The sequence below is a fragment of the Schistocerca cancellata genome, chromosome 5 (assembly GCF_023864275.1).
Source record: "Schistocerca cancellata isolate TAMUIC-IGC-003103 chromosome 5, iqSchCanc2.1, whole genome shotgun sequence".
In the NCBI taxonomy this organism is placed as follows: Eukaryota; Metazoa; Arthropoda; class Insecta; order Orthoptera; family Acrididae; genus Schistocerca; species Schistocerca cancellata.
In genome coordinates, this window is record NC_064630.1 from 233090727 (window position 1) to 234244159 (window position 1153433).

The window sequence follows — 1153433 nt, forward strand, 5'->3', positions numbered from 1 at the left end:
ATTTCCTTGGAGAAATTATGACTCATGCTATGTGTTATGTATACTATGAATTTTGTTTATTCAATTTAGCTTCATGGAACGGTTTCGTCTGTTTTAATTCGTGCCTCATTTAGGTCAAGTCACAGTATTTATGTTTCCATTCTATTTGCAAACTCGCTGAAGCAATAATGATTCCTGATCTCCCTTATAATGGATATATATATATATATATATATATATATATATATATATATATATATATATTACTAACTCAGTCCACTTTCTTTATAGATCAGCAGCACGATATACTTAATTTCGCTTTGAATCTTCACTTATTCCCAGAAGTATCTTCATATTCATGTGTATTTATATTGAGTAACGTTGTATCACTGTGATTACGGCAATATGAATTTATCAGTTTTCTGAAAGAATTTGTTAATTCGCACTTACTACTTGTAATTATTAGAAAACTTATCTTCTGCTCTTCAGAGACCTGTGTTAAAACTCTTAGCATTTACTGGCATCAGTTACTTATATTCCGTAATTTAATTTCAATTCACTTAACAAAGGATTTAAATAGTGCTTAATGAAATTGTCGGTCACATTAGGTTTCTGCCTGTGGTGAAACTTATTTGCTTAGTTGTTATTTACTGTTCCAAATCGAACTGCTACGTAATAATCATCATTGAAATGGAATTGTTTCGTGATAATTGTGCTGTCTTGTGAACTCTCATTTTGAGTATTGGGCTCTACTGTAATGGGTTCCAGAAATTTATCACAACTGATCACAGATTTCCGTTTTTTGTTAATGCTTAGAGGATACAGCTTAAGTCAAATATTTTCATAGATTTTGTTGCTGTAATGTTTATGTTATGGAAACTACAATACTCAACAGAGATATGTGTTGCACTGTTAGTGTTTTTTACTGTGAATTCCTGTTTTTATGCAAAAGTGTTTTTGATTTAATATTGGGCAGGTAATATTTAAAATTCATCCATTTTTTACAAGTCAAAGATGCGACTTTCACTCCTATTACAAAACAAGAAGTGAAAACTTATTTGGAACTTCTTACATAAGCTGCTATGTATAGATCTGATGGCTAATCTGTTGAAGAGCTATGGGATAAAATGAATGGTCATCCAGTTTTTCGTGCAACGATGTAACGATGTCACTTTTGTACAGTCAGTAGAGTTCTCAGATTTGACAACAAATAAGATCGACCATCTAGATGAGATCAAGTAATGTTGTTTTTAGGCATACTGGAAGTATTGAGAAAACTGGAAAAATATTACCAACGATAATTTCTTTACGTACTATACCTGGCCAAAGAGCTTTTCAAGAAAAATGTAGCGTTAGTAGGAACTCTCAGAAAGAACAAAGCTAAGATTCCGAAGTAACTGCTGCAGCCAAAGGATAGCAAACCAGTACTTTCAACCATCTGTGGGTTCTTGTACTGCACGTACACATCAATCCTAAATACAGTCAAAATAAATTGTACAGAAGACCGTCATTTCTAAGAAAAATTGAATATGAGCTTATAAAACCAGCGTGAGAGGAAAAAATGACAAAAGCATTTCTAACAAGATCAAAGTTAGCTTGTAGATTATTACAGGAACGAGCTCAGGAGCAAAAGAACAGAAGATGGGCCGGTACGAAACCCGCGAACAGAAGAAAGACCGAAAGACAAACAAAAGCGTAATAGATGTCAGCCATTCCTCCGCCAAGAGCATGCAAACTTCTACGGCAAGAATTGCGTATGTTAATGCGATAAGCGTAGTTATTGCGTTAAATATAGTTCTTCGTCAATTTTTGTAATACAGTTTAAATTTTGTAGTAATCATTGCCTGTAAAAAATGTTGAAATTAAAGCTGTAATGTGTGGTTTTCTGAAGAACATATTTTGAAATACCATGAAAGAATAATTAATTTTTCAACTAAAATTTAGTAATAAATTTTTTATTTTGTAATAATAATGTTCAGTAAATGTCGATAAGTTCCAATGTCTGTTTTTGTACGTAAAAAAGGCGTCTACAAAACATAATTTGAAGTGTCATCTAAGAATAAAACATTTATTTTAGTGGTGGGTCTAACTGACCCATTCTCAATATGTGTGTTTCTGCTTGAAACACAATAGGAAGGTTAAGACCTTCTATTCCTCATTGAAGTTTATCTGTACTAGAGCAAAATAGTAGAACACCACAGCAAACGACCGGATTTAAGATATATTATATTACCCTTCTTATTTCCTCTAGTTAGTTATTTATAAATGGATTCTAGGTCCACTGAGAATAAATTTGATCGTACGATAGTTCTTTTGTTTTAGTTCCCTATCTGTTCTCAATGCCTTACTGTCCTCATGAAGAACTGGACTAACATAGGTTGTTGTTAGGTGACCTTTTACAAAATCTGAGTCGAAAGCTTTCTGAAAATATTTGAATACCAGATGAAGGGAAATTTAAACTCATTGCTCGTTTATAAAGTTTCTTTCACGACTTGCAGATGTTTTGCCTCGGCTACTGGTGTTCTATTTCACGCCATTAAAATGAAGTATATGTACTGAGTTGCTGATAATTTAGAGAATATTGTAGGTAGATAAGAGGCTGATACACATTTTTTTGTCGGGTCTACTCAGTTGTTGTGGAGGAAAATAAATACAGCGTCTGTCTCCTGTTGTGGGAGACTCTAGGGATATTTCGTAAACTATCTTGTAAGTTACTTTCGTACAGATCTTCATTCAGTTATAAGTAGTTTTCTTCGAACACCATCGTGTCTAGACGATCCATATTTTACCAGATCTCTAAGGGATTTATACAAGGTGACACACCTTTAGGACTCTTATTATTTCAATAGACGTATATGAGTTAATTCGTGCGGCCGGCTAACAGGTTTCTATATGCTTGGCATCACTCAAGGATGGGGTCGATCTAGAGTAAAATGAAATACGTTAGTAAGAACTTCAACAACCAAGATCGCTTACATTCACAATTTTATTTATGTTGATCGGTTTAGGCAAATTTAAGTTTGCCATTATCGGATGTTATGCAAACACACCTCACTAAACCTGCAGCGATTGTACTATATATCGCGTCAAACAGAACACCGTCATTTCAAGAACACGAAAGAAATGATGAGTCGGCATGTCAGTAATAAAGCAAGATTTGCATAAAGTATCATCTATGTTGCACCCACTCCAGCTCATATTCGCACAACAGATGAAATAAGACATCCTACTTACAGTGGAGAATTATCGAGGCATATTTGCATCACATCCGATGTAGCAGTTTAGATTTGCCGAAACAGTTCGTTGTAAATAAAATTGTAAATTAGCGATCTTGGCTGTTGAAGCTTTTGCTTCTTTATTTAATATGTTTCCACAGAGAGCAAGTGTTTCGTCTAAATTCTACTTACTGTTATTAAATTATTCTGTTGTTTGATGCACATATAAAATCTTAATGTGTGAGGAAGACCATATATCCTCCTGCAGAAAGTATCAGAGCAGCCTTATGCTTCATCTGGTTGTACAAAGACTTCTGGGAGGCATTGTGGCAGTGTACGACTTACAGTTTTTGCCTGATGCAGTCTGTGAATGATGGCGAGACTGATCAATTAATTCCCACACAAGACATATCTTCCATTCGATCGGTGTATTTTAGGTTTCAAGCATATCTGCTGAAAATATAGCACGTCGCGAAATAAAAAACGTGAAAGAAAGCAATAAAAGCATCGCATTGCAGTGTGAGGAGCGAATATGTCACAAAAATTAAAGAAGAGAAAGAAATTTTTGACAAATGAAACTTCAATGAGCTTTTAGTTTTCACTATAATAATAGGGTTAAATCGCTTTTCATCGAAGAATTAATGGTTTCAAAATGTTTAATCTCACTCGCCAATATAATAAATGTCTCAACAACACTTCACCTAGGTAGACATGTAGCTGCTGAAGTACCGTACTCATTCTCGGTCATCATTATTCCTTTGACTGTAGCGTTCGTGTCGTACACTATCTACGATGGCTAGCCGTAAATGAACGGTTATAGCTTTGAAAAAATGAAGCTGTGATCGTGAAATTTGGTGACGATGTTAGTCCGCAGTGCGCTTCCTTCACATATGCAACCACTGTCATACGTTTTCCCCTAAAAATGGGAATTGGTGAACCGTTTAGTAAGCTGAGTGTGGATATATAAAAATCCTGGACAACCCAGGGAACGTTTTTGACCTACATAGTTATCCTCTTGTCCGTTACTTAAAAGTAAACACTACTTACAACGAAACTGAAACTGTAAATGCTTAATGCAGTCTTTATTCGAAAATTTTTGATTTGTATGCGAAACAGAGGGTTGATATACTAAGATACATAAGACATTTTTCTGTTATTCATAAACAACTTACCAGTTTAACAACGATAGGAGGAAAAATTTTCTTTTGATGATGATGAATTTTCTGTTGAGTGCAACGGAGGTCCAAAACGGAACGAACTTCGATTTCAGTGTGGAGTCTGGTGAAATATCAATAAATTGCTCTTGCTCTTGAGTAGTACGTCTTTATGACACCGGCGTCTCCAGCACTAAATTATTGGAAGGTGTTTGTGTGTGTGTGTGTGTGTGTGTGTGTGTGTGTGTGAGGCGGGGGAGGGGATGATGGGGGGCAACTCAGCAGATAGGATAGAGATCACGATGTGGTCTGAATGGGAGACGCCCTCGAAAAAATTTGAAAAATATTTGCACCTAAAACCCTTTTTTTGGGCATTCTCGATGCCCTGGACCATGCGTTTCTGCGACACTTAAATCTCCTACAGCGTGCAAATTAAAGTGTGGATTAAAACGATTTATGATCAGAGAGAATTAAAGATACACAGAAGGACTTCTACATATTTAAATATTGTATTTGTCTCATTATTAAAACATTTTGAAGAAAATGAAATTAATCCTCCAGAAGAATATAACGTATTTGTTAGTTTAAAGTAGAGACCTATGTTTTTGAAACATGGAGAACGCTAGAATTCTATTACCTTACAAGAATACCCTCAAAAAATTCATATTGCATTTTTTTCGTTTGCAGAATGACGCAAGCGAAGCCGTGTAGGGTAAATTGCTAGTTTACTATTGATGCAAACCTCTTTGTGCGGAAGAATTGGGGAAAAATATTATGTACACATCACAAGATGCTATATGCTGTAGTTGTATCAGTTTCAAAACAGTTGATAAATTCCTATGGACTTGTTGTTCTACTATATTATAGTGGTGAATTGAGTAAACTGGAATATATTTTGTAATAAATATTTACTTAACATCATTCCTTTGCTTTCAATAAAGACAATATTGATAAATTGCTTGGAATACCCTTCTCAGCAGTTCCTCTTGCCATGCGATAACTATAACTTTATTACTATATCAACACAGGGCTCTAAGTGACTGACTTTTGGCGTTCGATTTTTATCCGTGTGCCTCTTAGTCACCCATCCTTTAAATTTACAGCAAAACCAAGTAGATCCAAATTTATCAACCTGGTACTTACTCACTAGAAGTCGTACCAACACTGTTCATTAAAACTACGATTATAGTGAATAATATACGTGGGTATGGTTAACTGGCATTCTAGTAAATCCTGGAGATCACTAATTCTTACTGGACAAGAGCTTTTAGTACGTGTAACTGGTTAATCTTTGATATATTCGTCCCCTCACCCCCCCCCCCCCCCCGTCCTGGTGGTGACGTCCACAAGTTCTGAATTGAATGGATCTATGATTCTTGTGAATTGATCAAATGCTTCCAAAAGAACTTCAGAAATTAATTGCTGAATTTAGTTAAGCTATCCACAAAAACAAAGTTCAATTTTTCAATGGTCTGCAAGTCATAATCTCCAAAACCGTTGTGAAGAGCTGGGAGAATTGATTATATCCAACTTTTTCTTCCAAAATGAAATACCTCCACTACCAAGCTTTCATAATAACAACACTTACTTACAAGCTAGCTAGAGATAACTTTTAGCGCACACGTTGTTTCTTTAATCAGAAAGCAAATAAACAAAAAATCATTTTTATGAAACCATCATGACGTCCCAACTGTAAGGCCACGATATCTTTGAGAGCTATGATGCGCAGTTAGAAAACCCCTGGCTTATGTCACTGAGTTTCGGTCACTCTAGTGGCCTGCTACATTGACTGGGAATTTCAGTGTGCACAAGAACTACAGGTATGTTCTGAAAAATATTCCAAGTTTATATCTAAATCTAGGGCACAACTTGTGTGAGAGAAGAGGTCAAATTCATTTTAATCGAATATCACTGAATTACCACGCAGTAAATAGCAACATATGTTTCCTGGCAGAATTTTGTCCCATTCAGCCAGTTTGTCGAATATTTGGTTCGTGTTTCCTTACCCAATGCTTAGGATGTAAGGAAGAAAATCGAGACAGGCTTCGGCCAAATATTCCCAAGATCTGTACCATAATTCACAGCCTCTCTTTCTTATTCTACCCACTGACTGCGTCCCAAATGAAAAATCAACTTCAGTTCTAAAAGTGGATGTATTACAAGCAATTAAGGATTAGTGTACAAAATTTGATGCTTCAGTATAGGCAAGCCCTTTGTAAGAGCAACTGACGCACAGTTCACTTATGGTTTTTGCTATCGACATACAAAGGCAGCACAAAAACAGAAATAATACTAAATGAAAAAGAAGTATTATACTCTCAAATACTTAGTGTTAGGGCAGCACAGAAATAAGATGAGGTATTAAACCATAAAAGCGATGAACTAGTTACCAACTGATGTTAAGTACCTTTTACTCACAAAAGTAATTTCAAAGAGAATCAGCTTGACATCTCGTTACCTGCAGAGTAATACATGAATATAAATATGTACAGGGAGTTATGGGTATAAGTGCAGGTATTGTAATCATTGGTACCTTAATATGCTTGTATTTACTTCAGTGTGTTACTAGTTTTTTCTCTGTGTCTAATAACCTTCCCACAAACATGTCACACAATTTACTACTTGATGTTTTCTGCACAGTCATAATGCGTCACTAAGTGGACTACATCCATCTGTATAGGCTGTTCATTTTGCATCCATGTACCCACATTTCAACATCTGATCTGCTGCCCAGGGGAAATAAACATTAACAGCTTTATCTTGACACACATACTTGGAAGTACTAAGCAACCTAAAAATATAGTACTCCTAACAGCTATAATTATTAGTCCGCATATAACGTAAATACCAGTGTAATTGCAGTACACTGTCCTTAGTCACCAGTTAAAAATATCAGTACTTATACCACAACAGAATATATATACAGGGTGAAAAGTATTTAAACCGACAAACTCTGGGAGGTTGTAGGGGACATCAAAACAAATATTTTTCCCTAATGTAATTTTTCCTATGAGGATTATTTAAACCGATGGAGGCCTATTACTCTCTTCAGTTGTTGGAGGCCATATTACGATCTTCAGTTGTTAGAGGGCGTATTACGCTCTTCAGTTGTAGGCAACTGGTGTCCACCAGTGTAGTAATGCATTGTCTCTGTTTACTAATGGAGCGATACACCTGGAGTGACTACACTGATATGGTTGGTGCGTACTACGTCGCGCACCACAACGGAAGAGCTGTTTTACCAACAACAATATCCTAATGGCCGTATCCCGCATCATACGACATTTGCTGCTGTGTACCAACGTCTGCGTGAGACCGGGTCATTGAGCAGATCACTCGGCAAGAGCGCTGCAATTTGAGGAAGCTGTCTTCAGCATGTGGAGCGGGATCCTTCAATCAGCACTCGTGCAATTGCACCTAACATGGGGACGAATCAGATGAACGTAAGAACAGTCCTTCGAGAGCAGTTGTTACGTCCATTTCACTTACAGCGTGTTCACAACCTGGAACCAGAGCACAGTTTTCGCAGTGGTACCTGGAACAGAGTGAAGTGTATCCTATATTTCCATCCTCTGTGTTCTTTACCGATGAAGCAACGTTCAGGCTTCATGGAGTCTTCAACATGCACAATTCACATGTTTGGAGTGTGGATAACCCACATGCCACAGTTGCTAGCGCTCATGAAGTGCGATTCTTCGCTAATGTCTGGGTCGATATTGTTGGGGACTGTTTCATTGGGCCGTATCTGCTACCTAGGCCATTATATGGCAGGCACTATTACAATTTTCTCGCCAGAGCATTGACAGAATTGCTGTAAGACGTACCGCTCCCTACAAGACAACGCATGTGGTTCCAACATGACGGGGCGCCGGCACATTTCAGTCGTTGACTGCGTCGATTCGTGGACCGACGGTTCCCAGAAACGTGTATTGTCAGACGTGGTACTGTACCATGGCCTGCTCGATCCCCAGATATGTCCCCTCCGGACTTTTTTGTGTGGGGAGAGATGCGCAACCTTGCTTACGCAACTCCTGTTGCATCAGAAAAGGATCTGGTTGCCCGTATAGTAGCACCAGCAGGAACAATTCAGGATACTCTTGAGGTTTCTGCCCGTTTATGAGCCGGCCGGGGTGGTTGAGCGGTTCTAGGCGCTACAGTCTGGAACCGCGCGACCGCTACGGTCTGTTGAAACATGTCGCTTGGTAGGTTGAATCACGTTTCTTGTAACACCTTCTCGATGGCTGAATCGTATACGCACTCATCCAGCCGTACTCGGAATTTACGGAAATTAGGTGACCTATATGTAGACGTCAGGTTAATTATACCTCGAAAACCTACAAAGGACTTATCTAATCCATTCCATGCAGAATCGCTGCTATATCGGTTAACCACGTGCACGTAACGATTGGTCTCAACAGCGTAAGACGTCTTCGAGAGCTTCTGCACCAAAAATTGCGCTTTGTACCACACGTTGACGAAGAAAACCAGAGAGGTGTATCGATGTTCAATACACTTATTATCATCCAACGAAAACGTTTTCAGCTGCCACCTACTGTTTCAGAACTTCATTATAACGCTGTGCTTACTTCATTTGTGGGTTATGGTTCAAGCTCATGGGCCCCTATGAAACCTGTCATGGTCAAATGAAGTGACCAAAGAAATACTACTCTTTGTTGTGTTGGAGCACTTAATATCGTTACAACAAACGTAGTACTAGTTATACTAGAGTTATGCACATTATATTTGGTAATTCGCCAACTACCTGCAAACTGTTGCTTCAAATAAGAGGGAACTTGATGCAGTTAGATACAGACAGGCAGTTAGTCAATCAAAGTTCATTAAGTAGGATGTCAAAAATATAGTATCACATAAATAGCAGAAACGATTGTAAACCTCTTAAACAGGTTGCAGGACGTACATGCTTCTTCCTAGAGTCTGAAAGAAATTTAAACTACAATAACTTGGACCTTACCCATCAAATTTACGTCGTTAATGTATGGGTAAATCGCTATGGGTCCCGTGTTATTTAATTAATGGTACTGATGTCGCTCATCTACTGCGAGCAACCTCTAATATTCACTAATATTGTAAAAACAAGTTACAGGTTTGAAGCAACGTTCAACACCATCCTCAGCACAAATACTTTGCGTGTAATAAAGTGAGATCTCGCCTGCGATGGATTATCTTTACACTATCTACAGCGGTTATTGAGCCTCATTTCTGAACCACGTTTCTGTATGATGGAGAAAAGACCTGGAAGATGTTGTCACTTTAGTGCTGGTGAAGAACGTCAGGCCACATAATACTTGAGTCCCCTATATGCGATGGCAGTTCAATTTAAGAAGAATGGCAAACTTTGAAAAGGGTAGTGACAGAAGTCAGACAGAGAAGTATGGGCACTGCGAAGAAACCTAGATAACAGAAGGAATACTGCAATTGATCGACGAAAGAAGCAAGTAAAACCTTTTAATGAATAAAGCAATCTAAGTCACTTAGGAATGAAATACACAGGACGTGCAATAGAAATGATTTAGAATATAGATCAGTGAAAAGAACCTATGTCAATAGAAATGATTTAGCATATAGATCAGTGAAAAGAACCTTCTGTGAAATTAAAATTAAAGGCGTCAACGTTAAAAGCGCAAGAGTATTTCCCGTCTTAAGTGCAGAAGACATCAGATAGGTTGAAAGCGTTCAGAAAAAGGCTCTACGATGGAGAGAGACTGTCGAATGAGGCAAAATAAGAAGAAATGAGATTCGATTATGTAACTAGCAGGAGATTCAGCAACAGAGTCAGAATTTAAGAATTTTGAAGTTTTTTATCAAATAAGGCAGAAAGCATATCCAGGGTGGTAAGAAACAGTCTGAAAAGTTCTTAAGGAAACTGATGGTTAAATTGTGCTGAGAAATAATTGTTAAAAAAATCGATACGTTGCGTCGTTCCCGAGTTGGTTAACTTTGAAGTTAGCCAATGAAATCATTGTGATCTCAGATTCAAGCGGCCCACCGGATGTAATAAGTGTCAGCTGTTCTCATGCCTTAGGTGATAGCGCACAAAACTGCTCAGCTTTTGTCTAGGGCTCGAGCCCTATTGTCGCCCTTGTTCAACTTAAGTATTGCCCTCTTGTTCGGTTTTAGAAGATCAAATGATGTACACATTTGGCGACACCGTCTCTGGAGGGTCACTTGAATTTGTGCGCGCAATGGCGTGATTGGCTAACTTCAATAATAATTAATGCAGGAACGGCCTAATATATTAAATTCTTTGCTTAATAGTATTTCTCAGCACATCGTTTCCTACACCATGGATACACCCAGTACAACATTCCTTGGGAATCTGTATAATCATATGGTGATGTAGCCCTAGACGACTATTCAAGTTGGACTGCAGAATTTATTAATCAGGAGATATGCCATCAGACATTCAGAAAATTATCGTCCACCGAATTTCGAAGATATTAAAGGCAGATACGTACGTGAGATTTCGCAAAATCGGTTTAACAGGACATGCATCCAAGTTGCTGAATAGAGAAACTTTTTTAATAAAATTAATTATTTACTATAATGTATGTTTAAATCAGGCTATTAGATAATAAAATTATTTCTCATTACCCTATACAGGTATGTAACTACATGTAGACCGTTCTCCAAATTTATAATTGAGATATTTTAATGGCGAGGAAAATACTTGTAAGATTTATATCGAATAACGCGGGGGCATGTAGTAGATAACAGTTAGGAGGTGAATTATTAATGCATGAGCTACGTATTTTATGTGCCATCGTTGTTCATTATAAATCGCTATTCAGTTCCTCCTCCCCCTCTTTATGTCCCTCTCCTCCACCCTCTTTTTCTGCCCATCTCCTCTTCGCTCCTCTGTCCATCCATCTCCTCCTCCTCCCCTCTCTGTGGCTGTCAACTCCTTCCCTTCTCTCTCCTCACCTCATTCTACCACTTCTGTTTGTCCTTCCCGCCTCTCCCCTCTGTCTGTCCACCTTGTCCTCCCTCGGTCTCTATCCATTCCCTCCTCTCCCTTTTCTGTCTGTCCATTTCCTCCTTTCTACATCTCATTGTTCATCTCCTACTCCCACATCTACCTGTCCATCTTATACTCCCACTTGTCTCTGTTCATCTCATTCTCTCCCTTCTCACTACACTTTTCTTTCTCTGCTCTCTGCCTTCACATCTGCGCCAGTACACGTATGTACCCCTAAAACTAACGCCAGTGTTACCTGTACAAAACACCAGTCATGCAGGGCAACCTGGATATCAGACCTTACCAAACTTTCTCATCCCCACCACCACCAGTTCTGAGCAGACCGACAAGAAAGCGAGTTAATGTTGCCTTGTGATCCATTTGTGTGAGCCATGTTTAAGATTTCAAATCTCTAAGTCATCTGCAGGTTACTTTAAAATCAATTTCAAATTGGTACTGATCAGACATGCAGACAAGGGAGTGAGTTAATAAAAACATGTTAAAAATGTAAAAAAGTATCTCGTTGGCGACCATCACTTTGGCGCTAAGAAAGGTACATGCACTGGCAGTTCTCATGGTGCATTTGATAATAGAAGCAAGGCAAGAAAAATGAAGATATTTTCATAGGATTCTTGCTTTGCACTTTCTATAATTGTACAAGGTGTTCAAGATTCTTAGGAAAATATGTATATGTTACAGGAAAAAACGAATCACATACAACATGTGCTGGAACCATGAGACGAAAATAAGACTGGAATGTGAAGAACGAAGTCTAAGGATTAGGAATGGAATATGAGTGCGACGTAAGCTTTCGTCCTAATGTTCGAAGAAACGATAACAGAAATAAAAGAGTTCAGGAGTGGAGTTACCACTCGGAATGAAAGGATATTAATGATAAGATTCCCTGAAGGCATTGTTATGCTCATTGAAAGCGAGGAAGGACTGCTATATCTGCTGAATGGTGACATTCTTAAGAACATGCTGTTGACTGAGACTAAACAGAAGAAAGAAATGCGATTTGCTATGACCTTAATGTAAAAAGGGGGGGGGGGCAACGAAGTACACAAAGTAGAGGAATTTTGTTATCTTGGATACACGAATCCAAGAGGGCATAAAAAATTAACCAACACCAGCAAAATGATCTTTCCTGGCTAAAATATCTCTGCTAGTATCAAACATTGGCTTTCATCTGATGGCAAAATTTTAGAGAATGTGTGTTCGGAGCACAGCATTGTATGAAAGTGAAAGATGGACTATGGAAAAGTCGGAAAACAGGAGGGATGCAGCGTTTGACATGTGGTGCTAGAGAAGTATCTGTATACTATCAGAACTGATCAAATAAAAAATAAGGAGATTCTTGACAGAATGATCAAGTAGAAGAATGTGTGAAAAAGGATTCTAACGAAAAGGAGACAGAATCATAACACGTGTGCGATGGCAGCAAGTAATAACTTCCACTGTACTCTTGTGATCTGTAGAGGATAAAACAATGTTGGAAGAAAGAGATGGAATATTTTCAAGAAGTCATTTGGCAAAGGAGAGAAATTCATGATTGACCGCAACCAATCACTCTGAAAAATGTGACCTAAATAAAAATGTACGTAGATCAAGTAACCTCTTTGCGAGGACGTGTACTGATAAGCAGAAATGTAAGTGCAACAGCCAGATGCAAAGGTAAATTTACTATACATCAAAACGTAGCAGAAACTGTAACTATCAAAAGTCAGGTGGCTGATTTTGTAAAGCAAAGAAATTAACTGTTAGGCAACAGTAGAAAAGTATGATGTTATCCAACGACATCCAACGACGGTACGACATAAACCATTGAAGAGCGATTCAATTTCAGAAACTTTGACCAGCAGCCTGGTCGACAACGATCTGTAGAAAGAACACTGACAAAATCGCTAAAGAGACGGTTTACATCACGCTTGTCGATTTTTTTCCTAGATAAATGCGTAGCAAAAAATTGTTTACCAGATAGAACGGGCACTAGACACTGCAAAAGTACAAAAATAGGAGGCTGGTTTTATCAAGAAATGAGAGAGACAGTGTTATGTATATACGAAGATAAACGAAACAGCACCCATTAAAACAAAGCCTCCTGGCCTGGGAACATTTTTGTATGTCTTTCACATTAGATTTAGTAGTAGTCTGCTGATAAAATCTTTTCACAATTCTGACTAGCTGCACAAAAATTATTTACGCTAGTCTTGTTTTCATTACTATTTCAAAAAGCATCTTCAAGGACCTGACGTCGTACTTATTAACTTATCTCTTAGTCATGATTTCACGTTGTTTTTTGCATATATTACTTAGTAATTTGAAGTATGAACACTTCACACTGCTTCAGTAACTTAATCCGTTTGTCTTTCAGGTACGAATGTGCTCGCCTGGCCGGGATATAAGTAGTTTCAGGCCTAAAACGCTAACTGAAAAGTGTTGTATATTACTTAATCAGAGATAAATGTTGTACGATAACAGAAGTAATGAGGCTTTTGGGGATGAAAAGTGTAATGCATCAAGCATGAATATACATAAAGTTTTCCTAGGGTAAGTAACACTAAAAACTGTACAACTAATTAGAATGTTGACTAACTACTTGCTATTTTATTCTGATAGGATTTATCCAACAATAGGCATCTCAGTACAATTTCCATTGCCTAAAAAAATATATGTATGTGTAATGAAATTAAGAATCATTGTGGTTGAGCGGCTGTTTAATTCACTCATCAGACAAAGGTTGTTATTTGTGTCCCTGTGAATGAGTATCAGTTTTATCTAATAATGAACCATATGTCTGACAAATGGGCACGAAAACGGAATTAATTATCGTAATCTTGTAGGATATGTGGAGCAGTGTGTTTGTCATCTATTAAAAGTCTTAAAATTGGGGGCAGAAAACAATTGTTCATGCTGTATGAGGTTAAAAGTTAATAAAAAGTAAATCATATATTTTTGTTGTTTCTCTGTTGAGGACTTGTGGATGTCAACTTATCTGACAACTTCTGCAATCAGTTTTAGTGAAGTATAGGCATATAAATAGGATGTTTACCTTAACTTCGTTATAACTTGTCTATCACATAATTCTTTCTGTAATTTAAGAATATCTCGTTCATTACTCATTTATATATGTGACAGTGTTTTACGTGAAGTGGTTTTTGTAATTGTGAGAAACTTGTAACGTAATCATATTGTTTATGTGAGAACATTTAGAAATACGAGGAATATATATGTTGCCATCCATCCTATATATATAGGTTGTTCTCTATGTTTAGTGTAAGAAGTACTCATATATTTCGAAACATGGAAAGTATTATGGTGAGGAAATTCGGTCCTTGCTGGATGTTGAATGCAAAACTGATTGTTATTTTAGTTTTCTGCATAATATGAAACTTAAGTCAACATTGTGCATAACAGATTTATAGCAACCAATTGTACAGAACAGAAGTTGATATTGGTACTTCCTTACGTTTTGTAGTTGTAAGCTGTGAATCAGTTACACTTGCTTACATTTAAAAGTGTCAGTAAAACAAAAAGATGAAGTGAAAAAGAAACTTTATAAAAATCTCTTGTATTTGTGAAACAGAGTGATTCGGCAAATGAAATAACAATGTTGAGTGCATTAATTTACAAAATATATAATGTTACAATACGAATATATAAATCAACATTTCTAGATAATAAATACTCTGTTACTCTTACCTACATCTCAGATATACAAATAGGTACATAGTTATTCCTAGGACTTCAAAGTATCCTTTTCACCTATGCAATTCCTCTTCGAGAAGACTTATTAAAATTTGTGAAAAATGTTTATAATTGTTATTAAAATTGGTCTGCGAAACATTCTGTACAACCAAACATTTCCACAAGTCTTATTCCTTTAACAACATCCTTTATTATGACTCTCCCATCCTTAAGTATTTGAACCCTGCATCACTGCCATCTGCACTACTTTCATTCATAGTGAGTGACATGTAAGCGCTAGGCACAGAAAGAGAAATTATTATAAATTAAAACTCTTACACACTCTAAGTGTAACTCAAATATTTGCCTTGCTTGTCGTTTCCAACACTGAACAAGTATTTTTGAAATTGATACGACACAGATAAAGAGCAGTTGTTGTTAGTTTCTTTGTTATTATTATTATTATTGCTTTAATCCTGCACTGCATGTAACTCCCACCTTAGAATTTCATATCTTTAACAGTCTTCCATCTTCCAGGTGAATCTCTCACTCCGTAATAGAAAGGTTTGCAATAGTAGAACGCAACAGATGTGCAAATCAACTGGACAACAATTCTACAACTAGTGAAACAAAATTTGCTGAAAATATGTACATTGTATATTTATTCATTTAGACAGTACAGTTATTGTATCCTCTCTCGCGGAGACTTTGGCTTTTTTCCGTTTCGGTGAGCTTGCACCTCCTCGGGGTCCGGCAGCCCAGCGATGCTCTCGCGTATGCGCGGCACGCTCTGGGTCTCGCGCATGCGCAGTCAACTCGCGCTCTCGTCGCGCACGCGCAGGAAGGCCGCCGTTCAGCTGAGCCGGCGCGCCAGCAGCGCTGTCGCCGTGTACAGCGCCAACGGCAGAGACAGCGACAGCGGGAGCTGCAGCGACGTCACCGCACTGCTCTTGTTGCCGTGCTGCATCGCCGCTGGGTGTTCCCCTACAAGCAGAGCCAAGAGACATCCATAAAACGCAGACTAAAATGAAAAGCAAAAATAAAAAATAAATATGTACTGTTCCAATTTCTACTAGTGCAAACTATATTTGATGAGACGTCAAAAACTATATAGACAATGAAACGAATTATTAACGCTGAAACTTCAGCACATGATACACAGGATGTTCAAAAAATGATGCCACTTCAAGTAGGAAAACGTCCTTCTAATTGGATTTATTATTTCTGATTAATTGAACAAAAAATAGGTAACACCTTGATGCAGAGACTGTTTACTGTCACTCACATCACGTCAATTAAGCTGAGACCCTAAACACTCTCAAAGAAAAGCACGGTAGGAATACGTATACAAGTTCACTATCAAGCGGCTGTTCAAGGAGGCACAGACAGAAAATATGACATATACAGCGAACTGTGGTCCACCAAACGTGATAACACGAGAAGTCTACATGCAAGCTGGGTATTCCTTCAGTTCTACGGATTTGTGCGATGCCATCTAATAACTTCCGTCTATCCACCTGTGGTGCCCATTTGCCATGTTGCAAGTGCCTGAGTAACATCCTTACAGATGGTGTAACGATCGAGACAGGGCCTTTACGAGAGCATAAGGTCGTAGCGGTGAGTGACACATTTATGATTCAAGTGGACATAGTAAGCAAAGATAGGTTAACGTAAGGACATGACACAAGGCGAGGAGGGGCAATCGTCTTTTGAAGTGTCCATGGCCATACGATATTTCAAGTTGCTAGATTTGTTGTTGTTGAAGGGCGGGATGTACAAGGTGTCTACAAGCAGTGGTGTAACATACGTGACCACGAAACACGATGTTAGAACTATGGTTGGAAAAATATGCTGACAGAGTGACATAATGGAGGCCCGTTTCACGGTTTGGGTATCAAAATCGCTTCCAAACTCGACAAGAATTGCTGTAGGCATTAGATGAATGTCCATTCCCGCCTTTTAGCGAGAGAACATTGCGAAGGGAACTGCATTTGGAGTTGGTCACCTAGCAGGAGGCCATTGCTGACACGGGCATATAAAGTTACACGTCTTCAATGGGCTAGAAATCATCGAACATGGTCAGTAGCTGACTGGCGCAACGTAGTGGGGTCTGACTACTTGCATTTTTGCCAGCCTTCAAATTACACACGACGTCGAATGCACTGAACGCAAAACGAAGCATTTCATCCTGTGTGCAAGGTCAGGCTCAAGCCGCACATGGATCTGTGATGATTTGGGGGTGTTTTTCTTACCATGAAACCGAGCGAGGTGGCGCAGTGGTAAGCACACTGCACTCACCTTCGGGAAGACGACGGCTCAAACTAGAGTCCAGCCATCATGATTTTGGTTTTCCCTGATTGCCCTGAATGGCTTCAGGCAAATGCCGCGATGGTACCTTTGAAAGGTCACGGCCGATTTCGTTGCCTATCCAGTGACTTTGTTGTCGACGGGACGTTAAATACTAATTTCCTATTTACCTTGAATTGGACCCTCTACTAAGGTGACCACTAACATGAACCAGCAAGTTTACGTCATAATTCTGAATTATCAAGTGTTGCCTCTCAGTCAAAATTTGCATGATTAATAAGCAATGGATGGCCCTATTTTTCAATAAGATGTCCACAACTTCATCGGGCTGGACGAATACGAGACTGGTTTTCTGAACGCTCCCCATTCCTATTCCATCTCGATTGGCCAGCTAAAAACGTGAGCTGAACGCTATCAAAAATCTGTGGGTGATGTTGTAACAGGAGGGTAAAACATCGACCTCAACTTTCCCACAATATGGTGGAATTGCGCTGTCAAATCCTCGGGGAGTGCCTTAACCTCGAAGCGACGTAACTATATAACCTTGGGTACTCGGTTTATAACCAAATCTGGGCGATTATCAAGTCCACGGGCGCAATTATGCGATATTAGAAGATGCTTGTAGCGCTTTCGCTAGGGGTGAAGAATTTTTTGTCCGATGATCTTACGCATCTGTACAGGATTCGCGCTATTCGTAGATTGTCATCTCAAGACACTGGAGATGTATACTCTCATTTTAGTAATTCGTGTCATTCGTATCGCCTGTCAGAGACCAGCTCGAAGATCAGTCTCGGTCTAACGAGAGACAGTTCCACCTTCACAGACATGCGCGTGCACAGAAGTTATAAATTTTGGATGCAGAAAATCTGCATCAGCTTTACGAACACCCTCTGAACGTAGGCCAAATGGGAGTTAAGAGTATAAATTCTCTTAGTCGAAATATAATTACATGTTTTCATGGCACGGTGAAATGTGAACGCTGCATACGTATAGCGCAACGATTTGTTAACACTTTACCTGAGCCGGCTTTGTGGCTGAGCGGTTCTAGGCACTTCAGTCCGGAACTGCGCTGCTGTTACGGTCGCAGGTTCCAACCTTGCCTCGGGCATGGATGTGTGTGATGTCCTTAGGTTAGCTAGGTTTAAGTAGTTCTAAGTCTAGGGGACTGATGACCTCAGATGTTAAGTCCCATAGTGCTCAGAGCCATTTGAACCATTTTTTTAACTTTACCTGAAGACGAGCTACACTACACGTGACTTTTGCAAGACCAAGCTACGTTCATGCTCCGAACGACACCATATCTTTCTGGGATTAGTGTTTTCTTCGTCAAGTGATTTCGATGGGATAGTCTTTGTTGCTCTCCCTATTCCCGATTTATCCCTATTCTACTTTTTCTTGTGTTGTTATCTTAAAAGATGATGCTTCGTCATTTATTCGCGAATTACAAAATGAAATTGATTGATGCGTTACGATAACTGCTCAACAAGTATGCAAGATATGTTTAAGAACATGCAAAAATGTGTTGAACTACATGAACTGCGTAATGGAAGTTACTTTCAACAACATTGACAGCTAAGTCTTTCTGCATTACATGGGGTACTTTTCGAACACAATGTACTGTAAGCTATATCTGATAAGACATCGCAGTAATAGATCCAATTACTGAAGGAAGATATCTTCGTCAATACGCAATACACAGAAGCATTATGAAATATAGGTACGAGAGTGTTCTAATGCAGTTCGTTGATAATTATATGGTAATGGTACTGGGTTGGCACTATGTTTTAAGGCAAACAGTCTAAGACAGTGGCTTTGTATTTCAAGGATTAGCTAGCTAGAGCCGCTGCTATGCTCGTGACAAGAACGTGGCCACTAGCTCGCCACACCAAATAATGCCGACAGTGTTCTAGCCACGTTTCCCAATAAAACCCACAATACAGTAAATCTACCATAAGATCATACATGGGGTGCTGCTCTTCTCGGATCTGCACACAGATCATCAAGTTCACACGATAGTTCGACAGTACAACTTGCCGCTATCTTCAGGTGAGTCCATTGAACTAGGCCGGCGACGTTGTATAGCCCAGGTCATAGCACTCGGCGACTATGAAGCTCGGTGTCATATATGGCGATTATATCTCTCAACCATGCTCTACGCCTACAAAGGTTTTAGCCAAAATAGCTTAGATCTCCGCAACCCCGAAGTTTTAGTACGGTACCCTTAAAATTCATACGTGTTCACCTCACCTGCCAAACCCATATTCACTTTCCCACATGCGTCCTATACCCACACCATTTCTCAAAGTCCTTGAACGTACAAAAGCTACACGTGTCATAAACCTGAGGACCAAACCCCATTGTCTCTACATATCTCTCCAATTTCTTCTTCTTTGATCGAGGTTCCAATATCCTTCCCACACCATTGACCACCATAAATCGTCACTAGTCTGCTCCACATTCCATTTATCCCTCAAGCAACGATCCATCCATCAACAATGCCCTCATCCCCTGCTCTCCTTTGCTAAACTTGTGACGTTCACTGGGATCTAAAGAAGCACCGTCTTCATCTAAACCATAACGGCAGCCACACCGTCGCCAATTCATTATTATAACAATACAAAATAAAACAGTCTTTTTTTTTATTTCAGTACCATTTTATCTGTATTGACCCTATGTCGAGCGCGGATTCCTCCGCTAGAGGAACTGGCGCGATGTTTCGAAATGATCACACTGCTTATTCACTTCCTTTGGTACAAAATTTATCTGCGTAAGAATATTAACAAGGCATATATCTTTACAGAAAGACAACGATGTCATACGAGCATAATAACAATAGTAATATTAATCAATCCATTGTCTGATCATCACTGTTGGTGTGAAATACTAAACGAGAAATCTCGCCGCAGTTAAAGGAAACTGTTTCATTACACATGAAACAGATGGGTTTTTGACACACTTAGTAAGAATATTTTATTTGCTGTGTTGGTGTTACACCTTTCCCTCTTAATGCCATTTCCATCTTCTATATTTCTCCTTTCTTCTGCTTCTTCTTCACGCTGTGGCCTATAACGTTTGAAACCCTGCCGAAGTTCCATATGAACTCCTGCGACGTGCAAAATACTTCAGATGCAACGAAGCAAAACTAACACATGGAATACTTCTTTCAGGATTGTTTTACTCCGAAAATAATTTTAATTGTTGCCAAAATGAAATACTTGTGGACTGATTCCACTCACACTGTTTATTGCGCAAAATATAATCATGGCCAAAGGCCTACATTTCTTGAACACTATAATGGAATAATTTTCGACATTTATTAGTATGTCCAGAACCCAAAATGCATAATCGTTCCTTTCGCTGTATCTTTAGCTACAGGTCCATCCAACTTCTTCTTCTTCGGTATTTCAAGCATTAGGCATTTGCCTGTTACGATGCCCGTCTCTTCCTTGGCCTTACCGAATTTCTTTGGCCCACCAAATTGTAATTCCGGACTTGATAAGATAGTCTGCCACAATTCATTCTGTCGAGATGTTCACTACATTTACTGCCGTTGTCTTCTGTTTTGTTTGTTAAGTTAAATATGTTTACTCTTTCTTAAGTAGCTATTTCTTAACTGTCTAATCTGGTAGCGCCTTTCACAGTCGCAAGAAATATCATTTCAGTTGACTGAACCTTACTTTCTTGTCGTTTCTTAATTACCCTCGACTCACTTCCATTGAGCAATGTGACGCAAAACTTCTTTCATGCCTTTTTTGTTTTGTTTCTAAAGTACCTGTTTACTGTTATATATATATATATATATATATATATATATATATATATATATATATATATATATATATATATATCCAAATTTTGCTGCTTCTTGGTCTATGTCAATATCATACTAATATGTCACATCACATCCTAGAGACACTTAGAATCACTGACCTGTCCTCCTGCTGTGTAGGTCACCATTATTTCTCTTCTTGTGGATTTCGACCTATGAATGTCATTGTTTTACTTCTGTTTGTGGATGCGGGTATACTGTAATATTCTGCTTTGTAACTCAAAAAACAAATTCATCTTTGCTCGTCATTTTATTTCATCTACATATAAAAGACACCTCAGGGTATTCCCTGTACCAACACATGCACGAAACAGATTCCCATTCATGCCATAAACTGTCTGTATACGTCTCAAAGAGCTTGGGAAAAATATTACAACTTCGTCTGAATACCCTGTTAGTGTCGACAGGATCACTCCAGCTCTCAGTTCACATCTAACATGATTGTTGTACTTTCTTGTAGGCTTCCTAAGGTGTCTATCAAATGTAATGCGTATCCACTTTTCTTCATTACGCTTCACAATATTTCTCAGATAACCTTATAAAAGACCTTTTCTATATCAACAGATGCTAAGTGGGTCTCTCGATTAAATTTCGCATGTATTTCAATAATCTGTTTCATTACAAACACTGCCTGTGCTGGTAGTCTTCTTCTATGGAAACCCATTTGTTCTTCACCTAAGGAACACTCTGACATTATTTTTAATCTACTGCGCAGGACCAGAGCGTGAACCATATAAGATGCGTCCAGTAAGCTAATTACTCCATAATTCTGTCAGTTACCTTTCGGTATTTTTTTTTAAATTTCAGACATAGATTTTCTTTAATTAACGGTATATTATAAAATGTGGCAAACTACATTTTCGGTAATATAAACACACAAAAGTATTCAAATACCTCAAGAATACTTCCTGCAAAAATTTTAATGGAGTTGGTTAATATTTAGGATAAGAAAGTTGGCACTGAACTTAAAAAAAGTTATGGAAAAATTGATTTTTAAATTTTATTCGAAAGTGAATGCTAAGACACATACCCCGTAAAACTCACCAGCACCCTACTTTTTCGTTTACTGATAATGTAAAGCTTTTTGTTGTTGATATTTCAAGACCAGGCTAGCCTTTTTCTTGAACTTTTCCATCCTCAAGCAGCATCTTGTCAATTGCTTGATCACCCGTTGATAGATAGCTAAGCAGACCTTCTTCTGGGCGGTTCATAAAAGACAGCTACTTTCTTCTGTCTTCAAACATTTCATATTGAACAGAGAAACGGTTTCTGCTTGACCGTAAAGTATGTATTTTTCTTTTCGTTTTTTCTCTGGGACAGTTGGACCAAGTATACCGTGCAAACTTTTGTCTTGCCAGCAGTGCATCAGACGCTAGTCTGTGATAGACAGCTACTGTTTTGATCACACTGGCAGGCGTCAGTGTGCCATGGTAACACGAGCAATCCATATTTCAAGTATTTCTTAGACATACTTGTAATTCGAACACAGTCATATAATTTTGGAATCTAAAAGTAAACTCTCCAAGATATGAAACAGCCATTAAAATTTTTTTGAAGGGTGGAGTGTTCCCTTACACTTTGTCGCCGCAACTAACTACTGAACTTTAAACTGTAAATCGCGGAGATTCTGATGATCCTCTAGTGAAACTGAAGAACGAAACCCGTCAAATTTTCACGAAAAAATTGTAACAGTCGCTGTCTCCGCTGCAGGCAATACCAGCCAGCTCTAGCCAAAGTGATCGTCATCTAATATATCCTAAATTGTGATTCTTCAGTTTCTCCCGGCGTATTTGTTGCTCGAACAGTCCACGGGTATACTGCCCGTTCATAGTGTCCAATAGGCACAATATTTCGGCAATCAGGCATGTCACCATCGTCAGGTGCGCTGACGAACATCATGTGTATCGTCAACGCCGCTACCGCATACCTGTCTACAAACATATTATTAGCCTCGAAAATAAACTTGGAGGCAATGGTACAGCACAAACAGTTATATTAAATGGACTAATTTTCTTCCGTGGCTGCAGGGTTAACTTTACTCTCGACGTCGCTACTGGTAATTCTGATAGTGGTTGGTTTACCCTAGCCATCGTTCGATGTGAAAACGCCTCCCTACCTGGATTGGAATCCTTCGCCGATCGAGATGTACTCGCCTACAAGACCTGGCATTGTGGTATCGCCCCGAAGACGCAAAGTAGACCTAGTTCTGTATACAGTAATATGCCATTTGCATTGTATACACGCTCTTGTAGAAAAGTTAGTTATGATGAAAAAATTCATGTATGGATGAAAGGACTTGGTGTACTTGCCGGAAATGTAACTGTAACTGGAGACATTACATTGTACTATAATTATTAATAAAGATTGATCCTTGACCTCTGTAACCGCTAGTCGTACATCTAGAACCGGGGGCTCAAGGATGCAACAACTTGTCAGCACACCTGACGATGGCGACGTGTCTGATAGCCGAAATACTGTGCCCATTGGACTCCATGAACTGGCAGTATACCCGTGGACTGTTCGAGCATGTCCTAAATTTTCTTTCCCATTCTCCTGTGCGTTATTCCTGTCAGCAACTTGGATGTATGTGATAGTATGTTTACAGTCGGATAGTTTCCACAACTATCTGCCTTTGATATTATATTTCATCCACAAATCTCAAATCTCGTAATAAGACGGTGCACTCTGCGCGTTTTTAATCTGCTGTGAAGCCAAATCTTTAATGAGCTGTGCAGCAGGAAGGTGCCGCGTTTCAGGCCCTCAGCTGAGATGTGGCGACCCTCCAGGAGAGTCTAGGCAGCTGCCGGCGGACAGGTGGAGGCGACGCGCCCGCAGCGCCCGTCGATCGGCGACTTTTGCTCGCAGGCTGCACTGTGGCTATGTCCTGTCCTCCCCCTGCTCCTTCCCACCACTCCACCACCGCCGCATCGCTCCGTGCGGCGCTTTTACAGCGCGCGCCCACCTTTCCTCTTTTACTCCCTCCGTTATCCGTCGGACATTGTGAAAGAGGTTTCGGTGATTTCGCGGGCCATTGAACGCGCCTCGCTTCGTGACAGGGAAGAGCGGTGCGGTCGCGACCGTCTGGAAGCCGGCTCCGGGCGCGGGCCTTCTGGAAACCGCGCATCACGTAAAATGAAAATCATTTCCCTCGGAATTTGCCGAAGCTGTGTGCAGCAGTCTGAGGAGAAACCACCACCCCGCAGACCGTCTTTTGAAGCCTCCAACCGCTGTGACAACACAGCCGCCCTCATTTCCTCGCTTCCATATTTCAGTGCACTTGTCGAGCTCTTTATTCCTCGACACATATCGGAATACATTTCGGTATGAAACGAAAAGCGCTGTAGACGGGGACACATCAGGAGGTGTAGCGATACCATAGGGTTTGCACAAAGTAGCGCCTGAAACCATTTTGTATGCTGTAGGTCACACAATATATTCACACACCATATGTTGCAGGCAGTGGGTGCAGACGGATAGCTAGAATCAATCTTTCCGGCTGAAGCGGTAGATTCCGTCTTCCTTGATTTCCGGAAGAATTCCGATAGTGTACCATCCCGAAAAGGAAAGGATAGTATTTTGATCTTCAACCCTGTGACATGTTTAGTGCTTCTAAATATGTTTACCGAACTTGAAGTTAGGGGAGACTTTAATCTACTGATAGAGGATGGGTTCTACTGGGCTTTGCCGTGCGGGATTAGCCGAGCGGTCTATGGCGCTACAGTCATGGACTATGCGGCTCATCTCGGCGGAGGTTCGAGTCCTCCCACGGGCATGGATGTGTGTGTTTGCCCTTAGGATAATTTTGGTTAAGGAGTGTGTAAGCTTAGGGACTGATAACTTTAGCAGTTCAGTCCCATAATATTTCACACACATTTGAAAATTTTTCTACTGGCTTTGAAATAACTTCCGGGAATTCAGCCAGGTAACACTTTCAGCGACTGCCGACATTTCGGCGGGAGAACATCCCGCCATTTCAAGACAAACTGCATTGAAAATGGCGGGGTGTTCTCCCGCCGAAATATCGGCAGTCACTGAAATTGTTACCTGGGTGAAATCCCGGAAGTTATCTGAAAGTTGTATACGCCAGGAGAAACTCAGATTCTACTGGGGTTTAGCACTTGTAAGGGAAGGCAGATTTTTGGGGTCTGGCGATTTCAGATCCTTTTCTGACACGAGGAGCAACTGGACAAGGCTTTTATAAGAGTAGAGAACTGTGTAACAATTTAACCTCAATGACGCTATAGTAATTTCAACTTCTTATGGACTAGTTTTTAAGTGGGTAGTATTTTGGGGTGTCAGTTTGCATTTTTGGATTCGTACAGAATATTTTAGTGTGTCAGTAAGATGGACGGGATGGTTGCACATAACGAAATGGGGCGTTGCGAGTAGAGCAGGACAAGAAGTTTCATCAGTTAACAGAAGTATATGGATGGAGACAGGTGGATTGGGAGATCAGCTGCTTATAGCATGTAAAGGAGAGGGGAAAGCATCGATCCTCTGGGCACTCTTACTGACACAAGATACTGGTTAACGACGGCAAAAGAGGTACTGTGTCCCATTAAGAGTACTATGAAGTGGATATCAGTGACTGCAAGTCTGCGTGCTTATAGCTGTACTTGATTAAAAGCGTTTTCGTAGAGGAACATTGTTCATTCGTTTGGAAAAAAGGAGGTTATGAAGTCGAGAAACTTACTGTTTTGGATATACTTTTGACGGAAAGCACTCAGGGTGTAAGGAAGAGGTAGGTACTGTACATGGTAATTATAGAAGTACTGAGCTGCAGTGAATTCAAATACCTTGCAGATGACGGAAATAGGGTATGTTGAGTTTAAGGAATAGTAGCTTTCTGAAGATATTCCACGGCTCGGGATAAAAGCACGCCAGTAGAAAAATAATGAAAAGCCTGGTTAGAGCTTTCCGAAAGAACAAAGGATTTCATTAAGGTGGTGATAGGTAATGCCCTGACAACCAGGTTCTCTGTGGTACTGTTGCTTGAAAGTTTCGTAAATGAAACAAAAATTAATGTCGCATTTATTTTTTTTTATTGATATGTTACCAGCTGTGAGGCAAAAGATAATGAGTGGAAGTTACGCAGGAGAGGAAAATGGGGACACTCATTTGCACTGTTGATGCCGTAGATAGCTCTGCAGTATTTTGTTAAGGTCATGTGGTCTGGTGTTGAGTTCTGAACGTGCCTATTCCTCAATACTACTGTTTCTGTGCCTGGGAAGTTTTGGATGGGTTGTTGTAAATGACGGTTGCGTCCTTGTTATTGCTATGTAGGAAGGATTGGTTCAGTTGAAGGAATTCTCTTAGGAAAAGAGGAGCATGTGGGGGCGAGTGAGGTGTTAGAGATAAATGTGGTAAATATATTTATTAGTGTATATGGCTTGAGATAAGATATATTGATGAAAGGATGTGATGATGCCTTTGCGATTAGAGATTTGAAGAGTAATTGGAATATTGGAAGACACTGTAAAGGGTGTGAGAATGATAGTTTATGAATTTTGTAGTGGGAAGAGGCTGGGTGCTAAAGAGCAGGTTATGTCTGCTACATGGGGTTGGGTTGTTTGGGGAAGGAGACCAGACAGCGAGGTTATCGGTCTCATCGGATTAAGTAAGGGTGGGGAAGGAAGTCGACCGTGCCCTTTCAGAGGAACCATCCCGGCATTTGCCTGGAGCGATTTAGTGAATTCACGGAAAACCTAAATCAGGATGGCCAGACGCGGGATAGAACCGTCTGCTGCATGGGCCATGGTGTATTGTGTTGACGACAGAGAGATTATCAGTTGCAGACACGTGCAGTGATGCACACATATGCGATAGGTGGGGAAAATATCGTGTGCAGTCGTTATGTGTTTTTGGGATGGGAATACGGTCACACTGTAGCGTGATGGTATATAAAGAAACGTAGAAACACACTGACACACGCCTAGGTAGAGTTCTAGCAGCATACTCTTTCTTCCACCTCTGAACCCCTACAGTTATCAAGTCAACCAGGTAGTAAGTGAGCAAGGTCATGTGCAGTGTTCAAGACGAAACGTTATATGTAGTGAAAAGCTAAATTATGACGTACTGTCTTTGAAAACATTTACTGTTTGCATCTAATACAAACAGAAAGGTCAATGAATGCATGAAGCGAACAGAAAAGGAAAGGAAGTGATAAATTAAAACCCTGTTACTGTTGTTGTTGTTGTCTTCAGTCCTAAGACTGGTTTGATTCAGCTCTCCATATTACTCTATCTTCATCTCCTAATAACAACTGTAATCTACTTTCTTCTGAGTCTACTTACTGTACTCATCTCCTGGTGTCCATGTCTCTACGATTTTTACCTCCCTCGCTAACCCTCCTCCCTCCCCTTGATGTGTCAGAATCCTTTCTATTTACCGTTTACGTTCTTTTAGTCAAGCTGAGCTACACATTTATTGTCTTCCCATTTCTATTCAGAACCTCCTCATTAGTTACGTGATCTACCCACCTAACCCTCATTAATGTTCTGTAGTAAATTTTGAAAACATTTCTCGTGGAGAATAGGTGATTTTTTACTACTTTAAAATCTGCATAAACAGTTTCGACTACAATACAACAATAAAGGTTCCTTGCGGTCGGGACTGTTTATGCTCATTTTAAAATTCTCTGTAGCACCACATTTCAAAGGCTTCTATTCTCTTCTTGTCTGAACTGTATATGTTCCTTTTTTCACTTCAATTCATGGCTACACTCCAGAAAAATGCTTTCAGAAAATACTTCACTACACTTAAACCTATATTTAATATTAACAAATTTCTCTTCTTGGCCGGCCGTGGTGGCCGAGCGGTTCTAAGTGCTACAGTCTGGAACCGCGCGACCGCTCCGGTTGCAGGTTCGAATCCTGCCTCGGGCATGGATGTGTGTGTTGTCCTTAGGTTAGTTAGGTTTAAGTAGTTCTAAGTCCTAGGGGACTGATAACCTCAGAAGTTAAGTCCCATAGTGCTCAGAGCCATTTTTTCCTCTTCTTGAGAAACGCTTTTCTTGTCATTGCCAGCCTACATTTAATGTCCTCTCTACCTCGATCATGGCAACGGCCTTGCCGTAGTGGATACACCGGTTCCCGTCAGATCACCGAAGATAATCGCTGTCGGGCGTGGCCGGCACTTGGATGGCTAACCATCAGGGCCACCGTGCGCTGTTGCCATTTTTCGGGGTGCACTCTGCCTCGTGGTGCCACTTGAGGAGCTGATCGACTGAATAGTAGCGGCTTCGGTCAAAGGAAACAATCATAAAGACCGGGAGAGCGGTGTGCTGACCACATGCTCCTCCTATCCACATCCTCACCTCAAGATGACACGGCGATCGGATGATCACGATAGGCCACTTGTGGCCTGAAGACGGAGTGCCACTTCGATCATCATCTGTTATTTCACTGCCCAAACAGCACGACTCACCTACTACCTTTAGTGCCTCATTTCCTAATCTAATTGCGTCAGCATTAATTGATTTAATTCGACTACTTTCTGTAACCCATGCTTCTTTTTTGTTGTTCTTCCTTTTATAATCTCCATTCGAGACATCGTCCATTCCTTTAAACTGCTCTCCGAAGTCCTTTTCCGTCGGTGACTGGAACACAATGCCATCGGCAAATGTTGAGAGTTTTTGTTTCTTGCCCTTGAACCTTAATGCCTACTCTATATTTTTTTATTTTTTTTCGTTTACTGCTTATCCAATGTAGAGACTGAATAACATCGGGGATAATCTACAGCCCCACGTCACGCCCTTCTCAACCACTGCTTCTCTTTCAAGCCCCTCGACTCTTATAACTAACGTCTGGTCTCTATACAAGTTGCAAATAGCGTTTCACTCCCTGTATTTTACGCCTACTAAATCCTGTAGATGTATACATTCGTAGTTTGATAATTTGAATGTGCGGCAAGGAAATAACAGAATGTGTATAATTTAATAATTAACTTTAGTACAGGCCGCTGATTATGATGTATGAAGACCTAATAGATATTTGTTTCAATAGATAATGAGTACCCAGCAGCAAAAGATTAATTTTTTCATATCTCTGTGACACAGGTCTTTTTGCAATTTCGGCAGGGATGCGGCTATGGATTTTAATAGCTGCAGTAAAAATCTTGTTTGGTCAACGCCGGTGGAGAAATCATAAGGTGCAGGGCGATTGGGGTGGATATAGGTAACTAAACTGGTTATTGTTCGATTTTCGAAGTTTTGCCAACCTTGTGCCAGTATTTATTTGGCAAGGTGAGCCTGTTCCATTCGCTTAGTGCACTCGAAGAGAGCTACTCTGGTGTAAAACATAGCCGATGTTCTGTCTGAGCCAGTACGCACCTCAGTAAGAGATACTGCCGACAGCGGATGGAGAATACCGAGAGGCATTTTAGTGATCATTCACTGTGCAACGCTTCTACACATCTACATCTGCATATCTACATTTATATTCCGCAAGTCACGCAACTGCCTGTGGCGGAGGGCACTTTACGTGCCACTGTCATTACCTCCATTTCCTGTTCCAGTCGCGTATGGTTCGCGGGGAAGGACGACTGCCGGAAAGCCCCCTCTAATTTAACATTCGTGATCTCCTCGGGAGTTATTAGGAGGGGAATGCAATATATTCGATACCTCATCCAGAAACGCACCTTCTCGAAACCAGGACAGCATGCTACACCGCGATGCAGAGCGCCTCTCTTGCAGAGTCTGCCACCTGAGTTTGCTAAACATCTCCGTAATGCTATCGCGCTTACCAAATAACTCTGTGACGAAACGCGCCGCTCCCCTTTGGATCTTCTCTACATCTAAATCTACATGATTACTCTGCAATTCACATTTAAGTGCTTGGCAGAAGGTTAATCGAACCACAATCATACTATCTCTCTACCATTCCACTCCCGAACAACGCGCGGGAAAAACGAACACCTAAACCTTTATGTTCGAGCTCTGATTTCTATTATTTTATTGTGATGATCATTCCTACCTATGTAGGTTGGGCTCAACAAAATATTTTCGCATTTGGAAGAATAAGTTGGTGACTGAAATTTCGTAAATAGACCTCGGCGCGACGAAAAACGTCTTTGCTTTAATGACTTCCATCCCAACTCGCGTATCATATCTGTCACACTCTCTCCCCTATTACGTGATAATACAAAACGAGCAGCCCTTTTTTGCACCCTTTCGATGTCCTACGTCAATCCCACCTGGTAAGGATCCCACACCGCGCAGCAATATGCTAACAGGATGAACGAGTGTAGCGTAAGTTGTCTCTTTAGTGGACTTGTTGCATCTTCTAAGTGTCCTGTCAATGAAACGCAACCTTTGGCTCGCCTTCCCCACAATATTAACTACGTGGTCTTTCCAACTGAAGTTGTTCGTAATTTTAACACCCGGGTACTTAGTTGAACTGACAGCCTTGAGAATTGTACTATTTATCGAGTAATCGAATTACAACGGATTTCTTTAGGAACTCATGTGGATCACCTCACACTTCTCGTTATTTAGCGTCAACTGCCCCCTGCCACACCATACAGCAATCTTTTCTAAATCGCTTTGCAGCTGATACTGGTCTTCGGATGACCTTACTAGACGGTAAATTACAGCATCATCTGCGAACAACCTAAGAGAACTGCTGAGATTGTCACCCAGGTCATTTATAAAGATCAGGAACAGCAGAGGTCCCAGGACGCTTCCCTGGGGAACACCTGATATCACTTCAGTTTTACTCGATGATTTGCCGTCTATTACTACGAACTGCGACCTTCCTGACAGGAACTCACGAATCCAGTCGCACAACTGAGACGATACCCCATAGGCCCGCAGTTTGATTAGAAGTCGCTTGTGAGGGACGGTGTCAAAAGCTAGAAATACGGAATCAACTTGAGATCCCCTGTCGATAGCGGCCATTACTTCGTGCGAATAAAGAGCTAGCTGCGTTGCACAAGAACGATGTTTTCTGAAACCATGCTGATTACGTATCAATAGATCGTTCCCTTCGAGGTGATTCATAATGTTTGAATACAGTATATGCTCCAAAACCCTACTGCAAACCGACTTCAATGATATGGGTCTTTAGTTCGATGGATTACTCCTACTACCCTTCTTAAACACTGGTGCGACCTGTGCAATTTTCCAATCTGTAGGTACAGATCTATCGGTGAGCGAGCGGTTGTATATGATTGCTAAGTAGGGAGCTATTGCATCAGCGTAATCTGAAAGGAACCTAATCGGTATACAATCTGGACCTGAAGACATGCCCGTATCAAGCGATTTGAGTTGTTTCGCAACCCTTAAGCTATCTACTACTAAGAAACTCATGCTAGCTGCTGTTCGTGTTTCAAATTCTGGAATATTCCATTCGTCTTCCCTGGTGAAGGAATTTCGGAAAACTGCGTTCAATAACTCCGCTTTAGCGGCACAGTCGTCGGTAACAGTACCATCGGCACTGAGCAGCGAAGGTATTGACTGCGTCTTGCCGCTTGTGTACTTTACATACGACCAAAATTTCTTCGGATTTTCTACCAAATTTCGAGACAATGTTTCGTTGTGGAACCTATTAAAGGCATCTCGCATTGAAGTCCGTGCCAAATTTCGCGCGTCTGTAAATTTTAGCCAATCTTCGGCATTTCGCATTCTTCTGAACTTCGCATGCTTTTTCCGTTGCCGCTGCAACAGCGTTCGGACCTGTTTTGTGTACTATGGTTGATCAGTTCCATCTCTTACCAATTTATGAGGTATGAATCTCTCAATTGCTGTTGCTACTATATCTTTGAATTTGAGACACATCTCGTCTACATTTGCATAGTCAGTTCGGAAGGAATGGAGACTGCCTCTTAGGAAGGCTTCTAGTGACACTTGATCCGGTTTTTTAAATAAAATTACTTTGCGTTTGTTTCTGGTGGATTTGGAAGAAACGATATTGAGCCTAGCTACAACGACCTGGTGATCACTAATCCCTGTATCAGTCATGATGCTTTCTATTAGCTCTGGATTGTTTGTGGCTAAGAGGTCAAGTGTGTTTTCGCAACCATTTACAATTCTCTATCTCCTCTGTCAACCCAACCTGGTACGGATCCCACACTGATGGGCAATACTCAAGTATAGGTCGAACGAGTGTTTTGTAAGCCACCTCCTTTGTTGATGGACTACATTTTCTAAGGACTCTGCCAATGAATCTCAACCTGGCAACCGCCTTACCAACAATTAATTTTATATGGTCATTCCACTTAAAATCGTTCTGTACGCATATTCGCAGATATACAGGGTGATTCAAAAAGAATACCACAACTTTAAAATGTGTATTTAATGAAAGAAACATAATATAACCTTCTGTTATACATCATTACAAAGATTATTTAAAAAGGTTTTTTTCACTCAAAAGCAAGTTCAGAGATGTTCAATATGGCCCCCTCCAGACACTCGAGCAATATCAACCCGATACTCCAACTCGTTCCACACTCTCTGTAGCATATCAGGCGTAACAGTTTGGATAGCTGCTGTTATTTCTCGTTTCAAATCATCAATGGTGGCTGGGAGAGGTGGCCGAAACACCATATCCTTAACATACCCCCATAAGAAAAAATCGCAGGGGGTAAGATCATCACTCGTTCTCGGCCGTCCAGGACTTTTCCCTTTGCACAAACACCCATTCTCTGTAAACTGTTTATACCAACGTTTAATACACCACCTATCAGGAGATTTAACAACATACTTCGTTCGAAATGCACGCTGAACAACTGTGTCGATTCACTTCTGCCGTACTCAATAACACAAAAAGCTTTCTGTTGAGCGGTCGCCATCTTAGCATCAACTGACGCTGACGCCTAGTCAACAGCGCCTCAAGCGAACAAATGTACAACTAAATGAAACTTTATAGCTCCCTTAATTCGCCGACAGATAGTGCTTAGCTCTGCCTTTTGTCGTTGCAGAGTTTTAAATTCCTAAAGTTGTGGTATTCTTTTTGAATCACCCTGTATTACAGAAGTAACTGCTACTAGTGTTCGTCCGCTACCTTCGGTCTCATAACATTCGGCTCCGTAACCCTAGTGGTCTCAGAGGCGGCCAGAGGATGGAAATAAAGCGCGTTGCCGCTCCCACTCACCGTTGATGACGTGCACGTTGACGCTGGCTGCGCTGGCCAGCGTGGGCACGCACGTGTAGTTGCCCGAGTCTGAGGGCCTGGCGTCGGCGATGTAGAGGCGCGACGTGAGAGCGTCCGTCCAGTCGGTGTCGATGCGCAGGCGCGCGCCGGGCGCGGGCGCCGGCGCCGGCTGCAGGATGGCGGCGCCGCGGTACCAGAACACGGTGCCGAGGTCGTGCGGGCCCTGGCTGATGGAGCACACCACGCTCAGCGCGCTGCCCTTCTTCACGTACAGGTCGCTCGGGCCCGCGATGCGCGCCTTCGCCTCTGCAACAGGTGGCCGGCAGGTGTGCGCGTCAGGGATGATGACAGTCAATTAGGCATGCAAATGAAAAACATAACATTATGTAGTAACACTAACTTCTTACAGGAAATGTTCATAAAGCAATGCAATTTGTAACGGTTCTTTATTTGAGAAACCATTACCACACGCCAACCCTATTTTTCAATACCGTAGCTTAATGAATATTTATCTACGTTGTGGTGTCACCGCCATACTAGAGATGGGGGATCCGCTCTTGAACTAATTCATAGAGTTGAATCTTTCAAAGGTGTGAACAATCAGTGATTCAGAAAAAAAGAACGGTAGCTCCAAACGTTTCCCACGGCAGAGAGAGAGAGAGAGAGAGAGAGAGAGAGAGAGACGGAGCATATCAGCAGCGGCTCTGCTGGTCAGAGCACAGTGCACGCCACACAACACAGCCAGCGCCGGCCTCTGCCCTGCTTCTACCTTGGCTGCCTGCATTGTGCAGTGGCCCATTGGATTTTGTGTTTCACATATGCCGTGCCATCTCTGTGTGTCGTCTGCCGCTTGCAGTGTCTGGCGCAGCTTAACTTCGCATCGCACTCTGTCGGCGATCGTTTCAGTCGCACGTCCTGCCCTCTGGGCAGTTGATGCGAGCAACAGGACAGAGAGCCACCTAGCGGATAACATAGGAACTACTTGCAACAACCTGCTTGCAAGGGAACGGACGATTCGTCTCGGAGCGGGTGAGTTCACCGCTCCCCCCACCCTCGGAACTCGCCCGCTCAACGCTCATCCCACCGTCCCGACTCTAGCCAGAGCGTTGAGCAAAACGACTCAGGTGTCACTCTGGTCTCTGTGGTCTCAGCTCACGCAGTAATACAGCTCGCGGCTCGACCTGCTCGACTCAGCGCCTCTGCATCGGAGTTCGTCCCTACTGGATATTGTTCTTCGTAGTAATACCGCTATGTATATTACATTATTATGTTATGTATACATCAATTGTTTTTATTTTATTTTTATTTGTTTAAACTGATTAGATTAGGTTCCTGATGACTCCTCTTACTATAGGATTTTTATTATGGACACTCGAATTTACGCTTTAATTACGAGCGAACTGATAAATGTATCGCAAAATGTGATACACCAATATTTTCCTTGTTTTATTCTGTGTAAGTCTATATGCAGCACTTTCGTTTTACAGTCAAATTTATATATTTTTCTTATTCTGGTACGGATTTTGCTATTTTAGGCGTCTTCGGATGGAAACGTTCATTTTAAAAATATATGGCTTGCGATGTATTTGTATGAGGTTAATGAAATTTTGATACATTATAGCCAAATATATTGTTAATGTAAATCTCAAGTTACAACATTTTCCGATCACCTAGAAAACCACGATAGTGCAAAATAAATCAGTAATCAAAAACTTTGTCATATCGTGGAAATTTCAATAAAGAATACAAAATTCTTACTCATTATCTGTGTTACTTCAAAATAGGATAAAATAAGATCAAAATACAGGTATAGTACTGGAATAAACCAAGTTTAAAGGGCAATGTGCCTTCCATTTATTTTCTATTGTAAATGAGTGGTGAGTCATGAAAAAGAGCTAATTCATTTCAGGGAGTGAACAGTTCTGATCCAATCTCTGAAAAGAACAGTTTTGCTCATCTCTACGCCATACACCACACTTGCTAGGTGGTAGCCTTTAAATCGGCCGCGGTCCGTTAGTATACGTCGGACCAGCGTGTCGCCACTATCAGTGATTGCAGACCGAGCGCCGCCACACGGCAGGACTAGAGAGACTTCCTAGCACTCGCCCCAGTTGTACAACGGACTTTGCTAGCGATGGTTCACTGACAAAATACGCTTTCATTTGCCGAGACGATAGTTAGCATAGCCTTCAGCTACGAACTAGCAAGGCGCCATTACGTTACTATTGATACTGTAAAACATGTACCGTCAAGAGCGACGCTCACCATTTATGGATTAAAGTTAAATATTCCACCAGCTACGTCCGTTTTTATAAAGTCTAAATTCCTTGTCCTGTTCCAGACCTCACGCCTGCCTGTGTGAGCTAAAACGCGTGCCTTTCGGCTTCCTCTAGTACCCGGTGTTGGCTCTCCTGCCAACCCACAACATACGTAATGTCTCATATTTTTCACTCTATTCAAAATTGGTTTCATTTTTATATGTATGTGTTGTCTTTATTTTGAGATGTTGAAATCGATATAATATCTAGTGTGAATGTCTTTGTACTTATTGTTATCTTTGATACTGACTTGTGTCTTTCGGCGCGGAAGCGTACAGAGTAGTCAAGTTTTTATGTTTGTAAGTAGGCTGTTTAGGTATTTATATTAGTAATGCCACGTAGCGCTCTGTATGAAAATCACTGGCTGTGCTGTGTGCAGTCTGTGGCTGGTTTGCATTGCTGTTGGCTATTGTAGTGTTGGGCAGTTGGCTGTTAACAGCGGGTAGCGTTGCGCAGTTGGAGGTGAGCCGCCAGCGGTGGTGGATGTGGGGAAGTGAGATGGCCGATTTTTGAGAGCGGATGATCTGGACGTGTGTCCATCAGAAACAGTACATTTGTAAGAACGGATGTCATGAGCTGCTATATATATTATGACTTTTGAACACTATTAAGGTAAATACATTGTTTGTTCTCTATCAAAACCTTTCATTTGCTAACTATGCCTATCAGTAGTTAGTGCCTTCAGTAGTTTGAATATTTTATTTAGTTGGCAGTAGTGGCGCTCGCTGGATTGCAGTAGTTCGAGTAACGAAAATTTTTGTGAGGTAAGTGATTTGTGAAAGGTATAGGTTATTGTTAGTCAGGGCCATTCTTTTGTACGGATTATTAAAAGTCAGACTGCGTTGCGCTAAAAATATTGTGTGTCAGTTTAGTGTTGATCAGAATAGGGAAAGTGCGAAATGTCTGAGTACGTTCAGTTCTGCTCAGCTGTTTGAAAATCAAATAATGTAAGAGGTTTATCAGCACAGTAATTCATTAATTTTTCTAAGGGGACGTTTTATATGTTGAATATGAACAGTGTTGTGTTGGAAATCAAAAAATTTGTCTGAGCTGTGGACAATGAAAAATGTTGTGTGTTTTATTAAGGATAGTAACGGCTGCAAAATTGTATGATGAAGTAATATTTTGAACATGCGATGGTATAAAAAGTTTAATAAATGTGAATTTCTGTCAAAAGTGAGTGTCAAGAATTATTTTGAAGTGACCATTGTTTAAAAAAGTATGAAGCACATTGCGATGAAAAACATAAATCAACAAATTAATCCTGAAAGATTGTCTTCGTAAGTTCTTCAAGTCGGCGTAATTAACATCCGTGTGTCTTTCACACCAACAGTGATAGTGATGCTACCTAGACAACATTTTTAATTACGAGCGAAAGCCAGAGCGAGATCGTCGTTTGATTGCAAATACAAGGTAAGTGAAATTATTGTTAACTTTCTTCAGCGACTGTAATCAATTGATGTAGCAATATCTACCACATTAAAGACCTTTTAGAATGCGCATTAAACAGATCATACTTTGAGTGCGCGACGTGAAAATTTTTGAACTACTTATGAACTAATTAACTGATAGTGGGGGTATTTTTATAAAGTGAAGCGATTTTACTTCACACCGCGTCCTGGCTGCATAGGCTCAATTTTTGGTGGGTTGAGCGGGAACGGGGGGGGGGGGGGGGGGGTAAGTTCACAACTGCGGCCGAGGCGTTGTTGTTGTGAGCAGCGGTTGCGTCAATATCGTTTTGTGAAAATTGTCTCAAAGACCGTGACACAACACTCCATTGTATAAACGATCCAACAGCGCTACGTGATGACGATCTGCGACAAATTAGAGAAATTTGTAGCAAAACCAATCAGTTACTCCAGAAAGTCTGTGGAGATACGACTTTATCGTCTTTGCAAGTATCAAGTTGTTTGAAGACGTTGGAGTAGGACTGGGAAGAGGGGACCGTTAATTCGCACTGTGGACGGGCGTCAGTCAGCCACATCCACGAAGACGTGACTCGTGTGCATTACTTCTGAAACGCGTCGAAAAAATGGCTCTCAGCACTATGGGACTTAACTGATGAGGTCATCAGTCCCTTTGAACTTAGAACTACTTAAACCTAACTAACCTAAGGACAACACACACATCCATGCCCGAGGCAGGATTCGAACCTGCGACCGTAGCAGCAGCGCGGTCCCAGACTGAAGTATCTAGAACCGCTCGGCCACAACGGCCGGCAAATGCGTCGAGGTGGCTTGAGTGTTTGTCATCTTGACATACGAACTCATCATGCTCATCAAGGTGGTATCCAAAGCGTTGATGGTAGAACAAAAGGCCAATCAAGTGGCCATCGCAAATTAACTTGTGGAACGTGTTCAGATTGAGAACGATAGTTTAGACAGTTTTATTACGGGGGAAAAATCATGGGTATTTGACTACAACTGGGAGCAAAACCACCAGAGTACTGAATGGCATACTTCCGGTTCTCCCCCTAATCAAAAAAAAAAAAAATCTAGAATAAGCAAGTCAAATGTGAAAACAATGCTGGTTGCCTTCTTCGATACTAAGGGCATGGACCACAAGGAGTTTGTCGCCTCAGAACAAACAGTCAGTACGGCCCATTACATGGAAATTATCGAAATATTGAAGAAAAAATTTCCTTCGGTTGCGAAAGGAGATGATAAGAGCCAGTATGTGTCCAAATAGCTAGAAACAATAATGGCAACGTAAAATTTAAGCATAATAAGTGTTTTGCTGGCACAGTAGTTATGTTACATGCAGGTATGTGCTAGGAACCTGTGGTAATGTCTAATTTACTTCAAAAAGTGATGCTTACATGGGACAGCGTATGGTAAGCTAGAATAAACGTAGCCTGAAAAGTTTTGACATATCAAACTGTAATGTTACGGTTTATGTTCGCTGTATCGATCAACTGAATGACGCAACTAACAAAAAAGTTTACTTATAAAACTCAGCATTGAAAAGCATATTATTTTCAGATTATATTTCGATTTCAACTTGGAGAAAAAAGATTTTAACGCACCATCTATGAAGAAATGATATTCTATTTCATTTTAAAATGAATTTGTACTGTAACAAAGGAGAAGTAATAGGAGAATGTGGACTACAGGAGTACTGCTCGAGCGTTTGGGATCCCTATCAGGTCGTATTGAGGGAGGACATAGAAGCAATTCAGAGGCGGGCTGCTAGATTTGTTACTGGTAGGTTTGATCATCACGCGGGTGTTACGGAAATGCTTCAGGAACTCGGGTGGAAAGGAGGATTTCTTTTCGTGAATCGCTACTGAGGAAATCTAGAGAACCAGCATTTGAGGCTGACTGCAGTACAGTTTTACTGCTGCCAACTTATATTTCGCAGAAAGACCACAAATATAAGATCAGAGAGATTAGGGCTCGTACAGAAGCGTATAGGCATTCATATTTTCCTCGTTCTGTTTGGGAGTGGAACAGGGAGTGAAGATGCTAGTTGTGGTACGTGGTAACCTCCGCCACGCACCGTATGGTGGATTGCGGAACACATTTGCAAGGAAAGTGGCAGCTTGTCAAGACAAATATTATGCTGCCTGGGAGATGTTTGCAGAGATCTTAGTTTAATCATCTCTAACGGTTGGGTTAAGAATCAAAAAAATAAAACTGCGTACGTGGAAGGGACCTAGAGACACGGAAACGATTCATATTGATTATTTAATGGTAGGACACAGATTTCGGAGCCATATTTTAAACTGTGAAACATTTCCAGGAACAGAAGTGGTCTCTAACCACAATTTATTGGTTGTGAACTGCATGCTGAAACAGAAGAAAATTCAAAAACATAATTCATTAGGATGGTGCCTCAATAAATCGGAAGGTGCAGGGGGTGTTGAGAGATTCAGAGGGAGCATTAGACAACAACCGATTGAAACAGGGAAACGAATGCTGTGCAGTAGAAGCCCGAAGGGTTGAAATAATGAAGGCAGGAAAGGATTAAATAGGTAGAAAGACAAGGACTAATATAAATGCTTGGATGTCACAACAGATGTTGAATTTAACTGGTGAAAAGAGATAATATAAGAATAGAGCAAATGAAGGAGGCAAAAGGAAATACAGACGTCTAAAAATGAAATTAAGGAAAAGTGCAGAATGGGTAAGTAGGAATAGCTAGAGAACAAATGCAAGGCTAAGGACGCATATATAATTAGGGGACAGATAGATACCGCCTATAACAGAATTAAAGCTGTATAAACATCAAGCCTTCAGATAGAAAACCGGGACTAAGTAAAATACGCGAAAGTTCACGGGTAGAAGGACTGTACACGGGGTGAGTCACTATTGCCACCATGAACTCCAAAAATATGACAGGAGCTGAAAATTTTGTGGCACAAAAGTTGCATGGTACAACGGGGGCCATACTGTGACGTTGGTTTTTTGTTGCTAGGTGGGATCGCTTCAGAGATATGAAGGTAAACTTTGTTTTTTTTCTTAATGGGACGCTATAGTTTGATACTTATTTTCTCATAGCAGCCATCGAGACGAATCCAATTATGTCTAACAGTAGGGTCTCCGAAGGTAAACGAAGGGCACAAAGGTGGCATGAACGTCCATTTACAGAAGGTGTTCGAAGTGACGACCATTGGTATCAACGCAGTGCTGCAATCTTCTTATCATGGACCGAAGCCGATCCGTCTTCGTACTTGAAGAAGAATGTAATAATTCCAGTTCCGAAGAAATGTGGTGAAAGGTGTAAATGTTACCAGACTATCAGTTTAATAAGTAAAGGTTGCAAAATACTGATACGATTTACTTACAGAAGAAGAAGAAACTGGCAGATGCCTACCTTGGAGAAGATCAGTTTGAGTTCCGGGGAAATGTAGGTAAACTCGAGGCAATATTGACCTCACGACTTCTCTTAGAAGATAGGTTAGGTGCAGACTAACCTTTGTTTACAGTAGTTGTAGACTTAATGAAATCTTTTGACGTTAACGACTCGAATACGTCCTTTGAAATTCTGAAAGTAGTAGACGAGAACGCCGGAAGCGAGTGGTTATTTACACTGTTTACAAAAAGCAGACGGCAGTTATAAGAGTCGAGGGGTATGAAGGTGAACCATTGGTTTAGAAGGGAGTGAGACAGCGTTGTTACCTACCGTCAACGTTATTCAATCTGCACGTTGAGCAAGCAGTAAAGGAAACCAAAGCAAAATCTGGAGAAAGAATTGAAATTCAAGGGGAAGAAATAAGAAACTTGAGGTTTGCCGATGACAGCTAAAGACAGGGTTGAACAGTTGAATGGAATGGACGGTGTCTTGAAAGGATAATATAAGGTGAACATCAACAAAAGAGAAACAGGAGTGATGGAATGTAGTCGAATCAAATCGGGCGATGCTGACGGAATTATATTACGAAATGAGACAATGAAGATAGTACGTAAGTTCTGCTATTTGGGCAGTGAAATAACACATGACGGCTAAAGTACATAGGGGTTTAAATACAGAGTGGCAATGCCAGGGAACGCGTTTCTGAAGAAGAGAAATTTATTAATATCAGATAGAGGGTTAAATACTATGAGGTATTTTCTGAAATTATTTGACTGGAATTCTGCCTTGTATGGAAGTGAAACGTGTGTGATCAACTGTACGGACCAGAAGAAAATAGATGCCTTTGAAATGTGGTGCTGCAGAAGAATTCTGAAGTTTAGATGTGTAATTCATATAAGTAATAAGGATATGATGAATGGAATTGGGGAGAAAAGAAATCTGTGGCACAGCGTGACTAAACATGGGATTGGTTGATGGCTCTACATTCTGAGACGCTAGGGGTATATTAATTTAGTGCTGGAGGCAGGTTTGCGGGGTGAAAACAATAGAGGGAGACGAATAGGTGGAAACAATAAGCACCTTCAAATGGACGTAATTTGCATTAGCTATTCGGAGGTGAAAAGTCTTCGGACTGAAGACCACGACAACCACAATCAAAATAAGGATTTTAATTTTCATCTGACGATGTAACATAAAATTAACCTCACGAAGAAATAGTCATTTTCTTTTGTGATTTTTTTAAACAACACGGATAATCGAATTAAGAGTTCCAAAAGGGAAGGTACGAAGAGTACTTACCGGAAAAACATTCGTAGGCACATGAAACAGAGCAAAGAGCCTAGTCAAGTGTAACGATAGGATCCCCTCATGTAGATATTAAGGTACATAAAAGAAGGTAGGCACTTCGTCTCTGTGTGTTAGTTTTTGTATACTGGGCAGGACAAGGGCTGCAACGGCGCCCTGTGGAGGCAGTTGCATATCAAAGGCGCCGCAGATTCACTGAAATTATCTCACAGAAATTGCTGAGAAATCACAAATGACGCCATACGCATAGTGTCGTGTGTGTCTGCATAGAATACTTGAGGTAGGGCGGAACCTACGAATAATCTCTAGGTCCCTATGTATCTTTATTATTTGAAACGTCCTATGTATCTATCAGGAAGAGATCACGCAGATAAAATGAAGGATACAACAGCACACAGAATGCGTACAGGCTACCATCCTCCTCGTGCTCAACCTGTCAATGGCACTGGAAGAAATCTCAATATACAATTTAAAATAAAAAGTACACACTACGAAATACTTTGCCTTGACACTCTGAGATCTTCCGTAAGTATATATAAACAGATACTTCACAATTGGTAGATGTTATCAGCGAACGACGTTAATTTGCTTTACGTAGTAATGTTGTAAACAGGAATCGCCTCACTGTGCTACAAGTCGTTGAGTATTGGTAATATGATCCACATTTACCTGTTCTTCTGAATATTTACATCCCACAGAAGAGTTTTAATGTCGAAACCTGACTACTCAATTAGCTGAAGGCTACCATGACGTTAAATCTCAACACGTTGTTGCCCCCCCCCCCCCCCCCCAAAGTGGAACAAATGTGGACAGTAACGGGAAATAGTGCCGTATTAGATAGACAGTTTCAGCGTAATACGGAGCAGGACTAATGGAACTTTATGGAAAAGAAATTGCATGCCAAAATATGCCACATATAATCGAAAGCATCACATACACCTTTCAGTCCCGAAATTACCGAAAACTGTGAGAAGTACGGGAACTAATATCTTGGAAAAACAGAGAGAGAACAAATTACTACGGATACTCGTCGCAAAATAGAAACAAACTCCGTAGTGAAATGTATCGCCCGCCGGTGCCACATGTAATTCAATGAAAACAATTACTCTCTACGTTTCGCAGTTCTGAGAAGTGAATTTCCTTTGAAATTAACAAAGTGTAATTTACTCTGCTGTCGAAAACCTCGTTACGACGTACGTGCCTGTAAGCGAAATATGTTTTTTGATATCGCTGCTGGTTATTACGTAGTTTTTGAGGGTTTCAAAAATTACTGCAGTTTTTACAGTTCATAGAGGGATGGTATACACTGCGTCGTTAGTTTTTGCCCTTAAATCTTAGTGTAACATAGATGCGAGAAGCCTACTGGACAAATTGTCTGTACAAATTGCTTACCTGAATAATATGTAGGTTACTCACGAGGATGTTGAGGAACTAATAGGTAACGTTCAGTTAGGCTTTGCAAGAGATGGAGTTGTTACGCTGCGCTTGGTAATGGGAGAATGACTTAAAAAATTCAAGACTTTTCATAGAATCTGTTGACGTGCAAATATTTTTCTCAATATAAAATTTCAGAATATTTTGGAAGTATTCATAAACACAGGTATATTGGATGGAGAAGATGGGTAACACGCAATTTGTGAATGAACCAAACGGGAACACCACGACTGGAAGAAAAAGTTACATTTGCTTGGTGTAAAAGGGCACTCATGCTATTTTTCTCACTTTTGAAAATTTGTATCTAAGAGGCAATGAAGTAAATGAAAATAGTTCAGATATATGATGAAATTTCAGCGTGATAGGATATCAATGATACGATACAGTGATCAAACCGCATTTTGATAATGGGATTATAACGTGAAAATCCATGAGAATAAAGCAAATGGTAATAAATCGCACTACAATTAAATCGGTTGATTATGAGAGAATTTGATTAGAAAATCACTAAATTCTTTTAATTTGGGCTGTAAAATAATTGCCAATGACCCAAGTAGATGCGCTATAAAATGCGGCCTGGCAACAGCAACAAAAAGCATTTCCATTTTATAATGTGAGAATTTGTTATCATCTAAGATAAATTTAAGAATCAGAGTGTAACCACTGAGTAAAGTGAAACGTTTGCGGTACGTAGTCCAGACAAGACGGGTTATTAGCATTGTGAGTGCGGTGCTCCAGATGAATACTCAAGAAAGTTTGGGTACATCGAGTAACTAACGAAGACGAACTGAATCTAATTAGAGTGTGTTATGGAGTAACATGAACAAAATATGGGATTTATTCATGTGACACGGCATGAGACATGAAGGAGTATCAATTCGATTATGTAGGGAAAGAAGACTATATCAATAAAACAAAATGTGTTTCAAAGTACACTGACTTACACTATTTCGCTCATGCAGACTGTATGGTCTGCACAGATTTTTTTTCTCCTTAAATCGAATTTGTATGTTGTTATGCCCACTGCTTATGTGTAAATCTACGCACTGTAAAGAAGTTAGTGATCCTCTGCAAGACGGCCAGTCTTTGCATAATTAAAGTGTCCTAAAGGGTTTAGTTTAACTTCATACGGCGAGTCAAAAAAGAAAGATACAGATGGGATAAGTGATTTTGTAGTCGTTACCGCCAGTCATACACGTACTACTTAATTATTTCATATCAAACAGGCATCAAGGAATCACCAATTTAGTATTGGAGGGCAGCGTGGAGGGTGAAAATCGTAGAGGGAGGCCAAGAGATGAATACACTAAACAGATTCAGAAGGATGTAGGCTGCAGTAGGTACTGGGAGATAAAGAAGCTTGCACAGGATAGAGTAGCATGGAGAGCTGCATCAAACGAGTCTTGGACTGAAGACCACAACAACAACAACCTACTTTGTCATCAACAATGATTAATTTGCGTAGTGACTACAACAAAAATAATTTTATAACTATATGTTTGGCCTAATTTAAAATTAATGTATTAAATATCCGTTTCTTTTTCTATGCATTTCTGACAATGACGGTATGTAGTAGTGACTGTTAAATGGCTTTCTTAGTTCGCAAACTGCAACATCCTCTAAGGTTTCAAGACGATAAAAGCAATACAAGAATGTTCTTTTCCGGGTCTGTGGTGCGGACTGGAAAGCAATTCTGCTTACATAATGAAATACTTTCATAAACTTTTTTGTCCTCTACTTCACCCCCACAGGGGTTGAAGTCTCAAAAGCACTGAAACAAGTACTTAGTGTTTATTTCCAACCGAGAAGTCAAATGTCAATTCTTGCAGATGTAGCTTTAAAAATACTTTAGTAGTTCCTTAATAATGACTAATTTTAAATAAAGGTTTCACCTACTATTTCATTCCCTTAGGATGTTTCCGTAAAATGAAATAGTAGTTCTTTAATAATGATAAATTTTAAATCAAGCTTTCTCACCTAATATTTCACCCTATAGGATGTGGCTTTAAATGCCTTAGTAGTTCCTTAACAGTTATTTACTTTTATAAAAGACTCTGCCCATTACTACACTCCTCCCCCTGAGGGGCTGAGTTTCCAAAGATACTGGAGCACCAACTGTTTTCTTTCCGACCGGAAAACCAAATACCAATTTTCCTAGTTCTAGCTTCAAAATTGCCTTTGTAGTAGATTATTTCCAAAAAAATATTTTTTCCCTTATCTAGCTCCATTAGTATGTAATTTCGAAAAGTCTCTTCTGAAACGATGTACGCGGTATAAGATCAACACTCTCTCCTAATTTCAGGTTTCTGTCGTTAGCGGTTTGCGCTGGGCAATGATGTGTCAATCAGTCAGTCAGCCAGGCCATTTCAATCTATATAAAGAGTTCTCTTGAAAGTAAGGGCCAAGCGGTGCGAAAAAAAAATAAGTTGAGATATTAACGCTGGAATATATGTACTGTCGATGAGAAAATACCATGCAAACGACAGATAAACATACTGAGAGTTAGCAGGACGTGTATAAAAAGTGGAAGAATTAAGAGACTGTGATGAAAAAATTAATTATGGCCGTAATGGGGTCAAAGGAACATACAGTCAGTTGCCTGGATTGTTAGATGGAGCAAGAAAGTTGTTTGCTAGATTCAAGCAATAAGAAAAGATCAAGAGAATGACAATTCAAGGTGGGTACTTGGCATCACAAAACAGGTATAACTAATTTATATTTTTGGGTATGAAAATCGTACTCCCCATGAACCGTGGATCTTGCCGTTGTTGGGGAGGTTTGCGTGTCTCAGCGATACAGATAGCCGTAACGTAGGTGCAACCACAACGGAGGGGTATCTGTTGAGAGGCCAGACAAACGTGTGGTTCCTGAAGATGGGCAGCTGCATTTTTAGTAGTTGCAGGGGCAACAATCTGGATGATAGACTGATTTGGCCTTGTAACACTAACCAAAACGGCCTTGCTGTGCTGGTACCGCGAACGGCTGAAAGCAAGGGGAAACTACAACCGTGATTTTTCCCGAGGGCATGCAGCTTTACTGTATGGTTAAATGATGATGGCGTCCTATTGGGTTCTCCGTGCGAGAACTACTCAAGAGGATGTCATTATCAAGAGAAAGAAAACTGGCATTCTACGGATCGGACCGTGGAATGTCAGATCCCTTAATCGGGCAGATGGGTAAGAAAATTTAAAAAGAGAAATTAATAGGTTAAAGATATAGTAGGAAAATGGAAATGGCTCTGAGCACTATGGGACTTAACTTCTGAGGTCATCAGTCCCCTATAACTTAGAACTACTTAAACCTAACAAACCTAAGGACATCACACACATCCATGCCCGAGGCAGGATTCGAACCTGCGACCGTAGCGGTCGCGCGGTTCCAGACTGAAGCGCCTAGAACCGCTCGGCCACTCCGGCCGGCAGATATAGTAGGAATCAGTGAAGTTCGGTGGCAGGAGGAACAAGACTTCTGGTCAGGTGACTACAGGGTTATAAACACAAAATCAAATAGGGGTAATGCAGGAGTAGGTTTTATTAATGTATAAAAAAAATAGGAGTGCGGGTAAGCTACTACAAACAGCATAGTAAACGCATTATTGTGGCCAAGATAGAAACGAAGCTCACGCCTACTACAGTAGTACAAGTTTATATGCCAACTAGCTCTGCAGATGGCGAAGAAATTGAAGAAATGTATGATGAGATAAAGGAAATTATTCAGATAGTGAAGGGAGATGAATATTTAATAGTCATTGGTGACTGGAATTTTATAGTAGGAAAAGGGAGAGAAGGAAACGTAGTAGGTGAATATGGATTGGAGGTAAGAAATGAAAGACGAAGCCGCCTGGTAGAATTTTGCACAGAGCATCACTTAATCATATCTAACTCTTGGTTCGCGAATCATGAAAGAAGGTTGTATATATGGAACAAGCCTGGAGATACTAGAAGGTATCAGAGAATTATATAATGGTAAGACAGAGATTTAGGAACCAGGTTTTAAATTGTAAGACATTTCTAGTGGCAGATGTGGACTCTGACCACAATCTATTGGTTATGAACTGTAGACTAAAACTGAAGAAACTGCAAAAAATTTAAGGAGATGGGACCTGGATAATCTGACTAAACCAGAGGTTGTACAGAGTTTCAGGGAGAGAATAATGGGAACAATTGACAGGAATAGGGGAAAGACAGTAGAAGAAGAATGGGTAGCTTTGAGGGATGAAGTAGTGAAGGCAGCAGAGGATCAAGTAGGCAAACAGACGAGGGCTAGTAGAAATGTTTGAGTAACAGAAGAAATATTGAATTTAATTGAAGAAAGGAGAAAATATAAAAATGCAGTAAATGAAGCGGAATACAAACGTCTCAAAAATGAGATCGACATGAAGTGCAAAATTGCTAAGCAGGGATAGCTAGAGGATAAATGTAAGGATATAGAGGCTTATCTCACTAGGGGTAAGATAGATACTGCCTACAGGAAAATTAGAGAGACCTTTGGAGAAAAGAGAACCACTTGTAAGAATATCAAGAGCTAAGTTGGAAACCCAGTACTAAGCAAAGAAGCGAAAGTAGAAAAGTGGATGGAATATATAGAGGCTCTATACAAGAGCGATATACTTGAAGACAATATTATGGAAATGGAAAAGGATGTAGATGAAGATGAAATGGGAGATATGATACTGCGTGAAGAGTTTGACAGGGTACTGAAAGACCTAAGTCGTAACAAGGCACTGCGCGTAGACAACATTCAATCATAACTACTGACAGCGTTGGGAGAGCCAGTCCTGACAAAACTCTACCATCAGGTGAGCAAGATGTATGAGACAGGCCAAATACCGTCAGACTTCAAGAAGAATATAATAAATCCAATCCCAAAGAAAGCAAGTGTTGACAGATGTGAAAATTATCCAACTATCAGTTTAATGAGCCACGGCTGTGAAATACTAACACGAATTCTTTACAGACGAATGGAAAAACTGGTAGAAGCCGACCTAGGGGGAGATCAGTTTCGATTCCGTAGAAATATTGGAACACGTGAGGCAATACTGACCCTACGACTTATCTTAGAAAATAGATTAAGGAAAGGCAAACCTACGTTTCTAGCATTTGTATACTTAGAGAAATCTTTTGACAATGTTGACTGGAACACTCTCTTTCAAATTCTAAAGTTGGCAGGGATAAAATACAGGGAGCTAAAGGCTATTTACAATTTGTACAGAAACCAGATGGCAGTTATAAGAGTCGAGGGGCACGAAAGGGAAGCAGTGGTTGGGAAAGGAGTCAGACAGGGTTGTAGCCTCTCTCCGATGTTATTCAATCTGTATATTGAGCAAGCAGTGAAGGAAACAAAAGAAAAATTCGGAGTAGGTATTAAAATACATGGAGAAGAAATAAAAGCTTGGAGGTTCGCCGATGACATTGTAATTCTGTCAGAGACAGCAAAGGACTTGGAAGAGCAGTTGAATGGAAAGGAAAGTGTCTTGAAAGGAGGATATAAGATGAACATCAACAAAAGCAAAACGAGGATAATGGAATGTAGTCGAATTAAGTCTGGTGATGCCGAGAGAATTAGATTAGGAAATGAGACACTTAAAGTAGTAAAGGAGCTTTGCTATTTGGGGAGCAAACTAACTGATGATGGTCGAAGTAGAGAGGATATAAAATGCAGACTGGCGATGGCAAGGAAAGCGTTTCTGAAGAAGAGAAATTTGTTAACATTGAGTATAGATTTAAGTGTCAGGAAGTCATTTCTGAAAGTATTTGTATGGAGTGTAGCCACGTATGGAAGTGAAACATGGACGATACATAGTTTGGACAAGAAGAGAATAGAAGCTTTCGAAATGTGGTGCTACAGAAGAATGCTGAAGATTAGATGGGTAGATGACATAACTAATGAGGAAGTATTGAATAGGATTGGGGAAAAGAGAAGTTTGTGGCACAACTTGACCAGAAGAAGGGATCGGTGGGTAGGACATGTTCTGAGGCATCAAGGGATCACCAGTTTTGTATTGGAGGGCAGCGTGGAGCGTAAAAATCGTAGAGGGAGACCAAGAGATGAATACACTAAGGAGATTCAGAAGGATGTCGGTTGCAGTAGGTACTGGGAGATGAAGAAGCTTGCACAGGATTGATTACCATGGAGAGCTGCATCAAACCAGTCTCAGGACTGAAGACCACACAACAACAGTGCAAGAGTAAAGGAAGAATTATTCGACGCTAAATGTCAGATGCTATGTGCTACCACTGATTATGTTCGTCATCGTAGATGTTTGAACCATTGTTTCTTTACACTATAAGACCGTTTAGTCGCGTTTTACAGCGTAGTGACTGTTTGAGAGTTATTGATGTTCCACTCTCCCCTTGTCATATCTCTATTTTCACACTGACAGTTATGAATCTGTCATGTGCACTTTGGTTCACTGTAAGAATTCCTGAGACCTGTGATAAACACTGCAGTTCTTTATGGTAATGAATAGTGAAAAGATGTGAAATTACAAAAAGTTATAAAAGTACCAGTAAACGTCGTATTCCATAATAATTACTAAGGACCAATAAAACACAATAACAGTCGGCAGTCGCGCTTGTGAAAATAGGGCCCGGAGGGTGAATATAATAGGACCGCCGATAGAATAACAGCATCGACGGTGCTTTGTCACAAACAAACAGAAAAATAAGTCAGAAAGAGAACAGTATGCTGTAGCCAATACGAAAAATTCATCCAGAACGGAATAAAATCATACACTGACAGAGAGATCAAGAAACGAGACGGGTTCTGGAAGGGCAGGTACCAGAGATCAAACTCGAACGTAATATGGATCATGAAAAAATCTACAGAATATCAACAAGACTTATTTATGGTTAAGTCATTCAAAAATGTGCGGATTACTAGGTTTTATGGGAACACCAGAGCACATTATACAGCAAATCAGATACCCATACAAAAACGAAGAAGCAACAGTAAAAATTCTGCTTAAGTATACAGTAACTTTCGGGACAGGAAGACAGTCAGACAGGGATGTCTATTGCTGCCATTTCTTTCGTATTTGTGTGGTGTATATCTAATGAGAACTGAAGGACCAACGGTTACAGAAATTGGAATTAAAACTATGGGAGAACTTCGTATGACCAGCAACTTAGGAAATGCAGACTACACTAGTTTTATAGCAGGTAGAGACCAACCCATTCGACGTATGCTTAAAAAATATGTAAACAATGAAAAAGTTGAGCTACTGTTAAATTTCAAGGTAAAAACGAAAAGAAATGACTGATAACAGAAGCTGAGACCTATGTGAAGACAGACGGAAAAATCTTTGAGGAACTCGATAAATATATTTTTTTTAATCAGACTGTGCGGTGAGAAAATGAGAACAAAAGTAAAACTTGGAAAAAATCTCGGCAATTAAATTAAGGAATTTGGTGAATGGCGGAAACTGCCACAACAGACAAAAAATGGCTGATAATTTTTCCTACAGTTTTTTACAAGATATGAGGCATAGCCAAGGAAAAAACAGATGCGAAGAAAATCGACTCTTTTTAAATGCATATTTGATGGAAGAACGTGACAATCTCGTGGATTAAAAAGTAAAAAAAGAAAAGAGATTCCTGGAAAATGTGACACCAAAAGTGTCTTTGAAGGACCAATCCTCTACATCAAATTAAGATATTTTTAGCATAACCTCATAAACGAAGGTCCTCAGACGAACAGATCAATGTCGTACAGGGAAACCATCGAGAACGTGGATATAGGATATCCAAGAATAACCCGAAACGCACCACAAGAACTGAAGACCAAAACAACGACCAGGTGTGCATGGAGGGACAACATTGATCTTGTCACCATGAATCATGCAACTTGATAGATCATAAGAGCAAAACAGCAAAACAGTTACGCTTTACAGTGGGGATTCGAACAGACGAACTCGTGACAGGAAAGAGGTAACACCAGTCCACAGGATCTCGCATATGCTGCTCATTTTGTGAGTCGAAGAAGCAATAAAGTCAGTGAAAGAAATTTTCAGAAAGGCAGTACAAGTGTAGATGATACACACAGCCAGTGCCATATTCCGCTTACTATATAGCTAGACGTAAACAAGACTCAGAAAGCCGTTGACGCAAGTGGAAAGCATACATTGACAGAACATTAGGAGAAACAAGGCGAATGTGTAGGTGATTGAAAGTGATAAAAAACAATAATGTGTCATTTGACAGCAGATGTGGGAATGAAACACTAGTAGAAGACGTTACACAATTATTCTACAAAAAGATAAATATAAATGGCTGGAATAAACAAGATGAACACTGCCAGAGGAAGATATCTTTCACATAAGAGCTCTACTCGAATCAAATCTTGATATGGAAATGTAAAAGAAGTTTCTAGAAATGTACGTTTTGCGGAAAGCATTGTAGTGAAGTAAAAGGTATGCCGTGGGAAATATGGAGGATGTTGGGTATAGTAGTTACGTAGAGATAGAAAGAAAAGAAGAAAAGAAACCAAAGCGTCAGACATCTGACAATATAAATCTAGCCACGCCCAACGACGGAGGTGTACATGAGATCTCACGTGCCGGCCGCGGTGGCCTCGCGGTTCTAGGCGCGCAGTCCGGAACCGCGAGACTGCTACTGTCGCTGGTTCGAATCCTGCCTCGGGCATGGGTGTGTGTGATGTCCTTAGGATAGTTAGGTTTAAGTAGTTCTAAGTTCTAGGGGACTAGGGACCACAGCTGTTAAGTCCCATAGTGCTCAGAGCCATTTAAACCATTTGAGAACTCACGCCACATCAGGATACAAAGAAGGACGCCCCAATTTATCGAAATTTGTTTTATATTTCTAGGCAATACCGATACTCTTGTGAACACTTGCTCTCTGGCTTCCTTCGTTTTGTTAATAATAACTATAATGTATGGACTGTATAAACTTACTTTCGAATTTCCTTTTCAAGGGAAATTTCTGGAGAATAGGGACAACCGTAACTAAATTCCTTAGATACCGAAGAATGCTATCTCGGTATCTGATCACTGATACGATCACCACGAGAGAACCTTACAGTCTGTCCGAAATCAATCAAAAATGCAAATGGCTCCTTCTTCTTCAAAGATGCGCCCTGACACACAAATCGACCTCCCTTGCGTCGATCGTCACCAAGGCAGAAAGATAAATCTTCGCGGAAAGAAAAAAAAAACGGTATTCTGTGTCCCACTAGGTACAACGTGGTCACTATCCTTCTCAGCAGTTCGCTGGAGATCTACATTTTGACGTCGGAAGCTTACTTAACAGCGGTGACGCCGGGGGCATAAAATCCTGGCATTTTCACCACTCATTATCCTTGTTAGGACATAAGCGGTTGCCGCTAGATGGTTCACACGGAAGACGTGAACGGCTATGAAATTCGTCTCCAGGCACTTGGGCACTAGAGCCTTGTTACAGTTTTAGTGTTAATTACTATGGGCAGAGACGAGTAATGACACCCACTATAAAGTGCTGCTCTTCTAAGGGAAAGTGAGCATCTGTTTCAGGAGAAAGCGTTGTGATAACTTGATGAATGCTGTAAGCCGCCTTCGGCATCACTGTGTGTCTCCAGAGGACATCACGATCACCGCACTCTCAATACTCTTATCGCATCGAATGAACTCTCATTAGCGCACTAATCCCTCAGACTTATATCGAAGGATTTCCCCAAAAGAATCTGCAGTGCAGAGGTTGAATTAGCTTCCAGAGAAAGGGTAGTCAACCTTTTCTATCTATTGCCGTCTTTTGTATCTTAGCTGGTAGTAAAATTTTGTAACCGGTCACCGGTTCCACAGCAATGGCGACTGATAAATTATGGAGGTAACTTTACAATATTTATAAAGCAAACCCACAACAAATTAAGGCATTTAATGCCAGAATGAGACCTGTTCCTATCACAGCACAAAAAAGGCAAATGTGTCTTGGACAGAGATAAGCATGCAGAAGAAGGGAAATAGCATTTGGACTTACATAGTAGCTTGAAAAAATTTATGTAATTCGACATAATCGTCAATTTTTACTTGATAATACTAGTACCAATGTCATGTAATATAATTAGTATCAATATTGTATAAGTGTATCAACCAAAATAACATGATACACGATACCATGTAATTAAACATGGCACATGCCATCATGTCACCATAAAGGTCATTTGGAATATCATGAAATATTACAGAACGTATGATAAAAGTTAGTGATCCATGCATCTCCACTCTGGGATAACTCCTATTATAGTTGCACCCCCACCATCGAATAATTCCTATAGCAGATGCATCCATTTCTCTACAAGCACAAAAATTTGTGTCCATTTGTTTTTACACCCATCAGCACGAATATAAGACAGGGTTGATTTTGGGAAGAAATGGTCCAACCGGAGAAAAGTCAACACCCCCTCACCATCCATCTAGGAATCAAAAAATTGTTTTAGAGTCCCCCCAATATCACATTCGCCCACTGAAATACCCCCCCCCCCCCCACAGAAAAAAGAAATAGCCACTAAGTGTATGCTCCTCAGCCGTATGATATTATACACTGAAGAGCCAAAGACAATGGTACACCTGCGTAATGTCATGTAGGGTCCCGGCGACCACGCAGAACTGCCGCAACACGACATGGCATAGACTGGACTAATGTCTGAAGTAGTTCTGGAAGAACTGACACCATGAATCCTGCAGGGCTCTCTATATATCGATAGGATTACGAGGGGATCGAGGCCTCTTCTGAGCAGCACGTTGCATGGCATTCCAGATAAGCTCAATAGTGTTCATATCTGGGGAGTCTGGTAGCTATAGTAAGTGTTTATGCTTAGAAGAGTGTTCCTGGAGCCAATCTGTAGCAAATCTGGACGTGTCCTGCTGGAATTGCTCAAGTTCAACCGTTGGAATGCACAATGGACATGAATGAATGCAGGTGATCAGACAAAATGCTTACGCACGTGTCACCTGTCTGGGGTCCCGCATCATTCCAACTGCACACGCCCTACACCATAACAAAGCCTCCACCAGCTTGAATATTCCCCTACTGATATGCAGCGTCCGTGGATTCATGAGGCTGTCTCCATACCCGTGCACGTCCATCCGCTCGATACAATTTGAAACGAGATTCGTCCAACCAAGCAACATGTTTCCAGCCATGTAGGTGTTGACGCGTCCTGGCGAGGCGTAAAGATTTGTGTCCAGCAGTCATCAAGGGTACACGGGTGGGCCTCCGGCTCCGAATTGCCACATCGAAGATGTTTCGTAGAATGGTTTGCACGCTGACGCTTGTTGATGGACCAGTATTGAAATTTTGCAGCAGTTTGCGGAAGAATTGCGCTTCTGTCTCGTTGAAAGATTCTCCCCAGTCGTAGGTGGTCCCGTTCTTAAAGGATCTTTTTCCGGTTACAGCGATGTCGGAGATTTCATGTGTTACCGGATTGCTGATATTCACAGTACACTCGTGAAATGGTCGTACGGGAAAATCCCCACTTGATCGCTACCTCGGCGATGCTGTGCCCCATCACTCGTGCGTCTACTATAGCACCACGTTCAAACCCACTTAAATCTTGATAACGTGCCATTGTAGCAGCAGTGACTGATCTGACAACTGCGCCATACACTTGATGTCTTATATAGGCGTTGCCGACCGCAGTTTATTTGGAGCTTCAGTGTATATTGTTTAATATGGCTGGCGAATCTTCTGGATTTTGGGCTCAGAATCAGGGAATTAAGGGTATAAATTGCACGATGCAAGCGTGCCATCACATTTTATCTAAGAGAGCTCACTGCGCTGGGGAAGTAGTCTTAACTCGTAAAAGATGAGAATAAGTCAAGATGTTTTTCCTTAATCTTCTTTGAAGCTGTCAGACAAGTCGGAAAGGCACTTCCCTTCTTTTACATCCCTGACTCTACCGAGGAAATATTCGACTTTTTTGGTGCTATGACAGGAGCATTTTTCATTCCGGTTCCAAACTTTTAGGCTACTATAATTTTTACATTAGACCACCATATCTTGGCACAAGATATTTGCTGACTCGGGCGATATAGGTTTTTTTCATTGTCTTTCGAACCACGTTGCTTATATCGTGGCAAAGGATAAAGCTATCACGAACTAACAAGACTACCATTAATTACTGTTACATTTGTCTACCTTCTTACGAAATTTGAGCCAATTCACAAAAGTTTGAAATATAGAAGCAGTGTGCGTAAAAAGCTAACAAAGAAACGCTTTTCTCGCACCAAAAATCCGAGTGAAGCTACATCTTTGACTGTGAGTTTTCAAATTTATCATACAAATGCCTTTTTTATTGATTTGATTTAATGTAAATAATTTCCGTGCATTAAATTCAGGTGAGAGCGAATTTTACATGCTACATTTAGCTCGAATTTAAAACATCACTCACGACAAGATATACAGATTATTGAAACAAAAAATTCAGTTTTTACGTTATCCATTTGTCTATATTCGTGCAAAGTTTGAACCGGTTCGTACAAGTGAAAAGTATATAAGAGGTGCCTTTCATAAACCTCTCAGGAAAAGGCGTTTGCTGAACGTTTTTTGCACGAAAAATGTGAGTTGTGCACATACAAATGGTGGCATTAGCTGAGCTTTGATTTTAGCGCAATTAAAATCTTTTGCAAAAGAAATTAATCGATTTTCGCAATTTTCTTGGACGCCAGCTCCGGTTTTTCGTCCAAATCTTGCTTAATAATCTGTAATATAGCCAATCGTACACTTAGATAGATGATCGAATCGCTTTGCTAATGGCCTCTAGTCAGAGCTAAACCGTGCTGTATACTTACCAAATATTGTACGTCAAAATTTTGACGTATTGCCATTACATGTGTAGTAATTGGTTAATAACGTTCATTTCCCTTTAAGTAACCAGCGTTTTCCCTATAGTTGTCTGCACTGAATTCTTGGTTGCAACTGTACTTTTGTAAAGCTGTTCCCCTGAGGCTGTGATAAATCCTGGATGTCATACATGAATATTTTATTCGTAACGTTTTTCTTTTTGTGTCGCAACACCCCGCTTACATTCTCACTGGCTTAATTAATCAGTTTGCAACCGCTGCAAATAGGGTCGGATTCGATTGCCTTCTCAATACTGAGACCGAAAATCAAAATTAATTTCCCCAGGAAAATGGCACAAAGTGGAGATACTCCCCTCCTCTTATTTCAACAGAGTGACTCCCTACCAAAGAAGAAGCAAAAAGTGGTTACAGAGGGCATCAAAGCAATTGAATGACTGAGTACATAAAGAAGAAAGACTTTTTTAAATTTAAAATTGGTAATGTTGCAATCAATCTACTCATAACTATATGCTTTTCAAGTTTCCCGTCCCTTACTCGAAGGATAATTTCATTAGCGTGCTATTCGGAAGTCCCTGAGATTCTCCTAAATGGCAGCGCTGTGGCCGGTACGGCACGGGATATCGCCTTTAGCCCGTGTGCTTAATTCCCCGGGAGGTAGTTTCTCTGAGTTTAATTGCCCCATTAATGGGAGAGCCAGCTGGCCGTTCCGTTTCTCACACAGTTCCAAGTTTCGGGAGGTGTCTCGAAGATATCCAGACACTTTCCAGAGGTTTCTCGGAAACTAGCTCTTCGTACCGCCGTTAATGTTGGTACAGTTTGAGCAGCTTAGATAAGACATTTTGCTATTCCGGAACCGTTCTCTGAATAATCCCAACCGTACCCCGAAAAGTACAAAGTCCTTGACGTTGCTTACACTTCAGTTATTCATGTCACAGTATATTCGATGAAATAATAGAATAATGACTATTTTTGCTACGGATGTCTGTGCATTTAGCCCGAGTTTGCGTGCGTCTTGCATAACGATAATAAGATACATTAAGAAGTCAGATATTACGAAAGCGATGATTTGTTGCGATATTAACCTTTAACAACAGTGTGAAGCTTTACCATTTGTCAATAATTCCGCAACAACGGTTGTACTCTTATAAAGACATGCCTCATCGTCATCAACAGCAGTAACTAGAATCATACAACATTCACTGCTGGATAAAGGCCCCATATAGGTATCTCCTCTCATTTCCTTCATCAACACGCATTCAAACAGTTTCTACATGTTTGTTAATGCTGTCTACACAGTTCCTGTACGAAGGTCGTTTCGATATTTCGTTTTACATCACGTTAGTCATATTACGTTGACCTCATGAAGAGGGTTTTCTGATATTCTGAAAAAGTCCATGATGTATACTTCATTTGACTGGAATAAAAAAAAAATTCCTGGACATTACGAAATTTTAATGTAGTACTATAAAAGAAAATAAAAATTTAATTTAGTAATTTCTCTGAATGTGCCCCCAATGGAGTCGAAGAATTTTCCCAGCAGAATATTCTTTATCATATTTCAAATTCCCCAATTTTGGAACAAAATATTTAATATACTGTGAAAAATCTTTCAGTGTTTGGCCCATTTATGTAGTAATGATGTCGCCTTGAAGTCACTGTAGAAGTATTTCACGGAAAAGCGTTATAATTGTTTTCACTGTTCATGGATAAACAGAAAAATATTGGTAACGGCAAAGGTGATTATACAGTGAGGTGACAAAACTCATGGGACAACCAGTACCGTGTTGGATGTCCTTTTGCCGGTGTAGCGCTGCTGTTCGACTTGGCTTGGACTCAACAAGCCTTTAGAAATCCCCTGCCGAAATATTGAGCTACGCTGACCCTATAGCCATCTATAATTACGAAGTGTTGCCGGCGTACGATTTTGTGCAAGAACTGATTCCTAGATTATGTTCCATGTATGTTCGATGCGTGGCAAATCATCCGCGGAAAATGTCCAGAATGTTCTTCAAACGAAATGCAAAAAATTGTAGCCTGGTGACATGGAGCATTGTCATCCATAAAAATTACATCGTTATTTGGGAATCATGAGGTTCCTGAATGGCTGAAAATGGTCTCCAAGTTCAACTGGGCCCGTGGACCCAACTCATTCCATGTAACACACAGCCACCACCAGCTGGCGCAATGCTTTGTTAACAACTTGGGTCCATGCTTCGTGGGGTCTATGCCACACAAGAACACTACTACTGAAATCGGGTAGGGGGGGGGGGGGAGGGACTCATCTGACATCGGGACTCATCCGACCACGGCGTACGTTCCACATTAATTTCTGTGGTTGGTTAGTAAAGTGTTGCCTGTCTGTTAGCACTAACAATTCTATATAAGCGCAGCTGCTCTCTGTCGTTAAGTGAATGCATTTTTCGTGGTAAGAGGTAATCCTGAAATTTAGTGGTCCGGCTCACTCTTGACACTGTAGATCTCGGAATATTGAGTTCCCTAGCGATTTCCGAAAAGAAATTTCCGATGCGTCTACTCCCATCTAATATTCTTCGTTCAAAGTCTGTTAATTCACGTCGTGCGGCGATAATGATGTCGGAAAGTTCTTCATATGAATCACATGAATACACGTGAGAGCTCCACCACTCTCCTGGCCTTTCATACTACGCGATACTACTGCCATCTGAATACGTATACATCGCTGTCCCATGACTTTTGTCACCTCAGTTTATAATACATACATTGTGAAGCAGTTTGGGAAACATAAAGCTTTTTGGAAGAGATCTCGTCACTGTGGTCTAGTGTAAACACCAGATGGGTAATTACATCACTCTTCTGTACTCTATAAATACTATCCCACTAATAGTTTCCCCAACAAAATTATCCCCTAACGCTTTAGAGAATGAAAATTTATCCAACAAACTACTTTCTTCCTTTTTAAGTCAAATGTAATCCAATCGTACATACTGTAAACATTGGCGGTTCATTAATTACAGGTAGAATGTTTTCCAACTAAGGTTTTAGTGCTTGTGCAGTCTCGTTGACTGGAATCAAAACTTACTGTGAAGGAATCCACAATACGATCGACCTGTATTTATGAAGAGAAAAACGAACGACTGTTTCCTTGCATGCAGCGTAGTACGATCTGCTGCAAAAAGAAACAGCACCACCGTCGAGGAGAGTCTTTATTACCTTCATCGTAACTTTTTGCAGCTTTTAATGTCCTTACGAAATGGAAACTTTCCTATCCTATTCGGCTTAGGTAGGGCACAGTTTATGGTCACTACGACTGGCGGCAATAAAGAGAACGGTGGAAGAAACGGGTCGAAGACGGTGGTGATCACATAATGAACGTCTATCCAATCACGACGTCCAGAGCGCAGCGTGCAAAAACAGTCCAGGGAGCAATTCCAGTCGCAGACATCAAACAGGCAGGTCAATTACTTGGCAGTTATTGAAGGCTTCGTAGAATAACGAGAACCACCTTAGAATCGAAGGGCCACGGTATTTAAAGCAAGGCCTACGAAAAAGACAGGCCTCGGCGCTTACGTCACAGCACGTAACACTTCAAGTCTTACGAATGTCAGCATGCGTCTCCGGTGGGGAGCGAGTAACTATTTTTGACGAGTTAAATAATTCTTAACTGCGCTTGTAATTGCAGGCGAGCTCTCGATAGCACCTCAACATTAACTTACTGAGCTTCCGTGGACCCTGCACGGAGCCGAGGTTCGCGAATTATGCCTTCCAAGAGATTAGTGTGACGTCACAAATTAGTTGTGGGGTCTGTATTTTTCGTGAGTCTTGATTTACAGGCGCTCTTGCAAATGTGGACGGCCCCACGTGAGATGCCTGTGGCTGCGCTCCCTAGTTGGAGCAATCTGTAGCTGGTGTATGAAACCTGAGTAACTTTAACCTGTCCTCCAACTTGATATTTGTACTGGGTGGGGAATCAGAATCACTGTCGGGTGCAAAAGAAACCTAAGGCGTTGCAGTAACTGAGGTGAGCATGAGGAACTTTATCTCCTTACAGTAAAGAATCGTCCCCCCTGCAATAGCGAAAATGACTGAAAATCTTAATTAGAATGAGAAATGCAGTTTTTTAAGATATTTTTGAAACAAAAGAATCGAAATAAATAATAAGACACGAAAACATTTGGGACACAGTATATGAATAAATAAGCACTCCGTCTTCAGGCCACAAGTGGCCCATCGGGACCATCCGACAGCCGTGTTATCCTCAGATGAGGATGCGGATAGGAGGGGCGTGTGGTCAGCACACCGCTCTCCCGGTCGTTATGATGGTTTTCTTTGACCGGAGCCGCTACTATTCGGTCGAGTAGCTCCTCAATTGGCATCACACGGCTGAGTGCACCCCGAAAAATGGCAACAGCGCATGGCGGTAGGATGGTCACCCATCCAAGCGCCGACCACGCCCGACAGTAAGTAACTTTGGTGATCTCACGGGAACCGGTGTATCCACTGCGGCAAGGTCGTTGCCATATGAATAAATAACACATAGAAAATTTATCAACACTTGCGAGGATTCAAGTAGAGAACAGGTCTGTGCCACAAGCAAACATTTCAACTTGAATTCAAATACGTGGCGTTTGTCACGCACTTTCTTTTATTTTTGATGTGCTGGAAGGCTACTGAACACGGAACCTTTAGAGTTAGACATACCTTCTTGTGCACATTTTTAGAAAGAGTTATGCAAGTGCATTCAATAAATAGATGTTGCAGCTGTTTTTAGAATCAGTCAGTACTGTCAACAAGAAATACCAAGATGAATTATATGTGAAGGGGAGACAGAGCTAGAACTGCGAGATACCTGAACAACGGTATACAGGAAGTTTCACGAAATGACACCGCAGGTCCATCTGACCGCCCTTTTCTGAGCTAACAGTTCTCTTATTGAATGCACAGACTTGACCCAAAACAAAATACTGGACGATATAATAGGGTATCTAGGAGAGCACCTGAATGGTTCACTTATCATTAATTCGCCTGTGTGTCTATCCCGTTCAAATGGTTCAAATGACTCTGAGAACTATGGGACTCAACTTCTGAGGTCATCAATCCCCTAGAACTTAGAACTACTTAAACCTAACTAACCTAAGTACATCACACACATCCATGCCCGAGGCATGATTCGTACCTGCGGCCGTAGTGCCTGGAGCCGCTCGGCCATTCCGGCCGGCGTCTATCCCGTCAGTCTCCATTTTCATTTAATTTCGGTCATAATTACGAATTTCTCTTCATGTTATTCCTAATCCGTTTTGTATTTAACTGCCTCTTCTAGTAACTTATAACGTGCATCTCTTAACTGGTCGTTCGGAAATCCTGTTTTCATTAGTATTCTCTTTGGAGAGGAATTCTGCCTTATGCAAAACATCATTTTTGTAGCTTCGTTTTCACCTAGTCATGTTTATTCATTTCCTCTCTCATATGAAGCTACTGGCTGTTTATGCTCTTAGCTTTAGGTATGCTACACATTCTACATCTTGTAATTTTTTATGTTGTGGCGTTTTTTTTTCCTTTGTTTGTATCGAAGTATCACGGTTATTATTGCGCTGTTGTTGTTACAGTTGCCTTTTCTAAGATCCTAGAAAAAGCAGTTGTAACAACAACAGCGAAAGAAATCAGCGTGTTACCTCGACATAAACAAAGGGAAAAAACTACAACATAAAAAAATTTGGCAAGTTTAAATTGTGTAGTTGATCTAAAGGTACCAGTATAAACAATCAATAGCTTCACGTGAGGCAGAAAATAAATCAATAAATCCACTGAAGATAGTGGAAAAAGTGCTGAAACATGTCTGGTTGAAAAACAAAACTACAAAATGTTACCTTACGCAAGCTAGAATTCCCCTCCAATTTTTACTAGCAAGCGCGGAAGTAAGAAGAACTGCAACATTCACAAGGTGAGAATTCTCAAGAAAGAAAACCTTGTTCAACTGACATAAGCCGTAACTGGCAATTCGCATTGGCATTAAATATTCCTTTTAGACCCTTCAGAAGCTCTGTTATGCTAAAACACAACTTAGTTCATCAAAAGTACTGCATGTAATTTTAATTCTTATGGTGATTTATTACACTGTCCCACATTTTATTATGTTTATCTTCCATTCATACGATACATACATTTGTTCTAGTACTTCATTGTTATTTGAACTACTTTTCTTTTGGATATTTGTGAGTAAAAGACTAACCTTCGTGCGAACAGGCCTCGCAATGCCTAACGGTTCCGTCCGCCCACCTTGTCACTTTGAGCCCAAAGGTATCTTTCGAGCGATATGGAAGGGCGTGGTATCAGCGCGCCGCACTCTCAGAATTCGCTATTTTATTCTTATTTTTCATTATTTTCTGGTATACATATAAATTTATTCTATTAGATTCATCCACTCTTCGTACTACATCAGCACTAGAAGCAAACAATACAATGTGATCAGCAAAAAAAGTTGGCCAATAATAAAAATGTCTGTAACTTGATAATGGTGAATTATTTTTTACAAGTACTATACTTAGCTCTAAAAGACGCATCATTTCAACAGGCCAAGTTTATATTTTCATATGTTTCAGCGTGTATCCTTTATGACTTTTGTGGTGTGAATCCGCTTGATACATGTTGAATTTTTTATTGTTTGCATTACGAATATTGCGTTTGGTTTCTACAGGATGGTCAGAAACAGTCTGCACTTGCACGCGCTAAAATGCGGTAATGCACACTAATCTGCATGTCCGTGAGTTACCACTTGTTGAAAAGGTCATTCCCAGTTAAAATGTGAAGTGATAAATTTTTCCTAGTTGAGCAAAAGCTACGATATTTCGCTTCGAGGAAACCGCAAGAAGAACACTTTTGCGCACACCGTCCTGAATTTGCGCGCACGACGACTTAATTGGTTAATTTCGACGCTAAATACCTCGGAAACGGCACAAGGTATCAAATTTTTCGCTCAACAATTACTTCTCAGTGCAATCGTCCCTGAAAAATACTTACAAGCTTTTCAGGCTTTTTCTGAACACCTTCTATAGAACCAGGAGGAAACGATCTTTCATTTATGCCATATGTCTAATTTGAGGTGGTGGCGGTAACTTTCTATGGAACCAAACATCTAATTAGTGACACTACTGTTAAGCAACTGATGGTTCATTTTCTATATGTAGAAATGTTGTGGATGTTATCCGTGAGGGAAGGCTACTTCCTTACTGGTGCAAGTGGTGATGCGTTCGGTAATTCTGATTCGTGGACTGGCTCTCGGTAGCAAGGAAGGATTCACGGGGAAGCTGAGTTGGGGACAATTTTTTGCAGCCGGCAGAAGATTCGGAAGTCATGGTTGGTTCTGGGAGTCTTGAGATAATACATCTTGAACTTGACAGTGTGGTAAAAGTGTTGGTTACAGAGTCGCAAGTGACAGCGCGAATACTTTAATGATCGGTTGTACTTATAAAATTTGCGAGTCAAGTGGGACTTAGCCTACGAGAGCTGACTCTAACTCTAACATTTTGTGAGCATTAGCTGACATACAGGATTGAACTGCAACCTATTTAGGTTGCTCCTTTGGACTTCAAACAGGACGAGTAAGAGAATCCTGTCGCGAATTCACATGTGTTAATATGTTGATGGCCATCAGTGACCTTTTAGTATTTATGAGTTGGCGCAAAAGTTTTATTTGTTTTGCCGAGTGGAACTCTGTTTTCCACGTATCACTAATGTTTAAACTGCAGTTATGGCTCTGCTACCACCCTAATTACGCAAAGACGCAAGCTTAACTGCCTTTGAAGATTGTTATTATTTTAATTGATTTTCAGTTTATATTGTAGGCGCCACAGGACCTGTCATTTTCTAAGTTCTGACTGGCTGAATAAATCTATTCATTCAGTCAATCCTTTTGGTGTCATTTACATCAATTATCTATTAGTATAACAGCAGATTTTTCATTTAATATTATTATAATTACTATTATTACTATTCTTACTATTCAATTTTCTGTTCTTGGAACTTGTTTGACTTAGTATTTCAGGTTACAAGCCGATACTTCGATAATAACATTGCAGGAACGCGCTTACAACTAATTTTGCAGTGACTTTAGCGCTGCGTATGAAAGCAGATCTGTACGGCTCCCCTATGACTATACCGTGCATTTCCCAGGTACCATACATAAAGGATTATCGTATACAGTTTTCTCGTCAAGGATTTGAATTAGAATTCAATTTTTTAATATGAATGAAGCCTAATATGTCTCATTCTCTCGTGGTGATCACTACACAGTAAGTATGTGACAGGAAGTACGATGTGCGCCTAGGCTTCATGTGACGCACGCCCGCTGAATTTCATCGATACGCATCTCTGTGATGCCCAACGTCTCTATTGTAACACCTACGACTTGTGATTGGTGAGCATATCCGTAACGTTCTTACGGGGTATAAACGATCCCGTGACGAAACGAGCGGCTGTCCATTGGATCTTCTCTATCGCTTCTGTTGACCCAACCAGGAAGTGTCGCGGAATGATGAGGGATACCGAAGTCGGAAAAAAGTATTTAGTGAGGTAGTTCTTTCGTAGGTGACTTTCGTTTTCTTAGGATTTCTATAATAAATTTTTGCATGGCATCCGCTTTTCATACAATTTGTTTTGTATGGTCACTTGAGACGGTTACTACCAGGCACTTTAAGGTAGTGTGCAGCAAATTCTCGTCGTCCATTCAGAATAATATACTGACTGCTGTGAGGATAGAGAGACTTGCAGTGGCAACACCGAAACAGTGCACAATGTTAAATAACGCATGGAGGAATATGACGTAGTTGCGGAAAGTGACATCCATTACTAAGAATTAAATTATTGGATTAAGTTCTACTGAATAATTTATAACAACTGCGGAACGTGATAGCAGAGATAATTAAAAATAATAACCATTTTTTGCAAATTTTGAAGTGGAAGGTACATGACCAGATAACAATAGTTTCAAAAGAATGGCATAAAGTAACCCCTCCCCTCCTTATTACTGTGAGGGTTAATATAGGCGGCCGCCTACGGCTCAGCACGGCGTGCGATTCAGCGGTCTAGATGTTGAAGTGGACCCGCTGAATGGGGAGTCTCGATAGGCTCCTTGGGCAGGAGTGACTGGACAGGTGGCTGCTGGAGCTATAGGGGCGTACTAGCTGCCCATCAGCAATCATTTCAGTTGACAATGGCGAAGAGGTACCTAGTCGATATCTCGGGACATTTCGAGATATTTTAACAACTTCACGCGACTGGAAGCCCGAGAACATTTTATTCGGCACTACGTGATATCAATGGGTTTGACGAGTTCAGGAAACTTGATATGATGCTTGTGTATGAAATGAGGAGAAATTGAGAGAGAGGTCAGAATTGTTTTCACTCACGGAGCAGCCGCCTCGTCACGAACTGCGCGGTGCGGCCCAGTAGCTACGAATTACCTGTGTGGACAGCGGCTCTGTGTGTGGGGTTGTCGGCCGACCCTGTGCCTGTGTGTTTGTGCGGATGCGGCGCGCTTTGTGTGCCTGCGGTGGCGGCGGTAGCGGGGGCGGCGATTGGAGGCGGCTGGGCGCGGGGGGCGGGATCGATCTGTTTGCGGTCGGCGGGCGCTCGCGGAAAGCGCGCCCCACCGTGGCGCCCCGCCAGGAACTACTACCTGCCACCTGCCCGCCAGAGCAAACGAGTGGATGACCGAGTCCCTGCGCCCTGTCCGTCACGTGCTGTCCACAGGGGGTGGTGTTTTCCAGACAAATAGACCTCTGGTAAAAAGTACAATTACAGTAAGATGATTCAGGAACAGTACTGTGTTAAACAGTTTATTCTGATGGGTCCATAAAAATATTTCCCAGGTCACATCTACATCTACATATCTATCTTGAAAGCCGACGAGTAATATGAAAGGGGAAGGGAGGGTGTCATCTTCCATACCCATTTGACCCTCTGTTTCTACCTGTATATCTAAAGTATTACTCTGCAGTTCACGACTGAATCACCTGCGGATCGAGGGTTCGACTCTGATGGATCACAGTTTGTCTCTATCTCTGTCTCCTCCTCCCCCTCCGAAATATGGGTTCCCGCCATTCTTACTTTTGACCTGCAACACATGTTCATGATTGTAATAATACTAACAATAAAATATTAAAATGTTTTAATTTAATAAATGTAAATTATTTAATTACCATAAAACAGGTAAAATATTTCAATGTAATTATTAATACGAATATTGTCCATAAAATGAGTTCCGGTTGGTCACGAATTGGACACCACAGTAAAAACCCGATGACGCTTTGCACAGATGTGTTGGGTAGTGTCTCTGGTATGACTGTCGATCGCATCAAGATTCTCTTTTCAGTTGTGAGAGCACTGTGAGCGATTAAAGGTGCCCAAAACAACCATGTCTCCCGCCAAGTAGGAGGGCCCGCTGAGAGGTTTCGCCTTAATGAATGCAGCCCACCTAACACAACTGCCACGTACTTCCTTCTTCATGGCAATTCTCAGGTTCACTCTGCAGGGGCAGTGAAGACGCTCTTGCAGCCTTTTCGTTGGGAAATGTTCGATCACTCACAACAAAGTCCTAATGAAAATGAAGAAAACTCTACATTGATAGGTGCTCTGTGCCAATATGAACACCATGCAACCAGAGTGATGGAGAAGCTAAATATCAGGAAATTTCGATTAGCATCATTTTTGTGTGGAGTTAACGTGTAAAAAGGAGAAGTTGCAACATACTCGTACACAAAAGTTGGACGGAAAGTAAAAAATTCCGAAAGATTTAGTCTTTATGTTGATCATAACGCAGAAACATATGCTTTTGGGTTGTAGCAACTACAAAAACAATAATATCAGAATAATATGTATGTTTTTGGATAGGGTCCACATTTAACAAAACACTTTTTTTTTAGCCCAAACGTGTTTCACTGCAGTTGCAGCATCTTCAGTGGGCTTTTATTTTCCATCTGTTAAAGATAAAGAGTGTTCTTTGCTGTTTGTATACATGTAGCTATTGGTTTTTAATCGTAATTACAGATATTTTTGCTAAAGGTGGACCCTATCCAAAAACATACATATTGTTAAAGCAAACATGGAAGAAAAGAGCTTCAACCCCAAGATGATTAATATCAAGATACCTTTTTGCGTAAAAATGCTGATAAGTCTTGAGAAGAATTTGGAGCTGAAAGAGTGTCGATGTATCTTGTGCTTGTGATAAGTAAAATGAATAAGGTTGTTACTGTAACCAAATCATTAGTTCTGATCCCTTAGCACCAGATAACGGTAATTATTTAATGCATAATGCTTCTCTGTAATTTTAACAGTCGCAGGTTCACTCTAGGAAACTTTCATCTATTTATAAGAAATCGAAATGTCTTATCGAGCCACCCGTAAGACAAAAAGAAACAGCTAGCAGTTTCTGGAGATCAAATTTTGATTTCTTAAGATTTACAGACAGCAAAAATAAACCTGAATCATTATTTGGGTGTTTTAATCAAATTTCAATCATCAGGTTTTCAAAAAAAAAATGGCTCTGAGCACTATGGGACTTAACTTCTAAGGTCATCAGTCCCCTAGAACTTAAAACTACTTAAACCTAACTAACCTAAGGACATCACACACATCCATGCCCGAGGCAGGATTCGAACCTGCGACCGTAGCGGTCGCGCGGTTCCAGACTCAGGTTTTCAATTTGTGGGCAGCACGAGAGTATGAGACTGACTGATGTTTTTATAGACATAGCTAAATGTGAAACAATTGTTAATGGATGACTGATTATGATGTACAATCAATGGAATTAAACAACGTAGCCCTGAGACAGGATTCAAGCAAATGCTCTGAGGCTTATTAATGCGAACAGGTTTTAAGAGTAAAATAAAAGAGGTAGTGTGGTATGACGTATATTTAGAAAGAGATTCTAACATTAAATTAAATTTATTCAATACTAAATTTATTTCAGTATTTCAGATATGCTTTCATATAAAATTATCCAAAAAATCAATTAAAAAACTAAGTAAGCCATTCTTAACTCATAGTAATAAATACTAACGTAAGGGGAAGAGGGAGGTTTCTGTAGAGCCCAGAATAAGTCATGATCTGGCATTTCTTGCGTTTTACAAAATTTATCTAATATTTTGAGGAAACTTACAGTATTATAATATCAAGCAGTATGTATGTCCTGACAGAAATTAATAATGCAGATAATAAGATTAGAAATACGAATACATAGGATACTTTAGAACGACGGACAGAACTGCTAGGCAATGTACAAGGTACCATTACCCAACACACTAAATGACAATGTTTTGACTGATACTTAACGAGTTTGAAGTACATGTAACTATCCCTATCTAAGTGTTGTAGCAAAAATCGGGTTAAATGGTACAGTTGAAGAAGTAAAAGAATGTGTTAAAATGTCACTTCCCAAAACTTTAAGGACGCAGAAGTTGCACTAATGTTCTTCTCTGGAATTAATAGAATATATTACAAAAAGCTAAAATATTGAAACCTCATATGATGTTAATGGAATTTCAAACACAATTCCGAAAAGTTATTCTAACATACAGAGTAATGCCATTAGTGATATCTGTAAGGCAGTGACAGAACACAGAATTTTTCCAGACAGATTAGAATATTCAATTGTTAAACCTCTGCATAGAAGGGTGACAAGGAGGACGCAAATAATTACCATCCAGTTTTCTTACTTATTGCCTTCTCCAAAATGTTTGAAAAACTAACGAACTCAAGAGCAGTCTCACATTTAAGTAGAAACAAGTTAATCCACATGTCACAATCCGATTCCAGAAAGGTTGCGCAACTGAAATGCAGTTTTTGCATTCACTCGTAAAATATTGCAAGCCTGGCTGTGTAGATCAAGTTCCACTCTCAGAAACAACTCAGCTTTATGGAACTGTTGGCTTTGCACACAAATGTTTTGCAACATATGTAACGCACAGATAACAAAAGGTTGTGCTGAATAATGCAAACTACGTTTGATGGGTAGAAAATTTTAGTGACTAGGGACAGATAAAAACAAAGCGCATTACACATGGTTCAGTTTTGAGCCTACTCCTATTCCTTACATATGTGAATCATTGTACGCTACCGAGCGAGGTGGTGCAGTGTTTAGCATACTGGACTCGCATTCGGGAGGACGACGGTTTTCCACGACTTCCCTAAATTGCTTCAGGCGAATGCTGGAATAGTTCTTTGATGGGGCACGGCCAACTTCGTTCCCCAACCTTCCATAACACGATGGGACCGATGACGTCGCTGTTCGGTCCTATCCACCATATCAACCAATCATTTTACACTTAACATTCAACATGCATAATTCGTATTTTTTCTTTTTGCAGACGACGCTAGTGTTACAGTAAATACCATGAGATAAAAAGCTACAGAAGTGGCTGTTGATGATTTTTTCAAAGAATTATAAAGTAGTTCTCTGAGAATTGACTGTCCCCAAATTTGAGAGAACACACTGTATACAATTTTGTACAACGAACAGTGATATCGACAACTGATGTAGCACATGAATAGGTGTCGGTAATTATGATGGAATGTCCCAAATTTTTGGGTGTGCTTATTGATGAAAACATGAAATAGAAGAAGCTTATTACTGAGCTTCTGAAACATCGAAGTTCAGCTACTTCTACTCTTCACCGAAAGAGATGGCACAGTTATTAGCACACTGCACTCTTATTCGGAATGACGACGGTTCAAACCTGCGTCCAGCCATCCAGGTTTAGGTTTTCCGTGATTTCCCTAAATCGTTCCCTTGAAAGGGCATGACCAATTCTCTTCCCCATCCTCGACAGCATCCGAGCGTGTGCTCCGCCCCTAATGATCCCGATGTCGACAGGTCGTTAAGCCTAATATTCCTTCCTCCTTTTCTACTTTTCGTGTAATGGCTAGTCTCGGGAACAAAGGACTCAACCTCTGACATGTTTTGCATTTGTTTACTCAGTTATGTCTTATGGAATAGTATTCTGGTGTAACTCACTATTTAGAAAGTAGTTAATGCTCTAAAGCGGGCACTAAAAATTATGTGTGACGTTCGCCTGCAGTCATCTCGTAGGTGGTGGCTGTTCAAGAAGTTACGCATTTTAACTCCACCATCGCAATACATACACACTACAGAAAACAAAGCATACCTGGAAAGACGACATCGATTTTGGTCCGACGACAGCATATGCCATCTGGGGGATAAGAGATACATTGATAATGGTTTCACCGTCATCCGCTGACAGATAGTATAGTGGCATAGCTACCAAAGCTCCATCTTTATGCACCCCTTAATAGGGCATGCTCGCAGCCAGAAGGCACAGTGTAGTAAAAATGTATGAGGTAAGCAGACAAGCATGCCACAGAGACGCACTCGTGCTTCCTAGAGCCAGCTACTGGTGTCAGTTGTCACGTGAACATTATCACACCCATTGACTAGATTCTGGACATCCACGCAGCACGGACGCCTGCTTGGATCGTCGTTTTGTAAGATCAGTCGTAACGGATCGTACAACTACCGCAGCAGAGATAAATGGGCTTTTGGTCCCAGACCTGTCAACAGGAACTGCTGCGAACCTGTTATTAGCAGTGCGACTAGCAGCACACTCACCAACGGCTAGTGTTCCACTGAAGTTACAGCAGTCACATGCACAGCTCGACTGGTGCAGTCAGAGGATCACTAGGAAGGTGGAATAGCGTGCCGTGGTCTCCAGCCAGGAAAGCAGATTCTGCCTGCATGCAAGTGATGGTCGTTTGAGCGTACGACGTAGACCTTGTGAGTGCTGCCCCGCAGAGTGCATTCGTCCAAGGCACGATGGCCCCATCCAGGGCTTTATAGTCTGGGTTCTGATAAGGCACAACTCTCGTTTACCTTTGCTGTTTGCGGAAGTGACACTAAGCAGCGCTAGGTACGTGCAGATTGCTTTTAGACCTGTTCCTTTGTCATTCTTGGTTCTAATGGCTCTGAGCACTTTGGGACTTAACTTCTGAGGTCATCAGTCCCCTAGAACTTAGAACTGCTTAAACCTAACTAACCTAAGTACATCACACACATCTTTGCCCGAGGCAAGATTCGAACCTGCGACCGTAGCGGTCGCGCGGTTCCAGACTTTAGCGCCTAGAACAGCTCGGCCACCCCGGCCGCCTGTCATTCTTGCAAGAGGAAGGAGATGCATTATTCCTTTAGGATAATGCTCGTCCACACACTGCCCGTGAAACTCCGTGTTCTCTGTAAGACTTGCAGCAACTTCCCTGGACCGTACCATCCACGGACTGGTCTCCAATGGAGCAAATATGGGATATCATGGAACGAGAAGTAACTCGAGAGACACGCCAACCAAGACCCCTTACAGAACTACGTGAACAGGTGTAGCTGGTGTGTCATTCGCAGGGGAATAGACAAATCTGTCTAAGGTAACAGAAAATAAGACAATGGTAATAAACGTTAAGTCAACTGATTATGATTGTCTTACATGCTCAGTTGTTGCAGAACTAATCATGTACCCAAGCATGCACAACATGAGTCTAAATATTCGTCACATGAAAACAAATTCCATGCAGCGCTCTAACATGTTCACATTTTCCAAAAGCAGAATGAAGACCACTCCGTAAATGTCTGTGGCATCCAATGTGCAACTTATGAACGGATAGTTAGTTAACTAGTTCGTTACATGTTCCATTGATCAGTCTCACGGTAACCTTTATGATATGGAACCAGTCAAGTGTATAAGAAATACAGAAACGGAAGAAGGTTTTTTTTTTAAAGCTTGAAATTTTTGTTATCTACCCCATGCCCTTAAATCGCACAAAATACATATATTATACCTAAAGGTTTATTTATTCCTATTCAACAATTCGTCTATGGTATAGAGGGAGTTGTCAAGGAGATATGATTTTAGTTTATTTTTTAAACTGTTAGTGCTGTCTTTCAGACATTTTATTTCATCTGGTAATATATCGAAAAGTTTTACAGCAGCTTATTTTACCCCTTCCTGTGGTATAGATAGGTTAAGTAGAGGATTTTGTAAGTCTTTCTTGTTGTATTATAATCATGAATGTCACTGTTGTTTTTAAACTGGTGCATGTTGTTGAGAATAAATTTGATTACTGAGTAAATGTACGGTGAGGCTGTTGTAAGAGTTCGTAACCTTTTAAAGAGATGCCTACAAGTTGTGCGACTATGAACCCCACAAATTGTTCAAACCACTTTCTTTAGAGCAGTGAGTACTTTTTGCCTAAGTGTTGAGTTACCCCAAAATATTACTCCGTATGACATCAGAGAGTGAAAGCATGCAAAGTATGTTAGCTTGCTAATTTCTGTATCCTCAAAATTAGCAACTATTCTGAGTGCAAAAGTTGCTGAACCTAGTCGCTTTAGGAGATCCAAAATATGAGTTTTCCGAATAAGATTCTCATGTGTATACACACCCAAAAATTTAGCATGCTCTACCCTGGCTGCTGACTTCTACTGATGTGTTACATTTATTGAAGGATCTGTACTCCTTTCAGTAGAAAATTGGATGCACTGTGTTTTTTCGAAGTTCAGAGCAAGCCCATCTGCAGAAAATCAATCTATAACTATTCCAAAGACATTATTTGTATCATTTCTGTTGAAGTTTCCTCTACTGGATTAATAATGATCCTTGTATCTTCAGCAAACAGTGTCAGTTTAGCTTCTTGTTTCAGATAAGAAGGAAGGTCAATCACATATATAAAGAACAGATGAGGACTCATGATCGAACACTGTGAAACAGCAAATGTAATTTCCTCTCAGTTAGATGAAGTGGACAACTTCCCTAAATGATTTAATCCATATAAGGAAACTTTTTGCTTCCTCTTCTATAGACATAACTTTAATCACTACTCATAGAAGAACGGAGAAATGACAAAAAATTCCGAGTTGTACCACTGCATATCACTAAACACCATCAGGAAACAGATAAATCTATCGGTATTGTAGACGTATTTCGTTTCTAGTACATAAAAACTTCTCGAGCGTAGCTCATTTGTCGAGATTAACTCATTATATCATTACTGTCCATCATAAGTCCATCTTGATATGTGAACGCAGCTTGTCCTGTTTTCATTACCATTAACAATAGATTCACATTTAGTTGACTGTGAACAGCTTAAACCATTCAACATTACACTTTCCAGCGGCAAGAATGTGTTTCTAAAATTTAGAAAGTCCAGCAACGGACTAAAACCGACTTTTGTGTTTCGTACTGTTATAGAAAGGGTGTTGAATTCAATTTCTCAATGTAGTCGTAGCAGTGAATTTGGTTCATACCCCAATCAAGTACACTTGCATAGACAGTCTACATACACCGCAGCTATGACGACGAATATTCCGAGTATAAATTGTGTAGCGTCAGTGTTCACATGGAATGTTTCACTGTAGATAGCTCCATGTATTTACTGACACTGTGAATACATTTTTGTTGCAAAATAAGAAGGTCGTAATATACCCTGAGGAATCACTGGAGAGATTTGCCGTATTTGTCGGAATGTGCTTGACGAAGGCGATGTAAAACACAGGAACCACTGATGCTTCAGCTGCAATGTGATCTACCGATTTCACTACATTGTGCCCGGGATATTCCACAATCTGAACATTTATGATGGACTTTTCTTGATAACGAACTTTTGTCAATAAAACACAAAGGACTGAAACGAAGGAATTAAATTAAGTCCAAGTTGTGTTTCTCTTCGACTGTCAAATATGGGAAATCATTTATGAAGAGTATATCAGTAGTGCACCAAGAGAAGAGTTGCTAGATTTTTTTCCGGTCTGTCCATTCACTATACTTTTTGATGTGCTGTCTTGAAAAGTGTGCATCGTGCTTGAAATACGCTGTACTCAAGATACTGAACACATAGTTTACCAACCATTGAGAGTTTAATCTAGTTAATCAGAAGAGCATTTTTCCTTGTGAATATGTAAGGAATGACTGGTTCTATTGGGCGATCGCCTATCCTAAATGAAAATAGTTTGAAAGCTCATTAAGAGATGTAATGATAACGGACGCCGACTACCAAACAGTTTGTAATGTGTGACACGAATTCAAGTGTAAAATGCTTGGAGAACATGATTTATATTTCAAAATTTACATGCTACTACTTGAAAACATTGGGTGTCGTTATAGTATTACAAGACTTGGATCCAGTACATGCCGTTAACTCACCTCGCTTCACACCGGACGCTCCATGTAGACGTAGAATTGTAGCTTATTACTGACATCGAAGGATCTGTTGCGAACAACAGATTCACAGCCAATTATGATGAAATATCTCGATGTGAATTCTTTATAAAGGTGTGCAGTGTTTTAATGTGTCCTACTGTCCAATTTTGAATAGGTTCTTCTAAAAAGCGTCGAGATTTTTAATGGTGGAAAACATACCAACTATTCAAACATGTACTACATGTTGGAAGAGAATGTTGAATAGTCCGATAGTATTCACTATTTACATTTGAATTTGAGCTTGATACCACTGTCTCATAGCAAGAAATCGAAGAAATTAATTCCGACCTAATATGTTGTTCACTACAGAAATCTGAAACGATGTTTAGAACATAAACTGATTTTAAAAATGTTTCATCAGGTTTAGTTCTTAGGCCTGCTCTCCATATGAAGCCCTATATTGAGACTGATACATTAAAAGATTTGAGTGAAACAAAGAGTTCCAGAAGAACTTTTTCATAATGATGCGTTAATATGTGTTTAGAAAAACAATGAAGATGTGAGAGTTATGCAGGACCAGCGATATCCTGGAAATGCCGATTTGGAGGAGGTGCATTAATTGTCAAACCAAATTATTAAAGGACCGTTATTTTTATCAAAAATTTTGTCATCATTGAACCCAGTAGGCTTAATGTAGTCTTTGATAAACCCATTGCAGCAGGAATGGCCGTACTGAATATTTAGAAAATGCTTCTTATTGTATTTTCTTAAGGGCACCTGTTACCTAAGTTTCAGGCAAATCATGCAAAACTGCGCTACACTGACACTAATAGTTTAATTTGTCTCATTAAAACTCCAAATATCATGAAGTGATATCAGAAGTAATGTTCACACACGGTTCCTTACTTTGGGATTCCCAGCAAATGACAGATACAGTCTTCTGCTGGAAGAAAGAAATAAAGGTGGAAAATCTGGAAATTTGTGGTAAGTTCTATGGGACCAAACTGCTGAGATCATCAGTCCCTAGGCTTACACACTACTTATTCTAACTTAAACTAACTTAACGCTAAGGACAACACACACACCCATACCCAAGAGAGGACTCGTGCCTCCAATGGGGGCAGCAGAAATAGGTGGAGTTAATGAAAGTTGAACTTAATGGTAAACTTGTTACAGAGCTTGTTGGCACATGACGGAAAATCTATACTCTTGAGATGTAGTCAGTGCGCATAATGTGCAGAGCAGCAGTTACAGGATTGTCTTTTGTTAATAGGTCAACCATAGACGAATATGGGCAATGTTTATAGGATTTGGAAGTAGAAACCACTATGTTGTCATTCACAGAAGGCAACAAGCTATTTCAAGAACTTGCTTTAAAGCGTAAGTAGTGTAAATATCTAAAATGTAAAAATTGCAACTAATGTAAATTGTTATACTCAGGTTTTCATAATCTTGATGGGAATTTAGTGAACCATTGTAATATCTCAGATAATGAGAAACACCAGCTGAGGTGTGCAGAGATAACAACCTGTCTCCCTCTCTTGTAGCTGGTAGGTCTGCTGTGATGCTTCTAACATATGCACACATGTCTTTGTATATGTATGTGTGTGTTTGTGGGTGCGGGTGTGTTTGTGTGTAGTTCGAGTGTTTATACATCTTACGAAAATTATACAAAAACTTGAGTCCACAGGTCAAACGGTGTCAGCTACTTTCGTTAATGTTGTATGGCCACACCCAAATGATGAGGCAAAGTTAGAAAGATACGAAATAAGTGTGGTGTATAAATCGCAGGAACAATTTACGCACTCACAGGTATTTGAGATGAAATTTAAGGATGAAGTAAAGACGGAAATGGAGGTAGGACAATGGAAATTTCAATGAGTACAGAGTATAGAGTGTAATTTGTTACAGTATCTCTGTGCAGTTTGTTACAATTTTTTGGCAATTTGTAACAATTTTTGGGGAATATATTACAGCAGCGGTAAAAGTTGTTAAAGTTTGGAGGTAATTTGTTACAGTTGAGGGGCCGTTTATTGCAATTTTTGGCCAAATTGTTATATTTTTGGTTGACTTTGTTACAGTTTTAGGGGCAAATTTTTCATTCCTAGGAACTTCCTTACACTTTTGGGGAGACCTGTTATATGTTAATGGCAATTTGTTACAGCCTTGAGGTATTTCTTACTTACGCTATTTGGGGAAATTTATTACTTGTTTGGGGCATTGCGTCACAGGTGTACTTCTACAAACAGGGTAACTCACTCCATGTGGAGCCATTTGTTGAAGTATCATTGTAACAAAGGTAAAGTCGTTACAGTTTTGTGGCAAGTACTTATAGATTTTGAGAGCAGTTGAGTTCAGTTTTTCTGTAACATTAATTGCAATTTTGGTGACCTGTTGATGTTTCTTAAATGGTGACCTGTTCCATTTTCTTCAAACCTAACCAGTTACTTTTTGTAAATGGTTACCCATTCTTTGTTTAGTCAACGATTATTTCGATTTTCTTAAACACTGATCCATTCCGTTTTTGTATCTGTTGACCCATTGTGTTTCTTTAAATGATGACCCGTTTCTTTTTCTTGAATAATGGTCCATTTTCTTTTTTAAAACCGTGATCTGGGCCTTACCGTTTCTACAGTGCCGTTTTGCAATTCTTAAGCAGTGAACCATTTCTTTTTTTAAGGGTGACACTTTTTCTTTAAACATTAACCTGTGCCACTTTCTTAAACAGGGGCCCATTACATTTCCTTAAATGGTGGTCTCTTGTATCTCTTTACATCGTAGGCAATGCGTTTTTTGTAAATGATGGGCCATTCCATTTTCTAGCCACCCAGGAGAATGGTGATCACCCTCTAAAAGACCGTCACTGACCAGACATGATTAACCACTCACCATCATTTGTCACTGTCCATCAGTGATGACTGACTGTTATAGTTCACTGACCATTATAGCTCATCGTTGACCCCTCAATAGTATCCATTCAATTCTTCACAATTGTCTTCATTCAATAACGCGCACGCGCGTGTGTGTGTGTATGTACGCCATTTTACGTAACTTTCATGTAAATAAAAAATCTTTGACACCATTTCTATGCAGCTTTTTAAGACTGCACTGATTGAAAACTGAGATATATCTTTGGGCATAAATATCTTTGATTTACAGGGTGTTTCAAAAATGACCGGTATATTTGAAACGGCAATAAAAACTAAACGAGCAGCGATAGAAATACACCGTTTGTTGCAATATGCTTGGGACAACAGTACATTTTCAGGCAGACAAACTTTCGAAATTACAGTAGTTACAATTTTCAAAAACAGATGGCGCTGCGGTCTGGGAAACTCTATAGTACGATATTTTCCACATATCCACCATGCGTAGCAATAATATGGCGTAGTCTCTGAATGAATTACCCGAAACCTTTGACAACGTGTCTGGCTGAATGGCTTCACATGCAGATGAGATGTACTGCTTCAGCTGTTCAATTGTTTCTGGATTCTGGCGGTACACCTGGTCTTTCAAGTGTCCCCACAGAAAGAAGTCACAGGGGTTCATGTCTGGCGAATAGGGAGGCCAATCCACGCCGCCTCCTGTATGTTTCGGATAGCCCAAAGCAATCACACTATCATCGAAATATTCATTCAGGAAATTAAAGACGTCGGCCGTGCGATGTGGCCGGGCACCATCTTGCATAAACCACGAGGTGTTCGCAGTGTCGTCTAAGGCAGTTTGTACCGCCACAAATTCACGAAGAATGTCCAGATAGCGTGATGCAGTAATCGTTTCGGATCTGAAAAATGGGCCAATGATTCCTTTGTAAGAAATGGCGGCCGAGACCAGTACTTTTTGAGGATGCAGGGACGATGGGACTGCAACATGGGGCTTTTCGGTTCCCCATATGCGCCAGTTCTGTTGATTGACGAAGCCGTCCAGGTAAAAATAAGCTTCATCAGTAAACCAAATGCTGCCCACATGCATATCGCCGTCATCAATCCTGTGCACTATATCGTTAGCGAATGTCTCTCGTGCAGCAATGGTAGCGGCGCTGAGGGGTTGCCATGTTTGAATTTTGTATGGATAGAGGTGTAAACTCTGGCGCATGAGACGATACGTGGACGTTGGCGTCATTTGGGCCGCAGCTGCAACACAGTGAACGGAAACCCGAGGCCGCTGTTGGATCACCTGCTGCAGTAGCTGCGCGTTGCCGTCTGTGGTTGCCGTATGCGGTCGCCCTACCTTTCCAGCACGTTCATCCGTCACGTTCCCAGTCCGTTGAAATTTTTCAAACAGATCCTTTATTGTATCGCTTTTCGGTCCTTTGGTTACATTAAACCTCCGTTGAAAACTTCGTCTTGTTGCAACAACACTGTGTTCTAGGCGGTGGAATTCCAACACCAGAAAAATCCTCTGTTCTAAGTATTAAACCATGTTGTCTACAGCACACTTGCACGTTGTGAACAGCACACGCTTACAGCAGAAAGACGACGTACAGAATGGCGCACCCACAGACTGCGTTGTCTTCTATATCTTTCACATCACTTGCAGCGCCATCTGTTGTTGAAAATTGTAACTACTGTAATTTCGAAAGTTTGTCCGCCTGAAAATGTACTGTTGTCCCAAGCATATTGCAACAAACGGTGTATTTCTATCGCTGCTCGTTTAGTTATTATTGCCGTTTCAAATATACCGGTCATTTTTGAAACACCCTGTACAAGTCAAGTAGTATTAAAGTAGTATTACTCGACGTCATTTTTATGCACCATTTGAATATTATGCCGATTAAATACAGAGGTACATACGTCTACACAATTATTTTCGACTTTCATGGAAATAACAGAACTTGACACACTTTTCGGGTATCAATTTATGACCACGCCGAGATATGTATGTGTATATAATTTCCTTCACTTTCACAGAAATACTGCATATCCTTGACCTAGGTACCATCTTTGGGCCTCATTCTAATACTTCGATCTTACTGGCTGGAAACAGAAGGGGGCTGTAAATTTCCCACCGGCAAAGTTAGGCCATTTGGCCTGTCATGGGTCTGGATTTCTTGTTTCATATTAATAGTAGGCTATGATTTCCTCGATAGTGAAAGGAGAGAGGAAAAGGGGGTAAGGGAGCGGAGGGGGTTCTAACTGCAACTAGCGTACTTTCACAGTCTTGAGTTTCCTGAGTGCTAATGGGCTAATTATTCCAATCTGAATTTTGCTGGATTTTGATTGGCAGTTTTATTTTAATAATAGGCCTCGACTCGAGGGAGATTGGAGGGGCAGAAGGAAGATGTGTGGCTTGATGACATTAATTATAAGGGTAATGGTGTCACCAACAAAGGTGATGATATCACTGATATGGAACGTGGGGCTTATGACATAATCATTCCTTGCATTCCAAAGTGATCGCATGTTTGCGTTTCATACAATTCTTGTATTCCATAGTGGATCAGAGCCGCTACAGTCATATTATGGTTACGGTTGCAAAATATCAATGCAAATTGTTTATGGAAGAATGGAAAAACCTGCAGAAGCTGACCTCGGGAAAGATCAGTTTGGAGCTCTAAGAATAGTAGTGACATGAATAAATACTGACCTTTCGTCTTATCTTAGAAGGTAGATCAAAGAAAGGCAAACCTACATTAATAGAATATGTAGATTGAGGGATAGCTGGTGACAATCTTAACTGAAATACACTCGTTGAAAGTCCGAAGGTAGGTGGGGCAAAATACAATGAAGGGAAGGTCATTTATAACTTGTGCAGAGAGCAGACTGCAGTTACAAGCGTCGAAGAACATGAAAGGAAAACAGTAATTATGAAGAGTGTGAGAGAAGATTCTAACCTGTGGTTGATATTATGACTCTGTGTATTGGACAAACAGTGAAGGAAACCAAGGACAAATTTGGAAGAGAAGATAAAGGTCAGGTACTACAAATAAAAACTTGGGGGTTTGCAACAGTATTTGTAATTCTGTCTGGCATGGCCAAAGACTTGAAAGTGTGGTTTAACTGAATACATAGTGTTTTTAAGTGAGACTATAAGGTGAAAGTCAACAGAAGTAAAACGAGGATCATGGAATATAGTCGAATTAAATCAGGCAAAACTGAAGGGGTTACATTAGGAAATGAGACACTAAAAGTAGTAGATGAGTGTTGTTATTTGGGAATCAAAATAATTGACAATGCCTGAAGTAAGGAGCATGTAAAATGCCAGGCGACTACACAGCAAGAAATGCGTTTCTTAAAACGAGAAATATGTTTGCATCTAGGAAGTCTCTTCTGAAGATATGGAGTTTATCATAAAATGGAATTGAAACGTGGAGGATAAGCAGTTCCAACAAAACATAGTTAAAGTATTTTAACTGTAGTGCTACAGAGGAGTGCTGAAAATTATGTGAGTAGTCCGAAAAACTGTTGAGAAGTTACTAAATAGAATTGGGGGGGGGGGGGGGGAATTTGGAGAGCTCGATTGATAGGAATCATCCTGGCGCTTCAAGAAATAATTACCCTGGGGCTTCAAGAAATAATTAAATTTTTAATGGTGCGAAATGCGGATGGAGGGGCTAAAATGTGTAGAGAGAGACATTGGCATGAATACAGTTAGCAAGTTCAAACAGTTACAGTAGAATTTAGAGATGAAGAGGCTCAGGAAAAACTAGCGGGGAGAAAAATTACATTCCTACTCTACAATGACCAGACGGCCCTGCTTAAGCCGCGAAGAAGAACGCACAGCTTACGTCCACAAGACTCGCAGCGTCCTTCATGCCGAAGCTGGCTCCTTCAGATACAGTATTCACATTTTAAACAGACCAGGAGGCTACGCCCAGCCGAAGCGAGACGAAATCAGTCGTTCTAGTACAAACGAAATTAGTGGGCTATCAAGCACAGTAATGCTAGGAAAGCCCCTAGCTGCGATGGCATTCAAAACCGTGTCCTCCAGGAGTTCAAGGATATAGCCGTAGAATACCTTTCACTCATGACGAAAGCCTTTTTGAAACACCAACACTTGCCTGGATTTTGGAAGGCAGCCAAGGTCCTGATGTTTAGGAAGCCAGGGAAAAACCACTCCCTTCCACAAAACTACCGAACCATCACTCAGCTGTGCTCGCTCAGCGAGGTTGTTGAGAAGGTAATATCAAAACGCATGACTAGTCACTGTGTCGTCAATGAAACCCTAATATCGGAGGTTTTAGGCTTTAGGAATCACCAATCCTCTGCGTAGTCGAATATATAACACACGGCTACAACGCGAACAGAGCTACAGGGGCCGTGTTCCTGGACATCGAAACAGTTTTCGACCGTCTCTGGCACAACGGCCTTATACGCAAACTAAGCGATGCTGGTTTCCCCAATGGACTTGCACGTCTCATAAACTTGTATCTCCCGAATAGATGTTTCAACAATGACGTACAGAGCAAAATATCGACACAACACGGTATCCAAGCTGGAGAACCCCAGGGAAGCACGCTGGGGCACAACTTGTTTAGCGTCTACATTAATGACTTTCCAGCAACACAAAGCACGTTGTTAGCCATCTATGCGGATGACACAGCCTCCTTGCTCAAGACTGGAAACCGTCGAACAAATATTCACGAACACAGACAACACTCAGAACTGCCGAGCTTGGTTGGAACGACAAAGTAAACGTCAACAAGTGTGAGGCAGCTCTGTTCACTAGCAGACCGAAGCTACTGCGCAAACATCAATACTGTAGATGGGTAACACTACATGCACGCCCAATACGTTTCCGAGAGAAAGTAAGATACCTCGGTGTCTGGCTGGACTGTAAGCTTACATGGGGGAACCACATAGAATACGTTGCAAATAGAGAGTACGTGAGGCTCGAACAACTCTACCTAGTGCTCAACAGGGAAAGCACACTGAATAGGAGGGTGTCGAGGTCCATCCATATACATAACACTAATTAGACGTCTAATGACGTACGCAGCTCCCATCTGGGGATATGCAGCTCCCACACGACTGCGCGGCCTGCAGATCATGCAGAACAAAGTCCTACGAATCATTAGCAACGCTCCATACTACACTCACACGGTGGATCTTCGCAATGAATACCGCCTTTAAACCCACAAGGAAGTATTCAAAAGACTCGCCCCATCACTATACAGGAACTCGAGGCACTCGAACAGTCCTTCCATCCTTACTCTGGAAAGCTATGACCACAACCACAGTTGGAAGCATAAGCGGCCAAAGACACTACTAGCTAGGGCATAAGCACTTTTGCCCAATTAACATACATACACAAGCGACAATATCGGCAAGCCCCTGCAAATCAGCAACATTGATTGGAAATGCCAGCAGCTATTGAAGCCAACAGGCTACAGCAGGCAAGCCGATAATCTCGCACACTGAGGCATAAACAAACCGCCAACACTACCCTAAACTGCGAATCCGATATTAGACCAACGGACACTAACCGATGATGAACCGAACTGTTACAGCATGCTGATACTCACCGTGAAGCCAACACCGGTATCCAGCTGCAACCGCCGAGTAACACAGCTCCACAATGTCAAAGGTATCAGGCTGCATGATATTCACTACTAATAAAACCTACTTGCATGACCTGTCACAGGGAGCTATAAAATCGCTACTGCCGTTACAACCCGACCCAATTGTCGCAGACGTATTTTATTTGCATTTACCCTTCCCATGGTACTTTTTTACCTCTGCTCTTCAAACAGCCCCCTTCGTAACTATCCGGCGAATTATCGGGACACTTGGATGATGTCGTCCAGGATACCGAGCAGCATACATAGCACACGCCCGTTGGGCATTTTGATCAAAATAACCATACCTCAACACGATAACGACCTTTTCCGCAATTGGTAAACGGTCCATTTTTACACGAGTAATGCATCACGAAGCAAATACTGTCCGCACTGGCGGAATGTTACGTGAAACCACGTACATATACGTTTGTGACTATTACAGCGCCATCTATCACAAAGCGAAAAAAGTGATCGAACTAAAACATTCATGTTTTTTTACGTACTACACGAATACGTAATAAAAAATGGGGGTTCCTATTTTAAAAAAACACAGTTGATATCCGTTTAACCTATGTTTGGGCTTCAATACGCGCAGGATATGCATCTGTAAGAAAATTCTCCGTCGCTTTCAAATTCAGAGGCACAGAACAACCTTTTTTTTTTTAATTAGTATCCTGACGATCTAGTACACTGTCGTCACACAAGTTGATCAATACACATCTGATGACGGAAATTCAAGTTTTGTCACATAACTCGTACGTCTAGACTTAACAGGACCTGATTTCTTCTTCGAAATACTTTTATTTCACCTTACATTGTTTCGCCCATCGTTTTCAGGACTTCCTTGTGCAGCAAAGCCACAACTTGTGGAGTGTTTACTGTTCTATTTCCAAATATGTTATGACATCAAAAACCCAAAAATTATAATAGAACCTTATATATAATACTTTGGACTGCATGTGCACCCAGCCATTTCCCGCCATATTACACAAAGACCACAAGATTAACTAAACGCGTTACAAAGGTACACATCAAATTCAGTCTGTTAAATATTTGACTTCCGCATAAAGAGATATGCAAAAATTACTTACTTTATACATGCATTTAATAATAAATTATACAGGGTGAGTCACCTAACATTACCGCTGGATATATTTCGTAAACCACATCAAATACTGACGAATCGATTCCACAGACCGAACGTGAGGAGAGGGGCTAGTGTAATTGGTTAATACAAACCATAAAAAAATGCACGGAAGTATGTTTTTTAACACAAACCTACGTTTTTTTTAAATGGAACCCCGTCTGTTTTGTTAGCACATCTGAACACATAAACAAATACGTAATCAGTGCCGTTTGTTGCATTGTGAAATGTTAATTACATCCGGAGATATTGTAACCTAAAGTTGACGCTTGCGTCCCACTCCTCCGCTGTTCGATCGTGTGTATCGGAGAGCACCGAATTACGTAGGGATCCAAAGGGAACGGTGATGGACCTTAGGTACAGAAGAGACTGGAACAGCACATTACGTCCACATGCTAACAGCTTTTTATTGGTCTTTTTCACTGACGCACATGTACATTACCATGAGGGGTGAGGTACACGTACACACGTGGTTTCCGTTTGCAATTACGGAGTGGAATAGAGTGTGTCCCGACATGTCATGCCAATAGATGTTAAATGTGGTGGCCATCATTTGCTGCACACAATTGCAATCTCTGGCGTAATGAATGTCGTACACGCCGCAGTACATCTGGTGTAATGTCGCCGCAGGCTGCCACAATACGTTGTTTCATATCCTCTGGGGTTGTAGGCACATCACGGTACACATTCTCCTTTAACGTACTCCACAGAAAGAAGTCCAGAGGTGTAAGATCAGGAGGGCTCGCCGACCGTGGCCCGTGTTTGTTACAACACGCAACTGAACGTCGGAGGTTTCAAGCGTCAACTTTAGGTTACAATATCTCCGGATGTAATTAACATTTTGCAATGCAACAAACGGTACTGTTTACGTATTTGTTTATATGTTCAGATGTGCTAACAAAACTAACGTGGTTCTATTTAAAAAAAACGTTGGTTTGTGTTAAAAAACATACTTCCGTGCATTTTTGTATGGATTGTATTAAAGAATTACACGTTCGGTCTGTGGAATCGGTTCGTCAGTATTTGATGTTGTTTACGAAATTTATCCAGCGGTAACGTTAGGTGACTCACCATGTATAGTTAAATCAACATTTGAAGTTGAAAAATTTTAACCTATCTTGATAACCATGTGTTATTTCGCTGCACTAACACTGCAGCAACTGATGTCTCATTTATCCTACCATTTTACCAACTATCACGAGAGTGCAGCACCCTGCAGGGACTTACTGTGTTGCAAATCAACAACATACATTGTCTTGCTCATAGTATAAACTTCCTCTACCTCTCGCATCACAAATGCTGGATTTGAAATCTACAAGAATGTATCTCCTCTTCTGTGTCTATAGTACGATTATTTTTAAGTTTACCAACTTGGCTGGCGACTGTATTTGTGGTCCGCTATTATCTTTGATATCCTCAGTTGTCACGTAGTTGATCTGCTTATGTGACATGATTGGCGAGAGAAGGGCCTCGGTACAGATATTCCATTGAAGCAGGAAAAAATTTTTCGCTTAAATCGGGAAAAGCCGATAGTTTTTATGTAAAGTGACATTCATTTTGAGGGTGGAATGTAAATTTTCATACGGCAACGATAGATGATTTTTGAGCAACCTCTGTGTAGGGTTTTTTCATGTCCATCCTATATAAAATCCCTGTTAAGGTAGTTCTTTGTTTCTTTATGTTGAATTGGTTTCTGAACATTACGAGGTGGTTTGCATAATCTGTGAAAATGTGAAATTCAATTGTAGTCTTTCTACTCTTGTTACTGATGGCCAAGTAGAAGTTACATTGTTTATTAATACAGCTAACCCATTATATTGAAGCTTCCACCGTTCACATCTCCTCGACACTGAGGAACGCGTTGTATGCTTCACTTGGTCGCTCCATGTCGGTATATGTACACAAGTGAGTGAAATTAGTTTCAACATGACCTGTTACTACACAACACTGTTTTGAAAGACTACACCTATTTACGTACATAGGAGACCTTCACACTATGATTCTTCTTGCTATTATATAACTGCTAGAAGCAGATTTATATTGCGTAGTAAGTCCCGGTCCCCGAAACACCATAAGAGAGATGATTATCGTGGTGATTGACCATCTTCCACATTAATTGTAAGAACTGAAAGGTCATGTGAAAACAGATCGGTGGTTGCCAGGGAGACAGGCAATCTAAAACGCTGCCCTGTCTCTGTTTCTCTGTTTATGAATAATATCTCTGTTTCACGGTACCTATATCAGCGGAAAAATCTAGGCTGTTACAGGTGACATTTCATTTTTCATCAATGAAAGTGAGTAGCCTTCTTAGCGGTGCATTGTGAATTAATGCCGTTTTCAATTGTCATTGAACATGTTTCATGAAAAATGGTCCCAATGGCTCTAAGCACTATGGGACTTAACTTCTGAAGTCATCAGTCCCCTAGACTTAGAACTACTTAAGCCTAACTAACCTAAGGACATCACACACATCCATGCCCGAGGCAGGATTCGAACCTGCAACGGTAGCTACAGCGTGGTTCCGGACTGAAGCGCCTACAGCCAGACGGTCACTGCGGCCTGCAAACATGTTTCATTACATCTTTCAGGCGTCCGATTCCATGCTAATCAAATCAGGCACTGTATTACAGACACGTTTAGTTACTCAATTGTCTCCAGAAAACTACACACATGGCTTCGTCTTATAATAATGAAACACAGTGTGCTTATCCGGCCCATTCCTGACATATGAACCACTGGCGAGATTCTGGTGCCAGAGAATGGTGAACGGTGGAGGTTGGCTGTCGCATCGATCTGCACAGCGCGGTGCGATCAGTGTGGGGGCAGCAGTGGAAGCGGCACATAAAATACAGGTGGGCCGGCCCCTGCCGGTAGGCAGCCTGCAATGTACGGCCCCTGCCAGGAGGGGAAGTAGACCCGCAATGCAGAGACCGTCGTGTGGTGACCGAACGACTAAAACTTGCCTTGCTGAGTTGTCTTCCTAGTACGTTCTGTCATAAAGCAATTATCAATTCACAAAGGTTAATCATCTACGTTTATTTAGAGATAAATGCCTCTACTCCTGTTACACATAATATTTCCCTCGCAACAGTTTCTTTGCATCCCACTGAAGGAGCAAAAAGAAAAGTTGTAGCACACCTCTACTTCGTCAGTGTGCTGCGCCTTTTTTTCTTTTAATTTCGCTAATGGCATGCTACGATAATGTAGCGTGGGACTTCCAGCGACAGCAATAATCTATACATCTACTTATAAACAAATAAAAAATTAACTATGCAACTTTATATTTTTCGAAATGAAATTGGTGATACCCCCTCGTACATCACATTGTGTCCAAGTCAGCAGCCTAGGTTCATCAAAAGGGGTAGCTTCATAAATCTGCTGGGATCATACGACAACCTTGAAGTTAGGTATAACAAATTCGTATACTGGTTTTACATTTATACAGAGACTGCATATACAGTAACCATTTAACCTGCATATAAAGATGTCTTGGATCTCTACCTAATTTTAAATTGTTGCGTTGTTGTAGTCTTGTGTTCTCAAACTGGTCTGAGATTGTTTGACACACTGATCTTTACCGTGTTAGTATTTTCGTATTTACATAATCATTGCACTGTGTATCCACTTAAGCAGCGTTTTGTAGTCAAGCAATGTTATATTTCTATGTTTTGCCCCTCCACATCTCCTCCATTACCGAAATAACTGCTTATGATCTCAGGATGCAACGTGCCAACGTACCCCTTCCTTCACTCAATTTTAACAAAAACTTCTTTTGTCTCAAGTTCGATTCAGTACTTCTTTACTAGTAACTCTATTTACCCTTCTAATCATTAGCTTTCATCTGTAGCATCACATTTATCTTCTTTCCCGTACAGTTTATCGTTAATTTTCTTTTCCATGCTTGGACTTCACATCGACAAATTCGTTACGGAAATACTTCCTGAATGTGACGTTTATAGTCAGCGATGTCATACATATTTACCTTCAAAAAAGATATTCTTGTTATAGCCGGTGTAAATCATGTCTCTTCTTCACGTCTGCTGTTATCTGTTGTTTTGTTTCTCAAACAGCAAAAGTCGTATGTCATCTCATCTCATTTCCTTTTCATCTTCTGATGTAATTTAGCCACAATCTTAAACATACGTTGTACACTTATTGATGTTCCATATAACGGTTTTCAAGACAGTACATAAAACTGATGTTCAAAGTCCTTTGCCATCTGAGACGAATTTACAATTTTAATGACCATAAAGTTTTTCTTCTTCATTTCTCAACTACTGTTCCTTTTCACAATTATTCCTAATTTTTCCTTTTCGCTCTTTGCATGTGCAGATAGGATAACATGTGGAATGGATTTGAAATCTATCATAGTCCCCTTCTTAATTAATGCCTCACTTCCATGTCCTTGGGCTCTCAAATAGATAGTGTGGTTCCAGTACAACTTGTTAATAACTTTTCTCTTGCTATGAATAACACCTGCCTTTTTAATTTCGCTTAATAATATGGCTATTTTTAAAGCACTTTGAATTTTATCCACACTCTTCCAGTACAAATGCACTGCGCAACATAAATAAAGGGTCACTTTTTCGAAACCCCTGTAATCTTTGCTCATTGCGATGGTAAAGCTTGAAATCTGGCTCAGACGTGTGTACATTCTTCCTCTGTAATGGTGCGCACTGCGACGTGGACTCGCCTACGCATCAGACAGCAAGCTGTTGACACTTGCGAGAAAAAAAGCCTCAGCTCAGAAGCTCATGTGACGTGTTAGGCGGGTTAATTATGTCACATTACACCAGATTTCACCACAATTCTGTCCAACGCCATCAGGGACATGCCAAACGACCGGAAGGTTGGCACACCCCCTCATACCAACATTCCGCCTTTCTTGTAACGCCTTGGTCAGAACCGCGACAACTAGCGTTCAAATCACACGGCTATCTTATCACTAGCCGACGAAAACATTCCAGACATACCACCACTCACAAAGGAAACCCCCTTCGCAACCCTCAGAGGTAGCAGTAAGATGGGCCATTAGATAGCCCGTTAAAAAATAAACACCGATCACGCATGAAAACAGGAACAAGGGGTATTTGACTGTAAAAAAAGAAGAACAATAGAATCAGTGACTTAACCAAGATGACGATGGGGAATATCGAGCCAACTGGAACTGCAACGGCGCCGTGGTTATGTAGTCACGGTACTGGACGACGAAGGGCGGGATCCGTCTTAAAATCTCCCTAGTGTGGCAATTTTTTTCACAAAATTATAAACTGTCTGTCCGCTGATTGAGCTTTCCGTTCGCTGTATTAATTATGTGTCTGCATCGTGATGAAACGTCCGTTAGCAACAACGAAGTGTAAGGAAGAAACCTCCAGACGTACGTACCATCTATTTGTTCTCCACAACTACCTCTTGTTCCGACTCTTACATTTCGTTTGGGAAATGTTGACTCTTGAATTTCTTTATTGTAACATATTTTATCACCAATTTGTTACTTTCATTTCTGTGAGTGATCTATGCGGTAGCTCGCCTGCTCTCACGGTAATATATTCAAACCACATGTCTCATATTCGGTAACCAACGTGTAGTATGACAGTTTTAGAAACTGCAGAAGGAGAACAGAGACATCAATGACCGGATGCAAGGTCCATAATTTTGTGAAAAAAATGGTGCGCGAGACATATTTGAACATAGGTCCCCCACTTTACAGTCCAACACCGTGATCACTCAATTACGACGCGGTGGCTATTCCACTTCGCTCGATGTTGCACATCTTTAGCATAAACCACCCACTGTTTCTATTTTGCTTCTTTTTTCGCAGTTCACTACAAGTTCTACCTGTTTTCATAATTGATCAGTGTTCACCTTTTTGCGGGCTAGCCACAGCAGCATTTTATCAAAAAATGGTTCCAAGCACTATGGGACTTAACATCTGAGGTCGTCAGTCCCGGCCGGCCGCGGTAGCCGTGCGGTTCTAGGCCCTTCAGTCCGGAACCGCATGACTGCTACTGTCGCAGGTTCGAATCCTGTCTCGGGCATGGATGTGTGTGATGTGCTTAGGTTAGTTAGGTTTAAGTAGTTCTAAGTTCTAGGGGACTGATGACCTCAGTTGTTAAGTCCCATAGTGCTCAGAGCCATCTGAACATTTTTTTTCATCAGTCCCCTAGGCTTACAACTACTTAAACCTAACCAACCTAAGGACCTGTTCGCCCCTGGTAGCTGAGTGGTCAGCGCGACAGACTGTCAATCCTAAAGGCCCGGGTTCGATTCCCGGCTGGGTCGGAGATTTTCTCCGCTCAGGGTCAGGGTGTTGTGTTGTCCTAATGACAATCATTTCATGCCCCTCGACGGCAAGTCGCCGGAGTGGCGTCAAATCGAAAGACTTGCACCAGGCGAGCGGTATACCCGACGGGAGGCCCTCGTCACACGACATTATTATTATTATTATTACCTAAAGACATCACACACATCCATGCCCGAGGAAGGATTCGAACCTGCGACCGTAGCAGCAGCGCGGTTCCGGACTGAAGCGCCTAGAACCGCTCTGCCACAGCAGCCGGCGACCATTTTATCATTAAATTTGATAGTGTGGAGTGGAGGAGTGAGGGGGGGGGGGGGAGGGTGCGACGTCGAGTTTCCCTCGTAAGAATCGACATTAAAAGTCTGCAGTGATGACATAAATTCGTGGTCGGAATTGACAGTTCACAGAAATGCGAAGGATGTACGAGTGCCTATGCTTTCTCCGCGCTTCTAATTTGTGTCGTCCTGTCGCGTGATCACAAGGGGCCGCGACATTTAAATATGCTTTAATAAAACGGCAAGTGGTTGCTCTAAGATTCCCAGATTCGGCAAAACTCTCGATGGCCCCTATCCAACTTTATCGAGAATTTTAAAAAATAAACCTGTGCAAGCAGAACTCGCGAAGACTTCCCAAGAGCTTGCTGACTGGCAACAACCTTCACATCCTGATATTCGGGATGGCCTGCTGTCAGTAGAAAGAGCAGCACTGCAGCCGCGAAAAAGGAGCAGTGTAGCCTGCCTGTGGGTGCCTTGTACTTCCGTCTTGGGATCTGCTTATATATGTGCATTTTCATAATTACCATACAGGTGGGCGGATACCATTGAGAGTTTAGACGATCTGTGCGGTCTTAGAGGAACTATTTGCCAGTTTATTCATGCTTGTTTCAGTGTTGCATCCCCACATGATTACATCACAGGAGGTCACAAGGAAGGACCACTGAAACAGCGTAAACACCCTTTGATGATTCGGATCACGTACAAATTTGGTCACGTAGTTTTGAACAGTCTCTAGTTGTTCCAATCTGTACGCAAGGGCAAGAACTGCGTTTCCGCTGTGTCCCGAACAGGTGCGATCACGTCGGAAGGGGATACAGGCCCACAGTGTTCTTAAAGAATGTTTGAAATGCCGGAGGGTGTCGACAGAGTCAAATTTAATATATTCACATACACCTTTCCCTTTGATCCAAATAAATACAGACTCATTTACAGAAATTTTTCTTTTGTTACGTGTATACAAGTATAAGGACGATGTAGACATGTATGCGCATTTTCCAAAATCTTTATTGGCTAATTCTGCAATGTGATAGGTGCGGTAAGCGATGATGTCTCTGTCGACGAAACTTTCCAGGCCAGGAACATTGGGAACTCCAGTGCCACCACGTACAATTGCCACTGTAAGCCATCCGTTACCATGTGAAAACGAATCATTCAAATCAATGCTGAAGTTAAGTCTACAGCCACAAAAAACAGCAGGTCGGTCGAGCAGTACGGTAGAGGCTGTGTTCTTCAGGGTGTTCTTCTTCTTGTCTGCAGCAGACGTTGACAATTCTATGTTCTCGATGGTTTTATAGACTGTTTGTTTGGAGCGACGGCGATATCTTCTGTAATAAGGCATCTTGGCAGCGTTCAATGCAGTTGCCTTTGCAGCAGCAGCAGCGCGAGTGAGCCGCTGCGCGACGCTCGCTCGCTTATATAGAAGCGCGATAGCGCGTGACCTTGATTGGGACTTAGCGTATTTCACAGTGCCAGCGGCGCGTTATCCCGGACGGGCGCACTAGACTCACTAGGTGCGCCCGTCCGCCTACATGTTGCTCTTTCCACTGCGAATTATCGTTTTCGACCAAGAAAAGTGTAGAAATCAACGCCCCGGAGAAAGGGGTTCTTTCATTGAGGCACTTTATGCCACCCATCGTAGCCTTTTGTGCCGATGCTGAGCGACGGGGTGTCTGAAATATTTTCCTCGGCTACTCATACGACAAACGCTTGATTTCAACCCTGGGGGTTACGGTTCTGACCTCTATCACTGAGGTTTCAAAAAGATAGGTGAAGTGTTGGTAAGAGTTGGTGTGACTACCTTCTGATCGTGTGACACGTCTACGGTGGCACTGGGCAGAATTTCGGTGATATTTGGTGCAAATGTGACATCATTAAGTAATTCCAAAAGCTTTGCTTCTCTTAGACTAGCTCATACTGTATATGATCATTGGCCCGACAGAAATTAATTTACTGGTTTTTTCAGTGGAAGGTAATTTATTCTCCTTTCCTTCATGATATGAATCACTAGCGAAATGGATTATGATTCTATTGGGTAATCTGGAAATAAGCTGGTTCTCTTCCTAAATTTTATTTTCTGATAGTTATATGATAATAAGACTCTTTGTTTTTGTGTAGTATATGAGAAGTGCATCGTTTACCATTTGTACAATTTTGGCATTAAGTATTGTGCAACACGCTCTATAGCTTTAACTGTCTTCCTTTTAAAAAGACCTTGATCAAGCTGATAATGGCTAACCTTTCTTGCAACTATGACACATGACTGGAGAATTTTATTTTCTGCGGCGCAGGATCGTGAAGTACGGAGGGTTTCCCTTTGCATCCTCAGAAACGGCAAGTCTTAGATACTTGCTGTTGTTACTGTTTCACGAGACTGAGTAATTAATTTTTCCTCATTTATGGAGCTAAAATATTTCAGTTCGGCGTTTTGAGGGTCAACTATCACTAAGACTTTCCTGTGTATGGGACTACCATCTGTTAACAGTCCTACATAGGTTCCGACGCTACGCATCAGATCATCCGTCTACGAATTTCTATATATAAAGGAGAGCATTCGTTCGTTTGTTTATTTGTAACTCATACAAATCTACAGTTTTGTCCCACTCTTAATGAAATTTGGCACTTTTTAGCTTCAAGACAAGAGGAACATCACTGTTTGCATAAGATTTCGTAATCCAACTTTCAACGAAATGTTGTTACCAAAAACCTCTACAACTTCTTGGCCGACTCACTTCAAATTTCTATGCGATTTCCTAATGAACTTTGCGCTGACATAGGCTATACATTCCTTAAAATGCACAATATGTATAAACATATGTATAACATATATAAAGGAGAAATGTTGTCACATCGCGAAAGGTACTTGACTATCTTCCAATATGCTCTTCGATTTAAAGTGATTGTAGTTTCCCACGCAGTTTGCATTTTCTATGAGTATCAACAAAGCACAGGGCCATTCACTTTGACATTAAACATCCCGGGTAATGTCACGCAATGCACCTAGTTTACATACGTAAACAGTGATATGCACTGGGAAATTTGTGAAGTTATTTCTATAGCGTACGATTTCGCCCCGTCAAGAAGGGTTAGTCCTAGCTTCTAGAAAATAATGAATCTAATCACATAGATGGTCTGGTATTTATCCATTTTGCAAAACATTTGTATTTGTGGTATGACCAGAAGCGTCGTAACTGCTCATGATGCAACACTGTCTTGCAGATACGGCACTCTACCAATAAGCATGAACGAAATGAAGTTTCGCTGTCATGCTGCAGGAGAACATTTTGTGGACACCCATACAACACTCACTTATCATAATCACTCCTTAAACATGTCAGCCCGTCAGTGGTTCTGTAGTATGAGTATCGCTGTGGAAATACTGTGATTTACAGATTTCCAAATTATACTTAGCATCATCAGACATGTTTCGGCTAAAGTAGTCTCGTTCTATGCGGGATGTCGTCATGCGTCCTGAGATCAACATCAGGCAATGCACACCTGGAAGTACATAAAAGCATCCAGTAAGCGGTGTGGCCACGTAAGATGATAATTGCAGTTGGGGCTATCTGATGATGATCACTTAAAGTTGAAACAATATGCAACCATGTTTTTGTCGCGAGTGAGTTCTACTGCTGTATATCTGTGATGGACTGAGTCTGGTATATGGTTTTTGCCCACCTGAAGCGAATATGAGGGTCATACAAAATCGATTTTACACACCATGCGAGATTCTACGCAAAATACGAGTACATCTACGTCTGTATTCCACAATCCACGCTACGTTCTATGTCAGAAAGAACTGCTGGTATCTTCGTTATTTCCCATCCCTGCACAGTAGAAGAAAGAGCGACTGTCGGTAGGCTTGCCAATCAACTCTATTTATTTTACTTCTTCTGTTGCAGTCCTTACGCGAAACATACAGTTATGAGCTGAGATCTTATGACTACCTACTTAGTAGGAAGTTCATCCTACTTAGAAACGCAGTACGGCAGTTGTTTTGCGTGGCACTGGCTCGATAAGTTTTTGGTTGGTTTTTGCAGTTCCGTAGCTCCAGATATATGCTCACAGGTCATGCAATTCTCGTAATTTACGAGACGGTTGTTTGCGGGAGCGGAACTGATACCCAGTAGCGTCCCATATTTGATCCTCTAGGTTCAGATCAGACCAATTTGGTGGCCAAGATGTCTACATCAGTTCACTATCATGCTCTTCAAACCGCTATACCACGAATCTGGTCATGTGGCAAAGATATACACCCAACTGCTATATAACGTGGCCGTAGGGGACGACATCATGCGTGAACGAGTGCAGGTAAACATGGTCCATAGCTGTCATGGTGTCTTCGATTATTATCAGACTCTCATGGGTGTCCAGGTGAATGGTACAAATATCATAATACTGCCCCCAGTGCCTTGCATTCTTGGCAGGGAGCATATTTCTAGCAGCTGTTTACCTAGATGACGGCGTATCAAGAAACGAAAATCGATCTGGTGTAACAATAGACGTGATATATATAGGACCAGACGACAAGTTCCCGTTGACCGACGGTCCAGTCTCCATGAATACGTCCCCACCGCAGTTGTAAATGACGATGCCGTTCGGTCACTAGGGGAAGATGTGTGGGTCATCTGCTGCATAGCCCAACGTTCTACGAAGGGCGCAGAACTGTGTGCTCCGAAACACTTGTTCTGTCACGTAGACTTACACCACTTTGTCATACACAAGTGATTTCACCGTTCCTCAGTCACTTTTTTCAGATATTCGTGACAATAGCACCTAAACAGACGACCAGTTTCATGTGACGGACCTGTCGTCATACTATTTACTAAATAATATATTCGAGACGAAATCAAGACCTAGAGAAAGTGGGCGATGCATGATTCTAATTACAACTGTAGCTCCTAAAGTCACGGGGTCATGCCGTACATGTCTTCTTGCATTCCCAGGTGTTAAAATCGCTACATAAAATTGTTATATATTGTGACCCTTCGGTCTAATTATACAGTCACTGGCATGTAATACGAATTTTCAAATAAAACGCAAATTGTACTAAAATAGAATAATAATAAAAGTATTATATTCTACTTAATAACTGATGTAGACAGCACCAAAGGGTTTAAGGTGAATGCACTAATATTTTATTCAGTCCATAAAAATAATGAAGTCGTTAATTCGTTGTGTCTATAACAATTCACCTTACTTAACATGAAAACAAAATAATATTCCAAAAACTACGCATCGGGTTAGAAAAACGAAGAAAGAGGTGCACAACATTTTGAAATGTGCCATCCGTCGATACCAGTTCTCACCCCGCTACCCTATCTCCTCAGGCAAGCGCAACTTCAATATTTTAAATAGAATCATTCCACTTTTATCGTATATTCAATTTCTACGGAGAAAAATACTTAACCTCTGTATGTAACACATCGTCGTTGCGTGACAGATGGCGCTGTAATCGACAAATAACGCAACTGAGTTTCAAAACAGCTTTATCTCCAGAAAAGTGAACTGGAGCAGAAAAATAAAACCAGACCTTTTCAGTAACTATGAATATAGCTTGTCTGAGATGTTTCGTTTCACTTCTCACCAAAGGCTGCTTGTTTGTTAGAATTATTTCACAATAAGTGCTGAAAAATGTGGCCGCCCGCTTCGATACCTTGTTTATCCGCACATAGAACGGTTCTACAAAACTGATAAATGCTTTAGAAGTACTCTGCTGATACGCGTTGGTGATACGCTGAGACATTTTATCGCGCGTTTTCGTGCAATATTGACCTCGCTCCTCATGTAAACCAACAAATAAAAGTCAGGCAAGTAGGATCTAAAGCTTCTCGTGCTGCTACAGAATAACTGCAGGATAACCACTGTGCTGAAACCACAATGCTTGTCCAAATAAAGCTCTGCAAACAATATTGAAAGATCGTCCTACAAGAATACTCGATGTTTATCATCATTTAAGGTGCCAGCGATAAGGAATGACACAATGAGTTTGTCACCAGTCAGTCCTCATTAAAGATTCGCGCCGGCCGGTGTGGCCGAACGGTTCAAGGCGCTTCAGTCCGGAACCGCGCTGCTGCTATGGTCGCAGGCTCGAATCCTACCTCCGGCATGCATGTGTGTGCTGTCCTTAGGTTAGTTACGTTTAAGCAGTTCTAAGTCTATGGGACTGATGACCTCAGATGTTAAGTCTCCTAGTGCATAGAGCCATTTGAACCGTCTTAAAGATTCGCAATCCACGGACGCTGTTGTTAAGCTTGGTGTAAGAAATGTGGTTTTTTAATTTTCCAATAAATCGTGTTGTGTCGATGAATCGTACTGTGGTTCGTTAAGGTCGACTCATGAGGTAGCAATACTAGAGAAAAGGTAGTGTGGTCTCTCTGCATTGCTGAAGAAACTGCTGGATAAATGTTATTCGGTTCTGGAAATCATTGCAATAAAGTTCCTGATGGGGTGAAATATGAAACGAATGAAATGATGCACGTTTCACGACTTAGCTACGTGGGAGCGATCATACACTGCAGCTAACGTCACGCATCTGTGGTACAGAGACGCCGGGACGGTAGCTCAGCGTGTTCGGTCAGAGGGTTAGCTGCCCTCTGTCATAAATAACTGAGTTAATGGTTCTACGATGAATTTGAACAAGCGTCATGGGACGTCCACTCCGATTGAATACAAGTAACAATAACGAACAAAATGAGATAAAAATGAAAACGGGGGTAGCGTGTTTGATCACTAATCTAAACGACATCGGTCCCGGTTTCGACACCCCCAGTGCTTAAATTCTGATTAATAATCAGTATTGGCCGCCGAAGACTTCCGGCATAGGAAGTCTCCCTCATTTTGCCAATGGCCTTGTCAAAGGGGGTGGACGAGTGGACTGAGGTTCAGGGTACTCTCTTGTCCTTGGGTTTGGAAACTGCCCCTAAGGGCGGGTGAATCGGCAGAGATTAACGGTGTGAGGATGCAGAATGCAATGGAAACAACTGCATTAAAGACACGTAACGTGTATCCACAGGGCACGTGTCCTGTAACTGGAAAGTGTCATGATGATCTCTCTAGTGACAAAAGATTCCGGTGACTGTGAGAAAAAGACTGAATAATCAACGGTAGGATAACGTTGTACTAGTCGCGGCGTGGACAGTCAGAAACTTGAACGTGGTAGTGGAGCTAGAAAATCTGAAAGCGAAATGCAAAGGCAAAAATCTAGATATAGAAGGGTTCAGTATGTTGAAATGGAAAAAAAGACAAGGGTTTTGGTCGGCTAAGTAGAGGATAATATCAACAACACAAAATGGTACAGCGGGAGTATGGTTCGTTGTAACTAGGGACGTAGGGCAGAGAGTGAATTACTGTGAACAATTCAACGGTGGAGTTCTTCTGATCAGAATCGACAGCATACCAACACCGACAACAACAGTACGGATATACATGCCGACGTCGCAGGCAGAAGACGAAGAGATAGAGAAAGTATATGTGGATACTGAAAAGGTAATATAGCACGTAAATGGAGATTAAAATTTAATAGCAATGGGGGACTGGAATGCAGTTCTAGGGGAAGGAGTAAAAGAAAACATTACAGGCTAACACTAGCTTGGAACAAGGAATGAAAGAGCAGAAAGATTAACTCAGTTCTGTAACAAATTTCAGCTAGTAATGTCGAATACTCTGTTCGAAAATTACAAGAGGAGGCGATATACTTGGAAAAGACCGGGTGATAAGGGAAGATTTGAGTCAGATTACATCATGGTCCTGCAGAGATTTCGAACTCGGATACTGGATTGTAAGGCTTATCTGGGAGCGGATGTAGCCCCAAATCAAAATTTGGTAGTGATGAAGACTAGATTGAAGTTTAAGAGACTAGTAAGGAACACGTGGGATACAGAAGTACTAAGGAATGATGAGACACACTTGAAGTTCTCTAGGGCTGTAGATACATAAATGAGGAATAGCTCAGTAGGCAGCACAGTTGAAGAGGCATGGACATCTCTAAAAAGGGTATCAGAGATGTTGGAAGGAAAAACAGGTATAAAGAAGGTAACTGCGAAGAAACCATAAGTAACAAAGGAAATACTTTAGCTGATCGATGAAAGAAGGAAGTACAAAAATGTTCAAGGAAATTCAGAAATGCAAGTCACTGAGGGATGAAATAAATAGGAAGCGCAGGGAAGCTAAGATGTAATGGCTGCGTGAAGAATTTGAGGGAAACGAAAAGAAATGATTGTCGGAAGCACTTTCTCAGCATACAGGAAAGTCAAAATAACCTTCGGCGGAATACAAAGCTAGAATGATAACAGTAAGAAAGCAAACGAAAAGCAACTATTAAATGCAGAGGAGAGAGCGGATAGGTGGTCAGAATACATTGAAGGGTTCTATGAGGGGAAAGATTTGTCTGATGTGACAGAAGAAGAAACAGGAGTGGATTTCAAAGAAACAGGTGATCCAGTATTAGAATCAGAATTTATGAGAGCTTTGGAGGACTTAAGATCAAATAAAGCAGGAGAGACAGAGAACATTCCATCAGTGGCAACAAAACAACTATTCACGTTGGTCGGTAGAATGTTTCAGTCTGGCGACGTGCCATCTGACTTTCGGAAGTTTAACGTATACACAATTCCGAAGACTGCAAAAGCTGACAAGTGCGATAATTATCGCACAATCAGTTTAAAAGCTCATGTATCCGAGTTGCTGTCAACAATAATACACAGAAGAATGAACAAGAAAATTAAGAATGTGTTAGATGACTATTAATTTGGCTTCGGGAAAGGTAAAGCCACCAGAGAGGCTATCCTGACGTTTCGGTTGATAATGGAAGCAAGACTAAAGGAAAATCAAGACACGTTCGTAGGCTTTGGCGACCTGTAAAAACCGTTCGACAATGTAAAATGATGCATGATGTTCGAAATCCTGAGCAAAATAAGGATAAGCTAGACGCAGAGACGGGTAACAAATAATAGGTACAAGAGCCAAGACGGAATAATAAAGCTGAACGACCAAGATCGAAGGACTCGGATTAAAAAGGATGTTAGACAGGGATGCAGTCTTTCGCCCCTGCTGTTCAATCTGTACATCGAATAAGCAGTGACGGAAATGAAAGAAAGGTTCAGGAGTGGAAGTAAAATTCAAGGTGAAAGGAAATCAATGCTACGATTCGCTGATGACATTGCTATCCTGAGCGAAAGTGAAGAAGAATTACGTGATCAACTGAATGGAATGAACAGTCTAATGAGTACAGTATATGAACTGAGACTAAATCGAAGAAAGACGAAAGCAATGAAAAGTAGCAGAAATGAGAACAGTGAGAAACTTAGCAGAAGTATTGATGGTCACAAAGTACATGAAGTTAAGGAATTCTACTACTTAGGCAGCAACGATGCAGGAAGGAGCATATCAAAAGCTGACTAGCAATCCCAAAAAAGGCCAAGAGAAGTCTACAAGTATCTAATACAGGACTCAATTTGAGGAAGAAATTCCTGAGAATGAACGTTTGGAGCACAGTATTGTATTGCAGTGAATCATAGACTGTGGAAAAACCTGAAAGGAAGAGAATAAAAGCATCTGCGATGTGATGCTACAGACGAATGTTGAAAATCAGGTGGATTGATAAGGTAAGAAACCAGGAGACTCTGCCCAGAATTGCAGAAGAAAAAAATACGTGGAAAACACTGGCAAGGAGAAGGTACAGGATAATAGGACATACGTTAAGACATCAGTGAACGGCTTCCATGGTACTAGAGGGTAAAAACTGTGGAGGGGGACCGAGATTGGAATATATACAGCAAATAATTGAAGACGTTGGTTGCCAATGCTACTCTGAAATGAAGAGGTTGGCCCTGGAGAGGTGGGTGGCATACGATTATAAGAGTCAAGTTTTGCGAATGGTGTAGGTTGTTTGCAGGGATTTAGTGTGAGTGAGGAGAGGACGGAAGGTTATTAGTTCGTAAAGGATTCTTGTGGGGGAAAGTAAACGAATACAGAAAGCAATGCGGAGTGCATGGCATCCCATGATCTGATCTGAAGGGCCGGCCGCGGTGGCCGAGCGGTTCTAGGCGCTTCAGTCCGGAACCACGCTGCTGCTACGGTCGCAGGTTCGAATCCTGCCTCGGGCATGGATGTGTGTGATGTCCTTAGGTTAGTTAGGTTTAAGTAGTTTTAAGTTGTAGGGGACTGATGACCTGAGATGTTAAGTCCCATAGTGCTCAGAGCCATTTGAACCGTTTGATCTGAAGGGAGCTAGAGAATTTAGATGGGGAGGCGGTCCATACAACATTCGCAAAACAAAGGACCTGTCAAATCAAGGTTTTGTAGGTACTGAGGACAGTAGAAGGGTGTAATCTCCAATTTCGACCAATTAGTAGTTTTAGACCTTTTAGTCAATTATGGGATTTCTTTTGGATGGCTAGTAGGTGAGTTTTCCGTGTTATTACCAAATAGGCAGCAACCAGTCGCAAAATCATGTTTTATTTATTCACTCTTGAAAGTCGATTTCAACTGATTAACAGCCATCATCGGTGCTTTCAACCAATATGTACCCTTGGTAGTAATACTGTCTTAAGCAGAGATCAAACATTATGTTGCACGACTTGGGAACCACATGGAGCCCGCCATTCATGTTTTCCGAGTTAGTTGTGAATCGATGTTAGTCCAAGATATTTTAGTGTATTAGTTAGCCGGATAGAGCGGTTATAAATGGTAAGATAGAAGTCTTGGAATGTATGGGTAGTGCGTCCTAAAATGATTGCCTGGGTTTTCGATAGGTTGATCTTGAGAAGCCATTGGTTACGCCATGAGGTAAATTAATTGAGGCGAGTTTGGAGGGATCGTACGGATTTCTGGAAGGTAGGATAAAGAGAGAGAAAATGTCATCATGAGCATACAGAAGAAGGTTAAGTGATGGTGGTTGTTTAGGCATATTGGTAATGTAAATGAGTAAAGAAGAGGGGAGAGGACGGAGTCTTGGTGTACACCTGCAGTCGGATGGAATGCGCCGGAATTGGTTTCGCTAATGGTGAGAAATGTTGGGCAAATAGAGTGAAGGACGCAATAAGAAAATGGTTCAAATGGCTCGGAGCACTATGGGACTTAACTGCTGTGGTCATCAGTCCCCTAGAACTTAGAACTACTTAAACCTAACTAACCTAAGGACATCACAAACATCCATGCCCGAGGCAGGATTCGAACCTGCGACCATAGCGGTCGTGCGGTTCCCGACTGTAGCGCCTAGAACCGCTCGGACACCCCGGCCGGCACGCAATAAGACGGGAATAATTAATAGGAAGTGCATATGTCTGGAGTTTGAAAGGGAGAGAGGAATGCCATATACGGTTGTATGCTTTATACAGCTCGAAGATGGCCGAGATAGCGAATGTACGGACGTTGAGATGATGGGAAAGGAGATGAGTATGGTGGAGGACTTTGTCATCAGAAAAATGGGGTGGAAGCCATACTGGTTAAAGTCGAAGTAGGTACTGTTTCGTCAGGTGTGCAGTGACAGAGGGTAGATTCCAAGTCCTTGCTGAAGACTCGGGTAAGACATAGATGGCGGTAGGAGAAGGTAGTAGTAGGGGTTCTGAGCAGTTTGAGGAAGAGTAGGATTTTAAAGCCTTTCCGCATTTAATGACACTAAACTTTAGAGAGATAGTGGTATAAAGAGATACAAGGCTAACTAAGAAGGAGGCAGGGCATTCTCTAAGGTGTCGACAGGTAACATTGTCGTGATCAGGACATACTTTGGGTTTACTTTAAGTACTTGTCTTACGTCATGTGATCATCAAAATGAGGATCATCATCGATGGAGAATATGTTGCTGAGATAGCATGCAAAGCGTGCAGCTTTGTTTAGATAGTCAGGTAAGTGATGGTTGTTGTGGACGAGAGGGTAATGGGGGATGGGTCTATTGCCAGTGAATAGAAGGAAAACTTTCCAATACTTGGAAGAGGTAACAGGGAGTGTCGCGTTGAGTATGGTGCCAGTCGTAGCGTCCTTTGGCATTCCGTATATTCCTGACGTGTCTCTGTATTTGCGATGGCGTGTGACAGTATGCCAGTCACCATTCCACAAGAAGGAGCGGTACAAGTGACGCGATTCTCAGAGAAGGAGGAAGAGGAGGATGAGACTGGCATGTTGCAGGGAGGGGGGAGGGGGTGAAACGTGGAGGAGGAGTAGGACGATGAGGATACAGCGCAGTCACGTTACGAAGTAAAGTACTTAGAAATGTAGATGACGTGCACGCAAAGAGATCAAATCAAATAATAAATTAATGAGTTTTTCAAAACAGCTACTCGGAGAAAATTGCAAATACAGAGTCATTTGGACAGACGTCTGTTTTTATGTTTTTTATCCAGTACATTTTACTCGAGATATTACTGTTTTGGGAGTCAACAGTGTTATTTGCGGGTTACAGAGCCATCTGTCTCACAACTATGGAAGTGCAACATAAAAAATTTCCTATTTTTCCGCAGAATCCGAATGTACAATAAAACAATAGGATTCTCCTATTTAATATTTCGTAGTCCCCCCCCCCCCCCCCCCGTGCCCAGCCCGCCACATGGGATGTCGGGCAGACGGAGGGTGGTTAATATTCGTATCGCAGAACAGTACTTTTAAAATACTGAATACGAATTTTTCCGTTTTTTAATCCGATGCTTAGCTTCTGAGATATTTAGCTGTGTCAAGATGAAAAAAAATGGCTTGTATATACTGAAAAATATCGGTGGTATAACACTCTCCTGGGTAGCGGCGAATTTACGTGATGTCATCTACTCGCTAGGAAATTATGAGTACAGTTACTAACCCGGGCCAATTTATCGTATTCTCCTAAAATGTTCTGTAAATGACTGTGTACGGAAGGACTTCCGGGTGTAAAGGAATACCGCTATATACGTGGACTGCGGTCTGGCTTGCACTGCAGTCTGACTCTCAGGGAGGAACACATCAAAATACGGTTTCTATTAGCAGAGCCAATGTTGATGCGTGTAGGGAAAGACGCGTTACTTTTGTTATGCACGTAAAAGCTGACTAGTAGGTTAAAGGATCACTAATTATCTACCTACAATGTGTTGCAACCGTTAGTTCGTGGGTGCCAATTTAGCGAATTCGGAAACTTCCACGCACAGTAGACAGAGCAGCTGCGATTTCATTGGTGCATCCTTTTAATTGGCAAGAAGGGTTTTTATTTATTGTTTTGTGAACAACAAACGACTGTGCATTTTGCAAGAGAAGAGCTACGTTTCAGTAGAGCAGAGTACAAAAGGGGCAGCGTGAGTATGATGAGAAACTAAGTGGCAAAGCTGAGATAATGACTAACATTCAGCACTACTCTTCCACTGTTGGTGTGTTACAAGTCGCTCTCAACGTTCTGCTTTTGTTCATCACGTTTTCCTTTGATCCTGTTCCCGTCATCCGAATCTCTTAGTTGTGTTTACTGTTCCTTTATTGTACATTTCTTCCAAATCATCGTTACTTTCAGACAGAAAAGCGCTTTCGTTTGGGAATCTTCGTGCTTCTATCGGTTCCTCTAAACCTTTTATTAGTAGTAACGTATGCTCTGTTACGTCTCTTGTATCTGCAATAAAAGTTTAATTTACACCATACGCTTTTCGCTTCATATAAAAGCCTCTTCAGTGGTTACTATAACAATTTGGTTTTACTTAAAAATCTCTTTTTCCAGATCGTATACAGTACTCACGCTTTTCTTTATTACTATTAAACAGTTTTGAATTACAATGAGTACTCACGAACAGTTTGCTTCCTGTTTCATTCCAAGCGTTCATTCACACATAGTTGACCGAGTTTTAAACAGCTGCACTTCAGTAAGACTGGACATAAATAAGGTTTGATACTGTATGGTGGTACACACACTTCACGTAGCATGTTTTGAAGTTGCGAGATGTGACCGTAATTTGTTCTGTTCTTCATGGCTTTGTGAAAGCGTCTGCTCTTTCTCTCTGTCTCTCTCTCCCTCTCTCTCTCTCTCTCTCTCTCTCTCTCTCTGTGTGTGTGTGTGTGTGTGTGTGAGTGTCTGTGTGTGGGTGTGTGTGTGTATTATTACTTTACTATAACTACTTTACTGTAGTACTATGGTGAGTGATCCAGAGAGAGTATGTTAGCTGTTTTGTATGATACTGTTTCTGTGGTGTATAGAGGGAGTGTTATTTATCTGCTATACATTTTATTTCTTTATATAACGTTTGGATGCTGATGTCTGTCTTGTCGTTTGTTAGGTGTTTCCAATCTGTTCTTACGTTAAAAATTGGATTTCTTCCAGTGTTACAAGATGCCTTTTGTTGCTCAGACTGATTAGTTTCATAAACACTCCTTTCTCGGTTGGGAGGGGGGGGGGATGGTTTTCTTGTCGAAGGTGTTTTGCGAATGTTAAATTGCTGGTGCCATATTTCCAGGCTACTTTACGTTCATTGTATCACACACACACACACACACACACACACACACACACACACACATACGTGTGTGTGTGTGTGTGTGTGGTTGTGTGTGTGTGTGTGTGTGTGTGTGTGTGTGCGCGCGCGCGTCAACTTCCTTCTTCAAATCTTTCTGAACTGAAATATTACTTTACTTTGCTTCAGTGTATTTATTCTATGGTCCTTATTACTGTTTCAAAACGGTATCTGAATTTTTTCTAATTTTGTCAACATAATCATTGTAACTATTATTATTAGCATCGTTCTATGCTAATTATTAATCTGAGTCCCTGATAGATGCTGCAGCGTTTATTTGCTTTATCCTGGAAAGTTCGTGCAAGTGAAACATTTATGCTCTTATTTGCAACAAAGTGAGTAAGTGGATATATTGATAATACAGTGTAATAGAGGTGTTACAGAAATAAGTTGTGAAACGCCCATGCTTGTACCCCCTGTCTGAATCTGTTTATATTTCAGTAAACAAGTAATTACAACGTGTGTGAAAAGTAATGAAACTGACGACACTCTGAGTGATCTGGGAACGTTGTGCTGTCCTACTTGTGTAGACCGGTGTGCTCATCGCTTCCAGATGTTCAGTCCGAGTTCCAGCTCCGTGATATCTGAGAGCGCCAGCGTGAAGTTGTGTTCTGTTTGTGTATTACGAAATTAAAATAGCTCGATTTAGAGCAACATTACGCCATCCCGTTTTTTGTTAAGCTTGGGGAATCCGCGAGTGTGACCTTTCAGAAATTGAAACAGGCCTATGGGGATCATTCCTAAACAATAGCACAAAGTTTCCACTGGCGCAGATCAGTTTAGGACGGTCGAAAACACATTCAAGATTAACCTTGCTCAGGGAGACCTTCAAATTAAAAAACAGCGAAAATGTCGATCGTTTCCGTACTCTTGCGGGAGTATTCCACCAGACAAACAGTCAGTCAAGTTTTTTGCAAAGATTTCCTTGAAAGGCTCAGGAAAAGAGCGAATCGAATGAGACTAGACGTTGCAGATACGTGGATGCTCCATCATGACAACGTTCCGTGTCACATGGCCACATCTCTCACGGAATTTTGACCTCAAAAGGCATTACGGTTCAGATGTGAAATATGTTGAAGGGCACAATACTGTTGTTTGAAAAAAAAAATTGGTAGATAAAAAGTCTGTCTCATTATTTTCCTCATAAACCTCGCATTATGCTATTAGACCACGCAAGTGCAATTTCACTACACAACTTATATATCTAAGAACACTAAATAATTAGTGACCGAAGTTCACCGCACACTCATCTGAGTGGATCGCAACTACCCAAAAAGTCTAGCACAGTCCTGTAAGATAACACGCTTTATGATACCGTATTACCGTATACAGTGACACTATGTGTTGGTCAATATGATAGACGTACATTAAGACTCTGACGACTGAATTAGGTTTACAGAAGCTTCAAGTGGCTGTAGATTGGTTAATCTTCACGAACACAGACATTTTCGGCAGTTGATATATTACACAAGAATATACGTTATGTTCTCCTGCTGCATGCTGCCATTCATGGGAGGGATGGACATAAATCAAAGCGAATTCGACGGCTCGATCAGTAGCTAGTTTGACCTCTACTAAGTGGTAGATAACATTTAACAAGTTTATTCTGTGTATTTTATACAAAACTGACACTGGTGGTGCACACGACTCCGAACTGAACCACTGTAACACCTCAAACGCGGTTGTACATTCTCGGAAGACAACATTAAAATTGGACACTTTGTTGGCTCACACAAATGCAGCTTGTATCTTTCGGAAACCAAATCAACAAAGAGAAGAGGAAAATATTTATATGAAGGAATTATTCAATGGGATTTTAAAGTAAAATCCATGTGGCCAAAGCCTAGAAAGGGACTATCAAAAATCTGGTCGAACTTCACCATCTCAGAACTTTGATTGTGTCCTGAAAAATATGGCTTGCAAAGGTTGCAGTTGTCTCATAGTTACTAGAAAAGGATTTTTAACGAAAGCTATCACCGTAATCCAGGACGGATGCGATACGCATGTGCAGAAAATGCTCAAGTCAGACTATGAAACTGGGATCCCATTACCATACACACTATCTCAATAAATATGAGGCACAGACCTGTGTAATTACATCCATAAAAATTATCAGCCTCCTTTACCAACGTCAACAAGTATCAATCTCAGCAATATGATACTACCCTATGCTCAGAGCCAAAAAGGCATTTCATAAAAAAAACTGCAACCTTCGCAGCCGGAATATTCGTACCGAGGCCGTTTTCACCAAGCCGCACGACCATACGACTTTCAGGATTTCATCTCGAAGATAAAACTGTCGATCACTTCCTTGGTGGCTCATACAAGACCGCATCCTAAGAGCCGAGTCAATAACTCGAATTACTCGTTTTCACCAGCCGACCTTCGTGTGTGACTAACGTTCGCGGACTTGTGAAATAAGGCATTTAAAACAGCTAGATGTCTTCAGCTTTGTGGCGCAGTTACATTTTTTGTAGACAAAGTAGTAACAGTCGGCGCAAGACACTGTTACTCTTTCACTTATTACTGTGATATCAAATAACAGTGAGTACACAAATTGGGAATAACTTCTACATAATTTAACTACTATAATTGTGACTGTTACTGTGTAAGTAATAGAGTTTAGGGTCCACCACAATATCTAGACTGCGAGCCATGATGAACGTGCCACAAATAAATAGATATATAAATAATCACAGTTGAATGCGGTATTCATGATCAGTTCTGGAAAGTTTCTAGACGCGTATTGGAGGAATGGTTGTGTGTACTCTGGTTGGCAATACATACTCTTATGCTCGATTGCACTGTCCTGGGCTATAACTCAGCAAGTCTCCTATTTCAAAATAATTGGTTTGTTGTAGGTCACCTCAGTAATGAAGAAAAAATCGTCTCATTACGAGCTTACTTTGTAAATCATACTTGTTAAAAACTCCACATAGGTAACAACTTTACAACCAAAAATTCGCAAGAAAATTGCATCACGTATGTCTGCTTTGTAAGGGAACTCTTCACCGATCGCCACTTCCGTCTGAAAGGATTCTACTTTAAAATACCACCATATATGTCATCAGGGAAGAGTCTATAGGTGTTTTAAATAACACTATCGCTGGCTGAAGACCAAATTCAAACATTAACAAAATACAATTTTTAATAGCTTACCTCGCAGAGCGGCAGAACCTTTAATGTATGATGAATGATTGTAATTATTTGTCATCTTGAAGAAGAAGACATTGGCGACATTTCAAAAAAATGAGTATAATTACTTTTACCCTAACACTTACTATAGCAGAATAGTTAGTTGATGTAGGTTGTTCAGTCACATTTTCTGTGTAATGATTTATTGCAGCAGTAAACTCTACGGTTATTGTTAGTGAAGTAATTAACGGTTCAATATTGCTTTATTATTTAATTCATTCTGTTTTAAAATAGTCTACTAATTACATTCAATTACCTATATCGAAGTAAACATCCTCTGTACTACGAAACCACTATGATAGCATGTGATGCAATCAAAACAACAGAATACAACGTATTAATATCAGCACATATCATATGATATGGATTAACGGAACTAAGTAGTTCCCTGAGACTGCAGATATGTCCACCGGTCTATGACAGTACTAGCTGAGCGGGTATTCAATTCGCCAGTTTTCTTCTAGAAAATTGTAAAATAAAATGTTACCTACACACACACACACACACACAGACACACACACACAGAGAGAGAGAGAGAGAGAGAGAGAGAGAGAGAGAGAGAGAGGGAGAGAGAGACAGAGAGAAAGAGCAGACGCTTTCACAAAGCCGTGAAGAACAGAACAAATTACGGTCACATCTCGCAACGTCAAAACATGCTACGTGAAGTGTGTGTACCACCATACAGTATCAAACCTTATTTATGTCCAGTCTTACTGAAGTGCAGCTGTTTAAAAATCGGTCAACTATGTTCTGTGCAGCTTTCCAGTTATTAGTTAAAGATATAACATCGACCGAGTGGTTGTGACTGCTAAAAATGGAGTTATTTCAACAGCATTCTCCCAAAGGAACCACGTAGGTATGGAGTTAAGTTACTTCGCTACACCTCTACATCTCGACCGGAGTATCTACTTCTGAAGTACTCATATTAGCGGCTTTTCGCGATTACGAATGAGGAATATTTACTACATCTTCCTTGGTGCAGTAATTTCGGAACACCGTATTTAGTAATTTTCATAAATATCTAAATGAGTAAACGCTTTAAGTGGGTCTGGTATCAAATGAACTGCAAAATCAAAAGAAATATTAAGGCAACTGAATCTTATGAAGATTGCAAAAGAACTCGGAACGAGACAAAATCACTAGTGAATTGTTTTAAACAGGAACACTGGGAAATCTTCTCTAGAAATTTAGAACATGACTTCTATGGGTTACAGAAATAAGTTTGGGGAATAGTAAAAAGCAGAGGAAAGATTGAAACGAAATTTTGAAACTGAACGACGTAAGTGAGGAATCGTAGGTTAAATATTTAACGGAGTTGTATAAAAATAAAAAGTCACCAGAAAATGGAAAGCGATCAGAGAACAGCATACAAGTATGTATCTGTTTCACATGTAGAGGTAAAAGAAGCTGTGAGTCTGTTAATAATAGGAAGTCTCCAGGGAAAGAAAGGATCCCCAAACAATTACTTAATTATGGAGGATATCCAATAAATGAACGATTGGCCAAGTTCGTTTACAATGTTACAACTGGTAATAAAATTCCAAACGAATGGAGAACTAGCATTACAATCCTTATGTACAAGAAAGGGGATATGAGAGGCCCTATCAACTACAGAGGGATAAAGCTAGTGCGTTCTATTTTTAAATTCATAACAAAAATAACAGGAAATAAAATAAAAAACAATTCAACCCTTGCCGAGGAACAGCATGGTTTTAGATCCGGTAGGATATGCACAGGCGTAGTGTTAACTCTTATACAGGTTGCAGTGGAGTCCATTGAACAGAATAGACCAATTTATTTTTGTTTCACTGATTTACAGAAGGCTTTCGATAAGATTCAGTGAACAGATGCGATAAACATGCTCTGCGATCTGGGAATGAATTATAACTTAATAAAAACAGCTGAAAACATTGATTCCAACAGCTAAGGCAGGCGAAAATTGGTTCGCAGTTAACAGTGGTATTGGAAAAAGTGACTATTTGAGCCCCCTACTAATTAACATGCTCTTACACGAGGTGGGAAAGAGAGTAGTGATTATATAATGTGGGACGAAAATGTAAGAACTATTTATAGCGCTGGCGATGCAGTTCTGCTGGCAAACAGTGGAGATAACATGCAAAATCCTTTACATATATTTATCGTAGCAGCAAAAATCCTAAGTGTTATCATACTCATACAAAAACACCAAATGTATGACCACATAAGTGGAATCCATTATATGCAAACTGGAAGTTGGTGGAAAAATTATTCAACAGGTAATGACACTTAAATATCTTGCTAGTGAACGGTCCAGTAGTGGAAAGGAAGTTAGAGAACGAGTAACAAAAGCCAGTGAAGTGACAGAGTGTTTAAACAATACTATTTGGTAAAACAAGAATAGAGGGAAACAAGCAAAAGCAAGAATATAAACGACAATTTTGAAATCAATTATGACATACACAGCTGAGACAAGACCGGAAACATCAAAAAGGATAAGGATTTGAAAATCCTGTAAAGACTTACAGGGAAAACAATTCGAGATAGAGAGAGAAGAGAAATCATTAGAAAAGGATGTAAAGTGGACTCCATTAATCAGAGGTACATAAAAGAAAGCATGAGTGGAACGGTCACTTAGACAGAATGGATGAAATGAAGATCGTGAAAATCGTACGAAATAAATTTACGTCTGGTAAAAGAAATATTGATCATCCAAGTAAAAGATGAGGTGGCAACTTCAGAATGGACTAACGGGTACTGAAAGAGACAGTCTTTAGCCTAGAAAGAAAGGAAAAAGAATAAGAGTATGAAGGAAACAGTTGAATTATTTGGTACGCAACAGAAACCTGAGATATTACGTAGATTCAGATTATGTGCAAATGTCTACATAGATCAGGACGTTACTGATCTTGAACTTGCACTCTACCTTCTAAGCATGAAAATTAGCGGATAACCGGAATTACGTGACGGCTTGTAACATTTGTTCTTCCACTTAATTTGTCGATACTTTGTAACGAAGTTAACCAGTGCTCTCTACAGGTCGTTGAGGGATTTTCCTGTCTCCACAACTTCGCATTTTTACCGAACGATTTACTGTCTAGAGCATTTATAATCCATTATGTTTTAGTAATGTGAGTGAATAAAGCTAAAACGTTTTTGAGGAATTAAAGCCCCACCTAAGTTATATAAAGTAATTGGTCTCTTGAACTTCAGTGCACCACCAGTTTGGAAGTATCGAAAAGGTGTCGTCGAATTGTAAAAGATTTATAATTTATCAATTGCTATATATTATTTAAAACAGAAGGAACGATAGGCAGTTGCAAAATTAAGATTAGAAGCGGCAGAACGCAGTATATTGACCATCGAGGGAGCAACGGAAACAGAGGTGGTAATTGCTGGTAAAACGGGAAGCGCAAAGTGGGCGTATCTGCTCGCAGATAATGAGCTCATAAATGACGGAATCACTGAGTTCTGCAGTGCGGCTGTTTGCGTGAGCAACACGTGGATCAGCAGTTAAACATGAAGTCGAAGCTACGACTTCGGCGTTTTCATGCACCACAAAGTGCCCAGTGTCTATAAAGCACTCCACCACAGCCGATTTATTAGGTTGTAAGTGCCGATTGTTCCTCCAATACTCTGTGCATTTTTCACGGACTGTACGAAATGGTTCAAATGGCTCTGAGCACTATGGGACTCAACTGCTGAGGTCATTAGTCCCCTAGAACTTAGAACTAGTTAAACCTAACTAACCTAAGGACATCACAAACATCCATGCCCGAGGCAGGATTCGAACCTGCGACCGTAGCGGTCTAGCGTTTCCAGACTGCAGCGCCTTTAACCGCACGGCCACTTCGGCCGGCACGGACTGTACGAGTCGTCAGTCACTCACAGGGCAAATTGTAAACTCCAGGCTATCGAAGCATTAGATCATGTTTAATGGAACCCAGAAGTGCTGCTGCCTGTGGTGAGGGGCGAAAAATTACTTTTACTTTGTGTTTGTTGAGAATTCGCCCTGCTTTTGACAACAGAAGTTCCACATATCCAGGTAAAGCCATGGATTTCGAACTTCCCAAGTTTACTTCTGCATTCCTTACGCCCACTGCTGCTTTCATTCGTAGAACTCCAGGCTGCACTCGTCAGCAACGACGCCTACTCGATGTACCATAGTCCTGAGAACACTCATCTTCAAGGATTTTTCCGTTGCAAACTGGATTTGACTATGGACGGAATTCAAGTGGTTTAAAAAGTCTTGTTATTTATCTTCAGAATGGGCCTCACTGCAAAGGTGTCAGCAGCGCACCTCCAAAATACTGTGAGATAGCATATCCCCTGTGAGTGTGGCTTTTCATACATCGGACAGATGGCACATGCGCAGCAGGAAAGATGCATAGGATATCACAGGTCCACTCGGCTTTTACGACCTAATAAATCGGCGGTATCCGAGCAATGCATTAGCACTGAGCGTCTGTGGTGCACGGAAAAATCGAAATTTTAGTTTTGACTTCACCTTTCTGGGACTCAGTAGTGAAAGAGGCAACCGAAATTCGGTTAGCGACGAATTTAGTTAATAGACACAGGGGCTTCAGCTTGGGTAAATCATGGAATCCAGCACATAATAAATTTACGAAGATGGCGCCACAGTAGAGGTCGCAGTGACACATGGACACGCCAGCGTGGTTCGACCTCGTAGCCAGAGATCTAATTCATGAATATGTTGTACCTCTTTGCCGTCGATCAATGTCATTGGCACCTGTGTATCTGTGACCGTAAGCACAGTGGTGCGATCCGCGAATTTAAAAAGGTGGGACGAGTTTTGGAGCGTTATCATTCGTCTCACTCTCAATATGGCTGAACGATATACAACATAAATATCACAAGCAGAAATGGAATGTATGGGGTTGCACCCCCGAAATTTAACGGAGCGGAAGCACTGTTGTCCGAAGCGGTCATGTGCTGCAGTGTGCAACAGACAAGAAAGGACCCCCGTCAAACAGCAGGTGAAGTTGCTTTCACGTTTAACAGGACTGCAAGGCACGCATCTCACGTTCCAGTGTAGCACACCGATTACATGGTAGTGGACTCGTCCCACGACCGTTACACTGTGTTCCCTTGACACCTGCAAATTGGCGGCACCGTTAGCGATGGTGCCAACAGGATGCGGCTAGGACCGACGAGGATTGGAGACGTGTACTCTTTTCGGATGAGAGCAGATTCACTCTCAGTAGTGATTCTGGACTTATGCTCATATGGAAAGAGGTGGCAACACGTAGTGCACCAAGGAGCAATGTTGAACATGATCGTTTTGGTGGTCCAGGTCTTATGATGTGGTGAGGTACAGTTCTGACCTCCAAATACTTTTTACTTCGATACACTCAGCGATCAACGTTACGGTGACACTGTATGCCTACCCTACGTGCGTCTTTTCTGAGGATCATTCAGCCCTGACTTCAGTTTTACTGATGATGTCGCATGACCAATTCTTTGTAAAAGATTTTAATCAGGCTGACATTAATTCTTAGTTAATTTGTACGTCACCGTTCGTATTTTACGTACAAAAACAGTTACTCTTAAATAACTCCGGACTAGAGCGAGCCTGATGTTTGAAATTTGGTCCACCGGTCTATCGGCTTGGATTTAATATATGTTTTAACCCTTTGAAAAAAATCTTCCTTCGGTTGGATTTGACTTGCAAAACACGTCGTTCTGTGTGGCTTTGGAAGCCCCTCTTCAATACTTTAAACCTTTACTAATCGGTTCCAACTGAACGAAAGTAGATAAAAGCATAAATTCAAAGTGAAATGAAATTTTTTATCCAATAATCTTCATACGTTTTTGAAGTGCGCCACTTGTATACTTAAAACTTCTACCAATCGATTCAATCCTTGCAGTAATGTATATAAAAAGATAAAACCAAACCAAGACTTTTTTATCCAATGATCTTTATCCCCTGTCGAAATACGATTGTTGAAATCCGAGCTAAACGTAGCACGTAAAATTCATTCTTACCCGAATTTATGCATGGAAACTGTTTAATGCGAATATAATCAATAAAAAAATTTCACTCTTCTGATAAAACTGCAAGCTGGCTTTCAAAAAATCTAACTTAATTCGGATTTTACGTAGAAAAACATGTTTTTTGTTAGTTTTCTTTCGCGCGCCACTTCTATATCTCAGACTTGTGCGAATCGGTGCACATTTTGTAAAAGTGTAAACAAATACATTTAATTAATGGTCGTCCTATTATTTCGTGAAAGAAAGAGAGTTCAGGCGACTGAAGTGGCCTGCTGAATGTTGTGCCTCTGTTGATTGTCCTCTCTTCACCGAAACTGCACGCACTAGTAACCAGGTTGTCAAGACGGTGTACGCAGTTGTTTCGATGAAAATATTCATACGATTGTTCATTTTCTATGAGTTAATCCACGTACGCATTACACAGTTTCTGGACACACCAGTTAGCGTTAACAGTTTAACGAAATACTTGTGTTAAGATGCGGACACCCGACGTTGCAGACCGAACATAGATCTTGAGAATATGCCACTGCTCTTCAGAGTACTGCTGACGATTTTATGATGGATAATGGCATATGGTCTGTGAGCTCACATACCCTGATAGGCTGTGCCTGGTCTCATTTGAAGAAATGAAAACCTGAGGGCCCAAAATTTGTTCCATTTCTTTCAGAAACCACCGACAGATGTCAACACGCTTTAACTCCTAAACATCAGAAAATTTTTAAGGACAGAGAAGCAGGCCCTTATCGATAATATTTCCGCATGAAACTTACTGTTTTAAGGTGGCAATTGTTTTGCGTTGCGTTCGTCTGGTGACTAAACATGTTTGCTTCTGCCACTCATTCGAACGTACAGACACAGCGAAGTACTCAGGACAGAAAATGTGCTAGATGCGCATGTGACAACAATAGACTTTCAAGCATTTCTTGGCAGTTGTTTAGTTCATTAAAGAGGGTCAGATCTGTACCAATCTTGTAAATATTTTCTGCAACAATTTTATTTTGCTCACTCTATAAATGTTCGCTATGTACAAACTACGAGCATAAGCTCCACAGGAAAAATAAAGAGAATCATTTTGCAGCAAATGTAATGTAGTTAAATTTTTACTCGGATATGTTTTCGCTAGATGCCGTGTTTTTCGAGTTATTCAGGAGAAACACAAAACTGACTTTAAAACTCGATTTTCTTCAATAACTTGACTCCCGTGTCCTCCAGAGAAGACGTACATTACATTTCCTGCAAAAAGCTTCCGTTCATTTTTCTGTAGGACTAATAGTTTATGCGCAGTGAGTGAGAGAATATTAAGATGTTAAGCGTGACTTTTAAGGTATTGAAGGTTCCATAAATCCTTAAAGCCCTTAGATATGGACAGCTGAATCATATATATAGTATCAACTTGACCCATTTTATACGATTTAGTCGGAGAATTGTGTGGAATATTCGCAGCTTTGCGCAGGGCCTGTGGAAAAACGGCGCTCCAAGCGAGACGGGATCGAGCAGAGAAGCTGCGAGGTGGAACTTTTAAGCCCCCTAATTTCAGGGCTGCCTGATACAGAAATTCATAGCCAGAGAGTAATTGGAATAACTCATTTCCAAGTTTGCCACTTCCTCCTCGGGTTTTTTATTCAATTACAGTCCTCGCCAAAGTAACAGCAATCTACACAGTGGCCTGCTGCTGGTTCTCACAGCCAAACTCTCTACTTTCTCTCTCCGTGGATGTGTATATACGGTGTCAGCATAGTGTCAGATCAAGGCACTTCAGATGAAGCATACACAACGTATAAAATATCTAGAACTTTGTGACAGGGTGTTAAATATAATTTTAGTTTAATACATTTCCTGGAAAATGCATGGTATACCTAAGTATTTTATAATATTCGAAATGGGCACAGGCAAAGTATAAAATTACAATCAAATTACACCTTCAGATCAGAAACTTATATGTTTAATGAAAGTTAAACTTAAACATGTAAATTATGAGAATTGTGATTGGCTTATACTGAAGCAGACGTGTCTTGCTAGTTTTTAACAGTTACTAATATGTAATAAACACCCGAAAAAGCAATTTTCAACAATTGTTACAAATTTATAACAGAGAATAACTGATCTAAACTTTCATTTTTTGTATACCTCGAAACCGTTATACTTTATTTATTGCAGCAAGCATAACTGAAAGAACATACCTAAATATAAATAACTTTTGAGTTTATAAGCAAGTGACACCCCAACACAACTGAAATCCAGCCGATATGAACCAAAATTGTTGCAATAATGACGTCTGTGGAACTTGTAACTGTCAAAGTATTCAAATTACCTTTCTTTCATACGTTGCCTTAAACGTAACTGGAATTCTATTAAGTGGCTAGTCAAAGTATTAAATAAGATGAATTTCATACGCTGCCTAATGATTTTTGTGATTCTCTATACTACCTAGGCATCCCATTAAATCCCAGACTTCGCAGTTTGCTGGCAACATCTACAAGGGCTACTTTTTAACTACAAGGCTACTTTTTAACGTACATCTGAGCCTTTACACAAACCCCCTATAATTAGTAATATTTATTATTCTATTTTCCTTTCAATTTTAGTTGAAATCAGCGGAGTAATGAACAACTGTATTTTTGTGCACATTTTTAGTTATGAAAAGTTTGTTTTCGACTGAAAAACCTTATTACTAAACTTTCTCTGACAATGGAAATCAGAAATAAGTGATCTGTAAAGATGTGATTACTACAAGATAGACTGGAATTCATATGTTGAAAGTACACTACTCGTGAGCTGAAACTCTGCAAACATTTCTAACTTCGGTCAGTTTGTACTCCATGAGTTCTCGTCAGATTGCAATAGAGCTATATCACTGATATTGTCTCATCGAGATCTGCTATTCTGATCGCAAGAAACGCCTATTTCCATTTCAAAAACTAAGCTGATGCTAGTGTCTTGGTTATTAATGAACTTACCAGAAAGCTCTGCTGTCAGTTTAATAAACTCTTGGTCACTGTTCGTTTGAAGAAAGAGAGTCGCGCGGGGAATCCGAGCGGTCTTAGACGTCTTGTCACGGTCCGCGCAGCTTTCCCCGACGAGGTTCGAGGCCCCCCTTTAGGATGGGCGTGTGTGTCCTTAGCTTAAGTTAGTTCAAGTTAGATTAAATAGTGTGTAAGCTTAGGGGCCGATGACCTCAGCAGTTTGGTCTCATAAGACCTTACCATAAAAAGAAGAAGAGGAAGAAGAATAAGAAGAACAAGAAGAACAACAAGAGAAAGCGAGAGAGAGAGGCAGAGAGAGATGATTCACGGAAGACCGAGGGAAACTTTAGACCCTAGCCTCTGATTCTTGAAGTATGGAAGATAAAGAACAAGACGATACAGAGATAAAGGGACACCAATATACTGCCTTCACTCTTCGTTCTTTTATCATTTTCGCCTTTTCAGACATAATTATACAATTAATTTATCGTTTGTAGTCGTTATATGTACCTACGATGAAAACGTAATTTCAATTTAACCACATGTAATTCACACATTTTCTTCTGTCTCGTATGTCGTTCGCTCAATTGCACCCCAGATCCTTTTACGTGTACATCCGTACTTCGAGTGACTCCCTACATAGTATGTGATACGGAGATCTCTGGTACCACTACCCCGCTTCCAACCTTTTCCATCGCCCTTGTCCATTCTGTAACGGTGCGTGGGCAGAGCGACAGTTGGTCAGCCTTCGACTGACGTGGGAAAATCTCTGAATTGTCCTTTCTTACCGTTTCGCGAGATTTTTGTGGGAAGAAATAGCATACGCCCTTTCCGTGATGTGGAACACATCTCTTGAATCGCATACCAGCGTAGCCTCTTGAGCATTTCCGTAACGATCACGCGCTTGCTAAGCCACCCCGTGACGAAAAACGCCGTTTTCCGTTGGATATTCTTCATCTTCTCTGTCCATGGTTGTACGTAAAGGTCCCTGACAGACGAACAACACACAGTAATTGGTCGAGCGAGAGTTTGGCGAGCCACTTCCTTCTCAGATAAACTGGTGTTCACTATGATGTGTCCGAGTACGGTAGCTGTTACTTTGATTCTGCGTATTTTCTACAAGAAATCAAGGGCTGACACTTTGCGAAGCAGTGGTGACTATGCAAGACTATTTACAACTTACTTCTGTTTTACTGCACTGTTGTTGTTAAAAAATTTCTGTTCCAAAGTGAACGAGCAATAAATTTCGTTCAGATATACCTCCGAGGTAGATCGTTATATGCTCTGTTCACCTTTCACAATGACGTTACGGTTGTATGACAACGTTTTGCATTGTGCTCTCTTTACACTGACTATTGCTTTCACAATAATAGGCAGTTTATTAATATCGAGCCGGATCGTTATTGGTTTCATATAAAAGCTGTATCCTAATTTAACGCCCTGGTAATAAACAATTTAACCCATTAAGTTTAATACCATATGTTGTTCAACGGCGCACAGTAATTTGTATCCACGATGCGAACATTGTTACAGAGCTTGACAGCAGAGGATGCCTGTTCGCGCAGTGGATGATGTCTAGTCATCTCCAAACGCACTGATTGCTTTCTGTTTTTGTGCAAGTTTTAAGAGAAATAAGCAGCACTGAGACTTCCCTAGATTTCATTTCAGACAGCTTTTCTCTATTCTGCAGTAATTCTGCGAACAGCTACTCCATAAGTTGTCTACATTAATAGAATTGATAATTCATAAAATTTTTTACCTCTCCCCTGATAGCCATCGTAGCATACATAATTCTGTGCCATGACAAATTTTCCCACACGATGTCCTGTTCCTTGATGTTTCCTTCAGTTCTGGGCAGAATATTCCTCCTGTCAAACCTCTCACCGTGCCATATTTTCTTCGAGCTGAGTAACTTTTCCCTCGTTTTGTTCGATCAACAGTAATCATCTGCAACCATTTTTCTTGTCTACAACCTATACGTACAGTAGTAGGTTCACTTTCTTCTTTCTAGTATACTTCAGAAAATTTGTTTCTTCTTATTTATAGCTAAAAATCACAAAATTGTGCATGTTTTGAAAATTTGTTTCTTCTTATTTATAGCTAAAAATCACAAAATTGTGCATGTTTTGAAGTACTGATTTATTTAGTTTGCCGGTGTTCGACTTAGAAAGTAATCTTCAGACTATATCCAACAGTCGTCAGCGAAGAGTGCTGGTGAACAATATTCGAAAGATATGAATCATAGATGGTGAGGTACAAAATAAAATTAAATCTAATATTTCAAAGTGTAGTAGCAATATAACTGAAGACATTGAAGTTGCACGTTACGTAAATGACAAAAAATATATCAGTTAACATTATAAATAAGCACTGGAACAACCAATGTGTGTGTGTGTGTGTGTGTGTGTGTGTGTGTGTGTGTGTGTGTATGTTGTGTGAGGGTGAGTCGAAAGAGGAGGAGGGAAGCATTACCAAAGAATTACACTCAGGAGAGAAGAAGACGTACAACTTATAGTGTATAAACAATTTAATTAGATTAAGAAACTCAGTCTAATAAAATATGTAAGGTAATAGTATCAGAGAATAGCTTGAAACCCGATTCAATATAGATGGTGAAGAAACAGACTAAAATGGAATGCTGCATCTGAGCCAGGATGGAAAACTTTACACAGTGCACCTATTACAGGTAAATAATCAGACTGTGGATGACAAGCACTCAGTCTGTTGTGTTCTCAGAAAAAAAGAGTGCGAAATGAAATATGATCTGTTGCGGCGCGGCACGTTACTTTTTACCGCCCTGCCTGTGTCCAGCAATGTTCATTTGTCTAGCTAAAAGCTGTAGTAGAAAATACTAGACCACAACTGTCTATTGCAGGTCGCAACATACATAGAATTGTCCGGTAAACGGGATTTGGCTAGCTACTGAAATAAAAGTTTTAACTTGGCAATGTAAATTTTCTGGTGTGTTTTTACGATAGAGATCACAGTTAATATTGCCAAGTCCGTACTAAGTGGCGACACAATGTAAAGTTCACACGCACACCACAATCACACACGTAGCCAGTTTGTGGTATTTACACCCATTACCGAGGATAATAGAGTTCACCGGATCGTTTAGTTATGAAAATGCTCGCTCAAATGTGCACTCTGCTGTAAACTTAATACCTGTTCCAGTCTTAGATCGTGCAACACGCCACGCGGTTTTAACTAACAGTCAAAAGAAATAATTTTGATATTCCGTCCGAAATTCCACACGACTTCCACTATACCGTTCACTTAAATACACTTTGTACTAATTCGCGAACTCGTAATTAGCATTCCTCCGCGATTTTACAGTACTTTCGTCGGAGCTGCTTTCAATGAGATGTTGCTAGTTCGAACCCTCAGCCCCGACCCCCCTAGATCACACCAAAGGCTTTGTTCCCAGCATAGCTTGGCGCGAGCCTGCATTTTTCTGATTGGCTGATACCACAAACAGCAAATCAGGTTGCAGTATTATACCGCGCGAACCCGTGCTTTACTTCAATGACCAATCATAGTAAAACATTTCTTTCTATGGCAATTGCTAAATAAATAAATATAGAAAAGTATCAAATATAAAATTACTCCTTCTGCAATTACCGATTAATTTGTGTTCTACTCACGATTTATTATTACCATAAACTGACTGCACATTTAATTATAGTAAATCCCCTGCATAGTTTAACTGGTACTTCGTGAAAAAACAATTTTCATTTACTTCTGTTCTTCTTCACTCATACAACACTCACACTGCTAATTACTACACATATAAAACAATTATAATAATGTAAATACATTAAATATTAGTCAAACTAACTTAACAACATTCTTTTGACTACGACTGCTAGCACTGTCCGTCAACTGCTGACCTCTGCCGCCTACTAGTGCAACTACGTGCAGACCTGTAACTCAGGTCCATGTCAGCTGGTGACATCTGTCGATGACTCATGCCTGTAACGATATCGTCCTATCAAGTGACGGGAGCGATGCGAAGGCGCTACACCTCCTTTCTCCCGTAAACGACCTAATACGACGTTCTGAACAACAAAAATAATGTACAGTAATTTGTAATCTATAGCTTATTTTATTCGTTCTTGTGTTACTACAGTGAGGAACCAATACAGGGAATGCAGATGTTATAAACGGGTATACTACTGAGTATACTGTTGAGGTAAACAGTATACTATTGAGGTAAATCTAACGTATCACGTCGCTTTCGGCATAAGCTACAAATTCCGTTTTAACGAATTACAAGCAAGATATAATTCTTGGTGACGGAAAAGAGTTTTGATTCAGTTTGATTCTACAGCAATTCATCTGAAGATTGTTAGAGCATTTATTCTGTATCAGCCGTGAGAGGGCACAGTGCTTCGCCTAGGGCCGCACTCACTCCACAAATACCCAGCACTGAGCGGGTGGGGCAGCGTGGGCTGCTCGGCCCGGCGGCGGCTGCAGGAACAGCCACTTAGAGAAGGTAGCCGGATTAAGACGCGGGCCGCAGCGCCTAAGCGCACCGAGCAGATGGTTCGCCTCCACCAAACAAAGGGTTAACACAAACCCAATGCTTCCTAGACTGTATGGGCTTTCAAAGCTGTATAAGCAAGAAGCACCAATACATGTAAGTAAAACTCTGAAGTAAATTCAACCAAACTCAGTACCACCTATTAAAAGTACTATTGAGACCTCTACCGCTGCCATTAGTCAGCTACATAGTTGTGGAACATGTTCTATACTCACATACTACGACGATCGAGGAGAACGAAACTTTCCTCCATAATAATCAACATTATTTCCCCAAACAGAAATCGTCCGAAACTTAGCTGCTCTGTTCGTCAATGACACACAGGACACTGCACACATCGGCGCTAAGTTGAACGCGGATTTCCACGAGATCGAGGAGGTATTTGATACAGTTCAGCACTGTCGTTAGTACAAAAAATAAGTTTTTCCAATACTGGATCAGATTTATGACAGGATTCAGCATTGAAACTTCCTGGCAGATTAAAACTGTGTGCCGGAGCGATACTCGAACTCGGGACCTTTGCCTTTCGCGGGCAAGTGCTCAACCAACTGAGGTACCCAAGCACGACTCACGCCCCGCCCTCACAGCTTTACTTCTGCCAGTACCTCGTCTCCTACCTTCCAAACTTTACAGGAGCTCTCCTGCGAGCCTTGCAGAACTGGCATAAGTAAAGCTGTGAGAACGGAGCGTGAGTCGTGCTTGGGTAGCTCAGTTGGTAGAGCACTTGCCCGCGAAAGGCGAAGGTCCCGGGCTCGAGTCTCTGTCCGGCACACAGTTTTAATCTGCCAGGAAGTTTGATACCAGCGCACACTCCGCTGCAGAGTGAAAATCTCATTCTGGAAACATCCCCTATGGTGTGGCTAAGCCATGTCTCCGCAATATCCTTTCTTTCAGGAGTGCTAGTTCTGCAAGGCTCCCAGGAGAGCTTCTGTAAAGTTTGGAAGGTAGGAAACAAGGTACTGGCAGAAGTAAAGCTGTGAGGACGGGGCGTGAGTCGTGCTTAGGTAGCTCAGTTGGTAGAGCACTTGCCCGCGAAAGGCGAAGGTCACGGGTTCGAGTATCGGTCCGGCACACAGTTTTAATTTGCCAGGAAGTTTCATATCAGCGCACGCTCCGCTGCAGAGTGAAAATCTCATTCAGCATTCCATAGTAGACAGAGATCAACTCGTCCATCTTGACCGAACAAAATCCACAGATTTAGGACCATTACTGTTTACAATACCTATATACAGGTTGTAGTATGTATAAATGCAGGTTCTTTTATATGTTTTTATTTGTTATAACTAAAATGTACACACATCACTGTGTTCGTTGTCTTTTCACTGCGCTGAACAGTCTTACCACAAACATGTAACGTAATTTACATGCTGAAATTTTTTGCATGGTTGTTACAGCACCCTCTGTGGACTACGCCTGTCAGTCTAGGCTAACCGTTTTGCAGTGACACATCCACACTTCAACACCTCATCTAGTGCCTAGGGGAAAATAAGCGTTAATGGCTTCCTCTTGCCACATATACTTGGATGTACTAACCAACCTAAAAAAATACTGTATTAGTCCGCAAATGAACTAATACTGATTTAGTACCGTGCACTGTTCTCGGCCATCACATTATTGCAGGGGACTATTGACTGACATAATGTTCCGAAATACGGGAACAGATCCTCTACTTTACAACTACACTACCGGTAACATATCTCCGGAAACACTAAATAATGTAAAATAAATAGAAATAACCATGTGGAATGGCCTACAATAAACAAAGACAAATTGTAGGAAACTTGCACGTCAGGCTGAGATTCATAGGAAGAATTTTAAGGCTTCATGCACGAAAGGTACCACTAACAAAACACTTGTTGAACTGATTCTTGAGTACTCTTCGTCAACCTCGGGCCTTACAAATAGGATTAATACAACAAATACAAGAGATCCAACGAAGAGCAGTGCGTATCGTCACGGAATAGCTTAGTCGGCGAGAAAGCAGTGCGAAAATGCTCAATGAACTCAATTTTCAAACTCTACAAGAAACCGTTGTCCATAACAGAGCAATTTACTGTTACAATTTCCAGGTGTTACGATCAGTGAAGAATCGAGGGTTACATCACTGCTTCGCACACAATTTAGCGAAACCAACACAACGAGAGAATCCGAGAAGTTAGAGTTAGAACGGAGGTTTAACGGCTGTCATTCTTTCCATGCGCCACTCGCGAAGGAAAAAGGGAAGAGGGAACAGGTGTACCACAAGTACCTACGTAACTCATTATAAAGTGGAATGCGGAGTGCAGTGTAGATGTGGATGACGACATCCCCAACATCACGAAGAGTGAGGTAGGTGGTGGTTGTATTGAGGTAAAAAGCGTAAGTGAACAACCAACGATAGTATACCGTATTGTACTTTTAAAGAGACGCAGCTGAACTAAGTTAGCTTTATAGTTTATTTACCTGGTAACAGATAATCAGATGAAGTGATATTACTTCTAGTACGAAAATAAGCAATATTTTATTCTCGTTAATCTATACTACCGCGTCCTAAAATACTACTACCGCTCTCAAACAGGGACAGATCAGGACAGCATACATGACGTTGAGCTTAATTTGCCAGAATAGCAGAGTTCGGAAATATACCGTTGGAGGTGCGGCAACAGAAGACCAGCCTAAAATCGATTATTGGAAGATAGTTGATACCCATGAAGAGCTAGTGGTAGCAATATTTGACTTCGTCACGAACATTCGCAGTACATAGTGAATTTAGGAGGGGCAGTGCTAATCATTTCTTCAAGGATAATAATTATTTAGCAATATTACAATCAGAAATACCGAGATTTTACTTTTGAAATTATACAGTTATTGAAGACTGTTCAAAGTTTAAATAAGTATTAGTCTCGTCAATGTTTTAGTTCTAATTGGTCATTAATTTGTTGGAGTAACGTTTCATTAATGCTCTTTGTACACAATCCAAATACAAAAGCAGCTGTCCTTAGCTTCCATTATGAAAAACATTGTAGCTTCCAATAACCCTTGAGCGCAACCATACTGCAGTGTGGTTTTCACAGAGCATCGGATTGTTTTTAAAAATTAATAGACTGATGAGAGCATCTAGCATAGGTAATTTTAGAGTAACAAAAAAATGGTTCAAATGGCTCTGAGCACTATGGGACTCAACATCTTAGGTCATAAGTCCCCTAGAACTTAGAACTACTTAAACCTAACTAACCTAAGGACATCACACACACCCATGCCCGAGGCAGGATTTGAACCTGCGACCTTAGCAGTGCCGCTGTTCTGGACTGCAGCGCCAGAACCGCTTGACCACCGCGGCCGGCTTTAGAGTAACATTTTTATCCAATAAACATCACAGAAAAATCACTTCTACCGAAATTATCAGTGGTCAGGATTTTAATATTTGTACATCTTTCACTTAGTGCTACGTCTCGGAATATTAAAGCTCTTTGCTGCATTGGGACTCTAACTACACGGGTAAATGCTCTATTTACTTATCTATCCATGTACGAAATACAACCCGTCGTCGCAGCTTGCTTCTGCCAGTACCTCTCTCCAAATATACATACTTCAGTGAAGTGCTCCTGCACTTTAGAATAACGGGTTCTGTCGGGGACAAATTACATCTGAAGCACACTCCTCCTCGAATTCGTAGTTGATTGAATGCCGTTTCATCGCCTTAACTCCACGAAGTTGCATAATTTTACAAATTATGCAATAGTCGACATAACCTGACTGAATATCAGCGATTTATTTTTTCTGTGCACAGTATGTAACTGTACGGAGATCTGGGAACACTTACGTTTTCTGGGGTGATTACTTTAGACTAAATTTGGTTGTGAACGCTGAAGACATTCATACACTGTTCCCAGCACAGACTACTGTTTGCACTCTTCACACACACAGACACACGCACACGCACACACACACACACACACACACACACACACAGAGAGAGAGAGAGAGAGAGAGAGAGAGAGAGAGAGAGAGAGAGAGAGGTGGGAGAGGTTTATTCTGCCACATTAACTGCGGACGCAAACAACACGTGTCGGATAGAACCACGCGACACGTGACTTGTAGCTGTCGATCCAATTTTCCGCCATTTCCGATCTCCGGCTGCCCACTCCGTACTATCGTTGACACCATACGTCTCCCCTAACAGCAGCACCCGCACCCACTTGTGGATTCCCTCCCACAGTTCCAATTTCCGGCCAACTGAAAGAAATACGACTGGACTATCGCCTGTCAACAGTCAACAAGTGGTGCCGTCAAATCAGTGACACTGTCCGGAGAACAATGATCGGCATTTTAAACATTCACAGAAATTCGATTTCGAGGTACATATACATCGCAAGCAACCTAAGATACTAGGAAAAGTTGTCATTAGCTCAGATCAATCATCTCTCACTTCAAAATATGCGAAAGCAACAAAAAACCTCATGCATCTCCAAGTTACGATAATGAACGTTGGATCCACATGAATGCCCTTGTTTAGTTATTTTAGTAATTTTTTATGAACGCGTACAATATAACTGTAATCGAATTTTCTAAACGCCAGTTGTACGCCCTGTGTAGAATAACGCCCCTATCCCCAAACTTCTGGTGGCCTGCAATAGTGTCTGCCTCCTATAACTAGGGAGCCTCCGTCATTAAGTGGAATCTAAAGTTATTTCTAATCGGAACACTTAAGTACTAGGTGTGTTATAAACAACATATGTAATTAAATCAATGATAATCTCTTGTGTCTAACGATACTGCTGCAAAAGTGCTTGCCTTAAGACACAAACCTACAGCAGGCCTTATGGGTATGCATGCGACAACGTGCGCTAGCAATATGGTCCAAAACTACACTCATAAAAACAGTATTCTTCAGGGGGCTCATACCTAGGATTCCATTGGTGATAGGATGGCAGTGTTAAGTGTATTGGGTGGCCCTTGGGCTAGGGACCATTTTTATATCCAACAGAAGGATAGTCTTTCTGTAACTGTCCTACTTTACAGTGTAAATTTTTTAATATTACGCATCTCCTACAGCTTGGGGAAATGGAGCGAATCGGCTGGTTCTTATTGCATTAGATGCAGTCCACGGTGCGCCTCAGCGGGCTTATTGAGACATCATTTGGTTCATGGGCGTTTCCTGAGGAAACATGAAAAAGTGTTTTCACCAACTTTTCGCCGTTTGCTACGGATACCGAAATAACTAACTACACAAAGTTGCTCAAATTTTAACGGTAGATTCTGTAGACGTTTATCTAGAAGCAGCATCTTCCCGTTTTCAAAAATCTTTATCCGTTATTGAGGAACAGACCACATACCTGGTTTTGGGGTACCAAACCCGAGAAGCTTAAAGTACGGACGTAAAATTTGGTGTGAGGTGTAAACGTAGTTTTTAAAGTGACATAGCACGGAGAAATATATCATGTCCCCTTTATCTTGAGAAGGGGTCTGGGAACCACATTCTGTAGTAGTGAAGCACCTGCAAAATTTTTCTATACATAAAATCCAGTCTGAGATTTAAAACTAGTTTTGCTTTGTTTCAGTTTCTCATAAGTAAACTATTAAAATTATTCTAATCCATAATGTTCTTTCCATATGAGTGACATGTCGTACTGTAGCAGGTAAGAAAAAGGAAACACTGGCAAAATTCTCCTGTTGGAGCACCAAATTGGCGAATACACTTCTGTTTAAAAAGAACTGTCTTGGGTATCAGCAGCGTCATTTTACTCGTACCTCCCTGAGCAACTTTAGAAAATTTTGGCATGCCAGCATTTTCCTGAACTTTTATCCTGAACGTCAAATAGACAATGGCAGTGCGAAAGGGACGGAAAAGTAATAAATACTGGAAGATCGTATACAGTGATTGTGGCATAAAAAGAGTGAAGCAACAATGCAGTATGAGAAAAACGGAGGGACACTGTGGCACTGGAATATAGTTGAGAGTGATAGAACTGTGCTAGACAAAGAGTGACGGAGACAGTGGCACTGGGCGAACATAAAGAGAAGGAAAAATTGGAAGTGGATGTGAGTCAGTCATCATGAGAGACAGAGTCTGTGACAAAGACAACGGGAAAGAGAGAGACAATGACAGCGAGAAGAGACAGCAGCGGTGGGAAGAAATGGATGAGATAGTAGCAGTAAGAGGGAGCAAGAGGGAGTCAATGACAAAGAGAGGAGACAGTAGTAGCAAGACAGAACAAAGGAGACTATGCCTGTGAGGCAAGAGACATTCACCATTAAGGGATAAAGACAATTATTTGGGCTGAATGAGTGAGTAAGATTGGAGATGTGGGAGTGGGTGGGTATGAGCGACTTAAAGCGATGGACTACTGCGTGTGGGCGAGCTACGGTTAAGGGAGCTTATTGCAGTGAGAGGTGAGATGCGTGTTATAAAGAACACGAATGTATTCGCATACCAAAATTTTGACAAAAATTTTAAATGTGCTGAGGAAGGTAAAATGAGGTAGCTGATACCTACGTTTCAGTGAGAGTCTTTTAAACAGGAGCATATTGGCCTCTTCCGACAAGAGCATTTTACGAAATTACCTTTGGATGCTGACGGGCATTGATATATATGAACGGGACAGGTGAAAATGTGGGCCCCGACCGGCACTCGAACCCAGGATCTCCCGCTTACATGGCAGACGCTCTTACCATCTGAGCCACCGAGGGCGCAGACGATAGTGCGACTGCATGTATTATCTCACGCACGCCTCCCGCGAGACCTACAGTCTCACCTTATATGTCCACAAACTACATTCGTAGTGTCCCTAACCAACACACTCATTACTCGTGGAACACATTCTTACCAAGTCCCGTAAGAGTTCGGGTAATGTGTGTGTGCATACGCACAGAATAAGAAGGTCATGGCCGGTATTGCCAGAACATATCCATATAAGTATAGAGCTTTTTACCGTTTGTATTCATATACACTCTCCAGTCACATTAATATGACCTCCTGAAAAACCAACTTTTGCAGAGCGGACTGCTGCGACAAGTGCAGGATTAGCCTCAATGCAGTTCTGGAAGGTAGCGATAGAGGTGTGGAGCCATGCCAATTCCGGTGTCGTGGCCAGCTGCCCTAGATTTCCCGATTGAGGATCCATGGCACGAGCAGTCCGATTGAGGTTGTCCTACTGATTCTCGATTGTGTTTGAATCTGGGGTGTTTGATGGACCGGGGAGAACGGTCAATTCTTCCTGATGCTTTTCAAGCCACCCACGTACCCTTCGAGTTGCATGAAACGTGTAATTGTCCTGATGACTGATGACATCGTGTCGACGAAAAACAAACTGCGCGGTGGACATGGGCCACATTTATAGACTCATACTTGTGCCTTACCGAATGAAGAAGTCATCGAGGGAATGCCAGAGAAACATTCCCTAGACCATAACGCTCGCTCGCCATCTGGATCCTTGCGACGATTGTTGCGAGGTGTTTGCTTTCAAGCGTATCATTCCATACGCGAAAACTGACGTCTGAAAAGGTCACCTATCACCACCCAGTGGACATCCAGATGCGGTACTGGCGTGCCAACTCCCGCCTTCGTCGACGATGAAGAGCTGCGTGAACCAGGCGGCTACCGCGGAGGCTCATCCGCAGCAATGTTTGCTGAATGGTCTTTGAGAACTGACTGTTAGTAGCACTTTGGTTCATCTGGTAGGTTAGTTGCTCGTTAGTTGTACGTGTGTACATATGGTGTGCGTACTGTAAGACCTTCGGTACACACACCATCAGATTATTTGACTTGTCGCTCTAACGAAGTAGGCGAGTGTCAGCAATATGTCTCGTGTTCTTATCGTGGCGTGTTTATCTTCTGCCGTTAGGTCAGACGATAGAAATGCCACTTGCACGCTTAGAGTAGCAGATTAACGGTGACCAACTTTAAGCAGTACTTGATTAATTTTCACACACATTTATTAAAATAATAAAAAGCATAGACATTACTTAACTTGACTCTGGATGCTGTTTACAATTGACAATCTGAAGTTCCTTTGGTCTTGGTTCGTTAATCTTATTCTCACATATCTCTGATATCTTCAAGGCTATGTACAGGAATATGATAATCTTATTAGGCGCAGACTGAAACTTGACTACAGACAAATGCAGACTAATGCAGACTGACTAATCGGAGGTCTGTACACTCGTTATAATACCTCGAGCGTTCAGGTGTCACTGCGCGAGTGTGATCCGTGAGGAGAAAAGGTTCTACATTAGCAGCAATCTCATTGGCTGCGTTACATATTAATCCATCTCGTAGTGCGGGGATGGACGAGCGCTGCGCCTGCGCTGTTGTGCTTAGCGGGGCGCGCTCTAGTGGGAAAATTGTGTACGCGCTGACTACGCGGAACTATGTACACAACAGTACACATCTCCGCAGCCATCGTTCACCCCTGTCTTCTATGGGCCATGGTGCACCACAATTGCCTCGGCGCCTGTTTAGGATAACGCCACTTTACCATGCCCGGTATACTTTAAACACGGCGTCACGAGAACTGGTTTGATGTTAGCAGTTTCGGAACTGCTTCCATTCTTTCCCCGGAAGCTAATAATTATTCCCTTTTGGATGTCAGATAAATCACACGTTTTCTCGTTACAACAAGCACTGCTCTGTTTTTGTGTCTCTTCCCCTCCAGCCTCCCCTCCCCCTTTGTTTCGTATACCCTCCATTGCTAGTGCTCCCATCTGTGAGTGTTTATTCAAATGATTCAAATGGCTCTGAGCACTATGGGACTCAAGATCTGAGGTCATCAGTCCCCTAGAACTTAGAACAACTTAAACCTAACTAACCTAAGGACACCGCACACATCCATGCCCGAGACACGATTCGAACCTGCGACCGTAGCGGTCACGCGGTTCCAGACTGAAGCGCCTAGAACCGCTCGGCGACACATGCAGGCGAGTGTTTACGGAGCACTGACGTCGAACATTGACGGTGGTCACATTAATACCACTGCGTCTTATGCATGTCAGATAACTGCTAGAAGTTTTATGGTAAAATTTTCGTTCACGAACTCTCATATCTCGTTTACTTCTGTGTAATGTTGATATTATACAGCGCTCTTAAGTTGATTTAGTGCCATCCTACTCTTTAATGTTCCTGTGTTCCTGGAATTCTTTAACATTCTTTTTCTCATAACAACAGCGCATTTTTATCGTATAACTCTTTGTAGTCCAGTCAAATAACAGATACACCTTGCAAAAGGTGGGGTAGATGAGTTTATTTTTTCAACTCGTTCATATGGTTGGAAAGACCAGAAAACCGAGTTTTGCTAACAAAATTTCGCTTGGGAAAACTTTCTGCAGTCAAAAAACTTGGAAAATTTCGGCATTTTTTTCAGATTTTTCAAAATATCTCAGTTTTTTGGCTCCTATCGCTTTAACATATATTTTCTTTTTTAAAGAACACAGAATTCTCTACAAATTTGATTCGTGCCATTTTTTTCTACTCCCAATATCTAAGACGCTACAGCGCCTGAAAAAATACCAATTTTTCAAATTTTGAGCATAGTGGCAAGATACTTTACTTTTGAACACTATTTTTTCAGTTTCTGTTTGTGTAGTATAAATACATTATACATCATATTATATGTTGGAATTTACCACCTCACTTTTAGGTATTCAATTTCTCTGTATGCAACATGAGGATTGCTAGGCACCCAACTATTGTGATTATTACATCACTACCTCAAGTTCACTATGGGCCACCTCAGCCCTGGTATTTGTAAAACTATGTTACTAAAAAATGTTGACAGGTCTGGGTGTGTAATACTTGTAATATCGCACTTTAGCGCACTTGAAAAAGATATGAGCATCACTTCCAACGTTTTGATGGGCCAGGTTCCTCAGTTTCACCAGAAATACCTTGAGTTACGGATTCAGGGTCTGTACATAGAGTTGATCCAAGATTGATCTCTTCTTTAAACAGCGAGTCAGCCTCAGCAAGTTCGTTGATTTAGTCAGCTGTTTCCTCAACTTCCTCCATAACGTCTTCTTCACTGTCTTCATATAAAAATTTTGGCACGTTTTCACAGTTGACCCCAATACATTTCTTGCAAATTGTAGAACATTTCAAACCCGCTTTACTGCAGGAGCACGCTCCGCTACAGTTCAGCTTGCATGAGCATGAAAAAATGTGAAGAAGTGCTTCAGGTACTGGATCTTGGCTCATTATAACGGGTATTGGACCGTGGTCACTGTGACTCCAGCCCCATTTATCAGGAGGTTTCCAGTTTCCCATCCAACTTTGGACTTGTTGGTAAGTCCGCAACGAATGATCTTGGGCAGCATCTTGTGTAGGTGGCAACCGTGGAAGATTCAGTTTGCTTTTTGTGGCAGACTTGGTGAATAGCTGGTACCGCAAATGGTCTAGTGTGTGGGAACTGCTGACTCCTCCACTATACAATGGGATAGTAACCTGTTCTCCTGCTGTTATTATTTCTTCACGGGTAGCATGTGGTTTATTGAACGTGCAAAGCGCTGAGGTTAGGTGTTCATTTTTCGCAACAATATTGCAGCACTTAATTTTTCCTTGACCAAAAAAAGCGGATGTTGTATCACATCCGCTAAAGGCGTGGGTGAACAGAATATATTCACTGTCAAACTCGTAGGATGCAGTGGAAAACCACTTGTCTTTAGCATTTTCTCTTCCTGGCTTTAAGAAATGTAAGTTTTCAATGCCTTGCCACAAACCGGTCATGAGCACAAGCAGGTCAACATATTCTCCTACAATGACAACACTTCCAAAATCTTAGGTTCTGGAAATGGTAGATGTTACAATCATAAGGTCAGCATCTTCTTGTGCCTGGTGCACTTCAATGCTACACTATAGAAATTTCTTTTTAAGAAGTGTGATCAAACTCATCTTGTTTCGTTCATTGTACAAGAACTTGTCCTGAGGGACTTGGTTCACTATCTCTGATTCAACCTACGAATCCTCTCAGCACTCTTTGTGCTACATTTGTCTCCCTCACATGGATACCCATCAAATACAATAGCAAATTGAGATCCAAAATGACGTTGCAGGTAAGAAACATAGCTATTGACTTGAAGCAAACATTTCGAGTCCAAGTCAGTTTGTGGATAAGGTACCCTCCATCAATGACAAAAAATTTACTCGGTTCACCTGACTTCACATCTTCCACTGGAACGAAGGCATTGTAGAATGAAGATTTTGTTTCTTTTCGCATGCCTTTTTCTGAGAATAGGGACATTGGGTAAGGAGCAAGTTCATATTTCAGAAAGGCTTTTAACTCTTCTTCACTTTGCTTCATTAAACAAATTCTTTGGAAAAGAGTTAAAGGATCAACAGGAGTAATTTTAGTGCTCCCAGCTTTTACAGAATTGAACGCAGAAAGGAGAGTCATAACTTTATCTTTTATACGGAACTTTACACCTTGGAAATTGTCGCCAACTATTCTTTTCACGCCTTCCCCCCCCCCCCCCTTCGTGAGACATATGACAATTAACATCCTCCGTTCCGACAACACCACTACTGATAGACATTATAAAATCACTTTTAGGGAAGGGAGGGTGCACTGAAAACCAATCACCCAGCTTACCCAAGTCCGTGCCATCTCGTTTGATGCGACAACTTCTTGCATCTACATGCTGTTCTGATGTTACTGCGCTCAATTCGCAATACGACTCAATTTCTTCACAAATGTTCTGCATGTGAATCATACCCAATGTCCATCTGGTTAATACACTATCCGTAATTCCTCGGCCAGAAGTAAGTCCTCCAGAACTCTTCATGGTTTTCATCAATGTTTTTTCTATAGTCCTGTCAGAAGGAACCCCTGACCAAAACTTTTCTGATCGCCGGATTGTAAAATGTCCTTTCGTTGTGAACTTCTCATATTCTGATAAATCCATTATTTCCTCGAGACTCAACATATCCTCTAAGTAGAGGTGGCCACTTTTAGCGTACATAAAATGTCCAGCTGAATGGAAGTAGGGAAGCATTTTTCACACGCTTTCAAGATGAAGTTCCTAATTCCATGATCGATCCGCTTCAATAAATTGTTTCATGAGAGTTGCCATCTTGTAGTATTGAACCCATAATTTTCCTGTGGGTCCCTTACTTTCAATCGTTTTCACGGCTGTTACAAATATTTTTATGACTTTTTCCCTCAGAACACTGGTATCCTGGCCAACTGACAGTTGTGACTCATCACAAGGAGAAGACAAGTCATTCAATGTCTCACGTTCATCTTCTGTTAGCTCAATGTGATCCCACACTCGACCGGCCAAAGCAAGGGGACACAATAAATGCGCTCGCACAGCCCTGGAATATGCATGTCTGACAAAATCTTTTCAACGCTGTTTTCAGCGAATATTACACCAAATAAGTCCTTTAATCCACTTCCACCCATGATCATACCGATACATCCCATGAACGACATAAGGAAATGGAAACACATTATGAAGTTCAGGAAGGTCAATCTCCACAATATCCCTTGCCTTCCAATACAGAGGCTGATGAGATTTGACAAAGCATATAGTCTGTTTATGTCTTTCACATGCATCTCTAGCTATCATCAGAGCAGTATATATGGTGTCATAATGGGTTGGTGATGAATTAAGAAATGGAAGACTATATTAGAACGTTCATATTCTTTGCCTTTCGTCAAGCGTTCCATGTAACCATTCCATCCTGAAACAACTGCATTCTGAGACCATTTACAATATAACCACGTAATTTCAGCTGTTGAGATGACGATCTCACCTTTTGCAGGAGCAATTACGTTCAATTCTTAAATTTTTATAGCCTTCAGCCCTCCAACTTGTGTTCTGTGGAATGTCTGTATGTCATTTTTTCCGGCTTCACTAACAAGTTGAGCTGAGGTACGATGATTCAACTTTTTAATATTTTTCTGAGGAAGCAATGCATCATGAGGAGTAACACACATTATACTTCCCATTGCATGAAAAGTACCAGTTCCACCTAGAGTGTTTACATTGAAATTATACTTCCATTGCATGAAAAGTACCAGTTCCACCTAGAGTGTTTACATTGAAATCTGCATTATCAAACACAAATTGGCAAAATGCGACACTTCGTTGTCTTTCGTTGTCAAACTGAAGGATTGAAGACACTTCCAATAAGGCAGCTTCCGTATAAGATGCTGCAAAGCCAAGGAAAGACAAAACCAGGATGCTTTGAGCCAAACTTCCGGTACAAGTGTGCACTAATAGCAGTCAAATGTGATGAAATAAATGAACGTGGCCTCGCAGCATTTATGAGTGCATGAGCAAGAGAAACACATATTTTCCCCCATTTTCTGGGAGACCGCTTGTGTTTCAAAATTATAGTTGCAAAGAGCAATCTTACAGTTTCTGGTATGACAGACTCTACATCACATAAAAAATTATCAGAGGGAGGGTACTGTTTTACATCGTACAGTACTGATCTTATATCGTCTAATATGATATTTGCAGCTGCTTTGACGATTCGTAGTCTTTCTTGCTGAGGATCTGAATTTCTTTTGGTGTATCAATTTTCTCTGAGAGTAGTTGGTGCCCAACATTCTTGAAACATACGACTGCTGGCTTTGAAGCTGTTTCAGCTATCACCACATCGTCACCATATTTCTGGAAAAGGCGAGTCTTGACGGTTCGAATATCAGGAGGAGGTGATGTGGGTATTTGCTCTAACAGATCGTCCACAGGAAACTGACATTCTTCCGTATTGGTTTCTAGGTAGGCAAATATAGCCTCCATTCCTTCATCCACTTGTGTTGCAGGTCGGTAACCTCGTTTCTGTCCAGTAGCTTAAACACGGTGAAAGAACATTCTGTAGCAAAATCTGTGGAATCACCCATCTGCAGCAACCAAATCATTTACATTTTAATCCGCTCTATCACTTGTTGACCAAATTCATCACCACGTCGTTTAGCCTTTTCTAATACTGTCGACTGCACTTCCAATTTCATTACTTTGTAAACAAAATTTCGTTTGGCATATGGCAGTCTTAACCGCTTGGTTAAAAAGCCATCAGAATTCCATTTTGCGCATAAGAAGCTTTTCTCTTTAAAACTGAACTGACCTTTTCCCTGCGACTGACATAGCACGCCTGTTGGTTCCTGAGGATGTCGAAGACTAGCTGCTATGATTCTCTCATTAATGTACTTCTTGTAGCCTGCTTCATGCACCATCACTTCACTGAGCGTTTTCAAAAAACGGGTGTGAGCAGACTCCCTGCGTTTAGCACTACAATCGATAAGTGTGCTCAGTCCTTTCTTTTTCACACTGCGTCCACCACTCACCACAGTTTTTTCGCAAATGAAACACAAATTCATGTCAGATATATTCATTTTCAACACCACAATATATACTGAATGAAAGAGACTCCAAACTGTAGGACCCTTATTGTTGTGTGCTAATAGCTGTCAGCGCACTGTGAACAATCACCAGAGATAATCGTCTTCCGCCGGCCAAAGAATAAATACGCTTTTGTCCGCTTAAGAACAATTTCTACATACTTTTTCTTATAACTGATCATTAACGTCAATCAACTGTAGAAAATGTAACGGCACCTGCATGCAATCGTATTACATATTGTAACACAAATAAACTTCACGCAATCCGACGTGAATGTGTTCGTAGTTACTGAATATGATGCTGTTTGTCCTGGCCGTGCAGCAGAGTGAGATGGTAAATTCCAGTGAATAACATGATGAGTAATATGTTTATAGTACACAAATACAAAACTGAAATAACAGTGTTCAAATATTAGGTAATTTGCCACTTTGCTCGAAATTTAAAGAATTGGTATTTTTTGACGCACTGCAGCGCCTTAGATACTGGGAGAAGGAAAAAATGGTAAGAATCAAGTTTGTGGAGAATTTTGTTCTCTTTCAAAAAGAAACTACATGTCAAAGTGATAGGAGCAAATGAAACTGAAATATTTTGAAAAAACTGAAAAAGTCCGAAATTTTCGAAGCTTTTTGACTGCAGAAAGTTTTCCCAAGAGAAATTTTGTTGGCAAAACTTGGTTTTCTACCTTTTCCAACAATATAAACGAGTTAAAAAAATAAAGCCTTCTACCCCACCTTTTGCAAGGTACAGGCTTTTTTTGGATGTTTCACTGACTATTGTGTGTTGCTTTCAGCTAGAACATTTGAGGATGCGTTCACAGTGTCAGAAATGTCATAGCCGATAATTTCAATAGTTACCTTGTATAAATTGTGATGTCAGCACGCCTCTGATGGGGTGGCGTCAGGCGTTTAGGAAAGTTTAAAGTCACCAAAGTCTCTGTACTTCCTTTTTGCTATTTCAATCGACTAGGTATTTTACAAAGATTTTTATCAGTGCAGCCGACATACATCAGCTATCTTAACGTATTTACAAATTTAAAAAATCAAAGAAATAAGAAATGACTCACTTTTGCTTTTACTCTGCTGCTGTGTGGACGCAAGAAGTATGGGCAACACCCCAATTCCGTACTTGGAACAATTTTCAGTAGTAGCAGGATTCTTGTGAACTTATTTTGTTGCTATTAAGGAGCGGTAAATCATTTTTATATTGGCTTTGAGTGGCTGGTATATATGTTAAAACTCATATTCCATTTACTGTAGTGTTTCGTATTACCAGCAAGTAAAGCGTATGTGCAAATGACTTGTATTTACCCAATATAAAGGATGACATTTCAGCTGTAAACATTTTGAACTGAGTGTACGTATTCAGTTAGTTTGTAACTGCAGGTGAAATCTATGCAGCTGCTAATTACTACTTACAGTGGAGCCAGTCGCTGTGGTCGAGCGGTTCTAGGCGCTTCAATCCGGAATCACGCGGCTGCTACGGCGTAGGTTCGAATCCTGCTTCGGGCATGGATGTGTGTGATGTCCTTAGTTAGTTAGGGTTAAGCAGTTCTAAGTATAGGGGGCTGATGACCTCGAACGTTAAGTCCCATAGTGCTTAGAGCCATTTTAACCATTTGAACTTACAGTGTAATTTTAGACTGCACACAGTGTACTCAATTTTAAGGCTCACTTGTAAGTTCATAAGCATACCGTATGAAAGAGGAGAATTGTGATTATTACATGATCATTTTGAAATGCAGTGTACATGGCCAACAACGCAGGGAAAGAGATATTACATAATCCTGCGAAGAGCAGACACGTTCAAAGCTTACCATTGTCTGTCTTTCATAGAATTTTTCACTGTAGTTGTTGACATAAAATTCGAATAAGGAATGCAGTTTGCAGTGCAGTTATCTCATCTGTCCATTATACCTATAGTACTACGTTACAGTTTAATACAATAATAACTACGACGTTTTGCTAATGGTGACTTTGGAATACAAACGTAAATTATTAATAAATCCCCACACTTAGCCGTGTCCTTATTAAAGAACGATAGCACTCTTATAGCGAAGTACTAAATGTACACACTGAACGATGTACTGTATTGACTCTTTCAGCAGGTATTACGGGGGCGCGGCAATACATTTGAGAGCCCGAGCCAGTAACGCAGTGTATGTCAATAACGCAGGGAAACAAGCAACGAGTCAGCACGTTTGACCACAATTAGCAGAGTAGAACTGCGACCAGTTCCACATCGGCTCCGCATCCACAATCAGGAAATCTTGGAATTGCATTTAACTGCGATACGCGCTTCGCACCCTAGTGCAAACACATGCCACAAAATGTGGCGCAGAGATCAAACATTGCTGGGCATCCCGCTCTCATTAGCAAATGGTGAGGCCACGCGGCGGGCGGTATCGAGTGACCGGTTGTTTACAGAAACTCTAGTGATGCAGAGGCCCTGCGTAGCAACCCATCTCCCGGGAAGCGAGCAAGCCACGTCCGCTGCCAGAGAGCAGCAATAGAAGGGCAACGTGGGCGCCAGGCTATTGACTATATTATCCCAAAGTTCTCACCCGGATGCAGCAGCTCGCAAGTACGCAAGCTAGTATGTGGGGTTACAGTAAGTAACGCAACACATTCTTTTTCTCAGCCAGTTTCTGAGATATCGGGAAATATTCCCGCTTCCGGCTCCTATAGTTTCATGAAGTCCCGATATGTGGCAGAGCTGTACGTAGCCTTGATAATGGCATTTTTGGCGGAGGTGCAGTCCAAGCAGAGAACTGACGCTGAGTTTATTTTGGAGGAAAACCAGAGCATGGCAGATATTCATAGGCGCTTGTAACATGGCTATTGAGAACTGGCAGTGAACAAACGAGGCCTCTATCCTTATCACAACAAGATCACGCACACCTGTCCTACCCCCCGCTTTCCGGCGGGCGGTGCTGGAAAATGGTAACACTCTCATTCGAGGTGATCGATGGATCACTGTCAAACACGACGGGGGTCAAATGGACATCCCTCTTGGTAACGTTGACGCACTTGCCCACTAGTTGGGATACTCAAAGGTGTCTGCCACCTGGATTCCTCGCCATTTAGCAGAAGACCATAAAGAGCAACGGAGGACAATCTCTGCGGATTTGCTTACGCATTGCGATGCTGGTCGTCGTATCGAGCTTCGTCACAGGTGATGAAACACGACTTCATCACTTCGGAACGGAAGTGAGTGGCGCCACAGCACCTCTCATCCAAAGCAGAACTTGAAAGCCACAACCATTGCCGGTAAAGTCATGGCGATGCTCTCCTGGGACTCTGAAATGGTTACTCTATTTTATGTCCTCCCTCACGACGTAACGATCAAAGAGCGTACTGTGCTACCCTCAAAAAGTTGAAGAGACGCCTAAATTGTGTTCACGAACTTCTCCTACTCTACGACAACTCAGGAACTTCATTAGACTGTTCTTCCGCATCCAACCTACGCTCTGTATCTCACCCATCCAGATTCCATCTATTTGACTCAAGGAAGGATACCCTCTACAGGAAGACGTACATGGATTGATGCAGTAAGACATTGGCCCCACGTCAACCAATATAACAGTTCCATGTGGGTATTCAGACCATTCCAGCAAAGTGGCGTAAGGCCGTTGCTTTGAACATATATTAACAGAATGAGATTTTCACTCTGCAGCGGAGTGTGCGCTGATATGAAACTTCGTGGCAGATTAAAACTGTGTCCCCGACCGAGACTCGAACTCGGGACCTTTGCCTTTCGCGGGCAAGTGCTCTACCATCTGAGCTACCGAAGCACGACTCACGCCCGGTACTCACAGCTTTACTTCTGCCAGTATCTCGTCTCCTACCTTCCAAACTTTACAGGAGCTCTCCTGCGAAACTTGCAGAACTAGCACTCCTGAATGAAAGGATATAGCGCTCTATTTTCTAGCATCCATGACTCCAATCACTGTCTACAAATGACAAAATGACAATAGGTAAATTCAGATAGCAACAGTGAACTACAAATAAGGAATGAAAATCGGTAAATATACCCATAGAACGGGATTACCAAAATGCAAAACAAAAATGCTACGAAATAATACACCAACCCAACATTTACGTTCATGGTCAATTGCCACTCCAGCACCAATTGTCTTTGTAAATTTTGCTAGTCTTTTGACATTGCTACGTACCCATAACAACAGCATCATCTGAAACCACCTCTTGGATCCTCGATCATCGTCCACCGGATCATTGATATATACTGTAAACAGTAGCGGTCCTATAACAATCATCTGGAGTAGTAACGAAATTACATTACATCTGTCGATGCTGTAGCGTTAAAACGACGCACTGATTTCCATCTGCACGAAACTCCAATATCCATTCACAAACCCGGTCGTATGCACGGAAGACTCGTATTTTATTCGATAAATGACAGTGCGAAACCGTATCGAATGCTTTCCGTAACTTGAGGAACACAGCATCAACCAAGGAACAAGCATCAACTTGAGCGGCTTTGTTTACGGCGCTATGGATCTCATGGACGAACAGAGCGTGCTGAGGTTTGTAAGTACTCTGTTCGCAAATTCTATTTCGTTTTCTGTACAAAATATTATATTTCTCCATACGCCCCACAATATTTAAGCATAAATCATGTTCCGTAATTCTAAGAGTGTGACATATTGACGGAAGCGATATAGCAATATGATCTTCAGGTGTGTCCAACGACCCTTCCAGAATACGGGAATGACTTGCGCTTCTTTCCAATGGCTAGATACCCTTCGTTGCACCATTGACCTATTGATAAATTACTACTGGAAGGATATCGAGTTCTTCCGCATAATCTCTATAAGACTACACAGGTATCTAATCTGGTACAATTACCTTTCTCACTTTTCTAGGTGATTCTATATCCCATGAGAACTTGTGTCAATATCTGCTATTTCGAAATTAGTGCGACTTCTGAAAGGAGGAACCGTACAACGAACTACCTCGGTGAGACACTTTCAGAATACTGAATTCAGTATTCCAGCCTGCTCTCTATCATCCTTTGTTTTAGTGTCAGTGTGGTCAGTGTCCGACTGAATAGATGATTTCCATCTGTTTACGGTCGTTAGATAAGACCAAACGTTCTTCTAATTTTTAGTCAGATTATTTGACATGCTTTTACTTCGCAATTAACTGACTACTACTCGCTCTGCTCTCGTTGCGCTCATCCTCGCTTAATTCAGCTTAGTTTATCTACCAGGATTTGACTTCGCTTAAGGCGGAGAAATTTGTTACATATACTGATAGAGTTCTCTTCTCCCAAGAAAACTTTTCTTTGGAGCTTCTCGATCTCTCCTATTATTTCTACACGATAAGGATCCCATACTGATTAGCAATACTAAAAGGCATATTCCGTTTTATCTATGGACTGTACCATGTTGTTTTTCCTCTCGTAGTGGCAAGGTTTGGTTGTGGGGCGCGGGGATTTTAGTTTGTACTAGGAGCGCAGCAATAAACCGGAAAAATATATTACCTAATTTTAGTTTTTCGAGGTGATACTATGTTCCGATTACCCTCTTACTCTTCGAATAAGCGTTTCTGTGAGGCTCTCCCATTATTGATTTCTCCAGACATCACAAGTAAATTGTTGCTACAGTTTTGCAGTGATTGATTACCAGCAGTGTATTCACAAGTAGTGTGCCTTTACCCCAGATTTAAACACGTCATATTTATTTACGTCAGCTTACAGTCCTTGCACCATGCGATAAACCTCTACAGGTCACCCTGGATTTTGCTACAGTTTTCTCGTGTTGGGTTTCTGCTCTACCATCATGGGCCACAAACAGCACCGTAAGTTATCAAACAAATTATTTAAACGTAGCGTGAACTATAATCGTCATATGGCACTTCTACTACTTCTACTACTACTACTTCTACTACTATTACTACTACATGGCATACATCTGAAGCCACTTTTACACAAAGTAATTTTGCCACATTGTGAATGGTCGATTGCTCAACTGTTTAAGCGTGTTTTCGTCCCCTTTTCCTTTTAAATATCCCCATAGATAAATATCACGAACAGGCAAGTGCAGCGAACGAGGAGGCCACGAGCCTTAACTTACTGTGCATTCTTCTGCGAAGGCCTCATGAACACCAGACACCGGTTGACGAGACGTCTCATGCTGAGCACCAACTCGCAGCAAAAACCAGCACTGCCCTTCATGTTCCTTTAACTGGAGGTGGAAATCGTCGAAAATTTTCAGATCAAGGTCTGCGGTGACAGTGGTTTCAGAGAAATGAGATACGTGTGAAATTCTCCAGAGGTTACGCGAAAGAACTTACACCTCTTCTAGCCATAGTTTATTACTATCGCTGGAGCAACAAAACGAACGCAGCAAAAAAGGTTTTCCGGATTACAAGAAGGGTCCTAGGAAAGATGCACAAAATTGTAGGCCTGCATCACTGACGTAAATCTGTTGCAGAATTATGGAAAACGTCATGTTCATATATGATGTTTTTGGAGAGCAAAAATCACCGCTGTAAAAATCAGCATTGACCCCGAAAATGGAGAGCTTGTGAAACTCACTTTGTTCTCTTTACGATCTAATCATCAGGAAGTAGATGGGTGCCGTATTCCTTGACCTAGGGAATGCATCTGACTCAATTCCTCGCTGTCGCTTAATGAAAAAAAAAATACAATCACAACGAGTGTCGCACCACAATTGTCACCGAATTCAAAACTTCTTTGTAGACGCGACTCGGTATGTCGTCTTAAAGAAGAAAACTCGACGGATGTAACAGTGATTTCAGGAGTAATTCTACGAAGTTAACACCACCGTTACAGGATACGGTAAATGATTTAGTGGAGTAAGTCGGAAGCTCCATTAGACTGTTTCCAGGTGACACTGTTGCCTATAAGAAAGTACCGACGCCAGAAAACGGTAGCGGCTCCAGGAAATTCGGCAAAGAATTCATAATTGATCCTGGCAGCTGAGCTTAAAACGCAAATAAATGTAACGCGCCGACCGCTGTGGCCGATCGGTTCTAGGCGCTTCAGTCCGGAACCGCACTGCTGCTACGATCACAGGTTCGAATCCTGCCTCGAGCATGGATGTGTGTGATGTCCTTTGGTTAGTGAGGTTTAAGTAGTTCTAGGTCTAGTGGACTTATGACCTCAGATGTTAAGTCACGTAGTGCTTAGAGCCATTTGAACCATTTGAAATGTAACGCATTAGACGTAAATAGGCGACGAAATCCACTACCGTACGTTAACAATATTGACGACTAATCACTGGAAATAGAAATCCTAGAAGGAACCATCCGGAGAGCCCTAAAGCGAAATGACCACACAAAACAAACAGCAGAAAAAGCAGATGCCAGAATTAACGTTTATTAGAAGAATGTTAAGGAAATGTGGCTCAGCAATGGAGGGAGCGGCTTAGAAAACACATCTACGGCCGATACCTGAGTATATGCCATCAGTCCAGGACCTTATAAGATTGGATTATTGTAAGACATAGAGAAGATCCAGTGACGACGGGATCACTTAGTGAAAGGATTGTTTTGTCGACGTGGTAGTGGTGTGGAGATGTGCAACGAGCTCTAGTGGCAGACACTAGAAGAGAGGCGTCGTGCATCACAGATAAATTTCGATAAAGTACGTTCCGCGAAGAGTGGAGTTACATTGCACCCAGAAACTACTCGCGAAACGATGACAACGAGAAAATCTGCGAATTTGTTGTTAATACGGTCGTTTACATGCCGTCATTCTTCCCATGCCCCTTTAGCGAATGGAAAAGGAAATGGAATGTTCGAATGTGTGTGAAATCTTATGGGACTTAACTGCTAAGGTCATCAGTCCCTATGCTTACACACTACTTAATCTAAATTATCCTAAGGACAAACACACGCATCCATGCCCGAGGGAGGACTCGAACCTCCGCCGGGATCAGCAGCACAGTCCATGACTGCAGCGCCTTAGACGAAAAGTAAATGGAAGGATAAGTAAGGTGACCTGGGGAGTTTAGATATAGTTGTAGATGTAGCACAACCGGCAAAATCTGTGCATCAAACTCCTATTCTTGCTATCGGCAAAGGGATTCGATGTAATATCTGAGGGTTTCTGGTGCAGTATTGTATCAAATTCGTTATCCAAAATTTTTTACAGGACCACTTCCTACACGTAATGCTGTTTTTCTTGCTACTCAGGTACGAACCGTTAGTTTAATTTATTAATTTCCAGATGAGCCACGTATTGAAGCTACAATGAGACGCACTCCATATCAGATAAATGCTTTCACGGGACTTTCTATTTCTTCGACACTAGAATATATTTTTCTTCCTATTTTTTTGTAAGTTGCGGTGTTAATTGCTCAATTTTCAGGTTATTGTTATTTTTTGTCCAGAAAACGATGTAGTCTGTATCATAGAAGAGTCGTAACCTATGGTAATAAATATTCGAACTGACCAATCGGCTACATCTTGTAATGTTGAACCAGTGAATCTATTGTGTGTAGCAGACCTTCATTTTTCTTGTCCGTGTACTACTGTAATAAGTCACTTCCCGACTGAAGCAGTAAAATTCAGAGCCTCCTCAGAGAATTCTGCCTCAAATTTTCCGTATATGCATGTAGTTCATACCTACTTGTACAGTGCGACGCCTGTTGCTTAATAATTGCAACGAAAAGCTCTTGAGATGAGTGTGTTTATTGATTGAACCTATGTTCTTGGTTCAAATGGCTCTGAGCACTAGGGACTTAACATCTGAGGCCATCAGTCCCCTATAACTTAGAACTACTTAAACCTAACTAACCTAAGGACATCACACACATCCATGCCCGAGGCAGGATTCGAACCTGCGACCGTAACGGTCGCGCGGTTCCAGACTGAAGCGCGTAGAACCGCCCGGCCACTCCGGCCGGCGAACCTATGTTCTTGTTAGGTACATTTCCAGAAGAGTGTGGAAAACTATATCGTGGCGCAATAAATTTAACTACCAGTGTTAGTGTTTCACTTTTTATCCAAATCTTATGATACAATTTTGGAAACAAATGCTCAGCACTATTTCTGTTGCGCCTAAGATCGAAATCATTATATTAGACATTCTATCTGACCGCTTTACCTATGTCTTTAGCAGCATGTCCGTACAGGGTGTCCTATAAACTTAAGTACAATACGTTATTGAAGCAGTACCACTTAAAATACAAGAGATACTCTAAAACGATAATATACATGAGAGGTTCATCTCACCCACGGGTCTATGGGTGAGATGGAACAGCGTAGTGGGATAGATGCATTACATAAAAGTGGCTATACATGTAGAAAAAGAGTCAATTAAATTTTCCTATTTTGTTTTTGAATATGTTGTTGTATTAAATATTTTAGTTCAAAACGATTTCATCAGTTTACTATAAATATTGTATAAACAGTGGCTTTTCTAATAAATTGTTGGTTCTGTCGAAGCATTAACCTATATTTCTCTCACCATAGCAATTACACCTACTTCCAAATGTTAACCATCGTGAACAGGCGATACACTGAATCTAATCTTCATTTTATTACTTTCCTAATAGATTTCGCCACAGCTAGCAGATTACTGCTCACCTCATTCACCAAAGTTTTTTTCGTAATCTTCCACAATGTCTGCATCTGGTGAATTTTTTCCACGAGTTTCTGCAGTCTGTTTATATTCTGACTTATATTTCCCTTCGATAATCTTTTTGTGCCGTTTTCCTGTTTCCGTTCTTTCCCAATGCCTCTCTTTCCTTACAGATTCCATACTTTCAACAGCCTTTAGGTCTTTGGATATAGTATCTGTCTTCCACTTGAAATTCATATTTCTATCAATAGAAGTAACAGGTGATAATCTTTTAAAAAAATTGTCTGTGTTGGCTTAGGAGTAGTCAGTTTTGAGGTGGTAATCCTCAAAGTACTACATTTGGTAGGTGTGGACTCTGAAGTTGCGTCAGTGAAGTAATTTGTCTTGTGCAAATAACTCTGCTCTTTTGATGTGCTTGGGGTTAATAAGCCTTTTGGTGAGCTTTGAAGTGGTTCGTTGACCTGTGTATGATATTCTGTCTGCTCTTCCATTTGTTTGCACAAACATACTTTCCGAGAAATAATTGTAGTCTGAGACTGCGGCCGTCTCCAGTGGAATCATGGCATCAGCCGTGTAGCTAAATTTAATTGTGCTCCACCTCTCTCAGATTAAAATAAGCGGACCATCTCTTCCCAATGACACTAGTACATCTCTCCCGACTGTCTGGGAGAGATGGACCACTCCAAATTCTATGTCTAGGCAGCGAAATAGGTGTCATTTTAGGTTAGTTTTATGCCTACACAATTTTCAAGCTTGCAGTAAGAAACTGAATCAGTATTGTACAAACTGACCGTTCATACGAAAATTATGGAACTGCACTATAGAACGTTTCGGCGTACCAGAAAAGAGAATGTGACTTTCTCCAGAAATAACATAAAAATAACAGCAACACTTCTGCACCATGTTTGTACACGAAAGAGCTTCCCTGCAAGTAGCGTGAGCTGCTCACCCAGTTCGTCCGACTCTCCGAGACTTAACGTATGTTAGCTGCTGGCATTAAGACATATCTGAATGAAGTTAGTTCCAAATTTATGACGACGTACCAGAGTTGTGCTGTAGGATACATACATATGGACCACTGCCTACTGAGAGACTGAGAGCCTCCTGGTGGCGTTGCCGTCACGTGACTCTGTAGGGAGAATGTAATTATTTGAGTTTAAGTGTCCAAGAGACTCTAGTCGCCGCTTAGGGCGCCTAGGTGGGAAAATTGCCAGGAGCTGCAATCGTGAGATATCTACACAATTGGTGGGGGCCACTTGGGGCGTCAAGCTGAAAGAGATGCCAAGTGCTGCAAAGAATAAGATTTCTACACAGTGCGTATCACAATTAGTAACGAAATCTGACACGGTTGGAAGTGTCTGAGTCAAGAGGAAAGTGGAGGGGGTTCTCGAATCGGCCGTGTAGTAAAGTAGAATGGGGGATTATTCCAGCGACGATACATCCCGTAAATGGGGAAATTCACCGAGGTGAGCGACTACGAGAAAGGGCAGGTTGTTACACAGTGTGCCCGGAACTTAAGACTTCAATATCTTTAAATTTGTACTAGATGTTGAAAAATTTTTTTCAACATGGGATAAGATAAATCACAAGGATTTTATACCTTCCAGGTGGCACAATTTTGAAATAAAATTGAACTTGAAAACCTGATAAAACGTGAATGCCACAGGAGAATGCTCAGTGTGTGGCCTGGTTCATACGGACAACGTCTGATAGCCAAGTTCGACGAAACGTTTGAAAACGGTATGGAAGGCACCCACCGTCCCGACCAAATATTCGAGCCTGGCACACTTTATCAATGGAAGCAGGTAGTGTTCCACATAAAAAGGGGGCGGGTCGTTCATCTGTTTCAGACACCAACGTGGACAAGGTGCGGCAATCGTTTGCAATGAGTCCGACAAAATCGGTGTGTGCGGTGGCCAGAGAGTTGGAAATAAGTGCAGTGTCTTGCATGAGAGATCACCGCTCTGTCTCTACTGGGTGCATCTGCTACAAGCATTAGAGCCTACGGCCAAACTTCAGCGTGAACAGTTTGCAGCGGATATGCTAGGTAGTCCTGACCCAGAGAATGACTTTTTAGAAAAGATTTATTTCTGCAGTCAGGCAACATTTCATGTATTTGCAAAACGAAATGATCACAACGTTCGTATATGGATTTACAGCATTCTCCTGTTGCACGCTAAATGGAAAAAGACAGTCCCAAGGTCACTGTTTGGTTCGGACTGACGCACAAATGCATCATTGGTCTATTCTTTTTTATCTAGTCTGCTGTCAAAGGTGATGTCTACCTGGAAATATTACAAGAGTGTGCTACGTCACAACTGTAATAACTGCAACCAGATGGCATATTCCAGCAGGATATAGCACTTACCAGCAGACCCTAAATGTTAGTCAGTTTCTAGATGAGAAGTTTCCGGGTAGGTGGATCTGAGGAGATCGTCTGTTTCGTTGGCCGCCATGATCCCTTAGACTCACACCACTAAGACTTCATTCTGTGAGGTCTTTTTAAAGTATCTGGTACCTGATGTACAAAAGAAAAGATTGCGCTTTGTAACTTAACATGTCACCATGGAGCCGGCCGGTGTGGCCGTGCGGTTAAAGGCGCTTCAGTCTGGAACGACGTGACCGCTACGGTCGCAGGTTCGAATCCTGCCTCGGGCATGATGTGTGTGATGTCCTTAGGTTAGTTAGGTTTAATTAGTTCTAAGTTCTAGGCGACTGATGACCTCGGAATTTAAGTCGCATAGTGCTCGGAGCCATTTGAACCATTTTGTCACCATGGAAGTCTTGAATCGTACGTGGAGAGAAAGACTTCTTCCGTGAGGTTTTTTTAAAGTATCTTATATGTGGAGTGTAGAAGACAGGATTGCGCAGAATATTTGAACATGTCACCGTGGAGGTCTTGAATCGTACTTGGAGAGAAATGGAAATCAGACTAGACATTACATGTCACACCAAGGGTGCACGCATTGATGTGTATGAATGAGGAAACATTGATGTGTATGAATGAGGAAACAAAAATTTCATGAGTTATATTATTATTATTATTCTATCGCTTCGTGGAAACCATTTGTGAATATATACTACAGTTATAAAGTTGTTTTAAAGCCTCAAGGTTTAAAGACAATTTATGGACACCGAGTGATACTGGGAAGGTGATCATAATGTTTATGCCAATGACTATCATAATTAAAAATAAAACTGGACACGGCTGAAAGTATACGTAAACGAAAAGTTCCAATAGATGTGGGAATGCAAGTGAGCTGTTTTTCATGTAACTACATATTCGTACGTGTGGTTTTAGATTTGTCATCGAATTCAGTATACTTTCGTATTTAATGCAAATGTAGTTGAAAAGTATAATTTCTATGAAGTTCCCGTCTGATTGGATTCTAATTTCACCCATATAATTCCTTAACAATTGACAGAACACTGCTTCAGCACGTTATGCATTACAGTTTACTGCACATTCGCACTTGTTAAATTAGGTGATCAACTTATCACCTACGCCTTTCGATGGAGTATCACACTTGGCTCTACAGTGAGTTTTAAATTATTTCTAACTGTCCCCGGATCCCCACGTAAAACTTGACAAGACTGTAATATTCGCTGCTTGAGTTCTTAGAGCATCGTAGAAGTACTATACACTTTACCTTTGAGAAGACCCCGGATGTAAATTTTCAAAGGAATGCAGCCAGGTGATTATGGGGACTACGGTAAAGGCTCTGGGTGCCCTGTACATCGTGAGCCACCCTAGCACGTTAAATGTCATCTTACACTTCCAGATCCTCCATTATGGATGTACCACAATCAAATGGTTCAAATGCTCTAAGCACTATGGGGCTTAACATCTTAGGTCATTAGTCCCCTAATCTTAGAACTACTTAAACCTAACTAACCTAAGGACATCACACACATCCATGCCCGAGGCAGGATTCGCACCGGCGACCGTAGCAGGCGAGCGGTTCCTGACTGAAGTACCTAGAACCGCTCTGCCACAGCGACCGGCGTACCACAATCCCCACGCTTAATTGAGAAGTTAGTATGCTGATTACATTCGTACTAACAAGGACAATACTTCATGCCGAAGTCCGTGGTGGCTCGTAACCACACATTTACCATTTTCGGACTATGTTCAGGGAAAAATATTTGCTTCTATTGTATATCAACGTTAAAAACAGCAGCCATTGGTCAGAGATGTCAGAAACATTCATGAAAGGAATCGAAAGTAAATTGCAGCTATAAGACAAAAGTAACTAAAAAATTGATAACCGTGGTGATATTAAAAATACGTATGACATTGAAGAAGAGCGATCAGCTGTCAGCCGGCCGGTGTGGCCGTGCGGTTCTAGGCGCTTCAGTCTGGAACCGCGTGACCGCTACGGTCGCAGGTTAGAATCCTGCCTCGGGCATGGATGTGTGTGATGTCCTTAGGTTACTTAGGTTTAAGTAGTTCTAAGTTCTAGGGGACTGATGACCACAGATGTTAAGTCCCATAGCGCTCAGAGCCATTTTTGATCAGCTGTCATATTTTAAATTCAGCGACAGCATAACCTCAATAAACTCTCATATCTGTCTTAACATTAAGTAACTGCATTTTTTATGCACTAAGACCCGCAGTAACTGCTGTAAAACGAATAAGAAGCCATATCACGCTGTTTAAAAATTATAAAATAAAAATAGTTCCAATGAGACCTGGAATCTGCTAGTGCACTAAGTGTGCAGAACGACTACAAAGCATTGAACGAAGTTACTTGATACATGTGTGTAGAGTTTCTAGACTGCCTTTCCTTGGCGTCCATTTCCTACCCAAAAGTATACAATGGACGAAGTTTTGGTCGGTACTGACTTATTTGTATTGTCAGTATGCAATGAATGGCACTGTGGCGTAAGACTGAGTAAACGTTGTTTCACACACACACACACACACACACAGAGAGAGAGAGGCAGATAGACAATAGACAGACAGATAGACAGAGCGAGAATCCAGAGCTGTGGGCTGTTAAGCAGCGGTGCGCACCGGCTACTGTTGCACACAGGGGGCGCGCGGCAGGGCAGGTGGTCCTGGACTGGGGGTTGGTGTGGCGAGGGCGTGTGCGGTGCCTGAGCAGCGTGTCGCCGCTGGCGATCACAGCGAAGGCGGGCCGCCCTTAACAATGGCCGAGTTAAGCATTTAATCCCGAGGGACGGCGAAAAAAGTCGTCCGCGACGAGCGAGAGACAAAAGGGCCGGAACAATGAGGCGAGAATAATAGATGAGGCTGCCGGGCGGTAATTGTGCGTGGGAGGTGCCAGCGAGTCGATACTGGTCCGGCGAGATTGCCTATCAGGCCGCGATTGTCCGCGTCTCAGCTAGGCCCGTCTCAGCGTCTCTGGCGGCGAGAGCGTCCCGCAGGGCGCAGTGCTAAGTCCGTTCCTATTAGCAAATTATTCTCAGCACTTTAATCCAATGTCGTTTTTGAATCTACAGGTTAGGCTTTGTTTTAATTCAGATGCTCTCTACATAAAACTTACATAATTATTCATACAGGAAGTAAATTAATGCTTTTCTTTTTTCCTTTTTCTTTATCCAATGAAGTGTATTTATTGCTTTCACTTTTAGATGATTTCGATGTCAAAGCTAACTGTACCCATGTTAATGCACCATACAGAGGTCCAAAGAGGATTGTGTTTGTGAAAATCTAGGCTTTAGTGAAGGTATCGACAGCATTCAGAGTAAACTACGACTGAGAGTGTAAAGAAGTAGCCTAAAAAGAACGAACAAATATATATACTTTCCTCTGTCAAGCTCATAGGAGCTACACAGCGTCTTCTGTCATTATGGAATATAACAAATTATTTTATTCTAAGCAATGGAAATGTTGCGGACGTGTGTGTTTAAGTTCATCTATATAAGAATACGTTCTCCATTATCTGCAGCCCATAACGTCCGGAAATGTAAGCTTTGGACGTATCGATAGCGAACCGATTAATCTGTAAACTGACAACGTGCCAAGTCGGGAAAAAGAAGGAGGCAGTTCTGACTATGAGCTTGACAACAGAAACCAGAAAAATTAACACTTCCAGTCTAAACTGCTACAAAAGAAGTGATATCCTTTAAAAACTAGTTACACGATACGCGTAGAGGTGGGTATTATACTCTATCTACATCAGCCACGAGGGAACAATAAAAATGGAAGCACAAAAGAGAACTGAACGCATTACCGAAGCCGTAAGGCAGAAGTGCAGTCTCGCTCACCTGTAGTTCTGCTTCTAGATAGGAGAATGTATGAAGGAAATACAGAAAAGTCTCAGAAGTGGGAATAACTTTCAGGTTGAAATAATAACATATACTGATGACAATTCTATCTGCAGTGAATTGTAGAAGAATTTCACGATCTACGCAGTGGATTGGGTGGTCTAATGAGCGCACTATGTCGACCAAGTTTAAACTAGAGCAAGGCGGAGGTAATGAGGAGTTTCGCAGTTACGAATGTCGACGTAGTTAATACCAAAACTGAGTGGCAGATGGTAACTGAAATAAAGGAATTATTTCATTTTGGAAACCAAATAAAGCATGAGGGACCAAGCAACGAGGTTATCAAAAGCAGACTTGCAGAAGTAAATTGGACTTTCTTAGCAGCAAAAGGTGTACTGGTATCAACCATAGACCTTAATTTGAGGAAAAAATTTCTGAGAGTGTACGGTCTTTGACAAACGACCAGGACACCAGTTGGCAGCCACAATGCGAGACATTCACTTATGGTGCCATTAAAACTGATAGCCCCTCATCTGGTAACACTGCAGGGAAAGGAAGATCTGGAGAAAGTGTTGTTCACTGCTCGAGCCATTATCGAAATAGATATGCTCCTGATGCAATGGCAAATATCACACGGTGTAGATGTTGGACTTTCTTAACAGCGAAAGGTGTACTGGTATGAACCATAGATCTTAATTTGAGGAAAAAATTTCTGAGAGTGTACGGTCTTTGACAAACGACCAGGACACCAGTTGGCAGCCACAATGCGAGACATTCACTTATGGCGCCATTAAAACTGACAGCCCCTCATCTGGTAACACTGCAGGGAAAGGAAGATCTGGAGAAAGTGTTGTTCACTGCTCGAGCCATTATCGAAATAGATATGCTCCTGATGCAGTGGCAAATATCACACGGTGTAGATGTAATGTTTCATGGTTGAGTCCACATCTTTCTAAATTTTTTAAATCACATGTCTCCTTAGTGCATAAGTCTCATGGAACCACAAAGACAATTTGCTTCATTTTCTAACCCACCAGAAAAAGCAGGAACTTCTAGAAATATTTCCGGGAAAGAATTAAAGGTTGCGTTGAGGTAAAAACAGTTTATTGTCGAGATCGAGAATAAATCGTCGGATGCTCTTTAAGGCTATTCGCAGGTGGTGCGTTTGTCTATAACAAAGTAGCGATGCCATAAGATAGTAACTATTTGCAGAATGATCTCCAGAGAATTGATAAATGGTGCAGGCTATGGCAATTTACCCTAAATATAAATAAATGTAACATATTGCGCATACACCGGAAAAGATATCCACTACGGTACAGCTACTCTATTGATGGCAAACAGCTGGAACACCATTAACGTAAGATATCTAAAAGTAAGAATCCAGGGTGACCTTAAGTGGAATTACCACATGAAAAAAATAGTGGGAAAAGCACGTGCCAGCATCAGATGGTAAGGATCTCAAGGAAGTGGTTTATAAGGCGCTTAGTCGACCAACTCTTGAATATTATTCGTCTATCTGGGATCCCTACCAGGTAGGACTGAAAGAAGAGGCAGACAAGGTTCAACAAAGAGCGGCGCGTTTCATCACGGGATCGTTCAGCCGGCGCCAAAGAGTTACGGAGATGCCCTGCAAACTGCATTGGCAGGCGTTACAAGAGAGGCGTTGTGCACCACTGAGAGATTTACCACTAAATTTTGAGAGGGCACTTTCCAGAAAGAGTCGAACAACGTATTATTTCTCCCCATATACATGTCGCCTAGTGACCACGAGTAGAAAATTTGACAAATTAGAGTCAAAACGAAGTTTTACCGATAATCGTTCTTCCCAGGCGCTTCCCGCGTATGGATCAGGGTTTGAGGGCTCAGTTAGTGGTCCAAACGTACCCTCTGCCACACACCATTAGGTGGCTTGCGGACTATGTTGTAGGAATTTCTCGCCATAAAACGGCCACCGAACACTGGCCACCCGCCATCAGTCATCGACCGCCTAACACCACCCGGCGTCCTCTCTAGTGACGGTGACACACACATCGTGAGTACGTTTCTACTCTACCATTGGCAAACATTAAATTTTCTGAGCTAGATAACTTCGATACACTGAGTGGTTACCATACAGTAGCACAACGAATGTATCATTGTATTTATCAATTGATATTTTTTTAGTTTGAATTTCTAGTATTTTCCTTGCTGTTACGTATTGGATTTTGTATACTGGAATTTTTGCCAATGTCGTTTAAGCGTTGCAAAATAGAGCCCCAAGTGGAAGAAGATCTACCATTTTCTTTGGGTTTAATAAAGAGGTGAATGCAGCAGAGGAATCTGAGAACATTTGTGCCATGTGGGAGCGAGAGCACCGGCCGCGGTGGTCTAGCGGTTCTAGGCGCGCAGTCCGGAACCGCGCGACTGCTACGGTCGCAGGTTCGAATCCTGCCTCTGGCATGGACGTGTGTGATGTCTTTAGGTTAGTTAGGTTTAAGTAGTTCTAAGTTTTAGGGGACTGATGACCACAGACGATAGGTCCCATAGTGCTCAGAGCCATTTGAACCATTTTTTTGGAGCGAAAGCTACCGGACAAAACACGTCAGAAAAGGACTTTCTTGTATTGAGATAGATCAGTCTGTGACTAATGCCTTTCCACATCCAAATCCTCATAACTGACATATGTGATAAAATGCAACCATTTAATCTTCATCTGACATCTGGATTGAACTGGGTATGTTTAGAAGTCGGGTATGGGAGTGCTACTTGATCTAATTCAAAGAAAGAAAAATTAAAAGCCTATTTTTATTGAACGTTATCAGTTCAGTCATAGAGTAATCATATGCAACTTTGTTAGTGTGATCTGCCTCTATATATAACGGGTACCCGAATTCAATATTCAGCAGGGTCATATATTTTCTTCGCTCAGGGAATGGTTTTTTATGTCTTGTCCTAACGTGTTTATCTCACTTTCATCATTCATCATTCATAAGGAAGTCGTCAAAGAGGTACCAAAATGAAAGACTTGTACCATCAACAAGACGGGGACTCTCAGCCAATAACGCCATAAGATCAGTTCATCTCACAATGCTTTTACATTAACGGCGTAAGAAGAAGTTAATCGCTCAGCCCTAACAAAAGGCATCTTTTCGAGCAGAGATAGTGTGAACAATACTACTTTGCATCTGTTGGCACAAAAATGCTGTGCACTAAGAACGGCTCCCCTGGATTCTGTCCAAGAGTGTCTCCGAAAGAGACATTTGTTGCCTACAACTGAGACCCTTATGGTCACAGAGTAAGGAACACGATCAACAAAACGAGCTTTGCTACCACACTACCTCACTCACAATGACCTTGCTGATTTCACATAATGCCATCCCCCACACACATTTTCTGCTGATCTTGCAATCTCTAAAGTTTACCCTTCCCACTATATCTCGAACAACAGTACAGAATCCTGGATTCACGACATCTTCAACCCTGAACCATTAGGTTTCTAGAGCGTGGGGTCAACAAACTACCTGAGCGTTGGAAGACTGTTTCAGATAACGTGAGAGAAAATATTGTCGACGTTTATCTTTTCTCTTATGTTTACTGTTGTGATGAATGAACAACGTAAAAACGATTTTAAAGTATAGACCACACTAATACGCCATACTGATACTAATGAATTGCATCTTATTACCAAAACCTTACGATTAAAAGCTCTTTTAAGGGACTCTGGAACGCCCTATACTTGCAATGTTAAAATAACACTTATAAATTACATCTTTCCTCACAAAGTATTTGAGGTAGGAAGTTGAACTTTTTATAAATTATTTATTGGAATATGGGCTACAACTTAACACAGGGATTTTACAAAATTTTAGTTCAGTTATTAAAGATGATTTTTTTTTCAATTGTAATGAAAATTCACAACATTTTTTTGCAATTTTTTATTTATATATTCAAAAATATACAGTTTTTTTGGAAAAAGGCTGTGTTAAATTATGCAGAAGGTTCTGTGTAACATTTACTGAAAGTTTGAAACAAATATGTTTGGAAGATCCTTAGAAAACATGTAATTAGTATGAGAAAATAAAAGTTTTGGGAATCGAGCGACAAAGATTGGATTAACTTTTTAGTGCATTCCAGGTCCATGGGATGGATTATCTTCATTCTCTGCAAACTCCTCCTTCAGCTTCCTCTCGTTCCTCCTCCTGTTTACTCTTGCTTGTATTTCTAGACTCTTTACAGCCCTCTCTGCAGCCCGAAGGCGTTCCTTGTCTAAAGCAAGCATCGCACGTACCATGTTAGAACCTATCTTCATTCCCATATTTCTAAATACCTTGCACCTTACAATGTTGCCATCATTGAAAGTCGCAACAGCATCATACACACCAAAGTGAAGTGTTTCTATTCCAACAAATACAGTCTTGGGGATTCTCGACCATATAACACTATTTACACTTTCATTGGGGTTTTGAGTTTTTCCGTGAATACACTTTTTCAACAGCGATATATATTGAACCATCACAGGTTAGCCACAACACATACTTTATCTCACATCACTAAAATGTACCTGATGAACACGAACGTTAATAATAACACCATTTGACAGCAGTTTAACAGCGCCACAGTGGGTCACGCCTATGTAGAACACATTTCAAAAAAATATTTAAAAATAGTTGTAGTCTTCGGAATTGAATAAATTATATATCTATTAAAAGGTAACAGTCTGTAGATTCAGAAAACGCAAAAAAGTAAAAATTGAACTTTTCATGATTTTGAGCCTTTCCGGAGCCCCTTAATTATAAAAAAAGGATCTGTAACTTGAACGCGTCTTAATCTACATGAAATAGTAAGACATTACACACTTTGATCTTTAAGTGGTTTGTGTTTACATACTGTCGGTGTCTCACACTCAAATAGTACGGAAACGTGGCTTTCCGAGTAGATGTATAAAGAAACCAAGTTAATTAATTACCCAGTGACACAATTTCGTAAATAAAGTTGTTTATTCAGAAAAACCAATACTGATGACAGAAGTAGTAAAAGACAGGGAGAAGACTTGCGATGGAAAAGTTTCCTTGGGATTCCTTTATTGAATTTCGACCTAGATTAGGGCCGGCCACGGCATGCCAAACTTCACGCGTGCAGCATGTGTAGACCACACATGGGCCAAGCCCCAGCCTGCCACTTGCCTTTGCTCGGTGATTCTCCGGAACACTCTCCGACTTCACGAGAATCGTGGTGTCAGTGCTGTTTACCTTTCCTCTATTTGTTCGTGGAACGAAGAAATTCCAGGTCCAGTGGCTGTTTGCAGAAACAGAGGCAGTCTATCGATTTATCTTCACAATCCTTTAAAAGGAATGAGTATGACAGAAGAGAGGAATAAGAATTCTCATTTCGCATAATCAAGGGGTACTGCATATTTGCTACGAAATGCCATTGCATATAGAAAGAATTTAAATATTTAGCTGACAATGAACGAGCAAAACATTACATCGATCGACAGAAGGGATTCCTTTTTCTGTGCATTAAGCAGCACTTTGAACTAAATTTACAAGCCTGGAGCAGGAGAAGGAATTGGTGGTACGAATGCTTAAATTTCTGAAGCTACATGTATTATTATATTGTCAGTTGCAACAATTGTCATTGGAATTCAACGAAGTTTATGGAAACTTCAAATATTACCGCAATGTACTTTGGCCAAGTCGAGAGGCATGCCTGGAACGACTTTCCGGTTCAAAACTCACTGTTGTAGAATTTATGAAGGTATAAGAAGTTCATGAACAAAAATGAGAATATCCGGAATGGATTATTTTTGTCTTTCTTTTTTACGTGCACTGAAAACTGAAAAGTTGTTATACTGCAAACATTATGAGTAACCAATGCATATTTCGACCATTACTGACTCAGGGAGGGTTTTCTTAACAACACTGTCATTGGCACTCTCCTCCAAACAGAGGTACAAAATAGAAAATACAGAAACGTTGTACTGACTGCCGAACGTAGACATCCAAAGAGAAATTATGTAAGCTACGAATAACAAAGTTCAAAATCAATAACGTTTACATGCAATGAAATCATGCGCAATAAGTGAAAAAGTGGACTCAAAACGCAATGAAGAAAATTCAACAGCTAATGTGTGCAATGAAAGAATGATTCCAGCTTCTGCAGTTGTCATCAGACCATGGAACAAGGAATACAGAACGCTGATGGAATGTTTAGAGTAAGTCAACGTTACGCAAAACTCATTAAGTCTATAAATATAGAGAGAATGATAAATATCATATACACATATTAATTTCACAACCAGTGCTGATGCTTTATCAATAAAAGTGAAAAGGGCATATGTTGAGGAGCTTTTCAACTTGCAGTATGTTTAAGACAGAGCACACCAAAAGTAATAATAGATGGTGGCGCTTTCTTACGCAGTGCCTCACAGTAGCTGCAGTGTTATATTTTATTTTATCCTTGATAGTTTCATATGAAAATACCTCTAGGCAACTATAATACCATGGGAATTATCGAGGTGCAATGACACAGCTTGTCAGACGGTTTCGGAATTTGCAGAGATTATCCTTACAGTCGTGATTGAGGATGCTGAACTATAAGTAAGTTTTTTTAACAGTCGTTACTGTTACCTGCATTACAAACCAGACGTGATTCCCGGCTGTGAAAGAATTGCTTAACCGTGTGTGAATAGAATCAACACCCTTGCACCCTAGACGCAATACAGATACATTACACGTACGTTAATCTAGCAAAATGGTCTACGTTTGCATGTTGCTGCCAACGACTTAATTTCCTTCGCAACAGATTGTTGCTTCGTCTCGGAGACAACAAACAAGAGTTACAGTCTGTCACATCATCATCCATGCCCCCTCGCGTGGTTCCCCCACCCCCTTTCCCCCCGCAGACCCAGTGGCGGAATCTCATATGCTAAGACACTTGACGCAGATTTACACTTACATTTCCAGCTTCTTTTTGTCAGAAATTTTGGTTTGATATTCTGCTGATGGTCCGATGATGAATACAATGTTGCATGTGGTGAACGTCTGATAGCTTTTGTTGCAGTTTTCATTCTTTGTAGCTCGTACTACCGTGGTGGTTTGTGGCTGCTCATAATTAACAGTGTGGCAGTTTATAGAGCCATCGTTTTCTGTTACTGTAGTGGTACTTCTGTTACCCATCTTATTATTACTCCAAAAAATTAAGAACTTTCAAGCACTTAGAGCGTAGCTGGTTTAGCAGTAGAACTTTAGGTGTACACGTATCAAGGAAAAACTTAACCAGATATAATAGAGATTAGAGAGTTCCCTATGTTTGACTACACAATTACTTTGTACAAGTTTAAGCGGTAGCTGAGCTGCTGGGCATAACAATATTAGCTAGGACAAACTGTATTAAGTGCAAATATTTTAGCCATAGATTATGTGCCGTTTGAGAGCTGTAGCTCCACACCGGTACATAAATAATCTACGAATATGGGGCAAATATCGTTCGACTGAATGTACACCACATTGTTCTGACGTAGCTATCAGGGTTTTCGATCTCTGTGTTGTGCGTATTTGTTTCGAAGGGCTGATTACGCGTTAACACATTCGAAATTAATTGAGAAAGGTGACGTATCGCTGAGTGATACTTATTTCTGTTAATACCTTGAATTACTGTATTCAACCGGGGGGTGTAATTATTCTCGTTGAGCTACGCATTTCGAGGGAACAGTTCTCATATATACGTTCAGTGGAACGGAACTGCAATATCAGTAGTTCGCATACTAAATCTATCCTACATCATGTCCTTTTCAACATCTATGAAACATTGAGGTTCCCTTGTCAACACATTAGAGTATAGCACACCACAATGAAACTAAATTAATAGTCTTCCCCCACCAAAACATATTCAGAGCCATTTCTTTGTCAACTGTATCACAAATATTAGAATTTCTCCTGTCAACATGTTAAAATATACTCACACGGTGTTGTTTGCTTACTTTAATGTAGAAAATATATTAACACGGTGTTGTTTCCTTACTTTAATGTAGAACATGGTTCAGCAATGAGCACCGGTTGATAACATACAGGTCGCGCGGGTGTTTTCCCGATTGCCACTCACGGTGGCTTCAAATGGCTCTGAGCACTATGGGACTCAACATCTTAGGTCATAAGTCCCCTAGAACTTAGAACTACTTAAACCTAACTAACCTAAGGACATCACACACACCCATGCCCGAGGCAGGATTCGAACCTGCGACCGTAGCAGTCCCGCGGTTCCGGACTGCAGCGCCAGAAACTCACGGTGGCCGCGCAACATGTCTCAAGTGTCCGATACCTTGTTTTTCCGCCGACCGAAACAACATTCGGGACCCCACACACAATATTTACTACCTCACCTAAGACGTAATGTTACACATACTTCACAGAGGCAAGACTGTTAACTGAGTTCCCTTGCACTGTGTTATTCTTAATGTGTTGGCGGAACAACTATTAATACTTCGTAGATAGGCACATAAGCATGATGTACTACATATTTTAGTGGCGACTGTGAGGTAACAGGCGAGTTGCGGCGCCATGGAAATAGTCTAAGTTCAGAGTTGGCGGCCACCGCAACGCCGCGCGGCGGGACCGAGATCGTTAAGATCCACGTGGTGCCTCACAATGGCCGGAGCACGTCGTCCCTCGAGCACGTGGTTGGGAATTCCTTGGTGACACTGTGCGCCGGGACGGTCAAACACGGTGGAATTAGTGAAACCTTAATGGCAGACATTTCACAGTTTGTATAGAAATTAATAGTTGCCAGATGAATCATGATACCTCAAAAACAAACATGTACATTACCATTGTTTTCCTGACGATTCTGATGGTGTAATCAGATTTTCAGTATCTTTATCAGTTTAAAGTTTAGTATCTGACGTTAAATTATACAAGTAACACTCAGTAACGAATTTTCAAAATATAAACGCTTCATTCGATTTCGTCGATAGACGTGTCTTTAGAAAGCTGTTAGTGTAAACCTAAATTGGTATAAATTACAGGCATGTAACTTGAATGGTACATGAGTTATTGGAAGTCAAAGTGGCCGATTACTATCGATCGCGTCAGGCCATAAGCACTCCACAGTTAAACGGAAAAACAGTAGCAGCATGCTTATAAACATATTTATTCATCTATGTCTTTGTTTATATCCGATATACACTATTCATGAAGAAATTGGTTAAATATTTACTGTGTTTTAGAAAGCACAGCGACATCAGGCTACTGGCCTACCTTTTGTCGCCATCCCTTTGATATACGTTTATTTAATTTTTTTATGAATTCAATAATGTGTGTTAGAGCGTGTTTATGGACCAGCCGTAGGAATATTCATTTAATTTCAAGTTATTTAAATGTAAACCAGTATTTTGAATGTGTTTCATTATGTTTGTTTGGTTCAAATGGCTCTAAGCACTATGGGACTTAACATATGTGGTCATCAGTCCCCTAGAACTTAGAACTACTTAAACCTAACTAACCTAATGACATCACACACATCCATGCCCGAGGCAGGATTCGAACCTGCGGCCGTAGCAGTCGCGCGGTTCCGGACTGCGCGCCTAGAAACGCTAGACCACCACGGCCGGCTATGTTTGTGTGGATACGTTGGCTTCGAGACATGGAGGGAGAGCTCTAGCCCATCACAGTGGTCGTTACTAAGAGAGACGTATGGAGTTGCGGAGGAGCATGGTTTCCAGAGAGGACACAAGGTAGTTTGGGAGAGTGCGGTGCGAGGGACAGTCGCAGAGGACACGGAAAGTTCTGAACGCGACGGACGCGGAGTCGCGCGAAGGACTTGGAGAGTGCAGCAGTTTGCACGTGGTCGTGGAGGATAGAAATATTGCGGAGTGCCGACCTGTGCTCTTGTATGATTTCCGTGGCATCTGCAGTGAAGTTGTAGTATGCGTTCAGAAGTGAATATCTCGCGAGCTATGTTGTTGTTCATAACTAATTACGCGAAGTAGGAATCTGTTGTTTCCCTGTTATTCAATTTATATTTTATTTAATTGCTGGACCATCGACGCTAATAAGTGTTTTGCAGAAATATACCGCATTCTCAAAAGTACTTCTACTACCGTACTCATCATTTAAAGACGTTAAGGTAGTACCTGCAGATTTTACTTGATTGAAATCTTTCATTTATATGGGTCAAATGGCTCTGAGCACTATGGGACTTAACATCTGAGGTCATCAGTCCCCTAGAACTTAGAACTACTTAAACCTAACTAACCTAAGAACATCACACACATCCATGCCCGAGGCAAGATTCGAACCTGCGACCGTAGCTGTCACGCGGTTCCGGACTTCGCGCCTAGAACCACTCGGCCACCGCTGCCGTCTTTCATTGATAAATTCATATGTTACTTTCATAATTCGCAATTGCTAAGTGACAGAAACATTCGACCATTTGATTCGTGTGTGTATTCTTATCTTATACTGTAGACTCAGCAGTATTTAGCCTGTAACGCGGCAACTACGTATCGCAGCTCCTTGACAATGAAACCAGCCAAAACTTTTAATATTTCAACTCTGAGTCAGAGGGTGCATAGTTGAGGGCCACCACCTTACATTATTTATTTTTTGAAAGCCCGCAAGACATTACTATTAACGTACTTCCGTTGCAATAAACATGAATATTATTGGTTGTTCTATCGAAACGCACAGTTCAAAATAACTACAGGAGCACGTCGTTGAATGCAATAGTTTAAGTGTAAGCTATGTGTAAGAAACTCCACCTCACAGCTGTTAAAATAGATAATTAGACAAAGTATTTCAGAGTTCCTGCATCAAACGTCTACGGGTGATGGACCATATAATAAGGGACAAGTTTTGTTAGATACAAATTGTTGGCCCATACTTTGTGACACTAGGCGTCTTTTTCCGGTTGTGCCCCTGAGAGGCAGCAGGGTACAAGGATTTTACGGCATGCGTGTGCCTGGTACGTTGCCTGTAATCCAGTCATTTGCTCCATGTGAAAGTTGAGACACCCAGAAAAATTCGATGATCCCCGCATGATTCTAAGACATTTTTCTCTGCTTAGACGTCCTCGTTCATTCGGTTTTTGTTATTGACAGTTGATCTGTGAATTTCCTGGAGTAATATTTACTGGGGTAGTATGCGTAACACCCGATTAGTAGACACTACTAGTCAGTTCAAACCTCTTTTGATGAGGCAAATAATGACTGCTTTTTCTGTTAGCTTGTTGATTCATATTTGGGGAATAACACAGCAGCATATCATGAAATGTAGATGTTCTCGGTAGATTTCGGGAAGTATGTGGCACGACATGACTACTCAGTTCCCATAAACTACGGGCCAGTGGTTCGAGAGTGTTATACATCTGTTCCTTCAGGTTCAGATCAAGCTAACTTGGTGGCTCGGCGGTAATAGGTATAAATTGACTGAATATACACCGAAATGCTGGAAATTGAGCAAGTACTTGCGTATCTTCTGGTTCGCGCCGAACAGTTTGTACATGGGAACAAGTCTGCGGCAGCAAGAGGAATCCGAGAAAACGTTGAGATCGAAACGAAGGGAATCAGGGAGGCGATCAATTTGTTTCCGTCGAGGCAGCATTATACTGTATGCCCGTTGAGGTACCAGTGATACACGCGAGTTGGCTGCTGTATTTGAAGCTTTTGAGGAGGACCTCTAAACTTACTTGCATCTAAATTAAAGGATAATCGAAAATGGACAGGGTGATCGATTGATATGGATCTGAAATGAGGTACGATTTAATGGTTGTCTGATGCATTCTAGAGAAGGAGAAGTTGTGGTCCATTTTTCCAGTGTTCTGTCCAGATGCATCAATCGCGTAACATAGCCTATGTTCTACTTGTGTACAGCCACGTGTTCTGTATGTGGTTTAAAGCACTGTCTACTTGTGACCGTTAACGGTAAACCTGTCGGTCATCAGAGGACTTCCCTCTCACGTGTGGAGAAACTTGACACAATTCCTCTAAACGAACTTTGATTTATGCGACCTCCCCCCCCCCCCCACTATCGCATCTTGGGCGTAAAATCTAGAATTCAGCGTCGTAACTAAGTTAGCGATAGGTGCTTGTGAGGTGCTGCAATCCTTGTGAACACATTTTCCCGACATAAGTTCTGTTTACTGAGTTAGTGACGGACTGACTCTTCATTTCCGCATGTCGGACGCTGCTGCTATGCATTTATCTGTCTCTTTGTAAGAGGTATTCGCCGTTACTAACGATCATTTTATATAGGGCTGATGCATGTATAGTATAATTTGCGAACCGTGATCGCATGTGAACAGGGCATGTTATACATCTCCGGAAAGCTGTATTGTACTCGTATCACACAGAGTCATTGTTTTAAGGAAGTAGTTTTTTTTCGTTTTACAGTTCGATAAGATATTTTATCGTAGAGAAATCGGGAAGAAGGATGTATGTCCTGCGCTTGAAATATATTTCTTACATTGAAATATAAACAGCGCTATATTCCATACAGCTGATAGGTTGGAAACGCATGCGATATAACATTATAGCGTGTTTTAAGTGCAGAACGTTGTAGCCTTAGGAGTGTGTGTGTTTATGTTCTCTCTTACCAGTGCCTTCCAGGTACGGATCCTAGACTATAGGACTATATTTTAGAATTGATAGCTTGGTTGATTTAGATAAAAATGCGTCGAGCTCCATCCATCTGGAGATCCATCACGTATAAAAATGATTCGTTTCTTGTTCTTCTTAACCATATGCTATTACATTACCACACTTTGAAATCTGTTACTATACACCGATAAGGAGTGCTAAGCTTCACGATATGGGCGCATATCGAGAAATCTCATACACTTGGATGGGTGAGGGATCGGAAAGCTCTATTCATTCACGAGACGTGGAGTGTAGCGGTATACTTCTGACCGATTGCAGATTAATTCATAACGGTGCTGCACGGCGTGTTGGTCAGTGACAGTGTGAGGAGGGTCTTTCACTCTCTAATTTTACCCTAAGACAGCGACAGTGCTCTGTGACTCCCACATATAGAGAGATAGATCGTAAATTAAAAACTATGCTCGATGTGAAAGAAATATTTCGAGCACTGTGTGTTATACTTTGATGATTTATGTGTTCGAGAATTAACACTGAATGGATGTACTGCACAGTCATCTATTCATGTTCGCATTGATACTCGCTAAGTGGAGAGGGGGTGGTTCAGCTATGATACTGAAATTGGGGGAAACATGCTGTCACATAATTGGCAGGTGTTGAAGTTACTGTAAAATTGCTAAAATTGTTCATGTTATCAACTGTGGAGCTTATTATTGGAGTACTTTGGTGCTGTCTTTTCTATCCCATCCATGCACTGCCACGCTATTGGTCACCACATAATGATTGACTGACATCGCTTGTTTGAGTTGGAGAGAGAGTTTTCGCGGCTGGGCTATACCTTCTGGCGTGAACTGCACCGAAACAGTGATCGCGTACATGGCTGAAATATGAGGAATCAGTCGAAACGGAACGTAGAGTTATCAGCTATTCTGTCAATGTGGGAGACGAGACTAAATTTAGAGCTCGTGATCACGTTAGGACTGTAGTTTAGAGACTCTACACAACGCGAGCATACTCTTCCGGTTTCCTTAGGTTGTAAGTGTCTTTTATTTAAAATTAGACGATGCGTTGCATGTTATGGTATCCACAGTAAGAACATGATTTACACCGTGCAACATCTAGTTTCCTGTGAAAGGCTGTGAATCAGAGCCTCTTAATGTCAGTTTAGAAGCTGGCACAGGCCCTGAAGTCGCGGCAGAAAAACTAAGTTTTGGGCGTGTTCAAAAGCATGTTAGAAAACAGTGTTTCAAACAACTAACCAGGACCAGAGGCAGCGTCTTTCTGCGACATAGTATAGTCTGTGGGATATGATCATTTGCCCAGAGTATAGGTGATTAATCTTTAAAGTGGCCTCTGCAGTGCCTATATAATTAATAGGATCGTGCCAAACAGAAGGCAGTAGCAGCAGCAGCAGCTTGAGGTATAAATTCGGTGAGGGACTGTGTATACCGTTAGGATGCTTGGATGGATGAACGCTGCGCTATTCTGGGGAGCATTGCGATATTTCTTTCTCTTCACTGGAGTCCCACAACAGTTTTGCATCATCGCGCCATCGTCGGTGCCTGGGTGACTTCTATATTGGATGAAGTTTGTTGAGCTTTTATAGTTCATAACTTATCTCTGTTGGAGGTAGAGAATAAGGATGATAGAACGTTTGGCTGACTCATTTGAATGGACACGAATCTGCTTCTGGTTGTAATATCTGTATCTAGTTTGGAGACATACCACAAAGCGCGCATTTCCACCGAATGGTCAAAACACGGTACTGTTGCAGTAACTCATGTCGTTCTGTTTCTATATGGACTGTAGAAGATGGTGGATATGTCTTCCTCCGACTTATGCAGAGTTCCGACTTAAAGTGAAACGATCACATGCGAAAATGTGTAGAAATGGGAGCAGTTGCAAGAAGTGGAGTGGGTGACTAAAATCACGTTGGAATTTTACTGTAGCAGCTAGGTTCAGGAAAGGTGACTTGTTTCGAGATATGACAGTGCCAGAAATATGAATGAGTTGTGGTTGTAATCATTAAAGGAATTGTCAATAGGATCCAATGGTGGTATGTGCTTGAATGTAATGACCCTATTCCAAATCATGGAAACCATTTCTTTTCGATAGCATAACACTAGAGATCTGGGAAACTAGAGTACTATTTCTTATGACCTCAATCGGCACATCATCTACTACTACTGTTCGTGTTCCTTCTCAATAAGTCATCGCCTATAACTCAGTGGATGTATCGCGGAACCTCTTATATGGTTTCGAGACAGAATGTGCTACAAAGACTATAGAATTACCTATTTGGGGTGGTGTGAGGGAGTCGCAAATACCGTTTAAATACCACATTCCTTAGCCAATGCTAATTCAAAATGCGGTAATTTTATCATGAGGTTGCATCGTGGGCTGATAATACACATTCCTACAATCACTGTCACAGTATTTGTCTGGATGAAAACCACCTCATTCAGAGGTAATGTTCTACCTCGATTCTCAAAGTGGGTATAGCTTTTAACATGGATACTTGTGTGTACTTGTAGAACCAAGACCGCTTGTGACAGTAATATGCAGTAGTTGTTGGGATCAGGTTATTTTTAACATCTGGTCGATTACGTCTCTCTAAGGCACAGTGGTAGCACTCACAGGAAGAAATCTAAGGGACATGCATGCGCGTCATGATTTTTGTTCAGTAGTACTTTGTACCTTGGCAATCAACTATAGACGAAGTATTATACTTAGTAGTAGGAGATGCGTGATAAGTTCGCATTTGAGCATCAGGTTTATAAAGTATGTGTTTGTGTTAAGGAAATAACTATGTCCAGTCGTAAGGAAGGTACATATAGGGTTATTACAAATGATTGAAGCGATTTCACAGCTCTACAATAACTTTATTATTTGAGATATTTTCACAATGCTTTGCACACACATACAAAAACTCAAAAAGTTTTTTTAGGCATTCACAAGTTCTGCAGTTCTGGCACGTTTCTTGGTAGAGGAGGTTTAAACATTGTATCTTTCACATAATCCCACAGAAAGAAATCGCATGGGGTTAAGTCGGGAGAGCGTGGAGGCCATGACATGAATTGCTGATCATGATCTCCACCACGACCGATCCATCGGTTTTCCAATCTCCTGTTTAAGAAATGCCGAACATCATGATGGAAGTGCGGTGGAGCACCATCCTGTTCAAAGATGAAGTCGGCGCTGTCGGTCTCCAGTTGTGGCATGAGCCAATTTTCCAGCATGTCCAGATACACGTGTCCGGTAACGTTTTTTTCGCAGAAGAAAAATGGGCCGTAAACTTTAAAATGTAAGATTGCACAAAACACGTTAACTTTTGGTGAATTGCGAATTTACTGCACGAATGCGTGAGGATTCTCTACCGCCCAGATTCGCACACTGTGTCTGTTCACTTCACCATTAAGAAAAAATGTTGCTTCATCACTGAAAACAAGTTTCGCACTGAACGCATCCTCTTCCATGAGCTGTTGCAACCGCGCCGAAAATTCAAAGCGTTTGACTTTGTCATCGGGTGTCAGGGCTTGTAGAAATTGTAAACGGTAAGGCTTCTGCTTTAGCCTTTTCCGTAAGATTTTCCAAGCTGTCGGCTGTGGTACGTTTAGCTCCCTGCTTGCTTTATTCGTCGACTTCCGCGGGCTATGCGTGAAACTTGCCCGCACGCGTTCAACCGTTTCTTCACTCACTGCAGGCCGACCCGTTGATTTCCCCTTACAGAGGCATCCAGAAGCTTTAAACTGCGCATACCATCGCCGAATGGAGTTAGCAGTTGGTGGATCTTTGTTGAACTTCGTCCTGAAGTGTTGTTGCACTGTTATGACTGACTGATGTGAGTGCATTTCATGCACGACATACGCTTTCTCGGCTCCTGTCGCCATTTTGTCTCACTGCGCTCTCGAGCGCTGTGGCCGCAGAAACCTGAAATGCGGCTTCAGCCGAACAAAACTTTATGAGTTTTTCTACGTATCTGTAGTGTGTCGTGACCATATGTCAATGAATGGAGCTACAGTGAATTTATGAAATCGCTTCAATCATTTGTAATAGCCCTGTAGATTTCCACTTGCAGAGCCACGTGCTTCAGCATGGTGTGATACTGATACTTCACTCATTGTCGAATGCCGTTCAGTTGGGATCACAATCATAACATTTAATTGTAAGTATAATGATAAAACATGTATGAAACCGGTTTTCTTGAATGATTCCGTTTATGCATGGCCTGTGGCGGGAATGATTCACGTTTCCTGTTGACAGCAGCATCTGTCCAAATGCCTGTTGGAGTGTAGGAACGTACCTGAGTTAACTTTGCCATCTTCTAGATGACCGAATAGCGAACCAATACTTAATATTTGTTGGATAGCTTTCGTGATCAAGTGGAAATTTGAGAATGAATATGGAGGTGCATTTGCGTTGGACTGTTATTACCTCCCATGTAAATTGCTCTGTTGACTGCTTCTGCACATTCCTCGCCTTTTTTTAGTTGAGAGAAGATTGACTGTGGGGTGTGCATCTAGCAGGTGAAACAGACATTTCCTTGTTCTCTAGACATGAGAAACACGTTAGTTGGCTTGTAAATTATAGGGATTATTTTGAATCTGTTACATGAGCGAGATCGATATTGGCGGGTGGAAATATTATTTTTCATCTGTTTGTTTCTAGTTACTCAGTGGTCTAGAGCATTCTCCACCTAGCTAAATTTTCGGGTTTGTAGAGAAATAATTTCCAGTGTATATCTTCGGAATTATGTTGTGTGAGCGATCGGGAGGTTACTGCTGTGTGCTGGATATCGAAAAGTACGGCGAAAATGATATAATATTATGGTACACCAAGCAAAAATACTTGTGTTCTTGTATTCAAGCTCTTGTCATCAATGGGAGAGCAGTGTAATTGGGTTAGAGTCTTCAGGTATTTGACGACATGTATTGCAAGGTTTAGTTGTAGCTGCAATATGGCTATCAGTGTAAAATAGTTTATTGCCACTGAAAGTCTTGTCTGTAGAAAGAAAGAAAAGGACGACGGTGCTTCCCTAGGACTGAGTAGCATCGTGGCATATAGCTGGTGTGAGTGCAGGTATACAATAATTTTTTTGTTTGCTGTACATATATAAAAGATAAGTGCACTATTTGTGTAATATGTGTATATATTGCATTGTACAGTTAATGTGGTTTATGTTGTGTAAAACGTGTATATATTGCATTGCAAAGTTACTGTGGTTTATGTTGCGGCATGACTAAAGTGGATGACCGTGTGTCCTATCGTGAGGTACTTATAGATTCAGCACATCGATAACAGCGAGAGATTTTTTATGTGGAAAATTGCGTGTGCTACAGATACTGAGAATCGTTCCAGAACAACAGCTGTCAATAGGAGACATTACCTGTACATCGATCGGTGTCAGACTGTAGCGTAATATTTTTTCCTGGGATATATGAGCGTCTACATCATGGTGAGAACATTTGGGTATGTTGAGAGCAGGAAGGTTATTGCTTTAGGAGCGCTGGGAAGACGACATTCGACGTTATTCTGCGTTATTTTCGTGAACAGGTTCTGTTAGGGTTAGAATTTTTGTGCATACAAGCTGACACATCAAGAAAGCAAGCGGTAAGTACTTCAGGGACAGTATAGAATTTCTGCGAGGTCGACTCAGTTCTTGTTTTTTACATAGCCACGAGACACGAGTATAAGATTGAGAACAATGTTAGATGCGTTTGCAGACATCTGTAGCTACTCTGTCACTAATGGTAAAGACAAGTGCTGTCCGGAGGTGTCTCGCATATGGTGGCTGTGGCTTGGAGTTCTGTGACGTCAGTATAACAGTGGCTGTATACTTGAAAATAGATGCAACTTTCACCTGCATCCGGCTGCGGCTCATGACTGTGACTGCACGCATGCCCCTGGCGGTCGTACCAGCCCTGGTGCCTACGTGAACACATATCTGGATAGGAATTTCTCTGGTATCAAGTATGAATGGGATGTCACCGCCTCATACCTGAGGGTAACTGTGTGTAATTTGACAGCTGATGGCTGCATCACTTCGTGGGGGTTGCTGCTAACCTCGTGTGTGCTGTACTGGACAGTGGGTGGCGAACGGTGTCTGGGAGCGTTGATTGCGTGTCTGTTGCTTTATTTTGTGAGCAGGTCTGTAAGCTGCGCTGTATGTTTTTTGGACAGTTTACGAGTACTGAGAGTGACTACAGATCACTGAGCTGTGTTATTTCGGAGGAGTCTGCATGTCTGTACTGAAATTATTTGGGTAAATTAGGGGCTGTTTACGTATTTGGAGAGCATTATTTAGGAGTAGTTTGCAGATCTGTGGGCTGTGTGGCATGACCCCAAGCATGTCAGACCGTGTGTTTTGTATCAGTGTGATAAATATACTCCACCAATAAATTAAATGTTCGAAAATAGAGTATACTCCATCATTCCTACCCCCAGCAGTCCTGTGCAGGCTGTGTCATTTTTGCACCATTTTCCCCCTTCAGACCATCATCTAGGATTAGGTCACAGGAGGGATGACAGCATCCTCTGGTGGCAGTAATGGCAGTAATGTGTACTAGGTCAGTTGGACTCTAGATCTCGTGGTGCACAGACTGCCTACAAAATAAAGACTCATGTTCAGAGTCGTTTTCCCTCCATTTCCCGCCACCATCTAGGATGACATCATGCACTTTGTATGTTAGCACACGTTAGTGTACGTTAGTGCACGTTAGTACTCGTTAGTGCATGTTAGTACACTTTAGCAGACGTTAGTGCACGTTAGCCCGACAACATGGGTTTGTAAGGGGATGTGGCAGTCAGCTGAGAATCGTGGTGGAGACTTCAACTGTTTCAAAAAAAAATGTTTCAAATGGCTCTGAGCACTATGGGACTTAACTTCTAAGGTCATCAGTCCCCTAGAACTTAGTACTACTTAAACCTAACTAACCTAAGGACATCACACACATCCATGCCCGAGGCAGGATTCGAACCTGCGACCGTAACGGTCGCGCGGTTCCAGACTGTAGCGCCTTTAACCGATTGGCCACCACGGCCGGCTTTAACTGTTTCCTTCCAAGTCCACGTGGGTATGGCATTCACGAATATTCATTCCAAGTCCATGGTAGCGCTCTCTGGTGATGTCAATATGTACTAACTCTCATGGTGAACACTATGGAACCTGCCATCGCATGATCAGATGACGTCACAGATGAAAACACCCTCTGCTGGTGGTAGTGTGTACGAAGTCCGTTGGAATCCAGACCTCCTGGCGAACACATTGGATGGTGATGCTGTCTCTAATTGTTTAAATAAACACTGGAGCATGATTTCAATAGTTGACCATTAGCAAGCATGTTTGCAATGTCTATTACATGGATTATTATTTTGACAGTTTAGGAGTTGTTTGCCTCTCTGGATGTAAATGTATTGCATTATTTACGTGTTGTTTGCATGTCTATCGTATGTGCAATGCGTTATTTTGAGAGTTTAAAATTATCAGGTGCTTGTGTATAGCATTATACATGAGTTATTTAGGAGAAGTTTGCAGGTCTGTATGCTTTGAGGCATGTCAGAGCGTGTGTTCTGCATCCCTGTGATAAATATACTCCATCCCTAAATGAATTGTTCCAAAATAAATAAAATACACTCCTTCCTCTCTCCAGCAGCCTAGTGCAGGTTGATTCCATTTTCCACAAATACCTAGGAAGAGGTGGCGGTCAGGTGACTTAAGTTAGTCCAAGTGTCCTTTCTTTCCAGCAATTTTATTAGGTTGATAGCGAAACCTCAAGTGACCTTTACTGCCAAAATTCGAACTTGGTGCCAGTTCCTAGGAAGAGGTGGCAGTTGCGTGACTTAGATTAGTGGAGGTAGGCCAGGTAACCTATCTTCACGTGATTTTCTTAGGTTGGTAGCGAAACCCCAAGTGACCTTTCTTTACTGCAAAAAGTTCCTAGGAAGAGGTAGCCATTGGGTGACTTAGGCTAGTGGAGGTAGCCCAACTGTCCTATCTTCCCGCGATTTTCTTAGGTTAGTATAGCTAACTGTGGTGTGATGCATTATCCTGTTGGAATTTGAACTTCCTGCCATGTTTTGTTGGAGAGAGGCATTGCACATTCCCAACAAAAGTCGCCATCTTGGATAACGGTACTTGCGTCATCAACTGACGTCATGGCTGCCATATTGGGTGATGACATGCGCTGTTGCCATGTCTACACACCGCCATCTATTATGACGTCATCGCCACCATCTTGTATACATCTGGCAACAATGTAGAGTGTGCCAAATTATATTTTGTCCCAATACTGTCGTTGACTCGCTGCAGACAAGTTATTTTAGTCCTGACGTAGACAGTAAAAGAATTGGGAGATGATGTGATGATCGTGAAATCAGTAAATGTAATTAATAAAGAGTTGGAAAGATGCTATTAACTGAATATAAAAGAATAGAACATTGTTAATGGAGATTTGCTTCATGCAATAGTGGACAGTTTATGTTTGGGAATGAGGTCCTGATAGTAGTACACAAATTTTCCTAATTGGGCAGAAAATAAGTGATGTAAAGAGATTACAAAGTTCCTTCTGGCAATAGCAAGAAAAATTTCTTATGAAAATAAGAAATGTGTTAACATCTAATGCCAATATCTTTATCATCCGTTTTACAACAGTGATTGAAACTAACAATGAAAGTCTTACAAGGAGAAGCCACAGCTTGCGATACATAGTTTCTGTCACTATGTTTCCGTGAAGGCATAGGTCAGGAGTCATGTCACAGAGTCACGGCGGACCAGGTCGTTTCATTAGAACATCCGAAAATATATAAATGTTATTTGTAGAATCAGGCATGCAAAATATTAGTTCCCGAGAAATCGAATAATATTATTTTGAACTGCTGTGTAAATCTGTAAAAATGTTGTGTACAACAAATACAGTTGGTGTACATGCGAAAAAGATCTAAATGACATTTTGGCTGATCCACAGGCTTTGAAGCCCTAATCCAGTATTCAATCTGTTTATTACTGAGATTATTCTGCAATTTACTGACAGTTTGTAAACTTCGAAAGGTCATGCAGTAGGGCATGCCTTGGTACAAACCAGGAACTGTGATCTACATGTCTCTCTCTTTGAGCAGTCGCGTGTTAACATTGTGATTCTGTAGCAAATTGCCTCATAAAATACAGTTTCGTCGTATAATATCAACTGCCGTTTTCCAGAGTGTATAATATGTCTCAAGTAGATTGTTCACCCAACGAAGACCACAGCGTATCGTTATCACTATGTTACTTGCGTTACGCGTTCTATATGCTTAATATTACAAAAATAATAAAAACTGAAGATAAATAGATCTCACTCATGTTACTAAAAATTTAGAGGCACAGAATGGGCAGTGAAAGTGACAATGCCGATACGCGCAACGTAGTAGGGAAGACAAGTAATGTTCAAAACTTCCTCTACGTACCCAATAATAACACTGTAGATATATACTGTAACCATTCCTCACTCGCAATTATTATTTCCATTTCGTGTTGCTGATTCAGATTTCTGTATAACTTGTAGATAAACTGTCGCCCATTAATTTCAGTGTTTCAAACTGTGTATTACAGTAATAACTATGAAACGGTTTTTTAGTCTATGCTTGAAAATGCTATAAATATGTGTTTGTCTTTCTTCTATACAGCATGAGCTACCTATAGCTGTATATCTGTCACTTCGTGATTTATTTAAGACATCAAAACGAGGTAGCCGAAACGACATATCCTTATTGTGTCAGTATCACAACTCTTCTATGAATCTAGATATTGAACAAGTATGTTACTTTAAGTATAAAGATACACCCTTTAAATAGGCATTCAAATCTCGTGAAATCAGTACAATGATATACAACATTCGTTAATGGTGGCGTTGAAATTTTTCGCAAAAGGATCCGAGAAATGTGGCGAATATGACTAGTGCATTGTAAGCCCCACTAAAAGGACATTCTACCAGATTAAAACACTATTATGTAGGCCTTACTTTACATCACACTGATAATATGTCAGCTACGTCCAAATGGAACTACAGTATGTCATAATTTCTTGGGTATCCGAATGGGCTTACGAACGCTATTTAAAATGTGTGTACATACTCATATTTGAATAAACATCTTTTGTGGACACGGGTGAACAGTGGAAAGGCTGGATACAACATAAATGTTTTTTTCGAAAAGATTGAAATCCAATAGTAACAAATAATGTGTCAATTTTCTTGCGTTTTCAGGAGCTTTCGAACACTGTTAACAAAAGGACTTCGTTCCACTTAGAAAGGAAAAAATATCCTTACAGTTAAAGAACATGATTCACATAACAGAATTTTGTCCGCTTCCAAATAATACAATTTCCCGAATATCCCTTTTTCATGTCTTGATGAAGTAACGTCATTCCTAAAAATCCCGTTTCGACGACTGGAATTATTGACGAAATAAAAGGGGTTCAATATCTAGGTCATTCGCTTTCTACATCCTATGATGTTCTATTCTATTCTATTCTATTGAGATCCAGATCAGTTTGGCTTATGGCAATGCAGCAGAACCTGCAGGCAACCTTATCAGAGATAAAGGGGTAGTGCAGACGGAACAGAGTAACAAACAGCGATACTAGTGACGCCCGACGCAGCCTGTCGCTTGAAACAAAAAGGAAAAAAAGGAAACAGATACACATCCTGACTGACGCAAACAAAGTAGTAGAAAAAAGCAGCTCGTGTCCGATGAAAAATGTTGACTCGCTGCCAGCATCGAAATGAGCGCTTAATTTCGGTCGCGGCGTCCTCACAGCCCAGGCAAAGCATCCTCGCCCACTCACTCATCCCTCCCCCCCTCCTCCCCCGCCTCCCAATCTGCTGCGGTGATAAATGGCGTCACCAGGGGGATGTTTATCTGGTCTGGAAACTGCATTCCTTAATTTCTATTTTTCGCCTGCCTCGCGCCGCAGGTGCGGCGATGGCGCGGCAAGATAAATAAAGGCCGAAATCCGCGGGGAAAATTGATGGAGGCCGCTGTTTATTAGGAATGACAGACACGGAGTGGTCGCTTGCTCGGCGACTGTCGCCGTTGCGGCCGCGAAATTATTTTCCCCTGAGGAATGGCGTGGATTTGCCGCAGAAGCGTCTCCTAGCTCACCGCTCTCAGGGCTAAGACCCACTCAAAGTAAATGGCGCTGGCGTAACCACGTAGCAGCGGCCCGCCGCCTCCACACAATACATGTTTATCACCTGTTATGCGAGCTAGGCATTCTCAAGCGATAGCTCCGTGGTTGCCATGACATAAGCCGTGTGCGATAAAAGGTTTAAAATGCTGTATCTCTATTGCACTTGCATGTGCTTATTCCATAACTTGAGGAAACTAGCGAATCGAGAACCGATTTGTACTACTCAGACACATTTGACCACCATCTAAACCTTTAACTCTTGTGCCCTGCAGGCAGCACGAGGGATGCACTCCATGCTCAGCATACATGTGCAACATCAGCAGCAGGAAGTAACTTGAACGATAAGAACGCTGCTGGCACAGAGCACATAAATATCAGGATTACAAGGCCCATGTTAGGGCACGGAAAGAGAGCCCAACAGCAGCGCTATACGTGGCGTTTCAGCGAACTCTGAATACCATATATATGGGTGCGGAAATCCGTGTTATTACTTTTCGAAATACTGGTACTAGATGATCATATTTATCATTTATATCCTATGAGTAGACTGTCACTAAAGTGCATTTATTTGTAAAACTCAATATTGCAGTTTCGATTGTGAACTATTGTCAAGTAGAAGTTATGTTCCAGATCACGACAATCTTGTGCGTATTGCACTCTTCGAATTGCAACGTAGGTACGTTGCTCGTAGCCTGCTTGATTTGCTATGATCCGTAATATTGGGTAGGGTAAATAATTCCGTATTTGTTTTTGTTTCATATGGAATGGAATCTGGTTTATGTCACATGCATTTTGTGGACTCACGTTTCTTTATTACTGCTTGTGAATCCAGCTGTGAAACACTTGACTTAATTAGACTTTAAGTATATTGCTCGTATTCTACATCATTTTTGTTAACATTCACTTTTTGTAATCTCTCGTTTACTGTAGGACACCGAAATTTTCTTTGACTTCGGCTAAGGATGTACTGTTTGTAGATTAGGTATTATGTACAGCACCCAGTGTTAAGAATGCGAGAAGAACGTAATCTGAATATGATTAATGTATTTACAACGGAATTCAAAGAGTGCAATACACACGAGAAATTGTAATCAAAACCACAATGTGATGAAACCAACTTCTGTTTACTATGAAATGAAAGCAGACATGGAAGACTAAAAGACAGCCAGCAAAAGAGCACGACGATGCACTCATATACTTATAGCACTCCAATTGACGTAGCGGCGAGTTAAAAGTTTGTAATGTAGCTACAATTACACTGTATAAAGTTTTTTTTCTTTTTTTTTAAGTGCCTATGACGCCTTAGCTGCGTGAGCGTAGCTGAATATCTATGACTCTCTTGCATCTCTGTCATCAGCAAAGAATCGACTAAAGGAATTCATGGAGGTATGGAATTTTATCGTGTGCACTGTTATATTAATATCTTTCTGTACCTATTGAAGGAGAACGGATGTACGTTTTCGGAGGATCTTGCCTATTGTTAATTTACAGGTGTATATGTAAAACACGGTAGTTATTCCCACTTTAAGCGTACGAATACAGCAAATACAATTGACGAAGTGAAAAAAATAATGAACTTCTCATTGACGACAAACTGACGTTAATTAGGCTGTAGATTACGAACGCTGACTTAGGACCTCGGAAAATGAATATTGGATGTTTCCTTGCGGTCCAGCTAACACGGTCACTTTTCAAGAAGAATACTATCCGACGATTCTGTCAGTAATTCCTTCATACTATTTGGACATCCACGCTCAAAATCCACTCAAACAGTCCCCGAGAGATCTAACAGTGAAATTACACTACATTTTTAAGATTTCAGGTAGCCGTATGATCTTTCTACGTGCTATGCAGCTGAACGACGAGATCGCCCAGACCATTGCTGCAGCCTTTATTCATTTTCAGAATATATCTCACGTTACCAGGCAAATTATTGCTAGTTAACATCGTCATAGACAGTTATTAAATTTGTAATAATTAAACGCAAACTTAAAAACAAGAAGTAAAATTCCGACATTAAATGAGATATAGTTCCTGTCACTAATAACTGCCATTTGTGTCGCCTGGCTTTCCAATGTTTCCAAAGAATTGCTCATTTCCAACACACAATACATAAGTGTAAGTAGGGTATGACTGTTAAATGTCGCATCACAACGACAATACATTCTAACTTTTCAGAAGCACTGTTTCTACCTCACACCGTTTACTTGCACTGAAATGGATAGGCCACCATCTGTTTCGGGACAACAGTGCCAACGGAGCAAGGTAATGCTACAAAACATCTCATCTTTGTTCTTTAATCCTACAGTGAAATGTATCTGATAGCTCGTGAGTGTTGAGGAACAAACCTTGCATAGCTCTTCAATGTACAGGGCAAAGTACAGGGAGTCCATAAGTTATCTTTACAAATTAAGAGTTTGATAACTAATTTAATAACTTCAAAGCTGTACTGAATTACCTTCTAGCTGACGCAGTTTTGACGTAAAATTGAGACTGAAAACCTGATTAATTGTGGAGGCGACAGGAGAATGCTCAGTGTGTGGCCCGCTTCATACAGACGCCGTCTGATACCCGGGTGCATCACTAGACTTTCCCCTGTGGGGTTCCTAAGATATGTGGTGAAATGAAACAAGATTATAAACATACAGAACTTGAAGGCACTCATTCAAAATGCATTTGAACATGTCACCGTAGGGGTATTGAATCGTACGTTCCAGTTAGACATTTTCCGTGACACAAAGGCTGCACACTTTGATGTGTGTGAATGAGGAAACAAAACTTTATAGTTATTACCTGTTGAAAACCATTTGTTAATATCTAGTGTAGCTTTACAGGTATTAAAGTTTGAAGATAATTTATGGAAACCTTATACTTTTGCGAGTGGTATCGTCTTGTGATCAGCTCACCACAAGACATGTTTGTGCCAGATAATCAGGGGCCGGCACTTCCTTTCATACTAGTTTTTTAATGTAGTTTTGTTTTGATTCTGGCTCTGGAACAGCAAATAATCTTTCCAGAAAATATGATGGCAACTCTCTTTCTCATACGTCTCGAATTAGGAGGCAGTTTTTGTATTAAATAGGATGTACATAATTTAAATGGCAACGGCCTTGTCGCAGTGGATAGGCCGGTTCCCGTGGGATCACAGAAGTCAACGCTGTCGGGCGTGGTGGTCACTTGGATGTGTGCCCATCCAGGCCGCCATGCTCTGTTGCCATTTTTCAGGGTGCACTCAGCCTCGTGATGCCAATTGAGGAGTTATTCTGCTGGCTAGTAGCGGCTTCGGTCAAGAATACCATCACAACGGCCGGGAGAGCAGTGTGTTGTACCCACGCCCCTCCTATCCGCATCCTCCTCTGGGGATGACACGGCGGTCGGACGGTCTCGATGTGCCACTTGTGGCCTGTAGACGGAGTGGTGGTACATAATTTAAATGCAGACCTGTGATGTGTTGGCTCACAACCCAGGCCAGTCGCCGTTATCCCTCTGGGAACGTACAAAGAGCTGCTCTGGCTTTTCAAATCTTTTGTTAGTGTTTCCGTACCTCCTCGCATCTTTCCACTTCTGCACCAACGCTCACACCATTTTTCAATATAACCACAGTACCCAATAGTAAACTTGTTGAATCCTTAGATGTGTGTTCCACTCCATTCCATATTTTTAACTGACATTTCACTTGTTGGGAATTGACTGAGAAGAGAAAGGTTACCAGTATCTAGCACTTGCTAGGAAATAATTAAAAGAATACAAACACCTTTCGATGAAGATAAAGACTGATGATTATTTGCCTATTTTGTATTGTTTGGTTTTGTAGTTTTCAGTCCAAACGGACGTTTGACGCTGACGGCAACGCTAGACTGCATCCTACAATTTTCTTCGTTTGTCCATAATTGCTGCAACGCACGTCTATTTTAGCAGGCATATTACTTTCTACAACTTTTAACCTCACTCCCCTACCCCATTCCACTTCCCTCCATCACCAGAAGGAAAAGTTTAGGTTGGTTCATGATGATAAGGTGTAATTCTTTAAGAGACGGCAATGGACTAGAGCGAGCAGTTCAAAGGAATGTATAGTTTCCTTAAAAGGATTTCCTAAGACGGACTTTAACAAAAGTGAAACAAGGTTGCTAAGGAAGTTTGGATTGGAAATGAAACAGTAAAAATCGAAGATTGGTTTTACGATTTGGGAAGCAAAGTAACGAATAATGGCGTAAGTAGAGAGCATATGAAATGCATACTGACAACAACAAGTAAAAGAATTCCTGGAGAAAATGAATTTGTTAACCTCTGATATGAGCTAGGAATTCTTTTCCCGGGTTCGATTCCCGGCAGCATCAGGGATTTTCTCTGCCTCGTGATGACTGGGTGTTGTGTGATGTCCTTAGGTTAGTTAGGTTTAAGTAGTTCTAAGTTCTAGGGGACTGATGACCACAGATGTTAAGTCCCATAGTGCTCAGAGCCATTTGAACCATTTTCTTTAACTCTTTGGAGTGCAGCCTTGTACAGAAATGAAACGTGAACAATAAGCAATTCGGAGAAGAAGTGAACAGAAGCGCTTGAAACGTAGTGTTACACAAAACTGCTGAGCATTAGAGTGGTAGATCAAATAACTAATGAGGAGGACATGAACTTAATTGCGGAAAAATAAATTTCGTCAATTATTAGTCAATTTGGTAAAAGATGGAGGTATGGGGGATGAGGGGAGGGTAAAATTGTATAGGGAAACTAGTTATGAATACTGTAAATACGTTCAAATGGATGTAGGTTTCAGTAATTATTCACAGATGAAAGTGCTTGCACAGGATAGCTACATCAAACCAGAGGTTAAAAGGTAGATCACAATAGCTATTGGTTGAGTACCGCTTCGTTCATTATGAGTCTGTCCATTAAATCGTCGTGGCCGAACGGTCCTAGGCGCTTCAGTCTGGAACCGCGCGACCGCTACGTTCGCAGGTTGGAATCCTGACTCAGGCATGGATATATGAGATGTCTTTAGTTTTAAGTAATTCTAAGTTCTAGGGGACTGATGACCTCAGACGTTAAGTTCGATAGTGCTCAGAGCCATTTGAACCATTATATCATCAACATAAACCCAATAGACATGTAAGCACACTTTTCTGTCTACAGTGTAGCGCCGCGGGTAAAAGCCATTGCCCGATTCCGGAGGCCGAACGCCTGCCAGCATCCGACAGATCAGCACTTGGACGATGCCGGCAGCTTGGATTGCGGTAGACGGTCCGCGCATTCCACCTCAAGCGGAACAAGACTTGCCTGAGCGTCCACCCTCCGCAGCTGTAAGGCCGCCTACGTTCTTCCTGCTGCAAACTGCTACTGCTGAGGGTCCAACCGATGCCCTCGTAATCGGCGAACCAAGGTGCCTGCCGACGGCCAACATTCACCTCAGCTCAGAAGGACACAGGCGCCCCACCAGAGGCCTAAAAATAACGTACAACTTCCGCATCTGACACAGCACTTTTGAGGTATGCCCACCATACCGCCACTGTGGCCCCGCGATGGACGATTGAGCACGCACATGGAATATGGATGGCTTAAGTCGACGCTGGGCCGTGACATTCGACGGGAGCACGAACCTGTAAGAATCTGTAACTGCTGTAGCTTGCTGGAATAATAAAGATATTTACTATCAAAAACAGTCTTGATCACAATTTATTTATTACAGTGACCGGTTTCCAACATTACTGTGATCATCTTCAGACCAATGAGTAAGAACCTCCTTCTGCGGGATGTGATTGTCCAGCAGAAGGAGGTTCTTACTCATTGGTCTGATGATGATCACAGTAGTGTTGGAAACCGGTAACTGTAATAAATAAATTGTGATCAAGACTGTTTTTGAAAGTAAATATTTGTAACTTATTGATCACTGTTCACTCCCATAATGTATTCCAAAGGAATAATAAAGAGTTCATTTGCACACCATCTGTCTTGCTACAGCTACCTTCAACTAGGACATCTGTTGTGGAATTGGCCCTTAGTGATCAAGTTTATTACAAGACACCCTTTGGTAAACAAGACGTTCGGATCATACAACACAAGAAAAAATAATGCCGTACTAAAATTCAATTCAGCATAATCGGAACATTGTGCAGTGAATCAACGTAACTTAGTACAATATATAGGACGGTGGATCTTCAACAGAAATGAATACAACACCAGACGTACCACGAATGAGCATTGTCGTATGTCCGGTGCTCGCAATATCCACAAATACGTATCAGGTACGGGTTTCAGGCCTGTGAGGTTATTTGCTAACAATGCTGCTGTCTCCAAAGAAGTATCGTTGGACGATGCATGGAAATACAGTAGAGTGTGAATACCAATTGTAGCTTGATTTAATGAAGAGAAGCTCTATTTAAAGGCGAATAAATCCAGTAATTTGTCTACAATAAGGAAAAATAATCAAATTGTAACCTATTAAAAGATAACCCACTTAGATGTCGCTTGTGTAAAATTATTAAAATATTTAGTTTCAGCACATACACTGTAGTGTGAGCAATCTTATCAGATCATTCGTTAACGATGTTCTTTGTAGGAAATTGAAATATCTGGAAGACCACGAAGAAAATCTGGAATTCCTATACGAAGTTTTCATTTGGTGGAATGTGGGTAACTGTAATATTATGCTTGTAAGCTTATAAGGAAGAGAAAGAGCAAGTACATCACATAAATCATTTGTGGTAACATTAACAATGAATATGAAATGGGAACATCATGTAAATTATGAAGGCAGATGGAAGACCTAAATTTGTTGGAACACAATATAATATTCTCAAAGAACCTAAAAGTAACTTTGATTACACCCCAAGGGGGTGTTCTAGGACCGTTTTCAACAAAACATACATACACTCAAACGCACAGGGCTAGGGGATATTGGGTCTTTCTGTCTACTTCTCCGCAGTACGTTACGTTTTGCTTATGATACAGTATGTGTCAGTTGCCGACCCGTAGAACAAGCGTCGATACCCTGCAAGTCTTCGTCCAATTCTTTACTATCTTCTGAAGTTGCGACTTCTCTATGTACAACAATATCTTTCGCGAAAGGTCTCTGGGAAATTCTGGCGTTATCCATAACTGTAAGTCGTACAGTTGCTAAACAATCATTGGAAATAGTTAGTTTCATTAAATATGTGGAAGCGTGCGTAAGGCTAAAGTGCAACGACCAGATGAACCTAACTGGAGGTAAGATACATTGAAAGAATCCCTAGACGGTGTAGTCCATCCACGAAGAAGCTAGTTCATAAAATCTTCGCTTCGTCAGTTTTTAAGTAATATTTGTCAGTCTTGGATCTGCACCAAACATGATTGTTGTAGGAAATAGAAGTGGCCATGAGAGCAGCTCGTTTCGTCACAAGTTCATTTAGTAAGCGCGAATGTGTCACAGATATGTTTATCGATTTCCAGTGGCAGGTGTTACAAAAGGCGTGTCAAGCATCACATTTTAGAGTACTATTCAAATTATGAGACCGTACGTTCCTAGAAGAGTCAACTGTATCAACTCACGAAAAGACCACAAAGGTAAAAATTTGAGAGATTAGAGCTCACACGGAAGTTTACCAACAATCATTGTCCCCGCAGACCATTCGTGACTGGAAAAAGGAACGGGCGAAGTGACGGTAATAAACGAAATTATCTCTGCCACACACTGTAAGGTGGTTTGCGAAGTATAGATGTAAATGTTGGATGGACTCTGAGAGGGTCCGATTCACTTGTAAAAGAAATCGCATAAGAGACGCTATTGCGATCAGTTCTAAACTGTCCGCCGCTCGTGGTCTCGCGGTAGCGTTCTCGCTTCCCGAGCACGGGGTCCCGGGTTCGATTCCCGGCGGGGTCAGGGATTTTCACCTGCCTCGGGATGACTGGGTGTTTGTGTTGTCCTCATCATTTCATCATCATCCAGGAAAGTGGCGAAATTGGACTGAGCAAAGATTGGGTGATTGTACGGGCGCTGATAACACACCGTTGAGCGCCCCACAAACCAAACAACATCATCATCATCACAGTTCTAAACTACTGTTTCACTGTTCGGTACTCTTGTTAAATAGGTAAAGGCACCTGACGTCGAATGATTAAAGAAACAACCTGCTAGGGTGGTAACAGGACCGTAAAGCCAATAAGAAAGTGCGACAGAGTTGCTCCGGGAGTTAAAATGGTGAGCCTGGCAGAAGGAAGACGCACCGAGTGGTTATAATTAAAGTGCTACTACTAACGGAGGTCAAGTGTGCGCTGTAATTATCGTATGCCAGCGAAACGTGATAGATATATTCCAATACATTAAAACGGCATCGATTTAAGCTGCAAAAAAAATAGTTACAATTATGACCACCAGGTGCAAGTCTGGCGCTGTGCACTGATTGTGTATGTACGTCACCACGCTATCATTTGACAAGTCTTAGCGTGAGTGAAGAGTGTAGTTGTCGAGAAGGCAGACTCTGCTCTGTTAGTGACACTGTCTTACGTCAACGGCAGCAATCACAGTGCTGCATTGAGAGAGTATCGCCGACTGAAAGGTCTGAAGAGAGGTACGACGTCATTAAATAAGATGATAGTAAAATTCGGATACGCGGATGAGCTTAGTGTGGTACTTGGAGAAGGGAGGCGTCCTGTCCCGTTGGAGGTTGTTGAAGATGTTGCTGTTGCTGTAACTGACCATGCAGCACGTTCCACGGGTAGTGTTTGTGCTTGTGTAGTGTCATGAGAATTTTCCACCTCATGGTCAATAGTACGGAAAATTATGCTGTCTGTTTCACATCGGTACCCGTGCAATATCCAGACGGTGCTGCAACTGAAACATCGTGATCCGCAGCGACTTTGTGAATCTGCTCTTTGGTTTCTGGTACAGAAACATGTGCCCGGACCAAATTCTGTGGAGTGACGAGGCACATTAGACACTACAGGGTGCTGTTAATGAAAAGTTAATGAAAAGAACTGCTGAATTTGGAGTACTGTTAATTCACGTGTTGTGCGAGAAGAGCCACTGAAATCGCCATTTGTAACTGTGTGGTGTGAAGCTACGAACACCTTTATTCTCCGTCCGTTATTCTTTGAAGAGAACACATCCAAATTGTCCGTCAGGAGCAGCGTGATATCTGCACCATTTAGAGTTCTCGTACGGCATGTGACCTCTGCTTTGCAAGAGCGCAGTTATGTGGTAACCTTTCAGCCAAGATGCGACTCATGGCGCCTCCCCCCCCCCCCCCCCCTCCCAAGTGAAAGTCATGCTTAATGCATGTTCCAGGACAGTGTTACCTCGAGAAGTTTTCCAGATGCATAGCCTGCAAATCACGCGATCTGAATCAGTGAGACTTATGGCTTGGATAAATCTAAAAGACCGCGTCTTCCAGGGACATGACGGACGTGTAGCATCTCGTCTACATCTCCGGTGTTCATACTGAACAAATTGTGTAAGCGGGGAGTTTTAATAAAATCTACACTTTGCCTTGCTCACTTGTCTGACCTTTTTCGCCTACATCCCGTTCCTAATCCAATACATATGGAAACATAAGTCTTTCATGAATTCACAGCACTAATCACGCACCTACGGGCCACAAATAATCACAGACCACACTTGACGTCCACGAGTAGATGCACTTTAATTACAGATACCCATTAGATCTCGTGAAGCCATGTTGGATACATTTAGAGAATCGGTAATCGAGGAGGTGCTGGCGACAGCTCTACTAGCACCATCGTATATGTCACGTGGGAATTATGAGAATGAGAACTAGTTAAAGTGAGTTTAGAGTACAGTCCGAGGCACGTCGACAGTCATTTTCGTCTGTTCTAATACGGAAACGAACCAGGCCGAAAAATCGACAATATTGCTGCGAAGTATCCTCCCACTACGCACTATAGCGTGGTTTGTACAGTGTGTGTATTCTGTAGATACTGCTCGATCCGTGTCGAGAACTAAGCTCAGAGCAGCGGTTACTGAAATAAGTGCTGGCTGTTGTTCTAAAGCAAACACTGGCAAGCGAGACCACACATAATTGAACCAACAATTAATTAACAAGAAAAATCTTAATTGCTGTTGCCGGCGTTTTATTCGGAGGCCTTTGCAGTTGCTGTCGGGAAAGCCGCATGTTACTCCAGTGTTTGCTTACTCAGTGATGAATCATTGGAATTGTCTGCTCTTTGAAATAACCAGCCAGGTACCTAGGCTTCAAACAAGCACTATCTGATTTTTATTTCCTTTCAACACACTAATACTGCAACATTTAAAAATTTATGTTAGTATCCCACTCTTCACAATCTGAAAACCACATGTTACCTTAGAAACAGGTGGTAATATAGACTTCATTCGGCATTCAAAGTTTTTCAGTTTGGTGTTAAGAGCAACGATACCGCACACTGGAAGGCGAAATGTCACGTGTTATTTACCGTTCTTTGTTTCATAGCCAACACTAATTACCGACTGACTCGTTAATTTAACCACATGTTTACCATCAAGGAGAGACTTCAGGGATATGAAGCGATTACAAAGAAAGTTCAAATGGCTCTGAGCCCTATGGGACTTAATATCTGAGGTCATCACACACCTAAGGACATCACACACATCCATGCCCGAGGCAGGATTCGAACCTGCGACCGTAGCAGTAGCGCGGTTCCGGACTGAAGCACCTAGAACCGCTCGGCCACCGCGGCCGGCGAGCGATTACAGCTATACACTAAACGGCAGTAGCAGTCAAAGAATAGCAAGAACACAGAGTAGAGATTACGTATAATAAGATAGCAGTTATGCAAAAATAATCTATTTACCTACATTTAGTTGCTGTTTTCGGTTACTGATTCAAAGCAACCATTTATGTAATTTTATATTTCATACAACTACATAGTTTTCTCCGAAACTGGTAAACACGGACGGATATGACCAATAAGCAATATTTCTTCATTGGCCAGAACCAGTTTTCGTGTTCTTTCAGACTCACCTCCAGATAAGGCATTCTAAAGTTTGAATTTTCGAGTTGTAGTGTAATTCTGGATACTGGAAGTATCTTTACCGTGATAAGAATGCCTTAGCTATATGGCAAGATGCGTAAAAACTAATTTCTTTACTCACCACTGTAGCAGTTTGGGCTCGTTTAGTGTTGACACACAACTGGCAGCTTTCACTGTCACACAGTGAGCGTCATAAGAAAGTAACCAGCATATAGCATGTGCTGTACAACTGATCACATCACATAATCTTCGCTTAAAGATACAAAAATTCTCTGTTGTAAGCAGATGTTTGGTTCTTGTGTACGTTACACAATCAATGTATCGGAAAATATAGCATGGTTATAATTAAACTGAATGCTTCAGTGCGGGCTCTATGCATCGCCGACAGCTGAAACGTCGTACGTATGTTCATTAATGACTGTGCTCGCGGAGTGTTATTAAAAAAGTAATAGTTCCACTTTGAGACACCAGATGCCAATATAGCGATGTAGGCAGTTAGAAAGTGGCGTCAGTGACGGAAATCCATCATATGGCTTGGTCGATGGTAGCTCGCAGCATTTCTGGTGTAATAAGAGCGATGTTTCACCCAATGGTATCCTTCGTAGCAGGAATAGATACGATCTTTCAGATATCCACAAAACAATATATAACGTGGATTTAGTTCGAGTGTTCTGGAAGGCCACACATCTTGAAACTGCGTAGATATGATCTGAATAAACAAGACCGCTGCGACTGTTGCAGGAATAGGCTAAGGCCATCCCCAAATTCCACAGAAAACACATGGCTGTCTACAATGGATGTTTGGGAATGGCCTTAGCCCCCAATATATTCTATAGTAGACGCTCGCACATTCGCGAGTCAAAAGTTTTAAATACCTGGATATAAATGTTGTGAATGTCTTTATCGCATCCAAATACAACTTTCAATCTTCTGACTTGAAGCACCTGAAGACGCAAAATTAATTTGGGAAATCTGTCGTGTTTTCCAATAAAGAATTCTAACAGTCGCAGTGGTCTTGTCTATTCAAATCATGGAAGATTTCGGCTGTGGCTGCCCTTCATATAAAGTAGCGTTTGCATAGATATGATGCAGTCGTCACTGAAGGTTTCTCGAAGCAAATCTTTCACCAAGCAAGCGACATGTGATGCCGCGCTACCTTGCAAGAAAATAGTGATGCGGCCACAGTTGTTTTCTTACAGAGCGGTTCAAATGTTTCAAATGGCTCTGAGCACTATGGGACTTAACTTCTGAGGTCATCAGTCCCCTAGAACTTAGAACTACTTAAACCAAACTAACCTAAGGACATCACACACATCCATGCCTGAAGCAGGATTCGAACCTGCGACCGTAGCGGTCGCTCGGCTCCAGACCGTAGCGCCTAGAACCACACGGCCACTCCGGCCGGCCTTACAGAGCGGGAATCTCCTATTGCACTAAGGGGTCCTTCTCACGTGTGTATATAAAACAGAACGAGAATAAAGGAGCTTGTGCAACCACACCACGCATTCACGTAAGATGAGTGCAGTAGATATTCCTGCACCACTTGTAGTGGTGTAGAGCCCCATATGCGACAGTGCCTCGCCCGTCCAAAATATATTCTCTGGCCACGTCATCCATGTCCATGCTTCCCAAAAACAAAATAAATAAATAAATAAATAAATAAGCAAATATAAAACCTAAGAGCGAAATCCAGTTTTGTAGCTTATTTTGGGGCTTCATTTGGTGCACATCCAAAATCTTGAAGGGATACCAGTATAAAATGCACCGCAAAATCTTCTTTAACTGTTGACGAGAATTGGATGCAAGTGCTGCGCGGTCGGCTATAGCTATAGCAACGTTCTCAGCAACTGCCGTGGGAAAAGGTCGCCTTCCTGTTGCATCGCCTAATTCACCCTTTTTTTCAGATTTCTTGATCATATTCTGTAGCTCATTTGTTGACATGGGCCCTTCGCAGCTGCTTCTGACTGAGATATTTACGCAATGCAGCGCTACTATTGCTACCATTCTATAAAGCAACTTCACCAACAGAGCACAGTCTCTCTTCTCAGTCGTCACTTCTAAACGAAATCAACACGCGTTCCCAAGCGAGAAACAGCGTACTGTTGTGATAAACAGGAAAATTTCAGATTCTGACTGTTTACAGCGCCCTATTTCCACCTGGTAGCAGAAAGTGGAAACATTATTTTTTCAGCACATTCAGTGAGCGCACCAACTAATGAACACAGCTACGATGTCTAAGCATCCTGCGATGTATACACACCATGCTCCAGAACTCGGAACACTGTCAGTTTAATATAATCACCTGGTACATTGAACTAGACTGGTGGTAACATAAATGTTGAAATGTAGCCTTACAGTCCACAGAGTAGGGATATTGTATTTTATGTGAACTTCTGGTTTGAGTCTAGTGTTATTTTAACGTGACAGTGAATTACTTGAGATATTGTCTTATGGTAAACACAGATTCAGCTCGTACACTGGACAAATGTTTATGTAATCAATGAAAATAAAGCAATATTTAGTAAGTGGCTGGTCTAAATGATCTATAGTATCTACACCGTCCATAATGGGTAAGCTCAACACTATTAGCTACCTACAGCCAAGGAAAGTATTAAGGTATTTCATGGTTAAGTTTCCTATAATATACTGACGTTTTGTTGAAGGAATGACGAGAAAAGTACTGTTAAACTATTTTAATATCGTGTAAAATGTATCTCCTGTCACTTTTTGGTAGAACGCCTTCATAATTATAAATGAAATTCACTGCATTCTGTCTGTTCCACGCCGGCCGCGGTGGCTGTGCGGTTCTAGGCGCTCCAGTCCGGAGCCGCGCTGCTGCTACGGTCGCAGGTTCGAATCCTGCCTGGGGCATGGATGTGTGTGATGTCCTTAGGTTAGTTAGGTTTAAGTAGTTCTAAGTTCTAGGGGACTGATGACCACAGCAGTTGAGTCCCATAGTGCTCAGAGCCATTTGAACCATTTTTGTCTGTTCCACAGTATTATTTTCTTAATGAGTATTCCGATTTCCAAACCATCATCAGACCATAGTTATTCTCGTCAAACAGGGTACAATTATCACGAAGAATACTGAAAAAGATGTTAAATTTCGAGAGTGAGGTACGAATACGGTGTAAATTTCACGTATGACAGTGCAATGGTGATGCAATTAAAAGGATAAAGTAATTCGTACACTTAAATTCCACGCAAGGTTTCGGCCTTAAGCTTGTTCTGGCTGCTTGACTGCTGTCCTACAAAGTAGTACGAGAAGCGATCTGTGATCTTTAGACATGCGATCAGCTTGTCGCCAGTTCCTCCAGCAGCAAATGAATCCTGATGATGCCGCCTTTTCTTTATTCAAGTAGCTCCTCATTTAGCGTCACGTGGCTGAGTGGATGCGTTCCGAATGCCTGACCTCAGAAACAATCCGAAGTAGTACTGAGAATCTAACACGGGTCCTCTGCGTCGAAGGCAGCGACGCAAATCAGTCGGTTAAGGAGGCGATCACGTGCAGTAAATAAATACAAAGGGATTTTAATTTTAATAACCAACAGCCTCAGTTGCACCGTTTACCTAGAATTTACCTAGGTTTCAGTCGGGATAACCCAACCTTCTTCAGAATAACAGTAATTACCGTTTGTCCATAATGGACATCGTCAAGCTCAAACTACAAATCCATGAATTATCGTCAGACTGTAAATACTTATCTGAAACTGCCTCTCCCAACTTCGCCACCGTGATGCGGCAGCCACTAGTGCAGTACTTGGAACTCAGTGGAGTGTAGCCAACCGTCACGCAAGGCCTCTACGTCTAAATGCGCTAGCAGGTAGTAAATCTCGTTGTTAGTAGTGCCCATGTGATGGCCCCTGATCTCTGTCGTCTTGGCCGCTAGCCGAATGGGGCGACTGAGAACTTGAGAGGAGCTGAGAATAGCCTGCCTGTACCCATCGATTCCATGTTACTCTGAAAGTCGTGAGATTCCGAAAAACGTAAACACTAGCATCGAAAATGTTTAACCGTGGTGTGGGCGCGTGGGGAACACCTGTCAACAGCGGCTTTACATTGTGATTATTTCCGTTACGTTTAAAGTCGCAGTGTTCCCACGCTCGGTACCTTTCAAATGGGTGCATTGTTGAAGTTCCGTTTACAGCAAATATCAGTTGGACAGCTAAACAGAGAGCAGCAGGACGTTGAATTGAGTTGGGGTTCAACTGTCCATCATGTACGTACGTAACAAGGTGTTTTCTTTTTTTAACATTTCTCGTACTAAATTGGTTGTAAGTACACTATTTCAAATTTTTATTAATCTAAATAAAATAACTATGTTAACTAAAGTCATTACTTTTACAGTCTTCAACATGTGCTATAATTTACAGAAACTGATACTCATACACATGTTTTTATCTTAGTGATGTCAGATCCAAAGAAAAGAAGGGGGGATGTGTCTTCCGACCATGAAGTGTAGATGAGGTGGCTCGAAGAAGATGCAGAGAATAATGGAAATGATGTATTTGATTCTGAAGAATCTGATTCAAATGAAAATGGTCAACTAAAGGAAAGTGATCATGATATTGAAACTGAAAAATCTGCAGATGAATACGATAATGACAACTATGAGTCTAGTATTTCCTATTTTCTTGGAACGGACAGTAAAAAAATTGGTCAAAGTATTGTCCTAAAGGGAACGTGAGAACATGGTCAGAGAACATAATAACTCATCTACCAGGCTCCAAGATGCAAGCATCAGCAATAGTTCCTGAAGGTGAAGTATTAGGTCTTTTCTTAGACAGTAGTGTTTACAAAATTATAGTTAACTGCACAAATATTTATGTAAGAAACATGGAAATTAAATTTCAGAGACATGGAGATGCTAGACTCACTGATGAGACTGAAATAAGAGCACTTTTCGGCATACTCTATCTAATAGGAACCCTAAGAAGTTGTAGAAAAAACACTAGCATGCTCTGCGGTAACTCTAGAGGAAACGGCTTAGAATCCTGTTACCTAACAACGAGTGAAAAAAAGATTTAAATTTCTTCTAAGATGTTTACGTTTTGATGAGGTAAGGGCCAGAAGCTTTAGAAAATAAATTGATAAATTAGACCTAATTAGAGATATTTATGAGACTGTGTTTCATAATTTTTCAAAACACATTGTTCCAAGTGAATATTTTACTGTCGACGAACAGTTACTTTCTTGTCGAGAGAAATGTCAATTCATACATTATCTTCCTGAAAAGCCCCCCAAATACAACAATAAGACATTAGCTTTGGTAGATGCAAAAACTGCCTATACGTTCAACTGAGGAACTTATGCTGTCACTCGGCCAGAGGGTTTTTACAAGCACAGTAATTCTCCTACAGATGTACTAATGAGATTAATGGAACCTGTCAGCGTGACTCACCGTAACGTTACTGGTGACAACTGGCTCAGTAGCATACCACTGGCTGAGAAGCTACTAGAAGACAAGGGACTGACATACGTTGGGATGCTCCAGAAAAACAAGAAGGAAATCCCCAAGGAGCTTTTACCTAATATGCAAAGACCTCAATATTCTTCTGTGTTTGGATTCCAAGAGAATTGTACGCTAGTTTCATACTGCCCTAAAGTTAATCAAGCTGTCATCTTGATATCTACATGACATCATGATACCACAAGAGATTCACTGAAACCAGACATTGTATCTTTTTACGATATGGCAAAGAGGAGTCGATTCACCAAGTAATTCAAAAAAATGATGTCGCGAAAGACTCGTAGGTGGCCTATGGTTTTTTTCTATAATGTACTTAATGTTTCTGCCATGAACGCAATGTGTATATATCGAGAAAATTGTAGAACACCTAAATCATTGGAAAAAAAACGGAGTTTCAGCAGAGGTTGGCCTGGGAAATGATGAAACCTCAAATTGAGTACAGATCTTCTGTCCACCAAATTCCCATTTAATTACGGTGGCATGCACGTTCTCTGCTGGACATAAATTCAACAGTTACACCACAAGACAATCCTAGAGAAGGTTCCAAAGGACATCGCTACGAGTGTGGACGGCAAAGACAAGTCAACTAGAAAATGGTGCCATAAATATAAAAGATGGATCTGTCTGGCTCATTTGCATGCCGTATGTGTTAACTGTTTCTGAAATAAATTACTGAAATATTGTTTTCGAAATTAGTGTTTTATTTCCATCACTATACATATACAAACATAGAAAAAGCAACTAAAGAACATTTGCTAATCATTTCAATGAGTAATTAAGAAACACAAATGGCGGACAGGAATCCCATACGCACCTAGCCCCGTAACGATACAGCACACCCCTACTGCAGGGATAAGTCTCAACTGGCCACGACCATGTTGATAGACGTTTCATACTCTTAAAGTAGCCGTAAAATGATCTTCTCGGGAACAGCCATTAATCAAACGCGATTTCTTAAACAGTAACCTGTTGCATGTTCTATCCTTATTCACCAGAAACTAGATGGCGTTACTTCTCATTTTTTCGATTGCTCTGAAATGTTAATCATTTGTATATTCTAGCGTATAATTTTTATCTATGACACCAGTATTTTTACAAACAGCCACACTCGAGTTTTCTACCCAAAATCAGCTTACTGAGGCACCTTTATAAAGATAGGCATTACAATCTCAACTTCACGATATGTATATTCACCTATGTCATTCATCGTACAATTGCCTCACAATTTCAGGGGCATACTAACTTCCACATACGACCTCTATTACTCCTTACTACAGCCGTCATCGTTGGAGAATGCAGTTAAACGCAGCCACAATGTGCAGCGCAAGAACTTAAAATGTTTTACACCCACCTTCGCAGATTTTAAAATTAGCCAAAAATCATTGCACCAGGACATCATCTTCTATTAGACATAGAAACTTTTAGTTAATAATTGGTAGCATGTGTGGCTAAAAAACAGTATTCCCATTTAAGAAACAAAATGTTCATTATTACTGAACTTAAGTGGGTTTCGCATATAGTACCCAGTAAACGCCCAGAATGCAGCCCTAAGAATGAACGAACCGTATATATGTTTCCAGTAAACGGAATTGCTCCACTTGGTGTTGACAAAAATCTGCAACGGAACATGTAAATAAGTAACTAAGTCGACCAACTACAGCCAGCTGCCTTGTTCTGATTTCCCGTTTATTGACGTAGTCAGAGTTCTCCTTTTGCATTTCGACGTTGAACGCTTCGCAGCTGAGTTTTCTAGATACCCGTTTTGTTTATCTGCAATAGTTGACATACGTTGAAAACAAAATATGTATATACAGAACTATTTTCACACAGACAAGTTGGAATGTCCCTTCCCTGCCTTTTACGAGAACTTCATGAACTTCAGTTTTAAGTTGTGTTTCAGGAAATGTGGAAGTGCACATAATGCTTTGTTATGTGTATTTCAGTTTACCTATGGAAAGCAATTCGTGCAAACCTTAAGGCAGTCGAAGATATGCGGGGTTGGGAAAGCCACTGCAGTACCACACACTACAATTATAACACAATGATAAACGGTCGCCAGCAGTGGGTAGCCATAACTGAGTCCAAGAAGATTCAAGTAACTCATCAGTAACGTGCATTTACCCGTGATTAAACACGGACTTATAAACCACAGAAACACTAACTAAATGAGTTGGCACAGTAAACGACTATCAGTTCTCCCACAACAGAGGATGCAAATTACATATTGTAATTAGTGCAACCAAACCACTGGTGCAATTGATAATCAACACTAACAGATGCTACTGCTTGAACCATATTAATAGTTTAATAAATTTCGATCTCTTACTGACATTCACAACAACAATAAATCTACACACAGCAGAAATAGTAACATCTACAAATAGCCGAAAGTGTAACGTTCAGAAAAATTAGTGCCAATTGTACTACTGAGTCAGACAAAACTAACTCTTGCAACTTGAACCAGTAGCAACATGTCCTTGAAATATCACGTAGGTAACAACTTGGAAAGAGAGAGTGAACGGTGTCTTCAGGTTTAATCACACTAAGTTCAGCCACTGCATCAAGTTTGATTCCATTTGAAGTTGAGTTACTTGCAGGCCAGACTTAACTGTATTGCAGTGTAGCAATGATTTGTGTACGTGCCTAGAATTCTTAGAGCTTTCTGTAGCCATTTCTTCTCAACACTCAATTAGTTTAGCTCTTTTAAATGCACAGATAAAGAGGAAATAAGTCTGCATTAGTGCAAGGTCAGTACGGTAACTAAACATTTGCATAACAAATTCTATCACGCGGTTCTTGTCCTTTATTCCGAGAGAGAAGAGTTAATTGAATTAACCACTCTGAACAGTTTTATCACCATCCGAGAAAGTCCTACAGTAGTACAATCGGATAATAGTGCAGTTACGTCGGAGAAGCTGCATACCAGAACCTCATCTTCTTTTTATGTGAATCCTTACGTAATATGAATGACGTTTTAGGTCTACTAACTTGAAGTGTGGTGGATCTAGCAGTGTACACAAGGAGAAGCCACACTTTCAGTAACATTCCGTTTTTTAAATGAACAATACACTCTTTTTCACTCCAGACATCGTTTAAATACTCACAATAGTTTTTAAGTAGGAACATCTCGACAAGTATTCACACCCAAGTTGGCCGCTGCAGTCTTCCATTACTCCGCATTGTCTCATGATATGCCGCACGCACATTGTCTCGTAAGCTGTAGCCGCTTTCTGCGTGCTAAAATCGTTTCAAACACGTTTTATGCTAATTATTCTCGGCTGTCTTGTGAACTGTATATGAAAAAACTACCGATACATTTGTTTAAATAGGGTCCAGCATTAAACACTCTCTCTCGTATTAAATATGGGTTGTAGACATTTTACACAATTAATATTGTTTTTGCAAACAGATTACATTTCAACATCAAAACAACGCACTAAATACAATTAACACAAAATAGTACATACTATTTAAACACTACTGAATTGAATATCAGTTCCTTGTTGTTGTTGTTCATAATGCGTATAGCTGCCCAGTATTCTTTAGGGGAAAACAAATTCGTAGTTGTTTTGGCTAAAACCAATCTTGGTTGCAATTTTTTTTTATTTTTTTTTTTCAAATACGCGTTTCGCCTTATTTAGAGATCTTCAGGTTATTTACATAGAAAATAGAAAAACAAATACATCTATTTAAGAATCGCGATCGCGTTGTGCAGACTTGGATAACCTAAAAGCTTGTATAAACAGTTCAAATACTGAAAGACCAAATACCTTAATTTGGTATTTCTTAGAAGGATCCTTTAGTAAGTGTAGCCAATGGATATCGTCGAATATATCAGGCCAAAATCGCCTTCGCTAAACTCAGTAAAGACTAAAAATATAAAATAGTAAAATCAGATAAAAATTCACCAGTGAACGGACACTCAGAAACGCAATCATACTGCCGAAGCCTTATGATAAGGCCTTACCTTTTCTAGATGGACGCGAGTGACACCAAGATCTGCATAACGCGTTCCCGTTCACAGGTGCGAGTAACAGAACTCTTATTTTTACTGATTCACTAACAAGTGATCTGAACTTGGGCATCCTGCAATTACCGCAGCAGCTGCTGCAGTAGTTCTTGCGCAGTATCGGGCACAGATTGCGTGGATGTTCATTAGTACTACTTAACGTGAAAAAGCTCACTGAGAAATTTCCATGAGTACAAACAGTAAACTGTAGCGTTTCACTGTGAATTCTCCTCCTATAGTTATACGCAGGTCATCTCACAGTATGTGGCGAAGGGTCCTTCCCAGTTGCCTTCGTCATCGGTGCATGACGAGAGCGGCTATCAGTAATCCACCGTACAAGCTCCACTTCCTCTGGCTTTCCCCTCATGTTGTTTCCCGGAATGTATGTGGCGGAAATTAATACGCTGCTCGACCGGTCTCGGAATGCCTGCTTTCGGAATTTCAGCAATAAATCTCTCTGGTACGCACTTCGCCCCTATCCTGTCACTGGAGGATGGTGATCGTATTTGTAAGGTTTTCGCGCTTAATAAACGATCCCGCTACCAAACATGCCATTCTTCGTTTGACGTTCTCTATCTCTTTTGTTGATAGCACGTGGTAAGAATACCATAATGGTGAGCCACACTCAAGAACGAGGGTTTTTTGAGTCTGTGCATTGTTAAATGAATCACATTTCTTTAGGTTTCTTCCAAAGAATCTCATCCTGGAATCTAATGTTCCTACTACGAGAATGAGAGTTTCTCGTTGCAGCGGAGTGTACGCTGATATGAAAGTTCCTGGCAGATTAAAACTGTGTGCCGGACCGAGACTCGAACTCAGGACATTTGCCTTTCGAGAGCAAACCCAAGCTTGGGTAGCTCAGATGGTAGAGCACTTGCCCGCGAAAAGCAAAGGTCCGGAATTAGAATCTCCACCTTATAAAAGGAAACAAATTTCGTTTTCAAGTTGTATTAAAAACAAGGAAAACACCTTTTACAGTAAAACAATGTGGCTTATAACTCATCGTAGATCAGGACATAAGGTGGAAACTTCATATAAAACTAGTTGTAGGAAACTTTCTGGAAAATTAAAAATGTGTGCTGGACCGACACACGAACTCGGGACAGCCTTTCGTGGGCAAGTATTCTACCATCTGAGCTACCCAGGCTTGGGTTTTATGTGACGTTTCCACCTTATGTTTTGATCTACGATGAGTTACGAAATTTATTTCCTTTAGTAAGGTGGTATTCCGTCTCGTTATGCAAAATACTAAATCAGGTTATGCCAATGTTCTCACCAAATTTAAGATTACAGTAAGAGGTCGCATCCAATCCGACAATTTGTTTTACAAATCTGGAAACTATTAGAGCAATCGAAAACCGCAGGACGATAATTTGCTAGTTCTTACTCAGATAACTAAATCCACCTTATCATCTCATAAGTAAATGCTGCGTATTTCTTCATCTTTCAGATAGTTTTTCCTGCAAGAATTTTGTTAGATTTGATACATGTTTGTTCTAGAAACTTATAATGAGTATATAATAAAGGTTATTCTTCAATTTCGGCACACGTTAATTTGAAAGTTTGCGACTAAACTTTAAATTTGTTCATAACATAATTTCAAGGCTATTGTAGCCAAGGGTTGTTGAAGTTCAAATACTGCACGAGGCTTATTCCATTAATGCATTAATGCTTACTTCTATTGCGTGCATTAATACGTTAATGTGCGTAAGATGGGCCAAACCCAGGTTTTAGGTACCACTGATGCAATATGACATAGTTAACAATGCATACATCCGTTGGTTCTGATAAGAAATTATCCAAACAGAGTAGAAGGCGTTGGTTACCAATAAATTCAGAGCTTCTTCGTAAACTGTTCCTTATTGGTAGTTCAACTTTTTGTCGTATTTAGTGAGATATTTAAATTGTGTGCTCTCTTAATAAGAGATACGTTTCTGACCAAGTCAAATCACTAAGTCTTTATAAATATTAATCTTATTCCATATGTTGATTCCGTAATCTGACATGCCAGTATTAAAGAAGAATGCGTTAGTTATGGCTGAAAATGGCTCTGAGCACTATGAGACTCAACATCTTAGGTCATAAGTCCCCTAGAACGTACAACTACTTAAACCTAACTAACCTAAGGACATCACACACACCCATGCCCGAGGCAGGATTCGAACCTGCGACCGTAGCAGTCCCGCGGTTCCGGACTGCAGCGTCAGAACCGCTAGACCACCGCGGCCGGCGCATTAGTTATGTTTACGTAGATATTTCCTTGCACAGGATTCTGCAAGATCTCCTCACCATTAATCCATCTGATATCGTTTTGAACCCAGAAACCTTACCCTGCTTTGATGAACTATCCCAAAATAAAATATGTATGTCTCTATCGAAAAACAGCAATCAAAATAGGATAATATTCTTCATTTTTGCACCATTCATGACCGGGAAAACACGAACTGCAAACAAAGATTGGTTTAGCAGATCTGTTGTGTGCTGTTCCAGCTGAACATATTAAGTTTTAATCAGGAACTGCAGCGAATAATTTGAGTGTAGTTAAGCAATTCCGTGTTATCTGCGTTAATTTGTCAACGCCAATTGGAGCATGAATGTGTAATTAGTTTGCATTGTCAGTTAAAGTAATATTGATTGTGGTGACCTTTATTGTCAATCTACCCCGTAAATAAGTAGATTATAGCTTGTGTTCATTAGTAAATTTACTGTCAAAAGTAAATGAAACGTCTTTATTCATTTTATAAATTGAAATACGTTTTTCTTGTTGCAGTCTATATTTACTTATGTTCTAGATGCCTTTCATCATTCATCTTAAGGTAGGTTAGGCAGTTTAATTCGGAATAACACAGTTTCATATTTATAAGCGATACTTACAGATTAAAATCTATTCACATCATAAATTTTACATTAATAAACTTTAAGTTATATTAATAACCTTAAAGTTATTCTGTTTTTCCCTAAATCAGCTTGTCCTCTCGTCTGGACATAGGTCAGAGATCACGCTGTCACTTCATTAATCGAAGTTCAACATATTTTCACATGACGATCACATTTTAATCGAGTAAATAAAGAAGAATGCACATGATGGCACACAATACATACAGACCCAAACTCACACACAAAGTAAATAATATTCTCAAAAGGTAAGATTTACAGAAGAGATAATTCCACCCAAAAATACATTCCAAAACTGACAAGAGACAGATGTATACCAGATTACAATGTAACACATGAGGTGAGAGGTATGTAGGACAACGTATGAGAGCCCCAACGTACGGTAGAAATAATTTCACATTTTACAGCGCATGATAACATGATAATCTTTCGAGAAAAAGACTAGAATAAACAGAACAAACAATAAAAGACGTCCTCGAAGTGCCTAAGAAACCAAAGTACCTAAAAAACCAAAATCGACACAAAAACCCTTTTTAATGACCAAATGTACATCTCAAATAACTTATTATTCACATTAATAAATTACATAGTGTGACACCCCAATAAATGATGAGTAGAATAAGACCATTCAATCCCTTTCCCCTCACTCTATCGTGATGTTCTACTATCCTATCAGGTAAACACCTAGAACTCTTTACCCACTACCTGACAGTTATTAAATACAAATTCGAAGTTTTGCATTCCCCTCCCCGACTAGCCTCACAACCTCTGCCCCAGATACCCAAAAGAACAGTCTTAACATAATGTTACAACTCTGAAATAGAAAGAAACTGCATACACACACACACACACACACAGAGAGAGAGAAAGAGAGAGAGAGAGAGAGAGAGAGAGAGAGAGAGAGAGAGAGAAGAGAGATGAGATATTAACAGTTGCTAGGATTAGAGCATTTACGTCTATAGGTGGCAACACTCACATAAACAAATAAGAAAAGAGAAACCAAATGAACACAATTACGACAGCACTTCCTTGCAAGAAAATACTGAAGCTGGTGGCGCACCAGTACTGGCGTTCCACGGCAGATATCTTATGAAATACGAAAACTAGACAACCAAAAGATCGTGACGTGAAAATGTGTTAATGTATTGCGAGTGAAGTGACAGTGCGACCTATAATCTACGTCCCGATGAGTGAAAACCCAAATTTTGGCCAAAGAAACGAATCACTTAGAGTAATTATTTGTTAATATAAAAATTATGACACAAACTGTTTTCTAATCTATGTGTATGCCATATAAAAGCAGCACTATATTATTCCAGATTGAATCCATTGTAGAGGCCTTAACACGAAAGATGAAAAGCACTTATAACATAAATAAATAAAGTTTGCAGTAAGAGAAAAATGTTTAACTTTATAAAACGAAGAGTTATATCCAAGCTGACAATAATGATCACTCCAAAAAGCCTGAAAAACCTTTAGTTAAATATATTTAGGAGTATTGGTCTTGTCTTAATTGTACAGGTATCTCCAAATTAATATGTCAAGGTATGAAACAGGTTGAAAAGTATTTATCCTGCACTTTAACTCATTCGCATCCAGTTTTAGTATTTTACAAGATATAGGTCTATATTCAACTGAGTTACATTAAATTTGCTGTTACATTTCGAATTTTGGTACGGTAACGCTAAACATTGTGTAACTTTAAAATATCTGGGAATGGAGTGCAACAAGGTCGTAGCTTATGCCAAATGTTATTCAATGCGGATACTGAGCAATTAGTAACGAGTACCCAGAAAATTTTGGAAAGGGAATTAAAGTTCGGGAAGAACAAATTCCTTCGGATTTCCCGCTGGAGTGCAATTATATCAGAGATGTTCAAGCATTTGGACAATCCGCTGAATGGATTGGATAGTGTCTTAATAGCAGGTTACATTATGTAAATCAAGAAAAGTATATCAAGGGCAATGGAATAAAGTCAAATTAATAAGATGGTGTTGAGGCTATTATAATAAGAAACTAGACACTATGAGCAGCAGATAAGATTTCCTATTTCGGTAGAAAAATAACGGATAATGGCCTAAGTAGAGAGAATACAATATGCAGACTGGTAAAAGCAAGAAACATGTTTCTAAAAAAGAAAAATGTACTAACATATAACATAAACGCATAAGTTGAGAATTGGGCCGGACAGGAGGCGTTTCGGGACTGCTACGGTCGCAGGTTCGAATCCTGCCTCGGGCATGGGTGTGTGTGATGTCAATAGGTTAGTTAGGTTTAAGTAGTTCTAAGTTCTAGGGGACTAATGACCTAAGATGTTGAGTCCCATAGTGCTCAGAGCCAGGAGGCGTTCTGTGTTCGGTTGGCGTTGTAGTCAGCACTTCTGCGTGTACACCTGAATATCTTTGCCCCAATACCTCATTTACGTACTAACACAGTTACATTCCACTCGCAAACTACATTGTTTTGACACACTATTTAGCTGGAAATGTCTGCCCGCTGGCAGCTCTTGTCTCTAATTCCTCTTTATCTTCGTAAATTTAAGTGTTATAAATAATCTGTAGATATCTGTCTGTAGTGTAACCTCTTACAGAAGAGAAACGTGAATAGTAAATCCTTCAGACAAGAAGAGAACAGAAGCTTTGCAGAAGTAATGCTGCTGAGTAATGTTTGAGATTAGATTGGTACATTGGATAACCACTGAAGAGATACAAAATCGATTTCATAAAAATTCGATAAATGAATGGATGGGTTGTTGGGAAACGTCCCGAGACATCAGAGAACAGTCTGCTCCTCGAAACAAGTCTAGGGCGAGTTGCATCAACGAGTCTTAGGACTGATGGCTGGAACAGCAACAACAACGGTGAAGATACTATGTTTGGTTTAGCAAATACATCACCCAACGATATGGAAGAGCGTCTAAAGATGGCAAAAACATTAACAGCGTGCCAAGCAATTCTGATATACACTACAGGCCATTAAAATTGCTACACCACGAAGATGACGTGCTACAGACGCGAAATTTAACCGACAGGAAGAAGATGCTGTGATATGCAAATGATTAGCTTTTCAGAGCATTCACACAAGGTTGGCGCCGGTGGCGACACCTACAACGTGCTGACAAGAGGAAAGTTTCCATTCGATTTCTCATACACAAACAGCTGTTGACCGGCGTTGCCTGGTGAAACGTTGCTGTGATGCCTCGTGTAAGGAGGAGGAATGCGTACCATCACGTTTCCGACTTTGATAAAGGTCGGATTTTAACCTATCGCGATTGCGGTTTATCGTATAGCTACATTGCTGCTCGCGTTGTTCGAGAGCCAATGACTGTTAGCAGGATATGGAATTGTTGTCTTCATGGGGGTAATACGGAACGCCGTGCTGGATCCCAACGGCCTCGTATCACTAGCAGTCGAGATGACAGGCATCTTAACCGCATGGATGTAACGGATCGTGCTACCACGTCTCGACCCTTGAGTCAACAGATGGGGACGTTTGCAAGACAACAACCATCTGCACGAACAGTTCGACGACGTTTGCAGCACCATGGACTATCAGCTCGGAGACCGTGGCTGTGGTTACCCTTGACGCTACATCACAGACAGGAGCGCCGGCGATGGTGTACTCAACGACGAACCTGGCTGCACGAATGGTAAAACGTCATTTTTTCCGATGAATCCAGATTCTGTTTACAGCATCATGATGGTCACATCCGTGTTTGGCGTCATCGCGGTAAACGCACAAACGTGTATTCGTCATCGCCATACTGGCGTATCACCCGTCGTGATGGTATGGGGTGCCACTGGTTACACGTCTCGGTCACGTCTTGTTCGTATTGACGGCACTTTGAACAGTGGACGTTACATTTCAGATGTGTTATGACCCGTGGCTCTACCCTTCATGCGATCCCTGCGAAACCCTACATTCCAACGCGATAATGCACGACCGCATGTTGCAGGTCCTGTACGGGCCTTTCAGGATACAGAATATGTTCGACTGCTGCCCTGGCCAGCACATTCTCCATATTTTACACCAATTGAAAACGTCTGGTCAATGGTGGCCGAGCAACTGGCTCGTCACAATACACCAGTCACTAGTCTTGATGAACTGTGGTATTGTGTTGAAGCTGCATGGGCAGCTGTACGTGTGCACGCCATCCAAGCTCTGCTTGACTCAATTCCCAGTTGTATCAGGACCGTTATTATGGCCAGAGTTGGTTGTTATGGGTACAGTTTTCTGAGGATCTATGCACCCAAATTGCGTGAAAATGTAATCACATGTCAGTTCCAGTGTAATATATGTGTCCAATGAATACACGTTTATCTTCTGCATTTCTTCTTGGTGTAGTAATTTTAATGGCCAGTAGTGTACTTCCACAAAAGTATTTCATTTTTTGCTGTCTTTAACCTTAGACAACTAAAGGGGGGGGGGGGGGGAAGTTACTGTAAATTTTACTACTACGTATTTTTTTTCGAATGAAGGCATGATGTATAGTTTATACACTATTTAATTACAATTATAAGGTCTCCGGTGGTACACCTCACACAAAGTAAATGCAAAACGTCCCGTTGTATACATTGTGCTGACAATATCAGATTGATAGAAACCGCTAATTGGTAAATACTAAAATCGTAAATTTTATGAGTGTTTAGTTACCTAAGGTTAAAGCTTCATGTGAAGACTGCATGGACAAGACCGGTAGTGAACTGACTCGTGTATACCTGAATATCTTTGCCCCAAAACAACATAGTTTTGACAGACTAATTTTTCTGGCAATGTTCTGATTCATTTGCTAAGACAAACAGAAGACATTTGCTAGTGTGCATATGTCTGAGTGGATCCCACACACAAGTTCTGCTCTGAGTTTTGTGTGATCACCAGCGAACACTAACATGTATCGGAAAAAATAAGTAAGCGCACTTCATGGTTTATTAACTCTCCTACTATCAGGATTGCTTTTGTTTCGCTGAGTACTACTTGGGCACTGTAAAAAAGACCCCTAAGAAAAACTGGCTGTCTTTTAAGGAACTAACTTCAAAATATACATCACAGTAATTCAGTTGAACAGTCATCACTCCATTTTCATAAATGTTACATTCAAGAAACAACAAGTAATTTAGATTGTTGTCATACAGACTCCAGTGGTACTCAGTGCTAGTTCTTAGTGCTATAATCAAGAATCAATTTTAATGTATTGTAAATATAAAAGTAATCAAAACATCATTTGAATATTTGACTCACAAGGGGAAATTCATGTTTTGAAAACAAGGGAAATATATATTTCCAGTGTTCTTATGGGGTCATATTTCCCCTTGTGATGTTAGGATTAAACTGATCGGAAACATCTTCGTAGGCTGTCCTGCTTTTGTCAGATTACATCACATATGCAGGTGTTTATGCTATTCCAGACAAGATGATGTTTCAAACTTTCTTGATACAGGCAATCAAAGCTACTAAAAGGCTATATCTGATTCTTAATTAATTAATTAAACTAATCGTTATAAGGTCTCAAACAAATAACACACCTTACATTGAATACCTGAAATAATTCTGGTTAAATTGAAATGTCACATGACATAATTACCTGAAAATGTACGAATTTTATTGATAGGCAAATCGAATAAGCAAGCCATAATTTCATGAGTATAAGCCACTAACACTCACACTAGTAATTGCACTCAATTGCAAAACCAAGCCACGAGACGCAGTTCTGAGGAGAGGAGAACCTTACGATAGCAATACCCGTTCCGCGTTTGGATGAAACCTCCAAAGTGGGACATCCAGCAGGCTAGTGGCCAAACCCGCCCTTGTCCCTGCCTTTAATGACGACCCTTCGGAAAGCCTTTTTATAGGAACACGGCTGGAGATAGCAGATAAATGTCCAGAGAAGTCCAACTCAAAACACTGCTGACTCACTGTACCCACCTGTGTTAAAATCCACTTGGACAAATGCTTTTTATCTCAGTATTACGTGGCCAAAGCTAAACTCTGCCCTGCGAAATAAATGGCACCTGTGATAGGCCACAGAAACTCTAGTTGGTGGAGTTATAACAAGTACAAACGCTGTGATTGGCCAGAAAGAAAAAGCGTGACCACCAACTTTGATATAGGTAAATGGCAGCAGACAAATTCGCTCCTCTCTTGCAGCAAATCACCGAGAGCTTAAGCAAGGCGACTCGCGCCACGCTGAGATGATTGCGAGAGTAATTATGTGAACACTTGTTCACAGGTTCGTCTTAACTCCTAAGGAGTTAAACTGCAAAGTCTCTTAGTACAAACAGTTGCATTGAGCACTGACAGTTAACGCTTGCGAGCGATTTGACGTCAACGATATACGAGCTATTCCAGCCAAATAGCGGGTAGCATGCCAATTACCAAGGAACACCTAGGCGTCTCGTCTTCACCAAAGACTTTGTAAATGTATCAGACTTGCGTTTAACAGCCGAGAGAGATTTAGAATAGATTCTGAGGTTCACAGCTTCTGCTGACAGCAGCTACTGCCACCGCCGGCGAAAGGTAAACAGCCCGCCGTAGTGGCCGAGCGGTTCTAAGCGCTTCCGTCTGGAACCGTACGACCGCTACGCACGCAGGTTCGAATCCTGCCTCGGGCATGGATGTGTGTGATGTCCTTAGGTTAGTTAAGTTCAAGTCGTTATAAGTTCTAGGGGACTGATGACCTCCGCTGTTAACTCCCATAGTGGTCAGGGCCATTTGAACCATTTTTGAAAGGTAAACATGTGCGCACGCGCTACACCAGCTGAGAACTGCGGCGCTACGGTCGCAGGTTCGAATCCTGCCTCGGGCATGGATGTGTGTGATGTCCTTAGGTTAGTTAGGTTTAAGTAGTTCTAAGTTCTAGGGGACGTATGACCACAGCAGTTGAGTCCCATAGTGCTCAGAGCCATTTGTGCCACCGCCGGCGAAAGGTAAACAGCCCGCCGTAGTGGCCGAGCGGTTCTAAGCGCTTCCGTCTGGAACCGTACGACCGCTACGCACGCAGGTTCGAATCCTGCCTCGGGCATGGATGTGTGTGATGTCCTTAGGTTAGTTAAGTTCAAGTCGTTATAAGTTCTAGGGGACTGATGACCTCCGCTGTTAACTCCCATAGTGGTCAGGGCCATTTTTGAAAGGTAAACATGCGCGCACGCGCTACACCAGCTGAGAACTGCGGCGCTACGGTCGCAGGTTCGAATCCTGCCTCGGGCATGGATGTGTGTGATGTCCTTAGGTTAGTTAGGTTTAAGTAGTTCTAAGTTCTAGGGGACGTATGACCACAGCAGTTGAGTCCCATAGTGCTCAGAGCCATTTGAGAACTGCGGTAGTCTCCGTCTCTCTTATTTCTTTTGTACGCTCAATCATGACATGCAGTTAAACGTATTTACAGCTGTCGAGCTTAATTGAAAGGAAAATATGCGATGTATCCGATCTAACAAAACGGATTGATTAACCAATGCAAAGTGCTTTATACTCAGAAGTTATTGAATTCTTTTAATTGAGTGCTTCTTTTTGATTGCTCTTTACTGATCCCATTCATTTTGGGTATTTTCTTTGTGCATTTTTAGCTTAATTGATATTTCTGGCCTCAATTTTATTATGTTTGTTTGCATTTTATCGACCCCCCAGACATGGTCATCAAACATTTTACTATTAAAGAACCTTAAAATAGTTAGTAATTTCGCTTCACAGTTGTGAACATCGAATATCAATATTTTACCATCCTGTACGTATTACAATTATGACTGATACGTCATAAAGTAGAGAAAAAAACAAACCTTAATAACGAAAATGTAAGATTTTCATATTTTGCTAGCGTATAGTTCGGCCTGATGCAATACACTAATTTCTGTTAGCGATAACGTTTCCTTTACAGGGAGTGTTGTGGAACCGGCATTGATACATTGCCTGATTGCATCACTGTCCATATTGCTGCAGTCTTCTGAACTCTGCATGGTGAGCTGGTGCTTTCGTACCTCGCAGGCCGTAGATTCAACACAAATTCCTAAACCACTCCCAGAGCGTCCTTGCACAACTGTGGTAGGAATGTAGATCATAACCAGTTTCACAAATGTTAGATCGTGAGTTGCCTGAAGACAGTCAATGAAAAGAAAGGTTTTCATCCAGAAATCAAAATGCCTCTTGGCTAAAGACTGATAGTGCAGACAGTGTTATCTCTACAGAGAGCTATTTGTGATTCTTGTTGAGCTCTCATAAGAACCAGGTATGTGTCTGGTATCGCCATCTGTAAACTTTTCTGGGTAATTTTTGACTGGCAACATCATAGCCATGTTGGGTTGTAGTGCAGACCTTACAAAACAGAACTTGTATGAAACTAAAAACAGCTTCTTTTCATTATTGATAGAACATCCAGTAACATCAATTCTGGTATGTCACACAATAGTAAGAAATTGAAAATTAATAAAAAAATTCATTAAAACTCATTCACCTTGCAACAAGCGGACCGTGGTCATGCCAGAGGCTGAGACAGAAATAAGCAGTATGACGCAAGTGGGTCACGCCTCAGCATGTTACAACACCGTGCCAAGAGAGAGAGGACGATCTCAGCAAAAAACAGCATGGGACAGAAAACCAACGGCTATGTGACACACACATTCGTCAACTCGTATGTCAAAAGAAACTTAACCTACTTCATAAGACTCAGTATCAGAGAACCTACACAGCAGTTAAGAGCGTGTTAAGCGAATATAGCAAAGTAAGGACACTTGCAGTCATCGCATCGTAGCCTCACGTTCGTGCCCTTTAAATATTTTAGCTCTCCAGCTCTGAAATGTTAATCATTGGGATCTATGGCGTTCACAGTAATAACACTCGATTACATGATTAAAATAGATACTCCAGTCTACGAACCAGTTGAAGATGTACCTGAGATGATGGTCTTCGCCTCATGAACTTCATACCATTCGCCGCCTACCATTACTGATGAATTAACTGACTGACTTCCGACAGTACCATACCGCAGAGTGCTGACAGCATCTAACTTCAGCGCGGAAATGGACAGCAGGGGACTCATTGGGTCTACGTTCCTGTTCAACACTTAGGCGCCTGCTGGTGCTGAAACCTACCTGGTCAGTAGGAAGGAGATCTACCGATCACACGACTTCCGACAGCACCACATCGCAGATGGGCCATCAAAAAGCCAATATGGAATATGGAGGGGGACCAAACATACTCTTGCAGCTAGTAATAGTTCATTCGTGGTGGACCATAGTCAATCGGGCAGCGCGCCGCTGCGCGAGGTCACCAATTCCTCGCCTGGGCATGCAGACGAGGAGCTTACTCGGCAGCCATCAGCGGGGATCCAAGACGCAGCTGAATGAGGCATCGGCTACAAGGTCGGCGTGGAACAAGACGACTGTAAACATGGGTTATTAACTAAACTTTGGGAATATTTTACTAGCGTCAGAGACGTTTCACAGGTTCGCAACTGCTATCTTGACTTCATACAGGGATGTCTCCGCTCGGCCCTTCTGTAATTCTACAGACAGCGAACCTGAACACGTTCAACCCTGTTTAATACTACTAAACAGATGATAAGTATTCTCATTACTGTGCAATTTGATAGTATGCAGTTCTATTAGCCACGTGTATTTCGACATACAAACGTGTCTCAAATGCCCAAGAACACCGCGGATGGCAGTTTTTCAACCGAAAATTGCCTTTCTTTTCAACATTTACGAATATTTTGTATGCGAGCGGAGGTTAAAAATGGTTCAAATGGCTCTGAACACTATGGGACTTAACATGTATGGTCATCAGTCCCCTAGAACTTAGAACTACTTAAACCTAACTAACCTAAGGACGGCACACAACACCCAGTCATCACGAGGCAGAGAAAATCCCTGACCCCGCCGGGAATCGAACCCGGGAACCCGGGCGCGGCAAGCAAGAACGCTACCGCACGACCACGAGCTGCGGACCTGCGAGCTGAGGCTCTAGAGACAAAATGATGGCTTTACCAAATTTATGTAGTGTGAGTGGTACACCAACGTAACCCTCTCGTTGTGCATTGCGGGTATAGATTACGACGATTCATTGCACTTCAAAATATTTCATTTCTATAAAAGTCTGTTTTGTGTATTCATTTATTATGCGGATTAACAGGAAGCAATTATAGAATACTTACTAATATAATGAAGTATACCATATATTCACTTACAGAACCTGAGACGTAATTCATGTGATTATATTGTGACCTGCAATACTTTCGCAATGGATCTGTATTTATAGAAATATTTTGCTACGAACGTTTAGTGGGACCCCACATATTGCTTAAAGAAAGAATGGAATACTCGGAACTCACGTCGTAGTATCTTGCTTACTGATAGTAACCCGCCTAGAAAACCATACCGTGCCGACTGGCCGTTATGTCATCCTCTGCCAAACGGATTTTATATGGGTGGACATGGGTTCAGAACACCGCCTTCCCCGTCGTTTTCGGAGTTAAAGATCATTCAGCAACTGTTTTTCATTACAATAGTATTCCTGCTGGCCTCCGGTGGCCAAGTGTACTTCGGTCCTGTCCTCCAACGAAGGAAAACGTACCGAATCATGGTCCTCCGCTTAGCAGTAAGACACGCTGATCGTCTACCTATGAGGACTCCAATCACACCAACAAAATAAAATGTCAGCTACTCAGTTTTTGCCGGCCGGTTTGGCTGAGTGGTTGTAGGCGCTACAGTCTAGAACCGCGCGACCGCTACGGTCGCAGGTTCGAATTCTGCCTCGGGCATGGATGTGTGTGATGTCCTTAGGTTAGGTAGGTTTCAGTAGTTCTAAGTTCTAGGGGACTGATGACCTCAGAAGTTAAGTCCCAAAGTGCTCAGAGCCATATGAGCCAACTCAGTTTTTTCTTGTGCTCTTTTCCCTAGAGAACAGACTTCGACATCTGTCAATCTGAAAACACTGTGATCTATTATCACAAAACGAGTAGTATCAACGTTCTGTTTAGTATAAAATCAGTGCCCAGTGTAATGGGTCGTATGTCCAATTCAGAGTGTAGAGGTGTTAGTTTCTATTTTCGTAGGTGGTATCTGACTCCTTCATTATTATAAAATAAATACAGCATGTCTTGCAAAAATCCTCCACAATTATTCAGTCCTAATACATAAATAAGAGAATAACGCTGTTCATTATTTTACTTTTAAATTTTTTTTACCTGAAGCTTTCAATTCATGCCCTCTCCATGCAATACATTTCTCCATGGTTTCGAGTCAATGTCAGCAGGATTTTCTCGTTCTTCAGTTACAGCAATCTCCTCAAAGTAAGTAATAATAATTAGTAAATGAACTTGCGAAATCTAATTTTAGTTCTACTGGTAACATTAACCCGTAACTAAAGGTAATAAGCAGGAAGTTGTAAGAAATGATGTGAGACTTTAGTTACTACCGCCATACAGAATGTTCATCTAACTTACGGGAATGCAGCCGGATGAGGCTTTCGTCAACCGCCGATATTGGAACAGGAGAACACCCTGCCATTCTCAAGGCAAAACTGCAGCAGGTAAGCCCTGAGGTAGCGAATTTAAGACCTCGAAGTCTCTGCATAAATTCCGTAAGAGTACAGAGTGACACACACACACACACACACACACACACACACACACACACACTGTAAACATTAGCGCCATCGCAAACCAAAGATGAGCGACGTCAGAAATCGTCGATGGTGAAATCAACAAGTGAGGTAACAAAAACACTATTCCTCTGGTTTTTTAAGAGTGAGAGAGCAGGTTCCCATGCAGAGTTCCTACAAATACCACAGTGTTTTGGAAATGGCAGGGTACGCTCCTGTCTAAATATTGGGGGTTGTTGACGTCACCCGGCTGCTTTCGGGTACGTTATCTGTCAAAAATAATATTTGGTGCAAATCGATGGAATCAGTTACTAAGTATAAAGGATGTTAGGATATTCCCGTTCAGATTTCTTGTAGTTGGAGAGGGGAGTAGTAGAAAATATTTTGATTTGGAACCCATGTTCGGAAAAGTACCCTTTCCGTGCTACAGCCGTTTGGAAACATGTTTGATAGGCAGGTATACAACAGGGTAGTCATAGTGGGGGACTGTTTACATCGGATCGACTGATGACGTTTGCGTCTCTCCTACCTCTCTGACCTGATTCGAACCTCATTCACATCTCTGTAAATGTTAGAGCAACATGGTTGAGTACACGTTTGCAGAGTACACCGACATGATCGTTCTGTATGGCGAAGCTCATTGTAATGGAAGACTGCGCCACGATTACGCAACGTGAAAGTGGCACCTTCACCGACACTGGGGGTGGAAAAGATGCTCCAGGGAGACGCCGAACGCATAGAATGGATAAGTGTTTGTGATGTTTGTGAAAAACGATTAAGTTTCCTTGATTATTAATGAGTGGAACTGTAAAACAAGTGATGTACGGAAGCAAGCTTTGTAAATTACCTGTAAAAGTGGTCGCAATACAAACGTGTTTTCAGACGGTTGTAGCGCGGTAACGGGACGTTTCCGGACTTGGGTTCCTACACAAAATATTATGTACTCAGTGCTGTACAAGTCCTAGGAGTTTGTAACGGGGATTTACAAACACCCTGAATATTAAGTATACGGTTACATTAAACAAATTTTCTTGTAGATAAAGATTAAAAATTACTTTATCTCGTGTGTTAGTCTTCCAAGATCGAAGATATTCACGCAAACATAGGGATACAACTAGTGCTTCCCTCATTACCACTACAGTTCATGGAGGGGGCGTTTACTGGGACAGTTAGGGTGTGTTCGTAAATGTGATCACGACCATCACATCTGTCGTCAAATTCATCTTCAACACCCCACGTTATCAGATTTGCCTTTGTGGCGTTACACCTGTTACGATGTGGTGAAGGCTCCTCTAAAACTTACATTTGAAATTCTTGTCGCTGAGCATTTCCTGTGGTCGAGGTTGTCATCTGGAGTCTCGGCAAATGTTTGGCTCAAGAATATCTTGTTGGATTTAGGTCCTTCCATGTCCAGAGGAAGCGACAAATCATGTCTTGCATTCATCGACGATATGCCTAAGGTTCCCATTGTGATGGTGACCTGCTTATCGGGATTTGAGGTTCCAAACTTCAGACACTTTGTGCTGTTTCTTGAGTGGCGAGAGCTTCAGGAGATCGGTTACAACTTGGCTTGTTCCGTTTAGGCTTAAGTCGGCCTTTTTGGCGTGTTCAGATATGGACTACCCGTTGCAAGTACACTACTGGCCATTAAAATTTCTACACCAAAATAAATGCAGATGATAAACGGGTATTCATTGGACAAATATATTATACTAGCAACGACATGTGATTACATTTTCACGCAAGGTTCATCGATCCTGAGAAATCAGTACCCAGAACAACCACCTCTGGCCGTAATAAGGATCTTTATGCGCCTGGGCATTGAGTCATACAGAGCTTGGATGGCGTGTACAGGTACAGCTGCCCATGCAGCTTCAACACGATACCACAGTTCATCAAGAGTAGTGACTGGCGTATTGTGACGAGCCAGTTGTTGGGCCACCATTGACGAGACGTTTTCAATTGGTGAGAGATGTGGAGAATGTGCTGGCCAGGGCAGCAGTGGAACATTTTCTGTATCCAGAAAGGCCCGAACAGGACCTGCAACATACGGTCGTGCATTATCCTGCTGAAAAGTAGGGTTTCGCAGGGATCGAATGAAGGGTAGAGCCACGGGTCGTAATACATCTGAAATGTAACGTCCACTGTTCAAAATGCCGCCAATGCGAACAAGAGGTCGCCGAGACGTGTAACCAGTGGCACCCCATACCATCACGCCGGGTGATACGCCAGTATGGCGATGACGAATACACGCTTCCAATGTGCGTTCACCGCGATGTCGCCAAACACGGATGCGACCACCATGATGCTGTAAACAGAACCTGGATTCATCCGAAAAAAATGACGTTTTGCCACTTGTGCACCCAGGTTCGTCGATGAGTATATCATCGCAGGCGCTCCTGTCTGTGATGCAGCGTCAAGGGTAACCGTTGCCATGCTCTCCGAGCTGATAGTCCATGCCGCTGCAAACATCGTCGAACTGTTCGCGCAGATGGGTGTTGTCTTGAAAACGTCCCCATTTGCTGACTGAGGGATCGAGACGTGGCTGCACGATCCGTTACGCCATGCGGTTAAGATGCCTGTCATCTCGACTGCTAGTGATACGAGGCCGTTGGGATCCAGCACGAAGTTCCGTATTACCCCCATGAAAACAAAAATTCCATATTCTGCTAACAGTCATTGGATCTCGACCAGTGCAAGCAGCAATGTCACGATACGATAAACCGCAATTGCGATAGGCTACAATCCGACCTGTATCAAAGTCGGAAACGTGATGGTAAGCATTTCTCCCCCTTACACGAGGCATCACGACAACGTTTCACCAGGCAACGCCTGTCAACAGTCGTTTGTGTATGAGAAATCAATTGGAAACTTTCCTCATGTCAGCACGTTGTAGGTGACGCCTCCGGCGCCAACCTTGTGAGAATGCTCTGAAAAGCTAATCATTTGCAAATCACAGCATCTTCTTCTTGTCGGTTAACTTTCGCGTCTGTAGCAGGTCATCTTCGCGGTGTAGCAATTTTAATGGGCAGTAGTGTATACTCTCCCGCGTGGAAACACAGTACTTACGGTTCTCTGCACCTTCTCTATAGTTTCTCATTCGCCGTTAACTAATTTCCTCATTATGTTTTTTTCTAAGTGCCACAAAATCTGTCTTATTTGTAAACCAACCAACATCTTCTACGTCATGTCGAGTTGTTGTGAACACGTTCCACTGAACATTCATAAAACTTATCTAAATCAAACAGAAGAAAAAGAAACCAAAATCTGCGTTCGAAATCAGCAGAATAAATGCTGTGATAGACGTCACGTAAAAACTGTTTGTTTTTGTTGCTTGTGGTTTGGGGAAACCTGCCTATGAGAAGTCTGAACTCAGTATATTAGGACAAGAGGAACAGTTGCAGAGGAGACAGAACATGGGTTGATTTGCTGTTTAATGCAGTTTAACTGTATTTTCTAATGTTGTGAAATCTGGAAGAATGATCTGTTTTACATGGTAAAAACTGAAGACGGCCGTGGTCGCATTGATATTTCTCAATTTACAAAAAGCGTTTTGGAGAGACTACACTGTTATGTTCAGGACTTCAAAAAATTTTGTTATCAAACGCGTTCGTTTTCAGTTCGAACCTCACACCAAATTGCTATGTTAGTGGATAAAATGAAGCAAATTATACAAATGTTTGTCAAAAATAAAACATTTAAAATGTAGAAGCACCTAGTGCATATGGCCGTGTCTTTGTATGTAACGCTCACAGATGATTGTTACCTCATAAAAGTCACAATAAACAGTAAAATGCACAGCCACACATCTGTTTACGTGAAGTAAAACATGTCTAGCTTACGTAAACAGATGTGCCACTGTGCATTTTACTGTGTACTGTGATTTTTAGAACGTAACTATCACATGTGAGCGATACATAAACAAGCATAGCCATATGCACAATTACTTTTTTACGTCAACTGTCTTATTTATGACAAACCTTTATAAAATGTACTAATTTTTATCCGCTAATATGACAACTTGGTGTGAGGTTCCAACTGAAAATGAAAACGGCTTTAAAAAAATTTTCTAAGACCTGAAAACGACAACAAAGTCTTTCAAAATGGTTCAAATGGCTCTGAGCATTATGCGACTTAACTTCTGAGGTCATCAGTCGCCTAGAACGTAGAACTAATTAAACCTAACTAACCTAAGGACATCACACACATCCATTCCCGAGTCAGGATTCGAACCTGCGACCGTAGCGGTCGCTCATTTCCAGACTGTAGCGCCTAGAACCGCACGGCCACTCCGGCCGGCTCTACAAAGTCTGTCGAAACCAGTTGTTGTAATTAAAGAAAAACTGATACAGTTTTGATTTTAGAAAGTTTTTGTGCTGTTTACTAGAAACAAAGAGCCGTAGAGTCCATGGTAAAAGAACAGAGTGAATGCTTAAATGTAAAGTACGTCTTTAAAAGGAGAGTAATAAAAATGGTCATACTCTCTTTCCTAGATTAGCGCTAAACAATTACACCTATTTTGCGTAAAATCTGCACGAATTACTGTTTAACTGTCAGTACATACCACACAGACCGAAATTATAATAATAAATATATAATTATCAATGAAAGGATTGGTTGGGTTGTTTGGGGGAAGAGACCAATCAGCGAGGTCATCGGTCTCATCGGATTAGGGAATGGAGTCGGCCGTGCCCTTTCCAAGGAAACATCCCGGTATTTGCCTGGAGCGATTTAGGGAAATCACGGAAACCCTAAATCAGGATGGCCGGACGCGGGATTAAACAGTAGTCCCCCGAATGCAAATCCAATATGCTAACCACTGCGCCATCTCGCTCGGTATCAAATAAAGGAAATACTTCTAAATGCAGAATCAACTCAAACTTTCAACCAATTCATTTTCTTTTTTTATATCCTCATTTTGTTTTTAGAGAGTCTCCCACTTAACATTGCCACCACATATATTTCTGAAATGAAACGAAACGTGGCGAGTGCAATTGACGACGGATGTACCTATGTCAGGACTCAACCAACTGGAGGGAATGCATAATAGCTACAAGTACAGAAGTTAGTTTTTTAAAAAAATTGCACATATAAGTATTTTCTACCGAAATGAAAACTACAGTTAGTATTAGTGATGACGGTCTTGGTCACTGCTGTAAATATTGTACCTTCTGGAATCGTTAGACTGTGAATGATGGAAACGGTGCTTCGGGTTCTGCCGTAATGCGAGGTGCCTGCACTATCTTGAAGCCTGCTGAAAACAACCCTTGCTCTGCACATTACGGCAGAAATTTTGGCGCCGTTGCTGTCCTTTAAAGTGTACGTATTTCAGAAGATATAAGTTTTAGAAGAGTGATTAACTGTATCTATAGCTTTTATTTCCGTAGAAAAATCACACATGTTGCCAGTCATGAAACGGAACTTTTTGTTGAAATTATATTTGTATACATTTATGGACTGGATATTGCAAACAATTGTGTGAGCCCCTGACACAGGTGCATCTCTAGCCACCTTTAGTTTTCACATTTTATTTCGTTTCGGAAACACATGAGGTGGCAGAGGTAGGCGGGACACCATGGATATACAGTTTAATCCGTTCGTAGATCCGAGGGTTTCATGGTATCTGCCAGTAACGTATGTTTCATCGGGCTGCTTTATGAGAGCCGTATAGCGCAGTTCAGTCGACTGCTCGCCACCCTGGTGCATATGAACTTGCTCGATTTTTAATCAGGGTTTCTTCCCCTAGGCTTCACAGCTCTTGGTACACTCTTCTTCCGCCTTCGAGGCGGATGAACAGTTTTCAACTGTAACCATAGGCATGGGTCCTTAGTAGGTACTATCATCTAGAGCCAGATCGAGCTATGTTTTTCAATGAGTTTGTTACTCCTCCGACTCCAAATAAATGAGATAGACGAGGTTACTGGCTCTTCCTAATACTTTCTATTTCCTATGTGGACGAGGCTATAGTAAAGTGGAAACAAGTTTAAGTGTGGTACAATGCTCCCATTACAGCATAGGTTAAGTAGTATTTTATATCCAGACGATGGTGTTATTGCTCAACAGAAATAATTTTCAATGGGGGCCGTACATAGCAAGAAACATAGAAGGAGAATATGGACTGATAATATCTTCTCATAAATGAAAACTAATGACATTCCCGGAGAAAAGCACGATGAAACTCATTACTGACGTGAATGGCATATTACTGGGGCAGGTATCCACCTGTGTTTTGGATGAAAAACACTAACAACAACATATAGTGACATGGAAATAAAAGTTTGAAAATTAAAGCATATACATAAAAATTAAAAGAATTCTGAAATGTAAAACCATAAATGAAACTAAACTGACTTTTTATAGAATAATGGCGGTAGTATTCTATGGAAGCGGGACGTGGGTGACTTTGGAGAAAGACAGAAGGAACATTACGTCAGCTGAGATGAAAGTTTTCAGGGATGACAAAAGGCTGCACACTGATGGACAAAATACAAAACATAGAAATAAGACAAGAGCCACAGTTTTTCCATTTGGAAAAAGAAATTGAGAAATGTAACGTCAACTGATGTAAATGTATAGAAAGAATGCAGCGGGGTTGCCTACCTAGAATCGCCATAAATTACAAATCCAATGGACAGTGAAGAGGCAGACGTCCGGTGAGAAGATGGGAATATGGTTTCCGGAAAAAGCTGTGCAGCCTGTCCTTAGGACGATGACGACGATGATGGTGTTTATGGTGGTTGTGGGAAGTTCCTATGTGACTAAACTGCTGAGGTCATAGGCCCCTAGGCTTCCACCCTACTTAATCTAACTTAAACTAACTTATGCTAAAGACAACACACACACCCGTGCCCGAGGGACGACTCGAACCTCCGGCGGGGAAACAGCGCAAACCGTGGCAAGACGCACCAGTCAGCGCGGCTACACCGCGCAGCCATGATATTTATGTATAAGTACTCAATACACTCCTTCAGCCCAGCCTTCCACTCGTTTGTTTCACCATTTCTTCGTGCTATTAGCAACCATAGAAATTTTCCTCATGAAACATATTTTGCTCTTGAAACATAATTTTTTCTTTCGTGGTAATAGAACCGAATAAACTGAAAACAATATATCTTTTACGAACTCGAATCATTAAAAAAAATTACATGATGATCTCTTGAAGGAGGGTTGAATACAGTGTCACCAGGACGGTGTTGTTTGACACGTTACTGAACGTTACCACAGGATATTATTTTCTTACGGACATTTATATTTGCTATTTTTCTTCACAATGTATTTACCGAGCATGCTGAGCTTCAGTTAAGGACAGACTGCACAATATGTGAAACATAATGTCAGGAATACTTTAGTGTAACTTTTCACTGGAATAGTTCCGGCAGTAACTCAGGATCCGCCCAGAACTTGCAAAGCAGTAAAATAGAGGACACTGGACGCATCCCAGAGGCCGCTAGTAGACGAGTTCGACTAACCGAGAGTTTTAATTAGAAACTAAACGTGCAGCGTCAGAAATTTTCCAGCTACAACATTATTAATTACCTATGCCGGAACAAGAGCATTTAATAATTCTTCATTAGTATTTCGGAGTCAGGGAAAGTTTTAATTAGACCAAAGGCTAATCTAAATGGAAGCTGAATTATTTACGACACACTGAAAAGTGACTAAATTCAACCTGTTCTTCATTTTCCTCTCCTAAATTTTTCCGGGTCTGGCATCACAAATAAGTCCCATACATAATGCACAGACGTAAATGAAATAAAAAATTCCGAAAATATTGACATGCTGTTACGAGTGTACAGACATCCATTTGACGATCTTATCACCATCGTAATTATCTTAATCACCTGCTGGGCTTATGCGTTTGCGCCTGCTTCTTCGTACACCTGCACACACATGTTTCCTAATGTTTTCCACCCACTTTACCCTATGCTGTCATATCGGTCTTCTACGATTTCTTGTGACAACTCGGCCCATTTACCGTCTGCTCGCCCGGCTACATGTTCCGTCTACTTCTATTTCATCTTCATTACTGTCGTAATCATGTGTTCCACTCAAGCTGTTCCCTTACCGTTATATGCCGGCCGAAGAGGCCGTGCGGTTAAAGGCGCTGCAGTCTGGAACCGCGAGACCTCTACGGTCCCAGGTTCGAATCCTGCCTCGGGCATGGATGTTTGTGATGTCCTTAGGTTAGTTAGGTTTAACTAGTTCTAAGTTCTAGGGGACTAATGACCTCAGAAGTTGAGTCCCATAGTGCTCAGAGCCATTTGAACCATTTGAACCTTACCGTTATGTTTGTTTCTTCGTTGATGATAGCAACTTTCATCATTCCACTCGGCTGGGAAACTTTCAGTTATTGAATGTTTTCACCCTATAACTCCACGTATTACTCTGTGAAACTAATAAAGCAAAAACTAATAAAAACACACTTTCATTATCAACTTTGTCTTACTAACACAATGGGATATTCGTCTTCAGACCACGATTCTGTTTACCAAAAAATCCACTCCATTTCTACTTTTCTGTTTGTTTATATTGCTTCCTATCCATTCTCCGTTGTCAGCTACACTGAATACAAAAGCTCATCAATTGTTTCGACGACTTATCTGTTAATTTTTACGACTTTGTTTTAGTGCAATTGATTACACATTACTTTAGATACATTGAAATCTAATTTTCAGACTTCCTTTCAGCGTTGCTCAGCACATTATTGCAATTGTTGTTTGAACCAATAGACATTCACTTTTAGCTTTTCGACCCATTAAGACTCTGTTTACAAACAATTCTCTGTCAATCTCAGTTGGGCTCACTTACTGTTAGTTGTGTCATATTTGCCGGCGAAGCCGCTAGTTTTATTCCGACCCGTCTTTGGTTTTATTGTAGCTATGTAGAGTGTTTTGTTCGAATTTAGAATATATTTAGTTCGAAAGTGTAGTGAGAACATGAACAGACGGATGTGGTAGGTGAGCAAAGCAATTCTCCTAATGCAGAGTTTATATTGGGATTTGGCATCATGCAGGTCCTGTTCACGTTTTTAGAGTGTACATGCTAACGACCTAGGTTAACTGACACGACAAAATGAAGGACATTATTTCGTTTCCCAGTTACAGGAGTTTCAAAGAATAATTAGATTTTTTCGTCACAGATAATATCACAGCCCATTATACGGTTTTCTGTTTGCCCCTTGGAGAATGCTGAAGAGTTAAGAGGTGATGACGAAGCTGTACGTACTCGAGTAAGATCTCATAACGAATGTCTGAAAACAATGCATTCAAGCTGAAAATTATCCCACTCATTAACTCAAGGCTCAGCGTCTAACATTATCAAAATGCCGGAAAAAAAAATAGAAAACCGTGAAAGATGATAATGTTTTTGATTTCTCCTGTCACCGAACTTCCCCAATCCCCACTATAAATAACTTTAACCTATTAATTTTCCCGTTTGAAGTTCCTAGCCTACCTGCCCGATTAAGGGATTTAACATTTCAGGCTATTATCCGTAGAACGCCAATTTTGTTTCTGCTGATAACGACGTCGTCCTGGTTAGTGTATTTCCAGGAGAATAGGTTGGGTGACTATTTTATACCCGGGATATTTTACCGACTTGGATGCCTTCATCATTTAACCATACAGTACAGCTACAAGCAGTCGGTAAAAATTACCGCTGTATTTTCCGCTTGTGTTTAGCCGTTCGCAGAACCAGAACAGCAAGGCTGCTTAACGCAGCGTCGTGCGCCCCTTGACAAGCGTGCCTAAATGTTGTTTGTGTCTTCGTGTGTGTAACATCGTGGTTTTGGTGCGTGGCGTCTGTGTGCATCTGCTGCTAGCAGCTATGTCCGCTCCATCATTTCGACCATGATTCCCGAGTGTGTTCCGTGGTATCAACGTTCATTACCACTCTTGTTAGGGGTTGCAGTTATCGACCGCGGTCCGTATTAGTATCGTTGGACCCGCGAGTCGCGAACAGCGCCGCTAGCGCCGCTCCGCGGCGTTTATCAAGCTTCTGGCGAGCGCTCGTCTACTCTTGTTCGGGACGTCAAGTAGTAAGGTAGCAACCTCTAACAAGGTGCTTAGCAACGTATGGCCTAATTGAGGCCTCAAGAGTTATCTGTTTATAACTATATATATGTAGCCAAGAAGAATCCTGTACAACCACCTAAGTACAATATATATATTATGTTTTACCAACGACTTCTAATTATTTTAGTCGTTGCAGATCCAGACTATGCAGCCAGCACCTTATCGATGTTACTGACAAACCTGCTGTGATTTATATGTTTCTATTCAGCATCGGCCACCAGTCAACATTGGTGATGACTCGTTCGTCATCATCACATGTTCGAGTAAAAGTACAATAAGCTTCAGTTTTGTCAAATCATCTCCTTCCGAGTTACCCGGATGTATGGAGATTCGTGACTCGCTCATCGACACCATTCAAGTGATATCCGATCTGTTCCATACTGCCTATTTTGACTATGATAACTGAAAGTAGATCTATAATTATTTTTTTCTATTATACACTGACCTACAGAATTTTCCCTGACAAAGACAACTCAGACTTAACCTATTCATTTATTACCCACAATATAAAAGCCCAGCGCGATCTGACTGCTACACATTGACAACATGACTTCCAATAATCAACATAAAAGAATGCCCCTGAATTGCAAGAAATCCTAACAACAATACAAATCCAAAAAATATGAAATTAAAGAAATATGAAACTACCTCCAACTCTGTTAATTGTATGAACTCATTTCAACCACGAATCCCGATAATGGAAAGCCCGTTCGTTTTCATAAGTCACTTACAGAAAATCTTCATAACACGAACTATAGCAATTACATCAAGTAGCAGCAACAGCCAGCTAAATAAAAAGATTCTTATTATTATATGTTCTGACTACTAGGAGGCATATGGTTAGCAAAAAGAAAGATTTTGTTGAAGAGAAAACAATGTATTTAGAAAATTATATACTTGTCAATAATTCCACTGCCCAAAAATTATCAACCATGCATCCATCCTGATGCGTTTCCTTGCGTATTTTCTTATAAACACATCATTTCATCTCACTTTATAATGCTTGTCCTACCAACACAGAGCCTCCACTAAGAAAATCATGTCCATACACTTGTCTATTCACTCGCTAACTGCTAGTCCGTCCAACCATGGAATCTCTTGCCGAGGGCGCAGAGCGCTATCAGCGATATTAAAACAGTCTACAGCGCTGCCAACATACAAACAGGCTAGTTACATTTCTGCATATTCTACAAATAGATAGGTGGCCTTCCCGTCATGATTCGCAAGTTCCCTTTAAGCATCGTCATACTTCCATAATTATGGTACCTCTCGCTAACGCGAACCGGATTACACGAATGTCCGTGTGTTCAGCCTGACGCAGGAGGTTGAGGGCAATTTACGTAAGGATGTTCAGCTCCCTTGTTGTGATATGAGGAGTGTAAGATGCGAACGCTGGTCCACTCAACACCGATGGCATTTTTTTAGTGATATCTGTACAATGGAGGTGGTTCTCAAAACGTAATGATCCTTCCAGTATGCAAATCTGTGGCTACAGCATCCACATAACTTACAGACGACAAGTAGGGACGTGCTTTCTCTGCTATGAAAGGGACTGTCTTAGCTTTAATTGCCCGCGACAGGTTTTTGTATCGAAGTACTTACTAGAACAGCGTCGAAAATTTACGTTAGCTGATCTCGTTTCTCCAGCTCACGAGATTCGTGCCACTTCTTCCCCGGGTGAAATGGGAAAACAGGTGGATGCGCAACTTACTGTTCCTGGATATCCGGCTTTACTCTCGCAACACGGTCCTCAATTTGTTGCTGCCAAGCCGGCAGTGTCCGCGGTACAAGATAAGAGACGTCACATGCCGAATGCTGAAGAGTCAGATGCATCTTCTTCCCAACCACTCCAACCTGAAAAAAAATTGATGCAATTTGTACTGATGAGTCCTGCATTCCTGCTGGGATCGGTGGTGCGGGAACCGCTACTAATGTACCTTAAGTTTTCTTATTTTTCCTTGGTTCCCCCTGCGGTTGAGGTAATTTCCTTAACTCACTCAGGGGTGGGGAAGTCGATGGGCCTCATTGTGTGTCAGTGATTCAACAATAGCAATCTGAGGGCCCGTAAACCCACCTGGTTCCTTGCGTCACCCATTCAGTTGAGATCGGAACGCTCCAGTGTTGTTACTCCTGTGGAGGCGATTGGTAGCCTGTCGACACAGATGTTGTGTTTCCTGTCCCTTCTCTTATGTATCGATGTGAATTACAAGAATCCCACCTTACCAAGTGGGGCTCTGAGGCTGCTTGTTTGTCACTTACGTCCCCGACTACAGATGGTGTATTGCCCCGTAGTCACTGTAAACAACGCGCCTAACCTGAGTGCACAGTAGCTTGTAAAAAGAAGAAACGAAGATTCCAGAGGCAGGTGTGCAGGCGCCTCGCACTCATGCTCTTTAATGGACTCGGCAGTGGACCTTGGCGCACGTTGGTGAAGTAATTAAGTAGATCAGCGGCTCGAATTTGGTTTCTCATTGTTAAAGTAAACTGGCCTACAAACTTTTTTCTTTGAATGTAAATCATGTAAAATCGGAACTGCGGATCGCTTCGTTGCGTCACTTTACCTATAATTCCTGTGACATTATCTATGATTCTTTGTGCGGATGTTGTATTCTTTCCAGAAGATCAAATCACTCGTAATTAACTCCCTAGATTTTGCATTGTGTTCAATATGCCCCTGACTGTTTCACGAGACTGTCTTGTTTTCTAGGCAGGACATTCTCACTGAATTGGTTGAAGTTCTTTATAATGGTAAAAGAAAATTATTTACTTTTCTTCAACTGACATCGATTCTCTTTTATGCAACGTCCGTTTCTGGGAGCATTTAGGACCGTTCCCGGTTCTATAAAAATTCATTCTTTGAAAGGGAAAGACCTTATGATCTGTAAATATCCGACACTTGTCAAGTTGGGGTTGCATGGCCCACATAAGGAGCTATATGAGTTTTTTTACCTTTCTTGGGTACTACTTTTACGTTTCTTTAGAAAAGGAGTGTTAAAATGTGGGTTGGTAACCGACTGTTGTAAGATTCGCAAAATCATGTAAATTCCTAAAAGTTCGTATAGGACAATTACTGGCAAATTTATCAACATTTCCTTTTTAAATTTTGTTTATAAGACTGTGGAGATGGCGATTCCAGCCGGCTGTCTGCTTTGCTAGAGAAAGATGATCGTCAAAGTTGTATTTATGGTCGTACTATTATGACACCATTAGTGGTTTCGGAACCGCGTCTAGAACCGCTCGACCACAGAAGCCGGCCTATTAACGTCCGTAGGGGCTTTCAGGGAAGGCCGCTTCCAGTGTCGTTCTTTGTTCTACTACTTGAGCCCATTCTTCGACGGATCGTTGCTCATTTACTCTGGGCGAGACGATCTCGGTTCGTGCATTCGCGGACGAAGTGTTGGTATTACTCTGTTCCCCATCTGAGATTCCGTTGCTCAAGGCTACAGTGGATTCCTTTTGCCTCGTATCTGATGCCTGCATCAACGAAGGCCAATGTGGGTCGATGGATTTACGAGGTTTTGATGATGCTCTCATTTCATGGGCAACGGTGGTCGACCGGCGTGTCTTTGAGAGGGGTCATAATTGATCGTTCTCCAACTAAAACATCTACACTTAATTGCAAGTCGGTTACGGGGAAGATAGATGTTGCAGTCCTCGAACATGAACGGCGTTTCCTTAACCTACTTGTGCAAAGCATACTACATCGCTCAGGTCCCCTCCCTTCCAGTGATGATGGCTAGGAAACTGAAAGATCTTAGTCGTTTTCTTTCGAAGCATAACATTTATCGATTACGATACAAGGTGACTGTGCTTGCGTGTCCTCTCAGGGTTTGGGACTTACCGATATTCAGTGAAAGCCTCTCCATTAGTTGTTCGGCGCTTCGTGTTGACTATGATTCACGCAATCCACACATTCACGTCTCGGTTGTTTTACTGCCTGAAGCGGGCAGTCTTCATCCTCATGTAGATGTCGGTCGACTGAGTGTTCAGTTAAAACATATCTGTGAATTTTATATTGCTGTAAGTTACTTGGTGGCTGATATTCTACAGAATATATTCCGCCTCTTCCTATCATACTTTTGTTAATACGAAGAAGAGAAATTTACTATATGCTGCATCGTCGCAAACTTCTTACAAGACGATGTGGTTTCATCTTAGGCTTCTCGTTCTGCCGATGGTGGTGGCGTCCTAGTGGCAGCAAATGGTCACAATTGTTTATCCAACAATGAGCGTCTATTTCGTGTCGGACTTAGTATCACGGATCAGTGGAGTCGCTGTCCCGCAATAGACACGCTACAATGTAGATTAGCCTGTCAGGCCGCGAGGCGTACTATCCTGGTTTCGGAGACGACTAGCGTTTCTGGCTCAGTTAGCTGAGACTGCCTTTTAATCTGGTGTCCTGTTTCACCCAGACTGTTCCTACTTTCCGACGACAAAGTCAGATACAGTTCCACGGCTGTTCATCTACCATGTTCACACTATTAGAAATGTAGGGGGCTGATATGGACCCACTCACCTTCCACCAATATATGGCGTTTGCATATTGGAAGTGTTTACGCCTGCCATGCTACCGTGACCTATTCGCCAGTATTTTCAAACTTGTATTTCGTATTCAATGTATCTGTTGAGGTAGCCAATTCTTGGGGCTTTCTAGTCCTTGTACCTTTTTCAGATTTATTTTTACCTATTTCGTTCCCTTGCCCCGATGGTAATGTAAAAAGAAAGAGCGGTCAAGGCGTTAGACTACCAAACCACTGGTCCACATTCCATTGTGTTTTTTTTTTCCTTTTTTTACCATTCGCTATTTAGGAATAAGAAAAGAGTTCTTTCCGTGTGTGCCAGATGGGTGGTCAAGGTTTGATTCCATGCTGTAGCAAATTTTGAAACAAACCTGCATATTCAACGTGCGTTTGGATGAAAAGTAAAATACATAAAGATGAAAATAATGAAATTTTTACTGTCTTTTTCAAATTTTAACAGTTATATTTGCAATGAAAACTGTATTTTCCTGTAGGAGATAAAGTGAATAATTAAACTGTGCGTGTCACCCAATCAAGAGAATGGGAAAAAAACAGTAAAGCGCGTCCTTCCAAATAGAGAGATTGCGGGATGAAATCTTTGTAAAACGAGGTATTTTTCAGTAAAGAACAGGTTGAAACGAACGCTTGTGATAAGTCAGAAATCCGGGATCGGGTGCTGGTCCACCACAAATTTTGATATGCTTGCAGTGAATTTTTTAGCTATTGTGGTACTGTATTCGTAATTTGCGAATACATCATGATTTAATACGGCTATCGATCATCAGTAGTGTCTGCTCCTTTCGACATGCATGTGAGTTAGACTGCATTCAGAAAAAAAGACACTTCGATTATTAAAACTGCATTAGTAAACTGTCGAAGTATTCGTAAGAAGGCTGCCGAATTTACTGCCGTTCAGGAAATTTGTCACACTGAAATTATTCTCGGTATCAAGAGCTCGCTGAAACCCGATAGAGGGAGCTCTGTATATCAGAAAGACAGATGACACACCATAGGAGGAGGGCTGTTCATTACAACTGACAAAAATATTTAACGTCGAATCTGAGTATGTCAGTGAAGTTATTTGGCCGCGTGTATCAGATCTAGGTTAATTGTTATACTTTTTACCGGCCACTCGATTCCGCCATGATAGTTTTAAACATGACTCTGAGCACTATGGGACTTAACTTCTGAGGTTATCAGTCCTCTAGAACTTACAATTACTTAAACCTAACTAACCTAAGGACATCACACACATCCATGTCCGAGGCAGGATTCGATCCTGCGACCGTAGCGGTCACGCGGTTCCAGTCTGTAGCGCCTAGAACCGCTCGGCCACTCCGGCCGGCCATGATAGTTTTGGATTCATTCACAGGTTTTCTACGGTCAGTAGCGCGGTCACACCCAGATCATGAAATACTTGTTGTAGGTGACTTTAAACTGCCGGGTATAGAATGTGACGTCTATAGATTCATTGCAGCGAGTGCAGACAGACAACTTTGCAAAGTACTTTCGAAAAAGTTTCCCGAAAATTGTCTTGAACAGCTAGTTTGTCATCCCACACACATTGGAAATGTATCAGATCTTGTAGCAGCAAACAGGCCTGACCTTACCAACGACGTCAGCTTAGACTGAGTGATAGGTGATAATGATGTCATAATAGCTACTATAGTTAGTAAAATTAATAAATCAATCAAGAAGGCTAGGAGAGTTTTTCTCTAGAAAACTGCTAGTAAAAACTGGTTAGTTGCTAGCATTCTAATTGCACAGTAAATTTACTTCTTTCAGTCCCAGGACGATGGACGTTGAGCATTTATGGGTAAAATTTAAATGGATTATAAATCGCGAACTCAACAGGTATATGCTGAGTAAGTGATTTAAGGACGGAAAAGCCCGCATCTCGTGGTCGTGCGGTAGCGTTCTCGCTTCCCACGCCCGGGTTCCCGGGTTCGATTCCCGGCGGGGTCAGGGATTTTCTCTGCCTCGTGATGGCTGGGTGTTGTGTGCTGTCCTTAGGTTAGTTAGGTTTAAGTAGTTCTATGTTCTAGGGGACTGATGACCATAGATGTTAAGTCCCATAGTGCTCAGAGCCATTTAAGGACGGAAAAGACTCATTATTGCCATTTAACGACAGAATTTGGAAAATGCTGAGGAAGCAAAGGTAGATGCACTCTCAGCTCCAAAGAGAATGCGCAAATGACGACAGGAAAAAGTTTGCAGAGATTCTTGCGTTTGAAACAGATCGATGCGCGAAGCAAACTGCAACAACCAGCGTCATTTCTTGTCAAAAGATTTGGCCGAGAGCGCGAGAGATTGCTGGTCCTATATAAAATCGCTAAACTGGTTCAATGATTGTAATTAGTCACTCGTTGACAAGTGTGATGTGGCAGCAGAAGATAAAAGACCGAAAGCTAAAGTTTTAAATATCGCGTTAAGAAATCACTGACATAGGAGGACTGTACAAACATACGCCCGCATGGAGTACATAGTAATAGGTATCCCTGACGTAGAGAAGGAACTGACATAATTGAAAACAAGTCGCCAGGTCAGGATGGAATTGCAGTAAGTTTTACGAAGGACACAGTACGACACTGGCCCTCTACCTAGCTTGAGTTTACGGCGAATCTCGAGCACAGTGCAAAGTCCCGAGTGGCTAAAAAAAAGCGCAGTGACTCCTGTATAATACAAGGGCAAAAGAACTGACCCGTAAAATTGTTGACCTATATCTTTAATATCGGTTTACTGCAGAGTTCTTGAATATGTTCTCAGTTCGAATATAATAAATTTACTTGACTTGGAAAAGCTCCTATACACGAATGAGCACGGTTTTAGAAAGTATCGCCCATGCGAAATTCAGGTTGCACTGCTCTCACGTTGCCGGCCTGAGTGGCCGAGTAGTTCTAGGCGCTACAGTTTGGAACCGCGCGACCGCTACGGACGCAGGTTCGAATCCTGCCTCGGGCATGGATGTGCGTGGTGTCCTTAGGTTATTTAGGTTTAAGTAGCTCTAAGTTCTAGGGGTCTGATGACCACAGCAGTTAAGTCACATAGTGCTCAGAGCCATTTGAACCATTTTTTTCTCTCAAGTTATTTCTTGCTAACTATGGATCAAGGGCAACTGGTAGATTCCACATTTCTAGATTTCCGAAACGGATTTGACACCGTGCTGCACTGCAGACTATTGACGAATGTACAAGCATACGGAATAGGTTCCGAAATAAGTATGTGATTCGCAGTTTTTTTTTTAAGTAACAGAACCATACGTTGTCATCAACGGCGAGTGTTCATCAGAAACAAGGCTAGCGTCAGGTGTGACCCAGGGAGTTGTGGTAGGACCGCTATTGTTTTCTATACACATAAAGGAACTGGCAGACAGGGTGACAGCAGTAAGCGGCTATTTACTGATAATATTGTAGTGTACAGTAAGGTGACGTCGTTGAGTGACTGTAGGTGGATACAAGACGACTTAGACAAAATAATTTCTAGTTGGTGCGATAAATGGCAGCTAACACTAGATGTAGGAAAAAGTAAGTTAAAGCAGACGAGTAGAAAGAACAAACACGTGATGTTCGAATACAGTATTAGTGGTGTGCTGCTGACATAGTGACATCGATTAAATATCTGGGCGTAGCGTTGCATAGCAGTGTTAAATGGAATGAGTATGCAAGGACGGTTGTAGGAAAGGTGAATGGTCGTCTTCGGTGTACTGGGGAATTTTAGGGTGCACGAAACCATCCGCCACACACCGTAGGAGTAAGTGTGTAGGAGTAAATATTGATGTCGAAAGAAACGTTGCATCGAACTATACGGTCACTGTCGAATACAGACACTGCACTAATGTATTCACTCTTTCGACTGTCATGTGAACAGGAGAGTGACCAGAGAGGCTCGGTAAGTAAAGTGAAGGAGTTTTGAAGAAATTGAAGATGTGACAAAGAGTGTTGTGGGGGACCGAGTGATGGTGTCACGCTGGAACGTGCTGGCGGGTTGCACTAAAAGTATATGACAATTTCTGGGACTGGAGGCGGAATAAAAGAAGAAGAAGGTGGACCAAGGGATGTTTAGGAGTGTGGAAATCTCGCGTACAGACGTATGACACAATTGACACCCAATCATCTGACCACGTTCGAAGTTCATGAGTGCCGAGGAGCGCTCCAATATGCTTTCTCATGATGTCTAATGACTACTGAGGTCGCTGATGTGGAGTAGCTGGCAGTAGGTGACAGCACAATGCACCTAATATGAAAAACGTCTGTTTTTGTGGGTGTCCGGATACTTTTGATAACATAGTGGGCTTCATTGTAATTTGATGTAATTGATGTAACAAAAAGTTAATTTTTTTAGATTGCTAATTAAGTGGTGATTATTGACAAGTAATTTGGAAAAGCAGTATATTTAACAATTCTTCATTTTTAGACAATTTTCCGTGAGTTGTAATTTACACAACAATAAGTCAAAGTAGCGAACTCCGTAATCATTTTAAAAACCAGTTATTATGAGAACAGTCGACTTCAGTACTAAAATTATTCTTTTCGAAAAGTTTACTTTTTGCAAAAAAGTTTAACAGCATGCAAAAATACAATGAGAACCGCAGTTCAGTTGTTACGTAACTGGTAGTGTAAAGAACTGGTAATTAATTTCATGAAGTAGTTGCAAGTTTGCTTTTGTCCATCACTCAGATGCTTCTGCTGATCATTGTGTTTTGATAACGAGTACGAGTCAGTGCCTTTGCGACTGTCCACACCTGCCAACATGCTACTATTGTAACGTGATCTGATTTCAAAGTCAAGAGTTGTAATTTATTTCGCTTGCACTAAGTAAGCTGGCGTCCGTTCATCTACAGTAATTTCCAAACAGAGTCAAAATTAATTTATCATTTCGGACAAAAATTTCATTAGCTAATTTCCGCATTATTTGGTACGTATTTTATTTCTGCCGATAATAGTTGCGAATAATATAGTAATCAAGTTATGACAGCACTTGACTTCTTCCGGGTAATACTTTCACTTGGGTTTCGATGCCTTATTCCGAATTAATATCAAACCATTAGCAACACTGTAATTCTTTAATTAGTCTATCACTCGGAGAGGAAAAATGGTTCAAATGGCTCTGAGCACTATGGGACTTAACATCTGTGGTCATCAGTCCCGTAGAGCTTAGAACTACTTAAACCTAACTAAGCTAAGGACATCACACACATCCATGCCCGTGGCAGGATTCGAACCTGCGACCGTAGCGGTCGCGCGGTTCCAGACTGAAGTACCTAGAACCGCACGGCCACAACGGCCGGCACTCGGAGAGGAAGTGGGGTGTTAGATGGCAGCATTCGTATGTGGATAGTAAATATAACCATTTTATAGTAACTGCTAAACCTTACAGCAGGTGACAGAACTGTTAACATCATTAATTACTGAAATAAGCTGATTATTCAAGCGCATTTGGAGGCACATTAAGATATCGGCTCTAAGCTTCGCATAGCACGGATAGTGAGAAGACGAAGCGTCTTGTACGTCCCACGTGCTACGAGTCGCCAGCAACAAGCCCGCTAGCGCCTAGCTACCAGCTGAGGTGGCCGCGAGAGGCTCTCAATTATTCAGCCGTTATTAGCGAACCCGTAATCCGGGGCCACTTCTTGTGCCGCCGTAATGAAGGGGCGGACACCCCCTCAATACCCTCCTCACTCCCCCATCATACTTCCCACCGCCACCCCTTACTCTTCCCTCTTCTCAGCTCGATCCCTTTCTTTCTCGGTTTATAATTAATCCTCGACCGCCGCTGCAGACGTTACTCGTCTCCATTCCAGAGGCAAGCCTTCCGCGTTCGCTCGTTAACGTTTTTAATGCGCTTCTATGACGTCATTAACGGAGCTCAAACACGTGGCGAGAGGGGGAGGAGGTGTCGGTGAGAGGGTGCTCGCCTGTAAACAGAGATCCCGTTACGGGAACGCACGAAAGGGCAGTGTTCCGGGCAGAATGGGTCTTGTCAATGCTATCCTCATCGTGACGGTGTCCAACGTGTGTTACCGATAGAACGGAGAACCATAAATTCCCAAAATCGAGCTTCCGGCTCGTTACGTCTCTTCTTGTGCACAAAGAGTGGGTTACGGTTGTGGGTGGCGCTGCGGCTCTAACCAAGAAGAGCAATAAGAACATTTTCACGCCAATGCGTCTTGAGGACTTCATTCTATATTTATTTTTATTAAAAATGATACTCCTCCAGCTGTACTTAAGATTTCATATTTATTTGGCTACTAGTTTCAACGTTGCGTCAACGACAGCTTCAGGCCCGTACACTTTGATGATATCAGTTGTGTGTGGCTGAGTACTAGAAGTCCGTGGTGAGACGAATACGTGCGCGTGGAGCACGTATGAAAGAAAGTAAATGACGTCATCAGCAAACAATCTAAGAGGGTTACTTAGATTGTCTCCTACCGTTTATGTAGATCAGGGATAGCACAGGGTCTGTAACACAGAATGGACTATCAGCTCGGAGACTATGGCTGCGGTTACCTTTGACGTTGCATCACACACAGGAGCGCCTGCGATGGTGTACTCAACGACGAACCTGGGTGCACGAATGGCAAAACGTCATTGTTTCGGATGAATCCAGGTTCTGTTTACAGCATCATGATGGTCGCATCCGTATTTGGCGACATCGCGGTCAACACACATTGGAACCTAGTATTAGTCATCGCCATACCGGCGTATCATCCGGCGTGATGGTATGGGGTGTCATTGGTTACACGTCTCGGCCACCTCTTGTTCGCATTGACGGCATTTTGAACAGTGGACGTTGCATTCCAGATATGTTACGACCCGTGGCTGTACCCTTCATTCGATCCCTGCGAAACCCTACACTTCAGAAGGATAATGCACGACCGCATGTTGCAGGTCGTTTACGGGCCTTTCTTGATACAGAAAATGTTCGACTGCTGCCCTGGCCAGCACATTCTCCAGATGTCTCACCAATTGAAAACGCCTGGTCAATGGTGGCCGAATAACTGGCCCGTCACAATACGCCAGTCACTACTCTTGATGAACTGTGGTATCGTGTTGAAGCTGCATGGGCAGCTGTACCTGTACACTCCAACCAAGCTCTGATTGACTCAATGCCCAGGCGTATCAAGGCTGTTATTACGGCCAGAGGTGATTGTTCTGGGTACTGATTTCTCAGGATCGATGCACCAAAATTGCGTGAAAATGTAATCACATGTCAGTTCTAGTATAATATATATGTCCAATGAATACCAGTTTATCACCTGCATTTCTTCTTGGTGGCAATTTTAATGGCTAGTAGTGTTTCTCAAACTAGTAATCCAGTATAATTGTGGTTACATAGAGATCTTGGCAAGTAAATTGATTTTCAAAGTAAGACTTGAATACGTAAATTTATATCACTTCCTGTACTGACTGATAATTTCAGGTAACGGTAATTCATAATGTTTGAATACAAGACATGTTCCAAAATCCTACTGCAAATCGATATTGGTGCTATGTGTCTGCAATCGAGAGGATTACTCCTATGTACTTTTTTGCGTACTGGTGTGACCTGTACACCTTTCCGGTTTACGCGTGGGCCTTTCGACAAGTCAGGGGTTGCGCACCCAGGTGACAAAAGTCACTGGGTACTTCCTAATACTATGTCCGACCGCCTTTAACCCGGAGTAGTACAGCAACTCAACGTCGCTGGAAGTCCCCTGCAGAAATACTGAACTATGCTGCCTCTAAAGCCGTCCGTAACTGCGAAAATGTTGCCCGTGCAGGAGCTTGTGCACCCTCTGATATCTCGATTATGTCCCATAAATGTTCGGTAGTATTCATGTCGGGAAATCTGAGTGGCCAAATCATTAGCTTAAATTGTACAGACTGTTCTTCAGATCAATCTCGAACAATTGTTTCCAGTCAACGATCGGTTCACTCTTACCAGAGGACCCATTTGATTCCATGTAAACACAGTCCACACCCTTATGAAGCCACAGTGCACAGTGTCTCGTTAACAACTTGAGTCCATGCTTAATCTCAAAATTGTATGCTAAAATGACAACTTTCCGATCTGATTTTATTCGTGTATGTAAAACTGCAGATATTGTGTTAAGATATATTCTGTATCGAGCAATCGATCTATAAAAATAAAGCTGTCTATGACTAATCTCCGTAGGACACTAGTAGGAAGTTGTTTCAGGTACCTTTTGCGAAAGAGCAATGAGAGATAAGCAGACCGGGTGGTTAGCAGGAGAACGTTCGCTTAGAATAGTCGCAAAGGGTCGAGTTTTTCACGCGGATCAAGAGATGTGCTGGTATGGTGAGACACTGGTTAGCTGAGTATAAATAGAGGAGAACTGCAATCAGAATTTGTAGTAAAGTCGTAGATCTCGTGTTACAGACGTCTCTTATTCCTTGGTGTGCACTGTACAGCTTGGCGGAGTTGGAAGTTACAGTAATTTCAGGATTTTAGCGCGTTCGTATCCACTTAAAGTTGTATCGAACTATGTTAGATGAGATTGTTAACAATCGAAGTACGGTGCAGTATCAAGTCAACATTAACCCTTTCAGACCCTCTGGCTACAATTGTGTACATTAACTTTTACAGCCGGCCGCGGTGGTCTAGCAGTTCTGGCGCTGCAGTCCGGAACCGCGGGACTGCTACGGTCGCAGGTTCGAATCCTGCCTCGGGCATGGGTGTGTCTGATGTCCTTAGGTTAGTTAGGTTTAAGTAGTTCTAAGTTCTAGGGGACTTATGACCTAAGATGTTGAGTCCCATAGTGCTCAGAGCCATTTGAACCATTTTTTAACTTTTACAGTCTGTTAGCTGCAGCAAAAGTATTTCTTCCCTAAGCGAACCTGAGCTACACACTTGTAATGTTCAACCTTTTCATCACGCGCAAATGCTGCCAACCGTTGGGCATCACTATAAAAATATCAGCTAGTCAATGTACCAGTGTGCAGCAACTCGTGACCACCGGAATACATGGTTCGCTATATTCCAGTGTATAATTGAATATTGTTGTTGTTATTTTACATGGAAATTATTGCATGATCATTTTGCTATATATTACAATAGAGAATGTTTCATAATTAGTTGTTTTAGTCCTTAAAGTGAAGCAAAGTGAACAAAGTACGTTTTGGAAACGGGTACATATTTTTGTATAAATCTTGCTCCTGAAATCATTAAAAAAATCACCTAAGACCACTACCACATAAAAATGTTTCTTCCTCCAGAAAAATTTCGGGTCTGAAAGGGTTAATCCATTCGAACAATAGGGCATTTGAATTCATCTTATTCCTACTCAGTGAGCTTCTTCTGTATTTTCTGGTGCATAGAAAGTTCCTTTCATTGAAATGTTTCACATGCAGTTAAGCATTGCACCACGTGTCTTAAACACAGTTGATGTATGGGTCATGGTAATCTTCATTATGCTTCAAATGTAATTAATGTATTCGTGTTCACAAAACCTACAGGATATTCCTGAACGCTTACCATCTATCTAAAATCATGATCTATTTTAGAATGAGCTGCATTTTGCAACTGGCGTTCAAGTAACAAGCTTAATAATTCCGACTACCATCTGCATAAACACAACCTCTTCTGTATTGCTATTACAGATAACGCCTGTATCTAAAATCCGTTGTCAGTGGCAAATTTAGTACATTTCTCCATGCATGCTCTTACAAAAATCAAGGTAACTTAGCCGCGGCAGATGCGTAGAGAAGTGGCAGTTCATCACGTTATATAAAATGTGAGTGATAAACCAATTTGCATTCTCGGATTTCTATATAGAAAGGCCATGTTAACGTATTGGGCTAAAGCGTGCTCAGTGCGCGTAACTGGCGTACAAGCTTGTTAGCACACATGTTAATCACGTGAATTCCTATGCTCTTCCCAACTTAGTATGTTCAAGTAATACAGACAGTTACACACATCAAAAAAAGGTTTTGCATCACCTCGTTTCCGGGGGTTCCGAAACCTGTACAGAAAATAGGAATAGAGATCAACACAAACATCATTTCCGCCCTTTTTATTGCTCATGAAAACCACACATGACATGTTGTACCACCATACAGCGAGACCTTTAGAGCGGATGGTCCAGACTGCTGTACGCACCGGTACCTCCAATACCCAGTCGCACGTCCTCTTACATTGATGCATGCCTGTAATCGACGTTGTATACTATCCACATGTTCATCAAGGCACTGTTGGTCGGGATTCTCCCACCCCTCAACTGCGATTCGGCGTAGATCCCTCAGAGTGGTTGGTGGGTCACCTCGTCTATAAACAGCCCTTTTCAATCTATCCCATGTATGTTAGATAGGGTTCATGTCTGGAGAGCACGCTGGCCACTCTAGTGGAGCGATGTCGTTATCGTGAAGGAAGTGATTCAAAGGTGTGTACGATGGGGGCGCGAATTGTTGTCCATGAAGACGAATGCCTCGCCAATATGCTGCCGATATGGTTGCACTATCGGTCGGAGGATGGTATTCACGTATCGTACAGCCGCTACAGCGCATTCCATGACCACCAGCGGCGTACGTCGTCCCCACATAATGCCATTCCAAAATATCAGGGTACCTCCACCGTGCTAGACTCGCTAGACAGTGTGTCTTGGGCGTTCAGCCGGCCGGGGTGGCCGAGCGGTTCTAGGCGCTACAGTCTGGAACCGCGCGATCACCACAGTCGCAGGTTAGAATCCTGCCTCGGGCATGGATGTTTGTGATGTCCTTAGGTTAGTTAGGTTTAAGTAGTTCTAAGTTCTAGGGGACTGATGACCTCAGAAGTTAAGTCCCACAGTGCTGAGAGCCACTTGAACCATTAAGGCGTTCGGCCTCCAAACATTGCTCCGACGATTGTCTGGTTGAAGGCATATGCGACACTCATAGGTGAAGAGAACGTGATCCCTATCCTGAGCGGTCCATTCGGCATGTTGTTGGGCCCATCTGTACCTCACTGCATGGTGTCGTGGTTGCAAATATGGACCTCGCCATGGACGTCAGGAGTGGAGTTTCACATCATGCAGCCTATTGCGCACAATTTGAGGCGTAACGCGACGTCCTGGGCTGCACGAAAAGCATTGTTCAATATGGTGGTTTTGCTGTCAGGGTTCCTTCGAACCATATCCGTCGGAAGCGTTCATACACTGCAGTAGTAGCCCGTGGGCGGCCTGAGCGAGGCATGTCGATGGTTCCTGTCTCTCTGTATGTCCTCCATGTCCGAACAACATCGCTTTGGTTCACTCCGAGACGCCTGGACACTTCACATTTTGAAAGCCATTCCACGCACAAAGTTACAATGCAGACGCAATCGAACAGCTGTATTGACCGTCTAGGAATGGTTGAATTATAGACTGAATGAGCCGTGTGCCTCGTTCCTGGTGGAATGACTGGAACTGATCGGCAGTCGGACCCCCTCCGTCCAAGAGGCGCTACTCATGCATTGTTGTTTACATCTTTGGGCGGGTTTGGTGATATCTCTGAACAGTCAAACGGACTCTTTCTGTGATACAGTACCCACGGTCAACGTTTATCTTCAGGAGTTCTGGGAACCGGGATGATGCAAAACTTTTTTTGATGTGTGTATTTGCTTATGCCCATTACTGGTACGCTCGGCAAGGTAAGTGCTGCTCTTGTCCTTCTTTTGTTATATTTCTTTAAGAGTACAGCCGGACAGAATTATCATATGATATTATGGGTTTAAATTTCGTATGTAAGAGGGCTTTTTATTGAGGGCACATTTCAGAATACTCATCTACATGTAATCTGAATTAGAAGAAAGAGCCGGCAGCCTACACCGTAACAAAAACAAAAATTATTTCTGGCCCTAGTAAAAAGTATGTATGGAAAGAAATGTAAACACTTTGTTTCAAACTTTGTCTATTATACTTTTATTTAGGCAGAGGTTGACACTAAATACGGGACTTTGATACTGGGAATATCGCAGGAGTTACGTCAATCGTAGTGGTACAAACGTAATTCTAACATAGTACGTTGCTAAGTTCTAGAAATCCGGAATGAAGCGCTAAGTGAGAAAATGTCAGCTCAAGCTGGCACGGAGTGATATGGGCACCGCATTACTGCATTCAGCATTCGACTTTTGTTGCAAAGCTTTGCACTGCAGAGACAGGGATATGTACTGTCTATCTGTATGTGTGGTCTGACGACAACTGAAGTCAAAGTAGACGCATTGACAGTGAGCAGTTGCCTTCTGGGCGGTCGTATTAAGCTTTGCAGCGATTAACAGACCTCTGCTCTTCACCGGGTGAGGGACTTTCTCTAGACGTCAGAGGGTCGCCGTCCTTGTGTCTAGACGCCCCGACTCTGGTAGCGGCGTTTACTGCCGCGCTGTTGGCGTGGAGAGCTACGGGGAACGCGCAAAGTCTCAAAGGGACGCCGCGCTACTTGTTCTGAGTACGGAATGGGAACTGACAGTCATTGATGAAGGCGCACACCGGCATGGCGGCTTTCATCTGCAACGGCCGCCATTGTCTGCTGACGTCCGCAGACGATCCGCTCTTTGTGGGACCGCCGTATCCAAGCCAGCCCACATAAGAGCCGGGAGCAGAATTCTCTGCACCACACAACATTTCAGAGAGGTTGTAGTTGGGTTTTCGCAAACTGGATCCGTTTGTGAAAACGTTCTAAATTTCAGTGAGCTTTTTAACAGTTGCAATTCAAAGTCTTCGACTAGCAGGACCGATCCCTTGACTATTTGTTTGTTTTTCCATATGGTTTCTGTTACCACGTGAGTCGAAGCTATTTGGCCGTGGTTCGAGACAGTACATAATTCACAGAAAGGTGACAAGAAATTGTCTTAACTAATTCAGAGAGAGGTACTCTCAATGCACCGGAAAATCTGTTCTGTCGAACTGGAGAACGCACTGGAAGGAATACACAGAGGAAGCGAGATGTGCTGGTCATCTGGAGTCTGAAGTCAGCACTATCTTTCGTAATCGTAATCGTGCAATTAGTGAGAGCAATACTTGCTGATAGAGAGCGAGGGGATGTGCGAAACGGCAGGTTACATGCCAACAGCCTGAGAGATATGTCTCTGAGGACGAGACTGCTAGAGAAAGTAAAGTTGTGAATAATTAAATGAGTGAAAGTAATCGGGCGTAAGACGCTGAACAGTTTCCACGCATTGGACTGGGAAGTTATTCGAAATTACTTCGATTAATGACAGAAATCTTAAGCTCTACGAAGTAGTAACAGGATTTTGGTTGAAACAATGGAAACTTCTGATTGGCCTCTTTATACAGCCTTGCTTCGGAGGCAGAGAAGGACAGTTTCGAGCAGCAGGGAAGTTCACTTGGCTGTCTCATCTGGAAGGACAGGGACGTGCTCCAGACTGAGTACGCAAATCTAAGCACAGATTCGACTTAGTTACTTTGGCATACAGAGATACTGGGTTTGCACATCTGATTCGAGGTTTCATTGAGATACATATTGTAGTAATAGATTTAGTGCAGTATTATCCATAAAAGTCGAAACTACTTTAATTAGTCATAGATTATAACCAATAATGGGACACATTTGCAATTTTTGTAGATGACATAACACAGCAATTAGATTACGTAAATAGATACAAGGTCTTCATGACAAATTTCGGAAGTATCCTCTATCAGCATCTATTTACAACTGTACTCGTTTCACCATATTCCACGACTTCCTGAAGTGTATTAATTATTTCGCGTGTGAAGGCCTAACGGAGCTATGCAACAGTCCATGGGTAATCTTGCACACAGAGTTTTAAGCTAGTCCCACAAGAAGAAAACCGTGTGGATATTTGGTCAGGCAATCGGTGGAGCCACACGTCTTTTTGGATTATGCGGTTACCAAAGAAATTGGGTACACGCTCCATGGATGCGTCAGATGTGTGACGCATTGCTCCATCTTATTGGTATGTAAATATATGCCCATTTAAATTGCGATGTCTATGATCGTATAAAAGAAAATGGGACCAATAAGATGATATCGCCCAGCCTTTTCATCATGCAGTGGTGTTTCGTGGATAACATGGGGGTTTACACCAGTCCAGTATCTACTCATTTGTATGTTGATATAACCTAACAGATGGAACCTTGCCCCATCGGTAATCCAAGTTATGGATAGAATGTCTGGACGTCGAATAAGAAACTCCTGAAACGATCGACAATAAAACATTTTTTTCTAATTACCTGTTTCTTTGCAGTGCTTCAGCCATGTGCACACTATTTCCTCGCAACTCTCTGTAATGTGTTTTAAGAAATGTCTGACTCCTGGCTCAGTCAAGGCAGTGATTTCCCTGGAAAGTTCTCCAAGCACCTTCGAATATTATCTGTAACATCTGCACTCAGTGATGTTCTATGTTTACCACTGTCACTATTTAGTATACCATCTGTCTTCACGTTCCTTACAATATGAGGTGCATTCAAGTTCTAAGGCCTCCGATTTTTTTTGTAATTAACTACTCACCCGAAATCGATGAAACTGGCGTTACTTCTCGACGTAATCGCCCTGCAGACGTACACATTTTTCACAACGCTGACGCCATGATTCCATGGCAGCGGCGAAGGCTTCTTTAGGAGTCTGTTTTGACCACTGGAAAATCGCTGAGGCAATAGCAGCACGGCTGGTGAATGTGCGGCCACGGAGAGTGTCTTTCATTGTTGGAAAAAGCCAAAAGTCACTAGGAGCCAGGTCAGGTGAGTTGGGAGCATGAGGAATCACTTCAAAGTTGTTATCACGAAGAAACTGTTGCGTAACGTTAGCTCGATGTGCGGGTGCGTTGTCTTGCTGAAACAGCACACGCGCAGCCTTTCCCGGACGATTTTGTTGCAGTGCAGGAAGGAATTTGTTCTTCAAAACATTTTCGTGGGATGCACCTGTTACCGTAGTGCCCTTTGGAACGCAATCGGTAAGGTTTACGCCCTCGCTGTCCCAGAACATGGACACCATCATTTTTTCAGCACTGGCGGTTACCCGAAATTTTTTTGGTGGTGGTGAATCTGTGTGCTTCCATTGAGCTGAGTGGCGCTTTGTTTCTGGATTGAAAAATGGCATCCACGTCTCATCCATTGTCACAACCGACGAAAGGAAAGTCCCATTCATGCTGTCGTTGCGCGTCAACATTGGTTGGCAACATGCCACACAGGCAGCCGTGTGATCGTCTGTCAGCATTCGTGGCACCCACCTGGATGACACTTTTCGCATTTTCAGGTCGTCATGCAAGATTGTATGCACAGAACCCACAGAAATGCTAACTCAGGAGGTGATCTGTTCAACAGTCATTCGGCGATCCCCCAAAACAATTCTCTCCACTTTCTCGATCATGTCGTCAGACCGGCTTGTGCGAGCCCGATGTTGTTTCGGTTTGTTGTCACACGATGTTCTGCCTTCATCAAACTGTCGCACCCACGAACGCACTTTCGACACATCCGTAACTCCATCACCACATGTCTCCTTCAACTGTCGATGAATTTCAATTGGTTTCACACCACGCAAATTCAGAAAACGAATGATTGCATGCTGTTCAAGTAATGAAAACGTCGCCATTTTAAGTATTTAAAACAGTTCTCATTCTCGCCGCTGGCGGTAAAATTCCATCTGCCGTACGCTGCTGCCATCTCTGGGACATATTGACAATGAACGCGGCCTCATTTTAAAACAATGCGCATGTTTCTATGTCTTTCCAGTCTGGAGAAAAAAAATCGGAGGCCTTTGAACTTGAATGCACCTCGTAGATAAATTGTTGCCTTTGTTGGAACATAGGGCACACTGAATTCTCTCCGGAATGCCTGGTGTGTTGCAACCAAAGGGTTTGTCTTAAAATATGTTTTCACTATAAAAGCCAGCTGTCGAAGTGTGTACTGCACCTTTCTGCCAACTAAAGACTGCGAACGGATCACTAAATTGCTCGTTATTGTCACGCATTCCGAACAACACACGCACAGTTTAAAAAATTGCGACCGTAGAGGCTACGAACGTTCATACGAGCAGAGAAAACGTGGCATTATACCGCGCAAAGGACCTCACGCCCAGAAACAATAATCAACTTTCCAACAACGAGCAGTACTTGTGTTTCTCGCAGAGCTACTGAGACCATTAAAACAACTTTCCAGTTTCTTCGAGCTTTCGGAGGGAAATTATCATCCGTTGAAGTAATTCAAGTTTATTTGGATCGACCTGTCGTTAAGGTAACTCTATATGAACCATTATGTTTATGAGCTTGTTTTGCACCTCGCATTATTATTTACACTGGTGTCCAAAATTAAAACAACAAACCTGTTCTGTGTCCAAGTCACGATATAATCATACCAATCATCAACAGATGTCCGTACGATCGTGTTCTGTCAGGAAGATGGTCTTCCGGTCAACGGACAACCATGCCATCGATGCCATCAGGGAACCCATCAAACGGGGTAGTATTTGTCGGGTAGTCCCACATCCACAATCGCTATCTGAGTTCACAGTCACAGGCGGTGCAGTATGGCACAGGAAGATCCTGCTCTGCAGTGGAGAGGCAGAGGAAGAACGGAAGCAGGACAGTTGTAAACTGATGTCGCCCGGTGGCTTAATGTAACTCGTTCCATTGTTTATCGGATGTGGCGACAGTTTAAGGGAGCGAAACTGCTTCCCAAAGACCGGGGCTCGACCGACTATGAGTGACATCAGAAAGCGAGGACCGATATTTGGTTGTAAGGGTACTACGGTACCAGCTTGGTACTGATCAACAAGTGGCATCTGACCTCGCAGCATCCACTGGATGTTTTATATAGAGATAAGCGGTGTACAGACGACTTCGTCAGAGTGGCCTTTATTGTTGGTGACCTGCGGTCTGTTTACCTCTGACGTGTCTTCAAAGAAGGGAACGTCTAGATTTGACTGGTCAACATGCCACTTGGACGATTGAGCAATGGGTCAACGTTCTTTTCACAGGTGTGTCACCAATTGGTCTGGAGAGTGATTCTCTACGGATTCGCATTCGAAGGGAACTTGGTACACAATTTCGGGACCAACACTTTGTGGAAACAGACCTATATCGAGAAGCATCCCTAATGGTGTGGACAGGGATTATGTTGACCACTCGAACAGCTCTTCATGAAATTGTACGGGTGAATCGGCAAGGTTTAACTGCTGTCAGGTGACGAGATCTTGAGACTTCATATGCGGTATTGCGAGGTGCTGTGGGCCCAGACTTCGTACTGATAAACAATAATGCTCGACCTCATAGAGCACAGATGGTTGACGTTATCTTTGAAACGAAAGATATTGCACGTATGGCATGGTCTAGCTCATCCGATCTGAATCCCATAGAGCATGCCTGGGATGCACTGCGGAGACGAGTAAGCATCATGTTAGCAACCACTTACCACTCCCCAAGACTTGACAGCAACTCTGCAGGAAGGACGGGCGTTATTGCCTCAGCATGAGATTGATTACATCATTTACTGCATGTCCCGTCGTTGTCACTCTGTGTTGCTGCTAGAGGTGGTCACACCCCATACTAATCACATTAACCAGTAGTCGGATTGTCTGTGCAAATCCGTTAACTTGGAAAAAAAGCTAGAACATTTTTGTCTACCTTTATGCATGTTGCCGCTGAGTACATACTTTATTCTTTATATTGGTTCCACTTTACTATCACCTGTTTATACTGGTTTGTGGTAAAATAAACGCAACCTTGCAAAATTTCCGTTTGTTGCTTTAATTTTGGACACCAGCGTATTACATAGCGGATTATTATACACAACAATTATGTAGTCAGAATGAAGGTAACGTACATCGAACATTAATCTGCAGTTCATTCTCAGATGTTTCACGGAGGGTTCATCGGACCACTTTCTGCCGTTCCTTGCCCTCTCTCTCTTGGAAAACACGTGCGAAAAGTATTTTCGTGCGAGCTCTGATTTTTATTAGCTTATTACCATAGCCATTTCTCTCTGATGCAGTGAGAGTCGCCTATTTTGGCATTCGGAGGAAGACGTTGGTGATTGAAACTTCGTGAAAAGAACTCGCTGCAAAGAAAATCTTTTTTTTTTTAATGATTGCCATCTTAATTCGCTAGTTACATCCGTTACGCTTTCCGCTGTTTCGCGATAATGCTAATTGCGCTACCCTGCTTTGAAAATTTTCTAGGCCATCCGTGAATCCTACTTCTCAGAGAGCAGTACTGCAGAAGAGGATAGACAAGCGTTTGTGTATGTTGTCTGCTTAGTAGATTTCTTACATCTTCAAAGTCTTCTACCAATATAATGCAGTCTTTAGTTGATATTTGCCATAATATTTTCTGTGGTTGTTTCAAATTTAAGTTGTTGGTAACTGCAGTTATCTACTTAGTTGAAACAATTGCAGTTATCTACTTAGTTGAATCAACAACATGATTTTATGTGATTTATCGTCTAACCGAAATTTTACAGTATGCGTTCAGTACTTATGTCGACGTACTCACACTTTTTATTGTTTAGGGTCATTAACACTTGTAGCAAAATGCAGGTATGATGTATTAGTCATTTTGCGATTCTTTTTTCTTTTCTAATGACTTTAGAAGGCGCTAAAATTATTAGCTAACCATTTCAGAGGACTGTTCAGATTGTACATTATATTGTGTATACAGATCAAGAAAAGCAGCGGGCCTGTGGTAATTCCGTACGGAACCGCAGATAATTAGTTTCACTGGGTTACATTCCGTCACTTACTATGCATTGTGACATTAATGGCAGGAAGTAATGAATCTAGTCGCACAGCTGAGGCATAATTCGTGGGCACGCTATTTGCTTAGAAGCCTCTTGTTAGGAACGGTGTCAAAGAAATTTTATACCTCTGGAAACATGGAATCAACTTGAGATCCCCTGTTCATGGCACTCATTACTTCGAATGAATAAAGAACGAAATTCTCTGTATCCCTTCTGGTTATATGTCAATATATCATTTTTTTGAGGTATTTATGGGACTCAATGGCGAGGTAGCAAAAAAAAAAAAGTGTCGGAATTGCTCCAACAGTTCTTCGCCCAATGGCACCACAAACCGGATTTCGTTGTAGCATAAACAACCAGCAGTACACTGAACTATGGCGATGAACTCATGCAGAGAATAAAAGACAAGCCTTACAAATTAGATTAAAACCTAAATATAAGGAGATACATTTATCAGTTCGGAAGCGAAAGATACGGAAAACGAAACCTGCACCACAGTGTATTGCTTTATTGACAGTGAGGGAAACAGTGCGAAACTCCACATCGCTAGACCGTTCTAGTGCGTCCTATGATTAGTAGCCGCTGTCATGGTTCAGGTTGTTACTACAGATTCGGACGTGCATGGTTTCTTAAGAAAGAGTCCCTGCAGTCAGGTTACGTGAATAAGACTCTCTGCACTGAGAGACAGGAAAAAGAACAAAAAGAGCTCGCACAATTGCTGACATTCCAGCGGGCTCAGCATCGCAGTCATCGACGCGATATGCAGTATTTTAACGACAGTCGCTTGTTCTTAATTAAAGTGATGGAGTGTATGGTCGGAAAGTGGAATTTTTATTATAATTAAAAACTGAAGGTGTCAAATTAAAAAGGTAAGCGTTGGCCGTAATATTGATGGTTTTGTTACGGTGCTCGCATATTTCCAAGTCCGTATCGATCTTAGTGCTGAGTTTTCACTCAGACGGCACTTTTGCTTTAGGCGGTTGTTTCCGTGTGTGATCACTGGCCGGAGCTTAGCTGGAGGCGTGGGAGGAGGAAAGAGGTGGCTGCCTTGGCGTGGAGACAGTTCGGCTCGGCTGGCGTTGTTTGCATCTGGACGCCGAGTGGGGCCGATGGGAAGACCGGATCGTGATTTTACGGTTAATAGTGTGGACAGCGGCGTGGTGTGCCGTTTAACTTGATTCGCAAGAGGAGCAAAATCTCGCCTGTTGTAGTTTGTCGAGCCTGGGTTTGAAATACCTTCTATGTGCAGCGGGATGTCATCTCGTCCTCCTGTGTCTCCGTCGCTGCCCCACCCGTCCCGTGGATGTATATCGATGGGGTACGCTGTTCTCCGTACTCTACTAGACACTGGTGATGGAAGTGCATCGTTCAGCGGCACGTTACTCTGGGTGCCTTATGTTTGATCTTCAAGTGGCACTCCTTAGAGCTTGCCTTGTGCAGTTGGATTGGAGTTTATTTTGTCTTGTGGTGCTTCCGCTTTCCGTTAACGAAGGTTAAGCTTGATTCGGAATTCCGTACGACGCTTGGCACCTCAGCAGGCGGGTCGGAGCCACCTTCACGACTAAACGGAAGCCTTTGGGCTGAGAGGTCTTGCATTTTGCATATTGTTCATAAATTGTTGTTTCGGTATTAAGTTGGCTGAGGTTTCTTATGGATTTCCCGGCATTTGGTCTGTTGTCCGGCCCGGGCTACGTCTCGTCATTTTAAAAGTCGGTCCTTGTTTTGGCTTAGTACGATTTTGGTTTACTGCCTGGTGGTTCTGGTAGCACGCCGGGTAGCTGTGGTTGTGTTGCATTTTGTATGGGGCTGTGTACTCGGAGCCGTGGAGTACTACTTGTGTGAACCGTTTCTTGGGGAGTACTGATCGGGTCATTCTTGGTCCTCTGGTGTATAAAATGACTTTGTTATTAAAGTAACATTATCACTTAAATGATTTAATTCTTGTTGCGTTAGTTGCAACTTGGGTACTGAGAAATTTAGGGGTGTAATTACGGAAGATTTAATAGTCGCACATGCCCCTTTATCTGTTTCGTCATGTGTTAATTATCTAAAGACCTTAAGCTCGTAGTCATAAGATGTTATTTTCTTAAATTACTGCATTTTTATGTCATGTTATTGTTTTTTTAATCACTGGTGTACTGTTCCAAGTATTAAAATGTTTCAGGTAGCTATTACTTGCGTGGAACGCGCGGAACCTCAACGGAGAGAGTAGTTGCGTGCCTTACGTGTCCGTTGTTGGCGCGGCCTGGTGCCCGTTGTTTGTTTTGGTGCACCTGAGTTAAGTATTGTGTTGCCTCCTCCCTTGCGGCCCCGTCGTGTTCTTCTCATAAACATTTCCTTCAACGCATTTTAGTTAATTTTATGCTAGTATTATTTTAATTTCTTACGTTGGTAAAATTGTGCGGCCTTCATTATGCACACTGTTTGTCATAGCGGAGTTGATGTACCATTGTAATTTCTTAAACTCCATTGTGTGTGCCCTTCGTGATACATATTGTTTGGCTGGCTCTGAGAACTATGGGACTCAACTGCTGTGGTCATTAGTCCCCTAGAACTTAGAACTACTTAAACCTAACTAACCTAAGGACATCACACACATCCATGCCCGAGGCAGGATTCGAACCTGCGACCGTAGCAGTCGCACGGTTCCGGACTGCGCGCCTAGAACCGCGAGACCACCGCGGCCGGCTACATATTGTTTGTCATAATAGATTTGAGTATGGGAACTATAATGTCTCATATATCATGACGTGCGTGTGTAATGGTGCAATTAATGGATGATTGTTGTTTCTGATTTTGGCGCCCTTCATGCCCCTTTCTTGTCCCTATTGGTACGCTATTCTTGTACTTGTATTGGTAAGCCACAACAGGTTTATTGAGAGCAAGAACCTTCCTTTTAAGTTAACATATATGGTAATTGTGCACACAGCACTCCATGGAGAGGCCAATCAACTGAAAGTGTATCGAGAACATTTTATAGTAACAGACTGCGTTTTCATGTAATAACGATTTTTGTCTGTTCACGACCGAACTGTGGTTTTACCGTCTAGTGTAGGGATAATATTTTACAGTTACTGACTGTGTTTTCTTCTAATATATATTTTGCTGCGTTCTCGACAAAACTGTAGTCTCACAGTCAATACAGAGAGCGGTTTATGAAGTAACTTCGCCCGACTGATTCAGGTTTTTTCGTTTCACAGTCGTATAAAACGGAACCTGGGGCATACAAGATAAACTACGGGATCGGACGCTGTTTGTTTTAGAGATGTAATTCGGGCGGCTGGCTGACAGATTGGAAACTGCGCTTTGTGTATTATCCGGCGCTATTTACCCAGCCGGGTACGCCTGTTCTGTTCAGTGGACGGGCTGCAGAGAGTCAAGTTCCGAAAGCGGTGCCACGTCGGCCAACTTGCCAGCAAGTCTCCGTCCGGGGTCGATATGCTAGAGAAGAATGGCCCGAGAACCGCCAGCCGCTTACAGAAGTTTGAGCGGCTCGCTGGCCACTGCGGCGGTGAGAAAAACGATCTCCGTCACCATCAGTTCCGAGGCACTGTACAGCGCTAGTGACTCCTTCAGAAGTTATCAACATCAGCAGCTCCGAACACCAAACAGCGCTCGCCTTGTTTATTCACAACAGAACGAAACAGTAACTCGGCAGACTCAGTAATCAGCTTGTTTAGTGTGTCATTAGCGTTACGCAATTTTATTCTTCTGTTTTACGTGTTATGTACACTACTGGCTATTAAAATTGCTACACCAAGAAGAAATACAGATGATAAACGGGTATTCATTGGACAAATATATTATACTAGAACTGACATGTGATTTCATTTTCACGCAATTTGGGTGCACAGATCCTGAGAAATCAGTACCCATACAACCACCTCTGGCCATTATAACGGCCTTGATACGCCTGGGCATTGAGTCAAACACAGCTTGGTTGGCGTGTAGAGGTACAGCTGCCCCTGCAGCTTCAACACGATACCATAGTTCATCAAGAGTAGTGACTGGCGTATTGCGAGGAGCCAGTTGCTCAGCCACCATTGACCAGACGTTTTCAATTGGTGAGAGTTCTGGGGAATTTTCTGTATCAAGAAATCTCTGTACAGGACCTGCATTATCCTGCAGAAATGTAGGGTTTCGCAGGGATCGAATGGAGGGTAGAGCCACGGGTCGTAATACATCTGAAATGTAACGTCACTGTTCAAAGTGCCGTCAATAGGAACAAGAGGTGACCAAGACGTGTAATCAGTGGTACCCCATACCATCGCTCCATGTGATATGACAATATGGCGATGACGAATACACCTTCCAATGTGCATTCACCACTATGTAGCCAAACACGGATGCGACCATCATAAAGCTGTAAACAGAACCTGGATTCATCCGAAAAAATGACTTTTGCCATTCGTGCACCCAGGTTCGTCGTTGAGTACAACATCGCAGGCGCTCCTGTCTGTGATGCAGCGTCAAGTGTAACCGTAGCCATGGTCTCCGAGCTGATAGTCCATGCTGCTGCAAACGTCGTCGAATTGTTGGTGCAGATGGTTGTTGTCTTGCAAACGTGCCCATCTGTTGACTCAGGGATCGAAACGTGGCTGGACGATCCGTTACAGCCATGCAGATAAGATGCCTGTCATCTCGACTCTTAGTGTACGAGGCCGTTGGAATCCAGCACGGCGTTCCGTATTACCCTCCTGAACCCACCGATTCCGTATTCTGATAACAGTCATTGGATATCGACCAACGCGAACAGCAATGCTGCGATACGATAACCCGCAATCGCGATAGGCTACAATCCGACCTTTGTCAGAGTCGGAAACGTGATGGTGCGCACTTCTCCTCCTCACACGAGGCATCACAACAACGTTTCACCAGGCAACGCCTGTCAACTGCTGTGTGAGTGTGAGAAATCGGTTGGAAACTTTCCTCATGTCAACATGTTGTATGTGTCGCCACTGGCGCCAACCTTGTGTGAATGCTCTGAAAAACTAATTATTTGCATATCATAGTCGGTTAAATTTCGCGTCTGCATCACGTCATCTTTGTGGTGTAGCAATTTTAATGACCAGTAGTGTATATATTAAGGTTTATACTTCGGCTAAGAACTGAATATAAAGATATAGTGTATTTTGGAAATTCTGAACCAAACATAAATTGCTGAAAAATGTCTTAACCCACTATAATTACGTTCACATTTCCTTTTTTCCCAGGAACCTCATCCCCGAAACTGCCTTGTTTTTTCATTGCTTTTTGTTCGTTTTTTTTTTTTTAATTATTGGTAAGATCTTATGGGACCACACTGCTTAGAGCATCGGTCGCTAAGCTCACACACAACTTAATCTAACTTAATGTAACTTACGCTAAGGACAACACACACACCCATGCCCGAGGGAGGACTCGAACCCCCGACGGTGGGAGCCGCGCAGACGGTGACAAGACGCCTGAGGCCGTGAGGCTACTCCGCGGGGCGAAACTGTCTTGCCAGAGGAAATCGCCACATCTTTAATGGAGGTGAAACGAAACTTAAGTTCTCTGTGTTGTTCAGCAGGTACGCCAAGTTTTCAATCATGAGACGGAAAAGTAGGCTGTGGTCACTCTTCTGTGTTCATACCGTTAACGGTCATTTCTGAGTCATACCAGACTATTGGTACTGTAAGTTGCACGACGAAATGGCTTACACCACAGCCATCAAGTTCTAATATTCAACCACGAACCTAAGTCAGAAACATTTAAGGAATATCTCGTAGTAATTTCCTTAATGAACAAGGCCACTTCACTATTTACTAATTATAGCCCACAGCTAAAGAGTAAAAAAAACTGGTACATTTATGTGTATTCAAAAACAGAGACATATAAACAGGCAGAATACGGCGCTGCCGTCGTCAATACCTATATAAGACAACGAGTGCCCGGCGCAATTGTTAGATCGGTTACTGCTGCTACAATGGGAGGCTATCAAGATTTAAGTGAGTTTGGAGTAGTGTTACAGTCGGCGCACGAGCGAAGGGACTCACCACTTCCGAGGTAGCGATAAAGCTGCCATTTCCCCGTACGACCATTTCACGAGTGTACCGTGAACATCAGGAATCCGGTAAAACATTAAAATCTCCGATCTCGCTGCGGCCGGTACAAGATCCTGCAAGAACGGGACCAATGGCCAATGAAGAGAATCGTTCAACGTGACAGAAGTGCAACCCTTCCGCAAATTTCTGCAGCTTTCAATGCTGGGCAATCAACAAGAGTCTACGTGCGAACAATTCAACGGAACATCATAGATATGGGCTTTCGGAGATGAAGACCCACTTGTGTACCCTTGATGGCTGCACTACACAAAGATTTTCTTACGGCTCTCCTGTGCCCGCAACTCCGACATTGGACTGTTGATGACTGGAAACGTGCTTTGTGGCCGGACGAGTCTCGTTTCAAACTGTATGGACCGGATGGAGGTGTTCGGGTAGGGAGGCAACCTCACGAATGCATAGAGCCTGCATGTCAGCAGGGGACTTTTCAAGCTGATGGAGGCTCTGCAATGGCGTATGCAGTTGAAGTGATATGGAAGCCCTAATATGTCTATACAGGTGACACGTACGTAAGCATCCTGTCTGATCACCTGCAACCGTTCATGTCCATTCTGCATTCCGACGTACTTGGGAAATTCCAGAAGTACAATGCTACACCCCACACGTCCAGACATGCTACAGAGTGGCCCTAGCAACAGCACTCTCCTAAGTTTAAACACTTCCGCTTGCCACTAAACTCCGCAGATATGAACATTATTGAGAATATTCGGGATGCTTTGCAACGTACTGTTCAGAAGAGGTCTCCTCCCCCTCGTACTCCTACGGATTTATAGACATCCCTGTAGGATCCATGGTGTTAATTCCCTCCTGCTCTACTTCAAACATTAGTCGAATCCATGCCACGTCGTATTGCGGCGCTTCTGTGCGGTCGAGTGGGCCCTACAACATATTAGGCACGTACCAATTTCTTTCGCTTTTCAATGTACATCGAGGAAAATGCTAGAAAACTACGCACTGCCTATCCGAAAACAACTGCGACGGCTGCGTGGACACAAAGAATATAAAGCTGTCACCACAAAATCAATTTTATTTTTAGGCACTCTTTACGAATAACGGCTGTGATGTATTCCAATGAGTTGATTATCAGTAACTCTTCGATCAAGGTGGGTCTCCATCGCTTCATAAATTGTAACTTTGTGTCAATAGATTTTATAAAGCTTTTTACAGATATATTTTTCAATTAATTTTGTAATATTGAACTAAAATCTTGCATGAAGTAGATTTCAATACTTTCATCACCACATACTAGACTCTTTGCTTACAATGGCACTACCTCTGTTCTTTTCACTCGCGCATGTCGGGGAGGTATAAGTGGAGTCGGTTTATTAGAATGGTTCAAATGGGTCTAAGCACTATGGGACTTAACATCTGAGGTCATCAGTCCCCTAGGCGTAGAACTACTTAAGCGTAACTAACCTAATGACATCACAGACATCCATGCCCGAGGCAGGATTCGATCCTGCGACCGTAGCCGCAGCTCGGTTTCGGGCTGAAGCGCCAAAACCGCTCGGACACAGAGACGTGTCTGTGCAGTTGCACGGAGTTACATTTGTGTCAAAGTCGGTTTATCATTGCGAATCAGTTTGCTTGTTTACTATGAAAAATAAAGAAGGTAACAGTTTGTTATATCTCACTACAATGAGGCGACAAAAGCCATGGGATACCTCCTAATATCGTGTAAGACCTCCTTTTGGCCGACAGAGTGCAGCAGCTCGACGTAGCATGGACTCAACAAGTCGTTATAAGTCCCCTGCGGAATTACTGAGCTGTGGGGCCGCCGTAGCAGTCCGTAATTGCGAAACTGTTGCCGCTGGAAGGTTATGTGCACAAAATGACCTCTCGAGTAGGTCCCATGTAGATAGGATTCTGTTGGGTTGTCTGGACGGCAATCATCCGCTCAAATTGCCAAGAACGTTCTTGAAACCAGTCTAAGGCAATTCTGACCTGGCGATACGGTGCGTTGTTGTCCCCCGATGCAGCTGACATCAAAAATCCCTTACCTCTCCTTTCCTTTCTCCACCCATGAACCTTCAGTATAAATATAATCTATCACAGCAGCGGATCTGAAAGAGTACAGACCATGCATTCATACAATCATATAACCCGACCAGGACACCGTTATCCTGTCGTCTTGGGTCCTACGGATGTGGTCACAAGCCCAGGAGAGGCGCCGTGGGCGATGTCGTAGTGTTGTAAGTAGGCTGTTTATCTTTTCTTATTGGCAACGAAACGTAGAGCTCTGTATGAAAATCACTGGCTGTGATGTGTGCAGTCTGTGGCTGGTTTGCATTGTTGTTGGCTATTGTAGTGTTGGGCACCTGGATGTTAACAGCGCGTAGTGTTGTGCAGTTGGAGGTGAGCCGCCAGCAGTGGTGGATGTGGGGAGAGAAATGGCTGAGTTTTGAAATTTGTAAGACTGGATGTCATGAACTGCTATGTATATATTCGACACTGTTAAGGAAAATACATTGTTTGTTCTCTATCAAAATCTTTCATTCGCTAACTATGCCTGTCAGTAGTTAGTGCCTTCCATAGTTTGAATCTTTTATTTAGCTGGCAGTAGTGGCGCTAGCTGTATTGCAGTAGTTCGAGTAACCAAGATTTTTGTGAGGTAAGTAATTTGTGAAACGTATAGGTTAATGTTAGTCAGGGCCATTCTTCTGTAGGGGTTTTTGAAAGTCAGATTGCGTTGCGCTTAAAAATATAGTGTGTCAGTTTAGTGTTGATCAGAATAGGTAATGAGCGAAATGTCTGAGTACGTCCAGTTTTGGTCAGCTGTTTGAAAGTCAGATAATGTAAGAGATTTGTCAGCACAGTAATTCATTAATTTTTCTAAGGGGACGTTACATATGGCGACCCTGCCAGGATTCGAACCTGGAATCTTCTGATTTTTTCTTGTAGTTTGTGTAATTAGAGTAGATTTTGTTTATAGCTAGTGCGTAATTATAGGGAGAATTTCCTTTGTAGTTGTAGTTTTTCATTGTTGTACAGTAAAACAGTTGTGGCATGCATGTAGATTTGCAGCAAGTATTTCGCAGCTGCACTTGCAATTAACGAGATATTATTTTCAGTGCTACGTTAATGTGTTCACTTATTTATGCTCTTCAAATTGTGCTTTTCTGTGTTATCGTGTGAAATATTGTGACAATTATGGCGTGTGAAAAACGTAATGCTAGGCTCCAAAGTAAACTGAGAAATGACAGTGAAGATGGAAGCAGTGCAGTTCACCACCCTCACACAGGTAGGGAAAAATGTACATGTTCAGTATACACACAGCAGAACACAAACAACATTTGCTGCGTGTGCAATTATTGGCAACGTTACGTAGCGCTCTGTATGAAAATCACTGGCTGTGCTGTGTGCAGTCTGTGGCTGGTTTGCATTGTTGTTGGCTATTGTAGTGTTGGGCACCTGGATGTTAACAGCGCGTAGTGTTGTGCAGTTGGAGGTGAGCCACCAGCAGTGGTGGATGTGGGGAGAGAAATGGCTGAGTTTTGAAATTTGTAAGACTGGATGTCATGAACTGCTATGTATATGTTCAAAACTGTTAAGGTAAATACATTGTTTGTTCTCTATCAAAATCTTTCATTCGCTAACTATGCCTATCAGTAGTTAGTGCCTTCCATAGTTTGAATCTTTTATTTAGCTGGCAGTAGTGGCGCTAGCTGTATTGCAGTAGTTTGAGTAACCAAGATTTTTGTGAGGTAAGTGATTTGTGAAACGTATAGGTTAATGTTAGTCAGGGCCATTCTTTTATAGGGATTTTTGAAAGTCAGATTGCGTTGCGCTTAAAAATATACTGTGTCAGTTTAGTGTTGATCAGAATAGGTAATGAGCGAAATGTCTGAGTATGTCCAGTTTTGGTCAGCTGTTTGAAAGTCAGATAATGTAAGAGATTTGTCAGCACAGTAATTCATTAATTTTTCTAAGGGGACATTACACTGTTAACAAAGGCACTCGTGTCGGTCATGTGTTGCCATAGCTCATTAACGATATATTTCGCCGCACTCTCCTAACGGATACTTTCGTCTTACATCCCATGGTTATTTCACGTAGTATTGCTTGTCTGTTAGCACTGACAAATTTATGCAAACGCCGCTCTCATTGGTCGTTAAGTTAAGGCCGCCACCCACTGCATTATTCATGGTGAGAGGTAATGCCTGAAATTTGATATTCTCTACACATTCTTGACACTGTGGATCTAGGAATACTGTATTACCTAACGATTTCCGAAATGGAATGTCGCATACGTCTAGCTCCAACTACCGTTCCACGTTCAAAGTCTGTTACTTCCATAATCACGTCGGAAATATTTTCACATGAATCACCTGAGTAAAAATGACAGTTCCGCCAATGCACTGCCCTTTTATAACTTGTGTACGAGATACCACCGCCATTTGTGTATGAACATCTCGCTTTCACATGACTTTGTTACCTCTGATCAGGAGCCACCTTCAAAATCGAAATCGAATTTTGTTGGTAATTTCCTCGAATTGACAAAACATGTGCCTTTCTGCTGCACAGTCAACTGCGTTGAACGCCGCCGACATGCTTTACAGGAGATATCGACGACGCTCAACAGTTTATGAAGATATAGAAAACATTGAACTTACTACAACATCAGGACACAAGAAAAACCGTATTCCAGTGAAGAGTGTTGCAGCCCACGCCCTCATCAATGGACCTTCTGTATTTCTTGGATGTTCTCTTAATTTTAGCTTATATATTAACGACACATTCTCACATGGAAATGGATGGTTTACTGTTGCCAGAGTGAGAGGAGGTAGCGGAGTGTCTAGTGTACCTGGACTTGAAAGTTTTAATGATACAGATGTAATTGCCTATCGTACCTACCATATGATTGAACTTGCTAATAAAGACTTTGGTAAATCAGCTCATGATTCAACCTCTCCACTTGTATTGTATACACGAAGTAGAAAACGAAGCCAACATAAAGCCAACTAAGTATCAGGTTTAAGAATTTGGCATTGTGCTCATGACTAATTTCAATTTTACGCAGAATGACTGATATTCTAAAGGAGAAAGGAATGTGAAAAGTGTGTGTCACTCAGTATAACTCCCAAAGATCATGTGGTGCTAAGATGGCGAGTAAGTGAAACAAAATGACATTTGGTAGATAGGAGACTTGTCCTGTTCACCTTCAAATTCAAGATCTCTTTTACGCCTGATGAATGATGTAAAGGCTGTAAATTTTAAGTTGACAAACCATAATAACTACGTATAAGAGCAAGCAGAAACCCTCAACAGAATGGTACTCGTCTGTAGTAACATTCCAGACAGCTTCAGGAGTGCAGGAGTCATCACAGACGATAGGGAATACGCCCCGTGAACAGGAATTACGTGCCAGGAGACCTGTAAAGGCACCTTCTTTCAGTCGGGTTCGGTGTCGCAAGGTCACCAAACCACTCTTTATGGACTAGGCAGCAGTGGAACACAACGCTCTTTTGTGTTAAAACCAGTACAAGTTCCACACTCACGACGCTGGTATTTTTGTACAGAGTCAACGAGGCCAACATTCACACCCTGACTGTATCATACACTGGAACCCTTATCAAGACATTTCAGTCATGTTTAGGGGTGGAGCCCTCTTGTGCCAATACACTGGAGAATAACTGGTGGCCGGCCGGTGTGGCCGTGCGGATCTAGGCGCTGCAGTTTGGAACAGCGTGACCGCTACGGTCGCAGGTTCGAATCCTGCCTCGGGCATGGATGTGTGTGATTACGTTAGTTAGGTTTAAGTAGTTCTAAGTTCTAGAGGACTGATGACCTCAGAAGTTAAGTCCCATAGTGCTCAGAGCCATGTTTAAAACTATCATGGCGGAATCGAGTGGCCGGTAAAAAATCTAACAATTAACCTAGATCTGATACACGCGGCCAAATAACTTCACTGACATACTCAGATTCGACGTTAAATATTTTTGTCAGCTGTAATGTTCTAAGTTCTAAGTAGTTCTAAGTTCTAGGGGACTGATGACCACAGATGTTAAGTCCCATAGTGCTCAGAGCCATTTGAACCATTTGAATAACTGGTATGAAGTATCGTGGCGACATCGATGCACGCATTATGGCTCCAATTGGTGAACTTAAATGAGCGCGATTCACGCTGATGGACGACAATCTTGTTAACGACTTCCTAGCAGAGCACAGAATCAGTCGGATGTAATTGCCTCCATATTCTGCAGATCTCAGCTGAATTGAGGATGCATGTGCCACGCTAAAACGAGCGGAATACAATCTTCCTATCCCACCAGAGATCGTAGAGTTCATCACAGAGGTCGTGTTGGAGGAATGGGACAGTATCCCACAGGTTTATCTGTACAGTTGGGTAAGGAGTACGCGTAACAACATGGAGAAGTGTCTCCAATTTCGAGGAGGGACAAGTAGTTCAGAAACAACGTGTTGTGTAAGATGACAATTGAGAGAAACTTTAATGTTTGGAGTGGAATATTTTGTAAGGTTTTGTTTCGCCTTTATTGTTGGTGTTTATTAAGTATAAACTAGTTTATCTTCTTTGTTTTTGTTTTCTCATCGGCGTACCTGAGGGAAAAAAAATCACATTAGTTTCGTATTATGTCCAGTACAGACATAGACATAAAGGAACATGCAGCATGTATTTCGACCACTGTAATTGTTTATTAATGTTCAGTACTTCAGGGACGCTGTTTACGGGCCAAGGCACTAAACTCATATCAAAACTGATGAAACAACTACGCCGTTCGTTACGGATTCGTAAATGAAGAACAAGAACCTTGCACACATAAGCAAATGAAAGAACGGAATGGGTACACCGGACCATAGGGAAGCTTTTGAGTCACTATACGAAAAGTCATAATAATATTGCCTGGGATGTGCTTCTACCTAATACTGATGCAGTTTCCAATTCGGAGATTCACGAGAGTACTGGGCTATAACACTATGGGGTAAGCGTTATCAGAAGATACTATCACCTTTAGCAGTAACAGAACTCAGAGTGAGGGCACAGAGAATCAGTGCAGAACCAAGCGAAGACTTTAAGCATGGTATGGCACGAAGTTCAAAAAGGGAAAACTATGTCTTTGGAACCACAGGATTCATTGAGACAAATTTTCAGTTTACATAAATACCATGTAGGGCAGTGGGTAATGCTGATGCTCTCTCACACCCCAAACGGATGGATTCAAAAGTTTTACGCTCGTTATTGCGATCTGTACTGAAAGGTTGCTATGAACTCCCCTGTTAATATGAAACCACAGCTTTCTGCTGTAGCGACACTAGTCGACATTTGGCGTATTCGACGTATCCAGAGCGCTCAAACTCTTTACCATCATTACCATCATCGGTCCTTACAAGGAGGGGGTGGAGAGGGAGGGGGTAAGAAACGAAAAGTGGCCCAAAACTGTGAGCACGCCGTTCCTGCACAGATTACATGTACTTTGCAATAGGCGTCCACATTGAGAGTTAAGAGAACATAAAAGAAAGAGAAGAGATATAATTTAAAAGTGTGAAAGAAGACTGAATGGACATAAGTAGGATAAGCATTCTGGCAGCACAATCCGTGGAAGACATATCAGTTACTGAGTTCGTAAGAGTAAGCTGACAGATTGTTCCATAGTGTTATAGCTGTTCCATACTGCCATTGTAGCTAACTCTTGGAGAATTGCAGCACTGGTTTTTGCGTGTACGGTGACACAAATGTACTTAGTGAAGACGTGGTCAATACGAGGAATCTATTGTGGATGAAAAGTGTTGTGTATGTGTTATTCCATGAAGTTCAAGGTAATTATGCATATGATGGATTTAAATAAAGCACAAAATAACTCACAATCTGCATGAATGGTAGCATTAGGGCGATTGTGATAGCTGATTGGTTTTGGAGTGCAGCAATTTCCGCAATATTCTATTCACAACGGGGTAGAAGAAAATCAGCGCTTTGTAACGAAGTTATGGTACGCTACTCCATGGTAGTTGAAACTGTCATGGGGGCATGTGAGATAGCACGATTCCTCAGGGATGAAGTGAAACAAATGAGAGAGGAACCCACAGGACATCCCTACAGCCCATCCATATTTTTCGAAAGTACGACTTCACTGGGTGGCTCAGTCTTTGAGCCAGTCACAGATACTACCATAAGCAACGACGTTTAAGAGGAGAACAGCATTTGGAATCTTGGAACAGTGGGGTACTTGCAAACGGAACTCAACGTGACATTTCGGAACCGACTTCTCGGCTCCCATCAATAATAATGGAATTACTGCTCTGAAAGTAATGTATCCAGTACCTTATCTAACTGATCATCCTTCCGAAATAATGCCAGCAAAAATTCCAACCTATCTGAATAACACCCTCGACACCACAACGGTTACTTCTGTTGACAAGTTGTAGCTGCAGAGAACAGATATTCAGCACCGAACAGATATTCCACCGTATACAACAATAACGAAGCAGATACGTGTGGAATTCTCAGTCCATTACTTGCCAACCCAATGGGTCGAAACAAGGTTGGAACAGAGGAATGGAACATTGTGGATATACCAGTCACTGTACACCATGTAATGAGGTGTGCAGGGAGGAAGAATAGATAACGTAAAAATGTAAATAGGACAAGAGGGGGAAAGCACTGTGGGTGCATAGCAGAATGTAGACGAAGAAGTGCCTTTAGGTTTAGTAATTCAAAGATTAAGCAGCAGCCTGAAATTTATGGGGACAAATTTTGCGAAGAGGAGAGGGAGTGTTGCGTTGTCAGCCTCAGGCAAGACTCTGAAACCAGCTGAGGTACATGCAGGCCCACCAGGTACGAATTCCTGCAGCTGAGTGCCCAAATTATGCTAGTGTTCCATTCTGCTATGCAGTGGGCTATAGCATTGGTGGGTTGGGTTATCACATGCCATGGCGCCACGCCGCACTGCTGAAGCTACCTACGAAAAGAGAAGCAGGTGCCTGTCATAAAACACACTGGAAGCGAGTATAACCTTCCTGCTCAGCCATTAACAGCGGTTCTACTGTTACTCCCGATCTCCGCCAAAACTATGACAGTCATCAGCTGAATATGTGCCCAAGCAGTTGAGATCGTACCAAACATCGTCATCAGCTAGTGGGAGCTGCTAGTCTACCATCAGTCGGACAACCCTGATCCTTCCGGATGGCGAAATGGTACAGCTGAAGGGGAGCCACACCCTGGGTGTCATCACTTCGCACTGCAGGAGTTCTACATTCAACGCAGGGTTTCTGTACGCCCTTGCCGGCCACATGGTGCTGCTTGCACTGTAGGCAGGTCCATCCACAAGTCATAGGCTCCCAGGTTGACCCAAATCTTTCATCGGCAAGGTCTCACATGCTGCCTGTCGTTTTTATGTTCAGGCGGCACACTGCTGCCTCAGTGTCCCCATCTGCCACCCTACTCATGGACGCAGTCATTGACATCTTGTATGAAAGTAGCAGTTAATAAGGAATGGCACTGTTGTGTAAGCGTTTTTGACCCTGCGCTCACTGTAGTACTAGAAGACACCACCCCACAGATTTTTCCATACTGGACAGAAGTGGCCATCCTTAAAACAGCTGGTGTGGGGTCAGAAGTCACAATACCATTACAACAAATACCGAAACAGAACAATAGCCCTGAATCTAAGCTAATACTAAAGTAAACATTTCGTGTGAGGCCCTGAATACAGTTCTCTTAAAATATTAGAGAAACTGTTCCGCTGCTCTGAGTTCGGTCAACTCGACTTAGGGCACAGAAAGGCTAGCATGGTGTGGTGTCATTAATAGTTATGTTGCAAGAAACTGGGTATCCACTCTTCTTCATCGACTGGAACATCAAATTTCCTTTATTTATGATATTGTTCAAAAGCAATATAATATAACACCAATGATAGAAGCAATTGCTGCTCAATAAAACTCCTATCTTTTCCATTTATAAGCGACTCTCGTCCACCCATAGAGTTCCCAGAATTCCAGTCGGATGTCTACAGAACTAATATCCTTGACGGCTTGTATTGTTTACCAAGTGTCATATATCTTACTGCGCAGATAATACTGCTGTATTCAATTCTCAGAACCCCATAACACCTGGTGTTGTTATATACAATAATTTAAAGTGGTAGTATAAAGATATTAGTAGCCGTTTGTAGCTATCCTCATATCCAGTAATCTACGATTTGTCAAAAGCCATGGAAGCAATGTTGTCAGAAAATATCTTTAAGGCTAAGTAGCTGAAAATGACAGTCGCATATCAAGGAAAGTATCACTAAGCACCAAATGCGATAGCTGGATAAACGTGAGATGTAATGATACGCTTTAGGATTAGACCCTGTGACGTGAGAGGCGGTCGGCAGTTCGACAGTTCCCGACGCGGTCGCCAGTTTTTGCGGCGGCGGCCGCCAGATAATCTGCCGAGCCGCTGGGGCGGGCGCCGATTGATTGGCTGTCGCGCCGCGGCCAAGGTAAACACCGGCGGCCGCCCCAGGGGCAAAGCTAGAGCCAGGCCGGGGATCAGCGGCCAATGGATGGCGCCCCCGGACTCATCTGTCCGTTCCTAAGCCAGAAATATTGTGCGCGGGACAGGCTGCGTCATCCGTCTCTCGCCCCTTAGTCAGTATCAGAGACAAAAACTGCACGACTGACCCACGGTAAAATGAAGGGATTGATTAAGCCGGCAGTACTGCTGGATAAACAGCAAACACTGGAAAATACGAAAATTGCGCAAGAAAATTTTATAATTTTTGAAAACCTCTCAGTGATTAAACAAGTGGCATGAAGATTCCAGGGACAGCTGCGGACTACAGCGGCGAACCGTGGCAGTTCTCGCACCACTTTTGCTTCTCTTGCGGAGTAGTAAGTATTTAAAGGAGTAAAAGAAGACCCTGGAACGAGTGTACGGTGAACTTCAGAATTTTTCCCGTTTAGTCATCCTCTTGTTTGGGTGATGTTAAATGAATAGTTGTGTTACCCATATGTACACCGTGACCAAGCACTTTGACCAAGATCAGTCTGTCAAAATGAAGTTCTGCCAACGTATGTTGCAGAGATGCGGTAAAGATCCACTTGTCACAAAAGAGATCGTATTCCCAGTTGAGGCTGGTTTTTACGCGAAATAGGACTGTCAATTTTCGTAATCTACGTATGTGGTATGATGCAAATTCACAGGCAGTTGAAGATGCAAGACATCGGCGCCGATCTTCAGTTAACGCACGGGCAGGCATTACTGACAATAGACCAATAAGGCCTTACACACTACCAGACGCTTTGAGTAGTGTATGATGTCGTCATCTAACGACTTGCCTGTTCAGCTACAGAGAGTACCTCAAACAACGGCTCGAGATGTGCTTCATGCGTTTTCGAGCACAAGCCTATTTAGTCCTAAATTTAATATGTATGGGTTAGTTGGGAAGATAGAGCTTGATAAACATTACGGTGACTTTTCACCTTCGATTTGAACAGTTTATAAGTGGTTTCAAAATTTTCGGAGTGGCCATATGGCACAAGTCATGCTGACGTTCTGGACGCTCTGTGGCGTTTACGACTCCAGAAATCATTGATAAAATCCATGATATGGTGACGGATGACAGAAGAGTTAAGGTGCGTGAGATTGATAGTGCTGTGGGCATCTCGAATGAAAGGGTAAATAATATTTTGCATAAACATTTGGACTTGAGAAAGATATCCGCAACATGGGTTCCGTGATCGCTCACGCTTGACCAAAAACGAAATCGTATGAAGTGTTGCAAGGATGGTTTTCAGCTGTTCAGGAAGAATCCGCAGGAGTTTAAGCATCGTTTCGCTACTGTGTATGAAACATGGATACATTATTATACCCCTGAGACCAAACAACAATCTGAACAATGGGTTGCCAAGGGAGAATCTGCACCAAAAATGACGAAGATCATTCCTTCGGCCCGAAAGGTTATGGCGACTGTCTTTGGGATTCGCAAGGGATAATCCTCATTGACTATCTGGAAAAGGGTAAAACTATTACAGGTGCATATTATTCATCGTGATTGGACTGTTTGAAAACCGAGCTGCAAGAGAAACGCCGGCGAATGGACCGCAAAAATCCTTTTCCATCAAGACAATGCACCAGTACACACCTCAGCAGTTGTGGTCGCAAAATGATTGGAAATAATATTCGTTTCACATCCCGCTATTCTCCAGACTTGGCTAACTCCGACTACTATATGTTCCCAAATTTGAATAAATGACTGGCGAGACAAAGATTTTATTCAAACGAAGAGGTGATTGCAGTAACTAATAGCTGTTTTGTCGACTTGGACAATTCCTACTAAACGGAGGGGATCAACAAATTAGAACAGCATTGGACGAAGTGTGTAAGTCTAAAAGGAGACTATGTCGAAAAATAAAAACCTTTACCCCAAACGCGTAAGTAGTTTTTATTTTTGCACGAACTTTTCAAACGTCACTCGTTCTTAATGATCCGTAGTGATGTGGCTAGGCCGACGCTGCACCCTTTTCATTTCCCATACTCCGTAGTTATACGACCACTCGAAGTGTTGCGAGCGCCTCACAGCGCGCCTCTTAACGATGCCAGCAATGCATGTCAGCGAGTGGCTACGAGCAGCATCGTAATGTATCCAATTCTGCATCTCCTTCAAACCATGCGGAGCCCAATGTGCTGTAATTTTTCTCTTGCCCGTACGTTCCTTCGTTCGAGTACAGGAAGCACACTCGTATGCAACAGATATGTCTCTTGGGCCACGGTATGAATCGTTTGCCGTCGATCACTACCCTATAAAACAGTAGTAAGAGACATTTCTTTTTCTTTGGCACTTGCACGACCTGGAGCTTTACTGTTTGTCGTATTCTTCAGTCGTTCATTGAAAGGCACTCGCCACCGTTCTGTAAGGAATTTGAATTTTCCCGCTTGTCTGTTGAAGGTTTTGATGATACTGCCTTCCTTTGTAACTGTTTTATAATTCTTTTAGCGTTCCAGAATAACGAAGCCAAACGCCCATAAAGATTTTACATTATTAGATACTTTATGCTGAAGAGCTCTAAGCAAAACCGATAGATGTGATTCAGGTCTATCTTCATTTCATCTGGCTTCTGACTGTTTTCAGACTAAACGCAACGATTCCCTCTCATGTGTCAGTCTCTTCACTTCACCGCAGCTCGTACACACTACTTCGTCAAGTAGGCCTACTCATGTTGTTTGGAACCTCTGATCTATGGCTTCATCAATAATTTTCATTCTGTTATGACTCTGGTACCAAGGAATTTGTTATAGGGTGTCCAAGCACATGTCCTGACATTAAGTCCCACATATTTATACCCTAACCGCTCAACCGAGCGAGGTGGCGCAGTGGTTAGCACACTGGACTCGCATTCGGGAGGACGACGGTTCAATCCCGTCTCCGGCCATCCTGATTTAGGTTTTCCGTGATTTCCCTAAATCGCTTCAGGCAAATGCCAGGATGGTTCCTTTGAAAGGGCACGGCCAATTTCTTTCCCCATCCTTCCCTCCCCTCGTTGTCGACGGGACGTTAAACACTAATATCCTCCTCCTCCTCCTCCTCCTAACCGCTCACGCAGAAATCCTCCTCGTTTCTCGTGTTATTAATGGACATAACTGCCAGATTCTATCTATAATAGCACTTTTCTAGCTCTTTAATTTTAATCCTTACAGTTCTGTGTTCCGAAGGAAGAGTCTCATAAATTTCTTTATAAAAATTGTTGTCTATATTTCCCAAAGGTAGATTTCTTGTAGTTATAAATACTCTTTTTGTCTGCACTAGTTTATGTCATCATTGATTTGCCCAGCATGCGTTAGTTTTCTCGAAGGTAGCACAATTCTTTCACTTCGTCTACCATGTAGTCACCAAATTTGTTGTCAGTTTTGACGATAGTCTTATTTACACCGCTGTTCACTACTTTCACGTTCCTCTAGTTTGCTCCTAGTCCATACACTGGGACGTAAAAACGCAATGGGCTGAGGCAGCGGAAAGAGGTGGGTGTGAAATGGTGGCCGGGTGCAGATGCGCCCCGCCTCAGGAAACCGAGCACGTTCAGGGCGGGCGACCCCGCGGGAGAAGCAGAGGAGCCGCTCTTGTAATTACAGTTCCCTCCGTGGTCACCGACGAACGTGAACGCGAACGTGGCGAACGTGCCGTGCTGGTGAGAGAGCTCCAGGCATCTTCGCAAGAAGTTGCGGACTCGCAGCGTCGCGTCCACGCTGCCTGTTGCCGGCCCAGCTAAAATTTTAAAATTACGTAAAAGAAAATTTAATATTCGTCGGGGAGGGGTTTTACTGCCTCCGAGGAATAAATTGGCTAACGAAGTTGGGGTGCTACGAGGCAGCGCATCCCATACCCCACACCCCATACCCTGGCTGCCGATCCTCGACGGATAATTCTTAAAGGTGGCGCGTCACACGGTATGCGAAATAACACTGACGAAAACTGCTTCCACCAGTGCGGAATCAATGTGTTACACACATCTAACGAAGCTCGTAAAAACACTTCCCCTTCTCCATATTGAACTTCTCTTTAATCTTCTCTGACTTTTGCCTCCTTACGCAATGCTGGCGACATCCTTGGTGATTTTTGTTATATGTGCTTTCAACCGTGGTCTAACATAAGTTTCAGTGTCCAATATCTCGCCGGCCGCGGTGGTCTAGCGGTTCTGGCGCTGCAGTCCGGAACCGCGGGACTGCTACGGTCGCAGGTTCGAATCCTGCCTCGGGCATGGGTGTGTGTGATGTCCTTAGGTTAGTTAGGTTTAAGTAGTTCTAAGTTCTAGGGGACTTATGACCTAAGATGTTGAGTCCCATAGTGCTCAGAGCCATTTGAACCATTTTTTGTCCAATATTTCGCCTCGTAATACTGTAAACATAATCAAAAACCCACTCTTGAGCATGCCATCATGAACATTCTTCTCCATTCTAAGGACGTATCTCGGACGTCCTGCCACAGTAAGAGATTCTGCGAACACGAAACATGGTGTATTCACCGAACAGATAAGTGTTTTCCTTCTATCTTTCTCGTACATGCGTCTACATTAATACTCCACAAGTCACTGTAGAGAGCACTGAGGAGGTACTTCATATCATTGCGAGGCATTCCCTCACATGTTTTAATCTCAAATGTAAAGAGGGATAAATGACAACGTTGTATACCTCTACACAATCCCTGTTCTCCATTATGAAGAAACTATCGTAGGGTATTATTCAGTGGCAGCCCTGGATGAATAAATTTAGCTGCCTAATAGATGACATAAAATAATAAAGGATTTCTTCCTCCTCGCAGAGTAGCCTGTTTCGTGGAAATTGTGGTGTCACCGCCAGACACCACACTTGCTAGGTGGTAGCTTTTAATTCGGCCGCGGTCCGCTAGTATACGACGGACCCGCGTGTCGCCACTGTCAGTAATTGCAGACCGAGCGCCACCACACGGCAGGTCTGGTGAGACGTACTAGCACTCGCCCCAGTTGTACAGCCGACGTTGCTAGCCATGGTTCACTGCGAATTACGCTCTCATTTGCCGAGACGATAGTTAACATAGCCTTCAGCTACAGTTGCTGCGACCTAGCAAGGCGCCGTATTCAATTGCTATAATACTTCTGTATCATCACGAGCAATGTTCTACAAATGTGGATTAAAGTTAAGTATTCCAGAAGCTACGTACTTTTCTTTATAGCATTCATTACGTATCCTGTTTCAGACCTCACGCCCGCCTGCTTGAGTATAACGCGTACATTTCGGCCTTCTCTAGCTATACAACAGAAATACTACGCTTGCGTTAATGACGAGAAAAGGGAGAGGGGTGAAACCTGGAGCTAGTACCCTGCCTACTCCTGCCGAATGCTACCACGAAGACCTCCTGTTTGAATGTCCCCATCGACGGTCTGATCGTCACCGTCAACAGTGTCTCGCGTCTCACTGTATGAGAGAAGTCTGAAGAGTAATGAAGTACACTGACGTATGTTTGCTGAGCAGGAGCTTTACGTCGGCACCTCTTTCTCAGCTTCGTGCCAGATACTGGAAGTGAAGAGTCCTTGTGACATACATTCTTTGTAGCAGCGATGGAGATGCTGATGTCGCTGCCTAGTGGACAACAAGTAAACTTAGATTTATGTCGCTTCAGTTAGCAGAAATAATGAAACTATTCCTGATGTGTTAGATTTAAATGATGCTAGGTTGAATGGAGGTGCTGCGATCCAAATAAAGTTCTCCTGCAACAGGCTGAATGAAAATTAGTGATTAACGTGCACTGCATAGTTAAGCGAACTGAAGTTATCTCGAGTCCTCAATATCGTGGTTGGGAAACACATATAATTAACATAACAAATAAAAAACAGCAAATGTTTACTGCTTAAACTGTACAAAGTCTAATCAGTGCTAACAAAATGAGATCCGCGACTGGAAAACCGAGACGAACGGTTGAGCAGCGTTGAACCGAACAGAGTCCCACTAGCTAACGGAGATATACTCACTGCAAATAATTCCAAGTCCGATCCGGCTTAACTTTCGATAAATACGAGTTTCACTGAAGTACTCGCGTAATAGAATTAGAGTTCTGACCACTACGGATTTTTCTAAGTCACACTGAACTATTGCTATATGTCTCTAAGTACTGAGACCGTCGTCTTGAAATATCTTAGTACCAAAAGTTGACGCAAATCTTCTGCCCGCTGTCAGGATGGCAGCTCATCTGTGGTCTGAGAAATAGTTTCCCCTTCTTACGAAAGAAAGTATTTACGATATTTCTTGTCTGGGCCGTAGAAGTTACACAGAACAAACAATACGCACTGTGTAGGAACAGTGCATCGAACACCAGAAACATATCTGTCTTCTACAGGCCAACAAATCTGCAGTGGCTGATTGCTTTTATCCTCGTGTGACTGAGATTATGGTCAAGAAAGCTTTGGAAGTGCTATTAGGAGAGAATATGCTCAGCCGCGTCTCGGCTTTCCAGCTAGACAAATAATGGAAAGCACTAATTGCGCGTCTGCGCTCGCGGAGGAATGTTTTTATGAGTCTGTACTACCTGTCATTCCAACACATGACTTTCACTTAAATAGCTGATGACATAGATCGTACGGATTTGAGGACACGACGCTTGCTATTTTTCATTCTGTTAGACGCTTAAGGGCTTATCCATGCCTTACGCTCTTGTGCCGACTGTTCTCTCTCTCTCTCTCTCTCTCTCTCTCTATCTCTCTCTCTCTCTCTCTTTCTGTCTCTCTCTCGCTCTAGTGCACGCACAATTACTGTTCAGTATATCACTGCGCTAAGTGGTTTTAATTCAGTCGGCGATTCACCTTGAAGGTGGCTGTAAGGTTACCAGCATAAGTATCGGAGGAAGTAATATTGTTGTTCCAGATGTACGCCATAAAGGTGATGGAATGTGAGAAAACTACTTGAAAAATCACATCTAATACGTTATTAAGTCATTAGTCTTTTGACTGCTCTCATACTTTCTCCATCGTATCTTAGAGTATGTTAATCTTTCCCTTTTTACGTAACCACTAAACCCAACATCACCTCTATAGCGTACACTAGACTTTACGTTCCGTATCTATTTCTTCCATGTGTTGCACCTTCCAGCACCTAATTAACTTTTATGGATGCAGCAGCATATGTTCCACTAAAATCCCATTTCTTGTAGTCAGAATTTTCTTTGCCTGTGTCAGTCTACTATTGATATGTTCTTTTGTTTCTACCATCCCACATAACCTTCCTTCCTAGGAAGCAGAATTCTTCTACTTCTCCTAGGACTGTGTCGTTACCTATTTCCATATTAAGCAAGTAATTCTTCTTTGCACTACTATTCATGTTGCTACTGACTTTTTTTTTAAATTTTGCACTTTATGCTGAGCTGTCTACGCTGTCTAACATTTTGTCAGCTTTTCTAACTCTTCTTTACGCCCGATCTGAATGGCCTACGAATCTTAACATGAGTATACAATAGGTGGTCAAAAACATGGAACCACAGAAACAACAGCACATTACCATACATAGTACTGTGTTGAAAACCCGTTGGTATTCGAAACAACTTCCAATCTTCTAGAAATAGAGAAATGAAGGTCCTGTATGGTTTCTAAGGGAATCTTACGTCATTTTTTCTGCAAAGTAGTGGCAAGTTCAGGTAACGCTGAGGAATTTGGGTAGTATCATGCACCCTTTTCCCCAAAACAAAACTGAAAGGAGATAATATTGAAGTCTGGTGACCACTGTGGCCAGGGGATATAGGGGAAGTTCATTCTAGTGCTCACAAAGCCATTCCAGGACTGCGTGAGCTGGTGCCCAGTCCTCTTGGAACACAACATCACCATTGACAAACAAAAACTGCACACATGGGATGGCCCTGATCAGTTAAAATGGTCACATAATCGTCGGCAGTAACGTGAACTTCTAAAGTAGCCATGGGCCTCTCCTCTAGAATACTACGTTATGGCTGCCCAGATCATCACTGAAGATCCGCCATGTGCCACTGTTCGGAAGCAAACTCGCCCAGAGCTAGGAGACAGTGTGCAACGAGAGTCATCCGACCAAATTAAATTCCTCATTGCCCCATGCCCCGGATTTTATGGCCTCAGCATTGCGTTTTCCTATTACTAGTATTTGCATCCCTGATGAACGGTTTTCCAATTTCCGCTCGCCCTGCAATTCCTTAAATATGGAGCAACATTAGTGTTCTTTTGGTGCTGACGGCTTTCGCGAGTGTGACATTCATCTCTGCCGTAACTGTTGCAGCTGTTGTCCTCATATTTTGCGTCACAGATCTCTTCAACGAACGTCTGTCAAAATCACTCAACAGGCAATTTCACATGCGTTGGGTCTTAGTGGATGATGTTCTTTCCTTGCGTGCCGTGTATATCCAGGATATGGTGCCTTTTGGAACACCAAACACTTCGGCTTCCTTGGTAACTGAAGCACACAATATATGAGCACCACCAATTTTCCTACGTTCATATTCACTCAGCTGCCACATATCACACAACTACACAGGACATTTGTCTCGTTATGGTCAGACGAAACTAAAATCGTCTGGCCGTAACTTTGGTTTCTTTGAGTGGTCGGGGAGATGGCTCATTAGAACGACACCTAAAACATTAGTCTGTTTTACTACATTAATGAATAAAAAGATTTACTTGACACAATCCTTTGCCAAAAGAGTACTTGATAGTACACACTTGTCATTCACTGTTACAGTAATACTTGATGCACTAATTAGCACACTGTTTCCTTGAAGTCCGATGTTCAGCATTTAGAACTTTGAATAACACTTGCCCTACTCGATGACGTTGACTGGTTCGAACGAGGTCACGAACTGAGATGGAGCTCTTCCGTGCTGGCTCTATAGTGACTTCCGTGCGAGGGCGCTTCTGTGCTGAGAGAAAGGGCATGTCTTCTTCAACCTCTCCCATTTGTCGTTTCTATCTGTATCGAGGCCTAAATAACATCTGTGGCTTCGATTTGCGTTACCGACTTCGATGTGGCACCGTCATCTCTAGAATTTACTATACTTCTGACCACGAGTGACAATTAAAACATATTGAGGACATTGCGCAGATACCGTTCGTAGTCAAATACAACAGTGGAAACTAAAAGCTTTGCTGGCATCTGCATTTATGTTGAAGCATGCATTTCTCGTGATGTTTATATATGTTTGTCCAACCCCTGTGTGTTCCCCTTGCACTTCTGTTCGTTTCCTTATTCTTTTTTCGTTGCTTCTTTGATGTACAAGCGGAATAGAACAGCTGATAAGCAGAATTCCTGTCTTACACCATCTTGAACAGTATCTTTTCTTCTTAACAGTGCGCTTTCAATATTTTCATTGACATGTCTATGTATTTCAGAGCCTTCTTATAAGGACTAGCAACTCGTTATTCTAGTTTACATTATCTATGAATTTCTCTAGGTGCCAGGAAGGTGACCTGCCCCCCCCCCCACCATTTTTTTTCGTTTCTTCTAAATACGCTTTCTATTCTGAACCAGAATGAAGGAATGCTTTTCCGGTACTTTCTTCTCTTTCTAAAACCACAATGTTCGTTGGTCAATACTTCCTCAACTTTCCTTCATTTCTACCGTACAGTATTCTGCTCAGTAGTTGATAAGCATCAAGCGACTAAGTAATACATCATATGTAGTTCTATTCAGTACTGGTAATGAAAAATTCTGTTTGTAGAGAGGATCCCTTTCATAATGCGACATCTGCCGGATGGAAATAGGCAGATGTTCATTTATGGCCGTAACAGCGTCCCTTACCCGAGATATATACATAATGTGCATATATTAAGTGCATTAAACGTCACTAGTCTCTATCGCTCGCTTTCCGATCAAGCCAGATATTTGATGTTCATGTATTTTTGCTGATAATGTAAATTTTTAAATATTGCACCAAACTAGCGCTATAATGGTCGCTTTCGGTAAACGTTAATAACGCCGATTTTTCACAATTTTGCGGTATCCATCCCACGTTAACTCACAGGCAGAAAAGTAGGTAAAATTAAATTGTGTGCGCGAACAATCTACCTCATTTCCTCCAACACGTAAAAATGTATTCAGAGAGTAAATTAACGAAATGAAGTAAATTATTTTCCACGAGTATGGTATTATTATGTCATAAATATGTTTTAATCATTTGAACAAAAGCTGTCATCTTTTTGCCTTATTTGATCGTGGCGATGCACGCACTGCTTGAAGATGAGCTCCCAGCACTTTCAAACGTGTGTTGACTAAATAATTGGACAAAATTGTGTAATTGTCTGTTAAGTCACCTACAACAGAAACGCAACCACTGCCAGAGTAGACAAAAAAGCGTTATTGTAATTGCTAACTGGGACATAAAAACGAGTATGTCTAACATAAACGAGACACAGTTGGGAGTAATAAAAAATGGCCTTTAGAAAAGACTAGTTGGCATTATGAAGAGTGTGGGTCAGACCTGCTACTAATCACTATTGTTATTCAACATACACAACAAAGAAGTGATGGGGAAAGTGAAAGAAAGTTTAGGAAGAGGAATAAAACTGCTAGAGTAACATGTAGCAGTGTTTGGATTGGCAGCTGACATTTTACTTTTGGGTGGATGGAACAAAGTTTTAGTAAGGGAAGAACTTAGCGCAGAATGTAGTTTAAGGATTAACAAATTAGAAGCGAATAGGATGAGTCCTAGTGAGGAACTGTAAATACTGAGAATGTACATACGCAATTGTGAACCAGAAGATGTTTTTTGTTATAAACCAATATGCATACTGGAGCAATAAACAAGCGACTTACACAGAAAACTCTTATTTACCTCTAATTAGCAGTCGCAGACCTCATGATGCCAACCCTTATGAACGAAATAACTACATAATACGAAATGACACTGGAGCTGTATAAGTAAAGACGCCAGCTCCGAATCCCAGTTCGGTTTTACAGAGAGTACTCATTACTTGAGAGTGGGCACACCACTCTCTCACTTTAACAACATTGTCAGTCCGATTAACTTTCATATTTTAGGTCATGATTTCGGTGTTCCCCAGTACCACATTTGGTACCTCTGGTTTATGACTTTTTACATGAAAACCTGTGGGCAGAATATTCTTATAGCTGCATACGTAACCTAGGAGAACTTATAGCTGCCGCCCGTGTGGCCGAGCGGTTCTAGGCGCTACAGTCTGGAACCGCGCGACCGCTACGCTCGCAGGTTCGAATCCTGCCTCGGGCTTGGATGTGTTTGATGTCCTTAGGTTAGTTAGGTTTAAGTAGTTCTAAGTTCTAGGGGACTGATGACCTCAGATATTAAGTCCCATAGTGCTCAGAGCCATTTGAACCAGAACTTGTAGCTGAGGGGCTGTAGTGGAGGCAATGGAGGACAGGGAGGTAGATGAATTGGGGGCCATAAATGCTCAGTGGAGCGATTTGACTGTGTGAGTGATTCTGGTAGCAGTACTCAGTGGATTGTACCCGAAGAGGGCCTTCGGGCCGAAGCAGTTTCCTTCTGCCACTTAAGGTCGGATAGGAGGGCGCCAGTTCACACAATATTTTACACGGTCCCGGCGTCAGTCCATAGTGAAGACGGCCAGTTGGCGGAAAGGGTGTGGACAGAGCCATTTTTAGAGAGCCTGCTGTAGACTGAGCCTATGTGCAAACAGTGGGACAGTCTCATGTTAGAAGCTGGGGCGATGCGGACATTGTGGCTGTAGAACGTGGAGGCTAGACGGTAATCTCCCTGGCGTCAGGAAGTCGCCAGGTTCTTCTAGCGAGCGGCAAAGATATATATTTCAAAGCCACGACGATCTGGGAAGCTTCTTTCAGAAACTGGATATGGTCAGTCCGGATAGATTGTATCTCTCTGTAAATGAGGGATTGTGGTCCCATCGCGGTAGATATTTTTTCTCAAAGCATTATTATGCTTACCGTGAGGATGACGTATCCCTAGTTAAAATTCTTCTTTTTCCAGACAAGAGAGATTTGGAGCCGTGATTGACTCCTTTCAGGATACGCAAAGTGGAGGCTTGTTCCCCCTGAGTGGGAACCACAGTGCTGTATCTGCATTGGCTACCATGTCAACAGAACAGTCAGTAGGCGAGATTCAATACGTAGAAGATAGTTCTATTGGTCTGTGCAGTGAAGGGGCAGTTTCATTTTTGCTATTTCGAGCTCGGTGGAAAGTGGTGGTTATTTTTTTCCTCTTCGTCTTTTAATTCCTCCCTGGCGGAGAACTACACGTCTTTCCATTGTGGGTGAGACTTGTGGTCTTTATCTTGTGGCAGACTAAAAGCCAGTGGCAGTTTCGAACTGTACCAACAGTGGCATTGCGTATCACCTCAGACACATCGTGTGTCACGATGGTGAACTTATTCGTCCTGAGTCGGCCGACTGACGTTTGACAATTCCTGCACACAACGTCGTGCCTCTGAGTGAAACTGGTTTGGCCAGACCAGCGAACGGATGCACCTCACACTGAAATCAGCTGGGATTGTTGGTCGCTGATAGAGAAGTTTCCCACGTTCTTATAATCAAAACGCCACACCGTGTAGTCTGCAAATTTTCGTGGACACGTCAGAACGTCACAGCTGCTGCAGCACACCGCTCCTCGTCCACAGTGCGCCCGTTTTCTGCTGCCGCCCGAATCAAGCTTAAGTGGTAACATACTGCGGCACTGGCGTAGGTTTGTTAACTGATATTCACAGCTCTCTGTACTCAGGTGAACAATAGTTCGTGGTGTATTTGATCGTAGTTGATTGTATTTGAAGAGAGTTGGGCCTCACAGTGGATTCATGTAAACCAAGTCCGATTACGTTGTAAAGGGGATTAATTCGGAGGAGAATTCGTGTAGCTTCCACCCCAGTGCATGCTTGACCAATCAAACACCATTGTTTTTCTGATTTGTGTTTGTCATTTTTGTGTAAGATTGATCAGCTAGTTGTAGTCACAAAAGGATTAATAAAACTTGTCATAATTTTGTAAACTTAAATATCCCCATGTTCTCATCCATACTCCCTAAGGTATTTACTGTTTTATTTATTTGTGGTTGTTCATGGGTATACCAGTAATTTAAGGTCCAGTCTTATTAAATTACTTAATCTGAGTTCTGAATTTGACCACAGGCATAGGCAACAAAAGTGTCATGAGTAAATTCACTAATCCTTGTACAAAAATTGAGGACGTAGCTACCGATTTGAAGGTTGTTGAGAAAATAATACTTTTCTTTGTGTAAAAATAATAACATTTGCATCACTCACGCATATCTTTGATTACAGAAAGCGACGGCTTGCATACTTAGCTTGCATTTGTGGTGAATCTCTCGCCCACCGCAAAATCCAAGCGGCAGCAAAAACCACAGGTTCAAATTGCTGTCAGCACTACGGGACTTAACATCTGAGGTCATCAGTCCCCTAGAACGTAGAACTACTTAAACCTAACTAACATAAGGACGTCACACACATCCATGCCCGAGGCAGAATTCGAACCTGCGACCGTAGTGGTCGCGAGGTTCCAGACTGAATGGCCTAGAACCCCTCGGCCACACCGGTCGGCATTAAACACAGGTGACTTTTGCTTATAAGAAGGAAAAAGAATGAACCACATAAATTACGAGCAATACACTTAAGATCGGTGCGCTACAGAATTCGTGAGCATGTTCTGCTTTCGCATACAATGAACTTCTTTGAGATAGAAAAACTGTTCACAAATCAGCACGGGTTTAGAAGGCGTCAGTCGTGTGAAACTCAGCTCGCCCATTTATTCCATCATGTGCTGCAAACCATAGATGAAGAGCAACAGACACAAGGCTTTTGACACGGTGCCCCACTGTAGATTGTTAAGAAGGTATGGGAATACGAAGCGAGTTTTTAGATATGTGAGAGTCTCGTAGACATCTTAAATATTGGATGACTAAAAAGAACGAAAAATTAGGAATGGAGGTAAATCAATGTACATTTACTTTACATACCTAAATTTATGTCACTGTATAGTACAGAGTATGTCATTATCGAATGTCATAAGCATTTTTATTTCCTGAATATCACATCCGACGGATGAGTTCCATCTCGGCGCACATATTCCTGCAGCCGGATAGGAACGTTATGCATGGCTCGAACAAAAATTTCTATAGGAATCCTGCAGATTTCCTGTGATACTCTTGCTTTAAATTCTCCGGTCTTAGCAGTTAGATACGGTAAACCGCGCTCTTAAGGTGACCCCACAAGAAAAAATATCAGACGGTGTCAGGTCAGGCGATTTTGGGGCCCATGAAATGTCACCGTGCATTGTAATGATGCGGTTAAGAAACAATCTTCACACAGCTCCCATCGGTATTCGTGCATTATGTGCCGCTGCTCCCTCTTCTTAAAACCAACTGCTGGCTGTAAAATGGAACAGTTCGTGCGCAACAAAAATTTCCATCATGGCAACATACCGAACAGACGTTACAGTGGTTGCACGTTCGTAATATTAAAAGAAGTAGCCGTCAGTAACGTCCCTCGACGATCAGGCGAAAGATGCAACAGCATTACAGCTGTACATTGGACGCTCGGCGTAGCTGACATGGATTTTGCCTAGGCCAGTGGCGAAAATTCTGTCCTTTGAGAAAGCCACTAACGTACAAATAAGTTTTATTCGACATCCATTGGTTGTCAATGAAATTGTTGTCGTCGCTCCTTTCTGCCAACAAGCGATCAGCAAATTGTCTACGCATTGGCAGATCGCTAAGCCGAAGTTTCTAAACGATCTGTAGCTTGTATGGATAGACATTTAATTCCACTTTCAGTATTTGTTGAACACTCGAATAATACAACTGTAGAGATCCAGAGTGACATCGAACAGAACGGCTGTGGGCTTCTTACGAAAGCAGTTCGCACAGCCTCGATAGTGCCTCCCATAAGAGCGGTTCGGTGACTCCCTGCACACTGCTTCTTCAAACCAGAAGCCGCTGTTTCAGAACTGCGTGCACGGGCGGTGACTGCATACGCTGAGGGAACACGACCGTGGCGTCCGATGTCGCCATAATTCAGGGTCCACATTTCCATCCTTGTAACAGGCTTTTACAGCAAAGACAAACCGCACACCGTTCCATTGCTCCACGTTTAGTGTTCACTAAATGGCAAAACAGTGCATGTAGCATTCTGAATGTCATTCGGTGCCACTTACCTCGCAGCGTTGCCACAACACTTTCAAAAATTTCACATTCTTTTCAGTCACCCTATGATAGAACCCAGTACGTTTTCCTCGGCGGCGAGTGTTTTCCAGATGCAAGGGTATCGTCAGGAGCACCCCAAGAAAGTGTGATAGTACCGCTCTTATTTTCTACATTCTCGTACATTTCGGTACATGTGAAGTTACTATTTCATCATGATTTTCATCGATCTGACAGTGCCACTTACGGCTACTAATTTTAATTACTTTCTCTGTAAACTTCATGCAGACAGGTACGTTCTGATCACTTTCCAGACTACATACACACACATCAAAAAAGTTTTGGATTACCTCGTTTCAGAGAGTTCCAGAACCTGTGCAGAAAATTGGAATAGAGATCAACATAAACATCAAATGGATCAAATAGTTCTGAGCACTATGGGACTTAACATCTGAGGTCATCAGTCCCCTAGAACTTAGAACTACTTAACCTACGGACACCACACACACCCATGCCCGACGCCGGATTCGAACCTGCGACCGTTCGAATCCTGCCTCGGGCATGGATGTGTGTGATGTCCTTAGGTTAGTTAGGTTTAAGTAGTTCTAAGTTCTAGGGGACTGATGACCTAAGATGTTAAGTCCCATAGTGCTCAGAGCCATTTGAACCCATCTTTCGGACAAGCAACAGGAGTTACAATGTTGTATTTATTTGCCGACACCGAGCGAGCGATTTTTGATTAAATTTTTTCCCTTTTACGGGGATATAAATAATGAATGTACGAGTGCTGATTGTAGACGCATGGTTGCCGCCATATGGAAGTTTGGGTCTGCCCGTGGAGCATACGCGGACAGTCGAATAGTAAAGCGACCGGTCGCAATAACCAGGAAATCCGCGTTCGTGTACCGGTCCGGCACAAATTTTCACTGTCATCATTATGTTATACAGCTGATGTTCACGCTCCCAAATGCGAATGCTTTACATTCAGACGGTAGTTCAACTCGTGTGGTCCATGTAAGAATGATAATAGCAAGGTGCCGTACTGGCGACGAGCCGATTGTTCAGTCAACCCTCTACACCCAGCTTGTAAGATTTCAGACTCAATTTGTGCTCAGCTGTCTATGCACATTTTATTTACACACCAGGTTAAAGTGCAACGGGTTTCTCAAATCTACTTTACGACCGCTCACAATTCGCCAAGTTTCAGATAAAAATGATGGGCTACTTGTTACAGTCCGAGAAATAAGTCGGAGCGCTTGCAGCGATCGAAACTTGCCTCGTGTGTGAAACGTACTGGATAAAATACCGCGGCTTTCGCCGAATCATGACGTGGGCTACGTGTGTTCGTAATTTCTAGCATTTGTCGGTATTTATTTGCTATGCACTCACAAATGTGCCAGAAGAGGGCATAAACGATGGTGGTAGCAGAAACATTCTCAGCACGGAAATCAAGATGGCATTCGCAGGATGCGAGGTACATTCATGTTCTAAGGCCTCCGATTTTTTTTCTCCGTACTGGAAAAAGATAGAAACATGCGCATTGTTTTAAAATGAGGCTGTGTTCATTGTCAATACGTCCCAGAGATGGCAGCACCGTACGGCAGATGGAATTTTACCGCGAGTGGCGAGAATGAGAACTGTTTTAAATAAAATGGCGACGTTTTCCTTACTTGAACAGCGTGCAATCATTCGTTTTCTGAATTTGCGTGGTGTGAAACCAATTGAAATTCATCGACAGTTGAAGGAGACATGTGGTGATGGAGTTATGGATGTGTCGAAAGTGCGTTCGTGGGTGCGACAGTTTAATGAAGGCAGAACCTCGGGCTCGCACAAGCCGGTCTGACGACATGATCGAGAAAGTGGAGAGAATTGTTTTGGAGGATCGCCGAATGACTGTTGAACAGATCGCCTCCAGAGTTGGCATTTCTGTGCACACAATCCTGCATGACGACATGAAAATGCGAAAAGTGTCATCCAGGTGGGTGCCACGAATGCTGACGGACGACGACATCGCTGCCTGTGTGGCATGTTGCCAAGCAATGTTGACGCGCAACGACAGCATGAATGGGACTTTCTTTTCGTCGGCTGTGACAATGGATGAGACATGGATGCCATTTTTCAATCCAGAAACAAAGCGCCAGTCAGCTCAATGGAAGCACACAGATTCTCCGCCACCAAAATAATTTCGGGTTACCGCCAGTGCTGAAAAAATGATGGTGCCCATCTTCCGGACAGCGAGGGCGTAATCCTTACTCATTGCGTTCCAAAGGGCACTACGGTAACAGGTGCATCCTACGAAAATGTTTTGAAGAACTAATTCCTTCCTGCACTGCAACAAAAACGACCGGGAAGGGCTGCGCGTGTGCTGTTTCAAGACAACGCACCCGCACATCGAGCTAACGTTACGCAACAGTTTCTTCGTGATAATAACTTTGAAGTGATTCCTCATGCTCCCTACTCACCTGACCTGGCTCCTAGTGACTTTTGGCTTTTTCCAACAATGAAAGACACTCTCCGTGACAGCACATTCACCAGCCGTGCTGCTATTGCCTCAGCGATTTTCCAGTGGTCAAAACAGACACCTAAAGAAGCCTTCGCCGCTGCCATGGAATCATGGCGTCAGCGTTGTTAAAAATGTGTACGTCTGCAGGGCGATTACGTCGAGAAGTAACGCCAGTTTCATCGATTTCGGGTGAGTAGTTAATTAGAAAAAAAATCGGAGGCCTTAGAACTTGAATGCACCTCGTAAATGTAGATGAGGCAATTCCGAGAGCCACAGTTTCAGACAAACGTTTGTTGTAATGAGACATATGTGGTAACAATCTGTCCGGTGATTCCCACCTTCAAACCGCTCCAACGACGACAAGTTGGCCACTGCTTCTTAAGGAGAGCAGAGTGCTGAAGAACGCGATTTGATCATTACGGCGGGCGGCAGGGTGAAACTGCCGACTGCTCCGAAGCGGCTGCGGAACTTGGTTCTGTGCATTATTAAGGCCCGGTGACCGTAACTCCTCCCGTGAGCGTCGTTAATTAGTGCTAAACGCGCTGTCTTCAGCCATAAGACCTTTCAGCTGAACAACTGCGGCTTGTTACTGTTGGTACCGTACACTAGCGCTTATGTGAATGCGCTATTTTACCTACTCGAGCTTTCTCCTACATTTGATTAAATTATTTGCAACAATGTCCGCTCACGAATGGAGTACCGTATGTTTTAGAATAAAGTTAGTCATGAAACATGAAGAAAACCTCTCCTGAAGAATTGTTCGTGCAACGTTTGTGAAGTTGTTTCCGATATCTCTCGTGGCCTTTCCACGCCCATCTTTGCATTTAACGTTTTGTATATGGCATGTGCAAATACATTAGATCGCTTAGTTCGGATTTTGGTAGAATGTTAGGAAAGAGAGTCATCTGTAAGGAGACCGCATATAAGACGTTGGTGCGAACTATTCTTGAGTACTGCCCTGGTGTTTAAGATCCGTACCTGGTCGAATTAGAGGAAGGCATCAAAGCAGTTCAGTGGAGGGCTGCTAGATATGTTACCGGTAGGTTCGAACTAAGGGTAAGTGTTACGGGAACTCAAACGGGAATCCGTGGAGGGAAGGTGGCGTTCTTTTTGGGAAACACTATTGAGAAAATTTAGAGAACCGTCATTTGAAGCTGACTTCTGAACGATTCTACTGTCACCACCATACACTGCTCTTAAGGACCACGAAGACACGAGAAATTAGGGCTCATACGGAGGCATACAGACAGTTGTTTTCCCCACCCTCTATTTGCGAGTGGAACAGGAAAGGAAATGAGTAGTGCTACAGAGTACCCTCCGCCACGCTTACGGACTATTTATGTAGATGCAGAGGTAGATGTAGAGGAAACACTCTTACTTGTACTTTCGTTTTTATTCTGCTTCTTCACAGTTGCTGATGTGCGTCTGGGGAAATTTATTAATAGCACTCTTCGCACTCTTCTTCATGGTATAGACTAATGACTTAGTGAATAACATTAAATGCATTATCACACTTTTCACAGAATATCCTGTAATATATAGGAAGTCTGCCGGACAAATGTTCCGGTAGTATTCAGCTATATCTCTTCAAAATATAAGGTCTTTACATCGTGGTCTAGTGGCTAGCGTTGCTGCTTCTGTACCACGGGGTCCCGATTTCGATTCCCGGCCGTGTTGGGGATTTACTCTGCTCGGCGACTTGGTGTCTGTGTTGTCCTCATCATTTCATTATCTTTCCTAAACGTGGCGATATTGGACTGTGTAAAGATTGGGACTTTGTACTGGCGCTGATAACAGTGCAGTAGAGCGCCCCAAAAACCAAACGTCATCAAAAATATAAGCCAGATGCAAATTCTCCACGATATAAGTACACTATGTGATCAAAAGTATCCTGACAGATCCAAAAACATACTTTTTTAATATTAGGTTCATTGTGCCACCACCTACTGTCAGGTACTCCATATCAGCGACCTCAGTAGTCATTAGACATCGTGAGAGAGCAGAATGAAGCGCTCCGCGGAACTCACGGACATCGAGCGTGGCCAGGTGATTGGGTGTCACTTGTGTCATACGTCTCTACGCGAGATTTCCACACTCCTAGACATCCCTAGGTCCACTGTTTCCGATGTGATGGTGAAGTGCAAACGTGAAGGGACACGTACAGCACAAAAGCGTACAGGTCGACCTCGTCTGTTAACCGACAGAGACCGCCGACAATTGAAGAGGGTCATAATGTGTAATAGGCAGACAACTGTCCAGAGAATCACACAGGAATTACAAACTGCATCAGAAACCACTGGAAGTACTATGACAGTTAGGTGGGAGGTGAGAAAACTTTGATTTCATGGTCGAGCTGCTGCTCATAAGCAACGCGTCACGCCGGTAAATGCCAAACGGCGCTTCGCTTGGTGTAAGGGGAGTAAACATTGACGAATGAACAGTTATGTGGAGTGACGAATAACGGTACACAATGTCGCTATCCTATGGCAAGTTGTGGGTATGATGAATGTCCGGTGTGCGTCATCTGTTGGCGTATGGAGTCCAACAGTAAAATTCGGAGGCGGTGGTGTTATTGTGTGGTCGTGTTTTTCATGGAAGGGGCTTGCAAGGGTGTTGCACCCCTTGTTGTTTTGCGTGGCACTAGCACAGCACAGGCCTACATTGATGTATTAAGAACCTTCTCGCTTTCCACTGTTGAAGAGCAATTCGGGGATGGCGATTGTTTCTTTCAACACGATCGAGCAACTGTTCCTAATGAACGGCCTGTGGAGGAGTGGTTACACGATAATAAAATCCCTTTCATGGACTGTCCTGCACAGAGTCCTGACCCGAATCCTAATGAACACCTTTGGTATGTTTTGGAACGCCGACTTCCTGCCAGGCCTCACCGACCAACATCGATACCTCTTCTCAGTGCAGCACTCCGTGAAGAATGGGCTGCCATTCCCCAAGAAACCATCCAGCACCTCATTGAACGTGTGCCTGCGAGAGTGAAAGCTGTTACCAGGCCTAAGGATGAGTCAACGCCATATGGAATTTAAGCATTACCAATGGCGGGCGCCACGAACTTGTAAGTCATTTACAGCCGGGTGTCTGGACAATTTTGATCATATAGTGGGATAAATGGGGATAAATGCAGAACTGTGTACTCAATTAGGAAGTCGCCGTCAGAATCCGTCAAGTTTTACCAATATTTGGAGGAATAATGAGCTGAAATACAGAGTGGAATGAAGACATTGGTTTCTGACGTACTTATTTCGGGCTGTTTGATTTTTAATAGTAGGTGTGACTCGCATGACAGTTATGGAATTATTACCAAAGTGAGCTTTGCTTATCATCGTGTCGAACGGGTGTTATCTCGCTTAACACCTTCCATAATTTGGACCAGTCTTTCGGCGTCGCTGCCGTTGTGTTTACTCTAATAGTGCACTCCACAACGTCGTGAGCGCATCTTTCGTCTCCTCCACGACTGTCTGGCTTGCTTGCTTGCTAAGGGCAAACAGTCACAATGGCTGACTGAAGTGACCTTGTCTCTTTGAATACTTTAAAATTATATTTCAAGTATCTGTCGAGATAGAGCGGGGGAGGACTGTCCTGTGATACGTTGACATTAGGAATAAATTTGTCTTGGACTGAGAAAATATTATGTTTCATTTTATTGTCTCATGACGCTCCGGTGCACCTTGTATGTATGTATCTATCACGACACAGTGAAAAGAATCTGAAGATCATTTCTACGGTCAGAGACAAATCTATTCCTAACCTCAACTTTAAAATCAATTTGCAATCCCTGTATTGGTCAAGACATTTAATACATACATAGAGTTTTTGGCGAGTCATTACGATCCATTTTACACAATGTTTCATTTTCGTGTCCTTTTCTTCGTTCCTTGCAATTGATGAATCGCCATTTTGCTTTTTAAATTATGTTATTTTCTCACCATTCAGTCGCCGCTTCATATTGTATGCACTAACGTCACCTCATTCTCATGTTGCATGTTCCTCAGCATATAAGACAAATTTGTGACTAAGCGAAATTTTCCAATCCGCGACTGAGCGAGACCGAGATTTAGCTACTTCATCGTCTCGAACTTCCTGACGCTCTGCTCGCAGCATCTTAAGAAACAGTACATACACTCCTGGAAATTGAAATAAGAACACCGTGAATTCATTGTCCCAGGAAGGGGAAACTTTATTGACACATTCCTGGGGTCAGATACATCACATGATCACACTGACAGAACCACAGGCACATAGACACAGGCAACAGAGCATGCACAATGTCGGCACTAGTACAGTGTATATCCACCTTCCGCAGCAATGCAGGCTGCTATTCTCCCATGGAGACAATCGTAGAGATGCTGGATGTAGTCCTGTGGAACGGCTTGCCATGCCATTTCCACCTGGCGCCTCAGTTGGACCAGCGTTCGTGCTGGACGTGCAGACCGCGTGAGACGACGCTTCATCCAGTCCCAAACATGCTCAATGGGGGACAGATCCGGAGATCTTGCTGGCCAGGGTAGTTGACTTACACCTTCTAGAGCACGTTGGGTAGCACGAGATACATGCGGACGTGCATTGTCCTGTTGGAACAGCAAGTTCCCTTGCCGGTCTAGGAATGGTAGAACGATGGGTTCGATGACGGTTTGAATGTACCGTGCACTATTCAGTGTCCCCTCGACGATCACCAGTGGTGTACGGCCAGTGTAGGAGATCGCTCCCCACACCATGATGCCGGGTGTTGGCCCTGTGTGCCTCGGTCGTATGCAGTCCTGATTGTGGCGCTCACCTGCACGGCGCCAAACACGCATACGACCATCATTGGCACCAAGGCAGAAGCGACTCTCATCGCTGAAGACGACACGTCTCCATTCGTCCCTCCATTCACGCCTGTCGCGACACCACTGGAGGCGGGCTGCACGATGTTGGGGCGTGAGTGGAAGACGGCCTAACGGTGTGCGGGACCGTAGCCCAGCTTCATGGAGACGGTTGCGAATGGTCCTCGCCGATACCCCAGGAGCAACAGTGTCCCTAATTTGCTGGGAAGTGGCGGTGCGGTCCCCTACGGCACTGCGTAGGATCCTACGGTCTTGGCGTGCATCCGTGCGTCGCTGCGGTCCGGTCCCAGGTCGACGGGCACGTGCACCTTCCGCCGACCACTGGCGACAACATCGATGTACTGTGGAGACCTCACGCCCCACGTGTTGAGCAATTCGGCGGTACGTCCACCCGGCCTCCCGCATGCCCACTATACGCCCTCGCTCAAAGTCCGTCAACTGCACATACGGTTCACGTCCACGCTGTCGCGGCATGCTACCAGTGTTAAAGACTGCGATGGAGCTCCGTATGCCACGGCAAACAGGCTGACACTGACGGCGGCGGTGCACAAATGCTGCGCAGCTAGCGCCATTCGACGGCCAACACCACGGTTCCTGATGTGTCCGCTGTGCCGTACGTGTGATCATTGCTTGTACAGCCCTCTCGCAGTGTCCGGAGCAAGTATGGTGGGTCTGACACACCGGTGTCAATGTGTTCTTTTTTCCATTTCCAGGAGTGTATTTAGTTAAATCAAATGACAGGTTATAATTCATTGGTAATGTGAGGATCCTATATCCTCTGACTGGTGTACATTCAGCCAAACTTGGCACACCTGTACCTTACTGTCAGGCAACAATCGCTTTGGGGTTAACAACCACCTGCTTAGCAAAGCGGTCGGTGTGAAAAAGAAGCCTAGCTCGTGTTGCATAGATTCACAAACGTTATTCTCCCAGTATTTGAAAATTAGTGCATTATCTACTTGCAAGTAACTTTATACACAGTTCCAAACTTTTAGGAAATATTTCACTGTGACAACCCCTACAGAACGATAAAAGGATATAAGTTTATCGCTTACTATTTTTCCGCTGTTCGTGCAGTAAAAACACCGCATGAAGTGTTACTTTATAATGTATTATTACTTTACTACTAACGGTATTCGTGACAGATTTTGCAGACAGTAAGCACAAATAGCACCGACATGGCATTACGTGGACATTACCTGCATTTGTTGCTGAATGTACCTACAGTGTTTTGCCGTTTACGACAATTTAGGAAATACGATGTCATAAATATTAAGCACAAGGCCAAACGCTGCCTAAAATTGGTGTGGACACACAGCTGTAAATAAATACCTAGACAACTCATAGTTTCTGCGGTACTTTCAGCTATAGATCGTAGAGTCTATGATCCGCCGTTGAACCCACCATCGTCTGTTTCCTAAATTAGCGACAACAGAAATAACACCTATTACATATTTTGAGATGATGGGAAGAAGATTACAGCAACATCCATGAATATGACACAGCGATCGTGTTACACATGGAGACCGGTGCCGAGAGCGTAGAATGCTCAAACGATCTCGCATTGACAGCCCTAGCACTATTTTCTGTGGCCCCTCGACATCTGAGATAATGCTGCGCACGGAAGAAGATGGAGAAAGTGAACTATCATCTCGACTGTAAACTGCATATACAGCGTACATATTTGAATAACAATGTGAGACTAGAGACGTAACTAACGCGAAGGACAGTGTCGATCACGTCAGTTTTAATATGAATGTTCTTAATGAATTGGTATTAAATATCAAAAATCATGTTGTAGAGGCAATTGAAAATGAAAGTTAATCTTTGAACACAGGCACTGATTCGCGACGGGCAGGAACGGACAATAACTGTGTTGATAACGTCGGCAGGAAACATACATACATAGTATATACGTACAATGGATTCCAACTGCAGCTTAAAGAGCACATACTGAAAGCAGCATAGGTAGCTAAGCATGCGATCCTGAGCAAATCTCTCTAAACAGTAGCAGGGCAACACGTAATTGCATTACGTCCGTCCGCAGTTCGCGATAGAAACAATAAAACTCCCGTAGCGTAATTTGGCGGAGCACGGAATAGTAAGAACCGAAGTGGAATTACGTGGGGTAAAACGTACAACATAAGATAACGTGTAATCTAGGTGTATTAGAGATTTATGGTGGAAGCTTATTCATACAGGAAATTTATAATGCCGTAGCTTCCTCCCCAACCACCTCCCACCTCCCTTAGTGAGCAATAAACCCACTGTCTTAGCCGTTTGGTTCTCAACAGTGAATATGAATATTACAATGGAACAGTATTTGTAATTATGCTTATTTTATGGTTTTAATATTTTCCTGCAACGTAGACGGATGTAATTTCATTTGGTTCACTGCCGTGTTAGCTAACACAAGTCTGTTTCATAAAATTACTGTTGACATTATGATGCATTTTTAGGTGGTTGATGCTAATTTTATATTTTGTGGATCTGGTTGCTTGATGACTGTGGAGCACCGACACACGGCTGATGGTCTCATTCACTGAATCACATATAGTTACCAGCTGCCGTCCAATTATTCGTTCGAAGATGGATGTCCGATAACAATGAAAGATACCGTACCGCAGCGTGAACTCACGTACAACGGAAATATAGTTGAACCAAGGCTCTGAATTAAGTGTAGGGTCTCTTTGTTGAGGATGGCGTCCATTTGCAGTGCCAAAAAGTAAACGGCAGTCATTTACATACATAGAAGCCCTGAGAAATGGAAGTGGACTAACGGAACGACATTCACGTGCAGCAAGAGTGGTAAAAGTCCAGAGAGGGAGACAGGACCTGGGACCCGCCTAAGCCGACAGCTGGGGGCGTGTTTGCGCTGGCGTCTTGCACTCACAGACTCTGTTTAAGCCAGGGCCTTAGAGGAATGGTGGGGTGGAGAGTGTAGGGTGTTAGGCAGGGGAACACGGGGTGAGGGCCAGTGACGGACCTTGCGGGCATTCAGTGCAGCGGCGGCGCCGGGAACTACTTTTCGGCTAATTCCGGCGAGCTAATCCCGCCTCTCTGTAAACTTGCACAGCCGGTGATAAGCTCGCGATGGCCAGGGAAGAGAAAGAAGGGGAGCCCGTAAAACAAGTGTTGCGTTTACGACTCTCGTTCCTCGCTCAGCCCGACCAAAGACTCCCATTGTTCTCGCCTCCCTGAGGCAAGACGACGCCTGTGCAGTTCTTCTCTCAGCCAAAGCCGAAGTGAAATGCCAGCTAACGCTTGTGTCTTCCCGCCTCTACAGTTCTTCCATTACTAGACAACTACGTTTCATTTCCTACTTGATAGACAGCTGTAGGAGGCAAAATGTGAGGCGCGGATGTTGTGAACTCCCTGCTCGCTCATGGGCAGCTATTCAGAGCTGTAACGTGGTGATTCTGAGCCCATGGCAGATCTTCCACAGCTACTCCCCACACTTTGCCACGTCTAAAAGTATCTTCCTACAAATTTTACGTCTACGTAGATTTTCCAACGTTTATAGTTTTGGAAGTAAAAATAAAGCACAGTGAGCCGCGCGGGATTAGCCGAGCCGTCTAGGGCGCTGCAGTCATGGACTGTGCGGCTGGTCCCGGCGGAGGTTCGAGTCCTCCCTCGGGCATGGGTGTGTGTGTTTGTCCTTAGGATAATGTAGGTTAAGTAGTGTGTAACTTTAGGGACTGATGACCTTAGCAGTTAAGTCCCATAAGATTAAAAAAAAAAAAACTAAAAATAAAGCACAGTGAAATAGATGGCCCCGTGATATTGGACATTACACGGGTTAAATAAAAGCACGTGACTAGGAAAGAAACTTAAGACTTCAGCAAGTATCAGATTTCCCTACGTGCTAGATTAAGAGCAAAATAACTAACATACAGACTGAAGCATTAGTCTGACTATGTACGTCTACAGGTGGCAGTGTAGAACAAACAGGTAAAAAAGTTTAGTAAACATGGGCTCTGAAATGCGAAACTTAAGACCTATGAGCACTTTTTCAGCGGAAAACTTGTGTTTCACCGCAGCGGAGAGGAACAAGTGCTCTTATCTCTTAAGGTACGCACTTCAGAGACGATGTGTATTATACACTTTTATATTGATTTTGTACATACTACTACGTGTCAAAAATGAAAATCGAGGTCTTTATATAGAAATTGTGTGTTTCAAAGCAGTGAAGGTGAAGAAATGCTGATAGCTTTAAGGTATGTAGACTCTAAGGAAACGAAAGCAATCGCACCACAGAAGAATTACCCGAACGGGACGGAAATCGGTAGATCTTGCGTACATGTACAGACAAACAAATGAACACGATTTCAGAGAAGTTAGATGATTTATTAGAGAGAAACTGCTTCACAATTTGAGCAAGACAATAATTCATTGGTACACTCATAGCACCTGTGAAACCTTTACTCAGGCTTGGTATTGATTGATAGATTTGTCTGATATCGTCCTGAGAAATTTCGTGACAAATTATGGCCAGTGGGTGCGTTATGTCGTCAAAATCCTGAGATACGAGAAGCACTCTGCCCATAATGCTCCAATCGTTCTCGTCTGGGGAGCCAGCCGGTGACATTGCTGGCCAACGTAGGGTTTGATGAGCACGAAGACAAGCAGTAGAAACCCTCGCCGTGTGTGGTGGGCATTATCTTGCTGAAAGGTAAGCCCAGGATGGCTTCCTACGATGGGGAACAAAAAGGGGCATAGAATATCGAGCGACTTATCTCTGTGCTACAAGGATGCCGTCGATGATAACGAAAGTGGTCCTTCTATGAAAAGAAATGGCGCCCCAGATCATCACTCCTGATTATCGGAACATTTGTGGTATCTCACCGCTGTCTGGACTGTCTCAAGAGACGTCTTCGGACTGGGATCTCATTGACTGGGCTAGAACTGTCTTCACTGAGGAGTCCAGGTCCAAGTGTGCCGCAATGACCAGCGAAGACGTGTCTGGAGACGCATTGGACGCCGATGGGATACAGGCCAGACTGCCGCCAACCATATGGCCATACAAACAGGAGCGTTGTTCTAGACTCCATTTCTTATCGTAGCAGAGCCCCTTTGGCTCTCAGCCGCGGCATCCTTACAGCACAGCGGTAACTCGACGATATTCTACGCCCACTTTTGTTGCTCATCATGGAAAGCCATCCTGGGCTTATGTTTCTCCACGATAATAGTGTCCCAAATAAGAAGACAGCTTCTACAGCTTGTCTGAAAGGTTGACAAACTCTACTTTGGCGATCAAGATTGCCAGATCTCTCCCCAGTTGAGAACGTTAGGAGAATTATGGGCAGGGCCATCCAACCAGCTCGGGATTTTGATAATTAACGCTTCAGTTCGACAGAATTTGCCACGATATACCTCAGGAGGACATCCAACAACTCTATCAAGCATTGCCAAGCCGATGAACTCCTCGCGTAAGGGCGAGAGATGGACCAACGCTATACTGACTTGCTCAGTTCGTGAAGCTCTTTCTTTTAAATAAATCATCTATTTTTTCTGAAATGGTCAACATTTGTTTATCTGTACATGTACATGTCGGAACGGTTCGTGTTCAACTTGTATATGTGAAGCCTGCATCTAGTGGTCTTACGAAACTAGATGCTTATGCTATGCAGGCTGATGACCATAGGCAGAGCTTATGTTTACACGAAGTTTCAGCTTAGACGAGAAAAATATAGCTGACAATACGCGCAACGACTAACATCTGCAGTTTCATTATTTAACAAACACATTAGCTTACTCTAGAACTAGCAGATCGTTACAACTGATCCTAGTGAGCAGCAGAAATGGTAGCTGGAGGGACAAGTAAACTACGAGGGTAATCCCAAAACTAAGGTCTCCTATTTTTTTTATAAGCACATAGACCTGTTTATTTCTAGAATGGTTGGCATCAGTTTACAGCTTGAACATTTAGCTATTTTTCGACATAATCACCATTTCTGTCGATGCATTTTTGTAGACGCTGTGGCAGTTTTTGTATGCCAATGCCATACCAGCTCGCCGCCATGCTGTTCAGAAGGTTATGAACCTCTTGTTTCACCTCGTCGTCGGAGCTGGATCGCTGGGACCACAATTAATGCTGACAGGTACTGTGAGACTCTGAAAAAACTCAAACGGGCAATTCAGAACCGGAGAAGAGGAATGTTGAGCAAGGGCGTACACATTCTCCATGACAACGCTCGCCCACACATCGCTCGGCAAACCGTTTCTCTCCTGCAACAGTTTCAGTGGAACACCCTATAGTCCCTTATTTGGCGCCCAGTGGCTATCACCTGTTCCCTAGGTTAAAAGAACATTTGGCAGGAAAGCGATTCAGCTCCGACGACGAGGTGAAAGAAGGGGTTCATAGCTTTCTGAACAGCATGGTGGCGAGCTGGTATGACACGAGCACTCAAAAACTGCCACAGCGTCTACAAAAATGCATCGACAGACATGGTGATTATGTTGAGAAATAGCTAAATGTTCATGCTGCAAACTTATGTAAACCACTGTAGGAATACACAGGTCTATGTACTTATAAAAAAATAGGAGATCTTACTTTTGGGATTACCCTCGTACATATACTCATCACGTTTTTTGCTTGTTTTCTCCACCGTCGTGTCTCGTTACAGCCGTCAGTCGGCAAAAACCCGCAAAAATCGGAAGCCTTCGGCCTAATTACGTAGTTTCTTCTGCGTTCGTTCGGCGACCTGAGAGATTCTACTACACTCTAACGAATTAGTAGCAAGACCTACAGGGTTTAGTATCAGAGAACTGTGTATCCGGCAGCTTTGTGAAGCGAATGCACTGTTTCCACATAAACCCTGTTAGCGATAGACATCTTTCGATAGTAGTCGTTTATATTGTCTGCTACTTGGACTAAACGATAGCGTGACAACAGCATACCGGCACTTTCACAATTGCGGGCTCTTCCTCCTAGGCAGAGCATAGCAAAACCATTGATAGGAGAACCCTTCTACTGAAATCGTAAACAGTCTTTCATTGTTCTTTTCTTTTGGTGACTTTTCGTTCCATCTATGTGCATGAGCAGGGGACCGGGATTTATTGAGCCCCACCGTTGGTATGGACCTGTAACTAATTTCAAGGAATTATTTTCTATTTTTTAAATGTTTTATTTAACAGGATTTAAATTTGCTCATTCTGTATTGTTAACAGTTCACTACTGAACAACAGGGAACATGCTATCATATTCTCCTGCACTTTATGCAACTGTAATAATGTAAGCGCAGGCACAATTACTTAGTTACAAATCCGGAGATGATATTCATGTGGATCGCTTGCCAAGTGTCAGACTATGGATCCACAGGTCTCGATCCGCAGAGAGTACATAACATGGTTTTTATCTCCCACTTTTCACTACTTTGCCTTCTGGAGCGTTTGTGGAAAATGCGAAGTTGCACTTTGGTATGTGAACATGTAACACATCAACCTCATTTGCAAATTGAAACCAAGCTTTACGCAGGTTTCAGCAAAAATAATTTGGCCTTCTTCAGAAGCGAGCGACACTAAACCACTGCATGCCAAAGTTTGGCCATGCCAAGTATAAAACTGTAGCACCGTAGTAACTAGTCATAATCTACATTAGATTATGACTAGTTAATATTAGATTATGACTAGTTACTACGGTGCTACAGTTTTATCCTTTACATGGGCAAACTTTGGCATGCAGTAATTTAGTGTCACTCGCTTCGAAAGAAGGCCAAATTATTTTGGCTGAAACCTGGGTAAAGCTTGGTTTTCTATTTTCAACTGAGGCTGACGTGTTTCATGTTCAATTTCACAGTTGCTGACAGGGCTGCACAATGTTAAAATACTTACCGTGGTATGTCTCTCTATAAGTGACCGGGTTTGTCAGTTCGGAGGTTGGAGGAATGCAACAGCATACCACTTCAAATAGCCATGCCTGACGAGGCTACGTTTCGTTCAAAGGAACCTTGGTTCTGATGACAGCTTTTATAGATGATATTCACATTATGATGCTGAACATATCATATGAACGTAACATTCGGCATATAAATGATCTACATTTCCGCTACGTGCTTACCATTTATATGTTTTCGATTGATTACTTATTTTGTTATTGCTGCCGTTGCTGTGTTCTGAAGTTTAATGAGTGGTTCGGTGCTGCTTTCACGCTAGTCTGTACTGTGATTAAAGCCTCTTCATCGTCACTTAACTGCTGTAAGCGACATAAGTTAGAACTTCTTTAGTGTAGTAAACCAAGCCTTGGCCTAGTTGAATAATTTAACCCTCCTCCCCCGCCACATCTCTTCATTAACCGAAGTTATTATTCCTTGGTGCTTCTGAATATGTCGTATTAACCGACCCGTTCATTTTGTCATCTTGTACCATAACTCGCTTCTCTCCCCAACTGGAATCTGTACCTTTTCATTAAGCCTGTAAACCTCAGAACCCAGTTGGCAGCTAACATCCTCTTCGGCATTACTCTTATTACAACTCACACTGAGCTTGTCACGTAATCTCTAAATTTGTTGACTGCGCTTTCCTTTTTTTTCTTTTTTTCTGTACAATCGTTGACTGGTAATGAACCTATCTTATGCTACTTTCGATCTCAATTACAGCACATAATCTGTACTTTCAGGAATCATACTGATTGCTACACAATGGTTTCTTGCTCTCCAGAAGAATAATCATGCGCGAGCACAATATATCTTCCATAACACCGACACGAAGAAGATTAGCTGTGATACAGTAGCTTGATGTGCTGTATCGAACCTGCCTTCGGAGTGGAGACCAATTTCGGATCTACAATATTTCCGAACCGGAGCAAAAACTTGATAGTGGCGTCCCCCCCCCCCCCCCCCCCCATTTCCTCCCGCTCGAGCGTTTGAGATAGGACGCCAAAAATTAAAAAAAAAAAGCTTTTTCAAAATTATGTTCATTTTGTAGCGCATTTCTTTTTGAAGAGTTTAATATTCAACACACATATGTTCGAGGAAAAGTAAGACGTGTTATTTGGTCTTAAGTCAGCCAAAGTGCTGTGCCACATCTCTTTAAAATATCCTGTGGTGCCTCTCCTACTCCCAGTCGGCCGGTTTGACATCCTACCTCCCTTAAGAGAAACTCACAATAAATCCCGGGTTGGATTATTTGTGACCGGGAGAACAAGAATTCTTCAGAAATTTGGGCTTCTTGATGCCCATTAGCTAATATTTTTTTTTCTTTTGTGTGACATAAAATTAAATATAGGAAACATCAAAACTAGTAAAGACAAGAGACAAGCAAGACACTATTCATTTCTTCAATCCTTACCTCCCAGCATTTCTTTTTTCTCTCAGATCTTGCTACACCTTTACACGGCGTACTTTCCTTTCAGCGAAAGAGTCTAATACCTCATCAAAGTTCGTCAAACGTTTTGATACATGAAAAATGAAAATATTGCTGTCTGATACTGAAACAGCTGTTAATGCGAATAGTGTCCAAGACTGGTGTGGTTTCTCGATTTGATTAAGTCTATTTTGTCACCGTCCACTAGATAAAACGAAATAGGCCTTTCTAAGCAATTGTAACACACGCCAAATTAGCGGGACTGTTTTGTCACAAGTGGTCATTTTTATCTATCTCATCTACATAAATAACATGACAGAATATAAATCACGGTAGCGTTCTCGCTTCCCGAGCACGGGGTCCCGGGTTCGATTCCCGGCGGGGTCAGAGATTTTTCCTGCCTCGAGATGACTGGGATGTTGTTGTGTCGTTTTCATCATCATCATTCATCCCCATTACGGTCGGAGGAAGACAACGGCAAACCACCTCCATTAGGACCTTGCCTAGTAAGGCGGTGCTGGTCTCCCGCATCGTTCCCCTACGCTCTGTAAAGAAGCATGGGACTTCATTTCCATTTCCATTTTTTGTCACAAGTGGTCATTTTTATCTATCTCATCTACACAAATAACATGACAGACTATAAATCACAAGGTACCAATGTCAAATACCAATTAGGCCTATTACAAGCAAATTATTTATGTCAGGAAATAGTTTCACATTGCATTCATCCCCATTACGGTCGGAGGAAGACAACGGCAAACCACCTCCATTAGGACCTTGCCTAGTTTCTCAAGCATGAGATCGAAAAGTGGTAGAAGTAAGAAGTTTGTATAATTTGGAATCGTCATATTCTTCCCTATAATTTCTGTGATGTTCCTATCTCTTCTCCTTCCTCGCTTTAACAAACCATCTTGTCATCACTAATTCTGTAACTATTCTTAACACTGTCAAAGCTTATTCTCCGGTTAACTTCGCGAACCCTGACAGATTCACCGGTTTAGTTATCCCGCGTTTATTCTCCGGTTAGGCGTTATTACGTGTTCATACAATACGTTTTCCGCCCCACTGCGAGAATAGATCTTAAGCGGCTGGTAACCGGGGACTATACAACTGGTCCTTAGTAGTGTAGCGATCTGGCCAAAATTCTCTATCAAAATTTCATTGAGAAGATAACATGTAATCTTTCTTGCCTGTTATTACTGTTAGTAGTTTATTTCCACACTGGTAATCTGAATCTACGTTTTCCTCTAATAATTATAAGAACACTTGCCATTCGCACACCCAATCAACCACATGAAAAAACAGATATTGTTATTCAAGCAATCGTTTTTATTCAGCTGAAATTTTACAGCCCCGTCCCCTTTTGTCTGCAGGAAATTTCGTTATTTCTTGATGCGACGGGGATCTCCTGGCAAACACATCACGTACACTATGCACGCATTCTAAAATCCTTATGATTCGTTCAGAAATCAATTCAGAATCAACCAGCTATTACGCGTTTCAAAATCATGAATAATCTATAGACCGACGTGCGCTGGATGCTAGCCGCTTTGTGAAACAAGTTTTTTTCTTCAAGAATATGTATTTGACGCCCCAGAAATTGCCGCCCGGAACAGATACCCCTTTTAGTCTCCCCCGCCCTACTGTAACCGAGGCTGTTGAAGACCACAATATCACCAACGGTACCGAATAAGTATCCAAGCGAATAGAACGAAATAAAAATAAATACAGCGCAACTAACTTTATTAGACCTGATGGGAAGTAAGTGTTAAGTTCTGAGACGTATGAGCCTAGGAAATGTGCATCTGCTTCACCTTTTACAGTTTACGAACTATGTACTCTGCTTGGTAGAGGATACCTCGACCTAATATTAGCTATTGTCTGTGCGGCTCAGGAAGTAAACTTGATCTGCACGTTGGATGAACGATTCTGGCAGAAAGTTTCTAGTACAATCCTTTTCAAATGATGGTCTCCTGAGAAGAATGTGGTCGGCCGAAGTGGCCGTGTGGTTCTAGACGCAGCAGTCTGGAACCGCGAGACCGCTACGGTCCCAGGTTCGAATCCTGCCTCGGGCTGGATGTGTGTGATGTCCTTAGGTTAGTTAGGTTTAACTAGTTCTAAGTTCTAGTGGACTAATGACCTCAGAAATTGAGTCCCATAGTGCTCAGAGCCATTTGAACCATTTTTGAGAAGAATGTACCCCAGGCTTGTCACTTACTTGTGTGTGTATGATAGTGGAACAAACACTGGTAGCAGTTACTTCTGTAAAATATCTGGGAGTATGCGTACGGAACGATTTGAAGTGGGATGATCATATAAAATTAATTGTTGGTAAGGCGGGTACCAGGTTGAGATTCATTGGGAGAGTCCTTAGGAAATGTAGTCCGTCAACAAAGGAGGTGGCTTACAAAACACTCGTTCGACCTATAATTGAGTATTGCTCATCAGTGTGGGATCCGTACCAGGTCGGGTTGACGGAGGAGATAGAGAAGATCCAAAGAAGAGCGGCGCGTTTCGTCACAGGGTTATTTGGTAAGCGTCATAGCGTTACGGAGATGTTGAGCAAACTAAAGTGGCAGACTCTGCAAGAGAGGCGCTCTGCATCGCGGTGTAGCTTTCTGTCCAGGTTTCGAGAGGGTGCGTTTCTGGATGAGGTATCGAATATATTGCTTCCCGCTACCTATACCTCCCGAGGCGATGACGAATGTAAAATTAGAGAGATTCGAGCGCGCACGGAGGCTTTCCGGCAGTCGTTCTTCCCGCGAACCATGGGCGACTGGAACCGGAAAGGGAGGTAATGACAGTAGCACGTAAAGTGCCCTCCACCACAGACCGTTGGGTGGCTTGCGGAGTATAAATGTAGATGTAACAGTGAGATACTTAGAAAGGCACAATTTGCATTTCAAAATGGCCATTCTCCTGAGACAGTTTCCATCCATTTACTGAGTACATGAAGAAAATCTTTAAACGGTGAGATATAACCAGTAGGAATCTTGAGTGCCTTAGGAAAGACATTAGATTATGTCGGTTGCATCAACGTTAGGCATTTATGGAATGTGTCGTTCAGCACATATGTAGTTTAGTCATTATTTAAGAAACATAACACAAAGTTACCTTAGGCTGCACGGGTAACACAAAGGAGGACATCACATAATTTGGATATGAGAAAGGTGAGGCAGGTAAGTTTCGATCAATGGTCAACTTTATGTTGCTGAATTACCAATTCTTTTTAAATCAGGAAGCAGAATTAGTGTTATTTGAAGATGAAACCAGCATTGTTTGAAGCCGAAACAAGAAACATTACAAAACAAAGTAGTAAACGAAGTTCTTCCTGTCGTTATTAAATGATTTTGCACAAATGAGCAACTCATAAACTTTTGAATGTGAAAGCTATCCCAATTCCTATTAATCTGGTATACGAACAAGAATTCTTAGGTGTGGAAATTGATATAAATTGAAACTGAAAAACTTCATAGTTAATCAGCTAAAAGTGTAAGTTCGGCAAATTTTGCCATAAGAAAAATTAGCAATTTTAGGGATACTGAACACAGTTACGTTAACACGTTTTGCAAATTTCCATTCACTGATATCTTACGAGATAATATTCAGATGTAGCTTCTCAAATGGTTCAAATGGCTCTGAGCACTATGGGACTTAACATCTGTGGTCATCAGTCCCCTAGAACTTAGAACTACTTAAACCTAAATAACCTAAGGACATCACACACATCCATGCCCAAGGCAGGATTCGAACCTGCGACCGTAGCAGTCGCGCAGTTCCGGACTGAGCGCCTAGAACCGCTAGACCACCGCGGCCGGCGTAGCTTCTCATTTAGAAGACTTACAAAACAAATTATTCATTGGCCCAAAGAAAGTAACTAGATTGGTGTGTCGGGTTCACACACTTGTATTTTCATTATCAAATTTGTCATGAACAATGCATCAGAGGCTGAGAACAACAGAGAATTTCACAGGTACGGCACTGAAAGGAAAGAAATATGTGCATTGGCCTCAAAGGAATCTAACTTTGGCTTAGACAGTGGTGAATTACGCAGCTATAAAACTCATTGACACTCTGCCCATGAAACTGAAATGTCTGACACATGACATTTGTTTTTCCCATATACAGATTCAAAATGTTTCTCCTAATCAGCTCCTTCTCGACAACAGAAAAATTCTTGAATAGAAATAATCAACCATCTGCATAGAAAAAAAATCTGTAAATTACCTGCATGTAACGATGTGAAAATAGTTCACCATAAACATTTTTGTTATATTTTCATATGACCTGTAATGACCTTTTGCGAGCCTAGAAGCATGTCTCTCAATTTGTTTCATGTCTGCAGCCATGCCTGCTTAACAGTCCTCAGAAGCTGCAACAGTAATCTAGAACTGACTGTTTTATTATGGTGTATGTAATTTTCCTTGCAAACGTAACATACTTCCCTCAAAAGCCTTCCAACAAGGCAAAGATACATTTTCTTTTCGTCTTATTTGATATCTCTTTTTAATGTAACCTCTGTGAGGATAAGATATTCTCGGTTTTCAAGCCGCTTGAACTCCAATCAACAGCCATCTAAAGCTCGAGAATTTAATTGCAATTGATGCAGCTTGAAAACCGAGAGCATTTTATCCGGTCTTGCCGCCGCGAAAGGCTCCAACGACACGTAACCTCTACATCATTAAACAATGTGATGTGCTCTACATATTAACGAGGAGTTTCGCTCATTGCTGTAGGCACTATATGGTAGTCATCCGCAATGAAAGATAATTGCCTTTTATTACACCAAGCCAAATTTTTACTCAAGCCTTTTTTTTAATTTTCTTACGATCGTCTAATGACGATACTCATGTGTGGGCAACAACGTCGTAAGTCAACAAGAAGTAGTCTATCCAAATCAGAATAATCGAAGCCTCAGCGTACACTGGGAGCGCGAAACATAGAATTTACTCGTCGTTGCTCCAGACCTCATGTCCTAGCTCGTATAATGGGACGTCATATATAGTGTACGCCGCGGGTGATGGATTGGAGCGGCATTGTCTGTGACAGGACGTCCGAGGCGATTTGCAGGACCCCTTGCGGCAATCCAAAGGGATATCGAATGGAAAGGTTAGAGCCTTAGAGCAACGAATGTAAAAGACAGTGATGTAAGACGGCTTTTGTAGAACTGTGATGTTCTCTGATAGTGAGAAATGGCTCAAACGTATCCATACCAGACACAGCCAGACGAACGGTGGAATAGTTTTACAGCTATATAACAGCAAACGTCTTTGCCCTCAGCCTCACAAAAATTAATATCATGCTATTTTTGGCTAATGCAAATGTGAAGATGCAATGTAAACTTAGGTGGCACGAGCATTTGTGTACGTTAAGCAAAAAGCTCTTTTCTGTCTGCTTACTGCTGTAAATCTCTCTCTTTACAGTGAATGTAAATGCTATTCCCAGATTATTACACATAACTTTCTATCTGCGATGTTACACCGTACTGTTCTAGGGAAATGTAGCTGATGTCGGAAAAGTATTTACTCTGTAGAAGCGTGTAGTAAAAACTTAGTCGAAACTAGATATTCCATCATTTGTAACCGACTTGAGATTCTTGTAAATATGTGAATATACGGTGATTGCGCGATGATGACACAAACGATGGAGAAGGGTAAACGTATCGATTTGAGTTAAGGGACAATGGTCCGGAAACAACCGTGCCGAAAGTTATAATTTTGATGCTTCCGACAGTTGACTATATTTACCGCTACTGTTGTTGGTGGGATTGTTCGTTAGGCAACCCTCAGAGTTGGTAGTATGGAACAAAACAATAAGAAATTGTGTAGTTATCATCGGCTCAAAAATTCATACTTCGAAACCTATGAGCACTTGTTGAGCAAAATGTCTCACATTGGCGAAGATAAGTGTTCACAGCTCTGCATTTTAGAACCCACGTATACAAGATTTGTTTTCTTCGTTTGGTCTGTACTGTCATCTTTGGAAGATGGGGATATGTACTTCACTTTCAGAGGTATCAGAATGAGTGTCACCTGCAAGTTTCGACTCGGTCGTTTCCATACCAGGGTCTCTTGCCTCAAATTGATGCAGTAACCCTTCGTCATCATTCCTGAAAGCTTGTAACATTATGAAAATATAGATATGAGTATATTGTTTCTCATTTATTTTTACAATCCCAAACAAAAGTTTGCTCATAAACGACACAAAAATCGTATGAAACACGTGTAAACAACAACCCGCGTGATTATCTCTCTTGTAACTTTGTTTGTTACAAATACACGAACCGCTGTAAATTTCACCCTAAATTTTATATTTGTTAATCCACTTCTCCTCCTTAAGACCAGTTCAAAAACGAATGACAGCATACCCTTCATGTAAATAGACATTATTAAAAACAACGCAAAAGTGACTGTCCCGTACAAGTACACAATGCAAGAATGTTGGGTAACATAAATCTTCCAGTTGCTGGAGCTGATAGTAAACAAATGGAAAGAAAAGAAAAATACACAACAATGGCCAGTTGTTGGTTTGACTGAGTATAACATATGCCAACGAAGAGAAGGTAGAAAAGTTACTCATATATGGAGAACTTAAGTTCTCTTTGTTTCCATTTGTGTTTCCTTGTGTTTTCATTTGATTACTAGCTAAACAAAATTTCCTAAATACGGTTTTTTACCTTACTTTTATACGAAAAGTTATTTGGAGTAGTTAAGATGAATGGGACAGCTACTGTACACTTAGTTCATAATTACATTACTATAGCTAAAAATAATTTCCACATAGACTGTGCATCCCTCTTTAGGGTTCAGAATGTGGTTTTAGTTTCGTATTCCGATATCCAGCTTCCTGCAGAAAATAAAAAAACCACTGAATTCAGAAGAAAATACTTCACTAGCTATTCCTGTAATTTAACGGAATACTAGGACTCGAGGGGATAGATGCCGTTAAACACTAATGTTCACTTGCAACAGATTTTTACCTTTCCCATTACATAGACAACCATAGTTCCACGTGAGATACGTAAATGTTTTCTATGAATTACTCGATAAAAACAGCAGCTGAAAACACAATAGAAGGTGCAGTGGCTTTCTTCAATGTTCCTGATGTTTCTCCCATTACAACATAATTCTGACATTATTAAAACAATGTTTGTCAATCTGAGTAGAACAGCACTGGCCGTAGATTGGTTTTAGCATCTTTACGAAAGTCGCCTGTAGTGGCTGAAATGAACTAAGAAATTTATGAAGCATAGTATGTGAGTGAACGATTTGTTTTCTGGAATATCGTGATAGTCTTCACAACATTGAAGCTACCACCCGCTTAGGCTCAGTCCGAAGTGTAAAAGCGTTTTAGTGCGAAGACGACCTGGCTTCACTTATCCTCGGGCTGTTAGAGAACGTAACACTCTCAGTTCGCGGAAACGAACATCTGGTGACCTCTTTAATTTTGAATGCCAGAAGCCTACGAACGTAAAAGATCCGCTACTTCAAGTACGTAAATGAATAACATTAAAAATCTGAGATTGTTTAACATTTTCGTGTTCTCTTTTCTGGGAGCACGCTATCTCTGTATCACGAATCCCTTGGCCTTTCTTTCGAAACACATACTCCAGATGATTAACCTTAGAATGCAGGCGCTTCTTGTCACCAACAGTAATCGATACACAGGTTAATGTACTTAAAACAACTCCCTCTGTTCAAAACCGTTATCGCGAGAAACTCCCGTTTCTTAGTTTTATATCAGACGGTGATCTGTGTACCAGGTGGATCCCGACAACTGACCTAAGAAATCTAGTGAGTTACTCCGATATTCAGTTATTTCATTATAGAAATTCAAAGAGTTAACATCAACATTTATTTCACTATAGGAATTTATCGAGTTAATATCAATTCCTTCCAGTGTTTTGAGTACAAAATCAAACAAATATGCAATTTCATTTCACTTTGCTGTCAGACTATCACCAGAACCTTTTCCCTCGCTGTGTTGTCACCTGAGACTTGCTCAGTGGTTCCATAACCCATGTTCTAGATTATTCGTAGAAGCGAAACAGTAGTCTATTTGCGGTCGTGAATCAGCTAGCTAGCTGGCTTGAAGTTTGCCACGATAAATCACACAAGATAAATATTTTGTGGGTAAGGTAAATTACTCATATGCAACATTTCATGATAAACGGAATTTCCATAATGAAACCATTAGGTCCCCACCGGACACTAACTATTTTATATTCCGGGCAACAGCAGTTGTCGAAAGGTATTACGTCACGAGGAACTTCGCTTACAGCTGGTAAAGTTGTTTTTTATTAAAAAATGACTGGTTTCGCATCTTTAAACAGCATCATCAGGAGAAAAACGTCGAAGGATCATAGGCATACCCATCGCCCTTAGTCAAAATTTACTATTTACAGAATATCGCCATAGTACTGACATATTCTCTGAATAGTAAATTAAGACCAGGAGTGATGAAAAGGCCTATGGTCTTTTAAAGTTGTTCACCTCATGATCCAGCTTAAAACCACGAAACCGGTCGTGTTTTAAAAAACAACAGTCTTACCAGCTGCAAGTGGAGTTCTTCCTAACATCATGCCCAACTGAACACTTTCCATTCTTCAAGGAAAAGTTAATTTATTTCGTTGCGCAAGAAGGACTGATGCGAGAGGCAGGTAAAGACAAATTTGCGACCAACATGGGAAACGAGCTCAATTGGAGCTTGTCTAACTGGATGACAAAGGATCAGACGACCATCTCCAACTAGGTGAATCGACAATCACACTCGAGCCAACACAAAAGTAAGGCAACAGAGGATAACTGTGCTGAGGGACTAGATGCCTTGCTGTTTTCATTCTGAAGTTTCTTGTTTCGTTTTCCTAACCTTTCCTTCCTAAACAGTAATAAAAGTTTTTCAATAACGACAGAAAATAAGCAGCAACTACATTACTCGCCACGGTCATAGCCTTACTCTATGATGCTGAAAGATGTGAAATGTGAAACACCGCCGGTCGAACAGAGTGTTCCATTAAATTTAGAGCATTCTCCTGGATGTCAGTAACTTGTTGCCGCGATATTTCGGCGCAGAATTTTCTGGTTATCTTCAGGAATATACTGGCGAAAATACGCAGAGCTCTTCAGTTTAACGGCTTACCGGTGATTGCATGTAATACCCATAAGATAAACAGCTGTAGATATTATTAATTTACGTGGGAATGAATACAGCCTGAGATTAAATTACAGATATGAAGCTATAATAAATAAATAAATAAATGTAGAAGTTGTCGCTGCGCATGTGTTGCTTGTGCGCATGCACTTCTGCTGTACTGTCAGTGAATCAGTGAAAATATGACCTTCTGACGCCCTTATCAACCGAGACAGCCGCGTCCAGTTCTGTGTGGAATCCTGCTCTGTGCAACCAGCGCCTTTCTATGGTTTTACCATGTGAAGACGATGAGACGAGTTCGCGCCACGGAAAGAGATTTCAGCAGCGTGCAGACTATGAAGCGGAAATGCATGGGCCCAAGCAACAAATGTGCTGTGACAACTGAGTATACCACACATGCCTTGATTGGGCTCAGTATACTGTCCGAGAATACAACTAAAAGACTGAGTGCTGAAATGTCGTGGAAGGAAGTTATTGACATCCGACAGTACCTCCGAAATTTCATGGATCTTGCTGATAGACGCTGTACTCATTTCGAATGCAAAGCACTTAAAATTAAAAGAACGATATCCGGTACTATAGAGTTATGTCGCAGACTGTTTCCGACTGAATATTTTCTGCTTATTAAACCAACAGATCGACCTACTCTTCTCGATCTGATGCACCAATACGTAAACTATGAAATAAAAAATTAATTTAATTTTCTGACTCTTTTCATAGGAAGCACCGAACATCTGTGAAAATGCTGCAGAATAAACCAGCTTAAACCAAACCCATCAAAGAGAAAATGTGTGCTTTACATCTGAGAAATCGGGAAACCACGCACACATTAAAGATAGAATGGTCAGGGGTTAAAAAGGAACACTGTGACAGTCGAAAATACCTACGAATTATACTTCGCAATTCTCTGAAGTTCAAAAACGCTGCACGAATTTCAAATCAAAAGTCTCCACCAGGAACAAAATACCTAGAAAACTGGTCGGATCACAGTGGGACAGTCCAGCTGAAACCATCCGAACTTCTGCAATGGCATTATGCTACTCCGCTGCTGAGAATGCCTGTCCTGTTTGGTGAAAGTCAGTACATGTCAAACAGGTGGATATTGTCCTAAACGACACAGGCAGAATTGTAACAGGCTGCTTGACATCCATTCCAATAGAATGCCTCTACCACTTTGCAGGAATTTCACCACCTCCTGCTCGAAGAGGAGTAATAGCAAATAGGCAAAGAACAAAACTGGAGCAGGAAAACACGCATCCCATGCATGGGCAAAAATCCTAACCACAATGACTAAGGCCAAGGAAAACTTTCCTCAGAACATCAGAGAAACTAACAACCACTGATAAAGAAGCCAGGCTGCAACTATGGTTGGCTGAGACGTCCCACGTTCCTGGTTGGAAAAGAGTTTCAGAATTTTTACCCATGTTCATGATGACAATTGGCCAATCTGGAAGTTCTTGAATAGGCTGACAGCAGGAATGGGCAGATCACGGTTAAACCTGTTAAAATGGGGATACATTGAAGAAAACAAAATCCAGTGCGACTGCGCCAAAGAACAGACTATTGAACACATGCTTCAGTGTCGACCGTGTCCAGCCACCTGAACAGAAAATTACCTTCACCAGGCGACGGTAAATGCACTGTACGTGGTCAAAATTTGGTCAAAGATTTTATAAACTGTGCTGAACTGTCAACAATTGCATAAACTTTGTTTTATGTATCTTTCTGACAAGGGAATAAAATAAAGTAGGCATTTTTCATATATTTTCTGTAGAAGAGTCTTCAAGTGATGCAGTAGCACGTTTTTGTTTTTATTTTTTCAATTATACTTTATGTTTCTAAAATTTATAGAAAGTCAGCTCACAGACAGAATTAAACCGCCACCCCGCAGCAAGAGATACATGACAGGAACTGCTTAATGCGTTAAAATACGCCAAAGTCGATGTAATTTCCAAGTCGAGCAAGTCGCAGTCTCGAAGTGAATTGACGCGAGATCTCCGGCTCCAGTAAATCCACTCTTACAGCAGCACTGGATCGGACAGAGCTTGGGGTATTGTCGGAGCACCGCCAAGTTCTGCAGAGAGCAGCCTGCGTACTCACCTACGACGTTGAGACGGAAGGCGAGGCTCATCTTGGGCTCGGTGTTGACCTGGCACTCGTAGATGCCCGAGTCGCGCTCCTGCGGGAACTTGATCTGCAGCGTCCAGTTGTCGGAGCGGTCGGGCCGGATGACGGTGAAGCGCTGGTCGCTCGTGTACGTCAGGATGCCCGCCGTCAGGATGTGCAGGTCCCGCTTCCTGATCCACGACACCTGCACAGCGGAAAGAAGGGACATATGGTTAGACCGATCCCCTGTAACACGCTCTACCAGTCAGTGTTCGCGTACGTGAAGATGTCTGCCGCGAGGATGTGCACGTCGTCCTCTCTCATCCGCGATACCTCCACAGCAACAACAATTGGTATACAGGATGGTCCACTGATCGTGACCGGGTCAAATGTCTCACGAAATGAGCGTCAAACAAAAAAATTACAAAGAACGAAAGTTGTCTAGCTTGAAGGGGGGAATCGAGATGGCGCTACGGTTGGCCCGTTAGATGGCGCTGCCTTCGGTCAAAAGGATATATACTGCGTTTTTTAAAATAGGAACCCCCATTTTTCATTACGTATTCGTGTAGTACGTAAAGAAATATTAATGTTTCAATTGGACCACTTTTATCGCTTTGTGAAAGATGGCGCTGTAATAGTGCATGGGGGCTTAATTAAATTTTTATGATTATGCAAATAATTTTACTGTCTGTCGGGTTACGCAGTCTCGTAAACGGTTGGCCCTGACTGGTTTTAGTACGCAATCTGACTGCTTAGAATAACAACAAAGAATGAAAGAAAATTTCCGTTAACACATTAATTAATTAAGTCCCCAGCAACTATAAAACGTACGAAACCAAAGCACAAGTGTAACTGTTCTGTGTGTGTAAGTGTGATTCAACGTACACATCTGGCACGGTTCTTCTTCAATAAGACAAGAAATTTTAAGTACCATTTATATTGAAGTAATTAAAAGAATAGAAATACTATAATTGCTCAAGAAAACCAGAATTACACTCTAATACAAGAACACAAGCCAGATGCTTTGTTGACTGAACCTGTAATGACGCATTATTTAAGACATTAAAATAATAAAAGGAAAAGGGAATTTTTTACCTCATATATATTGACGAAAAGCACTCTGATCGTTACAATACCTCCATTTCGAACAACATCTGCTGTCTAGCCCATCAAAACTGCATAAAACATGGAACAAGCACTCTCCACCACGACTTCACAACAACTCTCCACTACCACCTCTCGACAAGCACTGTCCACCACCGCATCTGAACAACTACTGCCTGTGGAGGCGGCTAAATAATACTCTCTGGCGCTGTGGCTCAGTGTAGCCACCTTTCATATGCCCTTCCTCCACGGGCCAGAATTTGATGGTATTTTTGCCAGCATTGTGGTGAAAATACCACCAAATTCGTTCACAAAAATACAGACAAAAATAAAAGATAATATTAACACGTAAATATCACATAATTAGATAAAATTTTGGCTTTGCACTGACCTTTCAATAACCTAATATATAAAATACAGTAAGCAATACAAATTCTTTCATACATGTGACTTTACATAATAGTTTACACAATACACAGAAAACTCAGTTTACGCAAATGTTCACATAAAATGCTTTTAATTATTAAAAAAAAAAAGCAAGTAGTTGATAGTTCCAGCAGTAGCACCCAGCAATGATCAACAGGTGCAAACAGCAAGAAGTAACATCATTTCAGTAGAAACAGTTCCAACAGTGGCACCCAGCAATGTTGAACTGGTGCAGACACCAACAAGTGACATTATGTCAGTAGATGCAGTCCATTAGTTGCACCCAGCAATGTTGAGCAGGTGCAGACACCAACAAGTGACATCTTTTCAATAGAAGCAGTTCCATCAATGGCACCCAGCAATGTTGAGCAAGTGCAGACATCAGTCCATAATATTCACTATCACTAATCAGACAGTTCATCAGCAGAAATTAAACATTTCCAAGTGGTACCCATTATGTTGAACAAGTGCAGGTAACAGTCCATAATATTCACTATCACTAATCAGACAGTTCATCAGCAGTAATTAAACATTTCTAGGTGGCATCCACCATGTTGAATAAGTGCAGGTAACAGTCCATAATATTCACCATCACTAATCAGATAGTTCATGCATGAACAACAGTTTGAATGCACACACAATTGCTTTTACAAAATTATTATCAATGCTCTTACACTAAACATACAAATCATAATAAACACACAAATGATATCAGATAATTGTCCTATTAACTATTACAATTACACAAGTATCAGTAAACCTATAATGTTTATGGGTGTCAGTGCAAGCCACAACAAACAAGTAAAATAATATTTAAGAGATAGGTTGGGACCAATTTGGGATTGGGAAAGGAAAACACACAAAACACACTCACTCATCTTTCATCCACATTAAGTGCTACTGTGTAGGTGAATAGTGTGTAATTTTTGTATAGTGACGAGTTTTGTATATTTTGTAAATGATTACGCGATCAATGAAAAAGGCAAAAATGATGAATAGTGAGAATGACGAAATTGTTAACATGGCGAACTCGCCAACACAGGAGAACAGGATGATGAATAATGGAGTTGAAAACAATTTAATAAGCAGGGAAAATAGTCCAGAACCAGTTCAAAATTTTTCACAATCAAAAAATTTTCAGAATACGAGATTAACGACAGAAGATTCTGTAATAGTATCGAACACAGATAGCCTTACAGCTATGACGAAGGAAGCTGGTTTTGTGGGAAATGTTAGGGGCGAAAGGAATTTTGAACTAGTTCATACGGAGCAGTTGATGGGTGCAACATTAAATTTGGGATCACGGTTAGACTCACTGGGGTCACAGTTACGATCTGAATTAAAAACTGATATGGGAACAATGGAAACACGGTTTAGATCTGAATTAAAAACACAGATGGGGACAATGGAAATACGGTTAGACTCATTGGGATCACAGTTAGGATCTGAATTGAAAACAGTGGCAACACGGCTAGAAACAGAAATAGAAACAATGGAAACACGGTTAAACTCACGGATAGGGACATGTTTCAAAAATATGAAAGATGAATTAAAGAAAGAAATTAGAGAAGAAGTACAACCGATTTTGAATGCCCACAATAATAGATTAATTGCAGTAGAGATTAGACAAAAGGAACAGGATAGAGAACAGGAAGAAAGAGATAGCGCGATAGTACAAAAATTTTCAGAATTAAATTTACAACGTGCACACGATAAGGAAGTAATACTTGAAAGAATAGAGGAATCTGTACCAAATGACAGAATAAATAACCTAACACAACAGTATGAACAATTAACTACTAAATGTGTTAATACTGAAACCCGAGTCGCGACACTTACGGAAGACGTAAATAAACAGAAAGAACAAATAGGTGAGTTATCGGAAAGAGTGGAGGAGATTTCAGATAAATTGACAAATCTTAGTTTAAATGGGGACAGAGATTCAGATGACACAGCTCCACTGCCATTTTCAGAAACCGAAGAGTACCAGAGCATAAATAAACATGTTGAAAATCAGGGAAAATTTAATGAAAGCGTTAAAAGGGAATTTTTTACCTCATATATATTGACGAAAAGCACTCTGATCGTTACAATACCTCCATTTCGAACCACATCTACTGTCTAGCCCATCAAAACTGCATAAAACATGGAACACGCACCCTCCACCACGACTTCACAACAACTCTCCACTACCACCTCTCGACAAGCACTGTCCACCACCGCATCTGAACAACTACTGCCTGTGGAGGCGGCTAAATAATACTCTCTGGCGCTGTGGCTCAGTGTAGCCACCTTTCAATAGTCACAAACATATGGCTCACAATTTTACACGAACACTTGGTAACAGGTAGGTTTTTTAAATTAAATTACAGAACGTAGGTATGTTTGAACATTTTCTTTCGGTTGTTCCAATGTGATACATGTACCTTTGTGAACTTATCATTTCTGAGAACGCATGCTGTTAGAGCGTGATTACCTGTAAATACCACATTAATGCAATAAATGCCGAAAATGAAGTCCGTCAACGTCCATGCAATTGCCAATATGTGTAACGACATTTCTCTCAACAGGGAGTAGTTCGCCTTCCGTAATGTTCGCAAATGCATTGACAATGCGCTGACGCATGTTGTCAGGCGTTGTCGGAGGATCACGATAGCAACTATCCTTCAACTTTCCCCACAGAAAGAAATCCGGGGGCGTCAGATCCGGTGAACTTACGGGCCACCTGTCATGAAATATGCCGTTTAATACCGTTTCAACCACACGCGAGCTATGTGCCGGATATTCATCATGTTGCAAGTACATTGCCATTCTGTCATGCAGTGAAACATTTCGTAGTAACTTCGGTAGAACATTACGCAGGAAATCAGCATACACTGCACCATTTAGATTGCCATCGGTAAAATGGGGGCCAATTATCCTTTCTCCCACAATGTCGCACTATACATTAATCCGCCAAGGTCGCTGATTTTCCGTTGCCCAATAGTGCATATTATGCCGGTTTACGTTACTGCTATTGGTGAATGACGCTTCGACGTTAAATAGACCGCGTGCAAAAAATCTGCCATCGTCCCTTATTTTCTCTTGTGTCCAGAGGCAGAACGGTACACGACGTTCAAAGTCGTCGCCATGCAATTCCTGGTGCATAGAAATATGGTACTGGTGCAATCGATGTTGATGTAGCATTTTCAACACCGACGTTTTTGAGATTCCCGATTCTCGCGCAATTTGCTACTGATATGCGGATTAGCCGCCACAGCAGCTAAAACACCTATTTGGGCATCATCATCTTTTGCAGGTCGTGGTTGACGTTTCACATGTTTCTGAACACTTCCTATTTCCTTAAATAACGTAACTATCCGGCGAACGGTCCGGACACTTGGATGATGTCGTCCAGGATACCGAGCAGCATACATAGCACACGCCCGTCGGGCATTTTGATGAAAATAGCCATACATCAACACAATATCGACATTTTCCGCAGTTGGTAAACAGTCCATTTTAACACGGGTTATGTATCACGTAGCAAATACCGTCCGCAGTGGCGGAATGTTACGTGATACCACGTACTTATACGTTTGTGACTATTACAGCGTCCTCTATCACAAAACGAAATAAGTGGTCCAACTAAAACATTCATATTTCTTTACCTACTACAGGAACATGTTTTAAAAATGGGGGTTCCTATATAAAAAAACGCAGTTGATATCCGTTTGACCTATTGCAGCGCCATCCAGCGGGCCAACCATAGCGCCATCTGGTTTCCCCCTTGAAGATAGACTAGTTTCGTTCTTTGTAGTTTCTTAGTTTGATGCTTATTTCGTGAGATATTTGGCCCGGTCACTATCAATGGACCACCCTGTATAGTCATATCTGTTCATTGTATCATGGCTGGACAGTCAGTGGTCGTGTATGTCAGGATGCCTAACAAGTGAATGTGCATGTCGCGCTTCTTGATCTAAGACAAATGAACAGCGCAAACAATGGTCTTAATCAGAGCGATCCCTTGTATCATGGCTGGTCAGTCGGCACATGAGTGTATGAGAATGTCAGATGGTATGACGTCAGCATGTGCATGTCGCAGATCCTCGTCACGACACGTGTACAACAGAACAAAATGAACTGCACTCAAACAAATACCTTGCATCATCCCAAGCTAGTCAGTGCTTGTGAACGTCATTATCAGTTCAGACGCTAAGGCAAGCGGGGTAGCTATCGTAAAGAAATATTCTGTAAAGAGCCATTTGGAGCCGAGATTTCGGGCATCAAAACAGCAAATAACTTTGTTTAACTTATGAAATGTTTGTGTTATGCAGATATCATTGATCATAAGCGCCATCTCTATGTCCTGATGGCAGAGATTATGACGTTCACAAGCAATGCACCATGTGTGTGGAATAGGCTTCTTAAAAACACCTACCTACACCTTTTTCCCACACATTTCATGAGTCATAAATTTATTGCGCTGGTTTGCTCACGAGACCTATTCAGAAAGAGATTTCTTTAATCTTTTTGACACACTGGGATGCAGCATATCCCATGTCCACTTATCGTCAATTTTAAGTATGTACTCGAGTCTACGGCATCATCTGTTGTGAGTTCGATAGTACCACTAACCCTGTAAACCCAGTGGCATTACACTGCAAGCGTCAGTCTGTCTACGGCAACCGACCACATCCGGCTGGGGTTGCCTACAACGCTGTGTGTCAAATAAGGTGGAGAGTGTGAAAGTAAATGCATTCTGTTCCAAGCATATTTTGGCATCAAAAAGAAAGATAAAGTATTTTACAATGTCTAATTGTTCTATACGATAGCTAACATATAGTCAAATAATTAGACAGGGAATAATATGCAAACTCCAAGAATGTGTGGGCAATTGCTCGAAGTGGACGATAATCGTTATCCGCGACGAATGTGCCTTTTAAAGATACATAAATTTGATTGAAATTCCTTAATTTTGTTATTATGAACATTTTTCTTACATTTTATTATAAAAATTGTATGAACATTGTGTTTAAGCAGTAAAAACATTGCTTATTCTGATAACAACAGGGTTCTCACTTTTTCACGATATTCCTTCATTTTATTTTCCAGAACAAATATCTTTTTCGGATAGTTATGTAATACACTACTTTTATCTTGTGGCACTATATTTTGATAAACTGAATTAAATTGTTAGCCATTTACATGATAAAATAAAAAGTTACCATTTTTACAAACGAACAATAACGTTTTTAAATTTCTTCGATATTTGAATTTTTATTCTTACTTTTTGGTTGTATGACCCATATAACATTAAAACGTAAACTTTTGAAAAGACATAAAAATTTTTCAAGCAAAAATCTTCATCAGATTATTGTTATAACAACTCTTGACGCTGGAATGCGATCCAGCCCAGTGTGTCAAGTATGTCACTCAACAGAACTCTGTCAAGTAAGAGCTCAAAATTAAAAAAAAGGAATAAAAGTAGTAATATGCAGCGTAGTTTTCTCTCCAATATCAAAATCTTTAATATCTACATTATGATGTTTCAAACACATCACTGTCGATACTAAAACAACCGATCATCAAGTCCCAACGTCGAGATTTTCTGAATATTGATGATAATCGAATATCCCGCGTCAGACCGACCCATTGTCTCAAGCCTCGCAGATCAGCACACATAGCACCCTGCCCATTTGGGACTTAATGGCAGGAACGAAAAAGGATGATGTACCTGGACGCCGCTACTTCAAGACAATCGCCATCTAAGGATCCAAGAGTCCTTTAAGATCAACAGAACAACCCCATCACCCACCCCAACACCATGGTGAACAAAGGCAAATCGTGATGGAACCTGCATCTATGGTGTTGGGTTATCTTTACCGATGAGTTCAGGATTTGTCTAACGCCAGGCGATCGTCGAAATGGGGTGTTGAGGCGGCCAGGTAACAATCCATGTCTCTGGCACGCAGTCCCAAAGGATAATACAGGGAGCAGGGCAATCACGCTTTGTGCCATTATCATGTAGAGATGTTAGACGCCTTTCGTCGCTATAGAACGTAATTTTAAGTCTTTACGGTTTCTAGACATACTCTCCAACCTTCTGTCTAGCCCTGCAATCAACGTTTCCGCAATGTGTTCGTGTCCTGAGACAATAATTGACTAAAACAGCCCTCCCAACTAGAGCACATTTTGTTTAAGAAGGCACGAATGAACCAAACGGAACAGCGCGCGTTGTCTGCTGATATATAACAGTACCGACCACGTTTGAGAGCTGTTGAAACTTGTTGCTGGAAGCCCCCTAGCCCACTAAATGAAGTCCGGTGCGCCGCAGTCAGAGAGTACAACAGCCTCGAGCATCAACATTATCAGCTTGTGGACGGCATGCTAAGTAATATCCAAGGATATTACGATACATGGTGTGGTGCTACGCAGTATTACATGTTACATAGCTGCATATTCCTATTTTCAATACGTGAAATTATATGCACTTGCCATCTGATTTGTTCTTATTTCACAGGAAAATTATTCTTTACTTCAATAAGAATGAATCTTTTATTTCCTCGTCCCCGTTGAATCAAAGGCAAACAACCATTCGCAAGTATTCAGGTGAGGCAAAATATTTTAGAATACACCATACCTCGAGATCCTTTGTAACTTGTCAGGTCAATTCTCTGTTACTTAATTAACCTACATACGTCATAATATGGCGTGTAAGCCTCATTGTTGGAAGCCCTTGAACATCTCTAACGTCTGTCGTCAGTTCTGACAGTTTCCCATTTGCTTTACCATTACTCTGTTTCTTTTGAGTTTCAGTGATGACAGTCAAGTGCTTACTTTCCAACACTCTTCATTCTATGATCTCACTCACACATCCGAAGTGTCAAACACTGTTTATATGTTCGTATTCCGTAGTGTTTCATTTACAAGTGATAAATTTAGAGTAGATGAATGAAGTTTCTTCAAAAGAGATTTCTGGGTCAGATTTTCACTGCGTTCGATGAGAATTTGTATGCGTTTGACTGTTGCGATTTCACTGTCGGCTACCGTCCTAAACCATCAGTGAAAGTTGAGCCAAAGATCTTAATGTCACTTTTTCTTCCTCCACATTGGGTAATCTTCCAGTGATTTTGGTTTTCTAGTTATTTTTCCCGTTTCCTAACGAAAATACCTATGATGAGATTGAAGAAGAATTGCAACATTATGTCTCCTTGGCGAACAGCGGTTTTAATTTGAAAAGGCTCCCCTACTTCCATCATTAACTTTCCTGTGGACTTGATGCCAATGTTCCCTTGATGAAGTTTACTGTCTCTTGGGCTGGTCCCTGCCCTGGGATTTCCAAAAGAGAATTTCGGTGAATCTTGTCTTATGCCTCCTTGCTGTTCTGTTGCGAGTTGCCTTATATTTCAATATTCATTAAATGCTCTGGTTGAAAGCCCGCCTGATATTCGCTGGTATTATGTTCAATCTGTACTGGTGTTCTTTGAAGTTACCTTGCTAGGGATACACCTGAAGGCCGGAGATACCTCTGTAGATACGTCAGTCCGGTCACCCATCTTTCGGTGTGGGTGGATGAGTGCGCCCTTCCAGTCTTCTGGAGATTTCTTGCGTACCAATTATCAGTACTGATTTGCTTAAGATCCTTCAGTGGGTTTTTCCATAGGTGATTCAATGACGCCGCAATACTGCCGTCTTCGCTAGGCGTCGTTTTGTTTGTTGGCCAAAGGATGTGCGTGTAGAAGCTATTATTGGTGGGTGATTGAGATTATGGGTGTGTATGTCTCTCTGGGAAATCTAAAATTGATTCTGGACAACTGAGTAGCTCAAAGAAACATCGGAACTATTTGCTTAAAATTGTCGTGATATGTCAAAATGTGTTTACAAAATGGTTCAAATGGCTCTGAGCACTGTGGGACTTAACATCTGAGGTCATCAGTCCCAAAGAACTTAGAACTACTTGAACCTAACTAACCTACGGACACCACACACATCCATTCCCGAGACAGGACTCGAACCTGCGACCGTAGCGGTCGCGCGGTCCCAGACCGAAGCGCCTAGAACCGCTCGGCCACACCGGCCGGCATAAAATGATTCAAATGGCTGTAAGAACTATGGGACTTAACATCTGAGGTCATCAGTCCCCTTGACTTAGAACTACTTAATCCTAACGACATCACACATCCATGCCCGATGAAGGATTCGAACCTGCGACCGGAGCAGAAGCGCGGTTCCGGACTGAAGTGCCTAGAACCGCTCGGCCACAGCGGCCGGCAAAATGTATTTACAGTTCAACTTTCTAGTGCACAGATTCTTCTGTGTGTATCAGTTGATCTTTACTCTGAACTTACTACAAAAGCCACGTGCATTGTGTTCATTAAAGCTATTTCCAATAGAGTCCAATTCGTATTTCATGTGTTTCCTCTTCGTATGTTTACTTAATGTTGCCCTACTAAACCATATGATGAACAATGAGGAGTTAGAAAGGTTTTATATCCTTTATTCGTGCCTATAGACTCATTATGTGCCCTGTGCTTATCCTCAATAGAAATGGTTTGCGTCTTTTTTACGTTTTGTGCGTGGGAAACAGCCCAGTGGTAAATTTCTGAAAAACAGCTTTCTACCTTGTATTTTCAGTTCCTGCTTCTATAGCGATCCATTTTACTGTCTCAGTTTTGGCTCAATTTCAAATTTCATAGAACTCAGCTTCTTGTCAATTTAATATGGTTGGTCCATTCTTTATATATGCTCATATTATTGTAGTGGGCAACTTTTATATTCAAATAATACTGATTATGGCAGAACCGCTACGTTTTCCATAAAAAACTACACACTTTTGATCATTTGTCTCATAAAAATATCACCAGTTTCATTCTGTACTAGTTTTTTTCTCTTATGTAATTGTTTCTACTTTGTAATGTAACTACTGTATTCTTCTTAAAAGATTCCTTACTCTAACCGGTGTATTACACATGAGTGAAGTGTAACTTTCAACGAAGTGGCTAGTAGTAACAAATGACTCTACGTCAGACGTGCGTACGAACTCTCGTTACACTCTTTGAATGTAATGATGTTAATGTTCGCGTTTCGAATATCGTTATGTTAACTATACGGGTATTATGACTTTGTTACTAGAGCAGAAGGGAAATAATGTTGATTACTACTGCTGGTCTTTTTTTTTAATTTTTATATTTTTTAATTGTTTGCATCGTGACCGGATGAAACATTTTGCTCCAAATGAGTTCTGCGTGAATAAACGTAATGAACTCGCTCGTACGATTTATACGGCTGTGGACATCGTTATTTGCCTGTTTACCGCTTCGCTGCATCAAGTGCATTAATTTTTACTTGAATAATTTACGACTCGGACGCGTATCTGGGAAACGGCCTTCCTCCCTTTTACAGCACCTACCTTTGCTTTCGTGGTTGGCATGTTGCAGCAGGAAGGAAAGAAGCAGACTGCAGAATAACGTCCACTCGACGACCGTGCGGTATTTGGCTGAGCGTATTTAAGCACCTGTATTAATTCTCCCAAGCCCCCTTCCCTCTACCGTTCATGGAAAGGTATAGCTTACGCAAATACGTCTGCTTACGAGTCTAAGTTTCTTTAAATTTAGGGCAGTGCTCATCATGCGATACGTGTGTGAGAGGTAGCAATGTTTCTAGGCTCCCAGGTATGCGATATTTACGTTGTAATGGATATCAAGCAAGGAATTTGAAGCGAATTGTCTGCTGATGGTTGGGAACTCGCACATAAATTGGATACACGTGGGTTGTACAAGAACAGTACTCGTAGTATCTACGTTTTTGTTAGAGACCGCACCATGATGGCCTTCATACCTTATTAAATTCTCAAAACTATAGGTAGTATAAAATTTTCCTATTCCCTTTTACTTATGCTGTGGCAAAAAATTAATTTCAGTCAATCGTACCCTCCCCGTAGCAATTTCACAAAGAGAAATACGTTAGAAAGGAAGATATCTCGTTATTCAATCTTGTATAGCACATCTTGCTGTCTATGACGTTCCCTTGTTCCGGTTATTGAAAGAGTGAATCCAGTTCTTCTTTTTTCCGAACTTCTCTCTTGCAGGAAGCTAATTTCATTAATAACGTAAACACTTTGGACTAGTTGCTCTCTTTCATTTAAAAAAATGTTATTTTGTGTTATAAACTGGTACACTCTTTATCGTAGATAAAGTAGAATTTATCTACCGTCTCGCAAAGATAAAAATTTAACTTCGAATCTGTATACCTTCTTCTTCTTCTTCATCTTTTTCTTGTATCTATGTCCCCCATTGGCGAAGGTTTGGCGTGGTTACTACCTTTTACACCGTTCCTCACAAACTACTTTTAAATAAATTTCGTGCCTATGGAGTATCGTCTGAGTTGTGTGACAGTATTCATAGTTTCCTGTCATAAAGGTCAGAAAGTCATTGAGCAAAACAGAAGTATTACATAGCATCCCCGAAGGAAGTGTTGTAGGTCCTCTGTTGTTCCGAATCTAAATAAAGGATTCAGCAGCCAGTTTGAGCAGCCCTCTTAGATTGTTTGCAGATGATGCTGTCATTTACAGTCATCCAAAGTCATCGAATGATCAGCATGAATTACAAAATGATTTAGACAAGATATTTGTGTAGTGCAAGAAGTGGCAATTGACTCTAAATAATGAAGAGTGTGAAGTCATCTACACGATAACTTAAAAATGGTTCAAATGGCTCTGAGTACTATGGGACTTAACATCTGAGGTCATCAGTCCCCTAGTACTTAGAACTACTTAAGCCTAACTGACCTAAGGACATCACACACATCTATGCCCGAGGCAGGATTCGAACCAGTGACCGTAGCAGGCGCGCGGTTCCGGACTGAAGCGCCTAGAACCGCTCGGCCACCACGGCCGGCACACGATAACTAAAAGGAATTAAATGTCAGTTACACGACAAATGACACAAATCTAAAGGCTGTGAACTCAACAAAATACCATGGGATTACAATTACGAATAACTCAAATTGAAACGACCGTATGGATACTGTTGTGGGGAAAGCAAACCAAAGACTGCGATTCACTGGCAGAACACTTAGAAAATGCATCATGCCTATTAAAGAGGCTGCTTATACCGCACCTGTCCGGCCTCTTCTGGAGTACTGCTATGCGACGTGGTATCCTCAGATAGGATTAACGGAAGACATCGAAAAACTTCAAAGAAGGACGTCTCATTTTGTATTATCGCGAAATAGGGGAGAGAGTTTCACGTATACGACACACGAACTGGGGTGGCAGTCATTAAAACAAAGGCGTTCTTCGCTGCGGCAGGACCTTCTCATGACATCTCAATCACCAAATTTCCCATTAGACTGTGAAAGTATTCTGTTGGCGCCCATCTACATAGGGAGAAATGATCATCATAATAAAATGAGAGAAGTCAAAGATCTCATGGGAAGACTTAAGTGTTCGTTTTTCCTACGCTGCTCGAAAGTGGAACGGTAGAGGAGCTTCAAAGTTGTTCGATGAACCCTCTACCAGGCACTTAACTCTGAACTGCAGAGTAATCATGTATTTTTTGCTTTACTATTATCTTCATATCAGAGCAGCACCTGCAGTCAACGTCTTCAGTAAATTGTTTTATATATTCCTATCTTTACCTACCCCTACAAGTCTTAGCCCTCTGTTTCACATTAATTTTTAATATTCTCCCGTAACACCACAACTCAAACGCAACGATTTTCTTCATTTCCTGTTTCACTACAGTCTATGATACACTTTCATACAATGCTGTGCTGGCTACACGCTCTCAGAAATTTCATCCTCAAATTAAAATACCGTATCATATACCAGCAGACTTCTTTTAGCAACCAGTGCCCTATCTGCTTGTGCATATATACTTCCTTTGTCATTCACACATTATTTTGGTTCCAAGGCAGCAGAATTTCTTCATATCACATACTATTTCATCCCCAGTTCTCATGTTATAATTGTCATTTTATGTCTGCGTCGTCTCGTTACTTCTATCTTACTTTGGTTTAGTCTCATTCAGTGTAATTCTATGTTCAGTAGGATGTTCGCTTCGTATACAATGTTCTCAAATTATTCCTCACATTCACAGTGAATAGCAATGTCATAAGCGAATACTGCCATTGAGAGTCCTTCATCCTGAATTTTATCAGAATTATGAACTTTTCTTTGAGTTCCTCCACTGCTCCTTCGATATTCCGGTTGAATAATAGCTAGCAAAGCCTGCATCACTGCCCTTCTGGTCTTCCTTCCGTATACCTCCGTCTTGCTTATTTTACACATCGTTAAGTACCCGCCTTTCTCTCTTACGGACATCTGTTTTTGTGTTTATCTGAAAAATTTCACACCACTGAACACCACTGCACAACTTTTCTAGGATTCTATAAAAGCATCTTTATTAATTCTTGTTTTCAAACGAAATCGTTAAGAGTGAACTGCCTCTCTGGTGCCTTTGCATTTCTTAAAGCGAAACTGACCGTCGTCTGCTAGATCTTATCTTCCCGTTTCCCTATTTTTTCTTTCATTTTTTTTTTTTTTTTTTTTTTTTGCCTACTATTCTGGTCAGCAATTTGGATGCTTGAATTGCCATCCTCACAGTATCGCAGGTCTCAAGTTTAATTGCCCTTCCTATCTTCGTGATTGTGTTCTTGATATCCTTCCGAATGTCCGATGTCCCAGCCAAGTGGATTCTAGAATCAAGCACAGCTCCAAACGTGAGTAATTTGAAGGCAGATAGAGAAGCAAATCATGTACCAAAGGAAAGCTTTCCGGTAGAGACTGTATAGCTATTAGGTTCATTTTGCAGTAGGCTGATGAAATAATTTTACTTTAGCAATCATGAATAACCGTAGGCTACTAGAGAGATCGTTACCTAAGGAATGGAAACTTGCAAGATCCCACCAGCACACAAGAAACGAATCAGAAGTAATTTGCTGTACTATAGAAGAGAAACTTCGACATAGATTTTTAGGAGGATTTCCGAACGAATACTGTGATCCAAAGGTCAGAAATACCAGGAAGAATACGATCTGCTGACACATAACCAGCAAGGATTCAGGAAACATCGTCCTTGTTAAACACAACTGGTTCTTCATTCCCACAAAGTAATAAGCGCTGTCGACGGAGGATATCAAGTTGATTCCGTGCTTCCTGATTTCCAGATGGCTTCTAACACCATTCGTGAAAAGTACTTTCCACTCAAATGGAGTACCTAAAGAGTACCGTCTCAGTTGTGCAACTGGGTTCATGATTTACAGTCAGAAAAATCATAGTTCGTTGTAACTGACAGGAAACTGTTACAGAAACCGGAAAGGAATCTGTGGTTTCAGAAGAAAGTGTTACAACTCCTCTATTCTTCGTAGGAGACAGTCTGAACCGCCCTGTTATATTGCAAATGATGCTGTCATTTACTGTCTAGTAAAGTTGTCGAAAGTTTAAAAAGAATTGTAATACGATATAGGCACGTCAAGTGCGAAAAGTGGTAAGTGACCTTTAAATTCTGGCATCCTTCACACGAGTACTAAAAGAAATTTCGATATACGATGTATAACACCAATTTAAAGGTTGTACACTCAATTAAGTAGCTAGGATCTACAATTAGAAACTACTTACATTGCAGTTACAGCATAGAAAATGTTGTGGAGAAGACGAACCAAAATCTGCATTTCATTGGCAGGACGCTTTGAAGATGGAACATATCTACTAAAGAGACTTCCTACAATACGCTTGTCTGTCCTCTTCTGGAGTATTGCTGCGTGGTACTTTCCGGAGAGGACTGGTGGATGACATCGAAAAAAACGTTCAAAGATGAACAGCTCGCTTTATCTCATCGCGAAATGAGGGAGAGAATGTCACGGTCATGATACGAGGTGGGATTTCAGTCGCCGTTTTTTGTCGTGGCGAGGTCTTTCTACGAAATTTCAATCACTTTCATTCTGCTCCGAGTTCCGAATATATATTACTTGCACATACATAGGAAGGAATGATCATTGGAACAAAATTGGGGAATTATAATTTCAAGCCGAGATTTAGATGTTAATTCTACTCACGTATCATTCGAGAGTGGAATTTCGAGAAATAATTCGATAGGGGTCCTGTGAACCCTTTGCTAAGCACATCAGAGTGAACTGAGTGCTAATCACGTTGATTTAGATACAGACAGTTGAGAGTTCCTTTGCCTAGTAGAGGTCCACAGAGCAGCCTTATAACCTACCCATTCTTTTCTCTATGTTCGACCACTCAATTCGTTTATTGTCTCAATTTAGATGCTTTTAATTCTAACTCTTATTTTATCTTGTCTGTTGAATTTGTTCCGCTGACAACCATTTTCTTTTCACTTTCTTCGCAGTTTTGCTGCTGCTCTTTCAATTTATGAACCCCGCCCTTCCTTTTATGTCTTTCCTATGTACCTCCTACCATTGTATTGCATGACATTTCTGTATCTCCTTCATTCATCAATCAACTGATGTATATCTTATGTTGTGAACAGTGTTTTTCCGCTTACACTTCTAATACCTACAGTCTGTTAAGGGACACCGTGCTCTGGTTGACCAGTAAAAAAATTTATTTAACAACATTCTAAGAAATTGACAGACCTCATACATGAACAAAAGAAAAGTGCAATTCAGCGTCGATAATTCTTGACATCACCGAGGCATGCTTGAAACCAAGTATTCCGCGTATCCAAGTGGAAGAGGCAACCGAACTTTTCAAATTTGCGTTGACAGCTGTTTCAAAGTGGAGATATTGTGTTCCTCGTACCTTATTTTCTATGTACCATCATACAGTTTCAATGGGAGGCGCGTCAGTTGACTGTAAGGGCATCTTACACTAAGTTCACACCTTTCTCATTTTTCCAGTCGCTACACATACTGCTGCGGTGCCTCTGTCACTGTGTTCTTGCAGTGTAGGCTCATAATTCTACATCTACATCTACATCTACATCCATACTCCGCAAGCCACCGACGGTGTGTGGCGGAGGGTACCTTCAGTACCTCTATCGGTTCTCCCTTCTATTCCAGTCTCGTATTGTTCGTGGAAAGAAGGATTGTCGGTATGCCTCTATGTGGGCTCTAATCTCTCTGATTTTATCATGGTCTCTTCGCGAGATATACGTAGGAGGGAGCAATATACTGCTTGACTCTTCGGTGAAGGTATGTTCTCGAAACTTTGACAAAAGCCCGTACCGAGCTACTGAGCGTCTCTCCTGCAGAGTCTTCCACTGGAGTTTATCTATCATTTCCGTAACGCTTTCGCGATTACTAAATGATCCTGTAACGAAGCGCGCTGCTCTCCGTTGGATCTTCTCTATGTCTTGTATCAACCCTATCTGGTACGGATCCCACACTGCTGAGCAGTATTCAAGCAGTGGGCGAACAAGCGTACTGTAACCTACTTCCTTTGTTTTCGGATTGCATTTCCTTAGGATTCTTCCAATGAATCTCAGTCTGGCATCTGCTTTACCGACGATCAACATTATATCATCATTCCATTTTAAATCACTCCTAATGCGTACTCCCAGATAATTTATGGTATTAACTGCTTCCAGTTGCTGACCTGCTATTTTGTAGCTAAATGATAAAGGATCTATCTTTCTGTGTATTCGCAGCACATTACACTTGTCTACATTGAGATTGAGTTGCCATTCCCTGCACCATGCGTCAATTCGCTGCAGATCCTCCTGCATTTCAGTACAATTTTCCATTGTTACAACCTCTCGATACACCACAGCATCATCTGCAAAAAGCCTCAGTGAACTTCCGATGTCATCCACATGGTCATTTATGTATATTGTGAATAGCAACGGTCCTATGACACTCCCCTGCGGCACACCTGAAATTACTCTTACTTCGGAAGACTTCTCTCCATTGAGAATAACATGCTGCGTCCTGTTATCTAGGAACTCCTCAATCCAATCACACAATTGGTCTGATAGTCCATATGCTCTTACTTTGTTCATTAAACGACTGTGGGGAACTGTATCGAACGCCTTGCGGAAGTCAAGAAACACGGCATCTACCTGTGAACCCGTGTCTATGGCCCTCTGAGTCTCGTGGACGAATAGCGCGAGCTGGGTTTCACATGACCGTCTTTTTCGAAACCCATGCTGATTCCTACAGAGTAGATTTCTAGTCTCCAGAAAAGTCATTATACTCGAACACAATACGTGTTCCAAAATTCTACAACTGATCGACGTTAGAGATATAGGTCTATAGTTCTGCATATCTGTTCGACGTCCCTTCTTGAAAACGGGGATGACCTGTGCCCTTTTCCAATCCTTTGGAACGCTACGCTCTTCTAGAGACCTACGGTACACCGCTGCAAGAAGGTGGGCAAGTTCCTTCGCGTACTCTGTGTAAAATTGAACTGGTATCCCATCAGGTCCAGAGGCCTTTCCTCTTTTGAGCGATTTTAATTGTTTCTCTATCCCTCTGTCGTCTATTTCGATATCTACCATTTTGTCATCTGTGCGACAATCTAGAGAAGGAACTACAGTGCAATCTTCCTCTGTGAAACAACTTTGGAAAAAGACATTTAGTATTTCGGCCTTTAGTCTGTCATCCTCTGTTTCAGTACCATTTTGGTCACAGAGTGTCTGGACATTTTGTTTTGATCCACCTACCGCTTTGACATAAGACGAAAATTTCTTAGGATTTTCTGCCAAGTCAGTACATAGAACTTTACTTTCGAATTCATTGAACGCCTCTCGCATAGCTCTCTTCACACTACATTTCGCTTCGCGTAATTTTTGTTTGTCTGCAAGGCTTTGGCTATGTTTATGTTTGCTGTGAAGTTCCCTTTGCTTCCGCAGCAGTTTTCTAACTCGGTTGTTGTACCACGGTGGCTCTTTTCCATCTCTTACGATCTTGCTTGGCACATACTCATCTAACGCATATTGTACGATGGTTTTTAACTTTGTCCACTGATCCTCAACTCTATCAGTACTTGAGACAAAACTTTTGTGTTGAGCCAACAGGTACTCTGAAATCAGCTTTTTGTCACTTTTTCTGAACAGAAAAATCTTCCTACCCTTTTTAATATTCCTATTTACGGCTGAAATCATCGATGCCGTAACCGCTTTATGATCGCTGATTCCCTGTTCTGCGTTAACTTTTTCAAATAGTTCGGGTCTGTTTGTCACCAGAAGGTCTGATATGTTATCGCCACGAGTCGGTTCTCTGTTTAACTGCTCAAGGTAGTTTTCAGATAAAGCACTTAAAAAAATTTCACTGGATTCTTTGTCCCTGCCACCCGTTATGAACGTCTGAGTCTCCCAGTCTATATCCGGCAAATTAAATTCTCCACCCAGAACTATGACATGGTGGGGAAATCTACTCGAAATATTTTCCAAATTATCCTTCAGGTGCTCAGCCACAACAGCTGCTGAGCCAGGGGGCCTATAGAGACATCCAATTACCATGTCTGAGCCTGCTTTAACCGCGACCTTCACCCAAATCATTTCACATTTCGGATCTCCGTCAATTTCCTTCGATACTATTGCACTTCTTATCGCTATAAACACGCCTCCCCCTTCACTGTTCAGCCTGTCTCTGCGGTATACATTCCAATCTGAGTTTAGGATTTCGTTACTGTTTACGTCTGGTTTCAGCCAACTTTCTGTCCCAAGTACTACATGGGCGTTGTGATCGTTTATTAATGAGAGCAGTTCTGGGACCTTTCTATAGACGCTCCTGCAGTTTACTATTAGCACATTAATATTGTTATTCCCTGTTGCATTTTGCCTACTCCTATCTTGCCGCGTCTCAGGAGGCGTCTTGTCGGGCCTAGGGAGGGGATTCTCTAACCTAAAAAACCCCCATGTGCACTCCACACGTACTCCGCTACCCTTGTAGCCGCTTCCGGCGTGTAGTGCACGCCTGACCTATTCAGGGGGACCCTACATTTCTCCACCCGATAGCGGAGGTCGAGAAATTTGCACCCCAGATCTCCGCAGAATCGTCTGAGCCTCTGGTTTAAGCCTTCCACTCGGCTCCAAACCAGAGGACCGCGATCGGTTCTGGGAACGATACTACAAATAGTTAGCTCTGATTCCACCCCGCGTGCGAGGCTTTCCGCCTTCACCAATTCCGCCAAACGCCTGTACGAACTGAGGATGACCTCTGAACCCAGACGGCAGGAGTCATTGGTGCCGACATGAGCAACAATTTGCAGTCGGGTGCACCCAGTGCTCTCTATCGCCGCCGGTAGGGCCTCCTCCACATCTCGGATGAGACCCCCCGGCAAGCAGACAGAGTGAACACTGGCCTTCTTCCCCGACCTTCTCGCTATTTCCCTAAGGGGCTCCATCACCCGCCTAACGTTGGAGCTCCCAATAACTAGTAAACCCCTCCCCCCGTGTGCCTGCTCGGACCTTGCTGAAGGAGCAGTCACATGTCCCCTCACAGGCAGAGCGGGCGATGCCACACGGCCAGCCTCCACATTGACCTTCCGCCTCGTGCGCCGCGAACGCCGCTGAACCCGCCACTCCCCTTGGGGAGAGGGTGGCCCAACCGCGCCCGGTACCCGCGAAGATGTCTCGACAGCAGGGACAGTGGGTGAAGCATGTAACACCTGGGGTGTACCTTGCGACGCATCAGACTCCCCACTGCCGCTACACTCCGAGGCAGCAGCCTGAAGACGGCTGACCGCGGCCATCAACACGCTCAGCTGTTCGCGAACAGTGGCCAGCTCCTCCTGCGTCCGTACACAGCAGTCACACATCCTATCCTGTCGATTGACCAACGGTTGGTAATCGGTATCTAGCATCTTTGATGCAAGCAGCACTCGTGTGTCTCCTTGTGTATTTCAGTCAAGCATTCAAAGTAAAATAATGCATAATGGACAAAGATACCCTGTGTTGGATGGTGAAAGAACTAAGAAAATGTCTTTTACCGTCTATGTGTAATGTCGACCGTGCTCTTATTTAACAAAAAAATGGTTCTGAGCACAATGGGACTTAACTTCTGAGGTCATCAGTCACCTAAAACTTAGAGCTACTTAAACCTAACTAACCTAAGGATATCACACAACCCTATGCCCGAGGCAGGATTCGAACCTGCGACCGTAGCGGTCTCGCGGTTCCAGACTATAGCGCCTAGAACCGCTCGGACACTCCGGCCGGCTCTTATTTAACAGACTGTATATTTGGCTGTCCCTCTACTAGTAGATGTCTCCACAGTTGAAACACCCATCGTTGTTTCAGTGTTGTAGACATCTGTGATCTCTCTAATTTTATACCCAAGGAAACTGGACGCTATTCGCACACGCCGTGTGCAGTTGTCTGCGCAGCAGTTAGCAGGGGAGCTCTTTGTTTGTGTCGCGGTAAATGGCGAGGAAAGGCAACGCGTTCCACGTATGGGGGACTACGGCCAGTGCGGCAGTTGCTAACGCGCTAAGGCAATTAATGCGGCCGCATCGGCCGGCAGCTGGAGCTGGCCTCCTGCAGCTTCCAGTTCCAGCCGTGTGACCCCGGCTTCCTGGCGGCCCGTGGCGCGATAATTAGCGATGCGCCACGCACCACACGAACTGGCCGGCGCCGGCGCCGCTGCGGCTTAATTGCTCTCACAATTAGCGAGACGCGCGTGGGGGCGGTGGCGGCGGCGGCTGCTGTGTGCTCGCCCTCTGCTGCCCCCGCCGCCTCCACAGCCGCCACCGCCGCGGCCAGATTCCGGCTCCTAATCCGTGCCGTGTAATTGGCCGATCGCGTCGCATCTGCGTCTCGCCCGACGTAATCCAACTACAAAGTCCCCACTCGGCGCCGGCGCCGCGTCCACTCGCCACTGTGCGACAGAGGCCGCAGCAGATTGGCTGGGTCGCCTCAGCGGTTGACCAATCGGCCGCCGCGGCTTTAGCACAGCTCGCGGAATCAGCATCGGTTCTCGCTAGCTGAGGGAAGCCTACACCGATGGAGTACCACCGAATCCGGGTTACTTTCAGTAGCGTGACAAGCAGCTCCTACGCACAGTGCTTGGAAGGGATATTCAGACAAATTTAGTTATCATTAAATTAATGAAACTGCGATTTATTAATTATTTAAGTCCTCCTCTGATATCGCTGTGGCTGACATCTATGACAAAACTATACCACCTTGTGTGCAAGATATATAACACAGACAAAATCTAATCAGACTTCAATAGGAATATTGTACGAAGGTGTGCGGCAAAGTAATGCCTTCGATTTTTCTGTCCGAAAACACTTTATTTGTTTTGTAAACGAAACAAACTTTATTAACTTTCTACATCTTTCTTTATCATATTTACATATTTATTTCTCATCATAGTGACCCTGGCAACAAAGACATTACTTCCAAGAAGACACAAGTTTCCAGAATGAGATTTTCACTCTGCAGCGGAGTATGCGCTGATATGAAACTTCCCGGCTGATTAAAACTGTATGCCGGACCGAGACTCGAACTCGGGACCTTTGCCTTTCGCGGGCAAGTGCTCTACCAACTGAGGAAGTTTCAGACACAAGTTTGTTGATACATGTACTGTAGAAGAAATGGCTTTGAGCACTATGGGACTTAACTGCTGTGGTGATCAGTCCCCTAGATCTTAGAACTACTTAAACCTAACTAACCTAAGGACTCACACACGACTATGCCCGAGGCAGGATTCGAACCTGCGACCGTAGCGGTCGTGCGGTTCCAGATTGTAGCGCCTAGAACCGCTCGGCCACTCTGGCCGGCTTACTGTAGAAGGTTTGACACTTTCGACAAAGCCATAACCTCACCTCTGCTTGCACCAATTCAGCACTGTCAAAGTGAAGTTCTGCTGAAGACCTCGAAGGAAGTTTTGAAAACAAATGGAAATCGGATGGGGCCAAGACGGGAATGCATGGAAGATGATCGATGACAGTAAACCCAAGGCGTTGGATTGCTGCGAAAGCTGCAGCAATCGTGTATTGTCTGACATAGTTATGCTGAAGGAAAGAGGGCTCCATGTGTAGATGCACTCTTCGAATTCGAAGCTTAATTACAGCGAACTGTTTTTCATGCTCCGCAATGTTACACACTATAATTCAGAGCCATCTTGCTGCAAACGGCTGCGAGTATGTAAACGTCAGAAATAGGGATGTAGGATGTTAATAATATTTGTTTCTTTTAAAAAGATTCAAGACTTTTCATATAAGAAATTCGTAATTAAAATTCCAAAGAAGGAATGTGCTGACTACCAAATCAGGTTAGTTAGTCATGGCTGCACAATAATGAAATGAATTATTTATGGCAGACTGGGAAAGAAAAAGTGCAAGCCATCCTCGGGGAAGATCATTTTGTAACATAAGGAATATTCCAGGCAATACTGACCCTATGGATTCTTCTAAAGGCAGTTAAAAAAAATAGTAAACCTACATTCATAGCACCAGTTAAGTTACAGGAAGGTTTTGACAATGGAAACTGCAATGTTTTCCATGAAATTCCCAATGGACCGGAAAAAAAGTACAAGCAACGAAAGTTATTCAAAAACTTGTAAAGGAGCCAGATTGAAGTTAAAAGAGTCGAAGCATATGAAAGAGAAGCCATAGTTGAGAAAGGGATGAGGCAGGCTGACGCCTATTCTGGATGATATTCTGTGCACTGAGCAAGAACTGAAGGAAACCAAGGGGATATTTTGAAATGGGGTTAAAGTTCAGGGAGAAGAAGTTCTGTTACAGACATCAGAGAACTTGTAAGTGCACTGAACGGAGTGGTTAGTGTCTTGAAATGAACTTACAGCATGAGCAACATAAAAAGTGAAACAACGCTAATGAAATTTTGGCCAACTAAATCGGGGGCTGCTGAGGGAATTAGAGGAGAAAATAAGGCACTGGAAGTAGTACATCCCATTCGTTATTTGTACAGTTAAACAACTGACCCTCACCGTACTAGAGAAGATATAAAATGCAGACTTGTCGTAGCAAGGAAGTCATTTCTGAAAAAGAGGAATTTCTTAATATCTAACGTAAATACATCAAAGTATTTGTCTAGAGCAGGGGTCAACAAGTAATCTTATATGGGGTCCTGACACTTTCCAAAAATTTTATCTAGGCCCAGAAGAAAAACCTCGTATTCTTTACTAACCTAATATTTTAATTTTCACTCACAAAATAATAAGAAATACAATAGATAGGCGTATTCGTATTCAGAAAACCAGAAATAAGCCCGTTATCGTTACAAGTTTTTACTTTAATTTTCTCTCTCAAGCTAATATAAAGTATAGTATATAGGCATATTTGTATCCAGATATCCTAAAGAGAACTTATATTCTTCACTTCTTTTTATTTTTAATTTCGCTCTCAGAAACTATGAAATACAATAGATAGGTACATTTGTAATGAGAAATACAGAAAACGAACGTATATTCAGAACTATTCTTTATTTTAATTTCATCATCATCATCATCATTTAAGACTGATTATGCCTTTCAGCGTTCAGTCTGGAGCATAGCCCCCCTTATACAGTTCCTTCATGATCCCCTATTCAGTGCTAACATTGGTGCCTCTTCTGATGTTAAACCTATTACTTCAAAATCATTCTTAACCGAATCCAGGCACCTTCTCCTCGGTCTGCCCCGACTCCTCCTACCCTCTACTGCTGAATCCATGAGTCTCTTGGGTAACCTTGCTTCTCCCATGCGTGTAACATGACCCCACCATCTAAGCCTGTTCGCCCTGACTGCTACATCTATAGAGTTCATTACCAGTTTTTCTTTGATTTCCTCATTGTGGACACCCTCCTGCCATTGTTCCCATCTACTAGTACCTGCAATCATCCTAGCTACTTTCATATCCGTAACCTCAACCTTGTTGATAACGTAACCTGAATCCACCCAGCCTTCGCTCCCATACAACAAAGTTGGTCGAAAGATTGAACGGTGCACAGATAACTTAGTCTTGGTACTGACTTCCTTCTTGCAGCAGAGAGTAGATCGTAGCTGAGCGCTCACTGCATTAGCTTTGCTACACCTGGCTTCCCGTTCTTTATTTTCACTAACAAAATATGAAATACAGTAGACAGGCACCTTTGTGTTAAAAATCAATGGGAAAAATTACATTTGCGTTCCTGAGCTAGTTTCTTAAAGTTAGGAACACGTGGGGGGCAGCTTATGCAAAAAGTGTCTTCAGGCTGGGCAGCAGTTAAATTTCAGCACTATTTGTTCTTCAAAAAATTAATTTTGGAAATTAAATTTCACAAGTGTAAGTGGTGCCAAACATCGTAGCAGATATATAGCTAATTTTTTGATATTTTCATATTTTTCTGGGGCATGTTTCTTCTAAAATTCTTCAGCAGATACAGTTTTATACGATTGCAAGGAATTGTCTTCCTGCACGTCTGTTATCTCCGTTTGGAGCGAAGACTTCGAAAGGCAGAACAACTTCGCAGCCACATCCGTCCATTCTGCTGCTGTAGAAATTTGGAAGGTGATTTTTAAGACTCACGACAGCGTCTCTATCTCTGAAAAGTCTTGGAATCTTGTTACAAATTCCTTCTAGAGATCTGACATATAATTTGAGATAACTGGAATGTCTACTTCAGAATCATTTTTATATCTTAAAATTGTCGGAAAGTGAAAAAAATCTTGATTTGCAATGTCTTTTCCGCCTTGTGACGGAAAGAAGACACATTTTGTATCAGATCATATATTAAATCCCCATTTTCTTGTAGCTCGGTATTGAGCGCATTTAAATGTTTCGAAATGTCTTTCAAGAAAGCTACAGTTAGCTTACTGCTTTAGTTTGCTAGGATATACTAATGGTTTCTTGCTTCTTATGAATCCAGATTTTCTAAGATTTTTGTTACCTCTTTTTTTATCAGTCAAAAACGTTCAGTCACCTGACCTTTATTTAGCCAACGAACATTGTCGTACTGCAATAAGGTAGAATGCGGCGAATCACACTCAGAAAGAAACTATTAACTTTCTGAACTAAAGAGCAGAACGAGACGTCACAAAATTAATCAACTTGACCAACCTGTCCATTACTTCTTTCAGATCACGTTAAACTTTCCACAAAAGGCTGCCTGGTGAATTATGTACAGATAAATAGTAGCCCAGTATCCTTACCTTTGATTCTCTTTACTAGTGCTTTTTGTCTGCCGGTCATTGTTGGGTCCCCGTCAGTTGAACGAGACACCATTCTGTAATAACTAATGTAGGATATTGACATGAAGACATCAAAAGTCTTGAATAAATCTTCTCCGTCAGTCTTTCGTTTCATCGACAAAAAAATGGTTCAAATGGCTCTGAGCACTATGGGACTTAACATCTGAGGTCATCAGTCCCCTAGAACTTAGAACTACATAAACCTAGCTAAGCTAAGGGCATCACACACATCCATGCCCGAGGCAGGATTCGAACCTGCTACCGTAGCGGTCGCGCGGTTCCAGACTGACGCGCCTAGAACCGCTCGGCCACACCGTCCGGCTTTCATCGACAATATTGTTAGCAATTTCTTCCTTTATTCTTTACTTTCAATACAAAATGTCCCACGGTAATCGACAATTCTCCTTCATCAACACCTAGCGCCTTGGCGTAGCAAGCCACCTTCACATAGCTTCGAACAAACTGCTTTCATTGTCAACAGAAAAAAATTTCGTTTCTGCTTGTCTTACGTCTTGGCGACAATGGAATACCTTGAACTGCGGCCCCATCATTCACTTCCTCTTCAAAAAGTGGCACGACCAGTTCCAATAGACATTATTTTTACTATTTCAGAGTCTGAAAATGGCTTCTGGTGCTTACTAAGCTCATAGAGTGATTTAGGAAGAAAGTGCATGTTTTGTAAGAAGCTAAACATGCCTGAAGTTTTTCTTGATGAGCATCAGTACCTAAGAAAAATTTTCAAGGAGCTGGTAGTGAGTTGTTTCGTAATGTCGCCTTTAATTAACCCTTTTAACAAGAGCGACAGATATACACTCCTGGAAATTGAAATAAGAACACCGTGAATTCATTGTCCCAGGAAGGGGAAACTTTATTGACACATTCCTGGGGTCAGATACATCACATGATCACACTGACAGAACCACAGGCACATAGATACAGGCAACAGAGCATGCACAATGTCGGCACTAGTACAGTGTATATCCACCTTTCGCAGCAATGCAGGCTGCTATTCTCCCATGGAGACGATCGTAGAGATGCTGGATGTAGTCCTGTGGAACGGCTTGCCATGCCATTTCCACCTGGCGCCTCAGTTGGACCAGCGTTCGTTCTGGACGTGCAGACCGCGTGAGACGACGCTTCATCCAGTCCCAAACATGCTCAATGGGGGATAGATCCGGAGATCTTGCTGGCCAGGGTAGTTGACTTACACTTTCTAGAGCACGTTGGGTGGCACAGGATACATGCGGACGTGCATTGTCCTGTTGGAACAGCAAGTTCCCTTGCCGGTCTAGGAATGGTAGAACGATGGGTTCGATGACGGTTTGGATGTACCGTGCACTATTCAGTGTCCCCTCGACGATCACCAGTGGTGTACGGCCAGTGTAGGAGATCGCTCCCCACACCATGATGCCGGGTGTTGGCCCTGTGTGCCTCGGTCGTATGCAGTCCTGATTGTGGCGCTCACCTGCACGGCGCCAAACACGCATACGACCATCATTGGCACCAAGGCAGAAGCGACTCTCATCGCTGAAGACGACACGTCTCCATTCGTCCCTCCATTCACGCCTGTCGCGACACCACTGGAGGCGGGCTGCACGATGTTGAGGCGTGAGCGGAAGACGGCCTAACGGTGTGCGGGACCGTAGCCCAGCTTCATGGAGACGGTTGCGAATGGTCCTCGCCGATACCCCAGGAGCAACAGTGTCCCTAATATGCTGGGAAGTGGCGGTGCGGTCCCCTATGGCACTGCGTAGGATCCTACGGTCTTGGCGTGCATCCGTGCGTCGCTGCGGTCCGGTCCCAGGTCGACGGGCACGTGCACCTTCCGCCGACCACTGGCGACAACATCGATGTACTGTGGAGACCTCACGCCTCACGTGTTGAGCAATTCGGCGGTACGTCCACCCGGCCTCCCGCATGCCCACTATACGCCCTCGCTCAAAGTCCGTCAACTGCACATACGGTTCACGTCCACACTGTCGCGGCATGCTACCAGTGTTAAAGACTGCGAAGGAGCTCCGTATGCCACGGCAAACTGGCTGACACTGACGGCGGCGGTGCACAAATGCTGCGCAGCTAGCGCCATTCGACGGCCAACACTGCGGTTCCTGGTGTGTCCGCTGTGCCGTGCGTGTGATCATTGCTTGTACAGCCCTCTCGCAGTGTCCGGAGCAAGTATGGTGGGTCTGACACACCGGTGTCAATGTGTTCTTTTTTCCATTTCCAGGAGTGTATTTCATATGAGGTAGAGTGAAACAGCTCCAGGCCTATCAAGCAGCGTAAAACAATATTGGGTAGTCCACTCAATCAAAAACTTCCTATTTTCTCTATGAACATCTAGCATTTTAGGATCGTTATCGATGCAAAAGAAACAGTATAAGCGACGACAATAACGAAACACTCCGTAAGAGAATGTACCAACTGCTGACGGAGTGGCGATAAAATTTGTATACTTTGTATAGATTCTTTCCTTATAAAAATACCGGCACCCGCACACAGCATCTGCTGACGGACAGCACAGGAGCTACTTCCGTGTGAAAGTGTATGCTGCCACACACCAAAGGATCCTTACTGCAAAGGACGGGCTCCGTTGTCGAAGATCGCCGCCACCGAATAAACTCTCCCTAAGTTTCATATCTTTCGATTTAAGAGCACAAAAAATGATGTTTTAGTGTATGTCTTCTTTGATTTTACAGACGTTTCAGAGGCTGCTAGACACTAAACTCGATATGTGAAGTTTCCTTTTCATTAAAGAAAATTCTTGTGTTGCATTCGTGTGCGCATCAAAATAACATGCTCCGCCGGCCGGCCAGCTCCCTCCTTCCCGCTCCCCGCCCTTCAGCGCCCTCTCCTGCGCTCCACAGCGTAGCGACTATATATTTAATGTTACTATGCCAACGGCTGTGCCACAGTGGTAACACCGGTTCCTGTCAGATCACCGAAGTTAAGCGCTGTCTGGTTGGGCTAGCGCTTCGATGGGTGATCATCCGTCAGTCGAGCGCTATTGGCACGGAGGTTGCACTCAGCCCTTGTGAGGCAAATTGAGGAGTTCCTTGATTGAGAAGTAGCGGCTCCGGTCTCGTAAACTGACAGACGACAGGGAGATCGATGTGCTCACCACACGCCTCTACACGTCCGCATCTTGTGACGCGTGTGAGCTGATGATGACATGGCGACCGGTAGGTACCGTTGGACCTTTATGGCCTGTTTTGGGCGGCGTATACAGGGTGGTCCATTGATCGTGACCAGGCCAAATATCTCACGAAATAAGCGTCAAACGAAAAAACTACAATGAACGTCTAGCTTGAAGGGGGAAACCAGATGACGCTATGGTTGGCCCGCTGGATGGCGCTGCTATAGGCCAAACGGATATCAACTGCGTCTTTTTAAATAGGAACCGCCATTTTTATTACATATTCGTGTAGTACGTGAAATATGAATGTTTTAATTCGATCACTTTTTTCGCTTTGTGATAGATGGCGCTGTAATAGTCACAAACATATGCCTCACAATTTTAGACGAACAGTTGGTAGCAGGTAGGTTTTTTAAATTAAAATACAGAACGTAGGTACGTTTGAACATTTTATTTCGGTTGTTCCAATGTGATACATGTACCTTTGTGAACTTATCATTTCTGAGAACTCAAGCTGTTACAGCGTGATTACCTGTAAATACCACATTAATGCAATAAATACTCAAAATGATGTCCGTCAACCTCAATGCATGTGGCAATACGTATATCGACTCTCCTCTCAACAGCGAGTAGTCCACCTTCCCTAGTGTTTGCACATGCATTGACAATGCGCTGACGCATGTTGTCAGGCGTTGTCGGTGGATCACGATGGCAAATATCCTTCAACTTTCCCCACAGAAGAAATCCGCGGACGTCAGATCCGGTGAACGTGCGGGCCATGGTATGGTGCTTCGACGACCAATCCACCTGTCATGAAATACGCTATTCAATACCGCTTCAACCGCACGCGAGCTATGTGCCGGACATTCATCATGTTGGAAGTACATCGCCATTCTGTCATGTAGTGAAACATCTTGTAGTAACATCGGTAGAACATTACGTAAGAAATCAGCATACATTGCACCATTTAGATTGCCATCGATAAAATGGGGGCCATTATCCTTCCTCCCATAATGCCGCACCATACATTAACCCGCCAAGGTGGCTGATGTTCCACTTGTCGCAGCCATCGTGGATTTTCCGTTGCCCAATAGTGCATATTATGCCGGTTTGCGTTACCGTTGTTGGTGAACGACGCTTCGTCGCTAAATAGAACGCGTGCAAAATATCTGTCATCGTCCCGTAATTTATCATGTGCCCAGTGGCAGCACTGTACACGACGTTCAGAGTCGTCGCCATACAATTCCTGGTGCATAGAAATATGGTACGGGTGCAATCGATGTTGACGTAACATTCTCAACAAACACGTTTTTGGGTCTTCTCGATTCTCGCGCAATTTGTCTGCTACTGATGTGCGGATTAGCCGCGACAGCAGCTAAAACACCTACTTGGGCATCATAATTTGTTGCAGGTCGTGCTTGACGTTTCACATGTGGCTCATCGCTTCCTGTTTCCTTAATTAACGTAACTATCCGGCGAACGGTCCGGATACTTGGATGATGTCGTCCAGGATACCGAGCAGCATACATAGCACACGCCCGTTGGGCATTTTGATCACAACAGCCATACATCAACACGATATCGACCTTTTCCGCAGTTGGTAAACGGTCCATTTTAACATGGTTAATGTATCACGAAGCAAATACCGTCCGCACTGGTGGAATATTACGTGACACGACGTACTTATACGTTTGTGACTATTACAGCGCCATCTATCACAAAGCTAAAAAAGTGGTCCAACTAAAACATTCACTTTTCCTTAGGTACTACACGAATATGTAATAAAACAAGGGGGTTCCTATTTAAAAAGACGCAGTTGATATCCGTGTGACCTATGGCAGCGGCATCTAGCGGGCCAACTATAGCGCCATCTGGTTTCCCCCTTCAAGCTAAACGAGATTCGTTCTTTGTAGTTTTTTCCTTTGATGCTTATTTCGTGAGATACTAGGCCCCGTCACTATCAATGGACCACACTGTAGTTTAGATTTTAGTGTACCTGTAACCATTAAGAATTCTAATTATCCAGAAGTTAGTTGTACACTACTAGAAAGAAAATTCAGGGTGGCGCTCAGGCGAACTATTATTTACAGAAAAATATTTTTAAAACAATTTGAGACAGTGATTTTGACTCCCCATTATTTTTAGCGTGCAAATGTTTGACCTTCTTGGTTAGAACCTGGACCGCCAATTGCCTACCGCTGGTCTAGAGAGTGAGCGTCGTGTGAAAGTAAAACTTGGGCGACAAGCAGTTCAGACAAGAAAAGAGTAGAAGGTTTTGAAATGTGGTGCTGTAGAAGAATGCTAAACCTTAGATGGGTAGTTGGAAGGGCTAATGAAGAGGAGGAAAAGTAAATCTGAGCAGTGCACGGCTCGTGTTTATTCTGTCTATTGTTTGTCATCTCTTACCGTACTGCCGCCCCTTTTTCTTATTACATTTACTGGCGTCATTAACTTTCTGCGTTATCTGCACGTGACTGGCAGCAGCAACGCTTATCGATAAGTGCTCTGTCGTACTATCTCTGGAGCGACCAATAGTATTTCCGGGTCGTCCTCTGTCGGGGAGAGTCAGTTAGTTGGGGGATCAGTCGGGACGCAGCAGCAGTGAGTCGGCGACGGTGCGGACAGCCAGTGCTCGCCGACCGCTGGCGACAGACTTGAACTGTCCGACGGAGGGAGATTGGAGAAGGACGACCGTCGGTTACTCGTCTCATCGGGCGACGTGTATTTGGTCTTTTGACCTTTTCTGGGCCTCGTCAGTTGGTCATCTTGCCAGACGTGAGTCGGTTCCTTCCTTGTGCAAAGATATCTTGGTCAATGGGCAAGAGTTACTTCTGCATGGGTGGGTCCGAGCCAGTGTGCCCGGGTCGCCGTGTCTCCGAGTTCCAAACGGACATAGAGGGTGGGTCGGGTTGGAGCTGCAGTTAGCTTTGGAAGGCCAAGACTCGCCCGACCGTTGCCGACACGCATAACTTGGGTGGGAACGACCTGTGTTGGTCGTTCGGTCGGTCGTCTCATCAGACGACGTGTATTTGGTTGTCGGCCGCTTGTGGAAACGCTCTGTGTGTCGAACTGATTCGTCGATGTTGGTCCACAGTGATTGCTTTTACGATTATTCGAGTTCTTGTGCGAGTTTGTTTACGAGGAACTGTGTGTAGCTTCTGTGATTTCCACTGAGCAGATGAATGCTGTCTGCGTACTGGAGTAGGCAGTTGGTTGGTTGCGACAAAAGGAATTGGTTAGGTTGTTGGTTGGTTCTTCAGTCGTCCCTAGGTCGTGCTGCCACCCGATTATTTAGTGTTAAGCTTGGTTGCCTGTCTCACCTAAGCACAGCTTAGAGTTTCCTCCCCAGGTTGACCCTTGAAACACTTCTGAGCACCACTGTTTGTTGTTTGTGATTGTCTTTTTATTTGGTCGCATGTACTGTGCCAGGCCTTCAGCCGAGTATTGGCTCTGAGCACTATGCGACTTAACGTCTGAGGTCATCAGTCGCCTAGAACTTAGAACTAATTAAACCTAACTAACCTATGGACATTACACACATCCATGTCCGAGGCAGGATTCGAACCTGCGACCGTAGCGGACGCTCGGTTCCAGACAGCCGTGTATTAATATTGTCTGTCTTATGTCTAGTATATGGCGTTCAGCCGAACTTCATAACAACTTTAACATTAGGCCTTCAGCCGTGTTTCATTTAAATTTCTCTAAATTATCTTGAATTCTTGGAACGGCCTTCAGCTGTGTTCTGTAAATGATTATCTTAATATCGTCTTTAAATATTCTTGAGTAATTGCTTGGGTCTTCAGCCGACAAGTTTTCTTAAGATGTTTTTCTGTTGTACTGTGTAAATGATTATCTTTAAAGTCTTTCAATTTTTTTTAATTGGGCTTTCAGCGGAAAAATTAACTTGTATTTTCCTTAATATGGCTTTTAGGCGGAATTTGTAAATGGTCTTCTTTTAAAGAATTTCCTTAGCGGATCTGAAATATTATTTCGGCCTTTAGCCGAGAAGATATTGTAATTTTACTTAAGTAATGCTTTCAGCCGTTACGCTAAATCCTGGTGTTTCGAAAGCAATCATTTAAACGTATTCTGGAGAGGTTACTTGGGCCCTCAGCCGTGAATTGATCTTTGTTGCTTGAAAAGAGGAAACTGTGCGTTCGTTTGAGGAATAAAGTTGTGTGTGTTCTTGTGTAACTAACAGTAATTGACCTTCGCCCCTTTCCACAACCTGATTCGCTCTGTCCTGCGAAGCCAGATTTGAAATTTTGTCACACAACTTGACTGTAAGAAGGGACTAACTGTATAAGGAATACTGATATCCATAGCAGTATTATATATACAAAGCTGCTTCTTACAGCCTGGACAGTGTTGCCTTCCTGAACTTATTAAACTGCCTCATGCCACAGTTTTTAAATAAAAGTTACTACTATAGGCCCTGTGCAGAAATGTTTTTTTTTTCGTACTTGTCTAAGTTTATGGAAGATTCAGAGAGATCTTATTCCTGTTTCTACAACAATGGGTATGTGAGTTTCTGTCATGTTCATACCGCTTGAACTTGATTTGGATAAGGGTGTGTCAAATGTATAGACCCTGGACGAATGACATAAGCATTAGATGGCGTTTTTCTGCAAAAGAAGAATTCTTCTGGCGCCAGCAGAGATATCGCAAGTCATTATATAATTGTTTACGTGAGTGTGGGAATAGGCACGCTACGTAAGGAGTTGCTGTTTCACACTAGAATTTTTTATTTTCGGATAAAATAAAATACAATGGAGAGTTCGTTGCGTAAGTTGTCCAAGTGAGTATGCCAGTGCAGTTTCATGTCAAAGTGTGAGCACAGCAATGCGTCAAAACCTTTGCTACGACAGTAACTAAATGCATGTTATAGGGAGAACACCATACTATGTTTTACTATTATTTAATGTTAGCTTTTTTCTCAAACGAACAAAGTTTTATTGAACTGCTTAAGGCTTTTTTTTTTTAATTTTATGACGCACTATTCACATTTAGCAGTAGCAGAATAATCTTGAGGTTTCACTTTATATATGTTCATTTTTCGTCGCCTATTTTAAGAGATACTAGACATTTTGTCTTTCTGATGGACAATACGCAGGAATATTAAATTACTTTGTTGACATTTTGTTAAAGTTAAGTACGTACCTTTCTCTGTGTTTGCTACTCGTTTTTTTTCTGTAAGATGAATCGAGATGTACCTTAAGATTTAGCGTGAGTTTATGTAAGGGTTTTGTGTAAATATTCTGCAAACATTTTTAAATTTTAATGGTTCTACACTGGCGGAAAAGAAACATAACCACAGGAGGATGTGCGACATAAAGGGAAGTTGGTAAGCATCTTTCTACATCTGAAAGAAGATGTCTTTTCAGATTTCACGCATATAGCAAAAGTGGCGCTGGTGACGCCAAAATGAATACGCAAATCAGGTTTGCTTTAAATACACGCTGGGACGGTCGTGAGCGTTATATACCTTTGATACTGGATGTGGTGAATCGATGTTGGTCAAAAATGCCTTGAAGATGACAAAGACGCCATTATTAGTAACTTACCAGTTTTGAACAAGGTCGTGTAATGGGGCTACGGGAAGCTGGATGTTCCTTCTGTGGAAAGTATCCGCTATCCATGATTGCCGGCAGCAGTGGTGACGACAATTTACGTTCGCAAGAAGACGGGGCTCCGGCCGGACACGTGGCACTATCGACACTGCAGACCAAAGTGTTCGACGTGTGCCTCTGGCGCTGGCTCCAAACCATCGTCATTAGCGACATCACTGGTGTCAAGCGGGAGCTCAGACGAGGACAGGGTGGAAGTCTGTTGTGTTTCCTGATGAAAGATGTTTCTGCGTCGATGGCAGTGATGGCCGTGTGTTGGTTAGGAGGAGGGGAACGAAGGTCTGCAATCATCCTGCAATACCTTGAGTTATCGTCTGGAGTACAATTTAGTATGACAGCGGGAGCACTCACACACACTGACAGCAATCTGTAAGTCAGTCTGGTAATTCGAACTGTTATTCTGGCATTCATGAACAGCAATCCATGGGATTTTTCCAACTGGATAACGCTCGCCCATATACGCAAATTGTAAGCAAACATGTTCTACAGATCGTCGACACGTTGCCTTGGTCTGTTCGATCAACAGAACCGAGGACATATAGGATATCATCGGACTGAAACTCCAACGTCATCCTCAAGGAGCATAATCCGTCCCTGTATTAACCTACTGAGTGCAACAAGGATGAAACTCCATCCCACAACTGCCATACGGCACATGTACAATACAACGCATGCCCGTCTGCATGCTTGCATTCAACATCCTGACTGTTTCATAGCGTATTAATGTACCAGCGTATCAAATTTGCAATGGCTTATGAAGTGCTTACATTAACCTTTGACTTGGCAATGCTGACTACTTACATTCGTTAGCTAGAGAACTACATTCCCGAAATTTTGTTACTCTAGATTAATTATGTTTTGGAGTTGCGACTTTTTTCTGTCAGTGTATATTTACTACGATGCGTTATGGCCAGATAAAATGTTGCTGTTATTGCTACAATGAACATGGTTTCCTGTCTTTAATTTCATGCCTTGAATGATTTTTCACTTAAGCAATTGTGTATTATTTTGCTTCAAAAGATTTTTGGCAATCAAGGTTGAGGTTACACCTATTAAATTACTTTAGTTCATTACAGCAATGAAGTGCTAGATACAGACATACGTTGAGGATGATGATGAATCCCATACTCCTTCACAGAGCGTAGGGGAGCCACGCGGCAGACCCGCGACGCCATACTAGGCAAGGTCCTAGCGGAGGTGGTTTGCCATTGCCTTCCTCCGACCGTAATGGGGATGAATGATGATGATGATGATGAAGACGACACAACAACACCCAGTCATCTCGAGGCAGAAAAATCCCTGACCCCGCCGGGAATCGAAGCCAGGACCCCGGGCTCGGGAAGCGAGAACGCTACCGCGAGACCACGAGCTGCGGACAGACATGCGTTAAATGCAACAAAAGTTTGCTCACTTTTCATTTACTATGGTGATGTAAGATATATATGCTTCCCACAAGGCCCAATACTAAATTTATTACATTGTGTAGCTATAAATGTGGAATCTGATCACTTTTTGTAAGTTAGATAATGCTGTGTTATTTGCTTAAGCACACCCCTGTTTGCTGCGACCTCAACAGTCAGCCTTAGTGAGGTGCGTAAATTGTCTAGAATGACTTGTAAGGATATCAGTGTGTTAGTGGCGTACAGCCTTCAAGGATATTGATAACTGTCACGAAGGATATTTAGTAGGAATGAAAAAAACGATCGTTGTTGGCAGCATACAGTTCACTGTTAACAACCCTGATCCCAAACTCTGGTCCTATTGCCCTTTGGGCTGAGCACTGTCACGGTCACCAGTCTGTTAGCTCCTCGTCTGTTATGCACTTGCTGGATGAAATTCTGATATTCCTCCCATCACAGTAGCAGTATATGGAGCGAACTTATAAACCTTAATAGACGATCGCATGAAATCAGGACGAAGTCTTCTCCATGCAATGTAATATGTGCACAGTACTTCACAACAAGCCCTGTAAATGACGTTGCACCTCTCCCTGAAAAAAATGGTTCAAATGGCTCACTATGGGACTTAACTACTGAGGTCATCAGTCCCATAGAGCTTAGAACTGCTTAAACCTAACTATTCTAAGGACATCACACACATCCATACTCGAGGCAGGATTCGAACCTGCAACCGTAGCGGTCACGCGGTTCCAGACTGTAGCGCCTAGAACCGCTCGGATACTCCGGCCGGCCCTCTCCCTGAGATACGGAGTCCATCCCAGTGTTCAACGATTTCAGGTTAATGGTAAGGAATTCTCCATCCTCCCGCCACGATCCGATGTAGCCCTGGTGTGCATTAGAGAGCATCCCAGTTTCGGCTAGTTGGTAGTACTGTATACTTACACGGCTCTCTTAATGGCGCTAGACTAGTCGCGAAACTCTCGTCCCTATCTGCGCTGCAGACCATTGTCTTCGTCTGCAATTACGGAGCAGGAAGTCGGTGAAGGGCCAGCTCTTCTAGAGGCGCAGCGCACTCCGTGTATCTAGACGAACCAAGTTACATCATTTTCCAGTGACGCTACATTGTTCATTGTTCGAGGTATTTTCTGTCGTTAACACTGTACAAGTCCAAAATTACGATATATTGCAAGACTACAAAGACGTACAATTAACTGACGAATAACTCTACCGTAAGTTCAATGATGGATCCATGAATTGTACTAAACCATTACAGATTAAGGCAAGATACACTGATTGATAAATGAGCCACAACTTTAGCAGTTATTCCACGGCAGAGTAACTCAGGCTCTTTTAGGGGAAGTTAATTAAGACGAACGTCCGTATACGTCCACAGGTTGTCTCTTTCTTCTAAGGCGTCAGCTTATAACCTTATTTTAACCCTTGCTGTAACCTGTTCATTGCTGTACACAGCGTATCCAACATTCAAGATACATTCTTCACTCATCGAAGACGACAATATGTAATGTGGACATCTACATACACAACTACGTCAAAACTATGCAAGGAAAGAACAGTTGTTGTTAAGCCTTTCTGTCAGCTGGAATCTTACGAACACCTTCACAGGCTTTACGTGAGATATACGCAGGAGGATGCAATTGACTCTTCTAGAAACGTAAGCCCTCGGAATTTTAACAGTATTTTACGCTGTGAATTTGTGAATTTCAATTTGTGACCCGACGCGCTGCTCCTTTTTTTCGTGGACTACACTTCCTAAGAATTCTTCCAGTGAATCTGGTCAGTGAATTACATGCGAGTAATTTTACAAGGCCGCTACACTTTTAGATCACACCGTACGCGTACTACAAGATGTTTTCTGGATTTGTCTGCTATCAATTATATTTCTGCAATCGTGTGCCAATACAATAACGGCGCTTTCTATTTACGCACAGTAGGTTACATTTGTGCACTCGACGCTCAACTACCAGTCCCTACACTAAGTGCCGATTGTCTGTAGGTCGTCATGTACGCATATCAAAAAAAGTTTTGCATCACCCCAGTTCCCACTGTGGTTATTGTATCATAGACACAGTTCCTTTGACTGTTCAGAGATGTCACTAAACCCACCCTAAGATGTAAACAACCGTCCATAAGCAGCGCCTATTAGACGGACGGGGTCCGACAGCCTATCGGTTCCAGTCATTCCACCAGGAACAAGGTACACGGGTCGTGTTGTCTGTAGTTCAAACCATGCCTAGACTGTCAATACAACGGTTCGATCGCGTCAGCATTGTCACTTTATGCCAGGATGGGCTCTGAACAAGGAAAGTGTCCAGGCGTCTCGGAGTAAAGATAAGCGATGTTGTTCGGAAATGGAGGAGATAAAGAGAGACAGGAACTGTCAATGACATGTCCCGCTCAGGCTGCCCAAGGGCTACTACTGCAGTGGATGACCGCAACCTACGGATTACGGCTTGGAGGAACCATGACGGCAACGCCACCATGTTGAATAATGCTTTTCGTGCAGCCACAGGACGTCGTGTTACGACTCAAACTGTGGGCAATAGGCTGCATGACGCGCAACCTCACTCTCCACTTCCATGGTGAGGTCCATCTTTGCAATCACGACAACATGTAATGCGTTACAGACAGGCCCAACAAGATGCCAAATGCACCGCTCAGGATTGGCATCACGTTCTTTTCACCGATGAGTATCGCATATCCCATAAACCAGACAATCGTCAGAGACGTGTTGGGAGGCAACCCAGTCACGCTGAACGTCTTAGAAAACTCTCCAGCGAGTGCAGCAAGGTCGAGGTTCCCTGATGTTTTGAGGTGGCATTATGTGGGACCGACGTACTCCGCTGGTGATCATGGAAGGCGCCGTAACAGCTGTACGATACGTGAATGCTACCCTCCGACCGATAGTGCAACCATATCGACAGCATATTGGCGAGACGTTCGTCTTCACTGACGTCAATTCAAGCCCGCATTGTGTACATCGTGTCAATGACTTCCTTCAGGATAACGACATCGCTCGACTAGTGTGGCCAGCATGTTCTCCAAAAAGGGACCCTATCGAACATGCCTGGGATATATTGAAAAGAGCTGTTTATGGACGGTGTGACCGACCAACCACTCTGATGGATCTACGGCGAATCGCCGTTGAGGAGTGGGACAATCTGGAACAACAGTACTTTGATGAACTTGTGGATAGTATGCCATGACGAATACAGGCATGCATAAATGCAAGAGGACGTGCTACTTTGTATAAGAGGTTCCAGTGTGTACAGAAATCTGGACCACCACCTCAGAAGGTCTCGCTGTATGGTGGTACAACATGTAATTTGTGGTTTTGATGAGCAATATAAATGGCGGAAATGATGTTTATGTTGATCACTATTCCAATTTTCTGTTCAGGTTACGGAACTCTTGGAACCAAGGTGATGCAAAACTTATTTGATGTGTGTATTTCGCTACAATTTTCTAGCAGTGCGAAATTCCTGAGTATGACAACGTCGGCTGCGAAAATTCTCTTAAACCTTACGACTTTATCCACGAGGACACGTATATTGAAAAGAAACTGACCTGTGGAATGCGTTCAAATATATATTTACGTCTTTTCTCTCCTTTAAGAATGACATCTTGTCCTCTGTTTGCTAGGAACTCCTGGATTCCGTCCGGAAACAATTTCTTTTCATGTTTGAGCTCACTGTACGTAACTCACTTTACGTAACTCTTAATACAATAATATTCATGAGAAACAGACTGGTACGCCCAGCATGCAACTCGAAACTCTCATACCCAAAATGTTCGAAATGAGGAACAGGCAGGCTGCTTCGTTGAGTGTAACAATACCTTCGTTCTCACTGATCGTACAACGCAATTCAAAATTCCGCAAAAGAAACTTGAGCACGTCCCCAACCGAGCTTCACTGACGCTATTTTTCGAAATGTAATTGAGGAACGCCAAGGGGAAATTTCATCAAGGTGTGAGCTAGACAGCGAGACAATTATTCACGCTTAACATTCCGTGGAGTGGTGGTGAAAGTCATCCGAGAGTTGTACAAACAACCACAAAATGAAAGAGGCAAAACGGCGGTCAGAATGGGCTGCAGGAACGTTGGCCAGATCATCGATTGCCCAGCTTTTGCAGATCACCTTACCGGATCCACTGACTTAGCCACGAAACAAACGAGTAAACTCAAAACGCAAGCGGTCAAGACAGACTTTCCAAACTACTTTGGAGGGAATGGTGTTGGTGACTTGCACCTAGACAGCACACAGAGACCTAGACGTAAATCAGGGAAAAATAAGTCTGGCAGACAATATAAAGTGCTTAGTAAAGAGGACGACATCAACCATGGCTCAGAAAGAATAACTTCTACAATCACCAAGATTGCCGTAGTACATGTTTTGGAGAATGGACTACAACGAACGGTCCGTCTCGTTTAATGCCAAGATCAGACACAACCATATAATCGTTCAGCCTTTAGCTCCGCACACAGCAGAATACCTTTCGATCAATACGAAGGTCTAAAGTAGGTGTTATAAGGCAGAAGATATTAGGCCCGATAAAAGCGACTGATGTGTAAGGGAGAAGAAATAGCACGGAACTGAACTTCCATGTCGAAAGCGTGTCAAACACCATGCGAAGGAGGACGATTTCTATGGCCACACACCGCTCGAAATAAAGGCATGGAGTAGGTTTTTATATATTTTCTGTAGCAAGTAAAGTAATGATTCTGTTTCAGCGAGGTTGAAAGAGCTCTTAAGGGCTCGATCTTTTCAACGGAAACTTGCAACCTAACGGACTTTCCGAGAAAAGTGAAGGTTGGCAACTGACAAGGCACAGACTAGAGAAAGAAAAAGTAGACGTTCAGAAAATAATTTCAGAAATAGTGGGTTTAGGTTGAACCGCTATGAAATAAACGGCAAAAACAAAGCTGTAAGAATCGAAAGAGGAACTGACAATCACTATCTAATATCGACAAAGAAAAACCTACGTGATGTTCTGCAACCGATTCGTGATTAAATTAATAAGAATTGTAGTGAATGTTTCCTTTTTTACATTATTGTTATTTTCTGTAATTCACCGACAGAGAATTCAGTTAATAGGCGCAACTGGTTTACACTGCGTTAATATTTGCATTACTAAATTCATATTCTGGTTTTAATTTTTAAATTCTACCCTTTTAGTGTCTGCTATGGTCCAGAACACATTTCAACAGACAAGTGAAGAATTATTTTAATTGTATTATAACTGCGTACATTTAATGTGAAGATCAGCTCCTTATGAAGTTTGTAACACTGCTTCGCTAGTAAGGCAGCTTAATTTCTAACACGGTCACATACAGTTTTTTTTATGTTGAACTTCCTTGTAATGTGGTGCATTCGAGTAACACTTGATTCTTCAGGTCACTTCGAAACAGACCACCGGCTATTTAAAATTGGGTTCCTAAATCGGCCGAGTCGAGGCGTTACATCATTACAAGTTGAGATGTACACCTTATTTTTAGTCTGATATCTGATGCATGATGTAACTGTACGAACTTTCTTTGACGCAGTAATTATGTGGGAAGAGAAATACGTATATCACGGCTATTAATTTATTGTTGTTATCATAATTAATTTCCTCTCTGTAGTAAAATTATTTGGATGCAATTTATGTAAATTGGTCAGAAGAACACCAACATGAATATCACACAAATTATTGGATATTACTAGCAATAATTGCGAAAATAAAGTTTCTATACTACCAATTTTTTTAACCATTTGTACAAGCAGAGCAATATTTGTGATTTGTCTCTTTTTAATTATTTATCAATTCGTTCGACTGTTATCGTTTAAAATTTAACGAGAAACCACAGAGATGGTGAAAAAATTCCGTCCCGTAAAAATATACGTCGTCAGAGTGTGAAATACTAAATTTGAATCTTGCTTCTAGACTAGTTACTGCAATTTTCGAAGGAAGGAAAATGAAGCACATTCAATCTGTCAACGAAACGAAAGATGGTTTTAATTCCTTCCACAATTATTTCTTAGATTTCTCATATTTTATACGTTAGATTATAAAGATTATACTAAATTTCAATCGGCCGGGATGCCCGAGCGGTTCTAGGCGCTTCCGTCTGGAACCGCGATACCGCTACAGTCGCATGTTCGAATCCTGCCTCGCCCATGGATGTGTGTGATGTTCTTAGGTTAGTTAGGTTTAAGTAGTTCTAAGTTCTGTGGGGCTGATGATCTCTGATGTTAAGTCCCATAGTGCTCAGAGTCATTTGAACTTAATTTCACAGGCATTACTTTCACTATCATCACCTGCTGGTCAAATGGTTTTCCTCGCACAATGGTAAATTGCCTTATTCAGGTGGGTGCTGTGAGGCAATGGTGAAGTTAGTGAGTAAAAACTCTATATTTATTTCACTAGGTATATTTTCCGCTGTTACAACGCTGTTACTTCCAGTTTTTTAAAAAATATTATCTTATGCTCTATATTTTATGCCTCAGATTTAGTTATGGTGTTTTCCCTAAACCCGTCATGGAATGACATATCAGATTATTGACGATCAAGTCAAGTATTTAACTATTTGAAGTTAATATGATCGCAAAACTCCTAACAGGTTCTTTGTGTAAAGTTGTAAGTAGGCTGTTTAGGTTTTTATATTGGTAACGCCACGTAGCTTTCTGTATGAAAGTCACTGGCTGTGCTGTGTGCAGTCTGTGGCTGGTTTGCATTGTTGTTGGCTATTGTAGTGTTGGGCTGTTGGCTGTTAACAGCGCGTAGCGTTGCGCAGTTGGAGGTGAGCCGCCAGCAGTGGTGGATGTCGGGAGAGAAACGGCGGAATTATGAGAGCGGATGATCTGGACGTGTGTCTATCAGAAACAGTATATTTGTAAGAATGGATGTCATGAACTGCTATATATATTATGACTTTTGAACACTTTTAAGGAAAATACATTGTTTGTTCTCTATCAAAATCTTTCATTTGCTAACTAAGCCTATCATTAGTTAGTGCCTTCAGTAGTTTGAATCTTTTATTTAGCTAGCAGTATTGGCGCTCGCTGTATTGCAGTAGTTTGAGTAACGAAGATTTTTGTGAGGTAAGTGATTTGTGAAACGTATTGGTTAATTTAGTCAGAGCCATTCTCTTGTAGGGATTATTGAAAGTCAGATTGCGTTGCGCTAAAAAATATTGTGTGTCAGTTTAGTGTTGATCAGAACAGGTAAAGAGCGAAATGTCTGAGTACGTTCAGTTCTGCTCAGCTGTTCCAAAAATCAAATAATGTAAGAGGTTTATCAGCACAGTAATTCATTAAGTTTTCTAAGGGGACGTTTCATAAAGTGACAAGCCTACGAGACAAAGGTCTTATACACATAAGCAGAAAATGGTGTTGGAAGTCGCCTTCTGCTATCTGTTCACTTGAAACATTGAATGTTATTGACAGAAAATCCCACTTGAACTCCATATTTCAAGTTTTCCAGAAGTTTTTTTGTCTTTGTTGCTCACAAGTGTCATCTAACCAAAGGATATCGCTTCAGCTACGAGACTCGCTTCGCGGTTTCCTGTCAGAAAATTCACATTACATAGTAGCTGACAACATTTCGTGTAGCGAATATGAAGTAATATCTGATGTTCTGTAAGGAAGCGTGTAGATCCTTTGCTGTTCGCGGTCTACATCAACAGTCTGTAACACACTCTCACCTACCATCTTCAATAGTTTGCGATGATGTCATTCTCTATGGTCTAGTGGGTTCAACAGGCGAAAATGAACGCGAAAATTATTAAAGTGCTTGAATGGTTCAAAAAGTGACAACTGACGCTGAACAATAAAAATTAGGAAATCCACATGAACACTAAGGTAATTTATTGGAGTTTCTGTTTAATGATGAACGACACAAATTTAAAGGTTGTCGATTTATTGAATTATAGAGGCGTTAGTGTTGAGTAAGTTTTATTTGGAACCATAGCGTAAATTCTTTGTAGAGGAACCAAATAAAACACTGCACTTTGTTAGTGATAGACTTAATGGTGCAACAAATTCACTAAGAAACCAGATTACACTAAGCTTGTCCCAACTGTTCTGCCCTATTACTGCGCAGTATGGGACTCTTACTACAGAGTATCGGCAAAAAGTATTTAAAAGATGGGTGTCCTGTTTCATGTTATAACGAAGATAAAAAAATGGTTCAAATGGCTCTGAGCACTATGTGACTTAACTTCTAAGGTCATCAGTCCCCTAGAACGTAGACCTAGTTAAATCTAACTAACCTAAGGACACGACACACATCCATGCCCGAGGCAGGATTCGAACCTGCGGCCGTAGCGGTCGCGCGGTTCCAGACTGTAGCGCCTAGAACCGCTCGGCCACACCGGCCGGCTATCACGAAATTAAAGCGAGTGTGTAACGAATATTGGTGAGGTGTTGTGGCTACAAATAAATGTAGAATATTTTTCATTGTGGCGAAATGTTCCCACGCAATTCCAACCGATACCTCTCCACTCTGAATATCAATATATGTACCGTGCCCCATACACCTAAAGTTGAACGAACATCACGATCAAGTACGAAAAATTATAGCTCGCATCGAATGTTTTCAACACGCTGTTCGAGTGATGTAATTTGGAAATGGTACCTCCAACACTGTGCCTGCAATTATGTGCAGTCGACGTGTAATCTCGTAAATGTAGATGTAGAAGTAGATAAGGAAGCGGATTAGGAACTACTGAGCTCGGTGTATGGTGGAGTTTTCAGATATCATATACAAATGCGTGGCGTCTATTCTTTTGGAGATGTCCGAAACAACAGACTCCACGCATTCATGTAATTGTTTCGCACTGATTCGATAGGCGTTGATTCCTCGACCTTCATAGCGGATGCAAATTTCGTTCGGTCTCCAGCGTGAATCTAAAAACTATGGAGCATTGAGGCCCCAAGATTCCACGCGAAGTCCGGATGCCCCCTCCCCCCCCCCCCCCTCAACTTCAACTACATAATATGTAACACATCAGTTTGCTAAATCGCTTGCAGGTTATAGATTAATGTTTGTTCTTGAATATTGGCGTCTATAGTTTTCTGTAATATTGGTCTGGCATCGAACTCTCGACCTTGAGAGCACTGACGGGTAGCCTGCATTGCTCCCCAGTACACCTATGATGCTAATGAAGTTCCTAACTGTGTGTCTGACTGACACGACTCCTATCAAACTTCTGCTCTCACTGCTCCTCATAACTAACTCAGCAACACATAAAAACTGATGCGACCTCTTGATATCAGAACAATTCCTACTAGAAACTGTATTTATCATATTTAAAGTGCATAGAAAACATGCGTACGACGTGTGAGGTTGATTGACAGGGCATTAGCATTCACACGATTCCACAACTTCGCACGATTTGGTAACTGTTTTTCTCATTCAGACCTGTCGCCATAAACTATTAAGTTGTTTTATAACGTGAATCAACGAAGAGTAATGTTCGCGCCTACATTCTGCCCTCCACTGCTCCACTGTACTCTGCATCGGATGACGTCAAATCGCTTCTGTACTAGGATGGTGGGATATTCGAACACCACGTGTGGGGTCATGTCTGGCAGAGATCATTAGTGGCAAGATTAAATATTTAGGAATGAAAGTAAATCTGTATTCTTACAACTATTAGAAAAAAAATTGACACAAGGAGTTCCAGATTGTGCGCTAGTGCCTACTACACTGTCGTCATCTGCAGTTACTTTTCTGTTTCAGTGAGCTTTCCGTAGGGCCGTCGCTCACTTGCACTGGAGGACTCCTCTCAAATCAAACTCCGCGCTCCATCTGAGGTACTATGGATCTTCACGAGTAAACTTAATTAATTTGAAATTTAAGACAACGGGAAATGCGAAGGTCCGATTCAGGTTTACTGCTGGTAGTTTTTCTCCTTTGAGATGTCGTAGTCAACTTCACAGGCTATGACGGGACGCTCATATAGTACAGTTCCAAACAAATACAATAGTTTCAAACTATTCACTCTAAGGATTTGTATTTAACTATTTGTTTCCGTAACTTCCACATTCAACAAGGCTACGGCTTCCGATATTACTGTCCTACTGCGATCAGTTAGTAAAACAAAATATAATACTCAGACTGCACACAGTTATCATTAGACTAACAAAGCCGTAGTGTACACCACCTATAAAATTATTCTGTCGTTAGAAAATTCCTCTAATATTCATACTGAAACACTGCTGTAATTTTTCTTTCGACTAGTATTACATAGGCAATACGTTCTGCTGGAAGTATTTAATAGAAAACAGTTAACTGTGTAGATACTGGCAGCTTTCTCTAAAAGTGAAAAAAGTAAATTAATAAAGATGAATAGGATGAAAAAACCTGTAATCTTGGAATACGCTATTAGTGTTGTGCTTCTTGACACACTCAGAGCGTGTAGAGCTGTAGGAGTAACGGTGAAAAGCAACGAGCACGTAATGTCTGTTGCAGGGATGGCGAATGTTAGTCTTCGGTTTCTTGGGAGAATTACAGGGAAGCGTAGCTTATCTATGTAGAGGACCGTGTAGAGAACACTTGTGCGACATATTCATAAGTATTGCGCCAATTTTTGGAAATCTCACCCAGCAACATTAAAGGAACATACCAAAGCAGCAACATAGACATGTGTTGCTATGTTCGTTAGCCGTAGATTAGACCGACATGCGAGTATACCGGAAGTGATCCGTCAATTCAAATGGCAATCCCATTAGGGAATAAGACGTTGTTTCCGCGAATCACTGCTGATAAAGGTGACAAAACCGGCATTTTCGACGGGCCGCAGGTCGATCCTACTGCCATCAGTGTAAAGTGCCCATAAGGACTGTGAAGACAAGGAAAGAGAGATCAGCGGTAGCAGGAAGCATTTGGACAGCCTTTTCTCGCTCGCTACGTGAAACAGGAAAGGGAATGAGTAACATTGATACAAAATACCCTCCGCCATACGCCGAATGGCGGCTTGCGGAATGTGTATGTAGATGCAGATGCGAAATTTGCTACACCTCCAAAATATTCTTTGGTCAGTCACATTTTACTGGTGGTGTACTGTGACTAGATTTTTAATAGCCCATTTGATCCGATGCAGGGCGGGCTTCGATGAACAGTGGAAAGGAATGGACAGCACTTAGCACAGAATATGGGCTAAGGATATCCAAAGAAAAGATTACGGGGAGGAAGAGTAATACGAAGCAGAATAATGACTTGCTTAACAGATAACTTAGGAACGACGCTGTAGCCTGAGAAGTGCAGGTAGGAATACCCAGAATGGTGAAACTAAGGAGGTTCTCTGCTGCGGACTGGCATAGACGAAATCTGCTACGGAATCCAACAAGAAGATAATTTGGTGCTGGATGGAAAAATTAAAGGGAATAAATAGTAGGTACAAACAAATATTGGAACATGCTACACATATTATAGAGGTTATTGGGCGTAGGGGTAGGGTGTGTGGAACGACGAATTTTAGGTGGTGAAAAACGCTAGAGTTAAAAGGAGAATGGCTCTGGTACGCAAATTCGAAATAGAGCAAGAAATACTAGATTACTGATGTAATTTGCTTTTCACTAGAATACGAAAATAATAAGACAATTTTTTTTTATCTTCGTGTAAGGAAAATTGAGAACGGAAGTAATGTACTTAGCTACACTATGTGATCAAAAGTATCCGGGCACCCCGAAAAACATAAGCTTTTCATATTAGGTGCATTGTGGTGCCACCTACTGCCAGGTACTCAATATCAGAGACCTCAGTAGTCATTAGACATCGTGAGAGAGCAGAATGGGGCGCTCCGCAGAACTCACGGACATCGAACGTGGTTAGGTGATCGGGTGTCACTTGTGTCATACGTCTCTACGCGAGATTTCCACACTCCTAAACATCCCTAGGTCCACTGTTTCCGATGTGATAGTGAAGTGGAAACGTGAAGGGACACGTACAGCACAAAAGCGTACAGGTCGACCTCGACTGTTGCCTGACAGTGACCGCCGACAGTTGAAGAGGGTCGTAGTGTGTAATAGGCAGACATCTAACCAGACCATCACACAGGAATTCCAAACTGCATCAGGATCCACTGCAAGTACTATGACAGTTAGGCGGCAGGTGAGAAAACTTCGTTCGAGCAGCTGATTATGAGCCACACATCACGCCGGTAAATGCCAAACGACGCCTCACTTGGTGTAAGGAGCGTAAACATTCGACGATAGAACAGTGGAAAAATGTTGTACGGCGTGACGAATCACGGTACACAATGTGGCGATCTGATGGCAGGAAGTGGGTATGACGAATGCCCGGTGAACGTCAGCTGTCAGTGTGCGTAGTGCCAACAGTAAAATTCGGAGGCGGTGGTGTCACGGTATGGTCGTGTTTTTCATGGCGGGGCTTGCAACTCTTGTTGTGCGTGGCATATCACAGCACAAGCTTAAATTGATGTTTTAAACACCTTCTTGCTTTCCATTGTTGAAGTGCGATTCGGAGATTGCATCTTTCAACTCGATGGAGCACCTATCCGTAATGCACCACCTGTGGTGGCGTGGGTACGCGACAACAACGTACCTGTACTGGACTGGCCTGCACAAAGTACTGACCTGAATGCTGATTGAACGTATGCCAGCGAGAGTGGAAGCCGTCATCAAGGCTAAGGGTGGGCCAACACCATATTAAAACCAGCATTGCCGATGGAGGGCGCCAAGAACTTATAAGCCCTTCTCAGCCAGGTGTCCGGATACTTTTGATTATATGGTGTATCATGACGTAGACTACAAATACCACTACTACATCAGTAGAGAAGGTATTTCTGACTGCAAATAATCAATCGTAGTCACTACTGACGAAGTTAAGTGCAAAGAAGAAAATGCTATCAGGAATCTATGACAAACTCCCTAATCTCCTAGAAAATTTTTCGTAAGTAATGACCAATAAGCGGCGACATTTGCGGTACTTTGGAACGTTTACGAGTAAAGTTAACTGACTTCCAACTGCATTCGTAGGTCAGATGAAATCTAGATTTACTGATAATCTTAGATGCGCTGTGGTCGACAGTATTGACTGTGGCCGGATACCAATATAAGGCTTTAGCTTCATGTAATTTATCGTAGTTTGAACTAGTGTAAAATTTCTCACAAAAAGACCGTGAAGATCAAATAAGAGAAATACAAGTTCGCGGGAAGGATTCCTGCGCATCATCCGAGAATGGGAAAAGTAAAGGAACAGGAGGCAGTGGGACACGAAGCACCCGCCACTACTCATCTAGTGTTGACCTTCGGAATTTACGTGCAAATATAGGTCTATCTTAATGCTAAAAGGAATTGAACTATCACCTTCAAATTAACATAAAACTTCCGACGTAATATTCATTTCTTAATAGCTTTTGTGCAGTCGATGCTCCAATTACACCACAGATTGTCGAAATCTGCGAAGGAGTACATTTACTTTTAAAATTGTAGTTTTTTTGGACTGAATCTTTACAGTCGCCAAAGAAAAGAAAACCTCTAATGTTAATGAAAATTATCTGTGGAGAACTAATATGGAGGTAAGCGGAAGGCATCTTTGGAGGGCATACAACCTAAATTATCTTCGTTGCTGGGACCTCGAAAAGAGTTTTAACGTGAGTGTTGAATAATTAAAAATACACGGAAGAATGAAAGTACAATATTAGATAGCCTAATATTAACAAATTGTTGTTATTAGTGTTCTTGTAATGATATAAAATCTAATTATTACATTTCTATGGAACGCCAACAGATCTTTTCAGAGATCGGGTTCTACAAGTTTTTCCATTATTCTGTAGGTAATTCGAGTCAGTTTTTTGCACTTATTTCTTCTATATCTTATTACTCGAATGGTTTGATAAGATTCACACCAGTCACGATTGTATTCTTTGAACTAGTATTATTACAACATTTTTGTAGCCTGAGGGTTATGTGGGATCGTTTGTCGTGGTTGGCTCTTCCAAGGATCTCAGTAATTCTGAGGGAACGTTGTTCTCTCCAGGAGCCTTATTTCGATTAATGTCTTTCAGTGGTTTGTCAAATTCTTGTCCCAGTTTCGCATCCTCTGTTTTATTTCAATCCATTTCTTGTTTTCTCTTTTAGAGCCCTTCTATATATTTCTTCCACTTTACGGCCTTTTCTTGTTTACTTAGCACGGCTTGACATCTGAGCTCTTGTTCGTCATACAGATGCTTCTTTTTCCCCAAAGGACCTCCGAGTCATTAATACTTCTACAGCCTTATACTTCGCCTCCTGTCATTCGTGCTTTTCATTTTGCACTTCCTGTCAACTTCCTTTTATGATGTCTGTATTACCTTTTGCCTCTTTCATTTGCTGCATTTTTATATTTTCTCTTTTCTTCAATTCAGTTCGACATCTGGTGTGTTATACAAGGATTTTTTACTAGGGGTCATCTCTTTGCCCCTCTGAATTTCTGCTTAAACCTCTATTTCAACTCTCAAAGCCATCCATTCGTCTTCTGTTGTATTGCTGTCGAATAACATATGGTTCCTTCAGTTCATCCGCGCCTCATCTCTTCAGTATCTTATCGTTCTGCATTTTATTAAGATATTAGTCTACAGTTCAAAATCGATAAATTATAGTCATTGTAATGTAGAAACCATGTATCAGTCCGCTCATAAGGAATCCCAATCTGAGGCCCCGAGCTGAGGTGGCCTATTTTTGTGACCGACAGGATCAGCACAGCACTGAGGATATCTTAGCCCCAGCTTGGTCCTCGCCTCTTTCCAGAGAGCAGACGTGCTGCTCCGACGCGAGACCGGATTATACCGCCGTGGCCTGCACCGGAAATTTAAGCCACAGCTGTGCGATGTTGGCCCTCAATCCGATAGCGTGCTTTTCAAGCCTCTCGTGTTCTGCTGCCCGATTAGCCGGAAGAATTTTTTCTTTGAATGGGTCTGCCAAAAGTCCTGCCCGATTTACTCTGGCGAGGGGATTGGTTTCCCAGAGTGATATATTCTTATATGAAATAGATACAATAAAACAGCTTACTCCTACGTGGAACTGAATGAACTCTATGAAACACAGAAGCCGACATAGTGCCTTGAAATTCACCAGCAAGTAGTCAGCATTTCGCTAACATACACACGAACAAGAGGTCGCAATACCCTTATTCTCACTGCAATTAAAAACGTAAGTAAGCCTTGCCCAAGAGTATTATATCAAAGTGGAAACAAAGTTGCCAATATATCTGTAATGTTTTCTTAAGTACATAAGACCCCATATAAATTTCACAATCTGCTTGGTAACGAAAGGCAGATTGAAAGAAATTGTGAGGGTACTTTCGTAACGTATTCAAAAATGCTTCAAATGGTTCTGAGCACTATGGGACCTAACTTCTGAGGTCATCAGTCCCCTAGAACGTAGAACTACTTAAACTTAGCTAACCTAAGGACATCACAAACATCCGTGCCCGAGGCAGGACTCGAACCTGCGACCGTAGCGTTCGCACGGTTCCAGACTGTAGCGCCTAGAACCGCTCAGCCACCCCGGCTGGCGAAGCATGTTCGCACCCATAGAAAACAATACAGTGAGTAAGATGAAGTCAGATGTTCACAACATTTAGAAGATTTTTTGTAAAGTTTAGATACAAACTAATATCAGCAACACCTGAAAAAACCGAGTGGAAGTAACCAAAGGAGGATACAAAGGTAAAAAGAACTTTGATGCTTACTACCATCTTCATCTACACCCGCCTGGGGAGGGAGATTCTCTCCCCTCAGGCTCCGGGTGTTGTGCTGTCCTCATCATCATTTTATCCCCATCGTCGACGCGCAGGTCGCCCAATGTGGCGTCGCACTTAATAAGACCTGCACTTGGCGGCCGATCTTCCCGACTGGCGCCATACGCTCATTTCCATTTCCATCTTCATCTACAACTATGTCTCGTAGGCTGCCTAACGATATGTGGCGGAAGTTACTTTTTATTGCAAAATCTGTTCACCCCTTCCCTGATCCATTCACGGATGGCACGTGGGAAAAATGATTGTAGGTAAAACTCAGTGTTAGCTGAAAAGTTCTCACATTTTCTATTTGTAGTCATTTTGCGTGATGTACGTGGACGGATATAAAATATTTCCCCACTCTTCCTAAAACGTAATGTCTTTCAGCTTCACTTTTCAAACATTTCGTGATGCACAAAGCCTCTCTTACAGCGTCTGCCAATTTCTTGTTAATGGTATCAGCATCCTGAACAGTAGTCAAGAATCGGTCGATCAAGTATTGTATAAGCTACTTATGTCGTTGTATGAATTATTGCCATAAGATTCTCTTAATGAACCTCAGTATGGAATCTGCTTATCCGAAAGTTGTTTTATATTATCATTTCACTTTAGGTCGCTCCAGATGAGATGGTTACTCTTACGCACTTTACTATAATTACTGTTTACAGTGATATATTGCTCCAGTGTAATCGAATAGTAGTGGATCTCTTCGCCTGTTTATGAGCGATGCAGAACATTCACTTACGTTCAGGTTCAATTGCTAGTACCTGCGCCAGTTGTAGATCGTCTGCAGAGATTCCTGTATTTCGCAACAGTTTTCTGTCGTTGCAACTTTATTTTTACTCGAGACAACAGCATGAATTGACAGTAGCCTCACGCAGCTTGCAAAGGCATTCACTAGATAATTAATATTAATTTTCAATAGACGCGGTTTCATAACACTTTCTTGGGGTACTTCCAAATTAACATTCACATTTTTCCACTCTGTTCCGTTAAGAGCGGCGTATTGAGTTTCATCTGCAAGGAAGTCCGGTACCCAGTCACAAAACAGCTCCGACATTCGATAAGCTCGTCTGTCCAACTTCAGAGCCGAAGAAGTAATAAAGAAATCCAGCAGAAAAATGCTCCTATGGAAGCACAAAATAATGCGAATATCTTCCGTTTATTTAAAAGACTAAATATGTTGTGGGGTATCACAACTTTATTCAACCTTCAACGGCACATTTAAAAACTTTCCCAAAATATTTTGTCATGCGAACATATTCGCGATATTTTTAACATGCATCTCACCTCAATCTCCCACAGTTCTCCTAACTATAACTCACTCACACCCACTAGTCCATCGCTATAAGTCGCTCATATACATCCACTCCTCGTGGCCCTTTCTCACTCACTCATTCAGCCCACCTGATGGTCATTATCTTTTTGTTTCTCTCTGTAACTATCTCCTGTGTCACAAATAAAATCCCAGTATTCTGTCGTTCTACTGCTTCTCCTCTTGGGGCGAAACAAGCGCTGTATCATTTGAAAGATATGGAGGCGAGCGAGTGTGCCGGGATTTACCCCAGTTCACTACTACTAGAGCCACATCATAACAACGCGCCTGGGCATAGCATGCAAATATTGCTCCATAATTTAAGAATGAAATTAAAAATTAAAGAAGCCTTGTGTGTATGTGTGCGCATGGGCGTGCGCCAGCTGTATGCTTCTCTTAATAAAACACTGGAACGCCTGTAACGGTGTCTACCAGAAATGGTACATACTCGACTTACTGTCGAGAAAAGGTAATTTTGAGAAATACAGCCGCACGGCCGTGTGTTTATAGTATTTGTAGATCTAGAAAAAAAAAGAAAGAAAGACAGTGATGTTTGGAGTACACACTTGTAAATATCAATGCAGTGTTGGTTAAATGAAGGGGAAGGAATGGTTTATTGTAGCTCGTCCAGAAACCTAACTCCATTTGTAAAAGTAGAAAGACATGAAATGGAAGCAGTAACTGATAAGGGAGTGACATACAGTTGTAGAGTATCCTCGATTTGATACGAGTACAATATGTGCAGTGAGCAAGCAGAAAAAGAAACCAACTAGAAATTTAGAACGCCAATTAAAGTTCAGGGAGAATAAAGTAAAAAGCTTTTTGTTTTACCGATTACATAGTCATTCTTCCAGAGAAAGCAAGAAACACAAAGATCTTCAAAACAACAAATAAGATTAAGACCAACAAAAGTAAAACAAGAATAATGGAATGCAGCCGTATCAAATTAGGAGAGGTTGACAGAATTAGATAAGGAAATGATGCACTAAGATCAGTAGATGAACTCTGATATGTGGGCCGTAAAATAACCTACTGCATCCATAGTAGGGGGATATAAAAGACCCTCTGGCAACAGTAAGAAAATAGGTTCAGAAAAGGGGACATTTGTCAATGAAACGGTAGGGCGCTATCTCGGTTAGTGGTAAGCAGCTCTATCAAATAAATCTGGACAATTTCAATTAGTTTATTTAACAACAAGAAGATCAAATATCAGAAACAAGAAGAAGTTTAAGTTCCCTTAGAAGCGGCCACTTTATAAAGCCAATTTAATCCAGTTACTATTCCGTCCTAATGAACACTCAGAACAATAAGGGCACAAGCAATAAAAAATAAGAAACCATTGCAACAGTTAGCCGCCTTAGAAGGCAATAGAATAAAGAACCACAGTCCTTAATAAAGCACCTTTACGGAGACCGATGCGTTCACATACAATTTCAAAAGTTATTATTAGTAGCTCGTCTTAGTCGGAAAAGCAAATAAAATAAAAAAATAAAGTTTCATTTGGGAACTAGTAGTGACAGTAGGAAAATTAATGTACCGAACCAATGAATATGAGAATTCAACTATCCGCCTCAGATCCCCAACTACGTATGAAATGAAGTACCAAAACGTAGCCAGCCGCTGTGGCCGAGCGGTTCTAGGCGCTTCAGTCTGGAACCGCGTGACCGCTACGGCCGCCGATTCGAATCCTGCCTCGGGCATGAATGTGTGTGAGGTCCTTAGGTTACTTAGGTTTAAGTAGTTCTAAGTTCTAGGGGACTTAATGACCTCAGATGTTAAGTCGAATAGTGCTCTCTAGGGGACTTATAACCTCAGATGTTAAGTCCGATAGTTCTCAGAGCCATTTGAACCTTCTGAACCGAAACTTAGAAAGCAGCTCTTGCACAGAAACCGCATGGGAAACAACGCTCTCTACTGGGTTGTCTTTTAAGATTTTAAATTCCTTACAGTGTGGATGCCTATAAATAGGTACAGACTGCCTCAAACAAACCAGACATATTTAACCTTTTTAATACTACTACGGCAAGCTCACAGAATTAAAACTGAATTTAAAATACACGATATTGAAGCCTTCAGACACTAAAACAAAAAAAAAAAAAAAAAACAAATGAAAAAGGAAGCAATCGTCAAAAGCGATCACCGAGAGATGACACAAGCATCAAAATATAAATACCAGTAAAAGAAACCAGACATATTTAACCTTTTTAATACTACTACGGCAAGCTCACAGAATTAAAACCGAATTTAAAATACACGATATTGAAGCCTTCAGACACTAAAACAAGAAAAAACAAATAAAGAAGGAAGCAATCGTCAAAAGCGATCACCGAGAGATGACACAAGCATCAAAATATAAATACCAGTAAAAGAAATGGTTCAAATGGCTTTGAGCACTATGGGACTTAACATCTGAAGTCATCAGTCCCCTAGAACTTAGAACTACTTAAACCTAACTAACCTAAGGACATCACACACACCCATGCCCGAGGCAGGATTCGAACCTGCGACCGTAGCAGTCGCGCGGTTGTTGACTGAAGCGCCTAGAACCGCTCGGCCACTGCTGCTGGCTACCAGTAAACGTCGAAGTGGCACAGAATAAGTCGAAAGCCAAGCAAAGAGAACCATGAGCAGTTCGTCTGTCAGTGCGGTGATGCAGCTTTGTATGTCACGCAAACAGAAACAAATTTGATTACATACGGGCAATGTCCGTTCGTCAATCTGCTTCATGTACCCTCTGCCAAATGTGAGGCAAAAGCTTATAAAAATTTAACAAGAAGCAACTCATCTGTTTATTACAAGAAAACAGCATAATCAATGCGCCCATACAGGCCGGCACCGTAGAATATTACAGCACAGTGTGTGTCTATTGGCATGATGGCAGGAACTTAAGGTACAACGCAAGTATATCCCCAAATTCCTCTGCCTGGCGGCCAACGGCAGTAAAGTAGATGTTCACCGCTGTTTCCACGTTGGTCCTGAAATAGATTACAACTTCCACAGGCCCCCTGACCACCAGGCAAGGCGTCGTGTGTTCTGCGACTCTCGTTCCAACCTGCGACTCGCCACTGCCAAAGCAGGAAACAATCAGCCACTTCCAACAGCGTGGTCGCCTCATTAACGGTCAAAATATCCGCCTCAAAACACCAGACCAATCACTCAGCTGGTACACGAGCTGTCAACAAAACGGCGCCAGCAGGTCGTAGTACTGCAACGCACGCTCAACAAAAGCTCATGCGCGTGCTTCTGTCCTTGCAGAGCATTACATCGTTGCGTCCTTCGATGGCGCCGAGCCGCAGTTACCTGACATATGGCCAAAGACGTTACTTAGTTGTGCTTTCATTACAGGAATAAACCCGATGTAAACGTTACTCTGTCTATTCTTCCGCGTCCACACGAACGAAATTGGATTTTGTTCCACGAGGAGTGGAAGTCAATCTGTCCCGAGTACAGTCAAGTACGATAATAAGGATGCGATTTATGCTGTGCGTTACGCGCACATCGACTCAGCGAAAATAGGGGACAACAGCTTTAACGGCGCATATAACTTGGACAGCACTGGTCAGTCAGCTAGTACTACTAACCTGCAGTGACCTGAACAGCTTCAATTAAGACGTAAAAATACAGCACCACAAAAACAATACAGCTTTGAATGCCATTTTGCTTTTAAACAGAATAAAATTATATACTGTAAAATTTGGGCAATCTGATTATTAGAGGACGAGACGGAAAACATAACATGCTCTTGTTCTCGGCTAACCTACTATTGTAATTAAAAACAAGAATTCTGGAAATTCCTAATTGAAACACATGGTAATTTTTCTGCGTAAGCTATGTGTAACGTAAGAGGGTACTTTGGGGATTTCACAGTGAAGTTAAATACTTAACTGACTGAATATACTACTTACAGACCGTCGTCCGATAATCTCTGAACTTCTTCCTAGCAATATACAAGGTGATTTTTTCCATCGTGTACAAGCTCTAGGGATTGATCGATCAGAGGATACTGAACAAAAAAGGTCTAATGAAAATACATCCGAAAATGCATGGTTACTATGCTAGAGACTATTTATTCAGTCATACTTTTTCACAGAAATTGTGGTCAAATATGAGCTGTACCATGCGTCCACAGTTACAGTATGCATGGTTTCCTCGTAGATGGTGGTATGTTCCTCATACGTCATGCCCTAACGCTCTCTCCTGCCATAGTAATTTGTAAAGTTGTGTCCGATTCACTTCTCCTTCTCACTCGCCTTATAGTGGATGTAACACACAACGGTTTCGTATTCGAATCGAGAGCTTGCTGGCAGCAAGGTTCTATCAAGACTCCTACCCCGCCGACAACAATCACAGCATTCAATGTAGCAATGTGTTTTTTCGTTTGTCTTTGACAGAGTCGTTTCTGGAAGCGCGAAATCATGAACAACGTACTAGAAATATTCGGGCACCAGACTTGGCGGAAAATGTGATTAGCACTGTGGAAGGCGACGCCGTCTTAGTACTAGGCAGTTGGCCCGCCAGTACAGGGTAAACAGACGACCGTGTGGAACATTCTCTATGAGAACTATAACTACCCTCATCACTTACAGTATGTGCAAGGCATACTAGCGACAGAATTTCCACTTCTGGAGCAGTTTTGTCACTGGATTATTCACCAGGCAACCACGATTCCGGAATTTGTGTCATCCATTGTAGTCACAGATGAGGCCACTTTCATCGGGGAGTGGTATCTTCCACTTTCATAACAGTCATCTGTGGGATACTAGGCAGGACTCCCAAGGCTTGGTGCCAGCGAATCCTAAGCATCGGTGCAGCCTGAATGAGTGGGCCGGAATAATTGGCTACCTTGTTTTGGGACCAGTCTTCCTTCCACGTCGCCTAACAGGCCGGAACCATCGGCGTTTCTTGCGAGAGACTTTACCTCCGGTGCTGGAAGAAGTGCCATTGATGATTCGAAGGCTGGTGGGGCTGCTACGTGATGGTGCTCCAGCCCACTTTGCCGTTAAAGTCCGGACACATCTCAATCGTGTCTTCCCTGGTCGATGGATCGGACAACGGGGTCCAGTTGCATGACCTGCTCGTTAGCCGGATCTCAACCTGTGTGATTTCTGGTTATGGAGACATCTCAAAAGCATCGTATACGCAGAGCCCATTGCAGATGTGGAGACACTAGAGCAGCGTATTCACGCTGCCTTTGACCCTGTTCGGAGGCATCCTGGCCGATGTGAACGTGTGAGACAGAACATGCTACGGTGCGGTGCATTCACGCAAGCGTTGAGGCACACGGAAACCATTTCAAACACATACTTTAACTGTGGCTGCGTGGTACAGCGTGTATTAGATCGCAGTCTCTCTACAGTGTATGATTAAATAAATGGTCTCTAGCATGGGAATCATGCATTGGTGGACGTAAGTTCATTAGCCACTTTTTTTTTCGTATCCTCCCTGTTCTGGCGTAACCAAAAGAGCCGGAACGAAGATGAAGAACGCAAGAGAAGATAAGGCGGAGAGACAACGTCGGCCAATAGCGCGCTGACCAGGTCGTCACCACGATATAAGCGCCGCTTCTGCCAACCTCGGCCGAACGTTAGTCGACAGTATTCACGTAATTGTCGACCGGCTCTCGCAGTTATTAGTTACCTATATCCATTGCTTGTTTGGACATTGTCTATAACGAACCTTCTGCTAATCTCCGCCGGACATTACTGGACAGTATTCACGCAATTGTCGACCGGCTCTCGCAGAACAGTTATTAGTGATCTATATCCATTGCTTGTTTGGACATTGTCTATAAAGAACCTTCTGCCAATCTCGGCCGGACATTAGTGGACTGTATTCACGCAATTGTCGACCGGCTCTCACAGAACACTTCTTTGTGATCTATATCCATTGCTTGTTTGGACATTGTCTATAAAGAAGAACACTTATGTTGCATGTCACCCCTCGCTTGCGACACCGTTATATATTCCAAGTTAAGTACTAGCAATCTTCTTATATGAAATAAAAATACTAATGTTATTTGCTTGAACTGTAGTACAGCATTCCGAGAACGTAGCATTCATTAGGCACCCATTACGTGACGAGTGGGCAGGTCACCACACTCTCATCTCTCAATCCTTAGAGTTTGTACGCTGTATTTCAATGTTGAAACTATCATCTGCTTGTTGATAAGGAGGCGATCAACAACAGAACGCACTAAACTATATAAGGTTAACATTGTCTCCCCTTCTTCCACGACGTCTTCTTCATCCCGCCAGCTTTCGGCAGTGATGTGTGACAAAGCTTCGTGCATTAGTTCCAGTACGTCTGCAGTTTAAATGTATTATTATTTTTCGCAACAAATTCGTTAACCTGGCTCCATACAAGTTCTGTTGGGTCGATATTGCAGTGGTACGGTGGTGACAATGTGACCTTAGCAGCTTCATCCCTAGTCTACAGTATAACATTAAACCCATTGCAGCAATTCAACCTTAACTGCAATAGGATCGACATTGGCTCCCTTTTCTTCCAGACAGTTTATGATGTCTTGCTTTTTACAACAATTTTGCCTACTACGCTCAACTTTCACGCTGTGATACGATGCATTACAATAATGCGGGTGAGCTCCAACTTGGGTAAAACATCTCTAAACCGCTTAAGAAACACTTCGCCATTCATTTCTTCACGACAATCTGTTTTCTTAGATTCAAAAATCAAATCACCACCTACCACAAAACCACAGTTACTACCTGTATGCATCATAAGTAACTTCTTTCCTTTTCCCGTCTCGTTTTTATCCGCTGTGATAGACGTGCAACGAAAGCTTACCTCTCATCACTAATTGTTGCCTCACTCCATACGTTTGTGTACATGACCTGCATTACCGCAAGTTTTATCAACGTAGTAAATATTACGTTTCTGATTTGTAAATTTGCGCTGTGTATTACTAGATTATTTTGTTTCCTATTTTGAAACTGGACATCAGTGTTTCTCATTCGTTTGTAAAATGATACCCTTTTAAAAATGGACAAGTTTTCATCTTCATTTACTACTCCACATACCTTATTTATTGCGGGTGCCTCGTTTCTGAAGAAAGACAGTGCGTCTTTGGACGCACAGCATTTCTCACAAAATCATCACACTTTCGTAAGGCACGCGAATGACATTCGAGCGACTTCCGTGGAGAGGAAAGTTCGCCGGTATTCTGTTTTCCTTTCCGCGTACTCAGTGTATCCCACACAGAAATACTAGTAAATTCTGATATCTTTTATGCAATTTGCCGTATCGCTAGTGATGGATATTTTTATGTAAACTTACTGAAAACATTAAGAACATCCTGTTTCTCGCTATTTTTAACGGTATTTCACTCGCGTGTTTCACAACGGAGCAAGAAATAGCGTCAGCCATTTTCGCAGTACATATTACAAGCGCGAAAGTAAGGACAAATGTAGCGTTTATATTGACTGCAATTGTACACAATTTGTAAAATAAAAGCTGTTTAGCTAATGCATGACTAAGAAACATGTCGATGGCTATTACTATCTTAAAATACCTTGTATCATCTTTTACAGTAATATGGAAACAACGTATCTGACATATAATTAGGCTTCTAGGAGCATAAAAGCTTCAATGCGCGTGCGCTACGGCTGTTGGCCAATTATCACTTTTGTATCAGGTATATCTTATAATGAACGAAGTGTAGGGTGGCAGATATCGATAAAGGCTCTCGGATGGCTTAACATCGAATACAAATTTAATTATTAGGAAGCCTTTTATGAAAATATTTGTTTGGAGAGTAGCATTCCATAGAAGAAATAAACATACTATTAACATTTAGAATAAAAAGAGACAGAATCTTTTGAAATGTGGTGCCAAAAGTGAACGCTGAAGATACATGAGTATATCGGATAACTGATTAGTAGGTATTCTAGCGAATTTGGGGAAAAGGATATTTACAACACACCTTGACCAAAAGAAAGAACCGATTAACAGAATAAATCCTTAGATGTAACGGTTCAAAAATGGCTCTGAGCACTATGGGACTTAACTTCTGAGGTCATCAGTCCCCTAGAACTTAGAACTACTTAAACCTAACTAACCTAAGGACATCACACACATCGATGCCCGAGGCAGGATTCGAACCTGCGACCGTAGCGGTCGCGCGGTTCCAGACTGTAGCGCCTAGAACCGCTGGGCCACTCCGGCTGGCAGATGTAACGGAATCGCCCCTTTTGTAATGGATGGAGGTCTTGAGGGGATAAAAACTGTAGAGGGATGCCAAGATGAACTAAAGTAATCAGGTTAAAATTGAGGCATATTGCAGTAATTCTGCAGTTATGAGGGATGTAGAGAGCAGAGCAGCATCGAACCCGTCTTCAAACTGAAGATCAGGACGACGACAAGGCCTTAACGGTTTTTGTGCTTTACGAAGAGATTGTGTAAAACGATCGAAAAGGGATGAAATTCGAGTCCAAACCATAGTATTAGGAATCCAAATGCTGACTGGTGACTACACTCGTGTGGCCTGTGTAGTGTGTGACTGTTTTGATTAGCTTTGCTTAATAACAGGGGAGAAGCAGTATTTACAAAATATTAAACACAGCATGACCTCATCCGGTTCTGTACGAGTGAAACAAGGATAAATTTCAGTTACGAACTATCCGCCTAAAGTGGAAGAATTTGGTTTCCTGCCAATCTTCCTCTGCGTCTTGTTTCTTTCTTTACCACTGATTTTACTCAGTAGCTTATGAAATAGAGAATTTTGATGAAAATGTACACCTGTGTACCTGTAACTTCCTGTGTGCCTTAGTATGCATACATGCGTGTTGTTGTAGGGGAGCGCGTGGACCGGGCCAAAGTCAAACACGAATCTAATTTTTCATAGGCATCAGAGTCTGCCAATTCACCTGACACCAACTTCTAAATGAAAAACCATTCCTGGCTCTTCGTGCTCGGTACTGCCGGTGTTGTCGGAGCAACATGACAGTGTTTCAGCAGTCACAAAAGACACGTGACAACAGAAAATCCTGAAAGGTTAAAAGCTCCCCGGATAGCGCATATTAAGGCAAAGCTCACTAATGTTAGAGACATTCTTGTCTTACTCCTTTAGTTCACCTTCCCTGCCACCGACGTTGAGAGATCGTCCTGTTTGATACTAATTCTTAGCATTAGATCTAAATACTCATTTGAATATCGACGTAGTTACGATATTCACCGCTAATCTTCAAATCGCATACTTTTAGTTTCTCTTAGTTACAGGCTTTACTTCACCTTTATCCAAATTTAAAGAGATCTGCCGTTGGTTACACCGGGTGGAAACTTCATTCAAACATTTCTTAAATTCCTTACGATTGCCCAACGGTGATACTTTGCTGCGCACAGCAGTATCTGAAGCGTACGAGTTTATAGTGCTGCTGATTCTATCTCATAAACCGTTTATGTGTCATGAGAACATTATGCACCCTATAACACTTTCTTGGTGCACAATTGATGTTCATTTCGTTTCCTGTGGTGAGATTGTTGTCTAGAGCACCGTACTGAGTTCTTTTTGTCAAGTGTTTCTCTAACGAGTCACCCTTTTTCACATTCACCCGTATGATTGTGTCTTGGTTAGTAGTCGGCAATGTGTATAGTGCTAAACGACTCACGCAAATGTAGGAAAACGGAATGTAACAGCTGTAGGAGTATCTATGGTTTGCAATACATCGCATGTGAATAAATTAAGCTGTGTGTCACATGAGGGGTTTTCGTTTATCAGTATAGCCAGAGGGAGGTTTGAACAAAGGTCCTCCAAATTCACGACTCTAATTTTCTAACCGCCTTGACTTTATTGGTAAAGCTGAGAACGAGAACTTACTCAGGCGGGATGTGGGTGACCACAACTACAAGTAGTCTCTCTCATGAGGAACTTCCTACAGCGATTCAGCAGACAGACCGAAAGACCCGCAGTACACTCGTAATATGCCTGTTGCGCTGCAGCTGATGAACCAGTTTCCCTCATACGCGCAGGATCCCAACGGACTTCCAAGTCTGTCCCTAGACGGCGAACTTGGTAGCGCGCTTGCTTGTGGAAGTTTCGCCATTAATATGCAAACGCAATAAATGCCGTAGTTCTCCCGGCAGCCAGGCCTGGCGATATTGTTTCCCACTTCACAAATTGTCGGCGTAATATTCAGCCAAGAACACGACTGCAGCATACACCGAATCCATACCGACATCTATCCTCCCCAGGTGGCCGTACGGAAGACGTTCCACTGCATTCCTGTTAACTGTTTCCTTCCTGTGCGATCCACTAACACTTCAAAGACATAAAGCACAAGGTAGATAGGGCCAAAACCACTGTGGGACTAAGGGAATGTACGTTGGCGATATTGTAGTCTGCAGGAGGGTATGGACAAAGTATCCACTTGGTGCAGTCGTCTTCAGAATGACACGATACAAGGTAATTCTTACGGCAAAGGACAATGCCCAGCACAGCCAATTATACGACTAGCGGTGAACATTTCAGGAACGTCATAGTGCTGACATGAGTCAAGTTTTTAAAAAAAGAATCGTTTTAAAATAAAGTAAAAAATTGGAACAACGTTCCAACAGCTTTAATTGTACATGAAAGCCTGGACCTTAATTTCCTTTTCAAGATAATTTCTACCTGTATTAAGGGAGTTTTCGTATTGTATGAGCGGCTTCTAAAATCCGCCTTTGTCTTTTAAACAGTCCCGTCCTGACGCCTGCACATCGTCGTTTTTCTCGTAGGAATGGCTTCTTTAAATAGAAGAACACATGATAGTCACTTGGTCGTAGGTCAAGTCCAGTCATGAAACTGTTCTCAGACATGCGACGCGATGAGATCTCGAATGTTGATCAGCCACACGATCACTGTACCGAGCATAACACGTCTTTCATTTCGGATTTCAAGACGCAGTTTGCTTTAAAATTTGGCAATAACTGTGTGTTTTGGCTATGCTTGCCCGAGGCAAAAAATCGACAAGCAAAATATCCTGAATAACTCAAAACACTGTGTTCGTGATTTTTCGGGCTGCACTTGTTTGCCGTAAGTTCATATTCTTGGTAGATGTTGAAAGCTAGCATTTCAAGATCCTTTGTTCCTTTCGGTGTAATCTGAGACCTGCTTGCTTCATCACGGGTGACAGTTTGGCTTAAAACTCATTTCCTTGGTCTCACTAACACCAGAGGAAAGTGTTAGCACTGGCTAAAGGATTGTTTTTTAAGAACTCAGCATCTTTGAAACTCAGCGTGTGACAACTTCCGATACGGTAAGGCTTGTGTCCAAATTTAAACGTGAAGAATGCGTAACATGGAAATGAAATCGTCTAACGTCTCTCTATAGGAATTATAATACCGACTTACTGCTCCTGGTAATCAGTAATGAGGCACAGCTGCCCACTTCGTTTTTAATTGTGTACATTTGCGTGTCAATCTTCAAATACGCTATCCCATTTTCTAATCATTTCAGCGATTGTAGCATTTTATCCATGGAGTTCAGTGGATTTCAGCACTATACGAATAACAGGGCGTATTTCAGAATCGGCCCATGATCAGTGAGGAAACAAAGAGCTTCGATCTCACACGCACTGAGGTGACAGAAGTCGGGGGTAGCGATTTCCAGACATACAGAAATCGGTAGTATCGCGTACTCAAGGTATAATAAAACGGCAGTGCCTTGGCGGAACTGTCATTTGTATTTAGACGATTGATGTGAAAAGGTTTTCGGCGTCATTATGGCTGCACCACGGGAATTAACAGATCTTTAACGTGGAATAGTAGTTGCCGCTATACCCGTGGGACATTCCATTTCGGAAATCGTTAGGAAATTCAATATTCCGAGAGCTAAAATGTAAAGAGCTAGCCGAGAATACCATATTTCAGACATTGTCTCTCACCATGGACAAAGCTATGGCCGACAGCCTTCATTTAACGACCGGGAGCAGCGGCGTTTTTGCAGAGTTGTCAGTGCTAAAACACAAACAACATCATTGAAATAACGGCAGAAATCAAGATGAACGTATACGTTACGACAGTGCAGCGGCATTAGGCGTTAATGGGCTGCGAGTTTAAACGGTTTAAATGGCTCTGAGCACTATGGGACTTAACTTCTGAGGTCATCAGTCCCCTTGAATTTTAAACTACTTAAACCTTACTAACCTAAGGATATCACACACATCCATATCCGAGGCAGGATTCGAACCTGCTACCGTAGCGGTCGCGTAGCTCCAGATTGTAGCGCTTAGAACCGCTGGGCCACTCCATCCGCCTAACGAAGCGATTGCCTTTGCTAACAGCAAGCTATGGCATGCGGCTCTCTTTCTGGTTTCGTAACAGCATCAATTGGGCCTGGACAGGAAAAATAGTCGCCTTGTCAGATGAGTCCCGATTTTAGTTGCTAAGACTTGATGGTAGTAGGGTTCGGCGGTGGCGCATCCCCCGCGAAAACGCGGAACGAAGTTGGCAACAAGGCACTGCGCATGCTGGTGGTGGCTTTATGATAGTCTGGACTGTGCTTACGTGGAATAGACGAGATCCACTGGTCCCATTGAATCTAGAATGAACTGTAAATGTTTATGTTCGGCTGCTTGAAAACCATTTGTAGCTATTCATGGACTTCATGTTCTAAAGCAACAAAGGAATTTTTATGGATAACAATGCGCCATGTATCTCGGACACATTGTTCGCGATTGGTCTGAAGAACATTCTGGACAGTTCTGGCGAATCATCTGCCCACCCACATTGCCAGACATGAATTCCATCGAAGATTTATGGCGGTTCTAGGCGCTACAGTCTGGAACCGCGCGACCGCTACGGTCGCGGGTTCGAATCCTTCCTCCGCAATGGATGTGGGTGATGTCCTTAGGTTAGTTAGGTTTAAGTAGTTCTAAGTTGTAGGGGACTGTTACCTCATAAGTTAAGTCCCATACTGCTCAGAGCCATTTGAACCATTTTTGAAGATTTATGGGTCGTAATCGAGAAGTCTGTTCATGCACAAAATCTTGCACCGGCAACACTTTCGCAGTCAAGGACGTCAATAGCGGCAGGAAGGCTCAATATTTCTGTAGGGGTCTTCCAACGACTTGTCGAGTCCCTGCCACGTCGATACGCTGCACGATGACGGACAAAAGGAGGTCCGACACCATATTAGGAGTTATCCGACGAGTTTCTATCTCAGTATAAGCGTCTTCCAGTCTGCGGTGTCAAGAAAACTGAGAAACATTTAACAAAATACAGGAAGAATTATACACTTTATGTCGGATCATGGAGCATCTTGGACGTTCTACTAGGCAAGAGCATCAATCGCGGAAGGCATATCGCCAGTTTCAGATCCTGTAGAGTGCAGTGTACACTTAGATTTTTGTGCGAAAGTACGAAATCACTTTACTGCAAATTGCTGGTACAATTACACTACTTGCCATTAAAATTACTACACCAAGAAGAAATGCAGATGATAAAAGGGTATTCATTGGACAAATATATTATACTAGAACAGACATGTGATTATATTTTCATGCAATTTGGGTGCATAGATCCTGAGAAAACAGTACCCAGAACAACCACTTCTGGCCATAATAACGGCCTTGAAACGCCTGGGAATTGAGTCAAACAGAGCTTGGATGGCGTGTACAGGTACAGCTGCCCATGCAGCTTCAACACGATATCACAGTTCATCGACAGTAGTGACTGGCGTATTGTGACGAGCCAGTTGCTCGGCCAGACGTTTTCAATTGGAGAGAGATCAGGAGAATGTACTGGCCAGGGCAGCAGTCGAACATTTTCTGTCCCAGGCAGTGCCGTATAGGACCTGCAACATGCGGTCGTGCATTATCCTGCTGAAATGTAGGGTTTCGCACGGATCGAATGAAGGGTAGAGCCACGGGTCGTAACACATCTGAAATGTAACGTCCACTGTTCAAAGTGCCGTCAATGCGAACAAGAGGTGACCGAGACGTGTCTCCAATGGCACCCCATACCATCACGCCGGGTGATACGCCAGTATGGCGATGACGAATACACGCTTCCAATAAGCGTTCACCGCGATGTCGCCAATCACGGATGCGACCGACATGATGCTGTAAACAGAACCCGAATCCATTCGAAAAACTGACGTTTTGCCATTCGTGCACCCAGGTTCGTCGTTGAGTACACCATCGGAGGCGCTCCTGTCTGTGATGCAGCGTCAAGGGAAACCGCAGCCATGGTCTCCGACCTGACAGTCCATGGTGCTGCAAACGTCGTCGAACTGTTCATGCAGATGGTTGTTGTCTTGCAAACGTCCCCATTTGTTGACTCAGAGATCGAGACGTGGCTGCACGATCCGTTACAGCCATGCCTATAATATACCTGTCATCTCGACTGCTAGTGATACGAGGCCGTTGGGACCAGCACGGAGTTCCGTGTTGCCCTCCTGAAACCACCGATTCCATATTCTGCTAACAGTCATTGGATCTCGACCAACGCGAGCAGCAATGTCGCTATACGATAAACCGCAATCGCGATAAGCTACAATACGACCTTTATCAAAGTCGGAAACGTGATGGTACGCGTTTCTCCTCCTTACACGAGACATAACAACAGCGTTTAACCAGGCAACGGCGGTCAACTGCTGTTTGTGTATGAGAAATCGGTTGGAAACTTTCCTCATGTCAGCACGTTGTAGGCGTCGTCCCCGGCGCCAACCTTGTGTGAATGCTCTGAAAAGCTAATCATTTGCATATCATAGCATCTTCTCCCTGTCGGTGAAATTTCGCATCTGTAAGACGTCATCATGGTGGTGTAGCAACTTTAATGGCCATTAGTGTAGTTTTTTCGATGCTGGTGCTAGAGCGCCTCGAGCCGCTGCGTTCATTGTCGATGTCCAGCGTAATGCAGAGAGCGCGGGTGGCAGCCAGGTGGAACGGCGACGCTGAAGCAATTACTGCGGAGGCGTCATGGCCGGCGGCCGGCTCGTGGTGTGGCCGCGTAATTGACGCTGATGGCCGCCCAGGGCAATGACGGGGGGCCAGCGATGCGTGGCATGGCGGCTCATCCCAGCAGCAGAGCTCACTGCGCGCTAGAATGCGTACGTAGGCCAGCCCTGGAGAGAAATGACAACTGTTTGTTGTTACGTATCTCGTTGTGTTTCATCTGGACGCATTCACAGGACACGTTTCCTCTCGCGACCAGTTACGGACATACACTGGCCTCTGTAACCAGAAGTCTCAGATAACATTAATGAACTTGTGCCGTCACACAGAAGTACAATTCTGGACATTACAATTGCAACACCTTGAAGGTAGCGTGCTACATTCGTCCAATTGACGTACGGTGTGCAGCATGCTTGGGTATGATTATGACCAGCGGGTAAAGGCTCCTATCGGAGCACAAAAATGCAAATATGTTCCTGCTGATTTAAAAAGACTCCGACTGAAAAGTGGCGTACCTGATGCCTCATTCTGCCCTCCTCAGTACCTTTAAAAACGTTTCATAGAATTTTGACATGCGAATGTTTTGGCGCTTATTGAACATGTAAGATAGCTCGGACTCCAATTGCAGCCCTGACTGTAACTCACTCACACCCAATAGTTCATTTGTCTAAGTCCCTCATACCCATCCACTCCCAGTTGCCCTTTGTCACTCACTCATTCAACCCATCTCATTGTCGTTATCTCATTGTGTCCCTCTGTCCTGTCTCCTGTGTCACAGCCATAGTTCCTTTCTTCCTGTCCTACTACTACACTCTCCTCCCATTATCACTTCTCCTTCATGCTCTCTCTTACTGCTAATACTCATTCCTCCCTTCCCATTGATGCTGCCTCTTCTCAATTCCACTATCTCACTGTTCCTCGTCATCATTGTCATATACTCTGTCTCTCATTAACACTGGCTGTCGCCTACGTCCACTTTCTCCTCCTTTTTATTCCTCCTCTCCCCCTGGCACATCTCCTTCAGTATTTTTCTGGTATTTTTCTGCCACTGTAAAGTACGTACCACTGCCACTGCAGCCCTCTCTCTCTCTCACTCCGCCGTGGACTCTTTCGCTACTTCTACAACACAACAACTATGTTCTGTTTCCGGTATTTATTACTTTTTCCATCTCTGTGCCACTGCCACTGTCTTCTTATATCTCAGCATCAAAAAGCGCGAATATGACCGCATGCCAAAATTTTTAGGATAATTTTTAAAGGTGCTGATGAAGACAGAATGAGGCAGCCGGTTCAACACTTTTCAGTGATTGACTTTTAAATCAACAAGAACACATTCGTGTATTTTGTTCTCCCATAAGATCATTTTCACCCAGGTTCCCTTCTATTCCAACCTGCTGGAGGACATATAACTCATATAAAGGGAAATGTATTGCTCAGTAAAAGTTAGATAGTTCACGCAGGTGAAATTAAAATAACGCAAAGTTAATTTTACATTGCAGACCGGATTTTACATGGAAAAAATTTTTGCAGGTGCTTCAGTGCAAGAACATGAAGTTTCCATATCATAAGGGAAACACTTTACAGCATATTTCTCTGTGAGTCTTCACTTTACAAACTGGGTTTTGCCTCACACCGAATTTTACGTGCATATTTTGCCTGAACGATTAATATAACTTTCAACCTCTGTATCTCAGAAAGGGATAAGGATATGCAGAAAACTTTCATCGTTTTTTGAGATCATAATCTTATAAATACATCTTAACAATGTCAGCCATTTGCTGTGAAAAGCCGTTTTGAAATCCTCAGAGGGGTTTTGGTTGACTGGTGACGGCGAAAATATAGTTCTAAGAAACCATTTTGAGGGTTTTACGAGGGACCGCCAATGAACTAATGGCTCTTTCGTAAGTTCCACCAAGCCCACGGCAGATCACATCAAATACAAAAAAAAAAAAAAAAAAGGAAACGAACCGATTTGATCAACTTGCCGAACCAGAACGAAGTGTGTAATATTCATACTTTGAGCCTGTACTGTACGATAGTGACTCTAAGACGACTCCTCTGTTGGGTAAACAAATAAGAGCTCTTAGCTGCGAACTACTTGTAGGCATATAAAAGCTGTTATCATCTGCAGACACTGTGTACTATATGTAGGCATATAAGAGATCTAAATGTATTGCTCGATTCAGTGTTGTATTCCTTATTACTCCTGCATATTTTTTAGGACAATCGAATTTTGCTGTATTGACACTCGCAAATAATACGATAGACATATCTTTCGGAAGAAGGGCACGAGTGCCAGAAACGGGTAAAGAAATTAAATTTCTTTTATGGAACTGGCTGTTTATTATTTCATTACATACGACTGCCGTTGCTGAAGATGGTTAATATACTAGCATTCTTGAAATTACAGATATGTGAGAAAGCTGGAACTTAACAGCCAATGACGTAAAATTAAACACTTCATGCCGCGGGTGGAAACATGAACAAAATCTGACATTGCTGCTGTAGGAAAATAAAAAATTTATCGGAAATCTATAGTTCACAATGATAATGTGGCAATTGACTATTAACCAAAATCTGAGCTTCCAACATTAGACTTAAATTTCGACATTAATTTAGTGTCAGCCATTGCCACTATATAGGTCCAAATAAGTAATGTACAGGGTGGTATGAAGCGAGATGGCGCATAGGTTAACACACTGGACTCGAATTCAGGAGAACGTCCAGCCATCCAGATTTAGATTTTCCGTGAGTTCGCTAACGCCGGGATGCTTCCTTTGAAAGGGCATGGCTGATTTCCTTCCCCATCCTTGACACAATACCAGCAAGTGCTCCGTCTCTAATGACCTCGATGTCGATTGGACGTTAAAACCCAATCTTCCTTCCTTCATTTTTACAGGGTGAATATAATTCAACTTACGCTGCTTGAGAAGGCCCCCACGCAAAAGCGAGTGATTGTAGGGCAATGAAACATTATGTAAACATTCGTGGGAACTTGCTGAAGAGAAATAACGAATGTGTTGTGGTCTTCAGCCCAGAGACTGGTTTGATGCAGCCCTCCACGCAACTCCATCCTGTGCAAGCTTCTTCATCTCCCAGTATCTACTGCAACATACATCCTTCTGAATCTGTTTAGTGTATTCATCTCTTGGCCTCCCTCTACGATTTTTACGCTCTACGCTGCCCTCCGGTACTTAATTGGTGATCCCTTGATGTCTCAGAATATGTCCTACCAACCGTTCCCTTCTTCTAGTCAAATTGAACCACAAACTTCTCTTCTCCCCAATTCAGTTCAATACCTCCTCAATAGTTATGTGATCTACCCATCTAATCTTTAGCATTGTTCTGTAGCACCACATTTCGAATGCTTCTATTCTCTTCTTGTCTAAACTATTTATCGTCCACGTTTCACTTCCATACATAGCTACACTCCATAAATATACTTTCAGAAACGACTTCCTGACACTTAAAACTATACTAGATGTTAACAAATCTCCCTTCTTCAGAAGCAATTTCCTTGTCCTTGCCAGTCTACAATTTATATCCTCTTTATTTCGACCATCATCCGTTATTTTGCTCCCCAAATAGCAAAACTCATTTACTACTTTAAGTGTCTCATTTCCTAATCTAATTCCCTAAGCATCACGCGATTTAATTCGACTACATTCCATTATCATCGTTTTGTTTTTGTTGATGTTTATCTTACATCCTCCTTTCAAGACACTGTCCATTCCGTTCAGCTGCTCTTCCAGGTCTTTACTGTCTCTGACAGAATTACAATGTCATCGGCGAACCTCAGCGTATTTATTTATTCTCCGTGGATTTTAAATCCCACTCCGAAGTTTTCTTTTGTTTCCTTCACTGCTTGCTCAATATACAGACTGAATAACATCGGGGAGAGGCTAAAACCCTGTCTCACGCCCTTCCCATCCACCGCTTCGTTTCGTGCCCCTCAACTCCTGTCACTGCCATCTGGTTTCTATACAAATTGTAAATAGCCTTTAGCTCCCAGTATTTTACACCTGCCACCTTCAGAATTTGAAAGAAAGTATTCCAGTCAACATTGTCAAAAAATTTCTCTAAGTCTACAAATGCTAGAAACGTAAGTTTGGCTTTCCTTAATTTATTTTCTAAGGTAAGTTGTGGTTTCAGTATTGCCTCACGTGTTCCAACATTTCTACGGAATCCAAACTGATGTTCCCCGACTTCGGCTTCTACCAGTTTTTCCATTCATCTGTAAAGATTCCTGTTAGTATTTTGCAGCTGTAGCTTTTTAAAGTAATAGCTTGGTAATTTTCGCATATGTCAACACCTGATTTCTTTGGGACTGGAATAATTATATTCTAATTGAAGTCTGAGGGTGTTTCGTTTGTCTCATACATCTTGCGCACCAGACGGTAGAGTTTTGTCAGGGTTGCCTCTCCCATGGCTATCAGTAGTTCTAATTGAATGTTGTCTACTTCCGGGGCGTTTTTTCGACTTAGGTCTTTCAGTGCTCTGTTAAACTCTTCACGCAGTATCATATCTCCCATTTTATCTTCATCTACATCCTCTTCCATTTCCATAATATTGTCCTGAAGAACATCGCCCTTGTATAGACCCTCTATATACTCCTTCCACCTTTCTGCTTTCCTTCTTTGCTTAGAACTGGGTTTCCATCTGAGCTCTTGATATTCCCTTTTCTTCAAAGGTTTCTTTAATTTTCCTGTAGGCAGTATCTTACCCCTAATGATATACGCCTCTACATCATTACATTTGCCCTCTAGCCATGCCTGCTTAGACATTTTGCACTTCCTGTCGATCTCATTTTGAGACATTTGTATTCCCTTTTGCCTGCTTCATTTACTGCATTTTTGTATTTTCTCCTTTCATCAATTAAATTCAATATCTCTTCTGTTACACAAGGATTTCTATTAGCCCTCGTCTTTTTACCTGATTGATCCTCTGCTGCCTCCACTGTTTCATCTCTCAAAGCTAACCATTCTTCTTCTACTGTACTTCTTTCCCCCATTCTTGTCAATCGTTCCCTGAAACTCTCTACAACCTCTGGTTCTGTCAGTTTATCCAGGTCCCATCTAATTAAATTCCCACAGTTCATAACCAATAGATTGTGGTTTGTCCCTGGAAATGTCTTACAATTTAAAACTTGGTTTCTAAATCTCTGTCTTACTATTATATAATCTATCTGGAAACTGCCAGTATCTCCAGGCTTCTTCCATGTAATAACGGATAAACCATTGAAAGAATCACACTTTCATTTCCACATGACAAGTAACATTTTTAACTGCATACCATATTTACATTGTTCAATGTGACGACCATCTGCATCCCAGACAACCTGGGAGTACTAGAGGTTCCATTTCATAATTGATCACAGCACTTTTAGAACGGTGGACCAAGGAATGTTCAGCTATCGTGACACAGCAAGTGCATTGCTTGACGATCGAATATTGCGTCTAGCATTGTCAACCATAGCAACAATTTCTCGCGCAATTGACCTTCGGCCTCTCCCATAAGCAAATTCTAAATCGCTACTTAGATCAAACTTTGGAATTATGTTCTTCAACCCAGGTGCGGAAAGAGAACCTCTTTGTGTTTCTTCAATGTGTCGCTACTTGCGAAGAGCAACACCGCTACTGCTATTGTTTTGACAGTAAACTAAACAGATCAGAAACTGAAACCGACGAGCAACTGCCAGATGTTGATATCAAATAACAGAAAGTACAGGAAGTTGGTTTTTCGATCTATTTTCACAGTAATGTAACTTGGGTCAGTGTACCCGTCATACCTTTTTCGAGGGAATGAAAATACCTCCCAGTGGAAGAAAAAAGAATTCTGTCAACAGTCTACTGTTTATGCTCATATATTAATTAATGTTGATGGTAACTCACGAGAAACATCCGTTTTCGCGTAATTCGCTGTTCGTTATTGGTCAAAACGTTTTCACCGTATTCTCATCAACTTCGCAGGTCGTCTTTTGTAATTACACCGTAGCTTAGGACAACGTGTTTAGTCAACGTGCTTTAATTAACATTTTATGTTTCATACAGCAAACTCTTTCCGCTCGGCCTTCCTAATTGCACTTCCATAATCCATTTTTGCAATTAGTGTTATGTTGTGTACGCATTTACGTAGGATGTTCATTTGATTTTTACTCTGCACTAAATCGACAATTTTCAAAAAATAAATCTCCTTCATTACTTTAATACTGTTGTTCACGTTTCGTGCGTAATGATACACTTCATAGCATCCATTTTGCTGTGTTATTTTTAAAAGCAAAAATTACATATTCATTTCGCCGTATCATCACCGTTCGCAAACCATCCACGGCTAATTAAATGAACACGTCATTAGATTTTCATCTCATCAAAATCGACTCACTAATTGTGACTATCATAACTATCTTCCTTCTTTTTTAATTTTTAAATTAATTCACTTCCTGAACTAATTAGTTTTTCTCTGCCAAAAGGCAATTGACTTACATCGCTTTCTGGAAGCTAGACTCAAGGCGTCTTCAGAAATGCATTTTCTGCGAGATTCTACATCTACATCTACATCCATACTCCGCAAGCCACCGACGGTGTGTGGCGGAGGGTACCTTCAGTACCTCTATCGGTTCTCCCTTCTATTCCAGTCTCGTATTGTTCGTGAAAAGAAGGATTGTCGGTATGCCTCTGTGTGGGCTCTAATCTCTCCGGTTTTATCCTCATGGTCTCTTCGCGAGATATACGTAGAAGGGAGCAATATACTGCTTCACTCTTCAGTGAAGGTATGTTCTCGAAACTTTGACAAAAGCCCGTACCGAGCTACTGAGCGTCTCTCCTGCAGAGTCTTCCACTGGAGTTTATCTATCATCTCCGTAACGCTTTCGCGATTACTAAATGATCCTGTAACGAAGCGCGCTGCTCTCCGTTGGATCTTCTCTATGTCTTGTATCAACCCTATCTGGTACGGATCCCACACTGCTGAGCAGCATTCAAGCAGTGGGCGAACAAGCGTACTGTACCCTACTTCCTTTGTTTTCGGATTGCATTTCCTTAGGATTCTTCCAATGAATCTCAGTCTGGCATCTGCTTTACCGACGATCAACATTATATGATCATTCCATTTTAAATCACTCCTAATGCGTACTCCCAGATAATTTATAGTATTAACTGCTTCCAGCTGCTGACCTGCTATTTTGTAGCTAAATGATAAAGGATCTATCTTTCTGTGTATTCGCAGCACATTACACTTGTCTACATTGAGATTCAATTGCCATTCCCTGCACCATGCGTCAATTCGCTGCAGTCCCTCCTGCATTTCAGTACAATTTTCCATTGTTACAACCTCTCGATACACCACAGCTTCATCTGCAAAAAGCCTCAGTGAACTTCCGATGTCGTCCACCAGGTCATTTATGTATACTGTGAATAGCAACGGTCCTATGACACTCCCCTGCGGCACACCTGAAATCACTCTTACTTCGGAAGACTTCTATCCATTGAGAATAACATGCTGCGTCCTGTTATCTAGGAACTCCTCAATCCAATCACACAATTGGTCTGATAGTCCATATGCTCTTACTTTGTTCATTAAACGACTGTGGGGAACTGTATCGAACGCCTTGCGGAAGTCAAGAAACACGGCATCTACCTGTGAACCCGTGTCTATGGCCCTCTGAGTCTCGTGGACGAATAGCGCGAGCTGGGTTTCACATGACCGTCTTTTTCGAAACCCATGCTGATTCCTACAGAGTAGATTTCTAGTCTCCAGAAAAGTCGTTATACTTGAACATAATACGTGTTCCAAAATTCTACAACTGGTCGACGTTAGAGATATAGGTCTATAGTTCTGCACATCTGTTCGACGTCCCATCTTGAAAACGGGGATGACCTGTGCCCTTTTCCAATCCTTTGGAACGCTACGCTCTTCTAGAGACCTACGGTACACCGCTGCAAGAAGGGGGGCAAGTTCCTTCGCGTACTCTGTGTAAAATTGAACTGGTATCCCATCAGGTCCAGAGGCCTTTCCTCTTTTGAGCGATTTTAATTGTTTCTCTATACCTCTGTCGTCTATTTCGATATCTACCATTTTGTCAACTGTGCGACAATCTAGAGAAGGAACTACAGTGCAATCTTCCTCTGTGAAACAACTTTGGAAAAAGACATTTAGTATTTCGGCCTTTAGTCTGTCATCCTCTGTTTCAGTACCATTTTGGTCACAGAGTGTCTGGACATTTTGTTTTGATCCACCTACCGCTTTGACATAAGACCAAAATTTCTTAAGATTTTCTGCCACGTCAGTACATAGAACTTTACTTTCGAATTCATTGAACGCCTCTCGCATAGACCTCCTCACGCTACATTTCGCTTCGCGTAATTTTTGTTTGTCTGCAAGGCTTTGGCTATGTTTATGTTTGCTGTGAAGTTCCCTTTGCTTCCGCAGCAGTTTTCTAACTCGGTTGTTGTACCACGGTGGCTCTTTTCCATCTCTTACGATCTTGCTTGGCACATATCTAAAGCATAATGTACGACGGTTTCGAACTTTGTCCACTGATCCTCAACACTATCTGTACTGGAGACAAAACTTTTGTGTTGAGCCAACAGGTACTCTGAAATCTGCTTTTTATCACTTTTTCTAAACAGAAAAATCTTCCTACCCTTTTTAATATTCCTATTTACGGCTGAAATCACCGATGCCGTAACCGCTTTATGATCGCTGATTCCCTGTTCTGCGTTAACTTTTTCAAATAGTTCGGGTCTTTTTGTCACCAAGGAAGTTTTCAGATAAAGCACTTACAAAAATTTCACTGGATACTTTGTCCCTGCCACCCGTTATGAACGTTTGAGTCTCCCAGTCTATATCCGGCAAATTAAAATCTCCACCCAGAACTATAACATGGTGGGGAAATCTACTCGAAATATTTTCCAAATTATCCTTCAGGTGCTCAGCCACAACAGCTGCTTAGCCAGGGGGCCTATAGAGACATTCAATTACCATGTCTGAGCCTGCTTTAACCGTGACCTTCACCCAAATCATTTCACATTTCGGATCTCAGATTACGACTACCCTGGTGATAAAGTCTTACTCCATGACATGTACATCACATCTCTCATACGTTATATCATTCGGATAAGTTTAACCAAAATCCTGCCTTCTTTGGGGACAATTGTCAGTTATTTTCACACAAAATGGGAACTTCATCCCTTTAAGACAGTTAATTTTTCAATTCAAAATAGTAGTCTATAAATCCGCCAACTAAATGGGAAGTGATATGTAGGGAAAAGCATTTATATTGTTAACTCCGACAGTAATCTCGATTACATTAGCTTAGGTAAACAACAATGCGTATTCATTACCATCCGAATGTTGAAAATATTGTTCTGTTAATAAAAGTTTACACGACAGCCCTTCACAAGTCTGTATAGCAACAGAAATATCTACATCTGTACTCCGCAATACGCCAGTTTGGTGGAGGGTACATAGTGCCTCAGTATCATCTTCCACCATTCCTATTTCTTTCGCAGATAGCATGCTGTCTCTACCCATATGTATCGGTCCTAAGGTCTAATATCTCTCTTGTCAGCGTCATATACTTCCACACGACTAGTACACTAGAGGGAGTAATGTGCTTCGTGACTCGTTTTGAGATTTGTGCCCTTGGAATTTTGAGCACCGTGTTTTTCGTCTCCCAGTACAGACTGTTGATCATCGTATCTGTGACATTGGAAACGTGGCTGTATATGAGGGAATAAACATTTACTACTATCCTTCTATTCCTTCAGCAGACGATACGTCTTTTTAAACAAGGATATCCTAACACTATCGATACACAAGAAGTAAGAAAGTATTTTGGCCCGCGCAATGTACACTCCTGGAAATGGAAAAAAGAACACATTGACACCGGTGTGTCAGACCCACCATACTTGCTCCGGACACTGCGAGAGGGCTGTACAAGCAATGATCACACGCACGGCACAGCGGACACACCAGGAACCGCGGTGTTGGCCGTCGAATGGCGCTAGCTGTGCAGCATTTGTGCACCGCCGCCTTCAGTGTCAGCCAGTTTGCCGTGGCATACGGAGCTTCATCGCAGTCTTTAACACTGGTAGAATGCCGCGACAGCGTGGACGTGAACCGTATGTGCAGTTGACGGACTTTGAGCGAGGGCGTATAGTGGGCATGCGGGAGGCCGGGTGGACGTACCGCCGAATTGCTCAACACGTGGGGCGTGAGGTCTCCACAGTACATCGATGTTGTCGCCAGTGGTCGGCGGAAGGTGCACCTGCCCGTCGACCTGGGACCGGACCGCAGCGACGCACGGATGCACGCCAAGACCGTAGGATCCTACGCAGTGCCGTAGGGGACCGCACCGCCACTTCCCAGCAAATTAGGGACACTGTTGCTCCTGGGGTATCGGCGAGGACCATTCGCAACCGTCTCCATGAAGCTGGGCTACGGTCCCGCACACCGTTAGGCCGTCTTCCGCTCACGCCCCAACATCGTGCAGCCCGCCTCCAGTGGTGTCGCGACAGGCGTGAATGGAGGGACGAATGGAGACGTGTCGTCTTCAGCGATGAGAGTCGCTTCTGCCTTGGTGCCAATGATGGTCGTATGCGTGTTTGGCGCCGTGCAGGTGAGCGCCACAATCAGGACTGCATACGACCGAGGCACACAGGGCCAACACCCGGCATCATGGTGTGGGCAGCGATCTCCTACACTGGCCGTACACCACTGGTGATCGTCGAGGGGACACTAAAAGTGCACGGTACATCCAAACCGTCATCGAACCCATCGTTCTACCATTCCTAGACCGGCAAGGGAACTTGCTGTTCCAACAGGACAATGCACGTCCGCATGTATCCCGTGCCACCCAACGTGCTCTAGAAGGTGTAAGTCAACTACCCTGGCCAGCAAGATCTCCGGATCTGTCCCCCATTGAGCATGTTTGGGACTGGATGAAGCGTCGTCTCACGCGGTCTGCACGTCCAGCACGAACGCTGGTCCAACTGAGGCGCCAGGTGGAAATGGCATGGCAAGCCGTTCCACAGGACTACATGCAGCATCTCTACGATCGTCTCCATGGGAGAATAGCAGCCTGCATTGCTGCGAAAGGTGGATATACACTGTACTAGTGCCGACATTGTGCATGCTCTGTTGCCTGTGTCTATGTGCCTGTGGTTCTGTCAGTGTGATCATGTGATGTATCTGACCCCAGGAATGTGTCAATAAAGTTTCCCCTACGTGGGACAATGAATTCACGGTGTTCTTATTTCAATTTCCAGGAGTGTATGAGTCGCCTTCGTTTTCTCTGGTGAGGTTGGTCAGAGTGTGCGGCGTGAACTTTCGTAGCCCTAACGGCAGGTAAACGCCTTGTGTGAGCAATAGGATGCTTGAACTCAGTGAAGAAAACTACCTCCCAGAGAGCGTAAAATGGGCAGCGCAATAAACTGTGGAGTTGGAAACGAGAAACATCATCATTACTGCACGTACGTCGATAGGCCTTCCGCCTACCTCTCATCAGGAGGAGAGAGCATACATTGAGATTTCTAACGATAAACACATGCTATCGCTATTAACTAGTAAAGGCTCTATGGAAAGTTTCGGAACTGGTGTATATTTTTGGGGCCCAGTATCTTCTGTAATCATCCCTAAGATTTGCATTAGTCATCAGACAAGTTTAAAGCCTCATATAGGCCGTATTGTGAGGGCGTACGATGGCATGCAACAGAAATCGAAACAATCTGTCGTGGAGCTTATCGTAAAATTGGCAACCGTTTAAGGCGTAGCTGCAGAAAGAGTGATAATATGTTTTATAGACATGTAAAAAAAAGAAAAATCTAGAGGCTGAATTTGTCCAGTGGTTCCAGATGGTACGAACTACTATGTCATACACTCTTCAGGAGGGATAGTTTGCCCTAAGGGACTGTGAGTTTTATACGCACACCAGGAATTAAGAAAAGGCAAGTACTTTAACGAGCTAGTGGCCAAAAGCAATGGTGACACGGAAGTTGTAGTTGTCTTACGCCCATTTTACCACTTTTGCTTGCTAAGACGTAAATATTTCCTGCTGCGTCTGCAAGATAACGCACATGAGAAAGGGGCATAGCTACTCCAACTTCTCGCAGCACATTAAATAACTTTCCAGCTAACTTACCACCTAGATTTACAATAGGCATAATTGTATACTAATGCGCTAAGACACTGGTGTTAGTTAATCTTCATACAACTGTCTTTGCGGCTTTAGTTTCGAAGGTTTCATTCATATGCATTTCCTCTTCTTGTCGGAGTTGAAAACAAATTTATTTCTTAACGACGGAATAAGTTTTTTTATCTCGTATACAAATTTTTTGGCCGATTCCGCAGTTTACTGCAGATAGCCAAGCAGCCGTTTATTTTGAAACTTCGTTATATTACGTCTTCCAAAAAAATGGTTCAAATGGCTCTGAGCACTATGGGACTTAACTTCTGAGGTCATCAGTCCCCTAGGACTGAAATCTACTTAAACCTAACTAACCTAGGGACATCACACACATCCATGCCCGAGGCAGGATTCGAGCCTGGGACCGCAGTGGTCGCGCGGTTCCAGATTGTAGCGCCTACAACCGCTCGGCCACTCCGGCCGGCATTATGTCTTCCAATTGTGTGGCACTGTTTGAGGTTATGCTCCCCCTGAAACCACGACGATCTATGTGGCGCGCAATTTGATGTGCAGAACGTAGTAGGTCACTATCAACCATATCCTGTAAATTGTGTCGAGCTTCTTGAAAGACGAAAACACCAGATTTTGTAACAAGTGTACCGTGTCCTCCTTCAAATATCCGTAGATTTTCTTAATCATTACACGGCCACAGTGCTGCGGACTTATTCGAAATCTGTTCATAATTGTGTTTTTACTATGCTGCGAATGATGTTCCATATACGTAGTAATTACATTTAGTACTCGCTCTTTGGACAACAATTGTCTTTTACTGCGTTTCACTGGAGCTGAGATTTGTGGATCCCTATCCGACAAACATGGTGAACTACATGGCCCGACTTATGTTTCAATATCACTTTCACTTGTTAAGTACACATCTCATCATTATATTCCTCATAGTTTAGCGTGTATAACACCAGATACTGACTCATCTTGCAGAAAAGCTAATATTATATCTGTCACTTCTTTCTCACTCTGCGAAATTCCTTGTGTGCCTTCCTGACGAAATGTCAGCTTATACAACTGTTTTTATAGATATAATGCAATGTTTGCTTTGTTTATCGTTTCCCTTACTCTGGTTTGTGTCAACACCAGTAGCACTGTAGCACTGCAGCGCTGTACCTGCTACTAGGTAACGGAGTACTTGATATCCAACAAGAAGTTTCACCACACATCGTCAAGATTCCAAAGAATTTTTACTGTGAAAAAGACAAAATAGTAGAGAAAGTATTTCCAGCCAATGCTATTAATGCCGAAAATGTGCAGGAACTGATCAACACGTCAGTATTTTTCCAAAAAATGAAAAATTCACAAAAATGAATGAAGAAATTGTGAAGAACATTGGAGATGGTAATGTAAAGCTTTACTACAGTTGTGGCTTCGTACAGTCCGACGAGAATAATTACAACCAGTTGTATTGTGTAGAAGTCTTATAGTCATTACGTCCGTCAGGATTACCGCTACATAAACTGATACTAAATGAAAACACTATTGTATTGTTGATAAGAAACCTGAAGGCTTAGTAGGGCTTAGTCAACGGAATACACGTGGTTGTGACAAAACTCAATGAATTTACAATTAATTCTCAGACGATTGTCACCGGTAAAACCTACGGATAAACTTAACACCATCTTATAAAAGCATGCCTTTCAATAGACCAGAAGATAGTTGCTTATTAAAATTGCATTTGCTGTCACAATAAACAAGTAGTAGGAACAAAGGAGCAGAGTTGTTTTTACCAAATCCCGTATTTACTCATGGACAATTGTATGTAACCTTCTCAACCGTAACTAAATCAACTAAAATTTTTGTATACCTTAACGAAAAGGAGAAACAAAGAGTACACGAATATTACCTTCTTACACCAAATATCGTTAACACCGAGCTACTGTAATGATCTGTGAAGAATTTCGTCCAAGATTATGTGCATGGGTACGCATATACAACAATATATCATACACTGAGTTGACGGAAGTCATGGGCTAGCGATATACATATATACAGGTGGTAGTAGGGTCCTGTACACAAGGTATAAAGGAGCAGTGCATTGTTGGAGCTGTCATTGCCTTTCAGGTGATTAATGTGAAGATTATGGCCGCATGACGGGAATTGATAGACATCTAACGCGGAATGGTAGTTGGAGCTAGATTCATGTAATGTTCCATTTGGGAAATCGTCAGGGTATTAAATATTACAATATCCACAGTGTCAAGAATGTGCCGAGAATACCAAATTTCAGGCATCACCTCATACCGCGGACAGGGTGGTGGCCGCCGGCCGTCACTTAACGACCGAGAGCAGCGGCGTCTGCGTAGAGCTGTCAGTGCTAAGAGACAAGCAGCACTGGGTGAAATAATCGCAGAAACGAACGTATCTGTCAGGACAGTGCGGCGAAATTTGGCGTTAACAGGCTCTGGCAGCAGACACCCAACACGAGTATGTCCGCCGCTCGTGGTCTCGCGGTAGCGTTCTCGCTTCCCGAGCGCGGGGTCCCGGGTTCGATTCCCGGCGGGGTCAGGGATTTTCACCTGCCTCGAGATGACTGGGTGTTTGTGTTGTCCTCATCATTTCATCATCATCCAGGAAAGTGGCGAAATTGGACTGTGCAAAAGATTGGGTAATTGTACGGGCGCTGATAACCACGCAGTTGAGCGCCCCAAAAACCAAACATCATCATCATCAACACGAGTACCCTTACTAACAGCACGACGTCGCCTGAAACGCCTCTCCTGGGCTCGTGATCGAATCGGTTGGACCCTAGACGACTGGAAAACCGTGACCTAGTCAGATGAGTCCTGATTTCAGTTGGTAAGAAGTGTTGGCAGGGTTCAGCTGTGGCGCATAATCCACGAAGTCATAGACCAAAGTTAGCAACAAGGCACTGTGAAAGCTGGTGGTTACTCCATAATAGTGTGGCTTGTGGTTATATAGAATGAACTGGCTCCTCTGGTCCAATGAACCGAACAGTGAATGGTAATGTTTATTTTCGGCTACTTGTGGACTATCTGCAGCCATTCATAATCCTCAAGCTCTCAAACAACGATTGAAATTTTAAGGATGGAAATGCTCTGTGACACCCGGCCACAATTATTCGTGACTGCTTTGAAGAACACTGTGTACAATTCAAACGACTGATTTGTCAACCTAGATCGCCCGTCATGAATCACATTGGACATCTATGAGATACAATCGAGATGTCAGCTCGTGCACAAAATCTTTCATGGGAAATAGTTTCGCAGTTATGGACGGCGTTAGAGGCAACATGGTTCAGTATTTCTGCGGGGGACTTCCAACGACTTGTTAAGTCGATGTCACGTCCACCTGCTGCAATACACCGGGCGAATGGAGATTCGACACGATTTCGGGAGGTATCCCATAACTTTTGTTACCTCAGTGTAAATGCATGATTATTATTTCATGTTGTTCGATTCATTTTTAAAGCTGTTGTCTCTCCATTTACACGGCTACCCTTATCTCAGCGACTACACTTCTTCGAAATTTTCTCATATTAAACTAGAAGAGTGCGGAAGCTTAGCCCAGGTCTCCTGGTATAGATTTATTCGCAATTGTATATGCTGATTTCAAACGTCCTCTGCACGTCCTCCCGTAGTATTCCGTCTGTCTCTCCAATGTACAAAAACTCGTCTTTCTGAAACATCCTGAGCTGCTTACATTGCACACACAGGTCTATGAAAGTATTTTCTTGTGGCGAATTAGTTGAGTTTGTTACCCTAGTAGCTGCAGGACTGGAAATGTCTTTCACTTATGATTACAAGTCTTACAAAAACGTTTTCAGTTTCAGCGTCTCCATCTGTCAATATATTTACATTAAGTCGCGTCTGCACTGGGCGCGCCCAGGGTGCAAAATGGCGCAGACTGGAGTTGTGTGTTCCTATGTGCGGAGCATGATTTCAGTGACAAAGCAAAGAGCGCTTCAGAGTCGAAAGCTATGTGGCGAAAATAATCGTATGTGATATACGTAATAGTAGTGATCAGTAGGAAATCAGCAATAAGACTATCTGCTGGTACTGCTATCCTCATTGAAAGTGAGGAAGACTTCCGGTGCATAAATAATGAAATGAACAGTTACAGGGCACAAACTATGCATTGGAGGCAAAGAGAAGAAAGACGAAAGTAATGCAGAATAGAAATGAGGTTAGTGAGGAACTTAGCATCACATTTGGGTAATGACTACATTAAAATATTACGTACAAAGCTATGACAATAATTTCTGCGTACTCCTCGTGGTTGATGTCGCAGCATAATTCTTTCTCTAGGAATCAGAGCTTAATGACGTGCTACATGCTGTTATCCGGAACCCAGAACCCGTTATATGTTCCAGGTTGCCTATTTAACGGTTTTGACGGGCAAAAAAACCTTAGTTTGCACTGTTACGTGTAATTATTGATAGAACATAAAAATTTTAAATGCTGTCATAATCTACTTGTTACGAGGTGTAATCTCATGTTAAAAATTTCACACATTAAGAGAAGTCTGTTTGTCCTGAGGCAATGTTAGGTGACGGCGGGCAAAGCGCGGAATTCTTTCATCAAGTATTTGAGAACGACGGCACTTAGCCATTTCCAATTAACTTCACACACAATTTCTAATCTTTAGAAAATTTCTTCTCGCTGACAGTGACACAAAATGATGAAATAAGAAAAGTGTATCGTTTACAACATTTTCGCTGTTCACGCAGTAAATTTTCAGCCTCTGGCACCAATTTTAAATTTAATTTTTTTTAACTGCTTACTCTATTCGCAACACAGTTTTCAGACAATATGTCATTATTACTATAAGACAAGCAGTTTAGGAGATACGACGTCATAAACATCGAGACGGGTGGAAAACAAGCTTTTGCTTAAAATAGAGCGAAAATATTCCTCCAGTGTTTCATAATTAGGGCACTTAACTACTTCCAACAAACTTTAAGCATACTCTCTAACTTTTTGTTCTGTACCTGTTCTTGTTTGCACCCGCATCGATGATGAAGATGTCCGCATACCTCTTAACGTATGTACGTTAGAGGCCACCTTTATTAGAATTATTTTTGCTTCGTATGACCTTTCCTGTAATGTCCCTGCATAACGAACATTCCTCCTGGGACACCGTGTATACCGGCATTAGCAAATCGTGTGGGACCATCATAAGGAACAACGTCCAATACGAGTAGGAGACAGGCGTTTTATTTGTGCACCAGCCAAACCTGAAGTTAGTTTTTAATAAACACCGTAGATACTTGCCGACATTTAAGTTATAATTTACGTCAAGGGAACGTACAGTAAGTGAAATTTGGAAAAAAAAGTTTGGAGAATTAAATAATAACGCTGACGTCAACTGTTGGCTAAGTTTTTTTAGAGACGGAAAGAGCGTTGGAAGTGAAGTTTAACAGAATAGATTCGATCTAGAAAATTGATACTGACCCTGCTTTCCCAGAAGGGCCAACGGAAACAGCTCTAAGATTTTGTTAGTGAAATGTCAGACCTACTGTCTCGCGCACGCAGTGCAGTGTGTATTTGTGTCTCGTACAGGCAGTGACCATTGATGTGACACAAACGAATGAAGTGAAATTCTGAGTTATTTGCAAACTAGCCAGTAACTGTGTACAGAAACACAGCACACAACATATACAAATTTGTAATACAACACGTTAATGTATACATACATGGCATAATATTACAGCATACTTAATTAGCTGGTTTTTAAAAATGTTGAAATGTGTGTGTGAAATCTTATGGGACTTAGCTGCTAAGGTCATCAGTCCCTAAGCTTACACACTACTTAACCTGAATTATCCTAAGGACAAACACACAGACCCTTGCCCGATGGAGGACTCGAACCTCCGCCAGGACCAGCCGCACAGTCCATGACTTCAGCGCCTGGCCTGCACGGTGTTTTTTAAAAAATTGTTTCAATTTTAGTTAAGTAAAAAAAACCTCTTTAACGAGCTGAGATAAAACGTTTATAGTCGCAATATATGGCTCTGGCTCTGAGCACTATGGGACTCAACTTCTCAGGTCATCAGTCCTCTAGAACTTAGAACTACTTAAACCTAACTAGTCTAAGGACATCACACACTTCCATGCCCGAGGCAGGATTCGAACCTGCGACCGCAGCGGTCGCGAGGTTCCAGACTGTTGCTCCTAGAACCGCTCGGCCACTCCGGCCGGCCACAATATATGTTCAGTGGTGTATTCGGCAGAAACGAATAGCATTTGAAGCATGTGGGCCTGCGGGTTCAAGTCAACATCGATACCCGGCATAGCACCACCTCCCTTTAAAATGTGCCTGATGCTCTCGTTGTCACTCTAAGCCGAAGGTAATAGTTTAGTGTGACTTGAACAGATGTGCAGTACGTCTCGCAGGCGCATACGTGAACCGTACCGTCAAATGATTCAGTTTGAAAGAGGGCGCTTAATTGGCATTAGATGTGTCCCCTCAGGAAACTGCTGCTCATTTGGACGAAGTTTTTTGGCTGTGTAATAGGTTTGTGCAGAGTGGTGCATGGAAGGCCACAGAACACGCACCACCCAGATCACCTCCCTAGAAGATCGGCACCCCGTCAAAATGGCACTTAAATAGGACAGCTCTGCGTCCTCCTTAGCTATGGCGCAATAGTGCAAGAATGTAACACATCATACACTATAGGGGTGACAATCGATCGACGTTTATTATGGCGATGGTTACGTGCACGTTGTTCACTTCTCTGCCTACCTTTGATGAGTCTGCAGAAACATGCTAGTCGACAATGGTGGATGGAATGACGTCACTGGGAGTAGTGGGGTCAGGCCACACCCGATGTAGGCAATCCGCACTAACACAATGCACCAGCTCTCTCCTAGCCCCACTACTACTGGGGACAAGAATGGCATCAGATAATGTTTTCGGACGGATCCAGGTTCTGTTTATCGGAAAATGATGGTAGCATTTTCTTTCACCGCAGACAGGGGAAGCGACATCACAGTGACTGTATTCACACAAGACATACAACGCTGACTCAAGACCTTATGGTGTGTGGGTCTGTTGCGTACAATCACAAATCACATTTGGTGCGTGTCAGGATACTGTGATCAGTGTGACTCACGTGAATGACATCCTGCTGCCCGTTGCCATACCCTTTCTGCTCAACAGTCCAGACGCCGGTTTTCAGCAAGACAATGCACGACCACATGTTGCTGCACGAACTTGTCCCTTCTTGATGTCACAGCATGTCAGCCTTTGCCTTGGCCCGCCAGATCACCAGATTTGTTGCCAATCGAAAGTGTGTGAGGCATGGTGAAACGACAGGTGCAGCACTGCGACCCAATGGCAACGACCACAAATGAACTTCAGAACTAGATGGGTGGCTATACCACAGGAAGTCATTCGCGCCTTATATGCGTCGATGCCATCACGCACGTAACAAGTTAACAATGCCCATGGCAGACCCTGTGCCTACTAGTCAACAGGACTCATGCTGAACCGAGGCGACTGAAATGCTAATTACTTCTGCAGAGCATACTAATGTAAATGTCCTGTGGATAAGAGCGTTCCATCTCTACTTATTGAAGGTGTTCCTATTTTTTCTGAACATGACTGTATATGATATGTTTATTTAAGTGACATACAGATAACTAATCAACTAACTTACTAGCCAAGTTATAAGATAAACGTCAACAGGTGCAAAACAAGAGTAAGGCACGCGATCTCCACACGATGTGCTTACTTCATCGATTTCTTAGCCACTGGTGCTCCCAATACTTATCTTCTCACATTAAACACCTATCATCATTCCACAACCGCAATACCAGATCGGATACGTCTAGCATCTTGGCTGTACCTTTACATAACACAAAATCTTTCTCCGTGTCATTCTCCATCTCAGCCATACGACTATGGAACGCGCTCCCCTGCGATCTGCGTCTTATCCAGAACCACTCAACATTCAAGAGGGAACTCAAGACTTAATATCAGGGACGGTATAGCCACCATTGTTGTGCCCCTCTTATCTTTTTCTTTCTCCTCTCCATCATAGCTTAGCATTTTACCATTCTATTTCTCTTCCTCTAACCTATCTACCTCTTCTATATCTCTTTCACCCCATTCTATCGTCTTATGTCTCTGCTTGATGAGAATAACTCACAAGCTGCAAGAATATAACGAGAAAATTCCCAACTAGCAATAGGACTGACATTCATAAAAGAAAAATATGTTTACTTTCATATACATAGTCATTATTATTCTTGATTGTTATAATTATTTTTTGATTGTTATAATTATTTTTTGATTGTTATAATTATCATTGTACTACTTTTATAATCTCTATTTTTTTTCTTTAACATTAATACTGTATAACATGTTATATGTCCTTAATGTTCTGTAGAAACTGAAATTTGTTGAATCTGATTATGCCTGGTTAGGTGCAAGAGAGGGCCTGAAGGCCCTAATCTTGCCAGGTAAAATAAATGCATAAATAAAAATAAATAAATAAATAAATAAAGGATATTAAATCATGCGATTCACAGGGAATTAGATTAGGAAATGAGACCCCAAAGGCAATAGATGAATTCAGATATTTACGCAACAAAATAATTGACGTTGGCCAAAGTAGAAGGACATAAAATGCAGACCGGCACCAGCAAGAAAAACTTTCCTCAAAAATATAATTTTGGAAGCACTCAATGCAAATTTTAATGTTATGAAGTTCTTTTCAAAAGGAATATTTTTGGAGTCTTGCCTTATAAGGATGTTAAATTCAAGCAAAAACACTACAAATTTATTTAAATGCAGTGCTATAGAAGAATGTTGAATATTAGATGCATACATTGAATAGATAATCAAGATGTACTGAAGCTAACTGCAGAAAAAGAAAATTATTGGCACAATTTGATTACAAGAAAGGATCGAATGATAGGATATATCCGAAGGCATGACGCTAATGTCATATTGGTAGGGGAGACAAGGGTAGGATACAAAAAATGTGGAGGGAAGGCAATGCTTGTGTAAAGTAAGCAGGTAAAAATATATGAAACAAAAAATAAAACATTGTTGCTCTAGAGTTACCCACGCTTTAGAAAAATGTTGAAGATTAGGTAGGTACAGTGAATAGGTAATGGAGATGTACTGAATCTAACTGCAGCAAAAGAAAATTTTTGGCACAATTTGCCTACAAGAAAGGATCAAACGACAGGATGTATTCCAAGGCATGAGGCCATTGTCATACTGGTAATGGAGACCAGGGCAGGATATAAAAAACGTCGAGGGAAGCCAACACCTGTATGAAGTAAGCAGGTACAAGTATATGAAACAAAAAATAAAACATTATGTCGCTGTCGAATTACTCGAAAACTAAGGTGATAACAAGACATCAGCGCATGTCAGAAACTTTGGTAGCTGCGTGTAGATTCAGCACCACTGGCATTTGCGCTGAAACACCTTTAACCTTCCATTTATTAGAGTCGCTTGGTTATTATATGAATTCGCGATACTCGGCACAAAGTGGTTAATGTAAGGCACACGCGTGCAGCGACTGACCAACTCTAGTCTGCGCTCTGACCATTAGGACGCATTATTACAGCCGTTCTATGCGCTATTTCCAGATTCTGTAGTACCGGTTTTTTGCATCTGAGAAGCACTTTCCTGTCACAACTCTCCGGCAGATGTCATACAAGAACCTCTGATCGGTTTCGTTTTTTTAAAAACATTCCTGTTTTGCACGGGGTTCATAAATACAGACATGCTTGTTAACATCGACAGTAAAAGCAGACATGCAAATGTCGGACGTGCCCGCTCAGTGACAAGAAAAAAGGCGCTGGTGTCCCTCGTTCATATTGTCACAGCAGACGTGAGGCCTGTCGATAATAATACAGGGAAGCGATGACTACATTTCCCGGGCGGCATTCCATCGAAACATTGGTCGTTCGTTCGCTCATTTTTAATACAGAATCACACAGTTCACTGCTTACTGCTCTCATTGACAGTTTCAAATGAAAAGGAATATATAAAATACTCCATTTCTCTGACGAGATTTAAATTTAGTTTTTGTATATTACTGCAAAAAGCGGTTTTAAATGACCTAGTAAACCCTTGATTCTGTAAATAATTGATTTTCTGTGTATGAAATAGTTTCAAACATATGATTGCTTTAAAAATTATTTAATGAGTTATATATTTTACTTTAGGTATGTAAGCGTAATGAACTTTGGAAAATATTGAAACTATGTTTACAGTTTGTTGGAACTCGCTAAATTTTATTATCTAACAGTGGACGAGTGTTGTCTGATAACCTGAGCTCAATTTTAAGCAAAAACTAGTTCATCAAGCATTGTTTACGATGCCGTATCTCCTGTACTATGCGTCCAACAATGATATACATTTGCAGGTACATTCCGTTTAAATGAAACAACAAGTTTACTGTTACCAGTGACCGTTTTATTTATTTCCACGACGCGTTTCAAAGGTTTAAACCTCCATCATCGGGTGATTTACATTAGTTTGTGTGACATTTGTGTGTGTGTTGTGTTACGATTTTTTGGAGGAACTTGTGGCACTGCCTAGTGGAGAAACAAGACACTGTTTCAGAACATGGTTTTGGATTTATTCTAACAAAAAATGAAACTGATATATAATGGTAAACATAAAATAAGTAAACTAGAGTACCTCCAGTGGTCACAGGTTCCTTTCGCTGTCGTAACACATCACATGTATACTTTCACATTTGTAAACAAATATGGCGTCTGGGCACTGTCAGCAAAATGTGATGCGAACGGAGTTAGTAGTAAAGAATTAATAAATTAGAACGTCATGCGTGATGCGGCAGTTTTACAGAGTGAACCGCGAAAACACAGTAGACGACAAAAATATTTTTCTTTCATTATCTTCTGCTACGTATCGGCGAGAAAAGTCTTAGTAAAGGTCTTATATTATGTTAAAAGTTTGTTGTAAGTCACTAAGTGCTCCGATTCATAAATACGGGATGAATATAATCTAGTGATCTGAGTGCCACGACTCGCACTGTCTCAAAACACATACATGTTGTCTAACTGTAATATTTGCCTTACTGTTACAAACCTTATCTTACATGTTACTGTTGTTGGCCTGCAGCGGCTACAGGAGCGAGAAACAGATGCCGTTGGTGGAGAAGGAATGCCCATATTAACTTATCCCATATCTAATCCCTAACAGTAGAGGTAACATACAATTTTGTTTACTGCGGTTGCAGCGTTAGTTACTATCAGTAGATATGAACTGAGAAATATACAGGGTGTTACAAAAAGGTACGGCCAAACTTTCAGGAAACATTCCTCATACACAAAGAAAGAAAATATGTTATGTGGACATGTGTCCGGAAACGCTTACTTTCCATGTTACAGCTCATTTTATTACTTCTATTCAAATCACATTAATCATGGAATGAAAACACACACCAACAGAAAGTACCAGCGTGACTTCACTTTGTTACAGGAAATGTTCAAAATGTCGTCCGTTAGCGCGGATACATGCATCCACCCTCCGTCGCATGGAATACCCGGTGCGCTGATGCAGCCCTGGAGAATGGCGTATTGTATCACAGCCGTCCACAATACTAGCACGAAGAGTCTCTACATTCGGTACCGGGGTTGCGTAGACAAGAGCTTTAAATCCCCCATAAATGAAATTCAAGAGGGTTGAGGTCAGGAGAGCGTGGAGGCCATGGAATTGGTCCGCCTCTACCAATCCATCGGTCACCGAATCTGTTGTTGAGAAGCGTACGAACACTTCGACTGAAATGTGCAGGAGCTCCATCGTGCATGAACCACATGTTGTGTTGTACTTGTAAAGGCACATGTTCTAGTAACACAGGTAGAGTATCCCGTATGAAATCATGATAAAGTGCTCCATTGAGCGTAGGTGGAAGAACTAAAATGAGCTCTAACATGGAAATTAAGCGTTTCCGGACACACGTCCACATAACATTTTTTTCTTTATTTGTGTGTGAGGAATGTTTCCTGAGTGTTTGGCCGTACCTTTTTGTAACACCCTGTATACATGTTTACAATTCAGTCAACGTTTAGTACAACGACTATTCCGTAGATGACGAGCCCTGACCGCTACGAAAGTCTGTAAATGTTATGAAATAGCAAACATACAAGTCGGATCTATGTGTCGGTGTTTGAACTTAATTAGACTTGCCGCTGGAGTTCCGGAGATGGAATGCTTGCATATCATTGGCACCGGCGTAAAGTTCATGGCAGCGCCCTCGTATTCCGGTGGCAGTTTCAGGAAATGCGACGGCGTGACTGGAGGTGCGCGTATTTGAAAGTGCAGCAGACCCTACGGCGCCTACTGCAGTTACCGAAACCATTTCACCAGTACTTTAGTAAACCAATGGTACGATACTGGACGAAGCACTAGTGGGATTTTAAGAGTGGAAAGTCAATAAGGAACAGTCGTGTTAAGGAGAATGGAAACGTATTACAACTGTTGTTCAACTTGAATACAGGAAAGAAATGACGTGAAGAAAATTTCGAAAGAGGTATAAAAGTGCTGGAGGAACAGATTGGGAAGTGTTAGACATCTCGGAAGGAATGGACAACACACTGAGTGCCTTAAGGATAAACCAAACATAGAAAAGATGATGAAGAGTAGTGGATAGGAAATTAATAATTTACTTAACGTCAACCTTGACGACAACGTAGAAGTGAAGACATGAAATAATTTATAGAAAGCCAGATTGCACTGGACAACCGAAACAAAAAAGATATCTGCATCAGACTACATCAGATAGGCCGAGGAAACATTCTTAACTGACAGAGTCACGCCGTGTATGGAAGCAAGTGCTCTGTTTGTATGATGGTTCACATTACGCCATGAGAGATCCGGGATGTGTACCCTACCGCTTGTTGGAGCCAGCGTGTGAATATGACGGAAGCTTGGCTATTAACTAACTACTACGCCGTATCACGTCCTTAAAATGATTATTGGTTACACTATAAAAAAAACGTTGTGTACTCTGTTCAGGTGTACACCAAATTACAGCGACTATTTCGAGGTTGAATACAGTAAATTTTAATTACAATTAAATGCAGACCTTAAGCTGTCGACAGGCGTTAATATACATCAACTGGGACGGTTGAAAATGTGTGCCCCGACCGGGACTCGAACCCAGGATCTCCTGCTTACATGGCAGACGCCCAGCCACCGAGGGCACAAAGAATAGAGCGACTGATGGGACTTATCCCTTGCACGCTCCCCGTGAGATGCACATTCCCACCTTAATGTCCACACTTTACATTCGTAGTGCCCCTGCCCATTACTCTCATTACTCGCGGCAGCCAATCTTACCCAGTCCCGTAAGAGTTCGGGCGATGCGTGTGCATCCGCACAGAAGAAGAAGGTCAGTGGCTCGTTAGCTTTAACTATATGAAGATGGTATCTGTTCTTTCGGACATGTCCGAAAGAACAGATACCTTCTTCATATAGTAGATTTTAAAGTTCACTGCCTCGTAGATTTCAGCACAGACCAACATCATTCTGGGAACCTTGATTCATCACTTTCAGTCATTAAGTGAAGTGCGGATTTCTAATAAATGAGCCATAAAACGCTATATAGTTTATCAAAACTTTTGGCTTTCTTGATAGATTAGATATTTCAGTTAAATTTTTATTACATAATACAAAAAGTATCTTATCAGTTTTAATGTTTGCATTTACAATAATTAATGGTACGTAGCGATTTAAATCGGTACTTTGGAAACTTGTAAGGAGTGTGTCAGAACTCTACTTTAAAATTGGTTCAAATGGCTCTGAGCACTATGGGACTTAACATCTGAGCTCATCAGTCCCCTAGAACTTAGAACTACTTAAACCTAACTAACCTAAGGACATCACACACATCCATGTCCGAGGCGGGATTCAAAACTGCGAGCGTAGCGGTCGCGCGGTTCCAGACTGAAGCGCCTAGAACCGCACTCTTCAATACATTGAAAACAATATATCCAACTTAACGGTATTCTTTGCGGTGTGTAAGCACTCAGATATCGATAGTAACAGCCTCTGGGCGAATCATGGGAGATAAATTCTAAGCATTTTTGTGTGACGAGCTCTATCTTCGAGACTGGAAGTAGTAGTGGAGAGCTCGGAGACAGAAGACGTGTCACGCTGCCATCACGTCGGTGGTGGAAGATCTTACCAAACTCCTTGTCTGATATCAGGAGAGATTTAGATGGCTTAACTATGATTGCAGATGGAATTCAAGGTAAGCTTCACAAGCATAGCCCAAAAGCAGTTGCAGGGTTAGGCACGTGATTTTTAGTCCGAGTTTGCAATAATCCCATATTTTGTTTGCCAGTTAAAGAAGCCTTCTTACCCTCCAAACAATAATAATTATGCTCCACATCTAATTAATAAATATGCTGTGGTTATTAAATGTCAATGTAACTTTAAAATAGAAATAATTCGTTAATCTGGTATTCAGCCATTACTGATAATTACGTCATTGTAATTGGCATTGTCTATTATTGGTTATGGGTTATGATGATTCTGAGGTTTTTCAATAGACTGAAGCTATTAAATCCCTTCTCACAAGCTATTTAGTTTGTAACAGGACCCAAGGGAACACCATTTTATTAAATTCATTCTTAGTAACAATAAACGTTAGCTGCATGGTGCTGCGTATTGCTGTAAAACACATGGAAAGGGCAATCATCTAAAGAGGTGAGTGCAAAACTTAGGACCTAAACAGAGAGACTTACACACCAGTCCAGTAAATTCCGGACACAAGCCAGATTCTGCATCACTTGTAAATTCTTGTTCGAAAACGCAGTCGGATAGCTTAGGTATTCATTGTTACAGGTTCATTTGTTACTGTAGCTTTTCATATTCAAAAACGCAGTCAGATAGCTTATCAAATGTCAGTTTTAAGTTTTTCATGCAACGATCTGTTGATGGTTTATATGACAATGAAACTGACACTCATATAACACGCGCACAGTCCTATGCAGCTTAGATTCCGTTTACTGATCGCTCAGGTTGCTTATCGAGCCCATTTTCACAGACGAACGTAGGCAATACTTGTTGTAGCTACATTACAAAGTCGATGTCCTTAACAGTTCCATTTGAAGGAGAAAATACAGCTTTCGTGATTACGAACGACTGTGAGAAAATTTAGAGTTAACTAATTGAGAAAGATATTTAGAGTTTCGTTTGATGTGAAGGGCATTTCTTTCTGTAGTAGAGGGCTCGCGGCAAGGAACTTAAGCGACCCCTACGACATCTGCACCAACGAACGATATTCAAATTTTTCTAGAGGAATTTTATACATCGGCGCAGCAGTCTGAGAAAATATTAATAGCCAATCTGGGCAACTGGACTCATTGGCGACCGACCACGCGGTGGTAGGACCTAATGCGCGTTTAAGTACACGCAATAAGAAAAACTGTGTAAGTTTGCTTGACACTATACATGACAAACCTATCCGAGAGGAACTAATAACCACAAATCAGAGTATTAAGTAGGCTTGGAGTGACTATACTACGAACAAATTGGACTAAAATAGTCTTGAGATGTCAAGTGAGTGAGCAGTCGCCCAACCAACACCAATCCGTCTGTTCGACCGGTTCATCCCGAGCAGCCTTTGTTGTCAGTCCGTACTAATTAGTGCTAATTTGTCCAGTCAATACTAATTAGTACCAAGTTGTCGGTGTAGAAGTTCCAACCGCATGTCTTGGATGACTGAATTAGGTCAATGACGTACTGTGGTAAGGGCAATGCTAATATTTTGTAAGAGTTTACGAAATTGACTGTTTGAAATGATAATTTTGTAACTATGCTGACAGTGAACTGCAGATTAAAGTGTCTCAGATTTGGCGGTAAGCTTTTGGACACCACCTGCATGAGATAAAGCGCAGTAAGTGAGATATTAAGTCTTTCCACTCTTAGGGCGAGCAAATTTACTGCTGACTTAAACCGTCAATAATTAATTCCGTTAGTGGATTTGAACATTGAAACATTACTAGACTTTCAACTCGTGCGTCTGCCAGGTGCTGCCTCTTTATGTGTTGTAGAAGGGGTCGTTTCGTGAAGTGAACTTTCAAGATCTAAGGTACAACAGTTTCTATCAGATTCAGTTTTACGTTATTTCTCGAAACGCATACCTTACTACATATTGCCACATATAAGGCAGTGGTTTTCAGGGAACAGAACTGAAACGTCAAGTTCACTGACCTTTGCAGGTAATGCTGCTAGACAGTTTTCAGGTAACCTTTTCGAGTGATATGGAGACAGTTTGTGTGTGGCAAGCAAATAAAAAATGAAGTTAGTGGATAATTACCATAAAGCAAAATTACGTATTTTACAGGAAATTTGTTATGGTTAGGTGGTGCAACTACTGAAATGCATTTGACTTTCCAGCTCCCATAACAAATAGTCAAATACAAACGGAGATCTCCACCCCATATATTGTAGGCTACGTCTGGAGAAAGAAATGGAAACATTTAATGTCTGCTGCTAACGACTAATGTTACAGATTAAGTGGAGAGAGAATATATTAAAAGGAGTACTGAAGACAACTGTGATAAAAGAAGAAGGGGCTGGTTAGTGGGGCACCCACTACGGCTTGGCACAGGAAGGAGCAGTAGAAGGGAGAACTGTTAACGGAGACTAAGACTAGAATACGCCAAAAATTCCATAAAGAATGGTGGATGCAGCCATTACGTAGAGATAAAAATATTAGCGCAAGATAGCCGGTCCAAAGACGTCTAAAAAAAAAGTAAAAGGTAAACAGAATTTACGCGGATTGTACTTTCATTTTCAACAAAAAATGTCTAGCGCCGAGCTGTTTCCGTTTCTTCCGACATGGTAGCGCTGTCGCGTTTTCTGACGTCTAACGAAAAAAGTGAACAGAAAATCAAAAATAACTTGACGGCGTGCAGTAATTCTCATGAATTTACCACTTACAATAATTAGTTATCGACAGTAATCATTTGACGAATGTAAATCCAGTTATTCTGCTTTCGTTGAATACAAATATTCACATATTAAATGTTGTATCTGATGCAACATAATATACATATTCGTCTGCACTATAAAATTTCTTGAAACTGATTATCTTTTTATAGTTTTACTTTACATACATTAACGCAATAGACTGTCAACATATGGTTAATGCTTTGAAATTTGGTTGCGGACATTTATTGACAGTGAGAGCTGTCTTGTATTTGCAGTAAGATAATGTTTTGTGGGAGCTAATTCCACAAAATCGAAAGCCCTGCAGTGCAAAGATTTACATTAACTTCAGATAAGGTCTCACAAAATAATTGGGCTACCTTAGTCGATGCCATCATCTAGAGAGAGAGAGAGAGAGAGAGAGAGAGAGAGAGATTTTATTTAGTGTGAATGAGTAGAAACGTAGACACAAAACATAGATTTGTTTGTAGATAGTGTGTCCAAATGAAATATCTTTGTTTAGCTCCAGCCAATCATTACAAACAAATTGGCGACTGACTACAGGTATCGGTTCCCAGTGAACATTTTCAACATTGAATAAAACGGAAGGAGCCTTATATTATGCTAATATGACGAAGCCAAAGTGGCATCGTCATTAGAGATAAACACATTTGGCTTTCGGCTGTTCATTTCACAATAATATAAAGCTTTTTATCTTTTATTCAGATCCGAAGATGGTCTCTGTAGGGTGAAACCCATAACCTTCGAAAATCTGTTTGTGATCACTGCTTTCAACTAAAGAAATTATGTAGCTCCTGCTTCACTGTCGTTATACGCGACTACATCGTATCATATAAAACAAGATAAATTTATTTGCAGAACTATAATCCCTAAGTCAAGTTTTATCGTTTACCACACGCGAAACAGACTTTTTACTCCATTTTCACTTTGTCATTAATACTGTTTTCTATGGTTCAAATGGCTCTAAGCACTATGGGACATAACATCTGCGGTCATCAGTCCCCTAGTCTTAGAACTAATGAAACCTAACTAACCTAAGGACATCACACACATCCATGCCCGGGGCAGGATTCGAGCCTGCGACTGTGGCAGCAGCGGGGTTCCTGACTGAAGTGCCTAGAACCGCTCGGCCACAACGGCCGGCACAGTTTTTTTATGTTTGTAGCATTACATCCCTCTAGTCAACTCAGTTCAATGAGTGTCACGTAAACATTACTTGCGCGTACATAGAGGAGACAGTCTGTGAGAGCGCTTGAGATGACCGAGGCCGTGTCAAGACACTGAACCCGCAACCCTGAGGGCAGCAAATCAGATCCGCATCCAGGAGTTCAGATTTACATTTCCCGTGGTTTCTCTAAATCGTTCAAAACAAACGCTGAGTTGGCTCCTTTGAAGAGTAGACGGCTGAGTTTACTTACCGCCCTTCGGCGATACTAGTTCGTACCCTTTGACGTTACATCAATGTGCAGCAGATGGACTCAGACGCTAAGTTTAGTTGTCAGAGGAGATATGGCTGACATAATAAAACGTAATCCCCTACCAGCTGCAGTGGTACTACGATTACAAGTGGAATGTCTCTGGGACGCTACCTTGAAAGATGCCGTCCGTTAACTTCTGCGATAGTTTGAGTCAACTGTATACGGATTTCATTGTTTCTGGATGAGGCTGCAAAAGATGCTGAAATTATAGCTCTGCCTCTCCATAGACTTATGGTCTTTCGTGGTCCCGCAATTACAATTAACCATAAATGGTTCGGAGTATTCACATTTCATTTTCCTGTACTAGGATAACGACAGCTACAGTGGCCAGGGAGGGTAAAGTGACCCCTTTGTTTTATTCTTCCGAAGATTGCTACAGTCTAGTGGCGATCTCTTAAAATTGTGGAAATGGACTTCTTAGGTTGTGTCATCGAGTTTTGTGACGATGATTGCGCGTTCCTCTGCAGTGAAGTATTAGACCTTTGCCTACGTCTGGCGAAATGCTTGTTACAGATTATTTCCATGTACTAAAAAATACATATATTGTGACATTTAACTGATACAGTGCTAATAAAGCATTTAACTTTCAGTGTTTGAACCCACGTATTTGTGTGTCGCCCGGTTATGTAATCTCGTATTCAGACAACATTCAAAGTAATGGCGTCCAGTCGGTCATAGTGGAAAGTCGCCTGTGGGCCGAAGTGTCCAATTGGCCATATGCTTTGTAATGTATTTACTTTGTATCAAGACAAAGGCATTGATAATATGAAAGTTGTATTCCATAAAATAAGTCTTAATAAGCCGCTATTGTATTAACAACTTCGTGAAAAAATATGTTGTCTTATTACAGGCGTATATTAAGCTGCCATCAAATAATTTACGAAAGTCACTACAACAATCACGAGATTTCCAAGCAATGTAAGAAACATTGGATGCTGTACGAACAAGAAATATCATTTTCCCTAAAGCATCTTAACTATTCATTGTTTCAAGAAACAACCTCAGAATAAGAGTTCTTAGAGAAGTCGGGATGCTACTGAAGTTAAGAAGAATCTTTTCAGTTTCAGATGTGTACTCGGCCAAGAGTAAGAGAAAGATTTCCTTAACCCTAATTTTGAGGTGGAATTAATATTTTACAGCATATCAGTAACTGATTTACGCTACTTGTCATTTAAGCTTGGAGAGTGGAATGATCTACCACGTCCATTCAAGAAAGAGAAAAAGAGAGCAGACAAGGATTGCGTGACAGCGTTTAGGAAAACGCATCCAAATATAAGGCTTGGAAAACCAGACTTCATCTGAATTTTTCCAGTTCTCTGTCTCTGACCACTTAGTCCAAATTACCGGGCAAAGTGCCCGATTTGCGGACTTCGACTTAAGATCATTTTCTTTTCTTTTTTAAAAAAGAAAATTGTTACATATATGTTTCTTATGCTTATATATGATATAGTGTCAGATAAAATCGCCATTTTCTGTAGGGTGGTCACTTTACCCATTCTTCCTGTAGAAGCACTGTGGGAAAACCACAAAAGAAAATCGAGGCATTTGAATTGTGTTATACAAGAGTGCCAAAAATACTGTTGCCCGGTAAGAAAATAAATGAGAAATTCTCCATCGAATAGTAGGAATCACCAAATTAGTAGCCGGCCGAGGTGGCCGAGCGGTTGTAGGCACTACAGTCTGGAACCGCGCGACCGCTACGGTCGCAGTTTCGAATCCTGCCTCGGGCAAGGATGTGTGTGATGTCCTTAGGTTAGTTAGGTTTAAGTAGTTCTAAGTTCTAGGGGACTGATGACCACAGCAGTTAAGTCCCATAGTGCTCAGAGCCATTTCAACCATTTTGAACCAAAATAGTAGCACGACAGAAGCCATGATAAGAACGGAGAGAATAGCTTCGTAATACTGGAGGGGAAACGATTTAGAGAAAGACAGATTGCAATACATCAATCAGATAATTTGTTATTGCTATGTAGCCGCAGACGCGCGGGGTTCTGATGCAAGGCTCAGTCCATATATTCAGCACAAAGATAGGCTTAGGCTAGTACAGGGCCCATCCACTTTCACGTGACCACCGCTTATGTTCGACGTCAACGTAAGATAACCACTCAAAGGCGGCATTGCAAGCATTAACAGTAGAGGATATATAAAGCTTGTTGGCGTGGTAGGGCGAGGGGGAGGGAGGAGTGGAAGGACGTGCAGTCGTTGTTGTAATGTGGAAACGGAGCGATTTACCTGACGTCCGAATGGAGAATCATCATTGGCTTTCGGGATAAAGGTGGAATCATTTCTCAAACTGCTTAGTAAACTGTTCGCGTGCCGTCGTGATTAAAGTACACCGTGCATGACAAAATGGCCCTATCCAAGACCAGAGCCAAGGCAACTGTGCTCTACGACGGGCCGTAGGTGACAGGGGTGAACAACAGCTGCAGAGGTGTCTACGGGCGAACAGATGTGCGACTGTTGAGCAACTGAGTGCCCGTATCAACTCAGGAGCTCCCAAGTGTGCCTCGTCAACGACCGTAGACCACATGTTGCTGCGTTTCGCCCTCCACAGTAGGCGCCGGGTTCAAGCATCTCCGCTGACTCCTGTTCATCGACGACGAAGGATGGAAATGGCAAGCCAGTACCACAACTTGATGTCCACTGTGATATGTCTGCGTAAGCAGAAGAGACTAATGATCAAAGTCCGAAAACAATTTCTTGGACTGTTCAATTAACCAAAACAAATTCGCCAAGTATAACTCTAACACAAAACAGTGATCGGTCTTCGAATCAAATGGTTCAAATGGCTCTGAGCACTATGGGACTTAACAGCTATGGTCATCAGTCCCCTAGAACTTAGAACTACTTAAACCTAACTAACCTAAGGACGTCACACAACACCCAGTCACCACGAGGCAGAGAAACGTCTTCGAATCACAACTCCTTACAAGAATAAGGTAGAAAACAACTGAAATAATTTCCTCCTAGTCTCCGCCAGAGACTTCTCCGATATAGGAAGCCTAATTCAGACATCAGCGAGAAAATCCAAGCCGGGATGCCTGGGCGGCAGCTATTGAAGTCTGCTGTGGTCAATGAACTGACGATGTGCCGCCGGGCGCCGGCCTTTATAAGCGCTTCGGCGGATGAGTACCTCGGAACTATTTTCCATCACTTGGTTTGACGTGTGAAAATAGTTCCGGGATCTGCAGCGACCTCTTCCTTATGTTTAGGTGGGTGTCTTTGCTGTGGTGATGTTGTTGTGGTTGTTGCTGTGGCCGTTCATCAATATTGCCTGCGGTTGTGTAGTGCTTCGGTGTGCCTGCGAGGCGTGCAACCCGTGGCTGCAGGCTGTCAGTTTAGTTGCCGACACTCAAGGCGCTGTGATGGCTGGTGGATAAGGCCACAGCACACTGAATGGCGATAAGCAAACGTTTCAGATAAATTATGTTTAATGCTGCATCGGAGATGTGGCCGTTGGCGTGTACTGCGTGGAACATCTCACAGTAAAGGTTCTACGCCCGAGGACGTAGCGTAATTGTCTGGGAACTGTTTCCGTGGCATTTCGTGTGTCAACTCGTCATTCTGGAGGGCACAGTGAATCAACAAAGGTACACATCTATCTTTGACGACAATATCCACCCCACGTGCAATGGGTTATTCCTCGGCAGGATGGCATCTACCAACAGGACACGGCAACGTGTCACACAGCCGCAGAGTACATGCGCGTTTCGAACAGCTCCAGCACGAGATTACCGTACTCGACTGGCTACCAAACTCCCCGGATTCAACCCCAATAGAGAATATGTGAGACTATTCCGATCGGGCTGTTCACGCCATGAATCCTCAACCGAGAAAACTGGCGCAGCTGGCCGCTGCATTGGTACCTGCATAATTCATATCCATGTCGGTACCTTCCAGCACTCCGTCTTCAGGCCACGAGTGGCCTACCGGGACCATCCGACCGCCGTGTCATCCTCAGAGGAGGATGCGGATAGGAGGGGCGTGAGGTCAGCACACCGCTCTCCCGTTCATGATGGTATTCTTGTCCGAAGCCGCTACTATTCGGTCGAGTAGCTCCTCAATTGGCATCACGAGTCTGAGTGCACCCCGAAAAATTGCAACAGCGCATGGCGGCCGGATGGTCACCCATCCAAGTGCCGGCCACGCCCAACAGTGCTTAACTTCGGTGATCTCATGGGAACCAGTGTATCCACTGCGGCAAGGCCGTTGGCCCGGTACCTTCCACAACCTCACTGAATCTCTCCCTGTAAGTCTGTTAGCGGTTTGCGCAGCAATATGTTGTTATTCAGGCTTTTGACAGGTTAATGTGGCGTGGACAGTGTAATTGCATGGTGTTTCCTCTTGCGCGCACTTTATCGCACATAGTCACGCGGTCAGCTACGATTGTTGTAAATGAAATTATGTGCAAACTTCTAGCGTACGCGAAGGGGCCTACAAAATCAATTTCAAATATGCGTACATACTCTTGTTTAAGTGAACAACTCTTGAGGAGACAAGTAAACGGTGGACGGGCTAGCTACAACAGTGTAGCCGTCATGAGAACCCCACTTGATGGTATTTAAACACGAGTAACGAATCGTGGTGTTTGAGTTTTAGCACAATTCTCGGATATTTTCGCGAAAATATCAACGCCAAAATTAACTGGTGTCATTAGACTGAACTCGTCTCTTCAAGAGTTTTAGATTCCCACTGAAAAAAAAGTTTTAATATGTCGATTGATACAAGAGCTGACGGTATTAATTTTCAACGTAATTATGTATTATAGTATCATTCATCGTAATCTTCGTTTTTGTGCACTCATGTGCATTTGTATATTCTCACCTTCTATTAGAATTATGTTTTTCTTTCTCCTTAGCCTAGGAGTACATGAAGTGTCCCCGAATTTTTTTGTTGTTGTTATTTTCCGTTTTTTATATAAATGGCTGATTGCAAGAGCGTTGTATCTTTTGGAACACATAAAATGCGCTTGTTTAAATTTTAGTTCTTCCTTTCTTTTTTAGTTGTATTACGGACGCCACGTTGTTAAGAGTAATCATTACAAAGAAAATTTAGCGAATAAGGGCAATAATCACAATTAAGCCAGTAATCGATTCCCTCCAGTTCATTATTTGCCTATGATTCAGTGCCCGACTTGACTCTGCAACACTTTCACTTTGGGAGAAGGGGATTTTGGGGGAAGAGGACCAAACAGTGAGGTCATCGGTCCCATGACATTAGGAAAGGATGGGGAAAGAAGTCGGCGGAGTCCTTTCAAAGGAACCATCAGGGCATTTGCCTGTTGTAGTTTAGGGAAATCACGAAAAACCTAATTCGGGATGGCCGAACGCGGGTTTGAGCCATCGTCCTCCCGTCCAGTGTGCTAGCCACTCCGCCATCTCGTTCAGTCGTTTCATTATGGAAAAGCGGTATAGGTAAATTTACTACAAATGACAATGGTGTATATTGGGAAAAGGTGTGTTACTGAAATTGAAGACAATAGGCAGGAAGAGGAATTTTAAAATTTTTCACAGGTATTCGATTGGTTCTATCTATTTTTGATTAATAGAACCTATGTTATACCGGAAGACAGATGTTCAACATCAACGAGAAACACATCAGATGTGCCTCAAGGAACCATACTGCCACCTCTAACTTTCTCAAAATACTTAAATAATTTATCAGGAAAAATCATATATTCCTAAACTATTTTTACAGCGTACACGACTGGATGCTGAACAATGCGGAATGCCTCTCTTGTAAAGTCTGTCAATTTGTTGAGGCGAATTTACTGACCATCTCTGTACTGCTCACGTGCCGACTAAACGATCACGTGACGAAAAGTGCCGATCTCCGTTAGATCTTCACTATGGCTCCTACGAGGATTAATCGGACCTGGTACGCGTCCCACGCTGGATTAACAGTATTCCGTAATGGAAGAATCTTTGGAGGAACTTCTTTCGAACCCATTTCTTTCGTGGACGAATTACAGTTCTTGTACTCTCACAAGAAATTTCAGTCAACCATTCGCTTTTCCTATGACTTGTTTTATGCGATCTTTCCACTTTAGATAGTTCCAGGTGGTTACTCTTCGGTGTTTTACGGTAGCTAATGTTTCCAGTGACTTGTTGTCAGTAGTGTAACCGAACAGTATACGACCTCTTCATCTTTTATGCGCCTTACTTTATATTTACTTACTTTCAGGCACATCCGTCAGTCCTTTCATTCTTAAATGAATGCATAGAGCTTCATTCTATTCCCACCATAAAAATTTGACACAAACAGAATACAAATGAAGGTGCTAGCTATGCTATGATAGAATATATAGTGAAGTTATATTACAAAGTGAACACTATACAACGCAAACGCCTCTACTAAGGTACCCTTTCAAATATTCTATTCGTCCATTAGCGTTTTTCTCGCTCGCTGTGGTCACGTGACGTTTTGGGAGAGGCATCGATCAGTGTCAGACGAGACACGTCGACATGGCGAATAATTTATCACTCGTTGTCGCAGCGAGAACTTGAAGTACATTTCGCCGTCATGTAAATGGACTCCGCTGTCTCGCAGACATCCCCAGTTCCAGCTTTATCGTTTGCCGATCACTGATTACACAGAGGCATATCGAGGTCTGTAGACTGCGAGATCGTGCGGAAGAGGGTTAAAATTAATGTCATCAGTAAATCACGTATCTATGTTGTCATAATGAAACTGTGCCATGTGATCAGCAAGTTAACGCTGAAAGGCTGATTCATCAATCATCTTCTGATGGCAAGAAATTACAAAAACTACAAGGGGATCGTAACATGTTACCTCGCCTCGTCTCCTCACATAACAACACTATGACACGCACACAGATACCACATGAATATATATTTCCTTACAAGAGACATTTACGTAAATGAAGGTGTAATAGAATTTCTTTGAAAACAACTGAAATGTTTCCATTCTTACTGTGTAACTTAGTCACTTTCGAAAGTATAAATACAAAAACATCTAAAATGTATTTCACAAATCACTGTAAACTTTCTGATCACAGCCTGGATAGGTAACTGTTGTGGAAATGTTGAACATTGTCCCTGGTGGATCTCCATGTTATTACGATGGACTATCAACAGGTATCAGTTGTCGACTGGCAATGCCAGTGTGCGCACACATCGGAACAGCAGTTGCAATGTGTGTGAGCAATTCAGTGAACTGTCAGCCTTGCTCAATTTAAGTAACTGTGAATTTGAGTGAACGTAAAATTAGATTTACAGGTTTCGAATAAGCTCATTTCAAGTATAGTCAGCCAGAGCCAAGAAGAATGTGAGAGAGAGACCTTTGTAAACGAAGTTCGCTCCATTGGGCATTAAATAATAACTTGCGTTGTTCCTCCACATAGTAACAATAAATCTGTTCTTTGGTCTATCTGAAATTGTAACAGTGTGCTGAGAAACTTAATTTGCGAAAGGGTTAGTTCACATATAATGTCGTATTAACTTATCCTGTCTTTCAATAATTTATTGGTTCCGTTCCGTTCCAGTTAAATTAACTTGTGAGGAGTGGAATATTAATGCCGTATTATTGCCGAAAATGCTGTATAAACAGAAAAGTAAAGTAACATTTATTTGATGTTACGTCGTAACTTCCACAAAATCTTCTTCATAAAGTAAATGTTTTTGATAAATTTCTCGTAACTTCAAACAGCTTAAGACATTCTCCCATCTACACAAATTGGAAATGCTTAAAGCTGATTTTAAAGTATAGGTTTATATCAGTGAACTTATTAAACGCTTCAAAAGTAATATATGTGCATTTGCTGAGCTGCTTCTTCAAAATCATAAAATTATGCCACTCTCAGTAAAGTCAGATACAAATTTCTTTCTTTCGCTTGCGCCTTTTCCCGCAGGTTTCGTCGGGTCAGCATGGTTATAACGGATTTGGCATGGTTAATGGAAAGGGTGGGCCGGATGCCCTTCCTGCCGCCACCCCATACCCCCCCCCCCCCCCCCCGGACGGAATCAGTGTATCCAAGCCGTCTGCGTCTAGTGTAAGTCAGGAAAGAGTGCGAACGTTTTGAAATGTCTGTGAGTCGTGTACCTGAGGCGGAACTTGGGGACCAGCCCGCTATTTACCTAGCGGGATGTGGAAAACTGCCTAAAAACCAGATCCAGGCTGGCCGGCGTACCGGCCCACGTCGTTAATCCGCCGGGCGGATTCGATCCGGGGCCGGCGCGCCTACCCGAGTGCAGGGAGCAGCGACTTAGCGCTCTCGGCTACCCTGGCGGGTTAAAGTCAGATACAGTTCTTATCCAAAATAACAGAATGCATTACAATTAGATTTTTGCAAAAAGAATAGCCGAAAACCATCAATGCAAATGGAAATTCGAAAGTCAGATCCTAACTCTGGTCTTACAGCAAGGATTCTGCACAACAGTGATTCTACATTATGTGACAAGCAGCTAGCAGGCAGATAAAAAGAGAAACATAGTGAAGTGCTCCGACTGAACGACTACAAAGTCAATGTGCAGAAAAACTTCGGATGATGGTAAACTTTTCATGAATGTTTGTTGGTTTGGATTAGGCCATGGTTTAAAAAATCATTGACGTCTCTTAAGAGGCAGCACGAAATTGTTTTCTTAATGTAGATGTGTCAGATAACACCAAATATAACAAACCTAGATGGCGTGTCTTGCCACATCAGACAACATACCATGTAGTATCCTCAAGACAGTTGATGGAAATAGACTTCTGCCGTTGTTCTACAGCTACTGAGGCCACAAATAATTTCTTAAATGAACGTAGTAAAAACGAATTATGTTCAGTCATTATCAGGGTCATGTACGTATGTCCTCTTCATATTTTAGCGCCCAAAATTTAAAAAAAAAATGGTTCAAATGGCTCTGAGCACTATGGGACTTAACATCTATGGTCATCAGTCCCCTAGAACTTAGAACTACTTAAACCTAACTAACCTAAGGTCATCACACAACACCCAGTCATCACGAGGTAGAGAAAATCCCTGACCCCGCCGGGAATCGAACCCGGGAACCCGGGCGTGGGAAGCGAGAACGCTACCGCACAACCACGAGCTGCGGACACACACAAACACAAAAAAAGGCACTTTAGTGTTGCTTAATATTGAGAGAGTGAATGAAGCTTAATACCTCACTTCAGATATATGTGACGTTAACATTGCAGAAAAGGCAAATAAAATAATACGTCTACATCTACGTGATTATTCTGATATACACAATAAAGTGCCTGGCAGAGGGTTCAATGAACCACCTTCATGCTGTCTCTCTACCGTTCCACTCTCTAACGGCACGCGGGAAAAATGAGCACTTAAATTTTTCCTTGCGAGGCCTGATTTCTCTTATTTTATCGTGATGATCATTTCTCCCTATTTAGGTGAGTGCCAACGGAATGTTTTCGCAATCGGAGGAGAAAACTGGTGATGGAAATTTCATGAGAAGATCCTGTCGCAACGAAAAACGCCTTCGTTTTAATGATTGCCACTCCAATCCACGTATCATGTCTGTGACACTAGTTCTCCTATTTCGCGATAATACAAAACGAGCTGCCCTTCTTTGTACTTTTTCGACGTCATCCGTCCGTCCCATCGGATGCGGATCCCACACCGCACAGCAGTATTCAAGAATAGGGCGGACAAGCGTAGTGTAAGCAGTCTCTATGATAGACCTGTTGCACCTTCTAAGTGTTCTGCCAATGAATCGCAGTCTTTAGTTTGCTCCACCCACAATATTACCTATGTGATCGTTCCAATTTAGGTTATTTGTAATTGTAATCCCTAAGTATTTATTTGGATTTAGAGCTCTCAGATTTGTGTGACTTATCGCGTAATCGAAATTTAGCTGATTTCTTTTAGTACTCATGTGAATAACTTCGCACTTTTCTTTATTCAGGGTCAACTGCAACTTTTCGCACCATACAGATATCTTATCTAAATCATTTTGCAAGTCGTTTTGATCATCTGATGGGTTTAGAAGACAGTAAATGACAGCGTCATCGGCAAACAATCTAAGACGGCTACTCAGATTGTATCCTATGTCGTTAATATAGATCAGGAACAATAGAGGCCTATAACACTTCCTTGGGGAACGCCGGATATTACTTCTGTTTTATTGGATGACTTTCCGTCTATTAGTACGAAATGTGACCTTTCTGACAGGAAATCACGAATCCAGTCGCACTGCTGACGCGATACTCTGTAGGCACGCAGTATGATTAGAAGATGCTTGTGAGGAACCGTGTCGAAAGCCTTCTGGAAATCTAAAAATATGGCGTCAATTTAACATCCCCTGTCGATGGCACTTATTACTTCATGAGTATAAAGAGCTAGCTGTGTTTCACAAGAACGATATTTTCTGAATCCGTTCTGATTATATGTCAATAAATCATTTTCTTCGAGGTACTTCATAATGTTCGAATACAGTATATGTTCTAAAGCCCTACTGCAAATAGACGTTAGTGATATAGGCCTGTAATTCAGCGGATTACTCCTACTTCCCTTTTTGGGTATTGGTGTGAATTGAGCAATTTTGCAGTCTTTGGGTACGTATCTTTCTGTGAGCGAGTGGTTGTATATAATTGCTAAATATGTAGCTATTTTATCAGTATACTCTGAGAGGAGCCTGACTGGTACACAATCTGGACCGGAGGCCTTGTTTTTATTAAGCTGCTTTGTTACACCGCGGATATCTACTTCTATGTTTCTCATCTTGGCAGTTGTTCTTGATTGGAATTCAGGAATATTTACTTCATCTTCTTTGGTGAAGGAGTTTCGGAAAACCGTGTTTAATAACTCTGCTTTAGTGGCACTGTCATCAGTGACTTCACCGTTGTTATCGCGCAGTGGTGGTATTGATTGTGTCTTGCCACTGGCGTGGTTTATGTGTGACCAGAATCTCTTTGGGTTTTCTGCCAGATTTCGAGACAGAATTTCGTTGTGGAAATTATTAAAAGCATCTCGCATTGAAGTACTTCTGTAATAAAGAGTGTTTTTAAAGTCTGTCAAAGTAAAATGTAAAAGTAAAATAAATGTAAGACAACGGTACTAGAACTGGCACTGGGTTACGACTGTATTATTCTACGAGTATTTTGGAAGTTTAAACCTTACTTCGTGCTTCACAATTCACTCCACTTGTTCACAGAAAAACATAATTTCTATGTTTCAATTAGTGACTGCGTGAACGAAGAGTTTACTTTATAACGAGACAAATAAGGGGAAAAACAATAAGGAGAAGTACATGTGGCGGCCCACCTGCAGAAGGTGAGCGTCATTTGGTCCTCAGTGCCCCAGTCTCAAACGTGCCTCATCTTCAGATGAGGCGACATTTAACTCGATACCAGTTAGGTCACCGACCGCAGAGAGACACCGTCTGAAGGCAGCCAGAGGCGTTTGTGAACAACATGCTGCGGCCAAGAAATCAGGTAACCACTTAGAGGTTCCGAATTTCCCAACCCTTCATTAAGACGTCGCCGCTTGCACTCTCATGATATCTAAGGGTTATTAAAATAATGCTTTCTACTTCGAATTCATGTGTCTCCCTTTTCGTAATCTGACCACCACATTCTCGTGTGTGTCTTAAAAAACCCTTTTTTTAACGCTGGAAGGTCTTAGACGTTTCAATGTACTGTATTATATAATGTAGCGCTATAGGCACGACCTTAACATATTTGTAGCGCTTCCAAACTGTTTTATCTGTATAGCAAGGCGCACTCCCCTCCCTCCCCTACCCAGTTGAAACATGTGGATTTTCTACGCTTCATATTAAATGAGCCGTAACAGACGCCGCTTTGTGACAGTTTCTTGAACCATTTAAGAAGTTGTGTCTTTGGAGTTCTGTATACCGTTGGACGCGTTTATTTCAGCAGTAGATATTCGTTAATACCGATCTTAAAAATTATGAACTGTTAAAAGAGTATTATATGATATAGGCGATGGGCGTTCAATAAATAATTTCTCTCTGCAAATTTGAGTTCAAGAAAATGCGGAACATGTTGTTGGAAATTGTGGAATATTCGCGCTTCAGCTCCTATAGTTTCATAAAATTTTGTTTGGTGGCGGCGCCATATGTAGTTTTCAGAACGTCGTCTGCAACGACCTGCGTTTCAAGAAGATAGCTGTTATGGAGTCTGTTTTGACGCAAAGACAGAGCATTGCAGATATTAATATGTGCTTTCAGAATGTCTGCGGGGAACTGGCAGTGAACAAAACCACGATGAATCGTTGGACGAAGCGTCTGTCATCATCGCAACAAGGTCACGCTAAACTGTCCGGTTTCCCACGTGACTACCGACCACACGCGATGTGTGAATGTTTGTGTGAATGAGTGGGTTTGGCGCAATGAAGGATGCCCTCCGCATGAAGTAGTACATGGATGATGGGGACATTACTGATGCAGCAAGAAGCAGGCTCCGATGTCGACCAGTAGAGTGGTATCATGCTGGCATACAGGGCCTTTCAGTAAGATGGCGCTAGGCCGTTGCATTGGACGGAGATTATATTGTAAAATAGGATTCTGCAGCAAAAAGTGTGGGAAATAATGTGGTATATTGGAATCCTGAATAAAAGCCATCTGCTTTCACAAAAAAAAATTGCGTTATTTATCGTACACACTCGTAAGTTTGAGGTACATTCGCGTGAAACATTACCATGGCAGAAATCGTTCCAAAAGTTTGTGAACGTGTTTTTTTTAAGGCTACATTTTAATCAGTCCAGGCATTCTGAATAAAACTGTTCTTTGATAGGAAATGAATCCTGCGGCATTGTATTTAATGTAGAAGAATGTAGTCACTTTTGAAGACGTATGAGGACATGGAGACAGTAGCGTTAGTTATTAGATACGTCCTCCAGTCATACTGATGATGACGGTTATGTGCCAATAAATAAAGATGCTATATCGGATAGTGCTGACAATGGAAGGTTTTAGTTTTCATCTCTGGTTTGTACTGCAGTGTTATATAGAGCTGGTGCCACATTATTAGTTTTAAAAGACACCCGTATTTCGGCTTTGACCGTAACGTTTTTCCAGCTTGCATGATTTAAGTTTCACGCATCTGTTCCTGGCGAGTAGTCATGAGCTTTAATATCTGCAACAACTAACCGATTAACTGTTTAGTCACTACTGTTCAGCTACACTCGATTGTAGTAACTAAGGCGCTGAGGCAAGCCGTGCTCAGCCAACGCAATTTCAAGACTGCTGTCGACATAGCGCGGCTTCCAAGTTTGAAGAACACAATTCTGCCTTTACTTTTTCGTTATTCGTTCTTGTTCTGTGGCGTGATAAGAAACGAGGCTACCATGAAACGTACTGAGAAGGAAACACAGTGCTGTATAAGTGCAGCCAGGGTTTGTTTCAGTGATACTAATAAGAGAATGGCGAGCCATGTTCTGTCTACAGACGAGTGACTTGAACCAGGTAATACTTCAGACATCTGCGAACTTGGTGAGCCACGTTTCAAAACTATTGTTCTTGTTCGAATCGAGCCATGAAGACGAATACTGTGTGACTTACGTTTTTAGATTCACGTGGGCCAGTCTCGTGTTTCCCTGAGTGTATACTGATTCTTAACCGAGATGAGCAGAGAAGTTCTCGTTCGTCAAGCATTTTCCTGTTTTTCGTGTCCGACAGAACAGATACCACTGGTGGCACTGCGTCTGTAAAGAAATTATATTACGAGAAGTCAGGGCTTCAGCCGCGTACAGGCATTAAAACAAATCATTGGTCGCGTCGTGGCATGGCAGCAGTGAGGCCTTGGCAGGTCAGCGGACGGAGATCACACCACATCTGCACTCACAAGTTACCTAATTCCCGTAAATTCCGCGGAGGGTTCGATGAGCTAAGACGCCACGTTCAATCACATCTCAAATGTGTGAGATCGGGCTCAGATCTGGCGAGTTGGGGGTCAGTTCATCAATTGAAAAATGTTACTGTGTTCTTCGAACCACTCCATCAATCTCCTGACCTTGCGACATGGTGCATCATCTTGTTGAGAAATGCCACTGCCGGCACGAAACATGATCGTCGTAAAGGGTTGTACGTGGGCTGCAAAGCAGTGTACGATACTCCTTGGTCATCATGGTGCCTCGCAAGAGCTCCACTGGACCCATGGACACACACGTGAATGTTCCCCAGAGCATAATGGAGCCGCGCCAACCTGTCTCCGTCGCGCAATATACAAGGAGCTGTTCCCCTCGAAGGCGACGGATCCGCGCCCTCCCACCGCCATGATGGATTAAGTATCGGGGTTCATCACACACTGCAACTCTCTGCCACTTGACCAACGCCCAGTGCCGATATACACCTGCCCATTTCAGTCGTAGTTGAGATGTTGTGATGTTAACATTGGCACATGTACGAGTCGTCGGCTGCGGAAGTCCATTCATGGGAGTGTCCGGTGCACTGTGTGTTCACACATACTTGTACAGCATTAAAGTCTGATATTACTTCTGCCACATTTCTCTCCTGTGATGTTTTCCCAGTATGCTAGGGTCTACAACGTCCGGCATCTGTAATGAAGTGTGGCCGCCCAACTCCACGACGTCTGGACGTGGTTTCAGCTTGGTTTCGCAACGTGCTGAAGACATTTGCCGCAGCACTCCTCCAACACCAGACAAGTCGTGCAGTTTCCGGAACGGTCGTCCCGAACCTCTGAACCATCACAATCTGCCCTCAGTCGAACTGAGATAGATCGTGCGCCTTCCCCATTCTACACAGAGACTGCACGCTCAATGATATGCATGCATCAAACGCTTACCTGACTAGCAGTCAGTACTAGCCAGGTGACAATGTTATCGCATGGACGGTTTTATATCGATAGTAGGTGTGTGGGCCATAGTATTCTGACTGATCGGTGTAACTGCGTAAGTTTTTGAGACCGCGAAGTGTTTCCGATTGCTGAACAGTTTTTCCCCAAATGGCAAATGTTGCATGTGATGATGATGTTTGGTTTGTGGGGCGCTCAACTGCGTGGTTATCAGCGCCCGTACAATTGTCCAATCTTTGCTCAGTCCGCAAATGTTGCATACGTATTTGTCGGGTCAATATGGCCTAAAAATATTTTCTTTTTACTTTACCATCTGAAATGGTTCAAATGGCTCTGAGCACTATGGGACTTAACATCTATGGTCATCAGTCCCCTAGAACTTAGAACTACTTAAACCTAACTAACCTAAGGACAGCACACAACACCCAGCCATCACGAGGCAGAGAAAATCCCTGACCCCGCCGGGAATCGAACCCGGGAACCCGGGCGTGGGAAGTGAGAACGCTACCGCACGACCACGAGATGCGGGCTTACCATCTGAAGTTAGTATCTTTTGCAGGATCCACTGCCATATGATAGTGTTATTAAGCATTTCATTCTGATTTGTTTTGCATTATCCCACATGAAATTCCACTGGTAGAGAGCTCTGTAGATTGAACGACTGCTCTAGGTCGTAATTAAGTTCGTGAATATTCAACACAGCGAACAAATGGTAAGATACGAAGAAATAAATGAATATAAACATTTCTAATACTAAAGCCTCAGTTTCTGAATTTGATAGTCGATTGATTAACGGTTATGGCTCCTAATGCCAAAGTTTTGTCAGCGATGTGCGAACTATTTCCTCAAGAAATGATGCAACAGAATAGCAGCCGCGTCAGCCACCCAATCACAGCCATCTTCCTACAGACATCATCACATAATACACACCTGGCATGTCAAGGTACGCAGATGCCGGACATAAAAATTTGGTTTGAGGAAATATTTGATATAAAACAAAATTAATATATTGAAGTGCCAAATACTGAAGGTTAATAACGATTTTGCTTGAGCCGCCCCCTTCCCATTTTGTAAGACAAGGGGTCGAAATGTCAACGATTTTTACATATCTAGTGGTTTGGTGCAGCAGATTCTAATAAATGATGTATCAACCATATGAATTCCAGTGTAAAACAAGTCATAAATTCCGCACCAAATAACGAATAAGACAGTTCATAGTCCCTCATTTTACTTCACGAATGGCACCACGATGATAAGTTACACCAAAGGCGAAACCAGACACGTCATACTTATTAGTACCATGCTTCACAATGGTCAGAACGAGCACAAAGATGACGAAAACTATGAAAGATCTTTAGTAAAAGATAACTAAAGAGTTTATTGACATACTCGATTAACCAACACATACTTACACGTGTACATGTTAGACCAATTGCAAGGTAATTGTAGTATTGTACAACGTTCTACACTTTTCTCCGTACAACCCTTTGGTTGTGCAGACTTCAGTTGATTCCTCGCCAATAAAGTAGTACATTGCATCAATACACACCACAGAACAGTGCAGGACTGGTAGCGCCGGTGTCACTGTTTCAATTACATAATAGTTACAGATTATATACAACTGCATTTCCACCCTATGGTCTGAGAAAACTGTTAAACATTCTAGCTTAATGTTGAGGACAATCATGTTATAACCTACATATGACAGAAAAAAATACGATTTTTGCTAAAATTTAGAAGAGAGCCCTGCTGAACAATATTGTGGTCATTTTCCAACATTTTCTATTTTGTTTTTCTTTACTGTTTTAAGAATGCAAGGACACAATTTTTGGGATATTTATAATCGAATACTGCAGGATAGGTCGAGATCTGACGGTGCGCTTCGGGATTTGGACGTTGCTAATTTCATAACAAAAAAATTGCTCTAAGCACTATGGGATTTAACATCTGAGGTCATCAGTCCCCTATATTTAGAACTAATTAAACCTAGCTAACCTAAGGACATCACACACATCCATGCCCGAGGCAGGATTCGAACCCGTGACCATACCAGCGCCGCGGTTCCGGAGTGAAGCGTCTAGAACCGCTCGGTCACAGCGGCCGGCTTAATTTCATAATAGAAGAGAAAACTTCGCACATATATGTCGAACAGAACACACATAATATCAATGCAGCAGATGCATACAACTTCGTAAATTTGGTTTGGGGAACACTCTTGTTGAAATCAGCTACATTTTTTGGTTAAATTTGTCCTTCACCAAATCTTCACATTGTAAATTTAGCGTTTGCATTTCATACCTGGTAGAAACAAAGGTCACAGTCACTGAATACGGGATTACAAGGAGATGAACGGTAATAGACAAAGTTTCCACGTATTAAACTGGACCAAAACTGATTACGAAGATTTTGTAGTATGTACACATATTCTTCAGAGAGACTAGTATCTGGTGTATATACTTGCGATAAGTTTGCAAATTGTATAGGGTTTACAGCCAGCAGTTGATTCGTCCACAGATACAATGTCATTTTGCAGACTTTTATTCTGTAATATATGTCTAGTATGTTGAGTACCTTGCCTTGGACTGACTTATTTAAATAGTTCAAATGACCTGTTAAATCAGGAAGGAAAGTTAAGTCAGAAATCCAGGTTTTTTTTTTTCTCGCAGCGGAGGGACAGGCTGATTTTCATTAGTCATGAATAATGCTATTTCGCTTGTTAACTCAAAGAATCGATTCAATGCCTTTCCACTGCTCAGTCAGCGCACAATACGGTGATAAGAGGGATTATAATACTTATAGCAACGTTTTTCAAAGGTTGAAACTCTCTATGTGTGATTGGACAGAATTTATAACTTGTACCACGGTATCCGTAACAGCTTGAACTTTAATGTACTTGGCGCAAAGATTCTCTTGATGAAGAATCCATAGGACTGCAGTGACATGATGTGTTGCACCAGGAACATGTTCCAGATTTTCTTTTATCCGTGTTATTAATCCAACATTGGCTACTATGATAGACAGGGTCCTGTCTGTTGCGACATTGCGATAAACGAGCTTATTTCAACTCAGGTCAGAGTTTTCAGCAGTTCTTACAACCTTGTGGTTGTAGCCTTAAGGGGAACTGCGTTGATACAACAATTCCTCTTTGATATTCAACTTCTCATCGATACCCCCAAATGAAAACAGCTGATTGCATGCTATATGATATCTCACCACTCTCATCAACAGCTAAGGAATAATGTACAAACTTACGTGCCATAACATCTAGTTCCTCTTGGGTATCTACACCGTTTCCTGAATACACCACGTAATAGTCTTCGGAGACAAACTTACTCTTTCAAAGTCTTCTACCAAATGTTGACACATTTATTCGGCGGCGATCGCAAAGTCGCCTTCAGTGAAAGGACTTACTTTTTGGCTGTATGAAACGCTTCCCTATTTTGTAGCCTTCCACATCAGCATGCTCCTGTAATTCTGATATTAATGCGGCACGTTCTCCTCCTTAGAATTTCTCATAGTCATTTAAGTGGCAGTCAGAGTAATGACGTCGTAAACTACACTTCTTTATACTCCATACTTCTTTGTTACATACTAAACACATTGCAGTTTCCATGCATCGACAAACCGATAAATATTTTCGGATACAGAGAGAAAAACTTGCTGCTCCGTTTTACTTGTGCTCACCATGTTATTGACATCGACAGCGCTGCAGCTTCATGAAACCTCCAGTTCCGTGCCGACACTGTGCCGTTTCTCTAGACAACACTGCATTACACGGTTCTCACCTGACGTCACTCGATCTGAGAGGCGTCTCTTCGTTCCGACACTCACATCGCCTCAAGCTACGTCGCCTCAAGCTATCGTCCTGTGGCACAGGACAAGGGAACGCATCACTAATGATTTACCAGAAAATCTAGAAACCGGAAAACACTGTTCAAGTCAAGGAGTGTCTTTAAAAGATGCACACAGCAAATTCTGGAAACTGTGACAGAGATATTCGTGTAGTATAGTCCCCTTCTAGTGTCCTAACTGCAAGAAAATACTAGCGATAGTATGTTCGAACTGTATGCACAAATATATCTTTGTAGTGGTCCTGTGATAGGTGTGCAATATATAAAAAAACACTGTAATGACATTAGTACTAAGTGCATTATTTGCAGTTCCGTACAGGGATTACTAACAATTTTTTCTATAATTTTATTTTTAGCAATTTATTTCTTAGTTTATGTATAATTTTAACAGATTGGGTGATAGTTGCTCGAACAGTACAGTTGGAAAATAAATTAGAAGAGAGCAGGAGGGCTAACTCTGGTGAAATCTCTTCACAAAAAATCGTAGATTAATAAATGCATTTCTGTGTGACTTCTACGTGTACTGTACATTCCAAATGGCAGAGCAGAGTAGCCAACATGTACCAGCCAGAGAACTGTAAGGTAGAGAATAAAAAGGGCAAAATTCGCAGAAGAAGAATTTTGCCTGAGAGCTGGAAGAATGCGCGGCGAACTGGAACCGGTATGCCTGTTTGTCGACGTCTGCCCGGGCGACGTTTGCACGCGGTCCTGACTTTTGCGCCTGAAAAAAACTCGCTGCTCCAGACTACAAAGGCACGGCAACGAGCTGTAGTCACCCGCGTGCCTACGGCAGTCCTCGTGTCTCGTGTGTAACACTGCCTTTCATACCGCCGAGCTACGCTGCTCCAGCCGTGAAACGGTCTAAACGCACACACTTTGCTAGTGCTGAGTTTTTTGCGGGTTCAGGGACGAGTGTTTGTGTGTTTCTAGCATTTATAAGCTCTTTCGACGGTTATTTAGAAACTCGCTACTGTAGCGGTTCAGAGCGAATTATATACTACTGGCCATTAAAACTGATACACCAAGAAGAAACGCAGATGATAAACGGGTATTCACTGGAGAAATATAATATACTATAACTGACATGTGATTACATTTTCACGTAATTTGGGTGCATAGATCCTGAGAAATCAGTAACCAGAACAACCATCTCTGGCTATAATAACGGCCTTGATAAGCCTGGGTATTGAGTCAAACAGAGCTTGGATGGCGTGTACAGCTACAGCTGCCCATGCAGCTTCAAGACGATAGCATAGTTGTTCGGTCACCATTGACTAGACATTTTCAGTTGGTGAGAGATCTGGAGAATGTGCTGGCCAGGGCAGCAGTCGAACATTTTCTTTATCTAGAAAGGCCCGTACAGGACCTGCAACATGCGGTCGTGCATTATCCTGCTGAAATGTAGGGTTTCGCAGGGATCGAATGAAGGGTAGAGGCACGGGTCGTAACACATCTGAAATGTAACGTCCACTGTTCAAAGTGCCGTCAGTGCGTACAAGAGGTGACCGACCGAGGCACGTAACCAATGGCACCCCATACCATCACGCTGGGTAATGCGCTAGTATGGCGATGACGAATACACGCTTCCAATGTGCGTTCACCGCGATGTCGCCAAACACGGATCCGACCGTAATGATGCTGTAAGCAGAACGTGGACTCATCCGAAAAAATGACGTATTGCCATTCGTGCACCCAGGTTCGTCGTTGAGTACACCATCGCAGGCGCTCGTGTCTGTGATGCAGCGTCAAGGGTAACCGCAGCCATGGTCTCCGAGCTGACAGTCCATGCTGCTGCAAACGTCGTCGAACTGTTCGTGCAGATGGTTGTTGTCTTGCAAACGTCCCCATCTGTTGACTCAGGGATCGAGACGTGGCTGCACGATCCGTTACAGCCATGCTGATAAGGTGCCTGTCATCCCGACTGCTAGTGACACGAGGCCGTTGGGATCCAGCACGGAGTTCCGTATTACCCTCCTGAACCCACCGATTCCATATTCTGCTAACAGTCATTGGATCTCGACCAACGCGAGCAGCAATGTCGCGATACGATAAACCGCAATCGCGATAGGCTACAATCCGACCTTTATCAAAGTCGGAAACGTGATGGTACCCATTTCTCCTCCTTACACGAGGCATCACAACAACGTTTCACCAGGAAACACCAGTCAACTGCTGTTTATGTATGAGAAATCGGTTAGAAACTTTCCTCATGTCAGCAGGTTGTAGGTGTCGCCACCGGCACCAACCGTGTGTGAATGCTCTGAAAAGCTAATCATTTTTATATCATAGCATCTTCTTCCTGTCGGATAAATTTCGCGTTCGTAGCACGTCACCTTCGTGGTGTAGCAATTTTAATGGCCAGTAGTGTAGTTGCCTGCTTGAGGGGGGGGGTTAAATTATTTTCAGTACTTTTCGTTGGCCTGCGTTCTACACGGATGCTGATATGTTGATGTACGTCTATTTTGTTTGCAGTCTAGAAGGAATCATCGAATTCAGTTATTACCATATCTTAGTATCATACGAAACAGTGTGAAAGTCGTACACCTGCAGGATAAGCATTAAAGTGCTGGTTTAGCACTGATAGCGGAAATACAAAAAAGTTCATTGCATATCGGAGCTTATTACGTCACTCGTTTGGCTGATATTTAAGTGTCCCGTGCTTGTTGTCGTTCAGACGAAATTAGAGCTCCCTGATTTACGCAAATTATTTTCAACATGTCTCTCTATCTTTCAGTTGTACGGTTACATCTACAACTATGATCCGCAACGTATCATACGGTGTTGCGGAGGATCTATTACGCCCGTCCCTCATCCATTAGTGAATGGCGCATGGGACGAATGTGTGACTGTGAACTTTCTTTTTTACTCTAAACTCTCGTATTTTCTAGCGCGGTCATTTGACGTGAAGTATGTGGAAAAGTAACACGTTGTCCGACTCTTACCAGAGCGTTCTCGCTCGGAATTTCAGTACTCAACTCCTCTGTGATGCACGAAGTCTCTCTTTCAGCGACTTCCTCTATAGTTTGTTGAGCAACCCGCTAACGTTTACGTGTTTACTAAACGATACGGTGATGATAGTTGCTGCACATTCTTGGATCTTATCGATCTCTTGTATTAATCCATCCAAGAATGAGTCCAAGAAATCGGTCTTACAATTGTTTTGTAAGCCACTTCTTAGACTCTAAACGGCAGTTCATTACATTTCTGCCAACTAGTCTCAGCCCGACGTCTGCTTTTTACAGTAAGTTTTATGTGGGATTTCCCCTTTAAGTCGCCCAGGGAGGTAACCCCAAGGTGTTTTACGCTTATTACTATTTCCAATGAATTATTACCATTAAATCAATAGAACGGTAAAGGTTCTCACCGCTCATTTATACGCGTAATGATAGATTTATTTATGTTCAGCGTGAACTGCCAGGCACTGTAGTAATCATCGACGCTCTGCAGAACTTCCTGCAGTTCGCTACTGTTTCCTAGCTTCTATACCTTTTTGTGGACAACCACATTGTCTGCAGACAGGCTCATGGATGAACATTCCAGAGATATTCACTTTCACTGGTGCCATGTCCCGCGCTGACGCAGAGTCGGCATTGTTAGGAACGGATTTGGCAAGGTTAGTGGAAAGGGGTGGCCGGATGCCCTCCCCGGGACGGAATTAGTGTACCCCGGCTGTCTCCGTCGAGTGTAACTAATGGAATAGTGCGAGCTTGCTCAGATGTCTGCGAGTCGTGTAACTGAGGCGGAACGTGGGGATCAGCCCGGTATTCACCTAGCGGGATGTGGCAAACCGCCTGAAAATCACATCCAGGGCCGGCGCGCCTATCCCGAGTCCAGGAAGCACCGCGTCAGCGCTCTCGGCTACCCTGGCGGGTGATTCAGAACACACATACCTGGGGTATTGATGAAAGTACGTTTTCAACAGCCGATTTTGTTACTTTATATGCGATGTGTTAAGTTTTACCCGCTAGGCAAGTGTTTAATCTGTACCATTATTCGATAAGCTCGCATTTTTTTTTCAGGATACTACAGTTACATAACTGCACTGAATGCGTTCATGAAGTTTAGGAACACCTCGTTAATCGCCCTGCTGATGTCAATGGTCTCTGAATCATACAGAGAAACAGATCGAGCAGAATTTCGCAAGACGTCTGTTCTAAAAATCGATGTTGATTGCTATAGAGGGGATCTTCATTCTTCAAAAGCACTATAACGCATGAGAAATTTCCTACGTGGCTGTTGGTGCGTTCGCCGGCCGCGGTGGTCTAGCAGGTCTAGGCGCTAAGTCCAGAACCGCGCGACTGCTACGGTCGCAGGTTCGAATCCTGCCTCGGGCATGGATGTGTGTGATGTCCTTAGGTTAGTTAGGTTTAAGTAGTTCTAGGTTCTAGGGGACTAATGACCACAGATGTTAAGTCGCATAGTGCTCAGAGCCATTTGAACCATTTGTTGGTGCGTTCGTGTTCATCTACACGGTTTGTAACCGCGTCGTACGCTCTAAGTAGTTGTATCATACGCTTGTCTCCAAATCTTAAAGGAATACGAAACAGTTTGACGATTACATAAATGGAGAATATGCATTAACTTGTAATGGAAAGCCGGCCGGAGTGGCCGTGCGGTTAAAGGCGCTACAGTCTTTAGCCGCGCGACCGCTACGGTCGCAGGTTTGAATCCTGCCTCGGGCATGGATGTGTGTGATGTCCTTAGGTTAGTTAGGTTTAAGTAGTTCTAAGTTCTAGGGGACTTATGACCACAGCAGTTGAGTCCCATAGTGCTCAGAGCCATTTGAACTATTTTTTTTTGTAATGGAAAGAGCATTGATTACATTGCATAAATATTAAAAGTTACTAGTAAACATGTTAGCTGCATAGAAGTTTACATCTTATGTACTCATCCAATAGTTGTCAAAGCTTGTGGACTTTTTCTGTAGTTTCATGTTGAAAATTTTTTCTTTTCAAGATTGAGTTTACTTTAAATCGTTTTTATATAATTTAGTGAAAATAGAAAACCATAATACGCCTTTCTTTTCACTGGTGGCATACTCTTGCCTCTAGTGCAGAATAAATTAATTCTGCGAATTTATTCCTACAAGTCCATAATAATTTATAGCAAAGTCGTCATAAAAATTTAACATCGGAGTCATAGAACTAAGGAATAAGTTTTTACTTTTAATGTAGCTGAAGAGTTTGACTGATGGACAGCAAGAAAAACAAGCAAGAGTGTCAATATTGCAGGGAGCGCCACTGGAAAACTAACTTGCGCTTTGAAAAAAAAATGGTTCAAATGGCTCTGAGCACTATGGGACTCCACATCTGAGCTTATCAGTCCCCTAGAACATACAACTACTTAAACCTAACTAACCTAAGGACATCACACACATCCATGCCTGAGGCAGGATTCGAACCTGCGACCGTAGCGGTAGAGCGGTTCCAGACTAAAGCGCATAGAACCGCTCGGCCACCACGACCGGCTGGCGCCTTGAAAACGAAGTTCATTATTTGTCTAAACAAATCATGTAGCGTATTACAATAACCCACAAATTCTCCAGTTATAAGCCTGAGGGTCGCTTTACGGGCTCTTGAGAGACGCACGTTGAAAATCAGTTAGGGAGACTGTAAAGCAAATTAATCTATCAAGGAACACGCTGGAATGGCAAGCACAATAGCAATTGTTATTAAAATCGAATTAGATGGGGGGGTAACGTAATCAGGAAAGAATGTCGACGAATTTTCTCTTCTGGTTCAGAATGGTTCAAATTGCTCTGAGCACTATGGGATTTAACTTCTGACATCATCAGTCCCCTAGAACATAGAACTACTTAAACCTAACTAACCTAAGGACATCACACACATCCATGTCCGAGGCAGGATTCGAACCTGCGACGCGCTCGGCCACCCCTGCCGGCCCTTTCTCTTCTGGGTTTGAAGAGATAAGGAAAGATTTATTCGAAAAAATGGGAAATGGGTCGATGATTTTATAAAACTTTCACCAGCGCCGTGAATGTTTGTGGTTGAAGACGGTAATGCAAGTAAACGTCTGGAGGGTTTTAGAAAACGGTACGGCCAAACTTTCAGGAAATATTCCTCACACACAAATATAGAAAAGATGTTATGTGGATATGTGTCCGGAAACACTTAATTTCCATGTTAAAGCTCATTTTAGTTTCGTCAGTATGTATACTGTACTTCCTCGATTCACCGCCAGTTGGCCCAATTGACGGAAGGTAATGTTGACTTCGGTGCTCGTGTTGGCATGCGACTCATTGCTCTACAGTACTAGCATCAAGCACATCAGTACGTAGCATCAACAGGTTAGTGTTCATCACGAACGTGGTTTTGCAGTCAGTGCAATGTTTACAATTGCGGAGTTGGCAGATGCCCATTTGATGTATGGATTAGCACGGGGCAATAGCCGTGGCGCGGTACGTTTGTATCGAGACAGATTTCCAGAACGAAGGTGTCCCGGCAGGAAGACGTTCGAAGCAATTGATCGGCGTCTTAGGGAGCACGGAACATTCCAGTCTATGGCTCGCGACTGGGGAAGACCTAGAACGACGAGGACACCTGCAATGGAGGAGGCAATTCTTCGTGCAGTTAACGATAACCCTAACGTCAGCGTCAGAGAAGTTGCTGCTGTACTAGGTAACGTTGACCACGTCACTGTATGGAGAGTGCTACGGGAGAACCAGTTGTTTCCGTACCATGTACAGCGTGTGCAGGCACTATCAGCAGCTGATTGGCCTCCACGGGTACACTTCTGCGAATGGTTCATCCAACAATGTGTCAATCCTCGTTTCATTGCAAATGTTCTCTTTACGGATGAGGCTTCATTCCAACGTGATCAAATTGTAAATTTTCACAATTAACATGTGTGGGCTGACGAGAATCCGCACGTAATTGTGCAATCACGTCATCAACACAGATATTCTGTGAACGTTTGGGCAGGTTATTGTTGGTGATGTCTTGATTGGGCCACATGTTCTTCCACCTACGTTCAATGGAGCATGTTATCATGATTTCATACGAGATACTCTACCTGTGCTGCCAGAAAATGTGCCTTTACAAGTACGACACAACGTTTGGTTCATGCACGATGGAGCTCCTGCACATTTCCGTCGAAGTGTTCGTACGCTTCTCAGCAACAGATTCGGTGACCGATGGATTGGTAGAGGCGGACCAATTCCATGGCCTCCATGCTCTTCTGACCTCAGCCCTCTTGACTTTCATTTATGAGGGATTTAAAGCTCTTGTCTACGCAACCCCGGTACCGAATGTAGAGACTCTTCGTGCTAGTATTGTGGACGGCTGTGATACAATACGCCATTCTCCAGGGCTGCATCAGCGCACCGGGTATTCCATGCGACGGAGGGCGGATGCATGTATCCTCGGTAACAGAGGACATTTTGAACATTTCCTGTAACACAGTGAAGTCACGCTGGTACTTTCTGTTGCTGTGTGTTTCCATTCCATGATTAATGTGATTTGAAGAGAAGTAATAAAATGACCATTCCATGATTAATGTGATTTGAAGAGAAGTAATAAAATGAGCTCTAACATGGAAAGTAAGCGTTTCCGGACACATGTCAACATAACATATTTTCTTTCTTTGTGTGTGAGGAATGTTTCCTGAAAGTTTGGCCGTACCTTTTTGTAACACCCTATATATATATATATATATATATATATATATATATATATATATATGAATGAACCAAAAGCTTCTTACCTACAGCAGGCTAGCATTTTGGTTCACCTTTCTAACACGTTAGAGATGCACAGGTCACGCAATGTCCGTAAATGATGAATCAGTGGATTGTGGGCGTGGAGCAGGCGCCGATAGTGCCCCAGATGTGTTGATCGTCAAACCACTAAAGCACCATTCCACCTATGTGACTTGGACAGTCATCCTGCTTCCGGATGTCAAAAAAGGAGACAGGAAGGTTAAAGTCTAACGTCCCATTGAGAGCGCTGTCATTAGAGATGGAATACAAACTCGAATTAGCACAACATAGTGAAGTAAACCGGTCGTGCCCCTTTCAAAGGAAACGTCTCGGCATTTGCTTGGAGCGATTTGTTGAAATCGCAGCAAAACCAAATCTGGAAGCCCAAACGGGAATTCGAACCGTCGTTTTCCTGAATGCGAGTCCAATGCTAACCACTGCACCCTCGCTCAGGGTAAGATGCCATCGCCGTCGGGGCAGGCATCAAGCTTGAAGGGATACACAGGTAGAACGCAGTACTGTTCAAGTAGCGTCATGTGTGCCCTCGATTACTATCAGAGTGCGCATGGAAACACAGGTGAATGTCTCACCTAGCATAATACTGTCACCACCGGCTTGTGTCTGTGGCTCTGTGAATGCTTCGGCAACCGCTCGCCTGGATGATGGCGTATAGGGACACGATATTCGAACAAGTGTATAAACGAACACGACTCTTACGACGAGGACGCATGTATCTATTGATATGTGATGCAGTCTCGATGACCTCTTCTCCACTGGTATGGTAATTAACGATGTCACCGGGTCAACATGGCATCACAAATGGGCCGTCTCCTGTATCGCCTCATGTTCAACAGTTTCCTCTGAACAGTGTGCTGAGAGATGGACGTACGATACCTAATCGCCTACAAGTGGGTATACCGTCCTTAGACAAATTTCCATTTACGCTGAAGACAGCTGAACACCAACAGCCGAACAACTTCGCCGTTTGTTGCCAGGCGCCGAGCCATGACAATCATTCCTTCGTCAAAAGCTCTTATGTAAATGGTTTTTCCGATCTGCGGCGATTATCGTCGTTATAGTGATCTCCAGTTGTCTCTGCTCCCCTTATATATTTACCTTACCACGCAACGCGACTGCTGTGTTGGGAGGCAATATTCAATTTCGTGGTGGACAGTAGTAATAATTTCACGTGACATCAATATAGTCATTCTACGCCAAATTTATGATTATGTCTTCGATGATGATGAAAACAGTTGTTTATGAATGTCTTGTCTAATTTGTGCAGGAAAAAAAATGGAAATGAGTGTTTGGCGTCATTGGCCGGGAGGCCCCTTCGGGGAAGGCCCGGCCGCCTTGGTGCAGGTCTTATCACATCCTGCGTGCCGGATGGGGATGAAATGATGATAAAGACAGCACAACACCCAGTCCCTGAGCGGAGAAAATCCCCGACCCAACCACGAATCGAACCCGGGCCCGTAGGACGGCTATCCATCACGCTGACCACTCAGCTATCGCGGTGGACATTTATATAGGAATAATTTGTTCTCTATGAAGTCCAAGATGCTTACAATTATTCTGTTGCAACAATTACATTAGGTTATTTGAATATGGAGTAAGCAGTAGCAGTAATTGGATACTTAACTGTAGAAAGGTGCTAAGTGCCAAATTCATGAAAAATGTGATAGGTAGTTTGAAAGATGCAGGATACCGAGGAGGATTACATATAAAAATGAAATATTATATATCTACATGTTATCTTTAAATGATTTTGTGCATATGTGAAGTCCATATGTTAGGTTATGGCTGATGAAAGCCACATGGGTAGGAGACGGAGGAAGAATGGTAATGGATCATTCAGAGATGAACAGAAGAAATTAAAGACGAAAGGTTTAGCTTCTGAAAAACACAAAAGAAACAGTTATACGCACTAAGAACCGTCCCTCACCGCCTTTCGATTGTAAGCCCTTTACTGGCTGTGAAATCTACGTAAGAAACGATAGCTGTTGAATGTGTACATATTTCCAGTGTCCTCTGTACACAACATAATGTCTTGTTGTTCTTTCCTTTGGGTATTACGCAAATGTAGATTAAGTTGCAGTGAGCTGACGGCTGCATTGAAAATTGATTTCTTTTCTAAGTTCAATAAGAAAGATTATTCAACACAAGCAGCCTATGATAATCCCGCTGAAAGTCGCCGGCAGTTTAGTAATCTATTCCAAATAGTACAGGGGATCTTCTTGCAGTTTGCAAAACCACTTTTATGAATATTTTTGCTGTTGGACAGAAAAGGCTGGAAATACTTATCACGAAGAAAAATCTTGGAGGGACAACATCCACCGGCCGCCGAACAAGACACGCTCAATCACAATACAACGACGAAGGAAAAATGTGTATAAAACACCACATAAATGACTTTCCCCGGGAAGTTAGCCATTACAGCTGAGCAATATCAAGCAAGGAATACCTCAGTCCTGATCTGAATATTTCAAGAATATACTCCCACTTTAATAAGGTGTTTCCTGAAAGCACCATAAAGTCCAGTTTATACCGTAGAGTCTTTCTGAAAGAATTTCTCAATCTTTGCTTCCAAAGAGAAAGATACCTGAAATACATGTGACGTACTGAAATTTGAAGCAAAAGCATGTTCAACGCAGTCACAGGCGCGTTTAGAGATTCACCATGCGCGGGCAGAGATGGCATGGAGCCTTGTGAAGAGTGACATCAGTTCTTCTCAGTTCCTTGACACTGACATTTGCTGCCCATCGATTGATGTGTAGCAGGTTATGTTTGCGCCCACACTAGTGCACTCTGAGATGTTTTATCGCCGCCACTTATCTTTTTACAACTTTGCAGTATCAGTGGGTGACACCCTTCAGTCTCACATCTGCATGTGGGTTGAAAGTATCGCTGCTACGGGTGGAAATGAAATCCCGTCATGCATTCTGGAAGCGTTAAGCATCGGAATAACAACGAAGAAAAACCTCATTGTTTGGAGTGTCAATCGTGCAGCACAAAACAAGAATCGAATAATGGTACTTCTTTTTCTTTTTCTCGTGGAAAATGGGTTTTTCACACAAACAGAAGAACGGTTTCTTGTTAGTGGGTACAGCTTTCTACCCTGTGACTCTGAGTTTGCCTTCATAGAGAGAAGGAAATTGGTGACTGGTATTTGTACCCAGCGACTTATGCAAAACGGTCGGTTGTTAGAACTTTCAAAGTAATGTTTACCAATACTTCCGATATTGTTTATATTCAAGCTGTGGCAGACGAGATACTCTCTACAAGCAAGCTGAAAATTTCAAAAGCTGTCAGCATCACATATGCTTCAACAGATGTAGCACATGTAGCAATAAAAGAACGTTACACCGACATGGAAAGGATCCGGAAGGTGAATGTACTCAGAAAAGGGAAACGTGCAAGACACATTCATTCTGAAACCTTGAATCTATTTCCTGAATCCATTCAGTTACAGATGAAAAGAAGAAAGATTTAAAGGCCACGATACGTTATCTGTAAAAGAATGAGATAAAGACCATTAAACGCAGATCTGTCGAGAGTGACTAAGAACAAAGTATCTAGAATAATTTGTTGGAACTTAGTACCTTTCATAAATGTTTCTCTTTGAATTGCCTTCAGCACCAAAGAATTCCAACTGTGTCATGAAAAAACCACTAATATATGATAAGTCTGTAACATGGAAAAGTTTGAGGAATAAATAATCAAAACACTGCACTAGAGACAGTTTGTTTGTAATAACTTCATTTCCTAGATTTGGCACTTTGCACCTTTCTACAGTTAAGTATCCAATTTTAAGATAAGCCACCTGTAAATCATAAGAAAAGTAGAAAGGTTTATTGTTTACCTCTATATCAATCAACTTCTACATGGGTACATTTTCTTTTAGGCCTACTAAATGATGATTTCACAGCTCAATAGAATTTAGTACAAGCATTGTGTCGTAGGAATATGTGACCTCTAAGCAGATGCAGCGGAATTAATTGCAAATACATTTTTACTTACTATTTTATGAAACACAGTCGATATAGAAATGTAATTTTTTCAATACCATATTTATTTCATAATAACGATTTTTAATAAACCGATTATAAATTTATAATCAAATATTTATTATTATTTTAATCAAACTTTTAATATGTTTAATTCAGAAGTAGTTTTGACTCAAACTCGAGGTCTACGGTAAATTTAAATTGGTATCATTGAAGAGAAAACCACTTAGTGGGGGAAGTTGATAATTTCAAGCTTTTATTTACTGACTAGTTTTCATTGTCCAGTATGGCCAAATAAGCTGAGGAAGCATAGGGCCAAAAGTGGTGACTTTAACGTCGTGGCGTCTTTTTCTGAAGGTCCCAGGGGGAGGCATACTATTAGAATGATCCAGATGTGACAGGTTATCTGCCTGGACACCCTCTACGAAGGTCGAGGCCGTCTTATGTCTTGAAATTCTGCCATCTGTTTATTGCTATCACCGTATGTGCTGTAGCCAGCGCCTCAAGAGGAAGCGAGACTGTATACGCGCCCCCAAAACCGGCGAATTCAGTCTGCATGTTCTGGCTACTCTCTTATTGATGCCTTCTCCTGCAGGCTTGGAATATATTTGGTGACTGGAATGCTCATATCAGTACGACGGCTAGTTTCACAAGTATTTCACGGTGTTCATTTGTTGAGTAATCGCAACCAGCATGAAGTTCGTGTTGCATGCAGAAAGAACCAACTGTACTGAATCTGCAGCTATTGTTTTCGTTCTAGTAATGGGAATGGGAGCACTGTTCCAGCAGTATAACAGTCATGCACATTAAAATATTGCTTGGACTGCAAAAGAACTTTTCCGTTCTCAAAACCCTTTCATCGTAGTAATGAGCGTTCAAGGACACAACGTCAAGTTTACAAAGAAAAGGGATGTTGTAATAGCCTCATCTTGGGCAACAGAAGGTAGGAAGAATCAGAAGAAAGGGGAAAGAGGTTCCCCGTATCATATCTCTTCTAAGCGCCGTTCCCGCCTTCCACCTTTAGATGTGACGAGCACAGCAAACAGCTAGAGATCTGTCGCAGTTATGGATTTCAATACTAGAGGATGAGTAACAGCTTTTTCTCTCATTTTCCGTACAGATCAAGTTTTGTGCGACGTCTTGATGGCCGAGTGGCTTAGGCCGAGGGCCAAAAAAATGCGTCCGTAACTGTGTGGAACCCCGGAAAAGGTTTTTCTGTTAAAATAAGGTAAATACGCTTGGCAGGAAGTAAATAAGAGGAATACCCTCTTTATTCTGCTCACGGTGGAGGCAGTTCTCATTTCGGTAGCTGTTATACTAATACCCGACAGCCCACAACTCTCTGTGACGGTCCTCACCGCAGTGACATATTTGAAAACCCAAAGTTCGTCGTAGTAACGTGTATTTATTGGGGATTTTTGAAATTGTATTAAATTAATCCGACATATTAAATGAACTCTTACAACATTTTTCCCCTACTTTGAAATGCACTGTCTGACAACAAAGGTGAAGCAGCCAGCAGAGGAGGACAAAAGAAAGTGGAACTCGACGGGTTGAGAATATTATTTCAGTTATTACTAACTCGATCACACTTACAATGGACTTGGCTGTATAAGCCCGCCTTTCAGTATCACACTGCACCACCTCTGACCTTGACGCGTGCACTGATTCGGCAGGGGAGGATGTCATAGAGCAGTGTATCTCCTGAGGCTAGCTGGCCAATACCTGTTGTAACTGGTTCTTCACATCCTGAACATTGACATTCAGCTGGAGATGACAACCGAGCTGGTTCCACCCACGTGCAGTACAGGAGATCGCCACGGGATTACCTCACCATCACGCAGACAGGTCATAGAAACACGTGCCAGGTACATCTACATCTACGTGATTACTTTTGTATTCGCAATAAAGTGCCTGGAAGAGGGTTCAGAGTGTTCAACGTATCACCTTCAAACTGTCTCTCTACCGTTCCACTCTCGAACGGGGCGCGGGAAAAATGAACACTTAATTTTTTCTGTACGGGCCCTGATTTCTCTTATCTTATCGTCATAATCATTTCTCCCTATGTAGGTGGGTGCCAACAGACAGTTTTCGCAATCGGAGGAGAAAACTGGTGAGTGAAATGTCATGAGAAGATCCCGTCGCAACGAACAACACCTTTGTTTTAATGATTGGCACTCCCATTCACGTATCATGTCTGTGACACTATCTCCCCTATTTCGCGATAGTAAAGTGTAGTAGACAGTAGTAGGCGGGAGATACGGGAAGATTTCAATTAGATTACATCATGGTCAGACAGAGATTCCGAAATCAGGTACTGGACTGTAAGGCGTACCCAGGAGCAGATATAGACTCAGATCACAATATAGTAGTGATGAAGAGTAGGCGGAAGTTCAAGACATTAGTCAGGAAGAATCAATGCGCAAAGAAGTGGGATACGGAAGTACTAAGGAATGACGAGATACGTTTGAAGTTCTCTAACGCTATAGATACAGCAATAAGGAATAGCGCAGTAGGCAGTACAGTTGAAGAGGAATGGACATCTCTAAACAGGGCCATCACAGAAGTTGGGAAGGAAAACGTAGGTACAGAGAAGGTAGCTGCGAAGAAACCATGGGTAACAGAAGAAATACTTCAGTTGATTGATGAAAGGAGGAAGCACAAACATTTTCCGGGAAAATCAGGAATACAGAAATACAAGTCGCTGAGGAATGAAATAAATAGGAAGTGCAGCGAAGCTAAGACGAAACGGCTGCAGGAAAAATGTGAAGATATCGAAAACGATATGATTGTCGGAAGGACAGACTCAGCATACAGGAAAGTCAAAACAACCTTTGGTGACATTAAAAGCAACGGTGGTAACATTAAGAGTGCAACGGGAATTCCACTGATAAATGCCGAGGAGAGAGCAGATAGGTGGAAAGAATGCATTGAAAGCCTCTATGAGGGTGAAGATTTGTCTGATGTGATAGAAGAAGAAACAGGAGTCGATTTAGAAGAGATAGGGGATCCAGTATTAGAATCGGAATTTAAAAGAGCTTTGAAGGACTTACGGTCAAATAAGGCTGAATGGATAGATAACATTCCATCAGAATTTCTAAAATCATTGGGGGAAGTGGCAACAAAACGACTATTCATGTTGGTGTGTAGAATATATGAGTGTGGCGATATACCATCTGACTTTCGGAAAAGCATCATCCACACAATTCCGAAGACGGCAAGAGCTGACAAGTGCGAGAATTATCGCACAATCAGCTTAACAGCTCATGCGTCGAAGCTGCTTACAAGAATAATATACAGAAGAATGGAAAAGAAAATTGAGAATGCGCTAGGTGACGATCAGTTTGGCTTTAGGAAAAGTAAAGGGACGAGAGAGGCAATTCTGACGTTAGGCTAATAATGGAAGCAAGGCTAAAGAAAAATCAAGACACTTTCATAGGATTTGTCGACCTGGAAAAAGCGTTCGACAATATAAAATGGTGCAAGCTGTTCGAGATTCTGAAAAAAGTAGGGGTAAGCTATAGGGAGAGACGGGTCATATACAATATGTACAACAACCGAGATGGAATAATAAGAGTGGACGATCAAGAACGAAGTGCTCGTATTAAGAAGGGTGCAAGACAAGGCTGTAGCCTTTCGCCCCTACTCTTCAATCTGTACATCGAGGAAGCAATGATAGAAATAAAAGAAAGGTTCAGGAGTGGAATTAAAATACAAGGTGAAAGGATATCAATGATACGATTCGCTGATGACATTGCTATCCTGAGTGAAAGTGAAGAAGAATTAAATGATATGCTGAACGGAATGAACAGTCTAATGAGTACACAGTATGGTTTGAGAGTAAATCGGAGAAAGACGAAGGTAATGAGAAGTAGTAGAAATGAGAACAGCGAGAAACTTAACATCAGGATTGATCGTCACGAAGTCAATGAAGTTAAGGAATTCTGCCACCTAGGCAGTAAAATAACCAAAGATGGACGGAGCAAGGAGGACATCAAAAGCAGACTCTCTATGGCAAAAAAGGCATTTCTGGCCAAGAGAAGTCTACTAATATCAAATACCGGCCCTAATTTGAGGAAGAAATTTCTGAGGATGTACGTCTGGAGTACAGCATTGTATGGTAGTGAAACATGGACTGTGGAAAAACCGGAACAGAAGAGAATTGAAGCATTTGAGATGTGGTGCTATAGACGAATGTTGAAAATTAGGTGGACTGATAAGGTAAGGAATGAGGAGGTTCTACGCAGAATCGGAGAGGAAAGGAACATGTGGAAAACACTGATAAGGAGAAGGGACAGGATGATAGGACATCTGCTAAGACATGAGGGAATGACTTCCATGGTACTAGATGGAGCTGTAGAGGGCAAAAACTGTAGAGGAAGACAGAGATTAGAATACGTCAAACAAATAATTGAGGACGTAGTTTGCAAGTGCTACTCTGAGATGAAGAGGTTAGCACAGGGAAGGAATTCGTGGCGGGCCGCATCAAACCAGTCAGTAGACTGACGACGAAAAAAAAAAAAAAAAGTAGACAGTGTCAAGTATGTCCGGGCTCTACTGTTGAAAAATGGCACCAAAATACTGTCGCTTGAGAGGCAACACATGATGACTCAGGATGTCCGTGACGTGCCGTCGCGTCTTCAGAACTCTCTCAATCTTTACTGGATGTCACCTGTACTCGCTGGTCTCCAGATTATTACGACAGGAGTAGGCCTACTAACGCCGTGCTTCTTTAAAACATTGGCAGAATGCAACGCCTCCCCCATGTCGCCGCCATGACGGTTCTCCTGTGTAGTACGGAATCGCGATTCATCTCCGATGATAATGGGACGCCACTCACCTGCGGTCCAAACTTCCCAATCGTGGCAGAACTCCCAACGCAGCCGTGTGTGATGTGGCGTTAACGGTGACTCTGACCAATTTTGTGGGATTACACAAAATAATGCAGGCAGTCCATTATATGATCTAGGATGGCAAGCGCAGGTGTGAAGTGGTTACGATTTTCTTCGTGCGTAATTCGGCGATCATCCCCTCTAGTGATCAGACATGGTCAACCGGTAACTTGCTAACGAGTACGCCTCACTCAAGTTTCCGTGCTCGCCGTCACAACATAATGCCCATAAATCTGGATACTGCATGATCTGACAGCCGACAAAATGGAGATCAACAATGAGGTCCTTTTCAAACCGTGCCACGTAGTGAGAACGCTGTCTCACAAAAGAACGCCGCAACTCGCCGTCTTTCTCAGAGATCACGTCTGACATACCCCACCAGGCCTGACAACAACACTAAACACAAACAACACTAACGAACTCCCGTAAACATTATATTTGTCACAGAGAATAGCAACTGCAATCATTAACATACCCTGCGGACGGTGTGTAAGTATCAAAAGTTACAGTGGCATCCGACCCAGTATTCGGGGTGTTAAATTTTTTTTTTTCTCAGTGCATATAGATCTCTACTGGCCAGTTTTAAGTGTCAGTAGAAGCGACCGCCATTATTATCTTCCGCTGTCACCTGGTTACCCAGAGCCATAAGCTGAGAGTAACGTCTATTTGCAGCGTAGTCAATAGTACATTTCTTCCAGCAACTGACGAATGCAACACTAGTTTCATGGATAACCTACGCTGACGTCGGTTAGTGGACGAATAAGTCGTAGATTGACGGAGCGGGTGATGCACATTAGCCTCATCAAATTACTTTGCTATGTATATGAAGGCAGAATGAAATTCGAATCTATTGCTCAATTTGTTATCAAATGCTTCACACTGATGCAAGTGAAATCTGCTGACGAAACGGTATCCAGTTAGTACCGACATGACATATTTTGACATTCCATAATAAAGCTATATTATTATTATAATACACGGTGTATCAAAACGAATCATCCTATTTGGCACGTCTACATGTTTGAAATTAGTAAACACAAACAAGGAATTTTTTTAATGAACGGGAAACACAGAAAATCTTTTTTTCTTCATACCTTTCGATAGGTGTTCAATATGCCCCTCTTGAGATCCACGGCATATGTCAATGCAGTACTCACATTGTTCTTATGCAGCAGCGAGCATGTCTTGAGTTACAGCTACCACAGCTGCTGCTTTGCGATGTCTCAGTTCATTCATTGTCGTTGGTAACGGAGGCACATAAACAGAGTGTTCTATAAACCAGCACAAGAAAGCATCACATAAAGTCAGGTCCAGTGACCATGGTGGCCAGTACTGTAAGGATGAATCATTTGGTCCAGTTCGACCGATCCATCGTTCAGTAACCCTTTGATTGAAAAATTCACGTACTTCTAGATGCCAGTGGTGGTGAATGAAGTTGTTCGAATCATCTTGAGCTGTCGAGCTGCACGGCGAACGGATTTCTGGAAACTCCTTGTGAAACCATGGCGGATTCGTTCAACGTCTGTGTCAGACATTCGGGGACGGACCGGCAATTTGCCTTTATACATCCTGTTTCTCAGAATTGTTCATGCCATTCTCTGTGCTATAGGAGGATCCACACCAGATCTAATGTGAAAGTCACGCTGAACAGTTATTACTAACCCGCACTGCGCAAAGCGTAGAGCACAGAACGCTCTCTGTTTCGGGACACCATTTTTGCTAGAACTAAAGTGGGCGCACACTGCTGCTACCTAGCGGGAACCACGTAAAACTCGAGAGTTTGCTTTTTCCAACAGTGCGTTTATCACGCACTTATCTCAAATAACATAATAGTTATGCTTTTTTTTAAATTGGATGATTCATTTTTATATAAAATGTATATTATTTTAAAGTGAAAAGAACAGTTGCACTCTGAGTTAAAAGAGCACACACGCACATACTTACTCAAAGTAATAATCAAGTGCCGGAGGAAAAATTCTCCTCCTGGCGGAACATTGATGACGCTGTTCGAGTTTAGAGGGAATGCAAAGTGGTCTGAGGAATGAATGGGAATTGAGACTGAAGAGGGAGACGTACTAAAATAGTCCGAGTAGTTGTGTAAAGTCACTGTGCCAGTGTGGGGTGTAGTGGTTAGTGCATCTGCCTAGAGTGGAGACCCAGGTTCGAATCCCAGCGTTGGTACAAACTTTCATTCGCTGCTTCATTCTGCATATACAGCGTGAAAATTATTCGGACCGACAAACTCTGAGACTTTGCACAGGACAATGAAACAAATACTTTTCTATAATGGCATAATTGCTCGTGAGTTTTTTTTTCAACTGGTAGAGGTGGTCTTTGGATGAAAATTAAAGTAAGAGACTGTGGGTGGTAGTGGGGGCAATGAAAACAATTTAATTCCGTATTACTAAGAGATAACAACATTAACAGAGCAAAATTACTTCAGTTACAGTAGAGGTTCACAAATGCTTCCATTGACTTGCAACCAGAGAATACACCGATAGGTCATATTCTGTCTAATGCTGTTCAAGACTGCACGAGTGTCCCCAATTCTTACTGCTGCTGCTACTATCCGTGCAACCAAATCCTCAAATGATTTAGTAATGGTTTTGCAAACAAGGTTGCATATCCTGCCTCACACGAAGTGAAGAGGGGTCAAATAAGGGGATCGAGTACGCCAAGGTACAAGACCAGCACTGCCAAATCACTTTCTGCGAACTGTCCGTTCAAGAATCGACGCACATAGTGACTGAAGTGTGCTAGCGGCACGTCATGCGGGAGCCTCATGCGATGTCTTGTAGCGAAGGGCACGTCACACAACAAATTTGGCAATGCTCTGGCGAAGGAATTGCAATAATATCTGTCCTTTAACGACACAGGTAGGAGATATTGCCCAGTTAAACGTTCCCCAACAACATCTGCTCTTACATTCACGTCGAACCGCAATTGATGAGTGCGAGTAAACGTGGCATGTGGAATTAACGTCATTCAGACATGCGAACTGGGGATGCTGAAGACCCCATTTCGCCCGAGTGTTTCTTTATCTGTAATCATCACAGAGGACGGAAGTGTCGAATGCATTTTACACTGTTCAGAGTACCACTGCGAAAACTGTGCCCTGAGTGGTTAATCATCTGATTCCAGGTTGTGCACACGCTGTAAGTTAAATGGATTAGAAATTGCTCATGAAGGATTACGCCCACTAATGGATTAAAAAACATTCACAAGTAATTACGAATTTAGAGAAAAATATTTATTTCGTGTCCCGAGCAACATCTCACAGATTGTCGGCGTAAATAATTTTCACGCTGTATACACTATAACACTGGGTTATTGTATGTTGGTACACGTAAGTTATATCGAAATGATGTGATGAATAGATCTGTTTACTAGAGCATTTAAACAGTCCTGTTGCCGGTGTTTGGTGTTGACATTCCGAGATTCTGTGTTCCAAGAACAATTCGGTTGCATACTGCAATACTGCGTCTCCCCCCCCCCCCCACTCTTCATATACGTAGCGAAATGACCGCGAAACGAAGATCAGAGAAGTTTGAGGTCATACGTATGTCTACCGACAGTCGCTCTTCCCACACACAGTTTATAAATAGATCAAAACAGGTCGGAAGTCTAGTGCTTCCCGAAGTACCCCCCTTCACATGCTACAAATTGGCTTCTAGGACAAGGGAAGGAGATGCAGATATAACGTCTTATCCTAAAAGTACCTAGAGTGGACGCACTGGCGGAAAACGAAATTGTTACACTATGAACACGTTAAACGAACGCTGCCAACAAATACTCCTGTATCTCCATGCCTGTGGGATCTGTTTATCGAAATTTCTCCCCTACGAGAGCTTACTTCCAGCATTTTAACTGTAGAAAAAATCCTTTGCTGCAGATCACAAATGCTATGAGCGCTTGGAGTTACTGGGTGTCTATAGCATTATCGGGGCCTTCTGAGATGGAGTCTGCCACACAGTATGATCAGAGGAAGTGGATGTAAAACTGATCGCCCTCTTTCGGACTTTTACAAAGAACGCATCCTTAGCTGGAGAGTATGGAAGCGTCGTAGTGACGGGTTACACATACTTTTGGCTGTAGTGGAATAAATGCAGAGCGAGTGGCGACGAGAAGGTGGACGGTGTGGTAAGGAGAGATATCTTGGGTTATTCCAGAAGAACACTTGACTTTGACTAGCTCTGTCGGTTGATAGCATCTAAAATGCAGTTTGAGATTATAAGCCGAATGTCACCACGAACTGCTGATAGCGAATTACTGGAAGTTGATTTGGAATGTCGAGTTGCTGCGAGTCGATTACCGCTGACGCAAAACTGCAGACAACAGTGACTTACACCGACATGTTTATAACGGGATTCATCTGGGTCATTGAGTGGCATTCTGTGGTGTTCAACAATGTGTCTCACTTCTGTTCGTGGTGGTCAGATCGACGTCAACATGTCCGCAGACGATCTGCTGGAAGATCATACGAAACAACGATTTTCCAGGCGCATACCTCTGCAAATGCTACAGTGAATAGGCGTTGGACCGCATATTTGTTGCATGTATTCTATTTCCGTCTTCCCCAACAATTCGTGCCCTGTAAAACTCACTCTAGAACCATGTAACTTATTCATTCTTTTTTTAACATGTATTACCTTGTATCCTCTAGTTAGCATTTTACTCGTATTCTTTCCTCGTCGATTCTGCTGTGAAACTCAAATTTATTACCTTACGATTCAATACTGTTTTCAGCCTTCTTTTGGAGCAAGACACCCAAAACGCTCCGACCTTCTTCTTTATCAGTTTTCAGACAGTCAATAACTGACTTCTATACGTTGCTATAATGCAAACTTATACTCTCAGAAATTTCTTCCCGAAATTAAGGTCGACGTTAGGCACTAGTAGACTTCAAAGTAGCAACCAAAATCTACATTAAACTTACCCCTGAACAAGCCGGATTCAGACCAGGGGAAGGATGTAGTGAAATATTAAATATGACTAAACACAGTGATGATTTTAAATGGAAATTTATAAATGCTGCGCATGATACGGTAAAACACCAACGATTTCTCACGAAAGTCTACGAAATAACAAAGAATATGCGGTTGACTTGCATTATAAGAGGCATGTTGCAGTATTAAGGATTCTACGTAACCTTCCAAGGGAAGAAAAGCAGGGGTAGAAACCAAAAGAATCGATTACCAAAGGAAGTGTCCTTTCCCCTATTTTGTACAATATGTACATGAATGACAAGCCACAACAGTCAGAAAAAAGAGAGGTATATATAGAGGCATATATACAGAAGACATTGCCATTACTTCTCAAGGAAGAACAATAGATGGGGTGGGTAGAAAATTGGCAGAGGCTTTTCATACCTCGGAAAACTACTCTGAAGAAAATCACCTATGACCTAATCCAGGAAAAGCAAATATGTGCACTTCACCTGCGTAATATAGAACCTCAAGGCATTTGGGAATAGAATAGGAAGCTATTAGACTACAACAGTGCACCCAACCAAGTAGTTGGAGTCACCTAGAACGTTCAGTGTCATTCGAAACACACTGCACTCGTCTAAGAGGAAAACTATGTGCTAGAAATAATATTATATGTAACCTGAATGGTTCAACATCTGGAGAACAACTTTAAGTTCTTAAAACATCAGCAGTGGGAGACTATTTTGCAGCTGGGGAATATGCGGCAGCAATACGGGAAGTGTCTAGTCACTCCAAACAAGCAGAGGTCACTTTAAATAAGACTGTCAAGATTGTCACCGTGTACTGAGGCCTTACGCGTCCACAAAATTTACCCACTATCGACCATAGTACCGCAAAACATCAGACAAAAAGCAGCCAGGGAAATAGAGAGAAAAAAGCGGGAAACCGACCCACGGCACTTAATATATAACCACCGAACAGTTCCAACTCGTCTTAAGTGAACTTTATCCAACTGACACTACCGCTAGAAGGCCGACCTGAGACTCGCCTCTTATCTTCATCGTTGGACTCTCTACAAAGTACATCCTGCATCCCAAAGAGGAAATCACACAAGGGCAGCAACTACAGTATAGTACATGGATAGCACTGAATAGATAAAGAACAAGAGTAGCAAAATACAAAGGAAACATGGTTCAGTGGGCCTACTGTGAAGATGCCCAGTGGACAAGTGGAGAAACACAGACGATTGAACATTTGCCCACAGATGGAGTTTGTTTCCACAAAGGAAGATCTAATTTTGTGCAATGACAAGGTCATGAAAGCTGCAGAGTCTTGATGAAAGAGAGTTTAGGTGTCCTTTCCCGGACACAGAAAGTAAGAAAAGGATAGTAAAGTAAGTAATAGACTTGGTCAGCCGTGTCTTCACTGCCTGTACTGGGTTGCCCTTTATGTTCTCATTCCTGCGTCCGTCATGTGTTATTTTGCTTCGAAGGTAGCGGAATTCCATCCTTTCTCAATTTCGTCATCCCCAGTTTTTATGTTGAGTTTATCGCTAATCTCTATTCTGCTGCCCCTCATTACTTTCACCTTTCTTTGCTTTACCCTTACGTCAAAACGTGTGCTCGCTAGGCTGTTCGTTCCATTCGACAGGTCTTGCCAAACTTCTTTGTTTTCGGTGAGAATAGCAATGTCATCACAGAATCTCGTCATTGATATCCATTCGCCCTCAATTTGTGCAACCCTCTTGAAGCTTTCTTTTCCGTCGTTGATCCTTTGACGTACAGAATGAAGAGTAGGGACCAAAAGACTACATCCATGTTGTTGTTGTTGTGGTCTTCAGTCCTGAGACAGGTTTGATGCAGCTCCTCACGCTACTCTATCCTGTGCATGCTTCTTCGTTTCCCAGTACCTACTGCAACCTACATCCTTCTGAATATGCTTAGTTTGTTCAAATACTAAACTGGTGATCCCTTGATGCCTCAGATCATGTCCTACCAACCGATCCCTTCTTCTAGTCTATTTGTGCCACAAACTTCTCTTCTCCCCAATAATAATTCAATACCTCCTCATTAGTTATATGATCTACCCATCTAATCTTCAGCATTCTTCTGTAGCACCACATTTCGAAAGCTTCTATTCTCTTCTTGTCCAAACTATTTATAGTCCATGTTTCACTTTCATACATGGCTACCCTCCATACAAATATTTTCAGAAACGACTTCCTGACACTTAAACTTATACTCGATGTTAACAAATATCTCTTCTTCTGAAATGCTTTCCTTGCCATTGCCAGTCTACATTTTATCTCCTCTCTGCTTCGACCATCATCAGTTATTTTGCTCCCCAGATAGCAAAATTCCTTTACTACTTCAAGTGTCTCATTTTCTAATCTAATTCCCTCAGCATCACCCGACTTAATTCGACTACATTCCAATATCCTTGTTCTGCTTTTGTTGATGTTCATCTTGTATCCTCCTTTCAAGACACTATCCATTCCGTTCAACTGCTCTTCCAAGTCTTTTGCTGTCTCTGGCAGAATTACAATGTCATCGGCGAACCTCAAAGTTTTTATTTCTTCTCCATGGATTTTAATACCTAGTCCGAATTTTCTTTTGTTTCCTTCACTGGTTGCTCAATATAGAGATTGAATAACATCGGGGAGAGGCTACAACCCTGTCTCGCTCCCTTCCCAACCTCTGCTTCCCTTTCATGTCCCTCGACTCTTATAACTGCCATCTGCTTTCTGTACAAATTGTAAATAGCCTTTCGCTCCCTGTATTTTACCCCTGCCAGCTTCAGAATTTGAAAGAGAGTATTCCAGTCAACATTGTCAAAAGCTTTCTCTATGTCTACAAATGCTAGAAATGAAGGTTTGCCTTTCCTTAATCTTTCTTCTAAGATAAGTCGTAGGGTCAGTATTGCCTCATGTGTTCCAACATTTCTACGGAATCCAGACTGATCTTCCCCTAGATCGGCTTCAAGCAATTTTTCCATTCGTCTGTAAAGAATTTTGAGTATGTTGCATATAAATTCCACTTTGAAATGAAGAGGTTGACACAGATGAGGAATCAATGGCGTGGCGTGAGAAACCAGTCATAAGAATGATTAACAAAGAATGTTTTTCAGACGACAATATTTTCCGATCCAAGCTAAGGAAGACTTACAGTACGGTATAAACAAAGTAAAGATGAAAATATTGATGGGTAGGAGAACGGATGCTAACAATTTGCTTAACATTAAACAGGAATCGACACAACAGGAAAGAAATCACCTATCTTGGAAGAAAGATTACACTGGAGGACCAAAGCAAGAAAAATATCATTACAGCACTGCACGGGGGGAGAAAAGTACCTTCAGTAGAAGAGCTATACTAGTATGAGATTATGAGACAGGAAATACGGAAGAAGATGTTGTGTATCAGACGTGGACAGTCGGAAATCCTGAGAAGAAGAAGCTACCAGCATTTGAAACGCAATGACATCGAAAACAGTTAAGAATTAAACGAGGAGGCAGTGTACTATAATTTGCCGTCCGGTTTGGCGTCCAGGAGTGCTTACCTTGGTGCTGGAAGGAGGGGCAAAGAAGATATACTCAAAACGGATTAAACCGGATGTTCGGTGTAGCTGCTATGCGGAGATGATAAAAAGTAGCACAATATAGGGAGAGATAAATGACAGCATGGTGCCAGTCGGAAGAATGGTAACTTAATTACACTGAAGAACCCTAGAAACTGGTACACCTTGAGAGGCACCCACATGCCTTGCTCATACTGTGGCATCAAGCAGTCAGGCCTGCAAGATGAGTGGTCTGCCAAGCGAGTGGATTCATTCCTATTTATCGAGTAACATGAACTCTCGTACTCACAATTAAGTTACAAATTATCCTCCTGTATGAATAATACGCAACGGAAACGCACATCTGACTATCAGTGATTTACAGAACTCAGACTGTTCATTACACACTGGCAATACCACATTTTCTTTATGTATTTTATTTAACGGCTTTTATCAACACGTGGCCACCGCACTGAATATGAATGGCGCACACATTATAAATTCGGGACATCATGACAACATACAATTCGAAGGAAAAATCCACCAATCTTTTTTTCTTTTCACTATCTTATTTATTCCGATAAATTCTATAACCTAAACACACATATTCTATAACCTACAACAATAACACACGAGAAATTCCGCCCAGTGGGCATGGCTTTACATTGGTGAATCTCTATATTATGGTCTCGTAATTATTTAACGCTACAGTGCACTTTCTGGATAGGATGGTGGATCTTTTATTATTTCTCACACTTCGACTCTCACAATCATCATCACGAAACTTTCCTCCAGACCGAGCGGTACAGAAGGAACAAGCATAACCCACTAATCTTTTGAAACTACCTCGCTACTCTCCCATGCAAACCACACATACCCAAATTACATGACATACACCACACTACAATATGAAATACTACACAGGTAATAGTCACAACATTATCACTTTCAGCTTTCCCACTTCAATTAATATTTATCCCAGTTTCACAAGACACTGCCCCACTTCGTAATTGTACTTTCCTACAATGAACTCTGGAGATATATGCACGTCTTCCTGTGCAATGCAAGCCAAGTGGTGTTGCTGGATAGACGGCCGACTCACCTTGCTTCTCTCTCAGAGTTTGAATCTAGCGTCTCACGGAATCATATCACGCAAAGTAATATTAAGAACATATTCATCACACACGCGAGTCCTCAACTGATACCATGGACGAGTACTTCTCTTTATCTTTTGTCTCATACACAGTTTGAGACTCACACAGTACTCACCACGTGGAAGTACTCGTCTCTAATTTCAAGTCCTGCACACGCCATTTCTTAAATATTTCAACTTATGGTACACACGCAATTTTTTAAATATTTCAACTTATTGTACACATGCTAGTAATTCAGCTTAACTTAAGCACACGGAAGTATTTCAACTTATTGCTACACGTGGTTCCATTGTGACCGTTGGTCACTTCCGAAGATTACTACAATCCCATTAATATTACCTGCCTGACATTTAATTCTCCCCACAAAAGCTCCTGAAATAGAGAAATTATTATTTCGAACTACTCTTAAATATTCCACATGCATACCATGTCTCCACTCTTTCGTCATTACAGAGCACAACTAAAACAGGTCATAACAGCACAAGATCCAGCGGCAGAGTGCTGAAATATGGCCGTTCTCGAGGTCCTCTCGCACCTCTGCTGAAGTAGGGAGCACCTTGCTACCGTATTGGTCAGCCACATTTCAGGCGCTCAAAGCTCAGGTAAATTTCATCTCTTTGGTCCCACCAAAGGTGGCCAAAGGATCGACTCAAAGATGATCATATATTCACATTCACTATCTGCGGTTAGCAGACGACCATACATTCATTCATTTCAAAAGATCTCACCAAACTGGACGTAGGGATTTATTTTGTGGCAGTGCACATGTGATCAATTAAATAAATAAATTATCATTCTTTCCAACACTGGTATCCGGCTTCACTGTATTAATTGAAATTGAGTTATTTTACAAAAAAAAATGTGTTGTTCTGACAAAAATAATGAAGTATGTTGTACCTATCTTCAATGTCGGGCGGTACTGTACCCTTTCAACCTGCCTATTATCGTATTCGGTCACGCGAGCACTCAGAAGTGCCGCAACACGGCGTGGCATGGTCTCGACTAATGTCTGACGTAGCACCGGCGGGAACTGACACCATAAATCCTTGAGGGCTGTCCATAAATACGGAAGAGTACGAGGGGATGGAGGTCTCTTGTGAACAGCACATTGCAAGGCATCCCACATATGCTCAATAATGTTCGTTTCTGGGGAGTCTGGTGGCCAGCGGAAGTGTTTAAACTCAGAAGAGTGTTCCTGGAGCCATTCTGTATCAATTCTGGACGTTCGGGCGTTGCATTGGCGTGCCAGAATTGCCCAAGTCCATCGGAGTGCACAATGAACATGAATGGATGTAGGTGATCAGACAGGATGCAGAGTCGTATCTAGACGTAACAGGGGTCCGATATCACTCCAACTGCACATGCCCCACAACATCTTCCACCAACCTGAACAGTCCTCTGCCGACTTGCAGGGTCCATGGATTAATGAGGTTGTCTCCATACCCGTACACGTCCATCCTCTCGATGTAACATGAATCGTGACTCGTCAGACCAGGCAAGATATTTCCAGTTATCAGCAGTACGGTGTCACTGTTGACGGGCCCAAGCGAGGTGTAAAGCTCTGTGCCGCGCAGTCATCAAGGGTACACGAGACACCTTCGGTCCCGAAAGCCCATATCGATGATGTTTTGTTGAATTGTTTGCAAGATGCCACTTGTTGATGGCCCAGTACCGAAATCTTCAGCAATTTTCGGAAGAGTTGCGCTTCTGTCATGTTGAACCATTCTCTTCAGTCATCGTTTATCATGTCGTTGCAGGATCTTAGCCGGCCGCAGCGATGTCGGAGATTTTATGTTTTATAACTGCCATCTGCTTTCTGTACAAACTGTAAATAGACTTTCGCTCCCTGTATTTTACCTCTGCCATCTTCAGAATTTCAAAGAGTGTATTCCAGTCAACATTGTCAAAAGCTTTCCCTAAGTCTACAAATGCTAGAAAAGTAGGTTTGCCTCTCCTTAATCTAGCTTCTAAGATAAGTCGTAGGGTCAGTATTGCCTCACGTGTTCCGATATTTCTACGGAATCCAAATTGATCTTCCCCGAGGTCGGCTTCTACTAGTTTTTCCATTCGTCTGTAAAGAACTCGCGTTAGTATTTTGCAGCCGTTACTTATTAACCTGATAGTTCGGTAATTTTCACATCTGTCAACCCCTGCTTTCTTTGGGATTAGAATTATTATATTATTCTTGAAGTCTGAGGGTATTTCCCCTGTCTCATACATCTTGCTCACAATATGGTAGAGTTTTGTCAGGACTGGCTCTCCCAAGGCTGTCAGTAGTTCTAATGGAATGTTGTCCACTCCCGGAGCTTTATTTCGACTCAGATCTTTCAGTGCTCTGTCACACTCTACACGCAGTATCATATCTCCCATTTCATCTTCATCTACATCCTCATCCATTTCCATAATATTGTCCTCTAGTATATCGCCCTTGTATAGGCCCTCTATATACTCCTTCCACCTTTCTGCTTTCCCTTCTTTGCTTAGCACTGGGTTTCTATCTGAGCTCTTGATGTTCATACAAGTGTTTCTCTTATCTCCAAAGGTCTCTTTAATTTTCCTGTAGGCAGTATCTATCTTACCCCTAGTGAGATAAGCCTCTACATCCTTACATTGTCCTCTAGCCATCCCTGCTTAGCCATTTTGCACTTCCTGTCAATCTCATTATTGAGACGTTTGTATTCCTTTTTCCCTGCTTCATTTACTGCATTTTTATATTTCCTCCTTTCATCTATTAAATCCAATAACTCTTCTGTTACCCAAGGATTTCTACTAGCCCTCTTCCTTTTACCTACTTGATCCTCTGCTGCCTTTACTATTTCATCCCTCAAAGCTACCCATTCTTCTTCTACAGTATTTCTTTCCCCCAATTCTTGTCAATTGTTCCCTTATTCTCTCCCTGAATTTCTGTACAACCTCTGGTTTAGTCAGTGTATCCAGGTCCCATCTCCTTAAATTCCCACCTTTTTTGCAGTTTCTTCAGTTTTAATCTACAGTTCGTAATCAATAGATTGTGGTCAGAGTCCACATCTGCCCCTGGAAATGTCTTACAATTTAAAACCTGGTTCCTAAATCTCTGTCTTACCATTATATAATCTATCTGAAACCTGTCAGTATCTCCAGGCTTCTTCCATGTATACAATCTTTTTTATGATTCTTGAACTAAGTGTTAGCTATAATTAAATTGTGCTTTGTGCAAAATTCTACCAGGTGGCTTCCTCTTTCGTTTCTTAGCCCCAATCCATATTCACCTACTACGTTTCCTTCTCTCCCTTTTCCTACTGACGAATTCCAGTCACCCATGACTATTAAATTTTCGTCTCCCTTCACTATCTGAATAATTTCCTTTATTTCATTATACATTTCTTCAATTTAATCCTCATCTGCAGAGCTAGTAGGCATATAAACTTGTACTACTGTGGTAGGCGTGGGCTTCGTATCTATCTTGGCCACAATAATGCGTTCACTATGCTGTTTGTAGTAGCTTACCCGCATTACTATTTTCCTATTCATTATTAAACCTACTCCTGCATTACCCCTATTTGATTTTGTGTTTATAACCCTGTATTCACCTGACCAGAAGCCACCAAACTTCACTAATTCCTACTATATCTAACTTTAACATATCCAATTCCCTTTTTACATTTTCTAACCTACCTGCCCGATTAAGGGATCTGACATCCCACGCTCCGATCCGTAGAACGCCAGTTTTCTTTCTCCTGATAACGACATCCTCTTAAGGAGTCCCCGCCCGGAGATCCGAATGGGGGACTATTTTACCTCCGGAATGTTTTACCCAAGAGGACGCGATCATCATTTAACCATACAGTAAAGCTGCATGCCCTCGGGAAAAATTACGGCCGTAGTTTCCCCTTGCTTTCAGCCTTTCGCAGTACCAGCACAGCAAGGCCGTTTTGGTTAGTGTTACAAAGCCAGATCAGTCAATCATCCAGACTGTTGCCCCTGCAACTACTGAAAAGGCTTCTGGCCCTCTTCAGGAACCACATGTTTGTCTGGCCTCTCAACAGATACCCCTCCGTTGTGGTTGCACCTACGGTACGGCTATCTGTATCGCTGAGGCACGAAAGCCTCTCCAACAACGGCAAGGTCCATGGTTCATGGGGATCCATATCCTACACTTATTCTGATCCAAGCACTTTATTCTCCAATTCCATTTTTATTTTTCCCTCTTGATTCTTGCACGTATTATGTATTTACGGGAAAATTAATGTAACTTGTGAGTCTATGACATTTAACGAATTTCACCAATTTTCTCCTGAATATCCGGGATATCCAGAGTTCCTGTAATCCTGATGAGGTACGGTCTCACGTAGTCCTCCTATCACAACGTAAATATGTTTATGTCGTCAGCACCTTTACGGGCCATTCTGTTGACGACTTACTATGAATCGTATTCAAGTATGAACATACGTTTGATTGTTTAAACACGTTATTCTGATTTGGTATTCAGTTTTCTAGCATTTCCCTTTCACCATTTCCTTTTTTTCTAAACATATAATCTGATGACGATTTGGCTATGAGCTGAAATCATTTGTGTGGCCTGAGGCTGAAACACAAATTAATGAAAATTTTCTGACATTTTGTAAAATGATTTGTTTACAAGTAAGAAATGAAACAGATTAAAGAAACATCTGACGCATCTTTCATCATACTCGATATCATGTCCTGAAAATAAGACCGCACGGTCTATGTAATCCACCAGACAAATGTCATCTAGCACCCTTTAAAAATTTAAGATTCTCAGTTAAACACCGAGCTTTAAGTTTACAAAAGGCGCCATATTTGCAGTACGTGATTTCCAAGAGCATTCAAAGGTGTGTCAAATGTTTTTCTAATCTATTCCTTACTTCCAGACAAATCGTAATGCAAAAATGTCACCATTTTCCCATTTTTTATTTAGAAGTTTTTCGCTGGCAGTTAAACATCGTGTTAATGTGACTTTTTATGTGTAACGTAGCTACGCTTTGAGGAGATGAAGTTCTTGACTTCATTTACATAGCTAGCAGTAGCTAGCTGTTCGTGAAATATTTCGAATCATGTATAAATTTTTCTTAAATGCACTGATTACTTTGAAGCAATTACTTCAATTTTTGGTGAAATCAGACATCATGCTGGTCAATTTGGTACCAATTTATCCATTTCACACTCTTCGTTTGTTTATGAAAATGAGGACACAAGTCCACTGCGTAATTTCTACGAAATCTTCATTCGCGCCGCACAAACAGTGGGCCAAGAAATTTCTAGATAGCAAGTGTATTCCCTTAAGGCTGCATGTCTTGTGTGCATGTGATATCATATCCGTTTGCCAACTCTTTCTAGCCCATAAAAGGCACTGTGAATGTGTAACGTTGTGGTATGAATGTGTGAGCGGCGTGGGCGTAAGAAATATTTCACATAGCATATATCAGTAAAAAAATTAATAAAAATAAGGATGTAGGTCAACATTAACATAAAATGTAGTCATTTAAATCGTCTCCAAGCTACCTCGTATTTCAGTAAGAACATCTATTACAATTATTGTAAACTAAATGGCTTGTTCCACAGCATAGTGGGAAATTGCAATATTGAGCTGCAAAACAGCAAATAAGTAAGTAAATAAGAACACTTGATCTACACATATTTTTCATGACGCTGTAATTTTTTACAGGAGTTAGGCAATGTGTTTCTACGCGATTAAAGGAAAAATATGCACTGATCGTGCGTGGAAGTGTAGCCACGGGGGGCAGCCGCAATCTGGCGTTGTTTTAAAGTGTCCCAGTAGTGATGTCGGGGAATTCGGTATTTTACGCGCACCGCCATTTTACGTGTTAACTGACAATTCCGTCTGAGCGCGCTGTACGTGACAACAAGGCCAAAAGAACGAATTTAGCAGGAAAACCAGCGTTTGCAGGCCCTGGTATGCACTATATTTTATTTATAATCGGTGGCCAACTATAGGAGACGCTCAATAAATAGGAGAGATAAAAATAAAAGCTCCCGGGTAATATATTTTGTGGCCAGCTATCGTTTTGAACAACTAATGGACCGCAAGCAATTCGCAGTAAAACTGAGCGCTTGTGTTTCACTGTAATGGCCGGCACTGTCAACGTAGTGCGCGCCCTTCATTAACACGTGCGTTGCTGACGCAGCCCAGCGTTTATGACACGGTCGACGCGTGCGAATGCGAACGGGGACACAGTGCGCAAAGATACTCGCGTTCTGTCGTCATGGCACGGAAAACGCTTACAGTAGTGGAATAAGGAATTGCATCGATAGAGAGTGCCAGGATATGTGGGACAGAACAGAAAAGGGAGGAGTTCATATACGTTTCTCCCCAGTCTGCTGGGAAAGCTCCAAAATGTCGCACTTCCCGCCAACCAAGTGAGAAGTAGACAAGCTTGCGCAGTGTGGGTCATATCCCGAATATTTACTGTAAAACCCGACAACCTTTGAAGCTTCTCTACGTGATTTAATTGTGACCCAGAAGAAACCAGAAGTTATGATGCGAGCCCTCGGTAACTACAGGGTGGCGCACGAAATGTGTTTCCAGTTGTTTCTTTCACAATTTACGACGCACATTAGATATCCCGCTGGGATCTCTACAGCAGTACCAGCAGAGCTTGGAAAAACAAATGAATTACGAAATAACGTGTAATTCACGATACTGCCGCTAGGAGACTAGTAAGCAGCAATGGCTGACAATGGAAGACTGACGACACATCAACGATCGGCAGTTGTGTTACTTTTTCATAAAACGAAAAGCCTTGTTGTGACTCAGAGGCGTTTTCGACAACAGTTTAACACACGATGGGTCCCTTGCAAGAAGACCATCTACAGGTTGTTCGATAAATTTGTACAGGAAGGAACAGTATTGGAAGCGAAGCGACTTCGGCCTAAGCCTATTTGTTCACCGGAGAATATTGAATCGGTACGAGTTGCTGTACAGAGAAGTCCCGGGAAATGTTGTAGAAAGGCAGCAGTGCAACTGGGAATATCCAGACGCTCCGTTCAACGCATTTTTAAAAGTGACCTGTGCACAGAAGCTCACTGAAAAGAACACAAGCAGCAGAGACCACTGTTTGCACAGTGGGCGGAGGATAGGGAAGAGACTCTCAACAACGTTTGGTTTTCAGACGAGGCTTATTTTCATTTAAACGGTGTGGTTAATAAACAAAATTTACGCTTTTGGGCCACTAAAAGCCCACAAATGCTTCATGAATGACAATATTATGTTCCGAGGATTACAGCATGGGCAGCAATTCCAGTCACGGACTTATTGGACCCTTTTTCTTTGAAGAAACTGTGAACAGCATGCTTCGCAATAGCTTCATTCTACAGCTTCTTGCTACTGCCTTGCCCTTCAACACGCAGTCGCTTCAATAACGGACAAAATAGGTCCCCCAATAGTCCAGACCTCAATCCATGTGACTTTTTTCTTTGGGAGTGCCTAAAGGAAAAATTTTTCCCGAAACGTCCACGGGATTTAATGGAGCTCAGAAGACTTATTCTTCAAGATTGCAGTGAAATTACGGAAGACATGTGCGGTAGGGTAATCACTTACTTCAGTGTTCGTTTGAAGGAAATTAGGAAACTAAATTGTGGACATATTGAGCGTATGCTGAGTTAGAACAAACCTCCATGGACGGCTCTTGATTGTAGTATATGTTCCTTTCAGATTGTATTGACAATAAAGTTTATATTCAAAACAAAATGGTAACACATTTCGTTTGCCATCTTGTATAATCTTCTGGGAAGCCAAATGTTGTGTCCTTGTTGCTAATGACAAATGGGTCGAAGTGGCGGAAGGATCAGTCGTCGTAGCAATCTGGACAGGCAAGGGTAATATTAGTGGTCACAAGTCCACGTTAAACAAATATATTTTACTCAGTTTGTTGCTGAAGTGCTGCTACACTGTTGATAACTTGTTGCTGTCGTGGCTAGCTACGAGCAGAGAACTGACACAGGAGTGCGTCTATGTACACTGAATGTTTGATGGTTGAGTTATCAACAGCTGAGTGTAATGGCCGGCACCAACTAGCAACACAGAACTAATCACGAATTATAGGACTGGTGCACAGGTGCCCGCCACTTATAATACCGTCCTTGCGGTCTTCATCGCCCATTGGACTCGCGGTTCTTCACAGCCATGTCATACTATTAGTAGCGATGTTGAAAGCCCCGTTCGTGGCGCCGGTAGGAATCTTCATCGATGCGCCAGCTCCGGTAGTATCGAAAAGCTATGATTAGATTAGATTAGATTAGATTTACTTTCATTCCAATTGATCCGTAGTGAGGAGGTCCTCCTGGATGTGGAACATGTCAGAAAAACAACAATACATGACAAATATTTACAACTAAAACAAATAAGCTAATGTACCATTCCACAGGTCCCAAGTGGAATGATCGTCATTTTTTAATGAACACTAAGAGTCATTTTACAAATACTAATGCACTGAATTTAAAATAAAAAAGGTTTTTATTTATTTATAAGGTAATAAACATGTAATACAACTACTGTAATACTTATTTACAATGAACACATTACTGCACTGAAATGGTGCAGAAGTTAGATTATACTCACACACACACACACACACACACACACACACACACACACACACAAATTTTCAGTGAACACATTACTGCACTGAAATTGTGCAGAAGTTATGTTGTACTTATATACAAATCAGTTGGTTTTACTAAGAAATTCATCAATGGAGTAGAAGGAGTTGGCCACCAATAAATCCTTTAGGCTTCTCTTAAACTGAATTTCATTGGTTGTTAAGCTTTTTATGGCTGCTGGCAAGTTATTGAAAATGTGTGTTCCTGAATAGTGCACACCTTTTTGTACAAGACTAAGTGACTTTAAATCCTTGTGAAGATTATTCTTATTTCTAGTATTGATTCCATGAATTGAGCTGTTGGTTTGAAAAAATGATATATTTTTAATGACAAATTTCATTAAAGAATAAATATATTGGGAAGCTATAGTTAGTATCCCTAGTTCCCTAAACAGGCTTCTGCAGGATGTTCTTGAGTTCACACCACATATAATTCTTACTGCACGTTTTTGTGCCCGGAAAACTTTAGCTTGGCTTGATGAATTACCCCAAAAAATAATCCCATATGACATTATGGAATGAAAGTAAGCATAGTATGCCAGCTTTTTCATTTTTATATCCCCTACGTCTGACAAAATTCGCATTGCAAACAGAGATTTGTTAAGACGCTTCAGCAATTCTGTGGTGTGCTCCTCCCAATTGAATTTATTATCAAGCTGTAATCCCAAGAATTTAACACTGTCCACTTCTTCTATCTTCTTGTCATCGTATGTTAGACATATATTCTTGGGACACCCCTTACAAGTTCTGAACTGCATGTAGTGTGTTTTTTCAAAGTTTAGTGACAAAGAATTGGCTAGGAACCAGTGATTAATGTCCACAAATATTTTATTGGCTGATCTTTCTAAGACTACACTTGATTTCCTATTTATTGCAATGTTTGTATCATCGGCAAACAAAACAAACTTGGCATCTGGTAATGTTACTGATGAAAGGTCATTGATATACACAAGAAAAAGTAAGGGCCCCAAAATGGAACCTTGTGGGACCCCACATGTAGTTAGTTCCCAGTTGGATGATGCCTGATAGCTTGATACATGTCTCTTTCCTAATAACACCCTTTGTTTCCTGCCAGAGATATAAGATTTGAACCATTTTGCAGCATTTCCTGTTACACTATAATATTCTAGTTTACTTAAAAGGATATTGTGATTTCCACAGTCAAATGCCTTTGACAGATCACAAAATATACCAGTTGCCTGCAATTTTTTGTCTAATGAATTAAGCACATTTTCACTGTAAGTGAAGATAGCCTTCTCAATATCAGAACCTTTTAGAAATCCAAACTGTGACTTTGACAGTATGTTATTTGAGATAAGATGGTTATAAAGACGACTGTACATTACTTTTTCGAAAATTTTTGAGAATGCTGGTAACAGTGAAATTGGACGGAAATTTGATGCTATTTCTTTATCTCCCTTCTTAAACAGTGGCTTAACTTCAGCATATTTTAGCCATTCAGGAAATATTCCACTGATAAACGACTGGTTACACAGATAGCTTAATATGTTACTTAGCTCAGAATCACATTCTTTAATTAACTTTGTTGATATTTCATCATACCCACTAGATGTTTTTGATTTTAAAGATTTTATGATGGACATTATTTCTGTTGGGGTAGTGAGGGTCAAATTCATATTATGGAAGTTACTTGAAATGTGTGGTCTAAGGTAATCCATAGCAGCATCTACCGAACCTGACAACCCCATCTTTTCAGTAACAGTTATAAAATGTTTGTTAAAAAGTTCTGCAACACTATACACATCTGTCACCAATGTATCATTTACTCTTAATGCTATTTGTTCCTCTTCATATCTGGTTCTACCAGTCTCCTCCTTCACTATATCCCGTATTGTCTTTATTTTGTTATCTGATATGACTATCTTTTCCTTGTAATATATTTGCTTTGACATCCGTATTACAGTCTTTAATATTTTGCAGTATTTCTTATAATGTGCTATAGCATCAACATTGGAAATGTTTCGGATTGACAGATACAGTTTTCTTTTTGTTTTACAAGATACCCCTATTCCTCGAGTAATCCATGGTTTCTTTGTAGATTTTCCTCTAACCTTGGTAAGTTTTGGGGAAAGCAGTGTTCAAATAAGGTAAGCACTTTATTAGCAAAAATGTTATATTTTTCATTCATGCCATGAGCACTGTAAACATCAGTCCAGTGAATGTCTCTGAGGAGTGTCCTAAAATAATCAATTTTTGGCTTACTGATTACCCTCTTGAGCTCAGATTTAACAGATTTTATATCCTGTGCAGTATTAACATTTAACAGAAGGAACTGCATGTCATGGTCTGAGAGGCCATTGACTATTGGTTTTGTAATATAATTTTGTTCATTGGACTTTTCTATAAAGATATTATCAATGGCTGTTTGTGAGCAAGTGGCTATCCTAGTGGGGAACTTTACTGTGGGAATTAAGTTGAATGATAGTGTTACTAACTCAAATAAGTTCTTATTCGGAGAGTGTTTAAGGAAATCTACATTGAAATCACCGGCAACCACTATTTCTTTGTTTTTGGTTGTTAAATGGGCCAGTACAGCTTCAAGGTGGTTTACAAACAGATTAAAGTTACCTGCAGGTGCTCGATATACACTTAATATTATGAAAGATTTTTTGTGAAAATCTAATTCTGTTGCACATGCTTCCACCTGCTGTTCTAGGCAAAATTTATGAATGTCTATGTTCTTAAATTTATGACAGTTCCTGATGAATGTGGCAACTCCTCCTTTCTCCATTTCTGATCTACAAAAGTGAGATGCTAACCTAAACCCTGTACTACACCACACGTGCTTTATTCTTACAACACATGCAGCAGACAGCAGACGCACGTAAACCAGTAGATTTCGGTTTGTTAGATTCCTGTAGGGCATCCAAGATTGTAACAGTAGACTAAAACCAAAGACAGGGTCGTACGAAAGTATCTACGCACATAGTTACTGATAAAACGCAGTAGGAGGTGTAGTCATGAAGTTCGGACAGTTAATAGCAAAAAAGCAAATAGTAGCCCTAAGTTTTAGCGATGGTGTTTGTTCTCGCATATATTTTCACAATTCAGTGCTACAAATTTTTGCTAAATATGAATGAATTGGAGAAAGACATTAGAGAAGTCTGCATTTCGGCTGTTCAGGATGCTGTACACGCCTAAAACCACGTCATCGTCAATCTGGAATCACCTTCCACCCAATGATAGGACAGAGGAAGTTGTCACCGGCGCTCATGTAGCCAGAATATATGGGCGAGGTAAAATTTGATACCTCAAAGCAGCAGCAGTGCCATTGTGTTCCTCGCAGAATGACCTGTGGCGGTATCATGGAGGAGAAACACCCTCTTGGACAGCTTCATGCGACTCTACATCTGGGAAGCCTCCCTTACGTCGCCAGGATATTCCTGTAGCACACTTCTGTAAGACTTTGCCCGCTATGAGCGCAATCTGTTGGCATAACGCTATGCTAGTGACATAAACACTTAGCGCGACTCTACACCCTATTTATTAAATGACTAAGGACGTTACCTAGAATGAGCGTACACAGCTGCTACAATTCCATTGCTGCCGCAGTTTGGCGTGCTTTTTGAATGGATGTTAGCAGTCGTGGAATCCAGCGGGCGTCGACTTCTGACCTTTCAGAAGGTGTCGCGTGTTCTGTTGGATAGCAGTGTAGTCCATGCACAAGATTCCGGTAGCGTGATTCGTCGTCTTCACTAGGTGCTTAACGAAGGTACGAATCATATTCCCAGATATGTAAGTGTCTCGAAGACTTCTTAAGTATCAGAACCCACTACGTTATCTTCGATTGCAAGTGTTCATCAGAGACAGGGATATCGTCAGGAGTGCCCCAGGGAAGTGTGATAGAGCCGATAATATTTTCTATATACGACAACGATCAAGCGGACTGGGTGGGTAGCAATCTGCGGTTGTTTGGTTTTTGGAAGATGTCGACTTAGGTGACTTCAGGAGTACACAACATAACATAGTTACTTTGATGAATGACAGCGAGCTTTAAATTTAGAAGAATGTAAGCTATCGTTGATGAGTAGGAAAAACAAACCCATAATGTTCGAATACAGCATTAGTTGTATTCTGCTTGACAGTGTCACGTCGATTGAATATCTGAGCGTAACGTTGTAAAGCGATATCAGATGGAATGAGCATGTGAGGATTGTGGTAGGGAAGGCAATGGTCGACATTGGATTATCGGGAGAATTTTAGGAAAGTGTGATTCACTTGTAAAGGAGACCGCATACAGACGCTAGTGCTACCCATTATTGAATACTGGGAGCGTCCGCCCCTGTCCGGATTAAGGGAAGACACCGAAGCAGTTCACACAAGGGCTGCTAGATGTGTTACCGCTAGTTTCTAACAACAGACAAGTACTATACAGATGCTTCGGGAATTCAAATAGGAATCTCTGGAGGGAAGTCGACGTTCTTTTCGACGATCACTACTGAGAAAATTTAGAGAACCGGCACTGAAGGTGACTGCTGAACGATTTTACTGTCGCCAATATACATTCCGTGTCAGGACCATGAAAACAAAGAAATCAGGGCCCGTAGGAGACATGCGGACAGTCGTTTTTTCCTCGATTTACTTGGCAATGGAACACGAAACCGAGTGTCTACGCACCGTACAATGGCTTGCGGAGTATATATGAAGGGCTTATTTCAATAGTGGTACAAGTCCATTACCTCCACTTTTTTGCCTATAATGCTTCTGAAATTAATGATCCAAACAAACAGAAAGAGAGGTTCATCTGTAGCAAGAAGCCATATGCTTGAAAATTTTTGGTATCTCAACTGCAGATTTTCCAGCGGTCATTTAACTTTACGACTCTGTATCTCATAACGAACAAAGATGGACTTGTACCACTATTGAAATAAGTCCTTCATTTGTAGATGTACTGCCTTCTCACTCGGTTTTAGGCGTTCCGTCCACGATTCATTCCCACTAGAACTGTCCTGAGACGTTCCGTCTTAGGTCCCGTGCACCCTGGCCTCCGTTTTAGGTCCGGTGTGCCACAGCGATATGACGACCCGTGATTGATTTCCACGTTTTACATGTTTTCCTTTAATTATATAAGCCAGTCTTCGGGCATCAGGCCCTCTCCTTGTGTTTAGATTCCCGGGTCTTCACAGAGACCTGGTCTCCCACACCTTTCTTACTCATTCAGACTTGTTCGACCACAGTAAAAGCGTGTGCCCCAACTGACTGCTGTGTCATATGATAGTGCGTTGTTGCCGTACAATTCCATCTACTCAACACAGCTTCTGTTGTTCTGCTTTAAGCAAAGAAAATTAATGATATCTTGACACTTAACTCTATCAAAGGGTTGCTTCATTTTATTTTGGTATGCTTCAGTACAGTGGCTACGTAGATTACAGACATGTGAACAAAACATTACATAGGTACATTTATTTGTTTAAGTTGACAGTGTTTCTTAACAATCACATAGTTGTATACTGTGCTGCAGTGCTGTGTAGTGTAGTGTGATAGAGTGTAGAATAGTAAAATTACTGTCGAATCCATGGAGGATTGTACTGATGCACGGTAGCATGTAGAGTGATTTCTGATTTGGGATAAGCACACGTCTGTATGCCAAAGAGTCAAGCAGAGTCACAGTCTGTTTCCTCCCCCAACTTGTACACTTTCCTTTCTAAAACAGCAAATGGTAAAAGACACTAATAAATGATAAATTGTATAGAATTATACTGGATGTGCACAAAATGACCTGAGACTTTTAAAAACTGAGAAACTTATATGCTTCAAACCTTAACCTGTTAATAGAGTACCTCTAGAATTTTATTTTACATATTGGCGCAATTCTTTAGTCGCACGCTGCTGCCGGTAGATAGCGCTAATGTAAAAAAAAAGGGGCAACTACACCACAATAGAAGAGATCGTGTGTCCCTTAGTTAACAAAAAAGGTAAGTACTGCTCCGCGACTATTTTGCACACACTTTCACCAGGAGCCATCCTGCAAAGTATTCACTTAATATTTTTGAAATTTTGGGCAGTTACACCAGCATCGAGGGTCGACAGAACTCATCTAGCAGTGTCCATCCACCGCTCCGGAGTCTGAAGATGACTCTTTCATAGAGTCGAAACTAGTCACTCATTTCAATAAAAAAAATAATTTTAACAAGATTGAGATCAACAGTCTTTTAAATTTTAATGTATATCCACTTACCTTCGGTAGGAACAAATTGAAGAAAAGGGCTGGATGTGCAGAGTCAAAACTGCTGGTCGTCCCACAGGTGTTGAAGCAAAATGGTAGCGTTCTAGCAGAATTCCAGTGAAGCTCACAGACTTCTGGATAACATGTTCGCAGGAATGGACAATGACAACGACATGTCAGAGACGTTGATTTTAAGTGACGAAGCAATATTGCACACTAATCGACACAATATTCGTTTGTGGCGTAGTTGATTAACGATATGTTGCTAAGCAACGATAAATAAATTTGTTGCCGTTGTATTATCCTACATTTTCTGGAAGGAGGTACAGGGCTTGGAAAGTCTGCTGTATGAGCTTGCTAAATGTCCTGACATTGGAACGCGGTGAGAATTCCATCTTCAAGCTTTAGGCGTTGGGTGCTCGAGGACCGGATTTTTGAAAGGTTGTCCCGAATTCCGCCAAGGGCGGTAGAGACGTGTGAGAAGGCCGCCGCAGGTAACGGTGCTCCAAGGCCCGCATACTGCTAAGTACCTATTGAGAGCTGGACCAACTACGTGCAGCCCTTAAGGGCAGCCAGAAATGACCACGAACTTTCCCAGAATCAAATGCAGATAATGAGCCGACGCCATTTAGCTACACATTGCGTGGAAAACGAGCTGCATGATTGGCCGTCCAGAGCCAACTTTTAGTCTGTTTATGCAAATACAATAACCGCTTGTGGAGAAAATTCTGTGGGCTTCCCCTGCATTTTAGAAGATATGGTGTAATAATTATTTGTTGTCATGTTCGCAAAACTCGCAAATTGTCCCACACAACCGGTGGTGTTTAGAAGCGGGGTGGAATGTGGACAGGAGACACACTGGATATTCACTGTTTTGCACTGCAGGGGCGACGTTTAGTCGCGAAGATATCGAGAGGTGTCCGGCCAAGTATGGCGCTTCTTTCGCTGCTTTTTTGAGTAAGTGCCGCGTTTAGTATTTGCGCTGCTTTTCTTCTGGACAGCAACAGTCTGAGAGTTTATTCCGTAACTTTAAGTTTGCTTTCTGTAGTCAGTTATTGTACAGGGATTGTGAGTCGATCGTCTTCAGTATTACTGCATTTTCCAGTTGCTCAGACTTTCAAAAGTCATTGACTTGTTGAGTCTTTCACATAGTTAAAAGGTGCCTTCAGCAATTATACTGTGCTTTCAAAGTAGCCATGAGTTTCGAAACTTCCTGCCAGATTAAAACTGTGTACCGGACCGAGACTCCAACTCGGGACGGGGCGTGAGTCGTGCTTGGATAGCTCAGATGGTAGAGCACTTGCCCGCAAAAGGGAACTGGTCCCGAGTTCGACTCTCGGTCCGGCACACAGTTTTAATCCGCCAGGAAGTTTCATATCAGTGCACACTCCGCAGCAGAGTGAAAATCTCATTCTAGATATGAGTTTTGTTTCTCTACTGAACAATGTTCAGTAATTTTTACCCTTAACTCAGTGAACTGTCACTGTTGTTTATTATGATCTGCGAATCAGTTTCTAGGGGTCAATAAGCTAATGGTTAATTTTAATGAATATTATTATTGTTTTATGCTAAAGCTATCTGATGAGGCGACCCTTTTTTCTCTTTAGAAATATCATCACTCGGCTCTACATGACTGAACTGTGCACTCGGTGTGTCTGCGTTCTGGTATAAAATAGATGCCATTACTAGGAACATGTTTGATTAATCAGGAAATTAATTTTTTTAATTTCTTTCTTAAGAATGTTTTTGAGGTTATTTTATGGTAATTTAACTTCATCTGTATCTGCAGCGAACAGCGTGGATGATTATCAGTGGCAATGTCATTCTAGAACAGCTTGTACAGTTAGTCGTGTTTTGAGTTCACAGATGTGGCAGGCAACATGCATTCACTACTGCCTAAACACAGTCTGTGAACTGTACCCCTATGTGACACAGTACACGTTTTGGGAACAGAAAACACCTTTTTTTCATGGAACGTAAACGAGAATTGCCAATGTTACTATGTGGAGGGAGAAATTTACGCCTCCACCTTTTTCTCGGAGAAAACCTTCACAGGCATTTCTATCTCGACATGCTTTGTTTATGCCTTCTGCCTCAAGTGCAAGAAGATTTCAACAATTTCATCTTGCAAGTAGATGGTGAACCTACTCATATGTACATGGCTGTACGGGACCACCTGAACACACGTCTGCTCGGACAATGGCTCAGTCTTGCAGACGCAGTGATGAGGTACGTAGCTGACAGCCAGCATGATCACTAGACTTATCCCCTTGAGGTATTTTTATGGCGTTATGTGAAAGATAAAGGGTTTGTCTCACCCGTACTATTGTCCTCGCCACAGCTATGGCAAAGATGTTTGGTAAAAGTATGAATGTTGTTTGATGTTTCTGTGTGCCTAAAGGAGCGCATGTCAATCTCCTCGAACTTGTAAAGGAAACTTGTAGAGATACTCTATTAACATGATAAGGTTTGAAACGCACCGTTTCGTTTGTGTGAATTTTTGAAAACTGTAAAGTTCTTTCGTGCTCATCCCATCTTATATATGTTACGTATACTATTATGTGCAGCATGGTCTGTTTGAGAATCTCGACAACAGAATGAGCGTAAACAAAAAATAATTGAATGAGTAAACTTGTAAAACAATGTAGCCTCTTCATTCTTCACACGGAAGTGTCATCCTAGAGAAAAAATTCAAGGATTTCCGAGGTCAAGCATTCGTCCGCCTCCTGCAGTTGTTCGTGTGGCTGAAAGAGACATTTTCTCGAAATCGCGGCCGAAACGCTTTGTGGAAACATCGAAGCCCGTGGTTACGGACCGGAAGATCGATGTAACAGCCGCGGGAGCAAGCGCTGTAAAAGCGTCCATCGCCGGCGAGATGAGGTCGTTCTCTTTTTGATGTGCTTGTTCCAGCTTGAGGCAAAGGCTTCCGCCATTCTACTGGAGTGTCAACAACAAACGTGTGTGAAACTGTATCCCAAATACAGGCAATAGGGTATAAATGGCTTAAACAACAAAATGTCTTCGTTTGGTATTTCCTTGTTTTTTTCTGGCATTTGTTTAGAACGCGACATTCTTTTACAAAAGTTTGAGTTCTATGGGGCTAATGGAGTTATTAACAACTGCTTTCTATCGCGTTTAAGAAAAAGAAGGGAAAATAAGCGCCGTATAGTTTTTGTAAGGGACAAAATTTTTGCGAAAAGAATCTCAAATGAACTAGCACTAGTCGCTTATATTCATCATAAATAATGAATCAAAAACTCTGTGGTCCTGAATCATTTACAAAATCGTTTAATATGTCCTAATTTATTTTTCATTCAGATTAATTGCGAGAAAGACGGTTTTCCTATTTAAAATGACTACCACTAGATAAATGTTAACTAATTAGACTGAACGAAAAGAAACACTTACCTCATGCCTCCTTCATACTGTTAAAGCGGCATGACGTGTTTCCTTATTTGCGTATGAAATTACGAACGTAAGGTACCTGACAGTTTCATGTTCAGAGCTACTTGATGGACGTCGGAGGGCGAAACGACGTTGAATTTATCTCTGTTACAGAGACGATACCATCGGCAGAAATATCTATAGTTCCATTTAAAGAGCGAAGGTTATATCTATGTCTCTGTAACTTACATAGTTACAAGAGATCATTCCTCATTAAGTGATTACATCATTACTTTATTGCAACTAGTATTCCCTACAGGTGACAAATGTCGTGTAATTAATCTTCATAGGAAGAACTAAAAGATAAGGTTAATAATATTTTTAACTTAATGGACTGTCTGCAAACAAACACCTTTAAAGAAAGATATACATTCAGTTCTCTAGAAGCAATAGAGAAACACGAACTATCTCCATTGACTCGCCGCAGGCAGAGAAAGACCACAAGATATATTAAAACTGGTGACTTTTGATAGGTTGGCGCCCACAGTCGTAACACACATCTTGAATGAGATAATTGTCACTATTTGACAGTAAGCTTTTATTATTTATTGATTTAACTATCGGGATTTCGGCTTCGGAGCCATTCCTAAGTGCAATGGCGAGAAAAAGTCAGTTAGTACCAGGCATGCCTATTATGTCATTCATACATATCTGATACTTACTGGTCTTTTTTAACCATTGCATTTGAAAATGGCTTTCAAATGGAGGCAATGATTTCGTTACAATTGTATGTATCAAAGTACGTTCTTCAGTTCTGTATAACATAATTAAAATTATGTCAGTACTTTGCGTACTGAACTAAATAATAGTAGTCATAATTTTTAGAATTGTTGACATCGAACGATGTTCTGAATCGCGTAATGGCGGCTCTTTGAAATGCCTCTTAAGTCCTAGTAGCAGAGGATTGTGGCGGCTCGTCTATCCAGTACAGCTCTTAGGGATTCCTAGGAGCGTCAGCTATCTCAGAATGAGGGAGTCGTACCATCTTCCACACGACTTTCCATTCCGTTGCATACAACGGAGAGGAATCAACGTAATGGCTAAATCTTCAGTCTCGCAACTTCTCTATGACGCTTTGTCTCGTTATTAATTGACGCCTAATGTTACTGTTTTGATATTGTTAAAGATACTTTTCTTTCTTGAATTGTCAATTCTGTACACTGTAGTGAAGGCAAATTAGGTTTGTAAATGCCTCGCTAGAGTGCAGTACAGTTCCGTAACTTAAGTTTCACCACGTGACGATAGTTGAACGAACGTTCTGCAGAAATGAGGGCGCGAAAAACGTGTCCTAACTTTCAGCTGCTAACAATGTCCTTGCTTGCAAACGGCGTTATCCTTATGAAGTGGGCAGTTAAGGACAATTCTACTGTGGTTACTCGTTTTTTTTTACAGTTTTCGCAACGTGTGCGTTACGTAAAACTGTCAAAAATACTGAGTTAAGTATACACATTTGGAGAGGATGAAAATACCATTAAGCCTTTCGGATATTTGAGAACTTCATCACAGTGATTAGAAACTGAGAGCCGGCCCACCTACAGTACCACTAGCTGCGTCTGCCAACAATTTGAGTAGCACATAAACAAGCGATAGACAACAGCAGAATAGGCTCCTCATTTATGTATGAAAATGAGAGGCATACAAAACAGTCGCGCTTCCCACACAACGTAGATGACGAACGTTTGCTCTTCGCATAATTTCTAGTTTCAGGAACAAAGTAACATATGAACATATTGCGCTCAGTTACACTCATTACTGGCCTATGCAACAGCCAGCCAGTGTGCAGTTGTCCTTGCCGTATAGTTAAAGCGTAAAATGTTTGCACGGACCTCAGAAAATGACACAGCTTCAGCCAGATTTCAGTGTCGCCCACTGCACATCAGTCACCCAGGCACCTGTGCACGCTAAAAGAGATGGTGACGCAATGAACTCTTAATATATAGAAAAGAGTAGGCTCCACAAGTCAGTATCAGTGTCGAGTCCCTTGGTCAGCTGAAGTGAAAGATACATATAGAGATGTCGCACTATATATCCCATGTCCCTGTGGCACGTTAAATGAGTGGTTGACGCTAGTTACATACTGTAACTAGCGTCAACCACTCATTTAACGTGCCACAGGTGTGTGTGTGTGTGTGTGTGTGTGTGTGTGTGTGTGTGTGTGTGTGTGTGTGTGTGTGTAGGGAGGGGAGGTGGGAGGGGGGGGAGGAAGGAGGGAGAGAGGGATAATGAACCATTGACACCCTGCTCCTCTAGAATCGAATACTGGGTCCGAGTCTGCATTTCGGTCCCCGTATTTTACCGCTCTAACGATCACAGCTTCAACGAATGTATTCCAATCAACACTGTAAGAAATTCCTCAGTCTTACGTACATAACAATGTTCAATGACAACTAATTTATCAACTAACTATCCGCGTGTATTAATCAAATACTTCGTATTTTGTAGAGTCTTCCTCTTTCTTTACATTACATCTTTACCTTCTTACTAAAGTGTATGTTTAGTTTTGATTTAATATTTGTCGCTCAGTTTGGAACTACTCTTAAGCAGTGTAATTCTTCAAGAGAGAGAATAGACACTTGTAGTCGTCATCTTCAGCATCTGCCATGGTATTAAAATGACTCGGTGTGGCATAAACTCCTTACATCAATTTCAAACCGAATATTGACTCGGACTATTAGTTCCTTATCCGTATGCGCTGTGTTTGGGTCCTATACTGAGCTAGAACTTATGGTCAGCGACTAAGTGTAAGGTCAATGAGTCGGATACGAGTTTTGCAACTGTGACATACTTTCCTCCACTATAGAAGCGAATATTAGATTTGAAATAATACTGCCAAAAATTTGTACTTGGATAGCTTAGAATGAAAATCTTTCTGTTTATTTCAAAGTAAAACATTGATTTTCTGAAACATTGTCTGTCATACACAACTTGAAACAGGTCATGTCGACCAAATCATATGGAAGAACTGACCGCAACGTGTATCGGAAGGCAGTAAGATCTCTTGCCTTTTGGTTTGGCAGTACTCGATAGCCATTTCTAGGTGCAAGTAAATGAAGAAAGGCAGCGCGTTTTTGTTATCAAGTAACGTCTTCATCAATTACTTTAGTTTTAATGTAATCTACGAGTAACTGCTGATGTTTGATATTAACATGAAAAGGATTCCATAGACAGGAAAAGAACCTGTTCTTGGGAAACTACTTCTATGTTGACCAAAAAGCATTAAATGATCTTGAAGCACGTCTGTTCCAGCACCGGTATGAATAAAATGATAGTAATAAGGACCGTAATAATCGAATTATCCGGTAACTTCACACTTCACAGTGGATTTTCTCGAACTAAGAAATTTGCTCAATTTGTAAAAATTCAAAATGGCTTTACTTCGAGCCTATGATGCCTAGAAGAGTCTTTACATCCTGCTGAAATGAGAATAGCATAATCTCCGCGTCAGAAGCTTGCTTCTACTTCACCATTTAATAGACTCGCATTTTTTCCACCGTGACTAATTTTGTAAGCTAAGCACACTCTTGGCCACAATGGTCTGGTGGAACGATTTATCACAGGTGCACTGCGTGGGTTCCGGAATTTACTTTTAAGAGGCAGAAACAGATTTATTTTACCTCTGGTAACTGCAAGAGAAAGACGTTATAATCTATAATCCGCATTAAACATCACGTTCCTTCATTACCGACTGGGCAGAGCTGGTTTACGTTGGGAAATGACATAGCGGAAGTCATGGCAAACAGAAAAACAGTCGCCAGTAAACTTACTTACGTTAGAAAATTTTATTTTATTTGATGAACTTATAGCCATTTAAAGGAACAGGTCTCTTATTTTACTTGTACTTGATTGAACAAGATTTAATATTTTTGTGGGATCTAAAATTTAGAAATCTCTCTCACACCGGCCTGATTTAGCTTAACTGATCAGGATAGTAAAAAAACATGCGTATATTAAGGGAATTTTCATTCACAAAGCAGGCTTATCACATTCACACAGTTCAATACTGTTCTATCCTGATTAAATTGAGCGTAACTTAAATTTCATAAGGCAGTGACGCAATTTCGAAGTCTCGATGAGACGAAAATTGTCCGTCGCTCTCCTGAAAACATTTGTAATAATTTTTAACTTTCGGTGATCACATGGGGAAGACCGGAGATCTTCTGGTAAGACCGTGTTAGCCTATTTATTGAAAGTAATAAGCTGGATATCTTGAGCATACAAAACGGCAGGTTCGTCCAGCGTAAATCAGACGTTCCCCACCGATCACGTGCAACACTGCGTAGTAAGCAGACAGTGTCAATAATAATCAGTTAAATAATACGCGAACACACTTACTTTAGTTTAGTTCATATATTAAATTCCTTCTCATACAGAATCTCATCAAGATGGCGACTAGCTCAACAATACATACATATACATCTTCGTTCTTTCACGGCTAATCGGCAAGATCTCCTTCATTCTTTTCATAAGAGAAAACATAGATAGCAGATAAGCTATTCCATGGAGTACATGGACGCTCCAAGGAATAATAGGGCTTGAAACTACTTTGTATTGATAATCATCATATATTAAAGTTTAGGAATCGGTAAGATAAGAAGAGATATTTCGAGATATGTACTGAGTTATATAGATTATAAAATTTCTGAAAATATCGCGGAGAGACCGCTGCAAAAGACATTACAAAGAGACGTTGAAAAATTTGGTGCTGGACTGTGATTCGAATTCGTATCTCCTCTTTCGAGGATCTGAATCTCTCAGAACAGTATACTTCAATCATTTCGTTCCTTTTCCCAAGACTGCGATCTTCTCTAAGTCTCCTCCAAAGGATCCAGTACAAAAATTTTCTTAATCTCATTTCAAGCCCTATCAAGTGCACACCCACCTGCTAGTGAAAATTAACGTGCATTTTTAATGTCTGTTGATGTGTTGCAAACAATCGCAATAGCTGTCGTTATTTCTGGTCAACCACGCACACACCCTACTGTTGGTGACTAAGCAACTAATACTTAAGCTATATTCGTGGATGCACGGTAGGTGTGCAGTTCGATTGTCGCTTAGGCACAAAAGTTTGTATCCTTATTCTGGATTCAAACAGCTAGCAGCTAGTAAGAAGAACCGATACGTAACATTTGATTTTTCTTAGTTAACAATCCGATTACGTGTTGGGTTCGTGTCTCTGTCACAGAACTTTACATCATGCACTTCATCTTTAATTGCAAGCACAATTTGTTACTTTAGAATGGAGGTATATCAGACATCTTTCGTGGTTAGTTAACAGGGACGAAAGTTTCTTGACAGAAGCCCCGATTTATTACATAAATTGTTGTCTTTTATTTTCAAGTTTAGATTTGGTTACCGGTATTGGCAAAAAATTTCGGTAATTCATGACTCTTCATGGCTAGACATCAATATGATGTAATTAGATTAGATTAGATTAGATTAGATTAGATTAGATTAATTCTTGTTCCATAGATCATCAATACGACACTTCGTAATGATGTGGAACGTGTCATTTTAAATTAAAGATTTCTTTACATACCATGAGTCAATTTCTTTACAACAATTTTTTACACACACACTCTCTCTCATTCATTTTTATTTCTCTCTCTCTCACTCTCTCTCTCTCTCTCTCTGGCTCTCAGACACACACACACACACACACACACACACACACACACACACACACACACATATTCTTTTTTTATTTTTATTTGTTTGTTGTGCTCGACTATCGGTGAGGCACGAAAACGCCTGTGAATGAGTTTCTTAGTTTTGAGTACACTTACGAAAGAAATATAAAAACAACTATGAGAGTTAGTGAGTTATGATGCTTAGTTTGCAGTCAATTCTGAGTATTTTTAGTAACTACGCTCCAGTCCATAAACCTAGTTACAGAAATGCGAATCAGACGCATTACGTATTCCAGGCCGTAGAAGCTGCGACTTGGAGACACCAGCTACGGTCACTTCCCAGCCCGCCGTAGGATCACATCGGATCGTCTTCTTCCTGCTGGTACTGAAACTGAGATTTGGCAACAAGGCAACGTATGTTTGGCAACTCTGTGATCGACGAGTTACTTCCTTGTGTGCACGGAATTAAGCCTCAAAGTTCACTTGATTTTACCTGTGATTTCCATTGAATAATCTCAGTTATTATGCTTGAGGTGTAACAAAAGATAGTAAACTTACGGTTTTCAGCCCAGGAAAGTCGTTGCAGGTGGTATCTTAACTAATCTCGTCCTTTAAATAGCGGTTTATGAGTTATAGCCACTGTTGGCCTCGTAAGAGGAAGCTAAGACACATACCTCTTCGCCAGCTCTGTGGTAACGTGCTGACCTATGAAAAACCGTCTGTTGTGGTTCTCAGTTCCAGTCTCACTGACTTTAACGTTTTTTAACCCTTCTGTGAAAGAGCTACAAGCAGTCAGGTCAAACATCAATAAGGAAATTGAAGGGAAATACTTTCGGCTCACAGTGCAATGGTGAAAAACTTACAATGCTGCACAACAAGTAACGCCTCTTTCCGCTACTGACAAGCAAATTTTGGGTTTCTAGAAATACATAACTATATTTATGAAATGCCACATTTGCATACCTCATGAGTATGACACAGCATACCAATTAAACACAGACCCAATCAAAATGTAAGTGAGTAGTATTTTACTAATTCGTGTCGATAGACGCATGCTTGTGTACAGATACTCAGTTTTATTAAAACAGACTTTCGTCGTAAGGTTATAGTGGGTAGTTTTATTTTATTTCTTATAATACAGTGCACAATTTTCGTAAGGTTTCCTTTAGTGTTGTTGAAACAATAGTAAACATGAGAGCGAAATTAATCATCAACGATATATGCGAATTCTCTGATGTTATCTATAACAGTTTGACGATGCACATGCAGTTTATCGATTACATGCATGTAGAAAACTTGTTCTGAGTTAAAGCTGTCAAACAATGTTTGAAGAAGAACAAAATGCCTCTACCACACGACAGCTAATGTAGAAAATACTTTTCTGACGTATTTGGGCACGATGCGCTCTCCCCATACATAATACAAAAGCTTCGAGATGCATCTGCTGCCTAGCTGTCTATTAAACCTGAAAAGATCAAAATGTCACAGAAGTTAACCCTTTTTCCACATGCGACTACTTTGTGTAAAGATGTGGAGGGAATTATGTTCAAAGTTCCATTAGATTGGTAACTTAAGCAGACAGCAGAATCGCGTTTTAAAAAAATTTAGCAGTAAGTGTATTCGAACTCGCGACGTCTTATGTATGGTGCACGACACTTACCATTACGCTCCTAGTTAACACAGAGCTGCAACAGCTCCAGAGCTGAACAACAATTCCTCCAGAACTTCTGCATACCACAGCGCTGCGAGATAATGCAAATGGCCGGGTCTTGACTTCTGAGAGAAACAGTTAGAGCTTTTCTGTTGTGCTGCATGACCTTTTTTTACAAACAGATAGCGCAATAGAATAGCTCAAGTGGAAAGGAACACTTCCTATTTAAATTTCTGCATCCTACACTGTTGGCCAGTTCTGTGTAGGTGGCAGTTACGTGATTTTATTTCGGTGATTACATAATAAGAGTCGAATGTATGCACTGGGTAGCCGAGGCAGTTAGTTCATGGTGATTCGGTCAACCAAGTAAATGAATTTACTGAACATGTTGCAATTTACTACAGGGAGCCTGTGTCAGAATTCTCATCCAGTGTGGCGCAACGGTGTTACGATAGAAAAATGAGTCACAGAAAAGAGGGTTTGGTGGTCTGTTGGACTGATGGTAATTTCTTATATCTATGGTCTGGGTTCGATTCCCAATTCTGTCAATGATTTTAGATAGGGAGAGAAAGATTCCATTCTCTTCTGACTAAACCAAGCGAAGAAGATATAATGGCAGTGTGGTCTGAAATTCACATTAAAGATAATATTCCCTCTCTGCCAAGTAGACGTTAGCTGGAACCGCAATAAAGTCTGGAGTGGCGACATGTAGAAACTCTATCACCAGTAACCTTTCATATACTAGTTACTTATTTCTAGTGACGAAACAAACGCTATGTAGGGTCACAGGACACTTATTCCATCTTTTATCTGAGCTTCTGTATGTCGATAAAATTGGTTCTGAACTGAGAATGCAACTCAGACCGCTCTTAACGCGGAATTTGATCCCTTCGTGACAATACAGCTCAGCTACAATTTGTTGTTTGTTCAAAACTGCAGATTCCTCAACATCTCCACATATTACGCGTGAATGGGTTCAAATCCTGCCCCGGCACTAAAGATTTCATTATGTATTATCAAGTTCTAGCATGAGAACACCTATCTGCTGGTGGATAATAATTTTGATTTTTAATGTTTTGTCATTCGTTGTCAGCACTAACGATATCTCACGTTTTTGACTCCCAGTGGGACACAGAACTATTTGCGAGATCACTGTAAATTCAAGATGTTATTCCGAGCTGCTGGTGGAGAACAATTCGGTGGCTGACGTCTCTTTGTGTGTAGTCTACAACGATATGTGCGGAGCTCTATTCCCAGTGAGCACTGAACTCTTCGTCATATTATTTCTAGTTCAAACATGCTCACATGTCGCTGCTGGTGCAACAAACCCATATTTAACGTTCATTTTCTTTAGAATATAACAGCGATAGCTGCCGGGTTGGAGTTCTGGGAAGGAAAAAGTTAGTGTTTCGTCTCGTCATTTCAGTTAAAACATCTAGCTACTGCTGAGAAAATCCGATATATCACGGTTGGTTGTGTTTAGATATCAATCCGATTAGGTTCTGGGTTCGAATCCTTGTCCAACACAAAGCTTTACCTCACGGCATTTCAAGTAAGTTATTTGTCAAGAAGCAATATTTAACATCTCTCGTATATCGTTAACAGGGACAAGATATGCTGGGTAGGAATTCGCGTCCGTTAAAAATGTTTGCGTTATGTAATTTAAAGTTGATATTTGCTAACTGATACATTCTAAAATCGAGGTATATCTCTCTGTATGCCTAATGACGAATTACTGTTAGTTTGCGTCAGTCATGAAATCATTCCTTAGTCTGCCTGACCTGGGTTTGAATCCATATGCAGAACGAGACGGTTCGTCGCGTCATTTGAAGCTCATACACATTCTCAACTAGCTGCTCGTGAATAACTTAAATATTTGTGTTAAATAATAAGTACGGTATGTTACTTTGGAGAGGAAATCATGAATACGACGAACTTACTACGTGCATTACCTACCTGACGTAAAAATGAGAGTGGTAACATTTCAGGTATGTCATTTATTGTAATAAATGTGAGCTTACAAGCCTTAAGGACAGTCTTATTTGTGATAATGTGTTCCCTGATATTTGTAGCATCGTGGTATTACTTTATATCTTGGGTTACTGCGATACAGAGCAGTGTTTTCTAGTGGTGACATGTTGGAACCATTTTCAATAGTCAAACGACTGTACCAAGAAGCGATTAGAGGACCTGCTAGACAGCCGCGTTATGCCGGTTGCATGCGAATCAGGCGAAATGCAGTTCAGGTCGTTCGGATACTTTTGAGCACGACTGTACATGTTGCGCGGAAGCTTAATTAGACGTTGCGGTAATGTACTGCATTTATAATGAACCCCTTGTCTTGATCAGAAATTATTCATTTCTTCTTTCGGCATTTAGGCGTTATGCCGTTATCCAAGCAACTAAATATAAAAAGGGAAGGGGCCATGACAAACGTGTCTATATCACAAACAGCACTCAGTAGTACAGACAGAGAACTGGGGTTTACCAGAACTGTGCTGATACAAAGTATCCCGTACAACTTGCTCTTAGTAAGCATAAGCGCAAACGTGATAGTTCTGACACGGCCAGTGAACCTTAACAGGTATGTTCAAAGTTTTTAATCAACAGTGTTCTGGTAGGTGCAACATCTACTGTCTATATTACCATATTCAGTTTATGATGTAGATACGTTTCTCATAGTGTGTTTTCTTCTTATAATGCCACAATGCGGAAACAGGTAAGGAAGAAATAAAACAAATATTAAGTGGTCAAGACGAGAGTTTCATTAGAAGTACAGTTGTTAGGGGCGATCAAAAGGCTTCCGCTCGGAAGCCTTACAGCAAAACTCTATATGGAAATCAGGCAAAATCTCCGTCAGTATTAAGGCAATCATCCCCCCGACGAACCAGGTGGAAGATATCCGTTTGGCAAAACACCGTGCCTGGATGCTCGAAGAGGTTCGTGACTGCCTGGTGCACATCCTCGTTCCACAGGAATCGTCGATTCTTCTAGTCCTATTTCAAAGGACCGAAGACGTGGTAACCGCTTGGAAAATGATCAGGACTACAGGGCGGATGCGCGGGTGTCTGTCCCTTGAGCTCGCGTAATTTCTGCTTTACGAAATTTGCGATACAGTGACATGCGTTGTCACAAAGCAGTAGCATTCCTCTCCCACGGTGATGGTTTCCGACAGACACGTTCTTCAATTTGCGATGAATGTCTTCTGGCATTTGTCCTTCCTTAGTCAAGAAAACAATAACAGCAGTTGGCCCTGTTTGGACACATTTGGTAATAACATCGCGATTGTTCACATGTCCGCATTTATCCCATGTACGTCAGAAAGACAACAGTGCCACTCTAATGCCTTGCATACATGTTGGTACTTTATTCAAACTATGTGGCATATACGCAGCCGCGGCACCCTCCGACGGAAACTTTTTGATCACTCCTTACATTCTCCGCAAGCCGTTGTACAGAACTTGGCGGAGGGTACTTCGCATCAATATTTTCGATTTCCCTTTCAGTTCGCGTACTGGCAGAGGGAAAATGGCTGTCTACAAGTTGTTGTATACGCCCCAATATTTCTTAACTTATTCTCATGGTCTTTTCTGATCCAGAATGAGATTTTCACTCTGCAGCGGAATGTGCTCTGATATGAAACTTTCTGGCAAAATAAAACTGTGACCGGACCGAAACTCGAACTCAGTACCCTTGTTTTTCGCCAGCAAGTGTTCTACCATCTGAGTTACCCAAGCACGACTCATGACCCGTCCTAACAGCTTCAATTCTGCCAGTACCAAGTCTCCTTACTGGCAGAATTGAAGCTGTGAGGACGGGTCGTGAGTCGTGCTTGGGTAGCTCTGATTGTAGAACACTCGCCCGCGAAAGGCAAAGGTCCTGAGTTCGAGTCTCGGTCCGGCACACAGTTTTAATTTGCTAGAAAGTTTCATATCAGCGCACACTCCGCTGCAGAGTGAAAATCTCATTCTGGAAACATCCCCCAGGCTGTGGCTAAGCCATGTCTCCGCAATATCCTTTCTTCCAGGAGTTCTAATTCTGCAAGGCTCGCAGAAGAGCTTCTATGAAGTTTGGAATGGAGGAGACGCGGTACTGGCAGAATTGAAGCTGTGAGGACAGGCCGTGAGTCGCGCTTGGGTAGCTTAGATGTTAGAACACTTGCCCGCAAAAGGCAAAGTACCGAGTTAGAGTCTGTGGTAATAGCATGAAGGTCGTAGAATCTTCTTCGGAAACAGGTTTCTCGAGAACTATGTTGGCCTTATTCCAAGGTTTCCCGTTCCTCAGGTATTTCTGATAAACATTCGTTCTATCCTAGCACGCGTCTCTGAATTCGCCCGATGTATGTTCTCATGCCTACTTGATACAGTACAATACTCACAAAATTAGTCACACTAGCGTCTTATACTCGATTTTTCAGAACTATTCCAACTAGTTTAAGGATGCAATAACACTGTATCGACATACCCCTGTTCGTCAGCGGTTCACTAGCACGCTATTGCATGTAGTAGACACTAGGCGGACACGAGGTCAACAGCCTGCACTAGCGGAGGTCAGTGCGGAGTGGGTGGTGGAACAAGCACCTCTCGAGCCGAGGCGTTGGGCAGACACGTGGCATCGCGTGTTCAAAGTCGATGGCCGCATGCACTCGACTCCGCGTAATAGGGGGTTAGACGTTCCGTGACAGCTGGAGCGGTATTCCAGCACCCTATCCCCCGGCAACGTTGTCACCGCGCTTGGACATGAGCACCATTTTCATCCGTCCGTCGGATGGGCAGGTACGGTGACAACTTCAATGCTGTTCGGTGGAGTAGTCTATATAGTGTAATCAGATTTTACATCCTCCCTTCCTGGCTAGACAATGGACTAGAATTCAGAAGGACAGCCGCTCAAATCTCTGTCTGGCCATTAAGATTTATTTTTCCTACGATTTCCATAAATCGCATAATGCGAATACCGGGGTTGTTCCTTTGAAATGACGTAGCTGATCCGATTAACGAATCTTAGGCAAAGATTTTTCACACTCACTGTTCCATTTATTTTACGACTTGCAAACGGTCCATTCTACTATATCCACACCCAAATCCGACGTGATGCTTCGCCTGGATAAAAGTCTTATAAGGTTATCTATGTTATCGGTGATAGTTTTATTTTATATTTATACGTTACTGAGAGAAGACTGACAGATCAATATTTTATATGCCTTTTTTGCTTCTTTTATTGTGAAGTAAAACAGAGAAAGAATCAAGTTTCATAGGTCTGTCTTCCTCCCCAGCCACTTTGTAAATAATTTTAAAAAATATATGTTGCTTTACTTTTCTTCCAAATTTTGATCATTTCTATTCAAACACCATATTTCTCAGCTGCCTTTCCTCTCTGTATACGTCGAAATTAATTCTTCACAATACCTGTGAAATGTCGGGAATTTCGTTATTTTTTATGCAACTTTAAAGCTACAGAAACACTTAACAACTTATGGAATACTTGTGTAGTTAGATGTGTGATGATGATAATTATTGCTTCATCTGCCACCTCAAGTAGGGAATAGTTACTCCTACGCAACGCCATTTGCTGTTGTTCTTTTTGCATACCGAACGCATATTGTTTTCAGTTGTTTCTCTTTACAGATTTTGATTACAATTACTGACATCTATTCGTAGATGTTTCTGAAACATAATTATGAATGTAGTACATCAAGTATGATTTTCTTTGGTTTATGTTTCCTCTTGTGTTCGAGATGTCTGACTCCTGACTCTTAGTAATAAGTCATGGGTCTGATATATGAAGAAACAACCTCACTTCTTTCTTCTTGTTGAGAGAATACTTGTGTAATGCGAGATTTGAGGGCGATGTGGACACGTGAATAAATTGCCTTAGTTAGGAGAAAAACGAGACTCATAAGTCTGACTTAGAAAATCGACAACAGTCATGTAACTAAAGTGCAGGTATTAACAAGTAGTCTCCATCTAAGTATTTTGCGTCCGGTCAAGTGGCTATAAGTGACTGTGGACCTGTTACAGGAAATTCAGAGCTGAATGTGGACTGCTGTGTGAGGTAATCAGATATGAAGCACAAAGATGGAATTGGAATGGATTCATGAATGTATTGGTGAAGATATGGTTAAAACATAAGTTCGTGAAACATGTGTTGAGGGTTAAATAAATACTCTGTTCGCTCTACATTATACTTTGTAGTATATTCTTCTAGCTAGTAACGTAAATAAAGCTGTAAGACCGATATGTTTCGTCCTGTCATTATACGATACGTAAAACGGTTCCGAAACTCCTGACGCTCTGACTGGTGGTGAACTAACTAGCTACTGGACGGAATACGAAAGAAGGAAACGACATCCTCTTGTTTAACATCCTTGAAACGAGGTAAGAGCAGATACAGCTATAGCAGGACAGCTTGTAATCAAGTTATTTTATCACTCGCATTTGAGTAGTACGTCTTTCCTGGCAGGCGCATATTAATGGATGCGCATTTTAACTCCTTTTTTTCTTTTTTTTTGGTCATCAGTCTACTGGCTGATTTGATGCGGCCCGCCACAAATTCCTGTCCTCTGCTAACCTCTTCATCTCAGAGTAGCACTTGCAACCTACGTCCTCAATTATTTGCTTGCCGTATTCCAATCTCTGTCTTCCTCTACAGTTTTTGCCCTCTACAGCTCCATCTAGTACCATGGAAGTCATTCCCTCATGTCTTAGCAGATGTCCTATCATCCTGTCCCTTCTCCTTATCAGTGTTTTCCACATATTCTTTCCTCTCCGATTCTGCGTAGAACTTCCTCATTCCTTACCTTATCAGTCCATCTAATTTTCAACATTCGTCTATAGCACCACATCTCAAATGCTTCGATTCTCTTCTGTTCCGGTTTACCCACAGTCCATGTTTCACTACCATACAAAGCTGTACTCCAGACTTACATCCTCATAAATTTCTTCCTCAAATTAAGGCCGGTATTTGATATTAGTTGACTTCTCTTGGCCAGAAATGCCTTTTTTGCCATAGCGAGTCTGCTTTTGATGTCCTCCTTGCTACGTCCGTCATTGGTTATTGTACTGCCTAGGTAGCAGAATTCCTTAACTTCATTGACTTCGTGACCATCAATCCTGATGTTAAGTTTCTCGCTGTTCTCATTTCTACTACATCTCATTACCTTCGTCTTTCTCCGATTTACTCTCAAACCATACTGTGTACTCATTAGACTGTTCATTCCGTTCAGCAGATCATTTAATTCTTCTTCAATTTCACTCAGGATAGCAATGTCATCAGCGAATCGTATCATTGATATTCTTTCACCTTGTATTATAATTCCACTCCTGAACCTTTCTTTTATTTCCATCATTGCTTCCTCGATGTACAGATTGAAGAGTAGGGGCGAAAGGCTACAGCCTTGTCTTACAGCCTTCTTAATATGAGCACTTCGTTCTTGATCGTCCACTCTTATTATTCCCTCTTGGTTGTTGTACATATTGTATATGACCCGTCTCTCCCTATAGCTTACCCCTACTTTTTTCAGAATCTCGAACAGCTTGCACCATTTTATATTGTCGAACGCTTTTTCCAGGTCGACAAACCCTATGAAAGTGTCTTGATTTTTCTTTAGCCTTGCTTCCATTATTAGCCGTAACGTCAGAATTGCCTCTCTCGTCCCTTTACTTTTCCTAAAGCCAAACTGATCGTCACCTAGCGCATTCTCAATTTTCTTTTCCATTCTTCTGTATATTATTCTTGTAAGCAGCTTCGATGCATGAGCTGTTAAGCTGATTGTGCGATAATTCTCGCACTTGCCAGCTCTTGCCGTCTTCGGAATTGTGTGGATGATGCTTTTCCGAAAGTCAGATGGTATATCGCCAGTCTCATATATTCTACACATCAACGTGAATAGTCGTTTTGTTGCCACTTCCGCCAATGATTTTAGAAATTCTGATGGAATGTTATCTATCCCGTTGCACTCTTAATGTTACCACCGTTGCTTTTAATGTCACTAAAGGTTGTTTTGACTTTCCTGTATGCGAGCCTGTCCTTCCGACAATCATATCTTTTTCGATGTCTTCACATTTTTCCTGCAGCCATTTCGTCTTAGCTTCCCTGCACTTCCTATTTATTTCATTTGCTCAGCGACTTGTATTTCTGTATTCGTGATTTTCCCGGAACATGTTTGTACTTCCTCCTTTCATCAATCACCTGAAGTATTTCTTCTGTTACCCATGGTTTCTTCGCCACTACCTTCTTTGTATCTGCGTTTTCCTTCCCAACTTCTGTGATGGCCGTTTTTAGAGATGTCCGTTCCTCTTAAACTGTACTGCCTACTGCTCTATTCCTTATTGCTGTATCTATAGCGTTAGAGAACTTCAAACGTTTCTCGTCATTCCTTAGTACTTCCGTATCCCACTTCTTCGCGTATTGATTCTTCCTGACTAATGTCTTGAACTTCAGCCTACTCTTCATCATTACTATATTGTGATCTGAGTCTATATCTGCTCCTGTTTATGCCTTACAATCCAGTATCTGATTTCGAAATCTCTGTTTGACCATGATGTAATCTAATTGAAATCTTCCCGTATCTCCCGGCCTTTTCCAAGTATACCTCCTCCTCTTGTGATTCTTGAACAGGGTATTCGCTATTACTAGCTGAAGCTTGTTACAGAACTCAATTAGTCTTTCTCCTCTTTCATTCCTTGTCCCAAGCCCATATTCTCCTGTAACCTTTTCTTCTACTGCTTCCCCTACTACTGCATTCCAGTCGCCCATGACTATTAGATTTTCGTCTCCCTTTACATACTGCATTACCCTTTCAATATCCTCATACACTTTCTCTGTCTGTTCATCTTCAGCTTGCGACGTCGGCATGTATACCTGAACTATCGTTGTCGGTGTTGGTCTGCTGTCGATTCTGATTAGAACAACCTGGTCACTGAACTGTTCACAGTAACACATCCTCTGCCCTACCTTCCTATTCATAACGAATCCTACACCTGTTATACCATTTTCTGCTGCTGTTGATATTACCCGATACTCATCCTACCAGAAATCCTTGTCTTCCTTCCACTTCACTTCACTGACCCCTACTATATCTAGATTGAGCCTTTGCATTACCCTTTTCAGATTTTCTAGGTTCCCTACCACGTTCAAGCTTCTGACATTCCACGCCCCGACTCGTAGAACGTTATCCTTTCGTAGATTTGTCAATCTTTTTCTCATGGTAACCTCCCCCTTGGCAGTCCCCTCCCGGAGATCCGAATGGGGGACTATTCCGGAATCTTTTGCTAATGGAGAGATTATCATGACACTTTTTCAATTACAGGCCACATGTCCTGTGGATACACGTTACGTGTCTTTAATGCAGTGGTTTCCATTGCCTTCTGCATCCTCATGTCGTTGATCATTGCTGATTCTTCCGCCTTTAGGGGTAATTTCCCACCCCTAGGACAAGACGTGTGATGATGATGTTTTGGTTTGTGGGGCGCTCAACTGCGTGGTTATCAGCGCCCGTACAATTACCCAATCTTTGCTCAGTCCAATTTCGCCACTTTCCTGGATGATGATGAAATGATGAGGACAACACAAACACCCAGTCATCTCGAGGCAGGTGAAAATCCCTGACCCCGCCGGGAATCGAACCCGGGACCCCGTGCTCGGGAAGCGAGAACGCTATCGCGAGACCACGAGCGGCGGACCCTAGGACAAGAGAGTGCCCTGAACCTCTATCCGCTCCTCCGCCCTCTTTGACAAGGCCGTTGGCAGAATGAGGCTGACTTCTTATGCCGGAAGTCCTCGGCCGCCAATGCTGATTATTTATCAAAATGTAGGCAGTGTCGGAGATCGAACCCGGGACCGAAGACGTTTCGATTATGAATCAAAGACGCTACCCCTTTTTTTATTTTAATTTATTTATCTCATTTTGTTCGCTTCGGGTCGTTGCTTCTGCTCGGGGCGGACGTCGTAAGACATCCGTTGAAGTTCGTTTGGTGATCGATTAACTCAGTTTTTTTATTACAGAGGGCAGCTAACCCTCCGACCGAACACGCTGAGCTACCGTGCCGGCGCCCCTAGACCACGGGTGGCCCTATTCAGTAACAAAAATTGAGGGTTACGGGCAAGAATACTGAGTTCTGATTGTTTCAACATTACATACTGCAGCGCAAACCACTCCGTCTATTGTTCGTTGTACTACTATCTCTCACTGCTACTCCGCAACGTTAATCCGAGACACCTAAATGTTTACAGTTTCTTGTATACATTCTTTGATTGTTTGTGTATGATATCAGTTCAAAGTACGATAACGGAGGCAGGTATATAAAAACGTTTACGAAACTTGAAAAGGAAAAGAAAGACTGAAAGACCACTAGTAACACGGATCAGTATGACAATTGAAGAAGGAGGTACACGGGAAGATACTGATTATGAGTACTTTCGGAGGCGACTGCAAGAGACTTCTTTCTGTCAGACTTGGAAAGTTGTTACGAAAATGCTATACATTATTATTTACATGTGCTACTACATAATATCTCCACTCTGACTTGCATCAGGTATGAGAACAGATAAGTTTTTGATTGTCTTCAGAAGATTCACTGCCTGAAGAGGACTGTCAAATACTATTTATTCGCAGAACGCAAAAACGTTTCAAGCCGCAGACAGAGAACTGAAAGACATCGCTCACTTTTGCCAAGATACAAGATCACCAATGCGTCTCTTGGAAGTGTATTTTTCCACAGACGGCTTGGTTTGATTGATGGTGGGAACACATGATGGGAACTACAAAACGTTGCCACCGGAAGGTTCTGAGAAATTCACTCGCAGACGAAGAAACACTTAGGAATTTATTAGTAGAAATAGAAGCCGTAATCAACTCACTGGTCGTGAGGAATCGGATGCACAATACCCACAGGTGCTGAACCGAGTATGCAGAAGGATCTGCAAATACAAGGAAAGCTACGAGAAAAATTGCAAAAAGATTTTATGAAAAGATGGAAGAAAGAATATTTGTTAGAATTAAGAAACTTCCATGAAGTACAGAGTCCTAACAAGAAACTGGTTAAATGTAGAATGGGAGACTTTGTTCTCTTGCACGAGGATAAGCAGCCAAGACATATGTGGAAGAGAGTTCACATTAGGGAAACATGAGCAGGGAGAGATGGAAAGATGCAGACCTTAATTATTCGAAACACGGAAGGAAAAAATGTTATTCGGCCGGTGCATCACGTCGGCCTACTGGAAGTCGACCACGGTGGGGAGGATGTTGAGAGCTAAGTAAATACGCTGCTCGTAGTGCATTAATCTTTGTATTAAATATCTCTGACTAGTAACACAAATAAAATTGCCCTACTAGTTATTATACGATACTTAAAGAGATGTAACTTCTCATCACCTCCAGAATATTCCTGGATAATGGTCTTACCTGCTGAGCTATCCACGCCTGATTCGCGACACAGTGAAGTCTCTACTTCCATAGAAGCTCTCTTCTATATTCCAAACTTCGTAGAAGTTCACCAGAACACCCTACGGGGCTAGCACTCCTGGACGAAAGTATAATGCGTAAAAATGACCACAGCCTAGGAGATTAATCACAGCGCAGCGCGTGTGAGCCGTTTCGAATCTTCTCGTCAAACCTCGACGCGCACCAATCAGTTGAATGTGAGTCACGTTGATTCAAACATCTCGAAACAGCCAACAGTCCGTCTACATCATTTTTTGGTTCAGGATGCCCGATGACATCTCTCGTTAGTCAAATGCCCACCAGCAAATTTCAACCGAATTAAGAACAACCTCGTTTCAGGTTTCTGTTCCCTGCCGTGAGGACGATGTGGTTAGATTTAGTCACGGAAAATTATTCGTCTTTGGAAAAGAAAAAAATGGGTCTGAGCACTATGTGACTTAACTTCTGATGTCATGAGTCGCCTAGAACTTAGAACTAATTAAAGCTAACTAACCTAAGGACATCACACACATCCATGCCCGAGGCAGGATTCGAACCTGCGACCGTAGCGGGCGCTCGGCTCCAGACTGTAGTGCCTAGAATCGCACGGCCACTCCGGCCGGCTGGAAAAGAAGCATAGGATAAATGTAATCTCAGGTTCAATAATTGATCAATGCAAACTGATTGAAGACACGTCTGTTTACTTTTATAGAAGCTTATCATCACAACTTAGAGCGGTACATGAAAACAGCTGAGTCTTAACACGTGGACCGCATCCCAGGCGGGACAGACTGGATAAATTGAACCGTCGCCAAGCATAATGCTTACTTACGACTCATGGGAAAAATGGGGAATTACTTTCAGCAGAGAAACTGGACTCGAATAGGTACAACATTTGCGATTCCAGCAATGAATCTTCAGGAAGCAGATCAGAGGTAACTAGAAAAAACTTTCTCGTAATTACGTAAATGTAATTCTTGGTGATGGCATGGACCTAGAACAAGGAGCAGGGACTTCTGCAGTCGTTTGTTTCATAGCGCCCTAATGATAGTAAAAATTAGAAATGACTGAAATAAAAAATTGTTCAAATCGCTCTGAGCACTATGGGACTTAACTTCTGAAGTCATCAGTCCCCTAGAACTTAGAACTACTTAAACCTAACTAACCTAAGGACATCACACACATCCATGCCCGAGGCAGGATTCGAATCTGCAACCGCAGCGGTCGCGCGGTTCCAGACTATAGCGCCTAGAACCGCTCGGCCACTCCGGCCTGCTGAATAAAATAAACTTAATGCTGGAACGAGGAGGACGCAAGCAGACGGCATCACAAAGGATAGCCTTAAGACTAATCTAAAACAATGTTATCCAAGCTGACAACTACAAGTATTTCCCTTGTCTATTTATTTTAGTTGCGTGTAAACGAGAAGGGTGTATATGTTACTCATTCTGCTATTTCCCTCATCACTAAAGAATTTCATATCTATATTTCTTTCTTCTCCACAGTGGATAGAAGTGTATTTTGTCTTACGCATGCAAGGTATTACACATGCAAGAAGGACATTATCTCTGAGGCATTTCTGTTCCACGAAAAGAGTGTAATTTTTCAAATATTTTGTTGTAAATGGAATTTCATCTGTTTTACCACTAAATAGACAGGCGTTGTGGTCTAGCGGCAAAGACATGCCTAGGAAAGAGGAGAATGTTGGTCTGAATTCCCACAGGACCAGAGAAATTTTTCAGTCTCTTGTTCATCTAATCTTCATCTAACATCGATTTGAGGAGCCGTCAGGAGTCACAAGTGGGTGGAATTTCACGTTCTACAGTTGGGTGCCTTTCCCCGTTTGGATAACTGGGATGGATTAGGGGCCCGCAACTTGCCGAAGTGGAGTCCAGCTAAAAGACTCTCATTTAGAGACACAAACAACAGACAATTCGTAACAGAAACGAAATGAAGACATTAGCTGTCATTGGGCATTTACCTACAAGATGACGCCCAGACTATCGGAGAATTTCATTGTAAAAATCAGAAAACTATACTTACGTCTCAATGTCCTATGTCAGCTTCATAGTAATCACCTCGATTCTGTATGTAACCATAGCAGTTGTGTTCCCACTTTTGGAAGCAATTCTGGAAGTCAGTAGGATGTTCAGGACCCACTGCGATTCCACTTGGATGCCTGTTCAATCGAAACAAAACATCGCCCTGTTAATGCGATTTTCATCTTCGGGAGCAGGCAGAACTCGCACAGGGCTCGGTCTAGCGAGTAAGGAGGTTGGGGGACTGTAGCCATGTTGGGTTTTGGCAGGAGCTCCTTCGCAACGAACGAGGTGTGCGCAGATGTGTTGTCATGGTGCACCAATCAGCGTTTCTTTTTCCACAACTCTGGCCGTTTGAGCCGAACATTTTCCCTTAGTCGCCTCAAAACCTGGCAATAAAACTGCCCGTTGTCAGGATGACTAGGTGGAATAAACTCCTTATGCACTATTCCCCCGAAAGTAGAAAAAAGTAAACAGCATTGGCTTCATGTTGCTACGAACGTGTCAACCTTTTTCCGGCCTTGGAGAAAATGGCGTTTTCCATTGTGATGATTGCTGCTTCGTTTGAGGGTGATAACCGCAGACCCAAGATTCGTCACCTGTTATAACTTGGACACTCTCGAACTCTTTGTTGCCGCTTGTTGTGCGTCTGAAACATGGGGTTTCGTTGGTCGCTGCTGAGATTGCGAGGGACAAACTTCGCTGCAATTCGTTTCATGTTCAATTCATCGGCTATAATTCGATGACACGTACCATTACAAACATCGTGGATTGTCTGTCTTCGGTCTTCGTGAATCACATGACGAACTTTCATGATCATTGCGGTGCTGTGCATGTTGACGGTCGACCATAATGTTTGTCATCTTACACGGATCCTCAGCCTTTATTGGAGCGCTTGAAACACTCAAATATTCTTGGCTGGCGCAGCCCACTCTTGCCAAAGGCCTCCGTCAGCATGCAGTGGTTTCAGTTGCAATTTTCTTCAACTTTAAATAGAATCTGACGAAAATCTGTTGCCCCTTCACGTATTCCATTTCTCAGTTTACAGTAGCACTGAAACACCTCATGACGTGCACCACTACGACACACATCTGCATGCTCCAAAGATTACGCAACTTTGTGCCACAGTAGCTACACGTGTTTCTCGGGGCTTCTAGCTGCAGAAAGTCGTACTACTACGGTCTGACTGGTGCAATGAAAGTGACGGACAGTTTTGGTAGCGTCTCGTACATGAGTAGTGGGAAGTTAAAAATTATCATCAGACGAGACTTTATACTGGATTCTTCAGTTCCTCGCGTCGCCTTGATCACCTCGGCCATTTGATACTGTCCCTACCGAATTATATTCCCAAAGTACCAAGACGCAACTGACGTAGTGTCCCTGCCAATTACCCTTATTATTCGCAGCGTACCACTGATTCCTGTAAAAGATTGAACGTGTGGTGCATCCACACTGAAGGGATAATTGGGCTGTGTCACCCGAGTTATGCATATGCGGTGTCTGTTCTTTTGTGAACAGGGAGATTTGAAAGTGGTTCGATTTTCACACGTATTTTACATACAAACGGTACATTTTCGGTTATGGGGTCACTGTCAATAATAAGTCCAGTCTATAATGCCATCACATCTGTAATGTGAATTTTTAAACCCTTTGTACATTTATTCGAAAGAACAGACACCGAAAATGGGCAGGATGTTTCACAACTCATACTACACACGTCTGGGGACTATAGAGGGGACTCAGTAGAAGAAGTTTCGACAGTGAACCCACATACGGAAATGTACCGCTTGGATACAAAATAAGGCCGCACATTGAACCACTTTCAAATCTCCCACTTCACAATACGCTCACAAACAGGCGAGAGGGCACTACCGTCACTTCCAGATGTCCCGTACTCTCGACTTTGGAGCTCTGAGCACTATGGGACTTAACACCTGTGGTCATCAGTCCCCTAAAACTTAGAACTACTTAAACCTAACTAACCTAAGGACATCACACACATCCATGTCCGAGGCAGGATTCGAACCTGCGACCGTAGCAGTCCCGCGGTTCCGGACTGAGCGTCTAGAACCCGCTAGACCACCGCCGCCGGCACGAAGAACAGAACCCAACGATGAATACTCGCAACATTGCACAAGCCATGGGCCCCTGTGGAGAGCAAACATGTCATTGTCTCCGCTGTGTGCGTACCGTTAAAAGGGGGGGGGAGAGGAGTTGAAAGTGATCCTATTTTCAAAATTATTTTACATCTAATAGTGTATTTCCGCTTATGGGTTTCTTGTCGAAATTTTATCTACTGTATCCCTTCTACAACCCCTAGAAGACTGTAACAGGAGCTGTAAATAACTCTATATGTAAGACAGCTAATATGGTACGAAAAATCGTCCGCAGTAGGAAACTTTCGGGATTCAAGTCCCAGTCTGGCATGCAGCTTGAATCTTCCAGAACGAAACCAAGAAAAGATCATTTGTCAATCACTTACACTGTGGTGATAACGTGTCGTTTTTTGCCGCTAAATATGTAATGGTAGCCCAACAACAGAGTGAACACGACAGCAGACACTGTGAACTTTACGGAGACCTAATCGTAGTAGCAGGAAGGCGGGTGGTTACTTGAGATGAACCCGTGTTCCTCGCGTGGAAGTCTCATTTCGGCACCACTGCGTCGCTGGAGCAGGCTGCTCCAATTCCCCGGAATAAGGCTCCGGCACCGGCGGTGGCAGCGGCGGCGACGCGCGTGTTTACCGCTGTGAGCGCGGCTCAAAGTGTCGGCGCTGTGAGAGCACGGCGCCCTCCCCCACCCCCCACCCTAATCCCGTGTGTCACCGCTCCTCTGCCGCTCTCGTCGCCTTTCCTCCCGGCATCGGCAGGCCGTGTCGCCAGCCGATGGGCCCCGCTATCGATTGGCGGCGGCCGTAATTACAAATCCTGTTGGCTGTAATCACAGGAGGGCCGTGGGCCCGGGGCACTCCTCGTCACAGCGCGGCTTCGTCACCACCAGGAGGCGCTATTGACCTCTGTGACCTCAGAGGTTGCTCACCCCGTCCTGTAACAGGTCTACATCTAAACTCTGTAGTCCACCGCACCGCATGTATCACAACCGTTCCCACAATCCATACTACATTGTCGGAAAGTACTCGTGATAACAAACTGTCCCAATATACATCTAAGAGGTGCATTCAATAAGCAATGTAATACAATTTTTGTCTCAAGTAGGTTGATTTTATTCAACATTACGATACACCATATCATTCTCCACTCTTTTCGCTATAAAACAGTATTTCCTAACAAAATGTCCGTTCAGCATGACGGCCCTATGCCACCTTATGGGGAGGGCTCGTATGGCTGCATGATACAGCTCTATTGATCGACACTGGAGCCAGTGTCTTGCTGCATCAATAACCTATCATTCACGTACTCCTTCCTGCGGAGTGCATCCTTCACTGGGTCGAAATTTTGTGTGCTCCAAACGGGTATGCAAACTTGTGCGAAACCTTGCGTTGTCATGGAGAAGGAGAAGTTAATTTGCATTTTTGTGGCTGTGAACACGCTGAGGGTAGCACAGTACACTTCAGAGCTGATAATTGCGTCATGACGAACGACATCAAACGGAATAACCCTTCAGCGTCGCGGTCTAAGGCGCTGCAGTCATGAACCGTGCGGCTGATCCCGGCGGAGGTTCGAGTCCTCCCTCGGACATGGATGTGTGTGTTTGTCATTAGGATAATTTGGTTAAGTAGTGTCTGAGCTTAGGGACTGATGATCTTAGCAGTTAAGTCCCATAAGATTTCACACACATTTCAACATTTGACCCTTCAGTGTCCCAGAAGATCTTATCCATGACTTTACCGACTGAGAGTGGTGCTTTGAACTTTTTCTTTTGAGGAAAAGTGATGTTGCTCCACTCCCTGAACCGGCGTTTTGTTTCCATGTCGGAGTGGTGGTCATATGATTCATCGCCTGTGACGACTTTCGACAAAAAAATGGCACGATCAGCTTCGTAATGCTCAAGCTTCCCCGCGAAGTCAGTCCTTGGTTGCTATTAATAGTGTTCTGCTAGGCAGCGACGAGCCCGCACATCTTTGACTACCTCAACAAGTTGACGAATGTGTACCACCGGAGACTTTCAGCTGTCCAGCGAGGTGTTTGATTGCCATCACCTCAAATGAGAGTGACCGCACGTACCGTGACAGCAGGAGTCACAGCTGCGTGCAGCCGGCCGGCACACGGGAGATCAGGTATGTCTGCGTGAACTCGTAACGATGACTACAGACGCTTCGCCCAAGAACCCACCGTGCTTTTGTTCACTGCTAGGTCTCCGTAGACATTCTGCAAGCGCCTGTGAGTGCTGTGAGTATCTGCAGTGTAATGGTTTTTCCCAGAAAAAGACACTATGACAATTTTCCGTTGGTATTCACCTCCATTACAAATTCCGCTTGGTAAGGGTCCAAAGTAATCAAGAGTACTCAAGAGTGGGTTGAGAAATTCTTTTGTAAACCACTGCATTCGCGGACGAATCACATTTCAGTAAGTATCTACGGTGTATCGCCTTTCCTACAGTTCGTTTCGTGTGGTCATACCTCTTAGTGTCGCCGCGGATGGCTACTACTAGGTATTTCACTACAGTTACAGTGCCCATTTTTGCAGTGGACCAGTTGAAGGATATCTTCGTATATCTAAGCTCAGCCACCAATGTTAATGAATTTGACGAGAATCGTACCTAAGATCCACTACACAACGGTTTTATGTTACAGTATACTACCAATGCTCTATGCCATTACAACGCCTAAAGTGTTCACCTTTATAAGTCTGTTTAGGCAATCGGAAGAATGAAGTCCAGCCTTTTAAAATTTAGCTACATGGAATATAGTGTGGAGCTTTCTAATGTAAGCCGATCCCTGTGATTATAATAATGGTATGCGTGGCACTGAACCACGTCTTATGTGGAAGCATCCAGCGCATATACTCGCGTAGGTAGGGGAGCCAGAGTTTTGACGTATAAGCGTAAGTAACTCTCGAACACCTGAAGAAATTCCATGAGAACATATGAGACTTACTATGTATAAAAGTGTACCTTTTGGATGAGCTGCGTCTACATTGCTAGCTGTAAGTTGGAACGTGAAGGCCATGACACATAAAATAACGCCAAAAGAGATACAGTAGTTTCATACTCACAGATTTTGAGGTAGCTAGACTGAGTTGTTGAGAGTCTTCGTGACATACTCGTGTAATCTGACTTTTAGGGTAGGCGTGGTAGTAGGTATAGGTGGCTTTACTGGTTATACAGTTAACGGGGTAGTATCGAGTTCTATGGATCCAGTAGTTTCGGGGTCGAGGAGGGGGGCATGTGTCCCTCCTCCTTACCTCTCAGGGAAGGGAAAAATCTATATTGTCGTCACGAGTTTTTTCAACAAAACGTTTTAAAGGTCTGCATTACGCAGGTTCGTGATAGGGTCGAAACAGAAATTTTTTTGTCTACTTACAAGTCGCTGTTCGCCTTCAGAATATTTAAAATACTCCGTACCCCAAGGTCAAGCCCCCTCCCCTCTACAAATTATCGCATGGCTGCCCTTGGTGTTTGCTTAATGCAGCGTATGAAACGCTTCTACTTCGTCAGTATCTTTGTGCATGTGTGTTGTTTTTGGCGCGGTTTATCATGTGCGCTAAAATACGAAATAAAAGGACTATAGTCAAGATTCATATATCCAGAACCAAAAAAAAAACGCATAAAGATGGACAAGGTTCTGGAACTCAAGTGACCAATTGTGGCAGTTTGTCTACGGCGAACTGTTCGAGCGCGACCTTCACCGTTCTGATTCGAGAAAATCAGCTAAAAAGCATGAATTGTCAACTATCAAGCAGTTTTCATCGGAGCATAGTGCCAAGTAGTCATGTGACCCTCCACTGACGACGAAAGTCATGACATCAAAGTGGCACGTACATTGAGGTGACAAAAGCCACGTGGCACGGATATGCACATACACTAACAGGGAAATCATTAGCGGAGCTGTCACTTGTACACGTGCGACTCATGTGAAAAGGTTTCCGACGTGACTATGTCCATACGACGGGAATTAATACACTCTGACCGCGGAATGGTCGTTAGAGCTAGAAGCATGGGACATAGCATTTCGGAAATCGTTAGGGAACTCAGTATCCCAAGATCAAAAGTTTCAAGAATGTGCTGAGAATACCACACTTCATGCAATACCTCTCACCACGGACAAGCCAGTGGACGACAGCATTCACTTAATCACCGAGAGGAGAAGGATTTTCGTGTTAGTGCTGATAGACAAACGACACTACCTAAAATAGCCGCAGGAATCAATATGAGACGTTCGACGAACGTATCAGTTAGGATCATGCAGGGAAATTTGGCTTTAAGGGGCTATGGCAGCAGACGACCGAAGCGAGTACCTTTGCTAACAGCACGACATCGACTGCAGCGCCTCTCTTGGGCTCGTGACCGTATCGGTTGGACTCCAGACGACTGGAAAACAGTTTTCTGGTCAGATGAGTCCCGATTTTAGTAGGTAAGAGCTGATGGTAGGATTCGGAATTCGAGTGTGGCGCCTATCCCACGAAGCCACGGACACATGTTGTCACTGAGGAGATCTGCAAGCTGGTGGTGCTTCCATAATGGTGTGTGCTGTGCTTACGCGGAATGAACTGGTCCTCTAGTCGAAGTGAGCCGATCATTTGACTGGAAATGGTAGTGTTTGATAATTCGAGCGAATGGTGTGGCCACTCAGATCGCCCGACGTTAATTCCATCGAACAATTATGTGACATAATCGAGAGGTCGGGTCGTGCACAAAAACCTGCACCGGCAACACTTTCATAATTATGGACGGCCATAGAGACAGCTTATTTGGATACTTCTGCAGGGGATTTGCAACAAACTGTTGAGTCCATGACACGTCGATTTGCTGCAGTACGCTGGGAGAAAGAATGTCCGACAAGCTATTAGGCGGTATATCTTGAAGTTTTGAACATGGCTACAAGATCAGCGACCGTTTACAAAGTAAAATTAAAGCAATAACAGCCCTCGGTAGCAAAAAAGATCTCTTTTGACTTAGGTTTCGGCATTACTATGAGTGACCTCAGCAGAAGTAAAACACTAAATCTGGCCAACAACATGAATACAAAATTATAGGGAAAAAGTTTTTTTTTAAGTGTAAGTACTGACCAACAGTACAAGAAAGAAACAGTACTTACATACCGAGCGAGGTGGCGCAGTGGTTAGACACTGGACTCGCATTCGGGAGGACGACGGTTCAATACCGGGTCCGGCCATCCTGATTTAGGTTTTCCGTGATTTCCCTAAATCACTCCAGGCAAATGCTGGGTTGGTTCCTCTGAAAGGGTATGGTCGACTTCCTTCCCCATCCTTCCCTAATCCGACGAGACCGATGACCACGCTATCTGGTCTCCTTCCCCAAAAACAACCAACCAACCAGTACTTACATGTCATTTATAAAATAAATACCAGGAGATAGAGCTTTAGTTACCAAATTTAAAAAATAGAATACAGGGAAGGCAAACCACTATGGGCTGCTCATACATGTAGAGCTACATGTAGCATCAGACTGAGGCGCCCGCGTTAGCGATTGTGGGCAGGTGAACATTACACTAAAGTGACATCTGGTAGCCGTAGATACAAACAGGCTACATCTACATCTACATCTACATCTACATCCACACTCCGCACGCCACCTGACGGTGTGTGGCGGAGGGTACCCTGAGTACCTCTATCGGTTCTCCCTTCTATTCCAGTCTCGTATTGTTCGTGGAAAGAAGGATTGTCGGTATGCTTCTGTGTGGGCTCTAATCTCTCTGATATTATCCTCATGGTCTCTTCGCGAGATATACTTAGGAAGGAGCAATATACTGCTTGACTCTTTGGTGAGGGTATGTTCTGGAAACTTTAACAAAAGCCCATACCGAGCTACTGAGCGTCTCTCCAGCGGAGTCTTCCACCGGAGTTTCTCTATCATCTTCGTAACGCTTTCGCGATTACTAAATGATCCTATAACGAAGCGCGCTTCTCTCCGTTGGATCTTCTCTATCTCTTCTATCAACCCTATCTGGTATGTATCCCACACTGCTGAGCAGTATTCAAGCAGTGGGCGAACAAGCGTACCTACTTCCTTTGTTTTCGGATTGCATTTCCTTAGGATTCTTCCAATGAATCTCAGTCTGGCATCTGCTTTACCGACGGTCAACTTTATATGATCATTCCATTTTAAATCACAACTAATGCATACTCCCAGATAATTTATGGAATTAACTGCTTCCAGTTGCTGACCTGCTATTTTGTAGCTAAATGATAAGGGATCTATCTTTCTATGTATTCGCAGCGCATTACACTTGTCTACATTGAGATTCAATTGCCATTCCCTGCACCACGCGTCAATTCGCTGCAGATCCTCCTGCATTTCAGTAGAATTTTCCATTGTTACAACCTCTCAATACACCACAGCGTTATCTGCAAAAAGCCTCAGTGAACTTCCGATGTCATCCTCAAGGTCATTTATGTATATTGTGAATAGCAACGGTCCTATGACACTCCCCGGCGCACACCTGAAATCACTCTTTCTTCGGAAGACTTCTCTCCATTGAGAATGACATGCTGCGTTCTGTTATCTAGGAACTCTTCAATCCAATCACACAATTGGTCTGATAGTCCATATCCTCTTACTTTGTTCATTAAACGACTGTGGGGAATTGTATCGAACGCCTTGCGGAAGTCAAGAAACACGGCATCTACCTGTGAACCTGTGTCTATGGCCCTCTGAATCTCGTAGACGAATAGCGCGAGCTGGGTTTCACACGACCGTCTTTTTCGAAACCCATGCTGATTCCTACAGAGTAGATTTCTAGTCTCCAGAAAAGTCATTATACTCGAACATAATACGTGTTCCAAAATTCTACAACTAATCGACGTTAGAGATATCGGTCTATAGTTCTGCACATCTGTTCGACGTCCCTTCTTGAAAACGGGGATGACCTGTGCCTTTTTCCAATCCTTTGGAACGCTACGCTCTTCTAGAGACCTATGGTACACCGCTGCAAGAAGGGGGGCAAGTTCCCTCACGTACTCTGTGTAAAATCGAACTGGTATCCCATCAGGTGCAGCAGCCTTTCCTCTTTTGAGCGATTTTAATTGTTTCTCTATCCCTCTGTCGTGTATTTCGATATCTACCATTTTGTTATCTGGGCGACAATCTAGAGAAGGAACTACAGTGCAATCTTCCTCCGTGAAACAGCTTTGGAAAAAGACATTTAGTATTTCGGCCTTTAGTCTGTCATCCTCTGTTTCAGTACCATTTTGGTCACAGAGTGTCTGGACATTTTGTTTTGATCCACCTACCGCTTTGACATAAGACCAAAATTTCTTAGGATTTTCTGCCAAGTCAGTACTTAGAACTTCACTTTCGAATTCATTGAACGCCTCTCGCATAGCCCTCCTCACACTACATTTCGCTTCGCGTAATTTTTGTTTGTCTGCAAGGCTTTGGCTATGTTTATGTTTGCTGTGAAGTTCCCTTTGCTTCCGCAGCAATTTTCTAACTCGGTTGTTGTACCACAGTGGCTCTTTTCCATTTCTTACGATCTTGCTTGCCACATACTCATTTAACGCATATTGTACGATGGTTTTGAAGTTTGTCCACTGATCCTCAACACTATCTGTACTTAAGACAAAACTTTTGTGTGGAGCCTTCAGGTACTCTGTAATCTGCTTTTTGTCACTTTTGCTAAACAGAAAAATCTTCCTACCTTTTTAAATATTTCTATTTACGGCTGAAATCATCGATGCAGTAACCGCTTTGTGATCGCTGATTCCCTGTTCTGCGTTAACTGTTTCAAATAGTTCGGGTCTGTTTGTCACCAGAAGGTCTAATATGTTATCGCCACGAGTCGTTTCTCTGTTTACCTGGTCAAGGTAGTTTTAACATAAAGCAATTTAAAAAATTTCACTGGATTCTTTGTCCCTGCCACCGTTATGAACGTTTGAGTATCCCAGTCTATATCCGGCAAATTAAAATCTCCACCCAGAACTATAACATGGTGTGGAAATCTACTCGAAATATTTTCCAAATTATCCTTCAGGTGCTCAGCCACAACAGCTGCTGAGCCAGGGGCCTATAGAGACATCCAATTACCATGTCTGAGCCTGCTTTAACCGTGACCTTCACCCAAATTATTTCACATTTCGGATCGCCGTCTATTTCCTTCGATACTATTGCACTTCTTATCGCTAAAAACACGCCTCCCCCTTCACTGTCCAGCCTGTCTCTGCGGTATACATTCCAATCTGAGTTTAGGATTTCATTACTGTTTACGCCTGGTTTCAGCCAACTTTCTGTCCCTAGTACTATTTGGGCGTTGTGACCGTTTATTAATGAGAGCAGTTCTGGGACCTTTCTATAGACGCTCCTGCAGTTTACTATTAGCACATTAATATTGTTATTCCCTGTTGCATTTTGCCTACTCCTACCTTTCCGCGGCTCAGGAGGCGTCTTGTTGGGCCTCGGGAGGGAATTCTCTAACCTAAAAAACCCCCATGTGCACTCCACACGTACTCCGCTACCCTTGTAGCCGCTTCCGGCGTGTAGTGCTCGCCTGAGCTATTCAAGGGACCCTACATTTCTCCACCTGATAGCGGAAGTCGAGAAATTGGCACCCCAGATCTCCGCAGAATCGTCTGAGCCTCTGGGTTAAGCCTTCCACTCGGCTCCAAACCAGAGGACCGCGATCGATTCTGGGAACGATACCACAAATAGTTAGCTCTGATTCCACCCCGCGAGCGATGCTTTCCGCTTTCACCAATTCCGCCAACCACCTGTACGAACTGAAGATGACCTCTGAACCCAGACGGCAAGAGTCACTGGTGCCGACATGAACAACAATTTGCAGTCGGGTGCACCCACTGCTCTCTATCGCCGCCGGCAGGGCCTCCTCCACATCTCGGACGAGACCCCCCAGCAAGCAGACAGAGTGTACACTGGCCTTCTTCCCCGACCTTTCCGCTATTTCCCTAAGGGGCTTCATCACCCGCCTAACGTTGGAGCTCCCAATAACTAATAAACCCCTCCCCCCGCGTGCCTGCTCGGACCATGCTGAAGGAGCGGCCACAGCCTCCACATTTACCTTCCGCCTCGTGCGCCGCGAACGCCGCTGAACCCGCCACTCCCCTTGGGGAGAGGGTGGCCCAACCGCGCCCGGTACCCGCGAAGATGTCTCGACAGCAGGGACAGTGGGTGAAGCATATAACACCTAGGGTGTACCATGCGACGCACCAGACTCCCCACTGCCGCTACACTCCTAGGCAGCAGCCTGAAGACGGCTGACCGCGGCCATCAACACATTCAGCTTTTCGCGAACAGTAGCCAGCTCCTCCTGTGTCCGTACACAGCAGTCACACATCCTATCTATCCTAAGAAATCAATTTACCGTAGAGAGTTAATCAACTTTTAACTAGACTGCTAATTTACTAAAGGCGGCTGCTTGTTGACTAAACTGTGGTTGCTAGCCACTCCTTGTAGAAAACAATGAAAATAGCACTACCTGTCTCTGGACTGTATTGAAAACAAACACTAGCACTACTGGCACTGTGGTTGACTATAGGGACTCCCTCTGATTGTATTCAAAACAAACACGAAATCTATGGCACACTATTACTAGCACTCGACAATTAAAGCTTCCTAAAAGCAAAAACACACGGAAGAAAAAGTGACAAGTAAGAAAAATACAGTTAATACTTAAAATAAAGTAGCTCGCTGCACAGCAGACGTCAATCAGGCGGCAGTTACGACGACACTACTTAACATTCAAAATAGAGACACATGAATATTATAATGAACATTATTTAGTACGTGAAGTAAGAGGCAATATTTCATCTGACAGCAGTAGACATGGTAACATTTTGTCTACATAAGAGCTTAGAAGTACAGTTTAAAGACTAAAACACTATTATAGAATTACAAAGGGAGCTGAATAACTCAGCGAGTAGAAAAACGGTATAACATGAAATTCAGCCAACATAAACCCTTTAATAAACGAAAATTAGTGAGTCGACTCAGATAGATAAATTGTTTTGGTAACTGCACGAGGAAACACGAAATCAAATATCAGGTAACGGCTTAAACCGTTGAAGAAGCTTTTATTACGTAATAGTACCTGCTCATTAAGAATGAAGCCATCATTTCGAGAAATACGTTTAAAATTTCTAATTCTATAAGAACATGTAATCTATGCCTTTTTTCTTCTCAGTGTGAAAAATGTTGATATCTTGAACAGCATTAGATGCGTGACCTGTAATCGTCAGGTGGTCGGCAAAAGAAGAATTTTTGGGGTTAGTGCCATTTCTGCTAAAAATATTTTCTTTGTACACTATGTGGTCATAAGTATACGGACACCCCCAAAAATATACGTTTTTCATTTTAGGTGCATTCTGCTGCCACGTACTTCCAGGTACTCCATGTCAGCGACCTCAGTAACCATTACATATCGTGAGAGAGCAGAATGGGGAGCTCCGCGGAACTTACGGACTTCTAACATGGTCAGGTGATTGGATGTCACTTGTGTCATACGTCTGTAAGCGAGATTTCCACACTCTCAAACATCCCTAGGTCAACTTTTTCTGATGTGATAGTAAAGTAGAAACGTGAAGGGACACGTACAGCACGAAAGCATACAGGCCAACCTCGTCTGTTGACCGACGCAGATTGCCGACAGTTGAAGTGGGTCGTAATGTATTATAGGCAGACATCTTTCCAGACCGTCACACAGGTATTCCAAACTGCATCAGCATCCACTGCAAGTGCTATGACAGGCGGGAGAGGAGAAAACATTGATTTAATGGTCGAGCGGCTGCTCATAAGCCACACATCACGCCGGTAAATGCCAAACGACGCCTCGCTTGGTGGAAGAAGCTTAAACATTGGACGATTGAACAGTGGAAAAATGTTGTGTGGAGTGACGAATCACGGTACACAATGTGGCGAGCCGATGGCAGGATATGGGTCTGGCGAATTCCCCGTAAACCTTATCTCGCGGCGTATGTAGTGCCAAGAGTAAAATTCGGAGGCGGTGGTGTTATGGTGTGGTCGTGTTTTTCATGGAGGGTGCTTGCATCCCTTGTTGTTTTGCGTGGCACTATCACAGCACAGGCATACATTGATCTTTTATGCAGCTTATTGCTTCGCTCTGTTGAAGAGCAATTCGGGGATGGCGGTAGCATCTTTCAATGCGATCGACCACCTGTTCATAATGCACGGCCTGTGACGGAGTGGTTACATGAAAATAACATCCCTGTATTGGACTGGCCTGCACGGAGTCCTGACTTTCTCCGTGAAGAATGGGCTGCCATTCACCAGGAAACCTTCCAACACCTAACTGAACGTATGCCTGATAGAGTGGAAGCTGTCATCAAGGCTAAGTGTGTGCCAACACCATATTGAATTTCCGAATTACCGAAGGAGGGCGCCCCACAACTTTAAAGTCATTTTCAGCCAAGTGTCCGGATACTTTTGACCACATAGTGTATGTGTCTGTAAATGCACGTTCTGTTTGTCCTGTATAGTAAGACGAACAGGTGTTGCAAAAAATCTTGTACACAGCAAAGTCTTCCAAAGGGGAACGGGTCAATTTTAAATTATGACTTATCACCTGTGTGTATGTGCCAGTCAGCTGTGTGGAGTCATTTCAGTAAGACGGGATGCAATGCAGACGTAACGGGACCACAGAAAGGAGTTCACGTGTTTTTGTTGTGTCATTGACAACACTGTGACGAAATTACCCGATATGTTGGCGTATCAAAGCCCACTGTCCATCATGCTCTCGACAATCAAAAAATGTTTCAAATGGCCGGCCGGAGTGGCCGTGCGGTTCTAGGCGCTACAGTCTGGAGCCGAACGACCGCTACGGTCGCAGGTTTGAATCCTGCCTCGGGCATGGATGTGTGTGATGTCTTAGGTTAGTTAGGTTTAATTATTTCTAAGTTCTAGGCGACTGATGACCTCAGAAGTTAAGTCGCATAGTGCTCAGAGCCATTTGAACTTAACATCTGAGGTCATCAGTCCCCTAGACTAAAAACTACTTAAACTTAACTAACCTAAGGACATTACACAGATCCATGCCCAAGGCAAGATTCGAACCTGCGTCCGTAGCAGCAGCGCAGTTCCGGGCTGAGCGCCTAGAACCACTCGGCCACAGAGGCCGGCCGTGCACAAAACACCAGGACTAAATTAATTAACAGATTTGCAGAAAGACAATTCGATGGAGAGAAAATACAACCATCATACTGTTTTTCTTGTACAAGTTAAGGTATAACATACAAAAATGTCTACATATATGCAAAATTTTAATGACTAGATTTACTAGAATTGACTGGCTCACCCTGCTGCTCGCGATTAATTAATATCAGTAAATGAAGATTACATTTGCTGTGTGATCTGCACGTCCACACAGCAAAGTCCACGAGCTGCTGGTTCTCCATTGACGAGCAGCATCGCCCCAAACGGAAACTACCTGTGGCACGAATGCAGCAGAAGACACAACGGTGCCGGCTACTGTACAACGCACTCCCGTAATGCGTTACGCACACGCACTACGAAATCTGTGTGGGGCTGTAATTATTGGACCCTCTCGCGGGATTTTGCTCATTACGGTGCATTTGCGGGCCGTAAAGCACTGTTTTGACGCAGTCAGGATACCGCATACCCGTAAACACTGAAGGCACTCGCTGCTTCCTAAGTGCGCATTATCATCACATGCACTCCCTCATGCAATAATCCCCACAGAAACAGCAGCACGCCATTAGGACACATAGGACGGACTCCATCTGTGCCTAAAGAATATATTGGATTCAGAATTTATGACCGACTTGCATCACGAAATTCCTCGTGGAAACCAGCGCGGGTTATGGAAACGCCGATAATACAGAACCTCATTCGCTTTCCTCACCCATACTCTGTGTCCGCCCCACGTAGCTGAGTGGTCAGCACAAGGGAACGTCATACCCAACGCCCCGGGTTAGATTACCGGCTGGGTCGGAGATTTTCTCTACTCAGGGACTACTCTACTCACCAGTTCTATTCAGGACCTCTTCATTACTTAGGTGATCTACCCATCTAATATTCGGCATTCTTCTTTAGCGCCACATTTCAAAATCTTCTATTCTCTTCTTGTCTAAACTGTTTACAATCCACGTTTCTCTTCAGTGCATGGCTACACTCCATACAAATACTTTCAGAAAAGACTTCCTCACAATTAAATCAATATTCCATGTCAATAAATTTCTCTCCTTCAGAAACGCTTTCCTTGCCATTGCCAGTCTACATTTCATATCCTCTCTACTTCGATTATCATCAGTTACTTTGCTGGCCAAATAGTAAAACTCATCTACTACTTTGAGAGTCTCATTTCCTAATCTAATTCCATCAGCATCACCTGATTTATTTAGACTACATTCCATTACCCTTATTTTGCTTCTGTTGATGTTCATATTACATCCTCCTTTCAAGACACTGTCCATGCCGCCCAATTGCTCTTCCAAGTCCTTTGCTGTCCGTGATACAATCACAATGTCATCGACAGGCCTCAAGGTTGTTATTTCTTCTCCCTAGACTTTAATTCCTACTCCAAATTTTTCTTCTGTATCCTTTACTGCTTGATCAGTGTACTACTGCTCCCTTTTCATGCCCTTCGACTATTTATAACAGCCATCTGGTTTCTGCACAAATTGTAAATAGCCTTTCGTTCCATGTGTTTTACCCCTTTCACCTTCGTATTTTGAAAGAGAGTATTCCAGTCCTACAGTTACTTATTTACTCTACGTGTCCAGGACATAAAATTACCGTAATACTGCCAGAGCTTTACCAAAATAGAGAGATCAATTACCTCCAAACTGTCAGTTAGACAGAAGACCGAAAGCAATATACAACAAGAATATATGAAATACAAACAAGATGATAAAAAAGCAAGATAATTTTCTTCATATTTTCCGGAGAGTCCACTATTCGGTGGTTTTGACTGCTGTTATTTTAGGGGCAACAGGAACATCGCGATTATGTGCGTCCGGCAGATTCCTGCTGACTATCACATCCTGTTGGTCATGCATTTCACCACAATGGAAAATTTCATCATCACTGATAAAGCCCATATTTCCTCAGGTTCAATTTACATCGTGGCACCCCAATTAGTCTTTTCAGCCTCTTCCGTGTCACACAAGGCATATGCGTGCCTCCAGGTGCTTCCTCTTTGAAATTCATTTGGTGTGCTGCGGGCGAAGAATCTCGCCAAAATTCCAACCGGAAAATAATGAGAGACGAAGAGATTGCTGTAGTTGGCTGCATGAATCCCTTTCTTGACCTACATCTTGGTCGTTGAGGCTTGTGTTCCAACAAAAGATGTCTGCCATCAGTTTCTCGCTCCTTCTTCTCCACTTCTGAAGCTGATTTCCTGACAACACTTGGTAGCGCTGTATCCATACTTTGGTACTGTTTACTGTCATGAGTTGGTCGTAGTGAGCCTGTCACAGTGCGGCCTGTATCGTTCGTAGCTGTATCAACCTGTCTTGCATGTACAGAGTACTGGCAGAGTGGTGCAGAATATTCTGGTGCGGAAAAGTGAGAGAGAAGACGATCGAAGCGTTTTCGGCTCAGCGTCCCTGTAAGTTTACGGACGATGTCGTTACGTGCTTAGGTAATGACTCCGTCTAACAGCGATGACATTTCTAAAGAAAGAAAATTAACATGGGCTGTCTGACCAGATTTACCAATGGATCGAAAATTATCTGACAGGCAGGACGCAGCGTCTTAAGCCAGGTGGAGAGTCATTGTCATGTGAGAGGCAGTTAAACTAAAATCGAACACACGCGACAAGGCGACTATGGAATGGTTGCATTAAAAAATAATCACCCCACGCGTGACACCATTTATCCAACAAGGAAAGGAGATTCATAGAACACGGTCGGTTGCTGACGGATCTACAAGGGAACCCACTCTTGCATTTTCTCGTGCGACTGATATCAACGTCCACGCAAGTCTTACTTCAGGTCGCCAGAGGAGTGAAGATCACACTGTGGAAGATCCGGGCTGTGCAGAGGATCCGGTAGTGTTTTCCAGTCAGATTGCTGAAGAGTAAACCTTCATCCTACTGGCAGTGGGGGGATGGGAGTTATCGTGACACCTTCTTCTTCGGCTGCAGAGACCCTCTGCTTGTCTGGTTCCTCGAACGTGGAACCATAATCAACGCGCAGTGCTATGACGACGCTTTGCAGAAACCGCGACGCGTCACAAAGTCTAGAACCTCAGGGACGCTGTCGGATGGAATCATCTTGTTGACGAAAACACGCGCCCCCCACAATGCCAATCGGACGAAGGCTACGTTCCAGTCATCTGGCGCTGAGGTGTTAGTAGTTGCACTGTGTGTAAGCTGATTGAAAGGTAGGTAGTTCAATCATATCGGCAGCTTATTGGCGAGCCATTCGTCTTCATGGACGACAATTCGCCGCCGCATAGCGCACATCTTGTGAATGACTTCCTTCAGGATAACGACATCGCTCGCCTAGACTGGCCAGCATGTTCTCCAGACATGAACGCTATCGAACATGCCTGGGATGGATTGAAAAGGGCTGTTTATGGACGACCTGACCCACCAACCACTCTGGGGGATCTGCTCCTAATCGCCGTTGAGGAGTGGCACAATCTGGACCAACAGTGCCTTGGTGAACTACGAATACAGGCATGCATCAATACGAGAGGACGTGCTACTGGGTATTAGAGGTACCGATACAGCAATCTGCACCACCACCCCTAAAAGTCGCGCTGTATGGTAGTAGATGAAGCAATGTGTGGTTTTCATGAGCAATGAAGAGGGCGAAAATGATGTTTTTGTTAGTCTGTATTCCACTTTTCTGTACAAGTTCCGGAACTCTCGGAGCTGAGGTGATGCAAAACATTTTTGATGTGTGTATTAAGGCCGTTGTTTCTTGCTCAAAGAGAATTCAGAGCCTTGTGTTTAGCTGTGTTGCTAAGTATTGTCCCTTGGTTATACACGGCTGTTACTTCGGAAAGTAAATGTTACCTGATATTTCCTGCACCGTTCAATTGGCAGTTTGTCCCTGCCGTTGTTGCCCAAAAGATTCTCTTGTCTTAATTCTCTTACACTGTGTGTGTCTGTCACTATCTTAACAGAGCCGGTTGACTTGAGACGTTTAATTTACTTAGCTGTTTGACAGTAACGGCTGCTTTCATAATACTAACTTATACTTCCTTTTATATATGTAATTTAACTTTTTTTGATTGGTCGGTAACGGCCGTCCTTGTTTGCTAAAAATTTGCGTATTCATACACGGATACTGCCAGTTAGTTACAGGTGGTCTGCCCGCAAATTACGCTTTGTATTGTTTTATTTACTTAGTTGTTGGACAGTAACGGTCACCTTGTTAGTTCTGTGTCGCATTTATTTTTAATACTTAAGTTAAATGTTTCACGGGTAAGTCACGACCGTTCTCCCAGGAAAGTTACACCTTCTATTCTGATGAAATTGCTGGACAGTTTGATGTTTTAAGTCTCACCCATTTTCTGAACAGACTAAACAGTTACGGTTCCCACTGTTGCTCTCATTAGGTTGAATGATATATTTATGTTTTGCCACTAACTGAATTTTTTCAGCTGCGTTTGATTCTGCAGTGGCCATCATGCCTATTAATACCTTAGATTTGTCTCTTTCATTACACTCTTGATTAGCCATAGCAGTTTGTAGACAAAGAAAAATACTAGCAAGAATAGTTTGGTATGTCTATGTGGAGATATAACTGAGACTGATCTTTAGAATTAGTGGACGTATATCCTTTCTAAGATGTGACCAGCTGTTCTGAATTTGCTTGACACAAAATTTATGCAAGTACAGATTTAAGTGAAACTGTTTGTGTTTTATAGCACAAGAGCTTTAATTGTAACTGTTTTATCGCATTAATAGCGTTTATATTTTGTTTTTTATTAAGAAGGAAATTATTTTTCTCCTTCTTTTTCTGTATTACTCAAATTCCGATGTATCTACTGTTGGCTTTGAAATTAAAATTAATTTTGAGAGGACCTGATTGTGCCGTCCACTTCTATGTTTCGTGGTGTTCGTATGAATACATAAGGGTTAATATTTTGCTCACTGAGACTAAATTGATTTTGAAATAAGGCTTACCTTATGAAATTAGTTTTTTTGCTGGTCGCATCGTAGAAGGAAAAACCACCGACAAGCCAGAACAGAATAGTTATGTACTTAAGTCAGGTGACAAAGCACGTGGTACACCACGTAATATCGTATGGGACCTCCTTTTGCCTGCGTACTGCAGCAGTTCGACGTGTCATGGACTCAACAAGTCGTTGGAAGTCCCCTGCAGAAATACTGTGCGATGTTGTTTCTACATCCGTCCATAACTGCGAAAATGTTGCCGGTGCAGGATTTCGTGCATGATTTGACGTCTCGTTTATTACCCATTAATGATCTATGGGATTCTTCTCGCCGATCTGGATGTCGTAATGGCCCGGTGAAATGGCGTATTTCCATCCATTAAAGTTCCATCATTGTTTGGAAACGTGAAGTCTATAAATTGCTGCAAGTTGTCTACTCGAGTTAATGATCGGTTTAGGTGGACCGGAGGACCCATTCTATCCCATGTAGACACAGCCCAAACCATTATGGAGCCACCACAAACTTGCACAGTGTCTACTTGATAACCTGGGTCCATTTCTTCGTGGAGTCTGCGCCAAATGGCTCTGAGCACTATTGGACTTAACTGCTGTGGTCATCAGTCCCCTAGAACTTAGAACTACTTTAACCTAACTAACCTAAGGACATCACAAACATCCATACCCGAGGCAGGATTCGAACCTGCGACCTCAGCGGTCACGCGGATCCAGACTGAAGCGCCGAAGCGCCTGGAACCGCACGGCCACAACGGCCGGCAGTCTGTGCCACTTTCTAACCCTAATATCAGCTCTTACCAACTGAAATATCTATTCATTTGAGCAGGCGACGGTTTTTCAGTCGTTTAGGGCCAAGCCGATATGGTCACGAGCTCATGAGAGGCGCTTGAGGCGACGTCGTGCTGTTAACAAAGGCACTCGCCTTTGTCGTCTGCTGCCACAGCCCATCAACACCAAATTTTGCCACACTGTCCTAATGTATACGTTCGTCGTAGGCCTCACATTGATTTCTGCCATTAATTCTTGCAGTGTTGCTTTTGTGTTATCACTGGCAACTCTGTGCAAGCGCCACTGGCCTCGGTCGTTAAGTGAAGGCAGTCGGCTACTGCGTTGTCCTTGGTGAAAGGTAATGAATGAAATTTGGTATTCCTGGCATACTTTTGACACTGTGGGTCTCGTAATATTGAATTCCCTAACTTTTTCCCAAATGGAGTGTCCCATGCGTCTAGCTCAACGACCATTCCGCGTTGAAAGTATGTTAAGTCCCGTCGTGTGACCACAATGAGGTCGAAAGTCTTTTCTCATGTATCACCCAAGTATAAATGACAGTTCCGCGATTACACTACCCTTTTACACCTGGTCTAAGCAATACTACCGCCACCTTTATAAGTGCTTATCACAGTTGTCACCTCAGTGTAATGGCGTGTTGGTCGACCTTTGGAACGCAATGGAGCAGTTATTCTTCATCGCATTATTTCGATAACTCCTTTCCGTGGTACATGGTTGCAAATGTCTACTACACAGTTCCTGTATATTACAGGCCAGGATTATGGGCATGAAGATGGTGCTTCAGTGTCCCCAGACGTGTTACATCGGACTCGCATCAGACTAATTTGATGGCGGGACATCAACTTGATATCGCTAAAATGCTCGCGAAACCACTGTACCATACCTTCAGAGACGAAATGAAGCATGATGGGATCCGCGTGGTCCACAATGACGTTCACATTGTCTAGAGCTGCCATGGAAGCTTCAATTATTACCGCAGATCCACAAGGGGACCAGATGGATGCCCTCACAGCATAACGCCGTCTTAAGGGCCTACGACCATGGAGCGGAGCATCTCTTCACCCTGGGCACGAGCATCGACCAGGTGAAAGATATAAAGTGATTCGTCCGACCTGCAAACAGAATTCCACTGATCCATGGTTCAGCCATGAATCAACAAAGGAACTCTATGTTCAACAATAAGCACTGCACAATGTGCTCCGAAAAGCTCGTGTACACACCAGCACTGTACTCTGTCAGCTCTGCCACACGTCACCGCTTGTCCTGCTTTACATAGCAAGCAAGCCCCCGACCTTCAATTTCTGCGATGAGGTTAGGCATCCAACACCTCGTCACCAACACGTGATTTCGGCGTCCTTCAACGTCAGTCAACAGGTGCTCAGGACTAGTGCACGCAGTTAAATATTCTACTTGAATATGTTTTCGCTAAAGACTGCAGTTTTGGAGTTATTCAAGGAAAACACACAAAAGTGACCTTCAAACGAACCCCCATTCCCAGACTCAGCTCCAACCGGTAACACAGTACTAAAATTGACGATTCTAAGAATTATTTTCCATATTCGACCTTTTCTTAGTTTCCATTGACTCATTTTGGTATGTCATTGGCCTACTAGAGCACTTTTTTTTCATTACTCTGACTAGTTTAATGCGGGTCGCTACGAATTCTTATCCTGTGCCAATCTCTTCATCTCGGAGTAGCACTTGCAATCCACATCCTCAATTACTTGCTTGATATATTCCTGTCCGTGTCTTCCCCTACAGATTTTACCGTCTGCATCTTCCTCTAACACCATGGAAGTTATTACCTGATGTCGTAATGGGTGCCCTACTGTCCTCCTACTTCTTCTTGTCAGTGTTTTCCATATATTCCTATCTCGCCGATTCTCCGGAGAACCTCCTTATACCTTACCCTATCAGGCAACCTAATTTTCAATATTCTTCTGCAGCATCGCATCTCACAGACTTTGGTTCTGTTCTGTTCTGTTCCGGTTTTCCCATAGTCAAAGTTTCACTACCATATAATGCTTTGTACCAAACGTATATTCTCAGAAATTTCTTTCTCGAATTAGGGCCTATATTTGATATTAGTAGACTTCACTTGGACAGCAGTGCCCTTTTTGCCAGTGCTCGTCACCTTTTTATGTGTTCCGTGCTCCGTCCATCATGGAGTATTTTGATGTCTAGTTAGCACATTTCCTTCACTTCATCTACTTCGTAATCACCAGTTCTGAAGTCATGTTTCACGCTGTTCTCATTCCTAATACTTCTCGTTACTTTCGTCTTTATCCAATTCACTTTCAATCACATTGTGTACTCGTTAGACTGTTCAATCTATTCAACAGATCCTGTAATTAATCTTCACTTTCACCGAGAATAACTTTCTCATCAACGAATCTTATCGTTGATATCCTTTCAGTTGGAATTTTAATTCCACTCTTGACCCTTGCATTGTGTAAATTTAAGAGTAGGGTTGAACGACTACATTCCCGTCCTACACACTTCGTAATCCGAGCACTTTGATCTTGGTCTTCCACTCGTCTTGTTCCTTATTGGCCCTTTTACACATTCTCTGTTATCAGTCTTTCCCTATATTTTTCTTATAGTTTGGAACACCTTGCACCATTTAATACTGTCGAACGCTTTTTCCGGGTCAACAAATCTTTCTCGCATTTGTTGGCTCTTGCAGACTTCGAACTTGCATGAAAACTTAAAGAAATCTAAATACCAAAGCAAAGCATTTCGGAAGGAATGACTCAGCATGCAGAAAGTCAAAATAACCTTCTGTGAAAATAAAAGCAAGGATGGTAACATTAAGAGTGCAATGGGAAGCCACTGTAACATGAATCCCTCTATGAGCGAGATGACTTATCTGATGTAACAATTTCGCCTTAGCTTCTGATGACGTGATAAAAGGGAAACAGGATTGATATGGGTGAGATGGTGGATTCAGTATTAGAATTTAAAGGAGCTTTGGAAGGTTTAAGATCAAACAAGGCAGAAGGGATGGATAAAATTCTATCATACTGTCTATACTCATAGGAGAATGTGGCAAGAAAACAGGTCTCCGCGTTGGTGTGTAGTATAAGTGAGTATAATGATATACCATTGGAGATTCATCCACTAAGCCTCCGTCTAAATATCGTGTTAGTGCAGTAAAATGAAAAGAAGACAAGGATATCTGGTCAGATGAGTGCAGGGCAATATAAACAGCAACAGAAAATGGTATAACGTGAGAAGGATTCCTTATCAATAGGAAGTTAGCGTAGACAGTGAATTCTGTGAACGATTCAGTGATAGGGTTGTGCTCATTAGAATCGCCAATCAACAGAGACCAAAACAGGTCAAATATCAGGAACAGGTGATGTAGCCGGAAATGTTTCTACAGTGGTAGGATCGAGTGCCACGAACAACATACTAGAAATTCTGTCTGGTGAGGTACACAAGCGCGAGTGAAGGTGCATTGAGGTTACTTTTCTATGGTTATCTTCAATAAGTCGCAATCCACGGCCTCCACCGAAAACGAATCCCAGTAAAAAAAATTAACTGCATTAAATTTACTATAAGAAGATACTGTTCGTTTTTCCCGTAGGACTAACAGTTCGCGAATAGCGAGCGAGAGTACATGAAAATCTCGCACGTGGTTTTTGAAGGGCAAATGTAGCATCGCGGATTGCATTTAACGACATCGGTAGGGGCAGCTTAATCACCGTGCATATTTTCCTCACCGCGTTAGGTTCCCACAAGGCCACTAGATGGCATTAAATCTCGCGGTACGCAGCTGTCATAATGCTTTGGGTAACCAGCGTACGATTTAGTGTTACATATAAATGCTGTACGGTGATTCTGAACCTTGCGTCTACTTAGTTAACGAATGATGGTTAAACCATGTAATAGTTTAGTGTTTATTTACTTCACGATTGGTAGTTAAGCTATATACTAATTTACTTGTTGAAATTTCGAAGCTGTTTGTGGTTTTGGTTATCTGACTTGCATGTGACACCGTGCACCAGCGAGATAAAACCACGCACCGTAACAGTGTGGCTTGATGTCATGCCTAAGATTAATTTTAATGTCGGTCTCCTACGTATGAAATAGTTGTAAGTAGAAACAGTTTCTCTTTGCTGTATTGTTGTAAGTACAAGAAGTATTGCACGTGAGGCTAGAATACACGAAGATAATTACAGAAGAAATGCTTCGTATTAATTTACAGGAAGCTAAAATTTTGTTGAAGTCTATTCGATTCCAGAAAATGCACAGCTGTGTCGGAGACGAAGACTGTCATTGATGCACCAGCACGGTCAGAAGAGAATCTGGTCTTCAGTTGCAGATGGTCAGACCGAAGATAAGACAAAAAATATTTGGGAGAACTCTGCAAGTTTTCCTCACTGTCGCACACACTTTCCTGATTCTTGGTTACCCTTACTTTCGCCAAGCAATTCTTTGAAGATATCGTTACTGTCTTCTAGTTAGGTGACTCCCAAAACGCTGTAGGGCTACTGTTGCTAATCAAGACTACTGCTAAGCTGACAATCTCAGTGCAATTTATTGTCAACTTGAACTTCCTCAGCACTTCACCACCAACAGAATGTCAAAAAGTGCACGCCTCCCTTTAGTGCAGTACACTGGATTTATAATAAATAAAATTCTAAGCTTCATGTTCATAACTGTGAAAGTTGGTCACAACGTAAACAGGAAAGACGTCAAAACAGCCGAATGTAACGCTTTGGTTCAGCAACGTATGTCATAAGAGTAATCAGCAAATTTGCGGACACGGTATTAATTAGTTAAAATGTTTGGTATGCTTCCATTCACTGATGTCCTCCAATATACTGTTCTTTGATGATTCATCACGTGGCCGAAAAGTTTTCTTTATAAAATAATTAGAAATTGTGCGCGGGTATCACTCCAACATGCAGTGAGAGACATCTTTTTAAGGAATGGGGAAGTGCATGTATTAACCACAGATCCGTTGTCCAATTCTTCTTTGATAAAAATATGTTTTAAGAATACATTGCAGTTTCAGAAGAATGGTGATATTTACAAATAAAATACTCAGAGAAGAAAATAGTATACACCTCCCTGCACTTAATCTAACGTTCAAAGAAAGAATATTAAGACAAACAGCGGTAAAACTCGTTGACAATCTTCCCGTGGAAACAGAACTTAGGACAGACAGTGGCAATGTTTTGAAATTTACCTTTAAGTTCTTTGACAATAATATTCTTCCCATACTGTCACTGAAACTTTTTATTCAACTGATACGTTCTACGTCATAAAGTGTGCATTGAACATGGGCAGAGGAACTTGGAAGTAACGAACAAACACGTAAAAAAATGTCAAAAAACGTTAAGGTTTACAATTTAAGAGATATTTGTAGAAAACTCATTTAATTTCACAATTCAAATATTTAAAGAGTTAATTATTTAATTCATCTCACTTTAAACAAATTTATTAGCCTGCAGGATCAAGTGAAAGACAGTGACGGACATAAGTGTCACTGTAATAAAAATGAAATGAAGAGCGTCGGAACAAGTAACCAGATGACTGGCTGTTAGATTAACCAAGAAAGAATCTTCGCTACCTTGAAGGAGATACGTTACCGTCGGAACGATGACCTAATGGTAGCTGTCATTAGAAAACGGAATAAGCATGCAATATCGATCAGTTTTACCACTACTTTGAGAACTCACAAGTACACGTTTTGAGTGATTTTTCAGTAGGTACGTGAGCAGTGAGTCGTTGGCAAAACTAACTACAGGCAAAAGTGTTACCTGTCGTAAAATGTTATATTATGCTTGTGAGTTTCTGTAAATTGCTTTTCTTCTTAAAAGCCAAACCAATTAATGAAAAATGAATCTATTCATCAAATGTTTCTAAAGTTTATGACTTCTTTTATTGTATACCCTAAGACAACGTACATATTGCAGGTTGCATTGAGCAATAGAATACATATATGAGAAATGGAAGTGACTCTCAGTTTGTGATGGACATGGCGCAATATCTACAGATTGCTGTCTGGGCACCGACTTCCCTACTTGCAGATGTGTGTGTGCGTCTGAGCCTGGATGAAAATTTAACGATGGAGGAACCAAATTACGTCGGTAGTTGCTATGCAATAAAGCAGTGAAAATGACCAGTTGTAACCGTTATCCGCTCATATAAAATCCGGGATTATAATGGATGCTTTTTGACGATAATATTGAACGGGTAAGTTTAAAATGGTTCAAATGGCTTTGAGCACCATGGGACTTAACATCTGGGGTCATCAGTCCCCTAGACTTAGAACTACTTGAACCTACTAACCTAAGGACATCACACACATCAATGACCGAGGCAGGATTCGAACCTGCAGCCGCCTGGTTCCGGACTGAAGCGCCTAGAACCGCTCGGCCACAGCGGCCGGCTGAGCGGGTAAGTCTCGAGGAGTTTTCTGTCCAGTAACTGATGTTGAAGATGATATCGTTAATGATTTACATACACAAAGTACTAAATATAGTCACATATTCTTATGCAGGGTGGCAGGCGGTACTACACTAGAGATATGAGAACCAAAAGCCCTTGGTTATTACGTGAATCAGAGACTGAAATATTTTTAGACAAAGGTTCTGATGTAATACTTCTAAGTTCATCCGTGTCTTTCGATTTAATTCAGAGATCACATCCCGGGTGAACTTCTCATTTTCCGGTTGAAATATGAAGGATAGAATTTTGAGTTCACAATAGTGAGTGTAAAATCACTTGAGCTGAGTTACGGAAGAACGTGGGCTTGGTAGAAGGAATGCGAGAGGAGGCAGTCTGCTTGAGTTCTGCAAGAAATTTCAATTAGTAGCAGCAAATAAACTTTTTATAAGTCACAAAAGGAGTAGTACGTCTATTTGGCAAAGGAGTGGACATATGGAAGGAATCCAGCTGTATTACACAATGGACAGACAAAGATTTCGAAACTAGTTATTGGTGTACCTAGGAGCGGATACTGAATCTGATCTCAGTTTAATGATCGCAAAGAATGGGCTGAAGGAGTATTGTCCGGAAGAATCAATGCGGAAAGAAGTGAGATACACAAGATCTGAGGAATGATGCGATGCGTTTGAAACCCTTTGTGCTGAATGCCACAGCAGAAGGTTCAGTTGAAGAGAAAAGGACATGTCCAAAAAGGGCACTAATCGAAGTTGGAACGAGAACCTTAGATAGAAGAAGGGTACCCGCGAAGAAATCTTGTGTAAAAGAACGAATATTGCAATTGATCGATGAAACAAGGAAGTACAAAAATGTTCACGGGAGTTCAGGAATACAGTAGCATAAGGCAATTTGAAATGAAATAAATAGGAACTGTGGGCAAACGTAGGTGAAATGGCTGCAGAATAAATGCGAAGAAACCGAATACGAATCATTTCAGAAGGACTGACTCAGCATACAGGAAGGTCATAACAATCTTCGGTGAAATTAAGAGCCAAGGCTCCAACATTCAATGTGCAATATGAATATTAAGCACGGGGGAGAGAGCAGGTAGGTGTAAAGAGTACGTAGAAGGCCTCTTCAAGATAGAAGATTTTATCTGTGACAAACTGAGGAAGAATGGTAGCCGATATGGGAGACATACGGAATCTAGTACTAGTCAGAGTTTAAAAGAGCCCTGCAAGATTTGATATCAGATAAGGCAGAAGGGATACTTACCATTCCATCTGAATTTATAAAATTCTTGGGGGAAGTGGCAACCTAGCAACTATTTAAGTTAGTGTGTAGAATTTATGAGCCTGGAGTCGCATACTTAGACATTCGGAAAAATTTCATCCACACAATCGCGAAGATAGCAAAGGAGAATAATTGCGAGAACTGTCGCACAATCAGGTTAATGGGTCATGCACCCAAGCTGCTGACAAGAATAACATGCAGGAGAATGGAAAAGGAAAGTGAGGATCAGTTAGGTGATCAGTTTGGATTTAGAAAAGGTAATGGCACCGGAGGAACAGTTCTGACTTTGTGATTGATAGTGGAAGCAAGTATTAAAAACATCACGACACGTTGACAGCATTTTTGATCTGGGAAAAGCATTCGACAAACTGAGAAGGGTGTTCAATAGGAAAGATAGCAAACAAAACCGTATTCATTCAAGAGAAATCACCAGAGGCTTGAGCACAACTATCTTACTGTTTCACGAGCCGAGGTATGTTCCCAGAATTTCCTCGGCAGTGACAGGAGCCAGTCCCCTAGCTATGTCCTACAGTTCGTAGTATTACCTGAAATACTTCCTTTGAGTCGTATTTTTAACTGAGCAAACACATGGAAATCCCAGGGCGACATTCCTGGGCAGTACAGCGGGCGCTCAAGCTGCTTCCACCTGAACTCTCCCATTTTACTTCGTGTGGCGTTGGGGACGTATGGACCCGCGTTATTGTCAAGCAGAATCACTCCTTCCGTGAGCAGGCCAGGCCGTTTGCTGTTGATGGACCTGAGTAGGCTACGCAATGTCGCACAGCACACGTCACTGTTAACTGTTTGTTCGTGCTCGAGGAATTCCATAAGCATAGGACCTCGGACATCTGAAAAAGTTGGCGGGCGTGATCTTGCCTGCTGACAGCTCAGATATCAATATTTCATGGGGAGATGGCGACGCCATATTCGCGTTTCTAGATGTCTCACTAAGTTATCCCAAAGAGGCATATGCAAATTTCAAACAGTTTAGTTGTTACGACGTGTCGTAACTTTTCATTTGAACGTTCATTACAAAATGGTACAAGATGTTCTAAATTGTGAGAAAAATAACAGTAAACTATGGGGAAAGAAAGGTATTATGCAGTAAGTAAAAGAATAAGCGTCGAAACCGAAAAACGAAGCTTTCGTATTAAAAAGCTTGTAAGACAGGGCTACAATCTTTCGCCCTAATGTTCGTTCTGTACTTCGAAGGAGAAATGTCGGAAATAAAAGAAACTTTGAAGAATGGGAGCAAAATTCGGGGTGAATGATTGCTATTCTGTACGAAAGTCAAAAAAATTACTGGATCTATTTAACAGAAAGAAAAGTACGGAATATGGACTGAGAGTAAACCGACGAATTTACCAAGGAGTAGCGGAAATGAGATTAGTTATAAACTTAACAACAAAATAGAGAATCACCAAGTTGATAAAGTTGAGGAGTTCTACTACGTCGGAAGTATGATTGGACGTGATGGATGACTGAAGGATTTGCAAAGCACATTAGCACCGGACAGATGTTCAAATGTGGGTGAAATCTTATGGGACTTAACTGCTAAGGTCATCATCAGTCCCTAAGCTTACACACTACTTAACGTAAATTAGCCTAAGGACAAACACACACACCAATGCCCAAGGGAGGACTGGAACCTCCGCCGGGACCAGCCGCACAGTCCATGACTGCAGCGCCTCTGACCGCTCGGCTAATCTCGCGCGGCTGCACCGGGCAAAAAGCATTCTTGAGAAAGAAAATGTGCTTGCATCAAACATCAGCCTAGATCTGAGGACAAAATTTATGAGAATGTGCGTTTAGAGCACATCGTTATCAGATAGTAAATAGTGGTCTGTGATAAAACCGAATAAGAAGAGAACCGAAGCGTTTGAAATGTGGTGTAATGCGGCGATGATGAATTTTTTGTTTTTGTCGAATGTTATGGTACGGAGTAAAAAGGTTCACCGAAGAACTGGCGAAGAAATAAAAATTTAAAAAACACTGACAAAAAAAGGGATAGGATGAAAGGCATGTGTTAAGACATCATGGAATAACGTCTATTACAGTAGTGGGAGCTGCCGAGGTTAAAAACCGTAGACGATATTAGAAATTGGAATATTTCCAACAAATAATTGATAATGTAGGCTGCAATTACTATTCTGACAAGAAGAGCTTCCCACAAGTAAAGAATTCGTGACAGGCCGCATCGAACTACTCACAACGCCGATGACACAAAATAAACAACATGGTCCTTTCGTGTTTCTACGTTTTGGTGATCGCATATTACAGGCTTTTGCACAACTGTGAAGTGTCTTCCCGGAAAGAAAGAAATTCTGTTAACAAAGCCAAATAAATAGTAAATTATTTCTCTATTTTATGTGGGCTTTTCATTTATACTGTTAGAGTAGTGGGATAGTTTGTGTCTAAGTGACGATAAAGCCTATCGAAATCATGAAGTCTCGTTCCTCGCTTATTCAGCTAATTATTCGTGGTGTAAGTGCAGATAATTCTATTGGTGACTGAGAAAGGTATATTGAACAACATTGCATCAGTATTTATTTCATTTTCAGACTAATAAATATAGTTATTAGGAGTAACATGTTTTTAGGCTGCTTAGTACATCCACGTACATGTGGCAAGAGCAAACCACTAATGCTTAAGCAGTTGTTGAAATGTGGATTTGTTGGTGTAAAACGGTTATTCTATATTGTCAGGCATAGTTCATTTAGTGGTACTGTTACTACCGTTGAGAAAACATCAGATAGTCAATTATGTGATCTGTTTTCAGGGAAACTGTTCGACGCAGAGAAATACAACCATCACACTGAAGCGTGCACATATTAAGGTACCACATGTAAAAATATCTCCGGTACATCCTTTATTTACGAAACTGCATGTTCTTGACAATTTCTCCAAAGATTATTTCAACTTTAACTTGCAACACAATTATTTACGTATCTTTTCATCAGTCATCAGGTATTGAAGCAAATTTTTATCCTACATGATACGTCGTGCCCTTTGAGGAGGAAATACAACACACTGGGTGTCCAACAACTGTGAAATGCCACTGGATGTGATGTATGTCGCCGGGTGCTGAAGACTATGAGGTGCATTTTTCTCCATACATTCGTGACAGAAATGGGGTACTGACGACTCACGTTCTAATCAGCAGCGGTCTGACGTCCGTTAATTGTCTTTTGTCTTCCGAATTTCAACTGTAAATCTATCGAAATGATTTAGGAGTAATGTGTGATAGAAAAAGGAAATTTAAAAGCGTCTATGAAACCACCTCTCATGAAATTTTTGTGGTCTTACCTTAACAAGTACGATAGAGTATATTTCCTCTGCCTGCTTTTTGTCGTATTTTACTTGCTCATAGTTTTCATTCCTGGGAAGAACTTCACGCTGCTCTTTGAAAATAAAGCAGTTTGGGGTTGATCAATGTGTCTTCGTCAATTTTTATTTGAACCAGATTTCGTGTGTCTCCGTTCTCACCTTAATAACAACTGACAGTCAGCTCAACACAACCCAATCAGCACCTGTCCCAAACATGGATGATCCCTTATTTTTGTATCAACGTCGGTGTAATAACAAAGGCATGCGACTAAACAATTTTAGGTGGAATCTTTGCAGCATGAGCTTTTATTGGCTGCTGAACGTTATTTTCGAAGTCAGCTTAGGTGGAGTTCGGGCGGCCTGACACTGTGTCGCCATACTCGGCCGCGCGTCCCAGGGGTGGAGCCTCGAGGTTGGCTGTTCTCGAATCAGAGTGTTGGGACGCAGACTTCAAAATTCCACACGTTCAAAGGAATGCAAAATTTTAGAACGAGAGGAGCGTGCGTTTCGTATCCTGCCTTCTGATTGGAGGAAATGACTGCTCTTTGGAAATAAGGCAGTTTGAAGTTGTTCAATGTGTCCTTACCAATTCCTATTTCTCTCTCTTTCCAAATGCTGGGTAGTTTAAGTTTCAGAGAGGACTTGCCAGACTGCAGCAATGAGTCACTGTTCCGTGGTCGAGTAAGTAGTAATTTTATGGATGGGCTTTAGATTAATTTCGATTTAGGTTTCTCCGTGATGATGAAACTCCGTCGTTAGCAACAGTGCGGAGTTCTTGTGAGTGATATCAGGATCGCTTTACGTAAATTCAGATGCCACAAAATTCGGTGTTTGATTGGTCATGAAGCACGTCATGTAACGAGTGCCCACTGAGTCGCGTGCTCGCCTTTATGATTCATGTACTATTGGTACACAGTGAACTTGACTTTCGAGTCTTTGTGAGTGAGTAACTGCGCATCCATGCTGCGTTTGACTGATTCAACCAAATCCATGCTGACAAACGACTGGTAAATTAATATAGTTCCCTCGTATGAAACCGCATAATTAGTGGTTTTTGCGTGTTCCAAGTAAATGCTGTCTCAGGAGTATAATCCATCTTTGAAATAAACATTAAAAATCCCACCACTTAGTTCATTAAAATTAGCCCCAAAGTGTACCCCAGCATGTCTTCCTGCATCCTGTAATCTTTGATTCCCTTTAATCTGTGAGAGAAAATTATTTAACATGTTTAACAAAACAAGATCATAGATCGGTCATTCTGGAGTTAACTAATTTTCAGTTTACGATAGAGGCTAGAGATAATAAACAATTAAAATTCAACGAAATTCAGATAATTTGGCACTCAAGGCTGAACAAATATTGTTGACAACCTTGCTTGTGTACATTTAGTGCTCAGCTAGCCACAGTCCTTACTTTTAGTGGAAGTCAGCTTCGTTATAAAACCCTAAGTTCACTTTTATCTGGCGGCGCCTGGAAGGATTCTTTTCGACTGAGTAGAAATTTTGGAAAGCGTTAGTTAGGAAATATTTAATGTGTTATTTTCTCTTACTGTAATACTGAAATTTCCATGCTGCAGAGAGAGTTCAATGCTGCACTTCCTCCATGTATATGCGTAATATCATTGAAATTTTTAATGTTTTTCAGACTGCTACTATAATTTTAATAGTGTATGATATATTCATTTGTGTAACACGGCGAGTGTTTTCAGTCGGTTACGAGGGGTATTACTTTATTTTCTGCTTCATAATTCGTCTAAGATTTTTCATTTCTTGCTCTAGTTGACATATCAAACGAGGTAATAGGACATATGTCAAACTGTGGCAACTAACCATGGCAGTGGAGGGAAACGAGAGGACTTGCGCGCTTTAGTGTGATATGAACTAAGAACAATCTACAGTAAGTATTAATGGTGAAAACAATGTGGTAGGCCACACAAGGCGAAAGTGAACGATGGATGAGAAGGAGGAAATTTTGGATTTAGCGATGTTGCTCTGTTGGCTCCGAGGAGAGCCAGCACATGATGAAATGCATAATGAGGCTGCCTCATTCGACTTTAATGAGAACGAGGTGCGGTGCACTTTGTGTTGATGCAAAAATTCTCCTTCTTTCCTGACCCGAACAGTGAGACACATCTAGTCATGTAGCTGGCACAACTCGATAGTGCATTGACAGTGTCGTGGAATAGTCTGATAAAAAAATGGTTCAAATGGCTCTGAGCACTATGGGACTTAACATCTGTGGTCATCAGTCCCCTAGAACTTAGAACTACTTAAACCTAACTAACCTAAGGACATCACACACATCCATGCCCGAGGCAGGATTCGAACCTGCGACCGTAGCAGTCGCGCGGTTCCGGAATGAGCGCCTAGAACCGCTAGACCACCGCGGCCGGCAATAGTCTGATGAAGATGAATTTTGTGCCCAGGCACTTGTGTGATAGGCTCGGTGCAAGGAATTGTGTCCTGATGAATGGATGTCGGACAAATCTGAAAATTAAACACGCATTTTTGTCAGAGTTCTGGTTGCCTAATATGCAACAGTAAATGAAAATGAGTGTCTTCATTGTGTCGCCATATAACGAATCCAGTTTCCCTAGACCAATAATCTATGTCATGGAAATCGTTAAGAGGAATCTACTCTTCGATGTGCCATATGATCTGGCTGAAGTTATTAGAATATATTTCACCAAGTTTCCTCAGCATCTTCAGCATGAGATACTGATCACCAGACGGTGTTTGGACGATGTGCATGCAACTCAGTTCTTACAACAAAAACTTGGTTGCAACGACTGGTATGCGGGAAGGGCGCCTACGGCACTATAAAAGTATTGTAGCATATTCATTCGGATGAACGAAGTGGATGAGAACCTGGTCACTGACCACAAACAGATGGGAACAGATGGAAACACAGTAACGAGACAGGAAGTTGGTCCCCTCGTAATAGGAACAATGGGAGATAGGAATCACCCGATTACAAGAATACAGAGCCATACAGTGCATCCGTAGAGATTGTGGAAGTGTGTATTGTGGGCTCGAGGATTAAGAGTCTGAGTACGAGTGAAAGTAGAGACTGTCTAGGGTGTAACCGGTTGGTTAGCGTTTTGCTTTGTAAGGCATCGTGTATACAAATTTTGAAGAGATAAGAGAAAGGCATTTGAGAGAGAAGGATGCTCTGGAAGTACCAGGCTATGAATGACGACTGAAGGTAGATAAGTATATTGCATTCTCGACATGCCAGTCCTGTGACAGCCATGAATGAATGTTTTTATGAACAGGGGGCGCGCGGAGAGAGAGAGAGAGAGAGAGAGAGCGAGAGCATTGCCAGAGTTTCACATGCAGAAAACTTAACTTAAGAGAGCAGTTACCAATAATACAGTAGAAATAAAGTGACAGTCGAGGGCAGATTTCTTGCGTGAGTCGCACGAAATGTTGGCAAATTTCGTTATTGTACATTCCTTCGCAGTGAATGTGATTCTTGTTCTTGGTGTTACTAAACATTATAAGATGTTCATTAATTTTGAATTCAGGCTAATAGTGGCTAAGAAAAATGAATCTTTCCACTTAGAGACTGGATTGAAAACGCCCTGTCAAAGGACTGCTCCATACGATTTATAGATGTGTTAAATATGGTGTATGTGAAACACCAATTAGAGCATCCAGCAAAAGATTTAAAGCAGTTAAAAAATTAGAACCTAGGGTAGCTGGAGCCGACAAATGAGACAGAACTGCTCTGTGAAATTCTAATGTAACATCGAGAGGTATTTTATGAAGCACTTTTTACTATTAAAAATTTTGTGTCTGCTTCGAAATTAAAACATACGAAAAGATTTTCGTGCGACCATATTAAATCCCACTAAAATACAAGAAGACAGTGGAGGAGTTACGTTCTGTGGTCACAGAAGGAATTATTGAAACTGAAACCAGCTCTTATAACAAACTCCTTACTGCGTGTCGCTGACAACGATGGTTCAAATCGCCTGGTGCTAGATTTATGCCAAATCAATATGATTTTCGAGTCTCAGACCAACGTTTCTAACATGCTGGAAAAGTTACTGCAATGTTTCCACAGTGTAGAAATTCTCATATCTGTCTGTGTGTCGTCTAGTTATTGCCAGGTGGCCTTGCATCCTTAGTGCCTCAACATACTACCTGCCTATGTTCCGGCCGCTGTTTCCAATGCAGGAAGCTGCCATTGGGGCTTAACGTCCTGGTGGCTGCATTTATTAGAGGTTTCAACTCCGTCATGCCAGTGGACCTGCATAAAGAGTAATGTTGTATGTTTCTAACGCAGTTAACTGCTCAGATATCGTGGGACAGCTATAATAGAGGGTTGGGAGCAGACCGAGGCGTAACAATAAACATCATAAAATCTAAATTCAGTCACAAACATGTTACCTTCCTCATTTACCTCCTCATTTAGTTTGTGAGTGACTTCAGGAGGTATTTTCCAACACCTCTTTGATATTTCTCAAAGTCATGTCAGGAAGTCGGTCTTTACACAAGCGCTACTAATGGGAGCATGAAATGGCCAATGAAAATGCCTACATTCTGATCGTGACTGTGACTGGTTGAAAGAATCTAAATGTTAATTTTGTGGATGGGTGTGCAGCTCGCGGAATCGGCACATTTGACCAGAAGTCCTCTTGGGATTGAGCTGGAAAGTTGTTGGCTCTGCAAGGTGGAGTGTGCGTTTTAAAGTGATTGACTGAGGTGTTTCCTGATAATGCACTAAGTCCCTTTTAAAATATTGAAAAGCTGCAAAAACTGGGAGTGGGATCCCACGTGAGGATGTGGAATTCTCTTTAGTTCTTCTGCAGTTTTTTAGTCCTTTGTATCCTTTTAGTAAGGCAGCAAGTGCTCGATAGGAGGCTTATATAAGAGCGGGGAGCCATTTGCCATCTGTATGAAGCGGTCACTAAGAGAAGTTAATTTGGCAAATTTAAGTGGTTGAACCTCGGGACATTTCTGAAAGTGCTGTGCTACAAACATTACATCTACATCCATACTCCATAACCCACTGTCAAGTGTGTGTCAGAGGATACTTCTCATTGTGAATGTTGTTAGGGCTTCTAACCCATTCCATTCATGTATGCATCGCGTGGAAACTGGCGGCTCAAACGCCGCTGTGTGCATTGTAGTTACTATAATTTTGTTCCCATCATCGCCACATATACGGTCTCATCTATTCCCAGATTCATCTCTTAAACTTCGTAAGTAGGCTTCAACCAGACAGCGCTTATATTCAACCGTCTATCAGTTTAGCTTTTTCAGCATCCAATGAGGCAGTCCTTCAGCATCTCTGTGACGGTCTTCCAAAGAAAAAACATATTTGTGGCCTTTCTTACAGAGATTCTTTGTATGTGTTCAACATCCCCCGTTAATCCTGTTTTGTTAGTCCTGTTTCATGCACATCGGATAAATTTGGGTAATATTGCAAGATGGGTCCCCGGGGTATTTTTAAGCATTCTTCTTTGCAGACTTATTGCAGTTAGATAGATGACTGACGCCAACTGTGCCTCACTGATACTGTAATCATATTTTTATTTTTTTAAATACAATATTTTAAATTTGTGCTCACTTAACCCTTTCCAGCCCAGTGGGCATTAGTACTGATTACAGGTTCTATGTATTTATACAATATCCAAAAAAGCGCACTGCCTTGCAGTACGTAACTTACATCACTAGATGGTAGCAAGAACAGCATAATGAATATTGAGTCAACATGAAACCGTTAGAAAAAATTGTATTAGTTAAAAATTGTGAAATCATATTTAACGTATTTTCATCTTTGTACATATACAGTCTGATATCTTCGATTCATAAAGGACTGAATTTCTTTTTTTTACATACCCTAGTTACTGTGCTGAATCTAACTGAGTAAAACATTACGCGAAATTTGAAAGATTTTGCAGAGGTAAAAACCCTTTGCGTAAACATTGCGTATGACTCACTTTAGCTTATGCATTGCGGTGAATGAAATGTTGCTAAGATATCGAAATTTGATTTAATACTGAAAGTAGAGGGACGATCGCGCTCTACGCGCCCGTTTACGTCCTTGCGCATTGCGAATCATATGCTCATAACAATTGTCATATCTCATAAATGATTCATGTTATTGAAACTATATTTTCTGCAAATTATAGCACACAGTGAGACACATATGCTGTATGATAAATACTTTAAGGTACCTCGTCCACAGCAGAGAGAAGTCGGCGTCACAGGACGCAATGAGACGTCCGTAGCACTGCTAGAAAATCCAAATGTTGCTCGTATTCGGAATGAGACGTCCGTAGCATGCTAGAAAATCCAAGTGTTGCTCGTATTCACGTCCGCAGCACCTGGGGTACGGCGTAGAAGGACGTATATAAAGGCCAACAGCAGCGAAGGTATTGGCGGCAACTCTGTTAAGTGCCACTTCCAGGATACAGAGGACCGGTTTACAACAGTTGTAAGCTGGCTTACGTGAGGAGAGGATAGAACGGCTTTGTGGCACACTTCCCAACTGAATGAATGACAGAGAAGTTGAAACGTCGTAGTGATACGTTAACTCATACTATCGAGCACTTAACAAATTTGAGTCTCTATTGTAAAAACTGACATATCACAATCCATCTGAAACTGTGAAGTTTCATTTCCCATTCTGGGTGCTTCACTTTTATTTCTGGTTGAATACTTTTGCGACTAAATCTGCGGTGTCGCGTAATTTGTGTCGCACGTGGCGAGGGGTGTGTCGATTCATGCCGTAGTCAAGAGCTTGCGGCGCTACGCAAACCCAGGAGATGAACGAAGGGTTGATTTTAGTAGTTAATCATCACCGATGCGAATAAGTGCTGAATGACGGAAGAAACTCTAAACTTTTCCTGTCTGTTTTCTGATGACATTCCGGGAAAAGGGTTTAATTCCGTCCTCTTGGAAAGTGAAACGCATCCAGTTTACACAGACAGAGCAGTGCCACCGGCCAGAAGGCGCGCGGGGGCGTCCTCATTAAAAGTTGCGGCGCCGGTCGCTGGCGGCCAGCTCCTTAGTTTTGTTGCCGGCAGCTCCTTGATTCCGGGACACGGCGCCAGACTGCGCCGTCCCGGCGTGCCCAGTTAGCTTCCGCCGGATGTTGCGTCCCTTCCGTAACGAGGGCGGCGGCCGTGTTCCGGGAGGCGGGTCGTGACCCGAATGGAGACGGCCGCGGCCTGCGTCGCATGCCGCCACGGGAGCGCGCACGCGGCCAGCGAGGTGGGGCGTGGCGTGGCGTGGCCGCGCCCACACAGCCGACAACTACTGTCGTACGGTTATCATTTTAAAGGACGTCGCTATGTAGAAAACGTGGACTCATTGAAAGATTTCACTGTGTGCAGTTAAGGCAGCTTGCACCAAATGAAGGATGGGATATTAAGTACACACACACAATAAAAGAAAGCCGCACCAAGAAGGGGTATTCATGCAGCAGGCATCGACGGAAAATGCGGAACTCTAAATTTTAACGGCCGGCGTCTTTGCGAATTCCATTCCGTGTACTTACATGTCCAGTAACTATGCCTCGCATACAGATGTGTGAACTGTGTACACAGATGACAGCATTTGAGATAGACCCTGTGGTTGGACTCAAAGAAGCCCATTGGAGTAATCGGCGGATCGTTTGACCTTTGAATAGGAGCGATACCACTATTGGACGATGTTGCCAGAAGTGGGCAAACAGAGCCTCAAGAAGGAACAGGTTGACCTACAGAGATGACAGTACGTGAGAACCGGGGAATCATTAGAGATTCATCAGCACCATCGAGTGGACGTGCAACTTGGAGCTTCAGTGTCTACAAGGACCGTTATCAGTTGGCTCACAGAAAGGGAGTTGAGCCCTCGGTGCCCCTTGCGCCGATTTGCGAATACACAGAAAGAGGGATCCTTTATTGTATGATTATATGATAGTGGAACAAACACTGGTAGCAGTTACTTCTGTAAATTATCTGGGAGTATGCGTACGGAAACAAAAGAAAAGTTCGGAGTAGGAATTAAAATCCATGGAGAAGAAATAAAAACTTTGAGGTTCGCCGATGACGTTGTAATTCTGTCAGAGACAGCAAAGGACCTGGAAGAGCAGTTGAACGAAATGGGCAGTGTCTTGAAAGGAGGGTATAAGATGAACATCAACAAAAGCAAAACTAGATTAATGGAATGTAGTCGAATTAGGTCGGGTGATGCTGACGGAATTAGATTAGGAAATGAGACACTTAAAATAGTAAAGGGGTTTTGCTATTTGGGGAGCAAAATAACTGATGATGGTCGAAGTAGAGAGGATATAAAATGTAGACTGGCAATAGCAAGGATCTTGTGGCACAACTTGACTAGAAGAAGGGATCGGTTGGTAGGACATGTTCTCAGACATCGAGGGATCACCAATTTAGTATTGGAGGGCAGCGTGGAGGGTAAAATCGTAGAGGGAGACCAAGAGATGAATACATTAAGCAGATTCAGAGGTATGTAGGCTGCAGTAGGTACTGGGAGATGAAGAAGCTTGCACAGGATAGAGTAGCGTGGAGAGCTGCATCAAACCAGTCTCAGGACTGAAGACCACAACAACAACATGCGTACGGAACAAATTGAAGTGGAATGATCATATAAAATTAATTGTTGTTAAGGCGGGTGCCAGGTTGAGATTCATTGGGATAGTCCTTAGAAAATGTAGTCCATCAAGAAAGGAGGTGGCTTAGAAAACACTCGTTCGACCTATACTTGAGTATTGCTCATCAGTGTGGGATTTGTACCAGGTCGGGTTGACAGAGGAGATAGAGAAGATCCAAAGAAGAGCGACGCGTTTCGTCACAGAGTTATTTGGTAAGCGTGATACCGTTAAGGAGATGTTTAGCAAAATCAAGTGGCAGACTCTGCAAGAGAGGCACTGTCCAGGTTTCGAGAAGGTGCGTTTCTGGATGAGGTATCGAATATATTGTTTCGCGCTACTTACACCTCCCGAGGGGATCACGAGCGTAAAATTAGAGAGATTAGAGCGCGCAGGAAGGCGTTCCGGCCGTAGTTCTTCCCTCGAACCATACGCGACTGGAGAAGGTAATGACAGTGGCACGTAAAGTGCCCTTCGCCACACACCGTTGGGTGGCTTCCGGAGTATAAATGTAGATGTAGACCATCATTGGCCTCCGTACACCAATAAGACCATTTCGAGTGGTGTAGGGTGCATTCGGCTTGGAATCTCATTGAATGGAGCGGAATTTTCTTCAGTAATGAGTTCCACTTCGAACTGAGCCCCGGCGACCAACAGAGACGTGTCTGGACACCCCCCGGGGAGCGGCGGAATAGCGACCTCACTTTGCCCTCCATACCGCCCGACAACCGAGAATGATGTTTTGGGATGCCATTCCGTTTCATAGCAGGTGCCCTTTGGTTGTCATCAGCTGTATCCTTACAGCTAAGCAGTTCATCGACGGTCTCAAACGCCCCATTTTGTCGCCCTTAATGGCAGTCTGTCCTGGGCTTACATTTCAGCAAGATAATGCCGGCCCACATAGGGCGAGTATTTCTACTGCTTGTCTTCGTGCTGGTCAAACCCTGCCTTGGCCAGCGAAGTCGCCGGCTGTCACGCCCAAATGAGAACGTCTGGAGCGCTATGGGCAGGGCCCTAAACTACCTCCAGATTTTGACAATCTACTTCTACAATTGGACAGAATTTGGCACGATATGCCTCAGGAGGACCTCCAGTCCTTATATACAAAATTCTCGTGTCACAGTGTTAGTCCATACTCCTCCGAAACGGCTCGATCGATTCTGATGAAATTTTACATGTATATTCGGTATCTCTGAGAATTAGTCGTAATCTATTTTTCATACCCCTAAGTGATAAGGGTGCCCACCCCAAAAATTTATTTTTTCGACAGAACTTTTTATTTTAATTTTTTTAATGATGTGGCATTACAAAATACACGCAAACCTAAATTTTCACCCTTCTACCACCAACCCATGTTTTATAATAGCGATTTTAGTAATTTAATGTTTTTCAACCCCCGTTAGTAACTGATCAATTATCACTTGATGAGTTATCCCTGCCAGGTGTCTATTGGTGATAGTCTTTCACTATTCGATAGATAGATAATTGAAGAAAACGTACTAAAAGTAAGGACTCGAATATCCCTCTTTGAATCAACGTAACTAGAACGAGAAGTTTAACTAGGTAGCACGCGTCATTCGCCAAACGTACACTTAGGCTTAGCGCACACGCATCAATTTTTATCGTACGGAAAGATATCGTACGATCAAATTCTTTTAGTGGAACAAAGAAGTTCCTATGCTCTCCTTTGTTCCTCTAAAAGAATTTAATCGTAGAATATTTTTACCTACGATAAAAATCGATGCGTATGCGCTTGGCCTTATTCATAATAATGGCGAACACGTTTCGACACGAAATTCCGCGCTGTTTATATGCTCATGGACGAGCCGTTTAACGACTACAATTGTTAAATCCGTGCGATTTACCATAGAAACGCTAGAACTAATAGTGGCAGATACTGCCGGACTTCCCGCTAAGCCTTTTCTCACTCACTATACTGTTTCGGCCATTACTATTGTCTGTGTCAAGAGCTACCCCCAACAACGGCTGTTGTGTTACACGTATACATTGTGTTACACGTATACATAATTCTTATAAACTAGAGATAATTTATATGGCAATACAACGTTTCCGGGTCAGCTATAACATACACTCCTGGAAATTGAAATAAGAACACCGTGAATTCATTGTCCCAGGAAGGGGAAACTTTATTGACACATTCCTGGGGTCAGATACATCACATGATCACACTGACAGAACCACAGGCACATAGACACAGGCAACAGAGCATGCACAATGTCGGCACTAGTACAGTGTATATCCACCTTTCGCAGCAATGCAGGCTGCTATTCTCCCATGGAGACGATCGTAGAGATGCTGGATGTAGTCCCGTGGAACGGCTTGCCATGCCATTTCCACCTGGCGCCTCAGTTGGACCAGCGTTCGTGCTGGACGTGCAGACCGTGTGAGACGACGCTTCATCCAGTCCCAAACATGCTCAATGGGGGACAGATCCGGAGATCTTGCTGGCCAGGGTAGTTGACTTACACCTTCTAGAGCACGTTGGGTGGCATGGGATACATGCGGACGTGCATTGTCCTGTTGGAACAGCAAGTTCCCTTGCCGGTCTAGGAATGGTAGAACGATGGGTTCGATGACGGTTTGGATGTACCGTGCACTATTCAGTGTCCCCTCGACGATCACCAGTGGTGTACGGCCAGTGTAGGAGATCGCTCCCCACACCATGAAGCCGTGTGTTGGCCCTGTGTGCCTCGGTCGTATGCAGTCCTGATTGTGGCGCTCACCTGCACGGCGCCAAACACGCATACGACCATCATTGGCACCAAGGCAGAAGCGACTCTCATCGCTGAAGACGACACGTCTCCATTCGTCCCTCCATTCACGCCTGTTGCGACACCACTGGAGGCGGGCTGCACGATGTTGGGGCGTGAGCGGAAGACGGCCTAACGGTGTGCGGGACCGTAGCCCAGCTTCATGGAGACGGTTGCGAATGGTCCTCGCCGATACCCCAGGAGCAACAGTGTCCCTAATTTGCTGGGAAGTGGCGGTGCGGTCCCCTACGGCACTGCGTAGGATCCTACGGTCTTGGCGTGCATCCGTGCGTCGCTGCGGTCCGGTCCCAGGTCGACGGGCACGTGCACCTTCCGCCGACCACTGGCGACAACATCGATGTACTGTGGAGACCTCACGCCCCACGTGTTGAGCAATTCGGCGGTACGTCCACCCGGCCTCCCGCATGCCCACTATACGCCCTCGCTCAAAGTCCGTCAACAGCACATACGGTTCACGTCCACGCTGTCGCGGCATGCTACCAGTGTTAAAGACTGCGATGGAGCTCCGTATGCCACGCAAACTGGCTGACACTGACGGCGGCGGTGCACAAATGCTGCGCAGCTAGCGCCATTCGACGGCCAACACCGCGGTTCCTGGTGTGTCCGCTGTGCCGTGCGTGTGATCATTGCTTGTACAGTCCTCTCGCAGTGTCCGGAGCAAGTATGGTGGGTCTGACACACCGGTGTCAATGTGTTCTTTTTTCCATTTCCAGGAGTGTATAAAGATTTTCAGAGGCCGAACGAAGTTCACCGGGTATAGCTAGTAACCCTATAAAAGTGCTTGCATAAGGATCAGAGGTGGGTCAACGCGTTATTACTTTGCTTAATTTATGCAGTTTTCTCCTGACTGAATCATACATTTTTTCTTAAATTGTAATCATTTGTTTGTCTGTAGATGTAAATCACATCTACTGGTTTCCGTCTCCGTTCTCCAGATTTTATTAATTACACAAATACAAATATGCTCAGCGGAGAAAAGATTTGTCGTTCTAGTACACATGTACAGATACATCGTTAAGTCTTTAGAGATGGCGCTGCAATCAAGTTACATGCTCAACAGTGAGCGCACTGCCTGCAGGGTAACATAAGCTGTAGGGATGAGTGGGACAGTAAAGTTTCAAGTTGACGTTGTACGTAAACGTTATATAGGTAACGAGGTGACGGAGTGGCAAAAAGGTGGAATGGTTTTCGGCCGCTCACGGGCATGCAATGTGCGAAATTGCTGGATTTACAAATATTCCGTGGCAGACTGTTCGGCTTGTCTCCAAGGAGTGGTGTAACTCGTGGCCACGAGTTACACCTCGTCAGAATCTTGGTCGAAAAAATATCCCGAGATCAACCGGAGACTCGTTTCACGGCTAGAGACACAAAATCGCTTCAAAAACTGACAGAAATTGCAGCAGGCAGTGAATGAAGGTGCATACCCGTCTGCTAGCGGGAAGACATTGCGACGGGAACTGCATGCATTGCACATTTGAAGTCGGTCACCTCGCAAGAGACCACTGCTGGCAAAGGCAGATAAAGACGACAACAGCAAAGTTCAAAATTGGGCTGGATGAATGTATCTCTGGTTTTCTGAACAATCCCTCAACGTATTATATTTGCACTGGCCTGCAAAGTCATCTGACTTGAACCCCATAGAACGGTTGTGGGACATGTTGGAACAGCGGGTGAAATGTCGAGATCAGCATTTCTGCTATTTGGCGGAAATGTTCGATCAAATCTTTAGTGAGTGGCTTAACGCAGATGAGACGCAACTATTGAACCTGGTGGACTTACTTCCCAATCGAATCCGTTGGTTACCAGGTCCAGGGGTGGAATGATTCTAGTAATGATTTCTCTAGTGATGACAAAGCTTTTAATTGGTGAACTTCTTAGAACGTAATTCAAAAAATTATCTCTATAAAATGTAAAAAAAAGAACATATTATTAACCTTCAAAGTTGATTTTCATAAACTTCACATTCACATCACACCATACATTTACACAGGGCATACTAGTTTTCGTCACACCACCCACGTGAGGTACGAGTGTTGTTGACTATGCCGTGAGTAAACATTGATTCATCAAAAAACAGTATTAATGGGATTATACGGAGTTTTGCAACTAGCGAATAAAAAATTCCTGTCGTCTACATTCATTTCCTTCTTAAAGGTACTGAATACGCTATAAATGATAAAGATTGAGACTCTTCATACATGTTGTCAGCTATACTCTTGCATGTGAAACACCGATACCTGTAGAAATTCTGCGGGTGCTTGTTGATGGACCCCGTATACTAACTGAATAATGTCTTCTACCTACCTCACTTACACTCCGTTCATTTCCCCGATGCGATGTGACTCTTGGAGACTGCAACAATCTCACACAGAGTTCTGAAACCATGAACACATATTGGGCAATATGGTTCTGTGCGAGTAGTGAATCGTCCATCGTATACTCTGCAAGTAACAGCGTTTCCATTACAAAATTCACACTTTAATAATAATTCGACATACCTAGCATTTGTAAATAAGTAATGCGCACTTAAAGGATACAGTAGATAGATCAGGGTATCACGAACATAGTCGCAGTTGTAAAATTCGATTATACAAACTCATACACATCTTTACATACGCGCATGAAAGCAAAAATGATGGTCGACACGTAAACCAATAGTGAAACGCATGACAACGTAATACAAGTACACGAAATGAGAACTTAGCTCTGTAACCAGCTGTACCTGTGTAATAAATAAAAATTCAACACATGCTATATAAAATGTTTTACTCGAATTGGTCTACACAACCACCTCCTAAGAAACTTATTGTTCTTCCGGAAACACCTTGTATATCCAGAAGAAGCATACATTCAGAGATGCGTTTTGTGGCAAATTTGTTGTGGACAATGTGACGAATTTTCTGAACCAAGCAAGTAATGTTTAAAGTTTATAGCTGCCGAATTATAACAGTGATGGGGTTTTATTTTAATTCGAATCATTTATTTGTAAGGATTATATCTAAAATACAGCAACCAACCAGAAATGATGCATAATAATTATATTCACATTTAACCATTAGATTTTTAAAAATCCGTCGTCAGATGGCCGAAGAAGCTTCCCGCTGCGGTCTCATTTTGCGCTTGGCAATTGTTCGGTGCTCTAAAAGTACGGTTCTTTTGTTTAAAAACTATAAAAAATTTGGAAATTTTTCGAATTTTGTGAAATAGCGCAGAAAATAGTCTTATAGCTGATGAATGTATAATTTGGCAAAAATAGCCGCTCATGAATGACATGGCATAAGTAGAAACTTAAACACAATAACATTGATATAAAAGAAACAGAATCATGAGAAAGAGGTTGTTGTGTGACGCAGTCAATGGTGGAGATTAACAGTTCGACTGTGAACGTTCAGTGATAGTTGTCTGAATTGAACTGTGATTTTTGTTCAGCCAGTCAGAGATTAATAAACGATTTTCTGAGCAGAGAGAAAGAGACATGCATCAATTACGTGCCGAAGTATTTTTGAATGCTCTTAAGTGTGAATAACCCGTTTCTGTTTGTAACTATTACTTTTCACCAAGATGGTGACGACATGTTCCTTTATCTGAAGCAACCTAGCGCGTCAGCAGAGTTCTCGCAGAACTGCGTAGCCAAAATTTTATTTATCGGCGGGGTGGCAGTAGAAAATACTCACGAACGACAGTCCGCTGTATTCTTGCTAAGATAAAGCCTTTAAATACGAGGATCAGATTTACTTACGCTTAGTTATAATATTTTCTCATGGGACAAACATACCTGTGACAAACCATGCAACCATATTTTTAACGCACTTAATGTCCCTTGTGTTTTTTACTAGTCCCACACACTTGATCAATACATTGGGATAGGTCGCAGCAGTGTCATGTAAAAATGTATTTAAAATAGCATTTTTGGAAATCGAACTCATTTCCATAGTATTCTACCAATGATCCGAAGTCTAACACCTGCTTTTCTAACAACTAAGCCTACGAGATCGTTCCATTTTATACCCCGACAAACGATTACTTCCAGATATTTCTATAATTTGAAAGATTCCAGCTGTGAGTCGCTGATACTATAATCATACTATACTACTGTTTATTTTCTCGTTTTGTGAAATGCAAAATTTTACATTACTGGACTTTTGAAACAAGAAGTCAATCATTGCTGGACATTGAAATCATATCAAGATTTTACTAATTTCTGTAAAACATTTTCCTGACAATACTTCATTATAGGTTGCTGCACCATGTGTAAATTTCCTGAGGTCACAATTTACAATGTCGGCAAGGTCGTTATAAAACAAAATGAATAGCAAGGGTCGCAACATACTTTCCTGCGGTACACTTGAAGCTATCTAAGTTATCGATGACTTTCCAGCCAATGTAATGCACTGCTTCCCTTCCTATCAAAAAATTTTTAATTCAGTAAGAAATTTAGTTTGATACTCCCAACCATCGTACTTTCGATAACAAGTCGCCATGTGGTACTGATTCACACTCTTTTCCCAAGCCACGAAATACTGTATTTAACTGACTGTCTTGATCCAAGGCTTACCGAATGTTACTTGAGAGAACTGTGAGTTCGATTTACATCTACATGTACATCTACATGGTTATGCTGCAATCCACACTCAAGTACCTGGCAGAAGGTTTCTCGAACCATTTTCATACTATGTATCCCAAAACATTTCAGTTGCGAATACGTTCTAAGATTGCACAAGAAATGTAGAACAAAGAAATTGGACGGTAGCTTTGTGGGTCACTTCTGCTACCTTTCTTGTGCATGGGAATGGCCAGTGCTTTCTTCCATCCACAGTGATTCTTGTGCAAGAGGCCATGTTGCCGAGATTCTTCTATCGGGAGACTGTAACAAACCAAGATGTTGCGGCATATCCCTAGTTTAACGGAAGTTTACCATACCAGCTTATTTTTCTATATTTTTTATTCTGTTTTTGTGCTGCGGTGTTTGAGATTCATGTTTCTCAACTACACTGCAGCGTCAAAGAAATTGGTATTGGCATACGTATCCAGGTACAGAGATATGTAAACAGGCCGAATATGACGCTGCGGTCGGTAACGCCTATATAAGACAACAAGGGTCAGGCCCAAATGTTAGATCGGTTACTGCACCCCTACGATGGACGCAGCATCTCCGAGGTAGCGATGAAGTGGGGAGTCTCCCGTATGACCATTTCACGAGTGTGCCATGAGTATCACGAATCCGGTAAAACATCAAATCTCCCACATCGCTACGGCCGGAAAAGATCCTGCAAGAACGGGACCAACGACGACAGAAGAGAATCGTTCAACGTGACAGAAGTGCGACACTTTCACAAATTGCTGCAGATTCAAGCGATGGGCCATCAACAAGCGTGAGCGTGCGTACCTTTCAACGAAACATTATCGATTTGGGCTTTCGGAGCCAAAGGCCCACTCGTGTACCTTTGATGACCCCTCAACACTGACACTCGACTGTAATGTTTCAACACATTGCTTGGTTGGAGAAGTCGCGTTTCAAATTCTATCGAGCAGATGGGCGTGTACGGGTATTGAAACAACCCCATGAATCCAAGGACCCTGCATGTCAGCAGGTCACTGGATTCTCTGTAATGATATGGGGCATGTGAATTTAGAGTGATTTGGGACCCCTGATACCTATAGAAATGACTCTGACAGATGACACGTACGTAAGCAACCTTTCTGATCACCTGCATCCATTCATGTACATTGGGCATTCGGACGGACTTGGGTAAATCCAGCAGGACAATTTGACACCCCACACGTCCAGAATGCTACATTTTGGCTCCAGAAACACTGTTCTGACTGTAAAAACTTCTGCTGGCCTCCAAACTCCCCAAACACGAACATTACTGAGCGTTTATGGGACGCCTAGCAACGTGCTGTTCCGTAGAGATCTCCACCCCCTCGTACTCTTACGGATTCGTGACTACCCTGCAGGATTCATGGCGTCAATTTTCTCCTGCAATACTTCAGACATTAGTCGAGTCTAAGACCCGTCGTGTTGCGGCACTTTCGCGTGCTCATGGGGGCCCTAGACGATATTAAGCAGGTCTACCAGTTTCTTTGTGTCTTCAGTGTAGTTACGCTGTACAACGGTGCTTTTGTGAAATATTCTGTCTGTCCAAATCGGTCCATAACATAGTAATGATTTTGAATATTTCTGTGAGATAATGTTATGGTACGAAAACTAGTTATCGTATAGATTCCATTCTACATGAATTACAAAAAATGTAATGTATTTATGATATTTCCCAAAATATTAATTACAAAATTCCTCACAAAGTCTATTTATCCGCTAAATGGAAAATCAATGTTATATATTTTATAAAGCAATTAAATGGTCATAAATACGTTCTCATTGTAGAAAAAATTAATACACTGACTCATTTCAGAGTTTCAAAAGTTGTATATCATAATTATTTAAAACAAATTATCTACATCTACACTATGTGATCATAAGTATCCGGATACCACCAAAAACGAAGGTTCTTCATATTGGTTGTCTTGTGCTGCTACCTAGAGCCAGGTAATCCACATCAGCGACCTCAATAGTCACTAGACATTGTGAGAGAGCAGAATGTAGCGCTCCGCGGAACTCACGGACTTTGAACGTTGTCAGGCGATTGGGTGTCACTTGTGCCAAACGTCTATACGCGAGATATCCACACTCCTAAACATCCCTAGGCTCACTGTTTCCGATGTAATAGTGAAGTCGAAACGTGAAGGGACGCGTTCAGCACAAAAGCGTACAGGCCGATCTCGTCTACTGACTGAGACCGCCGACAGTCGAAGAGCGTCGTAATGTGTAACAGGCAGACATCTATTCAGAACATCACACAGGAATTCCAAACTGCATCAGGATCCACTGCAAGTACATGACAGTTAGGATGGAGGTAAGAAAACTTGGTCGAGCGGCTGCTCATAAGCCACACATCACATCAACAAATGCCAAACGATGCCTCGCTTGGTGTAAAGAACGTAAACATTGGAAGACTGAACAGTGGAAAAACGTTGTGTGGAGCGACGAATCACGGTACACAATGTGGCGATCCAATCGCAGGCTGTGGGTATGGCGAATGCCTAGTGAACGTCATCTGCCAGCGTGTGTAGTGCCAACAGTAAAATTCGGAGGCGGTGGTGTTATGGAGTTGTCGTGTTTTTCATGAAGAGGGCTGGCACCTCTTGTTGTTTTGCGTGGCATTATCACAGCACAGACCTACACTGATGTTTTAAGCACCTTCTTTCTTCCCACTGTTGAAGAGCTATTCGGGGATGGCGATTGCATCTTTCAACACGATCGAGCACCTGTTCATGAAGCACGGTCTGTGGCAGAGTGGTTACACAGAAATAACGTTCCTCTACCGGACTGACCTGCACAGAGTTCTGACCTGAATCCTACAGAACACCTTTTGGATGTTCTGGAACGCCGATGTCGTGCCAGGCCTCACTGACAGTCATCGATACCTCTCCTCAGTGCTGCACTCCATGAAGAATGGGCTTCGATTCCCCAAGTAACCTTCCAGCAACTGATTGAACTTGCGAGAGTGGAAGCTGTCATCAAGGCTACGGGTGGGCCAACACCATATTGAATTCCAGCATTGCCGATGGAGGGCGTCACGAACTTTTAAGTTATTTCCAGCCAGGTACTTTTGATCATATAGTGTACATAGACACTCCGCAAGCCACTGTTCGGTGCGTGGCGGAGTGTAGCCCGTAGCACTACTTGTTTCATCTCCTGTCCCACTCGCAAGTAGAGCGAGGGAAAAACGACTGCCTGTATGCTTCCGTAAAAACCCTGATATCTCGTATCTTATCTTCGTGGTCACTAAGCGCAATACATGTTGGCGGCAATAGAATCGTTCGGTAGTCAGCTTCAAATTTCGGTTCTCTAAATTTTCTCCGTAGTGTTTCTCGAAAACAACGTCGCCTTCCTTCCAGGATTTCCCATTTGTGTTCCCGAAGCATCTCTGTAAGACTTACGTTTTTTTTTTTTTTTTTTTTCAAAGCCACCGGTAACACATCTGATAGCCCGCCTCTGACTCGTTTCGGTTTCTTCCTTCACTCCACCTGGTATGTTATTAATTTTTTCCTTACATTTTTGTAACTCTAAAAGATGCAATTTTGTTCAATTTTTAGTCAGTGTAATTATTAATTAGAACCGTTACTACTTCTAAGACATACTTCAAGCTTATATTGTAACTTAAGAGTACTGAATCCGCACCAGATCATTCAGTCGTAGTGCAGTGTTAATTGAGTTGTCATCTACCATATGTCCTGTGCACTAAGCGCGTCTTCTTTGTCTCAACTTGCATTTGGCAGCATGTATGTGCGTTTATTGTTTAGTCCGTAAATAGGTATTCTGTGAAGTATGTTTATCATAGAAAAGACGCGCTTATAGTGTTTATTGTAACTCTTCGGTGTTATACCAACAAACAGAAATGCGGAATAAAGCGTCGTGCAGAATAACTGTGAAGAAGCTTCTAGCTGCAGAATCAAAAGCCCAGGACATCTATTCTATCGCTAGACATAGAAGACAATGACCTGGAAATATGGAACTATTTCAAAGATACCTGTGAAATCTTGTTCCATGAACTTTTCGTTCACATCGTCACGTTCTGTCGTGTTGAGTGTATATTATATTAGCCGTGCCTAAGGCAAGACGAGTGTGTAATTCAGATTCATAACGGCAAGAGAGATTCTTACGTAAAAGAAGGAAAGTGCGACGTTATAAGATGACGCACTCAGATGAGTAGTGAGAGCGTCCAGTGTAGATAGTGACGTTAACCGTTTGCTAAACGCAAATTACCTCCGCCGTTGACACAACACGGAGACGAAACACCGTCTCGCAGTTCGCAGCTACATGTCGACACGTTGCCACCTCCAGGTTAGCTTAAGCACTGACGTATTACCCTGACAGAAAATTCTGGGGTTCAAACTGCCTCTCATCTTCAGGTGAGACTCAGCCGTCGCCGAGTCGAGACTCAGCAATAGCAGCGTATCACCCGAAGCTGACAGCCGGTTGATCAATCGCGACATTGCGTTAACTTGACTTGAAAATGCGGCTACAAAGCTGAGAACAGTATCATCAAAAGAATTTCATTTTCCAAACTTTTTAAACTGACGATTTTGTTAACACGTGAAATGAAATGATCCATGTTACTTTTCTATCTTTTTTTGACGTCGAAGTAAAAACTTTTTTTCTGAAATGAATTTGAACCTCGCTGCACAAGATGTTTCGAACATCCGCTACAATTTTGATCTTCCAGGTGTTATGACTGTGATATGGCTCTTTTCTTAAGCTTCTTGATTAATTAATATTATCGCTGACTGCTCGATTCGCAAGTGCGTTTTACTAGGATACTGACTTGGCTACACGGAACGGAATCTTCTTCTCTTAGTTCCGTTTGTTTTAGACTAGTTGCCCTGGGTAACATCAGTAGGAGATATTCCTGGATATGAAAACATAACAGCGTTTTCGAATCAAGGTGATTTTATTTCCTATACTGAGAAATAAACCATATGATGTCCTAATTATTCTTCAATATTTCAGTAAAATGACGAATTAATGAAGGACATTCTAAAACACGCAATGTACCTTAAAATTCTACATAATATGGAGGTAACATTTCCTCTCCACTCTACTGCAGATCCAGAGTCTGGTATTTTATCAAGGATGAAGATAAAAGTTGACATTTATTGAACTATGTGATAAAAATCATAAATTATTTGCAAACTGCGATGTGCACACATTTTATTCAACACGTAAACCTCGTTACAGATATCCGGATTTAGGTTATGACACGATCGACATGTATGCCATCGTCGGCGACGATGTGTCGCAGACGACTAGCGGAGTTCTGCATGTCCCGCTGAAGTCTCGGAACATCGATGATCTCGATGACCTCCTGAATGGCTATTTTCAGGTTAGCAGTTGTTTTGGGGTTATTGCTGAAAACCTTGTATTCAGTATAGCATACAAAAAGGAGTCGTAAGTTGCAGACCCGGGGAATTTAACGCCAATCGAGACATATGCCAGTGTCCTCTGGGTACCCCAGAGCCAGACTCCGATCCCTACAGAGCTCCTCCAGGGCATCAAACACTCTCCTGCTTCGATGGGATCGAGCTCCGTCTTGCGTGAATCACGTTTTGTTGAAATCAGGATCACTCTGGGTAATGGAGACGAAAGCATCTTCCAAAACCTTCATTTAGAGCTCGGTAGTCACCGAGCTGTCAAGGAATATGGCACCAATTACTTTTTGACTGAACACTGCACGCCTCACAGTTACCAGTTGAGGGTGAAGAGACATCCCGATCGCGAAATGCGGATTCTCATTTCCCCAAATGAGCCAGTTTTGTTCATTGACGAACCCCATCCAAATGAAAGTTGGCGTCGTCGCTAAATCGCCAATACTATTTCCCACCATGCCCCGTGGCCAAACGTGCAGTTTGAACACAAACCGTTCAGAAGTTATGACGATTTAATTTCATACAGTTCAATAATTGTCACCCTATTGGTTCAGACAGAATACAGGAATCTGCACTGAAACCAGTCGATAGGCAGTAGATCAAAGAGTTACCACCTGTAGTGCTAGGTTTAATTAAAGAAGCCACAAAACAGATTGGATGTTTGAAACCGTTTCCGGTGGCTGAGAGGAACGGGACGACACCGATCCCGACGTACTTCCCGCTCCCCCTGCCAGCGGCTGAGATTACCTCTCTGTGCGGCTGTTCCATCTCCACACGGTCGGTCCGCAGGGACCCAGTCTGTCTCTCGTAATTAGACGCTACGGCAGTCCCACTTGCTTCCGCTGTGCCGCCGTAATCCGCAAAATTCCATGAATATGAAACGAATGTGCGCGGACAAGCCGGCGAACGATTCGCAGCGCCTGTCGTTGTACGGCCCGCTGCGGCGACAAGGCGGAAGAGTTGCCTAGCGTCAGGCGCGCTACTGACGAAGCGTTAATGAACTCGTATGCTGCTCGGAGTTGTCGCCCATCATTGTCGACAAGTGAAAATGGATCCTGAGACCTTGTCTGGAACAGGAAACATGGAGAATATGTTTATACTTCTTACACATTTTTATGATCTTATAAGCACAAAATGCTGTTTCTGTGAATCACAATTGGAACTCACTCTGCGCAAAGTGGAGAATGTCGTCTACAGGGGGTTTTAAGAGAATTCTGTATTCCCATATTTCCAAAATGCTTTTCTCGACAGTTCTCTTATGTGGCTGTTAATAAAATTCCATAGCTATAAAATATCGTTTTAGTTATGTACTATATTCGTAATTAACTGTGGGAAATTAATCTGAAGAAACAGAGGTTACATCACTATCTGCCCAACGACGTGTATTAGGCCATTTCCTCTCTTATTCACTTTAAATGATTTAGGAAACAGAAAGAGATTATTTGCACACGATTCCGTCGTTAACCGTCTACTAAAGTCAGCATTATATCCAAACGATAAAGAACATTATTTAGATAACGGCGAGATATGTGGCACTTAATTTGTGACAGTGAAAAGTGTGATGTCTTCATATGGGTATTAAGGATCTTCCGTTGGTTTTCTGTTACATACGTTTTAACGAAGTATGGCGGACTGCAGTTAGGAAGAACTTTGATTGGACCGATCAAAGAGAGAATGTTGTAAGGAAGCCGAACAAAAGAGTGCCTGTAATCAGCAAAATATTTACAAGATGCAACAAATCCACTGAATTAACTGCCTACATTGCACCTGTCCGTCCTGTTGTGTTTTTCTAGGTAGCATTGGAGCCTTATTAGACAGCAGTCACATAATAAATCGAAAAAGTTAAAAGAAGGGCGGTATGTTGTGAAAAAGAAATATTCAAATATCATCTGCGTACTGACGTTTCTTTAAATACAACGACGTCATGTGAAATGTTTGCCAGACTGGGACTCGAACCCGTATGCTCCGTTTCTGTGGAACGGTTTCCTTAACCACCTTCTTTAGTCTAATTCTTATTTTTTATTTACTTATATCCTGTTCTTTAATTACGGATTGTGGTATATAATCTTAATACAAATAATTTCTGTTAGTGGGAAGGCACTGTAAAGAAAATAAACGTTTTCAAACTGAAATAATTTTCCCCGCATTTAATATGTGTGTCCGTTTTCCATCACAGGGGTGAACTCAAAACATCTAAGAACAAATAGGAGGATGGATATTTCTACTAGCTATATTGCTTACATGACGATCATACGGCGACAGCAATTGAAAATAATCAAAAAAACTAGACCTGAACTCATACCACGCGCGCTTTTCATCTGTGTATAATGTTCATTGGCACCAACTCTATAACCATTTCGCCTCCAGTCAAGGTCCACCACCCGGCCTTGTTTCAAGGTCCTCTTCCCGGTATTCTCCAGCTGTTACAGGTCTTTACGAAGGTGATACACATATAATTTGCAAACAGTTGTTCATAGCGAGGACTGTACCCAAATGCGCTATGATTGTCACAGGGAACATTGCCAACAATCAAGAGTCATCTTCCCATCATCGCACAGTAATTAGTAAATGTACGTGCCTTTAAACCACGCGAGAGCGTGATTCTTCGCTGTCGGGAAGTAAGTATTGTCTGGGACTAGTAGGGGCCGGGGGTCAATCGTGTAAAGCGGGGCGCGAAGGTAGCAGGTTAAGATCTGTACCAGCATCTCGGTGGCACTGTGGACAGAGGGGAGAATCGGTCAGCACAGGTAGCGTGCATCCTTTGTCTCATACTTATTTCCGGTTCACCACGTGGTACAGTGTGGCCGGTCTTTTATTCTCGATCACTTTGCGAGGGCTGGATCTTAGCAGCAAACGATAGATGTCTCTCACCTTCGGAGCTCGAGTGGTGGGCAGATCAAGGTGGACATAACTGCATTTCAGTATGAATGTCGAGGTGTGGAAAAGCGAGGGAGCGATGTGCGCAATCGTGATATCTGGCAGGATGGGTGCCGGCGTTAATTTCTATAACTGACTGCCTTAAGAGAAATAAGGTGACGTGTCCATACTGTAGCTATTGTTTACGTACATAAAACAGCAGCCCTCGTTCGTACATTTTTAAGTCCTAGTCCGCTCTCAGGCGGAGGGAGGGTGAGGGTGTCATAACGGACTTTAAATAGCAATCAAGCAGTCAGGTAATATACAAAAGCCGCCTGCAGTCTGACTGCCATCGCTGTCGGTAGTGGCAGAAACTGAGCCATGTGTATCAACTTGGTCACCACGTGAAAGATAAGATCCTGGACATGCTGTAGAGCGTCCATGAGTCGAAGTAGGTTCTGGCAGATTTCTGTGAATACCGCCTGCAGTGGAAGTCTATAGCTCATGGTAGAACATCTCTTGTAAATGTGATGCCCAAACACCTGATCACTTCCGCATGTGGCTTGTCGCTGCCAATTCATATCCCTTGATCCATGCAAGCACAGAGCGCATCTCATCACGTGATGGGAGCACAAGTAGAAGGATCAGCATTCACCATTCGCTCTGCAGTGGGAAGTGTGCCCCCTCAACGTAATCTCCGAAAGACCGCGTTTCAGACTTACTATGATCTGTTCCAGTGCCATCATGTAAAAAATCATAGCGAGTGGGCATTCTTGAGAACCGAATGCTAAATTGGCAAGGGACCCACCGTACGTTCAAATTACATCGAGGAAGAAAGATGGGTTCAAATTGTTCAAATGGCACTAAGCACAGTGGGACTTAACACCTGAGGTCATCAGTCCCCTAGACTTAGAACTACTTAAACCTAACAAACCTAAGGACATCACACATATCCATGCCCGAGGCAGGATTCGAACCTGCGACCATAGCAGCAGCGCGGTTCCTGACTGAAGCGCCTAGAACCGCTCGGCTACAGCGGACGGCTGGAAGAGAGATGGGAAGCCCACGCTAGAACTGATGTAAGGCACCTATGGCGCCATCTGTCGATAGCGAGATAGAAAACTATTGACATTACAGTGCCTCGAAGGCGACATCATGTTGCAATAGTTATCAAATCCCTACAATCGCCATTGGCCGTTTGCATATTGTTATCTCCTCCTTGCGTTATTTCCTCTACTGAAAGGATTAGTGACAGGACCTTCTCTACGCGGGCCGCCAGGAGCCGGGCAACGATCTTATCATCCGAATTCATCTACGTAATTCGGCAACAGTCCTTGATCAACGTTTAGTCATCAATCGACCGGCCCTTTGATGGCTTGTGTATCGGGATGAGTAATCCATCTACAAAGGTAGGTGGCACGCAAACATCAATTCTCGGTACATGATGGTCCAACGCGGCAGCATCGGGGGTGCGGAAATACGAAGCAGTCCGCTTGGTCCAGGCGACTTGTTAAGTGCACCCATATCTAACGCGTCCTCAATGTCGTCCTGCCCAATCTCTGCCAAAATCGACGATGGTGCTGTGTTTCCGACGGTGCGCGATACGTGCTGCAAAATGTCGTTATTATTCCCCTCCTCTATATTCTCCTCCGGGTAAAACTTCGATAATGGCTTGCAAAGGCTTCCATAATGGCTGTCTGAGTGGTTAAGTATCAATCGCCGTCATAGTGGGGTCCGTGATTAGCTGTTGTCGGCGTCGGCGGCTATCGAGCACGATGTAGTTAGTGCACAGACAGGATTTCACCACTCTCTCGGTCCTGACGCCGCGACCCCTTTCAATTTTCTCCACAAAAGAGACTATTTTGAGTGCAATTCGGCGGCTTGACATTTGTCGCTATGGTGGCGGCAGTTGGGATGCGATTTCGTCTTATAAAAGTCTGAAGTATGACGATTCCATGCGGCGGTGTCCTTCCCGTAGTACATTAGCACCCGCTGGAACGAGGGTTTTGCCCATTCCATCCACCACACCAATGCCGAAGGTATAGTGAAATACGTCTTTCGCAGTCCACCAAAACCGGTGGAGGTAATTTGACAGAATTCCGGATCCCGGAGGTTTGTCATATTCATCTTCCGCATCCTACGGCTGCACCATACACGCTTTTGCTGGAGGAGACCGTGCATATGAAGTCAGTACAGGCACGCAGCTACAGTTCTTTGTCCAGCACTCCCAGCACAAGTTCATGTGACGATAGAAGCGATCAAGACGACTGGGAGCGTGACTAGTAAGGTGTGAGTGTCCGGGGTGGCCTCCTTGCACTTTCTGCCAAGTATACATGAGATGCATATCTCGCACTAGTATCCGAAGTTCTTGACAAAATTTAAAGCCTGGGACCTAGTCCTTCGTTCGGAGATCACAGTTAAAATCGCCGCCGAAGTTTTATTGACCGTAGCGACCATGAAAGAGGGGGTACTTTGGTACTTTCCTCTGAGTGCTATCTCTAGCAGCGTTGTCGGTTCCTGATGGATCATTCACGTTAATAGTAAATGTACTCAGCGCAGTGATCGCCAGCCCCCTCGCTGAGGGGACGTAAATCACATCTTCGATGTCAACACTATTACGCACTACTCTCGCCGTACCGCGGACAGTCTGATCACCCGTCGTCGTTTATGTCGCATAATCATAGAAGTCAGGGAAGGACACGAAGCGCACTTCTTTCCATAAAGCAGTGTAAGTGTGCGACGCACGAAGCATTTCTCGCAGCAAATGGATCTGCACCGTTGTTAGAATCATGTGTTGCTGTTGTGGTCTTCAGTCCAGAGATTGGTTTGATGCAGCTCATCATGCTACTCTATCCTGTGCAAGCTTCTTCATCTCCCAGTACCTACTGCGCCCTACATCCTTCTGAATCCGTTTAGTGTATTCATCTCTTGGTCTCCCTCCACGCTTCCCTCCAATACTAAATTGGTGATCCCTTGATGTCTCAGAATATGCCCTACCAATCGATCCCTTCTTCTAGTCAGGTTGTGCCACAAACTCCTCTCCAATTCTATTCAATACCTCCTCATTAGTTATGTGATCTACTCATCTAATCTTCAGCATTCTTATGTAACACCACATTTCGAAAGCCTCTATTCTCTTCTTGTCTAAACTATTTATCGTCCACGTTTCACTTGCATACAAGGCTACACTCCATACAAATACTTTCAGAAACGACTCCCTGACACTTAGTTAATTGTGGCCATACGATAAGCCCGTCGTCGAACTGCGGGTGCCAAGTTATTCGTTAGATCGGAAATGTGTACTGAGTATCACGCTGCATCGTCACCTCCCCCGTAAAACCTCGGCTGCAACCGTTCCTAAACTTCTGGCGCCACCAGCACGGGCCTTGTTGGTCTCACTTGTGTGGCCTGATCGTCCGCCCCCCACGCCGTTGAATGCAGAGCAAGACTATCTTTCGTAGTCTCATTAGGGGACGGGATTGGTGCCAGCACTTTGGCAAGTGTGGCGGCGGAGTGGGGTTGGGAGGCGGGGGGAGGCAGCATCCGTCTCGTTTATCGATGTCTGATCGCCAAGCTGTGGGTACGTACGAAACCTTCTCAGTCCCATTCTGTGTCCCAACGCTGCAGCCGATAGCAGTTGCATCCGTGGGAGCATCTTCTTGGTGGTTGGTAGTCCTCGTCCTACGGCGGCTGTTCATCAACCTGTCCTGAACTTGTCCTGCGTCTCCGCATATCCCGCTTTTGAGATCTTTGCTTTCTGGTGTGTCCTTCTGTGTCATAGAAAGGCAGCGACTCAAGACGCTCCGCCACAAAGGCCGCAGTTTGCACGGTCAACGAGTCTATCACCATTATATTGTCAAGGACATTGTCATCTGCCGACTGGAGCGGCGCTGTAGGAGTGGAGTCCGCGATACAACGAAGTATCGGATGCCTTGGTGAAATAGCAGCAGTCGTGAGGGCGACAACTTACTTATAGGAAGCAGTATCGGCTGCTAGGCGGCGCCATGTCTGCGTTGGACGCATTAGGTTTGGAGATGGCCCTCCTTCCCACATACGGAACAGGTCTTCGGTTGTCCCTCGTAACTGGTGGTGGCACTGCAGACGCCGATGTAAGTATATGAGGGGATATGCCTTTTGAATCCGGGCAGGCCAAACTCCATTCAGGACAGGATATGTTCGGAATTGCGTCACTTTTGCGGCAATTTGGCTGTACACTATGCCGCAGGGGCGAATAGCCGACTCAAATTTGCTACGAGTTCAAATGGAAGATGGGACCGATGACCGTAGCAGTCTGGTCCTTTAATCCCACAAACCAACCATCAAATGGAAGATCGACTATACTGAGAGTGCCGAGTCCCAAACCACGTTCACAGTGCCGACACTGTCGTCAGAGTCACGAAAGCAGAGACCCTGTTTTGTTTCCCGAAGGAGCCATTCACATGTTGCATAACTGAGGATCCTTATATAGACCATACTGCTCACAGTGGAAAAATTTATGACAATGATATCGGCCGCCGAGGCTTTCACCTCGTCTCGTAAAAACTGTACGACTTCGAGTGTTGCTGGCCGTGCATGTTCGTTCTGAAACGTAGATTTGAGGGCCGATTTTCTGTATTGTTTACCCACGATGATATATAGGGTGACAATTATTGAACTATAAAGAAAACTTAAATTAGTAACAAACTATGGCGGGCACATACTTTATTCAACATGTAAACGTCACTACAGATATCGGATATAGGTTATGACTTGTTCGATATGCCTTCCATCATTGGCGATAATGTAGCGCAGACGGCAAGTGAATTTCTGCACTATGCGGCTGGTCCCGGCGGAGATTCGAGTCCTCCCTCGGGCGTGGGTGTGTCTATGTTTGTCCTTAGGTTAATTTACGTTAAGTAGTGTGTAAGCTTAGTGACTAATGACCTTAGCAGTTAAGTCCCATAAGATTTCACACACATTTCAACATAAGAATTTTTGCATGACCCGCTAAAGTGTCAGAACATCGATGTTGCCGTTACCTCCTGTGTGGATGTTTACTGCGCAGCAGTGGTTTTGGGTTTATGGCTGTACACCTTGTCTTTAATACAGCCCCACAAAAAGGAGTCGCATATGGCCAAATCCGGAGAATATGGTGAACACTCGAGGCGCATGCCGCCTCTGGGAACCTCAGAAACAGAATGCGGTCCCCAGAGTGCTGCTCCAGGACATCGAACACTTTCCTGCGTCGATGGGAGCGAAGCCCGTCTTACGTGAACCACATCTTATCGAAATCAGGATCATTTTGGATGATGGGGATGAAACCATCTGCCAAAACGTTCATGTACCGCCCGGTAGTCACCGGGCCATCAAGGAATATCGTATCGATTATTCCGTGACTAGACATTGCACTCCACACAGTCACCTGTTGAGGGTGAAGAGCCTTCTTCATCGTGAAATACGGATTCACAGTTCCCCAAAAGCATCAATTTTGCTTACTGACTAACCCCTCCAAATGAAAGCGGGCTTCGTCGCTAAACCAAACCATACTGCTCATACAAATTCCCATCATGCCCCGAGGCCAATCGTGCATTTTGAACGTCCTAACGCAAACCGTTCAGAATTTACGACGATTTTATTTGATATAGTTCAGTAATTGTCGCCCTCCATATGTTTAAGCCGGCGCGCACGAAACGGTCAAGTAGTGTGCAAACAAACACGAGCGCTCACTCCGCTGGGACTACACAAACAGTACGTCCGCACTTAGGGCCCTGCCAAACAGATGCCGCCTCGGCCATCCGAGCGTTCCTCCCTTCTAATAGAAATTCCAACACACCGTACACTACAGATGCAGTTCCTACGCCCATTATCCCCTGTTTGCTCGAAGCTATTCGGCTGAGTCCCGCAGGGGTTCAGAGTGCATTCGCACAGAAGACATCATTTTGATGTCTAGTTCCATTTAGGCACATACTTATATGTGTGGTGTTCCAAAGAACAGAAAACACACATACAAATATGTACGGTATGTTTTGCGTTATCGTTAAATGTAAGAAACACTACCAATGTAAAAATGTAGATAATTGTGGGCCTGTATAGTTAACTTCAATTCCTTGTAGAATTATGAAATACTTTTTATGTTTAAGCATTACGACCCTTTATAAGAGTTGAAACAGCCGTTAGATTTACGCAAACGGAGATCTATATGTACAACTTGCGAACCTCAACTCAATTTGACCTTGTGTTGGATCCAGAATGCTGTAGACATTCAAACTGAAGTCGTTTCCCTCGACTTCCGGAAATCTTTCAGTGCAGTTTGGTTTACTGAGTAAAATATGAGCTTATGGAGTATCATACAAGAATTGTGATTAGATTCTCGACGTCTAAGGTCACAGAACTCTAAAAGGCAAGAAATCGTCACACATAAGAGTTACCTCCGGAGTACCCTAAGAGTCTGTTTGGTTGTTATATGTGAGTGAGCCGATGGATAAGGTAAAAAGCCTCGTTATACTGTTTGGTGAAATCTAAGCTACATAGGAAACGGAATACAGGCTGACCTACGGAGAAGAGACATTCACTGAAATGTTTGAGAGCTGATCTTCAACGTAAATCAGTACAACGTTCTGATCGTTTCTGGGTCTCAGTCTTTTGACTGGTTTGATGCGGCCCCGCCTAGAATTCCTGCACCAACCTCTTCATCTCCAGCAGTTGCACCCAACTTCTTCAGTTACCTGTTTGACATATCCCAATCTCTATGTCAATCTCTGCCTTCTCTACAGTTTTAACCCCATGCAGCTTCCTGAGGTGCCATGGAGGTTATTCTTTCATGTCTTAACTAAAGTCTTAACATTCTGTGCCTTGTTTTTGTTAGGGTTTTCAATGTGTGCCACTCCCCTCTAATACTGCGGAGAACTTCCTTATTTCTTATCAGTGACCTTAATTTTCAACATCCTTTCATAGACCGTATCTCAAATGACTCGAGTCTCTTCTTTTTCGTTTTTACCACAATCCATGACCGAATTCCTTACAATGCAGTGTTCCAAAGAGACATTCTCAGAAGTTTTTATTGCTAAGTAAGGCTGGTGTTTGATACTAGTGGACTTTTTCCACTTGTGACACATACATACACAGGCACACTCGGTATTCTACATATGAGCGCCTCGGACGACAAAGGGACTAACTGCTTCCATGCGGAGGTTGGGCAAATGCACGACCCCGACAATTACTTCCCCATAATCTGTAATAAGGGTAGGTCGTACGTCATCACACTTAGCCCTGTAGCTAACGTGGCTGAAAATGAATAGGCTTCTCAAGTGATCTTGCAGCAGAAACCGTAACAGTGGCAAGCTTCTGAATTAAACGTAAATAACAGCTTCATCACAAATAATTTGAGAGATCGCTTCGTATAGGTAACAGTAGGCTACACCAACGATTTGGATGGTCTGGTTATTCATTCACCCATGAAAAAAACACAACAATTAGAAAGGCGACCGCGAATGAGTTATGCAAATATACAGGGTGATTCTAATGCCCCTACCGACGTCGTTTTATGCAACCCGCGATGTTATATCTGGCCTTCAAAATCCATGTGTGGGATTTTCAAATTCTCTCGCCCGCTACGAGCAGACTATTAGTCTTACAGAAAAATAAACAAGGAGCAGACTATTAGTCTTACAGAAAAAATAAACAAGGATTTTTTCTATGAAATTCAATGTAGTAAAATGTTTTTGGCTGGTATCCATTTTCGCTGGAGGCAATGGTTTTCGAGTTATCAAAGAAAAATGTACAAAAATGACCTTCAAAAGCAACTCCACCCCTACGCTGATCACTCGCCAGTAAGGATTTCTAGTATTATATTCGTGGCGCTTGCGCCTACCACTTTATAAAAATTTGCGACTACATGAACTCACTAGCATTTCCCGGTAATCGATCTTTATTGGTCTCTATCGTTTGGGATGTTACACAACCATCATAGTAGGCTATTTCTTTAACGTTATTGATTTAAACATGCCCTTCAGGGTAATGAAAGAAAAATTACTTTTGTAAACTTCACACTAAAACTAATTACGTTGATAATTCTATCCAAATCTAACTCTTACAAGCACAGTAATCCCGTAATCAGAAATTCTGAACACTACAACGATGAAACTGTTTATATCACACAGTTTAAATTCACAAAATTGTCATGTAAATTTTAAACAGACGTAAATTTTACCATTTTCTAGTGCTCGGCTAGGCCGGTGACGCAATTAGGCCAGTCAGTGAAGACCATAAACGGGCAACTAACGAAAGTAATGCAAGCAGTCGTAATTTTTGTACAGCGGTAGGAAATGAAAGTAATGCATGCAGTCGTGAAGGAGACCCGTGAACAACGTACTGGAAATCTTGACAGGTGGTGGCCGAGTGCGGAAGTGCGGGTGCGTTTGAAGGTCACTTTTGTCCTTTTTTCTTGAATAACTCAAAAATTACGGCCTCTAGCGGAAACGAGTCCCAGTACAAAATATAACTAAATTAAATTTCCTAGAAAAATCCTGTTCATTTTTCTCTTTTTTCGGACCAATAGTTTGAGCGTAGATAGCGAAAGAACATGAAAATTTCGCGATTGGTTTTTGAAGGCCAGGTATAACATTATGGGTTACACAAAACAACATAGGCAGGGGCAGCTGATCACCACATAGAATTAAATAAAATGACAATGACAGTATGTCTGCTGAAACGTTTGCGTGTTTGCTATTCAAATGGGGGAAAATTCCCTCAGTCAAATATTCATTGCAAATGCGCGTATTATAAAGACCGATAGCGCATTAAGTATACGAAAACCAACACCCAATCCACACAATTTGTTTTCAGTAGCACGTTACACAAATTATAAATTTTCTTAAGCATTAACAAAATCTTTTAGGCTTACCAGTAATAAATATCAAATTCATTCAGGCTTACAAGTCGCAAATATCAAATTCTAAGTCCTGAGCTGCTCAACTGAGATCAAAGACACAGCAATTTTTACTAAGCGCAAACAAAACATAACGTATGACCGGCTACTCGCCGCCCATTTTCCATCACTTTACTACCCAAGCACACATATAAGATACCGAATCGCCGTCGCGGAACAGAATGACCACCAACATGTCTAAATGTGGCCATGTTATCATGAACGCATCAAAATACAGCAAAATTAACAAACAAGTCCACCAAGGAAGTCAGTAATTTATACTGTTAAATACACATTGAAATTAGTGGTCACTTCGCTGGCGATTTCCGATCACACAAGAAACATAAGACTAATGGTTATTCATAAACAATGTAAGCACATAGTATGCTAAAACGTATTTAATACGGCGAAGGAAACATATTAATCCCGGAACGACAATGTGGGTTTGTGGGAGGATCAGTTTCGTGCTTAGCGCTCTCTGTTCATGTGCAGTTTCAGCGCAGGCAGCGTTCTGTGAGAGCAGTTATGTTGACAAGTTATTTACCGTGCTTAGGTGCGTCCTACGTGAGTATCGTTAGTCGAATGCGATACCACAGTGTGATTAATGCTTCAGGCTCTTATCGGGATTGTTTCTTGATCTAGTGTAAAGAATGTGGCACGGACTTTGAAGGAGTTACACTTGAAGAATTGGCAGCTAGTGATACATGTTCATCTGATACAGAGTTCAGTGAACTGGAAAGTACTGAATAAGATAATATTGTCAGTGGCCAAGAAGAGATGATGATTTTGCAACAGGAACCAGCAGATAAAGACGAAACAATGTCTCAAAGAAAGTTATTTATAGAAGAAATTTTTATGAGTGGTACAGACCACCATTCCACTTAAAGAAAACCAGATGGGAATATGTCTAGACGGTAAAGAAGACAAAGAGCAAATTTAGACGGAAGTGCAACTTGAAATGCATAAATACGTAAATGGATTAATATGCATTATACAGGGTGAGTCACTAACTATTCCTACCAAGAATAACTCCGAAAGTATGATAGGAGCTGAAAAGCTTGTGCGACAAATGTTGCATGGGACAACGGGAGCCACAATATGACGGTTTTTTGTTGCTAGGTGGGATACCTACAGAGATATGAAGGTCAACTTTGATTTTTAAATGATATGCTACAGTTTCGTACTTATTTTCTGATAGCGGCTATCGTGACGAATCCAGTTATGTGTAACAGTAAGGTCTTTGAAGTTCAACGAAGGTCACAAAGGTGGCATGAACGTCCGTTCGAAGTTATGACCACTGCAGTGGTGCAATAATCTTATCAGGGGTTGACTGGTATTCCTTATCACTTCTTCTCTTATCGAAGCACGTGCTCTGACAGTTATCTCTCGCATATCTTCAGGTGTAAATGGAATGTCCTTATAAACAATGTCTTTTACGAATCTCCACAATAAAAAATCCAGAGGCGTCAAGTCTGGCCGGCCACGACACATCTCCCCCTCGTCCAATCCTACGATATGGGAATTGTCTCTGCAGCTCATTTCCAGCCATCAGCGAAAAATGTGCCGGAGACTCATCGTGTTGATACCACGTTATGTTCCTTGTTCCTAAAGATATTTCTTCCAATAACAGACCTAATGTGTCTTGCAGGAATGTGGTGTACTTCTTAACCATTAAGATTTCCTTCGACGAAGTAGGGCCTATAATTCTGTCCTCCAGAATTCCATACCATACATTCACCGACCACAGTTTTTTGTGCGCAACTTTCCGCACCAAACAAGGATTTTCAGTTACCCAGTAATGCATGTTATGCAAATTAACATTTCCATGGTTCGTGAATGAAGCCTTGTCAGTAAATAAAATCAAATTAATAAATATGTCATCCCTCTGAATCTGAAATTGAGCCCATTGGAAGAATTCAGTTCGACACATACAATCCGTACCAGTTAGTTTTTGGTGGAGATTGATATGTTAAGGAGGTTATTTATGGTGATGCAGAACACGAACAACACTATTCTGGCTCATGTCAGATTCCCTTTTGTTTTGACGCGAACCAACACAAGGATCTCGAACCACAGTGGCAAGAGTACCAATTTCCGGTTCCTCGTTAGTAACTTTCCTTTGCCAGATATGTTTCCGATGCGTTAAAGATCCAGTTGTTCTCAATTTATCACACACATATTTAAATTTACGACGTGTAGAGTGAATACATTGGGGATACTTATAAGCGTATAAGTCTGTAGCTGTCACTGAAATTTGTTGGCATTCTCCGTAAATGAGAAGCATATAGACTTGTTCTTCGAAGGAATACATCATTCACATTCGCTTCATTGGACGATACCAGTCTTACCGTCCCTATTAGAGTTGTATTGCGAAACCCGTCGAATGGTGTTTACATGTCTATGGCACTTAGATGGGTACGCTGTATTCGGTGAATGTTTACTATTTGCACGATACACGAGAGGTAATTGTCAGAGCATGGTCTTCGATAAGTGCCGAAGTGATCAGGAATACCACTCAATCCATGATAAGCAGATTGGAGTCGTCTCGATAGCCGCTATCAGAAAGAAGTACCAAACCATAGCATCCCATTTAAAAAAACAAAGTTGACTTTCATATCTCTGAAGTGACCCTACCTACCAACAAAAAACCAACGTCATATTGTGGCCCCCGTTGTCCCATGCAACATCTGTCGCACAAGCTTTTCAGCAAATATCATACTTTCGAAGTTATTCTGGGTGGAAATAGTTAGTGACTCACCCTGTATTCCACATACAGTGAAGACGATTTTTTTTTCAGCAATAGATGATAAAAATATTGTTTTAACGTATTAAGCTAAATAAAGCTTGGCTTTTTAGTGTTTTTGTCTGGCTATGAATAAACCCTTTAGTTTCTGCTTTATATCAATCATATTCTTGTAACTATAAAAACAGATGATAAATGCTCGCCTTCATAAGTGAAATAGTTTTAAAAGTAATTTAGAGAGTATATACGGTGTTTAATTTTTGGGATCGCGAGCAGTCCCACATTGGGGAACGTGTTCCGAAAAATTCAGTTTGGTGCCAGGGTTAAATGTAGGAATAGAAATTGACAAGCCCTATTCGTACGGAGCACATTTTCGCGGCTTTTTTTATGGTGGTTTCAGAATATGCGTAAGCTTAACCTCATCCAGCTGACGCGTTGTTATTAGTAGAAAAAAGTTGAAGTCTGTGGCACTTAACACGTGAACTGATTTCTGGTGTGACTATCGTTCGCCAAGGCACAAGGAGCGGGAGGGTGGCGAAGCTATATCCTTGATCCCCAGACGAAATCCCCACCACTCACTTTGAAAGCACGTTGGGTGGACCTGTGACTATGCAGGACGAACTAGAACGATGAGAAATGAATACTTAATTAATTAATCAGCCTAAGAACTACAAATGTTGGAAAAAGAGCAATGTTATGCGTACTACATGCTGTACTCATTGTAAGTGTATGTGTGGAGGAATCGTCGTTCTGACACATCTGCGTAATTATCTGTGATTAAAAACTGTCGGTGACCTGTCAGTGGTTGTAGCTAACCCGTCAGCTATTGTCTCAGGCTTGACTGTAATTTTTGCTCAGTGCACTGACTAGTTATTAAATTTTGAGGCGTTATATAATAATGACCATGTAGTTGTGCAAGTGTAACTTCAGTAATAATTATCTTTGCAGTGGCAATGCACTCACCTCGCTGTCGTGATCACTGCAGTGTAGTTATACTTCTTGTAGGACGTTCTTACGATTTATTGGTTAATTTCGGAATTAGCGGCCCTAGCGATTTGTCCCAGAAGCTACAGCCATAGCCATTTGTTCTACAATCTGCGAAGTCCTACATCTTTACCGTATTCAGCTCCTGGTGACACTCCACCGTATCCCTGTTTTACCGTTTTAGGCAGAAGCCCAAGCGACCGCTCATTCACCTACCTGTTCGTCGCCGGTCGGTGGTAGCCGCACTTCCTGATAGGGCCATTTCGGTTTAAAAAATACGATCTCTGACAAACTGACAATAGATGTTATCTTTCACGGAATGCCCCCTATTTCAGTGGTAATCCGCCTTTTATGTTCTACTTGCTTTGTCCATTGTGCTTTACTTCGCTTCCAAGATAGCAGAATGCAAGAGGGTTGGAACTTTAATGGTGACAACTATTTATTTACAGTTCGAGTTTGAAAGTTTTACTGACCTTCATAGTAGTCACCAGCATTGTGTATAGCCCGTTGCTAGCGATGTAGACGTCGTAGGATACTCTCAGCGCTGCCAGTTGTGTTGACAGTTCGAGTGGCGCGGTCTATTGCCCGACGAATTTGTAGCAGTTCTGAAGCGAATGCCGTGAAATGTTTCCTTCAGTTTAGATATCGAATTGAACATACGAGGGCTTAAGTCAGGGGAGTGTAGTAGGTTGTATAGCACTTAGCAGCCCCATCAGTCAAACAAATCAGTAACAGCTTGCACTGTACGTGCCTGAGCATTGTCCTGTAAAATGATGGTCAGGCCCTGCAGAAAGTGTCATTACTTCTGTGTCTAAGCTGGCCGTAGGCTGCGTTCCTAAAATGAACAGCATAGAGACAGAAGTGATGACACTTTTGCAAGACCTGACCATCATTTTGCGGGACAGTGTCAAGCACATACAGTGCAAGCTGTTACTGATTTGTTTGACTGATGAGGCTGCTAAGTGCTATACCACTTACTGCACTCCCCTGACTTAAGCCCTCGTGAGTTCAACTCGATTTCCAAACTGAAGGAAACACTTCACGGCATTCACTTCAGAACTGCTACAAATTCGTCGGGCAATAGAACACCCCACTCGAGCTGTCAACACAACTGGCACTGCTAAGAGTATCCTACGACGTCCACATCGCTAGCAACGGGCTATACACAATTCTGGTGACTACTATGAAGGTCAGTAAAACATTGAAATACGTATATATTTTGTACGAGCTGTAAATAAATAGTTGACACTATTAAGGTTCCAGCCCTCGTATTCACTTTATCTAATTCGCGGCCCTCGTCCTCAGTATTCTCACCTATATTCGGTTTACTGCCAGTGCAAAGAGTATGATTATTAGTCTTTCCGTTCCATTCAGTACGTCTCGTACCTTTTACTCACTTGCACTGAGTATGTTAATGTCATCAGCAAATCTTATCATTGGTATTCTGTCACCCTGAGTTTCAATCTCTGCTTCTTTTATTTCCGTCCTTGCTTCTTCGATGTACAAATTGGGATGAGGGACGATTTACTCCATCCCCGTCTTATCAGCACCATAATCCAAACACTTCTTACTATGACCCCTCGGTTGTTGTATACATTGAGCATAAAGCCGACGACTGTATAAAACAAGTTGTAGAAAAATGCAAATGCTGCAGTGAGGCATTGTGGAAGTCTCTAAAGAAATGTAATTCATTCCCAAAGGAGTGCTTTATGAAATATTTGCGGCGACGATTCTTAACTACTGGTCTCGGTCTGGGATCCTTGTCAGTTAGAAAAAAGGCATTTATTTATCTGTTGCTTCACCAATTATTTAATTTTGCGACGTACGTTTCCGGTTATTAATCCACTGTCTAGCATTACAGTGAAACACGTTACTGCGCATGATCTCACAAAACTAAATAGCTAAGAATTTGCAAACATTAGAAAAATTAACTGTTACTAGCAAGCATACAAAATTTTAGATTCACAGTCGTTCTGTGCTACAGTACATCAATAAATAGGTGGTAATCGATTTATAGTTGGGTGGAATGTAACAAAATTTTTATGGGCAAGAAGTGAAATTTGACAGCGTTAAGAACTTGATTAACTCGTCTGCTTGTTCATTTAGCAGCTGTTCAGTATCAATCTGTTAGTGTCTCTTGATCAGCAATATCCCAAGCAGTGTTAGTGTCTTTGGATTGTGTCCAAAGTGCTCTACGAGAGCCATCATGAAAACAAGCTGAAAGAGCAAACAGTGTTCAGTTACACTCTACTTTTTATGCTGCCATATTTGACTGATTACACATAAATGTTTTCTTAAATTCTATTTAGCTGTAAATCAATGTACTACTGATTTCTTTGTATACTCGTATTTTAGTCTCCTGGTGCTCATAAATATATTACTTTGTATATTAAGTTTTAGTAGTTTCTGTAATGATTGTTAATTCTTTGTTATGTAGCTTTGCGGCTTTAGGAACAGTAACTCTGCCACTGTTGCTAGAAACTGAGTAATTAATAATCTGAAATGTAAGTCATAAAATAAATAATTAGAGAAACAAGTGAAAATAAGTAAATAAAGCAAAAAGAATGTATCATGTAGGATTAGTTAACGAAATAAAGAAGATAGAAAAGGAGCAGCACGTCTAGTCACAGGTTCATTCTCTAAGTTGTAAAGAATACCAGCGGTTCGCGCTACAGGGGAGTGGTTAAGTATCATACAGTGGTGTGCTGTTCAAATTCTGAGTGCATGTATGACAAAAGTTATCAGGCAAAATGTTTACTCCCCACACATACATCTCATGAACATAGAATTTATACTCTTAGACTCACGGTGATAGTGTTCCTCTATGAACACCTGTTTCAGACGTAACGGCAATGTTATGAGCAGGATAGATTGTTACTAACCGTAAAGATGATAGTCTGATTTGGAAACAGGCACAATGAAATGACTATTACACATTAGCTTTCGGCCAGAGCCTAGTCCAGGGAAAAATATGCACAAATTCACACAAGCAAGCACGCAAGCAAGTACGCCTCACGCGGTCATACGTGTGAGAGTCGGTGTGTATGAGTGTTTTCTTTTCTGGAGAAGATTTTGGCAGAAAGCTAAATGTGTAGTAGTCTTTCTGTTAGGCCTGCCTGCAATTCAACATGTCATCTTTATGGTGAGTATCAATCAGTCCTTTTCATAATATCGATGGTATTCTTACCGGGGATTTCCATTGTACTTTAGACTTGTCATTCATTAAAAAGCTATAATACAGTTTACTGGTTCCTATTGAATTAAGAAGCCTGGCTGTGTTTCTGTGAACGATTTCGTTTCATCTCTTACGATTTTATTTGAAATGTCTGTTTTATGGTATACCAAACAAAACGTTTATTGTAAAATGTCTATCGGGCGGCCTGTTCCTGCTTCGTGAACAGTTGTCAGGTCACCCAATTTCCACACACCATTCACGAATGCAAAAGCAAAAAATGGATGATAGTGGTAATGTAGCGTCACGAAATTTGCACTGCGGCACTCATATTTCTCCCGTCCAAGCAACACTCGGCAAAGAAAACAAAGAATATGTAATCTACATTTTTATAAATTTCTGTGAAGTGTAAAAACTGATCACTCGCTTTCTTTTCTTGTTTCCTGTCCTCCTAACGAGACTGTGGTGGAACGAAGTCCATCCCGCGCAGATCACAGACGGTCCGTAAAGCCGTTCGTTATACGCTCGCGCGATGCGAGATTACGATGGCAAAAGAGCCAACTACGTCCTAGCGGGGATTCAGTGGACATTATTATCTTCTTGCTATGAGACTGTAATGAATATATTAGTTCACTGTAATCATTTGAGGCTAAGTTGCTGTTGTAATCAGACACTGCTTAGTTACTGTAACAACTTTTGTACTTAACAGTACACAACTGTTGTAACTAAAAGTAATTAGATACGTATTTAACTTCATGTAACGGTGTTTCGGGGGGGAATAGTAAATATTTTAGGAGATGGTAGCATGGGTAGATTCGAATAAGACCATTCATGTGTCCTATTTTTAATGTTTGCGAAGTACAGCTGGCTAAAGAAAGAACTTTTGCCTTCGCGTGTTGCTTCTCCATTTTCTGTGGTTCTATGCAGCCAATTTGAAAGTTTCCCGGAGCACCACCAGATGTCAGCGCAACAGAATTACTGCGTAGTAATAAGTCATCCTTTTTCTTTTTCTATATACATAAGGTGCGTCAGAGCACTGGGTAGAGCTCTGTGATACAGACGACTCTCCGTTGTTGTTCCCGTGTAGTGATTTGTCAAGATGAAGGAAATCGAGATTCTAGCAGTGACTATGTACTTACAAAGAAACGCAGAAAAGCATATAAAATTCACGCCGATCTTCGGAACTCCGGAGGACTCTGATCCTTCATTTATAGTTGTTGTCAAGTGGAAAAAACAAGTTTTAATTTGAATGGGAGGGTTTAGATGGTGATCTACACAACGCTTAGTCAAGATGTGCCACACATCCACACGTTACTGCAATGTGCATAAAATGGTCACGGAGAATAGTCGACTCAAAGCATGAGAAATTGCTGAAGCCGTGTGGATCTCATTTGAATGAGCAAATCACGTTTGAGCAGTGGAATTGGATAGCAGAAAATTATCTGCTAGATGGATGCCTCGACTCTTAATACAGTATCACTAACGCTTCAGAATGGATATGTCCAAAGAATCTTTGACCCGACCCGTTTTCAGAGCAACCGACAAGATTCTTTGCGCCAGATTGTGACTACAGATGAAACTTGGGTCTCATTACCATGCTACAAAGCAACCGTCATAGCATTGGAAACATGTTTATTCACCACTGCCATATTAAAGAAAAGGCAATACTGTCAGCGTGAAAGGTATGGAGTCAGTTTCCTGAAATGTGAAAGGGGTTCTGCTTGTCAAAAAATGTGTGTGAAATCTTGTGGGACTTAACTGCTAAGGTCATCAGTCCCTAAGCTTACACACTACTTAACCTAAATTATCCTAAGGACAAACACACACACCCATGCCCGAGGGAGGACTCGAACCACCGCTGGGACCAGCCGCACAGTACATGACTGCAGCGCCTGAGACCGCTCGGCTAATCCCGCGCGGCTGCTTGTCAGAAAACTATGTAATAAAACATCATTAACCTCCTGGACCAACTACAGCAAAAGATATGAAAAGAAGGCAGGCTAGGTTTTGCAAGAGCGCGCGCACACACAAGTGTCTTTTTTTTATGTCAGTAATACACTCCTCGAAATGGAAAAAAGAACACATTGACACCGGTGTGTCAGACCCACCATACTTGCTCCGGACACTGCGAGAGGACTGTACAAGCAATGATCACACGCACGGCACAGCGGACACACCAGGAACCGCGGTGTTGGCCGTCGAATGGCGCTAGCTGCGCAGCATTTGTGCACCGCCGCCGTCAGTGTCAGCCAGTTTGCCGTGGCATACGGAGCTCCATCGCAGTCTTTAGCACTGGTAGCATGCCGCGACAGCGTGGACGTGAACCGTATGTGCAGTTGACGGACTTTGAGCGAGGGCGTATAGTGGGCATGCGGGAGGCCGGGTGGACGTACCGCCGAATTGCTCAACACGTGGGGCGTGAGGTCTCCACAGTACATCGATGTTGTCGCCAGTGGTCGGCGGAAGGTGCACGTGCCCGTCGACCTGGGACCGGACCGCAGAGACGCACGGATGCACGCCAAGACCGTAGGATCCTACGCAGTGCCGTAGGGGACCGCACCGCCACTTCCCAGCAAATTAGGGACACTGTTGCTCCTGGGGTATCGGCGAGGACCATTCGCAACCGTCTCCATGAAGCTGGGCTACGGTCCCGCACACCGTTAGGCCGTCTTCCGCTCACGCCCCAACATCGTGCAGCCCGCCTCCAGTGGTGTCGCGACAGGCGTGAATGGAGGGACGAATGGAGACGTGTCGTCTTCAGCGATGAGAGTCGCTTCTGCCTTGATGCCAATGATGGTCGTATGCGTGTTTGGCGCCGTGCAGGTGAGCGCCACAATCAGGACTGCATACGACCGAGGCACACAGGGCCAACACCCGGCATCATGGTGTGGGGAGCGATCTCCTACACTGGCCTTACACCACTGGTGATCGTCGAGGGGACACTGAATAGTGCACGGTACATCCAAACCGTCATCGAACCCATCGTTCTACCATTCCTAGACCGGCAAGGGAACTTGCTGTTCCAACAGGACAATGCACGTCCGCATGTATCCCGTGCCACCCAACGTGCTCTAGAAAGTGTAAGGCAACTACCCTGGCCAGCAAGATCTCCGGATCTGTCCCCCATTGAGCATGTTTGGGACTGGATGAAGCGTCGTCTCACGCGGTCTGCACGTCCAGCACGAACGCTGGTCCAACTGAGGCGCCAGGTGGAAATGGCATGGCAAGCCGTTCCACAGGACTACATCCAGCATCTCTACGATCGTCTCCATGGGAGAATAGCAGCCTGCATTGCTGCGAAAGGTGGATATACACTGTACTAGTGCCGACATTGTGCATGCTCTGTTGCCTGTGTCTATGTGCCTGTGGTTCTGTCAGTGTGATCATGTGATGTATCTGACCCCAGGAATGTGTCAATAAAGTTTCCCCTTCCTGGGACAATGAATTCACGGTGTTCTTATTTCAATTTCCAGGAGTGTACATTTGGCGTGGTTCCAGGGTCTCCTGCAACGCTAACAACCCGCGACGTAACGCCGCTATGCGGGTCATCGCTTCAGCTCCGCAGGCGCATCGGCCGAAATCAAGCGAAAATCACTTTGCCTGCAGCAAGCGTGCTAATTCCGGGGGTACCCACAAGAATAGTAGAGGCCATCACACGTACGGACCTTTCGGGGCATCCGCCGCTCCATTTTCCTCTGCCAATCCGAACTAATAACTGTCTAGTATTCATCCGCCACACTGATAGAACTGCCCTTTCCCGGCGAGCAACAAGATGTTACGTCTCCGACAGAAGTAGAAGGTTGCCAGCACACAGCCGCTGCCCAGACTGAACGTCGCCCTTGCCACCCGGGAACACTGTGCATGGCGACCCGCTGCTCTGGCCATGGACTCTGATGCAGGAACTCCATGTACTGCTTGTTAGATGGGACTTCCATTTTTTGCCTACTTTTGATGTCGAAGAAGATTGTCGTTTTCGTTTGTAAGAGGACTTTTCACAAACTGTCTCACAGAAAGGTTACTTATTGTTTCCCAAGAACTTTAAGTTGCACAGAAGTTATTCCTTTATTTTCGAGAAGGACTTTTCTTATTTATTTCGAACTGCTATTGTATTACAGAACTTACATTTGCGGACGTAAACTGATTGTGTCAGTTAATTGATTTGTGAGTGTAATTACTGACTCCCTGTAAAAGTGCCCCAGTCCGGGACACTTCAGCAGCAACTAGAAAATGAGTTGTTGCCACACACGCCTTATTCGCCTAATTTAGCTCCAATGGAGCTCTATCTACTCACTGGGCTCAAAACATTTCTGGGTTGGCAGAGATTCTTTTCAGAGGAAGAACTAACAGCCGAAGTTGACAGGTACTTTTCAGGCCTGGAGGAATGTAATTTTCGAGAAGTGCTCAGGGCACTGGAACATCGCTGGTCGAAGTGCATTAGTGTACATAGAGACTACATTGAAAAATAAAAGAGTTTTATTGGTATAATTTATTATATTACTATTAGTTATTTAATTAAAATTTTCTTTAATTATATATTACTATAAATAAATAATCTTTATGTGTGATTTTATTTTAATTACTGGTTTAGTTATTGGTATTAGTTGTTTTAGCTCAGTTCCTTATTTCCTTTTTTCTTTACTCTCCTGGAAAATATAAATATTTCGTTTTAAATACCACAGGACAGCAAGAGATGTATTCCGCAGCGGCGATCTCGCAGAAATTCCTCGTCGGTTAGTGCTCCACCTGAAATCTCTGAAACCTTTACTCGCTACGCAGATCATTCGGCACAACTGTCTGCTATGTTTTTTGATGAGTCTGGATGATAGACCCAACAATTTAGCAAGTTAGAGTTTATTAATTCGGAGATAATCTCTCGAAGAATTCTGACCGTGAAAAATGCAGGTTCGCACTATTGTTCCAAACTTCACATCCGAGTGATCTACGTGTCGTAATATCTGTACAGTGATAATTAACTAATTTCAGTATGGATATATATACCTTCAATTCTTGATGTTAGTTATTGTATTTTGTTTTGGGCAAAAAACTGTTTGAACATTTACTATGTACCGTAATGGCATCTCACAACAATACAATATCTCTCCTCCTCTCACACGTCCGGTCTCTCAGTTTCCTTCACAAAGAGTTCCTCAAACAAATGTTTGGTTCGATTCTCGCGATTGGTATATGTCGTTCACCACAACATCAATTTTTCGCTCCCAAATTATTTTGCATAGATTGCTACACCATATTATTTATGTTTATAGTAATGCAAACGCAACTGCTGCTCTTGGAGAATACGATATCCCAACAGCAGAGTAAGTAGTGTTTATTCGTGTTTTCATTAAACTGTTGAGACTGGTGCAGTGCAAATGGGTCGTATTTTATCTGTAATCGAAATGAAAAGAGTATGAATGAATTATAAAACATTACTCCCTTAGGAGAACATAGTCCTTTAATTATCAAACAAGGAATCGCTGCACATATCGGGGCTCTACCTACAAGAATAAGGTGGACAAAATGTACTCACGGCCGCTTATGTCTTCACCATTTAACAGCAGAATCGTGTTGATTCCGCACCAGCGAGAAGAAGATTAAGTCAGACGACAGGAATTCTGCCATTTGCTAGCTTCAAATCACCGAGTAATCCCAATAATTCTATTAACTATTGAAGCTATTGTCACTTATGACGATGTCGATAACACTCGTAAGTCACACCAGTGGTGCGGCGAATATCCTTCATTTCTTTGTGGGAACTTTAAAAAAACGATTCTGTTTGATTGTGTGCTGTGGTAGGAAAGACATTCAGATGACTGAGCCTCTTGTGTTACCGAATCGCCTTGCAGGGCCCGTTATCTCGAGTTCCTTGAAAATGAGCTTCCATCATAAGGCAAAAGGCTCTTTCCAGCATTACGGGGCACCTGCAAGTTCTACGCGTCAGGTTATATAGCATCTAAATTTATATTCCTCGGAAGGTGCATTGGCAGAAATCGCCACGTTTCTCGGCCGCCATGGTGCTCTGGCATTTGGATATCACTGAAAGACAAAGTCTACAAAAAGAACGCTAACGCAAGAGACTAATTAATAGTTCGTATTGTGAATAGTGCTGCCTCCGCAAAAGAACGCTAGGATTACATCATAAGAGCTATATTTGTTATTGACAAGAAAATTCAGAAATTCGTTTATGTAAGAAATGTTATTTATGGATATGAACTTTGAAATCAATTATTTTTCCCAACAATTCATGGGTTTTCGACCACGATAATGGACATATTCACAAATGGTTTCTTGTTCGCGAATTTTTGGCCGAAGTCAGTACTATAATGGTGCCACAACCTGAATATTTGCCAGACTTGGTCTCAAGAGTCATTTGTTTCAAAAAATGTAGGAAATTATAAAGGCATGTCGTAATTGAGACTAAAAGAACATCGCTGAGATACCTAAAAGTCGAGTTCCAGTAGTATTTTGGAGATTGAGAAAACCTCTGGAATGAGTGTAAAGCACATAGTTAGGACTGTTTTTAAGGGCATTAAATTAGTGTGGGCGTAATAAGATTTTTCCGAAAAACGCAAATTCCCGTTATTTTTAGAATACATTTTGTATGCTTCTCCTGTAAGATGTGCTCACAGAAGCCAAAGTAATTTCACACGCAATGGAGCAGACCAAATAATGAAGGTGCCCCTTTATCAAAAGCAGCAGCGGCAGAATACGTTTCACGTAGAACAGTTACGCCCTGGGCTGCGATTGTTTCCCTGGGAGGTCACACGTGAGATCAGAGCACGTAGCGGGAGGCGCAGGCGGTTAGTGCGCGCTGTTAACACAGGCGAGAGTCAACTCGGCCTCCTGTGTTTGCGTGTTTAGTGTTCACTGTTTACCCCCTGCGCGCGAGAGTCTACTCGCGCTAAGTCACTCGGGCAAACTATGTTCTATCCCCCGTACTGGTTCGCAGGCGGGGTTGCAAGGTGAGGTCGCGCGAGTGACTTAGCCGGCACTTGCTGTGTGGGCTGTGCGAGTGTAGAATACATCGGCTACAACCAAAGTCTGCGGGCGTTCGACAGAGGCAGACGTAGCTAGTAGCTGAAGACTCTGAGGCGGAGCAAACGCAACACATATACTCCTATTCAAATAGGTTTTTAATACAGTATCACAGAATTTAAATTATCTGGAAGAATTTCGAATATTTTTCACAAGTCTTTAAATAAGGACAACTTTTTCAGAACTGTTGATTCAGAGCGATGATTTTTAAACAGTTAGTAGCTATGCGTAATGAATTGCCGGTTATCTCTACGTAGCATAGGCTTCGGGGCCTGGATTCTTACGGACATCGAGAAAGTTCAGCTAACTGAGCCTAAGGAAGTCGTATCAATCTCTGTTGTTTACGACGAAGGAGAATCAACACAGTGGCTGTACATCTACTTTAGAATCCCTGTGGCTGTACCTATTTTATGATTTGATGCGCCTTTAAATGACGTTTAATAATAATGGTTTGATTGACTTGAAGGTACCATTGTGTTTCTGGCATGGCAACTCTGTCCACTGCCGTAAGAACATGCCATTTTTCTAAGTGTCTCCCTAGTGTGCCGTAAAATACGGTAAAATATTTGTCACCGTCTAGTGTTTGTCTGATGAAATGTGTTATTTGCAAACTTTTTTTCTGTCTCTTGAGGTGCTCTGGCATACGTGTCAAGTTTTAGGCATTGTTTTATCATGTTCTATTGCACAGAATATGACAGCTCAAGCATCCGCAAAGTAGCAAGCAGTCAAGATCGGTAGGCCTGCCCAGACCACAAAGCGGCAGAAGTTTTTGAAGTGTGGGAAAGGTGTTGTGTGTGGATGTAGTATGGCGCTGGAGACAGACAGAGCGGTTATTAACCTTTCTGGTTTGGCGCCAAATGTATTACTTTAATTACTCAAGCTGGGTGTTCAGAAATTTTTAGATTCAGGTGAAATTAATAGCATCCGCTTTATAACAGTCGTACTTATCAACAATTTTAAACGCCGGCCAGGATGGCCGAGCGGTTCTAACCGCTACAGTCCGGCACCGCGCGATCGCTACGGTCGCAGGTTCGAATCCTGCCTCGGGCGTGAGTGATGTCCTTAGGTTAGTCAGGTTTAAGTAGTTCTAAGTTCTTGGGGACTGATGACCTCAGCAGTTAAGTCCCACAGTGCTCAGAGCCATTTGAACCATTTGAATTAGTCTAAACAGCTACAGCCACTGCAAATGATAATAATAATATGCGTTAGCTGTCTAACAAAAGAAGAAATTGTTTTTTGTCGAATTGTTTTGTACGTAATGAAGCACGTTTAGGGCAGGAACGAAATGATGTGTGACCTTTCGCCGCTACCGTCTCAAATTTCTTTGTAAGTGAGAGTTTTCGTGTTTTTTTTATATTTTCGGACAAATGTACAAGATCTCTAACACATGTGTTGGTCCACGAATTAACTTCTGAGCTGAAAACCAGACATTCTTATGTTGTACCACCACAACAACTGATACTACTGCACACCTCTTAGTTAAATGTTTACTTGTACTGACGCTTACTTCATGTCGTCACTTTCTCAGTCAACGAATCTGGTCTCGAAGGCCCAGTTCCTTTGTGGACAGCTTGTTCTGGTAACTTTCTTTTATGTTAGCACTTAAAAATAGATTCAACGGAATTCATGTTGACACTGCACCCTAAAGTCGATTCCCGCACAGTGAACAAACAATTCGGAACACAAACTGCCGTTTGTGGAAATTATTAAATCCAAATAGTAATGTCTACCAACACGCTCACTTGACGAGAATACAAATGAGGCCTTGAGAACCGTAAGTGCCTAAAGCACACCGTCGTCGATCCCATATTTAAGTGAGCATCAGGGAAACCAGTGAGGGTTTTAGGCGCTCAGTCCGGAACCGCGGGACTGCTACGGTCGCAGGTTCGAATCCTGCTTCGGGCATGGATGTATGAGATGTCCTTAGGTTAGTTAGACTTAGAACTACTTAAACCTAACTAACCTAAAGACATTATAAACGTCCATGCCCGATTCTGGATTCGAACCTGCGACCGTAGCAGCAGCGCGGTTTCGGACTGAAGCGCCTGGAACCGCTCGGCCACAGCGGCCGGCCCGGACAGCGCTAAAAGGCTGCTCCAGTGTGTTACTACCTAGCGGCATTGACGTAAACCGGTAGTTGATTGGTAAGGGCTAGTTTTGCACGTCGTGGGTGCACGTCATTTATCAAATCCGTATGCATTTGACCTGTAAGGCAATGACGTCACGCCAGTTGCGCATGCGAGAAAGCTCCTTAAAACGTGCACAAGAGAAGATGTGCATGTGACCCAGATGACAAATTTCACAGAGTCTAGAGGATTAATAATATATAGCATGGTAGATTTAGCAGGTTGTATTTCAGATTATAGCATGTGTGTTATGAAACTTCCTGGCTGATTAAAACTGTGTGCCGGACCGAGACTCGAACTCGGGACCTTTGCCTTTCGCGGGCAAGTGCTCTACCGATTGAGTTACCCAAGCACGACTCACGCCCCGTCCTCACAGCTTTACTTCTGCCAGTACCTCACCTCCTACCTTCCAAACTTTACAGAAGCTCTGCTATGTTATGTTTAACAGCATCACATGAAATGCCTACAATATTCTTCACTGGAATGGCCTTTGCAAGGCATGGTTCTTTAAAAGACATAAGAAATTTATCTCCAAAGTAATCTATGGCGTCTAAACTAATGAGTTGTAGAAGTTGCGTTCTGATCCTACCCGAATCTGGAGAAACATACCCAACCAGAGCACAAAGGGATTTGTGCAAGCTAGTTTTTTTTACAATTACACCTATTTCTACTTTGGCAACACTTTATGACGTTGCTGCATTTACATATTTCATTCTAACGTTCTGGGCTATTTTAAAATCACAAATACATCTTTCACCAAGGGGATTAAATGTTTAACAACCTGGAATGTAAAATTATGTTCTGCAAAACAAGTTTCCAGTTCAATCTCTGCTTCTTTGACTGCTCTGTTAACTGCACTTTCACGTTTTCAGCTATGTACGGAATGGCCATGAAAGTTTTCACGAACTTGATATGGCTTTGAATTTGAACACGTTTGTGTAGTTTGCACTTTCCACGTAGTATTTCCACGTTACGCGCAACATTTCATTACTGAAATTTGCCTTAACCGTCCCTTGAAGTTAAGATCACTTAGCCCCTGGTCTTGAAATTCATTTTTTCTGAAAACTATTGGAAATTTTGTGGTAAGATCTTATGGGAACAACCTGCTGAGATCATCGGTCCCTAAGCTTAATCTAGCTTAAACTAAGTTACGCTAAGGACAACACATACACCCATACCCTAGGGAGGACTCGAACCTCTAATGTGGGGAGCCGCGCGGACCGTTACAAGGCACCTAGACCGCACGGCTGCTTCCGCGCGGCTCTCGAAACTTTCTCACCGCCTTCTTCTGGCATGATTTCACCACGAACTGTTCTATTTTTAGGAGTACTTTGTTTGCCTCTCATTTTACACACTAATCATACGTAGTACTAAAACGCTAACATGGCCGGTTCTTACTATGTAGGTACACTTCCACTGAGACAGGGAAAACACAACTGTATGGGAAAGTAACGCGCTAAAGCTGCTCTTTCGCAAGGTAGGTTATACAAACAGGGGAAACTCTGGCAGTGAGCTCGATAGAAGCAGGGTATATCTGGTTCTACACTCCTGGAAATTGAAATAAGAACACCGTGAATTCATTGTCCCAGGAAGGGGAAACTTTATTGACACATTCCTGGGGTCAGATACATCACATGATCACACTGACAGAACCACAGGCACATAGACACAGGCAACAGAGCATGCACAATGTCGGCACTAGTACAGTGTATATCCACCTTTCGCAGCAATGCAGGCTGCTATTCTCCCATGGAGACGATCGTAGAGATGCTGGATGTAGTCCTGTGGAACGGCTTGCCATGCCATTTCCACCTGGCGCCTCAGTTGGACCAGCGTTCGTGCTGAACGTGCAGACCGCGTGAGACGACGCTTCATCCAGTCCCAAACATGCTCAATGGGGGACAGATCCGGAGATCTTGCTGGCCAGCTACACCTTCTAGAGCACGTTGGGTGACACGGGATACATGCGGACGTGCATTGTCCTGTTGGAACAGCAAGTTCCCTTGCCGGTCTAGCAATGGTAGAACGATGGGTTCGATGACGGTTTGGATGTACCGTGCACTATTCAGTGTCCCTTCGACGATCACCAGTGGTGTACGGCCAGTGTAGGAGATCGCTCCCCACACCATGATGCCGGGTGTTGGCCCTGTGTGCCTCGGTCGTATGCAGTCCTGATTGTGGCGCTCACCTGCACGGCGCCAAACACGCATACGACCATCATTGGCACCAAGGCAGAAGCGACTCTCATCGCTGAAGACGACACGTCTCCATTCGTCCCTCCATTCACGCCTGTCGCGACACCACTGGAGGCGGGCTGCACGATGTTGGGGCGTGAGCGGAAGACGGCCTAACGGTGTGCGGGACCGTAGCCCAGCTTCATGGAGACGGTTGCGAATGGTCCTCGCCGATACCCCAGGAGCAACAGTGTCCCTAATTTGCTGGGAAGTGGCGGTGCGGTCCCCTACGGCACTGCGTAGGATCCTACGGTCTAGGCGTGCATCTGTGCGTCGCTGCGGTCCGGTCCCAGGTCGACGAGCACGTGCACCTTCCGCCGATCACTGGCGACAACATCGATGTACTGTGGAGACCTCACGCCCCACGTGTTGAGCAATTCGGCGGTACGTCCACCCGGCCTCCCGCATGCCCACTATACGCCCTCGCTCAATGTCCGTCAACTGCACATACGGTGCACGTCCACGCTGTCGCGGCATGCTACCAGTGTTAAAGACTGCGATGGAGCTCCGTATGCCACGGCAAACTGGCTGACACTGACGGCGGCGGTGCACAAATGCTGCGCAGCTAGCGCCATTCGACGGCCAACACCGCGGTTCCTGGTGTGTCCGCTGTGCCGTGCGTGTGATCATTGCTTGTACAGCCCTCTCGCAGTGTCCGGAGCAAGTATGGTGGGTCTGACACACCGGTGTCAATGCGTTCTTTTTTCCATTTCCACGAGTGTATAAAGGGGGAATCCTTGGCAGTAAGCTCGCTGGTAGCAAGAGACATCGGATTCTATAAACGGAGGAATCCCTGGTAGTGAGGTCACTGATAGCAGGAGGTTTCGAGAACCATTGCATTTCTTTACAATATAGCTAAATGTCTGAAAATTTTTCTTAGTTTACTTACGTTTTCTGAAATTATTCCTCATTTTTTCTTCTTGCCCACAAGACCAAATTTTTCGCTCGTTCAAGGGAAATTTCCCTCAATTTGTCATCCGTGCTGCTTACTGAAGTGGCAGGTGCTGAGCCTTGTCCATCCTGCTCGTTGCGCCTGTGCGTTGCTACATCTACATCTACATTTACATTTACATTTATACTCCGCAAGCCACCCAACGGTGTGTGGCGGAGGGCACTTTACGTGCCACTGCATCAACTCCCTTTTCCGTTCCAGTCACGTTTGGTTCGCGGGATGAACGACTGCCGGAAAGCCTCCGTGCGCGCACGAATCTGTCTAATTTTACATTCATGATCCCCTCGGGAGGTGTAAGTAGGGGAAAGCTGTATATTCGATACCTCATCCAGAAACGCACCCTCTCGAATCCTGGACGGCAAACTACACGGCGATGCAGAGCGCCTCTCTTGCAGAGTCTGCCACTTGAGTTTGCTAAACATCTCCGTAACGCTATCACGCTTATCAAATAACTCTGTGACGAAACGCGCCGCACGTCTTTGGATCTTCTCTATCTCCTCTGTCAACCCGACCTGGTACGGATCCCACTCTGATGAGCAATACTCAAGTATAGGTCGAACGAGTGTTTTGTAAGTCACCTCCTTTGTTGATGGACTACATTTTCTAAGGACTCTCCCAATGAATCTCAACCTGGCGCCCGCCTTACCAACAATTAATTTTATATGATCATTCGACTTCAAATCATTCCGTACGCATACTCCCAGATAATTTACAGAAGTAACTGCTACCAGTGTTTGTTACGCTATCATATAATCATCCAAAAAAGAATCCTTCTTTCTATGTATTCGCAATACATTACATTTGGCTATGTTAAGAGTCAGTTGCCACGCCCAGCATCAAGTGCCTATCCGCTGCAGAAATTCCTGCAATTCCGTGCAATTTTTTAATGCTGCAACTTCTCTGTAAATTACAGCAACATCCGCGAAAAGCCGCATGGAACTTCCGACACTATCTACTAGGTCATTTATATATATTGTGAAATGTAATGGGCCCTGTGGCATGCCAGAAGTTGCTTTAACCTCTGTAGACGTCTCTCCATTGAGAACAACATGCTGAGTTCTGTTTGCTAGTAACTCTTCAATCCAGCCACACAGCTGGTCTGATATTCCGTAGGCTCTTACATTGTTTATCAGGCGACAGTGCGGAACTGTACGAACGCCTTCCGGAAGAGAAGGTAAAAGGCATCTGCCTGGGAGCCTGTATCTAATATTTTCTGGGTCTCATGAACAAATAAATCGAGTTGGGTCTCACACGATCGCTGTTTCCGCAATCCATGTTGATTCCTACAGATTAGATTCTGGGTTTCCAGAAATAACACGCCGGCCGCGGTGGTCTCGCGGTTCTAGGCACTCAGTCCGGAACCGCGAGACTGCTACGGTCGCAGGTTCGAATCCTACCTCGGGCATGGATGTGTGTGATGTCCTTAGGTTAGTTAAGTTTAAGTAGTTCTAAGTTCTAGGGGAGTGATGACCACAGATGTTAAATCCCATAGTGCTCAGAGCCATTTGAACCATTTGCCATCCAGAAATAACATGATAAGCGAGCAAAAAACATGTTCTATAATTCTACAACAGATTGATGTTAGAGATATGGACCTATAGTTTTGCGCAACTGCTCGACGACCCCTGTGCTCTTTTCCATTCATTTAGAACCTTCCGTTCCTCTATAGACGTGCCGTACACGGCTGTTAGAAGGGGGGGGGGGGCAAGTTCTTTCTCGTACTCTGTGTAGAATCAAACTGGTATCCTGTCAGGTCCAGTGGACTTTACTCTGTCGAGTGATTTCAGTTGCTTTTCTATTCCTTCGACACTTATTTCGATGTCAGCCATTTTTTCGTTCGTGCGCCCATTTAGAGAAGGTACTGCTGTGCGGTCTTCCTCTGTGAAACAGATTTGGAAAAAGGTGTTTAGTATTTCAGCTTTACTCACCCCTTTGTCCCCCAGCTGCTCGACACGGCAGTGCAGGAAGGCGGTCTGCCCCACGGCCGTTGTCACGTTACGTGGCACGTTGAAGTCGAAGTACGGCGTCGACGTGGCGTTGTCGCCGTCCAGCACCTCGTTATCGTCCAGGCCTCCTGCCACAAAGCAAACACAAAAACTTAATGTAAATGTCGCGCATAAGTCATAAATTTTACTGACACGTCTTTTAATACACACGTCAAAAAGAATTTTGACGGTTCGGATACTTCCGGAACCTATACAGAAAATTGGAATAGAGATAAACATAAACGTCATTTCTGCCCTTTTTATTGCTCATGCAAACCACACATTGCATGTTGTACCACAATACAGCGAGACCTTCAGAGGTGGTGGTCCAGATTGCTGCACACACCAATACCCCTAATACCCAGTAGCATGTCCTCTTGGGTTGATGTACGTCTGTATTCGTCGTGGAATACCACCCACAAGTTCATCAAGTTACTGTTGGTCCTGATTGTACCACTCATCAACGGCGATTCGGCGTAGATCTCTCAGAGTGTTTGGTGGGTCACCTCGTTCATAAACAATCCTTTTCAGTCTATCCCAGGCATGTTCGACAGGGTCCATGTCTGGAGAACATGCTGCCCATTCTAGTGGAGTGTATCGTTATCCTGAACGGAGTCTTTTACAACATGCCCACGATGGGGTGACGAATTGTCATCCATGAAGAATGTTGCCGATATGGTTGCACTATCGGCCGCAAGATGGCATTCAGGTATAGTGCAGCCGTTACGGCGCCTTCAGTGACCACCAGCGGCGTACGTCGACCCCACATAATGCCACCCCAAAACAGCAGGAAACTTGCACATTGCTACACTCGCTGGACAGTGTGTCTAAGGCGTTCAGCCTGACCGGGTTTCCTGCAAACACGTCTGGTTGAAGGGATATGCAACACTCATCGGTAAAGAGAACATGATTCCAATCCTGAGCGGTCCATTCGGTATATTGTTTGGTCCATCTGTACCGCGCTGCATGGTCGTGGTTGCAAAGATGGACCTCGCCATGGACGTCGGGATTGAAGTTGCGCATCATGCACCCTATTGCGCACAGTTTGAGTCGTAACACGACGTCCTGTGGCTGCAAGAAAGGCATTATTCAACATGGTGGCGTTGCTGTCAGGGCTTCTCCGAGCCATAATCCGTAGGTTGCGGTCATACACTGCAGTAATAGCCCTTGGGCGACCTGAGCGAGGCATGTCATCGACAGTTCCGGTCTCTTTGTATCTCCTCCATGTCCGAACCAGATTGCTTTGGTTCACATCGAGACGCGTGGACACTTCCCTTGTTGAGAGCCATTTCTGGCACAAAGTAACAATGAAGACGCGACCGAACCGCAGTACTGAACGTCTAGGCATGGTTTAACTAAAGCAAACATCAGCCGTGTACCTCTTTCCTGGTGGATTGACTGGAATAGGTCGGCTGTCGGACCCCCTCCGTATAGTAGGAGCTACTCATGCGTGCTTGTTTACATCGTTGGGCGGCGTTAGTGACATCTCTGAACAGTCAAAAGGACTGTGTGATACAATATCCACAGTCAACGTCTATCTTCAGGAATTTTGGGAACCGGGGTGATGCAAACCTTTGTTTTATTTGTGTACAAGACATAATGAAACGCAAGACTGATAACAAAATGGTGGCTTATTCAGAATTTACCGCTCTGATTGTAAGGGTAGAGGCATCAGATAAACGACAAGGAAAACGTGTTACAAAGAACACGCAGAAATAACGAAGCGCATATACATTCACATTTCACATCACACAAGGTAGAGACACTGTGCACAGTATCGAAAATAACCGCGTAACTGTACCTTCGTATGATGGAAAAAATAGTGCAAACATTAAAATAGTATGTGCACCATGGAGTACAGTACATCTTGTTGCAAGTTGTCACCACAGTTATGTTTAAATACTGTGGGACGGCTGCAGTGCACAGTTGACGTGCCGATTCTTTCACTGTATTATACGCTTTGTTCTGCGATGGTTAACAGAAGCGATCGGTGAAATATAAAACATCAAAATAGAGCAACTCGTCGGTGCGCGGTTAGCGGCAGCATCTGTGACGAAAACGGCTGAACTGTTTCACGTATCACGATCGACAGTATCCATTCTAATGACAGTACACACAAAACCTGCTCGGCGAAGAGGAATAGTGGGTAAAAGCCGAAGTTAACTGACAGAGACCGACGAGGTTAAAAAAGGATTGTGACCAGAAAACATAAAAGTACCGCACATGAGTAATAAAATGTCGACAAAAACATTGCCGCGGGAGTTTCACAGGGCTAACATTCCTGGAAGGGCTACAATTGTGAAATCCCTAGTAAAGGAAGCGAGCGCAAAGCTGGGAGTGCTGCTTTCCGAAAATCATAAGACCTGATCACTTGATTACTGGAAGAATATCGTATGGTCCGATAAATAATCGTTTACATTGTTTTCTACAAACGGCACTGTCTATCTATGGAGAACTTCGAAAGAAGCGTACGATCAACCGTGTTTGTTCCCTACATCAAAGCATAGGAGAGGTTCCGTTATCATTTGGGCTGGTCCTATCATTATCGTTACTGTCCGGACTATTGTGAATGAATATCTTGACATACTCGACAATGAATAATCCTGCCGATCACTGCCATATTCCATGCGCCTCATACACACAGCAAAAAAGGCTCAGGCTGGTTTGTAGAACAGGGGTTCCTAACTAAATTTTCTCGAGGACCCCCTCATCGAGCACGATTGGTACCTTGTAATATCACATTATCAAGTGCCTAAAAAAGCCAAATTAAGAGCCTTTTTATACGTTTTCTATTTTTGGTACTTAGAAAAAACATGGACATGTTCATTACTGAAAAAATATTGAGCACAAAACTTTTTCAATTTAGCCATCATTGTTATTGTTAAATTCTTGACTATTGCTTAAAATCTTTGTCTTCAAATATGGGTATTTAGTATAACAAACTCCTTAAAAAAATAAAAATTGAGTATGACTGAAAATGACAGGAAAAAATTAAAACTGAGTGTATTGGTCTTTCAAGTGCACTACACTTGAGATTGCATTGAGTGGAAAAATAAGGAAACACTAATTTCATAAAAGGTATTATTTATTTGAAAAAATACAGCTACAGCATAGTACTCTATCAGTATACAGTTAGTTTTAATTTTCAGTTCTTAATGAGATGAGTTCAGCCTGACCTTTGAGTCCATTATTTCTGAAATATAAGGTTCCAAACTTGAAACTTTCACTCTGAAATCCGACCACATGTCGAGCCGATTCCTATATTTGTTTTTCATGAAATACATGGAAGAAAATGCTTGCTCACACCAACATGTAGTTGCAAATGGAAGGATTTTTTTCATTGCCTTATAAGTTTCTTATAGTCCTGCTCTGCTCATGTAGGAAGTGGCCAAAACAAAAAATCTGTTATCATACGAAATACATTTAATATATTTTTTACTCACTTAGCATCTTGCGGACCCCTCTGGCATAGCTCGCGGACCCCTGGGGGACCGCGTATCACCTGTTGGGAACCACTGTTGCAGAGCATCAGAAAATCATTCGAAATCCTCCATGGTCTGCACAATCGGCAGACGTCGACATCATTGAACCTTCGTGGGGAGATTTTGAAGAAAGAACGAGGAGCAACGTCGTTCAAGTGGTTAGCCGATGTTTGGGAACAAGAAAGTGAAAATATTACGTTGGAAATTATTCAGATACTTTACGAATCTATTCCTCGTAGAACAGCAGCTGTAATCAAAGGCAACAGTGACCCAGCTCCTTATTAATAAATAAATGTTATCTATATGTAATATGTTCGTATTATCATATATAAAGATGAAGAGATACTGTACGGAGGTAAATGAAGAGCGAGAAATTACGTTCACCTGAAAAAAAATCCAGGGAAAAGACGCACAACGTCAGTACACACTACAAAGCAATAGTTTCCAGAACGTACGTCGCCCTCTAACCATTAATTTCCTTTGAAGGTTCTCTGCTGCTCCTGCTGCAGACTAACATATTCAGAAATGCTTAACTTTTTGGCGTGACCGGAGACGAAGTCCGTCGCGCCGTTCCTCTATTCGTAATTACAATTGCCGAACATTAGGTATAACGCATGTGGTGGACGTTAATTTTCAGGCGTCATACCACTCCGTGCAGGTAGCGCAGTAACGCTCTCCGTGCGCAGAAGGTCGGGCAATTTCCTTGACTTGCGCAGACTGACTTTTTCATCTGGAACACGAATTTTTACATTGCATGCGTGTAAAGTTTTTCATAGAACATAGCGTCGAATATTCGAAGTGCTCGAGGAGTAGCTTCGTCCCAGTCATTTTGTGAATCGTTTTACTACGGTAGCAAGAAAGAAGATTCAGTGCACGCTTTAATGCTAAGTTCCGTACTGTCTGCAGCTTCTGTACCTTGCCTTATGTCCTGCTGTCCCATCCAACGGCTTTTCCAATATTGGTAACACCGTAGCTTTTTATACGGTGAGTCCTAAGTGACAAGGATGAGAAGACATGTTGTTTAAGGAGGAGTATAGTTCCCTCAGACTTCCGAATGTCTTTCCTCTGACATGGAGAATGTGTTGGCGCGAAGTCAGTCTCCTCCGCAAAGTGACGCATAGAAGATACTCCGCAAGTTCGTAGCTGCTCCCGCACGTTAGTAAACTTGCTGTAATATGCAGATCACGTTTCGTCCAAGAAATGGCACCCCATCAACCGTTCCTAGGTTTGCACTTTTTCCAGCTCACTGTACAGTACATAACTTAAGACTGGAACTGAACGCACTGTCCACTGCAACTACTTCAGAATTTTACTAAATCTAAAATACTATTTTAGTTTGTCATTAGTATAGCATGTAATTAACAAAAAATTCCGGAACACAAAAAGTAAAATTCCTTATAAAGCTAAAGCATGTCAGTACATTCAATATTACTCTGCGTTTCAAAGTGATTTCCACCAATACCAAAACACATAGAAAAACATAAGTTCCTTTGGCTAACAGAACACTAGCTTATCAAGTGTAGGATTAGATTTATGAATGGATTCAGGACTTCCTTGTGAATAGAACACAACACTTCGTTCTTAGTGTGAAAACACGGGTACATGTAAAGGTAAGTTTGGAATTACATCAAACGAGATTTTCTCACATACATATGCAACCTGCAGTGCCTTCAAAAACCACAGACAGCATTTTCATATTCTCATACTCACTATGCATCTTCATATTCTTTAACTCACTATGCACCTCCCTTGTGAATAGAACACAACACTTCGTTCTTAGTGTGAAAACACGGGTACATGTAAAAGTAAGTTTGAGACTACGAGGTGCATTCAAGTTCTAAGGCCTCCGATTTTTTTCTATCACCCGAAATCGATGAAACAGGTGTTACTTCACGACGTAATCGCCCTGCAGACGTACACATTTTTCACAACGCTGACGCCATGATTCCATGGCAGTGGCGAAGGCTTCTTTAGAGTCTGTTTTGATCACTGGAAAATCGCTGAGGCAATAGCAGCACGGCCGGTCAATGTGCGGCCACGGAGAGTGTCTTTAATTGTTGGAAAAAGCCAAAAGTCACTTGGAGCCAGGTCAGGTGAGTAAGGAGCATGAGGAATCACTTCAAAGTTATTATCACGAAGAAACTGTTGCGTAACGTTAGCTCGATGTGCGGGTGCGTTGTCTTGGTAAAACAGCACACGCGCAGCCCTTCCCGGACGTTTTTGTTGCAGTGCAGGAAGGAATTTGTTCTTCAAAAGATTTTCGTAAGATGCACCTATTACCGTAGTGCCCTTTGGAACGCAATGGGTAAGGATTACGCCCTCGCTGTCCCAGAATATGGACACCATCATTTTTTCAGCACTGGCGGTTACCCGAAATTTTTTTGGTGGCGGTGAATCTGTGTGCTTCCATTTAGCTGACTGACGCTTTGTTTCTGGATTGAAAAATGGCATCCACGTCTCATCCATTGTCACAACCGACGAAAAGAAAGTCCCATTCATGCTGTCGTTGCGCGTCAACATTGCTTGGCAACATGCCACACGGGCAGCCATGTGGTCGTCCTTCACCATACGTGGCACCCACCTGGATGACACTTTTCGCATTTCAGGTCGTCATGCAGGATTGTGTGCACAGAACCCACAGAAATGCCAACTCTGGAGGCAATTTGTTCAACTGTGATTCGACGATCCCCCAAAACAATTCTCTCCACTTTCTCTATCATGTCGTCAGACCGGCTTGTGCGAGCCCGAGGTTGTTTCGGTTTGTTGTCACACGATGTTCTGCCTTCATTAAACTGTCGCACCCACGAACGCACTTTCGACACATCCATAACTCCATCACCACATGTCTCCTTCAACTGTCGATCAATTTCCATTGGTTTCACACCACGCAAATTCAGAAAACGAATGATTGCACGCTGTTCAGGTAAGGAAAACGTCGACATTGTAAGTATTTAAAACAGTTCTCATTCTCGCTGCTGGCGGTAAAATTCCATCTGCCGTACGGCGCTTCCGTCTCTGGGACGTATTGAAAATGAACGCGGCCTCATTTTAAAACAATGCGCATGTTTCTATCTCTTTCCAGTCCGGAGAAAAAAAATCGGAGGCCTTAGAACTTGAATGCACCTCGTACATCAAACGAGATTTTCTCACATACATATGCAACCTGCAGTGCCTTCAAAACCCACAGACAGCATTTTCATATTCTCTTACTCACTATGCGCCTTCATACTCTCTAACTCACTACGAACCTTCCTTGTCAACAGAACACAACACTTCGTTCTTAGTGTGAAAACACGGGTACATGTAAAAGTAAGTTTGGGACTACATCAAACGAGATTTTCTCACATGCATATGCAACCCGCAATGCCTTCATTAACCACAGACAGCATTTTCATATTCTCTTACTCACTATGCACAGACTATTACTCCCACAGAAGAAATGAGCAGGAACTTTCTGTAGGAAATTTAATGTAGTTTAATTTTGTAGCATGGCACGTTTTGCTGGAGGGCGTAGTTTCATGAAAAACATACCAAATTCACATGAAATCACGTTTTTCTTGAATAAATCGAAAACCGTTGCCTCCAATCAAAATGTATACCAACTCAAGATTTATCGACATTATATTTCCTTCAAAAAGATCCTATTCATTTTTTATGCAGGACTAACAATTTGCACGTAATGAGAGACAGAATATGAAATCTTGCTTATGGTATTTGATAGCATGAAGCATTGCACAGCTTACATAAATCCATCGGCAAAGGCAGGTGAATCACCATATATATATATATACAGAGGCTGAGTGGCAAAGCATCTTTATAGAGATTATGATATTTATATACACTGTAGAGGATAGCGTAAGAAGGTCTATGAGGCCTCACTTATTCAGCCTCTTTTTCCTGGTAATTTGTGTAGGTAAAATACCGTCCATTGCGACTGTAATAAAGTGGTATTACGACCAAACTCGTTTCGCTTTATTCTAAATGACTTTAACAATATAGTTTTTCTTGCAGCTTTGGTTTGCTGTGATCACGAACAGTTTTAATGCTGTAATTTACTACTAGAACAGTATTAATTTTATCGTTACTAACGGTTTTTTGACTGTTAAACCATCCATAGCGTTCTTCTACACATAAGTGACACATTTTAGTGTATAGCACTTTCACCAACTGAAAATATATTCATATTTTTGCCCTGTGATATACCACTGACTCTCGACATTTTGTGAACACACATACACACACACACACACACACACACACACACACACACAAAGCAAAGCAAAGTGCACAAAATGGCGACTTGGCAGTGGTTATCACAATACAGAAATATCAATTTGTTTAGGATAGTATCTGACTTAATCTACAGAGTATGTGTAGAACGTGAATAACAGCTGAAGAAACAAAAAACGGTGAGGAATTACAGTAATTAACACTTTTGATTGTGGTACGTTACAGTATTAGAATTGTTCCTCCTTCCAGCGAACTAAAATTGTAAGAACAATTATATTGTCAAAGTAACCACTGAGAAGATTTTCAATAAAATGATACGCATTTGGTCTTAGTGAGGCTCCATTACAACCCCAAAAGACAGTATGTTACCCACGTAATCTTGAGGATTTCAAGAACGATAAGACGATACGAAGCTTGCAACACGAGAAGACTGTTGCAAATTGCTGCCGGATCATTGATTGGTGTATTGACTGAACATAAATAAATGTATGGTATTGCGCATAGACATACGAACAGAACCATGACTCTACACTTACACTATTGGCAAAAAATGACTGGAAACAGTAACTACCTAAAACGACTGGGTCAGTCGTCCAAAGCGACCTAAAGTGAAATGACCACATAAAACAAACAGTACGAAAAGCACATGTCAGGCAGAGACTGATTATAAGTTGTTTATGAAATGTAATTCACCCACGTCAGAATTTGATTGTAAAACACTAGCACCACCAGTTCTTCTGTACTTGGCGTAAATCACGGAAACTTTTCAGAATGGATTAACAGAAGAGAGGAGGAAGAGCGCGCGAAGATTGGTGCGTTTCGCTACGCCATCGTTTAGTAATCGCGAAAGCGCTACGGAGATTCCCACTAACTTCTGTGTCATACGCTTTGTTTGTCAAAGGTTTATTGTTCGTATCCCTAAATCATGCTTTCCAAGAAAGATGGACAGAATTTTCCTTCCTCCTCGTCACATCTCTTGGAGGTACTATCCGAGAGCCGTTTTGACCACAAGTCTTTTGCGAATGGTACAGGTAAAGAGGTAGATAACAGTACTGTAACGAGTAGCCTCCTCTACACACCATGAGAAGGCTAGAGCATAGCTACAGGTGTAAATGTAGTACAATCAACTTCTCAGTCCACTGACATTAAATCTGACCGCTTGATGTGCCATCGAAATTCGATAGTTTAAACATTGTGGAAGGACTTCATGAAAACACTTCTTATAAGCAGATGACATTCATTGAATAACAACAAGATCTGAAAGTGTCTGCTCTCATGAACTGTCGCACCAAAATACAGCGTCGTGTATTTAGTGACGATAGATGTACTTCGTCATAAACGCAGCCATTAAACGCTGTAACGCATTTTCTAAGCATCCCGTAGCCCATATAGAAAGAAGATCCAGTAATCATTGTTGCATTTCGCAGTCGTCCGGATTTTCAATTATGTGAGGCTTTAAATAGCCAAAACTGAGCGCAAACGCGAACGAGAGCTTACGTCATGGTGTGTGTAGGTAACGTCAGTTACAGATGCTCGGTGCGCATGCGCTGAAAAGCGACGGCATATCATGAGAGCGAACTAATAGTTAAGCAATTAATGGAATGACATAAGGAATTAGATTTCTTCTCAGCATGCACAATGACCGCTATGAATTAAAGTAAACTGAAACAACCACAGGTTCGGTATAATCCAGCTTCCGTCGTGAAAGCCAAAAAGTTGATCAATGATCTTTAATTATGAGTTGTGGTAGGACAGACTTAGTAACTGAAACTATACGGTGCCGAACTCTGTTGTCTGCCTGCCTTAAACTATGTGATTGTTTAATCAATAAACAATTTCAGTTCACAAGAAACTACTCTTTGTTGAGTAGAAATCAATTAATAGTCCTCCAACTGTAATTTGACCATTATTTGCCATCAACATTCCACAGTAATGGGTATGGTGATCTAGCGGATAGTGCACTGGACTCTAACGCTGGCGATCCCATTTTCGATTCTCGGTAGAAGTGGTAAGTTTCACTCATTCCAATGCCTCCATGCCCACCCTGTGTCCACTCAACCTGCTGCCAGAATGAGTACCGCTGCTCTTTCCCAGGGCTCGCCACCATTCCTCTCTTTGGGACGCAACCAACTAATGTTGCACTCTATCTGCAGTCAGGCCAGAAGCCCTTTGCTTTTCTTAAATCTGATACAGTTCACTTCATAAGCTATAAATTGTATTTGACCTATCTTGCACCGTAGTGAAATTTTCTAGGCGTGCAAATAGAATGACCCCAATGGGCACAAAACCTGTTACAGAACAGTAAATAAGGAAATGACATGGCTCATGCTGGGCATAATAAATTTGATACAATGAGTACGAAAGCAAAATAAAAATGGAATAATACACACGGTCCAGTCACACTAATGTGACCACCGCTTATGTTCGAAGTCAATGTGCAACAACAGGACTGCTAGGTGGCAGCACTAGCACTGGAGGGTATGTCGAGGGAGATGCGGCAAACAGTGGGCTTTATGTCGTAGTGCGGAAACGTAGCGATTTGTTTGACGTCCAAAAGCTCGTGACCACTGGCTTTCGGACTAAGGGTGGAAGCACTGCAGAAACGCCTAAATTTGTATAATTTTCGCATATCGCCGTGGTTAAGCTGCACCGTGCATGGCAAAATGGCGTTAACCAAAACCGTCACCGAGGCAACTGTGGTCCACCATGGGCCATAGGTGACAGGGGTGAAAACATTATGTCTTTCTTACAGCACCCTATATTTTTTAACTGGTACTCCGCTACCGCATCTTCCTCGTCACGATGGCATCTACCAGCACAACAATGTAACGAGTCGTGCAGCTCGGACTATACTTGAGAACTTCAGAGAGCACTGGGACGAGTTTACCGCATTGCCTTGGCCTCTAAGCTCCCAGGACTTAAACTCAATCGAGTATCTGTGGGAGCACCTCCATTGGACCGTTCGCATCATGGATCCTCGGCCTAGAAACCTAGCGCACTGACCACGGCACTGGAGTCGGCGTGTTTCCACATCACTCTGGTACCTTTCAGAACTTCATTGACTCTCTTCTTGCACATCTCGCAGCGGTCCGCACTGTAAACGGTTGTTATTTGGGTGATCACTTTAATTTGACTGGACAGTGTAAATTAGTGAAAAGGGAAAAATTCACATTTTCTTTAATTGTGCAAAAATTATCAATACAAAGTCTCATAGGCAATTTGTCTAGATACACACACGAGAGAGTAATTTGACATGTATGGGGGTAACCTCTTTATCTCAGAACATGGCTGAACTGGTGGTATGTGCAGTGTCTCATGTTGTCGCTTGGCCGTTGATTGATTGCTGTCAGATTTTGTTTTCGTGTACCATACTTTTGGGGCGTGGACCCTATTGACTTATTCATTTTTCCTTCCGGAGATCCGACTGCAGAAGTGGTGTCCATGTTATGTTCAGAAACTGAGGTCAAAGAAGGGTAACACAGTTGGGTGCTTCAAGGTTGATGCATCAGACCACAGGAAAGGAGGGCATCTGACACGGCATGGAAAATTAGGATGTCACAGTGGACTTCACGTGTCGTCTCCCACTGCAGTACGTACCACTTCCCGCGAATTGTTACCTAGCGTTGTACGTCTCGGTTTATCTCGAGAAAACCGCTGAGAATGCCTACGTCTGTTTCTCTGTGTCCCTGCGACGCTACGAAGGCGGCAGTCCAACAACCTGCCCATTTGTTCGTAAAGGAGGGAACTCTATGGGGCAACTCGAGTGTTTTAGGTCGTTTGAACTTGGCGGTACCCCTCAGCTTACAGTTTTTAGATGTGTCACGTCTGTGCTCGTTTTGGGATAGTCTCAGGATATCCAGGCGAAGCTTAACTAGAACCCTTGTGTCCAGGTTGCGAATTATTACAGCGCCTTTGTAGAACTGCACCTTAACTGATAAACTGAGATTCCAAAGATTTATAAAAACCCATTTTGTGTTGAATTCCACACCGTCAAGTTCACATGCAAGCAATGGTTTAATATCCATGATCAATAATCAAAATAATATTTATATCAACGTTTGGTGTTTAGCTACCAGGTATACATTAACCAGCATCATTGTCTTTCTTGTGGCTTTATTCGTCACAAAGATATGGACCGCAACGTGTCTCCCTTTTAGCACCCTACAGTTTTTACGTGGTACTCCACTCTCCATCTTCAAGACCTGTTCAAAAGCGGAACATACACTCACGTAAAAACAAAATTGAACGTAAGAGGACTCATAAAAAAGGTCTCTAACACTATTTTGTATCAGAGTAATCCTTTATTGCCACAAGAAGCCACAAAACGTTTAAAGATCCTCAAAGTGCGTTCCAAGGACGGTGATAGACTGGTCCACACATTAGATGCACGAATTCATCTTTGATTCCAGTATTGCCTGCTGATGTGAATTCCGTGTAAGCACTATACATTCTTCCATGTTCTCTTGACGTGTTGGAATATCGCGATAGACAAAGTCTTTTACGCATTTCCAAAGAAGAAGTGTCTAGAGAAGTTAAATCAGGAGACGGGACAGGCAAATCCACTGTTCTTCCGTGACTGAACCACTTGGCATTATACTTTTGGTAAAAAAGCACGACATGCGCACAAGACTTTATGCGCTGGACAGTCATCGTGTTGGTACACACAAGCACTCTGGTTCTTAGGTACACTTCCTCCAGACGACGAGGGAGAACTCTTGTGAGAGAGATGGCATATCTACTGCTGTTTATGCAACCATTGATGAAATAAGGGCCAGTAACAATAATTTACTGCGAGACCTCAAAATATATAGGTTCATACATTTCTTGCTTTCCAAGAAGCAGTGCATGAACTGCAAGACTAAATTTTCCACGAGGAATAGTCCCGATCACAGGGGGTCTACATCTGCATCTCCATACACACTCCACAAGCTGCCCTAAGGTGCGTGGCGGGGGGTATCCTTTACTGCAACTAGTCGTCTCCTTTCTTGTTCCCCTCAAAGAAAGAGCGAGGGAAAAACGACGGTCTATATGCCTCCGTATGAGCCCTAATTTCACGTACCTTATCTTCGTTCACCCTTCTGGAATTGCATGCTGGCGGCATAGGATAGTTCAGCAGTCAGCTTCAAATGCCGCTTCTCTAAACTTTCTCAGTTGTGTTCTTCATATGAATGTCTTCTTCACTCCACGGATTCCCATTTGAGCTCCTGAAGGATACCCGTAACACTTGCATGCTGATCGAACCTGCCGGTAACAACACTAGCAGCCCGGCTCTGAATTGCTTTGCTGTCTTGTTTTCATCCGAGCTGGTGCGAATTCCAAACACTCAACCAGTAATCAAGAACAGGCTGCACTAGCGTCCTATATGCGGTTTCCTTTACAGATGAACCACACTTTCCTAAACCGAAGCCGACCATTCATCTTCCCTAGCCGCGCGGGATTAGCCGAGCGGTCTCAGGCGCTGCAGTCATGGACTGTGCTGCTGGTCCCGGCGGAGGTTCGAGTCCTCCCTCGGGGATGGGTGTGTGTGTTTGTCCTTAGGATAATTTAGCTTAAGTAGTGTGTAAGCTTAGGCACTGATGACCTGAGCAGTTAAGTCCCATACGATTTCACACACATTTGAACAACATCTTCCCTACCACAGTCCTCAAATGTTCGTTCCATTTCATATCGCTTCACAGCATTACGCCCAGATATTTAAACGACGTGACTGCACTGACACTGTGCTATTATGCGGAAGAGTGTACATGTCCTATATGGTACAATCCGGCACTTTCCAAACAGGTGGACATACATCTCAATGACGCCTAGAGAATCATAACACATTGCTAGAAATCCACTCCAGTAGAAGAGCTTCACCATCTGTTCAAAAATAAGTAGTTGCTAACTAGGAAAAAAGACAGTTGAGGAGAAGAGAATCGATCCTCTGTGTGAGCACGAATCGCGCTGGCAAGGACTGAAGTCAAGTGAGAGTTTCCTCAGAACATCTAAGGCACTTAAAGCCACTGCCGAAAAAGTTAGGTTGCTACCATGAAGGACTACGACCTAAATTCCCGCTGGTTTGAAATGAGTTTCTGAATATGTACCTCCTGACTCTGGACATGATAAGCAATGGACGACTTGGAAGTTTCCGAGTAGGTTGAGATCTGGAGTTGACTGATCAAATGTTAATTTGGCTACATGGTGTACACTAGTCAAGAAGATATTCAGTATGACTGTGGAGATGGAAAGACCGTTCATCAGATGCTTCAATACCGACAGCGTCAAGGCTCAACAAAGACGTTGAACTTCATCAAGGAACAGAAAATACACTGGAACTGGTCAAGTTTAGGGCAAAGATAATATTGTTATAATTATGAATAATGTATATGCTTCCGAATACGAGAATAAATAAAAAATAGTAGCACCAACTATTCCACATCAGACCCTAACACTTCATTGACGCTGATGTTCCATCTGTCTAAGCAGTTGTGATATTTCTCAAGACCAACAATGCAACTTCATTATATTTACCTTCCCTTTGTCAGAGGCGAAAAATTCTTCGGTAAAATTAACATCACAGACGAAGTTCTGGTTGCCAAGGACATGCTGCTGTACTCACTGACAGAACTGTTCAAGATCCATGAATTCATTCCCACGTAGGTATTGGTATAAGTGCACATGATAATGACGGAACCGGTAGCATGTTAGAATATGATATACGCTGTTTTCAGGGAATTCAAACTTCCTCTCAAAGCTGTTACGTGTTTACATGCTGATTACTTCTAATAGAAAGGTGAACAGCAAGTTCGACTTCTTTGTTTAGACAACTGCTTCGACGATTGGGTTGTTTTGGTTTGAAATGTCCCGTTTCCTGAAACGTCAATTCCTGAAACGTCACAAGGCGAGAAGACATACTCGGGAAGGTGGTTCTGGTAGAATATCGCTCTCTGTAGAATTCTTCTGGCGTTATGCCAGCCTTCAACGACAAGAAACGTAATGGTGATACATCTTTCAATCAGAGTGCGTTTACTGTGTACAACTTATCGTTTAAAGACACTAAACTATTCTGTTACAGTACATAAATAAGAAAACATTACTACAATTACTACTGTGCTAACTTACATTCTCCATAGATGAGTAGCATTTCTTCCTTGTCTTCGTTAGTGTATCTCATACTCACACAACTTTCGACTAAAGACTGTTGACTGCACGGACAGTATGTCTTTTTCTTTACTAACGACATGTTTAAGAGAATGGTAGATGGTGATACAATTTTAACAGCTCTTGAGGAGAGGAAGTTCATTATCGAAAAGAGAATACGAGATTCTAGTTAAAGAAGACGTACTTCTATTCATATATACATACTGAACACAAAAGGAATGCAATCATGCGGGTTAATGTCCATCTGGTGAGCAGATATTATCTTGATGACGTAAATACACTCCTGGAAATGGAAAAAAGAACACATTGACACCGGTGTGTCAGACCCACCATACTTGCTCCGAACACTGCGAGAGGGCTGTACAAGCAATGATCACACGCACGGCACAGCGGACACACCAGGAACCGCGGTGTTGGCCGTCGAATGGCGCTAGCTGCGCAGCATTTGTGCACCGCCGCCGTCAGTGTCAGCCAGTTTGCCGTGGCATACGGAGCTCCATCGCAGTCTTTAACACTGGTAGCATGCCGTGACAGCGTGGACGTGAACCGTATGTGCAGTTGACGGACTTTGAGCGAGGGCGTATAGTGGGCATGCGGGAGGCCGGGTGGACGTACCGCCGAATTGCTCAACACGTGGGGCGTGAGGTCTCCACAGTACATCGATGTTGTCGCCAGTGGTCGGCGGAAGGTGCACGTGCCCGTCGACCTGGGACCGGACCGCAGCGACGCACGGATGCACGCCAAGACCGTAGGATCCTACGCAGTGCCGTAGGGGACCGCACCGCCACTTCCCAGCAAATTAGGGACACTGTTGCTCCTGGGGTATCGGCGAGGACCATTCGCAACCGTCTCCATGAAGCTGGGCTACGGTCCCGCACACCGTTAGGCCGTCTTCCGCTCACGCCCCAACATCGTGCAGCCCGCCTCCAGTGGTGTCGCGACAGGCGTGAATGGAGGGACGAATGGAGACGTGTCGTCTTCAGCGATGAGAGTCGCTTCTGCCTTGGTGCCAATGATGGTCGTATGCGTGTTTGGCGCCGTGCAGGTGAGCGCCACAATCAGGACTGCATACGACCGAGGCACACAGGGCCAACACCCGGCATCATGGTGTGGGGAGCGATCTCCTACACTGGCCGTACACCACTGGTGATCGTCGAGGGGACACTGAATAGTGCACGGTACATCCAAACCGTCATCGAACGCATCGTTCTACCATTCCTAGGCCGGCAAGGGAACTTGCTGTTCCAACAGGGCAATGCACGTCCGCATGTATCCCGTGCCACCCAACGTGCTCTAGAAGGTGTAAGTCAACTACCCTGGCCAGCAAGATCTCCGGATATGTCCCCCATTGAGCATGTTTGGGACTGGATGAAGCGTCGTCTCACGCGGTCTGCACGTCCAGCACGAACGCTGGTCCAACTGAGGCGCCAGGTGGAAATGGCATGGCAAGCCGTTCCACAGGACTACATCCAGCATCTCTACGATCGTCTCTATGGGAGAATAGCAGCCTGCATTGCTGCGAAAGCTGGATATACACTGTACTAGTGCCGACATTGTGCATGCTCTGTTGCCTGTGTCTATGTGCCTGTGGTTCTGTCAGTGTGATCATGTGATGTATCTGACCCCAGGAATGTGTCAATAAAGTTTCCCCTTCCTGGGACAATGAATTCACGGTGTTCTTATTTCAATTTCCAGGAGTGTATTTTCATATAGCTGCTGGACAAATGGTTCAAATGGCTCTAAGCACTATGGGACTTAAAATCTGAGGTCATCAGTCCCCTAGGCTTAGAACTACTTCAACCTAACCCAAGGAGGCAGGATTCGAACCTGCGACCGTAGCAACCGCGTGGTTCTGGACTGAAGCGCTGCACAAATAGTTATTTGTAGTACTCAGGACACATAGGACATCCGTACTCCCGTAGGTACGAAACTCCCTGGATTTAAAACGAGTCGAGAATCTGTGATACCACCTCGATCGGGCTGTTTGCGCCTTAGCTCCGTGACGGAGTAACCTTTGCGCAGTTGACCACGGCACTCTAGTCAGCATGACTCTACACCGCTGTCGGTACTTTCCAGAATATCACTGACTCTATTCCTGCACGTCACGCAGTGGGGCGTGCTGCAAAAGGAGTTTATTCAGTCTTTTGACAGGTTATCTGACACACGCAATCGCACGCACGCACGCACGCACTCTCTCTCTTTATCTCTCTCTCTCTCTCTCTCGCTCACTCTCTCTTTGTGACGCGCACGCATGTGGTGTGTGTGACGTGCAGGAAGAAAGTAATGGATGGTCTCGAAGGTACCGTAAGAGATGTGGAGTCATGCTGACTCGAAGGCTGTGGCCAGTTTAGTCCGTTAAGGAGCTAAGGCGTGAACGGCCCTATCGATGTGGTACCACAGATTATCAATGGGAATTAAGTACGGAGAGTTTGGTGGGCAGTTGAGTATGTGAGTAGCTCGAAGACTTCCTAAGTAATAGAACCCAGTACGTTGTCCTCGATGGTGAGTGTTCATCGGAGGTGAGGGTATCATCTGGAGTGCCCCAGGGAAGTGTGGTAGGTCCGCTGTTGTTTTCTATCTTCATAAATGATCTTTTGAATAGGGTGGGTAGCAATGTGCGGCTGTTTGCTGATGATACTGTGGTGTACGGGAAGGTGTCGTCGTTAAGAGACTGTAGAAGGATACAAGATGACTTGGACAGGATTTGTGATTGGTGTAAAGAATGGCAGCTAATTCTATATATAGATAAATGTAAATTAATGCAGATGAATAGGAAAAAGAATCCTGTAACGTTTGAATACTCCATTAGTAGTGTAGCGCTTGACACAGTCACGTCGATTAAATATTTGGGCGTAACACTGCAGAGCGATATGAAGTGGGACAAGCATGTAATGGCAGTTGTGGGGAAGGCGGATAGTCGTCTTCGGTTCATTGGTAGAATTTTGGGAAGATGTGGTTCATCCGTAAAGGAGACCGCTTATAAAACACTAATACGACCTATTCTTCAGTACTACTCGAGCGTTTGGGATCCCTATCAGGTCGGATTGAGGGAGGACATAGAAGCAATTCAGAGGCGGGCTGCTAGATTTGTTACTGGTAGGTTTGATCATCACGCGAGTGTTACGGAAATGCTTCAGGAACTCGGGTGGGAGTCTCTAGAGTAAAGGGGCCTTCTTTTCGTGAATCGCTACTGAGGAAATTTAGAGAACCAACATCTGAGGCCGACTGCAGTACAATTTTACTGCCGCCAACTTACATTTCGCGGAAAGAGCACAAAGATAAGAGAGATTAGGGCTCGTACAGAGGCATATAGGCAGTCATTTTTCCATCGTTCTGTTTGGGAGTGGAACAGGGAGAGAAGATGCTAGTTTTGGTACTAGGTACCCACCGCCACGCACCGTAGGGTGGATTGCGGAGTATGTATGTAGATGCAGATGTAGGTTAGCTCATCCTGGTTGTCTTCAAAACACGCATGTACACTGCGAGCTGTACGACACATTGCATTCTTCTCGTGGTAGACGCCATTGTGCTGAGGAGAAGCACACTGCATGCAGGGCTGGTCATGGTCCCCAAGAATAGATGCATACTTCTATTTGTGAGGTTACGGGTGAATTGTGGCACCCCCTGAAAATATTCTACGTTCGGAGTTGGCGTGGGCGCACGGACCGCTCGGCGGGCGCGGGCCGCTCGGCAGACCGACCCCGTGGTGCTGGACATTGGCAGAAGCAAGAGGGTCCCAGCCCGATCTCGTGACTGGGAATTCCATGTTGACGCTGTGACGAGGGCGGTGCTTTGTGTCGATGGAGGAGATGGCTGTGTCGGGAGTGCCAAAGATGACAGACTTCGTGAAACCAGACATTTCACAGTTCGTATAGAGATTAATAGTAGCCAGATGAACGATGATACCTCAAAAATAAACGTGTACATTACCATTATTTGCACGACAATACTGATGGTGTTATCAGATTTTCAATATCTTCATTAGTTTAAAGTTTAGTATTTGACTGTAAATTAAACAAGTAACACCCAGCAACGAATTTCCAAAATCTAAACGTTTCATCCGATTTTATCGATCGACATGTCTTTAGAAAGCTATTAGTGTATAACTAAACTGGTATAAATTAAAAATATTTAACTTGAATAGTACATGAGTTATTGGAGGCCAAATTGGCCATTTACTATCGATCGCGTCAGGCCATAAGTGCTCCACAGTTACACGAAACAACGGTAGCAGCATGCTTATAAATATAATTATTTGTGTATGTCTTTGTTTATATCTGCCATATGCTATTCATGATGAAATTGGTCAACTATTTACTGTGTTCTAGAAAGCACAGACATTAGGTTACCAGCCTACTTCGGCTTGCTATTCCTTTGATATATGTTTATTTAATTTGTTTATGAATTTAATAATGTATGTTAGATCGTGTGTATGGTCCATCTGTAAGAATATTTATTTAATTTCAAGTATTTTAAATGTAAATCCAGTATTTCGAAAGTGTTTTATGTTTGTGAGTGTGCATCCGCTTGAAGACATGGCGGGAGCGCTGTCGCCAATCACAGCGCTCGTTACTAAGAGAGGCGACTACCGAAGTGATTCATTTGGACAGGCTACCTGTCGACCCTCAGTGGACACCCAATTGCGGTAATGGCGTGCTAATTCCAGCCTTTTTTGCTTGTAAATAACAGTCGTCATGAGTGCGTGAACCAGGGGCTGCTTTGACAGTCCATACGCAGCAACGTGTGCTGAACAGTCGTTGGGGAGACACTGTCGGTAGCCCCTCCGATAATTTGTGTGGTCAGTTGCTCCGCAGTGGCCCGTCTACTCGCCCTTACGCATCTCCACAGCTTCCGTTCGCCCCTGACATTTATGGCACGTTGTGCATCACAGTTGCCTCGCACCAGGTTTAGATTGCGCCATTCTGTCATGCACTGTATAATTTAACTACGGTGGCACCAGAACAATTTGCAAACTTAGCCGCTTCGGTAATGCCTCTACCCCTGGCCCGAAAGCATGGGCGACAAATAAATCGCTCAGTTTCTGCACTGACGTTTCTGCAAAGATTGCACCTTTTTCCATGTCTTGACATCTGCCACCTGCCGTCTTTCAGTGGTTATTCCGCGATGACGTCGAACTTAGGCGGTGATCACATCAATATGACTGAACAGTGAACATACAAACCCTACAAGGGATAACTTTATCATTAAGAAATGGGACTGGAACTTACTGTCAGACTAAAACTGTGTGCCAGTTCGAGGCTCGAGTTCAGGACCTTTACCTTTCGTGGGAAACTGCTTAACCCAGTCCCGAGTTCGAGTCTCCATCCGGCACACAGTTTTAGTCTGTCAGACAATTTCATATCAGCGCATACTCCGCTTCACAGTAACAGTTTCATTCTAGATGAATTTTGACTAATTTTCTATTATAGATACGAGGGTAATCCCAAAAGTAAGGTCTCCTATTTTTTATAAGTATATAGACCTGTTTATTTGTACAATGGTTTACATCACTTTGCAGCTAGAACATTTAGCTATTTTTCTACATAATTACCATTTCTCTCGATGCATTTTTGTAAACGCTGTCCGCCATGCTGTTCAGAAAGTTATGAACCCTTCTTTCATCTCGTCGTCGGAGCTGAATCGTTTCCCGGCCACATGTTCTTTTAACCTAGGGAGCAGGTGATAATCACTGGGCGCCAAGTCAGGACTATAGGTTGGGTGGGTGATTATGTTCCACTGTACTGTTGCAGGAAATCGACGGTTTGCCGAGCGATGTGTGGGAGAGAGTTGTCGTGGAGAAAGTGTACAATTAACGCTGACAGGTACTGTGAGACTCTGAAAAAACTCAAACGGGCGATTCAGAACCGGAGAAGAGAAATGTTGAGGAAGAGGGTACACATTCTCCATGACAACGCTCGCCCACACATCGCTCGGCAAACCATTGCTCTCACGCAGCAGTTTCAGTGGAACATAACCACCCACCCACCCTATAGTCCTGACTTGGCGCCCGTGATTATCACCTATTCTCTAGGTTAAAAGAACGTTTGGCCGGAAAGCGATTCAGTTCCGACGACGAGAAGAAAAAAGAGGTTCATAACTTTCTGAACAGCATGGCGTCGAGCTGGTAAGACATGGGCTTACAAAAACTCCCACAGCGTCTACAAAAATGCATCGATTATGTCGAAAAATAGCTAAATTTTCAAGCTGTAAACTGATGTAAGCCGTTGTAGAAATAAACAGGTTCATGCACTTATAAAAAAATAGGAGACCCTACTTTTGGGATTACCCTCGTAAATCTGAATTACTTTCCTATCTTCCGTAAAGCTGAGAAAAATATGCAAATGGGGAACATCGCTTAATCATCCAGACCATAAGAGCAATTTCATCTGTGAGGAATAATTTCTTCTGATGTTCGGTTATTGTTTTAATTTGTGGATGTCATCAGGATTCGTTGCGTTGATGTGTCATCGATCCCATCCAGCACTAGATAATGTGATTCGCTGACTTGATACGATACAAAATGCGGAATTTTGTAATTTTCGAGACGCAGTAGTGTAATATGTTCTACCCACAGAATGAAAATACTTAGTCCATTACAGAATGAAAATACTTGGCCCATTATACGAGAGTATGAGCAATGTCAAAGCTAAATGTCGGAGAAAAGTCAGACACAATCTGTGGATTTTAAAGCTTGAGAATACAATATCCTTTCAACTTTCTTCAGAAGCACAAGCTGGTGCCAACACTTGTTCCGCCATGGTCATTTCTTGCAAGATGGATACTCGTTTAAGTTTGTGGCGCTAGGGTGGCGTAATGATATACCGGTAAGTTTTGGCGATATTAGCGACGGCCGTGTCGCCTTTTCGTGTCAGCGGGTGCGGCAAGACGTGGAAGCAACGTAGAAGCAACTTTTCCATTAAGTGCACCAAACTTTGCAGTCTGGGGTGCTTAATTCAACCGTGAACCTTCTAGGGCCAACATTTTTGCTCTCTAGCGACACATAGCTTGAGTCACAAGTTGCCTGAGGTAAAATTCTGAGAGCAAACAACGCCACACGCAGCTCTTGCGTTCATATTTTAGATGGCTTGTGATCTGTCAGTGTGTGGCCTTCTCGGCAAAATACCACATGTTTTTAGGCACATGTCCCAATTTATCTGGAAAAACAAGAATTCCAGGAATGTTCATCTGCAGAATATTTGGCAACATCTACCTTTCAACCGTAGTTGAAGCTTGAAAGTCCACACATTCACTGTTTTTAAAATTATATGTTACTGTCATCTAAACCCATTTATTGAAAGTAAAATTGTCCTCATATTACGCGTATTTTGTCAACGATCAATCAAACATGACACTTGCGGTAAACGGGGAACGGATAATACGCTACAGACATAAAATTCCTGTAAAATTCATGAGGCAGACAGTGGTAGCTGACACTCGTGTGGTTCGTGTGAGCGATAAGGAGTAACATCTTTTCTCTCTGTAGCGGTAGCTTACAAAAGTACCAAAAGTTAAGAAATAACACTCATGATATCATCATAAGTCAAAAGGAATTTTAAACAACATGTTTGTCCGCTGGAGTTCATTCGGAAAGAAACTAATGTAGTACAGTTTAAGTGGTGACCATGTTTTGCATGTAAATTACTCTTCATAATTGTTTGACCAAACTACGTCTGAAAAGATGGAGGCAATATGGGTCTTTGTTAAATATAAAATTTATCTATGATTCCCCTACTGTAAAAAAAATTGCAGAAATAATTTTCTGTTGCGCGTAATTTGTGTGCAGGCATCAAAACTTTCCGGTGATAAATCGTGATGATGTAATTAATGATTTATGATATGCAGTCAATTCATTATTATTTGATACATGGTCCTAAATTTGATTTCATTTGTCGGTACCGAGGTATTTTGGTACCTTGAGGCATATGAAACAACACAATTAATCTCATTACTAATGCAACGCAAGTTATGCAAAACCAGCTTTGCAGCTCACCACATATCATATGTGATGCATGACTTCGGTGAAGTGGGCCCTTGCAAAACCCAATACGCCTCTATGAACTGCGTAGATTCCTTTCTTCCATTACATTTTGCTATAATTGGTATACACGTAGAAATAATCACTGGGGTAAAATATTTTCAACTGTATAAATGAATTCAGTATATTCGAATGACGTCTTCTGACCGAAGACTTGTTTGTTGCCCCTCACTTCTGTGGAAGCCTCTTTACCTCTCTGCAATTGCTACATCCTACGTCCTGCAATCAAGCCTTACCTACATACTGCAATGTAGCCTGCGTCTGCTTCTAAAATGTGCACACCTCCTCCCCACCCCACCCCTCTCCCATCCCACCCCAACAGCGTACGTCCCTTCGTTAATAAATTATACACACATTCATGTTTCATAATGTGTCCTGTGAATGCATTTCTTCCGTTAGTCAAGTTGAACCACAAAGTTCTTTTCATCCCGATTCGATTCAGCCCTTCTTTTGTAGTTGCCCAATTTTTCGATCTAATCCTCAGCATTATTCTGTGGAACCGCATTTAGAATGTTGCTATTTTCTTTTTTCAACTTTTTATCATCCACGTTTCACTGCAGTTAAAGATTACACCACAGACAACCACCTTCAGAAAATTTCTCCTAATACTTACATTTATAGCAGATATAAACACATTTTTCTTTCTTAGAAATGTTTCTCTTGGTGTTCTTAGTCTATATTTTGTATCGTCTTTACTGCTGGCATCTGTAATAAATTAATCTCCGTGGTTGTTCCCTTTCACCTTTCTTCTCTGGTCGTGTTACATGAAAGGCCGCATTTCTTTGTCGCATATAATTTTACGAATAATAACTACTATATTTATGTTCATTTCTACTTTTCTTTCATAGTAATCCAGTAGAAATCCTTTCACTAATGATGTGTTCAGAATTTGTGTCCGTTTCGGTTTCTTAATAACGTTGGGAAGCGATTGGTTTCATGATATGTCGATTGCGCGCCATTCGCAGCCATTAGTCGAACTTCGCAAATTACATTTCTTATCACGAAATCCGATTTTTTTTTGTGTTAGGCACTCCGTTGTATTATTCAACATATTATCACAGTCCGCCGTTACCAAGTTTTTCTGCTCCCCAACAACAACTCTAGATTTCTAGATTTAAATACAAAAAAAAAGGAAAAAACAAGTAACGCAGGAATTTTATTTTGACTAAGCGGCAGGTTTGAGCTTAATCAAAACTGAATTTGCGATGATATATCACTGTGATGTACCCCACTTCGGAAGAATTAGCTTTCGGAAGAATTAAGTGCAACCATTACCAACTCTTTTCCTTTCTCTCATTATTTTTTATGTGTAATAGGTTACACATCGTCAGTTACTTAGCTGCTACAGTCGAAAGGGGTGGCGCAGTGGTAACAATATAGGAGTCACATTCGGGAGAACGACGATTCTAATGCGCGTCCGGCCATTCTGTTTTAGGTTTACCGTGAGTTCCGTAACTCGCTACAGATAAATTCTGGGATGGTTCCTTTGAAAGGGCACTCCTACCTCCTTCTCCAGCCTTGAAACATTCCGACCTTGTGCTCCGTCCCCAATGATCACGATGCCGACGGGATGGTAAAACCCAGCATTCCTTCCATTTACTACCCAAGCACAAAAACTCGTCTACTACTTTTCGTGTCTCTTTTTCTGATGTGATACCCTTTGCGTCATTTGAACTCCTTCGACCACATTCCATCATTACTGTTTTACTTTTCTTTAGTCTTAACTCACAACCCATTTTCAATACTGTATCCATTCATTTCAAACAATTGTCCAAGTCCTTTTGTTATCTCTGGTAGAATTACCTTCTCGACAAACTTTTTTTTTGTCAACGGTCTACTGACTGGTTTGATGCGGCCCGCCACGAATTCCTTTCCTGTGCTAACCTCTTCATCTCAGAGTAGCACTTGCAACCTACGACCTCAATTATTTGCTTGACGTATTCCAATCGCTGTCTTCCTCTACAGTTTTTGCCCTCTACAGCTCCCTCTAGTACCATGGAAGTCATTCCCTCATGTCTTAGCAGATGTCCTATCATCCTGTCCCTTCTCCTTATCAGTGTTTTCCACATATTCCTTTCCTCTACGATTCTGCGTAAAACCTCCTCATTCCTTACCTTATCAGTCCACCTAATTTTCAACATTCGTCTATAGCACCACATTTCAAATGATTGGATTCTCTTCTGTTCCGGTTTTCCCACAGTCCATGTTTCACTACCATACAATGCTGTACTCCAGACGTACATCCTCAGAAATTTCTTCCTCAAATTAAGGCCGGTATTTGATATTAGTAGACTTCTCTTGGCCAGAAATGCCTTTTTTGCCATAGCGAGTCTGCTTTTGATGTCCTCCTTGCTCCGTCCATCATTGGTTATTTTACTGCCTAGGTAGCAGAATTCCTTAACTTCATTGACTTCGTGACCATCAACCCTGATGTTAAGCTTCTCACTGTTCTCATTTCTACTACTTCTCATTACCTTCGTCTTTCTCCGATTTACTCTCAAACCATACTGTGTACTCATTAGACTGTTCATTCCTTTCAGCAGATCATTTAATTCTTCTTCACTTTCACTCAGGATAGCAATGTCATCAGCGAATCGTATCATTGATATCCTTTCACCTTGTATTTTAATTCCACTGCTGAACCTTTCTTTTATTTCCATCATTGCTTCCTCGATGTACAGATTGAAGAGTAGGGGCGAAAGGCTACAGCCTTGTCTTACACCCTTCTTAATACGAGCACTTCGTTCTTGATCGTCCACTCTTATTATTCCCTCTTGGTTGTTGTACATATTGTATGTAACCCGTCTCTCCCTATAGTTTACCCCTACTTTTTTCAGAATCTCGAACAGCTTGCACCATTTTATATTGTCGAACGCTTTTTCCAGGTCGACAAATCCTATGAAAGTGTCTTGATTTTTCTTTAGCCTTGCTTCCATTATTAGTCGTAACGTCAGAATTGCCTCTCTCGTCCCTTTACTTTTCCTAAAGCCAAACTGATCGTCACCTAGCGTATTCTCAATTTTCTTTTCCATTCTTCTGTATATTAGTCTTGTAAGCAGCTTCGATGCATGAGCTGTTAAGCTGATTGTGCGATAATTCTCGCACTTGTCAGCTCTTGCCGTCTTCGGAATTGTGTGGATGATGCTTTTCCGAAAGTCAGATGATATATCGCCAGACTCATATATTCTACACAACAACGTGAATAGTCGTTTTGTTGCCACTTCCCCCAATGATTTTAGAAATTCTGATGGAATGTTATCTATCCCTTCTGCCTTATTTGACCGTAAGTCCTCCAAAGCTCTTTTAAATTCCGATTCTAATACTGGATCCCATATCTTTTCTAAATCGACTCCTGTTTCTTCTTCTATCACATCAGACAAATCTTCACCCTCATAGAGGCTTTCAATGTATTCTTTCCACCTATCTGCTCTCTCCTCTGCATTTAACAGTGGAATTCCCGTTGCGCCCTTAATGTTACCACCGTTGCTTTTAATGTCACCAAAGGTTGTTTTGACTTTCCTGTATGCTGAGTCTGTCCTTCCGACAATCATATCTTTTTCGACGTCTTCACATTTTTCCTCCAGCCATTTCGTCTTAGCTGCCCTTCACTTGCTATTTATTTCATTCCTTAGCGACTTGTATTTCTGTATTCCTGATTTTCCCGGAACATATTTGTACTTCCTCCTTTCATCAATCAACTGAAGTATTTCTTCTGTTACCCATAGTTTCTTCGCAGCTACCTTCTTTGTACCTGTGTTTTCCTTCCAAACTTTTGTGATGGCCCTTTCTAGAGATGTCCATTCCTCTTCAACTGTACTGCCTACTGCGCTATTCCTTATTGCTGTATCTATAGCGTTAGAGAACTTCAAACGTATCTCGTCATTCCTTAGTACTTCCGTATCCCACTTCTTTCCGTATTGATTCTTCCTGACTAATGTCTTGAACTTCAGCCTACTCTTCACCACTACTATATTGTGGTCTGAGTCTATATCTGCTCCTGGGTACGCCTTACAATCCAGTATCTGATTTCGGAATCTCTGTCTGACGATGATGTAACCTAATTGAAATCTTCCCGTATCTCCCGGCCTTTTCCAAGTATACCTCCTCCTCTTGTGATTCTTGAACAGGGTATTCGCTATTACTAGCTGAAACTTGTTACGGAACTCAATTAGTCTTTCTCCTCTTTCATTCCTTGTCACAAGCCCATATTCTCCTGTAACCTTTTGTTCTACTCCTTCCCCTACAACTGCATTCCAGCCGCCCATGACTATTAGATTTTCGTCCCCCTTTACATACTGCAATACCCTTTCAATATCCTCATACACTTTATCTATCTGTTCATCTTCAGCTTGCGACGTCGGCATGTATACCTGAACTATCGTTGTCGGAGTTGGTCTGCTGTCGATTCTGATTAGAACAACCCGCTCACTGAACTGTTCACAGTAACACACCCTTTGCCCTACCTTCCTATTCATAACTAATCCTACACCTGTTATGCCATTTTCTGCTGCTGTTGATATTACCCGATATTCATCTGACCAGAAATCCTTGTCTTCCTTCCACTTCACTTCACTGACCCCTACTATACCTAGATTGAGCCTTTGCATTTCCCTTTTCAGATTTTCTAGATTCCCTATCACGTTCAGGCTTCTGACATTCCACGCCCCGACTCGTAGAACGTTATCCTTTCGTATTCAATTTTTTTCTCATGGTAACCTCCCCCTTGGCAGTCCCCTCCCGGAGTTCCGAATGGGGGACTATTCTGGAATCTTTTGCCAATGGAGAGATCATCATGGCACTTCAATTACAGGCCACATGTCTTGTGGATACACCTTACGTGTCTTTAATGTAGTGGTTTCCATTGCCTTCTCCATCCTCATGTCGTTGATCACTGCTGATTCTTCCGCCTTTAGGGGCAATTTCCCACCCCTAGGACAAGAGAGTGCCCTGAACCTCTATCCGCTCCTCCGCCCTCTTTGACAAGGCCGTTGGCAGAATGAGGCTGACTTCTTATGACGGAAGTCTTCGGCCGCCAATGCTGATTATTTATCAAAATTTAGGCAGTGGCGGGGATCGAACGCAGAACCGAAGACGTTTTGATTATGAATCAAAGACGCTGCCCCCTTTTTTTTTTCTTTTCCGTCACGCTGACCACTTTTTTTTTAATTAAACAAACGAAGAGTACATATATATACACAAAGCAACAGTTCTTCAAGGTACCAGTTAAACATATACAAATGAGTGTTAGGTAAACAAATTATTAGAATAACATTAAATACAACAAAATATAACACAGCCTGCTTTTTTTTAATAATTGGTATTGAACAAACTATAAGTACATATATATTCACTATGCAAGAGTTCTTCAAGGTACCATTTAAACATATACAAAAGACTGTTAGTTAAACAAAAAAAACATATTGAAAAGAAAACATTAAATACAACAAAATATAACATATTCTGTCTTCTTCCTTTTTTTATTTTATTTTATTTAATTTTTTTTTTTTGGTCGATCCATGAGAACATGGATAAGGGTGTTGCATCATGTGACAGGTAGGCATGGTACACCCCAACTTTGAGGGGGGTCAAGGAAGACGCTGCGGAGATAACCGGCAAAAGTTTGTTGGTAAGATGGTTTTCAGGTGAGGGTGCAATGCGCTGTCACAACTTTGTACCAGAAGTCAAGGACTGTATGCGGACCACTCTGAAAGAGGTATTCTAAAGCCTGTCCTCGAAACCAGATGAGGGCATGGTGCTTAGCAAGAGGGTAGTGAAATGTCTGGGGCAACAACAGGAAATCCGGGGATACCGTCGTTGGCGGGGCACGGAGGTAAAAGCCCACGATTCGTTGGATGAGGAACCATACGTTTTGTTTCAGGGGGCACGTAAGACGGTGCTCGTCGGTGTCTTCGAGCTGACAGTCAGGGCAGAGTGGGGAGGTGGCCAGTCCTATGCGATAAAGTCGACAATTAGTCGGGAATTTTCCATAGACTAAAATATACCAGAGTGCAGACACAGACGTCGGTAAAAAGGGTGCATGCACACACCCTCCAAACCGTGCGCCAGTGAATGTCAGGATGCCGTAGCACCATGGGGTCGCAAGGGTTGGACAGCATAAACAAACGATAATAATCCCTTGTACGGGGAGCACGGGTGACTGGAAGATCGGCCCGAACGTAGCTGAGTTCTATGAAACAATTGGCGACGTGGTACAATAATGGAGAAATAGGTGCCACATTGATCGGTGGATCGAGAAAAGCTGGTCGGAGGATATCTAAGAGATTGCGTGTTAAGGACGGGACCGGCCCCTGCCAGTGCCGCAACAGAGTGTGGACATAGAGTGCAGAAGATCGTGCCCGCACGTTGACGAGTCCGAGGCCACCTTTTGCAGGAGGCAGTGTTAGAGTGTTGTAGCGGACTTTGAAAAGTGCCCCTGCTGACACGAAATATCCAAAGGCTGATTGGATGCGGCGGCCAAGGAATAACTGCATTGGGAGGATCTGGGCGACGTGTACCAGTTTAGGGGCGACATACATGTTGACATAGGACACACGTTGGAGTTGGTTTAAGTTACGGTGCACTTGCCCGATACACGGTGCCGAATCGACTGCAAAAGCCGCCGGTAAGCCAGGGCCACTGTGCGGTGTGTGGAGCTCAAAATTTCGATCCCAAGTAACGAAAGGTGGCACTGACTGGGAGTGGGGTCGGCACCATAGCCGGGAGGCCGCGCGCAATGTGCATCATAGTCGATTTACGGACATTAAGAATGCTACCAGGAAGACGTCCATACTGGTGGATCCATTGGATGGCGTCATTGAGTTCCGTGGAGGAGCAATTGTGAAAGAGGAGATCGCATAAGCCTTAAAGTGAAAGGTGTATTCACGCAAAGTAAGGCCCTGCAGTCTAGAGGTAAGTCCAGTGATGAGGGACTCAACTGCAATGGCATATAGTAAAGTAGACATAGGGCATCATTGACGCACAGAGCGGCGTGTAGGAATCGGTCCTACAAGCCTCCCATTGACTTGTACCATCGAGACCGCGGGAAGTAGTAACCGGCGAATGGCATCGACAAAAAGTAATGGGAACCCCATACGTGTCGCCACCATGAGGAGGAATGGGTGTCGAACGCGATCAAAGGCACTAGTGAAATCGACGGATACCAGTGCTGCACGAAGGCGACAAACCGACGCCAGTGCAATGAGGTCACGGCGTTCTCCTAGGGCTGTTTGTAAGGTGGCCCCACAACCACGTGCAGTCTGCTCAGGTGAAAGGACCGTAGGTAAGACGTTGCGTATGCGCGCTGCTAAGAGGCGTGCATAGATTTTATAGTCTGCATTCAGTAGTGTAAGGGGGCGATATGCAGAGACATGAGACCCTCCCTTCGGTTTAGGCACAGGTAGAAGAATGCCAGTGACGAATTCCGGTGGAATTGGGAAGGACGGAGTAAAGAGTTCCTGAATCATTTCCGTCCAGCGAGGAAGCATTAACGTGGTGAACGTCCGGTAAAACTCCACCGGGAGACCATCTGGTCCGGGTGATTTGTTCTTGGCCCCTTTGTTGATCGCATCTACCACCTCTTCTGCGATGATTGCAGACATCATGGATGTTGACTCCGCTACGGTAAGGGTCCGATCAGGGGAAGGACGGAGATCATCAGGAATGGGCGTCACCATCGGTTCATCATCATAAAATTGGCGATAATGTTCAGCAAAGGCAGACACCACTGGCGCCTGTGTTGTGTGGTGAACACCGTCGGAGGTCGTGATGTTGGGGACGAAAAGTCGACGTCGACGACGATGGTCGGATGCGGCATGGATTGTGGATGGGGTTTCGTCGTGGAGGAGGTCTTGTCGTCGGGAACGCACCACGACACCATGCAGTCGTGCACGTTGAAGAGAGAGGAGACGAGCTTTAGTACATTGTCGTTCCCTATGGGTGTCAAGTGATGGAGGGAGTGCATCGAGCTCACGGAGGACGGCGTAGTGAAAATTTGTGGTGTCTCGATGCCATGCTGCTGCTTCCTTGCTACATTGTATGAAACCCTTTCTGATTGCAGGTTTGACACATTTGAGCCACCAATGGAACGTGGATTTGTACTGCGGAAGGCGTCTTTCGCAAGACGCCCATGTAGTGGCAATACATTGTCAGCACTGTGGATCATTGAGGAGGGAGGTATTAAGCTTCCAGTAGCCTCTGCTGCGCCACACTGACTGAGGTGGCAGAGCCAGGGAGAAAATGACGGCTCAGTGGTCCGAAAATGCAAGGGGCCATCGTTCAGCTTGGGCGACTTCATTTCCAAGGTGGGCAGAGACATAAAACCGGTCCAGTCTGCTCGCAGAATGTGCTGCATAATGGGTAAAACCGAGGGTATTGCCATGAATGTTCTCCCAAACGTCCACTAGATGAAAATCTTCGATTAAGGTGAGCAGCGCCGGGAATGGCGAATAACCAGGCATTTGGTCTTGCGGATGGAGGACACAGTTGAAATCGCCTCCCATGATAAGGCGATCATAGCGTCCAGAAAACAGGGGCACCACGTCATGTCCGAAGAAAGTGGACCGCTGCCGACGGTTCGTGGAGCCAGACGGAGCGTAGATATTGATGACGCGCGTGTCGAAGATGGTAACAGCCATGCCTCTTCCACAGGGAAGGATTGTCGTGTCCTTGAGTGGGATTCCTTCGCGTATGTAGAAAGCCACTCCACGATCTGATTGATCACATGTGGACGTGTATGAGTCGTAGCCGTAGACTGGTGGTAGTGTGGCAACGCGTACTTCCTGAAGAAGGGCGACGTCGACGTCAGAGGCCCGAAGCATGTCACATAGGAGTTGCAGCTTGGGTGCAGTGCCGATCATGTTGATGTTCAGTGTGGCAAACCGGTACGTTTGTTTCAGTGGTGGTGGACGCGCATCTACCATCACCAAGGGAAGTAAGAGGAGGGCACCGACAGGAAGTCCCGTCCCATCAGCTGCAGTGCCTCGCTTTTGATGTTAACAGGCAGCCTTGTCCGGCGGAGGCAACTCATCCGGAGGAGGGGGCGTATCTTCGTCAATGTCGTCGGCCCATGCTCCTGTGCCGTGGGTCTGTCCAATGTCCATGGGAATTGCGTCGTGGTGAGAGAGATCTGGAGTTGTCGGCGGGGAGACAGGCGTGTCTCAACCGGCGCACCGATCGTTACATTGTGCGTGACGACCTCCATAGTGGTCCCGTCCTGCGAAACGTCTTGTTCATCGTGAAAGTTGTCCGCCGACCTCTGTGTTGAAATGTCGGCTGGTTGGGTGTCGTCTTCGTTGTCGCAGGTGGCGACGCTTTGAGAGCCCGTGGGTGAACGGCGACGGCGTTTGCGCCTTCGTGGCGAGCGTTGTTTGCGCACGTGTTCCTCAGTGTCGGACGACGGCAAGGAGGAGCGTCGACCTGGTTCGAAGGCGTCAGTGGGTACAATGAAATTGTCGAACAGGTGTTGTGAAGAAGTACTGTTCTCCTCAGCGTTCGGTGCGGGAGCCTGTTCGGCGGCAAGGTTGTCAGGTGGGACGTCCGCACCGTCCATAGGTGACTGGGACGGTGGGACGTGCCGATCGGAAGGACCGGGCGACGGACTGGACGAAACGGTAGACGTGGCGAGAGCCGCTAGGTAAGTGACCGGTAGGGCCGTCGTCGTGGGTGTGACGGACGCTTCCGACAACGGGAGCTGCGCGACACGTCGTTGAATGCATTCAGACCGTAGGTGACCTTCTTTCCCGCAACCGGAACAGGTCCGAGGTTGGCCGTCGTACATTATAATGGCACGGCAGCCTCCGATACGTAGATAGGAAGGCACGTGTTTCTGCAACTCGATGCGGACCTGTCGAATACCGTTTAAAACGGGATAGGTTTGAAATTGTACCCATCGTTCGGCAACATGTTCCAGAACGTTGCCATAGGGACGGAGCGCCTCGATGGCGACGTCTGCAGGTTGTTCGAACGGCAGTTCGAAGATCCTTATCGTCCGTGTGCCGAGACCTGCGTGATCGACGGTAACGGGTCCGACGTTGCCGTCGGAATGACAGAAGCGCAGTCCACGTTTTACCTCTTGAAGCACCTTGTCGCACGCCGCATCGTTGATCATTTTGACGTAGACGGTACTGCTAACTATGGACAAGTGGGTACCAATTAGATCCGTTGGTGGTATTTTAACTTCATCGCGAATAAATCGTTCTACCTCCAGGGCCTTGGGTCGGGCGAAGTCGGAACAAAAGTTGAAACGTAGTGTCTTCTTCCGATAGTTCTGCGCCATGGTGGTCTAGAAGGGAAAACAACACTTACAGCGGCCGAAGTAAACACAAACACACCATGCGCGCCTCGCCCGCAGCGCTCTGACGCGTGACAGCCTCGCAGCACTGCCGGCGGCAGCCTGTGAATTTCTAGATGTTTTCTTTATTTTTTATTCTATATAAAGTTCGAATGAATTGTTCGATGTGCTAGAATCCTGTCCTATTCATTTCGCAGCTTAAATGCGCGTTTCGTCACAGGGTTATTTGGTAACCGTGATAGCGTTACGGAGATGTTTAGCAAATTCAAGTGGCAGACTCTGCAAGAGAGGCGCTCTGCATCGCGGTGTAGCTTGCTCGTCAGGTTTCGAGAGGGTGTGTTTCTGGATGAGGTATCGAATATATTGCTTCCCCCTACTTTTACCTCCCGAGGAGATCACGAATGTAAAATTAGAGAGATTCGGGCGCGCACCGAGGCTTTCAGACTGTCGTTCTTCCCGCGAAACATACGCGACTGGAACCGAAAAGGGAGGTAATGACAGTGTCACGTAAAGTGCCCTCCAACACACACCGTTGGGTGGCTTGCGGAGTATAAATGTGGATGTGATGCAGAAATGGCTTTCGGCTCCGCAATATGTGCTCTGTAAATTGTTTAAATAACTTTGCACATATTTATTTTATCGATGTCAGTTTCAGAATTTCAGATAGTCCTATAACCAAGAGCCATTAAAGTGATTGTTAGCAAATACTCACTCCTGTCTGCATTTAACTTCTTACCGGTATTTACTGTGTCTAGTATCAAATCAACTAGAAAATGGAAATCAAGGTTATGGTGTTTCCGTAACTACATGAACTCGAAATTTATCTGAAACATTCTTTATATCTGAATTATGAACCAGCGACATCCCACTCTACAAGAGTCAGTTTTTCAGACAAAAAACGTGTTTCAGCCATTGAAATGTGGCGCTACTAGGAATGCTGAAGATAAGATTAGAGCATCAGATGTGGTGCTAAGTCGAACTGAGGAGAAAAGAAATTTGTGGGACAAACTGACTAAAAGAAAGGATGGGTTGACGGTCTCAAGAATTGTCAGCTAGGTGCTGGAAAGACGTATAGAGTTGTAACAGGAGGATGAGTCAATTGCAGTTACTCCAAGTCTTGACTTCAGCTTCTGTTTATTTATTTATTTATTTCTGAGTAATCAGTCTTCCGACTAGTTTAATGCGACCCGCCACGAATTCCTCCCCTGTGCCAAACCGTTCATTTCAGAGCAGCAATTGCAAGCTATGTCCTCATTATTTGCTGGGTGTATACCAATCCGTTTCTTCAACTACAGTTTTTATACCATTCAGCTATAGTAAGCAGGTTACAATAGCTGTAGGTTGCTGTAACTATCAACACATGGAGAGGCTTGGCTATAACTTAACAGTGTGGAAGGCTGAATCAAACCAGTCTTCGCACTGATGGCCATAATAAAATCAACAACATTATCACAAATAATTTGTCGATGACCTAACAGTTGAGAGTTGGCTCAAATGGCACTGAGCACTATGGGACTTAACATCTGTGGTCATCAGTCGCCTAGAACTTAGAACTACTTAAACCTAACTAACCTAAGGACATCACACACATCCATGCCCGAGGCAGGATTCGAACCTGCGACCGTAGCAGTCGCGCGGTTCCGGACTGAGCGCCTAGACCCGCTAGACCACCGCGGCCGGCAGTTGAGAGTTGAAGCTTGTATAAATAGTGTTGAGATGTGAATCAAACCAGTCTTCGGACTGAAGACCACAACAGAAACAACAACAGCATCGGAAACAATATGTCGAAGACATCGCATTCGATTGTTGAATCTTCTATAAGCAACGTCGAGAGATGACTGAAACCAATCTTTGGACTGAAGACCAAACCAAGACAACAGCACCTCAAATAGTACGTCGATAATCTCACAATCGACAGCTGAAACTTTTATACACAGGTTACAGAGAACTCCCCCGTGTGGGGAAATTTTTAACGATACAGTGGACTGAATGTCAACACGATAGGAGGTAAATATTACGTACTGAAAGGCACGTGTTTTGTTTACAAGTGCTAGTCAGCTGTGAGTACTTTTATGTTCTGCTGGATGTTAGTTGTCAGTAGTTCCACTGACTTCCTTTTCAGACCACGTTTGCAATTTTAGCGTCGAAAATGTTTGTCTGAATACCATTGTTGTCCCAGAATTCACTGAAGAATAATCACTCCTAAAAAAATTTCAGGTAGTTTGGGTTTTACGTCTTGAATACTGAAAGCTGAAACCGAAATTGTGAAGTTAATCACATAGTTTTGCTTAGTTTTCACTTCACTATGCTGTAACATTGTACGCTAGGTACTGGTAAAGTCCTCTTTAAGTACTCATTAGATGGAAGTCCCAGGTACTCACGTGGTCGGTGCTAGGGTAGTGCCAATTACTGAAGGAGCTAGTTGAGATTACGGTTATAGGCAATGTGCGTTAATTCCAAGTGAATTGATTTACGGGCTGAGCTTATGCGACTAGTAGCAGGCAGTAATTTCGTGAATTAGTTCATAGCCTTACGCACAGTACATCGTGATTTCTGCTGAGATTATTGATCGGTGTACCGTTAGAAATCAAATGTCATTGCCAAATAATGAAATGTGTTATTTTATGACTTAAAACAGATTAACGAAACAGATTTTCTTGATAGCAGGGTTGGGAATAAGAGCCAAAATCGGTATAGGAGAAGTTGGTAGCAATGCAGGATCAATATACAATAGAAATGAGTGTAAGAACTGTATCGGAAACATTGAGATGTTAAGGAGGAATTACCTACAACTGCATTCAAAATTTTACTTACGAAAAACTAGAGACCGAAACGTGAAGAGCTAAAGAAGTTCCATGAGAAAAAGAAGAGATTGATAATAAAGCCACAAACTCTGGGTAGTCCATAGTTGTTAAATACTACACAAAGCAGAAGAAAGATTCCATTTGCCCTTAGTAATACAGGCACTTATATAGAGGACGTTGAAGGAAATGTACGATTATGAAGTTTTACTTGTTCACTATAACATGCTAGTAACTGACTACAAAAATTACTTCATAAGCAGAGAGGCAAAACATTTTTCTCAATTTATGACACACAATGATGCAAAGGCATGGCCCTACATTGAATTATGTGTGAGGGTATTATATTCCCAAAGCTTGTATTTGACGCCGAAATACTGGTACTTAAAGACACCGGCAAAACATTAATCCTTCCTGGCTGACATCATGCCAAATATTTGTAACATCGTCTCTAACATCAGAAACGAACTGAATTCGACGAGGAGCACAGTCCGGGCGAGCCGTGGTGGCCGAGTGGTTCTAGGCGCCTCAGTCTCGAACCGCGTGACCGCTACGGTCGCAGGTTCGAATCCTGCCTCGGGCATGGATGTGTGTGATGTCCTTAGGTTAGTTAGGTTTAAGTAGTTCTAAGTTCTAGGGTACTGATGACCTGATATGTTAAGTCCCATAGTGCTCAGAGCCAATTTTTATTTGTGAGGAACACAGTCCACAAGTTTAATTAAGTATGTAAAATTGCACATCTCTCTCAGGCCACTCGGTGATGATTCGATCCCATAGGGCCTAGAGGTACCGAACTGCGCGGATGGTGACTGCTACGTTTCACCCAGTACACCAGTAGGTCGAGACATTTTGCATGGGAGTAACAGCGGATGATTTAACTAGCTACTTAACGCATGACATGGTGTCAACCAGTTCAAACCAGAACCAAGAGTGTTCAGTCCTGTGAACAGCTCTGTTGTCATCTCTGAAGACGTCAGTGCGCACAGCGTGCTTATCATGAAGATGTAGAAGACAAGGCAACTCTTGTTAACCGAGAACGTTGACTCAAACATTCTGGTTCAAGTTCACGCTAACCTGAATGCCCGAGGCAGGATTCGAACCTGTGACCACAACAGCAGCTCTGTTCCGGACTGAAGCGCCTAGAACCGCTCGGCCACAACGGTCGGCGTCATGTTTCTGTCGAACGTGAGAAGGCCGATGACCAGCGGAATTTGCGCAGCAGCAGTCTGCACTTCGACAGATCAACGACCGAGCAGTCGGGCAATGCTTCCAAGGAGTACAACGACGATCGCCGTATACACCTCAGTGGTCAATGCTCCAGCATTAATTCATAACCAGTTAGCATGCTGAACTGACGAGTGCGACATACCTGGCGATGCGCAGGAGGACGACAGGGCAAAATAATGGAAAACCGGAATGTGTGTATGCGGCGCGGCACGTTTCTTTGTGCCGCCCTGCCAGTGTCCAGCAGTGTTCATTTGTCTAGCTAAAAGCTGTAGTAGAAAATACTAGACCACTACTGTCTATTGCAGGTCGCAACATACATAGAATTGTCCGGTAAACGGGATGTGGCTAATACTGAAATAAAAGTTTTAACTCGGCAATGTAAATTTTCAGGTGTTTATTTACGATAAAGATCACAGTTAATACTGCCAAGTCCGTACTAAGTGTCTACACGATGTAAAGTTCCAACGCACACCACAATCACACATGTAGCCAGTTTGTGGTATTTACACCCGTTACTGAAGTTAATAGAGTTCACTGGATCGTTTAGTTATGAAAATGCTCGCTCAAATCTTGTGCACTCTCCTCTACACGTAATACCTGTTCCAGTCTTAGTTCGCAGAACACGCCACGCGGTTGATATTCCGTCCGAAATCCCACACGACTTCCACTATACGGTTCACTTAAATACGATTTGTACTTCTTCGCGAACTCGAACTTAGCTCTTTTCCGCGATTTTGTGGTACTTTCGTCGGAGCTGCTTTGAATGAGATGATACCAGTTCGAACCCTCAGCCCCGACTTCCTTAGATCACATCAACGGCTTTGTTCCCAGCATAGATTGGCGCGAGCCTGCATTTTTGTGATTGGCTGATATCACAAACAGTAAATCAGGTTGCAGTATTATCCCGCGCTAACCCGCGCTTTACTTCAATGACCAATCATAATAAAATTTTCTTTCTATGGCAGTTTGCTAAATAAATAAATTTAGAACAGCATCAAATATAAAATTACTCCTTCTGAAATTACCGATTAATTTGTGTTCTACTCACGATTTATTAGTAACATAAACTGACGGCACATTTAATTATAGTAGATCACCTGTATAGTTTAACTGGTACAATTTTCATTTACTTCTGTTCTTCTTCGCTCATACTACACTCACACTACTAATTACTACACACATAAAACAATTATAATTATACAAATACATTAAATATTAGTCAAACATAACTTTACAACATTGTTTTGACTACGACTGCTAGCACTGTCCGTCAACTGCTGACCTCTGCCGCCTACTAGTACAACTACGTGCAGCTCTGTAACTCAGGTCGATGTCAGCTGGTGACATCTGTCGATGACTCATGCCTATAACGATATCGTCCTAACAAGTGACAGGAGCGATGCGAAGGCGCTACGCCTTATGTAGACATGGGTCACGTCTCTGTCCAACGTGAAAAGTGTACAACAACGGTCGAAGAGTCAGTCGGCACCCTAGAAACTTCGCGACCTTGGCAAAACACCGAATAAATACCTCCGACAGACCGGTGTGAAGGGGTCCTTGGAGGAGGTCCTTCGAGGGGAGAAAGAAGACACGAAGAAACTTCCCCTGGACGGATGGACCGATTGTTAGTCAGCGAACGTCATACATTGCTATAACGACAGTCACAACGCTGCTCGACGGAAGAAGATATCGGTACCGCGCCAATAGGTCAACGCAAAAGACGCCATCCCATATGTTACCAGAAAGAATTTCGTGTGGTGCTTCCACCGGCCGAAGTGGCCGAGCGGTTCTAGGCGCTACAGTCTGGAACCGCGCGACCGCTACGGTCGCAGGTTCGAATCCTATCTCGGGCATGGATGTGTGGGATGTCCTTAGGTTAGTTAGGTTTAAGTAGTTCTAAGTTCTAGGGGACTGATGACCACAACAGTTAAGTCCTATAGTGTTCAGAGCCATTTGAACCATTTTTAGTTAGTTTTGTTTTACTTACGAAGGTGGCCAGTGAGGAAGAAGGGACTGTAGCCTCACCAAATGGGTCGCCTGTGAACCTAGGCGATGATGAACTCTAGCAAAAGACGCCAATCCTGTGGGTCGCTGATTCGATTCCGGGACGGAGCACTCCTCGCCACACTGTAGCAGCTTGTTAATTACGCAAAGAGCGAATTCACAAGGAGAAGGTCGCTCTGCCGCCCAGAGAGTCGCGGGCACTGTCCTGAGGGAAGAAGACGACGTCGGCGTGCCACTGCAACATCAACCGTCGCCGCGTCAGCTGTCACCGGAGTCTGCACGCTGCGACTCCGCCGCTCCGCAGCCGCGAGTGCTTGAGCTTTTTAAAACACACTGTTTTAGTCTGTTTGCTTAAAGGATCTTATGTCACAGGAAACGACTGTTAGTGGAACCACCAACGTTTCACTCACATCTCACCCTCTCAGCCAAAAAAATGTCTCATTCCAGCGCCCAAAAAGTGTTGTTTTCCCTCCCACCATCTCTGACAAAATAATGACCTTTGCTCCCCTTTCTGGTGTCTCTAATGGCCGGGCGGTTCTAGGCGCTACAGTCTGTAACCGCGCGACCGCAACGGTCGCAGGTTGGAATCCTGCCTCGGGCATGGGTGTGTGTGATATCCTTAGGTTAGTTAGGTTTCAGTAGTTCTACGTTCTAGGGGACTGATGACCTCAGAAGTTAAGTCCCATAGTGCACAGAACCATTTGAACCATTTTTGGTGTCGTTAAACCCTGACCCGCTATACATTTAGTTTGTGGCTGCATTGCGTATTACTCCAGTACGGCACAAAGAGCGAATTATGGATGTTCATATGCATTGCTTAACCTGTAAGTTCTCCATGTAAACAGTGTGTCTTTCTTTGTATCTGTGCTTTCATGAAGGCTCCCGCGCATATGTTTGTGTGTGTGTGTGTGTGTGTGTGTGTGTGTGTGTGTGTGTGTGTGCGTGTGTGTTGAATTACGCCAATTTATGCAATTTAGATTAAGATTCTTACATAATTACTTTGAACAGACTGTTAACACAAGTGAAGGTTATGTAATTTTTTTAAGTGTTCCAGTGGTGACAATATTTTTTACACAATTCAAGTAAAGCTAACTTTTCTTAAACGTGGGGCCTTTTCAAGCAATTTAAGTGAGGGTAACTTATATTTTACTTATGGATATACTCTTTATCTTTAACACGGTGCCATTTTATGCCTTTCAGGAGAAGTTTGCATAATTTGACATAGTATTGTGATTGGCTGCTTCATTTTAATACCCACTAAATGCTAACCTATGACTGGTGACTGGATGGTGACGGGAAGGGAAAGAGGAGCAGGCCGAGGTTTGAAGGAAGAGGAGTGGGAAGTCATCAATGACAGCTTCAGTTCAAGGGTAAAAGGTCATTGAGTAGTCGCGCATTTGCACCTCTCCCTGCATGTAGGCAACCGAATAAAATCAGTTCGCATACAGAATCGTCACTGCATTTCTACGTAGAGGCTGTCACTACCCCTCTGCTAGTGCAGGTTACGGACTACACAACGGGAAGTTTTGGCCCAGTAAACTGAGAAACGTTAGGAAGAGTCTGCTCCATCCTATCTAAAGTGTCGGGTCCAATGAAAAAAGGGCATATTGTTGTGACCCGCACTATAACCCTCTCATGACAAAGATGGACATTCCTTAAAAAATGGAGGTCACCTTTACAAGCTCGGTCCTGACGAGACTCTATAGATCAGTTGGGTTGGTCCTAAGCGTCAACTACATCCCAGGAAAGGCCACTTTCCGCTTATGGTGCCCTTCTTCTTATAAAGGAACTTAACTATCATTAACTGTCACCGTGATTTTGGTGAAAATTAGCAATTTTAGGTTGAAAGTGCTTACATGAGACATTACATGATCTAAAGATGCATCTGTACCTAACGTGTAATATCTTGCCTCGACAGTGAGGGACTATGGTATGGTAAGTGGATTCAGGGTTGACTGAAGCAACATGAATTTGAGAGCTGACTGTTTCGCCCCAGCAGATGACCTCGCAACTTCTTCTGATCCGCTAGGCACAGCTGTAGAACAAGTCAATGAACTGAAGACACAAGAATCAAAGGCGGATATCCAGATTTTCTTCGATAAAACTGTATTAATTACAAATATCGAGTCACAGCACAGAGTACTAGATGACAGAGGATAGCGCCAGACATATCTGAGAAAGAAGTCTTTGCATCATAGATCAGAAAAATCTAAATAGCGTATCAGCTGGCCAAAAGTGTATTCAAGAAGAAATCAGTATCAATTAATACCAGTAATACGACGTGGGGCTTTATACACAAGAAAAAGACTTGTTGTGAATATGAAATACCTAGTCGGGAAACTAGAAAAAAAACAGGAAGACAGATGTTGAGGAAAATCCTATGTTCAGTCAAAGAAAATGATCAATTCAAAAGACGAAACAACCATGTACGCTATATATTTGTAGAAACTTGTTTGCTGTGGCCAAGCCTACAGCATGTGGCCTACAAGGCTGAGCAATGAAATCTTACGTTACTTTCTCGACACGAAAATCAAGAAGGCGTAGTTCACCAGGGAAGAAAAAAATGTGGACTGAAGTGACGAAGGAACAGCGAAGAAAGTGAATGCGGGAAGTGTCAGCTGTAGACAATGCCCAGGCGCAAGAGTAGGGAAAATGTAGTTGAAATAGCTTGGTTCGGAGATGGCCAATGCGAAGAGAAGAAAAAATTTATACTCGAAGCAAAATACCACAGCACAGTTTAATTATGTATCCTTTGCTTTGTGCCACACAAAATCTCCACCTCGTTGAGTGACACGCTACAAAGAGTTCCTGAGAAACTACTTCGTTGAAAGCACCTTTGTCCAGTTTTACAGACTAATGGGAAAAAGTCACGAGCCATTCAGCGGCTGCCAGAATTGACGAGCTGTGCATGGAAGAATTCTAAAGGAGAATTAGCAGGTGAATGAGGTTCCAGTAATGGCCAGCCTACAGCAGCCCTACCCAGCAATTTTCGCTACCTGTGAACGAGAATTACTATTGGGAACCAGTTCCATGATTGAAGTGAAGGAAAAGCACCAGTTTAAGATATACAGCTTCCTTAATATAGTACTTCAACCTATTAAAATCTTCACTTACTTGTAAATAACAGAATGCACACAAAACAAGAGACGATTCACAATGTTAAATAAGAATATCATATGAAAGAAGCGGGAACAAATTGTTTGCTTTGCAACTATCGTGGGTATTTACAGGATCTTATACTAAAATCTGCGCAACTTACGTACTGTTTTCAGACACTTCCGTACTGTATCAGCTAAGGCAAAAACTAAGTGATTGGCAGGTAAGAGTACTTTGCTTTTCATTACGTGCAGTAAATGAAACTGTCGGACATAAAAGATAAATTTAGAAGAACAAGTGAGTGGGTGTGATTTGACACTAAAAATACACCTAAAATGAGAGTAAATTACAGACGAAAACATTTCATCGTATTGTTTGTGCATTGGGTTACATGCTTCGGGAAACATACTGAATATTCATTGCTTCTCGTTTTCGACCGCAGGCATCACTGAATATGAATGTTGGCAGACAAATAAACGTATTCTGGAAAGCCGAGGAAGTAAAATTCATGTTTCACCGAGGAGGTGTTTGTGAGTTCGCTACTGGGTAACTCAACTGTATTGTGCAAATAATAAATTTCGTTGCTGTGGCCTGCGAATTAACGTTTCGGTCTCAAATGATATGACGCAGAGGGTGACACAATACAGTTTTATAAATCTAAATAAAACTAGTTGAACTATAAAGACTGCATAAAACAGCGTAAAGTATTGGGAAAATTGTATCTGAATGTTACACACAATGATTGAGACACGGAATGAAACACAAACTCCACCGCTGGAGTTAATCCCAAATATAAACGAAATTTTTAAACTAGGGTAGGTATGCATCCTGCGTATATTTCATGTCTATAACTGTGAGTAGTGGTGAGTTACTGTGTACTAAACGTAGTGAAATACGTGAAAAACTCTCACACGTGGTCCCTTACGTGAACTCACATAGTCGAATACTATGTTTTACCGTGTTGTTATTGTGGAATTCAGTCCAAACCCTAGTGTGATGCAGGTGTCCGCACTAGTCTATCCCATGCAAGTCTCTTCATCTTTGCATAGCACCTGCAATATACATTCTTTTGGACTTTTTTGCTATATTCTGTCTTCTCTGTAATTCTTGCTCCCCCACACTTCAATCCATTACCAAAGTCTCGATACTGTTTATTGTCCACGATTAACATCCATACGAGGCCATACTCCAGACTAAACAGTTCTCTGGTTTCCCAAAACAGTTTTTCTGCTGTGCATGTTTATCGCTTTTGCTTCAGCTTTCAACGGTTAGTTTTCCGCAGAAATTGTAAAACACAACTCCTAGTTTCAGTATCTCATCTCCTATATAATTCACACTACTCGTTTGATTTTATTTAGACTACATTGCATTAACAGGTTCTCACTTCTGTTGACTTTTTTGTTTTACTCTCTTTTCTAGCCAATATCCATTTCTTTCAACTGATCTTTCAAGATCTTTGTCATCTTTTCCACAATTACAAGTGATCCGCAAACCTCAAAGTTTTTATTCCACCTCCATTAACTTGAATTTATTTTTCGAATTTCTCCTTGGTTTCTTTACTGCGTTCTCGGTGCAATGACTGAATCAGATTGGGGTGAGTATGCAGCCTTCTTGGTCAAAAAGGGAATAAAGACATTGAACAGTTGGCAACAACAGAGAAAAATAAACATAATAACATGGAAGAGTGTGTGATGTGCTGAGAAGTGTTTCTGGAGCTGGCAGTGGAATGACAGTTTCACTAGTACGACAGCGAGAACACATTTATTGGAAAATCAACGCACACTGTAATAAGTAACTCACAACCAAAGCTTTATCACTCTGTAGTGGAGTGCGCGATGTTTCAAAGCTTCTTAACAGATTAAAACAGTGTGCCGGACCGGGATTATAACTCAGTACCTTGTCCATTTTCACGAAAGGCAAGCTTCCGGTTTTGAATCTCAGTTTGAGTATAGTTTAAATCTGTTAGAAAGTTTAGTTAAGACACATACTGACCTAGAAATCTGCGCGGCCAGAATCGTCCGTAACTTACAAGGACAATGGTAGAGACCATAATTTAAAAGTGCTATGTATAATAAAACGTCCCTGTTAACGAGAATCTAAATCCTGCCAACGTAAATAGCATATGGCTTTCTAGTAATGTTGCTACGTGGGATGGATATCAATTCATTTACACAGAAAGGGGATCGGACACCATAAATACACTGATGAGACAAGTGAATTTAACTGCAAACTATCGAAAATGACTTTTCAACATCTCATAACAACCAGTGGCACTCCTACGATCATAGTTTCTTTATCTGTGGTCATGACCAACCAGTATTCGTGGAGCAAATACCTAATTCAGATAAAATATGATGATTCAGATTAACAAATTCGATTGTGTATTTAGCAGGGGTTCGTAAAATAGTAGTTGGAGGCTGCTAATAATATTCACACAGGAGTTATTGAACAATGAAGGAGCAGATCTCCCTATGCTTAAAGTACATACATGTTACTGAGGATGTTGGTTGTCACATAAAAGAAAATAATTAATTTAGCTTTTATACGGAGGATAGCCGTTCCTTGAATATGCGCAATGATAATAGTGTCGTCTGCAGCAAGGATTTGAGGATGAACAAGTGGTAGAGGTGCGCAAAGAGGACAGCACTCGTATTTGCGAGCATCTGAACTGAAAGTGGCCTCTTATCCCCAACGTAAACTATTCTCACGCAAATCACAAGAACTCGCCTAAAGGTAATATCGTATTCATTTCAACGGTGCATAGAATCTCCAATAACGTCCTAGGAATGAATTAAAAAGTGTTAGTATACTAACCTACCGAAATAATAGTCTAATTCGTTTGTTGTTTTGACTGCAAAGTGAGGTGCAACCACGTCTGCCTTACCCAAGGTCCACGCGAAGCAGTGATGGGGAGGGGAGTAGTACTCCACAGAGGCTCCCCCTCCATCATCAACATAGCGAAACTACTCTGACCAAGGCAGCTTTTGTGCCGCTGCAGTTAATCTCCCTGTGCACGCTCTATTACCCCAAAGATCGGCAAAGCTAAGTTAGCAGACTACGAACTTCATCACCCACAAAAAATATTTTCAACTCAATTTTCCACTCATTCAGAGACAGGATTTTGATAAAGGGTGTAATGATATTCTTTATATAGAAATCAAAATAAAGAAAGAAATCTGTCTTCCTTCCTCGAGGACAGCTACTGTCACAAATATGTACCGAAGACATAGAGAAACCACACCTGCAAAATAAACCACTAAGGACAATATGTAATAAATCCTCATAAAAATGTCTAAATGCTTTACTCTACTGACGACGATTAAACAATTTGGGGCAAAACTTCTATGACAAAATACAAAATACATTTATTAAATTCCACAGAGACTTGAATGAAAGATATTATAATATTTTCAAATGTCATATAATAATTCCAATAAAAAAGCGAATGATTATATTTTTGACTACTTAAAAAGAATGGATAACGAGAGGCTGACAAAATATACTATTAAACGTCTTTGACAAAACTCCATAAACCCAAATTTCAGGGCTTGCAGAAGTTACGAAAGATACACAGGAGTTGGGAATGACAGGCAAAGACATTAAAGGCAGAAATGAATTCAGGGAAACGTTAAAAAAAGTCAAGTGTTTCCAGAAGACAACACAAAAGAAGAGAGAACGAATGTGAACAGAGGAAAGAAGGAACAACTGAGAACAAGAATTAAGAAGTACTGGGAATCCACGAGAAAGGAAAAGAATATGATGTTTCACGTGGTCCTGAGAGCCTAACACTAATAATAATTACCGTTCCGTGTCAGGTAAATTATTTATCTTCCCATATGCGTGCATTTTTAAATAAATACGCTTGTGTATGTAAAACTGGATGATTTGGTGCAGAGGTCAGACATTCGAAATGACAGTGTTCCGAATCGCCGCCTGGTCATGCAAATGTGCTTTTCCTAAATCACTGAGGACGAATGCCGGGAACGTTATTTCGAAAATGACGTGGCCTGTTTGCTTCTACAATCTTCTTCCATCTTATGTAGTCCCCTCTCTCCAATGACCTTTAAGTTGACGGGGCATTAAGCCCAAATCTATAGTACCTCCGTCCACGTAAAGGTTGAATAGGTTGTTACAAGATAGGCACTATAATCAGACTGGTGAGTAAAGTATATCATGTGTCACAGAACTATGCTGCAACTTTTACTCTCTCTGTCATGCACGGGCGGGCATACACAACACACATACCCGTACACACACACACACACACACACATACACACACACGCGCGCGCCTGCAGTTGTGATTTTCAATCAAGCTCTGAGGCAAATTTACTATTTGTGATTTTACCGTATTATTTGTGCCCTGTTCTTTAGAAACATATGCATGAAGTCAAGTCGTTTTTAGTCTGAAAGTGCATTTCATTACTTTTGCTGTCTAGCAGAAGAGTTTGATCAGTTAGTAGCACCATCTAATCAACAAATGAGTGTAAAAATTTGACACGATTTGCAGTAGACGGTACAGTAAATGATTAAATTACTCTCATTTCATGGATTTTGATATATGTCTAATTAGAAAACCACTAATAAATATTTTTGATCCCTGCGTTCATAGAAAATTTTCAGTATTGGCCACGTACTCACTTTCATTTTCAAAAAATAGCTCCAAGCACTATGGGATTCAACATCTGAGGTCATCAGTCCCCTAGGCTTAGAACTACTTAAACCTAACTAACCTATGGCTATCACACACATCCGTACCCGAGGCAGGATACGTACCTGCGACCGTAGCAGCAGCGCGGTTCCGGACTGAAGCGCCTAGAAACGCTTTCATTTTCACTTATATTAATTAAATAAGTATTATCCACATATCGCTTCAAACAATCGTTGGCAAATAAACGCAATGTAGTGATATAGCTGTTTCTTCCTGTCACTGTTCGAACGCATGCAAAACAAATTAAACCACTTACTTGATCTACCCCTTAAGCACTTTCGGAATTGTACGCCAGATACAAACAGAGCGAAGCACAAAAACTGCATACGAAAGGCTACTAAAAGAATGTAGATATCAGAAACACATGAAAACGTACCAATCTGATGGGAAATTATTATAATATCTGGATTTAGCGATAAAAAGTTTCAAAACTGTATATCGACTGAAAACTCATTTCATTTTATTTGTTTATATATTCATTTGTGTTGGCTGCATTAAAGTTATCCGTTTCTCTCTCACAAGGAGACAAACAATTCTATGATCCAATGATTTGGATGAGCTTCGGTATACTAGTGATATACTAATTAGCCAAAGCATGATGCCCACCTGCTTTATAGTGCGTTGGGCCACTTTAAAACGCCATACAGTAGCAGTCCTGCGTGGAAAACGTTTCCAAAAGTGCGTGGCATCCGATGTTTATGTAGTTCCCATAAATTACGGGCTGTTGGTTTGTGGGTGTGGAGCTGATGTGTTCAATTGCTGGCAGATCAGTCGAATTCAGTGGCAAAGACGTAAACGTCAGTTCACTATCATGTTCGCGTAGTCCGCAGCTGTAATGGTGCCTTTGATTTTATCACCGTAAGTCACATGGCGACCCAGGTGAATATCGCTCATTGCGTAACACAGCCTCAACGGCCTCAGCACGATGCAGCGCATGATTGGAACAGCTGACCGAATGGATGATGGTGTATCTGAACACGGCCACCGAGCTGGAATAACATGAAACGTGTTTCCTCCAACAAAGTGACAAGTTTCCATTGATGCACAGTGCAATCTTTAAGGCCGGCTGGTGTGGCCGAGCGGTTCTAGGCGCTTCAGTCTGGAACCGCGCGACCGCTACACTCGCAGGTTCGAATCCTGCCTCGGGCATGGATGTGTGTGATGTCCTTAGGTTAGTTAGGTTTAAGTAGTTCTAAGTTCTAGGGGACTGATGACCTCAGATGTTAAGTCCCATAGTGCTCAGAGCCATTTGAACCATCCAATCTTTATGACCCCAAGTACATTGAAATCATACTTAACAATACATACTTAACAACATTACCGATGTCGTTGTGACAAGTAGAAAACACGTAGAAGTCATCTGCTGCACGCTCCCTGTACACCCATGCGCGCTGAACCGTGTGCTTCGTAAGACTTGTGCCTGCATCAGGAACAGTGCCTGCACAGTGAAACCGCTCTTCAGCCAATTGACAAAGAAAATCCAAATGGGATGGAAGAATAATAAACAGAAATATGAAACACTTACAAGGAATTTAAAACCCTTCAAAGGTGAAAATGAAGTGTAATAAAATGATATGACTCCCTTCGATTTTGGCTAAAAACGATTCTAATAAATGGTTAAAATCAGAAACACAGCAAAGTTACATTTAAAAATAGTGGCTGTTGAGATAGAAGAGGGGTTGGATTACAGTGGGTATTAGTAAGGCTAAAATTTGATGGTTTTAGGGCTAGAGAAAGGAGGGTAATAGGCGAAAAAGAGCGTAGGGAAAATGTTGGGAAGGGGGATGGAAAGAGCCCTGAGCAGATGAAACAGATGGGGGTGTGTTTCAGTTTGTAGGACAGGTAAATGTCAGCACGTAGTTTATGATTTGTGAGGGGGAGACTTTTGAAGCTCTTTTGGGAGAGTACACTACTGGCCATTAAAATTGCTACACCAAGAAGAAATGCATATGATAAAGGGGTAATAATTGGACAAATATATTATACTAGATCTGACATATGATTACATTTTCACGCAATTTGGATGCATAGATCCTGAGAAATCAGTACCCAGAACAACCACCTCTCGCCGTAATAACGGCCTTGATACGCCTGGGAATTGAGTCAAACAGAGCTTAGATGGTGTGTACAAGTACAGCTGCACATGCAGCTTCAACACGATACCACATTTCTTCAATAGTAGTGACTGGGGTATTGTGACGAGCCAGTGGCTCGGCCACCATCCACCAAACGTTTTCAGTTGGTAAGAGATCTGCAGAATGTGCTGTCCAGGGCAGCAGCTGAACATTTTCTGTATCCAGAAAGGCCCGTACAGAACCTGCAACATGCGGTCGTGCATTATCCTGCTGGAATGTAGGCTTTCGGAGGCATTGAATGAAGGGTAGACCCACGGGTCGTAACACATCTGAAATGTAACGTCCACTGTTCAAAGTGCCGTCAATGCGAACAAGAGGTCACCGAGACGTGCAACCAATGGCATCCCATACCATCATGCCGTGTGATACGCCAGTATGTCAATGACGAATACACGCTTCCAATGTGCGTTCACCGCGATGTCACCAAACACGGATGCGACCATCATGATCGTGTAAATAGAACCTGGATTAATCTGAAAAAATAACGTTTTGCCATTCGTGCACCCAGGTTCGACGTTGAGTACACCATCGCAGGTGCTCCTGTCTGTGATGCAGCGTCAAGCTCAACCGCAGCCATGGTCTCCTAGCTGATAGTTCATGCTGCTGCAAACGTCGTTGAACTGTTCGTGCAGATGGTTGTTGTCTTGCAAACATTTTTATCTGTTGATTCAGGGATCGAGACGTGGCTACACGATCCGTTACAGCCATGCGGGTACGATGCCTGTCATCTCGACCGCTAGCGATACGAGGCCGTTGGGATCCAGCATGGCGTTCCGTATTACCCTCCTGAACCCACCGATTCCATATTCTGCTAACAGTCATTGGATCTCTAGCAACGTGAGCAGCAATGTCGCGATACGATAAACCGCAATCGTGATAGGCTACAATACAACCTTCATCAAAGTCGGAAACGTGATGTTACGCATTTCTCCTCCTTACACGAGGCATCACAACAACGTTTCACCAGGCAACGCCGGTCAACTGCTATTTGTGTATGAGAAATCGGTTGTAAACTTTCGTCATGTCAGCACGTTGTAGGCCTCGTCCCCGGCGCCAAACTTGTGTGAATGCTCTGAAAAGATAATCATTTGCATATCACAGCATCATATTCCTGTCGGTTAAATTTCGCGTCTGTAGCACGTCTTCTTCGTTGTATAGCAATATTAATGGCCAGTAGCCATATAGGGAAAGAGCAGGCGGAGTGCATGGCGTTCGAGGATACGGAGAGGGTTACAGAAAATTGGCGGGGGAGGGGGCGGGGGAGCGAATATCTATGCAACATTTGCATAAGGAAGGATGAGGTGGAACAAGGTTTTATAGGTTTGAAGGACAGTGGAGAGGTGCATTGCCCAAGTTCTGCCTGTTATTAGTTATAGTAACTTAAATGTAGTTTTAGCTTTCTGAAGAATGAGTAATAGATAAGTTTTCCACGTTAGTTGCCGATCGATGGTTAGTCCAAGATATTTTATTTATTTATTTATGCATTTATTTTAATTGGCAAGATTAGCGCCTTCAAGCCCTCTCTTACACCTAACCAGGCATACTCAGATTGAACGAATTTCAGTTTGTACAGAACATTTTACTGTGTTAGTTAACTGGAGAGGACAGTCATAAATGGTGAGGTACAGGCCGTGGAGACGGAGGAACGGGTGGTTGCGTCCTAAAATAATAGCAAAAGTTTCGGAAGGATTGATCTTCAGCAACCAATGGTTACGCCAGGAGGTAAAATGATTGAGATGGATTTGAAGCGACTATTGGGATTTGTAGTGTCTGTTGAGATTTCTAGTGTGTAGGGAGAAGGACGAGGAGAGCGGTGTCATCAGCATACTGAACGAGGTTGAGAGGTGGAGGTGGTTGGGCATATCAGCAGCGTTAAAGAGATAAAGCAGAGGATAAAGGACGGAACCTTGGGACACTCACGCAGTGGGGTGGAAAGTGCAAGAATTGTTATTGTTACTGGTGGCAAAGGATGGGCGATTAGAGAGGAAGGATGCAATAATGTGGGTATAATTAATTGGAAGTGCGTAGTTCGGGAGTTTTAAGAGAATACCAGAATGCCATACACAGTCGTTACTTTTCTCCAGCTGAAAGATGTATGGGTGGTAAGCTGCTAGTATAAAAGATAGCTGGTGTGTAGGAGCTCGCCATCAAAAGAGAAAGTGGGACAGAAGCGACACAGGTTGTTTGGAAGGAGAGGGTTTCAGGTCAGGTGTTGGTGCATTCATCAGGAGAGGATGGATTCGAAGACCTTGCTGAATACTGAGGTGAGGCAGATGGAACAATTTCCTATTCGTCACTACTCCACTTATACACTTTCCTTACAGCGTCAAGAGTCGGTAACACTACCAACCAAGTATACATCAGGTCCGCAATCAAATTGTTTGAGAAAAGTTGAAGAATTGTTGACGGCTATCTACATATAAGGCATGCCCAGTTTAAAAGGAGGCGTTCGCTGTAACGGTATTGTGTGTAATCTTAGTAGATGAATGTGTTTGCCGACATGGTGTCGGCGTATTCCTAGTTGCACTGTCGGAGTGTAAAGTTTCGCTGGAAATCCTTCTAGTGTATGGAGTTTATTTCGCAGTTCGAAGCATCATTATTACAAAGAGCGGTTATCCAGGTTCTTCGCGAAGAAGGAGAGCACGTCTTACAAATTTATTGCAGCATGAAAGGGGTCTACGGAGAGCAGTGTTTCTTATGAAGGACAATGTTTCCGTGCTGTCTGCGTCATGAGCCGGAATGTATCAACATAAAAAAAATATGCCATACCTTGGGAAGGAGGAAGTTGTCACCAGCGTTTCCTCGATTTCAGTTGTAGAGGGACTCGTCGGATCGCTACATGCGACATCACTGTTGAACTTCAGTCTCTGTCGGTTCGTTATGCCCAGAGGACAGACGCTGGTAAGTACTTCTCAATTCAATAAACTTCACCAACAGCCGTATACTTTAGGTTATTTTATTTTATTTCGAACGCAACCAGTTTGGGCAATTCATTTTGCCATCATCAGGGCCCATGCGTTTTTTTCGAATCAAGGAGCTCATCGCATAGCCCCGTAAAACTGGATACCTTGAATCCCTGTCGTTGTGCAACTGATTCATACGAAATCATACGATAGGGTGTCACCCTTTCATATTAATCAGTTGCACGACTGGATTCACGGTATCCAGTTTCATGGTGCTATACAATAAGCTCCTTGATTCAAAAAGGGCGTGTGGGACCTGAATATGGAAAAGTGAATTCCCGAAACTGGTTGCGTTCGAAATAAAATAAAATAACCTAAAGTATAGGGCTGTTGGTAAGGTTTATAGAATTGAGAATCACTGCTGAACTGTAGATACGGAAAGGAACTGAGAATCACATAATTCACTGTAAGCTTTTTTGTAGCAAATTCATGCACTGTGGGCACCCAAGCATCCTTTAGAGAATCAGAAGACGGTAAAAATGGGTGCTCGCTTGACCTATCTGTTGATATACGTGGATCAAGCAATGGATCAGATTGCTCAAATTGTAGCATGTGTTTGCATGTGATGAAACGTAGTGTCAGCGCCTTGACCCTACCTCCAAACGTTTGAGCTTGCGCTTGCGGCATCCCGGCTCCCCCCGTAAAAAATAAATAAATAAATAAATAAATATGGCTACCGTGGATTGCAAGAGTTTTAACGCTGAGCAGTACTGCATCACAGAGCTGAGGCTCAAACAGGCCATCAAGAATAAAGTCAGGGGCAAGCTCTCTAATAGAATAATACTTCTCCAGGACAACGCTAGGCCACATCTACATCTACAACTACATGTTTACGCTGACATTCACAATAAAGTGCCTGGCAGAGGGTTCAATGAACCACCTTCAAGCTGTCTCTCTACCGTTCCATTCTCGAACGTCACGCGGGAAAAACGAGCACTTAAAGTTTTCTGTGCGAGCCCTTATTTCTCTTATTTTATAGTGATGATCATTTCTCACTATGTAGGTGGGTGCCAATAGAATGTTTTCGGAATCGGAGGAGAAAACTGGTGATAGAAATTTCGTGAGAAGATCCCGTCGCAACGAAAAACGCCTTTTTTTAATGATTGCCACTCCAATTCACGTATCATGTCTGCTGCTCTATCTACCATAATACAAAAGGCGCTGCCCTTGTTTGTAGACATCCGTCAGTCCCACCTGATGCGAAACCCAGACCGCACAGCAATACTCCAGAATAGATCGGACAAGCGTAGTAGACCTGTTGCACCTTCAAATTGTTCTGCCATCTATTTTCTTATCACAATGACATTGTGCTATCATCAAACATCAGTTGACCACAGTCAAAATATCATGTAATATGAGCTGAAAATGGGAGAAAAAATTAATTGTAACATAACAATAAGAGAAGCAGAAGGAAAGAAAACTAGAAAATAGCCGAAAAATCACCACCAAGATCTCATGATAGATAATACAATTTTAATAGTTTTTATATTTAGTTTTTTGTTGAATTTTTATTTATTATACATATTAGTTTTTATATGGAATCTAAAAGAAGAAAGGCAAACGAATCAAATTATATTCTGAACAGCAAACTAAAAAAAAATCAATATTTTTTTCAAGGTGTGTATACGCTTATGTGTATATATACTTCATCTATTCACATTGTATAGTAGAACTGGAGTGACACTGAGTCAAAACACTAAAAAAAAAACGAGCAGGGAAACTAGGAGAGAACAATCCAAAGCAATCAGATGGGAAACATACGTAAGAAGGAAAACACCTATCATCAGAAAAATGAAATTAACCAACATCTTGCCGACGGAAAACAAAATTCCACATATTTGCGAAGAGGTCTCGATATAGAGGCATTAGCAAGCAAGGCGAATAGTCCGTGATCGTGTACTGCATGAAGTTCATGTGATCCTCCTCCTCGCCCTGTACAACATAATGAACGAAGTTTCCCAGTAACAACATGAAGGTATGTGTTTTCGACCGTGGAAAGAAGGAAGAATCTGGTCACAATATATCGTCCGTAGTGTATAAAGTCTCAGAATAACTAGTAAGGAAGGCCAATAGCGTCCTAATGCAAGACCAATTTGACATATGATCTCCACAAGTAAAGCGATGTCGAATCGTATCTGTAGACGTACAACGATTACATAAATCCGTGTCGCTAAGTCCAGTACGGAAAAGTCGCTCGTTCGTGGGAATAAAGTTACTGACTACCTTATACCAAGAGGACGCGAAACGTATTGGCAAAATCGGAAGACGGATATTGCACCAAAATGTCGTACAGGTTGTTTGCGGCGATCCTCTTTCAACGACGTTCGGACAAGACATTGCTTTCCAACGAGTCTGTAGGAATTCTATGGTGAGGACGCGTCTCCATCAAATGTCAGCAACTAAATAACTCACATCAAGATAGAAGTCACGAATGTGTTTTAACTTATAATTTAGGCAACCAACATCAATAGGGGGTACAAGACTAGTAAGACGGACACAGAGAAATAAATGAGACGTGAATATGTGACTTTCTTGAGTTATCAAAACAGTACATCGCACATACAGCTTCTGCGTCTTCCTTCGTCTGTCAGCCAGGCCCAACCCCCTAAAGGAGGAGGAGGAGGATATTAGTGTTTAACATCCCGTCGACAACGAGGTCATTAGAGACGGAGCGCAAGCTCGGGTGAGGGAAGGATGGGGAAGGAAATCGGCCGTGGCCTTTCAAAGGAACCATCCCGGTATTTGCCTGAAGCGATTTAGGGAAATCACGGAAAACCTAAATCAGGATGGCCGGAGACGGGATTGAACCGTCGTCCTCCCGAGTCCAGTGTGCTAACCACTGCGCCACCTCGCTCGGTCCCCCTAAAGGAACGAGGGTTCGTGACCACCTCATACCGTAAGCGAAAGAAATGGCCTTTCAATAAGAAATGACCAGACAGTTGCTGTAGTTTTTTGCCATCATCGAGAAAAGCGGATAAACTTGGGCTACGTAATAAGCTTTGCATATGATATATTTATCCACTATTCGGACTTTCTGGAGCAGAGTAAGAAATGGTTCAAATGGCTCTAAGTACTATGGGACTTGACATCGGAGCCCCTAGACTTAGAACTACTTAAACCTAACTAACTTAAGGACATCACACACATCCATACCCGAGGCAGGATTCGAACCTGCGACCGTAGCAGCAGCGCGGTCCCGGACTGAAGCGCCTAGAACCGCTCGGTCACAGCGGCCGGCGCACACTAAAAGAACGCCTTTCATGTTCTAGTATCACTCCGCGAATTTTTTCCGTGACAAACTTCCTGTTGAGCGTCGCCATTTTGAGTGGACAACGATCAATGATGATACCGAGATATGTATGCCGGTCCACCACAGTGGCCCATGGAACAATGGCGTCATCAAAACCTTCCAAAGTAAGAAGCCTGCATTTACCCTCATTAAGTAGAGCACCGGAAATCTAACAGTAATCATCGATTACAGCCTTCAATCTAGGTATCTCAGCTGAATTGCGGAGTAGAACCACAACGTGATCCGCGTATGCGCGAGAGCTATAGTCCCTCGGGAAATCGTCCAACCTTTCAGTTGGGATGCTAGCATCCGAAGTAGGGGCCCCAGAGACAACACAAAGTCATTGACAGCGGGCTTCCTTCAGGCACTCCCCGACGGATATTTAACTGGGGCACCAGTTGGCCATTAACAACCACCGAAGCTGAAATGCTCGTAAATGGATTTGAGAACACTCGCTGGGTGTCAACAGTACAACCAGTTGCCTCCGCAATCCGAAGAAAAAAGTCGTCGTTAACACAATCAAAGTCAATGTCTAAGAAAGCAAAGGCACAAAGGACGAGCAACCGAAACCACGTCACGATACTCGGCTACAGGAGTGAGAGTGGTACGACCTGGTTTGCAGCTTTGATGTTGGGCAACAATCATCTCCATCAAAGCCGACATACTACTATTAACTGCCCTCACCACAGTCTTATAACCAAAGTTTAGGAAAGTAATTGGACGAAAGGTATCAGGAGAAGCTGGTCCAGACCGTTTCGGGATTAAAACAATTTTTCCCACTTTGAACGAGGTCGACAGTACTCTACCCTGCAACACTTCGTTCAAAAGAGACATAAAGGTAGCACCCAACAGCGGCCAAAAGTGCACGTAAAATTCCTTGGGAAGTCCATCCAGACCCGGCGACTTTTAAGAAGGTGATCATATAATAAGTTTTTAAGCTTCATGAAGCTGAAATTCAGCTAATAGCTTTTCATTATTTTCAAGTGTAATTGTCGTATCCAAGATCCTGGCTAGTGAGTCGCAAGGGGTTGCACTGAACTCTTCGACGTCGTAGATGTCTACATAGTATTGGTGTAAGACACGCACTGTATCAGCTTGTTCCGATACGATACGTCCATTTTTTGTCGTGAGAGAATGAATACAAGTGCGATGGCGACGGGTCTAACGCAGAAGCAACTGATATAAAGAAGTCCGTTCTCCCGTCACCAATGATCGTGGTTTGGATCGCATTTTCCATCCTTCCATTGGTATTCTTTTCAAGGTCAGAAATTTTGCCTTTACACGCCTAACATCCACTATTCGCAGAGGGGTGTGAGCCGCAGCTTCATGAAGTTTACGCAGGATGGAATATTAATATTCGTAAGTTCTCCGAAAGCACAAAAAAGGATTAAAGTTTGCTTGAGCCTCGGTTTTTCCAGCTGTGTCCACCAGTCAAGGATAGAAAAAACTGGAATGTGTGTGAATGTCCAATGGACCAAACTACTGAGGTCGCCGGTCCCTAGACTTACACACTAATTAAACTAACTGATGCTAAGAACAGCACACACATCCATGCACGAGAGAGGACTCAAACCTCCGCCGGGGGTGGCCGCGCATTCTACGATATGGCGCCTCTAACCGCGCGGCCACTCCACTGGAAGAGTACTTCCCAGTGGACCGCAGAGTACGCTCCCACACGGCACGCATCATGTCATCGTGAGAGGGGTCAGGCCGGTAAGCGACGTTTAACGTCCACGGAGTGCGAAACAATTTAACTGGTTTCCGTTCTAGATTGAGGGTTGTTGTAACAGCACAGTGATCCGTAAGGGAAGGTGGAATGACTTCGACATTAAGAACGCAATCGTACAGGCAGTCTGATAAGTAGAACCTATCTAACTGGCTACTAGAAGTCGCAGTAAAGTGAGTAAATTTAAGTAACGTTGGGTATTTACATATCCAGACGTCTTTCAGCCGTATATAGCGGACCAATTCATGTAATTCACGACAGAAATGAAAGTCGGGAGATTGATCTGCAGGACGCCACAGGCAGTTAAAATTACCACCTAACAGAATAAACGGAGGACTCTTACGCAACAGCTAAATAATATCCTGTATAAAAACGCGATCGATCCACTGCGCGACCAGTGCCTTCGCGAAAAAATGAGGCCGTCCCCGTAGAATGTTCGGATGCTGCATTAAGGATCGCGCGAAAACCAAGTAAGGAGAAACGCGTGAAGAACACCTATTGTAAGAAGACTATGTCCAAACATGAATCATAAATGAACTGACGCAGCGAAGCCAATGTCAATTGTAATTCCAAACGATTAACATTTAAGGAAAGAATGTGTAGGCTTCAGTCATTGATCACAGCTATACATGGTTGTACAGGAAGTGTCCGAGCAGAATTAGTTAGGCAGTTGGGAGTCAAGGTCCATGGCGGAACCCGCAGAAGAATCAGACATCAGGGGACCAGAACCTCAGTCATCGCAACCTTCTTTCTTAGATTTCTTGTCACCGCACGGTAGGTTGTATACTGTCTTTCTGTCGGTTATGCGGCGTGGCGTCTTATGTAGACGGAGGTGTGGGAGGGGTAATAGGCACAGATTCCTGCCCCTGAGACTTAGGGTCATGTAATGCAGTTCCAGTCACTAAGGCTGAAGCATTCTGATACCTGGTGCTACCTGGTAGCTAATTTTATTCTCCTCGGGACTTGCTGTAGTCGACAAATTCAGGAAATCGTCGGAAGTTGAAGACGATGGATTGCTTGGTTTGTTTTAAAGGGTGGGGTAAGGAACCAAACTGCGAGGTCATCGGTGCCTTGTTCCCGGTAAAATAATTACCCAAAGGAAAGAGGGAAAGAAAAGAGATGTACAACACAATAACAGATGAATGGAAGATGGAAGGGACAGAAGGACAACCAAAACTACTATGGACCATACAGGAAAAGAAAGTCACAGAGAGAAACAAGAAACAGGTAGAAGAGATAAAAACAAGAGAGCATATGACCATGGCTGACCGACCACGAGAATAAATAGAAAAAGCCAGCCACTCTCCGACAAATTAAAATATCCAGCCTAAAAGAACAAAGGGACAAAGGACATGTGCGAAATCTTATACAGAATGATAAACCCCACCATCACGTATAAAACGTAAAACTAAATTAGCCGATGAGGCTTTGTCAGCTAAAATTAATGACAGTGAGTCCGGTAACTTAAAAATCCGTCGCATTGCAGACAAAGACTAACTACTCAACAAGATATGGGTCACTGTCAGCGGGGCGTTTCACCAACACTGAAGTGGGTCATCACGGCGCAGGACGTAGTCGTCTGTCACCCAAGCACGGTCAATGTGGAGCCTACAGAGATCCATAGAGTCCCTGCGAGAGGCCAGCGTGGAGGTCTTCCACACGTTCGTAGTCTCCTTAATGACACACCTTTGTTGTGTGTACTGAGATTACGCCATTCCGTCTACCAAAGCCGCAAAACCCGGCGTGTTGTACTGAACGCAGGTCAGTTGCAAAGAAGCTTATCTCCATAAGCGGTTTCCGCGTATCCTGTTTGGCCAGCCTGTGGGCAAGTTCATTGCATGGGATTCCGAGGTGACCTGGGGTCCAGAAAAACACCACAGAACACCTGGACGTTCAAGGGCATAGATGGACCCCTGGATGGTGGCTACCAAAGGATGACGAGAGTATCACTGGTCGATCGCTTGTAGGCTGCTCAAGGAGTCAGTACACAGGAGAAACGACTCCCAGTGCATGAACGGATGTACTCAAGAACACGAGATATAGTGACCAGCTCGGCAGTGAAAACACTGCAGCCATCAGACAAGGAATACTGTTCCGTATGTCCTCCATGGACATACACGAAGCCCACGTGTTCATCAGCCATTGAGCCGTCGGTGTAAATCACTTCATGGCCTCGGTACATGTCAAGAATCAAGAGGGAGTGGCAGTGGAGAGCCGTGGGGTTAATTGAGTGCTTAGGACAATGTGAAAGTTCCAGACGAAACCGCGGCCTAGGTGTACACTACGGAGGTGTTCGTGGATGGACCTCATGTATAGGGGGAAAAGGAAAGGACTCTACTTCGGAAAGAATTTGATGCCCTGACCTGGGCCGTCGATGCAGGAGATGAACCACCGTGGGTGGGAAAAGGAGACGGTTACTGGGATGCGCAGGAGAACTACGAACGTGCGCAACGTAACTGGCCAGCAGTTGAACACGCCTTACGTGCAATGGAGGGACTCCAGCGTCCACCAGGATGCTGGTCACCAGACTCGTTCTAAAGCCCGTGTCGCTAGGAGAACGCCACAGAGGAACACTGGGTCGAGTAAACGCAAAGCTGAGGGTGACGACAAACCATAAATCATACTCCTGTAGTCAAGGCACGATTGGATAAGGGCTCCGTACAGGTGCAGCAGCGTAGAGTGATCTGTACCCCAGTTGGAGGTGTTCAGGCAGCGGAGGACACTGAGGTGCTGCAAGCACTTCCGATTAAGCTGACGACGGTGAGGAAACCAAGTCAATCGGGCATCGGAAACCAGTGCTAAGAATCGATATGTCTCCACTACAGTGAGTGGGTCGTCATTAAAGTTTTGATTCCGGATGAACGCTACGACGCCGACGGAAGCGCACAACACACAACTTTTTAGCCGAAAACTGGCTAGAGCCCGTGACTGCGCCTTGTGGATGGCTCCCTGGTGGAGCAGTACGAACTGCAGAAGTCGTCTGCATACAGAGAAGGTGAGACGGACGGTCTTACAGATGCTGCTAGACCATTAAAGGCCACTAAAAATAGAGATACACTCAATACAGAAACCTGCGGGACCCCATTCTCCTGGATATATAGGGAACTATGGGAGGCATCAACTTGGATACGGAAAGTAAGAAGTTACAGGAAATTTTTGATAAAAATCGAGAGCGGGCCTCGGAGATCTCACTCATACAATGTGCAAGGATATGATGTTGTCAGGTCGCTTTTTTCAATACAAAAGAGATGACACCCAGTTGTTGAGGTCTGGAAAAGGCTGCTCGGATGGCAGACTCGAGGAACACAAGATTATCAGTTGAAACGTCCCCTTAGAACAAATTATACAAGACTGTGCTTAAACTGACACACAATGTTTTTAGCGCAACGCAATCTGACTATCAAAGATCCCAGCAAAAGAATGGCCCTGAGTAACATTAAACTATACCTTTCAGAAATCACTTACCTCACAAAAATCTTCATTACTCGAACTACTGCAATACAGCAAGCGCCACTACTGCCAGCTAAATAAAAGATTCAAACTACGGAAGTCACTAACTACTGATAGGGATATTTAGCAAATGAAAGATTTTAATAGAGAACAAACACTGTATTTACCTTAATAATCATAATATATATAGCAGTTCAATTTCAAAACTTCCGCCATCTCTCTCCCCACATCCACCACTGCTGCCGGCTCACCTCCAACTGTGCAACGCTACGCGCTGTTCACATCCAGCTGCCGCTGCCCAACACTACAATGGCAGACAACAATGCAAACTAGCCACATACTGCACACAGCACAGCCAGTGATTTTCATACAGAGCGCTACGTGGCATTACCAATATAAAAATCTAAACAACCTACTTACACAGTAGTAGAGCCACCCTGGAGGAAGCCACACTGACGTAGAGCCAGTAGGCCACGAGACTCTAGGACCCAACCCAACCGCCGAAACACCATACCTTCCAGCAGCTTACAAAGAACGTTGGTGAGGCTGATGGACCGATAGCCATCCACATCAAGCGGGTTTTTACCGGGTTTGAGCACCGTAATGATGGTGTTCTCCCGCCATTGCGATGGAAAGGCGACATCGCACCAGATCCGGTTGAAGATGACGAGAAGATGTCGCTTGTAGTCAGATGACTGTGGATCCGATCTGGCCTAGGAGCAGTGTTGGGGCAATGTGCAAGGGCACTGACGAACTCCCACTCTGTAATTGATGCGTTACAGGATTCACTGTGTTGAGCAGTGAGCGAGAAGACTTTCAGTTCCAGCCGCCGTTTGGGAGTGGGAAAGGCTGGGGGTTAGTTCTCTGATGCAGAAGCTCGAGCATAATGCTCAGCAAAGTGCTCGTTAATCGCAATTGTACCGTTCTGTATAAACTGCAACTGTGATATCGTTATTAACCATTCTTTATATATAACTGTAGTCCCCTTGTCATTTTGCCATACTTTATACATACTCCGCAAGTGCTGCGTGGTCAGCGGGACGGCCTGCCATGCCAAGCAGTCCGGGTCCGTTTCCTGGCTGGGTCGGAGATTTTATCGGCCTGGGGACTGGGTGTTATGTCGTCTTCGTCATCATTTCATCCCCATCGACGCGTATGTCGCCGAAGTGTCGTCAACTCGGAAGACTTCCACCAGGCGACCAGTCTACCCGACAGGTGGCCCTCACCCCACGACATTTCCATTCTAATATGCATCGCATTATTTATTTTCTATCCTATTCCATTTGCGTGTTTACGGAAGGAAATATCTATAAACCTCTGCACGCGTCTACATATCTCTTATGTTATTCTACTTATACCAATAACAAAGCAAGAATAGAAAAATTACAACGCGCGCACATGCAACCAAGCAGTCGGTCGCCACTCGCTCCTTACGCAGATGCAGCGGTAAGAAACCGTAATACGCGGTACAGTGCATTTCATTGCGGTTTGCAAAGTATGGATGTAGTGGTAGATGTAGATGTCGATGCAGATGTAATGTAAATCCCATTCGGGAAAACGGTCGGAAGGGTAGTACTGTTTGTTGAGCAGTACCTTTGTATATACACGGAAGCACAAAAGAAATTAGTATAGGCATGAGTATTCAAATACAGAGATTTGTAAATAAATACGGCGCTGCAGTCGGCAACGCCTGTATAAGGCAGCAAGTGTCTGGCGCAGTTCTGATATCGGTTACTGCTGCTACAATGGCAAGTTATCAAGAGTTTAGTGAGTTTTAGCGCTGTGTTATGGTCGTCGCACGATCGATGGTACACAGTATCTCCAGGGTAGCGATGATGTGGGTATGTACCGTGAATATCAGGAATCCGGTAAAACATAAAATCTCCGACATCGCTGCGGCCGGAAAAAGATCATGCAAGGACTGGACGAACGACGACTGAGGGGAATCGTTCAACATGACAGAAGTGCTACTCTTCCGCAAATTGCTGCAGATTTCAGTACTGGGCCATCAACAACTGCCAGCGTACGAATCATTCAACGAAACATCATCGATATTGGATTTCGGAGCCGAAGGTCCCTCGTGTACCCTTGATGACTGCACGGCACAGAACTTTACGCCTCGCTTGGGCCCGTCAAAAGTGACAACGAATCGTTGATGACTGGGAATATGTTGCCTGGTCTGACGAGTCTCGTTTCAAATTATATCGAGCGGATGGATGTGTACGGGTCTGGAGACAACCTCATGAATCCATGGACCCTGCAAGTCAGCCGAGGACTGTTCAAGCTGGTGGAATCTCTGTAATGGTGCGGGACGTGTGCAGTTGCAGTGATATGGGACCCCTGTTAACCCCTGATACGTCTAGATACGACTCTGGCAGGTGGCCCGTACATAAGCATCCTTTCTGATCACCTGCATCCATTTAATGTCCATGGCGCATCCGACGGACTTGGGAAATTACGGCGGGACAGTGTTACACCTCACACGTTCATAATTACGGCAGAGTGGCTTCAGGACACTCTTCTGGTTTTAAACACTTCCGCTGGCCACTAAACGCCCCAGACATGAACGTTATTGGGCATATCTGGAAAGTCTTGTAACATGCTGTGCAGAAGAGATCTTCAATCCCTCGTACTCTTATTCAGTTCCCTCCGGCACTACTTCAGACATTTGTAACGGGGGGGGGGGGGGGGGGGCGCTACACGATATTAGGCAGGTGTACAAGTTTCTTTGACTCTTCAGTGGCGGAGACACCGGGGTACATTTACCCCGACTTCATTTCGGGATTTATTAAATTTTTTGGTTACATGTGTCGTGTATTAAAAACTTTGGACTTGTTGTTGTTGTCTTCAGTCCTGAGACTGGTTTGATGCAGCTCTCCATGCTACTCTATCCTGTGCAAGCTTCTTCATCTCCCAGTACCTACTGCAACCTACATCCTTCTGAATCTGCTTAGTGTATTCATCTCTTGGTCTCCCCCTACGATTTTTACCCTCCACGCTGCCTTCCAATACTAAATTGGTGATCCCTTGATGCCTCAGAACATGTCCTACCAACCGATCCCTTCTTCTGGTCAAGTTGTGCCACAAACTTCTCTTCTCCCCAATCCTATTCAATACTTCCTCATTAGTTATGTGATCTACCCATCTAATCTTCAGCATTCTTCTGTAGCACCACATTTCAAAAGCTTCTATTCTCTTCTTGTCCATACTATTTACCGTCCATGTTTCACTTCCATACATGGCTACACTCCATACAAATACTTTCAGAAATGACTTCCTGGCACTTAAATCAATACTCGATGTTAACAAATTTCTCTTCTTCAGAAACGCTTTCCTTGCCATTGCCAGTCTACATTTTATATCCTCTCTACTTCGACCATCATCAGTTATTTTGCTCCCCAAATAGCAAAACTCCTTTACTACTTTAAGTGTCTCATTTCCTAATCTAATTCCCTCAGCATCACCCGTTTGTTGATGTTCATCTTATATCCTCCCTTCAAGACACCATCCATTCCGTTCAACTGCTCTTCCAAGTCCTTTGCTGTCTCTGACAGAATTACAATGTCATCGGCGCACCTCAAAGTTTTTATTTCTTCTCCATGGATTTTAATACCTACTCCGAATTTTTCTTTTGTTTCCTTTACTGCTTGCTCAATATACAGATTGAATAACATTGGGGAGAGGCTACAACCCTGTCTCACTCCCTTCCCAACCGCTGCTTCCCTCTCATGCCCCTCGACTCTTATAACTGCCATCTGGTTTCTGTACAAATTGTAAATAGCCTTTCGCTCCCTGTATTTTACCCCTGCCACCTTTAGAATTTGAAAGAGAGTATTCCAGTCAACATTGTCAAAAGCTTTCTCTAAGTCTACAAATGCTAGAAACGTAGGTTTGCCTTTCCTTAATCTTTCTTCTAAGATAAGTCGTAAGGTCAGTATTGCCTCACGTGTTCCAGTATTTCTACGGAATCCAAACTGATCTTCCCCGAGGTCGGCTTCTACTAGTTTTTCCATTCGTCTGTAAAGAATTCGTGTTAGTATTTTGCAGCTGTGGCTTATTAAACTGATTGTTCGGTAATTTTCACATCTGTCAACACCTGCTTTCTTTGGGATTGGAATTATTACATTCTTCTTGAAGTCTGAGGGTATTTCGCCTGTTTCATACATCTTGCTCACCAGATGGTAGAGTTTTGTCAGGACTGGCTCTCCCAAGGCCGTCAGTAGTTCCAATGGAATGTTGTCTACTCCCGGGGCCTTGTTTCGACTCAGGTCTTTCAGTGCTCTGTCAAACTCTTCACGCAGTATCGTATCTCCCATTTCATCTTCATCTACATCCTCTTCCATTTCCATATTATTGTCCTCAAGTACATCGCCCTTGTATAGACCCTCTATATACTCCTTCCGCCTTTCTGCTTTCCCTTCTTTGCTTAGAACTGGGTTTCCATCTGAGCTCTTGATGTTCATACAAGTGGTTCTCTTATCTCCAAAGGTCTCTTTAATTTTCCTGTAGGCAGTATCTATCTTACCCCTAGTGAGATAAGCCTCTACATCCTTACATTTGTCCTCTAGCCATCCCTGCTTAGCCATTCTGCACTTCCTGTCGATCTCATTTTTGAGACGTTTGTATTCCTTTTTGCCTGCTTCATTTACTGCATTTTTATATTTTCTCCTTTCATCAATTAAATTCAATATTTCTTCTGTTACCCAAGGATTTCTACTAGCCCTCGTCTTTTTACCTACTTGATCCTCTGCTGCCTTCACTACTTCATCCCTCAAAGCTACCCATTCTTCTTCTACTGTATTTCTTTCCTCCATTCCTGTCAATTGTTCCCTTATGCTCTCCCTGAAACTCTGTACAACCTCTGGTTCTTTCAGTTTATCCAGGTTCCATCTCCTTAAATTCCCACCTTTTTGCAGTTTCTTCAGTTTTAATCTACAGGTCATCACCAACAGATTGTGGTCAGAGTCCACATCTGCCCCTGGAAATGTCTTACAATTTAAAACCTGGTTCCTAAATCTCTGTCTTACCATTATATAATCTATCTGATACCTTTTAGTATCTCCAGGGTTCTTCCATGTATACAACCTTCTATCATGATTCTTAAACCAAGTGTTAGCTATGATTAAGTTATGCTCTGTGCAAAATTCTACCAGGCGGCTTCCTCTTTCATTTCTTAGCCCCAATCCATATTCACCTACTACGTTTCCTTCTCTCCCTTTTCCTACACTCGAATTCCAATCACCCATGACTATTAAATTTTCGTCTCCCTTCACTATCTGAATAATTTCTTTTATTTCATCATACATTTCTTCAATTTCTTCGTCATCTGCAGAGCTAGTTGGCATATAAATTTGTACTACTGTAGTAGGTGTGGGCTTCGTATCTATCTTGGCCACAATAATGCGTTCACTATGCTGTTTGTAGTAGCTTACCCGCATTCCTATTTTCCTATTCATTATTAAACCTACTCCTGCATTACCCCTATTTGACTTTGTGTTTATAACCCTGTAGTCACCTGACCAGAAGTCTTGTTCCTCCTGCCACCGAACTTCACTAATTCCCACTATATCTAACTTTAACCTATCCATTTCCCTTTTTAAATTTTCTAACCTACCTGCCCGATTAAGGGATCTGACATTCCACGCTCCGATCCTTAGAACGCCAGTTTTCTTTCTCCTGATAACGACATCCTCTTGAGTAGCCCCCGCCCGGAGATCCGAATGGGGGACTATTTTACCTCCGGAATATTTTACCCAAGAAGACGCCATCATCATTTAATCATACAGTAAAGCTGCATGCCCTCGGGAAAAATTACGGCCGTAGTTTCCCCTTGCTTTCAGCCGTTCGCAGTACCAGCACAGCAAGGCCGTTTTGGTTATTGATACAAGGCCAGATCAGTCAATCATCCAGACTGTTGCCCCTGCAACTACTGAAAAGGCTGCTGCCCCTCTTCAGGAACCACACGTTTGTCTGGCCTCTCAACAGATACCCCTCCGTTGTGGTTGTACCTACGGTACGGCTATCTGTATCGCTGAGGCACGCAAGCCTCCCCACCAACAGCAAGGTCCATGGTTCATGGGGGGGGGGGGACTTATAACTTATAACTTTGGACTTATAACATGGTTATTAAAGTATAGCTTGGTGTAGATAATTCTAACTCAGCATTGCATTTAAGACGACAAAATAATTTTATGTAGGCTCAAGTCGTGAGCGTAAAAGTGCCCCAGGAATGGTCCAAGTTTACGCTCTATGGGAATACGCTTACATGTACATAGAATCTCACCGCTAAACTTAAAAATATGTTTTGTTGGCAGTAAACGAAACTGCAGTCTTCCTTACACCCATTAACATAGCAAAACATAACAATTTTACGGGCGGTAAACAAATTTTTTGGCGAACTACTACCTCTTACCACTTTTTGGTGTACGAGTTGTAATGTTAATTAAAAGCATGTTCATTATTATTCAGTAAGTCTATCTTTGTACAAGGCGTTTGAAGGACATCGGCTGTTGAGTACAAAATGTGAAATAAAAAAAAAAAAAAACGGCTGAGGGTATTTTTGATGTTTCATTTCATATTCACAATCACTATCCAAATGACAATTTACGCACAAAAAATTTCTTCCCTGTGTCGCATTCGTCGTGAGCCCATTGTTTACACCTAAGGCACGGAACCCATTCCTCATTTCATTTATAGCGCTTCAGGCAGCAAATTCAAAGGCAATTTTCGTCCACCTCATCAGACAGATGCGCGTTACAAGAGAAAGGAAGAAGAACTAAATGGGACACTCTTTGAGACGGGAGTGCTTGCTGACAGTCGCCTTTGGATGGCTAGTTGGTGAGAGGAGACTGAGAGGACGAGGACATGCAAGACCACACACGACATAAAGGGCAGAGGAAATTATGCAGGCCTGAAGAGGGTAGTAGAAGAGAGGAGAGCGTGTAGAGTGTTGGCAGAACACTAATGATGACATCACAGACAGGACAATCCACATTTTTCCTTGTTCTTGCTTTTACCAATTTCGTCCATTTTTCAATACCTATTCTCACAGATTTAATTCTTTCTGCTTGACATGCATAACGTTTAAATAACTGTTTCAGTAATTTTTATCTTTTATTCATTTTTGATTCCAGCTTCTGTTGTCTTATAGTTTCCTTTACTCTGTATCTGTTAGGAGGCAGTTCAAAGTAGTGCGTAGACGTGCACCAGCGGAACAACGTTCACATGCCCCATCTTCATGTTTGAATTAGTTTTGAAAATACAGCAGTATCTTTAAGGCTCTCAGATGATACACAAGTACCTTCTAAAGTAGAATAATGTAATGTAAACGAACATGCATTTGTCAATTCTCAATTCTAAAGCTATGCTGCCCAGGAGCTATGATTTATGAGTTACAAAATTTGCTCAACTTGTACAAAAACACAAACATGTTCTTCGCGCTAAGACGTACACTCGTCTGATACCCAGAAGTTTATGAGAGCTCTCGGCAGAGGGCACTAGTATTATCCCGCTGTTGGTAGCGCTCTAGCAACAATGGTAGCGAGGAAACTGCTCATCTAATCATGTGCCGCGCCCAAACGCGTTTAAATGCAGCGGACGGTGAAGGTATAAGCCTCCAAAAAATTCAACAAGTGTGATCGTTCAAACCATTTGTATATTTCAATTGCTAACGAGAGACCACTTTAAGAAGGTGCCCATGTAGGGAAGCTGCAGCCTGTCTAAGCTACTAGTATCACCGAGTCTGTATCTGATAACACGCAGAAAACAGAAATCGCTATCGCAGTATGACAAACGCTAGGTACTCTGCTCCACAGAGCGCCATCTATACACCCACGAGACATATACACTGAAGCGACACAGCAACTGGTATAAGCATGCGTATTCAAATACGGTATTGGAGACAACGTCATGATTCCATGGGCCCTGCATGTCGCCAGGGGACTGTTCAAGGCGGTGGAGGCTCTGTAATGGTGTGGGACGTGTGCAATTGGAGCGATATGGGACCCCTAATACGTCTAGATACGACTCTCACAGGTGACACGTATGTCCTGTCTGATCACCTACATCCATTCATGTTCATTATGCACTCCGATGGACTTTGGAAATTCTAGTAGGACAATGCAACGCCCCACACGTCCAGAATTGCTACAGAGTGGCTCCAGGAACACTCTTCTGAGTTTAAACACTTCCGCTGGCCACCAAACTCCCCAGAAAAGAGCATTATTGCGCATATGTGCGATGCCTTGCAATGTGCTGTGTAGAAGAGATCTCCACCCCCTCGTACTCTTGCGTACTTGTGGACAGCCCTCCAGGATTTATGGTGTCAGTTCCCTCCGCTGCTACGTCAGACATTAGTCGAGAACATGCCACGCCGTGTTGCGGCACTTCTGCGTGCTCGCGGGGCCGAACACTATCGAACACTATATTAGGCAGGTGAACAAGTTTCTTCGGCTCTTCAGTGTATTTTTAAGTAACCATTCTTCCGATTGCCTTCATTCTGTCCTTTATCTCTCCCTATCTTGTGCTAATTTTATCATCTCCACTTAGCAGCTACACCGAAGTTTAATCCGTTTCGAGTATATCATCTTTCTCCCTGATTCCAGCACCAAGGTCACTACTCCTGGATGCCAAACCAACAGCAAATCGTAGTACACTGACTACTCGATTAATTCTTATCTGTTTTCGATGTCATCACGTTTCAAATGCTGGTAGTTTCTTCTTCTCAGGATTTCCGAATGTCCACGTCTCATACCCAAGGAATGGTGTGCTCTCGAAGTATGCTTTCAACAACTTCTTCCTTATTTCCTGTCTCAAAATCTCACTCTAGTATAGTTCTTTTGCTGAAGGTAGTTTTCTTCCCCCGTAGAGTCCTGTAATGATATTTTCCTTGCTTTGGTCCTTCTGTGAAATCTTTCTTCCAAGATAGTAGATTTCTTTACTATTGTGTCGATTCCAGTTTAATGTTAAGCAAATTGTTAACATCCTTTCTACAACCCATCAGTATCTTCGTCTTTTCTTTGTTTACTCCGTTCTCTAATTCTTTCTTAGCTTGGATTGGAAAATATTGTCGTCTGCAAAAATTCTTTGTTAATCACTCTACTGATTTCTTTGTTACGCCCCGCCATGAATTCCTCTACTGTGCCAACCTCTTCATTTCAGAATGGCATTTATATGCAACATACTCAAAACTTAAATACCGTAAAATTCATATATGTTTCTTTTTTGACTGGTTTTTCATTTCTATCGTTGCTTGTTCGAGGTACAGGTTGATGTCTTGCTTATATTATTAATTTCATCATAATATTTCGTATTTTTAAGTGAAACGTTCTTCTGTTTTCATATGTGCCTGTCAATAAGGTTATGCAGTGGAACATATTGCAGCAAATAATAATTTAAAGCATGACGACGAGTTTATATTGTGAAACGCTTCGAAGGAATAATTTAATTTGGATGACAAAGTATAGGGATCCATACGACTTGCTTATGAATTCAAGCAGTCACCATCGAGTAACAACAAATTCATCACAAATTATTTTTGTTTGTCTTTTGTGCTCCTTACATTACTAACAAGTATTACTTTTCTTCGTCCTTTCTCTATTGAAACTGATCTCTATACAAACTGTCTTGGTTTAGAGTAACTTTCATATCATCGATTAAGTGTGTAGTGAAATTTCGTGCTTATGGAATATCGTCTAAGTTATGTGACTAGATTTGTGATTTTCTGACAGAGAGGTCACAGTTCGTAGCAATTGACGGAAAGGCATGGAGTACAAAAGAAGTGATTTCTGTTGTTCCCCAGGGTAGTGCTATACGCCCTTTGCTGTTCCTTATGTAAAACGATTGGGAGACAATCTGAGAAGCCGTCTTCGGTTGTTTGCAGATGATTCTGTCGTTAATCGACTAATAAAGTCACGAGAAGATCAAAACAAATTGCAAAGCGATTTAGAAAAGATATCTGAATGGTGCGAAGATTGGCAGCTGACCCTAAATAACGAAAATGCTAAAGTGCTAAAGTGCTAAAAGAAATTTGTTAAACTTCGGTTACACGATAAATCAGCCAAATCTAAAGGCCGTAAATTCAATTAAATGCCTAGGAATTACAATTATGAAGTACTTAAATTGGAAGGAACACACAGAAAATGTGGCGCAGGCTAACCAAAGACTGCCTTATGTTGGCAGGACACTTAGAAAATGTAACAGATCTACTAAGGAGAGTGCCTACACTACTCTTGTCCGTCCTCTTTCAGAATACTGCTGCGTGGTGTGGGATCCTTATCAGATAGGATTGACGGAGTACATCGAGAACGTTCAACGAAGAGCAGCACGTTTTGCATTATAGCGAAATATGGGAGAGAGTGTTACTGAAATGATATAGGATTTGGGCTGGACACCATTAAAAGGAAGAGGCATTTTTCGTTTGCGACGGAATCTTGTCACGAAATTCCAATCACCAACTTTCTCCTTCGAATGCGAAAATATGTTGTTGACACCGACCTACATAGAGAGAAACGATCTCCACGATAAAATAAGGGGACTCAGAGCCCGTACGGAAAGATGTAGGTTTTCGTTCTTTCCGCGCTCTATACGACATTGGAATAATAAAGAATTGTGTAGGTGGTTCGATGAACGCTCTGCTAGGCAATTAAATGTTATTTTCAGAGTATCGATGTAGATGTATATGTAGAAAAAGTATTGATATGAGTATCTCCCTAACAACTTACGTTTTTCTTACAATTTTCATATCTTATTTATTGCTGTTACACTGCTCCACATATGCTAAAACTTGGACTGATCCTAAATATTTTCTTCTGTTGCTGTTGAATATTTTAATGTGACTTTTCTAAACTGCAACAGGCCAACTCAAGGTTGAAACGTCGTATACAGTAAGGCGTATCTAAAGGCGGAGGGAATGCTTCGTAACTGTCGGCACATGCTACGAGAAAAGGACTGAAGTGAATACAAATAAGCAACTTATGCCTCCTGTTTCTCATTCATGGATTAGGACAGACACCCATAACTATAGCCAAAACTAATTGCTGGGACTGGCTAGGAAACACGGTGTGAATTGCAGCAACGTATACCTGTTTGAAGCGAACCCACGCTGTGGATCGCACAAGGCAGGCAGGCGCGAACGAAAATTATAGCCGTGGCGAACGCGAGATTCGGAATTTAGGCGGGCGTCCTCAACCGAGCTAAGCCTTGCGCGTCTCCGGTAAATGTTTGAGAAAAGCGGCGAGTAATAAAGGAAAACCCGGCGCCGAGCTTTATTGAAAGTATAATGGAGTCGCGTATATCCCTCCTCCCCCTCGCCTGCACCCCACCCTCACACTGTGGAGTTATGCGTCGTCGAGGAGAGTCGGTCGCATACTTAAGGAGCGGCTACACGGGCGCGGAATAAAAATCAGTATTAATGGTGCCTCCGCGAGGCTTAGACGCCTTGCGCTGGCGGGTACTCCGTTCCGCTCCTCTGTTACTTCCTCTTGGTTTCCGATGTAGCTGTTTTTTCCCGTGTTTAAAAGTGGTATTTGTGGTCTCGAGTGACAATAATGCAGGCGTGGTTACTCCTTCTGTACAAACCTTTATAAACATTGAAATGGTAGTGGAGGTTGGGGAAGATGATGAGTGAGGTAAGAGCCGCACCGGTAATCAGTTTAGGCCCTTACTTCTCGACAGCACTATCATATGGCTACCACTAATTTTTCACAGGATGGGTTGTAACACCATTATTAATTCTGTAAATATTTTTTTTTCTGGTTAGCTCTGTTTAATGTCAAGTACGTATATTTTTTACTATTTAATGTCTTTGATCTTTACAGACGAATGGAAAAACTAGTAGAAGCCGACCTCGGGGAAGAGCAAGCAGTAAAGGAAACAAAAGAAAAATTTGGAGTAGGTATTAAAATCCATGGAGAAGAAATAAAAACTTTGAGGTTCGCCGATGACATTGTAATTCTGTCAGAGACAGCAAAGGACTTGGAAGAGCAGTTGAACGGAATGGATGGTGTCTTGAAGGGAGGATATAAGATGAACATCAACAAAAGCAAAACGAGGATAATGGAATGTAGTCGAATTAAGTCGGGTGATGTTGAGGGTATTAGATTAGGAAATGAGACACTTAAAGTAGTAAAGGAGTTTTGCTATTTGGGGAGCAAAATAACTGATGATGGTCGAAGTAGAGAGGATATAAAATGTACACTGGCAATGGCAAGGAAAGCGTTTCTGAAGAAGAGAAATTTGTTAACATCGAGTATAGATTTAAGTGTCAGGAAGTCATTTCTGAAAGTATTTGTATGGAGTGTAGCCATGTATGGAAGTGAAACATGGACGGTAAATAGTTTGGACAAGAAGAGAATAGAAGCTTTTGAAATGTGGTGCTACAGAAGAATGCTGAAGATTAGATGGGTAGATCACATAACTAATGAGGAAGTATTGAATAGGATTGGGGAGAAGAGAAGTTTGTGGCACAACTTGACCAGAAGAAGGGATCGGTTGGTAGGACATGTTCTGAGGCATCAAGGGATCACCAATTTAGTATTGGAAGGCAGCGTGGAGGGTAAAAATCGCAGGGGGAGACCAAGAGATGAATACACTAAGCAGATTCAGAAGGATATAAGTTGCAGTAGGTACTGGGAGATGAAGAAGCTTGCACAGGATAGAGTAGCATGGAGAGCTGCATCAAACCAGTCTCAGGACTGAAGACAACAACAACAACAATGTCTTTGACCTATTGTAATGAAGTGAAAAGTTGTGTAAAATGTTCTCTCTTTACCATTTAAATTCTTTGTATTAATAGGAGAAAAGTAGAATTTAATTGCGTTTACTTTATTTTTTACTAATTAAGTTGTTTAAATGTTGGGATTTTATTAAAGATGTTAGTTTACAACTATGTACAAGCTGGTTCATACCTAGAGACTTCGTATAAAATGAAAAGCGCGCGCCAAAATGTGGTTGACGCGGGCTAAAAGGTGTATGTGGCGCTCAGTCTGGCGCCAAGTGAGAGAGCAGAGTCAGTCGGCAGCTAGCTACTGGAAAGTCTGGACTGAGCAGCAAGTGACTGATCACTGCAAGTGCCGAGGGTAGCATCCAGTATCTGGATTGACATGAAAAGACCTCGGATGTGTGTACGGCTATAAAATGGTGCTCTACTAACGAAAAAGGCTCTCATGTGGGAAGTATCGTCGCCAAGAAGAAGATAATAGAACAAATTACATCCGGAGGTAATAGCAGGTAGCCACTATGTACTTGCCACCAATATCGCGCCATCACTTCAGCAAATCTAAGAGGTCAGATTTATATCAAAAGTGTGGACCAGTACATTTACGTGTTGCTTAATTTGGAATAATAAGGCAAACTATGTTAAACTGTGTGTCTCTCCCTTGAATTGGTTCCCCTCATCATACCTCTTAGGATCCACTCCACATAATTTCTAACATCCCAGTATCATGCATGTGAAAAACAATTGAAAATAAGTGATTGTTGGTGTTGCTTAGTTCTGAATGAAACAAGATTATAGAAATACTGTGGGTTTCATTGAAATCAAGGGAGGAAGTATTTCATTTATGGAAACCTCCATAACATTTGATTTGTTTCTAATTCAAAGTATTTGTGCTTCAAAGATTAACTGTTTTTAATTCTGTCAGTGAGAATTACTGGTTGTGATAATGAGAAATGGAAGCACGTTATTTTGAGGTTAGTTAGAGTAAAATGCGTTTAAAGTCATACTGAAGAACCTGTATAAAAGATCACTGACATTAACTGTTTTAAAAGTCCTACAAGGTGAGTGAAATCAGTGAAAGAATAATACCAAAATTAGCATCTCACAATTTGTTTCCGAAAAGTGTTTTTAGTTTGCTTTATGGTAATGGACAGTTTAAGGGTCCTCACTTGTGTGTTGCTTAATATGAGAAAAAATTCTTGAACAATAAGTTTACTAATTGCAATCTAAAGAAATTCTATAGTTTTGTATGCTTTGTCCAGTAAAATTTGGAAAGAGAGTTTGAGGGCCCCCACCTAAGACTTTGCCTATGAAAGATAAAGTTACTGTGATTGCCCCTATCCATAAAAATAGAAACAATATTACTTCTTAATGAGCGTAAAAATTGTATTGTGAGTGAATTTTAATTAAATTTGTAATATTTGGGAAGTAACTGTTGAAATAGGACTAAGTCCATATGTAATTTCTGGTTTAGTACTGACTTTCATAATTTTTGGTGATCACATAATTCATATATAACAAAGTAATTAATATTGAGAAGAAATAAGCCGTTAACGGTTTCTGTGAGAACTTGCGTATACTATTTATAGCTGCTATCATCACTGTACCACTAGTCTGGTTATGATAGAGTTCATTAAACTTCTCTGGAAAAGAAGTAATGGTAGCTTTCCTTTATCAAAATTTAAATCAGATTCTCAAAAGTAATGTTTCATATTACAATGCCTAATTAGGCTGGCGACCGTATTTTATTTCATTTAAGTAAATTTGTTTACTTAAGAAGGGTTGTACGTCAAACGGGCCGACTTGGAACAGGAGAGGCACCACAGGACATTTTATTTTCTACTGTCCATACTTTTACAAATAAATTCATAAAACGTTGTCAGCATGACCAGGAAGGATTTAGGATTCACACTCACAGCATTGGAAGTGCAAAAAAATAACAAAATAATTTTTTTTACATGTGAAATTTCATCATTTTTTCACTTACTATTGGCTGCATTTGTTGCTATAGGTATACATTTCTTCATTAGTAAGAGAGAATGTTCGATGAATTTTGCACAGCATACAAACTATACTTACAGGTTTCTGAAACTCTGGAACCTATTTAATTTATGAAAAAATGAAGGAGCTGTTACGTTTTAAACTTTATGTTTAGAAAAAATCAAATTTTGTTGTTAATTATCTCAATTTTTCCATAGTTTTTAATAGATTGGAATTTTGCAAATTTCTATCTTTAGCTTTCTGGTTTCTACAGTTATATTAAATTCAGGTTCGATTACCCAAATCCATTAGGTAACTCACGATCAGTTTACTTTAATCCTACCAGAAGGTAACATTTACTGCAACGTAATACCATATTTGATAATACACGTGGTGCCAGTATAACAAACGGCACCGTATAATGTCGTATTTGGCTTTTCCCGCTACAGTACTATCTGTGGGGCAGTAAGTGTTACAGGGTCACCAAAAATTCGCACACTAAAGCCTCTGCCACCGTTGCAGTGTGCATAAGATAACTATCGTGTACATTGCTCGACGTATTATAATTTTTAATACGTCCTGCATAAACTTTTGTGGGACAACTGGGAAGATACGCAAGTGGGCAAAACTTAAGGATGAAAGTAACTTTCGCACGATGCATCACTGCTAAGTAACGTAGCTCAAGAAACGTGGACCATATGTAGAAATAAATACGTAGAAACAAATGCCGTAGTTTAGTACAGAAGCTAACCGAATGAAATACGCAATGAGACGAAAAGAAATGACAATCTTCTTCTAAAACGATAATTAACTGAAGTCACCGTGATTCATGACGGTCCTTTGTACATTATAAAAGGCGGGACATGTTGTGGGGTTTGTGGTCGCGACGGAGTTCAATGCATACTCTGCAACGGGCTCCAATGCTGCGCGCAAGGTTGGCAAGGAGTTTTTGTGGTAGGCCGTTCCATTCATCACGAGGGCGGTTGATAACCGCTGGATAGTCTTTGGTGTATGTGGAAGTACTGCAGTACGTCTCCACGCAGCGTCCCTCTCACTCTCGATCGCATATAACTCGGATGAACTGTCAGGTTAATCCATATTGAATAGCCTTTCGTTCCAAGTGTAGCGTCGCAAGTTGTTCCGAGCGAACGTTTGTTTTAGGATAGCATGCTACATGTAACTTGGGGGGCAACGTCTAGCAGCCTACCCGGGAGACACACGAGCATCTATCTGTCACTACCTGCCGTGGGAAAGCTATTCAGTGTCTCTTACAGAACGTGTACATTCACCACCTATAAAAATCCATATAAAGGATATCAGTTTTTGTGTAATCGCTTTCAAACTTTGTATACTGCACATTGTTATTAATAGAAAGGTGGTGTGAAAATCTCAGCTTTCTAGCGGGCATATTTTCGGAGATAGAAAAATTTACTTTAAAGTTAGAAAAACTACACTTAAGAAAGGAAATTCACCTGGGAACATTTATGACTTGTTTTTGGTTGTCAATTGAAATACTCACCTTAACTATTAGGGGCGCGGGATTAACCGAGCGGTCAGGGGCGCTGCAGTCATTGACTGTGCGGCTGGTCACGGCGGAGGTTCGAGTCCTCATTCGGGCATGGGTGTGTGTGTTTGTCCTTAGGATAATATAGGTTTAGTAGTGTGTAAGCTTAGGGACTGATGACCTTAGCAGTTACGTCCCATAAGATTTCACACACATCTGATCATTTGAAGTATCAGGGTATAGAATAATTCAACTCAAATTTAATTTAAAAATTTCAAATACTTTACAATTTTCGTACTATGAAATCCAGAATAACTTCAGAAATAAGTATTAAAATCAGTATATATATTTTATTATGTGTTATGTGAGCCTGTGAGTAAATAAGAGTGTGTATGTGGGACATTCGTCCAATTTCAATATGGCGTTATATACCTTCTTAAGTAATGTGCAAGAGTTACACAAGCCTGTCGTGGGAAAATGATCCTAGGAGATTTATCCATTTTGCTGGTGATGAATGTCTAGATGTGACTGCTATAGTAACAGAGCAGCCAGAAAACAAGTTGGAGTAAAATCTGTATCAAAAAAATGGCTCTGAGCACTGTGGGACTCAACATCTGAGGTCATCAGTCCCCTAGAACTTAGAACTACTTAAACCTAACTAACCTAAGGACATCACACACATCCATGCACTGAAGTGCCTAGAACCGCACGGCCACCGCGGCCGGCAAAATCTGTATCTAAAGAATATTTCCAGAATTATTGTCGTTTCGTTTTCGTATATTAAACATCACTATAATATTTGTAAGTCAGATCCACGCAAATGCCTCTGCGTATAAGGATTGTTGCAGACAAGTTTTGGAGCGAGTATGATCACGAGAAAGTATTCTGATTGGCAGTCAGTATGGTCAGCCAATGAGAATTTAGACGGTTCCCGCTCGTTACCTAATAGATATACTGGGAGTAAGGCTGGAAGAAGGAAGTCGCTTGCTAGCTTTGAATGCGGACGGTCGTGTTACTAGTACCAGTAGAAATAATGTGTAAGATGAAGAATTACTTAGTGTTTGGCTTATTGGTGAGCTAGGTCGATAGCAGTTGTTGTTTTGGACTGTCTGGTGAAATTTCAGAAGTTTTGACATAATCTGTTGCACCGATATTCGCATGTGAAATATTGGCCTTCATAGAATCCGTGTGGCATGTTTCAGTATTCAACTACTGAGCATTTTTGGCGAGCTGTTTCGATTTTGGAAATCCACAAGAAGGGCCGAATGTAATAATTCATATTAGTGGTGAAATTAATGACTGTGAAAACGTTGTTTAATCTTGGTCGGCTTTGGACAGATTTCTGGCTGCTGTGAGTGTGAAATGTGTGAATGAATCGTGAACTGTAAGGAAATAGCCAATAGTTTAAATGTGGACTGAGTAGTACCTATTCTTTGATTATCAAGGACAAAATAAACATTATTGTGTGGTAATTTCGGACATTATTTTTCAGAAGCCAATCCATTTTCTTGCTGCCCGATAAAATTGGATGACAGTATTTCAAGAGAACATTCTTTTACAACTAGAGCTGCGCGGTCTCAGTAATTGTAGATACTATGTGGTGTTTTTATATCAACACTGCCTTTACATCATCTAGTAAGTATCTACGTTGCCGAGTGAAGGGACATTGAGTGGACGCCGTTCAGAGGTAGGTGAATTTTAATTTGCCGCTTGCACAGTGACAACGACGAATAGACATGAGCAACACAACCACGACCCGCCGCACAAGGACTTCTCCATCTGCGCAGTTCGATGCGGTTACGCATTGTCATCCGTAAAAATGGAGTCAGGGACAAATGCACTTATGGAAAAACGCACAGGGGGAAGGCAGCAGTGTCACAATAACGTTGACCAGTCAGTGTACCATCTTCAAAGATTCGCAGGTCAGTATGGCAATCCAAAGTTATGCATGCCCACACCATTTGGACCTCCAAAACGGCCATGTTCGGCCATGTTACTGGGTATATTATGTGTTCCCAACCTCTCGCCAATCTACACATAGGTGGTTCTGTCGTAGTAGTTTCAACAGTCACCCGGACTTTATAATACAAAGAGATGGCGTTGGCAAAAGGGGTAAAAGAGTGTGAATCTGCACCGTTACTACCACTTGCTCCCTCTCCATGCACTATGCTTCTGCACGTCCTTCGGTGATACACATGTGCTAAGACGAGCCAAATACTGATATTGAACACTTTTTGACTCGGTTCTACAGAACTTCGAGGAAATTTGTACTTCCTGTCGAGCTGTTGTCGACTGAAAATATTGCAGTCTTTTGCAGCTGCAATCACTGCGAGCAGATATTTGTTCACCTACATGCGTTCATGTCAAGAAAAATTTACTGATTGAGGTAAGGAAGGAACGGAAGCTGTGTTTACTTCCAGTCACCTCCAAACCGTCTGAGGTAACACCTCTGCCAAAATGGTTACTATGTTGTTGACAGACAATTCCATGGGCTCATTAAACTTGATTGTAAGATGATATCAGTAATAAATCTGTATTTTTTTTGCAGGAATCTAGCCTCGCTATCAAATGTACATGTTGATATTAAAGAATTACATATCGCAGCACCACAAAAAAATTTCTTTTCCTGTGGCCACTAGGAAGGAAGTATGTCATTAAAGCGTTAATTATAGCTACAAAAAGGTTGAAAGTTCACCACCCAGCACGCAAATAACACTTGATCTTGGGCACACTCTGAAGACTGGTGTCAGTGCCTATACCTTCGTACGAGTACTTGCCTGCCACGGATTAAATATCGCCCTACCGCAGTCGCCTCGTAATGTAAGTTTTGTACCAGAACGTCAGAACAATGAAGCACAAAGTGGACACATCCACCCACCCACCCACACACACCCACACCCACCCACACCCACACACACACACGCACACACACACACACACACACACACACACACACACACACTCACAGAATGACTGACCAGAGCAGCAGCGTCAGTGGAAGAGAAAGCCTTTCCGCTGCCTGGCAGCGACGGCAGCGGTCATGCGTCAGCGGAGGGCGAAACAAGTTTCCTCGCCGGTGCAGTCGACTGGACGGCATTTGCTTGACGTGCGTGAAGAACAAACTGCAGGCTGCCTCCTGCAGTCTGGGAACGGGGCGTGAAAAGCGAAAGGAAACGAGGAGCCGCCAACGCGCCCTTCCGCCTTCACATTTTTAGCTGTCAGCGAAGGCAAACAGGTGCTGTCTGGAGGGCGAATAAAATTATATTCCAACTTTCTTAAATTTTCATCGCGTTGCCTCTCTCGGCTCAGAGCATACCTTGATGTCAAAGGAAGAAATTGGAATGTCAGAGGTGCTACAAACGAGTTTCTCATATATTAAGGTTTTCCTCTTTCATTGCGCTCCTTTTATTCCAGGGCAGGTAATTCAATGGACCAAATTTGTGGTCGTGAGACTGGAAAATGAAGGCTAAAAAGCTTAAGCGTTACAATTTTATTACTACGTGAATAAGAAACAGCACTTCTTCACTAGAGGTCTGAATGAGCAGCAAGTCTACCCCACTATTGAACGAAGTTTTACGAATATCATTTTGCAGCTCTCAATTACACTTCTAAAGCACAATCTCTCTTCTTTGTCAGGATGCTAGAAAGTCAACTGACACCCCGATACAGAGTGAAAATTCATTCTGTAAACAATCCGGCAGGTGCGGCTCAGTCATGCCTCCTCCACAGTATCATTTCCTTCAGGAGTACTAGGTGTGCAAAGTATGCAGAAGAACTTCTAGGAAGTTTTGGTTGTAGCAGGTGACGTACGGGTGGTTGCAAGGCTGAAGGGGGGGGGGGGGTTATGAGTCGTGTTTCAATAGTTCAGTCGGTAGGCGTCTTGTCTGTAGAAGCCAAAGGTGTCAGATTCCAGTCCAAGTTTGGGACAACACAAAAAAAAGCAAGTATTCCGTTCCAGACTATACCATTTAGGTTCCTTTCAGAATATGCTGATAAAATAGCTCCATACTTAACAATCATTTACAAACGCTCGTTCGACGAAAGTTCCGTGCCTAAAGGTGAACAGGTCACACCAGTTTTCAAGAAAGGTAGTAGCAGTAATCAAGTAAAATACAGGCCCCTATTATTAACGTCGATATCCAGGAGGATTTTGGAACGAGTATTGTGTTCAAAGATTATGAATTACCTCAAAAAAAAACCGCTCTATTGACAGACAGATAACACGGATTTAGAAAACATCGTTCTTGTGAGACACAACTAGCTGTTTTGTTATTGCTATTGGCAATCAATTTCAAATTGATTTCGTATTTCTAGGTTTCCAGAAGGCTTTTGACACTGTACCACACAAGTGACTTGTAGGGACATTGCGTGCTTATGGAATATCGTCTCAGTTATGTGACTGGATTTGTGATTTCGTGTCAGAGAGGTCACAGTTCGTAGTAATTAACAGGAAGTCATCGAGTAAAACAGAAGAGATTTCTGCTATTCCTCAAGGCAGTTTTATAGGGCCTTTGATGCTCCTCCTCTATATAAACCATTTAGGAGTAACTGTCATAGGTTGTTTGCAGATGACGCTGTCGTTTATTGACTAATAAAGTCATCAGAACTTCAAAATGAATTGCAAAACGATTTAGAAAAGACGTCTGAATGGTTCGAAAATTGGCAGTTGACCCTAAATAACGAAATGTGTGAGGTCATCCACATGAGTGCTGAAAGGAATTCGTTAAACTTCAGTTACATGATAAGTCAGCCAAATCTGGAGGCCGTAAATTCAACTAAATACCTAGGAATTACAATTACGAACAACTTAAATTGGAAGGAACACATAAAAATGTGGGGGAGCCTAAACAGAGACTGCATTTTATTGGCAGGACACTTCGAAAATGTAACAGATCTACTAAAGAGACTGCCTACACTACGCTTGTCCGTCCTCTTTTCGAATACTGCTGCGAGATGTGTGATTCTAACCAGATAGGATTGACGGAGTACATCGAAAAAGTTCAGAGAAGGCAGCACTTTTGTATTATGGCGAAATATGGGGGAGAGTGACCATTGAAATGAGAGAAAAAATCACTATAATAAAATAAGGGAAATCAGAACTCGCACCGAAAAATATAGGTTTTCGTTTTTTCCCAGCGCTGTACTAGATTGGAATAGAGAATTACTGTGAAACTCGTTCGATGGTACCTCTGCTAGGGAAATGTGATTTGCAGAGTATACATGTAGGTGTAGTGTAGATATAGATGTAGTACTATGTTTCATGCCAGTTGGTTTTTCAGAAATCGTGTCGATTCTCTGAGAGAACTTTCGATATTTCAGGGGTTCCCTTCTTCACATACTCTTGCTGTCAGTGACTTGAGATTCATATCCGTAAATGAGGAAATAGTCTTTAATCACGTAAATGTTGATAAACTCCATGATCAGGGATATGCATGCCAGTAGTGTAGAGATGAGTATTGTACTCTGTCAATACGAAACCTGTGCTTAAAAAGTCAGGCACGTTCTGGCGCGCGGCTCCTGCGCTCGCTGTTGAAGAAAGACCAGACAGACCACAAGTCCGTCCTGTGATACGGAATATCGTCGCACGCCCCTCACACAGGCGGTTTGCCCAGTCTCAGGAAGGAGCCCGGCCTGTGCTCGTATCGGCGCGCTCGCCGGAATATTTGCCGATGCCGCGGCAGCTGTGTCCATACTCGGCTCACAATGCGGGGATTCCCCGTCCGCTGCTCTCAACAGCAGCTGTCAGATCGCCGGAAAGCTTTCTCCCCTGGTAGGGAGAAGGAAAACTAACAGAGGACAATGCACTGTGCGGGTGCACACACGTGCGTCGCAGCTTTCTCGCCAACAGTGGGAACACACCTACAAAACATTTCACAAGTATACCCAAGAGCATACACTCAGTGTGCTCCAGCTTCTATTCTAAATTAAATTACTACCTCGCAATTGCTAAATATGAATAGGTATTAGATCTAAAAGTTAAACTCCTTCCCCCCTTCTCTGCCCATCTTCTCCGCCCCCCTCTCTGTGCTCATTTTTCTGCCACCCCTTTTTATCCTCTTACCCCTATCCCTGTGCTTCAGCATTCCTTAATGTTGGGGCCACTTGTAAACTCTGGTATGAGAGACGTCTCTCCAGTTGCAGTACCCGTTTGGACAGTAGCTTCAGTGACATTACTTCGCTTTGTTTTTATCTGAGAGAGGATTTTTTTTTTCTTTATTGTTATTTTAAACCTGTACAACAGGCAGGCTGTCAGCAGCATTCAACGCTGCTCTTCAGCCATAGGATACACAATGCGAGATAAACACGAAGAAGACACATAAGTTACAGAACGGTGGGCAATAAAACAGGAGACACATAAAGACAAACACGGAGCCGTTCACACTCGATGGGAAGCCACACTGCAAACTGTTGACACGACGCACAAACACTGAAGAAGACGATGGCACTGGTGAACGATGGAGTGTGACGGTGAACACTGAACACTAAGCATGAGGGCACACACGAGACACTGATGGCGGCGATCTCCGGCGAGCGAATGTCCACGTAGCGTGTGCGAGTCCGGGGACCTGCCAAGAGGGGAACAGGGGTGAGGTGGGGGAGAGGGGAGAACAAGGATGCCAAAGGCTGAGGATACGGGGTCAGGAGGAGAGGGACAGGAGAGGGGAAGCCCAGGGGAGGAGCGGGGAGAAATGGAGGACGGAGGGAAAAAGGAGAGAAGGGAGGGAGGGTGTCCAGAGGAGCAAGCACAGGAGGAAGGTGGGAGGATCAAAGTTGGTAGGATGGGTAGATGGAGGGGAGGAGGGCATCATCAGGGAGAGGGAGCTGGCGGAAGCCACCTTGGGAGAGGGTAAGGAGGGTGGAGAGATGGAGACCAGGCGGGACGCGGGAATACAGGCGCAGCAGCGAGTGGGGGTGGGAGAGGATTGGGGAGACGAGCGGGTGAGGAGGATCAAGTTTACGGGAGGTGTACGGGATCTGTATCCTTTCAAGGAAAAGGAGGAGGTGGGGGAAGGGGATGAGATCGTACAGGATCTGCGTGGGCGAGGGGAGACGGATGCGATAGGCGAGGCGGAGAGCATGACGTTCAAGGATTTGGACAGATTTGTAAAAGGTAGGGGGGGGGGCGGAGATCCAAGCCGGATGGGCATAACAAAGGATAGGACGGATGAGGTATTTATAGGTGTGGAGGATGGCGGAGGGGTCCAGACCCCACGTACGGCCGGAGAGGAGCTTGAGGAGACTGAGGCGGGAGCGTGCCTTGGCTTGGATTGTCCGGAGGTAGGGAGTCCAGGAGAGGCGACGGTCGAGGGTGACGCCAAGGTGCTTAAGGGTGGAGGTGAGGGCGATAGGACGGCCATAGATGGTGAGATAGAAATCAAGGAGGCGGAAGGAAGGGGTGGTTTTGCCTACAATGATCGCCTGGGTTTTGGAGGGATTGACCTTGAGCAACCACTGGTTGCACCAAGCGGTGAACCGGTCAAGATGGGATTGGAGAAGGTGTTGGGAGCGTTGCAGGGAGGAGGCAAGGGCAAGGAAGGTGGTGTCATCGGCAAACTGGAGAAGGTGGATGGGGGGTGACGGCGGCGGCATGTCCGCCGTGTACAAAAGGTACAGAAGGGGGGAGAGGACGGAGCCTTGGGGCACACCGGCGGAGGGGAAAAAGGTGTAGGAATCTGTGTTATGGATGGTGACATAGGAAGGACGACGGGAGAGAAAGGAACCAATCAGACGGACGTAGTTAATGGGAAGGGCGAAGGTTTGGAGCTTGTGAGAGAGGATATCGTAGTTGAACTGACTCTCAGAAAGATTTCGAACTGACTGTGAGAAAGATTTCGATACTGCACATTTTCATACCACAGCATTTACTTCTAGTTGTCAGTTTTAAAATAAAGGATATACATCGTCGGTTAAAATATACAGGGTGGTCCATTGATATTGACTGGGCCAAATATCTCACGACACAAACGTCAAAACGGGGAAACTACAAAGAACGAAAGTTGTCTAGCTTGAAGGTAGAAAAGAGATGGCGCTATGATTGGCCCGCTAGATGGCGCTGCCATCGCTCAAACGGATATCAACTACGTTTTTTTAAATAGGAACCCCCATTTCTATTACATATTCGTGTAGTACGTAGAGAAATACGAAAGTTTTACTTTTTTCGGTTTGTGATAGATGGCGCTGTAATCGTCTCAAACATATGGCTCACAATTTTAAACGAACAGCTGATAACAGGTAGGTTTTTTAAATTAATACACAAAATGTAGGTACGTTCGAACATTTTATTTCGGTTCTTCCAATGTGATACATGTACCTTTGTGAACTTGTCATTTCTGAGAACGCATGCTGTTACAGAGTGATTACCTGTAAATACCACATTAATGCAATAAATGAGCAAAATGATGTCCGTCAACCTCAATGCAATTGGCAATACGTGTAACGACATTCCTTAATGTCTGCACATGCATTGACAATGCGCTGACGCATGTTGTCAGGCGTTGTCGGTGGATCACGATAGCAAATATCCTTCAACTTTCCTCACAGAAAGAAATCCGGGGACGTGAGATCCGGTGAACGTGCTGGCCATGGTACGGTGCTTCGACGACCAATCCACCTGTCATGAAATATGCTACTCAATACTGCTTCAACCGCACAAGGGCTATGTGCCGGACATCCATCATGTTGGAAGTACATCGCCATTCTGTCATGCAGTGAAACATCTTGTAGTAACATCGTTATAACATTACATAGGAAATCAGCATACATTGCACCATTTAGAAAAAATGGGGGCCAATTGTCCTTCCTCCCATAATGCCGCACCATACACTCGCCCGCCAAGGTCGCTGATGTTCTACCTGTCGCAGCCATCGTGGATTATCCCTTGCCAAATAGTGTATATTATGCTGGTTTACGATACCGCTGTTGGTGAATGACGCTTCGTCGATAAGTAGAACGCGTGCAAAATATCTGTCATCGTCCCGTAATTTCTCTTGTGCCCGGTGGTAGAATGGTACACGACTTTCAAAGTCGTCACCATACAATTCCTGGTGCATAGAAATATGGTACGGGTGCAATCGATGTTGATGTAGCATTCTCAACACCGACGTTTTTGAGATTTCCAATTCCCGCGCAATTTGTCTGCTACTGACGTACGGATTAGCCGCGACAGCAAAAAATGGTTCAAATGGCTCTGAGCACTATGGGACTTAACATCTATGGTCATCAGTTCGCTAGAACTTAGAACTACTTAAACCTAACTAACCTAAGGACGTCACACAACACCCAGTCATCACGAGGCAGAGAAAATCCCTGACCCCGCCGGGAATCGAACCCGGGAACCCGGTCGCGGGAAGCGAGAACGCTACCGCACGACCACGAGCTGCGGACCGGCGACAGCAGCTAAAACACCTACTTGGGCATCATCATTTGTTGTAGGTCGTTGTTCACGTTTCACTTGTGGCTGAACACTTCCTGCCGGCCGCGGTGGTCTCGCGGTTCTAGGCGCGCAGTCCGGAACCGTGCGACTGCTACGGTCGCAGGTTCGAATCCTGCCTCGGGCATGGTTGTGTGTGATGTGCTTAGGTTAGTTAGGTTTAAGTAGTTCTAAGTTCTAGGGGACTGATGACCACAGCTGTTAAGTCCCATAGTGCTCAGAGCCATTTTTTTAACACTTCCTGTTTCCTTAAATAACGTACTATACGCACACTTGGATGATGTCGTCCAGGATAACGAGCAGCATACATAGCACACGCCCGTTGGGCATTTTGATCACAATAGCCAAACATCAACACGATATCGACCGTTTCCGCAATTGGTAAACGGTCCATTTTAACACGGGTAATGTATCACGAAGCAAATACCGTCCGCACTGGTGGAATGTTACGAGATATCACGTACTTATAAGTTTGTGGCTATTACAGCACCAACTATCACAAAGCGAAAAAAAGTGGTCCAACTAAAACAGTCATATTTCTTTACGTACTACACGAATATGTAATAAAAAACAGGGGTTCCTATTTTTAAAAAAACGCAGTTGATATCCGTTTGACCTATGGCAGCGCCATCTAGCAGGCCAGCCGTAGCGCCATCAGGTTTCCCCCTTCAAGCTAGACGAGTTTCGTTCTTTGAGGTTTTTTCGTTTGACGCTTATTTCGTGAGATATTTGGCCCGGTCACTATCAATGGACCACTCTGTATATATTTCCTATGTCCAACTGAATGTTCATTTGAATGTCATGTGAAACTCTGAAGTAAAAGAGTTACGAACTTTTCGAGATTTATGGTAACAACGTTTCCCCTTCATACATAAGATATATAACATTCAATTATATGTACATTAAAAACATTTGTAGAATTTGTTCGTCCGAATGTTCATTAGATTATCGTTAAAAAATTTCACGTTAATCGGTCAAGCACTTTTCAAGGTTTTCGATAACACTTCCCATTTATTTATATCATATGCATTTATAAATTATATATTTTAAAAATATACACCTCTTCGGAAGTTAATTACAGTATCATGTAATAATCTGGTGTAAATTGGTCAAGAACTTTCCGAGAATCTTTCTGACAATGATTACATTTATACTCGTATGTTATATATGTGTTTATACATTTTATATATTAAAATATATATCCTATATCCGACCAAATGTTCATTAGAGTACCATCGTGAAAACTTTAAAGTAAATCCATCAAGTTCTTTCAGAGATTTGTTGTATAAAATTATCTTTACACAGGGCGATTCAAATGAGACGGACGCCCCTTTTATTTCGTGAACGGTTACAAATGTTGAAACACGATTTTCGCCAAATGTTAGAGCGTCGAAGGGCACATATTGTTTTGTTTGTTTAATGGTTACAGAGTTGGTCTCAACGGAGACATTGAAGCAAGTACGTTTTTTAAATAGAACCGTATACTTTTTATAAATACATTAGATAGCTATGGAGAAGACAGTCACAGTGATACACGGTTTGTAAATGTTGACGTTGAAACCTGTCGTAAAAATTTCGAGAAATGTCATTGAATTTGAGAGCACTGTGGCTAGAATCGGCATTAGCGGGGCAAAAACTGACAAGCAGAGCTCACGTGTTATGCTGTGTCAGAACGTCAACACATCTGCCTGTTTACTTACCTGCAGTGCAGGCTACTCATTTCTGCTTCAAGTGGCTCTGAGCACTATGGGACTTACCTGCTGAGGTCGTCAGTCCCCTAGAACTCAGAACTACTTAAACCTAACTAACCTAAGGACATCACACACATCCATGCCCGAGGCAGGATTCGAACCTGCGACCGTAGCGGTCGCGCGGTTCCAGACTGTAGCGCCTAGAACCGCTCGGCCACCCCGGCCGGCCTTTCTGCTTCAACATTCGTTGCTTTGTACACCGATGAGGAGAAGTTGGATGTACTGCTCTATAGGGTGAATGTAAAAGAAATGCCGTAAAAACAGTCCAGCGGTAAAGAGCTATCCACCGGATCGCCAATGTCCGTCACGCCAGGCAGTTGCACGAATTATTAAGACGCTAGTGCGGACAGTCTGCTTGGACATCAAAAAGAGGACACGAAAAAAAGAATGCAACAGACAGAGAACACGAAGAAGCTGTTCTGGCTACGACGCTAATGAATCCCCCCTAATTCGCACCCGGCATCGACAGAATTTGTTGGTATGCCCTTCAGGAACCGAGAGACTACGTTTCTGTAGCGTGTGCTCTTTACCGTTGTAGCAACTTTTACTAACGACGCTAATGTAAATTTGCATTACATGCGATGCTGGGTTGTTGAAAATCCACACAGTTCCCGTCAGGTGCAACACCAACAGCCGCACGATAGGAAATTACATTGTGGGATCTTACTTCATCTCAGGTGTTCTAAATGGACGTTTGTAAGCTCACTTTCTGATGAACTTTCTGTCGGTTCTGCTAGAAGAAGTACGACTGGATTTTCGGCATTCTATTTGGTTGCAACACGACGGTTTTCCAGTCACTCGTCCCGTGTTACAACGCAAATACTGAATGAGAACTTTCCTGGACGTTGGATAGGACGAAATTCTGTTGTCAAATGGCCTGTGAGGGCCCCCGATTTGACTCCTCTCCATTTCTTTCTTTTGGAAGAACTCAAAGACACAGTCTGTGACGAAGACCCAATTACACCAGACGAACTGCCAGTACACGCTCTACCATATCATTCACTGTAATTACATCTGTTCATCGTTCTTTCGAATGGCGATTTGCAAACATGCCTTTCAGTTCATGGTCAACAGTTTCAGCACATGTTTAAATAAAGGATAAAGTTATTTTGTAAGATAAAATTTATGTCACTCGTATATGATTTGGATGGTTACCAAATCACTGTTAAACGGTTGATTTTATTTACTTGTGTACGAAACTGCACCGCATTCTCAACAGCTTGTATTTCTCGTACTTGATAGCACTGTCATTATGCTCTCACGTTCATCTGGAAACGACCTTTCGTTAAGAAGAATACTTATTTTGCGGTGTACGGGTGACCACCAAAGTATCTGTAACGAAATTTTTAGTTCAGCGAATGTATCACACATGATGTAATTAAGAGCAGTGCAGGTAGGCATAGTTGTCCGACAGCATGTCTTTTACCTCCGACAAGCATACAGCCAAGTACAGGAAAAGAGAAATCAAATATTCCTTCTGTCATTTAGACATTTAATACACTAGTTGCTTTTTGCAGCGTATAAGACCTCTTTATTTTTTAAGAATGAACAGTTGATTCCTCTGTTCCAGCTCACGTAAATCTGGGAGGATACACAAGTGTGAAATAGTTTTGCTAATTCTTTTGTGATACGTTAGGTTCTAGCCCATGTCATATTTCCGTACACAACATTCGTAGGTTAACCAACGTCTAGGTCGTCAGTTGCTTTGAGGGAAAATTAGGCTTGATCCTCGTCGCGTAGGCCTGTGTTACGGCATACAACCACGCACACTGTTCCGAGACGCCTGCTTGGCAATATTTAAACCGCAAATGCCGTTTCCAGCCACTGTTCTCTCACATTCTAGGATATCTCTCAATTTTTTTTTTCGACAGGTTTTAACGTCAACACTAATAAACTGTCTTCTCAGGCACTATTGAATGCAGTTATAAAAAGTACAAAGCTCCATTTAACAAAAAAAGTACTACCTTCAATATCTCAGTTTATACTTGCCCAAAAACATCAACCAAAGTAAAACATACCTGCTCCCCGACCCTCTGGCATTTTCCGAAAACCGCATTTCGATATGTGTAACCGTTCGCGAAATTAAATAACTGTTAAGTCATACGTAACTCACCGTGTATAGTAGTAGAGATCGAATTTTTCTTTGCATTTTCTCCATTGTTATTTTTTGGATGTCATAATTCACCTACATACTTTATAATAACGCACAAACAAAATATGTTCCAAATAGCCCCATGCGATGTTACGATTCTTGAGTTAGTCATATCTCCGGTTCTGTTTATTACAGTGATAAATGGTTAATATTGTTGGTTAGCCTTGACGTTGCCTTCATTTTTTTCCCTATCGAGCATTCTGCAGCCAGTCTACAGTACACGGTTATTATTCAGACATTAAACACTTCCTCCAGCCCTGAGAAAATTGGTTGGTTCTTTTGCATTAGATGTGGTATACGGTGGACCTTAGACAGCTTATGAAAGCACCATTTGTTCAAGGGCGATTCGTGAGAAAACCCGGAAAAACCAAAATTTTTGTGTATGACAAGTATCAATATTAGGGATGATCACTACTGTAATTTCACTTAATGGCAGATAATAGAAATTTTAACATATGTTCTTAACGTGGTGTTCTTGGATATCTTCGATATTTTTTTCATATCTTTACCCGTCACTGAGATACAGAAGTTGAAATTTACCGTATTTGTTCAGAAAATGGCAAATGCCGATTTTTAGCCATTTTTCACTGATCCGCAATCATGTAAATAACTAACAACAGTAAATGGCTCAAATTTTTCACAACTTTTCAACATTCATCTAGAAACGTAATATTCCCGTTTTCGAAAGTCTGTATCCGTTATCAAGATGCACCCGAGAAACCAAGATTTTTGGTTATCCAATGTGCCAGTTGTGGGGATGGACACTCATATAATTTCTGTGCATGAAAAATCGTCCAAATTTTTACTATACATTCTTAAGATGATGTTCACGAGGAGCTTGGAAAAGATGACAAACATAATGTATTTACAAGAAGGAAAAGTATTACTACCTCGGTTTCATTAAACACCATATAGAAAAACGATTTTCGAAGGGTACCACGTCATTATCCATTATTCGGGAATCATTGCACTATCTAGCAACCTGACTTTTCAACAGGCTACCAGCAGAAATTAAAAACACACAGGAAAGTACACCCTCAGATTTTAAACTAATATATCCATAAATTACCTCTATCGAAGTTCTCTGCATGTCATTAGAGTTTTCGCCATTTTGTGTTACTTAACTGCGTTATGTGTAACACATTGGTGGAGAGGTTTTTTATTTGTTATTTTTGCTGTCAAAATTCTGTGAGTCATCTGTGTAGTGACCCGTCAAATTATAGTCGAAAAGAGGGAAGTACTGTTTAACCGAAAAGGGAAAAGTGGTTTACGCAGTTACGTGAAGCTGCTACCATGGAAGTTTGAGAATTGACGCAATATTTTCCTCCCTTGCAGCTTTTGCTGATAAAACTGACATCCACTGTAGATTATCACTGGGAGCAGATTTCACCGTGTAATCACATGTGTATGGTAATCCAACCTTAGCGAGCGGGCGTGTGTCTGTGTGTGTGTGTGTGTGTGTGTGTGTGTGTGTGTGATTCCCAGAGAGAGAGAGGGATAAGTTAGTTGACCATGTGTGAATACGAACACATGTGTGATTGCACCTGGTAGAGTGAGTACGGTCTGCTGGAAAACCCACCCCAGATTACAATATCGTCGGTTGAACTGCACCCTGCGGGACCCCGGCGATTTGAAAATTGGCACAGAATCGGCTTACAACAGCGGTTCGCATTTAAACCGGTGATTCATAATGTATTGGCTCACGCTAGTCGTTGGTGGCAATGGATACGCCCATCTGCCGGGACACGGACATCAGATAGAAAGGTTAACAGCCGCAGTGAATCGCGTACTGCAACCTCAGTTCCCAGACGTGTCAGAGGAAGACGTGAGTCATTAACTACTTCCACCTCGAAAGATAACATATCACTGGTTTGAGCTCGAAAGCAAGTAAAGGCGATTATTTCATTTCATATTAACCATGAATATAGGTACAAGCCAATCTCAGAGAAGATCAGTGCGGTTCCTGAAAAATACAGGCCGAGTCAATCCAGTTCTGACCCTATGACTGTTCTTAAAAGAGAGACTGAAGAAACCCCAGCCTACGTGCACAGCATCTGTAAATACAGAAAAAACTCTTGACAATACTGACTGGTATACAGTCTTCGAAATTCAGGGGACAACAGGGATAAAATATAGGTATCAAAAGGCTGTTTGAACAAAGCAAGGAAAGAGGTTTTGAGGAAGAAGTCAGACATGGTTTCAGCCTATAACCAGTATTATTCAATCCGTAAACTGTAAGCAGCAAAGCAAACCAAGTATGAAAAAGAATTAAAGTTCAGGCCGGAAATATAAACAATTTGACTTTTACCGATGGCATTGCAGCTTTAACAGAGGTGGCAAAGGACTTCAGGAAGATCACATGAACGGAATGTACAGCGTCTTGAAGAGGATAAGAGATGAATTTCGACAAAACAAGAGTAATGGAATGCAGCTCAATTAAATCAGCAGATGCTAATAGTACTGGTTTAGTAAATGAGAGCTATGTTCTTTAAAGAGCCCATGCTGCATGCAAGTGCTAATTTTCAATTAATTTTATCACTACTACTCAATTTCAGGTTTAGGCTATTTCCAGGTACCATTCGTTTGCTGTTTCGTCATACTGTTCAATTGCGAATATTAAGTACGAAGCTTGGCAGTTAGCCCAAATGTAAGTGTAACATTTGGCATTTCAGGCTTTGGTGGCATAAGATTCCATTCGAAGGTTCACTCCATAGTTTGATCGAGATTGCAGTAGCTGAGGAGCGACGTAAAAAATGAGGTGTGAGGTAGACAACAGAGGGTACAGTAACGGTCCCCCGAGAAATTGCGCCAGTTTGGTAGATAACCTGATTGGCTTCCACCACAGAAACAGAGAACCAAACTTCTAAGATATATTTATTAATATTTGATAAATCATGTCAATTTATTAATATTTGAATAAATCCTGTTAATTCATCCATAATCCTTAACGCACTGTCAATCTACTTATCTGATTTTAGAACAATTTTTACTCACATGGCAAACGATATACAAATAGCACTTCATGCATCCTCGGCTCCCGCCAGAAATGCACTACAAACGAAGTGATTCAGAGTGTCTAGACAGTTAGGAATGAGGAATTACAGCTCTACAGTACGGTTTGCGTTACAGACCACGTAATTAAGTTCCCAGACACGAGTCGTATAAAATTGTATTCAGTAACCACGACTCTCTGTGCAAAGTAGAGGAGAACTCTGTAAAAGTGTATATAATTTTTGTGAACGTATTTTCTTCAATATATTTAATGTAATAAACTTGTGATTACCTCCGACATGAAATGTGAATCTTGTTACTTTGCAGATCCATATATGCAAAACGCGTGGTTAGTAGTTTATAGTTTTTCCTGCTTCGTGTGCTATGAATCAACGAAGAGACATTGGTATCTTAAGTTTGGAACTTATCAAGTCATTTAGTACAATAAGAGCCGCAGCCGTCTTCCCAGTTATTTTACAGCCTTGCCTCGAAACAATGAACTCATAACCGGAGGACTACTTCTGCGCAGGGGCAAGGCACCTATAGAACATCTCAGGTTAGTGGAGAGTACATAATCTTTTTTTTCTAACTTAAAGCAACTGAATAGACTCAGGTCCTCGCATGTCCTGCTTTTTACATGTCGTTCGTGGTAACACAGAGGAGGGAAAGCGAAGGAGGAATTAACGTGGAGAATGAGTGTTGACTTGGAAAGAGACTTAACTCGCCACATTCGATAGTTAACCTAGTTAAAGATCGACTTGTTGGAAATTACGCACAACCCCTCGTTTCGATCACGCATGATTATTATCCTTCATTCCTTCGCACCGCCATAATATACGTAGTTCAAACATAACTTGTAGCAAGACACAAGATTAAAGCCACATGTAATAGAGAATCACATAATCACACTCGATGAACAGTCATAGTCTGCTGCAGGTTTCGAAAACGAAAGTTACTGTAGTAATGTATTTCAAGCTGAATATTTGGTATAAATAAAGACAATTAGTAGCATATTCGAGTAATTGGAATATCAACAATGTCAAAGTGGATGTATGTTTCTTGATATTACAGGTACGTGAGATCTAGCCTTACCTTTATGTTGCTGGTTACTAAGTTGATGTGCTTCCTTAGTCTACAAACCATACTTAACGTTTAAATAGTCACACGACTAGAAATACCGTAACACATAAAGTTGATTTTTCTTAATAGTATCAAGCGTTACGTCACTCATATTTAATGTGCATGTTACAGTTTTTTTGTGGTTTTAGGGCGAAAAACTGCTACGGTCATAAGCACCCATTGTGTGGCTTGGTAAAGGGTAAAAAAACAGAATTTCAGATGAGCAGCAATGGGAGCGAAACCAAAGAAAGCGGGAAAATAAAAACGGAGGGACATCTTAGGGAACTGCTATTGAAGGTGAAGAGCTTTAAATGACCCATGTCATCTCACTGACACAGATAAACTCAAGAACGTGATCGGCTGAGCGCGTGTCATCTGCTAAGAGGGAAGATATGTCAGGCGACAGCTGTAAATGGACGAGTAGCGGATTAAAATAGGGGCACTGAAGTAATAGGTGTCTCGCCGTCCACAATTGGGAGCAGTGGGGACTAAGTGGAGGAGGATCGCCACTTAAAAGATGTCGATGGCTAAAAAGACTGTGCCCTATCCGGAGTGTAGTTAAAATTTCCTCCTCCCGATGAACGAGGCCGAGAGGAAGTGGTCCAAGCTCAGGGAAGAGGTTTGACGACCCGTAATTTCTATCGGGAAGTGCAGACCAATGTGTGTGTCATAAAAGAGCAACACGACGACATAAAACGCTCTGTACATCGGCAAAGGGAACCATGCGAACAGCGAATCGAGAGAGAGAGAGACTGCAGTCTTTGCCGCTATATCGACTGCCTCGTTTCCGTGGATACCATCGTGCCCTAGGAGTCAGAGGAATGCAACAGAGACGATTCCCAAGTGGAGCATGTGGAGGTAGTCCTGAATACGGTGGACGAGAGGATGGACGGGACAAAGAGCTTACAGGTTGACAAGAGAGCTGAGCGAATCCGAGCATATAATATAGTGTATCCTCTTATGGCGACGGATGTATTGGACAGCCTAGAGAACAGCGTAAAGCTCCGCAGTAAAAACAGAACACTGGTCGGGAAGCTGAAGCTGAGATGTAATAGGGGTGTCGCCACAAATGTGGTCTTTGAACCGCCAGTTTTAGTAAATGTGGCATCCACCATTTGTGTGCAGAGAGCAGACAATGCCCGACTATAAACTATAAGGGTGGGGGGTGGGGGATACTATAATAGAAAAGCTGGCAAACGTCATGGGGAAGGCAAGTCCGGGGGCGAAGCCAAGGTGACGCCGTACCCCCATTTATCAAGAAAGTATTTGGAAACTGGAAGGAAAGGGAATGTAGCAGTTGACAGAAGAGGACTCCCGGTGGTAGTAGAGAGGAAGGGTGGCCTGCATAACCTAAATCCAAGAAGGCTGGTGTAAAAATCTCCAGAAGCAACCCACGGTCGTGGACAGAGTCGAGACGCTGAAGAATAGACGGCCGTGCAACAGAGCAAACTATGCTTCCATAATCCAATTTTATGCGCACTATATATATATGCTGAGGAGGAGCACTCGGTCCGCTCCCCAGGAGGTACCACTCAGATCGTGGAGGGTGTTGAGGAATCACAGACAGAAAGCTGAAAGATTTGAAACTTGGGAAGACCAACACAGTTTCTTGTCAAACATAAGTCCCAAGAATTTGGCGACGTCCGCGAACGGAAGGTTGACAGGGCCGAGATGTAGGGAAGAGGGCCGTTCGGGGTAGCGGAGTAGGTCTTATCACATATTTACAAAATTTTCTTAGGGAAGTTGGATAAAACTCCGTACGACTCCAAAAGTGTACACAGACGATCTTACTGAAAGAAAATCGAAATCCGGTTTCCATGCTATATGAGTGGAGGCGATAGAGACGTCCGTGAAGACGCTGTTCAAGAAGGCTGGTCCGTTGAGAGCATTAGTAGATTGTAAAACCGTCTACAAAGAGGGAGCCCGAGACTTCGGAAAGGAAAAGAGTCCATAATTGGATTTATGGCGATGGCAAACACTACAACACTTATCACGGAGCCCTGGGGCACTCAGTTGTCTTGGGAGAAAGAAGGCGAGAGAGTAGTGTTCACCCGCGCGTGAAACGTGAGCTCTGTCATTAATTCAGGAATGAAAAGAGGTAGTTGACCTCAAAGGCCCCAAGAGAACAGTGTGCGGGGGATGCCTTTCCTCCAACAGGTATCGTATTTCCGCTCCAGATCAAAAAATATAGGTACCGTTTTGGCGTTTCCTGAGAAAATGTTCGTGATATAAGTGGAGAGAGCAACAGGATGGTCAACTGCGGAACGATGCTTTCGGAAACCGCATTGAGCAGGTGTTACAAGGTTTCGGGACTCCAGCCACCAGCCTAAAAGGCAATTTACCGTCAGCTCAAAAACCTTACATACACTATTCGTGAGAGCTAGAGGGGAGATGTTTGTCCTTTCCAGGTCGATTATAAAGGAGAAGGAGGTAACACAGACTACGGTATGATAAATTCAGCGACATTGGGATGTGGATGTCATCCGAGACGAAGAGTTTGCGTGTTGGAATTCCCACATAGAAAAAACAGTAATAGAGCTTTCACGATTTTGAGAGGAGAAAGCAAGAGGTCGCACTTCAGGTGCTCGTTTCTTCGGGAGAAAGGCTGGCGGGTAATTTGAAGAGCTCGAAATCTCAGCAAAATATTGACCCAATAAGTTAAAAATTACGACTGGGTCCACTAAGGTATCTTGCGCGATAGTTATCCAAGAGATCGGGGAGAAACTAGACGTGCCGGATAACCGTCGAATTCGACTCCAGACTACAGATGATGGAGTTAAGGTGTTATAGGAGCTGGCAAAGAAGTTAGAGCTTGCCTCCTTAAAGCGTTGTGTCAACAGTGTTGTTAGATTCACTGCGCTGTAGGAACATTTTCGGCTCTCAGTATTAGCGTAAACCAGTGATTTATGAAGAGACCTATACCCTAAGAACTGATTCAGCTTACATATGTTATAATAACAGTTATTTATTTGAAAAGATGAAGGGTATTTTCTGTGTTCATTGGAAGGGCATATAAAACTTAGTTGTTTGTTACTTTCGCACCTATGATAGAATGGGTTAGATGGAATGTCGGTTGTGCTTAATCTTCCCTCAGCCTCTTATTAAGCACGGAAGTAGCAAGAATGCCATTTGCTCCGACTCTAACAATTTGGTCGTCGACGGGACGTTAAACCGTGGTCTTCTTTTCTTCCTTCTTTCATACAAGGCAATGTACCTCATTTTGCGATATGGATAATTTTGTTCCTGTCTTTTTTTTTTTTTTTTTTTTTTTTTTTTTTTTTTTTTTCTTGAGAATTAATGTCTGATATACTTCACTACAGAACCTACAGTCAAGTGCGCCATCAGAAAGGTCTGTCTGGTGTCCTGTTGCAGTTCTTAGCTCTGTTTATAAGTAACACTTGCTGACCCGCTGATCTATATACAAGGTGGACTATAAATCAGTTGTAAAAGATGTGTTTTCAGCAACAATAATACACAAATGAAAATATAAATTAATAATCAACGCAAAAATACATGAAGAGTACGATGAACCTACAAAAGTTGCACAAAGATGTTTTCAATCTGTTATAAGCAAACATATCGTATTTCCACCACTGATTTTTAAATTTTGTTGCAAATCATCTGGAACTGTACGTTTTCAAGATCTGATTGGATTCATGGCTACAAATGCTTAACGTTACGAGTCTTGAGCGAACAAACCCCAGTTCTAATACTCGTGGGTGTGATATCTGGGGATCGTGGAACACATTCACTAGTAAACCATCTGCCAACCCATTGATCAAAGTTTTTATGTAGGAAGTCAATCACAGTAATTCTATCTTCGTCTAGGTACTGTATAAACTTTTCCTTAACCGTCTGCGGGTGTTCCAAAAGTGGGCTATTTTCTAGTTCCAACAACGGTTCTTGAAGCTGATGTAGGTTATTTACAGAACTGACAATACCGCTGAACATCCCTACACATACACTCGTGCCAGAAGAGTTTGAACCTGTTTCCATCGCCACATAGGGTTTCGTGGAATCCCAGTAAACGCAGTTTTGTCTTCTCACTCTTGCAATTTACCTTTAAAGTCGCTTAGTCTCTCCAAAGAACGCTTTCGTAAAACTTAAGATCCTGTTTTACTCACATTGTGTAGAATTCTATACGCTTGTGTGGATTATTTTTATTTAGGTCTTGAAGTGAAGTGGGCCTATATGGCCTCAGTTTCAGCTTTTTAACAATCCTTCGTAGGATTTTTCTTGCCATTCCATACTCCTTGGACACTTTTATTTGCAAATTTAGTCCGTAATTGAACAAAACACTGTGCGGTAACGTTATGATTCACTTTGGTAGTAACAGGCCTGGGCCTACCTTAACGAGGAAGCTCCCCTATCGACCGAGTCTCTTCAAATCTTCTTCAATTTAATTTGCGAATTCCTTGTCGAGACGAGGTTGGATGTCTGTAAAAAGGTTCCACATACATAAATCACAAACATCAGCGTAATTACGGTCATGTTTCGGCCATGTCTCCAAACCAAATAGACGTCGTACTGTTGTGGACTTTCTGTTAATCGTTTCAGTATGTCTTCAAACTGCTAGTGTCAGCTGACTCATGGGTACTACGCATTACGCTAGTTAAAAACTGACTACAGCTACGATAGTTAAAAACAAAGTGTAAGGATTGCCAGTGATAACTGACTTCTCACCCAACCCGCATACAAGACGCGACAATCTGACAACCGCAAACAACGTTCTCTGTATTGTCATGGTAAAAGAAAGCTAGCTATTTTTGTTTCAAATCAGGATTTTCGTCGATTGTCACGAAGGCATCTAGTGCAACCGAAGCTGTACCTGCTGTTTCTCAAGTGCTATAGGTCATCTGCTATTTCTAATCCACACAAACGATTTAGACCACGATCTTAGCAGTCCTCTAAGTCTCTGTCGTTAACTGTCTAGCAAGTCACCATAAGGTCAAATCGAATTACGAAATGATTTAGACAAGATATCCGCATGGTCCACAATGTAACAACTGACTCCGGACAACAAAAGTTGTGAGATTCTCCAAATTAATACTAAAAACTTTCTCTAAATCTTGGGTGTTCGATAAATCACATGAATTTAAAGGTTTCCGAATCTACCAAATACCGAGGATTACGATTACAAATAACTTAAACTGGAACTATCACATATAAAATGTTGTGTGGGAGGCGCACATAAGGCAAAAGACTCAGAATGTGTAACAACCCCACTACAGAAATTACCAACACTAAACCTGACCGTCCTCTTCTAGACTGCTCCGTCTCCAATGACCTCCACTTCGGCGGGACGTTAAACCCTAATCCTCCTTTCTTCTGGAGTACAGCTGTGCTTTGTGGGATCGTTAGGATTGATGGGGGTTATCGAACATTTTCAAAGAAGGCTAACTCGCTTGTTATAACAACAAAATACAGGACAGTGTGTCATCGATATGATAAGAGAGTTGGGGGATGACAATCGTAGAAACGAAGGTGTTATCCATTGTAGCGTGAGGTTCTAAAAAAATTACTATCACCAAATGTCTCCCCCGAAAGCCAATTATCTAACATCAATACGTTCCCTCGTTTCGGATCCTGAGAAAGAATGGACTGCCATTCCTCCACAGACATTACGGCACCAAACTGAAAGCGTCTTCAGCAGAGTTCAAGAAGTCATAACGGCGGAGGGTGCTCACGGCTAATATCAGTGACCACTAATAGGTGTCAGGATACTGTGGATCAGTTAGCGTAATTGCATGCGCTCTCTGGTACGAATTGTGACTCTGTAATATTTAAATACATGATTCCACAATTCAGTGTTTTACGAAGAGCACAATTTACGTCTATGAGCATTCTGAGCACCACTTTGAAGTCTTATTTATTTTTTTATTGTTCTGTGGGACCAAATGAAGGAGAAGTCTCCATGGTCATGGAACGAGTCAATACATGAAATTATAAGACAATATTAGAAACAGATAAAATGAAATATAAAAAAACATATTCAGGTGACAAGTCGTAAGTTTAAAAAAAGAAAATCAACAATGTAACACTGGAATTTGCTTAAATTTTTAGATCTTCCAGGAGCTCCTCGACAGAATAGAAGGAGTGAGCCATGAGGAAACTCTTCAGTTTAGACTGAAAAGAGTTTGGGCTACTGCTAAGATTTTTGAATTCTTGTGGTAGCTTATTGAAAATGGATGCAGCAAAATACTGCACTCCTTTCTGCACAAGAGTCAAGGAAGTGCACTCCACATGCAGATTGGATTTCTGCCTAGTATTAACTGAGTGAAAGCTGCTAACTCTTGGGAATAGGCTAATATTGCTAACAACAAACGACATTAAAGAAAATATATACTGTGAGGGCAATGTCAGAATTCCCAGACTATTGAATAGGGGTCGACAAGAGGTTCTGGAACTTACACCACATATAGCTCCAACAGCCCGTTTTTGAGCCAAAAATACCCTTTTTTAATCGGAAGAATTACCCCGAAAAATAATGCCATACGACATAAGCGTATGAAAATATGCGAAGTAGACTACTTTTCGTGTTGAAGTGTCACTTATTTCAGATACTGTTCTAATGGTAAATGAAGCAGTATTTAGTTTCTGAACAAGATCCTGTACATGGGCTTTCCACAACAGCTTACTATCTATCCGAACGCCTAGGAACTTGAACTGTTCTGTCTTGCTTATAATATGCCCATTCTGTCTGATCAAAATATCGATTCTTGTTGAATTGTGAGTTAGAAACTATAAAAACTGAGTCTTACTGTGATTCAGCATCAAATTATTTTCCACAAGCCACGAACTTATTTCATGAACTACATTATTTGCTACTGTTTCAATATTACGCACAAGATCCTTCACTATCAAGCTGGTGTCATCAGCAAACAGAAATATTTTTGAATCACCTGTAATACTAGAAGGCATATCATTTATATAAATAAGAAACAGCAGTGGCCCCAGCATCGACCCTTGGGGAACGCCCCACTTAACAGTGCCCCATTGGGACTGAACATCACTACCACTGTCAATATTGCGGAGAATTACCTTCTGCTTTCTGTTCTTAAAATAGGAGGCGAACCAATTGTAAGCTACTCCCCTTACTCCATAATGGTCCAACTTCTGCAGTAATATTTTGTGGTCAACACAGTCAAAATCCTTCGTTAAATCAAAGAAAACACCTAGCGTTCGCAACCTTTTATCTAATCCGTCCAAAACATCACAGAGAAAAGAGAATATAGCATTTTCAGTTGTTAAATCATTTCTAAAACCAAACTGAACATTTGACAGCAAATTATGTGAATTTAAAGGCTCCAGTAACCTTGTATATACAACCTTCTCGATAACTTTAGCAAACACCAATGGCATAGAAATAGGTCTAAAATTGTCAACATTATCAATGACTCCCTTTTTATAAAGTGGCTTCACTACCGAGTACTTTAATCGGTCAGGAAACCGACCACTCCTATGTGAAAAGTTACAGATATGGCTAAGTACTGGGCTAACATTCATAGAACAATACTTCTGTATTCTGCTAGATACCCCGTCATATCCTTGAGAGTTCTTGGTCATTAGTGATTTAATTATTAAATCTCCCTCTTGTGAGTATCATGGAGGAGAATTTCAGGTAACAGTCTCGGAACACTTTTTTCTAAGAGCGCTATATGATTCCCTGTTGGGACTAGGTTTCTATTTAGTTCACCTGCTATATTCAGAAAGTGATAATTAAATACTGTACATATACTTATCAGTAACACGGACATTCCCACTACGCGCTGAATCTCTGCAGACCAGCCACTTCCTTTACGACTGACCATATGGTTTTAATTTTATCCTGAGACTTAGCTATTCTATCTGCATACCACATACTTTTTGCCTTCCTAATTACATTTTTAAGCACTTTACAATACTGTTTGTAATGCGCTGCTGCATTTAGATTTTGACTGTTTCTAACGTTTTGATATAATTGCCACTTTGTTCTACAAGATATTCTTATCCCTCTAGTCAGCCACCCAGGCTACCTGTTTGTGCTAGTACCCTGTTTTGAACGTTCTAACGGAAAGCAACTTTCAAAGAGCACGAGAAAAATCTTGGGAAAAGCATTATATTTATCGTCTACTGTATCAGCGCTATTAACATCATGTTACAAAGGTCTCTACAGCAACTGGATCAGCTTTCCTAAACAGCTGATGACTATATGCAACACGTGCTGCAGCACAAAAATCTTTTAGAGTTAAAATTTGTGCATCATGATCTGAAAGGCCATTCACCTTTTTGCTAACAGAATTCCCTTCTAGTAATGAGGAATGAACAAAAATGTTGTCTATGGTTGTTTGCTGTTCCCTTGCACTCTCGTTGGAAAGAATGCAGTTTGCATAAGATTATATGAATTAAGGAGGTCTACCAGCATTCTCTTCTTTGCACAATCACTTATACAATTAATATTGAAGTCACCACATATAACTAACTTTTTGTATTTCCTATAAAGTGAACCAAGAACCTCCGCTAGCTTTAGCAAAAATGTTGTGAAATCGGAGTCTGGGGATCTATAAATAATAACAGTTAGAAGTTTAGCTGCGTTAAATTTAACCACACCTTTTCTGTGGAGTACTTTGAAACATCAATTGACTCAAATGGGATGCCGTTTTTCACATACATGGCTACTCCCCCGCACCACAAAGAGCTCCTCGAAAAGCTGCCAGCCAACCTGTATCCTGGTAAAGGAAACCTCTGAATTACCTCCTTATTTAAGAAGTGTTCAGATATACCAATAATTTCAGAGTCAACATCTATAATCAGTTCACTAATTTTATGTCTAGTACCTAGTATATTTTGATGAAATATACTAATTCCCTCATTATTCGGATGCCTAAGCTTTGTCAAAAGTGGTTCCTTTGTTAGAGAGACTTCCCTTAAGCAGGAATACCTATCAGCTGACTTCAATCTAAAAAAGGTGCAGCTCTAACACCCACTACTGCAGGAATTTTCCCATGAGTGATCCCACCAACCCCACCTACGCAGTCACCTGTAAGCTTTGCCAACCTCCCCTTCCCATACCTGTTGAGGTGCAGGCCATGTATAGTGAAACCCGTCCTGCGGATGGACTCCACCGACACCACTGAAATGTGACCCATGCTTTCTGTCATCAGCGCACCCCCAAGTCTCATGTTATTACGCCTGACGGCTGTATTAAGCTGAGGCCGATCGTGACGCTGAAACAGTTCCACGAAATGCACATTCGTGTTGCCAGTCTGAGTGGCCATCTTTCCCAGGTCACCATCTATGTCATACTCCCCATCCCTATCAATACTATCACCAGCCCCACCCACAATCACTACCTGATCCTCTTTAGTACAATCCCTACATAACCCCCATATGTTAACAGTGAACTGAGCCAATCCTGCATTAGGCTTCACAATGCTGGTGACCTGGTACTCACTCCCGAGCACTTCCTGCAACTGCTGGCCTACACCTCTGCCATGAGAACTACCTAACAGCAGAACCTTCTTCTTCAACTTCGAGTTTGCAACTGTTCTAGCCACCGTAACTACTGAGGTCTGCTGCATACTTCCTACATCTACAGCTACTAGATATTCCTCTCCACTAGACTCTGACAGTTGGTCATATCTATTGTAAACACCAATAGTAAAACTATCTGAAAATCTTCTTCTCCTAGCAGATCTCTTGCCAACAGCCAGCTCCCATTCCTCAACCCCCTTCTCTCTCCTCATCCTTTCTAGCTCCTCCTATGCGTTTTTCAACTGCACCTGAAGGGCACAGATCTTACGCTCCTGCTCCTCTATTAACTTACTCTTGCTACATAACCTGCAGTTCCAGGAGAGGATCTCACCAGAATGCCCACTGGCTTCCCCACTGCATTCCCCCCAGTGAAAATACTTTGAACAAGTCTCACACCGCACTCCACTACTCACGAACCTATGGCAAAGCCCACACTTCTCACTCATGGTAAAATTTTACTTTTTCTAAGTTCCGCTACTACAATAAGAAGATGTTAAAAACCTGACTACAATAATCACAAACTTACTCTACAAGGGAAGTAACTACTATTATTAACAGTATTAATAAACAACAAATGTGAATATAACAAAAGACTAATACAGAAAGATAATCAAACGTCTAATGACACAGTAACGAAGCTGAAAACAGTTCCCAAAAAGGTTCTTCTGAAACTATTTCACCAGAAAACACAAAAAACCACTATACACAAACAATTAATCAGTACTTAGCTTTCGATGCGCCGCTACAGCTGCAACTGGTGAGCGCGGAATGTAAACGCAGCTAAGAGGTTACGTTGCTCGATACGAAACACTCACAAATATCAGGTCACAACACAAGAAAGGCAGAGGTGAATGAAGAAACCACTAATAAGTCACTTATATAGTAAATATTATGACAAAAACCGTTAAAATATGTATCTGAAACCTAAAAATGTAGAGCGATCTCACACGCAGTCACTCGCTTATGACGTCACACCAAAGATCCTACCTAGATCTGACTGAATATTTGTCCAGCTTTTCTTTTCAGACAGTTATTCATTACGCATAATCGCATCATCTGCGAAAAGCTGAAAGTTACAATTAACATTTTCTGCTGGGCCTTTAAATTTGAACATTAACAGTAACCGTCTCAACCGTAGATAATTCCCCATCCGTGATAATATTCAGGGTCTTTGTTACCAAGAAATCTTCCATGCAGTCACTAAATTTCGTTTGGTAACCCATATGGTCACACATCCGCTATTACCCTTGGTTTGGGACTGACAATGAGTCAAATTCCTTCCAGAAGCCAAGAAATACTTCATCTAATCTGATCGCCTTCTAGAAAAACACGTGTTGATTTTCGCATGAATGACGTTTGAGATTAGGATGCTGGCTTGCGTGAGGGATGGCACTCTATTTCGAATACCTCAATGTATTTGAGCTCATAATATGGTTTAAAAGTGAATATTAGTTATGTCATTATTACATAACATGTTGTAAGAAAGCCGTGTTAGATAGAATGATTGTGTAAGTCGATACGAGGGAGGTAGGAGTGAGTAAGCGTGTTTCATTTTGTACGTTTACTTCTCACTGTGTGATAACAACTTTAGCCGGTTCATCCACATTCGTTTCTTTTAATATTTGTAAGGACGGTGATAATCCCGGTGGTGAGCGCCCGATAACACCAAATACCACAACATTAACAATATATTTCAAGATTAAAGGAATAGATGGATGTCAAAGATACTGAACCATGTTTAGTAGATCACTTGTGCTACCCTTCATATAGTCTGGTGTGACGTGTGCTTTCTTCCAGGTACATGGCAAAGCTATTTTCTCAAGGGATTAATGGTGCATTGTGGTTAGAAAGGATAACTTCTGACAGAAACGTTCAGTGTGTGGAACGTTCAATTTGAGTGATTTATTTGTTTCTCTGCACCACTGACACTAATATCAACATTTACACTCCTCACTCAATCTCATCCTCACTCACAATCTCGAGCGTCCTCCAAAGTCCGCAAGACATCTGCTTCTTAGTGAGAGCTAACTTGACAACTCTCGCTCTCTCTCTCTCTCTCCCTCTCTCTCCAGGCAGTTAACCAGCGATCTTGGCTCTGTTCTGCTTTTGTTTTTTGTTTTACACGTCTGTTTAAGTGCGGTGTGACTGTCTGTTCATCAATGTCGCCTGAAACTATGGCTCCGTGCAGAAATCAATGTCCACCTTTGACATACTTCGCTTTCAAAGAAGACGAATCCGATCTCTGCCATTTGCTTGACTTTCCTGGAGGGTCTTACACACTTCTCGGAGGGCACTCTCGTTTACACTTGTGGTTCTAAGGATACCCCGAGTACGGGTTATTTACTTCTAGACGAATGCTCGATTTTCACTGCAGAGCTCTTTTCCCTGTATCAGACTGCCTTGTACCTCCACAGATACGCAAACTTTAAATCGTTAGTGAGCTCTGAGCCCCTCAGTGCTCTTCAGAGTCTCGGTGCAGCATACACTTGCCGCAGTTTAATAGAATGCAACCCGGAATTCGTCCATTCGCTCATTGACGCTGGCTCCAGTTTAAAAACTTTCTAAAACGAAGATCGCATAAATATTTCTTCACTTGCAAACAACCGGTTTCGACAGACTTTGCTGTCATCTGTAGGGTCTTCAAAAATCTATGTTATAAAATAAATTCATTTGTATCTTGTACACAGTCTAAAGAGTATCTTCAGTGATTAGAAAATGTCCAACTAATATTAACAGATGTGCTACTTTTTATTTTATTGTATATTGTGTTTTTTTATGACTCAAACACCATCTGTGAACGCTACGTATATGGACATGGCCATGTACAGAAGGTGCTCCTTGATTTTAAATGTTTTATTTATGACAAACATTTATACGAGGAAATTCAGAAAGTAAGGTCCGATCGGTAGCAAAATGGAAACCACTGTGAAAATAAAAAATCTTTTATTTGCAACAGTTAGCTACACCTTCCAGCTACTTCTCTACATAGTCACAGTTCCGATTTACTCATTTGTCGTAGGATTGTACCAACTTTCCAATCCCTCGTCATAGAAGGCAGCTGTACGTTCTTCCAGCCAATTCTCTACACTAGTCTACAGCTTGTTGTGTCTGCCAGAACATTGTCTTCATAGCCAGCGGTTCATGTGAGCAGAGATGAAACTCAGGGAGAGTCAATTACGGCCTCTGTTGTGGGTGATCAAACATTTTCTATCGAACGCTGCAGGAGTATCTTCATTGCCCTTGGAGAGTGTGGCCGAGAACTTTCATGCAGAGGGAAACGCATGGCAGCTATGTTATGCGGGCTGCATGACATCAGGCCAAATCTCACACCAGTCTCTCATACTTGGCGGCAGACACTATTGTTCTAAGCATCTTTATGTGCTCCCTGTGTGCTCAGAACTGAAAAGAGCGACGTGAAGCGATCAACAGGCATACTAGAGGCACTGCCCAACGCATCTGTGCAAAACTTCATCAGATTTTCACTGTGGTTTCCATTTTACATCCCATCGGACCTTACTTTCCTAATATACCACGTATTACGAGCTACACTTTATGTACAAGATAGACAACTTGACGTGAGGTCCAACTAAAATAAACACGTTTTATAATATATATTTTGTAAGACCAAAAGATGACAGCTAAGTCAGTCGAAACCAGTTGTTTGTGTATAAAGGTATATCTATGCTATCTTGGCTTTAGAAAGTTTTCACCATGTAAACCAGATCGCCCCTTCTAACTTCTCAGGATGAGGGAACTGAATGTTGACCATACAGCTTCCTGGACATGTCGGTGTGTAAGAGAATGAGGCTGCTAATGTTGTTAACATCGTTGCAACTCTACTACCCAGGCTTTTCTAGCTGTTCTTAACCCTCCGACGATCTCAGCGTTGCTATACGTGGGAACATTCTATCACGCAGGCACAAACGTCTCTTCATGGGAACAAGGTCAGGAAAAGTAAACCCTCCCTTCATCTTGGGCCTCTTCCTCTCGTCCTTATGGAGAGAATATAACTGAATTATGTATAGGACACTATCTTTTCAGCCATCATCATTTGTTAAACAGCGACCGCTCTTGAATTTGATTTGACTGTAGCGAAGAACTGATTGTGCGCCACTTCTTAACCCATTCCAGTACATGCAACCCTCATGTTTTAACTGTATGTTCCATGTTATCTAAGGAACTAGCAGATAAAGCGCAGGCTGTAAAAAGCGTTCTACTTTTTACTCGCCGTAGCCACACGACGAAGAAGATTTTCCACCATGGGTACTGATTGTCCTACGGACTCTCACCGAAATCCCAGTTAAAAAAGAACGGTTGCTGTAAATGTTCATTTTACCTTTTTACTACATTTGCAGTGTTTTAACTAACGTTCAAGGTTTCTGATCATTATTAACTTTAGTTTTGCTTATCTTGTAATTCCGCCCTCACTCCTAAGTTCCAGCTAACTTCAAGAACCGCGGAGTGGTCTCCTAAAATCGGTCCACGATTTGGGCTCTTGTGAATAGAGATATATTTAACTCTAAATCGCAAACAAACAAACAAAAAATGCAACCGCCAGGCTTACATCTCCCTAAGGAGAGTGTTTGTTCCACCACAGTTGTCGAAGACCAGAACACAGAAACGTTCGAGGGACCCAAATTCTTTCATTCGACTAGTAACTTAAAGTGTATACAAGTGACTCCTGGTATTTTTAGGATGCGCTGAAAAGCAATGCCTCGTAATTCTTTGTATGAAAACTCTTAAAACATTTTAAATAAAACAAACTTTATTATTATTCCACGTCTTTATTTTTCATATCCACGTATTTATTTATAAACGTAGTCACTATGGCGACAAACACATTTCTCCCAACAAGAGATCAGTTTGATGATTCCGACAATGTAGAAAGTTTGACTTCGTCGACGGAGCCACAACCTCACCTCTGCTTACATATCTTCATCTCTATCAAAGTGAAGTCTTCGAAAGCGTCATTTCAATTTTGGAAACAAATGAAAATTGAATGGGGACTACTACTACTAGTAGTAGTAGTAGTAGCTTTATTCATCCGTATATCTCCTTTTAGAAGGATATAGGACAAATCAAAGCATTTACAAATTTAGATCAATTTAAAATAAGCTAATTCGTATACACATATATTTACAGACTTCTAGTTAGAGACAATCATTAGATTTACTCCTGGTATACAATACTCTTTTTGCAAATATCTTATTAAATAATGTAATGCCAGATTGTTCACTCATATCTATCAATCACTGCACACACTATACACACATTGTTTCATAACACTTCACTCACTACACACACAGACACACACATACATACATACACACACACACACACACACACACACACACACACACACACACACACACACACACACACACACACAAGCACGCACACACACACTGATCATCTCTGGGTCATTTTATGTACCGCAACTTCCCATTTGCTATCCTGAAAAACTGAGTCAGCATCCCTCCATAATGAGTGAGATGTTGGTGCTCAGAAAGAGGAAGAGGTGTTAGTATTGTGCTACGCATAGCATGGGGGTAAGTACTTCTAGATAGGAAAAAAAGAAAGAAAAAAACATAAAGTGAAGGTGTTATGTGGAATGTAGGACATTTTACAATCATCATTATTATTATTTATTTGTATAACATTTTATATCAAACGTCTACTCTGTTTTAGCTAACTAATCCTTCAATGTATAAAATGTATTGCATAACAGGTACTCTTTAGCTGCCTTTTTAAATAAGTGTATTTTGTGAATTTCTTTCATGTCTTTTGGTAATTTCTTCTACAGTTTTATTCCTTGGTCGAAAATGCAGTTTTGAGTTTTATTTTTATTTTTTCTTGGTAAATTTAAGTTGAGTCTATCTCTTGTTGCATGGTCATGGAGAGATCTGTTTGTGCAATAATTACCAATGTTATTTTTGATGTGTGCAACTGACTGGTAAATGTATTCATGTGGAGTAGTTAAAATCCCGAGTGTTCTGAACAAACAATGAGCTCGACTAGTATTTTTGGTTACTATTCATATGGCTTTTTTCTGGAGTTTGAAAATTGTGTTCATATTTTGTACATATGCTCCCCAAAAAAGAATTCCATAGCTAAGAATTGAGTATACATATGAATAATGTGTAACTAAAAGACACTGCATGTTAAACACGGATGATAGGGTTCTAAGGGCATAACAAGCTGATGACATTGTGTTCGCAAGTACCTTTGTGTGTTCACACCACTTCACAGACTATAGAGGTGCTATCTACATTTAATGTAACATTGTCATTTTTCCTCTTCAAACTGAAATTCATGGCATTAGTTTTATTTATGTGCAGTGTCAGTTTATTATTTATTGACCAATCATAAACTTCCTTGAGAGTTTCAGTTGCTTTCTCGGCAAGAGTTCTCCTGTTTTCTCCGTGACTATAATATTGCCGTCACCAGCGAAGAGGATTTTTTCACCATGAGTAACACTGCTGGGAAAGTCATTGATGTGTATCAGGAACAGCATTGGTCCTAATATGCTACTTTGCGGAGGATGACAGTGAGGAGGATTATTGATGACAGTGAACCCAATGCTGCAGATGGTTGCGCTTGTGTGTAGTCTGGAGTTGTCAAGCTGAGGAAGAGGGTGTTCCATGTGTGGACAAACTCTTCTAATTCGAAACTCGATTACAGCATTCTGTTTCTCACGCACCGACATGGTTACGTTACACACCGCCATGTTACGCGCTACAATTCGGAGCCCTTTAGCAGAAGAGGGTTGCAACTTGCGTCAGTGAAGCGGGAAAGTAGACCGAGTGATATGCATGACGTGTAATATCCCAGCGGATATTGAGAACAGAATAAAAAATTCGGATCCATTTCATTTCAGCACGCCCTCGTACCTTCTGAACAGATACCCGTAGAATGTGTAGGATCCCATGTGTTAAAGGTCAAGTGAATGGAAGCAGCGATGAACGCGGTAGGAATACAAGGGCAATAATCCAGATTAATAAGCCTGGGAACTCAATAAGGCTTATGTAAAATGCCAACAGGGTTTGTTGTAACCTTCCAATCTGGACGCACCTCGTGAAGATAACTGCAACATTACATTTTTACCAAAAATCCTACTGAAGGATAGCTTTAACCTAGTGCGGTTCCACCCTAACTCGGCTGATTGTCTATTCTTAATGACTTGCAACTGGATAGTAAATTTGCTCGTCATTCGCGAACTTCAGGCTCTTTCCTGAATGCAGTGATTGAACAAACACCCCATGCTACGTGACAACTAAACTGTTACATCTTCCGCCTTTTTTCGAACGACCATATCTGGTAAATTACAACTTCGGACTACTTACCATCATTTCCACGATCTACACTCCTGGAAATTGAAATAAGAACACCGTAAATTCGTTGTCCCAGGAAGGGGAAACTTTATTGACACATTCCTGGGATCAGATACATCACATGATCACACTGACAGAACCACAGGCACATAGACACAGGCAACAGAGCATGCACAATGTCGGCACTAGTACAGTGTATATCCACCTTTCGCAGCAATGCAGGCTGCTATTCTCCCATGGAGACGATCGTAGAGATGCTGGATGTAGTCCTGTGGAACGGCTTGCCATGCCATTTCCACCTGGCGCCTCAGTTGGACCAGCGTTCGTGCTGGACGTGCAGACCGCGTGAGACGACGCTTCATCCAGTCCCAAACATGCTGAATGGGGGACAGATCCGGAGATCTTGCTGGCCAGGGTAGTTGACTTACACCTTCTAGAGCACGTTGGGTGGCACGGGATACATGCGGACGTGCATTGTCCTGTTGGAACAGCAAGTTCCCTTGCCGGTCTAGGAATGGTAGAACGATGGGTTCGATGCCGGTTTGGATGTACCGTGCACTATTCAGTGTCCCCTCGACGATCACCAGTGGTGTACGGCCAGTGTAGGAGATCTCTCCCCACACCACGATGCCGGGTGTTGGCCCTGTGTGCCTCGGTCGTATGCAGTCCTGATTGTGGCGCTCACCTGCACGGCGCTAAACACGCATACGACCATCACTGGCACCAAGGCAGAAGCGACTCTCATCGCTGAAGTCGACACGTCTCCATTCGTCCCTCCATTCACGCCTGTCGCGACACCACTGGAGGCGGGCTGCACGATGTTGGGGCGTGAGCGGCAGACGGCCTAACGGTGTGCGGGACCGTAGCCCAGCTTCACGGAGACGGTTGCGAATGGTCCTCGCCGATACCCCAGGAGCAACAGTGTCCCTAATTTGCTGGGAAGTGGCGGTGCGGTCCCCTACGGCACTGCGTAGGATCCTACGGTCTTGGCGTGCATCCGTGCGTCGCTGCGGTCCGGTCCCAGGTCGACGGGCACGTGCACCTTCCGCCGACCACTGGCGACAAGATCGATGTACTGTGGAGACCTCACGCCCCACGTGTTGAGCAATTCGGCGGTACGTCCACCCGGCCTCCCGCATGCCCACTATACGCCCTCGCTCAAAGTCCGTCAACTGCACATACGGTTCACGTCCACGCTGTCGCGGCATGCTACCAGTGTTAAAGACTGCGATGGAGCTCCGTATGCCACGGCAAACTGGCTGACACTGACGGCGGCGGTGCACAAATGCTGCGCAGCTAGCGCCATTCGACGGCCAACACCGCGGTTCCTGGTGTGTCCGCTGTGCCGTGCGTGTGATCATTGCTTGTACAGCCCTCTCGCAGTGTCCGGAGCAAGTATGGTGGGTCTGACACACCGGTGTCAATGTGTTCTTTTTTCCATTTCCAGGGGTGTATAAGACACATTCATGTTTCTGTTCCAAATGCGAAATTTTTGTGGACCATAACTACTATATTAGAACCAGCAGCATGTTCGGCATGCTGACATTGACATGGCTTTGCTTAGGCTTTTCTGAAGGCATTCGTTATGCAGATGTAATAAACTTTAATTGATGTGATCACATATTTTATTGGTGTGTTTACATTCCTGGCGACTCGGTGATAAGACAAAGTTTAATCTAATTTTCTTATTTTTAGCTAGTTTTCTCTCGTTACGCATTGAGCTTTACGTACAGAACCAACTTAGATACAAGCAAATGTACTAAGGGCATTTCTCACTCAGTCACTTTCGTTTATAACCTACATAAACGTGCTGACCTTCGTATGCAAGAGGACTAGGTAAAGTTTAATGGAATCACTGATCACTGACGACTACGCTGTGTATTAAGAGACTTTTTAGGTACAGTACAACTTTTCCCGGTTATCTCGAGTAAACGCGATGCAGCTACTAAAGGAGCACCTATTAACCTTTCCTCACACATGATACTCCACTAGAGCAGGAGAGAGAGAGAGAGAGAGAGAGAGAGAGAGAAGGAGAAACGATGAGAAACGCTTTCATCTGCCTTCGTATCGCGTACTTTCCCGCGCATCCCTACATACCAACCACCCTGCTGTATGCTATTTCCGCACCCGTACGCGCTTGACCGCAGGAATTAACCGGCCAACTGCAAATTGCTGTTTATCCAGCGCTCTGCGCGTAAAATAAATATGCCGGTTTAAAAAGGGTACAACAAAAAGGTAGCGCACATTTGCGGCACGCTGTAACCAGTACCACCTGCTCCCTATCTCGCCTGTGACAATGTATTTTACAGCGTCACGGCCACTTCACAGGTGAAACCGCGTATTAGAGTTGCTATGCTTTCCAGTTTCCAACGACACAGGTGATTCAATTTGTTACAGAGAATTTGGACGATTGACCTGATGCCCGTCCTCACGTACTCCGAGCATCGGTATTGTGTGTATTTTTGCCCTGGACACCAAACAGAATGTGAAGTTGGTGTACTTCACCTCCCAGTCTATGGCAGAAACTACGTCCAAGCAGATGACCCGCTGTCTGGCGACGAGATGGTCGAAGAATTTACGAAGTTATTCATAAAATCTTAATTATCACTCGAAAAAGCACCATCATTATCATCTTCACATTAAGCATTAGGACTTATACTGTTTTGTCTGTTACAGTACCCGTCGCTTCCTCGGCCTTCCTTGGCCACTTCTTCCGACAGGCTCAAATTTTTCTCCACACATTCTTCTGACTTTTTTCCAAATTTTGAAAAAATTTGGTTGCGTAATTGTATTTTTGTTTGCTAGCTGATCTGTATCTGCTGTCTTGGTATACATTCAAATCTCCACACCACAGTACCGTTGCACGTCGCTAGTGGAACAAAAAAAAAAAAAAAAAAAAAAAAAAAAAAGCGTGGATCGTACAGTAATTAGTTTTCTACATTTGAATGGGATCAACTCTACAATAATCAATGCTCAGCTGGTGGAAGTGTATGGCAACAATACACTGCCTTACGACCGAGTGCAATTGCAGGAAAAGGAGTAGAAGAAAGGGTTACGCGAAAATATAGACTTGGTAGTACGAATGGAAGAGCAGAAAGACTAATTCAGTTCTGCAATAAATTTCAGATAGTATGGCGTATACTCTGTTTAAGACTTCCAAGTGGAGGAGCTGTACGTGGAGAAAGCAGGAAGATGCAGAAGGATTTCAGTTAGATTACATCATGGTCAGACAGAGGTTCCGAAATCAGATATTGTATTTTAATGAGTACCAAGGGGCAGAGATAGACCCAGATCAAAGCTCGCTTGAAGTTAAAATCTCCTAGGTTGATAGGCCGTGTCATATTTCCTTCTAAAATAATCGACGTTCCCACCCCGCTGCTGAGATCTTTTTCACGATTATTTTAGATGGACATATGACCCGGCCTAACAACCTAGAAGATTTTAACTTTAGTGACATTGGCCACGAAACCATGCAGACATACAAAAAACGCTTCTATGAGCAAGAGGTTTATACCACCATGAGAATACTGGAGAACCTTCGCAGAAGAAGAGGTAAATTACTAAGCGATCTGGCCTTTTCTCCCAGTGTCGTAATGAAGACGTTATTTCAATTCGCCAGAACTAGCCACCATGTGCAGACAATAGAAGCCAGGAGGATCTACCAAAGGGCGAGCGAAGCACTTCTTCGTGAAAGAATCCAGCAAATACGTGGAGACTTGAATTATGTTAACTCCGTTTTAATCGATCTGCATGTTTCACTGGCGATAATTCTCTCATACCAGGACTGGGTTGAAGTTGACAGAATAAAGTCTTCGGATTTCACTGCTAAGAAATAAAAAGAGAATTTCGAGAAGCTAGCGGCTAAAGTGCACAAGGAAGAAGTCACTGCGAATCCGAAAAGAGCAGTGGTGCACCTCTCGTCAGAAGTAGTCGATGAAGCAGCTGTTTCAGTTCTGGGCAAAGGTCTGAATTTCGCAACTATACCGAAGAGAATGCCTGTTGAAGAAATCATAAGTGCCGTCGAAGCATCCTTGTTTCGTCTTCCGAAGGTGTAGGCCGAAGAAGTAAGACAAGATGCGTCGAGAGTTCTTCGGAAACCGAAACCTCCCAAAAGCAACATACTGGCGCAGGAAAGAAAATCTCTTAATGAACTCATGAGAAGCGAAAGCATGGTTGTAACGAAATTGGATAAGGGAAATTCTACTGTTGTTTTGGACACTGTGGATTTTTACAGGAAGATGGAACAGCTACTATCTGATGCTGTGTATCGCAAGTTAAAAAACGATCCGACGAACAGAATCGTTCGGAAAGTGAAAAATCTTATATCAGACTCCAGACTGGACAGCTCTATTGCAAGAAATCTGCGGTCAGTGGGATTAACCCGCCAACTTATTTTTTTAGCACGTCATTTGTGTCTTAAACTAAGACATCTAGTTGGTAAAACAAATACTTTTGTCAAAGATTCAAAACATTTTTTAGAAATTACGCGGACATTGATGATATCTGCTGGTGCCATTCTTGTTAGCTTCGTTGCGATACCGTTATTTAGTAACGTCCCAGTATTAGATTCAATGGAGATCATAAGAGAGAAAGTTGCTCAATAAGTTTGTAACTTAAATTATGTCTTCGTTCGTCCTATTTCAAATACAATGGTGAATTATATGAACAAGCTGATGACCTTGCTATGGGCTCACCCATATCGCCAATTGCAACTGACAGTTACGTGGAACATTTTGAGCAACAGGCTTTAAATAGTGCTCCTTTCAAACCATCCTGTTGGCTCCGCTATGTTGACGTTACATTTGTTATATGGCCACACAGCGAAGAAGAACTTCACGTGTTCCACAATTTCTGAAATGGAATTCACTCCAAAACCGAATTTACCTTGGAGGTTGGGAGTGAGGTCGGTCTCCCGTTCCTAAATGTGTTGGTATACAGAAGATCTGTTTATACTCTAGGTCACAGAGTGTATAAAAAGCCGGCCAACACAAACAGGTATTTAGATGCCACTTCGCACCACCACCCAGCCCAGAAGCAAGCGGTGCTCAGCACTGTGTCTTCACGTGCCTTCGGTATCAGCGACGACGACAACCTGAACTCTGAGTTCAATTTTTCAAAGAGGACAATGAACGAAAATGGCTGTGATAGTAGTTCAATGAACGAAAATTGCTGTGATAGTTGTTCAATCGACAGGGCCTTTAGGCGGAATATTAATCACGCTAATAAGAATGACAAGGAACCGCCTTCTCACTCCATTAGGTTACTGTTCGTTTCTGGGGTCACTTACCGCTTAAGCAGAATTCTATAGGAAAATGATATCCAGACATCTTTCTTTAGTGAAAATAAAATAAAAGATTTTTTCCGAAAAAAACGGATGCACCTGATTGCCTCACCAACACAGCCGTTTATCAAGTGACATGTGGCTGCGGCAAAGTGTATATAGGCGAAACGGGAAGAACTGTTAAAGAACGCGTTAAGGAACACGAACGGCACACGGGAACAAAACGAAGTGTAAAATCGACAGTAGCGAAAAATCATGAGAACTGTGGCTCTGACATCGGTTTAATGACGTACGTGTACTAGCCAAGAAACCAACATTTATAGAAGAAAGGTCCGAGAATGCATATAATTTCAATAGAGAGATAGGTTTCCGGTATCGTTGCTCCCCGCCTCAAGGAAGGAAATACACTCCTGGAAATGGAAAAAAGAACACATTGACACCGGTGTGTCAGACCCACCACACATGCTCCGGACACTGCGAGAGGGCTGTACAAGCAATGATCACACGCACGGCACAGCGGACACACCAGGAACCGCGGTGTTGGCCGTCGAATGGCGCTAGCTGCGCAGCATTTGTGCACCGCCGCCGTCAGTGTCAGCCAGTTTGCCGTGGCATACGGAGCTCCATCGCAGTCTTCAACACTGGTAGCATGCCGCGACAGCGTGGACGTGAACCGTATGTGCAGTTGACGGACTTTGAGCGAGGGCGTATAGTGGGCATGCGGGAGGCCGGTTGGACGTACCGTCGAATTGCTCAACACGTGGGGCGTGAGGTCTCCACAGTACATCGATCTTGTCGCCAGTGGTCGGCGGAAGGTGCACGTGCCCGTCGACCTGGGACCGGACCGCAGCGACGCACGGATGCACGCCAAGACCGTAGGATCCTACGCAGTGCCGTAGGGGACCGCACCGCCACTTCCCAGCAAATTAGGGACACTGTTGCTCCTGGGGTATCGGCGAGGACCATTCGCAACCGTCTCCATGAAGCTGGGCTACGGTCCCGCACACCGTTAGGCCGTCTTCCGCTCACGCCCCAACATCGTGCAGCCCGCCTCCAGTGGTGTCGCGACAGGCGTGAATGGAGGGACGAATGGAGACGTGTCGTCTTCAGCGATGAGAGTCGCTTCTGCCTTGGTGCCAATGATGGTCGTATGCGTGTTTGGCGCCGTGCAGGTGAGCGCCACAATCAGGACTGCATACGACCGAGGCACACAGGGCCAACACCCGGCATCATGGTGTGGGGAGCGATCTCCTACACTGGCCGTACACCACTGGTGATCGTCGAGGGGACACTGAATAGTGCACGGTACATCCAAACCGTCATCGAACCCATCGTTCTACCATTCCTAGACCGGCAAGGGAACTTGCTGTTCCAACAGGACAATGCACGTCCGCATGTATCCCGTGCCACCCAACGTGCTCTAGAAGGTGTAAGTTAACTACCCTGGTCAGCAAGATCTCCGGATCTGTCCCCCATTGAGCATGTTTGGGACTGGATGAAGCGTCGTCTCACGCGGTCTGCACGTCCAGTACGAACGCTGGTCCAACTGAGGCGCCAGGTGGAAATGGCATGGCAAGCCGTTCCACAGGACTACATCCAGCATCTCTACGATCGTCTCCATGGGAGAATAGCAGCCTGCATTGCTGCGAAAGGTGGATATACACTGTACTAGTGCCGACATTGTGCATGCTCTGTTGCCTGTGTCTATGTGCCTGTGGTTCTGTCAGTGTGATCATGTGATGTATCTGACCCCAGGAATGTGTCAATAAAGTTTCCCCTTCCTGGGACAATGAATTTACGGTGTTCTTATTTCAATTTCCAGGAGTGTATGCGGCTGCGGTGTGCGAGCAATTCAAACAACGCGCTGCAAGTCACCTCAGCGGATAATAATATTTGGGGTAAACACTCTTCCTCTCTTGCTCTGTCCGCTTCGCATCTAGCCAATGACGATGGCCAACCAATAATAGCATGAGGAATTTGAATCAATAACCCTTCTCCTGCGTAAGTGTGGAATAGCTCCTTTCTATCCAATGACGAAGGACCACTAGGAGTATCGACAAGAGCCTGGGCAATAACGCCTCTTCTTCTGCATCAGCGCGGGAATATTAGTCTATGACGATGGCCCACCAATGGCAGCCACAAGAATTTTAACCATTACTCCCACTTCCCCAGCGCAAAAGCGGTAAACTCCTCTTTATAAGAGAATGCGACACTAATCTCTGACAGTGTTCTAGCAATAGTGAGCACCGAAACATCCTGAAGAATATCCCAGCAGAGGGGTCGAAACGTCGATTATTTTAGAAAGAAATATGAGGCTGCCTAACAACCAAAAATATTTTAACTTTAGTGACAAAGACCACGAAAACCTGCAGACTTACATTTTGTCGCATATTTGTGCTTTCATCGTGCTTCTGCAACTTTCCATAAAAGCTCACGACGGATAGGATGTGACTAACAGACTAGGTTCGCCGTGTCCTAATTGCTCAGATCCCATCTTAGGGCCATAACAGACCCTAGGTCAAAGCACTTTATGTCACTGGATTACCCCGTTTGTGGCCTTTATCGGCGCCAGAATGATTCCCAGTAAGTTCCTGTCCCGCTTATGAAATTTCCTTACGGCTTCAAGTGCCTGCAAAGTCACCCAGTGTTTTTCTTTCTCGCTGTGGCAGTTGTATATAGTTTTAGCTCACCTACTAATAACATTATTCAGTAGCCATTTTGCATTTGGGATGTGATGTATCAGTCCGTAAGTATTCTAGTGTGTAGCACCCTTTCAAATATTCTGGCACGTGAAATTTGAGTTTTCAAAGACTTTTATTCTTTATTTTCTGTATTTAAATTTTTTACTGTACTTTTGTTTGGACATCTAACTTTTATTCTTTTCGGTACAGCAGTGCTGAAAGATCTACAAACTGTCACCAGCTGGCAAATGTGATAAAGAAACAGAAGACAAAAGAAGAGCACTGTTGTAAAATTTTTCGAATACCAACAATAATTAAAGCTAAAAATATGTTGTTAACTAACTTTGACCTTTGGTTGACGTCATGTCCATGTATGTCTATCAAACAATATTGAGTTCTAAATCTCTGAATAGGTTCTTCCTGTCTGTTTTAATTCTGCCAATACTAGTCAAACTGTTCTTGATTCTTCTCTGTTTCAATGAAATACGTCGCGGTAGATAGAAGCTGATTAACCAGTGAATTCAGCGCCTGTAAATTACGGAAAGTCACCCATTTAAGAACCAGATACAAACAAAACTTGAAATATGTCGAATTCTGTCATTAAATGTACATTAAGTTGAAGCACCAATTAATGCACAGTCAAAAATTAGTAATGATTTCATAAAAATGGTAAACAATAGTCAAGGTGTCCTATTGAGGAGCTAGTGGAAAAACAACACATCTGTGAACAATTAAATAATTCACAGAGAAATGACAATTACATTAAGATCCAGTATGAAACAAAGTTAAAGCATAAACGTTAAAGCATACGCTACCTTGACTTAATAACATTCGATACATGCCAACAAACTTCCGGACACACCAGTTACAATATTTATAACACATATGTTTGCCACTCATTATTTTCACTTCAGTTGATTAATATTTTCATTGTTACAATCGGCCGTAACTAAATTATATTGATGATATAATAAAACCGGTCGCATGAGCGGAGAGAGCCCTTAATTTTACATATTTACTGCTAATTGCGAAATTGTGCCATTATGGCGATTATGTCGTCGTTAATTCCGAGCGATGAATTGTTCGTACGTCATCCTACGATAGCTCATTTTCTTCAGCCCAAAAGTGTACACCTGCGTCTGTAATTCGTTTCGTTCTAGCTTTAAGCGTATAGACTACGGAAAATTGTAACGGCGTTACGTTGAGCCACGCGAGAGGTCGTAATGGAAAGGCCAGAACTAGGGGCTGTACCCTTGAGCTTGGCGCCACGAATCTTGATGCGCGTTTCAGTTTGAACGTGGAGTTTTACGTGTATGTTCTATTAGCGCGCTGTCAGTGCTTAATCGTAGTTGGAGCTCCGAAAATATTTCGTGGATGACGTATTTAATGCCATTGTTATATTAGAACAAATAAGCCCTCGGTCACAAATATTAAGTCAAAATTGACCAGGTTTCGACGCTACTATGAGCGTCGTCTTCAGAATCAGACTAACTGTTCTAAAACACATTAAGTATATAATACATTAATAAAATTAAAGTTTTTACTGACTGGAAAAAGATGCAGTACTCACAAGTCAAATATTAAAGAAGATCCAAGCCGGAAAGGCGACGTCATGAATAGTTGTAAGTATGATGGCGAGCCGCTAAGGGCTGCTCGTACTTTAGTGAACAAGGGTTGCAACAAGACTTGTAAGTACTGAATCTTTTTCCGGTCAGTACAAACTTTAATTTTATTAATATATTATATACTTAATATGTTTTAGAACTGTTAGTCTAATACTGAAGACGACGCTCATAGTAGCGTCGAAACCTGGTCAATTTTGACTTAATATTTATGACTGAGAGCTTATTTGTTCTAATATAATTCTGACACGGTCACTGAACCTTACCAGCTATGTTCAAAGTTTCAAATGCCATTGTTCGCTTAATATTCAGCTGTAATTAATATTATAGTAATGTTCATTCGGTTAGGATCGGCTACGTGTAACTGAAAACAGGCAATATTGGTTTTCCTAGAAGCATTTTCACTCAGTTAAGACAGGTAACATCAGTGGCTCCTAAGTTAACACGTTGGAAAAATGTGTTTGCAGTTTGATTTCTGTGCTGAAAGTTATTTTCGGGGCTCCGAGCTAGAACAAGAGATTATTGTTATTCTCGTGTCAGAAACATACAGACATATGTATATACATTTTACACAGTTATGATTAACTTACTTTTGACCAAAACTTGGCCACTTCTAGTGCATTTTCTGTTGCTTGTTGAAGATCATCTTCTGCACAGGAGACTGGGAACCGTGTGACGAACTGTCTGTTCTTCTCCAGAGTCACACCGAATATCATTTGGGTCAGTGTATCCCCATCTTACCAAGTTAACTTTTGATCTTCCAACTCCAAATCTTAGTCTATTCAGGGACTTCCAAGCTATACATTCGACGTCATGGACTGATGATAAACTCTTTTCCAACAAGGTTTAAGGCAGGTCGTAGCTCTCCACAGTTGTACCTCAGCTTTCTCGCAGTTGATTGGTGACTCCACAGACGGCTGTGTGCACAACGACCATATACGTGAAATTAGAGAGGAGGTCAGCGATGGCAGTAATATTGATGGTTTATTGATAGCAAAATCGATTTTCAATCACATCGTGATCATCTTCAGTGCTGTGGTGTACAAATTAAACTCATAGGCACTGGTGTCAAGTTATTGTCAGTAACCAAAGCTTATGAAACGATCATTTCAATCAATAAACCATCAATGTTATGGCCAACGCTGACCTTTTCTCTAATTTTTCAGCAGTGGTTCTAAGTGCCTTTGATGCCCTAAGGAAACATCTTCGTAGACTTCAGTCGTTGAGAATGCGTTTCATGCCCACACAGAAGATGGGTAATTTCCTGTTCCACTAAATTTCTTTTCTTGTTCACAGCTATCAAAAAAGGTTCAAATGGCTCTGAGCACTATGGGACTCAACTGCTGAAGTCATTATTCCCCTAGAACTTAGAACTACTTAAACCTAACTAACCTAAGGACTTCAAAAACATCCATGCCCGAGGCAGGATTCGAACCTGCGACCGTAGCGGTCTTGCGGTTCTAGACTGCAGCGCCTTTAACCGCACGGCCACTTCGGCCGGCTTACAGCTATCTCTCTTCGAACATGTTGTAGTGCTAGTCCTGTGAAGTGGTAAAGCCATTCGATTGGAGTGTATTTCAAGCAACTCGTTATAATTCTATAGGTTTTGTTGAGCTACATCCACCTGTTTGGAGTGAGGTGAATTGTACCAAACAGGACAGACATACTCTGCCGCAGAATAGCATAGTGTCACTGCAGATATTCAGATTGTTTCAGGTTGACTACCCGACTGTGATCCGGCCAGTTTCCGTAGGAGATAGTTCCAGGTGGAAACTTTCGACTTGCATTTCATGCAGTGCTTTTTCCAAGTGAGAGATCATACAATTTTCAACTTACGAATGGTTTCCTTGTTTCTCAAATAAAAAGCACACACTTTGGTCTTTAAAGTTTCCGTAGGAGATAGTTCCAGGTGGAAACTTTCGACTTGCATTTCATGCAGTGCTTTTTCCAAGTAAGAGATCATACAATTTTCAACTTGCGAATGGTTTCCTTGTTTCTCAAATAAAAAGCACACACTTTGGTCTTTAAAGGGTTTGATTTAAGCTGGTTTGTGTTGTAGTATCTGGATAGATCTTCAAGGGCATTCGTCAGGTTGTTCCCACTGATCCAGAAACTGCGCTCTGGGTGGCTAGAGTGAGGACGTCAGCATATAACAAGCTCCCGGTTTTTGTGGCTATAGGTTGGTCGTTCTAGTATATATTAAACAGATTTGGAGCCAAAACACTTACTTGCGGGAGGCCATTGTTCTGTAGTCCCCATCGGCTACGCTGTCCTTGAAAGTCAACGAAGAACCCGCGATTCTGCAGAAGGGAGGGGATGAGTCTGGTTGGTCCTAAATCTTTGGTCAGACTGTAGACCTTCACTAGTAATATCTGGTGACTGACCGTATCATACGCCGCTGATAAGTCGACAAATGCCACTCCTGTCACCTTCCGAGCTTCAGAGCCATCTTTTGTAAACTGTGTGAGATTTAGCAATTGTCAAGTATAGCTTTTATCTGGACAAAATCCAGATTGCTGAGGTATAACTGAGGGGTCAGTGGCAGGTGATAAGCGATTTAAAATGTCTTTCCAGCATTTTGTAAAAATGACAAACTAGTGCAACTGCTCTAAAATTCTTTGGATCATTTCCTTCTTTGCCAGGTTTCAGCAAAGCAATCATCCGACTCTTCCACCATATCTTTGGAAATTGGGAAAGTTGGAGAATCCATTTCTTTGTATTTAAGGCGAAGTGTTTAATTTGTTCGGTTCGTATATCATCCAAGCCAGCTGATTTGCCATTTTTACTTTGCCTGATAGCCAGACACAGAAACGAAAGGAGATTCTGAGAAGATTGCGATGATCTGCGATCAGGATGATAAAAGCAATCGGGCGTACACTGGGCAACGTTACAATATGATTCAAAATAATCTGACGGCTGATCTTTTCACACCAGAAACATATATATATGAGCCATTTTCAGGGCCACGGTTAACGATTATATCTTTTAACGTAGAAGGCATAATACCAGCCGAAGATGAACTGCTTAGACGGCACCAGTGCCATATACTCTGCATACAGGAGACACATAAAAGTTGTGACATGCGCAGACCAAGAATGGACGGAAAGCGTCTCGCCATCGAAATACCACATGATAAATATGGAACTGCTATCTTTGTTCATCCAGATATCCAGATCTTATCCACAGCATTCAAGGAGGAAAACAACATTCAAATTCTCACTATAGAACAAGAGATTCACCAGCGGTACAGCAACAGTACCTATAGAGCAATGTCGATGCACACAGCCACTGATGGAGCCTTAACAAATGAAGGCTCAATGGGTCTGGCAACACAAATATTGCCTTGTTTCAGTTGAATACAGGAGGTCCAAACCTAATTACCATTAAAAAAATACTTTATGAGTGCTTTTCACCAGACAGTCGACCGACTTTCACTTTTATTAAACATATTGAGTGTGAATGTTTATAACAGGGGCCAAATAATGACAGTTTCGGCTCGCTTTACACACAAGGAATGTAAAGCAACGCTTAAACATTTTTCTATAAATAGATTCTGTGATATTGTCATATATTGACGACTTACTGAGGTTGTTGGGAGCCATCAAGAGCACTCCAAGATAGAAAATCAGACACAGTGCAGAAAACAGAGGGAAGTGGTAGCGTTTAGGTTATCGAAGCTGAGTAAAACTAGAGCCCTGGAAATTGCAATCGCTCTGGGGAGCTGTCGCAGGGTAGAAGTTTCACTTCAGCCAATTAACTGGTAACTCCATCCACCGCCGAGACGCCTTTGTAAGTCGTCACAGTAGAAGACGGCCACGAAAAGGCACGTCTTAGCAGAGGCAGCAAGCTTGATACTTGCTCCTGAGAACTGCAAAGTCAGTGGATTTACACCCTTATAATGCTACTACAGCAACCCCCACTCACAAAAGGACCGGCCAAGTGCCGTAAAACACTGTTGTTACCGGCCATAATAAGAGTGGCAGTGACGTTTAGCTTTCAGCTGAACGTTGTTGATACTGAACTTGGAATTTGTTAGTGTAAAATTCAGAAGCATCACTACCTACCGAGTAGGTGTAGAGGAGGAATCTAAATGTGGTTGGCTGGAAGCCCCTAGAGGTCCAGAGTGACTCGCCAGATTGGCTGACACTTGTTAAGTGCCGGTGGACTGGTAGGTCGACTTTAGGAAGGAAGAAACAGTGCGTCTCCACGATTCTTTAAAAACCCCATGTTATTGCATCCAGAGGGAGTTCTCAAACAGATCGCTGGGGCGCCGACTCCATGTCCCTCGTGGCCAGCCTGGATAAGTTCCGACGTGTCTCTTTTTCTCACTTGGAGTACTGCTCTGAAGTTTGTACTTAACATGCTGCTAGTTTTCGATATTTCTGTTAATAACCAACCCCCTGGCTTCAGACACTTACTTCTGTTGCGCGAACAATTGCCTCCTTTGCTTTTGCAATGTTTAGAATTAGCCTTCAGTGTAGTAGCCAGTCTGATACAAAGAAATTGTTTTAATCAGACCCCTGAACTCCATGAGTGTCCTGTTGCACGCATCTTGTCGAGTTCCAGAATCCGCCCATCTCCTAGGTACCCTGTGACAGTATCTGGCGCTGATCTAAGTGATCAACCTTCCTTCACTGCGAATTTGCCTTTCTACAACTGCTCCTCAACCCTCGCAATTTGCAAAGTGACCTCAAACTCCTTGTCTTCCCTCTATCCTGTGTCAGGACAGTGTTATCAGAAGTAATTTCGACATGGCTACAGCGATTAGTAGCACATTTCCCATCGCCAGCCTAAATTTATGTCAACCTGTTACAGATAACTAGGTGCACCTTATTTCCGACCGTTAAATAACAGCGACTACTGCTGATACCCCCTACACAACGAAGATTAGTGTTTACATACGTAGTTCAGCCCTCGACAGAATATCGATTTTCTTTATTAGATTGATGCTTAGGGTAGAAGCTTTTTTGCTATTCATGGTAATATTCCGGTTGGTATGGCTTTATTTATCGATTCCAACTTTTATTTGCAGTACAATATAGCTATCTGAGTTTACATATTGTCACTTTCGTCATTTGAGAGCGCTGAGCTGAGGACGCTAGAAAGTAGAGTGACATGTGCAGAAATTGGAACGTTTCCGACATATTCTTCTGTTGAAGTTCACTAGAGGGGTGACAGCCTCGGAGACAGCCTGAAATATTTGCGCCGTGTGTGGGGACACAGCCATTGTTCGAATTACGAAAAGAAAATCGCTTTACTCGTTTTAAGGAGATGCGTTTTGACATTAGTGGCTCTCCACGTTCAGAAAACAATCGGAGTTCAATGAAGATTGTTTAAACGCATTAATCCACTATCATTAATGTCAGTGTACTCAATAACTGGCAAATGTGATGGACAGTGATCATTCCACCAACGTGCCACATTTGCATGAAATCTACATCTACATCTACATTTACATCAACATCTACATTTATACTCCGCAAGCCACCCAGTGGTGTGTGGCGGAGGGCACTTAATGTGCCACTGCCATTACCTCCCTTTCCTGTTCCAGGCGGGTACGGTTCCTGGGAAGAACGACTGCCGGAAAGCCTCCGTGCGCGCTCGAATCTCTCTAATTTTACATTCGTCATCTCCTCGGGAGGTATAAGTAGGGGGAAGCAATATATCCAGAAACGCACCCACGCGAAACCTGGACAGCAATCTACACCGCGATGCAGAGCGCCTCTCTTGCAGAGTCTGCCACTTGAGTCTGCTAAACATCTCCGTAACGCTGTCACGCTTGACAAATAACCCTGTGACGAAACGCGCCGCTCTTCTTTGGATCTTCTCTATCTCCTCTTTCAACCCGACCTGGTAAGGATCCCACACTGATAAACAATACTCGAGTATACGTCGAACGAGTGTTTTGTAAGCCACCTCCTTTGTTGATGGACTACATTTTCTAAGGACTCTCGCAATGAATCTCAACCTGGCGCCCGCCTTACCAACAATTTATTTTATATGATCATTCCACTTCAAATCGTTCCGTACGCATACTCCCAGATATTTTACAGAAGTAACTGCTACCAGTGTTTGTTCCGCTATCATATAATCATACAATAAAGGATACTTCTTTCTATGGATTCTCAATACATTACATTTGTCTATGTTAAGGGTGAGTTGCCACTCCCTGCACCAAGTGCCTATCCGCTGCATATCTTCCTGCATTTCGCTACAATTTTCTAATGCTGCAACTTCTCTGTATACTACAGCATCATCCGCGAAAAGCCGCATTGAACTTCCGACACTATCTACTAGGTCATTTATATATATTGTGAAAAGCAGTTGTCCCGTAACACTCCCCTGTGGCACGCCAGAGGTTACTTTAATATCTGTAGACGTCTCTCCATTGAGAACAACATGCTGTGTTCTGTTTGCTAAAAACTCTTCAATCCAGCCACACAGCTGGTCTGATATTCCGTAGGCTCTTACTTTGTTTATCAGGCGACAGTGCGGAACTGTACCGAACGCCTTCCGAAAGTCAAGGAAAATGGCATCTACCTGGGAGCCTGTATCTAATATTTTCTGGGTCTCATGAACAAATAAAGCGAGTTGGGTCTCACACGAACTCTGTTTTCGGAATCCATGTTGATTCCTATACAGTAGATTCTGGGTTTCCAGAAAGGACATGATACGCGAGCAAAAAACATGTTCTAAAACTCTACAACAGATCGATGTCAGAGATATGGGCCTATAGTTTTGTGCATCTGCTCGACGACCCTTCTTGAAAACTTGAACTACCTGTGCTCTTTTCCAATCATTTTGAACCTTCCGTTCCTCTAGAGCCTTGCGGTACATGGCTGTTAAAAGGGAGGCAAGTTCTTTCGCGTACTCTGTGTAGAATCGAATTGGTATCCCGTCAGGTCCAGTGGACTTTCTTCTGTTGAGTGATTTCAGTTGCTGTTCTATTCCTTGGATACTTATTTATGTGTCAGCCATTTTTTCGTTCGTGCGAGGATTTAGAGAAGGAACTACAGTGCGGTCTTCCTCTGTGAAACAGCTTTGCAAAAAGGTGTCTAGTATTTCAGCTTTACGCGTGTCCTCCTCTGTTTCAGTGCCATTATCATCCCAGAGTGTCTGAATATGCTGTTTCGAAGGTTCAAAAGTAGGATGTATGGTTACCGCATGTTCTTAAGCGAAAATCACAAAAATCAACGGTTGGCCACATGTGCATCTCTGCTTGCTCTTCATCAGCTGGCTGGTGAACAACGCCAGCCACTTATATATAGTATCGTTACTGGTGACGAGGAGTTTTGTGTGTATGCTAACATAAGGAAAATAAGGGATCGTTGAGTCCAAACAAAGCAGCAACTACCGTACAAAAGCCTGCGCGAATCCACAAAAGTTAATGTTTTGGTGGAAAAGCGACGGTATGGTGTAGCACGAATTGCTTCGCCGAGGTGCAGAAATCACTGCTGACATTTACTGTCAACAACTGAAACGTCATGCAGGTGCAGTCCAAGAACAACGACGATGAAGACTGCGTGAAGTGACACTTCTCCACGATAACGCCCAGCCGCGTTCTCTAACGTAACAAATAACACTACACAGGAGGAGCGTTGGGAAGTCTTTCCGCACACACCTTATTCACCCAGTCTTGCACTGTTTGATTTTCATCTTTTCCGCTCTCTAACGAATGATCTTCAAGGAACTTCCTTTCCGTATGAACTTGGGTTCCAAACATTAATCAAAGAGGTCTTCGCTACAAAAGTAAGAGATTTATAGTGTTGCAGAATCGAAAAGTTAACCCAGCGTTGTAGATAGTTGTGAACAGTGAAGGAGACTATTTTACTGATGATTTAAGTCTCTATTATGTGTAGCTACCGGTCTTCGCTACAAAAGTAAGAGATTTATAGTGTTGCAGAATCGAAAAGTTAACCCAGCGTTGTAGATAGTTGTGAACAGTGAAGGAGACTATTTTACTGATGATTTAAGTCTCTTTTATGTGTAGCTACCGGTTTATTAAACTTACGGAAAGACGGTAAGAACTTACGCACCAACCATATATTTTAAATTATGAACACCTTTATTTTAATCCTTACGTCGTGTTTAGCGCCAAGTGGGTCAAGACTACTATTTAAAAAAAATGGTAAGTCTGTGGTGACTGAACGACGTACTTTAAGCGATAGACTTACGAAAGGGAAACATACAGTTACAGCATTTTTTATAGCAGAGGAAGCTTTTGACAATGTTGACGCGAATGCACTATTTCAATGTCTTAAGGTAGCGGGGTTACAATACAGGGAACGAAAGGCGATCAGCGATTTATGTAATGACGTGAAAGGAGAGAAGCAGTTGAGAAAGGAATGACAGAGGATTGTAAGCTATGGGCGACGTAATTTAATCTGCAGAGAGATCAGACAGATATTAAGAATGAGGTTAAGTTGGTTCAAATGGCTGCAGGTGGCAGTGTTAATGGGAGAGATGAAGAAACTTACACAGAATTGTCTAGGGTGTCATCGGAATGGAGACCACAACAAATAATCTCCAAACGTCTATGTACTTACCCTCACTGAACCTCAGTTACTTTCAACTCTTCTCGTGCAGCTATCTTAATCCTTTCCCGATCGAGATATTGAATAACATCGATGATAAGTGACAACCCTGTCTAAGTCGTTTCCACTATAGCCTCCGTTTCTGTATCCGTGGACTCATAACTACAATAAGTTATCTGTACAAATTGCACATAGCTTTTCTCTCGTTGTTTTTTTCTTTATCAAAAATGGCTCTGAGCACTATGGGACTCAACTGCTGAGGTCATTAGTCCCCTAGAACTTAGAACTAGTTAAACCTAACTAACCTAAGGACATCACAAACATCCATGCCCGAGGCAGGATTCGAACCTGCGACCGTAGCGGTCTTGCGGTTCCAGACTGCAGCGCCTTTAACCGCACGGCCACTTCGGCCGGCTTTTCTTTATCCCCAATAACTATACAATCCCGAGGTTTGTATTCCAGGCATCGTTATCAAATTCATAAAAAGCAGTTCAAATAAGAACTGAATAGAAACTACTGAAAGATGGTGCCACATAGGAATATTAACATTTGCATTGGTAAATCTTGTAGCTAATGAGGACACACTGACCTAAATTTGTGTTGCTCAAGTTCACTAAACGAAGGAATCGGTTGATGAGTCACACCCTGAGGCATGAATAGATCGTCATTTTTGTTATGGGGGGAAGTGAAAGGGAAAGAAATTATAGAGAGAGGGGAAGGAACGAAAACAATAAGCAGATTCGAATGGTTGTGGGTTGTAGTACTTATTCGGTGATGAAGAGGCTGCCAAAAGACAGAGTAACGTGGAGACAGGCATGAAACCAGTCTTCAGACTGATGAGCACAACAACAACAACAACAAGACATGAGTATACAAGCAGAAAGTAGACTTAGCTGATTGAGGAAGTTTAATACCTGAAAAGTTCGTCGTGAACCGTTCCCGTCCAAGGTGAGGAGAGATGGATGCAGTAGACAGTGGCTGGAGTGTGGGAGGGAGGTCTCGGCGTGGCAGAGTTGCATGCCTCTGCCGGTCACATCAAAGCGATCGCGCTGCGTCGCTAGCGACTCGCTGGGTGGGCGTGAAAGCCGATCTCACAGTCGCCGCCTCACCAAGGACACGTGGCGGCACGTGAGCACCGTCACCCCACACCACACCCCGCATTTCGTATAAGCTGCACCCTGCGTCCAGACGGCTTGTAACAATAATGTACCTACAATAATTTTTTTCTTTATGAATTTAGATAAATTTTTCTTTCTGAATTTATGTAAAATAATGTAAATAATGTTGTGGATTTTTTTTCCTTTTTGTGTCATGTTAAAGATACTGTACACAACTTTTGAAATGAATGTCATTACTTATGTTAGATTTCAAGCAATTTGAGAACCAAAGGGAAATGTATTTAATGTTAAAACTATTGTATGATGTGAAAATTGTAATTTAAACACTTGGTCCATACGTAGGTAATGCATTAGAATATGTGTAGTAGAAAACCTGTGGTGAATACCCTACCTGTAGGGGCGCGGGAAAAGGTGGATGCAGGCGAGCGCGGGAAAACGCACACTGGCGCGGTTCGGCACAACGGGCTCAGTAAGACAGTCGGAGTTAGTGATGGGCTAAACTGCGATTTTCCGATATCAGTGATTTCTGTGAATGCTACTTTTGAGTATCTGTGATTCTTAACTGTGATTTGTCGCAGTTAAGAGTCGCAGTTAAGGAACATAGGTCGTGTATCCCTCCGCCACTGCTATTTCTGCGATTTCTGCTACTTCCGCGATTTCTGCTACTTCTGCGATTTCTGTGACTTCTGCTACTTCTGCGATTTCTGCTACTTCTGCGATTTCTGTGACTTCTGCTACTTCTGCGATTTCTGTGATTCCTGCGATTTCTGCGACTTACCACCGTATGAGAAAGTTACATCTGTCAACACAGAAAATTGCATCTCAACAAACCTGTCTTTGGCAAGTATGTTTTACGTTTTTTCTTCCGTTGGCTTTAATTTTGTATTAAAGAAACAACTGTGAAAATATTAATAGTGTAATTAATATGTCAGTAGCCGTACAGTACCGTAATAGTTCGTATTTAGAAAAGAATTGTAACATATTGTTATGTTCACAGGTACCTGAACTACATTTCAGTCACTCAGTAAAGTGATAACTCAAAATATCATTGTCAACAGATCTGAAGAAATTGCCACTGCGTCTTTAGACCGTTTTCGTCAGACGAGAGGTTAGTTTCTAAGCGTTTCGATGGATTTAATTACTTCAGTGAGATCGTTCTTGCAAATGTGATATTCATTATAGCAAATATTAGCAATCTACTCTGTCAATTATATTGCTAGTAATTAATGACAGCAAAAATTGTTTAATAATCCTTGTGTTTTTGCAGACACAGTTCTGACTCTGATTACTGGTTGCTGTACGTATCTATCCACATCAAGGCTGTTTTTGAGAGAGACTCGTGAAGATTCAAGACAGTTCTTAGAGGATTTGCAGTTTAAAAGTGAAATAATTGTGAAATAAGTGTGTGAATGATTAAACTGTGTTTTATTGAAGTTGTTGTGTGATTTTAAAGGAATAATAAATGTCAAATACAGTGAGTGAATAATAAAAATCTCATTTTCCACATGTTTAAGCCGCCCTATACCCATAATTTTCCGCCACTTACTTATTGGTAAACACTTGTTGGAGAGTGACATGCCGCCCCCCCCCCCCCCCCTTTCTCCACAATCTTGGTGTGACACTGACCTGTAACATATCCCGAAGTCTACAATATGCATTTTGAGGCTGTTGATATGAAAGTGGGAAGTACAGATCTTCCAGTTACATCAGGAATAGCTTAAGTGCATTACTTGAAAGTAACACAGGAAAAGCTTACTTATGTAGGTGGTACTAGTGTCAGCAAAAAGTTCTTGTGTGTGAAGTTGCCATGTAGAACACCAGGTGTAAAACTTTTCTCCCGAGTCTTGAACTGTGTCGGAACAAAAGTGAGGCATTCATATGACTGTTTTCATTTCTCTGCACTTAAACAGATGTGTGAGTTCTGCTGTGTTAACACTACAAAGTCCAGTAGGCATGTGGAGTATTAACCAAAACTGTCATATTGGAAGCAGAATCAAACACATTTGTTACGTTACTTGATATTTTCATGAGAAAAAGACAATGTTGTTTCTTATTAATATAATACATTCAGAGTCACAGCAGTATTTGACCAACCATAACTGATGCTGAATGTGCATGTCGTCATATAACATGAAGGGATTATTTCAATAGTGGTACAAGTCCATTACCTCCACTTTTCTGTCTATAATGCGTCTGAAATTAGTGATCCAAACAAACATAAATAAAGGTTCATCTCTAGCAAGAAGCCATATGTTTGAATATTTCTGGTATCTCAAATGCAGATTTGTCAGCGCTCATTTAAATTTACGACTCTGTATCTCAAAATGAACAAAAATGGACTTGTACCACTATTGAAATAAGCCCTTCATATGCACACACAGCACATCGAACTCGTGAGGCACAAGGCTCTCATAACGAAGTACGTACGTCGGTCAACAAATGACACTAGGAAAAGTATGTTAACTGCGCTTGCGACTCTTAGTTGCGATTTGTCACAGAAATCGCAGTTTGACTCGGTAGCGAATAGCGTAGTATGAACTTTGCTCAACAGATGGCAGTGCTAACTGCGCTTTTTAGTTGCTACTTGCGACTCTTAGTTGCGATTTGTCACGGAAATCGCAGTTAGACTTGATACCGCATAGCAGAGATGGACGTAGTACGAACTTTGGCCAAAAGATGGCACTGTTAACCGCGCTTTCTAGTTGCTACTTGCGACTCTTAGTTGCGACTTGTCACGGAAATCGCAGTTAGACGCGATACCATACCGCAGATATGGACGTAGTACGAACTTTGGCCATCAGATGCCACTGTTAACCGCGCTTTTTAGTTGCTACTTGCGACTCTTAGTTGCGATTTGTCACGGAAATCGCAGTTAGACCCGATACCGTATCGAAGAGATGGACGTAGTACGAACTTTGGCCATCAGATGCCACTGTTAACCGCGCTTTTTAGTTGCTACTTGCGACTCTTAGTTGCGACTTGTCACTGAAATCGCAGAAAGCAGTGGTAATTCGAGCAATAGATGGCTCACGTCTTTGAATATGAAATACTACTTGCGACTGCTAACTGTGACTGAAATCGCAGTTAGATTCTCTAAAGTTGCTACTGTGATATCTGTGACTTCTCAGTCACCGTGATTTCTAATAGATACGCGATTTCCTGCCCACCACTAGTCGGAGTTGGGCATCGGTCAGAGGAACATGTACTGTACCGAGGAGGCTATCTAGGAAAAGTGGATTCCATTGAGCCTCGGATGGGCCGATTCCGACGACTACTTGGCATGGTTTTATACTTCGGTACAAAATTGGAAAGATTACGACGCTAAGAAGAATGAAAGTGCCGATACTGTGAGAGCCTTAGCCGTGCTTGTATGTGTGCTGTGCTGCCCGCTATCTCGCTGCCCGCCATCCGCCGCACCGACGTGCACAGGTCAAACATTTATTTCTTCTTTAGAAGTGTATTTGTGTGGACCAGCGTCGAAACTGTTTTGACTGTTCAATAATAACGTGACTTTTACCAGAATTGCCTTAGCCGTTACTTATCCTTATCACTGACCTAAATAGGGTCCTTACCACATATTGTGCCACCCGAGTATCCTGAATTGAAAGTTTACAGTTAGTACTAAATTATCTGCAGACCAATTTAAGCTATAAAGCAGTTTGAAAGTTAGGAGTGCAAATGTAAATGTTAGTAAAGAACAACAGTGTGATTAAATCGAAAGATAAAATTTGAAATGAGCTAGCAATGTTATTCAATTAATTTGAGACTGAAATAATGATAACTAAGTAATTCAAAATAAGACAAAAGATTAGTTCTTCACAGATTGATAACTTTGAATGTTAAAGTACCTTCAGGACTTACTAGTTGCAGTATAACGACCATAACAGTTTCAGGGCCTCCCCCCTTTTCTTGCCCATTCTTGCACATTTTGAAGTGTACTGATCAGAATTGAACAGTAAAATTAATTTCTATATTAAACCTAAGTGTATTAGTGTTTTTTCTAAATTTAATAGTGACATTGTATGTGTGTTTTCAAAATTGCTGATTCTAGGGTAATCTATGCCCGATTTCAGTCTGATCAATATACAAAGTGCAACTCGTACTAATCATTGCTGTGTGGTGTTGTGTAATTTTAGCTCATCCAAATTAGTACAAAAGAAGAAAGCTTTAGTTCAGTGGATTTTTCCTCTGCCAAACCTTGCCATATAACGCAACAGTACTACGTGTTGTTATGCTTGTACATGCACACACTTGTACAAGGAAAAACTCATTCAATGCCTAATTAGGCTGGCGACCGTATTATTTATCATTGGTAGTATCTACTGTGTGTACTTCTTGTCCATGCGAACGCGTAATTGTACTTTGCATTTGCTTGACGCATCACTGTAGTTACTAACTGAATGTAGGTTCGATCTTGCTTCCATTAGGTACACGCGGTCAACTTATGTACTAAATCCTTGTTTACAAGGTGAAGCCCGTGAACTTATTACAGTACAGGCTTTATTGAGCTAACGCACGTCCGACAGGGCGGTAGTGTTACAAGTGGCTTCCCGGTGACAGGACATCCAGTGCTGTCTGTTACAAATTAATGTAAAGACCGAACAGTGGATGTTCAGTGGCTCGAATAGCAATAAAGTTCAGTAAAATAAACTGCAGTGTGAGTCAAGTACAATAGTGTGGTGTAGTTGGCATTTAATATGGACAAGAACGTAGACGGGGTAGATGTGCCGAGCGAAATGGAGAATGCGGCTAGCAGTAGCCGGAGTTTACGCGGCCAGATAACAGATAGCGTTAGCGGAAGACAATTGGCGTACATACAATACCATGAACACGTCAACGAACAGATTGAAATGTCGCGATCGCCTCGAACACAGCAAGGGACAAAACAGGAAGAAGAGGGTGACTTTGTAGAAGATAGTGGGTACGTGAACGAATCCACTGACATATTTGATTCACCGCAAATAAAGAAAGAACCGAAAGAAACTTATGAAGTAGGACCGGAACACACGGATTCCGTAGAACAAAACAGTGTAAAAATTTTAAGCATGAATGACTTATTTGAACAATTAACCAAACAAATTGTAGGACAGAATGAGCAACTTCAAAAACAAGTCGGCAATCAGGTTAATCAGCTCAAAACGCATGTTGACGAGCAGCTCAAAACACAGGGCCATCAGCTCAAAACACAAAATGAGCAGCTCAAAACACATGTTGATGAGCAGCTCAAAACACAAAACGAGCAGCTAAAAACCCAAAGTGATCAGATTAAAGCACAGGTCAAGGATCAAGGAATTACAATTAGTAAACAAATAGAGCAGGTAGAACAAAAAGTGGGAAATTTAGGTTCTGTGGTAAATAATATGAAATTTGAAATTGACACCATTAACAAAAATATGAATACTATGCAGGAGGAAATTGGTAACATTAACAGTAGATTCTATGTTGAAATTCTCAACATCAAAGAGAAAGTAGAACCTCTGGTTGTAACTAAGGTAGACGAAAAAGTTTTCGGTCTTAAAACTGAGATCGTAAACGAATGTCAACACGGAATATCACAATTGAAAAAGTAGTTCTAGACACTGAACGGGATTTAGGTGAAAAAGTAATCGGATGTGTTCAAAATTGTACGAAAATTCAAGGCAAAATTTTCGATCTAGAGAGCAAAATAAAAGATAGGCCTGGTGTTGTCTGTAATGGCACACAGATTACGAAGCTGTTAGAAGGCGAGGAACGCTTCGATCCCGCCAAGAAACATAACGGGTGGCATCCGTTAGATTTCATCAAAAATTGCGAGAGAATATTTCCTGAGCACTTGTCTGATCAGGAAAAGATAAATGTAGTAATTAGCGCCTTAGCAGGTGACGCTAAGCGCTGGGGAATAAATTTAGATACCGAACGAATGACGTTCGAAGAATTCAGGCAAAGATTTACAGAAGAATATTGGTCTGAACAAAAGCAGGACGATTTATGGCGCGAATTTATCATGGCCAAACTGCATGATAACAGGGGCAGGAATTCTTTAAAAGATATCTGTGAATATTGGTACCGAAAATTGACGCATTTAAGAGGCCGAAGATCGGATTCAGAAATTATCTGGGAGCTGTATAAAAAGCTCCCAGAAGATTCAAAGAGGTATATAGGAAGCAACCATCGTAGCTTCCAAGCATTTCTAGAAAGGGTCGAAGACGAAGACCATTGGCGCGAAAGTCGAACCAATTATCAAAATTTTGGTAACCGTAATAACCGAAACCATGACGAAAGAAATGACGGCGATGGATTTCGCGTCAATACGATACAGAGAGGAAGAGGCAGGGGAAGAGGCAGAGGAAGTTATCCAGGTCGCGGTCGAGAGTACACCGCGCAAAATAATAACAACGCGGGAAACTAATTTCCGCGAACGTTGCGGGCCAAACGGAAGCGGACAATACATACCGGCCCCGATTTAAGAAAAGATACCGGACCGACCGCAATGTAATGAGACAGGTTAGAGACAGGCGTGAAACGACGCAACGTGTTGTGGCGAGACAAGCGTCAGGTGCGAGCCAGCATGAGTCATATCGGCCGCACAGCATACTCCAGGTTAACGGGCAAGTGGAGCATCAGAGGGCAACGGCCCAGCGTAGCGGAACATCTGTTCAGAGAGAAGCCGCTAGCAATACGGCAGCAGTAGGTACGAACGTAGCCGTAAGAGATAATGAAAATTTTACGAGTGATAATTCCGTGGCAAAGGAAACAATAGATGAGACTGTGAGTACACAGAGAGGTGCGGTTAGCAGTGTTCGCAATGTGGTAAAGGGCGATAATGAATTAGCAGAAGTAACTGATTGGCGTGTGCAGATCGACGATCTGTACAAGGACCTAAAGCAATGTGAGTGGGAGGATTTTAAAAAGGAGTATGAGGCGAAGAAACTAGTTAATAGAAAAGGGAAATGATAGGGGCGTCAATAAAGTGACGTGGCCCAAATTTGAAGAGGGGAGAATAAATAGCGCCGCGCAAAGTACCCGTGCTGACGATAAGAGGAAGGTTAATGATAGGAAGGATTTGGAGGATGAAATCCTCAGCATTGATGAAGAAATAACTTCTGCTAACCGCCAATAGTGCAAGCTGCTACCGAGAGGCACCGTGGAGAAGGGGCAGATGATTACATGAAAGTAATTAAAGTCCACGAGGATTACACCGAATATGGAGTCACAGTAGATGTAAATAAAGCTGATGATGAGGCCGTTTCGCCAAAAGAGGAGATTGAATTAAAATCTAAGCCTGACGACAATACCGAGGAGGAACTTAGTGCCTGTCTCAGAAAAGCCTTTATGTTAGAACCTGATAGCGATCCGGAATGGTCGGATTCCGACGATAGTTCAGATGATGAAAGATACGCTAATACAGACAAAATTGAATATACCAACTTTCCCTATTGTGCAAAAGTAGCGTACTTAAGCGAATCTGATGTGGAGGAAGAGAGTAGTGATGACTCTAGTGAAGATGTATTTTTCGGGGTAAAAGAAAGTGAATATACTTTTACTGAAAGAGGGTATGAGAAAATCAGTGAAAATAAAGGGGATGTAGTTAAGTACGATATTGTACCTAACGATGACGAAGTGTCAAAACAAAATCCACACGTTGAAACAGAACAAAGAAAGAAAGAACCTCCAGACGATTCAGAGTTTATTTCGCAAAGACTTCAGGTAATTAATGACTTTGAACTCCCGGAACCAAAGAAACTGCCTGATATATGTGAAGTGAATGTTAAAAGCATATCTTGGGACGATGTTATCGTCGACCCGGATTTGCTCAAGGAAGACCATGATAATGAAAAACATTCGACGGTGAAACAAACAATAATACCAGTTGAAATTTATAACATGAAATTGCAGGTACTTCTTGATACTGGGTCTCAGATAAGTGCAATTTCCCAATCGTTTTTCGAACACATTTGTGATAAGCCTGGGCTAGTAATTATGTCAGTAACAGGTGTAAAAATTGTTGGGGCTACTGGCAAGGCTAGCAAGCCGGTAAAGAACCAGATTTTGGTTGAATTTAGTATAAAATGACAAAACTTTGAACACGATTTTTTGGTTGTGCCAGACCTGAGTACTGAAATGATTTTGGGGATAGATTGGTTGGATAAAGAAAAGGTTATTATTGATTGTAGCCAGGGAGTGATCAAAATTAATAGTACATTTAGGAATTTGGAATTGAATTTTGAGGGAATTGGGGAAGTGTTTGATTCAGAAATTGATTCGTTGTTGTTGGAGATCGACCAAGGGAATGATGGGTTGACAAACAAGTATGAGGTGTACCATGTCCAGAAATTATTAAATGAAAGTGACAAGCAGGGGCATGAATTTAAGGGAATGGTGGAAAATTTAGAGGGAATATCTCCCGAACAGAAAGCAGAGTTGCTTGAAATTTTAGATAATAACAGCCCCATATTTTCGGACAAACCTGGCCTAGTTAAGAATTTTGAATACCAGATTGAGACAATAGAGCATAAACCTTTCTTCGTAAGACCGTTTTCGATACCCATATCAAAGAGGCAGGCTGTTCAAGTGGAAATAGATAAGATGATAGAGTGGGGGGTAATCGAACGAAGTAGCAGCGAGTATAATAGTCCCCTTATCATAGTGAACAAAAGGGATGGGGGAGTGAGAGTAGTTATCGACGCTAGGACTTTGAACGAAATTGTAAAAAAGGAAATAGATAGACCTGAGAATCTGGACGAAATGCTCCAAAAATTTTATAACGTAAAATATTTAACCAGTCTGGATATGACCGCCGGATACTGGCAAATCCCGTTGAGTAAAGAATCCCGTAAATATACCGCTTTTCTATTCGCCGGGAAATGCTATCAGTATAAAGTAGTGCCATTTGGGCTTAGCACATCTGTGGCAGTATTTATTAGGGCACTGGACTTTGTGTTAGGTAGAGAACTGAGTTCCCGGTTAACCATTTATGTAGACGATTTACTGATTGCTACAGAAACATGGCAGGAGCATTGCGAGTTATTACAGAAAGTTTTTGTTGCTCTACAAGCAGGGGGCATGACACTTAAATGGAAGAAGTGTGAATTTGTGAAATCGGAAATAAAGTTTCTGGGGCACATTATTACTACCAACGGTATTGGCAAGGATCCGGAAAAGTTAAGTGCAATATCGGGATGTCCAGCTCCTAGAAATAGAAAACAGTTGAAAGCATTTCTAGGTTTGTGTGGATTCTATAGAAAATTCGTCAAGGGCCAAGTTTTTAATAGTCCTCATTTGAACAATTTACTTAAGAAAAATAGTGCTTTTGTGTGGACTGAAGAATGCATGAGAGATTTTGAAAACTTAAAAAGGGAACTTTTCAATGACAATATTTTGCATCACCCCATACTGTCAAAACCTTTCCATATGAGTACTGACAGCAGTGCTTATGGAATTGGCATAGAAGTGTTCCAAGAAATCTGTGAGGGCAAAGAAATCGAACACCGGACTATTGCATTTGCCAGTAGAACCCTCACAAAATACGAGAGAAACTACACTATTTCGGAAAAGGAAGCTTTAGCCATTGTATGGGGGCTAAAGAAATTTAGAAATTATCTGTGGGGCCATAAGCTCGTTATACATACCGACCACAAAGCTTTGACCTTTCTTAAAGAGTGCCGTTTACTTAATGGTAGGCTGACTCGTTGGTCTTTGTACCTGCAACAATTTGATTACGATATTTGCTATGTTAAAGGTACTGAGAATTATGTGGCAGATGCCTTATCTCGATTGCCAAATGGTATGAGTGAAGTGCCCGATGAAAATGGGGAAGAGGGTACTTTTCAGATAAGGTATATGAAGGAGATTTCTGGAAATAGAAAAATTGAGCAGATATGTAAAAATATGAGGTACCATCAGAATGAGGATTCAACCTGGAAATCAGTAAAGGTAAATTTTGACAGTGTGCAGTATCCTCAAATTAAGAAATATTACAAGATTTATAAAGGCATTTTATATAGGAGGAAAGATTTAGTTACTGAGGAATGGAGGGTATGTTGGCCAAACCAGTTTGATACTGAGGTCATAGATTATTTTCATTTGGCATTGGGGCATAGTGGACCAAAAAATGTTTGGATAAACTGAATAATGTCGTAGTGATTACCGGTAGTGTAAGTAAGAAGGTAAAGGAACGGATTAAGTCATGTGATGTCTGTCAAAAGACCAAAGTACCGAACAAAACTAGTAAGGGACCAATGCAAAGTACATTGCCTGAAGACACCCTAGACTTATTATCGGTAGATTTATATGGTCCCCTCCCAAAGACTTCGGGAAATTGTGCATATGTTTTGGTGATTTTGGAAGTATTTTCTAAATTTGTGAAACTACACCCCTTGAAAAAAGCCACAGCAAAAGCTGTATTTAGTAGGATGGTCGAATACTTCAGGACCATCGGGAAACCCAAGGCAGTACTATCGGACAATGGACCCCAGTTCATATCCAAAATTTGGAAAGAGGGAATGGAGAAAAATGGTGTGGAGGTTAAATATATTGCAGCCTACCATCCTGCAAGCAATCCGGTTGAAAGGTACATGCGCGAAGTCGGGAGATTGTGTAGAACATACTGCAGTCACAATCATAGAGCCTGGGGCAGATTCATATCGGATTTTGAGAATGTCATGAACACATTACATCATGAAACTACAGGGTTCCCACCGGAAGAAATTTTGTTAGGTAAAAGTAGTAAAAGTTTAATTGAAGAAAAATTAGAGTTTCCACCTTGTACAAGTTTGGGATTGAATCAAAAGAAAGAATTGGTAATAAAAAGGGCAAAGCAAAAAGCCGAATCTAGATCTAGAAGACACGATAAAAATCTAAAGGTTTCAAAATTTAAAATTGGAGATTATGTTCTTTTAAAAACCCACGAAAAATCTAGTGAACTAAACCATGAAATTTCAAAATTTAAATATATTTATAACGGACCATATATAATACAGAACGTTCCACACGAAAATGCTTACTACCTAATCTACCCAAAATCCAAAAGACCTTTAGGTGTAAGAAATATTGTGGACCTGAAACTGTAATTGTGCTGTATCTTATGCTGAACCCAAGTTGTTTCAAATGTAACTATTCTTTGTAAATGTCTGTATAACCTTGAAAGTGTACTAATGTAGTTATGTGAGTTTCAGATTACCAATTGTACTGTAACTATAAAAATGTATGGAGGAAAGGACTGAAAAGAAAGGATAAATGCTATCTGCCAGATAAAAGATGGAACTGTCTAAAATGAAAATGGGCAGTGTATGAACCAGAATATGAAGGACTGCCAAATACCAATGAAGGCAGATAAATAGTCGATGGAAAATTGTAAATGTAATCCAGGAGGTGTGACAGGCTCTAGACGCACCGCTGTCCAACGCACGCAGACGCCAAGTTAACAATAGGCTTCACAGCGAACAGTGCGAACAAATAGAAAACGAAGTATTACTATACAGCACTGTCATAATTTGGCGTAGCCGGCCACTGTGACCGAGTGGTTCTATGGGCTTCAGTCCGGAGCCGCGCTGCTGCTACCGTCGCAGTTTCGAATCCTGCCTCGGACATGGATGAGTGTGATGTCCTTAGGTTAGTTAGGTTTAAGTAGTTCTAAGTCTGGGGGTAAAAGCAACGGTGGTAACATTAAGAATGCAACGGGAATTCCACTGTTAAATGCAGAGGAGAGAGCAGATAGGTGGAAAGAATACATTGAAAGCCTCTATGAGTGCGAAGGTTTGTCTGATGTGATGGAAGAAGAAACAGGAGTCGGTTTAGAAGAGATAGGGGATCCAGTATTAGAATCGGAATTTAAAAGAGCTTTGGAGGACTTACGGTCAAATAATGCAGAAGAGATAGATAACATTCCATCAGAATTTCTAAAATCATTGGGGGAAGTGGCAACAAAACGACTATTCACGTTGGTGTGTAGAATATATGAGTCTGGCGATATACCATCTGACTTTCGGAAAAGCATCATCCACACAATTTCGAAGACGGAAAGAGCTGACAAGTGCTTGAATTATCGCACAATCAGCCTAACAGCTCATGCATCGAAGCTCCTTACAAGAATAATATACAGAAGAATGGAAAAGAAAATTGAGAATGCGTTAGGCGACGATCAGTTTGGCTTTAGGAAAAGTAAAGGAACGAGAGAGGCAAGCCCGCATCTCGTGGTCGTGCGGTAGCGTTCTCGCTTCCCACGCCCGGGTTCCCGGGTTCGATTCCCGGCGGGGTCAGGGATTTTCTCTGCCTCGTGATGGCTGGGTGTTGTGTGCTGTCCTTAGGTTAGTTAGGTTTAAGTAGTTCTAAGTTCTAGGGGACTTATGACCACAGCAGTTGAGTCCCATAGTGCTCAGAGCCATTTTGAGAGAGGCAATTCTGACGTTACGGCTAATAATGGAAGCAAGGCTAAAGAAAAATCAAGACACTTTCATAGGATTTGTCGACCTGGAAAAAGCGTTCGACAATATAAAATGGTGCAAGCTGTTCGAGATTCTGAAAAAAGTAGGCGTAAGTTATAGGGAGAGACGGGTCATATACAATATGTACAACAACCAAGAGGGAATAATAAGGGTGGACGATCAAGAACGAAGTGCTCGTATTAAGAAGGGAGTAAGACAAGGCTGTAGCCTTTCGCCCCTACTCTTCAATCTGTACATCGAGGAAGCAATGATGGAAATAAAAGAAAGGTTCAGGAGTGGAATTAAAATACAAGGTGAAAGGATATCAATCATACGATTCGCTGATGACATTGCTTTCCTGAGTGAAAGTGAAGAAGAATTAAATGATCTGCTGAACGGAATGAACAGTCTAATGAGTACACAGTATGGTTTAAGAGTAAATCGGAGAGAGACGAAGGTAATGAGAAGTAGTAGAAATGAGAACAGCGAGAAACTTAACATCACGATTGATGGTCACGAAGTCAATGAAGTTAAGGAATTCTACTACCTAGGCAGTAAAATAACCAATGACGGACGGAGCAAGGAGGACATCAAAAGCAGACTAGCTATGGAAAAAAGGCATTTATGGCCAAGAGAAGTCTACTAATATCAAATACCGGCCCTAATTTGAGGAAGAAATTTCTGAGGATGTACGTCTGGAGTACAGCATTGCATGGTAGTGAAACATGGACTGTGGGAAAACCGGAACAGAAGAGAATCGAAGCATTTGAGATGTGGTGCTATAGACGAATGTTGAAAATTAGGTGGACTGATAAGGTAACGCATGAGGAGGTTCTACGCAGAATCGGAGAGGAAAGGAATATGTGGAAAACACTGATAAGGAGAAGGGACAGGATGAGAGGACATCTACTAAGACATGAGGGAAAGACTTTCATGGTACTAGAGGGAGCTGTAGAGGGCAAAAACTGTAGAGGAAGACATAGATTGGAATACGTCAAGCAAATAATTGAGGACGTAGGTTGCAAGTGCTACTCTGAGATGAAGAGGTTAGCACAGGAAAGGAATTCGTGGCGGGCCGCATCAAACCAGTCAGTAGACTGATGACCAAAAAAAAAAAAAGTCTTGGGGACTGATGACCTCAGATGTTAAGTCCCATAGTGCTTCGAGCAATTTGAAACATCTCTTGGCGACCTCTTCCTCCGGTTCTTCTGCATGTCCTGCATTACATAGAGTACCAAAGGCTAAATAGATTGCCAAAAGTGTATTTCGTTGTGAAGCAGACGAAAACATGAAATAGGTCGCATTCATGATCTTATCAGCACATTTTGTCCCCAGTATCCACCTGTAGGACCACACATCAAAATATTTCATCCATTATTAATACTCAGTATTTTTCCCTTTTTGTCTTGAGTGCGCTATTATTTAGTTTATCTACTCACATATTTCACTTGCCTTTTGCACTTTTTGTAGTTCTGTCATTTTACGGTAACAGATTTACAATGAATTTTGTTTCTTGCTTTTACCCACTTTTCCCTTCAGTTGTATGCTTAGCTTAGTCGAATATTTTACGACACTTGCACCCTCTCTAGTCGTTCCTCTCCACTGTCGCATCACGTATATGTTTACTTTGCACTCTAGTTGCAAAGTGGCAGCCTTGTGTTTACTTAGGTGATTTTCAGGTTCGGCGGTCTTCACGATTTGCAAGGTAATTCTTGATTGCTTCAATCATCTTCGACAGACCTTACCTTTATCTCTATACATTTACCCCCAGTTTATTTCAGTTACCTACATACGGTCCTTTGTCAGTGGATACAGTAAGACACAGAAGTCTTTTAGATGGTTTAATCATATAATACCCTGGTTGCTCCTCTCCAACCCCCTCCCTGTGCCACGCCTGTTGCGTCCCCCTACCCTCCATCTCTACACCCTTCATCTCCTTTCCCAAGGCGGCTTCCGTCAACTCCCCCTCCCGGATGATGACCTCTCTCCCTCCATTTATCCCTCCTATCATCTCTGATCCTCATCTCCCCCTCCTTTCTTCCGTCCTTTCCCCAGGCTCCCTCTCCCCCCTTCCAATCTGTTTTTTCCCCGCCTAACCTCTCTCTGCCACCCTTCCCCCCCCCCTCCGAGTCCTTTTGCATTCCCCTCCTCTGCCTTTCCCCGCTCCCTCTCGCGTCTGCCCAGCCCCCCACCCCCTCTTATGGGTCCTCGTCCTCCGTCAGCTCCTTCCCCCCTCCCCCCCACTTCGTTTTTCTCTCCTTCCCCTGTCCCCCCTTTTTCTTTCCCAACATCTGTCCAGTTTAGCTCCGTCTGCCCTCAGCTGTACTATGTCATATTTGGGCGAACTTATTAGTGCAGTGTTCAAGCGAGTGTTCAGTGTTGTGCGTCTTTCCAAAGTGTTGCAAACAGAAATAATGCTGTTGCTGGGTGTGATTTTTATATCTCTTGCGAACAGAAACCAGACTGTTGCCGTGTTTTTCAATGGTCTGTCTATTATTTTACCTGTCTGCTTCCTGTGTAATTTATTAGCATCATCAACCCTTTGTTTTATATTTAAGTTCCATAATTTTCCGCAATTTCGCCATTTAAGTCACCGAATTAATCGCCTGCTTTTATTATTTACTATCTTCATCTTTTTAAAACAAATTCTGTAGGCTGAAGAGCGGCGTACTAAGCTACTGCCAGCCCGCCCCCTTCTGGGGAATCGATACTCAATAAAGTAAAAAAAAAAGAAATCAATCATGCTCAGTTCTGACTAACCCCCTACTCCAGGCGGTAATATGAAATACTCTTGATAGCATTTCTTTTTTAATTGATTCCTCGTTTCCGAAAAAGAATTTTAAATAATTTTTGGTGCAGTTTAGAACCAAGCTCCAATATTATATTTCCGTAGGATTGTACGCTCCTTTTCTTTTCCTTTTGGATATAATATGGTAAAGCATTAACCAGGTGAAACGCGATATTTGTGCGAGTGGTGTTGAGTAGCTAATGAAACAAATTGTTTTCTCTGCCTACTTCGGTTGAAAAAATTCGGAATTTGTTGTGGGAGATCGCCGAATATCCCGCGTCACCTCCTAGAGTTTCGTGCAATGCTATACACAACGTTCAAAATGTTGTCTGGAACAGAGGTGTGTTCCAAGCTGAGAGCTGTCACTCCGTTTATTTTGGTGGAAACTCCAGAGCATCGCACATATACATAGCCACGGAGAACTGGCAGTGAACAGAACTACGTTAAGTCGCTGAGCGGGGCATCATCGTCGCAAGAAGGTCGCGCAAACTCGTCCAATCTCACGCGCAACGGCCATCCGCACACAGCTGTGACTACTGCAGAGTTGGGATAAGTGTACTGCAGCGTTGGAACAAGTGGACAATCTCATTCGAGGTGATCGACGAATCAGAATAGAACACCTCGTTGCTCACTGAGTATATCTCTTGTTAGTGCTGACAAACTCGCCCATCAGGTAGGGTACTCAAAGATTCCCATGAAGAACAACGAAGAACCATGTCTCTGACTCATGAAGGATGCACCCCGCGGGAAGCAGTACGAGGATGATAGGGAGGTTATTAATGCAGCAACATGTTGGCTTCGACGTCGACCAATAGAGTGGTAATATGTGGGCATATACAATACAGGTCATTAAAATTGCTACACCACGAAGATGACGTGCTACAGACGCGAAATTTAACCAACAGGAAGAAGATGCTGTGATATGCAAAATGATTAGCTTTCCAGAGCATTCACGCAAGGTTGGCGCCCGTGGCGACACCTACAACGTGCTGACATGAGGAAAGTTTCCAACCGATTTCTCATACACAAACAGCAGTTGACCGGCGTTGCCTGGTGAAACGTTGTTGTGATGCCTCGTGTAAGGAGGAGAAATGCGTACCATCACGTTTCCGACTTTGATAAAGGCCGAATTACAGGCTATCGCGATTGCAGTTTATCGTATCGCAACATTGCTGTTCGCGTTGCTCGTCATCCAATGACTGTTAGCAGAATACGGACTCGGTGGATACAGGAGGGTAATACGGAACGCCGTGCTGGATCCCAACGGCCTCGTATCACTAGCAGTCGAGATGACACGCATCTTATCCGCATGGCTGTAACGGATCGTGCAGCCACGTCTCGATCCCTGAGTCAACAGATGGGGACGTTTGCAAGACAACAACCATCTGCACGAACAGTTGGAAGACGTTTGCAGCAGCATGGATTATCGGAGACCATGGCTGCGGTTATCCTTGGCGCTGCATCACAGATAGGAGCGGCTTCGGTGGTGTACTCAGCGACGAACCTGGGTGCACGAATGACAAAACGTCATTTTTTCTGATGAATCGAGGTTCTGCTTACAGCATCATGATGGTCGCATCCGTGTTTGGCGACATCGCGGTGAACGCACATATGAAGCGTGTATTCGTCATCGCTATACTGTCGTATCACTCGGCGTGATGGTATGGGGTGCCATTGGTTACATGTTTCGGTCACCTCTTGTTCGCATTGACGGCACTTTGAACAGTGGACGTTACATTTCAGATGTGTTACGAGCCGCGGTTCAACCCTTCATTCGATCCCTACGAAACCCTACATATCAGCAGGATAATGCACGACCGCATGTTGCAGGTCCTGTACGGGCCTTTCCGGATACAGAAAATGTTCAACTGCTCCCCTGGCCAGAACATTCTCCAGATCTCTCACCAATTGTGAACGTCTAGTCAATGGTGGCCGAGCAACTGGCTCGTCACAATACGGCAGTCACTACTCTTGATGAACTGTGGTATCGTGTTGAAGCTGCATGGACAGCTGTACTTGTACACGCCATCCAAGCTCTGTTTGACTCAATGCCCAGGCGTATCAGGGTCATTACTGTGGCCAGAGTTGGTTGTTCTGGGTACTGATTTCTCAGGATCTATGCACCCAAATTGCGTGAAAATGTAATCACATGTCAGTTCTAGTATAATATATTTGTCCAATGAATACCCGTTTATCATCTGCATTTCTTCTTGGTGTAGCAATTTTAATGGCCAGTAGCGTAGGTCCTCCGAGTAAAATGGCGTGAGGTCATTGCACTGAACTGAGATTATATTGAGAAACAGCATTTAGAAGGCAAAAGAGTGGGGCACAATACTGCGAATAATAACAGCCTCCTTTCAGAAAAAAAAGGGTTGCATCAAGTACTGAACACCTCTCATTATCAAAATAACTTTGCAATGGACTCTGTTTCTCTACATGTATTTTTGTTTCTTCTCCTCCTCAGTTACCAGACTAGAGATATCAGAGCCACAAATTACCACACTCTAGATACGTGCTTTCAGGAAACGTTCCACAATAACGTGATAAGACCGCTGCTTTCCACGGCGTGTACGCTCGTATAAGATCTGGTGGACGATTACTGCACCTACATTTGCATCCATACTCCGCAAACCAACTTAATGGTGTGTGATTGAGGTTATTTGATGTATCACAGTCACTTTCCCCTTTTCTGTCCAGTAGCGAATGATGCGCCGAGAGGACAGTCGTTTGTAAGAGTGCATGTGAGCTCCATTCTCTTTAATTTTGCCTTCGTGATCTTTTCGACGTACGGTCCCAGAATCTTAACAGTAAACTAAACCGTTATGCCCGACGCTTCTCTCGTAGCGTCTGTATCGTTATTACGCTATCCGTAGAGTACACAGTTGAGTGCAGAGAGCTGACGTCGTTACTAACTTGTTACGATGTTCAAAGAGCTTTGCAGATGATCAGAACCGGGAGAAAATTTTTCAAAACATAAGGTCATATAATGTAGGAAAAATCTGATAATAGTTTGACTACGGCCATTAGTCACAATCTTCAATATTCTAAGACCTTTTGTCAGGAGAAATTTCAGGTAGAAATATTACGTAATTCGAGGAGGGCGAAAGCTATAAACTAAACTGAGATTGATCGAAAGGATCGTAAGGAAATGTAGCTCACTCCCTAACGTGGTCACTCTCTCGTGACTTACGATAACAGCCGCCAGGTTTAAGGTGAGTAAAACCAAGAGGCGAACTCGGAAATGAGAAATGATCAGATGAATAAAAGTAGAAACGAAATAGCACTCCTTCCGAATGCACCCGACTGACCAGACTGACCAGAGTGGCAGAAGACAGCTATTAGCTTACATACTTAACAGGCCTTGGTAGGTCACAGTGCAGTTTTCCGTGATGCAGTTACAGGGGCGATCAGTAACACATTTCTTTTTTCCTCGGCCAATTTGGATTGTAAATAATACGGAATTTGTTGGACGTGATGCAACGACCTGGATTTGCCTGGTTACTATAATTTAGTCACTTACATCGATCAGTTTCCTCAACCCCAGAACCTGTCATAAGCGACGTATAATGTACACTACTGGCCATTAAAATTGCTACACCAAGAAGAAATGCCGATGATAAACGGGTATTCATTGGAAAAATATATTATAATAGAAGCGACATGTGGTTACATTTTCACGTGATTTGGGTACATAGATCCTGAGAAATCAGTGCCCAGAACAACTACCTCTGGTCGTAATAACGGCCTTGATACGCCTGGGCATTGACTCGAACGGAGCTTGGATGTCGTGTACGGGTACAGCTGCCCATGCAGCTTCAACACGATACCACATTTCAAGAGTAGTGACTGGCGTATTGTAACGAGTCAGTTTCACGGCCAGACGTTTTCAGTTAGTGAGAGATCTGGAGATTGTGCTGGCCAGGTCAGCAGTCGAACCATTTCTGTATCCAGAAAGGCCCATACAGGACCTGCAACATGCGGTCGTGCATCATCCTGCTGAAATGTAGGGTTTCACAGGGATCGAATGAACGGTAGAGCCACGGATCGTAACACATCTGAAATGAAACGTCCACTGTTCAAAGTGCCGTCAATGCGAACAAGAGGTGACCGAGACGTGTAACCAATAGCACCCCATACCATCACGCCGGTTGATACGCCAGTATGGCGATGACGAATACACGCTTACAATGTGCATTCACCGCGATGTCGCCAGACACGGATGCGACCATCATGATGCTGTAAACAGAACCATGATTCATCCGAAAAAATGATGTTTTGCCATTCGTGCACCCAGGTTCGTCGTTGATTACACCATCGCAGGCGCTCCTGTCTGTGATGCAGCATCAAGGGTAACCGCAGCCATGGTCTCCGAGCTGACAGTCCATGCTGCTGCAAACGTCTTCGAACTGTTCGTGCAGATGGTTGTTGTCTTGCAAACGTCCCCATCTGTTGACTCAGTGATCGAGACGTGGCTGCACGATCCGTTACAGCCATGCGGATAAGATGCCTGTCATCTCGACTGCTAGTGGTACGAGGCCGTTGGGATCCAGCATGGCGTTCCGTATTACCCTCCTGAGCCCACCGCTTCCATATTCTGCTAACAGTCATTGGATCTCGAGCAACGCGAGCAGCAATGTTGCGATACGATAAACTGCAATCGTGATAGCCTACAATCCGGCCTTTATCAAAGTCGGAAACGTGATGGTACGCATTTCTCCTTCTTACACGAGGCATCACAACAACGTTTTAACCAGGCAACGCCGGTCAACTGCTGTTTGTGTATGAGAAATCGGTTGGAAACTTTCCTTATGTCAGCACGTTGTAGGTGTCGCCACGGGCGCCAACCTGGTGTGACTGCTCTGAAAAGCTAATCATTTGCATATCAGAGCATCTTCTTCCTGTCGGTTGAATTTCGCGTCTGTAGAACGCCATCTTCGTGGTGTTGCAATTTTAATGGGCAGTAGTGTATTTCAACCTGGAAAAGCTATTTAAAAGACAGGCTGCACTACTCCTGTAAACATGGTGCATCAACTATCTTTCTCCTGCTACAAACAGAGTCCCTTATCGTACGTTCAACTAAAGCTGGTGAATGAAACAAGTTCTGATCTAAAATTTCTATGCTGTATTCTCTGCCGTGATTCAGCCACTATAGTTTCATGAAGTTCTGACAAGTGGCGGCGCTAAACATAGCCTCAAAAATGGAATCTTTAACAGAGGTGCATTCCAAGCAGTGAGCTGTCAGTGAGTCTCTTTTGGAGCAAAACCAGAATATCGCAGATATTCATAGGTGCTTGCTAAACGTCTACGGAGACGTGGAAGTGAACAAAATCTCGGTGAGCCGTTGGGCGAGGCAAATGTCATCATCGGGTCAATGTCTCACAAATGCATCAGATCTCCCGCGCACCGACCGGCCGCACACGGCTGTGGTTAATACAATGTTGGAACGTGCGGACACCCTCATCCGTGGTGATAACAATCAGATACCTCGCTGCTCAGATGGACGTCTCCACTGGTAGTAAGGACACACTCGTCCACTAGCTGTGATACTCAAAGATGTGAGTCCAGTGTGTTCTTCGCCGCCTAACAGCAGTCAATAAATAGCAACGGAGGACCATCTATGCGGAGCTAACTGCGCGTTAAGAGACTGACCATGATAATTTTTTGTTAATCATCGCACAGGCGATGAAACATGGCTTCATCACTTCGAACCGTAAGCAAAACGGTAATCTTCTCGGAAGCAACAGTTGAATGCCGCATCCAAACCCAGTAAATTCATGGCAACTCTGAGGTAGTTATTCTGTTTGATGTCCCCTTGGTGAAACGATCAGCTATGAAGTGCGTTGTGCTATTCCCACTGAAGACGCGGCTTATGCTTGGTCGTCATAAACATGCGAACGAATTACTTCTTCTCCATGACAACGCAAGGCCTCATACAAGTCTGTACACCCGGAAGAAGCCCACAAAACTTCGTTGAATTGTTGTTCCTCATTCATTGTACAACTCGGATATAGCACCCTCCACTTCGATCTGCTTCGCCCAAAGAAGGGTGCAGTCCGCTGGAAGCACAGCGTGGATGATGGGGAGTTTATTGGTGAAGCAGGACGTTGGTTTCGACGTCGTCCTCCAGAAGGGTACCATGCGGGCATAGAAGTCCTCCCAGTAAGGTGGCGTAAGGTCATCGCACTGAACGGAGATTATGTTGAAAGTAGAAAAAATAAGGTTATTTAACCGAAATAACGGAGCGCCCCTCGTATTTCAGGTCTGCTGAAAGCATGTGGCAGGTAGCATCCATTCGTGCGATTTTATAACCCAGTAAATCTTGTAGATTTGGGAACGCTGAACCAATGAGCAACACGTTTGGAAAAGGAGATGTAACAACAGTCAGACCCTCCCCACCAAACACCATACATGGGACAGTTGCTAATCTTATTGATACAAAAAAATGCAAGGTGCCTTCCCTCGCGGTAACACGACAGAAGACGAGCGTACTTCGGGTAGCTCCGTGATGCTCTCGGCAATCCGTCATGTGGGACAGGCCGCATGTCTCCACTGCATGGGAACGCGCAGAGGATAGATCCTCGCTTATAATAACCTACGATTTTCCAAGAAGTGCTTCGAGCCCGAGACGATCAGTTTCCGACCAATGACGTAGAATTTTACAATTTCGTCTCGTGCCTCTCCACAATATTATACAACACGTAGGTTCGAAGCCTTTGTGCAGTCCCTCTGCGCCATTGCAACGGTCCTCGTTTATCTCGCTTCTCCAATTTAGTCACTTACATCTGTGAATTTCCTTAATACCACGATCTGTCATGAAGCGACGTATACAGTAATTCAAAAGCTATTAAAGAGACGGGTTGCACTATACCTGTTAAACGATCTGTTTCCTGCTGCAAAGAATGTTCTTTCTCGTACGTTCAACTGAAGCTACTGAATGAAACAATTTCTGATATGAGGCGTTTACACTATTCTCCCGTTTGAAGGATGCATTTGCTGCATCTGAGTCCGTCCTAACGCACAGTTTTACATGCGAAAACACAGTTCAGCTCACAGTTTCCGCTATCACGCTCACACACTGTGCATTCTGAATAACAGCATAGTCCCCACTACCGTCTGTCTAAAGAACCGCAACTTATAACGGTCAATAAATGCTTTAAAGGTTCAAAGATTATTTTCAGTTTCGGAGTGCCGGCTGACTTTTGGATTTACGACTGTATAGCACACGTAACTATTAGTCGCCATCAGAACAGAATCTCAGATTTCTCTGAAATTCTCAAGACTTCTCGATACGCTTTTTACGGCCTCCTATACTTCTTAAAGAAAGTACATCATTTTTACTAGCTCACACAGGTATTGTTCCACATACCATGAAATTTCATTTCCGACTCCCGAGACAGGAGCAGGGTAATTTCTGCCCTTCAGAACACGGGAACGTTCTACCTTCTGATTGGCTGGAACATGCTGTAGCCAATCACCTTCATACATTTTTGCGAACAGCACGGTAATGTCCCTCCTTGACTAACCCCCGTTCCGAGTTTAATTACGTCATTTCCTACAATATGTATTTCCAGAAAAAAAATAAGGGAGCTGAAATTATTCTGGTGTTCACTTTTCTTGAGAACAAAAATAAAAATTTTGTTTCTACGATCCTTACTCTTGGTGCTTCACATTAAGCACATCATATCACGTATTTAACACTTTGCTTGTTTGTGCAACATGATTTGCACTCACATTCATCACAAATTATGTTTTAAAAAATTGTGTGATTCTTTTATCACCCACATCCTGCATTCCAACGTTCTCACTCACTCTCACTGCACAATAGATTAAGTCAATAATGCCAATGGACACCGATAAGAAATTACTTTTTGCAAGCTGAGAATATTCTGCAACTTACACAAACAAAAATTGGTTTCAGTAACTATATTGATGACTGAATATTGAGTTTAAGACAAAATCGGATGCATTTACAGAAAGAATAAATAAATAGAGAAACAATTTGAAGTGTCTGAATGTTAACTGAAGTGAGTCGTTATACATTTATTCTTTTTAAGTAATTTTAAATTTTTCTAAAATAACTTCAGATGCGAAATAGAGTCTTGTACGATAGTTCGCTATTGTTATTCGGAAAGGCTCTATTAAATTTCGTATCCATTAGTGTATGGCTAATGACTAATTAATTGACAGATCGGTGCGTAATTTAGACGACATGCAAAGCGTAGGAGCGACCGAAGGGGTGGAACAATATGGAAGCACAGGTACCAAAGAATGGATAGTGTCATTAAAAGAGGTTATAAGATGAAAATCAACAAAATCTAACTAATGGGATGATGTAGAATTACTACACAACTAATGCTGCTAGAATTATACTAGCAAGTGAAACACTAAAAGTATTTGATGCATACAGCTGTCTGGACAGCAGAATAACACATGATGACCGAAGCAAAGAGAATATAAAATGTAGACGGGCAACGGAAAGGAAAGTATTTCCGAAAAAGAGGAAATGATTATAACTAATAAAATTACTTTCTGAAGTTGTTTTCTGGAATGCAGCCTTCTGTGGAAGTAACGTAAACGATAAGCAGTTCAGACAAGAGAAGAGTAGAACCTTTTGAAATGCTGACGATTGGATGAGTAGGTGGAGTTACTAATGGAGAGATACTGATCAAATTGGCGAAAAATAAATTTTTATCACAACTTGACTAAAATAGTGTATCAGGTGGTGAAGTACATCTTGATTCATGAACCTGTTTTGTGGCGGACGAAGGTGTTGAAGTGAAAAATTATAGGAGGAGAGCTAGGGAGGAACATAGTAAGCAGATGCAAATATTTTTTATCGTTGTACAATTTGTTATGGTTTTGAAAAAGCAGAGTGTTTCTACTTGATTTTTACAGTCACGTGTCCAAGCTAAGCCAGCAGCTACATGATACTTAATGGAGCGCTGCGTAGGGACTAAGAAATATCTGTAGGTTCTTTACTTGGCATTCACACATCACATTTTGTAGTTAGGCTTTCGTGGGACACTTTCACAACTATTTGCAAAATTCTGCCGATTCAACTGTTTCATCATATCTGTGAACATCGTCTGTAAGACAAAAAACCTGCAATTTCTTTTTCTTGGAATCATTCCTATTATACGCTCAGTATCCCGTGTTAGTCATACGTGGAAAGGTCTCCACACATTTCAGCAATACTGTAAGATGTGTCGCACCACTATTATGTAAGCAATCACCGTCAAAAATGTTTAGCAATCACAGTATAATTGTGAAAACACCCAGAGAATTGATGTTCGACTCTATAGCCGAATCGTTCATGAGTTAGAAATGGAGAACGCACCTCTCTGTTATGCAAACATTGGAAACTGTTTAGTTAGAGGAAACAGGTACGGCATAGAGCACGTTTGGTAAACAACCTCGGGTGTAGCCCCTGTAACGCGGCAACCCAAACTGCAGCTTAGCGGTGCTGGTAGCGGCACATGCATTTTTCAGGCTGTCGGCTTTCCGCGCGGCTATCGAGCCACGTACCGATCCGTCCATTTGTGGCGCCGCCGGCAGCCGCGCCGACCAATCAATAGCCGATCCTCAAGCGGGAGAGCCGCTTTAAGGGCGCCCGATGTGGCCGTCTGTAGACGACCTGAAACACTTCGTTACCGGCGGTCTCTCCTCTCTGTTAAGCGTGGCCTCTCAGAAAACCTGTCACTAACTCGACACCGCCAATAAAACAGCATAAGAGGGAAAACCAGAGAGCGGGCTATAAATTACACCGACCAAAACTGTCAGTTGCTGAATTTCTTTCTCCCGTTTATTTACCTTCCGAAATATGTGGGAGTATTGTTTCTGCGGAATTCTATCGAATAACACACAGACTTAAATTTAGCTTTTCTAATGGTCTTGAAAGACAATTCCATTTTCCATTTAGGCTGTGTTATAGTAAGAGATATTTATTTCACGCGACCACCTGATGTATGTGATGTGCAATGTGTTGTTACTCCTAACTTTATAGTTTTACAAGCACTATGTGAGTGTGTATGGAGTGTACGTCTGCCACACAAACATACAGAATGAATCACCTAAAACTTACAGCGTAAATGTTGCGGGTATTGAAAGTGCTATCGATGTACAGTTTTCACAGAATGGATTGATAGTCAGGTGTCTATTGTTAGCCAATAAAGCGATGATACTTAGAAAGTGTATTTGTTGTACAGAAATACACTTTTTTAAATAGAGTAATAGGCGTTAACAAACCAAAAGTAAATTGACTTTTGTTCCAGGATCCTACTGAGAGTCGTTTACGGGATATCGCAGTTTGAAAAGTTTATACCGACTCTTGTTTGTGCCATTCAATCTGCGTATCTGCTAGGTACGATGTTGTTACGTTTACTTACGGTGTGCTTGTGAGCTCGTCGAATGCACTGTGACTTTCTAGTCATTTAGTGTGTGATAGTCACGGCAGCAGGTCGTGAGTGGACGATGGGATTTGCCAATACAGAAAAAGCAGGCATGCTCATAGTGCACGGAGAGTTTAGGAAGAAAGCACTTCGTCCTTGTACAGTGCATGCAGCAAATGTCCCAATTATTTATCAACATCTTCAGCCAGTTACTTGAAGTGGTGGAGGTGTAACACCTCGTCAGCATAACAGTAGGAAACCAGTGACGACAGAAAAACCGGAATTGGAAGTTCTTGCTGCTGCTGCAGTTGATCCTTACGTTAGCTCTCACGCAATCGCATGAGAAAGTGGTATGCGTCAAGCAAGTGTCCTACGCATTTTTCATCGACATTGGCTCTATCCCTACCACATATCTCTCCGTCAGGAGCTGCATGAAAACGATTATGAGAATCGTGTTAACTTTTGTACGTGGGCACTAAGACATAATACTCCAGATGTAGCATGTATACTGTTTAGTGATGAAGCCACACTTACCAATTACGGCCACGTAAACCGCTGAAACATACACTGTTGGGCTGTTTGCCTTCACCAAATAGAACGTTAGCGTTCGTGGAGTATAAACGTGTGATGTGTGATGCCGAACCATCATCTCATAGATTGAACACAGAACACGTACGACTATGGCAGCCTCCTAAAAGATGATCTTCTTCGGATGCTGGAGGACGTTCCTCTGCAGACTAGGAGAAACATATGGTATCAACATTATGGTTGCCCAGTCCATACTGCACCAAGTACAGCAGCATGTCTTCATGAATTATTTCAAAAATGGTTCAAATGGCTCTGAGCACTATGGGACTTAACATCTTAGGTCATCAGTCACCTAGAACTTAGAACTACTTAAACCTAACTAACCTATGGACATCACACACATCCATGCCCGAGGCAGGAGTCGAACCTGCGACCGTAGCAGTCCCGCGGTTCCGGACTGCAGCGTCTAGAACGAATTATTTCCAAATCATTGGACTGGACGCCGAGGACGTTTACCTTGGCCAGCTTGTACCCGTGATTTGGCATCTGTAGACTATTTTCGGTGGGGAAAACTGAAAGAGGCTGTCTACAAGCACATACCAACTACAACCGATGATATGCAACGAGGTATTACTGCAGCCTGCTCGGACATCTCCGCTCAAATGCTAGCACGTGTGCAACAGGCGTTCCATACCAGACTGGAAGCGCTCTAGTAAACGACTCGGACTAGAATAGTGCAACAAATGTCACTGTCTTTCTTATTTACTCTTATTTTAGCTTTTCGTGTCAATAGGAATTGTCCCTTATAAAATGCATGTTTGCATAAAAAATTTTCTTTCTAAGTATTATTACAATCTGTCGATTGGCTAGCTATACGAGCCCCTGACTACCAATTCATTCTGTAAGATCTGCACCTCAAGAACACTTTCTATTTCCGCAATATTTACGGTACAAGTTGCATAACAACAGTAGACTAAGTACAGTAGACATGAAAGAAAATAACGTTCAGTACTTGTTAACCATTCAAATAACACTTCTGCTGTAATGGCACATGTACACAAACATAAAAACTGATAATGTATTGCACTGAAAATTGTTGTACAGGGGTTGATTTGATACTGTTTGTATTAGTTACTCGTGTGAGACGTATTGCTGTTTTATAGCCTGTGCCATGTAAGCCCTGTGTTTACACGTATTTCGATGCGTTCGCATTTAATAGCACTGTTTCACTGTTCGTCCCTCTGAACAAGTCCCAATGCGTTTATTGAACCGCGAATATCAACAGACACTAACGTTATATAGGATGTGCCACAATAAGGCGCAATAAAGTTTCTAATGCTCTTAATATATGTGTATAGCGCCTATATTATTTCTGAGATAGAACCAGCTTCCTTATAAGGTTGTTAACGGAAGGCGTTGTCTGTAGGTTGGTTCAAATGGCTCTGAGCACTATGGGACTCAACTGCTGTGGTCATAAGTCCCCTAGAACTTAGAACTACTTAAACCTAACTAACCTAAGGACAGCACACAACACCCAGCCATCACGAGGCAGAGAAAATCCCTGACCCCGCCGGGAATAGAACCCGGGAACCCGAGCGTGAGAAGCGAGAACGCTACCGCACGACCACGAGATGCGGGCTGTCTGTAGGTAAGATTCGACGTTGCGCTATGGTAAAGAAATAAAGAATTATCTGTACAACCTTCGCACTTATGGAATGAATGACAGTTCTGTTGAAATGAGGATAGATGCAGTGTAATTACCGTTAATGCACTGCCAGAAAGAAATGCAAGATCCTCAAGAACAATGCCATTTTGTTGAAATGGTTGAAATGGCTCTGAGCACTATGGGACTTAACATCTGTGGTTATCAGTCCCCTAGAACTTGAACTACTTAAACCTAACTAACCTAAGGACATCACACACATCCATGCTCGAGGCAGGATTCGAACCTGCGTCCGTAGCGGTCACGCGGTTCCAGACTGAAGCGCCTAGAACCGCACGGCCAGACCGGCCGTCCCATTTTGTTGAAATATCATGTGACAGGTATATCGTCATTCTTTGAGTATATGCTATCAAATTCAGACCATATGAAACACAAATGTCATTGTAAAGCGAGCTCACACACGCGCACCTATACAGTATACCTCCCTCTAGCCGAAACGCAGGCGTGGATTCTCGCATGCATACTATCGGGAAGGTGCTAATTCCTGCGATAGAAAGTCCTAAGCCCTTTGCACCTTTTGTTGCAGTTCGACAATGGTTCCTGCAGGCTCGGAAGAAGAAGTAGCTTGCCACTCTGCCATGTCCCATATGTTTTCAGTTGTTGAGAAATCTGGTGATAATACGGGCTGCGTCGCAGCAGCCAAATATAGACGTCCACCGTCCTGCTGAGAAAGCGTATCCCCTACCTGTTGCAGAAATGGCAGTAGCACGTGGATAACAACAACATAGCCAATATAGCGGTAAATGTAAATGTCGTGTGACTAGGGCCTCCCGGGCGGGTAGACCGCTCGCCGGGTGCAAGTCTTTCGATATGACACCATTTCTGCGACTTGCGCGTATGTGGGGACCAAATGATGATGATTATGACAACACAACACCCAGTCCCCGAGCAAAGAAAATCTCCGATCCAGCAGGTAATCGAACCCGGGCCTTTAGGATTGACATTCTGTCGCGCTGACCACTCAGCTACCAGCGGTGGACGGCAACATGGCAGTTATTCGTTATGTTACTCTGAGGTGGCAAAAGTCTTGTGGTATATACACTCCTGGAAGTGGAAAAAAGAACACATTGACACCGGTGTGTCAGACCCACCATACTTGCTCCGGACACTGCGAGAGGGCTGTACAAGCAATGATCACACGCACGGCACAGCGGACACACCAGGAACCGCGGTGTTGGCCGTCGAATGGCGCTAGCTGCGCAGCATTTGTGCACCGCCGCCGTCAGTGTCAGCCAGTTTGCCGTGGCATACGGAGCTCCATCGCAGTCTTTAACACTGGTAGCATGCCGCGACAGCGTGGACGTGAACCGTATGTGCAGTTGACGGACTTTGAGCGAGGGCGTATAGTGGGCATGCGGGAGGCCGGGTGGACGTACCGCCGAATTGCTCAACACGTGGGGCGTGAGGTCTCTACAGTACATCGATGTTGTCGCCAGTGGTCGGCGGAAGGTGCACGTGCCCGTCGACCTGGGACCGGACCGCAGCGGCGCACGGATGCACGCCAAGACCGTAGGATCCTACGCAGTGCCGTAGGGGACCGCACCGCCACTTCCCAGCAAGTTAGGGACACTGTTGCTCCTGGGGTATCGGCGAGGACCATTCGCAATCGTCTCCATGAAGCTGGGCTACGGTCCCGCACACCGTTAGGCCGTCTTCCGCTCACGCCCCAACTTCGTGCAGCCCGCCTCCAGTGGTGTCACGACAGGCGTGAATGGAGGGACGAATGGAGACGTGTCGTCTTCAGCGATGAGAGTCGCTTCTGCCTTGGTGCCAATGATGGTCGTATGCGTGTTTGGCGCCGTGCAGGTGAGCGCCACAATCAGGACTGCATACGACCGAGGCACACAGGGCCAACACCCGGCATCATGGTGTGGGGAGCGATCTCCTACACTGGCCGTACACCACTGGTGATCGTCGAGGGGACACTGAATAGTGCACGGTACATCCAAACCGTCATCGAACGCATCGTTCTACCATTCCTAGGCCGGCAAGGGAACTTGCTGTTCCAACAGGGCAATGCACGTCCGCATGTATCCCGTGCCACCCAACGTGCTCTAGAAGGTGTAAGTCAACTACCCTGGCCAGCAAGATCTCCGGATCTGTCCCCCATTGAGCATCTTTGGGACTGGATGAAGCGTCGTCTCACGTGGTCTGCACGTCCAGCACGAACGCTGGTCCAACTGAGGCGCCAGGTGGAAATGGCATGGCAAGCCGTTCCACAGGACTACATCCAGCATCTCTACGATCGTCTCCATGGGAGAATAGCAGCCTGCATTGCTGCGAAAGGTGGATATACACTGTACTAGTGCCGACATTGTGCATGCTCTGTTGCCTGTGTCTATGTGCCTGTGGTTCTGTCAGTGTCATCATGTGATGTATCTGACCCCAGGAATGTGTCAATAAAGTTTCCCCTTCCTGGGACAATGAATTCACGGTGTTCTTATTTCAATTTCCAGGAGTGTACATATGGCGGTAGTACGCGTACACAAGGAATTAAAGGGCAGTGCATTGGCGGAGATGTCGTTTAGACTCAATTAATCCGTTTGAAAAGCTTTCCAACGTGCTAAGGGAGCACGAAGGGAATTACCAAACTCTAAATGCGAAATGGTAGTTGGAGCTAGACACGTGAGTCATTCCATTCCGTGAGTCGTTACGGAATTCAATATTCTGACACCCACTGTGTCATGAGTGGTTCGAGAGTATCAAATATCAAGCATTACCTCTCACCACGGACAGCGCAGTCGCCGGCGGCCATCACTTAACGACCGAGAGCAACGGCGTTTACGTAGAGTTGTCAGTGCGTGCTAACCGACATGCAGCACTAAGGGATAAAACCGCAGGAATCAACGCGAGACGTCGACGAACATATCTGTTTGGACAGTGCAGCGAAATTTGGTGTTAACGGCTATGGCAGCAGACGATCCACGTCAGTGCATTTTCTAACAGCACACACCCCCTGCAGCACCTCTCCTTGGTGCCTGACCGTATTGGTTGAACCATAAACTACTGGAAAACCTTCACCTTTTCGAATGCGTCCAGATTTCAGTTGGTAAGAGTTGATGGTAGCGTTAGCGTGTGGTGCAGACCCTACGAAGCCATGGACGCAAGGCACTGTGCGAGATGGAGCTGGCTCCATAATGGTGTGGGCTGTATTTACGTGGCGTGGAGTGGGTCCTCCGGATCAGCTGACACTATCATTGACTGGAAACGGTTATGTTCAGCTACTTGGAGTCCTTTTGCGGCCGTTCATGGACTTCATGTTGTGGGTGACAATGCACCATGTCACTGGCCCACAACTGTTCACGATTGGTTTTAAGCGAGTGATTTGGTCATCCAGGTCGCCCAACATGAATCCCATCGAACATTAATGGGACATCAGCGAGAGGTCAGTTAGCGCAAAAAAAAATAATAATAAAATAAAATAAAATAAATAAATAAATAAAAAAAACTGCACCGTCAACACTTTCGCAATTATGAACGACGGTAGCGGCAGCAAGGCTCAATACTTCTGCAGAGGACTGACAACGACGTTTTGAGTCGACGCCACGTCGAGTTGCTGTGTTATGCAGGCAAGCGGAGGTCCGATACGATATTAGGAGGCAGTCCATGACTTATGTCACCTCAATGCGCACTGTAGAAACATCAGATGTGACAGGGAGTTGTAAATGACATCCCGACGCCTTAAAGGCTGGCGCGCGACCTGTGTGCCGTGGGAGAATACATTTCGGATTAGGCTGTTCAGCTCATCCACCCAGTACACGTGCGCGGTCGTCACTCACAAACGTTCATACAGACAGAACCTAGCATCGTCATTGGATAGCAGAAGGCCAATCCAGTTTTCTGTTGATTTTTTTCACGTCACGTGTGTAGCGTGCTTTTCGGTGTCGTGGTGACACTGTAGCCTCGCCAGAGGCACAGGAGATCTTTGCGCTGCTGTGACACATGGTGTGCAGCAGGTGTCCAGATTTCTTCCCTGGCTGGTATTCGATAACAGTGTCTGCTACGTGGACGTCCAGAACTTGTTCTATGCATGTGGGAACGTTCCACAGAACATTTCTGAAAGCAGCGACACGTCTTTGATGCACTATACCGAATATGTGCAGCAATCCGTCGACACATCCATCCAGATACCCGCAGACACATAATGCCACCCTGTTCAAATGGCTGAAGCTGTTCAAGAGAAGTAGGTACTCTTCGGTGGAGCATGGTTGTACCCTAAAATGGACATTGCACCACTATTCGCCTCTAACCTCAGCATAATTACTACATGCATAGACAAAGCGACACACAGTCAGGCCTTCTGAGAACCTTCTGATCGCCGATGACAAATGAAATCATTAACACTGCAATCCCTCAATATGCACATATTTTATCCTGATGGCATGGAACACATTCCGTGACTATGTTGAATTTTTCTAGTTGTGTAAAAGAAAGAACCCAACAGCATCCAATTACAAACTTATTATTGGTAAATGAAAAATGCATAAAATATCTAATGGTCTTTCATGTTGCAATGTGTCGAGATCTTATTCAAATATGTAGTGAAAAGGAAGCATTAGAGAACTCGAACTCACCACTGTTGTTTAAGGTGTTGTCCCAGATTATGATGTTTTGTAATTTTTGTAAGCGCATGCGAGTAAGTGTGTGTGGGTGTATTTGCGTGTGGGTGGGAGAGAGAGAGAGAGAGAGGGGGGGGGGAGTCAATGATGAGTACCTGTGAGTCGTTTCTCCTTCGTTCAATAGTGAAAAGCAATAGGACTGAAAATCGCAAAAATGTTCAGTATACGTGGCTCTACAAACAACCTGTTTACGACGTTACTGCAAAAGTGAAGTTACAAGCCACAATAGGCTTTTGTATGAAAATTTGTCGTAAGTTACTAGCCAGTATAGACTTTTGTTTGAAAATTTGTCGTAATTACTAAAAATGTTTGTGAAATGTTAACATCATAATTAAGTTTCCTTCTAAATGGTTCAAATGGCTCTGAACACTGTGGGACTTAACATCTGAGGTCATCAGTCCCCTAGAACTTAGAACTACCTAAACCTAACTAACCTAAGGACATCACACACATCCATGCCCGAGGCTTGATTCGAACCTGCGACCGTAGCAGTCGCGTGGTTCCTGACTGAAGCGCCTAGAACCGCTCGACCACCGCGGCCGGCCTAAGTTTCCTTCTAATGGGGTTCTACTTTTATAAGTGCTCCATAGTTAGGATGAGTGGTAGACGCATTTTCGGATACTTGACATCTTTGCAGCTTGTGTAAGACGTCATCTAACGTACCAATATCGTCCAAATAGATAGGTCTAGCAGGACAGCATCTCGACTCCAAGCTCACCTGACCTCATACCTTCGGAATTCTCTGTCTGGGATTATCCATAAAGTGAAGTGTACAGCACCCCCTAGTAAAAACGTTGAAGACCTGGCCAGAAAATTGTGCAGTCCTCTTAAGATTTATGAGATATCCGGGATGTGTGAAAGAATTTGCAGTTCACTGCGTAAACGACACTTATGAATAGGTACGAATGCACGGTAAATTGTGACATATAATATGTTGAAGTAGTTTAGAGTTTCTAGTTAAGGTAAGCCGACGGTGGCAATTGAGCTCTATTGGGTGAGTACTTAATCGAAGAGTGTACACTTCAAATGCATTTGTATTAACAAGGACAATAGTTCATCGTGAAGTAAGTGGCTGCTAGTGAACACACATTCACTCGTTTGTGTACGTACGATTATTGTGAAGATGTGGCTGCTGTTATCGCATATTTCACTAACGTCAGTTTTCGCTCTTAATGATGAACACCTTGTATGTACCTGTGTTGACGTAAATGATTAACACAGTTTCCGCGATCCACTCGTACTAACCCGAAACGCCCTCACATTTTCCCTCGTGGTTACGGAGTGGTATGCTTTTTGTCGGTAGTGCTATTTCTCTAGATATAACTCTGTCCTAGTTTTCCGAGAGCAGTTGAAACTTTGCTCCTCTCGTTACTCTCTGCCCGCCTCTTCCCGTTTTTAAATTACGCAACTCGTTATGCAGTAGCATTCGAGTGAAACGCCGCTGTTTGTATGCCCAAGTGTGAGCGCCGTTCGTTAGCACCTGAAAGGATTCGCTTATTATTCCCTGTGTCGATCGGGATTCCATTAGCTCTCTCTTCTCCGGTTTTACGGCCCAAACCGAACAGTCATGAATTTTAATGCGCGGCACAGACGGCTAATTCAGTTGCGTTCCAAACCTCACGGGCAGTTTCCTGTCATAATGCCGGCCCATCTCGAAAGCTCCAAACCCCACTGCTTCACGTCCTGCATTGAGATGTGGATTGCAGCCGGAAATTTCGTAATTTCAACACGTGAGAAGGGAAGCTACCAGAACACTAGCATTTTAGTGCTTTGCCTTCAAACCGTGAAATTTTTGAATGCCTTTTGAATAAGTATTATAACTCGCTCTGCATCGCTTCAGATTACTGTTTTCTTAAATTTGGCTAATGTTATTTTGTGAAAGTGTAGTTCCGTGGCTCAAGTGCGTTACAGATCCCTAGGTCTCGGCTTCGATTGCGATCAGTTTGTCAGTGTAAAATTCCAACGTTCCGTGGTTCATTGCCCGCATGAAACTGTAATTCACACTAAAACTGGCTGTGCAAGCCACTTCCAAGATCAAGGAAGGAAGCAGCGTAGCACCTGCAGTAGTGCAACGCTTAATATACCACCTTCCACCTTTGGATTGCTGATAGCTTCACTATCTGTTTTTATTTTTCTCTCATTTTATCCTTCGAAGTTGTGAAACAGTCATTATTCTTGCTTTCACGGAAGAAAATTTCTTTCATTACACTGTTTTCATATTATAGCCCGGTTCACCACAAGTTTTCAACGAGTAATAGCAATCTACGAGATTGCTGCAAGAGACTACCTGCAGGGAGTTTCTGTTTCATTGACAGCCATTGAAAAGTTTTGAAGGTGTATCCAACCGAATTTCACAATTCTTATTTCAGGCTTCTAGGGCTCATAGATAAAGTTTGGATTCGGAATCCGTGCTTGGAAATGTACCGCCTGGATGGAAAATAAGTTTGGAGAACGGATCACTTTCATATTTTCCGCATCACGGTAGGCACAACGCGGAGGTAATGATCTCTGACCTGTGTGCTCTGTAGAAGCTGCTCCATGAGGCGACCTCCCTTCTCGTTGCACCAGGTGTACATGTGACACACGCTTTCATGCACGAGGTACGCAAAACCTGGCATGTTCTATTTCTGCTTGTAAACTACCCCCTCTTGCCTAGTTGCAGCTGTTGCTTATCTTTTCACATAGAGTCGGTTCCAGTTCTAGGGGTCTGATTCTCTAAGCTGAAATTCTCTCATTTTTTTTGTCCTCATGGTTGAAGTGGTCTAAATAAATTTGAAGATTGAAGATTATTGTTGCAGAATATTTGTTGTTACGTTAATATATTTTGTCACGTTTCAGTATGTCATACAGTCTTTTGATCCGCGGGACTGCTACGGTCGCAGGTTCGAATCCTGCCTCGGGCATGGGTGTGTGTGATGTCCTTAGGTTAGTTAGGTTTTAGTAGTTCTAAGTTCTAGGGGATTTATGACCTAAGATGTTGAGTCCCATAGTGCTCAGAGCCATTTTTGAAGTCTTTTGATTTTTCACATTAACAAAGCCGAAATTACCTTTTTTCGCACTAAATACAAAAATAGTTCGATCACATGAGAGGCATGCTCACTCAGCGGAAATAACAATATTCGAAAGGATTTACAATTACTGGCAGAGCACTTGCCCGCGAAAGGCAAAGGTCTCGATTTCTAGTCGCGGTTCGGCACACAGTTCTAGTCTGCCAGGAAGTTTCAAATGAATTTATATTAGTTTCGATTATTATTTCATAAATGAATCCAGTAATAAACACAGTAAATAGTACTACATTGCGTTATTAATAACAGAAATTTCAAGTGTGCCAAATAATTCGTAATTTCAAATGTTTCTAAAACAAAAATTTAACAGTACATTCGGAACAAGTACTTATCGATTATAACGTCCAAAGTAAAGTAATTCTTTTTCACAAATTTTAGCTTCAAAATAAAATGCATAAAATTATATGACAGTTTTAAGAAAAGAAGCTGAAATAATACTGTCCTGTCCAAAATTCGAAAAATTATACTGGTATCGACTAATTCTGTTGCCAAAACTCGAGCAAGAAGATTTTCTTCCAGTTGTGCAGGGATCTCATACCCAAGACACATCATAAAAAAAAATCGAGAGGAATTAAATCTGGCGATCTTGGTGGCCAAGGAGTTGGTCCAGCATGACCTCTCCATTTTCGACTGTGTGTCTGATTGAGATGTTCACGGAAGTCACCTGTAAAATGCGCGAGTATGCCATCATGTTGGAACCACATCTGGTGACGAGTGAAAGTGGCAAATCTTCCAGTAACGCCACCAGCACCTCTTATTGGAATCTCAAGTATCTGTGAATCGTTGCGCGGTACGAAGAAACGTAGGGCCTAACAAAATTGCCATCAATGATAGCAAACCAAGGATTTATACCGAAAAGTTCTTGAAATCCACGTTTATGTGTGACATGAGGATTTTCGTCACTCCAAATGTGGATGTTTTGGTAGTTGAAAATAGCCTGGCTCTTGAATGGTGCCTCATCTGTAAAAAGAACGCGGCGACAAAACTCGAGCATGTTGACACAGTGATGTCGGAATGATGTACACAAATTGAAACGTTGAGCTACATCTGTTGGAGTCAAGCAGTACACTTTCGGTCAGTGGTAAGAGTGGTACTGGTGGTCATGCAGAATCCGCCAGACGTGGGGCACTCCCATGGCATTGGCAATATTTCGAGACCTCGTCGTCCGGTTCCCTAATACGTGATGAAATACATCCTTTTTAAGGTATAGTGTGTGACGTGTCCGTGGGGCAACATAATCAACTCCCTCCCCCCCCCCCCACGTTTCTCGGAGCAGTTGCTGTAGTCACATGAAAATGGTATGTGATGAAAGGTTGTGAACTGGTAAACGTTCTGGATACATGCGTCTTGGAGCACTACCATCCCGTCAAGCTTGAAAGTAAATTATGAACAACTCTGTGCCCTTTCAAACGTGCATCCCTCCATCCTGTTATGTCTCTGTCGTCATTTATACTCACTGACTAATTGACGGGTGAGCAGAACGCTGAGGCAATGGTTGGAAACACAGAGCAAATTATGTTAGGGGACTAACGACTGCGTACCCTTCTCAGGGTATGTGCGTACCCTGAAGTGAGGGATTTGAGTGTGATAAGGTCTGCAAACTTATTTTACAATCAAATAGTACATTTTCAGACATGGTCTCCTTACCAAAATTTTATCTACTTATTCCCCTATACGATCCCTAGAAGCCTGTGATGGAAATTGCGAAACACTACATGAGGTGAACCAGAACTCCAGAGATGAACTTTCGAGGTGATTGTATCTACCAAAACACGAAAACCGTGTCTAGTAAACATTGGCTCTAAAATGCATACATAAAAAGCTATGAGAATTTGTTGACCTCTGCTAAAGTGAAGCACATCTCTTTATGGAGCAAAGGCTAGTAGTCTTAAGGTAGACATTTTAGGGCTCATGCTCACTCGAGATTTATTTTTTGTTTTGGTCCATATTATCTCATCCCAGAATTAGCTGTTATTTCTTTTTGTATTGTTTTAGTCCGTATTATCACCTCTGACCTACAGTCTGTTGGTCGATTTCCCTCCTAAGAGTCGTGGAGAATATTTTCTCTGGTGCTTCGCCATTGTGTAGATGGCTTCAGCCCCCCCCCCCCCAAAAAAAATAATGTTCGTCACAGATTTAATGCGATGTGTATTATCCACGGAAAGCGTCGGTTTCTTTCCAGCAGCAAAAATTTTTTTAAAAGCGGAATTTTACATGTCCATTAGATAGAATGGAGCCAAGTTAGTCTAGTGAAATATTTATGTTATCGATATGTATGTATGGACTGCACTGTCCTGTTCCGCTTCGACTGCTACCGCCATGCAACAGCGCTGTTCGGTCGCTGGTGCAGTACTGCTTATTCTTCGTGTGTTGCTGTCCATGTTAATACATATCAATAAATACAGCACTAGACAAATATGAATCTGCTCTACAGAATGGGCACATAAAATTACACTTTGAAAACCATTTTTTCATAACGCTGAACAATCCGAAGCTTTCCATAGACTCTGGGCGTTGCTTGAGAGACGTGTTGAGCAGTATGTGTTTGGGCTAATTCCAGATGTACATTACAAAAAAGAAATTGCTAGTATCTTCCAAAGCATCAGACAACATGCGCTCGACGACACCCTGTACACACAACTGCCGCGAGTGTAGAAATCGTGACAATGAAACATTACATAATTTCAACCAAACTTGATACCTATACGTGAGTTACATTATCGGAAAATGCGCACAGCATTTCAAAAAGATCCATCAGATTTCGCATTACATTGTTTTATACCCCGTATTATAGCCTATGCACCGAAGCTCTAAGTTCAATTTGCCTCAGTTTCAAATTGCCGATTCACGTGGCTGTCCGCTGGAGTCGCCCTGATGCAGGTGGGTCGCTAACTCGCTTGTGGACTTCATAGTAGCGAGAACATGTCGCGTATTTAATTTTCCATCATGGTGGAGCAGCAGTACACCGTCACCTGCATACAAGGGGATTTATCAACAGTGAGCTGCCTCAGTGATGGATAGGTCGTAAGCGGCGTTCCTACCTGATATCGCACCAATAGGAGGAGGGCATACTGAATATATGTGAAACTTAACCGAAAACCGTGATCCTAAACGTAACTATAAAAACATTACAAGAAGGTTGTATGTGTAATCATGTGTACGCATGTAAAAGATTTGCAATTGTAAAAATGGCTTTGTAATCGCATTAGCAAGTTAAAAATCTATCGCAATTTGTAAACTTCTTTCACGTGTAAGATATAATCTCGTGAAGACGGACGAGTGTTTCATGAAACATCCCTTACTTTTTTTTGTGTGCCTCCACAGCTGAGTAGTCAGCGTGTCTGACTGTGATGCGGAGAACCTGGCTTTAATTACCGTTACTCAGCGGTTTTTTTCTCTTGTTTGAGAACTGAAACAGGGTCCACACAGCCTCGTAACATCAACAGACAAACTATCTGAGCGACAAATGGCTGCTACAGGGTTTGGAAAGCCGTGTGCTGGCTACATACCACATCGGAATGTCGCTATACGACAAAGGACGGCATGGCGGCCTGTCAACGTCAAAAGGTCCTCTGGACACGATCGCAGAGATTGGTTTTAGTTAATGCTCTACTATTTACCGAGTGGTCGAAAGTTAAACACATGCAGCACAGTGAAATACAGTTTCGACGTCGGTGCTCCCGTAATTTATGAAATTTCTGGTGAATGCGGTAGAAGTTTCACTGATCTTTCTACCGGGCACAATTTCTGAACGCTACACACAGTGAACGCGACATTAAAACCGCGATTTTGTGTGCTGTCTTGTGCCAGATGCAGCCTCATACTCACATATAAGATTTTGAGTCATGAAACCAAAATGTATCCCAGGGATCGACCTAAAGGGAAAAAAAATGGTTCAAATGGCTCTGAGCACTATGGGACTTAACATCTGAGGTCACAGGCCCCTAGAACATAGAACTACTTAAACCAAACTAACCTAAGGACATCACACACATCCATGCCCGCGGCAGGATTCGAACCTGCGACCGTAGTGGTCACGTAGTTCCAGACTAAAGCGCCTAGAACCGCTCGGCCACACAGACCGGCTACCTAAAAGGATTTTGTCATCAAAGAATCTGCTGACATTAGCATGTGCAACAACGTGCTTATTTGGGACACCCGACATTACCATAGTGGTGATAATGATGATGATGTTTCGTTTGTGGGGCGCACAACTGCGCGTCATCAGTGCCCGTACAACGTCCCAAATTTTCACAGTCCAGTTTTTTACACAGTCCAATCTAGCCACTGTCACGAATGACGATGATGATTATGATGAAATCATGAGGACAACAGAAACACCTAGGCCCCGGGCAGAGAAAAATCCCCATCCTGCCCGGGAATCGAACCCGGGACCCGGTGATCCAAATTTAGCTATGTTAGCCACAGGCTGTAGACTACCTTAGTCGTGGTTACAAACCGGTGCATGGTACGGAAAGGCTATACAGAAATATGCAGAGCTAACTGTTCGGCAATAATACCGTACCTAAAAATAAATTTCTACCCTTCTTCTTCCACTTCTTTCCGAAGTAGTGAATCCTTGGGAAGTACTTGTACCTATGTCTCCACCACCCCCTTTCCCTCTTTAATCTCCTTATTTCTAATAGCTAGAGGTTCCTGTAACCGTTTAAAACACGATGTTTTGCTTCCTCGTTTTGCCTTTCTCAGTAAAAATGTGATGACCTTTTTCAGTATGTTAAAATGTGATGGCATTGGATTTAATAAAGCGTAGCTGGTTATGAAGAATTTTCCTCAGAGCTGTAGTGCGCAAGTACTGCGATGCCACTTTATTTAGTAAAAACAATAGCAACGAGAACGATGGAAATATGCAGGTTGTCAAGTGACAGCAACCCACCCACTTCGAAAAGAATTGATGGAACCACTCAGCACTGATGACGCATTTTCCGCGCTGGTGCTACGTTATTGTGCACAAACTCTACATAGGTTGCGACTGGAGGACAATAGTTGCTGTTAAAAATCACGATGTAGCGATCGTGCCAGTGGTTAACTAGGTAGTCGAACGCGATAGGCACTTTCGCAAGCAAACCACAACGAACCGTCAAGTGAAATACACAGCTAGATCATCAAGATAATTCTCATATATGGTTCCGTCTCAGCTACACAGTTCTTTAATCGATTACATGTTACGATCATTCTGGATTATCTTTACATCCAACAAGGGAACCTCCCCATCGCACCTCCCTCAGATTTAGTTATAAGTTGGCACAGTGGATAGGCCTTGAAAAACTGAACACAGATCAATCGAGAAAACAGGAAGAAGTTGTGTGGAACCGTGAAAAAAATTAGTAAAATATACAAACTGAGTAGTCCATGCGCAAGATAAAGCAACATTAAGAAGGACGTGAGTTTAGGAGCGCCGTGGTCCCGTGGTTAGCGTGAGTAGCCGCAGAACGAGAGGTCCTGGGTTCAAGTCTTCCCTCGACTGAAAATTTAACTTTCTTTATTTTCGCAAAGTTATAATCTGTCCGTTCGTTCATTGACGTCTCTGTTCACTGCAATACGTTTAGCGTCTGTGTTTTGCGACCGCACCGCAAAACTGTGCGATTAGTAGACGAAAGGACGTGCCTCTCCAATGGGAACCGAAAACATTTGATCGCAAGGTCATAGGTCAACCGATTCCTCCACGGGAAAAAACGTCTGATATATTCTGTACGACACTGGTGACGGCATGTGCGTCACATGACAGGAATATGTTGTCGACCCACCTAACGTGTACACTTAGCAAATGGGTAAAAAGATTCTTCTACCTTGCCCGATTTGGGTTTTCTTGTGGATGTGATAATCACTCCCAAAAAAGTGATGAAAAGATAAGAGTTTGTCACATAAACTGAAAATAAAAAATTAAACTTTCCACTCGATGGAAGTCTTGAACCAAGTACCTCTCGTTCCGCAGCCGCTCACGCCAACCACGGGACCACGGCGCTTCCACGTTCACATTCTCCTTTTTGTTGCCTATCAGTTTGTATATTTTATTAATTTTTTTCATAGTTCCACACAACTTCTTCCTATTTTCTCGATTGATCTGTGTCCAGTTTTTCAAGGCCTATCCACTGTGCCAACTTATAACTAAATCTGAGGGGGGTGCGATGGGGAGGTTCCCTTGTAAGTTATATCATCAGCAACCCGTCTTCTTTACTCAGAACAACATATCAGAGTACTCTGATACGTTGTTTCGAGTACGAAAGACATGTTAGTTATTCAGTGACTTAGGTCTGAAGATGATCCAGAATGGTCGAAACACCCAATCGAATTGAAAAATTGTGCAACTGAGGCAGAACAATAAATGAGAAACATCTGAAATAACTATTGGTACACAGTTGCTGAAGTCTCTCAAGACGATTATGTCGACCGTAGTAAAAATATGCAATCTTGACTCCTTGTAATAATTCCAATAATTCCAGTCCCAAAGAAAGCAGGTGTTGACAGATGTGAAAATTACCGAACTATCAGTTTAATAAGTCACAGCTGCAAAATACTAACGCGAATTCTTTACAGACGTATGGAAAAACTGGTAGAAGCCGACCTCGGAGAAGATCAGTTTGATTCCGTACAAATGTTGGAACACGTGAGGCAATACTGACCCTACGACTTATCTTAGAAGAAAGATTAAGGCAAGGCAAACCTACGTTTCTAGCATTTGTAGACTTAGAGAAAACCTTTGACAACGTTGACTAGAATACACTCTTTCAAATTCTGAAGGTGGAAGGGGTAAAATACAGGGAGCGAAAGGCTGTTTACAATTTGTACAGAAAGCAGATGGCAGTTATAAGAGTCGAGGGACATGAAAGGGAAGCAGTGGTTGGGAAGGGAGTGAGACACGGTTGTAGCCTGTCCCCGATGCTATTCAATCTGTATATTGAACAAGCAGTAAAGGAAACGAAAGAGAAGTTCGGAGTAGGCATTAAAATTCATGGAGAAGAAATAAAAACTTTAAGGTTCGCTGATGACATTGTAATTCTGTCAGAGACCGCAAAGAACTTGGAAGAGCAGTTGAACGGAATGGACAGTGTCTTGAAAGGAGGGTATAAGATGAACATCAACGAAAGCAAAACGAGGATAATGGAATGTAGTCGAATTAAGTCGGGCGATGCTGCGGGAATTAGATTAGGAAATGAAACACTTAACGTAGTAAAGGAGTTTTGCTATTTGGGGAGCAAAATAACTGATGATGTCGAAGTAGAGAGGATATAAAATGTAGACTGGCAATGGCGAGGAAAGTGTTTCTGAAGAAGAGAAATTTGTTAACATCGAGTATAGATGTGTCAGGAAGTCGTTTCTGAAAGTATTTGTATGGTTCAAATGGTTCAAATGGCTCTGAGCACTAAAGGACTCAACTGCTGTGGTCATCAGTCCCCTAGAACTTAGAACTACGTAAACCTAACTAACCTAAGGTCGCACGGTTCCGGACTGAGCGCCTAGAACCGCGAGACCACCGCGGCCGGCAGTATTTGTATGGAGTGTAGCCATGTACGGAAGTGAAACATGGACGACAAATAGTTTGGACAAGAAGAGAATAGAAGCTTTCGAAATGTGGTGCTACAGAAGAATGCTGAAGATTAGATGGGTAGATCACGTAACTAATGGGGCGGTATTGAATAGAATAGGGGAGACGAGTAGTTTGTGGCACAACTTGACAAGAAGAAGGGACCGGTTGGTAGGGTATGTTCTGAGGCATCAAGGGATCACAAATTTAGCATTGGAGGGCAGCGTGGAGGGTAAAAATCGTAGAGGGAGACCAAGAGATGAATACACTAAGCCGATTCAGAAGGATGTAGGCTGCATTAGGTGCTGGGAGATGAAGAGGCTTGCACAGGATAGAGTAGCATGGAGAGTTGCACCAAACCAGTCTCTGGACTGAAGACCACAACAACAACAACGACTCCTTACCATATCTTAGAGAGCCTTCTCAGCGCAACATCGACTGTAACGAAATGTAGCAAATAGCTACGTAAGTAATTGTTTCCTGGTCAGGGGTAATGGATAGCTATAGTACGTGTACCAATCACAGTCTCGTGCCACGGAGAAGCACTTCGATGTTACGCTTCTATCAAATTCCGTTGCTTTAGCCGGCGAGGTTACACAGACTTCCCATGTATGAGTGTGTGGGCTGCGGCAGCAGAGACGCGACGAAACCCGCCGCCACCCGCTCCACCGACGTTGGCCGCGGTATCGGCAGAGCTGTCCGTCCGTTTTATGGGGCGGCAGGCCGCCGGTCTGCGGTCTGGACAGCGGGGTTGGGACCGGGTAGGGGTGGCAGGGAGGGAGGGAGGGACGAGGCTAGGGCTGCGACCTCATTAGCGACGACGCCGCCTGTGGCGGGCCAACACTTGTTACTGGAGGCGGCGTGGGCGGAAGGAGGAGGCGGCAGCAGCGTCACTGGGCTCCAGTCTCACACGGCGGCTGGCAGGGCGCTTGCACGGCTGCGGAGGACGTCTGTAGGACGGAGCGGCGGGCGTGGGCGGCAGGGCGCCTTCCGGAAGAAAAGGCACTAAAACGTGCGGAGTATTTGCCACGTTTCTTTACTTACTTTTGTGTCGGAAGCTCATGACGGAGATATTAATAAGTTTAATGTCGTGCATCCTCCCGCCGTAGGTCTGAATATAGGGACATACTTGGAAATTCTGTTATATATGTGGAAGAGGCATCGTGCTGTCGGCCACCTGTCGTAACAAAATGTACAGGCCGGAGGGCAACACGAATCGCAATATAACAGGACATGGGGTTGCAGATTCTGAATGAGTTCAAACAATGGCTCTGAGCGCTTCTGAGGTCATCAGTCCCCTAGAACATAGCACTACTTAAGCCGAACTAACCTAAGGACATCACACCCATCCATGCCCGGGCAGGATTGGAACCTACGACCGTAGCGATCACGAAGACTAGATTGTAGCGCCTAGAACCGCTCGGCCACCCCGGCCGGCACTGAATGAGTAATCACTAAACAAAGCTTTTCGTAAATGATTCTAACAAAGATATTTCTGGGTAATTCTATGTTTCTTTTACGGTACAAAAACGAGGCATATGCAACAGCAGCAAAGTTAGTAACAAGTACAGCAAATTTCCGAGGCTATATGTGATCTGAGAGTCTGTGCTGATACTAGTTGTAGGGAATGGTTGTGGAATGTGCACTGTTAAATATTGGTCTGTAAATGTCCTACCGATCTGATGCATCCCTAATTGAATACCTTTCCTGTGCATTACCCCCTACTACATCCTGACAATGTCATTGCCCCTGGATCATTTTTCAATATTTATCTGCTTTATACCTGAGGTTCCCTGTAAATATCGCCTTGATCTAACGGTAGCTTCAAGATTCTGAGTATCACAGACATGAATAAGGCATGCTCGTACTTTCTGTGATGACATAATACTGCAATTATCATTACGTCAATATTTCTTGCATTCCTGTGCGTATCTACACTACTGGCCATTAAAACTGCTGCACCACGAAGATGACGTGCTATGGACGTGAAATTTATCCGACAGGAAGAAGATGCTGTGATATGCAAATGATGTGCTTTTCAGAGCATTCACACAAGGTTGGCATCGGTGGCAACACGTAAACGTCCTGACGTTAGGAAAGTTTCAAACCGATTTCTCATACGCAAAGAGCAGTTGACCGGCGTTGTCTCGTGAAACGTTGTTGTGATGCCACGTCTAAGGAGGAGAAATGTGTACCATCACGTCTCCGACTTCGATAAAGGTCAGATTCTAGCCTAACGCGACATTGCTGCTTGCGTTGGTCGAATTCCAATGACTGTTAGCAGAATATGGAATCGGTGGATTCAGGAGGGTAATACGGTACGCCGTCCTGGATCCCAACGGCCTAGTATCACTAGCAGTCGAGATGAAAGGCATCTTATCAGCATGGCTGTAACGGATCGTGCAGCCACGTCTCGATCTCTGAGTCAACAGATGGGGACGTTTATAAGACAACAACCATCTGTACGAACAGCTAGTAGACCATGGCTGCGGTTACCTTTAACGCTGAATCACAGATAGGAGTGCCTGCGATGGTGTACTCAGCGACGAACCTGGGTGCACGAATGGCAAAACGTCATTTTTTCTGATGAATCCAGTTTCTGTTTACAGCATCATGATGGTCGCATCCGTGTTTGACGACATCGCAGTGAACGCACATTGGAAGCGTTTATTCGTCATCGCTATACTGGCGTATCACCCGACGTGATGGTATGGGGTGCCACTGGTTACACGTCTCGTCACCTCTTGTTCGCATTGACGGCACTTTGAATAGTGGACGTTACATTTCACATGTGTTACGACCCGTTGCTCTACCCTTCATTCGATCCCTGCGAAACCCTACATTTCAGCAGGATAATGCTCGACCGCATGTTGCAGGTCCTGTACGGTCCTTTCTGGATACGTAAAATGTTCGACTGCTGCCCTGGCCGCCACATTCTCCAGACCTCTCACCAATTGAAAACGTCTGGTCAATGGTCGCCGAGCAACTGGTTCGTCACAATACGCCAGTCACTACTCTCTATGAACTGTGGTATGGTGTTAAAGCTGCATGGGGAGCTGTACCTGTACAAGCCATCCAAGCTCTTTTTGACTCAATGCCCAGGAGTATCAAGGCCTGTATTACTGCCAGAGATGGTTGTTCTGGGTACTGATTATCAGGATCTATGCACCCAAATTGCGTGAAATGTAATCACATGTCAGTTCCAGTATAATATATTTGTCCAATGAATACCCTTTTATCACCTGCATTTTTTCTTGGTGTAGCAATTTTAATGGCCAGTAGTGTAACTGGTGGATGAATTTTTACTTTTATTCACTAGTAATGTGCATACGAAATTTCTCGTTCCTACGTTAACGCAATGTCACATTAAATACTCTACATGGTCTTTTGTTCAAAAAGATTTCGGGCTTGCAGCCAGTCGACGTAAACTTCATTGCATGATATTTCGGCTGGACAACTGCCAGCCAGCTTCAAGTGAGCCGAACGAGGACTGACTTAGACGTTCTCCGCTCCGTCTTATATAGTGTGCTGATAGTACTGCCGCGCATGCGTTGCAGTTGCGGAGACAGAAGGGTCACACCGCCCAGCGACAGCACCTTCGCTGGTTGGAACTGCAATACTCAGTTGCCGTCGATATTGTCGCAGGCCGCATCTATCGAAGTCTTCTGGCGTCTTCGTCTCGAGCAAATTTCGGAGATGACGGGATTCCATGCGTTATTCAATTGGTAACCACTGTCACGGTTCATTCATCGCAATGCGTATTTCAACGGATTCTTTGAGAATGGAGTCCCAAAAAGTTGTTGCTGTGGCCAAAATCGAAGTTTTGTCGTACTCCATCGAATGTCTGTTAGAAATACAATGTTCCGCAACTGCAGACTTACTGGGTTGCAGTAGGCGAGTGCAACGTTTATGTTCTGTACAACGCTCTTCCACTGTACGCGTTATCTGTCCTATATAGGCCATACCACACTGACACGGTGGTACTATCAGCACACTATATAAGACGGAGTCGAGAACGTCTCTTTCAGTCCTTGTTCGGCTCACCTGAAGACGGCTGGCAGTTGTCCAGCCAAAATGTCATGCAATGAAGTTTACGACGACCGGCCGCAAGCTCGAAATCTTTTTTACAATTGATTTCCAGGGAAAATTTCAAATTTTACATCTACATGGTCTTACTCAAAAAATAAATGAAATTAATTGTAAAGCGTTTATAACAAGTTGACCGGTTCCGATCACCACATCATCGTCTTTACACCTTCAGAACTGTAATCTAATACAGGATACTACTCAGAGGGACACATAAAAAGAACAAAAAGTAGCAAAACAATTATAAAACCTTGAGATACCCATATTGATGGTCAATGGCTGCACACGGAGCAGGAATCGCTAAATGACGATACTCAAATGCTGCAGGAAGCAGAGCAGCTGTTACTTAAGTAATAGGGGGTCAGGTACACATGGCAGCATAATGACAGGGAATTTCTAATATGTCAAAAAATACGTACTTATTGATCAATAGAATGTCCAAACTACGTAGAACAATTTCATGTTGAAGTAGGAATAGCTTGTTAATGCAACTGATGTCAAATTCATATACTAACAACTTTAAGAATGGAGCAAATAATAATCGCATTCGTTGTGTATACGTTGCCGTGTAGGCGCATGCTGGAAAATAATTACGATGTTGTTGGTTCTGTGGAGATGGTCGCCGCCGTTCCCAAGATGTAGCAGCAGGGTGATTTTCGAAAGAAGGCGGTGAATACCGATAGGCGATATCCAGTAGGCAACATTCCATAGATGTACGAAGTAGTTACATTACTACGGAGATCGTCCACTAGTATTCTCCCAGCCTCGCCGCTCCGAAAAAATGTACGAATACAGGAAGTAGTTACATTCTCTATCATAGCGCTGCAAACGTGCGGTAGTCCGCCCGATTGGCACTTCACGCACTTAATCACATCTGTTGCAGTCCGTTCACTACTCTGTTGAAAGCTTTCTCATTTAAATATTTCACCCTTTCAGATCGTGCAGTTACTTCGTCTACGGTGATTTTTGAAGGCGACTGGTACAATAGTTTTGCAGACTACTTGGCCTATTTTCTCAGCATTATCTGAAGTCTCACTTGAGCCGTACAGTAAAAGCTTTGCAATGTTCGAAACATTGATCAGTGACATAGCTGAAATTTTGCAAGCTTGGCTACTGACAGATGTGACAGCTTCACACAGGAAACCGTATACAATGTTCACTATCCGTACCAACAATTCTAAAGGATAGAAGAAAACGTTATGTTCGTCTTGCTTAAAAATAATTTCCATTAGTGGAGAACTACATTTTTCTTGTTGAATTAGGCTACGACGCGAATCCTGGTAACTCCTTTTCTAATTTTCTTCACAGTGAAACCACAGAGAAAAGCAAACGATCAAGAGATACAAGTTTAACAGATTCTCTCTCAAGACTTGTAACAGAGTAAAGACATTATAATTAGTTTCTAATGATAATATGTTTTTGTATAACACTATCATCAAGCAACTATCAGTAAAGAATTTAAAGAGACTTTGCATTTCTTGGGTCCATTAAGTTTCTGCGGGATTTTATCACTGTTTCCGAGTTTTTAGGCATAACGTCCGATGAAACTGGCTCAGATTATTTGTTGGAGCTAATAACATTAATCTCGCGAGCTTGATGATTTCGTTGTCGAAAAGGAATTCTTATCTTCAATATTCTGTTGAGGACATGTACTACAGCTGTTGAATCCAGCTTGTCATTGTCGCCTGAGCTTCTCCTCAAAGTGCTGAAGAACGTTTCTATGGAACCTTTGTTAAAATACTCTTGTAAGCACGAAATGAAAGCCTAACAACAACATGTATCGAACACGTAGTCAACCGAATAGAGTGGTAAATATCACTGCTGAGGAAACCTACTACTTGATATTGGCATGATTTTTTGACGTCCTCGAGACACGTAAGGAACTCATGTTTCAGACAATGAAGTCTGCAGTCATCTGTGTTGAAGAAAAATGGGTCTTGTCAGGTCAAAACTTAGCGTTGTGATAACTGCTAACATCATGGGTGTTGAACAATTTCTGAATCACTGTCATGAAATACACGATCGCTGTGAAGTCTTGGAACAAATTGGCTTTTGGATGTCCACAATGTATTTGGAGATATTCCTGAGCTTTTATTACTAATGTAGAAGATGTATCCTTCACTCGCTTCAAATTAATTTTTTCTGTGTCGTTATGGGATACGTGTTTTCGGGTGAAAAGGCGGACACGTTTTGAGACTTGATTTGTGTTCAGTTCATAGATGTTTTTTACCAGAGGGCCATTTATTTCCTCTGCTCCATCAACATAATCTTCTCGAAAAATATGTTTCCTATATTTTCTTAAAACGTCTCACTAATGAAACGCAAGAAATAGTGGTCGGTTTGGCATCTCATCATATTTACATTTGTGTTATGACTGGCAGTAACTAGACGTACTATTAAGAAACCCGCACTCCTCAATCTCTCTGATAACAGACAGTTGTGTAGTTCCTCGCCTGAGATTCGTTTAGTGTAGAAATACGCAGCAGGCACGCTGTACTCGGTGCATAAAACCACTATCATGAAACACAATGAGTTATTAGTGATGATTTCACATTCTTGTAATGCTTAACTTCTAATGCGTTATCGCTAATGTTGTGATAGCTTTTATTAATAGGAAGTCGTCTTATGACCAAAGAAAGTACTCAGTTCTCTATCATATTGCAATTGTTATCTTATTGCCATTTCATCCACTATCAGGTAACAAAATCCTTCAACCACATTCAAACTTTTAACTTATAATGCTAATTTCTCTTTCACAATGCTCGTAACTCCTGTTCTGCATGAAATGTCGCTCAAACAGCGGAATAATGTGTTCATAGAAGGAAACTACAAGCAATTTTTTCCAGCAGACATGTATTCTTTGGGTGATATTGATTCCCACACTATATTATGATTTATAGTATCTTCAGTCCATCTAGGAGAGGATTTCTTGAAATTTGCTGTCTGCGCAAGAAGAAAGGAAGAGTTTGCATTTAATGGGTCTTGGTCTGCTGTTTTAATTATATGTGACAAAGCGTTGTGGTAATTGGTTTATAACACTTCATCTCATGCGTGATTTCATTGACATTCCTTTCAAGACGCAGACGTTTAACCCGCGCTCTCCACAGTCTCAGTCGCAATTTCTTTTGCTCTGTTTGGATCTACTTTTCATATAGAATGTCACACTGGATGTAAATGGAAGAAAGTCAATTATTATTGCTGTGATATTCGTGCAGGGAGACACATTAAGTAATGCTTTGGTCACTGGTTTGTCCTGTGATATCATATTTTCTTATTTTGTATATCACATTCAGTGAATGGTTAGTATTTGGCCTCCTTTCTTGTTGGACTTGTCCGACTTCATAAGTGGATAAAAAGGAAAAACCGAGGAAACAGCAGCGTCCTGAAATTATTCAATTTTTATTCCTGGTCGATAGCCAAATTCTCGGAAATTAAGGCACCGTACCACATAAGATCTAGAATTTAAATTAGGTATGAAATCTGCTCGTGATATTGCTTCAAGCCATTGTTCTCTGAGGTGATTGCGACTGTGAAATTTGTGAAATGAAACCCCTTTCACTTCACCACTTTGGTTCGTGCAAAAAGGCACACAGCAATACATCACTGCTGCCGGTAAAGTGAACCCTGTAACGAGACATTATTGTGGTATTGTAATGTATCATAAGAAATAAATAAATGAGCAGATGTGCCGATAGAGTGGCAAATTATAGAGGCCATGTGAAACACGAAACGTACAACGGATTATTGCAAGCTCTACAATGGTCCATTATTAGAAATTACTACGGTTACATACCCCCTCATAATGAAGCTAATCCACCGTAATTCCTATACCACAGCCGGCCATTGTGGCCGAGTGGTTCAAGGCGCTTCAGTCCGGCACCGCGCGACCGCTACGGTGGCAGGTTCGAATCCTGCTTCGGCCATGGATGTGTGTGATGTCCTTAGGTTAGTTAGGTTTAAGTAGTTCTGAGTTCTAGGGGACTGATGACCTCAGAAGTTAAGTCCCATAGTGCTCCGAGCCATTTGAACCATTTGATGATCATTTCTTCCTATTTAGGTTTGAGACAATTCATGAACGCTTTTCGCAGCAATGAAAAACGCCTTTGTTTTAATGATCTCCCCTCCATCTCGGTTATCATATCCGAAACATTCACTTCCCTATTTCGCGGCAGCACAAAACTAGTGGCCCTTCATTTAACTTTTTCGATGTCCTCCTTCAATCCTATGTGGTAAGAAACCCATACAGCACAGCAAAATCTAGCAGAAGACAAATAAAAATACTGCAGTTAGTCTCATTAGTAGCTCTGTTACATGTGCTGAGTGTTCTGCGGTCTTTGGTTTCCGTTACCCACAACATTATCTATGAGATCTCTCCAACTTAAGATGTTTCTAATTGTAATCTAGGTATTTAGTCGAATTGGTGACCGTTAGATTTGTGTGATATACCGTGTAATACAAATAAAACGTTTATTTTTGTACTCATGTGGGTAGCCTGACATTTTTCCTTATTGAAAGACAATGGCCAAATTTCGCACCATATATAAGGGTAGGAACTTTAATAGTGGCAACTATTTATTTACAGCTCGTTGCCAGCGATGTGGAAGTCGTAGGATACTCTTAGCAGTGCCAGTTGTGTTGACAGTTCGATCGGCGCGGTCTATTGCCCGACGAATTTTTAGCAGTTCTGAAGCGAATTTCGTAAAGTGTTTCCTTCAGTTTAGAAATCGAGTTGAACTTACAGGGCTTAAGTCAGGGGAGTGCCGTAGGTGGTATAGCACTTAGCAGGCCATCAGTCAAACAAATTAGTAACAGCTTGCAATGTACGTGCTTGAACACTGTCGTGCAAAATGAAGGTCAGGTTCTAACAATACCACCACTTGCAAAGTAGATTAGAAACCAGATTAATAACGTTGCTCAAGCAGCATATGTTCGCTTTATCGGGCAACAACAAAACTATTGACTGTGGATGGTATCGTCAGAATCGAAATAATGAGGTCACTGTAAAGGAGTCATTAATTTAGCAATTATCTTGAATGGATTGCCACGTAGATTTCATCGAAGTCGTTATGTCTCATCTTGTTGATTCTAGGGTGATTCCACTTTGACTGCTAGAAGGTCCGGGTCTGTATTTTAGCAATATTTGAAGACCTAACAAATGCGTTTTTCAGGAAATTCTTAATGATCAAACAATCCCAGATCGGAACAATCGCATGACAGAAATAATTTTTGACTTGGTGTTCACGATCCACATTTTTAATAAACTTCTTGTAAATTCACATATACTTCTTCTTTATTGTCACATCATCAAGAAAACAGTTTTGTATCAATCTTCACATATTTAATTTCCACTTTAACGAAACACAAGGCTTGACTGTTCTTTTACAAAGCGAAAAAAACAACATAACTTCTGCGAACTCAAACAAAGACTGTTCTGTGCGCATTCACGCCAAAACGTTACAAGTAAGTCAAAGATTATGACAGTCCCACAGAAATGAATACACACAAGAACCATATTACTGTAATATATCGATACATCAGAGTACCTATACATTAATAAAACCAAATGTGAATATTGTCACAAAAATACGTCTGTTACTTCGCAGAAAAGTATTTCGATATTACTGGTATCGAGAACTGGGGTTGGAGTGCAGTAATGGTCACGTAAATAAAGAAACATTACAAGGTGCTGCACAAAGTGTCATCACTTCTGTCTCTAAGCTAGTCGTAGGTTGTGTTCGAAATATGAACAGCAAGGTGCTGTGTTCGATTTCTGGTCAGTCGCATAGTGTTTGATAAGCCATGCAGTTGAGAAATAGAGCACATTGCTTCAGAATGCAAGATTCATTCTGGAAACAGGTCAGGAGCTTATTGTCAACTACGATGTCTACGACAGAAGCAGAAGGTTTCCTTTTTTGTTTCCTCATTCGCACCCTCAGCACGAACCTCGGAGAGAAGCTGCAGTAACGAGATTCTGTAGCCAACCCCGTGCGCGCTTAAGTCGGACGCGGATGATGGCGGAAGCGTTGTGGCGGAGGAAGACAGCCGTAACGCGGCATGGCCGGCGCTATCTCGGCCCGCGGAGGCACACGGTGGAGGCAGACTGTGCCTCAAACGAGCAGCAGCGCTGGCGTAACGAGGGCCGCCATTTCCTGGCGGTGCCCGCTCCAGACGCTCTGATAAGTGCCGCGCTTAACGAACGCCTGATGAGCGAGCGTCCAGCTCTGACGACGTTCTCGCAGACTGTCTGCGGCAGCGGTTGTCCTACCTCATTTGGTAGTGCTGGTACCAGCAGCCGATCCATCTTCACAGTCTAGACGTCCCGTTCATACATTATCGGGAAGAGAGAAGTTGATAAGGCAACCGTCACAATGGACTTCAGGCACGGCGCATACACAAGCTGCGAGATGTAGAAGAGACTTGTAGGAGACAGTCTCGGAGAAAATAAGTTTTTCTCTTGGACATTCAGTTAATTAGGTGTTGGACATATTATTTGAGGATATCGTCTGTGCCTGTTTCCGCAGCAGAGCGACCAATGCGTTCCTCTCCTATACTTTTACTGGATGTATTTCAACCTCTGTGATTATCTATAGCTTTCACCCTCTACAGCTCTCTCTAGCAGTCCCATGGAAGTAATTCCCTGATGTCTTAACCAACCTGTCCATTCCTCTTATCAGCTTCTTCCATATACACTACTGGCCATTAAAATTGCTACACCAAGAAATGCAGATGATAAACGGGTATTCATTGGACACACTGACACGTGATTACATTTTCAAGCAATTTGGTTGCACAGATCCGGAGAAATCATTACCCAGAACAACCACCTCTGGCCGTAATAACGGCCTTGATACGCCTGCGCATTGAGTCAAACAGAGCTTGGATGGCATGTACAGGTACACCTGTCCATGCATCTTCAACACGATACCACAGTTCATCAAGACTAGTCACTGGCGTATTGTGACGAGACAAATGCTCTGCAACCATTGGCCAGACGTTTTCAGTTGGTGAGAGATCTGTAGAATGTGCTGGCCAGGGCAGCAGTCGACAATTTTCTGTATCCATAAAGGCCCGTACAGGACCTGCAACATGCGGTCGTACGTTATCCTGCTGAAATATAAGGTTTGGTAGGGATCCAATGAAGGGTAGAGCCAAGGGTCGTAACACATGTGAAATGTAACGTCCACTGTTCAAAGTGCCGTCAATGCGAACAAGAGGTGACCCAGAAGTGTAACCAATGGCACCCCATACCATCACGCCGGATGGTACGTCAGTATGGCGATGACGAATACAAGCTTCCAATGTGCGGTCACCGCGATGTCACAAAACACGAAAAAATGGCTCAAATGGCTCTGAGCACTATGGGAGTCAACTTATGAGGTCATTAGTCCCTAGAACTTAGAACTAGTTAAACCTAACTAACCTAAGGACAGCACAAACATCCATGCCCGAGGCAGGATTCGAACCTGCGACCGTAGCGGTCTTGCGGTTCCAGACTGCAGCGCCTTTAACCACACGGCCACTTCGGCCGGCTCACGAAACACGGATGCGACCATAATGATGCTGTAAACAGAACCTGGATTCATCCGAAAAAATGACGTTTTGCTATTCGTGCACCCAGGTTCGTCATTTAGTACACCATTGCAGGCATTCCTGTCTTTGATGTAGCGACAAGTGTAACCGCATCCATGGTCTCCGAGCTGATAGTCCATGCTGGTCGGCCATCCTGATATAGGTTTTCCGTGATTTCCCTAAATCGCTTCAGGCAAATGCCGGGATGGTTCCTTTGAAAGGTCACGGCCGATTTCCTTCCCCATCCTTCCCTCACCCGAGCTTGCGCTCCGTCTCTAATGACCTCGTTGTCGACGGGACGTTAAACACTAATCTCCTCCTCCTCCTCCATGCTGGTGCAAACGTCGTCGAACTGTTCGTGCAGATGGTTGTTGTCTTGCAAACTTCCCCATCTGTTGACTCAGGGATCGAGACGTAGCTCCACGTTCCGTTACAGCCATGCGGATCATCTCGACTGCTAGTGATACGAGGCCGTTGGGATCCAGCACGGCGTTCCGTATTACCCTCCTGAACCCACCGATTCCCTATTCTTCTAACAGTCATTGGATATCGACCAACGGGAGCAGCAATGTCGCGATGCGATAAACCGCAACCGCGATAGGCTACAATCCGACCTTTATCAAAGTCGGAAACGCGATGGTACGCATTTCTCCTCCTTATACGAGGCATCACAACAACGTTTCACCAGGCAACGGCGGTCAACTGCTGTTTGTGTATGAGAAATCGGTTGGAAACTTTCCTCATATCAGCACGTTGTAGGTGTCGCCACGGCGCCAACCTTGTGTGACAGCATCTTCTTCCTGTCGGTAAAATTTCGCGTCTGTAGCGTGGTGTAGCAATTTTAATGGCCAGTAGTGTATTCCTTTCCTCGCTGATTCTGCAGAAGGCCCCTTCGTTTCTCACCTTGTCGTTCCACTTAATTTCCAACATTCTCCTGTAGCACCTCATCTCAAATGCTTCGATTCTCTTTTGTTCCGGCTTTGCCGCAGTCTACGGCTCGCTACCATAAAATGCTATACTTCAGATATACATTATCAGAAATTTCTTCCTCAAATTAAGGCTTATGTTTGATGCTATCAGACTTCCCATGGCCAGGAAAGCACTTTTTCCAGTGTTACCCTTCTTTTTGTGTCCTCCTTGCTGCCTAGGTAGCAGACTAAGCATAGCAATTTCATCAGCGAATATGATCTTCGATATCCTTTTAACCACAGTATTGAGACTTTCTGTTATTGCCGTCATTGCGTCTTCGAAGAACACATTGAACAGTAGGAGCAAAGACTACGTCTTAGCATCCCTCTCTTGTATCTTTGTTCTTGGAGCTCCACTCTTACTGTTCCCTCTTGGCTAGTGTACATATTAATATTGTATATTACCCATCTTTCATTGTAGCTTATCCGAATTTTTCTCAGAATTTCGAACATCTTGTAGCATCTTACAGTGTCATATCTTTTCCCAGTTCGATAAATGCTATGAATGTATCTTGACTCTTCTTCAGTCGTGCTTCCATTATCAACTCCAGCTTGAGAACTGCCGCTCTGGTGCCTCTACCTTTCCTCATCTCACATATTCTCTATTTTTTGTTCCATTCTTCTGTATATTATTCTTGTCAGCAACTTGGATACTAAAGAAATATATTTAGCAGAATAATTGTTCGTGACGTAAGACCAGAATCTTGCTCCGGCTGTTTGAGTCGTATGTAGTGACCTCAAGCTGATGTCTTGGCCACAAATTTCGCCTGATCTGAGCCCGGCGCAGCGGACCTATAACGCAATCAGAGACCACCTCCTCGTCAATAGCCCACCGGCACGACGTTTACGGGAATTTCATGACCTGTGCATGAACATTTGGAGCCATCTCCGCAATTATGCCGACGAATTGCCGAATTCATACTCTGCTGAATAGCTGCGCTACTTTAGAAAGTGAACTAACAATTTTTTATGCTGTAGTGCGATTCGCGAGCGATGGCAGTCAGTGCATGTGGGGAAAGGGCGGGTATTGTCGTGCTGCAGGTTCCAAGCGACCACTACGCTACGCGTGTAGATGGGCTTTGCGCTTGAAAAAAGCGCGAATCCTTAAAATTATGTCTCTCGCCTGCTTATGTAGAACCACCATCATCAGCGATGACGACTCTTAACAAATGGAATAAAAATTCGCTAAAATTCATTAATACCTCACTACCACCAAATTTTAATGTTCTCACTGGCTAGGGCGTTCACAGCACGACGCTCAAAACATTACTGAACGTTCATTGGCTGTCAGAAAATGAGTGACGTCAGGTGCGCAGAACGAGCCTAAACTCGTGCGCTGCCATTAGTGGTTCGAACTGTTAGTTGTTAGTTGTCATAATGTTTGGCTCAGCAGAGTGTGTGTGTGTGTGTGTGTGTGTGTGTGTGTGTGTGTAAAACCATTAAATTCCACTGCTGCACTCGCAAAGAAGAAACGTGCATGCGCCTGTATAATAATGCTGCTCATTAAGTAAATAAAATCCCTATTGCCGTTCACCCATTCCACATGTCGCCGGCTGATCTGAACTGTAGTCAGTTCTTCCACACCCTGTGAATCACAAGCGACCGCTCGACACACGTCACGCATCACGAAAGTACACATATTCGGAGGAACTCGCACTGAAAGGGACCAGCGTCTGTGCGGCTGCCTAAAACTTTTATTCTTTTCTCCTACAGTTCCCATGCGTCCCGCAGCGTTGACCATCGGGTATTCCAGCAGCTTCCACCTCAAAAGAAGAGAGCAGGGGAGAAGAAGTAGCAACTTTAGCTGAAGAAATCACTCGTCAGTTGGCGGTGAAGTAAACCGGATTCCGCGGGATCATCCTGAATGTTAAGCGCGGTCCGCGCCTGCAGATAAGGAGGCGAGCAGAACTCCACCCGCCGTGCATTGCATACTCATGAGCGGCGACTGCAAGAAAAGCCCCGCTGAAATAGGCGCCGAGTTAGCGCCCAGTTTTCCAGGAGGTGTGCGTTCCGGAACTAAAGTCGTTAGGTCGCTTTGCGTAACGTTCCTTGTAATCTGCCCCCGATTTGTCATCTTCCTGGACAGCCAAATGATCACTGAACTGAGTATTATTGATTCAGTACCATCATGGTATACCATAAGCTGCATCCACAGAAAACAAGCCATAAACCTGCTGATTCATGATCTGACAGACTATATTAAAGTGACATCAGACTTTTGTGGATGATCGAGCTCTCTAAAATTAGCTACCGTTTGAAAAAAATAGAAATGTAAATTAGATATTCAAAATAAAAAAAGGAATGTTGTACCTTATGACTACAATATCAGCGAGTCACAACTAGCATAAGTCAATTCATAGATACACCTGGAGGTGGGTTATGCAATGGACGATCACATAAGTAGGTGCCAGAATTACTCATTGGTAAAGCAGTGCGAAAACACAGGCAGCCTGTAAAGGAGAGTAGCTAAAACATACTTGTGCGGATTACCAAGGAGTATTATTCAGATTCTTGGTAGCTATACCAGGTAAAAACTATCAAGAGATATTGGAGATACTGAACGTATACAAGGAAGTGTAGGACTAATGCTCCCAGATTAATTGGACCCATAGGAGAGAATCAAGGAGATGCTGGCAAGCGTAATTATATTTGTTCATAAACCATTACTAAGTGAACGGTCTAGGAATATACTGCATTCTTCTACGTACTTCTCCCGCAGGAACCACAAGAGAAACATTAGACTAATTATAAAGCTATGTGATGAGTCATTCTTTCCGTGATCCAGACGACAATGGCACAGGAAAGACAGCAATAACTGATAAATAGAACTACCTTGTTCCATGCTTTTGTCAGTGGTCTGGAACGTATAGGTGTAGATGTAAACTGAAATGCACTCGCCTGTCGGAAGGTCAATTCGTGAAAAATTCGGTGACCACCGTAGTGGAATGGACGTACCATAGAAGACGAAAAAGTGTGGTTCTCGTAAACGCGTAAAACAATGGAGGTAGGCTCAGTAGTAGCTGACTTTCTGTAAAATTCACAGATGAATTTCTAGAACAGCCCACTCTTTAAGTAAGCACGATTTGTAATTTGATTTTTAGGGATCCAAAATACTCATATCAACATAAAAAAAATGCTCAAAATAGCTAAGAATTACAAAATTTATACAATCAATCGCAATAAATTAACGGAGTGTGAAAAATGTTAAACATTTGTGTAGCTCACATAATATTTGGAACCACCAAATACGAGAAATTGTCAGCAATTCGGTCTCCAGTTCAAAAATAAATGTGTACCGAACATGTGGGCTCCTTGGGATGGGAGGTCGTGTATTTGTAGTATTATAACAGAATCTGAAATCAAGTGGGAAAAAAATAATTATGTTTACGAAATGAACTGGAATAAATAACAGTAACTAAAAAGATAAAAGTCGTAATGGATTCTTCTACTGACAACCAGACTTATTTGCTGAAGTGACATAACCGTAAAGAACGCCTTCGTTCTGTAGCTCTTACGTTTCCAAGTCATGTTAGATTAGTTGAAAATGGCCTGTTAATTTGACACTTCCATCCCTTCTCCTTTTCTTTAAGTCGATCGACGTCTTTGTAATAACGACGCCAGTCGGCTACAATGTTTCAGTAAACCGGTATGATCACTGAATTTCACATTCTTGGGGAGTGAGTTTACTTTCGGCCGTTTTATATTCTTCAGGAGTCAGTTTACTTTCAGTCATTTGAAATGGTTGCGCATCATTCTTAGTTCTTCTTGTGTGAAAATTCTTCGCGTTGCTAGTCTGGCTGTGTTGCATGCTAGCTCCAAGAGTTTTGTTTGGATAGAAGACTGCCTTTGTCAGATGGAGGTTCATGCTGTTTTGTCAAGATTCTATGATGAATAAAGAAGTTGGCGAAATCATTTCACTTTACTTGCCGTTGTGAAGCTTAGTTAAAGTCCTGTAGCGATATTGGAATCTCTTGGTTGCTATAACTCCATGAGCAGGAATGGAGCCGTGTGCTGTGCGTAGTACAATGGAAGCTAATAGGTTACTCACAATTGTTGATTGAAAGCTGATTATAGTGTCGTATATTGTCTTTTCACTTCGTCGTGCTGTAAATTCAATCATTTTATCTCTCTGCTGAAGGATGAAACAGTTTTTGTTCTTCAAAAAGCATGACATGTTTCGCCGACATTAGCGCCTGAATCTTGTACAATGAAGAGAAAAAAGTCGCAATACCGAGAAGCAGTTGTATGACAAGTAACAAATTATACTAATGTGAGGATCCTGTTCTTTCGGCCATGGCCGAAAGACCAGACACCACGCAGAATCCGCGGTTGTAATACATTACATGTAAATTGAAGCTATAGAGGGGAAGAAAGGCAAGGAAAGGGCAGGGATCACTGCTGTCAGTTCCATTGCGACATTAAGCGGAATCGGCGGCGAAGAGTGAAAATGTGTGCACAAGCACTTCACACCGGGCAAGAGACTCTACTGTTCTACGCATTTTTAGATGCTCACTGTAAGCTCAGCATTGAAACGTGTGACGTGATGTGAATGACGGGCATACTACAGACATACCTGCTTAAAGCATTATCGGATATTATCTGTGGTTTTTGTTTCCCAGTTGACTGCACCTTGGGGGAGGAAAAAGAAAAAAAAAAAAAGCTACAGAAAAATGGTCCATGTATAATTCACGAAGGAGGCTACTAAAATCATGCTTTGACTTGTTCTTGAATATTTTCGTTAGTTTGTTACTCTTACCGACTGCATTTGAGGGATGAAACAATAGATTGAAAGAGGGTTACAATCTATCTTATTTACAAAGACCACAAAGAGAAATTTAGAGAAACTTGGAGTAACCAAGATTATATAGGTACCTATTGTCGTTATTCCATCATATCACCTCTGTATGGATCGGGGATGGACACATTATTACATTCTATTGCACTCTGACTCACACCGTATAATAGCTTTCGTAGTATAGATGTATGTGTGGAGTATTTTTAATGTCCAGATGCAATATGCATAAAAATCAGACAGTTTCTGATGTCTGTATCTGTGTCAGGTGTTACTTTGTGCGCTGACTGGTTATGACTTGGGAACTAATGTTAATTTGACATACCAGTTTGTGGTGTTGGTGTGGTGCAGCTATATGTGTAGATCTCACATATGATGTTCTTCAGATTGGCCTATGTTATTGCTTACGAAGTTTTTTATTACCATAGGATAAAGCTGGACCTTTTAAAAATGGCTAAGATCACGAATTTTAATACTGTCTGACAGAATACTTTTTAAAAAATGATTTTTTCCAATACAATTAAATATAAGGTTACCAGGATATTACTGATTTCGGCTGTCACAATGTGGTTTCCTCAAAGCTTTTAGGAGTGAACTGTTGCTTCGTTACTTCGATTTGAAGATGGCAAGTGAGCTCGAAACTGGTTTTTTGTCCTTAGAATTATATCTAATTCTCTCGGAAAATCAAGCAGTGTTGCTAACAGCTCAACAATCGCTTACACGTCCATCAGACTCTACATCTGCATCTGCCTTATTCTCCGGAAGCCACCTAAGTGTGTGACGGATGGTACTTCTGGTAAGATTAACTGATCCCCGGTACCTCGCTCTAGTCGAGAATGGCGCGTGGAAAGAATGGCTGTCGGTAAGCCTCTGTGTTAGCACTGATTTCTCGAATTTTGGTCATTTGCTAGAACTATGTGGGGAGAAATAATACATTCTAAGACCCCCCCCCCACCCTCCCACGAAGGAATTATGGAAACGCTATGGCAATCGTGAGAGGTGAGATACATGTACAGACAAACAAATGATTAGAATTTCAGAAAAATTGAATGATTTAGTCAAGAGAAAGAGCTTCATAAACTGAGCAAGTCAATAACTCGTCGGTCCACCTCCGGTCCTTATGGAAACAGTTATACGGTTTGGCGCTGATTGATGGAGTTGTAGGATGCCTCCTAAAGAACACCGTCACAAATTCTCTCGAAATGGAGCGTTATATCGTCAAAATCCCGTGATGGTTGTAGGGGCCTGCCAATAATCTCCAAACATTGTCAGTTGGGTTGAGATCCGACGACCTTGCAGGCAAGCACGAAGAGCTACAGTAGAAACCGTGGCCGTGCGCGATCGGGAATTAGCTAGCTGAAATGTAAGCCCATGATGGCTTGAACTGAAGGACAACATATGGGGCGTAGAATATCGTCGACGTACCGCTGTGCTGTAGGGATGCAACGTATGACAACCCAAAGGGTTCTGCGATGAAAAGAAACTACAGCCCGGACCATGACTTCTTGTTGCCGGGCTGTATGGGGGGCTGGCAGGCGACAGATTGGTATAGCACCGCTTTTCGGGCCGTCTTCAACCAAATCTTCGCCTTTGAATCCGATTGACTGCAGGAGAATTGTCTTGAGTGATGAATACCACTTCGAATTGACACCCGGTAACCAGAGCTGTTGACCGACTCTTTCCGGAAAGTGCTCTCTACATAGTTCAATGGTAAATCTCTCTGTGACGCACAGCACACCTCGTGTAGCGTCTGCAGTAGCTACTTCAGTTTGATCATCAACTCTGTAACACTCACACACCAGATAAACGATCCCGTGACGAAACGCGCCTTTCTTAGTTGGATCTTCTCTAAAAATGGTTCAAATGGCTCTGAGCATTATGGGACTAAACTTCTGAGTTCATCAGTCCTCTAGCACTTAGAACTACTTAAACCTAACTAACCTAAGGACATCACACACATCCATGCCCGTGGAAGGATTCGAACCTGCGACCTTAGCGGTCTCGCGGTTCCAGACTTTAGCGCCTAGAACCGCTCGGCCACCCCGGCCGGAGATCTTCTCTATCAGTCCTATTTGGTGAGGGTCCCATTTGATGATCAGTACTCAAGAATGGGCCCAACGAGCGTCTTAAGAGCAGCTACCTTAGCTGCTGAGTTATTTTGCTTAAGATTCTTCCTAAGAATCTCAGTCTGGCATTTGCTTTTCCACTTGAGGTCGCTCTGGATACCTACTCCTAGACATTTTACGGTAAGTACTGTTTCCAGCAGTTTGTCATCAGTAGTGCCGTTGTACAGTAGTTTATTTCTATTACTATATATGTGCAATATGTTACATTGACATTCAGGGTCATTTGCAGAGCCTGCACCATTCATCAGTCCTCGTCATTCTTCACATCAATGCTGTCGTCTAGCGTGGCTCTCTTCTTACAAACAACTGGATTAGCTATGAACTGTCTGAAAGAGTTCTGATGTTTTTTATTATATCAGTTACATACACTGTAAACAGTAACGGTCATATCACAAATCCTTGGGGCACTCCGGTAATTGACTTTACGTCCGTGGATTTTCTGTTGAGTTCAATCTGCAAGGAAGCCTTGAAATCTGTCGCAAATTTTGTTCGATACTCGATAAGTTCGTATTTTTTTCACTAACCGACAGTGCGAAAACGTTGCTAAATGCCTTCTGAAGTCGAGGAACACGGCACCAACCTGAACGCCCTTGTCTACAGTGCTGTGTTTCGCAAGATCTTTCTTTTGAAAAAGATAAAATAATAGTGAAGCGGCGAAAGTTGTTATAATTTAGACAGTCCTACATTACTGTGGCGCCCAGAGGAGGGAAACTGTCAATTTTTTGTGATGGTGCTGGACATATGCGGTATGTGGACGAAACAGCTTTCCTCGGGAGAGTTCCTCGACATGCCGGTCAGCTGAGGGGAGACAAGAAAAATAAGGCTGCACTTGTGGTCGGCTCTTCAGGAGCCAGCGGCGGTCCTTCATGCGCCGCTGGCCGCGGAGCCAGACAGCCATGTAAATACCACAGCCAGAGCCCTCTGGTGGTGTCTGCTTTAATTAATCCGGACTCCCCGAGCAGCGCCAGAAGCAATCGCAGCGGTCCGCCCGGAGCCACGCGGTCCTGGCCGTAACTGCCCGCTGGCCGAAAACGGCGTGCATGGTGGGGTCGACCGCACAGTGGCAGGGGTGTGGGGGCAGCGCGACCGGCCGCGTCGACACTCTGCCTGGGTCGATAGTCGCTGGGGTCGATCCTGCGTGCCCCCCTCACCTCGTTACCGTACACCGCTGAGGCGAGCAGGCCACGGAATCCGGTTAGTGGAGCGAGCCCTGAAACAGAACGCTGTGCCGGGAAAGAGTCTGGGAGTACGACGACACAGTAGTCACGTATTTTTACTTGCTTCACGCGGCAAGCTTTAGGATCTAGGACTGGGATCAGTGAGGGTCACACAGTTTCTTACTTTCTTTCTCCATCCCTCGCCAGGCACCCACCCCAAACAAAATATGCTGTCAGCCCCATTTTAACGTGACACAGTTGCCTAGGACATATCATAGTAAAATGTTTTAATGTAAATGTGATAATTTTTATATATTTGTACTTATTAACTGATGGCTATAATGAAAGAGAGAGTATTCCGAGTGCCGCAGTTCAGGATGTATATATGTCAGAAAGAACGCTGAAATAACATGGATATATACGAAGACAGTAACTTGTTCTCGACAGAAGAGTTACTGTTGATGACCGTGCAGCTTTTCCCTGGAATAAATGGTGACTAACTGAAAACCTCAGCTGCCGACAGATGTTGTTGATATACCTCGATGTGGACAGCTGAAAATGTGTGCCCCGACCGGGACTCGAACCCGGGATCTCCTGCTTACATGGCAGACGCTCTATCCATCTGAGCCACCGAGAACACAGATGAATAGCGCGACTGCAGGGACTTATCCCTTGCACGCTTCCCGTGAGACTCACATTCCCAACTGTCCACAATTCTACATATGTATTGTACCTTATAGACATTTGCCCACCCACTCATTACTCGCGCACGCTTTGGCGATTCCCGTAAGAGTTCGAGTCCTGGTCGGGGCACACATTTTCAGCTGTCCACATCCAGGTATATCAACAACACCTGTCGGCAGCTGAGGTTTTCAGTTAGTCATCATTTATTTCAGGGAAAAGCTGCACGGTCATCAACAGTAACCGTTCTTTCGAGAACAAGTTACTGTCTTCGTATATATAGTTAAAGGTTACCCAGCCATTGACCTTCGTCTGTGCGAATGCGCACAGGTTGCCCATACTCTTACGGGAATCGCCAAAGCGTGCACGAGTAATGAGTGGGTGGGCAAAGGTCTATAAGGTACAATACATATGTAGAATTGTGGACAGTTGGGAATGTGAGTCTTACGGGAAGCGTGCAAGGGATAAGTCCCTGTGCTGTGTGCTCGGTGGGTCAGATGGATAGAGCGTCTGCCATGTAAGCAGGAGATCCCGGGTTCGAGTCCCGGTCGGGGCACACGTTTTCAGCTGTGCACATCGAGGTATATCAACAACACCTGTCGGCAGCTGAGGTTTTCAGTTAATCATCATTTAACGTGGATATGTTCATTAATCTGTGTGTCCCCGGTGTTGAAAAAAAATAGTAGTTCCACTTTCTGCTACCACGTGAAAATATGGCTCTGTAAGTAGTCAGAATATGGTGTGGATGAGACAAAAGGTACGAACGATCAAACAAATGACAATGGTGGTTCTGGTCTGATGTTTGAGATACACAACAAGAAGCCATAAGGATGTAGGTCGAGAAGATCTGGACGTCCGCACGTATTAAAACTGCCTAGAGATGATGCAGTCGTTATCGAAGGTTTTTCAAAGGAAATCTACCACCTGGCAAGCTACATGTTGTGTCACCCAATATTGCATGAAAAAAGTGGTGTTGATTCGAGTGTGTTTTTGCAAAGTTGGAATCACATGTTGCACAAAGAGGTCCATGTAATGTGTAGAGGTCACGGTGCGCCTAACAGGCCAGTCAGATGTCATCTCCTCGAAGAAAAACGGACAGAAAATGAAGGGGATTGTGAAACCACACCGCACAGCAATAGAGGCTGACTACAGTGGATGTTCCTGCACAGCATTTGGAGGGGTACACCCCCACCGTGCAGAGTCAAACGTGCCTTGTCAATCCAATGAATATTCCTGCCACATATCCATTTCCATGCATGCCAAATTCGAAGAGCAAGGTCAAGGTGTTGTAGCCTATATTGGGGCTTCGTTTGGTGCACATTCTGAATATTGTAAGGATACCAGTGTAAAATGCGCCGCAAAATCTTTTGAACTGCTGACAAGAGAAGAGACAATTCCCACGACACAGCTCGAGCACTGGCTGCATAATTTGAGACTGTCATGCACGTACCGCTATAGCTACAGAAACATACAACTGCCGTGGGAATGGGCCGCCTCCGTCAATCTGCTGTACCGTCTCTATCACCTGCTTCCTCAAATTTATTGATAACATTTCTTATCTCATTTATTGACATGGGATCTCTTTGCAGCTGGTTCTGTCGGCGATATTCGCACAATGAAGCACAGCTGCCTATATGATAAAACAACATTACCAGCAGTAATTTCTTTGTTCTCAAAAGCCATTGAGTTTCGTACGGGAACTTAAACATTCTTAATCTTATACACTAACCGTCACTTCACAACAGAAATCAACGTCAGCAAGCGAGAAATAGCATATTGACGTCAAAACGGGAAGCATTTCACAAATCTGGCTGCTTACAGCGCCATATTTTCACGTGGTGGTAGAAAGTTCTCTGTGGTTTTCTGGTTCTATCTGTTGTTTGAAGAACGGTATCAGATTAGTCGTTGGTAGCAGGTATGCTCAGCCTGTATATTGGGGCATTTTCTTTATGCGAATCTTCTCTGCTGATGGTTAAGCCGAAGTACACTCACTTGGGCAAGCTCTGAAACGAGTAACTAAAAAGTGCCCTGTGTCAAACGTAGCTTGTAAATTTCTACATTACCTTGTATATTTAATCTGTTTTAAAGCATCTCTGTGTTTATATTCTTATCTAGGAAAGTCGGAAACCGATATAATTAAAAATATAAATGCTTTTGTTAAAATGTGCTTGGGGGTAGGGGTGGATCTGCGTCCACTTTCGAGCGAAAATCATTCGTGTAACACCGAAGATAGGGAGGATAGGTAAATGCGAGAACTTGCATATAATCAGCTGATGTGTGTTAAGTTGTTAGTCAAAGTAATACATTTTAAGACTTTTTAAAAGTTATTTGCAAACTCTTGATTGCAAAAAATATTACTTTCCATCTGATTACTAGTTTCGATTGCTGAACAACCAACTTCATATCTGAAATAATAATCGCGAACGGAAATATTTCAAAGCAGTGAACGTTAAATAATACTGATATATAACTCACGGTAAAGACGTTGTTAACTTGTATACTGGACACCAGAACGCCATCGTCTGGTATTATACCTCGTACTATGTAAAGAGGTGAAAAATACCTATCAGGTCAACGTAAACAACAAACAACAGGCATTACAGAAATAGGCAAACATAAACAATGAAAACATACTACGCTCATTAACGAGTAAAGTTCCAGATTACTGATGGCTATATCAAGCAAGTTACAGTGTAATACTGAATCCATGGGGATAAACGAAAAAGCTGATTGCATTAGGGACTTTCAGCACCACGTCGGTGGAAGCATGGAGTGTGGTGCTCGGAATGTAGCCCATTTACTGGCTGGAAGTGGACAAGATAGGCGAAGTAACGGAAATTCCGGGGGGAGGGGGAATTTAAATGACAAGTGCCAACTAAAACAGTGGCCGGTGAATGCGTGGCAGTGGGAGCGGACAAGCGTTGGTAAAGGTTCCATGAGTGTCTGAAAAGACGCTATACAGATGCCAGTAACAGCATGATACATCGTTTAATTGAACACAGGCTCTATCCAGTGTACTTTCATCGAGCGCACTTCATCAGGGGACCAAGTTTTCCGGTGAGTAATCAGGAACGCATGAGCATTTTTAGGGTGGGGCAAATAAAAGTGGCCAGGGCTCGGAGAAAAGAGTTCCAGGGTACAAGGAAACACAGCAGAGGAAAGGAAATACAGTACTAATCCGACTAGATGGTGAAAGTGACCACTATTCATCTCTTGGTACGTTAAGTCCCCAGTCAGAAAGTAGCTGAAGGTGGATCGAAGCTGGAGTGCTGGAATTGCTGCAATCTCATCCGAAAGGTTCTGTTGCTGTTCTTGAAGAATATGAGGTTTGTTGCGATACAGCTTAGACTTTTGGGCTCCCCACATAAAGTAATCGCACACTGACAGATCATGTGACCTGGGTAAGTAGCTAGAACCGCGATCAAATTGACTTCTGCTAACAACTCTGTCAGGAGTGAAGATTGTGTAAAGGTCCTGCACGATTCGGCCGGCCGTAGGGGCAGTTGCCCCGTCGTGTTGGATGTAACTACAGGTCTTTTCTTTCTCCGTTAATGCTGCCACAAATGGCTCCGGAGTCAGCGTATGATGAAAGAAGATGCGACCATTTTTGCGGCGTCCAGACACCGCACACTAAACCCCAACCTTCTGGTCATGCAATTATGTTTCGTGAAAATTATGCGGATTCTCCGCTGCCTTGAACCTGAGATTCTGTGAACTGACACAACAACTCAATCGAAACCAGGATTCATCAGACATAAAGAACAGATCCATGTCCAAGTCATTCACTGTTCTTTCAGTGAGCAGCCACTCATAAAACTGGAGTCAATAAAGAGCATCTGCTAGTTCTGATGAGTGAACGACAGATACTCGATGGGGATGCATGTGCTGGTCCAGGTTCAGCCGCGTGATCTACGTGATATGCTAGTCTTTTGCAATAGGCGTCGCGTTGATTTGGTAGGACTATGAAGTATTTTCTGATTAACTGCAACCATATTTTCTGGAGTGCGGGAACGTTTCGGAATGTTTTTTTACTTGTTCAAAACAGACCCTGCCTGACGCCGTTCTCGGACCAAGCCTTGCATGACACTCTTTGCTGGCACTTTGACATCATTTAACTTCTCAGCAAACAACTGATCACAACGTTTCTACGACTTTTTTTTCACACAACTTTCCACTGTGAACACCCACTGCGCCCCTGTGAGTACCACCATCCCCTTTGTACTGCTCTACTCACACTGACACAGCCCATACTATGCTCTGAACCGGTGTGGATCACGTGGCAGGCGTACGTGTGGTGTCCGTGTCACTCGGTAGTGTTGCAAGCATACATTCACGTCCAATCGTATCCCCTCGTCCTGGCCATTTTTATTTGGCCCACCCTCTACTTCTGCGTTGCACACTATACATACGGACCCGACAAACAATTTTTACACATAATGATATTCATGAATCCATAAGAGAACCAAACAAATGGCTACACCTGAAGAGAGCCGCAGACACTACATGACGTACACTATACACCGAATACGTAGAAACAAGGACGTACAGAGACACAGTCGTCCGAGATGAACCTGACCCATGGACAGTATCAGGCACAGTGAATAACTAAAGTACAGACTCGGACAGTTACAAATCATAATCAATGACTGGCGGGGTGGAAGAGCAATGGGCACAAGAAACCACGTTAATAACTGACAGACTGACGGCTTACAGCGCCCTAATGAGGAGACACCAGGAAATAACGTCTAAAGAATACTATTAGCTGTAACCGTGCCAGGCTGTGCCCTATACAGGTATGGTTGCGTGTAATAGCTGTTGTGTACAAGCAACGGCACTAGATCACTAGATTGAGCCGGCCGGTGTGGTCGAGCGGTTCTAGGCGCTTGAGTCTGGAACAGCGCGACCGCTACGGTCGCAGGTTCGAATCCTGCCTCGGGCATGGATGTGTGTGATGTCCTTAGATTAGTTAGGTTTAAGTAGTTCTAAGTTCTAGGGGGCTGATGACCTCAGATGTTACGTCCCATAGTGCTCAGAGCCATTTGAACCATCACTAGATTGTAAATAAATGGAAACACACTAACCATACACATACAACATTACCAGGAAATTTTGGAAATTTTTGATAAGTCCCTATGGGGCCAAACTGCGGAGGACATCGGTCACTAGGCTTACACACTACTTATTCTAACTTAAACTAACTTACGCTAAGGACAACACAAACACCCATTCCCGCGGGAGGACTCGAACCTCCGATGGGGGGGGGGGGGGGGGGCGGCGCCAGGCGAACCGTGGCAAGGCGTCGTAGACCGCACGCAGCAATACAAGGACTTAAGTGACACTCCAACAGCAGACAGCACAAACTCAAGACAATGACATCACGTTCATTCTAGGATGTATCCCCACCGTCAGGCAATCACTAACATTAGAAATCAGTAAGCCAGCAGAGGCGAATGGCTCGATTTGTACTTCCGATACCCATGCATCCGGAATAGCACCGGTAGTGGGATGTTACTCATTGTACCCTACATTCTATCTCTCTTTTTGCATCGTAATCAAATAATGTCACATTAAATTCTTGAAAATTCTCAATCTAACGACCTACTGAAGCTTTATTTATTTGTTGAGATTATAATTGTAAACTAGAACACAACAACAATCTATTTTGTACAACTTATAATAAAGCATAATGCAAAAAATTACTCATTCAGTTAGAACCAAGAAAAGTAAATGTAAATGCCTGATATCTGTAGTAGGCATTCGTAGGAGATCGATGACAAACTCATTACTGCCTATCATGTAGTTAATTGAATTAGAAGACAGACCTAGTGTCTTTGCACATTATACAAGAATTATTGTTTATCCGAGAAATGAATGATCAGCAGGTAAAACAGCAAGTTATATATTTGTAAAATATATGCTCTTATATGTCACAAATATGAAGAAAAACTTTTCATGTAGTTTTGTACTGGCAAAAGTGCCGTACACGATTATTAATCGGGAAAAAACTCCAGGATACTGATTGTGAATATTTATAAAAAGTTACTGGAAAAATCACATAACAGACCTCATAACGTGTTTCCATTACCTTAGACGAACGAAAAATTGCTAATTTTAGAGACACAGACATCATCAAGGTAACTTAATGGAATGTATTCAGTCACTGTCGGCCTAGGGATAATGTTTTGGAATAAATCTTCACTTAGTCAAAAATAATTCATTGTACAAACGAAAGTACCATAACTAAAATTATGTTCGAGATTCATATACCTGTATCCATCGAGCATATGTTAACCAACTTCGAAACATTAATTACAGACCCACGGTACATTTATTCACTGACACGGTTTTTTGTGAAGAATCTCTGGTAGACCGAAAGTAAGGAGATTTGACCATGAATGATTCTGGATGGAAAAAGTGCTTACACTTTCCTCAAGCGAATCTTACTTAAACACAAAAATGGAGTGATATACAGCGCCATAAATTTACTTTGGAAATAAATCGTGTGAGAGAAAGCAGAAATTTTTCTAATGCATCCTACGGTTGACTCTTCTTTAGAAGTACTTCAGTACCGTAGAAATAGTTGAAAGTCCAGGAAGTGGGCAATGCTCCTTTTTTAAATTTCCTATGTTATTCTTTCAGTTGACATCTACTAAATTTGGGACTAACAAACTATTCAACTAAGTCGCAGATTTTAGAAGTATTTAACTGTTTGGTTTCTCCTCAAATACAGCAGCATTGGAAAGACGGAAAGCAAGAAATTAGGTGATTCAAAACGATGTGAGAAACTTCGATTTCGGGCACGTCTGCTTTACGTCCGGATGGCGTGCTACAGTCGGACACGGTCGGTGAATAACAAATGAAGTCGAATTCTCTCTAATGGATCGATGTAGAACTCGCCGATCTGTTCTAGGAAAAAGACAGAGTGCTAAGTAAAGACTGCTTTTCGAGGAAACGTTACGTAACGATGTTTCCAACATAGAATTACCTTAGATTAAACTCTCCAAATATCTTGTACCACTGCTAGTTACTCCTTTTCTTATTCCACTCGCCAATGGTGGGAGGGAAAAACGACTATATATATTCAAATTGGCAAATGGTTCAAATGGCTTTGAGCACTATGGGACTTACCATCTGAGGTCATCAGTCCCCTAGAACTTAGAACTACGTAAACCTAACCAACCTAAGGACATCACACACATCCATGCCCGAGGCAGGATTCGAACCTGCGACCGTTGCAGTCGCACGGTTTCGGACTGAAGCGTCTAGAACCGCTCGGCCACCGCGGCAGGCTCTATCTATATTCTTCACTATCTATTTTCCTCCCTATGAGCCCTAATTTCTCTTGCCTTCGTGGTTCTTACTCAATATGTAATTTGGTGACACTAGATATATTTTGCACTCAATAACGAATGCCGGATCTGTAAACGTTCTGAATAGCGTTTCGCGAAAGGAGCGTATTGTCAGCTCCAGGGTTTCCCCTTTGAGTTCACGGAGCTTTTTGTAAGTTGATCGGACCTAACGATGACAAAACTACCAGAACACCTCTGATTTTCTGTCTTTCTATAATCTGACCTCGTTGGGACCCCACTCATCCGAGCAGTATTCAAGAAAGGGTTGCACAAGTGTGCAATAAGAGAATTGCTTTATAAGGCATAGGGGGTGAACAAAATAATAGAAACACCAGAAACACAAAACTTGACAGAAACATCAGCAATTATTCAGTAAACAAAGACTAGATTAGTATGTAGAATACGGTGTAGGAAAACTAGTGGCATTCAAAGCAGCTTCCAGTTCTCTCGGAATGGATGAATACAGGTCGTTACAGTTTTCAAGGGAATCTTTTACCACTCCTTTTGCAAAACAGTGGCACATTACAGTGCCCATGATGGACGTGGATGGCGATTATGAAACCTTCTCACCAAAGTACACCACAAACACTCCATGATACTGAGATATGGTGAGTTTGGTCGCCAGGAGATTCGTCCTCGTACTAACAAAACCAGACTTGGATGGTGCGAGCTGTGTGAACGTGGGCCCCCTCGTCTTGGAACGTAGCATCACCATTGCGGAACAGACACTGTGACTTGGGATGGCCCGTATCAGCCAAAATAGTTACATGACCCTTCGCCGTAATGAAACCTTGCAGAATACCTATGAGAACTACGACGTGGTTTCCCGAATCATTACGGAACATCCGTCGTTTTACTCCTGGGACTTGAACTCGATCAGAAGTTAAAAACATTGCGAAACAACTCTCGTCCGACCAAACGGCGACCATCCATTGCTCCCTAGTCCTGGTTCTATGATTTCGGCAACATGTTTTCCTGTTAAGGCATTTGCATCAGTGATGAGTGGTGTTGGAATCCCAGTTTGCCCAGTAATTCCCCGCTTCTGCTTATGGAGCTCTGTTTGGTGCTGACAGGTTTCGTGAGTGCAACATTTGGTTCTGGAGTGATTTGTAAGGGTGACACCGTCGCAATACTCTTCAATGGCGGTTCTTTGCTATCACTCAACACAACCTTTTATCTGCGATGTGACTTAGCGGGTAATGTTTACCCACTTTCGCAGTACTCGGTGATAATCTGTGTTAGGGTGCCCCTTGCAACATGAAACGCGGAGGCTACCTGGGTTATGGAAGGCTTTCACCATAGAGCATCAAAGATTTGCCCATGTCTGATGTCATTTAGCCACAAATAACGACACAGAACACTATTTTGAGCACGAGTGACACTTGCAATCTATTGTGGCTATTGTGTTGGTGTTGTAGTGGTGAAATACGAGAGCACATCACGCAGGATTGGATAGCATTTGCATTTATACTGAAGATGCATTTATCAGTTGTTTTAATATTTTTATCCAATCCATGTAGGCCACTTCCGTAGATTTCTCACAGTAAATCGAAGTTACCTTCTTTACAACCGACCTTACGTGTTTTCTGTATTTCATGTAGATTTGCAGTGTTATGCGTTAATATCGACTGTCTCATCACTAATACTGTATTACATTCCCTATTGATTTTGATAACATCACGGACCGTATTGGGAAATGTTTTGGCAAAGTTTCAAGTGGAGACAATCTTTCGACCCACCAAGAAAATTAGTGGAAGTTTAAGATCGGTGAAAGACGCACGACACCTGTTAGCTACCCCAGGTGTGTATAAAATTCCGTGTAGCTGTGACATGGTTTACATTGGAACAACTAAAAGGAGTGTTAATACCCACCTAACGGAACACAAAAGGAACTGTGGATTAGGACAAATTGACAAATCAGCTATAGCGGAACACGTTTTCAAAGACGGTGATCACGAAATAAAATTTAGTGAGACAAACGCGATAGCTAGGACGTCGCATTATTATACCCGCATGTATAGAGAAACTGTAGAGATCTACAAACATGAAAATAATTTTAATAAAAAAGAAGAAGGATTAAAACTAGACAAGATATGGCGGTCGACTTTGCACCAACGAAGTGACAATCGATTATTTGTAATCGAGAGAGATGGCACTAGCCAGAGATAGTTTTAAAGTCGAAATCACGTGATGAGTGGTGGCACCATCTGAGTGCTCTATATAAGCGGGACCTCCAGCGCCTAGCAGCCAGTGCCGACTCACCTCGGAAGATGTTGCCTGCATTAGGCAACGAAACGTCAGGAAGGAGAAGAAGTTTTATATATTGACCACGGCAATTCAGCCCTGAAGTTTTAACTAATGAAGATACCGCCCGTGAAATCTTTAATGTTATGATTTTCATTAACTTACATTTTCGACATTTAGAGCAGGCCGTCATGGAAATACTGTGTAATTCATTGAGTATCCACCCCAGCCAATGAACGACGACACTTCCCCCTTCCCTAAAGCGTGATATTAAAATAGCCACGAATGCAGACCCTATCGTTCAGTTTGTGCATGCAGAGAACAAGTGCAGCCTTATTAAACTTCTCTGAAGGCACTCCAGACGGTAGCGTTGTCCCGCATGAATATATGCCGTCCAGGATAACGTAGTGCGTTCTGTCACTTAAAACGTATGGGGTGATCAAAAAGTATCCGCTGGAAAGCCGTACAGTCCAGAATCGGTATGCCAATCAGGCAGAATCGCCGTAAGCATTCAAGCAATCATATCACCGATGCACCAGGTCTGGTAGACGACCGCGTCCTGCTGTGTGAAGAAGTCCGTAACAGGCTGCTGGACATCCTCGTCCGACAGGAATCATTGACCCTTCAAGGTCTTTTTTAAGGGGGGTAGGACGTCAAACGGGCCGACTTGGAGCGTGAGAGGCACCACAGGACATTTTAATTTGCACTGTCTATACTTTTACAAATAAATTCATAAAACCTTGTCAGCATGACCAGAAAGGATTCAGGATTCACACTCATAGCAGTGGAAGCTCGAAAACGTAACGAAGTAATTTTTTTTACACGTGAAATTTCATCATTTTTTTCACTTACTAATGGCAGCATTTGTTGCTATAGGTACATTTTTCTCCATAAGTAAGAGAGATGGTCCGATGAATTTTGCACAGCATACAAACCATACTTAAAGGTGTATGAAACTCTAGAATTTTCAAAATCTGTTAAAAACTGTGGTAAAAATTGAGGTAATTAACTACAAAATTTCTGTTGTTTTTTAAATATGAAGTTTAAAATACAACAGGTAATTCGTTTTTTCATAAATTAAATGAATTCTAGAGTTTCATACACCTGTTAGTACGGTATGTATGCTATGCAAAATTCATGGGAGAATGTCTCTAACTTATGAAGAAAAGTGTACCTATAGCAACAAATGCAGCCATTAGCACGTGAAAAAATGATGAAATTTCACATGTAAAAAATATTATTTTGTTATGTTTTCGAACTTCCACTGCAATGAGTGTGAATCCTGCATCCTTCCTGGTTATACTGACAAAGTTTTATGAATTTATTTGTAAAAGTATAGACACGAAATTAAAATGTCCTGTTATGCCTCTCGTGCTTCAAGTCGGCCCGTTTCACGTCCTACCCCCTTAAAGGACCAAAGCCGTGATAGTCACATGGGAAGAGCTCAGGACTACATGGAGGGTGCTCGACTGTCTCCCACTTGAGACGGCTGCTTTCCCAGATCTTCTGGCGTCTTGTGTTGAATCACTACCAGTGCGGAATTTGACGCAACAGTTCACAGCGATGGTTTTCGACGGAAATGCTTCCCCGTACACATTTTTCATTCTCATTGGACGCCTACCAATGTTTGTCCTTCGGCAGCCAAAAAGCACTTTGGTCCCGTTTGGTCGCATTTGGTAATAACGTTGCCATAGTTCACTTTTCGACATTTACCACACCTAGACTCGAACGCCACACCAATGCTTAGCTTACATGATGAATATGTAACCAGATCGTGGTGGCGTTACGTTGGTTATATGTTACAGCAAACCCGTCAAACGGCACCGTTCCGATCGCTCCATCTATCCTCGAGCTACTCATGTATCTGTAAATTGATTCCACATGCTTGGATCTTCGTTAAAAGTCTGCAGTGGCGAACACTATTAAACTCGTTCCAGAAATCTAGGAATATGGAATGTCTGTTGTCCTTCATCAATGGTTCATAGGGTATTTTGTCATAAAAGAACCACCTGAGTTTCATTTCATCAATGTTTTCTAAATTCACGATAATTTGTGAACAGAAGTTATCTAACTAAATAAAGTTTGTCATGTTCAACCTTAAAATATGTGTTACGATACATAAACGTAAGGAAAGTTACTCTTTCTGCCTAGTTATGAACTTAGTTTATTTGCTTGTAAATAATAGAATTCAGCTATCTGTCGTCCTTTTTAAATTTTATTGGCGGACCTAGATTTCAGCTAGAAACTAGCCATTCTCAATGCAATATCATTTTTGATCAATGCATGTAATGCCTGTTGGTCGGGCTTCATACACAGTTCATTGAATACTGAAACATCATTTTTATTGCGTCATTAATCTGATTTATTTAAGATAAACAAATAATTTTACATCAAACTTCTATCTATCTGTGTTATTCCCTGTGTCCGAAGGAATATTGTATTGTATTTCGAAATAAGATAGGCACTGCAGTATAGCATTTATCCACCGACATCGCGAAAGCGAATTTCAAGTAAAATGCCTCCCTTGTACGGGAATATACATAATGGATGTAAGAGCACGGGTTATAGACACATGATTGACGACTTATGGAAGTTTGACCTTGAAATCCGGGTTCGAGTACCCATCCTGCACAAATCTTCATTGTCGTCATTCCGTTATACAGATGATGGTTGTCCATATTCGAGCACATCTCTTGTATTTGTTAACGGCTGTAGTCACCGCATCACAATTAGGAATACCACAGGCACTGCAATGCGTGCACTAAAAAATTATTGCTTCTACCAAACATTTCCATTACAAAATTTGTTTCCTTGTTTCTCAAATACAGTACTATTTAACTAACTAAATGGGGGAAACTTAATTAGAATACTGAACACATGATTGATAGTTCTCCCTGATTAACCACATTAGATATTATTGAACAGAATGAAATCTTTGCGTAGCAAGCAATAATTCCTGAACTCAAAACACGTTATCTTTTTTTTCAAGAGTTTTCTCTTTGTACAAACATCTTAAAATTCATTCTTAGGTTACACATCATGGAACACCCCATACAGAAATCACTCCGCGCGCCGGCCGTTGTGGCCGAGGGCTTCTAGGCGCTTCAGTCTGGAACCACGTGGCCGCTACGGTCGCAGGTTCGAATCCTGCCTCAGGCATGGATGCGTGTGATGTCCGTAGGTTAGTTAGGTTCAAGTAGTTCTAAGTTCTAGGGGACTGATGACCTCAGCAGTTAAGTCCCATTGTGCTCAGAGCCATTTTGAACCACTCCGCGGCACATCAGCTATCCAAGCTGCTCATCCCGCTATGACACAACATGCTCTCTCCAAGACTCAACATCTACTGCTCAAGCCTGCAACTCAACTCGACTGATACCCACCTGCTTGCCCGCACTCTAGTCAATAATGAAACCTCTAGAAACGAGAGACGGTATGTCGCTGAATGTGTCCAGCATTAAAAGATGTGTAAAGTGAAAACATTTCGAACCACGTGATAATCTTCTAGGATTTCCTTTCGAAGAAGCACACTTTGGTAACACACGAAACAAACTGTGGTTTGCTACATGACACAGGCATTTTCGCTTAGCGTTTGGGAAGAATCTGTGTGTTCCTATGTGGGTAAGAAACAACTTTTAGATAAGGTGGTGTTGGGTGAGAGAGAAGTTGGACACGGCATATAAAAATAATTAGAGAAATGGTACTAGTGTCGAATACGTAGTTTTCGGGGTTATTGGCTGAGTGGTAACAGTACTGACGAAAGAGGTTCAAATATCCACTAGCTGAGACCCTGGCATTGCCCAGATATCTATTTATTCCAGTCTCCTGCTAGTCCATCTCCTCCTTGCCCCAGTCTCTGCCCATCACCTCCTCATTGCTGTTTCTATCCATCTGCTCCTGCCCCTCTGTAATCTGCACATTTCCCCTACGTTCATGCCGTCCCCCCTTTCTAAATCCACTTTCGCCTCCCCCCTCCTTACGTTCATCCCATATTCCGACTCTCTCTGACCATCTCTTCCTCCTCCTCACACTGTCTATCTCCTCGTCATTTGTTTGCCCACTTCCCTTTGTTTCATCATTATGTCCATCTCATCCTCTTCCATTTCCCTGTCTATTTCCTCTTCGCCTCACTCTGTTCACCTCATCCCACCAAATTCTCCTTCTCCCTCTCTGTTCATCTCCTCCTACCCCCTTCACACGCCACAGTACCACCCACATTCCAATATGAGGCTGCTGGTTCTCACCCCCCCCCCGATATTTATTTCCAGATAGTAAGTATAACTATACCAAGTTTGGCTAAAGTCGATCCAAGGGTTTACAGGATCTTTTCACCCGTGGCTATGCCCGCTTATGCACGTGTCGTATGTTGCACATATGTTAAGTGGTGCATGTGTCCACTGTCTCAAATATGTGTCGCGAATAGTTACCGAAAGAGACAAGACATTAATACGTAATGCCTGATGCGGCAGGTTTATCGCATGAACAGCAAAAATGTCGCAAGCGATAAACTACTTTCCTTTCGTCATTTTATGGGGTTTGTCAGCGAGAAAATGTTTCCTAAACGTTTGAAATTATGTGTAAAGTTTGCTCCTAGTCACCGACTGCACTCATTCTCAAATACTGGTTCATTAAAACCTGGGTACTCGTGCGCTGTGGGCTACAGTTCTTTTTCACCCCCCCCCCCCACACCCCTCTGATGTATAGGGTGTTCTCTTTTACAGCAATTCTTTCCAGACAGTAAGTGATATGTTTACAGAGTTTGGTTGACGTCGATCCAGTGGTTTAGGGATAGATGTGGAACATACGTACGTGCATACATACGTACATGCATTCATACGCAAACGCATAAACATGTAAATAGACTAAATTTGATATAACACTATAGATTCCTCAGATTCCTTTCCTTTATAAGTCTGATGCAATATTTTGATCATATGAGTTACCAGTCCACATCGGGTAACTATATTTCCCAACAATAAATCTTATGTGTTTTAAGTGTGAGACCGAAGACGGAGAAGATTAAAATTAATTGTAGCGTACGCTTATCTTAAAATCTCAGAAAAAAATCTATAATTATCTGTATGTAAGCACTGTGTGCTGCAATCGTTTTATACTGTAGTTCCTCCTACTTTGTTGTTGTTAATTTATATTAATAACCGGCGTGGCCTATGAAGCATACTTTGAACTATATCTGTCTCATTATTTAAGCCAATGATCTTTACCCATGTATTTACTCCCAGTACAAGAAAAATTCATAAAGTTCTGAAATTCTATCTACATATATTATTATGTTTGTTATATGTATGTCATTTGTCCAATTTATTCCTGACAATTCCTGCTGCAAATTCCCCGCCCACTCCATATCTTCAGCACCCCAAGCTATATGTCTTGACTTATGTACGATTGTATGTTTACTTTATGTCATTACTGTTGTGTTATGTAAGTCTTATCATCCGATGATGTCATTTTACAATAACAGCAACTGCAACAGTCATCATTAACGTATACTAACAACATTATTGCACAGCTTACAATAGCAATGACATAAAGGGAACAAGGGCCATCCAAATAAGATGTGCTGAGGTTGGCGAGTTGAGAGAGGAAGGAGGAGGGGAACGGGGGGATGGTGGTATCTGTGGAAGAGAGCCAAAACGTGGGTGCGCAACTCAATTGTTGTTAAATGCACTCCCATACAGATAACCAGCGTTTTCGTAGAAGCACTCCCTTTATAAAAATTAGGATGGTCTAGCAACAATCTCTATGTTTAAAAATATAACAGAAAAATATAAAAGAAAAAAATAGGTATCAAATAGCACTATTGTTTATGAAATCTCCATCTAAACCAAAGAGAAATTATGTAATATTTTAAACAAAAATGGTTACATATTCATTTATAGAATCACTCTGGTGTTGTTCCTGCCTTCTTATTTAGTGTTTTTTTGGTGTCCTTAGATCGATGCACATGAATTTCAAGTTCTTGCAAAATATAGAGACTATATTCCTTCTGTGCCAGGTGCAAAATTTTTAAACCTTTAGAAATGTCAGAAATGACTTGAGTCTCATTTTTAAAGTACAATCAAAAGGAATTATTATTTTTGTATTTATGTTCCCTAAATCGGGTTTCAAAGTTCCTCCCTGTCTGACCCATGTACGCACACTCACAAGACCCACATGTGATTTTATAGATACCTGGTTTTTAAATTTGATATTCTTCCCTTCGAGTCCACCCCAAATAAATGAACCCAGTTTACTGCTCGTTTGATAACCAGTACTTACATTTCCTGTTTGAAGGTGCTTGTATTTTTCCGAGATCGGAGCTTAGTAGGGTCACGATGTTTTGTTACTTCCAATGAAAAGATGGCACTTTTATCCTACAACTCTTAAGAATTTTTTTCTCTCTCATGCCCGTAGAGCGTTTTCTGGATAATAATTTGCCAGTGCTACTGGCACAATGAATCAGTCTCTCCGTTAACAGCAGCATCGTGAAGTTGCAATTTAGCGAGTCTATTAAACATTGCTCGAAAGTGTGCCCTCTTATGCGCCTGTGGGTGATTCGAGTCGGCACATGATTAAATCCCACCCCCCCCTACCCCCACCCCTCTTTAGTGTCAAATACAGAAAGCGTAGAGACAAGTTTTCCCCTATCTCTAACGTGAATTATATATTTTCCACGCATATGACTGAATATCCGCGCAAAGCTCTTAACACCGTTTGCATCCCTTTGGTATATTTAACAATGTCATCTACATACACACTGTATAGAACAATATTATCACTGACTGGGGTTCAAAGGAAAAATCTGCTTTCCAAAGTATTGACAAAAGTGTCTGCAAGAATGGCAGAGAGAGAGATACACATGGTTAGCCCTCCCTTTTGATGAAACATCTTGCCATTAAAGGAAAAATAGTTCACAAATTTCTCTTCTGGTCACTTCATTATAATTAATAAAATTTCTCTTAATAAATTTCCTCAATGGAGATGGTAGTGCATAAATTTTTAATGTCTAATATTGCTAGTGACGCGTCCTATGTGATAATAAACTCCTCAATAATATCAATAAACTCATAAATGTCTTTCAGGGATTAAGACCATATAAAATTAAGGATCTCCTTTAATTTTCTCTTATGAAAACCACTGACATTTTTATTCTGAGCTTGACGGGAGTCAAAGACCGACCGCATCTGATTGTTATCTTGGTGAAACTTAATCTAGGCGCGGAGCATGGGAAGTTTTGCATTCAAAACAACTATACGTTTTAGTTTTAAAAAAAAAAACTGAAAAAAAAAGATTGGAGGAGGAAATTAGAGGAGTTGACATGCTCTTTAGACTTCACTTAAAATTGAAGGAGGTGATTCATCTTAAACTATGTCATCCTTCTTTAAAGAAATTTAGTGTTTTATAAATGTAATTGTTGTCTGATATCACAGAGTTCCCATTATCTACCATCGTGACCGAGACGTTGTTATTATGAAGTTTAGCACTAAGTTTTCTAGCAGTAGACCTAAACTAGTTCTTAGAGTCAGTCTTACCATCAGCGTCTTCAACAACTCTACTCTTTGAACAGAAATTTCTGATTATATCTTTTGAGAAGTTTTAGTTAGTTCACAAGCCGTTTTGACACCCACACTTCTTTTCTTGATAACACCATCATTCATCGTAACCGGTATGTTATAGATTAAAACTTTACCAAGTAACCTATGTGCCTCGTTAGACAAACCGATATCAGTGAGGCTAACCACCCTGCTTCTGAAAACGTTTACGAGCCTGCTCGGCATGAACTAGGTCTGAGCGTTCCTATTGTGCGGTGAGAAAACTATGCTTACGTCAATGTCTGAGTCTAATACGGGATTTCCCCCAGAGCAAGAAGTCATTCATTAAAGCAAAAATGTTTTTAAATTGGAAAAAAAGACCAAAAACTGTAGCAAATGAACCCGTATTTCCATCACAATCCCATTGGAAAAGTTTTTGGGTTTACAAGCCCCTTAATTTTATTTTGACCCACATCACTTCTAATTTATTCCTAATGCACTGTTAATTTGTAGATTTGATGCGCATTTTCATAGAAGAATATTTTGGAATTACCTTGTAGTACAGTCATTCCTCGTTGAATCTAATTTTCATGTAGTTGACCGTAATCGTTGACCATAATCTTCCTTATACATATCTGGGGTGGGTCCTACACTGCACAGTAATATTCCAAAAGGGGGCGCACAACGATAGTGTAAGCCATCTTTTTAGCAGAACTGTTGCAGTTTCTAAGAGTTTTGACAATTAATCGCAGTCATTGGTTTGCTTTCCCCACAAAGTTATCAATGTGCGTGTTTCATTTTGTTATTTTTAACTGTAGTCCGTAAGTATTTAGTTGAATTTACAGCTTTTAGATTTGCATAATTTATCGTGTAACCGAAATTTAGTGGATTCTGTTTATTACTCATATGGATGACTGTACAATACATTAAATGACAGCATATCTATAAACAATCTAGAGACCTGCTCATATTGACTCCTAAATCCTTTATATAGATCAGAAACAGCAGAACGCCAACAACATTTCTCTGGCGAACGCCAGATATTACCTTACACAACATTCTCACTGCATTCTTCTGTAGATTATATTCTTCTTCCTGATGACTGAGCTTCCATTGACTCAGATTATGCAAAATAAGTTGTCAAACAGACCTGCAGTTGAACACAATGAGACAAATTTCTAAATTGAATCAGGCAGAACACAAGCACATGCATGTGCCACCGCAGTTTATTATTTATTACAATGCCAAGGAATCTGCGTAGCAACTTTACACATGGAGCTTCATCCGGTGTGTGTCCACTGCTGCATACTTCAAGTAATTAATCACAGCACCCCTGGCAGTGAAACATTCCTTTCGTTTAATTTTGTGATTTTAAGTAAGTGTTTGTGTCTTTGTTTTTTGCGTGAAGTGCCCTTTGTTATAGATTAAGCGCTCACTTGAGCAATTTTATCTCTGCCATTTCTCGTTTTCATTTGTTTTGAAATAAATGAAAACAATGACAGACATTTTATTTGTTTTCTCCTGGTAGTTGTGGGGCCGAGCATAAACAAAAAGATAGAGAAACAAAAAACAAATGGACCATGCACAACAAAGCAAGGGAAGTTTGTTTGAAGTTGAATAATATGAATCTTATAAGACTGACGGTTACGCTATTTGCTGTGAGCCAGTAGTAAGCCTGTTTCACTATTCTGCTGGTTGAGTCTGCTATGGATAAATTTAGGAACTATATCACTATTATGTCGTCATCAACAACCATCAAAGTTATTAAGGAGTGCCAGTGTGAATCATAAATTTAGGTGCAAAACAGAAGTAGGGAAAACACCACGTTTAATGTTTCATTGTTCGTATTTAGGTTTATTCCTGCTATTTCCTGTTACGACTTTATCCAGGCAACGGAGATTCCTGACGAAGACCTTGCAGAATAACGTATTTGCTATTAAATACTTGTCGTTTGTGTAGGATTATTTCTTTTACTGCACAAAGCTAAACAGTGTTCTGTACTTTACGTACGTGTTAGTAACTCTAAAGTACATCTAATAAGTGAGTTTCAGGTGCCGAAATTGTATGTTTCCTGGACTGTAACAGTAAATATAATTTGACGGGCTCCAACAGATTCGCTGAAGTTAACAATCTTACGTTGATTTTAGAAAGGATCCACCAGCTGATTAAATATATCAATATTTATTGTACTCAATGACCTCGCAAGTATGAAACGTTGTTATGAGTCTTCAGATACTTTAGAGAGTTGTCAATCAATTTTTGGCTGTTTGAGTGTCACAGACCATACACACATCTCATACAACGCACTTCTTTTAGTTCGAAGAGCAGACGATTCTAATGACATGATTCCCCATCATAATATCAATTATATATCAACGTCCCGTGTCATTTCGAAGTTCAAAATAAGTCGAGAAAATAAAGGAGTCAGACTGCAACTAAAAATCCTTAATTTTTTAATACCGTGGTCAATTCGAGGTTCCTAGCACCAGATAAAACTAGAGGCCTCGAAATATATCACGGTATAATATAGTGGACAGCAGTTAATTGTAGTCTGAATCAATTTCTGTTTTCCTAATTAGTCGTACGATTGCGTTCCCCGTAATTCAACAACGATGAAATTTTAATTACAGAAATGAGTTCATATATGTTGCTGGGAAGCATGAGTGGACCAAACACTGAGCCTTGTAGGACACATGTAATCGCCAGACGGTTTCTAACGCGGCATTTGTTCTATATTTGACTTATAAACATCAGCAAGTGACTGTACATGCAAGAAATAACACGTCTGGATTGGTAGTTATGTTTGGCGTAGAACGCACGCGGATACTTGCTCAGGGCAACAAGTTAGCGGTCGCATCTGGGACTCGGAGCTACAGACAGCTTAACGGCCGCATAACTCGGTGGCAGAATGGCTGAATCACGCTTCATTTGCATAATCCTTAATTACCGCTGCGGCTGTAACGAGGGGAGCGACAAGACGCTAATGAGGCAGCCGCCATAACCAGCACACGTGGGCAGCGCGAGCGCGCAAGGGCGCAGGCCGCGTTCATACATCTGCATCTCAACGCTGAGATTACGGCATTTCAAATGGTACTTTTTAATGTAAAATATACACTGCTGGAAAAACTAATTAGTGTAGCCTTTTAGAGGCTACCACTTCACTCAAGATTTTTTGTTCCAACAGTACGTATGGAGTACAGGAAATGATTATATTTACAAATAAATAGCACAAGGGGTTCTGAGGTACCAGGTATCAACCGATGCTGAAACACCCACATTAGTAAATGGCTTAACCTCCAAGGAAATGGTCTAATGAGTACAGAAGCTGGGCTGATGGTAAATCAAAGAAAGAAGAGTAATGAGAAGTATCGCTAACGAGAATAGCGAGAAATTTAACATCATGACTGATGATCACGAAGTATTGGAATTTACGAATTATGCTACCAAGACAGCAAATAACCCATGGTGGGTGGAGCAACGAGAACACAAGAAGTAGACCAGCACTGGTGAATGAACATTATTTGCGAACAGATATCTACTAGTATCAAATACAGGCCTTAATTTGAGGAAATGTACGTCTCGAGCACAGCACTGTGTGGCAGTGAAACAAGAATTGTGGAAAAACGGGAAAAGAAGAGATTCTAAGCATTTGAGATGTGGTGCTTCAAAAGAATTTTAAAAAATGTATAGATTGACAAGGTAAGGAATGGGGAAGTTCTCCGCAGTTTCGCCAATGAAAGGACTACGTATGGAAAGCACTGACAAGAAGAAGGGTCAGGTTAGTAGCACTTCTATTAAGACATCACACAAAAACTTCAATGGTAAGAGAGGCAGCTGCAGAGGGTAAAAACTGCAGAAGAAACAGAGATTGGAATACATGCAGCAAAATATCGGGCAGTACAGATGGTCAGAGGTTTGTTTCACAGGCGAGAATAAGCGAAATCTTGAGAAACCTTCACTGGCAGAAAGGTAATGAAATCCCTTTTAGGGCAAACACTACGAATATTTTTCTAGTCTTTATGGAGCTAACCCACGGACATCGCCCTGACGGAATCAACTAAACAAAAGCTCACTCGGCGTCGGGGAAACTGTCATTCTTTCCATGCTGCGTCCTTGAGTGGACGTGTAAGGAAGCTTAATATACGGCACAACGAAAAGCACCATCTGCAGCACACATCACCGTTACTCGCAGAGTGTAGATGTGGATGTGGGCGTAGACTAGCGAAATGAGAACAGCGAAATTCATCAGCGTTATTACTTTACTACTTAACATTTTTTTTTGTTAGGAAAACTCACTCAAGCTGTTCATTTACTCTTTTCGTTTTTAATCAAAATTAACTTTCTTTCATGAGAGAGAGAGGACACGAGTCAACTTTTATTGCACCATATAACATTAGGAACCCTCTCGTAAGCGTACATGCACACGCTCTCATTTTTGCACGTTTAGCGCAAGCCACAAAGAGCAGTTTTAGGGCGTAACTTAGTAACCTTTAATTAAATACCATAGTTGTTCACACACAGCGCCGGTGCTCTCCTCCGCCGGCAGAGAACAACTTCACAAGAATATACTAATTACTTGCTAAAAAACATTCAGCCTAGACCGCATAACATATTTCTTTATTTGAGACAATTGTTTCGACAGACTTTGTGATGTCTGTCGAAATCTGTTGTCTTAAAGAAATATTTTATGCAAAATAGGTTGTTGAATGTTTCTTTAGCAAATGAAATAGATCGCGTCTTCAGTACCCTCAAAATGAGAAAATTCAATCAAATACTCAGTACTGTAAGAGAAATCATTAAAACTGCGTCTGAGTCTTGCGCTGATTGTTTAAAAAATATCATCAGCAATAAACTTGTCCATCTTAGCTATGTAGGTGATGGACCGTTTGTAAATACAAAATAATAAAAAAAAACAGATCTGTGGAACTTACTCGTAATGTTTCTGGCTTTAACCGCAGAGGATTATGTGGCACCTTCCGTATGATTTTGTCGTCGATGGTGCGACTGATGTACCCAATGTCTCAATGCCCGATCGTAAACTGTGTCGGCTGTCATCTGGGCATCTCTCTTAGTGACGGCGTCTACAATTCTCCAGCCAAGCTACACACATTTGTTTGATCTTCCCTCATGAAGAGTGCAGTTCTTCTTTGTGCCTATTTTATGTCATAGTGTTACACAAAGTTGGCGTCTAAGAGGGGCGTTCAGTAAATATTGGAACTTACTTTTTTCTGAATACAGGTTAGTTTTATTCAAGTTTGCAGCACACCGTATTATTCTCCTCTCTTTTGGCTACAAAACTCTACTTTTGTCCGTTATTTCTGTTCATTGCGATGGCCTTACTCCACCTTACTACGATGGCCTCTATACCCGCGTGGTACAACTGCAGTGGTCGACATCGGATCCAAAGTCTTGCAGCATCAGTAACCTCCCCATCATCCGCGTACTGCTTCCTGTGGAGTGAATTCTTCATTGCGCCAAACAGATGAAAGTCAGAAAGTACCAAAACCGGAATGTAGGATAAATGAGGAAGAACTGTCTAATGAAATTCTGTGAGGTCCTCACTAGTGCGCCGACTCGAGTCAGACGTGGCGTTGTCACAGAGAAGGGGCGTTTCGTTTTTGTGGAGACGAACATGCTAATGTCGTTTCTTCAGTTTCCTGGGGGTAGCACAATACACTTCCGAGTTCATCGTTGCACCATAAGAGAAGACATCAACAGAATAACCACTTCAGAGTCCAGAAGACAGTCGCTGTGATTTTACCGGCTGGCTGAGCGGCTCTGAACTTTTCAGCGGTGGTGTAGCGTCACTCCATAGCTCGCCCAGTGATGAACCCATGTGTCATCGCCTGTGATGATGCTCGATAAAAAATTATCACGATCAGCGTCGTAACGCGCACGCAGTTCCTCATAGATGATCCTTCGTTGCGCTTTAAGGTCTGTTAGGCGACGTGGAACCCATCTTTGACAGCGCCAACGGGTGGACGAGTGTGTCAGCACTACCAATAGAGACGTCCAGCTGAGCAGCGAGCAGTCTCACTGTGATTCGTCGATCACTTCGAATGAGAGTGTCCGCACGTTCCAACCATGCAGGAGTCACACCTGTGTGCGGCCGGCCGGCACGCGGGAGATAGGACAGACTTGCGCGACTTTGTTGCGATGACACCGGACTCCTCGCCCAGCGACTCACTGTATATTTGTTCACTGCCAGGTCTCCGAAAACATTCTGCAAGTGCCAATTAATATCAGCGATCCGAGCCGGCCGCGGTGGCCGTGCGGTTCTGGCGCTGCAGTCCGGAACCGCGAGGCTACTACGGTCGCAGGTTCGAATCCCGCCTCGGGCATGGGTGTGTGTGTTGTCGTTAGGTTAGTTAGGTTTAAGTAGTTCTAAGTTCTAGGGGACTTGTGACCTAAGATGTTGAGTCCCATAGTGCTCAGAGCCATTTGAACCATCAGCGATCCGGTGGTTTTCGGTCAAAAAAGATCCAATGATAGCTCTCAGCTTGGAACACACCTCTGTTATAGACATTTTAAGGCTAACTACAAAGTCGCCACCTATTGGAACTTCATGAAACTATAGGGAATGTACCAGGAGTATTCCCCGATGTCCCACAACAAAATTCACATATGTAAACCTAAATTTGCCAAGAAAAAAAAATTTTTTCCATCACTTACTGAACGCCCCTCGCAATCAATGTGCACCGCGTAACGCGAGGATAGCAACATTAACGCTAATTCCACACCCGTCGATGTCATGGAGACAGAACGTTACTGCTGAAACTAACGTGTGAAGTACACCGCTTGACAGCTGCTAAGGAATAGAGACTTTGCTGAACAAGAATAATCACAGGTTACGATGGACGACATGAGACAAAGTACATACGTAACACAGATGGAGTAGTATATTTATAACCAAATACTGCACAGTTTGCACCACATGCAGAGCAGGATAACAAACATAAATAACGTTCATGTTTGACATAGCTGAGACTCTGAACGTAAAGATCGATATCGGACTCTTAGTAAGGAACTTGCCCTCGACGAGTGCTGTTGCACATTTTGCATCTGTTACTCAGGCTGGATACCAAACTCTTGAGGGGTTCTTGGTGGATATTCTCCCACTCCTCTCTCAAAGCGTTTTTCAGTTTTTGCGCGGTTCGGGAGGGAGTTTTCTTTGAGGAACACGTCTCCGAAGAGCATCCCAGGCTTGCTTTCAGCAGGGGTGTCCAGCCTTTCACCTTACCGGGGCCACACTGGAAGAAGACGAGTATTTTTGGGACGTACTTAATATACTACTTACCACCAAGTGTAGCCGCTCAGCAAAAAAATGAGAGAGCTGGGGGACGGTAGGGGGCATATATTTAGCAGATACAGGCAATTTATAATTTATTAATTATTGATTCTTTATTGCAAAAAAGCAACTTGGATTAAGTCTCACATTATATGTATGAGATTTCATTATTAACTTTTGACGCAAGTAAATACAAATAATAGAATTAATGGGACATTTGACATTGAATTTAAGAAATTACTGTATTAGGTTCGATCGAAGTGGTTGGAATTCTCAGGGTGTACTCAACCGTTTTCATCTGAGATTTTTGTTTCTATTTTTAACATTTTTGTGCCTTAGCCTTCAAACTAACTCTAAATCTTCGCACACACTTCCAAAGACGAGATATATAATGCATGACTGTACAGCGTGGACAGGCGTCATTTGTTAAAGTACAACAAAGTACTTTTAGTTACCATCGGCTGACAGTAATTCCAAGGCGATGACTTACAATATGTGGCGATAAGTACCAGCCAGATACAGGGGTCAAGTTGTTGTGGCCAGACAGTACAGTACAACAACGTTATAAAGAATTTTCTTGATTGCGGTTGGTATGTGAGAGGCGGAGAGCAAGAGACATTTCGATCTGTACCGAGCATCTGAAATGGTAGAAACTGTAAAGCAAAAAAATTCTGTAAATGCCTGTTTGAGGGCTTTCGTGCTCAAAAGCGATTATTATTTGTAGCAAGAAATCCGATATCAAATCAAACCTGTTGTAACAGAATTCTAGCATTGCGAGAGAGCAACATTGGCAGTAATTACAATCAACACAGAGATTTCTAAATTATACCAGGGTGTGACGATCAGAACTACGGTGAATGTCACTCTTTTTCACAACAGTGCAGAAATAACCCACAGTTTCCTTGTATTTCCGTTGCTGTTGTTGTTGTGATCTTCAGTCAAGAGACTGGTCTGATGCAGCTCTGCGTGCTACTCTAGCCTGTGCAAGCTGCTTTATCTCCCAGTACCGACTCGCACCTGCATCCTTCTGAATCTGCTTAGTGTATTCATCTCATGGTCTCCCTCTACGATTTTTGTCCTCCACGCCACCCTCCTGTACTAAATTCATGATCCCTTGATGCCTCAGAACATACCCTACCAACAGATCCCTTCTTTTAGTCAAGTTGTGCCACAATTTTCTCTTCTCTCCAATTCTGTTCAGTAGATCGTCATTAGTTATGTGATCTACCCATCTAATCTTCAGCATTCTTTTGTAGTACTACATTTGAAAAGCTTCTACTCTCTTCTTGTCTGAACTACCGTCCATGTTTCACTTCCATACACGGCTACACAATACAAATACTTTCAGAAACCACTTTCTAACACTTAAATCTATATTCGATGTTAACAAATTTCTCTTATTGAGAAACGTTTTTCTTTCCATTGCCAGTCAACATTTTATATCCTACTACGACCATCTTGAGCTATTTTTCTCCCCAAACAGAAAAACTCTTCTACTCCTTTAAGTGTGTCATTTCCTAATCTAATTCCATCAGCATCACCCGGTTTAATTCGACTACATTCCATTAGCCTTGTTTTTCTTTTGTTGATGTTCATCTTATATCCTCCTCTCAAGACACTGTCCTTTCCGTTCAACTGCTCTTCTAGGTCCATTGATGTCTCTGACAGAATTACAATGTCATAGGCAAACCTCAAAATTTTTATTTCTTTTCCATGGATTTTAATTCCTACTCTGAATTTTTCTTTTGTTTTTTTCACTGCTTGCTGAATGTACAGAATGAATAACATCGGGGATAGGCTACAACTCTGTCTCACTCCCTTCCCAGTCACTGCTTCCCTTTCTTGCCCCTTGACTCTTATTTCTGTACAAATTGTAAATAGCCTTTCGCCCCCTGTATTTGACCTCCGTCCCCTTCAGAATTTGAAAGAGAATATTCCAGTCAACATTGTCAAAAGCTTTCTCTAAGTCTACAAATGCTAGAAACGTAGATTTTGCTTTCCTTAATCTATCTTCTAAGATAAGTCGTAATGTCAAATATTGCCATACATGTTCCAACATTTCTACGGAATCCAAACTGATCTTCCCCGAGGTCGGCCTGCACCAGTTTTTCCATTCGCCTGTAAAAATTTCGTGTTAATATTTTGCAACCGTGATTGATTAAACCGACAGTTCCGTAATTTTCACGTCTGTTAACACCTCCTTTCTTTGTGGTTGATTATTGCGTTCTTCTTGAAGTCTGAGGGTATTTCGCCAGTTTCATACGTGTTGCTCAGCAGATGGTAGACTTCTGCCAACCTCTCCCAAGGTTATCAGTAGTTCTACTCCCGGGGACTTGTTTCGATTCAGGTCTTTCAATGCTCCGTGAAACTCTTCACGTCCTCTTCCATTTCCATAATACTGCCCTCAAGTACATCGCTTTCGTATAGATCCTCCATATACTCCTCCCACCTTTCTGCTTTCCCTTCTTTGCTTAGAACTGTGTTTCCATCTGAGCTCTTGATATTCATGCAAGAGGTTATCTTTTCTCCAAATGTCTCTTTAATCTTCCTGTAGGCAGTATCTGTCTTACCGCTAGTGACATATGCCTCTACATTCTTACATTTGTCCTCTAGCCATCGCTGCTTAGCCATTTTCCAATACTTGTCGATCTCTCTTTTCGAGACGTTTATATTCCTTTTTGCCTGCTTCATTTACTACATTTTTATATTTTATCGTTTCATCAATTTAATTCAATGTTTCTTCTGTTACTCAAGGATTTCTGCTAGCCCTCGTCTTTTTACCTACTTGATCCTCTGCTGCCTTCACTATTTCATCTCTCAAAGCTACCCATTCGTCTTCTACTGTATTCATTTCCCCGTGCTTGTCAATCGTCCCTAATGCTCTCTCTGAAACTCTATACAACCTCTGGTTCGTTCAGTTTATCCAGGTCCCATCTCCTTAAATACCCACCTTTTGGCAACGTCTTTAATTTTAATCCGGATGTCCACATCTGCCACTGGAAATCACTAGTTTCGCAGCTGCAACCGAAGTGGCCGTAAGCAACATACCAGAGCACCCGGCGGATTAGCCGTTTATGAGACTCTGGTGGTTCACGTATCTCATGGGCGGCAATGTTAAAGACGGAGGGGACCAATGAGAAAACAGCGACATGTGACGGGAATTTCATATTGAAAATTTTTAATTTATCCAAAATATACATAAATTTAATTTTATGGACTCTTTTACCGATCGTGTGATACCTGTTCACTTCTTAGGCGCCACTGATACCTGCTTTGCACCGCATGCGTCTCACGAGCCGCAGGAGGGGCCCCTCGCGCTACAGGGTTTAGGTCCAGGGAGTACAGAGGTGATCCTTAACGTTCAGTATTCTCTTTACAATGTTCCCGACAAGTCATAGTTCCTGTGTGGGTGGGTACTGGCGTCCATAAACAGAACGTCGGGATCCACCGCTTTCCTTAACAGACGGACCTGATCCAGAATAATCGTCCTGGAGTAGCGCTGTGCTGTAACGGTACCTCGTGCTGAGATATGCAGCTGTGTTCGGCCATTGTGCTTAATGACTGCCCACACCATAACGCCTAGACTATACCGATGACTTTCATGAACATTCTGTGGTGTATGTTTCCCCTCTCTTACCACACGAAGAATGACATGCCACAATTAAGACGGTTTTGCGCGACTGCTACGGTCGCAGGTTCGAATCCTGCCTCGGGCATGGATGTGTGTGATGTCATTAGGTTAGTTAGGTTTAAGTAGTTCTAAGTTCTAGGGGACTGATAACCTCAGATGTTAAGTCCCATAGTGATCAGAGCCATTTGGACCTTTTTTTTTTTTTTTTTTTTTTTTTTTTTTTAAGAGGGTTTCGTCGCAGAACATCACTCTGCAACACTGTTGGTGACCCCGACAAACGTGTTCCCTACACCAATACACTCTTTGTCAGCGATGGTGTGGTTAAAGAGGGACGCATTTAACAGACTTCAGAGCATACGAGCCAGTCTGATTTAATGGTTGAGAAGTAGTTCTGGCAGGGACACGTGTACCAGTAATTCGTTCCATTGGCTCTGAGCACTATGGGACTAAAGATCTGTGGTCATCAGTCCCCTAGAACTTAGAACTACTTAAACATAACTAACCTAAGAACATCACACCCATCCATGCCCGAGGCAGGATTCGAACCTGCAACCGTAGCAGTCGCGCGGTTCCGGACTGAGCGCCTAGAACCGCTAGACCACCGCGGCCGGCGTACCAGTAATTGTTGCAAGGTCTGCAGTGATCTACCAGTGAGTGAAACGCATGTTCCTTTTTGCTACTGGGGTTACGTATCGATCCTCTTGCGGCGTGGTAGTCTGTCTGCGAGCACCAGCATGCTTTCGCATACCCTATCCAACATTTATTAATCTTACGACGGCTCTTTTCTTCACACCCTTTACTGTGTCCACAGTACTGACACTTTGACCGGCTTCGAGCCGTCCAAATGCACGTACATGATTGTAAGCACTCAAATTATGTCTTGCATATGTCTTACCATACCACAATGAATGTCGCACTATTCGGTTCCGCAGCAACCTTTGTCAAATAATGTGCTGCGCGAACTGTCGAATGCGTACGGAGCGTTAGTACACAGGCTTCCCTGTAGTTAACACTTCCCACCCTCCACATTTCCCTCTAGTATCATTGTTCGTGTGTTCTGCAGCAACTGTCGGATGTTCCGTAATGACTGGCAAGTGTTCCTCGGCAAGTGTCAGCTGTTCATTAACAATTGTCAAGCAGTGTAACATGACCTAAAATCGCAGTATAGTACATCAAATTTCACGGAAGGATTTTAGATGCTCTGTAAAAGTCCTTGGTGCATACGTGACGTCAGAGTGCCAAATATAATGCAGGAACGCCTCCGCTACTGCACGATTTTGTTCTTTCTAGGTACCTCTCTCTAGTCTGCAGGCGAACGAGAAGTAATAACTCCGACGTGCCTCGAAGTACAGTGAAGTGTTGGTAGTTAGGACCGAACTAAGCACGCTACAGAGGCCCTGCTCATACTTTCAGTGATCGCCTGTACGTTATTAATGATACTATCAATATTCTCTATCAAGGCAGACACGATTCTTCATCTACTCTACAATCTCGGTGTAAGTAACTGTTAAGACCCTTTGTCTTCTTTATGTAATCTTGAACACTTTGTCATCAGAGTTCCGTTACTTGCTCTCTTTTACTGACTCGAATTTTAATCTTGTTATATTAGCTTCCAACGTGAAAGACGGCTTGATATCTACCAAATTAAATTATAGACGTTTCATTTTCCTCACTTCCTTGAAAATCCGTGTACGTATTTGAGATATTAAACTAAACTTCAAAGAAAAATGAAGTAGCTTTTCTTTCCTAAGCGACTAGGGACCATTAATTTATGAACTTATATAAGAGAAAGAGAATTTCAGCACCAAGGTCGTGAGGAAAATCTGGAAACGTGACGAAATCCACGGTGCAGAGTATGGCGACAGAAGTAACTACTAACTTTTTTAGCCGCGCGGGATTAGCGGAGCGGTCTTAGGTGCGGCAGTCATGGATTGTGCGGCTGGTCCCGGCGGAGGTTCGAATCCTCCCTCGGGCATGGGTGTGTGTGTTTGTCCTTAGGATAATTTAGGTTAAGTAGTGTGTAAGCTTAGGGACTGATGAACTTACTTTTTTACCATTACAAAGCATTCTTTACTAGCTACTCTCGTTACTATATGTCATCGTATATAAACGCTATTTCGAAATTTCTTGTGGACTCTCCTCTGAATTTATCTGATTAGCAGTCCCTTTCTCGCTTCCCCTGATTTACTGACTCTCCGTGGAAAAAAAAGAGGGAAAGAGAGAAAAGGAAGAAAAAACTCCACTATACAGTGAGAAAACGTACTGCATTATCTTTAACGTGAGTTCATATGAATAGTTTAACGAGTCGTTTTAAAACATAGGTAGTCTCTTAATTCGGCTCAGACCAAAATTTAATTTGACAGCCAACTGAACAATCAGTAAAAAACGTACACAAGTCGTACAGTTCCCGCACGAGCCACTCACGTGATATACTGCTCGTGCACAGGTTTTGGATTAACAGGTTTAACGAATTGAAATTTGGAGTAACGAAGTGGAGTTTCGGTTTCAGAAATATTTCATTCACTGTCTTACCAGCAAGAGTACTAGTTGTAGTTTTATTCCTACATTTTTGTCGTATCGAAGAGACATACACGGTCCAGTAGAAGTAAGGTGACTACTGCCTATCGTCGACGTCAACGTGCAATAAGCATTCGCACACAACACAGGAGAGTACATAAACGGCATTGGAGTGACGCAGATAACAGACCGGTGGTCGTAATGTGGAAACGGAGCAGTTTCATTTGACGACCCGAAGAGCATGATCATTAGCTTTCAGGCTAAAAATGGAAGCATTTCAGAAACACCTGAGGTCGTAAGTGTTCGCATGCCACTATGGCTAATGTATGCCGTGCATGGCAAAATGACTCTATCCAAAGCCGGTGCCGAGGTAACTGTAGTACCCCACGGGCCATAGATGACATGGTTAACGACAGCTGCGGAGATGTGTACGGGCGAACAGACATGGAACTGCTGAGCAGCTGACCATCCAGATGAACCAAGGTCTAGCAACAGTGTCTCAAATGGTTCAAATGGCTCTGAGCACTATGGGACTTAACTTCAGAGGTCATCAGTCCCCTAGAACTTAGAACTACTTAAACCTAACTAACCTAAGGACAACACACAAATCCAAGCCCGAGGCAGGATTCGAACTTGCTACCGTAACGGTCGTGCGGTTCCAGACTGTAGCGCCTAGAACCGTTCGGCCATACCAGCCGGCTAACAGTGTCTCCTCAACGGTCGTCAATCAGCGAAAGTTGCTGCGTATGGGTCTCCTCAGCACCTGAGTGCTGTTTATGGCGACGAAGGGTGGAGTTTGCACGCCAGTACCGCAACTGGATGTCTCTCGAGTGGGGTCAGGTGGCCTTTTGAGATGAATCACGTTTTATGCTCCATCGTACGTGTAACTGTTTGCGTGCACAGTGTGAAATGTCTGAAAAGCAACAATCTGTAACAATCGTCCAAGGGAATAGTTTTCGTGGCATTTCCCGGGTGATCTCGTCATTCTTGCAGGCACAGTGGATTGACACCAGTAGGCATTTATTCTCGGGGACCATGTTCATCACTACAAGCCGTCTATATTTCCTTGGCACGAAGGCATATACCAACAGGGCAATGCAACGTGTCACACAGCTCGCGCTGTAGGTGCATGGTTTGAAGAGCACCAGAATGAACTTACCGTCCTCCCTTCGCCGCCACATCCCCTGAATTCGAACCCAGTCGAGAATCTAAGAGACAACCTCGATTGGGCTATTAAGGCCATTGACCCTCAACCGAGAAACGTAGACTAACTGCCCATGGCACTGATGCTAGCATAGCTCCACATGTCGGTACCTTCCAGAAACTCACTTACTCACTTCCTACGCGTCTCGCAGCGGTCCGCGCTGCAGTAGGTGGTTATTCAGGTTTTTGTCGCGTAAACAATATGACCGAACAGCGTAATTCACACATAGTGTCAGCGCCCATCATAATACACTCCTGCGCATCAAAATTTCGAAACCAGGAGGGATAGCTAGTATAGAATTGTACTTACTGACTGTACGAAGTAGTAGGAATCATCGACGTAGTTCACGACAGCATGGAAAATATGCGGTCTTATCATCTTGATGAGAGACGTCAAGATCTCATAGACAGGTCACTATCTGCTGTCCAAATTACCAGCTCTGCCAACCAGAGGTGATCGTGTTGTGTACTCAGTGGCATCCATACCATCAGGCTTAGTACTAGGTCATTAAGACGATGACGACTACAATAAGGCAATGTTCCTTCTCTCCGTTGCCTCAGCACGAGAATACCTTCATTCTAATGATGTACTACGCAGAACTGATACTAGTCATTGAAAGGCGCCTTGATGCCTCTTATGTGCCCGATGTTGTCCTTGGGCGCACCACTGTCTGCACGCCCCTGTCACGGGAGTCGCAAAAATGGCTACCATGCCGACAGGTCGTTGTGTTCCAGACATTATCGGATTGCCGTTGAGGATACCGCGCCCATAAGCCCATTTCCAGATTACAGGCTCTTGACCCGGCTGTGCATCCTGCACAATCGGCAAAGCAATATGTATTTCCTCTCAGTCACTGGTCGTGGGGACCGCTGATCTCACGCATAGGTTTAAGTATGGCCCTGATTAATGCACAGAAACCTTATTAGAATGACGTTTGTTGAATTTCGACCATTTCGATCAGCAGTATCAAGGTATAGCAAACTACAGTCTCGATATTCCACGATTGAGTGACTGTGGTATTTCGACACGCGCTGGAGTACGTTGCTCCTTCTTGTATGGGACATACGATAATCTTACCACAAACAGCTGTGACTGAAATGCGATTAGTGAATGACAAATCTCCTGCATAATGTATCCACATACACAGAATTTAAATGTCATTACATTAACCTGCTTTGCACAGCTGTGCTCAGGAGCTAATCATTTACATATCATGCATGTAGTCAGTTTGACGTTTGTTTCATATCATCTTCGTGGTGTCACAATTTTAATGGAGAACAGCGCATTTCATTGACTGTCGTGCAAGCAAGAGTTCCAGAACCATCTCCGTACTTACATTTTTATCATATTCAGGAGCGTCAATCGTCCATGTAGCACCATTGTACGTCGATAATGAGTAATATACAGGGTGTCCCGAAAAACATCAACAACGTTTGTTATGTTGTGCTGTTCTCAAGCAGGTACCCATATCTGGAAACGCACCGCATGAGCACTGGAGAGTGTCATTCCTGGGGACGATTCGTTTTGCTATATGAAGATATCCCTTCTTTCGGACATGCCCGAAAGAACAGATGCCATCTACATATAGTGAAGGCTAACCGGCCATTGACCTTCTTCTGTGCGGATACACACGCATTGCCCGAACTTTTACGAGACTCGGTCAGATTTTTTGCCGCGAGTAATGAGTGTAATGGGCACTACCAATGTAGTGTGGAGACATTCAGTTGGGAATGAGGGTCTCACGGGGTGCGTGCAAGGGATAAATCCATAGCGAACAGACCACCTGTCTTCGATATTTCACACCACATTACATCATCTTCCCACTGCTGTCTTCTCAGCTGCTCTAAGAAGAGCTTCTCGCAGCTGAACATGATGGCTGTAAAGCCAGAAATACCACCACCTTACTCGCTTAGGTGCACCCTACCAGAAAATTAGTCTGCTGCTCTAACCACAGATTAAACAGGGTATTGCAATGGACACTCCTATGAAAGGGGGCTGAAATAGGCCACTTTCAGATTATATGATGCCGATGTTATCGTGTATAGGAGAGAACCCTTTTGGCGATCGTAAGGTAATGAAGAAAGATAAAACGTCTAATTGGCGTAATGAAGGGCAGCTCTCTTTAAATATGGATGAACGTAAGTTAAAGCCTGTAACAAAGAGAAAGAAACGTTTCGTATCTTATTACAAGATTAGCCTTGAACGGCTTGAGCACGGGAAATCGTTTAAGTATTTAGGGGTAATTCTAAGAAGTAATATGAAAAGGGCCAATCACGTAAATCAATATTAGGAAAAGCGAGTGGAAGATTTAAAAATGTTTCAAATGGCTCTGAGCAATATGGGACTTAACATCTGAGGTCATCAGTCCCCTAGATCTTAGAACAACTTAAACATAACTAACCTAAGGACATCACAGGATTCAAACCTGCGACCGTAGCGGTCGCACGGTTCCAGATTCTAGCGCCTAGAAGCGCTCGGCCACTTCGGCCGGCTGGAAGATTTAGATTTGTTGGAAGGTTTCTGGGAAAATCCAACGCATCTGTAAAGGAAATCGTACACAAGACCCTAACCCACCGAATCCTACCGTTCCAGTTTTGGGAGCCTCCCTGCAGTTGTACTGTGCTCTCGGTGGCTCAAGTGGATAGAGCGTCTGCCATGTAAGGTGGAGATCGCCGGCTCGAATCCCTTTCGCGGCACACATTTTCAACTGTCCCCATTGATGTATATCAACGCCTGTCGGCAGCTTAGGGTCTTGATTTAATCATCATTTCATTCGTTTTGGTGTCTGAATGCGGAAAGTATGTAATCCTGTAGCGAGCTGCGTACTGCGGATTAACTACTGAGCCAAATAGCATTTCCTCCACACAGTCCTTTTGCGCATCCTACTGCGCGCCTTGTGTGGCCTGCCAGCGCAGTAAAGACGTGGACCGCAGTGCAACAAGAACCACGACACAGCTGAGGAAATGACCGACATGGTGCACGCACACGGCAAAGCAGACTGTAAAGAGAGAGCTGCTCCAAGATTGTACGCGGAACGTTTCCCAAACAGACGTACCCACATCATTCCAAGTTCGCGGCTATAGAGAGACGAGTCAGAGGAGCAGGAAAGTTGTACTCCAGCCAAAATTCTCGACCTTGATGCTACTCACGAATGAATGTACGTTTACTAAGAGACGGCATATTAAGCGTGCACAACATGCAAGTTTGGAGGATCAAAATCCTCGTCCTCCGATGATTTAAAATCTCCATCAGTGGGTTGGTATTAACATCTGGGCTGGCAAATTGTTGACCATACCATTTGACAATATCTACCGCCAAAGAGACTAGCAGGAACGATCAACCTCATATTTATTAGAGATCTTTTACCAACCCTAATGGATATAGTGCCACTAAATGTTGGAATGGACTCTTGTCTGCAACACGGCTGGGCTCCAGAAAAATTTGATGTCGATGAGGAATCAGCTCGATGTCGTATATCCCAGTCGATGGATTGGTAGAGGTGGGCCAGTTCCATGGCCAACGCAGTCGCCAAATCTGACAAATCTCGACTGTTTTATGTAGGGTAGCATGAGCGGTATGGTGTATGACATACCTGCAACGTCAGAAAAGGTCTTTCTTTCTTGAGTCCACGAAACGATTGAAATACTTAAAAGACAACCATATTTATGGGCTCATGTGTGTGTGTCTGATGCTCAGCAAAGCCCGTTAGAAATATGGCTGCGTTATGTGTTACTCATGTTGGGTTTATTTGCGTAATGGGGAAGGCACACTCATGTCAGACTTCGACGGTCTCCAGCGCCCAAGCCGTGCGTTTCCGCGTAGGTGTTGAGGGGTTCCTTCTCGAAGGACGATCGTAAGGACGATCGTATGCCTTTCCGCTCAACATACGAAGTGTTGTCGGCGTTTCTTTTTTGACGCTCTGTATGCTGTAAGCAACACCTGAACGTAGCTTTAACCCAATGGAACATCATTGATTTTAACATAGAAAGCCTGTCACAATCTGACACTTACTGTGCCATGTGTGATACAAATAATAAATTTATTGTGTCGACTGTGCCGTTGACGTTTTACCATTTTTATGTTTATATCATGGCCCGCGCAATCACAAGTCGTAAGCGTCTCAAAATATTGCCATTGCTAATAATTTCAACCAGAGTGGTGAAGAATTACATATACAGGAAAACAGCTTCACAAGATGGATCATAAGAGACAGAATATGTGCTCTGTTACAAAGTGTAAGATCAGTCATGATAGTGAATTCCATGGTAGCGATAGTGGTGATGGTGACGAGAAAAAATTCAACTTACTTAATAAGCTTCTGAGCTGTGCAAACTATTATCATGCCTTACTTAATATGGCAGGATTTTACCTACATCGTATACCTTTCGTTGTGTAACATGGACGACATGTGTACATTCCACTCCATTCTCTCTCGTCGTCCCAACAGACGATTCCGTCGATAATATCCAACAGCAAAAGCGCTGCGGTACCACGCAGGGAAACCTCAATTATCCTTTATTGTGAGTGGAAATATACTGTCTCTGTCATTACGCTGTTTGTTTGAGCTCTTTCGCCCTCTCTGTGATACAAGGGAACCGGCGCCACTCAGTAGTAATTGAAACAGCCACAAATTTCAGTTGCGAAAAGCGCTCTATATTGTTTAGGGCAGTCGCAAAACATCAACGCAGGCGCTATTTTGGATACCCGCAGTTCGGCCGCAAACGGTGCAACACAGTGGTTCGTAAAGGCCGCCGATATGAGCCATTTACGGGAATTGCATGTAATTATCTCAGTTTTACAGACCGTAGGGTTTAATGGCGCTCTTGGGTTTACCCACCCTTAAATTGTAAAACACATCACTGCAGATGGTAGCGTTGTGTGCCAGAAGTCGGTGATGGCTTTGTGAGATTATGCTAATCAGTACTTTGATAGAGATTTGAGATGGCTTAAACGAATGAATATACCTACGCAGGGCTGTTGATTTCCAAGTGTTGCAGTAAGCTGTCCCTACCTGGCGTCTCACAATAGTTACTGGTTAGCTTCGCAAAAGATAGTCCTGCTTTGGCGATGTATGCCGAGATCTTTGCTGATGGATATATTTTAATCAGTTTTACTCTTGAACTAAAATCCATTAGCGAAAGGAGGGAGGATGGGGGGAGGGGGGGGATGTGAGAGAGAAGGAAAATGGCAAAAGAGATTTAGCCCACTGAGGTATAATAACAAAAGAAATCAGAGGTAATGTGCAGGGTGTTTATAACTAAAATTTCGCAACATGAGAGAGCCCCCATGAAAAATGAATGATCGAGGACAAAGAAACTTAGTGAAATCTTTCGTAAGGACATACGGAATATAAATAACGAATAAAATTCTGAAGGAAACACATTTTAATTTACACTTAAGATGCAACGTTCGTTAAGTACATTCCATATCTACGTTGCAGGTTACAAAGTTGCTCACTGTAACGACCTACTGCATCCAGGACATCCTGGAACAGCACTAGAGATTCCATTCCACAATTGACAGGAGCACTTTTCGAACACTGGACCATGGACTGTTCAGCTGTCGTGACACAGCACAAGCACTACATGAAGATCGCACATTGCATTCTCAACCGTGGCAACAGTAACTTAACAATTTGTGGGGCAATTGCCCGTCGGCCACACCCAGCAGCAGTTTTAAATCGCCAATTAATTCCAACTTCCGAATTATGTTCTTCAAGCCCAGAGCGGAAAGAGGGCCTCTCAATATTCCTTTATTGTGACGATATAAAAAAAATGGCTTCACCAGTACAGAGGTGCTCACCTTGTGCGGATCCATGATGACTGACTGCAACTGCAATGAACAATGACGGTCGTGTTTCAACACTACTTTGCTGTACCAGTACCGGCCCCCAACAAGTCATGACACTAGCACTACTAAAAACGCAAATCCTGCAGCCCATGGTCTGAACGTTATTCGTATGAAGTTTGGTACCATTTAACACCACCCCCTAGACTGGCTCATGTATGGAAAGTTTAATTATAACCACTCTGTATTTTACATACTACACTACTGATCATTAAAATAGCTACACCAAGAAGAAATGCAAATGATAAACGGGTATTCATTGTACAAATATAATATACTAGAACTGTGGTGTGCGTACTATAACACCTTCGGTACACATACCATCAGATTATTTGACTTGTCGCTCTAACGAAGTAGGTGAGTGTCAGCAACATGTCTCGTGTTCTTATCGTGGCGTGTTTATCTTCTGCCGTTAGGGCAGACGATAGAAATTCAACTTGCACGCTTAGAGCAGCAGATTGACGGTGACCAACTTTAAACAGAACTTGATTAATTTTCACACACATTTATTAAAATAATAAAAATCATAGATATTACGTAACTTGATTCTGGATGCTGTTTACAATTGGCAGTCGGAAGTTCCTTTGGTCTTGGTACGTTAATCTTATTCTCACACATCTCTGGTACTTGATAAAGTGTCTATTCATATATCTTCATGGCTATGTACAGGAATATGGTAATCTTATTAGGCTCAGACTGAAACTTGACTACAGACTAATGCAGACTGATGCAGACAGACTAATCGGAGGTCTCTACACTCGTTATAATACCTCGAGCGTTCAGGTATCACTGCGCGAGTGTGATCCGCGAGGAGAAAAGGTTCTATGTGTGGTGTCACCGCCAGACACCACACTTGCTAGGTGGTAGCCTTTAAATCGGCCGCGGTCCGTTAGTATACGTCGGACCCGCATGTCGCCACTATCAGTGATTGCAGACCGAGCGCCGCCACACGGCAGGTCTAGAGACGCTTCCTAGCACTCGCCCCGGTTGTACAGCCGACTTTGCTAGCGATGGTTCACTGACAAATTACGCTCTCATTTGCCGAGACGATAGTTAGCATAGCCTTCAGCTACGTCATTTGCTACGACCTAGCAAGGCGCCACTACCAGTTACTATTGATGTTCTAAAACATGTACCGTCAAGAGCGATGTTCACCATTTATGGATTGAAGTTAAGTATTCCACAGCTACGTCCTTTTTTTTTTGCTAGTCTCATTTAATTGACCTGTTCCAGACCTCACGCCAGCCTGCGTGAGCTAAAACGCGTGCCCTTCGGCTTCCTCTCATAGTGGGTTGGCTCTCTTGCCAATCCACAACACTATGTTAGTAGCAATCTCATTGGCTGCGTTACATATTAATACGCCGATCGGCGGAAGCAGAATTGGGTCCGTCTCTAAGACAGCGCCACCTTGTAGTGCGGAGACGGACGGGCTCTGCGCCTGCGCCTACGCAGCGCTCTAGTGGGTAAGTAGCGTACGCGCTGACTACGCGGAACTATGTACACAACAAGAACTGACATGTGATTACATTTTCACGCAATTTCGGTGCATGGATCCTGAGAAATCAGTACCCAGAACAACCACCTCTGGCCGTAATAACGGCCTTGATACACCTGGGCATTGAGTCATAGCTTGGATGGTGTGTACAGGTACAGCTGCCATGCAGCTTCAACACGATACCACAGTTCATCAAGAGTAGTGACGGGCGTATGGTGACGAGCCAGTTGCTCAACCACCATTGACCAGACGTTTTCAATTGTTGAGAGATCTGGAGAATGTGCTGGCCAGGGCAGCAGTCGTACATTTTCTGTATCCACAAAGGTCCGTACAGGTTTCGCAGGGATCGAATGAAGGGTAGAGCCACGGGTCGTAACACATCAGAAATGTTACGTCCACTGCTCAAAGTGCCGTCAATGCGAACAAGAGGTGATCGAGACGTGTAACCAGTGGTACTCCATACCATCACGCCGGGTGATACGCCAGTATGGCGATGACGAATGGGCGCCTCCAAAGTGCGTTCACCGCGATGTCGCCAAACACGGATGCGACCCTCATGATGCTGTAAACAGAACCTGGATTCATCCTAAAAAATGACGTTTTGCCATTCGTGCACCCAGGTTCGTCGTTGAATACACCATCGCAGGCACTCCTGTCTGTGATGAAACGTCAGGGGTAACAGCAGGCATGGTCTCCGACCTGATAGACCATACTGCAGCAAACGTCGTCGAACTGTTGGTGCAGATGGTTGTTGCCTTGCAATCGTTCCCATCTGTAGACGCAGGGATCGAGACGTGGCTGCACGATCCGTTACAGCCATGCGGATAAGATGCCCGTCATCTCAACTGCTAGTGATACGAGACCGTTGGGATCCAGCACGGCGTTCCGTATTACCTACCTGAACCCGCCGATTCCATATTCTGCAAACACTCTTTGGATCTCGTCCAACGCGAGCAGCAATGTCGCGATACTAAAAACCGTAATCGCGATAGGCTACAATGCAACGTTTATCAAAGTCGGAAACGTGATGGTACGCATTTCTCCTCCTTACCGAGGCATCACAACAACTTTTCATCAGGCAACGCCAGTCAACTGCTGTTTGTGTATGAGAAATCGGTTGGTAACTTTGTAGGTGTCGCCACCGATGCCAACCATGTGTGAATGCTCTGAAAAGGTAATCATTTGCATGTCACAGCATCTTCTTCCTGTCGTTTAAATTTCGCGTCTGTAGCACGTCATCTTCATGGTGTAGCAATTTAGTGGCCAGTAGTGTAATTTGATGGTACAATTTATGCTCAGGCCAAATAGTAGGCGCCACAGTCGTGAACTGTGCGGCTGGTCCCGGTGGAGGTTCGAGTCATCCCTCGGGCATGGGTGTGTGTGTTTGTCCTTAGGATAATTTAGATTAAGTAGTGTGTAGGCTTAGGGACTGATGACATTAGCAGTTAAGTCCCATAAGATTTCACACACATTTTGAACAAATAGTAGGAAATTGTGTACGATCTCCTGTTAGTCCCTTTGTGTGGGTAATTAACTGCCCATTACCCCCGTATGACTGGACTGGTGCATAAGCTCATAGCGTTTCTCCTTAGGTTTAAGAAACACAACAAGTAAACATAACTGATACTTAAGTCATTAACAATACATTGCCCTTCACTATTTACAACAATCTCTCAACTCCAACTTTTCGATTCCGCTGTTGTAGAAATCACGTGGTTTCGAGGCGAAGAGCTCGTCGAGTCATGGTCGGAGTGCATTTTCATCCGGAAAGAAAGTCCTTGAAGGTTGTTCGACAAAGAGAGGGTAAGATGAAAATCTGATCGTTCAAGATAAGGTGAATAAGGTGGGTGCTGAAAGACTTTGCAACCAGCTCCCATACAGCGATTTTGTTTGACTACCAGGACGTGGGCGCGCGTTACCGCTGAGTAATATCACTTCACGCAGTCTTCCTGGTCTTGACTGTGGGCAGTGTCTCCATGACGTCTCAGTTGTTGACTGGTCACACTTCGGCGAAGCAATTCGTAGTGTACCTCTCCGTCTCTCATCTACATCTACATCTACATCTACGTCGATACTCTGCAAATCACATTTAAGTGCCTGTCAGAGGGTTCATCGAACAACCTTCACAATTCTCTATTATTCCAGTCTCGTACAGCGCGCGGAAACAACGAACACCTATGTCTTATTTCGCTTATTTTATCGTGGTGATCGTTGCTCCCTATGTAGGTCGGTGTCAACCAAATATTTCCGCTTTCGGAGTAGAAAGTTGGTGATTGGAATTTCGTGAGAAGATTGCGTTGCAACGGAAAACGCCTTTCTTTTAATGATGTCCAGTCCAAAACCTGTATCATTTCCATGACACACTCTCCCATATTTCTCGATAATACAAAACGTACTATGCTTCTTTGAACTTTTTCGATGTACACTGTCAGTCCTATCCGGTATGAATCCCACACCGCGCAGCAGTATTCTAAAAGAGGACGGACAAACGTAATATAGGCAGTCTCCTTAGTAGATCTGTTACATTTTCTACGCGTCCTGGCAGTAAAACGGAGTCTTTGTTTAGCCTTCCCCACAACATTTTCTATGAGTTCCTTGCAGTTTAAGTTCTTCGTAATTGTAATTCCTAGGTATTTAGTTGAATTTACGGCCTTTAGGTTGGACTGATTTATCGTGTAACCGAACTTTAAAGAATTCCTTTTAGCTCTCACGTGGATGACCTCACATTTTTCTTTATTTAGGGTCAAGTGCCAATTTTCCCACTATGGAGATATCTTTTTTAAATCGTTTTGCAATATGTTTTGATCTTCTGATGAGTTTATGAGTCAACAAACGATAGCGTCATTTGCAAACAACCTAAGACGGCTGCTCAGATTGTCTCCCAAATAGTTTATATCGACAAGGCTCAGCAAAGTGCCTATAACACTAACTTGAGAAACGCCAGAAATCACTTCTGTTTTATTCGATGCCTCTCCGTCAGTTACTTCGAACTGTGGCCTCTGACAGGAAATCACAAATCCAGTCATATAACTGAGACGATATTTCACAAGCACGTAGTTCCACTACAAGCCGCTTGTATGTACAGTGTCAAAAGCCTTCCGGAAATCAAGAAATACGGAATCGATATGAAATTCCTTGACAATAGCACTCAACACTTCATGCGAATAAAGAGCTACTTGTGTTTCGCAAGAACGATGTTTTCTAAACACATGTTGACTGTTTGTCAATATACCGTTTTCTTCGAGGTAGTTCATAACGTTTGAACACAATATTATGTTCAAAATCCTGTTGCATATCGACGTTAATGATATAGGCCTGTAATTAAGTGGATTCCTCTAACTACCTTTCTTGAATATTGGTGTGACCTGTGCAATTTTCCAGTCAATGGGTACGGATCTTTCGTCGAGCGAACGGTTGTATGTGATTGTTAAGTACGTAGCTAATGCATCAGCATACTCTAAAAGGAACCTAATTGGCATACAGTCTGGACCAGAAGACTCTCTTTTATTAAGTGATTTAAGTTGCTTCACTACTCCGAGGATATTTACTTCTACGTTACTCATGTTGGCAGCTGTTCTCGATTCGAATTCTGGAGTATTTACTTGGTCTTCTTTTGTGAAGGCATTTCGGAAGACTGAGTTCAGTAACCCTGCTTTGGCAGCACTGTCTTCGGCAGTACCTCTATTGCTATCGTGCAGAGAAGGCATTGAATGTTTCTTGCCGCTAACATACTTCACACATGACCAGAATCTCTTTCGATTTTCTGCCCGGTTTTGAGACAAAGTTTCGTTGTGGAAATTGTTATAATCATCTCACATTGAAGTCCGCGCTAAATTTCGAGCTTCTGTAAAACATCGCCAATCTTGGGGATTTTGGGTCTGTTTAAATTTGGCATGTTTGTTTCGTTGTTTCTGCAGTAGTGTTCTGACCCGTTTAGTGTATCAAGGTGGAACTGCTCTGTCGTTTGTTAATTTATTTTGTATCAATATCGCAATTGCTGCCTATACTATTTCTTTGAATTCAAGCTATATCTGGTTTACACTTATATTATTAATTTGGAAGGAGTGAAGACTGTCTCTCAGGAAGGCGTAATGTGAATTTTTATCTGTTTTTTTTTTTAATAGTTATATTTTTCGTTTGTTTTTGGATGATTTGGGGGTTACAATATTCAGTCTCGCTACGACAACCCTGAGTTCACTAATAACTGTATCTGTTTTGATGTTCATTATTAGCTCAGGATTATTTGTTGCTAAGAGGTCAAGTGCGTTTTCTCAACCGTTTACTATTCGCGTGGGCTCATGAGCTAACTGCTCGAAAAAATTGTCAGAAAATGCGTTTAGCACAATTTAGGATGATGTTTTAAGCGTACCTCCGGAATTAAACCTGTATTTTCGCCAACATATCGAGGGTAGATCACATAACTAATGAGGAGGTATTGAATAGAATTGGGGAGAAGAGGAGATTGTGGCACAACTTGACTAGAAGAAGGGACCGCTTGGTAGGACATGTTCTCAGGCATCGAGGGATCACAAATTTAACATTGGAGTTCAGTGTGGAGGGTAAAAATCGTAGAGGGAGACCAAGAGATGAATACACTAAGCAGATTCAGAAGGATGTAGGTAGCAGTAGGTACTGGGAGATGAAGAAACTTGCACAGGATAGGGTAGCATGGAGAGCTGCATCAAACCAGTCTCAGGACTGAAGACCACAACAACAACAACATCGAGGATAAATTAAGGTCACCAACTATAAACATATGACTCAGGTACGTGTTTGAAATCAAACTCAAGTTTTCTTTGAACCTTTCAGCAACTGTATTATCTGAATTGGGAGGTCGGCAAAAGGATCATATTATTATTTTACTCCGGTTGCCAACAATGACCTCTGTCCATACTAACTCACAGGAACTATCCACTACAATTTCGCGTCAAGCTAAACTACTTCTGACAGCATCAATCACGCCCGCCGCCAACGGTGTTTAGCCTACCCTTTCGGAACATCGTTAGGTTCTTCGCAAAAATTTCGGCTGAGCTTATCTCGGGCTCTAGCGAGCTTTGAGTGCCTATAGTGACTGAAGCCTTTCTCCTTGTTTCCCGAGCCCTAAAAAAAAAAAAAAAAAAAAAAAAAAAAAAAAAAAAAAAACCAGTCCACGCCGCCAGCCCCTGTTACCAGTGTAGCCGCCTCTTGCGTGTAGTGGACAACTGTGGACAACTGACCTATTCAGCGGAACACCCAAACACCCTTTGGTGCAAGTTGAGAACCTCAGATTCAGACTCTCCTCTCGGCTCTGTATCAGAGATCCAGAATAGGTCCTATCCGGGGGGGGGGGGGGGGGGGGGGCGTACCACATCTGGAATGACTCCGCCCGGTATGCACACGGAGTGCACATTGGTTTTCTTTCCCTTCTTGGCAGCGATGTCCCTAAGGGGCCCCATAATGCGCCTAACTTTGGCTCCCTGCTAGATACATATTTGTGGTAATTCCCTATGGGACCAAACTGATGAGGGTATCGCTCCCTAGGCTTACACACTACTTAATATAACTTAGACCAACGTACGCTAACGGCAACACACACACACCCACGCCCGAGGGAGGACTCTAACCTCCGACGGGATTGCCGCGCGAACCGTGGCAAGACGCCAATAATCGCTCGGCTACCCGCGCGGCTCTAGATGCATGACACTACCTTTTGTGGATACGCGCAGGTCTTTCTATGGCGAGTTACTGCTTTGTTTTGGCTCAACCATTTCTTTGTTTTCCTTATGTTAGCATAAAGACAACTTATCGTCACTAATAACGATACACATTTGGAATGGCTGGTGTTACTCACAAGCCAACTGATGACGAGCAAGAATAGATGTACATATGGCCACCCGCTGAATTTCGTGATTTGGTTTAGAACATGCTGTAACCGTACACCGGAATTATGAAAATTTTGCACAATCGGGGACGATCACAGTTCATCACATCTGCCAGTTCTCGAGTGCACTGACATGGATCATTGTGCATTAATGGTTTTAAACGCTCTTCATCAATTCCCGAAGGCCTTCCCGAATGTGGACAGTCACGATCCTTCTTAAAACGAGTAAACCATTTCCTTGCCATTCTGTGTGCACTAGGATTATCACTAACATTGCAAATGTTTGTGGCTGCCTCCATTGCTTTCATTCTTCTATTCAACTGAAGAACATATCTCCTCGCGGAGTGTTGCGCAGTCTAAGGCACCATGTCACGGATTGTGCGGCCCCTCCCACCGGAGGTTCGAGTCCTCCCTCGGGTATGGGTGTGTGTTGTTCTTAGCATAAGTTAAAAGCTAGTTTAAGTAATGTGTAATTCTACGACCGATGACCTCAGTAGTTTGGTCCCTTAGGAATTCACATACATTTTAGCACCCGCAGCTCCAGTCACCATCACTAAACGACAAAATCGCAATATGTAAACTCAGATAGCAACAGTGAACTACAGATAAAAATGGCAATCGTTAAATAAACCCATAGCAAGCGGAATACCTAAACGCAAAGCAAAAACGATATGAACTTGTGCACCAACATAATACTTCGACGGACTGCACTAGGTAGGCGGGTTGTAGTGATTTAATGACATATAGTTGGCACATTACTGCTACCTAACGATTTCTCTGAAGGATTAACCGCTCACAGTAAACCAGATACAGATGGTATAGATCAATGGGCATCGGTTCATTCCTACTTGCGGGTTCGAAAGCAGTAGTTTGTCTGTGGATCTTCCAGAGCTGCAAGCTGAGTGAGTGTAGCAACACAACTTACAAGCATAAACACAGGACTCCTGATAAAACTGCACACTTCATTAATGTTTTTCAGAGCACAGAAGCCCGATGAGTCCGATGGGAAACAGAGGAATAATTAGGCCATAGATTTGAACGTACGGTGAGTCTTTCTGTGTACTGTAATGTAATTTGCTGCCGCGGCAGTGACTTCCATGGCACACGAATTCGGCTCTAACACTGTCCGTCTGCAAGTAAGCTAATGTTCCACCATGAAAACTGAAAGGTGGCTACACTGAGCCACAGCGCCAGATATCGCGCCAGAGAGTTTTGTTCCGCCGCCTCCACTGGCAGTGCTTATTGAGACGTAGTGGCAGGCAGTTCTCGCCGAGAAGTTGTGGTGGACACTGCTTGTCGTGAAGTCAGAGTGAGATGTGGTAGTGGAGAGTGTTGTTCCATGTTTTATGCAGTGGTTTGATGGGAGAGATAGCAGATGTTATCCCAATGGAGATATTGTAATGATCTGAGTGCTTTTCGTCAATATATATGAAGGTAATAAATATTATGTTGTTTATTTATTTGTGTGTCCTGAATAATGTGTCATTACAGGTTCAGTCAACAAAGCATCTGGCGTGTGTTCTTGTATTAGAGTGTAATTCTGGTTTTCTTGCGCAATTATAGTATTTCTAATTTTCTTTTATCATGTCAGTATAATTGGTATTTAAAAATTCTTGTCTTGTTGAAGAAGAACCGTGCCAGATGTGCGTTGAGTCATACTACCACATACAGAACAGCTACACTTGTGTTTTTTGTTTCATAGGTTTTATAGTTGCTGGGGACTTAATTAATTAACTGTGTTAACGAAAATTTTGTTTCATTGTTTGTTGTTATTCTATGCAGTCAGATTGCGTACTAAAACTAGTCAGGGCCAGCCGTTTACGAGACTTGCGTAATCGGACATACAGCTACAAAAAAAAATATTTTCATTAATATTTAATAAAGCCCCCATGCACGTGGCGACCCTGCCAGGATCGTCCCTTGGAATTCTTCTGATTGTAAAAATAGTAGACAGTAGTATTGTTGTAGTAATTTGTAGTTTAGTAATTGTAGTCTATATTGCATGTGTAGATTTGGTAACTGTCATTCTTCTAATGGTATTTTTTTCTCAGAATTTGATTTGTTGTCGTGTATATGCGTTTGACAATTTAGTGCAATTATTTCAATTGTTAGTTAATCGTGTTTGAAGGAAACATTTCGTGTGAATGGTATTGTTGGAGATAAAGTGTCATTGTGTGCAATTTTCATATAGTGACGAGTTTTGTATATTTTGTAAATGATTACGCGATCAATGAAAAAGGCAAAAATGATGAATAGTGAGAATGACGAAATTGTTAACATGGCGAACTCGCCAACACAGGAGAACAGTGTGATGGATAATGAAGTGGAAAACAATATAATAAGTCGGGAAGATAGTCCGGAACCATTTCAAAATTTTTCTCAATCAGAAAATTCACAGAATACGAGATTAACGATAGAAGATTCTGAAATAGTATCGAACACAGATAGCTTTACAGCTATGACGAAGGAAGCTGGTTTTGCGGGAAATGTTAGGGGCGAAAAGAATTTTGAAACAGTAAACATGGAGCAATTGATGAGTGCAATATTAAATTTGGGATCTCAATTAGACTCACAAAAGGGAACAATGGAACCACGGTTAGACTCACTGGGATCACAAATGGGAACAATGGAAACACGGTTTGGATCTGAATTAAAAACAGAGATGGGAACTTTGGAAACACGGTTAGACTCACGAATAGGGACATTTTCAAAAATATGAAAGATGAATTAAAGAAAGAAATCAGAGAAGAAGTACAACCAATTTTGAATGCTCACAATAATAGATTAATTGCAGTAGAAATCAGACAAAAGGAACAGGATAGAGAACAGGAAGAAAGAGATCGCGTGATAGTACAGAAATTTTCAGAGTTAAATTTACAACGTGCAAAAGATAAGGAAGAAATATTTGAGAGAATCGAGGAATCCGTACCAAATGACAGAATAAATAATCTAACACAACAGTATGAACAGTTAACTACTAAATGTGGTAATACTGAAACGCGAGTCGCGACACTTACGGAAGACGTAAATAAACAGAAAGAACAAATAGGTGATTTATCGGAAAGAGTTGAGGAGATTTCAGACAAATTGACAAATCTTAGTCTAAATGGGGACAGAGATTCAGATGATACAACACCATTGCCATTTGCGGAAACCGAAGAATACCAGAACATAAATAAACATGTTGAAAACCAGGGAAAATTTAATGAACGCGTTAAAAGGGAAGTTGAGGCATTACGAAAGCAAGTCAAACAAATTGAAGGCGAAATCGTAGGAAAAGACAGCAGAAGAAATCTAGAATCACAGATAGCAGAGGGCTTTGAAGAAAATAATTTGTTTCATTTACGGGATGCAACAAGAGAGCGCCAGGCGCGCGAACTTTACAATAATCGACATTCGGACTGGGACAGACGCGGTAGGTCTTTGTCGCCACGAGGCGAAAACTTTGACTATAAACACTTTTTGACTGTTCGGAAATTTAAGATCTTCCGCAATTCTAAGAATGACATACATTCATGTTCATGATTAGATCAATTTACGTACGCACTTCCGCTAAATTTGCCATTAAGTCACAAACTAGAATTTATGTGCGGCTATTAAAGTCCTCAGGGGATTCACTACTCTTAAGTGAATATGTGCCGTAGCGAGCATAGGGCCCCGAGCTGTAGTGGTGCTATTTCTCTTTTAGTTTTCTGCACTGCTACCTACTCTTTTACTATTCTTTGCATCTATCAAAACAACTCTTCGACTATCAATCTATCTAGAGAGACGCTAAAAAATAACTGGATATGACTATTTTACCCAAAAGTGACTTCGGAAATTACCGTTTGGATTTACTGTATCTTCAGCAGCATTCATTCGTAGCTTAAATGAAATTTTACCTGTTTATCTTCGTGACAATATTCTTGGAGTGAGCACAACAAAATTTTGGATTCATTGTTACGTATCTTTGCAAGAGTTGGCATTACAGTAAACTTGGAAAAATCTGAATTTGGTCGTTCTCAGGTGAAATTTCTCGGTCACATTATTTCTACAGAAGGTATTCTTCCTGATCCAGAAAAATTAGACGTTATTCGTAATTATGCTGTTCCTACTACAAAACGTGATGTTCGTAGTTTCCTTGATGTCTGTAATTTTCTTAGACGCTTTGTTAGATTGGACGATTTGGCCACACCTCGTTTATGTGAACTATCTGGAAAGAAATATAATTGGTGTTGGGATGAGGAAGCTCAGTCAGAATTTGAACAACTTCGTGATGCTTTAGTTGCTGCTCCACTTCTTTCACATCCGGATTTATCTAAAGATTTTTGTTTGGCAACGGACTCATCATACAAAGGTCTAGGTGCACATTTATTTCAAGAGATAGAAGAAAACGGCGTTGTAGTACAAAAGACTATTGCATTTGGAAGTCGTGTTCTCTCTAAATCAGAAAAGAATTATTCGATTACGGAACTTGAAGCTTTGGCTGTTGTTTGGGCTTTTACAAAATTTCGCACATTTTTGTTTGGCAGACATACTAAGGTTTACACCGATCACCGAGCTCTGGAGTTTCTTATGTCGACAAAATTAACTCATGGCAGATTGTCACGATGGGCGTTGTACCTACAGGAATTTGATTTTAGTATTGTTTACATACAGGGTTCTTCAAATATTGTTGCTGATGCTATATCACGTGCACCTGTGGGTTTGAAACAAAGTGCTGAAGAGGACTGCATAGAAAACAATTATTGTTTGATGTATATTCAAGGTGTTGCGTTTGAGAACTTTATTTCGTCTTCGCTCCAGGACATCGCTAAGGAGCAAAATAAGGATCCAATCTGGAAGGACATTAAGGAGAAGTGGAGGAGAAAGGAAAGCGTAGCGATTAGATAACATTATTTAGTTCGCAACGACATTCTTTTTAAACGAAAATCGGTCGACAACTATGTTTGGTTAGTTTGTATTCCTGATGAGTGGGTTAATAAGCTGATTTGGTATACGCATTTCAGTTATGCACACTTTGGTCCCAGAAAATGCTTTCATAAATTGCGAGAAAATTGCTACTTCAGTAATATGGAAAAACGTATTCTATCTGTTCATGCCAAATGCAAATTATGTCAAAAGGCTAAGCCGCCAACAATTTCTCATAGAGCACCGTTGTTTCCTATCATTCCAGCAAAATTAAAGGACATGGCTGCAGTTGATTTGTTCGGTCCAGTGGTACGTTCTACTAATGGTTTTGCGTACATTTTCGTAGCAGTGGAATTGACATCAAAATATGTGTGTTTTACACCGTTACACAAAGCAACAGCTCGTTCAGTATCTAACGCTTTCATCAAACATTTTCTTAAAGAAGTGGGTCATGTTGATAAGGTTATATCAGATAATGGATCACAGTTTCGTTCTAAAATTTGGCTTCGTACTCTACGGCGTCGTAAAATTAAACCAACCTTCATTTCACTTTTTCACCCTCAATCTAACGCTTCAGAGAGATGGATGAAGGAAATCAATAAATTGTGTCGTCTTTATTGTCATCAGAATCACAGAACGTGGGATCAGTATCTTCATATTTTTCAAAACATTCTGAATGAACTTCTTAATGACTCAACTTCTTTACCGCCTATACTGATATTAAAAAACAAAGCACCGACAAATCGCATTTCTGAAATCGTTCCTTTTCCGCCTTCACGGAAACTGCGGCATTCTGAAGTTGTCAACCTGGCTCTACAAAATATTGCATCTGCGGCTGCTAGAAGAGAGAAATCAGCTAAGCGTCCTGGTCGTTTAAAAATCTTGTCAGTTGGTCAAAAAGTGTTAATTAAGTCTCATCGATTGTCTCACAAAGGAAAAGGCTTGTGTCGCAAATTTTTTCTGCTTTATAACGGTCCATATAGAATTCGCAAAATTATTCATGATAACACTGTTGAAGTAGAAACTCTTACATCTCGACGCTCTACAGGAATACATCATATATCAAACGTTAAAATTTTTGTGGAATGACATACTTGTGAGAAACTAACAATTAGATGTAAACATGCGGAGAGTACAAAGGATACCGCGCTGTGTTTTGGTGGCGGCACATACTCAAAGCAGCAGTGAAGTCTGCGCGCCGCACAAGGCAGTCGTTGACCGCAAACAATTGCTTTCTATGTCACGCGCCTACAGCTGATCGAGCGCTCGGTGCGAATGCACTGACAGCCATAAACAAATACACAGCCTAATTTCTCCGACTAAATTCAGTATAAAGCTATAGTGACTTGATGAATTCTGTTATTAACATTCAGTATTTTTCAGGATACGGTTGTATAAAATATTTAAGAACTTCAGGTAAATTCTGTGCGTGTCCGACGTTAAGACGACTTGCTATCGAGAAATTTTCAGGAAGAATGTAATTTCCAAGAAGAAACTAATAAACTAAAAAAGGTAACTATTAATTGAGTTTATTTTTCAGGTAACATATTTCCACTTAGGTACGTACTGTAGACGTAATTTACTGCTCGTGATTACGTGATTCATACTTTGTACTAACTTCATGTTCTATGAATTTACTTGTGAAGCGACGTGCTTGCGTACGTTAACTGATTTTGACAATGATTATTAATGAACTGGGTTGTAACTTGTGTATATTATGCATTGCTTGATTGCACTGCTTTTTCACTGATGTCATATTTTTAATTATGTGCCTGCTGTGCTTATTTATTTAAATTATAGTTGTCACCTGATTAATTGTGCTGATATGTATGTAAGTTATACTTTGTGATTTATCTGCTTGCGCCTTCATGTTTACTTATTAAGATTACATATGAACATTTATTTGCCTATGATGATATGATGCTAATGACCTGTTTATTACGTAAGATATATGTTTGCTGCTATGCGTATGGATTGCATATTTATACATCTCTGTTTGTCGTCACAACTACTCTTTAATTTGGTATATAGAAATGCTGATATACTGTGAATGAACATAGAGTTTAGGTTACACTATGGTATTAGTTACAGATTGTTCGCTTGGCAGAGCCTCGTTGTAAGAATTGTGCTGCATCCACTTGTTGACATTCTGTTCACTACTGGTATATCTACTCGCTACTGCTTGTTTTGCTTACGCTCAGTGCCTTACATTTTTAAGATGAGAAAATGAACTGCTATAATTCGACGAACGACATTAGTACAAGAAACTTCATAGAAGTCACATGAGCTGAGGTTTTATGGAATCTGTATAAATTTGTGCTAATAGGAACGAAGCTAACGACATGACATACCAACACAGTTATTACATTGCATTTTTCGTGAGCAATTGAAATAGGAAGTGACACTTGACACAAGAAATACCCCACATGTTTGCTTCCGTTTGCCATAATTCTTGAAGTGGTGTACACACTGTGAAATATTATGATCATTCACACTCCGTAATCGTACTTAATTACTGAGAGTTATTCGAACTAAGTCTGTTAGAGGCCATGTATGCATTCTTTGTTTATAATTCATAATGAGTAGAAGATTTTGGTCAGATGGATTACACAGAGGTTGTGTGTTGACAGTGTGTCTTCGGATTGTATGGGATGAGGAGGTTTGCATTAGGATTTTATCTGTACTTGTTCGAGGAGACTGACTAGAGGACAGGCTTGTTATGGAAGTGAAATGATACTGGCAATAAGGTTTATATGGATCGACGTATTGAAGAGGTATTATTGAGGTATTGAGATTATATGAAGTTGATTGGAGTTTTGGTGTATAAGAGGTAAAATAAGTGAGGTGCATATTTTTTTTTTGTTGGTCTATATGGAACAAGGAGGCTGAAGATAGCAGACTAGAACACTAAAATGGAAGGAAGATTGTCTACACACACTTTGTTAAATCACTAAGCAGTATGTACTGTTTTTTGGAGAGAGGAAGCTGCATAGCTTGGCACACTGACAGTTGTTCAGCAACCGTACATTTTGATCTGGCTTGGCAAACATTGGTCTTGACATGATGACTATGACGTTGACTTAACTATTATTGACTGTTATACATTGCTGCCACAACTACTTGATACACATGATGAACATCAAATTTTGACAGAATTGCAATTACACAGTTAACACTATTCAATTACACAGTAGTACTTAATGTGGATGAAAGATGAGTGAGTGTGTTTTGTGTGTTTTCCTTTCCTAATCCTACCCACCTATCTCCTAAATATTATTTTATTTGTTTGTAGTGGCTTGCACTGACACCCATAAATATTATAGGTTTACTGATGTTTGTGTATTTGTAATAGTAATATGACAATTATCTGATATCATTTGTGTGTTTATTAGAATTTGTATGTTTAGTGTAAGAGCATTGTAAAAGCATTTGTGTGTGTATTCAAACTATTGTTCATGCTTGAACTGTCTGAGTAGTGATGGTGAATATTATGAACTGTTACCTGCCCTTTTCAACATGATGTGTGACACTTAGAAATGTTTAATTTCTGCTGATGAACTGTGTGATCAGTGATAGTAAATATTATGGACTGTTACATGTACTTTTTCTACATGATTGGTGCCACTAGGACATGTTTAATTTCTGCTGATGAACAGTGTGATCAGTGATAGTGAATATTATGGACTGTTACTTGTACTTTTTCTACATGATTGGTGCCACTAGGACTTGTTTAATTTCTGCTGATGAACAGTGTGATCAGTGATAGTGAATATTATGGACTGCTGTCTGCACCTACTCAACATTGCTGGGTGCCACTGATGGACTGCTTCCACTGAGATGATGTCATTTGTTGGTGTCTGCACCTACTCCACAATGCTGGGTGCCACTGATGGACTGCTTCTACTGAAATGATGTCACCTGATGGTGTCTGCACCTACTCGACATTGCTGGGTGCCACTGATGGACTGCTTCTACTGAAATGATGTCACCTGTTGGAGTCTGCACCTGTTCCACAATGCTGGGTGCCACTGATGGACTGCTTCTACTGAAATGATGTCACCTGATGGTGTCTGCACATACTCGACATTGCTGGGTGCCACTGATGGACTGCTTCTACTGAAATGATGTCACCTGATGGTGTCTGCACCTACTCGACATTGCTGGGTGCCACTGATGAACTGCTTCTACTGAATTGATGTCACCTGATGGTGTCTGCACCTACTCAACATTGCTGGGTGCCACTGATGGACTGCTTCTACTGAAATGATGTCACCTGTTGGTGTCTGCACCTACTCAACATTGCTGGGTGCCACTGATGGACTGCTTCTACTGAAATGATGTCACCTGTTGGAGTCTGCACCTACTCAACATTGCTGGGTGCCACAGATGGAACTGCTTCTACTGAAATGATGTTACTTCTTGCTGTCTGCACCTGTTCCACAATGCTGGGTGCCACTGATGGACTGCTTCTACTGAAATGATGTCACCTGTTGGAGTCTGCACCTGTTCCACAATGCTGGGTGCCACTGATGGACTGCTTCTACTGAAATGATGTCACCTGATGGTGTCTGCACCTACTCAACATTGCTGGGTGCTACTGCTGGAACTGTCAACCACTTGTTGTGAAAGCATTTTATGTGAATATTTGTATAAACTGATTTTTTGTGTATTACTGTTTGTGAAAAGTTATGAGACTCTAACCTGTACATATTCGTCATTGCTGACGCTATCGATTGAATTGTTTAACCACATGGTATTTGTGTAAACTATTATGTAAAGTCATATGTATGAAAGAATTTGTATTCCTTACTGTATTTTATATATTAGGCTATTGTAAGGTCAGTGAAAAGCCAAAATTTTATCTAGTTATATGATATTTATGTATTAATATTATCTTTTATTTTTGTCTGTATTTTTTTGACGAATTTGGTGGTATTTTCACCACCAATGCTGGCAAAAATACCATCAAATTCTGGCCTGTGGAGGAAGGGCATATGAAAGGTGGCTACACTGAGCCACAGCGCCAGATATCGCGCCAGACAGTTTTGTTCCGCCGCCTCCACTGGCAGTGCTTATTGAGACGTAGCGGCAGGCAGTTCTCGCCGAGAAGTTGTGGTGGACACTGCTTGTCGTGAAGTCAGAGTGAGATGTGGTAGTGGAGAGTGTTGTTCCATGTTTTATGCAGTGGTTTGATGGGAGAGATAGCAGATGTTATTCCAATGGAGATATTGTAATGATCTGAGTGCTTTTCGTCAATATATATGAAGGTAATAAATATTATGTTGTTTATTTATTTGTGTGTCCTAAATAATGTGTCATTACAGGTTCAGTCAACAAAGCATCTGGCGTGTGTTCTTGTATTAGAGTGTAATTCTGGTTTTCTTGCGCAATTATAGTATTTCTAATTTTCTTTTATCACGTCAGTATAATTGGTATTTAAAAATTCTTGTCTTGTTGAAGAAGAACCGTGCCAGATGTGCATTGAGTCATACTACCATATACAGAACAGCTACACTTGTGTTTGTTGTTTCGTAGGTTTTATAGTTGCTGGGGACTTAATTAATTAACTGTGTTAACGAAAATTTTGTTTCATTGTTTGTTGTTATTCTATGCAGTCAAATTGCGTACTAAAACTAGTCAGGGCCAGCCGTTTACGAGACTTGCGTAATCGGCCATACAGCTACAAAAAAAAAAAAAATATTTTCATTAATATTTAATAAAGCCCCCATGCAAAACCGTTGACGTTCCTTCAGCGTTTGGCTTCAGAGACTGTTGTATTGACAACTCTCAGGTTCCCATCTCAAATTCATGCCGTAAGAAAGCTACTGCCACAGGTACAACACAAGTATTTGTCTCTGTTGCGTTTGCTAGTCAGCAAGAAGTCAGACTAACAAGCCACTTTGAGACTGACAAAGCCTGTCTCCTGTGACGTGTTGGAACTTAACTGTTTGCTCTCCTTTATTGTCCCAAGAAGCGGCTATTGTACAGACATAACATCATTTGACCGTCCCACAGACTTTCGTATGGCGTTCCTGGCGGCGAGAAGGAACAAAACGAATTGTAAATAAATAAATCGCTAGGTCAGGATGGAATCCCATTTTTTTTACAGACAGTTATCTTCAAAATTCGCCCCTTAATTGCCTTGCATTTATTGCGAGGTTCCAAGTTACTGGAAGAACGTAAAGGAAACGCCTGTATACAACGTGGCGGGACACGGTCCGGAAAACTTGAAAGGTTCTTGCAGGGTCGGTTGTTCTGAGAAGCAATTGTTAAAAAAGTCCGAGTTAATCAGCATTGATGTTAGCCTGTCAGACCACTACTTGCGGAAATTCAATTCCCACCAAACGTGTTACTCGTTTGGTTTCCTAAAACGGAAGAAGAGAGCGATAAAAAATTAGACAATAGTAATGATCAACAAAGCACCCAACTGTTAACGATGCTCCGAGCATAGATTTCAGGATATGTGAGTGGATCGAAGACTTCGTAAGTAACAGAACCCAGTACCTTGTCCTGGACGGCGAGTGTTCATTAGAGAGAAGGGTATTATCAGAAGTGCCTCAGGGGAGCGAGATAGGAACATTCTCGTTCTCCTTATACATAAACGATCCGAGAGACAAGGGGAGCAGCTATCTGCGGCTGTTTGCTGCTAACGCTATAGTGTACTGGAAGGTGTTGTCGTCGATTTGTTGCGATGAATAACAGATTGCTCTCAAAGGAGAAAAGTATAAGTTAATGATGAAGAAAAACAATCCCGTGATGATGGGCTTCTTGACACGGTCATGTCGATTAAATGTCTGGGCGTAACGTTACAAGGAGGTTAGAAGGCGATCGAGCACATAATGTGGATTTAATGGGAGAAATACAGGGAAGAAGACCACTTATTTAAGAGTTGCTCGAGTGTTTAGGTTCTCCACCAGATAGGATGAAAGGAAAACATAGAAGCACAGCAGAGTCGTGCTGCTAGATTTGTTACCGTTAGATTGGTTAAACAAGGTGTTATTATAGAGATGCTTTGTGAAACCAAATTGCAAACCTTGGAGGAAGGAAGACGTTCCTTTCGCGAATACCATTGACAAAATTTAGAGAAGCGGCACTTGGGGCTGACTACTCGACTATTCCACGCCCGAAAAAGGTACAGGGGATGGATAAAAATATGGAAAAACTGCTAAAGATGCATGCCTCAACATAAATGCAGAAGCTAGCGAAGTGTGAAGTGTCTGGATAGTGTAATGTCAGTTATGACGATATGACCGTAAGGACAACACGACATACCACCCAGTCGCAGTCAGAGCAGTGCTGAATGCATTATATCGGAGCTACGTGAATTCGAACGTGAGCAAATTGTTGGTGCTCGAATGGATGGTGCTTCCGTAACCAAGTAACAGAAGTTTTTGTTGTCTGAAGAGAGAACCTGTCAAAGATTTGTAACGCATGCTGTGAAGGCAGAAATGATTCACCTGCTAGCTAAGAAACAGGATGAAAGCGTGGGCCGAAAGATCGTAATAGACACTCACTGAAGAGGAATGCAAAAAATAAATATGAGAACAACAGCTGCAGAAGTCGCTGCAGTATTGAATGTCAAACCATGTCAGCAGCACCAAAACAATTGTAAAGGAGCTCTCCATAATCAGAGTATTGCATGGCGAACTGGAATACCAAAACCAGACATTACTGTCGCAAATTCATTTAACAGAAGTACATGCTACTGAAGCCATTAAACCTGTAATATAGAGTTTTGAAGAAAGTCATTTGGTTTGTTGATCCTTTTCCCACCATTTCCAGCTTATGGCCGAGTTTACGTCTGGCGTAAGCCGTCCCAAGCGTACGATGCTGACTGTTCCTGCCGAGAGTGGAACATGGCTAGGGTCCAGTGATGTTTTGGGCTACCATATCGTGGTATTCCATGAGCCGCATGCTTACTCTGCGACGTAGCATTATGTGAACATTTTGGCTGATCAAAATGTTTGCTCTCCACTGGTGATGCTGCGTTCCAAGACGACACCGTCCTTTTCCATCAAGTCACATGGCCCAGGATACGTTTTGTGCGCACGAGCATCGGTTGTTACATCTCCCCTTGACACTACGGTCGCAAGATCTCAATATTATTGTATCTTTATGATCTGCTTTGGAGAGAATGGTGCGGGATCTCTATCCACGTTCATCATCGTTACCTGATCTTGCCGCAGTTTTGCTAGGAAAATGGTATAATATTCCTTTGAAAACTTTACAGGGCCTGCATTTACCCATTCCCAGACAACTGGAAGCTGTATTGAATGCCAATCGTTTTCCTACACAGTCTTAGGCATGGTAATTTGTTATGTTTTCGATCATCCATTTTTTGTAGTCCCCCTTGTATATTTCGCGTAAGGACCACGAAGAAATGAGAAACCATGGCTCGTACGAGGGTCTATCGATAGCTGTTTTTCCTTCGCTTCGTTTTCGAGTGGAACAGGAAATCACGAATAGTTGTACAATGTGACGTCCCCTCTCTCCTTTTGTTGTCGCTGTTGAGCCGCTACTGTTACAGCACGGCCGGTGGAATGGAGAAGCGACGCAGTGATGGTTGTCCCCGTCGGATAACGTGGAACAGCACGTGAAAATTTGTAAAGAAAATTGTTCCTCGCGTAATGTATGAAAGTCCCTTTGCAAGTCCGCACAGTCTTCTCACCGATGCTAACTGCTGATTTTAATTGTCTGTTTCAGTTTTATGATGATTTGCTATACCAAGTTAGTTAGTTATTGCACTATTGAGTGAATCATTCATCACAGGCGTCGTTTCACAATAATGAAGCGAGGAAAAATTCATTTGCGGTTCTGTATCAGTAGTTGTTGTTACGTTGCTAGGCAAAATTGTTCACTACAGCAGAACGCAAATCCAGAGATAATCTATAATGCTATCTCGCTTTCGTGCTTCGTAATATTATTTCGGCAAAACACTCCTTTCAATGCTCAATGTTCATCAAGTCACTCTTTCGGTTAAAATGTTCACAGTTAATTAATTTTGATCATAACTGTCACACAGTTCAATTAATGACGGAGCCAACACGTGAGATTTCCATTACAGACGAACAATTTTTATTGTTCTTTCTCAGCAGTTAGTTTATAATCATCACACCACACGCACACCGATGGATCAGATCAATTATGATTCTTTTCAGTTCGGTGATCGTGACAATTACGACAGTTTTTACAATCGGCGTTTTTGTATTATCTTCGTGTGGTCATATTAATGTTTCCTACTCAATATTAATTAGGTATCGCAGTCTTCGATACTATGTCCATTCTTCGTTGTAACTGTTCACTTTGATGAAGGTTGAGTCCAACAACAATATCTCCATTAATTAAAGTTCATTAACTCATCGTACACTATCAGAATATCACTTCAGAGCAAGTTCTCAAGTCAGAATAAATGAGAACAAAGTCCGGGCATCTCTGCCACACAATAGTAGTTTTTTGAATAGAAACAATCTCGTAGCGTTCCGTTTATAGTACTATAACAAACGGTTCTCTCTCACGACTTGATAGCGAGCATTGTTGACGCATTGAATTCCATTTTCGCCGCGTTTACAACTCTCTTTTCACAATAGATGTTATCTCTGACCGACATATTACTTTGGACTTAACTTTCATTGTACTGACTTGCAGTTATTACTGAGATGTTTGATAGCTAATTAAAAATAACCTTTCTTTCTTTCTACCTTTGTATCATGACATACTCAGTAACTATTGACACTGGTGTTCAAAACTTTAAGGTCTTATATTATTGTCAAAGTTGTCATACCTGTCAGGATAACACTGTTGCCTATTTTAAATTATCATGACATTCTTATTTGGGTTTTCGGGTTTCTTGGGGTGTTACAACAAGTTACCCTCCTCATTGCACCGTAAGGCGATTTCCGGTACGGTACATGTGGATGACAGTTTTAACAACTACACATAACGTTGCCCCAGCTTGTCACGTCTCACGTCACGCTTATAAATCAAAATATTTGTATCACTACAAAATATCAGACGGCTTGTGATACGAAGATTACCATTTATTCTATAGTATATCAGACGATGTGACTGCCGGACTTTACCCCCGCAGTTTCATTAAAACCAGCCTGTACGGTTTTCGCGGATGCATGCACGACTGCGAAACGTACGCAGGTAGACAACTTAAGAGACAGCGTGGCGTCATTTTCGATTCAGTGACTTTTCCAACGAATAACGTTTCGTGGACCCCCTTAGCATGTTGGCTACGAGACATGGTGCTTCTTCCACGTCGTGAACCCTCAAGTCTATTTCAAATTGAACATCAGCGCCCCAGCTTCACTTCGCGCCCGACACTTCGGAAAAGCGACATGTAATTAGATGCCAATTAGGGACGAACGCGCCGCGTAGTCAGATGACTGAACGCCGCGAAGCCTGTAACCTGACGCAATGCTGTCACACGTGACGTAGGCGGCAGAACAGGTAATACGCGGAAAAGCGAATCGCGTACCCAGCAGTAGCGGGAACTAAGATGGTCGCGTCACTCGGTACATACATCCTCTAGTTAAAGTTGTGAGCGTTGCTACCAGGCAACGAAAACCCGCTATCAATAATACATTTATCGGCAATGAGGAGAACGCAGACGGCCGGTGTGGCCGAGTGGTTCTAGGCGCTTCAGTCTGGAATCGCGCGACCGTTACGTTCGCAGGTTTGAATTCTGCCTCATGCATGGATGTGTGTGATGTCCTTAAGTTAGTTAGGTTTAAGTATTTCAAAGTTCTAGGGGACTGATGACCTCAGATGTTAGGCCCCATAGTGCTCAGAGCCGTTTTTTTAGGAGAACGCAACGAGAGTGGAGACGGAAATGGTGATGAACTTGCAAGCATAATGATGAAGCTCAGCAAATCGGCGGTGTGCAAATTAAGGCAGGAGAGACACGATGCCGAAATTAGTGGCAAAGAGTGTATATACCCCATCTGTTTGTTAGATGTTTCAGCACATTTCATGAAACATTTCCCCTCCCTCAGAAGGCAACGTCCAAGTAATCACAAGATGCCACACATTGCACTTCAAATTGCTCTCCACATTACATCTCACATTGTTTGCCAAGATAACATAATCTTCACTGACTGGTGAGAGGGCCATAATGTGGCTCTTTTCTTGATCATTGCTGTAGGCACTTCCAGATGCCAGGGTCCACTAGTTATTGAGGCTAGGTTCCTCCAAATACACAGCTTCCAACATCGTGGTGCGTCATTATGGGTAACTGCAAGTCATCTTCATCTTCCTGGGTAGGACACACTGTGGACACACCCTCATGCTACGGCTTTGCCTGCCAGATGGCCAGGCAAATCTACAAGATTTGAGCCATACTGCTGGAGAAGCAGCTTTGGCGACCACCCAATTCAATGTGAGTTAGCGAAATAACACCATATCACTAGCACAAGGTGTGAGCTGTGAATGACGAGAAGACACTGAACTGTAAACTTGAACCAGTAAACATAGCCGCAGTGTCTGAGGTGCTTCGTCACAGCTCGCACAGCTCCTCCAGTCGGAGGTTTGAGTCATCCCTGGGGTATGGGTGGGTGTGTCGTCCTTAGCGTAAGTTAGTTTAAGTTAAATAAAGTAGCGCGTAAGCTTAGGGACCAATCACATCAACAGTTTGGTTCCATAAGACCTTACTAATAATTTCCAAATTTCCAATACACATAAGCACACTAACCATGTCTTATTTGCCTCAGAAGATGTTCTACAAATCCACATTACTGTCCTGAAAATGTGGAGATGTCTGCGGTAGTGTATTAATTTTGAACCATAAACAGCATCTGACCAAAACACTGTGGTATTCACCCTAATTTCCATTTATATACACGACTCATTTCTGCACCTGTGTCGCTGAAGTAACTCCTACTGCAGCAAACCATGATAGTGAGCAGAAAACTTAACTCCACCTGAATGAGCCATGAAGCCCCAATGGTACCGACCGGCCGCCCTATCACCCTCAGATCACAGGCGTCACTGGATGCGGACAAGGAGGGGCATGTGGTCAGCACACCGCTCTCTTGGGTGTATGTCAGTTTACGAGACGTGAGATGCTACTTCCCAAGAAAGTAGCTGCTCAGTTTGCTAGTATGCAGGCATACATAAAAATAAAAATTATATGTGGCTACCTTCGACGGTATGACTTACAAAGCTGCTATCTGACGCTACACACACCTAAATATCTCACAGTTGTTAATATAGTTACTATTATAGCTGATCTGATGTCGTCTAGTTACTGAGGACGAAGCTTTTGGTAAGCGCCTACCAATGAAAAAGCCTTTACTTTGAGACAGTTGTCACCTTCAGAGTTTTGACGATATACAATATATAGAAGTCTTCTTAACATGGATGGTTTCTTCCATGAACATTTTGTGCTTTGTAACTTAACTGCTTCTCATCCTTGTCATCTCCCTGACAGATTATGAAGGTGGATTAAGGCTGAGAAAAGTTAAATTGTAAGATCCTCATCCTGACTTGTGTCTCCCACTTGTGAGAAAAATTGTTCTTTCTTTGAAATCTGATATTAAATTGTGCCTGAAGAAATGAGTTATAATGTACAAAAGAAATCTGAAATTGAATTATATTTTTACAAAAATGTGAATCATAAGAATTAAAGTGGCCATTGGTTTATTTAGTCGAAAATGTTGATAATACATATTAATCTGTGAGTAAATTTTGGCAAAGTGATATCGTTGGCTTATTACCGTCAAAGGAAAAGTGACCATTTATATTCATTGGTAGTGGTAAGCATGGCATTGGCGTACAGACGTGTGGTGTGTGACAGCTCTACACTTTTACCAAATGATCACGGTTACGAAGCCTCATCCCTAAGTCACAGCATAAACGCAATAGTACTGCAATCAGGCGAAATATTCAGTTCGCTTTGACAGGATATAATTAACTATGGCCACGAAATTCTCCCTCCTCAGGAGAGTTATACAGAATATGGAAGATGCCGGCCGCGGTGGCCGTGCGGTTCTGGTGCTGCAGTCCGGAACCGCGGGACTGCTACGGTCGCAGGTTCGAATCCTGCCTCGGGCATGGGTGTGTGTGATGTCCTTAGGTTAGTTAGGTTTAAGTAGTTCTAAGTTCTAGGGGACTTATGACCTAAGATGTTGAGTCCCATAGTGCTCAGAGCCATTTGAACCTTAGAATATGGAAGATATGTGTGCCTATTTATTAATCTAATAATGGTATCATCCTTTTGTTTGTGACATTACTGGTGTTTATTGTCTTTAAGGGTTAAATTACGTATCTGGAATTGCCGTAGCAGCAAGTACGAGATACGAAGAACGTTCGGTTACTAATGCAACGGTTTTTTTTCTCGACAAATTTCGATGGAAGAATGCGGAAAGTTTTGTGGGACATCGTGGAATATTTCCGCATCTGCCACTATAGTTTCATTAAGTTCCAACCTGTGGCAACGCTACAAGTAGCCTTCAAAATAGCCTCTGGAACGGTGGTGCATTCCAACCTGTCATTGAGTTTTGGAGGAACATCAAAGCATCGCGGATTTTGATCGGCTCTCGCAGAATGTGTACAGAGACCTGTCAGTGAACAAGAGCACGGTGAGTCGTTGGACGAGACGTGTGTCTTCATCGCAACAATCTCGCACAAACCTATCAGATCTCGCGTGCGCTCGCCGGCTGTACACGGTTGTGACTCCTGGGACGTTGGAAAGTAGGGACACTGTCACCCGAGGTGATCGACAGGTCACGATCAAATACGTCGCTGCACAACTGGATTCCTGTGTTGGTAGTGCTGACAAACTCATGCGTTACTTATGGTAATGCTCCGTTCCTCTCCGCCTAACAGCCGATCACAAATAGCAGTGAAGAACCAACTGTATGGAATTGATTGCACGTTAGGACGCTGATAGTGACAATATTTGTTGAATATCTTCACAGGTGATGAACCGTGGGTTCATCACTTCGAAACGCAAACAAAAGAGCAGTCCAAGGAGTGGCACCACACGACGGCTCCTCGAAAGAAGAAGTTCAAAGCCACACCCTCACCTGGTAACGTTACGGAGACGGTTTTCTGGAATTTTTTTATGTGTCACTCTATTTGATGTCCTCCCTCATGATGCAACGATAAGTACTGACGTATATTGTGCCACCATCAAGAAATAGAAGAAACTACTTTAGCCTGTTTCTCGGCACAAAAAAAAAAAAAACAATCGAACTTCTCCTTCTCCAAGACAACTCCAGGTCTCATACAAGACCGCGCAGCCGAGAGGAACTCGCCAGACTTCATCGGACTGTTAGTCCTCATCCACCCTACAATCCGAATCTCACACCTTTCCACTTGCATTTGAGGGATGCACTCCACGGGAATGATGGTGAGGTTACTAATGAAGCAAGATCTTGGACCCGAGATTGACCAGTAGATTGGTATCATGGCGGCATACAGGCCCTCCAGTACCGTGGCGTGACGCCGTCACACTGAACGGACATCCCGTTGAAAAATAGTGTTTTATAGCCAGAATAATGGAGAATAATATGGTGTACGGGAAACCTGAATAAAGCCAATCTGCTTTGAGTAAAAAAAAAATGTGTTGCATTACTTATTGCAAGCCCCTCCTACATTACAATGCTTTATCTATTGGAAATTCAGGGTCATTATTAACATTGAAGGAACTCGCTGACTTTAAATTGCAACAAACCGCTCGGTATTAAAACTGTAAGTAATAACCCACTCACCAAACGATGGCCAGCGAGTCTAGGAATATTTAGTAATTTACGCGAAATTTTCTTTCAGCCTTCGTTTTCCATTGAGTCTCTCATGTAACATCCTAGTGCTAATTTACCAGCGGCTACGTGTTAAGCTTGCCTGCCTTTCAGCGATAAAGCAGGTCGTTGCCGTAAAAGGCGCTGGTAAGTGACGCCTTCAGTGCTCTGCTAATTATACTGGCGTACCCACACAACCCTGTTAGTCGACGGGAGTCGTGAGAAGGTCACGTGTGTGGCTGCTGAAGGTTCTTGGAAGGAAGAGTGCACTGGCTTCGCCCTCTTGGTTTCCAGCTTTGAGAAAGAGCTGATACTCTCCCTTGATCTAACCCTCACCCCTGCTCACCAGGACCAGGCTGCAACCACGCGAACCTGAACCGACACTTCTTCCGTTTCACTCTCCTTTCATTTCTTTGTTCAGACTCCTAGGCCGGCAATCGACCTCTACCTTTGCCTCCAGGGTGAGCTGTTAACTTATTCCGTCACTGAGAATACATCCTAGAGTCAGCTTAGTTAACATTTTGATTTAGTAGTCTCCATTCCAAAACTTTTACCGCTCTGCATCCTGTACTGTTACACCATTACGTCCTTTCATGCTGAGAATCGTACCACAAATCAGGGCTGTATTTCGTCCACTGCTGGGTGTCTAGGTCAACCACAGCTTCACTACCGCCCGTTTCTGTCAATTTTCAGGATCCCTACAGGCCTAAATGTTCACCGTCGTGCTTTCAGCACATGCAAAAACCCACAGAACTGCTTACAAGCAAACAAAGTTATCTATTTTAAGCGTACACTGCCTCAGTCACACAAAACACTAAAATTATAATAGTTTACTTGCCTTAAAAAAGGTTCTTATCTACGGCAGTAGCCTGTTTCAATGTAAATTGAGTATAAATGTCCCTTTAATACCTTGTTTGTCTAGTGTATTGTCTCTCACTTTGTTGTTTAGCATGTCTCCGATTTTCTTTCCTTTTGTGTAGTCTGCGAGATGAATATACCGGAATCCTTGATACCCGAAAAACCTAGAAAATCAGAGCGTCAGTGAGTGTCCAGTCACATTGTAATCTGAGTCGGCTCGAGTACCTACTGCCGCCAACACATTTTTGTAAAGTTACGTGGGTTCTCCGTGCGAGCGGATTAGGCATTTGGTTCCAGCTACTAGAGGATTGCAGACGTATTTATGCTGAGTTACACTTGGGACCTGAGTTTTGTCGGGCATAGGCAGAATCCATTCGCTTTTCCAGAAAACGGCCTACTAATGATTCCTCTTTGTTTTGAATTATTTAAAGGTTTTCTTCATATTATCACATTCATGAAGGAATACGGGACGCATATATCTGGGATCAATATTAGAGGCATATCCCCCCAGATATCTATTGTACTAAAGATACTCTAAACTTACTTTCAGATGTTAGAGTGCCTTTACGTAAATCAATATTCTTAAAATGATTATACTAATCCCTTCCATGTTTAAATTAATTGGTGAATATTATACATTGAAGAGCCAAAGAAACTGGTACACAGATCAAATACCGTGTAGGGCTCCCGCGAGAACACAGATATGCCGCAACACAGCGTGGCACGGACACGAGTAATGTCTGGAATAGTGCTGGACGGAATTGACACCATGAATCGTGCAACGCTGCCCATTAATCTGTAAGAGTAAGAGGGGGTGAACACCTCTTCTGAACAGGACGTGGCAATGCATCCCAGATATGCTCAATAATGTTCAAGTCCGGAGATGGTGATGGACAGCCGAAGTGTTTAGACTCATAAGAGTACCACTCTGTAGTAATTCTCGAAGTGTGGGATGTCGCAGTGTCCTGCTAGGATTGCCCAAGTCCGTCGAAATGCACAGTGGACCGAACTGGACGCTTGTGATCCGACAGGATGCTTGCATATGTCTCACCCGACGAAGTCGTATCTAGACGTATCAAGAGTCCTACATCACTCCAACTGCACACGCCCCACGCCATCAGAGAGCCTCCACCAGCTTGAACAGTCCCCTGCTGACATGCAGAGTGTATGCATTCATGACGCTGTCTCCATACCCGTAAAAGTCCATATGCTCGATACAAGTCGAAACGAGACTCGTCCGACCAGGCAACATGTTTCCAGTCATCAACAGTCCATTGTCGGTGTTGACAGGACCAAGCGAGGCGTAAAGCTTTGTGTCGTGCAGTCATCAGGGCTACACGAGTGGACCTTCAGCTCCGAAAACTCATATGGATGACGACTCGTTGAATGGTTCGCACGCTGACATTTGTCGATGGCCCAGCATTGAAATCTGCAGCAACTTGTAGAAGGGTTGCATTTCTGTTCTGTTGAGCGATTCTTTTCAGTCCTCGTGGGTCCCGTTCTTGTAGGGTCTTTTTCGGTCACAGCGATGTCGGGAATTTGATGTTTTATCGAATTCCTGATATTCACGGTACACTGGTGAAATGTTGGTACGGGAAAATCCTCACTTCACCACCACCTCGGAGAGGCTGCGTCGTACCGCTCATGGGTCGACAATAACACCATACGCGAACTCACTTCAATCTTGATCACCTGCCATTGTAGCAGCAGTAACAGATCTAACACCTGGGATACACACTTGTCTTATATAGGCGTTGCCGACCACGGCAAAAAGCTGATATGTAGCACCTAAGAGTACAGATAATTTGCCTTTCTGTAGCACTTCTTTCTTAAGCTTTTGAGAAAAGCAGGTCGTTGTGACCGAGCGGTTCTAGGCTCTTAAGTCTGGAACCGCGCGACCGCTACGGTCGCAGGTTCGAATCCTGCCTCGGGCATGGATGTGTGTGATGTCCTGAGGTTAGTTAGGTTTAAGTAGTTCTAAGTTCCAGGGGACTGATGACTTCAGATGTTAAGTCCCATAGTGTTCAGAGCCTATTTTGAGAAAGTCCCTCTGTTTGCTACTGTTATCATTTATATCATTTCCTGTTCCACTCACCTTGCTCTGTCCCGCTGGAAAGGAAGAAAAGGAATAAAAGCTCATTAGAGGCAGGTGAAATGAAGTTGACTATGAATAAAATTGGAGTCATACAATTAGTTAGGTATAAAAATGAAACAGTGAAACACCTACTAGTATAGGAGCCTCTGCACTGCAGAACAGAATGAATAGCATCGGAATTGTAAGGACACACGAGAAGGAAGGAGAAAGGATACCGAAGAAGATGTCTCACATGAGGTTTCAAGCAAAGAGATATAACGGATACATAACTGAAAGAAATGGAAGATAGAGCAGGGAGGAATGGAGAGAACTGCAACGTAGTGAATGTATAAAATAAGTGTGAACGAATGAGGGAGCCGAGAGAATTGTGAACTCAGCAGACCTGGAAATTGTTCAAGATGAAGATGACGACGTACTCCTAAGAGAGAAAATATTTCATATTACATATTACTCATGTTAGCATCACTTCCATCAGTGTATTACCACTCTGCTCTTCTTTACCGAGAATATCATTCCATAATGCGCGACTGTAGGCCGCCAAGCATCTCGCTGTTTTTTAGCAGACTCTACAACTACAGACAGACTCTAAAACTCAAGAGATCCATCTCTAATGGAGTGCTATATTTATATGGGTATTCTCTTCTTAGATTCATACATCTTTTTCTTCATGCAATATAATACACCTTTCGGGTGCGTTTCGGCTTTTACATTATAGGTACCTCCAGTGGAATCTTTTCCTTACGAATTCGATGAAGTTGTCTTACTACAAATCTGAAGTTCTTGACAGACCATTTTAAATGTTTCAAATTATGTAACTAATGAAAAACGAAGATTGAAAACAAAATCTCGACTACAATATGTGTCGAGTTATCGTAAGTGCACTGCAGGCGCAACCCCTAAACTAAGACCGTATTTTGACAGGTCTTATTACTAACTATTTTCAGTATTTGATTAACGTATAAACTGAAGTGTGAACTGAGTCAACATCACACGTAAAAACGAAATTGTATTGTTCCAGAAAAAATCACTGAAAATAGCCCTAATGTAAAAGGAGAAACTAGTCTGAAATGTAAATAAACTGAAATTAAACTTCAGCAAGAAAAATGAGATTTAATTTATGAAACGAATAGTTTCTCCGGAAAAAGTCCAAACCGACAACTATCTATTCGTGGTTGGCTAGCTGGATATTGGAATCTTTTTTTTTGTAGTATTACATTTCGACAGAAGAGGCTGTTGCCAGTACTATCGAATTATCTACGCGTATTAAAGCAGTACCCTTTTTAGAGGTTACACAGTTCAGTGGCATTATACTAGCATTTGAAAAGGACACTGGTCTGGACTGGGCCTGGAGGGAAAAACGACAGAACTGCTTTGCAGCCTCACGGGAAACGACGTGAGCGGCTGCTTTGAGCAGGCGGCTACATAAATGCAGATGTCTGCTTTTAACAATACATAAGATTTAGCATCAGGAAACACCGTCAGGATAACCCTTATTTGTAGGCACTGTCTTGGGAGAACGGTGACATGTAAGCATAATTATGCACTGCGTCTTACAATTTCAACGCATCTTTCTATAAGAATTAGTCTGTGAAAAAATGTACTGTTGGAGTAAAGCCTCCATAGTTCTGTTAAAGATGAGATGGGACTGTGAAGGGAATGGTAGTACAGATACTCGGAACGGGCGATATTTTGCAAAATATTCAATTTTTGGGGGTGATCGGCAACAGTGTCGGCGGCATTGCACCCCTAGCGGGAGACTGGGGATTAAAAATTATGTTTCATATTACTGTTAAAATGAATTTAAAAAAAAATTACTTTATAAATTATACTAGCTGAGTACCGGTCGTTGCCTGGGGATGTATAGTATTTATTTCATTTCTGTTAGTCTGTGTCCTTCCGCGTCTCTCTGTTCACCTCCTTCTCTCACCTCTTTATGTCCACATTCTCCACCCCTCCACTCTTTGTCGGTCTCCTCCTCCCCCTCTCTCTGTCCATCTCCTCCTCTTTCCTTCCTCTGTCCATCTTCATCACTGCTCCCTCCGTCCATCTCCCCCTACCCGTTTCTTTTTCTGTCCACTTCTCCCTCCACCGTCTCTCTCCATCTCCGTCGTCCACATATCTGCATCCCCTTTCCGCCTGTACATTTCCTCATTTCTGTTTTGCCTCCACCGTATCTCCTCCACCCCACTAGGAAGTTTCTTGTTCATACCCCCGCAGTATTACATGAACCAAATCTCGAACCCAGTGGTTTAGAAAGAGTTATCTACCCAAGGCTTTGCTCGCATACGCATATGTCACATGTATTTAAGATGTGTTTAGTAGAGTTCACGCATATTTGTGCATGTATTTCACCTGTATCGCTAGCGAATTTCTCCCTGCCGTATCTTTCTCAAGTGGCTCATTACTTATGACGTCGTATCTCCTGAACTATGTGTCGCATAGTAATACAATTCTGCAGGTACATTCAATGGTAAAAGCGAATACTTTTAGCAAAATGTGTCGCAAAGGCCGTTAGAAGCAAAGAAGTGGTAGATTGAGGATCAGGGTACTTATAAATGGTGGAAAAGCCCACCCGGTTAGTCATGCGGTCTAACGCATGGCTTTCTGGATTGGGAAGGAGCACCTGGTCCCCAGCACTAATCCGCCCGGCAGACTTGTGTCGCTTCCGGTAAGCTGGCCAGTCTATGGATGGTTTTTAGGCGGTTTTCCATCTGCCTCAGCGAATGCAGGCTGGTTTCCCTTATTCCACCTCAGCTACACTATGTCGGCGATTGCTACACAAACAAGTTCTCCACGTACGTATACACCACCAGTACTCTACCACACAAACATAGGGGTTACGCTCGTCTAGTGTGAGATGTTCCCTCGGAGGGAGGGGGGAAGAGGGGGTGGGGTCCACCGGGGGACAAACCGCACAATAACCTTGAAAGAGTGGTTTGGTGTGGGGCGGCGGAGGGGTGAAGTGGATGCTGTAGTCAGCGTGGGGTTGTGGACCACTGCGGCTTTGGTGGGGACGGACCCTCTCAGTCATTTCTAGGCCCCTGGTGAAAAAATCTATAGTCTTTCCTGATTTCAATGATATATATATTATAGTTTTTCAAATGAAAAATGACCTACATATAGCAAATTTTAAAACTACAGTCACGTATGTCACCACGCGCCCTTTATTTCTGGTACAGAAACCAGTATAATTTCGAAAAGAACTCTGAACTTTCCGTCACCAGTGATTATACATGTGATACATTGTATATGTTGGTAACAGTGCAGGTTTATAGTGTCTGTAAATGGATATCTTTGCTAGCATTTACTTTTGTTTCTCTGAAACAGGTTATTCGCATGTTACTGAATGTTTGTTGCCCAAGTGCTTCATATATTTGTGGAAGTACATTTCGTTTAGTGTGCAATAAATACGAACTATGTCACGCAATTCAATTCAATAAAAGGAAATTCCATGGTAACCAGTTCACAAAAAAAGCAAGCCACATTGCTGATAGAAACCTATGTATCAGTTCTTTAGGGAAGAAACTCCCACATGGCACACCTCGATAAAGGAAGTGGTGAAATAGTGGTGATGCTGTAGGCTATCTGGAAATAACTGAACAACAAAGCAGCAGGAAAGGTTTAGCGTCAAAATTTGTTGTTCTCTGTAGATCCCTCAATAAATCAACCTCGAAAATTAGTTCGAACATTGTGCATAATTCATATGATGTGACTTTGGAGTTACTGTGTTCAATGCATGCAATAGGAAAAGGAAAAAGGCCGTGGTTTGATGCACCTTCCTCCTCCTCACAGTAGTTTCAGCAAGTACATAAAAATACTTTTAGATGCCTTGACGGTTCTGTCTAAAACATCTATGAAAAGTGCAGTAGGAGAAACTGTAAATATTAGTGGAACTAGGGACATCGCTGTTGCATTTGGTGGGACAGAGCAACATAGAGGACATCGTTCCTTGAATGGTGTAAGTGCTACTTCTCTGGAAAATAGAAACGTTGTTGGTACTGTCTGCTTATCTAAGTACTGCCACACCTGCCATGGTAGAAATGAAGGAAATATTGAATATCAGTGTTCTAAGAATTATGATGGTTAAAGTGAAGGCACGGAGCGTGATGGAACTCCAAAAGTATATCAGAGATCGGTGCCCGTTTACAGCGTTAGATATACGAAAGTCCTAAGCGATGGGGGCTTTAAAGCTTTCAATAAAATTGATGAGTTCAATGTTTATGGTGATACCTTGGTAAAAAAAACTGGAGTGTTCTGGACATGTGAAAAACAGGATGGGTAAGGAAGCTAAAAAGAGATATGAAAGGAAAGTTGCTATCTGATAGAAAATCTCTGGCTGGCCGAGGCAGATTGCCAGAAACTGAAACAGACCAAAAGCACTTTTGTACAATGTATGAAAAATATTCATTCCATTTCGGTTTTGAGATAAGATTACCATAATTAAGTATTCTGAAATCACCTAATGGTCAGTTAGCAGAACATGTGTGTTCATTTCGCTGCTTTGCAGTTTGACTCTGGAGTTTTCTGGGTCAGACTCCTTAAATGAATTTTTCCATTTTATCACAAAACCCGACCAAAGTTAGCTGCTTAACTTGAGACAAAGTTGTTACCTAATGTGCACGTAAACATAGATACGAAATAGATTCTTATGCAGAAAAAATTAATTATGTGGACTCTTCTATTATTCACGAAGGATTTTAGCAAAACGTTGCTCAGAGTTCGGAATAGTATCTCCTTACATGAAGTATATTTCGCAAAGACAAAATATAAGAATTTGTGAAGGTCTATCCCAATGTCAGTAGCAGCTAACTTTTGTCTTATACTGAAATTCTGTTGTCAGTATTCTGTCCATAAGAGCTCAAACTATGTACAACGCTACCATACAGCCACGGAAGATTGTGGGACCCCCACACACTTTCAGAACCTTCGTTAGAGTACTTACTTTCCTTACCTAACCATAGTATGAAATTTAGTGCTTTGTTTTTGTAATGTCTGCTTTGTTCAGCTACCTAGCAAGACGGCCAACAAATGACAGGAGACCGACAAGTTTTTACTATTGGGGCCGACAACTTCCTGATAGACACTTACACTTGTTACGACGCGCAGCTCCTATGGAAATTCTATAGCTTCTTCGCCTTTCACACAATATATAGTGCTGCCCTTCGAATAAAGCTGAGTTCGCAGGCAACGTGGAAGACGCTACGACCCCACGGGCGGTGAAGACATTGACGGCACAGCGCAGCCTCCCTTCAGCCCTTTATCCGTCCCTTTCCCTCTCCCTCGCCCTTGCCGTTACGTAGGGCCACCCTGCTAGAATATTGCCGGGGCGCAGCGCCGTCGGTTCTGAGGTTATGCATAGCATTAGCCCCGTTCTGCTGGGAAGCTGTCGCTTGTGGGGCAGAGGGTGGGTGCGTAGGGATGGGAGCAGACGAGCGGGGGTGGGTCAGGGGCCGCACGGTGTAGACGCCGACACAGCAGCTTAAGAAACGTGTTAGCTGCACCCCGACGACGTGCTACGCCTCCCAACGTGAGCCGAACAGTTTATGGCGCACAGTTTACGTCCCAGGAAGGAAGAAAGCTGCAGTTTATGGCTGTAAACGACCTCAGAACAACAGCTCACTCCCAGCGGAAACTACAAATGGGACAGGTCAGACAGCTTAAAGAAATGAGAATCTTCGTATTTTCATAATGCTTATTCTGTGAGATTGCGGGAATACAGATGCAGCCAATAAAATGCTTGTGCTGTTATTTTGGGTGAGAACAATGTAACCATTCGATCTAGAAAACGCTGGCGGCACAGGCCTCCCACCCGCCTTATGCAGTAAATACGTCGAAAGAGAAATTGCATCAGATCAGTAGAAATGTCACTCTGGTGCTATCCATGAAAACAAAGAATTCACCATGGACATGGAAGGTCCATACTTTGGACTTCTTGTCCTTTTGTTCGGGTCTTCAGCCTCCGACGTCTTTTGATTGGACCCGCCATGAATTCATCTCGTCTACTACCCAGTCTCTAACATCTGCAGCAAACGTCCTCGACTATCCGTTGGAAGTACTGCAGTGTCTGCATTTACCTACAGTGTTTACACTCTACAGCTCCCCCCAGTATGATCGATCGAAGTTGTTTCTTCATGTCGTAACACATCTTTTATCATCCTGTTCCTTCTTCACGTCAATGTATTCCTTATGGTTATCTCCTCACAGATTCTGCAGAAAACCTTCTCGTTTTTATGGTACTGTACCATAATCGGTAAAAACGGAATCCTTATAGCATCATGTTGTTTTCCGTCCGTCCGTTTGCCTGCCCGACTGCCATTTTCTTCATGAACGAATAGAAGTGTCAAGTTGACATTTGTCGCGTACTAAAGTCTACTGATCCTTGTTGGTGTAAAAAATTGAAGCTTCTAAACGAATTTAGCCAAAATATACTGCCTATTACGTCACATATTTTGATACTCGAAAAGTGACTCGTCAAAATAGAGAGGATATTTATTGTTGACATGTACTCTTAAAATTTGGCCATAAGCAAGGTTTAACAGCAAATATAAAGGAAAAATAGGGAAAGTATTAATTTGTAATGATATCACAGTAAAAAGTATTTCTTTTCTCTTTTCTGTCCGACTGTGTATCAGTCTGAGGATGATGTTTGGTTTGTGGGGCGCTCAACTGCGTGGTTATCAGCGCCCGTACAATTTCCCAACCTTTGCTCAGTCCAATCTCGCCACTTTCCTGGATGATGATGAAATGATGAGGACAACACAAACACCCAGCCATCTCGAGGCAGGTGAAAATCCCTGACCCCGCCGGGAATCGAACCCGGGACCCCGTGCTCGGGAAGCGAGAACGCTACCGCGATACCACGAGCGGCGGCGGACAATGTGTGTATCAGTCTGTCCGATTGTCTGTTAAGACGTCTTTTCTCTGGAATCAAGTTGAAATTCATGTCACATACCAAGATCTGTGGTCACTTGATGGTGTCAAACAGTTAAGCTTTCAAATCAAAGTAATAAAAAGCTACGACCATTTACGTCACATATTTTGATGCTCGGAAATTCTCTCATTTCAACCTACAGGGTATTTCCCTATGACCTACAATTATGAAATTTGGCAGGAAGCAGGGACTGATGTGCAAACAGAGGAAAAAAAATCCTTCGTTTGTAATTGCGTCACATAAAAAATAATTCTTTTATCCTTTGTTATCGAATGTCTTGGAATTATCAGGATCGATATCTTACCAGTATCGATAGTAACTGTCAAAAAATCGTCGAGACCCTCGATTCCTAGAGTGGATTCACGGTCCATATATACACTCCTGGAAATTGAAATAAGAACACCGTGAATTCATTGTCCCAGGAAGGGGAAACTTTATTGACACATTCCTGGGGTCAGATACATCACATGATCACACTGACAGAACCACAGGCACATAGACACAGGCAACAGAGCATGCACAATGTCGGCACTAGTACAGTGTATATCCACCTTTCGCAGCAATGCAGGCTGCTATTCTCCCATGGAGACGATCGTAGAGATGCTGGATGTAGTCCTGTGGAACGGCTTGCCATGCCATTTCCACCTGGCGCCTCAGTTGGACCAGCGTTCGTGCTGGACGTGCAGACCGCGTGAGACGACGCTTCATCCAGTCCCAAACATGCTCAATGGGGGACAGATCCGGAGATCTTGCTGGCCAGGGTAGTTGACTTACACCTTCTAGAGCACGTTGGGTGGCACGGGATACATGCGGACGTGCATTGTCCTGTTGGAACAGCAAGTTCCCTTGCCGGTCTAGGAATGGTAGAACGATGGGTTCGATGACGGTTTGGATGTACCGTGCACTATTTAGTGTCCCCTCGACGATCACCAGTGGTGTACGGCCAGTGTAGGAGATCGCTCCCCACACCATGATGCCGGGTGTTGGCCCTGTGTGCCTCGGTCGTATGCAGTCCTGATTGTGGCGCTCACCTGCACGGCGCCAAACACGCATACGACCATCATTGGCACCAAGGCAGAAGCGACTCTCATCGCTGAAGACGACACGTCTCCATTCGTCCCTCCATTCACGCCTGTCGCGACACCACTGGAGGCGGGCTGCACGATGTTGGGGCGTGAGCGGAAGACGGCCTAACGGTGTGCGGGACCGTAGCCCAGCTTCATGGAGACGGTTGCGAATGGTCCTCGCCGATACCCCAGGAACAACAGTGTCCCTAATTTGCTGGGAAGTGGCGGTGCGGTCCCCTACGGCACTGCGTAGGATCCTACGGTCTTGGCGTGCATCCGTGCGTCGCTGCGGTCCGGTCCCAGGTCGACGGGCACGTGCACCTTCCGCCGACCACTGGCGACAACATCGATGTACTGTGGAGACCTCACGCCCAACGTGTTGAGCAATTCGGCGGTACGTCCACCCGGCCTCCCGCATGCCCACTATACGCCCTCGCTCAAAGTCCGTCAACTGCACATACGGTTCACGTCCACGCTGTTGCGGCATGCTACCAGTGTTAAAGACTGCGATGGAGCTCCGTATGCCACGGCAAACTGGCTGACACTGACGGCGGCGGTGCACAAATGCTGCGCAGCTAGCGCCATTCGACGGCCAACACCGCGGTTCCTGGTGTGTCCGCTGTGCCGTGCGTGTGATCATTGCTTGTACAGCCCTCTCGCAGTGTCCGGAGCAAGTATGGTGGGTCTGACACACCCGTGTCAATGTGTTCTTTTTTCCATTTCCAGGAGTGTACATTTAAGTTTGTAAGTAACCCTCAGAACGCGAGACCTCCTCGCATCTGGCCAATTTTTTTTCTTAACAGCCCACCAATTTTCAATATCATATCTCATTTCCTTTAATTCGTTACTTTTCCAGTTTTTCTACGTCCATAGATGACTTAGTTTATCACAAAACCGATGAAATCTTGGAACGCTGTTCCTTCCGACAATGCACGTATATGTTTGACCATGAAAAGTGGCGCCACTGCAGTCTTTACGCCTGAGACCTTGCGAAACTGTACTTGTACAACCAGAGCGTTGTCAAACGTTCGGTTTCTGTGTGTTGACGCTAGTTGTAGCACAACCAGCACAGACCTACATTTTCCATTGATAATATTCATCTAATGCCATCACTTTTCCAGCATTTAATCATGGTTTAATATGTATAGTATGTATGAATGCACGTTTCCTCTAAATAAATTGTCGTGCGCTCAATTTTTTGTTTTCGTAATAATCTGACGCAGTGTTTTCTGCGAATATATTTCGTGTCATTTTCATATCGTAAGTCTGCTATTCTAAAACATGTTAAAGCCAAATTTCAAAAACAGACCCATTTACCTCAGAGTATTGTTGGTTACATGGAAGTCCAGTGTTCTGCAACACAGATTGTAATTTCTCGGAAAGTTGACATCTACTCCTGTTGTTCTCTAACAGAATTTGTTGTCTGGTAATTTATTTATTCGTAATTTTTTATTTTTATTTGTCGGACACTCAAAACGATTCTGAAACCTGTCCATGGAAAACAAATCCGCCATAGTTGTAAAATTCTTCAATTGACTGAAGTCTTAGATGACAGAAGTTGCTATACACTATCACGATGTTAGCCCCATCACCAGGTGTATATTAAATCTAAAGTAAAACTGTAGTTTTGATCTCCTTCTTCAAACAATTGAAAAATTTTGAAAATTAACATTTTTTTCTGTTGGAAGTGTCCACAATGTGACTGCCGCTACGTTGGACAAAATGACAGTTGTACTCATACTAGGTATAATTACAAACTAGAGGATATTAAGGAAGATCTTTCTACAACATATTAAGGAAGATCTTTCTACACCTCATGTTAATTCCAAGGGCTTGGCAAAATATTTTGGAAGAGATCGAGATTGTCAATTGTAGACTGAACAATTCTGAGACTATTCTTAACGAGTAAGTTTCTGGGCCGGCCGGTGTGGCCGTGCGGTTAAAGACGCTTCAGTCTGGAACCGCGTGACCGCTCCGGTCGCAGGTTCGAATCCTGCCTGGGGCATGGATGTGTGTGATGTCCTTAGGTTAGTTAGGTTTAAGTAGTTCTAAGTTCTAGGGGACTGATGACCACAGATGTTAAGTCCCATAGTGCTCAGAGCCATTTTAAGTTTCTGGCGAAGGCCTTCCGTCGGGTAGATCGATCATCTGGTGCCAATCTTTTCATTTGATGCCACTCTGGCATCTTGTGTGTCACTGAGTACGATATTATGACTAAGTCAACGAAACAACCAATCCCCGAGCGGAGAAAATCACCGGCGCAGCCGGAAATCGAGCCCGGGCTCCTCGCATAGCAATCTCCCGTGCTGAGCATTCAACCATTGGAGGCGGACAACGAGTATGTTGAGATCAGGCATAAAAATTTCTTGAATAACTTTGTACAATGCTTTCAATAGTCCGTTTCGGATGTAGCTTACTGTCCTGTCTGCCGCGACACTTTATATCCCATCCAGTTTTCTTGTTTCGCATTTTCTGCTATTGGATGCCAATTTTGGCGTTTTTATCCATTAGGTCCTTGGCTTATGCTGTTATTTATGCATTCCGTGTCGTGTCTTTTGCTTTGTTGCACTTTTTCTGGTGTTAGTCATTCTGCTTTTTCCTACTTTCCCTTACAGCGCTAACATTCGTCGTACTGGACTGCCGTTGCTTTCGGTTATTACCTATATTTCTTCTGTGCTCTTTGATCCGTCATTAGTACGTACTTGTAGTCTAGTTCCTCTCCATGTTGTGTTATGTGCCCCTTCGCGGTGTTTACCAATAATACCCCCCCCCCCCCCCCCCCAGTTTTCACATATGTGCCCTATATCAGTGCTCGGGTAATACTGGCCTCGAATGTTACCGCTGTTTTCTCATGATTGGGCATATAAGGCTTACAGGTTATCTGCTTTTTGTAGCGCAGGGTCGTTATTTGCGGCCACAATTTGGGATGGTCTTATAATGGTCCACTTACACAGATTTTTGCGTACTAGTTGTTTGGGCATAGACATGACATCGTACTACTGCTACGTAGACTATCTTTTAATCATTTCATCTGATTGTTTAGTTTATAAATTTAGGTTTTCTAAATTTTTCGATTGCTTAAAGCAATAGATTATAATTACCGTTTTAGGTTAAATATCAGATACACCTCGTGATGTGGCTGAAACGTAGGAACCGTATAGCGATTTCGGTCAATAAAAGAATTTTACAACTGTGGCGGGTTTTTTTACCATGTACATTTATTCATGTCATCACCGGGGTATTTATTGTGTGCTGTTTGCTCTCCTTCTTCTTTTTTGGGGTAGTGAGCCGTGGCTGGCTCGTGCTATGCTTTGTATTAAACCTTGGTTGCTGTTTTGGTAAACATTTTTTGGAAAGCAGTGATCAATTAATTGTTATATTTTGACTAAAGTTCAGTCTTGATCACTCATGTATGTTTTAATGATATAGGTAACCGGTTTCGGTTCTTTCTACAGAACCATCATCAGACCTGTGGATAAATTTTAAGAAATACTAGATACCAATCTTTAAATAAAATGAAGTGTCTATGTCAAAATTTAACAAGATAAGATAAAATTAATTATACCCATGGCTCCCTTAGGATGGTAGGCGGAGCTCTCCTCGCTGCTACGCAGTCAACTGATGGTTTGAGTGCTGAGCACGAGCTTAAATATAGTGTGACAGGAAGTAGGCGGAGCCTCTGCATATTTAAGCTCGTGCTCAGCACTCAAACCATCAGTTGACTGCGTAGCAGCGAGGAGAGCTCCGCCTACCATCCTAAGGGAGCCATGGGTATAATTAATTTTATCTTATCTTGTTAAATTTTGACATAGACACTTCATTTTATTTAAAGATTGGTATCTAGTATTTCTTAAAATTTATCCACAGGTCTGATGATGGTTCTGTAGAAAGAACCGAAACCGGTTACCTATATCATTAAAACATACATGAGTGATCAAGACTGAACTTTAGTCAAAAAACTTGGTTGCTGTTCTGTGATTAGTTTCCCGTCGTTATCGCGATTATGCTGTTATCCTTTCTCTCTGTAAGTCGCTGCAGCGTGTATCGATATTCGCACCCTTGTACTATGTTTGGCCTCGCGCTTACGGTTTCCGGGTGTGCCGTGTGCGGGTTCTTGATTGGTTGGCGTGGAGCAGCGAGGAAGTCTCCGTGGCGTGTGCGTGGCCGGGGTCACTGGCGGCGTCCACGCGCGGTCAGAGTGTGAGGGGCTGTTCCCATTGGTACGAGGTCCGTGGCTCACCGATCCCGGACACGAAAGTTGAGTCTGTACTTAACTCTACCTGTCAGCCCCAACTGTTCACATTGTGCCGATTGAATTTCGTTGTGGGCTGTTGGGACATTCCCGCAAGCAGCAGTGTGTGTTTTCTAGTTGACGAAATTCTAGCCGCCCTCCTGTGGAGTTTAACATAACTTGATTATTTTGAATTGCAGTGAACCAGCGGAATCTTCTGCTCTATGGCCGTTAACGTTCCGGTTACCTGCCATGGCCGTTGACGTAAATTCAGAGAGTGTATTTTCCTCGTCGTATTGTGGCTGCCCAGCACGGCGTGTGGTTTGACAGCTGAATGTGTAATTCGTTGTGGGCGCCGATACCTTCTGTGTTGTTCCATTGAACTCCCTACTGTGTGCTGGTCGGGTGGAGCGGAAGTTAACCTGTCGCTTGGTTCGTTGACTGGCTGTCTGTCGGTTGATTGAGAATTTGTTGGGCCGACTGCCTGTCTCACCTAAGCGAGCGTTAGTGTTTGAATTCCAAACCGACCCTAGGAAACTTCTGAGTGCCGTTTGATGTGCTGCCTTTTCTTATTTGTCCTTTTTGTTTGTTTATCTATGGCCTCTAGCCCTTTTTTTAAATTAAAGTTGTTTTGTCCTTAGCTCGTGATATTGTTTGGGCCTTCAGCATAATTTAGAGAAATGTTTTAAGGTAAGGCCTTCTGCCTTTTAAATTTAAATTCCTGTTTTTCGTTTTACGTTATTGGCCTTCAGCCGATTTCAAATTAAAGTTGTTTTGCCCTTGAGGCGTGAGATTGAATGGCGCATTTAGCCCGGAATTAAGTTCTAAAATTAATGTTTTGTTTGCTCTGTTTTTAATGTATTCTTTATTCTTGTTTGTCAAATGCATAAAGTAGTATGTTCGAGTGCAACTGACAGCCACTCATTTTGGCCCCTTTCCCCAAATTAAACCATCTGTCCTGTCCTGCGGGTATAGCAGGGAATCTCGGATAGATACTCCATTTCCACTCACCTCATGGCCATATCACTTCCGCCGTAATTTTCACACCATGGACATAGGCGAGTTTACCATTTTTCCAGCACGTTGCTCCCCTTTCGTGTATGCTCAGACACTTCTTTCTACTTCTTATCGGTAGTATGTTTAAGGACGTTAACAGCAGACAACTGCGACTAGGAGAGAACGAATTTTCCGCGACCACCTTCCATGCTTGTTCTCAGACGTAACGACGCGAACTTCTCTGAAGTGGAACCTCGTTGTACCAGATCATGTGGCCAAGTCAGTTAGCGTCACTGCCGGGTCTACGCAATGACGAATAACATCTGTAAGCGTAATAGCGGCCGTCATCCGTGAGGAAAAGCCGGTTCTTCAGTACTCGTGTCCAAATAGTACGTAAAGTAAGAACACCACCTCAAGAAAGCGTTTGAAGATAATGGCTACCCGCCAAGAAATCATGCAAGCCCCTGCAGTTTAAACCGAAAGTGATTTTCTTGGGACAAGGAGCTTCAAATCCAAGGCGTTCCTATCGCTTCTACGGAATCCTAAAATAGTTCGCATCCTCTCTAACCATAATAAAGAATCAAAGATATCTATTTCCGTCAGATTTGTGGATGTCCTAATGCTACGTAAAGCAGGTGAAACTAGGAGACCCTGTTAGTGAGGACATCCATACGTCGCACAAGCAGCACAAATACTTTTAAGAACGTTACGTGAAACATTGACGGTACACCAGTCTGCTCCAGTCTTACGGATGAGCTGTGGGCGAGCAATGTAATGTGAGACAAGCCGCTCCTTGTAGTATGAAACGCTCAAGAGTCTGTCTACATCGTCCTTCTCGTACTCCGTGATTAAGGAAGTCACAGAAATCCGTAGAACGAACGGTTCCCTTAATCGAAATGGCGGTTTTAGCTTAAGTAAAATGCAAAATGCAGTGCTCGAAATAGCTCAAGACAATGGTAAAATTCCTCTATTGTAAACACCTAATGTTCCTAAAACAGTGCATATCATGTGACAGGATGTCCTTTATACTCGTAGAAGGCGTGCCAGTTAGTACAAATTTTTTTAGGCCAAGTGACATTTTTAGCAACTCTGACGTTATAGCCACTGTCGCGGTTAAGTTTGTAGTCGCACATTCTGAAATCTACTGTCTCCGAACACGAAGACACGTCGCAAAACGTATTTGTTCCACCAAACATTATTTTGTGATTTTTTGCGAAACTGTTATCAGCAGTTATCGATTTGTCTAAACCACAAATTTTAAATATGTCATTAGTGTTGCGTGAAATGCTAGCATACCGTATGGGTTATTTGCTGGAGTACGCTTCGATTTGTATGGACGTAGGACATGAAACTTTGGTTCCCGACGTTTCACCCAGGTCTGCGTTTGACATCTTCACAGCCCTTCCTGATGCCGCTGAGTCTTGCCGGCCCATGGGTTGGACGTTGGTGAGTGACTTGTGTATCGTGTGAAGGAGGCGTTATAGTAAAAGTTTACATGTGGCCGGCAGAGGTGATCCTTGTTGAAGAAATAAGTTATCTTTAAATTTTGTAAGTCACTGTCCATATGTCACTAAGTTTCATGGATTTTTCTTTCCTTCCAATCTGCATATTATTGCTTCGATGGTGGAACCAACTAATCCGGTCGTGAAATACTTCATTATACTGACTGACTGACCAATATAAATGCTTTGGCATTTCCAAGTGATTTAGGAAGTACAGGGAACATGAGCAAAGAATGACCTTCACCGGGTGCTGAATGTCGTTTTCCTCTCAGGTGGTCAGAAAACAGGTCTCACGCTTTGCTTGTCCAGAACCTTAATTCTTCTCCTACCTGGAGCCCCACGAAACGTAGAATATTGTTGTGTTGTTTAACATCTTTGTGTTTGAATTTCGTAGGCAGTCAGTTGTTCCTCAAGAAGAATATGAAACTTACGTAAGTAACTAGAATTTTCATTCCAATTCGACGCGGCACGAATACTAAAGAGAAAATTTTAATAAAGCTAAATTGTTTATTTTTCCTTAATCTGTCATTCCATCTTCATATAGGCTTTCAGCTGCAAGACTAGAGCTGCTCAGCATCTACATTCTTTCTAGTTTTGAAACTGAGTTGTAAACAAGCAATGAAGAAATTAAAAAAAAAACTTTGGTGCAGATGATGATGATGATGATGATGATGATGATGATGATGATGATCGCAACGAAGCTATTTTACATAGCGCGGAAGGTCGAAGGTCCGCTTAATTACATCCTTGGAACAATTAGTTCTTATATAGCAGGCTTCATATATTGTCAGATTCTTTGAAGCGCCTGTTTCCCTTTAGTCGACAATATATACATTTGTACTTATTTACAAGCGAAGTACAGAAAGTTTCTGAAAGAAATTTGTGTATATTCTTGTTCGTCCACCGTAATAAATAACAATAATAATAATAATAATTCTATACAGTCGATACGAATGAATGCAGTCACTGGAATCTGCTTTCGACGATATACTTTTTTTTCCCTACGACAGCAACGTGAGAGAATCAAGCAGTTGATAATGAATTCTATTGTGTTCTGGCGTCACTCGTTATTAGCTCGCACAGATGGCACGATTGTGCGCTATTTCATTCGTCTGGGTAGCTTATGGTATCGGTTCTGTTCCATAACATAAGCTGTATAAGTTGCTGGAGAGAAGTTGAATAAATATCAATTGTGGGCATGCACAACTAGAACGCTCTGTTCATTTAATCAAGCTTTTTGTGCAACTACTGATGGTGTGCATCAGACATTTTATTGTTTATTTATGAATCGTTCATCGTGTTGCATTTTTCAGTAATAAGAGCTTACTCATTCAGCAGGAACTGGAGGGGTAATGTTTACCTGCAGCATACCTGTTTCACTACCACCGCTTTCTCGCGAAATACGCGTCACGATGGGTGCTTTCAAGCCGAAGCGTTCCGAGAAACCATACCTCGCACCGTACGTATCTGCAAACATGCCAGCAGTACTTTTTTCTCCTAACGAGAATATAGCTACCAGGAAGAGAGCATTATGGCTGAGCTCGCACTAATGCATAGAAAACATACACTCAAGTTTTAAGACTATCCTTTAATTTTCATTCACAGATTCAGCGTTTATACACACATTACATTCTATGAGACTGATGTGAACCGGTCGCAGTGAAATGCTTCAAAAAGCGAGAAGCTGTTTTACATCCGTATATGTACTCGGCAAACCGTCGTGTGGTGTGTCTGACGGTACGTAGTGTCGCAGTCTCATTTCTTTGGTTCTCCCCCATTCGTGTATAATACGCGAGAAGAAATACTGTGGGTACTCCTCCGTAAGGACCAGAATGTGTTAAATTTTTGCGTCGTCGTGGACATTACGATAGATTCATTACGATAGATTCGTGTTACGGAAAGTAGATTCTTTCCTGACTCGTTTTGGAATTTCTACTTGTCACTTCCAGTCCCGTCAACGAAGGGAAATTAGGGGAAAGAAGTTCGCGTAGTCGAAAATTTTTGTGGAGTAGTAGGGGGGAGTGTCATGAACAACATACAAAAAATTTATGAATCGTGGGCTCCCTGTGGTTCCCAAGTTGTGCAGCGACCGTAAACCAGAAAATTAGCAAATAAGCAGCAACCAGTCGCAAAATTCGACTGGTTGCTACTTATTTGGTAATAATAATAAGACAAAAATTACCCCCATTCTCCCCCCCCCCTCCCGGGGATGATGAGTGTTGGGTGGTGGAGCGTTTGAAGGTCACTTTACCCCGTTCTCGAATCCATCGAAATCTGCGGCATATAGCGAAAATTTTTTTCCAATACAAAATTAATCTGCATTAAATTTCCTACAAAGTAAATCTTGTTCATTTTTTCTCTAGAACTAATAGGTTCCGCGTTGCAAGGGATGGAAAAATCAGAAATTATTAAAAATAGTGTTTTGACGGTACAAAATTGGTGTTTAATGCCCACTGAGCGCAGAAAGAACAGGAAACACATAAATTATTACGAAATAAAATCTTATATTGACTGCGCAAATTTCAAAATTAAACATTATATCATCGTCACCACAATGCAGGTCGAGTAACGGTACAGTATTCTTATATGTACCATGGCACATGCCACAAACCTTGGAACATGTAATGCCAGTTTTTCGGATCGTTCTTGAAATGATTTAAAGCTGATGTCGAACAAGAATCTTCATTAATTTTTAGCACAGTACTGCCTTCTATATCGCTCAAAATGTTTACACACCCTTTTCTTGTTCTGAGACACGGGCGTTCCCCAGAACCAAAACGAACAAGTGCCCTCGAAAACCTCTGCTTCAAGCATGTACATTTAACATATTGTCCTGTGAATTTGCACAATAAACTAAACATACCACTTCCTTCAGCCTAGACCCTGCCACTGTGTGACCAATGCACCCCATATAGGACAGGTGTATGTGAAATCCTCCTAATCGCATGGAAATAATCCAAGGCTGAATTTCTCCTGTCTTTAGGTTCAACGGTTGGTTGGAAGTAACGAAACGCATTAATACACCTTGGTGCTGCCTATCGTCAGCGGCCTACTGTGAAGCTATGTACACTGTATTGAGTCACTTGGTGGTAAATTACAGAAAGGTAGAAAATTTCTTTCAGCATTACTTGTGCTACTAACAAACTTCATAAATCCCTTCCATTCAGGAACTACTGGCATTTGCTGAGTGGTCTGTATGGAATAGTCACTTAGTTCACATCCACAGCGGTCCTGCTAAGGAGGGTGTTAATATGTAAGGCGAAATGGGACTAAACATTTTCAACGTCAGTAATCTACCGTGATGCATTGTTTGTCTGATGTTCAAATACCTGAAGTTCCATAACACGCAGGAGGCGTACTTGTGTGGCAGTGGGAGTCAGTTTAAGCTTCTGAATCTCTTCAGATGGTGGGAGAAGTGAGGCGGGTGATGCATTTGATGCCCCCATGCTGTGAAGTGTATTCCAGCCATCCACAGTGCAGACGTTGGAATCGACGTACTCGAATACAAAATGTATTATGGTAGAAGGATCGGAAACTGTAAAACTTTCGCCACCCTTTTCGGTGTTTTTTCTTTTATTCATCAGGAAATTCATCAACAGCTTCCACACGAACCGGCAGCGAATTTTAAAATCAAATTTCGTATCGGCTGAAAGCAAACGTGTGACTCCAATTTACGTAGAATGCTGTTCCTCTGAAACACCCTCTCTTAGAAATGTTTTAATTGATTTAACTCTGGTGTGCTCTTATCTGCAAGATGCATGAACAATGGCGCGTTTGTTGTTCCTTAAAGCCGGCCGCGGTGGTCTCACGGTTCTAGGCGCGCAGTCCGGAACCGCGCGACTGCTACGGTCGCAGGTTCGAATCCTGCCTCGGGCATGGATGTGTGTGATGTCCTTAGGTTAGTTAGGTTTAAGTAGTTCTAAGTTCTAGGGGACTGATGACCACAGCTGTTAAGTCCCATAGTGCTTAGAGCCATTTGAACTATTTTTTTGTTCCTTAAATTATCAGCTTTCCAATATTTTCTCAAGTAACTAGCGTTTACTGATCCACATAATCCGTTCTCACCAACACTGCGTAGGTCACTCACAATACTACTCTCACGGATTAAATACTTCTCAGTCGTTGTTTATGGGAACACACACACACACACACACACACACACACACACACACACACACACACATATATATATATATATATATATATATATATATATGTGTGTGTGTGTGTGTGTGTGTAACTCTCTTAACTACGACACGAAAGTACTCACTTAATAAACTGAAAGCCACTGCACTATTAAAACATAAGCGCATGAAGTTTGTCTACTCGCATAAGAGAACTGGACCGGAAATGCTGGGGAAGGTATAGTCGATTATTCTGCGTATAAGCTGAAGATCGAGCAGTCCTGCCATTGGTGTAATTGACTTTTCCCGGAAGTGAGCCACAACAGTCGTACAGGATGACACAGAATTTCCCTACCACCAGTGCAAGGCATTGTGTGAAGTTTTGAGCGCTCTTCGTATGTGTACTTTTATTATAATCTTGTATCTGCTTTCCATTTAGTGTTAATGCATTTTTGTGGAAAATAATCATTCTCCAGGTGCGTCTACGCACAGCGTCATCAGTGATATATAAGGTGTGCTGCAGATGGATCGATATGGTGACATGATCGTGAAACAGCTTGCAGCTGTTGTCCCCCCCACTCACCCCCAGCCCCGCGGAGAGAGTGGGGACTCACTGTCTCGCTCTCCGTTTTCCAGACGCTCAAATGAGGTAAGTAAGTGACCTCATTCTGGCGACCTGCCTTCCCTCACACTTCTACCCTCTAACCCCGCCCTCTCCCATTGTCAAGTCACGTCACCAAAACACAGTTTATTCCCAAGTACGGCTCTATTGTACTTAAAACAGTACACTCATTTTACTTTAGGTCTTCACCGACAATAAACATTAACCATTTTAAATAATTAGCGATTTTTCCATCCCCTGCAATGGAATATTTATTGGGTATAGAGAAAAAATGAGTAGGATCTTATAATGGTCGCCCAATTGTTGATATTCCTATATTCGCACTATATCACTCCAATATACGAAGCTTGTTAGCACATGATGTAGAGAATTTGGTTGGCGCCATTAAATTGTATTGTAGTAGTTGCTGCTGCTGCTGGCTGGTTCACTGCTGTATTTTGATGTTAATGTTGGCTCTATATGGATTCGTCTAGGTGTAAAAAGATGTCCCGTGTTGTTGATGTGCTTGTTGATAAATAATGAACGACAGCATAAGTGACCTTCAACTATTTATTGGCGTGGTAGCCAACTTAACTCCGCTGACCACCCAAAGACGTTGTCACAGTACAGAGAAACACTTCTTTTATAACATTTTTGCATTGTTTTTCACATAAGACAATAACATAAACAGTTTACAAAAGTTCTATCAAAACAGAGCTGACGAAGCTTCTTGCTGCTTCTATTACTAACCTCGTCATAGAACTACTAAGAAGAGATGTTGTTTATAAGTCAGGGGTCCATCTGTTATCGTAATTTGTGCAAAAGGTTATTGATTTACATCGAGTGACGTAATTAACAGATCATTAAAATGACAGATTTGTCAACTTTTCTGAAAAATTCTTTGTTGTATAAAGGCCGTTTTTCAAAGGTACGTCTATTGACTTCTCTCATTTGCATACTTCAGTAAATAACGTGAATGATTAAAACTTTACAGTGTTTCTTGTTTAAAATAGGTGTATTTACGTGAATAGTAATTGTAAACAGTCCTAGTGAATAAGTAGGTATCACTGGGTAATTTTTATTTAAGGAGATCCAAAGTACGTAAGTTGAACAATATTATTCGTATTTCATATTAATTATTTCCGTTGAATGTAGTGTTTTTACATAATGACATCTGCTGTATCAGTCTTCAAGTGATAACATTTGTGTGGGTCAGTTATTAATTATCCTTTAATGGACTGACAGTTTATGTAGACATGCTATGCAATCATTGCTAACATACAAAATTACTTTTCTATTATCATAATTGCTAATGAAACTGGTTGAATTAGGAGGATATCTCATACTTAGTTATAATAAAGCCTTTAATAGGTTCCGTTACAACCTTCCACGTAGGAAATTTAATGTAGTTTAATTTTTAGCTAGAAATAATTTTCGCATGAAGTCTCAGTTTTCGAGTTAGTCAAGAAAAAGCTAAAAATATGGCCTTTTAAAAAGTCCCCCCAACCCACCGACACCAGTACTCACACCACACATGTGGCGATTTTCGGTATGTTGTTCACTGTTGTTCATGACACTCTTCCCTATCAATGTACAAAAATTTGCGACTACACGAATTTGTTTCCCATTAACCATTTTTTGGTCTATTCAGTGAGCCATTATCTAACAGTTCTCCAAGAATAGAAATGAAAATGGATTTGTAAAGTGTCACATGAAACTAAGAATGGCAGTGACTATATTTTATCAATTAGTTAATAAATGTTGTGGATGTGATGTTCCGAACCCACCTTAGAACTTTATAATGTTGTAGTAGTTAGACCCATAACCATGAACAAGAGCCATATGAAACCTACATTTACCACCAAAATGTAAATAGAGAACACAGTTATCTAACGGGAAGAAGAGAGTTAAATATGTTGCTCTTGATAATCGAAGATACATCGTAACTCCAAACATTTAAAAAAGTCCGTTAAGCTGGTGTCTTGAATAATATGTACTTCACCATCAAGAATTACTTAGCTAACAAAGACGAGGGATGAGTAAAAAAATGCATAAATTAGTAATTAAAACTTCTAGCACTCTACAAGATTCATTCTCAATAGGGGCAGTAGCGCGCACCGTGGACGCAGTATCAAAGTCTATGGGAAATATTTGCAAACCGTGAAGGGAAAGTATTCTAACAGCAAACGGTATTAAACGCTTATTTCAACACAACAGTCCCAAATTACCTCCAAACAAAATTAGTCTCCTTATGGGTATAGCGTTCACCCTTACATTTTGGACAGGGAGTACACGTCAATTTCCTTAGCGAGTATAACCTGTCTTTTTTTATGTTGCTTCGGATGCGCTATGCATCTGACGCATATGTGCTGTGAGCAACTAACAGCACATATATTTTACAACACTGGGCACTGTAATCTGCGAGTGTTGTCTGCCGATCAACAAAGCTTACGTTATACCAGTCGGCAGTGGTTCGTGGCAAGATCATCATACCTGCAGAATATATCCAACGGTTCATTTAACGACACAGTACTTCAAATACGCGAGACTTTGCGCTGACAAGATTTTTTCCATGGTCCTTCAGAGCAACTCTGAACTGTTAAACAGTGCATCCCATTATTACCTACATGTAACTCTCGTTAAAAACACATTTCTGTTCCAGTGCCTTTTTACAATAGAGGTACGTTCGTCATTTTATAGAGTTGTATGTTTCTTATTTGTTATGTCGACTAACATTAGTATTGTGCAGTATGGCAATTGAACGTATACGTATATCGATTTCAATTTTATACGTGTTACTTTTTCAGATAAACGTAAAGAAGCCTACGTTGTATGTAATATGATATATCTAATAACAAAAACGCATTACTAAGGTCCTTACCTATATCTCGAAAATTTTAGGCATAAGACATCGTTGAGTGAATCGCCATAAAAATTTTAGAAAATGAATGTGAAGACACTGAACCCACCACTTCACAATATATTTCATTTGATATGAATTCATTTATTTTTCTCATGGTTCCTTTGAAGCCCACTTGTTGGTTTATCAGCACAGTTTTTAAATATCTAAAGGTAGTAAAGATCCCACAAAATTTTTTTAGCCTCGCTTTGTTGTACTATTGTCCCTAAGTTTCCGTATTTCTGCTCTTGATATCATCGTTTCTTCTTATATAGACGTATTTTGAAGTATAGCTTCTTTAGATGGTACTTCGGGAAGCGTTACGCTGAAGGCAGATACATTACTTTCATAAATGAGTAATACCTAGGGAAAAAGCCATTACTACTGATACGTATTTTGTACTCACACATTCTGTCTTGTATCGCTAAATTTCGTAAGCAGTTATTGTTATATGTACTCGTAGGGCAAAAGAAAATGTCAAAAAAAGATATAGTTCGTGCATTTCGTAGGCTAAAACAGCACATAGATACCGTACAATATTTTTGTAAATTTTTTTCGCCAGAGACGAGCTACAACACAGGATAAAACATATACGGCATAAAAATATATAGGGGAAATACTGCCTTCAGTTAATCTGCAAATTTGTTTTCGTGTTAGCGTCTGTGTTCGTAAACTCTAATAATGAAACAAATAAAAACTGATTTATATTTGCGTAGTTAAATTACAACAATTTATTTAATACCTTGACTATTTGTGCTGGAATGGCTAAAGCATTTTTCATATTGCTCCACATCATCACGTTGTGTTCTCCGCCAACTTCTTTCCTTTCCTACCTCCAAGTCCTGACAATATGTGGTCATGTGTTTGTCATAGCACTTCGGTTTCTTTGTGCTGCTGGAACAACGATGCTTGTTTATCGTCTAGTTGATTTACACAGTACACCTTCGTGCATAAGAAACTGTGATTTTTTACTATACACTTGGGATATAGTGATTTATCCGCTGCCTTTCCCATTTCCAGATCTACTAAATTTAATTGTGATACTTGCTACACTGAAACTTTCCTGCAAGTGTATCCAAAATCGTGTGCTTGATACCAGGTTTGTGAACTACTTCACAATGAAATGTAACTGTAAATGTCGTGTGACTAGGGCCTCCGTCGGGTGGACCATTCGCAGGGTGCAAGTCTTTCGATCTGACGCCACTTCGGTGGCGTGCGCGTCGATGAGGATGAAATGATGACGATTAGGACAACACAACACCCAGTCGCTGAGTGGAGAAAATCTCCGACCCAGCCGGGAATCGAACCCGGGCCCTTAGGATTGACATTGTCACGCAGACGTTCAGCTACCGGAGGCGGACAATTTCACACTGAAACCCACTCAATTTCAGAGCCCATCTGGCTAATCGAGCCGAAGGGTGTTTATGTCCTAATAACCACCTCAGGGATGCATGGTCCTTAACAACTTTAAATTTACAGCCATATAGGTAGCAATGAAAATGAAAAATACCGTATATCAAACCTAAGTTCAAATGGTACAAATGGCTCTGAGCATTATGGGACTTAACATCTGAAGTCATCAGTCCCCTAGAACTTGGAACTACTTAAACTTAACTAACCTAACGACATCATACACATCCATAACCGAGGCAAGATTCGAACCTGTGACCCTGGCGGTCGCGTGGTTCCAGACTGAAGCGCCTAGAACCGCTCGGCTTGAAGCTTAGTCTCCTTTTCTGAAGTAGAGTAGTTACACTGTTTCTTTCATCGCTTGAGATGCGTCAGCTATCAGATTTTCATCTACAATTGGACTTAAAATTATGCCCGGAGATGTGCTGTCTGCAGCAAATGATAATTTAAATTCTTAGGTGTAATCAAGAAAAATTAGTACAGAATCTTAAGCCAGTTCCTCTTTCAAAGTTTTAAATGCTGCTTGACACTCTGATGTCCGCTGAAACGTGACCCCTTACTTCGTAATCTAATCTAGTGTCTGCAAAGGTTTTGATAAATTTTCGATAGTTATTTGTCATTCAAAGAAGTGATTTTATTTGCTTAACTATTTGTGAAACTGAAAAATCACATACAGCTGAAGTGAAGTAAGGATTCATTCTCATTCCATCTTTGATAGCAATACGCTCCAACTAAGCAACTTGTAACTGGGCAAAATGTCACATCAATGCTTAATATGAGATGAGCTGTTTTCAATCTGTCAAATAGTCGACCTGCATGTTCATCCAGATATTTTGAAAAATCGATGCTGTCACCCAAATAGACCATTTAGGTTTTAACTTTCGAAGAACTCCATCTTACAAGTGTTGAAATGTTGTGGGTGCATTTTTTAACCTCAAAGGCTTTCTGCGATAATGATATTGTAAAAGTGTTTTTGCCCTAACTCTAGGACACACCTCAATCTGTTGATGACTACTCTTTAAATCTATTGCAAAAAAGAATATACATTGACCCAGGTTTTCCACAGTTTTAGTTCTATTTGTTAGTGGACTTGGACGTGGTTATCAGATGTTCATTTAAACACCTGTAGTCATAAAATTGTACATACTTTTTCGTTCTGTTAGGTGACTTTCTCGGGATAATAATAATAATAATAATAATAATAATAATAATAATAATCCCCGTGGAGGCCCGGGAAAAGAATAGGCCTCCGGTATGTTCTGCCAGTCGTAAAAGGCGACGAAAAGAACAAACCACTAATAGGGCTAACCCCCCTTTTAGTGTGATTACTTGGTTCAGGACAGAACTAAAGAAGCCTCGGACAAGTGCCGTCATGGTCGGGGACGACGCTTGAACCCTATGCCCGCCCACAATGGTAACGACACTGCTAGCCAACTGGAAAAGGATTTAAATCCGAATAGAGGTGTTTTGCAGGATATGCTTCCTGCAACCACCCTAGAAGGAAAACAAAGACAGAGGATGAGATGGTCAGATGAAGTTAATAGACACCTCATGTTCTGTTATTACCAAGCAACAAACCTAGGAACCAACACAACTGGATACAGATCACAAGTATACACAACATTTATTACCAGATACCCGGAATTAAAATTTTTAACAGAACAACGACTAGCTGATCAGATTCGTGTAATAATCAAAAATAACAGGATACCCCAGTCAGAATTAGAAAACATCAAACAACAAGTACAACAAATACTGGAACAAAATAATGTGCAATCAGAAGAGGAAGAAAACACAGTAATGGACTCAAACATCCCAGAGCAAACAAACAAAGACCAACACGCATCAATTAAACAATCAGAGGAAAACGAAATCTTAAGACAGCCACCAGAACAAGCACAAATAGAACACGAAGAGAGACACGTGTTAGATATAGAAGAGAAATTTCAGCTGACATATATAGAATACAAAGACACAAATACAGACATTAGACCATTCTTGCATAGACCGCCAAATAACCCACAAGTCGAAACAACAATAAAAACTATCAACACAATCATACACAACAAAATAAATGAAAACACAACTATGGAAGAGTTACAACTACTGGTTTATATAGGAGCACTCACTACACTAAATATACACACTAGGCAGAGATCAGAACAAACCAACACACAGAAGAAACGCACAAAACCAGCATGGCAACACAGGTTACAGATCAGAATAGAAAAACTGAGAAAAGATATCGGACAGCTAACACAATTTATAAGAAATGAAATATCAGACAAAAAACGAAAAAGGTTAGGTAAAATCTCACAACAAGAAGCAATAGAGCAATTAGATGAAAAAAAGCAGAAATTGCAAGCATTGGCCAAACGACTTAGAAGATACAAAAAAAGTGAAAATAGAAGGAAACAAAACCAAACATTCAACACAAACCAAAAGAGATTTTACCAAACAATGGATAACACACACATTAAAATAGACAATCCACCAAATATAACAGACATGGAACACTTCTGGAGCAGCATATGGTCAAACCCGGTACAACATAACAGGCATGCACGGTGGATACAAGCAGAAACAGACACATACAAGATGATACCACAAATGCCTGAAGTGATAATTTTGCAACATGAAGTCACCCGAGCAATTAATTCTACACACAATTGGAAAGCCCCTGGAAATGATAAAATAGCAAATTACTGGCTAAAGAAGTTCACCTCAACACATTCACATCTAACTAAATTATTTAACAGTTACATTGCAGACCCATACACATTCCCTGATACACTTGCACATGGAATAACCTATCTGAAACCTAAAGATCAAGCAGACACAGCAAACCCAGCTAAATATCGCCCCATAACATGCCTACCAACAATATACAAAATATTAACTTCAGTCATCACACAGAAATTAATGACACATACAACACAGAACAAAATTATAAATGAAGAACAAAAAGGCTGCTGCAAAGGAGCACGAGGATGTAAAGAGCAACTGATAATAGATACAGAGGTGACATATCAAGCAAAAACTAAACAAAGGTCCCTACACTATGCATACATTGATTACCAAAAAGCCTTTGATAGTGTACCCCACTCATGGTTACTACAGATATTGGAAATATACAAAGTAGATCCTAAATTGATACAGTTTCTAAACACAGTAATGAAAAACTGGAAAACCACACTTAATATCCAAACAAATTCAGATAACATCACATCACAGCCAATACAGATTAAGCGTGGAATATACCAAGGAGACTCATTAAGTCCTTTCTGGTTCTGTCTTGCTCTGAACCCACTATCCAACATGCTAAATAATACAAATTATGGATACAATATTACTGGAACATACCCACACAAAATCACACATTTGCTATACATGGATGATCTAAAACTACTGGCAGCAACAAATCAACAACTCAACCAATTACTAAAGATAACAGAAGTATTCAGCAATGATATAAATATGGCTTTTGGAACAGACAAATGTAAGAAAAATAGCATAGTCAAGGGCAAACACACTAAACAAGAAGATTACATATTGGATAACCACAGCGACTGCATAGAAGCGATGGGAAAAACAGATGCCTATAAATACCTAGGATACAGACAAAAAATAGGAATAGATAATACAAATATTAAAGAAGAACTAAAAGAAAAATATAGACAAAGACTAACAAAAATACTGAAAACAGAATTGACAGCAAGAAACAAGACAAAAGCTATAAATACTTATGCTATACCAGTATTGACCTACTCATTTGGAGTAGTGAAATGGAGTGACACAGACCTAGAAGCACTCAATACACTTACACGATCACAATGCCACAAATATAGAATACATCACATACATTCAGCAACAGAAAGATTCACATTAAGCAGAAAGGAAGGTGGAAGGGGATTTATAGATATAAAAAACCTACATTATGGACAGGTAGACAATTTAAGAAAATTCTTTCTAGAACGAGCAGAAACTAGCAAAATACACAAAGCAATCACTCATATAAATACATCAGCTACACCATTGCAATTTCATAACCACTTCTACAACCCTTTAGATCACATAACATCAACAGATACAAAGAAAGTAAATTGGAAAAAGAAAACACTACACGGCAAGCACCCGTATCATCTAACACAGCCACACATAGATCAAGACGCATCCAACACATGGCTAAGAAACGGCAATATATACAGTGAGACGGAAGGATTCATGATCGCAATACAGGATCAAACAATAAACACCAGATATTACAGCAAGCATATTATTAAAGATCCCAATACCACAACAGATAAATGCAGACTTTGCAAACAACAAATAGAAACAGTAGATCACATCACAAGCGGATGTACAATACTAGCAAATACAGAATACCCCAGAAGACATGACAATGTAGCAAAAATAATACATCAACAACTTGCCATAAAACATAAACTAATAAAACAACACGTTCCCACATACAAGTACACACCACAAAATGTACTGGAGAATGATGAATACAAATTATACTGGAACAGAACCATTATAACAGATAAAACAACACCACATAACAAGCCTGACATCATACTCACCAATAAAAACAAGAAATTAACACAACTAATTGAAATATCCATACCCAACACAACAAATATACAGAAGAAAACAGGAGAAAAAATTGAAAAATACATCCAACTGGCTGAGGAAGTCAAGGACATGTGGCATCAGGATAAAGTCGACATTATCCCAATTATACTATCAACTACAGGAGTCATACCTCACAATATCCACCAGTACATCAATGCAATACAGCTACATCCAAACATATATATACAGCTACAAAAATCTGTAATTATTGATACATGTTCAATGACCCGAAAGTTCCTAAATGCAATATAACATATACCATACAGTTACAAGGAAGTCGCGCTTGACCGAGGTCCGCGTCACGTTCCATTTTTAACCAGACTTAACAGTCTGAGAAAGTAAAGAAAATAATAATAATAATGTCATGTGACTATGGCCTCCCGTCGCACAGACCGTTCGCCTGGTGCAAGTGTTTCGATTTGACGCCACTTCAGCGACCTGCGCGTCGATGGGGATGAAATGGTGATGATGAGGACAACACAACACCCAGCCCCTGAGAGGAGAAAATCTCCGACCCAGCCGGGAATCGAACCCGGGCCCTTAGGATTGACACACTGTCGCACTGACCACTCAGCTACTGGGGGCGGACTTCCTCGGGATGATTACTATACTTGCTGACTAAAGACTATCCCAGTGCACTATTATGTCTCCTTTACGCTGTTGACCCATGAACTTTTCTATTAATGGCTGAAGATGTTTGGCTAACCTATATTGCTTGTACTATACTGCTGCGCGACAACCCATTGGCATACGATACTGTTACAGATGTGGCTGTTAAAGGACCTTCAGAGTTAAATAAATCTCTGTACTGAACTATCAATGGCTCCATGACTCATCATTACCTTAAAGTGACTAACCTTGTTACATAATGGAGATGTGCAGATGGTTTGCATCATATTATACTCTGTCTCTGACCCATCGACAACTTCTTCACTGGGTACCTGTAGTGTAGCTACTACCAATCCTTTTGGAAGACTTATTTCACTCATTCCGAAATTATCGAGATTATCAAGACCTATTGGCATCATAACTAGGTCATTTATTTCGATAGCACGTGCTATATGTCTTCGTATAAAATAATACTGTTCATCCAATACGTCATTATTCGGCGGAGTTTTATTGAAAATAATTCTTTCTGTGGAGCATCGACATCTATCATAACCCAAATTAACTTTCTGTACCTGTTGGTACTCTGTCATACGAAACTGGGTACTTTGTGAAACAGTAATATTTTCAATAGTTAACCCATCGAAAACGAGTCTCCACTGAGTTCAACTGTTTGTTGTGCAAGGCTATTTTAGCATGATGCCTAGCCACGAAGTCTAACTCGAGTATTGCTAAAAATCATTGCATGGCAACATTTCCATTTTCTCCTGAAACTGTGTGTTTCCTTTCCTGAACCTGACCTTTGGTATCTCCACTGAATCTGTTCTGTCATCCCCCACCGCATGAAATCTATCAAGCAACACTACGTATATGTGTACGTTTTTACAGCACTACGCTTTACCTGACGGATGGAACATTTCCGTTGGCGTTTAAGTGTTTCGTTTACGCATTGTTCTAGCGCTGTTCTCTAAATTCATAACCAAGAGCCCTATGCTCCCTAAGTGTCAGAAATTACAGCATCGTGGTTGGTGACACTGTGTGTTTAAACGCCCCTGCTGACCACAGTGCTAATATTCTTTACAACTTCTGAATATCTTCGGTTCAGTACGCATCCTAGTTGCACTATGACTTCTTGTAAATGTGCAGTAACATCAAGTGGTGCGACTAAATTCTCAGGGTTTTCCATTTACACCCGGAATGAAAAATCTGTGTGGATTCATCTAACAAATACGTCCAACGATTTTCCGCTTCTTTGAGCAAGAGTCTGTCCGCACGTGGTTTGTGTATCAGCTCGTAAGTCTGTGTCAGTGAGTCAGAAAATTATTCCATTGTTTATTTCACCTTCTGCTTTATACTGTTGAATAACTCCCTGAAAACTTATGTACTGGTCTGTTTTCTACACCACTGACGGAAACCTCCACTAATTCACTGAATGTGGGTACCTGATTAAACACTTCATAATACGAGATACAGTTTTTTGTCACACTCATCATACACATGGCTGTCGGCAAAAATGTTTCATCTGACCAGTTACTTAACGTCGCTGTGGTTAGTACACAGTCTATATACACAGTATTGTCCTCTGTTGTTTCCACGGAGGAGAGAAATTTGAGGTTGTGCACCTGAAGGATCAACGAATAAACGCGGAACGTTTACTACAGTTTTGACTTTATTTAACCGTGATTGTTGCTGCTGTTCTGTCACTAAAGATTCTAACTGCTGATTTAGCTGTTCATTAAGTGTTTTCTGTTGTTCATTACCTTCTAGGGATTAGGAAACTTGGTCAGTAACAGGGCCTATAGCCTCGTTAGTACTAGCTAACCTTGTCTGTGTTATTTCTGTGCAGTTGACCTCTCTCTCTTTTACACTAGTCACACTAGTGTTACTCCCGACGATAACTCAACAACCATAGTTGCAAAAACAAGACAATTAGTAAGACTAATCATCAATCAACGACAATATGAATAATCGTCTGCTGCGTGACAGTATTTCCTACACGTAATACATGTTTCTGGTACAAGTATATCACATGGTGCACTATGTCCCGTAAAATTAAAAGTTTTGGAAAGTGTCGGAACAAGATACTCTTGCGAAACTGTGATCGTATTCTCGGTCTATATAAGGCCACTTCAGAGTCTTTAAATCCTAACCTGGAAATAGAGAAGATTGTAGTTGTTTTCCTTTTGGAGAACAAATAACAATGTATCTCTTTGCCCCACCTTCTGTGACTACTGCTGACGTTAGTTGCTGGATCGTTGTCTTACAGCTCTTATGAACTTGTGCACTTCTGACCATCTATTTGTAGTTGTCGCCACTGTCGAAGTGGACACGCCTAATGTTTTGTCAGAATGCAGACCGACGACATGCGTGGCGTCGTTAGACATAATAAAACGGTAATCAAGATTATTCAGTTTATTACTCAGAACGCATGTCGTTGCCATGTTCAATGCGACGGCTGGTATCTACGTGATCCGGAGAGGAATCTGCTGAACCCAACAGCAGACTAACGGCTGCCGAGGGCGCTGTGTCAGCTCGGAATGAAAGTCGATGACACCTCGGTGCGGCTGTTGGCCGCCCGCTGGCAAGATAGGCCCATCCCATCGGTAGCACTGCTTGGACATTACGGGCACGACGCGTGTGTTCGATTCACATGTCATTTCGGGGAGTACTCAATCGCTTCCAGGTCACTGCTCACGTTGCCCCTTCAGATAGACCGAAATGTCGCATGCCTTGACATCATGCTGAATTTGCTTTGCGAATTTATTACGATGTCTTCACTACTTAGTCAAACTCCTGTTAGGTTCTTACAGAAAGTTACGAGAGTAACAAAAGCGCTCTTTTAATAATTTTCTGCTGATTACCGTCGCAGTCGCACACAGGAGTTGAGACAGCCTCTTCCTGATCGAGTAACGTTATTAAAATGTTTGCCCTTCCCGGCTGGCGGCGGTTGATACTTACACGCTACTGAATTATGGTGGCTGTCCGAACTCATAAAATTTTATTCTCCCCTTTGCCTACTAATTTGTTGCAGAATACCTCTAACAAAGTTTTTGAAGACTATCGAGGTTTCTTTGTAGGTGGGTGAGTTGATATTACCAGATAACGAACGTTCATTTCTTGTTCAACTTCATTTCATAAAAGAAGAAAAAAATTTGTCAAGAATTATTATTTGCCAGAAAATCATAAACCGAAGCCGAAGGAAAAATCTTTATTTGGTGTACTAGAACACTATTTTAAAGGGAAAGGAATCACTCACAAGAATATTGTGCCAGATACATCAGATGGTGCTCCAGAAATGGTAGGACGGTACTGTGGGCTACTTTCACATTTAAAAAAGGAGGTAGCAATTTAGTTTGTTATTCAAAAACATTTGATAGAAAAAACCTTATCGATCACCTTAATAGCTCTTTACATTACGTAATTAGTGCTGTCGACAAGACCATACGCAGTACATTCAGCGACAGATTTTTTTTTTTTTAAAGTTATGTGATGGAAACGAAGATTTCATTCGTCTGCTCCTTCTCTCACAGGTTTATTGGATGACAAAGGGTAGCTGCCCAAGAAAAATTTATAATCTGTTTCATAAACCAGATTTTTTTTCTTGAAAACAAGAATCATTCGTTGAGAGATAATTTACTGAAATTTACGATTGTTACACCTTATCTGACCGATTTATACAGCAAATGTAATGAAATAATAAGGAGACGAAGCAACTACTTTGTTTTGTGTCAAAGCTCATCCTGTACAGCTATAATTTGAGGCGAATACAATTTCATCAGTTTCCCAATCTTTCTTCGGTGGAAACAAATGACGATTACATTTTAGTATTTTGTCAACACTTGGGACACACTTAAAAATATTTTACAAACAGATTTCAGGATCCCCATCAGATAACTATACCATATTGGTTACTGGACTCTTTCTCTGACTCACAGACAATAGAATTATCATCGCAGTGAGAGCTAATAGAACTTTCAACAAATGAAGAGTTAAAAATTCGAAGATGGATATGAAGAATTCTGGCTTCAAAGGCAAATTCCCATAGTGCATCCAGCTTTATGGGCTGCAGGGGTGAGGTATTTCATTGCTTTCTTATCTCCGTATTTAGACGAAAGAAGGTTTAGCTTGTTCAGGAAGTTACTTACGAAGAACAGAAACAGACTGCCAGAGCACAGTGACTTTAGATTGCTGATGGTTACCATGACACCAAATACTGTGAAATTGCTATCACTACACCAAATTCAGACCTCTCACTAAAAATATTGTATAATTCTTGAACATATGTTTGTTACTCAGTCGTTGAGAATGACACAAAACTGTTAATACATTTCAGTACAGTAATTTCAAAAATATATCCTATCTTCAATTCTAATTCAGAATTAAATACTAACTTTAAAATGAGAATTGTGAACCAACTAGAATTTAAACACGGATGGCTCCAAATCGATTTTCCGTTACCTCTCTGTATATCTTTCCTAAACTGTGTAAAACGGTATTCTTGGATGAAGAGTGTAGCCATCGAATTATTCGAGAAACGAGTTATGATCAAAGTTAGCTGCAAAATATTGTCATTTATTTATAGGTGGGGACCGTTTCTCATATTTTTCCTCTGAAGAAAGATGTGAGGACGTTAAGTAATTTTTTCTTCGAAAAGGGGGCGGTAGACCGGAAAAGGTAGAGAAACTTTGTTCTAAAGTCCACCCTCAAAACAAAAGGCAGGTTAGTCTAAAATTTTATGCCCAACATCTGTGGTATGGAATAAACTAATCTCCTTTCTCAAAATGTTCAAATGTGTGTGATTCCTAAGGGACTAAACTGCTGAGGTTATCGGTCCCTGGACTTACAAACTACTTAAACTAATTTACGCTAAGGACAAAACACACACACACACACACACACACACACACACACACACGCCCGAGGGAGGACTCGAACCTTTGGCGGGAGGGGCCGCCCGAATCGTGACATGGCACCTCTAACCGCGCAGACTCTGCACGCGGCCATTTTTCTCAACTCAGAATCTCTCTCATACGTTGAGTGAAGCTGAGTCAGTGATTTAGACAGACAGATGGAAAACGCGAAGAACGAAACAGTATTCTCCTCAGAATCGAAAAGTCAACATCGAAAGAGGGAGGGAGGGAGGGAGGGAGAGAGAGAGAGAGAGAGAGAGAGAGAAGTATGTAAAGGCGGCGTCTGACATGAGACATTCGGTGAGGTGCCCCACAATAGCGAGCGCTTCTAAGCAGATGTGCCCACAGCGCCGTATCCGTCTAGGAACACCGAATTTTAGCTGCTCAGTAACCCCACCAAATGGAAAGCAGATCGGAGGTCAATTTCTGTAGGTGATTTTGTATTGCTATCGTGTGTCGGGATGTTAAGAAAGAAGGAGAATAGGAGAAGATGGTAGATGGTGTCACTTAACCAAAGCGGAGAAACGAAAGTGTTAATTGATAGAAATTAATTTTTTGTTCATAAGCTGAGTTTCATTTATTTTTTGTGTATTTGAGAATCCTTTTGAAATTTATTGTAGTAGCAGTAGTTATTGTTTTTGTTGTTGTTCTTGTTGTTGTTGTAGACATGGTCATAGAAGCCGACCGGAGTGGCCGTGCGGTTCTAGGCGCTACAGTCTGGAACCGAGCAACCGCTACGGTCGCAGGTTCGAATCCGGTCTCGGGAATGGATGTGTGTGATGTCCTTCGGTTAGTTAGGTTTAAGTAGTTCTAAGTTCTAGGCGACTGATGACCTCAGAAGTTAAGTCGCATAGTACTCAGAGCCATAGAATTTTATTAAAAGATCAGCTAACAGGATACAGTGGAGCTGCGGAATGTGTAACGAGTATTTCATCTACCTTTCTTCTGAAGTGTAATTAATGATCTGTAAGAGAAATACGTAGTGGAAAGAAGGAAGGAATCAAGACTGGAGTTTAAAGTCCCGGCGACAGCGCGGTCATTACGGACGGAGCACAAGCTCGAATTACGAAATAATGGGGTAGGAAATCGGCTAGCCCTTTTCAAGGGGACCAAAACTCAAAAGAGAACCTGAACGTGAAAACAACCATCTATCAAATGACTTCATCTTACAAGAACTCAGAACCGCAATTCAGAAATGCAAAAATGGTAAAGCGCCTGGTCTAGACGACCTAATGATTGAGCAAATTAAACATTTTGGTCCCATCACGGAAAGATGGCTTCTGCAATTCTATAATGGTTGTCTGAAGCGGAAACAGATCCCTGCCATCTGGAGGAAAACTAAAGTTATTCCCTTACTAAAACCTGGAAAGGGTGCAGCTGATCCCAAGAACTACCGACCGATTTCGCTCCTTTGCCATTTGTATAAAATCTATGAAAGAATGTTGCTAAATAGACTCACTCCCATTGTTGAAAAACAACTCATACCTCAACAAGCAGGTTTCCGACCTGGAAAGAATTGTACAGCACAAGTCCTTAATCTGACTGAACATATTGAAGAGGGATATGAAAAAGGATACATTTCCGGGGCTGTCTTCGTGGATCTCACAGCAGCATATGACACCATTCAACATCGACAATTATTGCACAAAGTCTACTACATCACTAGAGACATTAATTTCACCAGAACTGTGCAGACACTTTTGGAAAACCGGCGATTCTATGTGGAGTTCCAAGGAAGAAAGAGTAGATGGAGAAGTCAAAGGAATGGCTTGCCTCAGGGTAGTGTCCTTTCCCCCATATTGTTCAACATATTTACAAATGACCAGCCTCAACCTTCTCTTACAAAGAGTTTCATCTATGCAGATGATCTTGCCTTAGTCACACAAGCCAGAGATTTTGACACAGTAGAAAACCAGCTTACTGTTGCTCTCAAGGACCTATCTGAGTACTACAGAGTCAATAACTTAAGACCGAACCCTGCTAAAACTCAAGTTTGTGCTTTCCACCTACGCAATCGAGAGGCCTATAGAAAACTTACAGTGGTTTGGGAAGATCAAGAGCTTGAACATTGTTTCTACCCCAAATATCTGGGTGTCACCTTAGATCGAACGTTGACCTACAGAAAACACTGCACTAACACTAAGCAGAAAGTTGCTGCTCGTAACAACATCCTGCGGAAGCTCACTGGCAGCGTTTGGGGTGCAGATCCCAAACTACTAAGAACATCAGCCTTGGCCTTGTGCTATTCCGCAGCTGAATACGCATGTCCTGTATGGTACAAGTCATCTCATGCAAAGCAGGTTGATGTGGCCCTGAACGAAACCTGCAGGACAGTAACGGGATGCCTCAAAGCTACACCTATTGATAAACTCCATAAACTAGCAGGTATTGCTCCTCCAGACATAAGGCGTGAAGTCGCAGCCAAACTTGAGAGACATAAAGCAGATCATAACACCGATCACCTGCTACATGGATACCAGCCACCAATTAGTAGACTCAAATCTAGGAGGAGCTTCATGAGAACTACTACACCCCTCACCGGTCGGACTGGAGCAGCCAGACTATCTCAGTGGACAGCAAAATCTGACAGTAATGATTGGATGACTCCTTCTGAGACCCTTCCTCCTGGTGGAAATCAAGTCTGGACAGTGTGGAAGTCTCTAAATCGGCTCAGGAGTGGCGTCGGACGAACTAAGGACAATCTGTTTAAATGGGGCTTCATGAAGGAATCTTCCACCTTGTGTGACTGCGGAGAAGAACAGACAACCAAACATTTAATTAACTGTCCTAGATGTCCTGTATCATGTTCCACACAAGAGCTTGTTGATGTTTCAGACAATGCTGCTGCCGTTGCACAATTTTGGGCTAATACCGTTTAGTTTGTTCTTTTATGATTTGACCTGATTTGTTATATTGTATATATTGTAAATATTGTTGTAATGTTTTTGACTCGAAATAAATAAATAAATAAGGGGACCATCTCGGCATTTGCCTAGAACGATTTAGAGAAATCTCAGAAACTCTAAATCCGGATGGCACAAGCTCGGATTACGGAATAATGGGGAAGGAAATCGGCTAGCCCTTTTCAAGGGGACCATCTCGGCATTTCCCTAGAACGATTTAGAGAAATGTCGGAAACTCTAAATCCGGATGGCCGGACGGGGATTTGAACCGTCGTTCTCCCGAATGCGAGTGCAGTGTGCTAACCAGTACGCCCCCTCGCTCGGAAATTACAGAGTGAAAAGTATGTGTGCAAACCTGTTGTTCAAATGGTTCAAATGGCTCTGAGCACTATGGGACTCAACTGCTGAGGTCATAAGTCCCCGAGAACTTAGAACTACTTAAACCTAACTAACCTAAGGACAACACACACATCCAGGCCCGAGGCAGGATTCGAACCTGCGACCGTAGCGGTCGCGCGGTTCCAGACTGTAGCGCCTAGAACCGCTCGGCCACTCCGGCCGGCAAACCTGTTGTACGATCCAGGTACTTAAACTGAACACGACTGTTCTATGGCAAATAAAAATCCATGGTAATTAAATCTGATTTTATTGAATACTGTAGTTTGGAACACTAGGAATCCTCAACAGCCGCATGATTTACGTAGTCAGAGCAAATTCGTAGAAAATATGGACGCTCGGTGAAAGAGTTCACTGATCATGTAAATTCGGACTTATTTTTATTTTTACTTTATTTCCATTTTTAGATTAAGTTATCGCATGGAGCGACGTAGACAGCGCTTCTTCCGTCGTTCTCTCCCTGAGTGGCATAGAACAGGGATCACCCTACGCCACTCTCTGTTCACCGGCTTGCTGAGTACGTATTGTGGCGTTGTGCAACCAAGAGTTAAAAATGAATCGCTCAAATCAGGAAAGTGGATGATAATTTGAAGAGCCAAACTGATAATGCCTACCAATGAAAGGAAATAATATCCGGTGCAATATAAGTAATGATAAATTTAATGTCACGAACTGTTGCATAAATACACTGATTATATTCTCGCAGTACTGCACAGAATGACGGGGCTTCTCTAGACACGTCTTCGGCCAGGAATTTCATTGGCTGGAATGGAATTTTCCTCACTGATGAGTCCCGCTTTGAATTGAGTCCACATTACCAGCTAAGACGTGTCTGGAGGTACTCCGGACAGCAGTGATATTGCAACCTGACTATCGCCAGCAGTACGGACAGAACAACGGCGAGTGATGGTCAGGGGGACCATTGCCTTTCACAGCAGGACTTGTTTGCAGTTTTATGTGCTTGCCAAACCTTACCTTGGTCAGCAAGGTCGACGAATCTCTTCCCAGTGGAGAACGTTTGAGGCAGTATGGGAAGAATCCTACAACCAGCTCATGATTTTGACGATCTGAGACGCCAGTTGGACAGAATACGATACAATATCCCTAAGGAGGACATCAAACAACTCTATCAATCAATGCCAAGCCGAATAACTGCTTGCGTAAGGGCAAGAGGTAGACCACCGGATTATTGACTTGCTCAGTTTGTAAAGCACTTTCTCCTGAGAAAATCATCAAGTTTGTCTGACGTTGTCATTTGTTTGTCTGTACATGTACATCACGTCTACAGAATTTTGCTACATTCGGGTAATTTCTTCGTGGTGCGCTGTATTTTATTTTCTCTTATTGTGTATGTTACGACATCCCGACAATGCCCAGTCTCGCAAACACCACAGCCGCGTCTGATAATTGATACGATATAGTTATTATAATTCTTTGTCCATTTCAGGTTAAGTTTTAAACCTGGGCTCGACTGGACTTTCACGTCGGAGTCTACGTTGTAACCATAAGTTTACCCGACATTTGTTTTCAAATAAAGAATGTATTGAACCGCAGCCGGCCAATGTGGCCGAGCGGTTCTAGGCGCTACAGCCTGGAACCGCGCGACTGCTACGGTCGCTGGTTCGAATCCTGCCTCGGGCATGGATGTGTGTCCTTAGGTTAGTTAGGTTTAAGTAGTTCTAAGTTCTAGGGGACTGATTACCTCAGATGTTAAGTCCCATAGTGCTCAGAGCCATTTGAACCATTTTTCAGTTACTGATTCCCTCCGTAGCCCAGACAAACGGCAGTTCTGATTAAACAAACACTCAATAATGTAGGTGAATCATTGCCTTCTGTACTACCAATTACTCTTCAAAGTAATAGTTTGTCACATTAATACTAAATATGATCTGTTCCCAAATAAGTGGACTGCGTACATTCTCTTAACATATAGTTTGATGCTTCTTCCTATCCCTAATACACTAAGGTACTCGTTCATAAACATACAAATTATCGAACCCAAGATACTCTTCTGACTCTTAGCACACCTCCAAATTAATAATCTCTTCACTTATTTGTAATCAGTTCATTAAAATGTCATAATAAGGATAACTGAAATTATTTTTGTCCCTGGTAAATAGGTTTGCAGTATCCAAGTTGTATGGGTTAAATATAGTCTTTTGCAACTGTAATGAAAGTCTCATTACGATCAAATGCATTTCACTTAATTCTAAAGCATATTCAATGGTCATGTTCAATCCCACGTCCAGACATGCTGGTTTAAGTTTTCCGTGATTTCCCTAAATCGCTTCAGGCAAATTCCGGGATGGTTCATTTGACAGGGCACGGTCGACTTCTTTCTCCATCCTTCCCTAATCCGATGGGACCGAAGACCCCGCTGTTTGGTGTCTTCCTCCAGATCTACCTAACAATTCAACATCTGTGGAAAAGAGAGGCCGCCTCGCGGGATTAGCCGAGCGGTCTAGGGCGCAGCAGCCATGGATTGTACGGCTGGTCCCGACGGAGGTTCGAGTCCTTCCTCGGGCATGGATGTGTGTGTTAGTCTTTAGGATAATTTAGGTTAAGTAGTGTGTAAGCTTAGGTACTGATGACCATAGCAGTTAAGTCCCATAAGATTTTACACACATTCGAAAATTTGAAAAAAGAGGCCGAATAACCAAGAAGACCACAATTAAGTAATATATTTCAATGAACGTTCATTATTCTCCATAAAACATTTTAGCTCTATTTGTTAACAATAATGATATACAGAGGATGCCAGCGTAATAAAATATTTTAGCTCGTACGACAAAAGTGAACGTCACTCAGAACTGGCCGAGAAGTGTCAGCCTACATGTTAAAACCATACTTTCCATTCATTATTCATCCAATCATAGTCGCCGCGGGACATGTAAAGTTTCAAGCGTCCTGGTGAAATTGAAAGACATCGACCACCTGGGTATTAAATAAAGCGGTATCATAAACTCTCGCCGTGTGTGGTACAGGCGTCAGCGTCCGTCACAATTCCGCGACGTAAATGTAAGAAGTATAAACAAACAAAACATTTGCAGTTTGTAATAAAGACATTATTGTGATAACCCCCTTATATTAATTACACGCATTGCCATACATCGTGTACGCGGCGAACGTCTCTGCGGCACTGCGCAATTTACCTATCACTACAAGATACGATAGACACTGTTTTCTCACGTTTCCCTTCTTTAGACCACTGTCAGTGAGCTGCGTCATTAAAGTACGATTACACTGGAACGTGAGATTTCATTCATAATTCTCGTCCGAAACCTCATACATTATTCAGTTGCTAACATGAGACTTTGCCCTTTTCTCACTGTGACGTACTGATGAACAAAAAGCGCTGTTCCAAGCTTCCATTAACGGTCAGGTCTGTTGTTTGCTGGAAATTTTTCTCTGGTGATCGTTAATAAATTATGGTTAGCTTCTAATAATGCTTATTAAATAAAGTGATATTAATGGTGTTTTTTCTGATGAACTCTTTTAAGCTTCAAAACAAAATATAAATCTTTTAGAACGGAGCAATATAAAGTTAACCGTAATGGTTGAAATGGCTATGAGCACTATGGGACTTAACATCTGAGGTCATCAGTCCCCTAGAACTTAGAACTACTTAAACCTAACTAACCTAAGGACATCACACACATCCATGCCCGAGGCAGGATTCGAACCTGTGACCGTAGCGGTCACGTGGTTCCAGACTGAAGCGCCTAGATTAACCGTAATGCAAAGCTACTAAAAACAGTGAGGTAAAAACATTTCTAACTTTTTTCAAGATCAAAATGTGGAGATACAGGCAAAAATGAAAGGAAGAAGGAGAAACGATTCAGAGAAACCATGTATCCTCTACCACACTTTTGTACCGCGGATACATAATTCATACTCGTGTATAAGATTATGTTTTCGCAGACAGAATACTCGACAAGCTCGGTTGCTCCACTCAGGCGTACGTTTCATACTTGGCCCTGAACGCGGTTTCAAATCTTCTATCTTTTGACATGATGATGATGATGATGATGATGATGATGATGATAGTAACCGAAAGATGTCAGAAATAGAGAATTATATTAAGCAATCTAGACGGTTTTATTCATTAAAAAATTCATTTTCTCACCCTTTTTGTTTATCCTACAATGATTCAAGTTAGTCCCTGATATCTTAACATATGATTTTTTAACATATGAGCCGTCATGCTGCCATGAACAGTAAGGTTAGAGTACTTGGTTTTGTCCTGTTGGAGGTCTTATCCACTTCCCCTTGCTCCTACCTTTTAACTCACCCATTCAGTTGTAGGGGGATCTACAATTCAACGTGAATTACGAGCGAAGGTACAATTTCGCTGTTTCCTCATTAAATAATCAGGTGCACAGGTAAAGGAACGGTAAGTAACATAAACAAATTCGGACGGTCTGATACTGTACACCAGAACTTTAAACAGAATGTTCGGAAATTCCCGTTACAAACTTCTTGGACTTGTAGAGCAACTGAGTACGTAATATTCTGGATAGGGATGCATGTCCGGAAAAGTACCGTTTTAGTTCTACGAAGATTTCAGTTCACATCTTTAATTCATCCACTTCTGCTTCAGAATTGGATTAATCGTGACGCAGTACAATTATTAAGTAACAGTTGGAAGGAAACATAACGAAACATCAATTTATCACTTAAGCATATTTGTTTGTTTTAACAATTAAACATTACGTGTCTACATAACTCCAAAGCAAAAAATAACGCGGCATACTGTACGTACAGAACAGTGCTGATTCATTACAATATTGGCTTGATGTGATTACCGCCAACGTTGTTACAGACATTACACCCACGAAGCATTTTCTGGTACACACTCTCCATCCCACCTGATATCTTTTTAGTGTCTAGGGCAGCGGCCAGAACTCACGTCAGCAGATGTTACCTCTGTTTCTAGAGGAGTCTCGTAAATTAAACTATGCATACAACCCTACATATAGTAGTCCATAGCAGTTAAAGCCGGCAATCGCGTTTGGGCCACCCTGACCTATTCATCTTTCACTGTATTGTCTGTTCAGATGTCTCCGAACCGTGAGAAGTGAAGTGGTGCATCATCATTTCCTGACAGACATTCAATGGCGCAGCTTCCAAGAACGGATCCAATACGTTTTGTAGGAAGATTAAATAAGCAGCACGAGTTATCTTGAATATCTGAACTGAAACCGTCACAGTAGGGAAATTTTTAGTTTTCGGACATGCGTTCCTATTCAAAATATCATGTACTCACTCCCCTCTACGAGCCCTAAAGTCTGTAACGGGATTTTCCGATCACTCTGTATTTCTATACCAGCTGTTATCTACTGAGTCAGCATGCCACAAATTCATTGATAAAGTGAAAAAATTATTTCCTAACTTGTTTTTTTTAAGTGTGAACGTTTAGTAGGGTCGGTGTTTTCCATGGCTACTTTTGCATGGTTTCCCTACACTAATGAAGGGTCTCCTACGTTATTATGTTACACTGTACAAGAACCTCGATCAATGGGTGACCGAAACCAGCTTTGGGTGTGACGGTAGAGAGGAAACGCGAACCCCGTGTGACGTCACAGACCACAAGCGTCCGTCCAGGTGATTGGTGGTTGGCTAAAGCGTCCGCTGCTGGACGGAGGCCGTTGACCAGTAGTAAGCCGGATTACACAGCAGGGCAGGGATAGGGGGTGGCTTCTGTCGGCTCCACGCGTTCGATCCGCAGGAACCTCTCAGACCGGCCGGTGGAGACGGTCACAGGGGCAGTGGCGCGAATTTGGTTCTCCACTGTGCCCATCTGACCCCACATGGGAACATCGCAGCTTTCTCAACAGCAACCCAACTAATTAGAGCAGAGTGGGACAGGGAAATCGTAAATCAACTGAAGCACAAACGATGTGCTAAAAATAATTATATAATAAAGTAATAATTAATAATGGTAATGATAATCCGCAGCATCAGAGAAAATAACTTCCATGTGCCCCCCCCCCCCTCCCGCATTCATTACTTATAGGAACGATGCGGAGAATAACGTGGATCTCTTTTCACTTAATAATCTACAATAATCATTCAAAAAGGTCAGAGTAATAGCTAGACTCATAGGCGATTGGTTACTAAGGAAGGTTCAGGAACGGACGTTCATGTTCCGAGCAGATTATGAATCTTATAAATGTTATACTTTACTTCACTCGTAGGAGTAAGAAATCCGTAAAGACTTTCGTAGATTTCAGAAAGTCGTATGATTCGATTGGTCCGAAAACACTTCTCAGAATACTGAAATAATTTCGCGTGTATTAGAATGATGACACTGTTAACCGACAGACTCTTACTGACGTCATCTTCAAAGTTAGGTTAATGGTAATGCTTTTGAAATCTCATCAATATTTAACTGTATACTATGTATCTGCGACTGGTGGAAACGAATGATTGACATAGGTGCTGAGAATGGAGTCATGCTTGGGTGGAGAAATACAATTTGATAATTGACTACCATGTCTTTGCCGACGACTTCTCACTTTTTTATTATTCACTAGACACTGTTGCAGAACAAATCAGTGAACTGACACAGTCTGAACAAATCAGTGAAATGACACAATCAGCAAAAGAAAACCTCGCAAATCTCCCCATCTCTTTCGAGAAAACTGAATTTATTACGAATATCAGGTCACCAACCACATTGCTAAATTAGAGGAATGGAAAATCAAACGAATACAAAATTTAAATATCTAGGAGAAACTATAGAGCCTAACACCTCTAAGGAAGAAACCTTCACATCACGGATCAGAAATAAGGAAACCGAGTATCAGCTATTGAGAAGCGTCCGCATTCAAATTGCAGTCACCTTTATGAATACATTGTAGATACGCAAAATGGTCTACGTTACTCTGACCAGCCCATTCACCCTCGTTAACACTTACTGTTTAGACGTGATTCAACGGTACTGAAAGCTACATTAAGATATTCGCTGCCAATGTGCGCTTATATACGATGGCTGTTCAATAAAGGAGATCATATTTTTTTTTTTTTTTGACAATACATCTTTAGTCATCATCGAAATTTTGATGGTCCTTCCCACAGCAGTCTCCCATGAATGCGATGCACATGTCCCAAAGTTTCATGCTGAAAACCATTTCTTTTAAGGTTCTTCAAAATCGCCTCCGCAGCCTTCACCACTACTTCTGATGATTGATAATGCCTCCCACGAAGGCGTTTCTTCATGTTATGGAATAGAAAAAAGTCACATGGGGCTAAAGGCAGACTATAGGGAGGGTGAGGGATGCATTACACGTTGATTTTTCCAAGATATTCAGCAACAACATTGGCAATATGCGGCCGCGCATTGTCGTGGTGCAGTATCCAGCCTGCAACACGAAAATTTGGTCTTTTACGCCTGATATTGACTTTCAATGTTTTCAGGATATCCCTGTATTATTGTACAGTTACCGATGTGTGTGCAGGTACAACATGCTGATAAACCATTCCAAGAATATCAAAGAATGAGATGACCATAACTTTCTCAGCACAAGCAACCACTTTTGCTTTTTTCGGGGTTTGAAGGAGATTTCCACACTGAGCTTTGCTGTTTGCTCTCAGGATCAAAATAATGTAGCCAAGTTTCATCAGCAGTGATTACATTTGAAAGAAATTCCAGATCTTCCTCTAAGATCAACTTTAACTGGATGCAGATCTGCACGCGAATGTCCTTTTGTTCGGGAATCATCAGCCTTGGATCCCATCACGCACAAACATGTCATGTGTAATGTTTCTGTCTCCAACGTGTGGGTGGCACCCAATGAAATGTTCTTCATTTCAGAAAGTGATCTTAAGGGCACCACACCCTGCCTATCTAAACCATGTTAATTTAGGCAAGTATTTGACCCATTTCTGAAAAAAAATTTGATGCAGCACCTTAACATTTTTACTGTATGTTACATGATGCTAATGGAGTCAACTGTACTTAAATTAACTTTATCCATTTTATAGTTTTTAAGAAATACTTTTTTTTAAATTTCTCAACAAAAAGAATTAAGTTTTTTCTGCAGAAAATATTTTTTGTGAACTTCCTAATGGGGGAATATTAATGAATGTAGTACCAGACGTGGCTTTTTATGTTATGCAGAGTCTCTGAAAATTTCATCCATTTACCTTTGATATTTTCTGATATAATGGGTCGTATGTACTGAAAATTTTAGTTCGCGGGAAATTGACCTTAAAGAAAAAAACTTTTGAAATTTGTTACTTGCAGTTAATTAAAACTGTCCTGCAGAATATTATGGCCCTTCTTTGACCTCAAGTAGGTCTTCCAGCTACTTTTTCACTTCCTGAATGCTTGTCTTGCTTTCTTGGCTATATTAGATGCAAAACTGTCTGCATCAGCTGTCCTCATTTTATCGCAATGTTGCAGCCCAGGCATCATATTTTAACCAGGATTAATTCCCAGCTTTTTCAGTACCCAACACTTTCCAATAATACCACAACTGAATTTAATAACAGCATTATGAACTTGTAGTTTCATTGTATGCATGCCTACAAATACAGTTTTAGGAAGGCGGTTCCAAATTACGCTGTTGAAACATTCATTTGGATTCTGTGTCTGCCCATGCAGACGTTTCCTTAGAAGGGCAGGATGAGCCAAGTCTCTGATAATAGGTTTAATTGTTGTAATACCAGCAGCAAGAAGAGAATGCTGGTGAGAATAAGATTCTCCAGTTGCCTGAACCCTATTGTATTTGCACCACGAATTTTCTCCTGATGTACACAATCCATGACATGGCTTTTCATGGAAGAATATTTCCCAAACATCTCTCTTCATTGCCTCCACATTTTCCTTATTTTTCCTAATTGACTGCCCTTAGTATACCTGCAAGTTTTCTACAACAACTACTCGCAATCACACTTGAACAAAACTAACCGCGTGTTTAAAAGCGTTTTGTTTACAAACCGCAGAAACAAAAGAATACCGGCCGTTGCGTTCTAAGTATAGCCAACACTCTCGGGACTAAAAAAAATCACTAACGCGCAATGTATGGGATATAAAGATCTAAAATACCGGGTGATTAAAAAGTCAGTATATATTTGAAAACTTAATAAACCACGGAATAATGTAGAGAGGTAAATATTGACACACATGCTTGGAATGACATGGGGTTTTATTAGAACCAAAAAAAACCACCCCATATTGCCAGACGCGTGAAAGATGTCTGGCGCGCGTCGTTTGGTGACGATTGTGTGCCCAGCCGCCACTTTCGTCATGCTTGGCCTCCCAGGTCCCCAGACCTCAGTCCGTGCAATTATTGGCTTTGGGGTTACCTGAAGTCGTAAGTGTATCGTGATCGACCGACATCTATACGGATGCTGAAAGACAACATGTGACGCTAATGCCTCACTATAACTCCGGACATGCTTTACAGTGCTGTTCACAACATTATTCCTCGACTACAGCTATTGTTGAGGAATGATGGTAGACATATTGAGAATTTCCTGTAAAGAACATCATCTTTGCTTTGTCTTACTTTGTTATGCTAATTATTGCTATTCTGATCAGATGAAGCGCCATCTGTTGGACATTTTTCGAACGTTTGTATTTTTTTGGTTCTAATAAAATCCCATGTCATTCCAAGCATGTGTGTCAATTTGTACGTCTCTATCTACATTATTCCGTGATTTATCCAGTTTTCAAATTTATGCTGACTTTTTGATCACACGGTATATGCAGAAAAGTGGGTGACAGAAAAGTGGGCGTGGCCCATAAACACACGTGGTAGGAAAATGCTCTTTAAAGGCTCGAAAAAAATTTTTTCCACAAAATCCTTTTCAGAGTACTTAAATATAACCTTAATCTATCGAAATATGATGAAAACTGAAAATCGATTTTTTTCGACCTGAACCACGGTGTGGTCCCCTTAAGGTAACTCGTCGATCTCAGTGACAGCAGCAGTTCTGATGTTTTCTTCCGTATGAGCAGTAACAGGAGCCCTGGGGCCACCTTCTTTTGAAATTGACTGTCTTCCCTCTTTAAACATCTTAAACCATCTTCTACCTGTTTTGTAGAGAAGAACAGACTCTCCATAGGCCTCCTGTAACATTGGATAGGCCTCAGCTGAAGACTTGTTGAGACGAAAGCAGAATTTGAAAGCCGCATATTGTTCCTCGCGTGTTACCTCCATTGCAACGGTAGGCGATACTGAACATGTCTGACTTTGCCTGCTGCCTCTCACAGACGGGAACCAGAGTCCCAGCAATTAAACTACTATGGCGTGTTTGTTGCACATTAATCTAACACAATATCATAAGATTAAATTTTAGCGTGAGAAATTTTGACCATAAAAGTTATAATCATTCTTTATTGAACAGCCCGTGTATATTCATGATATCTCGTCACGCCTGTTGTTGGTGACTAAGACTTTCCTGAATACAACACCACCACTAGTAAACAACCTAATAGTGGACATTCACACCAGACACGTATCAACATGTCTATTCAGGCCATCTGGTGTTCTAATTACGTATCTGGCCACGGCAGAGAGCTGGCCGTGTCTTCCTCCGCCTCTCGCCTTCCCATCTAGACCGGCTGCAGCCCTCTTCATTAAGGGCCGCGTCCGGGGCTGCTGGCGGCCGGCCCTTTGAAGGGCCTCTGACCGGCCCTACTGGAGCCCAGAGTGCTGGCCAGCAGCGCGGGCCGTCGCTAATGCAGCGTGAACGCAGCGCAGCCGCTATCTGCCGCTTGCCGCCTCCAATAGAAGCGAGTCACTCCAAGCGGGTTATCGCCGCCCCATGACCAGCACACACTCACACTCCCAGCCCGCAGCACCCTGCTAACATTCCTGTCTCCCTAGTCCAAGTGAAAGAAACTATCAAGTGGAAATCAGTCGCACACAAATCTAAAGCGGTGCTAGACGTAAGACACCCTTTTATAATATTTCGTGGCGGATTCAAGAGATCGAAAAGAGCTTTCAAACAAATGAAACTGAAACGTTTCTTACTGTCTAGAAGCTTCCGTAGAGTCGAGTGAAGAACTAATCGGGACTGCGGCTTGAATATTTGCACTTTTAGCGCCATGCGGTGCCCGAGACATATTACACGATGTGTTGCTCCTTGGATTTCCTCGGACACGTTTACTTACAGACTCAGATTATTTTTATAAAATGCTGCATATACGGTACCATGCTATATAAGAGTCACCATCCTCGGTTCGACTCTCGAGTCCAGACTAAAACTGTCACTCCTTCTATGACTCTAACCAACGCCCTGCAGCAGTCCAACTACACTCCTGGAAATGGAAAAAAGAACACATTGACACCGGTGTGTCAGACCCACCATACTTGCTCCGGACACTGCGAGAGGGCTGTACAAGCAATGATCACACGCACGGCACAGCGGACACACCAGGAACCGCGGTGTTGACCGTCGAATGGCGCTAGCTGCGCAGCATTTGTGCACCGCCGCCGTCAGTGTCAGCCAGTTTGCCGTGGCATACGGAGCTCCATCGCAGTCTTTAACACTGGTAGCATGCCGCGACAGCGTGGACGTGAACCGTATGTGCAGTTGACGGACTTTGAGCGAGGGCGTATAGTGGGCATGCGGGAGGCCGGGTGGACGTACCGCCGAATTGCTCAACACGTGGGGCGTGAGGTCTCCACAGTACATCGATGTTGTCGCCAGTGGTCGGCGGAAGGTGCACGTGCCCGTCGACCTGGGACCGGACCGCAGCGACGCACGGATGCACGCCAAGACCGTAGGATCCTACGCAGTGCCCAAGGGGACCGCACCGCCACTTCCCAGCAAATTAGGGACACTGTTGCTCCTGGGGTATCGGCGAGGACCATTCGCAACCGTCTCCATGAAGCTGGGCTACGGTCCCGCACACCGTTAGGCCGTCTTCCGCTCACGCCCCAACATCGTGCAGCCCGCCTCCAGTGGTGTCGCGACAGGCGTGAATGGAGGGACGAATGGAGACGTGTCGTCTTCAGCGATGAGAGTCGCTTCTGCCTTGGTGCCAATGATGGTCGTATGCGTGTTTGGCGCCGTGCAGGTGAGCGCCACAATCAGGACTGCATACGACCGAGGCACACAGGGACAACACCCGGCATCATGGTGTGGGGAGCGATCTCCTACACTGGCCGTACACCACTGGTGATCGTCGAGGGGACACTGAATAGTGCACGGTACATCCAAACCGTCATCGAACCCATCGTTCTACCATTCCTAGACCGGCAAGGGAACTTGCTGTTCCAACAGGACAATGCACGTCCGCATGTATCTCGTGCCACCCAACGTGCTCTAGAAGGTGTAAGTCAACTACCCTGGCCAGCAAGATCTCCGGATCTGTCCCCCATTGAGCATGTTTGGGACTGGATGAAGCGTCGTCTCACGCGGTCTGCACGTCCAGCACGAACGCTGGTCCAACTGAGGCGCCAGGTGGAAATGGCATGGCAAGCCGTTCCACAGGACTACATCCAGCATCTCTACGATCGTCTCCATGGGAGAATAGCAGCCTGCATTGCTGCGAAAGGTGGATATACACTGTACTAGTGCCGACATTGTGCATGCTCTGTTGCCTGTGTCTATGTGCCTGTGGTTCTGTCAGTGTGATCATGTGATGTATCTGACCCCAGGAATGTGTCAATAAAGTTTCCCCTTCCTGGGACAATGAATTCACGGTGTTCTTATTTCAATTTCCAGGAGTGTATTTTCAAAAGGCCTTCAGATCTTATCATAGAATTGGTAAACAAGCACCTCCAACAGTGACTACACAATCTCAAAACCGGTTTATCGTATCTACTCCTCAAGCAACATTGAATAACAGTCTAGCTCTTAAATGACACATGAATTCAAACAAAATACCAAAGTTTCTACTGGAACAAGTGGAATGTATCGCCTTCCATAATATCTCGACTAGTGCACCATGCTGTTATTAAACACGTTATGATATCAGGCCTCTGTCCACCTGCCAAACATTCGCTCTTTAAATCTTACCCTTTCTTATAAAAGGCCACTTCACGCCCACACGCAACGTTTTTAAAACTGAATTTTTTTCCCCTGTAGGACGCACGATTCTGATTCTAGCCTCGTTAGGGTTGCCACCTGGTTCCCGACTTCGCGAGCTACCAATACAGCTCCACTAAATTAACATGCAGACGTTTCAGTCAACGAGCCTTGAGCTCATAAAGCAGATACCTCAAGCGATTGTTTCCCGTTATCTCTCATAGTACTTGAAACAAGGTGCTGCTTGCCCCCAACCCACACAGATATAGCGGCCATCTTGTGAAAACCATATGTCTGTGAAAACAGTATAGTCGGTCCAGACCACCACTCATGTACTAGCTCTAAGGGAAGACCCGAATACTTATTTTCTCGAGGCTGAAGAAAAGCCTCCGTCCCCGGGAATCAGAGATGGCGGTAGAATAGCGACAGGCACTGTAAGAAATTACACTGAGGTGAGAAAAATCATGGGACAGCGATATGCACATACACACGAGGCTGTTGTATCACGTACACAAGGTGTGAAATGGCAGTGCATTGGCGGAGCTGAAGGTACTCAGGCGATACATGTGGAAATGTTCCGACGTGATTATGGCCACACGACGGGAATTAACAGACTTTGAACGCAGAATGGCAGCTGGAGTTTGGAGCTCGGAATATTTCATTTCAGAAATCGTTAGGGTATTCAGTATTTCGAGGTGTAGAGTATCAACACTGTGCGGGAACACCAAATTTCAAGCTTTACCTCTCACCACGAACAACGTGGTGGCCGACGGCCTTCACTTAATGACCGAGAGCAGCGGAGTTTGCATAGGGTTGTCAGCGCTAACAGATAATCAACACTGCGCGAGATAACCGCAACAATCAATGTGGGACGTATGACGAACAAATCCGTTTGGACAGTGCGGCGGAGTAGGGCGATAATGGGCTATGGCAGCAGCCGACCAACGCGAGTGCTTGTGCTAATAACACATCGCTTGCTGCGCCTCTCCTGGGCTGGTGATCGTAAGGTTGCATCCTACACGACTGTAAAACCGTGGCCTGGTCAGATGAGTCGCGATTTCAGATGGTAAGAGTTGACAGTAGGGTTCGCATGTGGCGCAGACCCCACGAAGCATTAGACGCAAGTTGTCAATAAGGCTGTGTGGAATTATGTCGTGGCTCTGTAATGGTGCGGGCTGTGTGTACATGGAATGGACTGGGTCTTCTGGATGCTGTGATACCTGGAAACCATTTTCAGACATTCATGAACGTCCTATTCCCCAGCAACGACGGGATTTTTATGGATGACAATGCGCCACGACACCGTGCCACAGTTGTTCATTGTTGGTTCGAAGAATATTCCGGACAGTTAGAGAGAATGGTCAGGCAATCCGCATCGCCAGACGATAATACTATTGGACATTTACGGAACATAACAGAGATGTCAGTTCGTGCACAAAATCCTGCACGGGCACAACTATTCTGGACGGCTGTGGAGAAAGAATGGCTCAGTATTTTCGCAGCGGACTTCCAACAACTTCTTGAGTCTCTGCTACATCGAGATGCTGCACCACGCGGTACAAAAGGTGGTTCGACACTGTGTTAAGAGGTATCCCAAAACTTTTGTACCTCAGTGTGTGTTACAATACTAACCACAGCTGTTGCAAGAATAATGCTCGACTCTACTATCATCTGGTATGTTAATGAAAATACAGTTTTTTTTTTCTTTAATGGAATTTTGTGCTTCGTCTAACGCCATACGGAAGCCCTTGTCAAAGATGTGGCAGATATAACGATACAGTACAATGCTGCTGATAGGGCAAATATTTCTCAGTATATCGCTTAACATACATTTCGGAATATGGGGCTCCACGGCTGATTAATTGTAAATGTTCCCATGTTGACCCTACGACATCGTCAGTTGCGAATGCAGTGAGTACTGGTCACAGGCGAACCACTAGTGGGGGGGAGCGGGAAGAATGAAGCTGCTTCACCACTCACCAGAACTGCACCTGTTTGTCCTTCATCTCAAAAAGATGATAAAAACTCTTTGCAACAATAGTTTCAGACTTAACTGTCTCGAAAAGCTGTAACTGGTACGTAATATAGAAAACAGTTTATTGTATTGTAGCGAATCGGGAGTGCTCACGCCGTCCCTCACTCCTCTCTGCCACCCATACCAAAACCCTTGATTAGGCTATGGTACTGGATTATCCAGATTAGACACATATTGAACCCTATATCAGTGGAAAACGATAGTTTGATAACATTAATCACGTTTATTTTTACTGAAAGTTCATAGTCATGTCAAGATACGCCAGTATGCACGCGAACGTCGCCACGTCTCTAAACATCCACCACACCGAAGTGGTTCCATTTCTATAAATAGACTAATTTTCCTGTTAATAAGTGCTATAAAGGATACACTCCAAAGGACACTCCAAAGGCGACAAAAAGGCGAACTGCAACTATTTTCCTTTGTTACTAACTTTGTTGTAAATACTGATTTTTTCTTTAAATGAAGTATTGTTCATTGACTTCAATATAATGGATAAAAATTAGTTTCAGGCCAAAAAGTCATTGTTGGTTAACGGTGCGCTTCGTGATAAATAGCGATGTATGTAGTTAATGTTCAGACAAATAAATTTTGTAAAAAGTTCGAATCAAGAAGAAGGTTTGACTATTTAATAATAAAATAACTAACGACCAAGCGCTTATGAAGATCGATCGTTGCATCACCAAGCAAGTCGCTCCCAACTTACTTCAAATGACCAGAACTACATTACATACGCAAAACAGGAGAAATGAGAGATTCTTCCTTTTACAAAATAAAAATTATTTCGAAATATAATGATCCAATAATGACTGCCAGCATGGTACATTGAGTACATATAACATACTTATCGTACCGATGCTAAAACAAGAAGAATTAAACTGTCTCGTGCAATATTTTTTACAGACAGAACCATTACTCTTATATAAGACCAAAGATTGGTAGAATATCAGTGGGTTACAGATATTAATTTTTCCATGGCATTGCTTTTATACAGTGTGTTATGAAATTCCCGCTACTAACTTCTAGGACTTCCAGAGGGGACTAATTAGATACTATTTTGAACGAAAACTCATGCCCGGAAGCGTACCGTAGCTGTGCTACAACGATTTGAAAAATGTTGATGACACCATCAAACCAAGAAACTGTTCGTGTGTTCGTTGACGGGTTCGCTTCAACGTTATGCAGTACGATCTCTTCCAGTTCGGGTGAGCGACACCTCCTTGGAGCACCAGAGTCACACCTGCTGACGGTCAAGGTATCTTTTCTCGAAGCCTTGCGTAATCATGGTGAAAAGAGTATGCGATGGAGTCGGACGTTGATCAAGACAACGAGCAGCTCCTCCACTACCATGAGCTTTGCCATTCAGGAAATCGTGTCAGTGTATTCTCAAACTCAGCGGTGTTGCTGTAGCACTCACCGACACGTGAGTGAGGCTCGAACCAGGTCAAAATATCAGCCGATCCAATGTAACTGCTCCCCACCATGACTATTCTGTTGCGTACCTACATAGCAAACATGTTTTCAAATGGTACGTTTCCGGACATGGGTTCCTGTTCAAAATACATACTCGCTCCTCTCTACAAGACCTAAAAGTTTGTAAATGCAATTTCCGAACATACGGCATAAGTACAACAAAAATAAATAGTTTCTCTGTTGGTTCAATGTAACTGGCGTGATATCTCAAGCATTTGAAATGAAATAATAAATTGTTATGTGGCAGTCGGTAAGCAGGAATATTATTTGAAATTATTGTCATGTCCTTTCAAGACTATTCAATTAGGTACAAAGGTTCACACTTGCAACTTTATCAAGATATCCGTTATAGCGCCATGGAGAGGGCTGGTGGGAACATTTGGCTGTTATTCTACAGTACCTGTGGTAGTAGTTGGAGGCACCATGGCAGATATGAACTAAGCGAACATTCTTGCTGTGTACCTGTACGCCTCTTGCTTGATGTTCTCCCTGATGGTGATGGCAACTTCCAAAAGGGTAACTACCCCTTTGTCCGCCCCGATAACTGAATGGTCAGCGTGACGGACTGCCGTCCTAAGGGGCCCGGGTTTGATTCCCTGCTGGGTGAGGGATTTTGTCCGCTCAGGGACTGGGTGTTGTTGTCTTCATCATCATTTCATCCCCATCCGGCGCGCAGGTCCCCAATGTGGCACTGAATGTAATAAGACTTGCATCAAGGCGGCCGGACCTGCCGTAAGGGTCTTCCCGGCCAATGACGTCAAACGCTTATTTCCATTTACTACCCTTGTCGCCGGAATTGCGCGATCTGTGGGGGCAGACAACTTGCGCCATATACCTCCAAAAAGCAACGAAGGACTTGCCTAATCCACGCCACATAGAGTAACAGCTGTAATGTGTTCCAAAGATGAGCTAGCACACTACTAAACAGGGTTTAACGATGTTTTGGTTAGTCAGTCCTCAAGGTCCCTCAGGGAAACACGATGACCGTCTTTTCAATTTAAACTTCTTTCAGCCTCATTTCACTCACGTGGTGTCATTCCCGGTTTCGAATTATTACCTGCCCATCGCTAAATGAGCTCCAAAGCTGGGTCCCAGCTCTCTATCAGACTCGAAAAGGGCAAGTGAAATCTCACTACAGAACAAATCTTCGATAGTACAAGATAAGCGGTTACGATGCTCGTCCTTTCCCCTGAAATCTTGCCTGTAATACAACTAATCGCTGAGATTGGTCACTGTGCACGACTATAATATCGTCAGAGTGAGGACAACGAACTTAGCTCTGCACCACGTTATACTTATTATTAGTGGGTCCTATAACCGTGGAAAAGTTGTGTGAAAATGTAAAGGATCTTGGAACCTAAGTCAAGACTGAGATTAAATAATATTTGTTTCCTTAAATTACTCATAAATGACAATAAAAACTGACAGGGAACGAAGCTCTCCGAAATCAAATTGAAAAAAGCGTCTAATTCTGTTTAGACGTAGCAAAAATTGTAGAAGACTTTATGGAGAAAGCGCGACAAGATCTGCTGATTTCGGCAGCTCGTGAAATCTAAATTAATGGTACTACGAGGTTAGTACAAATGATAAACGAATTAAGCGACACGACTTCCGTGGCATTATAAGCAAGTAAGGAACTTCTTAGAATATGAATGGCAGTATCTCGATTGTGACAAAATTTCCCCAAAATCAGCAATCAATGTGCCCATCAGCACCAAATGGCGGCCTGGAGACCAGTAACCCTCAATGACCTTCATAGCACGTGGCGATCGAATGACCATGAAACAGAGACTCCTTCCATGACATTGGAGCGAAAACGATTGATCTGCCATAGTCTCACTTCTGTAAAAGCTGCCCAACTATCAGGGTACCTCCCTCGTTCTTAATGAGATTCACTTATCGCCTCCTAGCAAAATAAGCGGATCTATAGACCAAACCGGGAGAACAATTTTCCACTGAGAGAAACTCAAGTGTGCCCTATAGACTCTGAGTAAATGTAGCCACGAAATGGTGGCTAAAACGAATCATTGTGCTCTCGTTGTGATGGGATGGAAACTGATAAGTCCAGCTGATGCTAGTCTCCAACCAATGGTATGGGATGATACAGAATATTGCAGTCATTCTATTAATTTTCCCTACATGAGAGGCTCAGATTAAAAAGTTCACAATACGGCGGTCCTCCTTTGTGGTTGCAGATGTGGTCGACTAGAACCTTGAGTCGACGAGCATGGCTATCCTCACGATCCCATGCAGTCCGACATCGGCTTCAACCACCCCACAAATGCTCCTAGTGCTCCTACTAAGGAAAATTTCCTAACAGTAATGGAAATAGAACCCGCGGTCTTCGCTTAACAGTAAGACGGGCTAATCAAATGGCTCTGAGCACTATGGGACCCAACTTCTGAGGTCATTAGTCCCCTAGAACTTAGAACTAGTTAAACCTAACTAACCTAAGGACATCACAAATATCCATGCCCGAGGCAGGATTCGAACCTGCGACCGTAGCGGTCTTGCGGTTCCAGACTGCGGCGCCTTTAACCGCACGGCCACTTCGGCCGGCGACGGGCTAATCATTCACCAGCCGAGGTCCTCTAGTTTTCAATAATATTCTTACTTCGTTTATGTACGCTTGGGTGCCACATCTCCGTCATCAAAATTTCAGCTACTACGTAATAACCTTGACCTCACTCTGAAGGTCCTTACGAAACAACTCAAGGCATGACAAAAAAGACGTGATTTCGGAATTTACATTGGCGAAATAACAAAGCTAAGTCTTCCAGAAAGTATAAAGATTTAATCAAAATACAAAGATCTACTACTTTTTAACGAAGTGTTGTAAGTGTTTCGGAGGATTTCTTCCGTCATCAAGCGACACCTACATAGATACTCCAGACGCTACTGTGCAGCACTTCGTGCACGGTATTTCGTCTCAGTCACATCGATTTCCTTTCTAGTTCCATTTGGTTGTTGGGAAGTAAATTACGCCATGCTCGTGATCCCTAAGTGAGATATAGCCGCAACATAATTGTCGAACAGTGTTCTTCGAATATAGGCTCACGAAGTTGAACCAACAGCGTTTCGCATGAACCACCTTCCACGGATTCCCATAAATGTTCTTCGAGCATTTATGACACACTTTCGTATGGGCTGTTACGTTCCTAGCAGTATGTCGTTCGATGTCTTATACTGCCAACATTATAAAGAGTTCAAACACTGCAACAATATTGTAGAATCGGTTAAGCTAGCACATTGTACATGACTTCCTTTGCAGATGCATCGTATTTCTCCAGAATCCTCCAACAACCGAAGTTCCTCCGATACTGATTTCATTCCGTATACTATTACTCCTAAATACTTTTATGATATGACGTGGTCGAGATCTACGCCACTGCTCTAGTAATCAGAATCTGTCTGGGTTATTGCTGTTTGTTATAAGTGTTATCTTACATTTATCTGTATTTGAAACGAGCTGCTATTCTTTACACCAAGCGGAAAATTTTTCAAAATCCGTCTACTGTCCCTTATGATCATTCAACGAAAATACTTCCCTATACAAAACAGTACAGTTAATGAAAAGTGGAATAGAGCTGGTGACCTTAGCTGACAAATCGTCTCCGTATGCTGACAATGTTAGAGGTCTTATAGATCTTCCCTGGGACATAGCCGATGTTATTCCTCGAGCCTTACTCCTCGAGCCCCTCGAATATTTGCTAAGGTTTACCATGTGATCGGATCTTCGTTTTTGAGTCGATGCTGTTGTAAAATGTGGAACACTTTTCGGAAACCAAGCAAGCAGTTACTGTGTTTATCAGAACTACCATCGATGACGAAATGAAGTCCCCCAAAACATTTAATAATAAATAACGTATAGTTTGGTTAGTAACTGTAGCAAGTTTTTATCAATACTTGAGTCAACAATCACGAGTGCAGTCCACCAAACAATCAAACTATTTTTCTTTGTGCACACAATCTTCTGACTAGTCTGATTCGGCTCGCCACGTACAGGTATTCCTCTGTTCCTCTCCTGTGACAACCGCTTCATCTCATAATAGCACCTACACCGAACGCCTTCCCTTATTTGTGGGCTGTACTCCAACCTGTGTCTTCCTCTACAGTTTTATCCTTAACAGCTCGTTACACTACCATGACAGCTATCCGTTGACGCCGTAACAATCCCTTATCATCCTATTCCTTCTTCTGATCATAGTTTCCCGAAATGTTTCTCTCTTCGTCGATTCTTTTAAGTCCCAATTATCAACATTCTTCTGTAGCACCACATCTTGAACGATTCGATTCTCTTCTGTTCGGGTTTCCCCACAGTCCGTGATTCACTCCCATTTAGTGCTGTGCTCTAACAGGCGTTCTCAGAAGTTTTTTTCTTGAAATTAAGGTTAGTAGTAGTAGAATTCTTTTGGCCGGGAGTAACCTCTGTCGCGGCACTCGTCTGCTTTTTGCGTCCCCCTTGCTTCGTCCGTTATATGTTATATTGCTTCTAGGGTAACGTAACACTTCACTCTGACTACTTTGTGACTCCCCGTTGTGATGTTAAGTATATATTTAACGTCATTTTTTCTACTACTCCTTAGTTTAATCTTTTTTTTCGGTTTACTCTCCATCCATAATGTGTACGTGTAAGTGTAGAAATACAGGGTGTCTCTCCTGTGAGTCGTCAAGTGCATTTTCTCTAGCGTTTCGGTAGATATTTGCAATTTTTGTTTTGAATTGTGTAGCTGGAGTCACCCCAAACAAAGAATACTCATTACGCTTTTCATGCGATGACTAGCGTCGAGGAAAAGCGTTGATTTGAATTCAGTTACAAAGAAAATAATTTTTACAGCGCAGTTTTACGTGCCCACTCTTTAGAGCGGTCCTAGATTAGTCTTTTGCGACATTTGCTTCTTGGATACGTATTAACAAGCACAGTAAAACTCGAAGAATAACCACTATCCTTGCCTGCGCTGACTGCTACCTCCAGGCATACAGCGTTACTTGACTCACTGCTGGATTGTTGTTTACTGTTCGTGTTTCACTGTCTCCGTTAATACATATCTGTGTAACGAATATCGGACTAGACTAATGTGGGAGCGCTCTACAGAACGGGCAGGTAAAATTTCCCATTTAAAAATAATTTGCATCGTAGTGGGAGACAAACCAACGCTTGAGAGAAGCGTTCAATAACTTTGAAAATAAAACTTTGTCAACCGATGTGCGTAAAAACCCAAAGAGGTTTCGGTCATCTGTAAAATCAGTAAGAGTGTCAAAATCATACATTCATTCACTCAGTGACCATATTGGCACCGAAACGGAAAATTACAGAGAGAAGGCAGAAATTGTTTCACCGCGGAAGATAGTAACACGGTCCCTCCTTTCAATCGACGAAATGGCAGATATTGAGATAACCGATCGCGCAATAGAAAAACAACTACAATCGCTTACTAGTGGAAATGCGTCAGGACCAAATGAGATACGTATAAGATTCTACAAAGATTATGCGGTAGAACTTGCTACACTTCTAGAAGTAATTTGTCGCAGACCGCTTGAGGAACGAAGGGTACCTGGCGACTGGAAGAAAGCGCAGGAATTCCTGTTTTTAAGAAGGGTCCTAGGACCGAAGTAGACCGTTATAGACTCATATTGTTGACGTCAATCCGTTGTAGACTTATGGAACATGTTTTATGCTCAAGGGTTATGACGTTCTTGGTGAAGGTAAATCTCCACTATAAAAATCAATATGGATTCCACAAACATAGATACAGCGAAAAAACCCGCTGTGTTTCTCTATGAGATCCACAGCGCTGTAGACAATGGCACTCAGGTTATCGCCATGTTCCTTGACTTCAGGTAGGCATTTTGCACAGTCCCGCATTGCCGTGTAGTGGAACAAAGGAGCTTATCGAGTATCGTACCAGATTTGCGACTGGATTCAAGACTTCCTTGCAGACAGGACTGAACAGGTCGCTCTTAACGGAACAAAACTGACACATGTGAAGGTAGTTCCAGAGTACCCTAAGGAAGTGTGATAGGACCGTTATTGTGTACGCAGTAGAAATCGTCGGATGCTATCCAAGTCGGTTAGCAAATGATGCTGTTGTCCATAACAAAGTAGCAACGCCAGAAGATAGTAACGATTTGCAGAATAATCTCCACAGAACTGATGAATATGGCAGGCTCTGGCAGTTGACCCTGAACGTAAATAAATGAAACATACTGCGCATACGTAGGAAAAGAAATCCAGTACTGTACAGTTACACTACTGATGACAAACCACTGGAAACATAAGGCGCTTTTGCGGCCGACTCTTGAGTACTGTTCATCTATCTGGGATCCCTATCCCCAGGGCTGATAGAAGAGATAAGATCCAACGAAGAGCGGCACGTTTCGCCACTGGATCGTTTTGTCGACACGGGAGCGTTACGGAGAAGCTCAACAAACTCTATTGGCAGGCATGAGAAGAGAGGCGTTATTCATCACCGAGAGATTTACTGCTTAAATTTTGAGAGAGCATCGACGATATATTACTTCCTACGCCATATGTCTCACGTAATCGCCATGAGGAGAAAGCAGAGCCAATACAGTGGCTTACCGACAACCATTCTTCCCACTCGCTATTTGCGAGTGAAACAAGGTTGGAGGGATAAATGGTTCAAATGGCTCTGAGCACTATGGGACTCAACATCTTAGGTCATAAGTCCCCTAGAACTTAGAACTACTTAAACCTAACTAACCTAAGGACATCACACAAACCCACGCCCGAGGCAGGATTCGAACCTGCGACCGTAGCAGTCCCGCGGTTCCGGACTGCAGCGCCAGAACCGCACGGCCACCGCGGCCGGCGTTGGAGGGATAAGTTAGTGGTACAAAAAGTACCCTCCACCACACAGCATTAGGTGGCTTGCGGAGTATGATGTAGACGTGCTTTCTGTTGGAAATGGCTTTCGTGTGAAAGCCGCGAGAAGCGGTAACTGTTTGGGCTAACTCCATCTACACAATGCAAAAACGAAATAGCAAATATCTGCCGAAACGCTAGAGAAAATGGGACTAACGACGCTGAGTAGAAACACACGGAAAATAGATCGTTTCACGAGCATTGTATCACGCTGAAGAAGTGAAGTCTTCAAAGCGTAGCACTGCGTTCCTTCGAAGGAGGGACGTGCGTCGCAGTAGACGGCGCACTGGTGACCTGATGGCTGCGTTTCCCGTTTTATAGGCCTCCGGGGCTGAAGACTGAAGACGTCGAGTGTCGATTGTTTCTCCTCGGCACGGCGCGTGTCCCGCGAACAGCTCGCGTTCCTCCACTACACGGAGGGAACAGCTACTTGGCGCAGACGTCGCCGTCGGGAATTTATCGCTCCAGAGGGAGGTTGGCGGTTGGGGGGAGATGGGGAGGACATTCTCGCGAGTTAGCGCGCCGTGCGAGCCACGCCGTGCGTCTTCCGCGACAGGAATTCGCGCCGGCAAGGACCTCCCCTGCGTCTTCCGTCACGTCCTGGGGGCGACGTTTCGCCAGAGGATTATGACACGCCTTTCCAGGCAGGCGGTGCGGCCTCAGCTTGTATCGATCTCGAAGCCGACGCGCCGTAAAATAACACGGTGGTGCCGGAGTCCCGCGGCCTCTGATTCCGTTCAACCGGCCGAGAAATTGCTTTTGCCGGCAGGCCGGCCAGGCCAGCGCTGTGCAGCGCCGGCGCAACCGGCGTGCGCTGCTGCGCCGCTGTGGCCGCGACCTCCATTGTTCGCAGTCCGGCGGACGAGGCGCGGCCTAACTGCGGCACAGTGCGCGTGAAAGGGTCGCCGGAAGCGGTGCGTCTCCCCGCTTCATTCTGCCACAGCCTGCGCTGCCGGTCGTCAGCTCCACAGTGCTGTACTCTCAGGTCCGCCGGCGCGCTGCAACTCACTTCGGCAACGACACCTACTGCAGCGCTTTACAAACAACTGGTTTCAGTTACACTTGGCGAACAGAATACAAATGTTGTTTTTTAATAATTCAGTGTTAGAAACTCTAAGTGACTGCAGAAAAATCACACTAGGAGCCCCACGCGGTTGAGTTTTGGCTCCTTTTCAATTCCTTATTTATATGAATCAAGTTCCACTTAACATTCATCAAGCAGAATTGGTAGTTTTGGTAGACGGTTATAATATCTGTGTGACCATCTTTTCAGAAATGGTTGCGGAACTCGGCTGTTCAGTACACAATGTCAAATAAAACAACTTTCAGCCAGCTAATTTTCTAACTTGTTTTACTGGGCTTCAATTTTCGGCAATTAATTTCTAATAGTCGCTGTATCACGCAGAAATCTACAGATACCCGTCTTTGAAAGCTGGCCCCTATGTAGACCGGAACCGAGGTTGGAATCTTCATACACGTCGGTCAGGGGACCTGAAGACGGCATAATCAATCGCTACCCCAATAAAATTAGTTTAGAAATGAAACGCTGGAAAAGTATTAGATTTGATATTCTGTAGTGTTACAATAATTTACATTAAGCAGAAGGCAAGAAAGGATGTTTTCAACAATTATTAACTGGATCTGTGAAAATAAAGTGTCCTTTAACATTGGGAAAACCCACTATAATAAGTTCTGTACAACAAAATCATACCAACGATTGATGTAGGACATGAACTGAAGTCAGAAAAACGGGCAAAATGTTAAAATTTTTCTGTGTGCGTATTAATGTAACGAACCACAGTCCATGCTTGTGCCCCTCAACACAGATGAGGGCCATACTGTACAAGCAGCCATAACGGAGTAGTGTGTGTGTGCAGAGGCCAGACTCGATTGTTGTTCGAAAGATGGGCAGCACATTTGCTACTAGTTGCAGGTGAAACAGTTTCTATGATTGACTCATCTGGTCTTGATGGACTTCGGGTTCTGGTACTGCAAACGGACAAAAGCTAGGAGAGATTATACCCGTTACTTCTTCGAATGTCATCTAGCTCTGCTGTATGGTATAGTGGTGGTCTTGGTTAAAATATTCTGGACGTAAGACTATCACCCACTGGGACCTTCGGATGAAGGCTACTTAGGAGGCTGTAGTCATCAGGAAAAAAAAAGAAACTGCCATTCCACTGGTTGGAGCATAGAAAAATACATCCCTCAGTAGGGCAGACAAGTTAGAGAATTTAAAAAGGAATTTGGATAGGTTAATGTTAGATAATGTAGAAATATGTAAGGTGTGGTGGCAAGAAGAATAGGACTACCTATCAGGTGAGTTAAGGACTATGAATTTATAATGAATAAGAAAACAGGAATATGGGTGAGCTACCATGAGCAGTACAGTCAAAGCATTATCGTAACCAAGATAGAAGTGAAGCTAACATACACCACCGCAGTATGGTTTATATGTCAACTAGCTCCACAGATGAAGAAGAAATTGTAAGAATGGCTCATGAAATAGAAGGAATTGTTCAGATGCTAAAGAGAGGAGAAAATTTAACTATGATGGGGGACTTCCTTTCCAATTATGAAACCAAAACACATTCTTTGTCCCCTGGCTTAAAAAACAAATCCTGTTTGTGTTAAAGTTTCATAATCAACCTGCAGTATGTAATTTCCCCGTGCTGCGCACATGTACCCATGGTACGTTGAGCTGCCACTACAAGTCATTGTGGCCAGTGTGGGCAAAGTAGAAGGTGCTGTGCGTGGTTGTTCTGCCTTACTCACCAGTGTGCTGGAAGGCATCAAGTTTTTAGAGTCTAGTATCCCCTCTTGAGACCAAATGTACTGGGTTCAGTTGCAGATTATCACTTGTGTAACCTAGCCCAGGACTTAAAGTCAGTAAATAAATATCTGAAACAAATTCCAGAAAGTGATGAATTACAAAATAAGGTTATGCAGTTGCAGGCCAGACTTAATGTATTAAAGTGGCAAGTCATATCATTCGATATTAAGGGTGAATCTTTCCTGAGTGGTGTTGTAAGCCCAGTGTGTGATGACAGGTTGTTCAATGGTGGTAGTATAGAGATAATAATTCAACCCGGGACCCAGTGCGCGGGAAGCGAGAACGCTACCGCAAGACCACGAGCTGCGGACGGTGTAGAGATGTTCACACAATTTAATAAATTATCTAACACTATTTCGTCCACGATTCAGCAAGTTGGTAGTTCATCTATTGAAACAGGCATAGAAATAGTTGGATTTTGTGCAACTTTATTTGATCATAATACTTTTCGTAATTTCTCATTACTACACTTCTACGTTCTCATTATCTTATTCTTCAATTAATACCGGTATATTTACTAATTCAAGTTAGTCTGACTAGTGGGCTTAGCTTCTAGATAATGGTGGCATATTGAAAGATTTACCTAAAAATATTGTTAAGAATTTATCCTAAATAGTATTCTTTCCTTGTACGGGCTTGGATGAGAATCTTGTCCAGTACTTCGAAAAAATTAGAACAACTACCTCATACCTCAGCGCTGTGCTTTAAGGTCACTGAAGCAGAAGCGATCAATAACATTGTGGAGGGCATGCGATCCAAAGATTATTCCCCTAAATTGTTTAGTGATATACCTGGTACCATCGCTGATCTCGAGAAAATTGTGACAAGTATAGAAAATATTCGCTTTAGTGATGTATACCATGAAAACACTGATCAAATTCATAAGTCTGCTCGCAAAGCTCATTTTGTTCATAAACAGGGGTAAGTGTAGTTTATCCATTCAACTCATGACGACATACCCATAAAAAAGACTTTTGTGGTTATTAGGGTCCCCCGTATCAAATATAGTAACAGATAAATATCTAAAGATTAACTGAAAGAAAGAACTTAATATTAAAATGATAACACATCTATTCTCAACATTTGAGCCATCAACCCTGTTGCAGTTACACTCTCCCGTTTTGTGTGAATTATACCCAGTAAAGGGATGACAGCTGGAATAATTTTTCGGCTAATGCTTTTTTCTGTTCTTGGACCTTTTAGGGACTTAACAATATCATCCCCCTTTCTGTGTGTTGAAGAGTTCAGGAAGTTCTGTTTTCGGAATGACATATCATATTACCGCCATTCCTTATTATCTGGAGCCTTTCTATGCCAAAGATGTTCTTTCAGCTTTCCAAAAAGGTCTACATTGTATAGTGCAACATCTGAACTGTATGGTGTATCGGCATGAGCCACGTCTGTGTTGCCTTGAACAAACTGTTGCACTATTCATCTACGGCTGGATGCGACATTACGTTTGTTCCATACAGCTCCAGAATATCACTGTGAAATTGCGTGTAATTTAGACGTTTTACCCACAGGTATCGTAATGTCCTGCGTACTTCAGCTTTGGACTACGCATCCAGTTGTTGTACCACTTCACCAGCACATTGTGAACAATATCTTACTGGTACCGCAGCGGAACTATGTCTGATCGACATCCAGAACTTCTACTCTCCTCCCATAGTGTGACGCTATTGTTGCTTGATGGTATTAACATGGGACGACACGTGTAACTTACAATCAGAAATCAGCACTTATTTATCGATCATGTGCATTTCGCAGATACAGTGTACATCATTAATAACAAGTATGACTTGAAGTTGAAACGCCAACGTCGATATTTGTAGATCATCTGCAGCGAGGTAAACTAATGCAATTGATAGCTACCAGTTGATGAGAACACGAACGGCACAGCCTGCAGTTGGTTCGTCAGGCACCACGTAATACAGTACAAGACATGTTTCACAGCAACATATATGTGTATAATGACAACAATACAAATGGAAGGTAATGATATAGTAATAGTTTGCAAGAAAACCGCAATCCGAGGCTGCTCTGTGAATGAACGATGCATGCCACAGCGGCCGGAGGAGGCTGTCCTATCAGCAAACGCATTGCAACAACTATGAAGTGCTTCTTTTCATTGCCATGAAGCTTTGGAAGAGTCGTTACGGTTTGGGCATGACCCTCCCTCCCTCTCTCTCTCTCTCTCTCTCTCTCTCTCTCTCTCTCTCTCTCTTCGACCAACCCCTACCCTCCAAATCCTCGAAAGGAGCGAAATTTTTTATAAACAGAAATGGAAATGAGCATTTGGCGTCATTGGCCGGGAGGTCCCTTGTGGGGTATATCCGGCTGCCTTGAAGCAGGTCTTATTACATCCGACGCTACATTGGGCAACCTGAGCGCCGGATGGGGCTGAAATGATGAAGAAGACAGCACTCACCCAGTCCCTGAGCGGAAAAAATCCCTGACCCAGCCGGGAATCGAACCAGGGCCCGTAGACCGGCAATCCGTCTTGATGACCACTCAGCTATCGCGGCGGACCTTATGCACAGAGAAACCACGGGAAAGGACTACGGCGCGAATATGCAGGACTAAGAAGGTAGCGATGAGGTGGAGATTTTCACGTACGACCATTTCACGACTGTACCGTGAATACCTGGGAACCGGGAAAACATCAAATCTCCGACATCTCTGTGGCCATAAAAGGATCCTGAAGAAAACCGTTCAAGGTGACAGAAGTGCAGCCCTTCCGTAGATTGCTATAGATTTCAATGCCGAACCATCAACAGGTGTTAGCTTGCGAGTAATTCCATGAAACATTATCGACTTGGGCTTTCGGATCCGAAAGCCCACTCATTTATCCTTGATGACTGCAGGACACAAAACTTTACGCTTCGCCTGTGCCCGTCAACACCGACATTGGGCTGTTGATAACTGCAAACATATCGGCTGATCGGACGAGTCTCACTTCAAATTATATCGAGCTGATTGACGTGTACAGGCATGGACAAAATCTTATGTATCCATGGACCCTCCGTGTCGTAAGGGGACTGTTCAAGCTGGTGGAGGCTCTGTAATAGTCTGGGGAATGTGCAGTAGGAGTGATATGGGACCTCTGATACATCTAGATACTACTGTGACAGGTGACACGTACATAACATCCTGTATGGTCACCTGCACCCATTCATGTTCACTGTGCATTCCAACCTACATGGTCAATTCCGGCAGGACAATGCGACACCCCACACGTCATAATTGCTACAGAGTGGCTCCAGGAACACTCTTCTTAATTTAAACACTGCCGCTGGCCGCCAAATTCCCCGACATGAACATTATTGAGCATATCTGGAATGGCTTCCAACGTGCTGTTCAGAAGAGATTTCCATCCCCTCGTATTCTTACGGTTTTATGGACAGCCCCGCAGGATTCAAGATATCAGTTGCCTCCAGCACTGCTTCCGATATCAGTCAAGTGCATACCACATCGTATTGCGGCACTTCTGCATGCTCGCGGTGCCCCTACACGATATTAGGCAGGTGTACCAGTTTGTTTGGTCTTCAGTGTATGATCAGGGAATGAGATTCACTGCGTTGAAATAGACATTAAGAATAACAGAACTTACTTCTTTGTTTTGTGGGTAGTAAAGCTTGAGATGTTAAGGCAACAAAGGAGCTCATGGTGCGCAGGTCAAGTACGTAGCCAGCCACTAAGAAGATGTATGTAACCGCATACTGTTATGCTTTCTTGGGGCACACCCTGCTGTGGTACAAATCTCCTACCAACCAATTCCGCTAATATGTGAAACGTGAAGAATGTGCCGTTTTGTGTGGCCTTGGAAGTACCTGACATCATACAAACAGAAAAACAATTATTAAGCACTGAAATGGAGAAGAAAGAGTTCGCTAGTTTCCAGTGTCAGGTGTCACATTTGATCGATCATAAATTAAAAATATGCCACAAAATAACTGCAAGGGAGGCACTGCAGGAGTGAAAAAAGCGAAAGACGAAAATACTATCGATGAGGAGCGACAGTGGAACATGACAGCGTGTTACCTAGCCTGCAGCCATAGTGCCTCGCTATGTTGTGCAGAGGCGACCGCTGGTTGTCTTCCGATCGCAAGAATCATGTAGATCGCGAAAAGTAAACGTCATACTCGATTCCCAGAGGATGTCATTATTCTTAAAAGTGTGTAAGTTCTTATAGCTTCACTTTCGATGGGACCGATGAACTCACTGTTTGGTCCCCTCCTCAACCAAGCAACCAACTTGCCTTTCGTCAACATGTCGCTACCATGAGGTCCTTGGTGATGGATGGATTGACTACGCAGGCGCTACATTTTGAATGATGAGGGACAATGACAAAAGTGAGGCCGATTGACCCTGCAAGATCCTCTTTAAAAACAGTGTTACAGCAAGAAAGCATCAGACTGTCAGTGGAGGCACTGTTTTCTATTGCCAACATAAACAGTTGTTCCTACAAAAGGTATGTCCATCTTACAGTCGATTTCTGAGAGAAATGTCCAGATCTACATGTAGCTCTACAGTGTGAGTCAGAAGGAAAGGTACGAGATTTCAGTGATACAATACAATAAATTTTAAAATATACAATACAATAAATTTTTACAAAAAGTTGAGTAGAACTTATTAAACTAGTTTAAAAATCATTTCTAGGGAACAGTGGGTTATGTTATAGAACACATTAGATTGTTCAATGATTCCAGGTATTCGTACTTCATTTCAGTCTGTATTTCGCGATTATATCTTAAAATCCTAAATTCCTTTTCCATCTACTTGTATTTGTCTTGAAAATCAGCTGCAAATGTTTACACAGTAGTTTTGCAGTCTTTATGTGTTTATACAGGGTGTTACAAAAAGGTACGGCCAAACTTTCAGGAAACATTCCTCACACACAAATAAAGAAAAGATGTTATGTGGACATGTGTCCGGAAACTCTTAATTTCCATGTTAGAGCTCATTTTAGTTACGTCAGTATGTACTGTACTTCCTAGATTCACCGCCAGTTGGCCCAATTGAAGGAAGGTAATGTTGACTTCGGTGCCTTTACAAGTACGACACAACATGTGGTTCATGCACGATGGAGCTCCTGCACATTTCAGTCGAAGTGTTCGTACGCTTCTCAACAACAGGGTCGGTGACCGATGGATTGGTAGAGGCGGACCAATTCCATGGCCTCCACGCTCTCCTGTCCTCAACCCTCTTGACTTTCATTTATGGGGGCATTTGAAAGCTCTTGTCTACGCAACCCCGGTACCAAATGTAGAGACTCCATGTGCTCGTATAGTGGACGGCTGTGATACAATACGCCATTCTCCAGGGCTGCATTAGGGATTCCATGCGACGGAGGGTGGATGCATGTATCCTCGCTAACGGAGGACATTTTGAACATTTCCTGTAACAAAGTGTTTGAAGTCATGATGGTACGTCCTGTTGCTGTGTGTTTCCATTCCATGATTAATGTGATCTGAAGAGAAGTAATAAAATGAGCTCTAACATGGAAGATAAGCGTTTCCGGACACATGTCCACATAACATATTTTCTTTCTTTGTGTGTGGGGAATGTTTCCTGAAACTTTGGCCGTACCTTTTTGTAACACCCTGTATAGACGTTTTCAGTGGCAGCGCTGTTAGTTCCTACTACTCTTCTTGTAAATTTTATGAAGGAGGGCTACCGTGTATAAAATGCCAAGGAACCTAACCTTCTTAATTGTAAGACTGATATACTCTAAATATTTGCATTTAAACGTTAACTTAATATTACCTAATATTGGTTAGAAGTTAAAAAATTTAATACTGGTTCTAGTTGTTTCATAAATAACTCAAAATCGCCAACTGTTCCCCAATATGATATGACTATCGCTAAAAACTTCCCAAGAATTTCTACTTCTATGCACAAGCTTCAAAGGGGTAATCACTGAAAATTCTGAGGGAGTCAGTGCTTTTACATTTGTACTCATATGTAATGTAAATGTAAAGAACGACTTCATTTTAAATTTTCAGATTACTCTGTGCTCCCTGAATAACCGTAAATTCCAGTTTGTTTTACACTGCACCTAAACATACTGTGTGAGGCTGATACCGGCGGAGGTTCGAGTCCTCCCTCGGGCATGGGTGTGTGTGTTTGTCCTTGGGATAATTTAGGTTAAGTAGTGTGTAAGCATAGGGACTGATGTCTTTAGCAGTTAAGTCCCATAAGATTTCACACACATTTGAACATTTTTAAACCATAGTGAACCGAAACAAAACTGCTGAACGTGCTTATTAGCTAGACAAACGAGTCGCAGCCCGGCAGCAGTATTGACACTTGCGGACGATTGGTCTCGTGTTGTTCATCAAAGCGCATGAGAGTGATCGATCGCTATGATCTGCGATTTTCCCACACTAGTGCGATCAGCGAACACATGGCGCAACCTGACAACAGATTGAATCCATCCGTCAGTAATGTGGGTGTGGCATTTGCAAATTGATTAACACCACATGTGATGTCTGCCGTGTTATACTGTTTCCCTAATCGCCATAACTGTAGTATAGATGTTACGTATTGTGGTTCTTATTGCTTCAACGTCGCCCCGTGTTTAGTAGTGTGCATACAACCGCTCTTTGCCTAACACGAACGAAATGAACTAGACTAGCGCGATAGTATCTTCGGCGTGCTATAATGAGGGTGTGAGTGTTTTGTAAAGTTGTCAGCAACCGCGACCGCGCGTAACTCGGCAGTGAACGTGACGCGGCGACCACCATGCCTGCGGAGGCCTCGGGCACAGTTAGCGGGTCGGAAACCCAGGGCCCTGCAGCGTAGGCAACCCGCAGCGCGCGAGCGGTCTGTGGCGAAGGGACGAGCGGTGTCGCAGACCGCAGTGCGCGGCCGAGGGTGCTTGGCACGGCGCCCGCTGCGGCAGTACACGCGCCGCTGTGCGTCTGCATTATTCAGCGGGACACGGCCTCCAGCACAGGGGAGGGGGGAGGGCGATCACTGCCGTGCTCTCTGCTCCGGTAAGGTCCCCCTGGGGAGTATGCGCCGACAGCCAGGTGGAGCAGTCGTGGTCTGATAAAGAGCATCTCTGCGAGCTGCTGAGGGATGTCAACCTTCAGGCTGACTTTAGACTCTAAGAAACGTAAAATGTGCGAGTCTGACGCAAGAGGTGACACAGAGGCTGCTTCTTTAAAAAGATGCCCGATTTATACGACGTAAGATAAATTGCCTTGATCATGTATTCGACATTGGCCGTGAAAATATTCATCTCGGACAGACGTGATTTTTGTGTTTCTCGCTCTTGAAGCCGTCGTTACACTGTTATCAATCAAAGCGTCTGACGTACTGTAGCACGCCACTGATGTTATTAGTGTTAAACGCTGAGGCTGGCTGTATGGGTGACATCCAAAAGCCATTAATGTTGTTAAAGAGAAAGCGCAGGTCGGTACCTGTGAACAAGGAACGTAACACATGTGGTTTGCACACGTCACCACAGTTTGGTTTCGGCCTTCATTCAGCCAATTTGGCAACTGCAGAGCGATCCAACGCTTTGATTGGCTGCTGAAGTGCTGCATGCACGCCAGAACGTATAACTTTGTTACTTATTATTTCTTAAAGGAAACTTCAAGTAAGAATTTATATATGTATTAAGTGTCTGTCATCAATATAGTCATTATGAACTACTTGTAGAAGTATTCCGACTGAAACACTTAAATGTAAGGGAATCACGTGATGCATTGTCGTGTTGTGATGCAGTGTTAGCAGTGAATAAAATCTTACCATCTGCGAGTAATGTTCAGTTATATTTCAGATATTGTTGCCAGTCTACAGAAATGTATTCCGTGCTGTAAATCTAGTGCGAATACAGACCAACTACATACTAGGATGGCTTTGATGCGTTGTTCATTGGTATATCTAAAGCATGTTTATAAGATGTGTGGATTATTTTACGATCACCTATACATGCAAGCACACCACGTTATAATGACTGTACTTAGGTAATTTTAACCAACATTAACTTCGTCAAGAAAATTACTGACATTACTTCTGAAGTCTCGTCCACGTCACTTAACTGACTGACGGAAATAAAAAATGCAGTACCCTCGAGGACAAGGTCCACCTTTTGACAAGTAATGCGACAGGTAGGTCATCACTGTAGGACCACAAGAAATACACACGTCATAGTAAAGGGTGCCCAAACATTCACATCATTACACTGTGTACCCCACTTTGGCGGCAACGCAGGCGTGTACTCTCGAATGCAACCGATCATAAACGTGCCGAATGGAATCCTGCGATAGACTGTCCCAAGACGTTTATTAGAATTCGACGAGGTTTTTTGGCAGCTCTTGAGAACGAGTAAGTTCTCGCTTCACCACGCTTCACACATGGTCACTTGGCCACGAATATGGTGATCTTGTTGGCATCGGCAATTGTTGTAGACTACGAAGAGAATGTTGCGTCGCAGCAGCCACATGGGCACGTGCACAGTCTTGTTGAAGACGCACTTCACCTTCCTGTCGAAGTAAGGGCAATAGGTCGGTGATAACAACCTGCGCAATGTAGTGGCCAGTGGTTACTTTATCCTGCAGAACCACCGAATATGAAGGCGAACTGTAACTGAAGAGCTACCACACCATGAAGCCTGGGACTGGACGTGTGTGTCATGGACGGATGCAATCTGGAATAGGTCTCTCACCAGTTATACACTGTACACTTATTCTTCCCTCTGTTGTTTACCGACAGAACCTACTTACACCGCTGAAGACAACAGAACACCATTTCACTGTCCAGTCGATTCCTTCACCACACCAGAGTAGACCTGTTTGGCAGTGTCGTAGTTTCAGTGGTAGCCTGGCCAGAGCCACCCATGAACTTAGTCCTGCAGCAAGCAGGCTTTTTCCAATGCTTCTCAGTGGCATAGCAGGTGCAACGTGTAGCCAGATTCCTTCCCTGGATCATAGGCGGTAAGCCATGGCTGACGCCCATTTTGTCGTTCATCTGTACTACGAAAACATCCAGAACCTCGTCTACGTGTCCAGGGCCGTTCCGCCGCAGACTACTGCCGAAAGCAGAGACACACCATTGACACATTGCGTCTAACACGGGCAGCGGTCCGTTATTATGTTCATCCTGCTTCCCGCAGGCCCACATTGCGACGCCGTTCAGTTGGCTGAGTTGTTCGGTAGGAGTACATACTCGTCTGCAGGCATTGTTGTATCCTAGAATGACAAGCATTGTTCATTTCTGAACTCAGCACAGTTCATACCTGCTGAGTTGAAACTGAAGGCCCACAGGCAGGCTTCTTCAGCGTCATCTGATCAGCGCTGACCATGATAAATGAATCACTAACACTGCAACACCTCAGTATCCACATATTATAAACTGGTATCACTTGGCGTAGTTTATGATGGTGTTGCTTTATTCTCCAGTACTGTTGTTACCCTGAACCTAAATATCCTAGTCACACAGGAGATCTCCATTTCTTTCAGTGTGATGATGATTCGTTGACTCACTGTTCTCTGCGCTTCAATAACTCCTTGAAGACAACAGGTCAGTACAGTTTACCGAACTTTGTAATCTATTCCAGTCCGTAAGATCCAGCTACGACCCATGTCAACTATAGTTTCAGTAAAACTGAGATGAATACTATGAACACAGGTTTGCAGGGCGAAGGCTATACATAAATATTAATTAAAACACTCTTATCTGATAAAAAGCGATAAATAGTTCCGGATTCTAATTGGTAGCTGCATTCTGTATCCTCCTCTACTGCTAGCAGTTTGACAGTCGTACTGAATTTTCAACGAAGCCCCCATGACAAAATCTTGCCACTTGTGGATTGGAAAAGACTGCAAGGCACCACTTTCAAATTTACACGAGTATCTATCCAACCATTTTGGAATATACTGTGAGAAAATATAACACCTAAAGTTTTTCGGTTGAGCATTGAATTCTCTTTTTTCTTATGCACCTTTCTCATTGTATAAGTGGGAGTTGGTGAACATTATACATTAGTAGGAAGAGCTTGTAGAATAGAATTTTGTGAAAATATTTGCTCGTAAAGACAATACCTTTTCTTTTGTGACTGACCTCTCAATATGCTTACTTCTGTGACTCGAAGTGAAGTATTTCGTGATTACACAACATGAGCAGCACTTCTTCATACATTTCCGATGCCTTCCGACAATCCTGCACAGTAGGTTTCATGCATCGCAGCAGTATTGTAGAAGAGGCCCGACAAATGTAGTGGATTTATAGACCACGCTGTTTGTCAATAAAACGTAAATTCGGACCGCAGTCCCTACAATATTTTGTACATGACTGGTCCTATTTAAATCAACAGATACCCCTAAACCAGTGAAACTAATGATGTAACAGCAATTGCACACATATATCCTATTATTAACAATTTTCGTTCAAGGTCAACTGTCATTCCTCACACTATTCCGACAATTTCACTGAATCAGTTCTTTAAATCGCTTAGCTCTTCTGTTGCTTGACCAGAAGATAAATGACGGCATCACCTACAAACAATTTTATATCAAACCGGAACAACAATGGGCCAGTCGCACTTCCTTGGGAAACGAGAAAGTCGGTTTCATTATATAATTCCCTGGTAGTGAACACCTAATGTGAGATTTATGAGAGGAAATAAATAATCTAATAACATATCTCACTCACAGAATGCTTCAGACAGACTCTTATCCTGTCGGATAAATTCAGAGAACTTGTGCTCGAGGAATGTGCCACTACGGTGGAGATCTTCAGAATAACATTAGAGAGATTAGGACGCCTACGGATGCATGTAGAATGCACAGAGCCTGACAGGATATATTCACTGATCAGTAAAACATTTTGACCACCTGCTTAACAGCGCAATAGTCCAATTTCGGAACGTATTACAGAAGCTATTCTCCGTGCCATGGGTTCAATACGTCCTCGGTAGCTTCAGGAAGTAACATGCTCTAAATGCCGACGCACAGGTCAAACAACAGTAAATTGCAGGTAGGTGGCTTTTGCGAGTGGAACTGACGTCTGATAGCATCCCACGTTTTTTTTCTATTGGTTCCAGATCAGGTTAATGTGCTGACCAGGAAAAGTTCGCTATCGTGCTTCTCAAGCCACTGTATCAGTATTCTGGCCTTGTAATATGGGCAGCTGTCGTTCTGGAAGTGCCGTCGTCGTCAGGGAAGGATGCAGGTGGTCTGCCATAATGTTCGCTTAGTGCACAGCTTTAATGGTGCCTTCGATTATTACCACAGATCCCATGGAAGAGCAGGTGAATGTTCCTCACAGCGTAATACACTGCAGAAAAGAATTAGAACATGACTTTGGGCGTCTGCTATACTCCTTTGAGCAGTAGTTGAGAATTGTGTTTGTTACCAAATTAGACCGTTATTTTTCGCAAATTAAGTACAAAGCAAAACACCATCACATCCTCGATCGCTTACATAAAAAGAAGTGAAATGTCAGGACAGGTGTCGAAAACAAAGTGGAAACAACCACTCATCCCCTCGTCCTGGATGCTTTTCATTTGATGTCTACGGATGTCACTTTGTGGTGTCCGTTCCAATTATTCAAAGACAGTCGATGAGAATTCTTGGAGAGTCTGTGGTAACAAGGACGACACGAACACGTCTTTGAAGCACGCTCCACATACGCACGATGGCGTTTAAGCACGGACTCACTACCAGCCATTCCATTACTTCAAGTACCAGGCTTCGCACAACAATCCTGCTGACGCCGGCCGAATGGGCTCTGCCATTAGAAGAAATTCAGGGCCACCACTATAAGGAGCAGCGATCGGATGGTCCAACCGGATCTGTTCGATGTACAGACTGGCGGTAAGAAGACCATGGACAACGACAAAATCCGTTTTGCTGTCAACACTCAAGCATCCCAACAACATCACAGAATTTTGGATATCTGTCAATATCCTGGACAACATTTGGCAGATACCGATCACCACTGGTCCCCGCACACGAACACGGCCTTCACCTTGCGTCACAGTACGTCGTATATTTGTACTCGTCTGTGAATGACACCTTTTGCCAGTGACGAAGTTTCCCGTTGAAACAGTAGCGGCAGAAGAAGTCGAGCTGCTGGATGCTGTGTCAGGCGGAGAACTCGAACAGGACGTCTGGCTCAAAATGTCCGTTCTCGTAACCTGATCATTCCAGTCTGATCGGACACAGCAGCTCTAGTGGCCCTTCTGAGATCGTCTTGCTGTACTCTGGCGACGTCCGTAAGAAGCCGCCACGCAGAAATGGCGATATATCGGTCTTCACGTGGTGATGTATTGCTTCGGCGATCTTGTCCATCCCGCTTTGTGTACTAACTTATCTCCCTGTAGTGTGTCCACAGCCAATGGGTGACACACGGAGAGGCACTAACGTCTGCAGCAAAACGACCGAAAGACCATCATTTTCAATCATTTAACTTTGCGACCAGCACTGTACTAAGAAGTCGTACGTGCTCAATTGAATGAGATTGGCCACAAAGGACAACTTATAGCTGTGTACCTCACTAGGAAACATTTGGACACCGGTACTCACTTCCTTCTGAGAGGTCACCTGACAGTGTAATGCATATCACAGACAATCGGCAGTGAATGGTTTTAAATGTTGCCTGCTTTCAAAGTAAAGATGTCAAGCGATGCAATAAGACCACAGGTACCGCCTGCAACGACATACCGCAAGTTGATACACGTGTTCCCCTATTTTAAACAGTGCAGTACCCAAATCGGCCTGCGTCCGTGTTTTATGTTGGCGTTCGCCTGGATGACGACATGTCAGAAAAAGACCTGCAATCTGGTCCTCCGACCAGGCGAAGTTGACAATGTCTTTGGGTCATCAGTTGTTCTTTCCCATGTTAAAAATATGTGCTCTGAAGGATGCGCTCCGAAATACTTATGCCTGCTCCAGAATTGGACTCATTACACCTGCCGCACATCGCTGTTCAACCTGCTATATAGGGCGAATAAGCCTCGTATCTCTACGTGCTGCAATAATGCGTGGATATCCAGCACCCTGTCACCTACTCGTGGGTTTACAGTTCTTCGACAATTTAACATAGGTGCCATCGACAGTAGTACGAGTTGTACAGCCGTCCAGTTACGCCGATTCAGAGATGTGCGTTCCCAGGTGTGTGACAATAACAATTTGCCAGTATTTAGTCACTTATGTCAATGCAATTTCCCATTCACGACATTTATCTTCGTTAGAATGATTCCACAATCGTCTCTGCTGCACTTAGATACCTTCCTTACCACGTCAAGTGCCCCCGATGCCACCACGCGGCATTCGGTCTCGCGGTTGACAGCAGTCATACAGTTCTAGCCCATCAGTGTACGTAACATAACAAGTAAAATGAAGAAGCTTAGAACCTGCAATCTGGAACCCATTCCAAGAAAATGAGTTTTCTAGCTTGACCACTTAAGATTTTGGGAATCTGTAGTCGGTTATGAACAGAGGTGGTGGTGATGGTGAAGACCAGCCTAGTAGCATTGGACCTGAAAGATGTGAACATGATCTTTCGGCAATGAGGTCACATCCCAGAAGTGGAGCATCCTTTGGTGGACCCTAAATCTCGATTCCCAATAACACTTGAAGATCTGTGGGATTCACATAAGTGAACCTAAATCTTGGTCAAGACTGGGTCAAAAACTATGAAAACGCAATGATTTCCCGACATGAAGAGAAACAGAAAAGACAGAGGCGCAATTCACATTTTATTCGAGTCTGATATTTACGTTAAAATAAGCTACGGATATTTTTGGTCACCATGTCTGATGTCTAACTGACTGTGGATTGGCTACGCATTGTTTTCCTTTGCTATTATTATCTTCGTATGCTATTGTGTTGGTTTCTATCTCTCTCTCTCTCTCTCTCTCCAACCCTCCACCGTATCCTTTTCTTTTTTTTAATCAGAAGGCTAAAGCTGTTTACGTTATTCGGTGGTGTGAAGTATTTGACAAGGGAGTGCGGCCTTCATTTCACCTCGATCATCTTTTCAAACCCCAATCTCCGAACGCGCTGTCTCTATCCTTTGTCTCCCCCCCCCCCACCCTCCCCCCACCGCTGCCCCGCCAGCACTTACAAGCTCTTCCACGCAGAATGTGTCAATATTACTCACCAAATGCGTCACCCACTCACCAGAAGAAGCGATCTCCACTCTTCAGCGTATTTCCCGCACGCTAGGAGAGATGAAAACATTTCACACCAGATAACGCGGCCGTTACAGAGCGTCAGTCAGGCACAGGGCTTGTTTGAAGTCAACCCGTCGCATTTAATTGAGCTATCAATTAAACCGGGAAAAAATATAAAACACTGATAGCGGTTTTGATTCCACATGCTCACTTTCAGTTAACGAGCGATATAAATGAGCTCACTCAGAGAGGAAGTTCGCTTGATTTTTTTTTCCTTAACAGCTCACTGGAAAGAGATTTACAGGTAATACGCATTGATCTTTTGAATAGTGTAAATCGCAACATATTCTGGCAGACAGTCTGTACTCTTTTCTTGACATGCATCACTATAGCCAAGAATTTAATACAGGGTAAACCAATACACCACCTTACCTTGTATCAAGGATTTGAGCAAAGTACGATTGTAATTGGTAGCAAGTAAAATTTATGACTCACTTGAGAATTTCTTACTATAAAGGACGCAATATGTTATCTTGGATGGTGAGTAACAGACAGAAGTTGAAGCAATTTAACGTCTGCCCCAGGGAATTGTGTTGCAACCTTTCTTTAAGTTACTTGGCAGACACGCAACCTCAAACTTATCGCAAATGATGTAAGTACGGCAGTTGTGAAGATAGCATTGATGTTTCTGAGGACATTTCAGCAAGGAAGTGGCTTTCAAATCGGTTGGTGACTGCCTGTAACTCGTGTAAGATGCTCAGTGATACTATGACATCGCCAGTAACTGATAATCGATATCACAAATGGTTCAAATGGCTCTGAGCACTATGGGACTTAACATCTGAGGTCATCAGTCCCCTAGAACTTTGAACTACTTAAACCTAACTAACCTAAGGACATCAAACACATCCATGCCCGAGGCAGGATTCGAACCTGTGACCGTAGCGGTCACGCAGTTCCAGACTGTAGCGCCTAGAACCGCTTGGCCACACAGGCCGGCTCGACATTATGCAATGCGATGTATTGGAACGGGAAGGAGTGCTGCCCAGACATTTTGTGCGGTCTTGGTTTTGCCTCTACCGCCACTGATGTTTGAGAGATACAATAAATTAATACATAATGCTTTATGTGGTGTAAGTGAACATTCAATGAAAAGAGCAGCAGAAGAAGCAGTAGCCTTGACTGAGAATACAGACATTCTAGCAGCATTTGATGAATCTTGGCAGAAGGAAAGTCATACTTTCTTGAATGGGGTTGGAACTGCCACATTTATTGAAACTGGCATAACACTAGATTATGAATGTCTAGCGAAGCACTGCCAGGGTTGTTCAAGTAAATTTATTGGCACTCATGTTTGTGTAGAGAACTCTGACGGCCCGAGGGGAAACACGGAAACGAAAGGAGTTGTAAACATTTTTAGAAGATCAGAGGGGGGCAAGGGGAAGTTAAGTCCGAGCAGGAAAGCCATGTGTAATCGTGTAGTGGCGACACATGGACACCCCTTCCCTTTGTGTGTCTTACTATTAATCATGAGCCGGTTTGCACGCTGGTTGATTCTGGCAGCGCAGTTTCCCTCATTGATCACGCCTGGTATCGGGAGTTTAGAACCGTTTGTGGGTTTTCGCGGCTTCGTTCTCCTTCTCAGAGATGTCGTACGGCTGGTGGCCAAGAGTTGCCTCTAGTGGTAGAGTGCCGGGTGCGGTTAGGTATCTGTGAATTTACTTGGCCAATTACCTTTTTAATCACGAGTTCCCTGTCTGTTCCTGTAATTCTGGGTGCTGATTTTATGCATCATACCGGGTTTATTATGGATTTCGGGATGAACATATTTTATTTTAAGTTCGCCCCTCAGGAAAAGACTGCATTTTGTTTTTGCAAAAAGGCGGCTCGGATCAATTCTGTTGTCTTACAATGGCAAGGTTACCGACATGATCACCTTGATAACTCCTAATGTTCTCAGCTGATTGATGTTTTGGATCAGTTTCCGGATGTTTTGACGGATAGACTTGGTGTCACTCACTTAATTGAGTATAAGATCCGTTTGGCTGATGATATTCCAGTGAGACAGAGCCCTTATCGCCTTTTGTCACCTAAGATGGCTTTTCTACGCAAGAAAATTTATCAAATGTTGCGCGATAAAGTAATGAGACCATCCACCTCACCATATGCTTCACCGATGTTTCTTTTCCCGAAACCTGAAAAGGGTGATCATAGACCGGGAGTGGATTGTAGAGCTCTAAATAAGGTGGTACTTGAGTCAGTCCCCTTGCCTGACCTGCATAATGCGATTACATGGTTTTCTGGTGCTCAGTATTTTTCTGTTTTGGATCTTAACCAAGCCTACCGTCAGATACTCTTGACTGAAGATTCCAAACGAGCCACTGCCTTTTGCACTGACTGGAATTTATATGAATTTAATCGGGTTCCGTTCGGTTTGTCTATTAGGGCTGCTGTGTTATCTCGCCTTTTGGATAGGGTTGTTGGTGACCTCAAGTTCTTTTGTGTTTACAACTACCTTGATGACGTTGTTGTTTATAGCCGTTTCTTTGCCGAACATCTGCAACATCTTCGCCAAGTTTTGTTAAGGCTAAGGGAGGCTGGATTAACTGTGAAATCCGGCAAGGTCACGTTGGTTTGCCGTCAGGTTTCCTTTCTTAGTAACCTAGTTTCGGGTGATGGTATTCGCGTAGACCCAGAGCGTGCGCATAGCCTTAGGAAGCTTCCCACTCCGGTAAATCCTAAGGGTGTAGCTCAGTTTATTGGAATGTTGAATTATTTTCGGCTGTTTGTCCCAGACTTCGCCCAGCTTGCAGTACCGTTAAATGATCTTCGCAAGAAGGGCTGCAAGTTTATATGGGGGAAAGCCAACAAGCTGCCTTTGAAGTATTAGAACGGCTTTGACCAACCCCCCGGTTCTGTCCATTCCAGACTTTAGAAAAAGGTTCATCGTACAAACGGTCGCTTCAAATGCTGGTATCGCTTCAGTTTTACTGCAAGAAGAGGATCGAGATAGACGCTCCCTTGCTTACATATCGCGACGACTTGCAGGGCCGGAATGTAGATATTCCGTGTGTGAATGTGAAGCTTTAGCCGTTATGTTTGCACTAGAGAAATTTTGCTTTTATTTGGAGCACCAGAAATTCGATTTACAAACTGATAACCAGGCCTTAACTTGGGTCCTGGCTCGCCCCCGCAAAACGGGTCGGATTGCCAGATGGGCCATTCGAATTTCCGCATTTCGTTTTCAAGTACGTCGTATTCGGAGTTCCGATAACGGAATAGCTGATGCCTTCAGTCGCAAGTTTGATGAAAACCAAGGTGATTCTGTGGTTGATAATGAGGACGGACCCCCTTTGGTGGCCAGCGTTCTTGCCAAGGTTCCGCAGCTGTTTTGTAATTTACAGCATAAACAAGAGCTTGATCCTCAGTTAGGCCCCATCTGTAGCCGGCTGAAGGATGGTGAAAGAATCATGAGCTATGTCTTAAATAATCGCTTCTTATGCCGGGAAATAGGGAATGATAAACGATTTCGGATTTGTCTACCCAGGGAATTAGTTCATCCGGTATTTTACTATTTCCATAGTTCATTGGCAGGTGGTCACCTTGGTGTGCATAAAACCATTGACAGAATTAAGGAACATGTTACTTGGCCGAACCTTGTAGGGGACGTTCGCAGGTTGGTGGGGGAGTGTCGTTAGTGCATAATGGCTAAGCCTGATCCTGGAGCCAGGAAGGGCCTGTTGTGTTCGGAACGTGAGCAGGCGCCTATGGATAAGATATTTATCGATCATGTGGGACCGTTACCTCGCACCAAGGCGGGGAATCGGTATATTTTAGTGGTGGTCGACGCCTTTTCGCGTTTTACTTGGCTCATTCCTGTTCGCACCACGACAGCTCTTAATAGCATAAGTCATCATACCCGGATTTTCTCCCGCTTTGGTCCTCCTAGATCACTGGTTAGTGACAATGCCCCTGCCTCTCTTTATAGGAAGTTTAAAAGGTTTTGGTTAACATTTTTGGAAGCAGTGATCAATTAATTGTTATATTTTGACTAAAGTTCAGTCTTGATCACTCATGTATATTTTAATGATACAGGTAACCGGTTTCGGTTCTTTCTACAGAACCATCATCAGACCCATGGCTCCCTTAGGATGGTAGGCGGAGCTCTCCTCGCTGCTACGCATTCAACTCAAGTTGAAGCTCCGCCTCAACTTGAGCTCCGCCTACCATCCTAAGGGAGCCATGGGTCTGATGATGGTTCTGTAGAAAGAACCGAAACCGGTTACCTGTATCATTAAAACATACATGAGTGATCAAGACTGAACTTTAGTCAAAATAGTTTAAAAGGTATTCCTTTGGCAGTGGGATTAAGCATATTACCACATCTATTGTCCCCAGCCATCATTCGCGGAGCGAGTGAATAGGAATTTGAAGGCAGCACTTATAATTTATCATGCCAAATCACGTACTAAATGGGATCATTCTATACCCTGGTTGAATCTAGCCTTTAATTCAGCCCAGCATAAGGCATTGAAGGCAATTCCTGCTAGTCTCGGCCTATCCCTTAAATTCCCCATTTCTAACTTGTGGAATATTAAGGACTTGCTGCCTGAGAAAGTGGATCCCCAGATTATTCAACAAAACTGGGCTAGAGCTCGTAGTAACATCGAGCAGGCTCATAGACATCTGAGGAGCCATTGTAACCGAGGCAGGAAACCCTTTGTGGATGAGGTGGGAGACCAGGTCTTCGTCCGTAATTTCATTCCGCAAGGTCAGTCACCGGTAAATTTTCCCATCGTTTTCTAGGGCCATATGTTGTACGTAAGGTGCTTGGACCAGTTAGTCTTCTTGTACAGGAACCTCAGGGGAACAAGACCTTACGACTTCATGAGTCACAGGTTAAAGGTGCGCCTCGTTCTACTTCCGACGGGTCCCAGTGTGGTCCTTAAAAGGGGAGATGTTCTAGTTCTGGTGGAGGAGGTTGAGCCGTGTCACGGCTCAGCATTTTTGATTTACCCGCGAGATTATTTCACTTGTTTTCGCTGCAGCGATAGGGGCGTGATCGCTGAGCGCTGTTGGCGCTGGTGCGTGAAGCAACAGTTTTGGGAGGACGGCTCGGTCGATATATGGCGACAGGACGGAAGCGGCGGGGAGTCAACTGGTGCCTGCCGATTAAGGACTGCGATGAGTGTGGCTGTTTGCGAGCATGTGGGGTGGACGGAATGCTCGCTTGCTTAGCGTGGTTCTCCATGACCAGCTGTTGTTTGGTGGGCCTAGCACTCGAGTGCAACAGGAAACTGCATTGGTGTGGTTCTCGTCACCTGGCTAAGGCCGAAATTTTCATATACTTTTATTATATTTCATGATCATTACCTTATTATGGGGTTGGTACGTGTAGAAAACATTTTGTGATTTGAATTACTTCAGAAAATATCATCATGTGCCAGGTGTCTACTGTGAATAATTCTTAATTTGTCTCATAGTGTATGGCACGGTATCCACTATCATCGATCATTTTATGAAAGTTCTGTCCAAATTATTATTACATTAGACTTTGTTAAAATTGGTGCGTTTAAATTGCAAATTTCCTAATTCTACTAATATTGCTAGGAATAAACCCATCTATTTCTTGATATTGCCATATTTGTGTATAAAGTTGTATTTCTTCTCGAGACTGACTGAATTGATTTTGGAACACGTGGGGGGGGGGGGGGGATTTAAATGAAAATTTGCTAGATAACACAACCGTCGTGAAATTGAAAACTTGACAATGTTTACTGATGTCACCAGTCGTTAATGTTATTTCTGTCTTGTAGCTTACTTAACTGATATAAAATAATTCAGAAATTTTGTGTATTTGTCACGAAAGGTGAACTGATGTCACATGACATTGACATTTGTGTAGAGTTTACGTAAGCTTAAGTGAAATCAGCAGGTAAAAAAAAAATATTTTTCTGTTGTAATTGTTAATATTTGTACATGTTGCACAATTGTACGATATAATATAACTTTTACTAACATTACCTTTACGTAATGTTTCAGAGTTGAGCTGCATGAAACTAGAGAAAGTTTTAAAAAATATTTTTATTGCTAAAATTTCCTTTTAAACTGTTAATTGTATTAATTTTGATGTATAGCTAATTATTGTTAAATAATAAATTTGTGTCAGCAAGGCTTGGACCAAATAAATGTGCCTACACCTTCCCCATCCTGGCTCTGCTACCGTCTGTATGTCACACGCACCTTGACATAGTACATAAAAAGTGGTCACATTAATGTGACTGGACCGTGTAGTCGGATGTTGACAATAAGGGCACTGATGAGGTATGAGGAGTCTCTTTGCAAATTCATCAATGCGAGAAATATGTGGTGAACATTAAGAAGAACAAGGGACAGGATGTATGGACATGTGTTATGACATCATGTAGTAACTTCCGTTGTACTCGAGAGAGTTGTAGAGGCAAAAACTGTAAGAGAAGACAGAATGTCTGTTACGTGTAGCAGGATCACAATTTTACCTACAGCTTTTATATATAAAACGCATTTTACGAGAAGTTGACAGGTATATTTCTTAAGTGTAGATCACTTTCCATGTGTTCGGTAAGCCCTAGGCGAACAGATCATAATCGTGCTTTCCGGTATTGGTCTCTTCTATTTCCAACTTTTTCAGTTATATTGTTTCGTAATTGTAGAGTTTACATCAATTAATTATGATTAAACAGAAATGTCTCTCTTAAAGAAACCTAAGAAAATCATTTCGATCTAACCGATTTGTCATAAAATCCAAATACACGAGAGTGCAGTCATAGTTTAATAAGGAAAAAAGTTGATAAGAGTTATCACCAATGAAATGGCTAATCCAAGTGAATTAATAAATTATAAAGACTAGACGACATTTACTCCAAGATTTAACGTAGGCGTTACCTGCTACAGCAGCCGTTCCACTCATCCCCGCGGTATGATCAGATCCACTGGAACCGTACTCACCTGGAAAAATAAGAGACTGATTTAAAATTGGTAAATGAAATAAAAATGTATCACATCAAGTGTGGAATCAAACAAATGAGATGGTAATCGAACTGGTTACATATCCTTCTGTTATCTACTTAAGCGATAAAGCGAGTGACTACGTAGTGGTTTCCTTCTTTCGTAAAGCACATCATTGAAAAGGACCTGTGATGTTCAAAAATGGCTCTAAGCACTATGAGACTTAACATCTCAGGTCATCAGTCGCCTACAACTTAGAACTACTTAAACCTAACTAACCTAAGGACATCACACACATCCATGCCCGAGGCAGCATTCGAAACTGCGACCGAAGTAGCAGCGCGGTTCCGAACTGAAGCACCTAGAACCACTCGGCCACAACGGCCAGCTACCTGTGATGTGACACAGTAATATTAAAACTAACAGATGTAAACTACTACTCAACTAAAAATGAAACTCCGTCCGAACAGGCCTTGGAAGGCCGAACGGCACCGACCGGCCGCCATGTCATCCTCATTCCACAGGCGTCTCTGTATGCGGCTATGGAGGGGCATGTGGTCAGCACACCGCTCTACCGGCCGTATGTCACTTTAAGAGACAGGAACCACTACTTCTTAATCAAGTAACTGCTGAGTTTGCCTCACAAGGGATGAATGCACCCCGCTTGCCAACTGCGCTCGGCAGACCGGATGGTCCCCCATCCAAGTGCTAGATCAGCCGGACAACGCTAAGCTTAGGTGATCTGACGGGAATCGGTGCTACTACTGCGGCAAGACCGTTGTCACCGTTCAACAATATGGCATAAAAAAATCATAAATTGTCTTTTACTAGCCGTTCATCTCTCTACTATGTATCTTTTTAAACACGTGTATAAAGTCCAACGCATCGGTCTGTGAATTTGGGAACATCAGTGATTTTGATACTATTTTAGCCGGCCGCGGTGGCCGTGCGGTTCTAGGCGCTCCAGTCCGGAGCCGCGCTGCTGCTACGGTCGCAGGTTCGAATCCTGCCTCGGGCATGGGTGCGTGTGATGTCCTTAGGTTAGTTAGGTTTAAGTAGTTCTAAGTTCTAGGGGACTGATGACCACAGCAGTTGAGTCCCATAGTGCTCAGAGCCATTTGAACCATTTGATACGATTTTCTCTAATAAGATATCTTTATACAGTCCATAAATATTTTGTGCAAATTGGCTGCAGAATGATGAATCAAAGTCCCCATCTCTGTAAGAATAACGCCATTGCCATCCAGTGGTGAATGATAGAAATCTTTAGAATGTCGGAAGCTCGCAACTGCCTGACGCTGCCGATGGACAGCCTGACACCTACCTAACGTGCGTGCTAGGCCCCAGCCTCTGTCGGCATATTTTCCTTCTCGGAACACAGCTCGCAAACAGTCTGTAGAGCACTGCTGCGTAACATGTCGTTCCATACACCACCTGCATTTGCGACTTATTCAGTGTTTATAATTCACCTGGTGACTAATTGTCGCCTTGTGTCCCTCCTAAACAAAAAGCGCATACATTGGGCTCCTATACCGTCGAAACAGCGTTCTGCAACTGAATATTAACGCCATAATTTGGTAATAGTTGTAATTACATAGAAAGTGGTCTGGCCGTAGTTACTTAGGGCTAAAACAGTGAAGTAGTCTCCCTTTAAACCTAGCATTCACCTCTCATGATTCTGAATTTCACCAGAAACGAAACGAGGTTCAGATTCTGTGTTAAATTGTTTGTCCGCTTTTCCCAGATGTGTAGATGGGATAGGTTGGGGCCACGCTAGTTGACACATGGCGTCGAATTGAAAGACTTGTACCAAGACGTTGAGCTACACGAAATTATTATCAGAACCTCTACATATTTTCTTCTTCCATACAAATTATAATTTAAGATCCGCAGCCACATTTTTCTGGTAATGTGTGAAGGGATTCTGACACGATGTTCACTTACAGACACTGATTCACGAAGATGATTTGAAATACATTTTTAATCTATTGTCGCCTTACCAACAATAAGCACGGGCTTTAAAATAAAATGAAATAAAAAAACAGAAATTCGTTCTCTAATCTTCATTGATAAACATGATATAAGTTTCAATTATTTTTAATGGAATTGTGTTGTTAAATAATTACATAAATTCAGTAGTAAAACTCTTGTGTATTTCTAACAGAAAATAACTGAGTAATAACACATTCCACGTATAGACTTTTATGCAATTGTGGCTGCTGAATGGCTTGCCATCTGGAAATTTACACGGCTCTTCAAGGATGTGGGCCGCCGGGCTAAGGCGCAGTCCCATGCTTGGCCGTTGGACTTTGCAAGTGTTTAAACGAGTTTCGTACCAAAGAAAATATTATTTCGCTGGAAAATCATTCAACCGGAATTAACATTGAAAAAAAAATCACTTCCAATAATGTGCAACAAACGCTAAGGCATCCCCTAGAATATCCAATATTCGTGTAGAAAGAGACTATTCGAATTTTCATGAAAAAAGCATTACTTTAAATAAAAATCCCATCGTTTTCTCCGTTTGTTTTACGTTTGATGTGTCATTGGTAAAACATCATACGTTATAATAAAACATGAACTGGACGAAACCAGTAGCGTGAACGAAAACCTATGTTGGTATTACTATGTGCCGCCACATTCCTGTTGATGAATTTATTAAACAACGTATTCAAAGTCAGAACCGTTTGGATTACGACACTTCCCAACGCGTTCGGTAATTTATGAACTGACTGCTGCCAACTACAGGGTGTTTCAAAAATGACCGGTATATTTGAAACGGCAATAAAAACTAAACGAGCAGCGATAGAAATACACCGTTTGTTGCAATATGCTTGGGACAACAGTACATTTTCAGGCGGACAAACTTTCGAAATTACAGTAGTTACAATTTTCAACAACAGATGGCGCTGCATGTGATGTGAAAGATATAGAAGACAACGCAGTCTGTTCGTGCGCCATTCTGTACGTCGTCTTTCTGCTGTAAGGGTGTGCTGTTCACAACGTGCAAGTGTGCTGTGGACAACATGGTTTATTCCTTAGAACAGAGGATTTTTCTGGTGTTGGAATTCCACCGCCTAGAACACAGTGTTGTTGCAACAAGACGAAGTTTTCAACGGAGGTTTAATGTCACCAAAGGACCGAAAAGCGATAAAATAAAGGATCTGTTTGAAAAATTTCAGCGGACTCGGAACGTGACGGATGAACGTGCTGGAAAGGTAGGGCGACCGCGTACGGCAACCACAGAGGGCAACGCGCAGCTTGTGCAGCAGGTGATCCAACAGCGACCTCGGGTTTCCGTTCGCCTGTTGCAGCTGCGGTCCAAATGACGCCAACGTCCACGTATCGTCTCGTGCGCCATAGTTTACACCTCTATCCATACAAAATTCAAACGCGGCAACCCCTCAGTGCCGCTACCATTGCTGCACGAGAGACATTCGCTAACGATATAGTGCACAGGATTTATGACGGCGATATGCATGTGGGCAGCATTTGGTTTACTGGCGAAGCTTATTTTTACCTGGACGGCTTCGTCAATAAACAGAACTGGCGCATATGGGGAACCGAAAAGCCCCATGTTGCAGTCCCATCGTCCCTGCATCCTCAAAAAGTACTGGTCTGGGCCGCCATTTCTTCCAAAGGAATCATTGGCCCATTTTTCAGATCCGAAACGATTACTGCATCACGCTATCTGGAAATTCTTCGTGAATTTGTGGCGGTACAAACTGCCTTAGACGACACTGCGAACACCTCGTGGTTTATGCAAGATGGTGCCCGGCCACATCGCACGGCCGACGTCTTTAATTTCCTGAATGAATCTTTCGATGATCGTGTGATTGCTTTGGGCTATCCGAAACATACAGGAGGCGGCGTGGATTGGCCTCCCTATTCGCCAGACATGAACCCCTGTGACTTCTTTCTGTGGGAACACTTGAAAGACCAGGTGTACCGCCAGAATCCAGAAACAATTGAACAGCTGAAGCAGTACATCTCATCTGCGTGTGAAGCCATTCCGCCAGACACGTTGTCAAAGGTTTCGGGTAATTTCATTCAGAGACTACGCCATATTATTGCTACGCATGGTGGATATGTGGAAAATATCGTACTATAGAGTTTCCCAGACCGCAGCGCCATCTATTGTTGACAATTGTAACTACTGTAATTTCGAAAGTTTGTCTGCCTGAAAATGTACTATTGTCCCAAGCATATTGCAACAAATGGTGTATTTCTATCGCTGCTCGTTTAGTTTGTATTGCCGTTTCAAATATACCGGTCATTTTTTAAACACCCTGTACATTAACGGTAAAAAAAGAAAAAAAAATACGCAATACCGGGAAGGATTTGTGAGACATTAACTTATCGTATTTATCTGCCGATACCGGGCATGCGACTTTTAAGCACAACGTCTGATCTCTACGGGAATACACAGAATGGATGTGCGAGTACAGATCGTAGACGTATGGTTGACGACATTCGGAATTTTGGTTGTGTCTGTGAGTCGTGCACGGATAGCCAAATGGTAAGGTGATGGCTCGAGATAAGCGGAAAATCCGGGTACAAATTCCTGTCCAGCATAAATTTTCATTGTCGTCATTCCATTCTACAGTGGATGGTAGTCGTTATTCGCAATTGCGAATTCACTTGATGTGTTAACGAAAGTTGGCAGACGTGTTTCTAAACGGGGAAGATGGTAGCTATCTAAATTTCGCATCAGTCGCATAAATTAGCACCGGTATTGCTTGCTACGGCAAGAGCTGACAAGTGCGAGAATTATCGCACAATCAGCTTACCAGCTCATGCATCGAAGCTGTTTACAAGAATAATATACAGAAGAATGGAAAAGAAAATTGAGAATGCGCTAGGTGACGATCAGTTTGGCTTTAGGAAAAGCAAAGGGACGAGAGAGGCAATTCTGACGTTACGGCTAATAATGGAAGCAAGGCTAAAGAAAAATCACGACACTTTCACAGGATTTGTCGACCTGGAAAAAGCGTTCGACAATATAAAATGGTGCAAGCTGTTCGAGATTCTGAAAAAAGTAGTGGTAAGCTATAGGGAGAGACGGGTCATATACGATATGTACAACAACCAAGAGGGAATAATAAGAGTGGACGATCAAGAACGAAGTGCTCGTATTAAGAAGGGTGTAAGACAAGGCTGTAGCCTTTCGCCCCTACTCTTCAATCTGTACATCGAGGAAGCAATGATGGAAATAAAAGAAAGGTTCAGGAGTGGAATTAAAATACAAGGTGAAAGGATATCAATGATACGATTCGCTGATGACATTGCTATCCTGAGTGAAAGTGAAGAAGAATTAAATGATCTGCTGAACGGAATGAACAGTCTAATGAGTACACAGTATGGTTTGAGAGTAAATCGGAGAAAGACGAAGGTAATGAGAAGTAGTAGAAATGAGAACAGCGAGAAACTTTACATCAGGATTGATGGTCACGATGTCAATGAAGTTAAGAAATTTTGCTACCTAGGCTGTAAAATAACCAATGACGGAAGGAGGAAGGAGGACATCAAAAGCAGACTCGCTATGGCAAAAAAGGTATTTCTAGCCAAGAGAAGTCAACTAATATCAAATACCGGCCTTAATTTGAGGAAGAAATTTCTGAGGATGTACGTCTGGATACAGCATTGTATGGTAGTGAAACATGGACTGTGGGAAAACCGCAACAGAAGAGAATCGAAGCATTTGAGATGTGGTTCTATAGACGCATGTTGAAAATTAGGTGGACTGATAAGGTAAGGAATGAGGAGGTTCTACGCAGAATCGGAGAGGAAATGAATATGTGGAAAACACTGATAAGGAAAAGGGTCAGGATGATAGGACATCTGCTAAGACATGAGGGAATGGCTTCCATAGTACTAGAGGGAGCTGTAGAGGGCAAAAACTGTAGAGGAAGACAGAGATTAGAATACGTCAAGCAAATAATTGAGGACGTAGGTTGCAAGTGCTGATCTGAGATGAAGAGGTAAGCACAGGAAAGGAATTCGTGGCGGGCCACATCAAATATGTCAGTAGACTGATGACAAAAAAAAAAAAAAAAAAAAAAAAAAAAATTTGCTTCTATGAAGATGACAATCACCTTTTCTTTAAACACGCATTATAACTGTCGTTTGATTTAGTTACGTTTGAGATTGGACGTGGTGAGCTGATGGTACTCAAGAATTCCTTTAAGGTGACACCTCACAGAGTATGAATGTGGTTGTTTAACAGGGCAGCGAGAAGTTGGATGTTCTTTATGCGAGGCTGTAGAAAGACTTGGCAGGAATGTAGCCAGGCCCGACGAGTGGGCAGGGGTGGGGAGCGGGGGCAGGGCCAAGCCTCATGGGAAGAGGGGGCCAAACCTGTCAAGGGTTCGGAAACCCCATGATGCTAAATTGATAAATATCGGACTGCTATTGTAAAATAAATCTAGAATCATATTATTAATAAAAGAACATTAGCACAGCACCACCATAACAAATCTACCTCTTACTTTCCACTTCAGTTTTACGAGTCGTACAGGCCAATTGCATACCATTTTATTTCGTTCTTAATCTCGAATGTACAATATTTTCCTTATACATCGCCAACTAAAATCACCTTGTGATAAAGTACAAAATATGATATCTTTAAACGTTGCTTTAAATCATACCAGAGCTTTTCTCCAACAGATGTGCACGGCAGCAGCTGTGAAACTCTGTTATAATTTAATTGCTTTTGGATACATTGTGGGAGCAGACAGTGATCAATGTTATCACTAATAGTCACTATTAAAATCAGTCTTGATCGCAAATTTATTTATTCTGGTACCCGGTTTCGACCACGCCTGTGGTCATCTTCAGACCAAAATAATGAATGAGCAGTGATTTACCACCAGAAGGATGATGTCTGAAGATGACCACAGGCGTGGTCGAAACCGGTATTCAGAATGAATAAATTTTAGATCAACACTGATTTTAATAGCATCTGTTATAATTTGGTGCTTACACAAGAACTCTCACGTTATTTGATGTGACATTATTTCTTGGCTTCAGGGGTTCAGCTCAGGAAACTGCAGATCCAAATAACGGTAATTTCCTCGGAATGTTAAAAGTCTGGCGTCGTTATGATCGAGTTCTTACAAAACATAATAGAAAGGTACGAGACCGACAAGCAGCAGGGAAATATTTACAAGTGCATTATCCATCAAGTCGTACTCACAATGAATGTATCTGTAGATGCACCCATTATGTGCCATCTTGGAACCGAGAGAAAATGACAGGCATTATTGAATTATTGTTGATGAAACTCATATTCAACAAAGAGCATTCATCTTCTCCTACATTTACTTCAAGAAGGAACTTGATAAATACGAAAAAAATGAACTGTCTTTTGGAATTAGTAGATTTTAATAAAAAAACAAGAGTTGCTATAGACACATAATTCGATCAGCACTTGTGAAATACTCACTCACCAGCAGTGAACGCCACCGACAAGTTTACGATAAATGATGTAATAGTAGAGAGTATTATAAAAGATCTCAGACACATTTTCTTTTGTGAAAGACAGTTGCAAAATTTTCTCTCTCTGCTTATCATAGCCTCATGTTGAGTATATACAGCTGAGAGTCGCCATGGAGCAGGTGTTCTCATCGAAATGATTCAGCCTCTTTAGAATCTGTTCAGTAGCACCCGACAACAATGTGGCACTCCATGAAAGCATCGTGGTGCCAGTATTCCTTCTCGATATGTTTAACCATTGCACAGACATTCATGATTCTTCTGACTGGTGTGTTAGTTCATTTACAGCCACGGTGGCAAATTGGAGACGTCGTTTATGCATTTTTTGTTTTTTGTTTTCTTCATTACAAATAATTCTGATTGTAATAGAAAATTATAGAAAGTGCATCATAATAGTTACTTCTAGTTTCCTAAAATAACAGAGGGCATGATAATGAGCATTTTTCTTGATAAAACAATGTCCAGTAATACACAGCTTTCAATTTGCACTTTGATGAAGGATGCAATAAAAGTGCTTGAAGGACTTCATTGCAAAATGAGTGTTGCTAAACGAGTGTGAAATTAAGAGCATGTTCTTAGCAAGACCACATCATGCACGTGTGATACTAACGGTTTTCTTTTTAGAATATTATTATAATTACCTACAATTACCAGAGCTTAAATATTTACAAATGTTAGTTAAATTTGTAGTAACCACAATATAATTCTGATTAAAATGTGTGTGGAAATCAGAAACGTGAATGCATAAAATGAGCTCGGAAAAAAATTAAGTACTGGAGGAAGCACATTTAACATTCAGTGTAAGTTCTGTAACTATGAAGCCTGTCTGCCTCCGCTTTTTACGGAAAATATTATTACGTATTTCCATACCCGAAATTTTGGCTCGATGATACGCGTTTGTACATTACCACACGCTCTGATTAACTTTGTGCGTCATGGACAACTGTTAATTCGCTCGAATTCCTCCGGAAATACCTCGCGTAACCTATAGAATCGTAGTACAATTCAGCTGACAAGTGCACCTGTTGGAACACAAAAAAAATCGAGTATGTTCCTCTTTAAAAGAATGACAGATAAATGGGGAACCAGTTGCCTCAGTCATTCAGTCCTCCTCACCAAAAAATCTAAAGTGCGAACATATTAGCTCTCCTTTAACTCAGAACACGGTAAACATTTTTATTCAGTCTCTCTTTATAGTAACAAATTTCATAGAAGGTATTCTGCGACCAATAATAACAAACTAACTTCAGTTGTTCATTGTTTCTATGGTAAGAATACAGCGGAAACAAAGGCATCTAAACTTGGAGTGATGAACAGTGGCTTCTGTACAGAAAAGAAGCATCAGCAGCTCCTGTTTATTGACAAGTAATTTTCACATTCTTATCAAAGACATAAGGAAATTAGAAAGAATTTCTCTGATAGATCTGTTTCTAAACTTCCTGCGGGAACAATTCGCGCTGTTTCTTCTGGAAATCTGTTTCCTAAATATCTCATACAATGCAGTGATATGCTAAGTCTGTATTACTTCTTCGAATGTTCACATGTTCTGTATTACAGGATAATACTGCATTGAACATGTCCTCAGTCATTCAGTCTTCCTCACCAAAAAATCTCAAGTGCGAACATATTAGCTCTCCTTTAACTCAGAACACTGTAAACCTTTTTATTCAGTCTCCCTTTATAGTAAAGCCTTGATACTCAACATTTCCCTCTCGCTGTCAATGTCTACAATTTCCGCCATTCTCTCATTTTTCTGCCACTCATTTACAGGGGATCCGACTGCCATTGTCTCCACTTACACCATCTCCTTTTGTCTTTCCTTGCACTGCCACTTTCTCCATCATACCTTGGCAGCTCAAAAATTCTGTGTGTGTGGGGGGGGGGGGGGGTGGGGGGGGATCAGGGAAGCGGTATGGGTAAGGGGAGGCCCAACTTATCTGCTCTTTTACAGCCACGTGTTTCAAATTTCGGTCGAAAATACTGACTCCCCTATTTTCACTTCTTAGCGTTCGCCGGGCTGTGACGGTCGCGCACTCCTCCCAAGCATACTTATTGTATCCACTCGTCATTCTTTTTCATTTCTCTCTCTCCCTCTCACTGCTTCTATCTCCATGTATCTCTGTTTCTGTTTTACTACCACTGGGTCTCACGGACTATTAGTAGTTTCTCTCTCTTTGGCTGCCACTGCTGTTGCTATAATACGTCTCTCTTTCTCCGTCACTGTTACTGTCCCTCTCTTGCTATTTCTCCACCTTTTCCGCCCCACTGACACTGTCACCTCTCTCTTCCACCGTTACTGTGTCTCTGTTACTCTCTTTCAGCAAAAAAATGTGCAAATATGTTCGCATGCCACCATTTTTGGTAAGGAAAGGCAGAATGAGGATTGGGGCAGCCGGTTACCCACTTTTCTTTCAGTCTTTTAAAGAGGTACATATACTCCTTTATGAGCTCCAGCAGGAGCATTTCTCCACTGATTCCCTTCTCTTCCCTGTTACAGCAGCGTATTCAGTATATGAAACGAATTCTATAGGTCAGTAAAGTTTTGACAGGTTATTTATGTACCTAAACACATTTTTATACTTTAACACATGCAACCAAGAGATAAATACGCATAATGCAAGGTTAACACGAAATCCGCTGTTTTACGTTATGTCTCAGTTCTTTGCCCATTGATCGCATTTCATCGAAAACACCCAGCTTGTGATTTGTATCACGAAAGAGTAAAAGGTTATGAGAAATAACCTGCATACTTTGCATTTTTTTACAGTTTTACACAACTTTTTTGCAGTAATCTTCAGTTATCTTCAGGCACGCTGAAGCTGAGACACTTTCTAGCCCATATTTGTTACTGCAGTACCTTTTGTGCTCTTTATATAGAGAGACTGGTGATAACATAGTTAGGTAATATCAGAGGTCTTCCGATGATCCTAGAACTGTTCCCATGTGTTCACAACACCGCTTAAAAGTACATCTGCTTTTCGGGCCGAATATTACGTACATATTTTACTACAGGAGTACGAGAACTCTGAACCTCTTGATTTTTGTAAAAGATAATGATATCAATAAAAGTTTCGAAATTCCGCTAGAATGTTATCTTAAAAAGATGTGGTAAATTTTTTGGTGATCCGCTATCAATAGAAATTATAGACGTGGCTGTCCCCATAATTGCTACTTTCGCTACCCAAGTATAATGGTTTTTCCGGTATATTTGGATAATGGATAGATACCTTGAAAAACGAAAAAATATAGTTTCTAGGAGGATGCCTAAAGAATATACAGTTAGTTTTAGCCATCTTCTGTGGTTACTTATTTAGATAACTGCGACCGCTGGCGCAAAGTCAGTTAAAAACCGAATTATGCGGTTTTCTGCATGAGTACATCAATTTTTAACCTCTGGATATAGTAAAGGATGATAATATCGAAAAAAGTTTCAAAGTTTCTGGTTAATATAATCTTAAAAACATGGTAAAATCGTCGATTCCCTGCCGTGAAAATATTTCAACAAATTGTGCTTTTATAAGCCGCCTAAGGTCCATGCAAATCCAAACCTAATGAAAAAACGCAGCCGATTCCCTCAATTTGCCTGGGCTGGAGAAATTATGCAGTGTTTAAATTTTACACTGCACTAAATGATAGGCACAGTATGCCAGTTCTTCTCCTATGTTTACAATTGGTCGTTAAGACGAGGACTGTCCAAAGCACTTGAAGCCCTCTTATCTCTGTGATCAATAGAACCAGAGATATAACGCACTGAAAAGTCGCCTTTTCGCGTGCAGCTTCTAGAACTTATGGCTTTAAGAAGATAGGTTTAGTGCTTAATACGAAATAATATGTATTTTGTATTTCATCCCAATCAGTAATTTTGATGCATCTCTGATATTCCAGACACTATTATGTTTAAATCATGTCAAACCTTCTTTAAAATAACAATGAAATGTCCTTGCTATATTTGGAGACGGAGCCGAATCATAGATCATACCCCGGGCCCAGACCTGGCTCTCAGAAGCCCTGTATGTAGCCACTGTACATGACTGCTAGCAGCCAAGGTCACACGAGAAAGTACAGTTGGAAGAAGAGCACGTGGCACTACTTGGAGGGAAGACCATGGTGTTCGGTGTATGGCTCTGGCACTCTGTACTGCATGTGCAGCAGCAGTTTGAACAGCAGTTGCCATCACAGTGACACAACCAGCTGTTACAAGTCAGTTACTTCAAAGACAGCTCCATGACCGACACCCTGTAACGTGCATTCCACTGAACCCAAACTACCGCCATTGGCGACTTCATTGATGACAAGCGAGAGCTCACTGGACCAGTGGTGCATGTTTCTCTGACGTCCAATACCGTGATATCTGAATGTGGCCACATCAGTAAACAATATTGTGAGCGCAACATTACGTATTACAGAAGAACCCCTTGCATGATTCAAAATGATCTAGGAAATCACTGGCACGTAGCTCTTGTTGTATAGATATAAGGAAAGAGCAATATTTATGTCTACAAAGAATAAGCCAAACGCTTCATTGCCTGACACCCACTTCTCTTTGTATTTTAAAAGAACTGCAAAGTGGATTTATTGCAGCAGCTATAAGAACCGCTCCTTTTGCTGCTTTTTTTAGTTGTTTTCCTTTGTTCATATGTCCTTGCGGCAAAGCTGTCAATCTCGCATAATCTTTTGACGATTTTAAGAAATGAGGGTCGAGGAGGACAACCTCTGCCAAGGAGCCTTTCTGCAAGCAGATCTGCTGTTCCTCATGCATTACGGTGACATTCACTCCAAATTAATAGCATGTCTATCATTCTTGATTAGTAAATAGCTCTACATTTCTGAAAATGATTTATGTGTTACTAACAATTCGATAATGTGGAGCCAGCCGGATTGGCCATGCGGTTCTAGGCGCTTCAGTCTCGAACCGCGCTACCGCTACGGTCGCAGGTTCGAATCCTGCCCCGGGCATGGATGTATGTGATGTCTTTAGGTTAGTTAGGTTTAAGTAGTTCTAAGTTCTAGGGGACTCATGACCTTAGATGTTAAGTCCCATAGTGCTCGGAGCAATTTGAACCATTTTTTTTTTTTTTTTGATAATGTCGGTGTTTCACAAGCAATACACTGTAAATGAATTGCAGCATCCATCATAACAAACCTGGTTGACTGAGAGAGTGGTTTAACCTCCAATGTGTCTTCTTAAGATTAACGCAAGACTGATGACGAATTTCCTGTCTCGAAGGCATACCCTCCCGTCGAGAGTGCGTAAACAAAATAACATGTGATTGACGTGCCATTCAAAAGCCGCAACAACTGCACAAAACTCCCTCTACTCAATGTGTTTTTACTTCGTGATTTCACGTTAGCTCTACAAATCACTCATGTCACTGGGTATTTCTTGTCTAAATCAACTGTTCTGGTCGCAAAAACAGCGTGGGCTCATTTAAGAAAACAGAGTGACCCCTATGCGGTTTAGAAATGAAGCTGCGAGAATGTATAGCTGTTTGTCTCATGTGTCTCTGATCACCGTCCGTTTAGATGAGAACAGACTGCAAATGTCTTTAACAGGTCAAAAGGAATGTAATGGATAATAAAGCCAACCTCAACAAGAAATTGAAATTTTATGTGCGTAACTCGTTCTACCCCGTGCAAGAATACCTGAGTGTGCAATTGTATTATTGTATGTGTGTATGTGAGTGTGAGCGTTTTAGAGAGGGAGACCGAGAAAAAGAGAGAGAGAGAGAGAGAGAGAGAGAGAGAGAGAGAGAGAGAGAGAGAGAGATAATGTGATGTTGTCTTCGTTCCAGTAGATCCATAGCGAGGAGATCATAAAGGATGTAGAATATGTCATTAAAGAAGAATATACACTACATAATTACAAACATGGAAAAACTTATATGCCTTCCACATGCCGTGTGAACTAGCCCCCATCAACTTGGCACAAATAAAAGCCTCACAGTTTCATTTACTATGTAACAAGAATTTAGTCACAAAACATGTAAATGTACTTACGCAACACATTGAGGTGTATATGATAACTCTTAGGCTATTGTATCCACGAATCAACAAAGAGAAAGGTTAGTTTATAACACTCCCTCTCAATGGTCGCATTACTCCTCTGAAAATGTAGTGAAGTCACATTTTACGTAATACTAACATTATCTGCTACTATTACTAACATAAACAATGTTGGTTCTACTAAGGAACTCATAATAGGAGTAGGACTTAGGCACCGATGAATGCCGTATGCTCCTCCTGAACCGAATTTCGATAGTATTTAAACTTTGTATGGCTGCTGGCAAATAAACGAAAAAATGCTTTCCTGATTAAGGTGTCGAGACACCACATAATTACACCTTTTACGCAACGACACTAACTCATGGCAATAGCCTGTAGGGTGGTGGGACTGGACCAATGTAACACATCAGGCAATCATCATCGACAGTTGCACCTAACATTTTATTTGGTACCTTTAAACAAGAGAACTTGACAAATAAAACCATCACATGTTTATAACTACCACACATCTTCAAAATTTACCATTCAGGTGAAAGTAAATTAATTCAATTTTAAACACTCATGAAAACGCGGCAGGTATGGCCTATTACAGGTTCACTGAAATGAGTCAAATTCTATAACTAATGTACTCTTTCATTACGACAGTGATTGTTACTACTAGAATAATTCAGTTAATTTAGCATATAACGTATAAAATTTCATGTAAGCAAACAAGCTCGTGAGATTCAACAAATATTATCAGAAGACAGACGCCCACCTGTTCAGCTATTTCCAAGATATAAAGAGAGGTTATTAGTTATAAGAACGCCACGTGTCGTGGGCAGGGTCTATCATTATGTAAAGTCAGAAAACTGGATTAATGTGTGTAAAGGGCCGAATATAATGGCGTAGTCCAGAGCCGCCATATTGCAAACGCTGATTCTGTAACGTGTGTGACAAAGCAATCTCTGTATTAAAAGAAGTGCAGTACAAACGTTGTTGACAATTAACACCTGGCATCCCTAAATACTCCAATTCAGCAGGGTCACCACCTACATGGAACCTGGCATCTGAGCGCTACTTCTGTGCTACGAGGGACTTAACGATGCAGCAAGACACCAGGTTAGTGATACCGCTCAGAGAAGCACTTCCTTCTCGCTACAATGCCACTGAGGGTGCTGTAATTTCACTATTTCCTTATATCTCTACATCAAGATCTACGTGATAGTGATTTGCTAGATCATTTTAAATTGTGCGCGGGGCTCTTTTGTAATACGTTACGTTGCGCGTACAATATTGTTTACTGGTATGGCCACATTCAGATATCACGGTATTTTACGTCAGAGAAACGTGCATCACTGGTCCAGTGAGCTCTCGCTTGACATCACTGAAGTCGCCAATGGCAGTAGTTTGGGTTCCGTGGAATACACTCCCAGACGGAAGCAGCATTGTTCACGAATGGACACGAGAAAATCACAGAACTAGTGGGTATCTACAACACTCTGACATCTGCCTTAAATAACTAGAAACACAATAACTACTTACAACACATCGGTAAAATTAATACATGAAATTAATTACAATATCGATCCACTGTCATTGAAGGAATTCTAGTACCATCGTCAATACAATCCATTTCTGGCCATTAAACACACAATAACAACTGACCTCTCAATAACTGGTAGGAATTTAGGAAACTACTGACTTCAAAATTATGCACGTGTCTCTCAGACACGCTATTAGTTCAAACAGAAACTTAACAGTAATGTTATTATAATGCAGAGATCAATATACCCAGTGAAATATTTTGTATACACCGCCTAGCCATCTTAACTGTTGGTGTGATATAAATACAATAAACAAGCGTTACTTATACATGGACCAGAAAACTTTTTTGAATGGCGGTTAAACCTTGACAGGACGGATCTACAACGGAATGTCTCAGTACTCCAGGCCCTCGTAAATGTTAATGATCACACCACATACACCTTAAACACATTACGTATCAAACCAATTAAAATCAACACATTGTACGCCAGACTCAGCAGGAGTAGTGACGGCCGCCCAAGAAAATACAGTCAACCGCACAGAACCCAGTAGTGGATTCCGACCCCAGTTTACAAGACAAGCAAGACCCTTACCCTCTTTCTTGTTCGATGAAGCAAGCCGCCGCATATCCTGATGCCAGGAGATATGAAGTAATCGGAAAAACATCACCAATGGCTTTCCAGTAACGTCTCTTCCACGCTGGCAGTATTTGCCACGGCGCCGTCACCCGGCTAAACAGCCCCTTCTGGACGTGACCTGCTTGCTGGCTGACACCGGACCTCAGCTGTCCGCCACAGTTCCCAAAACGCCGTTATTGCTTGGCTTCCCAAAGCAAAATCACTCCCTCTTCATCACCTTTTCCTCTCGCTCCCGATCGGCCCGGTAAGTGGTGCCAGCGTGCGCACTGGGCACATCGCCCGAAAGATGATCCATACCGGCAACGGGAATATCGCTGACAAAGCCACACGGCTCACTGATTAATGTACACTTTCCTGCGCCGAGGTAAGTGATTTTCAGTCTTTGTGAGGATTTATTTTTATTTTTAATGTTGACTAACTTGCTGGTCCGGAAAAGAAATATATTATTTATGCTAAATTTAATTAAGACATACATTAGTGGCCATTAAAATTGCTAAACCAAGAAGAAATGCAGATGTTAAACGGGCATTCATTGGGCAAATACATTATACTAGAACTGACATGTGATTACATTTTCACGCAATTTGGGTGCATAGATCCAGAGAAATCAGTACCCAGAACAACCACCTCTGGCCGTAATAACGGCCCTGATACGCCTGGGAATTGAGTCAAACAGAGCTTGGATGGCGTCTACAGGTACAGCTGCCATGAAGCTTCAACACGACACCACAGTTCATCATGAGCAGTGACTGGCGTCTTGTTCCGAGCCAGTTTCTCGGCTACCATTGACCAGACGTTTTCAGTTTGTGAGAGATCTAGAGAATGTGCTGGACGGGACAGCAGACGAACATTTTCTGTATTCAGAAAAGCCCGTACAGGACCTGTAACATGCGGTCGTGCATTATCCTGCTGAAATGTAGGTTTTCGCAGGGATCGAATGAAGGGTAGAGCCACGGGTCGTAACACATCTGAAATGTAACGTCCACTGTTCAAAGTGCCGTCAATGCGAACAAGAGGCGACCGAGACGTGTAACCAATGGCACCCCATACCATCACGCCGGGTGATACTCCAGTAAGGCGATGACGAATACACGCTTCCGACGTGCATTCACCGCGATGTCGGCAAACATGGATGCAACCATCATGGTGCTGTAAACAGAACCTGGATTCATCCGAAAAAATGACGTTTTGCCATTCGTGCACCCGGGTTCGTCGTTGAGTACACCATCGCAGGCGCTCCTGTCTGTGATACAGCGTCAAGAGTAACCGCAGCCATGGTCTCAGAGCTGATAGTCCATGCTGCTACAAACGTCGTCGAACTGTTCGTGCAGATGGTTGTTGTCTTGCAAACTTCCCCATCTGTTGACTCAGGGATCGAGACGTGGCTGCAAGATCCGTTACAGCCATGCGGATAAGATGCCTGTCATCTCGACTGCTAGTGATACGAGGCCGTTTGGATCCAGCACGGCGTTCTGTATTACCCTCCTGAACCCACCGATTCCATATTATGCTAACAGTCATTGGATCTTGACCAACGCGAGCAGCAATGTCGCAATACTATAAACGGCAATCGCGATAGGCTACAATCCGACCTTTATCAAAGTCGGAAACGTGATGGCACGCATTTCTCCTCCATACACAAGGCATCACAACAAGGTTTCACCAGGCAACACCGGTCACCTACTGTTTGTGTATGAGAAATCGGTTGGAAACTTTCCTCGTATCAGCACGTTGTAGGTGTCGCCACCGGCGCCAACCTTGTGTGAATGCTCTGAAAATCTAATGATTTGCATATCCCAGCATCTCCTTCCTGTCGGTTAAATTTCACGTCTGTAGCACGTCATCTTCTTGGTGTAGCAATTTTAATGCCTAGTAGTGTAAATATATTGGCAAACAGTCGTTAGTATCCACAGTTCCTTGAGCAGGCCTCTTCAGGATGCTCCTGAGTTCACACCACAAATACACTGTATTAAATATATATTCCATATTTTTAGAGGTGGTGCTATGGACCAAAACAAGACCAAAATTTCCATTAAACAGCGTCTATAGAGTGCATCCTCTAAGAGATGTTGTGAAACGCACCTCTTCTACCGCAAACTCTTTTCTAATACGTACGATCTACAGAATGCAGCAAACAAATGAGGACAGATGCGTCGTGTTCACAGTTCTAGATAACTGCGGCACGTGCTTTAGCTCCAGTGCAACCATGTTGTGTTTCGATAACCTTATGAACTGTTACACTTACCACCGTAAAGGAATCCGATTATTCCACACGTAAATTGTGGAACTGATCTTTTGTTAGGGTCTGGCAACGGAACCAATCATCGAACGTGTGTCCTCTGTGCTGAAAAATATCCAGCGCGCAGCGTAAGTGCAAGCATAAAACTAAAATTTCAAGGCTTCTCACAAACTTATAATAACACAATCTTGCTCCGTTAGAAATAATATTTGCTTTGCAATTACCAATAACTGTGAATACTGCATGATATATCCATGGACAATAACAGAGAAATATGTTCTCATTTTTGTTTACTACAGTCTGTAGGTCGTTCGTAATATCAAATATCTTGCAACAGAGAGGAAATATTTCACAGCAGAGAAGATTAAGAAGTACATAGGTTTTAAGGCATTTATTTTCGATCTCATGTTTACTGGACATTTCTTTCTTGTTTTGGACCATACCTCCCACCTCTCAAAGTATGAATTACGTCATGTGTTTTGTTTTACACGTTGACTGACTGTGAAGCTTTCCTTTGACTTGATGAGTTACCCCAAAAAATAGTTCCATATGGCATTAAAGAATGAATGTGACATACATCAGTTTTTTTACTTTTACGCCAGCTACGTCAGACAATATCCGCATTGCAAATAGTGATTTGTTTAGGCCCTTCAGCAGTTCTGTGATAAGCGTTTCCCAGTTTACTATCGTGTTGTAATGACAAAGATTTAACATGGCAACCTCTTAGATTTCTCTTTCTTAATATTTTAGGACTATACGGGGCAGGTGGCAGGGAGGGGACAGTGTCAACATAGTGAAGTGTACGTATCTGTAGATATGTAAAGAAAATATGTAAGAAAATCATGTAATCTTGTCATATTTTCCATAAACAAGGAGTACAGGGTGGTTACAATGAAACTGATGGTGTTCCAAGAACTGCCCCGTGGGCTGTATACATCGCAGGGCGCTACAGCTTCGTAGGTATGCTCATTAATCGGCGCATTCAAGGAATGTGCTGAAAATAATGGTTCCACATTCTGTCAGCAGGAGAAAATATGGCACTCTAAGCAAACAGAATGCGATGTGAGTGCAGGAAGGGGGAGGAACGATCAACTCAATGGTAACGATGGTTCTGGCACATTTGTTAGTAAATGGTCAGCTTACTCAGCGACATGCTGCATCTATTATACGGCATGGTCGACCGTTTGTCGTAACATGTTCCGTTGTGTGTGAGCGATATATAGTCGTTTCCTATCCTTCAGGAAGATTCAGGATAAATCCCTGTTGACAGGATGCACCACAACTATAGGTCACACGGATTTACGTCTTGGGATCTGGAAGCCCCACATCTTGAATTTGCCTAGAGACGATGTGGTTACCGAAGGTATCTCGAAGGAACTCTTTCATCTGATTAGCGATATATGGTGTCGCCGCATCTTGCATGAAAATAGTGGTGTGGACAGAATCGCGTTCTTGCACAGCTGCAATCACTTGTGGCACAAGTAGGTCCTTGTAACTTGCAGATGTCACTGTAGACCTAACAGACATGCGAGGTGTCATCTCCTCTACGAAAAATGGAGCGAGAATGAAGGAGCTTGTGAAACCACACCACATAGTACCATAAAATGAGTACAGTGGACGTTCGTACTCAACCTGTGGTGGAGCAGAACCCCATGTGCGGCATTACCTGCGTTCACGGTACGGTGCAGAGTAAACTGTGCGTCGTCTGTGCAAAGAATGTTCCCTGGCCACATGTCATCCATTTCCATGCGTGCCAAAAAACAAAGAACAAAGTCACGGTGTTGCAACCTACCATGAGGCTTCATTTGGTGCCCATTCTGGATCTTGTAGGGATTCCAGAGAAAAACACGCCGCAAACTGTTTTCAATTTTTGACCAGGGGAAAGACAATTACCGTGAGACAGCTCAAACATTGGCTGCAGACTATGAGGCACACTCGGCTACAGCTACATCAACCTCATCAACTACTTCTGTGGGAATGGAGCACCTCCCCACCCCCATCCTGTACTATTTAATTTCCATTCCTTCTTCGAATTGCCTGATCATATTGTTTAGCCCGTTTATTGACGTGGGGCTTATTCGCAAATGTTTCTATCGTCGATATTCCCGCAATGTAGCGTTGCTCTTTCTATCACTCTCATAAGACAACTTTACTATCAGTGCATGGTCTTTCTTCTTCATAGCCATTGCGTTTAGTGCGGAGCACTTCAACTTTCTTGACCCTTTACACCAACAGTCACTTCACAAAAGAAATCAACACGCATCACCAAGCGACAAACAGCATACCGACGTCAAAACAGGATACATTTCGCATTCTGACTGCTTGTAACATCCTACTTCCGCCTAGTACAACTATTTATTTTCGTCATACTGCACTAGCGACCCGATTAATGAACATTGCTACAATGTTTCAGGGCCCTAAGAAGTATGCAAACCGCATGACAGCACATGGAACACCGTCAGTTCAATTACAACCATCCGGTTTTAGATTGACAAAAAAAAATTCCAACACCAAAAGTATTTTTGGGATGCAAACAAAAGTTGGTAGGCGTGCTTGTAAATCTGAAAGATGATGTCTATTCAAATATCGCACCAGTAGCATAACAGCGGGGTTAGTCGCGCAACTATGAGCATGGAAATCAGGTTTTCTGTAAATACGCTCTGTAACGGTTTTAAACGTTAGTTATCTTGGAGATTGGATGTGGTGATTTGATGTTAGTCCCGAATGCCTTTAAGGCGACAGGGTCGTGTAATAGAGCAGTTGCAAGTTTGCCCCCCCCCCCCCCTGTGAACTAAACTTTTACAAATCAATTACTTCAATGCAGCTGCAAGCTCTGTAGCGCCATTTACGACTTCAGTAGTGTAAGGCTGAGTTCATTGGAGGGCAGTATGTAGGTCTGATGTTTTTTTTGAAAGCTTGTTCTGCCTCGGTGCCACAGTAATCCATGTATTGGTTATAAGGAGGCCAGTTGAGGGCTTGCAACCCTCATGTATGCGAACGGGGCACGGTGGACATATACTTGGAGTTATGGTCTGGGGTGCTGTTTTGTATGACAGCAGGAGCATTCTTGTGGATAACCCACGCACCCTGTTTGCAAAACTGTACGTCAATCTGGTGATTCGACCGGTTGTGCTGGCATTCATGAATAGCATACCAGGGCGTGTTTCCCAAGAGGATAACTTTGCTGTAACGCAGCTTGCTGTACAGTGCCGACATGTTGCTTTGGCCTGCCCGATCACCAGATCTGCCTCCAATTGAGCACAAACATCGGATGACAAATCCAGTGTTATCCACAAACAGCGTTAACACACGTGACTGACTTACCAAGTCCAACAGTCATGGAACATTCTGGCTGTTACACTGTTTATTAATGTAGCAGCATTTCAAATTAGCAATAGCTAATCCCTTGTTTGCATTAACCTGTGATCTTGAAGTGTTAATCATCTATATAAGTTACATAAACAAATGTATTCCTGAAATGCCATTACTCTATATTAATTTTTTTTAACTTTTGTGACATTTTCCGGGAGAGTATAGTAATACTCAGTGGTTCTATATCACAGCGAGAATTAGCGATTATGATCCATGGAGCACGCACAATAACAACTCCAATTAAGTCCGATAGACATCTACAGGGTGGCCCATTGATCGTGACTGGCCCAAATATCTCACGAAATAAGCGTCAAACGAAAAAACTACAAAGGTGAAACTTGTCTAGTTTGAAGGGGAAAACCAGATGGCGCTATGGTTGGCCAGCCAGATGGTGCTGCCATAGGTCTAACGGGTATCAACTGCGTTATTTTGAATGGGAACCCCCATTTTTTATTACATATTCGTGACGTACGTAAAGATATGAATGCTTTAGTTGGACCACGCTTTTCGCTTTGTGATAGATGGCGCTGTAATAGTCACAAAAACATATGGTTCACAATTGTAGTGGTAAGGGGTAGGTTTTGTAAATGAAAATACAGAACGTAGGTACGTTTGAACATTTTTTTCGGTTGTTCCAATGTGATTCATGTACCGTTGTGAATTTATCATTTCTGAGAACGCATGCTGTTACAGCGTGATTACCTGTCAATACCACATTAATGCAATAAATGCTCAAAATGATGTCCGTCAACCTCAATGCAGTTGGCAATATATGTAACGACATTCCTCTCAACAGCGAGTAGTTCGCACATGCATTGGCAATGTGCTGACGCATGTTGTCAGGCGTTGTCATTGGATCACGATAGCAAATATCCTTCAACTTTCCCCACAGAAAGAAATCCGGGGACGACCAATCCACCTGCCATGAAATATGCTATTCAATACCGCTTCAACCGCACGCGAGCTATGTGCCGGACATCCATCATGTTGAAAGTACATCGCCATTCTGTCATGCAGTGAAACATCTTGTAGTAACACCGGTAGAACATTACGTAGAAAATCTGCATAGATTGCACCATTTAGATTACCATCGATAAAATGGGGGACAATTATCCTTCCTCCCATTATGCCGCACCATACATTAACCCGCCATGTCGCTGATGTTCCACTTGTCGCAGCCATTGTGTATTTCCCGTTGCCCAGCACTGCATATTATGCCGGTTTACGTTATCGGTCATGGTGAATGACGCTTCGTCGCTAAATAGAACGCGTGCAAAAAATCTGACATCGTCCCGTAATTTCTCTTGTGTCCAGTAACAGCACTGTTCACGACGTTCAAAGTCGTCGTCATGCAATTCCTGGTGCATAGAAATATGGTACGGGTGCAATCGATGTTGATGTAGCCTTCCTAACACCGACGTTTTTGAGATTCCCGATTCTCACGCAATTTGTCTGCTACTGATGTGCGGATTAGCCGCGACAGCAGCTAAAACACCTACTTGGGCATCATCATTTGTTGCAGGTCGTGGTTGACTTTTCACATGTCGCTGAACACTTCCTGTTTCCTTAAATAACGTAACTATCTGGCGAGCGGTGCGGACACTTGGATAATGTCGTGCAGGATACCGAGAAACATACATAGCACACGCCTGTTGTCCATTTTTATCACAATAGCCACACATCAACACGACGTCGACCTTTTCCGCAATTGGTAAACGGTCCATTTTAACACGGGTCATGTATCACGAAGTAAATACGTCCGCACTGGCGGAATGTTACGTGATACCAAGTACTTATACGTTTGTGACTATTACAGCGCCATCAACAAAGCGAAAAAGTGGTCCAACTTAAACATTCATATCTTTACGTACTACACGAATATGTAATAAAAATGGGGTTTCCTATTTAAAAAAACGCAGTTTATATCCGTTTGACCTATGGCATCGCCATCTAGCGGGCCAACCATAGCGCCATCTGGTTTCCCCCTTCAAGCTAGACGAGTTTCGTTCTTTGCAGTTTTTTTGTTTGATGCTTATTTCGTGAGATATTTGGCCCGGTCACAATCAATGGACCACCCTGTACACTTCATGTCTTCCTACAGAAGACTTTCCTTCACTTTAAATCCATGACCTGCTCAGTAATTTAAACTGACTTTCCTTGCACTCGCGTCTTTCCGTCAGTTCAGTCTCACAACACTGCTTGTCTGTTTTTCTGTTATTCCTCCTTTTCCTGATTCGACGAGTCTTTTGCCTGCCGGCTGGGAGCAAATGCGGCCGGGACGGGCCGGCGGCGTGGCTGGCAGCGCCTTTAAAATGCGCAGCGCGCCGCCGCCCACCGCCTTGAAAATTCCCGCCGCAGTTTCCCTGCGGCGCGTCGCGACGCCTGCCTCCGCCTGGAGAAATATTGCCTCCGACTGCACGGCGACGGCTGCGAAACTCGCGACTGAATCAGCCCGTGCCTGCGCCTCCGACACGGCCGCTTTTATTTATGGCAGTTTCGCGACCATAAATACCGAACCACTTACACTGATTGAGGCCAGAATTTTTACAGCAACACAAATTCACAACAAGACACCCAAACATCCGGTGACAAGCGTAGTGCCTTTCCTTCCAGCAGCTATCCCTTCGTTCCCATCAGACCCACACTTTCTCACCCATGGAATGAAATAGTAGCTACGAATTTGCGTACATTATACCAGAAATTTTATACGTCGCCGGAAAAGGGTTGGGAAGTTTGTTTCCCCTTTTACTTGGCCGTGATTTCCTTATATCTTGCCCTAAAGGTTTTCCTAGGCATACGGAGTATTCGATTCGCTCATTCATATTCAGAAATTTAGTTTCAGGAACTTAATATGGGAAAAGTTTAATGAGTAGTGAAGATCGTGAGAGACAGTGTAGCGTTGATGAGGCTAGAATGACAGAGGAACAATACTCTAGAAAATATACCTTCATGTTGTTATGGTCTCTACCATGGAGAATAATGAAACTGCATGGGTGACAACTTTCAGCTTTTCACAAATCTTGAAAGTCTCTTCGGGTTTGCTGCCGGATCCTAAAATCAACTTGATATTTCGGCGATCCAACTGTTCGCCATCTTCAGGAAAATGCTGCTTTTTCTGATGAGTCCCGCTGAAAACTGACGCCAGGCTGCAATCGACGTCCTACATAGGCCACCGTTCGGTACACGGCGCATGCGCCGCCCATCACAGTTGCTGCCCTCCAAGACAGGGAGGTGGCGCCGCCCATAGTGGAGCACTGCTGGCAACGATATATCGCACTCAGGGCCGCACCGTGGAACGTTCAATTTTGATGTGAGGTAATACAGGATTCCACGTCTTGCTAAGAGGAAACCCATTGTCTCTATTGATTATATTATTCGCCAACCTAATTTCAATCGCCTCTTTATAAACACTGTTCCAGAAACCGGAAATGTTGGCATCTACCACAGTTTCATCAAATTTCACAAATCGCAGGACTTGAACAGCACCACTATTACCTTCTTTTCGATGTAGAGGCGATAGCTAAAAAATCATCAAATGTTTTTACGTGAATCTGGAATGAAGAGACTGAAATACTCGTAAGTGAAACAAATATATAAAATTACGAAAAAGATAACGTAGACATTTACAGGCCAATTCTTTTGATGCCAGTGCTCGAACGTTTCTAAGAAATCAGTTTACAATACAGGGTATAAGAAAAGGTGTGGCCAGACATTCAGGAAACATTGCACACACAGAGAGGAATAAAATGTGTTAGATGGACATTTATCCGAAAACGCTTTTTTTACATGTCAGAGCTCATTTTATATTTCTCTTCATAATCACATTTTCACAGCCAGCACTCATAGGCTGTTAAGAATCGAAATTGTCCAGTCACGCCATCAACAATGGTTTAATGTCAACGTTTCGGCCGGCGTTGTTGGAGCGTCATGTTCTTCCACCACCGTTCCACGTAGATACTTACATTGCTTTCTTGGGGAACAGTCTACCTTTTCTGCTGTGGTGTCTGTTCTTTAGGACATCTCCGAACGAACAGACACCACATGTTCATATCACTGATTCGCCTCGATGGGCAAAGAAACCACCTTCTCACGTGCGGATGCTGAAGTATGTGCGACCTAATCCACCTTCTTCAAGGCGGATGCTCAATTACGTGTGACCTCCTGCATGGATCTCAAAGCAGTGAGCATGGAGGACAGGGACTAACTGCTGGCGCTCGGTGGGAATGAGGGTTGGCCGAAAGGCGTACGGAGATAGTCCGTGTAGGTGCCAACAGCACTGTGTTGGGTGGCGCAGTGATTAAGACAGCTGCAGAGTAAGTAGGAGGACCCGGTTTCGAATGCCAGTCCATCACAGATTCTCCATCGTCGCCACTCATTCTGCGTGTAGTCCCTGGTCCTGACACAGCTGACAACAATAGTCCCTTTCCCTTCTCACCCCTTGCCTCCCTCCGTCCCCGCCCCCCATCACTTTCAATTTATATGTCATGTTTAGTGGCGGGTGCAACAAGAATTTGTTCTGTGTCTATTTCTTTATGTGATTTATCTCATTAACCTGCCACTGAATACGAGTAGCGAATCAAAAATTTTCTATTTGCAAATGAAATAAATGCTTTTGTGAAAGACGTGAAATGTTGGCAAAATCAGCACGCGGCTTTAACAAATGGATGCTTCACTGAAAAAAAAAAACACAATGCATGCAATTTTTGACACAAAACTCTTGTAAAGCGAAATTTTAATCTCCCAGGGTGGTGAAACAGACAGTGACATGGATCATTTTAAAGTATTATGACAGAGTTTAGATGGAAATCGTTAGTATCAAGTTTAAGATCTTGTGCAGAACAGAATGCAATTTTGACTTTAAAACTAATATCAGCTGTCTCTGTCGCTAATAGACGGAGGCTTCTTTACTTAGTCCATTTTTACTCTATTATCTCAACCTGTGTTTTAATTTGGTGCAACTCAGCAAAAAAATATTTATCCGAAAAGATTGTGGGCAGCAGATTTGCGCTTTCAGTTTATGACCTCCGTGTAGGCCATTGTTCAGAAGTCTAGGAACTCAAACTCTGTGGTTCCCACATACAGGGTGTCTACAAGGTGTCATGTATTCCTGCAGGAAGGAGTGCTGGTCCAAAATAGAAAAAGAGTTCTCATAACGGTTTGTCGTGAAACCAATAATTTTTGATATATTCACAAATCTGTCCCCTCATTCCCATCTGTCTCTTACATAGAAGCAGACATTGTAATCAATGCTGCAAGTGGTTACCATGCAGCCTGATGCATCCTTCAGCCCAGTAATGGGACAAGACAGTTTTCGCCCACTTCTGATATCAAATTGGTGTAAAATTAATTATGCATATTAATTAATTGATAAATTACACCTATCCCCAGACGACATCATGGGTTTTCCCAGCTGGTATGTGGGTCCCCCTCAGGGAACTCTCAGCACATTCTAAGATGGCGGCATGGGAGAAAATGGAGCTAAAATCAAATTTATTGGTGGTAATACCAAGTTTTGTGTGTTTATGTTGAGATCTGGTACCAAATGATCTATTCCACAACGCTGCCACCAGAGGGCACTGATTTTATTACAACGATCAGACGGCACTGTGTAGGTTTCCTCAAAAGACCTCAGGAACAAGAGCTAGGCGAGTGCATTGTTTGATACGATTGGCGGCAGGAGAAACAATATTATGCAGAACTTTGACAAGCGTTGAAACAATATTTTGATCACGACACCACAAAAAAAAAAACGACAAAACACACTGCAGTCTCACTCTACCACTGTGAAGTTTATCCAACCACCGCAACTAACGATACACTCGCCCCGTAGATGTAAACAATGTGAGACCACAATTTCTCCCGGAGTATGCAGTATTCGAATTGCATTGTCTTCTGTTTTGTAGTGACTGTAATATGGGGGCAAGAAGCTATGTATGTCGGTATGCGAAAAAGACAACAAGACAACAAACTGTTCGAAAGAAAACTAAAATTCTTTATCGATCGCACTAACCTTTTCTGACAAATACTGAATAAGCAACGAATAGCATAAATTTTGCACCAGTTCATAAACTGACAGCACAACCTTGTAATCTTTCCGAATCGAGATTGCAGCGTATTAACAGATCCGTAATATCAGTCGAACCTCCAGACGAGGGTACGTCCTTTGATTTCCAGAAAAGGAATATAAACCAGAACTGAAATCTACGTAATTTGATGATATTAACACAAGATAGAGCACAGAACTATTAACGTAACTACGACGGAGCAGAATATCGTACGACTAGAAAACAAAGGAAAACGCGGTGACCTCCGAGAAAAAAAAAAATTATTACGGCCTAGAGGTCTCTCCTTCGTCTTCTCGACTCACATAGTTTTCAGTTCAGGAAGTGTAATAATGGAAAAAAATTTTAACAGGAAGACAGAAACATTGCAGCAGCAAGAGCGATTTTTTTTGCGTACATTGCACTTGTTGCATGATGAGGACAACAGGCTTGCACACACTTAGATTTAGATAACATTTGGGTTTCGTAGACCATACAAAAAAATACATTCTAAGACATAAAATAAAAAAACAGAAATAGAGAGGGGGAGAGGGGGGGGTGGGGAAATTACACAAAAATGACAGAAATCGGTAGATGTGATGTATACGTACCAACAAATGATCACAGTGTCATAGAAATTGGATGATTAATTGACGAGAAAGAGCTTCACAAACAGAGCACGTCGATAACATTTTAGTCTATCTCTGCCTCAACAAAGCTGTTATTAGGCTTGGCATTGATTGAGTTGTTGGATGTCCTCTGTGGGATATCGTGCTAGATTCTCTCCAGCTGGCACGTTGGGTCTCCAAAATCCCGAGCTGGTTCGACGGCACTGCCCATAATGCTCCAGTAGTTCTCTGTGGGGAGAGATCCGGTGACATTGCTGACCAATGAAGGGTTTGCCATGGACGAAGACAAAGAACAAAAACTATCGTCAGTTTCGGGTTGGTATTATCTTACTGAAATATAAACCATGGATGGCTTGTCATGATGGACAACAGAACGGGGCACAGAATATCTTCGGCGTACCGCTGTGCTGTCAGGGTTCCGCGGATGACATCTAAAGCGGCCCTGGTACGAAATGAAATGGCATCCCAGAACATCTCTCCTTATTGTTGGGTTGTACAGCACGCGACTTCCAGGTTGGTATCACACCACTCTCTGGAGCGTCTCCAGGCATATCCTCGCTGGTCATTTAGGCTCAGTTCGAAGTGACACTCACCACTGAAGACATTTCTGCCCCAGTCAAATTTATTCCAGGCCAAATGTGCCCGACACCACTGCAAACCGTCTTGTTGATGTACAGTGGCCAATGGTGAGGTCAGCCCCCTTCCCGTGAGACGCCTATTAATAGTACTTGTGGTCACCGAAGCACAAATTGCACGCCTGGTCGATGATAATGATGAATTCGGGGCTCTCAGTGCCTCTCTGACGATTGGTCAGTCATAGCATTCTGTCGGATCTTTAGGTCGACCGCTTCCTTCTTGACGCTGTGTTCGGCCATGGTTCAGCCATTCCCACCAAAACCGTCGAATACTGACAAGGCTGATTTTCAAGTGTCAAGCGGTTCACCAGATGCGGACATGTGCATATATTGTTCAGGCACCTCTCTGCGAGGCTTTGTTACTGTCCAGCTGAGTACAGGAGACAAAACTCGCAAAGAATCTATGCCTGAGCTGGCCACACGTGTGCGAAGCTGTCGGCCACTGGCGGGCTTTTCACTAGGCTTCCCTCTGTCCTTTTCGGAAGTACACGGAACAGTGGGACGTTTCAGTTAGCATTGCGTTGCGGCACTGCAAGGTAACTGCTTTCTGATTTGATGGGGATGCATTTAAAAAGAAAATCGCGTTGCAGAAGGGACTCATTCTGACATAGACAATCCAATTCCATAAGCTTACTGGCATTAAAGAAAATGTGACGTTTGAAGTATTCATGCTGGCCTTGAAAGAATCATAAAGATAATTTTAGGAAGATTTTGAGGTGACTATCAGTGTTACATCGGTTTTCGACCTCTTTTCGATACCGTGTGCCGTTTCAGTTCAAGGCGACACTGTGCATGCGCAGAAGTAACTGACTGATCCCCAGAGTAAATGCAGTTTTAATGACAAATTCTTTGACAAAACACTGTCCAAGTCTCCACGATGAGATTGCAAAAATGCTAAAATATATCGACCAACACAGTTGTGTGAAAGACCTTTTATCGATTTTGAAACAGAATAAATCACGGATTACGTGACAACTTCAGTGGGAAACTCTTTGAGATTGTCTGTGTCTGTCTGTATGCCAACAGTCTGTACCAGGTAAAAATCATGTTATGTAGTCAGTGCTTCAAAAGTAATTGAATAAAAGCTTGTTTCATTTGTAATATATATTGTTGTACGTATGTACAGCGATTTAAATATGGCGTGTTCGAAGTTTTCCCCTCTTCTTCCCCTCGTTTTCAGACTGCATGGCGTGACTGTGGTGGAAATCTGATGCAAGCCTGAGCACTTTGGCACTCTTGCCCAGGAAGTGCTCGCGAGCCGAAATGTTGGCCGCCCCTGCTTTACGCCCTGGTGTGACGTGGCACCTGTTTATTACATTTCACTAACATTGCCAAATACGAGGTCAAATTGCGCTACGACGTCACACATTCATTCATCAACCGCCGAAGTTTACAGTTCTGTTTTTTTGCCATCGATAGCTGTATGAATATCAATTTGTGACCAATTTGAATAACTCATTCGTTGTGTGTCGTTTCTTCAACTGTTTGGTTCTTTTATAATTTTTACTAACATTTGAAATACCACTAACTGGCAATTCTGTAGTGAGATGACCTTGACCGTCTAGTTTCATGATCTACATCTACACCTACATCTACATGATTACTCTGCAATTCACAATAAAGTGCCTGGCAGAGAGTTCAATGAACCACCTTCAAGCTGTCTCTGTACCGTTCCGCACTCGAACATGCAATTAAATTTTTCTGTACGAAAACTGTTGTCTCTTGTTTTATCGTGATGTTTATTTCTCCCTGTGTAGGTTGGTGCAAACGGAATGATTTCGCAATTGGAGGAGAAAGCTGGTGATTGAAATTTCATGAGAAGATCCCGTCGCAAAGGAAAACGCCATTGGTTTAATACTGCCACTGCAATTCAGTACCATGTCTGTGGCACTATCTCCCATATTTCGCGATAATACAAAACGAGCTGCCCTTCTTTGTACTTTTTCAACGTCATCCGTCAGTCCCACCTGATACTGATCCTACACCGCAGAGCAATACTCCAGAATAGGGCGGACAAGCGTGGTGTAAGCAATCTCTTCAGTAGACCTGTCGCACCTTCTAAGTGTTGTGCCAATGAATCACAGTCTTTGGTTTAATCTACGCACAACATTATTATGTGATCATTCCAGTTCAGGTTATTTGTAATTGTAATCCCTAAGTATTTAGTTGAATTTACAGTCTTCAGATTTGTGTTACTTGCCACGTAATCCAAATTTAGCAGATTTATATTACTACTCTTCTGAATAACATCACACTTCTCTTTATTCAGGGTCAATTGCCACTTTTCGCTCCATACAGATATCTTATTAAAATCATTTTTCATGTCGTTTAGGTCATCTGATGACTTTACAGGACGGTAAATAACAGCATCATCTGCAAACAACCGAAGACGGCTACTAAGATTGTCTCTTATGTTGCTAATATAGATCAAGAACAATAGAGGACCTATAAAATTTCCTTGGGGAACACCGGTATTACTTATGTTTTACGCGATGACTTTTCGTCCACTAATACGAACTGTAATATTTCTGACAGGAAATCACGATTCCAGTCGCACAACCGAGGAGATATTCCACAGGCACGCAGTTTGGTTAGAAGACGCTTGTGAGGAACGGTGTCGAAAGCCTTCTGGAAATCTAAAAATATGGAATCAAATTTGACATCCGCTGTCGATAGCACTCATAACTTCATGAGAGTAAAGAGTGAGTTGCGTTTCGCAAGAACGATATTTTCTGAATCCGAGCTGACTTTGTGTCAATATATTGTTTTCTTCGAGGTACTTGATAATGTTCGAAACAGTACATGTTCTAAAACGCTACTGCAAAACGACGTTAGTGATATGAGCCTGTAATTCAGTGGATTACTCCTACATCCCATTTTGGGTACTGGTGCGACATGAACAGTTTTCCAATCTTTAGGTAAGGATCTTTCTGTGAGCGAGCGGTTGTATATAATTGCTACACTACTGGCCATGAAAATTGCTGCACCACGAAGATGACGTGCTACAGACGCGAAATTTAACTGACAGGAAGAAGATGCTGTGATATGCAAACGATTAGCTTTTCAGAGCATTCATGCAAGGTTGGCGCCGGCGGCGACACCTACAACATGCTGACATGAGGAAAGTTTCCAACCGATTTCTCATACACAAACAGCAGGTTACCGGCGTTGCCTGGTGAAACATTGTTGTGGTGCCTCGTGTAAGGAGGAGAAATGCATACCATCGCGTTTCCGACTTTGATAAAAGTCAGATTGTAGCCAATCGCGATTGCGGTTTATCGTATCGCGACATTTCTGCTCGCGTTGGTGGAGATCCAATGACTGTTAGCAGAATATGGAATCGGTGGGTTCAGGAGGGTAATACGGAACGATGTGCTGGATCCCAAAGGCCTCGTGTCACTAGCAGTCGAGATGACAGGCATCTTATCCGCATGGCTGTAACGGATCGTGCAACCACGTCTCGATCCTTGAGTCAACAGATATGGACGTATGCAAGACAACAACCACCTGCACGAACATTTCGACGACGTTTGCAGCAGCATGGACTATCAGCTCGGAGACCATTGCTGCGGTTACCCTTAACGCTGCATTACAGACAGGAGCGCCTGCGATGGTCTACTCAACGACGTACCTGGGTGCACGAATGGCAAAACATAATTTTTTCGGATGAATCCAGATTATGTTTACAGCTTCATGGTGGTCGCATCCGTGTTTGGCGGCATCGCGGTGAACGCACATTGGAAGCGTGTATTCTTCATCGCCTTACTGTCGTATCATTCGGCGTGACGGTATGGGGTGCCATTGGTTACACATCTCGGTCATCTCTTGTACGCATTGACGGCACTTTGACCAGTGGACGTTACATTTCAGATGAGTTACGATCCGTGGCTCTACCCTTCATTCGATCCCTGCGAAACCCTACATTTCAGCAGGATAATTCACGACCGCATGTTACAGGTCCTGTACGGGTCTTTCTGTATGCAGAGAATGTTCGACTGCTGCCCTGGCCAGTACATTCTCCAGATCTCTCACCAATTGAAAAGATCTGGTCAATGGTGGCCGAGCGACTGGCTCGTCACAATACGCCAGTCACTACTCTTGATGAACTGTGGTATCGTGATGGAGCTTCATGGGCAGCTGTATCTGTACACGCCATCCAAGCTCTGTTTGGCTGAATGCCCAGGCGTATCAAGGCCGTTATTACAGCCAGAAGTAGTTGTTCTGGGTACTGATTTCTCAGGATCTAAGCACTCAAACTGAGTGAAGTTGTAATCACATGTCAGTTCTAGTATAATATATTTGTCCAATGAATACCCGTTTATCATCTGCATTTCTTCTTGGTGTAGCAATTTTAATGGCCCGAATTGTAAATATGGATCTATTGTATCAGCATACTCTGAGAGGAACCTGACTGGTATACCATCTGGAGCGGAAGCCTTGCTTTTACGAAGTGATTTAAGCTGCTTTGCGACACCGAGGACATCTATGTTCCTCGTCTTCACAGTTGTTCTTCAATGGAATTCAGGAATACTTGCTTCGTCTTCTTTGGTGAAGGGGTTTCGGAAAACCATGTTTAATAACTCTGCTTGATTGACCACTGCAGTAGACATCTGACTGGCATAAACCGGAGTAAGGACAACAAGACAATGTCCTTGATGAAATCCAGCTTCTGATTGTTACTTCCGCTAACGCCAGAGGTGCAGCTGTGGCTGCTGCTGCGGGACACGCAGCTGCCACCGAAGCCACGCCCGAACGAGACGCTGTCAAGCGACACAAGTGCGTGAGCCATTGCATCTCCGAGGTAGCGGTTAAGCGGGTATTTTCCCGTACGACCACTTCACGAGTGTAACGCGAGTGTCAGGAACATGGTAAAACATCAAATCTCCGACATTGCTGCGGCCGGAAAAAGAACCTGTAAGGAAGGGACCAAAGACGAATGAAGAGAATTGTTCTGCTGATAGATTCTTACGCAAATTGCTGTAGACTTCAGTGCTGAGACATCAAGAAGTGTCATTGTGTGAACCATTCAACGAAACGTCATCGATATGGGCTTTTGGAGCCGAAGGCCCTGTTGTGTACCCTTGATGACTGCACGACACAGAGCTTTATGCCTCGCCTGGGCCTGTCAACACTGACATTAGACTTTTGATGACTGGAAACATATTGCCTGGTCGGGCGAGCGTCGTTTCAAATTGTATAGAGCACAAATTGTATGGGCACAACCTTAAGAATCCATGGACCATGCATATCAGTAGGCTACTGTTGAAGCTGGCAAAGGCTCTGTAGTGGAATGGGGCGTGCGTAGTTCGAGTGATATGGGACGCCTAATACGTCTAGGTACGACTCTGTCAGATGAAACGTCCGTAAGCATCCAGTCTGATCACCTCGATCCATTCATTTCCTTTGCGCATTTCAACGGACTTAAGCAATTCCAGCAGGACAATGCGACACCCCACATGTCCATAATTGCTACAGAGTGGCTTCAGGAACACTCTTTTGAGTTTAAACACTTCCCCTGGGCACCAAACTCCTCAGGCACCAACATTAGGGAGCATATGTGAGGTGCCTTGCAACGTGCTGTTCAGAAGAGGTCTCCAGCCCCTCGTACTCTTACGAATTTATGGAGAGCCCTGCAGGATTCATGGTGTTAATTCCCTCCAATAGTACTTCAGACATTAGTCGAGTCCATGGCAAGTCGTGTTGCGGCACTTCTGGGTGTTCGCGGGAGCATTACACGATATTATGCAAGTGTACCAATTCCTTTAGCTCTTCAGTGTATTAATAATGGGCACAGTTATATCTCATTGGTACTAGTATTCTGTGAGGTATTTAACACTTCTTTTTGTTCCAGTAACTTTTCGTGACAGTGAAGTTACAGAGTAGCACCTTGTGCTCACAGTCTCTTTATTTACCAAGCAAATTTCATATTCAAGAGCAAATAAAGTTACAATACTGTAATTGATAAATTGCAAAATAACACAGAAATCCAAAACCCACTACAGGTTCATAATCAATAACTGTGATAAGACAAATTATCGTCTTAATCCGTTCAGTATAATAAATACATTATCACTCAAATTAAAGCAATAGATGGATTTACACAGAAGTATCAAGAAGTAGACGAAGTTATGGAATTCTGCTACTTGAACAGGAAAATAACCAATGACGGACGGGGCAAAGAGGGCATTAAAAGCAGACCAGCACTGGCAAAAAGGGCATTCCTGGTCAAGGGAAGTGTACTGGTAACCAACTTACGCCTTAATGTGAGGATAAAATTTCTGAGTATATACGTTGGAGCAGAATATTGTTTGGTAGTGAAACAGGGACTGTGGGAAAGCCAGAACACAGGAGAATTGAAGCATTTGAGAAGTGTTGCTACAGACAAATGTTTAAAATTAGGTGGACTGATAAGGTAAGGGATGAGGAGGTTCTGCGCAGAATCTGAGAGGAAAGATTGAGTGGGGAACACTGACAAGGAGAAGGGACAGGATGATAGGACATCTGTTAAGACATCAGCGAACAACTTCATAGTACTAGAGGGAGCTGTAGACGGCAAAAACTGTAGAAGAAGACAGAAATTGGAATATATCCGGCAAATAATTGAGGACGCAGGTTGCAGGTGCTCCACTGGGTATGAAGAGGTTGGCACAAGAAAGAAAACCGTGGCGGGCAGTATAAAATTAGTCAGATGACTGATGACTCGAAAGAAAAAAAATCGCTGCCTGAAACAACTTCACCAACGGAAAAACTTGTCGCGACAGGAATGTCATTCCTCTTTTTTGATTTGGGTTTCAAGCATAAATTCAGCTGTTGGCCGTCGACTGTCTTTCGGAAGTATATGGCAGACGGTCTATGCAACTAAAAATGTTAGATTTTAATTTTCTCCATATTTTGAAGCCACAAACGTGACTGTATTCAATACAATTTTTTCGTCTTTTATTAAATTACACGACGCATTTTGATCCTATGGGTCAAACTTCAGGTGATAAAGTTTAATATATTTGCTCTTCACTGACGTGAAATGCGTTTTTGTGTTATGAGAAAGGTGTCAGGTTTCGTATTTCGATTTTTTGTTCATGAAGTGTTTCAATTTTTTTCCACGGTGTCTCAAATAGTTCCGCACTCGATTCACGAAATACTAAACTTGATAGTTAACTTTCTTACAAGAGGAAAGTGTATTTTACCTCACTCGAGAGCAAACGAAAACTATGTACTGGACGATCTGGACGATTTTCACGTGAAGACGGATCAAAAGGGTCTAATTTCATACAACACGAAAAAATTTGTGACTGAATGCGTTTTTATTCAAACTATCTGTGTATCAAAAGTTTGCGTCAACCTTTGGTAACATATCCGAATTATTTTCCACTACTCCACAGTGAGTTTTAGACAGAGAGCTAATGCGTACATGTTCTGGCAGGAGAAACGATTTACAAGTTCGCGTGGCACGAAACATTTCGCACATTAAACGGGGCAACCGATACCTCGCGACAGCGGTGAAGTTATTGGACAGCACGAGTCGGACTAACGATTTAGTTTAATCCGGTCGGACCGTGTCCGATGAACAAGTCAACCGGGGATAGGTGCGCCGCGGATCGACCTCTGCCACGGGCGATTCAGAATTTCAAATTGCAATTATGTCGGCAGCGGGTGCGTTCTGTGCGGTTTTGTGCGCAACAGTGCATTGTGCGGCGCGCTTCCAGGATGTCACATTAAAGCAAACACAAGTCGAGGGGCGGGTGGCGTGGATCATGTTAATTAGGGGGCTAATGCGAGCCGCCCTGCGACCATTAGCGGCCACAATAAATCGGAGGCGGTGCACAATGCATCAGCCTGACCCGCGGACCCGCCAGCGCTGCGCGTCGCTCCCCTGTCCGTCCTGCCGCCGCTCTCTCGCACAGTGGCTGCTGCTGCGCTGCGCACATAATGGCTGCCGCCCGCGTCCACTTGCCGGGCTGAGGGCTCGACCAGCGTTCGTCCGCATCTACATCACACTCATCTGAATCCCCAATGTCGATCTGAGTGGGATATAGGAACAGATAATGTGCTGGGATATCGTGAATCACACAAAAGAAACTATTTATTGACAACAGCCAACACGGGTTGACAGAATACCGTTCCTGTGAGACATAGGTAAATATTTATCCGCACGACGTAATGAGTGCTATGGAAAGGAGACATCAGATTCATTGCATAGAACCAAACGATTTCTGATTAATTTGCTTGCCTATGAACTACCGTCTCAGTTGTGCTACAGCCTAATGTTCTTAACAATAGATCGCAATTCATCGAGTACAATGTGTGGCAGTCTTTTAGGCCTCATGTTGTTCTCGATGTATACAGGGTGGCCCATTGATAGTGACCGGGCGAAATATCTCACGAAATAAGCATCAAACGAAAAAACTACAAAGAACGAAACGCGTCTAGCTTGAAGGGGGAAAATTGTTGGCGCTATGATTGGCCCGCGAGATGGCGCTGCCATAGGTCAAACGGATACAACTACGTTTTTTTAAATAGGAACCCCATTTGTATTACGTATTCGTATAGTACGTAAAGAGATGTGAATGTTTTAGTTCGAACACTTTTTTCTCTTTGTGATAGATGCCGCTGCAATAGTCACATACGTATAAGTACGTGGTATTACGTAACATTCTGCCAATGCGGACGGCATTTCCTTCGTGATACACTACCCGTGTTAAAACGGCCCGTTTATCAATTGCGGAAAAGGTCGTTATCGGTTGATGTACAGGCATTGTGATCAAAATTCCCAAATGGCGTGTGCTATGTATGCTGCTCGGAATCCTGGACGACATCATCCAAGTGTCCGGACCGTTCGCCGGATAGTTACGTTATTTAAGGAAACAGGAAGTGTTCAGCCATGTGTGAAACGTCAACCACGACCTGCAACAAATGATGATGCCCAAATAGGTGTTTTAGCAGCTCTCGCGGCTAATCCGCTCATCGGTAGTGGAAAAATTGTGCGAGAATCAGGAATCTCAAAAACGCCGGTCTTGAGAATGCTACATCAACATCGACTGCACACGTACCATATTTCTATGCACCAGGAATTGCATGGCTAGGACTTTGAACGTCGTGTACAGGTCTGCCACTGGGCACAAGAGAAATTACGGGACGATGACAGATTTTTGCACGCATTCTATTTAGCGACGAAGCGTCATTCACCAACAGCGGTAACGTAAACCGGCATAATATGCAATACTGGGCAATGGAAAACCCACGATGGCTGCGACAAGTGGAACATCAGCGCCCTTGGCGGGTTAATGAATAGTGCAGCACTATGGGAGGAAGAATAATTGGCCCCCATTTCATCGATGGCAATCTAAATGGTGCAATGTATGCAGAATTCCTACTTAATGTTCTACCGATGTTACTACAAGATGTTTCACTGTATGACAGAATGGTGATGTACTTCCAACATGATGGATGTCCGGCACATAGATCGCGTGCAGTTGAAGCCGTACTGAATAGCATATTTCATGACAGGTGGATTGGTCGTTGAAGCGCCATACAATGGCCAGCACTTTCATCGGATCTGACGTCCCCGGATTTCTTTCTGTAGGGAAAGTTAGAAGGATATTTGCTATCGTGATCCACCGACAACGGCTGACAACATGCGCTGCGAATTTTCAGTGGATGTGCGAACATTACGGCTGGCGAACTACTCGCTGTTGAGAGGAATGTCGTTACTCGTATTGCCAAATGAGTTGAGGTTGACGGACGTCATTTTGAGCATTTATTGCATTAATGAATTATTTGCAGGTAATCACGCTATAACAGCATGCGTACTCAGAAATGATAAGTTTACAAAGGTACATGTATCATATTGGAACAACCGAAATAAAATGTTCAAACGTACCTACGTTCTGTACATTAATTTAAAAAACCTGTTACCAACTGTTGTAGAAAATTATGAGCCATAAGTTTGTGTCCATTACAGCGCCATCTATCACAAAGCGAAAAAAGTGGTCCAAATAAAACATTCGTATTTCTTTACTTACTACACGAATATGTAATAAAAATGGGGGTGCCTATTTTTAAAAAAAACGCAGTTGATCTCCGTTTGACCTATGGCAGCGCCATCTAGCAGGCCAACCATAGCGCTATATGGTTTCGCCCTTCAAGCTAGACAAGTTTCGTTCTTTGTAGTTTTTTCGTTTGACGCTAATTTCGTGGGATATTTGGCCCAGTCATGATCAATGGACCACCCTGTATAAACGATTTAGGAGACAATATGAGCAGTCCTCTTAGGCCGTTTTCAGGTGATGCCGTCATTAACCGTCATGTTAAGTCATCAGATGATAAGAATGGATTGTAAATCGATTAGACAAGAGATCTGTATGGTGTGAAAAGTGTCCATCGACTCTGAATAATGACAAGTGTGAAGTTATCCACGTGAGCACTACAAAGAATCCGCTAAATTTTAGTAACAAGATAAATCACACCAATCTAGTGAACCAAAGTGTGTAACTTGTGTGACAAGAGTGGTTCAATCAGTACTGGCTCTGTACATTAACAGTTATTTGGTGCTGACAATGTAAGTGATTAATAACAAATTGTAACTCAAAAACGAATACAATTATTGCTTTCGTACTTAATGTAATCAGCTTCCCGCACCCAAGAATGTCACGACAAATATTTACAGAAACGTCACAATGGGGTTCACCACCATGCAACAGCTTAAACAGACTGCATTACTGGAATTCTCCACCAATAATCATTTCGGACTTCTAGAACAGATCAAGGCATACATTCAGCTTGAGAAAAAAGGAGTCGCAGTATTCAAGAATAGATATTGTATTTCAAATTGTTAGAACAAACTGATTACGTTATTTTATGCAGATAGTTGTGAGTTAAGATCTGAAGAGTTCTTTGACTAATGTCGAAAATACACACGCATATGTGATTAATATGGAACATACAAAAGCAAAGGGGTGATAATGGATATATAAGAATATCTGACTGATATTTATATTGTATGTGACTAATACTGATTATCGTATCTAAGACAGACCACTTAAGTTCAAGAAGAAACAAATAAATCAACCAAAACATTAATCAATAAGCCCTACCGAAAATGTGTAGGTGATGAATTTATTATGACTTGCTACCGAGTTAATATACTGCTCTTTAATCAAAAGCGCACACAGGATAACGCTTCTGACAACGCAAACTATCTGTTCTACTATTCTGTACCCAACCACATCTAAAACATCCTACCAGCTTTGCGCAGTTTGATTGTTTGCCAACTAGTTGTAATCTTGTTTGTAGCTATCTGTAAACCGAAACCTAAAATAGAAGTAAAAGTGAAGCAGTGCTCTGCCTTGTAAAAAGTGATCGCACAATAGGCTAGTCTGGTCCTGAACATGTGCTTATTAACTGTTTGCATTATCTATCTGCATGTCTTTTCCTGTCATACTGATAAATGTAATTCAAGAAAAGGAAAAGACGAATATGAGTGCACTTTTCTCACGCAGCGGATTTAGACTAATTCGTTGAGGTACGTTCACCCATCTGCATCACATCTTGCGTACATTGCGCCCCAGGGCAAAAGTATTCGAGACGGGAGCAAATAAATCTCATCCGATAAACAAACTCATGAAGTGTGAGCTCATTTCAATTCTGTATTCTGAAACGGAGTGAATAATAGGAGAAGTTACATAATATATGATATTCATGTAAAGTTATGAAACGATTCTCCACGTCATTAACTGCATTCTACACACATTTGCTACACAAAGATGTTAGGCCCTAATCAGAAAAGAACTCTTCGAGATTCACTCAGACGTTCCTATACAGTATGACAGAGCATTCCTGTTTTGTAAAAAAACTCGAGATGATCAACCACTATCTGATAAAAGAGACTACTTAGTTTACCCGCAGTTGTACTTCCAATCATAGCAGGTTTTTGGGAGAGACAAATGAGTAAGTTGATGTATTTTGGGTATTTTGATCAATATGTCGTATGGAATAATGTTGTGAGTTAACGCATCTTTAGGAAAGAAAGTCATCATTGTTGGAAAACATTCTGTAAGAATAATACGTAGTGCTTATCCACGATCATCTTGATGATATCTGTTTAAGGAGTTAGGCATTCGACTACTGCATGACTGTATATTTGTTCTCTCATGAAGTTTGTTGCACATAATCTATTGTGATTCAAAAGGAACAATGCTGTATATTACTACGATCCCAAAGGAAATTATCTCGCATTGCGGTTGTCTTTAACACAAAAAGGAGTACATACTGATGCGACGAAAATTTTTGATCACTTATTTAGAGATATAAGATGTCTGGCTGATAGTAAAGTTAACTTTGAAAAGAAACTGAAAAAGGTTCTCCTTGACAACTCTTTGTATTCAGCACGCGAATTTACATTTTAGTAATGTCTGTGAGTAGTGGGTAGGAATTACTAACTCACATCTGTGTTTCTTCTTACATAAAACTTGTGTATGATGAGCATGTAGCCATATTTAGAAATGAATGTTTAATGTGAATGTAAAATGATTCGCTTCACATCATTATGGTAATTCATACAAATGAAGCATGGAGCACGAAACTAACTCGGTAACAAATTCGATGGTCGCTAGGATCATATGATACGCGATTCTCATCATTTATGATATGCACGGGCGAAAATCATCAACAGTCACAGCATTTCAATTCATGCAAGTACATATGACAGTATACACAATCCACAGTCTTGACACAGAAATTCCCAAAGCATAACACGTACAAAAAGAACTATAGTAAAATACTGCAAGGTAGAACATTTAAACGATGAAAGAGCAAGGTATTGTAATAACTCACTGGTCTACTGAAGGCCATGTGAGCATGGAAGAAGCACTATTAAAAGAAAGATCCTAGTCATTAATTTCAGTTAAAGTATGAAAATGTGACTCAGATAGTTAATCCAAGAGGAATCTGTAATGATAAATCCAATGCAAACCTCTCTCTCTCTCTCTCTCTCTCTCTCTCTCTCTCTCTCTCGCACATGCACGCGCATGTGCAAGCTCAGTATGACATAGTAAACGTTACCAAGGTGCGCTGAACAGTCTGAAACGGCGTCTTCTACAATATAAAATAGGAAAGTTCTCTTTCTGCTTGGTCAAGCCAGATAAACATGCGTTTTAGTGTTAAAATATGTATGAATACTAATACGCATTATAAAAATCTCATTATAAGCAGTTTTTGAGTTAGCCTTAACCTTTCAGCACGTAACGGATTATTTTACTGATAAATCTTTCACTGTCAGATTGTAACAAAGGAAAGCCGTTGTGCAACGAATTTTTTTATATTACTAGGTTTTAGACTGCCGTCATACAGCCATTCTTAAAATTATTTTTTAAACATTCAATTGGGTAACAGAGTGAGCCAGTAAAGAACAGTTATCTGTTTACTCTGCGTAATCTTCTAAGAAACACAGTATAAGAAGTCACTTTTTTCTGTATTCTCATTTGTTCTTCTGTTTTGAAGCGTATAAGAGTTCATACACTTTTGTGTCTTCTGTCGGTAAAAGGATCTGAATGTTTTTGCAAAAGTATTGCTGAAGGACATCAGAAACTGCATCAGGTTCGTAGTTTCTTGATATCTTCCGTCGCAGTCTAAATAAATGTGATGAACATCTTCCTCATTCCCGCATTCACATGAGGAAGATGTGATCATGCCGAGGCGGTAGAGACGTCGCTGCCATCTCCCTTAATTGAATCGTAGTCGTGCCTTTGTCACTATAAAGTTTCTGCTGTATCTACTTTTTTAATACCAATGATTTGACGACAGGTTAGGTACAAATGCGGCATAATATTTCCTGTTAGTTTCGTAAGATCGCTGGAGGTTTTCATTCCACTGCGCTCTATTTCTAGCCCTTACAGTTTGTAGGAGATTGACTGGTGACACTTTACCTTATTTCACTGGACGAGTGCACACAGGTTCTTTGGCCACCTTGTCCAGTTCCTTTTATTGCACTGTGTGCCTCCATTCAAAACATGATGGTAGTCTTATTTGGGTAGCAAAGCACCTAGACTACTTCTGTAACGTGGTAGGAGATAATTGTTGGTGTTGAAGCAGTTTAACAGCATCAATCCTGAGCGTAAATCTGATAACACGAAGACTGTTTCTCCTTGAGCTTGTTTTGCGTATCTGACTCCCTCTAAAATTGCTGTATGTTTTGCAGTAAGTACGGACGCTACTTCAAAGAGTTTGAATTTTCCTCCTCGATTAGCCTTGAACCCACGAATGCAAATCTGTCGTTAGGATGACCATGCTGCTAGGCTATCTGCTAAAAGTTTCTCATTCAATGTACCTTGGATGATTGGGAGGTGCATCTTGATGTTCAGCTTCACTAAGGTGTTACCGTAGGGCCTGATGAAGCAGCTTAAACTTGCTGTCAACGTATTCACGCAGATCAAAGCATCGGTGTAAAAATCTGCTAAGGGTGGTAGTTTCTTGTTACACGAATACCTGTCTGCATAGCATTTAAGAGTTGCTTCCATAATCTTTGTTAGTAAACAGTTTCAGACGTTTCAAAATGGGTTTAGCAATGAGATGTTTCCTGTATAGTTCTAGTGACATTACATTAGCTTTCACCAGTAAAGCATTGTTTGAACTCGATTTGAAGACTCTAACACAGAATTTAATGGCCCTTATCTAGTTTTCCTAGGCTATTTTGTGTTGTTGAACCGCACCAGATGCATCAGTAGTCCATATAAGGCCGTACTGAAGCGCGGTATACAGGATGGTCAGAAACAAAGAATGTTGCAGGGGAGGTTGTGCCGAGAAATAATTGTTAAGAAAAAATTCGAAACGTTGAGCCGTTTCCGAGTTATTTAACACAGAAAATTGTCAGTCAGGCCGTCGCATGCGCAAATTCAAGAAGCCTGCCAGAGACAGTCCCTCCACTCGTGTTCTTCGTTTCATTTCCCAAACTGAACGAAAGTAGCTTTTGCTCACATAGATAGAAAAAGGCCCAATTTAGTTGGTAATGAGCATTTGAATATGTGGTCACTGATAGGACCACTGATGTCTAGCATTACCCCATTTTAGCACGTGAAAGTGCTTGAATTTTGCGCAAAGACCCGATTGGCTAACTTTGATACTAAATAATTTGGAAACGGCGCAATGTTTTTCACCACAACCTCCTCTGCAACACCCTTACACGCATTTCAGACTGTTTCTCACCACCATGTATCTCGTTAGTTTGGCCACCCTGGATTGTAGAAAGTGTAGCGTGAATGAGTAGATGGCCTTGTTTGCAGTAAAATATGTGCACACTCAGACAGGGCGACACTGTCTGGAACACCAAAGACTTTAAGCACAGCGGCTATGTTTGCTGACGCATGCCGACAGTGGTGGCGCCATCACTGAACCCAGAAGTGGCACTACCTCTTCCGTTGACTCCTGGTTCTCAGTACAAAATCGTTATGGACTTAATCATGTGTGGAAAAGAAACGTTTCTATGGTTCATTAGTTATCATCACGCAGGCTAATCACGGGGAACGATGGTGTGGGTTGCCATTGGGCAAGCAGTACATTCATCTCTGGTTCACATACCTAATAATTTGGACAACAGGTGCTATACTTTTGAAATGTTACGACCCGTTGCTGCACCCTTTCTTCTCTACTTGTGTGACGTTACCGTTCAACAAGATAGCACAAGAGAGTTGACTGTGCTGTCCTCAGGTATCTCGTTTGACAGGGTAATCGACTGTTGACATGATCAGCACATTTTCCAGACCTCTCTCACATTAAACACATTTGGTTGTAGGTTTTCGCTAGACCGGCACCACTTGCGAGATACTACGACTGATGAACTGTATTCTCCCATATCAGTTATACGTTTAATAATGTGTTGTTCTTATTAATCTGTAAACACCTAAGAAGTGAAATTTCTGTGCTCCAGTTGCCGGTGTTGCAGGTGTGACCAGAAGTCAATTTCATTGGATTTCGACTCAAGTTCCTTCTTGTGGTATCGTAGCCAGTCGATAGAACACAGGTGGCAACCGTTCAAAGTACTAGAGGTTTCCCTGTTGTCTGACAGCGGCAGCGACAGCAACCGGTGCCGCCCAACCACAGTGTATACTAGTGCCACGCCCCCTGAACGCCTTTAGCCCAACTGTAGCCCAGTCCCTGCCGAACTATTCCCGTTTGTCGAACAGCTCCAATCGCAACAGTCGAGGATCTTCACAAGTCAGACGAACTTTCTCTACGCAAGTAGTACCTCAGAACTGGCGTCGATACTTTAGGCTTATTTTTGTAGACTGTTTTAAAATTTTTAACTTATCCTGGCATTGCCATGAGCAACAAGGGTTTCATCAAGGAATCGTGTACCAGAATCGTGTACCACAGTTCAGTATAACACATAAGCGGAGATATTCTCCTACTGTAACACAAAAAATGCGAGTATTTCCCTGTTCATATAAAATACTCTGACTGAAAAGTAAAGTGCCAGTTGCTTCGTTCTGTCTTCCTGAGCGTCTTTAAAAATTCTTCCAACAATTTTGGCATGCGAACATATTCATACTTCTTTTCACTCTCACAAGATTTCCTAATTGTAACTCACTCACACTCACTAGTCCATCGCTGTAAATGGCTGATACCCATCCACTCCCGTTTTCCCTTTCTCACTCAGTCATTTTGTCTAACTCATTGTCATTATCACTTTCTGTGTCTCTGTCACTGTCTCTTGTGTCACAACCACACTCCCTCTCGTCCTGTGCTACTACTACAGTCTCCTCTCAGGGTCACTGTCTACCTCTTGCTTTCTCTTACTGATAATATCTCATTCCTTCCATCCTAGTAGTACTGTTGCTTCTCAGTGTCATTATCTCTCTCTTCTTTACTGTCACTGTCATGTACTCTATCTATCATTATCAGTCGCTCTCATGCACTTCCACTTCATTTCTATCTTCATTCCTCCTCCCTCCCCCTGCCTTAACCTGCACTGTTTGCTTTACTCTTTCCTAGCACAGTCGTCCACGTTCCTATGCCACGTTCTCTCACGTTGTTTCCATTGTCTTATTCGCTCTTTCTGTAACAACCACTGCCTACTTTTTTTCAGTATTAATTGTTTTTTTCGTCTCCTTACCACTGCCTAGGTAAGGAGACGAATAAAATAGCGCGAATATGTTTACGCTTCAAAAATTTTGTTAAGATGCTGAGGAAAGTGGAATGAGGCAGCTGGTGCCGCACTTCTCAGTCCATATCTTTTTAAAAAACAGAATGAAGTTCGCATTTTTGTATTCCGAGAGGAGCATTTTTCCGCTGGTCGCTTCTTTCCCCCTGCTGCAGCAGGGCACGGAACTCATATGAAACGTATGGTATCAACGTTCGATACCACACTTGTTAGGGGTTGCAGTTATCGACCGCGGTCCGTATTAGTATCGTTGGACCCGCGAGTCGCGACCAGCGCCGCTGGCGCCGCTCCGCGGCTTGTATCAATTTCTAGCGAGCTCTCGTCCACTCTTGTTCGGGACGTCAAGTAGTAAATTAGCATAGCCTTCAGCTGAAAGGAAGCAACCTGTAACAAGGCGCTTGGTAACATATGGCCTAAGTGAGGCCTCAGTAGCTATCTGTTTATAATTATAAGCATGCAGCCAAGGAGAATCCTGTACAAGCAGTTGAGTACAATATATATCATTTTTTACCCACGACTTCTAATTGTTTTAAACGTTGCAGATGCACACCATGCAGCCAACACATTATCGACATAACTGACAAACCTGCTGTGATTTATATGTTGCTATTTAGCATTTCCCACCATCAACATTGGCGACGACTCGTTCGTCGTCATCATAACAAATCGAAATGTATTGGTTAGTAGAATTTAGTTTACTTAGGTGAAACTGAAATAAATTAAAACTAATTTGACACCACAGATCGAATATTCGTTGGTTGGTTGAGTTATTTTGGGGAAGGGGACTATATAGCAAGGTCATCGTTCACATCGGATTAGTGAAGGATAGGGAAGGAAGTAAGCCGTGATCTTTCAAAGCAACCATCCCGGCATTTGCCTGAAGCGATTTAGGGAAATCACAGAAAACTTTACTAAGGGTGGCTGGACACTTGTTTGAAACGTTATCCTCAATAATTCGAGTTCAGTGTGCTAAGGAGGACGCCACGTCGCTCGGTAGACCGAATTTTACTTAGAAAAAATTTGCTTGTGCTTCGCTACTACAACTTTATCTTCCCAGACGATGGAGACACGTTACTGCATATCTGTCCGTGCTACGTCGCTGTATAAACTACGTTTTCGCCTCAAACAGGATTTGACGCTCTTATTTTATGTGTACAAAGAGGGAACGTTGATCCACTGTGTCTTGGAAACGGACAAAGGTATGACGAAAATTTTTCCCAGGCAGTTCGCGATCGGGATCTGAGGACTGCATCGTTAAAATTATAGCCATTTTCTGTACGAAGCTGTCTCGGAAACCGCGCCTGGGTTTTGGTACCAAAAAACAAGTTTTTGGGGTGGCTATCGATAAGGGATATAGATTTTTGAAAACGGAGAGATGACTATTCTCGATAAAGGCATAGAGAAATACCTTTACAATTTGAGAAATTTACTGTAATTATTTATTATTTGGATTTCGCCTCATACCGGATTTTACGTGTAGAAGTAGGGTGACTTTGTTCATCTATATATTGGAAACGAATACATATATCAAGAAATTTTCGAGTTTGTTCGATATCAGGATCTTAGGAACATATCGTAAAATTTTCAGCCATTTGATGTTTCATTGCCGACTTTGAATCCTCGGCTGGGTTTTCGTCCGCTGGGGACAGGGAAAATATACAAAGAAAAAACCTTTACGAGAGTTTTTCGCAGTAACCTCCCACGATTTAATAGTGCCTCCGTAAGTCCCATCAAGCCAACCGTATACCACAACAAATGCGAAAAGAACCAACCGATTTGCTCTGTTGACCTAAGCAGGAGGAAATGTGTAATGTCCATACTTTCACCCTGTACTGTAACACAGTGACACCAGGATGATTCTTCTGTTGGATGTACAGTACCCAGCCCTAGGGACTGTCCAAAACACTTGACTCAACCTTCTTATCAACAATAAAATCCGATGTACGAGCATCGGAAAAAACGATTTTTATGCGACGTTTTGGAAGATACTGAGTTCTCTTAGAGCTTGTGTTCTCTCATTGTTTTGATTTTTGCCTCAGAACACACACACCGTCCTGACGGGAAAAGGGTAAGTTTGGCGACGAGATTTTGCTTGGTTATTTAATTTATGTTGCCAACTTAACTAATCCTGGATGCATTTGCACACTTCCTTTTTCTGATACTAATCTTTTACAGATCTATTCTTCTCAAAAGTTATTCATTTCGCAATTGACTTATCCAGTTACCTTTAATCAATCTTCTGTAGTACCACTCGTAACAGATCAACACTTGTGTTTACTGATACGCAGTTCAGGCTACACTGCGCCTCTTGGGCCCTTGATCGGACAGCTTGTTCCCGTGCATTTCGTTCTAGGGACAGCGGATTCCCGTTTGGTGCACGCGTGCTTGCGGGGATCTTCGCCTGCCTTGTCACTCGCCGCACGAGCGCCTGGCCCGTTTTTGCTGAGCCTCGGCTGACAGCTACTGGCTACCCGGACGTGAGTTAGAGGGCCGCCGGCGGAACTCACCGAACTTCAGCCTCAGCTAATCCGGAGGAAGCTGTATGGAATTAGCTTACGTGGCATTAACTTTCTACTCATCAGCTCGTGGCGGCAAATACGACGGGCGTCGCTTAAGGGATGAGCACCTCCCAGGAAAAAAAAAAAAAAAACATGAAAGCGCTCACCCTGAATTACTTTCGCTTTGCAGCTGTTTACAAATTTATGAAGCTAAATTAAGAAGGGAGCAATTTAGTCACTCCATAAGTATCTCATAAAGAAGATAGCAAGATTTTCCTTTCAGTCTTCGAAGCGAAAAAAAATTGAAGTCCGCCAAAGTCGAAAGTGTTGTCACATTTAAATACTAACCAACCGCTTTATTCTTCGTACATCCATATTAAAATTGGATGATGGTGTGGCATCAGCTGGTATAATTTTTATTAAAAATGAAACTCATCCACCTGTACTTAAGAATTCGTATTTATCTGGCTACTAGTTTCGACGTTGCGTCAACGCCATCTTCAGGCCCTATATAACACACCAGGCATACAGCAAACAATGTGAGACATCAGTAGTCTGTGAGCTATTGTACAAAAAAAATATATCATAAAAATATTATAAAGGATGAATTCATGAAAAGTAGTTGCATTTCGTTCATTTTCACTAAGATGAAATTTACCTTGACATTAGCAATATATATGGTAAAAACAAGTACAAATGAGGTTATATATACACGATTATTATAGCTATAGATCAATACCAGATATTTTAATATAAATGGGAGTATATATAAGTCTAGTTGACAAACCGTTAGAGATAATAATATAGGCATGAAACAGTACTAAAATTGCGTTAAAAACGAATAATAATAACTAAACCCTTCTTTGTGTGCATAGTTTAACTAACAGGAAGGATAATATGCATTGCCAATCAGACATATGCAAGGCATGATTCCATTGTTTATAAATAGTGAAAGCTCTGTAAGGTGGAGAGGAGTTACGTTTGGATAACACTGTATCGTCATCACTATAAAGTCAACACCTTTTTACTTCTATTTGGAGCACTGTCATGTATGTGATCGTTCTTTTACATACTTCAGCCCGTTAGAATAAGGTTAATTTAGGCCTGGGTTATGGCATTAAATGAGGCAGCAATATTGAAAGGGTACATTTTGGTGGCATGTTAGATAATATTTCTCTTGTTGGAATGAGTAAGTTAATGAATTGACTCATATGTATTTATTTTACACCATTTACTACCTTTGATTATATTAGCTGGGTTCCATACCATTCTTCCAGTTCCTTCTCACTTGTGTTCCCTATCGTTATGAATGATGTTGCTCCAGTAACCTATTTCACTTTGTTACTTTATAGTGATGACGATGCAGTGTTATCCAAACGTAACTCCTCTCCACCTTCCACACAGCTTTCCCTATTTAAAAACAATGGAATCATGCCTTATATATGACTGATTGGCCATGCACATTTTCCTTCCTATTAGTTAAACTGTGCACACAAAGAAGGGTTTAGTTATTATTATTCGCTTTTAACACAATTTTAGTACTGTTTCATGCCTATATTATTATCTCTACGAGTAACGGTTTGTCACCTGGACTTATATATATCACCAATTTATTCAAATGTCTGGTATTGATCTATAGCTATAATAATCGTGTATTTATAACCTCATTTGTACTTGTTTTTACCATATATATTGTTAATGTCAAGGTAAATTTCATCTTACAGAAAATGAGCGAAATGCAACTACTTTTCATGAATTCATCCTTTATAATATTTTTATGATATATGATATACTGATGTCTCACATTGTTTGCTTTTTGTATGGTGTGTTATATAGGGCCTGAAGATGGCGTTGACGCAACGTCGAAACTAGTAGCCAAATAAATACGAAATCTTAAGTACAGCTGGAGGAGTTTCATTTTTGATAAAAGCAGCTTTATTGTAACAGATATCTTGCTCAAGACTTCTATTTTTAAGTACAGTCAAATGAGAAACCTACGCACATCTATGAACGTATTCCGCAAGCCATTCTAGTGCGTGGCGAATGGTACTGCGTGCCAGTATTAGCAAATATGAATCAAGCTAGTAAAAAATTCCTCTCTGTAAATGCCTAAATCCCTCCCAACGTATCATTCCGTTCCTCACCCGTGATACGCGTTTCTGGCGGCTGGATTCTAGCAGTAATCTTTGAATACAGATTCTCTGAATTTACCCGGAAGTGTTTCACGAGAACAAAATCGCCTTTCTATCAAACATCCTCATTTAAGTTCCACGAACATCTCTTTCACAGAATGAATTTTCCTTCCGAAATGGAGTACGAGCTCATTTAAACTTCACGGCGTATTACAAGTGTATGCAGAACCGGTCCTCGACTAGGACTCTTGCTTTCACACGCAACTGCTATACTCTCTTGCTATCCAAGCACGCCTCTCGACCCACCCTCAGAGCTTCCCTTTCACCGGTAAATCTTATTTTTACCGTCCAAACTTCACAGAAGTTCTGCTGCATACCTTACGGAATTGGCACTCCTGAAAGAAAGGATTGTTTCCAGTATGAATATCCATTCTGCATTATATTCTGCGTTGGTCGTGAGTCGTGCTTGGATAGCTAAGTCGATAGAACACATGACCGGAAAAGGTGAAAATGTGATGTCCGAGTCCTAGTCTGGTATACATCTTCAGTCTTTCCGGAAGTTTTAAATCAGTGCTCACTGAACGACAAAATGAAACTTCATTCCAGAATCAATCCTTAGGCAGTGGCTACGCCGTTTCACCACAATATCCTTTCTTCCACAAGTGGTAGCCCCTCAAGGTATGCAGGAGAACTTCTGTGAAGTTTTAGATAGGAAAAGTACTGGCGCAAGTGAAGCTAAGAGGTAACCATGTTTCAAACTTGGAAAGTTCAGCCCTTCGCCACCCATAGGTGGGGCTGGCTGCCCTTAGGCGGTACAGCTGCCACTCAGCTGAATGTGTGTCGATAACTCTGCAAGATACATTTTTGACATGCTGTACAAAGGTGCGTGTGTGGTATCGAGGGCTTTGCCGAACTGACGGGGAGGGGGGTCAGGGGATGATACTTACAAGGGAACATCCCCATCGCACCCCCCTCAGATTTAGTTATAAGTTAGCACAATGGATAGGCCTTGAAAAACTGAACACAGATCAATCGAGAAAACAGGAAGAAGTTGTGTGGAACTATGAAAAAATAAGCAAAATATACAAACTGGGTCGTCCATGCGTAACATAAGCAATATTAAGGGCAATGTGAGGCAAGGAGCGCCGTGGTCCCGTGGTTAGCGTGAACAGCTGCGGAACGAGAGGTCCTTGGTTCAAATCTGCCCTCCACTGAAAGTTTTGCTTTCTTTATTTTCGCAAAGTTATGATCTGTCCGTTCGTTCATTGACGTCTCTGTTCACTGTAATAAGTTTAGTGTCTGTGTTTTGCGACCGTACCGCAAAACTGTGTGATTAGTTGACGAAGGGACGTGCCCCTCCAATGGGAACCGAATACATTTGATCGCAAGGTCATAGGTCAACCGATTCCTCCACAGGAAAACACGTCTGATATTTTGTATACGACACTGGTGACAGCATGTGCGTCACATGACAGGAATATGTTGTCGACCCACCTAACTAGTACACTTGGCGAATGGGTGAAAAGTTTCTTCTACCTTGCCCGATTTAGGTTTTCTTGTGGATGTAATAATCACTCCAAAAAAAGTGATGAAAACATAAGAGTTTTTCACATAAACTGAAAATAAAAAGTTAAAATTTTCGGTTGAGGGAAGATTTGAACCAAGGACCTCTCGTTCCGCAGCTGTTCACGCTAACCAACGGGACCACGGAGCTCATTGCCTTACAGTGCTCTTAATATTGCCTATGTTACGCATGGACGACCCAGTTTGTATATTTTGCTTATTTTTTCATAGTTCCACACAACTTCTTCCTGTTTTCTCGATCGATCTGTGTTCAGTTTTTCAAGGACTATCCACTGTGCCAACTTATAACTAAATCTGAGGGGGGTGCGATGGGGATGTTCCCTTGTTAGAGGAATCCTTTGTCTCTTTATTCATAAACATGTCAATGGAATCCTTCGTCGCTTTATTCATGCACATGTCAATGTCACACCCAGCTGTGACCGCGCCACAGGAGGGCGCAAAGCAGCTTACACACCTTTTGCTGCTTTAGATGGTTTTGTTCGAACTCGTATACCAGACAAAAAATTATGTTTGCAATACATTCCAACGTGGTCAAAGCCCGTTCAGTGGGGTTGCAGACTCATTAAGTCCTCAGAGCAGCGTTGAATCGTCCGAGAGGGTGCCAGCAGCATCGAACGTTATCAGGAACGCCGTGCTGTTGCTCATCTCACTGGGAACTGTCGTTTTCGATCGCCGAATGTGTAGGAATCAACGCCGCGTGAGAAGAGATGGTTTCACTGACATCATTTATGCCACATTCTAAGAGCTCTTCGTGTGTATTCTGAACGGCGGTGTATCTGAAATGTTTTCCTCGGCCACCCGTAAGGAAACCTCTTGATTTCAATTCTGGGTGGCGGGTATTGACCTCCATCGCAGATGTGTCAAAAAAAGAGGTGAAATGTGGGTAAAAGGGGAGTGTAGCGGCCTTCCTATCGTGTAACACGTCAATGACGGCGTTGGGGAGAACTTTGTTGAAATTCGGTGCCAGTTTTACATCATTAACCCACCTTACAGATCACTTGAACTTCCGGGATGTGCCCTTTTCTTAAAACATGCCGGCACCTCGCTATAAGCGTCGCCGACCACGTAGGTAACGTAGCTGGGAGCCAAACTTTTGCACCATTAAGAGAAGGGTAATAGGCACCTTTGAGCCACATTTCATCCGTACGAATCACAGTGGGAGACAATTATGGGGTATCGAAAAGGTGATACTATTTTTTCACTTTGTATATTTGACGCATTGTATTTGAGTGTTACGGATGACAGCTTATGGCTCACATGCTCATCTACACTGCAGCTAGCTACAAGCCACATTACTTGAATACTTTTGTGTTTGCTGAGATACTACATATGATTTCCCATATTCGCTTTCCAGTTTACCCTTCCTATTGCCCACTGTAACCCGTTGCACTCCTAATATAAGTGTTCTCTGTGAGACTCAATTTCTGCAACTTATTTCAATTTTGGTAGCATTATTAAATTTGTTTCATAGATGAAACTTTATATATGAGACGAGAAAATATTTCAAATTCTGGCATTTCAGGATTTGCTTTCAATAGTAATCAATCTTCTAAGCCTTCCAGGAATTGTAAGTTTACCCTACCAGTGAGTTTTATCTCTGGTACAGCTTCGCATGATCGTAGCAACGCATCTCTTAAATCGATCGTTGACTGATACCGACCGAGTTGGCGCAATGCTTAGCACCTAAACTCGCATTCCGAAGGAGGACGGTACAAACCCGCGTCCGGCCATCCTAATTTAGGTTTTCCATGATTTCCCTAAATCGCTTCAGGTAAATGCCGGGATGGTTCCTGTGGAAGAACACGGACGACTTACTTCCCCATCCTTCCCTAGTACGATAACACGGTATCCAGACACCTGGCTGAAAATACTTAAAAGTTCGTGGCGCCCTCCACCGGTAATGCTGGAATTCAGTATGGTGTTGGTCTACCCTTAGCCTTGATGACAACATCCACTCTCTCAGCCATACGTTCAGTCAGGTGCTGTAAGGTTTCTTGGGGAATGGCAGTCCATCCTTCCCCGAGTCTTGCGCTGAAAAGAGGTACCGATGAAGGTCGGTGAGGCCTGGCACGTAGTCAGCTTTCCAAAACATCCCAAAGGTGTTCTATAGGATTCAGGTCCGGACTCTGCGCAGGTCAGTCTATTACAGGGATGTTATTGTTGTGTAACCACTCAGCCACAGGCCGTGCATTATATACGGGTGCTCGATCGCGTTGAAAGATGCAATCGCCATCCCCAAACTGCTCTTCAACAGTGGGAAGCAAGGAGGTGTTTAAAACATCAACGAAAGCCAGTGCTGTGATAGTTCCACGTAAAACAACAAGGGGTGCAAGCCTCCTCCATGAAAAACATGACCACATCATAACACCAGCGCCTCCGAATTTTACTGTTGGCACTACACACGCTGGTAGATGACATTCACCGCGCATTTGCTATACTCACACCCTGCCATCTGATCGCCACATTGTGTACGGTAATTCGTCACTCCACACGACGTTTTTCCACAGTTCAATCGTCCAATGTTTACGCTCCTTACACCAAACGAGGTGCCGTTTGACATTTATCGGCGTGATGTGTGGCTTATGAGCAGCCGCTCGACCTTGAAATATTGAATAGTACTTGCAGTGGATCGTGATGCAGCTTGGAATTCCTGTGTCATGGTCTGTATAGATATCTGCCTATTACACATTACGAGCCTCTTCAACTGCCGGGGGTCTCTGTCAACCAACAGACGAGGTCGGCTGTACTCTTTTGTGCTGTACGTGTCCCTTCACGGTTCCACTTCACTATCATATCGGAAATAGTGGACCTAGGGATGTTTAGGAGTGTGGAAATCTCGCGGAGAGATATGTGACACAAGTGACACACCCAATCACTTGACAACGTTCAAAGTCCGTGAGTTCCGCGGAGAGCCACATTCTGCTCTCTCACGATGTCTAATGACTACTCAAGTCGCTGATATGGAGTACCTGGCAGTAGATGACAGCACAATGCACCTAATATGAAAAACGTATGTTTTTGGGGGTGTCCGGATAATTTTGATCACATTGTGTATGTGTTGTTTCTTGTGTGCATGTTGAGAACATCAGAAGTCCTACTACGCTTCCCTGGAGCCCACGAAATATTAATTTCATTTCTGTTGAATATTCACTATCTAGTGTAACGTAGTGTGTTCCGTTTGTAAAATACTTGTCGAGGAAACTGCGTAACTGCAAAGAAACAGCTTGTGATTATACCACAATTGATACCGAAATACTTCTGGAAATCTAGGAAGACGGAACCCACCTCTTCACATGCATCTACCGTATGCGATAAAATCACCATAAGGGTTATAAGATTTGTGTCATGAGATGATTCAGTCTCGCATTTTTTCATCCTAAACAGAATACCAAAAGTTATGGTTCCATTTCCTGCGAACTGATCATATTCATATAGTTGGCCGTCATGTTTGACTGATTATGGCTATCACACGAAAATTTATAGAGTTTAGAATTCCAGTTACGTGATTGGAAACCAAATGCTTCATCATTCTGAATTTTTTTTCTTTTAAATAGTTCCGAATTCGTAATGAGTTATGTCACTGGTACAGAAATCTGATAACAGAAAAATTGGTTAGTTGGTTGGTTTGGGGAAGGAGACCAGACAGCGTGGTCATCGGCCTCATCGGATTAGGGAAGGATGGGGAAGGAAGTCGGCCGTGTCCTTTCAGAGGAACCATCCCGGCATTGGCCTGGAGTGATTTAGGGAAATCACGGAAAACCTAAATCAGAATGGCCGGACGCGAGATTGAACCGTCGTCCTCCCGAATGCGAGTCCAGTGTCTAACCACTGCGCCACCTCGCTCGGTAACAGAAAAATTCATGAAATTAATTCAATAATGGCCAGAATCTATTTGTTTCGAAAAGGTTACACAGTGCTAAAAGCTGTCAGCTTCTCATATTTATCGTGTTCACGTATTGCGGGATATGTTGAGATTTACGTCATTAACTCTTAACAAGGAGAAGACGATATTTTTCGTGAATGGTATAGGTATGGATAACTCGGTTCATTGTTAAATATACAGCTAATGTAAAACTCGCATTCAGTGTAACTTGGCACTGAGAGATAATGTCACGAATCAAATGTCCGCTACATCCCGGCTACTGTTTTATTAGAATATGCAGGTGTACAAGCAGACACCTGAATCTGTTTCCTTCATTCTGATGACGAAGTCGCAGACCACATACGTTTCCGGGACGATTCACGCTTAAAGTTTGTGAGGCCAAGTCAACGTTTACTTCCATCTCATACAAAGAAAAATCATGTTAGAATTCAAGTGACCAAACCTAAGGCAATATATTTTAATACAAAAACTGTACTGAGCAGCAAAATTGTGAAATTAAGTGGCAGTTGAAGCTGTTGTAACCACAGGAACAAGCCAAGTCTAATTGCAGTACCTTGAGAATAGCACGTAGGAAGAGGTTAAAAGTTTTAGCGCTGGACGCCAGGCGTGGCCGAAGGGTAAGCCGAGGCGGCACTCAAACTGCTGGGCAGCTGGGTGCTTGAAAAGAAAGTAAACAGCCAGCAGATACAAACGAAGGTCTGTGCAGGGCTCATGATAAGCAATCAAGTAAGGAGTATAAATAGATGCATTCCTGGCTAGAGAGAGAGGTCTGGGAGTGGAGAGAGAAAGAAAGAGGGCCCTTGGTGGGGACCGCGCTACGTCATGAGGAACCAATGAAGGGCTCAGGACGCAGTGCGTGACCATATAGGGAGAGGCGCCTCTATCCCTCCACTCAGCCTCTGAAGAACAATAGCAACAACAATGTTTTAACGATACCAAATAAGGACAAGTTGCCTTCGACGCTACGTCATGCCAAGCGCTGGCGGGGTCGAAGGGGAAACGCTAACAAAACCCGAGAGCACGCCGCTCTGAGGATCTTGTCAGGTCTTGTCTGGAGAGGTCGAAGAGTTAGAGAGTGATAGCAGCAGCCGACTTGGGCTGGGGAATGGGCTGTAGGCAGGCAGCCGGAGATAGTCACTGGAGTGCGTCAGGGTGTAGCCGCGGGACTCTAACGTAGGGTGTTAGGAAACGTTGCAGAACGTCTAGTAGGCAGTCGGAACGGTGGAGTCAGTCACCGTCTCTGTGTTAGACTTGGCCTTCCTGTGAATGCAATCGCCGCGCAGTTGGGGTGAGTTGTATTCATTTAGAATAAACTGAAATTTGTTAAAGTTATCAAGACTTTAATTCTGCCCGTTTCCTAGCCTTGTGTCTTCACACCAGGGATTTCTACATCTTAGCTAGATCAAAAAGTCTCCCTCTCACTAGGTCAACCGGCTAAAATCCCATCCGCGAACCGTGTCGCTCAATCCCTCGCAATACCCACGCTTGGGACGCGACATAAATAAAACTTTTGGTGCCAGGTGTGGTGTTATCACAAAGGCGCATAGGCAAATAGGAGGTAGGACCCATTAGATTTTGCTACAGCGACTGTGGCAATTGGCAGGAAGTTGTGGCGACTCGCAACTTTCAGCATTAGTAGCACCAGTACGTCAGAGTCCAGAAAGGTAGTCCTCGCGGGTGCAGGGCAACGCAGGACAGCGGCAGCGCGACGCGGAGCGACGAGGCACAGAGGTGCCTAAGCAGCCAGCGTTCGAGTCCGGGGGTCCGGGCCGAGCAGCAGCAGAATCGGCAGCAGCCGTAGCAGCGGCAACCGAGGAGAGCGACGGGGTCGCACAGCCCAGCAGAGCGGCGGCCGGCGCATCGCAGCAGCGCGGGACAGCGCGGGCGCAGAGACAGCGCGGGACAGCGCGGAGCACAAAGAGAGCGCGAAGCAGCGCGGGACGACGCGAGTCAACAGAGCAGACGGCGCACCACAAGAGAAGCGGTACTTGTAAAACTGTCTTAAGAATATTGTATTTTGTTGTGTAAAGTATTAACTTAGTTAAGATGCCCCTAACTAATGAAGTTGCGTCATCCTCCACTGGTGGTAAGATGTCAGTGAAGGAGGCCCTTTTGTTAGCGTTTCCCCTTCGACCCCGCCAGCGCTTGGCATGACGTAGCGTCGAAGGCAACTTGTCCTTATTTGGTATCGTTAAAACATTGTTGTTGCTATTGTTCTTCAGAGGCTGAGTGGAGGGATAGAGGCGCCTCTCCCTATATGGTCACGCACTGCGTCCTGTAGCCCTATGTATAGCCATTCGTTACTGTTTAGATGGGTCCAAAGGCTCTGATTCAGTGCGACTATTTTTCGCATACAATCTTCCGGAATTTCTCTTACCGGTTGTAATAATTTCGCTTCGCATTCCTCATGGTTGTATGTCGATAGCAATGCGAATGACTGTCTGCACAGTCTTCTGTTCTTACTCAGTACTTTACATTTTAGATCATCCGCAGAAAGTTTCGCGTACTGCCTTTTGGATTCATCTATCAGTAGAAATTCTTTCTCTGGCTGTATGTATATGTACCTTCCTTTCATATTTGGAAACTCCTTTGGTAATGGGAGAACTCTGTACAAATTGAAATTATTATTATCTATTAAAGGAATATTAATTACGTACCCTAGTATGCTACCGGAAATGAAAACATCTAAATCGATTATTCTTAACAAGAGGTAGCCTGATGACTCCGCGAGAGGAACAGGAAACTTCACGTCCTTTAATTCGTCTCGTATTAAAGTTAGGTACATCACAATTTGCACTGGATTAATGATGTGAGGCTGAAGTATTCCCTTTTGAGCATTTACAATGGCATTTATCATTTGCACTTACTCTTCTTCGATTTGGCCAAACACTGCCGCTAATTGTAATACTTGTTCCGTTACAGTGGCAAAAGTTGCTACTCGTTTGAAACCCATATCTGTTTCCTTCACGTATTCCTTCATGAACCTTTCTAGTCTCTGCATGCCTGTCCTTAGAATGTGTTCATTTGATTCTAGTGTATATACTGTTCTGTTTACTCCTGCTAATGTGGCCCTTACCACTGCCACCTGTTCCTTCGTTAACCTCAGCAACCCTTCAGAGTTCCTTTCCATAGCATCTATTCTTTCCTTATAGTACGCTGCGTCTGCGTCGTCCAATGTTCCGAACAGTATCTTATTTACATGTCCGACGAAGTTGAATACTCCTCTCTTTCTTCTGGTTTCGTGTTTTGTGAGTTGCTGTACGAGTTGCTGCAGACCTGCAATCTTTTCCACGTGATGTGTAACTTGTTGATCTAGTACTCTACATTCTATTAATCCTACGTTTAATTGTTTCAGTGTGTCACGGCACCTCTGTACCGCTGCCTTACCGTACCTCTCTGCTTTTTGAAATCTTTCTGTTATTACATCTAAGTTAACATATGTGACTATTCTCCATGTGGTACTGTATATTTGTATTTGTCCTACGTGATCGTAATATAGCCCTGATGAACTTGGTATTGAGGTCATTTTGAAATCGTTCGTTTCGTATCCTGATGCAACGAAGCTGTATGTTGTTATCACTATGCTGAGTTGCACCACTTGCCACTTGAGTGCCATACCTGAAATTTGAAGAACTGTTTCAGCCTGTTGGCATGTACTTTTGTTTCCTTATTTCTCTTAACTCTTATAGCTACGTTAGGACCTTCCACTTTTAACACTTCAAATGCATCTCTCCATTGCGAATCTAGTTTCCGAGATCTACCACGTCTCACTGATTCGTCGTGTAATAACACCTTGTCCCCTACATTAAATTCTTTTGGGTTCTGTTTCAGATCATACTGTCCTTTACTGATTACCTTACTCCTTATAACAGAATCCCTAGCCACTCTATGGGCCTCCTGCATTCTTGCTCTTAGCTTATTGACATACGAGTCATAATCGTAACTTACCTGCGATGTTTCTTGCTGCAGTACTCCTGGTATGTTAACCTTCCGTCCGTACATTAACTCGATTGGTGTATAACCTGTGCTGCTGTGTGGTGTAGTGTTGAACACAAAAATTGCATACGGCACCCATTTGTCCCATGAACTTCGATCTCCTGTTACGAAGTGTCTGAGATATTCTACAATTGTTCTATGACTCCTTTCTAGAGCACCATTTGACTCAGGGTGGTACGCTGTGGTGTTTATACGTTTTACCTTCAACACTTTACATACCCTTTTGAATACGTCACTCAGAAAATTCGATCCTTGATCTGTTAGCAAGACTGATGGAGTCCCATATCTTAGTACTATGTTTTCTACAAATGCTTCTGCTACAGTTTCAGCGTCTTGCTTGTCAATCGGGACTGCTACTGTGAATTTACTTAGATCGTCTTGGAATGTTAGCATGTACTTTTCCCTGTACTAGATACATCTAGTGGACGCACTATATCCATTGCACATTTTGCAAATACTGTTTCAGCTGTGTCTGTAATTTCTAAGGGCATCCTTGTTTTCATTTATGTGTTTTTGTTCTTTTGACATGATGGACACTTCCTAATATAGTTTTCAATGTCCCGCTTCATTCCGCGCCACTGCTTGTACGCTTTTATCCTCTCGAATGTCCTATGCATTCCCTGGTGCCCTCCCAAAGGATTATCGTGCATCTCTTTAATATTCTTTCCTTTTCTTCGGGGCTAATTTCCTCATTACTATTTGTTTCCTGGTCTATCTCACCTGACACTTGCGCTTGCCGCACGTTTACGGAACTCTGTTCCGCCTTTGCTTGTGCTACTGAGGTTCTTTCTGCCTCCACATTTCGCTTTGAACTTATCTCTTCCTTTCCTTCCTGCCTTATCCGGCTTAACGCGTCCGCATTACTGTTTAGCCTTCCTGGCTTATATACTACCTCGTAGTCGTACTCTTCGAGCTTCAATCTCCACTTTAGGAGCCTCGAACTCGGATCCTTCACACTAAATATCCATGTTAGTGGCTTATGGTCTGTCACCAATGTGAATTTTCGCCCATACACGTATGGTCTAAACTGCTTTACCGCGTACACTATAGCCAACAACTCTTTTTCCGTTGTACTATAGTTCAGTTCTGCTTTGTTCAGTGCTCTGGATGCATATGCAATCGGCAAGTCTTCGCCAATCTTTTTCCCTTGCGATAACACGGCACCCAACGCTGCGTTACTCGCATCCGTTGTGATTATAAACGGTTTCGTGAAGTCAGGATACTGAAGTAACGGAGCATTCACTAATTTTTCTTTCAGTTCCTCGAACGCATTCTTCTGTCGTTCTCCCCATTGGTACTCTACTCCTTTCTTTAAGAGCTCATGGAGAGGTTTCGCAATTTTGCTGAAATTTGCAATGAAATGTCGATAGTACCCTATCAATCCTAGAAACCCTTTTAGTTCTTTTGTTGTTCTCGGCTGTGGGAAGAACTTCACCTTCTCCACCTTTGCCATATCCGGTGATATTCCTTTGTCCGTGATACAATGCCCTAGGAAGATTACCTCCTTCCTCAGAAATTCACACTTATCTGGTTGCAACTTCAAATTGTGCTCTCGCAACCTGTCAAATATTTCCCGGAGTTTTTCGTTATGCTCCTGCAGATTTTTCCCATAACATACTATGTCGTCAAAATAGACAAAACATTTAACACCTTGTAAACCTGCCAATACTGTGTTCATCAGTCTCTGGAAACATCCTAAGGGCTCCCTTCAGTCCCATCGGCATTCTTTTGTATTCGTAATGTTGATAGTTTGAGCTGAATGCTGTTTTCTCTCTGTCCTTCTCGTCCGTCAATATTTGATGGTACCCGCATGCGAGGTCAAGCGTCGAGAAGTACTTGTCTTGCCCTAATTGATCCAGGATATCGGAGATATGCGGCAGTGGAAATGCATCGCCTACCGTGATGTCATTTAATTGTCGGTAGTCCACTACTATTCTCCATTTCTGCTTGCCACTGGCATCTAACTTCTTCGGAACTAACAATAACGGTGCGTTCCAGGCGCTCTTGCTTTCGACAATTATGTCATCCTTCAGCATCTGCTCTATTTGCTCTTTTAGCACTGCCTTTTGCGCTTCAGGGATCCTGTACGGTCTAGCGTTCACTACCTTCCCCGCGTGTTCCGGCGCAATCGGTATTCTATGTTTCACTGCAGAAGTATAGGACAGTTTGTCCCCCGGTAGATGAAATACATCTCCGTACTCCGTGCAGACCTCTGCTAGAGCGCTCTTTTCTTCGACGTTCAAATGATCCATTCTGAGTTGCCTTCGCAACACACTAGCACGACTTTCCGTCTTACCTACTGCCTCAGTGCTACATTTTACTTCGCGTACTTTCGCTATTCTTTCTAACTCTTCCGTTATTAATCTGACATTTCCTAGTCGAACTCTGTCCTCTGACACGTTCAATGCACTTACTATGCATTTCCCATTTCGCAGTTTTACGAAGGACTGAAGTACATGCACCCCTTGTGCAATCTCCTGCCTCGGTATGACCATTTCTCTTTCGATACCCCGTGGTACCTTTCCGTCCACTTTCAACAACATTATTCTTTCTTCCCGGGGCCCTATCTCCCCGCCTATTTCTGAATCTGCTTCTATCTCTTGTTCCTTTGGTTCTTCCTCTACTACTAAAGGTATATCTCGCCCTTTTAGTCTTATTACCTTACCTGCATAGTCCAGCTTGACTCTATGCTCTGGCCTGCTTTTCCTACACTTGCTGGCTATGTGACCTCTCAGCCCACAATTGAAACATTTCAACTCTTTCTCTCGCGTTTTTTACAGCTTCTTTATTTCGAGTGTACGTTACCCTCGGGGCTAGTCCCCGCTCTCTCATGGACAATATCGCACTCTCCTCCTGCAGTGCCAACTCCACTGCTGCTGCCAACGTAATTTCATAGCCTATGCTTCTCACTACTGTTTGTATTCTGTCATTACTTAAACCCTGTATAAAGCACGCTCTTCCTAAGGAATCAACTAGTTCTATCGCACCTTTCAAGTTTTCTCTGGCCGTAACTCTGTTTACTGCCTCTCGAAAATCTCTCTGCATTTCATCTATTCTGCTGCCCACACTGCTATTGGTTCCCCGTGTCCCTGTCTGGCTTGGAAAATTTTACATGCGTAGTAGTCTATAGTACGCTTACTAGCATAGTTTTCTTCTAAAACGCGTTTCACCTCTTGCCACGTACCTGTGCGTTCACGCACCTGTAATCTCGACCTGGCCTCACCGGTTATCTTTGCTTTCACGAACTTCAATAATGTTTCGTGTTCCTCTAGCTTAACTAATTATAAAGCTGCATCTACATTTTCGATAAATTCCCTTAAATCCTTCTTGTTCCCTTCGAACACTTTTGACACAATGTCAGCTCCTCCAAAAGGAGGCCCTATGTAGCTCCTAAGGAAGAAGGACTGACAGTATTATGTGGAAAGGAACCCCCAAAAGACTTATTAATGAAAGGGGTAGGAAAGATAAGTTTTTATAGTAAATGTAAAGGGTATGGAACGAGAGTGTTCATACAAACAGATAGGGTAATTCATAGTAACATAACAAAGAAAGATATAATACCTCAAATTAATTTAGAATTTGACTGTTGTGTTATAAACGAAGAAAAGAAAAATGTCTCAATGCTAACGTTAGATTTACCACTGGAGCAGGTAGTAACACAATTAGACGAATTGAAAGTCGCTGGGAAAAGATTGGATGATGTCCAGCGAATGGCAGAAAGGCAGGAGGAAGAACTAAAATATTCCAGATATTTTACACATTACTCAATAACTACATACATAGCTATAGCAATAGTCGTTGTAATTGTAATAACATGTTGTTGTAAAAACTGTAAATGCTGTAAGGAATGCTTCAAAAGTTTATGGAAGTACTTTGACGATAATAACTGTTGTGGTAAAGTATGTATAAGAAACACTATAGTAAATCAATACCCAGAGACTAGCTTAAGCAGAAGACAAGCTAATAAAGAAACTGAAGATGTAGTAATATATGAAAGAGGTGGGAAAAACCAAGAAGAGTCAATTCTGTTCAGAAACAGGCGTTAAGTAAAATCAAAAGTTAAAATATATTAGAAGTATCTTATGAAAAGGTGTAATCTATTTTAGTGTTTTGTCCATTTTGAAACTGTACGTACTTGTAATTACCAATGTTGAATGAAAATGGTATTTTGTATCAATGCTTTTAAAAATGTGCCTTGATTGTAATTGTATCAATGATTTGAAAAAAAAGTGTATCTTGATAAATGTATGTATAAAATGATTGTGTCTCACAAAGAACTTAATGGAATTAAGTGTATATGAAAGAAAAAGAAAACATATGAAGTGTCGATGTAACAAAAGAAAATGTAAGCAAATAAAATGAGAGAATCACAAATGACGCTACTCTGAGGAGTAACGCCAATTTCCCTGGCGGGGGAGGTGTTGTAACCACAGGAACAAGCCAAGTCTAATTGCAGTACCTTGAGAATAGCACGTAGGAAGAAGTTAAAAGTTGTAGCGCTGGACGCCAGGCGTGGCCGAACGGTCAGCCGAGGCGGCACTCAAACTGCTGGGCAGCTGGGTGCTTGATAAGAAAGTAAACAGCCAGCAGATACAAACGAAGGTCTGTGCAGGGCTCATCCTGGCTAGAGAGAGAGGTCTGAAAGAGGAGAGAGAAAGAAAGAGGGCCCTTGGTGGGGACCGCGCTACGTCATGACGAGCCAATGAAGGGCTCAGGACGCAGTGCGTGACCATATAGGGAGTGCGTCAGGGCGTAGCCGCGGGACTCTAACGTAGGGTGTTAGGAAACGTTGCAGAACTTCTAGTGGGCAGTCGGAACGGTGGAGTCAGTCACCGTCTCTGTGTTAGACTTGGCCTTCCTGTGAATGCAATCGCCGCGCAGTTAGGGTGAGCTTTATTCATTTAGAATAAACTGAAATTTGTTAAAGTTATCAATACTTTAATTCTACCCGCTTCCTAGCCTCGTGTCTTCACACCAGGGATTTCTACATCTTAGCCAGATCAAAAAGTCTCCCTCTCACTAGGTCAACCGGCTAGAATCCCATCCACGAACCGTGTCGCTCAATCCCTCGCAATACTCACGCTTGGGACGCGACAAAGCAACGGGTGGAACGCGGCGTCCTATGAAAAACTAGGGCTGTACAACGGGATAGCACGACGTCTGCTTATAAACAGTTAACTTCGTATTGAAAATCGCATTAGTAGACGATAATTCCGCAGTCAGAGGAAGAATAAATGTAGGCTAGAACGAATATTTCACTCAGCATCAAAGTATTCGTTCTTTGCAAACTTTCTAATAGATTAAATCTTAGTGCCGGATCGAAACTCAGTCCTGAGACCTTGCCTTTCATGGGAATTTCTCTTGCCTATTGAGTTATCCATGTATTAAGCACAACCATCCCTTGCAGCATCACTTCTGCCTCTGTCTCTCTCTCTGCTATCATACTTCGCAGAACCTATCCTGAAAACATTTTTGGAATAACACTAGAAAGGATGTCTGCAGAGGAAGGTGAAGGTTTCTGGTTTGATGTTCGGTGCGGTGCACATATTATGTCAGGATGTTTAAGTTTATAAACTAAATTTGGGAGACAAGTATTTAATGGTTCGCTGTTTCCTCCTATTCTGTCTTGGTATATTCGTGTCCACCAACCTATGAACACAACATCCGCAGTAGGCTCACATTGTGACATTTGTGTGCTCTACAAATTTTCCACTCTTTTGCATCTCAATCCTATGGTCAATTGTACGTGGAGGCAAAGCAGATTTCTCGGCAGTCCATGCTGTCGACTGTCCAGGAAATTTCACAGACTTCTTTGCTCCTTTCTTCTAGTACCTTTTCATTTAGTTCATTGATTATCTACTTGCACACATTTCAATTGTCTACCATCACCAGTAACTGTTTCTTCCACAGACAGCGCAACTGATACAATTTGATTTGTGCTTCGGACGTACAGGGTGTTTCAAAATGAATATAACGGTTTTAAGGCTTTGTGGAATTAATTACAATCAACTTACAATTACAAATAACACATCACATGAAAGAGTAAGTAAAGCAGTTATTCTTACATTCGTTAACACCGAGCCGATAGGTGATTTCTTCCCAGTACTTGAATAGTGTTCCTGGAGCTATTGCTGCCACAATGCTGTTTCTAAAATCGGGAATATTAGCTAGTCGCGGAAGCACACAGATATGACCTTTTATAACCCCCCCAAAACTAAAAAATCGAATGGCATCGGGTCCCGTGTGAACCTGGATGTCAGGAAAAGCAAGCTCGCTCACCCGGCTCCTTGTGGCAGTCCAGCGGTGGGGTGAAACATCTTTTATCCAGTCAACGTACAGAATTATGCTAGTAGGGCAGCGCACCATCTTGCTGCAAAATCAAGTTCTGTGGTTTCTTCCAGTTGAGGAAAGACCCATACATCTAGCGCATCTAGATGAGAGAACGCTGTCGTAGCTGCTTCACCGAGAAAAGAGAGGCCAATGAACTTTCGGTTAGGATATGGCACCAAAAACATTCAATTTTTGTGGACTCTCTACAAATTTGTGGGCTTCTACCACCCCCAGATGCCCACATTTAGACTTCGTTGAAATCTCGATTCATCACTAAAGATGACACGATCCAGAAAATCTTCGTCGTCATGCAGCAACATTTCGTAGCCTGTAGTCCGTAGGCTTTAGAGCTTGTAACAACTGCAAACGGTAAGGACTAAGGACGTTTGATACGCCCGATAAACCCACTGGGCAGAACAGGTGATTAGGATTGTGGAAAGGGCCAAATAAGGTGTCGGTCAGGTTCACTCAAAATTGTAATTTATTGTAATTTAATAACACCTTTAAACCAAAACGACACATAGCAGAATCTTTAGAACTACGAGTTTCAAAAAGGCTATTATTTCACTGCTGAAGGCCTCCAAACAAGAAATCTTAAAGTAGCAAAATAAAGCTCAAGTGATAAAAACATGCAGTTAAAATTGCAAATAAATTAATTAACACAAACACAAACACACACACACACACACACAAGAGCATCAAGGCAAGGCTGAACAGACAAACATAAACAAGATGCAATACAAACGGCTGAAAGCCCACAATAAAATTTTCAAGATTTTAAAATAAATCACCATAACCTTTCAAAGGCAGAAGGCCGCAATGTTTTTCTTTCCCTTTTCTTTTAATAAGAATTTAAGTGGTTGAAGACCCACAATTGATTCTCCAAAATTCAAAAATACATAAAATCCACTAAATGCACGAATTTTTTTAACTAATTAGCAATGATAGATTATAAATAGACAATCAAACACTGGTGAGAAGGACAATAAAGAAAATGGCACTCAGAAGCCTCCAGGGAGGTCGGTCTGCCCTCGTTCAGTTAGGTGAGACAGGTGGTCAGCCAAGCTACACTTGATCCATCGGAACCCAACTAGGGGACAGCCACAGACCGACCGACAAAACGATTTGCTTGCCACCAATCAGTACATGAGAGCTCAAACACGAAAGTTACGAACGTGATTATCCACAATGAAATATGTATCAAGCTGTCAAAACTACACATGTTGGACACGACAACAGGGGAGGATAGGAAGCTGCCTGAAATTACGTTAGTGGCCAGAGCAGGCAACCGGAACACTAACGGCCACAAGGCAGAAAATTCCGCTGGTGCACTTGAATTGTAGCAAACCAATACAGTTAATTGCACCGCACAGCGGTTAAATTTCAGCAATAGAAACACTCGGTGTTGCTGGCAGGAAAACCTCCCCAACAGCGAACGACCGAAACGAACCACACAACATAAATGGATTTGGCTTGAGTAGTTGAAACCAGTACTCAACTTTGACGTCCTGGGTCGGTGAACCACGAAGCTCGTAGCGATCAGACAGCTCCACACACGCTCCGACACTGCGCAGGGACCGCCAGCGGACACAGCCGGCTTCACCGCGTGGAGATAACTTCCCTGGTCCACAGCAACCGACCGACTAGTCGCAAAATGCCGACAACATCTAAAATAGTCGTCAGTGGAAATAACACCAACTACACACACAACCTGACAAACACTTGGACAAAGACCTGAACAATACCCAACAGTAACTAAGCACACACGAAGACAAACAGGGAGTCGATGCATGCACACACACAACCGACTCATGAACGATCGGCGAGCCAAAACGCGTCGTCCGGCAAGACGATTGACCGATGATCCACCAACACCGTGGCCTGGCTCAAGTGATGGGTGGCGACAACGGTCGGGCGAGCCATGACGACGCAGGCCTCACTGTTGCTCCAACCCGACTGCACTAGTGCTGCCTTGCCACTCCCCGATTGGCAGGTCTGGAATGCGCTCCAGACGCGTTCCAACTGACTGGCAGCCCTAACTCGCGACCCGAACTGGTCTACGACAGACAACGACCGGTATGTAATAGCAGTTGAGCAAAGACACTACGAGAGGTGATATATCGATATGTGCTGCTAACGCCGCTCACGGTTAGGCACAGCAGCAATTCAGTGACAGTAGTAATTTAAATTAACGTAGTGAGGTGGAAGTACGTTAAAAACAGGGTGGTAAATAGATGATGGCGGGAACATGAGCCACGCACGGCTCAACGTTGTTGTAAGAGTCTCCTTTAAAGTATTCGCACAGGTTCCAATGGATCTAATAATTTACGACTAGCCTCTTGAATTGACTCTTTGAGGCTACGTGTGAAAGATTCTCACTGGTTCAGTCCGTTCTTCTACATCTACATCTACATCTATACTCCGCGAGCCACCTTACGGTGTGTGGCGGAGGGTACTTATTGTACCACTATCTGATCCCCCCTTCCCTGTTCCATTCACGAATTGTGCGTGGGAAGAACGACTGCTTGTAAGTCTCCGTATTTGCTCTAATTTCTCGGATCTTTTCGTTGTGATCATTAAGCGAGATATATGTGGGCGGTAGTAATATGTTGCCCATCTCTTCCCGGAATGTGCTCTCTCGTAATTTCGATAATAAACCTCTCCGTATTGCGTAACGCCTTTCTTGAAGTGTCCGCCACTGGAGCTTGTTCAGCATCTCCGTAACGCTCTCGCGCTGACTAAATGTCCCCATGACGAATCGCGCTGCTTTTCGCTGGATCATGTCTATCTCTTCTATTAATCCAACCTGGTAAGGGTCCCATACTGATGAGCAATACTCAAGAATCGGACGAACAAGCGTTTTGTAAGCTACTTCTTTCGTCGATGAGTCACATTTTCTTAGAATTCTTCCTATGAATCTCAACCTGGCGCCTGCTTTTCCCACTATTTGTTTTATGTGATCATTCCACTTCAGATCGCTCCGGATAGTAACTCCTAAGTATTTTACGGTCGTTACCGCTTCCAATGATTTACCACCTATGGCATAATCGTACTGGAATGGATTTCTGCCCCTATGTATGCGCATTATATTACATTTATCTACGTTTAGGGAAAGCTGCCAGCTGTCGCACCATGCATTAATCCTCTGCAGGTCTTCCTGGAGTACGTACGAGTCTTCTGATGTTGCTACTTTCTTGTAGACAACCGTGTCATCTGCAAATAGCCTCACGGAGCTACCGATGTTGTCAACTAAGTCATTTATGTATATTGTAAACAATAAAGGTCCTATCACGCTTCCTTGCGGTACTCCCGAAATTACCTCTACATCTGCAGATTTTGAACCGTTAAGAATGACATGTTGTGTTCTTTCTTCTAGGAAATCCTGAATCCAATCACAAACCTGGTCCGATATTCCGTAAGCTCGTATTTTTTTTCACTAAACGTAAGTGCGGAACCGTATCAAATGCCTTCCTGAAGTCCAGGAATACGGCATCAATCTGCTCGTCAGTGTCTACGGCACTGTGAATTTCTTGGGCAAATAGGGCGAGCTGAGTTTCACATGATATCTGTTTGCGGAATCCATGTTGGTTATGATGAAGGAGATTTGTATTATCTAAGAACGTCATAATACGAGAACACAAAACATGTTCCATTATTCTACAACAGATTGACGTAAGCGAAATAGGCCTATAATTATTCGCATCTGATTTATGACCCTTCTTGAAAATGGGAACGACCTGCGCTTTCTTCCAGTCGCTAGGTACTTTACGTTCTTCCAGCGATCTATGATAAATTGCTGATAGAAAGGGGGCAAGTTCTTTAGCATAATCACTGTAGAATCTTAAGGGTATCTCGTCTGGTCCGGATGCTTTTCCGCTACTAAGTGATAGCAGTTGTTTTTCAATTCCGATATCGTTTATTTCAATATTTTCCATTTTGGCGTCCGTGCGACGGCTGAAGTCAGGGACCGTGTTACGATTTTCCGCAGTGAAACAGTTTCGGAACACTGAATTCAGTATTTCTGCCTTTCTTCGGTCGTCCTCTGTTTCGGTGCCATCGTGGTCAACGAGTGACTGAATAGGGGATTTAGATCCGCTTACCGATTTTACATATGACCACTCTTGACCTTTCCCCACTCTTCCCTCTACGCACAGCTATACAAACAAAGTTGTGTTCGCTCTGTCACTTCATTTATTATTTATAACTGAATGTCATTAATGCTACAAAGCTTTCAAAACCATACATTCATTTACAAACACCCTGTACAACTACACTACAACTTAGCTCAATTAATCTCATGTTGTTGATCAGCTCGACATGAACAACAATCATACAGGACATGAAGTCGTTCTACACTGAAGCGCTAAACAACCTGGTATAGGCATGCATATTCAAATACAGAGAACAGGCAGAATAGGACACAATTGTTAGATCGGTTACTGCTGCTACAATGGTAGGTTATTAAGATTTAAGTGAGTTTAAACGTGGTGTTATAGTTGGCGCACGAGCGATGGAACGCAGCAAATCCGAGGTAGGGATGAAGTGGGTATTTCCTCGTACGACCATTTCACGATGTACCGAGAATATCAGGTATCCGGTAAAACATGAAATCTGTGACATCGGTGCGGTTGGAAAAGATCCTGAAAGAGCGGACTAACGACGACTGAAAAGACTGGTTCAGAGTGACAGAAATGCAACCTTTCCGCAAATTGCTGAAGATTCCAGTGCTGGGCAATAAACAAGTGTCAGCGTGCGAACCATTCATCGAAACATCATCGATATGGGCTTTCGGAGCCGAAGCTCCATTCGTGTATTCTTGACGACTGTACGACACAAAGCTTTACGCCTCGCCTGGGCCCGTCAACACCGACACTGTATAGTTGATGACAGGAAAAATGTTGCCTGGTCGGACTAGTCTCGTTTCAAATGGTGTCGAGCGGATGGACGTGTACGGATATGGAGACATCCTCACGAATGCATGGACCCTGAATGTCAGCAGGGGACTGTTCAAGCTGGTGGAGGCTCTGTAATGGTGTAGGGCATGTGCGGTTGGAGTGATATGAGACCCCTGATAAGTCCAGATACGACTCTGACAGGTGACACGCACGTAAGCATCGTGTCTCATCACCTGCATCCATTCATGTCCATTGTGCATTCCGACGGACAGTGGCAATTCCAGCAGGACAATGCGACGTCCCACAGGTGCAGAATTGCTGCAGAGTCGCTCCAGGAAAAGTATTCTGACTTTAAACACTTCCGCTGACCACCGAACTCTCCAAATACGAACATTATTCAGCATATCTGGGATGCCCTGTAACGTACTGTTCAGAAGAGATCTCCACCCCTGGTACTCTTGCGGATTTATGGACAGCCCTGCGGGATTCATGACACAGTTCCCTCCAGCACTACTCCAGACATTAGTCGAGTCCATGCCGCGTCGTTCTGCGGCACTTCTGCGTGCTCGCGGGGGCCCTGCACGATACTAGGCAAGTGTGCCAATTTCTATGGCGCTTCAGTGTATATCAAAATGACGAAGAACAGTCCAGTCCAATGACATTTGTTGTCATCACAATACTTTTATATTATTAAGTAGCACTATATTAAGACGCTAAAAATTAATTTAAAATGCCATTATTTATCAAAAATGGCTCTGAGCACTATGGAACTTAACCCTAGATCTTAGAACTACTTAAACCTAACTAAGGACATCACACACATCCATGCCCGAGGCAGGATTCGAACCTGCGACTGTAGCGGCCGCGCGGTTCCAGACTCTAGGGCCTTTAACCGCTTGGCCACCACGGCCGGCTCATTATTTATCGGTTATTAACGATTACTTAGGGTTTGGACTACAAAATGGTAATTTTTGGGGTCTGATTTGGAGAGAATGGAATCGCCTTCTGGAAGACGCTATTTCTTATTTCTCTCATGATGTCCAAATTTAGGTTTTGCACGATTTCATTAAATCGTTTAAGGGAAGTGTCGTGACGGTCCATGTGAACGTGCAGTGTCGATTTGCTATTGCTCCAATATGAGATCGTACTCCGTCGCTAATGACCACGCCGTCTGCGGGACTTAGAAACTAGCCCTACTTCTTTCCTCTCCTTCTCCGTCGCTTCAAAGATTGTTCGGTCCCAGTTGGGAGTTCCACATGTGATGAACTGGCAAGTAATATATGAATGAGGCGAAAGACGCCTGCATACTACGAAGTTCCGTTGCTACATTGGGCAGAAACAATCTAGAGGAACATTTTGAGAATCTTTTTCCTGCATGCAGGCATTTGCCCGTTCCCTGCGGAATAGTAGAACTGAGACGAAGTAAGCAATAGCAGCGGAAACAGCCGTCAGCCGCTCCATATCTCCGCCTTTATTTTATTCCGCGTAGGCAGCAGGAAATGTAAAAAGAACCGATGGTATGACAGCGTCAGCGGCTGTATGGAGACCGTCATGAGAATAAGAGGGGGCTTTAGCGCAATGACGTGCACATAATGGTGGTAGGGGTTGTAGGTGGTAGGTGGGAGATGATCTCCACAAGGCAATGGTTGTTACCTGTGGCCATCTCCTGGGAGCTGTGCGGCATCCAGGTGCCACAGCAGTAGACTGGGAGCTCCAGCTGCAAGTACCTGCTCGGACCTGCTACGGCCAAGAGCTCAGGCCATCTAGAACTGCCATGTTACTCTAAGAGAAGGTGACTCGTGGTGGATAGGCGACCGAGCAAGGGATCAGGGTAAGCTAAAGACTAGGCGCCAGATGCAGTCCTTTTACTGAGGCCAGGGTCTGTGCACTTGGTAGAAGGGTGGAAACGACCCAGTAGTGACTACGTTGGATGAAGTGGAAGATGAATATCACATATTTCAGGAAAACTGCATTATAGTAGAATGGAAGAATATAATGTTCGAATATGTGTGAAATCTTATGGGACAGGTCATCAGTCCCTAAGCTTACACACTACTTAACTTAAATTATCCTAAGACAAACACACACACCCATGCCCGAGGGAGGACTCGAACCTCCACCGGGATCAGCAGCACAGTCCATGACTGCTGCGCCCTAGATCGCACGGCTAATCCCGCGCGGCTAGAATGGAAGAGGTGGGGATATAATCGGCTATGACGGTGAAGGGTGTAACGTTCGTATTTCGCTTTACGAGTTGGTAACGTTGTTTCTTGGCCGTTAGAGCATGAAGTCAGCCGGCAAATTCAGTACCGGCATGAGTCTTGGTAGTCCCAAACACGTTGTTGTTGATCAAAATGATTTGTTGTATTTTTATGGTTGTGTATCCTACTTTGAAATTTTTGTGTTCAGTAAGAAAAATGGTAAGACAATGAATAACAGTTTTAACAGAGTTTATGAACATACGCCATAGTAAACGATTGTTCACGTTCTTTCTTACGCAGAAGAAAGTTTACAGATAAGATACACGGACGGTAAAGCAGGATAGTTCAAAATGGTTTAAAACCGGAACTTCTTGATAGCATCTCATTAGTTCGTTACATGCAACTTATATGTTTGATATAAGGAGAATGTGGTTCTAACGTTGCCCTGATTGTATGTTCACGCTTTAATAACTACAATTTAATACTTAAATACAAAATCTACATTCATTTTGTTCAAAATTTTATGATTTTGTCACTAATAATTTTATTAATTATCCCTGATTGAAGAGGTATATTTTCAGCCGAGATGGAACCATTAAGCACTTGATGCGATCGTGAAATTAAGACATGGCTTAACAGGCATGCGGGAATAATGACAACCAAGCGCCATGTAGGTCAGTTATTAGGGCTTGCAAATACTGAAACAGCAACAGTGAGAAATAACCCATCTGGCTTTAAAGGAACGGTTATTTTGCCGCTTAATGCAAGTGCATCTGGCGAAGAGGATTTTGCGCCATCGGATACAACAGAAAGAACAAGGCAAGATTCCCTGAACACAACAAAGTCAGCTACTGCTTCACCACAGTCTGGTCCATCAAATGGCTCTGAGCACTATGGGACTTAACATCTATGGTCATCAGTCCCCTAGAACTCAGAACTACTTAAACCGAACTAACCTACGGACATCACACAACACCCAGTGATCACGAGGCAGAGAAAATCACTGACCCCGCCGGGAATCGAACCCGGGCGCGGGAAGCGAGAACGCTACCGCACGCCCACGAACTGCGGACTCTGGTCCATCGACTGGTACGCAGACACAGTCTTCATTCATTGTGTCCCTCGAGAGTACAAAGCCATTTCATCATTGCCAGACACCATCGTCAACCAGGTGAAAGGAAAATGCTCCATGATCACGGACTCTCCCCACAGAAACGAAGTTAGAGCAACAAAAGCATCTTCCTAGCGGATTAAAGAAATTACTGTAGGAGTATAGGTCTATATCATGAAAAGACTCAAAAGAGTCCGACGACGTGTGAGGCGAACAACTCTTCTAAAGATGAGAATGAAATACCTTGCCTTCTTTGGCGAAGAGACATACTCCTCAACAAGAAAATCAGATGACTGAGTAAAGCATGTAGAGCGTGAGAAGTGGGCACTGTGCAGGGTGGATTGAAGACAGCTTGCATGATTATCGGTGTGTTCCATGAGTCAGAGAGAAAATGTAACATTGCCCGTTTGTGCCCTACTGGGTACCTGCCCCCACCGCGAAGGTATGGGGTATAACCGTACATTTCACAGTGTTGAGTGATATTAAATGTGACTTAGACTACCAAAGTAAGTCCTCAAAGTTCATACATGTTGTTCACGCCTCGTTTATCTTTCACTGAAATAAATTTGAAGTCCAAACAACAAAAATTGTCATCGTTATCAGGCTTTCCACTACACCAGAAAAATCAAGGCGATGAAATGTGCTCACTGCAATTTATGCATGATTCTAGGATAAATATTAGAAAAGATGAAACTGTTTAAATTATGATAGGTCATAAAATTAATAGCAACTGAAAAACTGGAGTGATATCATAGCATTAAATCAGTAAACACCACAACATGATTGTTTTCAAATCCTAGACGTGTATAAAGAATTACACTTGATTTTTTTGTAGTTTATATGCATATATGCCAGTACTATAAATTCTCCGTAGTTACATGTTATATGAAGACACAAGACTTTCCTAGATCCTTACTTGACCTTCCTGGTAGATGAGAACGCACGGTTTGCTGTTACAAATGTATTTATCGCTGTACGTAAGTTTGACGTTTTACGTAACTGGATGTAGGCATGGTTTGAACTTCGCTCATAAATTGTTTATAACTGCGTTGTTACTTTAACAAGAGATCACAAAACGACCGCAGTAATTTTCGCTGTTTCCTAGTATTTTATACGTATGTACAGTTAGTTTTAAATTTCAATATCTGTCATGATTTAAGCGTCGAACTTGGATTCAGAAGTGTGAGACGTCACAGCGCAGAATGATCAGTAGTGTACGCATGCCCTTTGGTCTTCCGTTGTTGCCGCGTCTGCTGTGTGGCATACCAGCGCTGTGAGGTACATACTATGATTTGGGGATGGACTTGGAATATGATTGTGACCAATTATTAATTTGCGTGACTATACAAACTTTAACTTTGCATATGTAATTTGAGGCAACTGCGAACTTTAATTATTTGCTTCAGTTTAAATTTGTATTCATGTATATTCAAGGTAATATTATTTTACATCGCACTGCAAAGTGGGACACATCATTTCCGGTCTTTGAATGTCAGCTGTTGCTACATAGTGTAATTCAATGAAATTTGCTGCAACTGTTTGTATATTCGATGCTCTTCTCGTACTACATTCTGTAGCTATTGTTTAATATATTTTATTTGACTTGAATCCGCAATTTATGTGCGACCACTAGCCACATATGTGTGAAAACACTAATGGCCATTAAAATTGCTACACCAAGAAAAAATGCAGATGATAAACGGGTATTCACGCCGGGTGATACGCCAGTGTGGCGATGACGAATACACGCTTCCAATGTGGGTTCACCGCGATGTCGCCAAACACGGATGCGAGCATCGTGATGCTGTAAACAGAACCAGGAATCATCCGAAAAAATGACGTTTTGCCATTCGTGCACCCAGGTTCGTCGTTGACTACTCCATCGCAGGCGCTCCGTCTGTGATGTAGCGTCAAGGGTAACTGCATTCATGGTCTCCGAGCTGATAGTCCATGCTGCTGCAAACGCCGTGCTGTTCGTGCACATGGTTGTTGTCTTGCAAACGTCCCCATCTGTTGACTCAGGGATCGAGACGTGGCTGCACTATCCGTTACAGCCATGCGGATAAGATGCCTGCCATCTCGACTGCTAGTGATACGAGGCCGTTGGGATCCAGCACGGCGTTCTGTATTACCCTCCTGAACCCACCGATTCCATATTCTGCTAACAGTCATTGCATCTCGACCAACGCGAGCAGCAATGTCGCGATATGATAAACCGTAATCGCTATAGGCTACAATCCGACCTTTATCAAAGTCGGAAACGTGATGATACGCATTTCTCCTCCTTACACGAGACGTTCACCAGGTAACGCTGGTCAACGGCTGTTTGTGTATGAGAAATCGGTTGGAAACTTGCCTCGTGTCAGCACGCTGTCGGTGTCGCCACCGGCGCCAACCTTGTGTGAATGCTCTGAAAAGCTAATCATTTGCATATCACAGCATCTTCTTCCTGTCGGTTAAATTTCGCGTCTGTAGCACGCCATCTTCGAGGTGTAGCAATTTTAATGGCCAGTAGTGTATTATTAAATAAACCGTAATTTACTATACCTTACAACTCTTGGGCTTCGTCAAAATCATTAATCTTATGAGAACTATCCAGACAGTTACTTTTATATTTTATTCATTACCTTGTCTGTTTACTTAAAATTCTGTATTAAATGTATGAGCTTTGAAATGGCTGTGCTCGACTGATCCTTCTCATAATATAAAGACAGTCCATCAGGTCTCCATTCCGACATCGATAGCGGGCAATAAAAAACCACCGGTGCTTTCGCAACCATTACAGTATTACAGAAACGAGTATCTTGGGTGAAGCATCATTGGCAGGAGTATAGGTAAGATTAACTGTGCCTCAGGGAACTGTGTTGGGACCCCTGTTGTCCATATTCTGTATTAATGACCTGGCACATGATATTAACAGTAACCCCAGACGTTTTGTAGATGATACTACTTATAATGAGGTACTATCCGAAAACAAACCATTCCAATCAATTCAGATTGCAGTGCGGTGCATACAATGGTAACATTCTGCAAATTTTGAGAATATACAAGCGGTGTTCAATAAGTGATGCAATACTTTTTTTTCTTAAAGCAGGTTGATTTTTATTCAGTATTACAATACACCATATTATTCTCCACTCTTCTGGATACAAAAACTTATTTTTCAACATGGGTTCAATGCGACGGCCTTACGCCATCTTATTGGAAGGGCCTGTATGCCTGCATATTGTCACTTCATGTTCAACGTCTGAGCCAACTTCTTGTTGCATCACTAATCTCCCTGTTATTCACGAACCGCTTCCCGCGTAGTACATCATTCATTTGGCCACACACCCATGGAAGTTGGAAGGTGCAATATCCAGGCTGAAAGCTGGATGAGGAAGAACAGTCCTATGAAGCTCTGCGAGATCCTCTCGGGTGCGCAGACTTATGTAAGGCTTTGCGTTGAGATGGAGAAAGAGAAATTTTTTGAATTTTTGTGGGACGAACTCGCTGAATTCGTTCTTTCGTTTCCTGGGGGTTGCGCAACACACTTCACAGTTTATAGTTGCACGATAGGGGAGGACATCAAATAGAATAACTTTTCCATAACTCCAAAAGATCGTCGCCATTACTTTACGGGCTCTGGGTGTGGGGTTGAATTTATTCTGCAGAGGAGAGGCAGTGTGGCGCCACTCCATGGATCCACGTTCCGTTTCCCTCCCGAAGTGACCAACCATATTCCATCGACTGTGACACAGTCGACAAAAAATTGTCAGAATCATCCTCGAAACGCGCAAGCAATTCTGGACAGCGGGTCCTGCGTTGCTCATTATAGTATTCTGTTAGGCGGCGTGAAACCCAACGAGGACACATCTCTGAGTAGCCAAACTGGCGGACTCGTGTGTCAGCACTACCAACACAGACGTCCAGTCGAGTAGTGAGGTGTTTGATTGTGATCCTTCGATCACCTCAAATGAAACTGTGAGCACGTTCCAACACTGCAGAAGACACAGCTGTGTCCAACCAGCCAGCACTCGGAAGATCGGATAGGTTTGCGCTATCTTGTTTCGGTGATGACATATGACTCGCCCAACGATTCGCCGTGCTTTTGTTCACTGCCAGGCCTCCGTAGATATTCTCCGAAAGAATATGAATTTGCTTGCCCACCAAAAGAACTCTGTGACAGCATTCTGATTTTAACGCACCTCCGTAACAGACGCATTTAGGAAGTCTACGTATAGCGCCATCACCTGTTTGAACTTTGTGAAACTATAGGGACTGAAGCGGGAATATTCCATGATGTTCCACGACAGATTCCACATTTTTTTTTTTTAGCCGAAATTGGCCTAGAATGAAATAAATGTATTGCATTACTCACTGAATGCTCCTCATATGTTAATGGCCTGAAAGATGATACTAAGCTCAGTCGATTTGTAGATGATTGTGTTGTCTATAATGAAGTTCTATTGGGAAAAAGAAACTGTCAGATATTCAGTCAGTTAAGTTTTCAGTGTGGTGCACAGAGTGGTAACTTGCTTTAATTTTTACAAAGTTATAACTGTGAAGTTCATAATCCGCAATATTATATATTGAGAATAATATCGTCGAGTCAAAAGCAGAATCACCCACGTTATGCAGATACTTCAGTGTAACAGTTAGTGCGGATATGAGATGGAATGATGAGATAGGCTCAGTCGTAGGCAAGGCAGGAGGCATGCATCAGTTCGTCGTTAGAATACTGGAAAATAGCTGATTTAAAGAGCAGACTGCTTACGAATCACTTGTGCATCCCAACTCAGTATAATGCTCGTGTTTCGGACCCGAACCAAATACGAACAAATGGGAATATTGAAAGCGTACAAAAAAAGGGTAGCACGATTGGTCACAGCTTTTGCAGATGAAGGTAGAACTGTCCTTCGAATCGCGTAATTGAAATGTGAAAAATTCTCGAATGCTACCTATTATTACTGACTCAGAAGTGCTATTGGCGGTGTTGTGGTTCTCCCCGTATGTCTGTCAGCGCGGCCGAGACGCCTGGAAGACTGAGGCGGCTGCCTGCAGTTGGCTGTGTCAACAGCAGCTCGCGGGGCGCCAGTAGACCAGAGCAGACACCGCTCAGCCCAATTGGCCCCTGGCGCCGCCGCCCCGCCTGTTTGTCTTGCAGCGCTCGCCGCTTAGCGCAGGGCCCAGCCGGCGGGCCCCACAGATGACCGGCTGGTCCATCGCCCGTGACGCAGCCACCGCCCTTGAGAGCGGAATACTAGCAAGCAACACCTCTAATATGTGCTCAGCACAAGCCAGTGGCGCCTGTACCTGTATACAGCACACACACACACACACACACACACACACACACACAGCGTTTACGCGGTGTTACGACCACGCAACACACATTTATTGAGATAAAGAGGTTCAAGACAGTAGACCAGTTCAAATACTTGGGATCTTAGTTTACCAAGGACAACAACATGAAAATGGACATCAAGCAAAGAATAGCAATGGGAATGAAATGCATGCATTCATTCAGAGAGACGCTTGGCTCTAAATTAATCCCAGTGAACTCTTAGACGAAATTCTACAACACAGTGATAAGCCCAGCAGTAATGTACGGTTCAGAAACATGGAGCATGACTAAGCGAGAAAGGAAAAAATTACTAATATTTCAAAGAAGAGTAACGAGGAAGATATGAGGATCAGTTTTAGATAACAGAGAATCGATGAGGAGGAAAAAAGAGGAAATCTACCTTGTGATGTGACAACCAACTATCCTACAGAAGATAAAAAACAAAAGAATACAATGGGTGGGGCATATAGCCCGTATGCTATATGGAAGGCAGGCGAAGACGGCACTAGCAGGGAAACCAAACCCTAAACGCCCCATTGGAAAACCAAGGTGGCGCTTGATGGACGACCTGGCGAAGGACGTAGCAGCCCTGGGAATTGAAGACACCTGGAGAAACCGGGCACAAAACAGGAAGCAATGGAGGCAGTTTTTGGTAGCAGCGCGTGGTCTGCAGGGCCTGTAATCGCTGAATAGCTATCTATCTATCTGTCAATAAACATCACTGTTAGGTACAACGCTGCTTCCCACTTGCTAGAATCGGGAAACATCGAGTATGTCTAACAGACGATAACTGCTGTTTGGATCACCAATAAACTTCAGTTAGAATACTGTAGGCTCTTGTAGAGTCAATGACACAATACATGGAAGGACCGACAAGTTTACTCTCTCTCCCCGAATATCTGGGAAAAGTTATAAATGTACCATGTCAGTTACAGTCTGATCATGGCGCATTTTTTGACAGACAACAGTCAATATCCTCCCCACCTTCTCTAACTCTGGCTCAGGCAGAAAGGCGGCTGCATACACGTAAACGAATGAACTCAAGAACACGGTTCACAGTAATTGACGGAAAGTCATTGAATAAACTGAAGTAATATCTGGTGCTCCCCAAGGTAATGTTACAAGCCCTCTGCTGTTTCTGATCTACACATACGAGACAATTTGAGCGGTACTCTCCGGTAGTTTGCAGATGGTGCTGTCATTTATCGTCTTGTGAAGTTATAAGACGATATCTGTAAGGTGCTAAAATTGGCAGCTGATTCTAAAAAATGGAAAGTGTGAAGTCATGCACATAACTCATAAATTTCGGTTAACGGTCAATCACGCAAATCTAAACCTGTGTATGCAGTTAAATACCTAGCGATTAAAACTGCGAATAAATTCGGAAATATCACGTAGATAATTTCGTGGACAAAACGAACGAAAGACATCGATTTAGTGGCAAAACACTTAGAAAACGCAACAGGTCTACTAAAGAGATTGCTTACACTACCACGTGTGCGACCTGTTCTGGAGGATTGACGGAGAACATCAAAAAAGTTCAAAGAAATGCAGTTCATTTTGTATTATGGCGAAATAGGAGAGAGACTGCCACGGATACGATGTATAAATTAGAGTGGCAATAATGAAAGCAAAGGGGTTTACCGTTGCTGCAGGACCTCATGAAATTTGAATCTCCAGTTTACTCTTGAGGGTCTGAAAATACCTAGGTTCAAATGGCTCTGAGCATTATGGGACTTGACATCTGAGGTCATCAGTCCCCTAGAACTTGGAACTACTTAAACCTAACTAACCTAGGGACATTACACACATCCATCCCCGAGGCAGGATTCGAACCTGCGACTGTAGCGGTCGCGCGGTTCCAGACTTAAGCGCCTAGAACCGCTCGGCCACACCGGCCGGCGAAAATACCTTGATCGGACCTATTTACATAGGGAGAAATAGTCGTCATACTGAAGTAAGAGAGATCGCAAGGAAAAAATTTGAATATTCGTTTTCCCCGCACGCTTTTCGAGAGTGGAACGGTAGACAAATAGCTTTATGGTTGTTCAATGAACCCTCTAGCAGTCATTTAAGTGTGACTTACAGAGTAATGATGTAGACATAGATGGAAAACACATTGTCTTCCACATAATTTAACATCTTTAGACAGAACGCTCCGTTAGTAGCAAATCTACAAACGGATGTAGTAAACCCAGAAAACGGCTTATAATCATAAATGAAAGTCCCCCATCGCTTTTTATTCTCGGTCTGTTTAGGCTAATCTCAGAAAATACGCTACAGATTTCTAGACTGTTTTCATTAACAGGGAGACTGATTCACGAGGAAGGTACGTGTGTATAATTTATAATTACAGTAATGGTGAGTGTGTACTTTGTGTATTGTTTCCTTTTACACATTTATTTGGCGCTTGGAGTGACGTCTTGTGGCAATGGTGCCAACTGCGAGCTGATCAGTTACACGTGAGGCGGTGCCTGGGAGGAAAAGCGGTTAAATAAACAGTCGTCCCAACTCGAGGATGCAGTAAAACTCTACCAGAATGTGTATACATCTACACATATAATTGCTACACATATAATAAATTAAAGTCCCCCTCCGCCATTTCCATATTTGTGTAAAAGCTAGTTTCAGGAATTACTATACGGATTTTGATACGGTTTTCACTTATATGTAGACTGATCCAAGAGGAAAGTTTTTGTATGTAGTTAATAAACATTTCATGCAAACCGTCTGAACTATGATGACTTACAATCTCCCACCGCATTGTCATATCTGTATGTGTACGCTAATCTCTAACTACTGTATGTATTTATATTCGGTTTTCCCTAACAGGCTGACTGAGTCACAAGGTTTGTTCGTGTGTATAGTTGTTATCATTACTTCCGACAAATTTTCCGGTTTTAGCTGGTTAACGCTAACCGTGCAAAACCTACACGTGTCGCTAGTGGCAAATAATTAATGATTTTGCAAATAAAATCTCAAACTGAATATGAAGAAAGCAGTCGCTCCGGTCTTCCCAGGGTAACACGTATGGAAAACAGGGGTGGGGCCATACAGTGAATGCGAGTGAAGTGTAACTTACAAGGGGAAGGCCTCAGACACGGCCAACCGATTCGGCTCAGATTTGGCAGGTCGCTTGTGTACAACCTAAAACGAAGGAATCTAAGATATTTTGGGTCAACACCTCCTCATTTTTGAGAAAATCACCCCTAAAGGTTATGACGAGCAATCGACTCAAAATTGGCGGGATCGATAAATAATTCTTCATCATTTGGTATGGGGTCCGAAAACGCATACTTTTCCAGAAATCGAGGTAAGAAACCTTTACAACTGCCGGTTCTGTATCCACGTGGTGAACGCTAACTCACAGGCAGCACTGTTCCCGCAACGGCCAAGGTAACTGGTTGGGAAGGGAAGAACCCGGGTTCGAATCTCGAAGAAACCTACTGGGTGTTTTTATTTTCGTTCGTATTTTTCCATATCTCAATTGATAGGGATAGGAGGGTTAATAAAGTAAGTAAATCAATAAGGAATGATAATAATAAAGTAGGCAAAAACTTTCTCAAATCTCTTGGGATAGTAAACAACTAAAATGATACTCCAGGTCACTTTACAATGGCTCTTCCAGTCACCGTTACGTGTCCTTACATTTCTTCGAACAAACATTCGAAAAAAATATACTCGCGGCACGAAGAACATCTAATGAATGCAATCTTTCGACAGCTACACTGTTCCTTCCGGAGTGTCGGCGGAAAACAAACTTGGTTTATATTTAAAAATATGTCTTTTTCGGGAATTAATTTTGATGCGTACCACGCATACGATATCATTGCCTGAAAAATCGTTGCTGAAAGTTGGTTATGAATTATGCTGTGAATAGTTATCGCACCCGTGCGGTTGTGCAATTCCCGCTGTGTTTCCAGAAGCACACTGCAATTCTGAAGCCTGGAAATAAAGTTTTTAACCTGGCGATAGAAATAAACATCACACGGTTGGCATACAGGTGTGCAGTTTGGCGGTATTACTTTTACTGTGCACGTCGGCTGACCCTCGCCATCTATAAACATTGTGTCATATATTGTAGTATTAATTTGTCCACTCCAGGAATCCAATATTAGACAAAACTTGTTATCAGAAACGTATGGTTTTAAACCATTCTCAAGAAATGTTCTGTAAATCGCATCTGTCAGTTTCCCGGATTTGTCGCAGGTAATGTAAACATTTTTCAACGAGTCGGTTAAACGATTGACCTCTTCTATAACCCGAGGACCAAATGTAACATTTGTTTCTTGTAAACACAGGAAAACCTTAGGCAACACTTTTCCAGAGGCTGTGATGGCATATTGCGCCGTGTACGAATGTGTTGGTTTGTTTTTACCACCAACTGCGACAAGGGTTCGTTTTTGTCCCTTATGTGATAACGTGCGTCGAATGTTCACCCAATACTCGCATCCTGTTTGATCGGTGTTGATCAAGTAATCACGATTAAAACCGGTCATAAGTGACTTAGCGTGCTGAAAAGAGCCGCCACTTTCTGTATATCTACTATATTTTGTACCTCCTTATGACATGCCGTTGACGAATTTTATGCTCCGATTTGAAATTTCTTGCCCAAGATAATGATGCAGCAAATGTAAAATCCTTGTTGGCCGTATATTGAAGCGCTTCACCTGCAGCCCACTCCTGAAGTATTCTCGTTGTTACATTCTCATTACGACGACGATATTCGACAAATCTGTCATAGGTCCACTTATTTATCGCCTGGTATTTGTCGTATCTTGTCCCTCCTTTAACGATATCACTTTCTCACAATTTCAAGTCCTTCTTCCTTTTCAGGGCTGTTGTTGCTCCATTCTTTTGCAGTGTTTGTAAGTTCCAATTTGTATGATTCCTGGCTAGTGCTACCGCCTTCACTTTTACTTCAACGGGTGTAGCGCCGTAGTTCAATCATTTAGTAACCGGTTCGTAATACTCATCGGGAACAGATGAAGCACATATTCCCAGTGACGTGGAGATTTCCAAAGTGTTATGACCATTTTGTGATTCACTAGTCGGGACATCTTCCACTCAATCACCTTCTGCTTCGTCTTCATGGTATAGTACTTCAGTATCAACAAAAGTCATTTTATTCGTCAGCTCGAAAAATCGCTCGACGATAGCCGCGCCTATCAATCTGAAACGCCGAGAAAGAACTGCCTGCTTCCGGTAGTGCATTGAAAATGCATCTGTCTTGCAACACTTTTACAAACCAAAACACAGCGTCGGTAATTTCCCGCTTGCCATCGTCTGTGACAGGTTCCCAACTATATATTACAGCGCTAGTCGAACGGTGTACATCCTCCATTATTCAGGTTATGCACCTGAAAGATATGACACAACAAACAATAACTAGTTAGTACGGCATAAACACACGAGCTAATGACTACAAACTACATACAGTACTCGTCATATGTTACTTACGGAAGAACACTGTATTCATTCACAAAACGTATTTCATTCGGCGCATTAACGATGGAAAAATCACTACATGTATCCACGAGGTTCGCGGCAGCCTAATGACAGAAAACGACTCTTTCCGATTGACTTCTATAAGGCTCGTGCTGGACACCTTCACTCTTCCAGGTTCACAACTATGATATGACGAAGAGGCAACTGGGACAACATAAGTCTCCCCGTGTGCATTCCGTCCCGTGCCTCGTTGTAAACAAGCGTAGCGCGGTTGGCTATCTGTGATCCCTCTTGAGGAATTCACAGCACTCTTACTCGGAGTTGTTTTCATGTGACAAGGCTTAAGAGTTTAATACATTACTAACACACGGCGTTTGGGAAATTATTTTGCCTACCTTATTATTATCATTCCTTCTTGAATACTTACCTTATTAACCCTCCTATCCCTATCAAATGAGATATGGAAAAATATAAACGAAAAGAATAACATCCGCAAGGGTTCTCCGATTCTCAGCCAGTTACCTTGGCCGTTGCGCTTCGCCGCCGTCGGCGAGTAGCGTTTACCACGAGGGCAGCTGTAAAAGTTTCTTTCCTCGATTTCTGGGAAAGTTTCGATTTTCGGACCCCATACTTGATGATGAAAAATGCTCTATTTACAATTATTCATCGATCCATCCAATTTTGAGTCGATTGCTCGTCATAACCTTTATGGGTGATTTTCTCAAAATTTCGTGGGTGTTGACCCAAAATATCTTAGATTCCTTAGTTTTAGGTTGTACACAAGCGACCTGTAAGATTTGAGCCGAATCGGTTGGCCGTGTCTGAGGCCTTCCCCTTGTTAGTAAAAGTGAAGTGGTCTGCGACAATATTATGGATGTTGAGCTAATACTGCAGCTGTCGTGTGTCCACATCGTCAGTAAGACTCACAATTCAAAGCCAATTAAATGAAAAAAATCATGTGTCTTCTCATAGATGGGTGAGATCATACACTCATGTATAGATAATGACAGATTTGTGCTCTCTTTCGTAACAGTTGCTGTAAGGTATTTTATGCGCAACATTCAGATGTAGCTTTACAGTGTACCATAAACAGAACATAGGCCACTAGCTGAGAGATGTTGGCTTGACGTGTATTTCTCTCTTTCCTCTTACTATCTTATAGTGAGATGTCTTCAATTTTTATACGTAACTCATATCTTTTAGATTAACTAAAACTACATTGTTGCTACAACATTGCGAGATACTCAATTTGCTGGTGGATGTCGTGTAGTTGTAGCTTATGACGTGAACAGTTACTTACTATTCAGTAACAAATTAATGGATTTGGTGTGCTAACTGGAGTAATGTAATTAAAGTCTTTTATAATTGCCTTGAATGACATAAATTCGACGAGTTTCAGAAAGAGTCATCTGTTCCCCGAGACTCAGTCTTCTGCATGAATCAAGAGAGTTACATTGGATGGATTTTAATTTACTCGTCGAATTTAAAAGATAACTTGGCTGCAACTGTAGGTAGCCACATCTCCATGGCGCAGCTACAACGCATGTGTGTTCCTTACCGAAGGTGGGTCGAGTCGATATGACTATAGCAATAGCGACATAAGGCCTTTTGCGTCCTCCATTCCTACATGAGCAGTTGAGCTACAACTGTAAGGCGTGATTTTCGTTTAGAGTACAACGTTTCATCGGCCATAAGGGCCTTTCACCCTTGAACTGCACCATTATCCTCCAGGTGCCCCTGATAAACCGGTGTTCGACTTCTCTTTTGATTGATTTTGTGTCTGACACTGTCTACGTCCTCTAAATCTTCTGCAGTGGCATGCATGAATAAAATATACCTGACGTTCTACTTATGTCACTACGATAAAACACTCCAGCCTTCGACAGGTGTCTCTGCCATGTTATTATGGGTAAAGGATACTGACTGCGGGCGATGGAATGTGTTCCTCTTGCACAGGAGCAGTAGCAGTGTCTGAAACCGTCTGGATAGGGTCGAAGTGATGCATGCGTGATAAGGAGTGCAGGGCAGCTCGCAGCTCTAAACCGCAGCAGTACCGAGGCCTTCGAGAAAGACAGGCCGCGGCGCTTACGCCAGGAAGGTAGACCTCAGTTCGCCCGCTCGCTGAGCTCAACAGACAAAATGCGTTTCTAAACCTGTTAAGCCGCAGCTGAGAGTGTACTTACTAACGAGAATTGGATCTTCTACTCGAATATGCTTACTGATTAACAGTACTACAACAAAATTTAATTTAAGATCCGTTCTCGATATAAATGGAACAATGGCTTGTTTACAGCATTTAGTCTCTTCTGCTTAACAGTCCTCATTTTACACAAAAAGTGCCTTATGCAAGTGATAATCATTTTGGCATGATTATAATTTTACCCCAGTACAGCCGTAACAAATTACACTACTGGCCACTAAAATTGCTACACCACGAAGATGACGAGCTACATACGCGAAATTTAACCAACAGGAAGAAAATGCTGTGATATGCAAATGATTAGCTATTCAGAGCATTCACACTAGCTTGGCGCTGGTGGCGACACCTACAACGTGCTGACATGAGGAAAGCTTCCAACCGATTTCTCATACACAAACCGCAGTTGAACGGCGTTGCCTGGTGAAACGTTGTTGTGATGCCTCGTGTAACAAGGAGAAATGCGTACCAGCATGTTTCTGACTTTGATAAAGGTCGGATTGTAGCCTATCGCAATTGCGATTTATCGTACTGCGAAATTGCTGCTCGCGCTGGTAGTGATCCAGTGATTGTTAGCAGAATATGGAATCGGTGGGTTCAAGTGGGTAATACGGAACGCCGTGCTGGTTCTCAACGGCATCGTATCACTAGCAGTCGAGATGACAGGCATCTTATCCACATGGCTGTAACGGATCGTGCAGCCACGTCTCGATCCCTGAGTCAACAGATGGGGACGTTTGCAAGACAACAACCATCTGCACGAACAGTCCGACGACGTTTGCAGCAGCACGGGCTATCAGCTCGGAGACCGTGGCTAGGGTTACCCTTGACGCTGCATCACAGATAGGAGCACCTGCGATGGTGTACTCAACGACGAAACTGGGTGAACGAATGGCAAAACGTCATTATTTCGGATGAATCCAGGTTCTGTTTACAGCATCATGATGGTTTGGCGACATCGCGGTGAACGCCCATTGAAAGCGTGTATTCGTCATCGCCATACTGGCGTATCATCCGGCGTGATGGTATGGGGTGCCATTAGTGACACGCCTCGGTCACCTCTTGTTCGCATTGACGGCACTTTGAACAGTGGACGTTACATTTCAGATGTGTTACGATCCGTAGCTCTACCCTTCATTCGATCCCTGCGAAACTCTACATTTCTGTTGGATAATGCACGACCGCATGTTGCAGGTTTGTACGGGTCTTTCTGGATACAGAAAATGTTCGACTGTCTCCCTGGCCAGCACATTCTCCAGATCTCTCACCAATTGGAAACGTCTGGTCAATGGTGGTCGAGCAACGGGCTCGTCACAATACGCCAGTCACTACTCTTGACGAACTGTGTTATCGTGTTGAAGCTGCATGGACAGCTGTACCTGTACATGCCATCCAAGCTCTGTATGACTCAATGCCAAGGCGTATCAAGGCCCTTATTACGGCCCGAGGTAGTTGTTCTGGGTACTGATTTCTCTGGATTTATGCACCCAAATTGCGTGAAAATGTAATCACATATCACTTCTAGTATAATGTATTTGTCCAATGAATACCCGTTTATCATCTGCATTTCTTCTTGGTGTAGGAATTTTAATGGCCAGTAGTGTATAAGTAGGGCTATGGACCTCCGATCGTTGTTGGACTAACAACAGTAAAACTCCGTAATAGCGGATTCCAGTAGAGGTTGCAATTCTCGTTTGCACGTAGACACCTAGTGAACAGGTGTAGGAATGTAGTTTGTCTGCTGAGGCGAGAGAGCGAGCGCAGGCCTATCTTCGTGACGTACGCGCACCGGCCTGTCTTTCTCGTAGGCCTCGGGCAGCACCGACTGACGTCAGGTGGCGCGAGGGGCCAACGCCACATTTGAACCTGTCGCTCCCACTTCCTAAGGCCGTCAGGCACTCGTTTCTGCATTCAATCTATATTTACCAAACTGCCCGTGAGAAAGCGGTCCTGGCCGCGTTGTTACATAGAGAAAATATTATTTTAGGCGACGTTAACCTACACTGTGTCTGCAGCATTTCAGACGCGTGTTCAGACAAAATGATAACGCTGAGAGAGAAAGAGACTGACATCATTCTCGCCTCATGAATAAGCGGCAAAGCCCGTCGCATTCTTTCTACACTGCGGGGCAACAGGCAGCAAGATGGAGACCAGTGTACCGGCCTGCCTCCGAGATGCGGGCTCTATAACAGCCCATTAAAGATGACTTAAGCTTTCGAGTGGCCTTGGTGTGTGATGTCTCTTCCGAATGTGGCAGCTTCCAGATAGGTCAAACTATTCCCATCGTTGCTGTGTGTTTTGCTGAGTAGGTGCAACACATTAAACAGAGACAGCTTGAGAAGTGGCCACGGTTGAAAATTGCCAGGAGAAAGGACGCAGAATATTACCTGAAAAGAGAAAGGGTGTTGGCTCATGCATCATAATATCGTGATTCTGTTATAATGGAGGCAGATTAGAATAAAACGCAAAAAGTTTGACTGAGACCGTAGGGTTCACTGGAGGTGGGCTTCTGTAATCAAGTAGAAGCAAACCTGGATGCTTGACGCTTGTAGAGAGAGGCGGGATCGGCAGTTTGAAAAGTGGCGCCGAATCCTCATGCCACTCGACGTCACTGCTCCTACGGCAGGCCGGAGCTACTGGAAGTCTTCAGGCGAGTGCTTCTCTTCGGTCATCTGTGGAAAATTGCAGACGCTTCTATCACGATTCTATAAGCGGAACAACATGCCAGTACCGGGGGTTTTGCTGAACGATACCGAAGGTAGCTGTCGAAAGGCTGAGTGTTTTATTCGAAGTAAGGCGGCTTGAAATACGAGAAGATTTGAGTCATGTGTGTCTATGTCCCTCCCGGCTCCATTTGCAACAAGTATAGTTGCGCTGCGCCACCGCATTGCTGCTTCTGTGAATGCCGTATATCCCGAGACAATGCGAAAGTAAGAAGCAAGCTACCTCCATTGTCTGTGGAAATGCGAATTTATTAAGTTCTGATAGCTAAGTAAAACTTTCATAATACACAGAATTATCCACCAAAACCGCTGTGCGCCTTAAGGCGCCCGCTTCAGGGACGGGTAACATAGCTCCTGTTTGAATCCACCCGGAAAATTAACGACGGGGGCGGTGCCAAGGTCTGTCTCGGTGAAGATAGACTGGTACCCACGTCCTGCATTAGATATACGTTACGCAAAACATTTATCAAACTTCAATGAAATCTTCGAAGTTTGCAAGCCGCGTCACATAGAATAAAATTCTCGAGTTTTCGATACCAGCACCAGCCATTGTCACCAGAATTTAAAATCACTAATTGTCGGGGCTGGCGCCATGCCTGCTTAGAGGCTCTAATTGCAAGGAGAGCGTCTGAAACCTCCTACGAAGTGCCTCACAGACACAGGTATAGAAGGTGAAATCGGCAGCTCGTAGCAGCTCCAGGCCGCCACGGAATTGAATGACATTTGGTGGCACGAGGGATGAGAGAGAAGTTTCAAACTGTTGCTCCCACCTCCCTAGAAGCGTCAACCGTCCGATTTGATTTCGCTCGATATACGAAGCCCGCTTCCATGCCTTACTCATTGTGTACCCCTGATCTCTGTTAAAAATGTTGCTGTTTATTTTAATTTTAGTCGCCTGCTTTATAACATAATCACAGTATGATGACGCACGAGTGAAGACTTTCGTCTTTTCCTGTTGTATCTTTTGTCCGTTTTCTAGGCAATTTTCAGTTTTCAAGTTTTCAAGTTCCCTTGGCTCAGTATGTCGCGAGTGCTCACTTCAACATCCAGCAACAGTGCAAATGGTTCGTCCTATGTAAACGTTACCGCCTTCGTCGAGTACACCATACGCAACAGGAACTCGAAGACATTGGCTGTAAATGGGCACAACTTATCTAGTATCTTGGAGGTGGAACTGGACGTGTACTGCAGAAACATGCACTGGGACCAGTCTTGCTAGTCGTTGCCCCACAATCTGGAAGGAATGCAGCTGTTTTGGCCTCTTCCGAAGTTTCACAAGGCTTTCTCGTCGGAAAACATTGGCATTTTCTCCTTTGTTGTAATCATTTTTCATAACATGCTATTCAGATGTTGAAATTCAAAGTGTAGATGATCGTCGTCAGACGTAATTTTTTCGCTGTGTACTATCGTGTTTAGGCACGCTCTTTTGTGTTACTTCGGCCCTCTTTGAAAGGTTCCAGACGCTGCTATAGCACTTATGTAAGTGGAAAACCGTGACAGACTCGGCGGTCGGTTATTTTTAACTCCTGATGACGGTGGCGGAGACAACTGTCGAAAATATGAAGATACGTGATTTGTAAAATGAAAATATTTTGTTGAAGCATGCCGCCAAGAAAGATTCAGAGGACACATTTATAGAACTTTCTCACTATTGCACGTAGTGCCCGTCGATCGTGTCGCGTCGCTCGTTTCGGTTTTGAGTGAATAGTGAACACGTCAAGATGCGTAGAGAACAGCGTCTCCCGCCAAGTATTAGGGCCTGGTTAGAGATTTCGCCTGTGTCATGCAGCCCACATAACACAGTGTCGAGTTCCTTCTTCATGCCAATTCTCGGGCGCACACTGCAGGGGCAATGAAGGCGTTCCTGCAGTGTTTCTGATGAGAAGTGTTTGATCTTCCACAATGCAGTCCGTAATTGGCTCCCCTGAGTCTCATCTCCGCTCACAAGAACCGCTGGCTATGAAGACAAAATTTTTCCACAGACAAAGAGCTTCAGACCAGTGCAGACAACTGGTCGAAAGCACAGGCGGCTGTTTTCTATGACGAGGATATTGGAAAGTTGATACAACAAAACTCGAAGTTGGAGTGGCGACTATGAAGAGACGTAGGTGGAAGGTGTACCTAACTGTTGCAAACAAAACGTTTCTGGTGTTCACTGTAGTTTCCATTTAGCGACCGATCTAAACTTACTTTCTGGACAATTCTCGTAGATAGACACAAACAAACTGGAGGGCGTGGTGAATAGGCGACTGATGACGATAAATATTTAGTTTTCTTGAACCCATAATCAGCAGCAGCAGCTGAATATAATTGTACAAAGTACCCCAAAGTTATTTGTTCATGCACTGCAAATTATATCCCTACATAACCAAATAATTCGTTTGATATCAATTATTTCATAGTCCTACTCGTAAGTTAAAATTTACCCGATAGCAGTTGGACTTTATAAAACTTACTTTGAAACAATTAATATCTTTCCAACCCATACGTATGCTAAAAACAAAACGGTAATATGCTCACTGTATTACCAATTATCAAAGGGTAGCTTCTTCACTGGATGTTAGTTACTTCTTCAACAAAATCAGAATCTTTGGAGCTGATGTTTTATTTGGGTAAATTGGATAGTGAACTCCATTACCAGCTGCTGCATCGACGTTTGGTGACGTCAGGCATCGACCATTACACGTCTACGGCTGAGACTTAAGTCGGACCTCACTTGCGACATCAGCATCAGTGACTCCCACTGTCTTCAGTCTCGCGAGGACAGATGTCTTGAGAGAGCTCCCACCAAATCAAGGTTCTCGCATAATTGCTTACAGCAAAGTATCTCACACTAGCAGGGTGATGTTCTCCTTCTGTAACAAAATTTTTTTCTGAGAGCATCGCTGCAGATAGCGAGGTGAGATCCTTCGCATCTCCAACATCAAAATTAGTTCCCAACATACACTGCACCTTTAACACGTAGAAGGGAATATATACTTGTCAAAAATATTCCTTTCCGAAAGAAGGTCTTCACTTGAACGAGGGCAGTTCAATAAGTAATGCAACACATTTTTTTTCTCGGTCAATTTTGGTTGAAAAAACCGGAAATTTCTTGTGGAACATTTTCAAACATTCCCGCTTCGTCTCGTATAGTTTCATTGACTTCCGACAGGTGGCAGCGCTGTACGGAGCTGTTAAAATGGCGTCTGTAGCGGATGTGCGTTGCAAACAACGGGCAGTGATCGAGTTTCTTTTGGCGGAAAACCAGGGCATCTCAGATATTCATAGGCGCTTGCAGAATGTCTAATGTGATCTGGCAGTGGACAAAAGCACGGTGAGTCGTTGGACAAAGCGTGTGTCATCATCGCCGCAAGGTCAAACAAGACTGTCTGATCTCCCGCGTGCGGGCCGGCCGTGCACAGCTGTGACTCCTGCAATGGCGGAGCGTGCGAACACACTCGTTCGAGATGATCGACGGATCACCATCAAACAACTCAGTGCTCAACTTGACATCTCTGTTGGTAGTGCTGTCACAATTGTTCACCAGTTGGGATATTCAAAGGTTTGTTCCCGCTGGGTCTCTCGTTGTCTAACCGAACACCATAAAGAGCAAAGGAGAACCATCTGTGCGGAATTGCTTGCTCGTCATGTGGCTGAGGGTGACAATTTCTTGTCAAAGATTGTTACAGGCGATGAAACATGGGTTCATCACTTCGAATCTGGAACAAAACGGCAATCACTGGAGTGGCGCCACACCCACTCCCCTACTAAGAAAAAGTTTAAAGCCATAACCTCAGCCGGTAAAGTCATGGTTACAGTCTTCTGGGACGCTGAAGGGGTTATTCTGTTCGATGTCCTTTCCCATGGTCGAACGATCAACTCTGAAGTGTATTGTGCTACTCTTCTGAAATTGAAGAAACGACTTCAGCGTGTTCGTAGGCACAAAAATCTGAACGAACTTCTCCTTCTTCATGACAACGCAAGACCTCACACAAGTCTTCGCACCCGAGAGGAGCTCACAAAACTTCAGTGGACTGTTCTTCCTCATGCACCCTACAGCCCCGATCTCGCACCGTCGGATTTCCATATGTTTGGCCCAATGAAGGACGCAATCCGTGGGAGGCACTACGCGGATGATGAAGAAGTTATTGATGCAGTACGACGTTGGCTCCGACATCGACCAGTGGAATGGTACCGTGCAGGCATACAGGCCCTCATTTCAAGGTGGCGTAAGGCCGTAGCATCGAATGGAGATTATGTTGAAAAATAGTGTTGTGTAGCTAAAAGATTGGGGAATAACCTGGTGTATTTCAATGCTGAATAAAACAACCCCTGTTCCAGAAAAAAATGTGTTGCATTACTTATTGAACTGCCCTCGTACAGCTCCTTTATACGATGGGCATTCAATAAGTATGCAACATATTTCTTTGTCGGCCGACTTCGATTGAAAAAAACGCGGAATTTGTTGGCTGCATCGTGGAATATTCTCGCTTCATCACATTTATTTTCATGAACTTGCAATATGTCGCGGCACGATAGATAGCCTTCACAATGGCGTCTGTTTGGTTTTCTTCTGGCGGAAAACCATAGAATCGCAGATATCCAAAAGCCCTTGCAGAATTTCTTCGGAGACCTGGCAGGGATTAAAAGCACGGTGAATCGTTGGGTGGAGCATCTGTTATTATCGCAACACTGCCGCACAAACCTGGCCAATCTTCCGCGTACCGGCCAGCCCCACAGCTCTCACTTCTGCAGTGTTGGAAAGTGTGGACACTCTCATTCGAGGTGATCGACGGATCACAGTCAGACATCTCGCTGCACAACTGGACGCCTCTGTTGGTAGTGCTGACGCAATCGGCCCCTTGTTAGGTACTCAAACGTGCGGCACGCAGTGTTCATCTTCTTATAGCCTACATCCGGAATTCGTACCTTCCAACTTGCATCTGTTTGGCACAGTCAAGGATGCACTTCGTGGGAAGCAGATCGTGGATGATGAGAAGGTCATTGATGCACCAAGATGTTAGCTCCGACATCAACCAATAGAGAGGTACAATGAGGGAGCACAGGCCTTCCCAGTAGGGTTCCGTAAGTCGGTCGCATATGTTCAAAAACAGGGTTTTGTAGCCAAAAGAATGGGGAGTAGTATGATGTACTGGAATCCAGAATAAAACCATTCCGCTTTCAGAAAAGAATATATTGAACGCGCGTCGTAATTACTCCTGTCCACGTCGACTACTGTTTAATTTCTGTCCATGTCGGCTACTAATTTTTTCTGAATCGTCATTGTAAGAACAGTTGCCTGTAACGTCACTAATAATTTATTATATGCTTTAATGGAACTCATTACTGAATTATAGTAACAATATTGTGCCAGGAGATTCGAGTAAAGCCTTACCCTTGCATGCTGCACTCTTGGACGTCACTACCTACTTGCAGATTTTTGATCCGTATTCTTATTGCACGTCACACAACACGTGACCGAAAAATTCACTACATTATTTGGCTACCTTTCGATTGCTTTCCCCGACAAACTGCTCACGACCGACACCATTAGCGTTCCCACACCCCGAAACCACCATATCGTATATTTTACCTGTGATCCCAAAAGGCTCCTGGATTGTACTAACACTGTTTCGTCCTAAATACAAAACCAGCCATGGTTGTCCGCACTTGTCTCTCCGACTACAATAATGACGTCAGAAGTGCGACGTGCTTCCCCACCATGTATTCCGAACAATCCTGGTAAAGCCACCCTTGAAACTCGATTTGGTTTTGGGTTCAGTTCCTGCTTGTAGCTGCAGTATTATAGGTGGATTATGCGATGATGATACACTTACTGCCATCACTCTAACCTTTAGAAGCAGAGGATGTCCCCTTTAATTAAATTAACTCGTATTTCACAATAGATGGAGCTCGTTATTACGGTCGAGTCTTTTATATTCCGTATCAAAGCGTGGTTTCTGTATATAACTGCTTTCCATCAGATCAATGGGATCGCAAAAAGCTTTTTAACCTCTGGAATCGCGAATGAAGTAAGAAATTTCCAGCCTCCACTCATAACATCTTCAGCATGCTCATTGTGGCCGTGGAGGTTTATTAAAATGAGTAATTATTTCCCCGCCGGCAGAGTGCGTTTGTGCCTTTCAGCCTCTCGTTTAAGGAAGATGTGGATAGTCAAGAACTGGGCTTTCGTGTGGCTCAGAAGGGTCGCGATGAAAACATCCGGACCCCGTCTTCCCCTCGAGTGCACTTCGTTATCATCGCTGGAGGTAGGGAGGGGGAAGGTTAGTGGGAGAGAGAGAGGGTGGGGAGGCGTGCTTGTTATTTGCAGCAAAAAGAACCCTCTAGAGGGCCGACCAGAATGTTTGCGACGAGCAGCCATGCCGCGCTAAGAGGATTTGATCCGCGCGCCTCGCCCTTTGCAGACGCACCAAACAAAATTCGTCCCCAGACGGTCGTGGCCGTGCAGAATTCGTGCTGACGCCTGAAGAGCGGCAGAGATGTCTCCACTTCTCTCTCTCGCCATGACTTTTTTTGCCGTTGTGAGGCACCCAATTTCGAAAAGTCTGAAAATGTTGAGAATTCACGTTAACGGCCTCCATTGTATTGCCGCTTAGGCTACGAGACCCGAAATGTTTCTGTTTTACGAGTAGTTTCGTAGAAGTTACATCTTCACTTCGGGCGAGCGTCTGTGGACCGCAGCGAAACACGCAAGCCAAGTTTGGAACATTTCTGAGACATACTGTGTGTAGTCCAACCCCAGCTGAAACATTATTTTTATACATTCTGTTATTCTTTATAAACCAGGCACTTTTGCTGACCTGCACTTTGTACGTCCACATTTATACTGTAATTGTAGTATAAAGGTTGTATCAGAATTGAAGAAGTCAGCGGTAGGTAGTGCCATTGCGCCGTTTAGTAGAGATTAGCCGAATCACAGTTTCTGTTCTGTTTTCGAAATGATGGAAAGTAGCTCCGTATGTACAGCTAGATAGTCCTGTCTGCTATATAAAATCGTTTGTGAGATATCATTTATGTTCTTGTTATCTCAGCTTATCCAGAGATATAACCTGCAGTTACTCAAACCAGGCTCTTAAGGGTTAGCACGTACTTTTGCCCACCTCTTCTATCAACAGCGCAAACTGACACGGGTGAATACCATAACACAAATTAGGTTCGCAACCGAGTCCCGTGCGAGATATCTTCGACTGTATGGTTACAAGCTGCCATTCATTTCAGTAAGAATTATTGTTGTAGTTCCATACGTCCAACGGCCTTGGGTCAGTGGGTATACCGGTTCCTGTAAGATCACTGAAGTTAAGTACTGATGGGCCTAGATAGCACTTAGATCTGTGATCATCAGGGTCTGCCGTGTGCTCTTGGTAAGCGGAGTGCACGCAGCCTTCTTGCGGCCAACTGGTGAAGTATTTGACTGAGAAATAGTGGCCTGAAGTTGCACAAACTAACAGCAGCTGAAAGAGAGGTGTGCTGTCACCCAAACCCCATGCATGCAACTGATGACGCCTTGGAGATGCGGATGATACGGCGGTAGGTCGGTATTATTGATCCTGCGACGGTCTTTTGATAGAGTTTAATTTTGGTTCATATTATAGGAGTCTTGGCTGAAGCCTCTGCTGTTGTCAGGATGATGGTGCATGAAGTGTGGTGCAGCAGGCCAGTCAGCACACTGGGTGCTAATGATACAACATTAGCGGAACAACAATTTATTCATTACAATTAATAATCGTGCATACCATTCTGTATTCGCTACCAGCCGGGTGGTGGTGCAGCGCGCGGCCTCAGAACTTGCTAATGTTGTCTTAGGCCGGTATTACACTATCAAATTTCTTTGTCAAAGATGTGATCAAATATTCCGTCAAATATATTTAACAAAGATCTTTGACGTAGCGCTAAAAGGGGTATTACACTGTCATCAAATTTTTCGTCAAAGTTCAAGATGGCTGACAACAACTTGTTATTAACCGCAGCAGCTGTACGTACCCCAGTTGCATTGTGTGCACATGCGGAAAAGAAGTGGGGAAAAAAATGGAACCATACATGCGAGGTTGACAGTCTTAAAAGTCCTGGGATTAGAACTTGATAATAAATTCAGTTGGGAGGAGCAGAAACGCCTTAACAAATCTGTTTGCAATTCGCGTGTTAGCAGACATAGGCAACATAAAAATGAAAAAGCTTGCATTCTTTCATTCCATAATGTCATATGGTATAATATTTTGGGGTAAGTCTTCAAGTCAAACAAAAGTTTTCAGAGTCCAAAAGCGTGTAATACGTATTATTTGTAGAGTAAATTCACGGACGTCCTGTAGAAACCTCTTCAAAGAACTGGGTATACTAACTACTGCCTCTCAGTATATTTACTCCTTAATGAAATTGGTCGTAAATAATATATCTCTTTTTCCAACAAACAACTCAGTTCATACATACAATACCAGGAACAAAAATGATCTACACAAGGGCTTAAAAGCACTTACTTTAGTTCAAAAAGAGGAACACTACTCAGGAACACTCATCTTCAATAATTTGCCCGGAAACATAAAAAATTTAGTTACAAATAAAGATCAGTTTAAAAGGAGCCTGAAAGACTTACTAGTGGCCAACTCCTACTCCACTGACGAAATTTTTAATAGAAACAAATGATGTATTTATTCATACTATTAGTATTGTTATTTCAGCTTAAAAAAATTGACATGTTCCACATCCATGAGGATCTCCTCAGCACGGATCTATGGAACAAAAAACTAATCTAATCTGGGTGAAGCCGTGGGTTTTACTACGACACGATAAAAGCATTCAACAAAACTTCTTACGTGAGCTTACAGTGGTAGACGTCAAGTGGTACATCAATTACTTAAGACTGGATGAGCATACATTCCTGTATGTGCTCAGTGAAGTGTATCCTCATATCACAAAGCACAATATTCACTTAAGAACTGCTACATCTTCAGAAGATAGGCTCACTATAACACTCCGATTCCTTGCTACAGGAGAGGGTTATGTTATGTTAGGTTAGGTTAGGTTAGGTTAGGTCAGGTCAGGTCAGGCCTCGTCTCCAATCTTCTTATTTTATTTTTGTATTCAGGGTGCCTCACGTTGTAAAGCGCCTCATCAGCTTCATACAACTCTATTAATTTTGTAGTTGTCGGCACACACCAATTGTATTTACCGGCAATGTTTATAAAAACACTACAGACGACAGAACGCTGCAGCGATGCTAGCGCTCCATGTGGTAACATATCACATTGCAGTGAACAGAAGACAAGCGATTTCTTTGATCAAATCTACAGCGAGGCCCTAGATTTGATCAAATATTGGACGACATTGGACAAAGTTCCTATTACACCATCAAATATCTTTGACAAAGATTTTGGACAAAGATACTTGACAAAGAAATTTGATAGTGTAATACCGGCCTTAGCAAACTGTGGCGGACGTCGGTCTCAGCATCCGGCTCACGTAATGATCCTGTTGAGCAGGAGCCAGGCCTATTAGGCGAGCAGTGCAGTCTATATGATAGGCGCGGATTTCCAGGACGGAGGTCGCGAATTACTAGAGGACACTCGTTGACGTCGGAGGGGATCAGGTAACCTGTCAGCAGCTCTGCATGGTATGGAGATGGTTCACAGCATAACCCTTGCACTAAGGAAGACGGGAGATGCCGATTAGTGCTTGCAGATACTAATATAGGGAAGCATCAGTTAGTGTGCCTCCCGAATGCTATGATGGGTGTACAATGCGCAGAACACCATCAGCTCAGCTCAGCAAGCCTAGATAGACGTCTCCAAGTATTCATATTAGTGGCTGTGAGGTTGGCAGTTCACAGCGAATGTGCCTAGCAGACGAGACAGGTAGCAGTCTCGTATGCGGAAGTCGCCTTGACAAACAGCGCTTGACATTTTCAGCCTTGTAGCCTGAGTATTTATTATTACTGATTTTAGGCAGTAACATTACGTCAGGCAAGTGATGACCTACTTTTCCAGGCTCAACAGCTGTCTTCACCACCCCTTCATCTCGCAAGGGCTTCAGCTTGTTGGTTTTCCGCCTCATCAGCAGGCTGACAGGTGTTCTTGTAAAACTTACACTCTCTCTTACGAAATCAAGCTGTGATGCTACAATGACGTGATGTCTTTTGTTCACTGAGGTCATATTGCTAATTTCACAATTGAAGCTTCTTGCTCGCGTGAATGAGGTGGTCTCTTCTGGGTTTGTTCTGCTTTCTGCAATGTCGGCTTTGTACCTGTTTTTTGTTCTGATTGTGACACGGGACGGTGGCCTGGCTTGACTGTAATGGCACCGGCTGGAGAGGACTTACAAAAATTTTACATTTGTCCATAATACATCTCTTCCTCGTAACTACACTCCTGGAAATTGAAATAAGAACACCGTGAATTCATTGTCCCAGGAAGGGGAATCTTTATTGACACATTCCTGGGGTCAGATACATCACATGATCACACTGACAACACCACAGGCACATAGACACAGGCAACAGAGCATGCACAATGTCGGCACTAGTACAGTGTATATCCACCTTTCGCAGCAATGCAGGCTGCTATTCTCCCATGGAGACGATCGTAGAGATGCTGGATGTAGTCCTGTGGAACGGCTTGCCATGCCATTTCCACCTGGCGCCTCAGTTGGACCATCGTTCGTGCTGGACGTGCAGACCGCGTGAGACGACGCTTCATCCAGTCCCAAACATGCTCAATGGGGGACAGATCCGGAGATCTTGCTGGCCAGGGTAGTTGACTTACACCTTCTAGAGCACGTTGGGTGGCACGGGATACATGCGGACGTGCATTGTCCTGTTGGAACAGCAAGTTCCCTTGCCGGTCTAGGAATGGTAGAACGATGGGTTCGTTGACGGTTTGGATGTACCGTGCACAATTCAGTGTCCCCTCGACGATCACCAGTGGTGGACGGCCAGTGTAGGAGATCGCTCCCCACACCATGATGCCGGGTGTTGGCCCTGTGTGCCTCGGTCGTATGCAGTCCTGATTGTGGCGCTCACCTGCACGGCGCCAAACACGCATACGATCATCATTGGCACCAAGGCAGAAGCGACTCTCATCCCTGAAGACGACACGTCTCCATTCGTCCCTCCATTCACGCCTGTCGCGACACCACTGGAGGCGGGCTGCACGATGTTGGGGCGTGAGCGGAAGACGGCCTAACGGTGTGCGGGACCGTAGCCCAGCTTCATGGAGACGGTTGCGAATGGTCCTCGCCGATACCCCAGGAGCAACAGTGTCCCTAATTTGCTGGGAAGTGGCGGTGCGGTCCCCTACGGCACTGCGTAGGATCCTACGGTCTTGGCGTGCATCCGTGCGTCGCTGCGCTCCGGTCTCAGGTCGACGGGCACGTGCACCTTCCGCCGACCACTGGCGACAACATCGATGTACTGTGGAGACCTCACGCCCCACGTGTTGAGCAATTCGGCGGTACGTCCATCCGGCCTCCCGCGTGCCCATTATACGCCCTCGCTCGAAGTTCGTCAACTGCACGTACGGTTCACGTCCACGCTGTCGCGGCATGCTACCAGTGTTAAAGACTGCGATGGAGCTCCGTATGCCACGGCAAACTGGCTGACACTGACGGCGGCGGTGCACAAATGCTGCGCAGCTAGCGCCATTCGACGGCCAACACCGCGGTTCCTGGTGTGTCCGCTGTGCCGTGCGTGTGATCATTGCTTGTACAGCCCTCTCGCAGTGTCCGGAGCAAGTATGGTGGGTCTGACACACCGGTGTCAATGTGTTCTTTTTTCTATTTCCAGGAGTGTATATGTATTCAATTAAGGCCACATCTAGTTGGGCATAAATATCATCCTGGGCCCTTACATGCGATACATACTCTCACTCCATCGCATCAAATGATAGTTTCCTTTAAATTCGTACCTTCACGTACTGTTCTCGTCTTCATATTCAATATTGCCTGCGTCTCTGCAGAGAGTCACGAATTTCAGGCACTCCCGGATCATCTTGTAAATCCTGACAAGAATGCACAGTACTCTGCTCTAGCTCTTCAACAATACCAACGTGGGTTTCATACACTTCGTGATAGTAGAGGCCGCAGTACAGGCCCTGCTAAAACTACCCGTCTTGGAACATATTGGTGCGTTATACATCGTTTTACATCAGCAACAATCTGTTCCGGTGCCCATCGTACGTGCACCACAGTCCCCGATCAAGAGCTACGGCTAATTTTGAGCCCACACTGGGAAGTAATAGAGAAGTACAATTTTAAAATGTATGTGTACCGATTTTGACCACATTTCACACTTTGGTCAGGGCCGGCTCGTAGTCACACGTTCACAAGTCTCTCGCAAACGACTAGCCGGCTCCTAGAACTTTTTTGCCTCCGTTATCGTATACTTTAGCAGCTGCCAGATAAAATTATTAATGACGATACGCCCTGTATACTTACGAATTTTCCAATTTCATCCACAGATGCAGCTCCTTAAAAATGACGACTTGTGTGTCTCTGTATTTTGTCAGTTTCCAGTGTGCAGCTGTACCACTAAGAAGTACCATGACGTGGTTCCACATAGGAAGTTGACGTGTATCCACGTTCTTTTAATGTGATTTTGTTAGAGGGTGAAGTCGAAATACGTAAAGACTTGTAGCTCGTTGAAAAAAAAATAGTAACAACAATTGCGCACTTCACATGAGTTGCGACCAGTATTTTGACACACCACACGGCTGACGAAGCAGGCATTTGTCAGCATCTTGTACTCTCCCACCTATTCACACTAAACGCATATTCAATGGTGGAGAAATGAAGACGTTGTTGCGACTCCCTTTAGTCACAGGAAAGTATGGGGATAGGCTGGATCTATGGGACACTGATACTGCCGGCAGGTGTCAAATTTAAATCTAACTTGTAGGAGGCTGGCATTGCAATGGAGCCTATTCAAAGGACTAAGATTTTATTCTATCTAGTTCGTAATAAGTGATAGTAGATTTGACCATTAGCTCAATACAGTTCGATATTCACTTCAAAGATGTGAATTTCCTCTGTAACGATATCAATATTAACTAGAGTCACTCCTCTGTACATGCTAAGTGAATGGTACAGTGATTGCCTGTCTGGTCTACGTTTCCATTTGAAAAGAAACTCAAACGCATTTCAGTTCTTTATTGGTTTCTGTAAGCTGCTTGATGTGAATGGCATTATGAATCTTTAACACTGCTTTTTTTTTAAAATTTCCTATGCCTTTCGTACCCAACTGACGTTATATTCCTTGTCTAATAAGCTAATTATAAAAATGAAAAACTCTAGTCCTTACTTTCTAATCCCTCTGCACTATTCTTCAGGGTACTACACAACGTCGAAAATACATCAACAAGATAACAACAGGCATGAGGCATCACAAACTGCAGAGTATGTTAGGGGGTTTACTATGTGGTGTTCTGTATCTGCCTACTGTGAAGCTAACACTACAGTACGACACAGATGTTTTTTCTTTCTCCTGTGCTCTCTTTTCCCTTATTTTCTAATTTATTTTCTCGCTATGAAATACTTTTTATGAATGAGTTTTGTTTGCTTTGTTTCTATGTAAAACTTAGTTTCCGTTTAGGTCATGGAATTGCTCTTAATGGAATTGTTATTTTCATTTTTTGATTTTTGCACGTTTACTAACGTATTACGCAGAACTCTTTCCCATGAACAGAACAACATGAAGTGGTAGTTTTACATGAAATTGTAAATAGATACAATTGAATATTTGAAAGTGTAATGGTAAACGAGACAGGCTGAGCTACATAAACATATCGATGGGTTGACAGAGAAACCCAAAGGGTCTGGTGCGAGAACAGGGGGTGATCGTCATGTGGCATGAATGCAAGTGTACTGTGTGTGGCTGGTTTAATGAGTGTTTGATCTCTGATGTGCTTTTGTGATTTCGGTGTGCATTGTAGATAAGGAGCTAAAAACCCACAGACCTGCCACTCGGCACATTAATCTAAAAACTAGGATGTGCAGATTTCCGAGTCGCTTGGATACCATACGTGTATGAATTTCATTGTAGACACCGCAGACTTTAATATATACCACTGATCGTCCAATTAAACTGGAAATACCGCAATGAGTTTTCTTGTCGTGAATTGATATTCAGCACATTGATCTTGAATACGCCATGCGCATATCGGCGTGTGACTAATATGAGACTACGGTTATTCTATTATGCAGTACGGATAGTTTAGCACGTACTGCGGCCTGTTAAATCAAATTAAAAAGATACTAATGTGCTTTCTCATTGCGGACCGTGGGACTGTGAGATGCTGCGAGCCAGGAACGAACTGGCAACAAAAATTCAAAACTTCGCCTACAAATGGATAATGAATGTTACAAGGTCAGCATACGTCCCTTGCAAATACCATGAAACATTTCTCATCTACGTCGCTGGATATAGACACGCAAACTGAAAGGAACTTAGAAACACCGCACGTTGCTGTTGCAACCATCGCAGGCCGTTACGGCCAAGAGGATTAGCGGAATGACGTTATTACTGGATTGCACACTTAAGGATTATAGACCAACAACGCGGGCGTCGACGACTCACCGACACGACAAGCTAAGTGAAGGTTGACTATATACCTGGAAAGTTAAACCCTCGCAAACTATCACTGCAAACTGCTTTGCATTAAATTTTTGTGTTAAACTTATGTGAGCTCTTCGCTGTTACTGCCTTTCAAGTACTGAAGTTCCACTTAATTTCGAACAGAATTTTCTGGTACATTTTTAAAATAAAGATTAATATCAGTTTCGTGGTTTGAATAAATTTCTGTATTTCGGAATCCATTTCTATGCAAGTCTCGTTCTTCCTATCGCGTTCTCATTATTGCAATTACTATCAAAGTCATCACTCTCTATTTGTTGTTAATGTTTAAATAAACGTATACACCTATTTACGTTGTTCGTGAGTGTTATTTTCTGAATTCCCATGTTGCCTTGCACAGTGCCTATTTTCATATTAATTATTGTCTTGTGTTAAGCAAATAGGAACATTGTGCAGCCTTAGTAGATAGCTGCCAACGACAAGTAGCCAGTGTGCTCGGAGAAACCTTCGATTTTGGAACGAACGTTAATACCCATCCCGCTGTAGTTTTATGAGCGTTGCTTCTGCGTTTGTACGTGATACTCAGTTAATCCTGGGAAGAGTTAAATAACCTTGGTTTCACTTACCTGAAAATTATGTGAGATATCGGGGGAGATGTAGGAAGCTTTCTCCACTTTTATTATAAGTATATGGCCATTTCTAGTTAGGTTAATATTCGAGGGCATCCCGTTTCGTCACACGAGGGTCACTTGTGGACAGGCTGAGTAACGCTGCAGTATGTATTCCACAATGTGTGAAGGTGGTTGCTTAGTCCGGATATTTGAGATAATCCGGTTTTAACAACAAACCAACTATGCCACTGACGGAGAAATCGTAACTCTTTAAGGATTGGTGGATGACATTTTCTAGCTGCGAAACACAGAGTTTTCATTCTTATTGAAAATATGGTCTTGCCCGTATGAGCAAAACAAGATGGGAGTGTTTTGGCTTCCGTCTCAGCCGGGACAGAAGACTTTAAAAAGCAGCTCTCCACTATGGCAGGGTTTGAGGGTGGTCAGACTTGGAGTACACGGTAGAACAGTTCTACGTGCGCACTTGATGGCTGCCAGTCAATCCATCAGCAGTCTACTCGCGTTACGTCAACGAGTATGGTGAGAGTGTCTTGCAGCGATAAGGCTTTGGACAAAGGTGTTTAACATCACTTTCGGTTTAGCCTACGCATTTTTGACAGTAAATTTACAGTTCCATGGAGAACTTCAATTCCTTTTTCAAGACACACAATCACTGTTATTAACGCATAGGCCAGATGCGGTAAATTCATTAGGACGGGGAAACGATGTATAGCAAACTCCTATTTCCCACCAATAAACTTTGCCAACCATTCTTTGGTTTATATCAGTTATATCGACATCAGTATCTTACTGTTCATGAAATAAATAAATCTTAAGCTTTCTTTTCTTTATTTATTCAACATTTTTGTTTTAAAAAATTGAGAGTACGCTCAATGAGGCCTGGTACCAAGGAAAGCAGGATTGAGTTGCGATTGTGGACGGGGCCGTAACCAATTACTATTACTTAGTTTATTTTTCAATGGCGTACACTTTGTTTGGAAACAACAACAGGGCCGGCTGGTGTGGACGAACGATTCTAGGCGCTTCAGTCCGGAACCGCGCGACTGCTAGCGTCGCAGGTTCGAATCCTGCCTCGGGCATGGATGTGTTTGATGTCCTCAGGTTAGTTAGGTTTAAGTAGCTATAAGTTCTAGGGGACTGATGACCTCAGATGTTAAGTTCCATAGTGCTCAGAGCCATTTGAACCTTTTTTGAAACAACAACAAATAAAAGGTGGCAGTAAATTAAGAGGTGTTCCACGATTGAAGGCCTTAATGACAACAAATGCAATACTATTTCTCGGCTGAAGGCCCTTATAGTAATTATTTTAAAACTATTTCAAGGCTGAAGGCTTGAACAGCAATGCTTTAAGAACCAGTTAAACATCTACAAAATTGAAATTTCAGTTATCAGTTTTAAAAAATCATAAAATCTGACCAAACCAATGGGAAAGGAGGTGGGGCACAGACGTTGCTCCAAGGATCGACCAGGGAAAGTCCCTCAAAACTTCGCAAGCGATGAGACGGGCAGCCAAGAGTTGCGTTCACTTCAAGAGATGGTAGCTCAGACTAGTGGTTGTTTAAACGCATGACCAGTAATCATTTGCCGAATCCACATAGCGTCGGATGACCAATGCAACGATGGAATAACACAACCAAGACGGAACTGGCGGTCAGCACTAAGTCTTAAAATTCCGGTGTTTGGAGCATCTGGAAGCAGAAAGGAACAACTGCTACCAGAGTAGGGAAAAGAAAACACCACCTGGTCCACAAATCAAAAAGCTGTCGAACTACACGCCTTACCGGACAGCAGCGGCAAGGTGAGGAATAGTACACTGCTGTAACATACACTGAGCTCCAGGGCAGGTAACAGGGGCGTTAGTGGCCACCTGGCAGGAAAAAATACCACTGGTTGAACTTCAAAGATAATAACATATGGAATTCAACAATTAATAATAAGAAGTGGAGGAAGGCTAATTAGGTTCGCCTTCCCCAAACACTCCACTCGCTTCTCTTCATCTCAGTGACACTGTGAGCAGCAACAAGCAAGATAGTGACGAGATCTTACAAAGGTGGAGGTTTCACTATTTGAATTAAAGTCCACTCAGCTTAACTTCCTGGGTCCAGTTGACAACGAGGTTGTACCCCTCGCGACTACAGCCCTTCCAACCGGCAGTGCATGTGTGCCGCCAATGGTCCCGGCATGTTCCTGCGTAGTGCGGACCTGGCTACTCATCCGTCCCCCATCGAACTGCCGACTCACACGACACACACAGAAACACCACCACGTAACCCCAAAGGTAGTACCACCGTTACTAGATATCGATAACCGCCGCTGCTGCCACTACAACCGCATTCTCTTAGGGCGTTGATTTAATCCGTTGTACACATTTAATCCTGCGCTGATTCTTAAGAGTGAATCTGACCCACAGTTAATTCTGACACAAGTTACTTTTCATGAGACTGGGGTTCCACAAATTCAATACAATAAGGATTTTTGCATGCTTCGGCTTTGAGAGGATTTCTGTTCAGATATATTCGAAAATTTCAAACTGCCGCGTCTACCAACAAAAGACTAAAAAATATTTTAGATTTAATAAAATAATAAACTAGTTGCAGTGGACGGGGCATGTAAGTCGGGTGTAAAATTATGCCCTCTATCGTGTAAGAGTAGAACTACAGGAAACTGCAGACGTTGTTAGCGTTCGTTGGACGCACCATGCACTACTTACAGGCCCTGTTGACAAACATCTAGATACGGCTTTTGGAGTGCCTTCAAATGAAATAACAGGATGGTAGACGTCGAAGATACCGGTGCTTTTAGGTGTGCATTGCTCGTTGAGCGTCTTTTCCTTGGATATTTTTCAGGTGGACGTAGATTTCTAATTCTTCACATGTGCCCATAAAGTATCCGTACTCCAGTGTATGAAGGAAAACGGGGGTATTTTATACGTTGTTCGCCGCGTGATTCTCTTCCATGAGGTGAGCTGCAAAGATGGATTTTCTTCCTACTTTTAACGTCTTTAATTCCGTGTGTTGCTTATATCGTCTTTTAAAATTGCTTCCCATTTATACGATGTAGCTAGCTAGTCTTGCAGAATGAGGACAGCGTCCAAACATGTAGAAACAAATACTCTAAGACTGATCTCACGAGGAGCTTCTTGTATGCAGTTTGACAGAACCCGCCAAACAAGTGTAATTCATCCATTCGCCCACCCCACTGCTGATTGTACTTGTTCGTTCCATTTCATTGAGGCTCGGCCCCAATTACGAACATTAAATGTGCATATAAACATCCCTCATTCCGTTCCAGGTCACACATCTTCACAACCTGTCGTACCTGATTCGACGAGCAATGTAGAGGTGACTTTCATTTCTATATCGTAGATCGAAAAATTAATTTTGAACATTTTTCGTTAATATATGTAGGATTCCAATTGTGAAAGCACACTCCATGTCTTGCAGAAGAGGAAAAACTTTTCAATATTCAGTTTCGCGGCGCTTGTGCCCTTTGGAACTGTTACAGCCACGTAACTACCACTAGTTGTGTACTTACAACCTAAAGTTGAGTGGTATTACAAGATAATGTTACGAATAACTCTACAATATTCTAAAAGTGATACCTTCCATGAGAAAGAACTCGGTTATTACACGGCGAAATTTCTTTCGCAATTAAGCCTTTTCTTAAATCGGTTTACGCGATCCCTTTCTTCGCTGGGTTATCTGCATTTAGATAGATTCTGCGTTTCTTCCGCTCCAGGAACGTATACCTGGAATCTTTACTTTGATATTCGGGAAATTACCTTTTTATTGCATGTTACATGGACTTTAAAATGAATAACTTTACAGCCATCTGCTATCAGGAAAATTTAAAACAAAAACTCCATACTAGCTGCGTCTGAAATTTCCAGAATTACGTAACTGTCCCCCGAAATCCGTTCTGTGGGTTCATTTCTGTCGTCTGCGTTGATGACGGAGCGTTAAACCCCTACCAGCGTCACATTTTCATTCGTCAGTTTGCTAAGTCACAGGAAAATAAGGTAACCAAGCGACATGACCAATATTTCCGTGTCAGGCAGTTATAAGAGAACATCTTCAATTCCATCAACACTAGCTCTCGATGACGCGCTACCTAATTCACAGCCGGCCGCGGTGGCCGTGCGGTTAGGGCGCTTCAGTCCGGAATCGCGTGACTGCTACGGTCGCAGGTTCGAATCTTGCCTCGCGCATGGATGTGTGTGATGTCCTTAGGCTAGTTAGGTTTAAGTAGTTCTAAGTTCTAGGGGACTGATGACCTCAGATGTTAAGTCCCATAGTGCTCAGAGCCATTTGAACCTAATTCACACCTTCATCCCAACAATTTCTGTTTTCCGACAGGTGCATACCAAGTTCGATCGAAACTGCTACAGTCATTTCATGTTTCTCCGTCCCTGCCCGACAAATAACGTGTCGCTGTTATTATGTCTAATGTGCAGCAACGTCTGTTGAAATTCGTCTAGGCATTCCAGAGCTATGATTAAAGGCACATACATCCATTTCAATACACAGTGCATCATAGTCAATATCAAAAACTGGCGGAGGTAAAATATACGATAACAGAAGAAAAAACTTTGCAGTAAACACAGGTCCGCAAACGAATTGTTTTTGAGAAAGCCCCAGATGTGAGGTTTCGAGCCGCCACTGACTTCTATATGATACACTGTCACAATCGGTGCAAATGTATGTGAAGTACACTGAGTAGACAAAAAGACATGGGATAGCGATATGCACATAAACAGATAGCCGTAGTACCGCGTAGACGAGGTTAAACAGGCAGTGTGTTGGCGGAGCTGTCATATGTACTCAGGCGATTCTTGTGAAAGCGTTTCCGACGTGATTATGACCGTACGACGGGAATTAACAGACTTTGACCGCGGAATGATAGTTGGAGTGACACGCATGGGACATTCCATTTCGAAAAGCATTGGGGAATTCACTATTCCGAGATCCAGAGCGTCAAGAGTGTGCCGAGGGTACCAAATATGAGGCATTATCTTCCACCACTAACAACGCAGTGCCCAATGGCCTTTACGTAAAAAGTGTCAGTGCTAACAGACAAGCAACTCTACGTGAAATAACCGCGGAACTCAAGGTGGGACGTACGACGAATGTATAATTTAGGACAGCGTGGAGAAATTTGGCGTCAATGGGCTATGGCAGCGACCAACCGACGCGAGTGGCATCGCCTGCAGAGTCTCTCCTGCGATCGAGACAGTGTCAGTTGGACCATAGACGACTTGAAAACCGTGGCCAGATCAGAAGAGTCCCGATTCACGTTGTTAAGAGCTGATAGTAGCTTTCGAGTGTGGAACATACTCCAAGAAGCCATGGACCCAGGTTTCAACAAGGTACGGTGCAGGCAGCTTGTGGTTCCATAATGATGTGGTCAGTGTTTAATTGTAATGTACTGGGTCCTCCGGTCCAACTGAACCTGTCATTGCCTTGAAATGGTTACGTTGGGCTACTTGGAGAACATTTTCAGCCATTCACTGACTTCATGTTCCCAAACAACAATGTCATGTCACTGGGCGACAGATGTTCACGATTGGTTTGGAGAACATTCTGGACAAATCGAGCGAATTATTCGGACACTCAGATCGCCTGGGATGAATCTCATCGAAAACTGATGCGACATAATCGAGAGGTTAGTTCGTGCACATCATCCTACACTGGCAATACTTTCGCAATTAATGACGGCGATAGAGGCAAACATGGCTCACTACATCTGCAGGAGGCATCCAACGACTTGTTGCGTCCATGTCATTCCGAACTGCTGTACTAAGCCGGGTAGCAGATGTATTAGGAGTATTAGGAGTATCTCATAACTTCCGTCACCTGAGTTTATAATCTTTTAGACATAGTCCCCATTTAATGGGCTGAAATTTCACCCAAGGCCCATGGTTGGATAATGTGGTACAAGTATCAAGAGGTATCAACACTTTTTACTGCTGATGTAACAGATCTAAGGAAGCTAATCGACCTGTGATGGATACGTCGAGCGGGATCTGTACCTTATCCTTCGAAATAGTCTCTCCTCAGTTCTAAGAACTCTAACAGATAAAACTGTAGAAGAACCTGAAGGAGAAGTAAGAGCCAAGCATTGCAACGTGACCGCAACCAGACAGCGTAAGCTGGTCACTGAATTGGGTGATCAGCTACTGTGTCGTCAGACCATGAGTGCATCAACCAGCCAACAGCCTGGCGCCACGTAATCGAGTCAGCTTGGCCAACCTTACTGCCACCACCACTGCTTCTGGATATTAACACTGCAGATGCTTTGACGTGACACATAAACACCGCTGCTACCGATGAGTCAGCAGGGAAAAGCAATATTCATCAACGGCTGAACATTGTTTGACCAGCTGGGCTGTAAATGGGGCCCAATCTGTATCAGTCGGCGCTGTCGCCTTACCTCTTCAGCTAATAACAGGACGCTAAGCTGGGACCTCTGCCTGTTGGCCTAGCCCGGGCACACAACGCCGCAACAGCTGCCCATGTTCTTCAGCAGCAGTCCACAGATTGACTCCGGGAAACGCTGTCGCCTACTAGCTGGGACGCTGTGATATTCTTCAGCAAAGAAGACCTGCTGGCTGCTGGTGACCGCAGTGTGACCACACCCTCCTGTTTCAGCCCCCCCCCCCCTCAAACCGGACAGCCCGAGCACACCGCTCGCCGCATGTCATTGCCTGCTGTTCAGTGCGGAATATTAAGTGAATAAGGATATGCACTTGAATGACTGCACTTGCTGGATGATCATGAAGCGTTGAATAAATGACTGCGTTTACTCGTACGTCCAGTGCTGGTCCGTCTCCCAAATCACCTGCGGACGTTACCATGCCCACAGGAAGACTCGAATCTGTGCTGACGAGCAAAAACTGCACGTACACTCCTGGAAATTGAAATAAGAACACCGTGAATTCATTGTCCCAGGAAGGGGAAACTTTATTGACACATTCCTGGGGTCAGATACATCACATGATCACACTGACAGAACCACAGGCACATAGACACAGGCAACAGAGCATGCACAATGTCGGCACTAGTACAGTGTATATCCACCTTTCGCAGCAATGCAGGCTGCTATTCTCCCATGGAGACGATCGTAGAGATGCTGAATGTAGTCATGTGGAAGGGCTTGCCATGCCATTTCCACCTGGCGCCTCAGTTGGACCAGCGTTCGTGCTGGACGTGCAGACCGCGTGAGACGACGCTTCATCCAGTCCCAAACATGCTCAATGGGGAACAGATCCGGAGATCTTGCTGGCCAGGGTAGTTGACTTACACCTTCTAGGGCACGTTGGGTGGCACGGGATACATGCGGACGTGCATTGTCCTGTTGGAACAGCAAGTTCCCTTGCCGGTCTAGGAATGGTAGAACGATGGGTTCGATGATGGTTTGGATGTACCGTGCACTATTCAGTGTCCCCTCGACGATCACCAGTGGTGTACGGCCAGTGTAGGAGATCGCTCCCCACACCATGATGCCGGGTGTTGGCCCTGTGTGCCTCGGTCGTATGCAGTCCTGATTGTGGCGCTCACCTGCACGGCGCCAAACACGCATACGACCATCATTGGCACCAAGGCAGAAGCGACTCTTATCGCTGAAGACGACACGTCTCCATTCGTCCCTCCATTCACGCCTGTCGCGACACCACTGGAGGCGGGCTGCACGATGTTGGGGCGTGAGCGGAAGACGGCCTAACGGTGTGCGGGACCGTAGCCCAGCTTCATGGAGACGGTTGCGAATGGTCCTCGCCGATACCCCAGGAGCAACAGTGTCCCTAATTTGCTGGGAAGTGGCGGTGCGGTCCCCTACGGCACTGCGTAGGATCCTACGGTCTTGGCGTGCATCCGTGCGTCGCTGCGGTCCGGTCCCAGGTCGACGGGCACGTGCACCTTCCGCCGACCACTGGCGACAACATCGATGTACTGTGGAGACCTCACGCCCCACGTGTTGAGCAATTCGGCGGTACGTCCATCCGGCCTCCCGCATGCCCACTATACGCCCTCGCTCAAAGTCCGTCAACTGCACATACGGTTCACGTCCACGCTGTCGCGGCATGCTACCAGTGTTAAAGACTGCGATGGAGCTCCGTATGCCACGGCAAACTGGCTGACACCGACGGCGGCGGTGCACAAATGCTGCGCAGCTAGCGCCAATCGACGGCCAACACCGCGGTTCCTGGTGTGTCCGCTGTGCCGTGCGTGTGATCATTGCTTGTACAGCCCTCTCGCAGTGTCCGGAGCAAGTATGGTGGGTCTGACACACCGGTGTCAATGTGTTCTTTTTTCCATTTCCAGGAGTGTATTTAACTCCAGTTTGTCAGCAGTTATCCCTGCGTCAAGCGTGGGGCGATTCTGCATTGATATGATACAGTACAGGGTGTATCAAAAATAATCATCCGATTTAAAAGCGTTTTGTGTTCTACGTTTTGCGCAGAGCGGGTCAGTAATAACTGTTCAGCGTGACGGTACTAGGTATGGTGTGGATCCTCCTACAGCACAGAGCATTAGACAATGGCATGAAAAATTGCGAGAAACAGATTGTTTGTGCAAATACAAATCGCCGGGCTGTCCCCGAGTGTCTGACACAGACGTCGAACGCATCCTGTCATAGTTTCACAAGGAGTCCACAGAGATCTGTTCGCCGTGCAGCTTGACAGCTCAGCATGCCCCCGATATCCGTCTGGCGTGTGTTGCGTCGACGTTTACACATGAAACCGCACAAAATTCAGCTCCTGCAACCTCTTCGTGAAGGTGGCAAACAACAGTGTGTGGATTTCCGTAATTTCGTTCTTGATAAGATGGAGGATGACAGTTTTCTTCCACTCTTACTGTTTAACGACGAGACAAAATTATATTTATATGGGAAGATGAACCATCATAATGAGAAGATATGGGGAACCGAACAACACATTAAGTTGTACAATATAAGAGAGACTCTCTAAAACTTAACGTGCTTTGTGTAGTTTCACGGGAAAAGGTGTATTGTCCATTTTTCTTTGCCGAGGACACTGTTACAGGAGGCACATATATCGATATGCTTGAGAACCTGCTTGTCCCTCAGTTTGGGACTGATCCGAATGACTTCATTTACCTACAGTATGGGTCACCACCACACTGGCATCTGGAAGTGCAGGAATTTTTAAATCTAATGATTACTGAATGATGGATAGATCGCACTGGACCAAATGATTCAGTCGTACATTACTGGCCTCCCAGGTCACCGGACCTGACTGTATGGGATTATTTGCAGTGTGGGAACAGTTTGAATACCTCAATGAGATATGCCGTGCATTTCAAGCGAAGCATATTGAACACTTATGAAAGGGTATAAAAAAAAACTTTTTGAGTTTCCCGTTCTTCAAAAAAAAATTAATTGTATTAGTTTATTAGTTTCGGATGATTCTTTTTAATACACACTGTATTTTTCTACCTTTAGTCATCTCAAAAGTGAAGTGCACCCAACTCTCCCACTGATTCGGTCGAAGAACTATTGCAGCATTTTTACGAGATAATCTGGGGGATGTCTGAAACAATTTGTAATGCTGTGTACAGGTCTTCTGGGTACAACAGTTCGCACACGTCGTATTAGGTTTAGCAGCTCCGACGTGGACCTAAGAACTGTGACGGTGAAAAACAAACATTAGTGACACACACACATATTCACTTTGCTGCTCTGCGGTACGTAAGTTGTACAGCAACTCGTTGGATGTGCTTGTGGGCGGGTACTACTGAGCAGTGGCCTGTCAAGGCATGCGTTACTGAATACTATGTTAAAAGGCTATGTCCGTTCTGGGTGCCACTCTGTAAATCTCTGTAGTAAACACTTGTCCCTATGAGAAAACTGAAGGCAATATCATTCGTAGACCAAGTCTCACCGGCTGATCTTCACTACAAACTATGAAGAGAAACAGTAGAACTCCATACTAGAGCTGTCAATGGCCAATGCTGAACATATACTGTACGTTGCTGTTCGTGGCCACTGCTTATCACAACGTGGTAGTTCATATCATTGGTGGCGGCGCGGAGGTTGCCGATTGGGCCGCGCTTGGGGCTCGAGGCGAGCTTCAAAGCACCGCCCATGGCGCCAGTCGGAAACTGTCTTGGAGCGCCAGCTCCAGCTGCGTCGACTGGCGAAGACACATCACATAAATTGCATCCATGTAATCGGACGACACATGGAACACATTTTAACAGGTATGAGGTGCAGTAAATTGTAACATGTTAGATTATAAAGCAGTAGTTGGATTATAAAGTAGAATTTCTCGCTAAGGAGGTCGTGTCTGAAATGAGCCTAGTTAGATCGAGACTGCTTTCACAAATTTTTCTATGTATTTCTGTCTCACAATTTCTTCAGACATATTTTTCGCAAAATTGATCTGGCTCACTCACGTGGCCATAGTCACTGAGCGCTCCTATTTTATTTAGCTGTCAATTGTTCATCGTTTTGCTTCTGTTTGGTGTGGCGAAAATTACCGATGTTTCGTGAGGGTTACTGTGGTGTGATGTTACTGGTGGAGGTCCTATGTGTTGTGTGTATATATATATACTTCGTACATTAGCTCTAACAAGGTGTTCTATCTGCAAAAAGAAGGCTAACAGCAGGCTCACCCATCAATGGTCTACTTTCAACCATATTTCTAAACCACACTGAAAATAAAATATTCAGTGAAGTCATAGTTCCAAAACAATATAAAGTCATATACTGGTCCTATTGTGTGGACAAACTGGTTCCATGATGTGGACGACATCTGCTGCTTGACAGATGAAACAGACGCCGAAATTAAACAACTGTAAGTGACATAAGCACAGTTAAGTGTGAAAGACAGTTCACCACTGAGACAGAATCGGGCATGAAACTCAATTTCTTAGAAATCACCACACACAGCGTCATCAAGAAATACGTTTTTCGAAAATTCAGGAAATCGACAGCCTCGAGTACAGCCATTCAGAACCGTTCGGAATCACCCACAGATTCACAAACATTCGTGTTTGTGATAAATGCCGTACAGGTTTAAAAGAACTCCACTGGACAGATTCACTTACACACAGGAACTAAATACAATACGCCAGATAATAAACAAACTGAACAACAACGTAAAATAAGCAAATTAAAAAAATTAATAAATTACCGTCCGTAATAAAGAACCAGGAACACAAACACAGGAACCAGGAACAACTTAAAAAATACACAGCATGCCAAACATTAACATATAGCAACAAAAATGTCCATAGGGTGGGGAACATTCTGATGAAACAAGGGCTACAAGTATCAGTCCGCACAAACAAGATAGCACAGAAAATTCTGAACACTTAGAACGTCTCCACAAAAAGAACTTTTCGTAGCTGGAATATATGAGTTAAGTTGTAGTTCATGCCAGTCTCTCTACATGGCCCAAACATACAGAAATTTCAAAACGAGATGTTCTGAACACCTCAGAGCCTTGAAAAGTAACAGTACACACTCCCCTTTCTTACATGATGACGTATAATAATAACACTACACAAACATCTTTCAGAATGTTCTTGAAATCCTCACAGATAGTAATAGTCCCTATCAAAACCTCGCAATAGAGGAGAACTAACTTATACGAAAATCAGTGATACAAGAAAAGAAAATCTTAAATGAGAATATGTAACTGTGCAACATGGTTCTTTTTGCAGCACTCAGCGAATTACACAAAGCCACTTTCCCACATAAAACACAGTAATAAAAAAACTCCATAAAGTATCTGATACTGTGTTGTCAATTACGAGTATGAGTAAGATATGGACAAGAAAGCACAAAAATTAGGAAATAAGTGCCGAAAAACAGTTCCTTCATAAACAGATGAAAAATACTAGCGGTATAGATTTGTAAAGCAGTCGTCATTACAACACGAAAGTGAGTCCTGGGTCGTCTAAAATTGTTGAAAAGTGACAAGCAGCCTACTAAAGTGAGATTTATTAGGGCTGTGAAGAGTTATATCAGAGTAGACGGTTTAAGAAACAGTGACATGAGAAAGAATTTGAACACATTTAATGAAGGAAAAAAACTGAGGACAAAAGTAAAAAATGGAGTGAACATCTAGACAGAATAAAATGCGGCAGACTTACCTTTTAAAGTCAGAAATTATATTCCGGCAGGCCGAAGAATTCTGGGAACGCTAAGAAAGAGATGCGCACCTTAGTAGGCAAACGTCTAGTAGTTGAAGTATCGAGGAAGAAAAATGTGGGCTGTCCCAGAGGTATATGATATGGACCACTCTGTTCGCTTTATTCTTCATCGTAACAATTTGCTGTTTGGTTCGGGCCCGTAAATATCATCGACTCCTAAGCTTCCGGGGATACAGGCAACTCAGTGTGTTTGTTGGAGTTCCTATTGTTAGAGGAAGTGATGGGCAGGTTAGTTGTGCGGCAACGACGTCCGTGTACAGTGCAAACGTCGGAGGGTCTGTCCGACAGCCGCTTTCCATAATAACGCGAAACGACAGTGTCGCTACACGGTGATTTAGGCGACGGCGGGCATAGGGTGGCCTCGTTTCGGCGGCGAAACAGGAAATAAAAACGTGCCGTGTGCACGCCACTGCGGCACTTTGTATCGGGGCCGCACCGGCCGCCCACACAGTAGCATCGGGACGGAAGCTTTGTTTGGGCACCGACAGGACAGGGCCGGACACAGAAGGGATAGGGATAGGGATAGGGAAGCGGGCCAGCCCGCCGAGTTGACAGCGGGTAATTTGCGGCCGCGCCACCAGAGGCGCTGAGCGTCCGTCCCGAGGGACCGGAGCGGCAGCCGTGTCGTAAAAACGGACGCGCCGCGCCGCGCCGCGCTTTGCCGGCCAGTGGGTATGGGGTGGGGGGATGGGATGTGGCAGGGAGGGGTGCGGGGTGCGGGTACAGCTCTCTGCTCTGCTCTGGCAGCGGGTTATCGACTGCGCACGCGCCCCTAAAGGTCATAGGACGCACCGCACAGCACCGCACGCCGGGCGCCGGCCGCACCGCGCCTAGCAGACGAGGCGTGACCCTCTTTCCCACAGGCCAGGGGGCCAGTGTTGGCGCACATGCTACAATTTCCTGTACTCTGCACTTGTGTCTGATGCACAGGAGCTATCCAAAAATGGGACAGAGCGAGTAGAAACTACATTAAAACTGCAGCACCACAAAGGCCCCACGAAATAAGCTCCAACTTGGAAGGAAGTGTACTACATGCTTGGAAATGCGAAATATTAGCATTTCAGTGCAACAATACAGAGTCACCTACATTCTGTAGATAACGAAAAATATTTCAGCAGATTTCTAGTTCAGAAAATGTAATTGAATGTTGTTTGTGTTATGATCAGACGAAACTACAATCGTCGAGTCACAACCTGATCTACAACATCTGAAATACAATTTCACTTTGTTACAAGAATGAATGAAATTAGTAACTTAGCTCAATACAATCCTTTACTACAGGAGTAGTTGATAACTTACAGCTGTCAGACTATTTAAGCATCGCTTGTTGCACTAATTGTCGGTTAGAGCATTAAATATTTACAAAAGTACATTTTCGTCTGACACTTGATTTAGTCTTAAGTTCTACCGATGATGTTGGCTGTTTCTGCCGAGGACATGAATTGCGGCAGAGTACTTCTTCGGTCGGCTCTATATTGACCTCCGTGCGAGGCTGCTGCTGTGCTGAGAGAGAGGGCATGTCTCCTTCAGCCTCTCCAAATCGTTGTTGCAGATTGTAACGATGCATTGATAATGTCTCTAGTATCAAAATACGTTGCCGACTTTGCTGTGCTGCCATGATCTTTGGACAATTTTACAGTTTGTTGGTGAGAGGATAGTATAATTCCTTGTGTGAAAAGGACAAACATCTACCAGCACATGTCACAATCAAACAGTGCAGGATCATGGCTTATTGACACGATGGTTTATTGCTTCGTGATATTACTGCTCATGCTGGTCGAGATCCTATGACATTCATTCCAATATGGAATCGATGGTTTCGCGAGCCCGATACTCAGTTCCTTGCAGGATCTGTAAAGGCGTATGCGACTTGTGAAGCTACTCTACAATATATAACTCTTTCAAGAATTTTGGATAAGGCAGTCAGAAGAGAGACTGGGTGGTAGTTGTTGACATCAGACGTTTAACAATGGCATACTTCAGTCTATACCGTGCTTCAAAGAGGTATTACATATGTGGCTAAGAATCCCACTTATTTGTTGGGAACAAGCTTTTATTATCCTGCTGGAAATGCCATCAATTCCATGTGAGCTTTTATTCTTGACAGACTTTATTATCTTCCTAATTTCAGAAGGAGAGGTGGGTGGAATTTCAATTGTATCAAATGGTGTGGGTAAGGCCTCTTCCATTAACTGCCTTACTTCTTCTAATGAACATTTAGATCCTATTTTCTCTACAACATTTAAAAAATGATTATTCAAAATGTTTTCGACTTCCAGCTTGTTGTTTATCAAGTTTCCATTCGCTTTGATGGTGATGCTGTCATCCTGTACTCTTGGTTGCCCTGTCTCCCTTGTAATAATATTCCTAATTGTTTTGATTTTGTTATCAGAGGTATTAATTTCAGACATGATGCACATGCTTCTGGACTTTTTAATAACCTTTCTTAATGTAGCACAGTAGTTTTTATAATATTTGGCTGTTTCTGGGTCATTACTCTTTCTTGTTGTTAGATACAGTTCCCTTTTGTGGTTACAAGATATTTTATTCCTTTAGTAAGCCAAGGTTTTTGCATGGTTTCTTATAATTAGATTTAACTACTTTCTTGGGGAAACAGTTTTCAAATTCTCTTACAAGTGTATCATGAAATAATTTATATTTTAAATTAGCGTCGGGTTCCTTGTACACACCATCCCAGTCTAACTGCTGAAGATTTTCTCTGAAATTTCTAATTGTTGAGTCATTAATTGAACGCACAACTTTGGACGGTAGTTTTGAATTACTGAATGGAGATGTGTTATATACTGTAACTAGCTGAGCATCATGATCAGAAAGTCCATTCTATACAGGACAATAATTTATGATTTTAAACCTATCTTGGTCTATAAAAGTGTTATCTATCAATGTGCTGCTGTCCTTTACTACCGGAGCAGGAAAATTAATGACAGATGTCAAATGGAAAGAACCGAGCAAGACTTCCAGGTCATTCTTCCTATTGCACTCTTTCAGTGAATCAACATTGAAGTCCCTACAAATAATAATTTGCTTTCCCATATCTGACAGATAGCACAACGAGGCATCCAAGTTTTCTAGGAAGAAATGAAAGTTTCCTGAAGGGGACCTGTATACTGTTACAATTATAAAAGAGCCCTCCTTCAGTTTCACAGGCACATGCTTCTATATGTTGCTCTAGACAAAACTTTTTATCTCTAAGCTTTCTACACAGTGATAACTTTTGACATATATGGCAACTCCTCCTCTCACCTTATTCTCTCTACTCATATGTGCAGCTAGTTTATAACCACTGATATTTACCTTTTCCACAATGTGATGCTCAGTCAGGCATAATATATCTATTACATTATCAGATTCAATGTCATCTAAACAAACCAGGAGCTCATCTACTTTATTCTTCAATCCCGGAATATTTTGGTGAAAAATGGTAACATTATTTTTTACTTTACATTTGTGAGAATCTACTTTTTTCCTTAATCCACCAATATGTAAACAAGCCAGGAGCTCATCTACTTTATTCTTAAATCCCGGAATACTTTGGTGAAAAATGGTAACATTATTTTTTACTTTACTTTTGTGAGAATCTACTTTTTCCTTTAATCCACCAATATTTTGGTTAAATATGGTAACATTATTATTTACTTTCCTGTTTTGAGAATTTTGTGAGTTTTGGACCTCTTTAGCACCTGCCTGCCCGAACTTCTCATTGGAAACTGATATTAGTCTAAAAAAGAGGTACATCCATGAGTACTAGTGTGCCCCCTTATGGATTTTGCAAACAACCCTGACAGTTCACCCTTCCCTTTCCTATTGAGGAATAAGCCATGCCTTGGGAAATCTCCCCTATCAATAGCCTCGACAGGAACCAATCCAATGTCTGACAGAGTGGCCGCCCTACGCAACTGATCCAACTCCATATTTACCCTCCTAACAGAGCCGTTCAACTGGGGCTGATCATGCCATACGGAAGCAGGCACCAGCCCAACATTGGTATGGGTCATTGCCGAGGCTAATTTCACCAGGTCACACTCAATACTGTAGCCCTGATCCCTATCAATACTGTTTTCCCACTCCATCCACTATCATCACATGATCCTGCTTTGTGAATCCCTTGCACAAGGAAGCTACCACCTCTACCACTTGGCTAAGATTTGCACTTGGCTTGAAAAAGTTTGTCACCTAACTTTTACTGCAAAATCTGTCCCACACCTCTTGCATGACTGCTACCTAGCAACAGAAGTTTCCACTTACTATCTACTTTTTTGATATAGTTGGTTTCCTAGTGAGCTTCTGTTGCATCTTAACTACATCTACTTCTACTGGAGCCTCTTTATCACTTAACTGTGGTAGCAAGGCGAATCTATTGGTTGTGTCAATTGGGAAACTGTCATACACTGTCCTCTTTCTGTGGCCCCTGTTCCCAGCTACCACTTCCCACCGCTGTTTGCCCTCCTCACCACTCAGCCTCTTCAGTTCCTCCCTCGCGCCATCCAAATCAGTCTGAATGGATCTAATTTTCTCCTCTGTTCAGCTACAATCCTATCTCTTGAGAAAACCCTGCAAAAGAATGGAAGAGTCACGTTTGCTTCCCCAATTCCCACGCCGCTACAATTTCCCCAATGAAACCACCTGTCACAACAGCTGCACAAAACCCCTGAACTAACTTTCCTACTGCAGCTCAAACACTTAATATCCATGGAAGTTTGGAAATTAGTTAAGATATTTACTAAGTTATACCGATAATATATTAAATACAGATGCCAAAGGACACTAAATATGTTTTGGAAACTAATATGTAAGTAAACTATTACCAAATGCACTTAAATTTGTGGTATAACGCTAAATATGCACGATCAAAAATTAGGCCTAAACAGCCGAATGTAACCAAAACGAACTTTTCGCAATTACTGGAACAATACGCAAATAAAAGAAAAACCTTTAATGCTGAGCTTGAAAAGCACCCTAATGAACTATTTAATTAGTTAAACTACAGCAAATGCACTTCCAATTGCGGTATAACGCTAAATATGCACACTCGAAAAATTAGGCCTAAGCAGCAGTAAGTAAACAAACGAACTTTTCGCGATTACTAGAACAGTACGCAAATAAGAGAAAAACTTTTAATTGTGAGCTTGAAGAGTACACTAAAGAACGTATTTAATTAGTTAAAAGTGTTCAACTACAATTAATTACAACCTAAATTACTTATCTTTCACGAGATCTCTGTCTCCGTACGTGGGGCCTTATGCAGGGCTACCAACACAATGCTCAAGTGCAATGCTCTTCGATTTCAGAAAATAATAAGTAAATTATATTTGTAGTCGGCCACTGTGCTGTTACAGGACTATTTTCATGTAACGACTGCTAATTCATAATGAAAGTTCCATTTGATCGACATATTTATTTGACACTAAGGAGTATGATAAATGGCAGTACTAGCGATTGCCAGTAACTGACTAATGCAACATTCCTATTGTTTTATTATCAATTAGAATTACAATTCTTTGCAGCTGTGAGAAAGATTTGAAAGCAACAATGGTGAGAAAGCACGCGGATCACGAGATACAGTAGTCAACCGTCCCTTACAGCAGTTTGTGGAAGGACCATCAAAGGAGAGACAAGGGTCAATAGCCCATCGGCCATCGCTTTGTGCTTCCGCCCGAGGATGTCTGGCCAGACGGACGGCACCACCTGTGGAGCGAACTCCTGTTGAAAACATTTTATGAGCTGGGAATGGAGTGAGAGGGCTCACTATTTAGTGAAAGTTACCATCGTGCTCAAATTGTGGAAGGCTGGCCATTTCTCCAGACTGCACTGAGATATTAGCATAAACATGTCGATGTCGTACTGGGAACCAGCAGCCCTGGGCATTTAAAAACGTGAGACATCGATGATCGTTCCTGCCTCAGCAAAAAAACAAATGTTTACACTATGTAAAGACCGCGACCAGTGGCTGACGTAAATAAGTTGTAAGCTGAAAAGAGGCATATGACAGTGACGATGAAAAGCACCATATATGCTGCTTATATAGACAGGTAGTGGCATGACTTTTCTTTATCGAGGAATGTAGGGCGTAATTTACAGGTTAAACGGTTGGAGGAAGTCGACAAGCATTTTGTAAGAAGCAGTTTTATCTGTGAGCGTTCAGAAGACCTGCAGCTGAGACAATCAAAATACAGTAAGAGATGCAAAATGCGGCAATACCAGATTTACCATCTATTAATATTCTAACAGAATTCACTACACATTCGGCCTCCAACCTCAACTGCACCATCGGGAGCATCCGTGATCAGATTTTTTCACTGTACCATGAACGCCGTCAGTCTGACGCGCCATCAAGCCAGATGCATTGAGAACTTTGAAACTTTTTGGGCTGATCTGCACTTAGCTGCTGGTGAGTGTTGCTGGTGCTGTCAGTTATTGATTCTATACCCACTTCAGCCTCCATCTTCAACATTGTGACGAGATCGAGCTGCAACCACAAGATGGTGTGTAAGGATATTAAAATCATTTTATAGTAATCCAGTTACTTCAAGCTTCACTCTGAAGTTTATTCCCAACGAACAGTTAGCTTTCAACTCCAACGACTCGTCTGACATATTCCCAACTGTAGTACTATCTGATTTCAGGTAACATCACGACAATCACTGGACACTTCACAACTACAGGTGAAATTATTAGCGTCTTCCCCTGACCCTCTATGTCAGATACGCGAAGGTCTTTTTATGTTAATGTTGCCACAGGTTACCATTAGTTTACAATTCAGGTGTTATTAGAATAGGCCAAAGTAACTGTAATTTGTGTCTCACTAGTCATAAGTTTCCCTGTCATTCTGTTGTGGAAGGTACCCTTTCATTATTGCAATGCCTCCCAGGATTCCAATTCGCTAACCTGAAGCAACAGTTTTCAGATTTTAGAACATCTCCCAGTAGTGCACAACGACATAGCTAACAAATGAAGTGAACCAGCTGGGTCAGAAACGGGTTATATTTATTTCTAATGGGTCGTCTAGCTAGGACAATTTGTAGGACAAGTTAAATGACCTTGAAACCCATCTTGAAACTGATATTAACAGTTTTTCATGTAAGACCTCATGTTGTGTATGTGGATGCCTAATATTGTCTCAACAAAGGAATACTCAGCCTACAAATGATTAAAATAATTCTGACGACCTACAACTAGGAATTCCCATACAACGAAGTTTCATCGGGACGCTACTGGAAAGAATCACAACTTGATAGTGTAAATTATTTATTCTCAGAAAACATATAGAGCGCGAAAAAATCTATAAATTCCCAGTGCAATACGAGGGTTGCCCAGAAAGTAATGCACGGCTTGTTTTTCGTCAACAATTCTGTGTTGAACATAATGAGGATTACGCACATGAAGCAATGGTGTTTTATCTACACACCCTATTTATCCACGTAATCTTCATCCCGTTCTATGACATTCCTCTAGCTCGGAACAAGTTCGTTAATGTCCTGTCGGTACCAGTCCTTGTCCTCGTGGTGGAACCAGTGCTTCACTTTGTGAATCACCTCATCATTGACAGATGTAGCGCCAGCTGCCGAGTCGTAATGCATCTGTCCTCGCGAATGACAGCATCAGCTCGCTGTGACATATCACGTGTGACAGCCATGGATGGCTCCCTGATCGCTACAGATCTAACCGCCTTCTGCTAACGTTACCCTCCGTGCTCAGCGATTAACCGTGCTTCTGTCGACAGCTGATGCTCCATAGACTTTACACAAACGTTTGTGAATATTCCCCACAGTTTCTTTCTCTGCAGTGAGAAATTCAATGACGGTACGTTGCTTATAACGTACATCACCTACAGACGCCACTTTGAAACTGTCCTGCAGCTACGCCATCCGTCGGAAGTGACAGAAACTTGGCGCGCTCACTCACAAGACTTCAAATAACACATGAGTAACGTTTCGCATTCATAACATTGTTTTCGGCTCAGAAAAAAAACGCTGTGCATTACTTTCTGGGTAAACGTCGCATACTGTGTCTCGGATTCTACCCTACACGTAATTTCGAGACTGGCGGAATGTATGTCTGACTTTCTTTAGACCAGGCTCCTTAGTATTAGACGGACACCCAAGTTGTCTGATACGGTTCAGCGCTGTGGAGCAGAAAACCTACACCTTGACTGGCAATTTCTGAAAATGTTCAGTGGACAATTAAATGGAACTCAAGACATTTGCTGTTAGGATATCCCTGTGCTTTGAACCAGGTTCTACCTATCATCTACTGAAATACGGACTGTAGCTGTACTGCACCAATCATTTGGTAGTTGTGGCTTAGACTGCCGTGCAGATGATATATGTGGCATGCCTGCAATTCTCTGTCTACGCAGTGGACGTAATATATCACCCAAAAACTCCTACGCTTGCAATTACCTCAGTACAATACAGAACGTGAGTCAAGATATCTGTGTACTCACTAGCCACGAACAGAAATTCGACTCAATATTCTCCCGTCAAGAAGCTCTTCAACGTATGTCAGACTCCAAGGAGAGTTAACGCAGTCCAAGGTGCTGCGGTCATGGACTGTGCGGCTGGTCCCGGCAGAGGTTCGAGTCCTCCCTCGGGCATGAGAGTGTGTGTTTGTCCTTAGGACAATTTAGGTTAAGTAGTGTGTAAGCTTAGGCACTGATGACCTTAGCAGTTAAGTCCATAACATTTCACACACATTTGAACATTTGAAGAGAGTTAACGAATCATCACTCGAGTAAACAGAATAACAATTCTGTTCAGGGCGAAACGACTTCACACACTCCTTTTGTCGAAAGCAGTACTGTCAGATTCTCCAATGTGCCTATGTGGGCCGAACCCTGGAGAGAGGTGTCTTCGATCGATCTCAACTGGGAACTGCTCTCAGTCGATGCCGACAGAGAAGCGCCCCTCCACACCGTACCCTGCTCCCTCCTGGACGTGCGGCGTCTACATTTGCTCTCAGTTGACGAATCCCAGTGGTTGTTACACAAACATTACCTGCCATGAAATGGGTCATTAATCTGTCAGCCACTTACTTAAAGCTCATACTCTTAGCAGGAGATTTTCTGGAAGGTACATTTCCCCTTCTACGATCTTAGCATTCTGCAAATTAAAAATGCATCTGCGTTTTCCCGGCGGGAAGCTAGCCCCGGAGTTTCCAATGATAAATGCCACAAAGGTAGGCTTGCAGCTATCGTTGTGACCCCACACATTCCTTTGTACTAAAAGGATGCCCTTCTGCCTTCTTCTACCCGTGATGCTCTTTCTTCAAGTAAGCTACTCTGAAATATTTTTACGTCCACCAGAAACCAACATGCAGCCAGTCTGTCCATAGTGCGAGTGTTCTGCCGCCTCTAGCATCGTTAAGTGTAACCACCACGCTCTGTTCTCTCTACGACAGTAAATGACTGCTCCCGCACGTCTCTTCCCAGTCCCTCTTTAGCCAACAGTAGCACTTGAGGAACACGTGGCCCACTTCACCTTTTCTGTCAATGCTCAGCTCTAATCGCATGACATGTTGTTTTGTGGAAATTGCTGGCATGTGCTGCTCATCAGTATTACCCAATGAAATGACCAATAATCTAATTTTTCAAATTTCATTCATTCAAATGTGTGTGAAATCTTATGGGACTTAACTGCTAAGATCATCAGTTCCTAAGCTTACACACTACTTAACCTAAGCACAAACACACACACCTATTCCCGAGGATGGACTCGAACCTCCGCCGGAAACAGCCGCACAGTCCATGACTGCAGCGCCTTAAAAATGGTTCAAAAGGCTCTAAGCACTATGGGACTTAACTTGTACGGTCATCAGTCCCCTGGAACTTAGAACTACTTAAACCTAACTAACCTAAGGACATCACACACATCCATACCAAAGGCAGGATTCGAACCTGCGACCGTAGCGCTCGCGCGGTTCCAAACTGTAGCGCCTAGAACCACTCGGCCACACCGGCCGTCGCAGCGCCTTAGACCGCTCGGCTAATCCCGCGCCGCATAATCTAATAGTGCGTCGTAAACAGTGACCTAACATACCTATTAATCTACAAAAATAGTAAATGTATTATGGCAAACTTTTGCCGCCTTTGAATTTATTTATTTGCTATAATGACTGACGTAACACACAATGAAATTAAAAGAAAGAAAAATACCACCCAGCTAACATCGAAGCAAAGAATGACACTTACACAGTGGGAGAGTACCAAAAAGTGTGGAAGACCGTATAGAGCAAGCAAAATAAGACCATATTTGGGCAGCTCGCGAAATCAAAGTTAACATTACAGCAATAAACTCAAACTATAACCAAATTAAGCAATTAACAAACAAGGAAGCAAGTAATAAGCCATACAGAGTACGGATTTTGCCACTGCATTACATAAATTTCTCTTAAACAACAAACAGTTGCCTATCAGCACCAGACACTGGCTTGAGATGACATCCTCCATCCGATGGCCTCAGTAAGGACAGTACCTCAGTTCACAGTCCTTGAGTCTGCACTTTCGAAATCCTCTACTTGGAATGCATGATTCCAAGCTGTTGCCAATGTGGTGGGCGAGAACTGTGGCTACATTCGTGAGAAAGCAGGGGAGAGGTCACGTAACTTCCTTGCTTTTACCTACAAGATGCATATATTTAATCAGGGAGTTCGTTCTAGACCAAAGCAGTGCCATCATAAAAGATCAAAGTTACATGATAACAATACAGTCCAGAGAAACACAATACAATAGGGTCAACCAATTTTTTATACCAAAGACAACTGACTGTCTCATGATGGACAAATGGTGCCTCTATGCCTTGCTATGCGAGTGGTATGGATGCAGTTGTTGGTCATCCACAACATACCAGACGGTCCTGGGAGCAACATCCATTGCACGCGCAGCCGGCCAGAGTGGCCGTGCGGTTCAGGCGCTACAGTCTGGAACCGAGCGACCGCTACGGTCGCAGGTTCGAATCCTGCCTCGGGCATGGATGTGTGTGATGTCCTTAGGTTAGTTAGGTTCAATCATCTCTAAGTTGTAGGCGACTGATAACCTTAGAAGTTCGGTCACACAGTGCTCAGAGCCATTTCGAACCATTGCACGCGCATTTACTCGTGTACTCGTTGACGGGTTCTCTTCTACGTGACGTTGTACGGCTTCTTCCAATTCTGGTGTGTGGTATTTCCTCGGAGCTCCACTGTCACGCTTGCTCAAGGTGAAGATACCCTTTCTCAATCCGTTGCGTAATTGTGGCGAAAAGGGTATGTTATTGATTCGGCCGTTGTGCATTACGAACTTGATAAAGCCGGTGAGTAGCTCTTCAAATTTGTGTGAATTTCTAAGGGACCCAACAGCTTAGGTCATCGTTCCCTAGGTTTACACACTACTTAAACTAACTTAAACTAACCTACGCTAAGGACTCGAACCTCCGGCGGGAGGGGCCGTGCAGTCCGTGGCATGACGCCTCAAACCGCGGGCCCACTCCGCGCGGCGAGTAGCTCTTCCATTACCTCGATTTTCACCATACGGAAGGATCATGTCGATGTATCCTGCAAACTTGTGCCGAACCATGTTGCTCTAATGCTCTTAGACATGTGAATGAGGCTCGAACCAGGTCAGAGAGGTAGAATACACGTCCAGTGACATCAGCGAATCCGACGTACATCTGTCTACATCTACATGGATACTCGGCAAATCACACTTAAGAGCCTGGCAGAGGGTTCACCCAACCAACTTCATAATAATTCTCTATTACTCCACTCTCGAAGAGCGCGCTAAAATAAACGGATATCTGTAGCTCTCCGTGTGAATTCTGATTTCCTTTATTTTATTATGATGAGCGTTTCACCCTAAGTAGCTCGGCATCAACAAAATATTTTCGCATTCAGAGGAGAAAGTTAGTGATTGAAATTTTGTTGGAAAGTCCCTCCGCAATGAGAAATGGCTTTGTTTTAATGATATCACCCCAAATTCTGTGTCATGCCAGTGACACTCTCTCCTCTATACAAAACATGCTACCATTTTTTGAACTTCCTCGATGCACTCTGTTAACCCTATCTGGTAAGGATCCCACAGTGCGCAGCAGTCCTCCAAAAGAGAACGGACAAGCTTAGTGTAGGCAATCTCTTTAGTAGATCTGTAGCATCTTCTAAGTGTTCTGCCACTACAACACAGACTTTGGCTCGTCTTCCCAACAACATTTTCTATTTGTTCCTTCCAATTTAACTTGTTCGTAATTCTCATTCCTAGGTATTTAGATGAATTTATGACCTTTACGTTGGACTTATTTTTCGTTTAAACGATGTTTAACGAATTCCTTTTAGCATTCGTGTTGACGACCTTACACTTTCATTATTTAGGGTCAAATGACAATTTTCGCACTATACAGATATCTCTTCTAAATGATTTTGCAATTTATTTTGTTCTTCTGATGACATTACTAGACAACAAACGACAGCATTATCTGCCGACAACCTGAGACGGCTACTCAGATTGACTCCTAAATCGTTTACATAAGTTGATAAGAAACAGCAGAGGGCCTGTAACACTGTGTTGGGGAACACCAGGAACCATTTATGTTTACCTCGATGACTTTCTGTCAGTTACTACGAAGTGTGACTTCTCTGACAGGAAATCATGAATCCAGTCGCGTAAATGAGACGATATTCCACAAGCACGTAATTTGATTATAAGCCGCTTGTGAGGTACTGTGTCAAAAGCCTTCTGGAAATTTAGAAACACGGCATCACGTTGGAATCCCTTGCCGACAGCCCTCACGTTTCTTGCGTTTCACGAGAAGGTTCTTTTTTAAATTCGTGTTGACTTTGTGTCAATGGACTGTTCTTTTCGACGTAATTCATAATGTTCTGACACAATATATGTTCTAAAATTCTGCAGCACATCGATGTTAATGATGTAAGCCTGTAATTTAGTGGATTACTCCTACTGTCTTTCTTGAATACTGGTGTGACCCGTGCAACTTTCGAATCTGTATGTATGGTTTAATGCCGATCGAGTAGTTGTACGTTATTCGTATTGTCAAGTATGGAGCTATTGAATCAGCATACTCTGAAAGGAACCTAACTGGTATACAGTCTGAACCGGACGATTTGCTTTTACTAAGTGAGTTTAGTTGCTTTCCTACTCCGAGAATATGTACTTCTAAGTTACTAATGCTGGCAGCTATTCTTGATTGGAATTCTGGAATATTTACTTCATCTTCTTTGGTGAAGGCGTTTTGGAAGCCTGTGTTTAGTAACTCTCCCTTTGCAACACAGTCACCGATAGTACTTACATTGTTGCACAGAGAAGGCATTGATTGTGCCTTGCCGCTAGCATACTTTACATACGACCAAAATCAGGATTTTCTGCCACGCTTAGAGACAAAGTGGAAATTATTGTACGCATCTTGCATTGAAGTCTGCGTTGAATCTCGAGCTTCTGTTGAAGATCGTCAATTTCGGGTATGTTGCGTTAGTTTAAATTTGGCAAACTTTTTCGTTGTTTCTGCAACAGTATTCTGACTTGTTTTGTGTGCGATGGGAGTTCAACGCCGTCGTTTGTTAATCTATCTGGTACACATCTCTCAATTGCTACCGATAATATTAATTTGGAAGGAGTCTAGATTGTCCCTCAGGAAGGCGCCAAGCGCATTTTTATGTGCTTTTTGAGTAGATATATATTTTAGTTTATTTTTGGGGGATTTGGGAGTTAACGGTTTTCGGTCTCGCTACGACAACCCTACGTTCACTAAACCCCGTTACCCGTTTTGATGCTCGTTATTAGCTCAGGATTATTTATTGCTAAGGGGTCACACTGTTTACTATTCGAATGGGCTCGTGAACTAATTGCTCGAAATAATATTCAGAGAATGCATTCAGAACAATTTCGGATGATGTTTTATGCGTACCTCCAGATCTAAACGTGTATTTTCGCCAAAATATCGAGGGTGAATTGAAGTCACCACCAACTGTAACTGTATCGGGTATGTGTTTCAAATTAGAAACCTAGTTTTGAATCATCTGAGTTGGGAGGTCGGTAAAAGGATGCAATTATTATTTCATTACTGTTGCCAAGAATGATCTCTTCTCATAGTAACTCACCGGAACCATCTACTTCAATCTCGGTGCAATATAAACTATTTTAACAGCAACAAACACGCCACCACCAGCTGTATTTGGCGTATCCGTTCTGAATACCGTAAAGACCTTTCGCAAAAATTTCAACAGAACTTATCTCCGTCCTTAGCCAGCTATCAGTGCCTATAACGATTTTAGCATCAGTGGGTTCTACTAGCACGTGGAGTTCTGGCAATATTCCAACACAGCTACGACAATTTCCAACTATTGTGGTGATGGTTTCTAGTTATACTTTCTTCCTGTGATCGACCTGCACCGTTTGGGACTAAAGAACTTTTTCTGCTTTCCCAAGGCCCTCTAACCTAGAGAACAGCTCCTGCTACCCGTGTAGCCGCCTCCTACGTGTAATGGATTTCTGACCTACGTAAGAAATCCCCATTATGGCTATCCTGCAGCAAACTCACCAAGTAAACATATTTTCGAACGGTTGTAGCACGGAAACGGTACGTTTTTGGACATGGGTTCCTATTCATAATAGTATATATTGACTCCCCTGTACAAGTCATAGAAGTATGCATGTGACTATTTCTATGCCATTTCATGAGACTGTCAATGACCCTAAATAGCTACTGGGACATGACAATCTTCCATTCGCATAGACTGAACGTGTCAGGAATTGATTATTATTACTTGTGGGAATAGTCCTCACTTTTCTACCCTTGAAATATTTACTGTTGAACTCCCAAGAGTGCACATTCCATTAGCATTTATGTTTCACGAAAACAATGATAAGAAAATTAGATAAATCAGATATGATTTGGAGTTTCACGTTCAGTCAGTCTTCCCATGTGCCATTGAGGAAAGGAAGGGATGTGGGGAAGTTGTTTTGCAGGGTATAGACGTAGATGTAGATACCGTCAGACTTTGACAGCTAAATGATATGAGTTCAAAGAAGTCATCAAGAGTCTGCGATACAATTCCTGAGTTACTGACATGTGCGAAAGGTATAGTAACGGTAATGTTGAGACGTCCCGATGGATTGAAACTTTTTCTTTGGCGGGCTTTTGAAGGCAGAACCTTGCCTTCATAGACGGAGTTAACTATACACAACCCACTAGTCGCCCTACAGCTTCACGCCTGCCTGTGCCCTTCCACTGTTTTCCAAACTTTACAGATCGCTGGACTAGCACGCCTGGAGGAAAAGGTGTCACACATAAATGACGCTTCTACGATCTATGGTACTGTTTACAAAAGTGGTAAAAGCTAAGTTCATACGGCTCCGTGCCTGGAAGGAGGGGTTCTGAGAAAGCGCAGTTTTCATCTGCCAGCAAATGTCAGGACCAGTATATACTCTGCAGCAGAGTAAAATGTATCACTTAGACCGCTAGAAGGTTGTTTGATATGTTATCGAAAATCAATTAAATGAGAGGCTTATCTTCTGATTTGCTAAAATTAATTGGCGTCATATAACGAAAGAAAGTAGGCGCGTAAAAATTAGTCATACCAGACATGCATGTAAAGAGATGAATGGGAAAGATACAAGATAGGCAATTCTAAAGTTATGTTTATCAATGAAAGTCAATTAAATCTCGTGATGGCTTCCCAACGTTTCTATACATTAATAAAGCCTTTGATGAAAGCCTTTGATTATCTAAAGAGGAATACTCGTAAGATATACACAATACTTGGAGACTTGGGTGTAAAGTATAGAGACGGGTTAGTAATATACCACTTGTAGAAAACCATCAGGAATGAGAAGCTCCTGTTAAGAGGGTTGTATAATTGCTAATTAGCACCGTTGTTCCACTTGGAGGTGTGAACATGTGCAGCTTCAAGCTGTTTTATTTTTATTTGATAGTAAGGCTTTTTTCTTTTTAGATACAAGGCTTATTCTTTCATTCCCTAATTCGATTGCATCTGCTAGCATTCGCATTCGCAGTGATGTAGACAGCTAAACTAACCTATTCACATTAATGGCCGTTGACCTCTGAGGCTGCACTTTGAAATTCTTCATATGATGGTCTGACAAGCCAGGTTTTATTGAACCTAATTTAGCCCAAGTCGTGTTTCAGGTTCTCGACTCTCTTGACAGCTGAAACATCCGTCCGTTCCTATCGTGTATGAAGTTAATTTAATTTAGTCTCTTTGGTGGAAATCGAAAAAAAAAAATGCCTGGGTATAAATCGAGAGAAAATAATTCCCCGGGCTCCAATCAGGGGTACGTCACTCAGTTGCAATGTTACCTGTTGATACTCTGTCTTGGAAGTTTATCGGTAGTCCTTGGCCTATTAAACTTACCTGTAGTGCAGTTAATAGTACTCTACGCACCAACATATGAACTCTGATGATGAATTTCTCCAACAAAACACCACTCCGAGAGTGATTGGTACACCCATAGATGAATAGTAAACAAATTTGTTCAACACTTAAATATTTTTGAGGCACGGTGTCTACATTCGCTACATCAAGTGTGCAAATTTGATCTGAATTCACGAGGCTCACGCAACCGTAGCTACTTTTGATCAGCGCGGCACTACCGCCTCGAAGGAAACAGTTACTATTACAGTTCTAAACTGCTACAACACTGCTATATTGTGGAACAGGGGTTTTATGCTCTCACTGCTGCGCGGGGCTTAAGACCGCAGTGTCAGGATCGTTTAGGATGTGCTGGAAATTAGTAACATAATTTTCTCCAACCTACAAAAGCAGTCTAAAATCACGGTCAGCAGCGATATAATCGCAACACTGAGGCAGTAAACAGCGAGATAACTGCATTGTCCCAACTCGCCGACAAGAGATGATACTCTCACAATTGCACGTAAAATAATTTCTCCTGCGTCCTAACTACACTGAAGTGCCAATAAAACCGATATAGGCATGCATATTCAAATACAGAGACATCTAATCAAGCAGAATAAGCCGCTGCTGTCGGCAACGCCTGTATAAGACAACAAGCGTCTGGCGCAGTTGTTAGATCGCTTAGTTGTTAGATCGCTTATGCTAGTGCAATGGAAGGTTATCAAGATATAAGTTGGTCTGAATGTGGTGTTATAGTCGGAACACGAGCGATGGGACACAGCATCTCTCAATTAGCGATGAAGTGGGGATTTTACCGTACGACCATTTCACGAGTGTATCGTGAATATCAGGAATCCGGTGAAACATCAAATCTCCGACATCTCTGCGGCCGGAAAAAGATCCTTCAAGAACGTGACGAACGACGACTGAGGAGAATCTGTTTCTAAGCTGGGCCATCAACAAGTATCAGGGTGCGAATCATTCAACGAAACATCATAGATATGGGCTTTCGGAGCCGAAGGTCCACCCGTGTACCCTTGGTGACTACACGGCACAAAGCTTCTCGCCTATCCTGGGCCCAACAGCACCGAAATTGGACAGTTGATGACTGGAAACATCTTGTTTGTTCGGACGAGTCTCGTTTAAAATTGCATAGAGTGGATGGGTGTTCACGGGCATGGAGACAACCTCACGAATTCATGGACCCTGCATGCCAGCAAGGAACAGTTCAAGCTGGTGGAGGCTCTGTAATGGTGTGGAGCGTGTGCAGTTGGAGTGTTATGGGACCGTTTATACGTCTAGATACGACTGTTATAAGTGACACGTACGTAAGCATTCTGCCGTATCACCTGCATATATTCATGTCCATTGTACATTACGACGGACTTGGGAAATTCCAGCAGAACAGTGCAACATCCTATACATTTAGAATTGCTACAGAATGGCTCCAGGAACACCCTTCTGAGTTTCAACACTTCCGCTCGCCATCAAACTCCCAAACATGAAAATTATGGAGCATATCTGGGATGCCTTGCAACTGCAAGGCATCGTGCTGTTCAGAAGAGAACTCCACCGTCTCGTACTTTCGATTTATGGACAGCCCTGCAGGATTAATGGTATCAGTTTCCTCCAGCACTACTTCAGACGTTAGTCTAGTCCGTGCCACGTCGCGTAGCGGCACTTCTGCGTGCTCACGGGAGCTCTACACGATATTAGGCAGGTGTACCAGTTTCTTTGTCTTTTCAGTGTATGATAATAAGTAATTTAATGATGGACTATTTTTCCTCTCCCTTCTGCCCTGCCCTGAAATGTTTCAATAGGTCACAGCTACTGATCTGTCGGCCCCTTCGTACTACGCTGTATTTTTCTTTTTGCCGCTGTTAGTATTCTTATGCCGGCCTCCTAGACTAATTTGAACTCCCGTTGTGCTGACTTGGCCTGTCGTGGGCTCCGCTGCCTACTGTGTATTCGGAACATTCCACTCTATCAAAATTCAAATGTGTCATGACCCCAGACTTAGATCATGATCTTTTTTTCACTAACCTATCCCCCTGCTTCCTTTGATTAATCATTATTTTAATCCTTTAGCTTAATAACTCCCAGATTAATGTGCACAGTGCAGCGTGATGAGGTACCCCTGCCACGTCTAAAGCTAGCGCAATGTATTTCTATCTCTGTCAGTACAAATTTTTTGACAGCTGCATACTGATTGATGCAGTTGCCCTCTGCAAAACAACATTCCGTTGTCTAACACTTTTCTGGAGTTGTATATTAGCATTTGATTAATAATTATGTGATTAATAATTATGTTCGCTTACCTTTATTCTGTAACTTGTCGCTTCTTTTTCCGCATTTATGTGTATAGGACACACTCTTTTGACACCAATGATGCAATTTCGCAATGAGGCAGACTTATGTTTTTGTTCGTACCTGAAATTACGTGTAATGTCAAGTCACAATTTTCTTTTAGGTTCAGAAAATACTTCTGGATTCAGGTGAGTTTAGACTTCGTTGACAAACGTCATGGGATAGCTATTAATATGGTGCCGTACCTCCTTTTTCCCGATATCGTGCAGCGGCTCGAAGTGACATCGACTGAACAAGTCATTGGATGTCCCCCGCAGAAATAGTGAGTCATACTGCCTCTATATCCGTCCGTAATTGCGGAAGTGTTGCTGGTGCAGGATGTTGTGCACGAGCTAACTTCTCTTCTATGGTCCATAAATGTTAGTTACGCTTCATGTCGAGCGATGTGGGAAGTCAGATCATTCGTTCGAGATATACGGAATGTTCTTCACATCAACCGGGAACAATTGTTGTCCGGTTCCATGACTCATTATCATCGATAAGAATGCAATCGTTGTTTGAGAACGTTAAGTCGATGACTGGCTTCAAGCGGCCTCCAAGTAGCCGACCATAACCATTTTGAGTCAATGATGGGTTCAGTTGGTACAGAGGAGCAAGTCCATTCCATGTAAAAACTGCTCACACTATTATGGAGTCGCCACCAACTTGCACAGTACTTTCTTGACAAATTGGGTCCAAGGCATCGTCGGGTCTACGCCATACATGAAGCCTACTATCGGCTGAAATCGTGACTCATCCGACCAGGGTACGTTTCTTCAGTCGTCAACGGTCCAGCCCAAAATGGTCACGAGACCAGGGGAGGTGCTGCAGCCGATGTCTTGCTGTTAGAAAAGGCGTTCGCGTCGGTCATCTGCTGCCATAGACCGTTAACGTAAAATTTCTTCGCATTGTTCTAACTGATACGTTCGTCGTACTTCCGACATAGATTTCTGCGGTTATTTCACGCAGTGTTTCTTGTCTGTTGGCGTTGACAACTATGCGCATACGGCGCTGTTTTGGTCGTGAAGGCCGTTGGCCACTGTGTTATCTGTGGTGAGAGCCAATGCCTGAAATTTGGTGTTTTCGGCACTGTCTTTACACTGTGGATCGCGGAATATTCAATTCCCTAACGATTTCCGAAATGGAATGTGTGCGTCTTACTCCAAGTACCATTTCGCGTTTAAATTAAGCTAACTCCTGCAAGCGTCCACAGTCACGTCAGACACCTGTATCGCATCAATCATCTGATTATAAATGACAGCTCCGCCATTGCAATGACCTTTTGTACCTTGTGTGCGCTACATTACTGCCAATTGTAAATGTGCGTATCGCTGTCCAATAACTTTGATCAACTCAGTGTATAGCCTTAATAAATACCGGCCTCAAAAATCAGTATATGCCTCTGTATGAGCAAAAAATTTATCACATACGATGCATGTACAAGGATCGGATTAGGTTTTTGCACAGATTTTTTTAATCCATCAAAAGTAATGGCTATATAAAGAATTTAGATGAATGATTATGTATCTAGTAGGCTGTGACAGAACTGTCGCATATCACTTTGGAATAATAAACAAAATTTGTAGCTTAATGGTCCTAACTGTACTGTAGGGAAATACATAGCTTTTGGCTTCTGGAGTAAGTTCGTGGATTTTTCTTCCCCTAGGCAAGTATGACAAGATGTGGTGAAAGGCCTGGGTGGTCTCGATGCTTTTAATGCGGCACGGCCTAAGATCCAGTGATGCTCTCCTGGTTCGCAAAAATTTTTTGACCTCAAACCGGCCGATTTCCTTCTACTGCAAGGCGGCATGGGTCTTAAAGCAGAGCGACCGCAGGTCCCGTGAGTATTGCGTAACTGACGAATTTGCATTTCCTGCCGGCGGTTGCAAACACGCCATACCGACATTTTGCCGTTGTTACTGTGGAAAAATTCTAGAATCTAGGTGTCCGGATGATGTCGGAAAATCAGATAGGTCGTCAGCACGGGCCCTGTGGCGTGTATGTCTGAACCAATGTGTGTGGGTGACACAGCTTATAGATTGCACCGACCTCTGGCCTTTTAGTAGACATACACTAAGCGACAATGGAGACATTTTGGCAGGTGTCCCCTGCGTTTTAAAGTACTGAGTGATTCTTAGTCGTCACTGTGACGAAAGGTGTGAATACTCCCCTGTAAGCCATGGTCTCGTGGGGGCAAAGAGGAAAAACATTAAGACAGTGCAGAGACGTGTAGCCGTCAGGTCACATCGACAGACAATTTTCGCTGTGTAGCTTTTTAGTTCTAGCGCTGCCTTTTCTCTGAGCAGCTCACAGTTTGTGAGGTATTGTGTTTCTTTCTCGGTGTCTTTAGGTATTTTGGACGTTCGATACGATTTTAACTTGCGTTTGCTAGCTGTTTAGACGTTGGAAAGCCAGTCACGGTTCCATAGCAATCCTAGGTTCAGATAGAGGTATTCACGACTTGTCAGTACCAAGTGAGCTTCGCTCAAGCGATCATTTCATGTACTTTTGAGCACATCAACATGCATTTCATTGCGGAAAACATTTGTTTGGTTTTTGATTGGTAATTTGTCGTTCACTGATCTTCAATTACGAGAAAACACTCATTTAATTATGAAGAAATTTAGAGAAAATAAATCCAGTGTTGAAAAGAACTGATTTGTTCCCCGCCCAGTTTCTTTATTGCCCTAGAACAGTCCAGGACATGCGAACCTCATTAAATAATAAATATCACCGATTTAAAAAAATGGTTCTGAGCACTATGGGACTCAACATCTGAGGTCATCAGTCCCCTAGACTAAGAACTACTTAAAGCTAAAGACATCACACATATCCATGCCCGAGGCAGGATTCGAACCTGCGACCGTAACAGCAGCGCGGTTCCTAACTGGAGCGCCTAGAGCCGCACGGCCACCGCGGGCGGCTCACCGATTTCTTCTGCATAACTGAATTGTGCTCTTACTGTGACAGCGTCCCATTCTGTCACTGGCGCACCTACACAGACCAATATACATACATGTAATCTTCAGCGGTGGTGGTCCAGATTGCTGTACACACCGTAACCTCTAATACCCAGTAGCACCTCCTCTTGCATTGATGCATGCCTGTATTCGTCGTGGCATACTATCCACAAATTCATCAAGGCGCTGTTGGTTCCGATTGTCCAACGCCTCGACGGCGATTCGGCCTAGATCAAATTGTTCAAATGGCTCCATGCACTATGGGACTTAACATCTGAAGTCATCAGTCCACTAGACTTAGAACTACTTAAACCTAACTAACATAAGGGCATCACACACACATGCATCACCAGGGACTGATGACCAGAGATGATGTTAGGTCACATAGTGCTTAGAGCCACTTGAGCCATTTTTAAACTTGTATCACCGTAAGTAAAATCCAACAAATTGTTAACAAACTGTTTTTCTGTCTTAAAAACAAATAAAATTTTAAATATCTTTAATTACAGACCACGAGTGATGCTTTATCTCAGAAAAGCGAAAAGCATTTTCTTGTAGTTGTAACGACGGAACGAAAGTAGCCTTAGGAATTGTACAGCAGCTACGGACAATAGGGCCACACAAATGAAGAATTTAAGTAGAAATAGTTATCAAAAATCACATAAAACTCATATAGATTTTGAAATAGAAGCTGCTAGGCACTAACACAAATTTCCATTTAATAGACAAGTAAAATAGTTACGAGATTAAAGAAACACAATTCATTTGCAAATATCGCATATTGCTTGGTAAATGACCTGCCTTTTCAAGGTTAAAGGTGGTGCACGAACGGCGTAGTATGTCTACACTGTCCACGCATTATGAAACTAGTGTAAAAATACGGTGAATTTTACATGCTATAGAATTCTTTTACTGTAGAATTAACAATATCTTCCAAAATGCTTTAATATACCATACGCCACATAAATGTGTAGTACATGAAATATTTAAAGATGGTTTAAACGCAGTCTCACGTCTAACAACAATAAATGTGATATAAAATCCCAAAAACTGCTGATTGCGTTCTCTAGTGGGTAGTCCATGTGACTGTAAAAGCGCTCACTAGACTGAAACATCGACTGTGAAACATCATGTCTTCCTAGGTACATTGTCCACAAGGTACAACACTTTCCCCCACTTCGTAATCAATAACTGCACCAACTGAAAAATGCTTCATGTTACTCTGAGCACTGTCTTAATATGCAGTATTAACAAGAGTCCCAACACACTGTCCTGTGGCACGCCTGAATACAAACGTTATGAAGACGTCGGAAAGCAGCAGTTACGTAAAAGTGAAGGATGTCTTTTTCAGGCGCCTTGTGGTGTGCAGTTGAGCACAGAAGTTTGCTGAGGTCACGGCACACAGCTGCGGCTTTATTGGCACAGCAGCGCACAGCTAGGTGTTCTGCTGACGTGGCCGCCGCTGCCTCGCTGCCGCCAATGGCGGTCGCCCTTATTATTCGGCTGGCCTCTGGCCGCAGCTGAGGCGGCGGAAACGCTCCAATCAGAAAGCGCTGCGCCCATAGCAAATGTCCAATATATAGGCGGCCGGCGGGTATAACGGCGGTTTCTCCCCCTCTGTGTCGAGGGAGGGGGGAGAAAGGGAGGAAGCCGGAGCCGCAGGCACGGTGGCGTGCGACGGCTTTGATGTAATTGTAGAGCTTAGAGCGCGGAAAGAAAAGGCCCGGCCGCGGGGGTGGAGGGGGGGGCGGGAAGAATCTCGCTCCTGGCACGGTCGCCTTTGTCCGCCGGAATACCTATTAGAGTCCCCGGTCGGCCGGTCTCGCAGTATTGGGAGCGCAGCTGCAGAGGGCATCGGCCGGCTAGTGCAAGACGCCGTATGAGAGAGAGCCTCTGCTCTTTTGAGGTGCGCCAGAAAGGCGATAAGGTCGCAGAAACTCCAGGTGCCATCGTCCAATACTGACCACTACTCAATTTCCCCAATAAGGCGAAATTGCAAGACAACTCGATCCGTCCTCATACCTATCATATGGCTTTTAAACTCTGGTAGCAGCCGTCTCTGAGCAGACTAAATTACTGGAATTCAGGTCGGCCTATTGGCAAGCAACTTTTTTTTTTTTAAATGCACAATCATGCGTCAGCTCCTTTCCCCCTTTATCAACGACTAATGTAATTCAGTTCTGTGAATCGCAAACATGTTTGAACTAATAAGTTTCTGAAATAATAATAATAATGATAATAGTAATTCCATGTGACTCAACGATCTGGGACACCATTTTGGCCACTTAAGTATCTCTAGCTTAGGGGTTCATCGAACCACTTTCACAATTCTCTATTATTCCAATCTCGTATAGCGCGCGGAAAGAATGAACACCTATATCTTTCCGTACGAGCTTTGCTTTCCCTTATTTTATCTTGGTGATCGTTCCTTCCTGTGTAAGTCGGTCTCAAAAAAATATCTTCGCATTCGGAGGAGATAGTCGGTGATTGGTATTTCGTGAGAAGATTCCGTCGCAATGAAAAACGCCTTTCTTTTAATGATGTCCAGCCCAAATCCTGTATCTTTTCGGTGACACTCTCTACCATATTTCGCGATAATACAAAACGTGCTGCCTTTCTTTGAACTTTTCCGATGTACTCCGTCAGTCCTATCTGGTAAGGATCCCACACCGGGCTGCAGTATTCTAAAAGAGGACGGACAAGTGTAGTGTAGGCAGTCTCCTTAATAGGTCTGTTAGAATAAAACGCAGTCTTTGGTTAGCCTTCGCCACAACATTTTCAATGTGTTCCTTCCAATTTAAGGTGTACGTAAATGTAATACCTAGGTATTTAGTTGAATTTACGGATTTTTGATTAGACTGATTTATTATGTAACCGAATTTTAACAGGTTCCTTTTAGCACTCATGTGGATGACCTCACACTTTTCATTATTCAGGGTCAACTGCCACTTTTCGCACCATTCATATATCTTTTCTGAATCGTTTTTCAGTTGTATATGATTGTTAAGTATGGAGCTAATGCATCAGCATACTCCGAAAGGAATCTAATTGGTATACAGTCTGGACCAGAAGACTTGCTTCTATTATGTGATTTCAGTTGCTTCACTACTACAAGGATATTTACTTCTACGTTATTCATGTTGGCAGCTGTTCTCGATTCGAATTCTGGAATATTTACTTCTTCTTCTTTTGTGACGGCTTTTCGGAAAGCTGTTTAGTAATTCTGCTTTGGCAGCACTGTCTTCGATAGTATCCCCTTTTCTCTCGTGCAGAGAAGGCATTGATTGATTCTTGCCGCTAACATACTTGACATACGACCAGAATCTCTTTGGATAATCTGCCAGGTTTAGAGAGAAAGTTTCGTTGTGGAAACTGTTATAGGCATCTCGTATTGAAGTCCGCGCTAAATTTCGAGCTTCTGCAAAAGATCGCCAATCTTGGGGATTTTGTGTCTGTTGTTCTTATCCGTTTTGTGTACCAAGGAGGATCAGCTCCGTCGTATGTTAATTTATTTGGTATAAATCTCTCAATTGCTGCCGATACTATCTCATGTCCCTGTGTAGCAACAATACAGCCAGACAGATCACTAGGTTACATCCATTAGTACTACACATAGAGACGGCAGCCATATCATGATGCCCGCATCTCGTGGTCGTGCGGTAGCGTTCTCGCTTCCCACGCCCGGGTTCCCGGGTTCGATTCCCGGCGTGGTCAGGGATTTTCTCTGCCTCGTGATGGCTGGGTGTTGTCTGCTGTCCTTAGGTTAGTTAGGTTTAAGTAGACTGATGACCATAGATGTTAAGTCCCATAGTGCTCAGAGCCATTTGAACCATTTGAACCATATCATGATATGGCAGCTCGCTGTACGTGTAGTACTAATGGTGGGAATGTGGTGCACTATCGGATTCTATCTGTGCAACTCATACACATTAAAGCGATGTGTGACTTTAGCTGTTTATTTACTCTGATGTGATATGAAGCTTGAGGCTTCTGATAAATGTCTGAAAAGGACTAACAGTCGAAATTAGCTAATACCTAAGTCCGTCCGAACAGGCCATGAACGCCCAACGGTACCGACCGGCCGCCGTGTCATCCTCATCCCACAGGTGTCACTGGATGCGGAAATGGAGGGGCATGCTGTCAGCACACCGCTCTCCGGACTGTACGGCAGTTTACGAGACCGGAGCCGCTACTTCTCAATCAAATAGCTAATCAGTTTGCTTCACAAGGGCTGAGTACAACCCGCTTGCCAATAGCACTCGGCAGACCAGATGGTCACCCATCCAAGTGTGAGCCCAGCCCAACAGCACTTGACTTTGGTCATCTGACGGCAACAGGTGTTACCACGACGGCAAGGCTGTTAGCCAAATTAGCTAATAGGAAGGACGATAATTATATTACAGCCTGTATGGACTATGTTTTCATTTTTAAGTTTCGAACTGCATTCCCGCTTCACCTTCAAAGATAGCGTATACTGGGTGTTCGTGCCTCAGTCCTGATGAATAACATCCTTTTCAGTGTCGTTCACGAATACTGTAACTTCTTTCAGTAGAGTAATTACTTAGAGTCCGATGCTGGCCTTGTAAGCCGAAGACTGATTAATAAGTAAATTAATTCTGTAGAACACACAAAATATGCTGCTTTTCGTTTACACTTAAGCTAGAGTACTTATTTTCTGCTTCCATTTTTAAGAAAAATAAATGTTATTAAAATTACAATATTTCTTTTTTTTAATATTATCCACTTATTTCGACTTCCCCCATCATCAGCGTAATTTCCGTTAAATCGAACTGTCTTTTATAAGGTCCGTCGAACTTCGACTTATCGAGAGTCGACTGGACGTCATTACCGGACTGGGTATACATTTACGGTTGCAGTGCACCTGATCTTACTGCAGTGCCTTGACTTGGTCTGCTCCTCCGAAACACTGGCGCCCGGTTCGTGCTAAGCCCCGCAGGTAGTCGGCGCACGGCAGCGCACCCTCGGCCCTTATCGGCCCAAAGTTCGCCGGAGCTGCCTCCGCTTCCAGAGCCAGTCACCCCCGCTCCCAACCATCCCCTCCCCCCCCTCAGCCCCCCACTCTACCGCCATCACCCAATAATCCCACGGCCGTCGGAGACAGCGACTCCCTCCTAGCGGACAACCCCTTCTACCCCAACGACCGGATCGGCGACTATCGCTTAATATGAGACACAGTTCACACGACGCAGAACAATCTACTGGCGACGTAACAAGAGTGTGTCTGTTTCCATCGGTAAAGGCGCAAAATACATAATCTAACTAGTCAAAAAGATACTTATTTTCCGTTTCTAAGCTCTCTTTGTCTATTTTTCCACACAATACTGTCTTCCTTTCCTTTATATTAATTTACCGTTCTTTTTCTACGTTTCAGCAATCACTTCACCGTATCGTACTACGTACATCTCACTGCATTTACAAAATGTACTACGTACTTCCCTCAATACCATCATCCGAACGTTGTACTTTATACTGATGTTTCGTCACCGTCAGAAATAAAAGCAATGCCTTGCTGATGTAGCCATCCTCAGTCCCCCTCCGTCTTTGTCTGTTGGTTACAGTTGCTGCAGTTCATTCCTCTGATAACACCTTGTAATATGAATATTCTGGGCGTGCCACTTGATCGGTTCGATCGTCGCTTGAACTTTGTGCGACAAAATACACTCCTGGAAATGGAAAAAAGAACACATTGACACCGGTGTGTCAGACCCACCATACTTGCTCCGGACACTGCGAGAGGGCTGTACAAGCAATGATCACACGCACGGCACAGCGGACACACCAGGAACCGCGGTGTTGGCCGTCGAATGGCGCTAGCTGCGCAGCATTTGTGCACCGCCGCCGTCAGTGTCAGCCAGTTTGCCGTGGCATACGGAGCTCCATCGCAGTCTTTAACACTGGTAGCATGCCGCGACAGCGTGGACGTGAACCGTATGTGCAGGGCGTATAGTGGGCATGCGGGAGGCCGGGTGGACGTACCGCCGAATTGCTCAACACGTGGGGCGTGAGGTCTCCACAGTACATCGATGTTGTCGCCAGTGGTCGGCGGAAGGTGCACGTGCCCGTCGACCTGGGACCGGACCGCCGCGACGCACGGATGCACGCCAAGACCGTAGGATCCTACGCAGTGCCGTAGGGGACCGCATCGCCACTTCCCAGCAAATTAGGGACACTTTTGCTCCTGGGGTATCGGCGAGGACCATTCGCAACCGTCTCCATGAAGCTGGGCTACGGTCCCGCACACCGTTAGGCCGTCTTCCGCTCACGCCCCAACATCGTGCAGCCCGCCTCCAGTGGTGTCGCGACAGGCGTGAATGGAGGGACGAATGGAGACGTGTCGTCTTCAGCGATGAGAGTCGCTTCTGCCTTGGTGCCAATGATGGTCGTATGCGTGTTTGGCGCCGTGCAGGTGAGCGCCACAATCAGGACTGCATACGACCGAGGCACACAGGGCCAACACCCGGCATCATGGTGTGGGGAGCGATCTCCTACACTGGCCGTACACCACTGGTGATCGTCGAGGGGACACTGAATAGTGCACGGTACATCCAAACCGTCATAGAACCCATCGTTCTACCATTCCTAGACCGGCAAGGGAACTTGCTGTTCCAACAGGACAATGCACGTCCGCATGTATCCCGTGCCACCCAACGTGCTCTAGAAGGTGTAAGTCAACTACCCTGGCCAGCAAGATCTCCGGATCTGCCCCCCATTGAGCATGTTTGGGACTGGATGAAGCGTCGTCTCACGCGGTCTGCACGTTCAGCACGAACGCTGGTCCAACTGAGGCGCCAGGTGGAAATGGCGTGGCAAGCCGTTCCACAGGACTACATCCAGCATCTCTACGATCGTCTCCATGGGAGAATAGCAGCCTGCATTGCTGCGAAAGGTGGATATACATTGTACTAGTGCCGACATTGTGCATGCTCTGTTGCCTGTGTCTATGTGCCTGTGGTTCTGTCAGTGTGATCATGTGATGTATCTGACCCCAGTAATGTGTCAATAAAGTTTCCCCTTCCTGGGACAATGAATTCACGGTGTTCTTATTTCAATTTCCAGGAGTGTACATGCAATCAGATTAGAATCGCGAATAACTACGAGACAATGGTTTAGACCTTAGCAATGGTTCAATTGATCACGTTTGTACGTGTTCCTCGGGCAATATTTGTGTTTTTCTATGACGTCATTCTAGCAGTGCATGCAATCTGCGTCACTGTTACGAACTGGCTTTGTGCAAAGTTATAAATTGATATAGCGTGGAAACGCGTTTATCTAGGACATCGACTAGGCTGTCACTGTGAAGAGTTTGAGGAGCACTGCCAGGATCCAATGTGAGACAATAAAAATATTCGTCGATATGTATGTGAAAATCGTTATTTAGCTGAAAATTACAAAAAATGAAAGCTGTCGTCTCATGTGACCCATAAATATGCTAGGAGTTACAGAGAACGTTAGTCAGAGGAAAGCTAGCGCAGCAGGAAATGCAAAAAACCTTTGAAGCCTGGTGCTGAGCGATGCGAAAACTACGGTAGCACCAAAAGGAAACGAAAGCGTAAAGCGATAACGCCGCTGGCCCATCGGGCGTACACTGGCAAGCGTCGTTCCAAACTTTTGATTTACCTTCCCTGTAACCATTATTCCACCCTGCGCAGCCACTGTATTAAAGAGTTTGATAGTTAAATTACATATTAATATGAAACAAATGTTATCATTTAGTCGTAACATTTTCACGAAAAATCTACAGTGCAACCCAAACTGCGCACATATAATTTTTTTTCCCCGTTAGTTCATCTTCCAACATGTCAAATTAGGTGTCCAGTCACTGTAGTTTTGCGTCTCTGTATCATTTAAACAATTTCATTTTCACGTTAATTTCTTTTATTGTTTGTTCATTCGATGTTCTTACGGTCCAGGATATTTTTGTGGCCGTTTCCACATTCACATCTCTACTGCTACTACTAACTTTTACTGCTTTTGCTTCCCACAGTACACCCTACACGGACACAGGATTAAATGCTCCAAACAAATGTCTCGATGAATCCCTTTCTCGTTTCTATATTCAGATTGTTGTTTGTTAATAAATTACTATTATATCCGAATGCTTGTTTAGTCACTGCTGTTACTGTTCCAATATCCATCATACTTCTGTTGTCATCTGTTACTCTGATTTCCGAATAGCAAAATCCATATACTTGTATCAGCATTTTATTTCCTATCTTAAGGTTTGTCCTTATTTGTCCGCTCAATTCATGTGTCATCGTTTTTTTAGTCTTTCTAGTGTCTATTCTCAGTAGTGGGTTATCCAAAGCGTCAGACCAACCTTTTTACATATAACTGATGTCTTTTTCAGAATGTGCTGGTATTAAATAAATCAAATTAATCAAATTCATCAAATTCAATGTATTTGTTATGCATTGATTTTGATCCCATCTAGGTTGCTTTCCGTTGTTTTCATTACATCTCCTCCAATAAATTAAGTAAATGAGGAGTGAGAATTGGTCACCATAACATCGCCTCTTATTTCTCCAGTCTATCCGAGTCGTAGCGTTTTCCAAGTACTATGTTCCTGCCTACTCTACCAAAACCATCTCTAGGTGAATGAATATGGCATAGGTTTTCTTCCCATTTCAGTTCTAGTTTCTAAGTTTACTCATAGTGCCACTATAACTTATCTGGTGCCTTTTCCTTTACTAAATCTAAATTGATCTTCTCTTGGATGTTGGTTAATCTTGACTTGTACTCTTTCCTTAACGATACTGAGTAGAATTTTTTAAGTAAAGCTCAGTAATTTGACCAGTCATTGGCATTTCCTTTCTTTATGGTAGCTAATTTAGTTTTCAAGCACCACGAAATAAAAGGCTTAGAACCCATTTAATTTTCCTATGGAGAATATCGTTGTTATTTCGGCTTTGGTTTTTCTGTATAGATCAGAATCTATTTTTTTCCCTCAAATCATTTCGTTCCTCTATGAGATTCAGTATTTCATCTATGGCCTCACTGTTTTCAGTTTCTTCCTCCCTACTAGATTTGTGATCCTACAGACATACATTATCTAGTTTCCTCACAGCTTACTCTTCCTGATATATCTTTTCCGTAATGACTCCACTGACGTTTCCATTACAAAATTAAATTTACTTCGTATCTACAGCTATCTGCTTAATTGTACCTTAACCTAAAACACGTATTTTTAACCAGTAATTGAATACGTTTGCCCTCTAAATATATTACTAAAACGTGATGCCAAATTTAAAATTACAGTCAGTATGATCGTGACGAGCACAATTTTAGAGCTAATTGGCAACTCTCATTGTTCAATGTTGTAGGGTAGACCCAGTGAAGAAATGTCCATGATAAAAATCTGAAGGTTATTTTATCGTCCTGGAGTCTTTTATGGAGCCCCCACGAAACGATACAAACTGGATGAAACTATAGTGGTTAGTCGACATGAAAGTTTTCTGAGTATGGTACCGCGTTATAATGTATAAAACTACTGCTGCTGGAGAAAAACCAACTTTTCGGCCACGGTTCCAGCGGCCTTCTTCTGGATTGATTACACCCAGACCGCCGAAACGTTGGTTTTTCTCCACCAGCAGTAGTTTCATACATTATGACGCGGTACCATACCCAGAAAACTTTTATGTCGACTGACTCTGGCCGCGGAAGCCTAAGCAGTTTTACTATAGTGTTTAGTTCCTATGTCAGGACACCCAATTGAGATCCTAGCTTGTAGCTACTCAAATTTTCTGTTCAAATGTATTTATTTTCTAAAAGTGTAACACTGTTGCTTATGAAATGTTATAAATAAACTTTTTCTCTGGTTCACGTACTACTGACCCGACGGTTAAAATTCATTTCTTGTTAATTTTTAGCCTCCGAATTGTAATAACAAGGCTTTTAAACCACTGTTGTTCTTAAGCATGTTGGAATAATTTGTTGTTTCTTAAAATGAGTTAGTTTCCTTAAGGCGAGATGGTGTTCATGCCGATCATATGTTACATGGCAGAGATAAGTTTTATGCACAACTATTTCAGACTTTTTATTGTCAGGATATGAGACGTACCGGCTTATGTTTGTTATTTCGTCAGTTGATTCTTGTTGAGTTCTGATTCTACACTATAGTGTCCACAGTGAAGTGATAACAAGAATTCTAGGAAAAATAAATGAAAAGCCAAGGTATTAAATTTGTGCCTGCCTAGCTTTGGAGAGTACAAGTAAGCCAGTTATTATGAATTCTTCAGGAGGGAAGTCTCTATAATTGGAGATGACCTACAAGTATCATAAATTCATCTCCAGATGAGAAGCTATTTTCTCGGAAACAGTTAATTCCGACAAGAGGGAACTTTTCACTGCAGCAGCAGGTATTCATAGTATAAGAGAAAGTAAATAGAATTCACAAAAGTATACCAGGCACGAACATAGATAAGTGTTAGGAAACAGTAATCTCAGCCTTTCCCTTTGCAGTTTCCTTTTGAGGATCTACTAGCGAAGAACAGAGATATTATTAACTGGAATACAATGTATTGATGTTCCACAATAATATTTATTAGTTCGTTGTGAATCGACCTTCAGCTTCTAAGTACATCGTCAGATAAAATAATGCTAAACAGATAGTCCACACAACTTCAGCGACAATTTAAAGCTGTACAAAGATTGCTGTACAAAGGTATGTGACTTTTATAGCTTATCGATACAAAACACAAGTATAATGTAATACCTAAAGAGACTCTAAACAAATAGTCTTATTTTGCATTGTATTAAAACCTTAAAACTAAGAGAATGTATAAGCAAAAATTGTTCTATAAGGGGGTAGTGGCACAGGCTACTACGTCGTGTGAACAAATTGGTGAATGTTACGAACAGACCAAATAAAGGGGGGGGGGGGGGGTGGAGGCACAAGATATGGAATGTGGGTGTGGAACAGTTATAGCAAACCTATCTATAGGTGAGATTAATAATAGCCGGCTGCTGCTTTAATAAGGGTGAGTAATGGAACTGTGTTTGGTCATTGAGTACCAGGTCAGTATTCTTGGTGTATGTTGATGACCAGAGTTTGCAGTAATGTTAGTTTTCTGACTTCAGTGCCTTTATGGAGAACATCACATTTCAATTCATATCAATGGCATTCATTCAGAACACGTTCATCAAAGGTGGAATCTTTCTTTCTCAGTTTCCAACTCCTTTCCTTGCTCAGTCAGTCTAGTAGTTATAACCGCACCTGACTGGTCTACGTAGTATAATTTGCCACACAAAGTGCAGAAAATTCTATAAATTCCACTTTGTTCTAAATGTGGAATCCTACCTTTACTACCGAATAGAAAGTGGTCAACAATATTCTATACTGTTATGGCGCTGAAACTGAAGACACTACAGATCTTTTAGAGCAACTTCTTTGTGAAGCTTTGGTAACCCATATAATCTGGGTCTTACAGGATTCATATTTGTGAAGTATTTGGTATAACTACCAGTAAATATGGATTTCCGGGTTTTATTTTTTAAGGTTCTTCACTTACAAAGCAAATTTCATTATAAGAGTGTAGAGTAACCTGAGTTACCTAATGATCCAACGATGAAATATGCAGTGGAAGTGAAGAATCTTTTTAAAACCTGCAAATCCATATTCCTTACAATCTGTGCTGCAAAACATATGTAGGTCAATCAGCTAGTGCTAGAACTCTCAGACTGACTGAGCAGGAAAGAAGTTAGAGACTGAAAAACAAAGATTCGATGAATATGCTCTGAATGAATTTCTTTCATTTGATGTCAGATATGATGTTCGCCATAAAGGAACTAAAGACAGGAAACTAACATTACTTCAAAATGCGGTCATTAATAAATATCAATCAAAGAGTCGTGACTTTGTCCTCAATTACCAAACACAATTCCATTACATGATGTGAAAGGGAAGAAAAAAATTGAAATCAGAGATGATAAAATAGTCTATATTAAAATTGAGTGAGTAAAAGTCCTAACCCGCAAAAACTGCTTATTGTGTTTTCACTCTACGATGACTAGTTTTATACCCCGGAGGTATATCTTCAGGTCATATCTGCATATAGAATAAAACTAAATAAATAAAAGTAGTAATAGCCAACATAACCTACCGAACAAAGTGGACTGTAAAGCGATGTATTCACAAGACTAATACTTCATGTGCCACTTATTCCAAGGTATAATGCCGTGTAAAAGGATGTCACTCCTTGTTAAAACCTTGAATGAACCAACAGAAGGGCATAGAGTCCGGACCGTGCATGATCACTAATACATCTAAAACGCACACAAATGACGTTCCTGTACAGCACATGAGAATCAACGTATGACAGGAAAAACCTGTGAGCACAAACCACTGCAGAATGAAATTATTGTAAATTAAAACATGGCTCGCGATGTCGGTAGAGGAAACGAACCCTAGTCAAAATCCGCCACAGAAAAACATAATTAAAAGACACACAATCCTTGGGAGTCGTCAACACACTAAAATAAATTGGCATTTCTCAAATGGAACTATACATTACAGTGCCAGCCATACCCGTATATTGAATACTGTGAAGCCAAGCACGCGCAACCCTGTCGCGAGATGAAGATCGCGACATGTAGCGGTACAAACCAGATTAAATGGACACGCAGGCTGGACCTCGCAAATCGCAGTAACAAAATGGATCTCAGTATTACCTAACAATCCAGTACTAAAGACAGAAAGAATTAACCATAACACTTATGAGAAGTAAGATACAATTGAAATTCCTTAAAGCTAAGGAAACCGAACTACCTTATTCCACCCACAGCAAGATAGCAGAATCCGACTGAAGTCCTAGCCCTTGGTGGTCAAATATATTAATCCAAAAGAACTGTAAAAAGTATGAAAATTATATAAAAATGTAAGAAGTATAAAAAATGTAAGACACAAAATATCCAAAGTTGTGCTAAGTAATGCTTGACCAAGTTAACGTAAAAATTATAATTACTTGAAGCTAAGGAAACTGAACTACTTGGTTCCATCCACAACAAGACAATACCAGGTAGTTCAGTTTCCTTAGCTGTAAGTAATTTTAGTTGCATTTTAGCTCTCATAAGTTTAATGGTTAATACTTTCTGTGTCTTGTACTGGACTCTTATTTAATAGTAAGATCCATTGTGTTACCGCGATTTCCAAGGTCAATTCTGCATGTCCATTTAATATGGTCTTCACCGCTAGATGTCGAGATCTTCAACTCGCGACGGGGTATCATTTGCTTGGCTTTACAGTATTCTGTGTGTGGCTGGCATTGTAACGTACAGTTCTATATAAGGCATGGCGATATATTTTAGTATGTCGACAACTCCCATGGATTGTATGTCTTTTAATTCTTTGTTTCCCTGGAAGATTTTGACGAAGGCTTGTTTCCTCTCTTTTATACTCTTCCGACACCGCGAGCTGTGTTTTAATTTACATTTCTTTCATTCTGTAACGTTTTGCGCCCACATGTTTCATCCTAAGTGGGTTCTCATATGCTCTCCGGGCTCATCTTTTGACTGTGCTTTGTAGATGTGTTAGTGGTCATGCGTGGCTCGGATCGGATGCCCATATGCCATTTCTCCAAGGTTTTACCGAGGAGTGACATGGTTTGACGTGCATTTGTACCATGTAATCCGTGCCATAAGAAGTATTAATTTCGTGAGTGAAGCGCATTACTGTCCGCTTTGTTCGGTAGGTTATGTTGACTGCTAGTATTTTTACTTATGTAGTTTTATTCTATATGCTGATATGATCTGAAGATGTACCTCCAGGATAAACGGGTCGTGATACAGTGGAAAAACAATAAACAGCAGGTGCCGATTTGAACTTTAACTAAGTTATAATTTTTAGATCATTTTACCATCTCTGATTTTGAATTGTTAGATTGTTCTTCACATTATGTACAACTTTTTAGTTTGCTCACTTGTATAACATTTTTGGTATGCACATTCACATACTTTTTAAGTATTGAATAGGCTGTAATATAAAATTTATTTGTTTAATGTTTCACTACGTACTACTTTATGCTTGTGTTTTGTATCGATATAGTCATAAAATGACACACAGCTTTGCACAGCAATCTTTGTACAACTGTAAGTTGTAACTGAAGGTGTGTGGACCGTCCGTTTGGTATTAAGTTATACGACGATGACCTAAGAAGCTGAAAGTCGGTTCATAACGAATTAAAAAATATTATTGTGTAAAATTAATATGCTATGTTCAAGTTATTAATATGTCTTTGTTCTTCCAAGAAACGAAGGAATATTCCATAAGTACTGAATAATAGAGACAGGCACCACGATATCTCTTTAAAACATACCACTGTGAAGTAGGGAAAGGAGTGATAAACAATTTGATATTCGACACTTGCGGTCTATCAAGCCCGGAAACAGCCTGAAATTGGCCTACAAGAGCCACCTAAGCTAAAGGGGAATTACGTCCCATGAGATGTTATGTACCTTCTCGCCTTCTTAAGCCGCCGGCGTACAGTTTTTTCGCAACATTCCGTCCAATAAGTGAATTTTTTATTGTATATTATCTTCCTTAAAGTGGGATAATACCTTTAAACATAGATCTTCCAAAGCATTGTGGAATGTAAGATACATAAAAATTGTATGTCAGTGTAACTATTGGTGAATCTATACTTAAAACATTTGAAATAACAACATACTTGAATGCGACCAGGATATTAACATATAATTACCTTCCTGACTCACTTTTCCCGTATTTTTTTGGTTACGTACGTCTGCCTGTCTGTCTGTTTGTCAGAGTGCTAAGACCCTTTTTCCTCTGGATACAGTTGGCGTATCAAGTTGAAATTCACGTCACATATTAATATCTACGATCCCTTGGTGTTGTAAAACTTTAAGCTTGTAAGTCAGTGCAATCAAAACATACGGCCATTGATGTCACATATTCTGATACTCGCAAACTCACTCATCAGAAACACATGGACGTAGAATCATGAAATTTGGCAGACAGCAAGGTTTCACAGTACAAGAAAGGGTTAAAATCTAAAACTTTTAATTTGTAATGCTATCACACGAAAAAATAAACTTCCATCTGTTAATCAGGAACAGTTAAAGTTATCCGGTTCAAATTTCTGTTACATACTGAGGTTTACAGTCTCTTGGCGCTGCAATTAACAGTTAGTGCACTTTTTCGTTTATTTATACTCTGCCTTGCTTTTGGCCAGAGTTCAAAATTTTATGTCAATGGCCAGTAATCTATAGGTTTTGCCGAGTGAATTTGTATGTATCAAAACATGTAACCTAGGTGATACTGCCAGTTAGCATAGGATAATTTTATAACTCTAATATTTCTAAAATAAATGAAAAATTAAAAAATACGAAATTACTCAAAATACGCACTTAAAACAATCCCGAAAGTATAGGTATCCTCGGAAGCGATACCTTGCCACTATCGATACCAATTTTACTTTTAGTGTGAAAGATTTGTGCATCCATTTCTTATACTCCTATATCAGCCTTGCTGCTCTGCAATTCACACTTAAGTGTTTGTCAAAGGATGTACAGAACCAATTGCAAACTATTTCTCAAAACGTTTATCGGAAAAATGACACGCATAGTGTAGGCAGCCTCTTTATAGGTTTGTGGAATCTTCCAAGTGTTACACCAGTAAAACTCAGCCTTCAATATTCTTCCCCACAACGTTTTCTGGTGATATGGCTCCGTAGTGATTGTTTCTATTTAAGTCTTTCGTAACAGAAATTACTAGGTATTTAATGAAACGGCAACCCTTAAATTTGTGAAATTTAACATGTAAGCGAAGTTAAAAAGAATAATTTGGGATCTCATCAGTTTACAACACTAAGCACTCGTCGTACATCTTAATACAAAGTTTGTAGCGATCTAGGACACGAACGGTGTAAAAACAAATTGGAAGCTTTTCTGCTTGACAGCTTAGTTAATGTCAGGATATTTGAGTTACATATATTGCATTTTACTCTACGAAGGACTTAAAAAATGAGGTTACACGTTATTGTCGTAGACCAAGTAAATTTTATTGAATGCTGGACTACAAAGTGACTCAGACAAATGACATCAGTTTTAATATTGTCACCAAGTTTCTGTAAACAACGGCCGGAACGCTCTAGCAATCGTTCTATTCCTAGACGACAGGAACGTGCTCATTGGTCATAGAGTTGTTCGAGATCCAATGTGTGAATATATTCATTGTTGGAAAATATCTTCCCTCCACAGACACTCTTTCAGCTTAGGGAACAGATGGAAATCGAGCGGTGCAAGGTATGGATCATACGATGAGCGTCATCGATGTCTGTGCAGCCTCGATAAAGCTGTTGGCATCATTTCACTACTCCTGTATGTGACATTGCATTTGCTTCATATGTCGTCACCATTTGGATCGGTATGCAGTTTAAGCGCTTTACTCACATAGATAGTAACATCGTACCGCAGGAGGGTTTTAGCTTACTTCCTAGAGTCCATACATCAATATTTAAGACAATGACCAGCATTTTATTGCGTTTCCTCGTAGAAAATATGTGCTATTTATAATATTGGTAACAAATAATACATTGTGGCGATGTATCAACGGAGTATTCAAGCAACTTAGTCTTTGACCAACACCATTTGGTACTGTATTATTTATAAACTTCTGGCGAACCACAACAGAACTGAAAATAGAACCTTTTACCAAAGACCTCAAAATATACGGCGAAAGTGTCAGTAAAGGAGATTGTGAATTTTCACTTCACTGTTGGAGAGGCGCCATCATATCTACGTCGCGAAAAATGTAATCGATAGGAGGGCTGTGCTAACGTACGGCCGGCGCCTCAAACAGAACACGCAAGCACACACGCACAGACACACACACACACACACACACACACACACACACACACACACACACACACTGGCACGTTCATATGTGAGGCAAACCGGATTACTGTGCTGGCAAGCGAGCGGCAGGGGGCGACTTGCCAAAGTATTTCAGTAACCTCCTGGATCGAGACTGTATGTTATCTGTCGCCTCCTGAGCTGTGACGGGCGGGCAGATAGAGAGGGAGAGAGAGAGAGAGACAGAGAGAGCTTGAAATTCTGAAGTGCGAGAGCTGGTCAGCTCTGTTATTTATGTTATGGAAAGACTTCAGAACAAAGGAACACTTCCACTGATTTGTCGCATGTTGTTCACACCAGCCTCCAGTATTCACTTACTTCCTTTAGTTTAACGTGTACGAAGGTCGAAGTTACTTAGACCAAAATGGGGCTACGTCCAATTCTTCTTTGCATCCCTGCTGTATTTAAGTTCGGGTATATTTCCTGGGAAAGTTAGACACCTCAAGATGTGGAACATATCCTGAAATACGTCACAATCACATCTGCCGCCATAAACATCTATATCGCGCGACTTGATCAGATTTGCGTTCTTTGGTGTTACGTCCAGTATGGCGCGGTTCAGCCTCGTCCAAATCTTCAATCTCAAGCTCTCGCCGCTGCAAATGTCCCGTACTGGAGAGTTGTCGTCTGGAGCTCGGTAAGTCAGTTGTTCGAGAATCTGTGGCGGACCCTAAGTTTTCCAGGTCCATAGGAAGCATAAAATAAGATGTGACATTCATCGAAGGTAAACATAAGCTTCTCAATGTGTTCGTGACGGGCCCTTTGGGATGTGGGGGGCCACTCTGTGTAACTAGCCGTTTGGGTTCTATGGAATCGGTTACTGACATTGCTATATGACTGCCGGTTGTTGTATGCTGGTTCTTTATATATTTTTTGTTTGTATTGAACCTGTGTGACCATCTCCCGCGTTACCTTAGAGAATTGTACCCGACTTTGCGTCCTGGCTGCTAATATGCCAGGTCCCATAAGAAATGGTATCTATATTTTGACCCTTATTTGATTATTTTGGTAAACAAATTAATTATTTCAGAAATTCGCGCAACGGAAACTGGTGCGGGTTTCTCTATGATAACACGTTCTGGGATGGTTGTTCTTAAAGCCGTCACTATAGCAGCTTGTAGCCTATCTAAATTCACATTGCAGATTTTTTCTGTGTTTCATTATCTTTAGAAAATCGAACTGAATAAGATACATCCTACCCATTTCATGTTTCAGGTGCCTGGGGAAATATTTCTAAACTGAAATGCTGACTCTCATTTAATAGATTTATTTTCTATTTTGATGAAAACTTTAGAAGCCGACACATTACAATTTTTCTTTAGTTACAAAACTTGTCTGAATCAGTGTTACCTCTCATGGGTAGGACAATGACAAAACTGAAACGCTACACGAATAATTTCATATATAACACATAATTTCATAATAACACAAAAATTATGACAAATAATTTCATAATAACAACAGAAAATACATGAGTGGGTCACACCGTCTTTAGCGGGAAAATCGTCATTCATTCTTTAAGACTCACTTATCGTCATGCATGAATTACACCACTAGAAATTTAAGGTTGGCCACTACAGAAAAGATTCTGGGCAAAAATGATGTACTATTGGCGCCAAAATGAAGTGCGAACTGAACTCACAAAGAAAGTACCAAAAATAATTAAATTTCGCGACAGAAATTTCTCGATCTACCATCCGATACGCAATCTGCACTGATTGAAAAGTGAAGCTTATAACTCGGGAAATAGATACATGAACTGATGGTTCCTGTTGCATGCTAACTGCCACAAAGCAAAATTTCACAAACACATTTCAGAGAAAACTATTGCAAATAAATTGAAACCGTAACCTGTACCGATGAAGGTATATTGAATGCGTGCTATGAGCATACCCTGTCGTGAATTTTTGGCCATATTACCTCATTTCTATCTCACCAAATCTGCGAGCTGCCGTGCTCCCGCGTCCGGTCCGCCTCATGGCTGGCCCCACAGTGCTCTCCACGTGCCAAAAATCCGACCAACGTTCCTATTCAAACGCGGTGGTGGGGAGACTCACCTCACACCCACACCAACTTCGTAACCTATCCTCGTGCCTGTTTTCATCTTTGCTTGCTGCTTTGGCCTAACTGCCGTTATTCTTGTAATGTTGGCAATGACTGCTATTCCCTTAAACTGTTCCCTTTGGTCCTTGCTCCCGCTACATTTGACTTCCATTCGTACCCATGGACACTCATACAGGATGGAACAAGGAGTATACATATAAACGGTGTGTGACCTCTTTGTTAAATGATGAAAAGAAATAAACAAATGCGTCAAATATTCCTTTCACCCAGCGAAGTATTGAAGCTGCTAGGAATCAAAGAAAAACTTATATCTCGATGTATAAAACATAATTACTTCCTACTGTAACCTGAGGCAAAACGAAAGTAACGCCTCAACATGTTTCACCTAACCGTCAGTTGACCTTTCTGGAGTGTTTGGATCTGGACCACACTAAGTCAGCATATTCTGCCGTGGAGAAGGTTAGTTTCTCGGATGTGGTTCTCCGCACCTTTCGTATAGATCTACATTTGCTATTAATCAGCTTTCTCTGTTAAGTTACTTCTTGCTGCGACTATATGACGGATCTTTGCATAAGTTCAATATCTCGTGTTTTTTCTATGGGCTACGGATCCCATATACCTGAGCAGAATTCACTAGTATTCTACGAGTGAACCAAAATCAGCCACCTGCCTTACCTACGACTGAGTCATTGCGATCGTCCCATTTCATAACCCTACAGATAGTTACACCCAGATATTGGTATGAGTCGATTGATAGGATATCAAAGTCGCCTGGATTCCACCCACACTACCTCGATTACGTAGGGCATGAAACTATATTGGGCTTTTAAGGTGAAGGAAGTGCTGTAAACCCCCAACACCTCCCGCGGTTGAAGTACCTTTCGCGCTATGGGACTTAACATCTCAGGTCATCAGTCCCGTAGAACTTAGAACTACTAAACCTAACTAACCGAAGGACATCACACACATCCATGGCCGAGGCAGGATTCGAACCTGCGACCGTAGCTGTCGCGCGGTTCCAGACTGAAGCGCCTAGAACCGCTCGGCCACCAGCGGCCGGCTGACCGTACTGTCAGCAGCAATAACTTAATGAATGATTACGTTGACCAAAGCATAAGAACTCTTTCTATCTATGACACAGTGGAATGAGCATTCTTTTCAGGAACCATTTTATAGGTAAAAGGCACGCCATTGCCCACATTGAGCGTCTGCTTAGGGTACGATACGCGAAATGTCAATTTAGGAGACCGCAATAACTTCAGATTCAGGGAAGACCTATTTAGTCATGTCATGAATGCATGCAAAGAACACCAAGTTCTTTGATGTTTCATCTCTAAAATTTGCCCCTTATAAGGTTGCTTTTCAGTACTAGGAAACGCTAGAGCTGTTACTACCTTCCTCTTGTCTCTGGTAAGACAAGAAGAATAAACTGACAGCGGCAGAGTGTTACAGGACCACGTTTCAGCAAACAGTGATGTAATGTATGCAAATTCATAATGAAAGCCCCATTTGATTGGAATATTTAACTGACACTGAGTAATACGGTAATCGGCAGTACTAGGGAGTATCAGTAGCTGACTAATGCAATCTTACTAATCTTCTGTTGTTAATTCGAATTTGCATGTCTTCTAGAAATAAAAAAACGTTGAAAGCATTGTGAACGAGGAGAAGGCACCTGGATCAGCTGAGGCAGTATAGTCGACCACACCTTAGAGCCAAACTGCGGGATCACCGTCGAGGGGGAGCTGAGGGTCAACAGCCCAGTGGTCATTGAACATATTTTTATGGTGCTGTTCAAAATGGTTCAAATGGCTCTGAGCACTATGGGACTCAACATCTTAGGTCATAAGTCCCCTAGAACTTAGAACTACTTAAACCTAACTAACCTAAGGACATCACACACACCCATGCCCGAGGCAGGATTCGAACCTGCGACCGTAGCAGTCCCGCGGTTCCGGACTGCAGCGCCAGAACCGCACGGCCACTGCGGCGGGCTATGGTGCTGTCCTACAACCTCTGGCCACCTTGTGTTGAAACACAAATAACATCTCCCATGGAGTAAACTCCTGGAAAAAGGATGTTACAGTTTGGGAGCGGAGTGAGAAGGCTCGATTTTTAGTGGAAGGCACCACTGTGTTCAAAATGTAGAAAGCAAACCATTTCTGCAGAAAGTACTGAACGCTAGAGAAGAACATCTCAAAGACGTATTGAGGACTTGCAGTCCTGGGCCTTTGTTTATACAATATAAGACCTGCCAGCATTGTATGTTGTATGTTAACCGGGGACCTAGAAACGAAAGAGAGGCTTCGTCCCCGCCGCATCCACAGTGGTCGACAACCCCACGACAGTTACCGCAGTCCACCCTTCCGGCAGCCCACTCCGAAACTAGGGTTATTGTGCGTTTCGGCCCCCGGATCCCCTCCCCCCCCCTCCCCAGGGAACGTCTCACACCAGACGAGTGTAACCCCTATGTTGTCGAGGTAGAGTAATGGTGGTGTACGCGTACGTGGAGAACTTGTTTGCGCAGCAATCGCCGACATAGTGTAGCCGAGGCGGAGGGAGCGGGAACCAGCCCGCATTCGCCGAGGCAGATGGAAAACCGCCTGAAAACTATCCACAGACTGGCCGGCTCACTGGACCTCAACACAAGTCCGCCGGGCGTATTCGTGCCGGAGACCAGGCGCTCCTTCAAGCACAGGAAAGCCGTGCGTTAGACCGATCGGCTAACTGGGCGGCCAGCATTGACTAACGTAAATTTCAAGTTAGAATGAGACACAGGACAGTGATGGCGAAAGCATCGCATAGGTCGCAGAGCGAGGCAGAGAGAGAGGAGCGAAAACTATTTCTGCTGAAGATGGTAGGACACAAGTTACTGTTTAAGCAGCTAGAGGAAGGGCACTAGCGTTTTGTAAGGAGCAGTTCTATCAGTCAGCACTAGGAAGATCTGATGGCAAGCAAATCAAAATTCACTTAACCTCCACTGCCGCCAGAGTCACCGTCAGCCTTCATGCCACCTGACCTCACATATTGGGGACTTACAAAATTTTTGGTCTGATGTGTATTTCCTCACTGCTGAGGGTTGTTGGATACATGAGCGATTGATTCTGCAGCCACTGCAATAATATGGTGAGATCGAGCCTTCACTGTGAGACGATGTGTAGGAACATCAAAATCGCTGTATAGTAATCCGTTTACTTCATGCACCACTCTGAAGACTTTGATTCTACATACAACGGACAGTTTGACACAGGTCTGATGTATTCCCTTCTGTAGTAATAGCAGTTTTCAAGTAAGTTCGTGACAACACCGGGCATTTTATGATTTTAATTAATTCACTTTCTCAATTATCAGTACCTTTCCTCCAACCCTCTATGCCAAGGTCCTATTACATTAATGTTGCACAGTTTTCCATTCATTTTGTCTATAATTTTGTGGAATAATATTAATATTGCCATTCGTTGCCATTTGTAGCTCAACCATTTTATAGGAATAAATCAAAGTACTTGTAATTCGTGACTCAATTAATAATCATAAGTTTCCTCATGATTTTATTTTGGCGGGTACGCTAGCTTTTTTGTGCAGCGTCTCCTAGGATTCCAACACACTAAGCTGGAGCGTCATTTTGCAGATTTTAGAACTCCCCGGGAAGGGACACATGGAAAGAAAATATTACATCCCTTCTCGGCGAAGCAGCACCTGCGTTATAGTCTCCCAAATCTTGAGAGGGATCAGTAGCAAACCAAGGTCTTACCTAGAACTTGAGAGTGAGACGCGCATACATAGGTATCAGATTCTGTAAACTGCTATCATCTTCGACTAACATTCGTATTATCGTCGTATAGACTTTATCCTCACTACCCATGGACTGTGCGACGTTGTGGCTCAGTAGATACAAATCGGATGTTCGAGGTATGTAAGCCTATTCAGTCCGTTCTAGAATACTTTCTGTGACTTACCACATCTTCAGACACCCCACTTTCTCCCCTGACGATAATCCGTTAATGTGAAAAATGAGTTACATCCCATTTCAAACTGTAAATTCCCCTGAAACTTACCGGGCAAGACCGTGAAATGATCAAAGGGAGGCCAGAGTACATCACCTTCAACAAGATAATAACTAGTAAAGTAGTGTCTTGTGTCAACAAAAATTTATCTTGGAGACAGAATTAAATATTTCAGCCATTGACGCACAAATGACGACAAGCAAATGTTCATAGAGACTCGTGTGTCTGTGACCAGATCTACGCACGAAGCATACAAGAAGGACAACTATACCGTAGCAATAGATCTGACAGAGGACCGGAACAAGTTTTGGTCCTATGCAAAATCGCTAAGCGTTTCTAAGGCTTCCATGGAGTCCCTTATTGACCAGTATGGTGTGGCAGTTGAAGAGAGCAAAACGAAAGCCGAAGTATCAAATTCCAAGTTCAAGAAACCGTTCACCCAGGAGAATTGTACAATCACACGTCATTTGACCATCTGACAGTCTCCTTATGGCGACATGGTAATAGGCATCCCTGGCGCAGAGAAGCAGCTGAAAGGTATTAAAGCAAATAAGCCACCAGGTCCAAATAGATTCCCAAGTCGGTTATACCAGGAGTGCCCAACGGCAATGGCCCCTTAAGTAGCTTGCAATTATGGAGAATCTCTCGCCCAGAATCAAGTCCCAAACCACCGAAAAACAAAAAGTGCAGAAGCCTCCTGCATACAAGAGGAATAAAAGACCCCCAAATAACACACCAACAATCCTACCTTCGGTTTGCTGCAGAATCCGTGAACATATTCTCAGTTCGAATATAATTAATTTTCTTGACTCTGTGAAGTTTATGTTCACGAATCAGCATGATTTCAGAAAGAATCGCTTGGCGAATCTCAGCTAGCACTTTTCTCACATGATATACTGCAAACTACAGGCAGATTCCATGTTTCTACATATCCGGAAATCATTTGAGTCGGTGCCCCATTACACGCTGTTAACGAAGATACGAGCATATGGAATAAGTCCACAGGTATACGAGTGTCTCGAAGACTTTTTAAGTAATAGAACCCAGTGTGTTGTCCTCGACAGCGAGTGTTCATCAGAGACAAGGGTATTGTCAGGAGTGCCCCGGGGAAGTGTGACAAGACGGCTATTGTTCTCTATAAGCATAAATAATTTGTATCAGGTTGCCTTCCATTCGGAAATTGGGTGCACTCAGCGACTGTGGCTTATAAATTATACAGTGCAGCAATCAGTCGTCCTTTTTAGATATTATTACGCAAATCCTGATTTCGGATGGTGGCTAGAGAATCTCAATGCGCTGTTTTCTGTTCTCGATGTAATAAGTCCCTGTTCTTCGGGCGTCAGTCACATTTCTCTGAATACTGCTTTAGTAGACACGTTCTTCCGGCATTAGTCACATTTCTTTGAATACTACTGTAGTATTCAAAGAAATGTGACTGACGCCCGAAGAACAGGGACTTACATGCATCGAGAATAGAAAATAGTGCACTGAGAATGGCTACCCACTAGCCGAAATCTGTATTTGCGCAATAAAATCTAAAAAGGACGACTGATTGCTGCACACTATAATTTCTAAGATAAATAATTTGTCCGACGGGGTGGGCAGTGGTTGTTTGTAGATGATGCTGTAGTGTAGGGTAAGGCGTCGATGACGATTGACTGTAGGAAGACACAAGATGACTTAGAGAAAATTTCTAGTTGGTGTGATGAACGGCAGCTAAATGTGGGAAAATGTAAGTTAACGCGGACGACTAGGAGAAACAAACCTGTAATTTTCGGATACAGAATTAGTACTTTACTGCTTGACAAAGTAAAGTCCTTTAAATATCTGGGCGAAAACATTGCGAAGCGATATTAAATGGAACGAGCATCTCAGGACTGCGGTAGGGAAGATGAATAGGCGACTTCGGTTAATTGGAAAAAATTTAGGAGACAGTGGCTCACTCGTAAAGGAGACCGCATACAGGACGTTGGTGTGGCCTATTCTTGAGTAGTAGTTCTCGAGAGTTTGGGATCCGTACCATGTCGGATTCAAGGAGGACATCGAACTAGTTCAGAGGCGGGCTGCTAAATCTCTTACCGGTGGGTTATAATAACGCGTGTTATGGAGATTCTTCGGGAATTCAAATGGAAATCCCTGGAAGGAAGGCCATGTTCTTTCCGAGGAACACTACTGAGAAAATTTAGAGAACTGGCATTTGAAGCTGACTGCAGAATGATTCTGCAGTCGCCAACATACATTAGGCGCATGGACCTGGAAGATATGACAAATTAGGGCTTATACACAGGCATACAAACAAGCATCATTCCCTCGCCCTATTTGCGACTGGAACAGGAAAGAAAATGACTGGTGTTGGTACAGGATAGCATCCGCCACTCACTGTACGATGGCTTGCGGAATAGTTACACTGAAGAGTCGAAGAAACTGGTACACCAGCCTAATTTCGTGTAGGACCCCCGAAATCACGCAGAAGCGCCGCAGTAAGACGTGACATGGACTCGACTGACGTCTGAAGTACGAGTAGTGTTGGATGGAACTGTCACCGTGAAACCTGCAGGGCTGTCCATAAATCCGTAAGAGTACGAGGAGGTGGAGACCTCTTCTGAACAGATTGAAAGGGTACAGTACCGCCCGACATTGAAAATAGGTACAACATACTTCATTATTTTTTGTCAGAACAACACATTTTTTTTGTAAAATAACTCAATTTCAATTAATACAGCGAAGCCGGATACCAGTGTAGGAATGAATGACAATTTATTTATTTAATTTATCATATGTGCACTCCCACAAAATAAATCCCGTTTGGTGAGATCTTTTGAAATGAATGAATGTATGGTCGTCTGCTAACCACAGATAGTGAATGTGAATATATGATCATCTTTGAGTCGATCCTTTGGCCACCTTTGGTGGGACCAAAGACATGAAATTTACCAGAGATTTGAGCGCCTGAACTGTGGCTGACCAATAAGGTAGCAAGGTGCTTCTCCCACTTCGACAGAGGTGCGAGGGAACCTGAATACGGCCATGTTTCAGCACTCTGCCGCTGGATCCTGTGCTGTTAACACCTGTTTTAGTTGCGCTCCGTAGTGACGAAAGAGTGGAGTCATGGTATGCATGTGGAATATTTAAGAGTAGTTTGAAATAATAATAATGTCTCTATTTCAGGAACTTTTGTGGGGAGAATTAAATGTCAGGCAGGTAATATTAATGGGATTGTAGTAATCTTCGGAAGTGACCAACGGTCACAAAGAAACCACGTGTAGCAATAAGTTGAAATACTTCCGTGTGCTTAAGCTAAGCTGAATTACTAGCGTGTGTACAATAAGTTGAAATATTTAAGAAATAGCGTGTGTACCATAAGTTGAAATGTTTAAGAAATGGCGTGTGCAGGACTTGAAATTAGAGACGAGTACTTCCACGTGGTGAGTACTGTGTGAGTCTCAATCTGTGTATGAGACAAAGGATAAAGAGAAGTACTCGTCCATGGTATCAGTTGAGGACTCGCGTGTGTGAGTCATGGTATGCATGTGGAATATTTAAGAGTAGTTTGAAATAATAATAATGTCTCTATTTCAGGAACTTTTGTGGGGAGAATTAAATGTCAGGCAGGTAATATTAATGGGATTGTAGTAATCTTCGGAAGTGACCAACGGTCACAAAGAAACCACGTGTAGCAATAAGTTGAAATACTTCCGTGTGCTTAAGCTAAGCTGAATTACTAGCGTGTGTACAATAAGTTGAAATATTTAAGAAATAGCGTGTGTACCATAAGTTGAAATGTTTAAGAAATGGCGTGTGCAGGACTTGAAATTAGAGACGAGTACTTCCACGTGGTGAGTACTGTGTGAGTCTCAATCTGTGTATGAGACAAAGGATAAAGAGAAGTACTCGTCCATGGTATCAGTTGAGGACTCGCGTGTGTGATGAATACATTAATATTACTTTGCGTGTGACGCTAGATTCAAACTCTGGGAGAGAAGCAAGGTGAGTCGGCCATCTATCCAGCAACGCCACATGGCTTGCATTGCACAGGAAGACGTGCATTTATCTCCAGAGTTCACAGTAGGAAAGAAGAATTACAAAGTGGGGCAGTGTCGTGTGAAACTGGGATCAATATTAATTGAAGTGGGAAAGCTGAAAGTGATAATGTTGTAACCATTCTCTGTGTAGTATTTCATATTGTTGTGTGGTGTATGTCATGTAATTTGGGTATGTGTGGTTTCCATGGGTGTGTAGCGAAGTAGTTTCAAAAGATTAGTGGGTTCTGCTTGTTCCTTCTGTACCGCTCGGTCTGGAGGAAAGTTTCGTGATGATGATTGTGAGAGTCGAAGTGTGAGGTATAATAAAAGATCCACCAACCTATCCAGAAAGTGCACTGTAGCGTTAAATAAATTACGAGACCATAATATAGAGATTCACTAATGTAAAGCCATGCCCACTGGGCGGAATTTCTCATATGTTATTGATGTAGGTTATAGAATTTGTGTGTTTAGGTTAGAGAATTTATCGGAATAAATCAGATAGTGAAAAGAAAGAGATTGGTAGACTATTCCTTCAAATTGTATGTTGTCATAATGTCCCGAATTTATAATGTGTGCGCCATTCATATTCAGTGGGATGGCCACGTGTTAATAAAAGCCGTCAAATAAAAGACAAAAAGAAAATGTGGTACTGCCAGTGCGTAGCGTACAGTCAGAGTTCTGTAAATCACTGATAGTCAGATATGCGTTTCCGTTGCGTAGTAATCATATAGGAGGATAACTTGTAACGAAGTGTGAGTACTAGAGTTCATGTTACTCGTTAAATTAAGAAAGTATCCACTCGCTTGGCAGACCATTCATCTTGCAGGCCTGACTGCTTGATGCCACAGTATGAGCAAGGCATGTGGGTGCCTCTCAAGATGAACAACTCGCTGCAAGACGTCCCAGGTATATTTCATATCTGGGGTGCTTGGTGGGCAGCGGAAGCCTTTAAACTCAGAATAGTGTTCCTGGAGCTAGTTTGTAGCAGTTCTGGACGTGTGGGGTGTCGCATCGTCCTGCTGTCATTGCCCAATCCGTTAGGATGCAAAATGGACATGGATGGATGCAGGTGATCAGACAGGATGTTTATGTACGTGGCACCTGTCAGAGTCGTATCTAGACGTATCACGGGTCCCATATCACTCCACCTGCACACGCGCCACACCATTAAAGAGCCTCCAGCAACTTGAAGAGTCCCCTGCTGTCCCCTGCACGTTCGGATGTTCGATAAAATTTGAAACGAGACTCGTCCGACCAGGCAACATGTTTCCAGTTATCAACAGTCCAGTGTCAGTGTTGACGGGCACAGAGGCGTAAAGGCTTGTACTGTGCAGTCATCAAGAGTACCCGAGTGCGTCCTCGGCTCCCAAAGCCCATGCCGGTGACTTTTCGTTGAATGGTTCGCACCCTGAAACTTGTTAATGGCCGAGCATCGAAATCTTTAGCAATCTGAGCAACGGATACACTCCTGTCACGTTGAACGATTCTCTTCAGTCGTCGTTGGTTCCCGTTCTTACAGGAATTTTTTGAGGGCGCAGCGATGTCTGACATTTGATGTTTTACCGGATTCCTGATACTCAGGGTACACTCGTGAAACGGTCGTACAGGAAAATCCCAACTTCATCGCTACCTCGGAGATGCTGTGTCCCATCGCCCGTGCTCTAACTATAACATCACGTTCAAACTTAAATCTTTATAATCTGCCATTGCAGCAGCAGTGACCGGCCTAGCAACTGTGCCTGACTCTTAAACAGGCATTGTCTTAAATAGGGAATGCCGACCGCATCGCAGTATTCTGCCTGTTTACATATCTCTGTAACTGACTACGCGTGCCTATACCATTTCTTTGGCTCTTCAGTGTATGTAGATGTAAATGTAAAAGCTTAAAGTAGATCTAACAATAATACAAAGTCCGAAATTCTCGCAGGATTAGCCATCGTTATAAAATACTCCATGAAGACAAGGGCATAGCTTGTGATTATAGGGCACAGCGCAATTCTAACCTTGTTCAGCTGGCGTCTTCGTGCTGCGACAGAGGGCGCGCAGAGCACCAGAGCAGCCGAGCACAGCGAAATGCATTAAGGAGTCTTGTGTTGGGTAGCAGACGGATCGGTATTTGACGTCGACGCCTGGGAAGAGGACTGGGGCTTGCTGACCAGCATTAGCGCCGTAGAATGCTCCGAGGGAGCGCCGCTTGCTGCTCTCTAGGCTCCGGACCGGTCTGTAACTGCAGGCTTGCTGCGAGCAGTGGAAAGTGTTGTGTCCTTGACTATGGACGCAACCGGAATTGGCGCGCTGAGAGAGGTTTCCGATTTGCGCCATGGGCGGCACTTTGAAATTCGCCAACAAGTGCAAGCGCTGTCCAATCAGCAGTCTCCGCACCACCGCCAACGAGAGCAGTTTACGGGTTGTGATCAGCGGCGGCCTCAGGCAACAACGGAGTTCATGTTCAGCGTTGGTGCAGACAGTTCTAGTACGGAGTTCCACGGTTGCCGTTTGTAGCTACAGTTCGTACTTGAGATCAACCTGACAGTCTACAAGTAGAATCGCCCATAGCCTTCGCATAGGAAGAAGTGTTTACTACAGTGACTGACAGTGTGGGGCGAGGACGGACGTAGTCTTATTGACATTATATTCAGTCTTGTTGACACTGCATTCAGTGACGCACGCCTTGACTGGCCCCTGCTTAGTTGCATCTGTCCACAAGCACATCCGACGAGCTGCCGTACAACTGTAGTTAAGTATCGCAGGGGAAGAAAGTATATATGCGCTGTCACAATTCTTCCGTCCACTTCGGAGCACCTAAACCCAACACGACGTGTGCCAGCCATTCTTCTACCCAGACGAACCGTACACATCAGAAAGGCTGTACCACGGAGCCGGCACCCTGGCAGTTGTTGACTCACAGCATATGAATAGTGGCGCCGAGCACATTGCGACGAGCCGTCTGGTGTTGTTTGGTTCACGTAACTCTGTCCTGGTGTGTGCTGGGGAGCAGTGGGGCAGCCTATTCTGGAAGTGTACGCTTGTCGGTGTCCAACACTGAGAGAGTGCTGCCAAACATTTCAAGAGTGGTCCGGCTGATGTTGTTCTGGTTCCCAGGAAAACTTCGTGTGAAGAGCACGGACATGACTATCGACAGTGTTGCGATATTCGCACACAGGTTTCCTCAAGGAAGATTTCAGGCCCTGCAGTGTGGCATTGTTCTGGAAACCTTTTAACGATTCCATGGCGTACCACAGTGACCTTTTTTAGTTATGTGGTGGTTCTGTTTTGAAACTTTACTGCTCACTGTCTAATGACAGGAGATTACAAACATACTATCGTTAGCACACAGTGGCCTTGCCTACTTTGTTCAGCTCCCTTGCAACTTTTTGTGGCAATGCTTTGCAACAGATCCGTATTGATAAATGGGTTTTTAAATCGCCAAGTTTTGGATTTGGCATCGGATACGTTTCTGGATTGATGTGTAGCTGTGTTAAGGGCTTGTTACAACTACGTTTACACCGCCGACAACCATAAGCAAAACACAAATACTTGAGGACAAAGGCACTGTTTTTAAATTGCTAAATAAGTTGCTTACACAGCGGAGGACAGTGTTTCATTACTCTATAAGGTAAATTTAACTTCTCTAGATCCTGCAGGGGAAAGCTTTCGGGCCCGCATGTCGTGGTCGTGCGGTAGCGTTCTCGCTTCCCACGCCCGGGTTCCCGGGTTCGATTCCCGGCGGGGTCAGGGATTTTCTCTGCCTCGTGATGGCTGGGTGTTGTGTGATGTCCTTAGGTTAGTTCGGTTTAAGTAGTTCTAAGTTCTAGGGGACTGATGACCATAGATGTTAAGTCCCGTAGTGCTCAGAGCCATTTGAACCATTTGAAAGCTTTCGAGATAAGCCAAAGAGATCAAAAACGCGGTTTTGTGAGGGGGGGGGGGGGGCCGTGATGTGTATACGAAGTTGCGACGATTTCGTAGCACATTGCGAAGTCGAGAGTGGCTTGCAGCACCCAGCAGGCTGTTGTAACGTTCCGTCCTAAGCACCTAAGCAGTTAACTCGTTCCACGTGTTAAAGCGCAGGCATCATTTCACGTCTATAATGTCATGAAAGGTAACATTTTTACGCGACTGTGGATGGCAAGTGCCTATAGCCGTTTTTCAGAACATTCGACTTAACTTCAGCCGACGATACACGAACAAGGTGAGACTACCATGTCTTGGAGTTCTTCTACTTGAAAAAGTTAAGTTCTATCATGATTATCGTATCATAGACCAAATTCTTGCAGTATGTAAAGAATCTGACTATGTATCTTTGTCAGCCCATCTGAGTAAAAACCGCAAGAGGTTTTAGTCGTATGTAAAATCAATAAGTGGTTCAAAATCACCTATTCATTCAATCAGTGACGATACTGGCACCGAAACGGAAGAAAACAGAGAGATGGCCTAATTACTGAGTTCGATCTTCCGAATTTTTTTCACCGCGGTAGATCGTAACACGGTCCCTCCTTCCAATCGCCACAAAAACGTCGAAATGGCAGATACTGATATAATCGATCGCGGAATAAAAGAAACTACAGTCGCTTATTAGTGCCAGTACCTGATGAGATACTTATAAATATTATCCGAAATATCTTGCTCACCTTCTAGCAGTAATTTATCGTAGATCGCTTGAGCAACGAAGGGTACCTACGGACTGGAAGAAAGTGCAGGATCAGATGGATCAAATGGCTCTAAGCACTTTGGGACTCAACATCTGAGGTCATCAGTCCCCTAGACTTAGAACTACTTAAACCAACTAACCTAAGGACATCACACATCCTTGCCCGAGGCAGGATTCGAACCCGCGACCGTAGCAGCAGCGCGGTTCCGGACTGAAGCACCTAGAACCGCTCGCTCACAGCGGCCGGGTAAAGTTCAAGTCATTCCCGTTTTAAACAAGTGTCATAGGACAGCTGCACAGCATTATAGCCCTGTACCGTTGACGTCAATCTGGTGTGGAATTATGGAACATGTTTTATGCTCAAGAATTACGCCATCCTTGGAGAAGGAAAATCTCCTCTATAAAATACAATATGGGTCCCGCAAACCTAGGCTGTGAGAGACTCAGCTCGTTCTGTTCCTCCAAGACATCCAAAGCGCCGTAGACAATGACGGTGAGGTTGATGCCGTGTTCATTGATCTCAGGGAGGTGTTTGCCGTTTAGTGAAAAAAAAAAACAAGCTTATCAAGTATCGAAGCTGATTCGCGACTGGATTCTAGACTTACTTGCATGCACAGCTCAACAGGTTGCTCTTGACGGGACAAAATCGACAGATATACAGTTAATTTCCGGAGTACCCCAAGGAAGTGTGGTAGGACCATTACTGTTCACAGTACACATAAATGGGCTCTGAGCACTATGGGACTCAACTGCTGTGGTCATAAGTCCCCTAGAACTTAGAACTACTTAAACATAACCAACCTAAGGACATCACACACATCCATGCCCGAGGCAGGATTCGAACCTGCGACCGTAGCGGTCGTGCGGTTCCAGACTGTAGCGCCTTTAACTGCTCGGCCATTCCGGCCGGCAGTACACATAAATGATCCAGTAGAAAGCGTCGGATGCTCTCTAAGGCTTTTCGCAGATGATGTTTTAGTCTGTAACAAGACAGCGACGTTAGAAGGTGGAGACGATTTGCAGAATGACCTAAAGAGAATTGATGAGAGGGGCAGGCTCTGGCAGTTGATCCTGGACGTAAATAAATGTAACATATTGCTCACACAAAGGAAAAGAAATCTACTACTGTACAGCTACACTACTGACGACAAACCGTTGGAAACAGTATCTGCCGTAACATACCTATGAGTAATTACCCAGAGTGACCTTAAGTGGAATGCCCGCATAAAAAATTGTGTGGGAAAAGCAGAAGCCAGTCTCAGACTCATAGGAAGAATGTTAAGGAAACGTAACTTATCCACGAAGAAGTGGCTTATAAGGCGCTTGTTTGACCGACTTTTGAGTATTTCTCATGTGTCTGGGATCCCTGCCACACAGGACATATGAAAGAGAGAGAGAAGGTCCAACGAAGAGTGGCACGTTTCATCACGGGATCATTTAGTCTGCACGACAGTGTTATGGAGATGCACAACAAAGTCCATTGGCAGACTTTACGAGTGAGGCGATGTGCACCACGGAGAGATTTACTTATGAAAAATAGAGCCAGTACAGAGGGTTACTGACAATCATTCTTCACACGCGCTATTCGCGAGTAGAACAGGGTTGAGGGTCCAGTTAGTGGTACATAGAGTACCCTCCGCCACACACCATTACCTGGCTAGCCGATTCTGACGAAAATGTAGATGTAGATATGAATATTTATTCTGAGCTTACAACCTGTTTCGACAGAACCTTGCTGTCATCTTCGGAGCTCATCTTTTCAAAGTCATGCCATAGACACACATCAAAAATGTTTTGCTTCATCCCGGTTCCCAGAATTCCATAGACCTTGACTGTGGATATTGTATCGCAGACACAGTCCATCTAACTGTTCAGAGATGTCACTAAACCGCCCAATGATGCAAACAACCACGCATGAGCAGCGCCTATTAGACATAGGGGGTCCGACAACCGACAACCGACCAGTTCTAAATGGCTCTGAGCACTATGGGACTCAACTGCTGTGGTCATCAGTCCCCTAGAACTTAGAACTAATTAAAACTAACTAACCTAAGGACATCACACACATCCATGCCCGAGGCAGGATTCCAACCTGCGACCGTAGCAGCAGCGCGGCTCCGGACTGGAGCGCCTAGAACCGCACGACCACCACGGCCGGCCGACCAGTTCTAGTCAGTCCACCTGGAAGGAGGTACACGGCTCGGTTGTCTGTGGTTAAACCATGCCTAGACGGTCACTACCGCGCTTCGATAGCGTCCGGATTGTCACTTTTGCCACAAAGGGCTCCAGCAAGGGAAATGTCCAGGAGTCTTGGAGCGAACCAAAGCGATGTTGTTCGGACATGGAGGATATAGAGAGAGACAGGAACTGTTGATGACATGCCACCATGTTGAATAATGATTTTCGTGCAGCCACAGGACGTCATGTTACAACTCAAACTGTGCTCAATAGGATGCATGATACGCAACTTCACTCCCGACGTCCATGGCGAGGTCCATCTTTGCAAGCACGACACCATGCTGCGCGGTACCGACGGGCCCAACAACATGACGAATAGACCGCTCAGGACTGACATCACGATCTCTTTATCGATGATTGTCGCATGTGCCTTCAACCGGACAATGGTCGGAGACGTGTTTGGAGGCAACCCGGTCAGGCTGAACACCTTAGACACACTGTCCAGCGAGTGCAGCAAGGTGGAGGCTTGCTGCTGTTTTGGGGTGTCATTATGTGAGGCCGACGTACGCCAATGGTGGTCATGGAAGGCGCCGTAATGGCTGTACGATACGTGAATGCCATCCTCCAACCGATAGTGCAACCAAATAGGCAGCATATTGGCGAGGCATTCGTCTTCATGGACCACAATTCGCGTCTCCTTCGTGCACATCTTGTGAATGACTTTCTTCAGGATAACGACATCGCTCGACTAAAGTGGCCAGCATGTTCTCCAGACATGAACCCTATCTGACATACCTGGGATAGATTGAAAACGGCTGTTTATGGACTCCGTGACCTATCAACCACTCTGAGGGATGTACCCCGAATCACCGTTGAGGAGTGGGACGTTGTGGACTAACAGTGCCATGATGAATCTGTGGATAGTATGCCACGACGAATAAAGACATGCATCAATGCAAGAGGTCGTGCTACTGGGCATTAGAGGTAGCGGTGTGTACAGCAATCTAGACCACCACCTCAGAAAGTCGCGCTGTATGGTGGTACGACATGCAATGTGTGGTTTTCAAAGGGCGGTAATGATGTTTATGTTGATTTCTATTCCAATTTTCTGTACAGGTTCCGGAACTCTCGGAATCGAGGTGATGCTAATTATTTTTTATGTGTGTATATTTCCAATGTTAAAAATTTAAATAACTAAGAAATGCAAACTATACCAGCAGGTAGATCACAACCAGTCAGAATGTCAGTAATAAAAATACTATTTACAGCTTTGTTGCCAAGCAACTTCCACCGATTTACTTGCTTGTCACAGCTCCAGGCGAGCATTTGTGTGGTCGCATGTAATTGGTGAAAGTTGCGTGACAGTAAATTGAATTTTTGAGCATTTATATTTCCAACGTTTTCAATACGTAAGGCTTAATATTGGAAAAGATGAGATCCGGAGATGACAGCAAAGTGCTGTTGAAACCGGACATAATTTCGAAAAAAAAAAGAACTCAAAGCGATCTTGCCACTGAAGTATTTCTTGAGCTGCAGTGTCATAAATTCGTCTGAATTATTTGTAACCGTGACTTTGTGCTGTCTACGTTTGGTGATATGCTCAAGTGTCACCACCTGCTTTGTTGGTAATAAGTTCATATTGTATCTCCACATTGAAGTCTCTGAACAGTTTACAACATATCAATAATTAACTACTTCTTAAATTAGTTAACTTCACTAAAATGATTGTGTGTGAAATGAAAGTAATCGCAGGTGTTGCTGTGAGAGAAGCCACTACCTTGTGCTATGGACAGTTTTATCTTAGAGGATATTTTGCTCCTCCTACCAGGTCTACGAAAAACACGCCAGAGGAGGTGTTTTGGTGTGAATAAAAAATTTGGCGGCGCAGCGTGACTCACATAAAAATGTCACCTCTCCCTTTTTATCTTTCCCAGAGGAAAAGTGCGGGAAACCTTTTCTCACGACAGACTTATCGGCCACTATTTCCGTCGTCTCGACTCGCAGTCGAGATAAAATGCGTCGCCCACGGCCGGCCGTGGATCGCACGGTTTCGTAAGAAAGGCGTTCTGTAGCGGATTCTGCTACTGCGAGCACTTGGGTCTGCATACATTATGCATAAAAATCTGTATTTACTGTATGCACACGAAACACGAGCGGCTTCCCATACACAGGAGGTGGGGAAAAATGTGGAAAATCACAAGAAATGGGTGCTGGAACTTAATGCATTTGACAGCGAACGCCACAAACGCAATGTGAATATGGAACGAGTATCAGTAGTGGTCAGAACAGTATTATGTGCCGAGTAGTTGACTGAATTATGTCGGAGCTCAGGCCACTGAAATGGGGCAACTTGTTGGCGCTCTTATGGTGTGTGCTTCCGTAACCAATAGAGCCAAATAGTTTGGGGGTTTCAAGAGGCACAGTATCGAAGATTTATACCGCATGCCGGCAAAGCGGAAAAACATCATCCACTAAGCAGACGAAACTATCTCTTGAGTGATGGTATATCTCTGTCATCTGAAGAGGGCAGTGAAGAAAAATAAGAGGACGCCACCTGCGAAAGTCAATACAGAGCTGAACGCGGCACTGGCGAACCGTTATCAGCACCAAAACAGCACAATGGGAGCTCAATAAGCAGGGCATTCTAGAGCGAGCTGCAATTTCAAAACTACTTATCAGTTATGCAAATTTCCGTGACAGGGACGTGGTGTCGAAGCCATAAAGCCTGTGAGACGCCCAGCTAAGCCCGCAGGACGGGACAAGCAGTAGGAATTGTGGAAGGGGACCAGAATGAGTGGCCGTCAGTTACATTCCAAACATAACACTTTATTTAGTTGTCCAAACATTACAGCGCAATTTCTAATCTTGATTATCAACAGAAAGCATCTTTATTTCTTTTAAGGCCAAGCGATGTAAGACTTGACTAGTCAGATAGATTAAGTTTTTAAAAGCGGTTGATGGCCCATAAATTTAGAACAACATAACTACAACAACCTTTCGATAGGCAGAAGGCCCAAGCTTTATGACCAACAAGAAACCTTACTTCAAACGGCTGAAGGCCTTTGTTTAGGAAAGAACTGTAACCAGTTTTCCAAGGCAGAAGGCCCAAAGCATTTAAGCTTAAATAGTATTTAAGCCCAAGTGATGCAAGACCTGATCAGTAAGAATCCAGAATTTTAAAGCGGCTGAAGGCCCATCATTTTAAGAACAACACAACTACAATAAATTTTCAACAGGCAGAAGGCCCACAGATTTATCTTGAAAGAATGTAATATTTGATAAATAAGAACTTTAAAACTTAAAGCGTCTGAAGGCCGATACCTTTAAGAACAATAGACTACAATAAATTTTCAACAGGCAGAAAGCCCACAGCTTTATCTTCCAAAAGGTAATACTTGATAAGTAAGATCCTTAGAACTTCAAGTGGCTGAAGGCCGATGCTTTTAAAAATAAAACAATAAATTTTCAACAGGCAGAAGGCCAAAGCTTTATCTTCAGGCAACGTAAGACCTGCCCAATTTAGAAAAACGTACTTTTAATACAGCTGATGGCCTTTGTTTTTAAAACACAATTACAAGCATGCAAATTCCAACCATTGGCTATGAGCCATTAAAAATACAAAATTAAAAGCTAATAAGAAGGCAGTATAGGCAACGGCGCTCAGATGTTTCGAAGGGGCTTTGTAAGCCCTTGAAAGCTTAACGTTCGCTTAGGTGAGACAAGAAGTCGGCGTAACTATACTCGATCTGCAGACAGCACAACCAAGAGACAGTCAGGGACCCACCGATAAGACGACTTGCTAACCATCGACCAATATACGAGAAATCCAAAGCCAAAACGATACAGACACAGCCGCCCACAATCAAAAATACATTAAGCTATCATAACCTACACACCACATTTGGCAGCGACAAAAGGTGAGGAAAGGACACTACCTGAATTTACGTCAGCGACCAGGGCAGGTAACCGGAACACTAACGGCCACAAGGCAGAAAATTCCGCTGGTGCACTTGAATTTCAAACCGACAAATATAGTTAATTCCACCATATGGCGGCTAAATCTTTACCAACCCGAACACTCGCTGTTGCTCCCAGGAATACCGCCAACAGCGAACCTTCAACCAAGGGGACAACGTGAACAGACGTGGCTTCGGTAATAAAATCACCACTCATCTTTCATGTCCTGGTTCGGTGAGCCACGAATCTCGTAGCACTCGGAACAGCCCCCACACGCTCAGACACTGCGTAGAGGCCGCCAGCAGGGCTGGCCGGCTGCGCCTCTCGGAGACTTGCTTGCTGAAACGCTCCAACAGACCGACTCACTGCCAGTACGCCGACAACATTTAAAACAAGATGTCAGTGGAAACAACGCCAACTACACCCACAGTTTGAAAAACACTTGCACAAAGTCTTGAATGACACTTTCAAGGGAACCTCCCCATCGCACTTCCCTCAGATTTAGTTATAAATTGACACAGTGGATAGGCCTTGAAAAACTGAACACAGATCAATCGAGAAAACAGGAAGAAGTTGTGTGGAACTATGAAAAAATAAGCAAAATATACAAACTGAGTAGTCCATGCGCTGGATAAGCAACATTAAGGACAATCTGAGCTGAGGAGCGTCGTGGTCTCATGGTTGCCGGCACGGTAACTCAGCGTGTTCGGTCAGCGGGTTAGCTGCCCTCTGTAATATAAAAACTGAGTTAATCGATCAACAACGAACTGAAACGGGTGTCTAGCGACGTCCGCACTAAACAGATGCAATGAACGAAAACGAATAAAATATTTAAAAAAAAATGGTTAGAGTGAGCAGCTGCGGAACGTGAGGTCCTTGGTTCGAGTATTCCCTCGAGTGAAAATTTTACTTTCTTTATTTTCGCAAAGTTACGATCTGTCCGCTCATTCATTGACGTGTCTGTTCACTGTAATAAGTTTAGTCTCTGTGTTTTCCGACCGCACTCCAAAACCGTGCGATTAGTAGACGAAAGGACGTGCCTCTCCAATAGGAACCGAAAACATTTGATCGCCAGGTCATAGGTCAACCGATTCCTCCACAGGAAGACACGTTTGATATATTCTATACGACAATGGTGACGGCATGTGCGTCACATGACAGGAATATGTTGTCGACCCACCTAACTTGTACACTTGGCGAATGGGTAAAAGGATTCTTCTACCTGGCCCGATTTAGGTTTTCTTGTGGATGTGATAATCACTCCCTAAAAAAGTGATGAAAACGTAAGAGTTTGTCACATAAACTGCAACAAATGAATGCAACAGTTTCACAGTCGCACAGTTTCCCTGTGCTCTGTCAGAACATACGTTTTTTACGTTTTCAAATGTTTCCGTGTGTAGACCGTCAAATCCTGCATATGTCCAAGCAAATGTGAACATGTCCTGGAATTTTGGAGAGCGAAGTTGATTATGTGTGAGTGCCTAAACTTTAATAATTGTCTGAAAATAAAAAATTAAACTTTTCACTCGACAGAAGACTTGAACCAAGGACCTCTCGCTCCGCAGCTGCTCACGCTAACCACCGGACCACGGCGCTCGTACGCTTACACTTTCCTTGATGTTGCCTACCGTGCGCATAGACTACTCAGTTTGTATATTTTGCTTATTTTTTTCATAGTTCCCACAACTTCTTCCTGTTTTCTCGATTGATCAGTGTTCAGATTTACAAGGCCTATCGCTGTGCCGACTTATAACTAAATCTGAGGGAGGTGCGATGGGGAGGTTCCCTTGTTAGCAGTGGCTGTGCAATCACGAAGACATATCGGGAGTCGATACAAACACACAGCCAACCCCTAAGCGAACGGCGAGCCAGTTCACATCGTCCAGTAGGACGACCGACCGACGATCCACGAAGACCGTCCTCAGCTCAAGTGATGCGTGGCGGCAACCGTCGGGCGAACCATGGACATCCAGGCCTCAGTGCTGCTCCAACCCGACCGAATTAGTGCCGCATTCCAACTCCACGACTGGAAGGGCTGAACTGCCCTCCTGTCACGTTCCAACTGACCACACGACAGACGGCAACCGGGAAGTAATAGCAGCGCAGCAAAGATAACACTTGAGGGCTATATTGATAGGCGCTGCTGCTGCCGCTGACGGACGGACAAAGTAGCAACTAAGTGACAAGAGGAATCGAAACTAACATAACGAGGCGGCAACACGAAAAAACAGGGATGTACAATAAGAGATGGCACGAGCGCGAAACACGCGCGGCTCAGCCTGGACTATGGATCATTGGAAGAATGTCATTTGGTCAGATGAGTCCTTTTTCACGCTCTCCCCAATTTCTGGCCAGGTTTACTTTTAAAGAATGAAAGATGGCTGGGGTTCGGTTATGATTTGGGCAGTTGTATCGTGTTATTCCATGGGCTCCGAGGTTACTCTGCAAGGTCGCAGTATTGCCAAGGATTAAGTGACCATTTTGACTGATTAGGTCTATCCCATGGTACAGAGTCTGTTTCCCAGTGGTGAAGCAGGGTTGCCAGACGACAGGGCCCTGCTCGCGAGGATGAATTGTCACATCTCCCCTGGCCACCGCTGTAACCAGATAACATTATTATTGATAGTTCTTCATCTGCTTTGGAGAGAAGGGTGCATGACCGGTGTACCTGCATCATCGTTCCCTGAACTTGCCACTACTATGCAGGAAGAAATGTGTAAGGTTCCCTTGAAAACCACACAGGACGTGCATTTATCCACTCTTAGACGACTGGAAGCTCTCCTGAAGGCCAACGGTTTCTACCATATACCTTATTAGGCATTATACTCTGTTTTTGGTGTTTCCACATTTTCATCTGCTTCCTTTATGTCCAGCGGCGCACGAAACTACAGCTGCACATAGATCTACAAACATTATAATTGTAAAAATCAAGGTAAATAAACGAATGTAAAAAATCTAGAACCATATACCTTGCAAACGACTGTAAAATCTGTATACTTACCATTGTACCATATATTAAGGTTTCTTCCGTTCCATACGACTTCGGAGCACGCCTAGAATGATTGCTTCATTGAGTCTGTGTGTGCTGTAATCAGGCATAAAATCCGCGGTGCTTAAGGATACTTTGGGGGCTATAGTATGTTACTGGATTCCCCACTTAATACTCTTTCTTGAAAATTTGTGAGAAGCCGCTGGCGGGTTAGTCAATGTCTGTGTTGAAACGCGTGGCACTTCGGGTTTTTCGGCAACTGACGCCTACGCGTCCCTCAAAGGAACCTATGATTGAGAGTATATGATATTCCGTTTCATATTCCTACAAACTATTATACCGACATATATGTTAGAGTTCACTGATTCCAAGTGCGACTCACTGATATTGAAATGTTTACATTTATAAACATTTAAAGAAAGCTACGAAACTTTCAGCACATTAAAATCTTATAAAGATCTCAATACTTGTACAGCTTTTTTTAGACACTACTTAATTATCTATGACTGCAAAATTTCCCAAGAATCAGAGGTGACTATTACTACTTTGCGTCATATCGTTAGAATACAACAACAGCTAGGTCACCAAACTGTACTTATTCAATGCCATTCTTTATTTGTAAATTAATTTGTAATTTCTTACAATTAGCAAGTTTTTAATTTTTACTACTGTTTGGTTTAATATGGAAAAATTAACAGGTAAAATGTAAATCGGGGAAAACTTCTCCTTCGTCATTTGTATTGGCCCAAATGGCTCTGAGCACTATGGGACTTAACTGCTGAGGTCATCAGTCCCCAAGAACTTAGAACTACTTAAACCTAACTAACCTAAGGACATCACACACATCCACGCCCAAGGCAGGATTCTAACCTGCGAACGTAGCGGTCGCGAGGTTCCAGACTGTAGCGCCTAGAACCACTCGGGCACTCCGGCCGGCTGGGAGCTAACATCTGAGGTCAAGATCAGTCACCTATAACTTAGAACTACTTAAACCTAACTAACCTAAGGACATCACACATATCCATGCCCCAGGCAGGATTCGAACCTGAAGTCGCGCGGTTCCAGACTGATGTGCATAGAACCGCTCGGTCACAAGGGCGGCTCAGTTTTATTAAGCAGATTTAATGTGGAATAACTCGACGTAGAGAAGGAAGGTTCATTCGAAGTATAGACCAGCTACGAAGGAGGTCTCTTTCAAAACCTTTGTCCCACCGATACTTCATAACTGCTTCTTGATCTCACCAAATGGGATTGTTAAAGTTAAAAGGGAAGATCCAAACAAGAGTGATGCTTTTGATTGTATGCTCGCTTAGCGAGTGCGAAAAAGTCACAACTGTGCTCCTCCAACTCAATACAAGAGAAGTGCATTGTATTGACATGAGGTATACTGCTAAAATTCCCAGAGCATACGTTCCTACGAAAGTCCACCAACATACTGCTTCCTCCTCCGTAATTCTCGCAAAAAATTGGATTACACAGATGCGAGATCACAGAAAGGAGCTCTTCACAAGCACCAGTGACGACTGCAACGGTAACTGTAACAGGATGGGGGGAAAGAGATGAAGGCACACAAAAGTACCCTCCGTCATACGTGGTAAGTTGACGTACGGAGCGCAGATATAGATGTAGCTTGTTGTTTATGTCCCACTGATATCTTAATACCTCCAAGGCCACATTAAGACTCATTACAAAGCATTTGTTTACTGTCTATCGTAAGGAGAGAGGCTTGTTTATAATGAGATTATCTCCTTGTCTTGCAGCTAACAGGACAGTGCGTTTAATTAACCGAGGTATTCAGACTTTTTTTTAGATCGTGTGGCTGTTAATTAATTTTTTAATCACAGATTTTGAGGTGATTCCATGTGTGAAAATAAACCAAAAATTCGTCTGAACTTGTGTGCGATTTCCCATCGTTACGGAACTGGAGCGGGTTCAAGACCACACAAATCCTTAAGCAATTATGAAAACAAGTGTGAATATTACTTACCGAAACGCGGTGTGGTGGACAGGATATCCTACAGAACGTGTTCAAACAATTGCTCATCTATTTCATTGCACTTGTCAACGCCTTGGTCGGTATGTCGTTTTGTACATCGAACTTAATCTCGGCAGGCTTATTGCGGGCAACTGCGTCGGTGAAGCGACCGACAAGTTCCTCACATGAATCCACCTTCGTAACGAACACATCTCCCTTTAATCAGCCACATAAACAAGTGTAATGAGTTGGATTGCATGATCTGGCAGGCTATTTAAACGTTCTGCCATGGTCAATCCAAAGTTCACGAAATGCGTTATTCAGATAATGGGATGCTTGTTTCTTATAGTTAATAGATGATCTTTTTGCAGGAACATTTGCTGTCGTTGCTCTAATCTCACGTCTTCCAATATCAGAGGCAGGTCTGCCAGGAAATGTGCATATGTTGCGGCTGTCATGCGATTCTGCAGGAACAAACGCCATATCAGGAGATTATCAATCATATCACACACCAGACGTTCACAGACAACATAACTTGGAATCTGGTTGCCCCAGTGTCCTGTGGGTCTTCCACCGCCCATGTATGCGAATTGCGGATGTTCATGAAACCATTGCGTGTAAAAATGTAATCTCATCTGTAAATAAAGTGTATTGCACGACGTCTCTTTATACAGCCAACCATTCACTATTGTGTTTTCACACTTCCATTACTGTAGAAGACAATATAGTCACGATTTTTCTCTAGCTATAGAGTAAAATTTAGTCATCAGCAGTGACTAGTAAGGCTCAAAGAACATCATCAATAAGCATCGAAATGTGGCGCAGTTGTAACACAATTCGCAAACATGTAGTAGTTCGTTACCGAATGCAACGACTAAATCTATCAGAAATGTTCGAATATGTATTATTTGAATTACTTTAGTGTGTGACGTGGGATTACACTGGAGAATAGACTACATATTGCCATTTAATCAATAAAATTCTACACAGGTGCAGGATCTGGTTAATATCGTGATTTTTAAGCTAGGAAAATTTCTTTTGCTTTTGGTAAAAAGTATAAGGTATACGGTAAAAGGATTTTGAAGGTAGGATTATTTCCTTTGTTTAATGTAAAATGAAATAAGGGATACCTTTCCTCGAGAAAATAATCCAGCTAAACGATTTGGAAACTGCGATGATCTTAAAGATACCACAGACAGATACATCCGTCTGAGTGGATTATCACTTTATCACACATAGCACCACGAGATTCTATCTTCGAAAGAGTCATCTCTCATCAGTGAAGATTGTGGTGAGAAAGTTGGTATTTCTGCGTAATGTATGTTCATAGAAACATACAAAGATAAAATAATTTTCTTTCCTCTTGAGTCCGCAACCTCGAAGTAATTTTCAAATGAAAGAATTGTACGTTAAAAGCTGTAAAAGAATCAAATTCATTTGCTACTTTCCAATTTCTGCTTTTTAATCATTGTCAAGCTACGTGCATACCACACCAAAAAATAGACTGAATAAAGCATTTTGATTAATAATCAAAGACGATACGCTCTTTTTCTTTATATACAAGCCCGAGGGAAGGATGGGGGGCAAAGAGGGCAGGGGTCTCCTTCCAAGGCCTGGCCACAATGCGCCGTTCCCGCCCTCCCAGAGCAAAGGAAGGAAAGGGATCTTACAGGATGAAGAGACCTATGTTTGAACAAATTTATTTGATTATTTGTTGTAAACTTTTTTTGTAGTTCGTTTTTACTACCGCCACCAGAAAGTTCCGAGACATCTTCGCGCAAATTAATGAAAAGTAGACTCCCTCTAAACAGTTTTCTCGGAGAATCAGTGACGTTCTGTGAATGTCTTTCAAGTGTCTCATGTAGTACTCGGAACGCCCCATTGGGCAGGAGGATCCTCGAATATGTGCCTTAATAATTCGATAGTCGTGTCAGATACAATGCATGGCAACACAACGCCACATAACTCGTTATCAAGTGGAACCACAAGTCGAGACCGCTTTCGGGCACAGCTTGCAAAATGTAATTCAGCACCATGCCCCTCGGCCAATTGACGGTGTTCGTTCTGTAGGTGGGAAAGTAAACAGTATATTGTCGTGACTGTCGTCGCGACAGGAGTGCCGGCATACGTCGTTTAAGATCCCAGCAGCTACCAGTCGAAGAATATGCCAAGTGGTGCGCGCCTGAATCGACGACTGGGCCGTATGGGCACAAAGGGTCGTCCTTAAGATGGATGGTATTGAGACGCTGGTGTTTGGTTGACTTTCCATTCACCACCATGTACCACAAGGAACGCGCGTACATGGGCAGATATGGGATGCGGATGACCCGCCACACCCTGATCCAGCGGACTGCCGAGTGGTACTGTTCACCGTTGTTGCGGGGTTGTCGTGCTTGATGCCAGCGGAGGCCTCGTTAAGGTACTGTAGCGGACATTGAACACGTGACCTGCGCTCACAAATTGTCCATACATCGCCGGGAAGCTATGGGCAATAGTGACCGTCAGGAGAAGAGTGTGTGCAAAATAATTAAGTTTGGACGATAGATAAGTGTTGACGTAACTCATCCAGAGAATCATATTCTTGTTGTGGAATTTGCTGTCTTGAAGCAGCGATATGTGGCCGTCGCAGTTCAGCGAACTGTATTGGAGAACTTTCAAGATTGCTGTCGCGTGAAGAAGGCCACTTCTAACATCCACGTATGTCATATTGTGGATACAGAGGACGCTGCCTGATACCGCGTCGTAGTGACACAACTACTGCAGCGTCGCTTAGATATCGTCGCCCGGCCGTGCCAAGAGCACCGCGTCGTCAGTGAAGGCATCACATCGGAAGGTTACATTTCGTATGCAGATGCCTTCCGGTCGTTGTCAAAGGCCGTGTAGTGCGGCAGGTGGCAGCGAATAAGACTCCTGATACAGGGCATCCCTGTCGAACCGTACGTCCAAGAGTGATGTGTTCAGTCTGGTAGCCGTTGATAATAATCCGAGAGTTAGTCCCGTGGATTAAATGTATGACCACCCTTGCTGATGACTGCGAGAGGTTCATTTGTTCAAGCATGTCACGAATGAAACCGTGGTCGATACGATTAAAGGCGTGACCAAAATTGGCGGCGACAAAGGCGTCTCAGAGACGGCAAGACGCCTCAAGCAGCGTGATTTTGCAGCAGGCGTCAAGTGCACTGTGGATGTTGTTTCCGCCGCCTAAATACAGGGTGATTCAAAAAGAATACCACAACTTTAGGAATTTAAAACTCTGCAACGACAAAAGGCAGAGATAAGCACTATCTGTAGCGAATTAAGGGAGCTATAAAGTTTCATTTAGTTGTACATTTGTTCGCTTGAGGCGCTGTTGACTAAGCGTCAGCGTCAGTTGATGCTAAGATGGCGACCGCTCAACAGAAATCTTTTTGTGTTATTGAGAACGGCAGAAGTGAATCGACGACAGTTGTTCAGCGTGCATTTCGAACGAAGTGTGGTGTTAAACCTCCTGATAGGTGGTGTATTAAACGTTGGTATAAACAGTTTACAGAGAATGGGTGTTTGTGCAAAGGGAAAAGTTCTGGACGGCCGAGAACAAAATGTAGCACGCATCCAGCAAGCATTTGTTCGCAGCCCAGGAAAATCGACTCGCAGAGCTAGCAGAGAGCTGCAAATTCCACAATCAACTGTATGGAGAGTCCTACGAAAAAGGTTAGTTATGAAACCTTATCGTCTGAAATTGGTTCAAGCACTGTCTGCAGCTGATAAGATTAAAGGAATCGATTTCTGTGATTTTATCCTTGCTCAAATGGAAACAGATGAATCTTTCGTTTCAAAGATTGTGTTTAGTGATGAAGCAACTTTCCACACTAACGGGAAAGTCAACCGTCACAATGTCTGTATATGGGGCACTGAGAATCCGCGGGAAACAACTCAGTATGAACGTGACTCGCCTAAGGTGAACGTTTTCTGTGCCATTTCAGCCAATAAAGTTTTTGGTCCCTTTTTCTTCGAAGGTGCTACTGTAACTGGACTACAGTATCTGGAGATGTTAGAAAATTGGCTGTTCCCTCAGCTCGAACAAGAAGCACAACAATTCATATTTCAGCAGGATGGAGCGCCACCACATTGGCACTTATCTGTCCGTAACTACCTGAACGTCAACTACCCGAGGCGATGGATCGGCCGCCAGGCAGCCCGTGACAGAGCACTTCATCACTGGCCTCCAAGAAGCCCTGATCTTAACCCCTGCGATTTTTTCTTATGGGGGTATGTTAAGGATATGGTGTTTCGGCCACCTCTCCCAGCCACCATTGATGATTTGAAACGAGAAATAACAGCAGCTATCCAAACTGTTACGCCTGATACGCTACAGAGAGTGTGGAACGAGTTGGAGTATCGGGTTGTTATTGCTCGAGTGTCTGGAGGGGGCCATATTGAACATCTATGAACTTGTTTTTGAGTGAAAAAAAAACCTTTTTAAATACTCTTTGTAATGATGTATAACAGAAGGTTATATTATGTTTCTTTCATTAAATACACATTTTTAAAGTTGTGGTATTCTTTTTGAATCACCCTGAACATCTGGTCAGTGTGCCTAGTGCGTCCGATTGTGGCCTGAAGACATGTGCGAAGGATTCGGGCGAAAAGTTCATAATCTGCGTTCAGGAGCGTAAGAGGAGCAGTTTTGGAAACAGGTATCATGATGCCTTCGAGGAAATCCATGGGCACGGTAAAATCGTCGGAGAGAAGGTCTTCAAACATCTGAATTTACTGAGCTCTCATCAGGCCGTAGAAGGAGCGGTAGGAATCGGGTCGCAGCATGCCATGGCCGTTCTTAAGTCTTCGGCAGTTCTGGGAGCCAGCAGGGCGTCGACCTGGGTCACTACTCTTGCAGGGTGCCTTCATACTAGCGGACGGTCCGCGGGTCCTCGGCATAGAACTTCCTGTAGTGCTGGACGGTTGCTGCAGCGATGGCACACCGCGTGTCGATGCATCTGCCCGCTGCTGTCTCGATTGATGTTATAAGTTGGGGCTTGCGGTTGCGCCTGATGACGTGGTATACGGATGCCATTTTGATGGGGATGGTATCCCGTGCCCTCGTCCGGATTCGGGCTCCGTTAAGCTGTTCTGCGGTGAGACGGAGAAAGTGAGCTTTGAGACGATTAATCGCTGTCTGCCGGTCGAGTGATGGCGACTGTGTCATTACTTCCCTCAGCGGTGTGTAGTAATATACCGGCATTGCCCGAAGCCAGCACACTCTGTCACGATCATAACACATAAGCGTCCGCCGGAGGGCTGGTTTGGCGTGGTCGAGCCACGAATGCAAGGATGGACGTGTAGACTGCAGAGGCAGCGGTTTCACAAAGTAGCAATCTCCCGCCGACATGCGTCCTCCTACAGATAGAAAACATTCAGCGTCCATGGACCACGGTTTCAGTATGCTCGTTGGAGAGAGAGTGTGACTGAACAGATGTATACCAAATGGTCGGTGAAGGCTGTGGCCAAAGTTCCTCACCCCTTGTCGTTGGTCGGAGTCCTCGGGAGATGTAGATACGGTCGAGGCGGCTGTCGGAGTGGTCGGTGTGGTATGTATAGCCATGGCGGTCTCCATGGAGGAGACGCCGTTGTCTTGAAGCTCCAGATCCCGCATGAGTGCCCATAATGTCAGGCAGGTAGAATAGTGTGGCGTTTGGTCCGCTGCAACGAGGACGCTATTGAAAATCTCCGCCTATGACGTAGTGTTCTGTGTTCTCACTTAGGAGTAGAGCGATCACGTCAGAATAAAAGGTGATCTTTCCTCCACTGCGAGATGACCCGGAGAGGACACGTATACATTGACATTATGTACTACTCCCAGCCGGCCGGTGTGGCCGAGCGGTTCTAGGCCCTTCAGTCTGGAACCGCACGACCTCTATGGTCGCAGGTTCGAATCCTGCCTCAGGCATGGATGTGTGTGCTGTCATTAGGTTAGTTAGGTTTAAGTAGTCCTACGTTCTAGGGGACTGATGACCTCAGAAGTTAAGTCCCATAGTGCTCAGAGCCATTTGAGCCATTTGACTACGCCCACCTTCACGGCAAGGCCTCATGCAGATGTCAGATACATGACATTTGATGCCTTGATGTCATCGCATAAAAAATTGGCGGTTCCACCGACGTCGTCGCTAGAAGTAATGCTGAGAGCTGTGTAATGCTGTAAGCTGTGCAGCTCTGAGTGGACTTCTTGAAGGAGAGTGATATCCAGATTCGCTGCCTGCAGCATGTCATGGAACATGCGCGGTTTGATGAGAGAGAGTATTCTATTGACGTTGACTTTACCCACAACGTAAGGTTAGGACATCTTAATGTGGAGTATGTAGATGCAAATGGTGGCCCCTCAGTGGTAATAGGGCCGCTTGGCTAACCACCCTTGTAGCAGGCATGTTTAACGTGACCCTTCTGCAGGTTTTAGGCTCTCCCCAAGTGGGCGCCAGTCTGTGTGGCGGAGGAGCATCAAGTACACTTTTGCATCAGCTGCTTCCACTTCAGCAGCACAGTCATCAAGGGGGTGGTGGGGGGAGGTGTGAGACAGTATGTCGTTGCGGGCATTGGTCTGGTCTGTGTCCTGAGGGGTGTCGGCTTTGGGGACGTGTGGGTTGGGTTAAGCCGCGGTCCTGGCCGAGGCGTCACAAACCTGCCTTGGGGCAGTACTGGTAGAGTATGTTGGCAACGACGACTCGAGAGACGGTGTCTGCATCTTGCTGTCTCCACCCTGTTGGTCGTCTTCCGCCGAGAGCCGGCTTTTCATACGACGCATCGGTGACCGTTGGTTCCAGGACCGTGTGTCCAACCCCACCGAAGCGCGGGGGTCAGCATCTTCGGTCACGTGGCTGACGTACGGAACCCACGCCTCCAGCACAACGACGGTACTGGTGTTGGGGGGCGTTGTGTCCGGCAAGGGTGTCTCGTTATGCGGCACCGCCGTCACGGCGTCGTCGTCGGATGAACTCGCGGACGCGTGAGGCTGCGTCATGGGCGCGGCGTCTGTGTACAGCGGCCGCACCGCTTCCACCTACGTAAGCGGTAACGCGGTCAACACCGCTGTTGTACTGGTTCCGCACGTAGCACCTGGACAATAGGGCGCTGGAGGCAACCTGATCGGACGTAGACTTCCGACTTCCTGTCCACAGCCGGCACACGTCCGCTGTTGTCCATCATATATAATGACGGCTCGGCAGCCGACGACGAACACGTACAACGGCACCTGTTTGCGGAGTTCGATGAGTACCTGTCGGAAACCATTGAGGTTGTGATAGGTTTCAAAAGCGTTCCACTTCTCTTCCATGCTGCTTTGGACCGTGAGATACGGCCGAAAAGCGTCAGTGACGAGCGCGGCCGGAACTTCAAAAGGCTATTCGAATACGCGCACAGTAAGCACCACCATACCCACATGGTCCTCACTACAGCGCTGACGTTACCGTGAGGATGGTAAAAGCGGTAGCAGTTGGTGCGACGTCCTACTAGGTTGGCACACGCTTCCTCGTTCTTCATCTTGAGGTGGACTGTACTGGAAGTGATAGGCAGATGGATGCCTATCAGCTCGTGGGGATCGACATGAACGTCACGTCTCATAGCCTTTGGACGTGCGTGGGAATCGTCGAACGTGAGTTAGTCGTCGTCTGGCGGTAAGAGAACTCCATATCCAGTGAGATCTCGAGTTTACCACGAACGCAGTACCTCACGCAGCGAGTAAACAAACACACGTGCGGAATGCTGCCAAGCGCGCCACGCGCCCAAGCTATATCGCTGCTGAAGGCCGAATATGTTCTGGACCACGGAGTGAAAACGCAATCAAAGGAACATATTATACGAAAAGGACTGTATTACACGACAGATTTCTGTATATAAAGTATACCAGACAGATCGTATACACTTAACTTATCTGTCTTTTCATACAGTAAGAAGCGGGAAGTATTGGGACAGGGCCGGCACCATTCCAAAATACCGAATGTATCCGGCACGTGTTGCCTCTCTAGTCGTTATTACCGTAGCGGGTTTTTTTTAGAGTCTAAATTTTCGCTGATCCTTGTTGGCGATGCAGGCCTCCTTCAGTACTCGCCGCCCTAGGGAGTACGGGGGTTAACCGAACTAGCACTGTCTACTAACCAGGTGTACTACATGCTACCTACCTCAGTAAACTTATAGTTATTTTCAACAATAAAATCACAAGAATGAGTGACTTTGAGTGGAGTAAGATAATATAGAAGGGAACTATGAACTTTTATGTTGCTCGTCCCAGCCCCCTTCATACGAAGCATATAACTGTATAATAGGCAGCACACATTGCATACGCACACAGTAGAGCGCCAACAGCCTGCTGCCTCTCGTGGACATAATCAGTACAAAAGGACGGGTGTCGCGTATGCAACATACCGCAACACATGTAGAATGCAAACCAATCTGTAGTCCCACATGTGGGTCCACTTGTAAACACGAAAGCGATCTGTATCAAATGGCGGCGGAATGTTTATGTCACGCGTTGGAGCACCACGTCACTGTACCTTTCAACCCAACCCCACGCCCGATTTTCCATAACCTTCCCCTTCGTCTGTATTATCCCTTTTTTTTTTGCTTTTTCCACATAACGAAATCACGGTAAGTGCATAATAATTTGTCACACTTTTATTTTGCAGTCACATTATCTTATTGGTAGTCCCTACTACGGTCTGGTGGGAGACAGATCATTTTTACTGTTTTAGCTGTAACAATGATCTTTCCATTCCTACTTTCTTACTTCCTCTCCCCCCTCCCTCACCCCACCCCCTTCCAACTGGGTTTTGTGCATTTCCATGTTTTGAAACACAGATGTGTGCTTAACGGTTTTTATATTTGTGCAATTTAAGCAACTGCAGGACGCAGGTGTTACAAATGATGTATTATATCCGGCTATAATATTCCTTAATGTATGCGTTACCTATTATGCAGTTCCTATTATTAAGTTTATTTGCCTATGACTTTTTGAACATTTTACGTGTTTCGTTTTTCGGAGGTGAGGGATATGAACATTCCCGCAGTATTGGGACAGGGCCGGCACCATTCCAAAATACCGAATGTATCCGGCACGTGTTGCCTCTCTAGTCGTTATTACCGTAGCGGGTTGCGACATAGAGAGAGTCCATTCCAAAGCATCGTTAGTAGACAACAACAAGGTCGCACGCAGTGTATCCGGCAAGTGTTGACTCTCTAGTCGTTATTACCGGCGCGGGGTTGTGACATAGAGAGAGAAACCCTTTCTGGAACTCGAACCCTGCTCCTCCTGGGTGGAAAGGCCAAGTGCTCCCACCTAACACAATTAAACCACCAGACACACATGGAATTGATGGGAAATTAAAAATGCCGGAGCCCTTTCTGGGACTCGAACCCTGGTGCTCCTGGACGGAATGCTCAAGTGCACCCCCAACACATGAAACCTGTCTAGATGCGGGAGAGGAAGGTTAGGTTAGTGTACTTTATTTATTTTGGTCGAGAAACTGACGCAAAGATCGATCCTAATTGCGTAATTAATCACAAAGATAGGTCCTAATTACACAACTATATGCAAAGCACTACAGAAGGACGGCATAAAATCGCAATACGCCGCGAAAACTGACGATACCATACAACTGGTGTTATCCTGCCAAGAAAAAAATTCGCAGAACCACTCGAAATCAGCGACAGAAACATCGAAACTCTACCCTACACCTACAAGCTGCCAGAGTCGATATTAGCTAACTTTGAGACGAGTGTATTTCCTGCTTTTCATGTATGCGTGTTTCTACTGCATTACAGAGAAGTTATTATCAGAGTTTTTTTTCTTTGTATACGTCTACGGCATTGCATGTTTCGAATTCTTTAAGTTCAATGGGCTCCATGTACAATTAATCTTAAATAGAGTGATGGTAGTACTGCTGTCTGGACGCTTCCATATGAGGTCTACTTTTTTCGTATTTGGTCTTCGTGGTCCTTATGCGCAATTAATGTTAGTTGCAGTAGAGTCGTTTGGTAGTTACCTTGAAATGAGGGTCTCTAAATTTTGTGTTTACCGTTCCTAGGAAAGAACACCGTCCTCCAAGGACTTCTGTTTGAGTTCTGAAAGCAGATCCATGGCACTTACAGGTAACAAATATAGAAGCCATTCGCCGAAATTCTTCAACATGACCTAGAACGGATCAATCCTACCAGTGAAGTAAGCAGGACGATAGTAATACTTCACCTGAAAGTTACTGGTTTATTATTCCTACTCATCAGCATTAACTTGCATTTTTTCCGCATTTAAGGCTAGCGACCATTCATCACACCAAATGGAAATTTTGTCTAAATCGTCTTGTGTCCTCCTACAGTCACTCAGCTTTGATGACTTATCGTAGACCGCTGCATCGTCGGCAGACTACTGACCCGCCAAATCATTTAAGTATAAAGAGAACAGCAGCTATCCAATTGCACTGGGCTGCATATTGGATATAGCCACTCTCTTATCTCTGAGCCTGTTACATATGCTCGTGCCTTCGTTAACGGGCTGCGATGGGAGATCGTGTCATATACCTTCCTGAAATCTAGAATATGTAATCCACCTGTTACCTTCCTTTATAGTTCTAGATATATCACGTGAAATAAAGGCATGCCGAGTTTTGAACGAATGATGCTTTCTAAAATCAGGCTGATTCATCAACATAAACAGCTTAGCCTCAAGAATGTTTATTATATTCTAACTGAGAATACGTACAAAGATTCGGGAGCAGTCCGAAGTTAGGGATATTGGTCTGTAATTTTGCGGTCTGTTCCTTCATCTTTCTTGTATACTGGAGTGACCCGCGCTTTCTTTCTTTCCTTTATACCATTCGTTTCGATCTTCGTGTTGGACGAGAAAGAAAGAGAGAGGGAGAGAGAGAGAGAGGCGGGGTGATGGACCAATTCCCTGGAGTACTCCTTCTAAAATCTAACAGGAATCCCATCCGGACCAGATGATTTGTCTGTTTTTCAAATCTTGACGGTGCTTCCTTATGTCAGTTACACATCTTCCATACGGGGGTCCGTCCGAAGGTCAAGAGACTGCATGTTTGTACGGTTTTCATGCTTGAACGATGTCTTAAACGTGAAATTTTAAACTTAGGTTTGGCTTTTGCTATCTTCAACTGCCGCACCAGACGTGTCAACAAGGAACTGAATGGAATCCTTAGACTCGCTTACCGATTTTACACACGGCCTGAAAGTTCTCGGCTCCCTGCCAAATCTTTTGCTAAGTTGTGACGGTGGCAGTTACGTGCTTCACGCATTAATATTTCGGCAGCAGGCTAATGACTTACGAGGCCTCGATTCAATCTATTAAACGTGCTTGATTCGATTATTCTATTCCCTACAGCTTACAGCCATGAAATATCGGTCAAATTATACATCATCTTCGTTTTCCATTAATGTCGATGGTACTTCATTCCTAAATATACGGCTTACAAGTAGTATTGTTTAGTGCTCGTCGCAGTTATGAGTACCGGTAACTACAAGCGAGGTTCATTACAAAAGCGATTCATTACAAAAGCGATACTGTCTGACTCGAAATAGCCAGGTATCTATGACAGGGTATGCTAATACACAGAAAATTCGGTGCATAACTGATTCTTTGTCTATGTGATGCACAAAACTAATTTCATTTTGTTTTGATGTTATTTATTTATTTATTGATTTTAGTTTCAGAAGCTATCCCCGATAGCTCCGCATCGCCGTCACCACTACCATCACTGCCAAGATGGTACTTACTTCCGGAGGAGGGGTATGGAAAAGATGATAATGATGACGATGATGATGATGTAATATTTCTCTGTGAAATAATAAATATCGACTAAAAGCACTACATATTTTGGAACACAACCTACGAGCAACTTAGAGACAGAAGTGATGACACTTTCTGCGGGACCTGACCATCATTTTGCAGAACAATGCTCAAGCACGTAGAGTGCAAACTGTTACTGATTTGTTTGACTGATGGGAGTGCTGAGTGCTGTACCACCTACTGAGGTCCCCTGACGTAAGTCCTCGTGAGTTCAACTCGATTTCTGACTGAAGGAAACACTTCACGGCATTTGCTTGACGACTGCTGCAACTCATCGATTAACAGACCGCGCCACTCGAACTGTCGACACATGTGACACTGCTAAGAGCATCACTGGCAAGGGTTATACACTATGCTGGAGACTACTTTGAAGGTCAATAAAACTTTGAAAGACATATTTATTTTGTACGAGCTGTAAGTAAATAGTTTCCACTGTTAAATTTACAATCCTCGTATATAAACTGTCTCCTAGTATCCACCATCTTCTACAAGACGAGTCCCTTACAACAGAGTATACCACAGAGGTGCATGTGTGTTTGATGCTTTAGAAATACGCAGTGTGTTGCCTCTACAGTTGCTAAATTCATCATAGCATCCACAGTGAGTAAATGATACACTGTCACTGTTGCGGCCAAAGATGCCAATACAGAGATAGAATGTATTGTACTTAAACTGCCAACAGCCTTGTTCAGTCTATTTCAGTAATGTCCAGCCTCGTACCTATCCATATATCCTCAATTTACACTATAACTTTGATGCCACTGGCTGATCTCCATGACAGCAGCAATATCTCCCTCGCTGTAATACTATTACTTGGAGTGCAATAAGACTCTCTTCACCAACTGTTCGGTGTTGTAATCAAAAAGAAATTAACCGCATATTTACCTTCTCAGAGGAACCGAAAGTATAGGACCACTCGGATTACGTTTCGCAGACTCATCCATCATTCAATTTGATTTCGTTTGGCTCCCATACAGCTCAGCTGATGACGCCATTCTTACGTGCTCTCCGTCCCACTCAGCAACTTGTGTGATGAAGACGCTCGATCTGCTCACCACACAACGAATTCAACCACTGATGGTGTTAAAGATTAATATGTTTTAGAACAGTTAGTCTAATTCTGAAGACGACGCTAGTTTGACTGATTATGGCATTGGTCTTCCGCTCCTAGTATGCTTCTGTCTGTAACGGCAGGCTCAATTCAACGTCATGCTTATCTGTTGAACAAAACAAGAGTTAGTTTTACACGTTACAACAAGTAAAAATCAGTGATAGTGGTCAAGGTTCATGGATGGACTTGAGAGCATCTATCTTTTGTGATGACCTTCATTATCATCCTTTAAACTGACTGGCGTGTTGTTTTAGCGTCTCTGCTTAACTCAAATAGTTAAGCCTAGACTCGGCTAGCGTCGCTAATACGTCTCTACAACACTCCTACTGCCCAAATCATCAATAAGCTCTGTCGATCACGCTATTGCGTGCGACCAGCCACCTGATTTACGTCTTTCTATGACGGCTCAAAACTCGTCTTTTCACACAACATCCTCGTCGCACCGATTACGAATTATCCATGTTTGATGCGTCCCTATCGCCTAATTTCGATTGACTGGCCACCGGATAGTCGTTTTGATCACCGTACTCACACTATCAACACAATTGAGATAACAGGTGCGTCTCGAACACTACTGCGTCGGACAGACCACCTCATAATTATCACCCGAAACACCCACAATCGCCATACGCCGATAACGCAACGGGTGGGTCCTGAACACTACCGCATCGGACGTCATACCCTGCACTCGTCTCAAGAAACGCAACACATATTTGTATAAGGTGTTTGAATTATTTTTCATCTCAAGAGTTATTAGCGACACATCTATTAGATTGTGCATGCATGGACCCGGTACATGTTGTTATGCCCACTGAGGAAAATAACTTCATTAAATTTAAAAATGCTCACCACCAGCAGCGTTGTCCTTTTGTTGTGTACGCCGATTTTGATGCTTGCTGGCTCCTATTACTCGTTGTGAAGGGAACCCCTTAGCCTCACACACAACCTTCACACAAAAACACGTACCTTATGCGGCTGTGTTCCAAGTTGTATGCGCATATGATTGTAAAACTTAATAGCTATCAGTCTTATGTAGGGGGCGATCCGGCGGTTTGGCTTCTCACTGAGCTTGGAAAACTTTCATGGCAAGTTCACAAGCTCTACAGCATCAATATTCCCATGACCAAATCAAGGGAAAATGATGACTTGTATGAAAAGGCTGTTAATTGTCATATTTGCGGGCTGGCCTTAGATAGAAAATCTGAGACTCCTCGTAGAGACCATTGTCATCTTACGGGTAAGTTCCGCAGTGCAGCCCACAAAGCATGCAACTTGAAGAAACAATCCACAGTGACGCGATAATAGAGGACAAACATTATCCGTCACAGGAACGTAGGTGGAACCAGGGTAATAATAACTGGAAACCAACCAATAAAAATGGAAGGGATCAACCAGTGCAGAACTGGAGAGCGAGTGAAGACCGCAATCCAGAACCTACACAAATAATCAAAATACGTCCGGCGAACCCTGGCCGTACGCAAACTGCGCAAAACAGACAAGAATGACTAGGGCGGCACACTCGGCAGCGGAAGAACGCGGCCGGGAACAAAGTAGTGTATAATTAGATTAGATTTTGTGATTTGTTGGCGATGTTTATTTGTATTAGTACAGGCAGTGTTTTATAAGTGTTTTGTGATTATTTGTTTTATGTTGTGTGTATTTATTTTCCTATTTTCATATGCTTGTCTTATTTTGGTATGGATTGTGTGTATATTATGTGTTTGATGTTAAATTTTGTTGTATGGGGAGCACTGGGTCGCTTAGTATAGAAAATTTGCTTCAGCTATGACACAATCAATATTTAGAAGTATTAGATTAATTATAGAAGGGGTTATCTTATGTAGATAACTTCCTATACAAAATTTTATGGCAAGGCTACTGGACAGGAGAGCTTTCAGGATAAAATCTGGCTCTGTGGTGGATGGATTTGGGGTGTGTTGAGCGTGTTGTGATGTGGTAGGTGGATATTGCGTCCCACCGAATGTGTTGCGTTTCTTGAGACGAGTGCAGGGTATGACGTCCGATGCGGTAGTGTTCAGGACCCACCCGTTGCGTTATCGGCGTATGGCGATTGTGGGTGTTTCGGGTGATAATTATGAGGTGGTCTGTCCGACGCAGTAGTGTTCGAGACGCACCTGTTATCTCAATTGTGTTGATAGTGTGAGTACGGTGATCAAAACGACTATCCGGTGGCCAGTCAATCGAAATTAGGCGATAGGGACGCATCAAACATGGATAATTCGTAATCGGTGCGACGAGGATGTTGTGTGAAAAGACGAGATTTGAGCCGTCATAGAAAGACGTAAATCAGGTGGCTGGTCGCACGCAATAGCGTGATCGACAGAGCTTATTGATGATTTGGGCAGTAGGAGTGTTGTAGAGACGTATTAGCGACGCTAGCCGAGTCTAGGCTTAACTATTTGAGTTAAGCAGAGACGCTAAAACAACACGCCAGTCAGTTTAAAGGATGATAATGAAGGTCATCACAAAAGATAGATGCTCTCAAGTCCATCCATGAACCTTGACCACTATCACTGATTTTTACTTGTTGTAACGTGTAAAACTAACTCTTGTTTTGTTCAACAGATAAGCATGACGTTGAATTGAGCCTGCCGTTACAGACAGAAGCATACTAGGAGCGGAAGACCAATGCCATAATCAGTCAAACTAGCGTCGTCTTCAGAATTAGACTAACTGTTCTAAAACATATTAATCTTTAACACCATCAGTGGTTGAATTCGTTGTGTGGTGAGCAGATCGAGCGTCTTCATCACACAAGTTGCTGAGTGGGACGGAGAGCACGTAAGAATGGCGTCATCAGCTGAGCTGTATGGGAGCCAAACGAAATCAAATTGAATGATGGATGAGTCTGCGAAACGTAATCCGAGTGGTCCTATACTTTCGGTTCCTCTGAGAAGGTAAATATGCGGTTAATTTCTTTTTGATTACAACACCGAACAGTTGGTGAAGAGAGTCTTATTGCACTCCAAGTAATAGTATTACAGCGAGGGAGATATTGCTGCTGTCATGGAGATCAGCCAGTGGCATCAAAGTTATAGTGTAAATTGAGGATATATGGATAGGTACGAGGCTGGACATTACTGAAATAGACTGAACAAGGCTGTTGGCAGTTTAAGTACAATACATTCTATCTCTGTATTGGCATCTTTGGCCGCAACAGTGACAGTGTATCATTTACTCACTGTGGATGCTATGATGAATTTAGCAACTGTAGAGGCAACACACTGCGTATTTCTAAAGCATCAAACACACATGCACCTCTGTGGTATACTCTGTTGTAAGGGACTCGTCTTGTAGAAGATGGTGGATACTAGGAGACAGTTTATATACGAGGATTGTAAATTTAACAGTGGAAACTATTTACTTACAGCTCGTACAAAATAAATATGTCTTTCAAAGTTTTATTGACCTTCAAAGTAGTCTCCAGCATAGTGTATAACCCTTGCCAGTGATGCTCTTAGCAGTGTCACATGTTTCGACAGTTCGAGTGGCGCGGTCTGTTAATCGATGAGTTGCAGCAGTCGTCAAGCAAATGCCGTGAAGTGTTTCCTTCAGTCAGAAATCGAGATGAACTCACGAGGACTTACGTCAGGGGACCTCAGTAGGTGGTACAGCACTCAGCACTCCCATCAGTCAAACAAATCAGTAACAGTTTGCACTCTACGTGCTTGAGCATTGTTCTGCAAAATGATGGTCAGGTCCCGCAGAAAGTGTCATCACTTCTGTATCTAAGCTGCTCGTAGGTTGTGTTCCAAAATATGTAGTGCTTTTAGTCGATATTTATTATTTCACAGAGAAATATTACATCATCATCATCGTCATCATTATCATCTTTTCCATACCCCTCCTCCGGAAGTAAGTACCATCTTGGCAGTGATGGTAGTGGTGACGGCGATGCGGAGCTATCGGGGATAGCTTCTGAAACTAAAATTAATAAATAAATAAATAACATCAAAACAAAATGAAATTAGTTTTGTGCATCACATAGACAAAGAATCAGTTATGCACCGAATTTTCTGTGTATTAGCATACCCTGTCATAGATACCTGGCTATTTCGAGTCAGACAGTATCGCTTTTGTAATGAATCGCTTTTGTAATGAACCTCGCTTGTAGTTACCGGTACTCATAACTGCGACGAGCACTAAACAATACTACTTGTAAGCCGTATATTTAGGAATGAAGTACCATCGACATTAATGGAAAACGAAGATGATGTATAATTTGACCGATATTTCATGGCTGTAAGCTGTAGGGAATAGAATAATCGAATCAAGCACGTTTAATAGATTGAATCGAGGCCTCGTAAGTCATTAGCCTGCTGCCGAAATATTAATGCGTGAAGCACGTAACTGCCACCGTCACAACTTAGCAAAAGATTTGGCAGGGAGCCGAGAACTTTCAGGCCGTGTGTAAAATCGGTAAGCGAGTCTAAGGATTCCATTCAGTTCCTTGTTGACACGTCTGGTGCGGCAGTTGAAGATAGCAAAAGCCAAACCTAAGTTTAAAATTTCACGTTTAAGACATCGTTCAAGCATGAAAACCGTACAAACATGCAGTCTCTTGACCTTCGGACGGACCCCCGTATGGAAGATGTGTAACTGACATAAGGAAGCACCGTCAAGATTTGAAAAACAGACAAATCATCTGGTCCGGATGGGATTCCTGTTAGATTTTAGAAGGAGTACTCCAGGGAATTGGTCCATCACCCCGCCTCTCTCTCTCTCTCCCTCTCTCTTTCTTTCTCGTCCAACACGAAGATCGAAACGAATGGTATAAAGGAAAGAAAGAAAGCGCGGGTCACTCCAGTATACAAGAAAGATGAAGGAACAGACCGCAAAATTACAGACCAATATCCCTAACTTCGGACTGCTCCCGAATCTTTGTACTTATTCTCAGTTCGAATATAATAAACATTCTTGAGGCTAAGCTGTTTATGTTGATGAATCAGCCTGATTTTAGAAAGCATCATTCGTTCAAAACTCGGCATGCCTTTATTTCACGTGATATATCTAGAACTATAAAGGAAGGTAACAGGTGGATTACATATTCTAGATTTCAGGAAGGTATATGACACGATCTCCCATCGCAGCCCGTTAACGAAGGCACGAGCATATGTAACAGGCTCAGAGATAAGAGAGTGGCTATATCCAATATGCAGCCCAATGCAATTGGATAGCTGCTGTTCTCTTTATACTTAAATGATTTGGCGGGTCAGTAGTCTGCCGACGATGCAGCGGTCTACGATAAGTCATCAAAGCTGAGTGACTGTAGGAGGACACAAGACGATTTAGACAAAATTTCCATTTGGTGTGATGAATGGTCGCTAGCCTTAAATGCGGAAAAAATGCAAGTTAATGCTGATGAGTAGGAATAATAAACCAGTAACTTTCAGGTGAAGTATTACTATCGTCCTGCTTACTTCACTGGTAGGATTGATCCGTTCTAGGTCATGTTGAAGAATTTCGGCGAATGGCTTCTATATTTGTTACCTGTAAGTGCCATGGATCTGCTTTCAGAACTCAAACAGAAGTCCTTGGAGGACGGTGTTCTTTCCTAGGAACGGTAAACACAAAATTTAGAGACCCTCATTTCAAGGTAACTACCAAACGACTCTACTGCAACTAACATTAATTGCGCATAAGGACCACGAAGACCAAATACGAAAAAAGTAGACCTCATATGGAAGCGTCCAGACAGCAGTACTACCATCACTCTATTTAAGATTAATTGTACATGGAGCCCATTGAACTTAAAGAATTCGAAACATGCAATGCCGTAGACGTATACAAAGAAAAAAAACTCTGATAATAACTTCTCTGTAATGCAGTAGAAACACGCATACATGAAAAGCAGGAAATACACTCGTCTCAAAGTTAGCTAATATCGACTCTGGCAGCTTGTAGGTGTAGGGTAGAGTTTCGATGTTTCTGTCGCTGATTTCGAGTGGTTCTGCGAATTTTTTTCTTGGCAGGATAACACCAGTTGTATGGTATCGTCAGTTTTCGCGGCGTATTGCGATTTTATGCCGTCCTTCTGTAGTGCTTTGCATATAGTTGTGTAATTAGGACCTATCTTTGTGATTAATTACGCAATTAGGATCGATCTTTGCGTCAGTTTCTCGACCAAAATAAATAAAGTACACTAACCTAACCTTCCTCTCCCGCATCTAGACAGGTTTCATGTGTTGGGGGTGCACTTGAGCATTCCGTCCAGGAGCACCAGGGTTCGAGTCCCAGAAAGGGCTCCGGCATTTTTAATTTCCCATCAATTCCATGTGTGTCTGGTGGTTTAATTGTGTTAGGTGGGAGCACTTGGCCTTTCCACCCAGGAGGAGCAGGGTTCGAGTTCCAGAAAGGGTTTCTCTCTCTATGTCACAACCCCGCGCCGGTAATAACGACTAGAGAGTCAACACTTGCCGGATACACTGCGTGCGACCTTGTTGTTGTCTACTAACGATGCTTTGGAATGGACTCTCTCTATGTCGCAACCCGCTACGGTAATAACGACTAGAGAGGCAACACGTGCCGGATACATTCGGTATTTTGGAATGGTGCCGGCCCTGTCCCAATACTGCGGGAATGTTCATATCCCTCATTTCCGAAAAACGAAACACGTAAAATGTTCAAAAAGTCATAGGCAAATAAACTTAATAATAGGAACTGCATAATAGGTAACGCATACATTAAGGAATATTATAGCCGGATATAATACATCATTTGTAACACCTGCGTCCTGCAGTTGCTTAAATTGCACAAATATAAAAACCGTTAAGCACACATCTGTGTTTCAAAACATGGAAATGCACAAAACCCAGTTGGAAGGGGGTGGGGTGAGGGAGGGGGGAGAGGAAGTAAGAAAGTAGGAATGGAAAGATCATTGTTACAGCTAAAACAGTAAAAATGATCTGTCTCCCACCAGACCGTAGTAGGGACTACCAATAAGATAATGTGACTGCAAAATAAAAGTGTGACAAATTATTATGCACTTACCGTGATTTCGTTATGTGGAAAAAGCAAAAAAAAAAAGGGATAATACAGACGAAGGGGAAGGTTATGGGAAATCGGGCGTGGGGTTGGGTTGAAAGGTACAGTGACGTGGTGCTCCAACGCGTGACATAAACATTCCGCCGCCATTTGATACAGATCGCTTTCGTGTTTATAAGTGGACCCACATGTGGGACGACAGATTGGTTTGCATTCTACATGTGTTGCGGTATGTTGCATACGCGACACCCGTCCTTTTGTACTGATTATGTCCACGAGAGGCAGCAGGTTGTTGGCGCTCTACTGTGTGCGTATGCAATGTGTGCTGCCTATTATACAGTTATATGCTTCGTATGAAGGGGGCTGGGACGAGCAACATAAAAGTTCATAGTTCCCTTCTATATTATCTTACTCCACTCAAAGTCACTCATTCTTGTGATTTTATTGTTGAAAATAACTATAAGTTTACTGAGGTAGGTAGCATGTAGTACACCTGGTTAGTAGACAGTGCTAGTTCGGTTAACCCCCGTACTCCCTAGGGCGGCGAGTACTGAAGGAGGCCTGCATCGCCAACAAGGATCAGCGAAAATTTAGACTCTAAAAAAAAAGTTGTTCCCCTTCATGTCATCTATAGGTCTCCCTTAGATGTTTTACCCGAAGGCTTTGTAATACGTTTGATCCCGGCGGAGGTTTGAGTCCTCGCTCAGGCATGAGAGTGTGTGTTTGTCGTTAGGATAATTTAGGTTATGTAGTGTGTAAGCTTAGGGACTGATGACCTTAGCGGTTAAGTCCCATAAGATTTCACAAAAAATGGTTCAAATGGCTCTGAGCAGTATGGGTTTTAATTTCTAAGGTCATCAGTCCCCTTGAACTTAGAACTACTTAAACCTAAATAACCTAAGGACATGACACACATCCACGCCCGAGGCAGGATTCGAACCTGCGGTCACGCGTTTCCAAACTGAAGCGCTTAGAACCGCACGGCCACACCGGCCGGCAAGGTATCACACACATTTGAATATTTTTTCTAATACGTTTACCTAATATGTTCATTACACGTTTTCTTATATTTGTGTCTTGGTATGCTTTGTAGGTTGCTTGATTATGATTTAAAAGTAGAGTTAGGCCAATAGCAAATAAGTCTGAAAAGTGTACATCACATGACGGACAATGTTTTCATTTGAAGATAAAACAATGTGACTGTGGACAGTTTCTGTAAACAGATGATGTGACATATACAGGGCGGTTAGAAACGCTCTAAAAACCTTTTAAGAGTATTTTGGGGTGACTTGTACTGGGAAATAATTGCTGAGAATGTAATTCTATATGTTGCGCCGTTTCCAAGTAGATTGTCATTGAAGTTAGGCAGTCACACCGCTGCGCGCGCAAATTCAAGCCACCAACTGGAGACGGTGACACCAAACTTATTCTTCGTTTCGTTACCTAAAACCGAATAAGAGAGTAATGCAGAAATAGGATATGGAACAGTAGTAAGGATCGAATATGATCTAAAGGCTGGGCAGTCAAATGCGCTATTCTATGAAAAGTGACACTAATTGTACGACTTGAATTCGCACTCGCAAACGCCTGAGTGCATAGCTTCAGTATTATTTAACTCGGAAACGATGCAACGTATAGAATTTTGTTGTTGACAATTAGTTCTCAGCTCAACCTACCCTGCCACAGTCTTACAAGTTTTCAGGCTGGTTCTGACAACCCTGTATCTTTTTGCAGTCTACTTCCCCTCTTTCCTCTACTCGAAAGTATGGATGTGGTTTATCTTTTTTATTTTATTTTATTTTGTTTAAATCTTATGGGACTTAACTGCTAAGGTCATCAGTCCGTAAGCTTACACACTACTTAACATAAATTATCCTAAGGACAAATACATACACACTCATGCCCGAGGGAGGACTCGAACCTCCGCCGGGACCAGCTGTGGTTTATATTCGGGCTGATAAGATAAAGAGACTTTTACTTAAGCAGTGTTGTCGTATGCTGGGTCAATCGGAGCGGCGTACCTCTCCTAAAACAGATGTCGCAGTTCCCACTGCTGACAACTTTTGTGCTCATTGATTGTGATTTTTGGGCTACTCCTATCTGTCATGAGGTCCATTCATTCCGTCCTCAATTTCAGACTGTCAGAACATGTAGAGGTGCATGCCGAGCGATAAATGCGAATCGGACACGAGAATAAGGGCGACGACACGGCGAACAGCACTGTATCGGTAGGGCTAGCTCTCCAATCGGATAATAGAGCCGGGACCGTCGGCGGACAATGGCCGGCACGTGATCGAGACGGATGGTGGAAGAGCGGGCCGGCCCAGGCGGTAATTCGGCGTTCGCCGCGAGATTAATGGCGTCGCGGGCACGCCAGTCTCAACCCGCCGGCGCAAACAATAAATCCTCCTCTGGCCGTGCCGCTATTTGTGCTCCCAGGATCAATTGCGGTCTCAAAGACACGCCGCAGAATGTGCCGCGCCGCAGAAGGCAGGCTGTTTTGTGTGCGTGTGTGTGTGTGTGTGTGTGTGCACGTCGCTTAATCTCTCTCTCCCGTTTACCTCAGCTGGCATTGTCTGTAGCGACGAAGCTCATCTGTCGGAAAATTCCGCACAGCTACTGCCTTTTCGCTTACATCGATATTTATTCTCTACAGACCTAACGACACAACACGAGCGTGAGTGCTGAAAGCTTCCACAAGTGAGGAACTTTTAACTGTGATCTTGTTGTTTCATGCGAGAAACTCTAAGTCGGTATGACTGGAGACCATCCCCTCTAGCGCAACAGACACGGAAGTGGGAAGCCACGTTCAGGATCGGAGGGCGATGTTTAAGTGGTTAATAAGACAGGGAGACGGACGCTAATGTGGCCTAGGAATGGGAAAGTCCGACCGGTTAAAATCGATACCGGTATTTTATTTATGAATAACCGGTATATTTTAGGTATTTGTTTGGTTTGGATTATAACAGTGTTCTTTATCTTTTGCTAATAGCTGAGTAAAAAGAGTGAAATATCAATCCGATATACCAACATTGGTGAAGTATTACGTTTTTAAATAAAACTTATATTTGTTAAAAAAAGGAATGATTTTTATTCGTAAAACATGCATTCATTTAAAATATTCCCGTATTATAGAAAATGGGGAAAGCGATCAGTGCTATTTTAATAACAATGCCGAAAGCACAGAGTAACAAATAGATGGCATAAGAAATGGTACAGCATTTCTCAGACAATACTGTCACCACTGCTGTTTGTCGTGGGGTAAGGAACATATGTACGTGCAGTGTGCAAGGATGGTACCACCTGGTGTGTAGAGTCGTAGCCGGACATCCTGTGTATTTCAGAATGGCACCAACCCTAGTCTGGAAACATTTTTACGAAGTGACGAAGCAATGACGCACAATGATTCATTTGCTTTAAAAGATTAGAGATTTATCGGCCGTTGCCATAAAATAATAAAATAAGTAGGAAATTATAGTAACAGTAATCGATTAAAAACTTAACAACATTTCATTCGTAGTATGCAATAAAATCAGAAAGTAGGCGATATGTTGCCTGTGTCTACATAACACGTCTTTATCTGTTTTTACCCCTTTAAACTGGACAAATTACTACGAAAAGTAGAGTTGTTCAACATCAGTTTCCACTGTTTAGCACTCACCATTCGTAATGCCCAATTTGAAGTATGACCCCATTACAATATAATTTTTCAGCAGAGTTACAAAAAAATTAGAATCAGTAGGAGAATACTGGTGACCGTTTCTAGTATTCAGTCACTTATCACTCTACCAGTAAGGCAACGGATGGTGGACGGACTAAATTTTCCTTCATCTGTGAATTTAATTTAATATTTTTGATTCTAAGATCTCGAAATTGAGAGTTAAAATGTTTCAGTCTTTGTTCGATTTCTACATTTATTTCAGGAAATAACAGGAATAAAAAACAAAAAATCCTATGTTTCAGAACCCGCTTACTTTGAACGGTATTGACCGTCTCGTTAAACTTGTGTACCAAATAACTGAAAACCGGTTGTTTTAATGGTCAGCGCCATCTCAAAACTGCGGCCCGTTTCCATAACAAACACCGGAAAAAAATATTTGTAATATTAACTGTGGTATACAAATAAAACAGGTGAACGGCCTTGCCGCAGTGGTAACACCGGTTTCCGACAGATCACCGAAGTTAAGCGCAGTCGGGCTGAGCTAGCACTTGGATGGGTGACCATCCGGTCTGCCGAGCTTTGTTGGCAAGGGGGGTGCACTGAGCCCTTATGAGGCAAACTGAGGAGCTACTTGATGGAGAAGTAGCGGCTCCGGTCTCGTAAACTGACATACGGCCGGGAGAGCGGTGTGCTTGACCACATGCCCCTCTATACCCGCATCCAGAGACGTCTGTAGTCTGAGGATGAGACGGCGGCCGGTCGGTACCGTTGGGCCTCCCCAGGTCTGTTCGGACGGAGTTTACTTTTAGTTTCACACAAATAAAACAAGAACATCGATGCCACGTCACTATCAGTGCGACTAGTATAGCAAGACTAAGATCTTGTCAGCACGGTAAACGTCAGCTTCAGGTGATGTTCTGGGTAACGTCGCTGAATATCCATCACTGGACCTCAGGCTCCATTCCCCGCTGGATTTGGTATTTTCTTCCGCGTGGGACGCATTCTCTCTCTCTCTCTCTCTCTCTCTCTCTCTCTCTCTCTCCCTCTCTTTGTGTATGTGTGTGTGTGTGTGTGTGTGTGTGTGTGCGTGTTTTGCCCTCGTCAACATCGCATCTCAAGTCGCCGTAATGGCGTTTCATAAGATTTGCACCAGGCAACCGAACTGCCAGAAAGTGAACTCCCGGCCACAAATACCATAGGCTACCTGTATCCATTTCTTTGTATGCCAATGGCTCTGCAAACTACAAGCAGTTCAACTCAGTTAAGTACCGGTACTATTTTTAAAATTTGCACTTACAGCATATAATGAAACATCAGTGGTAACTAAGATGATAACCATGGATGTTATCCACAATATGTACTCATCAAAAGGTACCAACCATACCATAGTTACCGAGCGAGGTGGCGCAGTGGTTAGACACTGGACTCGCATTCGGGAGGACGACGGTTCAATCCCGCGTCCGGCCATCCTGATTTAGGTTTTCCGTGATTTCCCTAAATCACTCCAGGCCAATGCCGGGATGGTTCCTCTGAAAGGGCACGGCCGACTTCCTTCCCCACCCTTCCCTAATCCGATGAGACCGATGACCACGCTGTCTGGTCTCCTTCCCCAAACCAACCAACCAACCATACCATAGTTGCAGCACAGTTTTTAACAGTTAAAAAACGAGCTAGAATCTCACTCAAGCACTGCCCTGTAGTCATAGACGTCACATCAGCTGAACTATGTGTCGTACAACGGTATAATTTTGCAGGTACACTCTGTAGGATATGTGGTTACTGTCTGCAAAATTTGATGCGATAAGAGTGAGTAATAGAGAAGTAATAAATTAAAGCGTTATGCCTCTGAGTTTCGGCTCCGTCTGTAAAGTGGTAATTGTAGAGTGGGCCGTGAATCAGACTTTATTAAGACGAATGCAAGTTAACATAGGCAAGGACAACCACAGCTGAGATGCCACTAGACAGCATGTATGACAATACTACGCATGTAAAATTATGCATCATAGGTGTAAGCGTACTCAAGAAGCGTTAGAATATATGAATTCTAATATCTAAATACGGTATTCACGTTGCGCAGACACGCTACACTGTTACGAAGAAAGAGCATCAATGCCATATGAGGATAAATAAATTTAACATAAAGTGTTGCTGAAATGATTAGTATGTTGATTTAGTGCAAGCAGCGATTTCGTAATTAAATTAGGCTCTAGTGACACTAACAATTCCGAACCATATATGTATGTGTAGACGAGATGTGTCTTAGTTTCAAAGACATACTGTCGACGACAGTTGAGAGATTTATTCCAGAGAATTTAATAACAGACGGAACTGGCTCACTAAGGTACTCCCAACACTGTTACAGATTCAATGGAATTAGAAAATCAAATTTAAAAGAATAGCAAATGTTCAAGACTGGCGACGTTTCACAAACTAAACTAAATCCGCCCAAACACGCCATGAAGGCCCAACGGTAACGACCAGCCGCGTGTCATCCTCAGCCCGAAGGCGTCACTGGATGCTGATATGGAGGGCATGTCGTCAGCACACCGCTCTCCCGGTCGTATGGGTGACGTCATACAGAAGCTCTAAATTTATCGCAGGCTTCTATGTGAGATCTTTTATAGTTTCCATAACGAAACTCTGTCTGTAAACTTCTTAGAAAACCCAAAGAGATTCTGGGCCCACGTGAATACACCAGCGGCAAGATGCAGCCACTACTTTTATTGAACACTAGCGACCTTAATGTTAGTGATGACAGTGCCACTAAAGCGCAGTTCGTAAACACGGTTTTTCAAAATACCTTCTTCAATTAGGCTCAATTACAGTGCCAAGTCACGGACGTCTATTTCCAGCAGGATTTTGGAACAAATACTGTATTCGAGCATTGTGAACTATCTCGAAGAAAATGGTCTATTAACACACAGTCAGCACAGGTTGCCAAAATATCGTTTCTGTGAGCCACAGCTTGCTCTTATTAAAACGAGGTAACGCGCGCTATTGATTCTATAATTTTAGATTTCTACAAGGTCTGTGACAGAGTTCTTCACAAGCGGATTCCATAAGCTTTCGCCTCAGTGGGGTATCCTCGCAGATTTGCAACTAGATTCGTGATTTCCTGTTCACAGTTCTAGTAACTGAAGGAAAGTCATCGAGTAAAACAGAAGTGATATTAGGCGTTCCCGAAGAAAGTTTTATAAACCTCCTACTCCACATAAAAGAATTAGGAGAAAATCTGGGAAGCCTTCATAGGTTATTTGCAGATGGTGCCGTCATTTACTGTCTAGTAAATTCATCAGAGGTTCGAAACCAATGGCAAAATGATTTAAACGTGATATGCTACAAAAATAAAAATTGACCATAAGTAATGAAAAGTGTAAACTCATGCACACGAGTACTAATAGGAATCCGTAAAAATTCAGATAAATCAATTTAATTAAATTCTTGGGGATTACAATTACAAACGACTTAAATTGAAACGATTACATAGAAAATGTTGTTGGGTAGGTGAACTAAAGACTACTTTTTACTGACGGAAGACTTAGAAGATGAAAAAGATCAACTAAAGAGACAGCCTACACTGCGTTTCATAGTTCTCTTCTGGAGTACTGCTGAGCGGTATAGGTACTTACCCGACAGGATTGGCGGAGGACATATAAAATGTTAAAAGAAGGCCAGATGGTTCTGAACTACGAAGAAACATGGGATAATGTCGCGGATATAATACATGAGATCTGCTCACGAAATTCCTGTCACCGTTTTTCTCCTCAGAACCTGAAAATTTTTGTTGACATCCCCCTACATAGGGAGAATTATCAGTGTAATAAAATAATGTAAAATAGAGTTCGCAAGGAAAAGTTTTGGTGCTCGTTTTTCCTGAGCGCTGCTGGGGAGTGGAATGGTAGAGAAATAGTCTGATGGTGGTTCGATGTATCATCTACCAGGCATTTAAGTGTGAAATGTGAAGTGGACATGCAGATGAAGAGGTAGATACAGTGTGAAATTAGCGAGGCCAATTACACTTGATGACCTCGGAGCTTCAAATACTAAGAGTAATGATTTACCTGTAGACAGTAATCAGTCAGCATAGGTAGCATGACTTCGATTTAGAACTAATTGTGTATCATTTATATTAACTTCTATTGAAATTTGGTTTACTTCTCACCCAAAAAAATCGTAGAGAGATGAAAAAGATCAGTTCGCTAAAGAGCGTACTTTGAAAAACCGATTAATGATACAACCTGTAGTAACAAAATTAGACTTGCACATGTGTACCTTTCCAACGGTGGAACAAAAAGCCACTGGGATGAGTAGGGCAGTGATCTTTGAGTGGGGACGGGAGAGGCCGTCGGTGGAGATTTTGCAGTCGCCGGTTTTCGGCGCTTCGTCTTGAGGTGCGCACTCGCCGTGGTGATGTCTTGTCGACGGAGAGTTTGAGAGAGCTGTTTGAGAGAGACAGACATTATTCGAGGGGTTGTCGCAGTTGGGAGTTTTCGAATGACTGTGAACGTGGTTGACAGTAATGAATCGGCGTGGTCTGTTCAGTGAACTCTGTCATTGGCTTGGAACGTTGCTATAACATCGGGTGTGCCTGGCATAAGAATAAATGCATGCTTCATTGTGTACTACATCATTGATGGTTTCTCGTATTAGCAACTTCATATATATCAACTAGTTTTCAGTGGAGCATCCGGACACAGCAGTTCAACACTGCAGAATCATGTGAGACTGTTCTTTTTAGAAGGCTGTCTGGGGTAATCAGTTATATCAGGTTTAATACGACTCAGCGGCTTCGTGAGCAGTATTAGAAACAAAAAAGGCAGGACCATGCTGATCTCCTTAGGGGGTATGGGGGAGGTAATTCAGGTACTACCACGATTTCTCCTCTTCCTTGTTGAGATTGATACTTTGTTACGTCAAATTACAGGCCACTTAAACGTGTAGTGAGCAGACGAAGACATGGCGTGGCTAGGATTAATCGGAAATCGCTCCAGTAATCTACTGGGGCTAAGACTGTTATGGGTGTCGTAATCCGTCTATTAATAAATGGTTCAAATGGCTCTGAGCACTATGGGACTTAACTTCTGAGGTCATCAGTCCCCTAGAACTTAGAACTACTTAAACCTAACTAACCTAAGGACATCACAAACATCCATGCCCGAGGCAGGATTCGAACCTGCGACCGTAGCGGTCGCGCGAGTCCAGACTGTAGCGCCTAGAACCACTCGACCACTCCGGCCGGCCGTCTATTATTAGCTCTGGCTCTGAGCGCTATGGGACTTAACTGCTGTGGTCATCAGTCCCCTAGAACTTAGAACTACTTAAACCTACCAAACCTAAGGACATCACAAACATCCATGCCCGAGGCAGGATTCGAACCTGCGACCGTAGCGCGTCTATTAATAGCACTGCAGGAGTAAGACTCTGTACTGTTGTATGAAAGGCGCACAGTTTTTGTATGCCAAAGGCTGACCAGAAACAGCCACGCTGGATTTGGCGCCTGGGGCAACCCTTCCATGGGAAACGGATATAACGCAGTCAGCGCCGCATAGGACTTCAGCCGTGCCCTGCGAACGATCCAACCACGGCAGTTCCGTACGGATGAATGTGCACCAAATCGAAGTTTGAACGACCGTCGCACCCATAGGCTGGGTATTTGTTAGAACAACACCTTCTGCGTCCTAAGCTTCTTCACGTCGTGAAGGACAAGCAAAGGAAGCAAGAGTTTCTCAACAAGCCGGCTATTGTATAATACGCGATTTTTTACATATTAACTGGGTAGTTTTCCTGCGCTCTTCTCTGCCTCAGTGGGTCACTTTCTGCAGCGCTGACTGGCACAGTCACCCTTCTCACCCATGAAAACATTTCTTAAGCTAAAGCGGATTGCGATCGAATAGAGTAGTACAGAAGAGAAGGAGGTTTTATTTCCATATAATCAGTGGTCGTTTCCAATCCGAAATATTTTAAATGATGGTGCACAGAGTTGAAAAAATGGTTCAAATGGCTCTGAGCACTATGGGACTCAACTGCTGTAGGCATAAGTCCCCTAGAACTTAGAACTACTTAGACCTAACTAACCTAAGGACATCACACACATCCATGCCCGAGGCAGGATTCGAACCTGCGACCGTTGTGGTCGCGCAGTTCCAGACTGTAGCGCCTAGAACCGCTCGGCCACTCGGGCCGTCGCACAGAGTTGAACTTCAAATTCTGAACTCCAACAACGTGTTTCAATACAAAGTCTTCTTCCAATGCACACTCAAAACTTCCTTGTTGATCTCTTCTTCGTTGTGTTTGACAAAGGTTCTGGAAAATGCCTGTCTATAAAAGGAGTCGCCCTTGTTGCTCACACTGGACTCGCATTCGAGAGGACGACGGTCAATCCCGCGTCCGACCATCCTGATTTAGGTTTTCAGCGATTTCCCTAAATCGCTCCAGACAAATACCGGGATGGTTCCTTTGAAAGGGCACGGCCGACTTCCTTCCTCATCCTTCCCTAATCAGATGACATATTCATATTTGGTCTCTTCCCCCAAAACAACCCAACCCTTGTTGCTCGAGGTGGGCGTCCAGTTTATGACGCTTGTCGTGAAGAGGATACGATCAACTGTCCTGTGCGATTGATCATGAATTCCAATCTGCCTTTTTCACCGCCATGTTTTTTGTACAGTATGTGGAAACTGAAGCACGCAACGTCCAGTAAATGACTTACAATCTTCTGCTAATGTCCCTGTTTTTCCATTTCACCATCACCTTGCAACCGTATGCCGTTACCTATTCTACCTTCATGTGTTTTGCCACATTCACCATCAGTGTCGGTTTTCTTAGTCGTTAGTTTGTTAACAAAATTGGACTAGTGTACTAATTGTCGAGGCAAATTCAACATACCTTTCTGAGAATATCATGAGCAAGCTCCAAAAGAGCTTTCCCTTCACGAAAAGAGCAGCAATAAGGCAGCCCTTACTGGTACAAACCATGATGTCCCATATATATCATGTAAGGGGGAATAAGTACAGATGTTTCTCTTCGAGACTGAGGAGGGTGCATCGAACAAAATTACATTAGTATTTACTTCATTTTCAGACTGATAATTGCAGTTATTAGGAGTAGTATGTTTTAGGTTGGTTAGTATTTCCAAGTTCATGTGGAAAGTGCAAGCCATTAATGCTTCTTTCACCTTGGGTGGCAGCTAGGTGTTGACGCGTGGACCCGTGCATGCGAAACAATTACTCTATACTGCCAAGTGTAGTCAACTTACTGGTACAGTTACGGCCATGCAGGAAAAATCGGGTCGTAAAGTTGCTATGATGCTCGTGGGAAGACTGTTCGGCATAAAGAAAAAACAGCCAGCACTCTGATGTATCTACATATTTAGGTACTACATACCCGTTACACAACGTATATACAGAACAGTCTTCACAGAATTCATAAAATAGGTTATTTTGAGGGATGAGAGGTGCCATCTAGTGCAGAGAGCGTTAACAGTTTTAAAACAACAACCAGCCTGAAATTCAGCACTCCCATTAGCCACAAGCCACAGAATGCCGTGGCAAACCATTGAGAACGAGTAAGTCATGAATGGACACACCCGGCAGGTGAGTTAAGTTTGTTGCACAATATAACTTGTTACCATTTCCGTGCCTTCAGGTCAGGTAGCAGTAAAGACAGTATTCACTGATTTTAGATCTAGGCTAATTAAACTAGTTTTATAGTCGAGTGCGTTATACTCTTAATACAGGACATAAAATAATATAAAAAATCAAACTGACAGAAACAAGGAGGGCATTCGTGGCCAAGAGGAACCTACATAGGCCTTCATTCGAGGAAGAAATTTCTGAGAAAGTACTCTTGGAATCCAGGATTGTACGGTAGTGAATCACCGACAGTAATAAAACAGAAACAAATGAGAGAATCGAAGAGTTTGAAATGTGGTGCTATAGATGAGCGCTGAAAATTAGATGAAGTGGATTAGAAGATTCTGTGCAGAATCCTCGACGAAAGGAACGTATGGAAAAAAGAAACAAGAAGATGGGCCAGGATGATAGGACATGTGTTCAGGTATCAGGGAATAGCCGCCACGCTGTAGGAGGTAAAAACTGTAAGGGAGGACACAGACAGGAATACATCCAAACGAATACCAGAGTACCTTCTCTTAAGTGAAGAGGTTAGCGCAGGAGACGAATTTGTGGCTTTCCGTGTGGAATCAGTCTAAGGAGCGATGCAGTCGACCCACTGAATAACCATCCATCAAAGCGTGACTAGCCCTCTTCTTTCATGAACTTTATCACAAAGCTGATATAAGTTGACATTACATCCAGATTGGGTATGCTGGCGGCAGTTTAAGATTTGTCAAGAGTTAATGGTGTTAGTTTTGCGGAAGCAGCTTCTGGTTCAATCCACTGCGTTATGTTGTTGTGGTCTTCATTTCGGAGACTGCTTTCTTGCAGCTCTCCACGCTAGTCTTTCACTTGCAAAGCTCTTCATCTCTGAACAACCACTGTATCCTGCTTCCACTTGAACCTGTTTACTGTGTTTATGATCAGGGCTACCTCTGTAATTTTTACTCTCACGCTCTACTCACTTCCCTCTCTTACCAAAATGACTATTCTTTGCTGCCTCATGATGTGAGACATCCTCCTTTCAGTAGTATTATTCTACAAATTTTCTTTTCCTCAATTCTGTCCAGTAGCTCCTCATTAGTTAGTCGATCTACCAGTCAAATCTTTAGCGTTATTACGTAGCACAATATTTCAGAGGCTTCTGTTCTCTTTCTGTCTGATCCGCTGAACGTACATGTTTCACGTTCGTACAACGCTAATTGGTGACAACCGCCTTCCGGAAAAAGTTTCTAGCACTTAAATGTACATTAAATGTTAACAAATTCCTCTTTTTCATACAAGCTTTACTTGTAACTGCTGCCCTATATTTCATTCTCTCTCTACTGCTGGCCTCATCAGTTATCTTACAGCCAAAGTAGCACAACTCAGTCACTACCCTTAAAATATTATTTGGCTAATTTTCTCACAATTTCGTTATTTATTTCAATTGTTTTCCATTACTCTTGTTTTAGTTTCGTTGAAATTCACCTTACATTCTCTTTTCAAGACACTAACCATTTCATTCAACTGCTCCTCCGTCCTTTGCTGGCAGAGCCTACAATGCTGTCCCACACATTTCGCAACCACTGCTTTCCTTTCATGACTTTCGACTCATATGACTATAGTCTGCATTACAGACGCAAAAGCCGGCCGGGGTGGCCGAGCGGTTCTAGGCGCTACAGTGTGGAACCGCGCGACCGCTACGGTCGCAGGTTCGAATCCTGCCTCGAGCATGGATGTGTGTGATGTCCTTATGTTAGTTAGGTTTAAGTAGTTCTAAGTTCAAGGGGACTGATGACTTCAGATGTTAAGTCCCATAGTGCTCAGAGCCATTTGAACCATCTGAACAACATCTTCAGTTGAGAGTCTCACACAGCTGCCCTCGGAAACCACCAGATCATTTGTCCATATGTGAGAACAGTGTAAGTGACATCCCTCCTTTCACTTTGTGTTCCGTTCGGGACGATGAAATAAGGTTTCCCAAATGACTACACGCAGACTGGCAAGAAATTCAGTTAATGCTAGTATCATTTGTAGCAGACGAGATGTTGAAGCAAATATGATTTCATAAATGGAAAGATATACTTATTTTCTTGCTGTATATCGGTAGTATCCATCTCACGATATTGAGTCAAGATTACTGCGAAGAGCTTTACTGCTGAAAGAAATGAAATTGCCACATGTTATCTGTTTCAGTATGGTTTTAACGTCTGGATTCTGTCAGACATATATCTAACTTTCGTTGGAAACAAGAAGTTCATGCACCGTCACTGCTAACCGTTATATCTGACCTGTTCAGGGTTAATAATATTCGTTGTGAAACGACAGCTATTGAAAGAATAATACGATAGGAAATAATAAAGAAGAGCAAATTGAGTTGCCTAAAATTAGCTGTAGTATCCAATTATATTTCAACCGAATATCAGCTTTTCGCAAAGACTGGGAACTAGTCCCTAGTCAACTGTAACGGCAAGTTGTGTGCGTCACAAAATGCAAAAGCATGTTATCCCTTCACAAGCGGTTAATGAGTCAAAACTAGAATCAGTCATGACAAGCAGTGTTTGGGAGTAACAAAACGTTGAGGTATAAAGTAGAAAGAACACATTTGTTAAGTTGCTGGTAAAGTAAAAGATATACGACTATTCTTTCGTGGGCTGCTATGAGATTGCATTTTATTCTTATCGCTGCAACTGCAACTTCATCGGCAATAAAGAGTTACTAAGAGACTAAGAAAATCAGCTAAGCAGGTCTTAGCTGCAGAGATGTTAAATCAAAGGGATTACGTCTCTATGAATACTTTATGCAATTAATTCGTCGCAGGTGGCTGAGTTTCATAATTAAGTTTCCTCTTCTTCAATAAAAGCTGCGTCGTTAATGGAGCCGGTAGCTACTTTTTAAGTTCTCGCAGCAAAAACAAAGGAAACAAGCTAGCTGCGGGCAATTTCCTAGCCGTCGACATGTCAATTAAAAGTTAGAAACAGAATTCTGCGCGAGTGTGCGTTTAATAAGGATATCGGCGACTGTTAAATATTCACAAAGAGGGAGTGGAATTATTACCAGGTATTAGAAAGGTCATGGGGCAACGAGGTGAACAAAGATTATCGCCTGTGACTATAACTGAGGTATATCAGCCAATGTTTAAATAGGATGTTGGCAACTGTGTCTGAATCGTGTCAGATGTTAGTAAACAAAATCTAAAGATCAACTGTTGCCGAAAATGACAGTGGCTGTAGGTAAGATAAATTGTCGAAGACTAAAAGGAGAAAAGGAAAAGCAAATTAAGACTTTACTACTTAGGATTTTAGGAGAATCAGCAGCAATAGCTCTTCGAAAAATAAGCGACGGTATATTTAAGGAAGAAAATACGGAAACATATGATTGGGTGCCGGAAAGAAACGCCTCTGAATGTTTTCTGTGAAAGCTCTTAAGGGATTATAAACTTTATTAACATTCTACATCTTTATTCTACATATCTACATGTTTTTTTTTCACCATGGTCATTCTGGAAACAAAGACATTTCTGCCAACGAGAGACCAGTTTGTTGATACCATCACTGCAGAATGTTTGACATTTTTGACAGAGCCACAACCTCATCTCTGTTCTCATCGCTTCATCGCCACCAATGTGAAGTCCTCGAAGGTGTTTCTTGTTTTCGAATACGTGAAAAGCGATCGGGGCTAAGCTGGGACTGCATGAAGGATGATCAATGACAGTGAACCCAAGGCGTCGAATTATTGCAGATGTTGCAGCCCTTGTGTTTGGTCTGGCCCTGTCATCCTGAAGAATGGAATACTCCAAGTGTGGACGAATTCTTCCAGTTCGTGCTTTTAGTTTTCTGAGGGTCTCTAACACGCCGACATAGCTACGTTACTCACTGCCATGTTACACGCCATCTAGTCGAAAAGGGTTGCAACTTGATGTAATATCCAACGCTACTCACAACAGAATAATAAGTTCGGAGAGATTACTTTTGAGGACACCGTCGTACAAATATAGATGTAATATCAAGTAAGTTTGTTTCATCTATTAAGCTGTCAATAAGGAACACCAAAAACTATAATAATTCGCCGTCATTTTATCCGTAATATTCCAGATACACAGTTGGTTAACCAGGAACTTTAATGTTGCCAACTGTGAAAAGCCTCAATCCGCGGTTTTCAGCGCGGACCGCTGCTAGACCTCCAGACAGGAAAAAAGTCAGTAGGAAGAGGTTGAGAAAATCAGCCAACCAGTTTCAAAACAAAGATTTATCAGCCCTTGAAGTCAGTGAGGTTCTGGAAGATAACGACAGGGATGCGGAGCCCTGCCGACTCAGCTGCACTGGGTTTCTCGGTTGAAATGAACGGCGCGTACAGCCCGACATAGGTGGTCCCACAGATTAACGATTGGGTTTAATTCCGAGGAGTTTGGTGAACAGGGCAGTATGCTAAAGTCATACTGGTGCTCTTCGAAGCGCGGATACCCGCTGCGAACGATTTGAAACGTTGCATTGTCCTCCTGATAGATGTCATCATGTCGAGGAAAAACAGACTGCACGTAGGGGTAGACTTGCACCCCAAGGACACATGTTTACTTGTGCTGACCCACTGTACCTTCTATAATGGCGAGATCACCCAGGGAATACCACAGAAACGGTCCTCAAACAATAAAGCTCCCTTCTCCGGGATACACCCTTGGCTATCAGACGTTTCACGCAGTAAACGCCAACAGCCATCTCCCCGATGCAGCATAAAACGTACACAACGGGCCATTAAAATTGCTACAACAAGTATAAATGCACATGATAAACGGATATTCATTGGACAAATATATTATACTAGAACTGACATGTGTTTACATTTTCACGCAATTTGGGAGCATAGATTCTGAGAAATCAGTACCCAGAACAACCACCTCTGGCCGTAATAACGGCCTTGATACGCCTGGGCATTGATTTCACCAGAGCTTGGTTGGCGTATACAGGTACAGCTGCCCATGCAGCTTCAACACGATACCACAGTTCATCAAGAGTAGTGACTGGCGTATTGTGACGAGCCAGTTGCCCGGCCACCATTGACCAGACGTTTTCAATTGGTGACAGATCTGGAGACTGTGCTGGCTAGGGCAGCAGTCGAACATTTTCTGCATCCAGAAAGACCCGTACAGGACCTGCAACATGCGGTCGTGCATTATCCTGCTGAAATGTAGGGTTTCGCAGGGATCGAATGAAAGGTAGAGTCACGGGTCGTAACACATCTGAAATGTAGCGTCCACTGTTCAAAGTGCCGACAATACGAACAAGAGGTGACCGAGACGTGTAACCAATGGCACTCCATACCATCACGCTGGGTGATACGCCAGTATGGCGATGACGAATACACACTTTCAAAGTGCGTTCACCACGATGTCGCCAAACACGGATGCGACCATCATGATGCTGTAAACAGAACCTGGATTCATCTGAAAAAATGACGATTTGCCATTCGTGCACCCAGGTTCGTTGTTGAGTACACCATCGCAGGCGCTCCTGTCTGTGATGCAGCATCAAAGGTAACCGTAGTCATTGTCTCCGAGCTGATAGTCCATGCTGCTGCAAACGTCGTCGACTTCATGCAGATGGTTGTTGTCTTGCAAATGTCCCCATCTGTTGACCTAGGGATCGAGACGTGGCTGCACTATCCGTTACAGCCATGCGGATAAGATGGCTGTCATCTAGTGCTAGTGCTAGTGATACGAGGCCGTTGGGATCCAGCACGGCGTTCCGTATTACCCTCCTGAACCCACCGATTCCATATTCTGCTAACAGTGATTGGATCTCGACCAAAGCCAGCAGCAATGTCACGAAACGATAATCCGCAATCGGTATAGGCTACAATCCGACCTTTATCAAAGTCGGAGACGTTATGGTACGCACTTTTCCTCCTTACACGAGGCATCACAACAACGTTTCACCAGGCAACGCCGGTCAACTGCTGTTTGTGTATGAGAAATAGGTTGGAAACTTTCCTCATGTCAGCACGTTGTAGGTGTCGCCACCGGCGCCAACCTTGTGTGAATGCTCTGAAAAACTGATCATTTGCATATCACAGCATCTTTTGCCTGTCGGTTAAGTGTCGCGTCTGTAGCACATCATCTTCATGGTGTAGCAGTTTTAATGGCCAGTTGCGTAAGTTATCTGATAAGGTTACTTGTCGCCGCTCAGTTTACGTCCAGTGACGGTACGGATGTGCAGTTTCCAGCCTTCGTCGCCGATGAACAGGGATCAGCAGGGACGCAGGAACAATGCACCTACTTTGGAAGCCCAAACGCAGGAACATTCGGCGAACGGTCATTGAGGAGACACAGCTGGCAGTCCCTTGGTTCATCTGGACTGTGAGTTCCTCAACACTTGTACGCTATTCGTCCGCATACAGTGAGGCGTCTACGTTTTAAGAAAGACTATGCATGGCTCTGGGGAATAGGCAGAGTTAATAATTAGTGAAGCAACGTTTTTGCCATGTGATTGTGCTCGTGAACAAAATTAAAGTGTATTGCAATTCTATTCGGTCAAGGAAGTACGACTCTCGTCCTACTGTAGCTGACGACTGATTATTTGATAAACTGTTTCCAGTTTCGCCCTCTTGTTAATGTAAAGTCAGAGAGGATGGGTAATGTTGTCTTAAATTTTGAGAAACAAACTATCAGAGTGCTCAAGGAGTAAACTGACATTAATTATAAGGTTTAAGTTAAATATGGAGAATATGCATCACATGGTCTTGCAACTGGATATATACGCTTGCTAAAGACCATAAAAGCCTTATAAATTTTCTGTCTTATTGTAAAATAAGTATGTTTAGAGCGTAGTTGTTCAAACCTCAGTGTGACCTCTAAAAGCTTAGTAAACAGTTAGCAGTATGTGAAGCGTTTATTCAAAAAGTTGTAATATTTATTAACTGGAGTTCTACAGAAAACTGAAAAGAGCTTCAACGTGGTCGTGCACGAAATGTGTCACCATTTTGTTTTTGAATATAAACTTTATTGTCAATACAATCTGAAAGGAACGTTTACTACAATGAAGAGCCGTCCATGGAGATTTGTTCTAACTCAGCACATGCTCAATATGTCCACCATTTCGTTTCCTAAATTCCTTCAAACGAACACTGAAGTTAGTGATTACCCTACGGCACATGTCTTCCGTAATTTCACTGCAAGCTTGAAGAAAAAGTCCTCTGAGCCCCATTAAATCACGTGGACGTTTCGGGAAATTTTTTTCCTTTAGGTACCCCCAAAGAAAAAGGTCACATGGGTTGAGATCTGCACTATTGGGGGGCCAATTTTGTCCGTCATTGAAGCGACCTGCAAACCTGAGTAAAATGATCCGCATGTCGAAATGCTCGTGAAAAACTCCAACACAATGTTTGCAGTATGTGGCCTTGCTCCATCTTGCATGAACCACTGCGTGTTGAAGGGCAAGGCAGTAGCAAGAAGTTGTGGAATGAAGCTATTGCGAAGCATGCTCAAATAACGCTCGCTGTTCACAGTTTCTTCAAAGAAAAAGGGTCCAATATGTCCGTGACTAGAAATTGCTGCCCACGCTGTAATCCTCGGAGCATAATGTAGTCGTTCATGAAGAACTTGTGGGTTTTCAGTGGCCCAAAAGCGTACATTTTGTTTGTTAACCACACCGTCTAAACGAAAATGCGCCTCGTCTGAAAACAAAACGTTGTTGAGAGTTTCTTCCTTATCCTCCGCCCACTGAGCAAACAGTATTCTCTGCTGCTTGTGTTCTACAGTGAGCTTCAGTGCACAGGTATTCTTGTATGGGTTCATATGGAGGTCACTTTTAAGAATGCGTTGAACGGAGCGTCTGAATACTCCCAGTTGCACTGCTGCCTTTCTACACGATTTCCCGTGACTTCACTGTACAGCAACTCGTACCGCTTCAATATATCCGGCGAACAAACAGGCTTAGGCCGAGGTCGCTTCGCTTCCAGTACTGTTCCTTCCTGTACAAATTTATCGTACAACCTGTGGATGGTCTCCTTGCAAGGGTCCCATCGTGTGTTAACCTGTTGTCGAAAACGCCTCTGAGTCACAACAAGGCTTTTCGTTTCATGAAAAATTAACACAATTGCCGATCGTTGCTGTGTCGTCAGTGTTCCATTGTCAGCCATTGCTGCTTACTAGTCTCCTAGCGGCAGTATCGTGAATTAAAGGTCATTTTGTAACTCATTTGTTTTTCCAAGCTTTGCTGGTACTGCTGTAGAGATCCCAGCGGGATATCTAATGTGCGTCGTAAATTGTGAAAGAAACAATTGGTAACACATTTCGTGCGCCAACATGTACTTTTGTAGACAATATTTCAAGAATTCATCTTTTTGCTAAGATGTGAGTAATGTGATGCAACACGGTACAACCGTGCAGCAATGTTGGGTTATTTTATGGGCTACTGATGTCAGGTAAATGTTTTTAAAAGCTTCTCGTGACATCTTGTAAGCCTCCAGAACGTTTCACTTCTCTAGACCTGTGTCCTGTCACGGTTCAAAAAACCCACTAATGTTAAAAAACGCAAACGTCTAGACTAGAAAAGCGGTCATTTAGAGAACAGCTCTGTGACGGCGCAAAAAGTAGACAATGGGGAAGATGCAAACAAATTAATGGGAAGACTTTGAAATGTGCCGCTGCGTGAGATTGTTCCAGATCAGCTGCACTCATCGAGTAGACGATGAATGCATCAGAGAGATGGAATTATTGGACATATATGTATTACAATGTTGGCCATTAGGACTGAAACATCGTGGAATTGATATGAACAAACGTGAAACTGGCATAGATTCTAGGATGTACAGGAATTATTAGCAGCTAAGCTCAAGTATTCGAAGTAGTTAAGAATAACGCCACCCACATTCTGTATGCACACAGGTGCCAAAAGCCACTGAATAGGGATATGCGCATATACAGACGGTGGGAGTGTCGCCTACATAAGGTATAAAAGGGCAGTGCATTAGCGGAGCTGCCGTTAGTACTCAGGTGATTCATTTGAAAAAGTTTCCGACGTGATTAAGGCAATGCAACAGGAATTAAGATATTTTGAACGCGGATTGGTAGTAGGACCTAGATGCATGTGCCATTGGATTTCGTAAATCGTTCGGAAGTTCAATATTCCGAGATCGATAGTGTGAAGAATGTGCTGAGACTAATAAATTTCAAGCAATATCTCTCACCAAGGAAAATGCAGTGGGCGCTGCTTTCTATTTAACGACCGACAGTAGCGGCATTTCTGTAGAGTTGCCATTGGCAAGAAACAGGCAACACTACGTGAAATCAAATGTTTTTTATTCCAGTCTCGGATCACAATATCAATTCTTTAGACCATGATCGGTTTCAGTCCGTAATGACCATCCTCAGATTTTCTTTACATCATGTCCTCAAATGATAAGGCCATAATGGCATCGTCAAAACATAAAAATATAATCAGCACAGCATCTTCACGTGGATCTAAAATAATGTGTGGATCCAAGTGACGATGCTGTGCTGATTATATTTACATGTTTTGACGGTGACATTATGGCCTTATCACTTTAGGACATGGTGTAAAAAAGATCTGAGGATTGTCATTACGGACTGAAACCGGTCATCGTCTATAAAGAATTGATGTTGTGATCAGAGACTGGAATAAAAAAAATTTGACAGTATTTAATCACTTTTTGTGTACACGATTATGTCGCAGTTGGTGAAAGTACGTGAAATAACCGCAGAAATCAGGGTAGGATGCACGACGGACGTATCCGTTAGGACACTGCAATGAAATTTGACCCTTAATGGGCTATGGCAGCAAAGTGAGTGCCTTTGCTAACAGCACGACATAGTCTTAAGTACCTCTCCTTCCTTGTGATTGTACAAGTTGGAACTAGGCGAGTGGAAAAATGGGGTCAGGTTTTATGAGTCCCGATTTCAGTTGATGACAGCTGACAGTAAGGTTCAAGAGCGGCGAAGACCCCCGTGAAGTTATCAACAAGGCACTGTGCAAGCTCCATAATGGTTTGAGCTGTGTTTATTTGGAATGGACTCGTCCAACTGAACCTGTTATTCACTTGAAATGGTTATGTTTGCCTACTTGGAGGCCATTTGTAGACATTCATGGACTCCGTGTTATGGATGACTTTTGTCATGCCCCAGGGCCACAACTGTTCGCGACTGGTTTGAAGAACATTGTGGACATTTTAGGCAAACGATTTGGCCACCCGGATCGTCCAAAATAAATCCCATTGAACATTTACAGTACATAATCGAGAGGTCAGTTCCTGCACAAAAACCTGCACTGACCACACTTTCGTAATTATGGACAGCTATAGAGACAGCATGGTTCAGTATTTCTGCAGGGGACTTCCGACGACCTTTTGAGTCCATACCACGTGGACTGCGCTACGCCGGGCAAAGGGAGGTCTGTCGCCATATTAGGAGGTATCTCACGACTTTTTCACCTTAGTGTAAAAGGAGACATTTCTTATTCAGAAATCACATTTAGTGGTTGTCTATTTCTGACGTAGTGGAATGAAAAAATTATACTGCTCGAAAGTCTCCTACCGAGCGTGAAGTTTATCGTCTTTCGATGTTGCTGCTGGCGTGGATCGAAATTCCGCCACTGTCACGTGAATATGGAATCGATGGGTTCAATAGTGCCCGAGAGGAAACTCAAGCTGTTGAAACAGCTGACAGGGATTGTACAGCCTCGTCAACTACCTGGAGTAGATAGTGGATTCGTCTGGAACAATACAATTACCCACAGGAACAGTATGACTACGTCTAGAGCACTACGAGCTGCCAGGACGGCGACCATAGCCGTGGCAGCGGCGTAGGAGTGTGCCGACAGTAACGCTGCGAACGACAGCATTAGATACACGTCAGCCTTTCAGAGATGTCTCGGTTCTGCAGACAGCATCACGGTGGACGTATCAGTGTGGGTAAGTTCCAAGGAGAATGGACGTTGATAGACACCATTTGCTATCCTCATGCGGGCCTCATACACTCCTGGAAATTGAAATAAGAACACCGTGAATTCATTGTCCCAGGAAGGGGAAACTTCATTGACACATTCCTGGGGTCAGATACATCACATGATCACACTGACAGAACCACAGGCACATAGACACAGGCAACAGAGCATGCACAATGTCGGCACTAGTACAGTGTATATCCACATTTCGCAGCAATGCAGGCTGCTATTCTCCCATGGAGACGATCGTAGAGATGCTGGATGTAGTCCTGTGGAACGGCTTGCCATGCCATTTCCACCTGGCGCCTCAGTTGGACCAGCGTTCGTGCTGAACGTGCAGACCGCGTGAGACGACGCTTCATCCAGTCCCAAACATGCTCAATGGGGGACAGATCCGGAGATCTTGCTGGCCAGGGTAGTTGACTTACACCTTCTAGAGCACGTTGGGTGGCACGGGATACATGCGGACGTGCATTGTCCTGTTGGAACAGCAAGTTCCCTTGCCGGTCTAGGAATGGTAGAACGATGGGTTCGATGACGGTTTGGATGTACCGTGCACTATTCAGTGTCCCCTCGACGATCACCAGTGGTGTACGGCCAGTGTAGGAGATCGCTCCCCACACCATGATGCCGGGTGTTGGCCCTGTGTGCCTCGGTCGTGTGCAGTTCTGATTGTGGCGCTCACCTGCACGGCGCCAAACACGCATACGACCATCATTGGCACCAAGGCGGAAGCGACTCTCATCGCTGAAGACGACACGTCTCCATTCGTCCCTCCATTCACGCCTGTCGCGACACAACTGGAGGCGGGCTGCACGATGTTGGGGCGTGAGCGGAAGACGGCCTAACGGTGTGCGGGACCGTAGCCCAGCTTCATGGAGACGGTTGCGAATGGTCCTCGCCGATACCCCAGGAGCAACAGTGTCCCTAATTTGCTGGGAAGTGGCGGTGCGGTCCCCTACGGCTCTGCGTAGGATCCTACGGTCTTGGCGTGCATCCGTGCGTCGCTCCGGTCCGGTCCCAGGTCGACGGGCACGTGCACCTTCCGCCGACCACTGGCGACAACATCGATGTACTGTGGAGACCTCACGCCCCACGTGTTGAGCAATTCGGCGGTACGTCCACCCGGCCTCCCGCATGCCCACTATACGCCCTCGCTCAAAGTCCGTCAACTGCACTTACGGTTCACGTCCACGCTGTCGCTACCAGTGTTAAAGACTGCGATGGAGCTCCGTATGCCACGGCAAACTGGCTGACACTGACGGCGGCGGTGCACAAATGCTGCGCAGCTAGCGCCATTCGACGGCCAACACCGCGGTTCCTGGTGTGTCCGCTGTGCCGTGCGTGTGATCATTGCTTGTACAGCCCTCTCGCAGTGTCCGGAGCAAGTATGGTGGGTCTGACACACCGGTGTCAATGTGTTCTTTTTTCCATTTCCAGGAGTGTATCTTGTGATGCAGCGTTGGGCAAACAGCACCATCATCTCTACTTCCCATGGCCGGTAATTTGGACAGTGGCCGGTAATTTGGACAACTGGTGTTGTATTTATGATGTACTGAAGTCGGTGGTAGTGTCCTATTTACGAAGTCTCCAAGATGTAATCTCACAACCAGATAACGAAAGACTGTATATTCCTTACGCTGTCCTGATTTACGTCGATTCAGAGGGTCTCTGACCGTTGCCACGCAAAGCTCATTCTCCAGATCTCCTACACACTCAAAGCATCTGGTCATGGGTTGTCCAGAGACTGACACGCCACTACTTGCCAAAAATTATAAAAATGGTTCAAATGGCTCTGAGCACTATGGGACTTAACATCAGAGGTCATCAGTGCCCTAGAACTTAGAACTACTTAAACCTAACTAACCTAAGGACATCACACACATCCATGCCCGAGGCAGGATTCGAACCTGCGACCGTAGCAGTCGCGCGGTTCCGGACTGAAGCTCCTAGAACCGCTTGGCCACCACGGCCGGCCCCAAAAATTATAATTGATGTTCTTGGTAGAGAGCTGAAGCAGAATGGAATTTTCTACCCGTATCAGTTATCCAAGGTCATTTTGACTCCGTACCCAACAGAGTTACAGCCATTGCTGCTGCTAGAGGCGGCAGCTCTTTGTAACAGATTTCATACCCTGTATGCTCCTAAATCACAAAGGCTCTACGTATTTTTTCTAGTATTTATGTTGTTGTTGTTGTTGTTTGTGCGGCCTTTAGTCCCAAGACTATATGATGGAGCTCCCCAGCTACTCTGTGGCATGCAACCCTCTTCATCTCCGAATAACCACCGCAACCTTCCTCTTGAACCTGCTTGCTGTATTCGTCTCCTGGTCTCCCTCTGCGACTTTTAGCCCCCGCACTTTCCCCCATTACCAACTTGGTGATCCCTTGATGTCTCAGAACGCGTTCTGTCAACCACTCCCTTCTTTTACAAAAGTTGTGCCGTTAATTTCTTACTCCCCAAATTCCATTTAGTGCCTCCTCACTAGTTGCGTGATCTATCTAATCTTCAGGATTGTTCCGTGGCACAACAATTCAATTTCTGCTATTCTCTTCTTGTCTAAACTGTTTAGTATCCATGTTTCACTTCCATACATGGCTAAATCCAGGCAAATATGCTCAGAAAAGACTTCCTAACACTTGAATCTACATTCCATCTCAGCAAGCACTTCTTCTTCTTAAATTTTTCTTGCTATTGTCAGTCTCCATTTTATTTTCTCTCTGCTTCGCCCATCATCAGTTATTTTGGTGTCTAGATGACAGATCTCATCTAATACTTTAAGTGTCTCGGTTTATAATCTAATACCTTCAGTATCACGAGATTTAATATGTGTGTACACAATAACTTTTTAACCTTCCTGATGTGTCAGTGTTAAATGCCAGTAGCGTATTAAAAATGAATAAAAAGTGTAGTTGAAGGTACAGTACAAGGAAATAATGTCAGAGAGAGGCCTACACATGACTACATGAGGTTGATGGAGAATGATGTGGGATTTGCACGAGTTAGAGTACCGGCATGCGGTATGGAGAAACGTAGAACAGAAATCTTACGACTGATGATGAGACAGAAATGAAGATTCTTTGGAAACAATACGACATCGGCTGGTATTGCTGGGGGAGGGGCGGGAGGGTGAATGGTTTGCTAACGAATAGATGGTTTAACTCTGCTAGATTAACGACACAAGGACTTTTTGGAGATGGGACGACTATAGTGGTATTTTTTTCAGGCGGTTATGAACGTGTGTGGAACAGGTAAACGAGAGCTGCTTACGGAAACCGGATTAACGCTGACAGGATGACAGGCAGTTTACATACGGAATGTATGTCATACTATGGCGTGCGAGTGTAATTTAGTAGCGGGCTGCGCTGTCAGTGTGGAAACTCAGGGCAAAATCCCCAAACACAGCATCGCGAGCGTCACCGTGATGCACTTTTTCCTCCCCCGTGTGCTGTCAGTGCTTTGACAGACGGCGCGGCGCTGCGCAAGGTAATTCGCTGCAACGCTCCCGAACTAGGGGCTGCTTTTTGCGTTAGAAACGTAGACTCCAGTAGGACAGTATCTTCCTCGAAAACTCTTCTTCTGCAGCTGCGGTAACTTGGTAACCATCTAGCGTAAATAATAAGAGATGGTGCGACTAGCGAAGGGAATGTCACTTTACGAAAGGGTACACGAACATTTTTAGAACCCCTCCGACAAAATGTGGGAAAAATAGGCCATAAAATTTTTTGTGAAAATTAACGTATATATTTAACGTATTGTTGACATGTAATTGAAATGAGACTTCTGAAAATTGTGCTTATTAGTTCCAACAACGTTGTAAGGCGGGAAAATTCTAGAGACTTGGATGAAATCACGAAGGGTGTGACACAGGGTTCAATATTGGATGGACTCGTATTCATTATACGGTGTGTTAGGGGTATGAGCACTGATGTTGTGATCATTGTATCTTAATGTGTACCCACCTCAATGCAGTAGTTGTTTCTTTCTGCGTCTGACAATCTTCTCTCAAACACATCACATGGTTTACCATCTGAAGACTCCTGCTGCGCCAAATAATTGGTATAGACTATCCGTTTTAGTTCCAAGCATCCGCACGTTAGTACTGGATCTGCTGCCTGGGGGTAAGTAAACAATTATTACTAACCTGTGCAAAGCACCTGAAAACATACTATTAATAACACAGAGAGTACGAGGAGATGGAGATCTCTTCTGAACAGCACACTGCTAGGCATCCCAGGTATACTCAATATGTTCATGTATAGGGAGTTTGATGGCCAGCGGAACTGTTTAAACTCAGAAGAGTGCTCCTAGAGCCATTCCATGGAAATTCTGGACATGTGGGGTGTCGCATTGTACTGCTGGAACTGCATCCGTCGTAATGCAAAATAGACATGACTCAGACAGAATGCTTACGTACGTGTCACCTGTCAGAATCGTATCTGGACGAATCAGGGGTCCCATATCGCTCCAACTACACGTGCCCCACACCATTACAGAGCCTACACCAGCTCGAACAGACCCCTGCTTACATGCAGGGAACACCGGATTCATAAGGTAATCTCCATACCCGTACACTTCCATCCGCTCTTCACCATTTACAACGAGAGTCGTCCGACCAGGCAAGATATTTCCAGTCATCAACAGTCCAACGTCGATGTTGACTGGCCCAGGCGAGGCCTAAAGCTTTGTTTCGTGCAATCATCAAGGTTTCGCGAGTGGGTCTTCGGCTACGATAGCCCACGCCGATGATGTTTCGTTGGATAGTTCGCACGCTGAACTAAAATCTGCAGAAATTTTTGGAACTTCTGTCACGTTAAAAGATTCTCTTCAGTCGTCGTTGGTCCCGTTCTTGCAGAATCTTTTTCCGGCGGCAGCGATGTTGGAGATTTGATGTTTTACCGGATTTCTGATATTAACGGCCCACTCGTCAAAATGGTCGTACGGGAATATTTCCACTTCATCGCTACTTCGGAGATGCTGTGTCCCATCGCTTGTGCGCCGACTGTAACACCACATTTGTCCGCTGCTCGTGGTCTCGCGGTAGCGTTCTCGCTTCCCGAGCACGGGGTCCCGGGTTCGATTCCCGGCGGGGTCAGGGATTTTCACCTGCCTCGAGATGACTGGGTGTTTGTGTTGTCCTCATCATTTCATCATCATCCAGGAAAGTGGCGAAATTGGACTGAGCAAAGATTGGGTAATTGTACGGGCGCTGATAACCACGCAGTTGAGCGCCCCACAAACCAAACATCATCACCACATTTAAACTCACTTAACTCTTGACAACCTGCCATTGTAGCAGCAGTAACCGATCTAACAACTGTGACAGATACTTGTTGTCTTATATAGGCGTTGTCGACCGCAGCGGCGCCTTCTCCCTGTATATACAACTCTGTATTTGAATATGCATGCATATACCAGTTCCTTTGTATAAACGAAAGGTGTTGTTCAGAAATATGCCTAATGACGCTTGTCAATTCTTTCGCAATGTTCATACACACATAAACAGCCGACAAGTTCATTCGTGGTACTTCGTTAACAATATCTTTCATTCGCTTCAGCCTATAGTTCATCAGATTACCCTCAAGAAATGTGTAGCATAATTTTGTTGTTTTTAAAACAACCTGACCTCTAAAATGGAATGTTACTTCAATTTATATAGTTTTCCATGCAACCAACAGCATCTAAATTGACCATTGTAAGAAAAAATTCAGAACGAATGTACTAAAACAAATTTTTCGTTATTCCGTAAGTCTTCTCTCCCCAGCGTTCACCAGTTAGTTTATCGAGATGCCGTCTCTCATATAAGGAATTCATTTAACAAGTGCCATACATACATACATTTGTTATCGAAAGTACGATCTCGTTAGTTATCAAGCGAAACTTGTGACTGAATTGAGGATTTCCTGGTAGGGTGGATGCAGAATGCTATCTTGGAGAGTCATCGGTAGATGTGGAAGTAACTTCAGGTGTGTCCCTGGTATATGTGGTGAAACCACTGCGGTTCAAGCTGTATTTTAGTAGCCTGGCACGCGGTACTAAAGGGAGCATCAGGCTTTTGAAGGACGTCGCTGTTACCTACAAGGAAGTACTGTCTGCAAAGGAATTAAAAGTGAAGCAAATATTAGTAACTAGCTGCAGATGTCCAGAGATGTAAAATCATCCACTTCAAGAAATGACGAAGCGGCTGCAATGACGACAATAGCTGTGAGTCACAAGTGAAATCCTTCGGCTAAAAATACTTGTGTGTAAGAATTTGTAGGCATATGCAATGGAATGTTCACACAAGCTCAGTCGCTGGTAAGGCAGGTGACAGTTGGGAAGTTCCGCTTAGTGACGTGTGTAAGTTCACTGACAGGAAAATAAAAAGATTTAGTCAATCTGCAGAAGAAGCTGCTTACAAAACACCCTTGTGTTTTAGCCTAGAGTATTTCTCAACTGAGTGGGACCCATCAAAAGGATTAAGGGGAAACATTAAACGTGTAAAAATAAGGATAGCACGAATGGTCACAGATTTGTTTGACCCATGAGAGAAAGTCAAGGAGAAGCTGAAGAAACTGTTCTCTCAGACCCCTGAAGACGGACGTAAACGTCAAATAAAGAGCCACTTACAAAATCTCCTACATAGAGCTCCCGATAGGACTGCGGAGACAAAATTTGACTAGTTAGAGCAAACACAGCGGCATTTAGGCAGTCACTCGTAACGTGCTCTATACTTCAATGGAAAGATTAGAAGACCAAGTAAATGGCAAAATGGGAAGTAGCCTCTGTCATGCAGATCACAGTCATTAGAGTAGATATTCTGCTCACAAAAAATACGGTAGCATTATTTTGGCAGTCTGCCATACTCCACTGAACAACGATTGAGGACTGGGTACATTTCCCAATTAAACTTTTATCTGTCTCAAATTAAGTACACAACAAAACACCGTTACATCCCTGATCGTCGGACATGTGTCGAAAACGTAGTGGAAACAATCATTCATCGCTTCATCCCGGATTCTTTTCATTGGACTCTAAGAGATTCTATAACTTGTGTGCGCTCCGTGAGCATTTATCATTGCCTGACACCTAAGTGGCATGTGCCGCACAAATATACGGAATTCAGGCTGTGTCATCCACTCAAATTCTTCAATGAGAGGCCATGAGATTTCTTTGAGAGTCTGCGCTGGAACGGGACAATCACTAAGACACCTGTCAAGCATATCTCACATACCCAAGATGGGCTATAGGTCTGGACTTACCGCCGGCCATCCCAATACTTCTAAGTCCAGGCATCGCAAAATATCTCTACCTACACCTGTCACATGACCCGTGGCGTTAGAAGGAACTCAGGGCCTCCATCGTATACGTGGTCCAAGAGGATCTGTTCGGTATATTACCTGGCGATTAGCCGACCTTGGATAACAAGAGCCAATCTATATGGATGTCAACACTGAAGCCTCCCCACATCATCACACAATCTTCGAGAGCTATCTATTTCCTGGACAATAATTGGCAAGTACCACTCAGAAAGGGACTCCGCAAGCGACCACGGTCTTGGATGATATCTGGAATAGTCTGTGAATAACACATTGCTCCAGTGACAATCTTCGAGAGCTATCTATTTCCTGGACAATAATTGGCAAGTACCACTCAGAAAGGGACTCCGCAAGCGACCACGGTCTTGGATGATATCTGGAATAGTCTGTGAATAACACATTGCTCCAGTGACAAAGTTGCCAGTTCAAGTGGGTCCTACAGACCTTTCTCGTACCGTGTTCAGTACTGTCTGATCAGACACAGAGGCTCCATTGGCCCTAATGAGTTCGTCTTTTGGCAATATCAATGTAACACAGAGATGTCCAGATATCGGGCTTCACTTGGGATTGTAATGCGTCGCCGACCGTGTCCAGTTCGCCTTTTGAACTCACCTGTTTCCTTGCAGTTCGTCCACAACCTATGAATCTACTTCTACATAAATACTACGCAAGCCACCGTATGTGGTACATGGAGAAGCATTGCTACCTACAGCAACGTGAACGAGCATTTAATCTTTTTGGATCAAACTAGCACAGCATTAAAATGTCGCTTGGAGTGTGCTTGTTTCAACACAATATTCATAAATGACAACTGCCGTCTGTGTACCTCGCTAGAAAACAATGGAACACCAGTAGTCACATCCTTCTGAGGGTTCACCAGATACTGGAATTCATAACACAGTCAACAGATAGTTTCTTGGTTTTAATGGTTGTCTACACTGAAAGCGAAGGTCTCCAGCCTTGTAGTAAGATCACACATGCCGCCTTTATCAATTCATATTCAACGGGCTCGACGGTGATATTGTGTATCACATGGAAACGCAGTGAAAAGTGTACTAACTCCGAGTCAGTAGCACGACGGAGCCAGAAGCTTGCTCACCCCGCGCAGTGGAGTAGCCGCAGGTCACGGCGCTGTTGATAGAGCGTTCCGTCCCACTTTAGAAACTGTCCGGATTACAGGCGCATACGGCGCAGCATGTCCTGTTACGTGCAGGGAACCGTCATACGCGACTGGCAGCCGCGGGACGTGTTCGGGGGGTGATCAGTCAATCACTCTGTGAATCAATCATCCGCTCAGTCACGCTGTACTCCGCTCAGCTTGCCCCATAAATCTGTCTACGCTGCTGTTATTATTGCCACGTCCCTGTTACTGTTGGCAGCTGAGCATCTACAGTACTGTTATTAATAAATTACGTGCCATGTTATAAGTGACTTAAATACAACGTCACGGATGGTTTTAACACCATTATCACGTCACCATGATGCGATCCGACACTTACAGTTTGGTGAATGAATCAATGGAGATTGATAAACGTATGGACAAAATCAAAATTACGTTTGGCAGACTGCCTGCACAATCCTAGTATTATTCATCTAGAACAGTGAATGATCATAAAGGAAACCAAGGATCCTTAATGTCCTCTGCCTGGTTTGATGCGGTCCACCAAGAATTCTTTTCCTGTACCAAACTATTCATCTCAAGTAGTAATTCTACCCTACGTCACCAATTATTTGCTAAATGTATGCCAGTCTAGTTGAAAACCATTCAAAACTCTAGATCGCACAAAAATTTTTTATTCAAGACAACCAGTTTCAACACTCTTGGCTGTCATCTTCAGGTCTGAAACTTTGTTTTGGTATTAAAACATGAACCTCACGCACAAGATATCAAGTGCATAAATTTCAGTACATTACAAAAGTTTGTCACTGCTAGAATAATGCACTGAGTTATATCCATTTGGCATCTTCTGCATGATGTTCAGCGAAAAATGAACATGTTTCACTACAAAAAATGTTTAAGACCTGAAAATGAAAGCTAAGACTGATATTTTGAACATTTGATTGGCTGTGATTCAGCAACCGTACGATATTTAATTACAGGGAGCATATACAGCCACTGCAGTTGCACAAAATTTTTTCGTCAAATTGACCACGGGATCGACTGCACTAGGGCAATCTTCACCAGAGTAAAAAGTTACGTGGAATACATGTAATCATACAATGGTTGAAAACGTCTGAGCAAAAAATGCTCTCGTCGAACAAAAATGTCATAGGAATAAAATGTAAAATGTAAACGTATGATACGATTGTCAATAACAGGATGTATATATAGCCACTTCGGTTGCACAAAATTTCTTTGTCAAACTGACGATGGTTTCGACTGCACTAGGGCAATCTTCATCAGAATTAAAAATTACATGTAAACAATGTAATTTTTTTATTCTAATGAAGATTGTCATAGTGCAGTCAAACCTGTGGTCAATATCACAACGAAATTTTGTGCAACCTGTGTTGCTATATATATACATCCGGTAATTAGAGTAAAGTACGGTTGCTGGATCTCGGCAAATAAAATTGATTAAAATTTCACATGACTGTCAACTACATAAAATACTCCATGGAATATAATGACAGCTGCAAGGTCGCTTACGGCCTAAAGCGGCATAACATAACCGCTACAGTCTGACGGTATTCTGTCTTTTTATTCTAATGAAGACTACCCTAGTGCAATCGCAGCCATGGTCAATCTGACAAAAACTTTTGTCCAACCAAAGTGGCTGTATATACGAGTACGTCCTGTAATTAAAGTTAAGACTGTTAAAACTGGTTGTCTTGAATAAAAAATATTTTATTCAATCTTGGCTTTTGAACGGTTTTTAACAATTAAAGCAGATAGATCTTTAATACTCTCATAAGTAGAATATCCCCGTATTCCAATCTCTGTCTTCCTCTACAACGTTTACAATCTACGGTTCCCTCTAGTACAATGGAAGTTATTCTCCGATATCTTAGCAGACGTCCTGTCAATCTATCTCTTTCCTTGTTAGTGTTTTCTATATATTTATTTCCTCATCAACACTCCAAGAACCTTCTCATTAATTCTTTACCTTAACATCCCACCTAATTTTCAACATTCGTTTGCAGCATCACATCTCAAAAACTTCGATTCTCTTCTGTTCCATGCTTCACTTCCATATAATGCTGTGCCCCAAACGTACGAGTAAATTCCCAGAAGATTCTTCTTCAAAGTGAGGCATGTTTTTGATACTAGTAGAATTCTCTTGCCCAGGAATGTCCTTTTTGACAGTGACAGTCTGATTTTTATGCCCTCCATATTCAGTCCATCAGGGATTATTTTGCCTCCCACGTAGCAGAATTCCTTCCCTTCTTCTCCCTCAAGATCCCTAGTTGTGATGTTAAGTTTCTCGTTTTTATCATTTCTACTACCTCTCGCTATTTTTCGTTACTTATCGCTGATAACGTTCCCTTTGAAATTTAATTACACGCTAGAAACTTTCTTTTATTTCTGTAATTGCTTCCTCGCCGTGTAGAGTGAATGGTAAGGACGGAAGACTACATCCCTATCGCACACCCGTTTTAATCCGACCACTTCGTTCTTGCTCTTCCAGTATTACTGCTCCGTCTTGGTTCCTGTTCATATTGTATGTATTTCTCCTTCACCTACAGACTACTCTTTTTCTCAGAATTTCGAATATCTTGCATCATTTGACATCCAGCCCGACACGTCCTATGAACTTGTCAAAATATTTCTTCATTCTTGCTTGTACTCGCATTATCAATCCTAACGTCAGAAATGTCCATCTGCTGCCTTTACCTTACCTAAAGCCCAACTAATCGTCATCTAACGGGTCCTAAATTTTCTTTTCCATTCTTTTGTATATTATTTTTCAATTCATTAGCTGTTAAAGTGATTGTGGGATAACGGGATAACCCTCGCACTTGTCGGCACTTGCTGTCTTCGGAATTGTGTTGATGATGTTTTCCCGAAAGTCTGGTTGTATATTCTACATACACATTCTACGTACATATACATATCGTATATTTTACACAACAATGTGAATTGTCTTTCTTCCTCATCCCATAGTGATCTTAAAAATTTCGATGGATTGTTATCTACAGGGTGCAGCGCTTAAATCCGAACAAATGGAACTTTCATTAAAACTAAATTTATCTAAACAAAATATAAATTAAAATGAAAATCATTTTACAAATAAGTATTGGTATCCTTCAAGAGTAACATCTGTCGATGTAACCCCACGCAAGGGCAATGACTGCCTCCAATTTTGTCCTGAAGCGCTACCCATATTCGCGAATGCTGCTTCGATAGCTGTGCGTAGAGATGAGACATTAGGGTGCCTCGTCTTACTGGTAACTCTTCCGACTACCCTTCAAACATAGTTGATATATATATATATATATATATATATATATATATATATATATATATATATATATATATATATATATATATATATATATATTCGATTTCTTCACATTAGATTCAGTCATTTAGCCTTAGTTTCCCTGCACTTCCCTTTTATTTCAATGCTAAGTGACTTGTATTTCTGTATTCCTTAATATCCCTGAACATTTTTGTACTTCCTTCTTTCGCCGTCAGCTGAATTATTTCTTCTGTTAGGCAGGGTTTCCTCGCAGTTACTTTCTTTGAACTTACGTTTGGCTTTCCAGCTTCTGTGCTTTGCACTTTTTAGAGGCGCCCATTTCTTTTCAACTGAACTGCCTACTCAACTATTCCTTATCGCAGTATCTATAGTTTCAAAGCTATCTCTTCATTTCTAAGTACTTC

The 1153433-nt window shown here is 42.6% G+C and overlaps 1 protein-coding gene, 1 long non-coding RNA gene and 1 other non-coding gene across 3 annotated transcripts; 1 reads left to right on the forward strand and 2 right to left on the reverse strand.

Moving 5' to 3' along the window:
• Positions 1–14896: 14896 nt before the first annotated feature.
• On the reverse strand, positions 14897–570594 carry LOC126187816 (uncharacterized). The gene is made up of 4 exons (XM_049929103.1): positions 570454–570594; positions 302983–303193; positions 33237–33542; positions 14897–15995 (listed from the first exon to the last, which is right to left on the reverse strand). The coding sequence occupies exons 2-4, from the start codon at positions 303011–303013 to the stop codon at positions 15865–15867; spliced, it is 468 nt and encodes a 155-aa protein (XP_049785060.1). The 5' UTR covers positions 303014–303193; positions 570454–570594; the 3' UTR covers positions 14897–15864.
• Positions 570595–701378: 130784 nt separating this feature from the next.
• Positions 701379–702247, forward strand: LOC126188898 (uncharacterized). Its single transcript, XR_007537875.1, has 3 exons — positions 701379–701652; positions 701806–701916; positions 702076–702247. It is a non-coding gene; the product is annotated as an uncharacterized LOC126188898 (long non-coding RNA).
• A 62877-nt stretch (positions 702248–765124) lies between these two features.
• On the reverse strand, positions 765125–765199 carry Trnat-ugu (transfer RNA threonine (anticodon UGU)). The gene has a single exon. It is a non-coding gene; the product is annotated as a tRNA-Thr (tRNA).
• Between the last annotated feature and the right edge of the window lie 388234 nt (positions 765200–1153433).

Bases quoted from the DNA above. Each gene is read 5' to 3' on its own strand.
- LOC126187816 (XM_049929103.1), bottom strand. From the start codon at position 303,013: ATGAGCCTCGCCTTCCGTCTCAACGTCGTAG. The intron at 33,543-302,982 runs GTGAGTACGCAG...CACCTGTTGCAG, and splicing joins CTTCCGTCTCAACGTCGTAG to AGGCGAAGGCGCGCATCGCG. The intron at 15,996-33,236 runs GTGAGTGGGAGC...CTCTGCTTGTAG, and splicing joins CAACGTGCACGTCATCAACG to GGGAACACCCAGCGGCGATG.